Source organism: Uranotaenia lowii, chromosome 3 (assembly GCF_029784155.1).
Source record: "Uranotaenia lowii strain MFRU-FL chromosome 3, ASM2978415v1, whole genome shotgun sequence".
Classification (NCBI taxonomy): domain Eukaryota; kingdom Metazoa; phylum Arthropoda; class Insecta; order Diptera; family Culicidae; genus Uranotaenia; species Uranotaenia lowii.
The window spans coordinates 99,641,961-100,771,837 of record NC_073693.1 but is presented as its reverse complement, the minus strand read 5'-3'; the positions used below and the strand labels follow the sequence as shown (position 1 = coordinate 100,771,837).

General features: G+C 35.6%; 20 protein-coding genes and 2 long non-coding RNA genes across 48 annotated transcripts; 9 read left to right on the top strand and 13 right to left on the bottom strand.

The window, feature by feature from the left end:
• The first annotated feature begins 113,355 nt into the window (after positions 1-113,355).
• On the top strand, positions 113,356-119,972 carry LOC129756018 (zinc finger protein 761-like). Its single transcript, XM_055752769.1, has 3 exons — positions 113,356-114,160; positions 114,214-114,409; positions 114,467-119,972. The coding sequence occupies exons 2-3, from the start codon at positions 114,242-114,244 to the stop codon at positions 117,083-117,085; spliced, it is 2,787 nt and encodes a 928-aa protein (XP_055608744.1). The 5' UTR covers positions 113,356-114,160; positions 114,214-114,241; the 3' UTR covers positions 117,086-119,972.
• LOC129756019 (exocyst complex component 7) lies at positions 117,668-120,199 on the bottom strand. The gene is made up of 5 exons (XM_055752770.1): positions 120,052-120,199; positions 119,832-119,997; positions 119,172-119,760; positions 117,889-119,112; positions 117,668-117,823 (listed from the first exon to the last, which is right to left on the bottom strand). The coding sequence occupies exons 1-5, from the start codon at positions 120,097-120,099 to the stop codon at positions 117,721-117,723; spliced, it is 2,130 nt and encodes a 709-aa protein (XP_055608745.1). The 5' UTR covers positions 120,100-120,199; the 3' UTR covers positions 117,668-117,720.
• Positions 120,200-121,871: 1,672 nt separating this feature from the next.
• LOC129756020 (39S ribosomal protein L46, mitochondrial) lies at positions 121,872-123,007 on the top strand. Its single transcript, XM_055752771.1, has 3 exons — positions 121,872-122,151; positions 122,226-122,322; positions 122,441-123,007. The coding sequence occupies exons 1-3, from the start codon at positions 121,948-121,950 to the stop codon at positions 122,962-122,964; spliced, it is 825 nt and encodes a 274-aa protein (XP_055608746.1). The 5' UTR covers positions 121,872-121,947; the 3' UTR covers positions 122,965-123,007.
• LOC129756022 (ragulator complex protein LAMTOR4 homolog) lies at positions 123,008-124,112 on the bottom strand. Of its 2 annotated transcripts, none has more exons than XM_055752774.1 (3): positions 123,956-124,112; positions 123,302-123,858; positions 123,008-123,239 (listed from the first exon to the last, which is right to left on the bottom strand). In XM_055752774.1, exons 2-3 carry the CDS (start codon positions 123,448-123,450, stop codon positions 123,062-123,064), a joined length of 327 nt encoding a protein of 108 aa, XP_055608749.1. In that variant the 5' UTR covers positions 123,451-123,858; positions 123,956-124,112; the 3' UTR covers positions 123,008-123,061. The 2 variants fall into 2 exon arrangements, with proteins under 2 accessions (XP_055608749.1, XP_055608751.1); XM_055752776.1 differs by having other exon boundaries at positions 123,302-123,769.
• A 1,114-nt stretch (positions 124,113-125,226) lies between these two features.
• LOC129756023 (uncharacterized) lies at positions 125,227-126,103 on the bottom strand. The gene is made up of 3 exons (XR_008739372.1): positions 125,654-126,103; positions 125,417-125,573; positions 125,227-125,351 (listed from the first exon to the last, which is right to left on the bottom strand). It is a non-coding gene; the product is annotated as an uncharacterized LOC129756023 (long non-coding RNA).
• An 81-nt stretch (positions 126,104-126,184) lies between these two features.
• LOC129756024 (uncharacterized) lies at positions 126,185-127,190 on the top strand. Its single transcript, XR_008739373.1, has 3 exons — positions 126,185-126,592; positions 126,654-126,923; positions 126,993-127,190. It is a non-coding gene; the product is annotated as an uncharacterized LOC129756024 (long non-coding RNA).
• Positions 127,191-139,446: 12,256 nt separating this feature from the next.
• LOC129756021 (protein sarah) lies at positions 139,447-145,330 on the top strand. Of its 2 annotated transcripts, none has more exons than XM_055752772.1 (2): positions 139,447-139,588; positions 142,676-145,330. In XM_055752772.1, the coding sequence occupies exon 2, from the start codon at positions 142,683-142,685 to the stop codon at positions 143,448-143,450; it is 768 nt and encodes a 255-aa protein (XP_055608747.1). In that variant the 5' UTR covers positions 139,447-139,588; positions 142,676-142,682; the 3' UTR covers positions 143,451-145,330. The 2 variants fall into 2 exon arrangements, with proteins under 2 accessions (XP_055608747.1, XP_055608748.1); XM_055752773.1 differs by having other exon boundaries at positions 139,448-139,588; positions 142,679-145,330.
• On the top strand, positions 139,448-155,683 carry LOC129756017 (spectrin alpha chain). 4 transcript variants are annotated; one of them, XM_055752765.1, is made up of 9 exons: positions 139,448-139,588; positions 145,521-145,625; positions 145,737-149,774; positions 150,073-150,114; positions 151,286-153,209; positions 153,272-153,875; positions 153,982-154,011; positions 154,291-154,891; positions 154,957-155,683. In XM_055752765.1, exons 3-9 carry the CDS (start codon positions 145,788-145,790, stop codon positions 155,083-155,085), a joined length of 7,317 nt encoding a protein of 2,438 aa, XP_055608740.1. In that variant the 5' UTR covers positions 139,448-139,588; positions 145,521-145,625; positions 145,737-145,787; the 3' UTR covers positions 155,086-155,683. The 4 variants fall into 4 exon arrangements, with proteins under 4 accessions (XP_055608740.1, XP_055608742.1, XP_055608741.1 ...); XM_055752767.1 differs by lacking the exon at positions 150,073-150,114; XM_055752766.1 differs by lacking the exon at positions 153,982-154,011.
• Positions 155,684-157,841: 2,158 nt separating this feature from the next.
• LOC129755302 (vacuolar fusion protein CCZ1 homolog) lies at positions 157,842-159,547 on the top strand. Of its 2 annotated transcripts, none has more exons than XM_055751726.1 (3): positions 157,842-158,006; positions 158,076-158,173; positions 158,286-159,547. In XM_055751726.1, the coding sequence occupies exons 1-3, from the start codon at positions 157,923-157,925 to the stop codon at positions 159,454-159,456; spliced, it is 1,353 nt and encodes a 450-aa protein (XP_055607701.1). In that variant the 5' UTR covers positions 157,842-157,922; the 3' UTR covers positions 159,457-159,547. The 2 variants fall into 2 exon arrangements, with proteins under 2 accessions (XP_055607701.1, XP_055607703.1); XM_055751728.1 differs by having other exon boundaries at positions 157,924-158,006; positions 158,076-158,129.
• Positions 159,548-164,300: 4,753 nt separating this feature from the next.
• Positions 164,301-172,859, bottom strand: LOC129754686 (isovaleryl-CoA dehydrogenase, mitochondrial). Its single transcript, XM_055750887.1, has 3 exons — positions 172,490-172,859; positions 172,227-172,306; positions 164,301-165,537 (listed from the first exon to the last, which is right to left on the bottom strand). Exons 1-3 carry the CDS (start codon positions 172,634-172,636, stop codon positions 164,493-164,495), a joined length of 1,272 nt encoding a protein of 423 aa, XP_055606862.1. The 5' UTR covers positions 172,637-172,859; the 3' UTR covers positions 164,301-164,492.
• Positions 172,860-182,360: 9,501 nt separating this feature from the next.
• LOC129757086 (uncharacterized) lies at positions 182,361-183,866 on the bottom strand. The gene is made up of 3 exons (XM_055754205.1): positions 183,642-183,866; positions 182,678-183,216; positions 182,361-182,616 (listed from the first exon to the last, which is right to left on the bottom strand). Exons 1-3 carry the CDS (start codon positions 183,811-183,813, stop codon positions 182,488-182,490), a joined length of 840 nt encoding a protein of 279 aa, XP_055610180.1. The 5' UTR covers positions 183,814-183,866; the 3' UTR covers positions 182,361-182,487.
• Positions 183,867-192,516: 8,650 nt separating this feature from the next.
• Positions 192,517-372,714, bottom strand: LOC129758758 (PDZ and LIM domain protein 3). Of its 6 annotated transcripts, none has more exons than XM_055756366.1 (9): positions 372,452-372,714; positions 280,220-280,587; positions 267,621-267,810; positions 219,681-219,827; positions 212,958-213,014; positions 212,318-212,454; positions 201,643-201,687; positions 193,643-193,784; positions 192,517-193,564 (listed from the first exon to the last, which is right to left on the bottom strand). In XM_055756366.1, exons 1-9 carry the CDS (start codon positions 372,566-372,568, stop codon positions 193,424-193,426), a joined length of 1,344 nt encoding a protein of 447 aa, XP_055612341.1. In that variant the 5' UTR covers positions 372,569-372,714; the 3' UTR covers positions 192,517-193,423. The 6 variants fall into 6 exon arrangements, with proteins under 6 accessions (XP_055612341.1, XP_055612340.1, XP_055612343.1 ...); XM_055756365.1 differs by lacking the exon at positions 372,452-372,714 and adding an exon at positions 328,591-329,294; XM_055756368.1 differs by lacking the exons at positions 212,958-213,014; positions 372,452-372,714 and adding an exon at positions 328,591-329,297.
• A 22,040-nt stretch (positions 372,715-394,754) lies between these two features.
• On the bottom strand, positions 394,755-415,933 carry LOC129757533 (myb-like protein AA). Of its 2 annotated transcripts, XM_055754802.1 has the most exons (4): positions 415,450-415,932; positions 415,211-415,306; positions 406,530-406,664; positions 394,755-395,392 (listed from the first exon to the last, which is right to left on the bottom strand). In XM_055754802.1, the coding sequence occupies exons 1-4, from the start codon at positions 415,705-415,707 to the stop codon at positions 395,051-395,053; spliced, it is 831 nt and encodes a 276-aa protein (XP_055610777.1). In that variant the 5' UTR covers positions 415,708-415,932; the 3' UTR covers positions 394,755-395,050. The 2 variants fall into 2 exon arrangements, with proteins under 2 accessions (XP_055610777.1, XP_055610778.1); XM_055754803.1 differs by lacking the exon at positions 415,211-415,306 and having other exon boundaries at positions 415,450-415,933.
• A 14,294-nt stretch (positions 415,934-430,227) lies between these two features.
• Positions 430,228-431,487, bottom strand: LOC129750716 (uncharacterized). 3 transcript variants are annotated; one of them, XM_055745725.1, is made up of 3 exons: positions 431,332-431,487; positions 430,906-431,229; positions 430,228-430,393 (listed from the first exon to the last, which is right to left on the bottom strand). In XM_055745725.1, coding segments are annotated over exons 1-3 (471 nt in total). In that variant the 5' UTR covers positions 431,478-431,487; the 3' UTR covers positions 430,228-430,392. The 3 variants fall into 3 exon arrangements, with proteins under 3 accessions (XP_055601700.1, XP_055601701.1, XP_055601699.1); XM_055745726.1 differs by lacking the exon at positions 430,228-430,393 and having other exon boundaries at positions 430,801-431,233; XM_055745724.1 differs by lacking the exon at positions 430,228-430,393 and having other exon boundaries at positions 430,801-431,229.
• A 48,520-nt stretch (positions 431,488-480,007) lies between these two features.
• Positions 480,008-483,589, top strand: LOC129752466 (uncharacterized). Its single transcript, XM_055748243.1, has one exon. It carries the CDS (start codon positions 480,008-480,010, stop codon positions 483,587-483,589), a length of 3,582 nt encoding a protein of 1,193 aa, XP_055604218.1.
• A 1,694-nt stretch (positions 483,590-485,283) lies between these two features.
• On the bottom strand, positions 485,284-535,782 carry LOC129754949 (uncharacterized). 4 transcript variants are annotated; one of them, XR_008739129.1, is made up of 5 exons: positions 532,365-535,774; positions 531,450-532,211; positions 485,775-485,898; positions 485,498-485,621; positions 485,284-485,404 (listed from the first exon to the last, which is right to left on the bottom strand). XR_008739129.1 is itself a non-coding variant. In XM_055751215.1 (3 exons), exons 1-3 carry the CDS (start codon positions 496,121-496,123, stop codon positions 485,339-485,341), a joined length of 978 nt encoding a protein of 325 aa, XP_055607190.1. In that variant the 5' UTR covers positions 496,124-496,330; the 3' UTR covers positions 485,313-485,338. The 4 variants fall into 4 exon arrangements, 1 of the variants encoding a protein (XP_055607190.1); XR_008739128.1 differs by having other exon boundaries at positions 531,450-535,782; XR_008739127.1 differs by lacking the exons at positions 531,450-532,211; positions 532,365-535,774 and adding an exon at positions 495,336-496,330.
• Positions 535,783-553,239: 17,457 nt separating this feature from the next.
• On the bottom strand, positions 553,240-562,583 carry LOC129751607 (arrestin homolog). Its single transcript, XM_055747205.1, has 4 exons — positions 562,215-562,583; positions 555,229-555,780; positions 554,826-555,159; positions 553,240-554,758 (listed from the first exon to the last, which is right to left on the bottom strand). Exons 1-4 carry the CDS (start codon positions 562,377-562,379, stop codon positions 554,613-554,615), a joined length of 1,197 nt encoding a protein of 398 aa, XP_055603180.1. The 5' UTR covers positions 562,380-562,583; the 3' UTR covers positions 553,240-554,612.
• A 22,281-nt stretch (positions 562,584-584,864) lies between these two features.
• On the top strand, positions 584,865-606,061 carry LOC129754368 (peroxisomal targeting signal 2 receptor). Of its 4 annotated transcripts, none has more exons than XM_055750386.1 (5): positions 584,865-585,067; positions 603,861-604,069; positions 604,142-604,534; positions 604,599-604,801; positions 605,165-606,061. In XM_055750386.1, the coding sequence occupies exons 2-5, from the start codon at positions 603,866-603,868 to the stop codon at positions 605,331-605,333; spliced, it is 969 nt and encodes a 322-aa protein (XP_055606361.1). In that variant the 5' UTR covers positions 584,865-585,067; positions 603,861-603,865; the 3' UTR covers positions 605,334-606,061. The 4 variants fall into 4 exon arrangements, with proteins under 4 accessions (XP_055606361.1, XP_055606358.1, XP_055606362.1 ...); XM_055750383.1 differs by having other exon boundaries at positions 584,865-585,165; XM_055750387.1 differs by lacking the exon at positions 584,865-585,067 and adding an exon at positions 592,336-592,504.
• Positions 606,062-615,229: 9,168 nt separating this feature from the next.
• On the top strand, positions 615,230-945,219 carry LOC129758525 (HIV Tat-specific factor 1). The gene is made up of 5 exons (XM_055756039.1): positions 615,230-615,355; positions 689,884-691,033; positions 921,506-921,672; positions 933,872-934,195; positions 944,681-945,219. The coding sequence occupies exons 2-5, from the start codon at positions 689,957-689,959 to the stop codon at positions 944,991-944,993; spliced, it is 1,881 nt and encodes a 626-aa protein (XP_055612014.1). The 5' UTR covers positions 615,230-615,355; positions 689,884-689,956; the 3' UTR covers positions 944,994-945,219.
• LOC129758524 (X-linked retinitis pigmentosa GTPase regulator) lies at positions 615,479-657,387 on the bottom strand. 2 transcript variants are annotated; one of them, XM_055756038.1, is made up of 7 exons: positions 657,151-657,387; positions 644,050-644,385; positions 643,866-643,942; positions 642,859-643,191; positions 634,150-634,314; positions 616,651-618,198; positions 615,479-615,651 (listed from the first exon to the last, which is right to left on the bottom strand). In XM_055756038.1, exons 3-7 carry the CDS (start codon positions 643,876-643,878, stop codon positions 615,584-615,586), a joined length of 2,127 nt encoding a protein of 708 aa, XP_055612013.1. In that variant the 5' UTR covers positions 643,879-643,942; positions 644,050-644,385; positions 657,151-657,387; the 3' UTR covers positions 615,479-615,583. The 2 variants fall into 2 exon arrangements, with proteins under 2 accessions (XP_055612013.1, XP_055612012.1); XM_055756037.1 differs by having other exon boundaries at positions 643,866-644,385; positions 656,859-657,387.
• Positions 700,421-1,122,102, bottom strand: LOC129758526 (uncharacterized). Of its 6 annotated transcripts, none has more exons than XM_055756044.1 (10): positions 1,121,989-1,122,102; positions 1,121,502-1,121,596; positions 983,398-983,429; positions 811,440-811,464; positions 719,431-720,056; positions 712,812-713,132; positions 712,632-712,743; positions 712,437-712,493; positions 711,602-711,778; positions 700,421-703,059 (listed from the first exon to the last, which is right to left on the bottom strand). In XM_055756044.1, exons 5-10 carry the CDS (start codon positions 719,477-719,479, stop codon positions 702,372-702,374), a joined length of 1,404 nt encoding a protein of 467 aa, XP_055612019.1. In that variant the 5' UTR covers positions 719,480-720,056; positions 811,440-811,464; positions 983,398-983,429; positions 1,121,502-1,121,596; positions 1,121,989-1,122,102; the 3' UTR covers positions 700,421-702,371. The 6 variants fall into 6 exon arrangements, with proteins under 6 accessions (XP_055612019.1, XP_055612020.1, XP_055612017.1 ...); XM_055756045.1 differs by having other exon boundaries at positions 1,121,968-1,122,090; XM_055756042.1 differs by adding an exon at positions 762,628-762,660 and having other exon boundaries at positions 1,121,502-1,122,080.
• On the bottom strand, positions 1,042,333-1,056,415 carry LOC129752465 (uncharacterized). The gene is made up of 4 exons (XM_055748242.1): positions 1,055,106-1,056,415; positions 1,053,262-1,055,035; positions 1,051,336-1,053,168; positions 1,042,333-1,042,347 (listed from the first exon to the last, which is right to left on the bottom strand). Exons 1-4 carry the CDS (start codon positions 1,056,413-1,056,415, stop codon positions 1,042,333-1,042,335), a joined length of 4,932 nt encoding a protein of 1,643 aa, XP_055604217.1.
• Positions 1,122,103-1,129,877: the final 7,775 nt, after the last annotated feature.

The window sequence follows — 1,129,877 nt, the reverse complement described above, 5'->3', positions numbered from 1 at the left end:
AGAATATATATATATATATATATATATGTCTTTATTAGTCTTTTGATCATTACATTTGAGTTACACTATTAAAGTAAATTAAGTGTTCAGATCAATTATGATCAGTTCAACTCTTTGATTCAGTAAATTTTAAACATTGTTTATTTGATTTAAATTTGCTATATCAATAAAGTATTTGATATATAGGAGAATATTCCCGCAACCCGATGAAGATCTTCGGTGCTGTGCCAAAGTGGAAGCCGCAAAATCATTTTCAGAACCTTGTTCTGAATCCTTTCTTCCTCGTCGCGCAGCAGCTAGACCAAATCGGAACTGCATACATTATCGCTGGTCGGCACACCTGTTTGTAGATGAGCATCTTATTTCGCAAACACAACTTGGGTTTCCTGTTAATGAGAGAATAAAGAGATTTAGTGTGTTTATTACATTTAAATTGAATATCTTCAATGTGATTTTATGAAAGTAAGATTCCGATCAAGTGTGAGTCCCAAGTACTTCACGTGATAAGACCATTCTAATGAAACCCCATTAAAAGTTATGGAATGATTTTCATTAGGTTTTAAAAAATTTGCTCTTGGCTTATGGGGAAATAAAATAAATTGAGTTTTGGAAGCGTTTGGAGAAATTTTCCACATTTTCAAATAAGGCCGGAACAAATTTCCTTCCAAATCCTTCTTTTGTCACTCGGAGTTGGAACATCGCGAGGGGGGGGGGGGGAAGGGGATAATGAAAAATAATGCGAAAAACAAATAAATTGGAATAAATTACACGAAGCTTGTATGCAACCAAATTGCATACTATATCATTGCGCAAAACCTATAAATCAAGTATTTTTTTTATCGGAAAATTCAATGAAATCAAGAATACAAAGGTGAAATAACTCCCATTTTTCACAATTTGTTTTTTGATCTAGTAATCTTTCGTATTTATGATTTCTTTTCGAAATTTTACTTAGAATACTTCAAACTTTATTTATTACCCCTTCAAGTTTTTTGGAAATTTTGAAAGGGGGAGGTGACAAAATAAGAAATTGATATTTGTTTCCAGCCTAATTCAAAAGGAATTTAAATTTTAATGCAATCTACTGCGTACCGCCCATAAATTTCGACCTTTGGCTGAAAGCAAAGTATCATCAGCAAATAATCTTCTACCTTTTCCTTCTGGTACATCAGGAACATCAGAAGTAAAAATCTTATACATAAAAATGGAGGCGCTATCTTTGTGATAACATCACGTATGAACAGCCGGTCGGAATGAAGTGAAACTTGGTATCCGAGGGTTTTTGGGGCAAAGATGGTTTGTATAATAGTTTCAAGAATCTCACTATTTATAGGAAGGGGGGCTCCCATACAAAATTGAACTAACCCCCCATTTTTGAACTAAAGGTGAGAGGAGGGGAGAGAAGTCTTATATATAAAAATGGAGGCGTTTTCTTTGTAACAACATCACGTATGAATGGTCCGGTCGGAATGAAGTGAAATTTGGTATCCGAGGGTTTTTTGGGTCAGAGATGGTTTGTATAATAGTTTCAAGAATCTCACTTTTTATGAAAGGTGGTCCCAATACAAATTCAACTTTATTTGTTACGATTTCCATAAGAATCTATTCGCGAGCACGATGCAGTTAAGGACGTGTAGATAAAATTAAACATTTATTACGATTTATACTTTAGAAGGTAAAACGTAGTTTACCGGGTCAGCTAGTATTGTATAAAATTGGCCCAAATATACTTCTCTGAGGGACACCAGCTCTAATGGGTGTCCTTTCAGAGAATGAATTTTGATAGCTTACTTGTAAGGTTTGGTTAGTTAAATAATTTTGAATAATTTTGGTGAGATATACGGGAAAATCAAATCGAGCTAATTTAGCTACTAAACCTTTGGGCCAAACACTGTCAAAAGCTTTTTCTATATCAAGAAGAGCAACACCAGTTGAATAACCTTCAGATTTGCTAGCGTTAATCTTATTAGTTACACTCAAAAGTGTATGTGTAGTAGAATGTCCATGACGAAAACCAAATTGTTCGCCAGGGAAAATAGAATTCTGATTAATGTGAATTATCATTCTATTCAAATTAACTCTCTCAAATAGTTTACTTAAAGAAGGGAGCAAACTTATTGGTCGATAACTTGAAGGCTCTGAAGCACTTTTTCCAGGTTTCAAAATTGGAGTTACTTTGGCATTTTTCCATTTATTTGGAAAATAAGCCAAGTGAAAACATTTATTGAAGATTTTAACTAAAAAATTTAAAGTGCTTTCAGGCAACTTTTTAATAAGAATATAGAAAATCCCATCTTCCCCCAGGGCTTTCATATTTTTAAATTTTTTGAAAATCAATTTAAGTTCATCAATATTTGTCTCACAAGAACTTTCAAATACATTTTGCTTAGAAAGAATATCATCATATTCAAGGGAAATTTGAGCATCAATTGGACATACAACATTTAAATTAAAATCATGAGCAGACTCAAACTGTTGGCCTAATTTTTGAGCTTTTTCTGCATTAGTTAAAAAATGTTTATTCCCATCTTCAGGGTGGCCACCCATTCGGGAAATGCGGGAAAAAGACGGGATTTGAAATCCAACGGGAAAAAAGCGGGAAAAAGCCGGGAATTGTTTCGAAAAGTCGGGAATTTTTGGTTAAGTGAAAATCTGTTGAATGAAGTTGGTCGAAATAGGTCGAAACAAGTAGAAATGCATTGACAGTTGATCACCAGTCTCTTTCCAATTGACTTCGATGAATTCTTCCAGGTCGAAACGGATCTTCCTGCCGAGTTGGATCGGTTTCGACTAGTTTCAACTTACTTCATTGAACAGCGGGAATAATTGTAACGAAATCGTCTATGTAGTATGCTCGCAATTCTCACTCGAGGTATGTCGAGTCCTTAAAAGCAAAAAATAGAGAAGAATTTGAAAGAAACTACTGCAAAACAGAAGCGAGGGGCAGAAAATAAGACAAAGGAAGGCAAAAATTGAAGGTGTTATCTGACGCTCAGAAAGAGACAAGCTTGATGGACGAAAAAATTAAAATACTTAAAAATATCTGAGAAACGAATACAGCGAAAAAACGATTATCACACAATATTTTAATTAATATAAGGTCCGCTGGGGTATCTAAGTGTGGACGGGTTTTCGTATAGTTCAACTTGAAAAAAACATTAAAAAATCAGCAGTGGTTCAATTTTGATAAAATTACGTTCAATTTGATACAAAACATGTTGTTTACAAACGCTGAAGAGATGAGCTTGATAGACACAAGGCAAGAAAAGTTATCTCGTAAATTGTTGCTGGTGTCTTTTACACCGCTTTATGGGGTAAGTGGGGACGGTAGATTTCCCCTTTGATTTCTCAGGAAATTTTCAACAAATTTTTTTTTCTTGGTTTAATACGTTACTTTATTGCTCGAACCGACATAAATTTGAAAAAAAGTTTATGGTACTATTAGTAAGGTATCTTTCAACTTTTATTATTAGTAATTTATGTTGCCACACACGATTTTATCGAAAATATATACTCATTTTAACCCGCTGTTTCTTTTCCTAACTGGTGGTTTCAAATGTAAGGAAGGATTGATTCAATTTAGAGTTTTTCGTCAAGAGCCAGCTAGTTTACGAGAAATTTGCCATTCAAAAAGCTGCACATCAACACGACATCGTAGTTTAAAATAAAAAATTAACAAAAAGTCGCTGTAAACATCTGCTTTTTTCGGAATCGTATTTTTTTTTACAGTTTTTGGATAGATTACAAGTAAATTTAACATTCTGCATTTAAAGTTTGGAAAAATACTGCACAGTATTTTTTTAACATCCATCGTCCCCACTTACCCCACGTCCACACTTACCCCGGTGTACCTTACCCTTTTTCTATTATGAACAATCATATTTGTTCAACATTTTCGAGTCGAGGGACGTAGTTTTAAAAATTAAAAAAAACCCTGCGTATCAATCTAATGATTTGTAGTTTAATTGGTAAAAATAACCGAAAAAATTCATTGAAAGATCATTTACCATTGAAAGAAATAAATATTCAAAAAAAAAAAATCAGAATTTTGCTTTGTTTTCTGTTTTACAAAATCGGGAATTTCGTGAGACCATGCGGGAAAAAGACGGGAAAAATGCGGGAAATCAAAAATCGATTTTGAGTGGCCACCCTGCATCTTTCAAAGTAGGAATTGGCTTCCTGGGGTTAGTTAATTTCCAAAATGGCTTTGAGTCGGGTTTTATGTCCTCTACTGCTTTAGCAAAATTTTCATTACGAATGAAATTTAAACAACACGTTTGATCTCTTTTTGAAGGTAGCAATAAATAAATTTCGAATAAGGATCCCTAGTACGTTGATATCACTGATTTGATATTGGCGTCGACGAATGTTTTTCAGTCGTATCAAAAACTGAAGATCATCATCGATCAAAGGTTGATTAAATTTATGTTTAACTTTAGGTATTGAAGCGGCTTGAGCATTGACTATTGAAGTTGTCAAATTTTCTACAGCCAAATCAATATCTTCTATTGAATTCAGTGGAACGTTTACATCCAAATTACGTTCAATAACATTCCTATATCGCTTCCAGTCAGCTTTTTGAAAGTTAAAAATTGATTTTAAAGGGTTTTCGGTGGGACTTTGGGATAAAAAAAAAGTTACTGAAAGGTGGTCGGAATCGAGGTCCGCATGAGTAACTAATTGACTTTAATGCTCGCCTAAATCCGTTAGAACCAAATCAATTGTGGAAGGATTTCTAGTTGAAGAAAAGCAAGTATGCCCATTAGGATATTCAACAGTATAATAACCTGCACAGCATTCATTAAATAAAATATTCCCATTAGAATTTGATGAAATATTATTCCAAGATCGGTGTTTTGCATTAAAATCACCAATAATAAAAAATGTTGATTTATTTCTAGTGAGTTTTTGTAAATCTCCCTTCAAAAAATTTTTCTGTTCACCGCTACATTGAAAAGGCAAGTATGCGGCAACAATTATAATTTTCCCCTTAGACGTTTCTAATTCAATTCCAATTGTTTCTAAGGCTTTTGTATTGAACTAAGGAAGAAGTCTAAATTTGAGACGACTTTTGATGACAATAGCTACACCCCCACCTTGTCGATCAAGTCGATCATTTCGCAAAATTTTAAAGAAAATATTGCTTTTCAAGTTTTTGTCTGGCTTTAAAAAAGTTTCAGTGATGGCAGCAATATGTATGTTTTGGGTTTTCAAAAATAAAAAGAACTCATCTTGGTTAGCCAGCAAAGATCTAGCGTTCCAATTCATAATATTTAAACATCTATTTGGATCCATGAGGGAATCGTAAAGTCTTAATAATTTTGTTAGCATAATTAAAGGAAGTTTGAAAAGCTTCAAACATTGAATCATTTCTATTAAATTTTAATGCAAAAATTTTAATTTTTCCTCAGTAATCTCATCCAAATCAACAAAATTTTTAGGATCTGAGAATGGAGGAGAAGGACATGTATTCGAATTTCGGGGATTTCCCAAAGCCTTCACATGAACGTTGAGACTTGGATTTTTCCCATTTTTATTAGTTATGCCTGGAGAGGGCAACCCATTTTCAACCACCTCTGAGAACGCTAAACAACGAGTCTGTGGCGCAGAATCAGCACAGGTAACATTAAAATCACTTCGAGCATTACCAAGACGTAATTCTAAAGTAGGCCGAGGCTGACCGCGAACAGCCAGATTGTTTGCCGGTCTGACGTGTGAAGATAAAAAAGAGGAAGGAGGCGAAGAAACTTTTCTGGAAGCAATAATTTTTGCCCTAACGGGACAGTCTATAGCATTCGAGGAATGATTACCTGCGCAATTCGCACACTTGAAAAATTCAGTTTGTGGTTTATCACCACCAAAAAGGCATTTAGATTTTTCATGATCGAATGAGCAGCAAAGCATGCATCTGGCATTCATTCTACATTTTTTGTGCCATGACAAAAAGCTTGACAACGACGACATAGCGTAATATTTTAAAGAAAATTGGTAGAAGATTTTCGAAAAGGTTCAAATTTGACTCGACAATGAAACATAAGACGAGCCTTTTCAAGAATTTGCAAATTATTAACCTGATCCTTTTTAAAATAGATCAAATAAAGCTCAGGAGCAAAACCAACTCTACTGATATTATTCGTGTTGGTTCTTTTCCTCATTTGAAGTACTTTAATCGGAGAAAAACCTAACAAAGAATTTAATTCAGTTGTGATCTCATCCGGTGTCTGATCGCCGGTGAGACCACGAAGTACAACTTTAAAAGGACGATCACTTCTTGTGTCGTAAGTAAAAAATTGATGTTTTTTATTATTCAAATAATTTAAAATTTTTTGAAAATTATTGAAAGATTCCGCCAATATACGAGCAGTTCCCCTTCGACCGATCTGAAAAGAAATCTTCACATCCTTGACGGAAGCGACGATTTCTTTTCGAAAGGCATTGAAGTCAGGAATCGTGACCATAATTGGTGGAACCTTTTCGTTTTTAAGACTATAAGAAGAAGAAGCTTTCTTAGTACTCTTATCAGAATTGAATACGAATATTTTCTCATCACCGATTTTATGAAGGACATCGAATGAATTGGAAATTTCAACTTTTTTGGGCGTCGCGTTGGACCTGAATTAGGTTCGACAATCCGTTTTCTTCCGTCTCTTGAGCCGGCCCATGCTGGAAAGAAAAGAGAAAAATATGAATAAAAAAAATGAAAATAATTTAAGCACTGGAAAATGCTGATTGAAAAACAGGTAAGTATAAAATAAATAATGTAAAATGTTCCTGCAGGTACACAGCAACGATACGATGCTCCGGCGTACGTGTTGACGGCTCAACGGTACAGATGGAAGTGGCAATGGTGAGGATGTTTCAAGCAATCACCTTAGCGTAAAAGCTTAATTCATCCGCTCACTGTTTACAACTAAGTGATGAATAGCCACCATTAATTTGAATTTGATTGTTACTCGTGTCAAGACGGAGATCAAGACGGTGGGGGAAGGTACATCGCCGGCGTAGCCAACGACGAAGAGGAGCCACTCCCAACGATGAGTTAAGTTAAGGAAGCCATTCGCCAGCTGAATAATAACAAGTCGGCTGGGAAGGATGGCATCGCAGCTGAACTCATCAAAATGGTCCCGAACAGGTTGGCCGATTGCCTACACCGGTTGATAATCCGGATCTGGGACATAGAACAGCTACCGGAGGTAATATGCCCCATATACAAGAAGGGCGACAAATTGGACTGTGAGAACTACCGAGCGATCACTGTCCTCAACGTCGCCTACAAAGTGTTGTCCCGAATCCTACTCCGCCGCCTAACGCCACAAGCAAACAGATTCGTGGGAAGTCATCAGGCCGGCTTCATGAAGGGACGGTCAACGACTGACCAGATATTTACATTACGGCAAATCCTCCAAAAATGCCGGGAACACCAAGTCCCTACGCACCATCTACTTCATTGACTTCAAAGCCGCATACGACACGATCGACCGTAACAAGCTATGGAAAATCATGGACGAGAACGGCTTTTCCGGGAAGCTGATCAGACTGATCAAGGCGACGATGGATGGAACGCAGTGCTGTGTGCGGATTTCGGGTGAATTGTCGAGTTCATTCGAATCTCGCAGGGGGCTTCGACAAGGTGATGGTCTATCCTGCATGATGTTCAACGTGGCGCTAGAAGGTGTTATTTGACGAGCGGTGGGCGAAATGCGGAGCACGATTTTCAACAGATCCAGTCAACTTATCTGCTTTGCCGATGACATTGATATAGTCGACAGATCATCTGCGGCGGTGGGGGCGATCTACCGCAAACTGAAACGCGAAGCAGGAAGGATTGGGTTGATGATTAATACGTCCAAGACGAAGTACATGCTGGCCTGCGGATCCGAGACCGACCGAACCCGCTTGTCCAGTAATAACAAGGTCACGATCGACGGCGACGAGCTGGAGATAGTCGAAGACTTTGTCTATCTCGGCTCACTGGTGACCGCAGACAATGACACCAGCCGTGAGATCCGGAGGCAAATTATCAGCGGAAGTCGTGCCTACTATGGACTCCACAAGCAGCTGCGGTCGAGAAGACTTTTTTTTTTATTAGTTGTTAACCCAGGTGGTAAATCCAATTTACGGATTGCATTCCAAGGCACGGCGAGCCACCGCGTCCCCCCAGTTTGCTACTCTGGGTCCATGGGTGCAATTGGACGACTCATGATACAATGCTAAGGAACACTGTACCCCTTACGCCATAAAGTCCACCTAGGCCACTGACCTTTGTTCCCAACTCGAACTGTTTGACACACTTTGCTTCAATAGTGGGAGGTCATTTCGCGCTAGTGCGCTCCAAGGCAATACTCGTTTCCGAATCCTCGATCAGCATACCTCATTCTAACAAAACTCGATGCGCAATCCCTCCTCTGACGAGTTAGGACCCGACATCTCATCGTGTGAATGAGGTCCCCACACAGCGCAACTACTAGCTTTGTGAATCCAGTCCAAGATCCAGAAACACAAAGCGAGTTGTCGACGACTCTTTCTCTGTTCAAACACGCGGGTAGGGGGGGTAAGCCCCCTAAGCCACGTGTAGGACTCAGACTCCTCCGAACTCTCAAGTAGTGTTGACTTAAGTCACCACTCAGCGCAACTACTCGATCTTCAAGTCGGGCGCATGACCACCCGAAGCGCAGATCGAGCTATAGAACGCCCTCATCAGGTCACACTCGCGGTTCAGGCGCATCAATTCCCGAAACGCGTGTCGAACCCTGACACCTCCGGCAAAATGTGCCTCTCAGACACTGACGTGATAACACGTCCCAAGTGATCGGCCCACCATTGGCCACCACTTTGCGCATCTACTCGTTTTGCGAGTCGGGTCTATACCCACCGAAGCGCAAAACGAGTTGGCGATCGCTCTCCCTCCGGTCACGTCCGCATATCAGGGCCATGACCCCCCGAAAGCGTGTTGGACCACCACGCACACACCCAAGTACTGGTACCTAAGTACCCGGGTGCACCACTTCTTCCGCGCGGGTTTGGCAGACCCGTCGACAGCCTCTAGTGGGTTTGGTGTAGTTCTCTTGGCCGTACATCTGCAATACGCCGGACTTGCAGACACGTTTCCACTCTGCACCACGGGGAGGTGGAACTACGTCGAGAAGACTTAGCCCTCGCACGAAGTGTAACCTGTATATGACGCTTATTAGACCGGTTGTTCTCTACGGGCACGAGACATGGATATTGCTCGAGGAGGACCTGCGTACACTCGGAGTATTTGAGCGACGAGTGTTAAGAACCATCTTTGGCGGCGTACAGGAGAACGGAGTGTGGAGGCGAAGGATGAACCACGAGCTCGCGCGACTCTACGGCGAACCCAGTATCCAGAAGGTGGTGAAAGCTGGCCGGATACGCTGGGCGGGACATGTTGCGAGAATGCCGGATGACTGTCCTGCAAAACAGGTGTTCGCTACGAATCCGGTAGGAACAAGACGAGCGGGGCGCAACGAGCGAGGTGGTTAGACCAAGTGGAGCGTGATCTGGCGAACGTGGGATGCCCGAGAAATTGGAGAACGGTTGCTATTAACCGAGTGAATTTTAGGAATTATGTTCGTCAAGTTATGTTGTAAGACGGAATACTATGTAAATAAAATAATGTTACTCTTGTTTAATTGAATATCACGATTGTCCGTCAGGATACCTCCGCCCTTAACTCGGCATATTTCGGCTTGCGGCACGATGCGATGCTTGCGAAATGCCTTGGGTTCCAGATACAACTTTCTTGTTTCCTGAGAGGGATGCAGCTGCTCCAGCTCCTCGAGCTCTTGCAACTTCTTTAGGCGGTGCTTTTTCTTCTGGAAAATTCGGATTTGCTTTTTTTTCAAAGGTGATTGGAATTTGGGGGAAAGTTCAGGAACCTCGGTTTCACAGAAGAAACAAAAATTATGTTGATTTTTCAGGACAAAATATTCAATTTTCCCATACAAACTTAAAGTTCAAATTAACTCATGTAAACGTTGCTTAAAAATTCTGCAAAAAAATCATAAAAGTTAAAGTTTTAAGTTTTAAACCAAAACAAAGCTTCATAGACCCCAGAATTGCAGAAGTTCAAGAATGTCCTCAAATCGACTCAGTCTTCTGGAGTATATCGTGTTTGAGATATCCCAATTTTGTCACGAAGAAGACTCACTTTTATGTGAACATGTTAAACTTTTTCAATACTCGTAGACGGTCAAATTCGAATTGTTTTCAATAAAAAATTTATTTTGATTTGGTTTTTGATCATATTAACCATTTTTGCTGATTAAACATTTTGAACGAACATAATAAAAGTAATTTAATAGCGATCGGATGACTAACAACCCCACTGAGTCAGTCCTGTTCCTTCGAGGCGTGTTAGTATCTGCTACCATCCGTGAAGTACCTAATCTATTTCGGAAGAATCATCCAGTAGCCGGAATTTCTGGCCGATTCCGGGCACGGGTGTGTCTAAGACGAACACTTTCTCTGCGTTTCTTGTTTTCCCAGAATCGAGAACAACGATGCCAAATGTTTGTTCTGCGAAAAGAATAGCGCCGTTTTTTTTCGTTGCTGTTTTGCGTTGTCTTTCTAGCGGGTTCATTAAAATACTGCACTTGAGTTTTGCTTGAGTCATGTTGGTTTTTGATTCTAGATTTTAGAAATCTCAGTCGTTTTTTTTAAAGTATTTTCTGCAGACCTGACTGATCCAGCTCATTAGCAAACCTTGAGAATTTATACTTCCAAAAGACTGACTGAACTTTGGTGGTATCCGGTTCGGATCAATTGAAGTTTATTTTTGGGATTTCAAATGCATCAATTCATCCTTCCAGAAGAAGAATTCGCTAACGCCATCTGTCTTGGAGTCCGAATACTTTTCAGTGTCCATGGCCTTTGACTGATTCCGTGTTTTTTCACCCTCCAATATAAGTAGCTATAATAAGCCCACGGCTCTAGTCGTCAGTGTCGTCGTCAGCTGAATACTATTTCCAAACGCACGATTCTTCGAGGAGAGGGATCTTTTTTTGACATTTTCATTGCCACTTTTCCTGTCCAAGAGCTGCTGGAAAATGTTCAACGATGAGGTTGCCGAGATTCTTCAACACAGTCTCCAAAGATTTATCTTGGAGTTGGCCTTCACGCAAGACCATTCCTCCGGCAAACGATGTGTTTGGATTTTTTTCCTGAGCACAGATGAGTCTCCCAAAAAAATGATGCCATGATATTTTGGAAGCCCGGATGTATTTTTAGGTTTTATTTTCAAGTACATTTCAAGATTCAAGGTGATCTATTATTGGCTGTTGGAATATGATAATAAATCCTGTTTCGTTTTTGATTCAAGAAAAATCCATCCATCATTTCTATCAGAAATTTTCACCGATAAAAAAAATCCATTGATTGACGCGTACTTATTTTTGCTGAATGATCCCTTGAAGAAAGACATCTTGCACACACACCCATCAATCTTTCTTCCTTTGGAGGCAATCAATTTGAATGTCTCTTGTGATAAACTGATTACCATCACTTCCGCTTCTCACTTAAAATGTAAAACAAAGTCCGACGGAAGTCAATTGAAAATGTAGTTTATGATCATAAATATTACTTTTTATTACCCGTTGGAGAGTTTAATGATATGTATGTATGTTGATGAAAATACGAAATCCCAAAAAAAGGGGCGGAAAATTAGAAAATTTTGAAACTAAGTACTTACCCAGTCGCGGAGGTCCTTTATTTGTAACAAAGTATTAGTTCCGATGATCTTCCGAAAGCAAACCAGAGAGGCAAACGATCTGGTCCAAGGAAAAAGGGTTAACTGGTTGGACTGCCTGGCATGGATCCCGCATGTGTGTCGTCTTGCTGAATGAATACTCATTTATGCAGGGGCGATGTCACATTTCTCTGGATTACCGGGAAAAGTGAAGAGGTTCGGGAAAAATGCACCCATATGATTATGATTGATGACAACTGGCTTTTTGTTGTTTGGCCGAGGTTCGTCCGACAAATTACCCTTTCATGTCGAAGAGACGCGGGTGTGAAAGCTGGCATCCCATCAGCGCCGACGGCCATTTGCTCCCGCCAGACCCGACGAAATCGATGTAATGATTGAATGTTAAGTACTTTCACTCGGCACGGGCTGTTGATGATATGACGAGGACGAGGCTACAAAGTAGTACATCATCCTCGCAACAAAGTTTTCTTGTAAAATCTTTTGAAGCATTAAGACAGGTCTAGATAGAAAATTTAAAAAAAATGATGATTTACATAAAACCTGACAAAGTTTCATTTAACTTTCTCAAGCTCAGAAAAAAATATCGAATACAATTAAAGAACATGAATATCGGATCTTATTTACTCACTTATGATCTTAATGCTGATTTTACGACGCATTAAGCTGGAATAAATATGTTTACCCAGTTGAGTATCCTGAACCAGAATGTCTTAACCCTCATCCGTCCCAGAAATTTTCACCCGTTAGAGTTACTGGAGTGTCAATTTGACACTCCTGACTAAAACCGCTATATCTCTCTTGTTTCTTAACCGATATTTTTTTCGATATTATGAAAGTATTTTTCCTTTTTTCTTTATTACATTTTTGTAAAGTATTGAAGCGCTAATGTAATTACACCACTTGAATCGAAAAGAAATAGCTTTTCTGGTGAACATAATTTTATTGTGAAATTCTTGCGTTCATATACCTACTCGAAAATTGAATTCAGTTGCAAAATTGAATTTAGACGATAGAAAATCTGAGATATTTTAAATTTATAAAAAGTTCGAAAAACAGCTCTTATTATTATTTTTTTTCGTTTAATTAAAGACCCTTTGTTTAGCTCTTATTTAAAATTCGTCCAGAATTCTGTGCTTCGTATTTTGGAAATCGAAAGATGTGAAAATGTGCCAAATTACGTCAACTTTCCAATCCACTTTTAAAAATTTATCTACTGTGACTGAAACAATTTTGACGGTTTATTGCTTGAAAAGTACGTTGTTTACACCACTTTTTTACATTTTTTGTATGTCCTGATCTAAAAAATTTCAAAAATCTATCCTTGAAGCTTTCTTGGACACTAAGTAAAAAGTGTTTTTGAGCATTCCGTAGCTAATCTACGGCCTTTTTCTGCAGCATGTTTTCTCGGATTTTTATTTCATAGACTTTGAATAAGTTAAAAATAAAAAGTTGTAGCTGAATATTGTCTGAAAAACATATTTGAGTCACATTAAGAAGTTTTCAAAACTAATTTTTTGGTAAATGGTTTGATTAAGAGGCCGCCATTAGGGGCATTAATATGAAGAAATATAAGAAAATAGAAATAATCGCTTTTGTTTTTTTTCCATTAAAAACTCAATAGAATATTCGGCTTGATCACTTGTTAATCTGCATTGTTGAAAAACCAACAATCGATCTGTCAAACTCAAATTTGTTTTTGGTAGTTTGTTTTTCGTTGCGCGAGAAATGTTTTTGTTCGATTCTCGTGCAACGATGGTGACATCGAATTTCATTCTCTACAATATTCCAGCGATGAAGCATTTGAACCACAGGTAATGGTTTGTTTTGTTTTTTTTTTTTTAATAAAATGCAGTTGACATAACTAGTTTACTCGCTAACTTTCAGCTACTCAGTTCAGAGTGGCGGTTACTCAGTTGTCGCCAAAACCGCACCTACTCAGTTCTGACTAAACGGCCTTTACTCAGAACTGACTAACAGCCCTTTTCGCGACAACTGAGTCATGGTTTCTCAGAATGCGCGAAAAATTCTGAAGCGGTTTTTGGCCGCTTTTTTCATGCTAGAATAAAAAAAACCTGTATTATTATTCAGACAAATGATGGACTGCTTGATTGATGAATAATAAAAGTCAAAATATTGTTCATACACCTTTATTTAAAAAAAAATCCACAAACTTTTTGAATTTTTCTTTGGCCCGTCGGGTTTCGTCTCCCGGGCCGGGACCCATTATGCCGTACTAGATGGCAAATCTATTTGGACAATCGTCACTTCGTCGCAGAATTCTGTAATATAAATAAAACCGTATCAACATCTAGAAATTACCTTTAAAATCAATATATTCACCATGTAAAATTTCAAGTTTTTGCTGTACAAAACCAACCAAGTTCAACCGCCTCGCATAAACTGATCAACATTTACTCAGTTGTCGCCTTCAAACACTCGAGTTCTCTGAGTGCCGAGTTTTCTGACGTCTGAGTAATTTTTCCGCTGATATCTGAGTTCATTAAGAACAGCCGTCGGCTACTTCATACATGTGGCGACGTCTGAGTAAAAGGTAGCCGGGCTCTGAGTGTTTCAAATTTAGCGAGTATAGTATAGACTATAGACCAAGGTTTTTTTAAACACGAGGTTCTCCGATTTTCATAGTAAGTAGGCGAGAAGTGACCGGGGCTCTCAATGAGTTTGTTTACAAACATAAGATAATTTGCTCAACTTTTCTGTGGTTTGTTGGTAAACAAACTTCATGAGTTCCGTAGTTGCATAGCCTAAATAGCCAAAATGGCTGAATCGGGAATTTGGTATTCGGTAACACCTCCTATATATACACACACCTTGGTATAGACACTATAATTTCATATAATCTGGAAAAGAGAATGACGGGAGCCAATCGAACTGTCATTCGCGCGGAGCCAATCGAGCATTCTATGATAATGTTAAAGCTATTCATAGCTCTCTCCAGTTTCAATATAAAAAATAGTTTCTCAGATTCGTAAATTGCATGCTATTTTTTTCACTTTAACTTGAAATCGCTTTTGAAAAATATGTTATGATCTGAAATGAAAAATATAGTGAAATTCTACTAAATAGCTTTATTTAATGTTAGTAAAAGCAAAAAAAAAAGGTTTATGAATCACAGTACTTCCACCATGATTTTCCAATATTAAGAAAGTTTGCTCGATTGGCTCCCGCGAATGACAGTTCGATTGGCTCCCGTCATTCTCTTTGCCAGACTATATGAAATTATAATGTCTATAGTTTATAGCAATTGAGATGGCCCATTGGTTCAAAAAATTGCTCACCCCTGTTCTAGAATATTGCCGTATCTGGGGGAGGAAGACTGAATAAAAAAAGAAAAAAATCTTTCAAACGTCAAATTTCTCTCATCAATCTACCGACCAGTGCGAAGGTTCAACATTTTACTTTCTTATTTAGTGATTTTTAATAAAACTTGTTTGATGCTGAATAGCACTTGTTTTGTATAAAACAAATGATTTAATTAGGTTTTGTTTTGCTCTGTCAAATTCTTGTATGATTAGGCGTATTGAGTCGCTCAAATTGCGTTAAAGTTTTGAAGCTGATAAATAAAAACGGTTTGATTAATGGTTGTTCTAAAAATAGCTTAATCTAAATTTAGCACTTAAACAACTACAGCTACATGACTCGCTACTCGAAACTGATCATCTAAAGATAAAATTTGAACGATTCAAAATCTTTTCAACAATTGCTGGCTTTTTGCCGAACAGTAAAAAAACGATACAGAAAACGATACAGCAAATTTCAGTCTTCCTCCCCCAGTTCCGTATGTACTGAAGTCCTATCCTGGAAGTAGGAATGACGCATACTAGTTTACGTGTTAGCATTTCATAATGTTCGGACGACGATGCGTGGTAAAACTTTCAATTGTTTGGATTTAGAATGCTTCGTTATGAGTGAAATTTGTTGGAACAATAAGATTGTTATCGAAAATTGGAGCTTATCCATTCGAGGGGATAATTAATCGTGCGAAAATCGTATAACAAATGTTAACTAAATTATTTTTGAAATTATAATTAATTTCAAACCAGACACTTGATTGAACTCCTATGTTATCTTTCTCTGAAAATTCAATCATGTTTTTTTTTTCAAACAAAATCAGTGGCACAATACACAACATCATCCAAACGAGGCAACATTGCCTAAAAAAAGTATTTCGTTTCAAGAACTTTTTGTTACTGCTGCCAGTTTTATTATGCTGCTTTTTCTACACCCCAAAAAGATAAAACTTATTCTTTTGTAAACCTCTGAAAACAATCCAGCTCAGTTTTAAAAAGGTTCATCACTTCTTCAACTTTGAACTGTCCATTTCAATTTAAAGTCAATTTAAATAAACAAAAATCATTTTAATTCACCGGCCCCGTAAGCCCTTTAGTTTCAATGCCCCCCAATTACAGAATTGGGCTCACCGCCTCCCATGGAAGCTCTCAACGCCCCTCCAGGGGGTGGTAGGGATCACGTTGAAAACCATTTAGAGTGTGCTTTTTTGGCTGTTTTGATGCTGTTTTTAGGCCCATTTTAACGGTTAAAAAAATCTTCGGCCATTTCTAATTCTTACACACGGATTCGATACATGTTTGTTCAGGCCCCGTTCTCTGTTATCTGTGGTTATAAGATGAGTGGAATAAGTTGTGTTTAATTAAAAACGACGAAACGAAATTTCCAACCATTTTAGAGAGAAAATAAGGTTTTGGGCAACTTTTGTCATTGCGTATAGGAGTACGCTGGCATGAAGGCGCCTTTTCCTGCAACAGATTTTTGTTTCTACATCCTGCATCATATACTAAATTTTTGTTCAGCACGGGCCAACTACTATGAGGTGGCAGCAACAGATAGAGTTGCATCTACCACAGTTTTGATTTTACTGAAAAGGGCATCTCTTTTATCCGATAAAGCCGATTAATCAAGTAACAAACATAAAATAAGGTGATTAATCTCATCTTAAAAAATTTAAACTAGACACTCTAAGTAATTCAAGTGAATAATTTTCTCTTAATCTTTGCTTTCAATGTTAAAAAGCTTAAAATTAACTTAATTAACATTTTATTGTATTTTAGTAGCTGAAAAACTCTTAAAAAAGTTTAGATAATTCTTGATAGGTACTTAAGAAAACTATAGATCAAAACTGTTGAATATTTCCCTTCCCACCCAAGGTACGAAACCTCGTCGGAAACCTGATCCCCGCATTTATGTCATTTATTCCAATGAAAATAAGTTCTTTATAATGGTCGTTTGGAAAGTTACCGACAACGACCGACCGGGTGAACAACTTGAAGATTAACTCAAAATAGCAATTCTCAGCCTTAACTAGGTATACGCAAGTTAAGCGGACTGAAAGCCGGATGCGTCTCCACGGCTGCTCTGCTGGTCGTTGATCGGTTCTTCAGCTCTCGTTAAGCCATTCCTCCTGGATACTGAGCGGCAACGGATGACACACGATGTATCCATCATCTTGGCTTGGCCACTTCCACAACACGTCCCATCGGCATCGCATCAGGCATCACATCACATCGGCAAGCTGCTGGATTTGGCTGTTCAATGAAAATTCCTCCGGAGCAGTCAACGATTCTTCGGCATGTCGCTACTGGCAAGGTCAAAAACCTGCGCTTAGTTTTAGCACATGGTGCCGCAACTTCCAAACTAAACGATTTTCTTCCCTAGGCACGGCTTAGTCGCCCTGTAAACGTAGAGTTTAGAGAACTACCAGAACTCTCATATGACTTTATTTTTAGAGCACATGTATCGCACGCATTCTGCCAAAGACACCGGTCCGATGCTCCTCCTCAAAAGACTGGAAGTTGCTGAACGTTGCTGCTTAGTCCAAGTGATGATGATTCCCTTCAATTTTTCTTCATGGGGTAAGAGCGCAGGGGTAATTTGTGCACCGTATAGGTTCTTACTTAGAGATACCGGAGGAGATGTGCGGACGAATAGTTGTCACCCGAATGTCACCATCGTCTTGTTAAGGGAAATGAGCACATTTTATGAGTTCATTACCTGGCGGTGCGTGTTCTGTTCTAACTGAGCGCGGGAGCATTGGCTTCCCTAAAACCTGGTGGGATAGTATATTATGAATAATACCGTTAGGGGAGATTGGCGTTAGACTTTGTGAAATCGCAGGTGACTTTTTGTCATGGAAATATTTGTTTTTTTTTGCAAAAAGCATGTTTCTACAAAACTAAAAATGTTTCAAATAAACTTTCAATTTCAATAAAATTTCAATCGTCTATGACAACATAGCTTCAGAATAGAAAGTAATCAAAGAGTAATAAGATTCCAAGAAACTAGAATATGGAGTAACGGACTTATTTTGGACCTGAGAAGTTACTTTGAACCACCTTGATTATCTCTCCTATAAAGCTACTAATCATGATTTTTTAAAAAGAAATGTACAGTGAGCGAAATAAGAATAGCACCCCCATTTTTAAACCTTTGAAATCCTTTGAAATTCTGGAAAACTCCAAAAATGCAGTTATCTATTCAAATAACTCGTAGAAGCATTATTATTCACTTTTACACAGTAAATTTTTAGAAATAATCTTGTTTTTTTGAAAAACTCAAGTGGTGCTATTCTTATTTCGCACCCCTTTTTCACATTATTGGTCCTCAACGCCAATTGCTACGTCCAAAAAAAGTAAACTTATGCTTGATTTATCCGTTAAGCAATTCAGAACAATCTGTGGAAGAAAATTTTCGTAATTTTCAATCATTCATATTTTAACAAGCAAAACACATAGTGGTGCTATTCTCATTTCGCTCACTGTATGTGCTTTGCTTGTTAAAATATGTATGATTGAAAATCACCAAAATTTTCTTCCAAAATTTGTTATGAATTTTTTAACAGATACATCAAGCATAAGTTTACTTTTTTTGGACGTAGCAATTGGCGTTGAAGATCAAAATTATGAAAAAAGGTGCGAAATAAGAATAGTACCACTTGTGTTTTTCAACAAAAACAAGATTATTTCTAAAAATTTACTGTGTAAAAGTGAATAATAATGCTTCTACGAATTATTTGAATGGATAACTGCATTTTAAGGAGTTTTCTAGAATTCCAAATGTTTTCAAAGGTTTTAAAAGGAGGTTTTAAGAAATTCTCTTCTAGAACTAAGGATCAGAATATCAAATTTGAGCTGAAATTCTTTATCAAACTACTTAATTTCTTCATTAAAATGACGTGAAATGATGAAACAAACATTTTGATTTTATTTTGAATCACAGGTTGGAATTCAAAAAATTAGATTTTTTTTTCAGTAAACCTCACTTTTTCTAGTTTCAAGTCATATATGGAAGCACTACCTTGCAGTTAAAACCAAATTAAGTCTCAATATAGATTTTCCAGGTTTATTCAGGCCCATATTTATCATTTCGAGGTAGTTTTCCAACACACTTTTGTTGGAGTTCACGCTGCAGAAAGCTTTTTCGGATTTGTAAAAAAATCTGCCTGCTTTCCGACCGGTGAAAAAAAAATCATTTTTCTTCCACGCGATCTTTATTCGGGTATTTTCCAAAACCAAACTCAAGAAAACCACGAAACTAGCGTTCGAAAATAAAACAAAACTTCCTCAAATATTTTCCCAATTGTAAAAAAAGTTAGCTGGCTGATGCAATAACCTTTTCTTATAATAATTTGAGAAAAAAGTAATATTCGAAACGCTCGATACCGATTTGAAGTAATTCACTTAGACTTTACGTGAAATTAATGAGGCAATTATGTGGAAGTAAAGTAGTTTCTACCAGAGCGTATTCGATACACTGATACGCTGATACGCGATACACTACAAGACTCACGTAAAATCGATGCGATGCATCAAAATCATAGTCTACGTGAAAAATCCCATAGAAATATTTCTAAATTACATTGCGTGTGCGATCAGTAAAGTACAATAGTGTAATTTTTTTTCTCAAACAGAAAACCGCATTGTCCTTCATGCTTCGTGAAAACGAATCAGCTGACTACTGTTTTCAATATGTTCACGGATGAAAAACTCTACAGGTTGTTTTCAAAATTCGTATGGTTGGCTCTTCCATATCACTGATTTTTGGTTGAACCCATAATATTGCTAAATCTCCATCGATGACTACGAATATACTAGCGTTGCTGTAAAGTTGTTTTGGCTATCGAGGATTTCTCATCTGCTCATCGCTAATATAAACTAACATATATGAACTTCTGTTCTCTGTGACTGCATGTGAACAAATAGTTCGACGGTTTTACTTACCTGTTTTGCGTGTTTCATGTTGAAAAAATAGTGGAAGTCCAATTCTTCTTGTTGAACAATCTGCTTTCAACTAGGAAGTTATCGAGTTCAAGTGTTATCAGGAAGAAAAATCTTAAAAATCGAGTTCAAAGTTTCGATTAGTTTAAGGAAGTTTGTTTACTTAACTCACCTTTGTAAACTACCCCGTTCGATTTTTTCGACCGAGGTGACATCTGGTGGAAAAAATTGAAACATAAACACTTTCGGAGCTTAATTTGGTACCTTTGTTGCATACCCGCCAGGCGCAATGGATCACAGCTGCTCGAATTGCCACGAGGCGATAACCGGCATCGAGCACATTGCCTGCAAAGGTGTTTGCAGAAAACGATTTCACACCGCTTGCACTGGTCTACCGAAGAGTCTGGTCAGACAAATGGATGCGCTATCCAAAAATCTTTTTTGGTACTGTGATGACTGTGCGGCAATGTTTTCGAACCCCAGTTTCCAATTGATGGCCTTCAATGCTCCGTCTGAAACAAATGTGCTAGTGCAGCTCACGAACGCGATCACTGAATTGCGTTCGGAAATTCAGCAAATTGCGCCGAAACCAACACGTACCGCCGTTTGGAACAAATCAACGCCCACACCGACTCCTACGCCTATCAGGCGTCCTTTGAAGCGTATACGGGTTCCGGACGCGGTTTCAACTGAACCCTGCCAATTGGGATCAAAACATGCATCAGCCGATATCGTTTCAATTCCACTGAGCGAAGACGAAAATCCTGACTTGTTCTGGGTTTATTTGTCGCGCATTAAGCCTGACGTCACGGAAGACGCTGTTAAAGCCATGGTGCAGGCCAACATTGGTGCGGAAGATGCCAACGTAGTTAAATTGGTTTCCAGAGGTAGCGATATCAGTTCATTCCGGTTCATCTCATTTAAAGTTGGCCTATCTCTGGATTTGAAACTGAAAGCTTTGAATCCGGAATCCTGGCCGAAAGGATTATACTTCCGAGAATTCGTGGACTACAATTCAAATCAGTTTCGCGATTCTAAACAACGATCAGCCGCCATTTAATCTCAGTTTGACACCGGGACGCATCAACCATGCCAGCTCGGAAGTTCTCTTCTCTGGCCACCAACGACCGCTTGTTCCTGCTACAAGTCGTCCCGTTTTGCGGTCAGGTGGCTCAGGGGGAGGCTTCCAACTGCCATGCCTTGGCAAGTATTTTCCTGCGTTATGTTTTTCTCCCAGTCACACACCTTTGCCTTATAGCCCAGCATCACGTAAGCCGGATCAGTTTGATGCCCTAATCTTTGGTGGTTCAGGGAGAGGCTTCCAATTGCCATGCAATGGCAAGTATTCGTCAGATCTGAACAATTCACCCAGTCACACATCTCTGCCTTCTAGCCCCCCAGCGCGTGTGTCGGATAGCTTTTCGGCAACTCGATCGAATGACGCAGCTTGGTGCTACTATCAGAACGTTCGAGGCTTGCGCACCAAAACTGAAGAATTTTATTTGGCTACTAACGACTGCAGTTACGACGTCATCATTTTGACCGAGACCGGTTTGAATGATTCGTTCAACTCAACCCAACTCTTTGGCAACAATTATTCTGTTTATCGTTGTGATCGCAATCTGCTCAATAGCTCGAAAAAAAGTTTCGGTGGAGTTTTGATAGCCGTTAAGCATTGTCACATGAGCAGGTTTGTCACAACTGAATACGGAAACAGCCTTGAACAAGTTTGTGTTGCTGTCCGTATAAATGGGAAAAAAATGATGTTATGTGCCATATACGTGCCACCCGACAAAAGTAATTGCACTTACGTTTTCGAGTCCCATGTATCAACTGTGCGTGAATTTTGTGCACGCGCTGCTACTGATGAATCCGTACTAGTATTTGGCGACTATAATCAACCCCGTCTGGTGTGGGAAGAAACTGATACAGGTGCTAGGCTTTTGAATGTAACTCCTTTAAATGCTGCCTCTGCTTGCTTGATTGACGGAATGGACTCGCTGAATCTTATTCAATTGAATGCAATCAGGAATCACCTTGGTCGGGTTCTCGATCTGGTTTTTGGCTCGAGTGAAGAACTAGTCAAAATAAGAAATGCTCCAGACATTTTGGTACCGATAGATTCTCACCATCCTCCAATTGTCTTCGACTTACCCACTGTTGTGTTTACGAACGAAGCCACATCACACTCTATGGAGCGTAGGAGTAGAGCTCTGAACTTCAGAAAAATGGACTTTTCACAACTCGCACAATATTTGAGTAGCATTGACTGGGACGATCTCTTCGGCACCTCATCGGTTGATGCCATGACAGAATTGTTCTGTGATTTGATCTGCACCTGGTTGAATTCTCACGTTCCTTTGATTAAACCACCTGTGTCACCTGCTTGGAGCACGCCTACTTTACGGCAACTACGGCGCGAGAAAAATGCATGCTTACGCAGACTTCGTAAAGAAAGAACAGGGGACTTTCAACTACAGTTTAGAGCAGCTAGCACCGCCTACCGCAAACTAAATGCAGCACTTTATAAGCGCCACGTCTTGCGTTTACAATCTAGTTTACGCACCAACCCCCGAAGTTTTTGGACATTTGTGAACTCAAAACGGAAATCGAGCTCCCTACAAACCTCTGTAGTTTACAATGACGCTGTTGCTAACTCTCCAGGTGCATGTTGTAACTTGTTTGCAGAGCATTTCAAGTCAGTTTTTCTGAACACCGTTTCATCCGAAAGAGAGTGCAGTGAAGCCATCAATCATGTACCTGTCGATGCTTTTGAATTGAACACTTTTGAAATTAATCAAGATCTTATTAAGCGCGCTGCGAAAAAGCTAAAAAGCTCATTTACTCCTGGACCTGATGGGATTCCAGCTGTTATCTATCGTCGCTGCATCGAAGCTCTTTCCTTGCCTCTGGCTAGGATCTACAACAGATCATTCCAGCAACGAAAATTTCCAGACAAATGGAAAAATTCGTTCATGTTTCCGGTGTTCAAAAATGGCGATCGTCGAGATGTTAAGCAATATCGTGGTATTACCAGTTTGTCTGCAGGGTCTAAGCTCTTTGAAATAATAGTTGGCCAAGCCCTTTTACGCGCTTCATCGCAGTACATCGCCCCTGAACAGCATGGTTTCATGCCTGGTAGATCGGTGAGTACTAACCTCATAGAATACACGTCGTTTTGCCTCAATCAGTTAGAAAACAAAAAACAAGTCGATGCGACCATAAGATTTTGCTTGCTAAGCTTGCCAAGCTTGGCATTCATGACAACATGATTGCTTGGCTGAAATCTTTTCTCACCGAGCGCTGCATAAGGATCAAGTACGGCACAAGCATTTCATATCCTTTTACCAATCGATCTGGCGTCCCTCAAGGGAGTAATTTGGGGCCATTATTATTTGCGCTATTTTTTTTAACGATCTGATTACTAGCCTAGAAGACGGAACGAAAATTGGTTACGCTGATGACCTTAAAATATTTCTGCCAGTGGAATGCACTGCTGATTGCATTCGCCTCCAATCTCTGCTGAACCAGTTTGATGAATGGTGTAGACTGAACAAACTAACAGTCAGTGTCTCAAAATGCTCTGTGATAACTTTTCATCGGAATAAAACACCGATCCCTTATGACTATAGTATCGGCAGCCAGTTTTTGAAAAGGGTCTTTGAAGTGGATGATCTTGGCGTGATCCTCGATGCGCAGCTCACTTTCAACAGCCAACGCTCTTCAGTTATCAACAAAGCGAATCGTCAGCTCGGCTTCATCACCAAAGTGTCTCGTGAATTCAAAGATCCTTTGTGCTTGAAATCACTGTACTGCGCCCTCGTCAGATCTATAACTGAGCATGCCGCTGTGGTCTGGGCTCCGTATCAACTAAGTTGGATTTTGAGGATTGAACGTGTACAGAAGCGGTTTGTCAGATTCGCCTTGCGACACCTGCCTTGGCGTCATCCCGAAGATCTTCCAGCATATTCGGATCGGTGTCAGCTTTTGGGTCTCGAAACCCTCGCATGTCGCCGAAAGACTCAACAGGCTTCTTTCATTGTTAAGATTATGAATGGAGAAGTTCAATCGCCAAATCTTCTAAGGATGATAAACCTCAGTGCCCCGTCGCGAACTCTGCGATCTAATTCGTTGCTGTCACATCAAATCCACCGAACATCTTATGGCTACAATGAACCACTCAGTGCAATGATGCGTATGTTTCAGGATGCTGAGCACCTGCATCAGTTTGAAGAATCATCCAGTCGATTTATTCGTCGAATTCGTCAGTCCAAATTGTTTTACTAATTAGATTGTAACTAAACATATTCATTTAAACATTTATGTTCGATGAACTTAATTATAATAAACAAATAAACAAATAAACAAATAAACATATGGCGGATTTGGCTAAATATTTTATTCAGGTCAACTTAAACATTCTAAATGTTAGTTTTTGAATGTCACAAAAACAGAAGATTTTGGAAGTTTTTTTTTGGAGGACACACATCAGAAAGCGAAAATGTAAGTTCAATTTGTTGTGTAAGTTGATTTGTTCTACTAACAGTTGTTAACAGTTTCAGATTCATCCGCTGCGACATATATGTTGAAGCGCGCATACTTTGATCCCGGTAGGCCGAAGCAATGGGAAAAAACAAAATCCCCCAAAATGTTTCCAAACCAATTTTACCACGTAAGTAATTTGATATTTTTTCAATATTTATAATGTTCTTTCGGTTGAAAAAAAAACGATTTAGATTTTGACGATTTTTCAAATTTTGTTCCAGAGCCAGGGTGCCGTTTTCCGCGCAAGTCTAAAAAAATATCCTTCTGGAAACGGCGGAGGAGCAGCATCAATTGCATTAAAAAATATTACACTAATATGTGATATATGATTAAATTTAAAAAAGTAATGTCTTATCTATATATATAAAGATGAATGTTTGTCTGTCTGTCTGTTCCCTATAGACTCGGAAACTACTGAACCGATCATCGTGAAACTTGGCATCTGAGGGTTTTTGGGGCCGGAGATGGTTTCTATAATAGTTACAAACCGCTCCGACTTAAGGGAGAGGGGGCTTTCATACAAAATTTGTAGTTTTTCGAAACAAATTAAAGTCATGACATCCATTTTCTCGAGATTTTTTCTTCCTTTGGGCGGTCTGTTTTTCGTCTCCATGGTCGAGGCGTCGCGAGCCAACGTCGCAAAAGGATAGTGACCATGGCATAGCATACTGATCAGTGGGAATATTTTGGCGCGTATTTCTCAACCAAGCATATTTTCAATGCAAGGGATGGCGATATGAAACCTTGATGTGATTTTTTTCTACTTGATTCCTAGCTCATTTGTACAGCACATGGTTGTGAATGACGCTTAGATGTGACCCAGATTGACATTTTGCGGATCGAATAAAACATATACATTTTTTTTTTGCCAAAATCTGAAATTGAAAAGTCATGGCATCCATTTATAGAGATTTTCTTTTCTTCGAGGGGTTTGTTTTTCGTCTCTATGGTCAAGCAAACGTCGTCGTAAGTGGATGGTAACCAAAACATACTGTTCATTGATCGCTGGAAAAAATTTACAATTAGGCGCCTGTTTCTCAACGAAGTACCGTAATCCGGGGTAATATTGATCACTTTTTTCAATATATTTCGATTATTTTTTCTGTTAAGGGGAATGTGGCATGTTTCATATTTTTAAAACCAGTAGGGGAGGAGCGGGCTATATGTGCCTATTAAGCAGAACACTGATTTAATCAAATATCACATCGAATATGTTTCCAAAAACTATATACACGTGTGCAGGCATCTGTTTTCTATACTTTGGAGTAATTTTTAAGTTAAAATTTTCTTCTGTTTCCAAGAAAACGATTTTATTCTAACTGTTGTCCAAAATGCCGAACCTCAAACCGTGCGGGCTAAATGCGCCTATTTAAGTTTTGAACAAAAGTTCATTGAAACTGCTAAAAAGTAATAATTTCCGAACGATAAAGCTGAAGTCTTATGAAAATCTATGTACTTTATAATTTATGAAATAAAACAAAAGTTAGGGTTGCCATACTATGGAGGCAGGTCATCCATTAGAAAAACTTTATCAAATCTGTTTTTGGATCTTCAATTCTCTCTTAAGATGTTATTCAGAGCTTAGATTTGAAGGTTCAATGATAAAAATCATTTATTTATTCTATTTAACCTGTTATTTTAGGATGGGGGCATTTTACAAACATGATGGGGCCATACAAAAACACTCTATTATTCCACTTTATAATCATTATTAAACCTCCACAAAAGCTGAAATATGTTTAATTTCTTCAGTTCATTTGAGTAAGAAATAAAAACCATCCTAGTTAAAAATAAAAAGGAAAAACAGTGCATTTAACTGCTCAAATTAATTTTTATTTATATTTGAATCTACTATTTCCGACGTTCACGGGGATCAGCATTACGGTAAAAACAGCCATACGAATGCTTGACTAAAAATTCCTGTTGGATTCTCGAAGCTGATGCGATCGCTAAATCAGCCATTTATCCATTTGTGGCAACGTATAATCAGATTGTTGGCTTGATTGTTTCTTCAAGTCAGAATCAAACAATCATATTTATGGTCATGTAGACGCGTAATATAACTGATAAATCTATATATTTTTCTCCGTGTTTTCAGTTTTTTTTCCAAAATGAGAATCGCGCACGCTTCGCGCTTTGAAGCAGTTTTTTGTGTTTGCACCCCAAAGGTTTGGGTTGGTTGTCTCAGTCGCCTGATACCTATCCAATTGAAAACTAAAACCAATTGAGCACCACTGATTTTCAGTGTGTGCTTCACCGCTCAAAACGTGTAGCTATAACAATTATTTACTGCACAACCTGTGAATCATTCATCAATTTTGCATGTAAACCAATACTTTCTTCAGTTCCTCGTCTGTCTTCACTACCTTAGGTCGTTTAAGAAGGAGCTGCTTCATAATCGCCCAGTACTTCTCGATGGAGCTGAGCTCCGGAGTGTTGGGAGGGTTGAACATTTTTCGACACGGTATTGACCTTATTGTCCGCATATCACTTCAGCACGTCCTTGTAGTAGTGACATGAGGCCAAATCCGGCCAGAAGATTGCTGGGACGTAGTGGATCTTGGGACGTTGTGGGGAGAGGAAGTAGCCACTTCTGGAGGCACTCTTTCATGTACACCTGTCCGTTCATCGTGTCCTGGGTCACGAAAAGTGCACTCCGCTTCCCGCACGTGCAGTTGGCTTGCCAAACCAGAAATTTATTCGAAAATTTGGACATCTACTGAGTGCGGACATGCTCCGGAATTTATCCTCACTGAACTTATCCTTGGCCGTGAAAAATAGGTTGCCGGGGATCTGTTTGAAGTCGGCCTTCACATATGTTTCGTCATCCATGATGCAGCATTCAACTTTGGTCAGCATGTTGAGGTACAACTTCCTGGCATGGGTTTTGGCGGACTTGTTCTGCTTCTCGTCGCGATTAGGGGCCTTTTGTACCTTGAACCTTCGAAGCCCAACCTTAGTTTTGGCCATCTGCACAAAACTTTGGCTTAAAGGTGCAGCTTCTTAGCCACTTCCCGAAAGGAGGCGTTCGGGTTTCGGTTGAAGACCCCAACTACGCGGTTGTGATTTTTGGTGTTGTTCGGAATACTTTTTCTTTCACTTCTGGGCTTCCGATCGGTGGACAATCGTTTCTCGAACCGCTTAATCACTCGCGACACCGTGGAATTCGCGATTCCCAACGTTTTATCGATGGAACGATGCGAGAGATCCTTGTTCTCGTGATGAATGCGCAAAATTTTATCACGCATGAGCTGTTATTTCGACTCCATTTCCGCGAGTTTTGATCTCAGGACTTTAAAACTTGCAGGATGTAAACAATGCACTACGAACTGAATCCACCCAAATTTTCATTAAATTCTACCCAACGGTTAAAAAGTTAGAGCAATTTCATAGTGTGGCAATTTTATCGTGGACACCACTGACAGCCAAAACAAATAACAATAATATATCAGTTCGGTTTCCTCAGGTATCACAGTAATATCACAGAATCTGGCTGAACTACTCAACGGGCGCATGGTTTTTGTCCGGAGCACCTCATTGTCTGCTTCCGGCTGAATCTGTTCCTACTTGGCCATGTGATGGCTCACAAAAAGTGATTCCAGATCCCAAACAACGGCATGTCGGTAAAGAATCATGATCTTACTGCACAACAACTTGTCACTCACCCGCGAAGGGCCGTTTTTTTGTCCAAATTTGTTTTTTTTTCTCCTCGTGAGCGACTGACGTTTAACACACTTAATTCTGAAAACACTAAAATTTTGCTCCTATTAATCCAATCACTGTACGCTCAAAACTTAATAATCACAAATACCAAATTTTAACGCTACAAAACGTTTGAGCTGTAATTTAAAAAAACTTGTCCGCCGAATTCACAAAAATTTGAGGTTGTTTCAACAACTTTATTATGGTGAAATAGAAGAAATTATACCTCGTTTTAGCTGAATAAACCATAAAATTTTGATATGTAGTTTAAAGATAACAGCAGCACGTTTTTTAACCGTGAAAGTTTGACCTTAATAATATTTTAATATCCAATAAATTTGTTTTTTTTTTTATCTAGCCATAAGACCGTTCTGCAAATAGGCCTTGTTGTATGACGGTAAAAATTTGATGAGAAGCTTGAAGGCCCGATTCAACTGCTTAAAATTGAAATATAGAAAGCACTTATATACGAATTCAATGTTTTTTAAATGCTTAGAGTAAGATGGTCAATGAGTTGTTGCTCAGTCAGGGTGCGATTCTCTTTGCTCAAAAGTGGTCCAAAATGCTGAAATGAAATTGAAAATCAAATTTGGAATCAAAATTTTCCAGTAAAATTTTAAATTCTTTCGTTTTATCAAACTTTTTTTATTGGAACTGGAATTATTCGTGTAAATGATTCAGATAGATTTTATAGTTTCTTTTATATCAATGTTTTTTCAGTGGAAATATATTCAAATTCCTAATTTGTATTTTGGCATTACAATTGAACCCGGCATCTCCTAAACGAGACATCGGGACGCATAGTGATATCGAATTACAAAAATTCTGTGGGACTGCTGTAGTTGACTGGTTGCGAACTTCGGACTCTTTAGTTAGCAGTATGACATCAAGAAAAACGGCAAACGGAAAACGAGAACAATCTCACGTGTTCGTTATATTTATACGCATTCATCAACCATTTGTTACGGGGAACACACGTTGTTAACGCACTTTTATGAACGCTGTTTATTCTTGATCAGGCGCCAGAGGTTGGTAAAATCATTAAGAAGTGAGCAGGTCTATGAAATATAGTGTCAAAGAAGCTTGATTTAGATTTTTTACCTTTTCACTTGTTAAAAGTTCAACAAAATTCCACATGTTTATAAACAATTTGATTTATCTTTTATTCGAAAGCTTGTCATCTGAACTGATTAAGTCTATTTTTTGTTAGTCTATTAAGCATGTTTAACCTTCTTACAAAAATACTTCAACAAACTTCAACCATCATTCATTCTCTCAATAAATCACGATTCATCGCCATGTGGTTCCGCGATGTGCCCCTCAGAACAACCACAAAGTCTAGCGCGATCATTGTTGTCTTGTTGAGCAAACGGACAGCAGTTCTTTGTGATCATAATGTGGTGTCACTGTTGTTGTTTTTGTTGTTGCAGTTCTCGTTAGGAAGAACTCGTCGAACAAACGAGATGGCCAGACAGCAGACCATACCTACCCGAGTGGCACGAGTCAGTCGAGTCTCGGCATCTCTCGGAACGACAAATGAAATCAAAACAAAGCATTAATATCATTTTACATACAACCCGGAGCGGGGGCAGCACTCGAAGCATCGATCGCCGGTCTTCGGGACCCACCCACCGATTGCTCTCGTTGCGACAATAATTCACATGGGTGGGCAAAACAGTAACAATCACTTGCTATTGGTAGGAGAAGAATTTTATACGGCCTTTCTTATGATTTCCGTTCCTTGAGATGAAAGAAACAAGATGAAATGTTTATGGAAATCGGAAATGTTATTTGACATCACGTTTGTCGCGTTAACGTTTCATTCACAATACATAATTTTGAACGATTCTATTCTATTCTATATTAAACGACTCAAATATCAGATTTTAAGGACCCAAAAATCGAAAATGAGACACTCAAAACTGAGGTTTCTGATCTCAGACTTTCTCAATCAGTTTTGACAAATAAGGTTAACAAATTAGAAAGTCATTTGGATAAAGTAAGCCGTGATTCAATTTCGAAAAATGCCATGATATTCGGACTTCCTGTCAATGCCAATGAAGATCCTTCAAACTTGGCCTGTAAAGTTTGTCACACATTGGGATACGATTTGAAACCTGATCAAATAGAACAAGCTAAAAGATTGAACTTTGGAAAATCAAATTCGCTTCCACCATTGAAAATAACATTCAAAGACGAAGCAACTAAAGAAGCAATTTTCTTCAAAAAACGCCAGTTTGGCAAACTAACTTCTGCACAGATCGATCCCTTGTTTTTAGTAAATGGAAATTCAAGCTACGTTACCATACGTGATGAATTGACACCATTTACTATGGAGCTTCTAAACGAAATGCGTGAGTCCCAAGAGCTCCTCGACATAAAATATATATGGCCCGGTAGAGGCGGTTCAATTTTAGTTAAAAAAAATGAAAACTCAAAACCCGAAATTATAAAAAATAGAAACGATATTGCCCGTATTACGTCAAAATTTTTGATCTCAGCTGAAAATGCATCCAAGATGACCACTCCTTCGCCAAAACGTAAGAGGCAATAAATATTTTATGTGTGTGTTTTTTTTTTATTTTCTGTTTTCTTATTATAAAAATGGATAGTGTGATTAACAATTATAATGATAATATTGATGATTTTAATGCTTGTATTGTAAACAAAAACGATTTTAAGAAACTAAGAATTTTACAGTGGAACATATGTGGAATGAATAAATTATCAAAATTTGACAATATTCTACAAACTATTGATCAGTCTTGTGTTGAGATCGATGTAATAGTAATTAGTGAAACATGGTTAAAAGAGGAAAATTGTTCTCTCTATAATATTCCTGGATATTCTTCATTTTTCTCTTGTAGGAATCAATCGCATGGTGGTTTAGCAATGTACGTTAGGAACAACTTAAAATTTAGAATATTGAATAACGTTTTCATAGAGGGTTTTCACAACATAAGTTTAGAACTTTCTATCAATGGAGAGTTAATTGAAGTACATGGCATTTATAGGCCTCCATCGCTTCCTTTTAATACTTTCTGTGATCATCTGGAATCTCTTTTGTCTTCCGTTCCTAACAATCACTCTTGTTTCATAGTTGGTGACTTTAATATTCCTATGAACTTGATAAATAATAATGCTGTAACAAAGTATAAAACAATTCTTGAATCTTTTAACTTTTTGTGCACCAATAGTTTTCCAACAAGACCAAAAAGTAATAATATTCTGGACCATGTGGTTAGTAAAATTGATGATATTGAGCGGATTAAAAACGATACTATATATAACGATGTAAGTGACCACTGTCAAATTATTACTACTTTCGACTTGATCTTCGAAAAGAAAAAAATTGAACTTGTCAAAACTATCATAGATCATACGAAGCTAGATGAAACCTTCAAGAACTATTTGAGGAATTTAACAATAGTTGAAGATGTTGATGCGTGCCTAAAAGATATAACTGCCACTTATAATTCGATTCTTGACGCATCGTCAAAAAAAATTACAAAATACGTCAAATTGAAAAATAATTGTTGCTCGTGGATGACTTTCGATTTATGGTTTCTTATAAGGTTGAAGAATAACTATATCAAAAGACTTAAACGAAATCCTGAAAGTCAGCACTTGAAAGAACTTCTTGCACACATCTCAAAAAAAGTAGATTTCAAAAAGCGGAGTTGTAAACGTTCTTACTATGAAAAACTTCTCAGTAACACTCCCCATTCAAAGTTGTGGAAAAATATCAATTCAATTTTAGGTAGAGCAAAAAACAAATCCGAGATCACCCTTGAAGTAAATAATGCCCCAATCAATAATAAGCACCAAGTTTGCCAGACTTTTAATGACTTTTTTACAAACATTGGCAAATCACTGGCTGATCAAATTACTGTTGATCCAACGTATAACTCATTAGCAAACATTCACAGAGTTTCCAATTCTTTGTTTTTACGTCCGACAATATCAAACGAAGTATCTACTATCATTCAATCTTTGAAAAATAAAAAAAGTTGTGGACCAGATAACATTTCCACAGGCTTATTAAAAAAACATGTTGAATTTTTTGGACCAATTCTCTCACAATGTTTCAATCAAATTTTAGAAACGGGAATTTATCCTGATTGCCTGAAAACAGCAAAAGTAATACCTATTTTTAAATCTGGTGATCCTACAAATGTTAATAATTATCGTCCCGTTTCAACCTTGAGTGTTTTTAGTAAAGTGTTTGAAAAACTTTTAATCGAAAGAATCAACTCTTTTTTGAGTGCCAATAATGTTCTCTACAATCACCAGTATGGGTTCAAATCGGGTTCAAGTACTCTTACAGCTATTTGTGAACTTTTAGATTCAATAATTGATAACATTGACAAGAAAAATATAGTTGGTGGCCTTTTTTTAGATCTTAAAAAAGCTTTTGATACTTTAAACCATGAAATACTTCTAAAAAAACTCGAATGTTATGGCCTCAGAGGTATCACAAACAACTTGATTCGCAGTTATCTATCAGAAAGAAAACAATTTGTCCGTATTGATGAAGTATCAAGTTCCTTAGGGAGTATTGAAGTCGGCGTTCCGCAAGGTAGCAACATTGGACCAATCCTATTTCTTTTGTACATCAATGATATTAGTAACCTGCCATTGCATGGAGTACCAAGACTTTTTGCGGACGACACGGCACTTTTTTACCCAGGAAAATGTCCTAATGTAATTATTAAAAACATGGAAGATGATCTCAACATTCTGCATAAATATTTTAATTCCAATCTTCTCACTTTAAACTTTGCAAAAACAAAATACATGTTATTCCGGTCATCTAGAAAAACAATCCAATCCCACAACAGTCCAAAAATAGTTAATAATATTTTGGAAAAAGTATATAATTTCAAGTATTTGGGAATAACACTAGATGACACTCTGTCGTGGAAATCGCACATTAACAACTTACACAAAAAGATATCGTCGTTTAGTGGCGTTTTATGGAGAGTGAAACATTTTGTACCACGCCATGTAATGTTGCGTTTTTATTTTGCGTTTGTTCATTCACACTTGAATTATTTGATTGCGGCGTGGGGTAGAGCTTCCTTATCTCTCCTATCTCGTCTACAAATTTTACAAAATCGTTGTCTGAAAACTATATTTAACCTTCCCTTTCGTCATCCATCCAATCTGTTGTACTGTAACCGCTCTCACAAAATTTTACCATTGGCTGAACTTTGTAATTTCCAAACTTGCACTTATGTCTTTGATAATTTGCATTCCTCTCATATATCTCGAAATCTCAGGTTTACTTCAGGAATTCGTATTCATAACACAAGGCAGTCTCATCACCTTTTGAGAAGTAATTCGTCAACAAGCCTAGGCCAACATAGGATTTCTTTTGTCGGACCTACGAAGTACAATAATCTACCCGAAGAGTTAAAGATAATAAATAACAGGATTATTTTCAAGACCAAACTGATGCAACACTTTAAAAACTTATTAAACCAATAAACAACGAATCACCAAACTAGCTTTTTTTTAAATTTTTTAATTTGTATAGAATAATTGATTTTAACTTGTTTGTCTGTAGTTTAGTTTAATGTCACCTAATTTTAACTTTTAGTTTAATTTATTTTAATTTTTTTTTTTTAACTTGTTAATACTTTTCAATTTTTTCCATCGAAAAGTGGATCTCTTAAAAGGAAAACTTTTTTCCACTGAGATTCACTGTATTTTCTTACTTTTTATTACATTCTTCCGCGCCCTAAAGATAAAATATATTGTGTTCTCAGCATGCGTAAATTTTGTGTTTTTGCTCGCGTTTTTTTTAAATTAAATTTATCCTGTTGCTGCCAGACATGCTGAGAACTGAAGTGTCCATTACCAGGGGGCTCTTTCGAGCTTTTTGGTGTGGGGGAGTGTGGCGGGCAAAAAAAAAAAAAATATAAAAAAAAAATATAAATAATAGGGATCTAACACAGGCAAATAAAATAGGAAAACTAAAATAAGTATTTGAAATATGGGCTAAAACCTACAGGAATTAATGTTTTATTCTATCCGAATTATTCATTTCGAAGCCTTTTTTACCAAACCGTGCTTCTAAAGATAAATAAAGATAACTTCTCAATAAGGAGAACCGTAAAAATTGAGAGCTATTTCTGTAATAAGCGACATAATTAATACGTATTTAAATCAATAACCTGCAGGAAAATTTTCAAAATTAACTTCCGAAGTTGAAAGAATAGATGCAATGGAATTTTTAGCAGAATTATTCCGTAACAGACCCATGCACGTTCATTCTAAATTTCCCCAATTTTTTTTTTAAACGAACACACAGAAATACACCCAAAATTCAGTCTTTGCTCCAATCATGAGCTCACAATCTTTCAACGCCATTGGCATAGATGGTTATTCAATTTTAGACCACCGGCATTAACCTACCAGCGCAACCGCATTGCGTGAAGGAAACATAATAAAAACGTTTTCATATCCCTCCCTATCCCATCACAAGATAAAGGAGGATGAGAACATTGAATAAATGATTTGGTCTGCTCGGTCAATGCTGTGCGTGCGTATGTGAGGCGGCATTAGTAAAACTACAGAGAAAAAAAAACATTTTTTTTGTTTCAAACCACTGGCAAACAACCTCAAGCTGCCCGACTGCGCGTGTGTATGTGTTTCCAATTCCCTTTCCCATCATAACACAATACTATGGGCGATGGGCGCGCTGGCAATCCCAGTATACTGCCAGTGGCAGTGGCCAGTGGCAAACAACCTCAAACCAAGCTGCCCGACTGCGCGTGTGTATGTGTTTCCAATTCCCTTTCCCATCATAACACAATACTATGGGCCATGGGTGGCAAAACTCCTCAGATCGGCTTGTCCAGTGAAAGAGAGTGCAATTTTTTTTCGTCTGCTCCCCCAGTCGGTGTGGAGAGAGATAAATCGCACTGAAATGAAGAGTGAGATTGTCAACACATAAGAGTGAGCGAGAGCATTCATATCCGCTGATGAAGAGAATTCCCTTCTCCGGAAAAATCTGTTGCGCAAAGTGCTGAGGAGAATTCGAGAGCTAACTCAGTTTACTCTTGCTACGTTCACGAGAAAAGATGCTACTTTCCGAATCAAAGCTCCCAGCGGTGTCCTGATTTTCTAGAAGCCGTCCTGATCTTAATTGCAATTGATTTTGCAATAAAAACAGTTTAACCTCTTAAATCAATGGTAATCTTCGGTTCAGATGATATTTGAACGATGTTTTTTGGTATAAACTACAAGCCACGTAACTTCTTATCTCTTCTGTTGCATTAAGGCGTATACTGCACTGCTATTCCGCCTTAGTTTATGCAATCTAAGAAGAGCTGCATTTCAGTTCCACCAATCTACTGGTGTCCTGAAAAATCCTGTTTTTTGTTCTTCGCGGTGTCCTGATTTTTTGACGAAACCACCTGGCACCTTTTCTTCTAACGCTACATTTTGCAAGAAAAAAGAATCCAAAACAGCAAACAGCAGTGGGCCTGGTAGCGGCGGAGAAATTGTTGTTATTTTTTCTACGTTGTGTGGTGGGAGTCTAAATATTTTTTTTCTACATTTACTCTGAGGTGTATGACTGAAACAGAGGGCGCTCTTTGTTTAGAATTCTCTTTCTCCCACTCAGATGCAAATGCTCTCACACTTGCCGTCCGAATCACTTACAGCTCGTGTAAACTCGGGTAACGAGTGGAGCACGATCAGCGAAAGAGGATTACACTCGGAAGCCGAACTGAAAACAGAGTTGGTTTCTCCCGGCTCTTTGTTGTTTGAGAAGAGCCGACCAACCCTGAATGGGCGATGGGCGCGCTCGCAATCCCAGTATACTATTTCTCGTGTGTTAAACAGAGAAAGCAATAGCCTTCACTCCAATTTCACTCCGATTAGCTGTCATTCTTACGGAAATCTGTGTAAGAGTGAAGAGCAAGCTTTATTCTTTTTAGCAGGCCCAATCCCAATAGGAAACCTCCAGCCAAACGCCAGATACTGTGTTTTTTTTGTGATGAGCCGTGCAGAAAGATTATGACAAATTAATCTTCGTTCTTCATCTGGTTCAGATGGTATACTGGTTAAGCTGGCGGATGGGTTGAAGGTAGAAAATCGTTGTGGATGATATTGATAGTTTTTGGACAATATTTAAAAGCCCAGTAAAATCTTCTATACATATTGTTGAAACTTATGGTTTCCTCCGGAAAAGCAGCAAACAGCAAACTTTTGCTGCCACGGGTGTAGTGACCGGGTGTTTCTGGTCCGGGACCGTTTCTTTTGTTCTTCACCATCACAACATATTTGAAATCAGCGTCTGTCCTCTCGAAATTATTTCACACATTAAAAACATGATTTATTTCAACTCCTATTTGCTATTCCAGAGCAGGGGTGTCAGGTGTCCTGATTTTTCAGGATTTGCCCTGATTTTCGAGAGGTCGTCCTGATTTTTCAAAAATGCTTGAAATGTCCTGTTTTTTTTAAAATGGCTCTTAAAATGTCCTGATTTGTCCTGATTTAAAAAAAAATTGAAATATAACTAAATTTATTGTTAATGATGAGAACATCTAACATCTAATCGAATCTTAAAATATCTAAGAACATCTAATCTTTAATAAAATTGTTAACCCAGTTTAACCAATGATAATTTTCAGTTCAAATGATATTTAAATGGAGTTTTTCGATAGAAACTGCAGGCCAGTCAAGGTTATTCTCGCTTTAGTTGCATAATTCGCGGCGTTTTCAGCACATATATTTCGCCTTTAGTTATGTAGTTTAAGCAGAACTGCATGTTATTTTCACCAATTTAGTGGTGTCCTGAAAAATCCTCCCCCTTATTCTGCGCCGCGCGTGAGGTGACGATAGTCGAGTCACCCGATTCCAGAAGCAGCTTCAGGTGAGAAACGTCTTTTAGAATAAACTTTTTGAGTTCTTATCCAAATCTAGTAGTCACCGTGAGTGACAAATCATATGCTCTGTCACATCGGCTTCGAGAATAAGGTGACAAGGCTCACGTGACTCCGACTCGACTCGACTATCGTCACCTCACGCGCGGCGCAGAATAAGGGGGCCTGATTTTTTTCATCGTGGTGTCCTGATTTTTGACAAAACGACCTGCCAGAGTTCATTTGTACGCACTCACACATTTGCATTCACCGTTTGAGGGGGGCTTTTTTACAATTTTATTGCTTGAATAGAAAACTAATCGAGCAGATGGATCCTTATTTGGGATGGGAGGGTATTTGGGTACGATTAATGGTTATATGATTACCTGCGACATCTTCCTTCTCCCGTTGAGAAAATTGGAAAAGAGGAAAGGGTCTCCCATACAATGTTTGCTAAGCAAAACCTGAAAACTCATCTACCCTGTAGGTATTACAGTTTGAACGAAAGAAGTCCTAAACTCCTTTTCTTTCGTAGAGCAGCTGAAACTCTAGTACCAAGTATTGAAAAAAAATCAATAAAAGCTTGTCAGATAATTGTGGTATGGTTGCTCTGAATTGTACAGAAGCAACGTGATACTGATCTGTCAAGCTCCAAAAAAAATTAAATGAGTAAATTTTCCCACAAAATACATGTATTTTCATATTGTATGGATCGTCTCGCAATTTGTAAAGGCAATACAATGAATTCTTGACAAACTTGAAATTAATTCATTGTTTTTTCATTTCATGTTCAATTCAATTGTTACTTTCTACAGACTCCCTCGACTAATTTGACAGCACCTGTCAGCTCCGTTCGGCATTTGATCCTTACTTAGAGACAAACAACCCTGCACATTGCACATACAAACGGTTTTATATGACCGGAAAAATTAACACATTATAAGCACGCGACTTGGATCTTTTTATGGCCGTAAATAACGACTGGTTGGGAAGCCAGCTGTCGTTCAGGCTGTTGTTCCATCAGGCCCTACCCGGGTTTATGGCCACCACCCGTCTCGGTGTACATAGTGCAGATTTGTGTACACAAACAGTGATGTCCTCTACTTACTCCAATTAATTAACCATTTTATTGCACGTCATGATTGGTGTTAAAATCATTCCTTGCATTATTTGCTGCATTTCTTCAACACCTAGACTACAACTGTTAAATTGGACAGACATGTCAACTGTAAAAAATTATTTAAAATGTCACACACAATTGCTTTAATCAAACTATCGTAAGTAAAACAATTAAATCTAAACAAATTGCAACTGAAAACAAAAGAAATTAGTTGAACCTTCATTAAACTGATGCATTGCCGAAATGAACTTGAGAATTTCTAACCAAAATCTTCGGCCAATCCGTTGAGATTCTGAGGAGCCAGCTGCTCAAGCAGAGCAGAATAAACCATAGATAAATAATAAAGCGCCCGAAAGATGATGCGGTGATTTATGGATGACAGTTTATGTCATGCAACGATCGCAGATCGCCGTTCATGAAGCAGCCGCAGATTTGAATTATTGCTGTTTAGTATTTGGAGAAAACATGAAATCAAATCCCTTTCTTTTTGACTTGGTGTACTTATGTAGAGAGTTGAAGGAAAATCCGCTAATGATGCAAATTCGCGTGCCGAGCTCATCCCAATAAAACAAATTCTAGGAAGACGATTTCCCGGCAGATTTTGTCGATTTTTGCTTTTTTTGGATCTCCTTTGAGGGGGTTAAATGGGTGTGACCTTTAACGAGCACCCATTCGTACCGAGAACTCTCTCTCTCAAGCCCTACGATTTCAAAGCAAGACGAGTTTTGTCATATCAATGTCGCGGGATTTCAGAACGAACGACCTGACATGTGCCGTGCCATGGGTACCTGTAGCGGAATTTCTTAGATCAGACGTGTGGAGTTGGCCCTGACGGATGTGACGGCAAGATCATCAACCCGTGGTAGATTTGCCTCGGATGGCCTTGTTGATTTGCCACACACCGTGAAACTACTCAAAACTCCCTGCTCGCAAGGGGCGATTGTGAAGAATCAGTCTTCGTCGTTTGCAGGTTATCGCTCTAACAGGATGACGATTTAGTGTCGAGTGAGAGCAATGTGAAGGTTATTTATGGCAAGATCTGGGTGGCACATTTCAAATTGTTCAACTGTTATTTTTTGTTACGAATAGCATCAATTGGTGATGCTATACTTTATGAGCTGTGAAGTTGTGAAAGTATGATAAAGTATCTGTAGACGCTATGTCATCAAAATAATTAAATTATACTACATTAGTTAAATTTCCGCTTTAGCGAAAAAATATTATACCATTAAAATAGAACGATGAAATTTTTAGATAAAGGTTGTCCACGATGAAATTGCCATACACAAAAGTGATTCGCAAAATTCAAGTTTTCGTCCGATTGCCATCAAATCTTCAGGGATTGACAAATAACTATTAAACTTCATTTTACCATTTTACTCGTATTTTATTTACAGTCCATACGCAAATGCCCGCACCTTGGCCTTAACCCCGGTCATAAGATTCTGCACAACCTGTGAATCATCCGTTTTTTGCATGTTAACCCATACTTTCTTCAGTTCCTGTCCTGTCCGTTCATCGTGTCCTGGGTCATGAAAGGTGCACTCCGCTTCCCGCATGTACAGATGGCTTGCCAAACCAGGAATTGATTCGCAAATTTGGACATCTTCTGAGTGCGGACATGCTCCGGAACGCTGAACTTATCCTTGGCCGTGAAAAACAGGTTGCCGAGGATCTGTTTGAAGCCGGCCTTCACATATTTATGTTTCGTCGTCCATGATGCAGCATTCAACTTTCGTCACCATGTTGAGGTACAAATTCCGGGGACGGGTTTTTGGTTGACTTGTTCTGCTTCTCGTCGCGAATAGGGGCCTTTTATACCTTCTACGTTCGAAGTCCAGCCGTAGTTTTGGCCTTCTGGACAAAACTTTGGCTTAGGTGCAGCTTCTTAGCCAAATCCCGAACGGAGACGTTCGGGTTTCGGTTGAAAGCCCCAACCACGCGTTGGGATTTTTGGTGTTGTACGGAATACCTTTCCTTCACTTCTGGGTTTCCGATCAGTGGTCAATCGTTCCTGGAACCGCTTAATCACTTGCGATACGAGAGATCCTTGTTCTCGTGATGAATGCGCAAGATTTTATTGCGCACGAGAGGTTCTTTCGACTTCATTTCAGCGAGCTTTGATCACAGGACTTTTAAACTTGCAGGATGTATACAACGCACTATGAATTAAATCCACCCAAATTTACATTAAGTTCTACCCTACGGTTAAAAAGTTAGAGCAATTTCATAGTGTGACAATTTCATCTTGGACAGTATTGGACACCCTTTACACGCATATGTATACTTAGAGCAAGTTCACTGGTGTTGGGAAAAAGTGGTAGAAAATTTGACACTTGTAGCACGTATTGAAAACTTTACCATGCAAAAACATTTTCACTTCTCCATACTTTCGATTAACCCAATCTGAAAGCCGCGGGATTAGCCTATGCGTCCGTCTTGCGTTGCTCGATGCGTCCCATTGCTCCTGTTACTTGAGCATTGATGCTGCTTGTTGAGCTTTACGTACTCCTCTAACAGTTCTTGCTACGTAACATTATTTATCCTCCGCTAGAGAGATGTCGTTGGGAAACATTCCCGAGATGACAAAAGCTGCATCTTTTTTTATTAGTTGTTAACCCAGGTGGTAAATCCAATTTACGGATTGCATTCCAAGGCGCGGCGAGCCACCGCGTCCCCCCAGTTTGCTACTCTGGGTCCATGGGTGCAATTGGACGACTCATGATACAATGCTAAGGAACACTGTAGATCGAGCTATAGACCGCCCTCATCAAGTCGCACTCTCAATTCCCGAAACGCGTGTCGAACCCTGACACCTTCGGCTTAAACTGTGCCTCTCTGACACTGACGTGTAAAACTCGTCCCTAAGGATTGTATCCCATTTACCCGAAAACCATTGCCCAGAATGGATTTTTCCCAGAATGACAAATACCCGAAATCAAACCCCAGAATGAACCATTTCGCAGAAAAAAATTCCCCAGAATGTACCATTTACCAGAAATTTTTTTCCCAGTATGGACCATTTCCCAGAAGTTTTTTCCCCAGAATGGAACATTTCCCACCACAAATACCAGATTTTTTCCTCTAGTATTTTTATTTGTTTTTTTTTTTTCTAATGAATTCTTGTAAATTTCATATGATTCGAAATTCATTTTTTTTAAATGTTTTTTTAACTGACTACAACTTTGAAATTTTTCAACTAAATTTATTTTAGAGCCAATATTGTGCTTTGTTTATGGTTTGGGTACTTAAATTGATGCAATGCTTACCATGCTCCTTTAAAAACCCGTTTTGGTATCCGACTCCTCACGCAGCGCGTTCGAACTTGAAAGACGTTTTGTCCATTACGCTATCGCGTGGCGGACGGGGCTAAGGGATCACCCCTAGCTTTCACGCAGACCTAGGAAGCCCCGGCAGACCTAGACCAATGTAATGGGGCCGCCGCTTCCGACGGCGGGTCGGTGGCCACCTCGGATTTGGGAGCTTCGGCGGCTTTGTGCCGCCTCGGCCCCTTCATCCTCGTTGGTTGCGTGCGGTTTGCCGCAAAAAAATATTATTATGAGAATCCAATTTTAATGGAAAAAATCTATTTTAATTTTTTGAATTTCAGGTTGGATAAATTCATTTAATTTTCTGGGAAATGGCAATTCTGGCGAAAATTTTTCTGGGAAATGGTTCATTCTGGTAAATTTTTTTCTGGGGAATGGTTCATTCTGGGAAAAAAATTCTAGTAAATGGTGCATTCTGGGAAAAAAATTCTGGGGAAGTGGATTTCTGGAGACTTTTGGGAACATTGGTTTGTTCACCACTCGAGTATTTTCGAAGCAAATTAAAATCGATTTTTTACAGTAATAAGTGCCTTAAAATTCAATTTGTATTATGCAATTATCAAAATTTATGTACGCGAGTGTATGAAGTGTAAAGTTAAAGGAAAAGATAGTATGCATTTCGAGCATTTTGCTAGTTAAGTATTCGAAATTCGCTTTTTGCATGACGCGGACGCCATACTCAAAGTGCTCTTCCATCGAGACAAAATTCGCTTAAAATGAGTTCAGATGGCGCTTTATCAACGTAATGAGAAGGTTTGGATCCTAGCTAACATATAATCGCGTGTATAAGTGTTCCCAATCTGGAAAGAGAAAACGGATTGGATAATTCTCATCCATCATCAACTAAAGCTAAGTACCTTTCTTTGTTTCCCTTATTTAAAACATAATTTAATATTTTAGTTCCTTCTAAGTGTTATTTTTCTGAATATTTTTTCCATGCACACTTGATTCCAGATTAATTTCTCCAAATTTATATTTGTGTTCGTTCTGTAGTAGGATTTATCGAAAACTGTGAAAAAATTTAAAAAATTAACAAGAGCTATCAGCAATCAACTATAGGATTTTTAAATAAATACCAAAATTCAGATCGCATAAGAATTTCCTAGAGCATCAAGCAGTCGCTTTAAATCAAAAAGTTTGTTTATCGATAATTTTAAATTAATAAATATTGGAAGACACTGGCAGCTTTGGTTAGTGTTTCCTCTCTGGGATATTTGTTGAGTCCAATATTGAATAGTGAAGTTATGTGTATTATCAACTTCCATTTTAAATAATAAGAATGCGCTCTTTTCACCACCTTAGAATTTTCTTCTGATCTTCTATCCGTCTTTCATTTCAACTCTTTAACCCTCACCGATAAAGCCGCAAATTCATTTCATAAAACAAATTCACGGTGATTTCTCCTCTTAAAATAATAAAAATAATTCGGCTATAAAAATCAATTACAAAACATCGTTCCGATAATCGAAAATAGTTAGGCCAAGATTTCTGACCGTTGACCGTATGCGACAACTCAATCCAGTTGGAACATCCGCACAAAACGAAAATAAGAAATCTACCTAGCCATCGATGGAACGATATCGCACAATAGAAGACTTAACAGAGCAACCACATGCTAAATTTTTTGTCCGTTCGGCACATGTGCACACTCACATGGCGGTCGAACCATCCATAATTAACTGTATCGAAAAATGTAGTGCCTTCTCTATTGGGTACTACTTCTTCAATACAGTTAATTGGTGTGGGACAAAGAATTTAGTATGTGGTCAAGCTTCTATTTCAAATGCTCTTCGCTCTTTTCACCACCTTAGAATTTTCTTCTGATCTTCTATCCGTCTTTCATTTCAACTCTTTAACCCTCACCGATAAAGCCGCAAATTCATTTCATAAAACAAATTCACGGTGATTTCTCCTCTTAAAATAATAAAAATAATTCGGCTATAAAAATCAATTACAAAACATCGTTCCGATAATCGAAAATAGTTAGGCCAAGATTTCTGACCGTTGACCGTATGCGACAACTCAATCCAGTTGGAACATCCGCACAAAACGAAAATAAGAAATCTACCTAGCCATCGATGGAACGATATCGCACAATAGAAGACTTAACAGAGCAACCACATGCTAAATTTTTTGTCCGTTCGGCACATGTGCACACTCACATGGCGGTCGAACCATCCATAATTAACTGTATCGAAAAATGTAGTGCCTTCTCTATTGGGTACTACTTCTTCAATACAGTTAATTGGTGTGGGACAAAGAATTTAGTATGTGGTCAAGCTTCTATTTCAAATGCTCTTCGCTCTTTTCACCACCTTAGAATTTTCTTCTGATCTTCTATCCGTCTTTCATTTCAACTCTTTAACCCTCACCGATAAAGCCGCAAATTCATTTCATAAAATAATTTTATATACGTGGCATGTTATAAACTTAAAAGAAAAACGATCGTCGGTTGAAGGTAAGCTGAAATTTTTCGCACGACTATGTTGTTTTGGTTATTCGATGACGCAGCATTAACCAATTGCACTTGGGAAAAAGCCTAGAAAATAAGAATGCAGATAGCGCTATTGAGGTGTCCAGCAAAGCCTTACACTGCCACCTGGTGAGTAAAATATATCTACAGTTACCTCAAGTTGCATACAAGTTTTAATGCTAATACTTCAATAGGAAGTGTCATAAGGAGTCAAATTTTAGGAGAACAAATTCATACAAATCTTATTATCTTAACCACCTAAGTAATCCATGTTCTATCAAAGCAATATGTTTTAGCATAATTAGTTTATTCAACGATCATGTATCTATATTTATTTACTTTGAATCTTAAAAATATACAAACGCTTCTTATTGGAAGAGTTATTTAAAATGGTTAGGACATTAAGATAAGTGAATTGATTTAATGTTTTTTAAGAGTCCCATGTTCATTTATTTCATAATGTCAAGCTGTCCAAACAATATACATATGTATTTCACCAGAATGATTTAACGAACGATTTCATTTTATCAATGTTTGCATTCAAGTTCAGATAGAAATTTAAAACATGTGGAGCACTGGAATGATTGTATTGGAAGATGAGTGTTGAACTTCTGAAGCATTTTCGTCGTAAACTTATACATGTTTACCTAGTAAGGTTGAAGGCACAAATAGGACAAATTTTCTCTATTCATTAACTTTTTGTTATACTTTCAAGAAATGATGCTTTATTTTTTTTTTACATTTCTGTTAATAGAGTTAAATAAAAAAAACAAATTGAATCATATCGCATAGCAATCTATAATAATTTTGGTGTTTTTCCAAACCCACAGGATTGGAAAACTGTTAATTACTACATATGGGTAAACATATGCGATAAAAAGGGTTTATTATACCAAACTTAACCTGCATATAATTTATGGGTATGCAAAATTTCGGCTGATTGAAGAGAGTATTAAGGATTTATCAATCCTTCATTCCTATTTCAGATAGTTTCAATAGCAATTGTTCGAACTCAATTTGAAGTTCCATTCAAGGAATGTTACATACAAAAAAATCAATATTAAGAAATGAAACCAACCAATAATTTACTTTTTCACACTGTTCCCTTCCACTTCGCACCATAAGACTAAAAATTACAGAGACAATTTGAATATACAATTGAAATATATAAGATAAATTAAACTTCTAGTATCGAAACAAAAAAGTCACAGTTTTCGCACAACTCAATATTATATTAAAACATCCTTAAATTTTGATTTTCGATAAAGGTCTCAAAGCTAGAAAGAGTATTGTATAAATCTAGGCTTTTTTTTAGTTCAGGAATTTCAAAAAAGATTTCGAGAAAAGGATTAAAAAACTAAATCACACTGGTCAAAAGTGTTTCCTGATCATATCCTTCCACCAACACTCCAAAACCAAATTATTTGCTAGGATGCAGAGGTAACCTCGGTCCTAAAGCACAAATTTTTTTCTGTCATCCCTCTCTCTATTTTTCCTCACTATCTATTGACTACTAGGACGTGGCCGGCGCCGTTATTGATGTGTAAAGAGAGAGCATCAGTTTTGGGCATTGTGAATGTTTTGTCAATCCCAGGCACCATTCATTTGACCTCTGAACAAAATTGATGGCCTCGGTCAATCACGGAGTAGCAACCATTGGCGATGTGGACTTGTTTCTACTGAGCCACGCCTGTGTTCATGGTTCTCGAAATGCATTTGTTGTAGAAAAATAATGATAATATTATAATTAATTGATAGTGAAAAGAAACACTAAATTGATCAATGAAAATGATTTTGTAAAAATTGATAATATAGCATTTCGGGTTCAATGAACTAGGTGGATGTGAGTAGTCAATCAAGCTAAGCTAGCTAAGCTAAGCTAAGCATTCTGGGAAAAAAATTCTGGGGAAGTGGATTTCTGGTGATTGAAATTCTGGTGATTTTTCATTCTGGGCAATGGTTTTCGGGTAAATGGAGTACAACCGTCCCTAAGTGATCGGCCCACCATTGGCCACCACTTTGCGCATCTACTCGTTTTGCGAGTCGGGTCTATACCCACCGAAACGCAAAACGAGTTGGCGATCGCTCTACCTCCGGTCGAGTCCGCATTTCAGGACCATGACCCCCCGAACGCGTGTTGGACCCTCACACCCGAGTACTTGTACCTAAGTACCCGGGTGAACCACTTCTTCCGCGCGGGTTTGCAGACCCGTCGACGGCCTCTAGTGGGTTTAGTGATAGTTCTATTGGCCGTACATCTGCAATACGCCGAACTTGCGAACACCTTTCCGCCCTTAACCACGAGAAGGTGAAACTACCACCTCAGAGCCAAAAGCTGCATCTCTTGAGATGGTCCTGTATGCATGGCTATCAGGCGATGTGTACTCCGTAATTTGGATCTGTTGCGCTTCAGCTCAAGCGCTGTGCTCCAGGCCGCCCGTCCGTATCGTAGTTTCGATAGCGCCACGCTCGCCAGACGTTTCTTGATACTTTTGGGTCCATGACAGTTTGGCATAATAAGTCGATGACTTTCGATGCACTATCACAACAATATTTGACATGTGCACCGAAACTTAAACGGCGACCATCACTTCGAGGTATTTTGGCTGCTGTTTCCAAGATATGGTGTGTCTTCCAACAGTAATCTCCATGTGCGGCATAATTCCTTTGTTGGCCACGAGCAGTACTTCGATACGGGCTATCTGAAGCTTGACTCCTTCCAGATGCCAACCCTTTCTACAGACACCGTTGCAAGATCTTCTACCTTCTCGATTGTTTCGCCGGTGATCTTTAGCACGATATCGTCTGCAAATCCGACTATCTGCGCGCCTGCTGGTAGTTTCAGCGTTAACACCTCATTATACATGGCATTCCAAAGCACAGGTCCAAGTATCTGGGTATGAAATACTGTGGAAAAACCGCTGTTAGAATAGTAGATTGTAACCCGGTTTCGGTTTCATAGGTCAAAGAGCAATTTTCTTAAAAGCTTCCTGTTATCCTGCAGAGGGTATCAGGAACACGCATCCTGTAAATCGCCTTGGCAATAGCTTCTGTTGAAGGCATTTTTAACATCGATCGTCACAATGGCGCAACGACGAACACCTTTTGATATGCGCGATTCGCGTATTCTGTCATCCGAATGATGGCGTATACTGTGGATCTCCTTTGCAGAAAACCGAGTTGTCTGGTCGACAGTCAACTCTCACTCTCTGTGCAGATAGTTAGTCTTTTGAGGAATATTCTCTCTAGTAGTTTACCAAGGGTATCCAATAGACTGATAGTCTGTACGATGACGCATGCCCTGGGGGTTTTTCCGGATTCGGTAGTAACACCGGATTCACTGTTTTCCACAGGCTGGGGAAAGATCATTCGTCGAGTAACTTTTGTAACACCACTCTGAAAGTATCTGGAATGGCCACCTTCAACACTGAATTCGGGATTCCACCCGGACCTGAGGCCTTGTTCACCGCAAGTTTCTCAGCGATGACCACAGTGTGTAGCAGTCCTCCTTGCTCGTCCTGATAGCTCGCTTAATTGCTACTCTGGCTGCTCGATAAACGGCACCACTCGATTCTCTGTTTGTATCGTTTTTCGTCCGTTGAGCTCGCCGCTTGGCTTTAAGGCAGCTGGCACGCAGCTCGGCAATTTCTGAGGTCCACCAGTAAACTGGTTGGCGCCACCAATTCGGTATACTAATTCTGGGCATAGTCATGTCGCACACCGCTATTATAATTTCTCCGCTCTCGGAACGGCGGCGGTTTCCTAGCAACCACATAATTTTGATCTCGTACACTATGATGTATCGCTTGATGACCGCTGTGGGTGTAGTTTTCACACACTCCCCAGTTCATATAGGTTTTAAGTGATGGGCTCGCTGACATTAATCACTAACGTCCTATCTGTTATTCCTTGCTTGCAATAGGTACTGATAGCTCCAGTGTTAAGCAGATCAACCTCCAGTCCCGCGAATGCTTCTAGTAAAGCTGTCGTCTCTAGGATTATTGCACCTGCTACCCCGGTTAACCGCCCAATCGTTAATGTCTTCTCATATCACTCTCTGTCAATTCGTGAGCGAGTTCATCCAACATTGTGTTGAATCATTGTCGTTCATCTTGGTGGAGCGTAGCAGCTGCAGAAAAAGATGTCGTTAATTTTTGCAATCACGAATCCGTCCCGAGAATCTGTCACCTGTGACGTAGACAGCCGCTAAGCCAGACCTATCTGCTGCCCAGTTACCATTTTCAGACGGAATTCTATATGGTTCCGACAATAGCACTACATCGCATTTCTTTTCGTCTATCGTTTGTTCAAGCAGAAGCTGTGCCACCTTGCTATGGTTAAGATTTAGCTGGATTACATCCAATTTTACTGGCTTGCCTTTGCGTTTTTGTATGCCAGGCAGTCCAAGCCATCAGTTTAATCGGCATTGTCATCAGCCTGCTTACACAGCATGCATTTCGACTGATTTTTGCAATCTCTAGCGAAGTGCCCTTCTTCACCATATCTTCGGCAACATCGTGACCGGTCGGGTCAATTGCAGCTTCAGGATTAGTGACCAAAGTCCCACTAATGAAAGCAGCGTTGCATTTGTTTCGGTATCATGGGCGCGGTTCTGACGTGTTTCACTGACCACCAAATTCTTACACTCCCTACCGTCAGTAGCGTCTTGGCCGCTGTTGGTGAGAGATGAATCGTTGCAATCAGCATTCCACCGTACATGTTTCTTAGTTTTATAGCTACTGATTCGTTGCTCATGCCAGGTATGCTAGCTAGAGAGTACTTTCTCGAGCTCCTCTGCAGCGGTAAACTCATCAAAATCCTTGCATTCAATAGATGCGACCTGCGATAGCGCTTGGGCAGTCGCTTCATCGCTTAGGGTGCCTTCAACAAGCTCCTAGAAGTCGGTGCTCTTCATCGCCGGGTCTTTTTTTTAATCGAAGAGCAGTCCCCTTTTTTGGGTGCGTCTTGTTTTGGTGATGCTCTCGCCAAAAGCAGATAACTTTGGTTCTGCACGTAGCTTCTGGAACAGATCCGCATAAGTTGTGCCTTCTTTCGCTTCCACGATAAGGGCATCATCCCTGGACATCACCCGTTGAGATTTTGGTTTTGTTGGTGGTTCTGGCTTCATGTTTCATGTTTCATGCCTGAAGGCTCATATCTTAAGTCTTAGTTTTCATGTCTAAGGACTCAGGACTCAGGATTCAGTGTTCATTTCTCAAGTCTTCGGTGTCATGTTTAAGGTGCTCCGTGAGACGAGAGAAGTGCGACATGAGATGTGAAAAGTGAGAAGTGACAAGTGAAACTTCTCACGTCTTACTTCTTACGTCTCACTTTTTGGTAACAATTGTTAATTACATTTAAATGTATTTGTTAACGAAAAAAACAATATCCCAATAAAATAGGCTTGATGCAATATGTCCTCGAATGGGAAATCTGATCAACCTCCTAGTCTCTGAAGTCAATCCTATTCTTATTTGTTCAGAACAGAACAAGTCATTTACAATCCTCAGGCACGCAATCATCAGAAATAAGTAGATGCTCGGGAGACCCTCAGTTTGAAACTAGGATGGGGAATCTTGATGAGAAGTAATTCCACGATTTCGATTAAGTTTTTTCGCTGATTACGAAACCTGGACCTGCCACTTAGGTGAGGTGCAGCATTCCGATAGCGCTAGAAAGTGCTTTTTCCAATCGAACCTTCTCAGCTGGTGCACAAATCGATCGCGGTTCCCGGGAAATGCACGCACCGAAAACCAGACCCTACCGACACTTTGCAATTGTATGTATGAACCCGTATGTATTTAATGCAGCGCAGTTGCTGGTGCATCGACTTTTGGAATTGGCGCTAAAAATAGTGATCTTCGACGAATGGAAAATAGTGCTGCCGATGCGTGAAAGAAAATGTTGTTGAACCGTTTTCCCTGGGTTTTTCTTTTCCTTCTAGCTAGACGCATTGAGAGGTGAACTCGCTGGAGCACACTGACTGGGTGAATGAACTTGGGGTCATCGACGACGACGACGACGGGATTAGAAACCGATCGTCCGTCGTATGTTTCACATAATCAGCAGCTAAATAGTTTGTGTATCGAAGTTTTATCGATTTATTTAAATTTGGATTGAGCACATGGTGCAATAGTTGAAAAAGTGTATCTGAATTGAGATGTTCAATTTGAACTTAAGGTTCTAAAAGTTCCTGGAGAATTCTTAGGTTTTATTTATACAGAGTCGAAAAAAAATCATATTGTTTTTTGGAAAGCTCGAATAGCTTAATTCAAGCTTAAGTGTTCTATGTAGGTCAATCCAACATTTCAAAACTACTTAAAGATTTATAACGGTGGTTTCCATCTAAAAAAGCAACAATCAGTGTCTCACTCAGTCGATCGAGGTATTCTAAAGACACACTTTAGATGTTTCTTTAAAAAAAAGGAAATAATAACACAAAACGTAAGTTATTTTGAGTTAATTCAAAGCGAAAACTGTTTATCAGTCTACATTACACATAACGCAATGGAGCAATTGTTTAGCAGTGCCATGTGCTCTCTTCTGCTCGTATCCGCACGCGTGTCCTTGATTATGTCCGTCGTCGTAACTGGATGCTGGCTGGTTGGCTGCAGCTTTCCTGCAATGCCAAAGGAGGGAGCACAAGACATTCGATGCACTTGGACCAGAACGGATACGGAACATGACAAATCTGAGTCACATAAGCCGACAACAACTGCTTGCTGCACTGCACACGATAAACGGCAGCCGCGCGTGTAGCCTCAAACTCATTAAAATGCGTGTATGTGCTGCGCACTTTGTTTAATAATAAAATTTACTCCCTGGCTCAGCTCCACCAGCCAGCCTGCCAGCTAGCAGCGGACTCAAAAACATTTGGTGCTAATAATATGTGAAACAAAGAGGTAAAACGACAAACAGGAACCTGGAGCTGTTGTGACATTATTGGCATTTTGCAACGGGAAACCATATTCTGCACATTTGAGTTGTAAAGGATGAAAAAAACTAAAATGTGCACACTCAGGAAAGGGCAGATGCTAAGCAGGTTTCGCATCTCCTTTGGAAAAACATCTTTGCCTTCATGTTTGAAGCGACAACGATTGTAAGTTGTTGTGAGGCATCTATTTAGGTGAAATTTTTCTCGAATTACATCTTTCTAACATATCAAACCACGAGCCACTCCTGAAAAGTTATTTTGATCTGAAATTGTACCTCCTGACGACACTATAATGACAGTCATTGTAGTGTCTGGTTCTAGGTAGTTTACAAGTTGCTAGGCAGTCGAGCATGATAGTGACACCGATTTTAAATAGACCTTCAAATGAAGTTGGTCCATATATACCGGCTACGGTACTGGTCTAGATCTTAAATGACCGACTTAAGACATTCCACGTATGAACGTAACAAATGTCAAAGTGCACATGCTTTACTGCATTAGAGATTCGCCGTAAACTACTGTGCTACATTGCAACCTTGCTCGGGGCGGTAGTTTCATCTCCTCGTGGTAGGCGACACTAGATGGCGACACTATCTAATGAATTTAGTGAACTCAGTAGTGGAACCTGTTTAAAGATACGATAAAAGAGTTGCCGGCTACTCTTCGACTGCTTACATAAGGGAAGTGAAATATTGCTAAAACATCCACTGGGCTGTCCACCTTCATCAGTAATATCATCAAACTCTTCAAACTTGCGCCGGTCCAACTTAACCAGTCCACGATAAAATGACCACACACAAAAATGATTCGCAAAATTCGAGTTTTTATCCGATTGCCATCAAATTTTCAGGGATTGAAAAATAACTATTAAACTTCATTTTACCATTTTACTCGTATTTTATTTACAGTCCATAAGCAAATGCCCGCACCTTGGCCTTAACCCCGGCCATAAGATTCTGCACAACCTGTGAATCAACCGTTTTTTGCATGTAAACCGATCCTTTCTTCAGTTCCTCGACTGCCTACACTATCTTAGGTCGTTTAAGAAGGTGCTGCTTCATAATCGCCCAGTACTTCTCGATGGGGCGGAGCTCCGGAGTGTTTGGAGGGTTGAACATTTTCGGCACGAAATTTACCTTAAATATTGTACGCATACCACTTCAGCACGTCCTTGGAATAGTGACATGAGGACAAATCCGGCCAGAAGATTGTTGGGACATTGTGGGCCTTCAGGAGAGGAAGCAACCGCTTCTGGAGGCACTCTTCCATGTACGCCTGTCCGTTTATCGTGTCCTGGATCACGAAAGGTACACTCCGCTTCCCCCACGTGTAGATGGCTTGCCAAACTAGGAAATGGTGCGCGAATTTGGACATCTTCTGAGTGCGGACATGCTCCGCAACGCTGAACTTTATCCTTGGTTTCCGGGGATCTGTTTGAAGTCGGCTTTCACATATGTTTCGTCGTCCATAATTCAGCATTCAACTTTCGTGAACATGTTGAGGTACAACTTCCTGGCACGGGTTTTGGCGGACGTGTTCTGCTACTCGTTGTTTATAAAATATGCGAACGAGGATACTATAAAATTGTTGACAGAAATTATCAGGGATGCTTATACCACGAATGAACTTCCCGAAGAATGGAACAAATCAATTCAAGTACCGATTCCCAAAAAAGCTGGAGCAAGAGAAGCAGATGACTTTAGAAGGATATCGTTATGTAATGTTGTTTATAAAATATATGCTAGATGGTTTATTAGATAAAAATTAGATCTTTTGCGAATGAAGTAGGATTACACCAAGCAGCATTCACAAATAACCGTTCTACAGAGGATCATATTTTTGTAGCCAGACGTGTAATGGAGGAGTGTTGGAATGCAGGGCAGGATCTTTTTGTTTTGACATTAGATATAAGAAAAGCTTTCGATAATATCAATCTACACTGTCTAGATAACGTTCTCCTCAACTTAAATGTGCCATCTCGATTGATTGACAGAGTTTTAGCAGCCATTAGAAATGAAATGACACGAATTAGATGGGAGAATCAGCTATCTGAGGAAGTGAAAAGAGGAAAAGGTATCAAACAGGGGTGCCAACAGCTGTTCAACCTTATAATGCAGGATGTGCTGTAAAAAGTACAACAAAAGATCCCGCAACTAAAACTTATGGGATTAGAGGTTCTGGAGTTACTCTTGCTTCTTGCCTTTCCCGATGATTTGCTCTTGATTACGATGAATAAGACAGATCTTGAAATAGCAACGAAAGTTATTGAGGAAGAGCTAGCGAGAGTATGACTAGACATAAATAATAAAAAAAGCCGAGTTTTGATAAGATACCCAGATAATTCCAAACTTCCAGCAGAGATTATTTAAAATGGGAAAAAATTTAAGGTCAGTTCCAAACTGAAATATTTGGGTGTTTGTTTAACTGCCACATTAATTAGGAAGATGTCTAATAGAGATAGGTGCAGAAATGCTTTGCAGGTATCAAAATTAGTAATAGAGTTCTGTAAGAAATTTAAACCTAAGTGGGAGTTGGGTAAACTTATCTATAAGACTGTCATTGCCCCATCTCTTCTATATGGAACAAAAGTGTCAGTTCTTGTAACGAAAAGTAGGATTTCGCTGGCCAACTACGAAAAATTCATCCTTCAGCAGATTTTCTTGAACTGCGTGAAGCCGACGTGACTTAAATTCAACGCTATGAAGCTATTAGATGGGAAAACGATAAACCGAAGAGTAAGAGTAGGAAGAATTTGTTATTATGGTCATATTGAGAGAAGGGAACCAGGACATCCTTTGAAATTAGCTTATAATATGAAGGCAAATAAAAATAAAGAAGGAAGACCAAGTTTGACATGGACGAAAATGCCTGAGGCGGATTTTCAAAAGATGGAATTTGAATCTGAACAAGAGTGGCAGAATATTGTGAATGATAGAGAAAAGGTGAAAAAAAGCTGAGGAACTTTATAGGAGTGTCGAAAGTGAAATCTCGGATGGTAGGTCTTCGGATGACGAAAGTAAACATTGGAAAAACAAAAAAATCTAGTGGAGAATGAAGCTTGGATGATTTATACTTGCCCTTTTATGATTTGCAATCTTTACATTTAAATGTCCTCACCTTACACATTCAATAAGTTCTAACCCATATTTTTTTTACAGAACAAATACAGGTTTGTTATGAATATTTATTTCTATATCCATATTTTCATAATTTCATCATTCAATGACGGGGAGGGGAAGGGCCATCCGGACACCCGATCGAAACGATGTGGGAAGGTAGAGTGCACTGGGCAGTTACCTTCGCATCACATCTCCGAGAGAGGGCGGGCTCGTCTACACATCCTATGGAACATTCCACATCATAATGGCTAAACTTCCTGATTATTGGCAATAGATTGTTCTTTCGGCGGAGACAAACCATCCTTACCCTAACTGAACCGTAACAGTTACTCTACTAGTACCTTCACTCCCTTGGAACAGTCCGCTCAAAGGCAGTTTGGAGTTAGTAAACATGAGATTTGGATCAAGTTCTGATGCGAGATAGTTCGCTGCAAACGGGCTGTGCCATGCTACATAGCTTGGAAGATTACATCATACATACTTGTTCTGCTACTCGTTGCGATTAGGGGCCTTTTGTACCTTGAACGTTCGAAGTCCAGCCTTAGCTTTGGCCTTCTAGACAAAACTTCGGCTTAGGTGCAGCTTCTTAGCCACATCCCGAACGGAGGCTTTCGGGTTTTGGTTGAAGGCGCCAACTACGCGGATGTTATTTTTGGTGTTGTACGGAATATTTTTTCCTTCACTTCTGGGCTTTTGATCGGTGGTCAATCGTTCCTTGAACCGCTAAATCACTCGCGACACCTTGGAATTCGCGATTCCCAACGTTTTAGAGATGGAACGATGCGTGAGATCTTTGTTCTCGTGATGAATGCGCAAGATTTTATCACGCACGAGCTGTTCTTTCGAATACATTTCCGCGAGGTTTGATCACAGGACTTTAAAATTTGCATTATGCACTATGAAATAAATCCACCCAAATTTTCATTAAATTCTACCCAACGGTTGAAAAGTTAGAGCAATTTCATAGTATGGCAATTCCGGTATCAAAATCTCGGGCGCTGAATTAGTTACTTGATTCTGTGTAAGAGAATGAAGAGGTCGTCAAACCTTGAGTAGTGCTGAAGAGACGATCTAGAGTCGTTAGAGGAGAGTGTACGAATCGGTTCATGCGGTTCAGGCCACGAGTCGTCAAGATTAGAGGTGTGTGCGGGAACCTAGAGCATTTGTCGGTTTTCAAGTCATTAGAGGAAAGTTCAGGCTTCGAGTCGTAATGAGCAGTCTTGTTAAAAGTTGGACCCAGAGCAGCAACTTTGGAGAAGCGGTCTTGCCTTGCCTTTGAATGCATTAATCCGTAAACGAGGATTTATCACCTGGGTAACCAACTTGAAAAAAGGATAATGCTACCGTCGGGAATCATCAAAATGGTATTGCAAATTTCCGGCGTGTGCTGGGAAAAAGGAGAGTCCAAGATAAACGACACTTGATCGGTGAGTGGTCGGACCTTGAGTTTATGAGGAGAGGTTAAACTTTTGAGCCTACAGAATAGATCAGGCTTTGAATTATCAAAAGCAAAGGTATAAGTGTATGCTTTAGAAGAAGTTGTATGTGGGTGGGTATGAGTGTATGCTTCGTTTAATAATTTTGAATTGGAGAAAACTAGCACGAGATAAAAGGTCAACCTTCAAAGGAATGTTCAATCGCAGTTCTGTGTATGATAAGAGGTCATAGTCGTCTGAGTCGGTGTAGAATGAATTCTTCTTCGGATATCATTTGAGTAACTCATCAGGAATCTTACGAACTTGAGTCATCACGACAGAAGATCGGACCTTAATAAAGATCATTATCTAGTAGTCTTCAGAGTTATCTTGAGGCGTCCCATTGTACCTATGAACTCAAATTAACTCTCGTACTTCAACGTGATCGCTCGACGTGCCCTGGGATGTCATTATAAAAACATTTTACCTACAAGGTGATCAAATTGAACAATTGAACTCCGTAGCGGCGTGTTTCTGGACGTTTGGAAGGAATCCTATGTATTTCGCGTCCACAAGAAAGGGAATAAGTCTGACATATCAAACTACCGCTGAATCGCTGCCCTTTGCGCATCGTCTTCATCGTTCGAACACAAATGGTCTTCATATATATCCGACACTCAACACGCCAAGGAGGTCCACTAATACCAATTTAGTAGCTTATTCTACATGCATTTTTAATGCGCTTCAAGCACTCCACCAAGTCGATGCGATCTATACCGATTCGTCCGCTGCCTTTGATAAAATCAATCAAAGTATAGCAATTGCAAATTCTCTCGCCTCGACATCTGTGAGCCTGTACTCCGGTGGCTCGCGACCTACCTCTCAGGTCGAAGCTTGTCTTTTTTTTATTAGTTGATCACCCAGGTGGTAAATCTGTTTTACGGATTGCAATTCAAGCCGCGGCGAGCCACTGCGTCCCCCCAGTTTGCTACTCTGGGTCCATGGGTGCAATTGGTGAATCATGATACTATGTACCCCTACATCATAAAGTCCACCTGAGACCTCTGGTCATATTTCCCATCCGGACCTGCAACAAAGGCTATACCCGTGATGGGAAGACCATACTCGCGCAAAGCGCTCCACGGCAATACTCGTTTATACGTACTACACCAGCAATCGTCATCCACTCTGCTGTCACGATTCACGACTCACGGGTTGGCAGTCCGTTCGCCGCTACTCCTGACTCGAGTCCACGTTTGAGACTTCTTGACCCGCCTCTCCTCGTGTCCTGAGGGGCTTCTCTCAATCCGTCTCTTAACCCAATTCGAGACGAGAACAGCTCGCCACACCTCGGGCCTGGAGATGTCCACACATCCAACTAGTTCTCCGTCTCGACTCTTCGAGACTCTTCCTCAGGCCCATTCACTGGGCGCCACTTGTTACGGCACAAGGCCCTCTGCCCCTCGTGAGTCGATCGTATCCGCGAATCGAGGCCAGGAACCTCCCCAAAAGGCAGATCGATCAAAACCCGCTCGAACATTTGGTCGTCCCGCATATCGATGCTTTGGTCGCATGTGAATTGAGATAGGGGCTTTGTACGCGTGTGTTATCCATGTCAGGGGGGCGTGCGGTGTTTAACAGCTGCTAGCCTGTGACTGCAAAAAACATCTAAATAGCAACATCTAGCGACAAGAAGGGATTGGAAACTTGGGACATGGACCTTCCGATCTTTTAATTTCATGAGAGAAACCGCTTGCTCTTCAATGATTTGAAGGTCCGCGAATCTGGCATTGTAACTGGAAGAGCCCCACAGTACGTGCGTTCGGATATGGTCTTACTATCTACCAGAGCTGCGGCAAAACACACGAGCTTGGAACAGATTTTTAAGTGATGCGGAAGATGCTCGTGGCCGATCGACCCACGAAGACACCGGTTGAGGATCAAGGGTCTATTCTCCAACATTAGCATTATAAACGTGCACAGCACTCACCTGGGAAGTACCGGTGATGACAAAGACTAATTTTCTCCGCAGCTGGGACGTGAATACGACAGTTGCCCAAAACATGATATCAAGATCATTATCCTGGATTTTAATGCTCAGGTCGGCCAGGAGCAGGAATTCAAACCAACAATTGGAAGGTTCAACGCGCACCAGCTGACCAACGAAAACGACATCAGACTAAAAGATTTCGCCGCTTCCAAACGAATGGCCGTAAGTAGTAGTTTTTCCAGCACCGTCTTCCACATTAGTACACCTGGAGATCACCGTACCAAACGCAATCACAGATCGACCACGTTTTGATAGACAGCCGGCACTTCTCGGACATCATCGACGTCAGATCGTGTCGAGGCGCCAACATCGAGTCAGATCACTATCTGGTGATGGTGAAGATGTGCCCAAAACTCTCCGTAGTGAACAACACACGAAACCGGCGCCCGCCTCGGTTAAATATCGCACGACTGAAGCAACCTGAGGTCGCGGCAGACTACGCGCAATCGGTCGAAGCAGCGCTGCCGGCAGAGGGCGAGCTTGACGGAGCCTCTCTCGAGGACTTTTGGGATACCATCAAGACAGCCATCAACAGTGCTGCGGAGAACGTCATCAGTTATGTGGAGCGATCTCGACGGAACGACTGATTCGACGAGGAGTGTAGGAGGGTGATGAACGTAGAGAATGCCGCGCGGGCGGCAGTTGTGCAAAGAGGCAACCGTCGAAATGTGGAAAATCACCGACAGCGGAATAGGCCGCGAGTCCGAATTTTCCAGGAGAAAAAGCGCCGCCTGGAGGAGGAGGAGCTCGAGGAGCTGGAGCAGCTACATCGTTCCCAAGAAACACGAAATTTCTATCAGAAACTCAACGCATTCCGCAAAGGCTTCGTGCCGCCAGCCGAAATGTGCCAGGATAAGGACGGGGGCGCCAGCAAATCGTGGCCTAGAGGATAGCATACTTGTCTTCTAAGCCAACGTTCATGAGATCGAATCCCGATCGTGACATAACCTGGCACACATAGTATGATGAAGGTTGGCGGTTATAGCATTAGTGAAATGCTAGCCGTGTATACCTTGGAATTGTACGCCTCAATAATGCAGCACATGCATGTGGATGGATCTTTTCAAGGGAACTTAGATTGCACTTGGAGATCCTACCTTGATATGTGTGTGCTCGTAGTGCTACCGGTAAACAACTGCAACTTCAACCAATAGTGCAGGGGTGTCAAGTAGCATAGCAAAGTAAAAATAGTAACGCGGGGTAATACCACAATAGATCAACTTAATGGTCGCAGTGGACTCTCTCCCCAACAGGAAATAAAATAAGGACGGAGGCATCCTGACAGACAATCGTGAGGTGATCAGAAGGTGGAAGCAGCACTTCGACGAACACCTGAACGGCGCACATGCAGGAGACCAAGACGGTGGGGGAAGGTACATCGCCGGCGTAGCCAACGACGAAGCGGAGCCACTCCCAACGATGAGTGAAGTTAACCCTCCAAAGCCGTTCGGGTCAATATGACCCGAAGCGCACATTTCAAACATCTTTATCATCATTCCAATATACTGATGAACTGGTAGTTTTGACAGACCAAGTATGTTCTATGAAATTTATTTCATTTATTTACATATAGTATTCCGTCTTACGACATAACTTGACGAACATAATTCCTAAAATTCACTCGGTCCATGGCAACCGTTCTCCAATTCCTCGGGCACCCCACGTTCGCCAGATCACGCTCCACTTGGTCTAACCATCTCGCTCGTTGCGCCCCCGCTCGTCTTGTTCCTACCGGATTCGTAGCGAACACCTGTTTTGCAGGACAGTCGTCCGGCATTCTCGCAACATGTCCCGCCCAGCGTATCCGGCCAGCCTTCACCACCTTCTGGATACTGGGTTCGCCGTAGAGTCGCGCGAGCTCGTGGTTCATCCTTCGCCTCCACATTCCGTTCTCCTGTACGCCGCCAAAGATGGTTCTTAACACTCGTCGCTCGAATACTCCGAGTGTACGCAGGTCCTCCTCGAGCAATATCCATGTCTCGTGCCCGTAGAGAACAACCGGTCTAATAAGCGTCGTATACAGGTTACACTTCGTGCGAGGACTAAGTCTTCTCGACCGCAGTTGCTTGTGGAGTCCATAGTAGGCACGACTTCCGCTGATAATTCGCCTCCGGATCTCACGGCTGGTGTCATTGTCTGCGGTCACCAGTGAGCCGAGATAGACAAAGTCTTCGACTATCTCCAGCTCGTCGCCGTCGATCGTGACCTTGTTATTACTGGACAAGCGGGTTCGGTCGGTCTCGGATCCGCAGGCCAGCATGTACTTCGTCTTGGACGTATTAATCATCAACCCAATCCTTCCTGCTTCGCGTTTCAGTTTGCGATAGATCTCCTCCACCGCCGCAGATGATCTGCCGACTATATCAATGTCATCGGCAAAGCAGATAAGTTGACTGGATCTGTTGAAAATCGTGCCCCGCATTTCGCCCACCGCTCGTCGAATAACACCTTCTAGCGCCACGTTGAACATCATGCAGGATAGACCATCGCCTTGTCGAAGCCCCCTGCGAGATTCGAATGAACTCGACAATTCACCCGAAATCCGCACACAGCACTGCGTTCCATCCATCGTCGCCTTGATCAGTCTGCTCAGCTTCCCGGAAAAGCCGTTCTCGTCCATGATTTTCCATAGCTCTATGAAAATAATGATCAAATTGACGCCAAAAAACTAAAATTTGAGTTTTTGAAATCGGTCCATTGAGAAATGAAATACAGCTAAGCAAAGCCAAAACTGGATGTCGTTTTTTTAAAGTAAGACTTTTTTCTACCGGAAGATCTGTCATAGCGGTAAAAACTTTCATTGGACCCCAACATATCTATACATTGTCGGATAGATGGATTCTTGACAATTTCAAACATCAATGAAATAGTTAAATACAGAAAAGCTGTCAGAAGTTATGAGTATTTTAAAAATAAAATTGATTTTTCGGACTTTTAACTTTCTGAACCAGTTTCTGAAAACCTGGTAATGCATATCGACTTTATTTTGAAATGTTGAGTAACAAGAATAAATTACCTACACAATGAATATAATATCATCAAAATCGATTAACATTTACAGCCAGGAGAACGAAATCAAATTACAACTCATATTTCCCCGAAACGGATATTTAGCGAACGGCTTTGGAAGGTTAAAAAAGCCATTCACCAGCTGAATAGAAACAGGTCGGCTGGGAAGGATGGTATCGCACCTGAACTCATCAAAATGGGCCCGGACAAGTTGGCCGATTGCCTACACCGGTTGATAGTTCGGATCTGGGACATAGAACAGCTACCGGAGGAATGGAAGGAGGGGGTAATATGCCCCATCTACAAGAAGGGCGACAAATTGGACTGTGAGAACTACCGAGCGATCACTGTCCTCAATGCCGCCTACAAAGTGTTGTCCCGAATCCTACTCCGCCGCCTAACGCCACAAGCAAACAGATTCAAGGGAAGACATTAGGCCGGCTTCATGGAGGGACGGTCAACGACGGACCAGATATTCACATTACGGCAAATCCTCCAAAAATGCCGTGAACACCAAGTCCCTACGCACCATCTATTCATCGATTTTAAAGCCGCATACGACATGATCGATCATGACGACCTACGGAAAATCATGGACGAAAGTGGCATTTCCGGGAAGCTCACCAAACTGATCAAGGCGACGATGGATGGGATGCAGTACTGTGGGCGGATTTCGGGTTTTTTTTTTGTTTCGATTATAGTCGTTTTACCATCTTTATGGCATTCGCGACTTTATCAACGTTACAGTTGGCGGATCGTTATTGAAAAACTTATCCGGTACAACTGTGTTCGATGTTTACTCTTGGGCTCGAACTCGCGGACATCGGCTCAGGAGACAACAGACTTGCCAACTGAGCTATATCACAAGCCCGGCGGATTTCGGGTGAATTGTCGAGTTCTTTCGAATCACGCTGGGGGCTTCGAGCAGGCCTGCATGATGTTCAACGTGGCGCTAGAAGGTGTTATCCGACGAGCAGTGGGCTAAATGCGAGACACGATTTTCAACAGATCAAGTCAACTTATCTGCTTTGCAGACGACATCGGCATAGTCGACAGATCATCTGCGGCGGTGGAGGAGATCGAGCCCGCTTTTTCAGTCATAACAAGGTCACGATCGACGGCGACGAACTGGAGATAGTCGAAGACTTTGTCTATCTCGGTTCACTGGCCACCGCAAACAATGACACCAGCAGTGAACTCCGTCGGCGAATGTTTATCGGAAGTCGCACAAGCAACTACGGTCGAGAAGACTTAGTCCTCGCACGAAGTGTAACCTGTACATGAGCTCATTAGACCGGTTGTCCTCGAGACGTGGATATTGCTCGAGGACCTGCGGCGTATTCTTGCGACGAGTGTTAATAACCATCTTTGGCGGCGTGCAAGAGAACAGAGTGTGGAGGTGAAGGATGAACCACAAGCTCGCGCGACTTTACGGCGAACTCAGAAGGTGGCGAAGGCTGGCCGGATACGCTGGGCAGGACATGTTGCGAGAATGCCGAACGCTGCGGTTCGCTACGAATCCGGTAGGAACGCGACGAGCAGGGGCGCTACGAACGAAGTGATTAGACCAAGTGGAGCTTGATCTGGTGAATGTGATGTGATGTTCAAGAAATTGAAGAATAGAGTTTAAGCAATTTTGTGCCTTAAGTTATGTCGTAAGGCGGAACACTATGTTAAGAAATATAGTATCTTCCAACTGTGAGGCGGAATAAAAAAAAATGCACATACGTACAAAGATCGGGAAGCTCACAAATTATGCCATTCTTTCGTTTTTCAGTTTGAAACAAGGTAATATGTTATTACGATGAAAGGCCCATTTTTCCGGAAACTCTTAATTATACAATCATCAAATACATCGATTGACAATTCAGACATAATGTATACAAAGTAAAAATGAATCGTTGATCGCATGTGCATCGGAAAATTCACTGTTTAAGTTATGTAGCGGTATAATTACCGAGCCCTGTGAATTTACTATAAAATTATCAAATATTTAAATTGTATAGCATACTTGAACGTAAGTATCAAAAAACTTTTACGCAAACCGCTTGCACTTTCCTAGGCAAAAAAGGTTTCGGCCGAAGCTCAAAATTCAGTGTCATTTATCTATCTTATTCCCCAATATTTGCAGTTTATTTTACTCCCATAACTCATTTCGGTTCATATTTCACTCCGATTCAGGCCAACCGGGCACATCTGCTGCAAATAATCGTAAATCTCAATATTTTCATCCACGCGCGAATTTCCTTAATCCCGGGGGTTATGCACGGAACTTAATTTTTTCCTACGGAGCGTCGGCTACTCCTATAATGGACGAGCGAGCGACACCATCATCATCATCATTGGCATCGTCTTTCATTCAAACACCTTGTACGATTATATTATTGGATTTGACCAGACACAATGTAATTAAACATTTTTTATTATGTTCTTTTTTATTCATCTGGTTGCCATTTAGCTTTTGTTTTTCCACTGGTTTAAAATTTTCAGAAATAATAACCTGATGATCTACAAGTCAGTGTCAGAGTCTGGCGCATCGGGCATTTGTTGAAAAATAGGGAAAAATGCGATAAAGTCCGGCCTTGATATTCAGGATCGATCGTCAACTCCGGTCGCCGCCGCTAGACGAGTTGAGGAGTGTTGCAAAAAGAAATCCGGGATTTTTCTGCCTCGTTATTTTATTGCCGCCTTCGAATCTGGAACGGACACATGTTTCTTCGTTGATGTTAATCAGCTTCAGCCAGAATGCAATTTTCATCACTTTTCCCAAATGAGCTGTCCTCTGATGACGATGACGGCTGGCCGGCGCGGGTGGATGTCAGCGCTTAAGACTGTCACAACAACAACTTCCCGACCACCATACCGCGGCATTTTTGGCCATTTCTACCTTTGCACTCAGCGCCAATTTTATTTTTCGGGACACCACCAGAGATTATGTGCAACGGATCATCGGGATTGGTTTTTCTTTGTTCAGAGAGATTTTCTATAGGCCGGCAGTGGCGTGCGCTATGAACTGATTTATCTCGGCATCGACAACAAGAGTGGCCTAAATTCCTGGCCAATCTCCATCGTCGTCGTCTCGCCGCAAGTCACCACCAGATGGCGTTTGGTATTTTTGACGGCTCGAAATATATTGATCCCGGCTTAATACATCCGCCGTCGTTTTCTGGGGCGTCAAACGATATCCGATCCTTCGATCAGCAATAGGCACTTTTCCACTTGTCCAATTTCGTTTGTCTGAATTGCATTAAATCATGCGCTATTGGGCGACGAGGGGTCCCAGAGAAACTAGTCCATCTCATCGAAGCACAGTATGAGGCATTTTCGTGCAAGGTCTTGCACGACGGTGTCTTGTCCGAACCAATCCCGGTAACTGCTGGAGTGAGACAAGGATGTATTCTATCACCGCTACTTTTTCTAATCGTAATGGATGAGATTCTGATTGGATCGATTGACTGTGCACCGAACCGAGGATTGCCGTGGAATCCTTCAACAATGGAGCAGCTGAACGACCTTGACCTGGCTGACGATATTGTTTTGCTCGCCCAAACACAACCAGATATGCAGAGCAAACTCGACGACCTCACCGAAAGTTCCAAGGCAGCAGGTCTCAAAGTCAATGTCGGAAAGACCAAGTCGATGGAGATCAACACAGGAAATCCCTCCAGCTTCATGGTAGCTGGGCAACAAGTTGAGAAAGTGGAGTGCTTCCAGTATCTTGGTAGCCAGATTACGCCTGATGGTGGTACCAGAAAAGACATCGAAACACGGATCAGAAAGGCCCGATTTACGTTTGCGAGTCTCCGAAACATCTGGCGGTCACGCCAGATCTCTCTACGAACAAAAATCCGAATCTTCAACTCAAACGTCAAATCCGTATTGCTGTACGGGTGCGAAACTTGGTGCACATATGCGGTGACGACGCGAAAACTGCAAGTATTTGTAAACCGCTGCCTGCGGAATATCATCCGCGCTTGGTGGCCTGGCAACTGGATCTCGAATGAGGAACTACATCGCCGGTGTTATCAAAAGGCGCTAGAAATCGAGATTCGGGAACGTAAGTGGAGATGGATTGGGCACACGCTGCGAAGAGATGAAAACGAGATTTGCAGAGAGGCGCTAAATTGGAATCCAGAAGGTCATCGAAGAAGAGGCAGACCCAGAAATTCGTGGCGGCGAAGCCTAGCCGCTGAAATCCGAACTGTCGACGAGAATCTTGACTGGGACCAGGTGAAGACGCTGGCTCCGGATCGTCAACAGTGGAGGTCTTTTACCACGGCCCTATGCACCGGAGGATCGGCGCGGGATCATTAAGTAAGTAAGTAAGCTATTGGGATGAACATGTTTTTATTTTCATACGAGGCAGTTAGGAAATTTTTAGATCCAAAAGTAGAAAGTCAGCAGTAAACTTGAATATAATTGAAACTGATATGAGTTCATCCTTTTTCTGAAAGTTTCTTTACGATCTGTAGTACATTTCCGTGAAATAATCGTTGGAAAACCGAATATTATGAAGTAAAATATATTTTGCAACACAACCCAAGTGACAATTTTAGTTCAATAAGAAAGAACCTTTAAGAGATCTTCATAAATTTAAAACACTTCCATTGCTGCCGTTAGTGTAACAGTAAGGATAGGGAGGGAGGGATGGAGATTAAGGATGGATTTTGGAGATGGAAAGGAGATAGGATGAATTTGGAAAGGGTAACTAAAAGTCCCCACACGAGGTTGCAAATGGTTACGGAAAAACTTTTGATTGATGAGTTCAGATAGATGAGCTCCCATATTTAAACAATAAAAGTGCTTGGTTTTTCAATCCACTATATTTTCATGAGGTTCATTTATTTACATAGTATTCTGTCTCACGACATAACTTGAAGAACATTATAGGTAGTTCGTAGTAAAAAAGTAACTCAGTCGGATGATTTTCGGAAGCTATATCGTGCAAAGTGAAAAATAGAAAACATAGTGCATAATATGATAAATAACTAGACTTTTGGAAATGAGCAAATAGTTTTTATGAAATAGTGCCGAAACAAGAATAATAATGAAATATTGAGCGAGTCGTAAGGACAGTATGGTTATGTTCACAATTTCAAGCGAGTCGAGAGGTCAGCTTGTAATTGGAAGGCGATTTGAGAGGATAGCCTGAACTTATTGATAAAAAAAATCAAGCGAGTTGAGAGGACAGCTTGAAATACATTTGAAAATAACACCAATAAGCGAGTTGAGAGGACAGCTTGGTGATCAAACGGGTTGAGAGGACAGCTTGAAATAAATTAAAAAATACAGCAATAAGCGAGTTGAGAGGACATCTTGGTGATTAAGCGGGTTGAGAGAACAGCTTGAAATAAATTTAAAAATAACACCAATAAGCGAGTTGAGAGAACAGCTTGAAATTGAAAGGCGAGTTGAGAGGACAACCTAAACGTATTGATAAAATAAAGATCAAACGTGTTGAGCGGACAGCTTGAAATAAATTTAAAAAAATAACACCAATAAGCGAGTTGAGAGGACAGCTTGAAATAAATAAATTAAAAACACCAATAAGAGGGTTAAAAGCACAACTTGAAAGAAATAGAAAAATCATCTTAGCACGTTTCGTGAGGAAAATTTGAAGAAAAAGATCGTGAAATGAATGAAGGACACATCTATAAGAGGATGGAAACTCAAGGGAATTGAAATCATTCAGAAACAAGGTAAAAGAAACTATTGAAAAGAGCTGAGGAGACAGCTTGGAATTTCAATTAAATTGAATTGAAAGCACTGCTTGAAGACTTATAGCCGAATTGGAAAGGCAGCCTGAACGTGTTGAAATAATAACTTGAGATAAGAAAAATTTATAGAGCGTGTCGAGAGAACAATTTGAATAGATTGTTAAAATTTCCTATAAATTTAGAGAACAACTTGAAATCTTAAAGCGTATTGTGAGGACAGTTTCGAAATGTACACAAACTCACAATGAAGCAGATTGAAAAGTAAGCTTTAGATAGGAATAAAGAATTATGGAAGTCGAGAAACAACTTGAACAAATTATTTAAAATTGTCATGTTTGTTGGGAATACAAATAAACGATACAGATGATACGAATTCCAATCGAGTTCATGAAAACAACTAGAAAGTAAAACTTGGTGTTGAGAGATCAGCTTTGGTATCTCATAAAAATTATAACCAAGCGAGGTGAGGAGACAGCTTGAGAAGAATGTGAATTAATAATGATGCAAGTCGAGAGAATTACTTGGATACAATGTTCTGAATTCCTGTTGAATTGAAAGGACAACTTGAAAATTTAAAAATAGAAAAGAGAAGATTGCAGGAGCAGTGTGATGAATTTAAGTTATACAAATTGTTACAATAACTTGGAATCATAATAGAACGAATTGAAATTGGAAAGCATGTTAAAAATGTTATTTCAGATAATCAATACAATATGTCTTGAGCGCGAGTCAATAAAGGTACGTTATTGTTTATGCATTATAAATTTCATAAAATGGCTGAATTTCAAATAACATAAGCGAAATTAGCCAAAATAGCAATTTTTCCCTCTCGGAGTTCCTTGAACATGCGATTAAAAAAATGGATTTCCCAATTCATATCATTGTAACACAGAGTGTAAATGTGTACTCATTACATTATATTACAGTTTTATAGATTGTTATATGATTTTAATCGCCGTAATTTGTATGATTATAATTTTAATGGCATGTGCGGCGAATTGAAAACTAGAGAGAATTTATTTTATAGAAATTTGAAAGAAAGGTGGATAGACAGGCATTAGTGCGCCAATAGGAGAAAGCGTGTTTTACCGTAAAAACACGCTCTCAAACCACTGGACTCGCTATACATGGTAATTCTCTTTCTGAGTTTCTTATGTATAGTTAGCTAGTGTAGAGCAAAGGCGAGAGCAATTCATAGAAGCTTTTCATCAACATGCCCTCTAGCCTAAAATTTCAACACCTATCAAGCTTTCTGCTATTGGCGCACTAATGCCTGTCTATCCACCTTTCTTTCAAATGTCTATAAAATAAATTCTCTCTAGTTTTCAATCCGCCGCACATGCCATTAAAATTATAATCAGTTTTATAGATTACGTTAACCAAGCTATAAGTTCATAAAACGTCAACAAAAACAATAAAAAAATGTAAACAATCGTTGGGAGACAAGGTTTAAGACCAGTGGTTGTATTTGGTTGAGAATGAATTGATCAACCTTCTCTCGCTCAACGCTTTACTCGGAGGCAAAGGTTGCTTTGAGGCAGCGAAAACGGCAAAACCAATGATGCATACGCTCTCAACATGGCCCGCCTTCATGAAGCAATATATATTCGAGGCAGCGAATCCAAAAAACCAAACGAATGTCTCTCACTCATCTCCTGTTAAATTCTTGAGGGAACCGAATTCAAAAGGCAGAGCAAACCCGAGTCTCCTCGTTTGTGCCTGGTTCGAATACTCGAGGTTTTTCTGCTGTTGCTATTATTGCACAGCAACCGCACGCAGGCAGCTAGTGTTTTCGTTTCTTTTTCCTCCCCCCTCCTTGCTCCATGCGTTGCGGGCCTATGCAATGCAATAAATTCGGTTGTTGTCGTTGTTGCCTCAACCTTTGCGGCGAGGTTGAAGATGTTCTCCTCAACGACAGCTATCGGCTTGAGTCCATCAAATTCAATAACGTAAATGAGTATGTGTGCCTCGTCTTCTTCATGCATCATGTAGCAACCAGGCGGCGGCAACGCTATTCAAACCGTATGGAGCACATCTCTCAGATTTCCCCTCAGATTTCCCCTTTTTTGACAGATTTAAGCTTTTTTCTTCAGATTTGAGCTTTCGTCTCCTATGCTCTCAAGGCAAAAAAAAGCTTAAATCTGAGGAAAAAAGCTTAAAAACGAGATTCACGACCACTTCTTTAAAAGATGTTGGTCACACGATACATAGACAAAACGTGTAACGTTGCCGCCGTCTGGTAGCAACCGAACGTTGAGAGAGTTCGTTCGGGGCAGCAAATGAATAGCGTCTCTCAGAGCAGTTCCTTCTCATGGGGGGGAGGTTTGAATGAATGTACATATATGTATCGTCTCCTGTATTACTATGTGAGGCCTCAAAGCGTGTATTTTGAGCAGACGGCGGCAACGTTACACGTTTTGTCTATGTATCGTGTGACCAACATCTTTTAAAGAAGTGGTCGTGAATCTCGTTTTTAAGCTTTTTTCCTCAGATTTAAGCTTTTTTTTGCCTTGAGAGCATAGGAGACGAAAGCTCAAATCTGAAGAAAAAAGCTTAAATCTGTCAAAAAAGGGGAAATCTGAGGGGAAATCTGAGAGATGTGCTCCATACGGTTTGAATAGCGTTGCCGCCGCCTGATTTTGAGAGCCTCTGATGAGAAAATTGGTAAGCATTTCAATCACTGTTTAAGACCATTGTGACGCAATTAGCCTATAAAGTGTGGCTTTTCTAAAATTTTACTTGCTCATCTTTCTTGTGCTTGAAGGTACTTTATGGTCCTGTGGTTGTATATCGAACAACTTTTTTTTATAATTCTCTTACATTTTGATAGGACAGAAAGGGGATGTGTGTATGGATGAAACCGACACTTGGTAATCCAACACGAGCGTGTACGCGGGCCGGTCAGTCAGTGAGCGAGTGTGTGTGCGGAAAGCGAGCCAAGTGGGACATTGCGTAGTTTCCCCGGCTGGGGTCGTCAAGTGGACTGACGGCATCGCTACGGAAGACTTGGCCAGTCTGCACAAGTCGGTCTCGGGTTCGGCACAATACTATGTAGGCTACATTGAGGACAGTAATAGACGTAGTAGACGCTTGGTAGTTCTCACAGTCCAAATTGTCGCCCTTCTTGTAGATGGGACATATATTACCCCCTTCTTCCACTCCAGATCCGGACCATCAACCGGTGTAGACAATCGACCAACCTGTCCGGGCCTATTTTGATGAGTTCAGCTGCGATGCCATCCTTCCCAACGGTCGTGTTACTATTCAACTGGTAAATGGCTTCTTTAACTTCACTCATCGTTGAAAGTGGCTCCACCTCGCCGTTGACTACACCGGCGATGTACCCCGCCCTCTTGGTCTCCTGCATGTGCGCCGTTCAGGTGTTCATCGAAGTGCTGCTTCCACCTTTTGATCTCTTGTCGATTATCCGTCAGGATGCCTCCGCCCTTATCCCGGCACATTTCGGCCTGCGAAATGAAGCCTTTGCGGAATTCATTGAGTTTCTGATAGAACTTTCGTGTTTGTTGGGAACGATCCTCCTCCAGGTGGCGCTTTTTCTTCTGAAAAACTCGAACTTGCTGCCTCTTCCGCTGTCGGTGATTTTCCACACCCATAGAAGAGGTTGCAAAAATCCAATGCCTATTTAGCACATCTCTGTGCCGATAATGCGCTGAAATGTGCACTGTGCCGAAGATGATATGTTTGAAAAACCGTAACTGGCATAAGGACTCGGCTCCCAACTAAAATGATGCATGACCACTACATTCAAGCAAAACAAGAAAAACATTTTATGGGATTTCGTTCCTATTGGATAATTCATCCCAGAAACAAGAAAATAAAAATATAAACCACAGCGCCCAGAGGGAGAACCGAACTCAAATCACCAACCATATGGTCTTGCCAGACCGACATCTTAACCAGTGTACTATTTGAGTTTCATGCAGGAAGAGGGATATTTGTCATAGGCATTCTGCGCACGACAGTGGCTTCCCGGCGTTTGGCCTCCTTTCAAGGTATTCATTCACTCAGAGGAAATCTTTTTATAAATTTCATAAGATACATTGTATGAACCACTTTTTTGCGTCCAAACTAATTTTTCATAAGAGTCTTATGAAATTCTTTCAACTTTCATACGATGTTCTTATGAAAAATAGAAGAAACGGCATTGTGAAAAAATGATGAACACATTCATTCATAGCATCAGTTTTTTTTTCATCATCTAACAGTACGAAGCTAATAGTTATTATAGTTTTCCTTCAATGTTAAATGATATTGTTATCTCAAGAATGGTAAGTTCGATTTGATGTTTTTGGTGTGAACGTTGAATATATTATAGTAAACTAAAATACATTATTTGTTTACTTTTCAGCAAGCTGATCCGCAAAAAACGAAAGGTCGAAAATTAAGATGCGGCAAAAAAAAACTTTGATGAAGCCGTCTGTTGATGCGCTGCTGATGGTGACCATGAAGGATTTAATTTTAAACAAATTTGGCAAACAATAAAGTGAACGTTTTCAACATGAAATATCGAGAATTTTTCTTATTAGAAGTGATTTACTGTTTCCATAAAAATCTCTTATGAAAAGCAACAACCTCTCATTGAAGTAGGCGTTCATCTTCAGAATTCATTCGCGTCATAAGACAATCTTATGAATTTCATTAATTTTTCTTATGGCGCCACTTCATAAGAGAATCTTATGGCATACATAATAATATTTTTCTGAGTGTTTGTCTTGCGATGGAAACGGGAAAGGGAACGGGAGTGGAGGAAACGGGAAACCCATTGAATGAGAACTGTGCTTTGCTTACTGCCTGCTATTACATACACACGTTACATATACACAGCTGCTAAAGCCGGGCAGCTTGGCCGGTGCTTGTTTGCCGGTGAATTGAAGGAATATATTCTTGTTGCTTTTGCTACATACACACGCACAGCTCGGCCGTGGTTGTTTGCCGGTGGATTGAAGGGATTGAATTAGAAGGATGTTTTTGTTGTTGCTTTTGCTACATTCACACGCACAGTGCTCGGTTCGCTGGCTGCCTGGTGTTGGCCGGTATTTATTTCTATCCTTCTTCGGCTGATGTCATGCTGAAGCAACTAGCAACGCGACCTACAACGCAACGTACACACGACTAACCAGCTCTCATTTGATCTCCATGGAAATCGCGCAGACCTGTCATACTGGTCGCTTTGTATAGCGCGACCAATCTGATGCCAATGTGTTTTGTAGCGCGACTAGTAGGAAATCCATTCGACCTCCGCCGCTCAAAGTAAACGGTCGTGTTTTTTCCGCTTGCTCTTTACGCGAAACAGTGCAAAAACAAACTTTGTCCGCCGAAAGATTCCGGTTTTGAATACCGTTCAGGCAGTGTACACGGAAGTGATATTCTCACTAAGTGCCGCGGGTTATTCGGATCCTATAAACCAAACGAAAAATATAGTTTTCGGAGTGATTCTAGTGAGGTTTCATCACAGAACAAAGCCACAGGCGGTCGGCTTCAGCTACATACATAGAAGCCAGCCAGAACAAAAGGCCACACGTTTGCTCGCACCGAGCAACTGCAGATTGGTATAGGGTTACCAATCGGCTAAGTATTTTTTTTACTGTTTATTTTTTTTTTCTTTTTCGATTGTTACACACTTTTTAAAGTTTAATTTTCTTCTCGTTGTTGTTTTTTTTTTTATACATACATACTTCTTTTTCTCAATAATTTTCCCCTGCTAAATATTTTACTTATTAGAAAATCTGCCTAATTCATATAAGTAGGTTAATAGTCCAAGGTTTTTATCTCCGCCCTTTCCCGTTTTGTCGAAAGTAAGCGACAAATGGATGAAGACAGCGAGGAAGGCGAGCATTCTCCATATCGAGAAGAAAGTCGTACCGAGGAGAACCCTTTTGAAGAACATTCATCTTCAAATACCCCTAACCCACCAATGTACATTTCGGATACCGAAGACTCCCCATCCTCCCCTCCCCAACCAATACTTTCGCTACCCTTTAAGTTTGGCAACCCCTCCTCTCTGGCAACGAATGATACTGCATCTCCTACATCTCATTCAAACCAAGCTAATGCTCCACTTGAAGATATTTCAAAACAACCTGAAGCTCCTCCTCGTCGTCGGGTTTACCAACCTGAATCGACGGGACCTTGGGTGGTTTACATCCGGTCCAAACCGAATGGGAAATCACTCAATGTGATTTCAATTGCCCGAGACCTTGATCGATCTTACCCTTCCGTAATTAGCTACCAGCCGATGAGACCGCACAAGATGCGCATTGTTGTTGGTAGCTTGAAGGAAGCAAATGCCATTGCTTGTGACCCGAAGTTTACGATCGAGTACCGCGTTTACGTTCCCGCTCGTGACGTGGAAATCGACGGAGTGGTAACGGAAGAGGGTTTGACCGTCGATGATCTGGTGGAGTCCGGGGTTGGCCGATTCAAAGACCCTGCTCTTCCCACGATCAAGGTGTTGGACGCGCGTCAACTAAAGTCAGCATCTGACGAGGGGGAAAAACGAACGTTTTCCCTGTCGAACTCTTTTCGGGTTACCTTTTCCGGCACTGCACTTCCTGATTACGTTGCGATCGGGAAGGTTCGTCTACCTGTGAGACTTTATGTACCTTCGGTCATGTTCTGCCAGAAGTGCAAGCAGTTGGATCATACGGCCGCCTACTGTTGCAATCAGGCACGCTGCTCTAAGTGCGGGGAGAAGCATGAGGAAGCTTCGTGTACAACACCAGCAGCAAACAGGTGTTTGTATTGCACTGGGGAAGCATCTCATGCTCTCTCGGCGTGTCCGAAGTACATATCGCGCCGGGAAAAAATCAAGACTTCTCTAAAAACTCGTGTCAAAAAGTCCTATAGAGACATGCTGATAAAGTCTTTGCCAATCGTCTCAGAAAACCAGTTTGGCCTTCTTAGTGAGAATGAGTCCGAAGGGGAGGATCCATGTGAAGGAACATCAACTGGGCCATCCTTCAATAAAAAAGTTTCACAGGCTCCAAAAAGGAAACGCACAACTAACACACAACCCCTATTAGCTGCCAGCAAAATTAAAACTAAAAGAAATCCTCAAAGTGGAAATAGTAATTCTTCCCCTCCTATTCAGAATCCTCCGGGTTTTAATCCATCCCCGAAGGACTTCCCTCCACTTTCTGGGAAGTCAAAACCCCAGGCTTCCCTTCAGAATTCAGGCCCATCAGTAGCTAACAGGAATGCAACAATTTCCAGAGAAACTGCATCTGATCCATCGTCGAATAGTTTTCCCAGTTTTTCGGCTGATGGTAAGATGAAATTCTCGGAAATTGTTGCGTTCATCCTGGACTTTTTCAGTGTACCAGCAGGATGGAGGACTATGATTAATATGTTTGTACCCCTTTTGAGAGAAATTTTAAAAAAGAAAGCTCTCACAATGACCCTCATTTCAGAAACAATTTCTTTTGATGGCTAATTCATTCAATGAGGGAAGAGAAATTGTTTCTGTATTACAATGGAACTGCAGAAGTATTCTACCAAAATTAGACTCTTTTCAAGCTTTGGTACACAATTTGAATTGTGATGTGTTCGCCTTATGCGAAACTTGGCTCTCTCCAAACGTAGATTTCTCCTTCCACAGCCACAACATTATTCGCCTGGATCGTGATGGTCAAAGAGGGGGCGGCGTTCTTTTGGGGATCAAGAAATGCCATTCTTTCTATCGTATTTCACATCAACCATCACCGGGTATTGAAGTCGTTTCTTGCCAAGCTAGAATTAAAGGCCAAGACCTTTGCCTAGCCTCGGTATATATTCCGCCAAATTCAAGCGTGAGCGGGAACCAATTGGCGAATATTATTTCACTTCTTCCAGAACCCCGACTAGTTCTGGGAGACTTCAACTCCCATGGCGTGGGCTGGGGTAGCTCACGTGATGATGATCGTGCTAACATGATATATGAGCTGTGCGACGACTTCAACATGACTGTCTTAAACAATGGGGAAGTGACTCGAATTAATGGATCCCAATCACAGCATAGTATTTTAGACCTTTCATTAGCTTCTTCCTCTCTGAGTTTGGATTATACGTGGAAGGTAATCCAAGACCCTCAGGGAAGCGATCATCTGCCTATCAATATTTCTATCACCAGTGGTCGTAGTCCACCCGAAGAGATCAATATTCCTTATGACCTCACTAAGAATATAGATTGGAAAAAGTATGCATCGGGTGTCATTGAAGCCATCGACTCAACAGACGAACTGCCTCCGGAGGCAGAGTACAGTTTTATTTCCGGGACAATTGTGGACTGTGCAATCGGGGCACAGGTCAGACGGAATGAAAACTCGACGATACAGAAACGGCCTCCCACTCCGTGGTGGGATGGAGATTGCACGCGCGCGCGAGCTGAAAAGTGCAAAGCGTTTGTTGAGTTTCGCAGAACCGGATTGCCAGAGAAGTTCCAACGTTACTTGTCCTTGGAACGCAAGTTCAAGAACTTGATCAGGGGCAAGAAACGTGGGTACTGGCGGCGATTCGTGGATGGGTTATCTAGAGAAACGTCTCTGCACACGCTTTGGAAAACAGCACGAAACATGCGAAATCACACACCTTCGAACGAAAGTGAGGAAAGCTCTAGTCGATGGCTGACACAGTTCGCGAAAAAGGTCTGTCCGGACGCAGTACCAGTTCAGAAAATCTTTCGCGACACAGAGAATAGTTCCGAAACGGAGGATCCATTCTCGATGGTCGAACTTTCACTTGCGCTCTGGTCTTGTAACAATTCTGCTCCCGGACTGGACAGAATCAAATTCAACTTGTTGAAGAATCTGCCAGATACCGCTAAGAAACGCTTGTTGAATTTATTTAATAAATGTTTAGAGATGAACATTGTCCCGCATGACTGGAGACAAGTGAAAGTCATCGCCATCCAAAAACCGGGAAAACCAGTTTCTGATTACAACTCGTATAGGCCGATTGCAATGCTCTCGTGTCTCCGGAAATTGCTCGAAAAAATGATTCTCTTTCGGCTGGATAAATGGGTTGAATCAAACAATCTGTTGTCAAGTACACAATTTGGATTCCGTAGAGGCAAGGGTACGAACGACTGTCTAGCATTACTTTCATCAGACATTCAATTGGCGTTTGCCCAAAAAGAGCAGATGGGGGCAGTATTTCTGGACATCAAAGGGGCATTCGATTCGGTGTCCATAGAAGTGCTTTCTAGTAATCTTAACTCTTGCGGACTTTCACCAATATTGAATAATTTTCTATATAACCTGTTGTCTGAAAAAATCATGCATTTTAGTCATGGAGAAACCAAAGTTGAACGAATTAGTTACATGGGTCTACCCCAAGGCTCATGTTTAAGCCCCCTGCTATACAACTTTTATGTCCGAGAAATCGATGCTTGTATGGCACAAAATTGCACGCTAAGACAGCTTGCGGATGACTGTGTTGTTCATATCACAGGTAAAAAAGGCACTCAAATTAAACCTCCGTTGCAAGAAACTCTAAATAATTTATCACATTGGGCCAGGAACCTAGGCATCGAGTTTTCGCCTAGTAAAACCGAGTTAGTAGTTTTTTCAAGGAAGCATTCCCCTCCTCAAATAGAGCTCCTTATGATGGGTAGAACTCTAACTCAATCTCTTAGTTTTAAATATTTGGGTGTCTGGTTCGACTCTAAATGCCTCTGGGGAAAACATATTAGGTACTTGACACAAAAATGCCAAAAAAGAATCAATTTTCTTCGAACGATTACTGGAACCTGGTGGGGTGCTCATCCACAGGACCTCATCAGGTTATACCAAACAACGATACTGTCGGTCATAGAATACGGAAGCTTTTGCTTTGGGTCCGCCGCGCAAACCCACTTGATTAAACTAGAACGAATACAGTATCGTTGTTTGCGTATTGCCATGGGTTGTATGCAGTCGACACATACGATGTGTCTCGAAGTACTGGCGGGAGTAATGCCGTTGAAAAATCGGTTCTTCGATTTATCGCTACGTTTCCTAATTCGAAGTGTTACTATGAATCCTTTGGTGATAGAAAATTTGGAAAGGCTTATGAATATTAATTCGCAAGTAAAATATGTAAACAATTATCAAACTTTTAGTCAGTTAGAAATAAACCCTTCTTTGTTAAATTCGGACACGAGTCACTTTTACCCGATCAGCAGTTCCTTAATAAAATTCGATCTGTCCATGACCGCTGACATCCGTGGAATTCCAGATCACGTCCGACCCAACGTCATTCCTTCAATCTTTGCATCAAAAGTACGTGAAATTGACCCTACAAAAATGTTCTTTACTGATGGTTCTAGAATCGACGGCGCGACTGGTTTCGCAGTGTATAATGAGCGCTTTGAAGCTTCGTTCAAGCTTCGAGAGCCATGCTCCGTTTACGTTGCCGAACTAGCCGCAATTTATTGTACCTTGGAACACATTCGCACACTGCCCATAGACCACTATTTCATCTATTCGGATAGCCTCAGCTCCGTTGAGGCGATTCGATCGATGAAACTGATGAAGCGCTCTTCCCATTTTTTGCTGGAAATTTCTGGGATATTGGGCGCTTTGATCGAAAATTCGTGCAGGATTACCTTAGCTTGGATCCCGTCTCATTGTCTTATTCAAGGCAATGAGAATGCGGACTCATTGGCTAAGGTGGGCGCGTTACAAGGTGAAATCTTTGAGAGGATAATAACTTACAATGAATATTTTTCAATACCTCGCACTTTAGCGATTAACGCTTGGCAGTCTAGCTGGGATAGTGGCACAAAGGGACGTTGGCTCCATACGATTATCCCTAAGGTTCCGACGAAGGCATGGTTTAAGCATTTTAACATGAGTCGCGATTTCATTCGCGTGGTTTCTCGGCTCATGTCAAATCACTGCCGGCTTGACGCGCATTTGTTTCGTATACAACTAGTTACAAGCAATGTTTGTGTTTGTGGGGATGGCTACCACGACATTGATCATGTTGTGTGGACGTGTGAACGGTTTGATCGATCGAGGGCTTGGCTACTGGATACCCTTAGGGCCCGACGTAAACCACCCGGTGTTCCGATTCGAGACATCTTGGCAAAACTTGATCTTGAATATTTGTACCATATCTACAAATATCTTAAAATGTCTGACGTGGTCGTTTAGTCTTCCTTTCTTCGTGGCTTTTCCCCTGTATATGTACCCTATTAATGTTCATTTCATCTATTCAATAGAGTAATCTACCGTCCAATGGGTTCCACCAACTCCACCAGAAGTCTGGCCAGGAAGACGACAATCTGGAGTAGCTCATGCATCCACAGCTACAAGAAGCCACCACCGAGCCCAGATGGAGAAATGATTTCCATAATGAACCCTAAACGCTCCCCTTCCCAACCCCCAAATTAGAATACAACTAACAGTTGAGTCGCCGCGACTATTACGGCTCCCCCTTCTACTAACATAGATTAATAAAGTGATACACTCGGCAAAACGAAACTTTATAAGTAAAATGCCTTAATAAACAAACCTATGATTAAAAAAAAAAATAGTAGGAAATCCAATAGGAATATTGTTTTTTCTCGATTTGAAGCAGTGATTCCGGGTTTTAAGCACAATAGTACGAAGATCTGTCCGAACTTGTGATAATAAACTAAAAAATATCTTAATCGGCGAGAAAATTTTCATGAATTCTTAGTTCCGGCAAAAAAACAAGGAATTTTGTCTGTTCAAATTTCGGCATTCTTGCAATCCGGGTCGTGATTCGATGAGTTTTTGATGGCTCCCGAAAGAAAGGAGACGATTCAAAGCATTATCAGATGTAGAGAAGTGATGATTTGTAGGGAATTACAAAGCGACAGGTCGCGTCAGCATGACATACCAATGCAACGCAATCTTATTGGAACGTTGCGTTGCGTTGCGTTGCTAGTTGTTTCAGCATGACATCAGCCTTCGTCTTGTGATGCGATAGGGAGGGACGTGAAAGTGTTTTTATTTTGTTTCTTTCAGACATACGCAATTCGGTTAACTTGGGAGATTAATGCCGGTGGGAGCAAATCGAATCAGCACCGATCGCGTTATCTTCTTGTACCAATGATGCTATGTAATTGACTACACGCCATTGGCACAGAGGCTGAATTTTGGGTGCACGGTTCGACGGGTGCTTCTTTGCACTACTGCCGCCCGCGTGGCGTTCTCTTCGTCCATCACTCTCCTACACTCCTCGTAAAACCAGTCGTTCCGTCAAGTTTGTTCCACATGCCTGATGCCGTTATCCGCAACTCTGTTGATGTACATATGCCTCAGGTTGCGCTATATTTCACCGAGGCGGGCGTCGTTTTCGTATGTTATTCACTACGGAGAGTTTTGGGCGCATCTTCACCATCGCCAGATAGTGGTGTGACTCGATGTTGGCGCCTTGACAGGATCTGATGTCGATTATGTCCGAGAAGTGCTGGCTCTCTATCAAAACGTGGTCGATCTGATATTGCGTTTAGTACGGTGATCTCCAGGTGTACTTGTGTGAGAGGCGGCTCTGGTCAGCTGGTGCTCGCTGAACCCTTCAATGACCGGTTTGAATTTCTCCTCCTGACCGACCTAAACGTTAAAATCCCCGATGACGATCTTTATACAATGTTGACACTGTTATACTCTGCCCTGAACAACCCTCGGATACCAAATTTTACTTCATTCTGACAGTCTGTTTATACGTGATGGTGTCTCAAAGAAAACGTCTCTATTTTTAAACATAATAACTGAAATTTTTGACACAAATGGCAAGAATTTTTTCTTATTGTTGTTATTTTTCATTATAAGGCAAATGTTGGTTCAGAGCCCGATTTTCGTAGTAATCAAAGATGATTATCTTAGAATTCCGAATTTTCAAACAAACTTTTTCAAACAATTGTAAACCATTTATTTTGTAAGTGATCATATGCTTAACTCAGATATTTTCGCATTAGAATCCCAAAAGACTTTACAATCGGTATTCAGAGTTAGAACTTCTAACAGGACAAGAATAGCGGCACACATGTCGGTACTCAATCATGCTGCTGTGAAAGGCGGTATGTAATTTGCAACATTAAACGAATTTGTCATACCTTTCCCGTCCACGCTGTAGGTAGGTAAAGGAAAATTATTTGAGCTCCTTCCCCACATGCTCGCAATTGCAATGGCAATTTCCGCTGCAATTGTCGGCAATGATCACATCGACATTTTCCGAGAGCAAACAGCGAACGGCAGGAAGGAAGATCCTGCTGGCTATACAGCAATTTGTTACATGTGGCCCCAGCCATATGTAAGCTGGAAGACAAAATAAAGGCAAGACGCACATAAAGCTCATTATGGTTAACCCGTTACTCATCTGCTGGCCAAGTTCTTTGGTACTAGAGGATTCGCAAAAGAGTGGCAGATTTGTGTGCTAGAGTTGCGGATTTATGGTGGATCGGACGCATAAACACACCCGACTGCGGGGTTTGGATTGCTAGTGCAGATTCAATCAACTGAAACCTGCAAGCAAAGTCAAGAATACTCACTTTCTCTTTCGATTTGTCAAGATAACCGTGAACGGTGGGTTTCTACGAACTAGAAATCCTGATTTTCTAAATTCCGAATTCAGATTCGAAAGCTAAGTTGCTGATACTTAATGTTTATTTTAAATCTGAACTTTCTAATCTATAAGGTTTAATTTTTTTAACTAGTCTTATTTTTTAATCGTTGTTATATTAAATATTCATTCGGATTTCTGTTTTGAATGTTTTAATTTTAAGTGAGCTCACCGTGGTTAACATTTGAAGGATTTATCACGCATGCACGCACGCACTTGCAGTTAATCTGAGACGATCAGCAACTAATGCAACATACGCTTAAAGTACGGTACGCTACCTCGATAGGGTGAATGGCTTACAAGTTGGTATGAATAGCATTGAATGAAATGTAGTAGAGTACTAGAATTTGTGTATCATAGTTATTTATATTTTTCACGTTTGATTGCAGATGTAATTTTGTTTTTGTCATTTTAGAGCTTGGGATTTTCATATATTGTTTCATAGTTACTTCGAAAAGTTGTTATGTAAAACACATGTGTGTGTATAAGTAGGAGACTCGCATCAAAATAGCTGACGCAATCTGTTGCCATAGAAGGAAAATGAATTCAAAATTGAGGTCTTCCGTCAGGCACCACTGAGATATACTATTAATGGCAACTTACATGCATTTATGGTTGGGGCTGTCTGTGCCCTCTGTGATATTAGTTGCACGGACATTCTGTGGCATGGTCTCTTTAGCAAGCTTCCGTACAGCGAAACCTTGCGCACTCTTTCCACTCGACGATTCCTGGAGGTTCCGATGTAATCGCCAAGCCCCGCGACTACCCTTGAATCACTGATTATGTCAGTGAGAGCGTTCGCCCTACCTTCGAAGCTGCCAAAGAGGTTAGGGAACCGCTGGCGCTCCGTGGCTGATCCGTATTGAATTGTGTTGCTTGGTATCATCTTTCAAAACACCTGTTGGGAACAGGCTTCCGAAAAGTACTGGCGAACCACAGTATTCTTGCGAAAGTCGCACATGCACCTCGGTGAAAGCTTCCCGAATATTTCTTCCCCGACAGTTTTGAAAGGAGCGGTCGTGCGATGTACAGCGAGGCCTCGTTTTACCCCATGCGAGAGTTTGTTCGTGGGTATGAAAATTTTTTAAGCTTCGTGACAGTTTTGGGAATATCTTCGTGACAGTTTTCAATGCGTTGAATTTCGCATGACAGTACTACTTACTCCGTCCGACTGTAGCCGAGATTCGCTCGGGCCGAGTTAATTTCGAACGAACCTATGAATTTTCCTTTTGCTTGAAGCTACTGCGGGTGGTGATCACCCCAATCACCCTCCCCTTCCCTTTTCGACTAACCTGCGCCGGTACCACACATCGCGTTACGCGCCGATCGTTTGCTGCTGCTCGGTGCGAATATAGGGGAACATGCCCTATTATGCGCCACCTAAGCGAATCGCTGATTTTCTATGTATTCTACGTACAAATTGTGTTAAAAATGGATAGTAACTACGTGCGTGTCTATTCTTTGTATCCGTACCTACCCCAGTTTACAACACAACTTTCCACCTCTCAATAGCTACTGTGGCGAGTAGCTGGACCTCTCCGGTTGATGGGCCCGATGCCAGCAGAACCACGTCATCGGCGAATCCCACAAGTCTCACTCCCGTGGGGAGACGCAGTCTCAGCAGTTCGTCGTAGACAATGTTCCACAATACCAGACCAAGAATCGATCCTTGTGGAACCCCTGCCGAGACTCTCACTGTTTCCAGTCCCTCTCTGATCATATACTGTAGTTGGCGGTTACGGAAGCAACACTACACCATCCTACAGATATATGCCGGAATCCTCAGATGAATGAGCGACGATGCAATCGCTGCCCAACTGACGCTGTTGAAGGCGTTCTTCACGTCAAGGGTGACCACTGCGATTGATTGATTGATTGATCTCTGCATTCAACAATATGTATAGTACTTTCAACTCTAAGGGATAGTTGAGTTTAATATAGATATGGTAGATTCTATTATATTCTTATGATTGATTTCATGAGGCCAACTATAGATATGATAGATTTTTAGTTGTTTTGGTAGCCGCTTCCATCAGATAATACGAATATTTTGTTGATGATCATATCAGCACCTTAAAGGTGGCCATCGTTTCGGTTCTGCCTGAGTGATTTTTTTGTCACCGCCATGATCCTGACATTTGGAAATCACAATTAATTATGACCCCAGTGCTATCGAAGCTTTTGCTTACCTTTACATGCTGTTGTTGCTGGCTTTATCCCGTTTTTTTTCGTTCCACTGCTTGCGTGTCGGGAGCACAGCACAGCACAGATCTTAGAAGCAGGAGTTGCAAAAAGCTGTTGCACCCGGCGAGGATCGCCCTAATAGGTCGAAAAAAAAAAGATAAAAAATTCGCCCGCAGAAAGATTCGTAAAGATGAAAACCAATTTTAAGATGACCGGAACCAGGAAAAATAAGAAGATAGCACCTCCGGAAACCTTTGGAGTGAGATCGTTACTTATTAACTCCTTTAACCCCTTATTCGTCCTAGATTTTTCCCAGTTGCCAATCGATCAATTGTGTTGAGTTTTAGCAAAATATCATATGAAGCGTTTGGCAGGGAACTCCACGCTTCATTCCTCCCTTGTTCCTGTATTATTCGCGGTTTTCATCACATGGTTGGCCTGGCCGTAGTAGAATCTGCAATGCACGGTAATATGTAACAGATAATACGCTGAAAAGAAAAATGAGAGACGCATGTCTTTTTTCCAGGATGCTACATGTTTTGGCCATTTTGATGTAAGAAGAAGAAGAAGAAGAAGAAGAAGATCTTTGAACTCAATTTATGATATAACCCAACATTTTATCTTTGTTTACTTTTGTTGGGAACATATTATTTAAAACGAAATTCAGTCTACGATTTAATTCTTTGCATATAAGCTTGCTTAAATTAGAGTTTCCCAAACTCAATCAATCTATATTACAAATAATATCTTTATATCTATTGGTTAGGTGCAACTACTGGATCTGCTACCCTACCATATACACCACCCCGCCACAATCTCAGGCGAAAAATTATTCGAAACGGGCGGGCGGTACCACGGATGGTTGCAGTTGCACTTGGCCCTCGTTCGTTGCATCGGTCGGCCCGTGGCAGCAGCAGCAGGTTCTAAATTTAATTTTCTCCATTTATGTGCATTTTCCGGCGGGATGATGGTGGCTTCACGACTGTAGACACGCATCTGCCTCCCTAGCTGCTACATGGCTGGGGCTTGGTTTCGAGTGATGGATTCTGCATGGTGTGGACTGCACACGAAAAAAAAACGACGCCCAAGAAAAAAGGTGGTCGTAAATGAAAACCATCGGATGCTGCACGGTGAAAACTACAATTTCAAAGGAAAATCTGCCCTTTAATGTAAACATGCTACTCGATCTCCACCACTTCTGACTACCGCGTCTTGGTCGAATCGAATGGTGGGGTAAACAAGACAAATGAGTTGTGCGTCTCGAATGCGTGTTACAGAACGATTGAAGGTTCTCTTCCGATGCATTTGTTGAAGTGCTTTTTGCTTTGTGTGTTGTTCTCTTACCCCAAGATTTAGTGATCTCCGATGTCTCAACAGCAATGATCTGGGGAGAAAACCGGGTGGCTGTTGGCAACAAACAACTGCTGATGTAGTACCTTTTCTCCATCGACAATCAGCAGCACAGGTCTTAGGCTGCTGCTGGAAAAAGAGGGAACGATCGTCTGCCACGGTTTACCATATTTCAAATCGTAATTAAAACAAACTTCTTTAAATAGAGCAAAAAAAACACCGCCCGTTTGTCGGCAGGCAGCTCCAGCCACCCTTTTGCAGACAAATTGGATGTCTGTGTAGTATCAGGTTGAATTAGGTTCAGCAGTGCTTAATTGACGTGGAGCGTTTCGAAAATACTAAATTTCCATTCATCAATTTTAAATTGGTACACCTATTCTGGTATGGGTACGTACATACATACCTATATGAGTTTAAAAAAATCAAAAACCTATCTGAAAAGATATTGTCAACTTGAATGGGAATTTGTCTGATAAAACTTAAAATCATCGGATTGCAGGGGAATTTTTAGTTATTTTCTCAGTGCAGTTAAATTTTTATAAATAACTTCAGTAGTGCCCATTTGAACTAAAGATTCGTGAAAATATTGAAAATCGTGGATAAGACAGGGCTGAACTAGGAACCTTGGATTTCGACAGGATTTTAAAAATAAAACATAATGGTATCCAGCTCAGGAAACTTTAATTAAAAGTTTAACGTTGGAAGACTAAAAAATCAAAACACTTCCGATGGAAGGCTTCGCTCCTCAGTCCAATTTGAACGAAAAACAGGACAACAGCAACAACAGCATTGGAAAAATAATGATATTCCGCAAGAAAGATATTCCTAACTTAAAAAGTCTAATGCTACCAAAATATTTGGTTTCTGCATGAAATAATTTAATGAAAAATATGTATATCGAATATTGAATCATTTAACGCCGGAAACTAAAACTGGTAGTCAGAAATTAGATAACATAAAAAGTATTAGGTAACACATTAAGGAGTATCTTTTAGTTGACAAACGTTTTGTGTTTAGTTTTGTCGATTATAGTTTCATTATTAAATTTAGAACATTTGAAATATACTTGTTAGTGTAGCACACTAGCGGGGAGTGGAAAAACGAGATATCCTGTATTTGCTCCGCAATGAGTTAGGAAAGCTTTTAAAACTTTGGTTGTTACTAATGAACGAAAATAAGTGTTACCTCATGTAAATGTCTATCGAGACTGCCGAAAACTACTCGTAAATTAAGAAATTAGTTTTAACATAATTTTAAAATTCTGTGAAAAATTTCCTAACGTGAAAATGTTCCCGGTGATTTACCGAATTTCCCGGTTTCCCGTTGATGGAATAAAATTCCAAAGTTTTTCCCGGTTTTCCCGGTTTGCTAGCAACCCTGTAAATTTGTGTAAAATAAAATTTTGGTTGAAGGCCACAAACAGAAGCCGTTCATATAAAGTTTTGATTTTATTTTGATATTTCCTAAGGATAAACCCTATTCATGTAGAATATTTTCTTAACCCAGCAATTTAAAAATTTGTAAAAATTTGCATTTTTTTTTCTAAATTTTATACAAAAAACGCTCTTTGTAACAGATTTTACCGTTATTTTGTATGAGAGCCCCCCCCCCCCCCTTTTTTTTAGGTGCGATGCTACACTTTTGTGTTATAAACAGATAATCATGTCAAAATGAGCATATATATTTCAAACTTAAAGAATATAACTCAAAAACTATTTGAGTTACGAGATTCATTCTGCATTTCTTCTATATAGATGATTAGATCTTTTTTTATTCTCTGAATGGCCCGCCACACTCCCCCACACCAAAAAACTCAAATGAGCTTCCTGGTAATGGACACTTCAGTTCTCAGCATGTCTGGCAGCAAAAAGTTCAAAGTAATTAAAAAGAACGCGAGCAAATTACAAAAAAGTTAAGCATGCTGAGAACACAATATATTTAATTTTTAGAGCGGAAGAATGTAATAATATCAAAATGAATGTAAGCTAAAATAGTGAATCTCAGTGGAACAAGTGTTCCTTTTAAGAGATCCACTTCTCAATCAAAGTTGTTTAAAATATGAAACAAGTTAAAAAATTAAAAAAAAAATTGTACTAAACTAAGTTTAATTTCAGAGAATTATACTAAACTAAAAACACACAAGTTAAAACCAATTATTATATACAAATTAAAAAACAAAAATAAAGCTAGTTTGGTGATTCGTTGTTCAATGGTTTAATAGGTTCTTAAAGTATTGCATCAGTCTGGTCTTGAAAATATTTCTGTTATTTATTGTCTTCAATTCTTCTGGAAGATTATTGTACTTTGTTGGTCCGATAAAAGAAATTCTTTGTTGTCCTAGGCTTGTTGAAGAACTACTTCGTAGTAGATGATGAGATTGTCTAGTGTTGTGAATACGAATTCCCGCGGTAAATCTTAAGTTTTGAGATGTATATGAGGAATGCAAATTATCAAAAACATAAATACAAGTTTGGAAGTTACAAAGCTCAGTCAAAGGAAGCACATTATGAGAGCGGTTAGAGTACAACAAATTTGACGGGTAACGATAGGGAAGGTTGAAAATAGTTTTCAAACAACGATTCTGCAAAGTTTGTACACGATAGAGAAGAGATATAGAAGCCCTGCCCCACGCCGCTATTAAATAATTCAAGTGGGAATGAATGAACGCAAAATAAAATCGCAACATCACATGTCGCGGTACAAAATGTTTCACCCTCCATAAGACACCACTAAAAGATGATATCTTTTTGTGTAAATTATTAATATGCGATTTCCAAGAGAGCGTGTCATCCAAGGTTATTCCCAAGTACTTAAAACTGTTGACTTTTTCCAAAACATTGTTCCCAATTTTTGGGCTATTGCGAAGTGGGATTATTTTTCGGGAGGAACGGAATAACATGTATTTGGTTTTTGCTAAGTTTAGAGTAAGAAGATTTGAATTGAAATATTTGTGCAACGTATCTAGATCTTCTTCCATTTTTTTTTTTTTAAATATGTCTTTATTTGTATCAATTCATCATTACATTTATATTACATTATTACATTAAATTAGGTGTTCAGCTCAATAATGAACTGTTCATAGCCCTATAGTTAACTAGAAAATAGAAATTTATTTATAAGAATAAAATTTGCTTAGCGCAATCAAGAATTTAATGTAGGAGGACATCCTGTAGTGGCAAAAATATTTTAAACTTAAAATTAAACACTAACCTAAAATTAAACTAATTATAAAGAGAACGAATCTCTGCGATGGAAGACTGCATCGATTTGCCTCTGAAGTTGGAGATGATTTTGTTGGCCATCTCTTCGATCGATTCAATGTCCGCAATCCGGTGAAGATCTTCGGTGCTGTGCCAAGGTGGAAGCCGCAAAATCATTTTCAGAACCTTGTTCTGAATCCTCTGGATGGCTTTTTTCCTCGTCGCGCAGCAGCTAGACCAAATCGAAACTGCATACATTATCGCTGGTCGGAATACTTGCTTATAAATAAGCATCTTATTTCGCAGACACAACCTGGATTTCCTGTTGATGAGAGAATAAAGAGATTTAGTGTATTTATTACATTTTGATTGAATATCTTCAATGTGATTTTTAAAAGTAAGATTCCGATCAAGTGTGAGTCCCAAGTACTTCACGTGATCAGACCATTCTAATGAAACCCCATTAAAAGTTATTGAATGATTTTCATTAGGTTTTAAAAAATTTGCTCTTGGCTTATGGGGAAATAAAATAAGTTGAGTTTTGGAAGCGTTAGGAGAAATTTTCCACATTTTCAAGTAATTCAAAAAGGAATTTAAATTTTGTTGCAATCTACTGCGTACCACCCGTAAATTTCGACCTTTGGCTGAAAGCAAAGTATCATCAGCAAACAATCTCCTACCCTTTCCTTCTGGTACATCAGGAAGATCAGAAGTAAAAATATTGTATAAGATTGGCCCAAGTATACTACCCTGAGGGACACCAGCCCTTATGGGTGTCCTTTCAGAGCATGAATTTTGATAGCTTACTTGTAAGGTTCGGCTAGTCAAATAATTTTGAATAATTTTGGTGAGATATACAGGGAAATCAAATCGAGCTAATTTAGCTACTAAACCTTTATGCCAAACACTGTCAAAAGCTTTTTCAATATCAAGAAGAGCAACACCAGTTGAATAACCCTCAGATTTGCTAGCGTTAATCATATTAGTTACACTCAAAAGTTGATGTGTAGTAGAATGTCCATGACGAAAACCAAATTGTTCATCAGGGAAAATAGAATTCTGATTAATGTGAATCATCATTCTATTCAAAATAACTCTCTCAAATAGTTTACTTAAAGAAGGAAGCAAACTAATTGGTCGATAACTTGAAGGCTCTGAAGCACTTTTTCCAGGTTTTAAAATTGGAGTTACTTTGGCATTTTTCCATTTATTCGGAAAATAAGCCAAGTGAAAACATTTATTGAAGATTTTAACTAAAAAATTTAAAGTGCTTTCAGGCAACTTTTTAATAAGAATATAGAAAATCCCATCTTCCCCTGGGGCTTTCATATTTTTAAATTTTTTGCAAATCAATTTAAGTTCATCAATATTTGTCTCATAAGAACTTTCAAATACATTTTGTTTAGAAAGAATATCATCAAATTCAAGGGAAATTTGAGCATCAATTGGACTTACAACGTTTAAATTAAAATCATGAGCAGACTCAAATTGTTGGGCCAATTTTTGAGCTTTTTCTGCATTCGTTAAAAGAAGTTTATCCCCGTCTTTCAAAGTAGGAATTGGCTTCTGGGGCTTTTTCAGAATTTTAGTTAATTTCCAAAACGGCTTTGAGTAGGGTTTTATGTCCTCTACTGCTTTAGCAAAATTTTCATTACGGATGAAATTTAAACGACGTTTGATCTCTTTTTGAAGGTCGCAATAAATAAATTTCAAATAAGGATCCCTAGTACGTTGATATTGGCGTCGACGAATGTTTTTCAGTCGTATCAAAAACTGAAGATCATCATCGATCAAAGGTTGATTAAATTTATGTTTAACTTTAGGTATTGAAGCGGCTTTAGCATTGACTATTGAAGTTGTCAAATTTTCTACAGCCAAATCAATATCTTCTATTGAATTCAGTGGAACGTTTACATCTAAATTACGTTCAATAAAATTCCTATATCGCTCCCAGTCAGCTTTTTGAAAGTTAAAAGTTGATTTTAAAGGGTTTTCAATGGGACTTTGGGATAAAGAAAAAGTTACTGGAAGGTGGTCTGAATCGAGGTCCGCATGAGTAACTAATTGACTACAATGCTCGCCTAAATCCGTTAGAACCAAATCAATTGTGGAAGGATTTCTAATCGAAGAGAAACAAGTATGCCCATTAGGATATTCAACAGTGTAATAACCTGCAGAGCAGTCATTAAATAAAATATTCCCATTTGAATTTGATGAAATATTATTCCAAGATCGGTGTTTTGCATTAAAGTCACCAATAATAAAAAATTTAGATTTGTTTCTTGTGAGTTTTTGTAAATCTCCCTTCAAAAAATTTTTCTGTTCACCGCTGCATTGAAAAGGCAAATATGCGGCAATAATTAAAATTTTCCCCATAGAAGTTTCTAATTCAATTCCAATTGTTTCTAAGACTTTTGTATTGAAAGAAGGAAGAAGTCTAAATTTGAGACGACTATTGATGACAATAGCTACACCCCCACCTTGTCGATCAAGTCGATCATTTCGCAAAATTTTAAAGAAAGCATTGCTTTTCAAGTTATTGTCCGGCTTTAAAAAAGTTTCAGTGATGGCAGCAATATGTATGTTTTGAGTTTTCAAAAATAAAAAGAATTCATCTTGGTTAGCCAGCAAAGATCTAGCATTCCAATTCATAATATTTAAAAATCTATTTAGATCCATGAGGGAATCGTAAAGTCATAATAATTTTGTTAGCATAATTAAAAGAAGTTTGGAAAGCTTCAAACATTGAATTTGCTTTCAACATAAGTTGCATCATTTCCATTAAATTTTGATGCAAAAATTTTAATTTTTCCTCAGTAATCTCACCCAAATCAACAAAATTGTTAGGATCAGAAAATGAAGGAGAAGAACAAGTATTTGAATTTCGGGGATTTTCCCAAGCCTTCGCATGAACGTTGAGACTTGGTTTTTTCCCATTTTTATTATTTATGCCTGGAGAGGGCAGCTCATTTTCAACCACCTCTGAGAACGATAAACAACGAGTCTGAGGCGCAGATTCAGCCCAGGTAACATTAAAATCACTTCGGGTATTACCCAGCCGTGATTCCAATGTAGACCGAGGCTGAATGCGAACAGGCTGGTTGTTTGCCGGCCCGACGTGTGAAGACGAAAAAGAGGAAGGAGGAGAAGAAACTTTTCTGGAAACTTTGGGATTTTTCCTAGAAGCAATAATTTTTGCCCTAACGGGACAATCTAGAGAATTCGAGGAATGATTACCTGCGCAATTCGCACACTTAAAAAATTCTGTTCTGTTTTCTGTTGTTTTGTTTCTGTTCACCACCAAAAAGGCATTTAGATTTTTCATGATCGAATGAGCCGCAAAACATGCATCTGGCATTCATTCTACAATTTTTAGTGCCATGACAAAAAGCTTGACAACGACGACATTGCGTAATATTTTGTAAAAAATTGGTATGGGATTTACGAAAAGGTTCAAATTTTACTCGACAATGAAACATAAGACGAGCCTTTTCCAAAATTTTCAAATTATTAACCTGATCCTTTTTAAAATGGATCAAAAAAAGTTCAGGAGCAAAACCAACACTACTGGTATTATTCGTGTTGGTTCTTTTCCTCATTTGAATTACTTGTATCGGAGAAAAACCTAACAAAGAATTTAATTCATTTGTGATCTCATCCGGTGTCTGATCGCCGGTGAGACCACGAAGTACAACTTTAAAAGGACGATCACCTCTAGTGTCGTACGTAAAAAATTGGTGTTTTTTATTATTCAAATAATTTAAAATTTTTTGAAAATCATTAAAAGATTCCGCCAATATACGAGCAGTTCCCCTTAGACCAATCTGAAAAGAAATCTTCACATCCTTGACGGAAGTGACGATTTCTTTTCGAAAGGCATTGAAGTCAGGAATCGTGACCGTGATTGGTGGAATCTTTTCGTTTTTAAGAGTATAAGAAGAAGAAGAAGGTTTCTTAGTACTCTTATCAGAATTAAATATGAATATTTCCTCATCACCGATGTTATGAAGGACATCGAATGAATTGGAAATTTCAACTTTTTTGGCAGATGGCCCTGGATTAGGTTCAGCAATCCGTTTTCTTCCGGCCCTTGAGCCGGCCGAAGACTTCCCCATGCTGGAAAGAAAAGAGAAAATATGAATAAAAGAAAATGAAAATAATTTTAGCACTGAAAAGTGCTGATTGAAATACAGGTAAGGAAAAAATAAATAATGTAAAATGTTCCTGCAGGTACACAGCAACGATACGATGCTCCGGCGTACGTGTTGACGGCTCAACGGTACAGATGGAAGTAGATCTTCTTCCATGTTTTTGACTATAGCTTTGGGACATTTTCCTGGGTAAAAAAGGGCAGTGTCATCAGCAAAAAGTCTTGGTGATCCATGCAGCGGTAGGTTACTTATGTCATTTATGTACAAAAGGAAGAGGAGGGGCCCTATGTTACTGCCTTGTGGAACTCCAACTTCAAGTTTTCCTAGGGAATTTGTTTCATCATCTATACGGACAAATTGTTGTCTTCCTGAAAGGTAACTGCGAATCAAGTTGTTCGTGATACCTCTTATGCCATAACACTCAAGTTTTTTTAAAAGTACTTCATGATCCAAAGTATCGAATGCTTTTTTAAGATCCAGAAAAAGGCCACCAACAATTTTTTTTCTTATCAATGTTGTCGATAACAGAATCCAAAAGTTCACATATAGCAGTTAGCGTACTTGAACCGGATCTAAACCCATACTGATGGTTGTAAAGAATATTGTTGTTGTTCAAAAAAGGGTTGATTCTTCCGATCAATAGTTTCTCGAACACTTTACTTAGAACGCTCAAATAAGAAACGGGACGGTAATTGGTAACATTTGTTGGATCACCAGATTTAAAGATTGGAGTTACTTTTGCAGTTTTTAAACAATCAGGATAAGTTCCTGTTTCCAAAATGTTGTTGAAACATTCAGCGAGAATTGGTCCGAAGAGCTCACTATATTTTTTCAATAAACTCGTAGAAATGTTATCCGGCCCACAACTTTTTTTATTTTTTAACGACTGGATAGTAAGAGAAACTTCATTTGACGATGTCGGGTGTAAGAACAACGAATTAGGAGTTCGATTCATGTTTGTTAATAGATTGTAGGATGGATCGACAGTTATTTTCCCAGCTAATGATTTGACAATGTCTGTGAAAAAATCATTAAAGGACTGGCAAACTAGATGCTTGTTTTCTATTAGGGCATCATTAATTTTAAGAGCTATCGCGCTGTTATTTTTCGTTTTACCTAAAATTGAGTTAATGTTTTTCCATAACTTTGAGTGAGGAGTATTATTTAGAAGTTTCTCATAGTATGATCGTTTACAATTTCGCTTATTCAAATCAACTTTTTTTGAAATGTGAGCAAGAAGTTCTTTCAGGTGCTGACTTTCGGGGTTCCGTTTTACTCTTTTGATGTAATTATTCTTTAACCTCATGAGAAACCATAAGTCGAAACACATCCAGGGGCAACAGTTACCTTTTAACTTAGCATATTTCGTTACTTTCTTTGAACATGCCTCAAACATACACTGTAAATTTTTGCCTCGATTTCCAGCAAAAAAAATTGCTGGAAACGTTCAGCAATCCAAATTTTTGCTGGAAACCAGCAATCGATTTTCGAATTGCTGGGTTTTTCAGCATTCGGTTATGTGCTTGTCATTTTTGCTGAAAAATCAGCAATCGGTTTTCAAGTTGCTGGACTTTCCAGCAATTGATCTAGTTTGCTGGAAAATCAGCAATCGAGTTGTCAATTTGGAGTTTGTTTTTGTTTCGTACGCTGAAGTAAGGTGAGATTCTATTTTACGAATTTAGGTTAAATTAATATAATTCTTCTATTTTCCTCTATATTCTAGCAACCAGGCATCAAGTCAAGGGTAAGTTTTATTGTACAGGTAGAAATTCCATAGAAGATACTAATCAAAACTATTTTTACAGGTGGCGGATGATCAACACTACGGCACAAAGCGGCCACCCCAGAGCCGGTGTTAGAAAGTTGTAAAAAAAAGTTTTTTTTGAAAATAAATAAATCCCTTATTGAAAATGGGAGAAAATAATTGTTTTTATTGCTTATTATATGCACAGCCAATATTAAACTGTAATTTTGAATTGAAATATAAATTTCATACTAAATACTGCCGGTTGTGTTGAAAGAAATAGCTGGTTTTCAGCAATCTGGATTGCTGATTTTCCAGCAATTTGAATTGCTGGAAACCAGCATTAACGTTTGCTGTTTTTTCCAGCAATTGTAATTGCTGGAAATTTTGCTGGAAAGTCAGCGGGACAAAAACCAGCAAAATTTTGCTGGTTTCCAGCAAAAAAAAATTTGCTGTGTAGAATTGTAAGTGGCAGTTAAGTTTGTTAAGCAGGAGTTAGCGTCTTCAACAAGAGTTAAATTCCTCAAATAATTCCTAAAAATTTCGTTTAATTTCGTATGATTTGTGATAGTTTTAACAAGTTGAATATTTTTCCTTTCAGAGATAAGATCAAAGGTGGTAATAACTATACAGTGGTCACTAACATCATTGAATATTGTATCGTTTTTAACCCTCATAATATCGTCCATTTTACAAACAACATGGTCCAAAATATTATTACTTCTCGGTCTTGTTGGAAAACTAATAGTGCACAAGAAGTTGAAAGATTCAAGAAATGTTTTATATTTTGCTACAGCGTTATTATTTGTCAAGTTCATAGGAATGTTGAAATCACCAACGAAGAAACATGAATGTTTATCAGGAACAGTAGAAAAGAGAGATTCAAGATGATCATAAAATGTATTCAAAGGTAACGATGGAGGCCTGTAGATGCTATGTACGTCAATAAACTCACCATTGATAGAAAGTTCAATACTTATGTTGTGAAACCCGTCTAAAGAAACGTTATTCAAAATTTTAAAATTCAAATTGTTCCTAACGTACAATGCCAAACCACCGTGCGATTGTTTCCTACAAGAAAAAAAGCAATATATCCCGGAATGTTATAAAGAGAACAGTTTTCCTCCTTCAACCACGTTTCACAAATTATTATAACGTCGATCACAACACAAGACTGATCAACAGTTTGTAAAATATTGTCAAATTTTGATAAATTATTCATTCCACATATGTTCCATTGTAAAATTCTTAGTTTTTTCAAATCATTTTTGTTTAAAATACAAGCATTAAAATCATCAATGTTATCATTATAATTATTAAGTATACTATCCATTTTTAAAAATAAGTCTATAAGAACAAAAGAAGTAAGAACTAATATTCATTGTCTTTTACGTTTTGGTGAAGGAGTAGCATGTTCAACAGAGGTTAAAAATTTAGACACAAGACGGGCGATATCGTTTCTATTCTAGATCTACGTCACTGCGGCGTATAACATTAGATTTGCCGTTTCGTTTTCCCCAAAAATATCAAAAATGGTTTGATTTTTTCGAAAAAATTTAAGACCTTTAAAAAGCTTGTCAAAAAACGCATAAAATAAAATCGAAAAGTCAAAATCATCTAAAATTAATGTATGTCACTTCGTCATATCACGGCAGAGTAGACTGCGAGCTGAACAACCGCTATAAAGTCCTAAATGCTGGTCAATGTTATGCTAACTGTCCGCAAAAGAGCTGATTTTTGCGTATCAAATGGTGTTGGGCATTTAATCGACTTTGTATTTGTTTTAAAGTGTTCAGCACAATATTTGTAGATATATGCTAATTAGGCCGGAACAAATATCAATTTCTGCTTTTGTCTCCCCTCATCCTCCTTCGAAATTTCCAAAAAAAAAAACTCGAAGAGGAAAATAAATAAAGTTTAAAGTATTTTATGGTAATTTCGAAAAATTTATCAAATATCTGAAAGATTACAAGAACAAAAAAAAACAAATTGTGTAATACGAGAGTATTATCATCTTTTTTACTCTTGGTGTTATTGAATTTTACGATAAAAAAAAAGTTACTTGATTTATATAGGGTAACGGACTTATTTTGGACCAGAAGACTTATTTTGGCTCCCCTTATCTAGCATTCTTATAAAGCAAATAATCAAGAAAAGTTTTAACAAATATGTATAGTTGAAGCCAGGGCACTAAATAGATTGCAGTAAATTTGGTCATGACTAGCTAATCTATAAGAGCGCTAGACGCGGTGGTTCAAAATAAATCCCGTAGCCCAAAATAAGTCCGTTACCCTAGTATGCATTTTTATTGCATACAAGCTTTCGTGCAATTTATACCAATTTATTAGTTTTTGGCATTATATTCTATTATCCCCCCTCCCCTCGCAATGTTCAAAATCCGAGTGACAAAAAATTTGTTCCGGCCAATGATTTCCATAATTTTTTTTTATTTTTCTTATAAAGCATGGATCACTACAAATCTGGACACATTAAAACGAGTCTATCTCGGAGCTATGTAAACGAAATCAAAATGTTTTGTACTTAAAATGTAGTGTTTTTATTGCACTTTAAAGGAAAAATAATAAAAAAATATTCCGATGTTTTTTCGATGAATTTTCGAATTTTCCGTCGAGTACCACTCATAATAATTTGGACACCCTATTCGCTGATCTCAGCGGCCATTTTGTTCCACAATCTCTTTATCTCTGTTCCATCCCGAGTCGTCCCACCATTCTTCTTCATCTTTTGCTTGACAATTACCCGAAATTTTTCGATAGGGGGAATTGAGGGCAGTGGGGTGGAATAATGTTCTTTTCGACAAAATCCACCCGTTGGCCCGATATCACTGTAATTCCTCTTTGCTGTAGTGGCAGCTTGCCAAATCTGTCGAAAACTTTACTGGTCCTTTGTGAGATCTTATGTATAAAAAAAAAACGTTTTTCCTGCACTCCTCCTTGTACATTTCGGAATCCATGGTTTTGTTTTTCACAAAAACCGGGGTATTTCGTCTGCAGCTGCAAATACCTTGCCAGATCAAACACTTTCTTGCAAACTTATCGGCAAAAACGAATTCGAACTTGCCGGGGACATCTCCTCGACCAATAGCTTTGTAGAATTTTTGGCCAGAAAGCCGCCAAAAATCCATCTTCACGTACGTTTCGTCATCCATGAGAATGCATCCGTCGTACTTCGTTGGAATCCTGTTGTATAACTTCCGGGCACGTCCTTTGGCTGCTAAATTCTGCTTCAATGTCCGGCTTGGTTGCTTACTGGCCCGATAGGATCGTATTCCTTCGCGCAGACGAATTCTTCAACGGTGTACCGGTCGGCGTTGAATTTCTTGGCGATGTCGTAGTCCGACTACCCTGTGTTTGCCTTGATCGTTCTCAACACCTTCAAATGCAGTTTCCGATCCTTAATTCCACTATGACGCTTGGTATGAAACTGCCGATCGATAGTATGCATCTCACGGAAACGTTTAAGAACGCTGCAGCCAGTTGATTTGACCATTTTTAACGATTTCGCGATTTTTGAACACGAACACGTGGGGTTTTTTTACTTGAGTGTCCAAAATTAGTTTTCTTCTCGCGGCTTCCATCACGTGTAACTTTTTTGGAACAAGACGAATCGTAATGAAATTTTCAACACTGATAGAGGAAACATTTCCGAACAAAGTACTGTAAAAAAATTCCAGATCCGACAACTAGGAGCACTATGGTATAATAAACAGTGCGTCCAGATTTGTAGTGATCCATGCTTCATTTTCGTTCATGTCACATGACATCGGAAACCAAAAACATTTTCTGCTTTAAATATGAATCTTTAAATCAGCCAAAGTTTAGCTGACATAGTGGAATTTCATTATTCCGACAGGGATGGTCACGATCTCTGCCTAAAGTTGCCATGACCATTTTGTCTTTCGGCTCAATTTTCAGACACCAACAAAATTATAATTTTTTTTTTCATAAGTAGATAGTAAACATTTAGATGTAGACAGTTTCAAAACGGTATAAATTTTGAAAATTGATTCAGTAGTTTTGAAGATACATACAAAATAGTAATCCGGGTCTATATGACCCTAACCGGCTAATTGTCCTTTTTTTTATCCGTAAAGGAATGTTAAATTAACGCATTTTTTTAAATTAATTTTCAGAGAAAACAAATTTGTAAAGCGGCCCACAATACTCCCCACATCAAGAGGCTCCGTTGAGCCCCCTGGTAATGGACGCTTTCAGCATGCCTGACAGCCCCACAATGCGATAAGGTAGTTAAACTGGGAATGAATGAATGCAAAGTAAAATTTCATAAGAACATGACGCGGTACAAAATTCTTAACTCGCCAAATAATGCCACTCAAGGGCGATGTTTTTTTGTTTGATTATGTTGTTTATTTGAAGACTCCAGGAAAGTGTTTCGTCCAGTGTCAACCTCAAGTATTTAAAGTTGTCAACATTTTCAATTGTAGAATTTGCGAAAAAAAAGGTGATTACTACTGGTGATAACTCTTCTGGACGAGCGAAAGATCATGTACTTAATTTTAGATAACTTTAAAGTTGGAAGGTTACTATTGAAATATTTGTGAAGAATCTCTAAGTCTTTTTCCATTTGTTTGACTATAATCTTTAGGCAATTTTCAGGACAAAACAAAGCAGTGTCATCCGCAAACAGTCTGGGATGTCGTTTAAAGGTAGATTGTTTAAATCGTTACTGTATAATGAGAATAACAATGGCCCAATATTACTGCCTTGTGGTTCACCCACATCAAGGGATTCCAAGGAGCTTTCTGTTTGATCAATAAAGCTTAGTTCTTTTAGAAATGGGACAGTTACGAATGCCTGTATCTCAAAAACCATTCGTTGGAACCAAATACTTTCTATGAAGAAAAAGAAGGTAATGTTATGATCTTTCATGAAAAAATTTGAAAAAAAATATTTACCGTTTTTTGTTAAAGAAATTTCTACTTTATTCTTGGTATCTCCCATTGGCCGGCGCACACTTTTTTCGGTCATGGTATTAATCAGTTTCTGCAACTTATACTTCGTAAAATCTATATTTTAGGTGGCTTCACTCTCCTTCTTCAATTTCTGATACTTTATGGTCCAATACTTCTCTGGAAACTGGAAACTGAAAGCATTTTAGTGGATACAGTTGTTTCGAAATGAACAAATTTGATTATTTTTGACCACATTTTTGAACGTTTTTTTTTCGGTACCGGTTTTACAGCTTAAGAGCTTTGGAACTATCAAAAAATGGTTGTTTGAGGTTGGATTTCTATGAGTCATCACTAGCAACACTTTCAGCTTATCGGAGAAAATTGTGTTGGACATTTCAGCGATCTACCCTTAGTTTTTCGTTTATTGAAAATTAAAAATGCTGATATGAGACTTGACTTCCTTGATGATCCTTAACCGTTGTTGCCGATCATGTGCTTCACTCCAATGCTTGATTTGAACTTTGTGGACATTATTGACAGTGTTTGCATACTTATCCACCACAAAAACTCAGTAATTCTTTGAATAATCAACGGTTTTGTCAGCTATCAATGTGATAATGACGAATTTTAAAGGAAACTGTGCAAAATTATTTTTTTCTTTTTCTCTTGCATCGTACATATCTCAAAAACGCGTAAATTTTAAATTTTGAAAAAAATAGGCCGAATAGTACTTTTTACAGGCAACAAAATGCTGTCAAAATTTTGAATATCCGATAACTAGTTAACGAGCTATTTGCAAATGAAAGTGTCCCATTTCTAAAAGAACTAAGCTTTAGAAATGAATTGTTTCCGACCTGTAAGGTAGCTTTTAATGATGGTATTAGCAACATTTCTATAACATACCGATCAAGCTTTTTGAGGAGGATTTCGTGATCAAAAGAATCAAAGGCTTTTTGCAAGTCTAGAAACAATCCTCCAACGATTTTTTTCGTGTTTATATTTTCTATGACAGAATCAATCAGTTCACACATACAGTACCGTTCATGATTGTATAGAAATTTCGCACGCGCACTGTCACTTCGACTTTGAACTTCCATAACTTTTTGTTCTGATGATATTTTTGGATCAAATTTTCTGCGTAAGATAGATCAACTATCACACTATTATAACACTAATTTTGAGCTTTCTGAAGTTTGAGTGGCCTGAGATACGGTAATTCTACGAAAATCGGACTTTTTGGACTTTTATCATTCAAACTGTTATATCTCAGAAACTACGCTACACTTTTCATTGAAATTTCGCTGAGTGATTGTGAAATATAAAGCTAACAAAAAAAAATCCATAGGAAAATCAAATTTTATATTCAACAACCATTAAATCTGATTCAATGAAAAACTCAAAACTACATCGTGAGATTCTGATTTAAAAACCCAAATGGATTTTTTTCTTTTATTTATTGCTTTTGTCAGACATTTTTTGATTGAATTGTGAATGGAAAAGGTATTGTTCTCATGAATCGTCCGAAATTCAATAGAAATCGCATTTTGAAGTTCCTGCCTAATATCTAAATTTGAAATATCTAAATTGTTCACATTTAAGTTCATCTCTGGTCTCGAATCTTTCTTGGAAGTTCCTAAAAGAGTGTTTATATTTTTCTATCATTTGGCTTGTCAGAAGTTATTGAGAAGGTTTCCATAATAATCTTTCTTAGCTTTTCTCTTGCTGATTTCGGTTTTCTTAGAAATGTGTCTAAGGAGCTCTTTTAAATGTAATGTACTGTAGGCGTACAATATAGTGTCATTAGTTACCCTAGAGGAATCGAGATGTTTTGTAATTACATGGTCAAGGATATTTTGACTTCATGGTCTCGTGGAAAATGAATTTGTGCATATATAACCGAAAGACTCAAGGATTAATTTGTATCTTATAACTGTGTTGTTGGATTCTAGATTAACTGGAACATTTAAATCTCCAACTATCAAACAAGAGTGACTGTCATTTACAGAGGAAAGCAAATTTTCAAGTCTGTCACAGAAATTGTTAACAGCAATTTCCGATTCAACGAGTTCGCACATAATTGGTCATTTTTCCGATTCACAATACTCTCGGTGAATGAACAGTTTTTTTTCATTTCATTAAATTTTAATCCTTCATTTTTTTATAAATCCTCAGAATTAAACCTTACCTACCTGATAAGAGTTGAGTTAAGCTCGATTTATCCTTCAGGTGAACGTGAATATGCAAAAACCTCATTTGGTTATCAATTCAACAACACGTGATAATCAGATCTAGGTACTTATTTAGTAGAATAGGTGAACAATAGTTCGAAGAAGATATTCTAACAGTCTAACAAATGTCAGTGTATTCTGTCTGAAACCTCATCGTAAAGAACATGTCCAATAACGCAAAACACTATTTCCTGCTCCAACGCCGAAAGTTCAACAACCTGGCGTCGATGCGTGTTAAAATAAACATATGCAACAGGCCGCATGCTTGTTTCCTTTTCATCAGTAGCAGCAAGCAACAGGCACACCTAAAATCTCAACGCCACTTGCACTAAACCGGGGTGGGAGAAAAAAATAACACCGGAACAGAGTGGAGGAAACCACGCATATCTACACCAGTTACATATGCCTATTCGTCTTCTCGAAAATCCAAACAAACGTCCCAACAGGAGCCAGAAGTCATTAAATTTTGGCTCTCGAACTGTATACAGCTCAGCACTTAGCCAGCCCCGGTAGTTACTTGGAAGATACGATACGATCGAAAGCCTCTTGAGAAAGACGGAAGGGACCTACCTGATGCTTCGAGTTCATTTTTCAACATGTTTCTTCAGATTTCCCGCACGCACGGTGAGGAAAAACTGCCAGCACACACCATTTCCGCACCTTATCTGCTCTAGCAAGATACACATTGAAGGGCCACTCATTCGTCGTTCGTCAAGCGCGTGTTCGAATTTTCCCTTCCTCTTCTTCCACATTTTGGTACATACCAAGTAAATTCATGCATTTTCCGTTCGATGTTTTTCACCACTTGTCGTCCGCAGGGAGAACCCTTTTCTGGAGATCATCCTTTCACACGTGCTACTGTTTTACATATTTATGTATACTGCCCTATACAGCATGGCAGTGATCATCATCAAAATCCTACTTAACAACCTGGTTTTATGCACTTTTAATAGCTCCTAAACTTTCGTGGATTACGAACAGCCGAAGATTTTAAATTTGTCTTCGTTTTAGTGTTAACTTGTTAAAGAGAAAAAAAGAATAGAAATTAGTTCTGCATGCGATATTCAAGATTATAAAGAGACTACACTGTAAATTTTTGCCTCGATTTCCAGCAAAAAAAATTGCTGGAAACGTTCAGCAATCCAAATTTTTGCTGGAAACCAGCAATCGGTTTTCGAATTGCTGGATTTTTCAGCATTCGGTTATGTGCTTGTCATTTTTGCTGAAAAATCAGCAATCGGTTTTCAAATTGCTGGACTTTCCAGCAATTGATCTAGTTTGCTGGAAAATCAGCAATCGAGTTGTCAATTTGGAGTTTGTTTTTGTTTCGTACGCTGAAGTAAGGTGAGATTCTTTTTTACGAATTAAGGTTAAATTAATATAATTATTTTATTTTCCTCTATATTTTAGCAACCAGGCATCAAGTCAAGGGTAAGTTTTTATTGTACCGGTAGATATTCCATAGAAGATACCAATCAAAACTATTTTTACAGGTGGCGGCGGATGATCAACATTTTGGCACAAAGCGGCTACTCCAGAGCCAGTGTTAGAAACTTGTGAAAAAAAAAGTTTTTTTTGGAAAATAAATTAATCCCTTATTGAAAATGGGAGAAAATAATTGTTTTTATTTCTTATTATATGCACAGCCAATATTAAACTTTAATTTTGAATTGAAATATAAATTTCATACTAAATACTGCCGGTTGTGTTGAAAGAAATAGCTGGTTTCCAGCAATCTGGATTGCTGATTTTCCAGCAATTTGAATTGCTGGAAACCAGCATTAACGTTTGCTGTTTTTTTCAGCAATTGAAATTGCTGGAAATTTTGCTGGAAAGTCAGCGGGACAAAAACCAGCAAAATTTTGCTGGTTTCCAGCAAAAAAAAATTTGCTGTGTAGAGTTCAGATCAAATCAATTTAACAATCAAAAATCTTGGAGTTTACACTGAAGGTCCACGAAAACCGATGTGTACCGTAAATACTCTCAGAACCAGAAGGCCTTTAAGTGTGTCGCTCAATGACGCTCAATTTTTTTCTGTGGATTTTGGTATCATGGTTCTAAATAGCAAAAGTGCAAAAATCACGTATTTGCCTTTGATCGATACTACACCGACCAGGAAATCGGAGTTGTTTCTGTTTGTAATATGTGTCCTCTATGTTCACTTGACACTGTAATCGATTTGTTCGAAAACACCAATATCTGTTTATGTACCCTAGAATAACATCAACTCTCTCGCAACATTGAACATACGGCCGAGAGAGTTCTCACATAATAGTGTAGTAAGCCATTTTAGAATTAAGCAGAATAGAAAGTTAAGTTGAATCGAACGCACGGCATTTTAATTCGTTCCCAATAAACCGTTTAGTTCAAGTCCATATAAGCGACTTCTTTCTAGTGAATCCGAAATCGGCCTAACTAGTGGCAACATAGATGCAATCGAAATGCATAGTGATTAACTATCACCAAAGAACACCAAAGTGAAAAATAAATTTGAAATATAGCACAAATGTCACAATCCACAGATCTAAAGTGTGCACGGTAAATTTAGATTATTCAGAGACTGATTAATTTCGGTTCAGCGGTCGCACCATGTATGAAGATGAAAACAACTGAGTTAAAATCCATCAAAATTTTGAGTTGTTTTCATCTATTGACTTTCAAAGCCTGGAACTTAGCAAAGACGCATACGTTTTCGAACAAAATAGATGAAAACAACTCAGAGAGTTCCAAAAACCATTGTTGATTGTTTGGATTTTGGATGCAATGGTCGGAAACAGTTGACGAAATAATCAAGGTGAGTACAACACTTAATTACATTTTCTATTAGAAATTAAGTGGTGTCGAAAGGATGAATAACAAAATTAAACAATTTTATCTTTTCTTCCAGCAATCTCTAGGGAAGCCATCATTCACAACTGTAAGTATAATTTTCTCATAATTTTAAAGTGTAAATCTTTTTCACCTATGGTGTTTTCTTTTTTCTTGTCTTTTCAGATCAGCTCAAATTAGGCATAGTGTACTGGCGGGTAAGCGTGCCAAGTGGGACAGCACAAAGTTCCCCCGGCTGGATGCGGTCAGATGGCCCGGTGGCAATAACTTTTTTTGTGATGAAAAAATAAAACCAACCGGATAAAAAGCACGCATCCATCTTCTAAATACACCGTACAATCGTCTTTTTATTTTTGAAATCAGAAATTCCATTCAAAACCGCTTTGAATATTCATAAATTTTAGATTTTTTTCATTCAGTCGATCCATGAACAAGCCTAAAAAATCCTGAACAAAAACAACTCAGAATTTGCGAAAACCCCTACAATTCATTTCTGAGTTATACCGCTCTAATCAAAATTTGAGTTTTCCTAGTTTTGGCGCATTTTGAATTATTTTCCTTCAAATCTGAGTCGAGGAGAATTAGAGTGTGCAGTCCCATTTTGTGGCTGCGCATAAAATAATCCACACCCTCATTTCTGACACTGGAGATTTTTGAGCTTGAGCTTGAGCTTGAGCTTAGATAAACCGTACATTTCAGTAGTTGCTACTCCGTGATTGACAAGAATCATCAAAATTGTACATAGATCCAAATAAATGGGGCTTGGGATTAGCTTACCACTTTCTGTGTACACGTTTCGAAGATTCCTTATCTTATATGGTCAATAACGGCGCCGGCCACGTCCTTACGGTTCATCGGGGAAAGGGAAGGATAGTTAGTTCGACTTCCGTTGCTACTAGAGACCGAATACACCTCTAAATCTCCACGGTCGTCACAGGAAGGGCGGTTTGTTAGTGAGGAAGGTAAATAAGATCTGGATTCCCTTTGGGAAGGGATGTGATCAAAGCAAAGTTAAATATTTAATGATCGTTGCGTCGCACACTATCGAGTACATCGCGTTTTTATTTAGAACAAATACGTCCTAACGTGGCAATGTCATACACGTACAATGCATTTAGCACCGGTGCTACTCACCTAAGATTATCGCGCGCTTCAAACTAGAAGAGCAAAAACGTCCTAACGTGGCATTGTCACACACGTACAATGCACTTGGCACCGGTGCAACTCACCGAATTTTACCGCACGCTTATAATGAGAAAGCAAAACGACTTAACGTGGCATTGTCATACACTACAATGCGGTTGGCACCGGTGCAACACACCGAATTTTATCACGCGTTTTAAAAGAGAAGAGCAAGAACGACCTTACGAGCCAAAACGTTCTACCGCATTTTGCAAACGGAGAGAGAAAGAGATAAAGAAAAAAAAACGCAACGCGGTTTATAAACACCGACGACCGACGACGATCACGTCAATTTTCCCCACGCAAACACACATACACACACACACACACACACACACACACACACACACACACACACACACACACACACACACACACACACACACACACACACACACACACACACACACACACACACACACACACACACACACACTATCCCTACAATATGAAAATAATTTGTACTCTAAATTTTAAATTAAATTAAAATTAATAAAGTTGGTGGAGGCAAAAACAATTCTGAATATTATTTATTCAAGGAAAATGATTTTATTTCCGATGAGTTCAAATTGAGTTTATTTATTTCACACTTCACAATTTCAATCAGCATGTATTTTTCAAAACAAAAATCAATTCTGAAAAATTAAATTTATTTGAACAGGAAACAGGAAACATATTATCAAAAATGTAAGACAACGAACAACAACAAACTAGTGTATTTTATGTCAACAGCAATAGATTGAGAGCAAAACAATGAATTTTCTAAGCCAGGAGAAAAGAGAAAGAAAACTAGCAAACTAATATTTAGTGAATTGCCTATGAAGTTTTGAAACTTCAATTACGATTTCCTTAAAACAAAATCCGATACTGAATATTTTATAACCAGCTTTAACGAAAGTATCAAAATATTTAGCTTTTTTTAAACGAAATAACTACGTCATCTATATTTCAAATTAGATGCCAGGTTTAGAAACAAAATTTAAAGGCGAGTAGAGCGCCATCTTTGTTCGAATAAAAACTCAGGACTTTACTTAACACCCTGCATGGCTAGTCTTGTCTACCTATGTACCTAAAAAGGCAATCTTCAAATGATTGCAATTCGCGCCGAATTCGGCGTGAAATTCACTCACAACACACACACACACACACACACACACACACACACACACACACACACACACACACACACACACACACACACACACACACACACACACACACACACACACACACAAACTCTTTGAATAATAGCTACAAATATATTCAAGAAAAATACTTAGCTGGGATCCACGATGTCGACTGAAAACTTTCTATTTCTTGTTTTCACTCCATGATGTCGCTGTCATCAGGTTGACCTTTCTTTCGCACAAGGTTGCGTTCAATAAAAATGATGTGCAACTTTAGCCTTGTAACGCCCGTTACGCTCTGTTCGAGCTTTTCACGCGTATTTTGCTCACTTTTTGAACGAAAGCTTTTAATATTCATCGTCGCCATTTTCAGCATCACTTTTCAACCCAAAATTAAAAATTTCACTCGGCAAATAAACCATCAAATCACACAGTTTCCACTAAAATTTCACTTCCTACTAGAAGATTTTAAAATCAACCGACTAGCCTTCGTATCAGAAGTAATTGTTTGATCTTTTTTCGGCCTAATTTAGTAAGTTTTAAACACCGATTCGAAAGCACGACTTATACTTGGCAATGTTGCCAGACCTCTCATTTCTGACACTGGAGATTTTTGAGTGCACAAATTAGTTATTGTTAATGGGACTTTTGATTGCTGTGCTTAATAACTCTCAATTGAGTACATGTGTCCCACCGTGTGATAAAAACTGATTAACATGAGTTTTTTCTGCTAACAGTGTTCACTGTGTTTTAGTTGCATTTCTGCCGTCATATTTGATGGTGGCGCTTATTTTTTTTGTCTCCCGGTTTTCATAAGAGTTGGAAATCTTTATATAAACTATTTTTGCTATAGTTGGTGGTAGAACTTGGAATACTTTATTTTCTATCCTAACATCCTATTTATAGGAAAACCATCCCTATGGTTACTTATTTGATTGTTTATTTATTATGTGTATGTTGTTATCTGTTCCATCGATTGCTTCGATTGGACAAATCTCAACACTCCTCCTCAACATACACATTCGCAGTCTTTTCACTGCCTCCGGCTGCTCCTCTTGAAGATGGGGATGCTACTCTTCAATGCACGCACCGGAATACGCTCTCGCCCCTGTTGCAACGCGATGACCTTCCATGGCTCCAGTTTGACGACCTCCACAGGGATCTGGCACGACGACATCCCAATGGTTCTGGCCCGACGACCTTCCATGGCTTTGGTCTCAGCGCTCTTCCTGCGGCTCGAAGCTTTCTCCTTCGCCTCGACCTCCACTTGGCTTTCCGGTCCGACTACCTTCCATGGCACCGGCTTGGCGACCTTCCGTGGTACCCCGCTCGCAAGTCCACCAGTGACTCCTGGTTCAACGACCACCACCTGGATCCTGACTTGACCACGTTCCATGATACCGGCCCGCCAACCTTCCATGGCTTCCGGTTCGACGACCTACCAGTGGCTCTGGTTCGACGACCGCATTCGTGGTCCCAGCCCTACGACCTTCCATGGCACCGGTCCGACGACCTCCCAGTGGCTCCGGCCCGACGACCTTGTTTGGTTCCGGCTCGATGCTCTCCTATTGGCACGACGACCTTCCTCTGGCTCGCCAACCTTCCTATGGATTCCGGTCAGCTCGCAATGGATTAGGCCCAACGACCTTCCTTGGAACCTGTCCAACGACCACCGTTTTCCTGGCTTGTCGACCTCCATCTGGCTTCTCGGTCCGACGACCTTCTAGATGGCTCCTGGTCCTACAACCTTCTACGGTTCCCGGCTCGATGACTTCCCTTGGCTTCGGCTCGTTGTCCTTCCATCGGCTTCCTGGCTGGACGACTGTCCACTGTTGATTCCGCTTTTCCTCCTTTCCACTAGTGCTGGGCCCATAACCTGTTGTGCAGCACTTTGGGCAGTGGAAAGGAGAGACCTTGACTATAGTTGGTGGTAGAACTTGGAATACTTTATTTTCTATCCTAACATCCTATTTATAGGAAAACCATCCCTATGGTTACTTATTTGATTGTTTATTTATTATGTGTATGTTGTTATCTGTTCCATCGATTGCTTCGATTGGACAAATCTCAACACAGAGTTTCCTGCGGGGGAGAAAAGAATGGATCAATGAAGATTCACTGCTATAATTTTTATAAACCATTACCCATTACTCACCTAATTAGTGGGCAGTATGCCAACTTTTTCTCCAGGTCGACCATTTTTGTAACGAATTTTTCTTGCCTACAATGACAGCAACTTGATTAAAAAAAACTTAATATATGTAATTCACTAAGGTAAATAATAAGGTTTTGATTTCAAAATTAAGAAGCTGAAAACGAGACAAAAGAAATGCAAGTCACACAATAACTTCAACCTAAAAATCAATTCTAACCTAGTTTTCTATTTAAATTAAATAAGAAGCACAACCAAATCAATTCAACTTTTCTTTTTTTTTAAATCACTGCTTTTAACTTCTGTCGGGCCCCACGTTGGGTGCCAAATTTGTAACGAATTTTTCTTGCCTACAATGACAGCAACTTGATTAAGGGCGCCACTTCCGGTAGGAAGGTTGCTGTCACAAGTTCGAAAGCCGACAAAAAAAAGACTCTTGCTCTGGGCAGGTGTGAAGTTAATGGCTCGAAGAAGCACTACAAAATTGGCCCACGGTAAGCTAAGCAATTTAAACGGGGAAAACTAGTTCAAATCAAATAATTATCACCACGCAAAACACAAAAATACCAATCCTAAGTCCAATGGGAGTAAATCGACCTTAAGCGGTTTCCACTTGCATGCAATCTTTGCGTTTGAGGGATTTTGCCTACCCGCCAGGCGCTATGCGCAACGAATAAGAGTTCTGTTTTTGGTACTTTAACAAATTGCGTTGTATTCCTAGCAAATTCCTTCGCTAAACCTAAGGAGCTCCTTTCTAATCTTCTTAATAAGATATGTACAATGATGAGTTTTTTTTAGATACGTCTAACCTGTTATCCGGTTTGTGTCTGTTCTCGCTGCTTTGTCCGAGTAGCTGTCAGAGTGATGTCGACAGCCCACGTGCCTTCCACGTAAGCACCGCAACGTAGCGATAGCGGTGTTCCGAAGACCCCGGGGGTATTCAAACCACAACCGAGTGTCGTTTCTGGTCCTCCGTCGATGCCGAAAAGGTGTAGCGGTTTCCGATCCCAGACTTGGACCCACGTTGACGCGGGTTTCCTGTCAACGTTATACATTATTTTGTTACATATTTTTACATTACACAATGCGAGGGTGCGCGTTACCTTTTTCGATACGCTTTTATTATTACACCAGCGTATGGTCGCTGATATTTTATTTTATACCAGCGTAAAGTCACAAATACTCTTCTTGAGCGCGACTACCCTACTACTAAAGGACACGTTATTAATTAATTTTTTTCTATCGCACATATCATTTTTTTACATTACCGGTTATACTAAATAATCTGATCGCAAACCAAAAACTAGGATCTACATATACTGTAATATACAAATTTCTTAAAATGCGTGCTATGAAGCTGTAAGTTGATATCTTTCTATATGATATCTTTAGCTTAGCTCAATATTGGAATCTATCGCACTGAACGGCTTGGCTCATTCCAACAAAGTGGCCGAGCAAGTTGCTTCGATCTCATTACTTGGATTGGAAGTCCAGCTTTGAAACAAAAGGATCGATTCTTTTGTCTTTGCGTAGCCCCAGGAACCGATAACATATTCGATATAAGAACTAGCTTATCCGATAAACCAACTACCGAGAGCAAACCGTGAGCAAACGGTGGAAATTGGAACCGTTTTAAGTGTTTCTAATTGTGTCTCGGCTGGTTTTCAAATCTAGATGGCGCTAAATGCTTCAAACATATAAATATTAGAGAAGGGCGATACGTGTTGTCACATATATTAGAATAAGGTGGTTCGCTAATTTTATAATAATTTTGAACAAAAACATTTAGACTTTTATTTATTTACTTATTTATTTATTTTTTTAACCAACCTTATCAACAAATCAAGTTTGGTGGTTCGTTACATTTTGAAAACATGAGATTTTGTTTTCAAAGACTAAAATCATATAATTTATATGTCAATATCATATAAATTTCATATTTTGAACATAAATTTTATGTGTGACATATGAGAGGCTCGGCAGCACTGCCAAAGTTAAGTTGTTGGATTGTATTGCGGTGAATTTTCTTTTCAAAATAGGTCCGAAGTATGAGCCTAAAATTAGTGATTGTTGGTGCAAGTACGAGACCTTTATATATTCTTTGTTTCTAAAGTGTGGTTTCACCAAAAAGTATGTTTAAAATGTGTTTTTGAAGAAAATTAGTTTCTCAGAAGAAATGGTGTTACGCCCTCAGAACAAGAGTGCGTTTGTAGAAACGGGCTATTGCATTCAGCTCCACGTACCTGATCCGGATATTAAGATAAGTGGGATTATTTATTAGTTTTACTTGTAATATACTTCAATTTAAAAGCAAATAGAATAGAAAAATTAGAAAAATAGAATTAAAAGTCAGCTCTAACTAAAATTTTGACAGCTTTGCTCTTCGAAGACTGGAAATATTTCCGGAAATATTTCATGGAATCTTTATATTGTACAAACTTGCGTTCAAGTCGAGGGACTTGAAAATGCTTTCAAATCACTCAAGTGTCTCAGCTAAAATTATACACAGTAAAAATTTATCATTTCGTATTTCATCCATCACATAATAAGTTTACGTGGCAAATTGTGATTTTTATCCAAAAATATTGTTTTTTTTCTTTACTTACAAAGATTTACCATTAATTCAACAATTGATTATGAGCACTGTTCATATGCATTCCTTAATCATTTATGTTGTTGTATGAATTATAATCAAGTGAATTAAAAAAAATATCAGCAAAAGACTTTTAAGTTTAAAACATTTGTAGCATTTTTTTTTGTACTGTAGATTTAGAAATAAGAAAATTAGAGCTAGTTACATTTTTAATTAGGTGTTTGAAATGTCGTTTTATTTTTAAATTTATCACTAAATGATAAGCATTTGTATTGAAGATTAAAATTCAGGAGTTAGCAAAAAACTTCAAATACTTAGCTTTGTACAATTATAGTACAAGAATAGGAATTGGTTACTTAGTTAATTTTTCCTTTATTTCCTAGAAATTATATCATCGTAATTTTATTATCAACTTCAATCATCAATGAAATAACATGAATTTTAATTTTTTTTAAATAACCAATGAAAGGTAACGAAATCGATTTAATTTTAAGAAATATTAAAAATACAGGAAACAAAATCAATTTCGCGGTGCGACGTATGTGATGTTCGTTCTGATTGAATGCTTCAGATTAAAATGCTCATGATCAATGATTTTTTCTTCGCGTCCCGGAATGGGCTTACTGTGTGCAAAACAAGGTAAAATTGAGTGTATTCATTAATCATTAATCCATGTATCTGATATGTTTCTAGGAACAGGGTATTAAACGTCTGAACGGGTGCAATTTCGTCTAATTATCAAAAACTCATTTCAGCATTCTAGGACAAAAAATTTACAGAATGGATCAACATCATTTTACAGCATTTCAATTGTTAGAGCAAGTTCACTGGTGTTGGGAAAAAGTGATAGAAATTTCGACACTTGTGGCCCATTTTGAAAACTTTACCATGCAAAAACATTTTCAAGATCTTCAATGTAGTTCGGCCTTCAGTTTTTTTACAACACGTGTTCTATTTTCGCAAGCTGTGATGCAAAAATAGCTCGATTTCTATCACATACGGCTGAAATAGATACAGTGATCTAAAAAAATACAACGCCCTCTTGAAAACATTTTTGCATGGTAAAATTTTCAAAATGTCAAAATTTCTACCACTTTTTCCCAACACCAGTGAACTTGCTCTTAGAAAATGTATAGTTTTTCGATAACTATCATTATAATTTAAGCGAACTTTTGTATGCTATACCCATATATATTATGAAATAACTTTGAATTACAGCACAGCCGAATTATTTCTTTCACATTTCCAGGATTTCAGGACTCCATACTATTATATCAAATGGAATAATTTTTATAAAATGTCGTCAACACTTATATATTTTTATTCTAGCTTCCACGTTGTGAATATGTGAAAAAAACGAAAAATAAATTTTACATTTAATCAATTTTCAAATTTTATTTAGCAAATTTTTTATTTTGGATTATTCTAATTATTTGTTTAGAGAGCGACAAAGTTTATCATTTTATTGCGTTCAAGCTATCAACTAGAAACAATAATATTGAATGGATCGTTCCTATTTTGTTTTTGTGTTTTTTTTTTGCAATGTTTCTAATGTTAACACTTTATTTATAGAAATCTTTACTATGTTTTCACTTTTTGCTGACTTTACAAATCAACTTCATCGCAACAGAATGTTTAAAAGAATTATTTTGATCATCACCAAAAAAAATTATATTTTTAAGTAACTTTATCAGATATCACTGTTAATCATTTAATTTCATCCTTTTTTTTAAAACATCGACTTGACCTATATACCAGATGCATTCCTGTTATTTAAAAATATCCAAACTCTATAGGTTCATTGTCATGGTTTATAATAAAATATTACCATAATGAATCTTAGCTTTCATCTATCTCAAATATCAAACATAATTTGCAGATCATACCAGACAACTGTTACTGCTTTCTATGTCTTCAATTGTATATTTTGAATAATTTTATTACTGACTTTATCAAATATAAAATGAAAGACTTTATATAATCAAATAAATATTTTATTTATCTATTTTTAATCAATATATTCGAACATTTCACAACAAAACACAGACTTTATTACTACATTGCTAGCTGACCCGGTGTATCATATTATAGGAAACGTTTTTGTATTATCAGTTATATGAGTGATGTGTGCCAAAATCTTTTTATTTCTTTTTTCACCAATATTATTAATCTTCATTTATACCATAACAGTAATAATAATTGAAATCATAAACTAAATACATGTCCATCTTTTATTGGACGTATTAGGGTGCTAAGTTTGTATAATTTGGCAATTATATTTACGAAGTTCCTGGATAAGTCAACAATAAAAGATGGGAAGACTAATCATAATTACATGACCCATTTGGTCATGCGGCTATGATTGGGCGGGGCTTATTGGCAATGAAAGTAGCCTCGGGATGTGCAGCTGCCATTCTGAAATGGGTTACTGGAATTTCAATAGAGCTAACACCACCAGCACCCGCGATTGAACAATTTTAATCAAATGAATTAATATTGGCTCTTTTGCATAACATACCTGTCAGCTCAGGGGGTCGTTGGATGGATTATACATACATACATACATACAAATTTTATGTGTGACATATGATAATCATATGAATCATATAGAATATAAGCGTAGAACAATTTTGAAGACGTATGTGTGGGGAAATATACATCTTAAGTGTGGATTTTTTGCAGTGTAGAAAACTTCTTACCTCTTCTTTACTTCCATTCTGATTCTGAATTCTTTTGCGAAATTCTGATTCTGAATTCTGAATACTGATTTTGAAAATCGACCCGAAATCTAAATTCTTTTCTGTGTCTGCGTTCTAAACTGTTATATTATCTGAACTTAATTCTAGCCAGGAAGCTGCTAACTTTATTGCATAAATTTAGGCGTTACAGTACCTTAGTATTTCGCCTTTATTTATGCAATCTAATACTGTATTTGTTTTCTCCCCTCGTTCAGTGTTCCACCGTACCCGATAAAAACAAACACAAATCGTCGCCAGTGTATTGTTACCTCACTCACTCACACGCTCTCTCGCAACACTTACAATATTTTCGGGGCACTATCGCCAGATGGCAGTGCAACACCAGGTCAAAACCAGTGCAACACTGTCCGAATAAACTATCAGTTTGACAGCATCTAGTGGTGCACCAGTGCAACACTCGGCATAAACAAATATGGTATAAGCAGAGGTGCATAATTTCCATGCATGAATCTAGTGCCCTGAAAAATCATGATTTTTTTTTTCTTCGCGGTGCCTTGATTTTTGACAAAACCGCCCGGCACCTCTGGTTAGGAGAAAACAGGGTCAATTCGGGTTCTCTAGGCAGAGGCGAGTTTTGGTTTTGAGAAAATAACTCAATTTTGTTTATAATGGTTCATACAACATAATTATAACAAACTCTAGTATTCATTTTTATTGAAAGTTCAACATATTGAAGTAAAAACATCGCATAATCTAACTTTTAATGTTTAAAAAGTTCAGCATTGATTTTTTTAAAAGATTATTTTATTTGAAACGGCTCTAGTTCAGCATTAAAGTAAATTTAAATAAAAAACAGGTAATTTCAAAATAAAGCTATCCATACAACCCGATATTCTCCAACATGTTTTCGTTTGGCGTTTGTCTATGCGTACACTCTAAGCCGCTACAACCCAAAACAAAGTTGTAATGCCGCAAAATCGGATGAAACTGGCTCCCGAAGAAAATAAGTTTGGGTGGGTTTTCCCAAACTTGAGAATGAAGCCCTATTCTCACACCCCAAAATCGAGAATGCCCATTTGGAGGAAAAACGATATATTTTTACTGGAAGAATAAAGGGAAAAAGATAACGAAAATAAGAAAAAATATTGAACGAATTTTTATTGAATTCTGCAATTTATCGCCACAAAATTAAAAATTACAATTACGATTGAAATGATCAAATTTAGATATTATCATTTTCAGCTTCCCGGATCAGAAAGATGTTTCGTTTTCTGTAAAACTGCTGATCTTAGGTGGGATAGAACCGTCGGTTCCGGAAAAGTACCTAAGTGTTAAACTCGAACGATTCCTTTTATAATTTGCTCTATAGCTTCATGGCTTTTGGTTATTCTTTGGTCATTCATTAATGGAAAAACTGCTTTTGCCCGGGTGAACAACACCATCCTGCCGGTCCGAACAACCGGACACCCTTGAGAGTTATCAGCTGCTGCCTGTTGTTGGGCTTGCCCGGAAGACCCAATAACACCGCATCGGTTTCCGGTTTATTCATTTTTGGCAAAAGTAGCATCAGCATTACAGCTAGCTACAGCTGTGAAACTAAAAGACAATACTGAAATAAATTAACTTGATTAATTCCGGATTGATGACATGAATTAAAATTTTCTCACCGTTTTCAGTCGCAAACAACAACACCATATAAAATCACCAACAAACAAAAATTACGTTTTTGGGGCATCAAGTTCAAGCTATGAACTTTATTTTGGACACCCCAAAATCAAGAAAGCCGACTGAACTTCGTTTTGGTGTGGTGGCGTTCTCAATTTTGGGTTATTTATGTTCTGCGTGTAAAGCTTTGACGCGTGAAGAACGATAAAAAATAAATAAAAGTACATGCATAGCAGGAATTCAAAAAAAATTTAGTCACTTTTACCATTGTAATGTGCTATCGAAAAAGTAAGTATTTATTTCAGTACCTAAACACAAATTTAAACTTCAATTTTCAATAGGCTTGATCTATTAAATATTTACGACAACATGTTCGACATTCATGAACGCTGTGGAATATGTCTGAAAGTGCTTACAGACGATCCCGTCGATTCGACGACAACAATATCCGCTGAGCAGCTGATTCCAGGATCTGATGGACAAAACTATCAAGAAATACACAACGACCTGGTATCTCCGTGTGTTAAGGTATTGCAAGTAGGGTTGTCATTTAAAATTCGTTTTATTCAAATCAATTTATGTCTAAACTTCTAGGCCCAATTACCAATAAACTACTTCTGCTCCACTTGTTGTTCCAAACTAGAGGATGCATACTGGTTTCGAAATCAATGTGTTGAAATATTGAAGTTTGTGGAAGCTGTTAGAGCGACCAGTGAATCCGGTTGTCGGAATGTGTTGGAGAGTACGTTGCAAAACAAACGATTGTTGATGCATTTGCAACGGCTTGGAATTATAAGCTCCGTAGAACTTAATAATGATCAAGTTCTACTTGAAATTGGATTCGGTTCAGATGACCAGAAAATTGACATTCTCATCAATGAAGTCAAATCCGAACAATGTTCAGACACGGAAATCGACACCAAACTAGAAGACTTTTCTAATCGTGATGGGTCTCTGGGCGATCAAGAAGATCATGAAATGTTCAGTTATCACTCGGAGGACAACAGTCAAACTAAAAACGGTGCAAATGCAACAACCAAACAATGTAGAAAATTAAGAAGACAAAGGCCCATGCGGGGTCCTCCCGTTTGTCCATTCACTGACTGTCGAGAAGCGTTAGGAGATCTGACATACGGTGAACACTTAGAAGAGTTTCATCGCCATGTTTGCAAACGATGTGGCCTTATCTTGGCCTCAAAACTCAACATCACGAGACATGTTGAACTGCATAATGATCTATCAGTAAAGTGCACGTATTGCGATGCAATGTTCGTCAGTGTCCCTAGAATGCGAACTCATGCGAGGATGGCCCATCGTATGGCAGCAGATACCTACAAGTGCGAGGACTGTGATAAAAAATTGGGCAGTCGAACACTTTTAAACAAACATCGGCAAAGTGCTCACTTTCCAAAAGAATGTGACATTTGTAAGACAAAAGTCGAGAGTCATCCAAAATTACAAACGCATTTTAAATACTATCACAGTGAGATGCTGTTAGAATGTAGTCACTGTGACAAAAAATACATCAGACAGCAGGACCTCGATTATCATTTGTTACATCATATGGATAATCCCACAGATGATACAAAAAAGTACTTTTTGGTAACCCTTCGAAAAGTTAATCTTTCATCCTGTGATCAATGCGAAAAACAATTCATATCTGATAAACATCTCGAGTCTCACCTATCGGAGCACATTCGTGGAGTTCCACAACGGAAATACACAAAACGTTCGAAAGAAGACCTAGAAAAATTGGAACTCAAATTTCAGTGCGATCAATGCGACGCTCGTTACCGAATTCAAGCTTCTTTAGAGGCGCACATCAAAACTCATTCGAAATCTAGTATCTGCTATAAATGTGAAGGCGTTTTCGATAGTGAAACGGCTCTTAGTCTTCATATTGCTAATGAACATTCTGCTGAAGCTGAAACTTTGGATGAAAATAATCAGCAGGAAGCATTAGAAAGGAAGCCATCAGGACAACGGCCTTCTCGAGGGCCTACTGTTTGTCCTATAAGTGATTGTCTCCAGACGCTGGAGAACCAGACATACGCTGACCACCTGGAGGAGCGCCATCGATATACTTGCAAGCATTGCGGGATAGTAATGGCTATAAAGCTCAATATGACTAGGCACGTTGAAATTCACAACAATCCAACTGTTAAGTGTACATTTTGCGAATCAAAGTTCGTGAGTGTTACAAGAATGCGTACCCATGCCCGGAGTGTCCACCAAATGGCGTCCAACAGCTATGAATGTGATGAATGTGATAAGAAATTCGAAGGGAAAAGACTTTTGAACGATCATCGACAAGCTACACATTTTCCTAAACAGTGCAACATCTGCGAGAGTACGGTAGAAAGTCACCCGAAACTGATGGCCCATTTTAAAGCACGACACAGTCAGCTGCTTTTAGAATGCAATCATTGTGATAAAAAGTATATACGGCAGAGGGATCTCGATTACCACATGTTACAACACATGGAAACACCTACCGATGATGACAAGGATTTTTATCAGATAACTGTTGAAAAGGTCACCCTCTCGTCTTGCAATCAATGCGAAAGGCAATTCATTTCTGCAGAGCATCTTCAAGCGCATATTATTGACCACAAAACAGCCCCCATATCTCGCCGCTATAACCGACGTTCGAAAGAAGACCTGGCAAAACTAGAGTTGAAGTATGAGTGTAACATTTGTAAGGCTCGCTACCGCCTTCCGGGTTCGTTGGATGCGCATATCAGAACCCACATGGAAAGCTACATCTGTGACGAATGCGGAGCCATCTTTAAAACCAAAACCTATCTGAAGTTGCACGTGACCAACAAACATTCGCGGGATTTCCGCTTCAGTTGCGAGTTCTGCCAGAAGGCATTCTCCACTCGAACCAATCTGGATAGGCATCGGCGGGTGCATACTGGGGAACGTCCCTATCCCTGCGACTTATGCGAGGCCCGGTTCAAAACCCATGACGGCTACCGGAAGCATATGCGTAGACACACGGGCGAGAGACCATTCCAGTGTGAGCTATGTCCGAAGACTTTTCTGTGCCAAAGCAGCTTCAAGAATCACCGACTGGTACACTCCGGGGCGATGGCATTTGCCTGCTTCTACTGCGATCAACGGTTCAATGTGTCAAAAAACCGGAAGCGGCACATCGAGCGAATACATCCGGGGCTGCCAACCAAGCAGCAAGACGTGGCTAAAGTTTAGAGATTTTTGTTGGAAAATTCAAATAAAAAGCTTCGTGATATCAAACAATGTCTGGCAGCACTGTTTGAGCGTTACTATGGTGTTATAGAAAAGGCCTTCACTGTAAATTTCAGTTTATTTTTTCGTAAAATTTTCAAATTCACTACCGCAGACTTCCACGTTGCTTGCCTTTCGTTTGATGTTTGATTGCGGAGTAATTTGTGTTTCATTCCGATTTCCCCGTAGAAACCTATCCGAAGCCTTCGCCGTGGGTGCGTTTAATTAATCTAAACAGTGCGTTCGAGCATTCAAATTACATCGGCTACGCGAATCGATTGGTGCAAAGGTGAGTCCATTTATGTTTCACTTATGCTTGGAAAGAATGACCGCAATGTTTCGGGGAAAAATGCAATAAATTAATGTTTCGGGAACTAAACGGCAACGGCTGCACTATTTTGATTTCAGATCGCCCATGCACTATTGTCTTATATTCCAGGGTTTGAGACAAGATTTTCATTATGGGGTCACTAAATCCACTCGCTTGTTTTTACAGTTGGGACGCAAAGCTAACTTAAAACCACAAATTTAACATTGAAGCTTTTATTGTTTGATAAGAGGTTAACATATAATTAAAATATATATTGCTATACATTTTTTTAAATAGTATCATCGAAAAAGCTGTTCAACATTGCTGTAACATCAGTGGGGCGATATTTAACATACTTCTCTGGATTTTTACTGAATTGAACTTCGGAATATCTGAAAAACACAAGTATAAATCAGTATTTCATAAATTAAATCCAACGAAACATGGTGCAACTTACATTTCAAAGAACGAATTGTATTGAGGCACAATGTGCTCAGCGTTGTCCCGCTTTATACCCTCCCTGAGCAAAACATCCGGTACGGAAATAGCTCGCTGAGTTCGAACTGCATCGTCCAGTTCCTTGTTGAACGAAGAAAACCGCTCCTTGATCAAGGCTCGTTCTTTATCTTTGACCCGGCCACCTGGTCCCGTTCGAGGGGCATCTTCCAGGGGTGCAATGCTGGATATTAATTTAGACCAGGAGCTGAGATAAGCTTTTTTCAAATCTTGAATCATTTTCTGATAGCGCTTCTCACAATCGTGTTCGGTTAATGAGACTATGTCGATCAGGTTTGAACGTTGCAACGATTTAAGGATGTAGTGGGTGTTGTTGAGTTTGAAAAGCTGTTTTGTGGCCAAATCTCCGTATTGTTCAGACTTGGTTGCGATCGTGTAGTTGAGTTCGGCCAAGACCTTCCGCACGTATATTCCAAGCAATGCCTTGTTCTTCTGCTCTACCGATACAGTTTTGTGTGAAGCAATTCTGTCCAAGTCATTGGTATAGACTGAATCAGTTTGAAGTATGGAACCGATGGTATCGCAGTGCTCTTGAAGTTGTTCCAAAAACCAAATAGTATTTGAAGTAAGTTCGTAAACAGTGGCGTCTTTAGGAACGCTTGATCCTCCCCCATAGCTTATTGTACTGGAGCTCATGCTAACCATTCCACCACCTCCATCATTTTTGACCGAGTCTATGAACTGTTCCAGTGCTTTGGATCCGGTCTGCTGAAGTTTACTGAGCACACTACCCAGCTGTTGCCTTTGCGCCGTGTCACAAATCTTATCGATGTCCGGTTGTAATATCTGGACATGTTTCAATGCGGAAAATATTCCTAAAGCAGCTGACCATTCCTTTCGACCAATGCTTCTCAACACCCTTCCGGTAATAGCCTCAGCATCCCGCACAACCATCTCAATCGAAGGTTGCGATAGTCGCGAAAAAACTTCATTGTGCCGCGAAGACGGAATTATATCGTTTAAAAGCTGACGCTCCCAGACCAGCAGCTTCTGTAATCCCAGCAGTAGCACCAAATACTTTTCCAGCTCTTGGTCATTGTTCTCGTTGCCGTACTCTTCGGCAGCCAAAATATCTCCAAAGGAAGAATTTTTGCGCATTGCTAGCCCTGTAGATTGCCCCAGTTGCGAGGCTTTCATTAGCATTTTGTTGGCTTTGCGTTCGAAGCTGAAATAAAAAAAAAATACGTTATCGTCAGGAACATCCAAGAACAAAATCGAACTCACATTTGTTGTAACCGGGCCGAGGTCGACTTCTTCACGCCGGCATCCGAAGGTCTACCGTAGTAGCGCGACTTAAGCGGCTCGTTGCCCCAGCTTCCACTTTTCTGGTGGTCTTTAAGGTTCTGTAACGACCTCGTGATCACCTCCGAACGTTCATCCCCGTAAATTTGAACGTACTCCCGTCGCAGGTTGTTGTCCAGCCACTTGGAAATCACGTTCAACTCTTCCCGAGTCGTGGTGGGCAGTTGCTTAATCGACGGACAATCTTCGTTGGACGAATCTTCCTCGATATAAATCAGATCCAACAGATCCACCGGCCGCATGGGGGTGCTGTGCTTTTTAAGCAGCGATTTCAAATGATTATTGAGCGTTTCGCAACCATTATTGAACAGACTGGTCACATTTTCCAGCTCCACGCTCTGCGGGTTGTTGTTCAGGAAATAGTCTTTAGCTTTTTTAAGTTTGTTGAGCCCGTCTAGAAAGCCACTGACGTTACCTTCGGACGGGCCTTGGTGGATCAAGTTGCACACATCCTGAGAGGCATCATAATGGGACAGAACCTGCTCCATACAGTTCAGAGTTGAATCCAGGTCTGAAACAAAAATGTACCGTTATTTGGTGTTTGAACTTTGCATAAATTCAATATGCAAGATAGTTTCTTACTTTGCTGTTGCTTTTGTAGATTCTTGGTTACATTGTAAACGGGTAGAATGGTTTGCTCAAGCTTTCCTAAACGTTGCTCGAACGAATTCAGAATTTTGGACATCGACTGAGTCAGCTCCGAATATTTCTCCACTCGATCCTTCAGCAGGGCTTGATTTGTGATTTCCTGTAAAAATCGATTTAATTAGTTTTGATACATGGTTTTTATTCTTGACCATACCTTTTCTAATTTTGTTTCAATCTGCAGTGTATTCTCTAAATTACTCATTTCGCAGCAGTTTTTTATCGGATAATTGGAATGTTTATTTGGGAAAATTACAAAAAATGTACTATTATTGTTGATTTTCAGATGAATACACGCGAAACGCAATAAGTTTTTACGGAGCTTACAGTTGCCCTTATTGTTTTTAGGTAAATTTCTGAGTATTTTTTATCATTTCGAAAACAAATCTTCTTCCACAGAAAAAAGACTCTTTGAATCACGGAAAAAGTACGTTACCGAAGAAATAATCCTGAATCTGGTAACGTTTCATTGGTCTCTGCTTTCTTATTGGCAATCTTTGAGTCCAGAAGATCTAGCAGTTCCAAACGATAAGGAATTTTATATTCATTGAACTACCAATGAGTATTCATCGCTTTTTTTGAACGCATGGTTTCTAATTTCCTTAGGTTGAGTATCATTAGGTCTGTTCAACATAACTCAATCGAAATCAATTGAAATGGATTGACAGTTGATCAGCTGTTTTCCCAATTGACTTCGATCGATTTCTATCAGGCTGCTGAATGAACAGCCAGACACTAATACTAATGCGCTTAGTTTGTTTTCATTTTTTATTCGGCTGTGCGCTTCAAGCATTCGTCCACAAATTTTGCGGACAGCAAACGCTGAGGCTGAGATGCGACGTCGTGACCGCGCAACCGGAATTCATCTAGACGATCGGGAACTTTTCTATGAAAAGAATGACGATGAGGATTATGTTCACCTATAGCCAAGCGGCTGAGAAAGCTGCTGAAGGAATGGCGGAAAACTTGGAAGATACCTAGGGGCATAGCATCAAGGAATGAGTTTCTATGTTGGGTACACGTACCGAAATCGCTAAACGATTTTAAAGCAAGGGTCAGTATGTCTACCGCGATAAAGTCCGACCGATGTGCGAACAGAACAAATCGAGTTTTGTTGTTGCTTATCCGGATTTGGTAAACAACCAACATATGTTCAGGCCTATTTTTTGCCAGAAACACCTTTTTAAAAATTGGAAATTAATGATAAAATTTCCAGGGAAATGGTCTCGAGCATCTATCCCACATACAAACATAATATTAAATGTCATCATGATATTAAGGAATAAAATTCAGGGTATTAATTTAAAATTTATTTGGCATCTTACTATATTTGACAAACACTTTCACCACACTTTTTGATCAGTTGCTGCAGCAAGAAGAAGAAGAAGTTGCTGCAGCAAGCACACCGACTGATGAGAGCAACGCAGAAACACGAACACCGCACCGACGGATGCTACCACCACCGCACCACCCAAGACGGACCACATCAACATGGACTCCCTGCAGCAACTGATTTGACTGACACCAGACTGTTAGCACTGCACCACCACCCCGGCACAGAACCACTGGCACAACACCACTGACACAGCACCACCGACGTTGCACCGGTTGACTCCACTGTAACTTGCACTGCACGACAGAAATTAAAAACAAAACAAACCAGCTGTTTTTGACAGCAAACAACTGCATGTGTGTTAGTGTAATAGAAATCGATAGAAACGAATCCTGCCTCTGAGCTTGATTGTTTTCGATTGGTTTCGATCGATTTCGATTGGCTTCATTGAACGTCAATTGGATTCGTTTCGATCACAACATTGGCTGAGTGAACAACAATTTACCAATCGAAATCGATTGAAACCGATTTCAATTGCCTGTTGAACACGCTTATTAATTCACTGTGTCCGACTACTCGAATCCTTCTCGCATCTCTTTTCATATTGGATGAGAATAGGAAAAGGCGATAAAAATAAAAAAAATCCTGCTGCATGAAGTCAAATTGGCTTTGCGTAACATTCCTGTCAGTTCAGTCAATACTGATTTCAGCTCAAACGGCATGAATTTCCTAGTTCCGCGTATTATTCTGACCACCGGTCGAACTGTTTTTCTGAGGCAAGCATCTACAACCCCAGCAGCTGGTCAACGGAAGGCAACGTCCACAGGAACAAGCCGGGAAAAATGGGACCTATTCGCTGGGGTGCTCGTGGAAAGACTACCGATTATCACAAAATCCATGGAACCATTGGAGGCAAAATTCAAAGCAAGATTTTTTTCAATAACAATATTTTTTTTAATTTAGCAGAAGATAATCTACCTATATGATTATTTTTTTAGGGAATGCTGGATCAGATAGAGTTTGAGAACAGTCACAAATCAAACCATGAGCTGCGTAAAGAAATGGAGAAGAAACAGGTCGAACTTCTGAAAGCTGGTAAGTCGCAACTTTGAAAATTATGAAAGATATTCAAGCCACCTTCTTGTACGAAAAACCAAAAGCACGTGTTAAAGCTGGCCAGAAGTTTTTTCTCAGTATGTCCATTCAATTTTAGGTAAAATTGATTTGGATTCGGAGGCTCTCAAGCAGACGGCCCAGGATCTCGAAGACGCTTACAATGAGGAGTTGAGCAAGTTTCAGCCAGCTCCTCGACTGACGGCAGCCGACCAGAAGAATGATCTCACATCGCTAAATCGAAAACTGGAGGAGACACTTTTTCTGCTAACGGAACAAAAGTTGGGTGACAAAAGCCACTACCTGTTGCCTCAGGGAATTCATTCCCCAGGTGAATCGCTGCGACAAACGGCCGAACGGGTCCTGAAGGAAGTAGTAGGCGATTCGCTCACAGTCACCTTCTACGGCAATGCTCCGGTCGGTTTCTACAAGTACAAATATCCTGCTGCCGGTCGACAGGAAAGCATTGGAGCGAAGATATTTTTCTTCCGGTGCGTGCTTGGAGCGGGAAGTGCGAATGTGAAGGCAGATAAAAAACTAAAATTCCAATGGTTGAATGAAACGGAAATGCAGAAAACATTGAAGGAACCATACTTTCATAGTGTTTCTCAGTTTTTGCTTTAGAGCTTTGGTTGTCGTAATGGAATAATAAAGCTGTAAAAAAAGATTATAAACTAGTGAATTCCTTAGGACAAGTTTATTGCGAAACGATAAAGAACGATTAGGCGATGACATTCCGTATACCGTCGGTATCCATCATGGTACCAGATGAGTTGGGTCCGTTTCGCCGTTTGACGACGTAAACCCTCTTGTTCGAAAGGCAAATGGTGTAGCTATGCTCCTCGAAAACGATGGAAATCTTCTTAAACGAACGCTTCTGAAACACGGCTGGATCGGCGCTGGAAATAAGATCAAAGATTAAGAGAATAGATAGCATTCTTAGACTTATCATGGTTAGTACCTATCCGTAAGCGTCAGCAGTTCGCTAATGATCTTAGCGCTCCGTTCGTCGTTTTCCATCTCCCCACCGGAAGACAGAACGGCGCCATCCTCGGACATGACCAAGTATCCGATCTGATCGGCAACAGGTCTACTATCGAGGTCCAACATGGTAACGATGTGTTCAGGAGCCCTAGTTTCGATTACGTTGCTTTTGTTTTCACAGCACAGAACCTGCGCTAAGGCTGTTGGCTGCTGCTGATTGGGTACGCTGTTGTAGGTACTCTGTTGTCGACCAGTGGCACTCTCCAAACTGAACTGTCCGATCCGGTTGAATTGTCAAATGAAAAAGTGCGTAAATAATCGAACCGCAAGCAGAATCCAGCGTTTCAGTGAATGGCTCATCAAACGGAACCGTCAACACTCACGATGGTTGAGATTCAGGACCTTTGCCTTCCAGCTGGTGATTTCGAATGGAAGACGCAGTTAGCTGAGGGTGAATGAGATCAAGGAACATAAGTATAACTTTCGAAATATCAGGCTGAAGGCATAGAGTTCCTTATCAGGATATGCTTCTGTCTAGACAAATCGATTTTTATACCCATATAAATTAAAAACATTAATCATGATGACCTTATCATTTTAAAAACTAAACAGAAGCGTCACATATAGGTACCTCAGTTAGATCACGGAATTATGATAAGATGTTTTTTATAATAAATTGCACTATTTAAAGGAAAATTTTCAAAAACCTCTATACATGAAGATAATCTTATAAGATTATCAATATTGGAATCAAAACAAGAATGATAAACTTTTTTCACAGTTTGCACTCTTAAAGTTGTGTGTTGAGTATTCGAGTATATTCATTTTTTTAAGTAATGCGACTAGGTACTCGTTTATGAGTTTATATTAGCAAAGCACGAATGCAAAACTTGTTCCTGAATGAAATAACAGCTCAACCTCAACAAACGGTTTCAGAAAATAGTTACATTTTTCTAGTTGAATTGTACAGATTTGTTAAGCTCATTTCAGGTCAAGTTCACCTCGCTGGAAAGTACCTTTTTTGGATTTATCCTTTTTCTCGGTAAATTATATCCATCCTTTTCTGCTTAATTCAGCTAAACTTCCTTGCTATATACGAGGTGAGCTTTACCTTTTTTGGATTTACTTTTTTTTAGGTGAATTCTACTTTTTTTGTCTGCTCGATTCAGGTAAACTTGTGTTATTGTGAAGCAAGTTTGCCTCCCGACGAGGCCTTCTTTGATTTCACGAACATTTATCCTTTAATCTCGTTAAATTATACCATTTTATTATTTTTCGTGTACCATTTAAGACGTTAGTACACACAAAAAAAAAGCATACACAGTAAACGAAAATTACCGAGTTCGGTAATTTTTTCACCGAAATCCTAACATGTGGAGTTCGTTAAACTGTTCGGTAATTTTTTCGGTAAAAAATAAACGAACATCGGTAAATCGATTCTCCATTTACCGATGTTCGTTTATTTTTTACCGAAAAAATTACCGAACAGTTTAACGAACTCCACATGTTAGGATTTCGGTAAAAAAATTACCGAACTCGGTAATTTTCGTTTACTGTGTAGTAAAATTACTAAATCCGTGGTTTAAACGAACAACACGCAACCATATTTTTGAGTCAATAATGTTTTCTTCTTGATATTACCATGCGCATAGTAATTTTACTTTGTGTTGATTTTGGCTGCGCATAGTAATTTCAACTACGTTCATGGTAAAATTGTAAATGCAATCATGGGTTTGTTTTTCATTGTGCATAGTAAAATTGATACGTTTCATGATAAAACTATGATATGTTATGATATAAATGAGTACATGTTGCTTGATATGATAACAAAATTACTATGCACCATGGTATAACTAGAATGAAGTAGGATAGAATTAACACTCTTTTTGGTTTTTTCTAGGTCCAGAAATAATTTATTTTGATACGATTTACATTTTTATTTTTCCAAACAATTATCACAACACTTCACTTTATAATTGAAGCACGATACAATAGTTTGCTTCTACTTTGATAATTTATTGTATGCCCTAAAAAAGTAATAAACAAAAAAACAATTAATGAGCAGATCAAATTTGATAATTTTTCTACTTACGCTGGAATCGATTTGGATGTGTTGGCATAGTCATCTTGAGGCCAACGATTCAGAAAGGCGCAAGGAAAATCTTCTGGAAACTTCAATTCCCCCGTCAATTTTCAGTGGCTGGTCAGGAGGGAGGTTCTCACGACCGGGGGATTTCGGGATGCAACAGCTTCAAATTAAATCAAAAGAAAGATCGGAAAAACGGAGCGGAGTATGTTTATAAGTAAAAAAAAACACAATTTTACTCACCTGAGAGACTGCGTTTTCCGACCCGACAAAAGTGCTGATTCTATTTTTCACTCCCAGTGGGCTGGTCACCTGATTAGCCGAAACAGCCGCATTCACCTCAGCGAAGTACCCGCCCAACATTTTGGTCCGCGTTCCGAAATCGCGACCGACTGACCAGAAAAAAAACAAACACTCAAACGATGCACATTGGTAAAAATACTATGAATTTATATTGAGCATAGTATTTTCGACAACACGAATGACGATGTTTCAACATTACTATGGGCATAGTAATTTCAAGAACATGAATTGTGTAATATCACAATATCATGCGCATGGTAATTTTGACACGAGGTAATTACTATGAGCTGTCAAAGTTCGCATAGTAAAAATACTATGTCGTAGTATTATCGCCCAGATTTTTGGTAGAAAATACTAAATCATGGTCGAAAATACTAAATGATGGATATAGTAAAATTATCATGACTCTGTATTTGAAAAACCCATGTAATTTTTTTCCGTGTACACTGAACCAAATTGGGCTATAAAATGTATAGGCTCATTTCAATAATTGTTATGATTTCGTTGTCTGATAAATACTAATGATAAATTCTATACAAGATATCACGAAATCCAATACTTTCTACCAGTTCGTCGATATCCGACAGTATCCAGTAAAAGATACTAGAAATTCCAATGAATCTTATATACTAGTAGCATTTTTTTAAATGTATAGGAAAATCCAGTAGCTTTGTTCGTTTAGTTTTCGGTACTTGTTCAGACTTGGAGGAAGTAAGCCTATAGCTGCCGGTAAACATAAAATGCAGAAAAATAAAACGGTTATGTGTTTTTGAGCCCATTAGTTTATACATCTGGTTGGTGCGAAATCAAAAAATCTTTTGGCAGCGAAGAATCGAACAACAACGGATAAAAAAATACACTCCAGAATGTTTTGAGCATGTAAGTAAACATAAATTCTAAATCATATAAAAATATCTTTTTTATTGATTTCTTTTTTCAGCTTTCATCTGATTCAAACGGAAGCATTGTAAATTGAAATTTGACCTCTGCTCAGAGTAACTTGTGGGCGCAAGACTTTGATCAGGCGAATGCTCAAAAGGTTCATCGTACATCAACAGCAAGGAGAATAATTAAGCTACAAATTCAGTATGTACATAGTTTGATACCAGTGTTCCTTCATTCAACCACAGAGAAAATCAACTCCTGGCGAGATTTGGTTCTTTGAATGAACTTCCAGACTTGTACCGCGTTTACGGAAAGTCTTAGATCGGTAAGTTTAGAATATAAACATGCATACATCTTCAACGAGTGGTGATTTTATAATTAATTTTGATTTCAGATGATCACATAAAAACAGAGTACGAGTTGGCGGGGAAATCCTCATCAATAGAACGGCTGAAAATAAGAACCGAATCCGGAAAATGCTCCAATCTACATGGTACAATTGATTTCAACGGAAATTTTTCTTTGACGTTCAGAGGCCAGAGATGGATGTACTGTTTTAGACGGGATAAATCCAGTAACAATAAATGTTTAATAAATAATCTCAATGATGTTTTTTTTTGTTTACGCTCTAGTGAAAAAAAAACATAAAATTTAAGAACAAATTGAACTACGACATATTTTATTGAATCTATGTACTATTCATTTTACTTCTTTTAATAATAAATTATATTATCTTGGGGCACTTCAAAATTCATTAAAATTTCCTATAAAATTAATCAACCTTATTTCGATCGTCTATTAGTAAAAAGTATTGGATTTTCCTTTAGTGCAAAAACACTAAAATTCCCAATAAACCTTATAGCCCGATTTCGTTCAGTGTATAGAGGTCAAAATATGGACACGGAAAATAAAAAAAAGGTAAAATTTACCTTTTTGCGAGGTGAATTTTTTCCACCCCTCTTTCGAGGTAAATTTTACCTTTTTTTCATTCACCTAGCAAAAAGGTAAATTTTACCTTTTTTCAAGGTAGATTTTACCATTTTCTCATTCACCTAGCAAAATAGTAAATAATACCGTTTTCCCATTCACTGATTTAAAAGGTAAATGCTTGTTTGTTTGATTGGTTTCTTCAATAATAATTAATTTAAAAAATACACAATTCATGAAAAAATTGGTATTTATTTGAAATAAATAGGGAGTTACCTAATATTTATTTTTGAAATATATCACCGTGTTCTTTAAAAATTGTTGAGGCAAGTCCTTTGTTCGCCAAGCTTGTCAGGTCCGGCTTGTCCGGAATAATATCTGAAGGCTGACGGGAAAACAACACGAAGCTCTGTGGGCCGATCTGAAACAAAAGCAAAGTATTATGAAGAGAACCAGCACAACTAAATGAAATCTAAGAAAACACTTACCATTTTGTTCCGATTTTCACATATTGTGCACGAAGCAGAACTTGTTCCTCAACGGCAAAACAGCTTAACCTCAATAAACGGATTCGTCAAATAGTTACTTTTTTCGAGATGATTTGTACCGTTTTGTTGAGCTCAATCCAGGTCAACTTCACCTCGCTACGAGGTAAGTTTTACCTTATTTGGATTTACCTTTCTTTCTAGGTGAATTATACACTCAGAAAAATACTATTATGTATGCCATAAGATTCTCTTATGAAGTGGCGCCATAAGAGAAATCATTGAAATTCATAAGATTGTCTTATGACGCGAATGAATTCTGAAGATCTTCTTCTTCTTCTTCTTCTTCGTTTTAGTTTATTTTGGCCAGAGAATGGAACTCTATAACACCACTTTTCTATTCTGAAGATGAACGCCTACTTCAATGAGAGGTTGTTGCTTTTCATAAGAGATTCTTATGGAAACAGTAAATCACTTTCTAATAAGAAAAATTCTAGTTATTTCATGCTGAAAACATTCACTTTATTGTTTGTCAAATTTGTTTAAAATTAAATCCTTCATGGTCACCATCAGCAGCGCATCAACAGACGGCTCCATCAAAGTGTTTTTTCGCCGCATCTTAATCTTCGACCTTTCATTTTTGCCGATCAGCTTGCTGAAAAGTAAACAAATAATGTATTATAGTTTACTAATATATTAAACGTTCATACCAAAAACATCAAATCGAACTTACCATTCCGGAGATAACAATAACATTTAAAATTGAAGGAAAACTATAATAACTATGAACTGGCGATTGCTTCGTACTGTTAGATGATGAAAAAAAACTGATGCTATGAATGAATGTGTTCATCATTTTTTCACAATGCCGTTTCTTCTATTTTTCATAAGAACATCGTATGAAAATTGAAAGAATTTCATAAGACTCTTATGAAACATTATTTTATACTCTAAAAAGCGGTTCATAAGATGCATCTTATGAAAATTATAATAAGAATTTTCCTGAGTGTACTTTTTCATTCAGCTCAATTCAGGTGAACTTCACCTCGCTACGAGGTGAAATTTACCTTTTTTGGATTCACATTTTTTTCTCGGTGAATTGTACCTTTTTTCATTCTTCGTTTCAGGTATATTTTACCTCGCTGTGAGGTGAGTTTCACCTCGAATAGGTAGAAGTTACCTTTTTGGCTTTTGCGAGCATTCACCTTTGCTGTCTCGGTAAATTTTACCTTTTTATTATTTTCCGTGGATAGATGACCAAAAAAGGTCTTCACTTCGACCGAAATTTCCGTTTGACCATGAATCCTGATTTTTATTTCTCATGTCCCTGAACTTAAAAAAAAATGTTGGCAATCGTAATCGTAGGCATGGTAGGCGAACAATTGGCTGTCAAAAAGCGCTCCGTCTCCATCCCCCACCAATGAGAAACTTTTGGTACCCCTTGCCTACTTTTCCTCAATATGCATCCACCCGTAGCTGGAGGCACTCTGCATTTGCCGAACAAACTGTAAAAAGTTTTTCGGTTTGGCATTTATATCAGGGAAAATAATAAAAAGGTAAAATTTACCGAGATAGCAGGTGAACGCTCGTGAGAGCCAAAAACGTAACTTCTACCTCTTCGAGGTGAAACTTACCTCACAGCGAGGTAAAATTTACCTGAATCGAGGTTGGAAAAAAGGTACAATTCACCGAGAAAAAAAAATGAGGAGTTTCAAGTAGGCGTTGACTGAAAAGGACGTCAAAAATTTTCGCTCCATGAAAAAAATGTTTTTTGTTGAAGTGGTAAAAAGTAACCAAATCAAATCAAGTGATTATAAATGTGAAGAAAATGTTTTGGCAAATTACCACTAAAAACCATATTCTGGAAAATGTGGGTCGAGTCGAGAAAGAAAACTTCCTGCCCCAGATCGGATGCAGATCAATACAAAGGCAAAAACAAATGTTTACCGGTATTCAAGTAGGAAGTAGCTCAAGATTATTCAGGATCCGGGATGGTCTGAACGGAAAATTGATCGAAGCTAAGTATCAACTTATTTACCTGTTTCAACTCTGCCTAAAGCAGTGATTTCTATTGAAATTTTCATGTTTATTAGAGGAGTCTACCAGTTTCCACAAATTTATAATTTTGAGCTAGTGATCGATTCTTAATCCATTAGACAAATCAGGGGTTACGTGCGTCCGCGCGCGCGCGCGCGCTTGTGTGTGTGTGTGTGTGTGTGTGTGTGTGTGTGTGTGTGTGTGTGTGTGTGTGTGTGTGTGTGTGTGTGTGTGTGTCTCTGTTAAAAATCCCATTCCCATTTGCCCTACAATCGCCAGAACGTATTCATAAAAGTAGTCACTGTTTTAATTTTACCTAAAAATAAATTCGCACAATCTGTAGCAAGTTTCGTAACTTCAAAAATGTATTCAGGGCAAAATAATAAGGATTTAAAACATGAAATTAACAAAATTGAGACTTTCTCAATTCCACGTACAATAATGATTCATAATTATACTATGGATCTTTCCGTAAAAATTTGCCTTTTTTGAAACCCTTAATTAAAATTTAACATTACACCATGCTTTGGATCTACGTATACATTTACCAACAAGTATTGACTGTACAGATTGGTTGTAATATTATTAATCCTAGAACATGTTAAATCCAACGTATCATGAAGTTATGGAAATAAGTTAACATCAAACACGTTTTCGAGTAACATAAAATATTTTAAAGAATGAAATGAAAGAATTGTTACCAAAATTCAGATTATCATGTGAAATAACTTTGTTAAAAAATTAACTAAAATCTTTAGAAAATCTTAAGAAGAACAGTTCTTAAGAAGAACAGATAAACATCAATTTAATTTAGACTCTCAAAGAATGATGGTTAAATTTGGACCTTTTCACAGCAGCTGGACAAAAAAATTAATAATAACCTTGATGGTGCATAACATTGGAGCTTCATAATAGTTTTATTGAAAAATAGCGAGAGAAGTGAAAAGTAAAATTCAAGTTTGTTACAAGCAACGATTCATTCGTATAATTAAAACCCATCGATTTCACGAGGGTTCTTTTTATCATCAAACCATAACGAAAAAAAACTTTCAACGATTTTCAATAAGTACATTAATCATTAATCATATGATTCTAAATGTTGGCAATCATTGTGGAAGTAAAAATCACTGCCTGATTTAAGTCTTTTTCAAATTCGTTATGCCAATCTATAATAGTAGTGGAGTGTCGGTTTAAAGTAAAAATTGAAGACTATAAATTGAAACATCCTATTGGAAATGTAAACTTTTTTTTTAAGTCCTATGCGTTTTGGTTAGTCTTATAAGATAATAAAACACAATGAGTTGTATAATAAAAAGTAAAATTCCTTCTGTTATTATATTTCTGATTTATTAAACTATACAAAAAATCAACTATTCCGTTTGTGTAAATAAGATTGCAAATAATAAAAGAATCATTAAAAGTTTAATAACGGTTTGTTTAATTCTTTTGAAAATGTATAGGTACGTAAGTTAATTTCAATTGTTTTGCCGGATCTTTACACTAGTCAAAAGTGTCTCCTGATCATATCCCTTCACCCATCCTCCAAAAATAATTATTTGCTAGGATGCAGAGGTGACCTCGGTCCTAAAGCATAAAATTGTTCTTTTATCCCTTTCTCTCTTTTTCAAAATCTATCTTTTGACTACTAGGACGTGGCCGGCGCCGTTATTGATGTTTAAAGAGAGAGCATCAATTTTGTTAATTGTGAATGTGCTGTCAATCCCAGACACCATTCTTTTGACCTCTGGGCAAAATTGATGGCCTCGGTCAATCACGGAGTAGCAACCTTTGGCGATGTGGAATTCATTCTACTGAGCCACGCCTGCGATCATGGAATTCGAAATGTGTATGTTTTAAAAAGATTCCCATAATTGAAAAAACAAAAAAAAAACTTCAACCAAGTTTGTTTAGCTTATTAAAAATATTAGTCTTGAACATTTCTCAGGTTGCGTTTCGAGTTCAATGATTTAGGGTGGATGTGAGTAGTCAATCAAGCTAAGCTAAGCTAATTCACCGAGAAAAAAAAATGAATCCAAAAAAGGTAAATCTTACCTAGTAGCGAGGTGAAGTTCACCTGAATTGAGCTCAATAAAAAGTATAATTCACCTAGAAAAAAGGTAAATCTAATTAAAGTAAAATTTACCTCGTGGTGAGGTGACATTGACCTGGATTGAGCTAAACAAAACGGTACAATCATCTCAAACAAAAGTAACTATTTGCCGAATCCGTTTTTTAAGGTTAAGCTGTTTTGTCGTTCAGAAGGGAAGTTTTGTTTCGTGCCAATATGAGAACATCGGAACAGAATGGTAAGTGTTTTCTTAGATATCATTTAGTTTTGCTGGTTCTCGTAATAATACTTTGCTTTTGTTTCAGATCGGCCCAGCTTCGAGGTGTAGGTGTCATCTCCATGTCATATCATTCCGGAAAAGCCGGACATGACTGGATTAGTGACCATTATGGCGTGGAAGAACGCGAAGCCGAATTGCCACGAGCCTGGCGAAAAAAGGACTTATCTCAATAATATAATGAATAGTCCTTATTTTTTTCAAATAAATATTGATTTTTGAATGAATTTTGTTTTCATTTTTATTGAAGAAACCAACCAAACCAACTAGCATTTACCTTTTTTATCAGTGAAAGGGAAAATGGTGTTATTTACTATTTTGCTCGGTGAATTGAAAAAGGTAAAATTTACCTTTTTGCTAGGTGAATGAAAAAAAGGTAAAATTCACCTCGAAAGAGGGGTGGAAAAAAATCACCTCGCAAAAAGGTAAATTTTACCTTTTTTCTTAATTTTCCGTGTATTACCTACCAAGCGTTCGGTTTTTTTTTTTTTTTGTTAATTCTTTATTTGAAACGGCTCATACCTTAGGCTTTAAGGAGCCAAACTCTTTTTGTTTTTTTTTACAATAGTTTGCTTACTTCTAGTTCACTTTTTTTTTAAAGAAAAGAAAATAGATAGGGAAATATGAAAATAAAAAGAATTATAGACGAAGATCAATAGCTTTAAGGAAAAGATATATTTCGAACATGTAGTCCAAGTCTATCACTGCCAGCACATCTCTCACTGGAACATAGGGTGGTTTTCCTCGGGCCCGAAGGGAGTCTATGAAATTCGTTCTAGCGACAAGATGGACCTCGCACGACCAAACAATATGCTCGATGTCGTGGTAACCTTGGCCGCAACTACACAAATTGCTGCCAGCAATATCAAAACGATAGAGTACCGCGTCTAAGGAACAATGATTGGACATGAGACGGGAAAATATACGAATAAAATCCCGACTCAGGTCCAATCTATTAAACCATGGTTTAAGGCTTACCCTTGGGATAATCGAGTGCAGCCACCGACCATCCTCATCCTCGTCCCATTTGCGTTGCCAGTTGACAAGAGAGTTTCTTCGAACTGAAAAGTAAAATTCGTTGAAGGCGATTTCACGCTGATACGTGTCACCTTCCATCGCCCCCACCTTTGCCAGAGAGTCTGCCTTCTCATTACCCTCTATCGAACAATGGGAGGGAACCCAAACAAAGGTGATGGTAAAGCGACGTTTTGATAAAGCACTCAAACTATCCCGTATCTTCTCGAAGAAGTATGGCGAGTGCTTTCCCGGTTTTATTGAGTGAATTGCTTGAACAGAACTCAGACTATCCGTTACAATAAAGTAGTGCCCGACTGGCCTTGAAGCGATACTGTCCAAAGCCCAATGAATTGCTGCTAACTCTGCTATATACACAGAGCATGGTGACTCGAGGCTGTAAGAGGCGCTAGATATTTCGTTGAACACTCCAAATCCTGTTGATTCCTCTATAAGTGATCCATCAGTAAAGTACATTTTATCAGCATCGACGTGTCTATATTTAGCTTCGAAAATTCTTGGAATCAGAAGTGGACGATGCGGATCCGGGATTCCACGAATTTCCTGCTGCATAGACAAATCAAACTGAACAGAAGAATTATCGTAGTCTGGGCTACAAACACGAGCAGGAGAATACGAAGAAGGGTTTACCTGCATTGACATGAGGACATGGTATATAGACATAAATCTTGTATGAAAATTTTGCTCAAGTAACCTTTCAAAATTAACGATCACCAATGGGTTCATGACCTCACACCTGATGAGGAACCGAAGTGATAGTAGATTGAATCGATCTTTCAAAGGGAGTATTCCTGCCAAAACTTCAAGACTCATGTTGTGCGTTGAGGGCATACAGCCCAAAGCGATGCGAAGACAACGGTATTGGATACGCTCGAGTTTTATGAGGTGAGTTTTGGCAGCCGACTGGAAACAGAAGCTACCATATTCCATAACTGAGAGGATAGTTGTTCGATACAATTTTAAAAGATCTTCTGGATGGGCTCCCCACCAGGTGCCAGTGATTGATCGGAGAAAATTGATTCTCTGTTGGCATTTTCCTTTCAGATACTCAATGTGTGCTCTCCAGGTACATTTGGAATCAAACCAAACCCCAAGATACTTAAAACACCTCGATTGAGTGATCGTCCTGCCAAGAAGTTGGAGCTGTGGTTGAGCTGGTCTATGCTTTTTACAGAAAACCACCAACTCCGTTTTCTCTGGAGAGAACTCGATTCCAAGCCCCAAAGCCCAGGATGACAATCTGTTTAAAGTATCTTGTAAAGGTCTGTGCAGATGTGACTCAGTATTACCTGTTACAGATACTACGCCATCATCTGCAAGCTGTCTTAAAGTGCAGCCTTCAGAGAGACAACTGTCGATGTCACTTACGTAAAAGTTGTACAAAAGTGGGCTTAAACATGAACCCTGCGGGAGACCCATGTAGGAGGTTCTTCTAATTGCAATATCTCCGTGAGCAAAGTTCAGATGTTTCTCACAAAGCAAGCTGTATAAGATGTTGTTCAATAGAGGAGGCAGACCCCGGGAGTGCAACTTGTCTGACAAAACCTCTATTGAGACTGCATCAAAAGCTCCCTTTATGTCTAGAAACACCGAAGCCATTTGCTCACGTTTTGCGTACGCCATTTGTATCTCTGAAGACAGCAAAGCAAGACAATCGTTTGTCCCTTTGCCCCTTCGAAACCCAAATTGAGTATCTGAAAGGAGACCATTTGCTTCTACCCATTTATCCAAACGAAACAAAATCATTTTCTCCATCAACTTGCGTATACAAGACAACATCGCTATAGGACGGTACGAATTCGCATCGGATGCTGGTTTTCCGGGCTTTTGGATAGCGATGACTTTCACTTGTCTCCACTCTTGGGGAACAATGTTGTTCTCCAAGAATTGATTAAATAAATTTAACAAGCGAAATTTTGCTGCGTCCGGAAGGTTTTTCAACAAGTTAAATTTGATTTGATCAATTCCCGGAGCTGAATTGTTACAAGAGAGGAGCGCAAGTGAAAATTCGACCATCGAAAAGCTGGAATCCAGACCACACCTATCAGAAGGCACGTTCCGGATTATTTTTTGCACAGGTGTAGAATCTGGACAGACTTTCCGTGCGAAGTTGGATATCCATCTATGTGTATATTCTTCACTTTCATTTGTAGATGATCGATTACGCATGCTTCGTGCAACTTTCCATAAGGTACTCAAGGATGTTTCCCTTGATAAACCACCCACAAAATTTCTCCAATACGCCTTTTTCTTCCCTTTGATCAATTTTTTGAACTGATTTTCAAGGGAAACGTATGATTCAAAAAGGACGAGGGTTCCATGTTTTCGAAAATCTTTGAATGCTTTTGATTTGTCCTTATAAAGCTTGGAACACTGCTGATCCCACCATGGATTTGGGGGCCTTCGAAGAACAGTTGAATCTGGGATGGGTTTTGTTTGGGCGCAAAGTGCACTTTCATGGATCAAACGTGAAAGGAAGTGATACTCTTCCAAAGGAGGTAAAACATTCATAGAATCAATGGCATCTGTTATTTCGTCCGAGTACTTTTTCCAGTCGATGTGTCTTGTAAGGTCATATGCCATATTTGTTGAATTTGAAGTGCTGGCCCCATTGGTGATTGTAATTTTGATTGGCAAGTGATCACTACCATTGGGATCAGGGATTACCTTCCACTGGCAATCCAATGATAGTGAATTTGAGCAGAGTGAGAGGTCAATTGCACTTGGTCTTGCAGGAGGTTTAGGTACTCGTGTTTTTTCACCCGTGTTCAAAATTGTTAAATTGAATCTGTCACAAATGTCATAAATAAGAGTAGAACGACAATCGTCAGTTTGTTCTCCCCAGACAGTTCCATGTGAATTGAAGTCACCCAGGATCAACCTTGGCTCAGGAAGCACTGAGCACAGGTCCTCTAGGTGATTTCGATCCACTGCAACTCTATGAGGCCAGTACAAACTGACAACGCATAAGTCCTTACCTCTTATAGTTGTATGACATGCAACAGCTTCAATTCCTCCTGATAAAGGGAGGTGGATTCTATAAAAGGAGTGGCGCTTATTGATCCCCAAAAGCACCCCTCCATAAGAATCGTTGCGATCCAGACGGATGATGTTAAAGTCGTGGAAGGAGATGTTTGATTCAGAAGAAAGCCATGTTTCAGAAAGGGCAAAAATATCGCAACTAGTTTCATGAAGAAGAAATTTGAACGGATCCAGTTTAGGGATAATACTACGACAATTCCACTGTAACACAGTGATATCTCCGACCTCTCGGCGTAAATTAGCCATCGAGAGAGATAAACACTGAAATGAGGGGCCAAGTTTGCATCAATTGCTTCAAAAATGTCTTTAATACAGGAAGCATTGTTGTTACAATGCTTCTGATGGATTCAGAAACGTTGAAAAACGAAAACATTCCATTTAGAATGTCAGCCAACTTAAACAATCCCGGCTGGGAAGTGGATTCTGACAAAACTGCATTTTTCATGGGGGCCTTTGAGGTCCCTGCTGGAGTTGGATTATTCTGTGGTGAAAATATCGTGCGGAATCCAGGAGGATTTAGTTTTTGTTGTTCTGCAGCATTCGGCTTTTTAGGGACACTGATTGGAGGGCTCATTGTAGGGATTTTCTTGGGTATTTTGGGTGTCTTGGGAGTTGTTTTAGCACGTTTCCGGGAGTTCGCAACGAAAACAAAAGGGTTCTCCTCGTCAGTCGCCTCTTCGTTGTCAACTGGCAACACAGAAAAGATGTTACTCGAATGAGGTTGGGCCAGTGGAGAAGCGCTCTTTAAGATAGAGGCATAAGAACGTCTCGATCGTTCTTTTAAAGAGCGCTTCTGTTTATCCCAGCAACTCTTGAATGCTTCGCACGAAGAGATTTCATGGGGTGAGCCCCCGCAATAGACACATTTCTGCTCTATTGCTGAGCATGCTCCAGCCCCATGATTCTCCCCGCATTGGGGACAGCGTGGCTTATTGCAACAGTGCGACGCTGTGTGCCCCAATTTGATGCAATTTTGACAATGCATGGGTCGAGGCACGAAGAGTCGCACAGGAAGCCTTAAAACTCCGTCAATCAAGACGTAGTGAGGGAGGGCGGTACCCGCGAAGGTCACACGAAATGAAGCTGAAGGCGAGTACTTTGTAACTCCATTTACGACGTTGGCAGTATTGAGTTGACGGCAATCCACGATTTCGACAGAAGTCGAATCGAGGCTCTTGAACTTACCAACGCCGTTGGATTTAACGTATTTTGCGTCCAGACTCATTTCTGTGATCACGCCCTCAATCTCTACGTCTCGAGACGGGATGTAAACGTGATACTCTAAATTCAGAAAATTGCTGGCTACAATCTCGTTAGCAGCTTTCGAGTTACCCACAACAACGCGCAGCTTGTTTGCACGCAACTTTGTAACACTGGTTACAGAGGTCCACCTCGCCAGATCTTTGGTGATCTGTACCACATTGAGAGGCTTGCCGTTCTTTTTGGGCCGGATAAAAACCACCCAAGATCCAGAAGAAGATGAACCTTCCGCATATTTTCGGAGCCGGGTTGTTCTACTCTCAACTGATGATGAGGAATTACTGTCCGTCTGAGAAATGTGAGCATTTGAGGGACCAGCAGCATCTGGATCCTCCAGATGCTCCTCATTCTCGTAGGTCATATTCTCATCATTATCAGTTGAGGGGTTTAACCCCCCGCCTTCGTTCATATTTTTTCAACGGAGACACTAATGTCTCCGTTTTTAAAAATATGAGCGAAGCACTTAATTGTTAAAATATTAAAAAGGGAAAAAAAGATAGAGTAGAAACAGTGAAAAAATAAAAGAAATTACAAACTTGTTTGATTTTTTCGTTCTTCACGACTATTCGGCCAATTTCCAAGTCGTATATATGGTCCAGTGTCTAACGATGGCTCCAACCACGTGGTCTTCCTTCGTTGATTGAAGATGGCTGCCACGAATCTCAACGAGCGGGACAACCAGACTGATGAAGATTATCAGGCCGTTTGTCAAACAATGACGACGACCTTCACCCGCCTGGTAGGGGAAACACTTCCAGAGGGGCCACTTCACTTTCACGGGGAACAACTGCAGGCAGAAAAAAAACTGCTGGCCTCCAGCACTCGAAAGGCCAAGTTTCGGGAAAGCCCTTTACTTTGCTAGCGAGGGCACTTTTCTGCTTCGGTAGCTAGCAGGAATTTGATTGTCTTCTGTGTCACCATACGGCAAAAAACACCGGATTGAACGCGGTAACTGTCTCCTATCAACCGAACAAAGGATACTTTTTTCACACACGAGGCTGCACAAAAACACGACCGTGTTCACTGACTGATGGGAGACGAATGAAGCGTTCGGTTATATTAATATAAAAATAAAATTTGCTCAATGCATTCTATCGAAATATTTCAACCTGTAGTTCGATTAGGAAACCCACGAATTTCGGCTATTCAATAAGCTCGTTGGAAAATTCAATCCATTACCGAAACTGTCATTACAGAACCTGTTTGTTAAAATAAACATACATATATGTATATAGATTCTCAGTTGATTTGTAATAATGGTTCTCTGTGATAATGGTCAGAAACAATGTTGGCGCTTCACGTGTTGCTAACTTCATGATAAATTTTAATTTTTCGTTCGGCCAACACAAGATTCCCAATACAGCCCGAACTGAATATAGAACAGAATTTTTACAAGTCGTGACCTTTTTTGAGAAGATATAATATTCACTGTCTTTTTTATCCGATCATTTGAATCCTGTTACTGTTATCAGTTTTAGTTTAAAATTTTTCCGAAGCGATATCGTTCATCTAGATAATGCAATTTTATCAGAAATCTTACTTCTGTTCAATTTTAACTTATTTTCAGCGATCGTGTAATTAAACGGGATGTGAGTCGTTTTGGACGTTTCCTCAACGCGAAGAAGAAAGAAAACAAAACAGAAGAAAATACGCCCGAAAGCTTTCAAAACTGCACGACTGCTCGAGAAAACTGGCAGCCATTACAGTTCGTCGCTGGCCTTTAACGTGAAAAGTCCGTTTCGTGTGAGCTCCTCTTGTGACGTGGGCCCGTGTAAAAGTAGGCTGAAAAAGTGAAATTTTGTGCTGGAAAATTCGCCCGGAAACCCATAGAAAATCCGTGCTAAACCGTGCTCAAAGCGGTAAGTACACCCGTTTGCTGTTATTTTGCTAGAGTTTCGCTAGTTTTGTTGCGCAAAAATTCGAATTTCGGTCGCGGCGGTCCGAGATTGAAAATTTTCACCTAAAGCTGAGACACACCCAGAGCAGCCATTGAGAAAATTTGATGGTTGGGAAGTGTAAATTGATCCAGCGAAATTGGGGTCAATTCAGCTTTGGAATGTGACCGGAAGTAGCGAAACATTGCCGATGATACCGTCGCCTTCGAAAGGAACCGTTTTCCGGAGCTTTTTCTGCTGCTGTTACTGCAAACGCCGAGTGGGGTTTTAGGTTCGACCTTTGGGGTGGAAAATTTAACTCCCCCATTTTGTTGCCGCAGTGTGAAAAATCGATAATATCACCATCGGTGAATATGAAAGCAGACTTTCACTGCTCGGTGATGTACGGGTTCAAGATGCCAAGGCAAGTCGTCCTGTAAACTTGATATTTTCTGTAATTTTTTTGAAAATTTGTTCCATTAATGAGCTTTCGAGAAGCCACATACAAGAACCATTACGTCATCACTAAAGTAAGCGGTGACTATTTTTAAATCATTACTGCCTTTTGATGCTCCTTCGCGTGATTCAACACAGGGAACAGACGGACAGGAAAGCCAATGGAAGATAGAAAGAGATAGGCAAAGCACTACTGCATGATGTCTGAGCCAGAAAGCGAATCGTATTGATGCATGAGAAAATTCAGAAACATGAAAGCATTCCGTTTAGTTTCATGCACTTGTGAATATTGTGATTGATAGGAAGATGGAAGGAGTTTTTTCCTACTAGAAGCTCCAAATGGAATGTTTCATGGACACAAATTTCAAAGTAAAGACGAAACTTTCCAGATGCCCAGAAAGAACCATAATTGCCAGATATCCAGATACTGAGTTTATTTCGTAAAAAAATGTTATAGGTACTATTAGGTATTTTTCAAAATATTATATTTCGTTCATTGACCTCTAATATGCAATTTATGCCAAAAAAAAAAACAAAAAAACAATGTTTTAATTGTTTCTATAGAGATGAGATAAATTTGTCATTTTTTAAATATTGAATTAAGTTCAAAAATGTTTAAAAAAAAACATTGAGGAAAACGGGCTCGTATGCAGAAGAGGGTGAAACAACTTTTTTAAATAATATAATTTTGAAATATAAAAAAAAAACTGAACGAAACGAATTTTTCCCCCCAGACAATTTGCCTAGCGCAAAATAAGCAGTCCAGTCGAATTGAATAGAGCATTATGTCATCTACAGGCGGTAGCACAAGTGCGATAACCAACCAATTCATAGCATACGTTTTTTAAACTCTCATTCGACGCGTTAACACCAGCTCGCTTCCACATAAATTCATCCATCCATATTCTCGAATGAAGGCTAAGGCCGCAACAACACGATTTTCGGTAAATGACGTCAACTTTATGTGACCTTTAGTTGCGCTCCGGTTCAAAATAATTCTCAGTTAGAAGTTATTTTTTCGGTTAATTTAAATTTATATACGATAGTTGGATGCTGGCCAACACTGGAGCCCAATCATGATGTGACACTAGTTTATTCCGACTTCGTAGGTAGGAAATGCTCTGTTTTCCCTGCAATCGTTTACCGCAGGTTGTGGGATTCACTGGGTGTGCGATGACGATGATGATGACGACGATAGATGCAGAAGAAGAACTATTTCCCTTCCAGGTTTGCTGCTTGGCGAATTTTGCGGTCTGTGGCAGTGGTTCAACTCCCAGAGGGTATTCGAGCGAAACATCAACACCACACCGAGTGTTGTGTTGCATAATTGTTATGGGGACGCCTGTCGACGTTTTCTTCGTAAGCAGACGATTCCGAACAAATAGGCGGTCTCTAGCTTTTTTTTTCTAACGAATTGAATGTTGCTGTAAAAGTTGTCTCCAACTCCCTCCTGGAGTGTCAATCGGGGCAAACAGATTGCTCCTCGTTTTATCGTACTCAACTGTACAGATATCAGAAAACCACTACCTACTGATATATAATAAGTATCACTTTCTGCTAGTCACCATTCGAACACGCGTCGGTATCATCGGCTTCCGTGCGATTTCGATGTGATGTTTGAACGTTTGATTGTTTATTTAGTTTTTTTTTTTCATTCAACAATTGCTCGGATACACTTTCATATATAGATGTAGCAACGTGAGACCGTGCTGCAGAATTGCTGCACTGAAAATGACGAACCGTGATCGAAAATCGAATATGTTAGCAGATCATCATCATCATCATCGTCATAACTGTACCCGTGTGTTGTTGTACCCCCATTCCTTTCTATGTCCTTCCACTTGAAACCGTCCTAGATGATTGGCAGTCGACTGTTTTATCTTCACGATAATTGGATGTTATTCACGTGCTCCTGGTGGAGCACATTCAATCGAAAATTTAATTGTTTTAAAGGATTATGATAGGAACGCTTCAAATTATTGTTACATATTTGAAAATACTTTTTACATTAATAAGAATTTTCCAGTATTGGTTTGCACATCGCTGATATAAGTTTTACATTTGTGAAAATAACAATATAAAAAAAGGATTTTATTTATTGTGTACCAAAAAATATTAAAACAATAATGCAAGCGGCGTGTTCGTAAATTGATTTCTTTGGGTGATGCATCAGTCGATCGATTTTTTTGGCAGATGTAAAATCACTTTCCAATGCTTTTCCATACGTTTGTTCATAATATACGAACGCAATCATCGATTAAAAATCACTTCAATAGAAAAAAATAATTTACGAACACGCCGTGCATAATTCATTTTTTTTAACACTTTAAACATAAATCTCCTTCTTCTTTAAAGGAAAAAACAAAGTTTAGTTCACTTAAAAGCAAAAAATATTCCTCTCTCCGATAAATGTAGAGTTTCCTGAGCCTTCTCCTTCCTCTTGACAACACGCCCAGTTATCGTCGTAACACTTCATTGTAAACCCAAAGTGTTGCAACAGATCGTTCAGCCCCAGCTGTAAACCTGACCGAAACTTTCTCTCTTTTTCTCTTTCAATTGTTTTTGCCTCTACGCCGATATTAAAAAAATATTCTGCGAATTCGCTTACTATACTAGTAGCCAAATGGCCCACCAAGCAACGGCCGGATCAGATCTGGATCCGAGTACACCCGACGAGAACCTATTTATCAATCCGTCCGATGGGCTACCGAATGAGCACCCAGCTCTGCCATCGGCGTACGACTCCGATAATGAATCGAACCAGGTTGACGAAGATTTGCTAGAGGACCTACCCACGTCAATAATCGTTACCAACATTCACTCGGAGGTGTTCACCAGCGATGAGTTGAAGGCCAGAATGGAAGAACTTTTCAAGACGTTCTCCGAGAACGCAACCTTCCAATGGTTGAAAAGCTTTCGACGATTGCGTGTTAATTACGATACTGCCATCGCGGCGGCAAATGCCCGCATTCAGCTCCATCAGTATCCTTTCGGCCGGTCCGTCATCAATTGCTATTTGGCACAACCGGTTACCCCGGTGTCTAATCCGAATCTCAAGCCACCTGCTCCCGTCAAACAGTATCTAATATCGCCGCCAGCGTCTCCCCCAGCTGGTTGGGAACCTATTGAAGAAAATGAACCCTTGGTCAATCATGACTTGCTGGCAGCCCTGGCCACCCTAACTCCTGGAGAGATTCACGAAATTCACCCGCCCACCGAAGATCAACCCGGTATTTTGCTGCATACGGCACATATGGGTGCCGCAGACTCGGTGGATAAATCTTCCGGAGGCAGCAGCTTCGAAGAGGACGATACTGATGGAAGTGGAGGTGCCCTTCGGAAAGGCAAAATAGTTCAAACCCGCTGCCCAGAAAGGAAAGATTCTGCTTAAGCTTTACAAGAGCTGCGTTTTTTTTATTTCTTATACCGGTACTATACAAACAATATCAGCGCGTTTAGATAAATTGTGATTTTACGAAACGTTAAGTAAAGAAGTTTTGTTATAATGATAAATCAGTTCTAAGTATATTGCGCGATTTGGGGTCAATCGTGCCCGAGATTCATGATTTTAACTTACATACATATGGATCGAACTAGTTGTACATAGAAACGATTTGTAAATATATATTCAATAGAAATGAAATTTATGTTTCGTTATAGTTTTAGTGTTCGTTTCAACGATCTGAATTTGCCATTAACCTTTGTTGATTACTGATGGAAAATGGAAACATCTGATACTAAATCTATCACCCGTTCAATGTTGCAAAAGGTCCTATGAAATAAACAGTTGTGGAAAATTTGTCAAGTTCGGATTAAAGTTGGTTGCGAGAGAATCAGTTTGAAATTCTGACTCACCGAATGATTTATCTAGTACAGACAATTGGCTAGTACTGATGTCCATAATCAGTATTGTACAGATCACACATCTTTCCAACTTTTTTCCCAAGATTTTTTCATCCCACATATTTATAACTTTTTGGTTAAGTTGGCACATTAGCAACATGCTCCAATGCCTGGCATCAAAACGGTAATCGCTAATAAATCTGCTAAGTTTTTGTTACCAAATTTATAATCTAACTTAATTTATTCAATTAACCTTTAAATTTATGGATAAACAATCTCGACTGATCAAGTAGAGCGCTGATTTATGCTATTTTCCACTATCTGGTGAAGTTTGTTAATCCGTTAGTTCATCCAAAATTTAATAAAATAAAGTTCCTTTAAATATAACATTTTCTTCTGACCCCGCTCCAAAACAATTGAGATTTGAATGGATTCTCTCGATTAACTGAATTTCCAACCATAACTGCTTGTCCGTATAACCTTCGATAGAGAGCAGCGAAACAATGAAACTCACCCCAAAAACCAGCTAATTGAAATAACAAACTCTTGAAAGTTAAGATCGAAAAAATATATCTGTACCCACAAAGACACTTACTAGTTACTATATATTTCCATCTGTTAGGATCGATACTAGAAGCGTGAGGTAGAGAAGTACCAAGAAACAGCAGAAGTGAGATATACACATACTCGGTAGTTGTGATTGAGAGACGAATCTCGCCGGTTTTTTGAGCTAAGATTGACTTTGGATCGTAGAGATAAACAAATAGCGTTTCTATAGAAAGAAGAAATAACGGTAGAGTAGATCAATAATGAAATAGTAACAAAAATTGAAATGATTTTGACAAAATGCTTTAAAAAACGTAGGCTTATTCCAAAAACATTATGAAATTAAACCCATTCGTACCGTATGAGTCCATTGGATCCTATGCTTCATACTTCAATTATTACAATACAACTGCAAAATCATTACGTTTCTTTAAAGGGTTAACCAATTGTTGGAATATCTAAAATAATTCCACCAATAGTAAGGTGAAGTCCATATGGTTTATATATTACGGAATTACATATTCATCAATACCTATTTATAATATTGAGTTAATAGCAAAGCGGAATAAAGGTCGTGTAATGCATTGTGGGCAGCGAAAAGAAACAAAAAGTAAACAAAACAGATCCAAATTCCCTAACTACAAGACCATACGAGTATGTATTGATGTGAATTCCTTATGATTATCAGCAGAAACGATCGCGTTTGAGAGCAAATAGCACGTTACAAAGGAAGATGCATATTTTTAGAGATTCAAAAAAGTAACAAATATCAACGCGAGCAACATAAAATGGAAGAACTGATGAAACGGAAAAAAAATAAGTCATTAGATTATTGAATGGTTGAATAAAATGTACTTGTCAATAAAGTTTGATATAGATTTAGTTAGCGGTGTTTTCAGAGGTTTATACATATTATGATGACACACGCATTCATATGAAACACTTGTATTCTAAGGAACTCTTTGCGGTGGCATTAGCAGAAAAAGCTCGGCATTTGGTTTGCTTCTTTTACTTCAATGATTTTGTTTTTCAACTGAATTAAAATAAATTTATCACCATAACCAATTTGCAGGTTTAAATATCTGTTGGATAAATAAAGACGTGAAGAAACCACACGCACACGAACGACTAAGAAAAGACGAAGCTGTTACTGATAAAAATTACTGATAACGAAAAGGTGAGATATGAACACTGGATGCTCAAAGTATGAGATCATCATTTTTCTGCTAACGCGTTTTTCACTATTGTACTGAAGGTAGGACACTCAACAACTTCTTTTTTTTCGCAGGCTATAAATTGAAATCTATTCGAGTCCCTCAAGGGAGAAAGAAAAACTACGATGGAACAATTTACCCCCAAGGAGGTAAAGATACTGGAATCGGCCGAGGATATCCAGGAGCGTCGTGAACAGGTGCTGAATCGGTACAATGAGTTCAAGGTGGAAACGCGCCACAAGCGCGAGAAGCTGGAGGACTCCCGTCGTTTCCAGTACTTCAAGCGCGATTCCGATGAGCTGGAGAGCTGGATCCACGAGAAGTTGCAGGCCGCTTCCGAGGAGAGCTATCGCGATCCTACCAATCTGCAGGCCAAAATTCAGAAACATCAAGCTTTCGAGGCCGAAGTTTCGGCCCATAGCAATGCGATCGTGGTGTTGGACAACACTGGCCAGGAGATGATCAACCAACAGCACTTTGCCTCGGATACCATCCAGCGTCGTCTCGATGAGCTGCATCGTCTGTGGGAGCTGTTGCTTTCGAGATTAGCCGAAAAGGGCATGAAGTTGCAGCAAGCCCTTGTCTTGGTACAATTCTTGCGCCACTGCGAGGAAGTAATGTTCTGGATCAAGGACAAGGAAGCTTTCGTGACTGCTGATGAATTTGGTCAAGATTTGGAACATGTCGAGGTCCTACAACGTAAGTTCGATGAGTTCCAAAAGGATATGGCATCGCAAGAATATCGCGTTACTGAGGTGAATGAGCTGGCCGATAAGTTGCTTTCCAACGGTCATCCGGAACGGGAAACGATTACCCGTAAGAAGGAAGAGTTGAACGAAGCTTGGCAGCGACTGAAGCAGTTGGCCATTTTACGCGAAGAGAAATTGTTTGGAGCGCATGAGATTCAACGCTTCAATCGTGATGCTGACGAGACCGTCGCTTGGATTGCGGAGAAGGACGTTGTTTTGTCTTCGGATGATTATGGACGAGATTTAGCCAGCGTTCAGGCTCTGCAGCGTAAACACGAAGGTGTCGAGAGAGATTTGGCTGCATTGGAGGATAAGGTTGCAACGCTCGGAGCGGAAGCTGGACGTTTGTGCAGTATCCATGCCGATCATAGCGATCAGATTCGCGAGAAGCAGGCAGAAATTGCAGCATACTGGCAATCGCTGACTGCCAAAGCTAAAGAACGCAAGCAAAAGTTGGATGAATCTTACTTCTTGCACCGATTCTTGGCTGATTTCCGCGATCTTGTTTCATGGATCAATGGAATGAAGGCCATTATTTCGGCTGATGAATTGGCAAAGGATGTTGCTGGTGCCGAAGCTTTACTCGAACGTCATCAGGAACACAAGGGAGAAATTGATGCTCGCGGAGATAGCTTCAAAGTTACTACTGAAGCTGGTCGTCAATTATTGGAACGTGAACATTATGCTGCTGCGGAAGTTCAGGAGAAACTTGCTGCCCTGGAAAGTGACAAGAGTTCGCTGTTGTCCTTGTGGGAGGATCGTCGTATTCTGTACGAGCAGTGCATGGACCTTCAGCTGTTTTATCGTGATACCGAGCAAGCCGATACTTGGATGGCAAAACAAGAAGCTTTCTTAGCCAATGATGATCTGGGAGATTCGTTGGATTCCGTCGAAGCTTTGATCAAGAAGCACGAAGATTTCGAAAAGAGTCTTGCAGCTCAGGAAGAGAAGATCAAAGCTTTGGATGTGTTCGCTACTAAGCTAATTGATGGTCAACACTACGCCGCTGATGATGTTGCCCAACGTCGTTCGATGCTGCTGGCTCGTCGCTCTGCTTTGTTGGAGAAATCTTCCGTTCGTCGACAATTGCTGGAAGATTCTAATGCACTGCAACAATTCGAACGCGATTGCGACGAAACCAAAGGTTGGATCAGTGAGAAACTGAAATTTGCCACTGATGACAGTTATCTTGATCCAACAAATTTGAATGGCAAAGTTCAAAAGCACACCAACTTTGAACACGAACTGACGGCCAACAAAAGTCGTATCGAAGACATCACCACCAACGGTCAGAACCTGATCGAAAAGGGACATTACGCTGCGGATCAAATCAACTCTCGTATGCAGGAAATTGTTACGCTCTGGGAATCGCTTGTTCAAGCTTCGGATAAAAAGGGTTGCAAGTTGCAGGAAGCTTCTCAACAGCAACAATTCAATCGTACCGTCGAAGATATCGAACTGTGGTTGAGCGAAGTTGAAGGTCAGCTGATGTCTGAAGACTATGGCAAGGATTTGACGAGTGTGCAAAACTTGCAGAAGAAACATGCTCTGTTGGAAGCGGACGTAATGGCTCATCAGGACCGTATCGAGGGCATCAAGGTTGCCGCTAACAAGTTTGTCGAAAGTGGTCACTTCGATGCTGACAACATTCGCAACAAGGAATCCGCTTTGTCCAAGCGTTATGGCGCTTTGGCTACTCCAATGACAGAACGCAAGCAACGTCTTTTGGACTCGTTGCAAGTACAGCAGTTGTTCCGTGATTTGGAGGACGAAGCTGCATGGATCCGAGAGAAGGAACCTGTTGCTGCATCGACCAATCGCGGTCGCGACTTGATTGGTGTTCAAAATCTGATCAAAAAACATCAAGCCGTTTTAGCCGAAATCAACAATCACGAGAATCGTGTATCGGGTGTTATTGCCAATGGAGAACAAATGCTTACGGAGCAACCGTTTGCCACCGAAGAAATCAGGCTGCGTTTGGACAATGTCATTGAACAGTGGAGTTCACTAAAGGAAAAGGCTAACCAACGCAAACAGGATTTGGAAGACTCTTTGCAAGCTCACCAATACTTCGCTGATGCCAATGAAGCTGAATCCTGGATGCGCGAGAAGGAACCGATCGTGTCCAATCAAGACTACGGCAAGGATGAAGATTCATCGGAAGCCTTGTTGAAAAAACATGAAGCACTCGTGTCGGATTTGGAAGCTTTTGGCAACACAATTCAAGCACTGCAGGAACAAGCTAAAAACTGTCGCCAACAGGAAACTCCGGTCGTTGATATCACTGGAAAGGAATGCGTAATGGCTTTGTATGATTATACCGAGAAGTCCCCTCGTGAAGTGTCCATGAAGAAGGGCGACGTTCTAACGCTCTTAAATTCCAACAACAAAGATTGGTGGAAGGTTGAAGTGAATGATCGTCAAGGCTTTGTTCCAGCTGCCTACATTAAGAAGATTGATCCGGGTCTAAGTGCCAGTCAGCAAAATCTGGTCGATGGTCATTCGATTTCCAAACGTCAATCGCAAATCAACAGTCAGTATGATAATCTGTTGGCTTTGGCTCGGGAACGCCAAAATAAGCTGAATGAGACTGTCAAAGCGTACGTGCTGGTTCGAGAGGCTGCTGATTTGTCCACCTGGATTAAGGATAAAGAGAGCCACGCTCAAATCAAGGATGTCGGTGAGGATCTAGAAGAAGTCGAAGTCATGCAGAAGAAATTCGATGACTTCAATGATGATCTGAAGGCTAACGAAGTGCGTTTGGCTAAATTGAACGAAATTGCTGTTCAGTTAACATCCCTTGGACAAACGGAAGCAGCTTTGAAGATCAAAACTCAAATCCAAACTTTGAACGAGGAATGGGCCACTCTTCAAACTATCACCCAGGAACGGGCAAGCCAATTGGGTTCTGCCCATGAAGTTCAACGATTCCATCGCGATGTTGATGAAACGAAGGATTGGATCGCCGAAAAAGATAATGCTTTGACCAACGATGATTTGGGCAAGGATCTGCGAGGCGTTCAAACATTGCAACGTAAACACGAAGGCTTGGAACGGGATTTGGCTGCTTTGCGGGATAAAATCCGTCAGCTGGATGAAGCTGCTAATCGTTTGATGCAATCTCATGCCGACACAGCTGATCAAACTTATGCCAAGCAGAAGGAGATCAACGAAGAATGGCAACAGGTGGTAGCCAAGGCTCAACAGCGAAAGGAGAAACTACTTGACTCGTACGATTTGCAACGCTTCCTCAGCGACTACCGCGATCTGATGGCTTGGATCAGTTCCATGATGGGTTTGGTTACTTCCGAGGAATTGGCCAATGATGTCACCGGTGCTGAAGCTTTGATTGAAAGACATCAGGTGAGTTTTCATATTGAGTTCCTTGATTTTTCTTCTTATAGTTAATCTAGAAAAGTTACTTCTCAACTTTGAATTTTCAATGTCCCATTTGTGATGTCGTTTAGTATTTTTTGTCAGTGTTCCCATATCAGAATATTTTCCAATAATCATCCCGATATGAATCACTCAAGTATAAATAAGAAATAGTTTTTTATCTAAATATTTTAAATAATGTTTTCTGTACACTAGGAATTCATACCACAACCACCCAATTCGAATCACCAATTCTAAATTCTAAATCAATTTTAATTTCCCTCAGAACCATCGTGCTGAAATTGATTTTCGTTACGGTATCCCGCAGGTACATAATGATCGAGTAAAGTAAAATATAGAGCTTCAATCGGCTCTTAACCAAAAATAATCTCTTATCATTACATTGTTACTACTCTTAGTTGTTATTAACTCGAACAAAAAAAAAAGAATCAAAACCGTTTGTTTTCTAATCCGTGTAATAATTTTTGTTCTTCGTTTTGTGAGTCGATTAAGTTACACTTTTCTGATCTCTTTGTATTAGCAACCATCGATTGGCGCCTTACTGCAATATTTTTGTGTTGCTAAATTGATTAAGTTTGTTCCAAAAAAAATTATAGTTTTGTTCATCAGCGCTGTTACAATAGAATTGGCAATCTTTTGAGCGTTTCTGTTTATCTTTCCATTAAGCCTTTTTCGTCGTTTCTAATCGGTGAGGATGAAGCAACACTTTACTCGTTCTTTGTATTTTTAGTATTATAGATTAAACCAATACACATAAAATAACATTTTGTTTTAAATGTTAACACTCACATATGAACACGTCATTATTATCAATCAGTACATTTTCGTTTGGTGCTTCTTCGTTGCATTTAACACACATATTCTGCAGTTGTAACCGAGAGCAGGATTCATTTTCAATTTCATTGTGTTGGCCTCAGTGTCATCATTTTTTTTATCATTTTGGTATATTTTCGCTATGAAGCAATTGAAAATATATTCAACTTTTTATGTTTCGTTCCCCTGTCCATCTATCTGAACATGCTACCAAAAGTAGTTCATGATCTATTATTAAAAAGCATTCGTAAAAAAAGCTTTAATTTTTGATATTTTCCTTACGACTAAAAATTAATAATTTAGAGATTTAAATTCATTCCGCAAACATTCTGTTCGGATAACGATTTTTTTGAAAATATTTTTAAAGTAAATCGATCCGCTTTTCTAATATTGTTTAATTCGTCGCTTACATCGCTTCAATGTTTTATGTGTGTGGTGTTGCTGTCTTATTCCACGTTGTTTCATTCCATGACTTGTCATGCTGATCTTTCATTTAAAGCTCATGTTGCGCTCTAATCTTTGTCTGAATTTGTAATGGGAGGACTTAAAGCTTGAACAGCTGGCGGAAAACTGTCACCTAAAACAGTAGCTTTTCTAGCTTGGGGTCCTGAGCAACATAATTAAACTTTTTCTGGCATTCTTACCAACATTTATCTCGTTATTAGGAACACCGCACGGAAATCGATGCCCGTGCCGGAACTTTCGCTGCTTTCGAGCAGTTCGGAACCGAATTGCTGCAAGCCAATCATTATGCCGCTCCTGAGATTCAGGAGAAGATCGAGAACCTTGCCAAGGCCCGGGAAGAGTTGGAACGTGCTTGGACCGATCGACGCCTGCAGTTGGATCAGAATTTGGACCTTCAGCTATATCTGCGTGATTGTGAGCAAGCCGAGAACTGGATGAGCGCTCGTGAGTCTTTCTTGAATGCCGAGGAAGTTGACTCCAAGGGTGACAATGTCGAGGCGCTGATTAAGAAACATGAAGATTTCGACAAGGCTATCAACGGGCATGAGGAGAAAATCGCTGCATTGCAGGTGCTGGCTGATCAGCTGATTGCCCAAGAGCACTATGCCGGAAAACTAATCGATGACAAGCGTTCGGAGGTGTTGGATCGCTGGCGTCATCTGAAGGAGGACTTGATCGAGAAGCGATCGCGTTTGGGTGACGAACAGACCCTGCAACAGTTCTCACGTGATGCTGATGAAATTGAGAACTGGATTGCCGAAAAGCTTCAACTGGCTACGGAAGAAAGCTACAAAGATCCAGCAAACATTCAATCGAAGCACCAGAAACATCAAGCTTTCGAAGCTGAATTGGCAGCCAATGCTGATCGTATTCAAAGTGTGTTGGCTATGGGTAGCAATCTGATTGACAAGAATCAGTGTAGTGGATCAGAGGACGCCGTTCAGAAGCGTCTGACACAAATTGCTGATCAATGGGAATACCTGACTCAGAAGACAACTGAAAAATCTTTGAAGTTGAAGGAAGCAAACAAGCAGCGTACTTACATTGCTGCTGTTAAGGACTTGGACTTCTGGTTGGGTGAAGTAGAGAGTTTGTTAACTTCGGAAGATGCCGGCAAGGATTTGGCCTCGGTTCAAAACTTGATGAAAAAACATCAGCTGGTTGAGGCTGATATTAATGCCCATGAAGATCGCATCAAGGATATGAATGCTCAGGCTGACTCTTTGGTCGAAAGTGGACAATTCGATAGTGCCGGAATTCAGGAGAAGCGTCAATCGATCAACGAGCGTTATGAACGTATTTGTAACTTGGCTGCTCATCGTCAAGCTCGTTTGAATGAAGCTAATACTTTGCATCAATTCTTCCGTGACATTGCCGACGAAGAATCCTGGATCAAAGAAAAGAAATTGTTGGTCGGATCGGACGACTATGGTCGCGATCTGACCGGTGTGCAGAATCTGAAGAAGAAACACAAGCGTTTGGAAGCGGAACTTGCTTCTCACGAACCGGCCATTCAAGCTGTTCAAGAAGCTGGTGAGAAGTTGATGGATGTTTCTAACCTGGGAGTACCAGAGATTGAGCAACGCTTGAAAGCTTTGAACCAAGCTTGGGCGGAACTAAAGGGCTTAGCTGCCACTCGAGGTCAGAAATTGGACGAGTCGCTCATATATCAACAATTTTTGGCCAAGGTGGAAGAAGAGGAAGCCTGGATCACCGAAAAGCAACAGCTTCTGTCCGTTGAAGACTACGGAGACTCGATGGCCGCCGTCCAAGGTTTGCTGAAAAAACACGATGCTTTCGAGACCGACTTTGCTGCTCACCGTGAGCGATGTGCCGATATTCGTGACAACGGACAAACTCTTGTTACGAACAATAATCATCACGCCGAGAGCATTTCACAACGTTGTGCTCAGTTGGAGAAGAAATTGGAGAACCTGCAGTCTTTGGCCACTCGTCGTAAGAACGCTCTGCTGGACAACTTTGCCTATCTCCAGTTTATGTGGAAAGCTGATGTTGTGGAGAGCTGGATTGCTGATAAGGAGAATCACGTTAAGTCGGAAGAATTTGGACGTGACTTGTCTACAGTTCAAACTTTGTTGACCAAGCAGGAGACATTCGATGCTGGTGAGTTAACTGAATTTCATATTTATCAATATAAATGCTTAATTTAATTATTTTTTTAACAGGTCTCTCAGCGTTTGAGCAAGAAGGTATTCACAACATCACTGCACTGAAGGATCAGTTGATTAACGCCAATCATGCCCAGTCCGCTGCTATCCTGAAGCGCCACGAAGATGTGCTGACCCGTTGGCAGAAGTTGCGTGCTGATTCCGAGGCACGCAAATACCGTCTGCTGGCTATGCAGGAGCAGTTCCGTCAGATCGAGGACCTTTATCTTACGTTTGCTAAGAAGGCATCCGCTTTCAACTCATGGTTCGAAAATGCCGAGGAAGATTTAACTGATCCTGTGCGATGCAATTCGATCGAAGAAATCACCGCTCTTCGTGCGGCCCATGCCCAGTTCCAGAATTCTCTGTCATCGGCCCAGTATGACTTCCAGGCCCTGGCTGATTTGGATCGCAAGATCAAGAGCTTCAATGTGGGACCCAATCCGTACACCTGGTTCACTATGGAGGCACTCGAAGATACTTGGCGCAACTTGCAGAAGATCATTGAAGAACGTGATGCTGAACTGGCAAAGGAAGTTCATCGTCAGGAAGAGAACGACAAACTGCGCAAGGAATTTGCCAAACACGCCAATTTGTTCCATCAATGGTTGACCGAAACAAGGTTGGTTCAATGTTTTGTTTTCCACTAAATTTTATATCATCAGCAAATGATTTTACCTATTTTATATTTCTACACTTTCACGACACCTTCCACACATGATCGTTAGATACAACATTCTGGGCTGGGATAGATATGGGTAATACCGGGTTTGTGATTGGATTAACACGAGGTTCTTGAGCGCATTAAAAATGTACAGGCGAATTTTATGATGTATTTTATGCAAATGGAAGCTAATAATTTGAAACATCGCTCCAAAGCTTTTTAACTTTTCGTGATCGGGCTTCATAAACAAGTTGTTCAAGGGTTTTTACAGATACTAATTCAAGCTCAGCATTAACACGTTTTGCCAACCAATGCAGATGTTTAACATTAAAGCCAAAACAAAAATACTTATATTTACGAACTCTGTTTTCAGAACATCCCTTATGGAAGGTTCCGGTTCCTTGGAAGAGCAGTTTGAAGCTCTATGTCACAAAGCTAACGAAATCCGTGCTCGTCGTGGCGATCTAAAGAAGATCGAAGAGCTCGGTGCTACTCTGGAGGAACATCTCATTCTGGATAATCGTTACACAGAGCATTCTACCGTCGGTCTGGCCCAGCAGTGGGATCAGCTGGATCAACTTGCCATGCGTATGCAGCACAACTTGAAACAACAGATCCAGGCTCGCAACCAATCGGGCGTCTCCGAAGATTCCCTCAAGGAATTCTCGATGATGTTCAAGCACTTCGACAAGGACAAGAGCGGCAAGCTGAACCACCAGGAGTTCAAATCATGTCTCCGTGCTTTGGGTTACGATTTACCAATGGTCGAAGAAGGTCAACCCGATCCGGAGTTCGAGGAGATTCTGAACGTTGTCGATCCGAACCGGGACGGCCAAGTTTCTCTTCAGGAATATATTGCCTTCATGATTTCCAAGGAAACGGAGAACGTTCAAAGCTACGAGGAAATCGAAAATGCTTTCCGCGCCATCACTGCATCCGATCGCCCCTACGTCACCAAGGATGAACTTTACTCTGTAAGTTGATATTTTTATCGTTTTGTGCTTTATACTTTAATTTACAATTTTTTTTTTCATTTCAGAACCTCACCAAGGACATGGCGGATTATTGCGTCCAAAGGATGAAACCTTTCAACGACACGAAGACCGGTCATCCCATCACGGGGGCTCTGGACTACGTCGAGTTTACGCGAACCCTGTTCCAAAACTAAGCGACATTTTCCTGCATATTTATACCGATGTGTGTTTTACTATTCATCTAAATATTTAACCAGAAAAATAAACAAAGTGAACATATGTTCGTATAGGATTGCTTGAGCATCAAACATGAAACTGTTGGCTTCATTTAAAAACGATAGAAAACAAGTATTTTCACATTTACAGCCTTTGATGTCGAGCACAGAAACACGTGAAATTCATAATTTCAAAGCTGTTCCTGGACGACTTAGAATTTTATGCTTTTAATGTGATTTTCAAAAATTCTTTCAGTTTTGTTTTTGCGAGAAACTGACATAGAGTGTTTGAAAACGATTGGAAACGTTCAAACGAATCGATCGAGAAACCATTTAAATATAAAATTCAATTTTTGCTAATCAAAAATTTATATTTACAAAAGCACATATTTTGAGAGACTATCAATTATTCCAGCTTCCAGCTCGAAATCACAAGAATGCTTTAAGAAGCACCTTTACGGAACTGTTCGCAACTGAATGTTAGTACTAGAAGAGAAGATATATAACCATTACCTATTGAAATACGCATTTGCTATATTTATTCAGAAAAATAAATCCTTATTGCTTACCTTTGAAATATTTTTTCTCTTAAATTGAACTTCGAAACGTTGAATCTATTGTTGATGTTAAACTCGACAAATAATTGTATGGAGAGATTAGCGGATCAAGATTTTCTTTTGTATATCCATTAATTTTTGTCTGTTGGAGTATGGTAATTTGAGAAAATACTGAAATAAAGGCATTCAAAACCTCTGCTTCTTCAATTTAAATTTTTAAATTAAATAATTGAATTTATTTTCCATTTTAGAATAAAATGTGAATCTGAAATGGCTATTCTATTGCATAAGCGTATAGGCGTTTTGAAGATAAGATACTTGAGTGCCCTTAAGCTCAATTGATCTGAACAAGAATATCGCCTGCAGTTATGCAAGTTAAAAAGTTGGATGAGTTCATTGGAATTCCTATCGGATCATCAAATTTATTTTCGAGGTCTGAAATCCACTCGGCTCGGCTTAACCAATGCAATTCAATGGTGGTTCAAAGCTCAAATGGCAATATGTAATCATTTCTGAATTGGTGTTTTCACGAAGTTGCTCAAAAGAACGACATGAATTTTCAACAGAAGCCAAAGAGGAAAACAGATTGATTTTGATCATTTCTCTCTTGTTTTTGATTATAAAGTAATTTTGTAGAAATGCTAAGAATAACAAAAAGCACACGCATTGCGTTTAAAGTGTCTAACCACACAATGTTAAGTAGGAGTAAAAAATTATTAAATCAGATTAATATTAAATTTGATTAATTTCGGGGCTTAAGGATGTTAACTGTTATTTTTGGCTCCCCGACAGGGCACCACTTTTTCTGCTTAAATTGCATAAATAAAGGCGAAACACGGGTACTGTGAACGCCTTAATTTATGCAACTGAGGGTGGAAAGAAGAACCTTGTCTGGTCTGCAGTTTATCTGGAAACCACCATTCAAATAATTTTTGGAACCAATGATTATCATCGATTAATGGATTTTTTTTTCAGATTTGTTCGATATTCTTATCATTAAAATTTAAATTCAATTATAATTTGGATATTTTTGTTTTAAATCAGGACAATTTAAAGAGCGTTTTTAAAATATCAGGATAAAAGCGCGCAGGACCATAGTTATTTAACAAATTATTTAAAAAATCAGGAAAGTCACGAAAATTAGGACAAATTCTGAAAAATCAGGGCACCTGGCACTTCTGATTTCCTAAATGTTACTTCCGTTCAAGGAATATTTAAATAAGGTAGTGTCGAGAGCCTTATTGGATTTTTTTGTGACGTCACAAAAACGAATATATCGAAAATTTATATGCGATTGGCAGAAATTTCAAAGAAAAACATGTTTTAGAACGAAAATGAATTCCAATTTCACTTTTTTTTGGGTTGTAAGACCTCTATTTCACTATGTTATGAAATTTTCTGGTCCTTTGAAGATTGTATTATGTTTTTTTTCTCAATTTAATAATGAACGCAATGTCATCTTGAAGCTAAAAACGTTCAAAAACGAAGATAAAATCTACTTTAAAAAGATCTAGCTGGTAGTTATTGAGATGTTCAACTGATTGTCATGATTTTTATCCAATCAGTTTACCATATTCAATTCTTATGTAGAACAATTAACATCAATTGATTATTGTTAACTCGATTTCCTAAAATGCGAATAAATAATTGTGGTTTTATATCAAAGTTTGTTTTTTGATAACTTTTTTGTAATAAGGATCTTAAACTGCACTGACTTGATCGTTTTCATGGAAGACTTTGAACTAATTTTTAAGTTTTGCAAATTTGAGTAGGGAAAATCCACCATTTTTTCGAACTTCGATGGTCTATTTCATACAAAAATTACTCGAAAATCCAACTTTTTTCGTACCAATCTTGAAGAGCAAGAATCCTTCTAGAATAACAGGTATTAAAAGTGGAACATTTCCAGCAAATTCTTCAAATTATCAATGAAAAAGGCAAATTTCCTAGTAAATTAACAGATTTTTCGTGATTGTGACGTCGCAGTGTGTACTAATACTAAAGCAGAGCTGCCTCGACACTACCTTCTTTAAATATTCCTTGACTTCCGTTATCATTTCCAGTGAATTTTTGATAAAAACTTTCTCAGTGTGGCCCAGCTGTCAAATTGTGCTTTCGTAACGCCTCTGGTGTTTTCTTAAAACAGCTGATTTTTATTTACATTTTGATTGCAGGAAAGCGATAAAAGTGCGTAGTCCGTTCACTTATGTTTCCTGTTGAAAATCCCTTATTCAATCGTGAAATCACTTAAAAACTAAAATGTCGACACCTGTAATGAAAGCTGGGCTTTCGCTTCGCAGTTTCTTTATCTACAATTCACAATTTGGTCCAAAGGAAGGCGAGGTAATTTGAATTCTTTTTACTCAAAAATTTTCAAAACGAAATTTTTTTTATCACTTTTTTCTGTTGCAGGAGGAAAAGAAAATACTTTTCTACCATCCACAGGAAACGGATATCGACTCAAAGGTAAAAGATGTTGGCCTTTGTGAAGCTATTGTAAAGTTTAGCAAGTAAGTTTGGGTTCTAATTTTTTTTTTGTTATTGAACATTGATTTAGATGTTCTATGTGTTATTTATGAATGCTTTTCAGTTATTAATAGCTTCTTTGTCTTGAAACTCTAGCACTTTTACCGGTGATGATAGCGTCCATGCGATGCATACCCAGAAAACATGCCAGCTGTATCATCAACCAGAACCGGGCTATTGGATGATAATGATTTTGAGCGTTCCCTTCGAACGGAAAACGCGGGACAGCGGAGATTACAATGAATATCATGGCGATGAAATTCACGATACCATTTATCAGGCCGTGCTGAAACAGTCCTACCAAATGTTCCGACTTTTTCATGGAACATTCGAAAGTAATCTGAAGCCGGGGGACGATTTGGATGCAGTCGCCAACTTGATTGGCATTCTAGAGCAGTTTTACGGGAAATACATCAATAACTTGAAGCTTAGGGACTGTGATATATTGGATGCGCTGGGTAGTGTGCAATATCTCCCTTTAAACCAGCTGCTATTTCTGAGAGTTCAAAACTTCATCAACATGATTGAAGCAACATTCGAACCTATAAAGCATTGTATATTTCTTTATGACGATCACGTAATATGGAGCGGAGTCAGTCCCAAGAACCTTTACACCATTTATGAATATCTGAACAGTCCCATGATTCGACCAGAATCCAACGATCATGAACATTCCCGTAAGTTGTATATAGAAGAAAAGGGCCTCCATAAGGTATACAGTTTTATGGTGTGCAAGAAAGTTCACAACATTACGTTGTGCTTGCTTCTGGAAGAAGTGGAAAACGAACCAGCCTTGTACCACGAACTAAACGCAGTGGTCAACCCGCAGCTAACCAGTATTTCTTCAGATATAACTCAGCATCTGGCTCAGCAACCATCATCAGAAACAACAATGAACTCCAAAGACGATAGCTCATCCAATCCCAAATTTCTGTATTTTAATGAGCTAAACCACCATTTTCGGGGAACCGTTCGTCTCGGCGTTCAAAAACGCAAGAACAATTCCGGTTCCAGTGGTAACATTCCAACAGATGTAATGAATTTAATAGTGGATCTACTGGACGACGGTAGCCAGCAGCAGCTAGGCGATAAAAGCGAAGCACCGATGGAAACCATTCTCAAGACTCACGATGATTTCTGGATTGTTAAGAGAAGCAGCAATTCGAGGCACGTGTTCATTGTGCTGAACAAAAGTTCCACCCTGATAGACGTAAGCGAAGAGACGAAACGGATTTTGGATCAAAACATGAAATCTGTTTTCTTTTAAGGTAAGTTTATTTATTTGTTTTCGTTGACTTTGCTGTATGATGTTTTGTTTTATTCACATAATATACAAACCACTGTCAGAGGAATAATGAGTTGAGCAAGGTGCTGGCTTTATTGGAAAGAAAGGTTCCTTATGCATTTCCAAGCTGTTATTAACATTTTGGAGGAGCGTGGCGCTAGAAATTAAGATCTTTTTTCACACTATATCTATATTTAATCTTTCGTTTCCATGTTATGAAGGCCGCCTGGGCCTGCGCGCTTAACAGGAAACCAACCAATGTAAGTCCTCAATCCATCATTTGAGCTGAACTGTTCGATCGGTCACTAACTGACCTGCTCGGTCTTTTCGCGGCATCCTAGAATTAGTCCTTGCACCACTAAAGTGGCGAGAAATGTCATAAAGCGATCGGATATCTCCATTGGCGGCGGCTTCTTCTCCCTCTTCGGCTAGGTAGATTGTCCAGGCTCTCTCGTCTCGTCTACAAGCTCGTTCAACGGCTTTTTTACGCAGTGCTTTGGCTGACCCGGTACATGCCTGCTCAATTGCGATTTCGCTCAGTCCCAATTTCTCAAGCACGAGGCGGCTAGCCTCTAGCAAATTGAGGCTGCTTACCTTGCTGGCCAGTGTCAAAAAAAATCCAAGTTCCAATTCTAGTCCTTGTTTTCATGCTTAAAATCGTTGTCAAAGATACAGTTCGCTTATTCTTTATACTGGTTTCCGTAACATGTTAATGTCAGGAGCAGTAGGTTGTTAGCCAAAGATCCCCGTCCCGCGATGGGGCCGCCATCTTGGACTGAGCTGGCGGAAGCCGCATTTCATATATTCAGCTTCTCGATCCGAAACATACGCTGTTTGAGCCGCCCCTGGCCAAGAGAACAGACGCGTACGGACCACCTTGCATGCGACCGAAGCATCCACCGGGGTTTGATACCCGATCTCTGCAAAGATTACTCACATCCCAGCCGGCACCACGTGGAAGTTGAGATACGAGTGTAGATAAGGTGATATGACCACGATGGGTATTCGCGTTCGCACATTATGTACCTACCATTCGCCAGTCTATATCTATAGAATATTGGTGTTAATTTCTTTATTTAGGATACAAATCAACAGATCACATATTGATCCTTATTATACTTTAAAAATATCACATGGCTATCGTGCGCTCCGCCTCTGTTCGAGACCACTGCAAGAGACCAATGACCTCTCCTCTAACGACTCGAGATCTTGGCTCCGCTTGACTTGGCTCGAGGCCCTCTCCTTTTTGCGTGTCCGTGTGCCGATCGAGAGCAGCTTATCCTGGACACACGCCTGTCACAGCACGCGTCCGGGGCTTTACGAAACACTACTCGGATGGTTCCCGGCGAAGAATTCATCCTACACCGAATCAGATGACTCACCCGCCGACGGCGTGAAGTCACCCTACCCGAGAGTATTTCGCGGCGTAAATACTCTTCCCCCTACGAGTTCAACTGCGAAGAAGGTCTAGTCTTATCCCCGCAGCTTCCCTCGTATGGAGCGCGTTTACTCAGATACTCCGCGGCGGTGGAGGTATCCTACACAACGTTCGCGACGTACCTAACAGCTCGGCATACGCAGAAGGTAGAGTATCTTTGTATGCTTTACTGCCAGGATCGGGCGCACACTACTCGAATGCCCCCCGCCGAAAGGGCATTCTACTCCGACCGTGATCGGGTCTTCCTCCTCCCTTTTTGGCTGGCAACCCTAGGATTTTTGCCCGCCGTTGGCCGAATCGAGAGCAGCTTATCCTAGACTCGCGCCTGTCACAGCACACGTACTGGTCTTAGACGCTTGCGACTCAGATGAATCCCGACGGTGATGTCATCCTACCCGACTCGAGTGGCTCATCCGACGGCGACGTGAGACCACTCTACCCGAGAGTACTCCGCGACGTGAATACTCTTCCCCCTGCGAGTTCGACTGCGGAGAAGGTCTAGTCTTTTCCCCACAGCCTCCGTCGCAGAGGGCGCGTTCGACTCGGATACTCCGCGACGGTAACGTTGTAGGTATCCTACACACAGACGCACGACGTACCTAGCAGCTCGGCATACGCAGAAGGTAAAGTCTTATCTTTGTATGCTTTACTGCCAGGGTCGGACGCACACTACTCAGGTGCTCGCCGACGAAGGAGTCACTCTACACCGGTCGCGGACTGGTGCTGGTTCCAACTCCTCTGCAGGGCAGTCACGATCCGGGTGAACCCATCGCTGACCACGCGCCAAGTATTGGCATCCTCACACATCCTCCGAACGATGTTGTTGGCAGTCGTGTCTGGTCCGCAGGCGGCAAGCATGTTAGCACGTACCCCTTCGAACCTCGGACAGTTGAACACTACGTAATCTTTTCATCTGGTATACTTGTTTGAATAATTCTGTTGTTCCTGCGATATACCTTCTTGAATGTTTGCTGGGTTGTGGAACCCCTGCCGAGATTCTCACTGTTTCCAGTCCCTCGCTGGTCATATACTGTAGTTGGCGGTCACGAAAATAACACTCCACCATCCTACAGATATATGTCGGAATCCTCATGTTGATGAGCGACAACGCAATCGCTGCCCAACTGACACTGTTGAAAGCGTTCTTTGAATCAAGGGTGACCACTGCAGGTCACCGACGATAGTGGCCCGAGAAGTAGTTCTGCGGGCTTTCAGTTTGTCGATGTCGCAGCGGCTCGCGTAGCTGACCAGGCAAAACGGGTCTTTCAAATGTCAGATAGCGTATCGTATAAAGCGCCGCTGGATGGCATCAATGCGCTCGGGGCCATTTTGGTAATAGGGACACCGAACAGCTGAAGCGACTCAAAAAGCGACCGATCCAGAGTGCAGTAAAGGCTATTCAGTCAGTAGACGTCTTGGAATTCTTTCTTCGTGAGAAATACAAGACTCAAGCATCTTAAGACCATGTCGACGATATAATTAGAATCTTGATATCCAACCGTTGATCAAGAATTACACCTAGGTAGATCCTTCACGTGTTCTACACTACTCATCACCAAGGAAATACTTGGCTGATAACGTGAACGGTTTGCGTAAAATACGAAATCACTGCGCATTTACTGCGATTCAAGGGCAGGTAATTGACATCGCACCAAGTAGCGAAGATGTTAAACTGGCTTTGTAGGAAAGTGACGTCTCCGAGGTCGTTGATGGAATAGTACAGTTCCAGATCATATGCTAGTTTGGGGCAGCTGAGTAGCAACAACACATCGTTAAAATTTAATAAAAAATACGGTGAGACCTAAACGGCTTCCTTGCGGCACTCCGGATGAAATTGATCGGATTGAGATTCATCCAAAAGGTTGTCATTCCTATTGAGGTCCTCCCAAGACTGCATAATAACTAACCTCGTTTATAGGTGGACACTGAGGAAGGGTCCGTTTTGCTAGCGATGGATTATATCGTTAATGTTGATATTGATTCTCATTCAAACCATTCCTTTGTTGCTGATTCTTTATTTGTGAAGTCACAAACAGGGTTGCCAGGTGTTTTTTAGAAAATTCTGGAAGTTGGCAATAGAAAAGTCTGGATTTGTCTGGATAGTTAAAAATGACATTTTATTTAATTTTTTTTACATAACGGTTGACAACAAGCATGTGGTTACATTGTAATAACTTCCGATCATGCATTGCGACATTGTACTTAGATTTAATAAAAGCAGAAATATACACTAGTCCATTATCCTCAGAGTTAAGCTTAACATAGTTTTAAGTAGCCAATATTCCACGCATTGTCGAAACGTTTCCTTGATTTGGTCTTATTTGTATTATACTCAGAAAACAAGCGCTTGACTGATGCTGACGAGTGAGGTAAAGCTAGAAGCCTTGGAATAAACTTCCGATAAAGATGCGGGAAAGCCATTTCTGCGGTACATCTGATCTTGGTCAAGATCTTCTTCTGAACAGAACCACACTGGTTCTTTCTTCTGAAGAGTAATTCGAAAAGTCGATGTTCCGCAGCTCTCGGAATTTATGATCAATTTCTTGAACTATGGAATGACTGATAAGGTTTGGGAAACATTCGGTGAGCGGCAGAATCGGTTGGTGTTTCCTGTTAATAACATTTACAGGGTCCCAGATAGTCAAATTCTTCATGACAGAGTCATTGAAGTTGATCTATTGACCTAGCTATTAGATTTCAATAGTATTTTTTATTAAAACGTTGAGCTTATAGAAATTTCTGGACAATTCTGGATAATTTATGAAAAGTCTGGATCAGACAACATGAGGTCTGTATTTCTGGATGACACATAAAAATCTGGAAGATTCCAGAAAAATCTGGAAGGTTGGCAACGCTGGTCACAAATGACAAATTAAGTAGCTCACTATTCGTTCTGAGGCCGTTAAGATGCCATCTCGAGTTTCTCTGATCCTGAAGAGTTCCATACGTCATGCATGCAGAAACAGAGATAAAATCACAAAACAGAGTGTAAAGAGAGAGGAATGTTAGAACAAACCATACACAAATTTCTATCTGGATCAATTTTACAAAACTGATTTGCGCAGCTGTTTGCCAAGGTTTGGTGTCTTTCATACTTACTGTAAAAAGACATACACCGTCTTAGCCGATTTAGGCTTTACAGACTGAATAAATGACATGGACAACTTAAGATTAACATTTAACACCCAGTACCGAGATGGGAATCGAACCCATGTCATCAGTGGACCAGCGATTACCGTCTTAGCACGCTAACCACTCGACCACCGAGACGTACATGTAGTTGCTGTAGACTTTAACTGAAACAATTTAGGTAAATTGAATTTCCTTTCCCAGAGTAAAAGTTTTTGCAGACTCCAGAAAACACGTACAAAAATAATGACAATACAAATCGCTAGAAGAATGAATTTTATTTGTATTACAAAAATCTTTATTGTTTAAAACAGTTTTTTTTCTCATGAATGTACCTATATAATGACACAGGTATTTAAATGCACATTAGTTACAAACCACTCTCAGTGGATTTATGAGTCCTTTTTAGTGTTCATCACCAGTTATTCCTTCCCCTTGCAACATCACCGTTTCACTTGTATTCGTTGTTGAGGGCGCGTCCAATAATCATGCGACGGATTTCCGAAGTACCGGCACCGATTTCGTACAGCTTTGCATCGCGCATAATCCTTCCGGCCGGATAGTCGTTGATGTAGCCATTTCCTCCCAGTATCTGAATGGCATCCAGTGCCACCTGGGTAGCCTTCTCTGCACAGTACAGAATAACTCCGGCACAATCTTTCGGATTGGCTTTTCCCGCATCGCACGAACGAGCTACCGAATACAGATAGGCCCGGCAGGCGTTCATGGTCGTATACATGTCGGCCATTTTACCTTGAAGAAGCTGGAATTCTCCGATTCTTTGGTTGAACTGTTTCCGGCTGTGGGCATAGTCGAAGGCAACGTCACAGGCAGCTTGCATCAGACCAACAGGTGCAGCAGCAAGAACCAACCGTTCGTAATCCAATCCGGACATCAGTACATAAACACCCTTATTCAGTGCACCCAGCATGTTCTTAGCTGGCACTTTGACGTCTTCGAAGATGAGCTCGCATGTTCCACTGCCACGAATTCCCAGTTTGTCCAGTTTGGGACCTTGAGAGAATCCCGGGGCATCTCTTTCAACAATGAAAGCCGTGATGCCATGTTGAGGCTTTGCCGAGAGGTCCGTTTTGGCGTAGATGATGTAGACATCCGCATCCGGTCCGTTGGTAATCCAAAATTTATTTCCATTCAGAACGTAATAATCGCCTTTCTTTTCGGCACGAGTTTTCATCGAAACGACATCACTTCCGGATCCGGGTTCGGACATGGCCAACGCTCCGATGTGTTCTCCGTTGATCAATTTCGGCAGATAGACATGTTTCTGGTCTTCAGTTCCGTTTCGGTGAATCTGGTTGACGCACAGGTTCGAGTGGGCCCCATAGGACAGCGCAATCGCTCCGGAAGCACGCGAAATTTCTTCGTTGATAATGCAGTGATCTAGATAGGATCCGCCTAGGCCTCCATAGTCAGGTTTCACCGTTGGTCCGAGCAAACCCAAGTCGCCCATTTTGCGCCAAAAGTTTCGGAGGTCTCTGTAACGGAAATGTAACGTTTTAGATGTAGCTTATATGAGATGATAAGCTTTCAATTTAGAAGTTTTATAAAAATACTATTTATTCCGTTTACTGAAATTCGGGACTTGTTTTTAAACGAATATTGATTGTGTATCTCCCTGAATTTTTGAATATGTAACAGTCCTTAACCTTATTGTTAGATTGAGGTGTAGACTCAATTTTCAACGAAATCTTCACGAAAAACCCGGATTTTTCCCGGATCTATTCGCATTATTTGAAAAATCAAACACAAACTTCAAAATTATTATGATTTTTAATTTTTGTGTCATCATATCCGACATTTTTTGTGCAAGTTTTATTAAAAAAGATTCAACGGTTTTTTGAAGCCTAGAATAAGATTCAAAAATATGCCGATGTGTTTTGATGACAAACAATGTTGCAAGTATTTCTCTTCTTGATTTTTTAACATTTTATGCGATCAACTAAACTCAGCTATCAATAATACATTTGAAGATTTCAATGCAAAAGCTGAGCTCTGAGTCTTGCCCAAAGAACTTCTTTAATTACGTTAAAACAAAACTTAAATCAGACAATTTTCCATCAATAATGCAACTTGATGAACATGTTGGTGATAACTTATCACCATCAATGTTCATGAAGGTAGAACAGGACCCAAGCAACCAAAAGTCCCATAAAACAGGTACAAAAAAAGCTTACTCAGCCCCATCATTAATATGAAGTACGTTCTATGCAGTTCAAAAATTTAAGTTTAAGCCGCCGACCGTGGCCTGGAGGATAGCGTTCAAGTCTTCCAAGCCAGAGGTCATGAGATCGAATCCCGGTCACGGCATACATAGTACACTTTCTGTGGGTCGGTGGTTTTAGCATTTGTAAGATGCTAGCCATCTTATCCTTGAAAGATGTACGCCTTAGAGTTAAGTAAAATAGATCTCTTAAAAGAAACATGAAGTTTCAGTGAGATCCTATATGTGTGTGTTCGTTTTTTAAAAAAAAGTTCATATTGATACTTTCAAGTTCCAGAACAAATCATAATGACCTTCTATACAGCTTCCAGCGGCCTTTTAATTCAGCTTCCAAAAAATCGTAAAATGAGCCAAAAATTCTCTCTCTATCTCAATCGTACCCTTGGCATCGGTTCATATCACCATCTTTTGATTATTTATCATGTTCAGTAACATGTGTCGCCATTATGCCACGCTTTTATGTTTGTTCAATTTGCTGCTTAATTCTTTCTTTCCTACATATACACGGAAAATGAAAAAAAAAAAGGTAAAATTTACCTTTTTGCGAGGTGAATTTTTTCCACCCCTCTTTCGAGGTAAATTTTACCTTTTTTTCATTCACCTAGCAAAAAGGTAAATTTTACCTTTTTCAATTTACCTAGCAAAAAGGTAAATTTTACCTTTTTCGCATTCACCTTGCAAAATAGTAAATAATACCGTTTTCCCATTTACTGATTTAAAAGGTAAATGCTGGTTGGTTTGATTGTTTTCTTCAATAAGAATTTAAAAAATACAAAATTCTTTCAAAAATGATATTTATTGGAGATAAATAGGGACTGGTAATTCGGCTTCGCGTTCTTCTGAGCCGCTATGGCCGCTGAATCCACCTGCATTGCGTACATTCATGGCCTCCTCCGTTCGACTAATCCGGTCAGGTTCGGCTTTTCCGGCTGGAGGATGACGTGGAATACACCTCAAATCTCTATGGGCCGATCTGAAACAAAGCAAAACTTGTTCCTAGAATGACAAAACAGCTTAACCTCAATGAACGGGTTCGGCGAATAGTTACTTTTTTTTAGAAGAATTGTACCGTTTTGTTTAGCTCAATCCAGGTCAATTACACCTCGCTCCGAGGTAAGTTTTACCTTATTTGGATTTACCTTTTTTTCTAGGTGAATTATACTTTTTTATCGAGCTCAATTCAGGTGAACTTCACCTCGCTACGAGGTAAGATTTACCTTTTTTGGATTCACCTTTTTTCTCGGTGAATTTTACCTTTTTTCCAACCTCGATTCAGGTAAATTTTACCTCACTGTGAGGTGAGTTTCACCTCGAAGAGGTAGAAGTTACCTTTTTGGCTTTCATGAGCGTTCACCTTTGCTAACTCGGTAAATTTTACCTTTTTATTATTTTTCGTGTATCGCATCGGAATGGTCACTCAAGTATTAAATTACATAGGGAACATCCATAAATGACGTAGCTTTTTTACGAATTTTTATACCACCCCCCTCCCCCCTCGTAGCATTTCGTCACAAAGTCATAGACCCCCCCTAGATAATAACGTAGCTTTAATAAACCCCCCTCCCCATTTTTTAAAATCGATATTTAATTTAGAATAATGCAAAAAATAGCAAAACATAATAAAAAAGCATTTCAATCAGTCAAAAAAAATCAAGCTACCTTTCAACAAACAGGATAGCTAGTGAGTATTCAATCAGTTGCGTCGGTTCAAATTATCTCCATTCGGGACTCCAATGAAATCGTTGGGCAGCTTTCCTCCATCGTCTGTTCGGCTGGAATAATTGCATCTGTGATGTCAGCTGCCTCCACCCACTCTCTATCGTCCTCCCGAGTGATGACCAGCACTTCTTGTCCTCTTTTGCCTACAATTCGCTTTGAACGAATCTTTCTATCCGAGGCTGGGGCCTTGTGGATTTTGCTGTGCTCCTTTTGGAGAACATTTGAAGCAAAATATAAATTGCATTTCTTGCATGTACGCTCCTTGATACGCTTGAAAACACAGTCGGGCAGTAGAAGCCAAAAGCTACATGTTCAGACTAGATTGAATTAGGCATAATTTAGCTCAATTTTGATTTTTTTTTTTCGATATTTAATCAAAGCTACGTAGCTTTACTTGAACCCCTACCCCCCCTCTCGTCACACATCGTCACACAAAGTTAAACTCCCCCCCTCCCCCTCAAATGCTACGTCATTTATGGATGTTCCCATATTGAAAAAAAAAATTTTTTTTCTCGGCTTGGGGATCGAATCCCGACCTTCGTGGTGAGAATCGAACACGCTACCACAAGAACACGCCTTGATGTTGTAGTAAATCCCGTTTTGAGCACTTGTGTGCCCTTTATGTGACGTTGTAAGTCCCTTGCAACGTACACATAAATCACTTTTGCTACTTTAAAGTTCATTAATGAGTACATATTGTTCACTTTTAGAGACACATAAGCCACAACCGTGGTAAAATGTCTATAATAAATCTAAAAAAAATGTTCACTCATGGGAATTGGGCATAAGAAGTCACATACAAAGTACATATAATCACTTTTGCAACTTTTAAGTTCATTAATGAGTACATAAAGTTCACTCAAGGGAATTGGGCAGTTGATTCTCTTTGTCAGCCAATATGTAACTTTCAAAGCCTTCATTCAAGTAAATATGTGACTTTTGGTTGCTTGGAGATATCTTGAAGGGTTTAAAAAATTTAGACCACTCAAAGGAACCAGGGTCACATGGAATTACTCCAGTATTTATAAAGAACCTTGCCCAAGCCTTTTGAGGCAATTGTGAATGACAAGTTTTTTCCTTCAAATAAAAAATCGAATAACAACCAAACAACATAGATTTTTCAAAGGTCGATCAACTTCAACAAATCTTTTTGAATTCGTAGATAAAATGCAATGAACCATCCAAGTCTTTTTTTGCAAGTATTTTTATTTTAAAGTAGGTCTTATTAAGACAAATTTGATAAATTAAATAAAAAATATCTTAAATTGTGGTTTTTTTAAGGGTTAAACCGTGAATAGCTCTTCACACGATGATACAAACAACATATTTTGTTCAGCAAAGTTTAAGTGCATAAAAATCCGCATCTTTTGATGGCATTGGTATCAAAAATATTTTACGCTTGGTACACATTTTGCTCGGTCGCATCCAAAATTTTTGGACCAAAAAAAATGTTTTCCTTGGAAATAGCCTGCTTGTTTTACATTTTAATACAAAAGTGGATCATTTTTCATTTTTTAAGTGTAGTATTTAACTCAAACAAAATTAAAAAAATATAAAAAATATAAATTTTATGAAAACTTTTGGACCCAGAATTTATTTAAAATCAAATCTTTTGAAAGTGGACTTTTTTCAAAGATCACGCTTGCGGAACCTCTAAACATGATTTTTTTTAGTCGGCCACATACAAAAGTTTTTTCTGCACATCCTAATCTACCATTTAGAGGGTGAGCCCCCCAATTCCCAGAAGTTATGCAATTTTGGGACACCCTAGTGATCATGCTTGCGAATCATGGGGAGTTGGCGAGACAGTTCAGGTACTCGAACGTAAACAGCAGTACTCATCGTGTCAGTAGTCCCGAACGGCTCGGAAAGCATGCCACACTTACAAATGGCTTGCCAAAACATTGCCTTTTTAGAGAAATTTTTCGTTAAAAATTGATGTCTCCGTCTCAATACTTGGGCCATCTCGAACAGTGTAGTAACCTGGAAGCATTTTGTAATCAAAATTGTAATAGGCTTCGTCGTCGATGATAACGCACATCGATTTGCCACCAAGTAGTTGATCATATAATTTTGGGCTCTTCTTGGATTTACTGAAGCAGCTCATTTATGACTCGACTTCGGCTTTTTCCGCTTCTTATAAATATTTACTCAATCTCACCTCTTGGCACGATGGACTGTGCTAAGACGGGATCCACGTTTTTGGCCACATCCTGAACTAAGACAGTCTTCATACAGGCGTAAGCACGCACGACTTTCCGGTCCAAAGTTTTGTCCACCGGACTCGGATTGCACCCAGGTTTTTGTTTGACCACAAGGTTGCTTTCCTCTCCTTACTTCCAAACTGAATTTCAGACCGCTTCAATGCTTACTTCTTTCATTTTCGCCAACTGACTCAGTGAAATTTTGAGAATAGTACACCACTTGTCCACGATATTTTTGCGCTTTCCGAAGAAATGCTTCTAATTTCAACGAAAGTTATGAAAATTGGAGCTCACGATACACAGAGTTTTAAGTTGAACTGTAAACAACAACACCCAGTAGAAAACAGCTGTTTTATAAACGTAATCCGGAATGAGCAGAGTTGTATCAAAATCGTGCTTAGACATAATGGGACACCCGATAGTATCTTTAAAGTGAATTTTGTAAACCTCTCGTTGTATGTTTTTTGTATGTTAAAACAAATACTTTTTTTCCAATTTTCATTGATTTGAATGTTTAAAAAAAATAAATCATTAATCAGTACTTTTTGAAATATTCTCTGATAGTTCAATCAAACCACGTAAGTTTTCAAAAGAAAATTCATCGTTTTTAAGTAATTTTTATAATTTCAATAACAGCATGTGATCTAAACAACTAAAAAGTTTTTATTACTCTGAATATATGTATGTTCTTAAAAACTTAAATCTAGCTTGCTTCTTAAGAAAAGAGTTCTTGGGGTTTAGATTAAGGTATGTGTAAGTGCGCTTTGCGACTTAAACAGGTACCGTAAAAAGGGGTAAGATTGATCACTTTTTTCAATATTTCTCGATTATCTTTTCTGTTAAGGGGGATGTGACATGTTTTATATTTTTAAAACCAGTTCTGGACTCCTGTGAGCGTAAAACAAGGTTGAAGAAATTTATTAAACTACTTTAAATTTAATTTAAAGATATCGTCTTTGTTTAGATTTTGATACTTTGGGGTAACCTTGATCAGTGTCTATTTTGACGGTTTAACGAGTTTTCTTGATCGTAAAGGACACAAAACATCTTCATAATATTTACAAATGCTAGTTTGTCAATTGCTTAGGCTGTTCGGAACAAACTCTAATGATATAAAAATAATCATGAAACTCTACAAAATTGGACACAACACTTTCGGTGGCTCAAAGAGACTATATTTGTAACTTTTGGTCTAGTAAATTCTGAGATATACAATGCTGAATTTTTGTGTTTCTTGGTTTAGATTTCTTCGTGGTAAAAAAAAACAACATCGCAATTCTTAATGTGTTCAGGCCGAACAACAATTAAATCGAAAGATGGACAATGATTCTGCATAAATTAAGTGGCTAAATTTTTTATCATTACTTATAAAATTTTAACTACAGAAAGAAATAAAATTTTGCCTTCATTCAATTCTCTACGCTCTCGCAATATTCTTTAATTTTTTCCTTCAAACTTTACAATTTAATAGGGTTTCTAGCCTTTTGTCCTAGTCTTTTGAAAAGAAAAATAGATATTTCAACATTTTGAAATAACATTTTTACTTTCATTTGAAATTTTCAAAAACAAACCAAGCTTTTCCCAATTTGAAACTCAACATGAGGGTTATAAAAGTAGAAAAAAGTTTTGAGATATTTTAACTTTAGATTTAGTTATTGATGATCATGTGGAAAAATTCCATGTTGATCAAAGCTACCCCGGTGATCAATGTTACCCCGTTTTACGGTGTTAAGAATCTTTCATGAAATACCCTCATTTGTTGATAAAGCCTTATGGTATCGACATTGATTGATTGACAAATAAGAGTGTTGATCTTCAGTGTTTGGTTTAGTATGTTCATTCTTTAGTTTGTCAGAATTGTCATTCTATATTCTAAATTCCATATTCTGTGTAAGTGTAATGTTTCCAAATCCAGAATATACATAAATCTAAAGCGCAACTTATGCGTAGTTAACCTTCGGTCAACCACCTTCACATATACCGTACATTTGTTTTTGTCATTTTTTTTTATTCTACTCACTTGAACTCATTCTGCTTGTCAATTTCCTGAGCGAACGGTGCCAGTTCTTTCTGGGCAAAATTGAACACCGTCTGACGTAGCTGAAATATCATGAAGGAATGAGTTAGCAAAACAACAAGATAACAGAATCGACTAAAGTTGCAAAAGGCTATGGGGAAATAACCTATCTTCTGATAATTTCTATCCTTGCTAAATTGGACTCAAGGTTGGTCTAGACTTGTTTTTTTTTTCTCTAACGATCCTCAATGATCGTCAAAACCTACCTGTTGCTGTTCCTCAGTCAGTCCGAAGATGCTTTCGTCAATCGGATAGTGGGATAGGTTCCGAGAAGTGACCGAGATCGCTCGACTGGGACTGGTCAGACCCTTGCTCAGGAATTTAGCTGCACTGGTGAGGCCGCGAAGTGACATCTTCTAATACAGACACTTTTTTCCTAATGTTTTTAATGACTTCGATCACTTGGAAACTCCCCCAGGGCTGGCCGATGACTTTTGGACGGTCACAAATTGTAGTGTTTTAATAATATGCTGATTGATTAGATTGTGGGGAACGGGTAAGCACATTAAGTTGTTTTTTTCGCGTTTCGGTACGAACTATGGCAACAAAATACTTTTGATTCGATCAGGCAGGCGTACGACAACTCACTAACTTAAACGACTTGAACAGAGAAACTCGGACACGTTGTTTGTGTTCATCATGGTGATTTGTTTGTGCAAGTGTGCGAAATCGGTGGAATCCTTCTAATATTTGTGAATAAAAAAAATTGCCAAAATATGCAAAAATCTATATAAACATGTTCATGATTTATTTTTAAAATAAAATTTTTGAAGCAATTAGTAGCTGAAATAATCAATAAGCGTCAAACATGCAGGCTGATTGTTGAATGAATGAAGAGAGCAACCTTGAGCACGTGGTGATTCGGCTCAAATTCGCATAGATTAGGTAGATGGGTTTTGAGTACGTTGTGTTGAAATAGTGGTGGAAGCTTAGATCAAAACATACTTACGTGTGTGTTGTACTGGCTTCGTTGAATGGAACTTTGGAGGCTCGGCTAGTCGGCATTACGCAATAAAAATGAAAATATGTCAAATCAATAAATAAGACTTTATTCGAAATTCCGTTTTAAAGGAAACTTCAGAAAAAAGCAACATTTGTAATTGAGGCAGGATGAATTCTGAATTCAAAATTGGAAGTCCAGAATTCAAAACTAACAGTTCAGATTTAATTATTAAGAACTGTTCACGAAAGAAAGTGGACACCTGTTTTTAATGGTAAAAGTTAAGTTTTTGAAACAAATTAAAAACTCATCTTGAAATATCGTGAAAAGTGTACATTTCAACAGATGTATGATAATTCAGAATCTTACGATTTGTTTTTAGAGCATTGATAATATTTTTATTAATACATTTTGTAAAATTCCGCACAACTTTGTTTGTTGCCTTTTGCATGAATTTACAATGTTTCTCAATGCGTATGTTGATAACCTCAAACGGGGCATCATGCAACAGCAGAGTTAGATGCAACATTCGTATCCACAACACATATTCAATTAATGATAACAAAATGATGCTGATATAGTTTCTCACATCCTGAGATAGTTTTTTTTAAGTTTTTGATTCTCTTAGAAAATTTAAAAATCGAGCAATAGATGAACAAATTTTTACATTTTTCAGTTATCAGTCTGGACTAAAATGCATCAAAATGCACATCAAAGATTCGCCTTTAAAAGCTCGTTTCCATATGCATCACGTTTGTTTTGCATCTCGTGTTCGTTAATTTCAAATTTCATCCATCCATTAATTTTTATGATTTCAGCTAGTATAATTTTTTACTCCTAAATGTATGCAGCACATTTATGCTTTTTCTTTAACCCTCATCCGCATTAGAGTGTCATTTTGACACTATTTCAAGTTTGAATGCTTGTAACTTTTTTCAGAAGCTTCAAAAAACAAAATTTTCTTCGGGGACCCTAAATGAATTCAAAAGTTCTTTAATTTTGCATCTTTACTTTATTTATGGACGAACCCTGGAAGCCTGGACAAAAAAACTCCCTTTTCCGACTTAGAGTGTCATTTTGACACTCCAAAAGTAAAATCCATTTAAGTCGTTTGAATGATTATGAACTTCATATAAAACTTATATCAAAAGAAACCTTGTAATGTCAGTAAAATATGTTTAGAACATTATATATAGCTAAAGCTTCTAGTTTTCTCGTTATTCAGCATGAAAGAAACAAAATCCGAAAAAAACATGCCTCAGGAAAACTGCTGTAGTTCATATATTACACGTCCAAAAAAATATTTGCCTGATACATATGAAAGCTGAAGTTAATGTCTACTTCATGGAACAAAGAAATATTTTTTTAAATTTTTTTTAATGAAATGGTCACAAAAAGTTCAAAAAAGTGGTCTGAAAAACCTACTTTTCATTCGTTTGCTAGTAAATACTGTTTGAGCGATGGTAAAGTTTTTTAAAAAATATGACTACAAACTTGATTAAAATTCTAACATTTTGCTGTCTTTAGATTTTCGATGCAACAAAAATTGAATTTACTAGAATTTTTCAAAGTTGACTACTTTGCGCGATTTTTTCACTAATTGAAATTTCATCTTTTTTTGTGGTCCTCCGTCAGATTGTACCCGGATTTTCAGTGCTTTCTCGCCGTTTGAAGCAATCAAAACTATATCCATTGAAAAGGGAATTTTATCTACATTCTAGTGAGGTGCAACAAATCACGCTGTGAGATTTCACAAAAATATGAAAATTATAAACGTAAAATCATTCCTGAATTTCTAGAACTACAAGCAGCGCGTCCAGCAAAACGTGTTTGTTTGCTCTCCGAGTAGGTACGGTGGGTGGTGATTTGGTCAGAGAGCGAAGCCGACAGACGAAAAATGATGCGTGTCGTGACAAGCAAACGTGAACTCCTGTCAATAGAAAATTTCCAACCAAGAAACGTACGACACGCATCATTATTTCGTCTGTCGGTTTTGCTCTCTGCCCAAATCACCACCCACCGTACCTACTCGGAGAGCAATCAAACACGTTTTGCTGGATGCGCTGCTTGTGGTTCTAGAAATTCAGAAATGATTTTACGTTTATAATTTTCATATTTTTGTGAAATCTCACAGCGGAAATTGTTGCACCTCACTAGAATGTAGATAAAATTCCCTTTTCAATGGATATAGTTTTGATTGCTTCAAACGGCGAGAAAGCACTGAAAATCCGGGTACAACCTGACGGTGGACCACAAAAACAGATAAAATTTCAATTAGTGAAAAAATCGCGCAAAGTAGCCAACTTTGAAAAATTCCAGTAAATTCAATTTTTGTTGCATCGAAAATCTAAAGACAGCAAAATGATAGAATTTTAATCAAGTTTGTAGTCATATTTTTTAAAAAACTTTACCATCACTCAAAAAGTATTTACTAGCAATCGAATGAAAAGTAGGTTTTTCAGACCACTTTTTTGAACTTTTTGTGACCATTTCATTAAAAAAAATTTAAAAAAATATTTCTTTGTTCCATGAAGTAGACATTAACTTCAGCTTTTATATGTATCAGGCAAATATTTTTTTGGACGTGCAATATATGAACTACAGCAGTTTTCCTGAGGCATGTTTTTTCGGATTTTTTTCTTTCATGCTGAATAACGAGAAAACTAGAAGCTTTAGCTATATATAATGTTCTAAACATATTTTACTGACATTACAAGGTTTCTAGTGATATAAATTTTGTTGTAATCGGTTAGATATAAAAAGAGTTATGACGATTTTAGCTTGGAGTGTCAAATTGACACTCCTAGTGCTGATTAGGGTAATGAAATCTAATGCGAATGAGGGTTAAACACATTTTTGACAGAAAAAAAAAATGTAAAATTTAATTCGAACAATTCCAAAAATAACTCCAATTAATGGTTTATGCGATATGACATCACAAATATCAGATATAATAAAAAAAATTATAAATGTTTTAACGGTTTGATTTGATTTTTCATTGGAAAAAGTTTTTTGCAATTTACACCTTTTCTTAGTGGGGTGAAAATCGCATGTTTTTAAAAATAACTGGGGAAACCAATAATTTTTCTGACTATGTCAATTTGACGTCCCATCAACCTTAAAACTTTTGATGCACAAGCGGTAAGATTATCTGTGGACATGAAGTTTTCAAAAGTCATTGAAGTTGAAAAATGTTGCATGATGCCTTGCCAGCTCTTGTTTGGTGATATGGCGTGTGGAAATTTTAAAGTTGATCGATTTTGAATCAAATCGATCCTTGATAAATAATGAACCTAAATGAAAACGAAAACTGATTTTGAATCTATTCACATATCTCCATTCAATTAACCCTTGAATGCATGGCTTTTTTTTTGCGAAGGGAAAAAATTTTTGACCTATCAAATTGTCTTCATTCAATTCAAAAACATAATTTGAAATGATTTCTTGATAATACTTTTTATATCTTTATAGTATGTTGTTTTAAAACAACATGGTGCACTCCATGGAGATTGAGGGTTCCTTTCAAAGAAATGTATATAAAATAAAACAAATTGATTTTTTATTATTAAATTGAACATTTATTTGATGGTACTTATATTATGGGTTATGATAACGATAAAAACAGTTGTTGGTGGTTGTGTCGCAAAGATACTTGGCATTTCTCGCAAAATCTTTTTGTAAACCCTTTGCAATCGGAATATTTGCATCTTGCTTGCTTGTTTTTCCAAATTGCCCAATGAGAAGTTTGATCAAATTTTACGTTTTGAGGTGGACCAGATTGGAATGGATCACGACGTACTCGTTTGAGAGGTTGATCCTTCCGTGGGCGTCCTTTTTTGGAGAGTTTTCACCGATTTTACACAAAACTTCAGCCAACTCAAACCTGAATTCCCGTAGCATTAGTATTTTGGTATTTTTCGGATCACGACGAATAACTTTCTTGTAGACCAGCCAAGAATTGATGATTGCCATATCCAAAAAATGATAAAAAATTCAAGTGGTCCATTTGCGACTCTTAAATGAAATTTTGTATCAACGAATCAAACTGTCGAGTAGGTCTACACCGCCCATGTGCGCATTGTACTCCTGAACTGCTTTTCAAGGAATGGAAACTCGAATATGCTGTTTCTTATCAAATCGGCTTACAGTACCAACTGGCTCTGCTCCAACGTAAGAAGACAGCAAAGTGACCGGATTGTTGTCCTTCCATCCAACAACACTGATATCGATTCCTTCAATTTTACACGTTCTTTCTTCGAAATATCCTCTAGGAATCTCCTTTTTCATCAATTTTTGCTTATCCATAAGCTGACAATTTCTTAGACGATTATTGCGCACGGTACCTAATGAATAATACCTTCTTTCGCAAGGTATGATATCAGTGGGATAGACGTGTAGTAGTTAACGAAATACATTATGTGGTTCATATCTCTTGGAACATTCCGACACAATCGCACTACTACGTTTCCAGCTTCACCCAAATTTGGTTCTACCGAGGGCGACGATTTTGACCCAGATCCAGTAAAAATTTCGAATTTGTGGGCGAATCCATCCATTCCACAAAGAACGAACAATTTGAACCCCCATTTGTGGGGTTTATTTGGTAAATATTTGGTAAATATGAGCTCATTTTCGTGGCACACATTTGCTCATCTACTGAAAGCTTCTGCTCGAAAGGTAAATGACCGAAACGTTCGTTAAAATGGTGAATCAATTATTATATGTCTATCTCGTCCTCTTCAGTATCATCATCCGTAGAACAATAATTTGCGTCGTGACATGCCTGAAGTTGCTCATAGTCTGGATCAGAGTCCGAATCATCGAATCCATCTTCCGAATCGGATAAATTCTCTAAATATTTCTGCAGTTCTGTATCACGCATCCTTTAAATAGAGAACAAGAAAAGCATATGTGACACGTTTTAGTCATTTGTCAATGAAACTCAATGGAATGCATAATGTTGTTTTAAAACAACATCAGGATTTCTGCTTACAAAATCGACATAGGGAGTTTTCGGTCCAATCATCTACCAAAACGCGTTTTTGAAATTAAAACAAACAATTTAATATATTTTTTTTCCATTCTTACCTGCTGAATTGAACTAATACGTTGAACTTTACGAGCGGGAAAAAAATGTTTACTACGAAGCACAATTTTTCGGCACTTAAAGTGAAATTTCTCCGATGTAAACAACAAATAAGTGCTGTCAGTGCCTCAGCTAAGCGTGTTTTAATCTCAGAAATAACTTTTAGGAATAAAAGATATGAAAATTTTCAATACTTTTAGAGATATTTGAGTTTTTATTAGTGTTGTTTTAAAACAACACTATGCATTAAAGGGTTAAGAATCCAGATTTTACTTAGATAATCTAGTTTCAGAGATACAACGCTTTAAAAAAATATTGTCACAATTTTTAGAAATTTGAAAATATCATTACAACTATTTCTGACATCACCAAAGAAAGTCTTTGAGTATTTGATATGAAAAATTATAATTCTTTAAAAAAAGATTTGACCTATGCTTTAAGAAATATCTAAGATTTAATGTGGTTTAAAACTACTTAAAAATTTCGTCAAAATTCTCGTTTTTTGCAGAATTAGGAAAAATAAGCAGTAAAAAAACTTCTATCACTTTTTACTCAGAAGTCAAAATTACTCGCGGTTTTCGGGAATGTTGATCATTGTAATGTTGTACAGTTTTGCTATAATTGATTTATCCTTTTTTAAAACATATATATCTCAAAAACAAGAGCTGTTAGAAAAAAAAAAAACTAATTGCAGAATTGGAATCAGCGCCTTCAAATTAGTTTTAATGAGCTCTTATTTTTTGCATTGAGGAAAAATGTAAATTCTGATGCCTTGTGTTATAGGCCAATTCCTTTCAATATGTTGCAGTTTGAGACATTTTGGTGAATTTCGATATTTCTCGATAAAATGTGCTTTTACTTGGTTAAGCCGATAAACGGTATAAGTAGTAGAGTGATAAGAACACAAATCGGGAAAATGCCATAAGAGATTCCTCAGTTAACAAAACTGAGCTGAAAATAATATGTTATTTAATTTTTTTTCCAGTAAGTATCTTCATTTATTGTGATCAATGTAGAAAACGCAGGGCGCTTCAAGCCGTACATACAATTTTTGTGTACCAATCCCACTTATATTTCTATTTTCTTAATCAAATGCATTGTAGGTCATCAGGGATATCCTTTATTCAAAAAAGTTAAAAAATTACAAACTAGAATGCCAACTCGTGTCCAATTCGGTAAAAGTTTCAACGTTTTTCATTCCAAGGTCTTCAAATTTTTTCTGCTGTGATGACTTATGACTTATGACTTATGAGCAACTTTTTTGGTAACTTCTTAGAAAAAAGACGCCTTTACTATAATTTAGGAATCGAGCGGCAGCTTCCCATTTTTTCCGGTTTCTTGGTCTCTTTCCTCAGCTAGATATCGGTAGATCTTCAAGAAAATAAATTTCCCGAAACATCCTTATTATTCTAAACATTGAAAACTTCGCATCCTTCGAAATTTTAACCCGTTTAAGGAAAAATATCTTTGTCGCGCATAATTTTTGCAGAATTGATTCGCCAAACGATGGGCTTACTCCACCTTTGTCAACTTCATTCCAACTTTTTCGATATTTTTTGACGTGTGTTACTTAAAGCAGAGTTAAACACTTGTAATATTAATCAACTTGTGTCCACTTTCTTTCGTGAACAGTCCTTATAATTCAAAATATAAATAATACAATATGCGATCACTGATATAAGATTTTCAGAATAAAGAATTCAAATTCAACTCAAAATTAAGAATTCCACGATTAGAGCTTTATTCAGAATTCCTATATAAACATAAATTACAATTTAAAACTTCAAAATCCAGAAAAAGAAAGAAATAAACACACATTTGTTCATTTTCGGTATCTTAAAACAGTTTTAAAAACTACAAATCAATTCAGCTAAAAAAGTGAAAATCGGAATAAAGATGGTATAAAAAAACTATATCAGAATCCTGTCAATGAAAATTGATTCAGGAATTCGTAAATTCGGAATTCGAATTCTAAATTAAGAAATCTGATTTCAGAATTCTAAATTCGTAGACCTGAATTTTAAATGTGGCTTCTTTTGAGAATTCCGAATTCAGATTTCCAAAATTTTTATTAACATTCTTGAATTCTAAATTTCAAATTCTGAATTCGAAATGTGTTTAAATTACAGAACTCAGAATGCCGACTTGAAATTAAAAATGTGTATTTAAAACTGGAAACGAATAGAAAATGAAAAGTATTAAATTTTGTGTTAAAAAACGAATAGCACATGTTTATTCAGAAAATTTGTAGAATTTATACAATATCTACAGTTTGAAGTACAAAACATTTAATCATGGAATCACAACTATGGAGGTCATAGAGGTTTCAGAGCATGTAAAATGCACAATCAGACTGCAATGGTCAGTTTCCTGACATCAACATGTTGCTAAGTTATAACTCAAGGCATCGAATTTTAAATTTTTCCGAGGTTAAGAATTCAAGAGGTTTTTTTTGACTAATTGCAAATATGCAATCAGTTTTTTCTATATCTAATAGAGAGATAACTCTTGAAAATAGGTAAAAATTCATTAAATGAATTTTAACACATTTTCGGCAAAACTATAGTACATTATGAAGATTTTCAAAACAAAGGTGCACACCGCGAGTAATTTTGACTTCTGAGAAAAAAATTATAAAAGTATTCATTTTGTTAATTTTTTCCTAATTCTGCAAAATACGATAATTTTGACGAAATTTTAAAGAAGATTTAAATCAAATTGAATCTTTATTATTTTTTAAAGCATAAGTCTAATCGTTTTGCAGTCTTTAACAAAGTTGAATGAATTGAAACCTTCAATAACAAAGACTCCAAAACATTTTTCAATGTCAGATATAGTTATAATCTTAAATATTCTAATTTTAAAAATAAAATTGATTTTTTTTTGGTTTTAAGCGTTGCGTTTCTAAAACAAGTACATGCAGGCAAGATTTTAGTCCTTGATTGAATAAGGATAATTAAAGTATCCAAAACCTGTTTTCAATTTTCATGCAGATTGAAATGTGTAGAAATTTTTAAATTGATTAGTTTAAAGTAAAATCGATTTTCGATAAATAGTGACCTAATACTTCAGTTATCGAAAATCGATTTTACTCTAAACTAATCAACTAAAAATTTCTACAAGCCATATCACCAAAACTGGAGTTTATGGACAAAATCTGACAAGTAATTTGAATTTAGTGCGTCAAAATCTTCCAACTGATTTGGAACGTTGGCACCGAAATTTTCTTCCCTTCGTCCTCGTTTTATATATATATTAGAGTGGCAATGGATGTATGGGAGAAATTTCATGATCGACTTTTTTAAACCGACCATGTGTATTTTGTAAATTGCCCCAAAAAACTAACCTGTGCAAAATTTCAGCTCGATCAGACTTGATTTAGGAGTGCCTCAAAGAGTTGAAAGTTTTGCTTTTCAACCCTCACAAATCACCAACCGGAAAAATCGAAATTTCATTTTTGATGCAAACGACTTAAAAATTCTTTGAAATCTGGTGTTGTCTAAAAAAAATTGACAAAAATTGACTTCATAATTTTAAAAATTGCGTAAGAGGGACCAAAGTAAAACTTAAAATTCGAATTTTTAATTTTTATGCCAAATGACTTAGAAATTCATGTAACGTCGAAATATGGAGAATCGAAAAACCCACCAAGCCCCAGAAAGTTAAGTTTTTTTTTTGTCGGGATAACATTTGATCCCGACATTTTAGGCATTATTTTAAGTCATTTGGCATTATCATTGATTTCCATTTTTCCAATATCCTTACCTCCAGCGGAGTAAACAATTTATTGTCCGGAAAAATAGTATTTTTACCTGCGTGCGTCTTCAGCAACAACCGAGATCTACATATGAACCGTTATCAAACACAAAGGTGAAAGATTTGGACTCAACTTAGTACATTTTAATTTTACTATTTGTACTAAGAAGTTATTGAAATCGATTCCAAAGAAAAATAAAAACTGGTTTGAGTTTTATGACATAAATAAAGTGTATCACTTTCAGGTTGCTACCCTATACTTAATTTAATTTTAAATACAACATTTTATTCAGTTTTTTTGTCTTACTTAATATTTTTACAATGTGTTCAAATGAAATCATGCTTAGCATTGCTAGAAATTAGAAAAATAATGACTTATAATTATATTTTCACTCAACATTTTTTTGGCTTTGTGAATGAAATTATTGCGCTCCGGCCACGCCACTTCCGATGGCCAAAGCCTTTTTGCTTATTTTCTGATTTATGAATCTAGAATAGAGAGATCCTCCTGGATTTCGTCTTGTTGGACCTCTCGGTATGTGGTAGTTATTCTGAAATATTCAGAACATCAAAATATAATTAAACAAAAATCTAGTCGATCATCACACAAACCTTATTCTCGTGAGGGAACAACGTAGTTATACACAGGCAATAGTTTTCCAGCTGCACGGCGGTAATTTTGGTATCGTGGTCCATGTGGTAGTCTATCACGATGCCCGTCAATTGACTTTGCATCGACTTCTCCAAGCTGCCTAGCTCGCCACAGCTCAGAATCATCCGGCCCACGTTGCTGCTCCTGAGGATATCTTTCAAAACCTCCGGACTCATCGGCCACGGGTACGATTTGTAGGATGAATCCGAAGGATGGGTGCCTTTCAGAATGTCCTGAAGCGTTGCAACCACAGTTGGTTTGCACTCTGGGACGTTGAAGTTGGGATACTTGGGAGATCGCGTAGGATATGGTTCCGAGTCGCTTGATCTTTTTCTTCCGCAAACCATTCGGAGGCTTTTTATCGGGAGTCCAATTTCCTCTCTCCACAAGATAAGAGCTTCTCGAAAATTTATTTTCGGTCCCAAGATCTGTCCCTCGAATAGGGTGTCTACATCTTCCAAACGCATCTTTTTCAAACAATCGACATCGATTCGTTGAGCTACGCCAAGAAAGAATATCACATAAATATTTGAAAGATAATGAAAATGATCCAACAGTACTTTTGGAAAATCTGTATGACTGTACAAAACCACTTCCTACACCGATTGTTCTTATAGAAGAAGCGATATCGATAGGTCAATATGACATTGATCTACACAATTATTCATGGATGTATTGAAACACGTGTTTCGCTCTTTAATTCATTAATTAAAATCGATATTTTAATGGCATAGCGGCGAGATAAAATTCTAAAGTACAAAGTTTTAAGACATTGTGAAGAATATATCATAAATCACCGGTGATGAGCTGTTTACATGATATAAAAGCTGTTTGGGATATGGGATGAATAAACTCAAGAGGCTTAAAATCCCAAATAAAACAACAAAACAAAATATAAAAGCTGTTATTTTTCGGACTACAAACCTTCAAGGAGCGCTATCGTGTCATCATCGATGCTCAGCTTCTCCGTGCACAGGGTTCGCAAATTGGATTCATTCGGAAGATCCGCCGAGATCCCATTCAGTAGATCCGAATCGTCGACGCCGTAGAACGAGGGCTCGCTTTTAATCATCAAATCATTCAACTTTTCCACCATTATTGTTGACAAAATTCAGAACAGATTCGGCCGCATCTGCCGTTGAGGCTTGTAAACTGAACCGTGTGAAGAGGACGATGATCAAAACAAAAACAACGTTAATCTAGAAGAAGGTATGTTCAGTTCGTTTGTAGCTGTGTGAGTTTGTAAAGGGAAAGGGATGCTCGATTTAAAATATAGAGAGAATCCTCAAAATTGTCCGATTAACGAGCGAGTACTGTATTGGATATTTTGGATAATCATGCAGAATACCTAATACACGCTCGTTTTCATTTAACCAATTATGTTTATAGAATAACCATTTTATGGTGTTTGCTCTAAAACTATCAATATGGTTATTTTTTTTAATAATTTTTCTATGTTAAAATTCAACCATTTATCAAGCTCTCATGTATGAACCACAAAATGGTTGAAAAACTTGACGTTTTTTCTTCGCCATATTGAAAGCTACCGTGAAGCGAACCGAACGTGTTTTGTTTTTCATTTCGTCCGTACTAATAAAACAAGGCTGGAGAGATTCTAAAGGTAATTGTTTCATCATTATGAATATCCAATTAAAAGTTATGAGTTTATTTTTTACTATTTTTGACGTGAAAAAGTGGTTGAAAATAAGCAAATCAGTTCGATTAGAAAGTGGTTTTTATTTCCTTTCTAATAGTATAAAAGTCTTGTTGGAAGACATAAAGTAAATGTCCTAAAACTTTGGATAAAGTTCTGTTGATTGATATCACTGTGAGAAATATAAATATTCAAGCAGTGCAAATTGATAGCAAAGCGCGTGGCCGGCAGGCCTACACTCGCTGCCGAGATGTCGTTGAACTCGACGTGTAGTGTGTGCACAAAAGCGATTCGAGAAGAAACTGCAAGAGTTAAATGCTTTGGGACGTGTGGCTCGATCATGCATGTGAAGTGCTGTGATGGGTTGGATGATAATGGGCTGAAGTACATGGACAAAAACCGTGGAATGAAATTTGTGTGCAGAGATTGTCGTGATGATCGAATAGGCCACGATAAGCTTATGATTAAATTAAACGAGATTATGATGTTTGTGAATGAGAATTTTAATACATTAAGAAACGAAATTGATGCAAAGATGAAGGAAAACGTAGAAAATTTAAAATCAGTGTTAAAATCAGAGAGCGAGAATATTCTTGATGAAGTCAAAAGTGTTTTGGAAGAAAATATTAAAAATCTTCCAATACAATCGAAAAAAATAATAAGTCTTGATACTCCATCTGGCCCTAGTGCTAATTTACGATCTAGGAAGAGAGCTCGTCTGGAAAAAAGCGCTGATGAAAACCCAGAAGATGATCCCATTTTAATAGAAAGCAACCAGACTCCAACCTTTGCTGATCTTTTAAAAGGTAAAAATCGATTTTCCGAAAAAACGCCCCTGAAAAAAAGAGAGCCAATGGTTATAGTTAAGCCTAAAGAGGGAGAACAAACATCTAGAGAAACTAAGGAAGCTTTACGTGCCAAAGTAGATAGATCTGCTGCTAAAATACAAACCGTTAGAGAAGGATATAATGGTAGGGTGATTCTCGGTGTTAATAGTTCCGACAACTTAGAATCAGTAGTCTCAAACGTACAAGATTTATTAGGAGAAAACTATGATGTATCCATGTCTATGCCGATCAAACCACGACTCAAAATAACAGGATTATCGGAAAAATTATCGGCCGAAATCCTTCAACAATGCCTAACAGACCAAAACGAATATTTGAATATCAAAAATTTAAAGCTTGTTACTAGTTTTGCAAGTAAGTATATGAATTACACACAATATACAGCAATCATTGAGGTCGATTTGGCCTCACAAGAAACTATGCTTGAAATGGGCCGTGTAAACATAGGATGGGATAGCTGCAGAGTAGTCGAATCGTTTAGCATAATGCGTTGCTTCAAATGTTGTGCATATGGTCATAAGAGTGCAGACTGTAAAAACATTGAAATCTGTTCACGTTGCGCTTTAAATCACAGAACTTCCGATTGTAAATCAGACTTTAGGATCTGTATAAATTGCAAAAACATCAACAAAGAGCGGAACATGAACCTGGATATAAATCATTTTGCTTACAGTGAGGAATGTCCCGTTTATAAAAAAATGGTTGCGAATAAGCGTCGTTTCATAGATTATGCTCAATAGCAATCCCACAAACTAAGCAAAAATCATCCAGCTGTTATTTATTTAAACTGTGGAGGTATGACTACAAATTTTGAAGAAATTCGTTTAATGATGCACACGATCAAACCGAAATTATTATTGCTATTTGAGACACATGTAACACAAGCACTGGGAGAAAATCTTTTTCAAATAGCAAACTTCCGTTCCATAAGTTGTTATTCTGACTCGAGACACACAGGAGGCGTGATGATGTATATACACACAAGTATGAAATACAAGGTCTTACTAAATGAACAGAAAGATAAAAATTGGTTCCTTGGAATAGAAATTTACAATGGACTAACTGCCGGACGATACGGTATTCTGTACCATTCGCCAAACGAAAGCGATGCAAATTTTCTGAAGGTTTTAGAAGAAAACTGGCTTGATGATTTCGTAGATTTGTCTAAGTTCAACTTAATTGTTGGAGACTTCAATATCAATTGGTCTAATTCGGTTAATTCTGCAAACTTAAAGAATGTGATGTCCTCGTACAACTTAAATCAACATGTCAAAGACTACACTCGCATAACACGTACTAGCCAAACAATAATTGACTTGGTATTTTCGAACTGTGATATCAGTGTTTGTGCCGTCAATGATTTTAAAATATCTGACCATGAAACTCTATGTATACATGTTGCTAGCAATGTTAATAATGTTGAAGATACTTTTGTCCGGGTAAAGTGTTGGAAAAACTATTCTCGAGAAAATCTACTCACTTTATTGAGAAAACACAAGCAAGAAACAAATTTAGATCAGCTATCCAATGATCTACATGACAAAGCAAATAATCTTGTACAAATTGTCAAAAGATGTGTTAATAACCTAGTGGTTTATAAATTAATAAAAGCCAAACAATCAAATAAATGGTATGATTTCAGACTTGTTGAAATGAAAAGAAAAAGAGATAAAGCATATACAAAATTTCTACAATGTAACTCTGATTTTACATGGTTGGTATATAAAACGTACAGAAATGAATACTCCTGTTGCTTACGGAGAAAAAAACAAGAGTGGATTCAGCGTACAATTGAAGAAAACAGAGATAATAGTAAGGAGTTGTGGAAAACTCTCAGAAGGCTTTTAAGTCCAAATGCACCTAATCCAAGTCTAATTGAATTTGGCGGAGAAGTTGAACTAGACGAAACCAAAATCGCAAATAAATTCAATGATTATTTCATCCAAAGCATTGAAGAAATTAGCAACTCTATTAAAGCAGAGCCCGAACCAATGCAACTTAGAGGAGTTTACACCCAAAGCAAATTAACTCGTTTCTCGCCCATCACGCTTGAAAAACTTAAGAAAATTATATGGACAATGGGATCATCTTCTGGTGCGGATGAGGTTAGTTGCAGAGTTTTAAAAGATGCATTTGATGCTATCGGTGAAAATATTTTAACCATAATAAATGAGTCACTGCGGACTGGAATTGTTCCCCGCTCTTGGAAAGAATCTTTGGTTGTCCCAATAGAAAAAGTCAATGGTACATCGAAAGCAGAAGAATTTCGTCCAATTAATATGCTTCCTCTGTACGAGAAAGTATTGGAGTTAGCAGTTAAGGAACAATTAATAAATTATATTGACACGTATAAACTGCTTATCCCAGAACAGAGTGGCTATCGTAAGAATCACTCTTGTGAGACAGCTTTAAACTTGGTGTTGGCCAAATGGAAAGGAATGTTGGAGAAAAGGCAAAAGATAATCGCAGTATTTCTAGATTTGAAACGCGCATTTGAAACAATTTCACGCAGAAATCTTATAAAAACTCTATGGAAATACGGTATAGAGGGCACAACTCTGAATTGGTTCCAATCGTATTTAGAATGCCGTTATCAACGAACGAAGTATGCCACTGTGATATCCAATACCAAAGAAACCAAGGTCGGTGTACCACAAGGAAGTGTGCTTGGACCCTTGCTTTTTATTTTATACATTAATGACATGAAACGAATCCTGAACCACTGTGATATAAATTTGTTTGCTGACGATACTGTAATATTTATTGCTAATGACAATGCTGATGCTGCTGTTGTACAACTGAACTGTGATCTAGAAAACTTAAGTAAATGGCTGAATTTTAAAATGTTGAAACTGAATGTCTCGAAAACTAAATGTTTGATTGTCTCCAACAAGCCTGCAAACTGTGATATAGTTAATGTTAGTATCGATGGTGTGCGTCTTGAAATAGTTCACGAAATTAAGTATCTTGGTGTTATAATTGATGAAAAATTGAATTTCAAAAACCATATCGACTATGCTGTTAAGAAAATAGCACAAAAATTTGGAATTTTATGTCGGTTGCGTAATGATTTGACTCAATGGAGTCTTATTTACTTGTACAAGGCAATAATATCACCGCATTTTGATTTCTGCCCCTCAACAATATGCTTTGCAAATGATCAACAAATGGCTCGTCTACAGAGGCTTCAGAATAAAATAATGAGACTGATTCTAAGATGTGACCGAAGAACCCCTATTCAAATTATGCTGAGTACATTACAATGGCTCTCAGTTAAGCAGCGAGTGACGTATCATACCATGATCCTGATATTTAAAATTGTAAAAGGAATAGCGCCAGAATACCTCCAGGAAAGAATAATCAGAGGAACTGACCTGCATCGCTATGGAACTCGTTTTGCCAGTGAGATAAGAGCAGCTTCATTTTTATTAGCATCCACACAGAATTCGTTATATTATAAAGGAATAAAAATGTATAACACTTTACCTATGGACATCAAGCGAGAAGAAAACTTGACAAATTTTAAAAATAAATGTTTGGCGTTCGTGAAAAACAATATTAGGATATAGTACGTGTTAAAATAAGCTAGTAATTAAATTACATGATGATGATGAACTCAACTGAACAAACGTCTCTGGGCCGCACATGACAAATCTCAAAAGCAACGCGATCTGGGGCGCGGTAAAACCCTGAAAATGGACTCATGTGTGTGTGGGATGGGGCTACACCCCAAAATGTCCCTTTTCCCAGATGGTCCCTGTTCTTAAGTTGAAAAATTTGAAGCAGCAAAAGAAACAGCAAGAAAAAAAAAAGCAATAAATAAAAAAGGCAATGATGGACGTACATGGGAACAAATCCAGTAAGATTCAACGAATCAATTGATCAAAGACTAAATGAGACAATTTATAAAAAATATCTATTAAGATAATCCAGCCCAATTTCCCATGTACGGGGGATAGTGGAGGGCCATCATCATCATCAAAACCCAACCAATCATAAGAAAAATTAAATTGCAGTGCACCAATTGGACGACTCTCCGGCAGTCCGGATTCAGTTCCAGTGAAACAACAGCACCGAACGCGGGACTACTTACTTCCGAAACGAGCAAAGTGCTTCAAAAACTGACCATCCTGACCATTCTTCATAATATTAGGATGGAGCTGAGATTGGTTGGTATACAGCCCAAAAAGCTCCACCCACCGGAGTGGAATTGCGGTCAGCAAAGATTCTGTGCTACAGCTGCCTCCCAGTTGCATTTAGCACGAAGCGGCAGAAAAAGGAACCGGTAACTTTTTTTTGTGGAACGTTTTTGTTTTTCATTTATGTAATAATTTCATTTTTTCAGCCTGTCCAAATGCCGATTTTGGTTCTCCAGAAACATTCTCTGCACTAGAGACACTTTTCAAGGTTAACTTTGAAGCCGCAGCTGAGGAGGTCTTGAAGTTGGCTATACACATTGTTGTTCCGGCGACCGAGATGAGCTATTTCCCTTGCTGCAGCTATTTCCTGGACAATGCTCATCTGTTCCTGACGAGCGAAATCGGCTCTCTGATTTTTCTGAATCACTAGCAGAGCCAAAAGATCGGAACTTTCATCGGGAAAGTGAAAGTAAGTAGCTCGATGCTGTTTCGATAGGCCCACTCAACAAAAATCGTTGCATTTTCCCCCTATATTTATCATCAAGAAAGCAGAGCATCTAAAAAATAAATAAAAAGATGTAAAAACACAAAATTGTTAAAATTTTATTTTTTCTTCTCCCACATTTTGCATTTTGATTTAAAAACAACCATATTTCAACTTCTCCTCGAGAATCTCATTCGGTTGAAAAATAACCATATTCGAACTTCTCCCCTATAAGTCATTTTATGGCTTCTCATGGAGAACTCATAAAATGGCATTTCCCGGGAAAAGGTCAAAAATTGTTATTTTTGAATCGTAAATGGTTTAATAATTTCTAGCGTGTACAGTATTCGCTCGTAGGGGAAAGGTTTCCTAAATGGGCCTATCGGGTTAAATTACCCTACGGCTGTTTGATAAAATGGCTGACCAGACAGCTTATCTGACCAATGCATTTTGAGGGTGATACGCTTAGAACATAAGGCAAGAATTTATAAGGTGACAAATTTTTGAATGTCATAAATTCTCGGATTGAAGCCAATTTTTACCTACAGGAATCATACAAAACCTCCTGCAAATTACAGGAGAAAAGCATTTCGATCCTCCAGGTGAATTCGACAGCTTTTTTCCTGAGCAGTTTTTCTGTCCTGAAATCGTCCTGTAATTTCAGCTGTTGAAAATACAGGACAAAGTCGTGCCGACCACAGGCAAAAAGATTATGTGTAACAGTGACGGACAGAAAGAACTTTTTTTGATGATTCTCACCAAATGTTATATTTATGTAGATACATTTAAATTCATGTCTAATCTCTATTATCTTAAACTTATTGCAGAATCTGAAAAGGTTTTTAAAGCTTAAACTGTTGTTTTTGCTTGGGTGATTTTCATTAAACATAAACAGTTAAATTACCGTTTTCTTAGACAAAATCTGTCAAAATTTGGCAACGTTGTGCTTTCAAAATTCCTTTAAAAAAAAGATGGCTTAACTAGGAATCAAATTATTTTTATTGATTATAATATTTGTAACATGTAAATATGTCCCATTAATTTAATTTGAGTATAAAGAGCGTAGATGGTCTGGGGTTAATAATGGCTTGATAACCTCTGGCAGAGAACTGCTTTGGCGTAAATGAAAAGAGTTTGCGTTCACTATGGAGTTTGCGAAATCCGAAATAAGGCGAAAAACCCCGGAAACGAGGTGCGAAAGGGTTGAAAGGCTCTCTTGCTTGTGAGTCGTTGAAGAAGCCAGACGTGTCGGCCCAAGCGAAGTCGATCGGTTTTGAAAACGAGAAAAAAGCCCCTTCGGTTCATTATTGGCGTTCCGCCCTGTATTCCGCGATCCGTGGTGCTTCGGGTTTTGAGTTCCGACGTGGTCTCCAGTGTCGTTGGAGATAATTCGTCCAAAAGCGGTTGCGCACGTGTCTTGTGTCCAAAAAGGAGAGGAACAGACCGTAGTGTGATAAGTGGAACCCCCAAAGAAAAAATCTTCGATTCAAAATGCCTCAACCACAATCGAGGTGAACAAAAAACCCGTTCCCAAACACCTCCAGGCCAACAGTTGCCCCAAATTAGGCGTAGGAGCCCCTGAGACGGAGTTAAGCCGGTAAGTCTAATTAGACCCCTTAAAAGGTGTAAAACCCCTATATTACATATTCTAATGGCATTGCCGCAAGATGAAATTCTAAGGTAAAAATTTTCAAGACATAGTGAAGAATACAGCTGGATAGATGAATCAGCGCCAAGTTTTCGCATTGTTTCTCCTTGAATCGGGAACAGTTTACCGAATTCCGCTAAAAGACATAATCTGGTGCAAAACTCAGCTTTTTTTTAATTTCTTTTAACAAATTTTCGATTGAATCAAACTGATCTTAGATCTGAATCTGAATTCTTAACCTCATATTTTGAATGTATAGCTAGATCTGCAATCTGAATTTGATTTTTTTTCCGAAACCTTAAACAAGAATCTAAATCATAAATCTAAGATCTAAAATCTTTGGAATTCTAAATTTTAAATAAGCATTTCTGAAGATTAAATCTAAATATTATTTTTTTAATCTGAAAACTAAAATTTTGATTTTAAATATGAAATTTGAAATCTGAATTCAGAGGCTAAATCTATATTCCTTATTCGAATTCTGATTCTATGTTTTAATCTGAAATTTGTTATTGAATCTGAATTTGAAACTTAAATCTGGAGTCTGAGTTCTGAATCTGTATGTTAAGTTTCAGTCGAAAATTGAAATTTGAAAACTCAATTAGGCAATGGGATCTGAGTCAATCTCAATCTTATATATAGGTGATTATGTTACCTGTGTCTGATGCCTGGATTTCAATCTGAATAACAAACGTGAAAAGTAACTTGAAAATTTGAATATTAACTTTCGATTTTAAATCTGAACCTTTCGATTATACTAAAATTTAAATCTGAAATCAAATTATTAAAACCTCAAGTTAGTATGTCAGATCTCAAATCTTTATTCAATATTATGGTTAAGAATCTGGATTTGAATGAGGTTTCTGAGTTGATTAGATTGATGTTTGAAATTATTAATCGGATTTCGGAGATTTTGTTTTCAAAATTCGAAACAAAATTTGGTACTGATTTCAGTGATTTACTTGAAGATTTTTTTTAAGTTGGTTGTGTAGCTCAGGATTTCGGAAAATAATAAAAAATTTACACTTTGTTTTGTATATTTTTTGAATTTATTTGCAAATTCCATTGCTCTTTTCACAAAAGCCATCTCTTAGGTTCCTAAATGTTGGCCGTCGTTCCGACGCTTCTGAATTAATGTCTATACCTAAAGCGTTTTTCGATTCCGCTGCCAAAGTTCTGAAGACGGTGGTTTGAATAATTTTGGTTTTTGTTGATTATTTTGAAATAATTTCACAACCCAAAATTGAACCTTTTTGCAGATGAAAATTTTCTGGTCGCTACTACTAACAATAAGATTTTCGGAATATCGTCAAACCCCAAGCCAACATTTTCAGGAACTTGATCCTTACTGATGAGGTAGAATTTGACGACCCCTTGACTAGAACATGCACTCGAATTTCGGTGTCTCGCTTCACGAAAGACACTCGGATAATGGTTTTGACACGTAAGTTTAAAAATAAATATTAAAAAAAAAATAACAATAAAGCTATACCATTGATAAATATATTGTGTTTCTGATCTATTCTCCTCTTTTTTTTTTTCAAAAAGTATGACTAATAAATTATTTCGTTTAACAACGTTGCTGCGAGAGCAGTTTTATTTACATAACTGTAAAAGTTCATTGTAACATGTAACGTTTTGAGGGTGTTTTCTCCACTAAAAGAAGCTCGTTTGTGAATCGCTTTGGTAATTGTGAGATGATTAGACAATGACGTGAGCATAAATGGGTTACAATAATGGGAGGTTTTCGATTTGGACAGGCTAGATACCTATTGGGGTATCATTCATATTTCAAAACTTCAGCGCTTGGTTCTAAAATTCAAAACAGTAAGTTCTCGTTTGTTCATTTACATTCAACTTAAACGCTAATAAGTGTGGTTGTGTGGGTGTGTATGTGATTATTACAAACATAACGTGAATTCTGGGCTGGTTTCTAATATTCGGCATCTGCCAGTACGTGGTGCATCAAACGTTTGAAAGATCCACTCTGGTGGATGTTTTCGTTCGGAACGCCCATCGAGTTGACTGGATGAACGAATTCTGGCTGGGGAGCTGGGTGGTTGGCGTTTGGTTTCTGTGAAATAGATTAAAAATTTAAGTAGAAACCTTGAAAAAGACAGGGTGCATTCGATTCGAAACGTCAACTGCGTACCTTTCCTGGTATCAAACGGTTCGCGTGGAAGGTGCGTGGCTGGATGGGTGTGGCCACTTCCTGAAGTCCTTCGCCGGAGCCCTCCTGCAGAAAACGGTAGGTCTCGCTCTTGCTCGGATCGAAGACGACGGTTTTCTTGTAGCTGTGGTTTTTGTATTTTTATTGGTTGGAGGTGCGAAATTTTTTTTTTTTGAAGCGAGGATGAGGATGGCGATTTTTTTCCGTTCGGATTGAAATGCAGGGCAGTGTGGCAAATGAAAGCGCGCGCGGATTTCGCGATTTCATGGCGATGGAATTTTGTTTTTTTTTTGTCGGAAAGACAGTTTTGTTGGAGTAAATTTTTACGAGTTTGGAGTGTAGCGGCGACCATTCGAGAAATGGGAAATTCGTGTAGGTTATGCGGAAAGTGTGATGTACGGAAACGTGAGAACAGGAAAAATAAAATCAGAACAAATTCACATTAGCAGATATTTTTTTATTTATTTCGATTGAGGGATATTTTTGACAACATTTTGTTAGTATTAATACAATATTTTTTCCTATTAAAGCGTAACAGAATAAACATGCATAAAATAGGTAGATACATCCTTTTACCACAGATAAACTTTTACTATAGATTACAATTCAAACAGTCAGTTGCTTTATTATTTTTAACTTCAATGTTAAAACCTCCGGAGAGGTTCAAATATGACTTATATTCGTGAAGAAACAAAAAAGGATAGGCACTCAAATGAAACCAAATGCAAACGTTACAAAGGACAATTCTTTGCAAATCCTGGCCGGTGCAGGGAAGAACTTTTGAACTAAAAAACTGGTCAACTGAAATTCACCGTATTTTTTTTCTTATCATTCATTTAAAAAAACCTTAACACCTCTCATTTTGTACGTTCATGTTTGTAGAATGATGTTTCTTATTGGATTTTGACATTAGATTTCATAATGGCGTCCAAGCAAGAGGAGCTACAAATCAAAATTTTGTACATGCGTGTCGTAAAAATTCAAACTACACGCTCACAGAAATAGCAAATTCGTTGAATGTAGCCAAATCAACCGTCACCAAAGTAATAAAAATGTTTGGGGAACGTATGTCGACAACTAGGAAGCCTGAATCTGGGCGAAATCAAAAGCTGGGAGCCGCAGTGACGAACAGAATTGTGACAAGCGCTTTCAAACGCAACTCCAATCTCTCCGGTCAACAACCGTGCATGAAGCATGAAAACGATCCGGACTATCGACTTATAAGAAGGTGTATAAGTGACTCCAAATCGCAACGATAAGCAAAACCTTACGACAAAAAACAAGATCTCGGAAGCTGTATTCTATACGATATTGTTGACAAAATTTGATTAGTGGGACGATGAAACCTACGCCAAGGCAGACTTTATACAGTTTCCTGGACAAAAGTATTATACAGCAACTGGAAGGGGAAAGGTGGCAGACATTTTCAATCAAATTAAACAATCATAGTTAGCCAAGAAATATATCGTTTGGCAAACTATCAGTACCTGTGGCTTAGAAAGCGACATTTTAGTTGCAACCGGGACCGTCAACCACGAAATTTACGTGAAAAAGTGTATTCTAAAGTATTTGCTGCTTTTCCTGTAGAAACATGACTTGTCTGTGCTGTTTTAGCCGGATTTGGCATCCTGCCACTATGGAAAAAGGCCATAAAGTAGTGTGCCGGTACATTCAGGTTGCGCCAAAGGATAAGAACCCTCCCAACACACCAGAACTTCGCCAAATCGAAAAATATTGGACGGTAGTTAAGCAGAATCTTAACCCTTTCCTTCCCATGGTAGCACAGGTGATCCACAACTTCGCACAGCTCGCATTTGAACTGGGCGCTTTGGATCAACACAATTTTTTCACCGGATGTGTAGATATGAGTGAAGAAAAATTGCATGAAATTTGAAGAAAATCGGTTCGCTAGGTTTTGCTTGGAAGGTCAAAAGCTGCTAAAAAGTCGTTTTTTTTCGAATTTAAATCAAGTCGTCATTTGTTGTTCAATAACTTGTCAAGTTTTTATAATTTCCTTCAAATAAAATTACTGACGTGCAGAAGGTTGCTTATGCAAGCAGAATCAAATGATGGTTTACTTAGATTGCAACTAAAACATATAAATTTTTGTGTAAGTAAAGTGGATCACTGGTGATACACTGGGAACAAAACGTACTTTTCTTCTTGTGAAGCTTCTTATCGATACTCAAGAAAATCATTTCGTCAACAAAAAAATTCGCTTCAGGATAGTTATTTCATCTGCTCAAATGACCACATGTCTCGAAATGTTTGTAAAAGTTCGTGATTTTCTCGAAAAACTGCATGTTTTGTTTTCCTTGCGCAAAGTGTCATGGCGGCCATTGTTCAAGGCAAAAATGAAAATTTCAAATATTTCAATAAATAGACTATCGAGGGATGCGTATACAAAAGAAGTTTTTTATCAAATAGGATCGTTTTAGTTTGTGATCAATGAAGTGATGAAATTCCGTGTTTTTTTGCAATTATTTCCTGTTTTGCATTTGCACCCTATGTGTTGTTATCTTCTCAATGGAGCACATATGATCCACCTCAAAACTCAAATTTATCAAATGGATCATTAAAGTAGGCTTAAATTATGCATCTTTTGTTCTAGAACTTTAGCTGTAAATCAATATTTCTATTTTTAAAACGTGAAAAACCTCGTGGGAAGGAAAGGGTTAGGAAGACCCGAAAAATTGTTAGCTGCTCAAAGCAAACAGAAAGTGAATAAGGTGACACAAAATCTGATGGCAGGCGTCAACGAAAGGCTCGCTAAATTGGACTAGATTGACAGGAATCTTAACTAAGTATTTTTTCCATCTTTTCTAACTTAAAAAAATATACTTTGGTTTTTTTTTAAATAAACAAATAATCGATTTACACGCAATTTAGTTTGACTATTTTTTGATCCGAACACTCTTTAGTGGAGGATGTCTATTGCTACCACGACAATGGAAGGCCCACCGTACAGAAACAAGCCAGGGTGGTCTAGATGTCCATGTGGAAGCAGCTGTGGGAAGGCTCTGAGAGAAGCTGTACTTGAAGCAGTTCCCGACTAATCATGGATGTTTCATGAAGTATTTTTACACCGGTTTGGACACGTGGTCCTGCCACTCTACAAGAGTTGAGATCAAACGGACAAAGCACTCGAATAATGTGGTGTTATACTGTCCAAGGTTCGAGAAGGTGCAAAGACTGTAAGAAGCGCAGGGTCTCTGTATCAACAAGGTACTCGATGGTCAAACCTTAAGACGCCCGCACAATAGCCCGTCAAACGTCGCGTTGGGTCAGCGTCGCGTTGACATTTCATTTTGGGGATACCATTTTCCGTTTGAGCCACCACAATGGTGCGTCGCGTCAGTGACAGGATTGTACTAAAACGCAAAACTTGTTCTAAACAGCAGCGTTCTCCAGCGTCGACGTTTTTGTTTTGAAATAAATCAAAATTCCAGCGCGTCAGCAGGGTTTGAATATTCCTTTTTAATGCTTTTTTGTTAAAGTTCGACACAAATATACTCAAAAATATAATTATCGCCATTTTTCTGTGTTTTGTAATGTTTGGCACCCCGAGTTTGGTCTCAAAAATGCTGGAAAACCTTGTCAGTGAACGCTGTATTGTGCTGCAAATAAATTCCAGTGCGTCGCGTCAGCGCTTTAGTACTCAACGACAGCGTTGACAGCTGACGCGACGTTACTTCCGACGTGCTATTGTGCGGGCGCCTTTACTGTAACTACTCCGAGGACCTTTACGCTACAAGCAGGAACATTGACGTGATATTCCATCGTGAACTTCTTACTCGTAGCAAAGCGTTCGTTCCAAAGTGTCCGGTAGAGTTTCTGGAGCTCTTGTCCGAAAACCAGGGTGGTTTTCTGAGTTACTACGACGAGGACCTCATTCCCCCATTACGAACTTGAAGCGTATCCAAGTCCATGAGTTGGCAACGATTTATGTAGCTTGGCAGACGAAACGGGTCGTGCCAATTCAAGTGACGTAGGGCATACTGCAGGAAGCGCTGCTGGATAGCCTCGATTTGTTCAGCTCCGTTGTGATAGAAGGGGCACCAAACAGCTGATGCGTACTCGAGAATGGAAAGAACTATGCAGCAATAAAGATATTTAAGGCAGTACACGTCTTTGAAGTCTTTGGCCATGCGAAACAGGAATCCAAGGTTTCTAGAAGCTTTGTTAACAACATAGTTTAAGTCTTCATCCAGCCGTTGATTGAGGATAACTCCTAGATCGTTGATGTGGTCCACTCGGGTGATGGTTTTGTTTCCAAGGGTGTACTCCACATGTAGAGTGTGTCGCTTACTGGAAAATAATACTACCTGGCATTTGCTGCGGTTCAACGGCAGGCAGTTAATGTCGCACCAGTGAGCAAATCGGAAAATTGCTGCTGTAAAAAGTCGATGTCGTCTTGGTTGTTTATGGCGTGAAAAAGTTTCAGGTCATCTGCATAAGCAAGTTTTGTGCCGAACTGTGTGGGATTCACCAGTTCGAACGGATAACTTCCGTCCCGTTAGATAACTCCGGAACCAATCCAGTAGAGATCCACAGAATCCTAAACGTCCGAGCTTTGCGATAGGAATATCATGGTTCACCTTATCGAACGCAGTAGAGAGAACAGTGTAAATGGCTTCGGTTTAGGCCTTCCTGGCAAACTGACGCCATTCTTGGGAGTTGTTGCGGTTTTCAGCATACAAAAACATTCTGAATAACGGTTTTGATATGAAAATGTACTACAGAGATATCATCGCTACTCTTTCTCATCGTAATGGATGAGATCTTTACTGGATCAATTGACTGTTGACCACACCGAGGATTGCCGCGGAATCCCTCGACAATAGAGCAGCTGGTCGACTTTGACCTGGCGGACGATATTGTTTTGCTCGCCCAAAGACAACAAGACATGCAGAGCAAACTCGACGACCTCACCGAAAGCTCCAAGGCAGCAGGTCTCAAAATAAATGTCGGAGAGACCAAGCCGATGAAAGTCAACACAAATCAAAGTAAATCCTTCCAATGCCATGGTAGCTGGGCAACAAGTTAAGAAAGTGGAGTGCTTCCAGTAACTTGGTAGCCAAATTACATCTGATGGTGGTAACAGAAAAGACATCGAAACCCGGATCAGAAAGGTCCGATTTGCGTTTGCGAGTCTCCGGAACATCTGGCGCCAGATCTCTTTACGAACGAAAATTCGAATCTTCAACTCGAACGTCAAATCCGTATTGTTGTACGGGTGTGAAACTTGGTTTACATAAGCGGTGACGACGCGAAAACTGCAAGTATTTGTGTATCGCTGCCTGCGGAGTATCATCCGCGCTTAGTGGCCTGGCAATTGGATCTCAAATGAGGAACCACATCGCCGGTGTCATCAAAGGGCGCTAAAAATCGAGATTCGGGAACGCAAGTGGAGATGGATTGGGCACACGCTGCGAAGAACGAGATTTGCAGAGAGGCCCAGAAACTCGTGGCGTGAAGACACTGGCTCCGGATCGTCAACAGTGAAGGTCTTTCACCATAGCCCTATGCACCGGGGTTCGGCGCGGGAACATTAAGTCAGTAAGTAAGACGTAAAAGGAAGTCGAAAGAAGGTTGGTAATTCTGAAACTATGGAGGTTTTCCAAACCAGATCGAGTCACAACTATTTGAAAATCATCGAGAAAGAAAGTACGGAAAATCTTCGGGCCATTTAGGTCGTCTAGTCGGATCCATCGGAAAGTTATCTGACCTTACCCGTAAAAGGCTGTCAAGTTTGTTTGAAACCATTGAAACGTCATGTACTGGTTCCATGCTCGGTCCTCGGACCGGAAACCATGAAAGGTCATCGGTACTGAGTCTTCAAAGGTATTAAATTTGGATGAAGGTTCGTCGGACCAAGAGGATGAGAGCTAGTGCCAGTGTCTTCGGGCAGGAACCAGTTGAAAATCGTGACAAGCAAGCTATGAAAGGTCGTCGCATTTTGGTGTCGTAGAAGTTCTTTGAGCAGAAACCGTTGAAGGTCGGCAGGAAGAAGGCATGTCGAAGTTGTCGACGGCCGATGGTCGTCTTCATTCTGTCGACCGTTTTCAGGTTTCTCTTCCGACCTTTCTCGACACCGCTAGGATTGGGTTCGGTTGGTTCAAATTTAAAGGACGATTTAATCCCAATTTGAAAAACTAACCGGATGCAATTCTAGGATTTCAAATTTGTGTTTTGTGGAGGAATCGAAGCAATCGATGACGACGGATAACAGCGAAACACGAGTAAACATGAGAGTAAACGTAACTCTAGTAATCTATAATTTACCTAAAGTTATCTAGGAGTTTCCAGGAAGGAAATGTCTGATATTAAATCAATCCATCGTTTATAGTATAGTTTCTTTTTCTGGTTTCATTCGATGACCTTATCCTTTATTAAATTTCACCAATAAACATCTTCAAGTTTTATTTGAACACCATGTAAAAGGTTTGATAATATTAAACAGTTAAAAATAAAATGACACCACATAACCAACGAACGTTTAAAAAAATTGGAAATCCATTTAGAACAATAACCGCACACATATCGCACACACTTGTAAAATGGTTGGTTTGTAGATTCAGTCCTTGGTAATCTTGGATTGTTGATTTGGGGTAATATTTCATTGAAGTAAAATTCGACATATTTAGCTAGTTGTTATTCCTCTTAGTATATTAGCCAGTTTAGAATCCCTCGGCTGATATGTTGCGTTTTGGAAAATTCTTTCTTTCAAGGTTTTATGCGCCGTTAAGTAGCAGGTTTAGGTTAGGTTCGGCTTCGGCTTAATTTTCCACTACACAATAAGCGGTGTAATAAATGTCCGTGGGGTTCATTTCCGGTTCGAGACTGCAGTCGTTTAGTGCATTAGTGGGAAAAAGAGACAACACAGTTTTTGTTTCGTTAGAATAAGCTTTAGCACTCTGTTCTGTTTAGATCTATCTGTTGGAGCTCGCCTTTTTTCCTTTTTTTCTAATAAAATACTCCGACAAAATCTTTTCACAAACCGAGCTCCACAGATATTAGACGCAATTGTAACGTGTTTCGCAAATATGTTTCTGTATCGTGTTTAGATGGGAAAAAATGTCTAAGTATGTTATGAGCCGTTTCGAAAGATAGCTGTCTCTAAAAAAATATGCTATTCAGTAGTAATGGATTAGTAGTAGTGCTGAGACGATGATGGCTGGTAGTCGCCCGGAAGTGGCGGAATCGGTGGTGGGCTCTGAGTTCGCTGCCTGCCGCCGCCGCCGGCTTGCTGGGGCCACTGCTGCGTCGCTGATGAGGATGGATGATGGTGAAGCGCAGATGCGGATGCAGATGGCGATGGCGATGGAGCGTACGCCGATTGGAAGGGATATTTATGCTTGAGCTGAGCTTCCTGATCGAGACGTCGTTGTTGCTCCAGAATTTTTTGTTTTTGTTGCAGGAAAGAGAGATCAATGAAAATTCTAAAATTAACAGTGCAGCCGTGATCTGATTGCGGTGGAATGGTTGAGATATTTGTTTGGCGTTTGAAATAAGATTTTTTCCTTTTCACTTTTACCGTCAATTTTTGTACAGGGTGTGGGTTAAGTTTATAAATTTTTGCAATTGATTTTAATTTTTGGTTTATAGTTTAACAACATTGAAAGCTTGTTTCTTCACAGTTGTGCGAAATTGTTTGAGTGGGTGTACATTTGTGTCTTGTTTCGGTGTACTTTCGAGTGCTCTGATAGTGGCCATCTCAAATCTAAACTAAAAAAAAATACTGATATGTACATGGACATCAAGTAGCGTTTGTGCAGCTGCGGATGTTAGAGGATTTTCAATTATTGATTAGAAATTAGAGAGAGAAAAAATGAAGCTTTTTTTGTCGTTACAACAACAAGTGCCAGCGCCACATCAACATCAACTTAGGATTAACTCTCGATTAAATCGCTTAAAAAAGGGCGTCTACGATACTTGGTTCGGTTTTGTGAACTGAAAAAGTTGATTTGATATGACTTTACCCTTCGATTTTGGTGGGCCGATGGCGGCTTGTGAATCCGTTTGATCTGATTGTGTGTATACAAAAATTTATAAATTTTCGATCAGTTTGTGGGTTCAGATAAAGTTGAATGGATGGGATAACCTTTCAATATTGCCTTTTTGAGTGTGTCACTCCGATGAGTAATTCAAATTGGAATATCGTGTATATAATGTTAAACTTGACTTTGGGAATACATAGTTTTTCACAGTTGTCACAACGAACACAAAAGCAACGGAAGACCGTCTTGAAAATTAAGACATAACTAGGAGTAATATGTGGAGTAATCTCTGTTTCAAAATCTAGAAGTGGACTTGATTAGAAAAATAGAAATATTTATATTTAAAGAATCACTCATAGGAATTCGCAAATCAACTAAGAGAATGTTTTGAAGATGAATATAAGTTTAGGATGAACGGTCAAATGGAAAATGATATGCTGAATTCAGGATATTTACTCCAGCAAAGGATATTTTTAAAATAGTATAAGACTTTGGTTCTTTCAGCTGAAAAAGTTTCAATTCGAATTTCATATTTGATACCGGATTTGGAATCGAAATTCAATAGAGAAACTCACTATTGCCGATTGGTCAAATTTTAGCAGCTACAGCTGTTTTTTCATTCATGTTGTTTTTCTCAAAATTGATTATCAGAAAGAGGGTACATACTTTAATTTTGCATTATTTATACTCATATTTATGCTTTTAAAGTAAGCATTCTAAATAGCCCGTTTATTTTAATTTATTTCCAGCTAAGTTTTAAAAAACTCATAATTTCGAATGATTTTCAATGATTTTTCACTTTCTTTGATTTTTTTTATTTCAATGAAACCTGATTTAGACCCGGATATTGTCCGGTTAAAAATCGGAAGTGTTTATTAAAAAAGTATTTAATTTAATTTACGTAAACTGGATGCTTTCTAAAAATTGCATTTTGTAAAGTTGATCACATATAATGTAAGTTTTTAAGTTATCTTGTAATTTCACAAGACGTTTGTACTTGATAAAAATGAGAATTTTTTTTTTAAATTAACATATTTTTTCTGGCAAACCTCATACTTACTGTTTTTATCCAAATTTTGACAAAGCTAAGAAAAAGTCAATTCAACAACCGCAGAATCCATAATTTTTTTATTTTTATGTGTAGAAAATATTTCAAAATCAAAACCTAATGTTTGATAAGCTGGAACCTCCCATAGTATATACCTTATTCAATTATTAGGAGAATATTGTTAAAAAGTCCGTGTTTGGCTGGGATTGTTCACATTGAACAGAAACAGAAAACTCAAATTGTGCTCAGTTTTTTTTAACTAGGTTTCGGTACCCAAGCTTTATCTAAATTATTTTTCTCGGGAGTTTGAAAAACGATACTAAAGTTACTGACGTGTTCAATGAAAAATGAAAACTCGTGGTGTTTTTTTCAGAAATTTTATTCGAATAATCACAGGATTCTGCTTGATTTTTGTGTTGAAAAATTCGAAATCATATGTCCAGATTTAGTTTAAAAAAAAATGTCCCGATTTGATTAGCCCACTTAAATGAGAGTAAATTCTAAAATTTTTATTCTAGGGGGGGGGGGGGGGTGTTTAACTTATATTACAGTGAACTATTCGAGATATTGTTTTAGAGAGGCCCCCCCTTGGTGTTCTAATTATAATTTTCTAGTTTTTTCCTTGATTTCTATAACTCTAAGGAACAATTGCCCCCTCCCCATTAATCCGGCGTTGCTAAACAGCTATAAATATTCATAAAACAAGCAAGCACGGTTAAAAAATTTTAATCAAAAAATCCGGGCAATATCCGGGCAAATTTGGTCAGAACCCACAAATTACTCAACAGAGAACACTTGAATACATTTGAAAAATAATTTCATCGGAAAGTCCAGCAGATTTGGATTCCAGAAATCTGTTTATAATTTTTCTGATAAAAGTTTCCCTTTAAATTTCATTTTGGACGCAAAAATAAAGATTTTTTGAAAAGACGTCTTGGACGTGTCGGTCCAAGTTTGGACTTACACAAATCCGCACTAAGTCCAGGCTGTTTCTAACAAAATCCGGGAAACCGGGCCCAAAATATCCTGGCAAGTTCTTGCAATCTGGCAAGCTACGCCAACTAAAAAATTCTGCTAAAATCATGGATAAGTATTGAACAAAAACGAAGCTTCCTGAACCTAAAGTTATAAATAAAATGACCCAAAATCGACTCAGTCAAGTAAATATGCTTTTATTAACCACTTTCTAATAATTTTCTTACCTTTTTCATTCAAATATTTTGTTATTTAGTATTTCTATTTAATAACAGTTTTTGTCATTTTTGCAATGATATTAAAAAAACCCTGACTTAAGGTAACAATGTCTAGAAAATGCAGTCAAAAACTGAAAAGTTGACATTGTTATTCACTGATAACAAAATTATTTTAAGGTTATTCTTAAAGTGAACGGCACAAGTAAAAATTCACCATTCGTTTTAATCTTAAAATGCCGATATTTTCAGTTTCTCAAAGTGTTTTCAAATTTCCATGAGTTCATTGGAAAGCTGGTAATTTCAAGAGAATTTTACAGTTAATTTTTTTTCAATTTTTTTCTTCACTCAGTATCAATCAGTTTACTCAATTGCATACTTTTTGGGTATGACATGAAAAAAATCCACTCTTTGCTTTATTTGATAAAAAAAGATTAAAACAAATAACAATGAGTGAAAATGATCTGTATTTACCTCGTTTTGCATACTTTTTTGTAAGGTTTTGGTGATATTTCGGGGATAGGGGGTCCAACCAGGCCCCAAAACAGTAAAACAGTTTTTTTTACTGTAAACATCATTTTAATTTTCCTTCTTGTTCAAATACGTCTACAACTTCTTAATAGAATTAATTTTGGAGCTAGGTATGGCCACACGATTGGATTGGACTTTGAAGATCAAAAAAATGCTGCTGTTTTCTTCACTTCTTTTTTCGGGTCATTACTTTTATTTTTTCTAAACAATGTATTTGCTCTCCTGTCCCGTTTTTAGCATGGATTCATCCAGGTTCTCGTTCAAAATGTCGATTTTATCATCAGCAATTACAATACTGTTGATTCGCATAAAAAAATTTACTACGCCTCATCACCTCATCACCATCTTCAGCATGCATTTCCGTTCTACTGCCTTATACGTATCATATGCCTGAAGACGCTCTTCCACCTCCCTAAGAGCTACTTTTTCTTTTCAATCAGCTCGATCTTGTACATCTGATACTGTCATATTCAATGCGAATCAACAGTAATATGATTGCTCAAGATAAAATCGACATTTTGTGCGAGAACCTGGATGAATCCATGTTAAAAACAGTACAGGAAGACAAACACATTCTTTGGAATAAAATAAAAGTAATCACTCGAAAAAGGATGAAAAGAAAACAGCAGCATTCTTTTGATCTTCATAGTCCAAACCGATCGTGTGGCCATACCTTTTTTATTTATTTACATAGTATTCCGTCTCACGACATAACTTGACGAACATAATTCCTAAAATTCACTCGGTCCATGGCAACCGTTCTCCAATTTCTAGGGCATCCCACGTTCGCCAGATCACGCTCCACTTGGTCTAACCATCTCGCTCGTTGCGCCCCCGCTCGTCTTGTTCCTACCGGATTCGTAGCGAACACCTGTTTTGCAGGATAGTCGTCTGGCATTCTCGCAACATGTCCCGCCCAGCGTATCCGGCCAGCCTTCACCACCTTCTGGATACTAGGTTCGCCGTAGAGTCGCGCGAGCTCGTGGTTCATCCTTCGCCTCCACACTCCGTTCTCCTGTACGCCGCCAAAGATGGTTCTTAACACTCGTCGCTCAAATACTCCGAGTGTACGCAGGTCCTCCTCTAGCAATATCCATGTCTCGTGCCCGTAAAGAACAACCGGTCTAATGAGCGTCGTATACAGGTTACACTTCGTGCGAGGGCTAAGTCTTCTCGACCGCAGTTGCTTGTGGAGTCCATAGTAGGCACGACTTCCGCTGATAATTCGCCTCCGCGTCTCACGGCTGGTGTCATTGTCTGCGGTCACCAGTGAGCCGAGATAGACAAAGTCTTCGACTATCTCCAGCTCGTCGCCGTCGATCGTGACCATGTTATTACTGGACAAGCGGGTTCGGTCGGTCTCGGATCCGCAGGCCAGCATATACTTCGTCTTGGACGTATTAATCATCAACCCAATCCTTCCTGCTTCGCGTTTCAGTTTGCGGTAGATCTCCTCCACCGCCGCAGATGATCTGCCGACTATATCAATGTCATCGGCAAAGCAGATAAGTTGACTGGATCTGTTGAAAATCGTGCCCCGCATTTCGCCCACCGCTCGTCGAATAACACCTTCTAGCGCCACGTTAAACATCATGCAGGATAGACCATCACCTTGTCGAAGCCCCCTGCGCGATTCGATTGAACTCGACAATTGTATGTATGTTGGTAATCCACCATGGTTGCACGGATTCACCGCAGTTTCTGCCAAAGTATGGGTTCACATACATTCCTTAGATCAGGGGTGAGCAACACGCGGCCCGCGAGACCCTTTTGTGCGGCCCGCGAAGCTTTTTTCAAATTTATATGCCTTAACTTTTTTCTACAATGGATAGTTAGGAAAACTTTTGGCATTTTAGGCGTTTTTATGTTATGTTTTAGGCTTAAATGCTGAATAGTTTTTTTATCCAGCATACTTTTTCCTTATTACTTAACTCCTACCACTTTGAGAGCAAAATCCATTTTAGTGAGTCGAAAGAACAGCCATAAATCGGAACCTACACATGATCAAAGGAGTTTCGTAGCCCGTTTAGTGAAGTCATTATTTCCATTTCAAGCAAAAATAAAGATGAATGATAAAAAATGTGCTCAGCAGATAATTTTTTTAAAAATTATTCTATCCAATTCGACAAAAAGGTTTGTTCTGTTAGCATTCAAATACTGCCAAAAAAAGTTAAACCAAAAACTTGAGATATACTTTTTATTTCTGAATATTGACGAAAATTACGAAAGATAAATAATAAAGTATGGGTAAACGATTTTAGATTGTTTATCATCATGAATCAGCCGGCATCAAAGTTACCCACAAAAATTATTAGTTCTTGAATTACAATAGATATCTGAAATTCTCTGATGCTACTCAAAATATCTTTGACGATTATCTGTGATGCTTATTTCAGAAATTTTCAAGAAAATTTATCACAAACATCGAAAAATTGAGTTATTTCTCTTATTGTTCGCAATCCACATTACCAGTGTCAAAATATTGCTCTAGAAATCCTATCGCAATGATATCTAAATAAGATTAAAAATGATAAAAAATGTGAATAAAAATTCTAAAATCAAGTATGTAGTTTTGAAAATAGTTGCCTTAAAATATGTGAAATTGAATTTTTCAACCTTGCTCAACATCTGAATGCAATGATCCAATACATAACTCAATTTAAAAAACGGGTTTTTTAACGTTTGTAGAAAAAAAATTCTAGGCTTTGAGGACAAGTATTCATTGTGGAAAAAAAATAAAAGAAAGTCAAATAGCGATCAAAAGTACAACGCTAAGAAGACAATGATTTCTTTAAAAATATTTTTATCACACTCTTAGTTATCACTGTGGTAGGCTCCAGAAAATTTTTAAATGGAAGTGATGACGAATAGTGTCATCTGTTTAAACAAGAGTGATGTAAGAACGAATGTTCGCCAAGAAGTACTATTAAAAAATTGAGAGAATTTAAAAATGGCAAAGATTAAGCGAGGTACCTTTTCAATATCGGGTATTTAAAAAGCCGTGGTGAATTACTGTTTTTGAGCACGTGAAATCGTTTCATCTTTCCTTTTTCAGATTTGTTTTTTTTTTTGCAAAAATTTGTAGTTATTTATGCGTTTTTGAATGTTATGTTGTGAAGCTCTGATAGTTATCACAAAAAAATATGTGCGGCCCGCCGGCAAAACTTCAAATTAAAATTGGCCCGTTGGTTCAAAAGGTTGCTCACCCCTGCCTTAGATTATTAGGTTCGACAAATCTCCAATGCAGCGCGCCACCATACCCGGACCCCATGGCTTCGTATGAACTGTTATGTGGTGAATGTATTGCGTGTGTTGATGTAGGTATATTTTGGAAGAACGAATCAATCAGGAGGGCTAGTTTACTTACAGGTATTCCGGCATCCGTGTATATACCTGGCCAGCTGGCAACTGATTGAACATTCCAATTATATAGTCAGTTATATAATGAAACACATCTTACCTGTCGGCCCGCTTATGGGATTCGAACCCAAAAGTTTTTCTTGCCGATACCGGGAATCGAACCCAGTACGCCTGGCGTACCAATACCAGACTCGCGCCAGCCTATCCACTAGACCACATCGGCGCTCAATCAATAAATTAGTTATATTGTAAAAACAATAATCTCACCTTCTTACCAATCTTACCTAGAGAAACTTGAAGCTTATCTGAAGCTGTGACCGACCGTATTCAATATCCATAATTAAGAATCTGTCTTCAGGAGTTATGGTGATGAAGTGATCCCAGACAAACAAAATGTCAAATGGAAAATGGAATGGAAATAAAAACGGACCACTAATGGAAAAAACGGATAAAATAATCAAATTTACGCACTCAGCAATCCATGCTGCTTTGAATTATTGTAGCGGGACACGTTCCCATAACTAAATATACGATCACAAATCGTGCAGGTGCAGCCCGCGTGAGTTGAATAATCAAAGTAGGCAGCGTTTTCACTGATACGTTTCATCACGCACGATACCTTTGTCTTATCAATCAAACAGAATGATCTTATCACCACCACGAAATAAGTTTAGAATTTTATTTTAATAACTTATTTTTTCAAAACATTAACACTCCTTGTCAATTTTTTCTGCGATTGAGCTCGAATAAAGTAAAAAGTTCAACCAGATTGCATCTGTCGCACTCATTTGTCATTTTACTAAATTTAATTTTAGCTAGCGCTTATGAATATAGCCCATTACTGATAAAATTCGGACAAATGTTTTGAAAATTTCTGTCTTCCAAGACTGCGAATCATCACACGCGCGAGTCGCTTATCTTTCTTTCAAATATATAACTTATTTTGCATTATACTAGGGTGGTCGGATTTACCGGTTTTTTTCAAATCCGGTATTTCGGTATTTGTAATTTATAAAACCGATAAAACCGGTAAAACCGGTATTTTTCAAAGTATATCGAATTCATGAAAAGGTTCCGTCTTATTGCAGTTGTAATGGCATAAAATGCTCAGAATTTACAACGCAATAGATTTTGCATCATTTTCAATAGAAAAAGAAGATATTGTGCCTATAAATTATCCCTTTCTCATAAATCTATCATAACCCTCATGATAATCCTAATATTTATCATCTTCTTTTTCTTATTTAGCATTGAGGTTGCAGAAATTATAAAAGTTTTATATCATTTTCGACGATTTTTTTTTCCTAAACTCTGTAGAACAAAATTAAGATGAAAATATGGAAATAAAAATCTATTGAAAAACCAGTCAAAATTCAGCAATAAATATAGTTTTTTGACTCTATTGAAACATTTTATGTTTTAAAACAAAATAGAAAGTTTCTGTTTCAACATTTTTGGTTTGAAATTTTTAACTTGTGAAAGCCCAGCACCGTTAAGAAGAATTTTGATAAACTTGGCCTGTTAATAGATAAACTATTTTTGCATCTTTTAACCAAATTCCAGTTTTTAATCAAAAATACAGTGATTATTGTGAAGCAATCTTAAATTTCGTGTAGCTGTATCTTTTTTCCAGTCATTGTTCACTTGTACAGTCTTTAAATGTTGTGGAGCGTTAGTTCGATAGCTGACCAGAAATGTGTAAAGTTTCATAAAAAAATGTCATCTGAGAGAGAGATGGAAGCTTGTCAATGCTGTTTTAAACGCCACTCTAGCTTAAGGTTACCAGATTGCCCGGTTTTATCCGGATATTTAACAAAAATTTGGAAAAAGTCTGGTTCGGCTCGGTTACCTCGGATATCATTGGAAATGCCCGGATTTTGCCCTCATTTATTCTCATTTTAATTCTTAAATCAAACTAAAAAAAATGTGTTATAAATTTGTTTATTTATGCGTCCAAAACGAAATTTTCTGAGAAAATTTCATAAAAATAATCATGAAAGGTTTTTTGAAAGCCTTTAATACGATTTAAAATCTGATGATAAATTTTGATGCATAAATTTTTTTTTTCAATTTATTTCTTGATTTTTTATGAGTAATTTCTAGGTTTTTACCAAATTTTCCCGGATTTTGCCAGGATCTTGGTCTGCCATTTTGAAATCAAATGCTCGGATTTTGTCAAATTTTCAGATAAAAATAGCCCGTTTTGTCCGGCCCGGATACGTGCTGAAAAAATTTCTAGCAACCTTTCTGTAGCTTTTATTAAAAAGTTACTTACATCGGCAAGTTTTAGCAATAATCAAATGTCACATAAACCTTGTAGTTAGGTTTATTGAACTTAGAGTCAAGGTTGCCGAAATCACAGAAAAATCTGTAATTTCACAGAATTTTTAGAAAATTTTCATCACAGAATTTTGAAAAATTCACAGATTTCACAGAATTTTTGAATTTGGAATCGAATTCCAAAATTATGATTTTTGAGCCAATACTAAATTTAAATTTTTTTACTTAAATTAAAAAAGTATGATGAGATATGTAATTTTAATTGATTTTGCCAAACTTAAATGTAAAAATGATAAAATTTATCATGAATTTTCTATGAAAATAAAGGATAAAGCATCGCAGAAAACCATCACAGAATTTTTGGGTAAAATCACAGAAATTCAGAATATTTTATCTCAAAAACGCAGATTTTTTTTTCGGCAACTTTGCTTAGAGTATGAAACTGATTGATGATAAAAAATGAGTATTTGTATTCATACATATTTGGTAAAAAAAAAACATTCAGCTGTGTCAATTTTTTTGCAGTGCCTAAGAATGTTGAATAATTTACCGGAACTACCGGTTTTTTACCGCCCCAAAAGTCGGTATTTCCGGTATTGGAAAATGGACGGTTTTACCGGTTTTACCGGTTTCGGTAAAACCGGTTAGACCACCTTACATTATACAAGCTGCAAACCATTTTCAAAATTCTTTTTATCAAACAAATTCTGCTCAACCTCATTAACTTCGCACTTTTTTATTCAAACACACGCGAAAATACTCATCGAGCGCTCGATGCAAAATGCCATATCGGCGATTCGAATGAACTCGACAATTCACCCGAAATCCGCACACAGCACTGCGTTCCATGCATCGTCGCCTTGATCAGTTTAATCAGCTTCCCGGAAAAGCCGTTCTCGTCCATGATTTTCCATAGCTCGTTACGGTCGATCGTGTCGTATGCGGATTTGAAGTCGATGAATAGATGGTGCGTAGGGACTTGGTGTTCCCGGCATTTTTGGAGGATTTGCCGTAATGTGAATATATGGTCAGTCGTAGACCGTCCCTCCATGAAGCCGGCCTGATGACTTCCCACGAATCTGTTTGCTTGTGGCGTTAGGCGGCGGAGTAGGATTCGGGACAACACTTTGTAGGCGGCATTGAGGACAGTGATCGCTCGGTAGTTCTCACAGTCCAATTTGTCGCCCTTCTTGTAGACGGGGCATATTACCCCCTCCTTCCACTCCTCCGGTAGCTGTTCTATGTCCCAGATCCGGACTATCAACCGGTTTAGGCAATCGGCCAACTTGTCCGGGCCCATTTTGATGAGTTCAGCTAGCCATACCTAGCTCCGAAATTAATTCTATTGAGAGTTTGTGGAAGTTTTCGAACAAAAAGAAAAACCAACATGATGTTTAGAGTGAAAAAACAGCTGTTTTTCTGTTTTGAGGTCTGGTTTAAGGAATTTGACAGCAAGCTGTCATTCTTCCCCGGATTTTCCCTGGATGGAGTTATTCTTTCACTCCTTAAGAAAAACCTGTAAGATCTGTCAAAAGTTAGGTGACATTTTAGCTGCATCCAAGGAAGTGTAGTGCCAAGGCAGCCCTGCTTTAGTATTGGTACAGCCTGTGTCGTCACAATCACGAAAAATCTTGTAATTTACTAGCAAAAGTTTTCTCTTTTCGTTGATAATTTAAAGAATTAGCTGAAAATTTTTCACTTTTAAAAGTTATTCTAGATTGATTTTTGCCCTTCAAGATCGGTACGAAAAAAGTTGGATTTTCGAGTAATTTTTATATAAAATAGACCATCGAAGTTCGAAAAATGGTGGATTTTTCCTACTGAAATTTGCAAAACTTCAAAATTAGTTCAAAGTCTTCTATAAAAACGTTCAAGTCAGTACAGTTTAAGATCCTTATTCCATAAGGTAATCAAAACACGAACTTTTTTACAAATCCACAATTATTAATTGTATCGCATATTGAACATTTAATCGTGATTGTTTTATGATTTGACAATTGTTTAAACATATGTAGGTGTGATTCGAGTCATTCATTTGGTATGGATGATTTTGGTTTTTACAATTCAATTTATCTGTTTTAGTATATTTTGAATCAATTCATCCATTTATCTTAAAACTTTTTCTATATTCGCTAGTTACAATCAAAAGGCAATATTGAAGTGTATCCCCTGAGAAAAACGAACGTGTTTACAGTTTAACCGGAAGAGAGGTCGGTATCTAGCTAGGGAGGGGGAACGATCAACTTACGGCACGGCCTGGGTCTGGAACTGCTGCTGTGGCTGTTGCTGCGGCTGGTGGCTCAGCGGGGTGGCCTGTCGGATGGTGTTCTCAATGTTCGAATCCGAGTACAGTCCGATCGGGGAGTTGAATTGCTTGTGGACAATCTGGGTGAAAAAGGCAGAATTAGGTCAGTAAAGTGGAGAAATCGTTTTCCTGAACGCACAGGAATTCAAAACATTAAGCAGGTCCATTCGAACACCATGAATGGAATACAAATGAAAACAGAAAGATTTTATAACAATCAACTTATGCAGAAGGGGAGGAAATTTTGAATAACAGTTGCAGTGCGATGATTTTCTTTCGAAAATTTCCGTATTGGATACCGAGATATTTAATGTGGTCGATGAGCAATCATCACGTGTGTAAGCAATGGCATTGGTAGGTGGAAAGTCCAAAAATGTCGCGATGTTAAGGACTTTGGTTCGTATAGAAAAGCAATTGTGATAGCATAGTGTTTTCGGAAAAAGCAGAAAGCATTTAGTGATAGGCATAAACAAGAAAATTTTTGTGAAACATTTTTCATTGACAAAAACGACCAAAATTCAAAATAAGCATCCGATTTCAAACGGAGAACCACACAATATTTGTTTTCTGAAGGGACAAAAACCTTTGGGCCGGTCGGTGGCTCTTCTCCTATGACACGATGAAGGACAGTTTCGGCAACCTGTAGCAAGGGAGGAGTTATAAAGAGTTGCTGTAGTTTTTAGGGTAGTCAGAATCATAGTATTATTGGCACTTGTAAATTCAGTCCTTTAAGTCAGTCCTAGTCATGCTGTGGAATGTTATCATCATTTTTATTCTCTATCTCTCAAGTGTCTTTATTTATCGTATGTTAAGTTGAGTTGTCGTATAACTTACTGATTTTTTAGAAAAAGCTCAATGTTAACACCTTCAGGAAACAAAACTAAATTTGAAAATTTTAGGATTTAGGTTGACCATCAGCCTATCTTTTCAGGAAGAAAAACTCCTTTTATTTTTTAGAATTACATTCTGGTTGTCCAAAATTTTCCAGAATATATGATAAATTTCAACAGGATTCTAATAATTCATAATAGAGCATTTTGTGCATAATAAGGCAACATTATTCCCTACTCTAGGATTGCAAAAGGAGGAAAGTTTTCAGGTCCTGATCAGAAGAGAAAAACAATATTAAATCAAGGTGAGGTATTTCGACATTAAATTTTTTTAGATTAAAATGAAATATAATTTAGTACTTGTGGGATGTTAAAATATTTCAAATCATAACTAAAAGGTGATAAACTACTTTTAACATTATATCAAGATTATAACTCCTTCCGATAGAATATTGACAACTAATAAAAAAAAACAGTATTGCATACAAGGTTGCATGCAATGTTTGTTTTGGACTCAAGTACTAGTATGTAAGGTTGTATAGTCTCCTACCTTACACTCTCTCTTTCTTTTTATTTTTTTTTTGCATTTTAAACCAATTGGTTTATTTATACCCAATGTTGCCTTGCTCAACTCTTAAAAAGTTTGGATACAGCCAGCCAGCCAGGAGGTTCGAGAACCTCGACCTGCCGGTTGAGGGACGCGCACGCCACCTCAGAACCATACCTGATGCATTAGAATAAGAGCTTCAAAATGAATAAGATAATAATATAATAATAACTTATTGAGATTGGTTTGAGTAGTAATTTTGAGATGCTCTTCTGATCGGGGTATCAAACCTTAATGTAATATCAAAGTAGAAAACTATAGAAAAAGTTAAGTGCTTTAAAGATCCCGCTCTTTGGAACATTTATTTACATAACTTTGGAGGGGATTTGAAGATAACATCTGAATCTGGTCAAACCTTCAGTAAAGTTGGAAGAGTAATTTAAAATTCATTACAAATTTAGTTTCAAAGAATAAAAATTATCGGAATCGCTCCAAAGTGGCTTTTATTCCCAACTTACTTTAAAGTTATAAATGCTTACTCAACCGATCTTTTAGCTGCGGAACGTTGAAAAAAAAAATAAATGTTCTATCAGCTATTTTTGTTTTCCTTCAAAGTTCATTCACCCCGAGATTTGAATAGCAGCACTTGGAGAAAGAGCATCTGCATTTCCTTAGAGGCAAAATTTTTTTTCGTCGCTTCCAATTTTATAAAAGCCTGAAAAAAAGCACAAATGTTTAATCTTGGGCTGTCTTTCCAACTGAGCTATACCACAAGCCCTTGTGTTGAAAAATTGTTCCGAGATCTTTTCATTAAAGAAAATTGTCTGAAATGAGTCTACCAGGAAGGTAAGATTGTCTGACTGTACTGTACTGGATTTGAACCCGCGATCTCCGGCTTTCTAGGCTAACACATCACCGACTATGCTGCAAGAGTCGGAATTCGGATTTGGGGCAGAGCAACATTTTCCAAAAACATTATTTTTTTCATTTCCTTCAACTTCTCTGACAATCTCAATGTCTATAGCTTTGCGGATTTTGCCAAAGTCGAAGTCAAGTTTAAGTTTTTCCCAATGAGGTTTTTATGGACCTGTAATTCTATGCATTACAAAACATATTTCCTTTTATGGACCTTTTTTTAACGTAATGAAAAATTTGAAAAAATCAGAATTAGGTTTTAAAATTTTCAAAGCGTAAGGGTTTCTTTTAAATTGGAATGAAATGAGAATAGAGACAGTGTAGTGCGTAAAGCATACTCTGTCATGAGTAAAAACTTAAGTCATTTCGATTTGAACATATTTGTTTTATAAATTAACTTTGAAGGCTTCCTAGTATTCCAGACCCTCTGGACTATCTGATATAGGCGTATGTTCAAACAAAGGCCTGTGGATCCTCTCACCCAGGTGTCGATTCTCTGAAGGCTTCCTCATCTGAGGCGCGGACATCAATATCAGAGGCTTATGTATGGAAGGTATGTTCTCGATTCGTTCTTGGTTATCCACATACCTGAATGAATAAAACGGTATTTAAATCATGTTAACATCAACATGGGTGTTTTTTTTAACCTTGATTACAGATTTTCCCTTATTTTGTTAAAGATCATACCACTGACCACACTGACCCCAAGTAACAATTTTGGCTTTATTATGGTCAGCAAAATTTTTTTTGGACTATAGCATTAATCTTCATAAAAAGCTAAAGCGCATTCTATAACATCACCTGGACTCTAATAAAGCCAAAATTAGGCTATTTGAAGGCTAGAAACGTCATCATGACATATCATTGTTGGTCATCAATGTTGGTCACCAAAGCTTTTAAAAAGCTATTATTAAACATGTTAGAAATTTTTGTTTTTTTCGATTCTTTGAGTTCTCGGAGTTTTTTTTTTGTTTTTCCAGCAACCATAATGGTTGATGAATGATGATTGCATTATTCAGATATGATCTGGTTAAATAAATAGCCAAAAAATCAATGTTTTAATCATAGAATGAGCATCTTTTCTACTGCCGGTCAAGATTTTAGGTAAAATGTGTATGAAATAGTATCTTAAAATAAATGCGCCTCGTCAAATCTGGTGGTCAATCATGCTGGAATTTATGGAAAATGGGCCTGAAAAATATTTTCCAATGCTTGCATTGTGAATCCATCAACATGGCGTCATTTTGTGCCCTTCGATTTTGCAACCAACATGGCGTGAGTCAATTCATAGTTTTATTATGGTTTAATGATTACCCCAAAAAAAGCTACGATTTGACGTTTCTCTCGCAAGCCAACCAATTACACGCTTAAGATGAGTTCCTCATTTCTGAACTGTTAATCATTAATACAGCAAATGAGGACAGACTTTTTTAATGAAAAGGGATTGGTTGTGAATGACCCGTGGAATAAATCATGAGTTGAAGTCAAATTTCGTTGTCTGACGCCATCTTGAAATCCAAGATGGCGACTTCCGATAAACTTTAAAATGTTGTAAATGACTTGTAATCGCTTGAAACCCCAACAAAATGGGTATTGGGTGAAAGGGCTAAACGAGTAAAAGTCGAATTTCGCTATCAGAGGCCATCTTGAAATCCAGAAGGCGGCATCCGCTCAACTTTAAATGCTGTAAAATAACAAAAAGTCGCATTAAACCATCCCCGATCAGGAGAGCATATCAAAATAATAACTCAAACGTATCTCACCAAGATATTTGCATCTGATTCAGTTATAATTAAGTACTCTAAATTTTCGATTTAAAGTTTCTCCAATCTGAATTATATCTTGTTCTGATTGACAAACTTGAATGTTGTTGAGCTCATATTCAATGATCAAGATTTTTTTCGGATTGTCCTAAAATAAAATGATTATATCTTATTTTGATATACGTACAACTTTTTCTGAAACACGGACATCGAAGTCAACGGCTCAAACCTTACATTAACGAGTTTCGCTCAATCGATTCATAAAATTGAATCAAATTTTTGGGAAACCAAAAATGGGACATGGTTTTATCAAATAATGTGGTTTATTGACCTTCCACTAGAAAATTTTCTCGAAGCACTTAAATCTTGATAAGTTATAATTTTGATATAATTTGTTCTGTCCAATATCAAACTATGCTATCTGAACGAGATATAATCTTGATAGGAGCATATAAAAACTGATATAATTTAGCTATGATCGTATAGATTTTTTGATATAATTTGAGATATTTTAACATCCTACGAGTACTGAATTATGACTCATTTAGATAGAAAAAAATAAGTATCAAAATATTTCATTTTGATATAATTTTGTTTTTCCCTCCTGATCGGGTCACTATACGGGTATTGGGTAAAAGGGCTCTACTAGAAGAAGTCGATTTTTTTCTTTTCGACGCCATCCTAAAATCCAAGATGACGGTTTCCGCTGAACTTTGAAATGCTGTTAGTCACTGAAAATCGAATGAAAGGCCTATAATATTGGTATTGGGTGAAAGGGCTAGAAGAAGTTGAATTTCGCTATCAGGTGCATCTCGAAATCCAAGATGGCGGCTTTCACTGAACTTTTAAATGTTGTAAATCACTGAAAATCGCATGGAACTCCCACAATATGGGCATTGGGTGAAAGGTTGTTGTCAAAATCAAACGATTTTTTTCCCAACTTTGTTTTTACATAGTACTACATTTTTTATCAATTTTTGATGCATTTAGCACTTTTCGTGTTTTGTTGATAGTTTTTGTTTATTTTTGAGCCATATTTGCTATTTATGTCATTATATAATGTCTATCATGCTATTATGTCTAAATTGTATTGGTCCTATTCTATCGAAAACTATAAGGTAATGTTGTTTCTGTTACTTGTTCGATTTAGGCGCATGTGTCAAAATCGGATGTTGCCAAAATCGAATGTTGCCAAAAACGATCGGGGTCTGTATTGTGGTTGTTTAATGCGATTTTCAGTCACTTACAGCATTTCAGAGTAAAGCGAAAAGAGAAAATCGACTACTACTCGATTAGCCCTTTCACCCAATACCAAAATTGTTGGGGTTTCATATGATTTAAAGTCATTTACAACATTTTAAATTTGAGCGGAAACCGCCATCTTGAATTTGGATGGCGTCAAATAACGAAATTCGACTTTTACTGGTTCATCACTTTCAACTAGTACCCATATTGTAGGGGTGAGGTGATTTTCAGTCATTTACAGTATTTTCAAGTTGAGTGATAGCCGCCATCTTGGAATTTAAGATGGCGACGGACACCAAAATTCGACTTCTACTCGTTTATTACTTTCACCTAATAACAATATTAAGAATGTTTCATGATATTTTCAGTAATTTACAGCTTTGAAAATAACAGCAGGAGCCGCCATTTTGTATTAACGATTGCGTCAAGCAACAAATTTTGTTCCTCCTATTTGAACCCTTTCACTCAATACTCATGTTGTAGAGTTATTCATTCCACTTCCGGAAATTCAAAGTTTTCATAGATTTTTATAATTTTTTATTATTTCAACTCAAAATCAACACACAGAACTTATCAATAATGTGTAAAAATGGGAATTCCAATTCAAATATGTGCTTTCTATACTGAGCGTGTCCTGTTTTGACATCTTGATCGAGAACTGTCACTAAGTTTTATGGCGGTTTAATAATCAGGCACTGAGTTCTATTATAGAACATGCAAAAGAAAGCTTTGAGCAAACTTCTAAGTTTGTGTTTTATTATAGTTTAAACATAGCATTCCTAACTCTTTCTAAATAACTTAAACAGTATGGAAGATTTATGAGCGTTTTCAAAACTATCTGAAAACAGATGGTCGATTCAAGAATTTGAGCATTTTGTATGACCATAATTAAACCGTCATAAAACGAGCTGCACAAAAAAGCCATAATAAACCATAATAAAACTTCGAAATGCTAGTTAGCTTGATCTGTGTTACTTGGGACATGACACTTAGAACAAAAATTCAACCACTTTCTGTCTAATTTTTTGTTGTCAGATTTTGTAGGTTCGCAATACCGACGGCAGGTGGCAAACCTGAAAAATTTGACAAAAAATGCCCTGTATAAAAAATGGTCCTGTTTAGTCCGATTTTATCGTAGAAATTGCGTGTTTTATTTTTAAAGTTGGGTGGCGTTTCCTTACTGGGATAGCATTTCTTCAAATCGATCGATGCGCACTCTGGAATCGACATTGCGTACTGTTGGAAAAAATATCCAGAAAACGAAATCGAGTGTCCAGTCAGTATGGTCAGTGGTCATACTGTACATGTCAATAGATTGATTTTTGTGGTTTCGCTCCAACGAATTATACACCTGTTAAACAGCTAATAACTTTTTTGTCTAAAAAGTTACGAAGTTATGATATTCGACAAAGTTGTTCAGCGGAAAATTTTCTGTAAGAAATTTATAAATTGGCACAAAAACCATTAGCAGGCTCGGTTCCACAGAAGAAACAAAAATGATATTGATTTTTCAGTACAAAATATTCAATTTTCCCATACAAACCTAAAAGTTCAAATTTACTCATGTAAACGTTACTTAAAAATTCTGCAAAAAATCATGGATGAGTTTTGAACCAAAACGAAGCTTTTAAGACCCCAGGGTTTGAGAAATTCAAAAATGACCCCAAATCGACTCAGTCTAGTGCCCAGTGTAGAATAAAATTATACCTTCAGGTACCTTTTAAAAATTATTTAAATTTTTGGGTAAAAAAAACTATAAATATAAATAAGTTGCTTCAAAGTAGCATTATAAATTTGATATTTTGGCAAAGGCCAATGCCTTCGGGACATTGCATGAGTTTTTAATCTAAATTCGAAAGTTTCGAAACAAATTTGTTTCTTAGGTGGTTTGGGTCTCGTAAAGGTCCGGTCTTTGCTGCCTGTCGTTAGATATTTAGAGCATCCACTACTCTCCGCTGTCGCTGAATTCTACTGTAACTGATCGTTCGCCGGGTTGCCGTTTTTACCTTCTGTTTCATCAGTGTGTCAATAATGTCGTGTGGTGCAGCGCGCATCGCTGGATTTGGGTGGTGTCTGAGGTAGGACTCTGTCGGTAGAGCATCCTTTTTCGGCACTTTGGCACCGGGAAGGACTAGCGGTGTGGTTCGGTATGGCTGGAATGTGGTTTGTTGGTTCAGGTTGGTAGGATCACAACGCGCGTTGGATACACAGATTGAGAATGGAAAGAGAGAGAGAGAGAAAAAGACAAAAAACACAAAAAAAAACACAAGAAAAGTTGTAAATCACACGGTTTGTTCTCGATTGCCAAAATATAAATGGTCTGTGAAATAAATGTGGTCAGTTAATAACGAACGGTTGTTGTTTTTTATTATTTTACAAGATGGTGTTGTGATGATATCGTATTGGAAAAACCTACATGGAATTGGCCATTCGGCGCTGATTTGCAAATTTAATGCTACTCGTTGAAAAAGAAAACCCATCATGAGTGACCAAAATAACCTTAATATACACAACTTGATACTCTTGGCTAGAGCGGCCAATGGCCAGCAAACAGAGAAGAACATTACGGAGGAATTCGGGGAAAGTTGTGCGATTTTTCTTCTTCTTTCGAATACACCATTCATAGAATTCGAGAAAACATTGAATAACAACAACAAAAAAGCGGACGGATGCGGCTGCCTGTTGAAAATCGCGCACATTTGGTTTATGTAAATTATCGGTAAATGCGCGCGCCGGATTTTCGGAAGGTTTTTACCAAAATAGATTCGGGGCATGATGAAAATATTTATACCCATAGCTGCCGGTTGATTGTTGTTGTGTTCAAGCGTCTTGTTCGAAATGGAAAGCAGCTGACCAGCCAATCGAATCGGCATGGAAGTATAAGTGCGACATGATTTCTGAATTTAGGAACATCCATAAATTCTGGAGATCATTTGGAAGCAATAGAATCTGGCAAAATTTTTTGGAGGCGAATACATAGCTTAGTCCTTAGTTTTTTGGAGTTTTTGACGTTCCCTCTGGCCCAATTGGTTTTCTTGCGCTTCTGAAGAAGTGGGACGGATGTTTTATCTTACGTTTAAGTCCTTCACCGTACAATTTTATATGTGAAGCTATAGCCTCTAAATAGCTCATGATCTTTCGAATGAGATCAAAAGATGCCATGAGATGGCAAATATATGACCGAACGAAATATTCATGTTTTTGACGGGATGATCCCAAATATTTTGCCGGAATATTGCAAATTTCACATTTTAAACTGTCAACTGCATGAGTTATTATAAAAAAAATCGCAATGAACATACCTTCATTGAATTCTCATTAAGAAATTTATGCCAAAAACATAATTTCTTTTGCGATAGCCATTATTGTTGAAATGTTATATGAAATGAGATATATTTTTTAAGTTTAAACATTTTTTTTTACATTTCTAATTTCTTATTGTACTTTTGATGAATTAAAATAGTTCAAAAGTTTCTACAGTAACTGAATTAGGCCATAAAATAAAAAAAAAAGGCTTAGAGATCATATCTGGGCTCGAATCCAGTAGAGGATTAAAAATTGTTTAAAAAAAATTAATATTTGATTAGAAATAATTCATCTAAGAAGGTAACTTCACCTTTCTGTTGACTTCAACATGTCCACGTTAATTATCAGCTATTCAAAATAATCATGTTTTGCTGAATGAACGGTAAAAACATTTCGTCACACAAATCCACGTCATATCAGGGGTCGAATTATGAATCCTATTCGATTCGAGTTACCCGTTTCGAGTTGAACTCGAATCGAATTAGCATCAGTATTACGAATCTCGTTCGAGTTCTAAATTTTCACGTACTAGATTTCGAGTAAATCGGGTAGTAGATCATCTCGAAATGTTCCATTCGAATCGAGATCGGTAATGCCAAAGTTGGTCGAATCGAACGAAACTCGATTGTTTCGAGTTCCATAATCCCGCCCCAGGATTCAAGCGAACACTTTCTTAGCTTAGCTTATTTGACTACCCACATCCATTTGAAATCATGGAGTCCGAAATATTTCATACAATTTCTTAGTTATGAATGCAAAGATATTTTTGAATTTTTCCTCAATTTAATATAAATAAAAACAAACAGAAAATAATTAAATATAAATAAAAAGAAAACAGAAAAAAACAAAAAAGCGCTCAAATGTCAAATTGATCTAATTAAATCACTGACAGTGAGCAGGTTTCAAATTTTGTTTCATTATAATGATCACTCAACTTTTTTTAAGTCTTTGAGTGAGTTTTGCATTGGATAAGTCTACAAGTTTCACCAAACTGAGCATGCCTCATCTATGAAACAATAGCAATTTTGTTTGGTTCCGGCACGAATTTTTATCATAAACGATCAACAAAATTTTCAAAAAGTGCTCATTTTTCTCTCGAAAAGTAAAAAAATGCTGCAGCGAATTTCTATTTGCCTGACCTAGATAAAGATTACTACATTTCGAGTTCATGATTGCTGGTGTGGCTCAGTAGAACAAGTTTCACATCGCCAATGCACAGTGGTTCAAAACACGAATCTAGCTCTACGAAATTAATAGCGCCCAGGGATGAAGAGATAGACATTTGATGCCTTCAGCAACATAGTTCAGTTTTACATGGAGCATATTCTGGTAGAAAAACTTTTGCCGAGAGGTTCACCGATAGCGAGAAAATTAGCTAACTTTTCTGTTGTTCAAATCAGGGCTTTGATCTGTTCGACAAAGTTGTTCATCTGATCAAAATACAAATTTTTTCGAATGTGTAAAAGTCATATTACATCACTCTTAGGAGCTACAGCTCTTAGAAGGTTTTTTATTGAAAATAAAATATTTTCAACGTTTTTCTTTAAGTAAAATAGGAGATTTTTATAGAAAAAAGAGTATTTTCAATCTTTCAAAACTCTGCCACCGATTTCCCCTCTAATTTTAAATGGAAATGGTATTGCTTATCACCAAGAATAATCACAAAAATGCTGGTGTTGCGAAAATGTGCACTTTTTGACGGACGAGCCTTCCAAAATTGACAATAAAATACACTAATTGCTATCTTTAGAGCTTCAGCAACTTCTAAAATCATTATAATGTATGCGGCAATTGTAGATCTTGGCTTGTTACAACTATGTTTTGAAGACAGCGAACTATTTTATCCAATCTACAACGTGTCATAATCAAAAAACTGTTTTTTCTAGGTATTTTTTGACTGTAACTCCTGAGGGTGATGTAATGTGACTTTTACATATTCGACAAATCTATGTATTTTGATCAGATAAACAACTTTGTTGAATACATCAAGGCCCTAATTTGAATAACAAAAAAGTTCAAGTGGCATATCGAGTTGACGATTTACTTTTTCTTTATTTGAGATCTCTATATTAACAACATATCCTGGTTTGCAACAAGTTTAGCGAAGATGAATGAACATAGATAATAAATTTTTAAAAAAAACCCTTTAATGCGATCAATTTTAAAGGCATGATATTGACCAAACCAGCTTTTAAAATAGTGTTCTTCAGTTCAAAACGCTGATCATGATGATAAATAGCGTTACATGATGATAATTAGTTCTGGATTGGAAATTAATCTTATTGCCACTAGTTGACACATTTTTAAATCCAAGTTCTTATTTCAATTTTAAATACATCGAGTTCCAGAATCTTGAATCTCAATTGCCAATATCAATTGGTATTGTCAAAAGAAATAGTCAAAAAAAGTGTCAATCCTAGAGTTGAATAAGATCTCTTGGAAAACGGATGCATTCATCATCGGTTTACGTTCCGATGGATCCAGTTTCCGGAACAAGAATCAGCATTCCGGGAAAGTTTTTTTTACGCAGCGAACCTTATTTGGAACTTGAGCGACGGCTAATAACAGCTGAAGGAACCATGAGTGTTAAGAAATGACCACATTTCCAATTAAATTCTTATTCCACTTTTTCATTTTTCTGGAAGGATAAAAAAAATCGTGGCCGCTTTTCAATCGACGCCTACTCCAACCCGTCAATCTTGGCTGACCCGCAGTTATATCGAAAAACAAAATTTAAATATCATTTGATGTGAAAATTATCACAGGTTAAATGGGTTAAGCAATTTTAGTATAGATTTGTTTTATGTTCTCATCATTTACCTACAAAATCAGTTGTAATTTAGATTTTTTTTTGAAAATCCATCAATTCATTTTCAGGTACGAAGATGCACTAAAACGAAGTCACAACATTAGTATTGATTTCCTAAAATTTCGTTCATTCGACTGATACTCTGGTCAGTATTTTAGACCACCATGGACCACCCTCGGGACCAATTTTGGACCTACCCCTAACTAAAGATCGTTCGAGACCCAATGGCCGCGCTTTATCAATCGCCGCGCATTTTTAACTTTGGTCTTATTATCTCCGGAAATCATGAACTAATATTTTAAAATTCCACTTTTCTGTTTCCTACACTATTACCAAAGTGATTGCCAGAGAGAATACAAATTACCGTTGTTTTCAGATCTCAGGAAAAATTAAAAACAAACATGGGTTTTTTTTTTAATTAGGTTTTATTATTTTATTAGAGTTCTCGGTTGTTTGTACAGTTTAGCGGGACGCCCTGAACAAGAAATATACATATATGTGCATGGCCGGCCACTCGTACATCGACGCTTTTCCAAATTCGCGTTGCATGTCACTATGCGATAAAAATTCAAATGTTAAAATTTTCCCTAGAATTACGTTAATCACACTACATACGTTTGAGCGCTTTTGTTTTAGAATCGCACAAAAATGGATTTTATACAGCACAATGAATATCAATCACTTCTTAAATGCGCATTGGGTCTCGCACGGTAAGATAAGTTTCCAAATTTTGCTACGGTATCGACAGCGATTGATTTATGTGTAGGTATTATTCAGTTAACCTTTTAAATTTTGTTCAGTTGAGGTCTTTTATCACGGTCCTATGCCCCGGAGAATCGACGCGGGATTCTTAAGTAAATATTGTAAGTAGACAAAGTAGACGGTAATTCTTTCGTTAAACAACGTTATTCAACTCACCCTCAGCCTCTTTTTACACTTTTTGTTAAATATTCCGTACAGCATACATCATACATCATGCCATCTGTTATTGTCGTTTACGTGATAAGAAGAGGGTATCTTCCGATGGAAAATTCAAATATAATTGAAACAATATTCACCACACTTATTTTCTTCATATAATGAGAAGGCGACACCATCAGCATCCTCTAGCGGACAAAATGGAAGCATTAATTCGAGAAATTCGTCTAACTTGTGAATAGCGTGTATTCCGACTCGACTTGATCAGGGATGCCAGTTATAATAAATGAAATTGTTTGTTTCTATTCTTGCACCATAAAAATTTTAGTAAACCAACAAACTTCATTGTTTCAAAAAATATATAGATTTGGATGCGCATAAAGTGTTTTTTAAGAAAAAGATTTTGAATTCAATCGGTCAACTGCTTAACTGTTTATCAAAATTTTGCTTACTAATAATAGTTAAGGAAAAAAATATCACGAAATTAACGTAGAAATATCGTTATTTTCTCTTTACTAGATGACGGGTGTCGCTTTTCAATTTGGCAAAAAATGGGGTTTTAAACGATTCGTATTTAAAGATGGTATTGTTATTGTCTCATGCTAGATTTTTCTTGTTAATATTTGAATATTTTCAAACAAATTGGTTTATCATTATCAAACTATAAAGTTTGTTATATCATTTATCAAATCCAGATCTTAGGTCAAAGGACATTATACCGAGCTTTTATCCAGCAATAACATGACAATAATATCTCTTCAATGTTTATAATTAATGAATTGATTGAAAAAATCAATGCTAACAAATCGTTTCCGAAATGCCAGTGCTCAAAAAAAAAAAAAACCAAAAGCTAACAACTAATATCCTTGTTTTCTGATTATGGACTTGGAATCATGCCTGAGAGACTTGTGAGATATCTTCTGAAAAATATGAAAGAAGTAAAGGCTGGTAGTGCGAATTTTGAATTCATTTCTTAAATGAGCGGAATTTATTTTTTTATGTGTTCCTAAACTAAACAAAAAAAGTGATGAAAATATGTTCGGACGGCATCCCTGATCAGCATTTTGACAACTCCAGATTAACATTTTGAAAGGGCACAGAATGATTTTTTTTTATTAATTGAGACAAATGTATGCAACAGAATTGTTTATTCTTTTAAATTCAAACCAATTGTACTGAAATAAATAAAAAAAACTCTTTCGATTCGCAATGAATAATCGGAATGCGATATATTTCTTAATGTTTTCCCATCATTTATTTGTGCACGTGAACGCAAAACAAAAATCTAAACAAATAAAAAATCACAGCTGAAATAGTTTCACAGAAACGATTATCAAGGGGAAAACAAAATTTAAGCACATTTTTTTAATTAATACGAAAACTGTGTGCACATTAAGCATCATGTCATTTGTTATTACCAAGAAGGAAAAATTCTGTTCCCGCCATATAATGTGACGAAATTATATTGGTATTGGCATGTATAATGGTTTTGAAATGAAACGTTTTTATTATTCTTTACTATTGCAAAACAAATGATATTCCAAAACACAAAAACTGTTTAAATATAACTAGGAAAAATTAATAATAATCATTTTTGAATTTCAATTTTTTTTTATTACTTTATCTAAATTTAATTTTCGTCTCTTAGCTAAGCTTTTAAAATTTGTATTAAGCTTCCGCTTATTTTGATTTGCCGTTTTGTATGACATATTCTAGGTAACGGATCGTTGTTAAAACTCGGAATAAAGACAAAGATGAAATAAAATTTATGGAATTTAATTTAAAGAAACTAAAAGGCGCAAATGTTTGATTAAGAATATGTAGTTTGTTTGCTTTCTCGTTAAGTGTTGGCGGAAATTTGCAATGCAAAAGTCTAAAATCTGTGCAGGCAGATTTTATCGCGAATGTCGTAAATCAATGTATTTTTAGTTATTTATGAAGTCATAATAAATTAGTCATTTATTACGAATTCTTGACCTTGAAGTTTATGATTCTAATAACATTCCCTTTTCATTCTTTCTTTTTTTAAACATTGCGCTAAATCGATAGGAATATTACAATCACGATGTTTAAGAGTATCAGCAGCGGTCAGGTGTCAAAGCTATAATAACACTCAATTTTGACACTTGCTCCTCGGTATTGGAAAAGCAAGCCAGGAGCAATATTTGAATACCGACCAGCTCCTGATTTGACAGATGCTAACAAAAAGAAATAGCATCAAAAAACAACAACACCTATCGGAGCGTCACCAGTGGCTAAAATGGAAACCAGTTTAGCACTTACCGGTGCGCAAATGTACTGCTAAAGCTAAAAAAGGACCTAGAATGTGTCCGGGGTTAACACCTGGGATAGCAGTCACTTACCGCTGCCGATGCTTTAAGGGTTTAGACAACGTTTTAAGAATTGTAAGAATATGCGCTGTTAATAATTCATATTTATTCAAATAGCACTCATTTTACTCCCGCCTTTTCTATATGCTACGCCACACTTTTTGCGATTGTCAATTGAAGAATCAGGACACCTGGCATCTCTGATCAAAGCTCCGAAAAAATTCACAGTGTAATTCACAGTTCCATTTCTGTCGCCAGATAGCGCTATTCGTGTCTCCCGATTTCTCGTTAAGTGGTGTATATCGGTTCTAGTATATCTGGAAAATTCTTCAGTTTATAAAGCCCACTTGAATCTCGACGCAACTTGTAATGCAGTGTGAAATACTGGTCAGTTTTCTGTAGCCATTTGGCTTGACTACAGGATCAAATTTGAAAACGTGACACAACTCTCCTTGAGGCGACTCAATAATAATTAAAGAAAATCATTTACCATCAGCTCTGCGACATTAATTGATGTATCTTGACTTCAAAAATCTAAGTGGATTTGGTTTGGCTTTAGTACTGAAGCATACATAGATTCCAGCAACCTATATTTGTGTTAAAATAATGCGATGCTTTTAGCCCTCTAAAGTTCAACTGTTTTTCGCTGAAAAGTTCACAGCTTTTATGATTTCAAACAACTTTTGTTTAACAAAAATCTTAAACGTTGAATTAAATTTAAAAAAAAAATATTTTTTTCAAAAATTGCGTTACCACAGGGACTAAAAACAGCTCTTTCCGTACTTTTTCGGTTGTAGTTTTTACACATTCCAACAATATTCTCCTAAGTTTTGAACATTCTAGGATTATCTCATAGCTTTAATATTTTTTGTCAAAAATGTTCCACAAATGAACTGAAATATTTTAATTTATACAAAAATCAAACGCCGTATCCCTTTGATTCGTCTTTATTCATGAATGCTTATTGAAAAGTCGAGAAATAACTTGCCACATTAATTGGCTACTGCACATAATAAACTTACGCTTGTAAAACTATTTTCTATCATAAATTTGTGACTCCAGTTCTCTAGTTTTCAGAGATTCTCCGGATGGGGATCAATTATTACTCGAGGAAAAAAAATTCAAATCCTGGACAGAAAACCTCGAGTTCTGTAGAATTTTTACGATGCATGGGAAAATAATGCAATAAATATCCGTTGAAGGTCAATGCGAACAGAAAATTGGATGAATGAATCACTAATATTTTGAAGTTGGTATTCGTTAATCTCCGGTTTTGATTTCAATACAAATTTGTAAATAAATTGATTGTGGTAAATATGATTTTTTATGCGAAAACTATGAAATTTACCGTGCTTAAAATATGATTCCTCCCATACAAGTTTACACACAACTTTACACATGTTTGCTTTATTTTTATAAATCTTAGTGATTCAGCAAAATGTGTTTTGTCGTATTTGACATATCATAGTTTGAAAGAAAAAAGTTCGAAAAGCCGAATTTTGGCTTGGAATTACTGTAGCTCAACTCCCAAAGATATGAATTCAAAAACTTGGATTTGGCTGATATTTTTGCAACATTAGACAACAACGAAGCGTAAATTTCCGAAAAAAAACTGTTCTCGCTTAAAATTTTATCGCTCGTAAAAAAACTCGAATAGATGAGCTGATCAACGTGGCGTTACTTTGTTTTAGTATCCTTAGTCAGAATACAAGTGTTGGCAAAACGCATGTGTGATTTTGCTTTTTCCCAAATCTCTTACAGTGCACACTTTTATTATACCAAAATTATATGGGAGAGTGGGGAATCATGGTCCACTTTATTTCTATGCTCCATAACTTCTTTATTATTAAAGATACAATGAAAAAAAAATTATGGTAGGGTTTTTTGCATTTCAAACGTATCATAAGTCTTTTTTTTTAATTTTTCATAAGTTACTCTCCCCAAGTTCTGGCTTTTTTTCTATGCTATAATTTTTGGATTTGAAATAATGGTGGGGAATTGTGGGTCACTAAATCCAAATTGACCGAATAACATGCACCGTTTATGAGTTGACCCAAAACTGTAATTTCATAATTCATTTCGTTATTTTAAAGTAATTTCAGTTGAAGAAATTCAAAAGAGAGTTGTGAAAAAACTTTACAGAAAGGAAAAACGTATTTGAAGTTCTGAATGTGTATAAAAACATAAAAATATAGGCGGCCAAAGGCTCCTCACAAAATGTGGCCCACGATTCCCCACAAGCTACGATTCGCAAATTGGTTGTCTTTATAATAAAGGGAAAAAATTGGTTCCGTTTGTGTGACTTATTGATATGTCATCAAAAATTCCTTCTCCACGTGAAAGAACATGACTAGACTAAGATCTTAAGCGTATGAGCATATTTTTGTTATGAACTTTGGGTTCCTCATCGATGCAATTAGCGGGTGCTTGTTAAATAATGTAATTATGTTTTTAATTTTTTTTAAGCTTGATAAATAAAAGAAGCATATGATGCGTATTTAAGTCAACAACATTTAGAAAAATATGCTTACTGAAAGCGACGGCGATGATAGTCGGATTGAGATTTTTTTTCATCTCAGCACACATCTGATATATTGAAAGTGGCCCACGTTTCCCTATGGGCCTCGTTACCCCACTCTCCCCTACCAAATTTTACTGCATGTCATGAAAGTGAAATTTTGTATTATTTCGCCCAAATAAAGCTCGATTATGCCAAGTGAAGGTTCTACTGAAACCTTAATGATGACTCGTTTTACCACAATTTCTTAAATGAATTTTGAGAGCACAGCGATGCCATTTTTCGGTGTCGAATAAGATCAAAATATCAGCATTGTTGCGCTTGAAAATGGCTAACAAAACGAGGTAACAAAATACTTTCAGTGAGACCAAAATAAGTTTAATTGCAATTCCCTTTCTATGAAAGTTAAAATTGGATGAATGATGCTTAATTTAGCTAGATTTTTTTCAAAATTCATTGAAAAATAGACATCATAAAATATCTGGTCAATTTAAATAAATTTCGTACACAGCAAGCATTAAAGCTCATTTCTACATTGGGTAAAGCAAGATTATTTGGCTTTGATTACCCAAAAAAAAACATTTTTTTTATATGACTCAACAAAATGAGATTTTAGGTCTTTACAATTTCATAAAACGAGATAATCATTTACAGATAACAAGATCTTATGAAGTGGTCTGATTTGCCCTCTTCATCCCCTTTGAAGATTATGTCATTTTATAAAATAATTACTTTATATCTCACTTGAATGTTGTTCGATTTTAACAAGATGAACTTAAAATTAAATTTTAAGAATACATACAACAACGCTCAAAATTTGAAATCGATCGACTAATGTTTGCCAAAGATATCCACTTTTGTATAAGAATTTAACTTCTAAAAAACTTTTTGATCAAAATAGTAGTTTTTAATGGAAAAGGGCTCATTTATAAGGCTTGTAACGCATCAAACACTTCCTTTTTCCCATGAAACTTTCACAGATCATAGGAAAGTTTCCCAAAACCGGTTTACCTGATTTTTTTTTGCTGAAATTCGTTTTCACGACGTTATGAGTGTTTTTTTAGGGATACAAAGGGATACACATCACTCAGATGTCTCCGGTCTAATCTGACAGATTTGAACTCCAGAAAAAAATTTACATAAGACACATAAGACATGCGGCTTCGTTTTTTTTTGGATTTTTGGTCTGAATTTCCAACTGTGCAATGATTGACCTTTGTAGAATAAAGCTAATTATTCTTGTTTCATGTCTTATTGCGACTGTTTACTTAAGAGAAAGTTTGCTGCTATCCTGTGTTGTTGATCCGTACGAAGTTAGTTAACTCCTAAAACCAATTACCAAATTTTCAATTTCTCCCTGAAGAGTTCAAAAAAGTACGTTATACATTGATCTATTTCCTGTAGAGTTTTCTTTAACAATTTTAGAGAAATGTGTCAATAATAATAAATCAGTATTTGAACCAACATGGAAGCGAATTCTATTAAAATACTGAAAACAGTTTCCTTTTGCCGTTGTCTCAGGCGTCTCTACCTCAACTGAAATTTGTTCTAAAATCTTGTCAATATTAGGGTGAGATTAGAAGATGTAGGGGAGAATGAGGATGCTTTATTCCTCTGCTATATCTCGAAATCGGAATGTCTCACATAGATCAAATGTTCTAGAAAAATTTGTCAAATAAAACAAAACAACAAACCTGTTATTTTAAAAGAAATTAAAAAAAATATTTTTTGAGTTATTGCACTTTGTTTGGAAATTCTATCTAAATGTGAATTTAGGATGTTTTTTTTATAATTTTAAAATGTTTTTCACACGAAAAAATTATAATGAAAATATTTGTTTCAATATGTCAATCGTTAGAGTATAGTAGGGACTTTTTAATGCCATATTATCAAAGCAATAGTAAACTCTCGGTTTTTTTTAAGGATAAGTTCCCAAATGTTTTATGGGTTCACTTGATCATCCGAGTCCTAAAAGATATATTTTTCTGAGTGCAATGTTGCAATGTTTATCATTTCTAAGCACGAAATCATAAGTATTTATCCAATGACTTATTTTTTTCCAAAATTTCCTGATAAAAAGGACTCAAAAATGTGTTGTAATCTAAATTGCAAATTGCGCATCCAAGTATGCAATGCATATAGGGTAGTAGTCAAACATTTGGAATCATTTTTGTCTAACACTTATGAACTGTGAAATAAAAACTAATATGGTCAAAAAAGTCAATGGAACTTTTATCCTTAGATTTTGCATGATTTTTGCCAAAGCTTAGGGAACCTTGATTAAAGGATCAAGTCTCCTTTAACTTTCAAAATATGACAATTTTTTAAGTCTCACGAAAATGCTTATTGTTCGTCTTCGTTTTATCGTTCTAACTTTTGCAGCAAATCAACTTGAAATTACACGATTTCGGAAAATGCAAAAGACGGTGATCTGCTTAATTTTTTATAGTTAAAGCTCAGCTACCTACTCTGCTATCGAATTCATAATCTTATGATTAAATACAAACACTATCATTAGCGCTACCAAAATGGAACATTTTTCATCTATTTTAAACCAAAGATCAAGTTCAAACGCCAACTCCATTCGTATGGATTTATTTATACAAACACGACTGCGAATTCAGCTCCCCTATCGGCCAAAGTTGAGGTCATTTAGTGGTTGGTTCATTTTTAAATATCTACTAACCGCCCTCATGCAGGAGCACGTAAATTTAGCCTAGCCGAAAGAAACATCCACAACAAATGTTCGAAAATAGACACGTAAGACGTTCGCAATAGACCATTTGATGACGGATTTACTTCTCAATGTCGTTATCTGTAAGCGCGGGATCAACTTTACTTCAAAGAACAGCGTTTTATCATTGACGGTCTGCGTTATTCATAAAGAAAATGAATAGTTTTATAGCATGTCATAACAAACAAAGGTTGAATTGATAAAAGTCGTAAAAACTTTCAATCCGAAAAAAGCTTGAAGTATTCTTTTTTTAAATTAGTAGGTAATTTTATTTATCGTAAAAAGACACGAATTCCCCAAGAGTGGTAAAGTGTCTCTAATAAAATAAATAATAAAAATTAATCATCTTAAACCTTCGAGCTACCTCGGCTTAAGTTCAAATTGTCGGAAAAATTCTCGAAGCATGATTTTTCGTTGCAGACAGATTCTCCAATCAGACCGAAGCCGAATTTGTTAACTACTAAATTAATTTGGCAGGAATTGAATGCAGGTTAACGTAAACAAGAACGCGCGTTTACTCACGTAGAAAGTTCCGGAATGAGCGTCGGTGTTTTTTCAATTAATGGGTAGCACATTTAGTAACTGTTTACATAACGCAAGATAAACTGAGCTCCCCGCAGGGGTTATGCGTCAAGGGAAAAATTGAATTAAACTCGAAAAAGTAGCTTACATTTAATTTTACACTGAAATTGTTACTTCTTTATAGAACAGATGATTTATTCGCATTTTCCTAAGATATAAATTGAAATACTTAAAAAAGTTGAATAAAGACTTAAAATTGTTTGATTTTAAAGATTTTGAAAACTATCGACTATCTTTACCTGTTCTAGGAGAATATAAGATTTGTTTTTTCATATTTAAAATTTAAACAGATTTTCGTCACAGAATTTGGAAACTAAAATCTACAATCTGTGCTAAGTGACCCATAATGATTTGTCCAGGTAATTGTTTGATTGTTTGGGAAAGAATTCATCCAAGTTTAATATGAAACGTATAAAATTTAAGAAAAAGTTTCACGTAGAAAATGTTAAAAACCGAAACTATCTTTATCGTCAGATTTTTTTTAAAATTATTTTTGTTTTGTCTGTTTATTTTGCTTTATTTCTCAAAATTCAAGAAAACTCTTCTATTTGTAGAACAGATATCTATAATTCGTATAAAGATCAATCTATTACTTACTATTTTTACGTAATTTAAATCAGTGACAGTGTGTCCTTTATTAGTAAAAATATTCTAAAGAACTCTGAACTCTTGAAAATCGAGTCCAATCTAGAACTCAGAATGCTTAAATCACAAAAATTCTAACCTCAGTAGGTTCAAAAACAATCTATTTTAACTTCTGGAAATCCAATTCGGGAATACTACATTCAAGATTCAAAATTCCTAAATTTTTATTCCTGGACAAATGTTGAAGTTTTGTCAGTACAAAAATTAGGAATTTTGAATCTTTAATGTAGTATTCCCGAATTGGATTTCCAGAAGTTAAAATTGATTGTTTTTGTGTGCCATCAAAGGTAATTTACCCATCCTTAGTACTTTGGTTTGGATATTTGTAGTTTAGTGAGTACACAATAGATTATTCATACGAAATCGATTACCTGTGTATTTAATGACCACAAAAATTTCAACAGTTGTCCAGAATTCAAATTTGACCGAACCATCTTACCTGGAAATCGATTTGAGCTTCGTCGTAATTTTCATTTCGGTGCGCGAAATGGATGAAAGATGGAGATCGGTTTCTGTTCTGGTACATTGTGGCCATCACTGGAATTGATCACACAAACAAGAGCTAACTTTCTTCTATCAACCGAAGTTGAAACGGTTCACTTCTTCTTGGAGGTTTCCTTTCAGACCTTTTAAGTTTTATTGATTCACAAACAAGATCCTTTTCACTTAGCTTCGCTGATTGATTCAAGTTTATGAAATCTTTAATCAAACTTCACTTGCTGCTTCTTCTTGGAAGAAAGTGTTCACTGCTGGTTTTCAGCGCGTTATTTGGGGGAAAACCCGTTTCGGTGGAAATCTCGCGAGCAACTAAATAACTGGCACGCAGATGTTGACTGGCCGGAAAAATTTTTCCCAACCGGACATATTCTGCTGCTGACCAGCCAGCCAGTCCGGTTTTCTTAGTCTTCGTTCAGGTTTGTTAGTAGATTCGGTTCAAAATCGTACACTCATTAGGTAAACCAAAAGTAAGTATACGCCAAATGGTCAACAGCTAACTTCAAGTTGTGGTAGTGTACAGTGAGTTTTCCTTTTTTTACTGTTTTCAACAAAAAAAAGTTTGCGTATATGGACATAGTTCCACGGATGGTGGGAGGGAAAATTTCAGGATTAGGGGTGTGAGTGATGTTTTTGACCATTGAATGGGGGAAAAACGATTGTAACTCTAGAGCTTCGCCGCCGTCAATCACGAAAAGAAAAATGTTGACCAATGTTCTACTTTGATAACAAAGATTAGCGAGGATAAAAACCTTCTATTTTTACGAAAAGAAAAAATTACAAAGAAAAAAAATGGATTTTGTAGTATTTAGTATAGTGGAGTAAAAGTACGAACTTAGTGCAGTTAGCAGTTGTTTTTCCAAAACTCCAAGAACAGGATTTGATTCCTTAGACTTTAATCTCTCTTTTAAAAAATTACGAAGATAATTGATCGACTGCTATCGAAACGTACTCTTACCCTATTCTGGGGCAAAAGTTCGAAGGATGTGGAGTAAAAGTACGACCAATTAAAATCTCACTTTTCTGTATGAAGTCAAGAAGAAAATTGTTTTATATCAATCTTTTCCTACAGCAGCATCTTTTGTGTTCGCTTCTGATACAAATCCTATACATGGGCGATCAACTTCGCGAATCGGAATTCATCACTAATTCTCCAATTCAACAGGTTTATGAAACTCAGTTCTCATCGTATTTGAGCAATTTTTCGTGCGAGGAGGTCTTTGCAGAAACAAAAATATGCGCTGATGTTTCCAGTGCTTTAAAAAAAGTTAAAACTTTCCGTTCAGATTTAATTCAGTAGACCCTGTATATCATTCGTAATTTTGCCCCATTTGCAGTATTTTCTCCCCTTCAAGTTTTCTTGTGATTCAAAGTTTAATGTGCAAAGCAGAGACATATTAATGAAATTCTTTTTTCGGCATTTGATAGTGGTTGGAAACAACTAAACAGACACATTAACACTTTCATTGAAAACAAGCATTTTGTTTGCTTAAACATGTTTGCGTTATTTCAACTATCTTTTACTTCATTTATGCAAAAAAGCTACTTTACCTCATTTTTCAGGGTACTTTCAACTTCTACGAAAAAAAAAATATTGAATGGATGAAGGTTTTCTGAATCATTGTCACTTCACGCCGGGGTTTTGAATTTTGCTGTTCTCAATTTGTGATAATTTCAAAACGTACTTTCACCGGACTCGTACTTTACCCCACCTTACTCTAACATTTGTTTTGAGGAAATTGGGACATGAGACAATTGAGAGATATGGACAACTTATTCGGCATTATCCCAACCATTTTAAGAAATCAGAATCAGAAAACTTTGATTCTCGTTCAAAAGCTTCGCCTTGTTCTTGCAATAAGGGTCTCTCTAAGCAATGAAGGCCTAAAATCATTCTATTCAAATTCAACCACACTATGTTTTCTATTTTTTTGTAGATATATCGTTTTTTCACTCGAATTTTTAAAATAAAGTTTCAAAATTACTATATGACTACTTTATATTGAACACCTTCTTTGGGATTCAACGTATTTGTGGCCAATAAATAATAACGAAAGGTTTTTCGGATAAAGTTTTGATAGTTTAGCTTTAGATTGTTTCTCAGCTTCGAATCTATATAATTTATTCGCGAAAATATGTTTAAAAATCACCCTTCAAGGTTTTTTGATCAAAATTGTTTTTGTCCCAATTATTGAACACAGTGATCTCTAATATTGAACAGAGAATGTTCTAATTATTGAACACGTAAATATTAAATATCATTGTATATATTTAGGAATATTTCGCTTGATAGGGGGGGGCAATTTTGGGTGAGCTAGGAACCAAGAAACAATTTGTTTATAGTTTTAAACACCATCCAATGTTGGTTATATTATTGGTTTAAGCATTTCTTTACGAAACGAGTTTTTCAAGATTGAACGTTCAATAATTAAAACATTGGCGTTTTCTGTGATCCAAAGATTGAACACATTAATTTGTAAAATTTAGAGAAAACAAAGATAATAAAGGGAGACACACTTCCAGAAATCATCTAAAAAGACTTAGTTCAAAACACCTCTATTTATTATTATCTAAGAATTTTATTCGTCTTTAATCCAATTTTTCTTGCAATCACAATAAGCCTGTTTTCTTCATCCAGTCGAAGAACCAAGCCAAAATTTGATCACATTTTCTAGTTTCGGAGATTGTGGCTTAAAGATTTCTCAATTCTGGTTTGATACAAATTTGAACAAATTTGAAATTTTTAATTTATTTTTTACTGTACATTATTGTTATAATTGGTTAGTGTTTTACTAGTGTTCAATATCTGGTACCTGTTCAATAACTAGTGATTTTGCCCTAAATAAATCGCTAAAAATTTTGTCCTAAGAAATCTATTTGACTTTCATTGAAACTCACTATTCATTCGTCTCAATTTTTCATGCGAGTTGATAACTTTTCATTCAGAAAATCAATAGCTCCAACGTAAAACTTCTTGTTACGTTGTTCCTTGTTCCATTTCCCTGAATACAAACTATAACCAGTTGTCTGTAAATGAAAAATAAAATATTACTTAATAAATAAAATTTCAAATAATAGGCGATGGAAGCGGTGCCAAATTTGGTTGATGGTTTTCTAAAATGGTTCAACTAAAATTTCACCCAAGTTTTAACAGATCTTACGGGTTTTTCCTAAGGAGAGAAATAATAACTTTTCGCTTCTATCGCCTATTCCATCACAAACGTAAACATCTAAGTGACTTTCGAAAAGGTTACTGACACTTTAGCCTTTAGGTCTCAAATTTTGTTTGACTTACGATAACGTTAGACTACAAATTTGAATTCCAGTGAGTTTTCTAGATTGCTTCCTAAATTCAAATGGTTTGGCAATTTTTCTAGCAAATAATTCTTGTTGATTCCTTATTAAACTTGTTTACGTACAAGAAAAAACTATAAGATAACTGTACAAATTTGTTAATTTACTTTAAGTGGATCAGATTTTCATTCGAGATTACGTTGTCATTTTATTTCATGTTACATGGAGTTGCTCTCTGGAGCCACTACATTTTGATTTTTTGTCGGTTTGAGAAAAAAGTTTTTCGTTTTGTTGTTTTCAACGAATTTTTATCAAACTCCTCATTTATATTTGTTCATGATTCCTTCATTCTCACAGGAATGGCACTTGAAGAAAGTGACCTGAAAGGACCACTGAAATCAGATGTTATTGGTACTTACTGTATGCCGATTTCACTGATTGTTTACAAACGCATGGAAGATTCCCACTGATGGCAGGGTTGCCAACATTAAAAAAAAATCAAGGAACTGGTGAAATAAAAATCAGGCAAAGTGGTCATCGCTCCACATTTTCACTCTAATACGTGTTGTTGTGTTGTGAGCCTACTTGGTTGAATAATTAATACCACTGAATCAAAGCTTCCCTTTTTTCAAATAAAAATCAAAGGGAATCTTTCGATTGCTTTGATTCAGCCACATTTTCACTTTTCAACTTCAGCCATCGTTACCTAATCCAGCAGACATATTTTCAAAAATCAGGGAAATTCAATGGCTTGTTAGGTTGTCAAGGCTTATTGTCGAAAAATCAGACAAATCCTGAAAAACCAGGCACATTGGCATCTCTGACTGGTGGTCTTAGATTGTAAGTAAGTCGTTTCGTTGTCGGGTAGTAATCCGTAAAAATGATTTTGGGTTGAAAGCTTTGAAATTAAATGTCAAGACTTTGCCAGGTTTTTAAATAAACTATTCCGGATATTCTTTACCCAGATTCGCAAGGTAATCTTATACTCTTTTGACTCGAAACGCCCCACATGACAGTTCTGTTTTAAAACTATAGATGAGTTAAGTTCAAACTTACACCTTTAAACAATCTATATATATAAAAATGAATTTCTGTCTGTCTGTCTGTCTGTCTTTCTGTCTGTTCCCTATAGACTCAGAAACTACTGAATCGATTTACGTGAAACTTGGCAGGTGGGGGTATTGGAGGCCGGGGAAGGTTCTTATTATAGTTTGGGACCCCTCCCCCTAACAGGAAAAGGGGGAGGGGCCTTCCACACAAAAGACAATTTTTTGCATAACTCGAGAACCAATCAAGCAAATGTTATCAAATTTGGCATGGGGTGGTATTTGGGAATGGAGAATATTTCAATGAATATTAGGTACCCCTCCCTCCTCTCAGTGGGGTGATAGAAAGGGGGGAGGGGGGCTACCTTACAATTTTTCATGTAACTCGAAAACTATTCAAGATATTGGATCCAAATTTGGCATGGGAAGGTATTTTGATAAGAAAAATATTTCAATGATTATTTGAGAACCCCTCCCTCTTTCCAGTAGAAAGGGGTAGGGGGCCTCTTTCATATTTTTACACATAACTCAAAAACTAATAAAGCAAATGGAACCAAATTTGACATGGGAGGGTATTTGGATACGAAAAGTATTTCTATGATTATCTGGGACCCCTCCCTCTTTCCAGTAGGGAGATGTAAAGAGGGGAGGGGGCCTTTTTTATAATTTTTTACATAACTCAATAACTAATTAAGCAAATGGAACCAAATTTGGCATGGGCGGGTGTTTGGGAACGTGATATATTCTTATGATTGTTTGAGACCCCTTCCTTTTTCCAGCGGGGAGAAAAGAAAGAGAAAGGGAAGTTTCATACAGTTTTTACTGTATAACTCAAGAACTACAACAGCAAATGGAACCAAATTTGGCATGGAACGATATTTGGATACGAGAAATGCTTCCATGAATATTTGGTATCCACTCCTTCAAAGAGGTGGATGAAAAGGGGGAGGAGAGGTCTCCCTTACAATTTTCAGTATAACTGGAAAGTTGATCGATCAAAATGAACCATATTTGGCATATGAGGGTATTTGGATAAGAGAAATGTTTCTATTATAAATTGAGGCGCCATCTTTTTTAGCGGAAAAATATAAAGGGGGAAAGGGGGGCTTCCATACAATTTTTTTGCATAACTTGAGAATTAATCGAGCAAATGAAACCAAATTTAGCATCAAAAAGTATTTGAGTATGAAAAATATTTTTTTCTATGTGAAACAATTCCTTTCTTGCAGTAGGATGATAGAATTGGGAATATAGGAAGGGAAGAGGAGACTTACATTTATCTTTTTTTTTTTTTAAGGGGGGGGTAGGGTCTAACACTTTCAAAAAATCGATTTTTTTATTTTTTTATTTTCTTATTGTAAAACATTTCAAGAATGTTGTGTCAAATTTTCAAGTCAATTGAAGCAAAACTGCAGAAGTTATAGGCCTTTATCTCCTCCTATCTAATACTGCAAGAAAGCAAGAGCAGAAACTTCAAACGCGTTTTTCTCGAGAGCACATTTTAAAAGTCCGTGGACATCGTCATTTGAAAACTACTTATCCGATTCTTTTCAAATTTGGAACATATTTTCTACATATAAAATACCAGACCCCAACGTTTTTCTTTTTTGATTTTTTTACTTTGGGGAGATTTTAGAGGTGAAAAATGGCGGATTTTTAAGTGAAAAATCGTAGTTTTTACTTCAAACAGCCACAAAAATTTCATAAAAATATTTTTAAGTTAAATAAAAACGTTGGGGTCCAGAAAAACATCTATTAAAAATATTTTGCTCGGATTTTTTGACTTCAGATGATTCTGTGCTGAGATACAGTGTCCACCGCAAATCTTGTTTTCTAAAAGGCATCCTCGAAAATGCTCCGTCACCGGCTCATTTTTCAATATTTTTCTACGAAAAAATTACTAAATGTTCTTTTAACAATGCTTTGTATAATGCAAAAAATTTGAATACATTTGTTTGAACGATAGCTCTAGAAAAAAATCGTTAAAACGGTGTTTTTTTATGCCCGTTAGACCCTACCCCCCCCTTAAAATCCGAGAAATCGACAATACTTAACATGGAATATCGTTTTGGTAAGATTCTATGATTATCTGACACACTTACAGTGAGTAGGCAAAGGAGAAGGGAGGTGAGCCCAATACAATTTTGTTAGCATAAGTTCTTAATTTATGCTAACGAAGCCAACAAAAGGAAACAAATATGACATGAAAAAGTACTTGGTTACGAGATATGTTTCAACTATAGTTATAGACCCTTACGCTTCTCAGTGTAGAGAGGAGAAGAAAGGAGGAGGCTCCATATACATTTTGTTGTAAAGCTTAAAAACTATATTTGATATAAGAGGATTTTTTGGAACGAAAAAAAATGGGTATGATTATTAAAGATCACGACCTCCATTCAGCAGGAGGTGAAGGGAAGGACAGGGGAGGGGGCTCTCTTATCAGTTTTTTAGCATAAATCAAGAACATATCAAGCAAAAACAACCATATTTTATAAGTAAGATTGTTTGCGTACGATTAATTTGAGACCCTCCAGACATATTAACATTATCAGATCTTTAACACAAATTAGAGCAAGATTCAGAATATAAGTTTAAGTTTTCTTTGTGTTGCAATTCGAAGCTCCAGCTGCAGCTCTCATTTTATAGCGGTTGCTTATGAATTATGTTATAATTTGATTTAAAATAATGCCAACAAACCAATAAAAATTTGAATAATTTTTGAAAATATAATTTGATATTGAAAGGTGTAGCAAAGCACACCGGGTCAGCTAGTATTCTATAAATATATTTTACGAGCAAATAAAACAAAAAAGTGAATAAATCATTCGTGTAGGTTGAGGCAATTAAATCTTAAATAAACTTTGGAGGCATTTAAAATATGCCAAAATGAAGCCAAAAGGTTCGCTTTGCGGATTTTTTCTTCTTTCTGATAAGGATCAGATAAGGAATCTGATTATATAGAAAATTAAAATTTTGGCAATTCAGTCCAGATCTATACATACATTCCCAAAAATAAGGAATCAAAGAATCAATCACAGAGTCAGAATTTTGGAGAGCAATTTTTATTAAAGATCAGTTGATAAAATATTGAAAAAAAAAAAAAAAATCTTTTCAAGACGCAAAACCACATGCATACTTAAATAATTTGTAATTTTTATTCAACTTTTTAAGGGGGGGGGTAGGGTCTAACACTTTAAAAAAATCGATTTTTTTATTTTTTTATTTTCTTATTGTAAAACATTTCAAGAATGTTGTGTCAAATTTTCAAGTCAATTGGAGCAAAACTGTAGAAATTATAGGCCTTTATCTCCTCCTATCTAATACTGCAAGAAAGCAAGAGCAGAAACTTCAAACGCGTTTTTCTCGAAAGCACATTTTTAAAGTCCGTGGACATCGTCATTTGAAAACTACTTATCCGATTCTTTTCAAATTTGGAACATATTTTCTACATATTAAATACCAGACCCCAACGTTTTTATTTTTTGTTTTTTTTTACTTTGGGGAGATTTTACAGGTGAAAAATGGCGGATTTTTTCGTGAAAAATCGTAATTTTTACTTCAAACAGTCACAAAAATTTCATAAAAATTTTTTTAAGTTAAATAAAAACGTTGGGGTCCAGAAAAACATCTATTAAAAATATTTTGCTCTGATTTTTTGACCTCAGATGATTCTGTGCTGAGATACAGTGTCCACCGCAAATCCTGTTTTCTAAAAGGCATCCTCGAAAGTGCTCCGTCACCGGCTCATTTTTCAATATTTTTCTACGAAAAAATTACTAAATGTTCTTTTAACAATGCTTTATATAATGCATAAAATTTGAATACATTTGTTTGAACGATAGCTCTAGAAAAAATTCGTGAAAATGGTGTTTTTTTATACCCGTTAGACCCTACCCCCCCCCCTTAATAGAAACTTGTTTAAAAATTTCTGCTTCAAAGCTTAGATTTCGAACAAGTGGATAAGCTTTAAACGTATCTAAACTTCTTAGATTTTTTGATACTCTGTAGTTGGATTTTAAATTTTTTTTCAAATCACTTGATGTACATGATGTTTCTTCATCTTCATACACTTTCAAATATGTATCAATTTTTCATAACGTACTGACTACCACGCATAGCAAAAATTGACAATTGTAGGAGCTTCCTCAAATATCGACCTAGTTCAAAATAAACATTTACAGTATATGACCTATTAAAAATACGAAAATCTGTCATCACGATTCAAAAACACTTTTCTTGATGATTATACGCTTTGAAAACTTTTGTTTTGTAGATTCAGGGATACAGTAGTTTTTCGATTTTATCACGCTTTATTCACCGTGTTAATGGCAAATGATTTCTGAATGCTTTCTAAAAACAACGCGATAAAATCGAAACAATAACCGTGATCATATCGAGCGTGAACTTAGGGAGTATTGAAAAATAGAATAGTGATAAAATCGAAAAACTACTGTATAGTTGAACATGAGACCGCTGCAAAAAATGACTTTTTGCTCCCATATGTTTTTCGATGCCTTTTGGGTCACCAAACATCAGTGTGAAATTGGGGATGATTTAGGTGATTCCTAAACTAGCGAGTTTGTATGGAAATTTCTATTGGAGAAGAAATTTTTGCATCCAAGTTCATCCAGAAAATTCAAATACGCTTGAAATGAAGTTGGTCTTTAATTATTGGTTTTGCCTATTCTTGCTAATATGAAAAGAAGCTAAGTAATTCATGTAAAAAGTAATAACCATTTCAAAATAAACAATCTGAATCACTCGAAAAGTGTTGAAAATTGGCAGTCTTAGCTTTCTAGGGCTTTCATTTATTTCATGAAATATATTTGCAAAGGTTATCTAAATCATCAAACTCATTGGCTATGTAAAGCAGTTTTTTGTAATTTTTTATTTTCATCCTATAGTAAAATAGCTTTCAAATAAGCAGTCTGCTTTACACGTTTGAATTAAAAAAATATATTTTGTAAATTTTTTTTTGTATACCATAAATTATCTTTTTCTAGGGTACATGTTAGGTTTGTGGTTTGTTTACATGAAATGTATTACAATGACCAAGGAATATTAATAATCCAAAATTTTATTTTTCTGAACTTCCAGTACATCTCTGGTGATTTTTGAATTGAAAATTCAGTTTTTCCATATAAATTTCCATACAAAATTAAAACTCGTTGCGCTAATTCAGGACTCAACGAATCGCTTCCAAAACTCTAATTGCTATTTTTGGTAGTCAAAACAACAAAAAAAAAGTCATGGGAGGTGCAAACAATTTTAAATTTATTATCTATTAAGCATATCTATTAAGCATATTAAAAATCAGTAGCTCGATGTCTCAAATTTCGTTCTCAACTACTCTCTCCAGGCGAGATCTGAATCTGGAGCTTACCTTCGCAATATAAGACTATGAAATTTAAGCTCACAACTCAGTGGACTCGGTGGACCTTGATTGATTAATTTTAATCTCCTTTTTTTTCTAGAATATTCCCTCTTTTTGAAAACTGAGCGCTGCTTTCAAAAATATGTAATGATCCATTGAAAAAAACTGAAATGTTCGAGATACTGTAGAAAATTATTCAAATTCAAACCTCAAAGACCACTAAGAAAAATTAGCTGGAAAACGCCAAAATTCGGCATTCCATATCCCAGAATCCACTGGGCCGAATTTTTCAAATTTAGTACCTTCGAGATACCAAAAGTGTTGTGTTTAGTTTTGGAGAACAAAATTTCATCATTATATTTATAACATTTGAGTCATGCTGCTAAGTGTACATAGTAGCTTTTAGATCAAGAATCAGCTATTTTGAAATAAGCGAGAAATTTTAACTTTTGTAGAAAACTTAGTCTTTCATCAAATTTTGAAATTTTCGAATTCGTAATCAAAACAGAATAAGATTTGATTTCATGCTTAGCTTTCCTGTGTTTTTTAAGCCGAATGATTGGACGAAAAACGAGTTTTGGGCTAGCTTTTGTTTCTTCTAAATTGGGCCACTCTAGTGTGACAAAGGCAGTATTTTTAGAACATTTTAAAGAAAAATAAAATTTGCAACATTATAGGAGACTTTCCCCCTATACAACGAACTATTCATGAAAACATCGATGGGGGAGAAACGACTTTTTTTTAAGATTTTGGAACAAATTACATGAGCAAAATTTCAAAGTTTTGCAAAATGGTTAATTTTCGAAGAAATTTTGAAGATTAACAGTATAAATTATCTAGAGTTAGCCTATTTACAAGAACACAGTTAATAAGTTATGATTATTTCTATTGAAGAAGAATGTAGTTTTGAGTTGAGTGAAGAAAGTTACAATTTAATCATTCAACGATATATTTTTTTTGCTTCTCACGATTTGTTTATACTTTGGATGGGTGTGGTTTTGCGAAAAAAAAAAATACAAAATAAAAACAATCTTCTATGATAATCATTGAATTTGTGCATTGTTTGCTTGCGATAAACCCTTTTCATTATGGAAGAAATATGTTATTTCGATGTGTTCCATGAGAATTGTTTCTTTCAACATCGAATTTCCAGTTTAAAGAGTGCTTATTATATTTTTTATATAAATCACCGTAGGCTGTCACAACGTGTATGATAAACGTTTTTCCACGTCCTAATTTCAATATGATTTTCAAATTAGTAACCTTAAATTAATAATAAATCTTAGATAACGCTCACTACAGACCACCAAATAGAAAGTGAGAATTATCAAACGCTCGGTATTTTATTTTCTAAATTCTTTCAATTATTTGCTACCATGTAGAGCCTCGTCACATTCCCAGAGGCTGTATGAATCTGGTTAGAAAATAATTTTTAAGTTTTTTTTTTCAAGAGAGCCACAATATATTGAATAATGATTATATTATAACTTTCTTCACTCAACTCAAAACTAAATTCTGTCTTCGATAGAAACGATTTTAGAGGAAACACCTTTATTACCTTGATCTTTTTATTTGCTACAGTATTGCCAGATTTATTTGCAATTAGTTCTATGTAATTTTATTGTTGATTCTTAAATTTTTTTTCGAAGTATAAAATTTCCGCCAAAATATTTGATGAAAAATCCTTTCTATAAAAATAGTTGAAGTTGGTTTATATTTTTAAAGAGTCTTAACACATCACAACACCTCGATCATTTTTTCTCTCAATAGTGCGTTGCATAGAGTAGCTCCTTTTCTATAATGCGGCAAATTTTCAGAGACGATTTTTTCTTTTAAAGGTACAAAAAACACCGTGACGTACTCTACAAAAACCTATTACACCGCAATCATTTAGGCTTCTCTTCAATATCGAATTTATTAAATGGACTTTAGACATTTGATACTTCTTCTGATAATGTGTATATCAATAACTTATCCAGAGTAATTGATAGATGGAGATTTTTTAAATCTTGTTGAAAAGCTTGCTGAAAATATCAAAGACAAAAAATTTCGTCCCATTTCAAATCACGTCGTTTCGTGAAATCAAAAAAGGTCCTCAGAGCTATAATTTTCTTAAGTTTGTGATTATAATGCCAAAGAATTCACTCTATTGTGTTGTGAGCCTACTTGGTTGAATGATTCAACTGAATCAAAGCAACCGAAAGATTTCTTTTAATGCAACCACAGTACCGGGCTTGAATTAAAAGGAATCTTCCCGCTTTGATTCAGACAAATGATTCTTCATGTTTTTAATCTTAATTTAGTTGATGCTTCATATTTTCAGATGTATTTTTTCATCTTAGATTTTCTATTGAATACTACATCTCTGTGAAAAGCAAATAGAAAATCGGGTATTTTGAAGAGTATTTCTTCAGAAGGTCGCTTTTAAGTACTTCTATTCACTTTAAGTAGAAAAATAGAAACATCCCACAATTTAGTTTATCATTTCTTGATTTATATAATTTTTAAATTCATTTCCGATGTTTATCAAGAGTTGTAGACGCTAAGTATTATGTTCAATGAACGGTCAACCTCAGGCCAGGGTCAGTAACTGCTTTCAAGTGAAAGAACGCAATTTGAAACCGCGATGCTTTTAATTTTAGATGTCTGAAAGATAGTTTGAAAAAAAAAAATGAAAAATAAAACTACCCCAAGCATCTTCAATGGCAGTAAGACAATTAAACAGACACATCATGTCCTCGCGAATAATTTATGTGAAATCTTGTCGACGGATCAAGACCGTTCTGTCTGTGGTTTGGTGATCGTCTCGAATGGTAAAAATTACAAATTTCGAAAGCAAAATGAAATTAAAATAAAACAATTCAAAGAGAGAGAGAGAGTATAAATATTTCAAACGTTTTCGGAATGTTAAGTCAAGTGCAATTGGTCTCCAGCTTGGCTTCAACTGACCGGAATAAATTAATTCGCTCACACTCACAAGTGGAAGCGCGTGAGTGTTTTTGCACGGACAACGGTCCATCTAAAGTGAAATACAATGAAGTGAATTTTATTTAAAATTCTATTTCAATATTTTTATACCCAAAATGAAATTACAACAATTAATTTTTCGGAAATAATTTTCCTTCTTTCATAAAAAAAAAACTTCAGGGATCAAATACCGTTAACAACAAAGAATGAGTATCAAATAGCGATTTCACAAACAACGAAAGCAGATCAGTAATAAATCAACGCAAACTTGAAATCTAAATTGAAGAAATATTATTCTTTAGGATTGAACTGATGAATGACGTTCTTCTTAAGACGTAATATGGCATTTCCAAAAAAAAAAAACACATTTGATCCAAATGAGGACATCCAATTTGACATACAAGTTAATATTTATTTTGCTTGAGGGATATAATAAATGATGCCAGCTGTCGTCGCGCATTTGTAAATCGAAAAAGATACTTTTTCGAACGATCACCGAATGCGAAAAAAATTCTGTGATCGTGAGGAAATTTTGCAACTTTATTTACACTGTTTAATGTGTCTGGAACAACTTTTTTTTATTCTCAAAAATGTTTTCGGTGGAGCAATTTTAATTTGTGAAAATTCGTTTTACAGTTTAATTTATTTAGTCAGTTTTCATTTTCTAGAACCAAAATTACGCCACAGTTTGATCTTTTGACTTTTGCCTTGGCATGCCGCCCAAACCGGCTGAATGTTTGGAAATAATAACGATAATAAATAGTACAGTACAGTACACTGGGTACACCCACTCCGTCTTTGCAATGCCATTCTTACTCACCATCATCAGCAGCGGATGGAAAGTGTGGGTGGTTAATTTCAATTTCTTTTTCGAAAATGCATTCGGAAAATGAACTTTCTATTGTAAAGAAAGATCAAAATTCTAAAAATATATATGGAAAATAAATTAGTATCTTCATCAATTTATGTTTCTAATTATTTTGTGTTCAAATTAGCTGACTCGATATACTTTGTTTTACCTTTAATTAAATGAATCGTTATGAATGTTTAACTTAAGGTTGCCAGAGTTTTTTCAGCACGTACCGGGCCGAACAAATCCAGGCTATTTTATCTAAAAATCTTAACTCCTATTCTAGGTTTCACAATTTTGATGAATTTAGTATCAAAAAATTGGATTTTTTTTCCTGTAGGTCATATCTCAAAACCAAAAAAAAAAAAAACAAAATTGTTTAAAATTGTTCTATTCCATAGAACATATCATGCTTACGTTGGCTTCAAAAAAGGTAGCCATTTGCTCAGCAGCAGTAGCCAGCAATCGCTAAATTAATTACCGAGGCAATTAAAAATTTGACAAAAAGTTCGTCTAACAGCCGAGAATCGATCCCACGACATCTATCATGAGAGTTTAGGAGGCTAACCCCTCGACCACTAGTGAGCGTCAAGAAATGTGGCTCTCAAACTTAAACAGTTTGAAATATTGTGATAGTAAATCAACTTCTTGAATATCAGTACGCTTATCCTCCAAAAAACGCACTGGCCATCTTTTTTTATATTGAGTTTAGTCATTTTTACCTTTCCTTTTTTTTATCATAATCTTTTTTGTAGATTAATCATATATAATTCAGAAATAAGGTATCCATCATTGTGTCATATGTTCCCAAAGATAATTTACACTCTGTAAGAAAGCCTCCAATCCACTGTTAAGTGTATTAAATCGGGTTTTTATTGTTCGTTTTTGGCAAATATAGTGAAAAAATTCGGATAAAAATCCGGGTTTTTTTTTGAATGAAATCCGGGCATCGGGCTGGCCGAAATTTTGTCAAATTGTATATTAAATATCCGGGCAATCTGGCAACCTTAGTTTGATTTCATATACTCGTGCTTGACTTCACGAATCATTTTTTATGAAAATCTTCTTATCGTCGTGGTAACTTGAACAATATACAAAAAAAATGATCACATTCGTCACAATTCAGCATAAAAATAAAAAAAATGTTGAAACCCACGATTCACAATTCGCGCATTGACGATCGTTGGTGGAATAAACAATCACACAGTAAATTTTTAAAAATAATCTTGTTTTTGTTGAAAAAGTTCAAGTGGTGCTATTCTTATTTCGCACCCCTTTTTTCACATTTTTGGTCCCCAACGCCAATTGCTTCGTCCAAAAAAGTTTACTTATGCTTGATTTATCCGTTAAGTAATTTAGAACAAACTGTGGAAGAAAATTTTCGTAACATATGTTTGTAAAAGATAATAATATCTTTCAAAAAAATCATTAGAACAAAAATTGTGGCTTCTTGAGTACAATGAAACATTCACATAGTTTGCAAATTGTTAACGTTGTTTGAATAAAAAATATTCCTAATGACATACAATGCATTAGATAAGAAAAAAAAACATATGAAGTGTGAGTGGCTATTTACTGTTTGAAGCGTTCTGTATTTTCAACATTGGTCACAATGAATGAAAAGACTAACTGGAAAAAATATTTTCACATACATACATATTATTTCTATCTCATTTTCAATAATTGAGGAATCTCTTATTGCATTTGCCCGATTTGTGGTGTAATCATTCTACTACTTATACCGTTTTTCGTCTGAGCCAAAAAAAAAAAAAATTATCAAAAAATGCCAAAATTCACCAAAATGTCTCATACTGAAACATATTGATAAACACTGACCTATGATCGATTAAAGCCTTGAGAAACATGGAGCAGAAACACATCTTACCTGTCGGCCACTTATAGGTTTCGAACCCAAAAGTTTTCTTGCCGATAGCGGGAATCGAACTCACTACGCCTGGCATAACAAAACCAGACTCGCGCCAGCCTATCCGCTAGACCACATCTGCGCTAGCTTTAGACTTAGCCCTGTTTGTGTATACAAATTTTGAGAAAGGGTCTGTCCGGCTCGGTTGTCCGGATTTCGTTGATAAATGGCCGGATTTATTAACTTTATTCGCAAAATCAAACAAAAAACTCGCACAAAGATGATATAATTTTAATTATTTTTTAGACCTAAACCAATTTTTTTGAGCGAGTTTTATCATAATAATCATAATAGATTTTTTGGAAGTCTAAAATACGAATTGAAAGCTGCTGAGTATAAGTATAACTATAAGTATAAGTATAAGTATAAGTATAAGTATAAGTATAAGTATAAGTATAAGTATAAGTATAAGTATAAGTATAAGTATAAGTATAAGTATAAGTATAAGTATAAGTATAAGTATAAGTATAAGTATAAGTATAAGTATAAGTATAAGTATAAGTATAAGTATAAGTATAAGTATAAGTATAAGTATAAGTATAAGTATAAGTATAAGTATGAATGAATCAAAGGAAATTCTTCTCATTATGATTCGACCCAGTTTGTGAGAAACATAAACATTGAACTTGAATCTAGCCAAATAAAATCCCTAACCATACGCAGGGATATCAATTTTATTTCGCTCAATTTCAACATGGTTCGCCATTAGTCGACAGATGGATCGGAAGGCAAAAATTTATCTTCACAGCATCCACGACAACAAATAACAAACATATGTAGGATGTTCTATTTTCGCGCGATTTGGCCCTTTTATTTTTAGATCAACGACCGTGTGCGAGCGTCTTTTAGTTAGGTAGCCGGTGGGTCGAAATGGTGACTCAAATCCGTATGTAGTGCAGCGTGTCGTTCGACAACAAATTGGGACCGCCACCGTCGGCAGCAGATAGATGCCCTTGGAACTTGGGCACGGTCATGAATTTCGTTGAGCCGAGGGTGTCGGTCAGAAATAAGAGGTAGAAATGGGAGCAAACGGCCCAAGGGGCGAAGACGCCATTCTTTAAATCAAACCAAAAAGCATGATCCCTTAGGTTGGCCACAACGTTGACCGTGAAAAGCTAAGGTTGGCTAGTGGCCCAATTGCATTCTTCCGTGCGGTCTTTTCACACAATCCGAACACACACATACACAACAAGAAAGGATGCTGTCGGGTATAGCTATTGTTTCAACGTGTTGATCCGTAACGGTGCTCTTGCTAATTCAAACTCATTAGACACACACACCGCATCGGAATGCTTTCTGTTGTGCACGTGTTTGGCAGCGGTCGAGTCTCGACTCGCCCGTATCGATGGCGCGTTGGCTCAGCTGCTGTTGCCTTCGAGGGACCTGACGGAATCTGTTCAAGGTCATCCCTTGGACCACTACTGATCGTCTGTTGGCCATCATCGTGCTCCTATGTTTACTGTTTTCACTATCATTTGGGGCGAACTATTTTTCAATGGGATAATGGCTAAAGGAAATGGTGTTTATTTGCGTTTCCCTCCCCAATTATCGTGGGTATTTATTTGTTTCACTGCTCACATGTGATGCTGTTGAGTGAAGCTGGGACATATGTTGATGATTTAAATTTAACTGAACGTGCGAATGCTACACAGAGGAATATTACACATTATTTACTGTTTTTCACTCTACTGGTGACCTTGTTTGAAGGAAATCCATAATACCACAAATGTTATTATGAATTCTAGTAAAACGAGTTTAGGTAGTGAACCTGCATATAAGAGAAGCGCCATCTGATCCTTTTGAATCCCTCCCACATCGCCAAAAGCTTGAACAAAAAAAAAATCCTCAGCACTGTTTTGTTGCTCAATGCTCAAGCTCCAAAGTGAACACCCAGTTAATCCAACCAAACATTATTGAATTTCATGCCCGGCGAATCGCGATAAACGATATGAATGACTAGAATTTTGTTAACAAACACATAGTTCTCTAACTCGACAAAAGGATTGATTGGAATCGGTTTTGACAGTTATTTTGTATCGATTGGAATTTTGTTTTTCAGACGTCGCTTCTCTTACATGTAGGTTCACTAAGTTTAGGGACAAATGAATGTGTGACGTGAGAGCATTACGATGAAATCTACACTGGTGAGCCCTCACATAAAACAAAAACTTAATGGAAAGATGGTGACCCTTTTTCACCTTTTTACGCGGAACTCATAGAGGCATTTATGAATAGGCCTTCATTCTTATAAGAAACACTGCAATTTCGATTTAAAATTCGACCATTTTCTTTTTCAATATTTACCTGAACCTGAAACTTTCTGAGAAATGTATACGGAAAACTGGGCAATAGACAAACTTTTGGGCTTGAATTTTCAAAAGGATTTTTTAGCACTTAAGTGAACCCTTTAAAATGTGGGGTTTCATCATTGAACTTATTTTCTAAGTATTTATTTTCTGTGAAAACTTGGTTGCCATTCAATAAAATATCATCATCATCAGACTTCTTTATCAGACCTCTTGAAATATTCTCTTGATTCTCAATGCACAATAAGTTTAGAAGAAAAGTCACTTTTAAATAGTTATGTAAAAAAATAGCTTGTAGATTTTTAAACTACAGACCCCGTTCGATTTTGGCAACATTCGATTTTGGCAACATCCGAGCAAAAACCGTTCGATTTTGGCAACATCCAAAAAATAAGGTTTTTTGTAACTTTTTTAATTTCTATTTTCATTTCAAATTAATCAAAATTAACGTTAAACGTAATATTAGAATGAAATTTTTCAATTTAGCTTATTTATAATAGTTTTAAACTGTTAAAACACGATTTTTTCTATGTTTTACTACTTAAAACTAATATAATTGAGCCAAATTGAAAACTTTAATGTTAGTTTAAGGTTTAACATCAATTTTGAATAATTTGAAGTTAAAATTTGATATAAAAAAGTGACAAAAAAAAACCGTTCGATTTTGGCAACATTCGATTTTGGCAACATAAAATTTACGGGCGTGTTGCCAAAAACGAACGGGGCCTGTATAGTTGTTTATTTTCTAATTGGCATTTCAGTCTCTAGGAAGCAAATTACAGAATTTCACAATTTGCTCCACGTTTCGGCCTATGATCTTGTCCTTTTTCAAGGGATAACGTACATTATACTGTATATGTTCCTGAGTGTATACTGTGTGAAGAGAATTCCTGTCAAATTTTAACTTATTTGAATGATTTTTTTTATCACAGAGGTCGTAATTAAATAAATACTGTTAAATTTAATGTGGACACATCTCTCGTAGCTTACTTGTAAAAATGGTGTGTATTTACTATTTATTCAAGTAAGCTACAAGAAATGTGTCCATAGAAAATCCAACAGTTTTTATTTAATTACGACCTCTGTGATTAAAAAAATTCATTAAAATAGGTTAAAATCCGACAGGAATTCTCTTCACACAGTATACACTCAGGAACATATACAATATAATGAAAATTATTCCTTGAAGAAGGCCAAGATCAAAGGTCGAAACGTCGGGAAAATTGTAAAATTCTGTAATGTACTTCCTAAAAACTGAAATGCCAATTAGAAAATAAAAAACCAAACAATGTCAGTCGTTAAATACTACCATAAAAGAAACTATAGTTGAGAAATTAAAATTTCACGTAAGGGATAAAAGAGCATACTGGCCACACTAGTCAAGATGGGCACTTTCAGTTTAATCAGTGTGTTTTGAGTCTTTTTTTAAAGCACATCTTATTCATAAGTTTATCTCCTGGTTGATAACATTTAGTTTCCATGTGGTGAAAAACAAATTATTTTGAAGCAAAAAAGCTCTCGCAAGAATATGGACGCATGGTTATTTTTCGATTAGCAACTCATACCTTTTTCAATATAATACAATATAAATAATATAATACAAACAAAGAAAAACGTACATCCAGTAGGTTGACCTGCTATTGTTGCCTTCCCTCAAAATTTTCAAGTGTCTTCCACTCTAGCCATGTGGCAAATATGAAAGTCTCAAGTTTGTAATTAATTTATCTGTTTTAAACAACGCGTAAGCTTAAGGTGCTCCTTTTGCACTCATTTCCCCTATCTAGTTACAATGTCTCATATATGAAAAAAAAAAAATTCCAAAAACATCAACGTCTTGGTATACAATAAATTTTCGATTTCATATTAACATCAAGAAGTCTTGTATTATTAAACAATAAGAGTGTACAATTTGTAATAATTTACAAAAAAAAAAAAAAAAATAGAAAAAACATGCTGGTTCAACAATGTGGATATGACCCATTCCACGCGCCTGTGCACCATGAAGTCATTTTTTATTTTCCGTGTATTCGTTTGAATTCTTATACATGAATTTAAAGGTGAATTCTTAAGCTTTGTTTTGCATCACACAAAAATATAAATTTGACTTATAAAAAACGAGATACATACAATTTAAAAAGTTCATTTTTTAAAACAAAACGCACTTTTTGATGAATGCTCTTAGCTTTTCTCACTACACGGGCTATATTTAAAAAAAAGTAAACGTTCTGTATCCAAAAACATGGCAAATGACAACTTCTTTCAAGATGTGAAGGCGTTTGGAGCAAAGTTTTCATTATTTTGGATTTGGAGAGGGTGAAAAAGAGAAATTTTTAAAGATGGGACACAACGGAAATTAGAAGTGTTCTTTAGGTTAACATCACACTCTGGAACTCTATTGTAACGAAATTTCGGATTCTCTTTAAACATTTGAAGCCACGTTCGATGTTTTTTACAGAACCAAAATCGGTAGAGAAATCAAGAAGCTATAACGAAGTCAATGAAATGAAGTGACGCAACGTAAACTGTGTTGTGTAATAAATTGCTTGTTAATTTTACGTATTGCGACTTTGAGGCTCAAATTTTCAATACAAACATCATGTGACAAGTTCCATACTTTTGATGGGTTAACAGTTAGAACTTAAGGTAATTTTCAAACGATTATAACTTTTTTTGATTTTATCTTTAATTGTGGTGCAGATTCGGGAGCAATGTTTTTCATCCCTATATGATAACAAACATTCAACAAAACTAACATTCAAAACAAATCAATAACTGTTGGAATAACCAATGCTAACTTTTTGTTGCGTCACATCAGAAGCAAAACCATGTTGCACAAAATCATGTAATGTGACGCCACCCTATAGGTGTCCAAACTAAAAAGAGGGGGGGAATATATTTTTGAATGATTGAATTGTAACCTTCTTTACTCAACACAAAACTACATTCTGACTTCGATAGAAATGATTACATTTTTTGTGGTCATGATGTTAAAAACTTTCAAAAATTATGTTCCTATGTGCAACGTATAGCTACTAACTTAAGTTTTCTTGGACACTTTTTTTTAACTGATCTATATAGTCTTTTACCGAAACATGTTTTTTTTAGATTTTTTTTCTTAGACTTTAAATAAAGGAAAACTGAAGTCTTATAACTGAATATTGTCAGAGAATCATATTTGAGTTACGTTACGAGATCTCTCAAATTTCTTAAAAAGTTGTTCTAGCCACCCCGATTGTTTTTTTTCCTGAATAGTGCGTTGGATAGGGAAGAATCTCCTCTGTTTGTGGCTTTATCTTGTACACTACTGCAAATTCAAGGTTAACCTGAGCTGAATATGCATGGCGAGACAAACTATTTTCTGGTAAAATTAAACTCCTAAAAGTTATTACGAAGATAATTAAAAAAGTTATTCAAAGTCGAAGAAAAAAATGCAAACGCATACATCGGGAAAAGTACACATATCGTAACTATTGTTCCATATCGGGCCTATTGCTGTCAAAAATAAATGTTGTCATTCTAATCCGATTCGGTTTTAGTTCGAAATCAATCAGTTTTCATGACCGTGCTTGCGTCGAACGAAAATGTGTTTCATAAGAGCGTGAACTCGGACCAAAACAGTATTCGATTTCGGAACGATCTTCCTGATGAACGGATGAAAATCGAACCCATTTTCATTATTTTTTTCCGATCCGATCTGAAGTTGCGATTTTATGTGCAGGTTGGTCCGCACTTCTCAAATCCGACAGTGCGCTGTGTAAATCGCACCGTTATCTTCTACGATTTGTAGAGCACCACACTTCATTCCGAAATGCTCTACACTCGTTTCCGAGTACAGCCGAAGCCAAGTGCCGAGCAAAACTGGTGCCCCAATAGCAACACTACTGTGTGAGCAGGAGAAATCCCGAAATACACAACTGAAGTGCATTTTTTTCCTTCTCTTCCTACACAGTAGGCAAACAAACAGCACGAAACGATATTGCTTCTTCTTCCTTTTCTTGTTGGGCAAGAACCAAGCCTACTGAGTTGCTTTAGCGCTGCTCCCCTACACTAAATGTGAGGTTTTTTTCTCTTGCTCTCACCCTGGCGAAGCGTTCTCTGCTCTTTGATTGGGTGTACGCCCGGCGTCTTAACAGAGCAGAGCAAGTGTTTCAGAACGAAAAGTTCACTGAGTTGTATTTTTCAAGCCGTTCAGGGAGAAATGGACAACCATGTATGTGCACATATGCAAATATTCTTTTCAAATTTTCTAATAAACAAATGTTAAAAAGTGGTTTAAAACCCTTCTCTTCAGTGCAAGTTCACTCGTGTTGGGAAAAAGTGGTAGAAATTTTGACACTTTTAGCACATTTTGAAAACTTTACCATGTTAAAACATTTTCAAGATCTGCGGCCTTCAAGCTTTTTTGAAACACGTGTTATATTTTGGCATGCTGTAATGCAAATCTACCTTGGTTTCTATCACATACGGCTGAAATAGAAACAGTGTTGTGAAAAAATTCAACGCCCAAAGATCTGGAAAACATTTCTGCATGGTAAAATTTTCAAAATGTGCTACAAGTGTCAAAATTTCTACCACTTTTTCCCAACGCGAGTGAACTTGCTCTTAGAGCAAGTTCACTAGTGTTGGAAAAAAGTGGTAGAAATTGTGACATTTTAAAAATTTTACCATGCAAAAATGTTTTCAAGATCTTGGGGCGTTGTATTCTTTTACAGTACTGTTTCTATTTCAGCCGTATGTGATAGAAATATTGCTATTTTTGCATCACAGCATGCAAAACTACAACACGTGTTGTAAAAAAACTTTGAGGGCACAGATCTTGAAAATGTATTTGTGTGGCAAAATTTTCATAATGTGCAAAAAGTGACAAAATTTCTACCACTTTTTCTTAAGCAATGAATTGTTAAAGCTGTTCCAGAGAGTAGGCTTTGCTCGTTGGGTGGCAGGTGTGTTTTTCTAAGCAGCAAAATCTAACAAAGTTAATATTTTGTATATTTTTCATTCTAACAAGAAGAGAATAGATTTATGCGGCCACAAAACATCTAGATCGGATAAGGTTCCTGCATTGGAATGGAATTAAACCGATTTTACCGCAAAAACCTGTTTATTGAGTTCCGGGATTTCTTTCGGGAGAAGTCAACTTCAAAAGAAGGGTCAAGAACCGCTTAAAGTGGGCTCAAGGTGTTTCCCAGACCCTCATTACGCAGAAATGGTCGTTATAATGAGATCTGTTCATTTATTTTGGGTTCATTTCGCGAGTAGAATATTTTTGTAAGATTAATCATATCACTATTTAACTTAACCCCTGTAAATCCTAATCCGCTCTTTAGGGGGCTTGTAACCTTATTCGAGTGCATCCAAATAAAAAACACTCTTCAGTGGCCCTCAAAGAATTCTTGGAATTTTTAATTTTGCATCATTACTTTTTTTATGGATGCACCCTGTATGTCCAGGAAAAAAACTCCCTAATCAGACCTTGAGTGTCAATTTGACACTACTCGCCCAAAACCGCTATTTCTCTCTTTTTTCTCAACCGATTTTCATAAAATTTATAGTTTTGGCAACCTCAAATGTAATGTAACTCAAATATTTTTTTCAGACATAATTCACATACAATACTTCAGTTTTCCGTTATTCAAAGTCTAAGAAAAAAAACTGAAAAAAACATGCTTCGGAAAAAACTGTAGATAGATAGAGCTACGGAATGCTTAAAAAAATTTCACATAGACCCAAGAAAGCTTAAGTTTTTTTTTTGATTTTTTTTAATGATTATGACCAATAAAAATGTAAAAAAGTGGTGTAAAGAAAACTATAAATTTTGAATAACTTGGTTGGGAAACAAGAACGATATATTGATTTTAGTAATAATTTGAGATTGACACTCCAGGGACTGTAACGAGTTAAAATTTCTGGGACGGATTAGGGGTTAATCATGTGAAGCGATTGGCAAGAAACTCCACGCTTCATTCTTCTTTTTCTTTCTGTTTCTTTTGCGGTTTTCATCACATGGTTGGTCAGGCCGACAGGAAGGTATACTGACAGGAAGGTATACTGAAATTTATACTAATGAATGAAAGACGTTCTAAAGTTAAAATTAAAGATCTGCCCCGTTTAAGTTCTTAACCTGTTTAAGTACCGATTTAATCTTTTCGGAAAGAGTAGGTATCGCTGGAAATAAAGGAGAACAAATTAGGGATAAAATTTCAAGTGAAAATAAATGTTTTCTGTTTTTCAGCTATGTCAATAATTGTAAACCTGGAAATTTTCCAGTTCAATCAAGTTGATTTTTGATTTTCAGTTTAATCGTCATGTGTCACTCACTGTTCGTGTTTTGTGAAGCTCACGCCAGAAAAAAAATGCATTTTAAAATTCATTGGTGAGTACCTAGATGTTTTTTTTTAAAGTCATAAATCAGTTTAAAGATCAAATACGGACATGTAAGACGTATCCCATGTATTTTTATTTTTCAATTACGACACTTTACCATCCTTGTGGCATTCGAACGTATCCTGGGTGAAATGGCCAAAAGATTTGGAAATTTGTCAGTGCCCGTTGTAAAGCATCAAGTTATGGAAAGGTGAGTTTGATTTCATGATTAAAAAAATCAAAATTCATGACAGATATTTTAACAGACCTAATTTTTGTATCAAAGTCCTGAAAAGTCAAGTTCTTTGAGTTTCATTGTTTCAAATTTTTACTGTATGATTATAGCATTTTTTATAGTTTTTCCCAACATTGTTTGTTTTAATTTTAATAAAATTCAAAATGAGATTTTTATATTTGAATTGTTTTGGTTGAAATTTATTGATTTATTTATTTATTTATTTTAATTTGGTTGATTTTTTTGTTGAAATAGAATTCTCGAAACCAAAAATCTATCGGGATTCACGCGTCTCCATATGGGCAACGGAAAACGCCGCAATGTATGCAATGATTTTGCTCTGGAAAAGTACCGCTTGCCAAGAGTTTGTTTTTTTCCAACGAATTCGAGCAGTTCGAAGAAGGGGACGAAGAAAAACGGTTACCCCTTCTCAAAATGGATTTTCCAACCCTCTCTTTCGTTATAATAGAAAACTGAAGCTTAACGCGCGGTGGTTGCCGGCATACTTCACTGCACTGGTGGTTATTTTTCGGGGAAATTTAATTAGTTTCGTAGCCTGTGTAGCTGGTGTAGCTACCTACTCGAATCGACATTTTGCTGGCGTAGTTGCTGCTGCGGGTGGAATTTCCTTCGCCATAAAACCACCCCCGATCCTGAGAAAAAGCACCGTGCGTTTCCATTTCGCGAGCGAATACTTTCGCTAAGAATTTACCAACAAGAAACGTGCATATTTCACAATTTAACCAAGACGAGGCTCCGAAAACCGGTGCTGTGCGAAGTGCCGTGTCGCACTTGCTTCAGCCATTTTCATCTTTTCATCCCCGCGTTAACAGAAAGGAAGTCTGTTGTACAGTTATGATAAACGAAAAACGTGACTATCGCTGGTGGTGGGTGGGAATAAGAAACCGCCTTTTTCAAGATGGCGGTATGCAAAAAAGCCTTCGTAGTTCATTTCTTATGACAAGACGCTGTTTCGGAAAAAGGATGGAAGGAGCAAAAGCATGAGCGCCCGTTTGTATGGATTCGAAGTGAGAATCGATATGATGAGCTGTTTTGCTGTTGAAGAAAAACAACATTTTGTGAAATATGGTTTAGATATTTTTACGGAAAAATCTCAGCTTTAATATATTGGGAAATTAAATTCTCAAAAACCTGCAAAAAGTCATGTGTTTTTGGGGATAATCTGAAGAACCCCGCTGCAAACCCGTCAGATTACAAATAAAATCCCTTATTTGAGCCCAACAGTTCTTCTACCATATTTTTTAAATTTTTGATCTGAATTTAAACAAAGAGTTTTCAATCAAAAAAAAATTTGGAATTCGGTGCCTTTTCAAATTTTGTGAGGCGCCCATGTTCCCTAGAAGAAAGTCGCTCCCGCGAAACTCGAGAAACTCGAGCCAAATTTAATAAATCTCAACTTTCAAATATGGGGGGCGGCGGGCGCACCCGCAAGTGGAATTTGCACAACTTCACAAGATGTTTCAGGCTGAAGATGAACGTCTCTTCTTTCGAAGAACAACGTTGCTGGTTACGTTGGGAAAAAGCCATACCGTACGTAGGAGTTTGCTTAGTCTGGAAATTTTCCTTCGTGGCAACGTTGTTTTTACAGCGAGTGGAGCTTTAACGTGTTTCTAACTTTTGGAAGATTGGGTGGATGTTTTTTCATAACAATTTTCATCGAACGAAGGAAGAAGGATGAGGCACGCTGAAAGTCGTTTTCCAAGCAGAAATAATATATTCCAATATAATTAGTTTCTACCTTTTAGCGATTTTGGCAGCTATGGAATAAGGATCAGTGGATGGAATTTTCAAAGATTTTCAAAAATGGATTTAAGTTTCTTGTTATCAAGCTATCATCACACTGTAAAAGGTATTCATTTGAATCATCACTTGAGAATTGAATTCATCCCATCGTTTAAGAAAATGTGGACATATATCTGTCCTGACAATCATAGAAAACTGGATTTATAGCTCCAATATGCAGCCTTCCTCGGATAGATTTTTGATTTTTAATTCTGTAGTGTGAAATCATTAAAAAAAAGATCCCATAATCACTCAATAAAAAAATTCTTTCATTTGGTCTTATAGAGCTTTGATCAGGAAACTAGATTGGATGAAGCCATACAGTAAGTTTTTTTTTACGCGGTACGAAATCCGTCGTTAATGCATGGGACTTGGAATATTTGCGCTCAAAAACCATGTCGATTCTCGAGAGCCATGTAGAAGAACCATCAGAACGGTTCTTCTACATGGCAAAAAATCAGAACAAAAAACTCGTGTCAGAAAAAACTGAGTGAAATCAAACCGCGTAAAAATACACTAGTTTATTTTGTGTCAGGAATCATTAAAGTTTGTAGATCACAGTTTTTATACTTTAACAGTTGATATGTAGTGAAACTTCTATGTTCTACTAATAAATTTAGGATATCGGGACTTCTTTCAGACTTGCTTTTAAACCTCTATTAAAAAAAAAATACTCAAATTTGATTGTACTGATTTCAAGCTAAATAAAACACAAATATTTTAAATTCAGAGTCCTTTTTTCTTGATTTTCATGGGTTTTCGAAAAAAAAATATTTATCTATTATTTGAACCAGCTTGAAGTTACTAGTGATCAAAGTTGAAAAAAATATAATATGATGATTTTTCCGCCCGACTTTGAGGTTAATGATGGCTTTAACTTGAGGTTATCATAATCAATTGTGGTTAGATTAAGGTTTCCAAAATTTTTTCAGCACGTATCCGGGCCGGACAAATCCGGGCTATTTTCTCTAAAAACCTGACAAAATCCGGGCATTTGATTTCAAAGTTGAAACCCAAAAATCCTTACAATATCCGGGGACATCATGAAAAAAAACTAAAAAAAAGTTTTTATAAAAACTAAAAACAATTGCAATTGTATTTAAGGCCTCCAAAAAATCTTTCAACATTATTTTTATAAAACTTGCTCAAAAAAATTTGCTCAATTTGGGACGCATAAATAAAAAAAATTAACAACGAAATCTGTTTTTTTTGTCTGATTCGGAAGATAAAGTTAATAGATCCGGCAAAATCCGGGGTCTTTTCAATTAAATCCGGGAATCAGGGCCGGATCGAACTTTCCAAAATTTTGTATTAAATATCAGGACAAACACGGATTAAACAGGGTAACCTGGAAACCTTAGGCTAGATTTAGGTTGGCAGAATTTATTCAGCACGGACAAACCGGGCAATCTTGTATAAAAACCTGGCTAAATCCGGGCATTTGATTTTAAAAGTGACGACCATCAATTCGGGCAAATTTTATCGAAACCTAGACCTTACTGAACAAAAACCAAGAAACAAAAAATTTTTTTTATTAAAACTCATCGATAGATTTTCATGCTTCCAAAAAACATCTCATGATTATTTTCATAAAACTTGTCTTTGAATTTATACCGGATATACCATTAGATAAACATGCTCTTGGAACAAATTCTACCAATTTTAAGAAATGACAATGAATGTATGTAAGTATGAAAAGTTGGAAAGCCTAACTATCACGTCTTGTTGTGCATCCATTTCATCGGGAGAAGTGTTTGTTACGAATATTCGAAAACCAGATATTTTGTAGCATGTTTGCTTTCAAACGTCAAATAAAAGTTTTAGATCTAAATATTTTAGAATACATACGATTGCGAAAACATTATAATTGTAGTTCTTGCCGTAATACTCTAGGCTTCAGCAACGCAAAGTGCTTTCATACATTTTTTAAATTAAAGGTTGAAAAAGTTTTTGTACATTTTTTTTCGAATATATTTTTTTCAAGTTAACATTATTGGTACCGTCAAACGGGACATCATGCAACAGCGGGGTTAGATGCAACATTTATATAACACCACACTGAATCAATTTTCAATCAAACTATTTTTATGTACTATTTAAATGTACAAATTTTAACATTTTTGATGCCGTAAAAATAAGGTTGCCAGATTGCCCGGTTTTATCCGGGTTTGCCCGGATATTTGTTACTAAATTTGAGAACAGATCGGCCTGGCCCGGTTGCTCAGATTTCATAAAAAAATGCCCAGATTTGCCCGGATTTTGCCCGGATTTATTCACCTTATTTGGCAAATTAAAAAAAAAAAAAAACAACAACAAACACCTCCAAAACGAAATTTTTTGAGCAAGTTTTATAAAAATAAACATGAAAAGTTATTTGGAAGCCTAAAATACGGTTAAAAATCTATCGATGAGTTTTGTTGGAAAAAGTTTGTTTTTTATTTGTATATCTTGATTTTTGTTGAGGAATTTCTGAGTTTTGACAAAATTTGCCCGGATATTGCTCGAATTTGCCCGTCAATTTGAAATCGAATGCCCGGATTTTGCCAGGTTTTTATATAAACCGTAAACGTAACCTTACGTAAAAAACTTTACCCTATATGAAGGATTGGCTTGATAATATTACCTAAAAACTTTTTACTGGTTTCCTCATGTTGTACCAACACTGTTGGTGTAAAAAATATTTTTCGAACAATCACCCAATTTTTTAAATAATTATTTTTATAATTCAGTTAGGTGTCTGGGGTAAAATGCAACAAAATGCAAATCATAGAAGCACCTTGTAAATCTCGTTTCCATGTGCTGGAATATGAATGTTTTGCATCACGCGTTTGTAAACATTGAAATTTCATTCATCCAAACATATATTTTTATGATTTCAGCTTGTAGAACTTTTCGTAGTATTATTTAGCCCCTTAATGTATGCAGCCTCCTTATTTTCAGTAAAATGTGAAAATTAGTTTTTACATACCAAAGTATTACTGCAATTGGTGTTTTCATGAGCAATGGTCTTTAAACTATAAATTTTCATACGTGTTCATAAGTTTTTTTCATTGAAAACAAAGTTTCTTGCAAGTTAGATGTTAAAGATGTTTGTTATTCCTCGAGATTAAAAAGATTTCATAATCTGTAAAAATTACAGCAAAAAATTAAGAACAGTTTGCTTTTTATTTTTTTGCAAATCGTCTGCATATTTAAATAAAGTAGGTAATATAAATACCATGAGTCAATTCCTTTAAACTCTGGAATATTTAACAATTTTTCAATGCGCGTTTTTCATATTTTAATTGGTTTAAATATCTTTAAAACATACTTTACAACCATGGATAAAGGTGCTGAAGTCGGTATCGATTCTCTTGGTGACATAGTGGCACCAATTACTCTGCACTAAATGGATTCTCAAAATCCCCGGTAAGGAGTAAAACAGTTAAAAAGGTCGGAAGATCGAATCGAATATAAACCGATTTAATCGAATTTTCCTAGGTTTGAGAATTGATCCAAAAATCAATAATTTGAGTTCAAAAGACCAAGATCGACCAATCCTACTGCAAAGCGAACAACGATGCGTAGATTTGAGTTCAAAATGATGGAAGCATATCAGGACATACTTTTTTTTTACCTTTACTCAAATTTCAGAAGTTTTTCAATTAATTGACTATCGCGATGCATTCGTGATGCGAGAATGGATAGTAAAAGATCTTTGCTACTTTTGTTTATTTCTTAGATAAAGATTTTTAAAGGCCTTCGAAATATACCATTTAAAGCATGGGTGGCCAAAATTTTCATCAAAAATGCCTTATTTTGAAGCTAGCGGACAGCAGAAACTAAATTTTTTCATAAAAATTTCGTATCCTGGATCTGTCTGTGGGCTTTTTATATACATTGAAGAACAAAAAAATTGTTTATATTCAGGGGTTTCATAAACCTTCTGGCCCGCGTGTCAATTGGATTTTGGCTATCAAAGACCCCCGAGTTTAAGCAAATGTTTTTTTCCTTTCGACGTCCACAAAGAGTCCACAAGCGGATCCATGATGCAAAATTTCATATAGAAATTCAGTTTCTGCAGTCTGCTAGCTTCAAAATAAGGCATATTGGTGAAAATCTTGGCCACTCATGATCTAAAACAAATCATGGGATGAAAGAGCTGAATTTGACGTATAGATATCGAAATTTTTTCAAAAACTGTCCCGATTCACTTCATTTCAAGGTGTTCATTTATCTTTGCGAATATGAGGTCAGAATCAAGAATTGCTTTCATGCATCACACTAATATTCTTTTTTTTTATGGAAAACTGCTGTTTTTTCCTTGTTGTTCTTGGTTCTAAGATTTTTCGCGAAATATCGTTGCAATTCAATTACTTTACTTTTGTGAGTGTTATCCCATAATTTAACCCTCTACTGCATACGAGCCCAGCAAACATTTAAGAAGGTATATCGCAGGAACAACATAATTATTCAAACAAATATGCCAGTTGAAAAGATTGGATGAAACTTACCAAAAAAGGATTATATCTAGAAAAGTGGAGGCAATATATTTACAATGACAAGATTCCAACACAGCAAAAAAAGTATTGTGAAATTACATCAAATACCTGCACATAACTTGAGTCGCAAATATTACTTAATATTACATCGTCAGGATGTATTTGGCTGTTTGAAACCATCTGATATTTATTGTACCGCTGATGCAAAATGGACCAAATTTCCTAAAAATGAAAAATAAGGAAATTATATTCGAAGCCATAGTTTTGCTTACATTTTTGTTTAATTTTGGCAGTACTTACAATTCAAACAAACACAGCTGAGGTCCGCAATCCGTTTTTAACTTTTTGAAATGAATACAATTTGAACGTCAATAGAAGAACACCTTGACTACTTGATGCGATATCACATAGAAAGTTTTGATATTACACCATACGACGTATTCAAATTGTGTACATCGTTTAGATGTATTATTTCAACAGAAATCCCTAATACTACATCATTTCCAGAAATTACATCGTCCATCGTTACACTTTTTTTTGCTGTGAACGATTTTATTTTCCCACAAAAAGTAAAATAAACAATTTTATGTAATTTGAGTAAATTGAAAAAAAAAATCTCGATCGAGATATGAACTACAGTAATCGAAGTTCGCTGCCCGATATCTTACCACGATGCCAACTCATCAGTTGATATGATTTACGCTAAAACTCTATAGGTGAGATTTTCTTTCTACGAACTGGTCAAAGCAAGAAAAGAAGAGACCAGATAGAGTGCCAATGAAGGACCGCTCATTTGAATCAGTTCACTTTTAGATAGCTGTAAACGTTAATGTAAAATTAGCGTATTCTCCATTTTTTGGAGACATATTTACGAATTGACTAAACTGCTATCCGATTCGACATATTTAGGCACAGCTTGTCGTAAATGAATGATAGAAAATCACTCAATACAAACGTGTTTACGATGGTTATTGAAAATGTCTTAATAGTCGATTTTGATTATCGTATAACGATTTCATGTAAGCTGGGAGCCCATATATGTATGTATGTTCTCGAAGTTTTTTCACAATTTTCTTATAGGGAAGAATGCCACCTAGTGGTAAATTCCTGGCAAAACAAAATTTCACATTTTTTTAGTATAAATTAGTACCTACTGTAAATAAATTCAAAAAATTTAAATGCCTCAAAAATTCAATGAACAGTTATAAAATCCACAAAAATTTGAAATTTTTTATTCAATTTCTCACAAAAATATATTTAAAAACATGTTTGTAAATTTTGACATAAATTGCTTGGTTAGAGGTAAAAAAAAACGGTGACAATTTTTTTTAACGGATTTAAAGTTCATTCAGCAGAGGGATAATAAAAATAGGTAATGGTTCTCAAAATTACAAGTCAAATTTAAGTTTCCAATATACTTCTTCACATTTTTAAAAAGATTCTTTTTACATTTCGTAAAATTTAAAAAAAAACACTCCTTTTTGAACAATAACGATAAAGCCCCGTTCCGATCCTTAAAAGCTAGCGAGTTGCTTCCGCATCACCATGGATTGAATATGACTGCCTGGTTTCATCCGCAATTTTCATCATGGCAACCATTTCCTTTGACACACCGTGAGTTGTAACTAGGAGGAAGGGTGCGTGTCGATTTTGCCGGCACTCGGCGTTGTATTGCGAAGGTGTTTCCCCTTCTGAATGTTTTCAAGAGCTGTGCCAACATCCGCCGGGTGCGGCAAAAGGTTTCCTACAAAATGATGATTAAACCGGGCGCTGCTTGAACGTACCTATGTGTGTGCTTGTTTAGTTTTCGGCAAAGGACTTTTATGGATGACAAAGACTCAGGTACAATTTATTCGCGTGCATAAATTTTCCTTCCTTCCTTCCAGACTTAGATGGATGATCAGGAAGTTCTTCAGAAGGAAATTCTAGAAGATTTTGTACTTAAAGGACCCCCGAGATGATAAACAAATCCATTTTCAATTTTAACACTGAATTTCGGATCGGTTAGGAAAAAAATGAAAAAAAAAACTTCAACACAGTAGAGACAAGAGCACTAGTCAAGTTTTCACGCTCGTGCGCTCCTTAAGATTCAAAACTTGTTTTCAATGTTTTTTCCTTCCTTTCTCCAAGAGCAAAGAAGCTAAAGCTCGCATCCGAAAAGTAAGATTCAGGAGATGTTTCCGCTTGATCACAATGGGGAAGTCAAAAGTTGACAAAACATCATCAGCACGCGCGCGTATTTTATAACCCTTCTTCAAGAAAACCACCCTTTCTCGTTTCTCGGGTGAATTAAAATGGGAAGCCACCTTTCTGACTACGAAAATGTCGCTACGGATTAGAGATGTTGGAAAATTCATCTTAAAGTAGATACGTGCGCTAGCTGTCTGTTCTGTTTATCACCACACTATGAAAGCCAGTAGAAACAAACCCTCCTTATTTTCAACGGGTTTGTTAATATAAGGCAGGATCTAGAAGGAGACGCCTTCAAAGATTTATTACTTAGTTTGATTCTGTTTTGTAGATAGAAGAAGAAGTTTTAAATTCAGACTATCTCTTCTGATTGTGATTTCTTAATTTGAATCCGAAGAATATGGTTAAAATATCAATACTTGTACCTTAAGTTTGATTATATAGAACTCTATGAAATTGGTTAGTATTGTTTATTTCAGGTGTTTGAAAGGTCAATTTGGTCACTCATGGGTTCCATTTACAAAAAAAAATATTATCACTTAGTATTAAAACCTAAAGCTCGTAGATAAAATTCTCACAAAACGTGTAATGTTTTACTCAGAGATGACATAATTTGGAAGAAAGTAATCACACATTTACACACACTCTCACTCGATAATCTACAGCTAATCCACACTAACGATTGGGTGATTCGATTTTGGGTGGTCTTTTTTTATCACACCATCGACGATGGAAAATTTTCCTTCACCGGAATAATCATTTCTTTAACCACCTACCTGATTGGCCAGGGCGGCTTCGTTTCCGTCTTCATAGGAGGTCGGGATCATCGGAGGATAGGGGGTCTTCGGTAGCTGGTAGGCACCGCTGGCATCCAGCTTGGGGAACACGGTGTGTGGTAGGGTTTCTACCGGATGTTCCAGAGCCGTCGCGTATGCCTGTGGGCCGTGGGGCAGCGGCGAGGAGACCCTGGAAGTAGTAGCAAGACTTCAATAAAGGTTGACCGTAAATGTCAGTTATTGGTGTATGTTCGAATTGTCCTCACAGACAACGTTTGGAATATATGAGGTGAAAATCGTGGATGTTTCCAAAATTATTTTGAAGTCTATAATCGATTTATGGTTGTGACATTTTTTTTGTGTAAAAATCACTCTTGCTCTAATACAACTGTATAAATCAATTAATTCATCCAATTTTAACCATTCGATTGTTGGTCAAACTTTTGAGCGAGAAAGTTTGCCTTGATCATAAATTCTGAAACCGAAAACGAATACATCTCTTTTAAAAAATTTCAGTGCTATCAAAGGGTAAATATTCGGTAGAATTTGTGAATTATCATCACTGTATTAGAGCGTCCCCCGAGCCGATTATACAAAATCTTCCACGTTTAAGACTATAATTGATTGAAGGCCGAGCAGAGAGTCCCATGCAGAATTTATTTATTTATTTATTACAAATTAACGGAACACACATTGTTCCAAATGATGACTTAAAATCAATATGAAAGGATGTATTGAGAACCCTGTAATTAGACTAAGTACAGTCTAATTACAGGGTTCTCAATACATTTAAAACTTTACTTCGGAAAGCATCTCTAGAAACGTCGAAGTCGAAGTGCTCAGAAAAACGGTTGAATGTTTTCATAACAGCGATGATAGCGCTATTAGCTCCGTAATTGTTCAATCGAAGATACAATCGAAGATGTTGGTTTCTAAGTCCACAGGGTCGCACACTTAAAGCAATGGCTTCAAGGGGCGTGGGGCAATCGATTCGCGATGTCAAGAGATCGGCGAAGAAACAGGAAGAGTTTCTGCGGGCTTGAAGAGTGACCATTAGGCTGAGTCGATTTTGGGTCATTTTCGAATTTCTCAAACCCTGGGTAGTCAAAAATTTCGTATTAGTTCAAAACTCATCCATGATTTTTTGCAAAAATTCTAAGTTACGATTATATGAGTAAATTTGAACTTTTAGGTTGTATGGAAAAATTGAATATTTTGTACTGAAAAATCAACATCGCGTTTGGTTGTTCTGTGGAGCTGAGCCTGCTAATGTTTTTCGTGCTAAATAGTTTATGTGAAGGAAGTTTTCCGCTGAACAACTTTGTCGAAAACCAGAACTTTGTATCTTATTTGGAAAAAAAGTTATTAGGTATTTAACAGGGGTCTTTTGGCATTGGAAACCTATACATTCAACATCACTGCTGGTGCCTCTCGAGCTATTGCATGAAAAGAAGTCATGTAATACCTCGCTACGCACCAAGCAGTGATGTCAAATGAATTTATAGTATTTAATTTCCAAAAGACATGCCCCCAGTAAACATCTAATAACTTATCTGCCTAATGAGATTTAAAGTTATAGTCTTCGACAAAGTTGTTCAGCGGAAAATTTCCTTAATAGAAATAATAAATTGACCCGGAAAACATTAGCAGAGTCGGCTCCACAAAACAATCAAACGCGATGTTGATTTTTCAGTACAAAATATTCAATGTGCCCATACAAACATAAAAGTTCAAATTTACTTATTTAAACGTAACTTAAAATTTCTGCTAAAAATCATGGATGAGTTTTTGACCAAAACGAAGCCTTTAAGACCTCAGGGTTTGTAAAAATTCAAAAGAGACCCCAAATCGACTTACTTGGGAGTACTGAATCCAAACATGCATTTAATTTCATAATACAGTGAATCCCAGATTTAGTCACCCCTATGATGCATTTTATGGTGACCAATTGGGGACAGTGACAAAATAGATTAATTGTAAAAAGCACTCTTTTTTATTACTTCTGTTCAAATCAATGAGAAAACATCATTACTGCGTCATTTAAAACAGTGTAGGGGTTTTTTTTGTATGATTGTTGTCGATAACACTAGTTTACAAAATTTAAAAAAAAATCGTGAACTTGATTAACTGACCAACATTTTTAATGTAAAATCGAGCGCTGAATTCGAAAATGAAATTCAAAAAAATCCCAGTAGAACCGAAGACAAATATTTCACCCGAAGACTGCAACACGATTGGACTTGAAGTAAAAAAGTTATTGCAGTTCAAAGGCCGCAAATTTTGTCCAACACGCAATGAGTACTTTTTACGCATTGCGTATTATACGAGCATTTTCGACTAAAATACAATCTTTGAACCGCAATAACTTTTCTGTTTCAAATCCAATCGAGTTACAGTCTTCGGGTGAAATATTTGTCTCAACTTAGGTTTTAAGAAAATGAACCATAAAAAACAATCGGATAGTGATGAAAAAAGTTATTGTTGCAAAACCAGTATTTTTTGTTCCACCCGGGCAGAAAACCTTAAAATTTTTTTCAGGTTTGAGACTCAAGCAACCCCTCCCTATGGTCAGATCTTCCTGAAACTTGGCATGTGACTTTCTGGTGAGCTAATAAATAATTTTGACTTGGAGCGAGTGAGATTTATCATGTTTCATTCTTCCTTTACTATGATAAGTGTACTGCGGTTCGTTAAATTATGAAAAACTACAAAAAATACTATTATGGTAAAGTAGCCATAACTTCTTCAATTTTCAACCGATTTTGATAAACAACCACTTGAAATATTTGTTTTGAATTGAGGCGCAAAAGAAAATGAGATTTTTTAAATGCTACCATCGAGCCTAAAACTTTCGTTGAAACAAAATTTTCTCTAAAAAAATGGGTTTTTTATAATTTTTTCTTTCATAAAGTCACTAATATCAACAACACTGTTGGTCAAACGCAAAAACAATGTTCAGATGATCGATAGAAAACTTATTCACCTTCAACATGCAAAAGAGGGATTTCAAATTACTGTTATGCCGTCCGAGATATTTTAATCTAAGTACAAGAACTTTTTTAATTTTTCCGGAATTTCATATTTGGGCCATAACTCAAAAACGGTTCTACTGAGATGTTTTTGAATTTCATTTTTGGATTCAGCGCCCGATTTTACATTAGAAATGATCTTCAGTTTACTGAGTTCAAAAATGCTGTAAACTAGTGTAATTAATGCGTTAGGTCTATTTTACATCGAAATATCATAACATTTTGTTGCTTTTTTCCTTAACCCTTAGGAGTGTCAATTTGACAATCCAAGCTAAAATCGTCATAACTCTTTTCATATCTAACCGATTACAACGGAACTTCTATCACTAGAAACCTAGTCAAAAACTGTAAATGTAAATTCATTTTTTGATCATAAATTTACCTATATGAAGTTAGTAATATTTTGGTATTTCTCCAAGCACTCAATGACCCTAAGCGTCTAAGCTAAATTCCATGATTGAAGAATAACTCAAAAACTGTTCTACTAAGGTTTTTTGAATTTCTTTTTTGGATTCAACGGCCAATTTAACATTTCAAATTTGGGTCTGTTGATGAAGTTTACGATTTTTTCTCGAATTTCTTAAACTAGTGTTATCATTGTGAATAAGTATTTAGAATATGGGGGCTAAATTTATGTAAATGTCTATAGCCAAAGCACTTATTTCTCGCTATTAAAGCAGCTTAAGTTTTCAATATTTACTTTTATTTCTTGACCCTGAACACTCTAAATGAATATAAAAGTTTTGAAATCAAACAATTATTGCTTTTTATTTCAAAATCAAAGTATGTATTCTGATTTTGATTTTAAATGATTGTCCTTCGATATTGAAAATGTTTTAAAGATTAAAAAAAGGCTATTAATAGACTACTTTAATGAAAATTGGCAGCTATGATGAAAAATTTGTTAATTGTGTTAACGACTCAAATAAAATTTAAATAATTTATTTTAATAATTCTTTATATAGGTACTCATATTTAATTGTTGGCAATTCGGCGAGATATGAGATTGAAAAGAGATTCGTTAGACAAAAATAGAAGTATTAATAGGTAGAAAGATTACAGCAAGAGTGCTTTGGGTAGAAGAAATCGTATAGCTGGTAGAAATAGTGAAATGGGGCTTTTGTGTTGCGGACATCTTTGAACTACTTGTGTGATTCTAAAATTTTAATGCATTTTTTTATTGCAATTGTTTACCTAGTTAGTTTGTCTTTTTTTAAGAAAAAGAATGAACTTTGGAGATAATTTCTGTTAAAATCGGGACTTGCAATTAATGGAATTTATAATTTAATTTTATTCTAAGATTTTCATAGAAAAAAAAAACAAAGTGAATCCCTTTATTTTAAAGTTTTCAGTTTTTCAATTTAGATCATGTTTCACAGGCAATGATATAACATTAACGGAAAAAATGTTGTTGCATTTGTATGCTTAACATGTCTTTTTATTATTTGTGTCTTTATGAAAAAACAAAAAAAAAACTTAAATAGAATATTGTTAACCCTCTAAAAACTTTCTCTGCCTACAGATGGAGTTTACTAAAATCAACAAATACCAAAACCAATCACTATTTCACTAACTTTTTGCTCATGTTTCAAAATATATTAATCTAACAATCCATACTAATGGCCACTTTTTGACAAACAATTGTAAAAAGCTACATCTAAGAAAAGCTTAAAACATGAGAAAAATGAAAATGACTTTTTTTTCGAAAATTTATCATTTTGGTATCGTTGAAAATCCTTGATCCATGTGGTTTTCAATCTTAACTTTTAGGTGTAAAACTTACCACCATTCTTGTTTTTGTTATTAAAAAAAAGATCCTTCGTAAGGAAGTAAAAAGAATTATAGACCCCTTATAATGCGGGGTTAGGAAAAATGCCAACAAATCGACAAATATGTTCAATATTTGTAACTGAAAAAGTCATTAATTTATTAAGCTTATGTAATTATGTCATTTAGAAAAATGTAAAATATGTTTCCTCAACAATAAAGGGTGATACGGCCAAAATTTAGTCAAAAGAAAATGCGTGGAAATCGGTGAAATCGTTTATTTAAAAAAATCAAATTAAACTTCCTTTTCAAGTATAATTAGTATAACATTCAGGAAAAATACTCAGTTAGGCTTCCGCTTTTCCAAATCCGAAATGCCGGGCCTTACGCTTAACCCCTGCCATCAGATTTTGTACAGCCACCTTGTCCACCTTCTTCGCCGCAGAAAGCCAGTTTGCCTTGAACTGCTGCTCGTCCTGAGCAGTTTTTTTGGTCTTCTTTAGGTTCCGCTTGATAATAGCCCAGTATTTCTCAATTGGGCGGAGCTCTGGCGTGTTGGGAGGGTTCTTGTCCTTGTGAACCACCTTCACGTTGTTGGCGGCGTACCACTCCATGGCCTTTTTACCATAATGGCAAGATGCCAAATCCGGCCAAAACAGTACGGAACAACCGTGTTTCTTCAGGAAAGGCAGTAGACGTTTATTCAAACACTCTTTCACGTAAATTTCTTGGTTGACAGTCCCGAAAGCTATGAAAATGCTGCTTTTCAAGCCACAGGTACAGATGGCTTGCCAAACCAGATATTTCTTAACGAACTTTGACAGTTTCATGTGGTTGAAAATATCTGCTACCTTTCCTCTTCCTTTTGCCGTATAAAACTCCTGTCACGAAAGCTGCTTGTAGTTGGCTTTGACGTAGGTTTCGTCGTCCATTACCACGCAGTAAAACTTCGTCAGCATCGTCGTGTACAGCCTCCGGGATCGCACTTTGGCCGTCGTATTTTGTTTATCATCGCGATTTGGAGTCACTACCTTTTTGTAAGTCGATAGTCCGGCTCGTTTTTTGGCTCGATGCACGGTTGTAGACGATACACCCAGCTTATTTGCGGCATCTCGGAGAGAGACATCAGGGTTTCGCTTGAAACTACCGGCAACTCTCTTTGTCGTCTAAGCGGGTTCCGGTTTTCGATTTCCTCCCCATCCAGATTTCCTGGCTGTCAACAAACGTTCCCCAAACACTTTAATTACATTTGTAACGGATGATTTGGCAACTTTTAGCGATTTTGCTAGCATTGCGTGCGTGTAGCTCGGATTTTCGCGATGCGCGAGCAAAATTTAGATGCGTTGCTCTTCTTCCTTGGACGGCATTTTGACAACTGAAGAGTGAATTCCAAAATTAAAATAGGAGCAACATTCTACACACACACACACCTTCAAAAGGAGGGGTGTTCAGGTTTTTTAAATGCAAAATTGAAAGAAATACGTCAAGTTGATATTGACCAAATTTTGACCGTATCACCCTTTATTAATTATTTTTTCCCTGTATTTAGCAATATTGACGTTATTATGCAACGGATTGCTTTAAAAAAATTTATACGGGAGTATAGAGGGAAGTGAAATCGATTTCAGATACTAAAGATTGTATAAGAGGCCACCGAAATAGGTTTAACTTTTTGGCAATAATTGCGTTGTTATATAACGATCGAGTCGAAATTTATACACGAGGTTTTATTGGCACGCCAATTGATTCATGATTTCAAATTTAGTAGCAGACTACAGATAAAGTGATCGTCCAATATTTTTGCAATAATTACTTAACAATGAATTCGGAAGTGCATCTGGAAAATGCTTGGCAATTGACTTCAATATGAATTGTTCATGACATTTTCCAAGTTCAAAGCGAAACGGAGTTCCTTTGAGATCAGCTAGTTCCATATAAAAAAAATGATTGAATATAGTGTAAAATATGCATAACAAAAATGTAAAAATAATTACATAGCAAAATATATTCGCGATTTTATTTTCTATTCGTCCTTGAATGTAAGCAAATCTTGTGAAATTTTCAAAAAATATTCAATCTTTTCTTAGCATTTCTTTGAAAACTTCCAAACGGGTAAACTTATGACTATCATTTTTATGGTTTCATGAAGCTTGAAAATGGAACGCGATGAAATATTTGGATAAATAATTATGGGCTCTTCAAAAATCGACTTTCTGACATCTTTTCTGGGTTTTGGACCACTGTGTGCCGTTGGAAGCGGCGGCGGCCCTTTTACATTGGTCTAGTAATGCGGAGGCTTCAAAAATCATTTTTTGAAAAATTAAATTTCGAATTTAATGGAATTTAGAAAATAAGTTTGATTACACAATAGAAAAATAAAAAAGAAACATAAACTAGAGGACAATGTTCCGAAAATCAATCAAAATAAACACTCAGGATGCGTTTCCTGTTGGATACATTCTGATTGTATAATGGGATAGCGCCTCTCGCAACTGCTTCGCTCGACTGGTATGCAATCTCGATCAGCGCTCTACTCAGCAATGCCAACCGAGTCCCATCATTCAGAATCATCGGGTTTGCAAACATCGCATATCGGAGATGAGTGAGATACCAACTGATCCATTCTGAATGTCACTCACTCAATATCCGCCTGGCTGATTAGAAATTGAAAAGACGGTGGAAGTGACCATCTTTCCATCACAAACACAACTACAGTTTGATTTTATTCTTACTGTAGTAAAAAAAGCTGTAAAATCAAATAAATTTATTAATTGGCTATGTTTAAAATCAAACAACATTTGCTAATGATCGGTTACATGTATCACTCGCTCACTGCCTGAACCATTCACTCCTGATCCTAGCCCAACATGATTCGCCGTATGCATCACTCGATGGTGAGATTCCAATTTGATGATAGTGCTGCACTGTTTTGACAGCAAACATCGTGCGAGGTGATCTGTATTTTAGCGATGAATAGAACGATCGATGATCGGATAAGTCCAGTAGCAATCAATAACAAAACCCGATCGCTGTACGTTCAGTTGCGAAGTGCAATCAGGAACATTCATTGAAAATGAGTGATTTTCGGAACACTGCTAGTAGAGGAAAAAATTGTGAGTTTTGTGCCAGTAAATGGTACATTCCGGTAAACGGTGCTTTTCGGTTTATTCTTGTTTCGATTATAGTCGTTTTAACATCTTTATGTCATTTGCGACTTATATCAACGAAGCAGTTCCAACGGACAGTCATTGAAAAACTTATCCGGTACAACTGTGATCGATGTTAACACTTGGGCTCGAACTCACGGACATCGGCTTAGGAAGCAACTGATTTGCCAACTAAGCTATATCACAAGCTATTTTCTCCGATGAATTCTTCCCTCTCAGACGGATATTGATTGGTGCGATGTCCAATGACAGGGACCGCTTGAACAGCCGCTCAAACAGAGACCGCTTCACCCAAAGAAGAGGTTGCAAAATTTCAGTGATGCGTACATACAAATATTAAAGCGCAACAGGAAAAAAAATTATGAGATTTTCATCCTATCAGATAATTCATCAAAGAAACAAGAAAATAAAAACCAAATATGCCGTCCGATAGTGAGAATCGAACTCACAACAACAATCTTTACTTACCTTGCCAATCTGTTGACTTTACCAGTGTACTAAACCAGTTGAAGAACGAGTATTAATTGTCATAGCCTTTCTCCCACGGTCAATGACCAGAAAAGGTACAGAGCTGGCTTTCTGGCTTTTGGCTGGTAGTTTGCCTGTCTTGTCTAGTGATGGGTACGGAAATTGGAACGAGAAACTGTTTGTTTTCATCTCACCTACCTCCTTACATACACACGCAAAGCTGTTTACAGCCTGGAAGCAGGCCCCTGATACAGGATTTGTCTATGTATCGTGTGACCAACATCTATTTGCAAAGTGTTAGTGAATCTCATTTTTAGGCTTTTTTTTAGATTTAAGCTTTTTTGCCATAAGATCATAGGAGATGAAAGTTTAAATCTGAAGAAAAAAGCTTAAATCTGAGGAAAACAGCTTAAATCTGAGAGATGTGCTCCACACGGATTGTATATCGTTGCCCAAGTAACAATTTTAGCTTTGTTATGGTCAGCAAAATATCGTTTAGACTATCGCATTAATCTTCATAAAAAGCTAAAGCGCATTCTATAACATCACCTGGACTCTAATAAAGCCAAAATCAGGCTATTTGGCCCTACCCTAGAAACGTCATCAAGACATATAATTGTTGGTCATCAATGTTGGTCACCAAAGCTTTTAAAAAGCTATTATAAAACATGTTAGAAATTTTTGTTTTTTTCGGTTCTGTCAGTTCTCGGAGTTTTTTTTTCCAGCAACCATAATGGTTGATGAATGATGATTGCATTATTCAGATATGATCTGGTAAAATTAATAGCTAAAAAAACCAATGTTTTAACCATATATTGAGCTTCTTTTCTACTGCCAGTCAAGATTTTAGGTAAAATGTATATGAAATAGTATCTTAAAATAAATGCGCCTCGTCAAATCTGATGGTCAATCATGATGGAATTGATGGAAAAAGGCCTGAAAAATATTTTCCAATGCTTGCATTGTGAATCCATCAACATGGCGTCATTTTGTGCCCTTCGATTTTGCAACCAACATGGCGTGAATCAATTCATAGTTTTATTATGGTTTAATGATGACCCCAAAAAAAGCTACGATTTGACGTTTCTCTTGCAAGCCAACCAATTACACGCTAAGGTTGGGTTCCTCATTTCTGAGTTGTTAATCATTAGTACAGTAAATGAGGACAGACTTTTTGAATGAAAAGGGATTGGTTTTGAATGACCCGTGGAATAAATCATGAGTTGAAGTCAAATTTCGTTGTCTGACACCATCTTGAAATCCAAGATGGCGGCTTCCACTGAACTTTAAAATGGTGTAAATGACTTGAAATCGCATGAAACCCCAACAGAATGGGTATCGGGTGAAAGGGCTAAACGAGGAGAAGTTGATGTTCGCTATCAGACGCCATCTTGAAATCCAAGATGGCGGCATCCGCTCAACTTTTAATGCTTAATGCTGACAAAAAGTCGCATTAAACTACCACTATACGGGTATTGGGTGAAAGGGCTAAACTAGAAGTCGATTTTTTTCTTTCCGACGCCATCTTGAAATCCAAGATGGCAGCTTCCACTGAATTTAAAATTCTGTTAATCAATGAAAATCGCTTGAACACAACTTTTTTCACGTAATACTACATTAAAACTACTATTTTAAGACAATTTAGATCATTTTAAATCACTTTTATTATTTTTTCATTATGTTTCTAATGCATTTAGCACTTTTCTTGTTTTGTTTATAGTTTTTGTTTTTTTTGCCATTTATGTAATTCTATTATTCCTATCATGCTATTATGTTTAAATTCTATTGGTCTTATTCTTGCGAAAACTATAAGGTTATGTTGTTTCTGTTAACCGTCTGATTTAGGCACAAAACGAACGGGGTCTGTATTGTGGTGGTTTTTGTGGGATTTTCAGTCACTTACAGATTTTCAGAGAAACGCGAAAACAGATATTTGACTTCTATCATTTAGCCTGAGCACCCAATACAATATATTTGGGAGTTTCATGCTATTTTCATTCATTTACAGTATTTTTAAGTTCAGCTGAAGCCACCATCTTGGATTTCAAGATAGCGTCAGAATGCAAAAATAAACTTTTTATAGCTTATCCCAATTGACAAACACCCATATTTTGGAGGTTTCATGCGATATTCAATGATTTAGAGCATTTTAAAAGTTTATAGAAAGCTGCCATCTTGGATTTCAAGATGGCGTAAGATAGCAATATTCGACTTCTACTCGTTAAGCCCTTCCACCCACTACCACCTGGGTTTCATGTCATTTTAAGTCATTTACAACATTTTAAAGTTTAGCGGAAGCCGCCATCTTGGATTTCAAGATGGCGTCAGATAGCGAAATTCAACTTCTACCGGTTGATTTCTTTCAACTTATACCCCTATAATATAGGTTTAATGCGATTTTCAGTCATTTACAGTATTTTCAAGTTGAGTGATAGCCGCCATCTTGGATTTAAGATGGCGACGGGCAACGAAATTTGACTTCTACTCTTATTCTACTCTCTTATTACTTTCACCTAATAACCATATTGTGAAGGTTTCACGATATTTTCAGTAATTTACAGCTTTGAAAATAAAAGCGGAAGCCGCCATATTGAATTAATGATGGCGTCAAGCAACAATTTTTTTTCCTACTATTTGGGCCCTTTCACTCAATACTCATATTGTAAATATATTCATACCACTTTCGGTGATTTCAAGTTTTCAAAGATGTATTTTTTTCAATTTTAACTCAAAACCAGCACGCATAACTTACCAAAAATGTGTAAAAATGGGAGTTCCAATTCAAATATATGCTATCTAATCTGAGCGTGTCCTGTTTTGACATCTTGATCGAGAACTGTCACTAAGTTTTATGGCGGTTTAATAATCATGCACTGAGTGCTATTATAGAACATGCAAAAGAAAGCTTGGAGCAAACTTCTAGGTTTGTGTTTTATTATAGTTTAAAAAAAGCATTCACAACTCTTTCAAAATAACTAAAACAGCATGTTTAATAAAAGTTTTATTAGCGTTTTCAAAACCATCTGAAAACATGTGGTCGAAAAAAAATCATAAGCATTCTGCATGACCATAATAAAACCGCCATAAAACGAGCTGCACAAAAAAATGCCATAGTTAAACCATGATAAAACTTTCTAATGCTAGTTGGCATAATCTGTGTTACTTGGGTGCCGGGACCTGCCTGGAAGCTTGGAAGTTTTTTTTCCGTAATTTTTCTAATACCGCCTCACAAACACACGCCCAGCATTGACCGAGCGTTTCGACACATTCGAGTTAATGCCAGCAATCACAAATCGTATCATCGCCAATCGCGTTCACGTGTTATGCTAATTACGTTGAAATATCGAAAACTCATCATTGGAGTAAATGTTGAATTGTGGGTGTTGCTACACCAACAAATCAGACTCTAATCCAATAATTAACTACCTTGGAAATGAAATTAACGGTATTAGATTCTATGGCAGACCGGCATTAACAAGCTTTCTAATAACTGGCATTGTTCTCCCAGCAAATCCGCATTGCATATGTCTGAAAGAAACCGGCCGACAAAAGAAAATATTTTCTAGTTTCCCTTCCCATCCCATTTCCCTCCCATTCTCATCCCTTTCGCATCAAAGACAAAGGAGTGAAACAAGATTGGCAGACGGCCAATGCAGTGCATTTTTTGGTAATCGGCGGTTGCAGAAGGATAATGACAATAAATTTTCGTTTGTTAACCGTCTCAGATGGTACACTGCGTAAGATATCGGACTGACAAGCCGATATGAGGTTGCAGTGAGTTCGATTCTCACTATAATTTTCTTTTGATGAATCAATTTAGCTGAAGTGGAAATGTCTTCGGCTGGATTAGGCATGCCAAATGTCGACACTCAAACGCTTTGTTCTGTTGTATATTTAAGCCTTACCTAACCTCCCGACAACCCGGTGTACCAACTTATTTAAAAAAAAAAAAACAATTAAATCAGGTTTGAATCTTTACTTATTATCATAAAAAGATCAAACGATTTAGAAATTTATTTTTCTGGTTTGTCGAAACACTCGTATTAAAGGATTAATTTCTTAATTTTTTTTAAAATTTTTTCTTGGTTAGGAATCCTTTATTCACCCAATACGGAACTTTGAATGTACCTAAAGGTGTTTCAAAGGAACTTTTGGTTTCATTATTCACCTGGGCAGCAGCGAGGTCGGATCTGGCGGTGGGAAGTTCTGGTGCTGTTGCGGTTTCTGGGGCAGCACTGATGGAGCCGGCAAACTTTGGTCAACATACGGCTTGTAGGGCTGCGCGGCATGTGCCGGTGGAATTGGGCTCAGGGCCGGCGGGCTGCTAAAGGACGCAACCCCATTCGGTGCATCCCGGGCACTCTGATGCATCGCCACCTTATCGTCGCGCCTAATCGTCACCTTAATCTCGCCGCCGGCATTCCGGAACAGGTTCTGGGCATCGTTGTGCGTGAGATCCCGAGCATCGTACTGGTCAATTTTGGTAATGATATCTCCCCGCAGCAGTTCCTTCTGGGCCGGGCTGTTCACTTGAACCTGCAAGAAAAAGGAAGAAAAGGAAAAGGTACCGGTCATTCAAGGAAAGGATAAACCTTCATCAAATTTGTACTTTCCGAAGGGTTGTTCTTGATATTGAGAGGGAACTTTTTCTTGTTCAGTGGTCAGTTGGATTTTCCCAGACAACCTGTTTGAGAAGAACCCTCCTTGGAAAGTAATTGGTTTGGAAAAGAAATTCAAACCATAGATTTTTGGCCGTTCAAGTATGAATGAGTCCCAAATTTGGATATCAGATTGAAAAGTGTTTTTCAATCGTTTTACCTGATTTTGAAATTTCTTGAAATACCTGTTTGTTTTCTCACGAAAATTGAATCCAACTGCCATGTCACCAATTTCTTGACAATTTGTTAATTTTGATTTTTTTTCTGGAAGGGGGAAACTGACCTGCTATCGAAAAGTGCTAGACAGTTTTTGATTGTTCTCATTCCAAGTTGAATCGAATCTTTATTATATCATTCTCCCAATTTAACAGTTTTATTCGGGAAAAATATCCTTTAAATATTTGATGTTTCTTTCTATTTGAGCAGGATATGCTCGAATTCCCTTATCTTATTTCCTTTCTCCTGAGAAGCTTAGCTATTCATGAACAGAAAATGTCTTCTACTCTCAGACAAAAAAGAACTACGCTTCAAAGAGCTCGACTTGTGCCGAATCTTTATTAAAAATCTTATTTGAACAAGTATCTACCACTCACAGTTTTGTGACCCTTTGAACATTTTATCTTTTCAACAAAATTACCTAACAGATCGCAAAGACAAGTTTCACTTATTCCCCACTCGAGAGGGACACAAAGTTCAAGAAAGCGACCCCTCTCTTTTTTGTGCCAAGATAAGATATAGAACTTCGACTGTGCACAGTTCGGTTTCTTTTCACCATTTTTGCTGGCATCCCGAGGATGTTGGTTCGTTTGCTTTCATTTTCTAATTTATTTTCCAACGGAGAGAGCTTGTGTCTTTACAAAAAAGGGTTCTCCTAGAAAGGCAGCGAATCTTCCACCCACCTTCAACTCGCGGCGAAGCAGAAGAAATTGCATTGCAAGTCTGGGCCAGAGATAAAAGAAATTTGCACACTCGTTCGGTAAGACGCCTCCAAACTTTTTGTCGAAGATGGGGGAGAACTTTGGCAGCTAGGCAGGCACTCTCTATGGAGCCACTCCTGGCGAAAAAGTAGAAGTAAAAGTTTTCCAGAATATAAATTACCGAAAACGATGCCATCTTAGAGATTGTGTGCCGGTCTCCTCCAGTTCAGCAAAACTGAAATAGAAGGTGGGTTCTTTCCTCCTTTCAAGGATAGGATACAAGCAGCGAACTTGAGTTGGACCCTCTTTTCGGTGGAAAACATTTTTAATTAATGCGACAACCATAATTAGATTTTCATTTATATTAAATTTTGGAGATAATTTATTATTTCGGAAGTGTAGGTAACGGGATGCAAACTGGAAGCGGTCCAGACAGCCGAGGGATGGGTCTGATTTGTGAAGATTGTCGGGACTTGTTTAGATATTTGGTTGGCAGAGATTTTTTTTAATTACATACCTTGGAAAAGAAAAGGGCTAATGAAGTTTTTGCAATGCAATGGCATGTTATACTAGACTGAGTCGATTTGAGGTCATTTTTGAATTTCTCAAACCCTGGGGTCTAGAATGCTTCGTTTTGCTTCAAAGCTCACCCATTATTTTTTTGCAGAATTTTTAAGTAATGTTTACATGAGTAAATTTGAACATTTAGGTTTGTATGGGAAATTGAATATTTTTTACTGAAAAATCAACATCATTTTTGTTTCTTCTGTGGAACCGAGCCTGCTAATGGGTTTTGAGCCAATTCACAAATCGTTTGAAGAAAATTTTCCGGTCCTGAGGAAAAATGACCTCAAATCAACTCAGTCTAATGTTTTACATAATTATATGAAAAACAAATTCAATGTGAAGCTTTCACTAACAGCAAATTTTTCTTGTTCTAAGAACTCAGATGCACGTATTATTTAATTTTACATTCAACTTTTGCAATGCGTGTTTCTTTATAAACACCAGGACTCTTATAATGAGTGTTTTTTGTCCATTGTTTACTAGAAACTACGTAGCGTTGTGTTCAATGATTTGGTGTAGAATTAGCAGTCAAGAATCATTTTCACTCTTAGCCGGGCAGGGCAATTCCAGGAAATTTTTCTGAAAAACCGGGTAATTTATTTGAAATTTTCCTTTCCAAACACCGGTCAAATTCAGGCAAATCTGAGAAAATTTCAGGTAATAATCCAAAAAAATTAGGGGAAAATCATTTGAAATTTAAAACTTTTTTATGAAGCACTGCAAAAGCGTTTAATTCCTGTTGAAGGTATCCAAGAAAAATATTGTTTGTTCTGATAAAAAAAAACTATTAAAATCCTTTTTGGACGTAATACTCAAAACTAATTTTGAAATTTTTTGTTTGCTTTAAAGTAATATAGTAGAGAAAATCTAATAAGTTCAAATTCATAATGTTTTACTAAAATTTTGAGTAGTTGTTGAGAACAATAACAAAAAATACAAAGTGTCAAAAACCGTTCAATTTTGGCAACACCAAAGCTTATCGAAGTGGCTTAAAGCATAATTTCAACGGAAATTTTATTTGAAGAATTACAAAAAGCGTGAGTTCTATGTTAAAATTTTACAACTTACTCCGAATAAAGTATTTCAAAAACACATTTTTATTATTCTTCTGTGAAGATTCGGGTGTTTTATTTTAAACCTTTTTAAATCAACTTTCAATCGAGTAAAAAATATCATTTAAGAAAAATATCCAAAAATTTAAAGTCTGCATCAGCTCTAAATTTCTTATGATTTGAGCATAATCGAAAAAATGCTCCTTCCACAATCAGTATTCTATTTGTTGAAATAAATTGACTGATACCTACTTGAGATAATCAAACATATTAAAATTGGTCATAGTTTACTATGAATAAATCAGGATTTTAAGCTTTTTGCTTATTCTGGCGACTATAGAAGTAAACATTTGGCTACTTGTTGTCATCTTGCATTTGTTAGAATGTGTAGGATCTTGATAAGGAATTTGTAACGTTGGTTTATCAATGGTAGATAAAAATTATCACACGTCTTCCAAAACATCAAATTAGGTTTAAAGCCTGTTTCTGCGAATATGATTGCACTAACATATCCTTGATGAAAATATTGCAGGTGCAGAAAGGTTGCACAGTTTCGGTCGAATATTTTATATGAATAGAATATTTATTTCTGTAATTTAAGCCCACAAATTCCTTACAAAGTTCATTCTACTCTGATGTTACCTTCTTCAATTAACAAAATTTCAAACAATATTTTTGTTGAACTATTTTGCGTACGAATTTGCTGAAATGCCAAATTAACGTAAGTATACGCAAGTTAAGGTGGTCCAATTTTTTTTTCATATCCGTTTAGATTTTATCCGGGTTTGCCCGGATAATTGATACAAAATTTGAGAACAGTCACGCCCGGCCCGGTTGCCCGGATTTCATTGAAAAATGCACGGATTTTGCCCTGATTTTTTCACTTTAATTAGCAAATCAAACAAAAAAAATTAACTGTGTTGTAAACATTTTTATTTAACCACCAAATCAAGCAGATTTTGCAAAAATATTCATGATTTTTTTTTGAAATATGAAATACGATTTAAAATCTGTTTATGAATTTTGATGAAAATATAATTGATTTAATTTAATTATCTGGATTTTTGTTGAGTAATTTTTGGGTTTAAACAAAATTTGCCCGGATAAATATCGTTAATTAAGAAATTAAATGCCAGGATTTTGTCAGGTTTTTATAGAAAATTGCCCGGTTTGTCCGGCCCGGATACGTGCTGAAAAATATCTGGCAACCTTAACTATAGGGTTTGAGGTGGCAGAGAGGTCCAAAATGAAGGTTAATGGATCGCTGAGTTATGTTTACTGGTTAAACCTTCATGTTTTACTAAGATATACCAAAATTTATTTTATTGAATACTTGACGCACCATGGACAAGGCAACAGACTTTTAAGACTTCAACAATTTGTTTGATAAAGAAAACAAATAAAATTTCATTATTTTTAACGAAAAGTCATTTATTTATTTTATTTTTTCAATTTGAAGTACACCATATGGAAATTGATTTCTAAAGTTTTATTTTAAACTGTTAAAAAAATTGCACACTCTATTGATGTAAAGTAAAAATTAATAAATTTACATTTTTCAAAAATTAATAATTTTATGCCTACCTACCTACCTAAGGGTCCAGCGCCGATTGTCCGGCGCATAGGGCTGAGATAAAAGATCTCCACTGCTGGCGATCCGGAGCCAGCGTCTTCACTTGCTGCCAGCCAAGGTTCTCGTCAACTGTGCGGATTTCAGCGGCTAGACTTCGCCGCCACGAGCTTTTGGGCCTGCCTCTTCTTCGATGCCCATCTGGATTCCAGTCAAGCGCCTCTCTGCAAATCTCGTTTTCATCTCTTCGCAGCGTGTGCCCAATCCATCTCCACTTACGTTCCCGAATCTCGATTTCTAGCGCCTTTTGATGACACCGGCGATGAAGTTCAACGTTTGAGATCCAGCAAATAATTTTATGCCCTCATTAAAAAATGCCCTGATTTTTTATAAACTTTGATTACTTTAAAGACTCAGTTTTGAGTTCAAAAATTCAATAAAAAGTGTTTTATGCATTGGTTTTAGAATAACAGTAAAATGGGCATTCACCTAGTAATGAATATTAATTGTAAATGTTTTAGATATTTTGTCTTTTGTCTAAGTAAATTCTGATATTATATAAAAATAGTTTGAACAGGTTTGTCTTAAAAGATCGGCACAACCAGAATGCAAAGAAGAGTGCTGGACTAGGGTGAGTGAGCGGACCAAAGTAGGTCCTAAAATGCCGAAAATTGGAAATCATTCATTTCACTGGCATAGAATTAAGACACTCCTATAGAGAAATCTTATTCTTCCTCAATCCTATCGTACCGGTTATGGCATAAAAAGTAATTTACAGAAAATTTTCATCGTTTTTAAAAATGTACACTCTCTTCAGTGCTAGAACAGACAGCTCAGTAAGAAGGGCGCATTATGAGACATCAGAGCGGATAAGAAAAAATCACGTTTTTTAACTGTCAAACCCAAAGTTTAAAAGGAAACCTATTTCAATGTGTTGAGTATGATCTATACTACCTATTTTCCATTAAAAAAAATAAGTAAATCAATGGAAAATCAAGGAAATTTGTAAATAGAAAATTTGTAAATAAACAACAAGTGAACACAAATGTGTTCTGATTACTGTGCTGCTGACAGTGCTGACAAACAGTGATTTTTTATTGAGATATTCATAACATAAATTTTAGTTATTTTCAGATAGTTTAAAAGCTGTTATAGGTTTTGCTGATAATGTTTGATTTTAAATTCAGTTTTTTTTCTCAACTTTTTGTTTTTCCTTGAAAAATTAAGCTGATTGTAGGTATTTTTTATTTAGGTCCAATAAAAGGAACCAGCTTGGTACCAAAACAGGAACCGTAGGTTCAAAGTTGGAAATGTTAATCATTCATATCTTTGTAAATTGTTCAATAACGGCAACACCTTTGTTGAAAATTGTTATTGAAACTTGCGAATAAGATCATAAACTAAAATTGGGCTTTCTGAAAAATAAATAACTCCTGTCCATTAATGATAAACTTTTGGATTTATAAAAATCATCGCTTAAATGCTCCAAAGTAGGGCAACTAACTCACAAACAAACAAGGTACAGAATTTCCCAAACCGCGATGAACGGCAACCATCGACGGCTAAAACTCGGGCACGGAAGCTCTACGAAAAGATGCTGACACAATATGGCTGCTGTGTGATAGACGACGAAACGTATATAAAAGCCTATTTTAAGCAAAATCTGGAGTTGGAGTTTTTCACCGGCAAGAGCAAAATTAATGTGGACTATTTACAAGTTTAAGAAAAATAAAATGTCGAAGTTCGCCTCCAAATATCTCGTTATGCATGCCGTCTGCTCTTGCGGACTGAGGAGTGAGCTTTTCGTGACAAAGGGCACATTAAATGGCGAGATCTACAAATCTGAGTGCCTCGAGAAGCGCATTTTGCAGCTCCACTATTTTGACCAGATTTGGCATTATGCCACTATTTCAAAAGTGTCCTGGAGTGGTATAAGGCCAATTCTGTCCAATTTGTTTTAAAGGACATGAACCCGCTAAACTGTCCGGAACTGTGCCCAGTGGCAGTACTGGGCAATAATGAAGCGGGAACTTCGGAAGAGCGAAAAGATAGCCAAAGACGAGAAGGACATGTTTAGAAAATGGAGAAAAAAAACGGAGAAACTAGTACTGGATGACACTGTAAAGACTTTGAAGGATGGCATCAAGCGAAAATGCGTTCAATTTTACACTCAAAGCTCCATCGAATAACTTTTCTTTGGTTTTTTGAAGAAAATATATGTCTAAAATTACCCTTAAATTTTGGTTTGCTTCTAAACATTACAAGAATATTGGCATGACATTTTTGGTGTCGCAATAATTTCGTGTTTGCCCTTTAGACTCGGAAACTACCGAACCGATTGACATGAAACTTGCCAGGTGGGTGCTTTTGAGGCCTGGAAAGGTTCTTTTTATGGTTTGAGACCCCTTCCTCTCACTGGAAAGGGGGAGGAAATCTCTCAAAGAAAAGGCATATATTTGTTTTGCTCGAGAACTGAATGAACAAATTAAACCAAATTTGGCATGGTAGGGTATTTGGGTACGAGAAATGTTTCTATGAATATTTGGTACCCCTCTATCCTTCCTGTGAGGAGAAAGGAAGGGGGAGGGGACTATCTTGCAATTTTTCACATGAATCACGAACTAATCAAGCAAATGGAACCAAGTTTTGCATGATAGGGTATTGGAATACAAGAAATGTTTCTATGAAATTTTCAATGATATTTTGAGAATTTCAAGGGGGGAGGGTGCGCCTATACATTTTTTTACATTATTCGGGAACTTATCAAGCCTACGGAACCAAATTTCGAATGGCAGGGTATTTGAGTACGAGGAATGTGTTTTATGTGTTGAAAACGCAGGTTTCAGTGGTGGAATAGAGTTATCTTTATTCATGTTTCGTCTATGAGGTCATTAGATTACAACTATATTAATTAGCGATAGCTAATTGTCACTTCCACATCTTATATTCCCTAACCGGGAAAGTACTCATTTCTCAATGAGTACTTTGATGTTCTTACCCAGAATATCTGGCAACACTGTTGTGTTACCACGAACCCAATTTGTGTTGTCTCGCTTGACCGTGTGATGATGTAAACATTTATACCGTGTTTACCATCATCAGCTGTCATCTTCAATCATCACCGCTATTGTTTCAATTGCGAATTGACTCAAAGCATGCGGAACCAAAACAAACTGTTTTGGTTTCGCCGACGGAGCGGTATCGAAAACCGTAAGTATCAACACCTCCCCTCAATTCGCAGATTGAGAATGCTGAACAGCTTCGCGTGCCTCGCCCTTGGTAACGCCTTCGTGAATGCATCAGCTGGCTGATCCTCAGTGGAGATGTGTCGCAAAGATAGCTGACCGCTTCTTATGATGTCTCTGATGAAAGCATACTTAACATCCAGATGCTTCATCCGCTGATGAGTCCGCGCCTCTTCCAAATACTGGATGCAAGGGATGTTGTCCTCCATTAACGTGAAAGGAGTGCTAACCACACCCAATTCACCAAGGAAGTTTGTTAACCACAAACCTTCCTTGACCGCATGGCAAAGGGCTCCTATCTCAGCTTCGGTCGATGACAGACTGACCGTCTGCTGACGTTTCGTTGACCACGAAATAAGATTTCCGAAGATCATGTAAGCGTAGCCTGATACAGATCTTCGATCATCGGAGTCGTTGGCAAAATCTGCATCAGCATATCCGATGAGTGGTTCCGATTTCGCGTTTCTGCGAAATACCAACGCCGTATCGGTCGTACCTCGAAGGTATCGCAGAATACGCTTCAGGCCTTGCCAGTGCCTATCCGCCGGGCTGGCCTGGTACTTGCTCAGTGCGCTAACCGCAGCACAGATATCTGGTCTCGAAGATGTCGCCAGATATTGTAGGCAACCGATCAATTCTTTGAATGGTTGTTCGGTGATAACCTCACCATCGTTCGGCTTCGTCCAGCGAACGTTTGTGTCAAGCGGAGTGCTAACGGGTTTACAAACGGCCATACCGAATCGTTGCAGAACCTTCTCGACGTATCCTGATTGCGAAATCTCGATGATGCTGTTCGGGAAGTCTCGCTTGATGGTCATCCCCAAGAAAGTCTTGACTTCCAGGAGATCCTTCATCTGGAATAGCCTTCCAAGCTCGGTCTTGATCCAGATAACCTCTGAAACGTCTTTTCCGGCAATCAGGATGTCATCCACGTACAGGATGAGGGTGAGTCCTCGCTTACAAGATCGGTAAACGCAGCAGTCACTCTTCAACGGATAGAAACCAAGCTTTCTTATCTCGTCGTCGAATCTCTGGTTCCAAGCACGACCCGCTTGCTTCAAGCCGTACAGGCTTTTCTGTAATCGAACGACCTTCGATTTGCTGACGTCATCGTTTGGCAACTGCATGAAGATAACCTCTTCTAAATTTCCATTCAGGAATGCAGTTTTGACGTCCATTTGATGAACGACCATGTCGTATTCGTTCGCCAACGCCAAGACGGTCCGAACGCTCTCCATCTTGGCTACCGGCGCATAGGTTTCCCAGTAGTCCAATCCTGGTCTTTGGGAACATCCTTTCGCGACCAATCGAGCCTTGTAGCGACCATCGTCCTTCACGGTAAACACCCACTTGGACAGGATAGGTTTCCTGTGACCCGGGGGCAAGTTAACCGCTTCCCAAGTCTTGTTCTCCATCAGGGCTGTCATCTCCTCGTCGATGGCGACCTTCCAGAAATCCCAGTCCTCCCGGCGCTTCAACTTCGTGATGTTCTGAGGTAGTTCCTCATCAACAACAGCAGCTACGTTAGCCACGTAACGCTGTGTAGTCCCTCTTGTTCGTTGACTTCGTCTCAGGGCCGGTTCACGGGTGACGGAATCTTGGTCATCATCGTCATCGTCTGGGAATTCCGCGCTGCTCTCGTAGTCACTCTCGCCGTGATCGTCAACAACCACACTGTTAACCACAGTGTGATCGGGATCAGCAGGCACATCGGCTAACCGCTCAGATGTGTTTTCTGTTGTTGGCACATCGGCTGACTGCTCGAATGTGTTTTCAGGTGCACGCACTTCGATGGGCTGCTCGGATGTGTGCTGTTGTTCTGGCTCATACACATCGGCTAACCGCTCAAATGTGATGGCCTCTGGTGGGTCTTCGATAGGCTTCTCAATGCTCTTCTCTGGCGCAGCACCGCCACGCACTGGCTCCAGAACACTGGTTTCATCAAAAACCACGTTGCGGTGAATCTCGATGGATCGGCTCGAACCATTCCAAAGCCGATATCCATTATTCGCGTAACCCACGAATACCAGACGTTTGGATTTCGGATCAAGCTTCTGCCGCTTTTCTTTGGGAATCTGTGCGTACGCTGGACAACCGAAAATGCGCAGGTTACTCAGCTTTGGCTTCCGGCCGTACCACATCTCGAAAGGAGTCTTGTTGACCACAAGACCTCTTGTTGGTGATCTGTTTGTGAGGTACGCAGCGCACAAAACAGCTTCGCCCCACATCGTCTTCGACAATCCGCTACCATGGATCATCGCTCTGGCCTTCTCCATCAGTGTACGATTCGCTCGCTCGCTGACGCCGTTCTGCTGCGGAGTATACGGGACCGTGAATATCATCTGAACTCCTTTCTCAGAACAATGTCTTTGAAACTCGTTACTAACGTATTCACGCCCGTTGTCGCATCGCAGCTTGCACAACTTCTGACCGAAGTGTGCAGTTGCCATAGCCTCGTACTGCTTGAAACGCTCGAACACCTCGCTCTTGTGTTTGAGCAGATAGACAGTCATGAAGTGGGTGAAGTCGTCAATGAACGTGACGAAGTAACGGAATCCGTCAAACGTCGGCACCTCCATATACCCACACACGTCCGAGTGCACAAGCTCTAATGGTCTACCCGACCTAGGCAACTCGACGTTGTGGAAACTGTTGGCTGCTTGTCTACCTGCCATACAGCTTTCGCAGACAGCTTGTTTCTCCACCTTGGCTGGAATATGGCAGATACCCTCTACCATATTGTCACGGACCATTCGCTGCAACGCTCCAACACCAAGATGTCCGAGACGCATATGCCATTGTTTGACTGATGGCTGACTTCCAAGCAAGGCTTTCCGCCTGGTTTTAGAGCTCCAAAACAAATCCAAGCAGTATAAGTCATTCAGGAGTTTTCCTTGGGCGAAAACCTCCCCTGAATACTCAAACTGGACTTGCTTTCCGAGAAAAGTAACCCTTTTCCCGTTCTCGGTGCACTTTCTGACCGAAAGTAGGTTTTCGTCGAGTTCTGGAATCACAAGTACATTGTACAGTATAATTGGAACAATGGACTTTCCAATTACACTGCTCAGATGCATTGTTCCAGTTCGCTTGGCTCTCAAACACTCGCCAGTCTTAGCTGTGTTGATGACATATGGCTCTTCCAGAGTCTTGACATCAACCAACAGGCTCTGATCTCGCACCATGTGTTGAGTGGCACCAGAATCGATGACAAATCGAACTTTACGTCGATTCTGGTGGCTGATAACCTCAGCTTGCGAGCGGTGGGACCTTCTAGCAGGCTGTTTTCTGGTAACCCCAGAAGAACAACCTCTCTTGGCCATCAACGCCGTTTCCCGATGATTTCGAGAAACCTTAAGATTCAGCAGCATGGAGTGGTTAAAGTCGCTGGCAACTAACCATAGCCCAAACCATCTCCTCCAGGAGTCCAGAAATTGCTTCCAGCTGTGCTCGAGCATGCTAACAGCAGCGCACAGCCAGAGCACGAGAGTAACCCTCTCGGCTAGCAGCTCCAACCAACTCCTCCAGGGTGTTCCTCCAGGTTGACCTTCGAACCTTCGCGCTGCCCGGTTGCGGATCCAGAGACTCCTCCCGGCCGTCGGACGTGAGCTCACGCATGCTAACCGCAGCGTGGCTCGTGACGGCATCGAGAGTAACCCTCTCGATCCGCGAACCATCCCGGGCTCGACCGTTGGCGGCACCTCCTGGCTGGTCTGGGACATCTCGCTGCCTGGTAGTTCTCCGGCTAATCCCTCTGGGCTGGGTCGTCTCGGCGCAGGCTGGTCCTTCTGGCTGGTGGCCCTCTTCTTGGTGGTCCTCTGGCTGCTGGCTGCTCCACTTGCTAACCGCAAGTTTAATACTTGAGAGTACCCCTCTCGAACTAACTCGTAATTTCCGTATCCAGATGTATCTGGGCCCATAACCTGTTGAAAACGCAGGTTTCAGTGGTGGAATAGAGTTATCTTTATTCATGTTTCGTCTATGAGGTCATTAGATTACAACTATATTAATTAGCGATAGCTAATTGTCACTTCCACATCTTATATTCCCTAACCGGGAAAGTACTCATTTCTCAATGAGTACTTTGATGTTCTTACCCAGAATATCTGGCAACACTGTTGTGTTACCACGAACCCAATTTGTGTTGTCTCGCTTGACCGTGTGATGATGTAAACATTTATACCGTGTTTACCATCATCAGCTGTCATCTTCAATCATCACCGCTATTGTTTCAATTGCGAATTGACTCAAAGCATGCGGAACCAAAACAAACTGTTTTGGTTTCGCCGACGGAGCGGTATCGAAAACCGTAAGTATCAACACTATGAATATTTGTTACTACCGCTCCTTCCAGTGGGGTGATAAAAAGTAGAGAGTGAGGGACTCGAGAACTAATCAAGAAAATGGATTCAAAGGTGACAAGGGTGGGAGTGCGTTTGGATACGAGAAATGGTTATATGTTTTTTTGTAACTCCTTTATTCTTCAATTGTAGATGAAGTTAGGGAAGAGGGGAGCTCCCATACAAACCAAGAACTTATCTAGCAAATGGAACCAAATATTACATGGGAAATTATTTGGGTTCGAAAAATGGTTCTATGACTATTTCAAACACCATCCGTCTTCCAGAGAATACATAGGAAGTGGGGAGAGGGCCCCAATACAATTTTGTTGTTATACTAAACTGGAGAAGTAATTAAGCAAATAGAATCAAATTTGACATGAGAAGGTATTTGAGTACGAGATATGCTTTTATAAATGTTACAGACCCTTCTGCTTTGCAGTGTGGAGAGAAGGAGGGACGGAGGGGGTTCCATATAAATGTTGTTGTATTGCTTAAGAACTCATCAACCAATTGAACCTAATTTGATCCCTCTCTCTTTCCAACTGTTCTGAATGGGAAGGGGGAAGGGGGGCTTCCATAAAATTATTTGACATAAATCGAGTTCTTATCAAGCAATAGAGACCATATTACGTGAGAGAAGTTGTTATTTGAGACCCTCCCTTCAATCTCGAAAACTTATCAGACAAACGGAGGAAAATGCGACGTTATCAAAATGTTGAAATATATCTATACCTAGTAGTTCGCGAGCCCTTTCCGCATTGAAAGGGGGAAAAGATAATGAATCCGTATCAGTAATTTTGGGCATAATTTAAGAATCAATGAAGCTTTAAAAACAGAGCAAAAATTTTAGATCTTGGAAAACTAATTTAGAGATCAAGTTTTAGAAAATTAGATTAAATCATCTTTGAAGTGCAATTCAAAGCTCCAGTAGTAGTTTTCATTTTTAAGCTGTTGCTTTTGAACTATATTGAAATTTGATTTAAAATTATGCCTTCAAATAAAATGGAAATTTAAATAATTTCCAAAAAAATTGTTTATTTAAGGAAAGTGTAGCAAAGCACACTGGGTCAGCTAGTAAATTATAAAAATAATAATTAAGCAGACTACTTTTTGTAAGGCATTAATTTTTTTTGATTGACTAATCACTAATCACTAATCGTACTTCCATAGCCAGAACTTATGTCTGATCCCTAAGAATAATAAAAGAGTTTTATTATTCTTCTTGTCTTTGTTTATATTTTCCATTATTTTGACATTAAAATATTAAAGTAACCGAAAATATAAATTGGTTGGGCATACCATGGAGCAGAGAACGCAGAGTCATCTGGAACAGTACCATACGTTTCAAATGGGGAATATCGTTGGAAGCATGCTAAGAAAAATGCTCCTTGATGAAGAAACTACGATATGTGAAGTAACTTCACGAATCACTGGGACCATTCTTCAGAGGCTGGAAATGATTTATTTTGTACACACACGGAGAATATAGTATAGTTTTTCCAACTATATTCCGTAAGGCATTAAATTTTTTTGAATTATTAAAAATTTTTGTACTGAGTATATTTTTTATAAAAATTATAATGAAAAGACATGTGGTCCGGAAGAAAGCGTATGTAAAAAATTATATAAGAAAATCTTTATAAGACATTGTATAGCTTGTGTCTCGTGAGTCGTAATTTCCGAAAAAAAAATGATTTTATAGTTAAAACTTATAGTTCATCTTAAAAAAGAGTGCTCAACATGATCAAAAAATTTTTTTTTCACATTTTAAAATAAGAAAAGGAATTTAATTCGAAAAATGGCAAAGTTGCGTTGGGAAATAAAAAATTTCGGTGAATAAAATTCCAAACTTTTCCAAGTTTCTAATTTTTAATGCAGTTTTTTGATTGAAAAATTCACAACAATGTTGTTGAGTAATATCTTTAGGTACACATAAGAAAGTTATTTGAATAGAACGAGAGGTGTGCAGAAACTCTTCTTAATCTTTCAAATATATCTAACGCTTTTTTAAATCAATTTTACTTCCGAGTAAAATATCCATTTTATGAAGAGAAAAGTCTATCCATTGGTCATTGTAGCAAAACCAGAGGATAAAAGGTTTTTATCATCGATCATAAAGCTTCGAAATAACGACAAACGGTAATAATTCATAATCGGCCATGATAAATCCCGTCAAAGATAAATCCCAATCTAGCGCTAAATTAAAATTGATGCCACAAATCCAAATTACCCTCATCACACTGGCAAAAACTACTCTGCCATAATCTTCGGCATGGGGTTATGTAGCTGCGGGTCGGATGAATCTGCCAACGATGCCTAATAAATTCCGGCTTTTTATCGATGCCTATGGAGCTGGCTTAACGGTGTGCAGTAAAAATAAGATGACAGCCTCCCACCAATCGTAAGAAAATATGTATAACCCAGGAAGATCTTTTCTTAAAACACCCTTTTTATACCGAATGAACCCCAAACCAGGGGAGACAAAAAGCGACAAAATTCGAAACGACCCATCGGGGAATCCTTTTTCCAGGCTGGTGAATATCACCCTCGACAAATCTGGCAGCAACCGGTTGGTCGGGCCAAGGCCAATATTCCGAAACGGGTCGCTTTCACAAAAGATGACGCATAAAAATATGCTAATACCCGGTGCTTAGAAATAAGGAGACAACTTTTCAACAACCCCTTGTGTGCGATGTTTCAAACTGAATTCCCCGTTCCTATTGGTAGGATTTACTAGACGGGGAGGAAAATGATGACGGTTCTTTCGCTAGAATCCGCAACTGTCGTGTCGTTATTCCAGTTTGGGACGTTTCGAAGGGAAGGATTAGGATTTTTCTTCCTTGCGGGACTTGTCGTTTGGATTCTTCGGTGGGATGGGTTGAATAAAATAGGGTGTGGTTTCGCAAAGCCGCGCTGATTCTTTTGAAAGAACTTTTGAAACGATGCTTATTGAGCGCACACATACACAAGAAAAGAAAAACAACCAATCCTTCGTGTATTATTCGTTAGATTGAGTTTTATTAACACTCATCTATTTGACGTTTGAACAAATTCAAATTTCTGAATCAAATTCATAATTTTTTTTATTTATTGATTGTCGTGGTTTTATATACGTACGTCGATGGAAATCCGCTTAATTGTCTGAAAATTAACAGTGTACTTTTGAATTTTCAAGTTTTTAATTTCACCTTTGTTAAGAATTCTTAAAATGTGTTTTACATCTAGTTAATTGTGCTTGAAAAACAGTGGACTGTGAATGGTTTAGTGTGTTTTAAAAAAAAATTCCTATAACAATGTGTGGAATTACCGTCAACTGGGGCAACATGCAACAATTTTCAACTTCAATGGCTTCTAAAAAACTTATGTTCACAGTTAATCGTATCCTTTATGCATCAAAAGTTTTAAGGATGCTGGGGCATCAAATTGGCGTAGTTAAAAAAATTATTGGTTTCTTCAGTTATTTTTAATTTTCTTAAAACATGCGATTTTCACACTCCTTAGAAAATGGGGTAACTTGCAACAAACTTTGTTTTTAATGAATAATCTTATGAACACGTTTCGTACGTATTCATAGTTTTTAATACATTTGTGATGCCTTAAAGACTTTTACGCATGACAACACCAATTGCAGTAGTTTTTGGGTCTGTAAAAACAAATTTTCACATTTTTTCTGAAAACAAGGATGCTGCATACATTTAGGGGTTCAATAATACTACGAAAAATTCTACAAACTGAAATCATAAAAATAAATGTTTGGATGAATGAAATTTAAATGTTTACAAACGCGTGATGCAAAACATTCATATTCCAGCACATGGAAACGAGATTTACAAGGTATTTCTTTGATTTGCATTTTGTTGCATTTAACCCCAGACACCTGACTGAATTTTAAAAATATCTTATATATAAAAATGGAGGCGTTTTCTTTGTGATAACATCACGTATGAATGGTCGGTCGGAATGAAGTGAAATTTGGTATCCGAGGGTTTTTTGGGTCAGAGATGGTTTGTATAATACTTTCAAGAATCTCACTTTTTATGAAAGGGGGGTCCCCATACAAAATTATCTCTTCACATCTTATATATAAGAAATGAAGGCGTTTTCTTTGTGATAACATCACGTATGAATGGTCGGTCGGAATGAAGTGAAATTTGGTATCCGAGGGTTTTTTGGGTCAGAGATGGTTTGTATAATACTTTCAAGAATCTCACTTTTTATGAAAGGGGGGTCCCCATACAAAATTATCTCTTCACATCTTATATATAAGAAATGAAGGCGTTTTCTTTGTGATAACATCACGTATGAATGGTCGGTCGGAATGAAGTGAAATTTGGTATCCGAGGGTTTTTTGGGTCAGATATGGTTTGTATAATACTTTCAAGAATCTCACTTTTTATGAAAGGGTCCCCATACAAAGTTATCTCTTCTTCACATCTTCTTATATATAAAAATGGAGGCGTTTTCTTTGTGATAACATCACGTATGAATGGTCGGTCGGAATGAAGTGAAATTTGGTATCCGAGGGTTTTTTGGGTCAGAGATGGTTTGTATAATACTTTCAAGAATCTCACTTTTTATGAAAGCGGGGTCCCCATACAAAGTTATCTCTTCTTCACATCTTCTTATATATAAAAATGGAGGCGTTTTCTTTGTGATAACATCACGTATGAATGGTCGGTCGGAATGAAGTGAAATTTGGTATCCGAGGGTTTTTTGGGTCAGAGATGGTTTGTATAATACTTTCAAGAATCTCACTTTTTATGAAAGGGGGGTCCCCATACAAAATTATCTCTTCACATCTTATATATAAGAAATGAAGGCGTTTTCTTTGTGATAACATCACGTATGAATGGTCGGTCGGAATGAAGTGAAATTTGGTATCCGAGGGTTTTTTGGGTCAGAGATGGTTTGTATAATACTTTCAAGAATCTCACTTTTTATGAAAGGGGGGTCCCCATACAAAATTATCTCTTCACATCTTATATATAAGAAATGAAGGCGTTTTCTTTGTGATAACATCACGTATGAATGGTCGGTCGGAATGAAGTGAAATTTGGTATCCGAGGGTTTTTTGGGTCAGAGATGGTTTGTATAATACTTTCAAGAATCTCACTTTTTATGAAAGGGGGGTCCCAATACAAATTAAACTTTATTTGTTACGATTTCCATAAGAATCTATTGGCGAGCACAATGCAGTTAAGGACGTGTAGATGAAATTAAACATTTATTACGATTTATACTTTAAAAGGTAAAACGAAGTTTACCGGGTCAGCTAGTTAATTTAAAAAAATTGGGTGATTGTTCGAAAAATATTTTTACACCAACAATGTTGGTATAACATGAGGAAAACTGTAAAAAGTTTGTAGGTAATTTTATCAAGCCGATCCGTCATACTGGGTGAAGTTTTTTTCGGCATCAAAATCTTATATATAAAAATGGAGGCGTTTTCTTTGTGATAACATCACGTATGAATGGTCGGTCGGAATGAAGTGAAATTTGGTATCCGAGGGTTTTTTGGGTCAGAGATGGTTTGTATAATACTTTCAAGAATCTCACTTTTTATGAAAGGGGGGTCCCCATACAAAATTATCTCTTCACATCTTATATATAAGAAATGAAGGCGTTTTCTTTGTGATAACATCACGTATGAATAATCGGTCGGAATGAAGTGAAATTTGGTATCCGAGGGTTTTTTGGGTCAGATATGGTTTGTATAATACTTTCAAGAATCTCACTTTTTATGAAAGGGTCCCCATACAAAGTTATCTATTCTTCACATCTTCTTATATATAAAAATGGAGGCGTTTTCTTTGTGATAACATCACGTATGAATGGTCGGTCGGAATGAAGTGAAATTTGGTATCCGAGGGTTTTTTGGGTCAGAGATGGTTTGTATAATACTTTCAAGAATCTCACTTTTTATGAAAGGGGGGTCCCCATACAAAATTATCTCTTCACATCTTATATATAAGAAATGAAGGCGTTTTCTTTGTGATAACATCACGTATGAATGGTCGGTCGGAATGAAGTGAAATTTGGTATCCGAGGGTTTTTTGGGTCAGAGATGGTTTGTATAATACTTTCAAGAATCTCACTTTTTATGAAAGGGGGGTCCCCATACAAAATTATCTCTTCACATCTTATATATAAGAAATGAAGGCGTTTTCTTTGTGATAACATCACGTATGAATGGTCGGTCGGAATGAAGTGAAATTTGGTATCCGAGGGTTTTTTGGGTCAGATATGGTTTGTATAATACTTTCAAGAATCTCACTTTTTATGAAAGGGTCCCCATACAAAGTTATCTCTTCTTCACATCTTCTTATATATAAAAATGGAGGCGTTTTCTTTGTGATAACATCACGTATGAATGGTCGGTCGGAATGAAGTGAAATTTGGTATCCGAGGGTTTTTTGGGTCAGAGATGGTTTGTATAATACTTTCAAGAATCTCACTTTTTATGAAAGCGGGGTCCCCATACAAAGTTATCTCTTCTTCACATCTTCTTATATATAAAAATGGAGGCGTTTTCTTTGTGATAACATCACGTATGAATGGTCGGTCGGAATGAAGTGAAATTTGGTATCCGAGGGTTTTTTGGGTCAGAGATGGTTTGTATAATACTTTCAAGAATCTCACTTTTTATGAAAGGGGGGTCCCCATACAAAATTATCTCTTCACATCTTATATATAAGAAATGAAGGCGTTTTCTTTGTGATAACATCACGTATGAATGGTCGGTCGGAATGAAGTGAAATTTGGTATCCGAGGGTTTTTTGGGTCAGAGATGGTTTGTATAATACTTTCAAGAATCTCACTTTTTATGAAAGGGGGGTCCCAATACAAATTAAACTTTATTTGTTACGATTTCCATAAGAATCTATTGGCGAGCACAATGCAGTTAAGGACGTGTAGATGAAATTAAACATTTATTACGATTTATACTTTAAAAGGTAAAACGAAGTTTACCGGGTCAGCTAGTTAATTTAAAAAAATTGGGTGATTGTTCGAAAAATATTTTTACACCAACAATGTTGGTATAACATGAGGAAAACTGTAAAAAGTTTGTAGGTAATTTTATCAAGCCGATCCGTCATACTGGGTGAAGTTTTTTTCGGCATCAAAAAATGTTAAAATTTGTACATTTATTGCTCGATTTTTCAAATTTTACAGAAAAATAAAGAACTTACGACAACTAGCTTAAGATGCGAGAAATTATGTCATCATCATTTTGTCATCATTAAAAGATAACTTTATTACAATACATTAAATTAAAAATTGATTCAATGTAGTGTTGTATAAATGTTGCATCGAACCCCGCTGTTGCATGATGCCCCGTTTGACGGTACTTCTCAAAGAACACATTTTGAAAACAAGAGAAAATTGCAAAGCAGTAGAATAAAGAACCAGATTTTAAAGTCAGTGCTCAGAAGTTATTTTTATAGCATTCAATAAGTGTAAAAATTTGTGTTTGTTATGCTGTGGGGCGGTGAGGTCATATTAAAATTACTATTTTCACAAATTACGAAACACATTTGAATGTTCAATGTACAACAATAAAATGACGTTACAGAATTAAACACCAAGTGCATATAATTCCCCAGATGTGCAAAGAAAATTTTTGTAATCATAGTGTACCTCAATCACTAAGAGATTTTTTTTTTAATTGCTACCGATTTTGTCTACTTTCCATAGATATGTTAAAGGAGACTTGATCCTGCACTAAAGGAGACTTCCTCATTCAGAGTGCCCTGACCCTAGGCAAAAATTTAGCAAAATTCCAAGATAAAAGGTCCGTTGACTATTTTTCGCCATATTAGTTCTCATTTCACAGTTTGTAAATATCAATCAAAGAGAACTTTGTCTACTACCCTAGAATCATTGCATACTTTAAGGCGCAATTTTCTAATTTTTAAATAAATACAATATTTTGAGTCCTTTTTAACAGATATTACTGGATAAACATAAGTTGTTGAGCAAATATTAGTAATTTCGTGATAACCAATGATCACGATCCATTCAGAAGAAAAATACATCTTGTTGGACTCTAGGGATCAATTTAACTCACAACATACATCTTGAAAAACTTTTTCTTAGAAAAATATAGAGCTTACTATTGCTTTGAAAACATGCATTATAAAGTTCATGGTAAGCTCTAGCGACTGACATATTGAAATAAATATTTTGATATTTATTTTTTCTTGTGGGAAACGTTTCAAAGTGATAAAAAAAGATCTTCAAATTACATTTCGTTAAATTTTTCAAACAAAGTTCAATGACTCATTTTATTTTAATTTGTTGAGATAGCGAGCGAGTTTTGTTCTATTTGACACATTTTTCTAGAACATTTGATATATGTAGGACGGTTTCTGAGAAAACCTCTTTTTTAACCGTTGGGATGGTATTTTTTGTCATCACTTCCATGTCAAAGTTTCATGGAGCTCAGCCCTGGTGATTTTCCGGTGCCCAGTTCTAAAAGTTTTTTCACAATTTAATTAAATTTTGTTATGAACCCTCAATTGTTTGTTTCTATAAATCGTGATTTTTTTTAATTTGAAGTTCCGTATGAAAACATTGCATTGAGAATTTTGATTTTTGATTCTAGAATTTTTTTTTACAGATATCATAATTTTTATTAATTTAATTTAGAAACCTCTGGGATAGCCTTTCTAAAGCTGAATCATGAAAATCTTATCACTTTGTGAAGTAAAGTGATTCAATTTTATCAATGACCCAGATTGATCCCAGAGACCGCGAGGAATTTTGAATTTTGAAAAAAAAATATGGCAGTTTTCTTTTTGTTATTTTTTTTCAACCCTGAAAAAACGGGAATTTAGAAGAAATTTTAAATTTTGAACTAAATTGAATCTTTGATATTTGAAAAACCAAAAGTCAAATCATTTCGCAGTCTTCAACAAAGTCATTGAATTAATTAAAATCTTTAATATCCAATATTCAATAACTTTCTTTGATGATATCAGAATAAGTTAATTTTCTTTTTGAATTCGGCACTGTAGTCTATTTTCGAATTGATGATAACTTTATTTCATCCAACGTTTCGAGACTAGGTTGGTCTCGAAACGTTGAATGAAATAAAACAATCATCAATTCGAAAATAGACTGCATCGCCGATTTCAAAAAGATAATAAATATCTCATCAACCAATATCAGTCGAAATCTGAATAACAGAAAATTACAAAAATTGTCTAGAATAAAGTTTTTCAATCAAGTTGGTACCGTAAAACGGGGTTACTTTGATCACCGGGGTAAATTTGATCAACATTAAACTTTTCCACATGATCATCAATAACTCGGTCTTAGTTTGAATTTTTGAAAACTGTTTTCTACGTTTGAAAGGCTATAAATTGAGTATCAAATAGGCAAAATTTGGTTTGTATTTGATTTTTTTTCTATTAGTAACAAATCTAATTTCAAAATCTTAAAACATCTAATTTTCCAAGGCTCGCAAACAAACAGCTCTCCTGATGAAACTAAAAAGCATTTAGAAGCAAACGGTTTGTTTAATGTGAAAGAACAACTTTTTTCTTTGTATATGAACAGTTATAGTGCTATTTTTATAGTCATTTAATGAAAAGTTTTGGTATTTAAAAAATAAGGACATTTTCCAAGAGTAGGCCCGTATTGGACAAATGGATAGGAACCCTATCAAATCGTTAACTTTGAAGAAAAAATTAAATTGGAAATAGTGGGAGGGCCTAGGGGAATATGTGAAGGTAAAATTTCATATTTTGAAGCTCAAACTATTTACCAATTATAATTATTTTTGCCCCTGAATGTAGGTAGCATCATAGTTCTTTTTTTGATTATAAATATTTTTAAAATAAAAACGTTAAAAATCAAGGTTAAATTGACTAGCATTTGTAAATATTATGAAGGTGTTTTGTATCCTTTATGATCAAGAAAACTCGTTAAAACCGTCTGAATAGAGACTGATCAATGTCATCCCAAAGCATCAAATTCAAAACAGAAAGGAAATCGTTTTTAAATAAATTTCTGCTATCATGTTTTACGTTTATAGGAGTCCAGTACTGGTTTAAAAAATATGAAACATGCCACATTCCCCTAAACAGATAAAATTATCTAATTATCTATGTTGAAAAAAGTGATCAATATTACCCCGGATTATGGTATCAACTTTTTACAAGATTTTAATTTTGATTTCTTTTTAAAAAAGTTACACCATTTTTCTTTTTGTTTAGTTCTCCCAATTCTGTAAAATACATGAGTTTTGACGAATTAAAACAAAAAACTTGAACCACATTAAATTAAAGATATTTTTCAAGCCAAAATCAAATCGTTATAGAGGCTTCGACAAATTTGTTAAATAAAATAAATCCTTTTTTAAACATTTCTTATTAATGTCAAAAAAAACTTGTAACGATGTCGAATCAAATTTTGAAAAATTGTAGAATTTAACAAAAGTATAGTGAACAAATTCAGAATAAGTTTTTTTTTCACGAAGGTTTGTAAGTTCATCGGTAATCAATGGTTGATTTTGCTCAAATCCTATAAATTTTTAAACTTAGGATTCATTCATATATTAGGTAACGCAATTTTAGATCATTTTCAACCCCTCATCCGTTCTTCGTAACACATGCTCATAAGATTTTCTATCCAATATCCACAAAGCGTAAAATGCTGTTATACATCCCCCCGTCCCAAAATCTGACAAATGACACGAAACCAAAATTTTCCAAATCAATCATTAAAACATAGGCTAAAATGCTATTTTCTTGAGTTAACAATTAAATATTATTTAGAAGTTTCTAAATGGTAAGACGTATTTATTGGAAAAAAATCATAATAAAATAATAAAAATTAAATTTTTTGCAGATTTATATTTAATTTTAATTTTCAAATAAATTTACTGAAGTATGTACATATAGCTTTTTCAATTTAAATAAAAATTACTTTTTCAATGTTTTGAAATTTTGCCTACGTTTTTCAATCTAGCTTTATTTTCGTTGTTTCATTTATTGGTATTATTTTAAGTCTTCTTTTTTTTAAATGATCATGATCATGACTTTCAATTGATCTTCTAAAAGTTCAAAAATTGATTCGAAGCATCAACTTTGAAGCTTAATTTTAATGCGTAATTTCAACTAAATTAGTATTTGATTTGTGGTTTCAATATTAACAACAAAACTTGGAATTCCTTATCTTTATTTTTATCACTTTCCTAATAATTGTCAATATAAGCTTTGAATGATGAGTTGAACATCTAACGTTATTATTGTGATATTTAAAAATGAACTTTTTTGGCCTTTTATTTTGATAAATGGAAGAATTTGAAGGGATAAATTTTGTTTTCTCAGACTTTGATCCCTGCACTCTTGAATTAAAATAAAATGTTTTCTTCTTTTAACTCTTTAATGCATAGTGTTGTTTTAAAACAACAATAATCAAAATCCAATCCAATATCTCAGAAACGCTTGGATATTTTTAAGTGATGTACTGACAAAAAATATTCAAGAGATTAAAAAAAATAGTCCATGGTATTTTAATAACGATATTTCAATTCGTGTGTGAGATATCGAGCAGCATATGAGGAAAAATTGCAAAAATCAATATACACCGTCTTAGCCGATTTAGGCTTTACAGACTGATAAATGACGTGGACAACTTAAGATTAACATTTAACACCCAGTACCAAGATGGGAATCGAACCCATGCCGTCAGTGGACCAACGATTACCGTCTTACCACGCTAACCACTCGACCACCGAGACGTACAATAATATAGTTTTTGAAAAATTTCAGTTATTCTTTTAGATTTGCAAATTGTAACATATTTTTTAATCTCAATTGATCACATACACCTACTTGCACCCAATTAATAAGGTTGGGAAAAATTTGGCAAGTTCGTATTAGAATTATGAATTCAATTTTTTAGCATTGATGAGCCATTACTTTTATAATACTTAAAATAACGACTTCAAACCTGTTCAGTAGTGTTATTCGAATTAAATTGTTATTATTTCACTCACACAATCACAATCACTTCACAATCAATCACTGCTATGCTCATTAGACTGAGCCGATTTGAGGTCATTGTTGAATTTTTCAAACTCTGGGGTCTTAAAAGCCTCGTTTTGGTTCAAAACTAATCCATGATTTTTTGCAGAATTTTTAATTACCGTTAACATGAGTAAATTTTAACTTTTAGGTTTGAATGGGAAAATTGCAAATTTTTCACTGAAAAATCAAATTTATTTTTGTTTCTTCTGTGGAACCGAGCCTCTTTATTTGTGCCAATTTATTAAATCTCTATAGGAAATTTTCCGCTGAAAAACTTTGTCGAAGACCGTAACTTCGTATCTTATTATACAAAAAAGTTATTAGCTGTTTAACAGGGGTATGTCTTTTGGCATTGATAAAAAACAAATTCAATTGACACCACTGCTTGTGCCCCGCGAAGTATTACATGAAAAGTAGTCATGCAATACCTCGCTTGGCACGCATCAGTGGTGTCAAATGAATTTATTGTTTTTCAATGCCAAAAGACATACCCCTGTTAATCAGTTATTAACTTTTTTGTATAATAAGATACAAAGTTGCGGTGTTAGACAAAATTGTTCAGCGGAAATTTTCTTTGAAGAATTTTTAAATTGGCACAAAAACCATTAGCAGGCTTGATTCCACAGAAAAAACAAAAATGATGTTGATTTTTCAATATAAAATTTGCAATTTTGCCATACAAATCTAAAAGTTAAAATTTACTCATGTAAACGAGAGTTAAAAATTCTGCCAAAAAATATGGATGAGTTTTAAACCAAAACGAAGCTTTTAAGTTTCCAGGGTTTGAGAAAATCGAAAATGACCCCAAATCGGCTCAGTCTAATGCTCATGTAAAGAAGTCATGCAATTCAAACATCAACAATGTGTTTAGAATAGATTCTCTTAAGTTCAAATGGATATATTTTTCCTAACTAAAAAATTAACATTTCAAATCGGGATTAAATATTTTTTCAAATTCAAGATATTTCCGCGGTTTTTTTTATTTACCCTTCCACTGAAAATGTAATTCAAAATGATCAATAATTAACAATTATTATCATTTGATGAACAATTTTTATCGTGGTTCATTTCTGCCCAGATCTTAAAATTTATTTTTAAATTCGGAATTACTTTTTTTCAATCTTGTACTCTATTTTTAATATTCTATTTCTGTACACTGATTTTTATGTCCGAAGTAAAAATACTGGTTCATTAGAAATTTTGATTTGTACATATTCGTTTTCTGGTTGTTTGGGAATATTGATTCCAAATTATTAAACAAGAGAACTTAAAATTGATCTTCAAGCTAATTTCTAGTTCAGAATAAAGAACGTCGTTTTAAATAATTTATTAATGACTTACCGGAAATAGCATTGATAGAAACTTTGATTCTGATTTATTTTAAATCGTCTCTGTAAAATTTATCGTTTTTTCTTGCTTGTATAATGGTCATGAGGAGAAAAATGATTTCAGATATGTGTTTCCATAATTATTGTGCATTTTTGGTATTGTTATAAGTTCTAGCTGAATTTCGACCAGCCCATTTTGGGTCTATGATTTTATCAAAATTCAGTTTAAAATTAGAGAAATCGAGATTTTACCGTCTTTTAAGACTCATTCTTGATTTGAGTTCAGGATTCACAACGGAAAAAATGGCGACAAAGGATATTTTGTAAATCATTGCAAATCATAGTTTGCAAATAAATGCATAAATAGTATCAAAGTGCGACAACTTGGGTTGAAAAGAGTTCAAGTGTTATGAACCTGTGTACAAAGTGATGTGCATTTGCGTCAAGGATAATTTTAGCATCTTTCAGCATTTGGTCAAACACAATCAGGAGGAGTCTTTAATATTTCAAAAATACTCTTATTATCCAAGTGTTGATGTTTGGTCTTCAAGATAAGCTACTCTGCTCTGATGCTTCAAAAACACATCAACCACCATAACAACAATAACATCAACAACGAAACATCTCGCCGCGATCATTTTATTTTCCGCTGAGCGAACGTAAAAATGAAACTGATTTCCCCCACCCCAAATTTTTTGTTGCTGTTGTTTTTACTACACTTTGTTGTCAATGCTTCTGTTTTATTTTTGGTATTTTCCCATCCCGTCCGCCGCCCGCCCGGTTCAAAAAATCTGAACTCCGAGACGGGTGAAAATGGCGCGAAAAAAGTGCCAACGAACAGAAGTGCACTTGTGCAGATCCGCCGAGGAAGAATGTTTCTCAGAAAACGTTTACTTTGAGTCGAGGTATAATTTTTTAATGTTGTTTTTTTTTGTTCGCAAATTGATTGACTTAAAAATTAGTCATTGATGATCGTTGCTTAGAATCTAATAGCTCACTAAATGAGCTACTCCTGCTTCTGTTTACATCGTTCGGTGATGAGTGGATCAGACATATTTCGTCAACGATCGCTGTGGATCGATACTAAGGCCAACGAATTTCATCAACTAATCCAGCTGATGAAAAAATAAATTTTCTAACGAGACAACTTTCTTCGATCCGGAAAGAGTATATTAAACGTGATTTTGAGTTATCTAGCGGGTTTACTAATGCAGTGACATTATTTTCCTCCACTCGCCGGAATACGTCAAGAAGGGTGGATTTTCCCAGAGAAAGAGAGAAAAACTAAGATTGATGACCTTGTCAATTTAACTAGATCGGATCCCTCCCTTCGCGACTAATGACGCAATCTTGTGCGACATTGACTGTCTCCGATGTGTGTTTATGACTGTTAATAAACTAGAGAAAACAGCAACTGCAATTTGGCTACGGTTCAATTTGAAATTGACATCGTTCGTCATATAGCAAATATTTCGTTTTTTAGTATTAGAATCTTGTATTTTCGTGTGAGACACTCTTATGATTTATAATTGTCTCAACTTAGTGTCTAGCGGTTCGGGGCTCCAAAGTGCACATTAACAAAAGATATTGATGTTTATTGTTCCTATTTTTTTTTTAAATGAGTGACCAAAGTTATTGATTTTTCACGAAAACGTTGTTCGTTATTAAAAAAATTAATATCAAATAAGAGAGTTTCATCTAGTTTTATTTTCTAAGAGTTCGTCCAGCAACCAGCAAGAAACTCATTAATGAAATTTCTCCACGAACAAACGTTCTCCACGTTTTTACCATTTTTTGGTAATCGTCTGATAAAAATTAAGAATTTTCTTTAACCTTGCACGGGACTAAAAGCATCAATAATAGACCTTTGAATGTAAATTAGCTTTTACCCATAGAAACCTTTCAAGTATCGACAAAATTGATGTAGAGAAAATCAAAGAAGAGTTGCGCAGAAAGGTCGTTCGGGCCTTCATATTGAATTTCGATTTGAGGCAACCCACTTGCTGGAAAAACCAATATTTATAAAAATTCTGTTGTTAATTCAATCTTGTAGACAGTTACGGCTAAGTTTTAGTTGAAATTGCATTACAGTTTCGCTTTCAGTTTGAATTTTATATCGATGATTTGATTCACTTGATGTCATAAGCAACATGACTGAGCAAGGTGGCTTTCCTATTTCTATGGCGACCGTCAAAAATGGGTAAGCAGAGTTACTATGTAGTTCATCGATTATGAGTCACTAGCTGATCCGGTAAGCTTTGCTGCACCCTTCGAAATTGATGGAAATTTTAAAAATAATTTAAATTTCAATGTTTTAGTTCATTATTTTATATTAAAACTTCAACACTTTATATATCAACCTCTTGAAATAAAAATTATAAATTGAGCGAAACTCAAATGCAATACAGAAGAAATTTATTCTATTTTTTTCAATTTTTTTTTCTGTTCTTGAAATCTGACCTAAAATTTATTTTCCAATCATTGGTTTGTGTCAAAAACTGGGCCTCTGTATTAATCTATATATATAAAAAGCAATTTCTGTGGGTTTGTTTGTTTGTTTGTTTGTTTGTTTGTTTGTTTGTTTGTTTGTCCACTATAGGCTCAGCCATTTTAAGAGCTAGAGAGCTGAAATTTGGCATGGATACTCATAAGGACCAGGAATGATGAAAAATGTTTTCAGATTTTTGGATGACCCCTTCTAAAGGGGGTCGTCCATACAAGACAAATATTATTTTCGCGATATTGACGTTAGTTTTCGTCGAATTGTGGCAAAAATTTGCACATAGGGGGTTTGAGAGATGAGCGATTGATTCCAGGTATTGAATTTCGTGTCAGGGGTCGGCAAAAGGGGTCGTCCATATGAACTGTTCAGTGTTTTTACTATATTGACGTTATTACGCATTGGATTGATATGAAAATGTGCACATGAGTGTTTTGAGGAACGAGCAATCGATTACAGATATTAAGTTCAGGGTCAGGGGTCGGCCAAAGGGGTCATCCATATCAATTTTTAATGTTTTTACGATATTGGCGTTACTATGCATTGTATTTAGATGAAATTTTGCAGACGGGGATTTTAAGGAACGGACAATCGATTCCAGTTATCAAATTTTGTAGAAGGGGTCGGCATAAGGGGCCGTCCATATCAACTGATCAATGTTTTTGCGATATTGGCGTTATTATAGGTTTGATTTTGATGAAAATTTGCATAAGAGTATTTTGAGGAACGATCAATCTTCCAGGTTTCAAACTCAGGTTCAAAGATCGGCCAAAGGGATCGTCCATATAAACTGTTCAATGTTTATGCGGTATTGACGTTATTATGCATTGGATTGAGATGAAAATTTCCATATAGAAGTTTTGAGGGACGCTCAATTGTTTCAGATTTCAAATCTCCATATTATTTGTTCACTGTTTTTGCTATATTGGGGGTTAATCTGCGAGTCGAGTGACGTGACTCATGATATTCCACTTCTTTATCCTGACCTCAGGAAATGTTTCAGAGAAGAAACGTTAGTATGAATGAGCTCCAAAAATCAATCTCAGAACATTTGAGCTGAAACTTCTAGCTTAGAGTGGTTTCTGGAGTCGGCACAACGATTTTGCACATCACGTCACGTGACTCTCAAAATAAGCCCCATTGTCTTGGTTATACATCGGATTATAATGAAAATTTGCACATGGGAGTTTTTAAGCACAGGTAATTGATTTCACGTGTCAAATTTTGACAAGGAGTCAGTTAAAGGGTTCGTCTTAGTATTTTCGATTTTTTTTTTGCAATAATTACGTTGTTAAGCATCATATCGAGGCAAAAATTTAAACACAAGTGTTTTGCAGGACGCGGAATCGATTCCTGATAACAAATTTTCTATTTGACGACAGAAAAAGGGGTTTACTGTTTAATGTTTTTGCAATTATTATATTATTGCATGAGATCCAGACAAAAATTCTTTCACGGGTGTTTTACAAAACGGACAATTGATTTATGAATTAAAATCTTTAATCAGACGATAATCAGATCATAATTTCGTTGTTATGCATCCGAAAAAGACAAAAAATTGTACACGGGTGTTCTTTTCGACAGTCAATCAATTTCTTATTTTAAATTTCCGTTTGGTAGACAAGCAAATAGGTCGCTTTCAGGTCTGTTTAGTATTTTAAGCAATTTTTTGGTGAAAATGCGTCCAAAATGCGTCCAAATTACCAACCAAATACAAAATATTCAGCTTTAAAGTTAAAGCGAAACGAAGTTCGTACGGGATCAGCTAGTTTATTCATAAGTTTCTAATTTCTGCCATAATAAGTGTTTTGCTTGCATCAAATTCCTCTCTAATGTCAAATTTGGTTTCATTTGCTTGCAGTTTCCAAGTCATTGAAAGAATATGAAAGTCCTCCGGTTTTATAATCAAGAAAACATTGAGTTAATTGAAAACATTTGAGTCAATAAAAAAAAGCATGGGTGCACTCCTCTCCCTTTTCTATCTTCCCCTGTGAAGAAAGGAAGATTCTAAAACGCTTATTTGGATATACTTTCCCATGACAAATTTGACCCCAGATGCTTAAAATGTTATCGATTTTTTCAAAAAATTGTTTGAGAGCCCCCCTCTTCCTTATTCATCTCCCACTGGAATGAGGGAGTGTTGTCGATTATCTAAGTGTAGAAACATTTCTCCACCCAAAATATCCTTCCCTACCAGGGTCGGATTAAGCCATCGGGGGGCCCGGGGCAAATTTTCTCGAGGGGCCCCTATGATTCGATTTTTTTTTTAAAATGCTATCCCAGAATATACAAAACATTTTAAACGTGTAAAAGAACTGGATATGAGCTCAGTTTACTGTCTCCAATAGCCATGTTGTCTGCGTTGAAGATAGTTTCTGGTATTTTCGAATAAAAATTGTTAATTAATAACGTGCAAACATTGCGGGAGAGTTTAGAATTTTTTTTAAAATTGAAGCTCTGATTCGAGCTGCAAAATGCGAAATTTAATTCTCATTTTTTTAAATAACCTTATCACCAACTAAAATTTTCTGATTAAGAAAAATGACAGATTAGATAGTATAAATTATTTTCATTTCATCATGCTTGTCTGGTTTGTGATTCATTGAGAAATATTTATCTAATGATAATTGGGAAGAATCATGAAACATAACACAACATAACGAACAACAAATTTCGGATGGAAATCGGCAAAGACCCACGCGACGAAAAGGGACTAACGATTGGAAACTTGGAACATGGAACTGCCGATCTCTAAATTTTGTGGGCAGTACCCACGTGCTCTCCAACGAATTGAAGAGCCGCAAATTCGACATCGTAGCGCTGCAGGAGGTATGCTGGAAGGGCTCCACGGTACGAACGTATCCAGATGGTCGTGCCATCTACCAGAGCTGCGGCAACACACACGAGCTTGGAACAGCTTTTATAGTGATGGGAAAGATGCAAAAGCGCGTGATCGGGTGGTGGCCGATCAACTCACGAATGTGCCGGTTGAGAATCAAGGGCCGGTTCTTCAACATCAGCATCATCAACGTGCACAGCCCTCACCTCGGAAGTACCGGTGACGACAAAGACGAATTTTACGCGCAGCTGGAGCGTGAATACGACCGTTGCCCAAAACATGATATCAAGATCGTCATCGGGGATTTCAACGCTCAGGTCGGCCAGGAGGAGGAATTTAAACCGACAACTGGAAGGTTCAGCGCGCACCAGCTGACCAACGAAAACGGCCTCAGACTTATTGATTTCGCCGCCTCCAAACGAATGGCCGTACGTAGTACCTTTTTTCAGCACCGCCTCCCACACAAGTACACCTGGAGATCACCGTACCAAACGCAATCACAGATCGACCACGTTTTGATCGACAGCCGGCACTTTTCGGACATCATCGACGTCAGATCCTGTCGGGGCGCCAACATCGAGTCGGACCATTATCTGGTGATGGTGAAGATACGCCCAAAACTCTCCGTAGTGAACAACACGCGAAACCGGCGCCCGCCTCGGTTAAATATCGCGCGACTGAAGCAACCTGAGGTCGCGGCAGACTACGCGCAATCGGTCGAAGCAGCGCTGCCGGCAGAGGGCGAGCTTGACGAAGCCCCTCTCGAGGACTGTTGGGATAACATCAAAACAGCCATCAACAGTGCTGCGGAGAACGTCATCGGTTATGTGGAGCGATCTCGACGGAACGACTGGTTCGACGAGGAGTGTAGGAGGGTGATGGACGAAGAGAATGCCGCGCGGGCGGCAGTAGTGCAGAGAGGCACCCGTCGAAATGTGGAAAATCACCGACAGCGGAAGAGGCAGCGAGTCCGACTTTTCCAGGAGAAAAAGCGCCGCCTGGAGGAGGAGGAGCTCGAGGAGCTGGAGCAGCTGCATCGTTCCCAAGAAACACGAAAGTTCTATCAGAAACTCAACGCATCCCGCAAAGGCTTCGTGCCGCAAGCCGAAATGTGCCGGGATAAGGACGGGGGTATCCTGACGGACAATCGTGAGGTGATCAAAAGGTGGAAGCAGCACTTCGATGAACACCTGAACGGCGCACATGCAGGAGATCAAGACGGTGGGGGAAGGTACATCGCCGGCGTAGCCAACGACGAAGAGGAGCCACTCCCAACGATGAGTGAAGTTAAGGAAGCCATTCGCCAGCTGAATAGAAACAAGTCGGCTGGGAAGGATGGCATCGCAGCGGAACTCATCAAAATGGGCCCGGACAGGTTGGCCAATTGCCTACACCGGTTGATAGTCCGGATCTGGGACATAGAGCAGCTACCGGAGGAGTGGAAGGAGGGGGTAATATGCCCCATCTACAAGAAGGGCGACAAATTGGACTGTGAGAACTACCGAGCGATCACGGTCCTCAATGCCGCCTACAAAGTGTTGTCCCGAATCCTACTCCGCCGCCTAACGCCACAAGCAAACAGATTCGTGGGAAGTCATCAGGCCGGCTTCATGGAGGGACGGTCTACGACGGACCAGATATTCACATTGCGGCAAATCCTCCAAAAATGCCGTGAACACCAGGTCCCCACGCACCATCTATTCATCGACTTCAAAGCCGCATACGACACGATCGACCGTAACGAGCTATGGAAAATCATGGACGAGAACGGCTTTTCCGGGAAGCTGATCAGACTGATCAAGGCGACGATGGATGGAACGCAGTGCTGTGTGCGGATTTCGGGTGAATTGTCGAGTTCATTCGAATCACGCAGGGGGCTTCGACAAGGTGATGGTCTATCCTGCATGATGTTCAACGTGGCGCTAGAAGGTGTTATTCGACGAGCGGTGGGCGAAATGCGGGGCACGATTTTCAACAGATCCAGTCAACTTATCTGCTTTGCCGATGACATTGATATAGTCGGCAGATCATCTGCGGCGGTGGAGGAGATCTACCGCAAACTGAAACGCGAAGCAGGAAGGATTGGGTTAATGATTAATACGTCCAAGACGAAGTACATGCTGGCCTGCGGATCCGAGACCGACCGAACTCGCTTGTCCAGTAATAACAAGGTCACGATCGATGGCGACGAGCTGGAGATAGTCGAAGACTTTGTCTATCTCGGCTCACTGGTGACCGCAGACAATGACACCAGCCGTGAGATCCGGAGGCGAATTATCAGCGGAAGTCGTGCCTACTATGGACTCCACAAGCAACTGCGGTCGAGAAGACTTAGCCCTCGCACGAAGTGTAACCTGTATATGACGCTCATTAGACCGGTTGTTCTCTACGGGCACGAGACATGGATATTGCTCGAGGAGGACCTGCGTACACTCGGAGTATTCGAGCGACGAGTGTTAAGAACCATCTTTGGCGGCGTACAGGAGAACGGAGTGTGGAGGCGAAGGATGAACCACGAGCTCGCGCGACTCTACGGCGCACCCAGTATCCAGAAGGTGGTGAAAGCTGGCCGGATACGCTGGGCGGGACATGTTGCGAGAATGCCGGACGACTGTCCTGCAAAACAGGTGTTCGCTACGAATCCGGTTGGAACAAGACGAGCGGGGGCGCAACGAGCGAGGTGGTTAGACCAAGTGGAGCGTGATCTGGCGAACGTGGGGTGCCCGAGAAATTGGAGAACGGTTGCCATGGACCGAGTGAATTTTAGGAATTATGTTCGTCAAGTTATGTCGTAAGACGGAATACTATGTAAATAAAAAATAAAAAATAAAAATAACATGAAACATTGAATACAAAATTTAAAAAAATAACCAACATAATTAAATTTCAATTCCATATAGATATGAATTCAAGACTAAACATCAGATTAAATTCAGAACCACAATTCAGTGTCTTAAATCTAAATCATAACTTCAACAAAAGTTTTTTTTTTTTTTTTAATCATAGGTTTGTTTATTAAGGCATTTTACTTATAAAGTTTCATTTTGCCGAGTGGATCACTTTTTAATCTATGTTAGTAGAGGGGGAGCCGTAATAGTCGCGGCGACTCAACGTTAGCTTTGATTCTAGTTTGGGAAAGGGAAGGGGGACGTGTAGGGTTCACTATAAAATGATTTTCCATCTGCGCTCGGTAGTGGCATTCTGTAGCTGTGGTTGCAGTAGCTACCCCAGGTAATCGTCTTCCTGGCCAGCCTTTTGGTGGAGTTTGTCGAACCCATCGGATGGAAGATTACTCTATCAATTAGACAAAGAAAACATTAATAGGGTACAACTACAGGGGGGAAGTTACAAAGGTAGGAGGACTAGACAACCAAGTCAGACATTTTAAGAAATTTGTAAATAGGGTACAAATATTCAAGATCGAAGCTTGCCAAGATGTCTCGAATTGGGACACCAGGTAGTTTACATCGGGCCCTAAGGGTATCCAGTAGCCAAGCCCTCGATCGATCAAACCGTTCACACGTCCACACAACATGATCAATGTCGTGGTAGCCATCCCCACAAATACAAACATTGCTTGTAACTAGTTGTATACGAAACAAATGCGCGTCAAGCCGGTAGTGATTTGACATGAGCCGAGAAACCACGCGAATGAAATCGCGACTCATGTTAAAATGCTTAAACCATGCCTTCGTCGGAACCTTAGGGATAATCGTATGGAGCCAACGTCCCTTTGTGCCACTATCCCAGCTAGACTGCCAAGCGTTAATCGCTAAAGTGCGAGGTATTGAAAAATATTCATTGTAAGTTATTATCCTCTCAAAGATTTCACCTTGTAACGCGCCCACCTTAGCTAATGAGTCCGCCTTCTCATTGCCTTGAATAAGACAATGAGACGGGATCCAAGCTAAGGTAATCCTATACGAATTTTCGATCAAAGCGCCCAATACCCCTGAAATTTCTAGCAAAAAATGGGAAGAGCGCTTCATCAGTTTCATCGATCGAATCGCCTCAACGGAGCTGAGACTATCCGAGTAGATGAAATAGTGGTCTACGGGTAGTGTGCGAATGTGTTCCAAGGTGCAGTAAATGGCGGCTAGCTCAGCAGTGTAAACGGAGCATGGCTCTCGAAGCTTGAACGAAGCTTCAAAGCGCTCATTGTACAATGCGAAGCCAGTCGCACCGTCGATTCTAGAACCATCAGTAAAGAACATTTTTATAGGATCAATTTCACGTACTTTTGAAGCAAAGCTTGAAGGAATGATGTTGGGTCGGACGTGATCTGGTATTCCACGGATGTCAGCGATCATGGACAGATCGAATTTTATCAAGGAACTGCTAATCGGGTAAAAGTGACTCGTGTCCGAATTTAATAAAGAAGGATTAATTTCAAATTGACTAAAAGTATGATAATTGTGTACATATTTTACTTGCGGATTAATATTCACAAGCCTTTCCAAATTTTCTATCACCAAAGGATTCATAGTTACACTTCGAATTAGGAAACGTAGCGATAAATCGAAGAACCGATTTTTCAACGGCATCACTCCCGCCAGTACTTCGAGACTCATCGTATGTGTCGACTGCATACAACCCATGGCAATACGCAAACAACGATACTGTATTCGTTCTAGTTTGATCAAGTGAGTTTTCGCGGCGGACTCAAAGCAAAAGCTTCCGTATTCTATGACCGACAGTATCGTTGTTTGGTATAACCTGATGAGGTCCTGCGGGTGAGCACCCCACCAGGTCCCAGTAATCGTTCGAAGGAAATTGATTCTCTTTTGGCATTTTTGAGTCAAGTACCTAATGTGTTTTCCCCAGAGGCATTTAGAGTCGAACCAGACACCCAAATATTTAAAACTAAGTGATTGAGTTAGAGTTCTACCCATCATAAGGAGCTGTATTTGAGGAGGGGAATGCTTCCTTGAAAAAACTACTAACTCGGTTTTACTAGGTGAAAACTCGATACCTAGATTCCTGGCCCAATGTGATAAGTTATTTAGAGTTTCTTGCAAAGGAGGTTTTATTTGAGTGTCTGTTTTACCTGTGATATGAACAACACAGTCATCCGCAAGCTGTCTTAGCGTGCAATTTTGTGCGATACAAGCATCGATTTCTCGGACATAAAAGTTGTATAGCAGGGGGCTTAAACATGAGCCTTGGGGTAGACCCATGTAACTAATTCGTTCAACTTTGGTTTCTCCATGACTAAAATGCATGATTTTTTCAGACAACAGGTTATATAGAAAATTATTCAATATTGGTGAAAGTCCGCAAGAGTTAAGATTACTAGAAAGCACTTCTATGGACACCGAATCGAATGCCCCTTTGATGTCCAGAAATACTGCCCCCATCTGCTCTTTTTGGGCAAACGCCAATTGAATGTCTGATGAAAGTAATGCTAGGCAGTCGTTCGTACCCTTGCCTCTGCGGAATCCAAATTGTGTACTTGACAACAGATTGTTTGATTCAACCCATTTATCCAGCCGAAAGAGAATCATTTTTTCGAGCAATTTCCGGAGACACGAGAGCATAGCAATCGGCCTATACGAATTGTACTCAGAAGCTGGTTTTCCCGGTTTTTGAATGGCGATGACTCTCACTTGTCTCCAGTCATGCGGAACAATATTTAGCTCCAAACACTTATTGAATAAATTCAACAAGCGTTTTTTAGCGGTATCTGGCAGATTTTTCAACAAGTTGAATTTGATTCTATCCAGTCCGGGGGCTGAATTGTTGCATGACCAGAGCGCAAGTGAAAGTTCGACCATCGAGAATTGATTTTCCGTTACGCAACAATTCTCTGTACCCCGATAGTTTTTCTGAGCAGGTGCTGCGTCCGGGCAGACCTTTTTCGCGAACTGTATCAACCATCGACTCGAGCTTTCCTCACTTTCGTTCGAAGGAGTGTGATTTCGCATGTTTCGTGCCGTTCTCCAAAGCGTGTGCAAAGACGTTTCTCGAGATAACCCATCCACGAATCGCCGCCAGTACCCCCGTTTCTTGCCCTTGATCAAGTTCTTGAACTTGCGTTCCAAGGCCAAGTAACGTTGGAACTTCTCTGGCAATCCGGTCCTGCGAAACTCGGCAAACGCCTTGCACTTTTCTCCTCGCGCACGTGAGCAGTCTCCATCCCACCACGGAGTGGGAGGCCGTTTTTGTATCGTTGAGCTTTCATTCCGTCTGATCTGTGCCCCGATTGCACAGTCCACAATTGTCCCGGAAATAAAACTGTACTCTGCCTCCGGAGGCAGTTCGTCTGTTGAGTCGATGGCTTCAATGACATCCGATGCATACTTTTTCCAATCTATATTCCTTGTGAGGTCATAAGGGATATTGATTTCTTCGGGTGGACTACGACCACTGGTGATAGAAATATGGATAGGCAAATGATCGCTTCCCTGAGGGTCCTGGATTACCTTCCACGTACAATCCAAGCTCAGAGAGGAAGAAGCTAAAGAAAGGTCTAAAATACTATGCTGTGATTGGGATCCATTAATTCGAGTCACTTCCCCATTGTTTAAGACAGTCATGTTGAAGTCGTCACACAGCTCATAAATAATGTTAGCACGATCATCATCACGTGAGCTACCCCAGCCCACGCCATGGGAGTTAAAATCTCCCAGAACTAGCCGGGGTTCTGGGAGAAGTGAAATAATATTCGCCAATTGGTTCCGGCTAACGCTTGAAGATGGCGGAATATAAACCGAGGCTAGACAAATGTCTTGACCTTTTATTCTAGCTTGGCAACTAACGACTTCAATACCTGGAGATGGTTGTAGTGGAATACGATAGAAAGAGTGGCATTTCTTGATCCCCAAAAGAACGCCGCCCCCTCTTTGACCATCACGATCCAGGCGAATAATGTTGTGGCTGTGGAAGGAGAAATCTACGTTTGGAGAGAGCCAAGTTTCGCATAAGGCGAACACATCACAATTCAAATTGTGTACCAAAGCTTGAAAAGAGTCTAATTTTGGTAGAATACTTCTGCAGTTCCATTGTAATACAGAAACAATGTCTCTTCCCTCATTGAATGAATTAGCCATCAAAAGAAATTGTTTCTGAAATGAGGGTCATGGTGAGAGCTTTCTTTTTTAAAATTTCTCTCAAAAGGGGTACAAACATATTAATCATAGTCCTCCATCCTGCTGGTACACTGAAAAAGTCCAGGATGAACGAAACAATTTCCGAGAATTTCATCTTACCATCAGCCGAAAAGCTGGGAAAACTATTCGACGATGGATCAGATGCAGTTTCTCTGGAAATTGTTGCATTCCTGTTAGCTACTGATGGGCCTGAATTCTGAAGGGAGGCCTGGGGTTTTGACTTCCCAGAAAGTGGAGGGAAGTCCTTCGGGGATGGATTAAAACTCGGAGGATTCTGAATAGGAGGGGAAGAATTACTATTTCCACTTTGAGGATTTCTTTTAGTTTTAATTTTGCTGGCAGCTAATAGGGGTTGTGTGTTAGTTGTGCGTTTCCTTTTTGGAGCCTGTGAAACTTTTTTATTGAAGGATGGCCCAGTTGATGTTCCTTCACATGGATCCTCCCCTTCGGACTCATTCTCACTAAGAAAGCCAAACTGGTTTTCTGAGACGATTGGCAAAGACTTTATCAGCATGTCTCTATAGGACTTTTTGACACGAGTTTTTAGAGAAGTCTTGATTTTTTCCCGGCGCGATATGTACTTCGGACACGCCGAGAGAGCATGAGATGCTTCCCCAGTGCAATACAAACACCTGTTTGCTGCTGGTGTTGTACACGAAGCTTCCTCATGCTTCTCCCCGCACTTAGAGCAGCGTGCCTGATTGCAACAGTAGGCGGCCGTATGATCCAACTGCTTGCACTTCTGGCAGAACATGACCGAAGGTACATAAAGTCTCACAGGTAGACGAACCTTCCCGATCGCAACGTAATCAGGAAGTGCAGTGCCGGAAAAGGTAACCCGAAAAGAGTTCGACAGGGAAAACGTCCGTTTTTCCCCCTCGTCAGATGCTGACTTTAGTTGACGCGCGTCCAACACCTTGATCGTGGGAAGAGCAGGGTCTTTGAATCGACCAACCCCGGACTCCACCAGATCATCGACGGTCAAACCCTCTTCCGTTACCACTCCGTCGATTTCCACGTCACGAGCGGGAACGTAAACGCGGTACTCGATCGTAAACTTCGGGTCACAAGCAATGGCATTTGCTTCCTTCAAGCTACCAACAACAATGCGCATCTTGTGCGGTCTCATCGGCTGGTAGCTAATTACGGAAGGGTAAGATCGATCAAGGTCTCGGGCAATTGAAATCACATTGAGTGATTTCCCATTCGGTTTGGACCGGATATAAACTACCCAAGGTCCCGTCGATTCAGGTTGGTAAACCCGACGACGAGGGGCAGCTTGAGGCAACTCGTTAGCTTTTTCGAGAGGGGTTGATGATGATGGGGTGTTCACTTGAGGAGTTGACAATGACTGGGAGTTGCCAAATACAAAGGGAGTTTGGGAAGAAGGGGTTTGCGGTAAGGGGGGAGGGGTATCTTCCGTGTCCGAGAGGTACATAGGATAGGAAGTTCTTTTCTCAGAAAATCTTTCTTTGGAATCATCCTCCCGAAGGGGTGGATCTTTGCCCGCCTCGCCGTCGTCATCCATGAGTCGGCAATTTCCGAGCTAATGGGTTCGAGCGGAGAACAAAACCTTAAAACTTAAAAAATTATCAAAACTCAAAAAAATAATAATAATAAATAAGAATATAAACGAAATGTACAGCAGAATTGAGGGATAAATGAATTAAAGCAAACCAATAAAAAACAATTTAAAAAAAAAAAATTTTTTTTTTTTGAAGAAAAAAAAAATAAGGTGCGCCCTAATATACGAGCCACCCTATACCACCTGATGCCAACGCGGTCTGTTGATGGACCTTCTTTTGTTGTGCACTTGAAGACGGTGATAAAACCACTACGTTTCCCGGTAACGGCACTTCAATCCGGATATTTCGGGAACCTTCAACAACCCGCGGGTAAGTTTATTGCGAAGCAATGCAGCAGAACTCAAACCACACTAATTTTTCCAGCTTCACTAACGCGGAGAAATATGAGAAGGCGACCACTCACGACGAGTTATGCGGAACGAATGAACAAAAGTTTTGAGAAAGAATATATGAATTTAATTTAAAAAAAAGAGATTCAAGCCTTCAATTCCAAGATTACAAATGTGCATTTCAATTTTAAATCTTTGAAACACAAAAATAAGTTTTCATGAAATATTTATGTATATGATTCTTATCGGATAAAAAAAAATTGTGATTCTCAATGTGACAAAAGTTTCATTCAATGCTCTCAAAGCCATAGGGTTATATGTGCAAAAATGATCGATTAAAACAAATTCAGAATATAGATTTGATGTATAAAACACAGATTCAGTTATCATTGAAAAAATTCAGATAAGGAATCCAAATGAGGGATAAGGAATCAAAATTCAGAAAAACCATTAAACTGAACTTCAGTAACCGAAGAATCAACACAAGACTTGAAAATCTCAATGAAATGAATCTGGAAAAAGATAAAATACAAATATTCATGTTAAGAGAATCTCTCAATGATATTTGCAACTTAACTATGAGATCGTTTTTATGATAATTTGAGAATGATCATTTAGAAAACGATATGCTGACTTCAGGATATTAACTTCAGTAGATGATAAAATTTTGGTTAAATCCGTTGAAAATGTTTCATACGAATTTCAAGTCTAAGACAGAAATTGAGATAGAAATTCAATGAAGAAACTGTGTCCTGTCGTTCGGTCTAATTTAGACAACTACGGCTTACGGCTTATGTTCTTTCGTTCTTTTATACCTCATGTTTCTCTAATTCTTTCCATCACCTACGAAAAAAAAATAGGCAACTACAGTTTTTCTTTCAAAACTGTTATTAAAAAACAGAAAAAAAATATTTTATTTTCATAAATAAGGAAGGAAAAGGGTTTAGAAATTCTAAACCAAAAAAAACTTCAAAAATAATGATCGAAAAGTGGAAAGTTATAATAAACCGGGAATAACCCGGATACTGCCCGGATGAAATTTTGAAATGTTTATCATAAAGAATCTCTGTTCTCTCTTAGCGCTGTGAACCAGCTTTGGTAAAATAAGCTGCTATGTTAGGGCAGTAAGCATTATTTAGAAAGTAAACGTAAAAATAAAAATTATTATTGTGCAAGACGTTTGTATGAAGTAAAAATGAGGAGATTCTTTAATTTTCATGTTCCGTACAGTCAGGATATCCTGCCTGATATGTTTCTATAAAAAAGAGTATTTTGCCTCATTTTTTTTTTAATTTTAGTTTTGAATTCGGTGCACATTATTTTTGTCTAGATTTTGGGTTGAAAATTTTGAAATTCAATACCAAGGTTCTGAGATTTTTAGCCTGCAAAATGCGGGAGAACTTCATCACTGCTTACTCTATGGGGCCCCCTTAACTTATGCAAGAAAAAAACTATTCTATATATTATTTCACGGCGGCCCCCTTTAGTTGTTTTATTTCAAGTTTTCATACCGATTTTCTAGTTTGGATGTCTTTTCATAGATTCGTAGAAATTAGAGTATTATGATTAAGGTAATCTTTAAAACTTTTTTTCCCTCGGGGGGCCCCCTGAGCCGGGGGCCCGGGGCAATTGCCCCTTTTGCCCCCCCTTTAATCCGGCCTTGTTCCCTACTAAAGTTGGTTTTTTCCTGTGACTTATTCTCTAGATATAATGTATGGGGCTCCGGTCTCATCGTCCTATCTCACTCAATGGAAGAAGGGAAGGGTCCCAAATAATTAAAGAAACCTTACTCATACATACCAAATTCGGTGCATATCAACTGAAAATGAACTGAATTTAAAAAAAAAACTGTGGTGGCCACCTCCTTTCTTTCTATCTGTTCATTGGAATCAGGGAGAGATCTCAAACAACCATAGAATCCTTTTTCCGTATCCAAATATGCTCCCACGCCAAATTTAGTTCCATTTGCTCGATTATTTCTCCAGTTAAGCAAAATATTGTATGGGACCCCCACTCCCCTTTCTGTTTCCCCAATAAAACCGTGGAAAGGGCTCCTAATATGGTTTGGGAACATTTCGTTCACTCAAATACACTCGCATTCTAAATTTGATTCCCTTCACCGAATCAGAGCAGCGGGGGGTCTCAAACAATCATAGAACCTTTCCCTTGTTCAAATATCCCACTATACCAATTTGGATCCATTTGGTCGAATATTTATCGAATTCTGTAATAAAAATTGTAAAAAGCGCCCCTCCCCTTTTTTTATCCTCTCAAGATATCTTAAATATGCATTGAAACATTTCTTGTATCTAAATCTACGCTTGCCAAATTTGAATTCATTTGCTTGATTAATTCTCGAGTTATGTAAAAAAATATAGTTATAGTTATGTAAAAAAAATATTCGGCCGAATATTCGGTCGAATAGTCTGTTGAGTTTTCAATAGAAATACTTCTAACTCTACTGCTATTTCTAATAGAAATCTTCGATTTCTGCCATTTTGATGTCCCTCATGTTTTAAGTCGATTATTCCCAACCAGATTAATCGGATCTTTTTTAAGTAGAGGTCTCTTTGATTTTCAAAATGTCACCATTAGCTGATAGGACATCAGATGACTTGTCGCTTCAAGGACGTTTATTTCGAAAGAGATTGGATTCCAGTAAAATCTGGGACAAAACATGTCAAAACAGGTGTTTAGCTATTTGAAATTGCGTTTTTTTTTATATCGAATTAGATGAATGTCTATGTTTTAATAGATGTCATCAAAATAGTTGCCAAAAAGAAAGATGATCTTTAACCTCAACCATACAAAACTTTCTAAGATACGTATTCACACGGCCGGGTCTAAACGATTTTTGTTTAAAAACTAGTAAAAAAAAAAGGGAAAATCTGAACAAGAACCATGGCCGTAGGAACGGGGGGGGGTTTTGGGGGTTAAACCCCCCCCCATGACGGTCCAAAAATGCAAGCGAGGTATTCTACTCAACACTAAAAATTTCAAATCCATAATCAAATTATGATAATAGAGCAAATATATTCAAGAAAAACAATCTAGACTAAAAATCAATGCCAAAACCTCAAAAACCCATCCCAAGTTCAAAATTTTGCTACAGTTTTTCAAAATTTTCTCACTTGTTCATAGACTAAGGTTGTCAGAATTTTTTCAGCACGTATCCGGGCTGTTTTGTGTTAAAACCAGGCAAAATCCGGGTATTTGATTTCAAAATTTTCTACCAAAATCCAGGCAATATCGGGCAATTTTAATCAAAACTTAGAAATTGCTCATCAAAAATCATGAAAAAAAACTTGAGAAAACCTTCCCTGACTATTTTTTTTTCGAAACTTGCTCCAAAAATTTTGGACGCATGAATAAAAACTATTTTACAACTCAATTTGTTTTTTTAAAGTTTGATTTAAAATGAGAATGAGATTCAAACCCGGCTTTTCCAATGAAATCCGGGCAACCGGTTGACCGGATTTTCCCCAAATTTGATATTAAATATCCGGGCATATTTATATTAATTGTCGGACAATCTGGCAACCTTATCATAAAAATTCAGGTCTGAATATTAGATTTTAAATTAAACCCATTTTGGGGGTTCTGATTCTATATTCCCATAACCAAAATTGTATTTCTACATATTTTCGTATTTTTGATTCTATATCAAGTTTAGGATTCTTGATTCTCAGTTTGATAATCATAAGAAATTAGGAATGAAAAGCTGCTTTCCTGATTCGGTTTTGCATTTCATATCAAATTTGAATCATGTTTTTCGAAAATCATTTGCATTTTCAATATTTTGATAATTATTTTCCAAATATGAAAATAAGAAGAATTTTGTTTTTCATTTTAAATCGAACTTCTCAAACTTTATTCTAAAAGATTCCGAAATCGTATTTTTTGTACATTTCGGAAATGGTATAGAAATTCGGAAACAGTTCAATTTTTGAATTCAAGTTCAGTATTCAGATTTAAAACTCAGGAATGAGTGTACGAGTTTTTCAATCAACATAAAAATGTAAAGGAATTTAAGAGAACATGAACACAAAAATTTGCTTGTCAATTTCCAGATTTAATTTTTTTTAATTCGAAGAAGTTTGTACACACAATTCAGTTGAACATCACAGATATAAAGTAGAATTTGAGTCAATTGTCTATGTTTTGTTTTATGAAAAATGTCCCAAATTATATTTTAAAAAATTACCCAGATGATTTTTATTATTAATTATTATTTAATTGATTCTTTATGAAAAATATTTCCGGATAAAAAAACAAGTATCTGATCTTCACATAAAAAATCTACACAATTCTATATTTTCTAGGTGTAATGATTAACATTATGGATATTGAAGTTTTTTTAAAGATGAATTTCAAACTGAAATCATAAATTTAGTTCAAGTTTGCACCGAGTAGATTTGAATCGAAAATTTGTTATCGTTCACTTTTTTTTTTAATTTTTAATTTATTTTCTTCAAAGGTTAAATTCTTGGAATTTGCAAAAGAGTTTGGAAGATTGGGCTCGTATGATTTGAGCATAGAATAGTTTTTTAAAAAAAATGAAGGCTTGCTTAAAAAGAACTTATTTTATGCTTCGACCTACCAGACTCTTAAACAAATTCTTAAATTTCAACTTTCGATGAAAGCTAATTCCATATTTTGTTTCTAAAGGTTTCAAAAAAAAAATAGCTCATCCTTTAGGCTAAGGACCATTTTGCTAAAGTTACGCTTTAATTCAAAAACTATTAATGAAAACTTAAAAAGGAATAATCATAAAAATAGTAACAAATATAATTTGTTTTTTTTTTCGTATGTTGTTGGGCAAAACATCACAGGTAAAAATCAGTCTCCAAAACCCCCCCCATGAGTCGGTTCTTCCTACGGCCCTGACAAGAACTATGTATTTTTCTCAAACATACTAGAGGAAAAAGAAATAAAATTACTTGAAATTCACTCCAAAAAATCTTTTAGTAACAGAAAAGTAAAAAAATTTCGAAGAGATATTTATTTTTTTTAATTTGATTTAGCAAAAAATCTGAATAAACCCGGGTAAAACCGGAAAGTTTAAAAAAACATGTGACCATGCCAATCAGATTTAACTTTTCTCGAATCCTTTATTTGGTTTATGGGCAAGCCTGGATATATCAAGAAAATTTGAAATAAATGATAATCAATGTATGAAGCTATCTTCGGTGAAAAATACACGGATACATCTAAAATGTTTAACTGAAACCATAAGTTTTTGATGATTTTGATGATTTTGATGATTTTCAACATTACTTTTGGATATTTAATAAATTATCCAACATCAGTTGAATGCTTTCAGAAGTCTGTTTTTGTAAATAATTTAAAACATAAATATTCGGCCCATTCGGCCTATTCGGCCGAATACCTAGCTCTACTATTCGGTGAGCCGAATATTCGGTTTAACGGTTTTTTGGCGGTATTCGGCGCCGAATATTCGGCCGACCGAATACTCGGTACATCTCTAATAAATTCAATTGTATTATTTAATGTTTTAAAGTCAAAATATCAGTGGGTTATTTGAAAACAGGTGGTTCAATCGGAACAGAACTCAAATTTAAACTTTCAATTATGTAACTATTTAGAATCATATTTTTTAATAGAATATAAAATTGCAATGTTCTTAATTAAGCTACATGCTATGGAATCAATATGTTCTGATGAATACCAATGGTAAATACCACACTGATTTTGATTAAATAGCTAAAACACATATTTTTAAGAAAAATTATTTCTAAATAAAACACGAACACATACATATAGGCTCGCAATGAAATTTAATTTTTTTGAAGAGGTCTTACTCAACCCTTTCAAGGATATGATGCCTAGCATCCTTCAAATGCTAAAAAACCAATACATAGAAAGAGTACCATGCATTTCGTCTTAAGGATTCGATCTCATGACCGTTGGCTCAAAAAAATTTAATGTTATGCTCTAAGCGAAATAGATGGAACATCGCTGGGATAATAAAAAAAGAATGCAAAAAAACAAATAAATTGGAATAAATTGCTGCTTGAAAATATTGTAAGCATTAAATTGCATAATATATCATTGCACAAAACCTAAGAATCAAGTAATTTTTTTTTTTAATTCAATAAAATCAAGAAAACAAAAAGTTCCATCTTCCACAATCTGTTTTTTTTGCTCTTGTAATCGTTCGAATATTTGATAAATTTTCAAAATTTCCATAAAATACATCAAATTTTATTTATTCCCCTCCTTCGGGTGTTTTTGGAAATTTCGAAGGAAAGGGGGGTTGTCACAAAAGAAGAAATTGATATTTGTTCCGGCCTTATGTTGTCCAAAAAGTTCAAAATAAATAAAAAAAAACCTTAAATTTTTACCTTAATTAAAAATTCCTGCAAAAAAAACTCTTATTAAAAACAGCATTCCAGTATCTGGTGAAAATTGAAAAGTTTAAATTGGATTTGCACATTTCATTTTTATTTATGAACCACCTTATCACTCTATTTTAAAAAATATTTACAAAAATTTGAATTTATAGTAGCATACAAAATATTAAAAGGTTAAATTATTCTGTTCTGGAACGAATGGGTCACCATGAACCTCCCTAAGAGACGAAATGACCCAGTAGCAACATGGCGATGCTGCGGGCATTAAAGGCTGAGATGCGCGCCAAAATTATCGGTTTTTCCCTCGGCAACGAAGAGGGTTTTCCGAAGGGTCCAGCCAAAATCAGTCCGAGGCTCGGCCTCTTTTCCCATCCAACCATCATCGGAGCAAGAACGGTATTTTCGGAGGCCTTGGGGCCAGAATCAGAGGCCAGCATGGCCAATAGTCAGTTTGTGTCAGAAGTATTTTTTGAATGTCTAAATTGTTTAAGTCTGAGTTATCGAAGTAAAAATACAGTCCACTAATTGTAATGTTTTTGAGAATGAGTGTGTAAGGTTTTCTTATTTTATCAAAGAATTTCTGATGCTATCGATATGAACATGGTCCTCCGAACCGGATCATGTTCAGGATCGTCCCTGATGGCAAAGTCGGTAGCATCAGAATTTATTTGATAAAATAAGAAAACCTTACACACTCATTCTCAAAAACATTACAATTAGTGGACTGTATTTTTACTTCGATAACTAAGACTGTCCCCCCCATGCTGGCCTCTGATTCTGGCCCTAAATATCCTAATGTTCAGAAAAAAAATAAAAATTAGTTTCAACAGAACCAGAAATTACTACGATTGGTATTTTTACGCGTAATGGCCTTTATGGCACCCAAAAGTTATCAAATACTATACATTTACTAACTTTTTCATTAGATTTTTCATTAAAATCCAAGTTTTTTGCAAGTTACCGGTTTTTCCTAAATATAACGAAACTCGTATGTTTCAAAAATTAAAAAACAACGAAGAAGCCAATGATGTTTCTGACTGCATCAATTTGATGTCTCACTAACCTTAAAATCTTTGATGCATTTAGGGTATGATTATCTGAGGACGTGAGGTTTTTAGAAGCCATTGAAGTGTTGCATGTTGCCACAGTTGACGGTATTTGCAAATGCTGCCGTGATATGCCGGAGTGACGTATATGCCATTTTTAGTTTTCGCCAATAAGAGTGTTTTCCTCTCTTTCCTCATTTTCCACTTTTTCGGGACTTTTCAGAAAATATGGTCTGCATAAAGTTACTCCTTTTGTCTTATTCATGAGTAAGAATATCTTCAATGGCTCTGAAACCATTAAAATCATTAGATATCATTAATTAAAAAAAAAAGAAAACTACCTTAAATTCGTAATTGCAACTCGTGATATTGTGTAAACAATTTGCCAATAGTGGGGTTCGTTGGCATCTGTATTATACCTACAGGCTGATGCAATGGCTTGTTTTTCAATCTCGTCATACGATTACCGTAAACAGTACTCATCGCTAGTCGTTTCTGCAGCGAAAAATTGATTACCAAACACCGTCAAGGATGTTGATTTTCTTTTCACGGATCATGTATCTTTTGTGGGATTAAACTTTTGGCATCGTTACTCAAAGCAGTTTATGGTATTGTTGTTGCCGCAATATTTACTGCCTTAAAGAGTCAAATAATGACCAGGGCTAGAATGGTTCTTAAGATGGGTGTCAAAATGTTCTTAAATATAAAAATATTGAATACACTTTTGCTTTGATGTGTTTAAATTGCCTCATCCTTTTGTTTGTCCACATAATGAGTTGGAAATGTAAAACGTCGAGAAAATTATTGCTCTCATAAGTTTTTTTTTTTCAAACATCTGATGGTCAGTGTCCGAGTAGCTTCTCGTTATGATGGGTGACATTTATCAAAGTGCGCAACTCACGGGAAAGTCATCCACGAGTGCAATGCACGATGCACACCAATGTCATACAACCGAGGACACGACGCCATATTGGTCGCGATACAACAATGTTGTCGTGATTTAATTTTGTAAGAATTTCCCTCCCCAACCCTCAAACCTACCCGGGTGATGATGAGTGGAGCATTCAGATCGGTTCCTCCGACCAACCGGATGCCCCACGGAATCTGCGGGGATCTTCTCTGGAGGGTGACCAGGAACTCGTGGGGTTTGGGACTCATTGCGTATGGCACTCGGTTTTTTTGACTCTCTTCTGTAGTTGATCTAATTAGAGGTCAAACGATTCAAATTCACACACTTCAGCTGTCTCAGGCAGCAGTTGTCGAGTATTTCGAGTACTACACCACGTTCACAAAACCAACAGAGGAAGAAAAAATCACAATTTTCTTATTCGCGTTGCAAATTCCGAGGAAATATTTCCACCAAGCTAAAATATCACAGAGATTTTTCGGTCGCACTCTTATATCACAATCGTTGTCTTCGGAGACGATTTTTTTCACCTCACTTCACTTGACGTCTTCTTCGAGCAGAAGATTAGAAATCGATTTCCGTCAACGGAACACCGCACTTGCAACAGAAACCAGAAAACCTCCCTTCACGCGTCCGTCTTGTCCACCCGCGAAGAACAAAACCAATCAATCCTCAGGAAAACAATCGATACAGCAAACAAATTTGCCCCACAAAATTCCAAAGCAAAGTCGAAAAATTCACTCCCGACCGGTCGAAGAAAAAACCACCGTTTGCAAAGTATATTTTCTTTTATCTAAACCGTTTTTCTTCTGGGGGCCCCCAAAACTGCTGGGTGGCCACTCGGGCATGAGTGTGGTGTTATTCTTTTTCACCCTCAATACCTCTCACAATTTTCGCCGTTGGCTCCGATTTTCTAGAAAACACGAGACACAAATCCTACCCGAGAGTGTCTTCTTCATTCGGTAGGGAAAAATAAATATACATTTATTTTAATCGCGGCCGCGCCGCCGTCTTTCTTTTACAAACCAACCGGTAGCGCAGTGAGTGGAGCAGCAGAAAAAAAAACCCGACTCACTCATTCAACCCCCGAGGGGAAATTTGTGACACCCGAAAGTTAGACTGACCAAACAAACCATCCCAGTCGAACGAGGGATTTGCTCTCGGGAGTGCTGTGGAAAATGGGTTACTAAGGAGGGGTCGCCTCTCGTGAGTGCCGATCGAGTGTTTTCCTTCCCGGCGATCAGCTGACGCTGATCGACAGCTGATGACGATCGATGATGGCGGCGAATCGGTTGCAGTGTTTCTTGTTTCAAACTTTCGTATAGGGGTGTTTCAGGGCAGCACTAGGTTTGTTATTTGCAACTATGAGAAACAATCAATCAAAATGTTCATATAAATATTCGTATTTCGATAATATTTTTTAATTATTTTTTCCTGAGGTGCGAAATTTCTAATACTTCAACAGGCCGGGATTTGATCAGACTGAACCGAGCGACATTAAACAAACTTTTAACCTTAGCTTTCACATGTTTTCTGAAAGTGGGCCATTGACTACACCACATTATGCGCAAATTTGATGATTAAACGACGACTATCTGCATCTGTGCCTGTCCACTCATGATACAAACATGTTTCGTTCGAACACAAACGATAACTGGTGAAAACAGTCACTAAAACAATATTGCTGAGTAAATGGCCTGAAGGTTGTACAAGCAGCGCCATACACAAATTCGGATCGTATTCACGCAACATGATTGCGTGTTCATACAAGCAGTGCCATAAACGATACAAATTGTATTCGCAGCGACAGATTTTCATAGAATTTCATCGCAACAAAAACCCTCTCCACCGCTGCTGAGTAAATGGCCTGAGTTTTGTACAAGCAGTACCATACACCATTCCACAGAGGGTTGCTTGCACAAAAAAATTCGATGATGACCGATTTCACTCAAACCGTTTGCGCGCTCATTCAAGCAATGCCATACACCATGCAAATCGTACTCACAGCGCCATAATTTCATCGAATTTCATCGCATTTGTACAAATGTTGCCCGCTTTAAGCGGGCCATAGGCTACACAAATGGCTTGTGCAAATCCGATGATTCCACGAAGATTCTATGCTGGCCCGCACACGATACGAACATATTTCGTACGACGAACGAATTTTGTACAAGCAGCCCCACACAACATGCCACAAAGGGTTGCTTCCTCAAAAAAAATTGATCCCGACCGATTTCACTCAAACCGTTTGCGCGGTCATTCAAGCAGTGTCATACACGATGCAAATCGTATTCACAGCGACAGAATTTCATCAAATTTCATCGCATTTGTACAAATGTTGTATAGTCTATGGCCCGTTTAAAATCGCTCGAGATCGAAATTTGTTTGTGCAATCAGCAATCACCCTTTATGGCATATTAGTGTATGGTGCTGCTTGTAAACATTTCAGTCCACTCACTCAGCCCCAGCCGGGGTAAAGGTAGTTTTTTTTTGTTTTAGTTGCTGTTTTCTTTAGCAATCGTTTGGGTAAGCTAAAATATGTATGTATCGTGAGAGCACGGATGATGATCATAGCATCAAATAGGCGAACCATCGAATTTGCACACGCCTTTGTGTAATGTATGGCGGTCTTAACAATCTGAATTTAGAAATTATTTCTGCGGTATTTTTCCCGTAAACTAAGATTTCGATGCATCATATCGATTCTACGTGAATTTTGTAGTAACCCCAGTGTAGCAAGGACGCCCCGGTAGCAACCACTTTACTTCCACATAACTGCCTCAAGAATTTCACGTAAAGTCTTAGAAAATGATTTCAAATCTGTTTTTTGCACTTTTCTCCAGCGTGTGGTCGTAAATTCAAATTAGAAAATGGAATTGTGGTCCGTCAGCCTACTTTTTTCCATGTTGTGAAATTTTTTGAAGCCGTTGTGCCTGTTGTCATCATGATCGGGTATTCATTTGTTTTGGATTTGTCGTTTTGGTAAGGGATAAAAATTTTTAATTGTAATCAGCTAATTTTTGTTTTTCATTTTTCTAATAGCAATGGCTCTGGATACAATTGCTTTTCCGTTGGAACCGATGATGACTTTTCGTTCTTTGATGGGACTGTTCGAATAAGATGTTCAACGGAACACCATTCACGGAACAACAGACAAGGTAAAATATTTTTTATTCTAATAATACTTTTTTTCATTAATGTATACTTTTCAATTTTTACAGGATTTCAAAAAGAAAGCTGCGTTGTAGGATGTCCAAAAATTTGTGTTTTTTATACTTAAAAAGTGTAGTGCAAAGATAGTTCAATAAAGCTTATTCACAACAAAATTTGGTTTTTTTAATCATTATGAAAAATAACAAAACAGGAAGGAAAAAACACCCTTACTTTCATTCGAATATTAAAAACATTCCTCGTGGCTTTCATAAACAAACCGCGTTGAACTGACAAAAAATTCACGTAAAATGTAGGTGTGTTCCAGGGAGCACAAATTCTTATAGGGACGCGTTCACATATCGATTTCGTAGCATCTACGTGAAAATCAATTGGATAAAAATCATGTAATTTTTCACGTAGCTCATACGTGCGGGTTATTTTGGGTGTAGGGTATAATCTACTGGTCTTCTCGTCTCTATTGGTGTTTTTTTTTAAATGTCATATGATGCCCTTAGAGCCAAATGGGTATAAGTAACAAAATGGTCGATTTTGAGTTAATGATGACAAACGATTCTTCATATTTCAAACTATATTTTATGATTTTTTCGTATATTTAGATTTTATTTACGTACTTTTACATTCAAATAAAAAATACAAATTCTCGAAAAATGTATGGAAAATTGCCAAACACAACAATTTAAAAGCATGTTTTCTCGAAATAACCTTTCGTGCACTTAACCCCCTTTGCCTCCAAGGCCCTTATATAGATTAGAACGACGTTAATGATGTCCTTTAGAAATGCTGAAGAAATAAGAAGGAATCTTCCTTGCTGAGATTCTCGTAGGAATACGATTAGTATGTTTTCGACTATGGGGAAATGATATTAAAGTACAGTTACAGTCATGTTCTCGGTCTGTGCATGTCTAGTTGTAGAAAGTCGATATTATAAGTCCACGGGCAAGATCGTTAAGAAGATTTCCTAACAAGATATCCAAATATGTAGCGTGTAACCTAGGGTTTCAAGTGAAGTGGAGGGTTTTAAATGCCAAAAATTAACCCTTCAAATATGCACATATCTTTGCAAAACGGCAGGAAGTTAAATCAAGCAATTGTTGAAGTTGAAATAGGTGTGCTTATTGTCTGTACAATATATAACTAAGCATCACACGAGGTTATCAATATGCAATATTGTGTTTTATGTTCTTTAGACCAGGCCCACCAATGGTTGCTAAACCTCGAATCGAGTACATTCAGCAACATATTTATCAACCCATCGTCGCACCAACAGTCGCTAACTTGATTCGAGAAATAGCATTCGAGCAGTAGGTTGTTACAGGATGCGTTTAGACCAAGCCCACCGCGCGTTGCTAATTCGGTCGGTATTTTAGATGGTTTGATTGGTTGCTTTTTTATCTACTTACTGATTTTCGCACCCATTGTTGCCATTCAGGTTGGTATTTGTATTTGTTTATTTTCTGATAGCGACGACCGGCTGCGTTGCTACCGGGGTGCTACATAAACGCATCCTGTAACAACCTACTGCTCGAATGCTATTTCTCGAATCAAGTTAGCGACTGCTGGTGCGATGATGGGTTGATAGATATGTTGCTGAATGTGCTCGATTCGTGGTTTAGCAACCATTGGGTGGGCTTGGTCTTATGTAGCAACCCGGTAGCAACGCAGCCGGTAGTCGCTATCAGAAAATAAACAAACACAAATACCTACCTGGATCGCAACAATGGGTGCGAAAATAAGTAAGTAGATAAAAACGCAACCAATCAGAACATCTAAAATACCGGCCGAAATAGCAACTTGCGGTGGGCTTGGTCTTAAATCTTAGATTTTCGATGTATCGCAGAAATTATTCACTTAGTTTTCCGTCTCACGACATAACTTGATGAACATAATTCCTAAAATTCACTCGGCCCATGGAAACTGTTTACCAATTTCTCGTACATATCACATTTGTCAGATCATGCTTCACTCACCCAGCAAACATTTAAGAAGGTATATCGCAGAAACAACTGAATAATTCAAACAAACAGTGTCCGGCACAAAAGCGCTAAACCGCTAATCGCTATTTAATCCGCTACTTTTTCGTTAGCGGTTCAATTTTGCCGCTAAGTTTCGTTTGATCTAGCGAATTAAATAGTTTCGCTATTTTTTGGTTCCGCTAATTGAAGACCGCTAACTCCCATATATTTGTATCAATCTCTCGAATTACTTATATAAGTGTTAGAATAAACTTTTTGTCATTTTTCAAGTTAAGGTGACATTGGGCATCATTCTGATTGCTTGATCGGATTCATTGGAGGAATGAGTACTCGAGTTAGAGGAAAGATGTATTTAGTATCATTTTCCCCTCTTTTAGTACTTTTTTGGCAACATTTACAGTAGAAGATAACAATAAAAGGTATAAAACTATTTTGAAAACCCCCCATCAGTGTGGTAACCGAAGAAGGAATTTCTTATAAATGATTTTTAAACACTTGCGCACGAACTGTTCTTCCCAAAAGACGCCAAAAGAATGACCGTTTTTTTTCATTCGATTGCATCATCCTTTCTCCTCGCACACACACTTTCAAGACCATCTTAATAGGATTCATTCTACTCAATTTCTCACACCCACACTTAATTCGATCAATGAATGCGTTACCGAATCATAGACCCAATGATAAATAATATGCTGTGTTGCCAGAGAACGTTTATCTGTTAACAGATTTAAATGTTATTTGAATATTATAAGCTATTTTCTATCTAACTGCTTATTTGTACTCATATCCACCACATTCGCCTTTTCCTCTACTCTTAAAGATTCGGGGTACACATTTAGTTTTAAATGTTTTCCTAAACAATTATTAATTGATTTTTTTTTAATTTTTCTACTGAAAAAATATATTTTTTTTTTATCATAGCATTCAAAAATCCCTTTTTTTGTTAATCGCTAAACAAAAATAAGTTTTTAATTTCTTCCTTCAAAAACATTTTATTTTCTGTGACGCAAACTTTTCCATACGAAGATTGTAAACCATTTTTGTAACAGTATTTTGGTACCAATGTTTTAATAGCTATTTTGAAAGATTTTGTTATTCTGAATTTAAAACATTTGCCATATTCTTGTTTCAAGATACAACGCTTTAAAAAATGAATTCCTATATTTTTTAGAAATTTGAATAGATAACATCACAACATTTTCTAACATCACTGAAGAACCCTTTTTTTTATTATTTGATATTAACCATTTTTATTCATTTAAGAACTTTATTGAAGATTTTAAAACGATTTTACTTATGGTTCATAACATATCTTATGTTCAATTTGAGTTTAAATAAACGATAACAAAACTTCTATAACTTCTTCTCAAAGTCAAAATTACTCGCGATTTTGGGGAAAGTTGATCATTGAATTAAAGTATTTGGTTTATGAGTCTGTGTGCAAAATTGATTTATTGATTATTTACCTATTTTCAAAAGTTACCTCGAAATCAAGGTCTGGTACAAAAAACTATTTGCATATTTAGGATCAGCGCCTTCAAATAAGTCAAAATTCGCTCTGTAGGTATTTGGACCTCGGAAAACGTTAATTTCGTTGCCTTGTGTAATCAATGTTTTAAAACATAAAACATCTCAATGCTTTAGCACGAGCTGCAGTTTGTTTCAGTTAATGAGAATTATTCATTGTCCAACTGCGGGTCTAAGTTCAATAAATTTACAAAACAAAAAGCCGTATAAAGTCGTCGTAGTCCTTTTACAAATTTACAGATAAATGCTAGGGTACAGTTTTTCGTATTTCTGGTGAACAAGTGTTGTTGAAATAAATATCTAATAGTCTTTAAAATAATCTTCAGGTATTAAATAAAACAAATGTAATCATCAAACTGAAATTCATAATGATGTGCAAGGAAAAAATAATAAATTAAAGTTTCATATAGAATTAATTTTTTTTAAACCATAATGTCCCTTTCAAAACAATCTCATCAAATATTGGTGAAATAACGCTCCTATCAAGAAGCAATTTAGCGTGATGTAAATAAGAGCACATGTCTTACACTAGATTATAGAACGTTTGTAACATTAGAAAAAAACAGAAATATTTTATTTTGTTTGTGATACTTAACCAACGTTTTGGCTATCGTGAAATGAATGACATTCAATTCTCCCAAACAATCCTATTTGTATTTTCATATCTTTACTTTGCGATTCATTCCGTGTTTTTCTTCAGATTATTCTAAAGCTAGAAAATAAAATAAGTTTTTCTAATTTATGACATATACCTGAAAGTTTGTTTCTGTATGAACTTTATAAAGACTGATCATTTCCAATCTGAATTAGATTTTTTTCAGTTCGTTTACGGAAAATTATTTAAAATTGTCTTCAGCAAGTTGTTTAAATTATCGAACTTCCTTGAGTTCTTGTCTTCTGTTAATCATCTTCTAGTCCAATCTTTAAAAAATTTAAATTATTAAACTCATTCAAATTTCAATGCAGGCTTGTCCTCAGAAGCCATCTTTTAATTCACTCTTAAAAAACAAGGGACATTCATGGGGACTTGTCCTTAGCAAGCCATCTTTTAGTTCAACATTTTCCAACTTCCATGGGGACTTGTCCTTAGCAAGCCGTCTTTTAGTTCAACATTTTCCAACTTCCATGGGGACTTGTCCTTAGCAAGCCGTCTTTTAGTTCAACTCGTTCAAACTTCCATGGGGACTTGTCCATAGCAAGCCGTCTTTTAGTTCAACATTTTCCAACTTCCATGGGGACTTGTCCATAGCAAGCCGTCTTTTAGTTCAACTCATTCAAACTTCCATGGGGACTTGTCCATAGCAAGCCGTCTTTTAGTTCAACATTTTCCAACATCCATGGGGACTTGTCCATAGCAAGTCGTCTTTTAGTTCAACATATTCCAACTTCCATGGGGACTTGTCCTTAGCAAGCCGTCTTTTAGTTCAACTCATTCAAACTTCCATGGGGACTTGTCCATAGCAAGTCGTCTTTTAGTTCAACATATTCCAACTTCCATGGGGACTTGTCCTTAGCAAGCCGTCTTTTAGTTCAACTCATTCAAACTCCCATGGGGACTTGTCCTTAGCAAGCCGTCTTTTAGTTCAACATTTTCTAACTTCCATGGGGACTTGTCCATAGCAAGCCTTCATTTAGTTTAACATATTCAGACATTCGTGGGGACTTGTCCTCTGCAAGCCTTCTTTATTTTTCAAATCATCAAAAATTTCATGGGGACTTGTCTTTAGCAAACCGTATTTTAGTTTAACTTATTTAATTTTAATTTTTTTTAAGGAGCTTGTCCTCGTCAAATCTTCTTTAAGTTCTCATTCACTCTATCATGAGGACTTGCCCTCTGCAAGCCATTTTTTAATCAAAATACATAAAATATAAGAACAAACTACATAAAACCTTAAAACTTTTACGGGGACTTGATTTTTGAATATTATCTATTTGGTCAATGTTAAAAAACGTGGGTTAAGATGCGAACTAATTATAAATTTCAAGTCTCTTTAAAAATAAATAAAACAAACAACCAAAAAAAAAAACAAACATAAAACGTGGGAATTTGTTCCCAGCAAGCCGTATTCTAATAATTTGTTTTTGAGCCGATAATTTTCAAATAAAACCAGTTAATCTAACGATTTAATTTTAATTTATTCCAAGAATAAATTATGAGATTTTACTCCACCTTAGAGTTGGATTAGGATATGCATCAGCAAACTGTCTTTAGGTTCCATTCGTTATAAAATAAGAAAGGAATGGTCTTTTGCATACTATAGTATAGTAGAAAATCTTTCATGTTATAGGAACTCATTCAATATCTTGAGTTCAAACCAGTAAACATATCGTAAGAAATTATCTGATGTCATCGTATGTTATTGTTTAAAGATCTATTCTTAGCTTAAAATCATCTCTTGTCAGCCCTCTTATATTCTAACATTTTAAAAATCAGCGGAGGCTTGACATCCTGTTGCTGTTTGTATTATCAAAACTTTTGAAAGCCATTGCAAAACTTTCAGAAGCTAATCTTTTCGCAAATACTTTTGCTGTAAAAATTTTCTTGCGTTCGGGTTTGGTTCGTCATCAAATAAATTTCACAAAATAATAGATTCTTTGCAGAAATTATGGGGTATCTATTTCATTAGAACGTTATCTTTCTTTTTTTTTATTAGAGCCATTCGTTTAGCAAACCATCCTTTTGCTAGTCATATTCACACTAAATTAAGCTGATTGAAAGAAATGTTTCTGTTTATATTGACTTTGAATATCTCTAAGAAATTTTCAAGTGGAAATGATTGACACGAAGAACATTATAACCGGTATATACAAATAGCAGTTTTTTTATAAATCAATTCAAAACTTAACTATAAAAAACGTGGAAATAAAAATCAAAAATCCAATTTTTACTCCGTTGGGGGGAAAAACTTTTACTGTTAATGTCTATTGAAAAAATATTCAGAAATAACCATAATAATTACTTATACTTAGTGACGTAACTTATCAAGTTAAGCTGGATTGGACGTTCAGAATTTCTCTTTGATGTATTCAAATTATTAACTCATAATTTCATTTCATTTTCAATTTTTTAAGTTCTTTTTTTATTATTTTTCGTTTTTATACAGATAATTAAAGTTATTATTTGGAGTGCTAAAATTCATTTATGGAGATTATAAAATGTGCAGCTCACTAATGATATTTTAAGTTTAATTTCTGTAGATGATTTAAATGATTGCTCAACCTTGGTACGAATTATGTGAGAAATAAAATGATTGATTCGTTAATTCCGGCAAATTAAATTATCTAATAGAATATCAATGAATTTAATTTGTAGTCAACGGTCTGTTAACGCTTTAATATGGATTGACAATAACTTCAAAAAGCTATGATTTTTTTAATTTATCCAACTTTTTTTTTGATAAATTTTAAAAATAACTTAGAAATATATTTTTTAATCAAAAGGATTTATCAGCAGGATAAATTTGCCATATTTGAACACAGTACTTTCCGTTAAAGTATTCAATGGTGGGAAAATTTAACTTTCCAAGATTCATAGTTGAGAAGAACCCACTATCAAGTCAAGTAATATAGGCCTTTTTCTGCCTTTAAATTTTGATGTTTTTCGAATTTTCAAATTTTATGAATAATTTGTTAATTGTTTTCCGGAAATGCCGAAAAATCGTGGCGTTACCTGTGCTCATTTATATAAACATATATTGGAGAAAAAATAAGAGATTGATTTCTTAAAAACAAACTAAAAATACTTAGCTCAGAGTTTTGCAGCCGCCGTCCAACATATAGGTGATCTCCAAATCAGAACACTTGATAATCATCTGGCTAAAACCTATATTTTGCCATACACTTTCTTTTTTACTACATATTTCCAGTTTTCACATAAAATAAACCACACTTTTACTTATCACAGCCCGAACTTTTTTTTTTATTCTTTATTCCGGGAGCATGACATACGCCATTGTGGTAACCGAAGAAGGAATTTCTTATAAATGATTTTTAAACACTTTAAATGTTATTTGAATATTATAAGCTATTTTCTATCTAACTGCTTATTTGTACTCATATCCACCACAATCAGCTTTTGTTTTAAAGTGGTTGAGATATTTACTTTTCACAATACAGTTTTTTTTAAGATTTTACAAATCAAAAATATACAAAATGCACAAAAAAATTTTTGCAACGAAATTGCATAGTATCTACTTTGCACAAAACCGATAAATCGAGTTAATTTTTAACCAAAATTTAAATAAAGAGAGAGAGCTCCCATCTTCCAACTTCTGTTCTTTTGCTCTTGTAATTGTTCGAAAATGCTTTTTTTTTTGTAGAACACAGAGAGGTGATTTTACTCCCATCTTTGACAGTTTGGGTTTTGCTCATATAATTGTATGAAACTTGATCAATTTATCGAATTTTGAATGAAATACTTAAAACATTATTTAAGGCCCCTTTGGGGAGTTGTAAAGATCGAAAGGAGAAGTTGCCTGACAAAATATTAATTTGATATTTGTTTCGGCTTTAATGTTTGTCAAAAGTTAGCGATTGGCGATTAGCGCTTTAGCGTACTGAATTAGCAATCGCTAACTTTGAATGAGCTAGCCATTTAATTAGCGGCGCTAATTTTTCAGTTAGCGATGCCGAACACTGCAAACAAATATATCTACCAGATGAAATGATTGAATTAAACTTACCAAAACAGCATATATACATAAGTAGCTACAAAAGTGGAGGCGATATATCTACAATGATAAGATTACAACGATTTGATTTCCCCACAAAAAGAAAAATAAACGATTTTAAGTAATTTGAGTAAAACGTAAAAAAAAATCCTCGGCCGAGATTTGAACTTCAATCCTCCTAGTTTGCTGTTCGTTATCTTACCACGATGCTAACTTATCAGTTGATATGATCTACGCTATAGCTCTATAAAGGGTGATACGGACAAAAAATTTGGTCAAGGGAATCGGTAAAATCGCTTATTTAAAAAATCAAATTAAATTTCTTTTTCAAGTTTAATTAGTATAAAATGCAGGAAAAATATTCAGGTAGGCTTCAGCTTTTCCAAGTCTGAATTGCCGTGCCTTACGCTTAACCCCTGCCATCAGATTTTGTACAGCCACCTTGTCTACCTTATTTGCCGCAGAAAGCCAGTTTGCCTTGAACTGCTGCTCGTGCTTAGCAGTTTTTTGGTCTTCTACAGGTTCCGCTTGACAATAGCCCAGTATTTCTCAACTGGAGGGAGCTCTGGCGTGTTGGGAGGGTTCTTGTCCTTGGGAACCACCTGCACGTTGTTGGCGGCGTACCACTCCGAGGCCTTTTTACCGTAATGGCAAGATACCAAATCCGGCCAAAATAGTACGGAACAACCGTGTTTAGGCAGCAGACGTTTATTTAAACACTCTTTCACGTAAATTTCTTGGTTGACAGTCCCGGAAGCTATGAAAAAGCTGCTTTCAAGCCACAGATACAGATGGCTTGCCAAACCAGATATTTCTTCGCGAAATTTGACAGTTTCATGTGCTTGAAAATATCTGCTACCTTTCCCCTTCCTTTTGCCGTATAAAACTCCTGTCCCGGAAGCTGCTTGTAGTCGGCTTTGACGTAGGTTTCGTCGTCCATTACCACGCAGTCAAACTTCGTCAGCATCATCGTGTACAGCCTCCGGGATCGAAAAAGGAGCAACATTCTATACACACACACACACACACACACACATATACACACACACACACACACACAATGAGGGGTGTTCAGGTTTTTTAAATGCAAATTGAAAGAAATACGTAAAGTTGAAATTGACCAAATTTTGACCGTATCACCCTTTAGGCGAGATTCTCTTTTTTCGAACTGGTCAATGGAAGAAAAGGAAAGACCGATAGAGTGTTAAACTCTAAACGTACAACTTTGGAGGATATGATGGCTAGCATCTTACAAATGCTAAAACCACCAACCCACAGAAAGTGTACTATGTATGACCGTGACCGGGATTCCATCTCATACCCGCTGGCTTAGAAAACTTGAAAGCTATCCTTTACGCCACGGGCTGCGGATAGCGCCGCATTCAACTTTTTTGGGCAAGGATGTCGTAAATCAATGATTAAAAATCACTCAATACCAACGTGTTTACCATGGTTATTGAAAATGTCTCAATAATCGATTTAGATTATCATTTCTATTGAAATTTTATGATAGCTGGTCTAACTACCTCGCTCGTTGCGTCCCTGCTCCGTCTTGTTCCTACCGGATTCGTAGCGAACACATGTTTTGCAGGACAATCGTTCGGCATTCTCGCAACATGTCCTGCCCAGAGTATCCGACAAGCCTTAACCACCTTCTGGATACTAGGTTCGTTCGTCGCGTGAGCTAGTGTTTCATCATTTGCCTCATGTTCTCCTGCACGCCGCCAAAGATGGTTCTTAACACTCGTGGTTTATAACTCCGAGTTTGCGAAGGGCCTCCTCGAGCAATGTCCATGTCTCGTGCCGTTAGAGAATAACCGGTCTAATGAGCGTCATGTACAGGTTACATTTCGTGCGAGAGCTAAGTCTTCTCGATCGCTGTTCCTTGTGGAGTCCATAGTAGGCACGACTTCAGCTGATCATTCACCGCCGGATCTTACGGCTGATGTCATTGTCTGCTGTCACCAGTGAGCTAAGATAGACAAAGTTTTCGACTATCTACCAGCTCATCGCCGTCGATCGTGACCTCGTTATTACCGGACAAGCGGGCTCGGTCGATCCCGGATCGGCAGGCCAACAGATACTTCGTCTTAGACGTATTAATCATTGACCAAGTCCTTCCTGCTTCGCATTTCAGTTTGCGATATTTAGATCTCCTTCATCGCCGCAGATGATCTGCCGAAGTTGACTTGATCTGTTGATAATCTTCTAGCGCCACGTTAAACATCATGCAGGATAGACCATCGCCTTGTCGAAGCCTCCTGCGCGATTCGAATGAACTTGAAAATTCACCCTTGATTGGTCTGGTCAGCTTGCCGGAAAAGCCGTTCTCGTCCGTGGTTTTCCATAGCTCGTCACGATCAATCGTGTCATATGCGGCTTTGAAATCGATGAATAGATGGTGCGTAGCTACTTGGTGTTCTCGGCGCTTTTGGATGATTTTCCATAATGCGAATATCTGGACCGTCGTAGACCGTCCCAGCCAACTTGTTCGGGCCCATTTCGGTAAGTTCAGTTGTCCTCCACCTCCTTCTCTCGTTTGGACGGGTGCTTCTTTGCACTACTGCCGCCCGCGCGGCGTTCACTTCGTTCTTCACGCTACTACACTTCTCTTCGAACTAGTCGTTCCTTCGAGTTAGTTCCACATGACCGATTACGTTCTCCGCAGCACTGTTGATGGCTGCCTTGATAGTATCCCAACAGTCCTCGAGAGGGCTTCGTCAAGCTCGCCCTCTGCCGGTAGCGCTGCTTCGAGCGATTGCACGTAGTCTGCCGCGACCTTAGGTTGCTTCGGTCGTGCGATATTTAACCGAGGCGGGCGTCGGTTTCGTATGTTGTTCACTACGGAGAGTTTTGCGCGCATCTTCACCATCACCAGATAATGGTCTGACTCGATGTTAGCGCCTCGACAGGATCTGACGTCCATAGTGTCCGATAAGTACCGCCTGTCTACCACAACGTGGTCGATCAGTGATTGCGTTTGATACGGTAATCTCCAGATGTACTTCTGTGGGAGGCTGTGTTAGAAAAGGATACAACGTACGGCCATTTGTTTGGAGGCGGCGAAATCTATTAGTCTGAGGCCGTTTGCGTTGGTCAGCTGGTGCGCACTGAACCTTCCAATTGTCGGTTTGAATTCGTCCTCCTGGCTGGCCAACCTGAGCATTAAAATCCCCGAAGACGATCTTGATATCATGTTTTGGGCAGCGGTCTTATTCACGCTCCAGCTGCGCGTAGAATTCGTCTTTGTCGTCACGGGTACTTCCGAGATGAGGGCTGTGCACGTTAATGATGCTGATGTTGAAGAGCCGGCCTTTGATTCGTGCATCGATCTCATCTCATCTTCCCCATTACGATAAAAGCTGTTCTGAAATCGTGTGTGTTGCCGCAGCTCTGGTAGATGGCATGACCATCTAGATAAGATCGTACCATGGAGCCCTCCGAGCATACCTCCTGCAGCGCTACGAAGTCGAGTTCGCGGCTCTTCAGTTCGTTGGATAAGATGTGCTACGTGGATACTGCCCATGAAATTTAAATATCAGCAGTTCCATGTTCCAAGTTCCCAATCGCTGGTCCCTTTTCGTCACGTGAGTCTTTGCAGATTTCTATCCAAAATTTGCTGTTCATTGTTCGTTGCTTGTATTTTTTGCAGTCACGGGTTTGCAAGGCTGGTAGCTAACCCCAATATATCGCAGGAGAACCGTCGTGATGTTGCTATTTTGGGTCCCGAACAACACGAGGACATTGTTGTATACCGCAAGCCGCCCCAGACATATAGAACAAACTCCCTATGGAGCCCCCTAACTCAGTTAGCATGCTATTTAGGATATTCACCAACTACAATTCTGAATATAAGTTCGAATTCTGTCTGGAGTCTGACTAAATAATTGTTTATTATTCCCATCTGATCTCTCAAAGGAATTGTAATACATGGAATCAAATGAACGTATCATATATTGGATAAACAACTTCGATACATTGTATCAAACTGTACAACAATCATCAAGCGATAATTCAGTATGCATTCTTGTATAACAAACAAATCCATCGAGTGTAAAAACACAACTAGTTCAAATGAATGAATCATACCCTCTGACTGCAGAGAATCAAAAAAGACCACCACCATCGGCTGAAAAACGCCCAGTCTGAAACGGGAACAAAAACAATTCCCCAGGTCATCCGGATTCCAGCAGCCATGAAATTGTTTCCATACCCTCTGGAAAACGGCAAAGCACGTTTCCAATCTCGGAAAATGCAATAGTGACTCTGATGCTCCATTGAGTTTACAAATTTAACGATCGAACTGATCATTTCCTTAACTACAGAACAGCACTCTCTACTCATTCGCACCCGCGCCAAAATCCACCCACCCACATGAACGAGTTTTTTTTGTTTCGCTGACTGACGGACAGTCGGAAAATTTTGTTACTCTCCGTCATTAAGATTAAACAGTATTGATAGAAGTTTTTCGTCTGGAGATCATATGATACCTACATGTTATTTTCTTCTTTCTTGGAAGGGAAGGCAAAATGGCTCAATTCAAATTATTTTTCAAGAATTGTAGTGAGATCTCAAATACAACTTTTTCCCAGGGAAAACGTTGTGTTGAAATATAAATGTTTGGTCCCAAAAACCACCTGTTTTCGGTGGGAAAATTGAGTGAGATTTGGTAGACAAAATTCACACGTGTGTGGGAGTATGTTTTCGCTTTGTCGTGTCTGCCGGTCCAGTTGAGTTGTCGGCCCCTCGCTCGTCGAGAATTAGAAGCTATGTTTGTTTTGAATTCAAGTCGCTTGACTGCATCGCTGAGTGGCACCAGTTGCTGTCCGCCGCCGGGGGTTTAATGAGGGTTGAGATTTTATTTATGCTAGATTTCTTTTTACGAGTTTTCAGGGAGTGTATTTGAAACTATCTTAATTTGTAGTACAGTCTAGGTTTGTGTTATTTAAAAAAAAAATAGTTTTTAATGATTCTGTTATAAACTTTTTAAAATTGAATTGTTATTTTTCCAACATGGTTATTAGAATAAATAAATAAAACAACTGATGCCACTGAAACAAACATGTCAACCGAATCTCCCGCATCTTTCGCGTGTTTGCTGAATCACATCACTTGATGTTACCCCGCTATGTAATTCGAATAAAAAAAATGGCGTAAGCTTAAGGTTCTCACCCTCGTTTGTCGTCGGAATGCCGCAGTACGCAGAAGCCGAAAATATGTAGACCGGCAATCAGACGCGGGACTATATTGTCCCCACCATCAGCCATTTTTTACGCGGCTTTTTTTCATATCTTTTATTCCTCTTGATGCAGTAGCTACGCAGAGAAATTATTCAATGAATTATGGAGCTTGGATATGTAAAAGTGAATCTTAATTATGAATGGCATCAGTAAAAAACAAATTTTGTTATATTGGATCTTGATTTTGCAGTTACGCGTGTAGTCTAAAAAGTTTCTTTTTTGGTCAAAACGAACAACAGAATTTAAGAAGTTTTTAAAAATAAGATTAAGGTACTCGGTTTTATATTTGAAGTTATGTATAAAAACAGTGAAAATTTGTTCGGAGAATATTACTTCTACTTTATTTTTCTTAAATATTTTGTTCTAATGCAATGCGAATTATATTTCGATATATGGAGCTTACTGAAAAATTTCCTGGCTAAAACTTTTCCCGAGATTTCAAAGCGGTTAAAAGTAAGTTAGAAGTAAGTAAGTTAGTAATAAAGTTATTGATTTAAGAGTCTTTAAATGTTCTGATGATATGTTCTAAATGAAATTCTATTTATTTACTAAAAATAGGGTTATCATAAATTTAGAGTTTCCGTAAGCAACGGTTTTTCAAAAAACCGAACATAAATCAGGATGAATCGCCTTTTTTTTACATTTTTATCAAGAACAAATATGAACTTTTTATGAATTGTACAAAACACATTTTGAATCAAGTTTAGACATTTGAATTCGTACAACTCGTTGGGCTCAAACAAATCCAGATGTCTGTGTTCAAAGGAGTAAACCTATCGTAATTGTTGACTTAAGCTGCCTTCATCACGAAACTTAAAATAAGTCATACACTTTGTCAAGATACGAATCGTACAGATAACTGGAAAGTGCTTAACTATTTTTGCCAGAATTTTTGCAGCACGTATCCGGGTCGGACGTATCCGGGCAATTTTATCAAAAATCCTGGCATTATCCAGGCATTTGATTTCGAAACTGTCGACCAAAAATTTGAGAAAAATCCGTGCAAACTTTGTCAAAACCCAAGAATTGTTCAACAAAAACCTATAAAAAAAACCTGAAAAAAATGTTTTTCATCAAAACTTATCAGTAGATTTGAAATCGTATTTAAGGCTTCCAAAAAACCGTGTATGATTATTTTTTTAAAACTTGCTCAAAAAATTGTGTTTCGGATGCATTATAAATTTTTTAAACAAAACAATTTGTTTTTTTTTGTATGATTTGGCAAATAAAGTGAATTCCGGACAAAATCCGGGCTATTTTCATTGATACAGTCCTCTGGGGCAACATGCAACACTTTTCAAATTCAATGTCTTCTAAAATCATAATGCTTACAAATAATCATACCTCTTGGACATCAAAAGTTTTAAAGTTAATGGAACACTTAATTGACGTAGTCAGAAAAATTATTGGTTTTACCAGTTATTTTTAAATTTACAAAAACATTCGATTTTCACCCTACTACAGAAAAGGGTAAGTTGCAACAAACTCTGTAATTAATGAAAAATCAAATGAAAACGTTTGAAAATTTATAGTTTTTGATACATTTGTGATGTCATAATGCATAAAGCACCAATTGCAGTAATTTTGGTTTTGTTTGAATCAAATTTTACATTTTTCTGTCCAAAATGTTTTTAAGAAAATAGTGTTAATCTGCTGCATACATTTAGGGGTAAAAAATACTACCAAATATACTATTATCTTGAATCATGTAAACAAATCTTAGGATGAATGAAATTTTAATGTTAACAAACGCATAATGGAAAACAATCATATCCCAGCATATGGAAATGCGATTTATGAGATTTAGTTCTGATTTGCATTTTGTTGCATTTTGCCCCAGATAGCTAACTGAATTATAAAAATATTTATTTAAAAAAAATTGGAGATTGTCCGAAAAATATTTCTATACCAACAGTGTTGGTATAGGATTATGAAAGCAATATAAAGTTTGTAGGTGATATCATTAAGCCAATACGTTATACTAAGTAAAGTTTTTTACGGCATCGAAAAATGTAAAAATTTTAACAATGCAATGGATAAAACAAGAATTTTACATTTAACTCAAATACAATAATATTCTATGTTTCTAAGTTTTCGTGTTGCGTTAATTTTCATATACAAATCTTAAATTTGCACAAATTGAGTATTAAAATCTGAAGAATCGTTTGACATCATAATCTAGAGTTTGATAAACTTTGCACTTTATACCTGTTTGATCCTAAGGGTCTTAAATATTCATTTCATAATAAAAAATATCTATCGAAAGTCCTCCTTTCAGGCACTCTGGAAACTTTATTTGTTTTTGCTGAAGTGCTTAGAACAGGGATGAGCAACCTTTTAAACCAATGGGCCAATTTTAACTTTAAATCTTTTCGGCGGGCTGCACTTAACACTTGTTAATATGTTGCAAAACTTTATTGAGAGTTATCGTTTGAATGGAGAAATATAGTGGTTTAACGTAATTTTTTTTAACTGGATCTTATAAATTTTTGACAAAACAAATAAAAACAGGAAATTCAACCAATTTATGTTTTTTTAAATTTGAAATCTTTAAAGATTTACGCCGTTTCTCAATGGAAGCCTGGCAATATTAGCCTTAATTGGCTAGATCTTATTCAGTGGTTATTTTTTGAATAATTTAATTGGTTCAATTCATTTGAACTTCTTCGTCAACATTCGTCATTTCTGCGCCAATCATAAACATCATTTGCATTACTTTGTTGTCAAAAATGAAAAAAAAATTAAGGCCTTTCTTCTGTTTCCAAAAAAAATGTTTGAATCGTTTCCCAACAAAAATCCGTATTTTTTTTTTAGAAAACTGCTCGCTTTTCAGCTTTGGACATTTAATTCTTATTGAAATTCATTGATAAAAATTCTGTTTTCTGAACGTATTTTCGAAAAGTTTTTTATTTATTTCAAATTTGCTCTCAAAGCCTTGATTTAAAAGACGACGAATAAAATGTTTTTTTTTTTGGTTTGAAACTCTGTATAAGATCGTTGAGATTTTAGGACGATGTTGCTGTTGACATTGTGGATTCCTGAAAAGTTTTTTTTTTTACAGATTTTAACGCTGATTAATGAAAATCTCATGAAATTCGTACTGTGAATTGTTATTTACCAAGTAAAATTACTCGATTTGTCGATTTTTGGTATGACTTTTCGATTATTTTTAAAAAAAAATAGTATCACAGAAACCGTAACAGATTTTTTTATTCAAATAAATAATAATCAATATTGTTTTTGTCAAGATCTCAATAATTATTGTGGCAACTTTGGATGCTGAATCGTTTAGAAGAGAAACTTAAAATCGCTCACTAAAATCGCCTACCAAAATGAGGAAAGTCATAGCTGTTAATAGTCATGATTTTTTTTCCAGTATTTGAGTCTACGAAACTAGGGTTTTTTTTTCAAAATTCAAATTTTTCAAAAAATATCCTGCTGAGCATATTTATTATTCTATATTGTCTTAAATAAAGTCTAAAGAGCCCAATAACTCAGGCCAATGGAGTTAGAAGTGCCTCTGCTCATCCGTAGTCTTCTGATAGTATTTTTGCTATTTTGCGTGTAAAAAAACACATAAAACGCTTGAAAATTGCTAAAAAAAATAAAAGTCCGAATGAGTGGGGGAAAAATGCATAAATGACCAAATGAAGTGTATGTTAAAAAAACTGACATTATTGTTTTCAGTTGGTATGATCTAGTAATTTAAGGTAATAGACTATCTAAATATTGTAGGAAAAAGTGGAAAAATAAATTTAATTAAAAAAAAATTCGCGGGCCGCACAAACCACCGGGCGCGGTTTGCTCATCCCTGGCTTAAAATTGTTTTTTCGTCTTCACATATCACAAAACCCCACGAGATTTAATTTTGTATGAAATATAAATTTTTCAAGAATGCACCTCATCTCATTTGTACTCATCAGGAGATTCTACTTGATTGAATTTGAAATGAAACCTACTTGTTTCTTCCATTCTTCAAAAATTTTAAAATAGGTGTCATTTGACGAACTCATGGCAAATATTCATTCACTAACCTTCCAAAACTGTTAGGGTCAATATGACCCGAAATGCACATTCAGTTCATCCTAATCTTCATTCCAATATAATGAAGGACTGAGATTTTTGAGAGACCAAGTATGTTCTATGAAAATGATATTCAGATTAACGAAAAAAAAACTTGATTTTAAATTATCTGTTTATTGAGAAATGAGATACAGCAAAGCAAAGCTTAAATTGGATGTCATTTTCTTTAAGTAAGATTTTTTATACCGGAACAACCGGAGTAGCAGTTAAAATTTTCATCGGACCTCAACATATTTATACTTCGTCGGATAGATTTACTCTTTGCAATTCCAAAGATAAAAAAAACACTTAAATACAGCAATGCTGTCAGAAAATATGATTAATTTTAAAATAAAATTGTTTTATTTGTGATTTTGTTTTCATTCGAAACCAACTACAGAAAACTTGGTGAAATATATATGCTTAATTTTTCATTATTAAGAAACTTGAATTAATTACCTACACAATAATAGCATCAAAATCGGATAACATTTGCGGCTAAGGGAACGTCAAAATATTGCAGGTCAAATTTTCCCGAAACGGATATTTTGCGAACAGCTTTGGAGGATAAACTTTATGGGCCAAGATATTCCTTTTAAGTTGTAGGTATGCAAAACTGAATGTAATTTAAAAAATCATTCGGTATAAAATTTTTAATTTTTTTATTTTTTTTGACAAGCTTCATTTTATTATGTGAACCGTTCTTCGAAATTATCGACTTTTTTCGGTGAGTTTTAATAATAATAAAACAGTTTTTCCAACAGTCCAAATGCTTCATGCTACTCTGGCATTCGCTCCTGCTCTGTGGAAACTAATTATATTTTCGAACCTGGAGAAAACTAGTACATTAGCTTCAAAGGCATTTTCTTTATTCTAAATAACGTTTTTGAAAATTTCTTGAGTCGACAAGCTTCTCGATGGCAACATATTTTTTTAGCTGCATGGCAAAATTTGTACTGCTACTGTAGACTGCTAAAATAATAACCCACTGACTCTACTTTGCACTAAAATACTCTTGAGATTATCTCAGTCTTAAAACAGAACTTATGCGACTTTTATAGTAAAACAAACTATTCATACTAAAAATGAAATGAAACTGATAGCTTTCTCCAAGCATATCTTGAGATTGAACAACACAAAAAATTGCTTGTAATGCTGATCATTTTTTCATCATTGATCAATTTTTTTTTCTTTAAATTATAGTTATTAAAACAACTTTGAGTAATTCATAAAATTTTTATGAAAAAATATAGTTGGCATAAAAGAATTGAAAACCTTTAACTATCTTCGATGTTGAAAACCCGTGCTGGTTTCAAAAACTTCGATGTACTCGAATCTCAATTTTTTGCCAAAAAATTGTTTTCGAGGTAGAACCAGATCTTGAAGTTTGAAGTCATTTGGCAAAAACATTCAAATTCCGATTTTCCAGATTTCTTTTGGTCTTCCCTTTGATTTTCAAAGTCCTAGATGTCCCAGAAAGTCGATTTAAGACAAATTTTTTTCCCTTCTAACGTACATAGGTATCACGACTTTTTCTAGCACATTTCAAAATGTGCCACTTTTTTCGACTGTGTCGCGCTTTTTTCTCAAAATGTACCGCTTTTTTTTAGCCAAGGCAAGTCTAAGGAGTGTATTCGAAAAAACACAACACTTTGTTTTGTGATTAGCTTTTGAATGCATGTATAAAAATTGATGAAATTTTCAGCGAAACTGCTTAGTAATATAATGTTCACATGTGCTAATTTTTGTGATGTTCTGTTAAGTGATTTTTGAGATAGTGTCCTATGAAGAAGTTTTACGAATTTTGTTTTTGGGCCCCACGTGCGCCGTTTATAATGTTTACCTTGAACCACCCTTTTTCTGAATCAAAGCTTTTTTTGATAACGTTTTAAGCTTAATGAAGCTTGACCTTCAAAATAACTCAAAATTTTTGTTTCAATCGAAGTAATGACAAATTTAGCAGATTCCTTCGGCAAAACACAACATATTTGACTTTTTATCACTCCACCATAGCTTTCGCGTAATGACACGATTCCGGATCCAACCAAAACCAAATTTTGTCTCCTTAGAGCAAGTTCACTGGTGTTGGAAAAAAGTGGTAGAAATTTTGACACTTACAGCACATTTTGAAATTTTTGCCATGCAAAAACATTTTCAAGATCTGTGGCCTTCTAGTTTTTTTTACAACACGTGTTGTATTTTCGCATGAAACAGAAACAGTGTTGTAAAAAAATACAACGCCCCAAGATATTGAAAACATTTTTGCATGGTAAAATTTTCTAAATGTCAAAATTTCTACCACTTTTTCCCAACACCAGTGAACTTGCTCTTATTTCATTTAGACTGGACAACAAAACATTTTCGACTTGAAACCTGAAAGGTGCCCGCTAAGGAGTTCGTTTTGCTGTCCATTAAGAAATTTTTCATAACATCTCCCCAGTAGCAGTCAGAATATTTTGCGCTCGATTTGACCACCGTTGTATGTTTGTATGCCCACTGTTAAGGTAGCTTTTCTATCTTGCAGAAATGAAGTAAGTCACGTTTATTCGTAAGCTATTCTTGCAATTTTCAGATTGCGCTTGATATAACCTCGTACATTTCTCAACATCAGGGAATTAATCATCTTCACTTTTAATCAAATTTAAGCTCACTTTTAGATCCTCTACGACTCCTAAACGATTTAAAATATGAACTTTGGTCGAATAATTGATTTCCAGCTGTTTTTGGAGTCTCCCATTAGGACTTTCCTGGATTTTTCTAGATTCTGCACAAAAAAATTTTCAATAAACTTCTGTGTTGGACGCTATAACAAAAATCAATTGTTACCAATTTTAGCCGTTCATACTAGTAACGTGAAAAAATTTAAGTATCTGTATGAGTTATTCATCCACGTCCAGCATACTTAGTTGGATACCTTTTTTTTTACATTCCCCTTCATCATATGATGCTACCAACTACCATTTTCAACGCTCATCAACATCTTCATCAGCATCTAGCTTTGTAGTTTATCACTGTAAGTGCTTGAAAATCGAATTTCCGATCTTCTAAGGAGAAGTCTGAATGATGATTGAACCTATCGTATAGCATATTGCATGTTGGTATAGCGAAATTGTATTTTGACATTGAAATATCTCCTTAAATTATAAACAGTTCGATGAGATTGTATCCCATTTACCCGAAAACCATTGCCCAGAATGAATTTTTCCCAGAATGACAAATACCCGAAATCAAACCCCAGAATGAACCATTTCCCAGAAAAAAATTCCCCAGAATGCACCATTTACCAGAAATTTTTTTCCCAGAATGGACCATTTCCCAGAATTTTTTTCCCCAGAATGGAACATTTCCCAGAATGGCACAAATCCCAGATTTTTTCCTCTTGTACTTTTTTATATTTTTTTTTTCTATTGAATTCTTGTAAATTTCATATGATTCGAAATTCATTTTTTTCAAAATGATTTTTTTTAAATGAAACTACAACTTTGAAATTTTCCAACTAAATTTATTTTAGAACCACTATTGTGCATTGTTTATGGTTTATGGAACTTTAATTGATTCAATGCTTACCATGGTCCTTTAAAAAGCAGTTTTGGTATCCGACTCCTCACGCTGCGCGTTCGAACTTAAAAGACGTTTTGTCCTTCACGCTGTCGCGTGGCGGACGGGGCTAAGGGATCACCCCTAGCTTTCACGCAGACCTAGGAAGCCCCGGCAGACCTAGACCAATGTAATGGGGCCGCCGCTTCCGACGGCGGGTCGGCGGCCACCTCGGATTTGGGAGCTTCGGCGGCTTTGTGCCGCCTCAGCTCCTTCATCCTCGTTGGTTGCGGCTTTGCCGCAAAAGAATTAAGTTATGAAACCCCGTTTTTTTGTAACAATTCCTTCTTTTTTTTTATTAATTTCTAGTAGGGATAAATGTTTTCAATTTTCTGGGAAATGGTTCTTCTGGCGAAAAAATTTCTGGTAAATGGTTCATTCTGGTGAAAAAATTTCTGGGAAATGGTACATTCTGGCGAAAATTTTTCTGGGGAATGGTTCGTCTGGGAAAAAAATTCTGGGGAATGGTTCTTTCTGGCGATTGGAATTCTGGGGATTTTTCATTCTGGGCAATGGTTTTCGGGTAAATGGAGTACAACCGTTCGATGACATATAATAGTTCGATCTATTAAAGGAATCTCGCACTAGCTCCAGTTATCTATATTGTCTTGAAACTTATTTGTATTTGAATTGATGAACCCCATCGAACAGATGCTGTCGAGAATCTCTCTATTGGCATGTTTTCCACACTACCATGCAAGGTCTCTTGAATTTCATTCAAGTCATAAATCTTACCGACAATCCATTTTATATTCCTTCCATTTGGAGGTCACTCAAGTCGTCGTCTCCTTCGTTGGCATGATCGGGACAGATGCACAGATTCACTTGAGGGAAATATTTCTCGTACACGACAAGACCTTGGAGCAGCCAAATCGAAATTGTTTCCACTGGCTGACGTTGGAAAGTTCAGAGAAAAAACAAAACACAACAAAATATCAACAAAAACAGAACAATTTCAGATTCGTTGACGTTGATATTGCACTTGCACATGCTGATACCACGATGATAGCTCGTTGTTCTGCCTGACACACCGTCGGAATGTTGTTGCTTGAGCTTGTCAAAAACAAGGTAATTTTTTATTTCTACAAGAAAAGTCATCAGCCTGACAGCGAAAGTTTAAAAAAGGGTTCGCTGACCAATCACTTTGTCATGAGATCGTCGTTAGCCATCAATTATCCGTGAAAGAAAATGCCCTACCGATTGCTCATCTCATTTTCATCCTGCCGTCGGTGAGCGTGATGATTCAAATGATTTCAGTCGATAAACATCACCGTTAAATCCAAAGCCGTTCTGATGAAGACATCTTCCACTTGAAGTCTCTCTTCTGAATCAATGGGGAAAATGGGTGCCAAGAGGGTACCATTTTCAGCGAGACAGATGGCAATCGGACGATTTCTGCGAATTTGTAGGGCACACATATGAAAATGGGAAACGTGCACAGCACACATCCACCCAAGAACAGTATGGCCTTTTCCCCAAAACGACGGACGGCCACCGACACATGATTCAAATGTGCCAAGATGCCCTATATTTAGAGCAAATCAGCCGGTTTTATGTATTCCTACCTAACACACGTTTCGTTTGACCGCCGCACGTCTGCAGTTGATTTGGATTTAGGTACGAAGTAGACACTTTTGTTTGGATATTTTACTTCCAATCCTCACCAATCAACATGTTATTGTGATTGTAGATACTGCAAAGTAAAAAGTATTATCGACTATCTGAAAGAGCGAAAATCAAAACAATAAGACGCAATTTTTTTGTTAACATTCAGAGGAAAACCTTTGGTGCAGATATATGCTGGCCAGTTTAAAAGTGAACTTTTGCAGAAATGCGATAGAAAAACGATTTGGAATACTGTTTTACTTTATTAAAATCTATGGCGGAAAATGAAAGACGATTCGATAATGGATCCAAATTCCTGTCGAGTAAGTAGATCAGATACAGTTACAAGCAAAGTTACTTACAATAGGGGCTGATCATATTTGAATTTGAGTTGAAAATCACGACTTCGTATCAACAGCATTCCATCTCGAGTTACATAAAGCATGGATCATCCAAAATATGGACGCACTGTTGGAGATTTTGGACACTCACAAAATTATTTTCCTTTATAGTGCAATAAAAACCCTACATTTTGAGTACAAAACATTTTTATTTCGTTTACATAGTTCCGAGATAGACCCTTTTTAATGCGTCCAGATTTTGCATGTTCCATGCTTTACTGTCGAGTAGATCAGGTAACGTGTAACGAACAAAGTAACATAGAAGTGAAACTGATGAAACATTATTTGCAATCGGAAATTCTGAAGTTTTTGTTGGTTTCTTCTATGCTGGTCAAAAATCAGGCAGTATATGAATCACCGAATAGAAGAAATTAGTAAGATTTGATGATTGGGGCTGTTTTGGGAAAGGTTGCTCCCATACAAGCTTAATGTAAAATTAGAAACTACTCGAAAAATGTTCGATGGATTTTGATAAAATTTGGTTACACATACAATATTAGATGTCATGAGATAGTTTGCAAAAAAGTGGAGAGGAAATTATTGGAAATCCAACAAAAAACATGACAAAACTCGATCATTTTTCAAGTAATTTTCATCAATATTGGTATAAACACGATTTTTTCAATGCATAGATGATTTATTGTATTTTTGTTCAAGCTTTGGTACGTATGAAGGAAGCAGACTATATGCGTATATTGAGCCAAATACTGATTTGATCAAATATTCTATCAACATAAAATCTATATAGGGGAAAGTCGGGTAAGACGGATTCAGCGGTTAAAATGGACACTTTCAATATTCCAAAAATAACAATATTTGGCACAAATCTTATGATCAGAATATGTTTGCCTATGTGTATCAACACTTTAGAGACCCTTTGTTTATTTACATCAAGCAAGATTTCATAAAAGTAAACAAAACAAACATAAACCGCAGCCCGTGGCGTAGAGGATAGCCTTCAAATCTTCTAAGCCAGCGGGTATGAGATCGAATCCCGACCATGGCATACATAGTACACTTTCTGTGGGTTGGTGGTTTTAGCATTTGTCAGATGCTAGCCATCATTTCCTTGAAAGATGTATACGCTTAGAGTTAAGAAAAAGGAATCTCTTCGAGGAAACACCAAGGTTGCCGAAAAAAAATCTGTGTTTTTGACAAAAAAAATTCTCGAATTCTGTGATTTGAACCTAAAATTCTGTGACGGTTTTCTGTGACGCTAGTTCTACGAAATTCATTACAGAAATCATGTTAAACATCACCATATTGAAAAAATATTTCAGTTTTGATAAAAAAAATCATCACCTTGTTTTCATATTTTCTTGAATTATAGCCAAAAATAAAAAGTCAAAAGTGACATAAAAATTTCGGATTTTGGAAATCTGTACAAAATTTAGAAAATCTGTGAATTCTGTGAAAATTTTAAAAATTCTGTGTTCTGTGACACAGATTCTGTGACGAAATTTTGCTCAAAATTCTGTGATAATACAGATTTTTCTTTGATTTCGGCAACCTTGGGAAACACCAAGTTTCATTGACATCCTGTATGTGTTTGTGTTCGTTTAAAACAAACATAAACATTAAGGATCGACTCAGAAAATAGTTCATAACTCGCAACATTTTCGAGAACTTCAACCGTTTTCTAAGGTGGAGCGTTCATTAGGCTTCTCTTTAACCATCTGGAGTAATTTAGCAAATTTCGGTCAAAGGATTGAGGAACAAATGTTGAAAAAAAAAATTGTTAGGCGAATAGACGGACACCTGAAGGTCGGATAAAACGGACACATAAGTTTTTACAGGTATTTTGAAATTTTTCTTCGGTTTAATATGCCTTCAAAAGACCTTGGCAAGAGCAATTATCAGTCAAAAAGCACTCACCATCTCAAACAGGCCATAACATCTGTAAAAACAGGATCCCCGGTGAAGAAGGCGTCTGTAAAACACGGAATTCCGAAAAGCATGTTTTAGATTGCAAAGCATTCTTGATGGAAGAAATTTAGTAATTCCAATGTTTTATTGCGATAACAACCAACCGAAAACTGCCCATCTGCACGAAAACTGCGATAGGAAAAGCAATAACTGAATTACTATAGCGATTCTACCTTAGGGTGTCCGTCTTACCCGACTTTCCCCTACATAAAAATGTCAGTCTGTCTGTTCTCTATAGACTCGGAAACCAAACAGGAAAAAAATGTTGGCATAACTTAAGAACCGACTAAGCTAGGCTTGCCAGATACTTTCAGAAAAAAGCGGGACATTCAACGACAAAAAAGCAGGACAGAGCCGAAAAAAGCGGGACATTCAAGAAATTCTTTTTAAAAAGTTTAATTGTATTGCCAAACTTAACGTAAACCATCAGCCAAAGTTTAACGCGGATTGATTTTGCTTATTTTTTCTTACATGACTTCTATTTACACGGTTTTTTGACAAAAGCACGGTTATTTCCCACGGTTCCCGCAAATTAACACGTTATATGAGAGAAATATTTCAAGTCCTTCATGAAAACGGCGAATTTGATATCACGTAAAAACCTTTGTGGAATAACACATAAATTTCAAATTTGCTTTAAAAATTTGAAAACTCAAGAAAACTTCCATCATTATATGTATACTTTGGACATCTGAGTCGAAAAAGGTGTTGTATGATAAAAGGACATTTAACTTACAGTACCGTTCATAATTGTATAGAAATTGGAAGCTGGCGCTCTGTCATTTTGACTTTGAACATCCATAACATTTTTCTCTGATGATATTTTTTGGTCAAATTTTCTGCGTAAGATAGATCAACTATCACACTATCATATCACAAAATTTGAGCCTTCTAAAGATTGTGTGGCCAGAGATACAGTAATTCTACGAAAATCTAAACTTTTTGGACTTTTACCATTCAAACTGCAATATCGCAGAAACTACGCAATGCTTTTTTTGAAATTTTGCAGAATAATTGTTGAAGTATAAAGTTAATATGTCTGAAGTTTTTGGAAAATTCTATTGATGAGATCAAAAGTTATGCGATGTACAATATTTCAAGCATGAACCTTAAAATGCGATTTCTATAGAATTTTGGACGAATGTTTCCATAGGAAAATTATATTTCATGTTAAACAACCAGTAAATCTGTTTCAATCATAAACCTTAAACAATTTTGTGAGATTCTGATTTCAAAACACAAATAAATCATTAATTGATTTTTTCTTTTCTTCATTCCTTCTTTCAGACATTATTTGACTGATTTGTGGATGGAAAAGATATCGTTCTCATAAATCGTCCAAAATTCTTTAGAAATCGCATTTAAAGGTTCGATAGAACTTTTTTAAAAATTCAGACATGTTTACTTTATATTTCAACAATTACTCTGCAAAATTTCAATAAAAAGCGTTGCGTAGTTTCTGAGATATCGCAGTTTGAATGGCAAAAGTCCAAAAAGTCCGATTTTCGTAGAATTACTGTATCTCTGTAAATTTTTTATCGGAGGGTTTTTGGGTACAATAAATTTTGCTATGAATCTTTGGTACGCATCTTTCCATTTAGTGCACAGTGGTGCAGAATTTAAATTTGATTTATTGATTTAAAATATAAAAAAAACTTAGAACACATATTCAATACATTAAATGTTATCAGCTTTTCTTCATTGAGCAAAATAGGTACATTTTAATACAAAAAAATGTTATTTCAACCATACAATACTTTGAAAGTACCACCGATTTTCACGCTAATTCCAGATGGAAATGATTCCAGTTATCATCAAAAATAACCACACAAATGGTGGTTTTGCGATAATATTCGCTTTTCGATGAATACACTAAATGTTTTCTACAGATCTTCAGCAACTTCTTCTTCTGTATGAAGCAATCGTAGATCTTAGTTTGTTCTAACTTTGTTCCCAAGACGGAGAGCCGTTTTGTCCAATCTACAACGTTTTAGATTAAAAAAAAAAACACTTTTTTAAAGGTATTATTTTTACTTTTATTTTAACTCCCGTGGGTGATATAATAGGCCTTTGAAATATTCGACAAATTTATGTATTCTGATCAGATAACCATTGATGTCTTCGACCCTCATTTGAATAATACATAAGCTAGCATTTTTATCTCGCTATCGGTGGACCCCTTGGCAAAACAATTTATACCGAAATATACTCGTTATTAAGCTGAACAATGTCGCCCAAGACACAAAATGTCTATCTCTTCATCCCTGGGCGCGATTTATTTAGTACAGCTAGATTGATGTTCTGCACCACTCTGTGCAATGGGAAGATAGGAAAAAGGAGGTGGTCCGTCACAATGTTTTACATAATTAAAAAATTATACAACAAATTTTGCAAGAGAGGGCATTTGAATCCAATTAATCTCTCCATGATCATTTGAGACCCCTCCATTCTTCCATTGGAAAGATACGAATTCCTCACTTCAGTCCTCACAGTGGGTCTCCCATGTAATTTTATATTGCGTAATTCGAGAACATATGAAACCAAATTTGGCATGGTAAGGGTTTTTGAGTACGAAAAAAGATTTTATTGATATGTGGTACCACTCCCTCGTTACTGTGGAGAGATAAATAATGAAAGGAAAGGGTTTTCGTAAATATTTTTCCATCTTTCGAGAACTAATCAAGCAAAGGGAACCAAATTTGGCATGAAAGAGCGTGTGATACAAGAAGTTGTTATATGATTATTTGAGTCCCTCCATCCGTACGTTGGAGATAAAGGAAGAGACAAGGGGCTCTCATAATTTTTTTCGCACAACTTGTTCAATCATAGATGAGTTTTTGTTCAAAACTCATCCATGATTTTTTGCAGAATTTCCAAGTAACGTTTACATGAGCAAATTTGAATTTTTAGGTTTGTATGGAAAAATTGAATATTTTGTACTAAAAAATCAACATCATGTATGTTTCTCCTTTTGAACCGAGCCTGCTTATTTATTAATTCTTTAAAGGAAATCTTCCACTGAAAAACTTCGTTGAAAAAAACCATTTATCTTCTCATGTAAACGTATCTTAAAAATTCTGCAAAAATCACCGACGAATTTTGAACCAAAACGAAACTTTTTAGACCCAAGGGTTTGAGAAGTTCATAAATGAACCCAAATCGACCTAGTTCGTTTTGGCAGTTCGTGAGCCCTTCTCACTTGGACAAGGGAGAAGGTGGAAATTACATACCAGTAAAATATTCATTTTGGCATCATTAGTGAGTTTATGTTTTCAAATGCTAATTAATTGATAATTCATTGATGAAGATTTTAAAACAGAGTAAAGTTTGAGATCTTGAAAAACAAATCTATGTGAGTCCAAGTTTCAGTAAATAATATGCATTTTTTCTATCAAAGTGATTTTTTATCGATGCTGGCGTTCGTAAAAAATAAACATAGTCTGTAAACGCATTGGAAAGTGATTTGACATCACCCAAAAAAATCATTTTACGAACGCCGTAAGTCAGCTAGTATGTGTATAAAATAAGGTTGCCAGAATTTTTTCAACGCGTACCCGGTCCGGACAAATCCGGGCAATTCCATATAAAAACCTGGTATAATCCGGGCATTTGATTTCAAAATTAACGATCAAAAACCCAGGCAAATCAAGTCAAAACCCGGAAATTACTGAACAAAATTTGAACAAAAAAATTTTAATCTACAGATTTTAAATTATATTTAAGGCTTTCAAAAAACGTTTCATGATTATTTTTATAAAACTTGCTAAAAAAATTATGTTGGGGGCATAAATTAAAAATGTTTACAATTTAATTTGCTTTTTGTTTGATTTGCCAAATAAAATGAATAAAGCAGGGTTTTCTTTCAATGAAATTTGGGCAACCGGGCCGGGCCGGACTGTTCCGTTATTCTGTATTAAATATTTGGGCAAACCCGGATAATATCGGACAATCTGGCAACCTTAGTATAAAAACGATTTAAACATGAGCAGATACCTGTTTCTATAAAATGGAGTATATTGAAATCTCCTTCAGTTTTCGAGAAAACGATTTTATTATAAAAGTTGTCTTAATTGCTGAACCTCAAACCTGGCGGGCTTGATGCGCCTATTTATGTTTTAAGCAAAATTTTAGTTACTCTGGTAACATCTTCGTAAAAATATATTGAAAATGCTTGAAACTGATGATAAGTTGTTCAAAATCATAAAACTAAGCTTCTGTGAATTTCTGTGAAGCGAGAAAATTGATATTTGAATAATAATATAATATTAATATAATATTTGAAAAATCTAAAGATTTGGCAATCTAAAGCATCAAAAATAGCTGAAATGTATCAGTATTTGACGTAATGGCATGTATTTTAAGTTGAGAGTTCCAGTCGTGGCAGTCGATTAAATGTATTGGCGCCTCTTTAACAGTGATGAATACCACCCTTTAATAAGTTAGCCCATTTTTGAAGCCTAATTACTTTTTTATCCTAACTGTAATAAAAATGTATCCTCCGAATGAAATATTTGTCATAGCTTAGGCTTTAAGAAAATGTTGAAAATGTTATTGATGAAAAACTGGTTTTTCATGTTGGTCCCGAACTAAATGTATCAAAATCTCATACAAACTTCAGCCTCGTTGGGCGACCCCTTCCCATGATTCGATCTGGCCCAAAATCAATATGGGATCTTGTACTAGGCCTAGGATCAATTTTTGCCTGCAGCGCAGGTTTTAAATTTCCCATAAAAAGCTTAAATAAGCTTAAATTTGTTGAAGCCGAAAAACAATAACCCAAGTTTCGGTTTTTCGGCTTCTTTACGTTTCGTTTTTAAAAGTGAAAATCAAAATTTTAATTTTTTTTTTTTTTTGAGTTGGTAAATTCACAAATTCATTTAAGTCGGCTAGAACAAAAAGTCTCAAAAACTTTGGATCATCAAATTGATTCAATGCCTCACCAAACATTTGACACTATTATGATAACAGGATCTCCAACCATTCATAATCATTATCAGTTTTTGGTTTTGTAATCATTGATTTCGATATTTTGTGCGCTTATAGGAACTTCCACTTCAAAAATGTTATTTTTCAATTTACTCAGCTAATGAGTTTATAATTTTGTGAACTACAATTGTTGTGATTGAATTTTGTAAAAAACTTTTAAAAAAATTATTTGATCATTGCCGAACAATTCGATGCTTGGGTTGCGCTGTGATTAAGATGTTTATTTCTCAACCAACAAAATTTCCGTTTGGAATCATTCGCTAGCTAGACAATCAATTTCTTTCCCACTTTGAAAATTATCAAGTAGGTATCCCAGCAGGTACTTCAACTATTCCTCTTCGTTGGTGCTCGAAACGGAAAATCTTCATTTCGTTCAATTTCCTGTTTGCCGCCTTTAGAAGTGGAATTTAATTGAGAAAATTTCAGTTTCCCCAACGCATTAGGCTAAACGACGAACGTCTGGGAAGAGCCATCAACTGCACCCATGAAACCTGTATCGGTCAGGTAGCGGTTGGTTTTAAGAAACCGAAAGTATTTACCCAAGAAAATGAAAATTGTCAAAAATCAACTCTCAAAGAACCAAAACCGGCGAAAAAAGTTTTAAACAACTGGCACTGGGAACCGTCCCAGATATTGATTCTCAGATCCGGAAAAATTGTCCCAACATGGTATTCCGGAATAAGGAGCGAAAAAAAAAATTTAACCGGAATTCGGTAGATTAACCTGTAAGGTCAAATTCCACCGGATTCCTGTTTCGATGTCCATCAGCTGACTGAAAGTGACCGGTTCCGGAATATTACTACGGAAATAATGGTGTAGGTAGCAAATTGGGACAAAGAAAATTGCTTACAAAAACAAGTTCGATTTCGATGGGAACATCGTTTCTGTCTTTGAATAAAATCGAGTGAAACGAACTGGTTCTTTTTCTTCTCTCCAAGAATATTTTTTAAAGTAGGAGATTTTGGGGTGTCCTTTTCTATTATGGTAATCGAATTATCGGGAGGGTACTGCATTTGACAACCCTTACTCTTACGAAGGGTTCTTGTATCTTTTCTTACGGGTTTGAAGAAGGTTCTTCCGTCCAAGGGGCTCGTGACCGTTTTTTTCCTTTTTATTTTGTTCGTCTCGATGAGTCAATAGTAATAAAGCGCAAACCCTTGCCGTCAGTCACGTGTTGGCAATGAAAGGAGTGCGACAGGTATAGGAAATTTTCTCCCCTCGGGGTGTTATCGAGATATTTTACTTTGTTTTGAGGTTTGTTCGCTCGTCAACGTAGATTTTTTTTAAATTAAGGTAAAATATATCAATTTTAAAATAACCATTTTTTTCTATCGCTTACTTCTCTCTCTCAAATTGCATTTAGGAGTGTTCATGAACACTGTGAGTTTTTAAATGATCAAGTTCAAAATACACAGCAAAAATTATTTCCTGTAAAATTACGAAAATGTCCTGTAACAAAAAGGAGCAGAACATTTACCGTAATTTTACAGTTCGAAACACAAATTTCGTGACATTTAATATTCAGTGTAAAACTTTTTTACAGGACATTTGCTGTAATAATAAATGAATCTTCGTTAACTTTCAAGGAAAACAATTTAAAATTACAGGTTTTGTTTATCACAGGTTGATTTATTTTAATGGTTGCAGTTTCAGTGACACGTAATAGTCAAAAATTTTTTCATTGTAGTAATTTTTTTCTACAGAAAACGACTTAAAATATTAATTATCATCCGCATTATTCAATGCCACAAATTGAAATTTAAAAACTCAACAATAAAAATCGGAATCAAGATTGTTATAGAAAAATCCAAAATTTTTAGATAAATTTTTTTCGTAAAACTTCAGTACATAAAATTCGGAGGGTTTCCCCTCCCAAAAAAAAAATCGTTCACGTGAAGGGCGCGAAGGATAGAAAATATTCAACCCTTTCTCGCAATTCACCCCTTTGGGTAAATTCGAGCAGTATAACTTTTTTTGGACCACTGGAAAAGCGAACAGAAACGCTTATCCTTTCTATAGCGACAAACGGTTACATTTTATTGCATACATTGCGGCGCTACTTGTCGCTTGATACAGTTTGTTCGTATTCTCCAACTGGATTTTCCCTAGAACTACATAGAATTTCCTTTATCATGCTCAATTGTGGGAAACCACATCTAACTGGATTTTTTTTTCTAGTTGGTAAAAGCTGTCATTTTCCAATGGAATTCAAGATTATTAAATTTTAAACTGATAAAAAGGAACTGATAGATTAGTGCTTTGATCAAAGCACCAATGGCAATTTTTAAATTAAGTATCGGCTTGTAACTGAACACTTGAAAAATCACGTGACATTTTGACAGCTATAGTTGTTCCTTTGCCAAGGATAGTAGTGAATTAGGATGAGCTAAAAATATTCTTCGCAATCTGGTTTATTCTTGGAGATTCGAGTGCAGAACAGATGATTGATCCAATTTATCGATTGATTCGATGGTGTGAACTATAGACATATTTGGTTTCTGGGTAAAACATCTCTATAAGTGGGGATGAATAAATCAGCTGGTTTAAAATCCCATTAAAAAAAAATTATAAGTTTCTAATTGAATCAATTTAACAGCACTGCACCATACCGCAGTTTCAACATGAATTCGAAACATGATTTGTTTTTCCAATTTTATATGTCTTTATCTAAGTTTCCTGATACAGAAGTTGTCAAAATGCATAGAAACTTCTTACTTGTAGTGTTCTCACTTAGTTTAAATAAAAAAGTTGTTTACCTAAAAGTTTAAACTTGTAAATGAGATGCATATAAAATATAATAATATTCAAAACATAAAAAAGTGTAAGTAGTAGTAAGTAGGTCTATTTGATTTAAAAAACTGACCCTGGGGTTTTGTTTTCAATTTAATTCGGAACAAGTACCATGCATTTGGTATTCTTGTCCTTAGCGAAAACTGTTATTTTTTTAAAAATGAAGCGAGCACTAAATCATTATCTAAAATAAAGAAAAATCCATATCACACTTTTAAAGTTCCACGAAAAATGTATCTCATATCACAAAAAACTTTCCTTAGAAAAACAATATCACATGGTTTTGAATTAAAAAAGATAAATATTCATATTATTGAAATTTTCATGACAGAAAAATGACTGTTTACAGGCCTTAGTAATTTTCATATGAGGTTTAATTTAGGATTGTTTTTTTTTATTTATGGTAAAAGGGCTTAAGAGTTCTAGAAGTCCCTCCTTCACGAGGTTTAAAGAGCAAATTATAAAGACCAAAGGTATCTAAGAGCTTGTTGTATGAAATCTTGATAAACATTTTTCTACATTTTTCTGTTCTGTAAATACATGATTTTTGTTTAGCTAAACTGGTTCCTTGAATTCAAGTTCGAAAATGTGTTGGTTTTTTAATTTAAATTTTTCTTTAATTATTCTACAAAATTATATTCAGCAAAATTAAATACAACCCTTTCAGTAACTGAAAGGAACTAAATTTGAAGAATTTGATTCACAGTCTGAGATAAAAAATGCAGAATATTGCTGTTCTTCGGCGTCGATTTCTTCGTGGTCCTCAATGTGTTAACATGCTTTCAGTCTGAAATATGGAGTGATAAATATCTTGCACTTCTTTAACCCTCTAGAACCCATTTTCGCTGTGAAATTCACAGACGCTTAGTTTTATGATTATAAACAATTTTTGTTCTCCGAAAAACTTGACAGATGAAATTTTTTTTTATTTTTATTTCAAAAATTGCATAACCACAGGGGCTAAGGAATTTGACTTTCAGTACTTTTTTGGTTGTAGTTTTTACAAACTTCAAACATTTTTCCTAAATTTTGAAACATATTAACACTGACTTATAGCTGTATATTTATTTAGTTTTTGTTCAAATTGTTCCACAAATAACTAAGATATTTCAACTTATATGAAAAGTAAATTGTGTGCATATTTATGGATTTGTTTTCGTACTTTCCCAACCCCACCTTTAGACAAGGTTTATATTTCACCTCTTCTTCCTAACTAAGGATTTTTTTTTCTCTCAAAAAATCAATCCGGAATGATAGTAACGCTTTGACCTTACTGCCAATATGTTTTAAAGATCTAAAAACTCATCAACCGAGAATTTCGCAGGCTACCAAATTCATAATTTTTTATCAATTTCCAGTTTCCTCATGTTTTTAAGCTTCCCTTAGCTAAAATGCTTGTCAAATGTGGTTTTATGTCGTTTTTAGTTGACCTTGTCTAAAGGCGGTTTGGGCACTAGAGGGTTGATTTTGGTTTTTTTTTCTTAATAAAAGAAAGGCAAAGAAAGGAAACTCACTCGAATTGGAAGCTCAGGTGAAAAATAGCACAGATAACAATTATACAAAAGATATACAAAATCTATCATAGTTTTTTTTTCTATTCCTAGAATGCCGTTCAATGTTTATTTACGGATTATTTTATTGGATAGAACTATAAATCTTCAAGAAATGTTCAAAATGCTTATTTTCCTTGGTAAACGTTACAAATCATTTAAATTTTCGTTATTTTGCTCGGTGTTTATGTACTAAACAGAACTTTCATTAATTTTTTTTCCATAACGATTCGCTCAAACAGGAAACAATCGATTGATTCTTCTATTACTGTTGATAAAACAATTTGATAAACATATTGGTTTTCAATTAAGTTAATAAATGTTTTCTAAACACTTTTTCTTGAAAAAAGTTATTTGAGGTTATTTAACAACCAGTACCTGAATTTTTCTAACTGGAAAGGAATGTTTCCAATTCTTTTATTCATGGTTCAATCAATCCATCGTTTCAAAAAGTAACAAATTTGCAAAAAAAAAAACAATTGAAGCTGTTACAAATTTTACATTAAGCTAAATTGTCAATTTTTTATGGTAATAAAGTTTATAACTTCAATATAACGTTCAATTAACCTTCTCTGTATAAACGTGTAAGTAAGACCATCTTGAATCTGAAAATTATAAAATGTTTTGGAAAACTGGAAAATAATATTTTCGCTTTCTCAGTAAAGCAATTTACATAATGAATACAAATTGAGGACTTTTTTTTGGGTTTTTCTATGATATAATGGTCTTTTATTTTTTGTTGCAAATTTGCAACATCTTGCAACGGAAGCATTCTAGCTTAAGCTTTCCAGATTGCCCGTTTTTATGCGGGTTTACCAGGATATTTAATACAAAATTTGAGTAAAGTCCCGTCTGGCACTGGAAATCTTAACCTAGCTAGGTATAATGTATTTATTTATTTATTTATTTATTGGGTTTATATCAACGGATCACGTATTGATCCTAATGATTAGACTTAAAAGTAACATTAATATAAATTAACAAAAAAGTATAAACTACAGACTACACAGTTCTTAACATCGCTAGAATTCTTCTTTTAAACGTATTCCTGGAGGTATCAAAGTCGAAGAGCTCTGAAAAACGGTTGAATATCCTTGTAATACCGATCAGGGCACTATTGGCTCCATAGTTGTTCTGGCGAAGAGGAATGTGAAGCTGAAGGTTCCGATTTCTTAGTCCTGGAGGTCGTACGCACAAGTTGATAGTTTCCAGCAGCATGGGGCAGTCTATATTCGAAGCCAGAAGATCGGAGACAAATAACGCTCGAATGGTAGCTCGCCGGGCTTGGAGCGTGTCCAAAGATATGAGGTAGCAACGATTCTCGTATCGTGGAAGGCGGAACGGATCTTGCCAATTCAAGCGTCTCAAAGCGTAACGTATAAAGCGTCTTTGGATGGCCTCGATTCGATCAGCACCATTCTGATAATAGGGACTCCATACAGCAGATGCATACTCCAAAGTTGAGCGGACAAGGCTACAATAGAGACTTTTCAGGCAGTAAATGTCTTTGAAGTCTTTAGTCACGCGAAAGATAAATCCCAAACTTCTCGATGCTTTGTCGATTACATAATTAGTGTGCGACTTAAAGTCCAACTGTTGGTCAAGAATTACACCTAAATCATTTACTTGTTTTGCTCGAGCAATTATCTGGTTTCCAAGGAAATAATCAGCAGTTACAGGAAGCCGTTTACGGGAAAAGGTGATGACCGAGCATTTTTTGCGGTTTAATGGCAGGCAGTTGTCATCGCACCATTTGGCAAAATTGTCAAACTGTCGCTGTAAAAGTACAGTATCTCCAGAACATTTTATAGTGTAGAAAAGCTTCAGATCATCTGCATAGGCGAGTTTTGGACCGTCAAGTAGTAAAAGCACGTCATTGAAGTAAATCAGGAACACTACTGGGCCTAGATGGCTGCCTTGAGGCACGCCTGATGTGGCAGAGAATTGTTTGGAACATGAGTTACCAGATCTTACAGAGAATTTGCGTCCAATGAGGTAACTGCGAAACCAATCTAATAAGGACCCGCAAATTCCCAGCCTCTCCAGCTTCGCAATAGCTATTTCGTGGTTCACTTTGTCAAAAGCGGCCGACAAATCAGTATAAATTGCATCGACTTGAGAACCGGCAGCAAAACTGTTTTGCACGAATGATGTGAATGTCAATAAGTTCGTAGTCGTAGAGCGCTTGGGCATAAATCCATGTTGATCATTACAAATATATTGCTTGCAAAACGAGAAAATTGGGTCGAAGATAACGAGTTCGAACAATTTAGCTACAGCACACAAAGCCGATATTCCTCTGTAGTTATGAATATCCCTTCTTTCGCCTTTTTTGTAAACCGGGAACATAAAAGCATTCTTCCACAACGACGGAAATATAGCTTTGTCAAGCGATGCGTCAAATAAGCGTTTGATAGGAATTACTAGATGAGGCATGAAGCATTTCAAGAGTGTTCTCGAATGTTTAATCGTTTAAACAGTGAATATGTTTCCCGGTGGAAATATTGTCGTTTTTTATGTTATAATATCATGTTATCGTAACACTTTTAAAGTAATACAGATAAGCCTCTTAATGAAAAAAACTTGCAGTTAATTGGAGAAATATGGAAAAAAATACCAATTTTATTGGTTAGATTAAGGTTGCCAGATAGCCCGGTTTAATCCATGTTTGCCCGGATATTTCATGCAAAATTTCGGAATAAACCGACCCGGCCCGGGTCCCTGGATTTCATTGAAAAATGACCGGAATTTGCTGGATTTATTCACTTTATTAGCTTAAAATACGCTTTAAAGTCTGTCGATAAAAACTGATGAAAAAAATATTTTTCAATTCTAACTTGTAACAATTTGAAGATCCAGTTTTAAATTCCGCAAAAAGTTGAAAAATTATTTTTTTTTATTTTGCTAGCATTTTTTTAACCACAGTCATATTTAGTATTTTTATATTTTAGAGTATTTGAGGTATTTAACTATAATTAAAATTGTAATCTGTAATTTATCAAATGCAACTGCAGTACTGTGTTTCAATGATTTTCAAATTATTTTGTGACCCCCAGAAAATACTTTCTTGGTTCGATTTTATTTTTAATTTTTTGTAAATTGATTAACAAAATCCATTTTTGAATTTTTAAGTAATGTTTCATGTTTTCAACGTAATGCATTATTAGTTTCGTAGTTTTTAACATTAGTTCCAAAATGTGCTTTAATTACTTTTGATCGTTTTGACAGTATTTATGTTTTCCGAACGCTGTGAAGAGATAAAAACGAGATTTGCAGAGAGGCGCTTGACTGGAATCCAGATGGGCATCGAAGAAGAGGCAGGCCCAAAAGCTCGTGGCGGCGAAGTCTAGCCGCTGAAATCCGCACAGTTGACTAGAACCTTGGTTGGCAGCAAGTGAAGCCGCTGGCTTCAGATCGCCAGCAGTGGAGAACTTTTATCTCAGCCCTATGCGCGGGTCAATCGGCGCTGGACCCTTAGGTAGGTAGGTAGGAACGAATCCGTTAGAGAAACCGTGAATGAAGGTGAGAGGAAAATGGAAGTTCTATCTAAGTCCTACTTATAATGCCGTTTACTTTTCCAAACGTGTACCTTTTTTCAACAAACGTTACGGGTAAAACCATTAAAAATATATTATCTGTTTGTTTTCTTTAAAACCCTGTTATTTAATGGCCGTAGGTCGTAATAACAACCCGAAAACATTGAATTTTGAAAATCGCAGGTCTCCGGTTTTGAGCATAATCGGCCATTTTGTGGCAAATTAAAGATGAAAAATAAGAGCATATATTTCATTTTTTTTGGTGCGCTTAAGCCTCACACTTCCCTTCCAGCTAGAATGTTCTAAACGACAAGTTTAAAAATAAGTCAAAATGATTCTTCAAAAAGTGTTCGATAAAAGTGTAAAATTTTCATTCGGAGATAACTTTTGTATCCATGGAAGAAAATTAATAAAATTTTCAGTGATTCCAACAAGTGATTTAATCTTTAACAACTTTCACAAAAAATTAACATAATTGACACTTTATATAAAAAATAGTAGTTTACTAAAACAAAAATGCTATGTCGAATCAAAAACAAAGCGTCCATTTCTTTAATTTTATCCCAAGAATAATTTCAAAGCGTTGATTTCGTCAGAATTTGATCGGAAAGAAGTTCCACTTATCCAAATAACACCTTCAAACAAGCGTAAGAATAAGTTCCTCAATAGCTGATATATTATCCCCCTCAAAATTACATTTTGCCCAATAATGTGATTTTTTTCAAGAAAAAAATCTTTAAATGAAGAGTCAAGAGTTTTCGATTGGCCAATTGTGTTTTCTTTTATTGAAACTCAAGAGAACTTTCTAATTTTTAAAGTGTTATTTTAAGCCATAGAAAATCTAAAATTCTGCTTTTGTCGCTTCTGTCCCCTTAGATATTTCCGAATATCGTAAAAGGGGGTAACCGATCACCGGGATAAATTTGACCAACGATAAACTTTCCCACATTATCACCAATAACTCAGTCTATAGTTTGAATTTTTGAAAACTGTTTTCTTCGTTTGAAAGCCTATTAAAAGAGTATCAAATAGCCAAAATTTGGTATATATTTGGTCTTTTTTCTGCTGGTAAAAATCAAATTTCAAAATCTTAATAAATCTATGTTTGCCTAGGCTCGCAAACAAACAGCTCTCCTGATGATTCCAAAAAGCATTTAGAAGCAAACAGTTTTTTATGTGAAAGAACAACATTTTTTACTTTGTATATGAAATATATATTGCTATTTTATAGTCATTCAATGATAAATGTTTGAAATTTAGTAAATAAGGACATTTTCCAATAGTAGGACCGTATTGGATAAATTGATAGGAACCCTATCAAATCGTTAACTTTGAAGGAAAAATGAAAATTGATATAGTGAGGGGGCCTAGGGGAATGTGTGAAGGTAAAATTTCATTTGTATTTTGAAGCTCAAACTATTTAGCTATTAATATAATTTTTGCCCCTAAATGTAGGCAGTAATTTTTTCAATTATAAATATTTTTAAAATAAAACGTTAAAAATCAAGGTTAAATTGATGAACTAGCACATGTAAATATGATGAAGGTGTGTTGTATCCTTTATGATCAAGAAAACTCGTTACAATCGTCTTAATAGAGACTGATCAATGTCACCCCGAAGCATCAAATTCTGAACAGAGACGAAAACGATTTTGAAATCAAATTTAGAGTAGTCTAATAAATTTCTGCATCCATGTTTTACGTCCATAGGAGTCCAGTACTGGTTTTTTAAATATAAAACATGCCACATTCCCTTTAACAGAAAAAATAATCGAAATAGATTGAAAAAAGTGATCATTATTACCCCGGATTACGGTAACCAAAAAGAGGAAATAAATGAAGATAAAACATTTTTTTTGAAAAACTTGATAACTAATATATCTAATATATAATATATGTAGAAAAACTCGATTTCTCGATTCTATTCAATGCAGATTGTATGCTGTTTTGCTGAATATAAGGTTTTGTTCAATTTATTCTATTATTGTTATTTATGTTTTGCATTATTTTTTAATCATCCCTCCACTCGTGATGTTTCAATTCCAAGTGCCAACAAATTTGTTTCGGCCTTACGGTGATTTGAAAGCCGATTTATATTTTATTGGAGCAACGAATTTTATGTATTTTTTTTACAAAACACCTTCATTAACCTAAAAAAACAATAGTTTGTTGTCATTTCCCGTACGACATCGATCTATAACTTCTTTGCAATGGTTTCTTATCAGATCAAACTGATTCTAACGAACTGGAAATTATTAAAATAAATTTAAAGGAAGCGTAAATAAAGGTACGCTGAAAACGAACGTTTGTTTTGTGCGACAGGATGTTTAGTACACATTTTTGATAATTTTGTATTTTAAACTTTGAGATTGCTGTCAATAATTATCATAAATTCCGTAGGTAAACAATTAATGAAACAATAGTGATTTCACGAGAATGTACTCTATACAGAACTTGAAAGGATCAAAGGAGACTCTGAAACGCCTTCCATCAAACGTTTTTTGAAGTTATGAAGTCTATAATTCAATTTTTATTAAATTTGGTTGAATTGTATTTTTTTTTACTGAGAATGCGCTGGTTTCCATTTATCTATCAAGTTTCATTACTACTCTTCTTTGAAAATGCTTGACTATTTTGTTAAGAATAAAATCGTCATAAGAAGGTAAAAGTCACGTCACGCCATCTACGTTTAATTTTTTTTGTTAACTAAATGAACCACTATTAAATGGTAAGCTGGTAACCGCTGGTTCATTGATGGCATGAGTTCGATTCTTAACTCCGTCTTGGGTGTTAAATACGTAATAAATTTCATCTGCCATATTTTTAAGCGGTGTGAAATTTGTGATACACCGAACAGCTGAATAGAGGGTAAGAATTTTGTCTGCTATTATTTTTAACTTCAACACCTGTTCCGACAGTCGAGAAAAAAGAAGAAAACCCTCCCGATTTGTCACTCACCTGGTTGCTGAATGAGACGCGCTTCTTCATGAATGGAATCTCGAACGTTTTCGCCTTCGGGATTCTCCAAAAGGGTGGCCGCTCGAAGGCAGGTAGCTGCTGCTGCTCACACTCCATGATGTCGTTGCTTTACTGCTGATGGGATCTCTAGATAAATTTGACCAACTCAGTCGACCGTTGGCTTTCCTCCAAACAACACTGAAATACACACTTGGTTGGCACCTTCAGCTACGAAAAACACTCAACAGGTAGAGCCGTTAAACCTACAAAAAATGTCGGGAAAACCGTATTTGAACTTGAACTGTGGTGGAAAAATGTCGAAAGGTTGTCACCCACCGATGCGAAGAGGTATTGAACTCCCGACGAGTTTTGATGGGATTTTTCCCACTTTTTTCGATGTAACGTGTTACGAAACCTTAACTTTCCCGCGTGGGGTTCGCAATGACACTGCGCTACGCCACTCCCGATCGAAATCGTACCCCAAAAGTCAAGTTCAACTCAGATACCGCACGCTGTCGAGGGGATATCATTCACATCATAGAAACGGACCCAAGTTACAGTAGTGAATTCATGGGGGGACGCCTGGTTTGGTTGTTTTATGTTTTTCTATTTTTTTATCTATCGTTTTTCCACCATCACCAACAATATGAGATGCTTTTCTCATCCCCAAGCAAAATAATAATCTGTCGGAGGAAAAACCTCAACGAGTAAATAACTAGGGCGGTCAATGGTGGTGGTTTTAATATCTTCTGAAAGAGAAAATAGCTTTAAATAAATCAGAGACCGGTTAGCGTTCTATACAGTCAGTCAGGCAGAGTCGTCGCCAGGTTGTTGATTACTCCGAGTTCAACGCCGCCGTTTACAAAATAGCAAAATGAGAGGGATCTTTCGACGGCGCTGTCCTCCTACGCAGCAAGACTTGGCGTCGCGACGTACAATCGCGTACGCATAGTTCTGATGACGACTGACGACCGATGATGATGACGGGTATGGTTTTTTGGTGAAAATTTTCTTAATGGAAATAACGTAGGTATCCTACCTACTATTTTCGTTGGGAGCCATAGATATAGATATGGCGACGACGACGCTCTGTGAAACTTCCAAAGCAAATATTTGCACTTCAGATCTAGGGCGTCATCAGCAGCGCACGCCGACATGTGGTGATGCTGCTGGTTAACATTTCCGCTATTTATAAGAGACTAGCTGACCCGTTGTGCTTTGCTACACCTTCCGGAAATAAATGTAATTTGTAAAAATTTATTAAAATTGAGATTTTAGAGAGCATTGTTTTAAATCAAACCTCATCATACTTCAGAACCAACAACTTTGAAATGAAAGCTGCAGCTGCAGTTCTGAATAGCAATTCAAAGATGGTATTTATTATTTACTGAAACTTGATCTCTAAACTCGTTTTTCAAGATCTGAAATTTGAACTCTGTACCCAAAAAAACCTTTTTAAATATGGTCCCTTTTTTGAAAAGCTCTTTATCTTAAATTTGCATGGGAGCTCTCCCATCTTTTTCAATTTTGTCCCCCACTGCTTGAAGAAGGTAGGCAAATTTAACCGGCTCGATACCCAAACAGCACTTATCATGGTAATGAAAAATATATTAAATTAGTTATGTATTAAATACAGGTCAAATTTCTTTTTTTTAAATAAATTTACCACGGTAAACATATAAATATTTTAAAAAAATATCAGGTTCATCACTAAATAAGTTCTCAGCGTTTTTTTTTTATTTTCTCTTTGAAAGTCAAATATTTAAAAATGTAGGCAAAAACAATTTTCTAAGTTTACATTTGTCCCGTATATTGGAGCAAGTGTCAATGCAAAGCTTATTTACAGATGCGTCAGAGTAATGGCTTTAAAATGAATTTAATACGAATTCCTGTTTTTTGTTCAATCAAGTTTCACTGATATATCTGCAGTATTCCTGCAATATAAATTTATGTTTGTTTCTCCACTTTTAACGAATGCTGCTCAAAGGGAATGACCTTCATTTACAAAGACATTTAAGAATTTGCAATATCCGCTGCAGTTTCAATATTCGGAATACCCCTTCGGGTCTTTCCAACATATTGAATCATTTTGAAGATGAATTTCTTAAAAGTTCGACGATTGCCCTTGCCCCACCGTGTAAGTTGACAGAAGGGAATATTGTTTTTAACACTTTAAGGGTAAACTAAAAATTTCTCTTAAAAATTTTGCGTCCAGTTGAATATCAGTTCTAAAGTCTCTCTTTTCAAAAACGAAGCGGATCAAAAGTCTCTTTTATGCAGCCATGTAACACAAAAACACTTTTCATGTTAAGTACGTACTTGAATTGGTATGTAAGCAGAAAGTACGATGGTTTTTTCAAAATTATTTAAAATAAAAAGCTCCCATTTTCATTTCTAAATTTGTTTCAGTTGTGTATTTGGGCCGAAGTAACAATTTCTAGAAGAAAACATAATTTTTAATTTGTTTTAACAGAAAAAGTTGAACGTTTGAACATGTTCTAATGTTCCTTGAATGAAAAGTCGAATGCTACCTACATTAACACGAACTAAATATGGAAGTATTTTTGCAAATCTTTCAATTGGTTTTGATTCGATTGATAAAATACCAATCCGTGTCACATCTAGGCGTCATTTATTACCACGTGCTGTGTACAAATCAAATAAGCAAGAAAAAAACACATCTAGGTTGCATATCGCCCCACGTGTTTGAGAAACAGGCGCCTTATTGTTAAATTTTCCAGCAATCAATGAACAGTGTGCTTTGGTTACTATCCTCTTGCGACGACGTTTGTTCGCCCCTGGAGACGAAAAACAAACCCCTCAAAGAAAATATGCTTGGTTGAGAAATACGCGCCAAAATATTCCTACTGATCAGTATGCTATGCCTGGGTTACTATCCTTCTGCGACGTTGGCTCGCGACGCCTCGACCATAGAGACGAAAAACAAACCGCCCAAAGGAAAAAAAACATCTCAAGAAAATGGATGTCATGACTTTAATTTGTTTCGAAAAACTACAAATTTTGTATGGAAGCCTCTCCTTCCTTAAGTCGGATGGAGTTTTGACTATTACAGAAACCATCCCCGGCCTCAAAAACCCTCAGATGCCAGTTTTGACGATGATCGGTTCAGTAGTTTCCGAGTCTATAGGGAACAGACAGACAGACAAACATTCATTTTTATATATATAGACTAGCTGACCCGTTGTGCATTGCTACACCTTCCGGAAATTAATGTAATTTCTAAAAATTTATTCAAATTTAGATTTTAGAGAGCATTATTTTTATTTCAAACCTCACCATAGTTCAGAACAAACAACTTTGAAGTGAGAGCTACAGCTGAAGTTCTGAATTGCAATTCAAAGATGGTATATATTATTTACTGAAACTTGATCTCTAAACTCGTTTTTCAAGATCTGAAATTTGCACTCTGTACCCAAAAAAAACTTTTTAAATATGGTCCCTTCTTTGAAAAGCTCTTTTTCTTAAATTTACATGGGAGCTCTCCCATCTTTTCCCCACTGCTTGAAGAAGGTAGGCAAATTTAACCGGCTCGGTACCCAAACAGCACTTATCATGGTTATGAAAAATATATTAAATTAGTTATGTATTTTATACAGTGCAAATTTCTTTTTTTTTTTTTAAATAAATTTATTACGGTAAACATATAAATATTTAAAAAAAATATCAGTTGCATCACTAAATAATTACTCAGCGTTTTTTTTTATTTTCTCTTTGAAAGTCAAATATTCAAAAATGTAGGCAAAAACAAATTTCTAAGTTTACAGTTGTCCCGTATATTGGGGCAAGTGTCAATGCAAAGCTAATTTACAGATGCGTCAGAGTAATGGCTTTAAAATGGATTTAATACGAATTCCTGTTTTTTGTTCTATCAAGTTTTACTGATATATCTGCAATATTCCTGCAACATAAATTTATGTTTGTTACTCCACTTTTAACAAATGCTGTTCAAGGGAATGACCTTCATTTACAAAGACATTTAAGAATTTGCAATTTCCGCTGCAGTTTCAACAATCGGAATACCCATTCTGGCTTTCCAACATGCTGAATCATTTCGAAGATGAATTTCTTAAAAGTTCGACGTTTGCCCTTGCCCTACCGTGTAAGTTGACAGAAGGGAATATCGTTTTTAACACTTTGAGGGTAAACTAAAAATTTCTCTTAAAAATTTTGCGTCCAGTTGAATATCATCAGTTCTTAAGTCTCGCTTTTCAAAAACGAAGCGGATCAAAATTCTCTTTTATGCAGCCATGTAACACAAAAACAATTTTCATGTTAAGTACGTACTTGAATTGGTATGTAAGCAAAAAGTGCGATGGTTTTTTCAGAATTATTTAAAATAAAAAGCTCCCATTTTCATTTCTAAATTCGTTTCAGTTGTGTATTTTTGCCGAAGTAACAATTTCTAGAAGAAAACCTAATTTTTAATTTTTTTTTAACAGAAAAAGTTGAACGTTTGAACATGTTCTAATGTTCTTTGAATGAAAAGTCGAATGCTACCTACATTAACACGAACTAAATATGGAAGTATTTTTGCAAATCTTTCAATTGGTTTTGATTCGATTGATAAAATACCAATTCGTGTCACATCTAGGCGTCATTTATCACCACGTGCTGTGTACAAATCAAATAAGCAAGAAAAAAACACATCTAGGTTGCATATCGCCCCACGTGTTTGAGAAACAGGCGCCTTATTGTTAAATTTTCCAGCAATCAATGAACAGTGTGCTTTGGTTACTATCCTCTTGCGACGACGTTTGCTCGCCCATGGAGACGAAAAACAAACCCCTCAAAGAAAATATGCTTGGTTAAGAAATACGCGCCAAAATATTCCTACTGATCAGTATGCTATGCCTGGGTTAGCCTGGGCTCGCGACGCCTCGACCATAGAGACGAAAAACAAACCGCCCAAAGGAAAAAAAAATCTCAAGAAAATGGATGTCATGACTTTAATTTGTTTCGAAAAACTACAAATTTTGTATGGAAGCCTCTCCTTCCTTACGTCGGATGGAGTTTTGACTATTACAGAAACCATCCCCGGCCTCAAAAACCCTCAGATGCCAGTTTTGACGATGATCGGTTCAGTAGTTTCCGAGTCTATAGGGAACAGACAGACAGACAAACATTCATTTTTACACCCATAGAAGAGGTTGCAAAAATCCAATGCCTATTTAGCACATCTCTGTGCCGATAATGCGCTGAAATGTGCACTGTGCCGAAGATGATATGTTTGAAAAACCGTAACCGGCATAAGGACTCGGCTCCCAACTAAAATGATGCATGACCACTACATTCAAGCGAAACAAGAAAAATATTTTATGGGATTTCGTTCCTATTGGATAATTCATCCCAGTAACAAGAAAATAAAAATATAAACCACAGCGCCCGCAGGGAGAATCGATCTCAAATCACCAACCATATGATTTTGCCAGACCGACTTCTTAACCAGTGTACTATTTGAGCTTCATGCAGGAAGAGGGATATTTGTCATAGGCATTCTGCCACCGATCAATCACAAAAGAAACGCACGACAGTGGCTTCCCGGCGTTTGGCCTCCTTTCAAGGTATTCATTTGTCTTGCGATGGAAACGGGAAAGGGAACGGGAGTGAAGGCAACGAGAAACCCATTGAATGAGAACTGTGCTTTGCTTACTGCCTGCTATTACATACACACGCTACATATACACAGCTGCTAAAGCCGGGCAGCTTGGCCGGTGCTTGTTTGCCGGTGAATTGAAGGAATATATTCTTGTTGCTTTTGCTACATACACACGCACAGCTCGGCCTTGGTTGTTTGCCGGTAGATTGAAGGGATTGAATTAGAAGGATGTTTTTGTTGTTGCTTTTGCTACACACGCGTTTGCCGGCAGATTGAATTGAAGGAATATGTTTGTTGTTGCTTTTGCTACACACGCACAGTATGTCTGTTCAATCAACTCTAGTAGAAACGGGTCGAAACAAGTAGAAATGGATTGATAGTTGATCACCTGTCTCTTTCCAATTGACTTCGACCGACTTCTACCAAGTCGAAACTAATCCTGCTGCCGAGCTGGATTGGTTTCGACTAGTTTCAACTTGCTACATTGAACAACGACCTGACTAGTTTCGACCAAAACATTGGCTCGTTGAACATCTATCAGTTAACAGAAACCAGTTGAAACCGATTTTTACTAACGATTGAACGAAGCTAGTGCTCGGTTCGCTGGCTGCCTGGTGTTGCCCGGTATTTATTTCCATCCTTCTTCGTCTTGTGATGCGATAGGGAGGGACGTGAAAGCGTTTTTATTTTGTTTCTTTCAGACATACGCAATTCGGTTAACTGGGGAGATTAATGCCGGTGGGAGCAAATCGAATCAGCACCGATCGCGTTATCTTCTTGTACCAATGATGCTATGTAATTGACTACACGCCATTGGCACAGAGGCTGAATTTTGGGTATATATATATAGATTACAACAATTCGAATTTACCCAAAACAATTACAGTTAATTAACTTTCATAAATCAATTCAGAAGCTTACCTTTGATTCAAATTTTTTTTTTCTAGCACTCCAGACTGAATTTAGTTAAAACATTTTTTTTGGACAGTTACGTCGATACGCAAAAAATATTGTCGAGTTCAACTATGTTGAAGCTTCAAGTGAGATGTGCCAAATAAGAAGAGACTTGTTGACTATGAGGGAGAACTTGGAATACTTTTTCAAAGAAACTTTTTGTTCTATCTATACATAAACCATCTCTTTGGTTACTTTTCGTATTGATTACTTATGATAAACACACATCATGCGTATGTTATTAGGTATTTATCAACAAATTTTAAATATTTCCCAGCTTTTTCTGATGATATCTCTTAATCCTTAGATAGCGCTCGGAAAGTTGGATACGTGTGATATCTTGAACAAAAAGCTAAATTGGGCCAACCAGATAAAGAAACATTTGATGGGGGCTGGCTGCTAGCCAAACTGTACCATCTTGAACAGTAATTTCCGACAGCGCAAGTCAATATTTTTTCATTAGTGCCAATAAAGTGCGATATTGGTGCCGTGAGGTATAGAGCCGTTTCAAAAACTTCACCAACCCAAACTCAACTAACGAGTAGTCAAAAAAGTTTCTAAGATTCCCAACAGATGTCTGCTACCACTAGACGTGATACATGGCGTATTGAGGAAGATCAATATCTGAATAAGTAAAGTTCATTTGGTTTGCCATTGCTGAAGTAGCAAGTTTATGTTTCATGCTTCTTGGAACCTTTGTTGGCTCCAGAAATTTGTTTAACTAGTTTAATTTGTTTATTGTTCATCAACAGATCACATATTGAACCAAATGATTGGTTAAACATTAAAGAAAAACTTCAATTACACAAATTTACCCTAATCCAGGCCCGTGGGGTTTCAAAATTCCAATTTAGCTATAAAATAATAAGGCTCGAACAAATTTCAATTTCTTCTTTTGTCACCCCCCCCCCCCCCCTTCGAAGTTTCTGAAAACCCCGAAGGGAGAAATAAATAAAGTTTGAAGTATTTTATGTAAATTTCGGGAAAAAAATCAAATATCCGAAAGATTACAAGACCAAAAAACAAATTTTGGAAGATGGGAGGTATTCCACCTTTTCTATTCTTGATTTTATTGAATTTTTCGATAAAAAATGATTTGATCTATAGGTTTTGTGCAATTATATAGATAATATGCGATTTTGTTGCATACAAGATTTCGTGCAATTTATTCCAATTTATTTATTTTTCGCATTATTTTTTATACCCCCCCTCGCAATATTCCAGCTCTGAGTGACAAAAGAAGGATTTGAAATTTGTTCCGGCCTAACAATATCAAAAATGCACAATTTATAAGGAAATTGATTCCTAAAAACGTCTCTTGACCATATTACAAATTCGAAAAAATGATAAATTGTACTGATACGATTGAAAATAAATCAGAATCAATGTTTTGATGCTATTTCTGATAAGTCATCAATAAATTATTTAAAATGACGTTCCTTATTCTGAACTAGAAATTTGCTTGAAAATTAAATTTTAAGCAGTTTTGTATAATGATTTGAAATCAATACTTCTGAAACACCAGAAAACGAATACAAATAAAAATTGCGAATAAAACCAGAATTTATAGCTTCCGACATGAGAATCAGTGTAAAGAAAACGAATATTTGAAATAGAGTACCAGATTAAAAAAGAAAGTAATTCCGAATTCAAAAATAAATTTTAAGGTCTGGACAGAAATTAACCATGATAAAAAATTGTGCAGTAAAATGATAATAGTTGTTTATTACTAATCATCTTAAATGTCATTTCTTTTCTTCATTTTTACTCGAAGCGTTATTAGAAAAATTCCGATCCCGAACTTGGAAAAATTTTTAATCACGAGTTGAAGCGGGAATTTTTCTATAAGAAAGGAAATATCTATCTAAACATAAAAGAATTTATACAAAGCACATAGTTGATGTTTGAAATAAATTTGATTAAAAAATGATTTTATTTAATTTTATTTCAAGAGTGTCGGAGTCGGAGACAATCATTTTTCAAATTCAATTCTTCCGGTTTTTAAAATAAATGGCCAAATAAGTTATTTTTTTTAAGTTCACAATAATAACTTTACAAGTTTAATTCATCTTTTAATTGGCAAGGTACAGGTTGAGAAACTTGATTTCTCGAATGATCAATAAGAAACTGATAAAAGTAAAAATAAGGAATTCTAAGTTTTGTTGTAAATATTGAAACACAAATCAAATACAAATTTAGTTGATATTGCACATTAAGCTTCAAAGCAGGGGCGGTCCTAGAGCTGGCTCTTGGGGGGGGGGGGGGGGGGTGATATTCCAATTTTCAAAAATCAGTCTATTTGAAGGAACGTTTATATCTGGTGGAAAAACAATCAGTTGAGTGAGTGAAAGGAGGGGGAGGGGTTGCGGGGGGGATGGTCAGTTGCAAATGAGTCTACAATATAAGCTGCACACTGCTCCTCCTTCCCCCATGAATTGCACTGAACAACAGGTATTTAAAAAAAATATGAAACAAGAGATGAATAATGAAAACTTTATCAAAATTTCTCTATATATCTACTCATTTCAATATCCTTCTACACAACTTACACATCCTTTTATAAATTAACCAGCGAATCTATTATATCCACTGCGAAAAAATGTTGATAATTTTTTTAATTTGTAGGTATATCTGGTAGGGTAAATGTACCCTATATTGGCCCCTAAGGCATGGTTGACTAGATTTCCCATGATTGCAGTCTTCCTGTAATGTGTACCTTCAAAAGTCCTTCGACAAATATGATTGCTAACTAGCCTAAAATGCAGTAAAAATATGTCCTTGCTTGAAAGCGGTTGATAATTTGAGATAAACATGATCAAACTTTTGATTGAAATGCTTTTTATTGTAGCCCCCGCGCCGTATTTTGGCCCTTTATGAGTTCCTTAAATTGGCCGTCTCTAGGAAAAACTTGCCTCACTAATACAACAACAGCCCCCACGAATTCATTACAAATATCCCGGAAGGAAGCACATCAATGTTCTGTATTGTTTTCAAAAAGTCGGAAGTACGAAATGTCAATCAATTTTTTTAACTGATATTTCCATGTAGAATTATAATGTTACGTGAAAACGCTTTACTTGTTCATTTTAGTTTTTGTGTGTTTATAGTTTCTATTATAAGTTCCAAACTATTGCATTGGTTAACAAAAATATGTTCATTTATCCAGCAAACAAATCGTTTGCTAAATCTTTAACATGCAATTATGATAGATCTGTTTCCATTGAAGTCAACAGGTTAACATAAGATGGTAAATGTTCATTTTTTTTTTATTCCACTCCCATAAAAGGAGGACCGACATTTTAAATTCATTATTATCGAGGCAAGAAGCAAGCTACAGCTTAAACTTAAGTCAGCGAACGATTCTTTGAATCATACATATTCAAAATGTCGCCCTTAGGAATGTCTAGCAATCGTTTGCGTACACCGGGATAGCAAAACAAGACAAACTTTCGCTCACTACAGCCAGCCTGATAGTAACAGATTGCATCTCACTCATTCGTTTGGAAACTATAGGCAATGGAAGCGAACAGCAAATTCAAAAGCTAGTGAAATTCAAGCTGCATCCCACTCGCACTCATGCAAAATCATCGCCCAAACTCGGCAGCGCTTCTTTCGCATATTCGTTTCCTACAGAGAACAAACGTCATCACCTCCTGCTGATGCACAGTGATCTATAATAAAAAATAAACTTGGTCAAAATATTATTTTTGATTTCACATGAAATTGCAAACAATAAAAATTGAAGTTCGTTACAACGTAGTATTTCAACATTGCAGTGCAATTATTTTTTTAAATAAACATAATATTTAGAGTGTCATAATTTGAGCTTTAGAACAGCTGCGTTCGATCGTAAGTAGCGATTGGTTTCGACTAGTTTCTGTCAAGTGGTCGTTGTTCAACGGGCTCATGTTTTGGTCGAAACAGGTCTGGTCGTTGTTCAACGGAGCAAGTTGAAATCGATCGAAACTAGTCGAAACCTATCCAGCTCGAAAGCAGGATTCATTTCTACCACACTAACACACATGCAGCGTGTGTGTCAGACAGAGAGCAAGTTTTTGTTTCGTTTTCGCCATTTCATTTTCGTCAAGTGCTCTGGATGTTTGGATTCAGTCGGCAGTCGGTTCTGTGTGTTTCGAGTCGATGGGATTGTCGCTGTGCTAACTCTTCCTGCAATTATTCCTGTGCTGTGCGGTAGAAGACGTTTGCACTTGCCCCGGGGGGAATGAATGAAATAAAAACTTGTCATAAAGTTATCTTATTTATAAGAAATTTAATGGTTTTACCTCACGAATGCGTTTGAAACAAGTCCACGCAATTTTTGTTATTCATTTTTTGTTTGGGGACTGCTAAGACCAAGATGGTCTACTAATGTGAACACGTCCACAAAAAGCAAACCGCCAAAATGTCGCGGAACTCTGCAGATGCATGGGAAAATTAATTCAGATTGTCCCATCATCGCTTTTTCAGTCTCATTTAATATTACGAAATTTTTTATTTCAATAAATTTAAGGATTCCATGCATATAAGCTTGTTTTCTAGCCCGTTACGATACGCGTCTAAATTTTCGCGTGATCTATTTCGGTCTATCTAGAAATTCGTGTGCAAAAAGCACAAAACACGCATTAGTATTGGTGTAAGTATGTTCAACGGACGACCTGGTTGAAATCGGTCGAAGTCAATTGGAAAGAGACAGATTACCAACTGTCAAAATCCATTCCTACTTGTTTCGACCTATTTCTACCTGTTTCGACTAACTTCCATTGAACACACATAACAATTCCTTTCAAAGCGACACATATGCAGCAAATGTTCATCTTCAATACAAATGAAATTAAACAAAAATACGTTGAACCTCATTCCCAAATGTGGAATTTTTTGGGTGTGGATATAGTAACTTCAACATTGAGATCCAAGATATCATTTCGGATTCGGATCCGGTAAATTAATTTATTGAGAGGTAAATTTTATTGAGAAGAAAAGTTCTCGAAATTTACCTTAATAGAGCAGCTCAAACCGTAGCATTATAATTCCAACTAAAATGCCAAATACGCTTGAGTCGGCTTGAGAGATAAATAAATTGATTACAGTCCAAAATACATTCATCATATTTTTAATTTATTTCAATCATTTATTTTACTTTAGACCGGCTTTTCAATTTCCAGACCACTGTGCACCGTAGGCCGACGAACGGCCGCCGGCTGCCGATTGCCTGATGTCGTTTTCACACATGCATGCATACTTCTATCTGTGGAATCGTATGCCAAGATTAGGCGAAAAATATGTTTATATTTTCTTAAATTTTAGATAGAAAATGTACGTTGTTTGGAGTAAGTTATAATTTTATATTTTTTGCAATGTTTTGCTGCAACCAACGGTAATTATTAGTGATTTTTCCATAAGGAAGTGTGTTGTCAAAATCAATCTGAAGATGGGAGATGCACTAGCAAGGTAGGTTCATTTAAGATTTTTTCAGAAGATCATAATTTTATTTGCAGTTTGTCATGCGAAAAAAAATTATTACGCAGTAATTTGGATTCAATTGTGGACAAATGCTATGCAGAATGTTGCCATATGCGGTTTCCTTTAATGTTTAATTTTTTTTTTTCATTTTTAGGCGTATGTTTGACATGAAAATCACCAAAATGCATTTTGGCATGCCAAGGTTAGGAGCATGCCAAGTTAAGGCTCACTTACCCTATTTTAAAATTGTCACTTCAAGAGCCTTTTAGAAAATTTCTCGTTATAAATGTAATTTTTTCAATGAAAATAATACATACGTTGTTCAGAGATGAAAATGTAGAAGAAAATTTCCAAGCTATCTTGATTTTTTTTCCTGAGCTTCCAAATATTAGAGCTCTGATATTTTAAAATTTATCGAAAGTATTTTACTTTTCACCGATAAGGCCGATAAGCTAATAAATAAACATAACATACGGGCATTAAATTCTTCATTGAATTATTTTACTGAATCGTGATTTCGAAATTTAGTATTATTATTTTTTAGAAAGAAAAAAAAATAGTTTCTGAATATGAAGCTTTTGGAACCTAATTTTATTTGATTTGCTCTTTAATTTAAAATTAACCTTCTAAATTTTCAATTTAATTGTACAACAACAAATAAATTATAAAAAAAGTGATTATTTCTCTTTTATTGTTCATGTAGGTACCTTCGCAGAATTCCTTATTTTGTTTAATAATTTTGAATTATAAAAAAGAACTATAAAATAAACGGTTAATTCTGAATTTTAGTATCTACTTTTCTTTAGTGTAGAGTCTCAATCATTGCAGTTGAAATTGCTTTGAGACTCAGAATATCAAACCTTAAGCATAATTTTACCAAAAAACTTCAATATTATTGTGTAGATCAGCTGAAAGCAGTATCGGTGATAATTGCTGTAGATCTTGAAATCCAGGAGTGTTGGTTAAAAATCACTAAAAGATCTTCTGCCTTTTTTGTTTGATAGATTGCCTTGTGGAATTATAAGGGAATAGTTTTTATTCAAAAGGGAAAAATTAAACCCGAGGCAAACTGATTTTGGAAGATTTTTGCGACTCAAACTCGTTTTTTTGTCAGATTTTTTTCTCTCTTTTCTTATTTTCTGGCATTTAGTAATTTTAAAACTTAGCAGTTTAGAGGAAATCAATCAATGAGAAACCTACATGAACAACTAAAAATATGTAAAATCTTTTCAAGACCCTTTATTCCTTCAACGTTACAGATTAGAGGGAAGAATGCCAAAAATTGACAAATTCCCGGAAACAACAATACAGATTTCGTCTAGATAATCTTCGTATTTTACAAAATGAGGAAAGATACTTCATTCTATAATTTTTTCTCATGGTAAATTACTCACAGTCTTTATGAAAATTTATCATTAAGTTAAAACCTTTTTTTTAATCTTTTTGATATTTTGCTTTTGCTAAAATGCACAAATTTTTTCAATGAACCTTGGATTTTCAAAATTTATACTGGAAACAAGAGCTGATATAAAAAATACAAATTTGCATTTAGTGCTCCTAAATAAGTCGAAATCAGTTTTAAAATTCTTTGCACCTCGGAAATTGTGGATTTTATTTCCTTGTGTTTTAATTTTGAATGCAGATTGTGGGTTCTTGAGATGAATTCCTTCATATTGAAAAAACTTTTATAAATACTTTTTTGTTCCTTTTTGGGTCTAAAAACTCACAGGGAACGCAAAAATCATAACACAGTCATAATCTCTTTTTTCGATTTATTGTTGCTGAAATCTCAAGAGAAGTTTTTTTTTAATTTAAACTCTTACTATGAATATTTTATATTCGATTTCTGTTTGGCAGTACTTGCAGTTTTTTCATGGTCATCCATAAAATGAATGTTTGATGTGATACATTTTCAACAGAATTAAATAAAGTTAGATTTGAAATTTAAATTTATGTTTTTGAATTTCATAATATAGGTTATTAATTTTAAGTTTATAATTCATATTTGAATGGTGAAAAATTGAGGGTGATAAAAACTCGCGAAAGAGAATCTTTACTATGATTCAGAACCTGAATTCCTATTTTGCAATAAGTCATGAATTCCTTATATACGCAAGTGAAAAATAGCATTACTTCAGATTTTTAAATGAGGTTAGCATTAGACATCTGATATGACTTTGAAAAGTTTAAAAAATCTCAATAAACCAGCTGTAAACAAAGGAAAAAAATAGAATTTTAAATTCAAATTTATGTTTATATTTCAGATATGTATTTGCTTTATATTCTTAAAATAAAGTTATATTATACTAATTTTTCCTTGTTCTGAATTGATAATTTTCCTTCGATTTAAGAAATATTTTGAAACACAAAAATAATCCTAATGGGAAGCTTTTCGCTGCTCAAAACTTCTTAAAAAATGAATTTAATTCGGCATCAACACTTGTTGTTTATTACGATTGAATTTGTTTATTGAAATATTGGTGACTAAAAGACAAACAAAAAATATTAGAAAGTTAGAAAATTGAAGTCATACGTTTTTTAAACGCCTACTGGAAAACTGAACACTCCGATGGATAACTTGACTAAATTTTAAATTTCTTACAATAAAGGCAATTTAACACTTCAAGGTAAAAGGTTTTTTTACTTCTTAGAACGACCAAGATCTGTTAATCCATTAAACATGGTAGAAATTTCTAAAAATAAAGAAAATTGAAAATCACATGATTCCATACGTTTATAGTTTAAAGATTTTTTTTTATTTTTTCCTTCTAAATCTGAATAAAAAAAACGCATATTGAAGGCAAAAAATGTATGATAACAGCAGAACAAATATTTCAAGTATTTCAGTGTTATAACCATATTCACCCCCCTATATGACTTTTTCAAATTTGTCATTTTATTAAAATTCAAAACAAAATCATGAATTCAAAAGCTCTGAATTTGAACCAATTATAAAATTTTATGCCGATTTGCTCGTGTTAATTTGGGCATACTAGGGAAATTAGTGACAATTTAAAAAAAAAATGTCTCTACATTTCATAAATAGCAAATTCAAGATCAAAACTCAACAACACACTTTGGTTGAGTTACTTATCAACAAAAGTTATTTGGTATAATTCAGTCCAGGGAATCTCAAGTTACAGCTGCTTAAGTTTGATGGTCCGACTTTGTTTTACTATTGAGCCTTTTAAGTGATAAATTAACTGTTTTGCTGAAACACCCCCACGGAGTGGAAAATTTTGAAAATTTAAAAGCACATCTACTAAGAAAAGTTCCAACTTTTTATAGAAATTCGAGCTTTTGCGAGGATTTTATAACGGTTTTTTGCGGCTTGGGGGGGGGGGGGGGGGGGGGGGTGATCACCCCGATCACCCCCCCCCATAGGACCGCGCCTGCTTCAAAGTTGATGCGATAAATCAATTTTCGAACTTCTACAAGATTGATTGGAAATCATATTCATTCTTCAAAGAAAATTTAAAATAATAAAAATTTGTGACACGTTTAAAGTTTAAAATTTTAAACTCTGAATATTTGGTCGCCGTCAAATACAAAATAAAAATCAATGTTTTTTTTATTAAAAATTAAGATTTATAGGCTTCCAAGAAGATTATGATTCCAGAAACAAAAATTCAGAATTGAAAAAAAGACAAACTTACTAAACCTAATAAAAAAGAAATATTTGAAAATTGAAAAACCTATACCTTAAATTTAGGTAATGTTTTTTTTAAACTAAAACAAAATATGTACCTGCAAAAGATTGGTTTTTTAACAGTTAATAAGAAAAAAAAATTCCCGCAAAAAAGTCTTACTATTTGAAAAACTTATTTATTAATTTTCATTGATGACTCATTTGGAAAATTTTGGTTTCGAATCTTTCGTTAGATTTTGTCTATCACCTCTTGTTTCGGTGATATGGAGTTTATTTGTTCAGATATGAATCGATGATATTGTTTTTTTTCAGAGATACAATTATCTTAAAGAGTTAAAGTCTAAAGCTTTTTAAATTTGGAAAGATATCATTACAAGTATTTCTGATATTAATAAAAAAGTCAATAAAAAAAGTTTAATTGCATTTAACAATTTTTTTGAAACCTGTGTACCGAATTGATATTTGCTTCAAGAAATATCTAAAATTTAATGTGGTTCAAATTTTTTGTTTTAATTCGTCAAAACTCCCGTATTTTACAGTATTGGAAAAAGTAAATAAAGAGAAACATTTAGAACTAAGGTGAAAGAAATCAAAATTACTTGCGGTCTTGTGGAAGGTGGATAATAGGGTTGAAAGCTTTTTTTTATATTTTTTGGTTGAACTTTGCAGAAATTTCTCGAAAGACTTTTATCTATTTTCAAAAGTTGCATATTTGGAATCAAGGCCGCCAAAATATTGGTGTGGCTTTGTTCTGTTATACCCCTCTGAATGTAGAGCTGAGCATTTAGAAGACGTTTGTCACCTCTCACATGTGTAACCGTTCAGTTACAAAGCATCTTTGGTTTTTAACGGGTGTGTTCGGGCTCGGCCGATGAAGGGTTCGGATTTCGGGGTATTTCTTCCCGTCCCTCGTCGACGCCATCCACCAGCAGCAGGAAGGTACGGTGAGTCGCATATTCTTTCACGCAACAGCTGATCACCCGCTCGGGGTGGGGAATTTAGTTTGTACTATGCGCCAACACCACACACTATGCACACGATAGTTGTTGCCACCAAATTTAACTCGATTTCGGATTCAGATGATTAAAGTCGCTTTATTGGAATTAACTAGTTTATTAGGAACGAAGTGCACAGGCCATAACACAGGAACACACCTCGGGCTAAGATCCTGGGCCGAACCGATCGCGTCAACGAGAGTAGACGCCTGTAATTCTTCTGACTTCGCACCAATAACATTTCGAGTCAGCAGGCTAAGACTCGAAGAAAGACAACCTAGCCACGTGTCCCAGAATCCAACATAATCTGTGGACCAAGTGTCTTGCCTCCCACCTGGGAGGAAGAACTTACAACATCATTAAGGGGGGGGTAGGGTCTAACGGGTATAAAAAAACACCATTTTCCCAATTTTTTTTTAGAGCTATCGTTCAAACAAATGTATTAATTTTTTTTGCATTATACAAAGCATTGTTAAAAGAACATTTAGTAATTTTTTCGTAGAAAAATATTGAAAAATGAGCCGGTGACGGAGCACTTTCGAGGATGGCTTTTAGAAAACAGGATTTACGGTGGACACTGTATCTCAGCACAGAATCATCTGAAGTCAAAAAATCAGAGCAAAATATTTTTAATAGATGTTTTTCTGGACCCCAACGTTTTTATTTAGCATAAAAATATTTTTATGAAATTTTTGTGGCTGTTTAAAGTAAAAACTACGATTTTTCACTTAAAAATCCGCCATTTTTCACCTGTAAAATCTCCCCAAAGTAAAAAAATCAAAAAAGAAAAACTTTGGGGTCTGGTATTTTATATGTAGAAAATATGTTCCAAATTTGAAAAGAATCGGATAAGTAGTTTTCAAATGACGATGTCCACGGGCTTTAAAAATGTGCTTTCGAGAAAAACGCGTTTGAAGTTTCTGCTCTTGCTTTCTTGCAGTATTAGATAGGAGGAGATAAAGGCCTATAACTTCTACAGTTTTGCTTCAATTGACTTGAAAATTTGACACAACATTCTTGAAATGTTTTACAATAAGAATATAAAAAAATAAAAAAATCGATTTTTTTAAAGTGTTCAACTTCAGCAGCAGAAACAGCAGCAGAAATCGTACCGGTACGTCATCATCAACTTAATACCACACCCACACAACACTCACTAAAAATCTTTAATAGAATCAAAATTGAAGTTTGTAGTAACCACTCAACTGTGAAATCATGAATATTATCGTGTACTTCATTATCCTCATAAAAGGGATATTAATTGATAGTGCTACATATGAGTGTAAATAAAAACGAGTTATCTTTAGACTGTTGACCGGACAATATGTCTTTCCGTATGTGTCTCCGTAACCTCTTTATTTGTCCCGATAATAACATTTTACAGTTATAATAATTTTTTAAAAATTAAAGCCTTAATATAAATTTAAGAAATTCGTTTTTCCCTTGTCCAAAATTGATTGTTGTAATTATTGTGAAAGAATTGTGGTAGTATTTTGTGTAAAGTTTGTTCGCGTAGGTCCTCCAATTACCCAGTAGTAAGCCGACTCTGAGACCCTTCTCGAGGAGTCTCTTGCTACTGAGCTAGCTTGACGGGATTTTTATAAGTTACACATGACTACCAACATATTGATGTGTTAGATATGTATTTGATGAATGAATTTGGAAATAAAAATTGTTGGTTTCAAATTTTGAGCTTCACTTTAAAATCCCACTCTAAAGACGAGGTAGAGTTTGTTTATTGAATTGCAAATCATAATTAGTATCAATTCGTGAACGTCATACCGTGTCGTAAGATAAAATTTTTTTAGGCCTAGAGTGATGTAGGATTAAATTCCGACGGAGACGATCCAATTTTCTGAAATTTGTGCTGGCCCTTTTTTTTAAACACATTTTGAGATCAAGTAATTTTCCGTTACTCCGATAAATTCATTTCTTGATTTGAAAATTTACCTTCGAAAAAATCTTCATGAGGGAAGGGGGTGAAATCCCTCCCCCCCCCCGTCCACACGGCCTTGCCCAAAACTATACGTAAAGCACTAAGGATTCTTATTCGGAATAATTCCCTCGAAACGTCAAAATCGAAATGATCGGAGAAGCGGTTAAACGTCCTTATTGCACCAATTAGCTCCGTAGTTATTCTGTCGGAGAGGAGCAAAGAGCTTAATATCACGATTCCTCAAGCCTCGAGATCGTACGCTGAGTTGGAGTGCTTCTATCTATCTAACTGTGTGGGGCAGTCTGTTCACGACGAAAGCAGATCGACGACAATACAGGTCCGTGTTGCGGTCCGCCGGGCTTGCACCGTGTCGATGTCGATAAGGCGGCAGCGGTTTTCGTTGCTGGGAAGTCGGAACGAGTTTTGCCAGTTCAGGTTCCGGTGAGCGAAACGCAAAAGTGCCTCTGGATGGCCTCGATACGCTCCGAGCCATTTTGGTAGTAGGGGCACCAAACAGCCGAGGCATTTTCGAGGGTCGAAAATGGGACATTTGGCCAAAGGCCACACAGCCGAATATTTTTAGGCCGAATGGTCATTAGGTCGAAAGGATATGAGGCCGAATGAACGCTAGGCCGAATGGTCATTAGGTCGAATGCAGGCAAGACCGAATGAATGCTAGACTTATTAACGCTTAACTGCATGTTGGGTCAAATGGTCGTTAGGCCGAATTTCGAATAGGCCGATATTAGGTTGTATAGATATTAGGCCGAATGAATGCTTGGCCGAAAAGTCGGTCATCTGAATGGGCGCTAGGCCGAATGAAAAGTAGGTCGATAAGATATTTTAAAGCTTGCCTGCATATTAATCCAAATGTTCGTTAGGCCAAATGGCTGTTAGGCCGAATGCATTCTTAGCAAAAATCAGGGCGAAATGAAAAATGAAAAATGTTATCCCATTTTTGAAGCCAAATAATTTTTTTTATCTTAACTCATATAAAAATGCGTTCTTCGGATGAAATATTTGTCATAATTCAAACTTTAAAATAAATTGGTCCATAGGGGCCAAATTTATTGATGAAAATCTGGTTTTTCGTATTCCTCCTGAACAAAATGTCTCAAAATCCCATACAAACTTCAGGCTCGTAGAGCGACCCCTTCACGTGATTCGATCTGGCTCATATTTGGCATAAGACCTTGTATTAGACCTAGGACCAATTTTAGCCTGCAGTGCATAACATTCTACAGGTTTTTGATTTCCCATAAAATATTGGGGAACTCTAGTTTCCAAGCTGACGCAATGTATGCAGACTTGTCCGGAGCCTTTCACAAGGTTAATCATGAAATTGCAATTGCAAAACTCGAACGTCTGGGTAACTGGTTGAGTAGCTACCTGATCGAAAAAAAATTGACCATTAAAACTGAGGATTTCTATTCCAGACGGTTCCCTGCTTCATCCGGGGTTCCACAGGGAGGCTTATAGGGCCAATTGTATTTCTCATTTAATTTTAATTTATTTTTACTGAAACTGTGTGCAAAGCCAGACATAATGGGAAAGTAAAAAACAAAATTTTTTTATTTTGGTATTCGTAGATAATAGTTTGTGTATGATGAATCATTTCACTCTATGGCGACCGTCCCCAGCTAACATGAAATCGTAATAGAAATGATAATCCAAATCGAATATTTAGACATTTTCAATAACCATCGTAAAAAAGTTGGTATTGAGTGATTTTCTATCATTCATTTACGACAAGCTTTGCCCAAAAAAAGTTGAATCGGATAGCAGTTTAGTCAATTCGTAAATATGTCTCCAAAAAGTTGAGAATACGCTAATTCGACATTTACGATTTGAGTAAACTGATTTACGATAAATAGGCGATCCTTCCTTCTTTCTTCATTTGACCGGTTCGTGAACAGAAAATCTTACATATAGAGCTATAGCGCAAATCATTTCAACTGATGAGTTGGCATCGTGGTAAGATACCGGATAGACAACTCGGAGGCTGGGGTTCAAATCTCGGACGGGGAAATTTTTTATTTTCGTTTTATTCAAATTACTTCAAATCGTATATTTTGCCGTTTGTGGGGAAATCGAATCGTTAAAATCTTGTCATTGTAGATATATCGCCTCCACTTTTATAGCTATATGCTATTTTGGTAAGTTTAATACAATCTTTTCATCTGGTATATTTGCTGGGTTAAATGTTTGCTGGGTCGATAACACTAGTTTACAGCATTTTTGAACTTAGTAAACTGAAGATCATTTTAAATGTGAAATCGGGCGCTGAATCCGAAAATGATATTTAAAAAAATCTCAGTGGAACCGTTTTTAAGTTATGCTGCAAATATGAAATTTCGGAAAAACAAAAAAAATTACTTGTACTTAGATTAAAATATCTCGGACTGCATAAGAGTAATTTGAATCCCCTTTCTGCAAACTAAAGGTGAATAAATTTTCTATCGATCATTTGAACACTATTTTTACGTCTGGCCAACAGTATTGTTGATATTAGTGACTTTATGATAGAAAAAATGATAAAAACGCATGTTTTAGAGAAAATTTTGTTTCTGCGAACGTTTTAGACTCGATGGTAACATTTAAAAAACCTGATTTTCTATTGCCCTAAACTGTCAATTCAAAACAAAGATTTCAAGTTACTTTACAACAGCAGTATTTTTTGCATTTTTTATAATTTAACGAACCGCAGCACACTTAGCATATTATAGGAAGAAATAGTCATGGTAAATCTCACTCGCTCCAAGTCAAATTGAATAATTAGTTTACCAGAAGATCACATGCCAAATTTCAGAAAGATCTGACCATAGGGAGGCTTGAGTCTCAAACGTGAATAGGATTTTAAGGTATTTTCCCCGGGAGGAGCAAAAATACTGGATTTTCATCAATAACTTTTTTCTTTACCAGCCGATTGTTTTTTTTATAGTTAATTTTCTTAAAGCCTAAGTTGAAACAAATATTTCACTCGAAAACTGTAATACTATTGGATTTGAAACAGAAAAATTATAATTACCTAACCGAGTTTTATCGTATCACCAAAAAGTAGGTATTTTAATGTATTTCCACTAAATTTAGGAAATTATAAATTTATTGAAAGTGAAATAAATTTTTCCATATTAATCCACAGTTACAAAAGTTAGGTGGAAAAATTGAAATATCATTTCAAATTTGAATGCAAATGATAAGAAAGCCAGGTTAATTCCTACATAATCTTAAAAAAGAGTATCAGTGAATCAGCGATATGAGTGTGAACATATGACAACTGAGAACCCAATTAACTTAGATAGTCTACTTTACAAAAACTACCAAATTATTCGATGCTATAGTATTTGTTTAACTGCACTTGAAACAGTAAAATCTACGTTTTGGTCACTGACAGACTCCATAAGACCCAATTAAACAACATTGAAACACATTGTTTTAATTTTTTTCATGTTTTTATTTTTTCCTTTCAATTTTATATAGTGACTAACAATTGCAGATAAGATTTTAACGCTGTTTTCAACACTTTTACAGAAAAAAACTGTCTTTTGGTATTTGTTTTAAATCGAAACTAATATAGTGAAATTGTAACGTTTTTACAACGAAATGCTTCCTAGTGTTTTGTTTGGTTGTTCTATGTTCGTGTGTAAGTGTAGAAGTATACCTGTTCTGTTGTTCAGTTTTTGTTTTCTTCCTTTTTATTTGAACTCGCGTAAGCATAAAATAATTAAATTTAAATCATTATAATAATACATAAATTATAGGTTTTTTTTCGACGCGTTTTACGGCAATGAGTTTCTGAACAATGTGTTGGTAACATTATATGAGGACATTGATAAATGGAGCATTGGTGATCAAAGAGGGGGATGATGGAGGGTTTTCGGGGGAGTTTTTTTTTTATTATTTGGAATAGGAAGAAGGAGGTAGGGACTGGACTACCTTACTCCAAGAAGTCTTGTAAATGTTTCACCACCATCAGCCATTGCTGCTTCTACTGGAACTGAGTGTAGTCCTGTTGTTGTCGCTGCTTCTGCTGATGCTGTTGCTGAGGCTGGGGACGGTACTGGATCTGCTGCAGCTGTTGCCGATCCTGCTGATATTCGGGCAGAGGTTTCGGGATCTTGACCACGATATCGGTAGGCTGGCGGCTCACCTCGGCCTTGAAGCCTTCCTTGGGATCGGCAGTGTAGGTCACGGTCCGGATGAATCCATCGGAATCGACGACCGAATAGCTGCCCTTGATCACGTTTCCGTCACGCTGCTCCTTGCGGTTCTGGTAGTTGGTGTACTCGTCATCCTTGACGTCGAAACCGAACTGGTACGATGGGTTGGGCTGCAGCGGAAATGGAAAAAATAAGATCGATGTTAGATTTTTCAAGCAATTTTTTGAATTTTAGATAAGTCTAAGACAATGTTCATCCTTTTTACCAAAATTCATAGCATTTCCTATACACACGCTTTTATTGCTGTTATTTTTGTATCAGATTTGGCATTGAATTTACATTGTAAACTAAGGTGCGGTTCAGGTTCAGAAGAAAACTGATTGGGAAAAATCAAGCTTATTCTTGATACTGTAGACAGGGTTGGCATAATTCAACGGTCAACGGTAAAATGGTCCTTCAAACTCATTTGACTGTTCCTTAACGACCAGTCACTTCGTTTGCCAGTCATTCACTCCCCAGTCATTTGAAGCTAAAATAATAACCTAGTCAAGCAATCGCATTTCAACGACCGATGACGAAAAAGAAACGCATTTATTATTATTGTTACTCCTGCCAGCAAGCCGAAGACGACCGAAGACGAAAAAGAAACGCATTTATTATTATTGTTGCTCCTGCCAGCAAGCCCGTTTTCAGTTTTTTGTTGCTATTGTTGCTCTCTGCCAGCAAGTCGATCAATTAGTTGTACCTGCCGGCAGCAGCCGGTCGAGGATGTGTAGGAGCTTCGCCAGTCGCATGACGGAGAAATGTTGATGGTTGTCGTGCTTTATCCGTCATGCGAGTAGTGAGGCTCCGTCAATTAAGTAAGGTGCCGGTCGTTTGATGAAAAAAAAACTAGTCGGGTCAAGCGTGACGGGCGAAATTTACCAACCCTGACTGTAGATATCACCCACCATGTTGCTTTCAAGTTTGAAGAAAAAAAAGGGCAGCAAGTTAAGCTAGGCTTACCAGATAGTTTCAGAAAAAAGCGGGACATTTCATGAAAAAAAGCGGGATACAGCGGAAAAAAGCGGGACATTTAAAAAAAATTGAAAAAAACCCTAATTGTGTAGCCAAACTTATGCGTTTACCATCAGCCAAAGTTGTTCATAGAAAGTACACTAAGGTTTTCTTAACGCAGATAAATTTGCTCAGTTTTTCTTTTATGACTTCTATTTACAGTGATTTTTGCCATATGCACCGTTTTTTTCCACGGTTCCCGCAAATCAACACGTTATTTGATAAAAAATATTTCAAGTCGTACATGTGAACAGTGGATTTGATACCGCGTTGAAAACCATTGTGTAATTTTCTAAAAATTAGTTTGTTTGGTTATTTGTTCAAAAGTTTGAAAACATCAAGAAAACTTCCATCTTTATATACTTTGGATAATTGAGTCAAAAAGGTGGTATATAATATTTGGAAATTTAACTAAGACTCCGGCGAAAAAGTTTATCTCAATAATTCTATAATTTATAATTATCTGGAGGCAACTTTAACTATATTTTTTTCATACATTGGCTTACGTGCTGCAAGAACACTTAACTGAATCGGAATCTTACTGTTATGCTAAGAGCTCTCGATTTATTATGTATTGTCTTATATGAGCTATGAAAAATGCTGCATATTTTATGAAAAAGTTAATTTGAAAGATTTTCTGTTTATAATTTAATTCAATTTGAGACTAAAGTTTGATTTTTTCCGGTGTAAGTCAGTTAACTTTGTAAAAGTTTTCCAAGAAAAAAAGCGGGACATTTTGAGGAAAAAGCGGGACAGCGGGACATTCAACAAAAAAGCGGGACATGTCCCGCTTTTGCGGGACGGATGGCAACCTTAAGTTAAGCTGAACCGTTGTCATACATGCTTTTCAACGTTTTTTTCCCAATACAATTCCAACGCTAACGAACACATGCTTGATTTACAAGGCGCTAACACTGGTTTCAGTTTGTCAACATGACTTATGCCGGTGCATCTCGTAATGGATATAACCGATAAATCTTTGAGGGGCAGCGTAGTGGTTAGCTGGTTAATAATTATTATGCACCCTAGCCGCGTTTTTTTCAATCTTCCAAACAAACATGCCGGTAGTTATGTTCCTGACCACGACGTTGATGCAGACGAAACATTAATGACCATGTTATTGCCTTATATCGAGGGTATCGCGCTTTTTATGGTTCTCCAACTGGTTGAAGATGGCTTTTTTTGGTTTGGAACCAGGTGATTTAACCGTACATTTGAGAAGGTGCAGAAATATGCTCTCGAATTTAATCATTGGTGCAATATTGAGAGCTGCATGCTTCTGCCTTGGTTAGCCTTGTTGGTTTGATTGGATTGAACTACGTGTAAATGGAATGATTCAATCTTGACTAAATTTGGATCCAATTAGAAGCTCCGATTCTCACACATTTTGAGACAAAGTAGTGCAGTTTAGAGACGAATTTAGAAAGATTTTCAGAAAATGATATGTTGGAAAGACAAGGATGGAAAATGGAGCAAATTTGGTAATCCTGCAATCAATTATTTCGGAATAAAAACATATGACGATTAGTGGAACATGCATAGCACAATAGATTGCGTCAGCTTGGGATCATTATAGAATTTCCCTACTACGGAGAGCTAAAAAGCTTCGTTTGGGTCAAAACTCATTCAAGTTTTTGGCAATATTTTAAAGAACCTAAAATTTACATCAGTAAATTTCAACTATTCGGTTTGCATGGGAAAACGAATTTAATGTTTTGAAAAACGAACAATTTTTTTAAAAAATTTTATCATTGCGATATTCACATTTATGAGGTCATTCATCCCTCCTTATGTGCATAATTTTTCTTCTTATAGATTTTGTGCCTATTCATGAATTCTTTAAAGGAGATTTCCTGCTGAACAACTTTGTCCCAGAACGTAACTTAGTATCTCAAACCGGGTTATGAGCTGTTGGGTGCCCTGATCTCGACCGTAGGAAAAAACGTCTCATGAGGGAGGGGAGGATTTGTAGTACTCTGATTATTCATGTTAAATGTTTCTTTACATTCATAATAATGTTTTTCAAATAAGAACTTTTGAAATTGTTTGCTTAATCTGTATTATACAGCCTTGAGTAATAAAATTAGGAGCATGTAGACTCCAATAAACGAAAATAAGCAAGAAAAAAACACCTTACAGTTTGTGTTCAAATATTTTACCATCAGTGAAAGTATAAAGTCGAAAAAAAGAAAGGAAACTAAAATTATGAATTTCAAATATGATTTACCTATATGCTATTCTTGAATGCTCGATTGGAATTTTAAATTTCAGTTGGAAACATTGTTTTAAAAAATGGTTACGTTCTGGTCAAACGGAACTGAACGCCATATTAGCCCTTTTGCCAGGTGTGTAATTTATAATCAAAAAATCATTTTGATCCATCATACCCGTTTGAAATTCTTTCAGTTCTGGTTTTTTTTTATATTAATTTTCTCATGGCAATTTGTTTAATCTGGTCGAAGACTGAACCCAAAAAATTTTGAAAGAAATAATAAATATGGCAATTTGACCAAAATATTTCATCTGAAGATTTTTTGTTTTTGCCAACAAAGTATTTTAAAATAAAATCAATTTCAAACATTCTGAGGGAATGTTTTTCTACATCAAAACTCAAATTTTAACAATTTAACAATTCTTTTGATTGCAGCACTCAAACAAGAACTGGAGCTTATTTCTGAACCTAAGCTTCATATTTGCATACGATTTCTGAGTCCTGATCCTGAATTTCTTAACTTCAAATCTCTATCTGTATAATAATCCTTTATCAAAAATTATTTATTTTGATTCTGTTTTCTAACTTTTTATTTTTATTATCACTTTTTAAAATGTACCAATTCTCAATCCGGCTTTTGAAAAGAATTTCGAAGCATGACTGATTCTGATTTTTCACATCAAAATTAATCAGGTTCGAATTCTGTATAAAATTTTAAGGTGGATTTCGAATGTGGATTATGAACCTAGTTTCAGTATGAGAAGCAGAACCAATTTTGAACCAGGATTACAAAACAGCTTTTTTATCTTAAGCCTTGTTTTAATAATGAACCTAATTGAAAATCAAGAGTTCTGAACTGGATACAGAATCCGGATTCTGCACACAAAAAATGAAATTTGATTTTGATTGAAACAAAAGGATTCAAAGCATCTGAAATGTGTTAAATCTCACTGAATATTTGGAATTTGGGAAAAAAAAATCTATCTGTGAGAAAATTTTGAAAAACTTAAGCAGGTCTGGGATAAGATTACGAGAAGCCTCTGCCTTGAGTCAAGATTTCAACTCGTGAAACATCTGAAATTTGATTAAGATTTTGACATTTTGAGTTTCAAAACATGACTCATAAGGTTGATTTCCGGCCAAACATTAATTTCTTTGGGCTTGTGATATAGCTCAGTTGGCAAGTCTGTTGTCTTCTGAGCAGATGTCCGCGAGTTTGAGCCCAAGAGTAAACATCGAACACAGTTGTACCGGATAAGTTTTTTAAATAACGATCCGCCAACTGTAACGTTGATAAAGTCGCGAGTGCCATAATGATGGTAAAACGACTATAATCGAAACAAAAAAAAATAATTTCTTTTAATAGCACCAGACCTCGGTATTTAATGCAATTTCAAAACATTTTTCATCAACATTGAACTATCAGTTTTCCCTATTTTTTAGTACACCTTTAGGAGATATTTGAGAGTAAAAAAAAATTAAACTTTGAGCACTCCTTTATCAAGTCTGACTAAACTGAAATTTTTCCGAGCCAATCAACAAAATCCATTTGGTTGGTTTTTGAAATTTGATAATCAAATTTTTCTAATGCATTCATTGGTATCTATATATAGGTATTATAAAAGCTTTGAAAAAAAAAATCAATAATTCAAACTAAAGTCTAAGTCAGCCATCTAACGCTCAACCTCGACTTTGAACGAGGTCCACAAAAAATCGGCATAAAACTAAAGCTAATCATAATTTTTAACTTAGTTTTTGCACAAAACCTTTCAAAGTATTTTAATCTAACAAATCATACTAATGAAAACTGTTTGACAAGCAGTTATCAAAAGCTAGAAATCAACAGCTAAAAGTAGCTAAAATACATGAAAAAACTGGAAATAGACCTATTTTTCGAGAAATGATCAATTTGGTAGACTCAGAAATTCGAAAAATATGTAACTACAATATTCACTTTTCATACAAGTTGAAATGTTTCACTTGTTTGTGGAACAAAAATCATATGAAAATATATTTATGAGTTAGTGTTAACATATTTTAAAATAAAGGTTGAAAAAATTGGTTGAACTATGTAAAAACTTAAATCTAAAAAGTACTGCAAGTCAAGTTCTTAAGCCCCTACAGTTATGCAATTTTTGGAAAAAAAAATTCAAAAAAATTTCCTCATCTATAAAGTTTATCGTAGAACAAAAATTGTTTGTAATAAAAAAACTAAGCTTCTGTGTATTTTTCAGCGAAAATAAATGGGTTCTAGAGGGTTCATTTCAAGCAAAATTTAGAAGAAATTATTTTGTGTTACACGCTTTTAAGTGCACGGGTATTATATGCTGAAAAATGCTTTTTAGTTTAATAGTTTAATGACATGACTTGAATGTTTTCTCTCCAAGATTTTATTTTGTCCTCAAAAAGCAATACTTTTAAACCGCCAGCATTCATGTAATGAAAAAAAGTTGAATTTGATTAACTAATAATGACTGTTCTTCCTCTGAAGATTTCAAACCAGGGATGTTCTTTCATCTCGAACTTGTAATTAAAGTTGAAAAAAACCTGCAATTCTCTAAACTAATGAATCCATATGAACCACCCTAAAAAACATAATTTTCCCATCACTTTTAAAATTTGATACATGTTCGAGTAGAAAGGAGTTCCTAGTATTGCATGTTTTCCATTCAGTTTTCTATCTTCAAATAGTTTAGTGAAACACCAGATCGTATCATATTATGAAAAAATTGCTAGGATCCTTAGTAATTTTCTTCGATCCGCCTTTTCAAAATTGGAGCATCCAAATTGAACTTTTTTTAATGATTTCTGGACAGTACGGTAACTTTTAGACATGATTTGTGAAGTAAGAATATTGAACCATGCTTTTTTTTCAAAATTATACCTAACATGTTTTGACCGAATTTAAAAACATTATTTTCGATTTGCACCTTATTTAATGTATGGGTAAACTTCAAAAGAACATGTTGAAGGTCCTAATTTCATAAAACACCACAAAGAGGAGAGATTTTATTTATTAAATATTCTGTGTGACGACTGCTAAAAGGAGCTTTATTCAAGTAGATTCCTAAGTACTTAAAGCAATTAACTCTATCAATAGTATTTCCTTCTACAACTGGGTCGTTGATTGACAATATAGGGTGTTCCGTTATGTCTAAGCACGATATTGATTCAACTCTATTCATTCCGGATGACGTTTAAAAAGCTGATATCCCTAGTGTGTTGTTGTTTAAAGCTTAACTTAAAAATCTGTGTATCGTCAGCTCCAGTTTTCATAATTTTCGTGAAAATGAGAAGTATTTCACCCGAAAACCGAAAAAAATATCTTGCACAAATTTTGTTCCTCCAGAACATTTCGCTGAGTCAGATAACGAAAATTGAAGAGGTAGATTTTAAAGTATGGAAATGAAAGTAGCTTCGTGGACAACAACAAATTTGGGCAAAGAACGGTTCCGGTGGACAAAACTTTGGACCGTAAAATCAAGCGTGCTTAGGCCAGTAAGAAGACTGCCTCAGTTCGGGATATGGCCAAAAAGAGGGATCTCTTTTCAGTGCCGTCCATCGTGTCAAAGTAAAATTGGCTCTAACGACAAATAAGAAGCGGGAGAAGCCGAAGCGGCGCCAAAACAAGCTGCTCCCGTCAAACGAAGAGCTCCTAAATATTACAATTAAGTGTTGTGTGGAAAATCGGTGTGCGTTATCATCCACGACGAAACCTGTTGCAAGTCTGATTACAAAACGCTTCCTTGTGACCAGTATTACACTATTCGGGATGTTTAAAGTGTTGACGACACGGATAGATCAATTTCTACCGAAAAATTCGATAAAAAGGCAATGGTTTGGCACGCAATATTAGAGTGTGGCATGATTTCCGTGCCGTTCGCGACCACTGACACACTGAATACAGATGTTTACGTTATCTGCTGCCCATGATCCGCATGATCACCCAGTACTGTTTTGGCCGGATTTAACATCAGTTCACTACTGAAAGGACACGATGGATTGCTACCAATCCAACAAAGTCCAAATCGTATTGAAGCAGATTAATCCGCGTTGTCCTTGAGCGAAACCGATTGAAACTTTTTGGACCCTTATTAAACAGCATTTGAGAAAACATGTTTTTTTCAAATACTATCCAAAACTATTTATCCAATTCTATCCAAAACTTTGTAAATTACTGGGAAAAAGTGATAAGAAAGTCAGTCTAAGCTGAAGCTTATAAGCAGTCTTCGATCAAACACTCGATCACTGGCCTACGATTGTCTGGTATCTAATTTTGTTTTTAATAACAAAAGAACACAAACAAATAGAGGCCATAAAATTTAAATTAAATTTGGATTTGCCCTAAATTGTATTTAAACTGTTCATTTTGAATCTTGCTGAGACATAATGGGACACGCTATATTCTTTTTTTATATGAAAGAAAATACAATTTTTTTTTGTAGAGAAATGAATCCAACTGTGTTAGATGAAATTTCAGGGACTAGATAAGCGAAAATCGATGTTGAAAAACATGCGAAAAGGCGCAAGATGTGGGTTCAAGTCCTACCGGGAGACAAGGCGAATTTTTTTTCGCATGTTTTTCAACATCGATTTCCGCTTATCTAGTCCCTGAAATTTCATCTAACACAGTTGGATTCATTTCTCTACAAAAAAAGTTTCGCTGACTGAATGTTTGAGTCAAGACCCATCTCTGGGTCGCAGTTTAAAAATAGAAAATACAAATATTTAGTTTTTGTAAAGTTAAGTTTAAGAAGGTTTGTGTTGAAATATTTCGATAGTGTTTTGAAATCGTTTTGAATTTATTGAATGATAATATCAGTAGATGTAACTGGGTAAAAATAAGCTGTGTCATCAGCAATAAGCGGACTGTGCCATGAAGTGATAAGTTACATAGATCATTGATATACAAAAAAAATAGTAACGGCCCAACATTGCTACCTCGAGGAACATCAGTATAAATTTTTCTCAAATCGCTTTTTGTACAACAAACTGTTTTATCCCTGATAAATAGCTGCGAAAAATGTCATGAGTTGCGCATCTTATCCCATATTCGTTCAGTTCAGAGTGTCATAACCTTTCGTAAGATCCAAGAACAAAGCGCCGACAATATTTTTGATATCGATTTTAGAAATACTTAATAGAATCATCTAATTCAGTAATAGCATTTGACGTGCCAGACCACGATCTGAATCCATACCGCGATTAGTATAGTATTGTTTCAGTAGCCTGCATTTTTTCAATACTTTTGAATGGATTCTGATTATTTCATTTTGAAATGGTTATAACTTTTTTCATGAAATCTCGCGTGAGCTTTCATTACGTCGTATGAAACATCTCAAGAATTCACAGAAAACTGCTGCAAAAGTTGTCAAAACAACTTTAAAGTTTGTATTTGACATATAGAATATGTTGTCCAGGCTACAAATGTTCTAAATGGAAATAAGTTCAACTAGTTTATATCAGTTTTTGTATTTATTCGTTATAAAACTCTTTGTTAACATTTTGTTTTATACGACGTTATGAAAGCTTACGTGAGAAATGCTTAGATTTTTGTCGTGTTTAGCAAAAAATTAAGCTTAAGGAAAGACAACATGTTGTTGTATCAATTCTTCAATAATTGTAGGATCAACTAAATGCATCTGCCATATAATGCAATCGGAAATGCATCTGTCATATAAAAAACTATGCACTTTTTTAATTTTTAAATGATAAAAGTTTGAATCAATGGTATATTATAATTCTGCAAGATATAACCTTCTTGAACCCGACCGGTTTTCCTCATAGGTTTGAAACTACAGGGTGACAAAAAAGTCCGATCACACTTTTTTGGGGTCGCCTGTAGCCTACACGTTGCATCTCTCTAGTGCCTTCTATATGTCAAATGAAAGGGCTAACTCTGCTGCCCAAAGTGGCAGAGTTTCGTTCCTGTGCAGTTTTTTTTACATTGAGTTGTGAGCCATGGCAGAGTTAAGGACAGCTGTTATCGCTGCTCGGTTTGGCGCGCAGATGACGAGCTTATTTTTTCGGACGAGAAGATGTTCGTTTTGGAGCAAACAGTCAATCGCCAAAATGATCGATTTGGAGTGTGAGCCTCCCACACCGCAAAGTTTGTTCAGGCGTGGTGTGAGGAAAACTTGACCGATTTCATTTCGAAGAATGAATGGCCTCCGTCGTCTCCGGATCTGAATCCAATGGATTATTTCGTGTGGGGATACATGATGTCTATAACGACTATAAATAGCAAATTTGGAGCAATTCATGCGAGTTATCACGAAAATCTGGGACGAGATGCCGATGGAGCAGGTGCGCGCCGCTTGCGACGACTTTCCGAGACGTCTGAAGCTGGTTCGATCAGATAAAGGTGGTGTAATTCCGAAATATCGTCTGTTAAGTATCTTTATGAGTTACTGAATAACGCTATGAAAGCCAGATTAAGATTTTCTTCTTATTCTTTGAGATATTGAGGTTTTCCTGTGTGACCGGACTTTTTTGTCACCCTGTAGGAACATCCATATGTTAAAATCAGGAACAAGTAGAGCCAAATAAGGCACATCAACAAACCATTTAAAACAAGTTATTTATCCGTCAATTAAAGCTTGAAATGATAATTTCATAATTATACATGGGTAGTCAATGGATATTTTACAATTGATGCGCTTGAATAATTGCATCTTTGTAGGGTTAAGTTGGGTTATTTGGTAGTTCAACGGAGTATTTATGAACAAGCAATTTACAACCTGCAACTGCAACTGTAAAATAAAAAAAAATCCTAAAGCGAAGACGAGAACCTGTCATTCATTTTGGTTACCTTTAAGAATATAAATTGAAGAAAAACTTACTTTAGGTGTTAGCATTGAAAACTGAGTAATTTTGACTATAATTACTTCATTTGACCCCACATGTTTTTTTCTGCTTTAGGCTTGATTTCTTTAAACAAATTTTCCCTGATATACATACTTATCCGATTCAGCAACAGAAAAACAATTAACAGAAAAAAACCACCTCCGTTTTACTTCGGAAAGTTTGTAGTTGCACTTAATTTGGAACATCCAGTTAAATATGTAGATTTTGAAATTCAAAGTCTATTTCAATTGAACAAATATACACGTCGATAACAACGAACATTGTCATAAAAAGTTGATTGAAAGTTACTGTTTTATGGTCAAGATAAGTTAACTTGGATCGAAGCCATTTAATTGAGGATATAAAACAGCCTCGAACGGTATTCATGTCACATGCAACACAGCACTGAAACATGGTAATTGCAGAGCAGCTATGGAGTATGCGACATTTCATCGACCATAACTCGTTGTACAGAGAGACAGCTTCCAAAAGCCGTCACTTTTACCTGGTCTAGTTTTCTTTCACGATAGGCGCCCCTACAACATACAAGTATGTTAGTTGGAATGCGCTCAATGCGATGCACTTGAGTCTAAGAAATGGTAGGATGAAGAAACTAGCAACGTTGCACATTTACGGACATCATCGTAACGAAAGTGAGAGCGATTAAGTCTTACGTAATCGAGTTGCTTGCGGGAGCAAATGTTGACTATCTTTATGATGAACCACGGCTTTGAAGAAACATCCGAGGGTCAACGTACAAGTGCTCGTCGTATCGTACTTGTTTTTTATGCCGTTATACCATAGATGTAACCTAGTAGCTTAATATTCGGATTGAGGAAAAAACTCACTTTTCCTTAATTGTGGTCTTGTAATGACTCTAAATGTTGGTCGTTTCAATGCGCGCCTTCGGGTGAACATTGATTTATGAATTAGTGTAAGGAAGTTGATCAGGTTTGAATGAAGCTGTGTCCGATAATGTAACTGAAGCGGATCATTTCCTGATTTTTGATTATGTTGGTCAGGGTGCAACATTTGAAACAAGTTTCGTAGAAAACCTGAGTACAAAGTCGTAGTAAAATAAGATGGTTCATTGAAAAAACCACCCAAAACTCATCACAGAATATTTCTTAGAAACTTTACTATTTTTTTTGTTATAAATGAAGAAATGTGTTGAGATGATTCCAAAAACTCACGTCATAGTCTTCCTCATCTTCCAGTTGCCGCTGGCCACCCTGTCCCAGGGATTGGTACTGCTGTTGGGCCGGGCGGGCTTTGCTCAGCTTCAGCTGCTTTGGCTGGGCGTACTGCTGCTCCTGGACGTACTGAACCTGTTTGTGGGAAAAGGAGGATATTTAGATTTTAATTCAAAAGATTACCTCTAAACGGAAGAAATCAGGATGACTTTCAAGCAAATTTGAGAAATTAAAAAAAAATTGAACGAACAATTTAAATTGTAGTTTTTTTTTTTTAATTTTTGAAATAAGAATTGAGCTTGAAGAATACATGTTAATGAATGGTGCTTGAAAAGAAATGTTGGCGTGCAATAAGCTCTATAGAGACTGAAAAGCAGGAAAGATGTGTGACAATGATGACTCTTTTATGGAATTGCAACTTGATGTGCGTAGTATGAAAAATGAGTGAAAATCAATTAGCCTACAAAAGGAACATGGTGGAAAAGGAGTGATATGCAACCATATGACGTTTTTTTTAAGAACAGCTTGTGGCTGTAATTGCTTATATGAAATCATGAATAGGGTCTTTAAATTGTTTTGTTTTTCTTTGTCAATTGTTTTCACTACGAGTACCTATATGATTTTTTGCTAGGTAGGTCCCTAGTCTATAAGTTTGTTCTCATCAATCATAGTTTATAGACATTATTCAAGAAACAATCTCATAAGCCTATGATAACATAAGTCATTGTTTTCGTATGTGTATGTGTACATTTGATTTATCAAACAAAATATTTTTTGGGAAGTTTTGATTTGTAACTTTGTAATTTTTTTTTTTAATTAATCCAGTATCTATCTTACATTTAAGGCTCCATCTTGATACTTTTTTCAGAACGAGAAACTATATGAAACTATGATTTCTGAAACTTTTAAAATGATGATTTTTGGTAAAATGGACAGTTTTCTCGTTTTTATTGGTTTTTAAGCTTCTCTTAGCTAGAGCGAATGCCACGTGCACGTTAACTAGCTGTCACAATAACGGAATTTAAAAAAATATCTTTTGAATCTAATATATAAAGATGAGTTGGATTATATATGTTTGTTTGTATGCACCTTATACAAATCCACACCGCTTAACCGATCAGCCTGAAACTTGGTACAGAGATGTAGTTGGACCGGGGTAAGGTTTTAGTAATAGTTCCGAGCCCCTCCCACCTAAGAAAAGGGACCCTCCCATACAACTTTCTATTTTATTCCCACGAACCAAAAGTCATGGCACCCATTTTGTCAACCGACATTTTTCCCCTTGGCGGTTATTTTCATCATCACCATATGGGTCGGGCATTAGAAACGACCGTCCAGAGTTACGTGTACTGGAAAGCAAATCAAAGCTTGCTGGGCTGAAAGGGGAAATTTTGGCGGGTGTTTTTGTACATTCAACTGCTAAAAGCACGTAGTACTGGTACGAGATTTTTTGATGCAATAAAGAGCTCACATTTTGGATTTAAAAAAAAAAAACAACTAGCCTGTTAAGTATTTATTGACTAGAATTGTAGTGGTTTTCAAAGTGGTGGGGGCTTCGAGAGTCTCAGAATGAGGGTAGGCTTAATAGCGGCACGTTATCCAAACATACGGGAAAATTGTGCCTAACAAGATTATACAATGAACTGTATAGTGAACAGTGAATTAACTTCTTCAGCTGAATAACTATTTGAACTGTGTGCTGAAAAACTATTGAACAGATTTTAATAAATTCCAGCTTTTAAGAACAAACAATTTTCATATTTTTGAATCCCATATAGAGAAAGAAAGGAAAATAAGAGTCAAATTTAAAAGTTGAAGGCTTCGATTTCAACGCTTTAATAGCCGTCGGGGAATTTAGACGGTGGATTTGAAAATTTAAAAGATAATTGAGATTTTTGGTTTTATACATTTCAAAATTATTGGCCAATTTGTAATTTTTGAGTTTTTTTTTTCGTTATCAATGAGTTCAATTCTACCATCCAATTTTGAGATTACTTAATGAAGAACCGTTTGTTGCTGCGAATTCAAACAAATGATATTAAACTTTTTAACATTGATCACTCTTCACATTGTGCCCAAGAATCGAAAAATTGAAATGAAACTCAAATAAAACCTTTTTCATATCTAACATCAAAATGGTAAATTCGGTTAAGATGATTTATTTTCGATAACATCAAAAAAGGCAAACATACAATTGAAAACATGAAAAATGAGTATTTATCATGGTTCAACAAGATTCAGAAGTCTATTGAGAAATTTCTTAGTAGATATACTTGAATATAGTATTGTACAGGGAATTATTTTGGAAAGTTAGAAAATTTTTTTTAGATTGGGGATGGCAAAAATAAATAACAAATTTATAATTTGAAGATAAAAATATAAGACGAGATGAAACGAATAAAAACAGTGAAAACGTAAACACAGTAAATAATCTCAATAAAAACTTCAAAAAGACAAACAAATTTCTTATAAGGATGAATATCAAGCTTACAAAATTTCGAAAATTCAAACGACGCATTTTCACTTATATTTTATGTGAACCCGAGCAAGGCCGGGTAAAATCAGCTAGTCATATATAAAAAAAAGTTAAAATTACCTACTATTTATTGCGATATTATGACAATTTTAGTAATCCCCGCCTAAAGGTTCGGTTGGCTTTACAGGGTTAATTGAGCTTGAAATGGTGTTTTCAACCTTTTTGTTTGCAAAAAAAAACTATTTAACATATACTACAGGGTGTTCAATAAGTTAGAATACACTTGTTAACTTGAAGCACGTGTATCAAATATTTTATCTGACAAACTATTTATGATTTCATAGAGTTCATTTTCATTAAATATTCATTTTTCATATTTGCACCTCTTTACATCACAATTACTGGTACAGGGAAATCAAACGATTACTCTTTTGGCTTTATTCTCATGATCATTGATGTTGTGTACATTTATACGGAAAGGATATTTTTATTTTGTATCACACAGAGAATTGTATCTGCCGGTCTATAAAGGGGGAATTGCACTTGCTGATGTTGAAACAAAATCAAAAGCATTATTAATAAAGAATGTTTTATACACTAGAAATGGACAGTTAAATCCGAATGACTTTATTATGCGCTTTGTCAATAAAAACATCTTCTCCAGGAATATGCGAGAATGGTTAGCATTGGCAGATGAATCACGAGTTTTTCCAAATTTCAATACCAGTAAATTAATTTATGATATTTTACTAAGTCGATTAAACATTGATATTAAAATGGAAAAAGAATTGCCGAGCCTTAAATGGGAAATTATTTTTGAAAATTGCTATCAAAACTACCTTAGCTCAGGTCAGAAGTCTTCCTTTTATATCCTGCTGAGAGATTTGATTCCAACAAATGAAAAAATGTTTAGGCACAATGTAAGGGGGCTAAATTCTTCGAAATACGATCTTTGTAACTTAAAGGACAGTACTCTGCATCGAATTAAAGAATGTGAAAGATCTAAAATTATTTGGTCTTGGTTAAATCAAGAACTAAAAACGAAATTCAAATTAGATATAACTGATGCAGAAGATTTATTCCGATGTACAATTGATAAGAAAAATTATAAGTATAAGGCAGGGTTGTGGTTGACTCTAGAATGCATAACATACATAATAGAAATGAGAAAAGATGTAAATATAAATGGAATTAAAGAAAGAGTACGATCCTTAAGATGGAACAATAAGTTTATTTTCCAGAAACATTTTCTGAACTATGTAATTATGATTTGATTAAGTCGTTTTAGTTGATAAGAGTGCAATAAGATTTAAGAAAAAAGTGTTAGTTTTAAGTTTGTTATGTAAATATAAAAAAACCTTAATCAAAAAAAAATTACGATGGATTTGAGAACCTTCTAAAGCTCGTTATAATGATTTTAAGTTTAATTTTTCCACATTGAACATTATAAAATTGCTCAATAGTTTGAATAAAAATCTATTGATTCTGACATTAAAAATCGTGGTTTTAAATTGAATTCAAACTTATTTGTATTTCATTGGATCTCCAGTATTTTTGATGTCTATAAAAGTAAATTTCGTTGAAAACCCGGAAAAGTGTAGATGGCGTATATATCCAGCAGGTCTGTTTAATAAAATGTCAATCTGTAACGTTGAAATTTTCAAAGGAAATGGAGAAACGATAAAAACGTTCTCCTATAAGACAATAAATCATCAACTACACTTAGAAAATCGAAACTTTACAGATTGCTTAAAAATAGTGTGGATGGATGCCTGATCATGCCATGTCATCGAAATACTGAGATAAAACTAACAACAAAAAACATATTTTGGCACAATACAATATCGGCTCGTGTAAAGTGATCGTTCTCTCAAAGAAGTTGTTATTTGTTCTACTTTCGGCATTTTTTGGATAATTTTATGTCCTTTCTTGTGGTTCAAATACTACAACAATTGTCGAAAATTAACAAAAAATAGCAGAAATTGCCAAAAAATTTAAACATAGAAACAAAATTGATGGCAATCGACAAAATTTTTAATTCAAAACAAAAAGATTGGGCGTTTAGTAAATTCAAATGGTCTATAACGTACAATCGGGACATTTAAACGAATATTCTAGTACTTTTTTTTATTTAAACTTAACCTTTTTCAGCATACGGATAGGTTCTATGAATTTAAAAAACACCTAAGCAAAGAAATGAATAAAAAAGTAATTAACATTTTATGTTTGAACAGCCTTTTCTGTTCACCCGCCGAAAAAAAAGTGAATTGAGGCAATGGCAAATCAATTGACGCACGACCTTGTTTAACAAAAAAACACGTTGGATAAAACATTCATCGCTCAAAACGTTAAACTATACAGAGTTTTGGCTTAGCAGTGATATAGACCTGGAACAGTACAATCCAGACTAACGTTATTTTCGTTTACACTTCTTGAGAATTATCTACTGGGTGAATAAAAAATCATTTCCAGAACTCTTACAAAGCAAAAATCTGGCTATTTGGCTCTTGTCTGGATACATCATGATTATGTTGTAAGATATTGGTCGCCAAAGCTTCCGTTAAGCTTTGCATAAAACATGCTAGCAGCTTTTATTTTTTTTCATTTTTGCGAGTTCACTTTGAGCTTTCTTTATTTTTCCAGCAATTCGAGGTAAACAAATTTTTTAAAATAGCTCTTATTTTCGAAGAGAGATGCATCATAGTTGGTGTGTTATTTGGTTAAAATTTTTTTTTTAAATGAATTCATTTTGTGAAATTTCATGAATTAATATATCATACGAGTTTAGGAAAGATAACCTCAGATTTCATTATTTTTTAAATATCAGATTTTCCATCTGCAGTAAAAAAAACTTATTTTAAAGGATTTCAATTTTGAAAATGACGATCGAAAACGATATGGAGCTTCGAAACCATCATATTTTTTTCATTTGAATATACTGTGTTAAAAATTCCACATCATTTATTTTTATTTTATTTATTTATTTTATTTTTAAGGTTTTTTCTCATCAGAAATTGAATATCATATGATAATTCTTTCATAACACAACTAAATTTCATCCTCATTAGCTGAGTGAATTAAAAAACAAATCGCAAAAATCCAATGCATACGATGTGACTGACCCCTCTGAAATTTCAGGTCTGATCTGATTCTGAACATCGAAACTCCTGGAAAACACCACATAATCCGTATTTATCCTCACATTTATCATTATCTTCGAAAATCTTGAGACCGAACAGAACTTAATCTTCAGAGGGGACAGTCTCACGATATGGACGAAAAGGCAAAATTCAAATAATCATAATTGAAAATAACTAGGTACTCAGTATAGCTGAACACAGTACTGATCCCAATTACGGAGGATGTTATGGATGTTTTGGATGTTGTTCTTTCTGACAAATAATGCCAGACTTCATGTCACCAAGAAAAATTATTCTCATGAATCTTCTCCGGAGTGGCCAGGTCATAATCTAGTTATGAATCCTATTAAAAATCTTAGTTACATTTTTGCCAGATGTGTCCTAAGTGATTATAAAAAGTTTGGATCAGTGCATGAGCTGCAAACTTAACAAAGATAGGAAGAAACGAAAAGATTTACAATTTTTTAGTCGACTAGAACAAAATGTCTTAGATTAATCAGTTGACTCATTGCCAAACCAAACATTTGATACTATTTTGATAACAAGTACTCCAACCAGTCATTTTTATTACCAGTTTTGGGTTTTAAATCATTATTTCCGATTTTTTTCCAATAAATAATTAAGTGCGCTTATAGTAATTTCCACTTTAAAAATGTATATTTTTCAATTCACTCGACGATATCGGATATAATTGAGTTGTGTTATGGTAAAATGAGTTTAATTTCGAAAAATCTATCAAATAGTATCATTATTTTAGTGATAGTCAACTCCTGGTGAGTCCATTTGATATAGATCTTTAAGAACCCATTCATATGAGGAACGACATTTTGTAACAATTTACTCGAAATAAAACGATTTATGTACATGTCAAATGAACACAAATCAAGAAAATCCTGAAAATCAAGACCTAACAGAAGATCCGGAAGAACCGTAAAAGGGAACATAATCCAAAACAGATCTTGGAGCTGCTCGATGTCTTCAAGATCAATCCAAACTTGTTTATTATCAAGTTAATCACTTCACTCGAATGGAGCAATGTTTTTGCACGATTTGCTTCAACGGTTATGAACGATATATTTTTTTTAAACTTAAGAACAACCGTGGTGGATTAATTTTTTCAATTTTTGTTTTGGTGGTGTAGCTATTCAAAGGCCGGAGATAAATCAGTTTTGAATTGATCATCGGTTTTTTTTTTGCGAAAAACAAATTATATTATAAATTTATTAATTGTCTTTGTTAGATAGATTTGTACAATTTAAAAATGAACACACACATATAGGATCCATCCTTTTTTATTGCTGAGAAACACTTCAACGAATACCCTAGACTTTAATTTCCAAACAACCTAGAAACATTTTTTGTAAGTACACTAGCTTCATCGTTTTATTTCTTTCATTTGACACTTCTTGAGTTCATTTCGCCCAAAGGCTATTTGAATGTTATAATCTTTTTTGTTTAAGAAAAAAAAAACATTCTATGTATGATTTTATCAGGCATCACAGGAGGATATTTTGGAGTGTTTGATGTTGAAAACCCCCTTGTTTATTCAGCAAGTATTCTATTTTTTCAATATCACAGTTTTAAATTTAAATGCTTTCAAAACATCCTCATTTTATGAAAGGGAGAAACAGAAAACTTTACTGAAAATCTTCAAAATAATTGACTCTGATAAAACATCTGTAATTTTTCAGTAATCGTTTTCAGAGATGCTGAAAATGTTCAAAAAACACTTCAAATGAATTCTCATGTATTTTAAAAAATCAACAATTCCATCTCTTCAAAGTAATTTAAAACCACTTTTGGAAATTTTAAGCCCTACGGATAAAGTTTATTTTCTTATAATAGACTGCTTTGTATGGAAAGTATACATTTATAAATTTCTACCCCTCCCATGACTTGTTGTTTGGCCACTGAAAAAAACAATACAAATTTTGGAAGCTATTCATTGAGTCCTGAATTAGCGCAACGAGTTTTAATTTAGTATGGAACACAAAAATTTTCATTCAAAAACACCCAGAGATGTACTGGAAGTTGAAATAAAAATAGATGATTAATATTCCTTGATTCTTGCAGTACATTTCATGTAAACAAACCTTAAATCTAACATTTACTCTAGAAAGATATTCGATGATGTTCAAAAAATTGTTTTTCACATTGCTTTTTAAATATTAGCGTATTTGACTGCTTATTTGAAAGCAATTGTACTGTAGGATGAAAACAAAAAAATCACATAAAAAAACTTTGCATAGCCAAGAGATATAACCTTTGCAAAACTTTTTTATGAAAGTATTGAAAACCTTAGAAAGCAAAGACTGCCATTTTAACATTTTTCAATGGATTCAGATATTTTACTTTGAAATGGTTATAACTTTTTTCATGACATATTAAACTTTTTCCATGTAAGAAAAAAATGAAGCTTAACAATAAGCAAAACCAATAATCAAAGACGAACTTCATTTAAAGCTTATTTGAATTTTCTGGATGAATTTACATGCAAAAATTTCTTCTCCCATACAAAATTCCAATCATACATGAACCAACCAAATCATCTCAAAATTTACACTAACGCCTTATGACCAAAAGGACATCGAAAAATAATATGGGAGCTAAAAGTCAATTTGTACAGCGCTTTAATGTACATATGTTAACTTTAGAAGTTATTGATTGGAAATCGAATTTATGATATCAATAGTGTTGTGTATAGTTGTTCTTAACTGTTTTTAAAAGTCACATTCGTTTTAGTAATTCGTCGTCAATTTCCTTGTTGATTAACATTTTCGCTGTCGATGAAGCATGCGTTTCATTTCACTGAAGGGTCGTTTGATGTTTGAGTTCAACGTCCATTGAATGAAGATAGTAGGTATTCACAATCACAGATGGTTATCACTTTCTTAACTCTAGATGAGAAGCATGATATAGGAAATTGCGAGGTGTTCCACAGAGTTTTCCCATTGATTGAAATATTCTACTAAGCGGTGCGTAGTGTTGTTTTAGCATTGGTGCAGAATATTCATGCATTTCAGCAGATCCTAGCTGATTTTTAATCCTCCTACTACACAACTCACTTGCTGAGGTTGAGGCTGATATTGGGGCTGCTGATACTGGGGTTGCTGCTGATATTGACGAGCGGCCGCTTGAGGCTGCTGATATTGCCTCTGAATCTGTAGAAAATCGTTACACATGTAAATAACATCACGAAGATCACTTTTTTGAGTCCTTTGATCCTTAACAATACGTAAAGTCCTTTTTTGGTGATCACTTTTCACATGTTTTTTACACCACTATGAACCCCCCGAGGTCTCACCTGATCCTGTACGTTATCCCGGAGTCGGATCTGCTGGCCCTGCTGCACGTACTGTGGGATGTGCTGCTGCTCCTGGGCTCCCTGTTCGTAGATCGGCGTCGAGTCCGACCGGGCCTGAGGTCCTCCTCCCGTTTGGGCCCCAGCCTGTTGGGCAATCTGCTGATAGTACTGCCGCAGATAGGCAGGATCTATGGCTTGCTGAGGAAAGGCGCTCGCGAATCCTGCGCACAGGACCGAAATTAACACTATCGCACGCATTTTTGCTTTTGCTTTTTTTTCGGATCTACTAATTTCCCCTCTTCCTTTTTATTTTGCTCACACTATCACTGCCAATTCGAAAAGAGTCCTTTTTCGATTTCACAGAACACAGATTGCTCCACGCACAGAAATTATCCTGCCCCACGCAAAAGGATACCCGCAAACGGCCAAATTGAGGTTCTGTTCTACTCCACAGAGATGCACACAGTAAGCTAGAGCTGGAATAGGCTTACCGATTTATATAGACCCCCCCATATAGGAGTTGCAGTTTTGCTGGCTGATTTTCTTCTTCGTTTTCGGCTGGGGGTTAAGTTGAGAGCGTTCCAATGCAGCCCGCCAAACGTCGTCATCGTGAGCCGGCGTCGCGTTGTAGTCGTCGGCGTCGTTGTAGTCGTCGTGGATAGACGAAGTTAATCTTTCTGCGCGCTTTGCCTCCTCAGCCGAAGAAAAGGGTAGTTGCATAGCTGCGCCTGGGAATTGTAGGCGTCGGGCCGCCGCCGGCCGGGAGGACTTTTCGATTCTTTGGAGGCTCCTTGGTTGAATGAAGTTCCCTCGAAGTCGGACAATACGAATTTTTGGGTGCGGGTGTACCTTTGCAGATAAGCTTCTTTCGACATGAGTAGTTCGCCATTTCCATTTTCAAGGACGTGTGGAGCAGTTAGACCAGATAATGCCGGGTCCGGATCATGGGAATAGTGTTCGTTCGGTTGAGACGATGGTCGGAATTAGCTTCAAAAGGTGAATGAAATTTAGCTTTCAATGGACAAAGGAATTGGTCCTAGTGAGAAAACTTGGTTAGAAAAATGCTGTTTGAATTTTTTATTTGCTAACATTTTTAGCGAAGTTAAAAGATTCAATCATCAAAAAGAGAGGCATGTTTAATCATTTGAGGCCCTCAGAGACAAAGGGGTAACAGTGCAAAAATGATCATTTTTGTGTCAATGATGTCAAACATTTCTCTATATTTCCAACTATATTCAGTGATTTGTTCAGATTTTCATAATTTTATTTACATGTTTTAACATTTGGAAGAAAAATGAAATTTCGGCAAAAATACTTATATGGAAAATGGCAACGACAACTTAGGCTTTTAAGTTGTTTTAAGGTGTTTTCTCAAATTAGCTTTGTGCAGTTATATCCCTTCAGATCCTAGGGCCTCATTTGAATATTTGAAGGCTTAACGAGTTATTGAGGAGCTCTACCTTTTAAGACAACCTTCTAAAACCCAATAACCCCTTAAGACAAAGTTTACTAGAATCGACATAAAACCAAAGTTAATAATTATGTGATATTGATTTTCTTTTGAAATCGGCACTGCAGTCTATTTTCGAATTGATGATTATTTTAACTTTATTTAATAAATATTTTAACTTTATTTTCCCTCAGAATGTTTCAAAACATGTTACAGCTAAGAGAAGTTAAAAAATTTGTATTTTTTTATCTAAGAAATTAATTGCAGCCAAGTCCTAGAATTTAAACCGTTCTAGATTAATTTTTGAAAAAAACATCTTAAGTGAGATAAAATTAATAAAATATGAAGCCCGTCTGGAGGCCGGGTTGAAAAAAAAAGACAACATATAGACAATTGAGTATTTTTTTATTTTTTTCATTCCGTATAAATTGAATCATCTCAGGTTTTTGTGGAACAATTTATTTTTTTAATATAGCTATGAAGCTTCAACAATCTTTCCAAAACTTAGGAAAAAGTGATTGAAGTGTATAAAAACAACAAACGAAAAAAATACTTTACATATACTTTTAAAATCAAAAGAAAAGTTAATCGATGGAGCCTTGAGTGTAAAATTGAACGCATTTTCGCTTGATGCCCTCCATCAAAGTCTTCACAGTGTCATATTACCAATTATTTGCTCTAAAACGCAAAATGAACATAATAAACTCTAGTATTCGGCATCGCTTACTGAAAAAGTAGCATCGCTATCGCTACCTCATTCAAAGTTAGCGATCGCTAATTAAATACGCTGAAATAGTTACCGCATCAAGCCTAAAGCGCTAATCGCTAATCGCTAACAGTTGGTCTACAGTAACGTCAACTGAAAATATTAATATTTTATTAATATTTAATTAATAAATATTAAAAATATTACAAACCTAAAAGTTCTGCAAAAAATCATGGATGAGTTTTGGACCAAAACGAAGCTTCTAAGACCCCAGGGTTTGAGAAATTCAAAAATGACCCCAAATCGACTCAGTCTATTGGCCATATCATTGGACATTAATACCAATTCTAGTCAAACGTAAAGCGAAAGCTCTAATGAACTTTTAACAACTTATCAATGTCAATTCTACGGTGATTTTATCTTATTTTTATATGGACTGAAATGTCAAACCAGTAAAAAATTATAGGTATAATGGAAAGTACATATCTCATCCCATGGCCGTAGGAACGGGGGGGGGGGGGGGGTTTGGGGGTTAAACCCCCCCCATGAGGATCCAAAACAGCAAGTGAGAGATTCTACTTTACACTCAAAATTTTAATTTTGATAATAAAGTAAGATTAATCAGCTTTGTTACTAGACTTAAAACTAATGCCAATACTTCAAAACCCCAACCTAAGTTTAAAATTCTGATACACATTTTCAATTTTTTTTTCACTTTTTCATTGAAATTCAGGTCTGAATATTGAATTTCGAATTAAATCAATCCCATTTCGGGGGTTGTGATTCCATAATTCCCATAACCAAAAGTGTATTTATCGTAAAGTTTTTCGAATTTTGGATTCTGTATCCAATTCAGGATTGTTGATTTTCAGTTCGGATAATCATAAGAAATTAGAAATGAAAAGTTGCCTCCAAATCCTGATTCAAATTTGGATTTACATTTCATATCAAATTTAAATCATGTTTTCGAGATGATAAGCATTTTCAATATTTTGATAATAGTTTTCCGAATATGAAAAAAAAAGGAGAAATTTTGTGTTATATCCAAATTCGGAATTCTTGAACATAGTTTTTACTATGTTTACACAAAATGAAAGCTTCAAAATGGCAATCTAAAATTTAAAGTAAGATTTCGATCTTTGTAAATCCATATTTTAATTCTGATTCACAACGCAGTTTAAAAATAAATCATTTAAATAGTGAATTTAGATTAAACGGCTCTATAACTTGGCTCATAAAATGCTAATCGAATTTTTTGTACATTTCAGAAATCGTATGGAAATTCGGATACAAATTCAAAGCGCAATTTTTGAATTCAGGTTCAGAATTCAGATTCAGAATGCAGATTCAAAATTCAGAAAAAGGTTTAGCTTGTAAATGAATTTTCCAATCTACATAAATTGATAAGCAATGCAAGAGATCATGAACATAACATATTGCGGACCAAACGAAAAATAACTCGAATTGACAGAACTCAAGTGTTAAACATTGTTTGACAAAATTGAACACAACGTTTGCCGTTGCTTAAAAATGCTTAATTTGTTAAACTTACTTCAGGGGTTTCGAGTTACTGAATGCCTAATATCGGTGTTTCTTGTCAAATATTTCTTTGCGGTCCTTAATGTGTTAAGATTATGTACTTGTCAATTATTTAAATTTCCAGATTTCATTTTTTTGTACAAAATTAGTTTGTAAACACAATTCAGCTGAAAATCACAAATAAAAGGTAGAATTTGAGTTTACTGTTTTATCATCAAAATCCAAATTTAAAAAAAATCATCTACAGAATTTTCATTATGGAATTAATTCTTTATGAAAAGTATTTACTGTTAAAGAAAAATAATCATATAAAAAATCTGCAAAAAAAATTTATATTTCTCCAGTGTATTGTTCAACTATATTAACACATAAAGGACACCAAAATTTGTCATTTTATGTTTTTAGAAACCAATGAACAAAATACTGTGTTGTGTTACATTTTGTAGATTTAGATGAGATTCATAACATTTGAATTATGCTAGCATACTAGCGGCAAGCGAAAAAACGAGAAATCTCGTATTTGGTCCGCAATGTATTGCAATTTTTTTAAAGCCAAACTTCATACAAAAATCATTGATTTCGTTCAAGTTTGCATCAAGAAAATTTGATCCGAAAATCTGACAATTTTTATCGCTTTTTTTGGAAAATTTATTTTATTTTTTTATCAAAGGTTAAAATCTTTGAATTTGAAAAATAGTTTGGAAGATTGGGCTTGTTTGATTTGAATATAGAATAATTTTTTTTAGAAATGAAAAATTCTCCTTAAAAAAGCTTATTTTATGCCGAAATCAACTATATTTTATCTGCCAGACTCTTTAACAAATTCAATTTTTTTTTGTTTCGATTATAGTCGTTTTACCATCTTTGTGGCATTCGCGACTTTATCAACGTTACAGTTGGCGGAAAGCTATTGAAAAACTTATCCGGTACAACTGTGTTCGATGTTTACTCTTGGGCTCGAACTCACGGACATCTGCTCAGGAAGCAACTGACTTGCCAACTGAGCTATATCTCAAGCCCAATTCAATGATTTTACCATCGATGAAAGCGAATTCAGCTTCCAAATTTTCTAAAGTTACAATTTAATACGAAAACTTTAAAGTTCTTAAAAATGAATAACCATTCAGCTACAAACATATTTTTTTCAAATTTTGTTTGTTTTCGTGAATTGTTGGGCAAAAAATCATAGATAAAAATCAGTCACCAAACCCCCCCCCCCCCCATGAGTCGGTTCTTCCTACGGCCCTGTCTCATCCACTTTGAAACAAAAATATCAATTGAAGGATTTTAAACCTAGTTCAAAATTGTCCAACACCTTTAATTGTATTCTTCTTTTGTGAAGGTTGCGAAAGTAAGTGCTAAAAAGAGGAGAAAAAGTTTATCCGTGTGGCATGTTACGATGGTGTGAGATGATCCAAAACTCCCCCTTTCCCTGACTAAAATGCGCACTCCTCAACTGAGAAGTGACAATTTTCGCCTGAATCACAAATTGGAGTCAGAAAGATACCCAATGTCACCTTAACATGCTAATTGACAAAAAGTATACTTCTTTCAGTAATTATTTGTAAGATTGATACAATTATATGGGAGATAGCGGTCTACAAATAGCGGAACTTTTCGCTAGCTCAACACTCGAACACTGATATACACACATCATACAAAATTCCCTCTTATGACACTCTACCTTGAACTTAGAAATCTGAAGAAGAACTTTGAACTCTTACACCGTCATATTTTAAATTTGATTTCTGTTTTGGAATACCTGTATTTTTTAAGGCGAAAGATCTGAAAACCTCGGATCAAAAATTTTAATTACATATGATTTTTGAATTTCATAATGTTACATGTTACCCAGCAAACATTTATGAAGGTATAACGCAGGAACAACCGAATTATTCAAACAAATATATCAGATGAAAAAATTGTATTAAACTTACCAAAATAGCATATATGTAGCTACAAAAGTGGAGGCGATATATCTACAATGACAAGATTCCAACGATTCGATTTTTCCAAAAAAAAGCAAAATAAACGAAAAAAAATTTCCCCGACCGAGATTTGAACTCCAGTCCTCTGAGTTCGCTGTCCGATATCCTACCACGACGCCAACCCGTCAATTGATATGATCCACGCTATAGCTCTATAGAGGAGATTTTCCTTTTAAGAACCGATCAACGGAAGAGACTGGATAGAGTGTCAATTGAAAGACTGCCCATTTATCGTAAATCAGTTCACTCAAATCGTAAATGTCGAATTAGCATATCCTCAACTTTTTGGAGACATATTTACGAATCGACTAAACTACTATTCGATTCAACTTTTATTGGGCAAAGCTTGTCGTAAGTGAATGATAGAAAAGCACTCAATACCAACGTGTTTACGATGGTTATTGAAAATGTGTTACTAATCGATTTGAATTATTATTTCTATTGCGATTCCATGTAAGCTGGGTATTTATTTTGAGTTTTATGTCTTAATGATGGTAAATTGAGAGCTACAGAAATTTATTTCTGATTTAGCTATCTAACGAATTCGAAATTTGAGTTCTGATATTGAATTTAAAATTTAAATTTATAGTTTTTATTTCGATTTCATTTTCAAGCTTTTTTTTGTTATGGTATTTTTATTTTTATTTTGAAATCATAATTTTCATTCCTTTTTAAAAATAAAAAAATCCTTATAATAAACCTTTCGTTTCCCGATATTTGATTGAAAAAAAAAATGGATTTCAATCCAAAATCAACAATTGAGTTTTATTACGTTTAGAACTGTATGGTGGAGTATCTAAAATAGAAATTTAAGTTCATAGTTTTAATCGTGAAGTTGTCCCAGAACAACTGATAACATCATCAATTTTTACTCTAAACCATAATTTTGTAAGTTATTTTTGTAGAATGAATTTGTTTGATTTTTTTGTTTGTTTCGATTATCATTATAAATAAATGCATTTTCGTAGGTGATGGAAAGAATTTGAGAAACATGAGCTATTAAGGAACGAAAGAATATAAGCCGTAAATATCATGAATTTTTCGAAAAAGATACAACGGCTACCCGGCAGGACTTGAACCTGCAATCTCTGCAATCAGGTTCAAGTCCTGCCGGGTAGCCGTTGTATCTTTTTCGAAAAATTCATGATATTTACGGCTTATATTCTTTCGTTCCTTAATAGCTCATGTTTCTCAAATTCTTTCCATCACCACTGTGATTATTTTCAGGTACAAAGATGTACCAAGCGATTTCATAACATCAGTATTGATAAATAAATGTTTGATTATGATAACGGCTCAAAGTATACACCGGCTAATACGAACAACGTTCTTTTTCTTGTAACCTAGTTCTACAATAAACGTCTCTGCAAGAAAAATTGTTATTTTTATGCGGGAGGAAAATGAAATTTTTATTGGTTTTTGAAGCGGTGTACTCGTTCGATCTAAGTCAATTTTTTATTCCTTCATGTCGATTTTTTGAAAAAATTTATATTTTTGGATAAAAATCAATTTAAATATATCTTCTTTATTGAAATCGTCAAGAAAGATTTAGTATCTTTAATTTAAAAAATATGAAGTTTTGGGATGTAATCCGTAAAAATTCGAACCTACATCAATAAATATCAATAAATTTAAAGTTAATTTTTCTAAAGTTATCTCAAGAAACAAAAAACAAATTGAAACCCTTCATTGAACATTTTTTGCTATTTCTATGTTATACATATCTGCTTTTAATTTGTTATTTCATGAAACAAAATCGAACATCAAATTCCACCAAAAGAAAAGAATGATCAGAAAGTAAAACTGCCATTGAAAGAAATACGCTTCTGAAGTGTATTCCAGTATGTACTGATTACTAAGCGGTCGAGAAGACTTTGCCCTCGCACGAAGTGTAACCTGTATATGACGCTTATTAGACCGGTTGTTCTCTACGAGCACGAGACATGGATATTGCTCGAGGAGGACCTGCGTACACTCGGAGTATTCGAGCGACGAGTGTTAAGAACCATCTTTGGCGGCGTACAGGAGAACGGAGTGTGGAGGCGAAGGATGAACCACGAGCTCGCGCGACTCTACGGCGAACCCAGTATCCAGAAGGTGGTTAAGGCTGGCCGGATACGCTGGGCGGGACATGTTGCGAGAATGCCGGACGACTGTCCTGCAAAACAGGTGTTCGCTACGAATCCGGTAGGAACAAGACGAGCGGGGGCGCAACGAGCAAGGTGGTTAGACCAAGTGGAGCGTGATCTGGCGAACGTGGGGTGCCCGAGAAATTGGAGAACGGTTGCTATGAACCGAGTGAATTTTAGGAATTATGTTCGTCAAGTTATGTCGTGAGACGGAATACTATGTAAATAAAATAAATACTAAACGGTCTTTTTCACTTTTCGGAAGGCCCAAGCTATAATGATTCACTTATCATTTCACTTAATTGAATTTTTCCAATTTAGCTTTCCATAAAATAATAATTGAAATTGCTCAGAAAATCTCAAAAGTTGAAGCAAGAACTAAATTCATAAAAAATTTACTCGTGTAAATTTTGGTTGGAGGGATAGTAACAATTTTTACGAAAAAAATGCCTCTATAAGAGTAATTTGGTGAAATTCAGCCCAAGAAATTGCCATGTTCCAGCTGTTTGAAATTGGAGGACCGATTTTTATCAACCTTAGGACTTTCAGTGACAAATTATTTTTTTTTTTTGGTTGATAAACAAAAAACAAAATGAAAATTTTATAAAATTAAAAAGTTCTTCAACTAAGAAAAGCTCTATTTTTTTTATTAAAATTCTAGCAATCACTCTTGAACCCCCCTCCACTCCCAATAGGACCGCGCATGATCGCGAAACAAAAATTGAAAATCTCCCTTAATATTAACAAGTCGGAAAAAAAGACGTTCTGCTCCAAACAGCTATTAAATAAAGGTTGCCAGATTGTCCGGTTTTATCCGGGTTTGCCCGGATATTTAGTATGGGAGAGTGGGGAATCATGGGCCACTTTTTTTCGTTGTTCCATAACTTCTTTATTATAAAAGATAAAATGAAAATAAAAAATGGTATGGTTTTCTACATTTTCAAGGTATCAAAAGGTTTTTTTTTTTAATTTTTAATTAGTTAATTTCCTCAAGTTCTGTTTTAAACAGAAGCAATATTTTTTGGATTTTGAAAAATGGTGGGAAATCGTGGGCCACCAAATCCAAATAAACCAAATAACAAGCAAAGTTTATGAGTTGACCCAAAACTGTGATTCCCTAATTCATTTCATTATTTTAAAGCCATTTCATATCTTATATATAAAAATGGAGGCGTTTTCTTTGTAACAACATCACGTATGAATGGTCGGTCGGAATGAAGTGAAATTTGGTATCCGAGGGTTTTTTGGGTCAGAGATGGTTTTTATAATAGTTTCAAGGATCTCACTTCTTATGGAAGGTGGTCTCAATACAAATTCAACTTTATTTGTTTCGATTTCCATTTATTACGATTTATACTTAGAGTATGGTAGGGTAAAAGTACGACCTTAGTGCTATTCTATTTTTAGAAAATTTTGCAGTTGTTTTTCTAATAAACCAAGAACATCATTGGATTTCTTAGACTTTTATCACTCTTATAAAAAATTACGAAGACAATCGATCGACGCATTTGAAAGCAGAAGTGAAAACGCCAAACTGCTATCGAATCGTACTCTTACCCCACCTCTGGGGCAAAAGTTCGAATGATGTGGGGTAAAAGTACGACCATTCAGAATTCCACAATTTTGCACGAAGTCAAGAGGAAAATTATTTAATATAAATTTTTGCTTACTTCTGTGTTCGCTTCTGATACAAATCCTATACATAGGCAAACAACCTGTGCGGATTAAGAATTCTTCACTAATTGTCCATATTCAACAGCTTTACGAAATCCAGTTCTCATCGTATTTGAGCAATTTTTCGCGCAAGCAAGTCTTTGTAAAAACAAAAATATGCGCTGATGTTCCAAGTGAATTTTAGAAAGAAGTTAAAACTTTCTTTCAGATTTACTTCAGTAGATCCTGTATATCATTCGTACTTTTTCCCCATTTGCAGTTCGTACTTTTGCCCCTTCAAGGTTTCTTGTGATTAACAGTTTATTGAGCAAAACAGAGACATATTAATTCAATTCTTTCTTCGGCATTTGCTTGAGGTTGAAAACAACTAAACAGACACATTAAGACTTTCATTGAAAGCCAGAATTTTGATTGCTCAAACATGTTTGCCGTTATTTTGAATATTACATCATTTGGGCAAAAAAGCTGCTTTTCCTCATTTTTCGGAGTATTTTCAATTTCTCCAAAAAAATTTTTGTCTGGATGAAGGCAGTCCTTATCACTATCAATCCACGTCAGAGTTTTTAATTTGTCTGTTATCGGTTTGTGATAATCTCAAAACGTACTGTTACCTGACTCGTACTTTTACCCCACCCTACTCTAAGAAGGTAGAACGAAGTTTACCGGGTCAGCTAGTGATGGAATAAAAAAGAGAGCTGTGTATGACCATATAAAACCCAAAACCTGGCCCGCGAACTTTTTGGCAAAATTTCTTATATAGGATGGACAAAATATTTTTCATAACACTTCATTTGGCATAAGAAAACTTTACAGATAGGGAAAACGCATTTTAAGTTCTGAATGTGTATCTAATATATAAAGATGAGTTGGACTATATATGTTTGTTTGTTTGTATGCACCTTATACAAATCCACACCGCTTAACCGATCAGCCTGAAATTTGGTACAGTTATGTGTTTGGACCATGGTAAGGTTTTAGTAATAGTTTTGAGCCCCTCCCACCTAAGGAAAGAGACCCTCCCATACAACTTTCGTTTTTTCTCCCACGAACCAAAAGTCATGGCACCCATTTGGCAGCCGATTTTCGTTTCCGTTGGCGGGGTTATTTTCACCATCACCATGGGCTGGGCATTAGAATCGACCATCCAGAGTTCACGTGTACTGAACAGCAAATCAAAGCTTACTGAGCATTAAAAATTTGAAAGAGAAAATTTTGGCGGGCTTTTTATATTTCTTCTACAGCTGTTCGTAGCACAGGGCACACGCACGTGGTGCTAGGATGCAATAATAACACTTTTGGGATAAAAAAAATACTCCTACTTGCCTGTTTGGAATAAATTGATTAGAACAGTGGCTTTCAAAGTGGTCTTTACCACCCCTGGGGACGTTGAGAGTCTACAAGAATATAGTGTGTGGAGTAGGATGCAATGATTCATCTTCATCCATCTTCATAATGAATTGACTTCATCAGCTAAATATCTATGTATTTGGATTGAGTGCTGAAAACAAATCAACCGATTTTCATAAATTCCCGCTTTTAAAAACCACCACTTTCATGTTTTTGGAATTCCTCATAGAGAAAGAAAAATTAATTAAATTCTGAGTTATAAGTTGAAAGCTGCGATTTCAAAGCATTGATAGCGACGGGAAATTTGAATGGGGGATTTGAAGATTGAACTTACATAATCTGGGAAAACCAAATCCATCGCATGATACTTTTAAGTAGTTAAACCTATGGTTTTTAGTTTTGTACGATTGAATTTTTTTGGTCAATTTCTAACTTTTGAGTTATTGTTGATCATCAATGTGTTCAATTTTACTAGGCAATTATGAGAAAAACCGTTTACTACTGCGAATTCAACTGAATGATATCTAAGAATATTTTACATTGATCACTCTTCGACATAATTAATGGGATAATTGTGTCCGAGTATGAAAAAAAAATGAAATCGAACTCAAATAAAATTTTTTCCATAACCTTTTAAAATTGGCGATTCCGATTCCGAAATGATTTGTTTTCGATAGTTTCAAAAAACTATTAGTGGAACTTTTAACATTTAGAAAAACTAATCAGTGTTATATCAAAACAGTGTGAAATCAAAAAAGTACACATCCAATTGAAAAGATGCAAAGTGAGTCCTTAGCACAGCTGAACAAGGTTCAATTCTTTTAAGAAACTTCTAAGTAAATTAAGAATATTCCACTGTTCGGGGAGATCCATCTTGAAAAGTAGGATGAACTCCAAAAGAGATTTTCATTAGTTGGAGAATGGTGAAGATAGAAAAAAAATTTCATTTGAAGTTAAAAAAATGCCTAATTTTTTTACTTCAATCAATTCAATCGATTCAATCGATTTAAGCTTCCAAAAAATGTTGGGTAAAATATAGAATTTTTAGTAATAGGATGAATAAACATTCAAAGGAAATTATTTTTAAATTCCATTGATACAAAACTAATATTATGAAAATGATAAACACAGTAAATAATCCCAATCAAAACTTAAAACAAAACTAACAAAACTTACAAAGCTTACATGACAAAACATGCGCAAAATCTAATATATAAATATGAATACAAAGCTTCCAAAATTACTAAAAGTCAAACGATTCATTTTGATTTATATTTTATGTGAACCCGAGCAAGGCCGGGTAAAAACAGCTAGTAAAAACATAAAACTATTGGTGGTTCAAGATGTGTGGCCCACGATTCCCCACAAGGTATGATTTGCATATTGGTTGCGTTTGTGTGACTTATTGATGTTTCATCAAAAATTTCTTTTCCACGTGAAAGATCATGACAAAACTAAGATCATAAGTGTATGAGCAGGTTTTTGTTATGTACTTTAGGTCCCCCATGGATGAAATTAGCGGGTGATTTTTTAATTATGTAAGTAATTTTTTCTTACTTTTTTTTAGCTTGATAAATAAAAGAAGCATATGATGCGTATTTCAGTCAACAACATATAGAAATGTATGCTTACGCAAAGCGACGACGATGACAGTTGGTTTGAGATTTTTATCTCAACACACATCTGAGATATTAAAAGTGGCCCACGTTTCTCCATGGCCCACGATACCCCACTCTCTCCTACAAAATTTGTGAGCAGTTCGGCCCGGTCCGGTTGCCCGAATTTCATTCAAAAAAGCCCGGATTTTGCCCAGTTTTATTCACTTTATTTGACAAATCAAAAAAATTGTGTTGTAATTTTTTTCATTAATGCCTCCAAAACGAAATGTTTGTTTTGCAAATGTTTTGCAAACATAATCGTGAAAAAAAACCTATCATGATTATGTTTGCAAAAACCTTAAATACGATTTAAAATCTGTCCATAAGTTTTGATGATTTTTTTTAAATTTTTTAATTTTAATTTATTTTAAATAGTATAAACGGGAGTGTACAAAATCAAAAATAACTTTAAGGAAAATATAGCTTCCCGAGCAGACTTTTATGGCAAAATTATACCTAATTTTGCTATCATGCCTTGAAAGTAAATTGAGGTATCATTTTGCCCGAATAAAGGTGGTACAATGCCAAAATTTGGGTCTCACTTTTCATATGCGGATACCTCGATTATACCAAGTGTAGGTTTCACTGAAACCTCAATGATGCCTTGTTTAGCCAACGTTTCTAAACGAGTTTTGAGGGCAAAATGATGCCACTTTGAGGTATAATTTATTGCCAAAATTTGGCATCGTTGTGGTTTCAAAAATGTTATGAAAAGGATGCCTAAACGAGGTATTAACAAACTTCTGCTGAAAGCAAAATTTGTCATCACTGTGCTATTTTCCAGTCGGAAACGATACCAAAATTTTGACACCTTTTTTTTCGACAAAATGAAACTAAATTTGACATTCAGGGCATGATAGCAAAATTAAGCCTTATATGTTTCCTCAAAGTGTGCTCGGGGGGATATGATAAAAATTGCCTTTAATTTTGCTGCAAATTAAAAAGTGAATGAATTCATGTATATTTGTCATGAACCTTGCAAGCTATAGCTTTAGCAGTTACTTTTTTTTTTCAACTATTTCTACAGTTTTCCATATTCCAGACGTTAAATTTTACTTACAGAATGCTGAAGACCGATGCAATTTCCTCTGTCGATTGTCGAGCAATCCTAACAGTTGATGTCCTAAGAAAAAGGTTTCTAAACTGGGCTGCATCTTGACGAAGATCCTCTAGGGTACATAATCGCTGATTCTATATAAATTTCTGAAACTATTCTCATTAACTTCAATATTCACAATAGAAAAATAACAGCTACAAAAAGAAAACAATTAGATATATCGAAAATATAATAATATTTGCAACACACTTTTCACCCTGACTAATCCAAACATAATGTCAGTTAGTTTGATCAAAATCTTCGAATTTCGAGTGTTATAAATTGTTTGTATGCTTTGAGACAATGTGCTTAGGGAAAAATTTCATCCCATTCAAAAATGCCGATCAACGTTGAACGGGAATCAGAGCGAGTCACAGTCACAGTGACGATATCGATACCGAATTAAATTTTTATCACGAAGAAAAAAAAACCATCCAGATTTATTGAAAAGGCGAATGACATAAATGTTGTCAAATTAATAACTCTAAAAGAAAGTTACTTCCATTGAAATTATATAATAATTTGTTTTTTCAATCTACCATAATAAATAAATAATTGAAAAAAAAACGAAAACGAATCCGTGTAATTCTTGGAAGTAATTCGAAAATTTAAAATACGACAGGTTGAAAGTGTATGATATTTCTTTGAATCCATTAAACATGCGTACATAAACGGGTTAGCTCATCGTTACTAAACCAAGGTATTTCTAGGTGTCACTGTTACCTGCAGGTTACATGCAGTGACCTAACGAGCCCAGGGTGTGTATAGCTTCGGGTGTGTTCTTATGCCAATACACGGAATCGTCCATCTTGTGACAGGCAATCGTAATCGTAGGCATGGTAGGCAAACAATTCGCTGTCAAAAAGCGCTCCGTCCCCACCCCCCTCCGATGAGAAACTTTTGGTACCCCTTGCCTACTTTTCCTCAATATGCAACCACCCGTAGCTGTAGGCACGCTGAGCGAGCCTATAATTACCTTGGTTTAGTAACGACGATAGGTCACCCGTTTATATGTACGCGTCTTGAAGGCATTTGAAGAAATATCGTACACTTTCAAATCGTCGTATTCTCGATTTTTGAATAATTTCCAATTACTTACTGTGGTAGATTTAAAAATTTGGATTATTTATTTTCTTGAAACAAGCCTTAAGGTTTTTTATTAAATATTTTTCTACATAAATGCCAATCGCCCTTTTTATAAATCTCATTGATTTTTTTTTTGCGTGATCAAAATTAAATTATTGAAACCATTGGAACTGTTGGGCGAGCCATTTTTCTATTAAACGAAGTTCCAGAGTTTCAGCGATTATATCCAGGCAGTCACGGTCTCGGAAATGTAGTAAGAAGCTGAAGGTATCTGAAAAGGGGTAAGAAGAAGCTTGGATAATATAGGACCTACGATGATACTCTGTTTTGAGACCGCCTGTTGTTAACTTCCGCGGAAAAGTTCGATAGCGAAATCTTCATTGGCTTTCCAATCAGGAATTCGTAAATGGATAGTGTAATTTTATATTATTTTTCCTACCGAGAAGAAGAACTATCAGATAACTTGAAGGCTATCGAGCATTAGTCGAGAAGTTCATGTAAATTTTAAACTGGCAAAAAACTTTACTAAAAGTTTAACTGTTTAAATTGATAGAAATTTTAACCAGAAGGAAAAGTGAATCAAACAGTATTAGTATTATGTAAGACAACAAAATAAAAAATTTGTGCTTTTTCGGACTTAATAATATGGACCGTGCTTTTCTTTGACTGTTATGGCAGAGGAAGGACTTGAGATGGCAATAAATTATTATTGTAAATAACCTAATCTGTAAAAGGTCATGATACCAGTAGGCGAATAATAATAAAAACAGAGATGAACCTTACCAGTCTTGAACGTCTTCTCCAATATTTCCCTTACTTCCGGATGTATCGTTCATCTTCCTGCTTGCACTAATCAAGTCATCAAGGGACCACATTGGGCATTGGACGAACCAGATAACCCGAGCTGGCTGACTGCCTGCTATACAAGGCGGAGAGAATCTTCGGAGATGTCTTGCTTCAATACGACAAACTTGTACGAGCGGAAAGCCGTGTAGAATTGTTGCCGGGTGAATCCGATCTGATGGGATGATTCCCTTCTTCCAAGTGGTCGATTTGCTCTGCATCTTCGTCGTTCTGTTCCAGTTGGGACAAGTTTTCGATAATGATCTGTCTGGAAGATAAACATTTCTTAGATATTCACAATGAGCATCGAAGAAGAGGCCAGCCCGGAAGCTGGTGGCGACGAACTCAAACCGCTGAATTACTCACCGTTGAAGAGAACCTTGGCTGGCAGCAGGTGAAGACGTTGGTTCCGGTTCGCCAGCAATGGAAATCTTTTTTCGGATCTGCGTCGGGCAATCGGCATACGATCGATAAGAAGGTTTGAAAAAAACGAATACGACCGCGGAATACATTTCTGGAGCGCTCGTGAGGAAAACACAAGTGTATTTGTTTACTTTGTTACACGATTATAACTTTGAACTCAAAATTTTGATAATACGAAGTGCTGTTCGCAGTTCGATTTGAGTTTCGCGGTCGCAGTCTCGATTTAGTTTAAACTTTCTTTAATGTTATTGTGCGAAGAGCACAAAATTGGACTTTGTGTTGCGATGTATGTGCGATTTGTCTGATTAGTCTGATATGTGTTTTCATTTCTACACGCTATCACTGCTTCGTACAAATAACTGCAAATCGAATACATTGCTCGAAAATCAACTTCCAACGCAAAAGACAAAATTTATTACATATTCGAAACACATTTCGGCATCTTTGCGTTTTCATTATTCACAGTATTAACTTCAACTACATGTTTTTTTTTTCAATTACAGCTTTTATTTAATTCAACCTTCTCAATCACGCGTATAATTTTCGATTTATATTTCAGTGTGATTTCCAATAAATTGTTAATAAACCGTGAGATTTTTTTTTATTTATAACAGGTAAACATTTGTTAATTGCGCAATTTTTTGGTTTCACTTTTCATTTAACGGAAACTAACTTTCTTTTGAAAAAGTTATCAAAGGAATGAAAATAAATATTTTGGTGAAATAAATCAAAAAATATACTTTTAAATTAACATAAATCAATTTAATAACATAAATTTGAGGGCCTCGGAGTGCATAAGTAATTAGTGCATGAAAGCTGGATTCGAGAAAATATGCCTTAAAGTTTACGTGTTGCGCATTTTTCCATAAATTTTTAGAAAATTTCAAGTTTTTTATCTAACGAAAAAGTATGAATCTAAACACTTTACCAAACATTGTTTTAAAAAGAAATATTTACTTAAAATTGATCATTTTTGCACTCATACCCCTTTGGCGGCCTCATTAAAAATACGAATTGTTTATTTTAAGTTTATTTTCTTAAGTGAATTTTTGAGATGACCATTTTTGTCAACTCTGTAAGTTAATACGAACGTTTTGTCTGTGAGTTGGTCATATAAATTGATTTTTAGTCGCATTAAAGTCTGCTCGGGAGAAGCCTTTCTTATCGATTTGATGATACCTTAACGATGCCTAGTTTTGCTATGACAGAGAAATCAACAAATAGGAATTCAAGAACTTTGTTATGTTCGTTGTTTGTTTATAGTTTGATTGATTTTTACGTTTTCAAAATAATGATACCTTAATGATGCCTATATTGGCAATCACTGAAAAATCAACACTCAACGTTACGAAAAATTTGCTGTTTGTGTTCAGTTAGATTAAATTTTGAAAACCTAAATAAATCTGATTTTTCATCACAGAAAATGGAATACCAAATCATGGTATTATTTTGATCTCTTTTTTTTCTGTTCTATCATATAAATGAATCCTTAATGATGCCTTGCTTTGCTATCTTGGAAAAACAAAACCAAATATTGCCATCATTTTATTCTCAATGCCTTATTGAGGTATTCATTTGGCATTAAATTTCAATATATTGATGCCTCAATGCAACCTAATAGTGCCATCGGGAAAAATTCGATACTAAATTATGCTATCATTTTGGCATTGATGGCTTATTTTGGTTACTGTTTGCTATCGATTCAGGCATCAAAGTCTGCTCGGGTTGGAAAAAAACCTTGCACCCTCCATTAAACTCCGCTCAGGATTGACATTTCTTCATTGCAGTTGATCATTGTGGCAGAACCATGACAGAGTTTCGTCCTGAATTTGTACTTGAGGTTGGTAACCTGCTTAATAGTTGTATTGGATAGATTGAGGTCCTAATTAAGTTCGATTTTTTTCCTGGGTGAAAAATCATGTACTTCGTTTTAGCAAGATAGAGGGTGAGGAGATTAGTTGAAAAATATGTATAAAGGAGCATTACATCTTCTTTCAAGTTGATTATAACAGCATTAGGACAGTTTTAAGGATAACAGAAGGTTGTATCATCAGCAAATAGACGAGGTATACCATGCAGCGGTAATTTGCTGAGATCATTGATGTATACAGTAAATACAGTAAAAGTCCTATATTGCTGCCTTGTGGGACACCAATTTCCAAGCTTTCTAGAGAGCTCTTCGCCTCACCTAAGATAACAAAATGTTTCCTGTTAGCCAAGTAGCTGCGTATAAAATCATTGGCCAGACCTTTTATGCCATAACATTCCTTTTTTTTTTCAGTAATACCTATACCATGATTAAGAGTATCGAAGGTCTTCTTAAGGTCTAGAAATTTATAAGAGTTGACTGTATAAACTTCATAAAACACCGTTTATCAGGAAAATTATCAACAATCTAGAAAAGAGGAAGGAATGTTGGAAGTTAGAACGCAAAATTGAAACGATAATCTTCGTAAACCATACATGTAACTCCTCTTATGAAAAAAAAGTTAAGCTGTTGAGAAACGTAACGTTAATTCCAATGTTACGTCTTCGCACTGACGTGGAAAAACAAACAAATCAAATCCTGTCACATAAATTGAAAGAGCATTGTTGAAGACGTCCAACTCACTTCCGTCATCCAGTTTGATGCGCAAAGCACCTGTGCCGCTCATTTCTAATAGCAAAAGGCAGTTCTTTTTTTCTTTATACTTCAAATGCAACTTTGTAGAGCTAATGTTTACAAAGAAAGACTACACGTATTCACTATGAATGAAATCCACATAAATTTATTAAAGGGGACAAACCCCAAAGGCTCTTCTGCAGCTGTCAGCTAAAGTAAGTATGTAGTAGCGAACGACCTGAGCGTGTAACTTCCAGTCCAGGTACTTAATACGGTCCAAGATCAAAACCAATTGCGACCTGTGAGAACTTGCCGGAGACCCGTCCACGAACAGGCAGAGACCCACGCGATTATATTTTCTTCGGGTTACATAATTCCAAGTGCACTAGACACAACAAAACGTCGACCAACAGAGGGCTCACGACCCACAACTTCAGGAAAAGATAGAGGGAAAAAACTGAATCCAAAACCGAAAGGATGAAGAAGAAATATCGATTCTTTCCCGAGGGTCTCTTATGCATAAGAAGTTCAGTAGATCGAGAAGCTAAACGTCTACTACTACTACATGGATTGGGTCATGATGGGATGATGTTGTTTTTTTTTTCTGTTTGAAGTTTTTCATCTTACGATGCCTGATTCACGACATGGTGGTGGCTCAATTGGCCCTCTCCTCGTCTTGGGGTCCGTCTAGCAAGTGGGTTGACGAACTGCATCCGACCCCGAAAAGTGCACGTTAAGCTACTTGAATGACCGACTTCTTCACCGAAACGACCGAGCATAATCATAATCAACCCCGGCTGAGTCCAGTCAGCTAGAGTCACCGCGGTTCGGTAATTGTCATTTTCGTTCACATTACACACATCATTTAGAGGGGGCTCAGAGTTCACCAGAAGAGTTGGGGCTAAATCTCATGCTGCTGATGTTAATTGGATTCGTATGGATTTCAATAAACCGGCTGAAGCCATAAGGCAGAAACGCTTTCTCACAATTATGTTCCCATCGCTGGAAGCCGTTAAGTTCAATGTGTGGCTTGAGGAATCAAAATCCGTCGAAATCGGCAAACTACTGGCACGCCATTATCGTTGCAGATTAAATCCAGATTTCGGTTTACCTGCTCCTACTCTTAGTATGTAGACAAAAGGTATTTACGATTGACTGCTAAAAACATGCAAGTAAACTGTGCTAAACTACGAGAGATGATTCAAATATGTACAGATTAGTGTTCTGGGAAGTTTGTTTTTCTTTTTGAAGCTATTGAGTTAGGGGTGGGAAAATATTTTATTTTTAGATTTATATTTTGATAATCAGAACCACCGACTCAGTTGCTCGGAGCTGTTGTTAGAACACTAACGTAGGTCCTTTTTAAAACACCACAAGGAAGTCCATCAACTGCTAGATGATTTTGGTCAAGAAATGAGTATTTGGTACCGCGTGAACACCTTGGAAACTTTAAGATCACTTAATCAAATAATTCGAACTGCATTAGGTCACCAGGCCCATGTGAAAAACTCGCCCAGGAGGAGTTTTGGAATTAACATTTTCTTACTCATGATTATCACACAAACTAAAAAAATAAAAAATTCTTCTGAAAAAATAAATCGAAATTTTCAAAACAAATCATAATGGAAGTTTCGTATCAATGCTATTTGCGGTAAGTCATTAAATTTTTTTTTCACATGATGTTCCTTATTCTGAACTGGAATTTTTCATAAAATAAATTCTAAGCAGTCTAGTTTTAAAATTTGAAAAAATAATTCCGAAACACAGATTTATAAACAAATATGAATTCTTAAAATATATGATCATATAATATAAAATATATATCAGATCACGCCAAGAATTGTACATGATTAAAATTTGTTAGGAAAATAATAATACTAGTCATTTATTATTCATCTTGATTTACATTTCTTTTCTTCATTTTCAATTGAAAGGTTGAACAATTTTAAATGTGTTGATGATGATGTAGTTGATGATTTATAAAAAAAAGAAAATTTTCAATATAACTTCAAGAGTACCAGTGATCAAAGAAGGATATAAAAACTATTTCTTCAACAAAATTCTTAAAGTTATCAAAATAAAAGGCAAAAATATTTCATTTTTGAAGTTCAAATAACAACTTTATAAATTTACAAAACATAATGTTTAATAATCAGACAAAGTTTATGTCATGACGCCAATGATCAATAAGAAATAAGATCTATCTATGTATATACACTGGCAATCAAAAGTTTGAGATCACCCGCTAAAAATCATGCAAATTTTGATCGTTCATATCCCAAGTAACAATTTTAGCTTTATTATGGTCAGCAAAATGTCGTTTGGACCATAGCATTAATCTTCATAAAAAGCTAAAGCACATCACCTGGACTCTAATAAAGCCAAAATCAGGCTATTTGGCCCTATCCTAGAATCGTCATCAAGACCAATCATTGTTAGTCATCAATATTGGTCACCAAAGCTTTTAAAAAGCTATTATAAAACATGTTAGAAATTTTTGTTTTTTTCGGTTCTGTGAGTTCTCGGAGTTTTTTTTTTAATTTTTTTCAGCAACCGTAATGGTTGATGAATGATGATTGCATTATTCAGATATGATCTGGTAAAATTAATAGCTAAAAAACCAATGTTTTACCCATATAATGAGCGTCTTTTCTACTGCCAGTCAAGATTTTAGGTAAAATGTATATGAAATAGTATCTTAAAATAAATGCGCCTCGTCAAATCTGATGGTCAATCATGATGGGATTGATGGAAAAAAGGCCTGAAAAAATATTTTCCAATGCTTGCATTGTGAATCCATCAACATGGCGTCATTTTGTACCCTTCGATTTTGCAACCAACATGGCGTGAGTCAGTTTTATTATGGTTTAATAATGACCCCAAAAAAAGCTACGATTTGACGTTTCTCTCGCAAGCCAACCAATCACACGCTAAGGTTGAGTTCCTCATTTCTGAGTTGTTAATCATTAGTACAGTAAATGAGGACAGACTTTTTGAATGAAAAGGGATTGGTTTTCAATGACCCGTGGAATAAATCATGAGTTGAAGTCAAATTTCGTTGTCTGACGCCATCTTGAAATCCAAGATGGCGGCTTCCGCTGAACTTTAAAATGGTGTAAATGACTTGAAATCGCATGAAACCGCAACAAAATGGGTATCGGGTGAAAGGGCTAAACGAGTAGAAGTCGAATTTCGCTATCCGACGCCATCTTGAAATCCAAGATGGCGGCATCCGCTCAACTTTTAATGCTTAATGCTGACAAAAAGTCGCATTAAACCACCACTATACGAGTATTGAATGAAAAGGCTAAGCTAGAAGATGTCGATTTTTTTCTTTCCGACGCCATCTTGGAATCCAAGATGGCAGCTTCCACTGCATTTAAAATGCTGTTAATCAATGAAAATCGCTTGAACACAACTTTTTTTCACGTAATACTACCTAAAAACTACTATTTTAAAACAATTTAGATCATTTTAAATCACTTTTATTATTTTTTCGTTATGTTTCTAATGCATTTAGAACTTTTCTTGTATTGTTTCTAGTTTTTGATTTTTTGCCATTCATGTAATTCTTTTATTCCTATCATGATATTATGTCTAAATTGTATTGGTCTTATTCTAGCGAAAACTATAAGGTTATGTTGATTCTGTTAACCATCTGATTTTGACACATGTGCCAAATTCGATGTTGCCAAAATCGAATGTTGCCAAAAACGAACGGGGTCTGTATTGTGGTGGTTTTTGTGGGATTTTCAGTCACTTACAGATTTTCAGAGAAACGCGAAAAGAGATATTTGACTTCTATCATTTAGCCTTAGCACCCAATACAATATATTTGGGAGTTTCATGCTATTTTCATTCATTTACAGTATTTTTAAGTTCAGCTGAAGCCACCATCCTGGATTTCACAGGAATGCAAAAATAAACTTTTTATAACCTATCCCAATTGACAAACACCCATATTTTGGAGGTTTCATGCGATATTCAATGATTTAGGGCATTTTTAAAGTTTATAGAAAGCTGCCATCTTGGATTTCAAGATGGCGTAAGATAGCAATATTCGACTTCTACTCGTTAAGCCCTTTCACCCACTACCAATTTGGGTTTCATGTCATTTTAAGTCATTCACTACATTTTAAAGTTTAGCGGAAGCCGCCATCTTGGATTTCAAGATGGCGTAATTCAACTTCTACCGGTTGATTTCTTTTAACTTATACCCCTATAATATAGGTTTTATGCGATTTTCAGTCATTTACAGTATTTTTAAGTTGAGTGGTAGCCGCCATCTTGGATTTAAGATGGCGACGGGCAACGAAATTTGACTTCTACTCGTTTATTACTTTCACCTTATAACCATATTGTGAAGGTTTCACGATATTTTCAGTAATTGACAGCTTAGAAAATAAAAGCGGAAGCCGCCATCTTGAATGAATGATGGCGTCAAGCATTTTTTTCCTACTATTTGGGCCCTTTCACTCATATTGTAAAGATAGTCATACCACTTTCGGTGATTTCAAGTTTTCAAAGATGTATTTTTTTTAATTTAAACTCAAAACCAACACGCATAACTTACCAAAAATGTGTAAAAATGGGAGTTCCAATTCAAATATGTACTATCTAATCTGAGCGTGTCCTGTTTTGACATTTTGATCGAGAACTGTCACTAAGTTTTATGGCGGTTTAATAATCAGGCACTGAGTGCTATTATAGAACATGCAAAAGAAAGCTTGGAGCAAACTTCTAAGTTTGTGTTTTATTATAGTTTAAAAAAAGCATTCATAACTCTTTCAAAATAACTAAAACAGTATGTTTAATAAAAGTTTTATTAGCGTTTTCAAAACCATCTGAAAACATACGGTCGAAAAAATATATAAGCATTCTGCATGACCATAATAAAACCGTCATAAAACGAGCTGCACAGAAAAATGCCATAATTAAACCATAATAAAACTTCCTAATGCTAGTTGGCATAATCTGTGTTACTTGGGATCTCAGCCGTCTTAGGACATATTGAAAATCTTCTGATCTCATTCGAAAGATAATGAACAATAGCTATTTCGGAGGTCTTTTTCCCAGAAATAATGTTATAGTTTTGTACCTTAAACTTAACCAAAATTTAGAACATTTTCAAAAAATCGCACTCAATATTCAAAGCTGATCATCTCAGGATAGGGTGGACAAAATTTCAAAATTTGAGTTGCATTAGAATCCTTATTCTTTACTTCTCAAATTACAATAAAAAAACATCGTGCAAAGAATTAAGAATGTACTTTTAATTAATAAAATAGACACTTAAGTTTTCGTCCAAAAGTTTGGGATCACCCCTTAAGTAGTATGGTGTATCGGTCAAAAGTTTGGGAGCATTATTTAAAAAAAAATGCAAACATCGTATTGCAGATCTGAAGGATTCATTTGGAAGTTGTTTTTTTCATAAATTCATTCAAAAATTATATTTTAAAGTGATAACCATATAAAATTTACCTGAAATTGATTGTTCTTGAAAGTTCACACTTATGATTCTAAATTTATCTTTCAAATGAGATCAAAAGATTTGCAATATGTCGTAAGATGGCTGAGATATAAACGATCAAAATTAGCATGTTTTTTAGTGGGTGTTCCCAAACTTTTGGCCGGCAATATATATAAAAATGAATTTATTTCTGTCTGTTACCTATAGACTCGGAAACTACTGAACCGTTTTTATGAAACTTGGCAGGTGTGGGTATTGGAGGCCGGGGAAGGTTCCTATTATGGTTTGAGACCCCTCCCCTAACAGGAAGGGGGAGAGGGTCTCCCAAATAAAAGAAACATGTTTGAATAACTCGAGAACCGATCATGCAAATGGAACCAACTTTGTTAAAGGAGTGTATTTGGTTACCAGAAATATTCCTAAAATGGCTTGGTACCCCTCCTGATTTTTCAAATGGGTAAATAGGAAGCTAGGTAGAGGGGCTCCCACACAATTTTTCGCACAATTCGAGAACTAATCAAACAAACAGAACCAAATTTGGCATGCGAGGGTACATGGGTAGGAAGCATATTTTAAAGATGGTCTGAGACACTTCCCTCCTTCCAGTGTGGAGATAGAAAAGGAGGAGGGGCCTTCCATAATTTTTTTTCCAAAATTTTAAAACTAATTAAGCAAATAGAACCAAATTTGACATGGGTAGTTATTTGGGTACGAGAAATGTGCCTATGATTATTTGGAACTCCACCCTCTTCGATTGGGGGAGATATAAAGGAGGGGAGGGGGTCTTACTTACAATTTGATACATTATTCGATAACTAATCATGCAAATGAACAAAATTTTACATAGGATGGTAAAAGGCTACGAGTCAAGTTTTTACGATGTTTGAGACCCATCTGTCCTTCCACTGCGTGGATAAAAAGAGGGGAGGGGGTCTCCTTTACAGTTTTATGCATTACTCGAGAACTAATTGAACAGATAATCCAAATTAATCATGGAAGTATATTCGAGTACGAGAAACGTTTTTTTTATGTTTCGAGACCTCTCTGTTTCCAACGGAAAGAGGGGAAGAAGGGGGAAGGTTTCCATACGATTATTTTGTATCACTCTATCTGATATGATTTTATTCCCCTTACAGGATAAGAAAGAAAAGGGAGGTGCCATATGTTTGTTTTGATTAATTCATTCGGAAAAATTTAAACAAATTTAACAGGCGAGAGTAAAAGGGTATAAAAATGATTCTATTGTTATTAAAAACACCCTTTTCACCTTCCAGGGGGGGAGGAAGGAGAAAAGCAGTTCCCCGCAATTTTTGGTATAAACTGAGAACTTATCCAACAAATGGAACCAAATATCGCGGCAGTTCGTGGACCTTTCCCACATTGCACAGTGGTCAAAAATGCGAAAAACATGATCGTTGCTTATAACTTTTTTAGTTCACATTTTAGCTTATTGGTGTCTTCGGAAAAGTTTGTCAGTAAAATCAGCTCTATAATAAAAAACTATTATTTTTCTGATTGATCCCCCTACAAGTGAGATAAAATTTCTAACTTCTCTGTTATAGGATTTAGCTCTTTGATGTCTGCGACAAACTTGTTCAAAATCATATTTTCTAAAACTTTGTCTCAGATGTCAAGTTTCTAAAATAATTATTCTCAGAGATATCGGCCAAATAAGAAACTTAACCTCTAAAAATTAGTTTATTAATAATAACTTTTTTCGGTTAATTTTAAGTTTAATAATGTATCCCACAAGTTGTTTGTCTAACTAAAATACATCACTTTGTTGAACTTTTCAAGTTTGTAAAATGTGATATTGCAGAGCTATGTTAAAAAGATTACCGAATATAGGGCTTTTTCACGCCTTATTTTACAAACACCGGGCAACATCGGGCAGCCCACTTTAGATGCAAAATGGAGTCGAAGATTTCGTCTACAAGATGCAGGTACAACCGTCTGTATCCACTTGTATCCAAGCGAGATACATCAATATTACTTTTCCATGTTTGCATGGAAAACAAAGATTTCTATGAAACTATAGCGCATTCTACCACGTGTGTTTTCATCTAGCTTTTCTCTGCGCGAAGTCAGAAGCAAAGGTTTGGATTAAACTTAAAATTAACTGAAAAAAGTTATTATTAATAAACTGATTTTTAGAGGTTAAGTTTCTTATTTGACCGATATCTCTGAAAATAATTATTTTAGAAACTTCACATTTGAGACAAAGTTTTAGAAAATATGATTTTGAACAAGTTTGTCGAAGACATCAAAGAGCAAAAACCTTTAACAGAGAAGTTAGAAATTTTATCTCACTTGTAGGAGCATTAATCAGAAAAATAATAGTTTTTTATTATAGAGCTGATTTTACTGACAAACTTTTCCGTAGACAACAATAAGCCTCAATGTGACCTAAAAAAGTTATAAGCAACGATCACGTTTTTCGCATTTTTGACCACTGTGCATTGCAGGGGAAAAAGGCAAACAAAAAACGAGTACTTTATATCAAAATCTAAACTATTATTTAAAATCAATTTCAGATCAAGTTTTATAAAAATTCATTTCAGAGAATCTAAGCTTCATTGTATTCCAATAAAAATTTGATGTGAAAGCGTTCGTTGTCACATTTTTTTAGAAGGTGTAGCAAAGCACACCGGGTCAGCTAGTATCATACTAAATGCTAGAGATCAATCAGAAATGTATAGTTGAATCAAATATATTTATAGTTGAATGCCTAAAATCAATCATACAATTGTAGTTGAATCTATCATGTTTACAGTTGAATCTATTATATCCTGAGTTGATTGTGTAAGGTGAATCATCAGTTTGTAGTAGAGTCTATTAAATTTATATTTGGATGGGAAAAAATTCAACTACGCTTTGATGAGTGGTAGAACCAGCTGAAATAATTAGAACAACTTTCGTTTTTTCTCCATGTTTGAGCGCTGTTATTTTGATTTGAAAACAAAAAAATACAAGAGCATAAGAACATTATAATTTTAAATATCAAAATAAACTATATAGGTACCTTTTAAAGAATCCTTTTTGAAGATCCGCGTAAAAATTTTGCTAAACCTCACGAAAATTAAATAATAACCTGAATGACGTTATTTATCCGATCGAAATGGAATGGAATGGAAGCATGAACCAATCAAACGCTCAAACTACGCCAAATCTATATATATAAAAAGCAATTTCTGTATGTTTGTTTGTTTGTTTGTTTGTTTGTTTGTTTGTCCTCTATAGACTCAGCCGTCTTAAGAGCTAGAGGTCTGAAATTTGGTATGGATGCTCATTAGGACCAGGAATGATGAAAAATGTTTTTAGATTTTCGGATGACCCCTTCTGAAGGGGGTCGTCCATAGAAGACAAATATTGTTTTCGCGATATTGACGTTATTTTTCGTCGGATCGTGTTGAAAATTTGCACATGAGTGTTTTGAAAGATAAGCAATCGATTTCAGGTGTCAAATTTTGGGTAAGGGGTCAGCCAAAGGGGTCGTCCATATTAACTGATCGCTGTTTTTGCGATATTGGCGTTATTATACATCGTATTCAGATGAAAATTGGCACACGATACTTTTGAGTGACGTGCAATCAATTTGAGGTATCAAATTCATTGTAAGGGGCCGGCAAAAGGGGTCGTCCATATTAATTTTTCAGTATCTTAGTGATATTGACGTTTTTATACATCGGATTGGGATGAAAATTTGCACATAGGGGTTATTAGGGACAAAGAACTGATTTCACTTATAGAAACTAAAATCAGGGGTCGGCCAAAGGGGTCGTCCGTATAAACTATTCACTGTTGATGCGATATCGTCGTTATTATACATCGGATTCAGATGAAAATTTGTACACGAGAGTTTTGAGAGACGAGCAATAGATTTCAGGTATTAAATTCTGTGTAAGGGCTAGGCAAAGGGGGTCGTCCATTTTAACCTTTCAATATTTTTGCAATATCATCGTAAATTATACATCGGATTGGGATGAAAATTTGCACACGATAGTTTTCAGGGACGGGCAATCGATTTCAGATATCAAACTTTTTGCCAGAGGTCGACGAAAGGGGTCGTCCATATAAAATAATTTTTCACTGTTTTTAGCAATATTAACGTTATTATGCAATGGATTTCTTTGAAAATTTGCACTCGGGAGTTTTGAGGGAAGGGCAATCGATTTCAGATATCAATGATTGTATAAGAGGCTACCAAAAGGGGTTTAGCCTTTTTTCAATAATTGCGTTGTTATGCAACGATTGTGTCTAAATTTATACACGGGGTTTTTTGGCACGGTCAATTGATTCCTGATTTCAAATTTAGTAGCAGACGACAGACAAAGTGATCGTCTAATATTTTTGCAATTATTACTTAACAATGAATTCAGAAGTGCATCTGGAAAATGCTTGGCAATTAACTTTCATACAAACTGTTCATGACATATTCCAAGTTGAAAGCGAAACGGAGTTCGTATGGGATCAGCTAGTACCCTATAAGAAATTAATTGTACTTTCCCATCTACTTCTGCAGTCGGATCTTGAAGGACTGATTTTTGAATTGCCACGTAAGAGAGACTCGAGCAGTCGATTAGTAAGCCGAATGCGGTGGCTTAGAGTGTTTTGTGAGATGATCGTCTAGGATCACATTTAACAGTTACCATCCCCCTGGGTAAAACCTCAAGCTTTGTTAGTTCAGTTATTATGTACACAACGCCTACCTACTACTTACAGGGCTGGGTAGTCAGCGGTTAAATTGTTTTTGTTTTTGGTCTTTATTAGGTATCGAGTTTTTCAACTTTGGTTGATTCTTAGGGTTAATTTGGTTTTTATCGTGCCAGCGCTAAATTTTACTTCAGAAAATTGATGTACATGATTATCGTAAGTAGGTGTTCCGTTGTATGTTCACCAGAGACTTTTTTCAAGATTTTTGTTTAAATTTGCAATATCATTCTGTCTATACATTAGAGAAGAATAATCTTAACATAGCTGATTATTTTGAATAAATTGTGTGGTGCTTCTTATTATGCTAACCAATCACTTAATTGGGTTAGCATATTCCTCACCTGAATACCTCAGCCGAATACCGCTCAAAAGCCGTTAGACCGTTAGAATATTCGGCGCACCGAATAGTTGAGCTAAGTACTCGGCAGAATATTTATATAATAAATTTATACAATCACAGACTTGTCAAATTTTTTCAAATGGTTTAGGATAATTTATAAAATATCCAAAAGTAATGTTGAAAAAGCAACATAATCATCAAAAACTTGTAGTTCAGATGAACATCTTAGGTGGATCCGTCTATCTTTCCCTGTAGATTGTACAGGAGAATGCTGACAAGTATAGCTTTATACTTCGATTACCGTTAATTCCAGATTTTCTTAAAATATCCAGGCTAGCTCATAAATCCCATTAGAATTTTAAATAAGTCATATCTGACCGGGATGCCCAGCTGTATTCAAAAAATTTTCTAAATCAAATAAAAAACTATAATTTCTTTTGTAACATTTCAAGATTTTGTGTTCAAAAATGATTGTCATACAATTTCAAAATTAACATATATTTTTGATCAATCCTTAGAATACGATCATAGCACACTGCTGCTGTGATTCAATGAAAACTTTAAAATTCAAAAATTCAAAATTCAATTTCTTTCACTTACCTCTTGTTTGTTTTTAGGCCTAGATTTTGTTCAGATTTTAACTTTTTTAAATATAAAAAAAATCGTCCTGAATTGCACGACCATTTGGTCAAAGTATGGTATGGTATGGTATGCTGTCCTTTCAGTTATTGGCAACATTTTTTAAATCAGAGAGACCCCTACTTCAGAAAGATCTTGTAATACATTATCTGATTATATCATCTGTTTGAAAAAAATCGACTCAAGAACGTGAGGAGCATTAAGATGGAAAAAATACAATAAATTGTCATAATCGCTTTTGTATTTTTAATGAAAACCCAAAGAATATTAGGCAGAATCCGTTTGGCTGAATAGTTGAAGAGTCGAATGCTACTATTCGGAACATCTCTACTTAAAAGCGTCATCCATTTGATTGGCCAATTTTTTGCCATAATGTATTGGCACCCTACTAAATAGGCAATTGTAAAATCTTCGAAATTTCAAATTTTCTATCGCGAATATTTCCGTCGAAAAGGCCTTCCATTGTGAATGTGAAATACAAAATAAATAATATAAAGATTTTTTGACTTTTATATACTTTCCATTTGATGAAATGTAAGAATTACAGATTTGTTTTTAAATATGATTCGAAATATAATTTTGAAAAAAATCTGAGAATGCAAAAATATCTGCTTTTTTGTTAAAAATTTTTGCATTATCCTTTAAAATTTTTGATGAACCGTCTAGAACTCAACCCCGCTTTCAGGCTGGGTATACTAAAATAATCATGACCCGCATTGAATGCTTTGTTTTACAATGTTTTTTAGTTAAATGATTAAAAATATGATAATCTATCAATTTTTGTTACTGAATACTGATTGACAAGCTCAGAGAAGCTTTAAATCATGAAAAAACTGTGACAGGGCCTAGTTTTTGAAAAATGATCATCTTGGCAGCCCCAAAAACCCTTGGTTAATGAGTTTATTTTATCAATAAAATGATTGGCAGTTATGTGGGTCAAGGAACACCATTCTGGATTGATTTTTAGAGAAAAAAATATTCTATGCTGAAGGAAAGATTAAACATAAACCCCATCTGAAAACAGGGCTGTGAAAGTACGACCACAAATCGAAAAATATAAGTTTTAATATCTCAGTTATTTGTGGGCCAATTAAACAAAAAAATGTATTAAAATTGATATAGCAATGGGTCAGTGTTAATATGTTTCAAAGTTTTTGGAAAAATTGGTTGAAGCCTGTGGTTATGCAATATTTGGAAAAAAAATGTCAAAAATAATTTCTTATCTTTAAAGTTTTTCATAGAACAATAGTTGTTATACAGCGTTTGCAGATAAATATCCCATATCTGAGAACAGCTATTTGTAAGTAATGAAATCAAAATATTATTTAAATATTTAGGGCATCTGAGAAAGAACTTGAAACGTCACTCAGTGCATGTGCAACAACATTATAAGTTGTTTTAAAGATGAACTCAAAAAGACTCGTTCCTATTGTATCTATCCTAAAATCAAATCGCTTAAAGGTATACAGAGTTGAAAGATCTTTATCGTTACCTCTGCTATCCATCCAAAAATGGTGGAGCGATAATTGCCAACCGTGACCGACAACAGCCTTAATTGATCGTACCGTAATCCGGAGTTATATTGATCACTTTTTTCAATATTTTTCGATTATTTTTTCTGTTAAGGGGAATGTGGCATGTTTCATATTTTTAAAACCAGTACTGGACTCCTATGAACAGGGCCGGATTAAGCCATCGGGGGGCCCGGGGCAATTTTTTTTCGGGGGGCCCCTATGAGTCGGGTTTTTTTTTCAAATGCTATGCCAGAGGATATAAACCATTTCAAACGTGTAAAAGAACTGGAGATGAGTTCAGTATACTGTCTTCAAATAACCATGTTGTCTGCGAAGAAGATAGTTTCTGGTACATTCAAATAAAAATTGTAAAGTAATCACATGCAAACATTGCGGAAGAGTTTAGAAATTAAAAAAAAACAAAGCTCTGATTTGAACTGAGAAATGCAATTATAATTTTTAAATATCTTTATGATAAGGGCCTTTCCACCAATTAAAATTCTGTGATTTAGAAAAATGAACGGTTAGATATTTTAAAGGTTTTTATTTTATCATTGACGTCTGGTTTGACCTTCATCGAGAAATATTTACCTGATGTCAATTGGGAAGTATCATGAAGATTTGAAACATGGAATACAAAATTAAAAAAAAAAAATATTGAAGAATTCAAGACTAAAAATCAGGTTATATTCAGAACCATAATTCAGTGTCTCAAATCTAAATCATAATTTCAAATCAAGTTTTGAGAAAAAAAATATGAATTAAATAAAAAAAAAAAAAAAGAGATTCAAAGTTACAATTAGAGCCAAAGCAGAAATTGCAACAAATGTGAATTTCAATTTTAGATCTTTGAAACACAAAAAAATGTTTTCATGAAATGTTTATGATTATAATTCTCATCAGATAAAAAAAACTGTTATCATATTGTTATTCTAAATGTGACAAAAGTTTCATTCGATGACCTCAACGCCAACATTCTCGATTGAAATAAAAATTCGGAATAGAGATTAAATGTTTAAAACACAGAATCAGTTATCATTGAAAAAGTCAGATAAGGAATCCAAATAAGTTTAGTACAAAGATCCTGAGTTCTGAAAATACAGAAAAACCATGAAACTTAACTTTAGTAACTGAAGAAACAATACAAGACTTCAAATTCTCAATGAAATGATTCTGGATAAAGATAAGATTAAAATCATAAAAATTTTCATGTTGAGAAAATCAATCAATGATATAAGCAACTGAATCGTTTTTATGGTAATTTGAGAATGATCATTTGGAATATGATATGCTGAATTCAGTATATTTACTTCATTAGATGATAATTTTTTTTTAATCAGTTTAAATGTTTCAATACGAGTTTTTAGTCTAAACAGAAATTGAGATGGAAATTCAATAAAGAAATCTGTACAGTCAATTGATTCAATTGAGGCAACTACAGATTTTTTTTAAAGATTATATTTGCGAAAAAAGGAAGGGAAGAATTTAATAAACCAACGGAAATTTTAATAATAATCATTGAAGGGTGAAAAGTTGTAATAATACCAGGTATTAACCCGGTTTTGCCAGGATAAAAATTTTGAAATCATAAAGACTTTAAGTTTAATTGAGTAAACGTGAATATATTCATAAGTTTAATCTTTAGAAAATTCTTGGCAAAAATGTAAAAGTTTAACCCAAGAAATCATAAGCACTAACGACTTGTCAAAATGGTATTCAACAATAGCTTTGAAGCATGGGTGGCCAACATTTTCAACAGGCGGGCCAAATTTAGAAGATGAGAGGGGTTTGCGGGCCACAACATCATTTTTTTTTTTTTTTGATAATTCGGAGCAAATAAATGAATAACTATTTTTTTAAAAAGATATACCTAATAAAATAATTTCAGTTTTCATTTGTTTTCTTTCTAAAATATATAGGTTTGTATAATTGGCAGATTAATGAGATTCGGTTCAGGTTTCTACTGTTTCTAAAAATTTTAAAGTAATAAATTCTAATTTTTGACTTCTGTATCCTGTTGAGCTGTCTAACTTTTCCTTAAAAAACAATAACAAAGCAAATGATGTGATTATTTGTATCGACTGAGAGTGCTGTGAAAAAAATCAACTTAATTCTAACATGTGCGTACTGCTTCACGAATGCCCATTTCAGATGTTATTTAATCGGAAGCGCTGCACAAAAAATAAATGGTTAGTTATTATTTTGTAAACCAAGTTATTCAAAAACATTTTTTGGCTACAGAAACAATTAAATAATTCTTTTTTCAAAATGTGACACTATCCAAACAGATTTAAAAAACATCATGCGCAACTTGTCATGTAATGTATCTATTTTTCCGTGATATGCACAGTAAAAATTTCGATGATTTCAATGGAAGCTGACAAATGAAGTAAATTCTTTGCTCTAAAATGCTTAAAATACTACAATTTGACAAATTTATTGTTCTATTCGTGTTTTGATATTTGGTATAACTTTAAAAAAAACCAGTCAAAATTCAAACTAGTGCCACACCCATTTTAGATCAGATTGCCAGAATTGTTTCAGCACGTGCCGGAGAAATCTGGGCTGTTTTATTTTAAACCTGACAAAATCCGGGCATTGGTTTCAAATTAGACAACCAAAAATCCGTACAACATCAAAGCAATTTGATCAAAACCCATGAATTACTAATTGAAAATAAACACTCAATAGCAAATTTTGAATCGTTAGAAGAGTATAAATTTATAAAACTATACTTTTATAAAAATTCGGGTTTTTTTTTCAATAAAATCCGGTTGAAAATTTTGAAATTTAATACCAAGATTTCAATATTCTTCCCGCAAAATGCGAAAGAACTTCTTCACTGCTTACCCTAGGGGCCCCCCTTAGCTTACATATGTAAGAGAAAAACTATTCTAGATATTATTTCACGGGGGCCCCTTTATTTGTTATGTTTCCAGTTTTCATTCCGATTTTCTAGTTTTGATTTCTTTCCACAGATTTGTAGAACTTGAAGTTGTATTATTAAAGTAATCCTAAAACTTTTTTACCTCGGGGGGCCCCCTAAGCCGGGGGGCCCGGGGCAATTGCCCCTTTTGCCCCCCCTTTAATCCGGCCTTGCCTATGAACGTAATACATGGTTGCAGAAATTTATTAGACCACTTTAAATTTTATTAAAATATCGATTTCGTCTTTGTTTTAAATTTAATGCTTTGAGGTAACATTTGTCAGTCTCTATTTTCGACGGTTTCTACGAGTTTTCTTGAAAATAAAGGATACAAAACACCTTCATAATATTCATAAATGCTAGTTTATAAATTTCACCTTGCTTTTTAACGTTTTCCTTTAAAAACATTTATAATCGATAAAAGACCTACTATGGTGCATAAATTTAGGGGCAAAAATTAAATAAATTGCTAAATAGTTTGAGCTACAAAATTCAAATGAAATTTTACCTTCACACATTCCTGTAGGCCCTCAAACTATTTCCATTTTCATTTTTTCTTCAAAGTTAACCATTTGATAGGTTTCCTATCCATTTGACCAATACTGGCTTACTCTTGGAAAATGTCCTTTTTTTTAAATATAAAAAAAAATATCACTAAAAGACTATAAAAATAGCACTTCAAATACACATATACAAAGGAAAAAAGTTGTTCTTTCACTTCCAACAACTCGTTTAAAATAACATTTTTACTTAAAGAAAAAAAATCAAATACAAACCAAATTTTGCCTATTTGATACTCAATAAATAGGCTTCCAAACGTAAAAAGAAGTTTTCAAAAATTCAAAATAGAGGCTGAGTTATTGTTGATAATGTGCAAAAATCTATTGTTGGTCAAAATTACCCCGGTGATCAAAGTTACCCCGTTTGACGGTACACATGATATGACTTGAAGAGAAACAAAAACAAAACAAAAGAAGTAAAAAAGAACATCTTGTTTCGTTGGATTTAGGTATTTAGATTTGGGATTTAAGTTTTGATTCACTCGATAGGGTAGGTATATTTCAATTTAAAAATTTGAACTCCTGATGATCTCAATCAGATTGAAAGATAATGTGTACATATGCTTAATACTTTTGTTTTGAATAATCAAGGGTCTTTTTTGTGCTTCGTTATATAGATTTTTTTCGGTTTGTTACTAATTTTATTTGCTACCTCAGGTTGATATCTTAAACTTAAAGTTGTTCAAAAAATGGTTGTGGTTGTCATATTGAGATTGCAATACTCTAATAACCATGTACAACATTCATTGATATGTGTTAGATTATGAGATCGTGTTCCAAGGGCCTGATCCTAAATGTCAACATGGTTGCAGTATGCAAACATCAGTGAATGGTAAATAAGCACTAGACAAATGAGTCTGAAATTCACCAACCAAAACGTCTCGATATCGACAGCTGGGCATTCTTTCATAAAATCCTCTGGCGCGTTAGAAGTCGAGCTTGCGTGCTAGTGATGAATTTACCCTCCAGTTGCCTTTCAAAGATGGATTTTAATCACTTCGGCGCCGCGGCTAGTATTTTTATAGCCGGCCGGAGAACTAGTAGGTAAATAAAAACTTGTTCCTTCGGAGCCATCCGACCGGAGCACATTGCATTTTTTTCCTTTTTCGAAAGTAATCCTCATGTTGCCAGGCGAATAGTTTCAGGTGTAGGTACGTGAACGGCATATCTCACCTCTCAAAGTTCTCTTATGACGACGGCGTGGCAGCTTCTCTTGAATCTTCAAAGCTTATATTTCTAGAGAATTTGTAGGACCTTTGGAGTCAGCCGTCGCGATGCCCCCCTGCCCTCCCACACTTCTTCACAACCCCAGACGTGAGTTGTTGATATTTGTGGACACATGTTGTTGGCAAAAATTGACAAGACGAATCCCACGGTTTGTTTGTTGTTTGGGGTTGTTGGATGAATCGAACGACTAATTGATGGGACCTTATTGCGTTTGACCCGTAGGCCACACCTTATCTCACCTTCACAGGCTTGTGGGCTCGCATGCGCGCGCACCTTTTAGCCACTCACCTAGGCAAGAATTTGAAAGTTCTTTGCAAATTTGAGTAACTATTTGTTCAATGTCACTGAGATATGGTGACATGTGATAAATTTTGATGTGTTGGGTTTCATAGAGAACATGAATGTGCATCAATTTATTTATCCGAAGGCAGTTTTTTCAAATTTTGAACAAGACATTTTTTGTTACTTAAGCTGATTGAATTGCAAAACCATAGAGAAATAAAAATTTGAGAATTATTCTGTAGATTATTTACAAGTTTTATCAGAATCAAAGAAATCGAAAAATTCCCTTTAATTCAACCCGTGGTTGAATTCATGGGAATCTTTCGGTTGCTTCGATTTAGTAGAATTATTCAACCAAGTAGGCTCACAACGCATAATGAAGTTTGTTTTTTATAACTTTGTTCTTGTCAGTAAATAAAAATAAACAAGTGCTCAGCCTGAAGTATTTGAAATGAAAACAAAATTAGCTTCAATTCCAACGTGCTTTCTAATTTATTTATAATTGGCTTCGAGCAGAGTGAACTAAATTCATATTTGGCTTATTTTATTTGCCTTTATGTAACCCAATAAGGAGATTGAATCTAAGAATGAAGTGAAGAGTGAGCATTTACCTAGATTCCAGAATAGCATACTCTATCCATCGTATTTCTTTCCTTTTATCGAGGATAAGAACTGTTTGGCCTTTCAAAAACCCGGGGCAACAAACATTCAAAAGTTTAATAAGTTGTTTTTCAGTATTTGATTTTTGAATTTACCCAAGCTCCCGAAATTCTGGTTAAACAGGTCAAACACAGCTCCATCAATGAGCTAAAGCTATTTAGCTTAAAATTAAATTTATTGTTGAAACTTTGGAGTTCTATTACAAAATTTGAACAGCCTTCTGTTCAGCTCACAAGTACCTAATCGTTAAATTAGCAAAATAAAAAAAGTCACTACCAGCCCTATTTTGATACTCTACTGCCCTCTAAGTGATACTGCCGGTTTCTCGGCATCCATCTTTACTACTCCCATCAAAAACCCTAATGAAAATAAATAGTTCTAATACCAGAATTGAACCACGACCCTTCGAGATGGTAGCCTAATAAGCAGCGACAAGACCACGGCTTCTCACGAATTGTTTAAAAATCAAGTTGAACAATTCATCAATTTCCGAAAAACAAAAAATGGTTTATTGATAATATGACCGTTTGTGATGTTCACATTTCACATCCATAAAACGACGGATGCATTTGACATGTCACAAAAAAGGATATTTGATGAACATTTCGTAACTTCATGTTGATGAAAGTTATTCAAGGTTATATTTATAACTTTTATACTGGAGTGATGTGATTGAAATATCACAAAAAGGCTATCTAAGGAACTGAACTCATAATTTCAAATTCCCGGGAAATCCCGGAACGGACACTCTAGTTGGAAACCCGCCCGGTGACCGCTAAAGAGTTCTTTTTGCTGTTTATTACGAAATTTTACGAAATATCTCCCCACAAGCAGTTCAAATATTTTGCGCACAACTTGAACACCGTATTTTGTTTATTTTACCGGTGGGCTGCTTTTCTACCTTTGAGAAATGAAGTCAAGCCTATTTATATGTCAGCTAAACAAACCAGTTAAAAAAATTGACTTTTTGATCACTTCCTCCATTCCTATTTCCGGATTGAGCTTGAAAAACCCTCTCACATTCCTCTTCCTTTCTTCATGGATTCAATTATCTTCACTTTTGTTCAAATTTTAGCTCACTATTGATATTGCCCAAAAAATGTTGTCAATAAACTTCAGTATTGGACGCTATCTCAAAAATCACTTTACAGATTGTCACCAAATTTTTAACACGTACTAGACTGCCCCAAATTTGTATAGGAAATTTCAAGCTTGTAAAATGCTATGCGCTGCAGGCTTAAATTGATCCTAGGTTTAGTACCTAGGTTTCATGCCAAATTTGGGCCAGATCAGATCACGGCAAGGGGTCGCTTAACGAGCATAAATATTGTATGGGATTTTGAGACATTTTGTTCGGGAGGAACATGAACATCCAGTTTTTCATAAATAGCTTTGGTCTCCTTCAGCCGATTTCTTTTGAAAATGTTTTTTCTTAAAGCCTAAACTATGACAAACATTTCATCCGAAGACTGCATTTCAATTCGACTTATGATAAAAAAGTTATTAGACTTCAAAAATGGAGTAACGTTTTTCAGGGATATTCATCACTGTTAATGCTGCGTCAAAATGTTCGAAGCAGTGTCTCTCATCAAATATGATGAATGTCACCCTTAATATAGTTACCCCATTTTTGAAGTCTAATAACTGTTTCTATTGAGTTTTTGATAAAAAAAAAAAGAAGCAAAAGCGATTTTTAACCAGATAATATTGTTACAAAATCTTTTTCAAGTGGGGGTCTTTCCGATTTCCAAAATCTCACCAATTACTGCCAAGACATCAGATGACTTGTCGTTTCTAGGAGGTTTTTACCAAATAGATTGGATTCATTTGAGATCTGGGACAAAACATATCGAAAGAGATAACAAGGAATTTTAAATTGCTTATTTGATATCGAACTAGATGAAAGTCAAATTTTAGCAAGATTTCTTCAAACAATTGTTCTACCAAACTTACCCACACGGTCAGGCAATTTAGGGCGATCTAAAACATACAAAAAAAAGAAAGAAAATATCTTAAAATTATAAATTTATGTTCATTATGAAAGTTTTTAAATCTCCGATTTTGAACACAACATCTAAAAATTTTCAAAGAAAAATTTAAGTGTTTATTTAACTAAGCAAATGATTAACCCAAAAGTTTTTGTTGATTTTATTTATTTAACAATCTTTGCAGATGCTTCCACTTATTTACAGAAATTAAACTATCCTATTCTAGATTTGAAAACAGATTTCGAAATATTAAAATCAAATTCACTAGCAACTTCATTAAATCTAACACAACATACATCTAAAGGGTTGTTTTGACCGTATTGAGTTCGACGATGAGAGAGTCTCAGCAATTCCTGGGATCGGGTAGTCCTCAGAGGAGCATTAAACGGTAGAAGTGATAACAGTTCTGGACAATCCACGTTATTCTGCAAGATATCGAAAATGAAGAGTCGTTGTAAGGATACGCGCCTTGATGCCAGCGTCGGTAGATTAAGTAGCAAGCAACGTTGTTCGTAAGGCGGGAGTTCAAGGGCGTCGTTCCAAGGTAGCTGGCGTAGAGCGTATCTGACGAAGCATCGTTGCACTCTCTCTATTTTTTTCGATTGCACCGCCTGATATGGTGCCCAAATTTGCACTCCAAATTCGATAATGCTACGCACAAGAGCACAATACAGTGATTTCAGACTGTAGAAGTCACTAAAAAACTGCGTATTCCGTCGTATGAAGCCAAGAACTGCGAAACTTTTGGCTACTGTCGTGGAAATATGCTGGGAGAAGTTGAGCTTGTTGTCTAAAGTGATCCCAAGGTCTTTGACGACCGATGTGCGATTCAAGTTAGTCGTTGACATTTTGTACTCGAAAGTGATGGGACTTCGTTGTCGAGTGAACGTGATGGTAGTACATTTGGTAATATTCGGAATCATGCCGTTTTGATGGCACCAATCTAGCAGACTGTCAATGTCCCTTAGGAGAGCGCAGCAGTCGACTAACGAAGAAATAGTTCGGAAAATTTTGAGGTCGTCGGCGTACAGCAGTTTTTCTGACTCAAGAGTAGCAGTCAAATCGTTGATAAAGAGAAGGAATATCAGAGGTCCCAAGTGACATCCCTGAGGCACTCCCGAGGTAATTTTGAAAGGTGTCGAGTAAACAGAGCCCAGTCTTACGAAAGCAGTTCGGCCTACAAGATACGAGGTTATCCAATTGCAGAGCCAATCAGGAAACCCCAATCGCCGCAATTTTTCAACAGCCAAATCATGCGGTACCTTGTCGAAAGCCTTACTCAGGTCTACGTACACGGCGTCAACTTGTTTACGTTTATCAAGCCTGTCAACTAATTTCGATACGTACGTCATGAGGTTGGTGGTCGTCGATCTTCTTTTCATGAACCCATGTTGATCTTCAGAGATTGTATGTCGCACAGTTTGGTACAGCACATCATAAACGAGACACTCAAAAATTTTCGGAAAACAGCTGAGAATCGATATTCCGCGATTATTTTCTGCTTGGTGTATGTTCCCAGCTTTATGAATTGGAGTAATTGAAGCAGTCTTCCAGATCCGGGGAAATACAGCCTCCTCTAGCGATTTGTTGAAGATTATCGAGAGAGGGATGGACAATAGACTGAGTCGATTTGGGGTCATTTTTGAATTTCTCAAACCCTGGGGTCTTAAAAGCTTTATTTTGGTCCAAAACTCATCCATGATTTTTTGCAGAATTTTTAAGTAACGTTTACATGAGTAAATTTGAACTTTTAGGTTTGTATGGGAAAATTGAATATTTTGTACTGAAAAATCAACATCATTTTTGTTTCTTCTGTGGAGCCGAGCCTGCTAATGGTTTTTGTGCCAATTTATAAAATTCCTAAAGGAAATTTTCCGCTGAACAACTTTACCCAATATCATAACTTCGTATCTTTTTAGACAAAAAAGTTATTAGCTGTTCAACAGGTGTATGTCTTTTTGGATTGATAAACCGTGAATTTAATTGACACCACTGCTTGTGCCCCACGAAGTATGGCTTGAAAAGTGGTCTCGCAATACTTTGCTAGGCACCCAGCAGTGGTGTCAACTGAATTTATCGTTTATCAATGCCAAAAGACATACACCTGTTAAAGAGCTAATAACTTTTTTGTCTAGAAAGATACGAAGTTATGATTTTCGGCAAAGTTGTTCAGCGGAAAATTTCCTTGAAGAAATTTATAAATTGGCATAAAAACCGTTAGCAGGCTTGGTTCCACAGAAGAAACAAAAATTGATTTTTCAGTACAAAATATTCAATTTTCCCATACAAACCTAGAAGTTCAAATTTACTCATGTAAACGTTACTTAAAAAATCTGCAAAAAATCATGGATGAGTTTTGGACCAAGACGAAGCTTTTAAGACCCCAGGGTTTGAGAAATTTTAAAATGACCCCAAATCGACTCAGTCTAATGGACAAAGACTCAGCGCATTTTTTTACCACGAGCGGTGGGATGCAATCCGGGCCTGGACCTTTCGTTTCGTCCAATGAAGCCATCTTATGAAACACATCATTAGGAGAAAAGTTCAGCATACTTAGGTTGAAATCTCGATTCTGCAAACTACTCAAGTATGATTCTGACAAAGGTGCTGAGTTATTACTGAACACACTCTGAAAGAATAACGAGAATAGATTTGCAGCAGCATACGGTGTCTCGGCGGTGGTTTCGTTGTATTCGATGACTTGTGGTACACCCAGAGTTCCCTTTCGTTTTCTGATGTAAGACCAAAATGATGCAGGATCAGAACGTGCGTTGTCCTGAATACGATTCATGTATTCGCAAAAACTTCTCACATGCATAGAGTTGTAGGCGCTCTTTAAAACACGTAATTCGTTCAAGCGATTCATGCCATCGTCGTTGTGGATTCTTTTCCTTGCTTTTCGGAGTCGGTTGCGTAGATTACGTAGTTCAGGATTCGACCAAGGTTGGCGCACTGCAGTAAGTGCGCTTCGTTTTTTAATTGGGACAGCATCGCGAAAAACTTCGTTCAGTGTGTTGTAAAATATTTCCACCACGTGATCGGTTGAGCCACTTAGCATATCTTGCCAATTTATTGCAGCCAAAGATTCGCTGAGCGATTCAAAATCGCATCGCTTAAAATCAAAATAAAATTCTTCCGGTAATTGTGATTGCGAGTCATCTTCGCATAAAAGAAGCATCGCCAAAGGCGGATGATGCGAATCGACGTCAAGCAATGGCATCGATGGTTCAAAAATATTAATATTGCTTACGTCGTTAATAAAAACTAAATCGACCATTCTCATGTTGTTGTTTTCAATGTGGTTCATTTGTTGCAGCCCCGAGGATAAAACAGATTCTACGAGTATAAGCTCTTGCTCACTGGATGCATTTACGGGTAGATAAACGCACAAATCATCATCAAAAAGCCATCTCAGGTTAGGCAAATTGTAGTCCCCAGCCACAATTAGCTTATCACGTTCGCTTGCAAGTGTACTGATTTCATGAAGACAATCAGCATGTCGTTCGTAAGCCCACTGTGCTGAGTTTGGTGGTAAATAAATTGCACATACAAAGATTGAGGCGCTATCGTTGAGTACTATACGAACGACAATTTGTTCAATATTGTTGGTGCCATTTGTTTTTACTAACGTGCTAGTTAATTGGTGCTTAACTGCGATTAAAACTCCCCCTCCACGTTCATATTGACTTGTTAGAGCATTACGATCGCATCTATACAAAACGTAGCTATCCGACAGTTCAGAATTCGAGATTTTATCATTCAGCCAAGTTTCGGTAAAAACAATTATATCATACTCACAGCAAGCCAGGGAGAGAAACAGCCTATTGGTTTTTGATCTCAAACCACGAACGTTCTGGTAGTAGATGTTGACGGGACGATTCAAATTGGGCTGGGCGGGTGTTGTGGTAGGCGGGGTAACATATTCAAACGGGGCATCTGTTCGGCATTGTTCCAGCAGATCGTTACTTAGGCTGAAACTGAAACGAAAACGGAGCTTCCTTTTTACGATCGAAATCAAATTCTCTGAAAGAAATCCCCTTCTGCCAAGATGAGCTAACGAGAGCGGCATCCCTCAACTGCATATCAAGACCAACCTTGAACGAAACAAATGAAAGTTCGGCAAGATTTCTACCTTTGGGAACTAACTTTGTAACATCTGCGGTATCGGTCTGAAGATTCATCTTCACCAGCTCGGCTACTTGCTCCTTAGTTGAACTTGGCTCGAAACCAGAGAGATATAACCAGAATGTATTCTCAGCTGGAGGCATCCTAGTTTGAGTTGCGATAGTGACTGACAAATCAGCATCCACATTTTTGCAGCCAGTTAGTTGTAGCTTAGGCATTTTGGCAAATCGTTTTTCGGTCGGTGGTACTTTTCTTTTCTTTGACATTGGTGTAATTAATCTGCGTGGAGTGGCGTTAAGTGGAGTGTGTCCAGTTTTTTCCCCCTGCTTGAATGAGTGGCGAGCTAAGATATCATTGATCCTCGTAGTGTTTTGATCAATCGCCTTTTGCAAACCAAGCAGAGTTTTGTTTTGCTCCTCACACACAGTCTGAAGAACATCATTAGTAGATGCAATCCCTTGTCGGAAAGTGGCATTTGCCATCATTTTAGTGCAAGAAGGACACATCCAGAACAATTGATGGCTATTAGCAACCAGATCACGGGTGGCTGTGCTCAGGTTGGCACACTTCAGATGGAATGCAGAACGACAAAAACCTTTGCAGATGATATCTTCTTCTTTCACCAAATCAAGTTTGCACTCAAAACAAATACCTGCGGCAGCCATTCCAGATGTGTAAAATTTCAGTGGCGTAAAGAAATTGATATCGATTTTTCGAAGCTGTTATGATGCTTTCCATATTTACTCCAGTGAATCCACAAAACGATTGCCCAGGTGAGTCAGTTGTGTACAAAATCTCAATCAGGTGTCACATAAAACACGAAGAAAAACACAAATTAGTACGGGGAGAGATGCCTTCAGAACTATAGAATTTACCTTCGATGTACGATGTTAACCCAAAAGTTTTTGTTGATTGTGTAGCTTTTTCGACATTTTTGATGGATATTTTATAAACTTTCCAAAATCTTTTGAAAAAGTTGACAATAATGTTACTGTATATTTATAAAAACAAATAATCGGCCTATTCGGCCGAATACTAAGCCAACTATTTGGTGAGTCGAATAGTCAGCCGGCCGAATATTCGTTACTTTTTAAATATATATCCATACCTATCAAAGGTTGAGGAGCTGCACGCCACTGGAAATTCTTTGAAAAGCATTCGGATGCAAGATCTAGCGCAAAAAAGAACTGTAGAAACTGTTTAATTCTTCGTCGAATATTCATGAAATGTTCGGGAAATTAAAGTCTTCAGATCATAATAATGAGTCTACTCATGAAATTGAGAGCATTCTACAGTTTGTACGCTTCCTAATGTTTGGCTTCCAGTATAAGTATATAAGTATAAGTATAAGTATAAGTATAAGTATAAGTATAAGTATAAGTATAAGTATAAGTATAAGTATAAGTATAAGTATAAGTATAAGTATAAGTATAAGTATAAGTATAAGTATAAGTATAAGTATAAGTATAAGTATAAGTATAAGTATAAGTATAAGTATAAGTATAAGTATAAGTATAAGTATAAGTATAAGTATAAGTATAAGTATAAGTATAAGTATAAGTATAAGTATAAGTATAAGTATAAGTATAAGTATAAGTATAAGTATAAGTATAAGTATAAGTATAAGTATAAGTATAAGTATAAGTATAAGTATAAGTATAAGTATAAGTATAAGTATAAGTATAAGTATAAGTATAAGTATAAGTATAAGTATAAGTATAAGTATAAGTATAAGTATAAGTATAAGTATAAGTATAAGTATAAGTATAAGTATAAGTATAAGTATAAGTATAAGTATAAGTATAAGTATAAGTATAAGTATAAGTATAAGTATAAGTATAAGTATTAGTATAAATTGTTAATCAATATCTTTGTTTTGCTTTGATTTGAGCATTTTATAAAGAAATATCCAAACTTTATCTCGAACCCTTACGATAGAGTGCATTCACCATTTTCCAATACTCAACATATCGACAGCGACTGCAATTCAAGCGTCAGTTGGTTAGCAGAGATCCTGGGATCTAGACCTCTACGCGCGACCGAGACGTGAGACTGAGACCCGAATCCAGTTCTTCGAGGTTGAGAAAAGACTTTCCTGTCCCACATGGAACAGGCTGCCAGCTGTGTATGCCAATGATGCTTCTAGCCTGGTTTGCTATCGCGCCGCGCCGGTCCTAAAATGCAGGTCAACCAGCTTCGGGTAAGTAGGTATGTAGTTATGCTGTAGGCTGGTAATGCAATGGACCACTGATGCAGAACCGGCAGATCAGCTGACACAAACGAGATTGATCCATATGGGCCCGCCAGCAGACTGAAGCAAAGGAAGGGTCGATTCGATGCAATTAGGTTGCACTTTTAACCAGAGGACATGACGTCGTCGTCTGCCCTCTCAGAATGTCGCACCTTTAGCGGTGAAGTGCGTGTGCTTTTTTGGACCACAAACTCAGTCGCTGTGGGTCTAAGAAAAACGAAACCTGTTTCGGTGCGCTTACGCCGCTTACGACGACGTATAACTGGCTTTTGCTCCAGTTCTTGATCTATTTCGCAATCCGAAGACTGGCGGTGACAAGCCATAAATATGTGTGCTTGCTTGCTTATTGCACCCATGGTGTTGACTTTCGATTTTATGTTTTAATTGACTGTAATTATAGCAGCAATGCGGCGATGTTGAGCATACATAGTGGTTTTGGCGATGCATAATCTTTCTGATGGGGAGATAAATGGAATACAATTTGATAAATATGTAGGAATTATTCCTTCAAAGATCGTACACAATTTATGAAACAGAAATATTAGAATAGCATCTTCTTTAGTTTAATTGATCATTTTTTTTTATTTCCTCTAAATTTGAACACAGTCAACCGTTAAGAAACGAAACTTCAATACAATTTTGAATAAATTGATCAAAGTTTGTCTAGAAAAAAGAACACGCTCAAGTTCGTGTTCGAAGCATTTAGTTTTCGATTTGTTAGCCATTAACAATACGATCGACACCACAATAAATCGGTCAGCCCCGATGCTCGAATCGGTAAATTACCCCTATTAATTAAGCCAACAATCAAATGTGGCACAGGCTGAAGAAAAGGCGAGATCGAGCCCAACGATAGCCGGTATAATATCACCGAAATGACCCCATCGCGAGACCTCCAACGATCGTATTTTGATCGATCGATCGATCTTTTTATCGCCGATCGTCGTCGTACGAACATCGATATTGCGTGCCAAAGCTCAGAATGGGCTTCTTTTGGACAACAACCGCAGCAATTCGCTGCCGCACATTTGGAAGCCACGCCGTGGGAGAAAGATTATTCAATGTGTATGCACTGCCGCCTAGGTAGGTATGTTGTCGTTGTTTTCGGAGTGTGGCTTATTATTATTGTTATTATTGTGATGATGATTATGTCATTTCGCCATCATTTTCGTCGCTTTTCTTGAAGGTGGTCGATTTCTGTTCACCTACATTCCGACCACCGTGTTCGCGAATGAGCCAGCCGCAGCTGTGCGGCACCAAAAAACAAAAGAAAAATTGTGCCAACCCGGCGAAAAATTGTGCTCGTGTGCGACCATTCATACATATTGTGTGAGAAAATGCATTGGAAAACCCGGTACGTATGCATGGGTACATTTTTCGGTGCCTCGTGGCTATGGGAAAATTATCTGCCCAAGAGTGGAACTGCCAAATTGGTATTTGCGAACAAACATGTGTAACGGTTTGTTAAGCGGGGCCCGAAAAATGGGATCTATTTTCCTTTTTTACGTGTTCAAACTGCACAAACAATGCTTTGTATGATGATCAAAAAATAACATTCAAATTCCTGTGACCACCACGAAACAGTGAATATGTTCACTCAACGTCTAAATCTTAAAGACTTGATGCCATGCCACTAGACAGTCATTTTATTAATACCAAAATATTGGTTTTCTTAACGTTCGATATTTTCTACAGTCCCATTTGATGTTTTCCGATTTTCTTTTGGTGATAGTGTTTCTATATGTGCATACGGCCCTTTGACGAAACGGATGATTTAGCAACATATCTCACCAGTCCAGTTTGAGGATAATACACTTTCATCACAAGGCATGCATTTTATTTTGAATTAAAAAGTTAAAATAATTTAAAAAAAAAACATGGCACGATGTGTTTGGCTTTGGTAGAAGGACTAAAGAAAACAGTATAATGCTAACTATTGTATGGGCAGAAAATGTAGCTTTCAACAGTTTATTTTCATAAAAAAATATAAAATCTATAGTCCTTGATAGAGTTTCAATTTCCCGACCATTTTTACCTTCCCGGGAATCGGGAAATCTGAACATCCTCTTCCCGAAATTTCACGGAAAAAATTGGAGAAGGACTTTTTAACCATCTATTGTATACCAAATCATACATATATTATAGGTAATAGACTGCTGCAAAAATTGACTTTCAGCTCCCATATGTTTTTTCGATCCCTTTTGAGTCCCCAAGCATCAGTGTAAATTTCAGATGATTTGGTTGATTCCTGGATTAGCACAACGAGTTTCAATTTTGTAAATATGTATGTACGAATCGTTCGAACCGTACGAACCGTAGGAACCGTACGAATCGTACGAAACGTAGGAACCAACGGTTCCTACGGATCCTAAGGTTCCTACGGATCCTAAGGTTCGTACGGTTCCTACGGTTCCTACGGTCCCTACGATTCGAACGGTTCCTACGAATCCTACGGTTCGAACGGTTCTTACGGTTCCTTGTGGTTCGAATGGTAACTACGGTTCCTACGGTTGGTACGGTTTTTACGGTTCCTACGGTTCGTACGGTTTGAACGGTTCCTACGGTTCCTACGGATCGAACGTTTCCTACGGTTAGCACATTTCCTACGGTTCGTACGGTTCGAACAGTTCCTACGGTTTGTACGACTCGAACGGTTTGAACGGTTCCTACGGTTCGAACGGTTTCTACGGTTCGAATGGTTCCTACGATTCCTACGATTACTTATAGTTCGAGTGGTTCCTACGGTTCGAACGGTTCGTACGGTTCCAACAGTTCCTACGGTTGGAATGGTTCCAACTGTTCGTACGATTCCTACGGTTCGTACGGTTTCTAAGGTTCCTTAGAATTCGTACGGTTCGAACGGTTCGTACGGTTCCTACGGGTCGAATTGTTCCTACGGTTCCTACGGTTCCTTACGGTTCGAACGGTTCGAGGGATTCGTACGGTTCCTACGGTTCGAACGTTTCGTACGGTTCGTACGGTTCGAACGGTTCCTACAGTTCCTACGGTTCCTACGGTTCGAATGGTTCCTTAGGTTCGTACGGTTCCTTACGATTCGTACGGTTCAAACCGTTCCTACGGTTCGAACGGTACGTACGATTCCTTACGGTTCGTACGGTTCGAACGGTTCGTACGGTTCCTACGGTTCGAACGGTTCGTACGGTTCCTACGGTTACTTACGATTCGTACGGTTCCTTACGGTTCGTACGGTTCTTACGGTTCGAACAATTCCTACGGTTCCTACGGTTCCTACGGTTGGTACGGTTCCTTGCGGTTCCTACGGTTCCTACGGTTTCTACGGATCCTACGGTTCGTGCGGTCCGAACGGTTCTCACGGTTCGTATGGCTCGGACGGTTTCTACGGTTCCAAGGTTTCCTACGGTTCCTTACGATTCGTACGGTTCAAACGGTTCCTACAGTTCCTTACGGTTCGTACGGTTCGAACGGTTACTTACGGTTCGTACGGTTCGAATGGTTCGAACGGTTCCTACGTTTCGAACGGTTCCTACGGTACCTTACGGTTCGTGCGGTTCGAACGGTTCCTACGGTTCTCACGGTTCCTTACGGTTCGAACGGTTCTTACGGTTCGTACGGTTCCTACGGTTCGAACGGTTGCTACGGTTCCTTATGGTTCGTACGGTTCGAACGCTTCCTACGGTTCGTACGGTTCCTACGGTTCCTTACGGTTCGTACGGTTCGTGCGGTTCGAACGGTTCCTTACGGTTCCTACGGTTACTTACGGTTCTTACGGTTCCCACAGTTCCTACGGTTCCTTGCGGTTCCTACGGTTCCTACGGTTTCTACGGATCCTACGGTTCGCACGGTTCGAACGGTTCCTACGGTTCCAACGGTTCCTTACGGTTCGTATGGTTTGGTTCCTACGGTTCCTTATAGTTCGAACGGTTCCTACGGTTCCTCACGGTTCGTACGGTTCGAACGGTACCTACGGTTCGAATGGTTCCTTACGGTTCCTGGTCGATCGGTTCGTACGGTTCGTACGGTTCCTACGGTTCGTACGGTTCCTACGGTTCGTACGGTTCCTACAGTTCCTTACGGTTCGTGCGGTTCGAACGGTTCGTACGGTTCGAACGGTTCCTACGGTTCGAACGGTTACTTACGGTTCGATCGGTTTATTACGGTTAATACGGTTCCTACGGTTTGAACGGTTCCTACGGTTCCTACGATTCCTTACGATTCGTACGGTTCGAACGGTTCCTACATTTCCTTACGGTTTGAACGGTTCGTACGGTTCCTTACGGTTCGAACGGTTGGTACGGTTCCTTACGCTTCGTACGGTTCGAACGGTTCGTACGGTTCCTTACGTTTCGTACGGTTCGAACGGTTACTTACGGTTCAAACGGTTCCTACGGTTTCTAACGATTCGACGGTTCGTACGGTTCAAACGGTTCCTACTGTTCGAACGGTTCAAACGGTTCAAACGGTTCCTAGGGTTCAAACGGTTTCTACCGTTCCTTACGGTTCGTACGGTTCGAACGGTTCCTACGGTTCGAACGGTTGCTACTGTTCCTTACGGTTCGTACGGTTCCTACGGTTCCTACGGTTCGGACAGTTCCTACGGTTCCTACGGTTTCTTACGGTTCGTACGGTTCGAACGGTTCGTACGGTTCCTACGGTTTCTACGGTTCCTACGGTTCCTACGGTTCGAACGGTTCCTACGGTTCCTACGGTTCTTGCGGTTCTTACGGTTCGTACGGTTCCTTCGGTTCGAACGGTTCGTTTGGTTCCTTACGGTTCGTACGGTTCCTACGGTTACTTACGGTTCCCACGGTTCGAACGGTTCCTACGGTTCGAACGGTTCCTACGGTTCCTACAGTTTCGACGGTTCGAACGGTTCATACGGTTCGAACTATTCCTTATGGTTCGTACGGTTCAAACGGTTCGAACGGTTCCATACGGTTCATACGGTTCGAACGGTTCGTACGGTTCCTACGGTTCGAACGGTTCCTACGGTTCCTACGGTTCCTTACGGTTCGTACGGTTCGAACGGTTCGTACGGTTCCTACGGTTTCTACGGTTCTTACGGTTTGTACGGTTCGTACTGTTCGTACGGTTCGTACGGTTCTTTACGATATGTTTGGTTTCTACAGTTCGAACGGTTCCTACGGTTCCTACGGTTCGAACGCTTCGTACGGTTCGTACGGTTCATACGGTTCATACGGTTCGTACGGTTCCTGCGGTTCGAACGGTTCATACGGTTTCTACGGTGCCTCACTTTTCGTACGGTTCGTACGGTTCGTACGGTTCATACGGTTTGAACGGTTCCTACGGTTCCTACAGTTCCTTACGGTTTGTACGGTTCGAACGGTTCCTACGTTTCCTTACGGTTTGTACGGTTCGTGCGGTTCGTACGGTTGATACGGTTCCTTACGGTTCGTACGGTTCCTACGGTTTCTTCGGTTCCTACGGTTTGTACGGTTCGAACGGTTCGAACGGTTCGAACGGTTCCTTACGGTTCCTACGGTTCGATCGGTTCGTACGGTTCCTACGGTTCGAACGGTTCCTACGGTTCGAACGGTTCCTACAGTTCATACGGTTCCTACGGTTCCTTTCAGTTCGTACGGTTCGAACGGTTCCTACGATCAGGCTTGCAATTTCTCCAACAAGAATCATCGACATGCCCGGTTTTCGATTCTCGGTAGAGATTCTCTGAAAGGTACCGCAGAGATTTTTAGCCGAACCTCTGTAGAGAATCTGTTAATCAACACGCCAGGGCGAACACACACCACAGTGAAAAAATGTTTTCACCACGGAGATCGATGGCGACAGCAGCTGGCTTGGCTTGTTGCGTTTACCAATACATACAAAGCTGAATCACTCGCCCGAAACATGCATCGTTTGATGATTCTATTATTAGGCACACCATCGTGTTTGTTTTTGTCTTTGCTTTTTCGTGGCTTGAACCAGTCAGTTCTGTGTTTTCACCGGGGTGCTCTACGGTGACAAATTGTCGCACGCCGGAGCTATTGAAATTAGGTGTGTGTGGCTTTTGAAACCGGGGTGCGAATAATGTGTGGAGAGGAACAAAAAATCTCACCCGGGTGATTTGCAGCTATCGCACGGGGGTGTTTTATTCTGCGTTCTCCGTCTTTCTCGGTAGAGAAAAGCATCTTTGCCTACGATTCGAACGGTTAGTACGGTTTCAACGGATTCTACGGTTCCTTACGGATCGAACGGTTCCTACGGTTCGAACGGTTTCTAAGATTCCTTACGATTCGTACGGTTCGAACGGTTCGTACGGTTCCTTCGGTTCAAACGATTCCTACGGTTCGTACGGTTTCTACAGTTCGAATGGTTCCTACGGTTCGTACGGTTTCATCGGATTCTACGTTTCCTTACGGGTCGTACGGTTCGAACGGTTCCTTACGGTTCGTGCGGTTCGAACGGTTCATACGGTTCCTACGGTTCAAACGTTTCCTACGGTTCGTACGGTTCCTACGGTTCGTAGGGGTTCAACGGATTCTAAGGTTCCATACGGTTCGTACGGTTCAAACGGTTCCTACGTTTCCTTACGGTTCGTATTGTTCGTATGGTTCGAACGGTTCCTACCGTTCTTTACGGTTCGAACGGTTCCCACGGTTCCTACGGTTCCTTACGGTTCGTACGGTTCGTACGGTTCCTACGGTTCGAACGGTTCCTACGGTTCCTTACGATTCGTGCGGTTCGAACGGGTCGTACGGTTCCTACGGTTCGAACGGATCCTACGGTTCCTACGGTTCCTACGCTTCCTACAGTTTGTACGGTTTCAACGGAGACCTCGGTTCCTTACGGTTCGTACGGTTCGAACGGTTCCTACGGTTCGTATGGCTCGAACGGTTCGTACGGTGCCTACAGTTCGTATGGTTCGAACGGTTCGTACGGTTCCAACGGTTTCTACGGTTCCTTTCGATTCGTACGGTTCGAACGGTTCGAACGGTTTCTACGGTTTGAACGGTTCGTACGGTTCGTACGGTTCCTTACGGTTCGTACGGTTCGAACGGTTGGTACGGTTCAAACGGTTCCAACGGTTGGAACGATTCCTACGGTTCGAACAGTTCCTACGGTTCCTTACGGTTCGCGCGGTTCGAACGGTTCGAACGGTTCCTACGGTTCTTTACTGTTCGTACGGTTCGAACGGTTCCCACAGTTCCTTCGGTTCCTTACGGATCGAACGGTTCCTACGGTTCGAACGGTTACTTACGGTTCGAACGGTTCCTACGGTTCCCTACGGTTCCCTACGGTTCCCTACGGTTCGTACGGTTCGAACGGTTCCTACGGTTCGAACGGTTCCTACGGTTCCTTACGGTTCGTGCGGTTCGAACGGTTCGTACGGTTCGTATGCTTCCTGCGGTTCCTTACGGTTCGAACTATTCCTTTCGGTTCGTACGGATCCTTCGTTTCGAACGGTTCCTACGGTTCCATACGGTTCGTACGGTTGGATCGGTTGGAACGGTTTCTACGGTTCCTACAGTTCCTACGGTTGGAATGGTTCTAACGGTTCGTACGATTCCTTCGGTTCGTACGGTTTCTATGGTTCCTTAGGATTCGCACGGTTCGAGTGGTTCGCACGGTTCCTTACGGTTCGTACGATTCGAACGGTTCGTACGGTTCCTACGGTTCGAACGGTTCCTACGGTTCCTTACGGTTCATACGGTTCGAACGGTTCCTACGTTTCCTTACGGTTACTACGGCTCCTTACGGTTCGTACGATTCGTACGGTTTGTACGGTTCGAACGGTTCCATACGGTTCGAACGGTTTCTACGGTTCCCTACGGTTCCCTACGGTTCGTACGGTTCGAACGGTTCCTACGGTTCAAACTGTTCCTATGGTTCGAACTGTTCCTACGGTTCGAACGGTTCCTACGGTTCCTACGGTTCCTACGGTTCCTACGGTTCCTACGGTTCCTACGTTTCGATACGGTTCGAACGGTTCGTACGGTTCCTACGGTTTATTCGGTTCCTACGGTTCGTACGGTTTGAACGGTTCCTACGGTTCCCTACGGTTCGTACGGTTCGAACGGTTCGAAAGGTTCCTACGGTTCCTTACGGTTCGTATGGTTCGAACGGTTCCTACGGTTCCTACGGTTTCTTACGGTTCCTCGCGGTTCGTACGGTTCGAACGGTTTCTATGGTTCCTACGGTTTTAACGGTTTATACGGTTCGAACTATTCCTTACGGTTCGTACGGTTCGAACGGTTCCATACGGTTCGTACGGTTCGATCGGTTCCTACGGTTCGAACGGTTCCTACGGTTCTAACGGTTCCTACGGTTCCTACGGTTCGTACGGTTTCAACGGAGACTACGGTTTCTTACGGTTCGTACGGTTCGAACGGTTCCTACGGTTCGTATGGCTCGAACGGTTCGTACGGTTCCTACGGTTCGTATGGTTCGAACGGTTCGTACGGTTCCAACGGTTTCTACGGTTCCTTTCGATTCGTACGGATCGAACGGTTCGAACGGTTTCTACGGTTCGAACGGTTTCTACGGTTTGAACGGTTCGTACGGTTCCTACGGTTCCTTACGGTTCGTACGATTCGAACGATTCGTACGGTTCAAACGGTTCCAACGGTTCGAACGGTTCCTACGGTTCGAACAGTTCCTACGGTTCCTTTCGGTTCGCGCGGTTCGTACGGTTCGAACGGTTACTTACGGTTCGAACGATTCCTACGGTTCCCTACGGTTCGTACGGTTCGAACGGTTCCTACGGTTCCTTACGGTTCGTGCGGTTGGAACGGTTCGTACGGTTCGTACGCTTCCTGCGGTTCCTTACGGTTCGAACTATTCCTTTCGGTTCGTACGGATCCTACGTTTCGAACGGTTTCTACGGTTCCATACGGTTCGTACGGTTGGATCGGTTCGAACGGTTTCTACGGTTCCTACGGTTCTAACAGTTCCTACGGTTCCTACAGTTCCTACGGTTGAAATGGTTCTAACGGTTCGTACGATTCCTTCGGTTCGTACGGTTTCTATGGTTCCTTAGGATTCGTACGGTTCGAATGGTTCGAACGGTTCCTTACGGTTCGTACGATTCGAACGGTTCGTACGGTTCCTTACGGTTCGTACGGTTCGAACGGTCCCTACGTTTCCTTACGATTACTACGGCTCCTTACGGTTCGTACGGTTCGTACGGTTTTTACGGTTCGAACGGTTCCATACGGTTCGAACGGTTCCTACGATTCCCTACGGTTCGTACGGTTCGAACAGTTCCTACGGTTCGAACTGTTCCTACGGTTCGAACGGTTCCTACGGTTCTTACGGTTCGTTACGGTTCGAACGGTTCCTACGGTTCTTAAAGTTTCTTCGGTTCCTACGGTTCGTAGGGTTTGAACGGTTCGAACGGTTCCTACGGTTCCTTACGGTTCGTACGGTTCGAACGGTTCGAACGGTTCCTACGGTTCCTTACGGTTCGTAAGGTTCGAACGGTTCCTACGGTTTCTTACGGTTCCTCGTGGTTCGTACGGTTCGAACGGTTTCTATGGTTCCTACGGTTCGAACGGTTTTTACGGTTCGAACTATTCCTTACGGTTCGTACGGTTCGAACGGTTCCATACGGTTCGTACGGTTCGATCGGTTCCTACCGTTCGTACGGTTCCTACGGTTCCTTACGGTTTGTACGGTTCAAACGGTTCGTACGGTTCATACGGTTCCTTACGGTTCCTACGGTTCGAACGGTTCGTACGGTTCGTACGGTTTGAATGGTTCGTACGGTTCCTACGGTTCCTACGACTCCTTACTGTTCGTACGGTTCGAACTGTTCCTACGGTTCTTACGGTTCCTACGGTGCCTTACGGTTCGTACGGTTCCTACTGTTCCTACGACTCCTTACGGTTCGTACGGTTCGATCGGTTCCTACGGTTCATACGGTTCCTATGGTTCCTAACGGTTCGTACGGTTTTTTCGGTTCGTACTGTTCGAATGGTTTATGCGGTTCGTACGATTCCTTACGGTTTCTGCGGTTGGTACGATTCCTTACTGTTCGTACGTGTCCTTACGGTTCGTACGGTTCCTACGGTTTCTTCGATTCCTTACGGTTCCTACGGTTCGAACGGTTCCTACGGTTCGAACGGTTCATACGGTTTCTTACGGTTTTTGCGGTTGGAACGATTTCTTACGGTTTGTACATTTCCTTACGGTTTGTACGTTGCCTTACGGTTTCTACAGTTCGTACGGTTCGTACGGTTGGAACGATGTTTTCGGATCCTACGGTTCCTTACGGTTCCTTACGGTTCTTACGGTTTCTATGGTTGGCACGGTTTTTACAATTCGAACGGTTGCTATGGTTTCTACGGTTCGTTTGATTACTACGGTTCGTACGGTTCCTCACGGTTCCTATTATTCCTACGGTTCCTTACTTTTCCTACGGTTTCACGGTTCGAACAATTCGTACGGTTCCTGCGGTTCTGATTTATGTTTGTAGCCGCTATACTTCTGTTTTTTTTTTTAATTTCTGATTTTATGATAATAATTAATCTTCTGATAATCGGAAAGGTACTGTTGATAAACGCAATTTTGCACACTCGTTTTTCGTATAGACACTATTATTTCATATAGTCTGGCAAAGAGATTGACGGGAGCCAATCGAACTGTCATTCGAGCGGAGCCAATCGAGCATTCTATGATAATGTTCAAGCTCTTCATAACTCTTTCCAGTTGCAAAATAAAAAATAGTTTGTTAGATTCGTAAATTACAGGCTATTTTAGTCAGTTCAACTCCAAATAGCTTTTGAAAAATATAATGTAATCTATAGGTGTAAAACTAGTGGTAATTATGCTAAATAACTTAAGTTAATGATACCAAAGGGCCAAAAAAGGTTTGTGAATTACAATACTTCAACCATGATTTTCCAATATTTAGAAAGTTTGCTCGATTGGCTCCCGCGAATGACAGTTCGATTGGCTCCTGTCATTTTCTTTGCCAGACTATATGAAATTATAGTGTCTATAGTTTTTCGCTAAGATACGTTTAATTGATTTGCGCTTTTCGATCTATCTCTCTGTCTTTCTATCCTTCTTCCTATCTTTTCCTGACGTTTACATTTGTTTTCTGTTTTCATATTGTTGACAGCTGGATTCTAGCACGAGAGGAAACGAAGGACCCCGTTACACCACTGGTTGTAATTTTTGTTTGGCTCGAAGTCCTGTATTTTTATTGCAGCAACAAAATAAACTGTGTGTTCTTCTAGATGAATATTCGTTAAAATGTCAAATTTGTGTGATTGTTAAACCAAAATTTTTTTTAATAAAATCTTTATAACAAATGCCAAACCCCTGACACATATTTGATGATTATAAAGCAGATAAAAATTCAAACAAGAAAGTTATAATCGATAACTTATCCCATACAATTCTGGAGCTTTTCATTTCCATTGGATTTTTTTGTATTCTTCCTTTAAACATAATGTACTGAGTATTTTTTATTCTATACAGAATACACATTTTCTTTAAAATGTTGTGAGTTCTCCAAAAAAGTTTTTGTATCATAGTCAAGCTGAAGATATCCATATTCAGGGATCGATTATCGTCGATCTACACTGAATCTGTAGCGAAAACCGTGGCCTAGTATGTACATGAATTCGCTTCCTCTTATTAGCTGTACCAAAGCCGTTTTGCGGATCTTTTTCGCCTCCACCAATCTTTTCATCAGTTGACGGTCAGCTTAAGTGAGGTAAAAACCGACCGGCCTGAGAGAGCAGAGATTAATTCATGTTTGGCTTGCAGTGAAAGGAGTTACTAATCGGGGTAGTACCTACTAAGAGGGTCGCGTTATGTAAGTCCCGACTCACATTGAACAGATCGATGATTGGATTCCTATCGTACGTTTAAGTTGATGGTCGGGCGTTCAAATGAAAGGGAAACACATCTCGGCATGATCCATATTGTAATGTATGTCATGTCTGATTGATACTTTGTTTCACTCCTCCGGCAAAATGTGTCATTTTTAAGCTTCTTGCTAAAGCATAGCATAATATGGACAAGAGAGTTGCACATTTTTGAAGTTGTATTGCACTCCCAAAACTTCCGAATCTTTGAAATGGTGTTTATCTCAATTCTGAAATCTTGAATGTTTTGATTGAAATTGATTTGAATTTTACAATACAACATTTTGAAAAAATCCTAACACGCCATTTTTCTACAGCTGAAGTGTCAACAATAAATTCGGCAAATGCAGTAAATCGTATAGTTCAGATCGCAAGGCGATTGTGGCAATCATGTGCTAAACGTGATTGATACTATCGGCAAGGTCGATCAGCTTGTTGTGGATTATCTTTGTTAACGGATTGTTGCTGTCTGTGTTTTGCGGATTTTGGTTTGTTTCTTGCTGCTCTTTTCGGCGTGACAGTCCCGCATATTCAAGGTGGGTCAGGGTCGTATAACAGTTTTTCAGCCTTGCTTGACCGCCTAGCCAGCCATTGAAAGCTTTGCGTGACTTGGAGCTGCTGGACTACCCCATTAATGCATGACTTTTTTAAATGAGAATAGCATTTATTGATTAGATGAAATAATAACATTTTAACTCGAATAACACAACTTAACAGGTTTGAAGTTGTTATATTAAGAATTATAAAAGTTATAGTCCATCAAAGTTGAAAATTAGTTTTAGAAATACCTCCTTAATTTATTTCAATACGATCTTGCAAATTGCTTCCAAACTTGTTAACTGGGTGCAGGAAGATGGTTGTGATTGATTGAGATTTAAAATAATTGTAAGATTTTGCAAATCTAACGAAATAACAGCGATTTTCCAAAAACTTGTTTTTTTCAAAAAAATTGATAAATTAGATTTTTGCAATCTATACTTCGTTCGATACCTCGTACATACATAAACATATCGTAATAAAAAATAGCCCGGGCTTATTTCTATAAATATCTAGATTCTAGAATATTTTTTGTCAGTACATCACTTAAAATTATCCAAGCGTTTCCGAGATATATGGATTTTGTTTAGTGTTGTTTTAAACGAACACTATGCATTAACGACTATAACCCAGCCATGAAAAAAAAAATTCTTAAAATTATCATATAAAGTGAAGATTGCAGACTAGAGCTGCACCGATTGCGCTATAGGGTTCGAGGTGGCAAAAAGCCAAAAACTGATTTTTTTCGGATCGCTTTTTCATGTTCACTTGTTGATAACTTAATATTTGACAAAGATATCCCCAGTTTTTCAACTCATTATCTTGAAGACTGAACGCGCCACACCACAGACATCATATTTTGAAAACTTGAAAAATTTAGTTGATGAAGAAAAAATTTTTATCACATATTTTTTTATAAAAACATATTCTCTGTTCATTGAAAGTAAACCATTCGAAAGATTATTTTGAAAGCTTTCATTTGAGCCGTTAAAAATCTTAAACACAAAATTGATATATGATAAAAATGAGCAAATAACCATTTTTGTCAAAAGTCAAAAACTTGAAAGCTGAGTTTAAAAAAACCCACATTGTCCCATACTTTTTTCACTTTTACGATCTTGTTTAGGGTCCTAAAAATAAAATGAATGAGTTTTCATGCAGCTTAAAGCACCGTTTGCAGAAATAAAGTAAAATAAAATAAAATAAAATTGACAAAATTGACAAAATTGACACAAAAATGACAAAATTGACAAAATTGACAAAATTGACAAAATTGACAAAATTGACAAAATTGACAAAATTGCCAAAATTGACAAAATTGACAAAATTGACAAAATTGACAAAATTGACAAAATAGACAAAATTGACAATCCATATTAAAGTTCAAAAAATGTACATGAAGTCTAAACCAAAATGAAAATCACTCGTGTAGATCAGAATAATTGTGAATGTTGAAAAGCAGAAAAAAGTCGGTAGATAAGTAGGGGAGATAAGGCCATAATGGCCACCTTAAGGAAAACGCCCATTTAACCATATTAAATAGCTATGGATGTTACATTATTGTTTCGTGTTCAGACACTTAAAAAGCCTATTTCCTAACGGGCTGAAACTTGAAAAACTAGATGAAAACGTTAAAAAATGCATTTTAAAACTGTTGCCAAAAGCTGAAAACCAGCATAATGAGAACCCCGCCTGGGGCAGTATAAGCACTATTAATCAAGGCGTTTTCTGCCGGGGAATATAGCAGCAAATTCAACTCAATTGAGTCAGGTGAGACGTAGATTCATCAAACAAAGCAATAACAAAATAATCTAGATCTGTTTGCAGAATACAAACAATTAACACACGCTCATACATTATGTTACATTCTACTAGCCGTATAATGTAACAATAAAAAAAATCGATCATGAATTGTAAATGGAAAAAAATCAACTCGAACAGAAATCGAACTCTAGGCTTTTGATTACCTCTACGACACCTTACCAATAGGCTAAATCGTCGGATGGAAACTAGTCAAGTTGTGGCTCTATAAATCAATTTAAATTCGGTGCTAGATTCTACGGCAGAAAATGCTCATCTTGCCTCGATCAGTGGTGCTCTATATGCTTCGAGTCAACAAATTTAAGTAAAAACGTGTTTTAAATTAATAAAAGTGAAAAATCAAAAACTTTATGATGGTGAAAATTGGGAAACAATGTGTATGTTATGTTGCAGTGCGTACATTATAGATCAAGGTTATTTAAAGATCATAAGAGCTTATTTCGTGATGCTCAAAAATTTTAATATTTTCGTTACTTGAGAACCCAGCTGATTTTTTTTAAATACCTCTGTAATAATCATATGGAGATTCCTGTTTTCGTGAAAAATTAATGCTATAGGAAGTACGAAACAAATAAAAAACGAAACAAACATAAAAATTTATTTAAGGGGGGGGGGGGGGGGGTAGGGTCTAACACTTTCAAAAAATCGATTTTTTTATTTTTTTATTTTCTTATTGTAAAACATTTCAAGAATGTTGTGTCAAATTTTCAAGTCAATTGAAGCAAAACTGTAGGCCTTTATCTCCTTCTATCTAATACTGCAAGAAAGCAAGAGCAGAAACTTCAAACGCGTTTTTCTCGAAAGCACATTTTTAAAGTCCGTGGACATCGTCATTTGAAAACCACTTATCCGATTCTTTTCAAATTTGGAACATAGTTTCTACATATAAAATACCAGACCCCAACGTTTTTCTTTTTTGTTTTTTTTTACTTTGGGGAGATTTTACAGATAAAAATTGGCGGGTTTTTTCGTGAAAAATCGTAGTTTTTACTTCAAACAGCCACAAAAATTTCATAAAAATTTTTTTAAGTAAAATAAAAACGTTGGGGTCCAGAAAAACATCTATTAAAAATATTTTGCTCTGATTTTTTGATTTCAGATGATTCTGTGCTGAGATACAGTGTCCACCGCAAATCTGGTTTTCTAAAAGGCATCTTCGAAAGTGCTCCGTCACCGGCTCATTTTTCAATATTTTTCTACGAAAAAATTTCTAAATGTTCTTTTAACAATGCTTTGTATAATACAAAAGATTTGAATACATTTGTTTGAACGATAGCTCTAGAATAAAATCGTGAAAATGGTATTTTTTTAAACCCGTTAGACCCTACTCCCCCTTAAGAAAATACGTACTTTTGTAGAAAAGAGTAGTGCTTATTATGTCCTGGGTGCTCGTTATTCCCTTATCTCTTATCCATACAAATTTAAATCTGTATTCAGATTAATGCCAAATCAATTGAGGATCAGCTGAGATTTTTTTTAGTTATAAAAATAGCTTTTAATGTTAGGAAAAAATTAAAACAAAATATATAATTAATTTTTTTTAAAGAATCTTTTCAAATGACGTACTCTGACAATGGAAAGGCCTCATGGCGACAGGTAGCGAATGTTAATAATTTCTGAGACAATTTTTACTGTAGAACGCATTTTGCATAGATCTTGACTCGTAAAGATCGCCAAGGTCTGCTAATGGGCGAGGTTCTTCCAGTGAACGTTGATACGAGCTGGCTCTGAACTCTGAACGCTACTTGTTCGCTCGACTAGTGTAAACGCATTAACTTGAACCACCTTAATAAGCCCCGAAAAATGATACAGCATAAAAAGAGCAAACAAATATTCTCTGGGAAGTTCTCTGTAAGAGCAAAAGAGCTCTTATCTTCTAACGCTCTTGATTTACACAGCTGATCGGCAGCCGATCAGCTGACGAAAGAGTCAGTTAAAAGCAACAGTCAAAGTGATCGGACATAGTCTAATAAGCGAATAAAAGCTAAAGTCAAAACGCCTAAGTCAAGTTTTTGTGTACAGCTAATAAAGTGACCAATTTTGAAGACCAAATACAAACTGTTATTTAAAGTCAATCCGCGCTTCTTACTTCATTCCGAAAATTAAATTAAGTCGTTCAAAACTGCAACATTTGGTCCGAAACGAACCGGATAGAGAAGCGCGTCGATTAATTGGTCTTCAATTGTTTCTGTGTGGAGTGAAACGGGTGAAAAAATAAAAAGCATCCAACGGCTATTGTGTGTACCCAAGCCAAGCCGTCGAAAGAAAGCCAAGCGCCCCAGTCGTCATTTTGTGTGTATCACGTCGGGTTATTGTGTGTTAGGCAAAGAAATCAAAGTTGGTTGAATCTTCTACCCTTCTCCGCGGGATTTAGTGCACACCCGCTCTACCCCGTGATTGTGATTAGTAACTAATTGCCTAAAAGTGCATCGCTTTGAACGTTGATTTGAAGTGTTAGGTATAGCGCGCGGGAACAAGTTGGGTTGATAACGGATGGGTGTTGTTGTTTAGCAACTGTCTGCACAAACTCCCCCCCCCTCTACAATAGCCCCTCCCCGTTTTGGTGGCAAAGCCTACAACAAAATTGTGCGATTTTGACGGGGTTGTGACATTTTTTTGAAATTGCTTCCGTGTGTGGTGTGGGTAAAGATTGGGGCAAGTGTACTGAGAAGTCCCCCGGGAACAACCATCCTTTCCCTCTCCCCTCCCCCGGGGCTATAAAAAGTGTATAAAAAACGCAAAAGGTGTTGAGTTTGATCCATGTTGGATGTACTAAAGTGTTAAGTGTTGAACTTTGGTCGAAGAACCCTTTCCCCCGCCCGCGGGTCAGAGTAACACTTCACCCTCCCCCTCCCCCAGGGATAATTAATTTGGGGAACAGTGCAAAAAAGTGAATAGAAACTAGAAATTTCACCTAGTGGTTGGAGATAGCAGTTTGCTGAATGCTGTTTGCGGTACCAGTCGACGCACGGAACACTGGAATTTGCCGAAAATAGCAAAATTCGACTTGTTTATTTTGCTACCAATCGATCGCCCGTTGTTAGAAAGGATAAAGGCTAAGTACTGTGTGCTCAGGTAAGTCTGTGGTGCTGACCTGTACTGAGGATCAGGCTGTTGAAAGGAAACATTGGTTAATTGAACCGTGCATGCTTCGATACTGTTCTGTGAGAGTCGGTTACATAAAATTTGGATCTTCTGTTGGTGGCTCGTTTGTCAACTGCGAATCGTCGTTGTTTACCGTGCTGTTCAGTGGAAAAGTGATACCGTGCAGTGGCGTTTCATTATCTTGTGGTTGTGCGTGCCCGGATAGTGAATCATGCCTCGAGAGGACTTGCGGCTCCTGGTGAAGCAGGAACGGAACCTGAGGAGCTTAATGGACAGCATGCAAGAGTTTTTGAACGAATACCAAGCGGAACGAGATTACATATCTTTGAAGTATCGGATGCAGAAACTGGATGAGGTGTACGACAAGTTTATTCGAGTGCGAGAAAACATTGAGGTGATCACCGACGATGTGGAAATGGATGTTGGATTGGAAGGCGACGATGAGCAGTCAGCTCTCGAACGTGCGATGCGAATCAGCGAGCGCGAAGAGGTCAATATGCGCATCATCAAGGATTTTGAGAACCGTTTTTTCGAAATAAAGCATAGTTTGGGAGTGCTTGAAGCAGCCGAAAGTCGTTCCTGTACCAGTGTTCAAACTGTCAAACCATCAACAGCGGTTGATTCAATGCCAAGAATTAAGCTGCCCGAATTGAAGCTACCGACATTTAGCGGAAAGTTGCAGGACTGGATCACTTTTCGTGATACATTCACCAGCATGATCCACAACAATGCGCATCTATCCGATATTGACAAGTTTACCTATCTGCGAACGTCGTTGACAGATGATGCATTAATCGAAATAGGATCCATCGAATTGACATCGGCTAACTACACCATAGCCTGGCGAACACTCGAAAACACTTTCGAAAACAGAAAGCTGCTTGTGAAGTCATATCTCGACGTATTGTTTGCTGTCAGTCCTATGAGTGAAGAATCTTATGATCAGCTTAATAGAGTGGTAAAGGATTTTGAGACAACGTTAATGATGCTTCAAAAGGTCGGTGTTGAAACTGATGGGATGTCAACCATTCTTCAGCATATGGTGTGTCAACGTCTGGATGCTGCTACTCTACAACGCTGGGAATCTTACCACAACTCTAAGGAGGTTCCATCGTATAGGCAATTGATGGAATTTTTGAAGTCAAGATGTCTGGTACTTCATAACATCTCGCTAGTTCACTCTGTTCAAGGGGAAGTGAAGAGGCAGTCTCGTTTTCCAGCAGTAGGTCATCCCGGTATACAACAGAAGGTAACGTGTCCTTTCTGTGGTGAATCTATGCATTCCGTGTTCAAATGTATGAAGTTCGTGAAGATGAAAGTGTCCGATCGTGTAGAAGTGGTGAAGAAAAGATCATTGTGCCTGAATTGTCTTTCGTCAGGCCACATTGCGAGATATTGTTTGAAAGGGTCCTGTCAAAATTGTGGAAGACGTCATCACACCCTCCTGCATGCAGGCCCTCCGGTATCGCAGTTCAATTCAGAACAGTTACGAGTTCCCCAGCAATCTAATGTAAGCGCGAATCAACAGCCACCACAGAACGAAACAGGGATATCATATGAAGTTTTTCCTTATTCCACTCTCCAGAACCAGACAGATCTAACGCACATCCCCAACCCGAGCATGAATAACCTTCCATCCTCAAGTACCACAGATAATCCTTCTACTAGCCACAGTTCTGTATTGTCCGCAAATCCTACCACTCTTCCGAACACTGTCCTGCTATCTACAGCAGTTTTAACAATTGGGGATGAATACGGGAATATCATTCCAGCTCGAGTTTATTGGACTCAGGGTCACAGCTATGTTTCATGACTGAAAGGATCGCTCAGTCTTTGAAATTTCATCGATATCGAGAGTATCTTCCTGTCAAAGGCATTGGGCAATCGAAAACTTGTTCCACCCAGTCTGTTTTCGCTTCGATTGGTTCACGGTGTTCTGATTACCGCTCTACTTTGAAATTCCACGTTCTCCCGAAAGTCACGGCTGATCTTCCAGTGAAAAGGATCGACATCGGTAGTTGGCAGATACCTCCAGGAATAACCATGGCAGATCCCGAGTTCCAGAATCCTGGTGGTATTGATCTCATTCTTGGAGCAGAAGTCTTTTATGATCTGCTGTTGGACGGGCAGCACAAGTTAGATAGCATTGGGCCTATACTGCAGAATACTCAACTTGGTTGGGTTGTTTCCGGCAAGGTTTCCGAAAAATCCAGAGTTCAAGCCACTGTTTCAGCTTCTTGTACCGAAGAACGGGTTAATGAATTACTAACTCGTTTTTGGGAGTTAGAAGCTTGCCACAATTCTAGTACGCTTTCACTGGAAGAATCGGAGTGTGAGAAGATTTTTGAAGATACTACTACGAGAGACTCATCTGGAAGGTTCGTTGTTAAGCTCCCTAGGAAGGACTTCCTAATCCGTCTGCTGGGGGAATCTAGAAGTCAAGCCGAGCGTCGTTTTTGGTCTTTGGAGTGCCGTTTAAAATCAAACCCTGAGTTGAAAGAGGAGTACAGCTCATTCATTCACGAGTATCTGGAGCTTAATCATATGCGTGAAGTTATTGCTGAAGAGGAAGGAGATATATCAAAACCGCCGCCATATTACATGCCACATCATCACGTATTGCGTCCTGAAAGTTCTACTACTAAACTACGCGTAGTTTTTGACGCGTCCGCTACAACGACGTCTGGAATTTCGTTGAATCAAGCACTGATGGTCGGACCTGTACTCCAGGAAGATTTAGTGTCCATAGTTCTTCGCTTCAGATTGCACAGAATCGCTATAGTTGCAGACGTAGCGAAAATGTATAGGATGATTAATGTAGTCCCCGAAGATCGTCGTCTACAGAGAATTGTTTGGAGAGATTCACCAGATGAGCCTTTAAGGACATTTGAACTAACTACCGTTACGTACGGCACCGCGTCTGCCCCCTATCTAGCCACGAAATGCCTACAACGACTTGCGGAATGCGGGAAGAAGAAGTACCCTATTGCGGCCAAGACTCTGAGTGAAGATTTTTATATGGACGATTGTTTAACGGGTGCAGATACTAAGGAGGAAAGCATCAAAAAATGCTGTGAACTGAATGCTCTATTGTCGTCTGCGAAAATGCTTTTAAGAAAATACAACTCGAACAACGTAGAAGTTCTTTCGGTTCTACCTGGCGAGCTCCGAGACGATAGAATTTCCCTGGAGCTTGATGCATCGCAGACTAAAATTAAGACACTGGGCCTCATTTGGGATACACAATCGGATTGCTTCCATTTCTCTGTGCCTCAGTGGAATTCTTCTACAGAAATAAACAAGCGTATCATTCTCTCCGACTTTGCCGGTTTGTTTGATCCCCTAGGATTGGTCGGTCCTGTTATGGTTCAGGCCAAGATATTTCTCCAGGAGCTCTGGAAGCAGAACTGTTCCTGGACGGAAACGCTTTCCAATCCTTTCCAGCAATGGTGGCTGGAATATCGGAGCAACTTGGCTGGACTATCCAATTTACAAGTTCCACGATGGGTCGCCTTTGGTTCGGATGTTATCTCCGTTGAGCTTCATGGCTTCTGCGACGCTTCCACTAAGGCCTACGGGGCCTGTATCTACCTGCGTTGTACGCGTTCCAACGGAATAATTTCGGTAAATCTTCTGATCTCCAAGTCTCGAGTAGCACCTCTGGATGATGTCAAGCGTAAGAAGAAGAAAATGACAATACCAAGGTTAGAGTTATCGTCTGCCCTCTTACTCAGCCACTTATACGAAAAGGTGACAGGCAGTTTAAGAATTTCTGCGAAATGTTTCTTTTGGACGGATTCCACCATTGTGAAGTGCTGGCTCTCTTCGCCACCGTCACGGTGGCAAATGTTTGTTGCTAACAGAGTCAGCGAAATCCAGCATTTAACAAAAGATGGAGTTTGGAATCACGTCGTTGGTATGGAAAATCCTGCGGACGTCCTGTCTCGTGGTGCCACTTCTGAAGAACAACTAAATCATGAGCTTTGGTGGCGAGGTCCAGATTGGTTGAAACTCTCACATGACGCATGGCCGAAAACTGGAGGTACCGATGAAACGGAGTTTGAGCACACACTTCTTGAAGAGGCTGCAGTTGCTGGACCCGCTCAAGTGGATTCACCGAATGAGATATTTTTATTGAAGAGTTCGTTCACCACACTGGTTGATATAGTCGCATTCTGCCGAAGATTTTCTTTCAACTGTAAGAATAGAAACAGCCATCGCGTAGGATGTTTAACAGTCACCGAAAGAGAGGAAGCTTTACGAGTACTCATTAAACTAGCTCAGAAAGAATGTTTTCCTAAAGATATATCCGCTGTCGATTACACGGGTGAAGTTAAAAACACTTCAAAGCTGAAATCGCTTCGCCCACAACTGGTTAACGGAATTCTGGTCGTCGGAGGTCGTTTAGAGAACGCACCGATTGCTGTTGGAAGGAAGCATCCTATAATCCTTGATAATCATCACCCGTTTACGTTGCTGATCGTCAACCACTACCACCTCGTCATGTTGCATGCTGGACCCCAACTACTCACCGCTTGTGTTCGAGAAAAATTCTGGCCTCTATGTTTGAGAAACTTAGCCAGGAAGGTTGTTCACAGTTGTGTACGTTGTTTCAAAATCAAGCCACGAGTTATGGAACAAGTTATGGCAGATCTTCCAACAGAACGCGTATCGCCTGCACCTCCTTTCGCTCGAGTCGGCGTGGATTATTGTGGACCATTCAAGTATCGGTTTCCTATCCGCAACTCTGCGCCGCGCATCTGCTACGTTGTGATCTTTGTTTGTTTGGTTACGAAGGCTTGCCACATCGATATGGTTCAGGATCTTACAACCGACGGGTTCATCGCCGCTCTACACAGAATGATTGGACGTCGAGGACAACCAGAGCTTATTCTCTGCGACAATGCTACCAACTTTGTTGGTGCTAAAAGAGAACTCGATGATCTAAGGAAGATGTTCAACTCCCAACGAGCTGCTCTTTCCGAAGCCGCCGCCAAAAATTGCATAGAGATGAAGTTTATTCCACCACGAGCTCCTAATTTCGGCGGTCTTTGGGAAGCCGCTGTAAAATCTATGAAGTACCACTTGAAGCGTGTTGTTGGCTCTGAAATATACACCTACGACGAGTTCTACACCCTACTGACGCAGATTGAGGCATGTTTAAATAGTCGACCGCTAACACCGCAACGGGACGATCCAGCAGATCTTGAAGTTCTCTCTCCTGGGCATTTCTTCGTGCACCGTCAACTAACCGCCTTACCTGAACCGTCACTTGATCATCTCCGAGAAAATGTTTTATCTCGCTGGCAAAGAGTTCAACGCCATATGCAAACAATTTGGAAGAAGTGGTCAACTGCCTATCTGTCCGACTTGCAAAACCGTGTCAAATGGACAAGACAGCAGCCAAATTTGAAAGAAGGCATGATGGTGATCATCAAGGAGGAAAACTTGCCACCGTTGAAGTGGGCACTTGGACGAATCACTGCACTGCATCCAGGGCCTGATGGAAATGTCCGCGTTGCTGACATTCGCACGGAAGATGGCCTCAAATCTAGACCAATCTCCAAAATTTGCTTGTTACCAATCCGGGACAACGATCCCGAACCAGCTGCAAGGGAAGAGTAGTCGTTTTCTCCACCAAGGCGCAGTAGGCGCGCCTGCGGGGGTCAGTTGACCCCCGCAGTCCAGTTAAGTTATTTTTAATTAAATTATGATCAAAAAAGCTTAAGGAATGTTCATACCCCATAGTGTCGTCCATGCCCACGGCGCGGCGGTCGCTGACCGTCCGTCCGAAGAGTCCACCCACGAAGCGCTGAGGTTCACCAGATCGTTAAATCAACCACATCGCCCTTAGGACACGCTACCTCGCTGTATAAAAGTTGATTGAGCGTCTTGTATTCTTGTGGAGGTTGAGGGACCTCCACGCAAAGTTAAGTTTGTGTTTGTTGTTCAACGTTGCATTAGGGCATACACAATCCTTTTATCAGCAGGAAGTCGTGTCATTCCCCGGTTTTGGGTACTTCAGCCGTTCTTCGCCAGTTGTCCACATAGGAATGCACATCGCAGCTGTCGTTGAAGAAGTCCAATCAGCACCACCATTTACCATTATCAACCAAATCCATCGTACCTTTAAAGAAAGTTCATCGGAGTCATCACCGAGCATCGTAGTAGCATCGGCGCAATGAGCGCCCGCGGTGGCTCGAAGCCACCGCTTCAGGGAAGTCGTTTGTAAGTAATTTTTGATTGAATAAAAAAGCCCCTCTCATCTGATTCCAGAGTTAACGGGGCCAATAGGCCGGGTACCTTGGTCAACGGTGCGCTTCCCGATCGCAACCCACAACCATGATCGAGCGCACAGGCTACAACCCGCAACCACAGCCATACGAAGAAGAGAATACAGTCCACACTTGAAGACAAAGGAGAATTAGAATCCAGCAAAGCACTAGAAAGTTCATCGCAGATTGCATCGTATCGTTTTCATTGTATTGAAGTTGTCAGTGATATTTATTAAGGAGTTTCTGATTTGTTTGATATTGCTAGGCAAATCAAGGGGGGCGGTTATGTAAACGCATTAACGTGATCCACCTTAATAAGCCCCGAAAAATGATACAGCATAAAAAGAGCAAACAAATATTCTCTGGGAAGTTCTCTGTAAGAGCAAAAGAGCTCTTATCTTCTAACGCTCTTGATTTACACAGCTGATCGGCAGCCGATCAGCTGACGAAAGAGTCAGTTAAAAGCAACAGTCAAAGTGATCGGACATAGTCTAATAAGCGAATAAAAGCTAAAGTCAAAACGCCTAAGTCAAGTTTTTGTGTATAGCTAATAAAGTGACCAATTTTGAAGACCAAATACAAACTGTTATTTAAAGTCAATCCGCGCTTCTTACTTCATTCCGAAAATTAAATTAAGTCGTTCAAAACTGCAACAACTAGATTAGCTTGAAACATTCTCCTAATTCCGGACAGTCACCGGCCAATGTTAAAATACCGCGGGCAAACCAAGCTCTAACCTTTTCTCAGATGGGAAGGTGTAATCTTAAACCCTGCGCCTCTTGCCCAACGCCCAGCAATGGATCCACGCCATTCAAAGTCATCGAATGGATTGTTGACTGGCTGGCCAAAACAACTCTCGCAATCCGAAACATCCCTCGGGGGCAACCTGAGTCGATTCTAACGTCAGCCAGTCAGCCAGCCAGCCGTAACCTATATCGCTCTTGACATTTATCTCATCTATCTTCTGCAGTTTTGCATCAGATAAGAAGAACTTGGAAGTGCCGTATTGTGATATTGATTAAAAAAATACAAATAATCGAATCGTGTTATTCCTTTGAATCGTTTATTGATAACTCGGTCGAGGAATGCTGCGCAGACCTTAAGCAACGTGATTCAAATCCCAATAGTGCTCTCCGAAGCCTCCATTTTTGTCGGCCCACTTAACCTGAAAGAAAAAAAAACCCGAAATAGATTATAACACTCAGAGCCACGGACAGAATGAACTTCTGAATAGCTCAAAACGAATCAACGTTTGTACCCTTTTTTGAAAAACCCCTCCGGGTGCCAATCCGGAGCTGCGCTCATGCTGCTCGATATAGTGCTTTTTGTTGCCCCTCCGAGAGCCTGCATTGTAAGAACCGTCACCAAACAAGTTAAAATACCTACAATTGAAAGAGTTAGGCAGAGAGTTAGAAGTACAAAATTAAAGTTGATAACGGGCGCCGTGAAACGTGTCAATGCGTGATGTTAGTCTTTTTAGAGAAAGTCTTTCAGAAGAAATGAATCGCTTGTATTACTGATACACATGTATTTACTTTGCCCTGATGTCGATGGTTTTTGTGGTCCTGTCGTTCGTATCGCTCCTCCCAGCCGTCGTTGGTTTCGTACAAATGTCCAAACTCAAGTTCCAACGGTGACTTCTGTTCGCAGTAAGTGTCTCTAAAGTTAATTGAGAAGAAAAAAGAAAGAAAAGCATGGTTCGAACGTCAAGTGTCTGGTACGTACTAGGTAATACTGAAAGACTCGGAATTTTTTTTTTAAACAAATTGGATAACTCCCTCGCTATGGTTATAGGAATCGCATCCAGCTGGATGAAAATCCTTGAAAAAATTAGGATAAACCTGGTATGTCTTGGTACAAACTAGACATAAATTTTTATGTGATTCATAAGCGGGGAATTTTTTGCTGTTAATATGTATTTTGTCCTTTTTTCAACGTTTTTTTTTTTTGCAATGCAGCACTATGGGGAAATATTGACCTAAAATCAAAAAAAAAAATGAAGCCCCGTGTTTAAGGACCTGAAATATTTCTTATCTTATCGTGAAATTTTCTCAGTTGTTCGAATCTTTTTTTCTAGCAAGATTAGACCAGAGACATCTGAACGAAGTGTCTACCCTTGTTTTGTTAAAAGCGATCAACATTCAAGTGAGATGTATAGCAATTATTTCATTAAATGACATATCTTCATAGGAAATAGGGGAGGCAAACAATTCGCTTATTAAGATATACAAAAACCTTCCAGCTCGTTTTATGAAATAAGTAGCATTGACTTCGAATCTTATGTTTTTGGATTGATTTTTTCCGGTGATTTAATGAATTAACTGCCGTGTAAATAGTTTACGTTTCAGTTCACTTATTTAATTTTAATTTTAATAAAATCACCGAAAAAAATCAATCCAAAAACGAAATGATAACAACAACGGTGACTTGAACATTTGAAAAATCTCATGTTTGTAGGACACGAGGCTCACTATCACTTAGTATCAGGTCGCATACAATTTCCGATTTCTCCAGGAGGAAATAATTTAAAAATTGGTTATAATAGGTTTTTGCGGGGTTTTTATTGACCTTTTAGGGAAAAAATTTGATGGCTTGATTATCTATTCTAGCCAAAAAGCTAAGAAACACGTAAAATCAAAAACTTATTTTTGCTCGTGGATGTGTTTCAATTTATAGTTTCTTATTAGGTTGAAGAATAACTATAGCAAAAGACTGAAACGGAATTCCGAACTTCAACACTTGAAAGAATTTCTTGCACACATCTCGAAAACAGTTGATTTCTAAAAGCGTTGTTGTAACCGATCTTACTAAGGACTGTTTTCGAAAAAATACAACACTTTCGTTTTTTGAATAACTTTTGAACAGATTAATGAAAACTGATGAAATTTTCAGTGATACTACCAAGCAACTTATTTTTTACATGTGCAAAGATTTGTGACGATCTGTCAAGTAGTTTTTGAGAAAGCGTATTATGAATAAATTCATTGACCAATATTTTGTGCAGGATCGTGAAAAATCATTGAAAGTTCCATTAAGAGCGCCCTCCGAGCCTTTTAAAGGGAGAAGTGGTTAAGCAGGTCAATATTTCTGTTTGATTTGCCAAAAAAACAAAAACAAAAAGACCAAACATTGCAGTGATAAAATAGTTGTCCACCGATAAAATAAACAAAATTCGGTGGATAAATTGTGCGCAAAATTGTAGACCCGTTAGCAGGGTGAAATTTTGAAAAATTTCTTAAATAGTATATAACGGTACATGGTACGGTAAATAGTACATAACGATTGCCACAATTAACGGCCAAATACTTTTACCTAAAACTGCCTACAAACACGACCGTTACTTTCCATGGCACTTTTAAAGTATTCTCGAAGCTAATACTTTATTTTGGTTGAATTGTGATGGAGTGATAAATAGTTAATAATGTTGATTTCTTGCAAAAGGACAGTCTGCTAAACTTGTCATAACATCGATAAAAAGATAATTTTGAGTTATTTTGAAGGTCAAGATTCAACAAAAATAGCCTTAATTTAAAAAAAAAAAACGGTAGTATCACTGAGAATGTCATCAATTTGCATACATCCGCTCGAAAATTATCCACAAATGAAAGTGTTGCATTTTTTTCGAATACAGTCCTTATGAAAAATTTATCAGTAACACTCCCAATACAAAGTTGTGGAAAAAAATCCACTCAATTTTAGGCAGAATAAAAAACAAATCCGAGATAACTTTTGAAATAAACAATGTCAGCTAGCATCAGGTTTGCCTGATCAAATTACTGTTGATCCAGCGAGCGTCTTACTTATTATCAAACATTTACAGAGTTTTTAATTCATTGTTTTTACGTCCGACAATACCAAACGAAGTATCTACTATCGTTCAATAAGGCCGGAACTATTTTCAAATCCTTCTTTTGTCACTCGGAGTTGGAACTCGCGAGGGAAGGAGGGGGGGGGGGGGGGGTGGTTTAAAAAAAAGCTTGTGTGCAACAAAATTGCATACTACATCATTGCACAAAAACCTGTAAATCAAGAAATTTTCTAACAAAAAATTCAATACAATAAAGAATTCAAAAGGTGAAATAACTCCCATCTTCCACAATTTGTTTTTTGGTCTTGTGTCTTTGGGATATATAAATAATTCCGAAATTTACATAAAATAATTCAAACTTTTTTATTCCCCCCCTTTGAGGTTTTGGGAAGTTTCGAAGGGGAGGAGGGGGGGGGGATGACAAAAGAAGAAATTGATAAATGTTTCAGCCTAATTGGACAAAAAAAAGTTTAGAGCAGATAATATTTTCACAGGTTTATTAAAAAAACATATAGAACTTTTTGGACCAATTCTCTCTCAATGTTTCAATAAAATTTTAGAAACAGGGATTAATCCTGATTGCCTGAAGATGGCAAAATTATTACCTCTTTTCAAATCTGGTGATCCAAACTTTAATCTTACTTTGAAATTTGATAACCATCTGTTTTAATTTTAAAGTAATTCTAACTGTGAATGAACTTTATACTTACTTCATAATTTTGCACGCTTGAAGATTTGATCCTAAACCATCGAGGTAAGAACTGAGCGCGCTACGTCTGTACCATTAGACTGATTCGATTTGGGGTCATTTTTGAATTTCTTAAACCCTGGGATCTGAAAAGCTTCGTTTTGTTTTAAAACTCATTCATGATTTTTTGTAAAAATTTTAAGTAACGTTTTAATGAGTAAATTTGAACTTTTAGGATTGTATGGGAAAATTGAACGTTTTGTACTGTAAAATCACCATCATTTTTGTTACTCTTTTGTTCAAAGTTGTTCAGCGTAAAATTTTCTCTAGTGGATTTATAAATTGGCACAAAAACCATTAGCAGGCTCGGTTTCACAGAATGAACGAAAATGATGTTGATTTTTCAGAACAAAATATTCTATTTTTCCATTCAAACCTAAAAGTTCAAATTTACTCATGTAAAAGTTACTCAAAAATTCTACAAAAATTCATAGATGAGTTTTGAACCAAAACAAAGCTTTTTCGACCCCAGGGTTTGAAAAATTCAAAAATTACCCCGAATTGACTCAGTCTACTGTATCATCAACTTTTTTCAAAACAGACCCAGAGAAATCGAAACTAAAGGTGAGTGACCTTACTTTTTTTTTCAATTTTGGGTAAAAAAAAGAGCACTTCCAATGATGATGGATGATCATCAAGTTTTTGTTATCTAAAGATTTCGACAATGACAAATTTTTTCTATTGCAAATGGAATTCAAAATTCTCAGGCGAGTTAAAAAGTCGAGCAAAAAGTTAGGTTATTTATCTAAATATTTTCTTAAATCATTCTTTTAGTTTTACTTCAGCTATTCATTTTAATAAAAATAAATGATTTATTTGTGATTTAATTCGTTGTTCCTTTGTTTGCAGCCTAGATATTCTAATATTTATTCTGGAGAAAAATCTTAACATTTAATTACTGATGTTATAATTTCATATTGTACCTTGTCTTTCATTGCAATGTTTCTTCCTTCATCCATTCCTGTTCAAATCACCATCAACTATAAGGAAAAAGCAGCTTTTTTGGTTATCAATTAATCATGTTCATTGTTATGATAGTTTGTACTATTACCAATTAAGAAATCTTTTGAAAAAAATTCTAAGTGAATGTGAAAAAATCATGTGAAAACTTTCGACACAACTCGAACAACACACAAGTTCTATAGAAGTTTCGCATTCAGCCAAGTGTGAACTTTGAATGCAGACGATTAAGTAGCTATGCGACTTTGCGTTACTTAGGAATTATCGTTGTGTCAACTTAGAATGTTTTAAGCAAAGTGTTTGAAAAACTTTCAATCGAAAGTATCAACTCTTTTTTGAGTGCCAATGATGATTTTTCGAATCATCAATATGGGTTCAAATCGGGATCATGTACTCTAACAGCAATTTGTGAACTTTAAGATTCAATAATTGATATCAATGATATCGAAAATATTTTTGGTGGCCTTTTTTAGACCTTAATAGAGTTTTTGGTAAATACTTCTAAATAACTCGATTGTTTTGGCTTAAGAGGTATCACAAACAACTTGATTCACAGTTATGTATCAGAAAGAAAACGATTATTATTTTGTTGATATTAGCAACTTGCCATTGCATAAAGTATCACGAGTGCCCCAGAAAGTATCCTAATGTAACTATTGAAAACGTGGGAAATGATCACAACATTCTGCAAAACGTTTTATACCACGCCATGTAATGTTGCGTTTAAACTTTGCGTTGTTAAGAAATAAAAAATTGAAACGAAGAAAATAAATACTGTTCAATACTCAAAAAAATTTTCCAAAGGATTTTTCCTAATTGAGAAATTAAATAATAATAAATTAAATAAATAATAAATTAATACATATTTAATTCATCAGACTGAGTCGATTTGGGGTCATTTTTGAATTTCTCAAACTTTGGGGTCTAAAAAGCTTCGTTTTGGTTCAAAACTCATCCATGATTTTTTGCAGATTTTTTAAGTAACGTTTATATGAGTAAATTTGATCATTTAGGTTTGTAAGGGAAAATTTAAAATTTTGTACTGAAAAATCAACATCATTTTTGTTTCTACTGAACAACCGAGGCTGCTCAGGGTTTGAGGAATTCAAAAATGACCCCAAATCAACTCGGTCTATTAATTTATGCAATTTATGCAAATCCAGATGCTCATAACTTAGTCTAGAATAAGGATCTTACTCAAGTCTTAATGTTTTCATTATTTTTTTCTCTATAGAATTTGCAGATGATATCTTCATTTGGTTCTAACAATTTAATGAAATAGGAATGAAACACCAATATTATAAGACTTCAAGTTAGTTTGGCTGGTGGTATTTTATAAGAATAAAGTAAATTATCACTTTATTAAAATAAACTGTAATTCTGAGAGAATTATTTTATGATTTGAGCCAAATATTCAAAAAGAAAAAAATATTGTATTTTTCCATAGCTTGGTTCTATTTTTAAGTCTCCTGTTGCGTAGCTTTTGTGCTTCGAGAAGTGTCATCAGATATTTCTTTTAAAAAAATTAAATTTGTAACAAACGATTTACTATTATTGTCTAATTTTCAAAACATCTTTCCTATCATCGCGAAATTCAAATTTTAATCTAGCAAATACAATCCCTCTTAAAACGATTGAATGAATTAGCATTTAAATTTTAACCCTTTAATGCATGACTTTTTTTAAATGAGAATATCAGCTATTGGTTCATTGAAATAATAACATTTTAATTCGAATAACACAACACAACAGGTTTGAAGTCGTTATTTTGAGTATTATAAAAGTTATGGTCAATCAAAGTTGAAAAATAATTTTTGAAATTCTTAAATAATTATAATACGATTTTGCCAATTTCTTCCAAACCTTGATAATTGGGTGCAGGAAGGTGTTTCCGATTGATTGACATTAAAAAAATTGTTAGAATTTGCAAATCTGAAGAAATAGCAACGATTTTCCAAAAACAACTTTTTTCAAAAAAATAAATAAATTTGATTTTTGCAATTTTTCCGCATACATTGTTCGATATCTCACACATACATTAGAATATCACAATAAAAATACCATGGACTGATTTCTTTTAATCTCTAGAATATTTTTTGTGAATACATCACTAAAAAATTTCCACGCGTTTTCGAGATATTTGGATTTGGATTAGTGTTGTTTTAAAACAACACTATGCATTAAAGGGTTAAGGTAATTTATATCTAGATGTAGACAGGTGGGCCAAATTTGAATTTATCTGTTATGTTGTTTCTTTTTAAGCAAACAATACGTGTGATTTTTGTCAGATTTTTCATATTGCGAAAAGGTGAGTCAAGATTGTATTTACAGAAAAATGCTAAAACTATGATAAGAAAAGTCGCGTTTACAGAAAATGTGGTACCGTAAAACGGGGTAACATTGATCACATGAAATTTTTCCATGTAATCATCAATAACTAAGTTTGAAATTAAAATATCTCCATTTTTTTTTTCTACGTTTAAAAACCTATAAGTCGAGTTTCCAATTCTGAAAAACTTTGTTTGTTTTTGAAAATTTCAAATGTAAGTAGGAATGTAATTTAAAAATTTTGAATAATCTACTTTTTCGAAGGCTCCCAAACAAACAGCCTTCCTGATGAAATCAAAGCGTTTAGAAGCAAACAGGTTGATTAATGTGAGTATTCAACTTTTTTCCTTACTAAATGTATAGTTTTGGTTTAGTTTTTGTTGTAATTTGAGGTAAATTTTTGATATTTAGAAAATAAGGACATTTTTCAAGAGTAAGCCAATCTAGGACAAAAGACTAGAAACCCTATCAAATGGTAAAATTTGAGGGAAATTTTTAAAAGGGGAATACTGCGAGGGCCTAGGGCATTGAGTGAAGGCAAATTTTATTTTTTTTTGTAGTTTTTTTAAGTAATGTTAATAAAAATAGTCCCTAAATTAATGCAGCATCATTGTCCATCTTTCGATTTTTATCCATCCACTGCAGTTAGGATCTATATGACCCGAACTGAACTTTCTCGAAGTGATATCTCAGGAACGGTTAAAGCTAGATACATGAAATTTTCTGATTTTTCCTTAAATGAAAAGCTCTACAATTTATCATTTTTTATATGTTTGGATTGGGTTACCAGAGTCACCCAGCAAAAAAAAGGACAATTAATCAGGGGGTTAGGGTCATATTGACCCTGATTATTGTTTGGGTGATAGAATAAAAACTACTGACCGATTTTCATCAACTGTATCATTTTGAAAATATCCAAATTTCTGCTATCAAATGCTTTTGAAAAATTTGAGTTTTGATTTTTATGCTCTTTAGAAAACTACTTTATAGCCAAAAATTCACATATATTAAGAGCTCATATTGAAAAAAAAAATCCGTTATGTTCAATTACATTAAATTCCAACCGATATTGATGAATTAATAATGAAGAGACTGATAGGGTGACCAATTCTATTATTAAATTATTGAATTTCAACATATTTAGGACCAAATCTGAGATATATCGACTTTTACTCTACGCTTTTTGTTACCCTGAGCATAGCTACTCTGAAATTGTGAAATTTATTTTTAAATAATATTATTCGAAATCGAATACGACACATCAACCAACTCAAGAATTTCATGCCTGCACGTTTAATCAATTTACTGTTGAAATACGGCTCAAAGAATTTATGGAATCTTTCTTTGTATGTTTTTCGCGGTTCTCAATGTGATAAAAATATCACACAACAAATTTAGTCAGTTTCAATTGGTTTCAAGTTATTACAGATTAAATAATTTATTGGCCCAGTTTTATAAATATAAGCTAATCGTTCAGTAAAAAATATAGTGGTCAAGAAGATTATCAATGGTGTTTTGTATTTTTCCTTAAATTTCCATTCATGGCATATGACATAATAAATCAAAAGTTTTTAACACTTTAAATGAATTTTTAAATCAGTTTCAATTTGCCTAACATAAAGAAATTCCATTATTCGAACCGGGATGGTCACAATCTTTGTTCAAAAACGCAATCTGTTTTTGGCCATTTTGCCTTTTGACTTCATTTTCAGACGCCATAAAATAATGATGATTTTTTTTTCTTCGTAAATAGGTAGTGATCATGTTAACAATTGCAAAATGGTATAATTTATGGAAATTGGTTCAGTAGTTATGAAGATACATCCAAAATAGTAATCCAGGTCTATATGACCCTAACTGTCAAATTGTCCTTTTTTAACCGTAAAGGAAGGTTATTTGTTGTTCGACCTTAGCACATTAAGGACCGCGATGTAGATTTTTTTTTTGAGGATTATGTTCAATTTTGTAGAGTTTCATGATTAATTTTATATCATTTGAGTTTGTCCCGAACTGACTTAGCAATTGACAAACAAGCATTTGTAAATATTATGAAGGTGTTTTGTATCCTTAATGATCAAGAAATAGAGACTGATCAATAGCATCAATTACCCAATAGCATCAATTTCTAAACGGACAAAATCGATTTTTAAATCGACTGCAACCATGTTTTGCGCTCACAGCAATTCAGTACTGGTTTTAAAAATATGAAACATGACACATTCCCCTTTACAAAAGAAATTATCGAATAATATTGAAAAAAGGGATCAATCTTACCCCGGATTACGATACTCCAATTATCCACGATTCAACATAATTATGACTGGAGAAAATGTATTTTTTAGAATTGCAATTATAATTCGATACTTAAAATTAAAATCTAGGATATTATTGGGTCTTTAGGAACTGTAACACAACAGGAATTTTGAAATTGGAATCAGAAATCGAATTTATTTTAACATTTAAGAAGACAAAAAACAAGTAAGTTTATTACGTTATGAAATTTGAGTGAATTAATTTCTCGTGAAACTAAAAAGTTTTGTCCGCCATAAAAGTCAAAATAATTTAGGCTCACTAAAATTACAGAAAAAAAGATTACAATTTTGAAATATTAATTATGGACTTGTGGTATAGCTCAGTTGGCAAGTCAATTGCGTCCTGAGTCGATGTTTGCGAGTTTGAGCCCAACAGTAAACATCGAACACAGTTGTACGGTACGGTAGTTGTATAACTTGTGCCAGATAAGCTTATTGATAACTGTCTGCCAACTGCAATGTAAAGATGGTAAAACGATTATAATCGAAACATGAAATATTAATTGAGGCCCTTGGAGCCAAAGGGGTATAAGTGCATAAAAGCTTATTTCGAGAAAACAGGCTTTAAAGTTGTTGTGTTTGGTCATTTTCCATATATTTTTGGAAAATTTGTGTTTTGCTCTCTAACGTAATAGTATGTAAATAAAATTCGAAAAATCTGAAAAAATCACCAAATATAGTTTTAAATATGAAGAATCGTTTGGCATCATTAACTCAAAATGGACCATTTTGTCACTTATACCCCTTTGGCTCTGAGGGTCTCAATTGTAATTTCCTATTTCCTGTTCGTGATGTCATCGAGGGTGTTTTTAAGCTTTACGAATTAATTAATATCTTTGTTTTTTATAATTTTTCGATCAGTGAATGTCAAGTTGCATTATTATTCCAAATAATGGTTTTCATCAGTTCGATTTCGTAATCGTTTGAGTAACGTACTTACTGAAAATATTTAAGGTCTTCCTGTGGGTTCTTCTGCCTCCGAGTTTCGACAGACCTCCCAGGTGAATTACCATAGCCGAACACATGTGGATCAGACTCTTCATAAAGCTTTGGAATTTCAATTACATTTTCCATCTCCTCTTGATCAACTTTGGTTACATCATCTTCCTCCAGTGGCAATGGTTTCTCGTACCATGTTCGCTTAATTGGTTCTTTGTTTTGTTTGTTGATTTTTCTTCTGTGGTTTTTGGTAAGTTTTCCACTTTGCTTTTGGTTTTTGGTTATAGTATTATCTGCATAGTCTTCAACTTTTGGATTATCATCAACCTTTTGAAGGAATTGTTCCTCAAAAAGTTTTCGATGTTTGTCTAGTAACTCTTTCCTGTCCCATTCCGGGAGACTTAAGATGTCATCGAGGTAGTTCGAAGTGTCGATATGCAGCCTTCGACGGTTGTACTCTTCAACCGGATCTTGGCCTTTGACATAACTCGGATAGAGATGTGCTGGCACCGATGGATAGTAGCTGCCCGGATCGTAACTTCCGGTTTCGTTTGGATCTTGACTGGGGTCTTCCTCTGTCCAACCTCTGTTGCTGGTGCTCGGATAACTTTGCAGTACCAGCATCGGTTCAATCAACTCCACATCTCGAGGAAAGCCCCCCTGAGTCGATCGCACCAGGCAGCTACTGGTCACAATTATCGCCACCATAATGCTGGCAGCTCCAACAGTATGCCGACTGCTGAGCTTCTTCGATGAACTGCCAACGAAATAAGCCACTAATGAGCTCATAATTCGCGGGACGGTTCCTCGTTTCTGGGTAATTAGTACTCACTTAGTTCGACCACAACAAGAAAACACACATAAGGTAGCTCACAAATTCACATCTGCATAGGCACACACGTCAATTTTCCAATCAACTTCCACCAAATAATTAACTTTTGCTTTCGTTGCTACCGTACGCATTGTAGTGGCACAAATTTAGCTGTCTTGCTTGGTAATTTTGTAGGCACGGATTCCATTGAAACGCGATCAATTTGCTGGAGACATTTGGCTATCGAACATTTCGATCACTTTGATCATATTAGATCGACGGCATTCGAGCGATTGAAACGATTTGATCTGATCACTATCTAGCACTATCTAAGTTAATGGAACAAGAAGGAAATGGATTTATAGATTTTCGGGGGAAAGTAAAACTACTGGTGCACGACATTATCGGTGCGGCAAACGCACCGAATCGAATGGAAATTTAAGTGACTTTTCTTTGCGGTTCATACTTAGTTTTGATCGATCGTTTTGTTTTTTATGCTAATTCGACTCAGGTTGAGACATATTTCCGAGCATCAAAGTTAAGGCGCCTCGTTTGATCTACTGGCTTTTCTGGTGCTTGGTTTTGCTTGATTGAGTCGTCAATCAGTGGATCGCGAGAAGTTTCGAGTAGGCTTTCATGCTAAGAAATGTTTCGTTGAATCATGAAAAAGCAAGCAGTTGTATAGAAAATAATTTAAATCGCCATTTTATATTAGTTTTTTTTCCGAATATCTGTTAAGATAAATTTTTTTCTACATTATCACTCATTCGAATGAGACTATGATCATAAAATAATCTAATATGGCGTTCATTGTAGATTATTTTAATTAAATTCATTTGATTACATTTTGAATGCCATACGATATTTCATTTGAAGCCCTTAGGGCCAAAGGAAGGGGTATAAGTACAAACATGATCGATTTAATTAATCATGCCAAACAATTGCTCAAATTACAATCTATATTTTTTTATATTTTCAGATTTTTAAAATTTTACTAGCTGACCCGGTGTGTTTTGCTACACCTTTCAAAAATGAGTTAAATTTGTTAAAATAATTGAAATTCAATTTTATTTCCCAGGCAGCGTTTCAAACCAGATCTCAATATAATTAGGAAGCAGACGCTTTAAAAAGAGAGTGGTGTTTAGAATTTCAGTACAAAGATGATTTAATAATATTTTCATAAAGTTGATCTCTAAACTTGTTTTTCCTGATCTGAAACTTTTTATCTATTTTAATAAACTTTATAGAGTTTATAATGATGTCAAAATGTATGTTTTAATGATATGGATTTCCAGCCCATTTCCTATTCCGATGCAAGAAGTGCTTAAATACGAACTACTAAAATCATTTAAGTTTCTCAATGGCGTAACATTTAGATTTATTTCAGATTTCAAATTGTGACAAATATAATATGAATATAGACTTGCCCCCTTCTTTCCGACTCCATTCAAAAATAAGAGAGTCTCAAATTATTCGTACGCAAACAACCTCTTTTCCTTTTGCTTGATAAGTTCTCGATTTATGCCAACAAATTTGTATGGAAGCCCTGATTCGTTAATTAGTTTGCAAACTAAACAACAGAACACAATTTTTTTCGCCCTATATTTAGTTGAGTTTATTTCGTCAGATTGTTTGTTTGGACCCAACAATTCATAAATGAAGAAATAATTTATACATTTCTTGTAAATGTTGAACGTTTGCACTTGCGCTGGTGTACCTTCTTAATTGAAAATTCTTCCAAAAAATGCATACCCTCACTGTTATGAAAAAGTGATTTATTTAATTGATAACTGCTTGCAAAAAATTGAAAAGTTCTCTGCATTCGCGTTTTAAAAATATCAATCCCATATAATCTATTTTAAAGGACATGCTCTTGTTCATTTCATGTGTCTTCATTTTTATCGGATTTTGTTGTTGATCTGAAAATTTGATAAATCTTAGTATTTTTCTGTTATCGATATGAATCTTCGCGTATTTGATTATACAATTGTATGTATATATTCATTTAAGTAGTTCACCGGAAAACAATGTATTGGTTGTTTACACAAAATTCAAGTATGTACTTAACACAGGGCCGGATTAAGCCATCGGGGGGCCCGGGACAATTTTTGTCGGGGGCCCAAATGATCGGATTTTTGTTTCAAATGCTATCCCAGAGAACACAAAACATTTTAAAAGTGATAAAAAACTGGAGATGAGTTCAGTATAATGTCTTCGAATAGCCATGTTGTCTGTGTAGAAGTTTCTGGTTCGAGTGAAAATTGTTAATATATCACGTGCAAACACTGCGTAAGAGTTTGGAAATTTAGCCAGAATGATAGCTCGGATTTGAGCTACAAAATACAAAAAGTAATTCTTATTTTTTAATACCCTTATCACCAACTAAAATTCCTGATTTTGTAAAATGACCGGACTTTTTCAATGATTTTCATTTCATCTTTGATCGTCTGGTTTGTGCTTCATAGAGAAAACATTTACCTAATGACAATTGTGAAGTATCATAAAGATTTGAAACAAAGAATCCATAACCAGTAGCATCGAACTCCAAAAGATTTGTAAAACACAATTAAAAAAAACGAAATAATTAAATTCAAATTCCATGGCGATGCAGATATAACAGTTTAAAGATTCAAAACTTAAAATCAGGTTTTATTCAGAGCCACAATTCAGTGTCTCAAATCTTAATCATAATTTCTAATCAAGTTTTGAGAAACAAAGTATGAGTTTTATTTGAAAAAAATAATTCAAAGTTACAATCAGAGCTAAAGCGGATATTGCACCAAATATGAATTTCAATTTTATATCTTTGAACCACAAAAAAAAAAACATTTTCATTATATGTTAATGAACATGATTCTCATCATCAAAAAAAATTGTAATCAAAAAGTGACAAAGTTTCATTCGGTGCCCTCAAAGTCAAAAGGGTATAAATGCAATAAAGATCGATTGAAAAAAAAATCAGAATTTAGATCAAATGTATAAAATACAGAATCAGTTATCATTGCAAAATGTCAGATAAGGAATCCAAATAAATTTAGTACCTTAACTAAAGATCCTGAGTATTCAAAATTCAGTAAAATTATGAAACTGAACTTCAGTAATTGAAGAAACAACACAAGGCATGAAAATATCAATGAATTGAATCTGGAAAAAGATAAGATTAAAAATATTGAAGTATTCATGTTTTAATAAAGAAACTCTGTACTGTCAGTTGGTCCAATTTAAGTAACTTCATGTAGGGAGAGAAAAGGGTTTAAAATTTATAAACCAACGGAAATTCAAAAAATAATGATTGAAAGTGAAAAAAAATTATAATAATACCTGGTATTAACCTGGATACCGTCCGTCTAAAGTTCTGTTCTCTCTTGGCACTGTGAGCTAGTTTTGGTAAAATAAGCTACTATTTTAGTGCAGTAAGCATTACTTAGAAAGTTAACGTAGTAATAAACATTATTATTGTGCAAGACGTTTGTATTTAATGAAAATGTGGACGTGTTTTTCTTTATTTTAGCTTTCTGTAGAGCTGATTTTTTTTTAATTCGGTTTACATTATTTTTGTCCCGACTTTGAGTTGAAAATTTTGAAATTCAATAACTTTTAAGATAAGTTAACCACCGTTAATTAATTTTGTAAATTTTTATTTTTCGGCATATCGGTGAAATGTAGTACTGAAATTGATAAAGATGGATAGAGAAGTGAGGGGAAAATTTACAGATGTTGAAAAGAGCGGGCCCATCCGGGGTATACGTGTTCACCACATGTAGACTTCGGACCAACCAGATTTCATTGTATAGGTTAAGGTAGTGCCACCTCTATCCCGGTACTACTTCTCCTAAATAATGAAATGTTGCGGGGTAAAGTATGGTGTACGTTAATAAGTTTCCTCGCAAAAATGCTCTTTCGCTCTTTTCAACATCTGTAAATTTTCCCCTCACTTCTCTATCCTTCTTCATCAATTTCAGAACTACATTTCACCGATATGCCGAAAAATAAAAATTTACAAAAAAAATTTACGAAATTCAATAACAATATTTTGATAATCTCAGCCTGCAAAATGAGGGAGAACTCCTTCACTGCTTATTCTAGGGGCCCCCCTATAATAGAATAGAATAGAATAAAAACAGAAGAACCCTCTATAAATAAATAAAAATAAAACAGCATTCAGTGAAAGTGGAGTAAAGAACATTAACGTATACTGCAGAAAAACTGCAGATATATTAATGAAATTTGATAAAACTAACAGGAACACGTATTAAATTCATTTCAAAGCCTTTACACTTTGTAACACATCTATGGATATATTCAGAAAATTCATTGTGTTTTCACTTGCCTAAATAAACAGGACAAATGTTTATAAGTTAAGTTAAGGTAAAATCCGTTTGCACTTGCCCGGTGTATCTGAATTGATATTAAGATTGAAATATAAAATATTTAGGAGCAAAATAAACTTCGATAACTGTTACCCTTCTCGGCACAAAAATCATCATTTTAAGGTTTTGTGTGATGTTCGCATGAAGTTTTGTTTTTAATATTCACACCACCGTCAAGCATAAACTATTTTTTTGATCCATTCAATTTTTGAAAATCTGCTTTTCAATCATTGTTAATGAACAGATAAGGTCAGTAAGTTTAAATCTCAAAGAGTCTTAAAAAGGAAAAAATGTAGTTGTAATTCAGTTGAATAGCAAAATTAATACATATTTTTTTTCCTTAATAAACATTCTGTTCCTTGATTCATTGGGTAACAGCTTATCCATATGAATTGAATTTGCAATTTATACTTAATAAATAAAAATATAGTAATTTGCAGTATAAAAAGTCGTTAGATTCAATACTGTAGCAAGCGCTGTTTGGCATCACTTCAAGTTGTAATGTGTCATGTCTACAAGTTTAGTAGGTATTAAAATCTTCCTATTTTTTATTAAATGTCCGCAAAGAGCCATACCATTACCATTTCCATATTTATTATGCATCAGTATCTTTTTTTTCGTAAAATGTCCCGCTTTTTTCTGAAAGTATCTGGCAAGCCTAGTTTAAGGGTCATCATGGATGTCGAGTCTCATACCAGAATGTTAAATTTTGAATAAGCGAAAAACTAAGTGTAGATAGCTGAAATGTCATAATTTTTTTTTCGATAAGTGTTGCCTAATTATGAGTCATTCAAAACCTACCCTCAAGCAACCAATTTTTGCTAGTTCCAGAGCTCGTAAGCTTTATAGCCGGTAACGAGACAATGAGACTGATGATTTCTGATGGACGACAAAACTTCTGAAAAACCCTTTTTCAAACAAATTCCAGCGGTTGTCCAGCGGAATTTCTGCTCCTGGCAATGTCCCCAGAATATTGAAGTATGTATTTGATGTTTGTTTTGAAAAAAATATAATGAAAAAAATATTTGATTTGCTGCTTCTGTGGAAGAACAACAATTTTCTAAACGAAAACTTTGGTTTTCGCTGTTTTTAAAAGCCTAAAAGAGTAATCTTGTATGTACCCATCGCAACCTACGATCTATGTATACTAACCGATTATACTTTAAGTTCATTCTCATGATGGTTTTACTTCGTTATTGTCAGATTATGCCAGCAGAAATTCCATTGCTCCAGCTTCCAGCTTTATCCATTGAATTGCCCTCAGTTAAATTCCTATAAAAAGGAAAAAAAAGAATTGCCCTCAATTTCATTTCAAAGAGAAGTATTGGATCGAAAAGTAGCAGAAATTCAATAAGGAAGGTTCAGCCACCTAAATTTCAGATAAGACGAAGTATAAGTGGGAAAACTGATCAATATTATGACTGAGAAAAGTCAGCGATTGCTGATGGGAGATATCAAGAATAATGTAGGGGAAAACTGTACTAGAAGCACCAGTTAAGCATAATCGCTATTTACAGCGATACCAATCATCTAAGAACAATATTGAAAGTTTACGATGATTCGGAGGTATGATTTACGTATTATCATATAGAAAAGATATGATAAAAACACGACTTTGATTATATTTTTGTAAACAACTCAAACAGCCAGAAAAAAACCGCGGGGTAAAACGCAAAAACAAGTGGACAGAACGCACTATATGGAAAGGGTGGTGTGAAAAAAACGAGGATAATACAAAATGCAATAATTGAAACATCAAATGTTTAATTACATGTTCATCGTATTTCTGAAAACCAACCATGCTTTGGCAAAAAATTATTTATTATTGCAAAGTTTATCGAAAATTTCGCTTTTCAAAATACACTTTTCTACATCCTTATAGGTAAAACGCCTTTAGGTAGGCAACAGAATTCAATTTCTTGACATATATCGCAGCAAACATGGAGGCGGATATCTTTTTCGAGTCGAAATCGGTGTACCTTTTTAACTCGAATAAGGACGAAATTTGTTAGAATTATGCGTTATTTGGAAGTCAACAAATAAATAGAATAGCATTTTGTTTTGATACTCGGGTTTTCTCAAAAGTTAACAGCATTCAAATTTGAAAGTATGGTAAAACACGTGGTCTTGTGAGCATTCTGCCCCAATTTTGATATGATTGATTTTAGTAAAAATTTGTGAAAAGTTTGTAAAATACAAAAAAGTATTTATAGTCTTTCGAAAGTGCATACGAGTGGAAAACGAGAAGCTGTAGTTTCATCAGATTGCACAGGCTGGTTTACCATAAAACCTTATATTTTACCCACGAAAAGTAACAAATTTGATATTGATTCCATTAATCCTTCTGTTTCTAGGAACTAAAGTCGTTTTAATTAACTTTTCATATAATTAATGATGAAAAACCTTGTTTGCCACAATAAAAACGAAGAAAAACATCATAAAAAGCCATAGGTTAGTGTACTTTTGAGAAAGACTGGCATGGGCCATCTTACCCCGCTGGTGCGTCTTGTACAGTTTTCCCCTAGATATTTTTTCCAAACGAATGGTTTTTGAGATACACTCATTCGTAACTGTCCCATTTCTAAATGAACTAAGCTTTATATTGGAAAAACTTTTGACAGTGTTTGACACTTCGTGAATAGTGAAATCTGAAGTTGTATCTGTAAAAAAATCTCTGTTATGAAACGCCAGAACTATCCTTTAAGGTACACCAATATGGTAATTGAAAAGAAACATATTTTAAAGTTTAGTTTTGATTCCAGATCTCAATCAACTTACCTCAAAAAGTTAACTTCCCCCTTTTATTTTTGCTTCAGAAAATCACCGAAGCGGAAAGTTTCCTTTATACAGTAAAAAGCACCAAACCAACTATACCGAATTGATTTAACCTGCTTCAAGGAACTATTGGAATGGAAAAAGTGTCAATTGATTCATCGATCCCTTCTCAAATTTGAATCTCAATGACGAAAGCAAAAACAGTACCTAGTCAAAATCATTAGTTGCTGGACTGTGCTGTCAAACGGTGCTTTTTAATTGTTGTTCATAATGACATGCAGATATTGGATTTTTTGTTTTCTAATATTTATTTGTTTTCTGAGTTCATTAAGTGTTTCGGCGAAAGTTAACAAAGGTTTAGATTTCTTTCTGTGTTCTGCGTTTTATTAACTTTTCATTTTGATCAAATGATCGTCAAAGTTAAACCAACAATTATTTTTAAGTGTCATGTTCAACAGTGCATACTACACTGCTATGCTCCGAAAGTATTGTATAATGAGCTGATTTAACTTTTCATTTGATCCAATGATCCTCACCATAAGTGACATAATCCTCCGAATCGACTAATGACGAGATCTCAATCAACAATTTTAATTTTTCGCAGACTCATCCTCATTGGTGCAACAACCGTTGTTGCCTAATGGAAATCGATCGCCATCCCATTCATCGAGAGCTGCCTCAAAAATACAGGCCACGACGGCGACAATGACAGGCAAAGATCCCTCAATGATTGTTGGTCATCGTCATCATCACCATCTTGGTCGTCGTGGTCGTGTTCATAATAATGCACTACCTCAACCAGGGAAAACCAGCAGCGATGATCAGTACCGTGATCATGATTATGGTAGCAGAAGCAGCAGTAAAATTGGTAATAGAAGAAGTAGTTGGAAGTCCCCGTCAATAGATGGCTCTCATCAGGGGGGAATCAGCGGTCCAGTGCACACTTACGTCAAGACCGACCCGAATGCCAACTTCAAATGGGGCGTGAGGCACTTTGCCGGGACCCGGTATGGCTGATCAATCAGTTTCTACGACTTCTGCTAGGCTTCAAACAGCCCTAGTGGACTTAAATAGGCTTAAACATGCTTTCTTTTAAGTAAATAGGTTTTTTTTTATTAAACATCATAATCAACAGTAAACCATTTTCAAAATACTTTTTAAAAATCTCACAGTATCTATCTTTTTATTGTTGTGTAAATAAATAGCTACTGTTACTTATGCATTTTTTCTGATGTTTCGTGTCAGCTTCTTTCTTCTGCTAGTGATCGTTTCTTTTCCTTGCTTTTTTTACTTTTCCACTCCACCTTAGATGTCGCATTTGTAGCAGCAATTATTGCATTATGATCAGGTTTCCTCCACATTGCATTGCGGTATGAGCATACAACGTACGTAATTGTTGCGGCTTGGAAGACGGCGGCACTGATTGATATACTATACTTCCTGAAAGCTGTTTAGGCCTACCTAATTGAGAAATCAAAACAAATCATTGACTGTCATCGTCGAAACAGGCATGTCTCTTGTCAAAAGTGAATTGCAACCGGACTGGAGGAGACATGTCATATGTCGACCATTGCGTTGCTTTGCCTATTAAACCGACAAAACGGGAGAAGCTGAATTAGAGATCAGTTACAATTTTTGAGCATAGGGTAAGTTAAACATATTGCGGTTGCTTCGAAGATGTTGACCAGAATGAGGAGATTGCAATATTAATTAACTATAAATCTTGTGGTAAGTTTCGTTTTGCCTTCGTACTCTTGTGAAAAAAAAACACAACCAGGATAGAAGCTCAATAGAAGCTACCCGACTATTAAAAAAACAAAATTTATCATCAACTTCTGAGGAAATAAATGACCGACTGTTGAAGATTGATTCAAAACTTAGATTAAACACCATTTAAAGCACTTTTTAAATTTATTAAAAATGGATAAACATTTTTGGCGCCTAGCTTACTTTTAGGTACCGTTAAATAGGGTGAAGAGGGTTTATTTTCAATAGGTTAAATAGGGAATTAATACACGTAGCTCGCCAGATTTAATAGATTTTTTTTTGCGGTTCTCAATTTTAGGAGTTTCTCAATAAATTAACTACTGTTCCTATTCAATCCATTCGGGAGGTGCACAAAAATAGCTGCTTAAAAATTTATAGTAAAAATATTTTTTTCTTGGAATTTTCGTTAATATGCACGAAACAAAATCGTGGCCTTACTTTACGGTACGTTATTCGAGATTAAAAAAAAACATTTCAAATAATCATATGAAGAATAACCTGTATGAAAAAAACGAAACAGTGAAGTTGTAAAATTTTCCAAAACATTAGGCGTTATCATCATATAATGCTCAAAATCCGTGAAATTGTCTGTCACTCCAAAATTTGTATCGAAAATTACACAACGAGAATAAAAAAAAACCTATTTAAATTTTTAAAAACAACTTTGATAATTTGTCGTAAACAACACCCAACGTTTTCCGAACCATGCTGTGTGTAGGTAATTAAAGTAAAATGGATTTTTAGGGATGAGTCATCTCAAAGGATTAAATTCCCTAAAAAAGGTAAAATGCATATTAATCATGCAGAATTCAATGACATTTACCAAATTTAAAAAATTGGTAAGGTTGATTATTAAAAAATATTGGAATGCAGAAAACAAATACAGGAAAATAAGGGATTTGACTAAAAGATGGAAATGTGTTGAAATGCTTAAAAGAAAAGATTCAGTAGGGTAAATGATCTTAAGCGGAACTAAATGGCTCAATTCGACGCAATTCGGAACAGTTGATTAAGCGGTATGGACAGGGGTTATACCCGAAAGATTTTTTTTAAGCTTAGCGGATAGACCTTGATTTCTGCTTCCTAATATGATTTGTCGAATATTTTAGAATAAATCCTAATAACTCTAGAGCTGTTTAACTGAAGTAAGAATTCTGATCTTGAGTGCAACTAAAATATGATCATGAGCGGAATAATTTTGTACTGTCAACATCTTTGATAGCTCTCATTCCTAACTTTTGTGTAACTGTGAAAACTTCTATTAAATTTCATCTTTAACGATATACTACTTCAAAAATTAGTGTTTTTACATAAAACACGATGTGTTTATGGAAGATGTTCAAAAGAAAAAATACAGTAACTCTATTTTTTCAGAAATGGAAAATTTAGCCTTTTCTGAATCATTTTTATGCAAAATTAAAATATTTGGTCGGTGGGTTCCCATACGTTTTGTTTTTTTGTAGATTTGAAGTCCATATTTAGAAATTATTATCTGTAAAAATTATTCCAGTGCAATAGAATAGTAACTTTTTCCATGAAAAATTTATTCTTATAAATTTTACTCAAATTTTTATCATTCTGAAACAATAAATAATGTCAACACCTGGAAAGATAAGTGATTTGGACTTTCTGAAAAAACTTATGTTTATATGAACACTAGCTGGCCCGGTGTGCTTTGCTACACCCCTAAAAATTATTGAAATTTGTGTTAACTTGTTTTTTAAATTTTCTTTTATTTGCAAAAAAAATTTATTCAATTTAAGAATCAGTCAAATGTTTTTCCAAAATAAACTTGCAACCTTTTTTTTAATTTTGAATCTTTATTATTATTTTTTTTTGAAATCCGTGTTCGAATCTTTTTTATGACTCTGGGTTTCTTTGCTTCAAAAGTTTATAACTTATGCCAACATATTTTATATACAAATATTTAATATACAAATTGTGAGAGTGACCCCCTCCCCCATTCCTTTATCTTTAATGGAAGGAAAGGGGGGTCTTGTGACATCAGAACGTACCCTCTCATGACACTACCTTCATGAGTTGTTCGTTTACTTCTTTTTTTTTGTACGCTTTATTTTTAGAGGGATTAACCAAAAGTTTTCACCCTCATATTTAACATCATTAGTTGCCGAGTTATGCTATAAAATTTGTATCGGAGTCCCACTTCCTATCTATCTGCTACCTGGAAGGTGGCATAAAGGTCAAACATTCCGTGTATTTAAATACACTCCCATGTCAAATTCTGTTCCATTTGATCGATTGTATGATTGTTTCCATGTCATATTTGGTTTTATTTGTTAGATAAGTTCTTGGTTTATGCAAATCAATCGTACGTGGGCTCCCGTCTTCCCTAACTGTATCTCCAATTGAAGGAAAAAGAAGTCTCAAATAAGCAAATAACCATTTTACGTATCCAAATGCTTTCCCATTACAAATTTTTTTCCATTAGCTCTATTAGTTCTCGAGTTAGCCGCCCTCTCCTTCCTATCACCCCAATGGAAGAAGGCAGTAGTACCAAATATTCACAGAAATATACCTTGAGCTTAAATACTCTCGCAAGCCAAATTTCGTTCCATCTGCTGGGTAAGTTCCCGAGTGATGTAAGAAATTGTATGGGAGCACTCTCCTCCCTTAAGATTTTCCTATTTAAAGAACGGAGGGTTCTCAAAATGTCATAGAAACATTTTTCGTAATCAAATACCTTCCCACGCCAAATATGATTCCATTCGCTTGATTATTTGCCCAGTAATGCTGAAAATTGGAAAGAACCCCCCTCTCCACTTTCTATCTTCTCACTGGAAGGAGGGAAGGGTACCAAATATTCATAGAACTATTTATCGTACCCAAATACCTTTCCAAGCCAAATTTGGTGCCATTTGCTTGAAAAGTTTTCAAGTTATGCAGTGAAAAAGAGGGTAAAGCCCCCCCCCCCCTTTTTCCTGTATCTCCACTGAATGGAAGAAGGGGTCTGAAATAATCATAGAACTATTTCTCGTATTCCACTACCCTCCCATGCCAAATTTGGTTCCATTAGCTTGAATAGTTTTCCAGTTATGTTAAAAATTATAAGGTTGGGCCCCTCCCTCCTTCGTATCTTACCAGTGGAAAGAGGGAGGGGTACCAAATCATCATAGAAACATTCCTCGTACCGAAATACACTCCCATGCTAAATTTGGTTCTATTTGCATGATCAGTTCTCGTGTTATGAAGACTTATCACTTTTATTTATATGAGCCCCTCCCCCCTTCCACGAAGAGGGAGGGGTCCCAAACTATTATAGGAACCTTCCCTGGCCTCTAATACATCCATCTGCCAAGTTTCACGCAAATCGGTTCAGTAGTTTTCGAGTCTATAGGGAACAGACAGACAGACAGACAGACAGACAGACAGACAGACAGACGGACAGACAGAAATTCATTTTTATATATATATAGATTTAATAAAATTTTATTATTGGGAATATCCTTGTTATTATTGGTGTTATCCAAATGTAACATGAATTTATATTCATTTGTGTGTATCTTGGAGAACTTATTCTGGTGAGATTCGGAGTTTGGCATTCGTCGGGTGCGGTCGCGTTTTTTTCGTGCTCCAAAGCCGCTTGGTTGTAAAAGTTTTATTGAATTATTTTGTGATTGGTGGTGGTCTGATTGGGCATTGAGTGTGATTCGGCAGAACAAAGTAAAAAAAAAAAAGATTTCAAAGCTTTCCGAAAGTTTGCACCAGAAGAGAATGTTTATTAAATTCGTTTAATTTGATCGCGTTTCTTAGAAAAAAAATGAAAGAAAATGTTCTCAGGTGTTTTTTTCGCGCGGGTTGCTTTGATTATCGCTTGCGATGTTCTCGTTGCATTCATTCATGCCATTTAAAGTTTCTGCTATCCTCCGCGTGGTGTTCAATTATAAAGAAAGATGGGGTAGTGATTTTTTCATTATTTCATATTAATGTTTCATAATTCGAGTCGCGCATTGTACCCAGAACAGAACGGATCTCTTATTTATTGCATATGATGTTTGCTTCCCGAGATTTTTCCGGAGTAGGTACGGTCGAGTGTCTGTTCGTCGCGTATGTGCTCTGGAGTTTTTTCTTGCTGTAGCAAGCCAAAATATGGCGCATCAATTAAAGGAATTCGATTTGCGTCGAATATGGAAAACTATCTTATTGTATTATGCAAGAGGGTAAATTTTCCGGAAACGATTACATGGCAGAATGGGATTACTGGTGATAATTGAAGAGATTCGCGAACGTGTAATTGAAAAGCAGTTTAGAAATTGAAAGAAGAAGAAACGGTGGAAAGTGCTTTTATATGAAAGAGACTGAAGTTTAAATCTACGTTTTGATGACGCAGAAAGTGCTGGATGTGGTGAAGAATTGTGTTATTTCGCGAAATAGTTCCTAACAAAGCCCTTTGAATATTTCTGGTGTTCAGCAAGTAAAGCGTTTGGGTAGAAGAATCGAAAAAAAGTGAGCGAGAAGCAAACTCAGCATTCGAGTAGCTGTAGGTGGGCATGCGTAAGGCCGCCAAAATAATCGCAAGGCCTACTAGATGAGTGTAAAACTGCATGAATTCGTTGACTGTTTGGAACGTTTGGAACCCTTCTTAGAAAAGTGATCAACTTGCGAGCAGAGGAAAATCAGGAAACTACCAATGCCTCCTGCTTTTAGTAGATGGGGGAATAGGGGGAAGTTTGGAAAAGATTCGCAAGTCGTGCAATCGGAAAAGGGCAAGGCGCGAGTGAAAAAAAATGTTTTAAAATTGAATAAGTTCAGTTGGAAATATACTAACAGAAGAAAGGTGAAGCGCAAATGCGGAATTGAAAGGGAATATGTGAAAAGGGCAATCTGGGAAACAGTGGAAGAAAAACAAAATTAGGATAAACGGTTCGAAGCGCCGTAAAAACTGTTGGAAATATAATAATAAGGCAAAGATGTATGGGTTTGAAATCCAGTGACAGATTGGTTTGAGTTTTAATATTTGCTACGGTGATCTGGTAAGATGTATTTTTTCCATGAAATTATATGAATTGGAATATTTTAACCTGATTTTTATTCTCTTGTTTAAAGCGTGATAGCATTATTATTATTATGCTGTGCATTCAATATTAATCAAAATTTATAATTCCAGCAAATGTGAGTTGATCACAGCATCATCTACCTGAGTTTGGGAATTGGGTTTAGAATGCAGCTGCAGAAACGGATAGTAAGTCGGTAAACAGGGCAACAGCTATAGAACTACTGGTAAGGATGGAGGTTGAGTACGAACAGGTAAGAGTTTAACGAAGAGGTAAGATTGTATAATTCTTCAACTTTTTCATTTATTAAATAAATTATTTCTGAACGGCCAATCAGTTGCCAGCTGGGCAGGTATCTACACGTATGCGGAATACCTGTTGAAGATTCATAACACTGGAAATGTTATGAATTTTATACGGTTGCGAAACTGATTGTATCGTTCTACAAATAATACATACACATACACGTAACACTCATTACATAACAGTTCATACGAAGCCACGGTGTCGGGTATGTGGTTGTTTGCATTGTAGATAGGCCGAACAATTGATCTAAAGAATGTAAATAAACGCATACGTTGGCGAAACTGCGGTGAATCCGTGCACCCATGGTGGATTATCTACATACATACATACATACATCTTGGAGAACTTATTCTGGTTATAAAAATTTTATGATACAAGAATAAGAACATTCCAACACTATTTGATTGGTTTCCAACAAAATATTAAAAATCTTATCTTTACTCAAAATTATTCTTTGAAATATTTCCACAATATTTGCATAGACACGAATACCATAATGCTGGTAAAGTGTCAAAAATAAAACCTAAAAGAAAACAATATTTGCATGCTCTGATGCATATGGGTACGTACTTTAGAAAAAAAAAAATAAAAATATAAAATTTTTTATGACGTCACTCGTTTATGGCATTTTTAATCGAATTTAAAGATTAAGATTAAATTTAAACATCTAAGAAGACCAGTTTTAAATAATATTAAGTTAAAAGTTAAAGTACTTGCACTGAAATCCGCTTATCTTCTGCTACATAACATAAATTTTAAATATCTTTTTCACATATTGATGGTGAACAAATTTTGTATTATTCATTTGAACATCATTTTTGCTTAAGAGTTTAAGTACTGCTGATATTTTCGAATTCATGATTGACAAAAAAAATCGATGAAAAACGATTTTTTTTTCAAGAGAAATTTCAATTTTATCGACGGTATTGGACGCAGATATGCGTTTTTTTATATTTTGTTTTTATGGATTTCTATGGTTTATTTGAATAAATGATTTATATAGTATTTATCATAATTGAAATTAAATTGTAGAAGTTATGATTGTTTAACTGTAACACTTATGCTTCATTATGATTCTATTTAATAATAAAGAAGAACTTCAGTGTACAGTAGAATAAATAAAATAAGTAAGGGATGAACAAAATATGATGAATCTTACGTGCTGCAGGCTAGCTTGCTATCGATCATTTTTAATCCATTTTTGCAAAGAATACTGTTAATTTTTGTTCATTTCGACCGACAAAAATATTGAAATGCATTTTTTTTGGATAAATGGAAATAAAATGGAAGAATCACAGAGTGCAGCAGAGTTACCAAACTTGGGCTGGAAAATAATAAAAATAAAAAGGTTAAAGGAAACTCCAGGCTTATAATGATCATTGTATCAAAAGACAGTATCAAGCAAAATTTTAGCTAGATTGAACTGCTGTACCGATTTGCATTGAAGTACGAATGGAATTTTGAGACATTTAACTCAGGAGCAGTATAAAAACTGATTGATCTTCAAAAATTGTTTTTAACGTATCGTTAACTTTTCAATATTCATTATCGTATTATATTTTTTTCAAAGCTTAAATTAAGGCAAACGTGTCTACTCCAGGTCGCATCACGATAAGCGATATCATAACAAAGTTATAGCGGTTCCCAGTGTTTACTAATTTTCTCAATCATTGAGCTTTTTCACATAAATTCCCTCCAGTGTTGCCACAATCAGAAAATCTAAAGATAATAGATTCAAATGGATTCATAGATGGATTCATAATATTTTAGATAACTCTAATAATTTCAGATGATTTGCCCCTCTCAGACTGCTGACAGAGTTTTTCAGCCAATTTTTAAATTTTTTTAAGCATTTTTTATATTTAACAGATCTGTAACTAGTTAAAAAAAAATTAAAATTTTTCAAAGTTTTTAATGACATTGTTGAGTTCAATTTAAAGGTATTAAAATTTAAAATTAAGAGAATTAGCACCTCTGAAAAATATGTTGTATGGAGAGTCACCGACAAAATATTTTAATTTTCGGTGAAAACAAACCGGAAGAAGCTCTACTTTCTACCCATGCAAAAATTAGCGTTACTGTATTTTTTTTTCTTTAAGTCCTTCAACGAAACACACCGTGAAAAAACAGAAACTTAAATTTTATTGAAATTGCCAAAAATAAATCCACCTATGGATGTATGAATATTTGGAGGTCCAAAGAAAATTTATAAAATGTAGGGGAGATAAGGGCATAATGGCTATCTTAAGGAAAACGCTTATTTGACCTTAGAAAACAGCTACAATATGTAAATTACATCATTGTTTCGTGTTCGAACAATAAAATAGTCTATTTCCTAATTGGCTGACACTTGAAAAACAAGATAAAAACGTTTAAAAATGCATTTTAAAAAAATTTCCTTAAAGCTGAAAACCAGTCACTGTAGGGGCATAATGAGACTCCCCTGGGGCAGTAAAAGCACCATTAATCGGGGCACGATGGGCTTTTTTTTGCCGTGAAATCAAGCAGCGAATTCAATCCGATGAAGTCAGGTGAGTCGTAGATTCATCAAACAAAACAATAACAAAATAATCTAGGTCTGTTTGTAGAATACAAACAATTCACACACGCTCATACATTAAGTTTTGTTCGGTGGATGATGCTACTAGCCGTATAATGTAACAATCAAAAAAATCGATCATGAATGGTAAATGGTAAAAAATCCCCTCGAACAGAAATCGAAATCTAGTCTTTTGTTTACCTCTCCGACACCTTACCAATAGGCCACATCGTCAGATGTGAACTTTTAAAGCTGTAGTTCTATAATTCAGTTGACTATTTCGAGTTGAATTCGCTGCTAGAATATACGGCAGAAAACGCTCATCATGCCCCGATTAAAAGTGCTCTGTTCGCCCCGAGCCAACAAATTTTAGTAAAAACGTGTTTTGATAAAAGTGAAAAATTAAAAATTTTATGATGGGGAAAATTGAAAAACAATGTGTACATCATGTCGCAGTGGGTACATTCTAGATCAAGACGATTTAAAGATCATAAGAGTCTATTTCGTAGTGCTCAAAAATTATAATATTTTTGTCACTTGAGAGCCTAGCTGTTTTTTTTAAATTTCTCTGTAAAGATGAAAAGGAAATTCTTTTTATTGTGAAAAATTAATACTATAGTACGAAACAAATCCTTATGAAAATTTATTTAAGGAAATACGTACTTTTGTAGAAAAGAGGAGTGCTTATTATGCCCCGGGTGCTCGTTATGCCCTTATCTTCCCTAGGTATAAATATCAAGTATGTAGAAAGACGTCCCAGTTACCACAGGTGGGGGAAATTTAAAAATAAGTTTTTTTAATGGAATAACCTATGCAAGTGAATATCTGCTGGGTTTTTCAATACTATATCATGATTTGTTGTTTCCATACCATTCATGACATCATTACTGTAGAGTTATTCAACAATTTTCAGGAATATGGAATTTCAATGTCTAAACCTTTTTAAATCCATGGTTTAGATAACCAAAAATCGGATCACGATGTGTCAATTATTGGAAAACCTGTTTTCTTCATTAAACTGCGAGGAAGCCCAATTTCCAGCAACGAAAAAAAACCTAGACAGATAAATAACACAATCAAAACAAATGTTATCCTTTCTCGCTTTCCCCTAACTAGCAACCGGATCAGGAATAAAGTTTATCCCGAGTACACCTCGAGATGTCCGTCCGTTCCTCAGGACCCTCCTCAGGTAGGTTATCCAAGGCGCCTCAATGGAAAACATCCTTCCGCGATCGAGCAAATTCGTTGATGACCTTTTCAGTCACCCTTCGCTTCACACAGTCCAAATACACCGAGTAACCCTTTCGTCCTTCCTAAGGAATCCTGGAAGGAAAGATCCGGGGAAAAGGAGGAAGAGGAAATCGTCCTCGACTTGGCAGACCGATGTCCAAACCGGTCTTCTGGGTGCCGATTTTTCCCCGTAGGAAAAAAATACAGTGGGGTGGAAAACTGGACTGGCCAGTTTTGAGGACCTTAGGCGGGTTTTTTTCGTTTATCAGTTTAGGCAGATGGGCCGAGGAAGCAATCCTTTAGCCTGCAGCGGGACATTTTCGATGGCCGAGCAACTATCCTTTTGGGCAATCGTGGGAAAGTGTCAGTCGGGATATGAACGTGAAAATTTGCTTTATTGCCGGATGGTCTCCGCCAAGGCTCATTTGCATATCGAATTAAATCTGCTGCTCCGAACTGCTAGCTAATGACAATTGCCGCCAGACTCGGAACGGAATAATTTTGTGGTAAAATCTCGGAAGGGCTAGTTTTGCTCATGCGTTGCATCATTTGGTTCGGCAGTGTCAACCCCTCTGGGTAAATCTTAGCTCGAGTAACGGAATTCGGAACGGTAATTCGGAAGCTTATATGCGAAGGTATTCGGGCCAGGGCAGTGGCTCTTTAATAAACTTGAATTATTTTGGCAAATCAACGGAACATATCCTTGGACTGTGGCTGTTGCATTAATTCCTTAGGCGAAGCAAAGAGGCACGTTCGGATTTTGTGTCTTTCTCATTTCTTTGCTCTCTTGAGTTAACGGTGTGAACTTTTATTCGATAGTCAAGCAAAGTAAAGATCATATCGTAGACTCGTTATTTTATACAAAGATGAGCCTTGCATGCATGATGCATCTAAGATTTTTAATTGTAGTTTGACAATTTAAGGATATGAGTTGTTTAAGGATTAATTAATAAATTTAATTAGGTTGTAATCAGGCCTATGCGAAGGATCCGTCCAAGGGGAGGTTTTCGAAATTTAAATGTAGCTAGAAATAATAACAATACCAGAAATGCACAAGAAATAAGCAAATTTATTTTCAACACCATTTTCTTACTAAAAAAAACTCATGTAGGGGAAAACTGTACAAGACACACCAGAAGGATATTTCTAAAAAAAAAAAAACGCTTATCTATGTCTTCAGATGATGTTTTTCATCATTTTTATGGTAGCCAACAATCTTTTCTATCATTTCTTTGGTACAAAGTTGACAAAAACAACATTTGTTCCTGGTTCCTGGGTTAGTCGAATCTGTGTAAAACTTGTATTTTTTCATAGCTTACATTTAGGTAAAGTTTCATGGTAAACCAGCCTACGCATTCGGATAAAACTACAGCTTTGTCTATATCATTAAACCAACATACATGTAATTAATCATAATATTAGCATAAACTTTATTTGATAGGCCCAATTATGATAGTGTTACTGCTTTAAACTTATGTTTTTAGCCAATCTAGTGAGTTCAATGCTTATAGTATGTTTTTCATTAATTTAGATGAATTTTAAATAAACCAAAAATAAAAAGGTGAAACGAAAGTTCTTAATGATGAATTTTGCTAAACAGAGCATTCCATCTTTTCTTGTCGTGCTTTTTTTTAATTTTTTGGTTTCACATATTCGTTGTTTTTCATTTTTAACGCAAGTTTTTCTTTTTATTTAAATTCAATTTTGTTTTGTTGATGTCCATGTTTCTGCAACCTTTAGAAAAAAAAAAATCAGCCCAACCATGTATCAAGGAAGAACAATAATTTTACTTAGTGATGGTGACCTATTTTTTTCAATTTAGGCAGTGTAATTTTTAGAAAATCAAGCTGGATTTAGTATGTTCGAGAGTTTCCGGGATTCGTAAATTCTCGAAATTGTATGTTTCCCGGGATTTTACGACTGGGAAAAGGTAAGACTAAAAGGGAAGCCCAAAAATATAAAGTTTATGATTCTTTCAGCTTCCAGTTTTTCATAGTAAAACCATGAAAATCAGAAAATTTACATAGTTTGCCCGCTGAAATAAAAATTGTTGCTCTTGGTGGGGTTTTTTCTGTTGAATTTGATTTTCGTAGACGAAAATCAAAAGAATTTATTTTTATAATTTATTAAATTAATTTTACCATTTTCAGCCGAACACAACTCACACAAATCAATTTTTTTACCTACATAAGTATTTTAAAGTGAAATCCACCCTAGCTGGGGTATTTTCAAGGCCAATGAAACTCACTTTTTTAGCAGACATCCGGATCTGCCTCCAGCGCGCAGTATTTCAAATCACTAAAAAGCTGGAAAAAAATCAGGTTTCACGTCAGCGACAAAAAAATTTATTATTCATGATTCGAATCTTCAATATTCACGGAACGTTTTGATGTAATTAGATATTTTCCAAGACTTTTTATACGCCTTCCATGGAACAAACTTGAACCACAACTTAAAAACAAAAATAAAAAACAAGGATTTTTTCAACTTCAAAAAACATAAAAACAGGCATCTGTATCTTTAAAACTTTATAAATGTCTTCACTGAAGTGATATATTATAATCTATGTATTTAACAGTTTTGAGATGAAAAACATCATCAATATCATGAACTAATAATGTTTCACTAAGTTGAGAATCCAAAATTTGATGATGAAAATTTCGACTGACTCTGATTATTTATCGGAAGCAAAGAAGATCGCCGTGGTAAATTATATACCTTTGGATAGGTGAAAGGCACAACAAAAACAAAGATATACCTTAAATAAGCTGACAGTTTTTGCTATATCTATATATATAAAAAGCAATTTCTGTATGTTTGTTTGTTTGTTTGTTTGTTTGTTTGTTTGTTTGTTTGTTTGTTTGTTTGTTTGTTTGTTTGTTTGTTTGTTTGTTTGTCCTCTATAGACTCAGCCGTCTTAAGAGCTAGAGATCTGAAATTTGGCATGGATGTTCATTAGGACCAAGAAGGATGAAAAATGTTTTCAGATTTTCGGATGACCCCTTCTGAAGGGGGTCGTCCATACAAGACAAATATTGTTTTCGCGATATTGACGTTATATGTCGTCGGATTGTGACGAAAATTTGCACATGAGTGTTTTGAAAGACGAGCAATCGATTTCAGGTATCAATTTTTGTGTAAGGGTCCATCCAATGGGGTCGTCCATATTAATTGTTCGCTGTTCTCGCGATAGTGTCGTTATTATACATCGTATTCAGCTGAAAATTGGTATACGATAGTTTTCAGTGACGTGCAATCGATTCGAGGTAACAAATTTAGAGTAAGGGGCCGGCAGAAGGGGTCGTCCATATAAACTTTTGATTATCTTAGTGATATTGTCGTTTCTATGCATAGGATTGGGATGAAAATTTGCACATAGCAGTTATTGGGGACAAACAATTGATTTCACTTATCCAAATTAAAGTCAGAGGTCAGCCATAGGGGTCGTCCATATTAAATCTTAACTGTTATTGCGATATTGTCGATATTATACATCGGATTCAGATGAAAATTGGTACACGAGAGTTTTGAGGGACGGGCAATCGATTTCAGGTATTGAATTTGTTGTAAGGGGCCGGCAAAGGAGGTCGTCCATATAATCCTTTCAATTCTTTTGCTATATCGTCGTTATTATTCCTCGGATTGGGATGAAAATTTGCTCACGATAGTTTTCAGGGACGGGAAATCGATTTCAGATATCAAAAGATTTGCCAGAGGTTGTCCAAAATAATTATATTTTCATATTGCTTTTAGCAATATTGACGTTGTTATGCAATGGAATGCTTTGAAAATTTGCATACGTGAGTTTTGAGAGAAGGGCAATCGATTTCAAATATCAAAGATTGTATAAGAGGTCACCGAAAGGGGTTCAACTTTTTCGGCAATAATTGCGTTGTTATGCAACGGTCGAGTCGAAATTCATACACGGGTTTTTTTTGACACGATCAATTGATTCCTGATTTCAAATTAAGTAACAGACGACAGAAAAAGTTATCGTCCAATATTTTTGCAATTATTACTAAACAATGAATTCGGAAGTGCATCTGGAAAATGCTTGGCAATTGGCGTATTCATACAAACTGTTCATGACATATTCCAAGTTGAAAGCGAAACGGAGTTCGTATGGGATCAGCTAGTTTTGAATACGATTGCTTTGAATGGAGCGCTGTTTGGTTCAAAAATGGATATTTTGAAGTATTTATACAGAGCAAATCAAGCATTGATTGCTTGTAGGTAAATTCATCATAAAACATCAGTTTTAATATTTATGCAACTAACCTAGAGGAATTTTAATTTTGGATACAGTCCTCCCACAATCATAAGACGCTTAACATATGCTCTCACTACAAAATGTTCGTTTATTCTGGTGTAAATTGACCAAATATTATGCTTTGCATGAATTTCAGTCTTCCAATACTTCCTCTTTTAATTCAAATATGGTTTTATTTTCAATTTTGTTCAGAAATAACATAATTTACCGAAACAATCAACGTTTTTCAAAACCACAGTTATGGGTCAAAATTGAAGCCCGCAAAAATTATTAGTCAAATTGCCCACACAAGTCACTATGAAGCCCATGGTCACACTCGAATATCAACATAGAAATCAACAAGTTGCTAACAAACATCTGGGGGCACGGGGGAGGACTTTTTTTGGACTGGGTACAAATTTTGGACCACCTTTCAGCTTTTTCCCAATACGGCTTTCATAAATCATGTTAATCATGGCAATAATTAGCCAATACCGTTTAAGCTACTTCTTATGATTCTAATTATATCTAACATTCCATTCAAATAAGGTGATATGGGAGAGAAATTAGAAAATAAAGTTTTGATTTTTCACTGTTAGGCCGAATCAAGCCCATCTCAGGTAGACGTGGCATTATTAGAGTCAACTTTCAAGAGGTTTTCTGCATAGCTGTGATAAATTTAACAACTACAAACATGATTACAGCTATGATAAAACACTTGAAAACAAGTTTGCAAGCTCTAAGAAAAAAAACTTGTTTAAATAGCAATTAGACCCATGTCGAAAATAGGTCCTACTTCATTCCTTAGGGAGTTATTTTGGACCACTCAAAATAACCTGGGTATTAAACTTGCTGTCAACTGTTCATGAACGTTATAAGACGTTGTACGACGATATGAAAGGAATTATGCACACTATTTCAATCGCATATCATAAATAAAATTTGGAATTATTATTTTTATTCAACTCGCTAAAGCCCAAATCCACCTTTAGACAGGGATCATTTCAACCAAACCAATAATAGTTTTAAATTACATTTTGTGCAAATTTTGTGCACCACGTTAATCTAACAATTCACATTAATGACAACTGTTTGATAAGCAGTTGTGAAGAGCTACAGCTTAAATAAGCTAAAAAACATTAAATAACTGGGCATACACCAATTATTGACAATTTGATCTAAAACTTACAACTACAACCATTTAGGTTTGGTTTTGAGAAAAAAATCTCAAAAATCTACCTTGGTAAGGTAGAAGAGAAGAAATATAAACCCCGTCTAAAGAAGGGGTTGGAAAAAACCGACAACAAATTGGCAAATAACGAGAAAAATGAGCAAAATGTGAATTTTTTCAATCACATATAAAAAAATTGTTATTTTTTTCATCGATTTCAGTATTTTTTATTAATAACATAATGTATTTTCTTCAAAAAAATATCAGTGAATGTTTGAGTAAGGGCCGTGGTCTGATGTTCGACGCAACTTTGTCGCGATGCTCTCACAAGAACGTTGTACGGCATACTTACGTCCATTTTCCGGATACAATTCCGGATTCTTGTAGTCAGTTGCTTCATGTCCTTGGCCCTCCAATTGTTTTTTACACTAGGGCACTGAGTGAGCCAAAGAAATCCTCTATTGGGCGGCACTGGGGCAAGTTTGTGGGGTTACGATCTTTCGGCAGACAGCGGAAAATAGCTTTCGTCATCCAGAACGAATGACGTCCCGCGGTATGTTTTGGTCTTCCACCGACACTGTGATTTAACCGTCTCAATCTGCTCCTCCGTGTACTCCGGCGACCTCGTCTTCTTCCTGCAGACGATTCCTTCCATCTTGAGGGTACGATGGATCAATACGTGGGAGCAGCCATATTTCCGACCTGCGTCACGAAGGCTGGTTGCGTCCTTGTTGTCAAACAGCTTCTTTAACGATGTCTTCCTCTGCTTCGTCATTATCGTCACCGTACGACCACTTCCAACCTTCCGCTCTACGTTCAGGGAACCCAGGATACGGTATACCGTACTGACAGGTACATTTTCTTCCTTAAAATGTGCCACCGTGAACTTTTTTCCTTGCTGGAAATGCGTTTCGTAGAACCGTACAATGCGTTCGCGGAGCACGTGCTGTTTCGACGCCATCTTTGCTTTGACTAAATTCAAACTAGCAAAACCAAACACGCCTACTGTTTCTAGGGAGCCCAAAGAGCAATTTTCTTGGAGAAAGAAAATTTTACGCTCTTTATTTGAGTTTATGAAAGGTATTGAAAACATTCTCATTTTTTATTTAACACCCGTTATGTAAAGAGTCTTATTTTTGTATCAGTTGAAATATCTCAGTTAATAGTAGAACAGTTTTAACAAAAATATTTTCAACTATAGCTATAGGCTGTTTTAAATCTTGGGAAAAATTGTTGAAATTTTCAACACCTGTGGCTATGCAGTTAAAAAAAAAAAGCTGTTGAAAAATTTACTCCAACAATAATTTTTTTTTTCGTGGAACAAAAGTCGTTATATAGATTAAACTATTTTTTTTTAATTTTTCAGCGATACAAATCTGGCTTTGAGTAAGTTAAAAGGATGTCATAATTCTCTTGCATTTTTATCTTTTTTTTATCTTTTTTTCCAATTCCACTAAATAAGGTTTTTCAAGTCAAAATGCATCAATTGATATCGCGGAGTTGATGATGTCAGACTTTCTTAACTGATCATTGGGTTGCCTGGAGGAGATTTTCGTTCTGAAAATTGATTTTAAAGATAAGCCAACTGGTCAATATTTAACACTGCAGAACAAATTTCGTCGAGATTGCAATGTGCTATCAGAATTTTCAAAACATTTCAAACACACTATATAACGGAGGAGTTTTTCTGTTTTCACAGTTTTTTTTTATCGAGCAAACAAAACTTGACTACCGGAATATGGTTCGATAGGAAAAGTCTTGATCTTCGTAAAGAACGGATAAAGCAATCAAAAATTGTAACATGTACTTATTTATTTTAGAAAATAGCATAGCCACTTCTCAAAGCGGTCCAATCCGTTACCCTACACATTCAATGGGCATTTGGGTTGAGCTAGCAACCAAGAAATGTTTTGGATTGCTTGCAATAATGTGACCCATGATTATGTGGAATTTGGTGGATGCTGTGACAATTGTGGTTCACTTTTATTTTGTCAAATATGAATAAAATTCCGTGTTTTATTCGCTAAGTTTCATTTGGAAAATATAAACTAGTCCTTTGTGCTGATATGAGGCCATTTATTTTGTTGGAATCTTTGAAATACCCGCAGAAGGGGCTTAACGGTTTCAGATGTCAACCTTATAACATTGGAATTTTATGCTAATAATAGATAATAGTTTACGTATGATAACTATTCAAACGGCAATTTTACTGTTATTGAGCGCACACATTATATTTTTTATGCATTTTGCGATTAACTAAAAATTTTAATATGAAATAATTTCTTTCAGTTCAGAAGCTATCAGCAGTTCAAATGATCGATGACTAACGATTGTGTGTGACCCATGATTGCGGGGGGACTGTATATTTTTATTATTTTGAACCATAGTGGAGCGTGATTCCTCGTTTTGTCGCGATATTATTGTCTTTTCCTGAAAAAAAAAACTCCCATGAGATTCATGCAACTTCAAATTAGTCACTATTTGTACTTACCATCTTTAATACAGATCTTCGGATAAATTTTGGAGGAAATTTTTGCTAACACCAAAAACGTTAACAAAAACAAAAAATTTGCGATTTGCCATCAAATGATATACGCTCATTTCAGAATCAATCAAACTGCGTTAGACATACAGTGATTTAATATGTTTTAACTATTATTTTCGCGGTTACTGTCATAATCATGGTGTTTTTACCATCATCTACAAATTTTACTTTGAGTGAAAATTGAAATTCACTGTTAGCATAAAAATCATTGTTTAATTACTGTAAGATCGCGGTCTTCGCTATTCGGGTTACGAATGAAATTTAGGTTTTTTCCAAAATGTTTCTACTTGATTCGGCAACTGTAAATTCGTTTTTTTCTATATTCTAATTTCTTTACAGCATTCCAAACAAAACTCAACTCATTTGCCAAAACAAGTCAACAGCAGATCCCCGATGTACGATGCGCCCTGTATTGGAATGCAAATGAGCTGACACCGAGAGAATGCTGGTGCCCGTCAAGAATACCAACAACCTTCTAGAGAGCTCTTCTGCGGCACCCTTGCTGAAAAGAAACTAAAAAGAAAGCCCTCACTAGTTTTGACGATCGGAACCCTTTTTCTCTTTGGTTTGCATAACTGATTTAGCGCACCCAGCAACGAGGGCACATCTTCAGAAGGGACATCTTCGCCGGAATTAGATTTGGTCAATATGTAAATCTCCGAGGGTCTCGGAGGATGGGTCCTGAAGCGGAAGTAAGGGGTGCGCGGATTAAAGGACACTGATTCTGGACCGGTCAAACCGGTTTCAATTAGAGACATTTCGGTGGTGATTTGTCCAGAAATCTTTTTCACACAGTCCAGCCCGGAGTGTCCCGTATCGGAATCTTTGAGGGAAAGGGTTGTTCTGCATACGGGTCTTCTTGACGGTGGACTTGGTCCTATAGGGGCCTAATCTTGACGCGGTTATCTCGCTGCTGATTGAGGTAAGGAAAAGGATAACTGTTGCTTCGGAAGGAACCGTTTTTGGTGACCTTTGGCTGTTCGGTGCTTTCGGTGAGAATCTAAACCGGTTTGGACAGCGGTCGCAAGATTTCAGGATTCGCATCCAGGATGCAAACCGGGTGACTGTGGGAATGTTTTTCGGTCATCATTCGGGAGATAACTGACATGTCTAGATGCTTTGCCGGCATGAATTACGCAACACAACAGTTCTCTGTTTTATTCTGTTGTTACTACTTATGAGCTTGGCCGGCATCGTTTTTGAATCACCTTAACACGTTCGTCGCCACGCACATTTTGGTACTTTCACTAGCCGGGCCCTAAAAAAATTATCGGAGAGAGAAAGCAAAGAGGGAGAACTCCAATACTTGAAACGTGTGGCGAAGCTTAGCGGTTAACTCAAATAAGAAAGCGTCACACGCTTTTCGATGTGACGGAGCCCCCAAGAAATACATCAGTCACACAAATTCACTGGAAGCTGTGATCAGTTCCTCTCCAGTTTTTCTAAAAACTTAATTCTCTTCAAACCAAATACAAATTTTCCTTACAGGTTCATGGATTTTCTTTCTTTTCGATGGTATGAAAATATTTTTTTTTATGATAATCTGGGACTTGATTGTTTGTTCTTTATTCTACCGATAGTAAATGATTCATAGTTATACACTTATTTTTCGATGTTACGTTTGATTTTTTTTTACTTCGGTTAGTACCTTATAAATGTTAAGATTATTCAAAATCTTGTGTGTACATCTAGAATAATGATAAGATAAATTTTACAAAAAGCTTATTTTTCGTTTAAAATATTTTGCCATCTCTATTACTACTGACTACATTTCAAGATTTTTGATTATTCACATTGGTTTTTGTTTTTTTTAAATATTTGGTAATTGATGGATACGTTTTATTTTTTGTTTCTCCTCTTACAACTGATGCATTATGACTGGGTTTTTACACACACACACACATACACATATGGCTACAATAAAGATTAAAGTTACAATCCCATTTACAGTGGGCTTTTGGTGCCGATGTATGATATTTTTTTTCCTTTTTTCGTTTATGTGTTGCGTCATCGATTTGCGTAATTTTACAAGGAACATTTTGCCGATGCTATGTCAACCTTTTGCGTGAGTTGGCTCACGTCAGGTGAAGAATAATCGATGTAACTGAAGAAGCAATACAAACCATGGCTTAATTTTCGTAGTATTAAGTTTTGATGCACTTTTTTTTACAAATTTTAAGTTGTGTTTTTATTTTATATTTTCTGGTAACATTTCGATAACGTAGGCTCGCTGATCTTTCGTTAGCTTTCGCAATGGTCTAGCAAATTGAATGTACGAAAATCATAGCAAAAGTATAGGAACTTTCAGTGGCTTGCGGTTTATGTTTCCATTATGTATGTTTTATGTTTGGTAAGAAATATCGTTATGATTAATAGGATATTTTGACGTATAAATAAAAAGTATCAATAGCAAAATTTCAAATCAGTATCTATTGCGGGTTGTACTTATTATAGACATGGTTAACGATCTCTTTTAGTCAAACCCTTAATTGAGAAACAAAAGTTTTTAAAGTGTTTGTTCATGATTAAACTGAGATAAAAATTGCAGCAGAAATCTATCATTATTTTTTATTTAAGTATTTTTAACTGACTGTGCTCTTGAAACTAGAATCAAAATTGTAAATGACCAGGTATATTTTTACAAATCAATCAAAAAATTTTCTTTTATTGAAATTAAAAAGGTACATGCATGCGGCTCTTCCGATAGACAGCTGAGACTCACTGCGCAAATATTATGCATGCTTTTGAATAAAATATTTATAAAATCGTGCTAAACCGATTTTTGAGTTCTGTGACGTGGCATATGGATTTTCATAGGTCCAGAACATTTTAAAATTGCATTGCATTGCAATTTTACAATTTTTTACATTTAACTATTTTTTTAAGCATCAGCACAGATATCAAGATATGATCTACCATTAACCGAAAATGCTAAGAATGACTGTTGTTTAAAAACATCAAAAACTAAAATTTTATTGTTTATTTTTAAAACGTATGCATATTTTTGAATCAATCGAACGCAAAAATTGAGCTGTAGCTAACAGAAAATTCAAAGTTAATCATTTACAAAAAAAAGTTGTTCTTAGATAGCATCTGTTACAACGTAATTCCTCTATTAAAATTGATCAGCTGAAATTTCCAAAGTCGCATTAGAATTAATCAACAACTTCGAAAAATATTTACAACTTTGACGCGTAAAACATAAAAATATTGGAAAAACCACCTCAATTGAATCGTATTTATTTGATTTGAAAAACTGTTTTAAATACATCTGAAAATAGATCCCTCATTAGCATTCCAGATTGTCCGGTTCAAACCGGGCTTTCCGGATTTTAAAAGAAAAAATGGGAAATGTTCAATCTGGTCCGGTTGCCTAGATAGCCCGAGGGAGGGAAAAGCCTTGAGGGAAAAGCCCCATTTTCTTCCCGGATTAATTACAATTTTTACTAAATTTATAATTTTCAAATTGTTTTAGCGTAATAAGTCGTGAGACCAGATTTGAGATGTACTTTGGTAAAATTCTTTTCTATCATGCTTATTTTTTAGCTTTTCTCTTGCCTTTTTATGAAAAAACCCTAGATTATGGCTTGATTTGCCCGGATATTACCTAATTTTGAGTTGAGAAACACAATGTCCGGATTTACCAGACCAGGAGACGTCAAGAAAAAAAATAATTTGAAAGCTAACTCAATAAATAACGGGTTGAAAAGTGAATAGATACATGAAATTGAAATAAAAAATTCCAAAACTATGACTTTTAAATCATAATTAAAGCTTCACAGCTTTTCAAACTCGAATCAGCATTGAAAATTAATTTAAATTTAAATTCTGAAAATTTATTAGAAAATTTTATTACAGACTAAATGCTTGTAAAGAATAACTAAGCAAAGTATTCGAAGAAATTGTAACACTTTTATTTGAGAATAACTTTCGAATGCATGAATGAAAATTGATAAAATTTTCAGTGAAGCTTCTTAGTAATGTAATATGTACCTTTGCAAAATTTATTAACAATCTGTCAAGAGGTTGTCGAGATAGTGTTCAATACAGATATCTACTTATTGGATTTTTTGTCAAGCGAAATGCGAAAATATCATCAAACATCATCAAAAGTAATTAGCTCCTTAACAGAGGAATGTATTTTGGCATTGATAAACAGTAAATTCAATTGACATCACTGCTTGGTGTCTAACGAGGTATTGCATGACTACATTTGATGCAATGCTTTGCGGGACACAAGCAGTGATGTCAGTTAATTTTTTTGTTTATCAATGCCAAAATATTTACATACCCCTGTTAAAGAGCTAATTACTTTTTTGCCTGATAAGATACAAAGTTAAGATACCATTAACCATTGCGAGAAAGCATATTTTCCCAGACGATTGACAAGGAGATGAGAAAAACCGAGCAAAAATCAAGAGAATCGAAGAAGCCTGCTTTTAAGACCCCAGGGTTTGAGAAATTCAAAAATGACTCCAAATCGAATTTACACCCCGAAGCAGTTTGTTTTGTAATGAAATTGTATGAATTTTAAAAACGTAAACATTTGATTATTTGAACATACTTAAAATTTCAAGTCTGCTGCCTGCAGCCAATATTTATCAAAAGCACACAAATTTTGAATGAAGATTTAGTAACGGAAATGTTTTTTTTTGATGAGTTAATCACCGTTGATTTATAGTTTCGCAATTTTTAAGTATAATTTTCAATGAAGGCTACAAAATCACCATATTACAGATCAAACCTTAGATTTTTTTCCTAATTATCAAAGCTTTAGTAAGCATTGATGATGTATTGAAATTAATTCGTCATTCAATTGGACGCATAATACGCATAATAGAATCACATGGAAAATTATGTGAGATTTTTTATTTTTTCCAGATGCATAAACTTCTGAAGACACGTTCGCTTAGTGTCATAAAGCTTCAAAATTCTACCAATTATCTGGAACATAATTTTTTAAGTTTAAAATGTTCGGCTACATAAATTTCAAATGAATTTAACCTAAGGTTGCTAAAAACTTTTTCAGTACGTATCCAGGCCGGACAAACCGGGCACTTTTATATAAAAACCTGGCAAAATCCGGGCATTTGATTTCAAATTGACGAACAAAAATCCGGGCAATATCCGGGCAAATTTTGTCAAAACCCAGAAATATCTCAACAAAAAATCAAGAAAAAAATTGAAACAATTTTTTTTTTCGTCAAAACTTATCGACAGATTATAAATCTTATTTAAGGTTTCCAAAAAACCTTTCATTATTATTATTAGAAAAAAATAATTAAAAAAGTTCTTTTTAGAGGCATAAATGAAAACAAATTTAAAATACAATTTGTTTTTTGTTTGTTTGGTTTTCCAAATGAAGTGCCAAACCCGGGCAAAATCCGGTCATTTTTCAATGAAATCCGGGCAACCGGGCCGGTCCGAGTGGTTCAGAAATTTTGTATTAATACCTGGGCAAACTCGGATAAATTATTTTTTTTTCATCTGACTTTCGGAAAGGCTAAATCTGAAGAATATGAAAAAAGCTAGATAACTTTTAGATAATTTATTTACCTGTACTTTGTTATTTTATAAGCTTTGCTTTGATGAAAAAATTAGAAATATTTTGCTTATGTTATATGTATGATCAAATCTTTCACTTTAACATCTTGCAAAATATCCGTTTGAATTTAATAGGAATTTTAAATTTTCTTGACTCGGTATTTGCCATCGCATTAAAATTGATAGAAAATCAAAGCCGTTACAAGTTGACGATCCAGAAGAAAATCCAGATTTATAAGATGTAAAAGAAATATTCAAAAGTTAAAAGAAAAACTCTAATGGTTTTAAGTTATTTTTGTAACACTGATATTATTGATCAGTCAAATATTTTGTTTGTTTTTTTTCCATTATTTAAAAGTTATTGACATTGGCATCTTTTATGTGGCTCTTCCAACCTTTGAAATGTTGAAAATTTGAAGATTTTGGTTCATCCGACTTAAAAGGTTGCCGACCACTGCTCTATCCAGCAAAACCTGCCATTTTTGAATAATTTTCGATAAATCATGTTTTCTATTTTGAAATGGTTATATCTTTTTTCGTGAAAGCCTTATCTTCATCTCATGTTACCAAAAAATGAAGCTGAAAAGGCAAAATCAATAATTAAATAAAAACTTCATCGCAAGCTTGTTTGAATTTTCTTGATGACTTAATACGCAAAAATTTCTTATTCCATATTAATTTCCATACAAAATTGAAATGCGTTGCGCTAATTCAGGATTCAACCAAATCATCTCAAATTTTACACTAATGCTTCGTGATTCAAAAAGCATCGAAAAAATATATGGGAGCAAAAAGTCATTTTTTACAGCGGTAAATTGCATATATTTAGCTCCTAGCTCCTACTCTGTTTTGAACAATAGATAGCTTAATTCCAAAGCATGTATTTTCGATTTTTTTTTCTGAGCCTTTGAATAACGCTAAAAATGAAAAATTTTAGCTGAGTTCTATTTGAAATTCATAAGTTACGTTACGAGGTTTCCAATACTAAAAATTGTGTACCAATCGATCGAGATACAAGCAAGAAATATCTACTCTAGATCTAATAAGAATGTGTTTCTGTCTAGGCTTCGTGGAGCGTTCATAAAAAAGTAATGATGCAAAATTAAACACTTCAGGAATTCATGAAGGGTTCCAGATGATTTTTCTTTGATTAGATGCGCCTGAATAAAGTAATAAGCCGCCAAACTCCCAATAGTGTCATTTTTTAAAGAGAGAAGGTTAGGGTTTAAAGCGGATGAATCAAGATGAAATGACCAAATTTATGATGCCTGAAAAGTCAAACAAGAAATTTCGGAAAATCTTCCGAAACATCAGATTTCAAACTTTAGGGCCATAAAATCATAATTCTAGAAAAAAATTGTACAGTGTGCGAAACAAGAATAGTAACTATGTGGTTTGCGTGTTGAAATATAAATGATTGAAATAAATGATTGAATCAAGCATAAGCTGACATTTTTTTGGATGAAGCGATTGGCATTGAGGACACAACATATGAAATAAAGTGCGAAATAAGAGAAGTACCACTTAGAATTTTCTAAAAAAAAATCAAGATTATTTCTTAAAATTAATTGTGTAAAAGTGAATAATAATGTTTCTACGGATTTTTTGAAGAGATCACTGGATTTTAGTGGCGTTTTCTAGTATTTCAAAGGTTTTAAAGGGGTTATAAGAGATGTTCGTTGAGCACCAAGGAATATGACATTTGAGCAGTAACACTTTATCAAACTGCTTAATTTCTTTATTAACATGCCGTGAAATGATGAACCAAATATTCTGAGCAAATTTTCAAACAGAAAAACAGCAAATTAAGTCTCAATATTCATTTTTCAGAATAATTTTTAGGCCCATTAATCATTTCGAGGTACATACTTTTCCAACACAGTTTTGTTGGAGTTGACCGTGAAGAAAGCTTTGCTGGGTTTGAAAAAAAAAAACTCACCAGGTCAAGAATGTGCCACCATCGAAGTTTCGACTTATCTCTACTTCCGATTTAATTGCAAATCATACCAATAATGTTGCTAGCTATCCAGTCTTCTAAGCTCCATAGGAAAGTTCAATTTTATTTAGATTATCGGTACTTACTTAGGCTGGAACATATATCAATTTCATCTTATGTCACCTCCCCCCCCCCCTTCGAAATTTCCAAAATACCCAAAGGGGGGAATAAATGAAGTTTGAAATATTTTTTAGAAATTTCGAAAAAATGTTCAAATATCCGATAGATTACAAGAGCAAAAAATAAATTTTTGAATTTTGAATTTTATCACCTTTTATATTCTTTGTTTTATTGAATTTTACGATAAAAAATTTCTTGATTCATAGGTTTTGCGCAATTATACAGTGTGCAATTTTGTTGCACACAACCTTTCGTGCAATTTATTCCAATTTATTTGTTTTTTGCATTATTTTTTATTATCCCCCCCCCCCCCCCCCCACCACAACGATTTTCTAACTCCGAGTGACAAAGGAAGAATTTGAAATTTGTTTCGGTCTCAACCAAAATCATTAATCTCAATTTGGTAAAGTGTCATAAATAAACCTAAAAAAAAAAAAAAAAAAAATTAATCTCAATTAATTTCAGATCGTCGAAAATGAGTCTCGATTTCGTTTAACAGCAAGATAGTGCCATCTACGACTTGAAATTGGAAAAATAGTGTAAGACTAAGAAAAAGATTCATATTTTTGAACGAGCAGCCTGCTTTTTGGATTCAAATTCAGCCTTAATTAAGCTGTTTGATAATGTATTATAGCTCAAATGTCATATTCCTTAGTGTAAGAGGCACATCTCTTTAAATCACCTTTTAAACCTTTGGAATACTAGAAACGTCTTAAATGCAGTGATCTCTTCAAATAGTTCGTAGAAACATTATTATTATTTACTTTCACACAGTAAATTTTAAGAAATAATCTTAATTTTTGTAGAAAAACCTAAGTGGAACTTTTCTTGTTTCGCACCTTTTTATCACATTTTTGATCCTCAACGCCAGTTATTTCATCCAAAAAAACTTCGTTGAACAATTCAAAACAAACTGAATGAGAAAATTTTGAAAATTTTTAATCAATCATATTTTAACAAGCAAAACACATGGTGATGGTACTATTTATGTTTTGGCCACTGTAGTGCATTGGAAGTGGATTATCGCTTGACAATATTTGTTAATATAAGAACTTAATTCACTAAAACGAAACAGAACTGTATCCGGTAAACTTAAAATTTTTGAAGAGTAATAAAATAAACTTTTCTTCTCAAGTAAACCCAAAATCTAAGTTTTCTGAAACCGTTACTCATAAATAGCTTAACTTGCATCAATGCATTTAATATTTTTATTAAAAACAGATGCAGTGTTATTTGACATTTTATGATTTAAAAAAACACAAGAACACATCTGTTAAAAATATTATCTGTCCGATATGGTCATGTTGATCCGTATTAACGATCGCTTTTAGATGTTTTCAACTTGTTGCTTATTAGTGAAAAGTTTTAATTTTTTATCACTTTTTGTTTAGGTCTGACTCTGTAGAAATGGAAAAACATATTTTTATGGTTGAATTGTTCGATATTAGGACGATTTCATAAAAGTTTAAATTTATCACGATTGGTACTTCAGTATTATTGATATTTCCAAAATAAAATCGGACTAAAAACGACCCTGAACGAAAAGTTCCACGAGAAAGGCTAAAAAAATAATTAAAATAATAAAAAATTACAATGAAAAAAAGGGAAATTTAAACTGATGCATAAATTTTAACACAAATGAACTGTAAATCACATCTGATCACTGTAAGTTTTATGTACCTCTCATTGGTTTTAACTTTACAAATTTCTATTCTTCACTGTCGTAAAAAAAATTCTGCTGCATTTTTTAACTCATCTTTTCACTGTACTTTCAAATACTTATTTGGTTTTATACAAGGTATGTTGCAGAATAAGATCACCAGCAAGTTGGTTTATCTATTTACTCCATGCTTCAAAATCTTCCACAACGCTTCAACAAACTTCACGGAAATTCATCAAGAAATCGACCGGAACTGATTCCATTACACTTGACCGAGTTTTCACTGGTTGGCACTGCAAAACACAGTGCAGGAAGGAAAGTGTTGAACATCCTGACTGGACATTCAAATGAACTACACTGCTGCCACTGATAGGAAGTAAGCGTCCTCAAACCCTACTTTTGTCGAAATGGTCCAACTGTCCGTTAAAGCAGGGAGAAACTACACTGAAATGACCTTCAGCATCATCGGATGCAACGCTGAAAGATTTATCCTCTTCCCCCAGCACCCGAAATGTCTGAAGGACAAGCACCAACTAGACTAGATTGGACTGGACTCTGGCTCCAGCCGGAATGGACCGAGACAATAATCATCATCCTCGTGTTGTGTTGTAGTCCATCCACATCACCACGGGACCATTATCCTGGCTCCTCTATCAGCATTGGCTTCGTCGTCGATGTGTTTGTTAATTTCCTGCTGACCATTTCTAGCATTGTTGTTGTTGTTGTCGCTGTTGTCCATTTCCCAAAGGATGTCCTTCAACTTACCAGCAGCAGGTGATGACCTAATGGGAGCAGCACGTGGCCGAAGTTCCGGTTTCCGGTGTTTTGGGGGAAGAAATTGTTGCAAGTAATGTGCACCATTATTTCGCGGTTACAATATATTATTATTTTTTAATATCTTTTACTCTTTGTTCTTAAAGTAATAAGGCACTTACAGTCGGTCCTTGCTGAGGGACTTGAACACAGCCTCGATTCGATTTTCAACGGCTTTACATTTTCTAACGTATGTAACCATTGTATTTTTCTTCGTTACTTTAAATATATTTTTTTTATATTCACTCTTTTTTAGAATGAAAAAAAAAACCGTTACAAAACCGTTGTCCGTTGTTCCGTCATAACACAACCGTTTACGGTTGGAGTATTGCACCTAATAACTGCCATCATTGTGTCCAAGCCAAAAATTACTCCTAGCCTGGGCCTAATCTTCACGCTCGCATATTTACACTCTCAACAGAGATTCTTATAATTATTACTATTATAGGTTCGGTACCAGAAAGAATCGGCGCAAAAAAGCGGCCCCCGAAAAATCCTCAACTCTTAACTCAACAGAGAAAGAAAAACTTCTTCAAACCAATACCGTGACGCAAAACTTCTCGCTTCTCAGAAACATCCTTAGCAAATTCCCCCCGCCTAGCAGAGAAAAGTATATAACTAGAAACACCCGATAAGAAGCCGGTTCTTCCGAGGGGGTTCGTTTTTTCTACCCCTGCAGGTTGCAAATTCCTTCCTTACCCAACCAACAAAAAAAACTTCCACCATTTCTAAGACGCTCGGCGAAAAACCCACCCTTACTTGCGTTGCTGTATTTTTGCGCCGAAATAAAATTCTGCGATTGGATGCTGCGAAGCCTTGGAACACACAATCTTACCGAGGCACAACTGTACGCGAACGCACACATTCATACAAATTTAAGGATCGAAGTGGAAAGAAGCCGAAAAAAAACGAAACTTCGCGCGTTATGCTGCTGCTACTCAAGAAGTGCCAAAGAGCAACAAAAAATCGGGCTTCTTCCAAGGAGTGTGCGCGAAAAGTTTCCTTTCCTGCTGCTGTTTTCCCTCTACTCTTCCTTCTACCGACGCTTTCGAAGTATTTTATAAGGAGTAAGGGCAAATAAGATGTAAAATTTTCCCCTTGCTGCCATTACCCACCCCCTAGGTCGTAAGTTGCTTGCTAGCTGAGATTTTCTTTCCTTGGTGGCTCACACGCACGAAGGGGTGGCACGTTGTTGCTTCTGTTTCTTAAGATATCGTTGGGGTGGAAAACGTCTTGGAAGCGTTGCCAATTCTATTTTACTAATTTTTTATTGCCGTGCCGCTATCAAGCCTACCCCTTTTCTGATAGCTGTTTTGATATGTACTCACAGATTAAAAACAGCAGTAAGAATATACCAAGAAATTTAAGAACAGCTTTAACTCTCCTGTAACTATCAGGTTAGCGCAGCGGTCGGCAACCTTTTGAAACAGAAGAGCCAAAAATTGCAAATTAAGGAAATGTCCAAATTTTGGCGATTTACCATTATAACCTGATAAAATTGATCATTTTAAACTTTGGTGCACTTCTTTTCTAACACCTAATTCCAGACATAAAATAAACTTACAATGTGCTCTGTTGAAATACTAAAACGAAGTATTGAAATTTTTATATCATAAAAGTTCGTACTACAAGATGTAAATTAATATAAAGAAAAACTGTACAAGGGATTGTCACTATTATTTTTTCTTCAAATTCTACAAATAAGCCTTAATTTTTTTTTGGTTTTGAACATCCGTTAAAATCCATAGAGGTTCATTTGTTTGTTATGCGCATAAAACTATCATTTTAAATAGATAAATATTTTCCGGGCCTTAGAATAACTAAACCAACAATTTTTAATTCATAAATGCTCATTTTACGGGTTGAAAAAAATAAGTCAAAATTTGAAAAAACTTTACAATCGGTCGCGAGATATGGTCTATAAAATGTGGTTATAAAATTTCTTTCAAATTTTTTTTATTACAAGCATTCCGTTTCAGCTCTCTTGTTCTTATTTTGATTCCCGATAAAATTAAAAGAAAAAGGTTTCAAACATTATATTTTTCGATAACAAAAATTTAAGTTTAAATTCTCAATTCTGTTCAAAATCGTAACCCTTGCAAGTTGTTTCTTCTCCATACTAGTGAAATCTTCAAAATAATGTCTTAACCTCTGAGTCTCGAATATATTATAGATTCAGATTGATCCTTCTGTCAATGTTTCTATGAGTTCTAATCACAAATTCATATTTTAAATTGTTATACAATTAGTGATTTGGAATTCAATCTGTTTGATTTTTTTAAACAGATATTTTAATTTGTTGAATGAATTCTCAGTTTTCACTTGGAAATTTGAAATGTTAAACATTATAGTAGTTTGTTTGTGGTTCCTTGGCCGAACATGTTAACCAATTTTAATGATTCGTTGTGTCAATAATTTATTCTAATTTTTCAATATTTCATAACATAACAATTTCAAGTGTTTCAAACAGTAAAAAAATATTTTTAAAATACTTTTAATTCTTGACAGATTTGTTGTATTTCAGTGTATCTTGGATTTTTGGAATCGTCAAGAATAGATTCAACCGATGATGTAGGAATATGCTGGGGTCCAATGAAAGTTTTGATAGCTATCTCAGATCTTCCATAACAATTATAAATCTTACATAATAATATACATCTAACTTTGGCTTTGCTTCACTGTATTTCACTTTTCAACGAACCGATTTTTTTCAACTCATATATAATGCATGCAGAAAAAATCCAAAATATGAGCGCTAATAATCATAGCAGCTTTGCCTACTAGCGACACGTCGCATACGTCGCGACGTTGAAAATAATAACGACGCACCGCAAGTTTCCTAGGAGACCTGGAGCATGCGATTGATGGCCTAAGGAAAATTCACAGCAAATAACATAAACAATTTTCGAGTACTACATCGAAATCGGCCTACTGGACTAAAAAAAGAAAAACAAACCAGCGAACGACAGAAATCTCGCTAGTAAAAAAGCGTCGCTAGTCCTACTGTCGATATTCGGTTTGGTGCTATACACATAATATATATATATTTTTTTTAAACGAACACAAACACATACAGGATCTCAATGAAACTTGGCGTTTTTCTCGAAGAGATTCCCTTCACTTAACTCTAAGCGTACATCTTTCGAGGATATGATGGCTAGCATCTTATAAATGCTAAAACCACCAACCCACAGAAAGTGTACTATGTATGCCGTGACCGGGATTTGATCTCATGACTGTTGGCTTAGAAGACTGGAAGGCTATCCTCTATGCCACGGGCGGCAATTTAGCTTTTTGATGTTAGTTTGATCATCACTTAATAAACAAACCAAAAACAAAATTCTGATAAAGACTTAGAAATCAAAATCAACTTTTAGTACAGCCATGACATTTTAAAAATAATTGCAGAATTAGGAAATAGGTTTAGAATAAAAAAAAGATGTAAAAGTTGTTAGAAGATGTATTAAAGTTTATGGACGAAAATGCTTCTTTACCAAATAAAGTTTTTCCTTCGAATAAATACCTAAAAATATTAATATTATACATGAAATTAAAAAATCAGACCAGTACTCAGCTACCGGTTAGCAAAAATATTTTTAACAAACTTGAAAATTTTGTTCACTTGAACTCATGTTCAAATTGGAACGAAGAACTTGATTTTTTTTTCATGGTTTCAAATCCATGAACATGGAACATTGAGGGATGGAATTCAATATTTGAAAACTTTAAAAACAAAATGTTTTAAGAAAGAAATTTTGAAGCACAAAACAATTATTATCTGAATACTGATAATTTTTAAAATCATCATCTGATGTTCATGTTTGATCAGAACGGTGGTAAAGCAAATTTATTTTTAAAACATTCAATTCATGAGAAACAAACTCAATTTCATAATCTTAACAGTGAGGATTTAATTTGACGATTAATAAATGCTCGGCTTTTATCCGATTAAATCAGAAAATCAAATTCAACGGAAAACTTTCCATGCCAGCGAATAAAAATTTCTCCAGGCTTCCAAATGCTATGTATGACTTTTATGAAGAACGTAAACTGATTTCTAAATCTCAACTTGGTTTCAAACTGACAAGATGCTGTTGATTAGTTATAGTAGTGTTTGGTTTCTTTTTTATTCCTGGGAAATATTATCTGAACTGTAGGAACTTATGTTGCGTCCATTTACTCTAGAAAATTTCGAGGATTTTCAAAATTTTCACACATTGAGCTAAAGAGCCGCAGTTATACATCCAAAGAGCCGCATGCGGCTCACGAGCCGCAGGTTGCCGACCTATGGGTTAGCGTTATCCTGCCTCGTTTGATTGGCCCCGGATATTCCATTGGATAGCTTAGTTGACAAACTGTCCGATTGGTGAATTGATCGTCAATCAATTATAAAAGGGCAATGTCACTAGAAGCTGTGAAGGATGAATGTAGCCTGGATTTGACCAAGAGTTGGGATTGAATGAGGCTTTGGTGGTCTACTCCAGCATAGACAGAAGTAAGCCAAAGTCTCTAGAGTACAACAAAATTTGACCAAAATGCCTATATATAAAATGGTATATATAGGTTAATAATACGAGTTTGCAACGGGGGTATGAGCTAGTTACTCATCTAGTTAGTGGAGTATTTAGCAGGAAAAATCGTTAGAAGTTGTTGAAGAGTGCAATAATATGCCTTTACAAAGCTTCAATTGTTCTAGGAGCTTCTTCCAAGAAGCCAGTAACGACCCATGTATGGAAGGCAATCATGGAAGGCTCCTAGAATATACAGAGGTACATCTGTCGACGATGATAATGTACTCCCTTATAGTCAACTCGTTTATTGAAGAGATCTATACACAGCAATCGCCTTCTTAGCCGTGGTCTAGCCTGCTTAGTCATGCCGTATGAGACGACTCAACTCAGAAAACTAACCGACCACCCCTTCCGAAGCCACATCCACCCGCAAAAACCCAAACTTCAACGGTTCATGTCCAGGGGTGATTCCTTCATCGTGAAAGCGAAAGAAGGCACTACGTACTCGGTGAAAGCGTCACCAATACAAGACGCACCCAAAAAGGCGAAATGCTCTTCGAGCTAAAGGAACTCCCGGCGGTAAAAAAGACCGCTGACCTCGAAGAGCTTGTTGAAAGCACTCAAGGCGAGGAAGCGACCGTCCGAGCGCTATTGACTGCAAGAACTTGGATGAGATCACTACAGCGGAGGAGTTCGAGAAAGTAATGACCAGCATACCTGACATGAGCAACGAATCAGTAGCCATAAGGCTTAGAAAGGCTTACGGTGGAATGCAGAACGCAACGATCCGCCTGTCACAGCGGCTAATACGCTACTGACGGTAAAAAACTGCGGACAAAAGCTTTTGATCAGGAAGTCCGCATCGAAGCTGTAAACCTGCAAAAAGCAACACTAGAAAAAAATGCTGAACAGCTTACGAAAATGATTGCTGCGGTGTGCGACATGACTATGCCTACTCAAGTGATGGTGACGACCGGCTTACTGGTAGACATCAGCAATTGCCGAGCTGCGTGCAAGCTGCCTAAAAGCCAGGTGGCGAGCTCAATGAACGAGAAACGATGCCGACAAGCATAGAAAACTGCTACAGAGCACTTTACCAGAGCATAGATGTCAATACATGGGGCCAAGCCTATAGAGGTGCACTAGCGAGATTCGGTGGGCCGAGGTCGCCGACCGAAAAGTGTCCGGAAACAATGAAGGAGATCGTTGTGCATCTTTTCAGCCAGTAACGAACGAAGAACTTGTGGCCATTGCTATGAAATTTACGGTGAATAAGGCCCTAGGCCCGAATAGAATCCCGAATTCAGTGGTGGATACACACCGTTCCGGATACTTTCAAAGTGCTGTTACAAGAGTGTCTCGAAGAGTGAATTCCAAAATAAAAAAAGGAGTAACATTCTACACACACACACCTTCAAAATGAGGGTGAGTAACACCAGCTTCGCAGTTTTTTATAGGTTAGGGAAAAATACCTCGTTATTTTTCCCTAACCTATGAAAAACTGCGAAGCTGGTGTTACTTAAGGGTGATACGGTCAAAATTTGGTCAATATCAACTTGACGTATTTCTTTCAATTTTGCATTTAAAAGACCTGAACACCCCTCATTTTGAAGGTGTGTGTGTAGAATGTTACTCCTAGTTTGATTTAGGAATTCACTCTTCAGTTGTCAAAATGCCGTCCAAGGAAGAAGAGCAGCGTATCAAAATTTTGCTCGCGCATCGGGAAAATCCGAGCTACTCGCACGCAAAGCTGGCAAAATCGCTAAAAGTTGCCAAATCAACCGTTACAAATGTATTTAAAGTGTTTGGGGAACGTTTGTCGACAGCCAAAAAGTCTGAATCGGAGGGAAATCGAAAACCGGAAGTCGCTGAGACGACAAAGAGAGTTGTCGGTAGTTTCAAGCGAAACTCTAACCTCTCTCTCCGAGATACCGCAAATAAGCTGGGTGTATCGTCTACAACCGTGCATCGATCCAAAAAATGAGACAGAATATCGACTTCCAAGAAGGTAGTGACTCCAAATCGCGATGATAAACAAAATACGACGGCCAAAGCGCGATCCCGGAGGCTGTACACAACAATGCTGACGAAGTTTGACTGCGTGGTAATGGACGAAGCAGCTTCCGGGACAGGAGTTTTATACGGCAAAAGGAATGAGAAAGGTAGCAGATATTTTCAAGCACATGAAACTGTCAAAGTTCGCGAAGAAATATCTGGTTTGGCAAGCCATCTGTACCTGTGACTTAAAAAGCAGCATTTTCATAGCTTCCGGGACTGTCAACCAAGAAATTTACGTGAAAGAGTGTTTGAATAAACGTCTGCTGCCTTTCCTGAAGAAACACGGTTGTTCCGTACTGTTTTGGCCGGATTTGGCATCTTGCCATTACGATAAAAAGGCCATGGAGTTGTACGCCGCCAAAAACGTGCAGGTGGTTCCCAAGGACAAGAACCCTCCCAACACGCCAGAGCTCCGCCCAATTGAGAAATACTGGGCTATTGTCAAGCGGAACCTAAAGAAGACCAAAAAAAAACTGCTAAGGACGAGCAGCAGTTCAAGGCAAACTGGCTTTCTGCGGCGAAGAAGGTGGACAAGGTGGCTGTACAAAATCTGATGGCAGGGGTTAAGCGTAAGGCCCGGCAATTCGGATTTGGAAAAACGGAAGCCTAACTGAATATTTTTCCTGAATTTTATACTAATTAATCTTGAAAAAGAAATTTAATTTGATTCTCAAATAAACGATTTCACCGATTTACACGCGTTTTCCCTTGACCAAATTTTGACCCATTTGTCTGTTAGATACCCTCGGTAAACTACCAGAGAGAGAGAGAGGATAATATTGAACAGGCTAACTGTCTGAACAAAAGGGGAAAGTGGACAGTCGAATAGACAATTCGATTTTTGGAAAGGTAGATCAACAGTGGACGCCATCTGAATTGTGACTGAGCATGCGAAACGCGCATGTCAAAAGAAGAGGGCAGGTGTTCGTCATTACGCCATTGTCATGATTGACGTGAAGCTATTGCCTACACGCTTCACAGGATGCGTATTCCCTTTACCCTCGATAAGTTAATAGGAAGCTTTTTTGAAAATCGTGTCTTCACCTACGAAACCGAAACCGGGTTACGATCCAATGCCGTAACAACGGGTGCTCCACAGGGTTTCATACTGGGACTTATATAAAGAGATGTTTACGTTGAAACTACCAGCAGACCGTATCGTGCTCATGATCACCGGCGAATCAATCATGGTAGAAGGTAGAAGACCTTGCAACGGTGTTTGTAGAAAGGTTTGGCATCTGAAAGGAAAAAGAAAATACGCCAATGATCAGGACAGGTTACGCTGCATATGATTGAAATTGTGTAAATTTGAAAAGTAAATTTGAGTTGAAATGAGAAAAATTAGTGCTCAAAGAGAGAAATTGTGCGTATTGTTGCAAATTGTTCAAATTGTGCAGTTACTGTCACGTACGACAAGCTCCTACGAATGAGCCTCACATCGAGAGCTAAACTCGTAGAATTTGCGGATGATGTAGTCCTCTTGGCAAGAGGCTCCTCGACAGTGAAGTCACACCAAACTGATCTCAGATCCATAGCAGCTGGACCGTGTGATATCGTGTCCAAACGCGCAATCAAGTACCTAGGGGTGATGATCGACGACAGACTCAACATCAAAAGTCATGTCGATTACGTGTGTAAGAGAGCTGCAATGACCACAGCTGCACCCACACGGATGATGTCGAGCTCCTCGGCAATCCGAAGTAGCAAGAGGATACAGTAAAGCGTGGCTGAAAAAATAATCCAAATTTTTAATAAATTATAACAAATTTTACAAAAGCTTGCAAGAAACAAACTTGCATACAATCTAAGTTGCACCTAAAATTCTAGTTATTTTAGGCCGAAAATTTTAAAATATCTCAGAAACAAGAGGTAATACAATTCCCACCGTCTACAGTTTAACTTGTGAATTTTCGAAGAATTTATCAAATTTTTCAATAAAATTTATTAATTTCCCACTTCGGGATTTTGGAAAATATCGAGGGTGAGGGGTTGGTGACAAAAGAAAGTTTTGATGTTTTTTGTTGTCTATTTTTTTTTTTCAATGTCTGTTCGGATTTTGTCTTAAAAGCTGCATATACATTTTAGTCTCAGTAGAAGATATAATGCTGAATTGTTGACAATAATTATAAAATGAAGAGAACTTTCATGCCAAAATTTCACAATCGATATGTCAACTGACAATTGAACCGGAACAAATATCAAAATAATCTTTTGTTAGATTTTTGCTGGAACCTCAAGGGGGAATTAAAGAAAGTTTTAAATATATTTTAGAAATTTCTGTAAATACGTCGAGCATTTGAGAAATTTCAAAAGCTCAAAACAATTTGTGTAAAAAAGCATTCTATGTTAACGAGCTTTGATCACCGCTGATTCTTATTGGCTTTTTTAGTTGATACTTTTCGGTGAATTTGAAATCAAATAAAAACAATTCTTTTGACGTTTCGGCCTACTACCTTCAGCCATCCTCAGAAAACTATATTATAAACAAAAAACTTAAATTAATACAAAAAATTCTTCACAATATTCCATCACAATTTCACTGCACTTTTGCACTTACGATTTGTTTCGCCGCGTGCTTCCTGAACGGCTGTCTTACTTGATTTAAGTCCGGTTTTGAATCGCTTCTAGCAGCTGGCGTCTATCATTCCCGGTGTCGTCGTGATGTTGGTTGTTGTCGTCGTGTTCGGTGACGTCGTTTTTGAATCCGTCGTTTTAGTTGCGAATTGTGGCGTCTCTCTTAGTTTTTTAATAATAGAGCTATATATTTTAGAAATTTCAATCGAATCTTGCTTGATGTTTACTGTTCTTCCTTTTTTGAGTTTTATGTGTAGTGTTTCAGCTGTTTTTCGTTTTCCTTCTTGGTTTACTCTTTCTAAAATATATGCTTTGTCGAAGTTAAACTTATGGTTCTGTTCTATGGCATGTTGTGTCAATCCTGTGGCTCTGGTGTTTTGTTTGAGACTCGTTTTATGATTTTTAATCCTTTTTTCCAGAGTTTGAGATGTTTGTCCACAGTATTCTTTCCCGCATTCACAAGGAATTGAATATACCACATTTGTCTGTTTTAATTTTGGAATTTGGTCTTTCGTTTTTGTGAATAAACAGGTTTTAATTTTGTTGATTGGTCTCGAGGATGCAATTATGCCATGATTTTTTAGTACTCTACTAACTTTTTCGCTCAATCCAGGAATGTATGTTAGTGAGACGTATTTTCCTAGATTTTCCGTAGTGCTGTTGCTTAGCGAGTTGTAAATAGCATCTACCCTCTTTTTTAAAATATATTTGATGAATTCATCTGGGTAATTATTTAAATGAAGTATTTTTCTAACTTTATTGATGCTCATTTCACGTTTTTCAACGTCGCTAAGTTTCAGTGCCCGGTCAATCAATGCAATCGCTGTGTTCTTTTTGTGTATATATGGACTTTCTGAATAATAATCCAAATATCTTCCGTTTTCTTGTTTGGTGTACCAGTTTTTCTCAATCTTTCCCTGACACCTAGAATGTTTGAGATCCAAGAAACGCAATGAATTTTCAGTTTCTTTTTCCAGCGTAAATTTTATGCTTGGGCATTGACTGTTAAATTCGGCTAGCACGCAATCTATGTCGTTTTCATAACCTACTATCAAACAGTCATCGACGTAGCGTTTATACATCACGAGGTTGATACCTTTATCTCGTAGGCATTGGATGGCGGTTTCCTCAAGTTGTTCCATCAAGAGAGACGCTACTACCGGGGATAGAGGAGAGCCCATCGGCGTGCCAAAAGTTTGCTCGAAGATTTTACCAAGAAAACGGAAGATATTTGGATTATTATTCAGAAAGTCCATATATACACAAAAAGAACACAGCGATTGCATTGATTGACCGGGCACTGAAACTTAGCGACGTTGAAAAACGTGAAATGAGCATCAATAAAGTTAGAAAAATACTTCATTTAAATAATTACCCAGATGAATTCATCAAATATATTTTAAAAAAGAGGGTAGATGCTATTTACAACTCGCTAAGCAACAGCACTACGGAAAATCTAGGAAAATACGTCTCACTAACATACATTCCTGGATTGAGCGAAAAAGTTAGTAGAGTACTAAAAAATCATGGCATAATTGCATCCTCGAGACCAATCAACAAAATTAAAACCTGTTTATTCACAAAAACGAAAGACCAAATTCCAAAATTAAAACAGACAAATGTGGTATATTCAATTCCTTGTGAATGCGGGAAAGAATACTGTGGACAAACATCTCAAACTCTGGAAAAAAGGATTAAAAATCATAAAACGAGTCTCAAACAAAACACCAGAGCCACAGGATTGACACAACATGCCATAGAACAGAACCATAAGTTTAACTTCGACAAAGCATATATTTTAGAAAGAGTAAACCAAGAAGGAAAACGAAAAACAGCTGAAACACTACACATAAAACTCAAAAAAGGAAGAACAGTAAACATCAAGCAAGATTCGATTGAAATTTCTAAAATATATAGCTCTATTATTAAAAAACTAAGAGAGACGCCACAATTCGCAACTAAAACGACGGATTCAAAAACGACGTCACCGAACACGACGACAACAACCAACATCACGACGACACCGGGAATGATAGACGCCAGCTGCTAGAAGCGATTCAAAACCGGACTTAAATCAAGTAAGACAGCCGTTCAGGAAGCACGCGGCGAAACAAATCGTAAGTGCAAAAGTGCAGTGAAATTGTGATGGAATATTGTGAAGAATTTTTTGTATTAATTTAAGTTTTTTGTTTATAATATAGTTTTCTGAGGATGGCTGAAGGTAGTAGGCCGAAACGTCAAAAGAATTGTTTTTATTTGATTTCAAATTCACCGAAAAGTATCAACTAAAAAAGCCATTAAAAAAGCATTCTATCATCATTTATACCTTGGATTTTTTGAATTCTCGTTTCAAAATGACTCGATTTTACGATTACGTGAAATACAGATTGCATGCAATTGTGTTGCATACAAATTTTGTACAATTATTTTATTTTATTTATTTAAGTCTATGACTGCTGTCATACAGACCGAATATTAAAATTAACTTATGTTTAAATTAAAACTATGTTAAAACTAGGGAACGTTACGTATTGCACATTTAAACATTGATTTGGATACATTGAAGTCAAACAAGTGTGAAACATCGTTGAAGACTTGACAACATCGATTCAGCGGGTGGTTTTGTCCAAAAACTGTTCTGCTTCTAGGTAGCCAAAGGGTGGTTTGATTACGCAAACGGCGGGCTGGGGCGTGCAAACTCAAGCTTTGGAGCAATTGTGGACAGTCTACAGCGTTTGTCAGGATATCGTATACAAACATTCGCTGCAAATATGTTCTTCTTTGGCCTAGGGACGGTATAGACAAAAGAGCACACCTTTGTGGGTAGGGTGGTAGCCTTACAGGGTCTCGCCATGGCAGTTGACGCAACGCGTAACGAAGAAATTTTCTCTGAATTCGTTCGACTTTTTCGATATGGACAGAGTGGTAGAGTGCCCAAACTGGTGCCGCATACTCCAAGACACTTCGCTCCAAAGAGCAGAACACTGTCTTGAGAGCGTATGGGTCCTCAAAGCTCAAAGTATTTCGTCGCAGGAATCCAAACAAAGCGAAGGCTTTAGCTGTTGTTGTTGCGATATGCTGATTAAACGAGAGTTTCTGATCAAAGGTTACACCAAGATCCCTAATTGTGACAACTCTTTCGAGCGGAGTGCCACCAAAAACGTAGTCGAAGACCAAAGAGTTTCTGGTTCTAAAAAAGCTGATGCACTTGCACTTATCAGCGTTTACTTCCATTCCATGTTTTCCACACCATGCGAGAAGTCTGTTAATGTCTTCTTGGAGCGCAGCGCAGTCCACTCTTGAGTCAACGATCCGGTAGATTTTCAAATCATCTGCGAACAGTAGTTTTGGCGATTGAAGGACGGTTGCTAAGTCGTTTATGAAAATCACGAAAATAAGTGGTCCTAAGTGACTACCTTGCGGGACACCAGACGGCATAGTAAACATAGTGGAGTGAATTCCACGGATATTTACGAAGCCTTGACGATTAAGCAGGTAAGAGTGCAACCATTTGCTTACCCATTCAGGGAAACCATAGCGTTTTATTTTCCCATCACGACCATATGAGGTACTTTGTCGAAGGCCTTGGCAAAGTCGACGTATATTGAGTCCACTTGCAGTTTTTTATAGGTTGCAGTATGCAGGTCACTGGCATAGCACATTAAGTTGGTCAACGTTGATCTCTTCCGGATAAACCCATGCTGGACTTCGGCAAGTATCGGAGTAGCTGCTGAATAGAGCCTTTCGTACATCAAAACTTCAAGCACCTTTGAAAAACAGCAGAGGATTGAAATCGGCCGGTAGTTCTCCACACGATGCGCATTCCCAGACTTATGAATCGGTGATATAGAAGCGATTTTCCAATGGCTAGGAAAAACACCTTCTGAGATTGATCGGTTGAAAATTAAACAAAGCGGTGTTGCAAGAGATACAGCTAATCTCGAAACCAATGACGATGGAATGCCATCTGGACCTGGACCTTTCGATGGATCGAGCGAACTGAGTACGTTTAACACTCCCTGATCGGTAAATAGAGGTTGTGGGAGCCTGACATCATAGTTCGGTAGAGTTCCAAAATAGGTATCAGCGCAATCAGGATTAGACGAGCTATAAACACTGCTGAAGAATTCTGAAAATAAATCAGCCGATTCCCTGATGCTACTCGAGATGCGTCCATGAAACGATACAGAAAATGGAATCGTATTTTTGAGGCGGCGGCTGTTCATAAATTTCCAAAAACTCGATGGATCTTGCTTTACGTTGCGTTCGATGTTTAAAATGTATCGTTTAAAGGCAGTGTTTCGCAGGGTTGAGTACTCAACTTCTAAACCAGATAGGATAGCCTTGTTATAATCAGATTTATCCTTGAAGTAACGTTTCCGGGCTTTCCGAACTGAGTTGCGGCTTCTACGAAGTTCCGAGTTCCACCAAGGGAGCTTAAACGGCTTATGTCGGTTTGGTCGTCTGTTAGGGGTGCACTCACGAAGTGTACCCCAAAGGTGGTCATAGAATATGGAAAGAGCACTGTCGATATCCAGATTGCCAAATGTAGAGATCCAATTTGTTTCTGCTAACGATTCTATCGCACGATCGGTATCACAGTGCATGAAATCTAATTCACAGGATACGGGGTGAACTGTTTCCATACTACATGCTCCGTAAGGATTGTCAATTAATAAAATTGAAGGGTGATGATGTCGGTCGGTGTTTAAAATGGCGTGGTGTGGGTTTACAATTTCTGCAAGATCTGGTCTATTCAAGAATATTAAGTCGAATTAATTTTTTGCATTATTTTCATCATCCTCCTCCCCCTCGTGTTGTTTTATTCCCGAGTGACAGAAGATTTATATTCGTTCCAGTATTATTCCTTTTAAAATTTCCTTCCCTTGGAATCTGGCAACCATTTCCAACCGAAGAAGGTCCCTCCATTCGTTCAACCGGAGTTTCTTACATTCGGAAAAGCGCGAGAAAAAATCGAATCCTTCGCCCGAGAAAGAAAGAAAGCGAAACGCTGAGGGGCACACAAGAAAAATCGTTTCCTCACGCGAACGTAGCATTTTTCATGCGGTTTGTAAGAAGGCGGAGCCAAGCCATGGCAAAAGATTTTCGCGCACCAATACGCTGACAGCTTCAGCTGTGGAACACGGGGCAGATTTTCTTACCGTTTCTTCGTTCGTACGGTTGTTGGTAAGAAAGAATCCTTGCTGCTCGGTGTGACACTGCGCGCGAGTTGATGTTTTTTTTTTTTTGCTCTATCCTTTAACACAACATCATTACAGAGCGGCACGGCAACGGTTGTTTGCTTGCCTGTCTACTGCTTCTTATGTTTAAGGGAAAGAGGGGGAAGTTTGTGAATATGTAAAAGTGCAAAACAAGAGAAGAGGGAGAAGGGGAGAGGAGTTTCTACAAGACACCATCGAAGCAAGCTGTCTTGTCGACTGTTGAAGAAAGAAATCCCGATGTCGTCGTTCCAACACACACGTCGACACAGCTATTGCAAGATTTCTCCCCTAGCTCGTTTCGTGTTTTCGCCCTATGATCTTCGCTCTGCTTGCCTGTCGGTGGCTTTAGGATGTTTGCCAACAAGAAAGCGCGAGTAACGGAATGTCTCCGTCTTATCCCGTTTACTTTTTTCTGGTTTCCAGATCCTCGGGAAAGGAAGGAAGGGGATTTTTTCGCTCTTTCGGGTCCTGATTTTAATAAGGCGGTGTGCGTGCGGCGTACCGGTGCGTGTACGAAGAAGTCACGGGAAGATCCTTGGCTTCACGTTTCGGGTCGGGTGTGATTGCGAGGAAGCTGCCAGTTTCGGTAGTTGTACATAGCCAACCCGTTTGGCAGGACGTGTACAGGCACGTGTGAGGTGAAGAGACGCAGAGCCTTTTAATTTTTAAAAGGTTTCTCCATCATCATCACCCGAAACCAACTCGCTCGCGGTGTGTTGCGTGTGCGTACGCAAAAGTAGTGCGCGCCTGATTAAACCTGAAGACAACGACGACGTGGAAAACCGCATGGAAAAATTTAAAACCCCCAGTCGGTTTCAGTTGCCAAATTTGGAAAGCTGACTTCGGAGGATCAGTCGTGCTGCTGTGCTGAGATACTGCCATCCTAGACAGTGTGTTACTTTTGGCTCGGTTCCCAAATCAAAACAAGAGCTGAAATCGGAAATCGAATCGGAAACTATCAGAAACCCGAGAGAGTAGTGTCATCTGTGTGGCACCGGCATCCGGAAGTTTGAACCGGATGATTGTTGATGTTGGCAATTAAAAGCCAATCTAGTGCATCTCTATCTTGCTACGGCTGTCAAGTGTGGCAAGGAGTTTGACCACCGGTTTGTGGGTGGGTTTAGTGACAGTCAGTGTGTGTTGAACCACTAGTGACAAATTTGATCGTTTCCTTCAGTAACAAGTGTTTCAACGTTAGTTACGAAGTGAAATAGTGTGTTTCTAGTCTGCTGGAGAAAAACATTATCTACCAAATTGTGCCTTTGACTGTTAGGATATAAGGTGAGTTTTTTTTTTTAAATTATTATTATTTTTAGTACTTTTCAATACAATTTTTATATTTAATAAACGAACACACAAATATAGAACCTCAGTGAAACTTCATGTTAATAAACATTCCCAATTTTTTTTTAAGTACCATATCGACATCTTTTAACCTTCCTAAATAGATAAATCATTTTTATCACAATGCTCTCGAGTTGTCTGAAAAATTATATCTGCAGGTCAGAGCTGAAGAGCTGATAAATTTTCTTCGCTCTACTATGGACTCCTTCAAATTTTTTAATCTTTCCATTCTACCACAGAATGTCTAACAAAATGTTGACAAAATTTTATCAGATTAATTTTTTTTTTCTCAATATCATGAATTGGTCCGGTAAGATGACTCAAAAATAGGCACAATTTTCCCGTATGTTTGGATAACGTGCCGCTATTAAGCCTACCCCCATTCTGATACCTGAATCTTTCAAATACCGCTCAAAAGCAAAAATAAATCACACCAGCCACCATAACAAGTCTTAGAACACACTAGTTACTAGAACAACTTAAAATTAAGCAAAAATTGGATTTCATAAGTCAATTTTTTTGTTAGTTTTCAGTCTTACAAACCGCTAGCTAATGTGTAGGGATTGGAATCAGCAACGCAAATATTTTTTTTAAGAATATTCTACTTCAGAACGAGAAATTTTTCTGTGAAACACGTCGATTTTCCAAAATTACTAAAATATTAATCACGATCACCTTGGAATTGTCCAGTAGATTAAGTTGATTTTGGCCATTTTTTTTTAGGTTCTGAGCTCCAAACGATTTGGTGTTGGTTGAAAATTGTCAGACAGCCTTGTTTAAGACCTTAACTTCGTATTTATTTTTGTAGGCAAACGAGTCAAAAGCTAGTAAATGAGAGTATGACTTGTGGCATAGAAAAAATCAACTAAACTCACAACACATAAAAATCACATGATGCTTCAAAATTCACTTTTTGGTGCCAAGGATTTTAGGCTTGATATAGAATAAGTTTTAGCTTTTTGTAAGTTAACCTCAATTCAGACTTATTTAATACTGTCGTAAAGTTAACTTTCACATAGGAAGGCATTAAGAAATTGAAAATTTCAATCCATCCTACTCGAACCAAACAAGTAGAAACTGATTTCAATCTGTTTCTGAGAAGATATGTTTATTCCATTTTTTCTGTTTAATATACGAAGAATATATGTTAAAAAAAAATAGAAGAAATGTGACAAAATTTATGATGAAGGCGTATTTTAACTAGTTTGGTTTGAAATTTGATGATCTAGACAAAAATTGAACTCCGCAACAAGTTTGCAAAAGTTGCTCTGCGCACTTGCGTTTTTTTCCACCGGAAGATCATATCAAATCAAGCAGCAGCAGCCTTAGAAATCTGGACTTTCTAAGCCAATCCGTCTTTTTCTAACGGAAGGCTAAATCATAACAAACAATCAGCAGCAGCAGCGTTAAAAATCTGCACTTCCTAAGCCAATTCCGTCTTGATCCACCGAAAGACCAAATCATAACATACAATCAGCAGCAGCAGCCTTAAAAAAATCCGTCATTTTCCAACGGAAGGCCAAATCATAACAAACAATCAGCAGCAACCTTACAAATCTGCGCTTCATAAGCTAATCCGTATTTTTCCAACGGAAGGCCAAATCATAACAAACAACCAGAGCAGCAGCCATAAAAATCTGCGCTTCCTAAGCCAATTCCGTATTCATCCACCAGAAGGCCAAATCAAATTAATCAATCAGCTGCAACCTTAAAAAATCTGTGCTTCCTAAGCCAATCCGTCTTTTTTCACCGGAAGGCCAAATCGTAACAAATAATCAGCAGCAGCCATAAAAATCTGCGCTTTCTAAGCCAATCCGTCTTTTTTCCACTGGAAGGCCAAAACAAATCAAACAATCCACAACAGCAGTCTTAAAACTCGGCGCTTCCTAAGCCAATCCGTCTTTTTCCAACGGAAAGCCAAATCATAACTAACAATCAGCAGCAGCAGCCTCAAAAATCTGCGCTTCCTAAGCCAATCCTCCATCTTCCAACGGAAGACCAAATCATAACAAACAATCAGCAACAGCCTTAAAAATCTGCGTTTCCTAAGCCAATCCGACTTTTTTCAACGGAAGTCAAATCGATCAATCAGCAGCAGCCTCAAAAATCCGCGCTTCCTGAGTCAATCCGTCTTTTTCCATCGGAAAGCCAAAACAATAAAAACAATCCACTGCAGGAATCTTAGAAATCTGCGCTTCCTAATCCAATCAGTCTTTTTCTACCAGAATTCAAATCGATCAATCAGAAGCAGCCTTAAAAATCCGCGCCTCTTGAGTCAATTCAATTCAAGTCTTTTTCAACCGGAAGGCCAAAACAAAACAAACAATCCACAGCAGCAACCTTAGAAATCTGCGCTTCATAAGCCAATCCGTCTTCCTCCAACGTAAGGCCAAATAATTACAAGCAATTAGCAGCAACAGCCTTAAAAATATGCGCTTCCTAAGCCGAATCCGTCTTGATCCACCGGAAGGCAATCAAATCAAACAAATCAAACAATTTGCCTCTTCTGTTGTCGAAGATTTTGCTGACCCTCTACCTCTTTTTTTCTAATCCTTCAGCAGATGAGAGTGATTACGAAGGAATCCCCACAGATCCTCAAAATAAAAAAAAAAAAAAAAACAATAGAATTGAGTGACCTATTTAGAGATCTTGGCCTGAGATAGTAGGTGATAAATAGGAAGTTTCGGCGTAAAACAATCCAGGCTTGATTACTGTTATACCTCAGGACCCAAAATTGCCAGCTAGAGCGGAATCGGAACTGTAAATCCTGCAGTAAAATCCGTCATAGACCATAAATTTGATTTGCCGATTCTACGATCATTCAGGTTTGTAAGGAATCAAAAACAATATTTCAGCTAAGATCGCCACACCACTAAATTTATCCCACTATTGTGATCTTCCACCTGTTGGTGAACCAGCCGCCTGTTCCAATCTAAGAAACCTAAGGAACGCCTAAGGAGGTTAGAAGTTTCCAGATCCAGAATCGCACAGGTACCTGTAAAAAAAAAAACACTAGAAGAAACTCTGACCCACATACACAGAATTATTAGGTTATGTAACAAAATTAATAAAAGAGAAATTCAGCTCATTCATTTTTAAAAGAATCCGATTTGCCTAAATATCAGATCCAGGAACCGACCTTGAGACCTTCGTGTGCCCACCCTCCACCGAATCTCGAGAAGAAAGACCAGGGACTCAAGGAGACCTTCGAGGGCTTAGGCTTGATCTCTTCTGGATCAGGCAGTAACAGTTTCGACTGAGTTAGGGGGCTCATGCAAAGGTTGGATTGACTTATATTTGGTTTTGATTATGGAATTTGAAAGTCTTAAGTTTAAGATACGGCCGATTATATTTTTAAGAGCCCGTTTCATAGATCTTCGGGTTCCTTGGGTGGGTGACCTTCGATTACTGTATTTTACGTACTAAGCTGCTGTTCTTCTGGATCATAAGAAGTTTTATTTTGGAGATCAAGCTTTGCCGAGAACACTTAGAGCATGTCTCACAGCCAAACTTTTGAGTCCTTATAGACTCTTCCTAGTCTAATCAGCATGATGGGAAAATGTTATCAATACTTTCTACCCATATTTTTCAAAGTGCATGAAATTACAAAATTTTTACAATATAGAACTTCAAAATTCTTTCAAGGTTTATTGCCAAGCATCCCATCAAACATTTTTGTAGCTATATTCTAATGCTGTTTCGATATACGTTTCATATACATTATAGAACGATCGTCTGAAAGTTTAAAAATAACAACTTTTACCTAACAAGGTGGAGGCAATATACATACATAAATTTCATTTCTTTCTAAAGCGACAAAAACTACACCAATTGGCGCTATGCGACACCTTATTCGTAGCTATCGGAAGAATGCAAGAGAACGCAAGATTTTGCTGTCATAGCCAGCGACAATACTTTCCAGTTCTCTCATTGGTTAGTATTACTCAACTCCCATTTGATTTTTAGCCATCAGGATGCACTGCTGGTTACACAGAGAACATGACAATGATTTTTTCGCTTGAAGCCTGCATGGGAGAAAAATTATTTCAAAATTTACAAACATGGCAGACTTTCAATCATATCCGATTCAAACTGACTTCAGACGACATTTTATACGATCTTCGACTCGCAACACCATTGTGAACGATTTAAGTTATCATCTCTAATATGATTTCATGTTTCGTGGGATTCCTATAAATACTGAACATAATTGTAATCATACTACTTTATACAATGCCATTTTTGTAGTAATATAACTTACCAAACCAGTAAGTATCAGCATTTTGTGAATAATCGCTTTATAATTAGAAGACTAAATATGTAGCAATGGTTTCAAGCGGATTATCAAAATATATAGGTGAATTTGAAAGTGTCACAGATATTGGTGAAGTTCAATATAAATTTTATATTGAACCAAATTCTATAAAATGCGGAGAAAAAAAAACTCTTTATTCCTACAAAATGATCTCTCTCAAATGACATTAGGCATTTTCCAAAATATTCTGGTTTTTACAGCATTGCCATATGAGATGGTGGTCAAATCCTTTTGAGAGATTACATTAAAAGCATGTCTTTGAAATAAGGATAATAGACAACAACGTTTACTAACTGGTTTTGGAAGTTAAGCTTTTCCAATGTTGCTGGAACAAATGGTGCCAAAAATCTATACAAATTTAAACCTTCTAAGAATTAACAAAATGAAAGCAAAACTTTAGCCAAAAAGATTTTATTCGGAAACGTAGTTTTTTGGACCACCCTAATTTCTTACATAGACCTGCAGCTTTAGCTGTAAATTTCAAAGTAATGTAAACATATTACCACTTGACACTATCTTTATTCGACAAAATCCAACAAGGTGCATTGTTTGGGGGATACAAATTCACTAGAATTCCATTCGGCTTTAAGAATACCCCTGAAACTTTTCAAAGAGTTACGGACCTGTTATTCATAGAGAACTGGTAACTGTTGTTTCTGTTATGTGGAAAACATCATCTTCCTATTTGTTACTCATTTTCAAAATAGAGGTTAGTATTAATAAATTCCTCGATGACAATAAACTGCACTAATAAACGTAGGGAGCAACCACAGCTTCAAAGTAACTAAAACAAAATATCGTAAAGGGATAAAGCTTTCACACACTCACTCACAAAAAATCAATCAATCACGGACGAATCTCAAAAAGTCTCCTCAGCATCCAAATCGCAGAAGCCCAACTCATCTCTAAAGGAATTTTCCCCTTGAAACCCCCACACGGCTGTACAGAAAGCGAAAGAAAGAAATAAAACCAATTTGCTGAAGCTACAAAAACCAATTCATTATTTGCCAATCATATTAAAACGGTTGTTTCTTTTGCGAAAAAGTGCTTATCATTGCTATAGATAGGTATGCAGTTTGCTCGATACAGATAAATAAAACAATAATCATAAATTGTAATGTGATTGATTTCTTTATAATTGTTGTTTTTTTTTTGGTTCTGTTTACAAATTGCACAGTTTATGGGAGCTATCTTCAATATTATATTTAAAATTTTAACTGAATACTATAGAAAACATAAAAAACTACTAAACTAAAAATTTAACAAATAACAATCTACACGTTAAGGTACCTGATTTAAAGCTTTTAGAGGAAAACTCCTCAGATTTCGATTGGACTCTTCGGTCTAATCGGAATCGGAATCGAGTTTTCCCTTCTTTTTCGAAAGCGACTCCTTCCTCCACCCTTTTTTCGGGAACAAAGAATCGCTTTCAAAGGACAAACAGATGGAACCTGCCGCTGTTTCGATTGAAATTCTTAAAAGTGACCAAACTCAGTCCAGAAATTTTCCAATTTCTTAGTATGAGTTAGGTTCAAGGCTCCAACCGAAATTTTTGGGGGTTCCACGAAACAAAGAATTGAAATAACTACGGGGCTTCCATAACATTTTGGCTTAGTTTTTTTTTGTTAGGTTAAAAGAGTTTTTTCAAGTTTCCTTTTTCCTTAAACTTAATGTCACGGGGTCCGATCGGTTTCGATCGGCTGCGATTTCCTCAAATAAAAACGAGAGTTGGGTTGGGAAAATCCCAGCCGAAGGCAAGAATTTGATCGGCAGGACCGCTGATTTCGATTCGTTTCACTTCTGGTATCGTTAGTTGGCTTTGTTGTTCGATTGATCGACTGATCGACGACCTATTGCCGGGAGCTTCTTTGTGTGATGTTTGTGTTTTCTGTTTTGTCAGACATTTTCTGTTGATTTCTGTTGGTGGTGGTGAACTGCGCAGTTGTCCAGAAAGTTGCTCTCACTGTGCCGGCCGCAAATCAATCGATGAATCAAAACGTTTCGAGTTACTTATGACTTATTTTTTTGTTTGATTTTTTGTCTTTTTTGTTTTTTTACTTTTTTAAACTAAATATACGAAACTAAAATGACTTTCCAAGAAGAGAGAGGCAAATCAGCTCTTTGAAATATCACATAGTTTTTCGATTGAGGGTTTCCCCTCGTAACTAAATCCCGGGTCTTTTTTTTGTTTCTCCAAGGAAGTTATAAACAGTTCTGGTTTGTTGTAACAAAAATAAAATCTAACATTTTACAGTGTTAAAAGGAGGTCGGTCGAAATGGAGTAGTTGAGGTGAAAGACTAGGGTGGCTAACCTGGATCAGCGAGGGACAAGTAGGGACGGACAACTTATTCCGGCTCGTTCATTCGCAGCCGGGCGAAGTCTTCGAAGACGATGTTGTCATCGTCATCGGCGTAGTGAGAGTTCTCGTAGCGATGGCGCTCGATCGACTTCATCTTCTTCAGGGCGTTGACGCGCTCACGCTCAACGGTTCCTAGATGGGGGTGAGAGATTAAAGTTATCATTGGGTTGAGGTTAATCGACGCCAAGATCATACTAACCAGGAGCAGGCGTCAACAGCTTGAAGGGAACGTCAGTCTGTAGTTCTCCGCCGAGGGTTCCGCAGTTCAGCTTGACCCGAAGCGAGTAGGAGATGATGATACCCATGGCATCGGAGTGGCTCTTGCCTTCGCTGATCATGGTCGAGGAAGCCAGATTGACGTCCTCGTCCTTCAGGTGACCATCGAGGGCAATTCCGCGGCGGTCCTTGTTGCTGGAGGCCAGCGGAACCAGGAAGAAGGACTTGGTGAAGCTAGCTCCCGGTGTGATCGGGCAACCTTCCCGGGTTTCCAGCGAGGCGATGTGTTTGCTGAACTGGGCGTTGACCATGGTGACCTGCGGAACAAGAGAGAAGGGCGTATGGAGAATGTTTTTTAGGAAAGTCAACGTATCGACGACACTTACCTCGCAGTGCTGCACTACGAAGCACTTGATGCTCTTGACAGTCTTGCGGGAGTTGTTGGTCACAACGATGTTGGCGGCGATCTTCTCACCATGGTAGTAGATCTCCCGGTCCAGGGTCACTTCCAGGTTGATCTTGCCCTGGGAGAAGGTGAATCCCTTGCTGACCAGAGACGAAGGCAGCCGACGGCCACGGCTAGTCGGGGCGTGCTGTAGCTTCTTGACCAGCAGGGCCACGGTGCTACGCTTGTGAGGCTTCTCTTCCTCATCCTCCCCAACGTAGACCTTGATGGAGTACTCCACACCCAACGGTTTGCCCTGGTCGTCTTCGCCGGCTTGCAGCGTGACCGAGCTCGGTGACATGTTCGGGAAGTGGAACGTGAACGGGTACGCGTTGGCGCCCAGCTTCTTGACCAGGCGTTCCTGCATCGGGGTCATCTCCATCTTGGTGTTGACCATCGGGTAGACCTGCTCCTTGCCGAGGACCATCTCCTTCGAGAACTTCAGCCCCATGACCTCGTCCTCTTCGCGCCCATAGCGGTAGGTGGTGATGAGCTGCGGGGATAGGGAGGAACGGAAAACGAACGTTAGAGACGGCGAAATCCTATTAAGCGGTGACTAGGTTTAACTCAATTATCGTGGGTAATCTGTTTGAAACGTCATGAGTTATATAGCCTCGCAATTACGTTAGAAAAGGGTGGACCTTTGAATAATTTGATTAACGTTTTTCCCGCTGGAAAACGGATAGTTTCTTTTTCAAAGCTTTTGAACATTTTGCGTGAAAAAAAGTCGTAGTCTCTCAATACTTTTGACATTATTGATTAATTTTTCAAGGTTTAGGGTAAGTGAAGTCAAAATTTTTGTGCTATCACCAATACTTTTGCCATTCGTTGATGTTCGAGTTCTCTTCGCTGCTGGTAGTGTTTGTAACATAACGCTCGGTATATCACTAAAGCAGTTTAAATTTGGGTAAATAAACTTAAAAAACGACTTAAAGAGCAAAACCTCAATGCATGCAAACCGTCGTCTGCGATAGTATTTGCTGCTTCTCTCATTGGAAAATTCTTTCAATTACACCATCTGTTTTAGGCAATCTGGTTGCACTGCCAAGGTTGCCAATGTACCTGATTTTCCAGGATTTGCCTGATTTTTGGAAGCTCAACCTCCGTTTTCCCTGGTTTTTGGAAATAAGCCCGATTTTCTATTTTTTGTGTGAATATGTTGGAAAATGAGTAGTACAGAACTGCATTAAAGACATTAGTGGAGGTCAAAATGTGGATTGATGACCAAAAAAAGGTCCTCAATTCGACCGAAATTTTATTTTCGTTAAACCATGTATCATGATTTTTATTTCTCATGTCTCTGAATTTTGAAAAATAAATGTTGGGGACCCTGTGCACTGCTGGTCACAGAAAGAATAAAAGGGCTGTTATCTCTCTTCAAGCCCGTATGGGAGAAATCGTCTCCAGAATTTGCAAACATGGCGGACACTTTATCTTATCCGATTTAGACTGACTTCAAGTAGCCATTTTTACGATCGTTTACTCACTTGGGATGAATTGCGATTCGCATTACCATTATTAAAGACTTGAGCTATCATTTCTTATGCGATTTTATGTTTGCTGGGTTAAGTTCAATGTTGCATAATTGCATCTAGTAACTCTTAAATTCTAGTAAACCGAATTCGTCTCAAAATTTCAACAAAACATTTTAAACCTTTAAAAGTATAAATTTCTCGTTTAAATATTTTTTTAATTGTGTGATTTGCTTTGACAGTGTTGCTAGATTTTTTATTAATTAAAATAAACTGCTCTGTCTGGCACGTTAAACAGTACAAGGTTTTTTTTTCCTAAATAACGGGTTGATTCGCAAGAACCATGCAAATGAATTGTGCTAAAGGAAAAAAACCTGTTTAAAAAGCCGTGTTAGAAAAACTGAGCATAGTTTTGTCGTCTTCTGCATCATATAAAAAAAATCAGTTGCATCGCTTTGAAAGACAAACTGAGCACAGTTTTGTTGTCTTCTGCAAAATTTTAGCCAGAAAATTTTCAGATAAGCATCATATAAAAAACTTCAGTAGCATCGCTTTGCGAGACAATATTCAAGAAAAAACTTAAAACAGAGACCTTCTCCATACGAAATTTTGAATTTTTTCATACAAAACTTCATACCAACCCCCTTTAAATATATTTTAAAAATTCTGAAAATAACCAAACGAAAATTTAGACCAAATAGTAAACTTTCCAGACGCTTAGGAATTTTAAACAGTCCAAATTAGAAACTTGGGTAAATTTTCAAATTCCAAATTTTAACTTATGAGTTAAAAATCATGAATCTTTGAATAAATCTTGTTTACAGTTCACACTTTCCCAGAAATTTGCGTTTCTATTTAGCTGACAATTTGAATATTTTGAAATATCTACTATTGATGGGTATGATAATATACCCATCAATAGTTCATTCGAGCTGCATTATCCTTTTTCCCCATCGTATACTTCGGAAACGTCCTGTACTCCAATCTTTGAACAGATTTTGTCGATTTCATCTGGATCCTGTGATATGATTGTTAAAAGATCGAGAATCAGCTTTGACTAATATCACTCTTATTCTTATTTTTTCTACTTGAACTGCTTTAACAGCTTCGTAGATCTGCCAGTAGTTCTGGGCTTAGGGAATGCCAAACTTGGGAACAATCCGGTCCAGCCCGGTTGCCCAGATTTCATTGAAAAAAGTTCGGATTTTGCCCGGATTTATTCTCTTTATTTGACAAATGAAACAAAAAAAAACAAATTGTGTTGTAATTTTTTTTTTATTTCTGCCTCCTGAACGAAATTTTTATAAAACTTAATAATAAAAGGTTTTTTGGAAGCCTTAAATACGGTTTAAAATCTGTCGATAAGATTTCATGAAAACATTGTTTTTAATTTTTTTTTCTTAGTTTTTGTTGAGTAACTTCTGGGTTCGGACAAAATTCGACCACATATTTTCCGGATTTTTTGTTGTTAATTTTGAAATCAAATGGCCGGATTATGCCAGATTTTCATAAAAAATAGCCCGGATACGAACTGAAAAAACCTGGTAAACTTAGTTTAGGGCCAGTAACTCACTCTAGATGGCCAATAAAATCAGTAAATCTTAAACGATTTTAAATCTGTTGAATGTCCCTAATTTAAACTTGGTTTCGAATGCTCCCTGCATGTTCCAAATATCAGAGATACAATGCTTCTAAGAAATAAAACAACACAAATTTTAGAAAAATTGAACCTGTTTCCATGAAACGTCAGAGCTTCTCCTGACAACAATAGAAGACGATGCTGAAGTTTATATGTTGAAGATATTTAAGAAAAAGTGTTTTTTTTTTATTTACTTACAAAAAAGCCATATTTGTGGTCTTGAAATTGATTATTGATTCTCAAATTTGGATTTTTTAGTTATACCCTACAGTGTTTCCAAAAATATTTACAGTTTTTTTTTAAATGGATTTATCAATTTTTGTATTAAAAAAATTAGAGCTGCTAGAGAAAACAGGATGCTTATTTTGAGATTCAGCGCCAATAATTATATCATGAACATCTCTGAAATTCAAGACATCACGGGAAAAAAAGGATTTTTTTAGACTAGTTTTGGTATGAAAAAGAGATTTACAATTGATTTGAAACTATCATATTTTATCAAAAGCACAGTGTAGCGAATCCAATTGAAAAAATAAATGAAGTTAAACACTTACCAAGAAGTAACAATCAAGCCAAGAAAAAAATTATAACATTTCTTGCTGGCAACTAGTTTGCTCAAATTTAAGTTAAAAGTTTAGTATCAGTCCAAAAGTTATTGCAAAATCGTGAGCGTGTTGGCGCAACACGAGCTTAAACATGAAATGGAATATAAAGAAAAAGAAAAGGTCATTCCGGTGATAATATTTAGAAAGGAAAGACCATGCACGCTGTTATTTAATTAACCATTTTCGGTTAAAAAACAACCATTTTCGACCTTTTCCCGCATTATGTTTTTTTGACTTCTCCATGAGAACCAAAAAAATGACTTCTCGGGGAAAAGTTGAAATATGATTATATTTTAACCGTAATCAAGAGCACCACAGAAGAAAGAAAATGGAAATTTTTTTACCGCATTTTGGAGAGCAGTCGTGCGAGTTGTAAAATTTATAAAAAAGGTAAAAAAATTCAGAAAAATACGGAAATTAAAAAAAATTCTTTTATCTTAAGTATGTTATGCATATAAACTTGTATAAATTTTTATGTTTTTCCAAATTTTGAAAGATTTTTGATGAACATGAACATACATGAACAAATATTTTAAAAGAAAATCATAAATATGTCAGAAAATATTTTACCAATTCTTATTGCGAACGAAAGTGCCTGTTTGATTGCCCTTGGTGTCTTCTTAGCAGGAACGCTCGATTTCATTGTGGTCACTAAAGCGTGCAGTTTAAGCTTCTGGAAATTCTGTAATTCTGAGTCGATGAAATAAGAATTCTACAATTCTCCCAAGGCATCGAAACCTTGAAAGAGCCCGGAGTGGCAGGTGGTAATCCCATTTGAATGTTTCTGTCGACATTCGTTTTTTTTCTGATTTACTGTGGAGGTTACTTCCGTAACGAACGGAACTGGCGACGATCCGTTGGCAATTACTTTTAGAAGCTGTGCTGTGACGACACCCGGTGGCAGGAATACTCTTTCACATATACATTAAGTAGAAAACAAACCTCATGACTTTTCTGACCAATCAGCCGTGTTCCCCTGTAGTATGTATCTGATGGCATTTTTATGAGCCTAAACAGGATGGCGTTAATACCTCTTAGCAAACGATGAGCGGAAGAATGGTACAGAAGATTCGCCATAAGTGTACTGCAAAAATTTTTTACCTATCGAATTCAACAATAATATTATAGCAATCAATTACCTGCCAGCAGAGTGTGCTTCATTATTGGATTCTACAATTAGAACTTTTAATCCATCCGGTGAAATCCAAACATCGAATAAAAAACTGGCCAAAATTTTGCCATTGTCTAAACAATGTTTTTTGCGGTTTTTCGAATGAGGTTAAATTTTCATCCTTTTTTTGGTTAATATCCAAAAACTAGGAACATGGTTAATATTTTGCTATGAAATATTGTTGAAAAATAACCATATTGGCTGTTCTACAGGAAAAACCAGAAAATGGTTATTTTTCATTCAAAAATGGTTAAATAAAAATGAGCGTGTGGGGTTTGAAGCGGTTGTTCTTGGTAAAGTCGATGATGAATTTTAGGACAGTATCCCCAAAACTGACATCGATACTCACGACCAGAGATACCAATGTGGCTGATTTTTCAGGCAAATTGGTAATAAGGAACTGTATTAGATAGTTGCAGAATAGACTGCCCCAAATTTGTATGGGAAATTCAAAACCTGTGAAATGTTATGCGCTGCAGGCTAAAATTGATCCTAGGCCTAGTACAAGATCTCATGCCAAATTTGGGCCAGATCGGATCACGGGAAGGGGTCGCTCAACGAGCCTGAAGTTTGTATGGGATTTTGAGACATTTTGTTCGGGAGAAACATGAAAAACCAGTTTTTCATCCAAAGCTTTGGTTTCCGTCGGTCGATTTCATTCGAAAACGAGTTTTCGTAAAGCCTAAGTTATGAAAAATATTTCATTCGAAGACTGCATATCGATGAAAGGTAAGATAAAAAAGTTATAAGGCTTCAAAAAATGGGCCAACTTTTTTAAGGATGGTATTCATCACTGTTAATGAGGCGTCGCCTCATAAACAGTGATGAATACCACCGTTAAAAAAGTTAGCCCATTTTTGAAGCCTAATAACTTTTTTATCTTAACTCTTATCGAAATGCAGTATTGGGATGAAATATTTTCCATAGTTTAGGCTTCACGAAAAACCGTTTTTGAAAGAAGTCGGCCTACGGGAACTAAAGTTATTGATGAAAAACGGGTTTTTCATGTTTCTTCCGAACAAAATGTATCAAAATCCCATACAAACTTCAGGCTCATTGAGCGACCCCTTCCCGTGATCCGATCTGGCCCAAATTTGGCATGAGATCTTGTACTAGGCCTAGGATCAATTTTAGCCTGCAGCGCATAACTTTTTCAAAAGTCGGGTCATTTGGGGCACTCTAATGCTGAAGTGAAAATGTGGATCGACGACCCAAGAAAAAAAGGTCATCACTTTGAGCGAAATTTTCGTTGCTTTGACATAGCCTGCTTTTTATTTCATCAGTTGATTTTTTAAAAAATAATGTTGGCAACCCTGGTTACGACACACAAGAATCAAAGGAAAGCTTCTAATACATTTTTCTCAGATGGCAAATAATCCGTGGTCTTTTAGAAAGATGATTATTGATAAAACCGCCGATTGAATATCTTTGTAATTCTTCACAGTGGTTGTGTCAAAAATATTGACAATTTTCTCAATAGATATTTACTTATTTTTAACAGTCAATTCTTGGATCGGTAAAACTAAAACTGCTGAAGAAAAAAAACTGCATGTATGAACTCAGTGCCCAAAAATTAGTAAAACTAAGCTCTTAAATGTCTATCACCGAAAGAAAAAAAAGGATTTTTTGGTGATGTGTACGATTATGTATTAAAAATTTACGTAAAAATAATTGAACTTTTGATCACAATTCTCATTGCTTTTTAGAATTATTGCCTCTGTAATCTGAATTCTAAAAAATAACATCATATCTCAAAAATCGTTGTGTCGAAGTCTGAAGAAGACTGAATAAGCCTAATCTAGATTTCGTGATTCATTTTCAAAGTGAAAACTCCAAATCCAGAAATGTTAGCGCTAGATGAACGATTTGATATTCAGTATTCAGGTATACACTATATATTCGGCAAGTGAAATCCGGGCTGTTTAAAGTTTTTTTTTATAAATTTTCAAATCCACTTATCACATTTTTTTTTCCCAAAGTTTGTAATTTTTCACTTTTGTAAATTTGGGTCCCTCCCAAACTCCCAAACTCGAAACCCACCTGTCCGAAGACTTTGCGACCGCGCAAGTACTCCTGATCCAGCACCACGACGCCGTCGACGACTTCACAGTAGTCGACATGGTCGATGAAGTCGCGCTTTCCGAGATAGACCGTTAGCTTGCCATTCGGTGCGGACTTTTTGTAAACTTTCACAGCGACAACCATCACTTTTGCTCTTGATAAACTGCTCCCTTAAAAATTCTTGACTTTTTTCTTCTCTTGATCTTTTCTGTTGGTCTTTTTAAAGCTGCTTGTTTTATTCCTCTAAGTCAGCTCGTGAAAATCAAGATTTGTTTTAATATATTTTCTTTTAATTATTCAGAAATACGCTATGCTATTTGTTTGAAACAACAACCAGAAGTGCGAAGGTTTCGATGGTCTGGAGGGGGTTTTATACATTTTCTTCGGAAGCAGTTCAAAGGTTTCTTTCGAGGTAACCTTCCTAGGACACCAGTCCAGTCCAGCTAACTAAATTACCTAATGCAGCTTCGTCGTCCTATCCACGTTTGAGTTTTCCTCGTATTTTTTCCCTCTCCTGCATGTATGTTTATCGTTTTGTTTGTTTGTTTGTTTTCGCAAACGGGCATGGAAAATGTCGCTATTTTCAAAGGACTTAGCGTTGTAACATATTACAGGTTATTCAAGGTAGGGTGGTTCTTTTTGATGATAATTCAAATTTTAAAATCCTTAGCTTAATAATATTTTCGATTAGATGAATTTAAAAAAAATCCATTTTTGGAAATCTAAAATTTTGAATTCATAATCTTTAAAGAAAAAAGGTCCTTAAAAATAATTATGGATTTATGATTTCACAATTTCGGAAGCAAAACGTAGTTCATCTTAAATATAAAAAAACAACTTTTCTGAGCTCTTAAACTTAGAAAAGTTGTTTTTTTTATATTTAAGATGAACTAAGTTTTGCTTCCGAAATTGTGAAATCATAAATCCATAATTATTTTTTAGGACCTTTTTTCTTTTAAGATTATGGATTTAAAATTTCAGATTTCCAAAAATGGATTTTCTATGAACAAAAAAGACCCACCCTATGCCAACCTGTCGAATATTCGGTGACGTCACACAGAAGACTCATCGATCGGAGGATTCATAGCCACAATAAAACCACTTATTTCATGTAACTAAAAGGACAATTTGAATCATTGACGTCAAGAAGAGAAAATGATGTTTTTCTCAGTCGGAACAACGAGCTTATGATTGGTCACATGTTTTCACACTAGACAATCGGGCAGACTAAAAATAGTGTAACCTCAGGTGATTTTCCAATAAGTAAAAACAATCTGGAAACGTGATTGCCTTCTTTGAACTGGGATTGGAGTTATTTATGACCGTGAAGTAATTTAAGATTCGGAACAGTATGCATAAGTTTTCTGAGGAAAACTGTAGGAACTTGGACGATAAATTTTGGAAAATTAAAGTCCAAAAATATAGGAAAAGATATGTCATGACCTATCAATGGCGGGCGTTCCTTATTTTCAAATCTTCGCATTTTGTGTACAAATAATGAAGTTCAGAACAATTTTTCTTTTTAACCCCGATTGAGCTCAGATAATAAGGAGGATGTTTCTTAAAAAAACATGACCAATGTTGCACGTATTTGTTGTATGTGCAACAGTGTGGCAATGAATGGATGGGAATATTTTCATGATCGAATTTGGAAAACCGATCATATACAATAGGATGGCCCAAAATTGCTCTATGCTTGGGATCCTGAGGGCTTAAAAAAATTGTGACTTTTTTCACACAGTAAAACTCGAAAAACTTTGAAACAACAAGTTGTAGCCTTTCTTTTACAAATTTGCTCTTCGTAACATTGCGCTTCTTTTAGTTCGTTGTTGATTGAAAACCTTAATAAAAGGTGGAGTTTTTTGTGGATTGTACATATTTTTCTTACAAAAAGTCAAAATATTGCGTATGTGAAAAAAATCTTACGTGTAAAATGAACGCCCACACAGTCCCAACAAATTTTTAGTTCAAAACTCACATTATTAAGAAAATTAGTAAACAAATAAACACATGTTTGATACTTTTCAAGATATTAGCAGTTTCTAGGGAAAAATATCGAGAAATTTGCCATTTTTTCAAAAATTGATCCAGTGCGACCTTTAAACATCGTTGTTTTAACACACACATTAGGGTCTCTGTGAAACTTCGTGTTTCTTTGAAGAGATCTAAATTCTACTTAAAACTGAAGCGTAACTTTTTAAAGGTTTGGCTAGCATCTTTCTAATGCTCACACCGCCAGCCCACAGAAATAGTACTATATGCTTAAAGAATACTTAAGAATACATACTTAAAAGCTATCCTCTTGGCCACAGCCGGTGAGGTTTTCCTGAGTCGCCGTCATAAAAAAGTTTGTTTCTCACACCCCAACGTCGGGTTCTTGTGTTATCTCGAAAAAAATATTTTTGCAGCTGATATTTGTGGGTCAATAAACCGAAACTATGAGCGCATTGAGGTATCCCTGAATCGTATTCGATCGAGCTGAAGTTTTGCAGCACTTTCCGTAGATCTTACTTAAGCTCTGCATGTGACTTTCTGGTAAGCCAATGATCAATTTAAGTTTGATGCGCGTGACATTTTTTTTATGTTTTATACTTCCTTTACCAAAATAAGTAACTCTACTGTACACTAAGGCTCTTCAATTTTGTCTAGACTTTCTGGGACATAGTCAGTTTTCCCAAAAACAAAAAAAAACTTCAGTTAGTCCTTTTTTTGGCCATTTGTTTTTTTCTCGAGATAACACCAGATCTCGACACTCCATGCATTTTAAGTAATTTGACATGAAAATTATAATTCTGATTTTCCGTATTTCTTGTGGTTCCCTCTTAGGTTATTTTTGCGAGTCATAAAACCGAAAATAGATCTGGCTTAAGCTTGGTATGTGACCTAAGTAAGCCATCTACGATGACATATGAAGTATCTGGTAGCTCTTAATTTCTGGTAACCTTAATTGTTTTTCCTGCAAAAAAAATAATGCTCTCTTTAGGGCGTTTTTTCCTTTTTTCTTGCTACTCCTATTGTTTTGCCGTCTTTGGCAAAGTTGTAGCCGCAGAGAAAACAAAATATTCAAGAAAATCCAAAAAGTGACATTCATAGAACAAATTTATGCGTTTTTTTATATTAGAAGGTTTAAGAAATTCGAAAAAAGGTGCAAAACAGCACACTCTCATGTACAACTATTTTTTTTACTTTGAAAAAGTTTTTGAACAAAATCTGTTCTATTTAGATTTTTATGAATTTCATATTTGAATTCTGCGGCCAACCAATTTTACATTAGAAAAATGAGTCAGTCGAAAATGGCCATCTTTTTTTTTGTATTTGTAAACTAATTTTTGTAAACTAGTGTTCATTTAAACTGTTATTATTGTTTCTTGAAATATTGCATATTTGACGAAATTTGGTGCTCCTGTTTCAAAATATGTGTTCAGAAAATAAGTGTAAATGTGAGTTTTTAACGCTTTTGCTCTAAACCTTGATTGTTTATCAAATTTCAGGCTTAAGAATTTATAATTGATATTTCACCTTAGCTATGTCGTTTAGCAAACAAAAATCGACATGGTCTAAAAAATCCGTAGCTTGAAATTTGAAAATAATTATTCTTATTAGAATTTTGAATCTCTTTTTAAAATGAAAAACATCAGATCAACATTGCTTTAAGGATTCAAAATATATCAAAAATATATTTTAGAAAAATTACAAATAAGAATACAGCATCTAATCTTTTCTACAAATTTAAAGCTTTCCTGAATTTTGACCTACGTGATCATCGACAGACAGGACTTTAAAGTGATTTTTTGCAAAAGTTTCATTAAAAAGAAACTTTTAGATTTTACCAAAATAGGTTATATAGATTTTATCTTGAGATTAAAGTATCGTAAAATGTTGTTGATCGGGACAATTTTTGGACTATTTCCGTACTTATTCTGCCAAAAGATGCTCTTCCAGCAACCGATTTGTTTTTGATGGTGTATTTTGTTGGCCAGAAGCAAACTAAAAAATAAATTAAAATTGAATTGTTTTTTTTACTATTAATATTCAAACAATAATTTTCGTTCACCCCCCAAGTGGGGTGAAAAGGGACAGTTTCCTATTTATTGAGAAACTCATGTATGCACTTAGAAATTATTCAACAATAAAAATGCGTCCATTTCTGCTTCCATCATTTGAATTTTTTTTATTTTTCTAAGCCCCAGTAATCAACTTTTTTACCATCCACACATACATATGTATATTCGAAGAAATGTTGAAGGTAGTGTCTAACTCCATGGGGCGAAAGAATTCGAAAAACTTTAGATTTTTATTTCTAAACATTCTGCGAATGCTGAAAGCCCTATTCTTCTAGGATCATGTTTTATTTAATTTTTTTTGTTAAAATGAATCACTGTTTGAAACAATTTGTGTGTGTAATGTGGGAAACATAATTTTTTTTTGCCAACAGAAAAAATTCTTTACCAAATATCAAATTTATCACATCAATACATTAAGAGATGCCAAACAACACTTTTCATGGTATGAAATTTTGCGGATTTTATATGTTCCAAAAAACTTTTTTTTAAATTTTTGCAGGCAACCTTAAGAATAAATAAATTATATTTGCTTGACGCAATCAATCTAGGAACGTTTTGGTCCTAAAAGGAGGAAAAAATAATGTGTTGATTGCTAGATATTCAGGTCACGACAATTTTACCATTTGTGTCCCTATTTACCCTATTTTTTGGTACTATTTTTAAAAAAAATAGTGAAATAAAAGCCTCTTAGAAAAGTACCTGCATTAATAAACTTTCAAGCAGAATTTTCTTCAGAAGGAAGCGAAAAATTACCTTTGTAGATTATCCTTATACATTTTAGAATTTTCTAAATTGAATTGTCCTCAAGTAATAAAAAAAACAAAGTTTTTCAGAATCTCAATTTCATAACTATGGATTCAAATCACAAATTGAAATATTGCATAATCAGTATCCGAAAAAGGATTTCAGTTAGCCATTTTTCTACTTATTTATTTTCGACCGGGAATAATTTATAGGTTATGTTCGGCTTTCGGTCTTTCGGTCAAGATTTTACAACACATCCAGATTGACCACGAATACGGCACCGAAGCAAAAGGATTTCAGGATTTTTGATAAGAGCTAATATACCTTAATGAAGACCTGTGATGATAAGAATCATTTATTTTAAAATAAACTCGAGGAATTCATATTTGAACCTAGAATTCATAAACCTCAAACCAAATTATACAACTGAAGTTAAAAACTGAAAAAAAATTTTTTTTTAAGTACAATAACGAATGAATTGAATCAAAGGCTTTCATTTTTTTTCATTAATAAAATCCAAACTTTTACTAACAATATTGAATTTCAAGTTTTTCAGATGTTATTTCTAAAATTAAACTTTCTAAGAAAAGGTTAGAAAGATCGTTCCCATCAAATATAAATGTCATCGTGCATCGTGATAACGTGACACTTTTCTTTGTAAGTTTTCACGAGAATTCACGACTTTTGTCTAGAATTTAGAAATTGATCCGAAAATAAAATGCGTAATTCGAAGGACAAATTTGCGTATTTTAATCAAAATTTTTAGCTAAGGCAACAAAATTTACATTTTTCTGAGGTGCAAAGAATTTAGCAGCTGATTTAAACTGACTGAAACAGCTTTAAATGGCAATCTCTGGGCCGAATTTCACTACATAACTTTAAATAAGTTACTTAGAGTGTTGAGTTTGAATTTGTTGACAAATAAGAAAAAAAACGAACGAACGAAATGTTTTATGTACACGCAAAATAATTTTCACTTAAAAAATAAGTGACAGCTGTAGTGAATTCTCGCCATACGTAATTTCATTTGAATTTTAAGTAATGGGTCAAGTGAATTCATTTACTTGACCGGTAAAGTGAATTACACTATGACGTTCTAGTGAAATTAATCTGAATTTCTAAGTAAGTTCCTAGTTAATTATCTCTCGCCTTTTCAAATAAAAGAACAATTATAGAACACCACTTCGATTTCAAATACTTACATCACGCTTTCGCCATAAATTTATTGATTGGAAAATTCCATCGTAATCCCAAGGAAGATCGGTTACTGCGGATAGTGCGACTTCTAAATCTTCCCTGCTGCAAACCAGAAAATCTGTCCAGTCCAACCCACAAGCTGAAACATGATAACACCTTTAAATAACTTTTTCTTACATCACGTTTAAGATAAACTACCGCCAAAATCGCCTAGTAAAGAATTGGGAAATCCAAATCTAACATAGGCTTTAAACGCTGCTCTTTAGAATTTGCCATTTTGAACTCTGAAAATAAACACAATTACAACCCGTCATTCACTTGAAATTAAAGTGATGGGGAAGTGAATATTTTTTCTCACTTCAAATTCAAGTGACGACTGAAGTGAATGTGGATGAATTCACTTGAAATTTAAGTGACTGCCAAGTTAAATGTATTTGTCGCGCTTGAATGGAAGAAAATCACTGGATCCTTGTTTTTAAGTGAAAAATCATGTGTATTTTGAGAGTGAATTTGGGTTCAGTGTATATATTTTTTTTCACTGACGGCATACCATGCATTACATTTTTTATTCGGCTGGATAACAGAAAACAAGAAAAATAAGCAGTAAAAAAGACATTGTGTTTTTAATTGTTGATTGAAATTTGAATAGGTGGCATGCTAGTGCCAATCTGAAATCTGAGTTCCGTTGCAGGTTGATTTTGTTTTCTGAATCAGGCTTACAGTTTCTAAACTTTCAATTTTGATATAACATTTTGCACACTGAAATCGATCTTCGGTTCAGTAAATTAATTTAGTAACATATGATACATTTAAAATGGCTGCTCTGATATCTTATTAATGATAAGATCCGAATTTCCACGTTATTCTCCTACCGGTTAAAAAAAAATTTCAAAACAATAATGTTAGGTTTTGATATTAGTTTTGAATTATTTTTTTGAATCTCAAATCACAAAATTTGATTAAGAGTTCAGAGTTTGTTTTATGTAGAGCTCAGGAACTTTCATGGGAAGGGAGGTCAAATAATCATAGTAATAGCATATTTTTTGGCAATTGAGCAACTTTCGTATTGTTTTTTTAAGCTACGAAGAAGTATTCCTTAAAATTTAAATTTCCTGCAAAATTTGAGATCCTTTTCAACACAATCGTTGACCTAATTCTTGAAATGGAATCCCAAAGGAAAATCGGAATTCCCACATCCGACATTTGCCTCCCCCGGAGAAAGTTCTGCTGGCCTTCGATCGATTTGGGCGTGTCAAGTAAGCAAGAGTGTCCTTGACAGATGATTGAATTTCTTCAGGAAGAAGGAGTGGGGAAGCAAAGGACCCTTCCTTCTCTCCTTAAAGAAGGCAATCGAAGCGGTTGGGAACAACTTTGACAGTTATCGATCTTTTCTTCGAATTTGTTACCTCTTGCTTGCTTTCTTACTGGTCGATGGGTCGATATTGAAGCAAACATTCATCCACCCATACACAAACACTCGGAACCATTATTGGAAGTGTCGATAGACACACAGGATAAGTTGTAATTGATTGTCCATTCAGCACCAACCTATTAGGTTAGGTATTTCTATGCATGCATTGTGATCTGAACTTGGACGAGCGCGTTCAATGCGAAAATGGGAAACCATAGAAGAGCGAACCTTTGAATGTAGGAAGGTGTCCAGTTCAGCCAGGACGTAACACGATTTGTGCTCCGACTTTTGACTATAGCTATGTTCCGGGATATGCTCCGGATCAGGTGTTTTGAGTAAGGCAACACGTACCTATGTTAGCATAGGAGTAGATTTTCCCGCAAAGGGAGAAGCAAACTTTGCTGTCCGAAATGAAGACACGGCTCGGCATCGATGGCGTCGGACCAAATAACTGGAAGTAGCAAGCAGCAACAGTTTCGAGCGTCCTTCTAGAAAACGGGATCTGGACTTGGGAAGACAAGGCAATGCTAGGGATAAGCCGGGTTTGTTGTGGTCAGACTCAACTGTCTTTCCGATACGATGTCTGATATGTTTTCCGGTAGTTTACGTTGCCGGAAGTCAAGCTTTAAGTTTGGAGTGTGTTCTATTTTTAGATAATCCAGAATGAGGTATTGATTTGAAGTTAGGACATTTGCTTGAATGGGTTTACCGAGTTTTTTTTTTACATTTTTCCTAGTTTATGAAAAGGAAATTCATGATTTAGGAATAAAAAAGGATTAAGAGAACGACAGAGCTACATTTTTCGATTTGAAAAGTTCTTCTGTAATCAACAGTCAGTGAAAAATTAAATCAAACTGACCATGAATCCACATCAAACTCTCTAATCAATCTCAAGCCTCATGTTGGTGTCTTAATATAAGCAAGAAATATGATTCCGTTTGAGATAAAAGCCATTCTCTTTCATCGATTTGTATTCATAAAATTTGCTAACCAAAAATATTTTCATTTTCAAAAGCTGTCAAAACATGACCTATGTTTTTTTCTTCTGAGTAATCATTTCCTTCACTTTTGAATTTAAAGAATTCAGAAAATTTTAATCCCTTTTTCTTTCTTGTTTCCAGGTAAATTCACAATGTTTGACCTTTCATCTGTTGTCATAATAAACTCAGCGTTTTTGGTTAAGAGTAAGTATTAGAAGAGAATTGTACAAGAGAATTTATGAAGCTAAAGCTATGGTAAGTTTCTGTATGTTGCTGACTTGAAATTCTAAAGTGTCATTGACTCAATAGTGGATTGCGTAGCGCTTCAAGAGAACTTGAAATCCTCTAAATTCGTATTTTATTTTCTAGCTTACCTTGTGACTCGCTCGAAATTACTAACAATTTACTATAAGGCTGTCCTTCAACTCGCCTTTAAAATTCCTAGCTGGCCTTCCAACTAGCTTGAAATTTTTATTGCTTTGTCAAGCGAGCGAGTTGAGATGACATCTGAAAATTTGAAGGCAAATTGAGAGGACAGCCTTTCAATTTCCAGATGTCTTCTCAACTCGCTTGCAATTTTCATCGATTTCTGTCCTTTCAATTTGCTTTACAATTTCAAGTTGTTCTCTCAATTCGCTCGAAATTTGTATCGATATGTTCAGTCTGTCCTCAACTCGCTTGGATTTTTTTATCGATTTGTTCAGGCTGTCCTCTCAACTCGCCTTTCAATTTTCAGCTGTCCATACAACTCGCTTGAAATTTCTATCGATTTGTTCATGCTGTCCCTCTACTCGCCTTCCAATTTAAGGCTGTCCTCTAAACTCGCTTGAAATTTTAATTGACTTGCTCAGGCTATCCTCTCAATTCGCCTTTCAATTCTAAGCTGTCCTCCCAACTCGCTTGAAATTTTTATCGATTTGTTCAAGCTGTACTCTCAAATTCAAGCGTTCGTCTCAACTCGCTTGAAATTTCTATCGATATATTCAGGCTGTCCTCTCAACTCGCCTTTCAAATCCAAGCTGTCCTCTCACCTCACTACAATTTTCTATCGATTTGGTCAGGCTGTCTTCTCAACTCGATTCAAAATTTTATCGATAAGTACAGACTGTCCTCTCAACACGCCTTTCAAATTCCAAGCTGTGCTCTTAATTCGCTTGACATTTCTATCGATTTATTCAGGCTGTCCTCTCAACTCGCTTGAAATTCTTATCGATTTGTTCAGGCTGCCCTCTAAATTCGGCTTTCAATTTTAAGCTGTTCTCTTAACTCACTTGAAATGATTATTAATTTGATCAGACTGTCCTCTCAATTCGATTGAAATTTTCAGCTAACCTCTCAACTCGTTTGTAATTTTTATCGATTTGTTTAGGCTGTCCTCTCAACTTGCCTTAAAATTATCAGCTGTCCTCTCAACTAGTTTGAAATTTTTACCGATTTGCTGTCCTCACTATTTGCCTTTCAATTACAAGCTGTCCTCTCAACTCGCTTGAAATTTTTATCGATTTGTTCAAGCTGTCTTCTTATATCGGCTTTCAATTTTCAGCTGACCTCTCAACTCGCTTGAAGTTTCCATCGATTTAATCAGGCTGTCCTCTGAACTCGCCTTCCAATTTCAAGATGTCTTCTCAACTAGTTTGAAATTTTAATCGATTTGTTCAAGCTGTCTCCTCAATTCGCCTTTCAAATTCAAGGTGTCTGCTCAACTCGCTACAATTTTTTATCAATTTGGTCAGGCTGTCCTCTCAACTCGCTTCAAAGTTTTATCGATTAGTACAGACTGTCCTCTCAACACGCCTTTCAAATTCCAAGCTCTCCTCTTAATTCGCTTGAAATTTCTATCGATTTATTCAGGCTATCCTCTCCATTCGCTTGAAATTTTTATCGATTTGTCCAGGATGTCCTCTCAATTCGTCTTTCAATTTGAAGCTGTCCTTTTAACTCACTTAAAAATTTTATCGATTTGTATTGGCTGTCCTCTCAATTCGCCTTACAATTATCATCTGTCCTCTCAACTAGCTTTAAATTTTTATCGAATTGTTCAGGCTGTCCCCTCAATTCGCATTTCAAATTCAAGCTGTCCTCTTAACTCGCTACAATTTTCTATCGATTTGGTCAGGCTGTCCTCTCAACTCGTTTAAAAATGTTATCGATTAGTACAAACTGTCCTCTCAACACACCTTTCAAATTCCAAGCTGTCCTCTTTATTCGCTTGAAATTTCTATCGATTTGTTCAGGCTGTCCTCTCAACTCGCTTGAAATTTTTATCAATTTGTTCGAGCTGTCCTCTCAATTCGCCTTTCAGTTTTCAGCGAACCTCTCAACTCGCTTGAAATTTTGATCGATTTGTTCAACCTGTCCTCTCAATTAGCCTTTCAATTTTCAACTGACCTCTCAACTCGCTTGTTATTTTTAACGATTTGTTCAAACTGTCCTCTCAATTCGCCTCTCAGTTTTTAGCTGTCCTCTCAACTTGCTCGAAATTTTTTATCGATTTGTTCAGGCTGTCCTCTAAATTCGCCGTTCAGTTTTCAGCTGTCCTCTCAACTCGCTTGAAATTTTTATCGTTTGGTACAGAGTTTCCTCTCAACTCGCATTTCAAATTCTAAGCTGTCCTCTTAATTCACCGTTCAGTTTTCAGCTGTCCTCTCAACTTGCTCGGAATTTATATCGATTTGTTCATGCTGTCCTCTCAACTCGCCTTAAAATTATCATCTCTCCTCTCAACTAGCTTGAAATTTTCATCGATTTGCTGTCCTCACAATTTGCCTTTCAATTTTCAGCTGTCCTCTCAACTCGCTTGAAATTTTTATTGAGTTGTTCAGGCTGTCCTCTCAACACGCCTTTCAAATACAAAGCGTTCTGTTTATTCGCTTTAAATTTCTATCGATTTTTTCAGGCTGTCCTCTCAACTTGCCTTTCAAATTCAAGTTGTCCTCTCAACTTCTTTAAAATTTTAATCGATTTTTTCAGACTGTCCTCTCAACTCGCTAGATATTTTTATCGATTTGTTCAGGCTGTCCTCTCAACACACCTTTCAAATTCCAAGCTGTCCACTCAATTCGCTTGAAATTTTTATTGATATGTTCAGGCAGTCCTCTCAACTCACCTTTCAAATTCAAGAAGTCCTCTCAATTCGCTTGTATTTTTTATCGATTTGTTCAAGCAGTCCTCTTAACTTGCCTTCCAATTTCAAGCTGCCCAAACAACCCGCTTAAATTGCGAACAAAATCAGTAGTAATCTAATGACTGTTTATGTCAGTTTTTGTTTGCAATGGTTAGTTAATAAACTGTTTGGTTTTCAACCTCGTTCGATGAAAATTATTTTATCGTGAATCTTTTCTTTTTTCGGTCCGTTTTTTTTTATTTCCCTATTTTTAAGCTACGTCTTAATGATTGTTAACGCTTTAAATAGCGTTTTTGCTTAACTGGTGCTTTCTGTATCGTTTTGCCCTATCATAAAATGCTAGCGAAGCTTAAAATATTGAAAATTATGCAGTTTGCATGAGTCGAAAAGATATTCAAAAAATCACTCGAAGAATCTTATGAGGCTTTCGAAAGCAATAATGGATAAGAATCGTGAAAACTACCCTGAATTTGGATACTTTTACAAAATTTTAAAAAGTCTTACGAAAGACTTTTTTTGGAAATTCCACTCGCTTACAGTGACAGTAGTTAAACAAATTTGAAGTCTATTTTTTAGCAACGACATTAGATGATGAGATATATAAATTAGCATGTGAAATCATTTTTCAGTATACTTCAAAATATTTAATTGATATTTTTGTCAACCCAGGTAAATAGTTCTTATTAAAATTTGTATGTCCGAGAAAAACCGAGAGATTGCAGTGGAGAGAGAATTCTTTGAATTTTGAATTATAATGATCAAAATTCAAAAAAATGCTTCACAAATTGCAACAATTTGCAACAATCAGCACATGTTCACTCTCTCTGAGCACCGGTTTCTCTCATTTTAACTAAAACCGTCTAATTCTCTCTAACAAATTGCTTAAATTACCACAAATTCAATCATTGGCTGCAAAATTTGTGTGATCATTGGTGATGATTCTCCGTTCATTTTAGTCCACTGAGAAAAACAATTCGAAACCTGCAAGCATTTATGATGAAAAAGGTAATAAAATAATCATAATTTAAGCCTTTGGAGCCAAATGGTGATAATTTCATAAACACTAGTTTCGATAAAAATTGCTTTCAAGCAAGCCTATTTTCCATATATTTTCTGAAAAAAACTGTGTTTTAAGTTTGAACTTAAAAGTATGCAAGCAAAATTCAGAAATTCAGAAAAGTTTATCAAATATAGATTGAAATATGAAAGATCTTTTGAAACTATTCAGTCAAAATTGATTATTATGTCTCTTACATTAGAGTGAAAATGGATGTATGGTAAAAATTTCATGATCGAATTTTGAAAACCGGCCAAAAACACAGCTCAATCGGACTTGATTTAGGGGTGCCTCAAAGTGCTCAAAGTTTCGGTTTTTCACCCTCAAAAATCACCAAAGTGGGGACCAAAGGAATTTGGAAAAATCGAAATTTCAATTTTGATGCCAAATGACTTAATTATGCATGAAATATAGAAATCTGGTGTTATCTCAAATTGGCCAAAAATGTTATCATACTTTTGTGAGAAAGTGTAACTCAAGTTGAAGTAGAAGAAAATTTAATAGCAAATGCTAACTTTATTTTGCCCAGTAAGGTATTTATTACAAGCATAGGGACGAATATCCGTGTTAGTTGAATTCTTCTTAATGAAAATTGTAATCGAAATAAGCGTTGATTTTGAATTAAGAATCTGGACTCAAGTCACGAGATCAAAATGTTTAATTCTTAAAAGAAATTGATAGTTTTGTAATCTGGAATCTGACCCATACTAAATCTTTGCCTTCTGAATTTAGAGTTTGTGTTTTAAAGCGTATAATTTCATTCTGATTATTCCTTAAACTTTTTAAAAATCCAAAATTTAATTATTTTAAATGAATTATTCCTTGATTACGATTGACTTTGTTATTTGATGGTGGTTTTCCATTTAGCTTCTTGAAGTCATGTGTTAATTAGTCGTTCTCCACATACAGCAAAAACTTACTCATATCTCTCGTCCGAATCATGATGCCCATTTGCTGCACTTCTGCAATTTCACTCACGCTTATCTTCAATGATAACTCCCCAAAATCAATCCCCCCCACCACTAAGGATGAGTCAATCTTTTTAAACAACCTACAATAACACGCATCTCAACTTTCTTCCGGAGAACAAACACACCAAACTTAAGCAATCGAACAATCTTCCATGGGGGGAAAACACAAATTCACTTTTCTCGTCCACGACGGCTTGAATCTCCAAGCCACATCTGCCGAAGAAGACTGGTCAAAAGACTGGACAAATGACACCACATATCGTCTTGCATCCGATGCGATAGGTGAAAAATCAATAATGCAACTCATCCCCCCATTCCTTTTCCCGGATGAGGAAGGGCCATTTTTACCATTGCAAACATCATCATCCAACATTCCGCATTCTAACAAATACAGATGGAAAACCGAGAAAATTTTGCGTAGTGACCATTTTGCTAAACAAAATGGAAATAAAAAAAAAAGAACGAGAGACCCTCCCTCATTTCCACCCTCAATGTCATTCTCCCTTCCCAACTTGGACAGAAGATATGGTATTACAGCATCCCCCCCTTCCATTTTGTGTGGGATATGCAGGGTGTTGAGTTGCATTCCTGGAAATTGCATCTGCAGGGTGGTGAGTTTTGGGTTCCCATCCTACTAACAACTGGGTAGAATCGGTTGCGATCTCCCCCAGCATCCTGATTATGCGTACTGGGGACATTCTCCCTGGGTGTGCAGTTTTATTTCGATTCAAGGGGGAGTTGGATGCATGCATACGTATGATGTCATTCAGTTGCAACTCTGAGCTGGGGATGTCAATGATTTGCTTTAGGTCTTGGTGAATGTTTATTCCATATCATTTACATAAAATGTAGAATAAAAAATCTTAGTAATTCGGTATTCAAAGCTGGATGATCGGAACACAAAATTGAAAATTATTTAAAAGTGAAAAAGAAATGAATTCCAACATATCAATCATTGGAGACAATAATACCCTCAGATTGATTCCTTGAATTCAAATGCACTTATTTTTTCTCATAAATAACGTTTACCACGGTACAAAAACAAATAAATCCAAAATTTTGATCAAAACAATAGTATTGAAAGATTGATTTGCATGATACATGTTAATAAATGAAGTCATATAAATTTGATATTTAGTACCATACTAGCTTTTGAAACGATGAATTTGGGGGAAAAGTTTTAAAATTGATGATATGTAGGTCGAAATATTGTGTTTATGTATCTACAATAGACTGCCCCAAATTTGTATGGAAAATGCAAAACCTGTGAAATGTTATGCGCTGCAGGCTGAAATTGATCCTAGTCCTAGTACAAGATCTCATGCCAAATTTGGGCCAGATTACATCACGGGAAGGGGTCGCTCAACGAGCCTAAAATTTGTATAGGATTTTGAGACATTTTGTTCGGGAGAAACATGAAAAACCAGTTTTTCATCAATAACTTTGGTTTCCGTCGGCCGATTTCTTTCAAGAACGGCCTTTCTTAAAGCCTAAATTGTGAAAAATATTTCATCCGAAGACTGCATTTCAATTAGAGTTAAGATAAGAAAGTTATTAGGCTTCAAAAATGGGCCAACTTTTTTAAGGATGGTATTCATCACTGTTGATAAGTCGAGGCGATCGAACATATAGACGCCTCATTAACAGTGCTGAATACCACCGTTAAAAAAGTTAGCCCATTTATGAAGCCTAATAACTTTCTTATCTTAAATCTAATTGAAATGCAGTCTTGGGATGAAATATTTTTCATAATTTAGGCTTTAAGAAAAACCGTTCTTGAAAGAAATCGATCGACGGAAACCAAAGTTATTGATGAAAAACTGGTTTTTCATGTTTCTCCCGAACAAAATGTCTCAAAATCCTATACAAACTTCAGGCTCGTTGAGCGATCCCTTCCCGTGATCCGATCTCGCCCAAATTTGGCATGAGATCTTGTACTAGGCCAAGGATCAACCTTAGCCTGCAGCGCATAACTTTTTCAAAAGTCGGGTCATTAGGGGCACTCTAATCTACAAGTTCTTTTTTTTCTAGCAAAATGTCATATTTTGATCATAACTCAAACCCTGCTCTTCTTAGATTTTTTCAAATTTCTTTTTTGAATTAGGCATTCGATTCTACACTAGAAACATAGGACAGATAATTAATTTGAGTTTTTTTTTTTATTTTTAAACTAATGTAATACACACGACACCTACAAAATATCAACGAAATGTGGAAAAATAAAAAATTAAATTGGGAATATATCACTAAAGTAAACTCATATCGCTTTACAATCTTCTACATATCTACTTGTTCCTCATTGTTTGAACTATGAATTTTGCATATTTTAGAGCATAAAGAGTCAAATTATGTTGATTTTTCATACATTTTGCCGAGAATTTCCATACAAATTAAAAGTCGATTGCGCTAGCTCGTGCTTCAACCAAATAAGCTCAAACTTTCAGAAAGTCTTTTTTCCACCTAATGAAACCAATCTGGGGGTGCTGCGGCGAAAAAAAAGATTTTTTATTGATATGGACCAGTATGATGAATCTTTAAGTTGATTTTTAAAGTGTTGAAATTTTATACTGTTCAGGGTTGGTATTTTTTGACCAATCAATTAGTTCTACAGGACAGCTAGTTAACGAATTCTAACTCTTTCTACTCAAAAATAAAATTATTAAGCTAGATTTTTGTTCGAATGATTGCAACATTTATAGAATCTTTTTATTCGAACGACTCTAACCCACAGAGAACAGACGTACAAGATCGAAAAAAAATCTTTAAAAAGTTACTGTTACAGTTTTCGAAAAGGCGTAGCCGTATAGGAACTGAAAAATAATCAAACCAATGCAATGCCTTACTAAAGTTTTTATGGATGGCTGCAATTTATTGCTAGATAAATGTAATCAGAGTTACTTTTGGCTAGACTAAATTTAACTTTTTTTACTTTGCACTAGCTGACCCGATGTGCTTTGCTACACTTTCTTATAGAAAATGAAACTTGTAAAAATAATTTAAATTTTGGTTTTTTTTGTAGGCATAATTTCAAATCGATTTTAAATTCGAGTAAGTATTTTAAAATCAGAACAGAAGCTGGAGTTTCGAATTTCAATACGAAGTTAAGTTCATCTTATTCAGTAAAACTTCATTTTTTAATTTGTTTTCCAAGATCTGAAATAATCACTGTGTATTTATAAAAATAAGTATCATGATTTCCAAAGTATGCCAAAATGTATATTTAATTGGTATGGATTTTCCACCTTTTCCGTCTTCCTAAATGAGGAGAGCTCACAAACTACCATTAAAGGGTGATACGGTCAAAATTTGGTCAAGGGAAAACGCGTGTAAATCGGTGAAATCGTTTATTTAAAAAAATCATATGAAATTTCTTTTTCAAGTTTAATTAGTATAAAATTCAGGAAAAATATTCAGTTAGGCTTCCGCTTTCCCAAATCCGAATTGCCGGGCCTTACGCTTAACCCCTGCCATCAGATTTTGTATAGCCACCTTGTAAGGGAGCCCCCCCTCAAGGGAGCCCCCCCCCTCCCTTTCCTCTTCCTCTCTCCTTACTACTTTAACACTAAACATACCTAAACATGCTTGGTTGTTGCCTAAAACGAGCTACAAATGGAAATCTTGAAAGCGTTCAACAGTTTCCATGAAAGGCTTCAATTCACCATCGAGCTCGACGAGACTGATGATAGAATCAAGTTCCTAGACATAATTTTGCGCCAAGAGGAGGATTTTATCACGATGAATGGTTCCAGTAGGATGAAGAATTCTTAAGAACGCTATCTGGATATTAATTCATTGAGTCCTTTTTCACACGAAAAGAACACAGTTTTAGCACTAGTATACAGAGCAATAAGACTCACGCATACTGTTTTCAGGGAAGAGAAACAATAAGTACAGTTAACAAAATTCTAAAAAATTTAATAACTATCCACGGAAATGAGGTTCTAATATTATCAAAGAATGAACACATAAATTTCATAATAGTTTAAGTTCTATGAATAGGATTTTGAATAATTTTGCAACTATCCCCTACTGTGCAGGTTGAGAAGAAAAACTGACCATGTATCTAAGGCAATTCGAAAACACAAAAATTCTAGATAGAGTAGCAGGATACAACGCAAGAATAATTTCAGAAACTTTTTTCATAACACTAAGAGGGGGCAACAATGTTGTAAACAGACAACGAGATTCATGTTATTTTAAAGCAGCGTACGATACCCCGTCATTTCCAAAATAATTCAGACACTGACCCACAAAACATGCCTCGGTGAAAAGGCTGTAAATCAGTAATTAAGTACTCGAAAAAATAGTCTCTTAGTGGATGAGAAAGCTGAAGTAATAAGCTATAGGGGAGATGGGGGCATAATGGCCACCTTAAGGAAAACGGTTATTTAACCATAGAAAATAGCTGTAATATGGAGGTTACATTATTGTTTCGTGTTCAGACACTTGAAAAGCCTATTCCCTAACGGGCTGAAACGTAAAAAACTAGATGAAAACGTTAAAAAATGCATTTTAAAAAATTTTGCCAAAAGCTGAAAACCAGCCACTGTGGAGGCATAATGAGAACCCCCCCTGAGGCAGTATGAGCACCATTAATCAGAGCAAGATGTGCGTTTTTGCCGGGGAATCTAGCAGCGAATTCAATTCGATGAAGTCAGGTGAGTCGTACATTCATCAAACAAAGCAATAACAAAATAATCTAGGTCTGTTTGTAGAATACAAACAATTCACGCACGCTCATACATTATGTGCTTTGTTCGGAGGATGATGCTACTAGCCGTATAATGTAACAATAAAAAAAATCGATCATGAATTGTGAATGGAAAAAAATCACCTCGAACAGAAATCTAACTCTAGTCTTTTGATTACCTCTCCGACACCTTACCAATAGGCTAAATTGTCGGATGAAAACTAGTCAAGGTGTGGCGCTATAAATCAATTTTAATTCGCTGCTAGATTCTACGGCAGAAAATGCTCATTATGCCTCGATAATATGGTGCTCTATATGCCCCTAGTCAACAAATTTAAGTAAAAACGTGTTTTAAAATTGATAAAAGTGAAAAATCAAAAATTTTATGATGGTGAAAATTGAGAAACAATGTGTACATCATGTTGCAGTGCGTACATTATAGATCAAGGTTATTTTAAGATCATAAGAGCTTATTTCGTGGTGCTCAAAAATTATAATATTTTCGTAACTTGAGAACCAAGCTAGTTTTTTTAAATATCTCTGTAAAAATGATAAGGAGATTCATTTTTTTGTGAAAAATTAATACTATAGGAAGTACGAAACAAATCCTCATGAAAATTTATTTAAGAAAATACGCACTTTCGTAGAAAAGCGTAGTTCTCATTATGCCTCGGGTGCTCGTTATGCCCTCATCTCCCCTATGTTGCACAAATGGCAATATAGTTTAAAAAAAATGAGATCATTGTCATAAGAGCATAGCCATACATCTCTAGGACCCAGTGTTTTGAATAAAATGAGTACCAATTGAATATCTTTGCACACAGTTTTATTGCAAAACCTTGCTTTAACATACAGAACATCCAGTGCAAAGTCGAATTTAGTTGCTACAATAGTTTCAGGAAATGCATATTGATAAAAAGTTCGAAAACCAGCTGCCTTTGAATAGCTGTCAAAAATTCTGTGTTTCGTGTTTTATAAATCTAAAGATGCCAAAATGTCAAACATCACGTCAACTTTATAGTTCACTTTGTATTTTTTTAAGTTTTACATGAAACGCTTTGGTGGTTGATTCATTAAAAAATACGGGTTTTTCCTTTTCCATTTTTTGTGGCCATGATCATTAGAAGCTAAAAAAAATATCCATTTGTGCAGTATATAGTTTTTAACTTCAGTTTTCTCAGTCTCTTAATGAATTTTTTTTTCGAGCACCTAATAACTTATTTACAGCTTTTTTTCTTAGACTTTGAATAACTTGTTGTGAATAAATTATTGTAGCTTAATAATGTCTGAGAATCATATTTGAGTCACTTTACAAGATTTCCAAAACTATAAACTTTGTAAAAATCAGTTGAGAAACATGAGAGTGTTAGCGAAAAAAGTGTTAGAGGTCCTTTGATCCGTGGCGGTTGAAATAGGTATACCACATACGTTTATCGAAATCTACAAACTTTAAAAAAATATTAAAATGAAAAAATACGTGCATTTTGAAAAAAAAAATTCATGTAGAAAAATTTGCGTAAAAACAACTATAATAGGAGTTATAGTTATTTGAAGCTAAAAAAAGTCATTTGACCCTATCCGGTATGTTTAGTGTTGAGGAGTTAAACGTTTCTAATAAATCATACACATTTTTCGGACCCAGAAACCCTCTAATATCAAACTTGGTTCCATTGGCTGATAAGTTGTCAAGCGATACAATGAATATATATGGACCCCCTCCTTCCCAAATCTCTCCTCTCTGCAAGGTGGAAGGGTTTATAACAATCTTAGAAACATAATTTGAACTTTCCCATGCCAAATTTGATTCCATTCGTTTGATTTGTTCTCGAGTTATGGCATCGAAATTGCATAATGGCCCTTACCTTCTGCCTATCTCCCCATAGGAAGCAGGGAGTGGTTCCAAATATTAAGAGAAAACTTATTTGTGTACCCTGTCATGCCAAATTTGGTTCCAAAAGCTCGAATTATTCTCTAGATATGCAATAAAAATTAAATGGAAACCCTATTCCTTTCTTCCTATCTTCCCAAAAGAATAAGAGAGTGGTCTCAAATAGTCATAGAAATATTTCTCGTATTCAGGTACCCACCCATGCCAAATTTCGTTCCATTTGTTTGAATAGTTTTGAATAGATTGTATGGAAACCCCTCACCCCCCTCAACTATATATCTTATCACTGGATGAAGGGAGGGGTGCCAAATATTGATTAAAATATATTTCGTACCATTATATCATCACATGCCAAATTTGACTCCAGTAGCTTGAATTGTTTTCAAGTTATGTGAAAAGGGAATGATGAAGAAGTCTAAAATATTTTTCGTACCGAAATACTTTCCCATGCCATGTTTGGTACCATTTTCTTTATCGGTTTTCGAGATATGTCTTTTGTTAGAGAGACCTTTCTGTGGGGAGAGGGGTCTCAAACCATAATAGAAACCTACCCGGCCTGCAATATCCCCACCTGCCACGTTTCACCACAGATGAACAGATGCCTGGAAAGTGTGTAACCTCAACGACCGATTTTAATCAATTTTATGTTTTTTTTTGTTAAGCCACCAGAGGTCTCCAAGGACACCAGAGAGAACTGCAAAAAAAAAAACAAAACAACAAACAATTAGTTAGATATCAAAGGGTCGTATTACTATTCGAGACTACTTCTATCGGGAAAATGGATGTTGAAGTTTTGTAACACATTTGTAATTGCATATTTAATGAAATTTTTCAGCTAGAAGCTATTTTTCTAAGTACTTCACTAAATAGAAACAGTTTTGATACGTGAAAATGCCCGCTTACAGAAGCCTAGAATTGGTATTGCTGTGTGGGATTGTTAATTTAAACTCAATTGGATAAAATAACTGTTCCCTCTGGCTTGTCCAAAGTTATAAGAAAGCTTCTTTAGTGAAAAAGAATGAATTAAGGGATGAATCATCCTAAAGGAGGAAAATCCCGGAAAAAAAAGAAAAAAAAAGAAAAAAAAGAAAAAGAATGAAGGAAAAATGAACCAGATAAATTTAACAACAAAACAAAATTTTATAAATTAAGGCCGTCCATCCTACAACGGTGTGGGTTCATATAATCATATTCAAAAATGAGGTACTTCAAAAGTTAATTCGGCTTGCTTAAATGATAGCGTTTGGAATTTTATACAGTTTTCTGGAATTTCATTTTTCGAGCATGTACATCCCTTTGTTATTTCGGCTGTCTCTATAAAATTATGATTATGCTATTTTTCTCAGATAAAAGTTATTCTTATTACATATAACTATTCATCTAATTGAAGTATTTAAATTTATTTATTTATGAGTTCATACACCATTACGTCTTTTTGAAAAATTGTTACATATAAATGAGCTATCTAGAAACAGTTCCGTCTATTGCGCCGTTGAATAGTTACAAATCAAACCATAGACGGCACTGTATTTCGTCGATTTTCAACGGCTTCTTTGAAAGAATGCACTTAAAAATTTACACAAAATTTTTAAGATTTTTGTTCGAACTTGTACATCTCTTCATCTGTGGTTTCACGCAAATCGGTTCACTAGTTTCCGAGTTTATAGAGAGTAGACAGATAGACAGGCAGGTAGAAATCCTTTTTATGTACATATATAGATTACTGAGGTAATCAAATTTTCTAACAGCTTTATAATAAGTTTTTGCACATTTTGACGGTTATCGAAGTCAGAGCATCGATTATGTCCAGTAAAATAGGAACTTTCAAATGCGTTACGAAACTTAAACAGCGATTTTCTTGAAACATGCCAAGAGTCTCATGCTGTTCAAAACTGACTGAAACTTATTTATTTTTCTCAGTTTTTTTGGCTGTTCTTTTTGGTGTGTTATGAGACATCTGGTAGCCCAGCCAAAAAAAAAACAAAGTTTGGTTCAAAAAGTTCGTAGAAATTTTCACACAAGTTTCGTGGGCTAACTTATACGTCTGTTCTCTGTGTTAAACCACGACGTATAATCTTGTCAGGTTTTTGCATATTCTAAGGAAATAAAAATTTTATTCCTCGAAGAAATCGATAGCAAAACCGTGTTTATAAAATGTTTATGAACTAATTTTCTTTGAATAAATTTTAAAATTTTGTTAAAGTTATGTAAATTGAATATAGTCGCAATAGAAAATTTACGATCACCTCCAGCCGAGTTTACCACCCCAAAAATTGGGAGGTGGAGAGTACTCAGAACTCTCCCCATTTTCCGAATACCAAACAGGGAATACGGGGTTTTCTGGGGGTGAGTTTGTCATCAAGATTGGCAGCAGCCAGCTCCCTTTCGGCTATAATATGTATCGTCATGGGGTGTTTGGGGAGTCAATAAGAAATACACCACCTCAAATGTCCATCTTGGAAAGCCACATCTTGGCCACGTTTGCACAAATGCCTTCTCCGAAGGCTCTGCCAGTGACCTTCTGGAAGGCATCGGTGGTGGTTCAAAGTTTTAAAACCCCCTCTCGAAAGGGAGAGAGCTCAGTTCTGCGGAGTGAAGTTTTGCTGCACCCTTTGGATTAGTTTGTTGAAAAAAAAATTATCAGAAGAAACCTACTGTGAAGTGAAAATCAAGAGCACATTCTTCGACCAGGGATATCGGCCGTTTGTATGATCGGATTCAATTTTGAAAACCCTAAAATGATTCCCTTTAAAAGTGTGCGATTTTTGTCTGACTTCTTTTTATTCACCTTTGCTCGAACCATGGTAAGCATAAGTATCAGAAAACGGTGTAAATTCGGCGGCCGCCCGATGGTTTGGGTTTGGGTTTAACACTTTTGGCGGGCTCTCGGAGACGCTCGGCGGCCGCCATTTTGGATTCCAATTTTCTTGTTCCAGCAACTCCTTCGGGTGAAGACATTTTGCCATTAGTTTTTTTTGTCACTTTGTCATAAATTTTACTCCCTGTCATTATTCCCAAACATCATCACTCAGAAGTTTGGAAGCAAAGACCGCTGATTAACGTTTACTTTAGATGGTCTTGCTAAGGACAAATTTCACTTTCCATCCCTAAAAATAACTCCCGGTTTTTTGTCTAATTTAGCACATCTGAAAACTGAAAATATCCCATTTTGGCTACCGGCATGGCAGACGGGGACCGTCACAACTTGCAACTTTCTTCAAAGAACACGACCTTTCCCAACTGGATTTGTCTTGAACGCAAAAAGACGCGCGCGAGTTTTTCGCCGGTTAATTTTTCCTTTTCTGGCTGCTAATTTTCCACCTTTCACTCATCTTTGACTTTAATTAGAAATATCTGCCGAACGCAGTACACTTTTCCTCTAACCGAAAACAGTGTGGGAAACAGTCTGTCTGTGATGATGCTTTTCGGTGAGTGAGTTGGAGAAAACCGCGCGCGCGGAAAAACGCATCATCACAAATGGTGACAAAAAAGAACCTAAAACCTAGAGAGACGCTAAAAAGGGGCTATAATTTCTGGCTTTCGGGGTTTTTATTCCTATTTTTCCGGTGTACGCACCAGTTTTTGCGTTTCCTGCTAAGAGAAGGGGAATGGCAAAAATTTGCATACCTACCTACCAATTTGCAAAAACGAGATACATCTGGAAAAAAGGGAAATTCTCTCTGGGATGTTCTCTCCGGAATGAAATGATTATTCCTTTTGGTCCAATCTTCCGCTAAATGATGATGGATGATGCGCAGTGCACGTGTCATTTTCTCTTTTGCATTTAAAATGACGATTGGAGTGATACGAATTCAATGACGAATGTTGCTGGACAACGAATGTACTTGAAATTTGGTCAATAATTAGTATTTATCCCATAAACGATAATGTAACTTGACAAACTACTGTTTGCAGTTGAAATATGAAAAAAGAATTGATAAAAAATCAATACAATATTGATTATCTTCCTACTCACACGTTAAATTACGAAAAAAGGTCTTTAACGCAATATTTTATGTGTTTCACGAAATACGTTACCTTAATGGACTGAGTCTATTCGGGGTCTTTTTTGAATTTCTCAAACCCAGGGGTCTCAAAAACTTCGTTTGGTTCAAAACTTATCCATGATTTTTTGTAGAATTTTTAAGTAACGGTTACATGAGTAAATTTGAACTTTTATGTTTGTAAGGGGAAATTTAGTATTTTTTTTACTTAAAAATCAACACCATTAATGTTTCTTCTATGGATCCAAGCCTGATAATTTTGTTTTTGTCCGTAACTTCATATCTTATTAGGCAAAAAAGTTATAAGCCGTTGAATTGGGGTATGTCTTTTTGCATTGAAAAACAATTAATATATTTGGCATCACTGCTAGTGCCTAGCGAAGTATTGCTTGAAAAGAAGTCATGCAATATCTCGCTAAGCACCAGCAGTGTTGTCAAAATAATTGATTGTTTTTCAATGCCATGAGACATACCCCTATCCAACAGCTAATAACGTGTTTGCATAATAAGATACGAAGTTACGGTCTTGGATAAAGCTGTTCAGCGGAAAATTTCCTTTGAAAAATGTATAAATTGGCGCAAAACCCATTATCAAGCTAGGTTCCCCAGAAGAAACCAAAATAATGTTGATTTTTCACTACAAAATATTCAATTTTCCCATACAAACATAAAAGTTCAAATTTACTCATGTAATCGTTACTTAAAAATTCTGCAAAAATTATTCATGGATCAGATTTGAACCAGAACGAATCTTCAAAACCCCACGATTTAAGAAATTCAAAAATAAACCTAAATCGTCTCAGTCTACCGCCTCAGGTTATGAAATGTTTATATTAAGAAAATCCGAGTTAAATAAACAGACTTATCAGTGGACAAATGCAGTAATCAAAAATAATAAGTTTTGGATCAATGATGACAGCATGTTTGAACATTTTATCGAATTGCAGAATACTTACAACTCGGTTCAATAAATTTGTTAATTTTCTTACTTTCTCGAAGTATGATTTGAATATCATCAATATTAGCTGCTGAGGTGTTTTGGACACACATAAACGCGCACTTGCAACTATTTTGAATAAATATGCTAAAATTTTAAACTTTTATATTCGAACAGAGGTTTGAATCAAGATTTGCATCTAATCTATTAACCTCATATCAATCTTGGATCTTCAACTTCAGATTGGTTTATTATGATTATAGTCAACCAATCCCAGCCAACCTAAAATCGTAAAAGAAATCATCCTCAAACTCAGATAAGAGTTCAACTCAAATCGGATTCGTAAATGTGTACTCTTAACATTCAACACTATCGTACATTCATCGTACAAAATGTTGAAATCGAATGAATTGCGATTTATTGATATGATATGATAGAACAAGTCGTATTTGTTGCGACCGATGTTAAAAGAAATCTTATAACAATCGCATGAGATTTCTTAAGATGCATCTTATTCATACGACAACTACTTATGATACAAAATCGTAATTGGGTACAGAAATATCCGTAATGAATGACACATAAGCAGCTGCTTTGAAACTTCCACACTGTCAATTATCTTATCGGGCCAATACGGAATTGGAATGTTAGGAATCTCTAGAAAACTTTTTGTGACGTAGCTGCTTATTTTGAGATGTTATCATGCTGAGCATAAGCAAAATTATGCTGTATTTAAGCCAGCAGCTTCAGTGTAGTGGTTAGAGCTCAAGTCATCCACGTCAAGGTTCGCGAGATCGGATCCCGGTCATGGCATACAAAGTACATGTTCTGTGGTCTGGTGGTTTTAGCATTAAGAAAATCCTAGCCTTAATAACTTCAAAAAATGTATGTTCAGAATTAAGGAAAGTAGAACTCTTCAATGAAACACCAAGTTTCACTGAGGTACTATGAGTGTGTGTTCGTTTAAAAAAAAAAATTAGTCTAAACTTTCCCTTTTATACCAACCAGAAGCTCCTCCAGTAACTCAAAGTACATTCATCCTTCTTGTTATGAATCATTCTTAAGCTTTTCTTGGATCGCCCAGAGATTCTACTGCTTGTTTCTTTTGAAATGATGCCAGTTCCGGTAAATAAGACAGACTGAAAAAACGCAGATTAGAAAGGCTTTTGCTTGTTTGTTTTGAAATGATGCCAGTTCCGGTAAATAAGACGGACTGAAGAGGCTGCTGCTTTTTTTTGTTATGAAAAGATGCCAGTTCCGGTAAATAAGACGGACTGAAGACGCGCAGATTAGAAAGGCTGCTGGTTGTTTGTGTTGAAATAGTGGCAGTTCCGGTAAATAAGACGGAATGAAGAAGCGCAGATTAGAATGGTTGCTGTTTACTTGTTTTGAAATGATGCCAGCTCCGGTGAATAAGACGAACTGAAGAAGCGCAGATCAGAAAGACTGTTGTTTGTTTGTTTTGAAATGATCCCAGTTTCGGAAAATAAGACGGACTAAAGATGCGCATATAAGAAAGGCTGGAGCTTGTTTGTTTTGAAATGATGTTAGGTCCGGTAAATAAGACGGACTGAAGAAGCTCAGATGAAAAAGGTTACTGTTTGTTTGTTTTGAAATGATGCAAGTTTCGGTAAAAAAGACAAATTGGAGAAGCACAGATTAGAAAGACTTCCGCTTGTTTGTTTCTAAATCATGCCAGTTCCGGTAAATAAGACAGACTGAAGAAGGGCAGTTCAAAAGGCTGCTGCTTGTTTCTTGTGAAATCATGCCAGTTCCGGCAAATAAGACGGACTGAGGAAGTGCAGATTTGAAAATCTGTCGCTTGTTTGTTTTGAAATGATGCCAGTTCCAGTAAATAAGATGGACCGAAAAATTGCAGATTTGAAAGGCTACTGATTGTTTGTTTTGAAATGATGTCAGTTTCGGTAATGAGACAGACTGAAGAAGCGCAGATTAGAAAGGCTGTTGCTTTGTTTGTTTTGAAATGATTCCAGTTCCGGTAAATAAGAAGGACTGAAGAAGCGCAGCTTAGACAAGCTGCTGCTTGTTTGTTTTGAATGCATGCCAGTTTCGGTAAATAAGACGGACTGAAGAAGCGCAGATTAGAAAGGCTGCTGCTTTGATTGTTTTGAAATTATGCCAGTTCCAGTTTATAGACAAACTTAAGAAACGCAGATTAGAAAGGTTGTTGCTGATTTGTTTTGAAATCATGCCATTTCCGATAAATAAGACAGACTGAAGAAGCACAGATTAGAAAAAACTTTTACTTGTTTGTTTTGAAATGATGCCAGTCCCAGTAAATAAAACGGACTGAAGAAGCACAGCTTAGAAAAGCTGCTGCTTTTTTGTTTTGAATTCGTGCCAGTTTCGGTAAATAAGACGAACTGAAGAACCGCAAATTGGAAAGGCTGCTGCCTGTTTGGTTTGAACTGATGCCAGATTCGATAATAAGACAGACGAAAGAAGCGCAGAATAGAAAGGCTGTTGCCTGTTTGTTTTGAAATTATACCAGTTCCGGTAAATAAGTCGGACTAAAGAAGCGCAGATCAGAAAGGCTGCTGCTAGTTTGTTCTGAAATTATGCCAGTTCCGTTAAATAAGACGGGCTGAAGAAGCGCAGATTTGAAAGAAGTTTTTTTTTTTAATGATGCCAGTTCCGGTAAATAAGACGGACTAAGTAAGCTCAGATTTGAAAGGCTGCTGCTTGCGTTTTTTTGTTTTTTGGAAATGATGTCAGTACCGGTAAATAAGACAGATTGAAGAAGCGTAAATGTGAAAAGTTACTGCTTTGTTTGATTGAACTCAAACCTTCTCATTTTCTCTCACAAATTGCCACAAATTTACACAATTTTAATTCTGCGATCATTGACGTATTTTCTTCCTGTATCTCAGTTCCCCGCATATTATACGATCTTTTCACTTTCCAGTTGGAATTGCGATTTACAGCACCATTGTAAACGACTTGAGCTATCATTTCTGATACGATTTCATGTTTGCTGGGGATTAAGAGGATTTCTGAAATTCCGACATTTTAGGATTGATTTTGCATTTTCAACTATTTAACTTCAATGCGGTTGATATGAGGTTTTCACTCATCTTAGTCGTCATCATTATCAGAAGCATATATTTATTTGGACATATGTTGGTCGGCTCATTTTTTTCCCTCTCAGTCGAACTTTCATTGTAGAAAAACCTATAATAAAAAGTTATGTTTAACGACCTATCGATTCGATGAAAAGTAATTCAAGATAAAAACATCGATACCAGTGGATAACATTAAATAAAATCACTCAAAAAACAGCAACACCATTTTTTTTTAATCGATCAGCGGGTCGCGCTATTATTTGTTTAATTGCTTGTTTCAACCATACCACAACCTATTGCTGCATATTGTTGATTGAATCGAACACCCCCGGCATGAGTTAGTTACAAGTTATCGAACGCAGCACAATTAGATTTAACAACTTGACAGCAAACATAAAATTGAATGATCTATAAGACAGAAAAAAAACGGCTTCAAACAAGCTTCCGCCTTCAGAAAATGTGTGTCAAAAATGGCCCAACTGGCGAGCTGTTTCTAACACAAAACTGTTTAGCTGCTGAAGAAAAAATTATCTTAACTAGTTTATTTTCTCATCAATTTTATCCATCCATGAAGATGAATCAGCCAAGTGGAGTGCTTCCAAACAAGCTCCAAACGCTGGAAGAGATGATGATGAAAAAATAGCTGAATTTATTTGTTTTACCGGCCAGAAGCGATCGAGTGTTGTCTTCTTGTTGGATGCACATGTGCATTGCTGCATTTTTCTGGGTCAATAGAGTTATGATTAAAAATATTGTGTGATATCATTCTTCAAAAAAATCACAAAATTAATTTGAAAAACATTATTTGAACTCTAGGATTCCTTTTGTTAATTCTTTGTCAAAAATCTTCTACATTACTAGTCTATTTCCATCCTAGAGGAAGTAAACTTTCTCGGAAAAACTCATCTCTGGTCTTGACTTTTATGGTTTTCTGTTACTTTTTTCCCTTAACTTAAACACGTTCGGAGAAAATTATTCCGAATGCAATCGTGCACGTTGTTCCACATTTTCCAATTGCAGTAAAAGAATAGTAAAAAAAAAACAACAAAAAACCGGCAGCCAATATGTTTTTTCATCGTTCCGCCAGCCACATTTTCCGACCGAGTTTTTTCCCGGACATTTTTCCAATCCCACTGGTTGATCTGGCAGAGTCAAGCTGATGTTAGTGATAGTTTTAGAGGAAAAATCAAAGCGTAGAAAAAACAGCATCTCCAATACACAATATCTGGCTTTGGTTGAGGAAAAGTTTTAACGGCTTAGTAGATCCAAACATCGAACAGCAGGCACAAACGCTTAAGCACGCGTGTATGGAAGCCGGGTGAAAAAAAAACTATTAGTAAAAACCTGGATGGAACTGAAAGGGCGCGGGAAAAGTTGTGGGTGGATTGGATAGGTGAGGTTGAAGGTTTGGTGATGAAAAGTGCAGCAGCCAGGCAGAGGCAGTCAGGAAAAATAAATACTAGAAAAATGTTTAGTGTTTTATAGATGCATGGCTGGCGAAAGGCAAGAAACGTGCACTATTCCTAGTGGAGCTGTCACTAGGACTAGTCAAATCTTCAATCTGAATAGAACCTGGAAAGCTATTCCAGTCTTGAATAAAATATTAGAACTCTAATCCCAACACAACATTTTAAGATCAATTCCATACCAGTAATAAAATTTTCTGTTAAAAATTGGAAAAATTTTCACATTATTTCAAAAAGTGACACGTCCCCAAGGGTTCTAATCTTCCCCGTATGAAAAATAGAAGAATGGAGTAAAAAAAACTCTATTGCATATGGCAAAGTCGGTTGCGTTGCGTTGCTTCTGTTGCTGTTGATGATGCTAGTTTCTAGTTTTCGATCTTTTTTGGCGTGGCGCAGGAAAAGTCGGAAAATTTTTCCCCCCAGAGGCACCCGGGTTCAGTTTTTCCATACACGTGGCCGGGCGATGAAGTTTTCGTCAGTTTCGGGAAGTCCTCGGTGATTAGTAGGATAGTTCGTGGTTTTTGGCTAAAATCCGTGTTTCTGTTTTCCAGTTCTTATCTTGCTTGGTTCAGTTAATTTATACCTGCTTTTATCAATGGTTGGAAGTAGAATGTGATATTAACGATCGTCAATTTGTTATCAGAATTATTTTGGTAGGTATAAACGTCTTCGTTTTGTTTTATTTATTAAAAATTTTTGTCTGGATCATTCAGGACCTTATTTAAAAACATATTTTAATTTTTTTTTTTAAATTTACATTTACTAGAGAATTATTCTGGGGGAAAATCGGTAATTGCTGTTTTGTTTCTTAATCGGTATTTTTTTTTTCTCATACCCGAATCCTTCTGATTTTTAAAGAACATTTTTTCCTTGATTGATCGAGTTTCAATGGGATATCAGATTTTACGTAGGAATTAAAAAAATCTTTCTGTCTTTTTTCGATTTTTTTTTTTTACGTTTTTTGGTTTTAATTTTGAAATAACTCGTAATTTTCATTCCGCGAACAAACAACACTCATACCAATAGCTTCTCTGTGCTCTTAAGTAGTGAATTTATGCAAGAAACTACATACGTTCGACAAAATCAAACACGGAACTTAAACGTGTCAAAGATTGGGTTTAAAAATATACAGAACTTCGATTTCCTTAGTTCAAATATTGAATTTAGGCGAAACTTTCACTATAATTACAATGCTCCGGTTTAAACAAATGGACAAAATGCAAATAAATTTGATACATTTCAAGAAAAATTATAACACTTGAAGAAATCTTGACTTTGGCAAACCTCTGCTGACTTTTCGACAATTAAATGTTAAGTAAACAATTTGAATTAGTAAAATTATTCTTGTTAATATTTTCTTCCTTCATATAAAAAATAAAGTGTGCTTCATAATTTGGACTTTGTTGCGATTAGGAAAGTGAAATCATTGTAAAATACTTTTACCAATGACATCCCAAACTATCCAAATTCTTCTGTAAAACTTTTTCCAAGCTCAATTGGTTTATAATTAAAGTTCTGATTTCAACATATAAATATCAATTGATATATTTAAAACGTCGGGCGTTGCGTCGGGTCAGCGTCGCATTAAAATTCCATTTTGAAATACCATTTTTCGTTTGAGCCACCACAATGCAATGCGTCGCGTCAATGACAGCATTGTACTAAAATGCAAAACTTGTTCTAAACAGCAGTGTTCTCGAGCGTCGACGTTTTGGTTTTTAACTTTTTTAAACTCAGTTTCTTCTTAATGTTTTTAGTCAAAGTAGAACCAAGAATCAAACAAACGTTATTTTCTCTGAAGCCCTCAGAGCCAAAGGGGTATACGTGCAAAATTATCGATTTTGAGTTAATAACGGCAAATTATTCCTTACGTTTCTTCAGGCTATATTTGGTGATTTTATCAGATTTTAAGAATTTATTTAGATAGTTTTATATTCGAAGAAAAAAAAATTCGAAAAATGTATGGAAAATGGCCGAACAAAAAACTTAAAAGAGTGCTTTCTCGAAATAAGTTTTTATGCAGTTATACCCCTTTGGCTTCAAGGGCCTCAATTAATAACAATAATTCGCATTTTATTTTTCATAGTTAAAATTAAATTGAATGAAATATTTTATTAGTTTTTTGCACAAGGTCTTATCTCATAACTTCTGGAAAGTCTTGTCAACGGTCGCTAAGTTGTGCTGGGGATATTTTTTTTTATTATCTGACAATTTGCGCCGGGGGTTTTCAGATCTTTCCCAAAATCCAAAATTTTATTTGTTTTTACGACATGAAAACACACGTATTTTTCAGATTTATAACATTTTTATTTTTCTAGTTAGACTTGGTTAGATTTTCTTGTAAATAAAATAAAAGCATGCTGTCATTTTTCAACAGAAATCATAAAATAGTACAACAAAGCACATTTTAATTTTATCAGCTTTCCAAAAAAAAAACATTAAAAAATATTAATGTAATGATCTTAAACATGAAAAAGGTGCATTAACGAAAAAATACTGAAAAAAGAGCAAAACTGGTGATGACCTGGTGCAAAACTGAGGCATAAAGCTGGAGTCAGTTATACTAGGGTTGCCATCCGTCCCGCAAAAGCGGGACATGTCCCGCTTTTTTGTCGTATGTCCCGCCGTCCCGCTTTTTCTTCAAAATGTCCCGCTTTTTTTCATGGAAAATTTTTACAAAATTCACTGACTTACACTGGAAAAATTTTGTATCTTCTATTTCAATCCATTTGTTCAACACAAAAAAATTCGAATACGTCTTTTTGCTCGGAATAAGCATCAAATTTTCAGAAGACAGAAGACATAAGAAAATTATTCAGTATTTTGCTGAATAGCACTAAAGATACAATAAAATACAGATTCATTTAAGCGTTCTTGGAGTACGTTCAACCGATAATGCAATGTGAATAACTTTGGTTTGAACAAAATATTGTTTAAGTTGCTTCAAAATTATTATAGATCTCAACTTTACGACAGAATCTTAGCTTAATTGCCTTTTATACACCTTTTTTTTCGACTCAGTTTTCCAAAGTATAGGAGAAATTTCTTTTGAGCTTTCAATTTTTTTAAAGAAATTTGAAATATATTTGCTATTGAACAAAGGTTTTTAATACGATATTAAATCCGTTATTGACATGTAGGACTTGAAATATTTCTCTCGTGTTAATCTGTTAATTTGCGATAACAGTGGAAAATTAACGTGTTTATGGCAAAAAACCGTGTAAATAGAAGTAATATAAGAAAAACTGAGTAAAATCAATCCGCGTTTAAAAAAAACCTTAGTGTACTTTTTATGAATAACTTTGGCTGATGGTATACGTATAAGCTTGGCAATACAATTTAGCTTTTTTGAAGAGTTTCTTAAATGTCCCGCTTTTTTCGGCTTTGTCCCGCTTTTTTGCCGGGAAATGTCCCGCTTTTTTTTAAATGTATCTGGCAAGCCTAAGTTATACTGTTAACACTCTACAAAGTACGAAAAAACAGTGTTTTTTACCTGCTTTGATAAGTACTTTTATTTTCATGTTATTAGAAGCGCGCCTTCTTAAGTGAGTGCATTTATTCGACCATTGTTTGTTTTCGATGCAAAAAAAAGATCTATTATCATTATTTCTCTCATAACTCTTGAAGGAGTTATTGGCCCTCTTTGGTGTCTTCAGATGAAAGTTGCATCATGAACTGGGCTATACAGTGGTATTTTTTGTAGAAAATTCGGTGATGTAGACGGTACAACATTTAAAGCTCATTTACAATTTTTCATGTAAAAGGTCGATGTTTAATTTTGTTTTAAATGTTTTATTTGAAAATCTGGTAAAATTTCGATGCGTTTCGATGTGCTATTTTATGATTTCTATTGAAAAATGAAGGAGGTATACCTTTGAAATATGGTTTTATTTTATTTACAAAAAAAAACTAACCGAGTCTTACACGAAAAATAAAAATGTTAAAAATCTGAAAACACGTGTGTTTTCATGTCATAAAAAATTAAATTTTCGATTTTGGGGAAAATTTAAAGACCCTCGCAAACAGGGCAAAACGATGTAAAAAGGTGATCAAAATTGTTTGCGCCAAAACAGAGCGTTTTAGACCCATAGTGGCTTTGGGACATTTTACCTACATTTAAAGCACTTTAAAAAAGCTTTTGAAAAAAATGATTCAATCACCTAGCAGTGAGATAGAAAAATTATTTTTTGTAATTTTCATTTTAGAGCATACATGTATTTGGCGAGTTTTTAGATTGTAAAAAAAGTAGCAATTTTGTTCAAGACGTCAACTTCGTAGAAGCTAACTCAAAAACCTTAGAAGGGTTAAAAATAAAAAATATTTTTTATTCAAAATTTTCAGTTTTTTAACTATATCTTTTCAAGCCGAGCTTATTCAAGCAAAATATGTTTGAAAGAGTTTTGAGTCACCCAAAATCGAACAGTTTTGTCGAATACACTTAATAAAAATATTCAGACTGAAACGAGTTAGATTGGAAAAACTAAGAAAAAATAGCTGTTTTCAATTCATCTTTCTAGTTCGGATGAGTTTGGTTCATTTTTTGGTTGCATCAGAATCAAGCAGGTTTCACCGTTATAAAAACATTGAGTTTACAACGTTAAACTGTTTATTTTGTACACCAAAACACACTGTTTAAGAAACGACTGATTTAAAAACAATTTCTACTGTATTCAAATAGAAGATCATCTGTATAAATTAACCGAAATAAGACAATGTAAGTAAAAGTAATTTGTATCATTTTTGGAATGATGCGTGAATCATTTCATTTTCATGTTTAATTCAGTTTACTCTTTTCAGGAGCAAAAAGGGTAGAATTTTCTTTGGTGGATAAACGCAATAGTGGATAATAGCAAAAGGTATCCGGCAAAAGTTCGAAATTTGGAGAATTCCATCGTTTTTTTTGGAGACCTTTCCTTATAGGAACTACCAATAAAACATTGGTTGTTAAGTTTACGGGTAACTTTGGTCTAATCATCTGCTCCTCCTCTCCAAACGATTTTGTCGCGATTTGTGTTCCATGTTTACTTTTAGGCTCGAACTCACGGACATCGGCTCGGGAGGCAACCGACTTGCCAACTGAGCTATATCACAAGCCGCATAATGAATTGATTTGAGTTTTTTGTTTGAGTTCGCATATAAAATGAATACATCTGACAAAGCCGCAGCCCGTGGCGTTGAGGATAGGTTTCAAGTCTTCTAAGCCAGCGGGCATGAGATCGAATCCGGTCACGGCATACATCGTACACTTTCTGAGATTGGTTGTTTGTGTTCATTAAAAAAAAAACTCCAGGCTTTTTTCATCGAAATCCAGGCATCCGGGCCGAACCTGACCTTTTTAAGAATTTTGTATCAAATATCCGGGGATGTCCGGGTTAACCTGGCTTAGCTAGTTTTCTTAATCACAAATTTTGATCATTCCTGACCCTCCGATTCACGTACAATGAATAGAAAAAAAAAGTCGACGCACTAATTCTAACATCAGAAGATGCTTCTAAAGGAACTTGCACTTCATCCAACTGATATGTATTAAGGTTGAAATAATAAATTAAATTAGGAAATACTCTGAAAAATTTGAACTGGTTCAAATGCACTACAGATATGCATGTGGGCATGATTGAAACTCTGGATATGCGGTCGTTTCGAAGTAATTGCTTTAAACTGATCATGATTCCAATCGTTAAACTACTATCATAAACGGATTTCAATTTTAACTTTAAATGATTGTAAGTTTAAATTTTTCTTCCTCATGCTTTGATACTACCCCCCGATCGAGTCAAAAATGATAATCGTGTAGCTCCCACTTGTGGCTCTTATTGGTAGATGTGCGAACGCACCTCAATCGCTTAAATTCAATAAACCGGTTGAGCACAACACAAGGATGCAATACACGTGGTTCCAACTGATAATAGCACACCACATAATTCGAAGGTTCATGAAGCTACAGTCGAACCAAGGGGTAGCAAGTTCGTTGGAATATTTTCTCCTTCAAGTTTCTTCGAGTCTCATAGTCATGAAAGGAATTTTGGAAAGTTAAAATTTTGAACTTAAACTCACGACGTTTACCATCAAACTGTTATCACTTTATCAGGAAACGATTCAACCGGACAGCTCGGAAAACAACTTAATCTGACGAATCCAATTTAGGCACAACAACTTGCGTACCTACCTACTGTATCAGTTTGTTTATTTCTTCTTGTTGGGCGTCCGCTTAGTGTGTTAGGTGTCCGAAAACTTACGGGCAGAGACAAGTTTTAAGTGTTCCCATAATACGCAACTAAGTGTGTATATCAACTTAAAGCTGGCATTTCTCCAGCTGCTACTGCTGCTCAAATACTTTTTCAGTAGGAAGTGAGGACTTTTCGATTTAGTTTCTCCCAGCCTCGTCTCGTGGTGTGTTGTTTAATGATAATGATATAAAAGTTGTTGTTGTGGCTCCCAGCTATCTGCGCGTATATGGCAAAATCGCAAACAAAAAAAACGCGGAATCTAATCTTGAACCCCGTAGTAGCTTGTCTTGGCCATCGTTTCGTATCGTTTCGTTCGGAAGAGCGAGTGACCAGTTAATCTTGCGGTCTTTATGGCCGCAATGTTGTGCTGTTTCTTATGCCTAGTCCGAGGAGTAAATAGTTGATGGAGGCTATACCTGCGAGATGCTGAAGACGATGGTGATGCCGCTCTTGTTGATTGCAGTTGAGTATCGCCATCTAGCCCGTTGTTGTTGGTTTGCTCGTTGATAGCCGCCTCCCTTACTTGGTTTAGTTTGTGCCAGTGATTATTGACCTTGGGTATGTACCAACAACCGACTAAGTAGAGTAAAATCGTGCAGTTATATCATTTCCTTATAGTGTGCTTTAAGCTTCAATAGGAATCTGATAAAATTCGTTTTATTTAACATTTGGAAACTAAATGGTTTTCCCATCCTAAACTCTAGACTCCCATTGAATAATGGAATAAGATAGCCAAAAAAAAATACAGACATAAATCAAACAATACTTGTTTGTATCAACGGATCAGCAAACAAAAGTTGGGTCATTAAGTTTTGATAGGTCGATGGGTATGAGTGTTTCCATTTTTTTAATCATTGTGTGATGTTTCGGATTGATTGATTGTTGTGCTTCTGCTTATACTGAGGTTTTGAACTGCGCACAGTGCGACTACTTTTATCGCAATAGTTTCTGGGAAGTGCTACCAGTTTAAAAATAAAATAGAAAAAATATAACTTATTAATAATATGAATTATTTTCAATCTGATTTCTGGTTGAAACTCTGAAATTTTTTTTTTTTTGTTTCGATTATAGTCGTTTTACCATCATTATGGCATTCGCGACTTTATCAACGTTGCAGTTGGCGGATCGTTATTGAAAAACTATCCGGTACAACTGCGTTCGATATTTACTCTTGGGCTCGAACTCGCGGACATCGGCTCAGGAGGCAACAGACTTGCCAACTGAGCTATATCACAAGCCCCCTGAAACTCTGAAATAAAGTCTGAACTAGAAATCTGAATTTTAATTTTCAAACTGAATTCTGAATTTGAGTTCTGTATTTGAATTCTGAAACAAAATTCTGAATCGAAATTCTTAATCGGAATTCTAAATCGGGATTTAGAATCTGAAATCTACTTAGTTTTAATTGCTTTCTGGCTAGGATTTTCGTTAAAATAACTTTATTTTACTAGCCAAAGACTGAAAGACTAGCGTCCTTCATTTTTCGTAATATCTGTTGTATGTAAACATGCTGAAACAAGTTGAGCACCACTGCCTTTCAGTGTGTGCTACCCGGCTAACTATGACCCAAAACACAAACACTCATCTCCGTAGACTGCTTCCTGCTGGATCCAAACCGATGGAATCTCACGGCCTCGGGAATTCCGTTTTCAAGAAACGAGACTCGAAAAAACCTGAAGTTGCATAAAACGTGTCCCGAAAAAGAAAACACAGTTCTCTAAAAACGACCCTGTCGAACATTAATCTTGGCTTAAACATTGAGTAATCCTATACCAACAACAAATAACTTACCCTAATGGGGCCGTTGGATCTGTCAAATGTGTCGTTACGATACGACCGTCCTTCGAGTGGACAACCAGGAGGCGTCTTGCCTTCGACAGGGCTCTACAATATTTTTTTCATGACGGAACTTACTCACTTTGAGAGTTAAAGGTGTCGACGATGAAATTGCCACACTATGAAATTGCTCTAACTTTTTAACCGTTGGGTAGAATTTAATGAAAATTTGGGTGGATATAGTTCATAGTGCATTGATTACATCCTTTTGAAGTCCTGTGACCAAAACTCGCGGAAATGGAGTCGAAAGCACAGCTCGTGCGTGATGAAATCTTGCGCATTCATTACGACAACAAGGATCTCTCGCATCGTTCCATCGCTAAAACGTTGGGAATCGCAAATTCCGCGGTTTTGCGAGTGATTAAGCGGTTCGAGGAACGATTGACCACCGATCGGAAGCCCAAAAGTGAAGGAAAAAGTATTGCGTACAACATCAAAAATCACAACCGCGTAGTTGGAGCCTTCAACCGAAACCCGAATGCTGGCTAAGAAGCTGTACCTGAGTTTTTTCCAGAAGGCCAAAACTAACGCTGGGCTTCGAGCGTTCGAGGTACAAAAGGCCCCTAATCGCGACGAGATAAAGAACAAGTCCGTCAAAACCCGTGCCGGGAAGTTGTACCTCAACATGCTCACGAAAGTTGAATGCTGCATCATGGATGGCGAATCATATGTGAAGGCCGACTTCAAACAGCTCCCCGGCAACCTGTTTTTCACGGCCAAGGATAAGTTCAGCGTTCCTGAGCATGTCCGCACTAAGAAGATGTCCAAATTTGCGAATAAATTCCTGGTTTTTCAAGCCATCTGCACTTGCGGGAGGCGAAGTGCACCTTTCGTGACCCAGGACACGATGAAAGAACAGGTGTAAATACATGAAAGAGTGCCTCCAAAAGCGGCTAATTCCTCTTCTGAAGGCCCACAACGTCCCAACAATCTTCTGGTCGGGTTTGGCCTCATGCCACTACTCCAAGAACGTGCTGAAGTGGTATGCGGACAATAAGGTCAATTTCGTGCCGAAAATGTTCAACCCTCCCAAAACTCCGGAGCTCCACGCCATCGAGAAGTACTGGACGATTATGAAACAGCACCTCCAAACGACCTAAGGTAGTGAAGACAAAAAAACGGTTGATTCCCAGGTTGTGCAGAATGGCCGGGGTTAAGGCCAAGGTGCGGGCATTCGTGTATGGACTGTAAATAAAATACGAGTAAAATGGTTAAATGAAGTTTGATAGATATTTTTCAATCCCTGAAAATTTGACGGTAATCGGATGCAAACTCGAATTTTGCGAATCAATTTTGTGTGTGGCAATTTCACCGTGGACACCCTTTATCAAATTTTACACTCACCCTTTTGTGTTACTTGCTGTTGCGGATATTTTCTTTCTGCCCTCTATTTCTTGTGCTGCAATTGTTTCGGTCGCTGAGACAATCTGCGGATAAATCCAATTTGCTTAGAACTTCGGGAAAATATCAAGAGCCTTACCTACGATTCTACTGCGCTTTCTCTTCTACACCAGAGCCTCATCATTGTAATCGGCGCCGTTCCCTTGGCAATCTGTGTTGAGTGTTGCGAAAGTCAATTTGTTTTGCTGCTCCATCGTGTATTTCAGTTATTATTTGGCTCCTTGAGCTCATTCCTACAAGGCTACGGCTCTGCGATGCGAACGGATTACAGGCCACTTTTTGCTGGTGGAAGAACTGCGCAAATGCAATCGCGAACACAACCGCTTAAAACTTTTTCGACGATGCTGTTTTGTTTCCGTTTCTCTTTGTTTATTTTTTTGTCCCGCGTGTGCGTTTGACGTTTGCACTTTAAACTCTAAACACTCATTCTTGAGTTTACTATCTACTCTAATGATAGGAAACACTCAGAACTAAATAGCTACACGAACTTAATTATAATGCTGGAATGCATTGTAGAGATTATTATGGAGGCTATTCGTGGTCAATGCCACATGAATGGAAAAAATGGCTTCAATTGATTTTGGCAAAACACCCCCACATTTCCCCGAATCAGCGTGTACTCACCGCTTTGCAGAACGCGGGCTCGGACCTCCTCTCAGCTGCTCCTCGGCCTTTGGCCGCCCTACGATTGGGGCCGATTGGGTGCACCTTAGTGCCGAAGCTGTCATTCGGCCGCCCTACGACCGGGGCCGATTGGTGGTACCTCGGCGCCGCTGCTGCTGTTCGGCACCCTTACGATCGAGGCCGATTGGTGGCACTTTGGCGCTGCTGCTGCTGTTCGGCCGCCCTAAGACCGGGGCCGATTGGTGGCACCTTGGCGCCGCCGCTGCTGTTCGGCCTCCCTAGGTCCGGGGCCGATTGGTGGCACCTTGGCGCCGCTGCTGCTCCTCCGCTTCCACTTGGGGACCCTTTCTGCCGGAAGACCTCCACTTTTCTTCACGGCAGAGTCCTGGTGCCTCCGCTCTACGCCTGTGGCGCCTCCTGGGACTACCAGGGGGCTGCTGATCTTTCCTAGGTTGTTCGGCTCGCGTGCCAAAGCCCTACGCCTGTGGCGCCTCCTGGGATCTACCAGGGGGCTGCGGTTTTGTTTCCAACGATTTGTGCCTGAGACGAGATCGCCAATCTCCGAAAAGGGGCCCTGATGAAACGGATGCATTTTAAATATTTGCTCAAGCGTGGTTCCGGAAGCTACTTACGCAAGTGTGCGGCCTTCTCGAGAGCTATTAGCGAACCTCTACGAATCTGGCTCGTTTGGTCGTTCCGTTTTCCTACGGAATGGAAAAGAGCGTAAGTGCTGGGAGCGTTCGCTCTTAAAACAGGAAATCCTACCTGTTGATCTGATGACCGAGCTAATACCGAGCTGATGACCGCTTGATCGGCCTATCGGAACAAACGACCACGAACGGCGATTTGAGCGGCTTGCTCGTTCCGGCGGGGTTCGGAATGGGTCAAAGATTTCGTGATTTTCGCTACGGGTTTGTCGTACCTGTGTCCTGGGCAATGCTGGTCGACGTCCCGACTCCACTCCAGAACGCTGCCGGTAAAAACTCGCGTTTCTGTCCGCCACTTGCGACCAATTCCCGGGCACTTAAATTTTTCCGACCGCGTCACACCACAATTTGCAGCACAATGGCGATTCTTTTCCGCGTGACCGGTTTTGACAGCTTCCTACACGCTCCGTTCGGTTTCCTACGAATTGGGTGCCTATAACCCGAACCTGCACGCTTGGCGCATTTTATCCTATCTTGGTTTGATATTTATAACACTCTGATTTTACTCAGCATGGGGATGGGTTTTATGTGTTTTTATTGCCATTCGCTCGTATCGTATTAACTTTTTAAGACTTCTAAAGTAACTATAAACTTAAGTGCAACAAGATTACTACGGCCAGGCCAACCATGTGGTAACAAGGGAAGGAAGAGCGTGGAGTTCCCTGCCATACGCTTCATAAAGGTTTTTTTTTCTAAATATAATACAATGTAAAATCTAGAAGTGTAAAAAGGTTAGATCTCACCAAATATGTTGTCATCGAGGGGATACATTCTTCAGTGGATTCGGATCCATTCGCTGGGGTTGAGTAAATAAACTGAAGTTTGTACAAACAGCGCCATTGGCCTCGCCACATCAGAACGGATATCTGGTTCGATGTCCTTCTAGTGACTCCGGCTTCTGACTCGACGAGACGATCTTCTTTGGCTTCGGCTCATTGTACAAGCCATTGTTTTTGGCTAGTATATCTGCCGGGCTGTATAACATTCAACTGCGTGTGTTGTATTCATCCAACGAAATGGATTGCTACGATTGACGAAAACATAATTCTTTTATCATAAAACTGAACAATGTTTTATTCTTTGAATCAAGATTGAAATTTCGAATTTAAACTGATTTTATTGTGTATCGAAAGACAATTTAAATTTAAATCAACTTTGTTGTTTTTTTTTTAATTCTAAACATAACTTTATTCTTTTCTATTTCCCTTTTGCAGTTACGATGTCGACCTTTTTCACCACCAACCGGCACGGTTACAGCGTGCGCTTCTCCCCCTTCAACCCGGACCAGTTCGTGGTGGCATCGAGTCAGTTCTACGGGCTGGCTGGCGGCGGAACCCTGTACTTCCTGGAACTGTCCCCAGATGGTAGCGGAGCCATCGTCGAACGGAGAACCCACCACTGGACCGACGGGCTGTTCGATGTGGTGAGTTTTTTTTACCTTTTTTTTTCACAAGAAGTGTTGCCAATTTTTCAATTTTTCTTTTAATTTTCACAGACTTGGTCCGAATCGAACCAGGAGATTGTCGTGTCCGGTTCCGGTGACGGGAGTGTCCAGCTGTGGAACACTCAGCTGAGTGCCAACAACGGGCCACCGCAGATGGTGTACCGGGAGCACAAGAAGGAAATCTACAGCGTCGATTGGAGCAAGGTTCCTTTCGAGCAGTTGTTCATTTCGGCCAGTTGGGACAGTACGGTGAAAATTTGGGATCCAATCCGGAACCATTCGTTGACGACCTATATCGGGCACACCCAGCTGGTTTACAATGCGGTGTTCGCAGCGCACATCCCGAACACTTTTGCGTCGGTCTCTGGCGATGGAATGCTCAAGATTTGGGACATTCTTTGCTACGATCTACCGATTGCCAGCATTAAGGCGCATGATGGCGAGGTGAGTTTGTTTTTAAAGAAATTGGAATTCGACAAAACAATTAACTTTTTTTTCCATCTTTTAGGTACTCACCGTGGATTGGTGCAAACATGATTCAAATGTGCTCGCAACCGGAGCCTCGGATGGATTGATCCGTGTTTGGGACTTGCGCAACTTTGGCATTCCGCTGGCGGAACTCAAGGGCAACGAATTTGCCGTACGAAAGGTGCAATTCTCACCGCACAACCACTCGGTACTGGCCAGTGTTGGCTACGATTTCACCACAAGGTAAGTGGAGTTCTCACTTAATTTTAACAATAGATAAAATCGACACTCGACTTAGTCGAGCTACTCTACGATATCAAATAGATCTTGTAGCCAAGTTCGACACGAGAATGCGAGTAGCTCGACTTGGTCGTGTGCTCGAATGCTGATGGTTGAAATGTCGACTTCTCGAGGCGAATTTTCGTTCAACACAATTCGAGAGATTCAGTCAAATCGAGCAGCTGGGCTCAAATTACAGAATGGGACGCCAAACTTGAATACAATTTTAAAACAAAAATTCAAATACTAGTTATTTATTATGTATTTAATTTTTAAAAAAAAATCATGGTGTAAAAAAAAACCTTTTCTTCTTTCCTTTTCTTCCAGAATCTGGGACTTCAAGAAGAGCAACGAAGCGATCGAAACGATCAAACATCATTCGGAATTCACCTATGGGTTGGATTGGAACCGGAGACGTCCGAACCAGCTGGCCGATTGCGGTTGGGATTCGTTGGTTCACGTATTCAAACCGGATTGCCTTGCGGACAAATTTTAATTTGCTCAAAATAAGGCAAACAAAAATCAACAAATTGTGAATAAATCTATTCTCACAAGTCAGATGATGAGTTAAAAACAAACACAAAACAGAACAAAACCTACAAAAAAAAAAAACAAACAGCAGCAAAAAGTGGCAAACCAAATTGTGATTTAGGAAATAAGTAGTCTAAAACATTTAAAAAAAGAAATCATTCGGATATAAACGATTTTAGGCAAAACCAAATACTAACAGATGCTACAAATTTTGGAAGAATTTGTATGGACCCTTTAACAATAAATGGTTTTTATCGGATTATGTAAAGAAAATAATGGAATCGAAAACCTATCGATGTTTGGTGTAGATAAAAAAGAGATGCAATGAAACAAACACAACCCTACATATATAACTTGACCTAATTCAGTGTTTCCATCAGCGGATGGAAACGAAGGATTTCTCAACGAACCAAAACAAAAACCATACAGAAGCATTATGGGCAGATACCCATTTGTAATCGAGTCATATTATTTATGTTTTCTTCCTGTTATTAGCACAATAGTTTATATTAAACTGTAAAATTGTTTCCCCCTGTAAGTTATGATTAATTTTATTTCCTAAGAATTTCGAGGGATTTTAGTTTGTGGGTTGGGATATGAGATAGCATGGTTCAAAAATTTAAACTGTGTAAGAATTTCGGATCATGTACTTTATCAAAAATAAAAAAAAAATTGTTGGTTTATTTTCGTTGGTACTCTAGTAGCAGTCAAAATTGTCAAATAAAACTAATTATTTTGCATGTTTTGAGTAAAAACAAAATGGTTCATTTTTTGTATCCGAAATATTTTTTGACATCGTTATTATTGCGCCAGCACTAAATTTTACTCCGAAAGTCTAGACTTCCGACAATTGAAAATAATGTACTAGATTGGCGGAAATATGTGCGTTGCTATCAGTTAATTAACGACGTTTCTTAAAATTTGATTTGAATGTACATTATATTTCATTTATGAAAAACGCCTTCTTGTAAATAATATTCTTAAACATTGGACAAAACCGGATTGAAGATTGGCAGGAAAACTCTAACTAACAGTTGAATATATTTAAACGAAAAGTGGGGATTTTTGTTTAACCTTTATTTTTTATCTGAATTGGCATTTTTGCAAATTTTATAGAAACTAAGTAAAATTTTTAATGAGAAAGAATATGAAACTGATAGTTGGACAGGTAAAAGCTAGAGCGCTTTGGGTAGAAGAAACGAATAGATGTAGATAGAAGTGACGAAGATGTCACATTGCTACCCACAACCAGCTACCAGTTGTGCTGGCTTTTCTCGGCATTATTGCCCCACACAGGGTCGAACACATGAAATTGCGTTCGACCGGGCAAAAAATAACACAGACAGCGCTCACATGTACCCTGAACAATTACCATACATCGCTAGATGATAGGCAATCTAGACACCTTCGGACCTCACTTCTAATAGCAGGACGGCGAAAACTCATAACAGCGTCTCGTTTAGCATCTAATGGCATTATGTCAGGAACTGATTCTATTCATGCCCAAGAAAATCGAATTCCGTTACTCTTATTTTACATTTTTCCCAATTAAGAACAACTCCCCTTTCCTTAAATTTCTGAAGGACCTGTAACCATGGTAAGTGATGAAGATACACTTAAATGATGAAATTATTACAATGCCAATTTGAGTTATTTATTTTAGCAATTAAACACAAGAATTACTGATAGCATCATACCTTATTCAAACGAATATCATGAATACCAGAAAGCGCCTTCACAGTCCGCTAGTATTTGATCCATAATCCGTTGAAATCTTTCCGGTGCAGATACAAGACCGTTAAGAAGACGCTTGAATCGATGAAGCCCATAATGAGTAACGAGCATCATCACATTTCTACTTTCTTCATGCCAACCCTTCCTAAATTTCGATTATGTCTTGCCTTAGAAGTTCGTCTAGCTTTTCAATGAATCGGTACTCGTCTCAATGGCTGGACGATTGGAACTGCCTTGGGATCCATCTTAACACGAAGAGTTTACATTTTGATGTGCGTTTCCCAATTTCAACGATGACTTCGAATGTTTCCGGAATAGGAAGTGGTTCATTAGCGTAGGCCTTGAGGATTTTATCACTTCCTTTTTCTCACCTGTGTTTTGGCATGTTTTCATCTACCTCGATTGCATCAACAATTTTCCAAAAATCAGGTTTTCGCGATCTAAAAATGCTTTCTCGACTGAATTTGTCCTTGCTGGCGTTCTGCTTTTGGATTCCGTTTTCCAACTTCACAAACCGATACATGTCCACCATCATTATTGATTCCAGCTTTGAACTCCGTACTCTCCAGCGAAGTTCCGATGGCCTCAATATCTGACAAGGACTGATCCTTCTCAAAACTCTGATTCGTACCTAGTTGATTTGCAATTAGAAATATAAAAAAATCGACTGAGATATATAATACCTTGCTTCATAGTTCGTAGCTTATGTCTCTCCAGAACATCTTGGCAACGCGATTTGAAATATGCATCCTGATTGCATGACTGATTGCTACATCTTACCAAGGCTGCTCTACCATAACCAGCGGAAACCCAAGCAACCAAAAGTCACATATTTACTTGAATGAAGGCATTGAAAGTTACATATAGGTTGACAAAGATAATCAACTGCCCAATTCCCTTTAGTGAACTTTATGTACTCATTAATGAACTTGAAAGTTACAAAAGTGATTATTATGTACGTTGTATGTGACTTGTTTTGCCCAATTCCCATTAGTGAACTATATGTACTCATTAACGAACTTGAAAGCTGCAAAAGTGATCTATACGTACGTTATACGGGACTTAAGTCACATAAAGGGCACAAAAGTGCTCAATACGGGATTTGGTAAGTCGCATAAAGGGCACAAAAGTGCTCAAACGGGTATTGAAAAGTCACAAAAAGTGCATTGATGTGCTTTCAAAATCAAATCACCTCTTCGAGTTTTAGTTTCAGTTAGAACAACATCTAAGCGTGGTCTCGTGGTAGCGTGTTCGCTTCTCACCACGAAGGTCGGGGTTCGATCCCCAAGCCGGGCAAGTTTTTTTCAATAAGTAATTTTGTACTTGAGTGACCATTCTGATGCGATATATGTAGGAAATGTAGGAAAGAAGCAATTGAGCAATTTGTCGAGTTTGAAATCCGGCGCGTGGCATCATGGCGGCACCGGTACAGAACACAGTAAATAATTAAGACAAGTTGATATGAACCGAAGCCAACGGTTCAGTTGAGATAGAGAGAGATTTTTTTGGTCATTTTGCGATTTTTCGGAAGCTGAATTAAGAGGCCGCTAGAAGCTGAATCGAAGATCATTAAGACTTGTTTTGGAACTTGAAAGTATCAATAAGAACTTAAATTTTGAGCTGCATAGAACGTACTTCATATCAATGATGGGGCTGAGTAAGCGTGTTTGTACCTGTTTTATGGAACTTTTGGTTGCTTGGGAATCCTTTTTCTATAATCCCAGCACTGCTTGAAATAAACAGATTCCAATTTTATTGATGATCCACAACGTATTTCTTTTCACAATAACAACTACTGTCTGGATAGCTATAGATTTGGCCTACATGTTCAAAATCTATCTTTTTCTAAAAGCTATCGATCTTCGTCTATAATCCATTTTTATTTTCATTTTCCCCTTTCTATCTTCCTTTTTTCACCCACAAAGTGTTAAGAGCAAACAATATCTTGATTATGTTTCTGCTGGCAAGATCTGACAAAAACGAAGCTAAAAATGGTCGGGATGAATAAGCCATAATGACGCTTAAAATCCCTCGAGAAAAAAAAAAGTAGGTTACGAAATCAGAGGTCGGCATTAAAACGCTATTCGCTAGTTAGTCCGCTACATTTTTGTTTTAATATTTATTTTTTATCTTTTTTTCTAGAGAACTAACGGCTCAAAAAACTCCATCACTTTATAGAAAATAACATTTATCAGCATTTTTGCTTGAATAATTGCACCTAGTAGAGTTTGTTTATCCTTTTTTTTCAACTGAAATCCCGTGAGAAAATAAATTTGTCGACAAAAAAGTAGCGGATTAATTAGCGATTAGCGATTTAACACCAGACACTAGAAAAAAGCATGTATCAGAATTCTTCCTTGACTGATTACTTGTGGTGTCGTTTGTCTATCTGCTGGTACAAAAGATTGGTGAAAAAATAAATGAAAATGATAATTCTCTAACAAAAACGAAGCAGACAAATTAGCGATTAGCGCTTTAATGCCGAACTCTTGTATCTATATTTCAAATATAGATACAAGAGTACTCTTTTCAAGCTTTAAAGAACAGCGAAAACCAATTTTTTTGTTGTTTTTTCCACAGGAGCAGAGTCTAGGCCAGAGATCGGCAACCTTTTGAGTCAGAAGAGCCAAAAACTTCAAATTTTCAAAATTTCAGAGTTTGAAAGTGTTTGAACATTTAAGATTTATTGTTTTTGTTTTGAACTAAAAAAACAAAATATATGAATGATCATTGATCAATGATCATTTGTTTTACAAAAATTACTTAAAAACCATTAGAGTTTTCTTCTAACTCTTGGATATTTCATTTAAATCTGTTTCTGTTTACCATTACGAACATGGATTCATTTCTGGATCATCAAATTTAATAACATGAAAGATTTGAACGTATTAACATTAGCAGAATATTTATAATTTCTTCGGCAAAGATAAGCTTTTAAAATAACAGAGTAAAAGTAAATGAATTTTCTTAAAATTATCAAGTTTTTTTTAAACATTCACAAGTTTGAGCTAATCCTTTCAAAAACCCAGAAGTATGAGGTCAATTAACTAAAATTTATGTAGCTGACAAATTTAATCTTCAAAATTTATGCTCCTGACAACTGGTAGAATTATGAAAATTCATGACATCATGCGAACGTGTCTTAAGAATTATGTGCATCTGTTAAATTCAAAAATCTCATTTTATGTCACATCTTATTCTTTGGTATTGTGCCACCAATTGAATGGAGAATGAAATTTAATACATTGTAGATTATTCATCAATACTTTCTTAAGCTTGAATTACTGGCAAAAAACTTTGGTTTGACCAGTATAAATCTGTAATAATGTGATTATGTAGCCTTCTTCGAAAACTCGTGACAAATAAAAAATAGTAAATTTCTACTGGCAAGATCACTTCAAAGCAAAGATACTTTTAATGCTGTGTAACAAAAATAAATAAAAATAAATAAAAATAAATCAACGGTAATTGCCTAACTGTTAATTCAAAATGAGAAAATAAATATATGTCCGTCACTAAAATTTTGTTGTTTGTGTATTTTGATAAATCCTGCAGCCATAACACTTGAAATTTTAAATGTGTTCCAAGACTCAAAAATTCAAGACAAGACGGGTATTTAACCTGTGAACTGTGATGAATGAAATTTTCATTCATTCTCTTTAGTCCGGTTCCAGATTTTTCTGTAAGTATCCAGGGCGGGCAAATCCGGGAATTGGGTTTTAAAATTTAAAATTTCAAACCAGGTAATATCCGGGTAAATTCAGGTCAAAATCTAGATATTTTCCACAAAAAGGCAAGAGAAAAGCTGAAAAATGTACACACGAAAAGTAATTTTTACCGAGGCACATCAGCGGCGTTCAAATCACATCTCCTCACAATTAAAAAAACACATGCAAACTTATTTCGCTAAAACGAGTTGAAAATTGGGAATTCCGTAAAATTTGTGAATAATCCGCGAGAAAGTCGAGCCTTCTTCCTCCGAACAATCAGGCCAGACTGAAATGTCCACTATACACATGTTTTTAATACTTTAAGCTTTGACTATTATATTAAAGTGGGATTTTCTAAATATTTCAAGGAAGACACAAAACACGTCTAGTCTCGGTGATAGCCAGAATCAAAGAGACTGGTTCGTTTATTATGAGCATTTTACAAGATTCGCCAGCGAAGTTGAATTACTCTCTTACGACTAAGTTCCCAGATTGGGATTTGATCTACTGATCGAAAGTTGCAACTAATCGAACACTACACAGACCAGGCATTTCCCAATTTTTTTTTTGAAAATGCGAGCAAGCCGTATTGAAATCTGGCAATCTTGAATTCTTATGAGGTATCTACACACTTAATTTTTTCTCCTGTGGTCGGGACGATTTCGTCCTGTATTTTCAACAGCTGAAATTACAGGACGATCTCGGGACAGAAAAATAGCTCAGGAAAACAACTGTCAAATTAGCCTGTAGGTTCGAAACAGGGTTCTCCTATGATTAACGAGGATTTCTGATACTGTCCTGTGAGTTCGAAACGGTTGCCTCCCGAAATTTTAAGGGAATTCTGTAATAATCGTTTATGGTTTGGAATTTTTTTTTCGAAAAAGAATGCATGATTGATAAAAAATGCGTTTAATTTTCAAACAAATTTATTTTTTAATTAATTGATACGTACTTAAAACTTCACTTCACACGATTGGGAAAATAAGCTGCCTTCATTTTTCACACTTTTTTGACAAAATCCACGCAGGAAATGTTTGTGATCGTTGGGGTGATTTTGTTTTTCAATTTGGTTTCCATGATGCCCGGCTTCCCAAGCAACCAAAAGTCTCATAAAACAGGTACAAAAACGCTTGCTCAGCCCCATGATTGATATGAAGTACGTTCTATGCAGCTCAAAATTTAAGTTCTTATTGATACTTTCAAGTTTCAAAACAAGTCTTAATGATCTTCTATTCAGCTTCCAGCGGCCTCTTAATTCAGCTTTCAAAAAATCGCAAAATGAGCAATAAATTTCTCTCTATCTCAACTGAACCGTTGGCTTCGGTTCATATCACCTTCTCTTGATTATTTACTGTGTTCTGTACTGGTGCCGCCATGATGCCACGCGCCGGATTTCAAACTCGACAAATTGCTCAATTGCTTCTTTCCTACATTTCCTACATATATCGCATCAAAATGGTCACCCAAGTACAAAATTACTTATTGAAAAAAAAACTTGCCCGGCTTGGCGATCGAACCCCGACCTTCGTGGTGAGAATCGAACACGCTACCACGAGACCACGCCTAGATGTTGTTCTAACTGAAACTAAAACTCGAACAGGTGATTTGATTTTGAAAGCACATCAATGCACTTTTTGTGACTTATCAAATCCCGTTTGAGCACTTTTGTGCCCTTTATGTGACTTACCAAATCCCGTATTGAGCACTTTTGTGCCCTTTATGTGACATAAGTCCCGTATAACGTACGTATAGATCACTTTTGCAGCTTTCAAGTTCGTTAATGAGTACATATAGTTCACTAATGGGAATTGGGCAAAACAAGTCACATACAACGTACATATTAATCACTTTTGCAACTTTCAAGTTCATTAAAGAGTACATAAAGTTCACTAAAGGGAATTGGGCAGTTGGTTCTCTTTGTCAGCCAATATGTAACTTTCAATGCCTTCATTCAAGTAAATATGTGACTTTTGGTTGCTTGGGTTGTGTGTTGAATCTGGACTGATGCAGATCCTGCAGCTTTGCCGTTTATTGACCAAACAGCCTCGAATTCGCAACTTCCAGGTATTTGTATTGGGACCATGACCGTTTTCCAAATAGGCCACCGCGCGTCCAGTAATTCTTCCACAAGCAACACGTTCACCTCTGCTTAGCGCCACTTTCAGCGTCGCTTCGAGAACTGCACTACAAACAAAGTAAATGTGACAGAATGCGACAATTCTCATCCGCTAGAAAAGGAAAGAAAGAATCGGCATGACAAGGAACGCGTGACAGCTGAAAAGCCCCAATGGTACAGGTGATTGCTCTCCCAACGTTCAGGACAATTGTTTTAGAACCTGTGCACTCGTACACATTCAATCCCATATTTCAGGAGAAACGAAGCTTCACGAGATTCGGGTGAGTTTTCATTCGAATTTCGTGATATTTGAGCACTTTTTCTGTGGTTCGGAGGATCATGATCCCGAGCGGAATAAATGCAATCTTAGTGTGTACACACTTAATCTTTTCTCCTGTGATCGGAACGATTTCGTCCTGTGTTTTCAACAGCTGAAATTACAGGACGATTTCAGGACAGAAATACCGCTCAGGAAAACAACTGTCAAACTCGCATGTAGGATCGAAACGTTTTTCTCCTGTAATTTGCAGGAGATTTGAAATGTTCCTACGGGCTCGAAACGTGTTCCTCCTGTGGTTTGTAGTGAAATTAGCTTTCGTTTTCCCCTGGTTCTAATTTTTTTAATTTTCCCATAAAAACAAAAAAACACAATGATTGTTTAAACTATTTAAATTTATTTCTCACATTTTACTTTTTTTTTCATTTGTCTAATTTGATAAGGTGGTATTTTAACTATAATACAGACAAGACTGTCAATCTGAAAAACAAATAGAAAAGATTCTATTACTTTTAGTAAAACGCCGCCTGACAGCGAAACTTACCGATGCGCCGTGAGAACCTTATCCTTATCCGGTCCATGCCAGCAAACGCGTTGAAAAATCTTGCACCCGAATATGCCGACCCAACCATGCAGTCAACGAAAATTTTCACTATGAGTCTTCACTATTTCTGGTTAACAGCAACGAACAGATACCGCAAGGAAAAATGGCAAACTGAACTCTTTCGCGGGTTTTTATTTTGTGCACTGGTGAGAAAGAAACAGAAATCCGGTTGTTTTTTTTTTTCAAACAGGATAGAAAGAGATGGGAGATTTGACAAGAAATGTGTCTACAGCGATTCAGGAGAACACTGTCCTGAGTTCACGGGGTTGATTAGAGTTCCTGTGCTCTCGTAGCAAGTTTGTCTCGGATTTCAGAAGAGATGAGACGTCCCGCGATTCGGGTGAGTTCTCATTCGAACTTCGTTTAAATTGAGCAGTGTTCCTGTGATACGGAGAACGAAGGTCCCGAGCGGGATAAATGCAATTTTAGTGTGTACATCCAAAGAGCCGCAGGTTGCCGACCTATGGTGTAGGCCAATAGGCGTAACTGCATGAGTTGACCGTGTGTGACAAAATGGCTTAATTAGTTATTTCGTGTAGGACCAAAGGGCGAAACTTCAAACCAAAACAAAAACGGCTGATCAATTGGGCGAAACTTGCAGGCGTAACTGCAATCGAAAACATAAAAGAGCAAAACTCAAAAATATCTGAAATTTAGTGAAAAAAGTAGAAGTTTTTGATAACCAACAAACAATTAGCGAATATAATGCACATTTCTTGATTTTTTTTAACAAAAATTTCAAACGCGTTTTTCTCGTTTCGAGCTAACTGCTAATTTCTCCCTTATTAAATGTTACGATACGAAGTTTTGGGCCAGAAAATAGCGGCAATTGAAGGAGGAGCCACCCAAAATACTTTTCACGAAGTATAGTGGGAAAAACTGATCAAAAACTTGACTGAAAAAAGTGTGCGCTCGCCGATGGGAGCTATCAAGAACTAAGTAGAAATATTTCTTACAAAAACGATTTTTTTAAAATTTTTCCATGAATAATCATAAAATTGCCTTTATTTTCTTCATAAAAAAGGATATTGATCAAACGAATAGTTTTTTAGATACACGCATTCGTAACTGTCCCATTTCTAAATGAACAAAGCTTTCCGTAAATTGTCTATTGTTGCCACATTGTTGTCATATACATATCACATGAAGCATTTTTATTTAGGAGTACGTTATTGATGAACAGAAATGAATTAAATTTAAGTGAAATTCGATCAGAAAATCATCATTACTTTCAGCATCCCTGACATGAAAGCTTTCGTCCATCGCTGCGAAAAAGAAGGAGCTTAAAAACTTGCACACAAGCCAGAAGCAAAATAAGCTCACTCTTTTTCGAGCAGTGTACACTTCGTCTACGTTGCGTGCAACCTGCTTTGGCTGGTCATCTTCTCTCGCGCGAGTTTGTTTATGTTTACATTCGGTGTTGAAATCGCGGCGGTACCGGTCGAATGAGTCGGAAAACGTTTCGTTTTGTGAGTGATTTTTGGTGAAATTAAAATAGTGTTTTCGACAAAAGGTGAAGCCGGACAACTGGGGGCATAGGTTAAAGGTAAGTGTTGTTATAATAATCTGTCGACATTTGATAAAAGTTGCACAATTTCATATTACTTTTTCAAGGATGTGATATTCCTAAAAGAACAGTGGGCCAAAACGATTTTGAAAAAGGCACAATCCTAGTGAAAGTTTTAATGGTTTTCGTTTAATTCGACATGCACTTTAAAACGTTTATGAAATCATGTGCTGGTTTTAAGTTGTACGCAGGAGCAAATGGTCTGTTCTACATTATGCTGCACACTTTGGATGAGCGGTCTCTGATGGCGTGATCGTCCTTAGCATATTTGGAATCTGGAAAAGAAATGTTTTTTTTTTATGTTTTTGTAAAACACAAGATAGATTTTAATTTCTTTAATTTCAAATTTGTTACGCAGATTGTGACTGCACTTTTTCCAGGCTACACATATTTTGTTCATAATATGGAACTTATTATTTCCTTTTTTGTTGGGGACATTCATATCCTTTTAATTTACTTTAATGTTATCTGAATTCGACTTGCTTTCACAACCAGGATTTTTTGTAGAACAATAGCAAAAAGCCACATATCGTGAATAAAAAATTTACAGTTCAAACTTTAATATTCAAATATTTTAAAAGGGTCAGTTATCAAATAAGTAATTACTCTTTTTTCACATTTTTCTATGATCATGTAGAAAATCTCTCACGAATTATCGCTGTGTATTTACAAATATCCATGACAAGTTAGTGCTTGTTTAAAATGTTTCTTTAATGCGTTATCAGATTACTTATTTGAAAAACAGTAAAATACTAAAGTTTTTTTTAAATATAGAGACAGAGTAAGCTCACTCATTCGTTTCTATTTTGAATAAGTTAATTTATCCTTATGTTAATTAAGTTTATGTTTTTTCTGGTTGGTAGTATAAAATAAATTCAAATATTTTTTTCTTATTTCAACACTCTATCAAATTTGCTTAAAACTCTCCAAAGCTCACATTCAAATTATATAATCACAGTCAGAAATTGTAGGCATTAAAAAACCGAAATATTTTTTTTATATTTTTCTTTACTCAGACTTAATTGACTCAATTTTAAACTATTGAGAAATAAGTATAAATTACTCACACAATAAATCGAATATCATCAAAATATATCAACATTTGCATCTAGGGGAACGTCGACACAAACTACAAGACAAATATCCCCGAAACGGATATTTTGCAAACAGGTTTAGAAGGTTTAAAATTCATCATACTTTCAACATTATTTAATCGTAACAAATCTATTCTAGAGCTCGTTAAAAAAAATTTCAATAAACTGTTCTATAATTACCATCGTTCAGCACCTTTCCCGCATTCCGGCAGGTCACATCCAAACTCCTAGTTTTCAAATCCTTCAGAAATTTCTTCACCTTCCCACTGGATTTAACGCTTCCATTGCTGCCATTCTTCATCTTACTCTCCAAACTATGCTTCCGATCTTTGCCATTTTTTGTCTGATTGTTGTTGTTTGGATCGCCTGTGCCATTTTTACCATTGTTAACATTCGTTGCCTGTACCGGAGGGCTGTACGGTTCCGTCGAGGAATCCTCATCCTCAAAGGTCGATTGCGAGGAAATGCTTCCATTTTCCCCATCACTGTAATCGATCAGCTGGCTGATGTTCGGGGTTGGAGTTTTCGAGTGCATCAGCTGATCCATGGCTACGGTTTTGTGATAGGCGTATCGAGGATCTAGCCGTTGGTTTTTCTCGTTCATTTGATGTTCCTCAAGGATGGCATTTTGGTCGATGTCCTCCGATGAAATCACCATCGAAGTTATGTCGATTCCATTGTCTATGAAACGAACTTCATCGGCAGTTGTTTCTATTTCAATACACTCGTCTTTGGATAGTTCTCTGGCAATCTTTTCCTGACGAAGTCTTCGCTTTTCCTGTCGAATCATCTCTTGACTTAGCTCTACCCCAGGACTACTGGGCATTGGCGTTGGCTTTCGAGCTTTCTGTTCTTCATTGTTGATTGAAGCTTCAATGGCTTGAACAGCATCGCAATAATCTATCTCGATCGATGGCATCCGCTTCTTTCTCGGGAAAGCAAGAATCAACGAGTGTTCCAGTCCACTGGCCACATTGGCTACCAAGTATTCCTTAAACTTCGTCAACTCCCGGATGTGATCCGACGGTGTAAACGGACTATGGTTATCGTAGGTGGTCAACAGTCGACCCTCACTTGTGACGAACGAAGTGAAATTATTTGCCGGAGCGACCTGCGTTATGACTTCGTTCTTCCGAAGCAACTGATCCAGCAAATCCATCCTATCGAAACGTAGTTCCGATATCTTATGAACTCGATTACTCCTATACACCTGGTTATCCTCCAGCAACAAGTAGATCAAATCATTCTTGGTAATCTTGGCCCCAACAACTTTAGACGGTAGCTCCACTTCCAATTCCTTAACCACCGGAATAGTAATCTTCTGATACTTCCCAGCCAGATACACCCGATTACTCTCGGAAACCATCAAGGTGCAATAGTTCCCGCATACAACCAACTCAACCCGTTCCTCGACTCCAATCCGATCCGGCCTAGTGAGTATCTTCAACGAATCAACTCCACCCAACTGTTGATGACTGTTATAGCCCCAGCCAAAACAATTTCCGGCACTAGTTCGTGCGACAAAATGACAAAATCCGGCCGCCAAATCGATCACCTTCTCGTCCTCCTTCTCCAGACATACGTTGAACTCGGTCAGCTCAACCGGAAGGTGGGTGTACTCGCTGTTGTCCGAGGTGTTTTTGCGCAGCGATGGAGCCTCCAGCAAGGAGGCTACCTTTGCGTTGAACGGGAACACGATTTTGCCACTGTAGAACACTTTGCCACAGGCTGGAAAAAGAAGGAAATACGTTAATAGTGTTGTTGGATTTTTTTATAATAAAAACATTGATCTTTTTTAACCCTCCCTGGGATTCTAAAAAGTCAAGCGAAATGTTCTTCTTTAAACTCATAATTTTAAAATCTAAATCAAATTTTGATAAAAGACTAAAATTATTCAAGTGTAATAATCTCGACTCAGAACTAACGCCAAAAACTCGAAATTTTATTCCAGGTTCACAATTCTACTACAGTTTTTCAAAAAAAAAAAAAAAAATTACCCTTGTTGATAGAAATTGAGTCCCGAAGATCGAATTTGAAGAAGATAAGACTTAGCTTGCCAGGTTGCCCAGATGTTGCCCGATTTTGTTCCTCAAATAGCAAAATCGAACGAAAATTTGAAATGATTCATTAGAAATATAATTACGTATTTCGCGTCCAAATTTGTTGAGCAAATTTCATCAAAATTGACAAGAACGATTTTTAAGGAACATGAAATACCTATGATTTAAAATTGATTAATTTGTTTTGATATAAAAAAACACATTAAAACCCTGTGCTTTTCTTAATAATTTTCAATAAATAATTTTGATATTGCTGATATTAGGGAAAATAACCCGAAATTGCACGGCCCGGACATCAGAAACATGTTTGGTAAACATAGGTTAGAATAATTCTGAATTTTGTAGAACAAAATACGCTTGTAAACACCAAAATTGGATTTCTGTGATCAAATTTCGGATGCTTTATTAATTTTTTTTTGTTATTGAAATCCAGTTTGGATCATTATTGCAAAGAGAAACTTGATTCAAACCTTGGTTTTACATTTGAAACCTCAACTAGATACATTTTCCATAATCTAAACTTATCATTTTGGAATGTGAAAAACATTAAAATTACAACTATAACAACATTTCAACATTTTATTCTTTTACAGAATTGAAAGTTAAGAAAGTTTCAAAATGGTGATCTTGAATTGAAAAAAAGGCGAAAATTCAGAATTCAATTAAGAGGTTTCCGACTGAGAGTTTGATAAAAAATTTCGATTGTTGGTTCATAATTAAAAGAAACCATGATCTGTAGAAAAAATAAAATTCATAGTCAGATTCGGAATTCAGATTTTGAACTCAGGTTCGAAAGGCAGGATTCAGATCCGGAATTCAACTAAAAAAAACAGATCCAGATTCAGCTCCAAGTTAAGTTTTATAATCAAGACTAGCTGACCCGGCAAACTTCGTTAAGCCTTTGAATTTCGCAAAAATAATGAACATGTAAATAAGCAGAAAATAGGTAAATAATTGTTCACGCTCATGAAACTGGATTGTTACCTTCAAACGGAGTGAATCGACACAGTTTTTTGACTATTTTCGTAATACTTCTGTCATATTATGATAGTGCCTACCTCCAGGGGCAAAAATTTTCGAAGAAAATTCACTTCCAACAAAACTGGAAAGCGAATATCTTCTTGGATAAAGTTAAAAGTCTATTTTCTTCCGTTTTACATTTTTTTTTTCATTTACAGAGGATCCTTGACACCTCTGTTTAATTTCTATTAATCCCAAGATAAGTGCCAAAAAGTGTTTTGTTGAAATGTGTCGTCATTTTAAGCAGTTTTGATCAACTGTCTTTCCTTTTTCGCCAAACCAATTTTCTTTATCGTATAGGTACCAAATTTGTAGAAATGGCACAACACTTTTCATGGTATGAAATTTCGCGATTTTTTTTTATGCTGCAAATATATAAATATCAACAAATTTTCATATACCATTCTGTTTTTCGTTATCTATCATGCATTTGATATGTTCTCTGGATTAGATAATCTCCTCTTAATTTTTAAAATCATCTTTTTATATCGACTTTAACTTTATCATATTTATCGAGAAATGGATGACTAAGTACTGAACAAAGAAAATTAGAACATTCAATATATGTGTATGTACATGTAAGTTTTATTCACAGCAATTTCAAATCAAACGGTTATGAAATCTTTTTTTTAAATTGAGATCTTGAATTCAAAATCAGAAATGAAATTCAAAAAAGTCTTTGCAAATCTAATTCAGTTTTCATTATCTCTGTTTTGGATCTTGAATCATATTTTCGTCGAGACTAAAATTTTTATTTTCCAAGCTTCTTGTTTTTGAAGATGTTATTGAACCAATTATCTGTTCTTGATTTCTGATACTGAGTGTTGGATCAAATTATGAATTTTATTTTTACAAAGTCAACCCTATTTATATCCTTAATTTTGTTTAGTTTTTTAGGACCTTAGTATGAAAGGAAGAAGTGGATAGTATCTAACATTTCCTCGGTTTTCTGATGAAATTCTCATAGAATTTCAAAGTTAATATCATTCTATTCTCGAACTAACTCATTGCATTTTTGACGTTTACAAAAACCAAGTAAATCAATTTATGGTCGTCTTATTCTATTAATTAAAAGTTAGACGTTCCCTTTTTGTTATACCATAAATATGAACAGAAGATTCTGAAATGGAATATTTTATTGTTATCTGTTCAGTTGTTTTGAATATGTCAAAACTTCCACAGTCATACGTAGAATATTATTTTTCTTGAATAATATGACAGTCTTTCATTTAACCGGAAAATAAACCAAACAAAATAACGGAGTAAATAAAAGAGATCAGAATTTTTCCCGCGCGTGTCCTGGTCAGACAAATTTATTCTATCTAAAAACCTAACAATATCCGGGCATTTGATTTCAAAATTGTCAATCCAAAATCAGGGCAATATCAAGCAAATTTGGCCTAAATTCAACAAACTACTAAAAAAAATTAAAACGAAAAGCACATTGATAATTTTTTTTCCTCGAAACACATCAGAAATTTTGAATCGTATTTTAAGCATCCAGAAACCGTGCATGATTATTATGTTAAAAGTTGCTCAAAAAATTTCGTTTTAGTACGCAAAATTAAAAAAAAATGAACTTAATAAGAGATTTTTTTTTATTTGGCAAATGAAATGACTAAATCCGGAAAATTCGAGTTTTTTTTTATCGAAATCCGGACAACCGGACTTGACTGGGCCCTTTAAATTTTGTTTTATCAATTACCCGGTCAAGCCCGGGTAAAACCGGACAATCCGGCTAGCTTTGGGTAAATTAGCTTAAAAAATGTTAAAGTTGCCTTGATACTGAAGCAAAAATGACAATTTTCGAAAATAGGTATACTCCATGCCGGCTTGCGTTCTTTTTTTTTTTCACCCCATACAGAAGGTGAACAACTACATCCAAGTATCCATTTTACTGGTGCCACGTGAAAAGTACACTTGAAACGAAAATGGGCGCCAAACCTTCCAATAGAGAGATGGATGCACATCAGTAAGCCTTGATTGCTTTTGGCGCCTTCCTACTCTGGGTGATTCGAATGAAAAAAAAAAAATGGAAATTGGGTGCTATGACTTTTATTTGATACGAATAAAAACTAAAAATTAATTTTCAAATTCCACAAAAACATTTTCGAAATTATCTCTCCGTTGTGTTATTCTTCGCGTGAAGACGAACACAACAAAAAAAATCGCATGCAAATCGAATGATCCAGTGAAGAGTTTTGCGTGTTCGCACATTTCTGTATGGGCTGTCTCTCTCCCTGTTTTATATTTTATAATCAAGATAAACATTCAATGTTGAAATTTCATTAAGAATTCAAATTGAAGGAGATCGCAGTTTCAATTCTAGATTCAAAATTTAAATGTATTTAATCCGAGTCAGTTTGGAAACACAAACCAGCAGAAACCACAAATATAAAATAAAATTTGGATTTATTAAAAAAAAATATTCTCAGGATTCGAATTATAAAATAAATTATTTATGAATTTTTAATGTTCAAAGAACTTGTACTTTATCTTCAAGCGAAAATTAGCCTGTAAATATATTTTATTGGTTTTCATATTGCAAATTAAAGACATAAACGGTCTTAGCCGGTTCAGGCTTACAGACTGAATAAATTATTCAAAACTGCTCAGTAATTCAAACATAAAGTTTCTAACTTAAATTTTAATAACATTAACATTAGAAAGAGTAGAAAATGTTTCTAATTTGAACCGCAATCATAATCTCTTACATTTATTTCTTAATATTTTGTTATTGAAAGCAATTAGGTTATTATATGCTTGTTTAAGAAGATACAAAAAGTTTTTCTCTTGAATGAAACCTTGACAATTCATTAGGGGAAAGTCGGGTAAAACGGACATTTTCAATATTTCGAAAATTACTATGTTTGGCAAAAATCTAATGATGGGAATATGTTTGCCTAAGTGTATTAACACTTTCGAGTAAAGTCTCTTAACAGTAAACTAAATAAACAAAAACTTTGAGGATGCACCATTTGATGTAATTTTCTCTAACTAGAAAATAGTCCATAACACGCTACATTATCGGAAATTTCATCCGTTTTGAAAAGTGGAGTATTTATAAGGCTCCTCATTTACCACCTGGAGTAAACCCAGCCAATTTTGGTCAACGGGCTTGAGCAACAAAAGTTTTGAAAAAAATGTTCTTAGATTGGGTAAGAAGGACACATACGTTTCTCCAGGTATTTCTAATTTTTCATCGGTTTGATCCTCCAAATACCGTCAACTGGGGCAACATGCAACACTTTTCAACTTCAATGGCTTCAAAAATCTTAATGCTTACAGATAATCATACCTCTTGTTTATCAAAAGTTTTAAGGTTGATGGGACACCAAACTGACGTATTCAGAAAAATTATTGGGTTTACCAGTTATTTTGAAATTTTCAAAAACCTGCGATTTTCACCCTACTAAGAAAAAGGGGTAAGTTGCAACGCTGTAATTAATGGAAATCAAATGAAAACGTTTGAAAATTTATAATTTTTGAAACATTTGTGATGTCATCTATATATATAAAACAAGGAGAGAGACAGACCATACAGAAATGTGCGAACACGCAAAACTCTTTACTGGATCATCCGATTTGCATGTGATTTTTTTTGTTGTGTTCGTCTTCACGCGAAGAATAACACAACGGAGAGATAATTTCGAAAATGTTTTTGTGGAATTTGAAAATTAATTTTTAGTTTTTATTCGTATCAAATAAAAGTCATGGCACCCAATTTCCATTTTTTTTTTCATTCGAATCACCCAGAGTAGCATGGCGCCAAAAGCAATCAAGGCTTACTGATGTGCATCCATCTCTCTATAGGAAGTTTTGGCGCCCATTTTCGTTGCAAGTGTACTTTTCACGTGGCACCAGTAAATAGGATACTTGGATGTGATTTTCCCTATGGGGTTCCGCAACTACGAAGCATAGCAAAGCCTGTACGAAGAATATTGACAAAATTTGTATTTTTTTGCATCAGAATCTAGGCAATTCTAAAATTTTTTAGATGTTTGTTCGTTCACCGAAATTTTTTTTTGAAATGTCATATTCTTTTAGCAACTCAAGCAATATGGCTGTACAATTTCCAATAGACTCAAAACAACTTAATAAGATTGAATTGAAACATTTCATTATCAAATCATTTTCTATGAGTTTTGGTAGCACCAATAGAAAGTCATATAACTGGTAAAAGATCACCTTAATTTATTTTTTTGTTGATTTTCTCCAGTTAGTTTGAGAATTGAAGGTTATTAATTTTGTGATTCCAAGTAAATTGAATCATTATCATAAAAACGGATTGGAGGATCAGGAAACATTGGAAAATCCACAATACCTTTCTTGCTCAGTGGTTAATGGGAACTTTTGAAATGTTAAGCTATATAGGACTTTATCTTGATATTAGATCCAACTCTCAGTTTCAAAAGTCAGAAAAAAAGGATCGTTATCAATAATATCATCAAGTACTAAAAACTTGAAAGAATATAAAAATTAAATTTTAAGTAAAAAGCATGCTACTTAAAATTGTGAACATTTAAGTATAGAGAGAAATCTGAACCAATACACAAAAATACAAAAAAAAATCGTACCAGATATAAGATCTAAAAAAAACAATCTGTCAAGCATACCTAAGTAAATTAAAGAATATAAACACTTAATTTTGACAAAAAAAAAATCAAGATCAACGAAAATCGAGCTTTTAAATTGACGTTTTAATATAACTGAAAATCCAGATTCATAAAGCCAAATTCAGAATATTGATTCAAATTAACAATAAAATTCATAATTCAATTTAACTGTTCGGATAACAGTTTCTTATCTTACGATCATAAACTATAAATTTAAGTAATTTGTGAATATTTTGAATTTTTATTCCAAATACTCAAAATAGATTTGCTTTCATTCAGGGTTTGCCCGTTAAGAGAAAAATAATCAAAATACAAGAAAGTTAAATTTTTTTTTCTAAATTCCTTAATTCTTAGTGCAATTTGCCAATCCCTAACTGAAAATTGAAAAAAAGATAATGATGACAAAAATTTCGAAGACATTCTCAAACATTATATTAATTAGAAAAGTGTTGCTATAAAATGAAATGAATAGTAACTTTTTCTGAATTGTTAAATATTTGTCAAACTCAGCTCTGTAAATTCACAATAAGATTCAATTAGTGTATTTAGTGCAAAGTCCGAAAAAATGACATTTGAAATAATAAAAAAAAAAAAATAAAAAATAATTTTATATTCATTATGCTTTAAATGTTCCGGGTCCATTTTTTAATTTTTCTATTCTGACGACCATGTTTATAGAAAACTGTAATGTATTTAAATACAGAGGTTAACACAAATCGTATATACAACTCTATTGAGAACGACTCCAGCAAAAAAGATCCATTTTCTGTTGAAATCAATCTTCAACATTTTTAAAATACTTTATCAGATAGGAGTTTTCGAATAGAAATGATGACTAAACTGAATTGAAATTTGATAGATTAGGCGTTCTTAAGTTACCGGAACTGATCATTAGCAGAACTCTATTATACGCTACCTCAACAAGAAAATAAGTTTGCTAAACAAAAGTTAGCGAACTTATTAGAGCAAATCTTATGAGCGTTTTTGTGTCACTACCTGCCGGTATTGAATATTAATTTATGTATGATATTTTCCATTCCATCAGCGGTTTTTGAATGAAATTAAAATAATTAAATTCGAATAACGAACCATAAATCTGAATTTTTTTTCTGATACAAAGGTATCCACTATCTTTTATACACTTAAAAGGAAGGCTGACTAAGGAACAGTGCTAAAATATAAAAAAATACTCAAAAATTACAGGCTTAACAACGTTTGTCGGGTCAGCTAGTTACGCATAAAGCACCAATTGTAGTAATTTTTAATTTGGTTCGAATTAAATTTTAAATTTTTTCTGTCAAAAATGTTTTGATGAAAAAAGTGTTAATCTGCTGCATACATTTAGGGGTAAAAAATACTTTAAAATATTCTATTAGCTTAAATCATGAAAATAAATGTTAGAATGAATTAAATTTTTATGTTAACAGACTCATAATGCAAAACATTCATATCCCAGGACATGGAAACGCGATTTATGAGATTTAGTTCAGATTTGCATTTTGTTGCATTTTGCCCCAGACAGCCAATCGAATTATAAAAATATTTATTTAAAAAGATGTGATGATTGTCCAAAAAATATTTATACACCGACAGTGTTGGTATAGGATAATGAAAGCAATATAAAGTTTGTAGGTGATATCCTTATGCCAATCCGTCATACTAGGTAAAGTTTTTTATGGCATCGAAAAATGTAAAAATTTGTACATCTATTGCTTGATTTTTTAAATTATTTATGACAATCAAAAACATTAAAAAACACTTTCACGATGTTAAAAACTATGTCATCATCAATTTGTTATCATTCAATGATAACTTTATTACAGCATATTTAAATAAAAATAGAATTAGTGTTGTGGTATACGAATGTTGCATCTAACCCTGCTTTTGCATGATGCCCCGTTTGACGGTACCTTCAAAAGACCCTGGCAAGAGCAATCGTCGGCCGAAAAGCACTCTGCATCTCAAACAGGCCATAAAAACTGTTAAAAGTGGATCCTAGGTCAAGGAAGCGCTTATAAACTACGAAATTCGAAAAACCACCCTACTTCGCTCCAGGATTGGACCAGTTCGTTCCGTTTTGGTTTATAAACATATTCAAATGTATAATTCACAGAATTATGTACTTCATTAGAATTTTTCCGGCAATATCTACCTTTTCTACGCAGTATCTGTTTTACCCGACCATTTCGAAAAAGTCTAATTCGCAAGCATGTTTTAGATTGTTTTAAAAACAGTCTTGATGAAGGAAATTTACTGATGCTAATGGTTAATGCGTTAGTAAACAACATAAACTGCTCTTCTGCACGTAAACAGCGATGAAAAAAGAAATATCTGATTTTCTATTGCAGTTCTACCTTAGGATGTCCGTCTTACCCTACTTTCCCCTATTTATTATTTGAATCTTTATAAAAATATAATTTGTAGGACTTATTTTCAGAAGCTAGGATTTAAAATAAATACCAAACATTTATAGTAAAATAACTCGATGCTGAATCATCATACAGAACCTACACATTGTTCTATACTCTTCAAGTATGACTTGTTAACTGATATGAGAGAGATTTGTCATCAAACACCCCTCCCCCTCCCCCCCCCCCCCACGAACCGGTTCTTCCTTAGGCCCTGCTTCGAATACTTATAATAATTTTAATTTGCATTAAAATGTTCTCTAAAAAACGTGTTGTTTTTTAATTTTTCAAAAATTGATATCTTTCTCTCTATGTTCTTTTTCAAATTGATGAAAGTATTTCACAAATTTTCAAAAAAAAAAATACGAATATTTTTAGGTACTATTAAGAAGGTGCAATTTTATTTGGTAAACGTGCATTTTCTTCCATAAACTTTTATATAACTCCTTATAACTTTTATATCCTTTTCTTGATTCTAAACTTATTTCCTTTATCATGTTTCTGCAATCCAATTATTTTTAAAAATTGCATGACTGTTTCAAAGTTGATTTTGATTTCTTAATCTTTATCAGAATTTTTGTTTTGGTTTTTCGTAAATTCCAAATAAAAACTGAATATTCATAGCAAATAAGAATCTCAACCTTTCAAATCTGATCGGGTCCATATGACCTAAAGCGCACATTCCAATCATCATTTGAATACCTATATATAAAAACTGAGAAGCTTAGTATGTTCTATGAAATGATGATCAAAATAACGATAAAAAAACTCAAATTTGAGTTTAAAATAATCGGTTGGTTGAAAAAAGAAATACAGCGAAGCAAAGCCAAAGTATATTTTTGAATAAGATTTATTTTTTGTAGCGGAAGATCCGAGATAGCTATCAAAACATTCATTGTACCCCAGCATATTTCTACATCATCGGATGGATCTATTCTTGACGATTCCAAAAATCCGGAATACACTGAAATACAGCAAATCTGTCAAGAATTGTAAGTATTTGAAAAATATTTTTTTATGACTGTTCAAAATATTTGAAATTGTTTTGTTTTGAAATATTGAGAAACTAAAATAAATTACCCACACAACGAGTCTTATATCCTTAAAATCGCTTAATATTTGCGGCCAGGGATCCGACAACAAACCAAGGCCGTGCGAACGAGGGGGCGGGTGTTTAGGGGTGTAACCCCCTCTCCTCATGTTGATTTTTTCCAAGTAAAATTCTCTGTTCAAAAAATAATTTACAGAAGAAATGTGAAATTACTTGATACCAAAAGGTTTTCAAAAATAAGTGTTAATAAACATTTCAGAAAATTTGCTCGCCCCCGGCGGTACTAAGTCCTTTACCAATCTAAAACTTACACATTTCATTCTACGACACTATATGTCGTTCAAGAACTGAAAATTATTTTTAACTGTCGATCGACAATTTTATAAGCCTTCTGAATTGAAATTTAAATCTTGGCACACAAAATTCCTACCTCGTCTTGAAAGATAGTATTTATTAAGAAGATTATCTTAACAATTTCATCCATAACTTTATTACTTATCTCTTAGGAAAAAAATAGTGTTTTTCATTACATATTTAATTCTGATGTAAAATATTCAGAAAAACATTTTTTACCTCAATTTTATCCTGTTTTTATTGTTCTTTTAAATCCAACTTAACTCCACATTCAAAGGGTTTTGAAAAATTCCACTAAATTCATTTTTTTTTGAGGTGCAAAGAATTTAGGCCCTATTATTTTTATAAATTTTGAAGTGCTAAAACTTTTGAAAACAGGTAAAAAAAAAGAAGGAAATTCTGCACTTTTTGACAAAACTTTAAAGAATAAAAAAAAAGCTATAGATATGGGGATTTTTTTTTGATTATCTGATGGGTTTGCGCCGGGGGTCTTTAGATATTCCCCAAAATTGAAAATTTGGTTCATTTTTGCGACTTAAAAACACATGTATTTTTTCAGATTTCTAACATTTTTATTTTTCGAGTTAGCTTCGGTTAGATTTTTTTGTAATTAAAAAATAACCATTTTTCAAAGCTACATAACTCTGTTGTTTCTTAACGGAAATTTTAAAATAGCACATCAAAATGCATTGAAATTGTATCAACTTTCCAAATAAAATAGTTGAAAAAAATTAAATAATGACCTTCAACATGAAAAGTTGTAAATAAACTTTAAATGGCGTCTAAAAGTACCGTCTGCACCACCGAATATTTTGCAAAAAATACCATTGTATAGCTCAATTCATGATGCAACTTTCATCTGAAGACACCAAAGTGGGCCATTAACACCTTGAAGAGTTATGAAAGAAATATTGACAATAAATCTCTTTTTTTGCATCGAAAACAAACAATGGTCGAACAACTGCACTTACATATGGAGATAGCAAACACTTCTAACAACATGGAAACAAAAGAACTCATCAAAGCAGGTAAAAAACACTATTTTTTCGTCCTTTTCAGACTGCTCCTAATCGCATAACAGTCCCATATGAATTTTCGTCATTTTAGGTCAACATAGGGCTTCAAAATAAAACACTAAAAAAAGAGGTTTTGTTCTAGAAATTTCGAAAAAAAAAATCAATTCGCTATATTTCTATATGAAATATACCTGAATAACAGTCCCATATGTGAAATACCACGGATTTGGTTACTTTTCAATGCTTCTTTCGGCGAAATAGTCTTTGGTTTATTGCTTTGAATCATTTAAACATTTTTTCAACTCACTTGATGTCGAATGATGCACACTAGTTTTCGAAGGCTGGTCTGCCTTTCTTAGGAATGACTTCCTGAGCGAAAAACTATCGGATGCAATCAAAAATCGTAAAAAGATTCAACTTACAATGTGCAAATCACGATATTTTTCCAAAAGTATGTTTCTTTTTCTGACAATTGCATTTAGAAGTTCAAAAATGATCAAATTCAAGTCTTAGATAGTAGCTTGGCGAGAAAAATATATTCTGTGTGGGACTGTTATGCTAGTAGATTTGAAAAAGGTTTCAAATATTGTCGATTAACAGTCCCATAATGAATAAAAATGGTGCTCTCGACCTTACCAATAACCCAATTTCGAAAATTTCAGGTCTAACGATTAATTATGACAACCTAGAAACGATTTTCTTTTATGCTGAAAGTGGTGGTCACAATTTAAAAATATATTCCAAAACAGAAAAAGCTGATTGTCTCGCTTGCTTGTTTTTATATATGGGACTGTTATGAAAGTAGAGGCGGTAGATTGTTGCAGCTTAACTGACTTCATGTTATATCCAAAAATCTAATAACGTATTCGTTTAGTTATACCCAGTTTTGCACCAGGTCACAACGAGTAATGCACATTTTACTGTCATTTTTAGAAGTTTATGCGCTAAGTTTTGCATCCGAAATTCCCCAGATTTGATTAAAATGGACGGTGGAACACTGAAGATTCGTGTGTGAGCGATCGAGGTAGCAAAACACTGACAACGAATTATGTTTGTTCTAGTATGGTAAACCTTAAAACTGGACGAATGTAGAAAACGAATACGGTGTAAGTATCATATTTTCATCATTTTACAGCCTGAGCTGGCCATACTGAGCTCTTTGATTATTTCTACAACATTTGTGCCACTTTCTCATACTTTATTGATCAATGGGAAAGAATTTTGGTGTCCAGTGCTTAGCTCCCGATATAAAAACTATGTAAAGCACGTCTATATTAAATTTTTTATCACATTTTTGTGATTCCAAACACAGGGACTGAACCTTCTACTATTGGCATTGATTATGTTTCACAATGATCTTTGATCGAAAAGTTAATAAGTTATATAAATAGTATATGACCAGGTTGTAAAAGCAACATTCCCATTATTAGTTATATCACATTAAAAATACGATACTAAGAATTTCGGTTAAAATTTAAAGTCATTTTTTCTGCAAACACTCTACAAAGCACGAAAAAGTAGTGTTTTTACCTGCTTTGGTAAGTTCTTTTGTTTCCATGTTGTTAGAAGTGCGCGCTATCTCCATATGTGAGTGCAGTTGTTCGACCACTGTTTGTTTTCGATGCAAAAAAAGAGATTTATTGTCATTATTTCTTTCATAACTCTTCAAGGTGTTAATGGCCCACTTTGGTGTCTTCAGATGAAAGTTGCATCATGAATTGAGCTATACAATGGTATTTTTTGCAAAAAATTCGGTGGTGCAGACGGTACTTTTAGACGCCATTTAAAGTTTATTTACAACTTTTCATTATTTAATTTTTTTCAACTATTTTATTTGGAAAGCTGATAAAATTTCAATGCATTTTAATGTGCTATTTTATAATTTCCGTTGAGAAACAACAGAGTTATGTAGCTTTGAAAAATGGTTATTTTTTAATTACAAAAAAATCTAACCGAAGCTAACTCAAAAAATAAAAATGTTAGAAATCTGAAAAAATACATGTGTTTTTAAGTCGCAAAAATGAACCAAATGTTCAATTTTGGGGAAAATCTGAAGACCCCCGGCGCAAATTGTCAGATAATAAAAAAAAATCCCCATATATCAATTACCGCAGACCGCAGACCGCAATTAAATTATAATTCTGCGAAAAAAAACTAGAGATGTTCTCTTTTTGGTTAATTTTTCCAATTCTTTAAAATAATAGAATTTTAGAGAATCTTTCAGTAAGTATTAACTAAATTGAATTTGAGATATTTTTATAAGCATAAATCTAATCGTTTTGCAGACTTCAACAAATCTATTAAATGAAATAAAAGCTTTTTTAAAACTTTCTTCAGTAAAGTTAAAAATATTGATTTTTCCAAACCTAAAAATATGAAGAATTTAACTTTTAAGATCATTCATCGTCATCATCATCATCATCAAAATATTATTTCCTTATTGAAACAGTGTACCAAATTAATCAGAATCAGTTTTTAATTTTATGTAGATTTTTTAGTTTATTAATTTCATATGCTTTTCATTTATTTTTATTATTTTAAATAATCTTTTTAGAATTGCAACTTTAAGAGTTAATTTCAATAAGCAAATACTCATTTGATTAATACTTCGAGCTCTCAATATTTATAACACCTCTTGGAATTCTTACTTTTTTATCAGTTTCGTATTCGATCATTCAAGAAATCATCCATTTCTAAACCTTTAATTCTTCAAAGATGATGAATTGAATCAGTTGTATTTAAAATTTACAAGTTATTTTTATGAACTTCAATAAAACATGAACTTTTAAAGTCATTTATTTAGATAAATGTAAGAATATAAAATTGGAATTCATCTCTTTCTTTGATCACTGGCTTATATTTTCATTTTTATCAGATTAAATTTAATCATTATCTATGTGTTTTCAATAACTTCTCTTTAGTTTTAACAGATTTTTCCTTATCGAAAATTCACATTTCAAATCTTGATAAAATATTATTTCAATCATGGATTGTTTCTGACCTGATTTATTTTAGAATTGGGATTAAATTTGTTTTAAAACTGGTGTTGTATTTAATGCATATTTTATGGTTTTTAAGCTTTAAATTCTGGTTTTATTCTAAATTTGGATTTGCATTTGTTTTCTGGTATTTCGAAAATATTGACTTAAAACTTTTTGTTCAGAATAAGGAGCGTAATTTTGAATTACTTTTCAATAACTTACCGAAAAAACACTGATTTGAAACTTCGATTCTTAATTATTTTGAATAGTTAAACATAAATAAAATAAATTTTTGTATTTATTATGCATTATTGGTATTTTATTTCTTGCAAAATGTGAATTTCGAAACCCCGCCCCCCTCATGGACGGGTCCTTCGCACGGGCTTGCAGAAAATTACTAGGTATAATGATAACCATTACCAATTCGCAAACGAAAATCTTGAATCCATTCATCAAACTAAAATATTTGTTTTAAAAAATCAAATAAATTAACTTCCAAATCACATTGTATAAAAATTAAAATATGAATTTGTGATTAGAATTCATGAAAACTTTGAAAAAAAGGATCATTCTGAATTCATACATTTGAGACTCAGAGGTTTAGACATTATTTTTAAATAAGATTCGACTAGTATGCAAAAAAAACAACTTGAAAGTTACGATTTTGAACAGAATTGCAGTTTCAAACTCAAATTTTCAGTATCGAAAAGTAATATTTTTGATTTTTTATTTAAATTTTACTAGCAATCCAAATACGATCTAGAGAGCCGATTCGGAATTCATGATATAACTTGTACCTATTAAAAAATAAAAAAAAAATTATAACCGGATTATCAGATCACATTATTTATTCTAAAGACCGGAAAATATTTATCTATTCAAAATAGTAGTTTTATGCGTATAACAAACGAATGAACCTTAAGAGGTTTTGACGGATGTTCAAAACCAACAAATATTCTAGATTTATTTGTAGAATTTAAAATAAAAATAGTGACAAAATCTCGTTTTGGTTTATTTTATATTAATTTACCTCTTGTAGCATGCATATTTATTAAAACGATATGAAATTTTCAATGCTTTTTTATATTTCAACAGAACACATCGAAAGTCTTTTTTTATCTGGGAATAGGTGTTACAGAAGAATTGTACCAAAGTTTTAAATGATAGATTTTATCAGGTCACAATGGCAAATCGCTATAATTTCAACATTACTAAGCTACACTCGTTTTGAATATGTATTGATTTATGAGAAATAAAATCGCTTCTATTTGCCAATAAAACATCGAAAATCTTGGCGGCGCGATGTGAAAAGAATAATAAATCTGAGTTCACATCAAGGTGTAAAGTGTCTTAGCGATTAAATATAAGCAGAGATGGAAAGTATCATTCGCCTGTTTTTTTCGAGTTGAAATCGTTATGTGCAGATTGAGTTTATCTTCATTCCAATAATAACGTTAGTGCTTACAAAAAGTTCGGCCTTGTCGATTTTCGCCTCCGCCTCCGAGATTAGCTTTCTAGAAGAATGTCTATCATCAGCTTTAAGAGAAACGGATTCAAATTCGACCAATATTTGAAAAAAAAAAAATTTATGAAAAACCAATTTTTCGAGAACAAAATGTCCCAAAGTCTCATACAAATTTCTGGCTCGTTGTACGACCTCTTCCGTTGTCCAATGATAATTTCCATTTTTGACAGTCGGCTAGATTTGTGTCATTCTAGTCTTCATAAAAGTAGTTCTAGCTCCGGCTGGGAGTTTTACTGAAAATGCTAATGTATTGCGGCCGAGCAACAAAGCTGCAAAATTTTGAATATCAGAAACTAAGAAAAGTCCCTAAGTGACCCCAGAAATAACTATGAGTTGTCGCAAAAATATGGATTTTTGTTTCTTCAAAATGGAACTTTTCGTTGAAAGCTTGAAGTCACATGTTATTCGCTAATCAATAATAGCTGGCTTATTTTATTCGAAACGGATGAACTTTCTATTATATAATAGCGTTATATCACCTGAAATTTACGATGTAGATTTTTGACCACTTTTAGCTCAATTTCCATAACACTATAGACACCAGAAATGTAGTAGTGTCTATTTTCAGACAGCTTCCATTTGACAATATTCCCATGAAATATCTGTTCGCGAAAGCCCCACTTTTAATCATCTTTTTGAATTACTCACCTGTCAAAATCAGCCCATATCCGTTTCCACCGAATCGAGCATCCTTCACTTGGAGTTTGTACTTTTTCATCGTTCGAACACAGGACGGTTTGACGCAGACGTCGGTCGATCCGAGGCCCAGCTGACCGTAATGATTTTTGCCCCACACGAACAACCGTCCGGATTCTGCAAATACATACAACAGTAATTAAAAGTCAATACATTTTATTTGCCAGGGGGATGGACTGAAACGTTGTCGACAATTGGTGTTCTGATGGAGGAAAATTCCGCACGCCATTGACCAATTAGTTAATCCATTGACCCTGACCGCTAATAAGATTTGCATGTTTCACCCTTGGGAATTATCATAAATTTGGTAGAGTGAACCGTTCTGGGGGGGTGGAAATGGTAATCAGGCGAATTGTAAGGTTTCGTCACACCTTCCCAGTTGGAAATCAGAAGGTCTAATTTGGCATCAGCCGTCTTCATTTGTGTAGGTGGCATGCCGCAAATCAGGATCAGCTGCTAGATGAGTCGAGTTTGCCTAAGGATTGTTTTTTCGCTGACTGAACTGATCTATTATGGCAGAAAAACATGCAAACCAATAATATTTTTGTATTTTTTTTAGTTAGTCTATGGAGACCTCAGAACATCGGTAGAATGTGCGGGCATGTCTTTATGATTACCTACAAAAAAATTATACAGTTTTTTATCACAATCTAATGACTAAATTTTATCTATCAGATTTAAATATTGTGCCTTTTTTTGAAAATGTTTCTTAAGCCTCAATAAACAATTTCTAGAAGAAAAAAGTTTATTTTTGTTAGTGTTAGCAATCCGGTCTTGTTTCCTTTTAACCTTCACCTAACATGTGGTTCTTTTTTTTCAAATTTCAAAAATCAACCCTTTTTTAAGATTAGATAACTAAATTTAGATTTTTACCTTCTAAAATATCGATGCCATGCTTAATCCTCCAAAACTGTTCGCAAAATATCCGTTTCAGGGAAATTTTACCTGTAGATTGTTTTTATTCCAGTGGCCGCAAATGTTGGCCAATATTAGATTCATTGTGTAGATAATTTATTCTAGTTTCTCATTTCAAAACAAAGTAGATTTCTTATATCACGTTGTTTCTATTAGGTTCCAAATGACCAAAGTTCAAAAAATTCATTTTATTTTTCAATTGCTTATAATTTTTGACACCCTCACAATATTCAAGTGTTTCTTTGATGTTTGTAATTGTCAAGAATGCATCTATCTGACGATGTAGAGATTTGTAGGGGTTCGATGATAAAATCCGATAAAAATATCTTACTGAAAATTAAGATATCTTTGGATTTGCTCCGCTGTATCTCATATCTTACTAAACTGATTTTCTAACTCAAATTTTAGTTTCTTCTCGTAAATTTGATTATTATTTTCAAAGAACATCCTTGGTATCTAATAAATCTCAGTTCTTCAGAAGTTATATTGGAATGATGATTAACATGCTTTGAATCTGCGCTTCGGGTTATTTCGACCCGAACAGCGTTGGGAGGTTAAAATAATCAGTGCTTTTAATATAAGACAGTTCAACAACAGCCTTTATGGGGCCATTCAAATATTACGTAACGCGTTTAGGGGGGGGGGGGGGGGGGGGAGGGGGTGTAAGAGTTTGTTACGCTTTGTGGATTAAGGATAGAAAATCTGAGACAAATGTGTTACGTAGGGGGGTGTGGGGGTTGAGAATGACCGAAAATTGCGTTACGTAATATTTGAACGGCCCCTTATTTGTTCTGATATTTTTTATATCAGATACCAAATCCTTTGTAGTTTTTGTAATTCAGCGTTCAGAATTTTAAGGGGGGGGGTAGGGTCTAACGGGTATAAAAAAACACCATTTTCATGATTTTTTTCTAGAGCTGTCGTTCAAACAAATGTATTCAATTTTTTTGCATTATACAAAGCATTGTTAAAAGAACATTTAGTAATTTTTTCGTAGAAAAATATTGAAAAATGAGCCGTTGACGGAGCACTTTCGAGGATGCCTTTTAGAAAACAGGATTTGCGGTGGACACTGTATCTCAGCACAGAATCATCTGAAGTCAAAAAATCAAAGCAAAATATTTTTAATAGATGTTTTTCTGGACCCCAACGTTTTTATTTAACTTAAAAAAAATTTTGTGAAATTTTTGTGGCTGTTTGAAGTAAAAACTACGATTTTTCACGAAAAAATCCGCCATTTTTCACCTGTAAAATCTCCCCAAAGTAAAAAAAACAAAAAAGAAAAACGTTGGGGTCTGGTATTTTATATGTAGAAAATATGTTCCAAATTTGAAAAGAATCGGATAAGTAGTATTCAAATGACGATGTCCACGGACTTTAAAAATGTGCTTTCGAGAAAAACGCGTTCGAAGTTTCTGCTCTTGCTTTCTTGCAGTATTAGATAGGAGGAGATAAAGGCCTATAATTTCTACAGTTTTGCTTCAATTGACTTGAAAATTTGACACAACATTCTTGAAATGTTTTACAATAAGAAAATGAAAAAATAAAAAAATCGATTTTTTTAAAGTGTTAGACCCTACCCCCCCCCTTAAGTAAAAAGATTTTTTCCTTATCCAAAATTAAATTACCAAATTTTGTTGTACAAGAGTTTTTTTTAATGATATTGCAAGAAAAAGGTAGTAAAACTCCCTTTTTGTGGATCTTATTTTAAACCTTTTTCAAAATTTTGAACCTATTAAATAATTTGATGTGTCCTATTAAAACAGGCAATGTATGCCTACTAAGGTAGCATAGATGTATGGAAAAACTAAATAATTAATAATACATAGAGGAGATACGGTCATAACGAGCACCTGGGGCATAGTAAGCACTTCTCTTTTTTAAGGGAATACGTATTTTCTCATTTTCGTAGGAAAAAGATACAACGGCTCACCGGCAGGACTTGAACCTGCAATCTCCGTTTGAGTACAACGGCGCGTTAGCCAATTTCACCACGGTGAACATGATGAAACACGAGCAATCGAGCTCTGCCGATCAACTGCAGGACCTTCTATCGAAAACACCATGTATATCCCGCATGTGATCTTTTCCGCTATTAATCTCTCTTGTTTCTCTAACCCCACCCATCGACTCGGGATTTTAGCCGAGCGAGCACATGGTCGATTGCTTAGGGGTATTTTCTAAAATAAATTTTCACGAGAAATCGTTGCATCCTGAGCCGATGTCCGCGAGTTTGAGCCCAAGATTAAACAACGGAATCATCAACCTTCCCAAAAGCCCGGAAAACTACTGCAATAACACAAATCTGGACAGTTTCATCTCATATCATTAGTGAATGTCAGCATAGTTTTAGAAAAAAAGCGATTTGTCAAACCTGGTGGTTTATGTCCCCTTCGTTAGCAGTTCTTTGGCAAATAAGCCGCAAGTGGATGCAATCTACGTGGAATTCTCAAAGGCTCTCGATGGGCTACCCCACAAGCCCCTGATTGATAAATTGGACAAAATGGGATTCCCATCTTGGCTGATACAGTGGCTTGAGTCATATCTTCAAGGCAGAACTGCTTTCGTCAGAAAAGGTCACATCAAATCCCGAAATACAATTATTCCATCCGGAGTTCCTCAAGACAGCCATCTGGGTTCACTTTTGTTCAATCTCTTTATGAACGACCTTTGTGAACTTATCGATTCCAAATTAGTTTTCTATTAAACGTTTCAGTTTCAGAAGGCAGATTCAAAGTCCAGAAAAAGGTTCATTTTATTAACAAATTTACAATCATGTTGATGAGGAATTCAAGAGATCATGAGCTGAGATATCTCGTTTCTTCGCTTGCCAACATTGTGCTACACTTCGAAGTATACTCGAATGAACTGAATTTGAGTTTTAAACCTTTTTTTACAAAATTAAACACAACATTTGCCATAACAAAAATGCTAAATTTGTGAACTTCGGTTCAGAGGTTTCAGAGATATAGAATGCCGAATTTCGGTTTTTCTTATCGTAGAAATCTATCTTCGCGGTCCTTAATGTGTCAAGATTGCTTGTCAATTCAATTTCCAGATTTCAATTTTTTAAACAAAATAAGTTTATAAAGACATTTAAGTTCAAAATCACAAATAAAAGGTAAAATTTAAGTTCTTTGTTTTTTCAAAAATACTCAAATTTTATTTTAAAAAATCATTCACAGGATTTTCATTATGGAATTGATTCTTTATGAAAAATATTTGTTGCCCGAGGCTGAAAGTCTCTATAATAAAAAAAAAAATATTTGTAAAGAGACATTAAGAAACATTTTCACCTAAAAAATCTGCACAAAATTTTAAATTTTCCCAGTGTATTATTTAACATTATTAACACATTAAGGACACCAAAATTCGTCCTTTTATAATTCAGAAATAAGTTTTTCCAAGAAAAATTTCATACTAAAATCATTAATTTGGTTTTTGCTTGCATTAAGTAAATTTGACCCTAAAATCTGTTGATTTTTATCCCTTACTTTTTTTTTGTTGAAAATTTGATTTATTTTCATCAAAGGTTAAAACCTTTGAATTTGCAAAATAGTTTGGACGATTGGGCTTGTTTGATTTGAGTATAAAATAAGTTTTTTTTCTAAGAAAAGGAAAACTATCCTTAAAAAAAGTTTATTTATGCCCAAACCAACTAAGTTTGATCTACCAGACGCTTAAAGAAATTCAAAGATTTTAACCAACGATGGAAGCGAATTTAGATCACCTTTTAGGTTTGGGACCAATTTTTTAAAGTAACGATTTAATACGAAATTTTTTATTGTCAAAGTAATTAAAAGTGAATAATCATATAGTTACAAATATAATTTGTTTTTTTTTGTATTGGTAAATTGTTTGGCCAAAACTCATAGGTAAAAATCAGTCATCAAACTATCAAAATGTGATGTGAATTTTTAGTTAATGTTACATCGATCTAATAACTGGAATTATGCTACATTGGTCCAGAATGAACGATTTTCAAAACTCCATCAGGTTTTCAGAAAAATTATGTTAAGTTGAATCGGAATTCGAAAAGTGAAAAGAATTTCAACGAAAATATTTGAAAAAATACGAAGAATTTGTGTCAGCTCACCTGTAGACAGGGCCAGATTTAGCCGACAATTTTTCTAGGGGAGCCCCGATTTTTTTTTAAATATACCTCAGAATTATTCAGAGTTTAAGTCTCAAATTATTGTGCAGAATAAAAATTACAAAAATGCAAATTGTTTCAGTATTTAAAATCCACAATTTGAACTAAAAAATTCAGTTAAAACTCCGAAAGTGAATTAAAAATTTGTTATGATAAAGATTTAAAATCTAAAATGACACCTTAAATTGATATTAGTTTTCTAAAAAAAAAGCAGAATTTAAATAACGTTCGAAGAAATAATTCAAATTACATTATATAAATTTCAATTATAGATTCAATTATAGAATTTGAATTGAAAACAAAATTAAAAGAACAATGCAGATTTTTTAATTCCTCGAAATCAACATTAGAATATAGAACATGATTCCAATATTAGAAAGCAATTCAAATTCAGTTGAAGGGTAAAATAGAAATAATAACAAAACATAATTCAACAATAAAGAGTTTAAAATATAAATCGAGTGCCAGAGCTAGGTTCAATCATCCAAATCCAGATAAGAATTCGAAATCAGTCTATGATTTCAAAAACTTAAATCAGAACTGACTTTATAAAATGAAAAAATAATTTGAATAAAATGCTTTTTATTTGTCATTACTTTATTAGAAACGGCTTAAACTTAAGATAAAATAATGAGCATTATAATATTCAATCAAATCATTGATTGTGTATCTGAGAAAACAAGCAGAACCATACTTTAAAACTCGGATGTCGAATGTTGACAGATACTTATTTGAATTGAAAACTAAAGAATTAAAAGCAGTATTCGAATGAGGATTATTGATACAACTGTAAAATTTAGAATTTATTTCATAATAGTGAAGAAATATATTCATTTCAACATCAAAGGATTATTATTATCATCATAAGCGCCTCATAAAAATTATGATTTGTAAATGTTGGTCGAAAGTTTGAAGGTATGAAACGTTACTTTACCATTTTACCGTTTGCTTAACCCTTATGAGGCCTTCAGAACCAAAGAGTTATATGGGCAAAAATGGTCAATTTAGAGTTTATAATCCATAACGATTTTTCATGTTTCAAATTATTTTAGGTGAAATTTCAGATTTATAAAACTTTTCTTTCATACTTTTCCAATCGAACGAAAATTTCAACTTTCTGAAAAATGTATGAAAAACGAGAAAAAAACAGCTTCAATGAACGTATAACTCTTTGGCTCTAAGGGCCTCATATGTAGTGTATGAGTGACGGAATCACGTTTGAATATGTTGCTATCTTCTGCATTAAGAAGTTATAACAAAAAATATCAGAATTTGAAAATAAAAAATTCCTTCTGAGAATTTTCTTTAAAATTTCGATTAAGATTTTAAATTTACAGTTAGGATTTAGATATAAATTTTTGAGTTCGGATTGAAAATTCAGATTCAGAATTTAGCTAGAATATATGCCATATTCAGCACCCAGAACTAAGGCTCTAAAAACACATTAGTATTATAGACGAGAATCTAAATAAAATTTCATAATGCTTAAATGCTATGCTGTTTCACATAGAATCGCATCTTTTCATTTACTGCAGCGCCCCTAGTTGTCACAAGGCGAATCTATTGACAGTGTTTTGATCCGGATGGTTTGTTTACTTAGTGGTAAAAATTTCATCAAGATTGAAGTAGTCAGTCAAAAGTTATCGACGATGGAACGCGAAAGGCGAGAGAAAATTCTGCACACTCACGTAGAGAAACCGACGTGGTCAGGGGTAAAGATCGCGAAATTCCTGAAATATACCAAATCGACTGTAAATTCGGAGCTGTAACGTTACCGGGAGACCCTTACGGTGGATTGAGCAAAACAAACCAGGCGTAAAAGTGGAACATATGACCGGAAGCTGCGAGCAAAGGTAATTCGATCAGTTCACATTAATCCTGGAATCTTTTTGCGTGGTTTGGCGAAAAAGTTCAAGACGAACCACAGTACAGCTCGACGAATTTGTTTGCGAGAAGGCTTGCGGTCGTATCATGTAAGCCAACACCTCAACAGGACGCTGAAACAAAACCTGGTTGCCAAAACCAGGGCAAGGAAGTTGTACGAGAAAGTGTTGACCAAGTACAACGGATGCATTTTGATGGACGACGAAACTTACGTCAAAATGGATTTTGGACAAATACCCGGTTACAAATTTTACCTTGCGAAGCGTAAAGGGAATGTTGTGAGTAGATTCCAGTTTGTTTTCGCAGATAAATTTTCTCGTAAGTTGATGATTTGGCAAGGGATCTGTAGTTGTGGGAAGAAGACTAAGATTTTCATCACCGGGGACACAATGAATGGAAATGTTTACAAAGAAGAATGTCTCCAGAAGAGGGTTTTGCCATTCATTCGGTCCCACAAAGGTCCGGTGAAGTTCTGGCCGAACCTGGCAAGCTGCCACTACAGCCGGGATGTCGTTAAGTGGTATAAGGAGAACAAGAACGATTTTGTTGAAAAAAGTATCAATCCACCAAACTGTCCGGATTTTCGTCCTATCGTGAAATATTGGGCAATAGTTAAGGGCAAACTGAAGAAATGTGGCAGAACCATGAAAAAACCCGCTCAAATGGAAAAGTGGTGGAACAAGATGGCGAATGAGGTTACCAGCAGTACTGTGTCGAAAATGATGGGTGGTATCACAAAAAAAGTTCGAAAATTCATCCGAAAAGCTGACGAATGATTTTTATGTATTTTTTCTCCCTAAAGTGCAATAAAAACCCTACGAAATGACATTTTTACTTTTGTTGTACGTTAAAGTCGCGAATGCCATAAAGATGGTGAAACGACTATTATCGAAAAAAAAGAAAAGTGAAGTTTTTAGAATTTTCAGTAGTCAGCACAAACTATTGCGAGGTTTCCAAAACAACGAATTTTGTACAAATCGAATGAGAAGCAAGAGTGGTTCAGCGGTTTTAGTTAGGGGTGTCAAATTTGAAAATTAAAAAAAAATTACGGGTGCTTATCATTCCTCAGAACGGTGCTCATTTTGTCCCAAACTGATACATAATTGATTTTATGTGATGTGTGGATAACTTAAACTTGTTTTTTTTAAGTCCAAGTTCAAATCGACCCATTCGCTTGGAAAATTATATTTAAAAATTTTAAAACGAACTTTGGACGTTCTATTCGATAATAATCGTTGAATTTTCTGTAGTTTATTTGTAAACATATTGATTTCAAAATAATTCCTTAATCTTTTAAATCTTATCAAAAGTTTATCTAGAGGAATCTCTTAGTGTTTCAAATGCTATAAGCTAGCTGCCTCTCAACGAAATTTCGAGCAACCCATAGCCGGACTTGAAGGCGATCGCGTGCGAATCCGTCATTAGCCGGCTGAAAATTAAACTGTCACTTTTGTTGTTGTTCTCATATTTTCACTTCTGCTCCCATTAGGGACAGACGACGACGGTCATTATCCTTCCCACAACTGTCACCTAATAGCAGCTGAAATCAGGAGATCTGTCGAACGAATAAGTTATTAAATTTTAGATTTTTTTTTCTAGAATGGATGATAACTTTCCCGCCCAATCAAAACCGAATTTTATATCTTAGGTTTTTTTTAAGTCAAATTTAAATTTTCTTCTATACCGGAAATTCTTACAGGTTTACTCACCACAAATGACGCCACTCTGTTTGTTTCCGCACACAATTTTCGCTACCGGATCGTTCTTGATGAAGAAGTAGCTCTGCTGAACGGGAGTTTTGGGTGGCTGCTGGCTGGCTGGACTTAATCCCGCACGGTGCATTTGCATTCCGGCTATGGTGGCCGCCATCATGGCACTTCCGATTCCGAGGGTCATCCCATTTCCGGTTCCGTTGCTTGGTTCATTTTGCGACTGGTCTGTGGTCCGTGGACTGTTCTGATAGGCAGATTGCTGCCGGTGTAGGACCGTTCCAATATTTTCCGCAAGGTAGGAACGACCCAGAGTGAAAACGGCTCCAGTTTCTTGATGAAGGCAACATTTTTTCAACAACAGAATAAGAATTCAAAATTTTGTTTGAGATTCAGATTCCGAATTCAGATTCAGATTCAGAATTCAGAATCAGAATTGAGATTTAGAATTCAGATTCAGAATTCTGAATTCAGATTCAGAATTCAGATTCAGAATTCAGATTCAGAATTCAGATTCAGAATTCAGATTCAGAATTCAGATTCAGAATTCAGATTCAGAATTCAGATTCAGAATTCAGATTCAGAATTCAGATTCAGAATTCAGATTCAGAATTCAGATTCAGAATTCAGAATTCAGATTCAGAATTCAGATTCAGAATTCAGAATTCAGGTTCTGAATTCAGATTCAGCATTCAGAATTCAGAATTCAGATTCAGAATTCAGATTCAGAATCAGATTTAGAATTCAAATTCTGAATTCAGATTCAGAATGCAGATTCAGAATTCAGAATTCAGAATTAAGATTCAGAATTCAGAATTCAGAATTAAGATTCAGAATTCAGATTCAGAATTCAGATTTAGAACTCAGGTTCAAAATTCTCTGAATTCTGAAATTATTAAAGATTCATTATTTAAATTTAGAATCCAGACTCAAAATTCCCAATCAAAATTAAGTTTTAGCTCAGAATGATGAATCAAAACTTAAACTCAACGCTTGTTAATTGATACCTGGGATTTCCATTTTGCTTAGTTATATCCACTGATTTTCTTTTCTGTTCTTATTTAAAAGCAACTGGAATCCAATCCTAAATGCAATTTCCCAAAATCCAAGCGTTTCTGGTTATTACACCTATTTTTTTCCTTAATCCGTTTTCACTTCTCACACAAAGCAACACTTCCGCATGATTACCACCTCTTTCTGAAGCTGTCAGAAACTTTTTCCATATTCGGGCGAGAGCTTATTTAAAACTCTGCCAGTTTAAATTTACCCACTCAGCTGTTCTTTTTTTACTGCTGCACGTATAAAAGTTTCACTTTCAGGCCATAATCCAACCCTGCCCAACACATTCTCGGTTTTCATAAGGTGACTCCCCCCTGCGGCTGCGGCTCGATTTAAACCGAGCACCAGTTTCCCATTGTAGAAGTTCACAGTTTTCATTCACTTTTCCAGTATCCTTTGGCGCTTTTCTTTTCAATCCGGCAGGGTGTGTTAATCCGTTCGAGGTTGGTCCAAGACTGAGGTGAAAAACTGGACGGCACCCACTTAGTAGTTGGGATTGTATAAAAAAAACAGAAAAATAGTTTTCCCCATGTAGACGACATGGGTGACTACAAAAGTGGGTGGTTGGCTGGCTGGCGAGGTTTACTACACTGACCTCTTACCCTTTTATGATAGTAATTTTCCCTCCAGGATTGCTGGTGGGGGGTCAATCATGTGTTCGTTTTTTTTTTTGCTTCTTTCTTGTGGTTGAATTGAAGGAAAAGAGGGAATTTATACCTCTTTCCAGAACCCATCATAGCGACTTTATATCAAGGAGGTTAGTGTAGGGATACCATACGTACTCTTTTAAGAGTACATGTACTCTTTTTCGATCGAGAAATGAGCGTACTCTTCTTTTTGTGAAATTTTACCAAATGTACTCTTTTTTTGTTGAAAGACGTTTTATAAGAGAAACGAACTTATTTCTTCCAATTCTTAAGTTTGTGTACCTATATGTACAAGAAGTCCGAAAGAAATGCAACAATTAATGCATTTACAGTACTCCAGGTATCCCTACTTGAGATCTCCGCGCGATAATTAAAATGGAATGCATCACAAATCGATTGAAATCTAAATTTTTTGTAAAAAAAAAGATTGCTATGTCATTAGTAGTACTTTTCTTTAAGTTTAATAGCGCACCTTAAAAAGTGTAAAACCGCTTGCAAGATCATCAATATGCAATTTACGCCAAAACAGTTTGCAATGAACACAACAGCAATTTACTTAAAAGTCATGTAAATAAATCGAAAGTGACAAATCGAGAAAAATGGTACGCTTCTAAATTGAAAAACTCTTTCCAATATGCTACATTTTCTCATGTTTGCGATGTTCTAATCTCTATCTCTTCGAATAATCCAACATTATTGATTCTTTGACTTTCCACTAAAAATCTTTGAGAAAAGGAACAAAAAATAAAAATTAAAATTTTCTGTCAGAAAAAGTGTTTTAAGTTATATTTGCCAGGTTAGTTACATAACTAGTAACTAATTGTCACTTTTTGAATGGCTTAAAATATCATAATTTCTTCCGTTTCTCCTAAATATTCTGAAAAATGATTTCAACGTACTCTTTTCAGCCTTGAAGGACATGGTAACCCTAGGTTAGTGCAACTTGGTTGTTGTAACAGAGCAAGTGCTGGTCAGTTCGCGTTCTTCGCGATAATAAAAAGGGCATGAATTGCAGAGTGGGCTTGCTATGCAATTTTTTATCAAATTATTTTAATGGGTATTGTAATAAAAGAAAACTAGTGATTTTAGAGAAAATAAATACATACGGTATTGCGAAATTACAAAATCTGACAAAATAAATTAAACAGAAAATGGTTGAATTTTTGTTCTAAGTATCGTGTCAGTGTGATCAGTGTTATAAGGTCAAGTTTTTTGATCCAAGTTTTTTTTTCAAAAGTTGTATATACTAACATTTGAAAAAAATCTTGGATCAAAAAACTTTGACCAACTTGACCTTATAACACTGATCACACTGACATGACACTTAGAACAAAAATTAATCCATTTTCTGTCTAATTTATTATGTCAGATTTTGTAGATTCGCAATACCGACGGCAGGTGGCGAACCTGAAAAATGTGACAAAAAATGCCCTGTAGGAAAAATGTACCTGTTTAGCCTGATTTTATCGTAGAAATTTCCTGATTTTTTAAAAGTTGGGTAACATTTCCTTACTGGGATAGCATTTCTTCAAATCGATCGATGCGCAAAATTATCCAGAAAACAAAATCGAGTGTCCAGTCAGTATGGTCTGTGCTTATAATGTAAGGATTGTATTCGAAAAAAAACAACACTTTGTTTTGTGATTATCTTTTAAATGCATTAATGAAAATTGAGGAAATTTTCAGCGAAGTTACCTGGTAATGTAATGTTTACATATGCATATTTTCGTAATGTTCTGTCAAGTGGTTTTTGAGATAGCGTCCAATGAAGATATTTTTCGACTTTGATTTTTGGGCAACATGTGCGCCATCTATAACGAGTACTGTGAACCGCTTTTTTCATGTCAAGGCTATTTTTTATTACGTTTGTTGTTTTCTGAAGCATAACCTTCAAAATACCTCAAATTTTGAATGTGGTCGAAGTTATGACAAATTTAGCCGATTGTCCTCCTTCGGCACAAAACATCATATTTGACAGTTTATCACTCCACCACCGTTTTTGCAATCAATGGTGTACGATGTCAGATCCAAATTAAACACAGTATAAAGGTATGATGGTGTTTCGCCGATACGTCAACAATGAAATATTATTGATATCGAGAACGACACCAAAATCAACAAGAGGTCATGGTTCGACCACAAGGCTGCAATGCTATAGAATCCGTGTGGAGCATATCTCTCAGATTTAAGCTTTTTTGTCAGATTAAAGCTTTTTTTCTAAGATTTAATTTAAAAAAGCTTAAAACACTTAGCAGAGATATGTGGGTCACACAATACATAGACAAATTCTGTATCATTGCAGGGGTCTGGCCTCGACCGTTAAATAAATGGTCTCCTATTTATACCACCTTATCTTACTAGACAATACAGTCAAATTTTGTGCCAATACAATACATAAAATGCAAAAGCCGATGATTGGAAATCCAAAATGTCTTTGCACAACTCTAGTTTTCGTTAACCAGTTCTAACAAATATTTTTCTCTTCTCTTCCAATATGAGCTTCAATATCATCGGATTTACGTATAGAAAATTCGAAACGATCAAAAACTAGTAGTAAATCAACATCTCAAGTGAACAAATGCGACGCAAAATGGATCGGATGAATTACAATGAAGGCACTGTGCTGATGAGGAAAACGAGAGCCGACGGCCACTCTCTCTTCTCAGCATAAGTGGAGCAATTTCACAAATCAAAAATAGGAACCGACATCTATGTGCAGCACTTATTAGATCTACAAAAAGACGTTGTAAGCTTCGCTGCTAGACATAGTATTGGAAATGGAATACCTGGTCATTGATATGGATAGAAGAATAGAGCGTTTCCTCGAAAAATTAAAAAGCACAAACGAATGGGGTGGTCAAGAAACCATAGCAGCAGCCGCACAGCTGATGGAGAGAGGAATTGATGTTTACTTCGAAAACGGACCCATCGTCAGTGATGTCAACCTTCCAGATTTTGTCTGGATCTTCCAGACTTTTTGAACTTCTGCCAGACATTTTTTCAGGTTTCCAGACTTCCAGACTTTTAACTTATCTTCCAGACAATTCTAGACTTTTAGGTCAGGACGTGAAATGTTCTAAGAAACTACGAAAATAAAAAATGTTCATGGTATAATATGACAGGAAATGATAGGAAATTATGAATGTGTTTAAAACCTATTAATATTGGCAAACGGTTCGAAGATGCATGTTAAATTGAGATTCAGACCAAACACGTAACTGATAGTGACAGGAACAAAAAAAATCGTGGCTATCTGCAACATTGAGATCTGGCGACCAAAAAAAAGATCACCACTTTGCAAAGTAAGCTATCCAGACATTTCTGGACATTTCCAGACATTTTTGCAAAATCTTCCAGACTTTTTCTAAAAACAGTTGACAACTCTGCCCATCGTATACTTCAACAGAGAGGCAGTGTTCAGTCCGACAAGCGGACTGAGAAAAGAACGAGAGAAAAAGAACGCGATAGGAGCGCCAGCCAATCAGCGAGCAGCAGCCAACGAGACGAAGATATAATAACGCGCGCGCTCGTGCTTTGCATCATAATTTCGGGATGAATCATCCAAACGGATGAAAATCCTTGCAAAAAAAAACTTTGCATCATAAGTCTTTATTAAACCACCATCGCGGCAACATCGATCCAGTGGAGTGGCCAATCCAGGAGGAGGCGAACTAGCCAGGAATGGTCTAGTCCTTGACCATCGGAAGCAGAGGAAAAAGTTGTGATTGAGAAGTGTGTAAATAGTAAACCGAGAGAATAAATCCAGAATGTTCCAGCAGTAAATTGGGGTTGTTCCTTTGTGCTTCCTCCTCGCTTGCTTCAGATCCAATCGGCTCTTATAAGAGCCCCCCTTAGAAGAGTTTAGTTTGGGATGACTGCTAGCGTGTGATCGACCGGCCTTGGCCCCAGGTACAGCCCGAGGACTTGCCTCCATCGGTGAGACAACAACAGAGGTTGTCTAGGAGAGGCTCACTCCCACGAGGGAAATGACTCCCATCGGTGGTTAGTTTTCCAAGCGCCGCCCCTACAGTCGAATGGCTTTTTATAACCACAATAGGCAGTAAGGATCGCATATAGAAACAGCGAGATAAACACAAGAAATCACTACGATAGTATAGAGCAAAGAATTAATAACAATTCACAAATATCACACGAGGTCGATGCGTCTCATAGAATGAGACCTCCCTTGTTAGGTTTCAGTCAGTTCCAACCAACTTCACAAACCCCTCCCAGAGCAATAACGCAGATGCAAGGAGATGACTCAACCGAAAGAGATTCGTTCCGGTTCTTATCATGGAACTGTAGAGGATGCAGCGACACGAATGAATAGCTTGTTCAAAAAAGAAAAGTTAAAACTCATAAGACTCCAAGAAACCAGGATAGGACAATGTTCACTGAACTCCAAGTATTACATCTGGTACAACGTTAATAAGGACAGCACACAGGACCGAATTGGAGAAGGAACAGCAATATCAATTGATAAAGACATTCTCGAACAAGATTCATTACAACTTTCGTAAAATCTCAGACAACGCATGCTCATACATAGCAAACACTTTTTGAAAGAAAGTCACTTTTGTATCAACTCATCATATATCCGAACGAGTGAATTAGGTATCACAAAGAACACAAAGATTTTGGTATGATAATCAGGTCCCTACTGTTTCCATCACAAGGCGGTAGGCTAATAATAGTAGGCGACATGAATGCCATGTAGGAAAACTAGACAGAATGAGAGATGACTTATCTTGGATAGGAAACCAATTACTACACGATAGAAGCAATGCGAACGGACAAGGACTAAGGACTGATCCACGTGCTAAAAATTAAAGAATACCTAAAGGCGCTCCAAATCGGTGCTGAATATCTGGAGCAATGGGAAGTCACAATCCCGATAAAAACCTTGTATCATCCTGCACTAAGAAAGAATAATGGAAAAGAATAAGAACATCAATATTGGATGCAGCTGACAGAACTCCAAAAGACCCAGGATCGCCTATGACGCCTAGTAAGAAGTTAGCAAGTCGCAACTAAGAGACTGCACATTAGAAATCGATACAGGCTAAGAACAACCCGATTCTGCGAAAATGGGCAATAAAGGCGAATCTATCAAGCATGCCTTTCTAATAAAATAAATTAAATTAAAAGAAAAAGGGCAAATACAGCCAGAAAAGCGAAGAAATCAGCTTACGAGCCACATTTCAATAAAAATGTAAACCATTTTTTTTAATCAATAGAATCCGAAAACGGACTAGCCAAAATGACAAAAACATTTAGATTTTTTTAAAGTCATAAACGGATGAGGCAATCTAATATTCGGAAGTTTATAAACATACAAAAAAGTGGGTCGAGGACTAAAAGAGGTTGTGACAGACACCACAATAAGTCAAAATACCACTCCAAAATCAGATAATTGGAAAGAAGCAGGACCAATATCAACACTAGAGAAAATCGGAAATTGAAGAAAATTGTTCTGGAGACGCAAAATAATGGGGCACCTGGGATTAACAAAATTCACTCAGTAGTAACAACATTGATACAGAACGTGTACAAATCGAAAAAAGTTTTGGAAAAATGGATGGAAACTGTAAAAGTCCTGATCCCGAAAATCAGCAACCCAAAAAATGTTGACGATTACTGGAGGATTACGCTAGTGGTACGGGAAACGAACGGAGTCCTCACTCAAAAACAAAGGGGTAAAACAAGGATGTCCCCTAAGTCCGATGATTTCCATAATCATTGTCCACCATGCTTTGTTAAGCATAAACGAATTCCTGCCTGGTGTTCAACTTGCACAGGCGAGCCAGATAAAACTACCTTGTATTCTCGGATATGCCGACGACCTCGTATTTCTCTGCAAAGAAGAAGATGAAGAAGAAACACTTCTAGACGTGCTGGATCCGATCCTGGCATAAATTGGTTAGGATATAAACTACAAATAGACTAAAGTCCTTATTTGAGATCCCTTCAAAACAAACAACATCCAACTGGAAAGATCGCATCGTCTTGGTCTTCTGCATGTGCCCCGTTCAGGTGTTCATCGAAGTGCTACTTTCACCTCAGGATTGTCCGTCAGGATGCCTCCGTTCTTACCCCGGCATGTTTCGGTTTGCGACACGAAGCCTTTGCGGAATGCGTTGAGCTTCTAAAAGAGCTTTCGTGTTTCCTGGGAAAGATGCTGCTGCTCCAGCTGCTCCTCCAGGAGGCGTTTTTTTCTCCTGGTAAATTCGGAATCGCTGCCTCTTCCTCTGTCGGTAATTTTCCACGTGCCCTTTGCTCTGCTGCCGCCCGCACGTTCTTCTCTTCGTCCATTACCTTCCTAAACTTTTCGTCGAATGAGTCATTCCGTTGAGTTCGTTACACATGCCCGATGACGTTCTCCGCAGCACTGTTGATGGCTGTCTTGATGGTATCCCAACAGTCCTCGAAGGGGGCTTCGTCAAGCCTCTCGCGGCAGCGCTGCTTCAAACGAGTGTGCTTAGTCCGCTGCGACCTTAGGTTGCTTCAGTCGTGCGATGTTTAACCGAGGTGGACTTCGGTTTGGTATATTGATCACTATAGAGAGTTTTGGGCGCATCTTCACCACCACCAGATAGTGGTCAGGCTTAATGTTGGCGCTTCGACAGGATCTGACGTCGATGATGTCCGAGAAGGGCCGGCTGTCAATCAAAACGTGGTCGATCAGTGATTGCGTTTGGTACGATGATCTCCAGGTGTACTTGAGTGAGAGGCGGTGCTGAATAAGGTAAAACGTACGGTCATTCGTTTGGAGGGGGCGAAATCAATTATTCCGATGCCGTTTTCGTTGGTCAGTTGATGCGCTCTGAACCTTCCAATTGTCGGTTTGAATTCCTCCTCCTGGCCGACCTAAGCGTTAAGATCTTCGATGACGATCTTGATATCATGCTTTGGGCAGCGGTCGTATTCACGTTCCAGCTGCGCGTAGAATTAGTCTTTGTCGTCACCGGCACTTCCGAGGTGAAGGTTGTGCACGTTGATAGTTCTGATGTTGAAGAACCGGCTTTTCATCCTCAACCGGAACAATCATGTCGATCGGCACCATCCGATCACGCGCTTCTCCATCTTCTCCATCACTATAATAGCTGTTCCGAGCTCGTGTGTGTTACCGCAGCTCTTATAGATGGCCAGTCTTGTAAGCGGTCACCATCGTTTGAAATTTTTCGGAGACGGTCACAACACATCTCTCTTGATTATCATGGAATGCGCTATCGTTTGATCGGAGAGCAAAAAATGTCAAATGATATTTCGGATATTTGTAGTGGTTAGTCGTTTGACCATCATTCCATGCGTTGCAAATCAATCATTCCACATTGTTCGACCAACACATCCAAACACGCCCGGCCCTGTTCAGCAGCGGATATTTTTTACGCAGGAGAGAGTGAACAGAAAGGATTACCTTCGTTTATTGAGCCTATACTTTCTGCTGCGTGAAAGGGACAGGCGACGTCGGGAATTTTGGTCGTTTGACCATCAAATCATCGTTCTCGTGTACCATGACCAGACTTGTAAACCATCGACATTTTCTCTGACAGTCGCACAGTTTGCTTTTATCAGTTTTATTGTTCGTGCCATCAAACGAATGCGACCGAAAACTTGCCGAACAGTCGACTACCATCAAACGAAACGACATCCATTCTTCTTTGTGTGATTGTCGAACGAAATTTCGTATCTTGGTACACGGGAGGGATAATTTGATGGTCAAACGACCATCATTCCCGACAGTTTACGACATCGCCTATCTCTTTCACGCAGCAGAACTTACAGACTCAATAAGCAAATGCAATCTTTTCTATGCACTCCCTCCTGTTGAAAGAAAATTCGCCACTCTGCAGCGCCGGGTGATGTTTGGATGTGTTGGTCGAACAATGTGGAATGATTATCGCGATTATCTACGCAAGAGGGATGATAGTCAAACGACTAACCACACCAAAGATCAAAATTTCATTTGACATTTTTTTGCTCTCCGATCAAACGATTGCGCTCTCCACGATTGTCACGAAAGATGTGTGGTGGTTGTCTCCGGAAAAATTCAAACGATGGTGACCACTTACAAGCCTGACCATGACACCAAATTTCATTCGACAATCACGCATAGGGGAATGCGTGACATTTCGACTGATAGTAGTCGGCTGTTGCGTTAGTATTTGGTCGCATTCGTTTGATGGTGAGAACAGTGAAATTGACGGAAGCAGGCTGTGCGACTGTCAGAGAGAATTTCGATGGTTTACAAGTCTGTAGATGGCACAACCATCTGAGTACGTTCGTACCGTAGAGCCCTTCCAGCATACACGGAGAAAAAATTTTCATATACCATATATCTGATTGATTCTCGACCAACTATAATTTTCAAAATTTCAACAATACGTATAATAGACAATCTGTTGATTTCGTGCATTCAACAATATAAATAATACATTCCACTATAGTTGTATGATTGATTTTGTGCATTCAACTATAAATATAATAGATTTAACTATAATGTACGATTGATGTCATGCATTCAACAATAATTTTAGTAGATTCAACTTTAATGATATGATTAATTTGATTATATATATGATAGAACTATAATAACATGATTGATTTAATTATAAATATGATAAATTCAACTATAATAATAAAGCTTAGTTCTTTTAGAAATGGGACACTTTGATTTGCTGATAGCTTATTTACTTGTAATCGGACATTCAAAATTTTGTCAGCATTTTGCTGCCAGTAAAAAGTAATATTAGTCCAATTTTTCTCAAAATTTTTAATTTACGCGTTTCTGAAATGTTTACGATGCATAAGAAAAAAATTAAAAAACATTTTGCACAGTTTACTTCAAAATCCATCATTTTCAATAGATAGCTGACAAAACCGTTGATTATTCAAAGAATTACTGTGTGTAAGTGGTGGAAAAGTATGCAAACACTGTCAAAAATGTCCACAAAGTTCAAATCAAGCATTGGAGTAAAGCACATGATCGGCATCTACGGTTAAGAGTCATCGAGGAAGACAAGTCTCATATCAGCATTTTTAATTTTGAATAAGCGAAAAACTGATGGTAGATCGCAAAAATGTCCGAGATTTTTTTTCTCCGACAAGCTGAAAGTGTTGCCTAGTAATAAATCATTCAAACCTAACCTCAAACAACAATTTTTTGCTAGTTCCAGAGCTCGTAAGCTGTATAGCTGGTACCGAGGCTATGGGACAGATGATTTCTGATGAACGACAATACTTATGAAATACCATATTTCAAACAAATTCCAACGTTTGAATCCTATACCATGTCTGCTCATGGCAAGGTTCCGAGCATGTATTTGCTGGTTGTTTTGTAAAAATTATAATGAATTGCCAAAATTCTTTTCCTGTGGAAAAAAAAACAATTTTTAAAACGAAATCTTTGGATTTCTCTGTTTTTAAAAGCCTGAAAGGAGTAATGTTGTATGTATCCTTCGCAACCTACGATCTATACTATCTGGTTATACTTCAAATTCAATCTCATGATGATTTAACTTCGTTATTGTCACGTTTTGCCAGCTGAAATTCCATTAAAAAACACTAAAAAAGTGACTAATTTGATAATTTCGAAACAGCTGTATCCACTGAATTACCCTCAGTTTCTTCTAAAAAAGAGAAGTATTGGACCGAAAAGTATCAGAAATTGAAGGAGGAGAATGTAACCACCTAAAATACAGATTTCACGAGGTATGAGTTTGAAAAACTGATCAACATGACTGAAAAAAAATGTGCGCCGGCCGATTGGAGGTACCAACAATAAAGTAGATGTTTTTCTTACAAAAAATGATAAATAATTTTTTTAAAATTTTTTCCTGAATTATCATAAAATAACCTTCAATTCCTTCATAGAAAGTGTTTAGATCAAACAAATGGTTTTTTAAATACATGCATTCTTAACTGTCCCATTTCTAAAAGAACTAAGCTGTAGAAAACTGACCGAACTGACTCCGCTGTTATTCTTTTTGCGTCTTGATGCATGGTTGCTCAGTATATTTTGCGTCTTAACTAATCGGTCCCGGAAGACGTCCTCAGAAGGTCGTGCTCCTGTACCCGGCGAAGGTTGACCTTGGAGGAAAATTCACTCAATATCATGACATCAATCTATCATACGCTGACTACGCTTCACGTAAAGGAACGTCGAGACCCACGTCGATTTCGCGGGCAGCAAGAGTACCTTGCCCAATTCCATGAACTATCGGCCTAATACACGACCGCTGCCAGGAACTGGTAAGGGAAAATGTTTCCCCATCGCCGGAGAGCGCTTGAGCTTTGCCACCATTGTCAGGAAATACCGGCTAGCCCTAAAAACAGCACTACGATCGTTCCAAGGAACACGTACTGGTTTCACACTTACGATTTTTTTTAAATTTTTTACTGATGAACACGGATGAACACTATAGTATTCAAGTAGAATACAATCAGTCATTAAAATATAGTTTAATTCTCTATTTATATTTCAATACCTAGAATCAATCATACATTTGTAGTTGAATCTATCGTATTTACGGTTGAACCAATTATACCACTACAACTGAATCTATCATATTTATAGTTAAATGTTAGGGGTCAACCAGAAATATGTAGTTGAATCTATTATATTTATAGTTGAATAACTAAAATCAATCATACAATTGTAGTTGAATTTATCATATTTACAGTTGAATAGATTGTTCCATTACAATTGAATCTATCGTATTTATAGTTAAATGTGAGACGTCAACCAGAAATGTATAGTTGAATCTATTATATTTATAGTTGAATGCCTAAAATCAATCATACAAATGTAGTTGGATCTATCATATTAACAATTGTATAATATCAGTTGATTCTATTATACTCCTAGTTGATTGCGTAGAGTCAATCATCAGTTTGTAGTTTAGTTTTTTATATTTATAGTTGGATGCGAAAAAAACAACAACGCTTTGAGAATTGGTATAACCAGCTGAAATAATTAGAACAACTGTGGTTATTTTTCGTGTACCCACTGCAGCGCTACGATGTCGAATTTGTGGCTCTTCAACTCGTTGGAGAGCACGTGACTATTGCCTACAAAATTTAGAATTTAGAATTTTCTTCAAACTTTTTAGCTAAAATCACTAGCCATTAATCTGAATACCACTGTGTTCAGCAGACCACTGTGGTATCTACTGGCTCCCACGGAATATTAAACCTGAAGAAAAAAAAAGTGAAATAGAAGAAAAATCCTTTACCGACCTACCACGTGCCGGGGGGTGGTTCATGAATGGTTTAGACCTTGTAAGGGAAGTGAAAAAAAAAACAACTCAAAGAACACTACTGGCTGGTTGACCAAAAGGTTTACGAGCCGTTCCTTATCTATCATCAATATTTTGACTATGTAGCCGAGAAAATCTTTATTGGAACACTTGTTAATAAATCATCCTACTATAAGATGGTTCTGCTTTTTAGCTGGATTATGAATTGAAGATGTTTTTGATACATTTTGTGCATTAGTTTGTAAGGTTTGATCTTACAGTATCAACAGAGGATTCAACAAAACTAACTTTCTATTTATTATTTAGAAGTGTAAATTTTTGTACACAATTTTCAAAAAAAGATCCAATTTCTGTTATCTGTTTTCCGTGAATATACATTATGACTATTTCGTTAAAACCTGTTCTGAATGTTTACTTATTACTAACAATTTTTTCGTTTTTTATGTCTTTTCAGGTAAGCTGTGATCAATAAATACCACAACAGCTTCATAAACTACGCTTCATCAGGTCATCATACTCTGTGGCGTGGCTACTGACTAGACTGTTCTACTCGATTCTACTTCCTGGTAAAGGTATAGATTTCACGTGCACTCACTCACCAAACTGATCCCCTTTATTAAGAATTTATGAATGGGTTTCTGACCCAGTCAGTCGGTCGAAACTGGTCAGTGTAGGGTGGAGGTTTTTCCCATCTTGCACTATATTTTGGATGTTGAGGGGAAATCGAATAATAGAAAGGAACCAAAATTCGGGTAAGTAATAATTTCGATTTTTCCCAGCAGGTGATTAACTAGGTCGAGTGCCATCTGTGTTTCTTCCGTTTTTGTTTCTTGAACAAATTAATCGGACACATCCAACTTCCTAGCATCTAATTGGAGGAAAAATATAGTATCACGATATAGAATCAGTCACCTGAATCTTGACTTGGTTTCTTGCCTTTATTTCCGATACAGTAGGGTGCAGAAATCTTGATTTTCTCCTTTATAGAATTGACTTTTTTAAATACTTAAGTTTGAATCATCAGAAATCCCCATACCTCTCTTTGATCCACTTGCTAATTTTAAGGACAATTTAACAGTAGTAACGTTTCAGTGCCCAAAGTTCCACTTCCGGCTTCTGCTTCAACGACTTTCCTGTCAACCGGCTGGTAACTGCACTAACTATTTCCTACAGACCAAAATTCCTACACAGCCAGCGTTTGCAGCCAGGAATTCATTAGAATACCAAACGAAGAAATTCGACTCGCTCCACATCCTCTTCCCCAAATACTGAAGAAGTGACTTCAGCTTCAGAGTATGCACTTCCCCAAAATCTCTGTCCCAAATTACATCAGACTCTAGTCGAGACGAATTTCAAGAGTCGCCTCATTATGTTGATTTCGATCCCTCGTTCGGCTAAGTTATTCCAGTTGCAGGCGATTAGCGACACCGAATGGTCCACTTTTTTGAGAAGATATAGGTACACTTTTTGTTTTTGATTAACTTTCGGCTAATTGTGTGGTTTCCTTTTTCCCTAGGATCAAATTTAAGCGAGCACTCTTTGGAACGACCTGTGTTGAACTGCACTTTACGAATATCAGACTCCCCACAAGCCTTGAACTTGTGCCGGAATGTGCGGGGGAGTGAGCTTCTAGTGCTCCTCGAAGCAACGACAACGTTGCTAAAACAAACTTTAACATCAACAACAACCGGTGGTGGAATTTAATTCACCCTCCTCTGATTCATGTTAGATTAGACTGATTCATCGAAGTTCGATAATTTAGATAAATTAGAAAAGAACAATCTGAACTTCTTCCTAGAAGAAATCTAATTAAAAAAAACATTTATGTAACGGAGATGCTGAATAACCAAACTTTTTCAACAACATTCCATAAAAAAATCTAGTCTACCAACTTGATAAAGAAAGTTTCACCCGTACTCAAGAGCGATAATCTTCTCAAATTTGAACCATTCTCCCGGCGCCGATAAAAGTTTAATTATTGGGGTGTTACCAAGGGGAAATGTTCTGGCAACTTACTACACACACGCTGCATGTTTTCTTCTGCATTTCCGGGTTCCCGAAACGCAAAAGGTTAAGGTAGTTCAAGTGGAAATTTGCAGACCCCTCCTCCTCTCTTCATACAATGTCGCTGCGTATTCCCCCATTTTGGTGTGGTGTAAATTCCGATAGTTGCCCTAGAGATGTGCCTTTACGGGTGGAAAATTACTTGGAGTTTAATCGATTGCTCGGTGTGGATTGTTCAGATTCTTGGTGTGGCATTTAACATTGTTGGTTTTTCATGTAGGTACCTATTTTTTATTAAATTTATGGCTTCTGAATAGATTTTGCTCAATGCCAGAGATATAAGAGCAACCAGATTGAAGGTGAGGTACACAAGTATGTTGAATTTTTTCAAACAGCTGCTGCATTCAATAAGACTAATATAAGATTTCAAAACTTCTGAAGTTACTTGATGGGTTGATTATGGTATTCGGGAGACATTTAAAAAAACATTAATAATTTCATTAGAAGACAGTTTTGTTTATTTCAATACTCTTAAACAAAATATTCAGCCAAATATCCAATTTTAGCCATGCAACCCATCTTCTACGAGTTGATAAATAGTAAAATTGACGAAACAGAAAAAACTGTCCGAATTGACCATTTTGGCCAAATTGATAAAATTGAATGTACAAAATTGTAAAAATTGACAAATAAGACGAAAATGACAAAAATGACAAAAATTACGAAAATAACAGAAAAGATAAAAATGACAAAAATGACAAAAATGTCAAGAATGACAATACTTACAAATGACTAAACTGACTAAAATGACAATAATCACAGAAATGACTAAAATCACTGAAATGACTAAAATCCCTGCAATGACTAAAATTACTGACAAAAATAACTAAAATAACTAAAATGACTTAAATAACTAAAATGACTTAAATAACTAAAATGACTTAAATAACTAAAATGACAAAAATGACTAAAATGATTTAAATGACTAAAATGACAAACATTACAAAATTGCCAAAAATTACAAAAAATACAAAAAAGACAAAAATTACAAAATAATAAAAATGACACAAATGATAAAACTGATAGAAGTTGACAAAAATGAAAAAAAATACAAAAATGCAAAAATGACAAAAATTAAAAAAAGTAATAAAATTGACAAGAATCACAAAAATCACAAAAATCACAAAAATGACAAAAATGACAAAAATTACAAAAATGACAAACATGACAAAAATGACAAAAATGATAAAAATGACAAAAAAAATACAAAAATGACAAAAATGAAAAAAATTACAAAATTGACAAAAGTAACAAAAATGACAAAAATGACAAAAAACACAAAATTCACAAAAATCTCAAAAATGACAAATATCGCAAAAAATCACAAAAATCACAGAAATCACAAAAAAGACAAAAATGATAAAAAAAAACAAAAATGACAAAAATGGAAAAAAAATGACAAAAATGACCAAAATCACAAAAATGACAAAAATGACACAAATGACAAGAATGACACAAATGACAAAAATGACAAAAATGATTAAAATGACAAAAATTACAAAAATTACGAAATATATTAAAATTATAAAAATGACAAAAATGACAAAAATGACAAAAATGACAAAAATGACAAAAATGACATAAATGACAAAAATGACAAAAATGACAAAAATGACAAAAATGACAAAAATGACAAAAATGACAAAAATGACAAAAATGACAAAAATGACAAAAATGACAAAAATGACAAAAATGACAAAAATGACAAAAATGACAAAAATGACAAAAATGACAAAAATGACAAAAATGACAAAAATGACAAAAATGACAAAAATGACAAAAATGACAAAAATGACAAAAATGACAAAAATGACAAAAATGACAAAAATGACAAAAATGACAAAAATGACAAAAATGACAAAAATGACAAAATGACAAAAATGACAAAAATGACAAATAAAATTGACAAAAATGACAAATATGACAAAAATGACAGAAATGACAAAAAAATACAAAAATAACAAATAGGTATGACCAAAATGATAGAAATGACACAAATGATAAAACTGATAGAAGTTGACAAAAATGACAAAAATCAAAAAAAAGACAAAAATGACAAAAATGAAAAATGTTATTAAAAATGACAAAAATGACAAAAATGACAAAAATTACAAAAATGACAAAAATGACAAAAATGACAAAAATGACAAAAATGACAAAAATTAAAAAATTACAAAAATCACAAAAATAACAAAAATGACAAAAATGACAAAAACGACAAAAATGGCCAAAATGACAAAAATGACAAAAATGACAAAAATGACAAAAATGACAAAAATGACAAAAATGACAAAAATGACAAAAATGACAAAAATGACAAAAATGACAAAAATGACAAAAATAACAAAAACGACAAAAATGACAAAAATGACAAAAATGACAAAAATGACAAAAATGACAAAAATGACAAAAATGACAAAAATGACAAAAATGACAAAAATGACAAAAATGACAAAAATGACAAAAATAACAAAAATGACAAAAATGACAAAAATGATAAAAATGACAAAAATGACCAAAATGACAAAAATGACAAAAATGACAAAAATGACAAAAAATGACAAAAATGACAAAAATGACAAAAATGACAAAAATGACAAAAATGACAAAAATGACAAAAATGACAAAAATGACAAAAATGACAAAAATGACAAAAATGACAAAAATGACAAAAATGACAAAAATGACAAAAATGACAAAAATGACAAAAATGACAAAAATGACAAAAATGACAAAAATGACTGTACGGACGCAGGATTCCGTTCTTAGTGTCCCACGAATTGGGTCCCAAACGGCTGACGAAAACGGGTGAGCAGGAAGCAACAATGGGTCATCAACTTGACCAGCGATGGCGGAGCGAAACAAGACCAAGAACGAACGAACTTTCGGGTGGTAAAAAACACGTCCGTTGCGCGCGAATAGGTTTGAAAAGTGATCTTTATTGAAGCATAAATACATACATGTCACTTACGAGCTATTGTTTGAATTCACGATTCACTTTTTCGTCAAGATTTTTCTCACTCTTAGAACTATATGGTGTGAGTGTGCAGTGTTGTCAATTCAATGTTTTGTGTTGTGTGTTGTGTGAAATTGTGTTCGGTGAAATTCATGTTTTATGTGTACTATTTACAAGATATTTCTTCCCTTATAACTATTTCACTTAACATTCGTATTTTATAGCATTTTTTCGTATTTTGTTTGTAATTCATTGAAGTTTTCGTATTTTATCGTTATTATTTCTTCTGGACCGCTGTTCGTTGTGACTGCGCCGGAACAATGACAAAAATGACAAAAATGACAAAAATGACAAAACTGACAAAAATGACAAAAATGACAAAAATGACAAAAATGACAAAAATGACAAAAATGACAAAAATGACAAAAATGACAAAAATGACAAAAATAACAAAAATGACAAAAATGACAAGAATGACAAAAATGACAAAAGTGACAAAAATGACAAAAATAACAAAAATGACAAAAATGACAAAAATGACAAAAATCACAAAAATCACAAAAATCACAAAAATGACAAAAAATGACAAAAATGACAAAAATGATTAAAATGACAAAAAGACAAAAAGAAAAAAATGACAAAAATAACAAAAATGACAATAATTACAAAAATTACAAAAATGACAAAAATTTCAAAAATGACAAAAATTTCAAAAATGACAAAAATGACAAAAATGACAAAAATGACAAAAATGACAAAAAAATGACAAAAAAATGACAAAAATGACAAAAATGAGAAAATGGCAAAAGTGACAAAAAAGATAAAAATGACAAAAAAGACAAAAACGACAAAAAAGGACAAAAAAAAAATTGAAAAAAAATGATAAAAAGACAAAATGAGAAAAAAAAATAAAAAAAAACAAAAATGACAAAAATGACAAAAATCACCAAAAATGACAAAAATGACAAACATGACAAAAATGACAAAAATGACAAACATGATAAAAAAAGATAAAAATGACAAACCTAACAAAAATGACAAAAATGGCAAAAAAGACAAAAAAGACAAAAATGACAAACATGACAAAAATGACAAAAAATACAAAAATTACAAGAATTACAAAAATTACAAAAATTACAAAAATTACAAAAATTACAAAAATTACAAAAATTACAAAAATGACAAAAACTAAAAAATTAACAAAAATGACAAAAATGACAAAAATGACGAAAAAAACCAAAATGATAAAATGAATAAAATTGACAAAATTGACAATAATTACAAAAATGAAAAAAATGACACAATTTGACAAAAATGGCGAAAAGGAAAAAAATTACTAAACTTTTACAAACGACAAAATATAGTGTCAAAATTGACAAAACTTATCGACATAATCGATGAAACTAATTGAAAAAAAAAAGATGAAACTGACAATCGACCATTTTGGCCGAATTGACAAAATTTACATAATTGAACATAAATGACAAACTTGACTAATTTAACTATATTGACAAAATTTATTGAAAAACCTCATTTACGAAATTCCAAATAGACAACGTTTAGAAAATTGACCATATGCTGTACTCCAAAAGGAGTAAATTGAGTGAGTTTATAATGTCATAAAAACGGGATCATACAAGATATTCCCGAATTAAGTCATTCAAAAATCTCTTATTTGTTGCAAATCATGTTATTTATATGAAGATTATGATTATTTCAAAATACTTTTATGACCCATTCCAGCGTGACGTCACAACGTTTGCAAAACCATTTTTTGGTATTTTGTATGTCAATTTTATAGTTCACTAGCTGACCCGGTGTGCTTTGCTACACCTTTCAAAATCGAATAATATTTTCAGAATTTATTCATATTTTTATTGTTTTTTTGGCATTGTTTTAAATCAAAATTTAGCATAATTCATAATCAACCGCTATAAAATGAGAGCTGCATCTGGAGTTTCGGATTTCAACACAAAAACTACTAATATCCTGAATCTTGATCTATTGATCTTTGTGTTAAAGATCTGATATTTTTTATCTGTTTCTTTAAGCTTCGCCCTTAAAAAGGAGGGTTTGAAATTAATCGTACGCAAACAATCCAACTGATAAAATATGGTTGTTTTTGCTTGATATGTTCTGGATTTATGCTAAAAAAAACTGATAAGAGAGCTTCCCCCTGTCCTTTCCATCACCCCCTGCTGAATGGAGATCGTGATCTTTAATAATCATACCCATTTTTTTCGTTCTCAAAAATCTTCTTGTATCAAATATTGTTCCATTGGTTGATAAATTTTTAAGCTTTACAACCAAATTTATATGGAACTCCCTCCTTCCTTCTTCTCTCTACACTGTAAAGCGTACAATCGTAAAACATATCCCGTAACCAAGTACCTTTCCATGCCATATTTGTTTCCATTTGATGGTTTTGTCAGCATAAATTGAGAACTTTACTAACAATATTGTATTGGGCTCACCTCCCTCCTCCTATGTACCTACTCACCGAAAGGAGGATGGTGTGTCAGATTATAATAGAATCATACCAAAATTATTTTCCATGTTTAGTTTTGTCCATTTCTCGGATTTTGTAAAAAAAAAGTTAAATGTAAGATTTCCTCTTCCCTTCCTATATTCCCAATTCTATCATCCCACTGCAAGAAAGGAATTGTTTGACATAGCAAAAATTTCTCGTATTGAAATACCATTTGATTGCAAAATTTGTTTTTTTTTGCGTTGTAAATTATTGAGTTATGCATAAATTTGAAAGGAAGTACCATCCCCCTTCCGTTTTCCCCATTGAATGGAGGGGTGAAAACTTAATATTCATAAAAGTATTTTCTGTACTCAAATACTTTTTGATGCCAAATTTTATTTCTATAAATTCTTGAGTTATGCAAAAAAGATTGTATGGAAGCCCCCCTTTCCCCCTGTATATCTTTCCGCTGAAAAAAGGTGGGGCTTCAATTTATAATAGAAACATTTCTCGTATCCAAATACCCTCACATGCCAAATATGGTTCAATTTGCTTAATCAGCTCTCTAGTTATACTGAAAATTGTAAGGGAGACTTCTTCTCCCCCTTTTCATCCACCTTTTTGAAGGAGTGAGGGATATCAAATATTCATAGAAGCATTTCTCGTACCCAAATATCGTACCATGCCAAATTTGGTTCCATTTGTTGTTGTAGTTCTTGAGTTATGCAATAAAAATTGTATGAAACTTCCCTCCCTCTATCCTTTCTCCCCGCTGGAAGAAAAAGAGTCTCAAACAATCATTAGAACATGTCACGTTCCCAAATATCCGCCCAAACCTAATTTGGTTCCATTTGCTTGATTAGTTTTTGAGTTAATTAAAAAATTAAAATGAGGGCCCCTCCCCCATTTGTATCTCCCTACTGAAAAGAGTGAGGGGTCTCAAATTATCACAGAAATATTTTTCGTATCCAAATACCTTCCCATGCCAAATTTTGTTCCATTAGCTTTATTAGTTTTTGAGTTATGTAAAAAAAAATATGAAAGAGGCCCCTCCCCCTTTCAACTGCAAAGAGGGAGAGGTCTCCAATAATCGTTGAAATATTTTCCGTATGAAAATACCTTCCCATGCCGAATTTGATTCCAATATCTTGATTAGTTTTCGAATTATATGAAAAATTGTAAGGTAGCCCCCCTCCCCCATGTCTATCACCCCACTGAGAGGAGGGAGGGGTACCTAATATTTATTGAAATATTCCTCATTCCCAAATACCATCCCATGCCAAATTTGATAACATTTGCTTGATTGGTTCTCGAGTTATGCAAAAAAATGTTTTTAGTATGAGAGGCCCCTCCCCCCTTCCTGTTAGGGGGAGGGGTTTCAAACCATAATAGGAACCTTCCCCGGTCTCCAATACCCCCACCTGCCAAGTTTCACGTAAATCGGTTCAGTAGTTTCTGAGTCTATAGGGAACAGACAGAAAGACAGACAGACAGACAGAAATTCATTTATATATATATAGATATCGCACATTGAAAAAAGTTATACCTCCAAGTTCAGAATTTAATTCACTACCATTCAAAATCAAAAGTATTTTGTCGAACAAATCGTTATCAAAATATAAGCAAAGGAATCGTGACGTCACAACGCGCCACTTTTTCCACTTTTCTTTTTTTTACAAAACCGTATTATCTGTTCTTTTCAGTTCGATCAAATTTTATGAATATTTCAAAAAAGTATCGATTTATTGCAACCAACAAATCGCTGTTTTTGATTTATTAAATGTTGATTTAAATACATATATTTTAGAGCGATTCAGTTTCGTGACGTCACAACGCGCCATTTTTTTAAAGCAAGTTTTTGCAAAGCGTGGTGACGTCACGAAACTTTATGGTCATCAAAGTGTAATTTTCAAATTAATGCTTATTTTACTAAAAATGCTCAAAAACTCAACAAATAATATGATTTGGTCATAAAATCAATCCATTTATTCTCAAAAGATTAAAGGAATTGAATCTATAAGGCCCATATAAACAGATATGGTTGCAACACTGCGCACATAAATTTGATTCGAAATTTATTTGTGCGATCATGTGAATATTATTTTGCAAAAAAACTAATACTAGGAATTTTTTTTTCGAAAGCGTTGAAATGTGTTTCTGAATCTTTTTAATATTTAATTGCGAAAAAAGGAACAATAAATGATAATTTCAAAAGCCTTCGATGTTTTAAAAGTTAGTTAATGGATACTAGAGAGCCTAAAGCAGCCGACTTATGAAAATCTTATAAATTGCAAGCTTAGGTAGATCCCAGGCCTAGCACAAAGTCCAGTGCTAAATTGTGGGGATCGGACCACGGAAATAGATGGCGCAATAAGCTTAACGTTTGTAAGGAATTAAGAGAAATTTTTCTTTAAAAAAAAATGAACACCCAGTTTTGCACCAATTTCTGAAGTCCCTATCGGGTGATTTGTTTTAATTATAGTCATTCAAAAAGCATTCGTTATGACAAACAGTTTATCCCAAGGTCCCATTTCGATAAGGGTTATGGTAAAAAAAATCATATTGAGTTTCAAAAATAAGCTTTTGATGGGTTATAACTTTTAGGTTAACACTTTTTTTTAAAATAATTTTATGAGAAATTTATTTTCCTTCAAAGTCTTATGAATTTGTAAGAAAGAAAATGTTTAAATTTAACCATGCTCATAGATTTTTTAATCTTATTGCATTAACTCCATTGATATTTAGTTATGTTGTTTGAACATAATATTAGCTAGTAATAGAAGCGATTAGCGCGTTTTATTTTTCATTCTTATATAGAAGATCTTGACCTTTTTAAAAAAAAATTTAAACCTCAGATAACTACCTGCTAAATTTTTATTCAAATCAGAGATCACTACCTGCTGAATAATTCACAAATATTCTTTAAAAAAAATCGATGAGGATTTCATGTTTATGATTGTTTGTTTATTCTCGAATCTATTGTTCCACAAGCGCAAATTTATATATTTTTTTATTTGTGACGTTTTAAAATAACCACGTTTATGCGAAAAAAGAAAAGATTCTTAATTTAATTAAAAACTTGACAAATGAATTCATTTATTGAAGCGCATTCTTATGTTAAACTTGTTTTGCAGAAATACTATAATAGTGTTGAAGTAAGAAGACATGGACGTTTCCGAAAAAAAAGGAAATCAATTTACGTGACGTCACAACGCATTATTTACCCGGGTGCAACTCACAACCTTCTGAACCGTTTTTCATTATGAAAAATGCATTTAATTCCTCTTAAAAAGTTCCAATTTCCGACAGTATGTGATGTTGGAAAAAGGAATCATGAACTAAAAAATAGTAAATTTTCGTGACGTCACAACGCTTAAAAATAGATACCTTTATTACCGATTCTAGAGCGTGAAGTTTCTGGGATTTTTTTAAATCCAATATCATGCTTAAAAGATGGCTTTTTAACAATCATTTTGCAATAATTATTTTTTTAGAGCTAGTTTTTTTACGAAGTTATGTTTCAAATAAAGATTAATTGCTAAAATCAGTTTATTTTCGTACTTAAATTTTTAAATTTCAACGTCAACATACTCAATTCCGAAAAAAGGTAACAGAAATTCTTTTGATGGAAAACGAAGCTCAAGAAATAAACTTTCAAATGCTGGGCAAATTATTTTTGAATAATAAAAAATGAAAATTGGTTCTCCAGTTGAGAGGCGCTTGGAATGGGTCTTTTATATTTACAGCAATTGGAAGAGAAAAAGTTCCGATAATTGTAAATACGCTGTAAAATAACAGTCATTTCAAAAATCGTGTAGTGTTCAATCAAATTTTGGCTGCGTACTGTTGTTTATATCCAAATAAAGTTAGCGTTGCAGTTTTTGTCGTTTTTCGCGAGGAAATCTGCAAATGCGTGGTCTTAATCCCGAGCAAACAAAACGGATTGTGTTCAAATGGAGCACTGTGAGTGGTCTTTCAATCAATTAATAGTCCTATCTGCCGCTGATAGTGTTCGTGATGTTAAGTTTATGTTTCACTAACACTAACACAGTTTTGGAAAAAACAACCTAAAGACCGTGATAGTCGGCCGAATGCACGTTTTTTGAGCTGAGAGTTTTTGAGGTTAATTGTCCCGTCTCATCTGTAGCCCAGCAAGTTTGCGTGAGAAATGTCAAAAACAACTCTATACCACGTTGAGAAAGTATGGAGAACAGTGTACTTTCGCAGATTAACCGATACGCGGTAGGAAACCTGGCCCTACTTACTCTACAATGGACAAGAAAATCAAGGATTACTACAAACGACATCCTTCGGCATCAGTACGGGATGTGGCTAAGAAACTTTGGAAGAAAGTTGGACTTCAGACCCATCGGAAGCAGGAGCAGTCAAAAAGGAGTACCAAACAGGCTGAGTCCGTGAAAACGAACGCTCGGAAACTCAACGACAAACTTCTGACCAAGAAATCGGGTTGTGTTATCATGGATTGTGAAACCTACATTAAACTCGACTATAAAACTCTGCCTGGACCACAATTCCATACCTCACCGAAGGGAAAGGATGTTCCTGCATCAGTGAAAGAATGGCCAAATTTACGTGCAAAAATGATTACTTAAAAGGTTGCTACCCTTAATCAAACATCCATAACAATCCTATAATCTCGCTTCGTGCCACTACTCTAAAAATGCATTAAAGTAGAATGAAGTCAACAAGGTCACATGTTTACCGAAAGACATGATCCCATCAAACTGTCCAAAGATTCGTCGAATCGAAACTTTTTGGGTTTTGACGAAGGCAAATCTGAGAAAATACTTGAAATCCGGCGGCTCCCTCTTAACATGGTGCTTCTCCTCTTCAAAGCACGCATCGGACCTCATACGTCGCATTCATCGCACGACGCTCTAGCCCCTGCTGCAGCTCAACGACCTAACTTCTGGCTTTCGGCTCGACGATCTACCTGTGACTTCAGCCCGTCGATCTTCCATGATTTTTGGCTCGACGTACTCCAACTGGCCTCCTGGTACGACGCTTTCCAATTAGCTGCTGGTTCGATAACCTTCCATGATTCCTGATCCGCGACCTCTATCTGGCTCCGATCCGACTACCTTCCAACTGACTTCTGGTCTCGACTCCCTTGCAGCAGCTCGAAGATTTCCCCTCCGCCTCGACGCCTTTCCTGAGGCCTGCGCCTCCTAGTGGTTCTAGCCCGACGACCTCCACTTGTCTTTCCGGTCCGACGACATTCCATGACCCGGTGACTGCTTTTTTGTCTCAGCCCAGCGACCTTACTTGGCACCGTTCCGACGACCTTCCAGTGGCTTCGGTCCGACGACCTTTTTTGGTTCCGGCTCGACGTTCTTATTTGCTGCATCTAATCCGAAGTTTTGTCCAGAAGCCCAAAACTAAGGCTGGGCTTCGAACTTTTATGGTACAAAAGGCCCCTAATCGCGACGAGAAGCAAAACAAGTCCGCCAAACCCCGTGCCAGGAAGTTGAACCTGAACATGTTGACGAAAGTTGAATGCTGCATCATGGACGACGAAACATATGTATGTATGTGGAGGCCGACTTCAAACAGATCCTCGGCAACCTGTTTTCCACGGCCAAGGATAAGTCAGCGTTCCGGAACATGTCCGCACTCAGAAGATGTCCAAATTTGCGAATAAATTCCTGGTTTGGCAAGCCATCTGCACGCGCGGGATGCGGAGTGCACCTTTCGTGACCCAGGACACGATGAACGGACAGCTGACCGTGAAAGAGTGCCCCCGAGGAAGCGACTGCTTCCTCTCCTGAAGGCCCTCAACGTCCCAACAATCTTCTTGCCAGATTTGGCCTCATGCCACTTCTCCAGGGACGTGCTGAAATGTTATGCGGACAATAGGGCCATTTTCGTGCCGAAAATGTTCAACCCTCCCAACACTCCGGAGCTCCGCCCCATCGAGATGTACTGGGCGATTATGAAGCAGCACCTTCAAACGACCTAAGGTAGTGAAGACAGTCGAGGAACTGCAGAAAGTATCGGTTTACATGTAAAAAACGGTTGATTCACAAGTTGTGCAGAATCTTATGTTCGGGGTTAAGGCCAAGGTGCGAGCATTTGTGTATGGACTGTAAATAAAATACGAGTAAAATGGTAAAATTAAGATAAATAGTTATTTTTTAATCCCTGAAAATTTGATGGCAATCGAATGACAACTCGAATTTTGCTTATCGATTTTGTGTGTGGACACCTTTTAACGCACAACGATTATCAACACAACAGTTGATCATATAATTTACGAGCTCTTGGACTGACAGAAGCAGCTTGGTTTTGACCCTGCTTCGGTCTTTTCTGCTTTTTATATCTTTTTAGACTCTACATCTCGAATTGAGGCAGTCTTCCTACTGGCGTAAGCACGCATGACTTTTCGGTCCAATTTTTTTTCACCGGACCCGGTTTGTCCACGAAGCTGCTTTCTCCATACCTTCGGATCCCATTTCGAACCGCTACAATGCTTACTTCTTCTATTTTTGCGAACTGACTCAGCGAAATTTTGGAGTAATACACCATTTCAGCACGATATTTTTGCACTTTTCCGGGAAAATGATTCTCATTTTCAAGAAAATTATGAAAACGTTAACTCACGATACACAGAGTTTTAAGTTGAACTGCAAAAAAACACACAGAAGAAATCAGTTGTTTTAATGTCATCTAGAATGAGCAGTGTTGTATTAAAATCGTGCTTAGACATAATGGGACGCCCTATGAGCGCTATCACAAGAAAAAGTACTAAAAAATCAAGATGGTTTTTCATAATCCGCCACTCATTTGAAAAAGTGTATTAATAAATCATTATTTCATGCTGGAACTGATGGCGATTACTTTGTCTATTGATCTGTTATGAAACATAACCCACATTCTGAGCTCATACTGTTCTGTAGTAAAAACTCTGCTCCACAGCAGGTACAATATCATCATAAACACAGGAAAATAATGGATACCACCAGCCAAAGCAGCACGCCATGTTGTGTTCGCCGCCATGTCACAAAAGGACCCATCAAAAGCTTATCAAAATCATTTTATAATATCTCTTTGAAGAGGGGAAATGAATGAAACGGGTGGTGGAAAAGTAAGAGTGGGTGGATACCTACCAGTTTACGCTCAGCTGCTGAACGATTAATAGCTGTTCATGCACAGAACAATACAGGAGGCTACATGATCTGGGCTGTCAGGAAACCCATTCAGGAATGACAAGCATGATGGAGGCATTCCCGAGGCTGAAACGGCCGGAATCTTCCCCAGCCTAGTCTGGCGACGACGGCCTTTAATTCATTTTATATCGATTTTTCCATTCAGTTGATATTTTATTATTTAAAGCCGTCCCACCACTCTCATTTCCCGAAGGGTTTTTGAAAGGGGATTGGGGACGCCGAGTGAGATTTTTTATTCCTGAAAGCAAAACAACAACGGCAAAAAACGTTTTCCAGTCACAACAACCTGAAACCGCAACAAAATGGTAAGCTTTACATCCACCCACTGACAAGGGGGTGGTGGTGTTATCAGCGAAATGAAAATTAAGCCTTGGTGTGAGAAAATCGTTCCCTTGAGGAATGAGATGTACGATAACTGGATTAAACGAAAGTTGAAATTCTCTTCGTGCGCTAATCTAAGCACCACTATCCACTGTATGGTCAATTTTCACTCCAACGATGAATGAAACAAATGTTAAGCATGAAATTGCGTGAAACTTAACCTTTTCTCCGAAAAAAAAAACCCGTTCTATATCGGACACAAGGTTACACCAAGGCAAATAAGATTGGTATGTACGTTATAACATTTCCCACCGGCTACCTGTGACGTAGAACATTTCCCACCGGGTACGTGTGAAACAGAATGGAATAGCGCCACGAGCCAGACAGGTGAACGATGGTATGGTATCAGGTGACACACGCGCAACCGCGCAGGGGACAACCTGGACGACGTGGACGACTCGAACGGTGACCGACGCGATGATGGTTATTGCTGACTCGTTAATTATAGTTTAATAAAACAATCAGGGAATCAGCTTTGCTCTTCAGTCTTAGTTTAGGATCAAGTGAATAAAGTTAAAAAGTGAAAAGTGTAACAAAAGTAATAATAAAGTTTTTTTTTTTTTTTTTTATTATGCTCGGCACGACAAGAGCATAACTGGCGCAGTCTGGACTAAGTTGGAAAGTAGTGACTAGTGAAGTGAAGAAAAGTGGAAAAAAATCCTAAATCATCATCAACCAGCCACGAAGAGCAGCTCATCCGAATTCAGGGAGAATTACTAGAGGCCCGGGAAACCGTTGACAGGAGGACACTGTTCAATTTGCGACCCCTAGGGAGGAGAAGCAGCCAACTGGTAACCTACATCCATCACTTAACGAGGCTAAGACTCCGGGAGATGAAGGTCACGATTATCCCGTTAATGTAAGTAAATTTTTCTTTACAAATTACAAGAAGTGACTTAAAACGATCTTAAGATCGAGTGAAAAAAATATTGTGGTTTATCAATCTTCATTTCTCGCCATAGAATTTTTCTTTCATGAAAAGAATAGAAAGATTCGATCAAAATAGAGAAATGGCGGAAGAAATGTCGAGGGAAGAGCTAATCGCTCATTTAAAAAACCTGACAGATAACCAGAATAGTTTGATACAAACAATTAATGAAATGAAAACAAGGGCAGATGACCCATTCATTCATTTTCGGACACCGGATCCGATAAAAAACTTGCCGAATTTCAAAGGCAACAAAAAAGAAGCACAAGCTTGGGTGGAAGACGTGGAGAATACTCTCGAGTTATTTTCGGGGTATTTACATAGCCCACTTTACCCGCAACTTATAAGGGCTGTAAAAGCCAAAGTTATCGACGAAGCTAAGGAAATACTAATTGCTTCTGGAAACCCCAACACATGGGAGGAAATTAAGGAGGCAATCCTCAATTCATACGGAGATCGTAGAGATCTCACTTCACACATCCAATCCTTATTCTACATACAACAAGGAAAAAGGACTATCACTGAGTTTTATAACAAAATAAAGTCAATTGACACCTCAGTAAAGGCAACAGCATCCACAATGGATGAGTATAAAAATGCTACAAAAGCGATCAATTCGTTGATCAGTTTAATAACCGTCACAAGATTCGTGGATGGATTAAATGAAAATGTATCGATGCACGTAAGGAGTTGCAATCCAAAAACTTTGGAAGATGCATACAATACAACTCTGCAATTTTCAAATGCAGCGTACCGAACGAAATTAAACGAAAACAAATTATCTATTCATCAAAAACCACAACCGGGGAATAGCAAGCAATTTATTTACCAAAAACCACAACCGGGGAATAGCAAACAAATTCTCAAGCCGCCTTCAGGGAATTTTAGGCAAGGTTCAGGGAAATTTAAAAACATTAAAAACCCGACAATGGACGATGACGTATCGATGAGAACAGCAAAGTCAAGAATAGATATCAACATACATGAAAATAAAAGTAACTCAGAAATTATAAACGAAGATAATATAACTTCAGAACCGGACGACTCAGTAATCGAATCAGACGATGACGATTATTTCGCCGAGGGTGAAATAAATTTTCAGGTGGAAGAGACCGAAAACCAAAAAGACTGACGACAAATGACTTCATACCCTACATTACAATTCAAACCTCAAAAGGCGAGATAAAGCTCTTGATCGATACTGGATCAAATAAGAACTATATCTCACCAGATCATGTAAACATAGAAAATTGTAAAACCGAAAAAGGAATTAGAGTTGGAAATATTAATGGAAAACACAGCATAAATAAATCGGCATCTTTCGACCCGTTTCTAATAAACAAGAAAATAAAATTTTATGTGTTTAAATTTCACAAGTTTTTCGACGGCTTGATTGGCTACGAAACACTTAGAGATTTAAATGCTCGAATTGATATTCGTAGCAACACTCTAAAAATTGGAAGAAAAACAATTAAAATGTTGAAAAAATTTCCGGAAAACAGCACCATTAACATTAATGAACAAGAATTTCAGTTCATTGCAATTAAAACGAAGAATGATGGAGACTTTTTAATTGCTGACGAAAAAAATTATGGTTCTTTCATTATTTTACCAGGTCTGTACAATAGCGTCAATAAAACGGCTATAGTTGCTATCCAAAACAGCACAAAAAGACCACAAGAAATAAATTTAACCGAGGCTTTGGTGAACGAAGATCAATTCGAATTAAAAGAATTGCCAAAGCAAATTAACCCTAAAAATTATTCTTTTCGTGATGAACACATGAACGAAGAGGAAAAAAGGGCTTTGAAAAAAGTGGTAAATCAATACCGCGATGTGTTATACATCGAATCGGATAAACTGACGTTTACTCATAAAATTAAACACAGAATCCGTACGGTAGACAGTATCCCTGTACACACCAAATCATACAAGTATCCATACGTGTATGAAGAGGAAGTACAGAAGCAAATTAAAAAAATGTTGGAAGATGGGATCATAAAAGAATCCATCTCTCCCTATACTTCACCTGTATGGGTGGTCCCTAAAAAGGCCGACTCATCTGGTTCAAAAAAATTTCGTTTAGTTATCGACTATCGAAAACTTAACGAAAAAACGATAAATGATAAATACCCCATACCCGAGATATCAGATATTCTCGATAAACTGGGAAGGTCGAAATATTTTTCTACAATCGACCTAGTTTCTGGCTTTCACCAAATTCAATTGGATGAAGCAGACCAGGAAAAAACAGCTTTTTCTGTGAACGGTGGCAAATACGAATTTACACGTATGCCATTTGGGCTTAAAAACGCACCAGCAACGTTCCAGAGGGTTATGGATTGCATTTTGAGAGATTTAATCGGAAAATGTTGTTTCGTCTACATGGACGATATCATAATATATTCCAGCTCTCTGCAAAACCATTCCATAGACTTAGCACTTGTTATGAAAAAACTTAAGGATGCCAGGTTGAAAATCCAACTGGACAAATGTGAGTTCTTCAGAAAAGAAACTCAATTCTTAGGTCATACAGTGTCTGAGGATGGAGTCCGACCCAACAGTGACAAAATTGAAGTAATAAAAAATTGGCCGATCCCTAATAACGAAAAAGGAATTCGTCAATTTCTTGGAACATTAGGTTACTACAGAAGATTTATAAAGGATTTTGCTAAAGTTGTTAAACCATTAACCGCATTACTCAGGAAAGACGCTAATTTCACGATAACTCCAGAAATCGAAAAGTGTTTCAAAAAATGTAAGCAACTGCTGATAACAGACCCTGTGTTAATCTATCCAGATTTCACAAAAGAGTTCATTTTGACGACAGACGCGAGCGATTACGCTATAGGAGCAGTTCTCTCACAAGGACCTTTAGGAAAAGATAGACCAATCGCCTACGCATCGCGGACATTAAGCCAAACGGAAGAAAAATACTCGACTACTGAAAAAGAGTTTTTGGCAGTCGTATGGGCAGTCAAGCATTTTCGACCATATCTGTATGGAAGAAGATTCAAACTTATTACAGATCACCAACCATTAACCTTCTCGATGACTAATGCCAACCAAAGAATTATACGAGGAAAATTAGCACTTGAAGAATTTGATTACGAGCCTATTTACAAACCTGGAAAACAAAATACTGTAGCCGATGCACTTTCTAGATTAAAGATAGACGAAATCAATTCCAACTCTCAAATTCCTATAGAAGCTCAACTATCGGATACAGACAGTGACAGCGACCAAATGACTATCCACTCAGCGGATACCAGCGACGATTACTACATCTGGGCTACGGAAAAACCTATAAACGTTTTCAGAACCCAGCTTATTCTAAGAATAGGTGAAATCCCAATGATAGTTCACGAAGAAATCTTTCCAAAATACCACAGATTCACGATAGTTCAAACACAATTCAGCGAAATCGATATAGTGAATATTTTTAAGACAAAATTAAATCCTAGGGGCATGAACTGCTTACACTGTCCCATTTCAATAATGCAATTGATTCAGGAAACATATAAAAAACATTTTTCTAGTAATAAAACTTTTAAGATTTTTCATTCACAGGTTCTACTAAGGGACGTAAAGACGTCGCAAGAACAGGACGAAATCGTGCGGAAGGTTCACCAACACGCGCACAGGGGCGCAAAAGAAAATAAATTACAAATTCTTTCGGACTATTTTTTCCCAGAAATTGAAAAAAAGATCAAAATTTTTATCGACAGCTGTCTTGTTTGCAAAAAATGCAAATACGACAGAAAGCCACCCAAATTAATTCAAAAATTCAATGAAACACAAAAACCCTTTCAAAAAGTCCATATGGACATATTTTTCTTGAAACAAAGAAAAATGTTAACGGTAGTGGACGCATTTTCAAAATTCGCAAACGTGATCCCTCTTGAGACGAGAACTATCATTGACATCAAAAGAGCAATCACGGAGCACATTAGAATCTTTGGAAGACCAGAAATAATAGTTTGCGACCAGGAACCTAGTTTCACATCAATCGACCTCATAGGATTCTTACAAAATTTAAACATAGAAATTCACCACGCGAGTTCTAGTAACTCAAACGGAATAGTAGAGCGCTTCCACTCCACTTTAATCGAACTTTACAGAACTTTACATCAGAAATACAACGATTTAGAATTTTCCGATCAAATCAACATTTTAGTGGACACTTATAACAACACATTTCATTCTGCTACAGGTTTCAAACCTAGAGATATAGTTTTCAATAGCCAAAACCAAACAAACACTGATGACATCCTCCAAAACTTCAACAAAATGCAATCTGCAATCAAAGTTACTATGGAAAGACGTAGAAAACAAGTAGAAGAGAAAAACAAAACAAAAGACAAACCCCAAGAATTAGAAGTAGGAAAAAACGTTTTTGTCAAAGTTAACCAACGAATCACGAAAGACAAGGAACCATATAAAATCTCAAAAGTTAAAGAAAACAACGACTTAACTTTCAGGGACTCCTATAATGTCAAGATTCACAAAAATCGACTAAAAACATAACCTTTTTCTGACCGTTTTGTTTCAGACTGATAGCGCTGACGGCAGCAACCACATACCATGACATAACGACAAGAAATGGACTTTTGACTATAAAACTAGATACAGTAAAAACGAGAATAGGCTACGAAAGATTGATACACAGAATCAGTTTAGACGAGATTAGACAAAACATCGACTGTATAGAAAAGTTAGCTAACGCACTTAACATAACAGATCACTTAGAACAAACTTTACGATTCAAAATTAAAAAAGCAAACGAAAAATTAAATGGATTCTACCCAAAAAGATTTAGGAGAGGACTAATCAACGCACTAGGCAAAGCTGTTAAATTCATTGCTGGAAACCCAGATGAAGAAGACTTAACGCTCATCAATAAAAATTTAGAAATTTTAGAAAATAACAGCAACACAATAATTGATAATCAAGCAAAGCAAATTAAAATCAATAGTTTATTTCAAACAACTCTGAATAAAGTCACAAAAACCCTCAAATTAATCAAAGATCAAATCTTCTCTAACGACACACATTTTCGAAAAGATCTAGAAGTTATAAATCTTATATTCAACTTAGAGATATTAATCAAAACACTAGAAGAACTAGAGGAACAAATTGCCTTTTCTAAATCCAACTTTTTAAACAAAAATATTCTTAGTTCTCAGGAGAAAGAATATATCTATAAATTTTTGGTTAATCAACAAATAGACATCAAATTCGAAGAAGAAATTTATAAATTTGTAAAAGCAATAGCTTCTCTGCAAAACAACCATGTTATAATAATTGTTAAAATCCCAAAAGTAGAGCAGAAGGAATACACGCTGATACAACTGGAACCGGTCAACATTAACGGCAGCCAAATCAACACGGACATCCGATACCTAACCATACACCAACAAACGTTTTTCGAGCAAAAGGAAAAATGTTATATTTGCGACAACACATATCCTGTGGAAGATGAATGCATTTCAAGAATACTGACGAATCAACAAGCAAAATGCCCCATGTCCAAACAGCCGGATCAACCGATCATTAAAGAAATAAATGCAGGAACGATATTGGTCAACAGTCACAAAGCAATCAGCATACTGGACTCATGTGGAGATTCTCGGATCATCTCAACACCTATCATTATCGAGACAGGTAACTGCACAGTTACAGTGCAGAATTTTACATTCAAAAACACCTTTCAAACAAAACAAAAACACGAATATCTCACTCCAATATTCGGAAAAGAGATCGAAATAACCAAACAAAATTTCAATCTCGAAGAAGTACATCAAATGCACATTGACAATCTAAAAGAAATACAAAATCTCAAGCTACGCATGACCAACTCACAAAGCATCGGAGGAATAGCCATTGCCTCCATCATCTTGTTACTACTAATCATATCTTGCATCCGCAGATACAAAGCCAAATCGACTGAGCATCAACCTGCACACGAAGAAGGAAGGATTACCTTACAATCTTTCAGCTTGAAACCAAAGCTTCCAGGAGAAGTACCTATTGAGACAAAACCCAAGGACCAGGGAGCAACCCTAAACTCTACATCGAAAGCATTCTTCTCAGCATCAGGATTTACATCGCTTCCGAAGCATCAGAAGTCAAACGAGGACGCTTGACACTTGAGGGGGGAGGCGTTATAACATTTCCCACCGGCTACCTGTGACGTAGAACATTTCCCACCGGGTACGTGTGAAACAGAATGGAATAGCGCCACGAGCCAGACAGGTGAACGATGGTATGGTATCAGGTGACACACGCGCAACCGCGCAGGGGACAACCTGGACGACGTGGACGACTCGAACGGTGACCGACGCGATGATGGTTATTGCTGACTCGTTAATTATAGTTTAATAAAACAATCAGGGAATCAGCTTTGCTCTTCAGTCTTAGTTTAGGATCAAGTGAATAAAGTTAAAAAGTGAAAAGTGTAACAAAAGTAATAATAAAGTTTTTTTTTTTTTTTTTATTATGCTCGGCACGACAAGAGCATAACTTGTATACATGTAAGAGGGCTCCAAGAACGAATTTTAATTAAATACCCAAGCTCACGTTACGCTGTCTAGCACGGCGAAGAAAATATCGTTACTAACCCTGAAGGTTAAGGTGAATTTGGTTGTGGGTGTTAATGTCGGTGGCCGATTCGAGAAAATAACAAAAAATAGGATGGTTGATTAAATGTAGGTTATACCAACCTCTTTTGGTTAACACCACCATCACTTTCTCAGACGTGGGGGACTGCAGAAAGCGATTACAACTCTATTAACCTTGTCCCACATTTTACGCTTGTTGGCTCCTTGGAAAAACGTGTGCCAGCCAAATAGCTTTTTAATCGATTTGCGACAGTCTCGGTGTTCTTGAAATTTATTGGTTTATAAGAAAAAAGAATAGAATTGAGAATAAGAAATATTAGGGAAAATTTAGGAAACGGACTAAGAATTATATCATAGTAACAAAATGTTGAAAACTAAGTAACGATTGTCAACACGCGAATTGCCAATTTTGGGTTCCAAATAAAAAATGTAACATCAATTCAAAATGATGATTGAAATTCAAAGATCTAAATCAAGTTTAATTAGGTAGGGGAGATAAGGGCAAAATAACCACCTTAAGAAAGACGCTCATTTAACCATAGAAAACAGCTATAATATGTAAATTACATCATTGTTTCGTGTTCAGACGCTGAAAAAAGTCTATTGCCTTACTGGCTGAAACTTGAAAAAGAAAATAAAAACGTTTAAAAAAGTATTTTAAATTTTTTGCCGAAATCAGAAAATTAGTTGCTGTAGGGGCATAATGAGAACCCTCCCTGGGACAGTATAAGCACCATTAATCGGTGCACGATGAGCGTGTTCTGCCGTAGAATCAACTCGATGAAGTCAACTGAATTAAAGAGCTACAGCTTGACTTCTTTCATCTGACGATTTGAAAAAAATCAATCGATCATGAATGATAAATAAAAAAAATCACCTCGACCAGGAATCGAACTCGAGTCCTCTGGTTATCTCTCCGACACCTTACCAATAGTCAAGCTAGCAAGCTAGTAGCTCATAATTCAGTTGACCTCATCGAGTTGAATTCACTGCTAGATTCGCGTTTTAAAATTGATTATAGTGAAAAATCAAAAATAGAATGATGGTGAAAATTGAGGGACAATGTGTACATCATGTTGCAGTGCGTGCATTATAGATCAAGATGATTTAACGATAAGAGTTTATTTCACGATGCTCAAAAGTTATAACATTTTCGTCACTTGAGGACCTAGTTGGTTTATTTTAAATATTTCTATAAAGATCAGGACCGGATTAAGCCATCGGGAGGCCCGGGGCAATTTTTCTCGGGGCCCCTAGGATTTTTTTTTCAAATGCTCCTTTTCAAATGTGTTAAGGAACTGGAGATGAGTCAGTAGGGGAGGAGCGGGCTATATGCGCCTATTAAGCAGAAAACTGATTTTATCAAATATCACATCGAATATGTGTACAAAAACTATATACACGTGTGCAGGCATCTGTTTTCTACACATTGGAGTAATTTTTATGTTAAAATATTCTTCTGTTTCCAAGAAAACGATTTTATTATAAATGTTGTCTAAAATGCCGATCCTCAAACCGTGCGGGCTAAATGCGCCTATTTATGTTTTGAACAAAATTTCTGTTTTTTGGGCAATTTTTCCGTTTAATTTCATTGAAACTGCTAGAAAGTAATAATTTTCGTACGACAAAGCTGAAGTTTCATAAAAATCTATGTATATTATAATTTTATGGAATAAAACAAAAGTTGGGGTTGCCATACTATGGAAGCAGTTCATCCATGAGAAAAACTTTATCAAATCTGTGTTTAGATCTTCAATTCTCTCTTGAGATGTTATTTAGAGCTTAGATATGAAGCTTCAATGATGAAAATCATTTATTTATTCTATTAAAGCTGTTATTTTAGGATGTAGGCATTTAACAAACATGATGGGGGCATACAAAAACACTATATTATTCAACTATATAATCATTATTTAACTTCCACAAAAGCTGAAATATGTTTAATTTCTTAAGTTTATTTGAGTAAGAGTCAAAAACCATCCTATTTTTGGTTTCAAGCTTCTTTACGTATAATTTTTAAAAGTCGAAATATTACATCAAAATGTATCAAAACCTTGTATGATTTTTTAAATTTTTTTGAGTTTGTAAATTCATAAAATTCTTTCTTGCCTTTTGTTCTAAGCGTATCACCCTCAAAATGCATTGGTCAGATGAGCTGTCTAGTCAGCCATTTCATCAAACAGCCGTAGGGTCATTTAACCCGATAGGCCCATTTAGGAAACCTTTCCCCTATAATGTTTTCAAATAGCCATGTTGTCTGCGTAAAGATAGTTTCTGGTATCTTCAAATAAAAATTGTTGTCACCTGCAAATATTGCGGAATAGTTTAGAAATTTCTCAAAAATGAAAGCTCTGATTGGAGCTGCAGAATACAAAATTTGATTCCTATTTTTACTCTTATCATCAATTGAAATTGTCTGGTTAAGAAAGATGACCGGATTGATATTTCAAATGATTTCCATTTCATCATTGATTGTATACTTTGTGCTTCATTGAGAAATATTTACCTAATGACAATTGAGAAGTATCATGAAGATTTGAAAGCTCAGTTGGCAAGTCTGTTGTCTCCTGAGCCGATGTCCGCGAGTTCGAGCCCAAGAGCAAACATCGAACACAGTTGTACCGGATAGTTTTTCAATAACGATCCGCCAACTGCAACGTTGATAAAGTCGCGAATGCCAAAAAGATGGTAAAACGACTATTTATAATCGAAACAAAAAAAAATGAAGATTTGAAACAAAGAATCCACAATTCAGTATTTTTTAAGATTATATTTTCAAAAATAGGGAGAGAGAAGGGTATAGAATTTGTAAACCAACGGAAATTTCAATAATAATGATTGAAAAGTGAAAAGTTATAATAATACCAACAGACATGAATGCCATGTGAATGGTAAAGTGTCTTAAATAAAAGTAATAATAATAATAATAATACCCGGTATCAACTCTGATACTGCCCGCATAAAATTTTATAATGTTTATCATAAAGCTTCTCTGTTTCTCTTGGAACGGTGAGCCAGTTTTGGCGAAATTAGCGGCTATTTTAGTGCGGTAACTATTACTTAGAAACTTAATGTAATAATAAACATTATTATTGTGCAAGACGTTTGTATGTAATGAAAATGAGGAGATGGTTTTCTTTATTTTACCTGTTCTGTACAGAACATCCTGACTGACATGGTTCCATTCAATACTGATGTTATGAAATCGCTTGGTACATCTTTGTACCTGAAAATGATCACATTTTCATATGTGATGAAAGAAATTAGAGAAACATGAACTATCAAAGAACGAAAGAACATAAGCCGTAAATATCATGAAAATTTCGAAAAAGATACAACGGCTCACCGACAGGACTTGAACCTGCAATCTCCGCTTCGGTACAACGGCGCGTTAGCCAATTCCACCACGGTGAACGTGATGGAACCGGCGAACACGAGCAATCGAGCTCTGCCGATCAACTGCTGGACCTTCTATCGAAACACCATGTATATCCCGCATGTGATCTTTCCCTCTATTGATCTCTCTTGTTTCTCTAACCCCACTACCCCACCCATCGACTCGGGATTTTAGCCGAGCGAGCACATGGTCGATTGCTTCGGGTTTGCCGCAACTTACGGTCAGATGAAGAAGCAATCAGTGCCGCTCAAGGTTCCGAGCAGACCAGTTACACAGGGAGGTGTTGCTCTGTTGCTCTGTTGTATTGATTTCAACAGAGCAACACCTCCCTGTGTAACTGGTCTGCTCGGAACCTTGAGCGGCACTGATTGCTTCTTCATCTGACCGTAAGTTGCGGCAAACCCGAAGCAATCGACCATGTGCTCGCTCGGCTAAAATCCCGAGTCGATGGGTGGGGTTAGAGAAACAAGAGAGATCAATAGAGGGAAAGATCACATGCGGGATATACATGGTGTTTCGATAGAAGGTCCAGCAGTTGATCGGCAGAGCTCGATTGCTCGTGTTCGCCGGTTCCATCACGTTCACCGTGGTGGAATTGGCTAACGCGCCGTTGTACCGAAGCGGAGATTGCAGGTTCAAGTCCTGTCGGTGAGCCGTTGTATCTTTTTCGAAATTTTCATGATATTTACGGCTTATGTTCTTTCGTTCTTTGATAGTTCATGTTTTTCTAATTTCTTTCATCACATATGAAAATGGTTCGATTGAAAAAAAAAAGAAATTGAGGTGTTTCGACTCTTATTCTTCTTCATTTTTCGATTTTTTTCGAATTCGTTTTACATTATTTTTGTTCAGATTTTGGGTTGAAGATGTTGAAATTCATTATAAAGATTTTTAATATAGGGGGCCCCTTAATTTATGTAAGTGAAAAACTATTCTAGATATTATTTCGCGGGAAATATTTTATTATATTTCAAGTTTCATTGCGATTATCTAGTTTTGATTTCTTTTCATAGATTTGTAGAAGTTGAAGTAGTATGATTAAAGTAATGTTAAAATTTTTTGCCCTTATTGCCCCCACCCTTAATCCGGCCTTGATAAAGATGATAAAGAGATTTCTTTTTTGCTGAAAGATTAATACCATAGGAAGTGAGAAACTAATCCTCATCAAAATTTATTTGAGAAAACACGTACTTTTGTAGAAAAGAGTCGTGCTTATTATGCCCCGGGTGCTTTTTATGCCATTGAAAAGTGTTGAAAATGATCCAAGATCGTGATTTGCAAGGCCGGATTAAAGGGGGGGCAAAAGGGGCAATTGCCCCGGGCCCCCCGGCTCAAGGGGGCCCCCCGAGGGGAAAAAAAGTTGTAACATGACTTAAATCATACTACCTAAATTTCTACAAAGTAATGGAAAGTTATCAAAACTAGAAAATCGAAATGAAAACTTGAATTATAACAACTAAAGGAGACCCCTTGAATTAATACTAGAATAGTTTTCCTCTCACATAAATAAAGGGGGCCCTTAGGGTAAACAATGAAGAATTTCTCCCGCATTTTTCGGGCTGAGAACATCAAAATCTTGGTATTGAAATTCAAAATTTTCAAAATCTGGGAAAACGAAAGTAAACCGAATTTGAAAAAAAATATGAGGAAAAATATCTCAAATTTTCATTTTTTTACCGTCAGTTAGGATTTTTTGTCAGGATCTCCTCATTTTCATTCCACACAAACGTCTTGCACAATTATAATGTTTATTTTTACGGTAACTTTCCAAGTAATGGTTACTGCTCTTAAATAGCAGCTAATTTCGTCGAAACTGGCTCACAGTGCTAAGAGAGTACAGAGAAGCTTCATTAAAAACATCTCAGAATTTCACCCGGGCAATATCCAGGTTAATACCGGGTATTATTAAAACTTTTCACTTATCAATCATTTTTATTGAAATAACCGTTGGTTGATAAATTCTTTTTTCCTCCCTATTTTTGAAAACAAAATCTATAAAAAAAACTGTAGTTGCGTAAATTGCAACAATCGACTGTACTGAGTTTCTTTATTGAATTTCCATTTCAGTTTCTCTCTTAGGTTTAAAATTCGTATTTTAACATTTTCAACAGATTTAACCAACATTTTCCCATCTACTGAAGTTAATATCCTGAATCATTTTTGAATGATCATTCTCAAATTATCATTAAAACGATCTCATAGTTGAGTTGCTAATATCATTGAGTGATTCTCTTAACATGAATATTTCTTTGTTTTTCCCATCTTATTTTTTCCAGATTCAGTTCATTGAGATTTTCAAGTCTTGTGTTGTTTCTTCAGTAATTGCAGTTCAGTTTTATGGTTTTTCTGAATTTTGAGAATTTACAATCTTTGTTTAAGGAACTAAACTCATTTGGATTTCTTATCTGATTTTTTTCATTGGTAACTGATTCTGTATTTTAAACATTTAATCTCTATCCTTTTTTTGTTCACTTCTACCCTTCTGGCTTTGAGGGCATCGAATGAAACTTTTGTCACATTTAGAAAAACAATTTGATAACATTTTTTTTATCTGATGAGAATCATATTCATAAATATCTCATGAAAACGCTTTTTGTGTTTCAAAGATATAAAATTGAAATATACATTTGGTGCAATTTCTGCTGTGATTGTAACTTTAAATCTCCATTTTTTATATTAAATTAATATTTCGTTTCTCAAAACTTGATTTGAAATTATGATTTAGATATGAGACACTAAATTGTGGTTGTGAAAATAACATAATTTGAAGTTTTGAATTCTTCAACTCTTATATCTGTATCTCTCTAGAATTTGAATTTAATTATTTTGTTTATTTTTTTTTTAAATTTGTGTTCCATGTTTCAAATCTTCATAATACTTTCTATTTGTCATAAGGTGAAAATTCTTCGGCGGTCAATGATGAAATGAAAAACATTTGAAATATCTATTCGGTCATTATTCTTAATCAGAGAATTTTAGTTGGTGATAAGAGTATTAAAAAAATTGAGAATAAAATTTTGCATTTGAAAGCTTCAATCAGACCTTCATTTTTGAGAAATTTTCTAAACACTCCCGCAATGTTTGCACTTGATAAATGAACAATTTTTATTTGAAGATACCAGAAACAAATTTCTACAACGAAAACATGGCTATTTGAAGAGAATATATTGAACGCATCTCCAGTTCTTTTACACGTTTAAAATGTTTTGTATTCTCTGGGATAGCATTTGAAAAAAAAAACGAATCATAGGAGCCCCCCGAGAAAAATTGCCCCGGGCCCCCCGATGGCTTAGTCCGGCCCTGGTGATTTGAGAAAACTTCTTGCCGCACAAGACCATTTGTCCCGCACCATATCATTGTCTAGAAGCAAATCGTATCCGATCTGTATATCGGAAGCACCAGATTTCATAATTTTCGTGAAAATGAGAAGCATTTTCTTGGAAAAGCGCAAAAATATCGTGCACAAATGGTGTACTACCCCCAACATTTTGCTGACTCAGTTGACGAAAATGGAAGAAGTAAGCATTGAATTCGATTCGGAAGTTTGGAGCGGCAGCTTTGCAGCTTCGTGGAAAAAAAACATGGGTGCAAACCGGGTCCAGTGGACAAAACATTGGACCGAAAAGTCATGCGTGCTAATGCCAGTAAGAAGACTGCCTGAATTCGGAACATGGCTAAAAAAGTGGGATCTTGTTGTTGTAATTCGCTACCTTATATATTAAACCATTTCCATTGTTATAGGGTAGATACTCTAAATTTCGACAGGAGCTACTTTTCGACAAATTTTTAATGAAAGGCTTAACTATCTATTTGGTGGATAAAGCTATCTATGTTCATATTTCTAAATTTTTGCTCTCCCGCTTTAGTATACGTTGAATATAAAAATTCTTGAAAATAAGTTGTTGAATAGTACCTAATTATTAGTTGTTTATTAATTTAGTGTATGTTGTAACTTATCCCATCCAATACTTCGATAAGACAAATCTCAACACCCTTCCTCAACATACACATTCACAGTCTTCTGACTGCTTCCGGCGGCTCCTCCTGAAGATGGTAGTTCTCCTCTTCAACGCACGCACCGGACCTCATTCGCCGCATTCATTGCATGACACCTAACTTCTGGCTTCCGGCTCGACGAGCTACCAGTGGCTCCAGCCCGTCGATTTTCCATGGTTCCTGGCTCAACGACCTTCAACTGACCTCCAGGTACGACACCTTCCAATTGGCTGCTGGTTCGATGAGTTGCCATGATCCCTGATCCGGCGACCTCCACCTGGCACAACCTCCCAGCTGACTTCTCGTCTCGACTCCCTAGCTGCTGCTCGAAGCTTTCTCCTGCGCCTTGACGCCCTTCTTGAGGCCTGCGTCTTCTTGGCTTTCCGGTCCGACGACCTTCCATTGCACCGACTTGACGACCTTCCGTGATACTCCGCTCACAAGTCCATCAGTAGTTTCTGGTTCAGCGACCACCACCTGTTTCCTGACTTAACGACGTTCCATGATACCGGCCCGCAAACCTGACATGGCTTTCGATACGACGACCTACCAGTGGATCTGGCCCGACGACTGCTTGTTGTCTCAGCCCAGCGCCCTTCCTTGGCATCGTTCCGACGACCTTTCAGTGGCTCCGGTCCGACGACCTTTGTTGGTTCCGGCTCGACGCTTTTATTTTGGTACGACGCCTCACCAATGGCACGACGACCTTCCGCTGGCTCCCGATTTCAAAGGATCCGGCCAAAAATCCTTTGGTCATGTTCGCGGATCATGGGGAGCAGATGACGGTTTTTTTTTTAAATAGAATCTATTTCGTAGGAAAATACAACTGGCATGGAATACCCTCTGAGTGCCCAAAAAATATTTTTGTAGCTGTTTTTATACGTTCCATGTACATTATAAAATGATCGTATGAAAGTTGAATAAACAGCATTTACTTACCAAAGTGAACTGAACATACATAAATTTCATTTCTTTCTTAAACGACGAAAACTACATCAATTGGGCGTTATCCGGCAGCTTATTCCTACCTATCGGAAGAATGCAATAGAGTGCAAGATTTTGCTCTCATAGCCTTCATCGTTAGCAGAGATAATATTATCCAATTTCTCATTGGTCAATGTTTCTCGATTCCTATTGAAAGCCATTTGGATGCACTTTTGGTTGCAGAGAGAACATGACTAAGATTTTCTCACTTGAAGCCCGCGCTGGAGCAAAATCATTCCAAAATTTTCAAACATGGCGGACTTTCTATCATATCCGATTTAAACTGACTTTAGACGACATTTTATACGATCATTTCAGTATGCAGTTGGAATTGCGATTCGCAAAACCCCTGAAATTGGTCCAATTTTGTCCAATTGAACGTTGAACCCACCATCGTCTATCACGGTGAACACCCATTTCGACAGAATCGGTTTCCTTGGGTCAGCAGTTCAACCTATCTTCACGGCGATGTCCGTCTTCATGGACTCCTTATCGTCTTGGTGTTTCCGTTCACTGATGTTCTAAGGTGATTCCTCATCAATACCAGTGGCTACGTGATCCGCGTAATGCCGAACAGCTTGTGACTTTATTCGAGGGCTGACTAGGGGTTACCTGGTTTCGTACCCTCGTCGTGATTCGCAATCAAAAGCTTACTTACAGCATAATCGGAATCAGCACGCAGGCACATCTTCTAACCTTCTAGATGTACTTTATGTGGTATAAACACATTGGATGAACGCTAAAATGCACGCATAGTATTGCTCTGTAACAAACGTAAGTCCTTTTTTTAGTAGGTTCTTAGCGGGCTTTTTGATGGATGTCAAGAAAGTCTCTACGTGTTCTCTCTTTGGTCAATTACACTTACTTCATTGGAGATAACGTTGCGGTAAAAATCGATGGATCGGTTCGAACCATTACAAAGCCTGGTGATCGAGTTGTGAGCTCCACCAGTGTTCGTTTGGCTTTGGATTGTGATCTTGAACACCATCTGAACTCACTTCTCAAGACTGGCTCTTTGAAAGTTGCTAATGATGTATTTACGTCCCTGGTTGAACTGCAGCTTAATAAATTTATGAACGAACGTACTGTAGCCAAAGTCTCTTACTATTGGAACAGCTAGAACCCCGCGTTTTTTGTGCTTGAGCAGAGAAACGACCATGAATTGGGTATAATCGCCGATGAAGGTGACGAAATAATTGTAAACGTCGAACGTTGTCAATTCCATGTTTCTACACAAAAGCTGGCCACCGAAGCCGACCGAAAAAGCTTGACATTTAGGAATCTGTAGACTGTTTGCTTTCATGCTAAAAAGCTTCGCGTAAAAGTGGGTTGATTTGGAGATATTGAATTCCAACAACATTGTGTTGTCTTCAATCATAATGATGTCCTTGAGGTAAAAATGAGTTTTGATTCATCGAAGAAGAAACAATCCCCACCTCGAGCCGAAGATCACGAGGATCTTTACTGGCATTCACTGGAAGACGATCGTGATAAGTAAAGGGTGATACGGTCAAAGTTTGTTCAATATCAACTCGACATACTTCTTTCAATTTTGCATTTAAAAAACCTGAACACCCCTCATTTTGAAGGTGTGTGTGTGTAGAATGTTGCTCCTATTTTGATTTTGAAATTCACTCTTCAGTTGTCAAAATGCCGTCCAAGGAAGAAGAGCAACGTATCAAAATTTGCTCGCGCATCGCGAAAATCCAAGCTACTCGCACGCAAAGCTGGCAAAATCGCTAAAAGTTGCCAAACCAACCGTTACAAATGTATTTAAAGTGTTTGGGGAACGTTTGTCGACAGCCAGGAATCGCGATGATAAACAAAATACGACGGCCAAAGCGCGATCCTGGATGCTGTACACGACGATGCTGACGAAGTTTGACTGCGTGGTAATGGGCAATGAAACCTACGTTAAAGCCGACTACAAGCAGCTTCCGGGACAGGAGTTTTATACAGCAAAAAAGAAGGGGAAAGGTAGCAGATATTTTCAAGCACATGAAACTGTCAAAGTTCACGTTGAAATATCTGGTTTGGCAAACCATCTGTACCTATGGCTTGAAAAGCAGCATTTTCATAGCTTCCGGGACTGTCAACCAAGAAATTGACGTGAAAGAGTGTTTGAATAAACGTCTGCTGTCTTTCCTGAAGAAACAGTGTTGTTCCGTACTGTTTTGGCCGGATTTGGTATCTTGCCATTACGGTAAAAAGGCCATGGAGTGGTACGCCGCCAACAACGTGCAGGTGGTTCCCAAGGACAGGAACCCTCCCAACACGCCAGAGCTCCGCCCAATCGAGAAATACTGGGTTATTGTCAAGCGGAACCTAAAGAAGACCAAAAAAACTGCTAAGGACGAGCAGCAGTTCAAGGCAAACTGGCTTTCTGCGGCGAAGAAGGTGCACAAGGTGGCTGTACAAAATCTGATGGCAGGGGTTAAGCGTAAGGCCCGGCAATTCGGATTTGGAAAAGCAGAAGCCTAATATTTTTCCTGAATTTAATATTAATTAAACTTGAAAAAGAAATTTAATTTGATTTTTTAAATAAACGATTTCACCGATTTACACGCGTTTTCCCTTGACCAAATTTTAACCGTATCACCCTTTAAGATCGCGCATTTTCAGATTTCTGAGCGAAAAACGACAAAAAATGACAACACTTGCTTTGCTTGGATTGGCGTAGTCTAGCCTCAGGGATCGAGGATCCCGAGAATCTTGACTGGCATCCGCTGAAAGACACTAGCTCCAGATCGTGATAAGTAGAGATCTCGTAGTGTTTGATTCTTCAGAACCTCTTTGAATTGTAGAGCTGTTTTTATCATTTTGAACTCCGTTTCAATACGTAACATTGACTCTTGAATCATGATTATCATAATCTTTTTCTAAGTTTTTAACTTACTATTTTTAAAGATTAATACTGAATATAAACCAAACAACTTTTGCCACATCTTAACCCAGTTCGTTCACAATTTTATCTCTCCACCTCTTTGTGCTGAAAGCTAAAAGTTGCACACCGATGCTGAAATTCAAGTCAAACATATTTTTGTCATTCGGTTTTTTTTTCCTTTCATTTTCTTCCAGACAGTTCCATTCGCCGGGTCGAAGTGATAAACAAATCAGTTTTCGCCCGCTGTTGTTGGGGGAGGACAGCACCATGTCCGACAGCGAAACACCTACTACTCGCAATCCGGAATTGGAACCGGAACCCACTGGAGGTGGGTCCGACGAGCCTGTTCCTGGGCCAGCCGGTTCTGCCAGTCATCCTGATTCGCTGCAAACCGACTCGGAAAACGCCAACAATGCCAACCGGGAACTGGAGATGAGGGAAGTAGCTGAAGCTTCCTCCGGTTCGGCTGTGCCGGATGAGGAACAGGAATCGGAAAATGTTACCGATTCCCCAAAGGAACCGGAAGCTTTTTCTGTTCCGGACAAAGAGAAATCGGAGCAGGATAAGTATGCGGAGCATATCACTTACGACAGTGATGGGGTGGCTGTTTACACCGATCCGGAGAGTAAATATCAATACAAATGGTGTAAGATAAAAAGTGAGTGGGTCGCAGCCGATGGTTCGGCAAAAGTTGGGTCGGAAGCAGCTGATCCGTACGAAAATGAGCACTACCGGTGGTGCCACGAAGAGAAAAAGTGGATTCCGAAGGAGAGTGTCAAGGAAACGGAACACTACCGGTGGTGTGAGGATACCAATAAGTGGATCGCAAAGGAAAAACCTCAACAAGAAGAAGATAAAACCTATAGTGTGATCGATGGGGTTCATCACTACACGGATCGGGATGGGGCGGTGTTTTTCTGGGAGGAAGATAAGAAAGCTTGGTTCCCGAAGGTGGATGATCATTTTATGGCAGTGTATCAGCTGAATTACGGGTTTGTGGATAATACTTCGACGGCAAGTTCTTCGACTAAGGAAGAGGAACCAGTCAAGCCTGAACCGCCGGAAGAACCCGAGGACGAAGATCCGCAAGAGCAGTCCAAAACTGGTCCAAGAAAACGGAAGGCGCCGCCACCTCCTCCGAAGTGGTTTGAGCTGAAACCGGAACATAATACTAAGGTTTACGTGAGCAATCTCCCGTTGGACGTTACGGATGAGGAGTTTGGGGAGCTGATGTCCAAATGTGGGATGATTCTGAAGGATCCGAAGAATAACAAGCTCAAGTGTAAGTTGTACCGGGATGCCGATGGAAAGATCAAGGGAGACGGGTTGTGCCATTACATAAAGGTAAGTGTTTTTGTTTTACCCTTTTATTCATTAGTCATGGATAGAAAACATCATTATTCAGAAATTCATGCTATATCATCAAATATATTCGGCTTTTTTAATTAACATGAATTAATCATCCTACGGGACGGAAACGAAAAAGACAGTTTTGGGCAAGTTTAATGGATTTCGAAGAAAAAAAAAGCTTAAACCTAACGTCATATCAAAGTTTATTTGGTCCATACTTACCTTATCAAATCTGTTCATGACAGTACTATAGTCATGACAGTACTATGGTTTTGCAAAAACTGTTAAAATTGGGCTGAAAATTGCTTAAAAACAAGACAGTAGGTACATTAGACCGCTGCAAGGTTTGTATGAATATTTTAAGTTACATCTTTACACATCCCATTACTTTTTTGGTTGTTTTTACTGCCACAAATAGCAATAAAAAAATAATTTTCGATTCATTCATTCCAGAATTAGCGCAACAAATTTTAATTTTGTATAAGCATTCATAAATCGGCTGAATACATGCATACTGAAAGAATAGCAAATATATATTTTCGGGTTTTAAATATTCCTTGATTCTTGCAATTTACATGAAATATTCATGTAAACAAAACAAACCTTAAACCTCACTTTTACCCCAGAAAAGATATTCGATGTTATGCAAAAAAGATATTTCAAAACATTTTTTTTTATTTAAGCGTTTTTACTGCTCATTTAAAAGCTGTTCAACCGTAGGACGGAAATAAAAAAATGCAAAAAAAACTGCATTGCATTGCCAATTTGTGATTTGTTGACTTATTCAATCCTGACAAAAACATTTCTTGAAATTTTAGAAAGCTCTAGCCAGCAAAACCTGCAATTTTTAAATAATTTTCATGGAATTCAAACTTTTTTTTATTCAAATGATTATAACTTTTTCCATGAAAAACTTAGTAGCTTTATCTCATGTTACCAAAAAAATAAAGCTTAAGAATAGGCCAAACCAACAATTAATGACAAATTTCGTTTCAAGCTTATTTGAATTTTCTGGATGATTCAATACGCAAAATTTTCTTCTTCCATAGAAATTTTCAAGCAAAATTGAAACGCGTCGTGCTTATTCAGAAATCAACCAAATCATTTTTACACTGATGCTTGGTAACCCAAAAGACATCGAAAAAACATATGGAAGCAAAAAGTGCTTTTTTGCAGCCGTCTAAGGTACATAAATCACCATTCAAAATTGTATAGAAAAGATAAGCACACTCACTGTCATTTCGTATTTGAACTTCCAAAACTTTTTACTCTGACGATATCTTTTCATAAAATTTTCTGAATAAGATACATCTACTATCACACTATTTTTTATTTCCCATAATTTGAGCTTTCTGGAGTTTGTGTGGCTTAAAATACAGTAATTCGCACTCAGAAAATCGAACGTGTTGGACATTCCATCCATTCACTGAAATATCTCATAAATTGCGCAACCTAGGGTAACAGAATTATTTCGGACCAGGGGCTAATTTTTGACCACCTTGTTTATCTCCCTTATAAATCAATAATCATGAACGTTTTAAACGCATATGGTTGAAACCCGGGCTTTGAATATATTTCACTAATTTTTATTATTGCACGGATTTATTCACTTCATTTGCAATATCAGACAAAAAACTCAAACTAAGTTTTTAACTTTTTCTAGTCAGGTCTCAGTCAAGGACATGCGCGGATCTACGGGGGGGGGGGGGGGGGGTGATGGGGGTTATCACCCCCCCCCCCCCCAGGCGGAAAAAATTAATCATCATTAAAATGGTCACAAATTTTTTAACTCAATTAAATGAAATATAACTTTTTCATGTGTCGAAATATCTTAACATATAAATTACCATTTTTACGCGTGCATAAGAATTCAATATCTGTTTAAGAATATGCTTGAATTGATGCGTATGCGTATGCGCATGTATAACTTCGTGTTGGCTTCTGGCCTATTTCTTGATGAACCGAAAATCTGATCGATCAAACTTTGCATACATCTGGATCTGCAACCGTTAGTCTCTGCTCTCAGGAACAAGCATGCCACCGAAGATTATAAGAGGAACCATAAAAGCATCGAAATGTTTCCAAATTCTACTAGCAAATCTGACCTCCAGAATGATCAGACTTTCGCATCTGCTGCAGAATAAAATAGATATAGGTGCTGTTTTTAAAGGCTCATCCTAAACCTTACTCAACTATTGATGATATCACAAAGCCCAATATTTTAACTAGACACTGAGTACCTCCACCACAATTTTCGTTTCCATACTCCGAGCATTTGAAAAGTCGAAGTGCTGAAAAAGAAACGATACGCAAGTGCAATGCATTTGGAAACATTCAAAAGTTGGCTAGTTTTTTTTTTCAAACTGAGCAAGGTTATTTTTGTAAAGTCTGTCCGCTCTTTGTAGTCAACCTCGCTGATGCAGTTAATAAAACTATTCAATAGTTAAATCTTGTTACTAAGCCACTGACTTGTTTTTCAAAACTCACAGCAAAAAAACGCTGTAAGTAATCGATGAGATATAAAGAGACGATACTGCTCAGCGAACCTTTTTAGAATAAATAAATATTATGATTAGCAATCTATATTTTATTTGTCTAGATACTTGCTTATTTGTGTTTAAATTTTTATTTGTTATAGATTGTTTTTTGATTCACGTCTTAAATTGATATTTCAATGGAATTTGAGAAAATATATGTAAAATTGTTGAATAAATACATTGACGGGTTTCGATAAGTAATGGTTAAGAATTGGAACTCAAAAGAGAAAATATATGCATTAATTAATTGAAACTTGTGTAAATGGCTTTTTTACCCAAATATTGTAATAGTTTCAAAATAATAAGACGTAGTTATAACTATAAAACCAGAGACTCATTAAGTAAGTTAAAATCATACCAACAGATTTATTTTTGACTGAAAATAAATAAAGTACGATTTTCAAAATTAAATTTCTTATGGATTTCTAGTCTGATAAAAATAAACAAATGGTCATTCCATATCACCAACTAGATAAATAAACGCAAATTCAACTTCATAACAGTGAAAAAAACTAAGCCAGCCACAAACAGATGTACAGAATTCTTTGAACAATTTTTTTTTAAATTGTCTTTAACATTATTTACATGCTGCTTAATTCTCTTCATCTTAATCAGCATCATTTTTCCTGCCACAGTTTTTATTATTTCCAATCAGTCAAAAAATGTTAGCCATATTTTTCGAAAATTTACTAAATCACCCCCCTAAGAGCAATCTCTAGATCCGCGCCTGGTCAAGGATGAGGAAATTTTTTTTTATGTTTATGTGAAAACAAATCTAACTTTCTGTGATTTAACCCAAAAATTCTGTGTTTGTTTTCTGTGATGCTATTTCCATTAATTCACTTGAAAATTCGTGACAAATTATGTCTTTTTCCCATGTCACTTTCGAAAAATCAATTAAGATTACCAATCTTATAATATTTTTTCAATTCAAAATTAGAAGCACAAAATTTATATTTACATGAAAAAATTATATTTTGAGAACACGGACAAACTTTGAAAAAATTGTGAATTCTATGAATATTTCACAAATTATGTGTTTTTCGACACAGATTCTGTGATAGAAATTTGCTAAAAAATCTGTAAAATTTAAGGTTTTTCTTTGATTTGCAGACAAATGAATACTATAGGATCCACAAAACATTTCCTCATGAAAATTTATTTTGGAAAATTCGTACTTTCTTCGAAAAATGGAGTGCTTAATATGCCCGGGTGCTTTTTTTGCCCTAATCTCTCCTATCAGATCTTTTTTTTGTGCCAGATCCAACTATAATTATTTGTAAGTGTTTTCTATTGAAGGACTTTAATTTTTTTTCTAAGATACTTTGTTAATCACGGTGTCCAGCGGAGCGGAAAGAACCGGGAATTGAAAATAGCACCGGGAAAAAACCGGGAATTTCGAATCGAAACCGGAAAAATTCTTTAAAGTTTGTTTTTTCTGATACAAAACTTATTGAACCCTAAAGTTCATTCACTTCATGATGATAAAAAATTTTAAACAGAATTTTTTAACCCATAGTCGTCGTTTATTTCAGGATGGGAAATCATTCGGGAATTACCAAAATAATCGTAATTTTAATTTCATGAGTATAAGCGAAGACAAGTTGGAAATTTCTTTAAAATCAGGGTTTTTGAGCTCAGCGCATACATTGCAGGACTCTGAGTTGTTCCAGTTCCTGTTCAAAAATATCTTAAATGTACATAGGTGTTTTAAATTAACGAAATGTCGTAGAAAAATATCTCGAGCATAAACTATTTTTAAGCTCAAGAATATTGTTCAATGTGAAAAAAAAAACATCGAAATGAAATGAAATTTAAAATGATAAATAACTTATTTGGTGGATAGAAGAATTTTATATCTTACCGCACAGTGCACTTTCTTTTCTAATCTCTGGAAAAATAGCCCTGCAATTTGAATGAAGATATAAGTTATTTTTATTTTTTTTACAAATAATTTTATTAAGGCATTTAACTCAAAATATTTGTGTGTGCCATGTATTCACTTCACTTGTGTTGTGTTATTAAGAAAGGGAGCCATAATCGTTATAAAAAATAAGTGAAAACAATTAAAATTCATTCGTCGAAATCAGATAGTATTTTGATTTAATTCACATCTCGTAAACTACTTATGATGTTCATCATTTTTTTTTTCATAGAAAAATGTTGTGTTGAATCAAAACTTGAAAAAATGAGTAGCCACGTAAAAAACATATTTGAAATGGGGGAACAATTTAGAGGCGTTCGACCAAAAAACACCGAATAAAATCGTTTGAATAAATAAAGATGAAATGTTGATAGAACGGAAAAAGACTGAAATTAATTTAGTATTTATTCAGTCCTTTCTCATCTATAAATAAAACAAATTTCTTGAAATGTAATATTTTACAAGAGTCATATTATCAAATGTTGTTTTTAAATGATTTTAACAATGAGAATTTTTACATATCTTTACTTGTTTTTGGTTCTTTTGAATTAAGTTCAAGGCACTTTTATAAAAAAAAAATCGCAATATACAGTAGGTACGCGTTTATTTATAACCATACTCAAATATAGAAAATGTGGAAAAAAACTGAGTTGCCGCCATGTTGTTTGGTGAATTGTAAGTTTTTGTGAAAGAAGAAATTTTAAAATGAGTTTAGTGTACATTACTAGATACCACATTTTTTTATAAGATAGGAAAAATGTTGAAAATCGCAGATCATAAGTGATTGAATTACGGAATCACTTTTAAAAATTCCGACTTTTATTCATTAAACATTAGTTCCACAAATCAGAATTTTAAAAGCAAATCTCACTTAAGAGTAATTTTTCAAAATTTGGTTTGGTTTGAGATTTCGAAAACCAATATAATTTTTTAAGGTCGCAATACAAATTTATTCTTAAAATTTAGATAAATAGCAAAATTTAAAATCTTAACTTAACACTCAGCTTCCAACCAAAAAACCTTGTTTTTTTTTAAGGTCAGATATCGAAACTAAATTTTATAATGCTTAGTAAGAGTAAGATACAGAGGAATCTGTTCTCAGAATTGTATAGGAAAATTTAAAATATCAATCAGTAGCAATTTACATTAAACTTTATATGCGACTCCGCAGCTAAGCAACAGAAATTAAAATTAAAATTCGAGTTATGAATCCAAATTTGAATTATAGTTTTAATTTATAAATCTGTTACTAAATCCGAAATTCTTAAGATGTCAAAAATTCCAGAATTCAGAAGTCAGAGCTCAATAGTAAAATTGTGTAGAAGAGAAGTAAAAGTGCTACATGACATACTATTAAAACCGTGTTAACTATAAGGATTTCCCCTTATAAAAAGCAAAGTTTGAAAAGAAAAGAAGGTAACAATTTTTGACAAGATTTTGCCGGATAAAGTTAAGGTTATGATAACTAGAATTATTTGCTTATCTTTTTTTTTTATCTCATTCTACAAATACTGCAATTTTCTGTAAAAATCCCCACGAATCACTTTTCAACTTTAAAAATCAATTATTGAAAATTTATGTTAAATTTTTATAAAAATGGCTACTTTCTTGGTTAAAAAATCTGATAAACAAATTCATTTATGTATTTTTAAACTGGATAAATTATTAAATCTCAATCGGGAAAAACCGGGCTGGCCACCCTGCTAATTCACGACCGCGTGTAACCTTTATAAAAAAGACCTGGTTGTTCTTTGTAATGAAAAATAAATAAAAACGTCAGAATCATACTTTTTGTCCCATTTTTTTCGTGTTTGTTAAAAGTTACATTCCAGCAGGGTGGCCAAGAAAGCGAAAAAAAAACGGAAAAAACCAGGAATTGAAAATGGAACCGGAAAAACCGGGAAAAAACTTGGAACCTCGAATCAAAACCGAGAAAATTCTATATGTGCAAATATGAACAAATGAAGGTGGAATGAAATTGACTAATTTCGGCTTTTTTGAATTGGGAACAAACGTACACGTTTTCATCTTAACCATAGTTCAAGTTTTCATTTCGTTTCATATATTGAGAATAAAAATTCTAATGAAACGCAAATTGTTTGGTTTGTGTTATTTTCAAATTATGTGCTTTTACTGATAACCGCATTCTTCATTAGGAAAGAAATGTGGAAAAATACTAATCATGTGTTCATACACATGATTTTGGAATCATTTTCTTAAAAATTCATTGCAAAAATCCAGAATTTTTTAAATTTCACCTCAATCATGGTTTTGGAAATTTGGATTAAAATATCAAATTTAAAGTTTCCATGAATACATAAAGATATATTTGGGGCCAAACTGAACATTCTTGGATTTTTTTTAATCAATATTGCAAATCCAGGATTTAGCACTCCGGATCCTGAATTTTTAAGTTGTTTAATAAAAAACTCAATTTTACCTGACATGAATCTTGAGCTAATATAACAAGTTTAAGTTTGATTTTAATTTCAATTATAAATTCCAATTTGAAATTTATTTTTGATTTATGGATCAGTAATTCAATCTGAAATTAATTGTTCACGATCATGTTTAAAATATCAGAAGCCAGAGCTCAATAGATAAATTGGCTTGTGATATACCTTAGTTGACAAGTCAGTTGCTTTCTTAGCCGATGTCCGTGAGTTCGAGCGCAAGAGTAAACATCGAACACAGTTGTACCGGATAAATTTTTCAATGACTATCCGCGAACTGCAGCGTTGAAACGACTATAATCGAAAAAAAAATTGAAAAATTCAATAGGAGGGCAAAAATAATAAACAAATTTGTCATTGGAACTTCAACTTGAAAGTTTCATCACATGACGTATATTAAGGCAGTTTTGCATTAAATCCAAATCATGAATATAAATTTTATAAAAAGCGAAGTTTTTATCAAAGACTAAAAAAAGATGCCAATATTCGATGAGATTTTGCAGGATATTAGAATTATTTTCTACTAAAATTATTTTCTTGATGCTTTGCATTTCAATTTGGTAATATTTTCTTTTCTTCGAAATATTCCAATAAACATTCACATACACAAATGTCTAATTTTTTTTGTTAAAAAAAATCAGATAAACAGATTTCTCATGTTATTTAAAACCGGGCACTTCATAAGATATTTAAAGGGAAAACAGGGAATTTTAAATTAGAAACTTGCTGGCCATCCAGCTTTCTAGGCATGTTTTTATTTGCACAACATTTCCAGAAATATGAATTATGTTTTCAATTTTAATCCCCCTTGATTTTTCTTATTGGCCATTTATTTGTTCAAGTGTTCGTTTTTTTAATTTATGCATTCAAACTCACTCAGTAACTAAATCGTAGTGGATGGAGAGGCTGGGTCATTCGGCCGAAAGTCATGAGGCCGAAAGCCATTCGGCCGAAGGTCATTCAGCCGATGGACGTTCGGCCGAATGGGCTATCTGGCCGAACAGGCCACTAGGCCGAATGGGTTATTCGGCCGACGGTTATCCAGCCGAATGTTGTTAGGCCGTAACGACGCAAGGCCGAAAGGATGTTCGGCCGAATGGTCACTAGGCCGAAAGGTCATTTGGCCGAATGGTCATGAGGCCGAATGGTCGTAAGGCCAAATGGTCACTAAGCCGAATGCACGATAGGCCGAATGGTCATTAGGCCGAATGGTCATTAGGCCGAATAGTCGTAAGGCCGAAAGGTCGTAAAGCCGAATGTTCGTAAGGCCGAATGGATGCTGGGCCGAAAGATCGTTAGGCAGAACAGTCATGAGGATGATCGTCGGGCCAAATGGTCGTAAGGGCGAATAGATGCTAGGCCGAAAAATAGTTTGGCCAAATGGTCGTAAGACAGAATGGACGATAGGCCGAATGGTCGTAAGGCCGAATGGTCGTAAAGCCGAATGGATGCTAGAAGGCTGTAGGCCGAATAACCACTAGGCCGAATGGTTGTTAGGCCGAATTTATGCTAGGCCTATAAGACATATTATCGCTTTCTTGCATGTTGGGCCGATCAGTAGATAGGCCGAATAGTCATCTGGCCGAATGGCCACCTGGCCGAATGGATGCAAGGCCGGATTCGACCATTCAGCTTTCCGACCACGGCCTATCGTCCATTCGGATTTACGACCATTCAGTCTAATAACCATTAGGCTTTGTGACCATTCGGCCTTAAGAACATTCGGCCTTATGAACATTCGGCCTTATGAACATTCGGCCTATCGTCCATTCGGCCTAGCATGCAGACAAGTGTAAAAGATTTCTTATTGACCTAGCAACCATTCATGACGTTCATTCAAGCCTTATGATCATTCGGCCTTACGACATTTCGGCCTAATGACCATTCGGCCTATCGTCCATTCGGTCTGATGTCCATTCGGCTTAATGACAATTCGGCCTAACATCCATAATATTCGGCCAAAAAACCTTCGGCCTTATGTCCCATTCGGCCTATTGTCCTATTCGGCCGAACATCCGTCGGCCTTTTAACCCATTCGGCCTAGCGACCTTCGGCCTAACATCTTTCGGCCTATCGGCCTTCGGCCAAATGTCCGGCTGTTTGTGTGTTTTATATCATCAGAGGTCTTGAGATCGAATCTTTGTCATGACAAACGTACTTTGCTGTAAATTTAGTGATTTTTGTATTTGTTAAAGGTATTATATCCTCTAATGATCAACGCTGGGTGTTAAGTGAAGCCCTTTAAAGAAACATCAAGTTCCACTGAGATCCTCTGTATGTGATTGTTCATTTTATACAACAACAATAAAAGAAGAAGTTGAAAGCTATGTTTTAAGAAAGTTGAGAAATTTTCATCTCTTTTGTAAACATGGTTTCAATTTTTTTTCTATTGAGTTCTTGAGTTGCAAACTATAGATATCAAAAGAAAAGTTTCTTTTAAATAAAAAATAAGAATGAGCCAAACCCATTTCTTTCGTTCAACTTTATTCCAAATCTCAATGTCTCCCTACATGTTTGTTGATTGCTCACGGGTTTTCTGTTTTTTTTATTCACTTTCACTTTGAGCACTTTTGAATTTCGGTCCACTCTGTTTTTTTTTCTCTTGAGAAGATATGTCAACGATCGTCATACAGTGTGCTTGTGTGTTAAACAATATATCGTTGTTTAAATTTGTATTTTTTTTAGCTTTACAATTTTTTGTTTCTGTTTCTCTCTCAATGTTTGCTTTAAGTGCTTTCTCTTCCTTAGTATTCAGTGAATTTTTCGCTAGCTTATAAATTTTAACTGCTGTTTGCTTGGTTTTGTTTGGTGTACTTTTTATGTGAGTTCTTTTTTTTTTCTTTTATTTAAATATGCGAAGAAAAAGTTTTGTAACAAATTATATCACTATATATGTATTACTTTGCGCTACACTTCATATTGATTTTAGCGTGTTATTAAGGTTAAGGCTGATAAACCTTTGCGTTATTTTTTTTTCACTTTTACAATTTTGGAATTTGAGGAAACTTATGGTTAATATGGCAAAAATGTTAATATTTGCAGGTTTTTGCTTTAAGTTCTGTCGGTTAATTAGTCACTGTCTGTTTGTTTTAAGATGTTTTCTATCGAGGAAACTGCTTTTTGTTTTAAATTGAGAGTTTTTTTTCCTTTTTTGTTGTGGTAATTGCTCGCTTATGCTCACTAATCTACTACAAATGCTTTTCCACCACAACTTCAAATTATCGGTATAGCAGAATAAAGGCGTTAAAAACTAAACTTAACAAATAATGACTGATTGTTGGCATTATTAGTGTTGATTTTTACCTCCAAAACTGTCGAAAGGAATTTATCAATATTGAATTCAGCAAGGTTTGGCGTAGCAGAGTTCAATTTTTTTGTATTTTTCAATCACTAAAATATTTCGAGTGCAGTCAATCTTTTCACTGGTGCCAATAAGAGAAGTAAAACTTCATAAGTTTTATCCATGAAACTGCAAAAACAATTTAAAAGGCATCATCTTGAAGACTAAATTTACGTCCGATTTGATTTTTTTTCGATGTTGTTTTTCTTCATTTTTTTTCAACAAATATTCTCGAATTGTTGATTTTCCTTGCTTTGTAGGATTCTTGCAAATTTTACGCATTCTTTAAATTTCATCATCTTGAATAATATATTTTTTTTTAGCTTTGAGATGGTTAAGCGAGATTTAATGTACAAAACTTTTGAACTCACCCTTCACTCTATAACTTATTTTTGGTCCTCAAAACTGTTGGAATTTTGCTATTTTATTTTTAAATTAAAAGTTTTTTAATTTCTAGACGGGAAATCAACAAATATATTTTTTCAAAATATTCAACGAGAAAGCAATAATTAATAGTTTTAAAAATCCTAAAGCTATAATAACTCTCACGTGGCTCCCATTTTGACGTCTTAATTTCTAGCTGTATAATATATGTTCAGCGACTGGGTTTTGGTGAATTTTTAAATATATCATTCAACTGGAAGAATTATGTCCTTTTTTACCGAAATGAAGAGCTTTATGTGCATGTATATGGTTATTTAATTTGTGTGTGTTTTTTTTTTCACTGTGTAGAACTAGACTTAGGAACCACTCTTAAACGGCTATTAATATAATTATTCATATCTGCAATTTTAACTTTCCTTCTACGAATTGGTCAATCTAGTTTTGGAGTCTTGAAGGATATTTTCTGTTTGTGTTCGAAACGTGGAACACATTTCCAAGGATGGGGAATCGTGAGGTCTTGGACCCCTCCAGCAATCCCAGCAATTCCTTGCTTACATCATTATAAACTTTCTGAAGAAATCTTCACGTTTCGCGACTCTCTCGTTTGCTAAATACCTAAGGTACCGAACGGAAAATCTTACTTCATACCACTAGTTCTTCCTCGCAAAACACTAGCTAGCTAGCGATCTCCTTCCTACGGAATGGTTTCATTCTTGCCCCGCACCGCCTTGGTTCGTTTTCGCTTTGCTCGCTCTGCGTAGAACTGTTCTCGCTCTTCCGGAGTCAGCTTGTTCAAACGTTGGCGCAGCTTGTCTCGTTTGGCTTTCCGATCCTGCAGGTATACTTGTTGCTGATCTTCGACTCGATGTCGGATACCGGAGTTCTCGGTTGCTGGCATCGTTGGTGGCAGAGGTGTTGTTGTAGTTGTGCTGGTTGTTGTCATCGGTGTCGTCCTCAGCGTCGTCGTTTGAATTGGCGTTGTTGCCGGTGCCATCGGCCTAGATTGTTCTCCCAGATGGTGTCGATGCTGGTGATGATTTCTCTCTCGATCGATCTGCGATCGGTGGTGTTTCTTCGGTGTTCGTGTTCGGTGAATGTCCACGTTGAAACCTCGACTGTAGGGAGAGTTTCCATTCCGGTGCCCGTTTCCATTTCCGTTCAACTCGTTCGTCGAATCTTGCACATATTCTACGATTGGTCGTCGGTAGATGTCGTTGCTGATGTAGTCGTTTTTCGGCAGAACTTTGTCGATACGGCGGTTCGGAACCCGACGGCGGGATGGTCTGACACGGAGCGTTCGGTTGGTGTGTTTCATGTTTTTGATACGCTGATACAGGACGGTCGGATTGACGGTGGTGTTACTAACGGTGCTGTAGTAATCCCTGGGATGAAAATAATGCATTCGTTAGATTCTAATAAATAAAATTTAAACATCAAAGATTTATCAAGTCACAGCTTTCGTCCGACAAATTTTTGAATTACTTTCCCGTAAGAGTTTTTTTTTGTATTTTTCAAATAAAAATATTTAGAAATATTACTTTCTGCCAATTTCGACATTTTCAAAACATGGACCTACACAGAGTCGAATGAAGTTTGAGCAGTGCTGTTTTGGGTCAGCATCAACCGGCACATAAGAGCAGGACCTATGAAAGCTTGGCCAAACCCCCTATTTGTAAATTCGAAAATACATCATAAATTTATGCTTTTCAGAAACTGGTCACAACACCGATCACAAATCTGTCAAACATGTCTTTAAATACGTTGTTTCCTAAAATTTTCTAAGAAGTGAAGCTGGGGAATTATGGTGCATTTTATCGCAAAAAGAGCAATATATCTTAAAATTTAATTTTTTTTTGCTTTTTACGGTCTAAAATCTCAATCAAACAACTTTTTATTTGAAATACCCGACGTTTCGACCATTTTTTGTGGTCTTTCTCAAGGGAAGTATCGGTCTGCTTGTGTGCTTATTTATCTTTCCTTGAGAAAGACCACAAAAATGGTCGAAACGTCGGGTATTTCGAGTAAAAAGTTGTTTGTTTTAAATCTAATGGTCTTAAGTCAAAAATTAAAATTTGAAACCATCTTCCCAGTCGAAAACATAAAGCTTACAGAAATATATTTTCAATACTCCACTATAATTTTATTTCTCAAAGAAATAAAAAAAAGCATGGATGTGTTCAGGAATTGAAAAAAAATCTGTTTTTTTAGCTCAAACGTATAACGTTAAAACATTACGAATTTCGTCATATTCGAACATCTGGAACACATGCTACCCCATGAGATCCCACTCTCATTCATACTCAAACATTTAGTTGTAAGTCTCAGCTATCCAAACAAACAAAGTCTCTTTTTGCCAATTCAAAAGTTACTCATGTTTTAGGGAAACACGTTTTTTACAGTTTTCGTACTTTTGGGATTGCTTTTGATAATATTTTTGGCGGAAAAACTTGAACTAAATGAAATTTTAAATTCAGTTCATTTAATTTTTTTTTTTGAAAATATATTTTGATCTTAATAATTTTGATAACATTATTTTGATTGTCTTTGTTTTTAAATTCAAACTAGCGTTCAAACTGGGTCTCAACCTAGCGTTGAAAAACATACATTTTTCTCTGGACATATTTCAATCCATCTGCATTATTCTTTCAAGAGTTGTGCTGATATTCAGGTAACATTTGTATGGGAGCCCCCTGTTCTAGTGAAAGGAGGAATCTCAAAAAGTTATTTAACTTTTTAAAGGTCCTAAGAACTCTTACATAAAAATTTTCACGCCGGTCGACTGAGTAACTTCCAAGTTAATAAGGAAAATCGGCTTAAAAAAGTTATGTAGATCAAATTTCACTACATCGAGATGTAAAAAAGTTACACCAAATTAAAGATTTTGATCAGATGAACAAGTTTTCAAAAAAGTTTATACCAGTAGGATTTGATTTAAAAAAGCTATGTGGTTTTGACCATCACTTGGTTAGGTCTGCCCACTCTTTACGTCGCACAGTGGTCCAAAACCCAGAAAAGCTGACAGAAAGTAAATTTTTGAAGCGGTCAAGTTTATCTATCCATATATTTCACCGTGTTCCATAACTTTCAGGCTACACAAAACCATGATAATGATTTTCATAAGCTTACTAGTTTAAGAATTTCAAAGAATTGCTAGGAAAGTTTGTATTTTGTCTATACATTCAACAAAAATTGGCTCACATTAAATAACGAAGTAGTAATATAATGAAGAATGTATTTTAATTTGCAATAATTTTTATATTTTTGCTAGGCACACTTTACACCTCATTGAATCAAATTTAGTTTTTTTTAAATGAAGATGAAAGTTTGTATAAGGGATTTACTCACAAAAACAGATAAAATTTCCACATAACTCCACTCTCATTTCTTGTGGGATAGGTTTGTACATTTGCAAATAGGGCTACCTTTTCTGCTATTTTCATCAAACATGACTTCTTTGCAAATAATCTTTCGGATCACGAACGAGATTATTTTCTAATTGGATCTTACAAGTCAGTTTCCTGGAAAATTTCACTTAAAAACATATCCCTATAGTCAATTTTTTTTGGTTTGATTTAGAGTTGATTTTAGCTTCAATCAACCTTTCTAGGAAATGAAACATTTTTCAGCAAGCTATTGGAAAACTTTAGTATTAGGAACCTTTCACTGAGCTATTAAATTTTTTCAATATTTTTCGGTAAACTAAAAAAAATTTTTTTTTTTTGCTTAAATATGGAAATAATAAGTTATTTTTTACCAAGCTACGATTCACGCTGTTTACCAATAAGTATTGAACCATTAACTGTAAGAAAAGAATTAGCTGCAATCTCTTTTGTAAACGACATAATTATTCAGCGTGTTCCGTCTGCTTATCTACGAAATCAATAAAACTTTTATCCTCCGTATCGCCAGTTGAGAATGAGAAATCTGTTTATTTTAACCTTTGCTCGAACTGAGTATCGAAAAAAAGTCCAATGAATAGATGCAAAATTATAATAAAAATTATCAGATCATAGATTTACTATGTGTATACAGCAGCTAAAAAGTGCTTTTTACGGCAACAGGCTCTGAAGAACCTTACATTGTAGTATGTAAATTGTATTAAGATTTAAGACCATATGTGTAGCCTACGATGTTTGACGAAATAAATAAATCTCCTTCTGTGAAATTATGATTATTGAAGTATTTTAGTTAGTTTCAGAGCCAAAAACTTGAAAACATATTTTTGGCCAGGTTTTTTGGGACGGCAGCCGACTGTGGCCTAGAGGATAGCGTTTAAGTCTTCTAAGCAAGAGGTCATAAGATCGAGTCTCGTTCACGGTTTACAAAGTACTCTTTCAATCGTTTAGTGGTGTTTAGCTTTTATAAGTTTTTATTTATATGATTCGATTTTTGAATAGTAATTCGTTTAAATTAGATGTTGCTGAAAGTATTCAAGTATTAAAATTTTTCTCATCAAAACGTTGTGTCCAACGGGTCGTTTACTTTTAAATATTGATTTTCTTAATTTACCGAAAGCCCAAAATGAAAACAATCTTTTCAACGCCAAATGGCATCACGCCTTTTTGCCTTTTCATGATTTTCAGGTTCAAATTGAGTCCCAAAATTTTGAATACATTTTCTTTGCGAAGAGAATAATTTGTTCAAAGACTGTGCATTAGACCTCTGCAAGCGTTGTATAAAAATTTCAAATGTATACATTTTTTCACCTCCCATAACTTTTGTGGGTTGTTTTGGTTAACACAAATAGCAATAAAAAAATTGGAAGCGATTCGATCAGTCCTGAATGAGCGCACCGAGTTTTAATCTTGGATGGAAATTTATATGGAAAACAAAATTTTTCATTCAAAAATCGCCATAGATGTACTGCAAGTTTAAAAAAAAACATATCTTTTGATCTAAAATATTCGTTGATTATTGCAGTACATTTCATACTAATAAACCTTAAACCTAAATTTTACCCCAGAAAAGATATTCGATGAAATGCAAATAAGAATCTTAATAGGAGTTTAAGAATATACCAAACTAATAATTAAAAACAAACTGCAATTGAAGCTTATATGAATTTTCTGGATGATTAATTTCATCTTCTATGCGTACAAGTTTCCATACAAAATTGATATGCGAAACAACTAAATCATCTGAAATTTTATACTGACTTGCTTGGTGACCCAAAAGGCATCAAAAAAACATGTGGGAACAAAAAGTCATTTTTTTGCAGCGGTTATTAGAGTAGTTATTTTTTTTATCTGCTTACGAGGCAATCATGTTGGAAATCACCAAATGATTATCAGATGAACTCACCTTTCTAGAACAACTGACAAATTCAAAAGCTATTTCAAACGTGGACATTAGACTGCCCCAAATTTTTATGGGAAATTTTAAGCTTGTGAAATGTTAGGCGTGGCAGGCTTAAATTGATCCTAGGCCTAGTACAAGGTCTTACGCCAATTTTGGGCCAGATCAGATCACGGGAAGGAATCGCCCAACGAGCCTAAAGTTTGTATGGTATTTTGAGACATTTTGTTCGGGAGGAACATGAAAATCCAGTTTTCATAAAGAACTTTGGTCCTCTTCGGCCGATTTCTTTTGAAAACGGTTTTTCTTACACCCCAAAGTATGACAAATATTTCCAGCGAAGACTGCATTTCAATTCGACTTATGATTAAAACAAGTTATTAGACTTCAAAAATGGGGTAACTTTTTACAGGGTGATATTCACCAGTGTTAATGCTGCGTCAAAAGACAGGAGACCTTGTACTAGGCCTATGATCAATTTAAGCCTGCAGCGCATAACTTTGTCATTGGGGAACTCTAGTAGACAATCTGCCAAATTTGCCATAATTTTGATAAAATAGAAAATTTTGAGTTCTCTTGATGGTCATGCTCCAGGAAATGAAAAACGTCAACAAAAATAGCATTAACGTTGAAAAACGGTAGTTCAAAGTTTGCAATATAGATGACGCAGATGTTGTCCAAACATTTTAGTCAATAAACTTATTTATTGGATGCTATCTCAAAAACCACTTGACAGATTGCCACCAAATTTTGCACAAGTAAACATCACATTACTAGGTTCTCTGAAAATTTCATCAATTTCTATTCATCCGTTTAAAAGTTATACACAAGTGAAATTGTTGCATTTTTTTTCGAATAGAGTCTTTATTTTGTTAAACTTTTGTAATTTCACTGTCGTATTTTTCATCATTTTGTCATTTTTCTGTGACATGTATTTTTCAGAATTTTGTTATATTTTTATTATATTTTTCATAATTTTTGTCATTATTTAGTCAATTTTTTTTCTTCATTTTAATTTTAAATTTTTTTACTATAATTTTTTTTTTGTCATATTTGTAAATTTGTTTTCAAATATTTGTCTTTATATTAGTTCTGTCAGGTTTTTGTAATTTTTAATTTTTGTGGTTTTTTTTTCATTTTTTGTCATATTTTTTAAAATATTTGTCATATTTTGGCATAACTTGTATTACCTTATTGTATTCAAAGTATATTAATTTGCCACTTTTGTCGTTTGTCATATTTCTTTCAGATTTTTGCCATTTGATTGCCAAATTTTAGTAATAGTTTTTCATATTTTTGCTACAGTTTTGTCATTATTTTGTCTTTTTTTTTACAACATTTTTCATATTTTTTAAATTTCTTTCAGTTTCTTTTTGCAGATTTTTCGAAATTTTGGTTAAATTTTTTCAGTTATTTTTTGTCTAATTTTTGAGCCCTTTACTCTTTACCCATTACCCATATTATGGATATAACAATCAATTCAATTGACATCACTGCTGGGTTCTGTGTGACTACTTTTCATGCAATACTTCGCGAAGCAGAAGCAGTGATGTCAATTGAATATATTATTTTTCAATGCCAAAAGACATGCTCCTGTTAAACAGCTAGTAACTTATTTGCCTAATAAGATACGAAGTTACTGTCTTGGAAAAAGTTTTTAAGCGGAAAATTTTCTTGAAAGAATTTGTAAATTGGCAAAAAACATTAGCAGGCTTGGTTCCACAGAAGAAACAAAAATTATGTTGATTTTTTAATACAAAATATTAAATTTTTCCATAAAAACCAAAACAGTTCTTATTTACTCATGTAAACGTTACTATAAATTTCTGCAAACATCATGGATGAGTTTTGAATTAAAGCCGGGATTTGAGAAATTCAAAAATCACCTCAAATCGACTCAGTCTAATGTAGCACACAATATACTTATCAAATCGGCTTCTTGAGTTTACTTATTACAATGAACTCAACATTTTTTTTCAAAAAGAATACGTATTTTATATTTTTCCCCAAATCAAACCAACAACATGTTTATAAAAGCGAATTATTTTGATTATGTTTCGATTTTTCTAAACTTTTTTTTTTTGAATTCTCTTAATCTGGCACAGAAAATCAAAGTGTCAAATGCGCTTCTGCAATGTAAAAACGGACTGTATGGCTTAGACACGACTACTTTAAAATTCATCTTTCACTTCGATGTAATGATCGCCTTTCAATATCAAATGCTTAATAAATGCGACTTCATGAAAACAAAAATTATGTATGCATTTACGTGAATCAACTTTTGGCTTACCCAGTAAATATAAAGACAGTATCAAGTATCAAGATCAGTATCAAGTACTTATTTGTTTATGACATTTCAAACTTTTTCCAATTTTTCGACAAGGCTGGAACTCTGTTTTAGAACAGTCATTTTTTTTAAACATTTGTATACTATTCACCGCACTGTGAGTCGTTTCAAGATTAGCAAAACATCATTGGTCAAATTTTGCACAACGAGCTCCTAAGCGATAAAGCATTTTTTAAGATACTCTTTTCACACTGCAAAAAATTGGAGCTTCTATAAACCCTCTAGTGCCCTAGGTATATTAAAGGTTCCCAAAAAAACGCATCAAATAGTTATTTCTTTTTTTTTGCTAAGATCTGCCGTTCTAAGCAAGACTGTCCCATGTAACTTTTGGGTCATTTTCACCTTTTTTTGCTGGAAACACTCTTTTTTAGTGTTAACTTTCGAATAAAAACACAAACAAGTTTACTTTGTTCTGAACTTATACGAAATTTTCATCAAAGTGGTTGTCTCTATGTTGATGTTTCTACGCAAGAATGTCACACTAGAGAAAATTCTATTGAAATGCAAATTTTATCAAAAAAATTATCTTAAGATAAGTTTAAACTGTTGAATATAATGTTATCCACTGAAAAAACACTAAAATTGAAAGCGGAGGAGGAGCGAGAAGCCTTGAATGTTTTATTCTGTAAAAAATTTAAAAAAAAACATTTTTCGTTAGGCACTACTTACAGGATCCATTCTCAACTATACATTTTTATAATCAAAGAGGAACGTATTTCCCAAATTTTTTAGGAAAAAAAGAAACTATGGGAGCTTTTAAAATGCTAGAAAAATTGTAGCCGTGTGACAGTTTTTCGTAGAACTAGCATCGGCATGTGTTCTGATTGTACGCAAAAGTGTCACACGGGGAGTTTTTTGGCTCTAATTTGCTGTTTTTGTTGGAAATGTTATTTTCTTTTGTCAGAAAACATTGAAACATGATTAACTTGAACTGTTAACTACGAAAAAACTGACGGTGAATTTTTAATTTGAGAGAAAAATTGAAAATATAGCTGAAATTTCAATCGCGTTTTCTCGTTTGCACATGTGACAATCTTTACTGGAACGGCAGATATGTTGTTCTAAGATTTCGTAATGATGACAGCTGTTTGACATTCGGGTGGCATTCGCTATGGTTAAAAGAAGCTTAAAAACAAAAAAAAAAGAAGAAACGGCCCATTTTACCGAAAATCGTCAGTTTCGAAATCTCCGAAAACATAGTTTTATTTAGTTTTCATTTCTGAAAACAAAATTATAAATATGTAGCCTTAAATCTTACAAAGATCCTGGACTCATTTTTTGTAAAAGAAATAAAAATCAAAATTGGTTTGTAAATGACGAAAAGAATCTTGCCTTAAAAATATATTATTAGATAAATCAAATGTTTTAAATCAATATGTTTTTTTTTGTTGGACTAAAATTGCTTGTAATCACATACAATTTTGTGAATTTTCCAGCGATAAAAAAAAGGGTTTTAGAGGGTTAAGTTCTGGATAACGCATATCAAATTCGAGATAAACTTTCCATTGTTAAAGACCCATCGGAATAGGACGGTGGGACGATGTCTAGACAGAAGACTTACTTCCAGTCCATTTGTGAGTTATTTTTATTTCACTTTCGCTGGAATGTTTGTTTGGGAAGGTGAAAAACATTTATCCGGTCAGCAATGCTGCTGAAATGCATGAAAAAAACCAACGTTTTTGATACTAAGTGTTTCCCAGTTTTTGACATGAATATCTTACAAAATGGTATTTATATTTGCCAGCTTTTCTGGAGGAACTAGAAATTTCTGTGTGCGTGAAGTCATCAAAGTGCACTTTCTCCGGAAACACTGTTTACAAATATACCTTTTTAGATATGGTTTTAGAAGGGTTAAAGTTGATTGATCGGGACCCGGGAGCGATTTTAGTTACAATATTTCGAGATAATCAGATACGCCATTGCGCAGCTCATTTGAAGTGGAGCTTCGGTCGAACTAGCTTGCGATGCAGCCGATGAGCTACGAGGCTCAACTTCCGGCGACGATTCTGAAATTCGCTGACTGAAAGAGAGGGATTTAAGGTTTTTGAAAATGATCAAATTTGGGATTTTTCGCTTTCATTAAAGCTTTCACGCGTGGATTAAAAAAAGCTCCGTGCTTGGTGGTTGAATTTTGTTTGCTTAAAATTGAAGTTTGCCCAACACCCGGTGCGCTACCACACTGTGAAGTGTTCTCTTATTATATTTGATTTAAAAAAAAAATCTTAACGCTGTGAACATTTGTCTGTTATACTTAAAAAAAATAAAATTAAAAAAAAACTTACCTCTGTTTGCTATTTCGGGGCTGATCCGCGACCACCACTTCTACCTCGTTGGCTAGCTCATTGGGGAAGGTGGCATTCCAGCGGTTGTAAACCTTGGCCCGGCTGTGGCTGTTCACGAATGGCATCTTGTGTTGGCAGATGAAATTTAACTTTTCTGTGCATAGCTTTGCCGACCACCTGCCAAGAGAAGGGGAGAAAAAGTAGGGAAAATTTTCCCGGTGAAAAGGAGACTTGTTAGTCTATTTTTTCAAGAATTTTCTCGTTAAATTTACAGATGTATTTTTCTCAGTGGAAAGTTAGTAGGAAGTGCATGTTTGTTTCGTGAATGTTAGAATAATGCTCCTGTATATGCTCATGCCCATTTCCATTCGTGCAAAAAAAAATGTAACGAAACCCTCCCAATATTCTTGGTTCTATAATATAATAGGTACAACCATCACCACAATCTTTGACACCGTTCCATACTTTTCTTAAATAGTAATTCATGCCTTAAAGTTCTTTACCTTTTCAGTGTTGAGAACGTATTTCTCGTAACATATTTACAGTTCAAAGTTTTAGAGAGTCAGTATTCGAAGCTGTCGATAAATTAATTAAAATTGGGCAAGTTCGTGAAAAGAAATCGAAGGCTTTGGATGCCATTTTGAAGCTTATTTTTAGATTCCGTTGAAAGACATTCCAATTTCCAACGTCACTCAATCGCCAAATGAAAATAGATAGAATGTGGTGGATTCGAGTTCGAGAAAATTTTAGAGCAGAATAAAAAGCAAGCAAAAAGAACGAAACTGACAGGAGGAAATGTGAATTCCGCGAAATAAGTTAGACAGTCGATAATTACCTGAACTTGAGGTCGGGGTTAAGCACTGCACAGTGGTATTTCAGATCCTGGCTGCTCCTGCAAAAAATGCTCATAAGTTATCGTTTCTTTGCTGGGGAGGGGGTTAAGGTTAGGAAAAATTCTCGGAATAACTGCGTGGTTTTGAAACCATTTCCATTTTTTTTCTTGAGTTCTCACTAAGCTCTCTATAATTACCCGGGAACCATTTGACTGAAGGACTGGTAACCGATATCCTTGCCGTTGTAGCCCCACTGCCACTTGTTCGCTCGCCAGTTGTAATTGCCACCGATCCAGATGTAGTTTCGCTCTAATAATAAAGGTTTAATAGACAATTTTTTATGGTTTCCTTGAAAAAAATGGATCTATCAAACTCACCCTTAGACATGGTTAGAAACTTGCGCAAATTCTTGTCATCATACTTCATTGGCTCGGCCAGCTTGCTGTTTCGATCCTTACACTCAAAGTGGGCATCCAGCCAGTTCAGCTGATTCTGCGATATGAAGTAGCACTCGTTTCCGATGCGGAAGAAATGCGGAGGACACATTGCGTACATCCGTTTGAACCGGCGGGCCGAAATTTGCTCCCCATTACGCTGGGCCAAGCCCCGAGCATCTGCCTCATCTAGGGTGTACCTCGTTTGATACGATTCTGAGGCAGCAGCTAACATCAGACAACAGCTGCACAGGTACAACAGGGCTGCGGGAAAACATAAATTCAATTTTATCCGGGGTAAATATTGAAATATTGTCACATGTGTCTCAGTGTGGCGTTGGGTCCAATCTACAAGTTTTCATCGCCTGGACGTCATTAGATGGAACGCGTCAAAAGTCTTAAACCGGGAATCCAGATACTTTTTCTAATATTTTCTGATGTACTAAATGTATGCAAAAATCATGATAGAATGTTTAAAACGTATATGGGCGGTATGTGATTTTTTTTTGGATTGGCCCAAATAAAAAATACCTGTGCAAAATTTAATTTAAAACTTTAAAATCAAAGGTTTAAAATTGTTTATTCCTTTTGATAACTTTTTAATTATCTTCAATTTCTAATTTCTTTGTATTTTTTAATGCAATTTCTGATTTTTATAGAGACCACTTTTTCAATAAAGATAGCGAAACTGACAAGACGTTTTCAATTAAAAGAAACATTTAAATATTTAAATTTACTATCGACTGATCCAGTAATGTTGAAAAAAGTTTCTCGGCGATTTCAGTCTCATAAAAATCACTAAACGATGTTTATTTACTACATCCGACGTTTCGGCCTGTTTATTTTGTCTTTATCAAGGAAACTGGCGAGTTGGAAAAAGTTTCGAATTATTATTGTATCAGCTAATCTTGAAATAAACATTCGAATTTCAGAATATCAAACGAGTACTGTTCTCAAAAACGAATAAAAGTTTCATTTTCTTCCCACACATAAAAACAAATTTTCTTGTTTCTATGGAACATATTTTTAATAAAAATAAGCTTTGTTTGTATTTGCTTGGCAAATTTGAAGCGATTATCACAATCAAACAGTTTTTATATTTATTAAAAGTTTTCACCAAAAATTTCTATCCTTAAATATAAAAAATTGAAAAATCATGGTCATTAAGTAGTAAATGGTAACGCGAAATATGTTCTGATGCCAAATAACGATTAAAATTTTGAAAATAAATTTCTATTTTATATATTTCTCCATATATTTTTAATCGTAACATGAACAAATGTTGTTGTCGCAAATAAGTTTCGGGAAACGGAAAGTTCCCTATCAGTTTTTTTTTGTTTTTCAAAATATTTTCAAAATACAAGGAAAATCATGAATTCAGAATCAAAATGGAAATATTATTACTAAATTTTGTTTTCGGAATAAAAAGCTATTAATCATAAAAAAAATTAAATCATAAAAACGCCATATCAGATGTCTGAACTCATAAAAAAAATCTTAACCAATCTGAATCAATACTATGATTAGATTGCAAAATAAGAAATAAGGTTCTTCAAATTAATAACACTATTAAAATCTAAAAATCATAAGTTTAAATTTCGGAACCGATTTTATTGTATTCCGTTTCAAATCCCTCACATTAATTATTCGTAATATGGATGACCGTAAAAAAAGAGGAACTGCTAAAATAGAAATAAAAAAAAATACTACTAAAATAAGGTAAAGGAGTAAAGTTTTAAAACTCTTCTCCAGATTTCTTCCAGATTCATCAACAATAAATCAAAAAAGGGGGTTATATGTTATAAATATTGCGTTCATTATGAATTTGCAGAACCAACGATGTGCTTATAATGAATGAAATTTTAAGTAGAAATCCAGCTTCAGATTTTAAGTATAAAATCCACTATGACTTAGAAAAATTGGTTATTCCAATTGCAATTGACTCACACTTTCCCCAAAAAAAAAAAAATACAAATCATTAGAAATGGAACCTTTATAGAAAAAATTATCTAAAAATTATACAAAAAATTTAAAAAATAACGTGTTGATGCAAATTTGTTCCTTTTTTTTCGTTTCAGTGCAAATAAAATTTGAAATCTAGTATGATAACTTGGAATTCAAGCAAAAAACAATGAAAATAAAGTTCCAATAGCTTAAACCTTCAGAATCTGAATAGAACAATCTTATTTCAGAATATGACTTACATTTAAAAATTGATGACTCGAACCAAGAAATGATAATAACAATACGATATTTTCGAATCACGATATAACTACTTCAGAAAATTATTCAATATCAAAGTTTTACAATCAGTTTTAAATCTTTAACATTTATTCACAAACACTTTTCTCAAATGTTTGATTTTTCCAACGTATAGTTGCAAAATGAGAATCAAAAAAATTTATTTTTGAGCCAAATACTGATCAGAAGAAGCTTAGGAAACATATTGTAGATAACGTGAAGATTGAATTTCACATTTTCTGCTCCTAAAATGTGTGTATTATTTATATTTGAAAAAATAACAATTTTAATGAGAGATTCTTCTAAAAGATCAGAAAGTGATTATTTATAAACTACCAGATATCTATACAAACTACGAAAATTACACAAATCAAAAAAATCTACATTTAGACTGATTTAAGGGCGCTGATTCCAAATATGCAATTTGTATTTTTGCTTTCAGTTTTCGAGAGATCTTTTGAATAAAGGTAAAAATTCATTAATTACTTGACTTGGACCGCGATTTTGATTCCTAAGAAAAAAGTTATAGAAGTTTATTTTGTTCATTTTTCCTAAATTATGCAAAATGCGAGTATTTTGATGAAATTAAAAAAAAATTAAATGAAATTTAATTCAAAATATTTTTTTAAAACATAACTCAAATTATTTTGCAGTTTTGAGCAAAGTTGTTTAATGACTTTTAATCTTTCTTATCGCATACTCCAAAATTTTCTTTAGTGATGTCTGGAATGATTGTGATAGTATCTTAACGAATTAAATAAAAAGATTTTTTTTAGATCCTGTTTTTTGATCTGAATATTTGATTGAATGCACGATGATAAAAAGATAAAAAATTAATTTTTGTTTATTGGTATATTAGTTATCATTGGTTGATTTCACTCATAATCGACTTTTTTCGAAACTGCTCAACGTTATCTAACAAAAACTAGAGTGATAGACAAAACCTGACAAATGATTCGAAACATACGCAAAAAAAATTACTTTTCTCTTGTGTTATCTTTATATTAACATGTTCTCGCAGTGAATATTTTAGATACGCAGATTGTTTTATAAAAGCATTTATAAGTTGTATAAACTGATATAAAAATAACAAATTTGTTGAATGTTTCCACTATTCTTCTCTAATATCATCTTTTTCAAAATACGTGTGATTTTGTTTCATACACTCAGAAAAATACTATTACGCATGCCATAAGATTCTCTTATGAAGTGGCGCCATAAGAAAAATTAATGAAATTCATAAGATTGTCTTATGACGCGAATGAATTCTGAAGATGAACGCCTACTTCAGTGAGAGGTTGTTGCTTTTCATAAGAGATTCTTATGGAAACAGTAAATCACTTTCTAATAAGAAAAATTCTCGATATTTCATGCTGAAAACATTCACTTTATTGTTTGCCAAATTTGTTTAAAATTAAATCCTTCATGGTCACCATCAGCAGCGCATCAACAGACGGCTCCATCAAAGTTTTTTTTGCCGCATCTCAATCTTCGGCCTTTCTTTTTTTGACGATCAACTTGCTGAAAAGTAAACAAATAATGTATTTTAGTTTACTAATATATTCAACGTTCACACCAAAAACATCAAATCGAACTTACCATTCCGGAGATAACAATAACATTTAACTTTGAAGGAAAACTATAATAACTATGAACTGGTGATAGCTTCGTACTGTTAAGATGATGAAAAAAAAACTGATGCTCAGAATGGGGGTAGGCTTCACCAAATATTTACGTTTTGTTTTATTGACGGATTTTTCGAAATTTTGAAAATCATCCCCCCCCCCCCTCAAGAGCCAGGACCGCGCCTGTTACAAGCTATAAGTTGATAAGTAATTTATACCTTTGAAAGCCTGAAGTCTGAAATACTAGTGTCAATATAAAGATACTCAAATGAATTGGTTCCATTTTTTTCTGACACATAAGTAACAGAACTTCCCAAAAATTTTATATTTAACCATTTCACGAAGCAATTCAACATATTCCTTATAAGATTCGACCGAAGAATTATGTTTAAGTTTTTTCTATCAAAGTGTGTCACGGAAATGTGTCACTATATAAGATATAGAACTTAAATTCTACAGCAAGGAATGATTATTTAGAAAAAATAGCATTAACACAAACTAAACTGAATTCGATGACATCGTCACTTATGTTCAAACTGTGCATGTATTATGGCAATGGCCACGGCCGCACTCACACGGATGATAAATATATGGAAAATGGCCAAATTCAACAATTTAAAATCGTATTTTGCTCGAAATAAGCTTTCATGCACAAAAATCTCTTCGGCTCCAAGGGCCTCAAATGAAAGATTTTTTTTTCTCAGGATTTTCATCCCGAAGGATGATTCATCCCTTCCAAATGAATGATGAAATTACAGTTATAGGTCAACTCATAAACTTTACATGTTCTTTTTTTTTGGGTTTGGTGGCCCACGATTCCTCACAATTTTCCATCATATTAAAATAAAACATTTTTTTAAAACAGTCAGAACTCGGGGAAGGCTCCCATAAAAAAATAACAAAAAAATGACAAAACCTTCAAACCTTCGAGTTACATTGAGACTGAAGACTCGAGACATGAAAACAGATGCTCAACTTTCATTGAAGTAGTTCGTTTCCGGATAATGTTGAAATTTTATTCAAGGGTAAGTTTTTTTTAATCAAAATGACTTTACTGTGCAAGTTTGCTTCGCGTCCATTGGCTCAGTCGTCGTGTGTGTATGTGTACGTGTAGTAAGGACGATAGAGAGAGATTATCAACTCGGAAAGGCCTATCGGCCGAGAGAGTGTCACGCTCGCAATCATCGGCTACACGTCTCCCCCCTACACAAAAATGCAAAAAAAGATAAACATAATGTTTTGGATGCAAAGTTTCTCACTGAAAATATGCACACATATGTATATTTGATTTCCTTTCTCCAGTTTTTGTAAGCGTAGTTAACATTTTCTTTTGTGTTTATTTATATCAATAATTTTTTTTTGTACGATTGTCTACATTCAGGAATTACGCTACTCATTTATAACGGTTTCATTACCTAGCGATAGACAGCCCAGTGTTGGGCTATCGACCGTATCATGAATAACTCACTTCGACTAGATAAAAAGAAAAGCTTTCAATCAATCGAACCGTTCTCGATGAATCTGGATAATCTACAAGAACTTGGACGAATCCGAACTATAACTGAATACTTCAATGCAATTGGACCTCCTGTCTCAACAAGTACTCTGATATAGACCTTCCGTCTCACTATTTAAATATGATGGACCTCCCGTTCCAACGCTTGGTTCGTGAGGGACTCTCTCATATGGATCATATATTTACCCAGATACAACTGTGAATCGTGTTTAAAACTAGATACTGCATCATAATCAATCCTTAGTCGGAACTCTCATCCCGACTTGAAAACTCGAGCCTTTGATTGAACTTGCATCGTTATCGAACTTCAGTCGAAACTTCCATCACGACTGGAAACTCTAACTTTTGATTGGAACTCTCTTCGCAATCAAACTTGAGTCGAAACTCCCAACACGACTGGAAACATAAGCTCATTTCGACTGGAAATCTCGATCCTTTGATTGGAATTACCATCGCAACCAAACGTCAGTCGGAACTCTCATCTCGACTGGAAAACTCAAGCCATTGATTGGAACTCCCATCGTAATCAAACTTCATTCGGAACTCCCATCTCGACAGGTAACTCAAGCTTTTGATTGGAACCTTTATCGCAATCAAATTTTCGTCGAAACTCACATCTCGATTGGAAATCTCGATCCTTTGATTGGAACTCCCATCACAATCAATCTTCAATCGGAACTCTCATCTCGACTGGAAACTCAAGCTTTTGATTGGAAACTTCATCGCAATCAAACTTCAGTCGAAACTCTCATCTCGACTGGAAAATTCGAGCCTTTGTTGGAACTTTCATGACAATCGAACTTAAATCGGAACTCTTATCTCGACTGGAAAACTGGTTGGTTATCAAAACACGGTATCGAAGTAACAAGCAGGAACTTGTCATGTTAGTCATCTCAAGCTCAATGTTGGTCCTGTCTATTCAACGTAAATTCGTGAGGTGAACTTTAAGAACAATCTTCATGTGAGTTCTCCTAATCCAACGTGATTTTGTGAAGTGAACCTTCAGATTTTTTATGAAAGGGTTGCAAAGCACACCGGGTCAGCTAGTATTTTTTTTTTAAATCATCACCAGATAACAGTTAAAGTTTTTCCTCTTTCCTTCATAAGAACCGTAAAATAATGACCTTTCCTTCTAATGACTTTTTGAACCCTGTCGAAATTTCGTTTCCCCAAAACTTACCTACAGCCACCGACAGCCTCATACTGCTCGCTATCCTTTTGGATTGCATTTTTAATTGCAACGACCGAGGAGATTCTCTTTGAAACTATTTTTTGAGGAAGTGTATTTCCTTTGATTTCCGCTCCCCGTTAACGTCTTTCGCCGTTGAACAAATTTATCCGTTCTTTTGCTTTTAAGGTCCCTCCTTCGCTCGATCAGGACTTCATTCATTCGGTGAAACTAATTTCACTAATTACGTGCGCTCGCTTTCTTCCTGGTTGCATCGAGGCGAGTTTCCGCCAAAACGGCGGAACTGGTGGTCCAATTTCGTCGTTTCCTTTTATTCGAAAATAAAGGTGGAACCCGAGAAAAGCGACGAATAAGTTTTAATTAAAACGTTTCGAATTGGCCGGACGGGGTTGCCCGATTTTTCGTGGTCTTTCGGTTCCAATTTGGCGGAAACTCCAAGTTAGTGAAGTACCCAACGTTGACCGGAACCTGTTAATTGAGTCGCCCGGTCTCTTTTTTTTTGCTCTCTTCTAGACGACCACGTTGTGCTCCCTCTCTGTTGTGGGTCGGTTTTTATTTCTCCGCAAAAGAAGCACGATTTCTGTTGCGAGGTTGGTTGTTTTGTTTTGACAACGTTTCTGAAAGAAAGAAGAGAGAAAAAGGAAAACTTAATGTGGGGTGCTTTTTTCTTTTGGATCTCTTGAATGGTTTCGGTCTTGGATAAATTGTTCAGCACCGCTGGTGGTGGGTTTTTAAAACTCGTATGTTTGGTTGGGGTGATCGAATTTGTTATTTTTGCTGAATTTTTTATAAGTTCGTTAATTTGAAACTACCAAGTATTTTCTTAAAAAAAAGTATGTTTATGATGTTCCATATATCGGCTGAATAAAGGTTCCATAAGAAAATTGTTGTACTATTATCTTGAATGTATTTCATATACCCAACATAAATAGATGACAGGGGAATTATGAAGTGCGTTAAACGTAAAGTCTAAATAATTTTTCTAAACGATGTAGATTTTTGTGTTCAGAAATCCATTTGGAACTATAGAGTATCAATCAGGACTTGTAAGTATTTTGAGTTGCATGTGCATGACCCGCATTTTGAAAAAAAATTGCGAATTGATCCTAGGCCTAGTTCCTTATCTCGTGCCAAATTTAGGCCAGATCAGATCACGGGAAGAGGTCGCTTAACAAGCCTGAAAATAGTGTGAGATTTTTAGACATATTTCTTGGGGAGGAACATGAAAATCCAGTTTTCATCAATTATTTCAGTCCTCTCGACCGATTTTACTTAAATCCGAAATTATGACAAATAGTTTATCCGAAAACCGTATTTCGATTCAAGTTAAGATAGTTAAAAAGCTTCACGAATGGGCTAACTTTTTTAAGCGTGATATTTATTACTAAACGTACTGCGTGGAACATTTTGACACAGCATTAACAGTGATGAATATCACCCTTATAAAAGTTAGCCCATTTTTTAAGCATAACAACTGTTTTAAATTAACTTGAATCGAAATGCAGACTTGGGATGAAATATTTGTCATCATTTTGGATTTAAGAAAAACCGTATACAAAAGAAATCGGCTGAGGGGACCTAAGTTGAGAAAACTGGATTTTCATGTTCCTCCCCAACCAAATGTCTCAAAATCCGATACAAATTTAAGGCTCGTTAAGCGACTCCTTCCCGTGATTCGATCTGGCCCAAATTAGGGATAAGATCATTTACTAGGCCTAGGATCAATTTCAGCCTGCAGCGCATAACATTTCACAAGTTTAAAATTTCGTATACAAATTTGGGGCAGTTTAATGTGCGTTTCAGGCAATTGCATTGCAAAGTTTTGTTTAAGCAGCTTAGTTGCCTTTTTTACCAAAGTCGAATTTTGTTATTTTGTTTCGAAAATTTTGAAAAAGACTTTTCCATGACGGTCCTCCAATTTTTTTAGACGTTTCGAATTGTTATCAAATATTACCGATTACCGATGATAAGTTTGTTAATTACTTATCTTTGTCAATGGATGAACTTTTCTCACATAAACGCTCATCGATTGTATCTTTGTCTCAATGGAAGCAACATGAAAAACTTAAACACAAGAATCACACAGCTTATCTGTGCCCCACGATGGAGCGCTTAATGACTGGCTGGCACCTAGCCAAGGGCGGGTGGATGAACGAAAAAAAGGAAAAAAGCTTCGAAGGCGATCCTCTCCAATAAACTAATGAGAAAACCGCCCACACGTGCCAGATTTCGTAATTCCCATCATAATTGTTGTTATTGTTGCTCCCCCCTGGAGAGGGAAATTTTTCTTATCGTTTTTCTTTTTTTCTTGGCTCTGTTTCCTTCCTATTTTGCCAGACGCCGCTATTCGTGCTCTTGAGAGTACACCATTATTGCCAACTTAACTACATTTAATATCATCATCGTCGTTTCCATCGTCTCAGAGACAGACACCGTGCCATAAGAATATCGCTTACTGTCAGTGTCATACCCTGCTTTTTGCTGTTTTTGCTGTTGCTGATGCTGTCCTTATGCGCTCGTCATGATTGGGTACTCGCTTTTTGATTCCGGTAACTGAGCAACCTATTATGAGCATCTATCTTAATATATGGTTTAGATTAAAATAGATTTGAATGTGTTAAAAATGGGATTGATCCTCCATAAACCTTGTGTTAAAAATAAATTCGTCGTAAAATTTTATTTAGAGAAAACTTTCTGTGAGTTTTTTGTATAAAAATAAACCTTTCTCATAAATTTTACAATTTTCTACAAATTTGTTACCTAAATCTGCAGCTTTGAAATATTGGATTTGATAAAACGGTAAATTTGCACGTCTTTAAAACAAAATTGTCACTTTCCCATATCTACTATGTTCCAAATTTTTTTAATTTTTTGCCATGTTCTCAATTTTGACCCAATCCTAACGCTACCAAAATTTGCACAGTTGGTTTAAAACCCATATAGAATCCAAAATCGTTTGATACTTTTTTGGTCCAATTTTGATGAAAACTATTTAAGTTGTTCGAGTCTACTAAATAAAATAACCATCGGGAAGAATGATGAGGGCTTTGGCAATATTACCGGATACGATTGGACATTTTGAACTCCTGCTGTAGTAAAGGGAGTTTACTCAACCTTTAACAGCTGGGAGAGCTGGATCAAAAACTAAATTGCGTGAAAATTGAATATTTGTTTATTAAAAAAATCCAAAGCATCTTTCTTTTTGAGGTTCATTATATATAAAAGACGGAAAGAATCCACAATTGAGATTCCGGTCAACCAAGTTCAAATTGGCAAGTGGGGATTTATTTTATTATTTGACGGGTTTGCGCCGGGAGTCTATTCCAAAATTGAAAATTTGGTTCATTTTTACGACTTAAAACATATGTATTTTTCAGATTTCTAACTAGGCTGGTGCGAGTCTGGTTTTGGTATGCCAGGCGTACTGGGTTCGATTCCCGGTATCGGCAAGAGAACTTTTGGGTTCAAAGCCTATAAGTGGCCAGCTGGTAAGATGTGTCATTTTGCAGTCATTTTTTCGTTTGTGCGCTCAGTTTTGCATCGGTAGTGCCCAAGATTTGGGCTGAAAATGACGGTAGAACACTGAAGATTTTTCAGTGTTGTGGATTAGCGTGTGAGCGAGTAGGTACCTTAAATTATTTTAAATATTTTATTTGGAAAGGTGCTAAAATTTTTTCAGCGCTAAAATGCCAATGCGTTTTGATGTACTGTGTTATGATTTCCTTTGAAAAAATAACACAGTTATGGAGCTTCGAAATATGGTTCTGTTTTATTTATAAAAAAAAATCTAACCGAATCTATTTCGAAAAATAAAAATATTAGAGATCTGAGAAAATACATGTGGTTTTAAGTCGTAAAAATAAACCAAATTTTCAATTATGGGGAAGATCTGAAGACCTCTGGCAGAAATTGTAAGATAAAAAATAAACTCCCCGTTACCCAGATTTTTATAATTTTTAATTTTACCAAATCAGTAAATTTATTGTTGCCCTGTATATATAAGAAAAATTTGCGTCTGGCTCGCCAGCAAATCTCATCTCCAAATTTGGCCCGCCTGTTGAAATTGTTGGCCACCCATGAGATTGGCAGACAGACAGACGACAGCCAGACAGAAATTCATTTCTACGTAGATTTGAAAAAATTTGCTTTGATAAGTAATCTAAATTAAACAAAAGAGAATTTACTAACAAAAATATTTATTTTGTTAATAACTGGGAACCGGGAATTGAAAATGGAGAATTTCGATCAAAACCGGGAAAATTATAAACCTATGAAATCCTAAAGATTATTCATTTCATCATGACGAAATTTTTCCTCAGAAACTCAGAGACGTCTTTTTTTTCTTAAAACATTGGGATTTTTGACCCAGCGCATATAACTATTTCTTAGCTCACGCGTATTGTGCACTGGAACAAATCTTTTTAAAATAAATAAACTTTTAATAACTTTGAAGTATGAATATCGATTTTTAAACTGGTATTATTTATTATACACTAATCCAGAATTGATGATGATGATGCACATCTATCAGAAGATTTTTTTCAAAAACAAATCGATACTAGTAGAAATGTAACAATTACATTTAAAATTTTGATAAGCCCGACTAACATTTCGAATTATTTGGCGAACTTATGAAGATAAAATATCAATAGAACGTAAAAAAGATGATATGAATTCAGCAATTCATTCATGAAGTCTTAATTCACCTCTAGGTCATCATATTTTCTGAAAATCAAATTTTTTCAAGGTTTTTTCTTTAACAAACGTTGTTTTTTGATAAATTGAATAAGGACATTACTTTTAGCTGTTTTTAATCTAGTTATTGGTACCTTTATCAAAAATAACAAATAATCATAATAACACTCCATGTTTTCATTAGATTGATAAAATATTTAAAAAAATAGTTAAATTCTAATAAAATTGAAGTTTCTTTGTTTGTGTTATATATACCATGCACACTACAGTGCTCCAAATGCCCCAGATGACCCGTTATTGATAAATACCAGCCTTAAAAAAGTTGTCCCTTTTGAAGCCTAATAACATTTTTATCTTAACTCTAATCGTAATGCAGTATTCGGATGAAATATATGTCATAGTTTAGGCTCTAAGAAACACCTTAATAAAAAGAAATCGGTTCCGATTTTTACTCGTTGAGTTAATTTTTTGCAAGCTTGTCCCGAACAAAATGTTTCAAAAGCCCATGCAAACTTCAGGCTTGTTGAGCGACCCCTTCTCGTGATCCGATCTGGCCAAAATTTGGCATGAGATCTTGAACTAGGCCTAGGATCCATTTTAGCCTGCAGTGCATAACATTTCCCAGGTTTCGAATTTACCTTACAAACTTGGGGCAGTCTAATGGACACTGCAAATTGTAAAAAATTAGCATAATATTAATTCAAAAATAAAACATCAAATTTGTGCCAACGATAAAACCTCGAAGTACTTATCTTATTTGAAAATCTTACCTTGGTTTAAAAAATATTTTCTCATCTTTCAAGCTTATTTTCACAAAATTGAATCACAAAAATGAAATTATGCGGCCTCCAATTTGGATACAATTTTTTCTAAAACCAGTATCTACATTCTTTATTTTAAAAACATATTAAAAATGACAGATTATAAATTATTGAGTTCTGGAATCACGTTTGATACTGCACAAACATTAGGAGTTTATCTTTAAAACGGAATTTGAAATAGAATAAGATTTCAAATAAAACAATCGAATAAAAACATGCATTTTGAAGTTGGACTGAAAATTCAAGCTCAGAATTTAGATAAATTTACAAGAAATCCGATATTGTTTATTTTATTTAATTTTTTTAAATATTTTTTTTTCTAATTGTTTTTTCTAATTGTTTTTTTTTCTAATTTTTTTAAAGTTTTTTTAAGTTTCTTTTTTTATTTTTACTTTTTTTTGTTAGATTTAGAATCCGGTATCGAGAACTCAGGCTTCAAAAGCGCGTTCTGAAATAAAAATTTTAAAGGTTATCCGACAAAAATCTTCATTAAGTGTTTTAAATATGAGATCGGAATTAAAATTCCTGATTGCTGATGAGTAATAAAAATTCAGCGGAATCTGTTTTAAAAACTGCATAAGAAAAATTACAAATATATTTTTTTCTTTATTATAGAGACTTTCAGCCTCGGGCTGGTTCGTCTCAAATTACAAATAGAATATCAATCAGTGGCACAGCAATAACATCAAACTTGATTTTTTATTCCGATGATAAGTGTCAGAAATTGAAGTTAACATAAATTACCATAAAATTTGTTATTTCAACTTGAAATTTTGAAAGTATCATGGAAGCACATCATATCGAAACTATATTTTATCTCATGCAAATAAAAAAAAAGGTTTTTTTTTATATTAAGCGCAGTTGGTGTGAAAGTAAGGAAAAAAGATAACAATTTTCGGTAAAGGTTAGGACAACTAGCATTATTTCTTACCGTACTACCATCACCGTAATCTGAATAACCTTTGAATATCAAGAATGAAATACTAAACAATTTTAAGTCTTCTCACACTTTTACGTTTAACTTTCATAAAAATATTTTTTGCTATTGTCAAAAAACACGATAAGCCTATTTATTTGTGTATTTTGGAACACGGAAAATCATAAAATCTCAATCCGAAAAACTGGAGAAAAATCGGGAATTTGAAAATGGAAACTCGTTGGCCACCCTATAAATAATTACCCGTAGCCAGTTACGATATAAATAAATATAATCAATTTGCTGGTACTTATGGAAAAAATAATTTTCCATATTGAATTTCGAAGTCCAATACTTTGGATACTTTTACAGGATTATTACTCAATAAGAAGATCTCTATAAAGCAGAGTGGCCACAGAACTGGGAAAAAAACAGGAATTGAAAATCGCACCGGGAAAATCGAAAATTCAAAACCAAAACCGGGAAAAATACAAATGATAGCCAATACTCAGTTACGATTCCAAGATTTGGAACTCAACCCAAAATTCAAAATTTAGATTTAAATTTAAATTTCCAAGTCAGAGTTCAGCAGTTCAAAAAATTTGTGGGAAGACAATTATAAGTTTTGAAATTTAAAATAAAACTACTCTGATCTCTCTTCACTCTTCACACATTTGACTTTTGAACACGGTTGGCCTCGGAGGATAAGGGCTCCGGGGGAGCACTGTAAAATTTGTATGATACATGAAAAAGACATTAATAATTATTATATGAAATTTATCATGCTTTTCGAATTCAATAATTTGAGGTGGATATAAAAGTCAATCAAGCTTAGCTGCGCTAGAACTACTGTGATCGCTCTTCAATTGCCTCTAAATTGAAAAACTCTTATTTTATCCCGAAATTCAAAACTCATATCTATCTCGAAAATTTAAATGAGAAATTCAACATATATCTCAAAATTTAATCAAGTACCAAATGTCACCGCATTTCAAATCATAAAAAATTAATCTATAAAAAGAAGTTAATAAAAGTTTTTTAATTCAGAACCCTATATTGCAAACTTGTAAATGTAAACTTGATATAGGAAAAGTGGTTATAATTTATCCAGAAAACTGCGACTAACAATTTTTCAAGCTTGAATATGCAAATGATCCGTGGCAAAAAGTTTAAAATTTCAATGTTAACAAGTTCAAATTACGCGAAACAGCTATAGGAATTAAAAGAACACTGTAAAGAATTTTGTGTTTTGAGTCAAGTATGTAAAATAAAATTACTTGTATTTGACTGTTCTAGTTGTTTCACTTCTTTGGCAGTTTAATATTTTCAAAAATATTACAGAAGTCTATTTTCGCCATATCATCAGATAACACACGCAGATCGCAAAACTATAATGAAGAAAACTCAAACTTTTTCTTTCTTTTATTATAATTTTAGCAAAAATTCATTCAGTCCTGATTTTACGCCACAAGTTTTATTTTATAAAGAAATTTATTTCGGAAAACAAAATGTAAAAAAAAAAAAATTAACAAAGATTTATGTGAACAAACCACGAACCTCATTTGTTACTAAAAATTTCTTTCGATGTTTTAAAACAGAAATCAAAAAATATTGTTTTGAGTTTTAGCGTCTTTGGCTGCTCGTTTAAAAGCTGCATATTAATTTACCTTCAATATTTTCAGAAGATAATATGTAAACTGTTACACTTTATTCAACTACATTATTTAACTGAAGTTTTGCTTACAAACCTTAAAGGTAGTCTTATCTAGCTTAGGTTTACTTGATTTCTCTTTATGATAAAAAGTTTTTTTTTCAGGCAGGAAGTGAGGTTTTCTAATTTCCTTTTTTTGCCATTAAAACAATACAGTGGGTGAATCTGAATTGGAAAATATATATTTTTTTTAAACTAAATATCAAACTTTGAGTTTGCTGTTAAATAATTCTAAGAACTGCTTATTCTCGACTGCTGAACTTATTGCCCAGAATGTTACTTATTATTTTAGAAATCAGAATTGTAGTTTGATATCGTTATTCCCAAACTCTGCAATCAAAACCTTGAAATGGTTGAAAATAGCGTGTTTAATCAATGATTGTATGCAAGTTCTTCGGATTTATTTCAGTAAATGGTACTGAATCTCAATTACGAATATTTACAAATAAACTTATACCACTATGGTGGTTTTTCATCGATTCATCATCATCAGCAACGGAATTCAATTTTGTTATTGCTCCAAGATTATGTTCCTGAAATCGAGAGTGTTTTAATTTTCCTGTTTTGTTCTTTGCTATCGCTTTTCCAAGTTTCTTATTTTAACTCTTTTCTCACATCTATTACGTATCTTGATACTTATTTTCGGTTGTATTGGTTTTGTATTGCAAATCTGATTTTTTTCTTGGTATTACTTCTAAAATCTCTGAATTCTGCTGAGTTAAAATTTAATGCAACTATCTGCTTTCTTGATGGTACAATCATTTCTCGCGTGAGCTTTCATAAAGTCGTAAACAGGTAAACAAACAGTTTTATTACGAAAAAATACAAATACTGACATAAACTAGTCGGAACATCTTTCTATTTATAATATTTGTATCCTGGACAACATATTCTATATGTCAAATACAAATTTTAAAGTTGATTTGATAACTTTTGCAGTAGTTTTCTCTGAATTCTTAACATGTTTCATATGACGTAATGAAAGCTCATGCGAGGTTTGTAAACAAAGAATTTTAAGAGATTACCGATCGATGATTGCTTTGCACGAGCTTAATATTCCAGACAAAAATTTATATTTTTTCTTTACTCTGATTTTTCCAACGACCTGGAAAATTTATTACCTTTCAGGACAGAAGTGACGTGAATAACATAGGATTCGTAGAGAATATTCTGCTTAAGTCCATTGGTCCTTATGCATAATTTATAAAGTTTCTTAAATTCTAAGGATCTGAAAAATTTTATGAAATCGTATGAAAAATGTTATAAAAACGTACTTTTCAATCTTTCAATGTAAATTTTGTCCAAGTAGATATTTATGCAAAAAGTTGCAAACATTTATTTTTCAGTTGAGCTTGCCTAGTTGGATTTAGGAGTAAATTCAAAAAAATTCTTTTGTAGCTTATACAACGTTAACATTTTTGTGGTCGTTATTTCAACACATTAATTGAAAAATATTTCTAACATGTGGGATTTTATCATTTAGTCAATTCTTATCTAATTGTGAATAAACAACACAATCAATTAAATTAGATTAATCAGTTTGCTATATTTTGAGGAAATTAAAAAATTTAAACCTATAGAACCTTGACTTTATGATTGAGAAAACCGGAAATTTCGAAATGAAAAATTAGTGACCCCCCTGCTTAAAAAAAAAATTAAAAGGATGCATCTATAGTTATCGTTTTTTTTCTTCAAAGAACTGGTTCAAAATTGTTTTTCCCATCTCATCAGAATCATGAATTACGGATGGAGGTTTTCGCCCCTTTTGTGGAACATTTTCCCATCCATGCCAAAGTCAAGAATGAAATTGTGCCCCCAAAAGCTGGCGGCGGCAGCAGCTTTCCGAAACGATGGTGGTATTGGGGTAGGTCCTACGTAAGAGCCGCTTCCACTGAATCCGAAGAAGGAAATTTTCCTGGTGGCGCTTCCCCGTTTTGAGTAGGAATCGCGACCGACTGAATGAGCGAGTAGAAATTGTACGACATAGATGCACGTTCAAAGGACGGCGGCTGGCTGAGTTGAATGAATACATGGCATGAAGCCTACCCCATTCACCCGCTTTCGTTGAGTCGAGCGTCAGTTCATGAACCAACCAGTCAAGTCACAGGGGCTTGGATTTGTGGTTGTCCCGCAGCAGCCGGCTGAGAGATAATCTGTTGTCTCATTTTGCTTCTTCATCATTTGTCGCCACCCGCGCCTTTCAGCCGTGGGCTGTGTTATGATTTAGTAAAATGTGAACATCAGATAGAAGAATAAAAAAAACGGCTAGTCACCTATTGCTTTGAGCCGATTAACTAAAATAGTTTCTTTGGATGGAAAATTGTTCGATAGCTCAAGCGCTTGCCCTTTAGATTTGATGTGGCAGGTGATTTTAATCCAAATTTTTCAATAATTTAGCAGAATTACGTTTCTATTTAAAAAAAAATCGGAAAAACCCCAGTATTCAATATCAATCCAATCCGTTTCAGAAGTAATTGGATCCGATTGGAATAAATGCACTTCCTTTTTTCTGATTAAGTCATTTGCCGATTTCTCAGGGTCCGCTTTTTTTAAGTTGCTTTTGAAGTCGTTTCGAATTCTTTTTCGCTGTCGAATGCAAGTTCCTTTCCATTTTTGCTGATGCGCGTGCAGCTTAAATGGTTTGTTTGTTTTAGGTTTTTTCCTTGTGGTACTTCACAACGTCTCCATCGACTTGGCTGCAGTTATACCAGTACCAAGTGAGTGTTTTAATAATCTCACGCTTTCGATGAGAGAGAAACTGACGGCACTGTTGCACTGACTTACAGGAAAGGACGTCAGGACCAGGAAACGTAAATTGAACCGGACCAAGCAGAACGAATGGGATCAATTTTCCGGACAATTTCGGACGGCACCAGCCATTCATTCAGCGGTGGGGCTCAATTAAAACATAACGGCCACGGTGATTGATGGCGCTTTTAATATTTTTGACGCACTATTCCGTAAGTCCGTGAGCGTGTGAACCAGGGTCATCGATGGAGTTTGGTTAAAGGTTGTAATTTGAGGTTGAAAGTGATTTGGATTTACAAAAATTGATGAATGGGTTCTATGAAACTGACGACCACAAATCAAGTTGCAATCTTTTGAAATCAGCAGATGGGACGTTTCAAAACAAACATTAGAAAAAAACACGTTGAAAACCTTTATGGTCGATCTATACAGCTGCGTGGCAGATTTATTTTCATTATTTCACGAGTTTGATTTTTTCTAACAAAATCATGTATAATAATTCTTAAAGTTCGGGTACATCTACATACAAATAACAAAAACAGGGGTTTGTGTTTAGCTCAAATCACAAAGTAATCACAAACTTTTTCCGGAGTGAGAAAACGAGGCATTCGAGGCTTTTTCCTGATTTGAATTTTATGCCCAGAATGGTTCCTTTTATTTGATGTTTTGAACAAATTTAATTTTTGACGGTCGCCATTGCCAAAAGGGTCACTGCGAATAACCACTTCCGTTTTCTTATCATATCTTATTCCACTCGTCAGTAAATTTAGATCCTTTTCGTCTTCTGATGGCATACTAATAAATAGAAGTTCCTTATTTGTTTATAGTTTTGCTATGCTGTTTCAATATTTATTGTTTCAAAAACAGATTTTTGAGAAGGATGTATGGGTTTGTGATAAAGCTCAGTAGGCAAGTCAGTTGCCTCCTAAGTCGATGTCCGCTACTTTGAACCCAAGAGTAAACATCGAACACACTTGTACCCAATAAGTTTTTTAATAGCTGTCCGTCAACTGCAACGTTGATCTGAAGCCACGAATGAAGTAAATATGGTAAAACGACTGTAATCGAAACAAAAAAAGAGAAGAATGTTTCTCCAGATCCTCGCAAAAAAAGGTGAAAACAAACAGAAAAGTTCGTTGAGCATAAAATTTACAACGAAAATATTATGTAATTTTTTTAAATATTTTTTTTTTGTTTACCTTTCTTACAGACAATTTCAATCTTCTGAAATAATTTAATTACATTGTATGTATTCTAAAGATTTGAAAAAGTTTTGATTTTTTTTCTAATTTATGTGACAATACCAGGCAAACGACTCTACTCTCTTTAATTCCTTTATGTCCTCATATTGCATAACAAATGTAAGCTTTTACTATTCCTCTTAAAAATAACTTACATTGAAAATTTTCCAAATAATTTTTAACTTTAGATGCACATATCTAAAAAAGTCATGTATAAAATTGATGTTACATATTAGACACTTGAAATCGTAAAAGTAGAAGTGCAAAAAAACTACTTTCGAGAAAACACCTTTTTAAATGTTGTTGTTACGTTATTTTCCATATGTATATTTTTTGAAAAAATATCGTTTGAACGTGAAAGTACGATTTTTTTTAATCTAATAAATATCATGGAACATAGTTTGAAACATGAAGAATTGTTTTGCATTTTCAATTCAAAATTGAAGATTTTGGCCTTCTGAATTGCAATCATTCTTCAGTTTTTGTCTACTTCCTCTTGTTTTGTGGCGTGTGGAAGTTTTAAGATTGATCAGTTTTGAGTGAAATCGATCTTTGATACTGAGAAACTGAGAAACCTTTATGAAAATCAAGCACTGATTTTAAATCTTTTTATTTTTCTTCATTCAATCAAGGATTCAGATCTTGCCTAGCAATTTAAATTTCCGAATCACAAAGTTAAGAAAAAAATACTTTCTTTATAAATTTAAATAGATAAGTAAACAATTATTTTTGACAACATTTAAAAACAGAGAATTTTATATTGAAGAATTAAATCCATTGAACAACTTGAAGACTGCAAAACGATTTGACATATGTTTTAAGTAATATCAGAGAATCCATTTGCTCAATTTTATTTAAAATTTCGCCGGAATGCTTGTATTCTGAAGAATTGTGAACAAATCACAAAAATAAAGCTTCTAGAACTTTTTTCTCAGAAGCAAGGCTGATAAATATCAGTCAATATCGTTCCATCTGACCAACGTCTAGTAGTCAATGTTATCGAAAGTCGTCCACCAGTTGAATGACCAAGCTACAATGTCAGTCAGTTAACAATATCAATATTGAATGACATTTTTGCATTCCACTCGACTCACACATATGATCGACTTTCTATTTCATTTTCTGACTGAGTTGGGATGGATTTCACGTTATAAGTTGCGCAACAGTTGAAAAAATGTGTTATTGGCTGTTAGAAGAAAAAAGTCACAGCAAGCATGATGTCGTTCATTCAACTTTGTCATGCCATTGTAAGCTTATGTCGCTGACCAAAAATCAGTATCGCATGACATAGACATGCTCAGCAGTATCAAAGTCGGCTGACATTGGCTGTCTGACACTGATAATTTGCAGCTCTGCTCAGAAGTCATAATCACTCGCGATCTACGGTAAAGTTGATCATTAAGTTAAAATAAGGTTGCCAGAATTTTTTAAGGTCGTATCTGGGCTATTTTATCTAAAAACCTGGCAAAACCCAGCATCTGATTACAGAAATGGTCGACAAAAAAACCGGGCAACATCCAGGCAAATTTGGTCAAAATCCAGGAACTACTCAACAAACATCAGGAAAAAACTTAGAAAAACTTAGCAACCTCGAGTAAAAAGTTTTATTTTTAAAATATTCGCTATTTTATATAGTTGTGCAAAAAAATTGCACAAATTTATTTGAAGAATTTTTTCCTTTCTCAGCTTCAAAACTAGAGCAGATGGAAAAAAATGCATATTTGGAATCATCGCCTCCAAATTACTCAAAATTTGTCGCCTTATTTGATAAATTAGTAATAATTATTATGATTATAAACAATGATTATAATCATTGTCATGGACTTTCAACTTCCAGCAAAACTTTTACCCATACACTTCAGCACAAACTGCATGAAATTGCCTTTCCATATGAATAAAGTTTCATTGCGAAAAAAAAACAAAATAGCCATAGTCTAGCTGGAGTCGAGAGTTGAAAGTCGATAATCGAAAGGCAAGAGTCAAGAGTCAAGAGGCAAGAGTCAATAGTCAAAAGTGTTGAACCGAGAGTCGACAAGCGAGATTCAAGATTCGAGAGTCGAGATTCGTAAGTCGAGTTTGTTAAGAGTCTCGAGAGTCGAGAGTGAAGAGTCGTGAATGCAGAGTTGAGAGCCGAGAGCCGAGAGCCAAGAGTCGAAAGTCAGGATTCAAGAATCAAGTGTCAAAATTCGACAGTCTTGAGCGTCGAGAGTCTATAGTTTAAAGTCGAGAGTTGAGACCCGAAAGTCGAGAGCCGATAGTCGAAAGTCGAGGGTCAAGAGTCAATAGTCTAGAGTCAAGAGTCTTGAACGTCGTGAGTTGAGAATCGAGAGTCCTGAGTTGAAAGTCGAGATCGAGTGGCAAGAGTCAAAAGGCAAGAGTCAGAATTCCAAAGTCAAGAGTCGAGAGTCTATAGTTGAAAGTCGAGAGTTTAGACCCGAGAGTCAAGAGTCGAGAATCAAGGGTTAAAGTCGAGAGTCTTGAACGTCGAGAGTCTTAAGCTGAAAGCCGAGAGCCATAAGTATCGAGAGTGTATAGTTGAAAGTCGAGAGTTGAAACCCGAGACTCAAGAGTCGAGAGTCGAGGACTGATAGTCGAGAGTCAAGAGTCGAGAGTCTAGAGTGTATAGTTGAATGTCAATAGTTCAGTGTCGACAGTCGATAGTCAAAAGTCAAGAGCCGCGAGTCTAGAGTCGAGAGTCGAGAACCGTTGTCGAGAGTAAAGAGTCAAAAGCCGAAAGTCTATAGTTGAAAGTCGAGAGTTGAAACCTGAGAGAGTCGAAAGTCGAGAACCGATAGTCGAGAGTCAAGAGTCAAGAGTCAAGAATCGATAGTCGAGAGTCTATAGATAGTAGTCGAGAGTTCAGAGTCGAGTGACGAGAGTCAAGAGCTCAGAGTCAAGAGTCGAGATTCAAGAGTCGAGAGACGAAAATCGTTAGTCAAGAGTGAAGAGCCGAGAAACTATAGTTGAAAGTCGAGAGTTGAGAACCGAGTGTCAAGAATCGAGATTCGAGAACGGATTGTTGAGAGTCGTGAGGCAAGAGTCAAGAGTTAAGAATCGAGAGTCTTGAGCGTCAAGAGTCTAAAGTTGAAAGTCGAGAGTCATAAATGTCGAGAGTGTATAGTTGAAAGTCGAGAGTTGAGACCCGAGAGTCAAGAGTCAAGAGCTAAGAGTCGAGAGTCTAGAGCCTATAGTTGGAAATTAATAGTTCAGAGCCGAGAGTCGAGAGTTTGGAGTCGATAATCAAGAGTCGAGAGTCGAGAGTTTAGAGGCGAAAGTCGAGAGTTGAGAGTCAAGAATCGCAATCCAAGAATGGAGATTCTAGAGGCGAAAGTAGAAAGTCGAGAGTCATGTATCGAGAGTTTAGAGTCAAGGTCGAGAATTTCAAATTTAGTGAGCTATAATATTGTAAATTTATTTTTCGGCATATCGGTGAAAAGTAGTTCTGAAAATTGATAAAGATGGATAGAGAAGTGAGAAGAAAATTTTACAGATGTTGAAAAGAGCGAAAGAGCATTTTTGCGAGGAAACTTATTAACGTACACCATACTTTACCCTGCAACATTTCATTATTTAGGAGAAGTAGTACCGGGATAGAGGTGGCACTACCTTAACCTATACAATGAAATCTGGTTGTTCCGAAGTCTACATGTGGTGAACACGTATACTCCGGACGGAGCTATAATAGCACTTTCATGAACGAAATTAATTCCCAAAACCTTTTTGATTCTTGAAACCAACATTTAAATCGGAAAAATGATATAAATGATTACCTTTAAAAAAAAAACGGAAAATAAAAAGTTTCAAACCGATTTTTGTTTAAAAACTATTTAAAATAATTCAAAATTCAATTTCTTACTCCAAGATACAAAATTGCTTAATAATTCATTTTAGCCAGCACAAATTTCAATATTTCAAGAACACCATAAAATAAATACGAAATAGAAATGAAAATTGAAATCACTTTTCATAAATGATTTTGAAAATCATGATCAATTCGAAAAAGAAGATTTTAAAAATTTAAAATAATTAAAGCTTATTTGTATTTTGGCTCATCATAACTCTAATCACCTAAAATTTAAATTTTTTGATGATTTAATCAGAATATTTAAAAATAAAAATTTCATTTTGTCTTAAAGGCTAAATAAGGCCGGAACAAATTTCAAATCCTTCTTTTGTCGCTCGGAGTTGGAACATCGCGAGGGGGGGGACAATAAACAATAATGCGAAAAACAAATAAATTGGAATAATTTGCACGAAATCTTGTATGCAACCAAATTGCATACTATATTATTGCATAAAACCTATAAATGAAGTATTTTTTTTATCGAAAAATTAGTAGTGGACTTTCAACTTCCAGCAAAACTTTTGCCCATACACTTCAGCACAAACTTGCCTTTCCATATGAATGTAGTTTCATTGCGAAAAAAACAAAATAGCCATAGTCTAGCTAGAGTCGAGAGAATCAATAGTCTAGAGTCAAGAGTCTTGAACGTCGTGAGTTGAGAGTCGAGAGTCCTGAGTTGATAGTCGAGATCCAGTGGCAAGAGTCAGAATTCCAAAGTCAAAAGTCGAGAGTCTATAGTTGAAAGTCGAGAGTTTAGACCCGAGAGTCAAGAGTCGAGAGTCAAGGGTTAAAGTCGAGAGTCTTGAACGTCGAGAGTCTTAAGCTGAAAGCCGAGAGCCATAAGTATCGAGAGTGTATAGTTAAAAGTCGAGAGTTGAAACCCGATAGTCAAGAGTCGAGAGTCGAGGACTGATAGTCGAGAGTTTATAGTTGAATGTCAAGAGTTCAGAGTCGATAGTCGAGAGTCAAAAGTCAAGAGCCGCGAGTCTAGAGTCGAGAGTCAACAAACCGTTGTCGAGAGTAAAGAGTCAAAAGCCGAAAGTCTATAGTTGAAAGTCGAGAGTTGAAACATGAGAGCCGAGAGTCGAAAGTCGAGAACCGATAGTCGAGAGTCAAGAGTCAAGAGTCAATAATCGATAGTCGAGAGTCTATAGATAGTAGTCGAGAGTTCAGAGTCGAGTGACGAGAGTCAAGAGCTGAGAGTCAAGAGTCGAGATTCAAGAGTCAAGAGACGAAAATCGTTAGTCAAGAGTGAAGAGCCGAGAGTCTATAGTTGAAAGTTGAGAGTTGAGAACAGAGAGTCAAGAATCGAGAGTCGAGAACGGATTGTTGAGAGCCGTGAGGCAAGAGTCAAGAGTTAAAAATCGAGAGTCTTGAGCGTCAAGAGTCTAAAGTTGAAAGTCGAAATTCATAAATGTCGAGGTCGAGAGTGTATAGTTGAAAGTCGAGAGTTGAGGTTCGAGAGTCAAGAATCAAGAGCCAAGAGTCGAGAGTCTAGAGCCTATAGTTGGAAATTAATAGTTCAGAGCCGAGAGTCGAGAGTTTGGAGTCGATAATCAAGAGTCGAGAGTTTAGAGGCGAAAGTCGAGAGTTGAGAGTCAAGAATCGCAATCCAAGAGTGGAGATTCTAGACGCGAAAGTAGAAAGTCGAGAGTCATGTATCGAGAGTCCAGAGCCAAGGTCGAGAATTTCAAATTTAGTGAGCTATAATAGCACTTTCATGAACGAAATTAATTCCCAAAACCATTTTGGTTCTTGAAACCAACATTTAAATCCGAAAAATGATATAAATGATTACCTTTAAAAAAAAACGGAAAATTAAAAGTTTCAAACCGATTTTTGTTTGAAAACTATTTAATATAATTCAAAATTCAATTTCTTACTCCAAGATACAAAATTGCTTAATAATTCATTTTAGCCAGCACAAATTTCAATATTTCAAGAACACCATAAAATAAATACGAAATAGGAAAGAAAATTGAAATCACTTTTCATAAATGATTTTGAAAATCATGATCAATTCGAAAAAGAAGATTTAAAAATTTAAAATTATTAAAGCTTATTTGTATTTTGGCTCATCATAACTCTAATCACCTAAAATTTAAATTTTTTTGATGATTAAAGTATGATTAGAAGTAATTTTTCTGAATTCAAATATTATGCAATGTTAAAAACTTTTTTATCAAAGTTTGTTTATATTTTATAAAAACCTTTCAAATGTGGAACTGAGCATTTAAAAGAATAAATAAAATAAATTTTAAGTTTGAGATTGAATTTTTTTTAAATATCTTTATTAAAGATTTTCAGCTTTCAGCTGGTTCATTTCGAGATTGAAATTGATTTTTTAAGAATTTTTTTTATCGAATTAATCTACTTAGATTAATTCGATAAAAAACATTGTTTATGTTGGGGTTTCTGCTTTCTTTCTTTTCGGTTGACTGTTTCGAGTATAAAATATCTGTACAGCCATTTCACTAAGCATGTATTTTCTCATCTTTGAATGTATTAAAAATATGTTACTCTTCAAAAATATTGTCAGTTGAGATACAAGTTAAGTATAGTGATTTTCTTCCAGAAGTGTCAAATTAGCACTCTAGAGCTCAACAGCTAGTTTTTTTTTGTCTGGGCTTTTAGGGAGCGTCTATAACATAGAGATGATGCGAAATTGAAAATTTCTGAATTCTAAGAGATTTTTTTACGAGTGATTAATAAAGTTAACAGTTTCACGAAGTTCATAAGTACCTTGTTTATAAGTTATGAGCGGAAGATCAGTTTCTAATTTCTGGCCTTTTCTATCCTTCACTCAAAGTAGTTCAACCGGTAAAATTCCGCAAAATACCTAACAATTTCATAATTGAAGACGTCATAACTCAATGGTTTAACATGGCCAACGTTAGTTGTCCTTAGAGAGTGTGTAGCAAAGTTGGTACAATGGCAAATATCTTGTGTCTGGAGTTGTCTTAACACAACTGGTTCCATTATATACCCACTTTGTCAAGCCCCTCTTTGGGGAAGTCGGGGGGGGGGGGGGGGGGGGGGACAGAAGAATTCCAACCACTCAAACGAAGATCCAAGCATTTTGCCATTCGATTACTCGTTGCTGATTCATACCAATAATAATTTAATGGAAAGGACGAAGCGGGGAAACTGCTGCGAGATGCAGCATTCAAGTTTGAGCACGCACGCATTTTCAATCATCATCATCATATAATCATCATCGCGCGAGTAATGTAAACATTAACGGTTCCCTCGAAGCTTGCGACCAATGTTTGTAAACACAATTCAAGAGTGCACGAGACAAAAACAACAAGCTTAGCGCCAAAACCGGTACCGATGCAGCACACGTTCCTGGCAGGCAGATCCCTACCAGTAAGGAATGGCGCCTTCGGAATCGAACCACATAGGACACTGTACCTATAAGGAAACGGCACGAGATGCGAGGTGCGATTGATTGTACTTGTACGTCAAAGAGGGGACATAAACGCAACAAACTATTTAACGGTGATTCACCTTTTAGGGTCCGAAAGGGGTGGGTTGGATCAGGATAGACCCTCTCAAGTACCCAGACGAGCTTGCAATATCAATGAAAACGAACTCATTGGGACCTCTCCTCGATCCGAGTGACATCTCCCAGACGACCGAACAACGGCAATCATTGAGCAAAATTATGTTGACGATGGTGCGTGCCAATTTGAACCGGTTTTTATTTATTTGTTATTGTTTCTGAGGTCTGTAAACGTCTGCTATTCTTCCTCTAATTATGCTGGGCTCGTGTCCATAAGTGGTCCCACGAGAAGGTGACAGACGGCGACGTTTAGGTTGCCAGCAGCGTCGAAGTTCTAAATGAATCATCCGTGCTCTTCTTATATGAACTGATGAGTCCTAAAGAAGAAAAATTCACTGAGCATTATTTATTTAGAAAAAGAAAAAGTAATAGAAAATTTTCAATTCCTTTGCAGAAAACAATGTTTTCGTCGAGCCATACCCACATCTTGTGATACTAGTCTATAAAAAACACAATTCCCTGCCTCTTCTGGAGTACCTCAAGGCAGCCACCTAGGACCCATAATATTCCTGATCTATTTCAACGACATGCTGTTGCTTCTCGATGGACCAAAACTTGCGTATGCCGACGACTTGAAATTGTTTCAGCCCATCAACAGCCCCGAAGATGTCAACGTCTTGCAGAGCCAGTTTAACATCTTTGCCGCCTGGTGTGATGTCAATTGCATTTTCTTGAATTACAACGAATGCACGGTAATTTCGTTTTCATGCAAGCGGCTTCCGTTATCGGCTGGTTATTTTCTTGGACATGAGGCAGTTGCACGAGTTGAGGATGTGAAAGACCTTGGTGTGATCCTGGACAAATGGCTGGATTTCAAGATCCACACAAACTACATCATTGATAAAGCTTCCAGATACCTAGGTCTTCTATTCCGTATGACAAAAAAATCAAGAATATTTATTATCTCAAGAGTCTTTAATGCAGCTTGGTTCGATCGACCCTCGAAAATTCCTCGGCTGTTTGGTGCCCCTACTATCAAAATTGCTCGGAGCGTATCGAGGTCATCCAGAGGCGTTTTTTTCGATCTCCGGCACCTGAACTGGCGAAACCTGTTCAGACTTCCCAGCTACAAAAACCGCTGCCGCCTAATCGACATCGAAACCGACACCGACTCTGAACAAGCGGTGTAACGATGGGTAGTCCTATGATGATTATCTCAGGAATGAGTGATATCGTACCGGATGTCTTAAGAAATATCTTCTAAGTTTTGAAAATTTTTCGGAGTATGACCGAGAATTTCTCGAGTTTTATTGGCTTGCTGATACGGAAGTCAACCTTTTTCGATCCTTTATCTGATCGGATAAATTACCTGGACTCGCCTTGAAGTGAGTCTCAGCCAGGCAACTCGATCTTGGTGTGCTGTGCCTTTTTGGGTGGCGCATAAGCAGCACGCTTACTTCGAGTCGATTAAGGCTTAATACAAATTGGCGCCCAACGTGGCGTTCAGCGAATCATGTGCTAAAGTTACAGCTGCCGTGGTACGGCCTCTGTGGCCGTGGTGTAGCTAGCTCCGACTTTCTGCCGAGAGCTTGGCGGTGGGTGTCTCTGCTGACGTCGAACACTGTTGGAGCTCTTAATGAGGATGCGCTCCTGATCCGCTAGCAAGCTAGGTGAGGTTTTGGCGGTGGCTTTTCCAAACAAAGATGGTGATGGTAATGCCAATGCTTCGCTCTCGGTACACTCGTGGATTCGGACACCCGCTGGGCGATCGGTCGCAATAGAATTGGCGGTGCGATTTTGTAGGCCGACCTCGTGGCGTTGAAATCCGTCCCACCGAGTGATCGATCTTAAATCCGGTTCGTGGCTGAAGTATGCTGGGTGTAACTGCTGTGGATGAAACAGGTGCGCCTATATGGCAGGCGTCGAAATTAGCACTTGCACGGGCACGGTATCTTCGCACGTCTTTACCTGGCTCATTAAAACCCTTTTCCTACACGCACTGTTTTGCCTAGGGCGCGATGTGTAGCTCAAAGACAGGGCTTCACAAAATAAAAAGTTATAAAATTTACCATTTCTAAACTACATCACTATATTTAAGTACCTTTTCTTTAAGAAAGGTGAAAAACGAATCGCGAATCAAAGGCACTTCCACATGCGATCACTAATCGGATCCAAGTAATTGGAAGTTGACCCTAAGCTGAAATACGTTAATCCCGAACAGTCTTTAGAAACTCTTCGGGGTTTTGACGATCTCAGTTCGTCGCATGTTCTATTGACTGTGATTCGGGTCTTGCTTTTCCTTTCCAAATCATGTCGCCAAACTAGATGAAAAAATCTTGAAGAAAGTAAGCATGGTATTCATTATTCGATGCGAAATCGACAAAGGCATCGAATCGACCAAAGCTGTTTGCATACTAAAAGGCGACCCGAAACAATGTTCAGCTAAATGAAGCATTTTAACTTAACCAAAGGTGCGACCGCTACATCAGATGTGTTGAAGCGGCAACGATTGGTGCTCCTGCCAAAGCCGGGAGAGCCACCAGGTGACCCATCAGCATATCGCCCTACATGTCTTCTTGACACGGCTGGCAAGGTGCTGGAGAAGGTGATCCATAGATGGATGCAGCTCTACACCGAGGGCGAGAACGGTGGATGCCATTCGACTAGTCATCGGAAGAGCAGACGAAGCCAGACTGAAAATCTACTGACTCTATATTAAAAAATTGTGAAATAGCCTATGAGTAGTCCCAACCATTCCTTCAAAGAGCGATAATTTGCTCACTGGAATGGTTTTACATTTTGTGAAAAAAAAATTGTATTGAAATGAATTGCTAAACTGTTTTGATAAGGTTTTGTGCCTGTTGGAGAAGAGGCTTGGAATAAGCTTAACTCCACTGGGCTTTCCCTATCCGAGGAAAAAAAAATAAAAAAAAATAAAAAAAAGAGGAGAGGAGACCGGTTTTACGAAGTGGTCAACCTTGACGTGAAGAACGCTTTCAACAGCGTCAGTTGGGCAACGATTGCGTCGTCACTCATTCATATGAGGGTTCCGGCACAAATCTGTAGGATGGTGGAGTGTTAATTCCTTAACCGCCAACTACAGTATATAACCAGCGAGGTATTAGAAACAGTCGGTGTCTCGGCAGGGGTTCGACAAGGATCGATACTTGGCCCGGTATTGTGGAACATTGTCTACCACGAACTACTGAGAATGCGTCTCCCCACGGATGTAAGACTTGTGGGATTCGCGCAACGACGTAGTTCTCCTGGCATCGGGCCCATAAACCGGAGAGGTTCAGCTGCTCGTCACAGTATCGATCGAGCAAGTGGAAAGTTGGATACGTTCCAAGAGATCAGCACCAGTTCGGTCTGGCTCACCACAAGTTCGAGATGGTGCTGATCACCAACCTGATTTCAGCTCAATCAGGGAAAATTGCGTGCGCATTCGAATCCAAGCGTGCAATCAAGTACCTGGGAGTGATATTTTTATTTTTTATTTATTTATTTGAGTCTTTGACTATTGTCATACAGACTTAATATTAAAATCTAACTTATGAGTAAGATTACAATACTATCAAAAATTAGTTAAAAATTAGTTTACATCACGGATTGCACTTTTAAACGAAGATTTAGATAAATGAAAGTCAAATAAGTGTGAGACAACATTAAAAGCTTGACAACATCGGTGTTAGGGGTGATTTTGTCCAAATACTGTTCTGCTTCTTGGCAACCAAAAAATCAACTGATTGCGAAGTTGTCGAGCTGGAGCGTAGAGGTTTAAACTCTGGAGCAGTTGGGGACAGTCAACAGCGTTGGTCAAAATATCGTAGATGAAGATTCGTTGCAGATAGTTTCTTCTTTGACTCAAAGGCGTCATTGATAGTAGGCCACACCTCTCAGAGTAAGGAGGTAGCCGTACGGGATCTTGCCAGGGCAGACGGCGTAATGCGTACCGCAGAAATTTTTTCTGGATTCTTTCAATCCTGTCACTGTGGACGGAGTGGTAGGGTGCCCAAACTGGAACCGCATATTCTAAGACGCTGCGTACTAGCGAGCAGAATAAAGTTTTCAATGCGTAAGGGTCTTCAAAACTTGACGTATTCCGACGAAGAAAACCAGCAAAGCAAATCCTTTGGCTGTAGTCGTCGCGACATGCTGGGAAAAAGTGAGGTTTTCATCAAAGGTAACCCCAAGATCTTTTATGGAGGTTACCCTTTCGAGTGAGCTTCCACTTAAAGCGTAGTCGTAAACGATTGAGGATCTACTTCTAAAGAAGCTTATGCACTTAAACTTACCGCCAGTGATGATCGACGACTGGCTGAGCTTTACGGCCCACGTCGACTACGCCTGTAAAAGAGCGGCGACGGCGACGCAGCCCCCTAGCGAGCCATGTCGAACAACTCAGCAATCCGATGCAGCAGAAGCAGGGTCCTGGCGAGCGTGACCTCGTCCATTTTGCGATACGGAACCGCAGCCTTGAGCAGCCAGTGTAATCTGCAGAACCTCTACAGTATTCAGCGACTGATGAACCTGCGGGTTATCAGCGCTTACCGAACAGTGTTCTCTGTAGCAGCTGATGTTGTAGCGGGAGATGCCCATCTCGGTCTTGTTAGAGGAAGATTTGAACTCAATGAGTCCGAAGCTATCAAATGAGCCACGCTAAACAGTAGCGCGTATGCGTGAATTAGACCCCCTTCTGAAATATTACCTCAGGCAGTATTGCCTTAGGCACATGCCCGATGTGCGGAAACATGTCAGAAAGGCTTGATGTCCAACTAGCATCACCAGCGGTCTGTGGACCATCGCTTGATCCTCAACTTCGGATTTTGGATGGATCGGAAACATGGAGAGGTGGATGACGCAGTTCTTGACTGGTTACGGATGCTTCATGCAGTACCACAGTGGCCTGGCCATTCTCCCCAACCTGCGGTGACACAGTTTAGACACCAGAGCACGTAGTGATCAACTGTCCGAGGTTCGAAGGGGTACGCATTAACATGCTTGCCGCCTGTGGACCCGACAACATCGTGCGAAGGAAGTGAGAGCGATGTGTTCACCCGGATCATGACTGCCCTGCAGAGGAGTTGGAACCAGCACCAGTCCGCGACCGGGTGACTCCTTCGCCGCGGAATATCTGAATAAACAGAGTGCGTCCGAACCTACCAGTAAAGCATACACAGATACGACATTACCTTCTGCGTAAGCCCAGCTACTTGGTACGTCGTGTTCGTTTGTAAGATACCTCCACCGTCACCGTCGCGGAGTATCCGAGTAGAACGCGCCCACGGCGACGATTGCTGTTGTGGTAAGACACTAGTAGGGGGAAGAGTATTCACGCCGCGGATTCATCTGAGTCTTAAGCGATGAAGCCCCGTACGAGTGCAGTGACAGGCGTCTAGGATAAGCTGCTTTTGATCGGCATATGACAGGCAAAAAGCCTAGGGTTGCCAGCCCTAAAGTTGTCAGCCAAAGAAAAGAGGAAGACCGGACCAAGGTCGGAGTAGAATGCTTTTTTGGCGGGGTGCTTTCTAGTAGAGTATACGGATGGAAGCTGCGGGGATAAGACAAGACCTTCTTCGCGTTCAAACTCGTAGGGAGAAGAATATTCAAGCCGCGGAATACTTTCGGACAGAGAGACTCTACGTCGTAGGCAGGTGAGTCACTTGAGTCTATGTAGGATGACGTTTTCGTCGGGAATCATCCGAGTAATTTCTAGAAATCCCGGACGTGTGCTGTGAGGCGCGTTTCCAGGATAAGCTGCTCTTGATCGGCACACGGGAGTGCAAAGAGGAGAGGACCTCGATCCCAAGCGGAGCCTAAACTTCAAGTCGTTAGAGGAGAAGTCATTGGTCTCTAGCAGTTGTCTCAAACAGAGGTGGTAACCAAGCGAGCCTCGAGTCACGAGTAAAATCCGGACCTCAGGTGGTCAGAGAAGAGGTCCTTAGTCTGGAATCGTAACAAGTGGCAGGGTAGATATGCTGGAGTTTTGACTCGAAACCGAGTAAGCCGATGAGCGCAGATGTGCGGACTTAATCTCCCATCACGGGTAAAGCCATCGTTGCAGGTCCGGATGGGAATTTTGACCAGAAGTCCGAGGTGGAATTTATGAGCGTAGGGGTACAAAGTATCTAGAGTCGAAAAATTGTACCCATTGTCCCAGACTATCATACTAGGAAAACGCGGAGGCTCGCCGTGCCTTGGAATGCAATCCGTGAAAGGATTTGCCAAATGGGTGATCCACTAATGAAAAAAAGGCAAAAGGAAAGCAAACATCAGTTTCTCTACAGTAAGACAATACTGGCAAATCCCCGGCCAAACGCCAGCACTGTACGTGGTAGGAGAACTTTGACAATTAAAACTCGTTCTTCACCTGGCTCTGCTTAAACTGTCTAATGGGCAAGATTAAGATAAAAATTGTTATGAGCTCGAATCTCACTGTATGATGGAATTTTTCAGCGCATTTTCGGCGATCGGCATTGAAATTTTGCAACCTCTTCTTTGGGCGTACAAAATGTTAATTGTTCGCTCCTACACGGTCGCTGATAAAAGAAGAAATTGATATTTGTTCCAGCCTAAATGAATAAATAAAAGGGGAAATTTTTTTTGGAACAATATCCTTGTAAAATAAATTCTCTCAATCAGAATTCTTAATTTTGGAATATGAGATTGCTGGGGTTCTATAATCCTTTTCTAACATTTCTGTTGAACATTCTAAATACTAGAGATAGAAAATAGAAGGCCTTTGTTTAATATTTTCAGAAAAATTCAATGTTTCAAAATTTGTCTGTCCGTATTCGGAATAACATCTAAAAAGGTTGACCGTTCGACAGAAAGTAGCAGGTGGCAACTGGTTCCGAGACTAAATATAGCCAAACAAACTAACTGACCAACTACTTAGCCCCTGTCCAAACAGTTGAAGTTCATTTTTGGGGTGCACCCTCAATCGACCAAAAGAGGATCACCCACTACCACCGATTGAAAGTCACTCCAATCGACAACAAACGGAAACCAAAAGTTAATTTACTTTTCAACTTTGGAACGCAACCGGACGGCAGCCAAACCGGACAGGTTGTTCGGTTTGTTCAACAACAAATCAACTGACGCCCACGACGACGACGTCTGAAAGTAAGTGTCCCCTTTGGATAGGGGGTGGATTTTTTTGTCGGGTTCGCCATAATTGTAAGAAACCAAGGTTGACCAATGACCATGAGTACATTGAGTAAGAGTGGTATGAAGTTGACAGGTTCTTGATTTTTTTTCACATTTGATTTAAGAATATTGAACATTTTAAACTGTATTTCCAAAGAAAACCCAATCACATTTGAAGGAAACATTTCCTTCGAGTTCGTTCACTCACTTTCTGCTTCATAAATTTCCCAGGAAATCGATTATCGAGAACATAAATGTGCTCATAAGAGTGCCGTGGCAGGCAGCTGGCTGCCCACATTTTCATGTCCAAAAATAAATCACTTTGATAGAAAGCTGCCATACAATAAATAAACCGCCCAGAATTCGCACACCGAAAACCGATAACCAGAAAAGCTCCGGGCTACAGCAGGTTCCGAAAACCTCAGCTTCGGAACATGAATGACGAAACCGATCGAGATAGAGAGAGATAGAGGAAGAAAAGGTGGTCCAAATGTGCTTCATTACCCAGAAAGGTGGGTTCATTGAGGGAGAGAGACTTGAAATGATAAAGTGGGATGGGGAATCCGCCCAATTTAGGCAGGTTCTTCCCTTCTTTCCCGAAGCAAGTCCAAATTTAACGGACCAGTATCCGGATTCGGAGCGTGAGTTTGGGAGGCACACGCACAGAACTTTTCCGGCCGGTGATTGAGAGTGAATGCAGTTTCGGTTCTTGTACAAACGATTCCGGATGATGATGATGATGATGACCAAAGTGGAGGAACCTCTCGTGTGATACCAGTCGAAGAACTCATTTCAAAATCCAATTAGGCTTTGAAAACATTAGATTGCTACATCTGGAAACAGACTAGTGAAACCAAACGGAAAATAATAATTTCGAAAGAGAGAGCAACACTTTAAAAACAATGCCAAAAATATATTCTAACAAATTGAACCAATCCAATATGGAATTGCTCACCGGAGCATCGTAAATTCTGACCAGGCGGCACAGGTCAACGTTAGAAGTATTTTTTACTCGGTAGCCCCCACCTTTTCCGGACCACCTTGATCCGGATGAGTTTGTGTCATGCATGCCACATCCCGACTCGGTCCGCCAGACATTGTTCTTTCTGGGCAATGAGGGAGTGGTTTCAATTTTGAAGCAATTTCGTGGCATGTAATTTCGAAACACATCCGCAAGGTGTCGGTCGTTCATGATTGTTCAGATATTGTGGAGCTTTTGCTACAGTCAGTACATCGCTGCCTGGACGAGATGATATGTATTATTGTAATCTAATTAATGCGGTAATTATTACGAGACAACAGGGGAGGCTGTTGAACACATTTAAAGCTAAGGGTAACACTGAAAAAAAAACCTTCGGTGTTTTGCAAAAATGTATCACACGTGAATAAACCTTTCGAATTAGTTTGCAGAATCCAAAATGTGAGCAGGGATAAGTACCGCTTAAACACCTCGTTAATTCCAGAAAATCGCGTAGAAAAGATCCAGAACAGGGGAAATAATTAAGAATGCGGGGCAAATGCAAAGAAATTTTAAGGAAATGAATGCACGCGGCCAGGTCCTAGTGGGGGCTTCGGAAAATAGATTTGTGTGGTTTTCTTTAAATGTTATTTTTCGATGATTTACGACGAAAAATAAGGCTGCTGTTTTTTACGTTTCGGCTAACTGAATTTCAGCCATCCGCAGAAAAAAACTTGTTTTGCCGCGTGTTTCCTTTACGTTTTTTTGTCTGAGAATGGCTGAAATTCAGTACGCCGAAACGTAAAAAACAGCAGTCTTATTTTTCGTCGTGAATCACCGAAAAATGTCAACTGAAGAAAACCAAAAGAAAGTGAGGTGATCAAAACCAAAAAAAAAAAAAGATTTTTGACGCCATTTTGAAATCCAAGATGGAGCGGTTTCCGCCTAACTTCAAAATGCTTTATGTTTATGAAAATAGTATGGAACTCCCACAATATGGATATAGGAAGAAAGGACTCAAAAAGTAGTAGTTGATTTTCGATTTCTGACGCTATGGTACACCATCTTAAAATCCAATATGGCGACTTCTGCTCAACAGTAAAGTATTGTAAATGACTGAAAATCGCATAAAAAACGGATTTAACGGATTTATGACAAAACAATAAAAAGAATTATAAAAAAATGACAATATTATGACAAAAAAAAATTACAAATCTTTGACTAAAATATATGAAAAATATGACAAATGTTATGAATTACAAAGAATGACAAAATTATGAAAAAAAAATAAGGAAAATATCTCAAAAATTTAATACATCTGACAAGAAAATAACAAAGCTTTGATCAATATATAAAAAAATTAAATACAAATATGGCAGGTGGTAGAAAATTTACAAAACTGAAAAATAATCTTACAAAACTAAAAAAATACCACAAAAAATATAACAATGACAATACTTGAAAACAAAACTTTTCAATATCATGGAAAATAAGTCAATTGTGATAAAAAATGACAACAAAACCTAAAAAAATGACAAAGATAACAAAACCCAAGCAACCAACTGTCACTTATTTACTTGAATAAAGGTTTTGAAAGTATAATAAGCTGAAAAAGAGAATTAACTGCCGAATTCCTTTGAGTGAACTTTATGTACTCATTAATGAACTTTAAAGTTGCAAAAGTGATTAATATGTACGTTGTGTGTGACTTGTTTTCCTCAATCCTCATTTGCTCATTTAACGATTTTATGGAAGCTGAATTAAAAGGCCGCTGGAAGCTGAATAGGAGGTCATTAAGACTTGTTTTGGAACTTGAAAGTTACAATAAAAACTTAGATTTTGAGCTGAATAGAACGTACTTCATATCAATGATGAGGCTGAGTAAGCTTTTTTGTTCCTGTTTTATGGGACTTCTGGTTGCTTAGGAATTTGACAATAAAATTACAGAATTCTGACAATACTACAAAAGTATTACAATTGTGATAAAAATATAACCAAATGACTAAAATATGACCAAATTCAGACATAAATATGATAAAAATATGACAAAACTGTGACAAAAAACACATTATGACAAAAAATTGATAAAACTTTGTTACAGTTCTGTCAGATATATGTCATTGTATTATAAATTTTTGTAATAAATTTGTAATTTTTTTTATTTGTCGTACTTTTGTTAAAGTTCTGCAAGATTTTTTTTATTTGATTTTCAAAATTTTTTCATAGTTTTGTATCTTTGTTTTGTTTTGATTATAGTCGTTTTAACATCTTCATCACATTCACGACTTATAACAGTGATGCGTTTATCGGAAAATTACTGAAAAACTTATTCGGTACAACTGTGTTCGACAATTACTCTTGCGGATTCGAACTTATGGAAATTGTCTCAAGAAGCAACTAACTTGCCAACTGAGCTATATATATATATATGAACCATTCGAAGCGCCCCTCAACTGGAGAACCAATTTTTATTTCTCATCATTTAAAAAGAAATTCAAAACGTTAGAAAGTTTTATTTTCAAACTGCCTTTTTCATTAAAATATATTCATCTATCTTTTTTTAGAATTGCGTAGGTACGATTCCATTTAAATTTGAAAATTATAGAATAAAAAAAAATTGATTCTAACAATTATTATTGATTTGTAGCATAACTTTGTCAAAAATCTAGCTTTGTCGAGAACTTAAAAGAACTAAAATAATGATTTAGAAAATTTAAACTTATTCGGTTTTTTTTAAACTGTTTCATTGCAATATTTTCTGAAAAAAAAGGATTTTTTTTATCTAAAGAACAACAATACGTGTGTAACTTTTGAATAACGTAAACCCACCATTGTTACGGAGAAATGTATTTGTTGATATGCCAATAATATTATAACATAAAATGTTGAAAAAAATATGAAAATCTAAGCAACTCCGAGAAATTAAAATCTGCACTGAATTTTCTTGGCAACACAGAATGAATTAATTTACTGTGACTATAAAGGCATTAAAACCTTTTAAAATCGAACGACTATTTATCGTTCTGGCGATTTGTATGTGTGATTTTGTTTATCTGTTCATCTGACTCAAAAGATAAGAATCTTGAATAAACGTAGTTATTTTCTTGAACAACATATTGCATTTTGAATTTTATAAATATTATTTCTACTTTCGTTTTAATCAGATTATTAGTAAACCTCTGCAAATGCGGCTATTTAGATCGGTATCAAAAGGGATGAAACTACTTACTCCTCTGCTGAAAACAGGAAAATCTCTTTTATCATGAATTTATTATACTTCATGAGAAATCACACAACCTTACTCAACTATTGATGATAAATATCTCAAAGCTTAACATTTTAACTAGACACTGGGTACCTCCACCACAATTTCCGTTTCCATACTCCGAGCATTTGAATGGTCGAAAATGAAAACGATACGCAAGTGCAAAGCATTTGGAATCATTCAAAAGTTGGCTAGTTTTTTTTCCAAAACTGAGCAAGGTTATTTTTGTAAAGTCTGTCCGCTCTTTGTAGTCAAACTCACTGGTGGAGTTAATAAAACTGTTCAATTGTTAAATCTTGTTACTAAGACACTGACTTGTTTTTCAAAACTCACTGCAAAAAAAAACGCTGTAAGTATTTGATAAGATATAAAGAGACGAATCTTTTCAGGAAACCTCTTTAATAAAATTAAATTTAATGATTAGCAATCTATATTTTATTTGTCTAGACACGTGCTTATTTGTGTTTAAAATGTTTATTTGTTTTAGATTGTCACGTCTTTAAATTGATATTTCAATAGAGCTTTAATGGAAGTGAAACATATGTAAAATTATTGAATAAATACATTGACGAGCTTCGATAAGTAATGAAGCAGTATACGGCTTCAAATTGGAACTCAAAAGAGAAAATATTTCGATGAAATATAATTGAATCTTCTGTAAATGGCTTTTTTACACTAATATTGTAATAGATTCAAAATTAATAAGACGTAGTTTTAACCATAAAACCAGTGATGCGCATTTGAGTAAGTTGAAATCATACCAACAGATTTATTTTTGACTGAAAATAAATAAAGTACGATTTTCAAAATTAAATGGCTTATGGATTTCTAATCTGATAGAAATAAACAAATGGTCATTTCATATCCCCAACTAGATAAACAAATGTAAATTTAACTTCTTACCGTTAAAAAAACATTTGTCTGCGTTTTGCTTAATACTAAGCCAGCCACAAACAGAATACATAATTCTTTGAAAATACTTTTTTTTTAATTGCCTACATGCTGCTGAATTTTCTTCATTTTTATCATCAACATTTTTCCTATCACAGTTTTTATTTTTTCCAATCACTCAAAAAAGTTTGTTACTGAATCACCCCCCCTGAGAGCAATCTCTAGATCCGCGCCTGCCAATTTTATTTCGTTACTTTCTGGTCATTGTACATGCTTAATGTTGTTGTTATGTTTAGGGGCCGTTCACTAATTACGTAAGCACATGGGGGGGTGGGGGTGTTTCACACTTGCTTACGATCTCTTACTAGGGGGGTAGGGGGGGTTTCCAAATATCTTACGTAAGAAATGTTACATTGGTAATTCGTCACAGATTCGTTCGTCCTCAGGTTTTTTTTTCTCACTACCTATTTGTTGGTAATTTTTGATGTTATGTTATTTATCTTTTGATGTAATTTATTTAATAAAAAAATTGCAGGTTCTATAAAACTAATAGAGATCCAATTCAAACCAACATGCCACCAGAAACACTAAATCACATTATTAAAAAAGACCGTCGCTATTCGCTTTTCATCATAACAATCATTTTAATTGAGAAATTTATATTAACAAAAAGGAAAATGGCGCTTTCTTACACCACGATTTGAAAACATCTTATTTCGAAAATGACTTCATCAAGTAGAAATCTTTAAAATTCAATATGAGGGGCTTAAGATAATGAATTTCTAGACGGTTTTTCAGTAATACCAACCAAGCCACTACCAACTCTAAATTTTACAAACTATTAATCAAAAAATCGTAAAACTTTATCGCTTATCGCTGAAATGAATCTCAGCTCAGCTTTTAGGTTAATTAACAACGTAATTGTCGTTTAACATTTTTACACCAATTTTAGTAGCATAGAAAAATATTTTTTTAGATTTTTATGAATTTGAGGTCAAAAACATAACATTTTTATGGTACCTTGGTCAACCTGATCTTTCACTTTTTTTTAAAATCGGAATTTAGATTTTATATTGTTTATTCGATTGTGTAAACTTATTGAAGATTATTGTAACCCCGAACATGCCATGTCTTACAAACTTAATGTTTTCTACAATCATTTTAGACATTTTATCTGTTGTTTTGTATGAATTGTGCTTTTCAAATACAGTTATTAGCTTTTACTTAAAAAGTGCTTTGCTTTGAAGCATGGATGACATATTTTTATTATTTGCAAGCAAGTTTTTGAAAAAAAAACGTGTCAATTTCTCAAAGATTTTAAAACGTAAGATCTTACTAGGGGGGGAGGGGGGATTTTGAAAAATCTTACTTTGTCTTACCAGGGGGGGAGGGAGGGTTGAAAATTTTCAAAATCGTGCTTACGTAATTAGTGAACGGCCCCTTACCCTACCACGATATGCCGAGAAAATGTAAACATGAGAAATCAGCTGTTCGTTTGACAAGTAGGGAAATTCCTTATAGACTGCATGTTTTGATGATAAATTCGATTAACATTAAAGAATCGTGACGTCACAACGCTTTGCAAAACCCTGGTTTTAAGAAACAGCGCGTTGTGACGTCACGAAACTAATTTTTTTTCATAAAAAACCGCTAACGATATCAAAACCTAAAAACACCGTTTTGTTTCTCATAATCTGATGAATCCCTGATCTCGTTTTTGTTTCAATTGGTCAATCAGAAGAGTAGATTTTAGTATTTTGGTATAAAAAATAGAAAAGTCTAAAAAGAGGCGCGTTGTGACGTCACGGCTTGAATAAATCTTGGTTACAAACGCTTCAATTTTTTTTTCGTAAGTTTCAGTTGATAGCCAATAGTTTTTTTGATTTAGCAATTTTTTTTTTTAATTTGAACTTAAAATATTAATGATATGATGGAAATGGCAGAAAAATGTTTTGCAAACGTTGTGACATCACGCTGGAATGGGTCATATTTATATAACACAAGGCCATAGTTTGTCTTAATTTTGTCATGTTTTGTCATATTTTTCATATTTTTTGAAAATATTTTTCATTATATTTATGGGGTTTTCTTATATTTTTGTTAAATATTTCTCATTTTACTGAGGTTGTTGCATTGGTCATTTTATGAAACATTTTTGTTAGAATTTTGTTATGTTTTCAGCCGTCATAATTTTGTCATATTTTTTTCATTATTTTGTCATATTCTAGCACGTTCGTCATATTTTTGTCATTTTTATGTTGAATTTTAGCCATATCTTTACCAACTTTGACATAATTGTTTTATCTTTTATTAAATATTATTCAGGTTTTTGTGACTTTATTGTAATTATTTTGTTATTATTCTGTCATATTTGTATGCTTTTTTTGTCAAATATTTGTCCTTATTTTAGATCTTTCCGGTTTTTACCATTTATTCAAATTTTGTCATATTTTTTTTATTGTCATTTTTGTCAATTTTTTCATAATTTATTTGTCATATTTTTGGCATAATTTTTTACTACATTTGTCGGATTTTATGCAAAGTCCTGTTATTTGTCACTTTTTAGTTTGTCATAGTTTTTTTTTCAGATTTTTGTCATTTGATTGTCAAATTTAAATCACGGTTTTTTCATATTTGTGCTCCATTTTTTTTGTATTTTTTTCATTATTCTGCCTTACTTTTATAACATTTTTTCAAACATCAAGTTCACTCTTAAAGAAATGTTTTTATTCATTATAATAAAAGTATTCATCGCAACGAGGCGGTAGACTCTAAAATACCTCACATATCAAAATGTAACATGTGACAATTATGCTTCCAGCGGCAGTACACTTAATACCCATAATGTAAGGAGTTCATGTGATTTTCAGTTATTTACAGCACTTTGAAGTTAAGTTGAAGCCACCATGTTGGATTTCAAGATGGCGTCGGACAAAGAATTTCAACTTCTATCCGTTCAGCCTCTTCAACCTTTAGACATATTGTGGAAGTTTCATGCCACCGGTCTTTTATTGCCAGTTCAGGGTTGCTAGCGAACCGGGAAAACCGGTAAAACCGGGAAAAACTTTGGAATTTCATCGTGCCACCGGGATACCGGGAAAAACCGGGAATTTCGGCACCTCACCGGGAAAATGGTCATGTTTGAAATTTTTAACGGAATTTCAAAAATACTTTTAAAATTGTTTCTAAATTTAAGAGTAGTTTTTGTCAATCACGATATAGATGTATGTCATAAACGCTTATTTTCGTTTATTAGTAAACAATAAAGTTTGAATCGCGTTTTTATCTAATTATGAAGCAATATGACATAATAACTCAAATGCTACAAAATTTAATAATTAAACTATTATCGACAAAACTATCTACAGTAGAACCTGGACAAGTAAAAGTCAAAGGACTGAACTTTTTTTCTCGCTCAAAGAGGTTTCTAACATCAAGTGCTCTATAATAGAGGGTCAACAACATACAAATGGTTTAGAAATGCAACTAAACAATGTGTATTTGATAAAAATCCACTGATTTATAAGAAACCAGTTGAAGCAGCAGTTCGAAGTTTTCTTGAGTGAATTTCAATATGGAACTATGGATATTTTTTCATTGATAATAATTTTGGTACCAAAACTTCAATACAAAAGTGGTATTTTTTCTAATTTCCTTGGTCTAGTCAGGGAAACGACTCTAACTTATAGAGGTTTTACACTCTCACTTAAAGAGGTTTTGTGCTTTAAAACTTGGGACTTGGTGTTTTCTCTCACTTATAGAGGTTTCTCGCTTATACAGGTTCCACTGTACCAGTTTTAGTTTTAGTTCGGAATGATTCAGTGTTCGATGTACATATTTAATAAAATTATTTTATACAAATAGCAAATAATTTGGCAGTTTGAGACGTTTTAAAGCATAGTTACACCTATTTTTCGCCAGAAAAAGATATTGTTTTGTATATTTCGTTTGAATTGGCCTGAGGAACGAAGCATTATGTCGCAAGTATTTAGTTTTTAATTCTTCCTACGTAAAACTTTTGCTTAACGTTTCCTACGCTGAAATATATGTCTTATGTAAAAGTTGTATCGAAAATAAGCTCTTGTCGAATCTAAGGTCTCTACCCTGATACAAAATAAAATCTTAGATTCTTACAAACAAACAACAGGTTAAGTTAAAAAAAATGGTACGCAAAGCGTCACATTTAAACGCATGGGAATCCATGTATATCACCACATCGGAAAGGCCACTTATGAACGAGGTTGACGCTCCAATCATATCACCGCTTTTCAACCTGCTCAAACCAAATTCTCAACAACCCTTCGACGAATACTATTGGATAGTATGAACATGTATAAGTGTTTTTCCTTTATCTAGTCAGTCGGACATCGTCCTGTAGATGGGCAACATCGAGCCGAAAACCGGTCGACAAAAAAAAAGGAAATTTAATTCCTTTTTTCCGTTACTAAAAACATTAAGTGTCGTGTTCTGAATACGTCGTGTGTTATTTGTGCAAACAACAAATCTTACAAACAGTTAGAAGTTAGAGGCCCTTAGCATTGATTTTTTTTATTCTACATGATTTTACATTAAAAAAATCGTATAATAATTAGGAAAATCATCATTTATAACCGAGAAAAAACCTGGGAAAAACCGGGAAAAACTTTGGAATTTCAAAACGAAAAATCGCTAGCAACCCTACAGTTGCAATTTTTTCCCATTGAAAAAGACAGACACCACGTTTTTTGCGAAAATCCGAACTACAAAACCGCGCAAATAAGTTAATACACCAATTTTTTTTTTGAGAAATTATTATTTGCGATGAAAAATACCCGGGAGAATATTCTTAGTGTATGTCTGGATGAACCCAGTTTGTTCCAAATTTGAGTAAAGCCGACTGGAGAAAACATACAAAATATATTGGAAAATAGTTCACTGAAATGCCGAAATGCCATCTTGTGCCTCTCTAGGGCCCATGTTTAGGAAATAGTTAAAACTCAATGAATATAAAATAACATAATATTTGTATTCGGCAACACTGAAGATAAATGGAATAAAATAAACTTCTCTGGCAACGTTTGTTATTTTGGCAACATCAAACAAAACAAACAATACAAAGTCAGTCATTGATCTATTCTCGTGAGTGACAGACGCGTCTAACTGAATTGAACTCGCGACTGTGGCGTAGTTGGCTGAATAAAAACAGATAGCATAGATGGTCAAGGCTGCTGCTCAATAAAAAAAAAGGTTTCTAATTCAGCCTGTGGTAGAAAGACGGATTGGCACTGTGGCTGCAGATTTTTGAGGCTACTGCTACGAAGCTCGGGAAGCGCAGATTTTTAAGGTTGTTGCTGCTGTTTGTTAGTTTCTGAATCGGTCTCCGGTGGGAAGACGGATTGGCACAGGAAGCGCAGATTTTTAAGGCTACTGCTAAGATTGTTTGTTTCTGATTCGGCCTCCAGTGGGAAGCAGATTGGCACAGGGAGTTCAGACTTTAAGGTTGCTGCGACGAAAAACTATTTACGGCTTATGTTCTTTCGTTCTTTGATAGTTCATGTTTCTCTAATTTCTTTCATCACATATGAAAATGTGATCATTTTCAGGTACAAAGATGTACCAAGCGATTTCATAACATCAGTATTGATTTCAACAGAGCAACACCTCCCTGTGTAACTGGTCTGCTCGGAACCTTGAGCGGCACTGATTGCTTCTTCATCTGACCGTAAGTTGCGGCAAACCCGAAGCAATCGACCATGTGCTCGCTCGGCTAAAATCCCGAGTCGATGGGTGGGGTTAGAGAAACAAGAGAGATCAATAGAGGGAAAGATCACATGCGGGATATACATGGTGTTTCGATAGATGGTCCAGCAGTTGATCGGCAGAGCTCGATTGCTCGTGTTCGCCGGTTCCATCACGTTCACCGTGGTGGAATTGGCTAACGCGCCGTTGTACCGAAGCGGAGATTGCAGGTTCAAGTCCTGTCGGTGAGCCGTTGTATCTTTTTCGAAATTTTCATGATATTTACGGCTTATGTTCTTTCGTTCTTTGATAGTTCATGTTTCTCTAATTTCTTTCATCACATATGAAAATGTGATCATTTTCAGGTACAAAGATGTACCAAGCGATTTCATAACATCAGTATTGATTTCAACAGAGCAACACCTCCCTGTGTAACTGGTCTGCTCGGAACCTTGAGCGGCACTGATTGCTTCTTCATCTGACCGTAAGTTGCGGCAAACCCGAAGCAATCGACCATGTGCTCGCTCGGCTAAAATCCCGAGTCGATGGGTGGGGTTAGAGAAACAAGAGAGATCAATAGAGGGAAAGATCACATGCGGGATATACATGGTGTTTCGATAGATGGTCCAGCAGTTGATCGGCAGAGCTCGATTGCTCGTGTTCGCCGGTTCCATCACGTTCACCGTGGTGGAATTGGCTAACGCGCCGTTGTACCGAAGCGGAGATTGCAGGTTCAAGTCCTGTCGGTGAGCCGTTGTATCTTTTTCGAAATTTTCATGATATTTACGGCTTATGTTCTTTCGTTCTTTGATAGTTCATGTTTCTCTAATTTCTTTCATCACATATGAAAATGTGATCATTTTCAGGTACAAAGATGTACCAAGCGATTTCATAACATCAGTATTGATTTCAACAGAGCAACACCTCCCTGTGTAACTGGTCTGCTCGGAACCTTGAGCGGCACTGATTGCTTCTTCATCTGACCGTAAGTTGCGGCAAACCCGAAGCAATCGACCATGTGCTCGCTCGGCTAAAATCCCGAGTCGATGGGTGGGGTTAGAGAAACAAGAGAGATCAATAGAGGGAAAGATCACATGCGGGATATACATGGTGTTTCGATAGATGGTCCAGCAGTTGATCGGCAGAGCTCGATTGCTCGTGTTCGCCGGTTCCATCACGTTCACCGTGGTGGAATTGGCTAACGCGCCGTTGTACCGAAGCGGAGATTGCAGGTTCAAGTCCTGTCGGTGAGCCGTTGTATCTTTTTCGAAATTTTCATGATATTTACGGCTTATGTTCTTTCGTTCTTTGATAGTTCATGTTTCTCTAATTTCTTTCATCACATATGAAAATGTGATCATTTTCAGGTACAAAGATGTACCAAGCGATTTCATAACATCAGTATTGATTTCAACAGAGCAACACCTCCCTGTGTAACTGGTCTGCTCGGAACCTTGAGCGGCACTGATTGCTTCTTCATCTGACCGTAAGTTGCGGCAAACCCGAAGCAATCGACCATGTGCTCGCTCGGCTAAAATCCCGAGTCGATGGGTGGGGTTAGAGAAACAAGAGAGATCAATAGAGGGAAAGATCACATGCGGGATATACATGGTGTTTCGATAGATGGTCCAGCAGTTGATCGGCAGAGCTCGATTGCTCGTGTTCGCCGGTTCCATCACGTTCACCGTGGTGGAATTGGCTAACGCGCCGTTGTACCGAAGCGGAGATTGCAGGTTCAAGTCCTGTCGGTGAGCCGTTGTATCTTTTTCGAAATTTTCATGATATTTACGGCTTATGTTCTTTCGTTCTTTGATAGTTCATGTTTCTCTAATTTCTTTCATCACATATGAAAATGTGATCATTTTCAGGTACAAAGATGTACCAAGCGATTTCATAACATCAGTATTGATTTCAACAGAGCAACACCTCCCTGTGTAACTGGTCTGCTCGGAACCTTGAGCGGCACTGATTGCTTCTTCATCTGACCGTAAGTTGCGGCAAACCCGAAGCAATCGACCATGTGCTCGCTCGGCTAAAATCCCGAGTCGATGGGTGGGGTTAGAGAAACAAGAGAGATCAATAGAGGGAAAGATCACATGCGGGATATACATGGTGTTTCGATAGATGGTCCAGCAGTTGATCGGCAGAGCTCGATTGCTCGTGTCCGCCGGTTCCATCACGTTCACCGTGGTGGAATTGGCTAACGCGCCGTTGTACCGAAGCGGAGATTGCAGGTTCAAGTCCTGTCGGTGAGCCGTTGTATCTTTTTCGAAATTTTCATGATATTTACGGCTTATGTTCTTTCGTTCTTTGATAGTTCATGTTTCTCTAATTTCTTTCATCACATATGAAAATGTGATCATTTTCAGGTACAAAGATGTACCAAGCGATTTCATAACATCAGTATTGATTTCAACAGAGCAACACCTCCCTGTGTAACTGGTCTGCTCGGAACCTTGAGCGGCACTGATTGCTTCTTCATCTGACCGTAAGTTGCGGCAAACCCGAAGCAATCGACCATGTGCTCGCTCGGCTAAAATCCCGAGTCGATGGGTGGGGTTAGAGAAACAAGAGAGATCAATAGAGGGAAAGATCACATGCGGGATATACATGGTGTTTCGATAGATGGTCCAGCAGTTGATCGGCAGAGCTCGATTGCTCGTGTTCGCCGGTTCCATCACGTTCACCGTGGTGGAATTGGCTAACGCGCCGTTGTACCGAAGCGGAGATTGCAGGTTCAAGTCCTGTCGGTGAGCCGTTGTATCTTTTTCGAAATTTTCATGATATTTACGGCTTATGTTCTTTCGTTCTTTGATAGTTCATGTTTCTCTAATTTCTTTCATCACATATGAAAACGAAAAACTTGTTCTGATTCAGCCTCCGGTAGAAAAGACGGATTAGCATGGGAAGCGCAGATTTTTAAACTTGCTGATGCTGTGTTTTTTTTCTGTCTCAGCTTCAGGAGAAAAATACCGATATGAAAAGATTGGGAAGGCTGTTGCTAGGATGGTTTTTAGATTGTTCCGGCTCTAGTAAACAAAGACAGAACGTCAGGAAAATCACAGATTGGGAAGCCTGTTGTTAAGAACTTTTTCGGATCGTTCCGGCTCTAGTAAACAAAGATAGAGCACCAAAAAAAACATAAATTTGGAAGGATGTTGCAAAGATTTTTTTCGGATTGTTCCGGCTGTGGTAAGCAAAGACAGAGCGACAGGAAAAGCGTAAATCGGGAAGGCTGTTTCTAGGAATGCTTTCGAACTATCCTGGCTCTGGTAAACAAAAACAGAACGACAGGAAAAGCACTGATTGCATCATGCATCAAGTAGCAAAAAGTGGATTTTCTCAGCACGAGTCGTAAATTTCCAATTACGTCCGATTACGATAATTACGTATAGTGCTGAAAAATTGAGTTTGGCAACGAGTTGCTTACACAATTATAAGAAAATTCCAAAAATTCCCTTGAAAATGTATTAGTTAACCTACAAGAAGCGCATGTCAACAAATAACCCTATGTGGACCACCGTACCAACGACTGAAAATCTATGCTCAAGTAGATCGTGGAATGTAATTTTTAACACAAAATTGAGTGATAAAAAGAAGAACTTTTTGATTCCGTTTTTAATGTCGAAATGTTAACTTTTCAACACTGAATTGCATAAATGTGTTGATCTCAATTTCCTCAAAAATCTTTTAATGATTACTTTTATTTTCACCTGGATGTTAGCCTTTTTTTGAGTGAAATAAAAGTACTGGAAAAAGTCTAAAAGCAGATTTTTTTTCATATTGTCAAAATCAATTTTAAAATTAACATGATCCAGTGACATTAATAGCTGGTTGAAGTTTGTTATTCTTAAAGGTTTGTTTTTTTTTTCTACGACGAAGGCTCCAATAATTGATTCTGGTTTCGTAGATTTGTGAATACTTTCGTTGCGTTGGTTGCATCTTTTAACGAGAAAAGAATCCTCTGCCATCACCCAAGGAGGAAACGATAGGCAACAAACTTCGGACACGATTTCTTTCACAGATTCCTGTCACGTTGGACGACTTAATCAGGGTAGTCGGCCACCGTGCAATAGCTGCCCCGGTAAGTCGAACGTTTCCAGAAAATTGTAGGTTAGGTTGACATCATCGAAAGGTGAGTTCTTCCTTACCGAGACAAGACAAGGATGTTCCGGGAAAGAAAGTGACCGTACCTGGAACGATTGAATGATGTGCTCTCTTTCGGTTTGATGCCGAACATCAAATATCGATCGATGGCTCCCAGGAACATAAATCTTCCGGCCCCAAAACCGAAGAAGGAAAGTATGGGCTTGCGAGGCGAAAGACGAAATTCAATTACACCTCGTTGTGAAGTGCTGTTTGCTGGTTGCTTCTCTCGGATCGGACTGAGGGCTTCGCGAAAATCAAGAGAGGCGAACATAATTTATGTAAATAAATTATTACTGCACCGGCTATCATTCAGAGCCTTCTTGGATGGACGACACGCGAAACATAACCAACGACCGCCGCGCCGCCGTCCGGAGGAGATTTCCCTGCTTGAGTTTGAGAGACAGTAACAGCAACAGTCAGTCAGATTGTTGTCGATGGCCGGATTCCGGTGTCTTTAACGTTGCTTTCTTCTCTTTCTTCGGGTTTTTTTTAATATTATTTATTTATCTGCTACGTGATCCAACCGGCAAATCCCGAACCTGAACGAAGGTTCGATGGCGAGTTACCGGAAGCGCATGGAAGGAAGTTATTTATGATGCGATCCGGATTCGATGGATTGAAATATTGTTTATGAGAAACACGGCGTGGATGCACAGTAATGACCTTAGCAGTCTTGTTCCATGGGAAAATAATTCGCTAAGTACATTCATTAGAGAATGCATTATGATTCACTCAACTCTTCTAATCCGAACTAAAGAATAATTATAATTTTCACTAACAATGACAAAAATATCAAATCTTATAATGTGTTTTGTTTATTTTTTCAGGTATGCCGACTTTTATTTCTACAATAATGTAAGTAAAAACACAGGAAACCATTAAAGAAAGAGCAGGGATGTCCATCTTACCTAATGATATTAAGTATGGCTTTAATTCCGAACAGAAACGGCTTACTTCCTGGTATATATGAAATAGACTACTAGCTGACCCGGCAAACTTTGTTGAGCCTTTGATTTTGTTATTTAAGCACTGTTTCTTAGTCCATAAGTGGATTAAAGCAGGTGTCGTGGGATCAGAATTATAGTTCGTTATTGGAGTTTCGATATTTTTTTAGTTCATTCAATTCATCGCTCAGGGAATGGAAAATGGCAATATGTGACACAAAAAACGCAAATCCACTAAACGCTAATTAGGCCGCTAATATTTAGAGAGCGAATTTATTTTCTCGCTGAATTCTAAGTGAGCTCTTTTTTCTTCGTTTAAATTTTTGTAGTGCGAATTCCTCAACATTTTAGCACATATGATTAACATTTTTGAACATATTGTTAATTAAAAATTGTCAAATGCAATGCAATTATATTTATTGGATTGAGCCACTAAATACGGCTAATCGTAAAACCTTATTTGCGAAATTGGTCTTCCGGATTTCATTATTCAACAAATGGCGTAATCTCTCATGAAATTTCGGTATTCGGTACATTTATAGCAAACAAGAGAATTCCAAAGAAATCTACTACTCATCCTTAAATTAGTTTGTTTTTTTTCTTATGAGGAAATGTGCTTTTGTTTTTACTTACGTTACAGAGTATGTTTATTGGCTATGGGCTTACCTGAAAGTAGAGTGAAAAAAATAGATAAGATAAATATTACGTAATTAAAGCATATTTTTTTGTTTTGTTTCTACACGAAAACAAACAATCAAGTATGAACATTTTATAGACCGCTGTAAGATTTGTATAGAAATTTCAGATTTATAAATTTGGAGGTTCTGGATGCACTACTTGATAGTTGTCACGCTTTTTCAATCCTAAAAGAAATTTAAGATAGTTGAGCCAAGAATTTGCCTATTGAAGTAACTTCAAAGACGAAAATTTATTATTTGATTATTTCATTATTGGATTTGTGGTCTTTGGATGACTTGTGGGAGAAAGTGGATCCGTAGCTACAAAGATTTACTGACTTTTTGCTCCCATATGTTTTTCAATGCCTTTTGGGTTACCAAGCATCAGTGTAAAGTTTGGGATGATTTGGTTGATTCCTGAGTTAGTGCAACGTGTTTCATTTTTTTATGGAAATTTGTATGGAAGAAGAAATTTTTATACATTAAATTATCCAGAATATTATAAAAAAAAAGCTTGAAATGAAGTTGGAATTTGATTTTTGGTTTTGACTATTCTTAAGCTTCATTTTTTGCTTACATGACAAGCTGTTCAGTATTTCATGAAAAAAGTTATAACCATTTCAAAATAACCATAAAAAAGAGGAATCCACTGCAAAGTATTTAAAAATTTTTCTCATCCTACTGTTACACAGCTTTCAAATAAGCAGCCAAAATCTCTATAATTAAAAAAAAATATTTTGAATTAAAATAGTATAACATCGAATATCTTTTCTCGATTACAAGTTAGGTTTATGCTTTATTGACATGAATTGTACTGCAAGAATCAAGAAATAGTTTTCATCCAAAGTTATATTTTTTGGAACTTTCAGTACATCTCTGGCGATTTTTGAATGAAATTTTTTGTTGTCCCATAAAAATTTCCATACAAAATTAAAACTCGTTCCGCTAATTTGGGACTGGACAGCAAAAACAACCAAAAAAAAGTTACGGGAGGTGTAAAACTTTTTGAAATTTCCATACAAAGCTTGCAGCGGTCCAATGTACACATACGCTTGGAAGGAGTGGATTATCTGAGGACCCAATCCAAGCTAAGTATATTTTTTATTAAGTTTAAATGTCAGTTATGCTGCAAATCTGCCTTCTGATATTGTTTCTGTTTTGCAAATAGTTTCCAGTTTTTCCAACTTGCGTGAAACATTATTAAAAAAAATTAACTAAGGTTTGTTTCCAATTCACGGAAATTTAAAGCTTTTAAGTTATCCACGTCCAGAAAGCTTTAAGTATGTTTATGTTGAAATGAGCAATTCAACGCAGGTTTCAGTGGTGGAATAGAATATCGTTTATTTGCTATCTTAGTAAGGTATTTAAATGGCTACACTCTCCACTAGCGATTGTTAATTCCACCAGCGATCGTCAATACGCGTTTAGTAAGATTTTAAAAACTTGCTCAGGCGATTGCCAAATTCACAGTGAAAGCTTTTCACATTGTTAAGTTTTTTCTTCCAATGATTTTGCCTTTTTTCTGTACTGAAATTTAGATAAATAACGATGTCCAACAGTAATATTGCTGCTGATCGATAGTTCTGGATGACAGAAATCAAATCGCGTCCAAGATGGTAATCTAAAACTCATTTTTTTTTTTTAATATTTCATCCGATCGAAGTCTTTTTAATGCTGGTTTTAAATTACCAAATTGTCGACAAGTCAACTTAAAACATTATTCATAGTCTCATTTTCCTAGCAAACGAGATTTACGGTGTTATTGTAATAAGTGAAAAAACTAAGTTATATTATTAAGGCGTTCATAAAGAAAGCACTATTATCAGGAAAATGTATGTCTCAAATCAGATGAGCAAGTAGTCACATCGTTACATGGCCAAAAAAGGTTATTAAAGTAACAAAAAATGTGAATTATGATGATGTTTTTTTTAGATTTCTCACACTAGAGTAAATTGAAATTAGATTTTCAATCAAACGTATTCTAAATTTTTAAGAAGCAGGCCTGATACATGCATGAAACGAAATTTCTACTTACCCTGAGACAAATATTGAACAATGCTAAACAATGAAAAATTCATTTGCTTTTCTAATATTGACTTATTATCTTGAGCTTTTTTTGGTGACTGATTTTATTTTCTATGATTTTTATTTGCTCAAGGCTCAAACCATACAAACATATATAAAAATATATACATAAGGGAGATAAGGGCATAACGAGCACCCAAGGTATAATAAGCACTCCATTTTTCTACAAAAGTTCGTATTTTCTTAAACAATTTTTCATGAGGATTTGTTTCGTACTACCTATAGTATTAATTTTTCACCAAAAAAGAAACATCCTTTTCATCTTTACAGAAATATTAAATAATAACCAGCTAGGTTCTCAAGTGACAAAAATATTATAATTTTTGAGCACCACCAAATAAGCTTTTATGACCTTTAATTAATCTTGATCTGAAAAGTACGCACTGCAACATGATTTACACATTGTTTCTCAATTTTCACCATCATAAATTTTTTGATTTTTAACTTTAATCAATTTTAAAACGCGTTTTTCTTAAATTTGTTGACCTGGGGCAAACAGAGCACTTTTAATCAGGGCAAGATGAGCGTTTTCTGCCGAGGAATCTAGCGGCGAATTCGACTCGATGAAAGCAACTGAATAATAGAGCTACAGCTTGACTCGTTTTATCTGTCGATTTGGCCTATTGGTTAGGTGTCGGAGAGGTAATCATAAGACTCGAATTTGATTCCTGTTCGAGGGGTTTTTTTACATACCAACATTCATGATTGATTTTTCAATTGTTACATTATACGGCTAGTAGCATCATCCGTCAAACAAAACACCAGAAACATAATGTATGAGCATGTTTTAATTGTTTGAATTCTACAAACAGACCTAGATTATTTTGTTACTGCTTTGTTTGATGAATCTACGCCTCACCGTTTAGTGTAAAATGCATCGATCATAAATGATAAATGAAAAAAAAATCACCATGCCCAGGAATCGAACTCGAGTCTTCTGATTACCTCTCTGACACCTTACCAATAGGCAAAATCGACAGATGAAAGAAATCAAGCTGTAGCTCTATTATTCAGTTGACTTCATCGAGTCGAATTCGCTGCTAGATTCCTTGGCAGAAAACGCTCATCTTGCCCCAAAAAATGGTTTTCAGCATTCGGCAAAAAATTTTAAAATGCATTTTTGAACGTTTTATCTACTTTTTCAAGTTTCATCCAATAAGGCAATTGACTATTCGAGTGTCTGAACACGAAACAATGATGTTATTCACATATTAATGCTGTTCTCTATGGTTAAATAAGCGTTTTCCTTAAGGTGGCCATTATACTCTTATCTCCCCTATGATTGATGATAATTTATTTTTAAGAAAAGTTTTTAATATTTAATCGTAATTTTAAGAAATCTTCCAAATATCTTTAAAACGGTGTGCTAAATTTGTATAATGGAACCTTTAGCAAAGAAATAGGGAAATCACTTTTGTCCATTGTTAAAATCTTTGAATTTGGTGAATATAAAGATTGTTAGATTGTTAAGATTGATCATAAAATAAGTTTTTTTTAAAGAAAGCGTTCAATTTCTGTTAAAACAACTTAAGCTATGCTTAAATAAAAAATGCTTAATTTTCTAAACTCTTGAGCAAATTCAAAATGAATAAATCATATTTTCAAAAATAATAGTAAAAGGTTAAAGTTTTCCGTTTCAAATTTGGTTCCTACAAACTTGACCCTAATTCATGATTTCAGTAAGAAATTTTGCTTTTGTAAAAAAAAAAATTGCAATATTAGTAATGTTAAACAATACACCAGAAACAAAAAGAATTTTATGTAGACGTTTTAGATAAAGATGTACCTTTCTTCATCAACAATTTTTTTTCGTTGAAAATCAATTCCACAATAAAAATCCTGTGGACAAGATTTCCGAAAAAATAATTCTGTGTTTTTGTCAAAATGAATCCTCGAATTCTGTAAAAAAAAATCTCTCATTTTTATTAAATTTTTATAGCGTAATCTGTAATGCTATACAACACAAATGTAAAGAAATGGGGTCTTGAAATCAATTTTAAGAAGTTTTACTTCAATAAACACCTGTTCCAATCTGGTGCTGGTTATTCTTGTTATCAAATTGATAAAGTTTTACTCCATTTGTATTGAAAATAAATTCGATATTAGATTTGATCTACCTGACGTTTGATTTGAGTATATGACAGTAAAACATGGGTTTTTAAAAAATCTGTGAAATTTGCAATTATTTACAAAGTTCCGTCATCTGTAAAAAAAATTCTGTGAGGAAATTTTGCTCCAAATTCTGTCAAATAACAGATTTTTCTATAATTTCGGCAACCTTGCCTGTGGATGATAGTTTTTTAAATAAACATTTGTTTTTTTTTTTTTTCATAAAACAGAACTTTAAATTTTTTACTAAAATTCTCCTTTATATTTGCGATTTTCAGCTGATTTGTGTTTACAAAATAACCTTGAATCGAAATTAAGAGTTTTGTAATTGCGTAACAATCAAATTTACAAGCTTGTATCCTCTTGAATTCCTCAACAAAAATGTCAATTTGATATGTTTATCTTGACTGTAAAACTCTTTTACGAGTTGAATCATATTTAGGAATTTCAATCTTTTTTTTTTTCGAAGCTAGACTAGAAGAAAATGACAAGTACTGAAAATGAGCTGGTGGAAAGTTTGTAGAAGCTTTGTCATCACATAGTTAACTTTTGTTCAAGCACAGATCAACTTTTTCGGAGTGGTGGAATCGGTGGAATATATGTATTCTATCTGTTTTTAAATTTTAATATGATTTCTGAAATGTATAAAAAAAAATACGATTTCTAAATCTTAATTCCAGATCCGAATTTTAGGAGCCAAGTTTCAAAGTCCTCTTTTTTAAGTCTAAGATTTAAACTCTGTAGTTTTGGGTTCCAATATGAATTCATTATTAAAATCTATTTTAAATTTGAATTAAAATATGAAATTCGAATGATGAATCTGAATCTGAGTTTTCAATCTTGGATCGCCAATTTGAATTTTACACAAAAATTGAGTTAAAGAACTTTGAATTTGAATATGAAGCATAAATTTACTTTTCTTCATATTCGCAAAACTATAATCAAAATATTGAAAACGTAATGATTTTTTAAATCTATGAAACGCTAAACCAAATTTGAACATGGATTACGTAACAACTTTTCATCTCTAGTTTCTTATGAGTATTCGAACTCGACAACAAGAATCAAAAACTGGATAGTATCCATACTGATGGAGATGCTGCATGCGAAGCGGAAATAAACCGAGTTTTACGATCGTCGTTCCGTTCAGAGAAAATTTAAGAAAAAAGGATAAACACAGGGTGACCAGCAAACCGGGAAAACCGGGAATTGAAAATGGAACTGAAAAAATCGAGTAAAACCTGAAATTCCGAATCAAAACCGGAAAAAATATTTATGAATAGTTTTTCCCATGTATTATAAACCCATGAAATCCTAAAGTTCTTTCTTTTCATCATGACGAAACTTTTCCCCAGAAACGAGATTTTCCCGGTAAAAGAGGAAAATTTCTGAAAACATTGGGATTTTTGAATACATTATATTTATAGCGTTAATTAATCAAAGGGTTTAATGTTTTCTACAGTTGTGCACTTTTTTTCTACGAATTTCTGGTATAAAATGAACCTAAATATCTGAATGAAGAAATAAGTGAAAGGATTTGAAAACATTCTATTTGTAGCTACTTTATAGTTCTGATGTGAATTCGTACTTTGATATCAGACAGTCCACATCTCAAAAAATAGATTTTTGCTCAACATCTTCAAACTGATATTATTATACGATAGTCCAGAATTGATAATGTTCAAATCTGCATCAGGAGCTTTTTTTTCAAAACATACACGTTATGCTGAATCGATACTTTAAACAGAAATGTAACTAATACATTTAAAATTGTGGAGTAACTTTGAAAAGCCTGACTAAAATATCCAATAATTTGATGGAAACATTTAGATGATATTTTAATAGAAAGTAAAAAGGATGATATGCATTCTGCAATTCATTCAAGTCCTAATTCACCTCTAGGTCAACTAATTTTCTTAAAATCAAATTTCTTCGAAGATTTTTTAAACAAACGTTGTTTTTAAATAAATTGAAATAGAAAATTATTTTTAGCTATTTATGATTTATTGATACATTTATCAAATAAAAAAAATAATCATAACAATACTCCAAGTTTTCATTTGATTGATAAAATATTTTAAAAATATTAAAATTGAAATAAAATTCCAGTTTCTTTGTTTGTAACCTCGCGGTATTTATCCTTTTTGGTTTCGAAAATATTTTCTCACCTTCAGCTCAATTTCACAAAATTGAAACACAAAATTGAAGTTTTGCTTCCGCCATTTTGTATACATTCTTTGCATAAACAAGTTACCGCATTCTTTATTTGAAAAAATATGTTAAAAATTACAGATTTTAAATTATTGAGTTATGGAATCATATTTGATATTGCGGAATCACGAACATAAAGAATTTATCTCAAAAATCGGAATTTAAAAGAAAATTTCAAATTGCTGATAAGTAATAGGATTCTGCGGAATCTATCTTAAGAACATTAGAGAAAATAAAAATTTAATATCAATCAGCAGCACAACAATAACATAAAACTTGATTTCTCATTCCGAAGATAAGGGTCAGAAATAAGAATCAACATTCGAATTATGAATCCAAACTTTAAATAAAGTTGATTTATGAATCGGTTATGCAATCCGAAATCCTGTTCATGATTATAGTTCAATAGTAAAATTCGGTATTTCAACTTGAAATTTTGAAAGTACCAAATAATTCATTATATCTAAATAATAAGTGAAGTTGATGTGAAAGTCTGAGAAGAAAATAGCAATTTTCGGTTAAGGTTAGGACAATTCGCATTATTTCTTACCGTACTACCTTCATCTCAACCTGAGTAATCTTTGAATATCAAAAAAGAAACACCAAACAGTTTAATATCCTCTCACACTTTTACGTTCAACTTTCATAAAAATAACTTTTCCTAGTGTCAAAAACCCGATAAACTTATTTACTTGTATATTTTGGAACACATAAAATCTTAATCCGGAAAACCAGGAATATCAACATGGAGACTCGCTGGTCACCCTGCATGACAGATATTCGATCTCATAACCATTGACAGCAGACTTCAGTTCTATCCACTATTGTAAAGCCGTTGGCAGTTAAAATCTTGCTTGAGGAAAAATTTTAAGTTTACCCTCTTATAAACATTGTTGCAATGTTCAGAAATCTAATTTAACAATATTAATATAAATTTGACCAAAATGGTAATAAATGGAGGTAAATAGCTTATTTTACATACTTTGCGCCGACCAATTGGGAAACAAATTAAAGTGTAAATGAAATTTTAGTCAATTAAAAATTAAATTGAGGTTATATTGGAAAAAGTTTGATTTATTTTCCAAACTCTTCTTGAATTTACCTAAAAGACTCCGTTATGACTTATTCTTCGTTCAAAATAACTGCTCGTTAGTCAAGTTTAAAGCAAAAAAAGTAGCGACGGTTCAAAACTGGAAAGGCTTTGATGGAAAAGATAGTATCTCGTTACTTATTTCTGTCTATGTATTTCTTCTTTTATGACTAATTTTCGGGTGTCCTTTTTCAACCGTTTTCTAAAGGTCGCCATGGAAAGAGAACAGCTATCATAATACAAGGCGCCAATGGGAAGATGAGTTTTTTTTTCTAATTAGGCACGCATAAATTATTATTTACATGATTATTAATTGAACCTTTCTTTAAACAAATGTAGTTATACATTTAAAAAATTGTTGTAATTTGTAAATGATTAAAATTCTAGAACAATAGATGCCAGATTCCCATGGATTTTCAATCTAAACCTATTGCAATCGATCAGACTTCTCGGAACAGCATCCAAAGCTAAATGATGGAATGATTTCAATTTAGTCAAATCAAATCGGACACGCTTTTCCACTTCTGCCGTCCGTCAGGAAAACCATTTGGAAATCACGTGTCGGGTCGGATGAAGGCATCGTCGTTAACGAGAAATTTGATCGCTGCAAAATCGCTATCGATTTCACGGATCCTCCCTCGCAGCAGACCTACCGCATCCATTCATCTATTCCAGGTCAAAGTCAAAATGTCACCTCGCCGAGTTTGGTGCAATTTTTAATACCTGCATATTTGCTATGGTGAAAAAATGTCGTTTATTTTCATCTTTTTTTGGCTGGTGTCGCCGTTTCCCAGTTCCCAGAATCAACAACCACCAACATTCGACACCGGCAGCCGCGAACGGTTCAATTTACGATCCAAAAAACGCCGTACTCGGTTTCCTTCCTTTTTTCGGAGAATTGAAATAATAATCAACCGCAACAAGGTTTTGCGCTACCGTTAAAAATGGTACATCATAAATTGCTCACGGGGGCCCACTTTTGCCGGCATCTCATATTTTGTCTCTGCAGAGTCGCTCGTCTTTTAAAGTACCCCGAATCTTCTTCAACATTTTTTCTCTGCTTCCCATCAGCTTCCCTACTTAGTGGGTGTGTTTGTTGCTTTTTAAGTTGCGCGCTTAAATCTTTTGCCGAATCAAAGGAAGTCAAAGATTTAAATTTTGCCCCGTTTCTCGAAGATGCACCCATCGTAGTTCCCGAAATGAAAATAAAACGGGCAGAGGTCATAAAATTAAACGGCAAAATAATCATCCGAATCCGATGATGTGATTTCAATCCGATTAACTGATGTGCTGGATGCGGCAAGGCAGGGCGAAATTGCTTTGATGTGTTCATCGTACCCGAGAGGCTGTGACTGTTTATTTGTTTCGAGAACTTGGGAGATCAAGCGAATGTTGCGGCCAACAATGTTTTTAAGTGTCATATTTTGTGGAAAATTGAAATTATATCGAGTTTCAACTTGAGATGTAGCAAAACTTTGTTATTCTGGGTATTCATCAGAAACAATGAAGTGATGTCACTACAAAGAGTCGTGAAAGTCTACGGCAAATTCGTACAAAATTTATAAACGTTATAATTTTAAATTTAAAACTTCTGAATCACTACGTTAAGTTCTAAAATCAGATAAGATATATCAAAACGCTTTTCAGATATTTTGGTATAGTTCTCTATAAGAAAAAATATGCACACACATACAAATATCAGATCTTCTAAAAAAAAATCTAAAAGGAACAAAACTGGTATGTTTTATTCTTTTTTTTTCAGAAAATTGTGTCTAAAAGAGGGTTAGTTGCTCATCTATTTACGTAGCTTTCCGTCTCACGACATAACCTGCAGAACAATATTCCTGGTCTCGAAGCCGTCTGAACGAGCGGGAGAGGGAGGGGGGGGGGGGGCTTCTTGCTTATTTTCGTTCATTAGTAAACAAACAAAGTTTAAATAGTTTTACTAATTGCGGAGACATTATTAGATATCTCAATTTTTCGCTCTCCGCAAGTGTGGTAAACTTACAAGCATAACTCAAATGTTATATATTTAATAATAATACTTTATTCGACAAAACTAAACACAAAAAATTTGGTCACACAATAATACCTATTTTGAACAATTTTGTCCAGTGGTTTCTGACATAAAGTGTGTCGAATTTCGGTGTTTCTCGGCGTAGATTTCTTTGCGGATAAACTTTTATGTTATCGAGTTTCCTACTACCAGTTTTAGTTTTCGACGTCAAATGATCCGATATAACTTGTTCCATAAAATTATTTTATACAAAAAGCTAATATTTTGGCAGCGTTTCTAAGCAGAGTCACACTTTTCTGACGAAAGGATTTTTTCTACCAGAAAAATGTTTGCAATATTGTTGTGTTTTTTGTTTGAATTGGCCAGAGGAACGAAACCTTATATCGTACGTGTTTTGTTTTTCACTCTTCCTAAGTTAAACTTTTGCTTAAAGTTTCCCACACTGGAATATATGTCTTATGTAAAAACTGTGTCGAAAACAAGCTCCTGTCGAAATCTAAGGTCTTTACCCTGGTACAAAATAATATCTTACATTCAAATGATTTGAGTCCTGTCTTCTTCACATTTTTGTATATTTTCACCAATCCTTAGTTCAAATAACTAGGGCACGACTAAAGTTCTTCATTGTTTTGTATAAAAAAACATTTTTTTCCTTAAACATGTCTTTAAAGTTTTACAAAAACTATAACTACACTAACAAAATAAATAAATATTTCCATGCAATCTGATTATTTTAAGTTTTTTAGAAAAATCCCTATTCAAGTTGTTAGCTGATTTGATATTATTTTTGATGTATTTTATGCATATTTCTATACACCATGGCCGTAGGAACGGGGAGTGTTTTGAGGGTTAAACCCCCCTCCCCCCCCCCCCCCCCTGGAGGGTAAAAAAATGTCAAGCAAAATGTTCTTCTCTAAACTCGAAATTTAAAATTCATGAATTTCGATGAACGACTCAAGTTAATCAAGAGTAACAATCTCGACCCAGAACTAAGACCAAAACCTCGAAATCTTATCCCAGGTCCACAACACTTGTTGATAGAATCTTAAAGACTGACTCGAAAAAAGCTATCAAAAGTTATTCACATAATGAGTTGGTGCATAAATTGTGGTACAGTCTTTAGCCTCCAATATCGAATTTTCAATAAGATTAGACTCACTAAGGTTGCCTGATTGCCCGGATTTTGCCCGAAAGTTTTTACTTATTTACAAATGCAAAGAAAAATTTAAACTGCGTGATAAAATTTTTGTATTTTGCGTCCAAAACAGTTTTTTAACAAAGTTTATCCTAATAAACTGGCTGATGTGTTTCGATGAATATAAACTACTTTTCGAATTTTTTCTTCTGAATTTTAATTGAAGAATTTCTAAATTCTACTGGATATTGCCCAGATTTTGGGTTGTAAACTTTGAATCGTGTGTCCGGATTTTGCAAGGTTTTTAGATAAAATAGCCCAGATTTTCCCTGCCCGGATAAGTGCGGAAAAAGTTCTGGTGAGCTTAGGTTTGAATAATTTCTGATGCTCTGGTGCGTTTTTTTTTCATAAATCTTAATTTGTTGCCCGCGACCGGATTGTGGAATCTGATTCCAGTCTAAAGTTTTTGATTTTTAAATTGGTTCATCATTGGGACAAAACAATGATCCGAAACTTGGTTTTGCATTCAAAACTAAAATATAATTCATTTGACATGTTCGAAACTCATCGTTCCGGAATATTAAAAAAATATTAAAAATAACAAACCATTTTTAAATTTGGTTTTCAAACTTTTACTCTATGCCGAATAAAAACTTTCAAAGTTCCATAATGGTGATCCAGAAATGAAATATAAGAGTTTCATCATTCGGAATTTTCAGTCAGGATAGGAATTCAAAATTTGTATTCAGGTTCAAAATGCAGAATTCAGATTCGGAATCAAAATTCATAATTTCTTAAAACAAAACAGAAAACAGGTAAAAACCACTGCTATAAAATAAGATCTAAACTTATCTTCTAAATTGCGTTACTTGTGAAATCTAAGTTTCAATTTTTCACAGGATTTCAATTATAAATTAAATCATTAATGATAATTTTATGTTGATAAAATAACTTGTACTGCATCTTCGGGTTCAGGATATATATTTTATTTGCTTGTTGTTTAATATTATTTACATTGTAGATCCTTCAAAAAAAAATTCAAACTAAAATCTGAATGTATCGAGTTTACAAGAGTCAACAATAAATCTGTGTTGAACCCCAAACAAGTCTCTTTTTTATTTTTTAAAAATTCAAAAAAAAAACTTATCACTTATAGGACTTGTTTTCGAAAGTAATGATTTGAAATGAATTATAATTTATATATAAAATCTTAAACCCGAATGATGAGATACTTTCAGTATCACGTTTTTTTTCACTTTTCTTTATGTATGCATCTTTCAAGCAAAAATGTTCTAGGAAAAATTTTGTCATCAAAACCCCCCCTATGAGGCAGTTCTTCCTACGGCCCTGCTATACACGCTATACAATTTTTCTCAACAACTCCATACAAATTCTAGAAAAATTGAAATGTTCACAGTGGCTCAAATCTACTATATTATAATTTCAAGATGAAGTTACCTGGAATTGTGTTTACAAAATTGTTGAAATTGTGGATCAAAACAATGAATAAATACGCCTATTCCGTTGGATTCGTTCCAAAAATTTATGAAAACCTGTCATTTTGATAAGAAAGGACTACGTGTTAAAAGACGTCGAAAGATTTGTCATGATTTCTTACCGGTTAACAAGTTTTGGAAAACAATTGTTAAAAATTTGAGCACTTTACATTGAATTATTTTTCATTCACCTTGATTGTATATTTAAAAAAATAACCGGGAAAATCATCATTTTGAACCGGGAAAACTTTGAAATTTCAAAAAGAAAAATCGCTAGCAACCATGCTGCTTGGATATTGGCTGGATTTCCTGAGATTTAAGATGAAGATTCTTAGGCTTAGATTTTTGAATGCCTTATTTTTATTTTTATTATTTATTTGATTGATTATTGAAAAGACAAATTTCCCAACCTTTACTTTGTCGGAATAAACTTTCAATGATGAATGATGAATGAATGATGAAGCCTTTTATTTTGATAACTGGAAGGATTTTATTATGATTTTATCTCTTAGTTTGATCACTGGAACTTTGAAACAAAATTAAATATGTTCTTATTTAATAATATCAAGTTCAATCATCAATTATGTGCTTTAAATAAATTCTCTTAATTTCAATGATTTAAATCATAGTTTAATTCGAAATTTTAATTCGAACTCGGTATCTGATGTTTAAAAAATATTGATTTAAAATGTGTAAACTAGATTGCTTGAAATTGATTTTCCAGCAAATTTCTGATTCATGGTTTGGAAAATAATTTTTAATATTTATAATTGAAATGTCAGGAAAACCATAGATTTAAAATTTTGATTCAGGGTTAATTTTGAATCGAAACAGTAATTTTTTTTTGAGTTTTTGTGATAGCAATATGCAGGAAAATTGTTTTTGAAGTTATTTTTATTATTTTTATCTGAATTTCAATTTCAAAACCCGGCTTTTTCCAATGATGTTTGGGCAACTGAACCGGACCGGACTTTTTCAAATTTGGTATTTGTTGAGAACGTGGGTTTTAGTGGTGGAATAGAGTTAATTTTTATAATAGTACTCTCTACATTAGCAATAGCTATTGTTCACTTTCTAATTCTCATTTTTCTTAACCGGGAAAGTATTCATTTTTCAATGAGTATTCCGATAAATTTATTCATTCTTATCTCTCAACACTGCAGTGTTACTGTTAATCACAGTTTGAGTAGGTTTGCTTTACAGTGTGATGATGTAAACATTTACGTGTACATCATCACCAACTGTCATCAGCAATCACCAATGATCAATCGCTATTGTTCTCAAAACACGAATGGACCAAAACAAACGGTGTGTTTTTGCCGGGATACGTTTTCCTCTGGATGATCTGAACATCGTAAGTTAATCACCTCTCTCAATTCGTTAATTGAGAATGCTAAGCAGCTTCACATGCCTCGCCCTTGATAACCTTTGTGAATGCATCAGTTGGGCCCATAACTTATTGAAAACGCAGGTTTCAGTGGTTGAATAGAGTTAATCTTCATTCGTTTTGTTCGTCAAGTCCTTAAATAACTACTTATAACATAAGCAATAGCTATTTCCATTACTACATCTTCACTTATGAATGATCTCAATTATGTGTAGTATTCTGATTTGACAACTCAGAATATTTGGCAACACTGCTGCGTTACCACGAACCTAGTTTGAGTTATTTTTCTTCACAGTGAGATGATGTGAACATTTTTGGTCAAAGCATGTGGAGAACCAAAACAAACAATGTTTTGGTTCTGCTGCAATCGGCAGATCGGGATAATCCATTCCGAATTCCACAGGAGGATCCGAAACAAAACGGAGAGTTCCAAATATCCGGGCAAACCCGAATTAAACCGGGCAATCTGGCAACCTTATATTATACACTAAACTTCCAATGATACGAGGAATTTTGAAGTTCAAAGTGTTGGTGCGTACTTTATATTTTCCAGTGCTGTATCTCTACATATTATACGAATGTGTATATTTTTTAGATCTTCAACTATTGATCTTCTTATGGGCTTCAAAGAACACAAACTTTTACAAGCAGTTTCTCCTTTCAATTTTTTGTGGAAACACATAGAAGAAAATGCAAAAGAAAAAAAATGCTTAAATCTGTTTTATTAAACTAATTTACTACAATAATCATCTGTAAACCTTCGCCACTTTTCGAGAGTACCTACAAAACTCGATAACCTTTTGGGGCTATCCAAAGCCTCATATGAAATAAGTTACTCATTGGTTGAGAATAAACTTTTTGACTGCAACATCTCTCGAAGTCCATTAGTCATGTTGGGGCTAAAAAGGCGACAAACCGAGAAGTTGCTACCAGCCATAGAGGTGCCACTTAGAAAACTGGCCGGAGAACAAACCGGAGCCGACGTCATCATCATCATCTCTGGGACCAACCACGAACCCAGTAGTGGAACATAAACGTCGTCGTCTGTGCCCCGCGGCCAGCAGTTGTCCCGGTGTTGCTTCTGAACGGCCAAACCGGCCAACCGGCCATCAGTCAGGTGTGCTAATCGGACACGATAAATGGCCATCAACCGGGCACTTAAACTGATTAACCACGCGACACACATCTTTCGGGTCGGTCACGAAGATGTTAGCAGTTAGGCTTCTGACAAGAGAGGACAAGTCGAGACGAGACGCGATGAAACATGGTTAGGCATCATTTAGTACAAATTTGCAAACAGAGAGAGAAGGAAGAAGAAGGGCTCCGAAGACAAACCGCCCAACATCAAACGGCGGAAGGAGCTCGAGGAAGATGGGATGAAAGGAATCCTATTATATCAAGAAAAGGGCGAAACTGGTCAAGCAAACTGGTTGGACAATCCTTGGCTCACTAATTCCGGCAGCAGATTCCAGGGGATGAAAAAGAAGTCGTTGTGGTCAGGGATAGGAAAGTGTCGTACGACTTTTGCAAATAATATAAGAGCTTTTTTGGAATAATTTTGGAGCAGTGAATTGATTGATGCAAATGATTTTTTTCTTGCAGCTCATGTTTGCATATAAATTATGGAACAAGGTTAAAAATTTATTCAATAGATTTGTGCACTTCTTTGGAACATTTGAACGCTTCTTATTCAGAAAAAAGGCTCAAACATCCTGAAATGGTTAAAACTTTTCTCATGAAATGCTTAGCTACTTGTTATGTTAGCAAAAAATGAAGCTTAAGAAAAGTCAAAACCAAAAATCAGAGATCAACTTCATTATAAGCTTATTTGATTTTTCTGGATGATTTATTGTGCAAAAATTTCTTCTGCCATACACATTTCCATACAAAATTGAAACCCGTTGTGCTAACTCAGGAATCAACCAAATCATTTCAAATTTACACTGATGCTAAGTTTCCCAAAAGTCATCGAAAAAAAAACGTATGGGAGCAAAAAGTCATTTTATCAGCGGTCTAATGAACATACATAAAATACCTCCCAAATTTTATGAAATTTCATCTTTTTTCAGCGTTCCTGATTCAATAAGAGGCGTTGTAACTGTAAAGCTCCCCGTAGTGAAGACGCTTTTGAAGCAATTACTGCAAACTTGTCCCCTTTTCGTAGTTTTCATCTCTCTTGATGGCTAATTTAAGGTTGATCATGGGTGACTTTAGTTCACATGGGACTGTCTAGGGGGAGCAAATTGTAAATTTTGGGAGACTTTTTGAGCAGAATCTTCATCAAATATTTATGTTTGTATACCATGTTTTCATTTCCATGCAGGTAAATCCTTCTTCGTAACCTCCAACTCGTGTTTGCAACCCAGGTTACGACAATTCTTCTGTCCAGTTTGATTTGTTTTTTTTGCAACAAGAATTTCGTGGCTCGAAGTAAACCACCTTACGTTCCAGTGAGGGATGTGTTATCTGATCGATCTTCGTCTATAATTTTCTTTATTTTAATATTTCCCTTTCTATCTTTTTTTTTCATTTGAAAATAAGTGTTAGACTTAAGTCATTGTAAAATGAGGAAAAAAGTGTGAAACACGAAGAAACAGAGATATAGTGCCTTCTTGAACCTCAATTCCCTTATATTTTGTAAACAATCCAGATAAACACTGATTTGGAGCAGAATATTTTGAACAAAAACAGACCTTTCTTGTGTAATTTTTTCCGAGGAATCAAATGAAGGCTATTTGAGCCACCACACGCTTCGAAAAAAGGAGTTATGGCTGATTTTACCCTCGATTCCCCTATACTTTCTATTAATTATGTAAAAAGAAATTTCGTACTTAAAATGTTGAACCAAATGAGACCTATCTTTTGTGCTTTTTTTTTACGAGGAATAAAATGAAGGCTATTTGAGCCACCACACACTTCGAAAAGTGGAATTATGACTGTTTTACCCTCGGTTCTCCTGAATTTTTCAAATAGTTTAGAAAAACCATGTTTAGACTTGACAATTTTGAACAAAATTATACTCAACTTATGTGGTTTTCTTTCCAAGAAATCGAATAAAGGCTGTTTTAGGCACCGTACGCATTGTAGAATGGAGTTATGGCTGTTAAACCCTCAATTCCCCTACATTTTTCAATTCAGAAAAAACTTACTCAGTCAGAACTTAAAAACTTTGACCCAAATGAAACTTTTCTTGTGTGGTTTTTTCCAAGGAATTAAACGAAGGTTCGAAAACTTGAGATATGGCTACTTTACCCTTAAATTCTCAATTTTTTTAAATAATTCAGAAAAGTCTTTTTCTGATTGGAAATATTTCAGAAAAATGCATGTTCGAACTTCAAATTTAAAACCCACAATGAGACTTTTCTTGTGTGGTTTTTCCCAAGAAATCATTTGCAGGCTGTTTGAGCCACCGCCGCACGCATCGGAAAATGGAGTTATGGATTAACAGTTTGATAAACTCCATGCCTCCATTTTACGATGCGTAGGTGGCTCAAACAGCCTTCATTCGATTTCTCGAAAAAATCACACAAAATAGGTCTCATTGAGCTCAAAAATTTTAAGTCCGAATTTCTTTTTTCATAATTAATTGGAAAATATAGGAGAATCGAGGGTAAAATCAGCCAAAACTCCATTTTCCAAAGCGTGTGGTAGTTCGAACAGTCTTCAATCGGTTTATCGGAAAAATCACACAAGCTAAGTCTACTTTTGTTCAAAATTTTCTACTCAAATTTAGTGTTTTTCTGGATTGTTTACATAATTTAGGGAAAGCAGGGGTTAAAAAGGGACTATATATCCGTTCGTAAACTCGTATGGCATGTGAAACTATGTCCAATCGATTTTCCGGACATTTTCACTAAGGGGCCGTTCACTAATTACGTAAGCACGATTTTGAAAATTTTCAACCCTCCCTCCCCCCCTGGTAAGACAAAGTAAGATTTTTCAAAATCCCCCCTCCCCCCCTAGTAAGATCTTACGTTTTAAAATCTTTGAGAAATTGACACGTTTTTTTTTCAAAAACTTGCTTGCAAATAATAAAAATATGTCATCCATGCTTCAAAGCAAAGCACTTTTTAAGTAAAAGCTAATAACTGTATTTGAAAAGCACAATTCATACAAAACAACAGATAAAATGTCTAAAATGATTGTAGAAAACATTAAGTTTGTAAGACATGGCATGTTCGGGGTTACAATAATCTTCAATAAGTTTACACAATCGAATAAACAATATAAAATCTAAATTCCGATTTTAAAAAAAAGTGAAAGATCAGGTTGACCAAGGTACCATAAAAATGTTATGTTTTTGACCTCAAATTCATAAAAATCTAAAAAAATATTTTTCTATGCTACTAAAATTGGTGTAAAAATGTTAAACGACAATTACGTTGTTAATTAACCTAAAAGCTGAGCTGAGATTCATTTCAGCGATAAGCGATAAAGTTTTACGATTTTTTGATTAATAGTTTGTAAAATTTAGAGTTGGTAGTGGCTTGGTTGGTATTACTGAAAAACCGTCTAGAAATTCATTATCTTAAGCCCCTCATATTGAATTTTAAAGATTTCTACTTGATGAAGTCATTTTCGAAATAAGATGTTTTCAAATCGTGGTGTAAGAAAGCGCCATTTTCCTTTTTGTTAATATAAATTTCTCAATTAAAATGATTGTTATGATGAAAAGCGAATAGCGACGGTCTTTTTTAATAATGTGATTTAGTGTTTCTGGTGGCATGTTGGTTTGAATTGGATCTCTATTAGTTTTATAGAACCTGCAATTTTTTTATTAAATAAATTACATCAAAAGATAAATAACATAACATCAAAAATTACCAACAAATAGGTAGTGAGAAAAAAAACCTGAGGACGAACGAATCTGTGACGAATTACCAATGTAACATTTCTTACGTAAGATATTTGGAAACCCCCCCTACCCCCCTAGTAAGAGATCGTAAGCAAGTGTGAAACACCCCCACCCCCCCATGTGCTTACGTAATTAGTGAACGGCCCCTAAAGTAATGCATATTTTCCTAATTGTATAGAAATTGAAAGCACGCACACTGTCACTTCGACTTTGAACTTCCATAACTTTTTACTTTGATGATATTTTTTGATCACATTTTCTGCGTTAGATAGATCAACTATCACACTATTTTACCAAAAAATTTGAGCTTTCTGGAATTTGTGCGGCCTGAGATACAGTAATTCTGCGAAAATCGGACTTTTTGGAATTTTACCATTTAAACTGCAATATCTCAGAAACTACGCTACATTTTTTATTGAAATTTTTCAGAGTGATTGTTAAAATATAAAACTAGTATGTCTGAAGTTTATGCAAAGTTCTATCGGTGGGATCAAAAGTTACGCGAGGTACAATATTTCAGGCATGAACCTAGAAATGCGATTTCTATAGAATTTTGGACGAATGTTTCCATAGGAAAATCCTTTTTTATGTTTAACAACCAGCAAATCTATTTCAACCAAAAAATCAAACAATATCACGAGATTCTGATTTCAAAACACACATATTCCATTGTTTCTTCTCTCCATTGCTTTTGCCAGACATTTTTTGACTGATTTGTGGATGGAAACGATATTGTTCTCATGAATCGTCCAAAATTCTATAGAAATCACATTTTTAGGTTTATGTCTGAAATATTGTACCTCGCGTAACTTTCGATCCCATCGATAGAACTTTTCAAAATCTTCAGGCATGTTAGCTTTATATTTCAACAATCACTTTGCAAAATTTCAATATAAAATTTAGCATAGTTTCTGAGATATTGCAGTTTGAATGGTGATAGTCCAAAAAATCCGATTTTCGTAGAATTACTGTATCTCAGGCCGCACAAATTCCAGAAAGCTCAAATTTTGTGGTAAAATAGTGTGATAGTTGATCTATCTAACGCAGAAAATGTGATCAAAAAATATCATTTGAGTAAAAAGTTTTGGAAGTTCAAAGACGAAGTGACGGTGCGCGTGCTTTCAATTTCTATACAATTATGGACGGTACTGTAGCTATTGAATTTATTCGCGGTTTATACACTTTCTCCAGTTGTGCGCATGTAATTTTGCAACAAAATCGAGTGTGGCTGCCTGAAGCTTAAAGGTATGAGCCATATAAAAAATAGTTATAAAAAACCTTTTTTACTTAAACCGAAAACTTTAAAATTTCCACACGCCATATCACCAAAACTAGGTGATAGACAAAATCTGACAAGTGATTTGAATATATGACGCCAATCTTTCAAAATCAGTTTTTAGGGATAATCACATTCGCATTACGTATCTTTTTTTTGTTTCACCCATTATCAGCCGTATCTTCCTTTTTATCAACTGCTGGAAAATTGAGCTGCTCACTGTGTTTTTTGCTTCCGACGATGGGAAAAGAAATCGTTTCATTAAAGATTTATTGTTTCAAAAATTATTGATACAATTATTTTTATCAATTAAAATTGGTTTAAAAGGAAATGATATTCATTCCTAGCGTGTCTTTTGTTAGTTGTAACCGAAAAGTGGTTTTAACTCAATTGATCCAAGATGTAATTTTACTTCTTAACTTTAAATAATTTACTACGGAAATCAATAAGATCCAGTTGAAGCAGGAGCGCACAGAAAAAAAAGTAAAAGGTGCCTAAAAATGTATTTTAATGTGAAAAAGTTATCTGTTTCAACTTAATACTAACTTTTTTGCTGAATTGGTTTCCCTCAAAATCTTTCATTTTAACTTAGGCACCAACAATGCTATTCACTTGTGTTATTAAATTAATTTAATGTATCGTTCCCAAACGAACACACACTCATATTGGATCTTAAAGAAACTTGATATTTCCTCAGAGAGATTCCTAGGACTATGCTAAGCATGCCGTTAACCGAGCTTCGATCTAATGATCGTTTGCATAGAAGCCTTGAACGCTACCCCTTACGCCACGGGCTTGAATTGTGAATCAATCTCGATTGCCCTCTCATTATTTTTTTTTGTGGTGGTGCAGTATGAAACTCATTTTGTCACGTCTGTCAAAAAAGAAAACATATGTTAACATTTATGATACCATGAAAGGTTCATTGAATTACCCCGCTCCTATTTTGTCCTCTGTTAGGAAATCCTTCCAATGTTTCGTTAAACCAAATTGATTTCGAAGGACCTACATTGTAGGGGTAATTATACCATAAACTCATGTTAACTAGGTTGCAAATCAAGCTATTATTTCCACCAATATGATGGGGAGCGTTATTCTGTCATTTACATCCTACACGATCGACGAAAGATGTGTGTTTACTCAGCCCGAGTCTCAAGAATTACAACATGCAATTTTGCCACGTTGTTTGTTTTTAGCGCAGATGATGACCGTAAGCGTTCGGAACATAAAAGTACAAGCGATGAAAAAAATATGACTAGGTGACACTGCGGCAATTTTCCATCTGTGTTTAAGTAGTTCTTATTAAAATCCGTATTACTTTTTCATCGGAACCTCCTCTCCGGATAGACAATCGATGTTTCGACTAGCAGGGAGGGCAAAAATGAACAAGGGTAACCGGTTGATGAAAATTGCCACATTATCGCAAGTTGTAAATTTAAATGAGTAATTCAACAAACATGAGCACACCCAATAAGCAGCAAACTTATGCTGTAGGTTTGAGGAAACCTACACTGGCCTAACAGTTTGCCGCCTATCTTCGCCTCCGGAGGGAAATTAAAACAAGTTTCCAACTACTAACCGCGCTGCCGCTTTCATGTCGGACAAGGATAATTCGCATCGGGAAAACACTCTAAACTAAACCCACCAACACCACCCCCAGCCTTCCATCATCATCCTTGGCTGAGGGCTTCTGGTCGTTTGTTGTTATTTCAAACAAACCGGATAACATTAACCAATTGGTCGGAGCAAATGGTTTGGAGCATGTTTTATGGAAAATAAGCTAATCTAATTTGAATGAGTTGGGTGATCGTTTTAACCTCCTCACAAATGAGGGGAAGCTAGAAAGGGTGGAGGTGACAAATGGGGATTGGATAGGATCGAACCGGAACGAAGTAATTAAATAAATTTGCCGCCATTCGACACCACACGATTAGTTCTCCGGGTCACCGAGCTTTTGAGGGACGGTTGATAAGATGGAAGGGGTGTGGCACGTTGCTAGAGGTGACATCTGTTTTGAGGGCAACAGGTGTTTTGAGGTACCAATACCAAACAGTGTTAATTAGGAAAAATGTGTTGCCATTGATATTGGCTATTGAACACTTGTCTTGTTGTAGAATTTTCGATAAATTGTCTTTGGACCTCACCTACACTCATAGAAGAGGTTGCAAAAATACAATGCCTAAAGGGTGATACGGTCAAAATTTGGTCAATATCAACTTGACGTATTTCTTTCAATTTTGCATTTAAAAAACCTGAACACCCCTCATTTTGAAGGTGTGTGTGTGTGAAATGTTGCTCTTATTTTGATTTTGGAATTCACTCTTCAGTTGTCAAAATGCCGTCCAAGGAAGATGAGCAGCGTATCAAAATTTTGCTCGCACATCGCGAAAATCCGAGCTACTCGCACGAAAAGCTGGCAAAATCGCTAAAAGTTGCCAAATCAACCGTTACAAATGTAATTAAAGTGTTTGGGGAACGTTTGTCGATCTCTCTTTTCGAGATGCCGCAAATAAGCTGAGTGTACCGTCTACAACCGTGCATCGAGCCAAAAAACGAGCCGGACTATCGACTTACAAGAAGGTAGTTACTCCAAATCGCGATGATAAACAAAATACGACGGCCAAAGCGCGATCTCGGAGGCTGTACACGACGATGCTGACGAAGTTTGACTGCGTGGTAATGGACGACGAAACCTATGTCAAAGCCGACTACAAGCAACATCCGGGACAGGAGTTTAATACGGCAAAAGGAAGGGGAAAGGTAGCAGATATTTTCAAGCACATGAAACTGTCAAAGTTCGCGAAGAAATATCTGGTTTGGCAAGCCATCTCTACCTGTGGCTTGAAAAGCAGCATTTACATAGCTTCCGGGACTGTCAACCAAGAAATTTACGTGAAAGAATGTTTGAATAAACGTCTGCTGCCTTTCCTGAAGAAACACGATTGTTCCGTACTGTTTTGGCCGAATTTGGCATCTTGACATTACTGTAAAAAGGCCATGAAGTGGTACGCCGCCAACAACGTGCAGGTGATTCTCGAGGACAAGAACCCTCCCAACACGCCAGAGCTCCGCCCAATTGAGAAATACTGGGCTATTGTCAAGCGGAACCTAAAGAAGACCAAAAAACTGCTAAGGACGAGCAGCAGTTCAAGGCAAACTGGCTTTCTGCGGCGAAGAAGGTGGACAAGGTGGCTGTACAAAATCTGATGGCAGGAGTTAAGCGTAAGGCCAGGCAATTCGGATTTGGAAAAGCGGAAGCCTAACAGAATATTTTTCCTGAATTTTAAACTAATTAAACTTGAAAAAGAAATTTTATTTGATTTTTTAAATCAACAATTTCATCGATTTTCACGCGTTTTCCCTTGACCAAATTTTGACCGTATAACCCTTTATTTAGCAAGTCTCTGTGCCAAAAATGCGCTGAAAAGTGTACTGTGTCAAAAATGAAATGATTGGAAAACCACTATTGGCACAAAGACCCGAGCTCGCAAACAAAATGATGCAAGACCACTAAATTCAAGCGAAACAAGAGAAACATTTTATTGGATTTTCATCCTATTGTATAATTCATCCAAAAAAAAAAAAAAACAAATAGTGAGAATCGAACTCACTACAACATATCATCTCGGCTTGCCAGTTCGATATCTTACCCAGTGTACCATCTGAGTCGGGTAATGCCGGTCCGGCATAGAATCTTAAACCGATAATTCTACCTCCAAGGAAGTTCAGAGTCTGATTTGTGGGCGTACAAACCGAGCCAACTCACCAATCAGAACAACATTGTAGGAACGTGCAAATTTCGTGTTCAGAGATTAAAGTTCGCCCCACACTTGACACCAAGCTTCATTTGAATGAGCATAATTGCATTCTCAGAGTTAAATTTACCCTTATATTTCTGTTTTGAAAGCTGGCAAAAGAAATATTCCTTAACAATTGTGTGTTTTTTTTTAGATTTTATCTGTTTAAGTAGATTAATCAAAATAAAATCACTCAAATGATTCGCCGACATGATAGAAGGAGCGATTTTGCGAAAGTGCACGTTCCATCGGAGGGTTGAAAAAAAACCTAAGTAAGACACAAATCCAGATCCATTCAACAGATGTCTACTTCCATTCTGCTAGTAAGTAGGTAACGGCAAACGGTGTGCGGCACGATAGATTTGTCAACATGAACCGACTGACATGTATGGAGATAAACGGATCATGCAGAGTGCTCCAAACACCGGAGTAGTGCGATTTTTTTCTCGCTTCCCCCTTGTTTCAACTCAGTGGGATGCCGGTTGTGGACAGACCAAACCGAGGGGTTTTTGGAGAGATCTGCGAGGATATAAAGTAGCTTTGCTCCCCGTCATTCGATGACAGCCGCAGAAGCAAAGCCGCATGCATTGGCGGAGAAATGAATAATTGACTGCGTTAACCATGTCAAGGTGAACTTTTAGTGCTGTTCCATGGAGTTGGATATGGTTAAAAAATAATCAAAAATCAGTGACTTCAAACAAGTTTTGGTCTATTAGAAAAAAAGAAAGTAAATCAACAAAAACTCCTTATGATTCTAGGGTTGTTTCTACTAGATGTTGCAATTGATTTCTTCTTCAATTAATTTGGGCGTTTGACCAATGAGAGAACTTGGATGTTTTGGATTAATTTATAATTTAATTTATATTTATGCATCCCAATCTTGTCTTTTTAATACGATACGATAATCTGACCTAAGGTAAGATTTGGATCTCCGTTTAGTAGTGCACCTTAGTTTTGGGTAAAATAACAGAAAAATATGCTTAAATTTTCGTAGGTTCACCCTCGGTTTCAATTTTTTTGGAGTATTCCCAAGCAACCAAAAGTCAAATGTATACTTGAATGAAGTAACATGAAAGTTACATATTGGCTGAAAAAGAGAAACAAGTGCCGAATTCCCTTATGTGAATTATATGTACCTATTCATTTATGAACTTGAAAGTTGCAAAAATGATTTATATGTACGTTGTAGGTGACTTATTGTGCCAATTCCCATGAGTGAACCTTATGTTTTCATTACTGATCTTGAAAGATGAAAAATGGATTTTTATGTACGTTATAAGGGACTTATGCCACAAAAAGGGCACAAAAGTTCACAAATGTACTCTGAACGGGATTTAGTAAGTCACAAAAAGTACATTAAGCTGGCTCGCTTCCTGCTCGCTGGCTATCTATGATTTGATTGTTAAAGTGATCGTTCTGATGCGATAAATGTATGAAATGTAGAAAAGAACCAGTCATGCTTAACCCTCATCCGTCCCTAAAATTTTTACCCGTTAGAGGTTACCCTGGAGTTTCAATTTGACACTCCTGGCTTAAATCAATATCCCAAGTAACCAAAAGCTACGCATAGCTACTTAATCTTGTGCATTCCAAGTTCACCTTTGTCTGTATAAAAGGTACTCGAGAGAAATAACATCCATTTTTCGTAAGTGCTTAATTTAGACTTCTGAACGAATGTGAAAAGTCCATAGAAGTATCATGGATTTTTTTGTCCGTTTTAAGTAACTATCTACTATCGTACTTTCTAATGAACTTCTAATAAAAATTTTTGATTCCATGTAGAACTTCTAACAAACTTTTAAGTTCCACGCGGAACTTCTAACGAACTTTTTAGTTCCATGCAGAACTTCCTTGGAACTTTTGATTTCTTGGGATATCTCTCTTGTTTTCCAACAGATTTTTACAAAAAATATAGTTTTGGAAACCTCATGATGTAACGCAAATATGTTTTTTGGGCATCATTCACCTGCAAAACTTCAGTTTTCCGTTATTCAAAGTCTAAGAAAAAACCCAAAAAACATGCTTCTGAAAAATACTGTAGACCAACGGAATGCAAAAAAAATTCACTTAATGTCCAAGAACCTGAAGTTAGAAGCTATACGTTGCACATAGGGATATATTTTGTTGAATTTTTTTAAGATCATGACCACAAAAAATGCTAAAAAAGTGGTGTAAAAATCGTGCTTTTCAATAAATGAATCGTCAAAATTGTCTTATCAGATGAATTTTAAAAAGAGAATTGAAAAGTTGACATAATTTGTCACATTTTGCATTTTAAGATTGTCAAAATACGAAACACAGAATTTTTGACGAATTTTCAAAGATAGTTGTTTTTAGAGCCTTCTGTCAATTTGCAATTTCTCAGATTTTCTAAGACTTAAATTCAACTTTGCGCAGGATTTTGAGGATATCAACGCGAGATTTCCGTAATATATTTATATTCACCAGAAAGATAATTTCATACTGATTCTAGTGGTGTAACTACATTAGCTAGATATGGCGAATTGAGGTAATGACCTTGAATTTAGGTCTGATTAGGGAGTATTTTTTCTGAGCTGAAAGCCTGGTGCGTCCATAAGAAAGTAATGATGCAAAATTAAAGATTTCAATCATTCATTGAGGGTCCCTGAAGATTTTTTATTTGGATGCACCCGAATGAAGTTACAAGCCGCCAAACTCCAAAAGTGTCATATTGACACTCAAGAGCAGATTAGGGTTAATTGAACGAATCTTGACAAACCGCAATTTGTCGAGTTTGGAATCCGGCACCATGTACTGAACAAGGGAAATAATCAAGAGAAGAATGCCAAGCGTAAAATTTAGAAAGAGAGAGCATTTTTTGTCTCATTTTAAAAATTTTTGGAAACTGAATTTAAAAGCCGGGAGCTGGAAGCTGAATAGAAGGTCATTAAGAATTGGTTTGAAACTTGTAAGTATTAATGAGAACTTAAATTATGTGCTGCATAGAACGTACTTCGGATCAATGCACAGTGGTTTAAAACTCGAAAAACGTGATTATGGGCTTTTTGATGCCTTAGATGTCAAAATAGCTTAATGACATGTTCTACAATGTTTCATTATTTCAAATGCGCATATTTTGCCATTATTTTTTTTCTTATCGATCCACCTAAAAGTGAGATTAATTTTTCATTTTTTTTATTTGTCATCCAATCAAAATTACGTCTTCAGAAAACTTGTAGACAATATAATTTTAAAAAACTTTATAAAAGACTTCAAAGCTCTATCTTTTAAAACAACAGATTTATAGACATTTTTCTAAAAACTAACCTCAAAAAACCAAATTTTCGTTTAGCTTTTTTCAAAGCGACTTTCGAGTCTTACTTTATATGAGAGAGTTGTAACAGTTGTAAAAGTACACAACTTCATTGAAGGTGTCAAGTTTCTATCTTGACGTTAAATAGTACTTTTTGTGTTATCACGTTTTAAAATTGCATATTTTCAATGCTTCATATCTCTAAAAGTTGCAAACTTATGAAAACAAAATTATATGCGTTTGAAAGGCATATTCTTAAGCTTTAATGAACACATAATTTTATTTGTATGTATCAGGTTTTACTACTAAAATCATTTATCTGAAAGATGGTAATTTTGAAGTTTTTGGGAAGCCAGCCTGGCAATCTCTTGCTGTTTAGCAAAAGGAAGGATGAAATCTTCTTTTTTTTCCATTCCTACCGTTGACAAGTGAAGACGACAGTTCTTAGTTTGTTAAGATTGAAGCGTTGGCCCTGTCTAGAAGCGTTAGTTCCGCAGCACAAATGAATATGCGGTCTTCAGGAAGGAATGATGTTGCCTTCATTATGAAAATGTGGTTATTTTCAGGTACAAAGATGTACCAAACGATTTCATAACATCAGTATTGAAGATTTCATCCTTCCTTTTGCTAAACAGCAAGAGATTGCCAGGCTGGCTTAACAAAAACTTCAAAACTACCATCTTTCAGATAAATGATTTAAGAAGTAAAACCTTATACATACAGATAAAATTATGTGTTCATTAAAGTTTAAGAATATGCCTTTCAAATGCATATAATTTTGTTTCCATAAGTTTGCAACTTTTAGAGATATGAAGCATTGAAAATATGCAATTTTAAAACGTAATAACACAAAAAGTACTGTTTAACGTTAAGATAGAAACTTGACACCTTCAATGAAGTTGTGTACTTTTACAACTGTTACAACTCTCTCATATAAAGTAAGACTCGAAAGTCGCTTTGAAAAAAGCTAAACGAAAATTTGGTTTTTTGAGGTTAGTTTTTAGAAAAATGTCTATAAATCTGTTGTTTTAAAAGATAGAGCTTTGAAGTCTTTTATAAAGTTTTTTAAAATTATATTGTCTACAAGTTTTCTGAAGACGTAATTTTGATTGGATGACAAATAAAAAAAAATGAAAAATAAATCTCACTTTTAGGTGGATCGATAAGAAAAAAAATAATGGCAAAATATGAGCATTTGAAATAATGAAACATTGTAGAACATGTCATTAAGCTATTTTGACATCTAAGGCATCAAAAAGCCCATAATCACGTTTTTCGAGTTTTAAACCACTGTGCAATGATAGGGCTTTTTCGTACCTGTTTTATGGTACTTAAGTAAGGTTGCCAGAATTTTTTCAGCACATATCCGGGCCGGATAGATCGAGGCAATTTTATGTTAAAACCTGGCTATATCCTGCCAAATTTTGTCAAAACCCAAGAATCAAGAGAATGATGTTTTCATCAAAATTTATCAACAGTTTTTAAATCGTATTTAAGGCTTCCGAAAAACCTTTCATTATTATTTCTATAAAACTTGCTCAAAAAATTTGTTGGAGGCATAATTTAATAAAATCCACTTCAAATTTTTTTATGTTTGATTTGCCAAATAAAGTGGATAATTCCGGGCCAAATCCTGGCATTTTCCAATGAAATCCAGGCAACCGGGCCGGGCTGGACTGTTTCCAAATTTTGTATTTAATATCCGGGCAAACCCGAATAAAATCGGGCAATCTGGCAACCTTATACTTATAGTTGCTTGGGTTCCTCCTTCAATGTTTTACATCACAGCTTTACTTGCCCAGAGGTATCGTTTTGAGTGTTGTTTTGGCTTTGGTTGTTTCTGGTTTGTTATGTTTAAACATATTCAGCAACATGAGTGCTATCTTTTTCTCTTATGAATTCTTTTTATGATGTGTGACAAAAATGTTATTCACTACGAGCTACATAATTTGTTGAGTATAATCAACACGTCCTAATTTGCGAAAGTCTTTCGTCTAACGCGTCCGAATGGCATCGGAAGATCAAAACGATATCCATTCATTGATCCTTTGGTAACCAGCAGCAGTGATTCGATTCGTCGATATTTTGAAATGCGTAGGAAGGGAAACGAGAAGGAAATGGCTAAGGAGAAACATGAACGCCCCATGAAATGATGACAGCAGCATCGGCAACCAGTCATCAATAATAATATAATCGATTGATGAAGGCTTTCTTGGTGGTGGGATGTAAAGATTGCGTCGGCTTTACAGAACCTGGTGGGCAACGACGAATAATAATAACTAAAACACTGGCCGATTGATGAAAGCTAGAATTAAAGACGCGCGAAACCCGAAACGCCCTGATCTGGATATTGGCGGAACCTTTCATGTTTCTTTGTGCAGATTTTCTACGTCGGAAATATTGGGTATGTTTCGATAAACCCGAAGAAATTGATTGAAATACCACTAAAGTAATATTTAAAAAAAAACAGAAACTGTGTCACCGAGGGTCAAAACCAGAACAATCGGGCAAGAATTCGACATTCATCACAGAGAAAAAGCGCAAGCTGGCGTGATGTCATTTCGATTTCCGCCGAAGCGGCGATGTTTTGAAATACGTAAATCTTGACCACCCATTCACACATCCGGAGGTGGTCATATTTTTGATTTTTTTTTAGAAGATGGTAGGACGTTTGATGGCGGTTGTAATTTACGGTTTCGATTATTCACGACGGCAAGCGCACGCGAATCGATTTGGGATTTTGTTCCGATTGCGGATCCCCATTCTTATTTTCCGCCTTCGAGAACGTGGGAAGATTACTAAGGCTGATCTAAACAACAGTCAGGAGTCTTGCGAAGTTTTGCTTTTCCACGTGACTAGCTTAGTATGCGAAACTTGTAGGCTGAATATATCTTACGATTGCTTTCCAGTTATGACGTTTGTTCGGATTGGTATATTTTCTCTTGTTGTGATTTTTCTTGAGAGCATACTAGGTACGTATATGCCAAAAAAATCTGAATCTCAAAATTACATTTGAATAAATTTTTTGGAAATAAACTCAAACTCCAGATTCAAACATCGACATGTCCTTATCGAGGGCAATCGATGAAAGCATCAGCTATGATATTAGCTGCCCCAATAATGGATATTAGCCCAATCATTCACGGACAGGAGATGTCTTCATCTCAGCAGGAACATCGGGGGAAGAAAACCAGAGCCACGACGACGGCCGATCCGAGCTGGTTTCTGTCATTCCAAGCCAAGCCAAGGAATGACAACAATGAAATGGTTTATATCAATGTGCAATAATAATAATATAATCGATTGAGGTCAGTACGATTTGGCAACGGAAGCAACAGAGTTTCTCGAAAGCTGAATGACTTTACAATGGGAACTTTTGTTTCGTTGTGCGAATTACGAGGGCATGTTTATTGCTAGGAGACTAGATCCACTTAGTTTGTGACAGCTTGAAATGGGGACATTTTGTTGCCAAATAGCTACATGGAAAATGAGGTTAAGGCTTAACATTTCAGATAATTTTTTATTAGATTTTTGACGTTTTCAGAAGCATTTTTGCCCAGATTCCAAATTCTCAGATTTCAGTCCAGTATCCAAAATCTAGGATCTAGATTCCAGCGTTCAAGATCGAGATTCCGAACCAAAGGTCTGAAATCCAAAATCCAGGGTCAAGAGATAAGAGTTTTATAAAAGTTTTTACAGTCAAGAATTTCGAGTCAAAAGTCAAAAATTCGGAATCCATAGCACCGAGTCAAAAATCATGTACTCGGAGCTCAGCGCCTTGAGATCAAAGCCCAGAATCCAGATTCTAGAGTCTTGATCCCAGAATCTAAAAACCATTGTCTAGAACACTTACAGATCTCAGGGTTCTCAGTCCAGATTTTGACACCGGATTCCATAATCCAGAGTCAAGAGACAAAAATTAAGCGTTCAGAAATCAGAACCCTTAGTCAATAGCTTATAATCAAGAGTCCATAGTCTAGATTCCAGATTTTAGGGTTCAGATTCTTGGAATATTATGTTCAGTGTGAAATACAATGTACAGAGTTCTGAGTTCAAACTCTAGAGCCTTATATTTCGATTTCAAAGTTCAGAACTCCCAGTTCTAAGTTTAGATACCAGAGTTCATACTCAAGATTCCATAGTTCCAGAGTTCAAATTCCAGAGTTCAACATCCAGTTTCCAGAGTTAAGAATTTACAGTTCAAAATTTAGAGAATCCATAGTCCACAGTTTAGAGTCCGAATTCTTGAGTTCAGAATCTAATGATTTAACATTTCAGAAAGTTTTAGATTAGATTTTTTACGTTTTCAGAAGCAATTTTTTCTCAGATTTCCAAATTATGAAATCCATTACCCAGAATCCAGAATCTAGAGTCCAGTTCAGGGTCGAGGGCTGAAATAAAAAGTCCAGAGTTAAGAGATTTTTTTAGTCGAAGTTTCGAGTCAAAAATTGAAAATTCGAAATCCGTAGTACCGAATCAAAAAAAAAACAAGTACTTGGGGCCGGTATTTTGATATTAAAGTCCAGAATCGAGATTCTGAACTATTGGGCCCAGAATCCAAAAACATTCGCCTGAAATACTTACAGATCTCAGGGTTTTCACTCCAGAGTTAAAGCACCAGATTCCATAGTCCAGAGTCAAGAGACAAAAATCAAGAGTCCAGAATTTAGAGACCAGAGTCAATAGCTTAGAGTCAAGAGTCCATACTCTAGATTCCAGATTTTAGGGTCCAGAGACTCTGAATGTTATGTTTAGCGTGAAGTACAAAGTACAGAGTTCTGAGTTCCAACTCTAGAGCCTAATATTTGGATTTCGAAGTTCGGAACTCCCAGTTCTAAGTTTAGATACCAGAGTTACCATTCAAGATTTCAAAGCTCCAGAGTTCAAGTTCCGTAGCACCGAGTCAAAAATACCGAGCTCATCGTCTTGAGATCAAAGTTCAGAATCCAGATTCTAGAGTTTTGAGCCCAGAATCCAAAAACCATAGTCTAGAATACTTACAGATCTCAGGGTTCTTAGTCCAGAGTTTTGACACCAGATTTCATAGTTTAGAGTCAAGAGACAAAAATCAAAAGTCCAGAATCCAGAGACCAAAGCGAACAGCCAAGAGTTATGTTTAGTGTAAAGTAAAAAGAACAGAGTTCTGAGTTCAAACTCTAGAGCCTTATATTCAGATTTCGAAGTTCAGAACCAACAGTCCAAAGTTTAGGTACCAGAGTTTAAACTCATGATTTCAGGGCTTAGAGTTCAAATCCCAGAGTTCAACATCCAGATTCCTGAGTTAAGAATCTAGAGAGTTTAGAGAATTCAAGATCCACAGTTCAGAGTTTAAATTCTTGAGGTCAAAATCTAATGTTTAGTGTTCCGAGTTCAGAGACATACTCCAGTGTCCTGAGTTCAAAGATAAGAGTCTAAATCTTGGGTGGCCAAGATTTTTACCGAAATTGCCTTAAGCTAGCGGATAGCATAAAATTATGTTTTTTTATGAAAATTTCGAATCGTAGATCCGCAGTTGGGCTGATTTTGTACATGTAAGGAAAATTTTGTTTGCAAACATTAGGGTGTCTTAAGGGATCAAGAACCGTATGACCTTTTGGAACGAATTTTCTTAAAGATATAAATTTTCTGCTGTCCTCTAACTTCAAAATAAGGCTATTTTGGTAAAAAAAGTGGTCATACATGGTCCAGTGTTGCGTTAAAAATCAACAGTTCTGAAGTTCAGAGTCCAGATTCCAGAGTTCAGAGTTCACAGTTCAAAATCCAAACCCTTACTGCTCAGAGTTAAAATTACCAAGTTAAGAGTTCAGCGTTCAAAGTTCAAAGTCCAGATTAGTGACTTCAGAATCTAGAGTCTATAATTTAATCTCTGCATTTTTTTATCCAGAGCTTAGCTACCGAATACCCGAATTCAATGTCCGAACTTTGGAGTTCAAAATCTAGAGCTCAGAGTCGAATGTTCAGGGTTTAGAGTTCTAGATCAAAATTCAAGAGTTTAGAATCTAGTGTTCAGAGTGTCGAGTTCAGTGACATCCAGTGATCTGAGTTCAGAGATCGGAGTTTAAAATCAAGAGCCCAAAGTGCAGAGTTCATAGTCAAGATTCCAAAATCAAGAGTCCAGAGATCAAAATCCAGATTCCAGAGTTTTGAGTCCAGAGTTTATGATTCAGAGTTTTGGAGCTTTATGTTCAATTTTAAGTCCAATGTTCAGAGTTCTGAGTTCATACTCCGATAGTCCATAATTCTATGCACAGATTCCAGAGATCAAAATCTAGAGTTCAGAGCTTAGATTCCAGAGTTCATATCCAAGATTCAGCTTAGAGTTTAGCATTCACATTCCAGAGTTAAGAATCCATATTCCAGAGTCCACTGCTCAGAGTCTAGATCTCAGAGCTCAGAATCTAGTGTTCAGAGTTCCGAGTTCTACGTCCTGAATTCAGAGTCCAGATTTCACAGTTTAGTAGCTATAAAAGGCAGAGTTCAGAGTTTAGAGTCCAGATTCGAAGTTTCAGAATCCAGAGTCTATAATTTCCAGAGCTCAGTTTCCGGATTCCAGAGTTTAGAGTATAGATTCCAAAATATAGAACTGAAAGTCCAAAGTTCAGGGTTTACAGTCAAATGTTAAGAATTCACAATCTACAAATCAGAGAATCGTGTTTAGAGCTAAGATTAAATAGTACAGAGTTTAAAACTCAGAGCACGAATTCCATGGTTCAAAACCAAGAGTCTAGAGTTCCTTTACCAGAGTCGGGAGTTCAGATCTTAGAAATCAGAATCGAGAATCCACAATCCTTAGTCAATAGTCTAGAGTTTAGGGCCAAAATCCAGAGTTCAGAGTCTAGACTCTTGATTACTTAGTCGAGAGTCCAGGGTTCAGATTTTTGAATCCAAAATCATTATACTAGATCTAGAGTCTCGTATTTTTATGTTCAATGTAAAATCGAATATTCAGAGTTCTGCGTTCAGGCTCTCGCGGTCCAGAATTCTAAGCCCAGATTTCTGAGTTCAAAATATAAAGTTAAGAGTCCAGAGTTCAGATTCCAGAATCCACTGCTCAGAATCTAGATTCCAGAACTTAGAGTTCCCAGTTCTGAATCTAGAATTCGGAGCCCAGATTCCACAGTTTAAATTACAGGTCAAAATCCGGATTCCATATCTCAGACGCCAGATTCCTGAGATAAGAACCCAGAGTTCAAATTTCAGAGTCCAGATTTGAGTTTTCAGAATCAAGAGTCTACAATTTTGATCTCAGAATTCTGTGTCCAGAGCTCAGTTTCCGGATTCAAGAATTTAGAGTCTAGATTCCAAAATCTATAGATGAGATTCCAGGGTTCAGGGTTAAGTGTCAAAAATTAAGAGTTCACAATCTACAAATCAGAGAATGGTGTCCAGGGTCCAAAATGCAACGCCTAATATCTAGAGTTCAAAGTCCAGATTGAAAAGTTCGAAATCTAGAATTCATATTACAGATTTCAAAAGACAGATTCTTTAATTGAAAGTCGGTATCTCAGATCCAAGTTCCAGTTCAGATTTTGGAACTCATAACCTAAGGTTTTAAGCCCAGAGTTATGATTCCACAGTACAGAGTTCTAAGCTCAGAACCCAAATTCTATAGTTCAGAATCTAGAGTCTAGAGTTCATTAACCAGAGTCGGAAGTTCAGATCTTAGATTTCAGAGTCTAGAATTCATAGTCCAAAATCCAGAGTTTAGAGTTCAGAGGCCATATATCCAGAATTCAGAGTCTAGAGTCTGGAGTACTAAGTCGAGAGTCCAGGGATTTTAGAATCCAAAATATATAGTCCTAGATCTAGAGTCTAAGAGTGTAATGTTCAATGTTAAGTCCAATGTTCAGAGTTCTGAGTTCAGACTCTCGTAGTCCATAATTCTACGCCCAGATTCCAAAGTTCAAAACACAGAGTTCAGAGTCCAGATTCTAGAGTTCATATCCAAGATTCAAAAGCTTAGAATTCAAATTCGAGAGTTCAGAATCCAGATTCCAGAGTTCAGAGCTCAGAGTTCTGAGTCCAGAATTCAGATTCCAGATTCCACGATTTAGAAGCTACAGGTCAAAATTCGGATTCCACACTACAGACTTCTTGAAAAAAGAATCCAGAGTTCAAAGTTCAGAGTCCAGATTAGAGTCTAAAGTTTTTATTTCAGTTCCTTGTCCGAGTCAGTTTCCGGATTCCAGAGTCTTGATTACAAAATCTAGAGCTGAGTGTCTCGAGTTCAGGGTTAAGAGTCAAATTTAAGAGTTCACAATCCAAAAAATTAGAGAATCGTGTTCAGGGTCCAAAATGCAGTACCTCAAATCCAAAGTCCAGAGTCCAGGTTGCAAAGCTCAAAATCTAGAGTTCATATTACAGATTTTAAAGTCTGTATCCCAGAGTTCAATGTCCAATTCCAAAATGCAGCATTCAGAGTTTATTGCCCCTTGTTCAGCATTCAGAGTCCAAATTTAAGAGCCAAGATCTCGAATTTCAAGGTCCAGATTTCAGAACTCATAACCTAAGGTTTTAAGCCCAGAGTTAAGATCGTACAGTACAGATTTTAAGACTTAGTGGCCAAATTCAATAGTTTAGAATCTGGAGTCTAGAGTTCATTAACCAGAGTAGGGAGTCCAGATCTTAGAATTAAGAGTCTAGAATCCATAGTCCCAAATCCAGAGTCTAGAGACCAGAGGCCAGAATTCAGAGTTGCAGAGTCCAGAATTCAGAGTCAAGAGTCTTGATAACTTAGTTGAGAGTCCAGGGTCCAGATTTTAGAACCCAAAACTAAGAGTTCTAGAGCCCAGAGTCCAAATTTCGGGTTAAGAGTTTTGAGTTCCTGAGACAGGAGTCCTAAATTTGGGAACACTCTGGCCCGGCTCGAATGCCCGGATTTTGCCGGAAATTATTCACCTTATTTGGCAAATCAAACAAAGAAACAAATTGTGTTGTAAATTTTTTGTTTATACCTCCAAAACGAATTTTTTCAAGCAAGTTTTATAAAAATAACAATTAAACGTCTTTGGAAGCCTGAAATACAATTTAATATCTGTGGATACGTTTTGATAATTCTTTTTAAAATTTTTTTTCTTGTTTTTTGTTGAGTAATTTCCGGGTTTTAACCAAATGTCCCAGATATTGCCCAGATTTTGGTCGCGATTTTTGAGTTTTTATTCAAAGATCTGTTAGGTAGTCGGCAATGGATAAAAAAGATCGTTTATCTTGGAGGTAAACTTTCGCTGTAACTTTTTCCCCGTGGCCGTTTGACATTTTGCTGAAGAAGAGAAAAAAATCCTTAACTCCCATCCCCGCAGGACAAAATAAAAACAAAATATAAACAAATGTTCTCACATATGTGAAGTAGAAGCTATGGTGCTATGTTTCCAGGAATGTGAAAATTCCTGAAGCACTTTTCCTCCTGTTCGTGGGGGGCGAGTTGTTAAACATAGCGCCCTGTTGACATGGCTGCCTGGTACTAAACAAATATATGGGGTGAGCGGTAAAAAAAAGAAACTTTGTCAAAACTTTTCCTCCGACCCAAACCCGACCCTAGGCAGTCCTAAGCCGGTGTACTGGAAATGGTGAGATTTTTCGTCAGAAAGTTTGTTTATACGTGGGTGATGGTGACGCGTAATGGGTTTAGCGATTTCCGTGGGTCAAAGTTTGTTTTTTGGACAGTCATGTTTTCTCTACGAACAGTTGAAACTTAAATTTATGAAATTCGTTTGAAAAATTCAAAATCTTAAATTGTCTATTCTTGTTTTCAAACCAACATAAAAAATCTTGGTAGAAATGGTTAATATAAAGCTTACAATTCCGAAGAAGGTGACTGGAAAATATGGATGCGTTTGAAGGTGTTTGATGAAGGTTATTGAAACGAACAGGAAAGTTTTCCAGCTGCTGACTGGATTCTTGAAATACTCAAGACATTTCTCAGAACTGTCAAGCTGTTTCTTGGTATATTTTGAAAGAATTTACTGGTTTTTTGACAAATACAAAAAAAACTCTTTTCAATGAGTGTTTGAAGGACAAAAAAAAAGAAGATCGGTTTGTTTTTTTCGGAAAAAATTGTTTTTTTTTTTAATAGTTTTTAGTAGCAGATTCAATCGGTTGAGTTATCTCATAAACTTATCTCAAACGCTTCATTCGTACGCAAAATGAACAGCTGATTTGATACAAGTTGTCTGAGCTTAGCAGCACGTGTTTTTATTCCTAGCAAAATTATAACACCTGTTGGCACGATAAGGCCATTATTTGACCCGGGGTAATCCCAATCGATGCCAACTGATTTCATTCGTCAACCAAGATAAGATTTGTCCCCTTGGAAGAATGCAAAGACTAAAAAAAGCATGGCCCAATTAACTTTTTCCCTCATTAAGTAGACACTTTTCAGTCAGCTAACGTCGAAGGACTCCGAGAAAAAGCTACCCACCAAAATGAAGTCAACTCTAGCCTTCCTGTTGATCTGCTCCTTGGCCCTGTTGGTCTCTAGCCAGGGTTGCCAGAATCAGGGTCGCTGTCAGGATCAGGGTCCCGGATATCGGTTCCCGTACTACGAGTGTGAGTACTACTTCGAGTGCGTCGATAGTGTCCAGGCTTGTGTACGAGCTTGTCCTGCAGGAGAACACTTCCAGGCCGAATTTGCCCGATGTGCTCCCAAGGAACAGGCCTGTTGTGACTTCAATCTTCCGTGTCTTCAATAAATACTGATGATGCTGGTGTGAAGAGTGAGAGTTACTTGAGTGGTGTGTGTGTGTTACCGTTAGTATCCGAAAGATCCTTGTACTTGGATTGGACAAAATACGTAATTTTATCCGTATTGGAAGTTCATGTTTTTGAAAGGCTTAAATTAACATGAATTCAGAGAAACCCTGAAGTTTGCCGGAATGTGTATAACGTAGATATAAACATGAAATATTTAGTTAACTGTGCTTCTAATCTAAATAGAACACATGTATGCCTTAAATATGTATGCAATTTCAAATTTTTGCGTGAATTAAACCATAAATACAACTACCGAGGATAAGGGTATTAGAGACCGGGGAAGGTTCCTATTATGGTGTGAGATCCCTCCCCTCTCACTGGAAGGGGCTTCCCAACCATAAAACAGGTGTTTGCAGAACTTGAGAATCAATTAAGCAAATGGTACTTTATTTGGGAGGTTGAGACCCCTCTCTTTTTCCAATAGAGAGATAGGAAGGAGGGAGGAGGGCTTCCATATATTTTTTTAACATTAGGGGATTTTTTTTTATTATCTGACGGGTTTGCGCCGGGGGTCTTCAGATTTTCCCCAAAATTGAAAATTTGGTTCATTTTTGCGACTTAAAAACACATGTATTTTTTCAGATTTCTAACATTTTTATTTTTTGAGTTAGCTTCGGTTAGATTTTTTTGTCAATAAAAAATAACCATTTTTCAAAGCTACATAACTCTGTTGTTTCTCAACGGAAATTATAAAATAGCACATCAAAATGCATTGAAATTTTATCAGCTTTCCAAATAGAATAGTTGAAAAAAATTAAATAATGACCTTCAACATGAAAAGTTGTAAATAAACTTTAAATGGCGTCTAAAAGTACCGTCTGCACCACCGAATATTTTGGAAAAAATACCATTGTATAGCTCGATTCATGATGCAACTTTCATCTGAAGACACCAAAGTGGGCCATTAACACCTTGAAGAGTTATGAAAGAAATAATGACAATATATCTCTTTTTTTTGCATCGAAAACAAACAATGGTCGAACAACTGCACTCACATATGGAGATAGCAAGCACTTCTAACAACATGGAAACAAAAGAATTTATCAAAGCTGGTAAAAAACACTATTTTTTCGTCCTTTTCAGACTGCCCTTACTCGCATAACAGTCCCATATGAATTTCCGTCATTTTAGGTCAACATAAGGCTTCAACATAAAAGACTAAAAAAGAGGTTTTGTTCTAGATATTTCAAAAAAAGTATCAATTCGTGGCTGTCCTATATGAAATATACCTGAATAACAGTCCCATATGTGAAATACCACGGATTTGGTTACTTTTCAATGTTTCTTTCGGCGAAAAAGTCTTTGGTTTACTGCTTTGAATCATTTAAACATTTTTTTAACTCACTTGATGTCGAATGATGCACACTAGTTTTCGAAGGCAGGTTTGACTTTCTTAGGAATGACTTCCTGAGCGAAAAACTATCGAATGCAATCAAAAATCGTAAAAAGATTCAACTTACAATGTGGAATTCATGATATTTTTTTGCAAAAATATGTTTCTTTTTCTGATAATTGCATTTAGAAGTTCAAAAATGATCAAATTTAAGTCTTAGAAAGTAGCTTGGTGAGAAAAATATATTTTGTATGGGACTGTTATGCTAGTAGATTCGAAAAAGGTTTCAAATATGGTCGATTAACAGTCCCATAATGAATAAAAATTGTGCTCTCGACCTTACCAATAACCCAATTTCGAAAATTTCAGGCCTAACGATTTATTATGACAACCTAGAAACGATTTTCGTTTATGCTGAAAGTGGTGGTCACAATTTAAAAATATATTCCAAAACAGAAAAAGCTGATTGTCTCGCTTGCTTATTTTTGTATATGGGACTGTAATGAAAGTATAAAGTGTTGCAGCTAAACTGACTTCATGTTATATCCAAAAATCTAATAACGTATTCGTTTATACTAAGCTTGCCAGATTGCCCGGTTTTATCCGGGTTTGCCCGGATATTTGATGCAAAATTTCGAGAAAGTCCGGTCCGGCCCGGTTGCCCGGATATCGTGAAAAAAGTCCGGATATTGCCCGGATTTTTTAACAATTTTCACAAAGAAACCAAAAAAAATCAAAGTTTTTTAGTACGTTTCAGCAGAATCGATAATCGGTCTGGAAATTTTCAACGGTTGTTTCAAATAATTTCGCTGATTTACTTTTATAAACCTTTTAATATTTAAGTGTTCCAAAAAGTTGTTGGAAGTCTGCCATTACATTAATAAAAAATTAATTTCGATTTTTTTGCATTTTTTCTTTGCTTTTATGTATCATAACACCTAAATTTTGCCCGGTTTTGCCCGGTTTTGCCCGGTTTTGCCCGGTTTTTGGATTTGAAAAATTGAAATCCATGCCCGGATTTTGCCAGGTTTTTTTTGAAAAAATGCCCGGAATTGCTAGGCCCGGATGGTAGTGAAAAAAATTCTGGCAACCTTAGTTTATACCCAGTTTTGCACCAGATCACAACAAGTTATGCACATTTTACTGTCATTTTTAGAAGTTTATGCGCTTAGTTTTGCATCCATAATTCCCCAGATTTGATTTAAAATGGACGGTGGAACACTGAAGATTCGTGTGTGAGCGATCGAGGTAGCAAAACACTGACGACGAATTATGTTCGTTCTAGTATGGTAAACCTCAAAACTGGGCGAATGTAGAAAACGAATACGGTAGAAGTATCATATTTTCATCATTTTACAGCCTGGGCTGGCCATACTGAGCTCTTTGATTATTTCTACAACATTTGTGCCACTTTCTCATACTTTTTTGATCAATGGGAAAGGATTTTGGTGTCCAGTGCTTAGCTCCCGATATAAAAACTATGTAAAGCACGTCTATATTTCATTTTTTTAATCACATTTTTGTGATCCCAAACACAGGGACTGAACCTTCTACTATTGGCATTGATTATGCTTTACAATGATCTTTGATCGAAAAATTAATAAGTTATATAGTATATGATCAGGTTGTAAAAGCAACATTCCCATTATTAGTTATATCACTTAAACAATACGATACTCAGAATTTTGGATAAAATTTAAAGTCAGTTTTGCTGCAAACACTCTACAAAGCACAAAAAAGTTGTGTTTTTTACCTGCTTTGGTAAGTTCTTTTGTTTCCATGTTGTTAGAAGTGCTTGCTATCTCTATATGTGAGTGCAGTTGTTCCACCATTGTTTGTTTTCGATGCAAAAAAAGAGATTTATTGTCATTATTTCTTTCATAACTCTTCAAGGTGTTAATGGCCCACTTTGGTGTCTTCAGATGAAAGTTGCATCATGAATCGAGCTATACAATGGTATTTTTTCCAAAATATTCGGTGGTGCAGACGGTACTTTTAGACGCCATTTAAAGTTTATTTACAACTTTTCATGTTGAAGGTCATTTTTTAATTTTTTTCAACTATTCTATTTGGAAAGCTGATAAAATTTCAATGCATTTTGTTGTGCTATTTTATAATTTCCGTTGAGAAACAACAGAGTTATGTAGCTTTGAAAAATGGTTATTTTTTATTGACAAAAAAATCTAACCGAAGCTAACTCAAAAAATAAAAATGTTAGAAATCTGAAAAAATACATGTGTTTTTAAGTCGCAAAAATGAACCAAATTTTCAATTTTGGGGAAAATCTGAAGACCCCCGGCGCAAATTGTCAGATAATAAAAAAAAATCCCCATTACTCAGAAACTTATCAAGCAAATTGAACAATTTGGCACGGGAGGGTTCAAGAAATGTTTCAATAAAAATAGTTGGTACCCCTCCCTCCTTCCAGTGGCAAGATATGAAAGGCTTCCATACAGTTTTTTGGCATAACAGGAGAACTAATCGAGCAAATGGAACAAAATTTGGCATAGACGTGTATTTGGGTACGAAAAATGTCTTTAAGAATTTTTTTGAGAACCCGTTCTTTCCAATGGGGAAGTAGGAAAGGGAGAGGGGGCTTTCCATACAACTTTTTGTATAACTGAAATACAAATCGAGCAAGTAAAACCAAATTTGGCATGGGACGGTATTGGGATATGAAAAATGTTTTCCCGAATTTTTGGTATCCCTCCCTCCTTCCAGTGGCAAGATACAAAAGATGAAAGGTCTCCTTAAAAATTTGTTTGTGTTACTTTAAATAATCAAGCAAATTGAACCAAATTTGGCATGGAAAAGCATGTGATACGAGAAATGGTATTATGATTGTTTGAAACCCCTCCATTGTTACATCCCTTCTTTCTTCCTTATCTAAGACATGGAACCCAATTTCGCATGAAAAATGACGAGGGCCTTTCTTCCAGTGAGTACATAGGAAGGTAAGAGGGACCTTAATACAATTTTTGAGAATTAATCAAATTTGGCATGGAATGATATTCGAGTTCGATACACGTTTCTGTGATTGTTATGAATCCTTTTGCCTCGCAGGGAGGAGAGTGAGAGAAGGAGTGGGTTCCATATATTTTTTGTATTGCTTAAGAGATTATCAATCTATGGAACCAAATTTGATATGAGAGGGGTTTTGGGTACGGAAAAATGGGTATAGTGATTAGTAACGCCTACCCTCTTCAATCAGTAAGGAGTAGGAAGGTAAAAGGGAGGGGAGCTCCCATACAACTTTTTAACATAAATTGAGCACTTATAAGTTCAAAAGGAACCATGTTTTACAAGTGAGTTTGATTGCGAACGAAAGAGATTCGATTCGATTTGAGATTCTCCTCTTTTTCAGAGAGGGTTATTACGTTATTAAGATAATAACAATATTTTTATGGTAGTTAGTGATTTGGAGGAGGGAGAGGGTGGAGAATCCATACCAATAAATCATTCGTTTTGGCATATAATTAAAGATCTCTTAAAACTTACAAATACACAGTGCAAATTTCAGATCTTCAAAAACAAGTTTAAAAATCAAGTCTTACGAAAAAAGATTAATTCATCTTTGAACTGCAATTCAAAACTCCAGCTGCAGTGCTCTTTTTCAAATGGCATCTGATTTACGCAGAAATTGATCCTCCAAATTAAATCAAAATTAAAATATTTTTTACAAAATTTATTCGATTTTAGAAGGTGTGGTAAAGCAGAGCGGGACAGCTAGTAAGTTAACAATTTTCTTGCAATGGATACAGAATTGAAATCAAAACTGAATTTTCAAATTTAAAAGAAAATTTGTTCCGGCCTAATCTTAAATACAAAATAAAAAACCGTAATCGAGTATGCTGAAATAAACAGTTCATATTTTTATAATTGTTAACTTTGAATTTAATTTTAATTTATACAATTTTGTTTCATATAATTTATCATTTTGAATAAAGAGAAATATATAAATCCAGAAGTATCTTGAATTAAAAAAAAAAACAAATGACTCAAGCTCGTATGTGATTTTGAATTTGAAACACAAATTTTAATGATCACTTAACATTTTATTGAATTTTTGGAAAACAGAAATGGAAATGAAAAAAAAAATCTATTGCAAAAGTGTTTAGCGGTGAAAGTCTGTAATTAAATAATTTTTTTAAATAGGTATTATTAATTTGTCAAAACGCTGTGCAGCTAATGACATTATTTTTTTTAAATTTAGAATAATGCTTTTTTTTTATAATATAAACATTTTGGTTATCAACTCTTAAGCTTAGATTGACGAATAAAGGAAATTTTTATTCATTAATGGAAACGTTGAATCAGAATAAAATAAAAATCTAGAATTTCAAGTTTTGTTGCATCATTTGTTAAAATCAGATATATAATTCTAATTTAAACAACTTTCAAATTGAAATCAAGCTTTGCAATATCGAACCGTTTTTTGCACTTTTCATCAATGAATTTAAAAATTATAACCAATTTAAAAAATTGAATAAGTTCAAATAACTCATCGCATTTGCATTTTGAAGCGCAGGTTTTTTTTAATGTAAATCTGTGAAAATTTTATCAAAGCCAATAGATGCTTTAGATCCTGGGAAATTCTTTTCTTCAATAAATAAAATAAAATTTTTACAAATTTGATATTAAAAAGCAAAATAACTTTTGAACTACTTGCTCTAAATAAATAATTGACTTTAAAGTTATTTATTTAAATTTTCAAACATAAAAATGAATACTTAGCATGCAAATTGAAAAGACAAGTTACCTCTCAAAAACTCAATTGTTAATCAAATTAACAATCAAAAATATAATCTATCAAAACTATTTAAAACATGGATTTGAGTATTTCTCGCATGAGCTTTTATTGCGTCGTATAAAACATCTTAAGAATTTCTAGAAAACTGTTGCAAAAGTTATCAAAAAAACTTCAAAATTTGTATTTCACATAAATAATATGTTGTACAGACTTCAAATATTCTAAATGGAAAAAAAGTTTCATCTCGTTTATGTTAGTTTTTGTATATTTGTTTTGTAATAAAACTGTTAGTTTGCATTTTGTATCATACCACGTAATGAAAGCTCTTGCGATATTTAAAACATCATCAAGCTTTTAGTTGAATGCAACAATGTAGTTAAGTTTTCAGTTGAATATGTTTGAATTGTCGATGTACCTTCCATTGAATTATGTTTGAAGTTTGACTAAAGTGTTGCGAAAAGTAAGTAGATATATAATGTCAAATTCTGCTACCTTGTCGATTGGATTTCAATGAATTTCTGAAGCTGCTTGAAGTTAATTCAAAACGTGATTTTTTTTTATATTTGTAAGATCTTATTTGTTCTAAATCAAAATGTGAAGTAACAAAGAGAGTTCTACCTGATTTAAGTTCAATTTTTGCAAAATCATGGCATCTGGTGACTTTAAATTTCTGAAAACTCTGACTTTTTTTGCCTAATGAAAAAAAACACAATCAAGATAATTTTTTCAAAACATTCCAATGCAATAAAAAAAAACACTCGCTTAAATATTATTTCTGAAAATTCGTCGAAAATTCTGTCAGGTTTGCTAGTTTCTTAACTATTTTCTCACCACTCCTACCGCTTTGCCGTCTTTGGCAAGTTTGTAGCCGTGTATTGGAATTTTACTTGCATTGCGTGAGAACAAAATATTCAAGAAAAACAAAAAAACAAAATTTCAAATAAAAACACCAGTACCTTTATCCCATTTTAATAATCTACAAAAAATATGTCGTTCGTTTTAAACAATATAGACATTTTTGGGCTACAGGGAAAAATTAGCGACTTGGAGATGCTATGAAAAATTGCAATTGCATTTGGCATAACAATGTTTTTTCATAAAAACATTATTTCTACGCTTGATTAAACATTAACGATGAGTTCTGTGAAGCATTCAGTCGATAAAGTTGAAAAAAAAAAATACCAAAGCGGAAACATTTATTCGATAGATTTTAATCTCTTCTACAAAACTATGAAAGCTGGATTTTAAAAATATTTAATTTTTTTGTAAGTTTCTAGGCTTTGAAACTGAAAAATCAGGAGGCAAAAATCACCGTCTTGTCTTGAACCGAAACCTTAAGTTTTAGGTGTTCGTGTGGATTATCCAAAATTACTTTTGGTTATTTTTCAATCATCCAACAACATTTGAACAAGTCAAATTAAACTTTTATGGCATACGTTTTTGCAGCTTGCATAGCTGAGATATTAGCTATTCGGACGAATACGGTAAGCTGTAAAAACTGAAAGATTAACTAAGTAATGAATTTTTGATTTCCATTTCTTCAATTGTTTTTCACCTTGCAGTTCATTTAATCATCTCTTCCTGTCAAAATTCACTTGTAAAAAACTTTACCGATTCTTATGAAAACCATTCGAACAGGGCCAGATTAAGCCGTAGGGGGGCTCGGGGCAATTTCTCTAGGGGGGCTCTAATTTTTTTTTATTTTAATTGAAGATATATCTGTAGCAGTTTGTAAAAAAAAATCTTGTTTATTTATTCTAAAAACATGCCACATTTATGCTTAATAAAATGTAAAATTACTGCAGATCGTTTATTTAAACTCGAAAGTTAATCCTGATTAAATAATCATCCACACAATAAAGTTTCTGCTGAAACAGTCGAAATCAAAATTAAAATCAAACTTCTCCTTTAGAAATATACTTGTGAACCACAAAAATACATTTCAGAGTTCAATTCTCAAATTATTATGCAGAATAAAAGTGGCTATAGCACTTAAAATTCAAAATTTTAATTAGAAAATCTCCGTTAAAATTCAAAAAACGAATGGAAAATTTGTTCTGAAAAGTATTCAAAATCTAAAATAATATTAAAAACTGATATCAGTATTTTTAAACAAAATTCAGTACTGAAGAGTAGAATCTCAATTTCTTTTGAGGGAATGATTCAAATTACAAATGAACACTTTACTATTTGAATAGCCGACAAAATTAAAAAAAGAACAATGAAGATTTTTTTTCCGCGAAATCATCATAAGAGTATGGAACATGATTCCAAAATTAGAATTCAAATCAAATTCAAATAAAGGATAAAATATAAATAAAAATATAACAGAATTCAATAATAAAGTGTTGCAAACAAAAATCCAGTCCCAGAGCTAGGTTTAGTCATCCAAATAAGAATTGCACTTTCAAAAATTTAAATCAAAAATTACATTAGAAAATAAATGAATAATTTGGAAAAATATTGGTTTTTTTTAATTTCCTTAAAAGAAACGGCTTAATCTTTAGGAAAAATAATGAGCATTGTTATATTCAAACAAATCACAAGCAGAACCATATTTCAAAACAAGGATATCGAATTTTGGCAGATGTGGATTTGAAAATCGAAAAATAAAAGACCGTATCTATTCGTTAATTGTTATCAGATTTTAAACATATCTGGATCAAGCTCCAGATTTGAAAAATAAGAATTTGGATTTTTGATAAATAGCAGTCTCAAATATGTGAAAATTGGAATTTATCTCATAATAGTGAAAATTTTTTTTTTTCAAATCAAAGGATTTTTTATTAATGCCTCATTACAAATTATGATTTGTTAATATTTATTACTTTGTCAAAAGTTTGAAGGTATGAAACCTAACTTTGCCATTTTCCCGTTTGCTTAACCCATTTGAGGCCTTCAGAACCAGAGGGGTAAAAGTGCAAAAAGGTTCAATTTAAGTTTATAATGCACTAGCTGATCCCATACGAACTCCGTTTCGCATTTAATTTAGAATATGTCATGAACAGTTTGAATGAATGTCAATTGCCAGGCATTGTCAGATGCATTTCCAAATGCATTGTTAGGCAATAATTACAAAAATGTTGAACACGTAATATGGACGACCATTTTTTTCTGTCGTATGCTACTAAATTTGAAATCAGGAATCAATTGACCGTGCCAAAAAACCCCAGTATATGAATTTTTGTCTCGATACGATACAAAAGTATTGCAAAAACAAATTTATCAATTAATACGGAAGACCCCCTTGTTGTCGTTTGATTCAAATATTGAAATCAGAAATCAAATGACCGCCCCAACCCTCGTTTATAAAGTTCGACTCGATCGTTGCTTAAAAACGGAATGATTGCCAAAAAATTAAACTCCTTTCGATGTCCTCTTTTACAAACTTCGAAATCAATTGTTCTTCCTTCAAAACTCCCGTGTTAAAATTTTCAAATCAATCCATTGCATGATAACGCCAACATCACAAAAACAGTGAATAGTTAATATGGACAACCCTTTTGGCAGACCCCTGACCCAAAATTGGATAATTGGAATCAATTGTTCGTCCTTAATAATTCTTATGTGCAAATTGTCACCCCAATCCGATGTATAATAACCTCAATATCGCAAAAATATGGAAAAGGTAACATGGATGACCCCTTTTGTCGGCCCCTTACACTGAATTTGATGCCTGAAATCGATTGCATGTCATTCAAAACTCTCGTGTACCAATTTTCATCTGAATCCGATGTATAATTACGTCAATATCGCAAAAATAACGAACATTATATATGGACGACTCCTTTTGTTGGCGCTTCACACAAAATTCAAAACCTGAAATCGATTGCCCGTCTCTAAAAACTCTCGTGTATCAATTTTTATCTGAATTCGATGTACAATAACGTCAATATTGCAAAAACAGTGAAAAGTTCATATGGACGACCCCTTTTGCCGAGCCCTGACCCAAAATGCAATACCTGAAATCAATTGCTCATCTCGCAAAACCCCCACGTGCAGATTTTCATCACAATCTGACAAAAAATAATGTCTTGTATGGACGACCCCCTTCAGAAGGGGTCATCCTAAAATCTGAAAATATTTTTCATCATCACTGGTCCTAATGAGCATCCTTGCCAAATTTCAGCTCTCTAGCTCTTAAAACGGCTGAGTCTATAGAGGACAAACAAACAAACAAACAAACAAACAAACAAACCCACAGAAATTGCTTTTTATATATAAGTATAGATGAAAATGTATGTATGTTTGTTTAGCAAGTTATAAAGGCACCTGATGAAAATTTTATAAGAATTATATGTTATACCATCAATCGTTTGAGATTTTTTTTTCGTATATTGTGTATTACGTAGGCAGAGTTACAAATCCTGAATTAACTTATATTTTGGGGGGCCCGTCCTAGTTTAAGATTTCTTAAATTTTGATCTTTAAATATTGTTTGTTAGTTTTGATAACTTTTTAGAGCTTAACATTTATTTTTTTTCTCCTCGGGGAGCCCGGGGAAATTGCCCACTTTCCCCCCTCTTTAATCCGGCGTTTAATTTGAAAAATGTGTTTGATTTCAAAACGTTTGTTTGAGATTTTTTGTTACGTTTGTATGGGATCTTTTACAAAAACCATCTTCTGTTCCAAAACCCAACTTTTCCAAAACTTTTTTTTAACATATAAGAATATAATAATTTTTTTAACCGAACTCCCATCTTATTCAGTGGCCATTTCCGGCTCTAATGAAAATAAGGTAATCGAAGCCCTCATAGATACCACTCAGATACATATTTGTACTCGTTAGAGCCACCATTCAAAAGTGCACCCTCAGCTGCCTTATACATTTAGCCATAAACATATCTGCTGGCAATCAAGCAAACATGCAAAGGAAGCCTTTCGTTTGCCAAAGTCGACGATGAGGAGGCTACTTGGAACAGTATTCATTGGCTTGGACTGCCTTCCTGCCCGCCAGAAGGCCAATAAAACTATCATAAATTTAAATTAAATCATAATCTGGCTGCTGGACGCTGTCTGGTTCAGAGAAAGGGCGATGAAATTTTCAGAGATAGGAGTAAAATCTTACGATTTTGGTAGTTAAAGGAGGAAAGAGTTTGTTTTTGTTTTTTGGAATTATTTTGAAATTCAATAAAGTTTGTGGTTAAATAACGGTTCTTAACCCTAAATATTAACTGATATTTGATTTTCTTTTTTATACTTACAGGTGAGTCGTTGGCTATGCTGGATCTGTAAAAAAGAGAAAGAAAATTGTACGTGTTAAATCGGTAAGCACTTACGTACTGTCACATAAAGGTTATCTGATACATGTTTCATTTTTTTTTTTTCAAAAAGCTCCCTCGAGCGACTACTTCAAAACGATTAAATTAACCCAATTCCGTCAACCAATTTATACCGTCTATCGGAAGCCATATCGGCTTCGTAGGGGAGAGGAAGGCTATATGCGCATATTAAGGAAAGCACTCATTTTCTCCTATACTCCAAAAGATAGGAGTCTGAAAACTATATGCACATGAGCGGACATCTGTTTTATATACGTTAGTGAAATTTTTCTGTTAAAATCTCTTACAGTTTTTGTGAAAATAATTTTATAATAAAAGAAGTCAAAATAGCCGATTTCCGAAACTGGCGGGCTAAATGCGCATATTTATGTTTTTAGCTATATTTCATTACCACTTGCAATATTTTGATATTATTTAATTGGAAATGGTAGAAACGGATGTTAAGCATACGTCAAGGCCGAAATTTTGGTGAAATTTTTTACATCACTAGTTCTTTTGCATGAAACATAGTTAAGTATGCCATATGGCCATATTTCAGGGTAATATTTTGTTCATATTGTATTTTTATCGGATCAGTAGGAAGTTCTTTTTTTTTCGCTGTAAGATCGTGATATGAGCGTAGATTTCATGTTTAAATGATAGAAAGTAAAAAATTTATAAGACTAATCTATTTTTCTTGATATAGGCATTTAACCTGCCTTGATATGGGCATTCAGAACCTGTCTCTTATTCCAATATCTTATCATTTACAACTTTGCCAAAAGCTTCGATTTGTTGAATTCCCGATTTCCAGATGAATAAGAAAGAAAAACCACTAAAATTTTTGTTCACAGAATCTGTATGCACAATAATTAAAGTTCAATATATTATAACAAAACTGACAAAAATCTTGTTTGAATTTTTAAATTTTTTCGACTTTATATAATAATTTAATTTTTTTATGCCATGTGTTAAAAGCGTATTACCCTCAAACTGCATTAATTAGATATGATGAATCTCCAGCCATATTGTCAATCGGCTGTATGCGCATATTACCCAATATGCGCATATAGGGACACTTCCCCCTATAGTTAATTTCCAAAAGCGTAATCCCAATCCACAAGTCACGTTTTCTCAGAGAACGTCTCGGCCGAAGAAAGCCATGCATTGCTGCTCAAAATTTACCATAACGCCTCGAAGTCATGTTCGCCCGATATTTCTCGAGACACTTAATACAAATGTACCTAACCTTTAAAATCGAAAACGACACCAAACTTCCAAACAAACTTCTACTACTTGTTCCAAGCGCGAATTGCGGGAAGGGACAAATCTTTGAATCGGTGTCACGTACAACAGTTTTGGGGGAATTACTCCCTCTTTGCTTGATTTGCTTTGGAACACCTATTTGGATTAGTTTTCTCACGACGGACAAGAAATTTCGAAAAGTTGTTACACTTTTTGGAAATGGCACCCCGATCCGATGATTCAAATTTTCGAATTCCATCCCACAAAACATTTTCAATTGAAAAAGTCAAACCGATACTTGAACGTCGACTTCAACAAGCAACAACAGAAACATTTCGCTCGAGTGAGCGAGAGTGTGTAAACATAAATGTCAACTCCAAGTGCCGGGAACACAAATGTTTGTTTTGCTAATCATGGCCCCAGTCGTTGAAGTCGTAAAACGACTGACGACGGCCCTGAAAATCTTGCCTACCGGTGCAGAAATGTTTTTCGGAGAAAATGTGTGTCACCTTAGTTAGATGTGCAAATGTTGAACATTTGGGTGAATCAGAAGTTAACCTAACTAAAAATATCTTGGAATTTGCATCATGTTGCTGGACAACATGAACAATTTGTCAAACGATTTTGTAACTTACATTCAATCTGGAAGTTTTTTGGTTGTGACACAAAACGATCATGATGAGGATTGCAACGCTTCATCTTACTAAAACATATTCATCCTGTATAAGGAGGGAAGAAAAGAGAAGCCGTCTCCTATCGGAATTCCTGATTCAGCTAAGATTTTCTTCTTCCTATAGCACTGCTGTGGATTAGGAAGCATTCCAGTAGTAAGCGAACAAGTACTGAATATTATTCGTTCTTGACTTCCATCGTTTAGGGTGACAAGATTTGAAAATTAGGTATTTTGGACATAGGTGGCAACACTATAGGTGTGCAAATTGAAATTCATCAACGATCTTCACATTTCCAAACTGTTTCACTCTTGAAGACATGTAAGGTGGAAAAAAGTACGAGTCGGGTAAAAGCACGTTTCGCAATTATCACATAGGTGTGCCTAATTTTGCTATATTTTATCAAGGGTTTCTAGATTTGACAAGAGTAAGCCAAATCTTCAATTGCAAGACATAAAATTTTTTGGTAACTAAGTTCCAAATTCTTTTATGCATTCGGTTGAAGTTTGGAACAAACACTTTGAGCTTTCATTTTCGAAAACTAATGTGTTTTTTAAAGTGTGTCGATGTTTCTAATGTGGTACTCATTGTTCCTAATGCTTAACATATGTGTCCCTAACAAGGACTATAAAAATCGCTCACTCCTCGAAACGCACACGAAAATGCTTCGCCGCCGGCTCGCTATTCGTTTATGTTCAATACAATCACGAACAGCAACAAAAACGATTCTACGACGGCGGTTTCTATGCTTCTCGTATTAAAAAATATTCATGAGCGAGTCTGAGAAACGGGATCACGAGAGACTCGAATTTGCTTCATGAGAATTTTGATACCGAGCTTGCTGTCTGTTTAGGGAAGGAAGTACGCCAGTTCAGAAGAAAAAAGTAGGAAAAAAAAAGGAAAAAGAAATCTTTTGGCTCGTCCTTCTCAGAGACAAACCGTTCGTACCGTCCCGGCACCGATCGTTTAAAGATTGACTTGGCCTACATAAAAGCACACTGTTGCTGTTGATGTTATTGATGTTCTTTCAAGCTCGTAGCTTCAAAAAGTGACGCACATTCTTTGTAGGAAGCAATAATAACAGCACTAGCAAGAAGCAAAACGATTCTTTTGGCTCGGCATATTTGCCTGAAAAGAATAATAATAACACTAAAATGGATTGGATGTGCCGGCCGTATGCACACTGTTCTTCTTATTTTCCATTCCTTTTGGCCAACGCGTGTTTACAGCCAACACAGCTTGGCGTCATCTTTGTTGCTGTTAGTGTTTGTTCAAGCTCAAGGCAAAGGGACGAACATTTTTCCACGGGAAAGAATAATACCATTACTAACACGGCTCATGAGCGGGTTGGTAAAAAGTTTCATGAATCGGCTCGCTGATACGCAATCGTCGGGTTGATGCTAGATTTTGTGTGCGGAGAAGGAAGCAAGGCAAAAAGGAATCAGGAGACTTGGTCGTGTTTTCGTTTTGGTCGGGCTTGATTCGTGAGAACAGGAGATTCTCACTCACACCTCATTCGCGTTCCAGGGCATTTTTATGAGCAAAAATCGGAGCGATGCAGGCTCCGTCGCTCGTTTGAGTGAGTTAGGGACTCCCTAATAATGGACTTATAAAGGAAAAGTGTAGGGGAGAGTGGGGTATCGTGGGCCATGGGGAAACGTGGGCCACTTTTAATATCTCAGATGTGTGTTCAGATAAAAATCACAAACCAACTGTCATCGTCGTCGCTTTGCGTGAGCATATATTTCTGTATGTTGTTGACTGAAATACGCATCATATGCTTCTTTTATTGATAAAGCTAAAAAAAAGTTAGAAAAATTTTCTTACATAATTAAAAAACACCCACTGATTTCATCGATGGGGAACCTAAAGTGCATAACTAAAATATGCCCATACGCTTATGATCTTAGTTTTGTCATGATCTTTCACGTGGAAAAGGAATTTTTGATGAAACATCAATAAGTCAGACAAACGCAACCAATTTGCAAATCATAGCTTGTGGAGAATCGTGGGCCACACATCTTGAATCACCTATATTTTTTATGTTTTTAGACACATTCAGAACTTAAAATACGTTTTACCTATCTGTAAAGTTTTCTTATGCCAAATGAAGAGTTATGAAAAATATTTTGTCCATCTTATATAAGAAATTTTGCCAAAACGTTCGCGAGCCAGGTTTTGGAATCTATGCGATCATACACAGTTCTCTTTTTCATTTCATAATCTGAAATTGCTTTAAAATAACGAAATGAATTAGGAAATCACAGTTTTGGGTCAACTCATTAACTTTGCGTGTTATTTGGTCAATTTGGATTTGGTGACCCACGATTCCCCACCATTTTTCAAAATCCAAAAAATATTGCTTTTTTTCAACAGTCAGATTTTGGGGAAAATAACTTGTTAAAAATTAAAAAAAAAACCTTATGATACCTTGAAAATGTTGAAAATCATACCAGTTTTTATTTTCATGTTATCTTTTATAATACAGAAGTTATGGAACAACGAAAAAAAGTGGCCCATGATTCCCCACTCTCCCATATCAGCGTATCCGACATTACATTATTTATTCCTGATTCTGCTTCTTATAAGTTCAATGAAGAAATTTTTAAAACATACGTTTTTATCATAACTTTTATAAGTTTTTTTTGGAATATGATCAGAGAAAACATGCCTATTAAAATTCTTCACCAAATTCGTTTATGCAAGTTTTGAAGAAAGTAGTGCATGTTAAGCTTATAAAAAATCATACGTTTCATTTTTCAATTAGGAATGGTTTTTTTGAACATTTTTTTTTACATTTAATATTTGTTATATTTGAAAATTTAAAGTAATGATTATAAAAAAACTTTATAACGATTTTTATTCAGATTTTTTTTATTTTAATTTTCTATTTCGCGTGGAGATTTCTCAATTTGACGAATTGAGAAGCTTTGGACTATCATCGCCCATTACATGTGTTAAATTTCGATTTTCCTGGTTTGTAGCAGACTCCAAGAAGTTTGACTGTTGCTTTTCAAACATTATTGAAATATGTGTATAAAAACTTTAAATACACATGAGCAGCCCACTGTTTTCTATACCTTGGAATGATTTTTATGTTGAAACTTCCTGCAATTTTTGAGAGAACGATTTTATAGTAAAAGTTGTTTAAATTGTTGAACCTCAAATCGTGCAGGTTTAATGCGCATTGGATGTTGTTAGAAAAAAAAACTTTTTACGACAAAGCTGTTATTAATAAAAATTTGCGTTTTTTTTATTATTTATAGAATAAAGCAAAAGTTGGGGTTGCCATATTTTGAATTCAGTTCATCCATTTTCAAACTTTATAAAATCTGTTTTGAGAACTTTTGATCTCTTTTGGGATGTTGATTAGAGCCTAGTTTAAAAGTATAAATGCTAAAAATTTCTAAATTTATTAAAATTTAAAATTTTACAAACCTATAAAAAAATTCTCTTATTTCTCTAAACAAAATCTCAATTATTCTACATTCTACTTTCTATTCATTACTAATCATTTACCTTCATAAAAACCTTAAATTTGTTGTACTTTTGATGTTCAAATTAATTCGAAACCAAATTTATTTTAAGCTTCAGTACGAATAATTGTTAAAGGTCAAAATATTTTGTACATTTAAAAAACGTTAAAATACTACATCAATAGTTGTCTAAATAATTTTTTTTAGAAAATTTTTATTTTGTATATTTATGAATCTCTTACATAAATACCTGATGTTCAAAGCGTACCACCCTCAAAATGCATTGATAAGATTGGTTTTTGTAACGGCTGCAAGCGCATTGACCTCGAGAGGCACAACCAGGATTACTGCTCTCTCCTCTCCTCCTCTCCTCCACTTTCTCCTACTGTAGTTATTTGAACATCACGATATGTTATTTCAAAATCAAATCGTTGTTCTTGCAAATGGTTGAATAGTTCAAATAAGTTCTTTTGAACTTTTGAATAACGATATTGTTAGAGCTTTTGTGAATTGCTCATGCCCATTAAGTCATGAATATGGATAAGTATTTCTTATGGAATTGACATATGGCTTTTATTAAAAGCTTGCTTAAATTCAATTGTAGCCATAGTTTCTTTAAGCTGTGAAGCTTCATGTCTATTTCCAGAACTTCTTCAGGTTACTTATAGAAATATTCTTTCAAAAATTTATTTCCGACATATAGATAACGCTTTTAAATACACTTAAGTTAAAAGAATATCGTGTTTTAACTTTTAACCATTTATTTTACAGTCCCTTGAAAATAAAGTGAAGATAAAATAAGTTTAACAACTTAACGTCAATCATATTCATTTCAAAAATTCGCTGTAATTTCAATATACTTTGGAAAACTTTGACTATGTCCAGCATTAATAACACCCTGAAAAAAGTGCCATTTTTCAAATTTTATACACTAACCGACTTGTCAAATTTTTCAACTGATGTTGGATTATTTTTAAAATATCCAAAAATAATGTTAAAAAAGCTACAAAATCATCAAAAACTTAGAGTTTCAGTAAAATATCTAAGTTGTATCCGTGTATATTTCACTATAGATAGCTTTATACTTTGATTATCGTTTATTCTTGGTTTTTCATATAACCAGGCTTATCAATTAATCCAATAAAGAATTCGAGAAAAGTCAAATCTGTCCGAGATGACCGGAAGTTATTTGAAATTTTTCGGATTTCATCCGGGTTTATTCAGATTATTTGCCAAAGATTTTGCGTACAAATCATCAAGTTTTCACTTACACTTAGACTTTAACACTGCTGCTGATTCGATGAATACATTAAATTTTAAGTAAATTACTTTCTTTTTCCTATTGTATTTTTTTTCCTTTTTCCTCTTGTATGTATTGTAAATATTTTTTTTTTTTGATTAATTCTTTAGCCTAGGAAAAGTCGATTAAATCAGTTTATTTTCGATTTTTTCAAAATTTTTACTACTTACCAGAGATTTTGAGATTCCATTTAGTTCATCGGAAAAAGACGGTTACACAAATTTGGGAGTCCAGTCAGGGTTCAATAGTTAGTTCACACCAGAGGTGTCAGGTGGTTTCGTCAAAAATCAGGACACTGCGAGGCAAAAAAGTCAGGATTTAACTAGATTGACATGGAACTCTGCTTAAATTGCAGAAATAAAGGCAAAATACAGATCCTGGAGATTAATCGAAACAAAAAAAAAAAAAAAAGATCCTGGAGATGTTTTAACTTATGCAACTGAAGCGAGCAGAATCTTGGATGGTAGGTAGTTTATATCGAAAAACACCATAAAAATATCAACTGAATCGAAAATTATCACCGCTTAAATGGGTTAAGGTATTTTATTACAGATTTGATTGATGTTCTTATAATTTCTCAACAAATTTTAATTTCTTTCTGAAAATCAAAGCAATTTAAGCGTTTAAGAAAAATCAGGATTGTTTTTCAAACTAAGGACAAATCCTGAAAAATCAGGACATTCGGAACCCATACCCATAATGCTTGATAAATATGTCATAAATAAAGGTTGCCTGCCAGAACTTTTTCCGCCATACATCTGTGTAATCTTTAAAGTGTGTTGTAAAGAAAATTGCATAAAAAATTTCGTTTTTGGAACGCATAATTAAAATGATGTTTGGTTTTGTAAATTAAATCCTTCAAAATACAGGCGAAATTCTGGCAACCGGGCTGAACCGGACTTTTTTCAAAATTTTGTATCAAATTTAGGCATTTCCAGATGAAACCGGGTAATATTGCCAGCTTATCATAAACACTTAACTAAACTCATGAAAAATGAAACATTCTGGTTTGAAGTTTGAAGTCTTTATAATTCAACCACAAACAATCAAAAATATTCTGATGTTAAATTTAAATTAATGTACTTTTAATGATTGAAAATCTTATACATAATATTTTTAATATATTCAAATGTACAAATTTTCTGTTGTTTTTTCTATTTATTTTATCATAAAGTATTCCTCAGGTAGCCCCCTATTTTTAACAATATTTGAAATCGATTTCGCAGAGATCGAGGCTTCGACTTTTTAGATGGATCGAGTTTTCAACCATTCAGCTGAATCAATCTTGGGAATCGTTTTTTTCCAGAAGATCGGACAACCCTGATCCGAACAATAAATCAACTCTTGCATTATGAAATTCTTTATTGTGGATTTCAAGATTAAAGTGCATAGAGTTAAAATAAAAAAATCTAAGATCAGCGCTTAAATACAAATAAATTCATATTTGTATCTAGAGATAGAGATGAATTTACAAATCTCTCCAGATTGTTTTCGATTATTCTTTAGCTTAATTTTTTATTTGATAATTCGTATACTATTTTTTATCACAAAAGGGTAAAATTTTCCAAGAATTAGAATATTAATTAAGTTCTTCGATATTGGAAAGTCTCTCGAAATTCTTGATCCGATTTTTAATATAAATAATTCGAAGCTTATATTTCTGTAAAAATGGTAATCTGAATAGATAATTAAGGATTTATACCTGCATTTAAAATTTAGAATCTACATAGATGCTATGATTAAATAAGATTTCATATGTTATCTGGATATCATCTGGGGTTTATGCTTTTATTTCGTGTGTACTGTTCAAGTTTCATAAGGTATTCCTTCATAAGGTAAACCTTCATTTGAAATTCATAAACAAGAATATTAAAAAAAATTGAGTAAGTTTTCTTCAGAACAGAAAATGTATCTTAAGAAATACAAAAGCAAATGATTAATAGAGATTATCTTTCTTATGGTCTGTCTGTTGTAAAACTCTAAGTTTATAATTATTATTTCAAAATCAAATTTTTCAGAATCGGTTTCGTTTTTATAAGTAGTATAGTGAATAATTTTTTTAAATTTATAAATAAAGTGCATTTGAAAATTTTTGCTTCGTTTTCAGGATACTTCGAAAAGATCGATGAAAGCTGCATTTCTTATCATATTTTTAGATTCATTTTTCAAATTTGTTGTAGCTGATTATGAATGGCCGTCAGTCTCAGTTTTTGAAAGCATATTCTTTCCCTCTCAATTTTTCCCAGCTTTTGACATTGGGTTTTATTCGATCCTTTTTTATACTTGTTGGAAATGATTGATATCTAATTATGAAGTTGATATTTTTTATTTCTTAATTTTTCTTGTTTTTCTAGAGTTTTCTAAAAAATGTATTATTCATAAGTTTCGTTAACTTTTTGTTGGCTTTCAATTCTGTAAGCAGGGCTCGAAATATTAAAAATATATGACTTTTAAAAATCGTTCGTGGCTGGGTACTCATCTATTTTGATTGTTAAATGGTTTCCAGAGAGATTTAGATTTATTGATTTTGATCTAAAAACCAAAATCATTGAATAATGCTTTGTTTTCGAATAAAAAGCGAAATATTTGAAAAGACATGCCAAACTTTCACTAATTAGGTTATACTTACACTTTTCTCAAAATTCAAATATTCAAATTTGAAACGTTATAATTTGAAGTGTTATAATATTAGCTCAAAGCATTACATTAACTTTGCTTTTCATTTATAAAATAAAATATGATTTTGAAAATGTCAACAAAATTCAAGAAGATTTGTAAAAATCTGTAAATTAATAAAAAAAACACGGATTCTCTGAGGAAGATTTGTTTCAAAATCTGTAAAATCATATATTTTTTTGATAATTTCGACAAGCTTGCTAGATTGATATCAAAAATTCTTGTTCTGATCATGACTAGTTGTCTTTTAGTTCATTTAGCTAACATTTCTGGCAACCCTAGCAATATTTCGCACTTCTTAGCAAGTATATGAACACGACAATCTTGCAGAGCTGTAGTCGCCTTTTCGAGTAATTAAGATAAGAACCGGCCAGATTAGAGCCGTAATTGGTCTGAAGATTCCTGCCCTCATCGTCATCGTCAGCGCCATCATCATAATCTACTAGATGGAACCAGTATCTTTATCTTTGTGGCTAAGTTTCGGGATTTCGGTTGCCTGGATAAGTTTCATTTACACATCATTCGCGATATCACATAGATGAAAATTAACGTTTGAAAATTTTAATTATGATACTGGAAATATTCAGGATGTAATTTTAGTTTTTCAATTTTTCAATGAATATTCTTGTTCTGTTCAGTTTAAAAATATTAAAATTGCTTTAAATCTCCGTTGAGCTTGACCCAACCTTGAGGATGACTCCAGTCCACTCAACAAAAACTCATTAAAACACTTGGAAAGTTTTTCCACCCACCCATAACTCACCACTAATTGAAACTTTGCGTGATGATTCCATCCAGTCTAGTGAAAGTCTGATGCAATGCAAAAGCAAATAAAGGAAAATTTAAAAATCTAGAGAGAGGCAACAGGAACTAGCTGAACTGTTGTTTGAATAAATCCGTACACTAAATTTACCCAACCAAAGCATAAAATCACAACAAAACAAAAAAGGAGAGGAAATCGGAAAAAAAATTGAAGGCAAAACTCAACTCGTGGCCGTTTCGTTTTCCCACAATTATTCTGATCGCTCGAAACAACAAGTAGAGTGGTGAAAATAAAAAACTAGCACACTGCAGCAGAACCCGGAGTCTGGAATTGATTTATGTGCGTTCATTGATTGGTCCGACTACGAATGTTTTTCCTCCTCTAACGTTGCTGATGCTGCTGCAGAAGTTTTCGAATCACTATGGCACTTGCCTATGGCTTGGTTCTATTTTTTCCCAGTTTTTGTACCAGCATTTTACTAGATTGGACCAGGAAATTTCTCTCAGTAGACTCTGGATCGGATTCATTGCTTTCTAGTCACAACACGCACAACTCACAAGAAAGGTAAAAACCGGTTCAAAAATTATTCTAAAATGTCTAAATCATCTTATGAAATTCTCAATACAGAATATTTCCCTTTTTCCATTTTTATATTTTTTTGAAAAAATTTGTGGCAGCACTGGAACTTTTTTCTTCAACATTTATATACCTTAACATTTTCTAATTTAAGAACAATGCAACTAAGTTTGAAAGTTTAAAAACATTTATAATATTGCCTTTTTTCGTAAATGTATCTGTCATCTATACAAGAGTTTCACAATGTTGCCAGTTTTTAGTTTTTGATATTTTCCTAAGATGTGCAAAAAACTTGCAAAATCTTAAATAAATCTTTATGTTTGGACTCATAAATTTTCTAGAATAATTTCCAAAAATTATTTAAAAAATGTTTAATTCATCTTATGAAAATCTTAAATAGGAAATGTTTCCCTTTTGCTTTGATTTTTTTTAGACAATATTTCTGGCAGCACTGTAACTTTCTTTTTCATCATTTATATACCTTAACATTTTCTAATTTAAGAATAATGCAATAAAGTTGAAACAAAAACACATTTTTAAAATTCCTTATTCTTTTTTTCTAAATGTATCTGTCATCTAAACGAGTGTTTACAGTGTTGCCAGTTTTTTTAAAACATTTTCTATTGATATTTTCCTAAAATTTTTGAAAATCTTGAAAAATCTTCAATAATTCTTTAAGTTTAGACGAATAAATTTTTTAGAACAATTTCTAAAAATTATTTAAAAATGTCTTAGTTATCTTATGAAAATCTTAAATATTTTTTTTTCCTTTTTCTTATATTTTTTTAGAGAATATTTCTGGCAGCACTGTAACTTTCTTTTTCGTCATTTGTATATCTTAACATTTTCTAATTTATGAATAATACAATAAAGTTTAAACAAAAAACTTAATAATATTGCTTATTCTTTTTTTTATAAATGTATCTGTCATCTAAACAAGTGTTAACAGTGTTGCCAGTTTTTTTAAACATTTTTTTTTTATATTTTCGTAAAATTTTCAAAAAACTTGTACAATCTTCAACAAATTATTAATTTTGAACTCATAAATTTTATAAAATAATTTTCAAAAATTATTTAAAAATGTTGAAGTCATCTGATGAAAACTCTAAATATTTCTTTTTCTTTTTGCTTTTTTTTAGAAAATATTTCTGGCAGCATTGTAACTTTCTTCTTCATCATTTATATACCTTAGCATTTTCTTATTTAAGAATAATGCATTACTGTTTGGAAAACGTTTGTAATATGGCATTTTCTTGGTAAAAGTATCCGCCATCTATAATGCGTTTAACAGTGTTGCCAGTTTTATTAAAAATAATTTTTAATGATATATTCCTGAAACTTTAAAAAAACTTGCTAAATCTTCAAAAAATCTTTGAGTTTGGACTCATAAATTTTCTAAAATGGTTTCAAAAATTATTAAAAAATATCTAAGTCATATTTTAAAAATCTTTTATAAATATTTTTCCCTTTTAAATTTTCTTTAGAGAATATTGCAGGCAGCACTGTAACTTTCTTCTTTTTCATTTATATACCTTAACACTTTCTAATTTAAGAACTATGCATTAAAGTTTAAAGACACACATTTGTAATATTGCTTATTATTGTTTTTGTAAATATATCCGTCATCAATACAAGCGTTTTACAGAGTTGCCAATTTTTTTTGATATTTTCCTGAAATTTTCGAAAAAAAACTTGTAAAATGTTCAATAAATCAATAATAATAATAATAATCAATAATGTTTGAATTCATGCATTTTCTTAAATAATTTTCAAAAATTATTTAAAAATGTCTTAGTTTTCTTATAAAATTCTTTTATAAAAATATTTCCCTTTTACATTTTTTTTTATTTTTAGAAAATATTTCTAGCAGCACTGTCACTTTCTTCTTCGTCATTTATTTACCTTAACATTTTCTAAATTAAAATAATGCAATAATGTTTAAAATTTCAAAAATATAAATATATATTTATAATATTTCTTATTCTTTATTTGTAAATGTTTCTGTCATCTATGCAAGAGTTTTAAAGTGTTGCCAGTTTAAAAAAAATAAAATCTTTTGATATTTACAATATATACAATTTTAAAAAAAACTTGCAATATCTTCAATAAATCTTTAAGTTCAGACTCATAAATTTTCTAAAATAATTCCCAACAAATTATTTAAAAATGTCTAAGTTATCTTTTGAAAATCTTAAATTAGAAATATTTCCCTTTTTACATTTTATTTTGAATATTTTTGAAAATATTTCTGGCAGTAGTGGAAATTGTGGAAATTCACCGACAGCGGAAGAGGCAGCGAGTCCGACTTTTCCAGGAGAAAAAGCGCCGCCTGGAGGAGGAGGAGCTCGAGGAGCTGGAGCAGCTGCATCGTTCCCAAGAAACACGAAAGTTCTATCAGAAACTCAACGCATTCCGCAAAGGCTTCGTGCCGCAAGCCGAAATGTGCCGGGATAAGGACGGGGGTATCCTGACGGACAATCGTGAGGTGATCAAAAGGTGGAAGCAGCACTTCGATGAACACCTGAACGGCGCACATGCAGGAGATCAAGACGGTGGGGGAAGGTACATCGCCGGCGTAGCCAACGACGAAGAGGAGCCACTCCCAACGATGAGTGAAGTTAAGGAAGCCATTCGCCAGCTGAATAGAAACAAGTCGGCTGGGAAGGATGGCATCGCAGCTGAACTCATCAAAATGGGCCCGGACAGGTTGGCCGACTGCCTACACCGGTTGATAGTCCGGATCTGGGACATAGAACAGCTACCGGAGGAGTGGAAGGAGGGGGTAATATGCCCCATCTACAAGAAGGGCGACAAATTGAACTGTGAGAACTACCGAGCGATCACTGTCCTCAATGCCGCCTACAAAGTGTTGTCCCGAATCCTACTCCGCCGCCTCACGCCACAAGCAAACAGATTCGTGGGAAGTCATCAGGCCGGCTTCATGGAGGGACGGTCTACGACGGACCAGATATTCACATTACGGCAAATCCTCCAAAAATGCCGTGAACACCAAGTCCCTACGCATCATCTATTCATCGACTTCAAAGCCGCATACGACACGATCGACCGTAACGAGCTATGGAAAATCATGGACGAGAACGGCTTTTCCGGGAAGCTAATCAGACTGATCAAGGCGACGATGGATGGAACGCAGTGCTGTGTGCGGATTTCGGGTGAATTGTCGAGTTCATTCGAATCGCGCAGGGGGCTTCGACAAGGTGATGGTCTATCCTGCATGATGTTCAACGTGGCGCTAGAAGGTGTTATTCGACGAGCGGTGGGCGAAATGCGGGGCACGATTTTCAACAGATCCAGTCAACTTATCTGCTTTGCCGATGACATTGATATAGTCGGCAGATCATCTGCGGCGGTGGAAGAGATCTACCGCAAACTGAAACGCGAAGCAGGAAGGATTGGGTTGATGATTAATACGTCCAAGACGAAGTACATGCTGGCCTGCGGATCCGAGACCGACCGAACCCGCTTGTCCAGTAATAACAAGGTCATGATCGACGGCGACGAGCTGGAGATAGTCGGAGACTTTGTCTATCTCGGCTCACTGGTGACCGCAGACAATGACACCAGCCGTGAGATCCGGAGGCGAATTATCAGCGGAAGTCGTGCCTACTATGGACTCCACAAGCAACTGCGGTCGAGAAGACTTTGCCCTCGTACGAAGTGTAACCTGTATATGACGCTTATTAGACCGGTTGTTCTCTACGGGCACGAGACATGGATATTGCTCGAGGAGGACCTGCGTACACTCGGAGTATTCGAGCGACGAGTGTTAAGAACCATCTTTGGCGGCGTACAGGAGAACGGAGTGTGGAGGCGAAGGATGAACCACGAGCTCGCGCGACTCTACGGCGAACCCAGTATCCAGAAGGTGGTGAAAGCTGGCCGGATACGCTGGGCTGGACATGTTGCGAGAATGCCGGACGACTGTCCTGCAAAACAGGTGTTCGCTACGAATCCGGTAGGAACAAGACGAGCGGGGGCGCAACGAGCGAGGTGGTTAGACCAAGTGGAGCGTGATCTGGCGAACGTGGGGTGCCCTAGGAATTGGAGAACGGTTGCCATGGACCGAGTGAATTATAGGAATTATGTTCGTCAAGTTATGTCGTGAGACGGAATACTATGTAAATAAAAAAATAAATAATTCTGGCAGTAGTGGAGCTTTTTTCTTCGTTATTTATAAACCTTGACTAATTTAAGAATAATGTAATGAAGCATAAAAATACATTTATAATATTGCATATTCGTTTTTTTTTTGTAAATGTATCTGTCATGTTTAAAGCGTTTTACAGTGTTGCCATTTTTTTTAAAACAATTTTTATTTATATTTTTCTTGTTAAATCTTAAATAAATCTTTAATATTGGACTCACGTATTTTCTAAAAAAATTTTTAAGAAGAATTTAAAAATTCATCTATAAAGTCATCTAGAAAAAATCTTAAATAAAAAAATTTTCCCTTTTTATTTCTATTTTTTAAGAAAATATTTCTGGCACCACTGCTTCTTTCTTCTTTGTCATTTAAACACCTTAACATTCATTAATTTAAGAACAATGCTATGAAGTTTGTACAAAAACACTGATTATATTGCTTTTTTCTTTTTTTTGGTTTATGTTTCTGTCATCTAAACAAGTGTTGACAGTGTTGCCTGTTTTTTTTAAATTATTTTTTATTGAGATTTTCTCAAATTTTTTAAAAAACTATCAGAATCTTCAATAAATCTTTAATCTTGAAATTTTCTATAATAATTTCAAAATGTTTGAGTCATGTTATGAAAATCTTAAATAAAAATATAACCCTTTTACTTTATTTACTTTAACTTTATTTTTTAATATTTCTGGCAGCACTGTTAACTTTCTTCTTCATTTATATACCTTAACATTTTCTAATTTAAGAATATTGTATTAAAGCTCTAAAAAACCTTTATAATAAATATTGCAAAAATATTGCTTATCCTTTTTTCTGTAAATGTATCTGTCATTTAAACAAGCGTTTTACAGTGTTGCCAGTTTTTTAAATACAATTTTTATTGATATTTACCTGAAATTTTCAATAAACTTGCCATATTTTCAATAAAACTTTAATTTTGGACTTTATTTTTTACCTTGTTTTACTTTTTCTTTTAATTTTTTTGATGCACATGGAAGTTGATTTAACATTTTTTTTCTAGCCTTCCAACCACTGATGGATTTATGTTGACCCTCGTGGCCCATATTTTTCCGTTGAAAAATTCCACCGCTTTGCAACAGAAACAACAGAAAACGATTCAAAACCTGCAGCTAAGCCTCCAGAGGCTTAGAACGACCCCAAGAACGGTTTCGAACAAAAAAAAAAAAAAAATCCGTACGTGACCAAACTCAATTCCTCCCTTTCGATCTGTGTCCATTCAGTTTTTGCTTTCTATTTTAGATTTACAACCTCTTTCTTTTTTTCAATCATCGATCATGTTTGGAAATTTGTGCGTGAGATTGTTTCTTCCTGTTCTCGACGACGAGGTCTGTTGAAAAGAACTCCTCTCGGAATAATTGCTTCCATAATTGAACTTTTCCGTTTCGATTTTTTTTTTGGTTATACTCTTTCATTCTATTAGTGTTTGCCCTTTGTTTCAGGACAATTTCAACGACCGACAAAAAACGAAAAAAAAGTAATTGAATTTAATTGCTATGTTGGTTTTTCATTTCTGAAACGCGAGTTTTGTGGATTTTTTTTTTTCAACCTAACAAGTGTGTATCTCAATTCCAATTTGAAGAATGTGAATGTCTTCAAGTTCTTCATTGGAGGTCGATAGAAAATAATCCCTAAAGGTTTTATCTTAAATCGATGCAAAAAAGGCTTTCCCTCACAAAAAAAAAACGGTCCAATCGATGTCCAAGATGTCATTTTAATCCATCGCTAGTTCACAAATGTCTCCAAGGCAAATAGGAATAAAAAACGGTCTCCCAAAAAAAGGTCCCGGAAAACCAATACCACTTTTTTCCCTTCGAACCATATGTCACTTATCTGGACCAAATCGGTTTTTCTTTCTCCCGAGCGTTCTTTTTTCCGAGGAAAAAGGAGAACTAGTGTTAAAAGCACACATTCCCGAACTGTACTGGACACGATTCCCCCTTTTTTTGGTCGTTCGTCCTTTCGGGAAGCAATGGGTGACATAATCGAAGTCCAATCGATCAAATTGGGGTTTTACCATGCATCGGTGTCTGGTTGGATGAGAGAAGTTAAAAAAAATGAATGACTGAAGGAGGTGTTTTTGACTGTTTTTTTTGTGAATGGTCCTCGGCTCAGCATCAGTATGCGAATTGGAGTGAGTTGTGTTGTTAAAGTTCTACGAAAACGTTTAGAAATATTTTGTTTTCAGAAAAGAATGTTTGGTAGTTTATTTAATTTTTTCAAAGAAGAAAGGTTTACTACTTCTCATTACTTTTTTAATGCCATTACTAGATAATCGATTTTTTTGGTAGAATCCAGATTCTTTTTACTGATGTATGTGGAAACTGGGAAATCTATTTAACTCAGCTTTAGATTTAAAATTCTTACTTTTTATCAAGGTTCATTCTGATTTCGAACTCAAAATTTTAGAATCCGAATCCAGAATTTATACACCCAGAACTCAAGTTCATTGTTTAACTTAAGCATGATAATTTCCTATTTTGTCTTTCAAACTAATATTAAATGTAAGGACATTGACCTAATTATACTTTTTGGGTGTTTTAAAATTTACTGTTTGAATTTGAGAAGGACTTATGAAGGAATTAGTCTTAAGTATAAGTATTAAGGAAGTAAGTTCAAGGTACTTTCCGAAATGTTCAGGTGTATTTCGTACATCGATAGTTGCATAGCTTAAATCGGTTTTTATATATAAAATAGGTAAATTTTCACGGAAACCGAGTTCGGTGGACAAAACTTTGGACCTGAAAGTCATGCGGGCTTACGCCAGTAGGAAGACTGCCTCAGTTCAAGATGTGGCAAAAAAGTGGGATCCCCTCTTCGCACCGTCCATCGTGCCATAAGTAAGGTTGGGTCTTAAGACATATAAAAAGCAGAAGAAGCCGAAGCGGAGTCGAAAACAATCAGCTTCCGTTAAACCAAGAGCTCGTTAATTGATAAATGAAAATCGGTGTGCGTTATCATTGATTCACGCTTTGATTATAAAAAAAATCCTGTTCGTAATTCCAGTTTTTATGCTGATATGAAATATTTAAAAAAAAATCCTATTAAAAACTCAGTTTTATTCTGTGTTTCTTGTTCTATTAAATACTCAACTTCGATAAATTTCACAATGCCACAAATTCAACATTTTTCTGGGTGCAAAGAATATAAGAGCTTATTTTGATTAATTTAGGTGTCCTGAATCGAAATACGCATTTATATGGTCAAAATTGGGTCAAGGGAAAACGCGTGTAAATTAGTATAAAATTCAGGAAAAATATTCAGTGAGGCTTCCGCTTTCCAAATCCGAATTGCCGGGGCTTACGCTTAACCCCTGCCATCAGATTGTGTACCTTCTTCGTCCACCTTCTTCGCCGCAGAAAGCCAGTTTGCCTTGAGCTGCTGCTCGTCCTTGGCAGTTTTTTTGATCTTCTTTAGGTACCGCTTAACAATAGCCTAGTATTTCTCAATTGGGCGGAGCTCTGGCGTGTTCGAAGGGTTCTTGTCCTTGGGAACCACCTGCACGTTGCTGGCGGCGTACCACTCCATGGTCTTTTTACCGTAATGGCAAGTTGCCAAATCCGGCCAAAACAGTACGAAACAACCGTGTTTCTTCAGGAAGCTATGAAAATGCTGCTTTTCAAGCCACAGGTACAGATGGCTTGCCAAACCAGATATTTCCTCGCAAACTTTGACAGTTTCATGTGCTTGAAAATATCTGCTACCTTTCCCCTTCCTTTTTCCGTATAAAACTCCTGTCCCGGAAGCTGCTTGTAGTCGGCTTTGACGTAGGTTTCGTCGTCCATTACCACGCAGTCAAACTTCGTCAGCATCGTCGTGTACAGCCGCCGGGATCGCGCTTTGGCCGTCGTATTTTGTTTATCATCGCGATTTGGAGTCACTACCTTCTTGTAAGTCGATAGTCTGGCTCGTTTTTTGGCTCGATGCACGGTTGTAGACGATACACCCAGCTTATTTGCGGCATCTCGGAGAGAGAGGTTAGAGTTCCGCTTGAAATTATCGGCAACTCTTTTTGTCGTCTCAGTGGCTTCCGGTTTTCAATTTCCCCCCGATCCAGACTTCCTGGCTGTCGACATAAGTTCCCCAAACACTTTAATTACATTTGTAACGGTTGATTTGGCAACTTTTAGCGATTTTGCCAGCTTTGCGTGCGACTAGATCGGATTTTCGCGATGCGCGAGCAAAATTTTGATACGCTGCTCTTCTTCCTTGGACGGCATTTTGACAACTGAAGAGTGAATTCCAAAATCAAAATAGGAGCAACATTCTACACACACACACACCTTCAAAATGAGGAGTGTTCAGGTGTTGCAAAATTGAAAGAAATACGTCAAGTTGATATTGACCAAATTTTGACTGTATCACCTTTTAGGATTTTTTCCTATCAGTTTTTGTTTTTAAATATTTTTTGAAAAAATGGTAAAAATTCCAGCACTTTTTGACAAAACTGTAAAACATTACCCAAAACTTTTATTTTTAACTTTTTCTCCAATTTTTTCAGATCATAGCATCGTATCTCTCAAATTAGAATAGTTTCACTCACTCGCAAAAATTTAAAAAAATATATATATATACAAAACACAAAATATGAATTCTTTTTTAAACATAATATTAATTAGAAAAGTGATATTGCCAAATGGATCGAATAGGGGTAGTTTTCGGGTTAGCTTTGTAAGGTTTCTATCCATCCATCTTCGTCAGTCCTCGATTTCATTTAGAAAATACACAAGGAAAAACATTCTATTTTTGGCCATTTTTCTCGATAAAAAAAGCAGCCAATGCACGTGAGCAATGCAATTTTTCAAGCAGATGTTGTGTTCTGCCCAAAACTGATTTATCATCTTTTTCGTTTTCCATACTCAATAAAGGCATAAATACGGTACTTTAATCCGGGGGCAAAGGCAACTCTAAAAGAGTTCTTCGCTTTTTTTATTAGTCCAGCGAAAAATCAGATCAAAAATCTTCTGGAAACAATCTTTTAAAAAAAATATTAAAAACCTGGTCGAAATAAAGGTTTTGAATCAGAATGATGATGAAATTATGATTTATTCGTCTCATAGAATGGTTTAGTATTTTCAGTTAGCAGAATTGAAAAACCGCCTTATTTTCCAATCCGCTAGCTCACGAAAAATTCTGCGGGAAAAGGAATTCGCTAACCAAAAGTAAGCGCACTAATAAGTGATAAACGGATTTGCGATTTTGTGCCACTGAAATCAGTATTTGTTTTTCATGTAGATATTTATTGGTTCATCAGTTGACAATGATTGATTTCATTTAAAAAATTCAATGGAAATCGGAAAACTATGAAAATAATAATAATCAATTCAAAACTTTCTCATGTCATATCGCCAAAACTAGAGGTGATACTTAGAAAAAATCTGACAAAAGATTCGAGTCCAAGACGCCAAAATCTTTTAAATCAGTCATTGAAACATAAGCCCAAAAATAAAATATAATCTTCTCAACCTCCATATTTTGTATTAGTTTTCAAATAAGTCAACCGAATTTTACAGCGCTAGTTAATATAATAATTTTTTTTTATCAAATAAGTTTGTCTTTGTTTTTCATTTCTGAATTTTTGAAAGCAAGTAAATTGAGATTTTGAATATGAAAAACATTGTTTGTTCCTTTTATCCTTTCCAGGACCCAATATTTCATGTGAGGGTGCAAACATATTTAGAGCTTGAAATTTCCTAAGATGAAGCAGCAACTTAACAGCTTGATTTTAATTCGCAATGTTTACTGAATTTCTATTTGCTTTGTTCTTTCAATATTTTCGACAAAACTTGATTTTCCTTATTTTTATTCTTATCAGTTTTTATTTATCACTCACGAAATCAAATTTCCCAACCTATATTTTGCCATTAAATTCTCAAACATCAAACCTGTGTTTGGAATAAATTCTCCCAAGTTCAAAAGGGATAAATATTCTATTTCCTGATCGAGAATTCACATTTGATATCGTGATGAATTTTTTTTCCGAATTTAAAATATTACCGTGAAAATGTTCAATCAACCGTTCAATTAAAAATAAGAAAGGAATCGTAAATAAATATGATAATTAATATAAAATCATTAGAATTTTCGAAGCAATCTTTTATAAGGGTACATTTTTTATATGATTTGGCATTTTTTTTGGAGTTAGTATTTATGGTTTTTTAAATATGGTGTGTTATATTTTATGTATTCCATTTCTGTGCACTGACGCTTATACCCGAAGATTTAAATTCTGGTTTTGATTGGTATTCGAAATTTTCATTCATATTCGTTTCCTGGCGTTTCGGAAATATCGATTTGAAATTTGAAAACTAGATTGCCTATGATTTATTTTGAAACAAAGCTCTAATTCAGAGGAAGGAAAAAGCAATGATTCGAAACTTTGATTATGTTTAATTTGAAATGGAATCAGTTAAATTTCTGTTCTGTAGCTTCAGTCTTCGATTAAAAAAAATTTGATCACTGGCTCACGATTGACTGGAATCTAATTTTAATTGATTTACCGTAAAAGAAGACTATAGAGAACAAAAAAGTGTTGAGAAATAAATTTGTTTCATGACAATTCAATAAATATGTACTCTCTTTTTTTTCTTTTTTAAAAGAATTTAACGCATTAAGGTTATTTTTCCTCGAAATACTCTCTTCGTTTTTAGTTTTTCTTTAGAAAAGTCGTTTTTATTTCCTGATGAGGTAGTACACTGATTAAGATGTCGGATTGGCAAGATGATATAGAAAAGTCGTTTTTATTTCCCTACTCGAAAGCTAGAAAATAGTCGAACGAAACAAGTTTTTGGGGCCAGTGATGATTTATATAAATTTCATAAGCCCCTGCCACTCCATACCGGGGAGGCTTCCGAGAATAAATTTTAATGAAATGAGATTATCCTAAAAACAAAATTCAAGTGAACTGCTAGAAGCAAACTAATTATTTCATTATAAGATGATTTATTACATTTGTAGACAAGTTACGATTTTGATCACTTATTGTACTGAAAGACCCCTCTCTCTTAAAAAAAGGGAAGGCACGGTGTGTTTCGTAAAAAGACTTAAAGAAAAAAAAAATACGGTAATTTTTACATCAGCAGAAAGTAGGGCTTTTCCCGGTTCATTTCCACCAATAGTTAAAATATTTGGTCGATGACCCTCCATACAAATTTCTTTTTTTGAAATTTTCTGTTCGACATTTTCAAAATTTTTGTATGTTTTAAGTGTTTTTTTAATTTCAGAGGTGCCAATTCTCTTGGTTTTTCCTTTTCATATTTTTTAATTGAAAAAAAAACCTTTAAGAAATTTCAAAATTATTCCAAAATAGTTACAGAGCTATTAAAACAAAGAAAATTGCGTAGAAATATCTTCTAATTTTGAAATTCAAAAATCAGCTGGCAGATCCTGTATGCAGTCTGAGAGCATAAAATTATCTGAAATTATTAGAATTATTTGGAATAATTTGAATCCATATTTGAATCCACTATCTTTAGATTTACTGATTGTGGAAACACTGGAGAGTATTTTATTAAAAAAAGGTCAATGATTAAGAAAATCTGTTAATACTAGAAACCGCTATAGCTTTTTTTGTGATAACGCTTGTGATCTAGAGTAGAAACGATTGTCTTAATTTAAGCTTTGAAAAAATTAAGAAATACGAAAAACGAAAAAATTTAAAGATACGTTAAAAACTTTTTATTTTATAAATCAGTTTTTAAACTTCACCTGAGTAAAATGTCTAAAAATCCCATTCGAACTTCAGACTCAATGCAAGGCGCTACAACTTGCTTAAATTTTGCATGTTATTTTCTTTTGATACGATGATTATTATATTTCTGGAGTGTTTTATTAAACCTTTTTTTTTAATTTTTGGGCCCAATTTTAGAAACCCTTCTGTATACTGTGATTCTTCAATTTTATTAAAAAAGTTATCATTAATGTCAAGGTTAAATAATCTTGGTGAAAACTCTACCCACTATATTATTATAAAACCTCTTGAATTCTTTGTTTTAAATTGATTTTTTAGGATTTATTTTTTATGGGTCAATCTAGTCTAAAGCTGTGATAAATTTGAAATTATGTATACCAAAAATGAATTAATTTCTATCTTTTTTTTTATCATTATTTTTGGCAAAAGTGAATTGCAAATTATCTATAGCAAACTAGCCTGAAGCGCGTTAAGGGGGGAGTAGGGTCTAATACTTTCAAAAAAATATTTTTTTATTATTTTCTTATTGTAAAACATTCCAAGAATGTTGTGTCAAATTTTCAAGTCAATCGAAGCAAAGCTGTAGCAATTATAGGCCTTTATCTCCTCTCATCTAATACTGCAAGATAGAGAAGCAGAACTTCAAACGCGTTTTTCTCGAAAGCACATTTTTAAAGTCAGTGGACATCGGCATTTGAAAACTACTTCACCGATTCTTTTCAAATTTGGAACATATTTTCTACATATAAAATACCAAACCCCAACGATTTTCTTTTTTTGTTTTTTTTTTCTTTGGGGAAATTTTTCTGGCGGATTTTTTCGTGAAAAATCGTAGTTTTAACTTCAAACAGCCACACAAATTTCATAAATTTTTTTTAAGTTAAATAAAATCGTTGGGGTCTAGAAAAATATCTATTAATAATATTTTGCTTTGATTTTTTGACTTCAGATGGTTCTGTGCTGAGATACAGTGTCCACCGCAAATCCTGTTTTCTAAAAAGCATTCTCGAAAGTGCTCCATCACCTGCTCATTTTTTCAATATTTTTCTACGAAAAAATTACTAAATGTTCTTTTAACAATGCTTTGTATAATGCAAAAAATTTGAATACATTTGTTTGAACGATAGTTCTAAAAAAAATCGTGAAAATGGTGTTTTTTTTTACCCGTTAGACCCTACTCCCCCCTTAAATTCATAATGTTTTGTACTTCCCATACTTGTTTTAGTTATTATACTGATATACACTGCAGTTCTTTGTTATTTATTAGAACATTAATGAAGCATTAATGTTATAGTGAAACAATAATAATTTCTACAATTTTATACCAATTATGGTAAAAACCTCTAGAAATCGTTGGTTTAAATCAACCATAGAAATCCATAAAAACTTAATATTCTCCTGAAAAAATAAGTTTTCATCGTCGTTAATTCTAACCCAAAATTAGGCAGGACAGTCATAGGACAGTAAAATTAAAGTTCAAAGATTGATTGATAATTCATTCACCTTCAATATGAGAAATTTATGTTATGTAGCCGAAGATGAACGGATTTCAGTGCAAGTACTTCTACTTTAAACTAAATTTTATATTTTAAATTCTATATATGAATTAATTTACGTAGTATGAATTAAATGAATAATTATGAATTTAAAAAAATGAATTAAATAGTTGTCTGCTGAGATTTGTTTGTATTTAATCTGAGGAAAAGAAATTCAATAATGCCAAAAACAAGTGGTATTACCAAACATTTGATTTTTTTTCTAAAGTCCGTACCAAGGTTGCCGAAATCACAGAAAAATCTGTAATTTCACAGAATTTTGAGCAAATTTTCATCACAGAATCTGTGTCACAGAACACAAAATTTTGAAATTTTCACAGATTTCACAGAATTTCTAAATTTTTAATGGATTTCCGAAAATATAATTCTTTTGGACAATATCAAATCTTGATTTCTTACTTTGAATCAGAAAAGTATGATAAGATTGGTAGTGGTAATTGATTTTGCTCAACTAAAATGTGAAAAAGGCCATTTTCATGAATTTTCTATGATATTCAAAGAAATAGCGTCACAGAAATCCATCACAGAATTTTTGGGTAAAATCACAGAAAGTCTGAATTATTTTTCTCAAAAACACAGATTTTTTTTCGGCAACCTTGGTCCGTTCCCATATGCATCTGGGCATACAAACATTGTGGAATTATTTCAAAGAACCAGTTAAAAGAAAAGAAAAGATTTTTAATATCTTAGATCTTTAGTTTCTTAAAAAAAAACATTCAACCAGAATTAGTTTTCCAAGACACACATGAAAAAAAATTCAAATTACATTTGGATAACACCAATTTTAACATGGATATTTCAAAAAATAAATTTTAAGTTAATTTTTTCATATTAAATATTTTTTTCAATCGAAAGGGGGGTTACCAGGCGTTAGATTTTTTTTATGTTTCAAAATGACAAAAACTTGAATGAAAATGAATAAACAATAAATGAAAAACATTGCTAGTCCACTGCACTGGAATAATTTTTCAGATGAAAATTTATAAATATGGACTACAAATCTTCAAAAAAAAAAAAAAAACAATGCGTATGAAGACTCACCGACAATATTTTAATTTTGCCTGAAAATGATTTAGAAACTGCTGAATTTTTAATTCCTGAAAAAAAAATAGAGTTACTGTTTTTTTTTCTTTAATAAAAAAAATAGTGTTCGATCAAATTTCAAGTGGTTCTGTTCAAATTCGGTAAGCATACAATGTTTTTATCATGAGATTATTTACAGTATAAAAATTTGTTTTTCTTTTTGGGAGGCTCTTATAAACTCAATCAATCAACAAAAAATTCCTAACGGATTTGCATCAACATTTGTTCTCTGAATTTCGATAAGATGACATGATTTTTTTGTATTGGTAGACTAAAGGTTGCCCTTATTTCCCAACTTCGTTGAAACCTAGCTCCCACCCCTAAATCTTGATCTTATCAATGATAAAACAGTAGATGCTGCCAACATTTTAGCTCATTCGGATAACTTTAAGGCGACCCTCAAAAACCTTCAAATTTTAATGGAACTTTCAGCGAAAATTTAAAAAAATCGTTGGTTTCTAAGTTAATTCGTTTTTGGAATTTATATTTGTTGTGTTTTTTAGGTTTTTCTCATTTTTATCTGTTATTTTAGAAAAGTGATTTTCTTTTTCGGTTACAAAGGATCATTTGACGTTTTATTTCTTTTTAATAATCGTTTTCAAGATTAAAATCGCTGTATTTTATTCTGAAAAGCTGTAACTAAATTTTCATTCAAGCACCTGAGCCTCTCAAAACATACGGAAGTGCTCTGATCTTCCCATGTTGTCGGTTGCTCGGAAATTGAACAAAAACACATGTTACGGCTGAACGACATCAATATTTCTGCCTCCCCCAAAAGGCCTCCTTTCTTAGCGAGAACAGACACAGGAGGAACAAGCTTTTCTTAAGCGGATTTCACTCTCCAATGTCAAGAGCACCAAGAAGAAGCAGAAACAACATTCGGTTATTCCACTCATTGATTTATTTTATCATTTTCCTGTTCACCTGGTCCAATGATTGAAAATTCGATTACCTTCCGGGGGCTGCTGCTGCTGGGGGTAAATAGGCTCCCGATTTTCGGATCGGGTCGAGTCGAAGTTGGGGTGTCTTTCTTTGCTTCTATTTTGAAAGGATGCGAACGGATGGATGGGTGTGAGGCTTTCTAAAAATATGTTCTCAATCACACACGTGTACATCTACAAACATTCAAACACGCACACATGGTCTTCTTCAATAAACGATCTGACACGTGTGACAGAAACCACAGACGAACCCAAATATACATAGATACACAAAAAGATACATCCGACAAACATTCACCTGTCGAAGTCGCTCGGTGGGGGGACAAAACTTGAAAAGGCCAATCAGGAGTCTACTGTATTTTTCAAATGGGGACGATTTTGGGGAATACCTACATGTGAAAGAATAAAACTGATTTTTTCCGATGCTTTCCAAATTGATTTTTCGATTGAAACAAGTTTTTTTTACCTTGTTAGATCCTTAATTTTTGTCATTTTTTCTGGTCCCTCAATTTCAGCTGAATGTGATGAAATTGAGAAGAAGATTGGTTTGTATCGTACAGAAAAAGGGAGGCTTTTTATCTTTGAAGCCTGAATCTGGATCGGAGTGGAGGATATTGAATTTGTTGACAGAAATAAATGACAGATTTATTTTTGGTTAGCATATTTTAGGGCATCCATTACGGGTGACCATAGGAAATATTTTCCTGTTAGGATTTTTATTCTGTTTTAAAATCATAAAAAAAAAACTATCAATCCATTGCTACATATATTTTGTTAATCATTCACAACGGCGATACAATGTAACTAGAGGAAACATCTCAAGAGGTAATCACTGGTGACACCCGCCATAAATAAACACGTCACTCTCGAACGTGGTATCATTTTGCTCACAGAAATTGAATCACCGACATACATCTTCGAAACCACTGATATTATTTCATGAGAGATGTAAACAACATGTGTTATCGCAGTCACTTTTGTTTACGAATGATCCACAATAGTTTATACATTTCAACAGTTCTGTTTTTAGTGTGTTATTGGGTGTAAATCTTCTATTTCTGCAAACAAAATTTAATTTCTCAATTAAAAACAAAAATATTTTCCGTCTCATTTCGTGTATAAGGATCCATTTCAAGATAGAAAATAATGTCATCATGGGGACGTGGGAGCGAAACAAATTATATTTTCTACAAAGAAATCATTTATTTTTTAATTATTTTTCTTGGTAAGTTTTCAGACACCGTCCTTAAGTAAAAATGTCCCTAAAAATGGGTCTTTTGTAACAAACATAACTCGTTTTGTTGAAGTCGCCTTGAAAAACTAATGATTGATTTGATTTCAGATAGATTGAGAACTCATATTACAACATTAAAAACTCTTGCTTTAACAGACCAAAGCTAGCTTTTTGAAAAATTACTGGAAAGTTTTCACTTACTCTGAAACTTTGAATTCAAGAATATTATAAGAAATACCGCAAACACCGGAAATCTCTCATTGTGTGTTTTCCTCGAAAATTAATGTGATGAAAAATCATTCAAAACATTCAATTCAGTTTTTTAAATGTTTTGATGCTTTAACAAAATACATCATTTTTTAGTCCAGTTTTATAAATATTAGCTGATTTTTAAGTAAAAAAAACAATGGTTTTCAAGAAGAAAATCGCTGATTTTTTCATTTACAAACTCGTATTACTTCAAATGAATCCTTAAAAAAAGCTGAAATTAAGCTGACATAGAGAAATTTCATTATTGAACCAATATGGTGTTCAACCCTGTGGTGTTCAAAAAATCTTTAGGGTTAAAAACTCAACCATGAATATTTTTTACAGAATTTTCAATATAACGTTTACATGAGTAAATTTGGACTTTCAGGTTTGAACCGCAAAAATGAATGTTTTGTTTTAAAAAATCAACATAAGTTTTCATTCTTCTGTGCAATCGAGCCTGCTAATGGTTTTTGTGCCAATTTATAAACTCTCTAAAGGAAATTTTCCGATGAATAGTTTTTTCGATTACCGTATCTTATTAGGGCAAAAAAGTTATTGACTGTTGGATGGCGGTATGTCTTTTGGCATTTAAAAACATTCAATTCAACTGACATCACTGCTGGTTCCTAGCGAAGTATTGCAAGAAAAGTAGTCATGCAATACCTCACTATGCACCAGCAGTGATGTCAGATGATTTTTTTTCAATGTCAAAGACAACAGCTAATTTCTTTTTTTTTCTTATAAAATTATAATTATGACCTTCGACCAAGTTTTTAAACGAAAAATTTACTTTGAAAAATTTATAAATTGGCACAAAATCATTTGAAGGCTCGATTCCACAGAAGAAACAAAAAACGAGGTTAATTTTTCATAAAAAAAATATTCAATTTTCACATGCAAACCTAATAGCTAAAATTAACTCATGTATGTAGACGAACTCCAAGGGTTTGAGAAATTGTTTATTTATATAATTGAAAAATAAACATAACATTGAATCGACTTAGTTGTCGAAAATTATTATCGAAAGTTTGAGTAGCTTTTGGCAAAAAAGAGTTTCATACTGGCTATTGTTTATCTAGTATGTCGATAAATTAGATACAAATACAGCTAAAACTGAGAACATTTTTAGTTTTCGCCTTGAAATAGTGGGAAAAACTTAGAGAATTCAAATCGAGAAATTGCTAGTGACCTGGTTTTGTTTTATTTTTTTACGTTTATCTACACAAGGGAACAGCATTTCTAGTGCCTATATTCCAATAACTTATTATGGAAGATTTCGTTGTCCTGAATTCAAATCATTTGTCAGATTTTGTTTATTTCCTCTAGGTTTGGAGATATGACGTATGAAAATTTTAAAATTTATCAGTTTTGAGTGAAATCCATCAAAGATCGACTAATGAAATTAATGAAATTAAATGAAAACTTAAAACTTATTTTTAATCTAGTTAGGCTGGAACAAATATCAATTTCTTCTTTTGTCATGTTCTTTTGAAATTTGTTCCGGCCTTATTGTCCTTCATCAAATCAAGGATTCAGATCTTTCTTAGATATTGAATATTCAGAAAAAACAACGCTTTGAAAAAAATCAATTCTACAATTTTTAGAAATATGAATAGATAAAATTAAAATTATTCTGACATCGAGCAAAGAAGTATTCCATAAAGATTTTCAATCACTTATCGACTTCGTTGAAGACTGCAAAACTATTAGACTTATGCTTTGAAAAATATCAAAAATATATCAAAGATTCCATTTGCTGAAATTTTTTTTAAATATTTTTGCCAAAATTTCGTAACTTGCGAAATTGTAAAAAAGCTAACGAAAAGAAAATTTTAATAATTTTATTTCTCAGAATGCAAATCTACTCGCGGTTTTGGGGAAAGCTGATTATCGAATTCAAATCCGTATTTTAAAAATATTTTTGTCATTCTGTAGTTTTGACGAAAAACTGCACAAGTTTGTAAAGAGGCCGTTCAAATATTATGCAACACAATTTTCGATTATTTTCGACGCCACCTCCCCCCTACGTCGTACTCAATATTCAATGCTCGGGAAAGGTTGGACCAAGTTCAAAATTCTTTACTTCTTAAAACACAATAAAAAAATTTGTGCAAAAATTTAAGATTCTACTTTTAATTAATAAAATAGACACTTAAGTTATCGTTCAAAAGTTTGGGATCATTCTTTTAAAAACATGCAAATTTATCTCATTCATATCTTTCTCATCTAACATCGTATTGCAGATCTGAAGGGTGCATTTGAAAGCTTAGGAATTGTTGTTTTTTCATAAATTCATTCAAAAATTATATTTTAAAGTGATAATCATAAAAAGAATTACCTGAAATTAATTGTTTTTTGGAAGTTCACACTTATGATTCTGAATCTTTTTATAGTTATCATGGTGACATTTAAAAAATCTGATTTTTTATGCACCTTGAATGTTTATTTGAAACCAAGATTTCAAGAAAATTTCATAAAAAATGCGTTTTTTAATTATTTTTTCGATTATTAATTCACTTATATCAACAAATATTTTTGTGAACTTTAGATGACCGAAAGCAAATTTAATCACCTTCAATATGTAAAAAAAAGATTTCATATTTACGGTATGCAAATCCGAGATATTAGAATCTAAGTACAAGTACTTTTTATATTTTCCTAAAATTTCATATTTGGAGCATAACTCAAAAACTGCTCCACTGAAATTTTTTTGAATTTTGTTTTCGGATTCAGCGCCCGATTTTACATTAGAAATATAGGTCGGTTAACCGATTTTTTTTTAAATTTTGTGAAATAGTGTTATCGATTGTGGGTTTTAAACATTTAATCTACATAATGATTTTATCTTTTCAAATTTATTTTTTGTCACGTTTAAAAAAACTATTTAACAAATTTTTCAGTTTCCAATTTTTGAAGTGAAATATAAAATCCGCATAGATCCGTTTAGATATGAATATGAAAATGTAATAAAATTTATATTTTGCATTAAAAATTTAGTAATTCCTTCTGTGGCTCTGATTGTTACTTTGTTTTTCAATTTAGTATTCATATGAATAACGTTTGAAATTGGGTTCGAATTATACCCTTGAACTTTTATATTGTCACTGAACCCCCAAACCGGATTTTTTTTCTATCAAACATTTTCCCAGTTTCGGAACTAAAAAAAAAGGGTATCCGATTGCCGAGGTGTTTGAAGAATTTTTCATCGTCGCTGGTTCACCAGCGCAAAAACTTCAGATTTCTACTGCATTGACAATATCCGTATCTCTATAGAATTTGAATTTACTTCTTTTGTTTTTGGATTCTATGTCTTAAATTTTAATGTTACTTCCCAATTGTTACGAGGGAAATATTTATCCTGCTTGATCCATCAATGATGAAATATTTTTTTAACAATATTTTCTTCTTCTAACTAGACAATTTTAACTGCTGAAAGAGTTATGAAATAAATTGTCGAATCGAATTATGAAATTAACAGCTCTTATAAAAGTTTTCATTTGCGATCAGTTGGCATATGAAGAAATAATGATTCGTAGGGGGCCCCCGAGATGGCTTAATCCGGCCCTGATGTTTGATACACTTTCGATTGATGAAAAAAAATTGTCGTAAAATTGCAATTGTAGTTAAAGTTAGTTTTCACATGGACAAAATAAATTTCGCACCCTTAATAACTTTAACAGAAGGTTCACTCGAAACGTATCTTCAATCAATTTTGCTTCGAAACAAATTTTTCTTACGGTTTTTGACTCGAGGTTTACGAATACATAAGGAAACTTGCTTTTTCACCATCTTATCGGATTCAATCAAAAGATATAGAATTTTGCAGGGAATTGAATCCATTTTGGCTTATAAGTATGCCCCTTTTTTTTTTTTGATCGATTATAGTCGTTTTACCATCATTATGGCATTCGCGACTTTATCAACGTTACAGTTGGCGGATCGTTATTGAAAAACTTATCCGGTACAACTGTGTTCGATGTTTACTCTTGGGCTCGAACTCGCGGACATCGGCTCAGGAGACAACAGACTTGCCAACTGAGCTATATCACAAGCCCCGCGGAAAAATTCTTCAAGCAGATGAATAGCGATCTGTTAAGATTATTTTAAGTGCTTCCTTTATTTTGTCCATGAGAAACCTAACTTTTACTACAGCTATGCTTAAGTGTAAAAAAAAAATTGTTACAATTTTTTTTTACCAATCAAAAGAGTATCAAAAATATTAAAACTCATCGTAAAACTTCGAGTTGATATTCTTTATGTGACAAAAGTTATATGAATTTGAAAGTGTTGATAGCAAAAGCGTACTTTATTTTGTCCAGTGCTGTATATATTTAGATATTTCTTTTCATTTTAACAAAAAAATCTGTGTTATCATGCAGTTAGAATGAATTATTTTTCATTCAGAATTGATTTTTTTAATTTGTTTTAGAATTATTGAGAGCGTCTTGTAAGTGTCGCCATTCTGATATGAGTTTATTCCTAATTTGACCAAGGTTAACTCAGATTTCCAGTATAGGGTCAACATTAAAGTTCTTGTTCATGTTCCAAAATTCTTCCAGCTTTATCAGCACACTCCTACAAAAGCTTGCAGCTTCGAAACTGTAAGAAAGGTCAAACAGATAATAATTTTTGTTCATAATTTCCTGGAGGTCGCCATATGATGCAACTGCAGCGCGATTTCATTTCCATATTTGATGGATGACTCAATTTGTGATCACGTGCGGAGCCATCGCCTCGGATTGATCTATTCCCGCAATAATGTTCGGTGCCAATAACCTTCCGCTCATTTGTCTGAATCCGGCACGATGTCTCTAGCCATCGTGCCGTCACTTGGAAGAAAATATGATGAATGGTATTCAACAGCCATTCACAGCCGATGATCAAAACCAATAGATCCGCGCCCCTTTTTGTCAGCTCTTGGAAGTTGGTAGGTAAAACACCGTGGCGTCACTATTTATAAAATTTGAACCATCGACAATCTGCATAAGTATGGCACCGTGTCGTGCGTCGTCTTCTAATTTGCATTGCCATGTTCCACTGCATGATTTTTTTTTTTACATGACCTGCCCTTGTTTGTTGTGATCAATGAATGGAACTCTCTATCATCAATGAATTTTGATTCCCATTAACCAAATGGCAGGCTAGCAGACTCCGGCTATCGGTGATCTGGAAAAGGTGTCTTACGTCAGCAAGGGTGACAGACTGTTTTTATTTTATTTTTAACCACACCGTCGATTGAAGTCACTCGATAACAATTGATAACAATCCTCAAGGTGCATAAATGTGGCATCGTAAAGTGCCCACATCTGTATAATGATTCGATCGAGAAAACGACCTCAGAATGTGCTTTATTAAAGCGTAAGGAAATAAAAGCTGAATCTGCTTGGAAAATGTGTATGGAAGTAAAATTCCTGACCGGTGACACCACAGTTAGATGCAATCATTATTATTGAAATTTGTATCAAACGACGACGTTGACATCACTCTGACTGTCGGGTGCGGTTTGCAATTTATTTCACTGGAGTCGATCTGAAATGTCACATTTACAGTTGTTTATTGTCCAGTAAGGTCGTTTAGATTCTCGCTTCGTAACAAGGAATATTTGTTTTTGGTGTACTCACCCCATTTGAAACAAGATTTGTAGGATTATTTACCTGAAAGGAGACAAACAAATGGATTTAAGTTATTTTTTATTCGACAGATTAGGAAAAAAGTTAACAGACTTTTTTTCAAATTTTTTCAAGTTTTGTAACAATGTTGTCTTAAATACATTTTTCATGATTTATTACTATAGATCAGCGATTAAACGAAGGCCTCTAGTTTTTCCGAGCACGTACTTTCGTTTGTTCGCTTAAATACTTATCTCATAGGTGAGTATCAAATAAGCGCAACATATCGTAAGTACAAAATTCTCCATATTCCTCACACGTACTTGCAATATGTTGAGAGAGCTGCTTATTTAGAACCAAAGAACCGTTTCAGAAGCCGGAGCCGCTCCCCTTGTACTAAGCTTTGCTTTACTTTGGTGGGCGCCGCCATGTGTTTGCGTTTTTCAAATTTGCACACAAATTTTCCTAATAACCATAATTTTGATTAATCTGCGGTACGCGCGTGAAGTTTATGTTAGTGAATTGATTTGCCAATTACCGGATTAGATGTCTACCGTATCAACAGCGATTTTACTTATGCCACTTACGCTTATAGTTATTATCGGTGCCCGCCTAAGTTTTGTTGACTTTGTGGACTATACCTTAGAAGAGGAGGAAAAAACTGTTCGATAAAGGGCCAGTTTTGCCCGAACGATAATTTCCTGTATTTGATTTTTATAGTTCAAATAAAGATACGCCGTAACTGATAAAGACCTACGGTACATACGGTAGAAAATTGCGTAAGCGAAACTAAATCAGCGGGTGCAACATGTGAAACTTGTGCTTGTTTGCTGTTTTTTTTTCAGCAAACATTTTATGAGAATTATGATCAAGGTAATATCGGTTCATTTAAAAAGAGCGACATGGTTTGTTGTCTTGATATTAAAATCATATTCAATGCTAATACACACTGTAAACTAATAATGGCAAGCTTTTGATAATATAAGTAAAGGCGATACACAAATCTTAGAAGGTTTTCTATAAAAGTTTCATCATCTTCTTGTTTTGTGACCTTCAATTCATGGAACTGTTTCTCAAATCCCAATCAGTTATGTCGTTTCGCTCCGATCATTTGTACATGAGTCGTCAAGGAATCATCACAATGCTTAGTAAAATTTCAACCTTCCGATGACAGTTTAAATAAAATAGAAAAAAAAATTGAATCTTGATAGTTGTAGATGCTGCATCTTATTTTTTTCAAATTCGTGGTTAAAAATGGTTAATGCATTAATCATCATATTTATGACGGTTGCCATGAAAAAATAACAAAATGTGACTATAATTGCAACAGATTTAGTATTCGATTTGTATTTTAATATTTTATTGTTAATCGCAAGTTGGAATTTTCTGTGATCCTACAGGTATATTTAGTAGACTGAGTCGATTTGAGGTAATTTTTAAATTTTTTCTACCCTGGGGTTTTAAAAGCTTCGTTTTAATTCAAAACTCATCCATGATTTTTCGCAGAATTTTTAAGTAACCTTTACATGAATAAATTTGAACTTTTAGGTTTGTAAGAGAAAATTGAATATTTTTTACTGAAAATCCAAATAATTTTTGTTCCTTCTGTGGAACCGAGTCTGCTAATGGTTTATAAGCCAATTTTTAAATATTCTACAGGAAATTTTCCGCTGAACAACTTTTTGCAAGACCGTAACTTCGTATCTAATTGAGAAAAAAAATTATTGGCTATTTAACAGGGGTATGTATTTTGGCATTCAAAAACAATCAAAGTTTTCGAAATTCAAATTTAGCTAGAAATAATAACAAAACCCAAAATAAACAATAAAAAAAGATTTTTTAAAACCATTTTCCTACTCATGACCATTACGCAAACTCAAAAAATAATAAATTTTACACGGAGAAAAAAGTATAGTAGCGTCATTTATACTTACATTAAATCATATTTCTGATTAATTCTCGACCAATTATAAATATTAAACTTACAACTCTATGACATTGCGCATTCAGCAATACATATAATAGATTCAACTATATGTGTATGACTGATTTTATGCTTTCAACCATAAATGTAATAGTTCAACTTTAGTTTAATGGTTGATTTTCTGCATTTAGCAATAAGTATAGTAGAGTCAACTATACTGGTATAATTGATTCAACTATACTGGTTAAGTTGGTTCAACTATAAATATAATAGATTCTTTTATATTTTCATGATCGAGTTTTTGAGTTCAACTATGCATACATATATTGTAGATTCAACGAATGTTTATATTAGAAGTCATCATATTCATTGTTGCTTGTTTTCTGTAGCCGGGTGCTATGAATTATTCCTTTTCTTTTTTTTTCTTTTTTCATTTTTGCTTTTTTTTTTTGATAAAAAAAAGCTATGCACTTAACCAGAACCAATTTAAATTATTTTTTTGTTTGCCTCTTCGGCCGGAAGCTTCGGTGAAAGTATTGAACGTATCTTCATGGTACTTATAAAGGCTTTTCCGGATAGTCCACTTTTCGATCGGTCAGCTGGGATGGAGGGCCACGTCGATTTCGGGACTTGCGGGCCAGAGTGCAGTTGATCGAGCTGGTACATTACACACAAAAATACACACAACGGTTAAGTAACCTCCTATAAAATATTTATAGTTGATTGCATAAGGTCTATCAGCAGTTTATAGTTGAATTTGTTATATTTATAGTTAAATGCCTGAATTCAATCATACTATTGCAGTTGAATTCATCATATTGATTGTTGAATCAATCATACATAAGGTTTCCAGAATTTTTTCAGCACCTATACGGGCCGGATAAATCCTGGCAATTTTATTTAAAAACGTGCAAAATCCGGGCGTTTGTTTCGAAATCTATATAAGGTACACCGGGGTAAGTGTGGACGGGTTTTCGTATAGTTCAACTTTAAAAAATCATAAAAAAAATCAGCAGTGGAGCAATTTTGATAAATTGACGTTCAATGTGATACAGAACATGTATTTTACAAAAGCTGAAGAGATGAGCTCGATAGAAGCAAAGCGAAAAAAGTTATCACGCAAATCGTTATGGACGGCTGGTGTCTTCACTTACCCCGCTTTATGGGGTAAGTGTGGACGGTAGATTTTCCCTTTGATTTCTCAGGAAATTTTCAAAAAATTTGTGTTTTCTTGGTTGAATACGTTACTTTATTGTTCGAACCGTCCAAAATTTTGAAAAAAGTTCATGATACTAAATTATAGTGTGTAATTTATGTTACAACACACGAGATCCGATTTCATCAAAAACACAGAACAAATAAGTACTTTACTCAAATTTTCATGATCTGAATGCTTAATATAGCTAAATAATACAACTCATAAAGGATGAAGGACAGAAAATTGAAAAAATGTGTAAACATCAAGTATTTTTAAAGCCGTCCACACTTACCCCAGGTAGGGGTTGGAGACAAAATTTTAGTTTTTTGTAAATAAACTCTTTTTTCTTCATTTTTAACCACCGTTTCTTTTCCTAACTGGTTGTTTGGAATGTAAGGATTGTATCAATGTAGAGTTTTCATCGAGAGCCAGCTAGTTTAGGAGAAATTTGCAATTGGAAAAGATGCACATCAACTCGACATCGTAGTTGAAAATAGAAAATTCCGAAAAAGTCGCTGTAAACAACCGTTATTGTCTGAATCGTATCTTTTTCACAGTTATTGGATAGATTACAAGTAAATTGAACATTCTGCATCAAAAGTTTGAAATAATAGTGCACAGTATTGTTTTTATAGCCATCGTCCACACTTACCCCTGTGTACCTTATATAAAAATGAATTTCTGTCTGTCTGTCTGTCTGTCTGTCTTTCTGTCTGTTCCCTATAGACTCAAAAACTACTGAACCGATTTACGTGAAACTTGGCAGGTGAGGATATTGGAGTCCGGGGAAGGTTCCTATTATGGTTTGGGACCCCTCTTCCTAACAGGAAGGGGGGGAGGGGCCTCCCAAACAAAAGACAATTTTTTGCATAACTTTAGAACCAATCAAGCAAATGGTATCAAATTTTGTATGGGGTGGTATTTGGGAACGGGGAATATTTCAATGAACATTAGGTACCCCTCCCTCCTCTCAGTGGGGTGATAAGAAGGGGGGAGGAGGGCTACCTTACAATTTTTCATATAACTCGAAAACTTTTCAAGATATTGGAACCATGTTTGGCATGGGAAGGTATTTTGATACGAAAAATATTTCAATGATTATTTGAGACCCTTCCCTTTTTGCAGTTGGAAAGGGGAGGGGCCTCTGTCATATTTTTTTACATAACTCAAAAACTAATAAAGCAAATGGAACCAAATTTGGCATGGGAAGGTATTTGGATACGAAAAATATTTCTATGACTATTTTAGACTCCTCTCTCTTTACAGTAGGGAGATATAAAGGGGGGAGGGGCCCTCTTTTAAATTTTTACATAACTCAAATACAAATCAAGCAAATGGAACCAAATTTGGCATGGATGGATATTTGGGAACGTGATGTGTTCTAATGATTGTTTGAGACCCCTTCCTTCTTCTAGCGGGGAGAAAGGAAAGAGGGAGGGAAGTTCCATACAATTTTTATTGTATGACTCAAGAACTACAACAGCAAATGGAACCAAATTTGGCATGGAACGATATTTGGGTACGAGAGATGCTTCTTTGAATATTTGGTATCGCTCAATCCTTTAAAAAGGTGGATAAAAAGGGGGAGAAGAGATTTCCCTTGCAATTTTCGGTATTACTGGAGATCTGATCGAGCAAATTTGAACCATATTTGACATGTGAGGGTATTTGGATACGAGAAATGTTACTATTATTAATTGAAGCCCCACCCTTTTTTCAGCGGAAAGATATAAAGGGGAAAGGGGGGCTACCATATAAATAAAATGAAATAAAATTTGGTATCAAAAATTACTTTTATGAAAATTAAGTTCTCACTCCTCCATTCAATGGGGCGAATGGAAAGGTACTTGGTTACGAGATATCTTTTTACGATTGTTATACGCCCTTACGCTTTACAGTGTAGAGAGGGGAAGAAAAGAGGGCGCTCCATATAAATTTGTTGTATAGCTTAAAAACTTATTAACTAATGGAACTATATTTGAAACAAGAGGATTTTTGGGAACGAATTTGGGAATTTTTTTGAGACCCTCTTGACAGGTTAAAATTATCAGATATTTAACACAAATTTATAGAGCAAGATTCAGAATATTAGTTTAAGTTATCTTTGTGTTGCAATTCGTTTTATAGCGATTGCTTATGAATTATGTTATAATTTGATTTAAAATAATGCCAAAAAAACAATTAAAATTTGAATAATTTTTGAAAATATTATTTGATTTTGGAAGGTGTAGCAAAGCACACCGGGTCAGCTAGTTATCGATAAAAAATCCGGTCCATATCCGGGCAAATTTGTTCAAAGCTAAGGAATTTCTCCACAAAAATCAATTTAAAAAAACTTGAAATAATTTGTTTTCATCAAAATTCATCAGTTGATTAAAATCGTATTTTAAGCTTCCAAAACATCTTTCATGACTATTTTTATAAAATTTGCTCAGAAAATTTCGATTTGGACGCATAAATCGAAAAAAAAAATGTGAACACAATTGGTTCTTTTTTGTTTGATTTGTGAATAAATCCGGGCAAAATCCGAGCTGTTTTTAGTGAAATCCAGGCAACCGGCCCGGACTGGACTTTTACCACATTTTGTGTTAAATATCCGGGCAAATCCGGATAAAACCGGGCAATCTGGCAACCTTACATAACATTATAGTTAAATCTATCATATTTATAGTCGATTACATAAGGCCCATCAGCAGTATATAGATGAATCTATAATATCTATGGTTGAATGTGTCAAAATCAACTATACTTTGATGATTGGTATAAAAAGCTAAAATAATTGGAACCTCTGTCGTCTTTTTTTATCCGTGGTATAAAACAATCAATCATAAATATATATTTGAATTTACTATGTTTATAGCTAATTGCGTAGTTTCAATCATACAATTTAAGTTGAATGTATCATATTAAAAATTAAACAATCATTAGTATCATATTAAAAATGAAACAATCGATGTTGAAAAACAAGCGAAAAAAGTTCGCCTTGTCTCCCAGTGGACTTGAACCCACATCTTGCGCCTCTCCGGGGCGAATTTTTTTCGCATGTTTTTCAACATCGATTTTCTCTTTTCTAGTCTCTGAAATTTCATCTAAGTTGGATTCATTTCTCTACAAAAAAAGTTTCGCTGACTGAATGTTTGAGTCAAGACCCATCTCTGGGTCGCAATTTAAAAATAGAAATAAGGCGGTGCCAAACACCGAAATTGGCTGGATATCCAAATACGGCAAACGCATCATTTCTCATCATAACTGACAACCCGTGAGGATATGAGAAGGCAATGCAAATCTTGCCGTGCTTAATGTCCAAACTTGATTCCAACTACCGTAAGATGAAATGATGGGAATAGAAATAGACCAAGAAAAATGATTATGATCACATGGGAGAACTATTCCCTTCATTCCGATAGACATCGACACTCAACCAGTATAATATTCATACGCCAGGTTGGTCTCCTGTAGTAGAATGTTAATACATGGGCCCCGGAGAGGCGCAAGATGTGGGTTCAAGTCCTACCGGGAGACAAGACGAATTTTTTTTTGCATGCCTTTCAACATCGATTTTCTCTTATCTAGTCTCTGAAATTTCATCTAAGTTGGATTCATTTCTCTACGTAATAACTAAGTTTTTTTAATAAAATAAAAACTACATTTATAGACCTCCAAGAAGATTTTGTTTACAGAATACAAAAAATCAGAGGTGGAAAAAAAATCATAATTTTGTCTATGAAATTCCGTAAATTTAATTGTATAATCTTATAAAATATAAATTCCATTTGTTAGCCTTATTATCAATGCCTTATTATTTCTACTAACTTTCTATCAGCCTGTAATTTTTATTTCTTGAAATGTTCTTACTAAAAGAATATAACTTTCGCCGATGAGGTAGATATATTAAATTTACAAATATAACTAACGTTGGTAAAACTCTTCATATACTCAAATTATGTAAATGAAAAAGATAAATATTTGATTCCTATGTTTAAGCGATTGATTTTTTAGGTTTAAGCGTATTGTACTCAAATTTGTAATCATATTTTGTCGTTTTGGTGATAAATATATAGCAAGGTTGCCAAAAAAAATTCTGTGTTTTGCTGAAAAAAAAATTTGACTTTCTGAGATTTATCCCAAAAATTCTGTGACGATGTTCTGTGATGCTTTTTCCATTGATTTCATTCAAAAGTCATGTCGACTTGCGCATTTTTTACATTTTACTTAAGAAAATCAAAAACATTATCAATTTTATCATATTTCTCCAATTCCAAGATAATTATCCAAAATTTGAATTGACATAAAAAAAATTATTATGAAAAACCGTCCAAAACTTTAAAAATCTGTGAAATCTGTGAATATTCCGAAAATTCTGTGTTCTGTGACACAGATTCTGTTATGAAATTTGACTCAAAATTCTGTTAAATTATAGATTTTTCTGTGATTTCGGCAACCTTGATAAATAGAATAAAAATAAATCAGTTTTGAGTTTAATCAATCTTTGAAAAAGGAAAAACTAACAAATCTACATGAAAGAAAAAAAACTGATTCTGAAATTGTTTATTACGCTTTTTTCAATTTGGGAATAATATTTTGATGATGATGATGATGATGATGCATGATCGAAAAAAGTGAAATTCTACAGTTTTCTTTTATTTCGAAAAACAGGTATTACTTACATTTTTTACTGAAAAAGTTAAAAAAAAAATTTTATCTCATAAAACAAATGTGTTGTAGCCTGGTTAATGATTTGATTTTTGCTTTTTAAAATATCTTAAATTCGATTAAGTTGATACTTCTAAAATAAATCTTTTATGAAAAAAGTTTGTGCTCCGGTAAAATTTTTTCCAAAAGATTTGATTTGTGAGGAAATTTAAATTCTTTTATTCGTTTGGACACTTATTTAAACAATGTTGAGTATCAGTGTAAGTTGAAGTTGTGATACGTCAAATAGTGGGAAGAAATCTAAGAGAATATTTGCTAGCCGATGCGGATTTTGCAGCTTATAAATTGGTGAGCTCGTTCCTTGCTATAATTTGTTTATTACCATCTGCAATTCCGTCTTGAAATGAATCTGTGTGAAGTGCTAATTTTGTTGTTAAGTGTATCATATTGTGTATGAAAATCCATAAAAATTCAAAATTGGAAACTTAGTTAAAAAACTAGCGATCGATGATTTGGGAAAGTTTTTTTTTTTCATGATATTGTCAAAGTGCAGTTTATCAACGCTTAGCTTGTTGCGACAATAACAGTTTACTGCTTCTCAAATTTATTTAATATAGATTTTAAAAGCTTTGGTGAAATAATAAGAATGTTTTATTTTTTCGACTATGTTATTCAATTTCAAAAGACTACAGAATTACGATTGATTTTGTTTGTTTTTTTTTATATCATAAAGGAATTCTGGAGTTCCTTTCAAAACAGGGAAAATAACTTTTATGAAATGGAATTGCAGGTGGTAATAAGGTAAGATATGAAACAATATTATTAATTCATTATATAATGAAATAGCTTAACTCTATTGTGGGGTTTAGTGGGGGGAATGGACAGGACATTAAACGATCGGAAGACTGATATACAATGGATTGTGGGTTCAAGCCAGCCGGAGTATCTCGACAAATTTAGAATTATGGGTAGGGTACTTCGGTACCTTTTCAGGATTCTTTATTTGTTTCGAACAGTTGGAAGAGAGTAAGATGAGTCAAACCTGTTCCAAGCCAGTGGTAACGGACCCCTTGGTTGTGCTGCAATTATTGTTGATGGGTTAAGAATGAACAATTTTTGGATGTGCGATCGAGACTTCCCGTACCGCCTCGGGTCGAAAGACCTATCAGCCACTGCACTGGTGGGTTCTCATACATACATACATACTTCTAAAATAAATCTTTTATTTCACAGAATGGGAAAAAGTAAACAAATAGAAATCTTCTTTAACTATTTTTCACAGATGTCAAAAATACTTTGTGTCTTGAAGAAAGTTTTATCAAAAAAGTTTAAAATTTTCCTGAATAGTTTTCATCTATTTTCAAAAGTTTCAGGGCACCAAAATTAAGCAAAACTAGTTCTTAAATTCTTTGCACATCAGAAAATTAGTTCATAGTAGTTGGCCCGTGCCGAACAAAAATTTGGTATATGATGATAATGCTTCTAATAGATTATCAACATAAATTACGGTAACTAAGATGTGAAGAGAATACAAAGATGTCTCTGAATAGAAGTTTATCAGGTCCATAAACTTTAAAGGTATTTTCGAAGGTAGCAATGTAAGTATTGGGTAGATCTATTCAACGATTTGCAGTCGAAATTTTTATTTTAAATTTAAGTAGATAATATCATAAAATACAAAATAGTATTGACATATTTTATGTTTTTTTTTTTCAACCCAGAACAAAATTTTCTCTACAATTTTTTGTAAATTTCAGTTAAGCATAAAGAACTCAACAACTAAAAGATTTTCCAGAAACTGAAACTAATGAGATATAAGAACTGACACTGCTTTTGAATGTGCCATAAGTTTTCAAATGCCTCCAGCGGAAAAAAAATCAAGAAACATTTGAAATTATCATTTAAACTTTTAATCTATGCTGTTATCGTGTTCCTAAAGTAAGAAAAGACGAGTTGTATACAGATTTTAATAGGGAATAAGACTATCTGATGTTCACACTGTTAATATGGCAAACCTAACCTTTATTTTTGTCAAAACATCTGTAATAAACCGAAATTTCAGCGTTGATGAATGATAATAAACAACTGTCTACCATTTTCTTTAAAAATATTTTTGAATATTGCCATTGAAATTGTAATATTTTTTAAAGTTCTTATATGAGAATTCACCTACTTTTAATCATAATTCAAGTTTTTATATACTGTCAAGAATTTCCAACATTGAAAATTGCTTCAATATTTTGGAAACAGATGCCGGCTCATGTGCATTAGAGTTTATAAACATAGGTCGGAGAAAAAAGGTGATTTCAGGTGTCAAATTTTGTGTAAAGGGACAGCCAAAGGGATCGTCCATATTAACTGTTCGCTGTTTTTGCGATATTGATGTTATTATACATCGTACTCAGATGAAAAATGGTACACGATGATTTTGAGTGACGTGCAATAGATTTGAGGTATCAAATTTAGTGTAAGGGGCCGGCAAAAGGGGTCGTCCATATTAAATTTTCAGTATCTTAGTGATATTGTCGTTTTTATACATCAGATTGGGATGAAAATTTGCACATAGGAGTTATAAGGGACAAATAACTGATTTCATTTATCCAAACTAAAATCAGGGGTCGGCCTATTCACTGTTGATGCGATATTGTCGTTATTATGCATTCGATTCAGACGAAAATTAGTACACGAGAGTTTTGAAAGATGAGCAATGGTTTTCAGGTATTCAATTCAATTTAAGGGGCCGGCATAGGGGGTCGTCCATATAAACCTTTCAATATTTTTGCAATATCGTCGTTACATCATCGTCCCAATACATCGGATTGGGATGAAAATTTGCACACGGTAGTTTTCAGGGACGGACAATCGATCTCAGATGTCAAATATTTTGCCAGGGGTCGTCCATATAAATTAATTTTTCACTATTTTTAGCAATATTGACGTTATTATACAATGGATTGCTTTGAAAATTTGCACACGGGAGTTTTGAGGGAAGGGCACTCGATTTCAGATATAAAAGTTTATATAAGCACCCCCTAAAGGGGTTTAGCTTTTTGGTAATAATTGCGTTGTTAGGTTATTGATTCCTGATTTCATATTTAGTTACAGACGACAGACGAAGTGATCGTCCAATATTTTTGCAATTATTACTTAACAATGAATCTGGAAAATGCTTGGCAATTGACTTTCATACAAACTGTTCATGACATATTCCAATTTGAAGGCGAAATGGAGTTCGTATGGGATCAGCTAGTAACTAATATTAATTTATATTACTTTTTTTTGATGATAAGTTTTAATCGCCGATAAATTTATTAATTTAATCATGTTCATTGACACGTGCGGCGAGATGAAAATGCTAGGTAGAATTTTTGTAAAGGAATGAAGAATAGGCGGATAGGCAAGCATCAGATGAGCTTCGTAGGATAAAGTTTGGATAGGTGTTGAAACTGTAAGTCTAGGGCATTTTTTATTGGAAAGCATGAAAGTGTGGTGGTACGCCTTTGCCGTACAACAGACTACTCTGTATAGGAAGCGTGATCGACTTTTGATCAACACATTCCTAAACACAGCAGGCCAGTTGGATTGTGTATTGTGAATACGCAATCGGGCCCGATGGCGCCGGCACTTACAGTTTCAACACCTATCCAAACTTTATCCTACGAAGCTCATCTGATGCTTGCCTATCCGCCTATTCTTCATTCCTTTACAAAAATTCTACCTAGCATTTTCATCTCGCCGCACGTGTCAATGAACATGATTAAATTAATTACTTTTTTTTGAATAAGCTATTTTTTTTTCCTTGAAGCGGGATATTATTAGTGCTAGCTAAATACTTTGTAGCTTTTCCCATTCTTATCTGAATTTATGTGCTATCAAAGTGGCTCAAGGAATAGAAACTACAGTAAAATAACGCTAATCAATCAACTTTTATTTTCAAAAATAAAACTCATAGCAAACACTCCGAGGCACGATAAATTTCGAGACACTTTGATAGCTAGTTTGTATTTGCAACATACTCGAAACTCCCAGTAGTAGCTACCGGCGACTTCTGCCGGGACTGAGCCATTTGAAGTATCGGTTAAATAAACATTTGTATTCATTCATCTTTTAACCCCCAACCATTCATGCACCCATCAATTCGATGAGAGGACGGTGGCGGCACAAAGTTGTGTATCTGACAGGATAGTCACTTGATTCAGAAACTCGGCAAAACGAAACTAACAAACCGAACGACAAACGAATAATTCATAAAAATTTGCCGTCCCGTACCGGAAGATTTATTGAGGAGCACCGTGCGACGGAGATGCTGCGCGACGCGACGCCCTGGGCAGGTCATTTGTCGGGCCTAATTAATAAAACAATAATACGGATAATGATGGCGACTGCGGGCAATATTTCAACACTCCGATCATCATCATCGTCATCATTTGATGATGATGGTGATGGTGAAGAGAATTCTATATGATCATCATCATCAGCTTGAGTCGGTAATTGTAGGTTTCCCCCTGAATCGATGCATTGATTGGAAATGTGTGTATCGGGATGGGCGGTGAAGGTGGAATCTTAATGATAACTCCAGGTGATTCGAGGGGCGTCATCGATGAATTATGATGAATTGCCACGACGACGGCGACAAACACAAAGTGTGACCCAGTTGTATTACTAATTGCCTATTGATTATATGAGCCTCTCTTAATCACAAGTTCAAGCACACCCAAGACGAATTTCTGTGATATGACGTAGTCATTTCACTTGTGCAAAACTAACGAAACGAAAGAAAAAGCTCTAAAACACTGATGAAAAAAGGACGGATTAAATAAGAACCCCAGCAAACATGAAATCGTATCGGAAATGATAACTTAAGTCGTTAACAATGGTTTTGTAAGTCGCAATTCCAACTGAACAGTTCAAAGATCGTATAAACATTCGTCTGAAGTCGGTTTAAATCGTATTTGTTAGGAAGTATGCCATGTTTGTAAACTTTTAAATGATTTAGCTCGTTTTTTCCTCCCGAGCAGTGTTGTTAGATTACAAACCGCACAAATTCGTAGATTAGAAAACGAAAAATTTAATGATTTTGGCAAAATGAAACTTGATGACCTTTTTGTTTGGTCATCAGTTTGAATTTTCGTGTATCCACTGAATCCCTACATTTTTTCAATAATCCGTAGAAAATAAGTAGGAAATGTTGAAAATCCGTAAGTTTCGAGCATCGATCCGTAGATCCGTAGAAGTGCTGAAAGTCAGATCTACGGAAAAATCCGTAGATTTGGCCACACTGCTCCCAAGTGGGCTTCGAGTTGGAGAATCATCGTCCTGTTCTCTCTGCGACCAGCTGTGCAACATTTAGGCTGAAGATCAGATGCGGATTTAATAATATTGACCAATCAGAGAAGTGATAAATACTGTTGCTGGCGTTGTTGCCAATATTTTTTTAAAATCAGTGTTGGTCATCGATCCAACTTTTTCACTTCAGCAATGGTATCTAATGCAGTTCCTTTCCACTCATTTTTCAACACAATCGCAAAAATCAGGCGAATAAAGACTTATTTTCAAAAACTAGGGAAATACAATGGCTGACCGGGATGCCAGGCTGAGCCACGAAAAATCAGGCAAATCCTGTAAAATCAGGCATATTGACATCTCTGGTTGCTGGCAAAGATTTGAAAACTTTGAGAGCAAAATTCTGCGCTCTCTTGCATTCTTTCGGTCGATACGAATAAGGTGTTGGATATCGCCCAATTGATACAGTTTTGATCCCTTTAGAAAGAAGTGAAATTTATGTATGTATATGCTAAATTTCACTTTCATTTTACAACTCTAAGGCGACCCTCAAACCGCCGTGAAGTTTGAAAAAAAAAATTAAAAATTATCATTAAAAAAACATCATTAATTCTGACAACATTTCTTTAGTTGCTTTTAAAACATGATTTTTAAAACCCATATTCAAAGCCACAGAAAAAACTGTTTTGCGAATATGCGCCGCTGTACATTCAATACGCGCCTAGCAGCCGAGCACACCCTAAAGTAGCCGAAGACCGAAAACACACTAATACTTACATACACTTTGACTGAAAACAAAATCAATATGGACTAATCAATATTTAAAAAGAAATGAAAAGTATATTTTTTTATGCTGAATTAACGCTCATGAAATGGTTTTTAATGCTTTGTTGTTGTGAAAATTGACCGTTTTGAAAAATATATGCTTTTTTCAGCCTTTTACGATTGTCGCGTTAAAACGAGCGCATGGACCGTGTTAAAACATACCCATAAAAAATATTTTAGGTAGATTATTTTGTTTTTTTTTTAACATAAAATCATAGTTCAGATTCTCCTCTATCGATGTGTCAGAAAACATTGTCTTATTCATTTTTCTCTGCTTGGTGACACCTTTTTGTAACTGTTTTAAAATTAACATTAAAATGAAGAACAACCTAAATTGAGAAATTTTCACGACACAGAGGTGTTTAAAGGAAAAATTCATACTTGTCAGGGTCTATCACAGCATTTAAAACAAATTGATAACGTTTTGCAGGCTTAAAATGATACAGATTCTTCAAAACACGAGTGGCACGTATTAGCCACATGAGGCGTTATATAAACTTTCCCCCCACATCTTTCGAGGATATGATGGCTAGCATCTTACAAATGCTAAAACCATCAACCCACAGAATGTGTAGTGGGTATGCGGTAATCGGGAATCGATCTCATGACCGTTGGTTTAGAAGACTTGAACGCTATCCTGTAGGCCACTGTCGGCGGCTAAAAAGTCGCGAATGCCATAACTTGCGTTTTGTGATTATAATCGAAACAAAAAAATCATTTTATAACATTGGTAAACCTTTTAAAAATAAATCCATGTACAGCTCGAAACACTAGTAATAAAATAAAAACTGGCAGCCTTGGCAACGCTTAGCATTCGAAATCAGAAACTCTTGAGGGTATACGCAAAAATCAATAACGATTCACAAGTCACATTTTCATAGCACATCTGGTATTTGGCTCCTGACTTTCCTGAAACTGCTTGTGGGACAATATTACAATCACAAACACAGTTGGAATAAAAAGCCAAATTATGGTTAAAAAGCTAAAAATAAGTAATTATGGAAGAAGAATAAATGAAAAAATAACTATCGAAGAGCAGTGGTTAGAAAATAACGAAAACGGATACATAAATAACAAGTTATAATCGGATAAGATAGTTATTAACAAAAACCAGAAACAGGATTTAGATTCATCCAGGAAAAAAATACATAAAATGTTTATAAAAAAAAACCAAGAAAAACAAAGGAAAAACACAACACTGCTTGATTTTGAATATCAATCTCTTTAACTTTATGGTTGCTGATTATTAGTGATGCTTTCAACTATTAAAAACATGTAAATATATTTTTTTCGATATTTTTTCCGTATTTATTCAGCAATATCTTTTATTTATGAGTTAGTTATGAGAGTGCTGCATAATTTGAGCGATTAACAAAAAAAACTTTTAAACATAAAATACATGTCGTACAACTTCCAAGGCACTCCTTTTTCTTTTTCCTTTGAACATTATCGTTTGATATATTTTCTTTTTTCAGCACCCGTTTTTTTTGTTTCGATTATAGTCGTTTTACCATCTTTATGGCATTCGCGACTTTATCAACGTTGCAGTTGGCGGATCGTTATTGAAAAACTATCCGGTACAACTGTGTTCGATGTTTACTCTTGGGCTCGAACTCGCGGACATCGGCTCAGGAGACAACAGACTTGCCAACTGAGCTATATCACAAGCCCATTTCTTGAAGCATTGATTTGTATATTTAACAGCAGTTTCTCGGAAAAAATCGTGATGGCTTTTAGTTCGGTCTGGTCGAATTCCGACCATATGTTATCCGGTGTAAAAATTATAAATGAATTATTAAGGAGAAATAAATGAAAGTTTTGGTATCATTGTGGGTGCATGGATAAAATCAATTTGGCTTCTAATCTAAATTCACACAGTGAAATCAGAACAGTTTTTGAACTGAGTTTACGTCTTGAAAATCGATTTTTTTTCTTAAAAAACATAGGGTTTTACAAAGTTTATAAAATATATTTAAAAGAGGTTTTTGAAATAAATCAAATACATGATGTTTGAACATAAGATTTAGAAATTACCTTCATTGTGATTTGAATTTATTTGTTGGCCCCTGATTTGATTAAGTTTTTAAAAATTGTTATTATCTTAACACATTAAGGATCGCGATTAAATCTATGCCGAAAATTGCCGTAATTCGGCATGCTTTATCTCAGAAACCATAGAATCAAATTCTACAAACTTACCTTCTTTAAGTAGCCTAAAGTTATGTGTTTAATTTTATAGAATATACTTCCATTATTAAATTTATGACATTTGAGCTATGTTTCTAAATGTAGCAGTTTCGCGGCGAGCGAAAAAACAAGAAATCTCGTATTTCGTCCTCAATGTTTTAAATATACCATTATTTTTTGGTTTAGCTAAAAAATTATTATTTAAACACTTATTAAAGGTAGAAAACCTTCAAAAAGAGCTTTAAGGACAATTTTTGTTTTGTTTTGTTTTTGAAAATAGGGAATTTCGTGACATTTAGCGGGAAAAATGCGAGAAATCAAAAACTGAATTTTAGTGGCCCTGTTAAATATCTGACAGCACTGCAGGACAGTAGTTTTTAAATTCAAAAAGTTTTACCAATATTATTAAATGAAATGAAATTATCGAAAATACCAAACAATTGAAAAAAGTGGTTATATAGTTCTCGGGGTTTTGATTTTGCTGTTAATTTTCCATTTATATGAATAACTAAAATTAAACAAAATCAATTAATCAAGAAAAAGTAAAAGTTAAACTAAAATCTCTGTAACTTTCTTCACGTGCCTCAAAACGATTTCAAATTTTCTAAAAAGTTGTTCTTCACATTAAAATATTCACTTAACAAAATTATAATGGATCCGCATTGTTGCCAGAATTATTTACGATTTTTATTTCAAAATTAACACATTTTCCATAGAAAGTTCCATACAGACTGCTCACGACTTACTTCTCATATCTAACTTCTCACGTCTCTAGTACTCCTTCTCACTTCTCACTTCTCTCATGTCTCTTGTGTCATAGGTCATGTCATAGGTCTATAGTCTCAGGACGATGGGGGGGTTTTAATGGCTGATATTTACCTATGATTTTTGCCCAACAATGCACGAATAAAAAAAAATTAATACAAATTATGTTTGTAACAGTTTTCGTATTCAACCGTAATTTTAGAAAAGTGATCCTTAACCTAAAGGGTGGCCTAAATTTTTATAATGAAACCTTAAAAAACAAAATATGGAATATGATTTAATCCATGGTTGAAATACTTGAATTTGTTAAAGAGTCTGGTAGAACGAACTTATTTGATTCAAACTTCAATTTCTTAAAAAAAAACTTATTTTATACTCAAATCAAGTAAGCCCTATCTTCCAAACTTTTTTTTGCATATTCCAAGGTTCTAACCTTTGATGAAAATAAATAAAATTTTCAAAAAAAATAATAATAATAATAAGCGATATATATATTTTTTAATTTTATTTGCTTTGTCTTCATCGAGTTGAATTCGCTGCTAGATTTCCAGGCAGAAAACGCTCTTCGTGCCCCGATGATTGGTGCTTTTACTGCCCCAGGGGGGGGTTCTCATTCTGCCCCTACGGTGCCTGGATTTCAGCTTTTGGCAAACATTTTTAAACTGCATTTTCAAACGTTTTTATCTGGTTTTTCAAGTTTCAGCCATTTACGAAAGAGACTATTTTAGTGTTCGAACACGAAACAACGATGTAATTCACATATTATAGCTGTTTTCTATGGTTAAATTAGCCTTTTCTTTAAGATGGCCATTATGCCTTTATCTCCCCTAGTTCTGGTTTAATCTTAATTCATTATTTCAATTATTTACTTTTAATCTGTATTGTGAATCTGAATAATTAGAATGGAAATTTATATGGTGAATCTGAATCTGAGTTTTTAATTTTAGATCACCATTCAGAAGCTTTAAATGTTCAAATTTTGTGTAAGAATGAGGTTTAAGAACTTCGAATTTGAATATAAAACAAAATTCTTCTTATTTTTCATATTTGGAAAACTAGGATCAAAATATTAAAAATGCATATGATTTGCGAAAAACATGATTAAAATTTGACATGAAATCCAAAACCAAATTTGAATCAGGCATTCAGGCAGCTTTTCATTTCTTATTTCTAATGATTATTTGAACTGAAAATCAAGAATCCTAAACTGGATACAGAATCAGAAATACGAAAATAGATATACAATTTTGGTTATGGGAAAATGGAACCAGAACCAGGGTATAATTGAAAATTCAATATTAGGACCTGAATTTTTATGAACAAATGAAATTTTTTTTAAAAACTGTAGCATAATTTCGCACTTGGCATGGGTTTTCGAAGTTTTGGCATTAGTTTTTGTTCTAGATTCTAGATTGTTACTCTTGAATAACTTGAATTACAGCCGAAAAAAGCGCGACGTTTGAGAAAATCTTAAAACAGCTTAATTGTGTAGCCAAATTTATATTTTTACCATAAACCAAAGTTGTTCATAGAATATACACTAAGGTTTTTTTTAACGTAGATTGATTTTGCTCAGTTTTTCTTACATGACTTTAATAACACGGTTTTTTGCCATATGCACCGTTATTTTCCACGAATCTCGAGAATAACACGTTATTTGAGAGAAAATATTTTATTTCGTACATGTACACGGTGTATTTGATACCGCGTAAAAAAACCTCTGTATAATTTGTATAAAAATTTGTATCTTTGGTATTTTTTTGAATTTAAAAACTTAAAAAAAACTTCCATCTGTATATACTTTGGACAATTGAGTCGAAAACGGTGTAATATGAGGAAATTAACTAAGATTCCGGCGAAAAATTTAATCGACATATAATTATTTGGAAGCAACAACAATATTTCCTTCATACATTTGTTGAACGTGCTCCAAGAACACTTAACTCAATCAGAATCTTACTGAAATGCTTAGAGCTTTATAGTTATTTAGTATTGTCTTCTATAAACTATGCAAAATGCTGCTTTTGAGAAAAACACGTATTCTGTTCGTCACAAAATTCAAATTGAGGAGAATTAAGTTTGACTTTCTCCAGTGTTTGTCAGTCAACTTTGTAAAAGTTTTCCAAAAAAAAAAGCGGGACATTTTGAGGAAAAAGCGGGACAGCGGGACATTTAACAAAAAAGCGGGACATGACAACCTTAGTTTAACCCCCAAAATCTCCCCGTTCCTACAGCCATGGGTCTCAGGTCTCAGTTCTTATGCTCAGTTCTCAGGTTTCAGTTCACATATCTTAGATCTTAGGCCTTAGGTCTCAAGTATCAGGATTAAGGTCTCATCTCTAAGGATTACTGTCTCAGCTTTCAGGTCAATTTCAACAAAAAAAAATGCGTCAACTTCTAAGGAAACGGTTTATTATATGGAACAAACACCCTGAATTTCATCGTAAAGTAATCGTTTATTTTAAACTGTTGGAAAATCCAACTTTAGACACCTGCCTCGTGAGAAATTAAACGGGAAGGTGACCAATTCCACAAACGTACATACGAATCACAGTGTTCACACTTCTGTAGCATACAAATTGCATCATTGCGCGTCATTTCGGAGCGCGCTAAATTCCGCCCTCAGTTTTGGCCGGAAAGTCCCACATAGGCAGCACTACCTACTGCTACTTCTACTCCGTTGCATTCATTCATTCATGGGTAACTTATTTGCTGTGTGGTGCTTAAATATGATACTTTATGAATGGGGGTAGTGCTGCTGATTCAATCGATATGTGGCTCCAATGGTCGATTCCGCACGGATTTGCACCAAATGATGACGACGACGACGACGACGACTAATGAAATGAACTACGGGTGGTTGTTCAATGTATTTTAGCGCGTTCTGGCTCTGAATATCTGTGGACCGTCAAAAAGCGAGGGCGGCATCGCTCGGTGAGATTCCTTCGAAATGGCCACGGGGTCCCCGCAATGCCTGAGGGCTTTCAGTAACACCAACACCAAAATTAAGGTGACCCTTAAGTAGATGGTATCCGATAAATTGGTCGGTAACTCAATACGATTCAGCGTTAATTCGATCAACCTGTTTTTGGAATCAAATTTTTACCGTTACTATTTTTGCTAATCCAAAAAAAAGAAATCAACACAGAAAGACCTGAGCAAAGAGAAAAGCAAAGCTCCAGTAGCAAGCTTCAGCAGAAAAAACCGACAAATTAGAAGGAATCTATCCGGGCGCGATCGATCGAAATTGACATTTGAATGGCCGGGTTTCGTTGTCGGTTCTGTCGGAAAACTTCAGAGAAATAAAAAAAACCGCTCACCTGCAATCTCTGCGGCAACGGACTTAAGGCGTCAGATTAAGCTGATGTTTTCATACCTCCTACCGATTGAACGTTCTGATAAATTAATTTTTGCTTCATTTTTAGCTTTCCATTGAAAACATTCCCCGGCCCTAGCTGATCTGAATACGGATCGTTCGCCTGACGTCACACTTTCGGAAACATTATTGTCATACCCGGGTGACGGCATAAATCCGCATCGGAAAGCATTATCTGTAAACCAACCAGAAATAGCTGGGATATTTTTAGAATGCACGTCACATAAATCCGTTCAACATCATGCTCCCTCCTTTTGTGCTGCAATACACAGTAACACCTGTAGAATCTTGGAAGCGCACCAGGTGATGGAAAAAATCACCCTTCTTCATATGACTATGGAGGACGTTGAGCTGATTCGATCCCTTCTCGAAATTAAATATACCACCCTTAGGAATGTGAAAAATTATACATATTTTTCCTTTATCAAAGTTAAAAAAAATGAAATTCTTCGTTTCAAATTCAAAAACTACTATCAATTTTCTAATGAGCCAACCTAATGAGGATCTACAGTTGGTGTATTACATTGTACAGCATCGGACTGCTTACACATGTTACTCGTAATAACGCAACCGGATGCACACATTACTGAACCATAACCTCGGCCTTTCCGGTTCAGATTGCGGCCGGCCACCATGAAACGTGAACGAATGCGGTATGGAAATATTCTCCAAATACGCTGGGGATAATTTTCTAATTTCATGGGCCGTACTGGATGGAAACAAAAAAAAAACAAAACAAAAAAAAGGAAAGCAAACGATTCCGGTCCAATGTTGTGGCAACGGGAACAATTTTCGAGATAACCTAACCCCCACCTAAGAGTTATTTATATAGAGATTTTTGTCACTTTATGTACAACTGTATGTACAACTGTCATGAGCATCTTAAAATATTCTTAAAACATTAACTTTGTCAAACAAATCAAAGCTAACAAAAATTCAGTCTTTACTCCAATATTGAGATCTTAATATTTCAACGTTATTGGCATAAGATGAGAACGCCAGCGGCGATGATTCGATTTAGGACCGCCGGCATTAATATCCATTAATAGGGCAATCGCATTGCGTATGACTCAAGGAAACAAAATAAAAACGTTATCATGTATCTCCCTATCCCATCACAAGATAGAGATGGATGGATACAAACGCCAGGCATCCAGACTCACATGAATTGATCCCCCTCATAAGACAATACTGGCAAACCACACCGGCCAAACACCAGAAAGCCAGCACTGTTCGTTTTTTTTAGATTGGACGCGGTAAAAAGACTCTGGCAATTAACCCTCGTTTACCATCTGACTCAGGTAGTACAGTGGTGAAGCTGTCGGATTGGAAAGATGAAGGTAAAAGTTGTTGTGAGCTCGATTCTCAATACCAGACGACAATTTTTTTATTGGTTCTGGGATAAATTATCCAATAGCAAGAAAATCTCGTAATATGTTTTTCTTGTTTCACTTGAATGAAAATAGTGGTCATGCATCATTTTGCTTGGGAGCTCGAATCTTATGCCAGTAGTGCTTTTCCAATCATATCATTTTTGGTATAATGCATGTTTCAGCGCATTTTGGCATAGAGTTAGCGCCAAGTAGCCTTTAAGTTTTACAACCTCTTCTTTGGGTGTGTCTTGCGAGAGTTGCTATCTAATTTTGTTATTTTGCATTTTATATACGCGATATTGAACAGGAAAAGATGGGCTAGGAATTTTTCAATAGGTTTTAAGTGAATCGGATGTATAAATGACCCATTCCAAGCGCCCCTTAACTGGAGAACCGATTTAAATTTTTCATTATTCAAAAATAATTTGCCCAGCATTTGAAAGTTTATTTCTTGAGCTTCGTTTTCCATTAAAAGAATTTCAGTCACCTTCTTTCTTCTTTTTTACCAAAGTTTATTGATTTTTGTAAATTTATTTTCGGCATATCAGTTGCGGGGTAAAGTATGGTGTACGTTAATAAGTTTTCCTCGCAAAAAAAATGCTCTTTCGCTCTTTTCAACATCTGTAAATTTTCTCCTCACTTTTGTATACATATTTATCAATTTTCAATTCTGATATTCTTTCTTCAAGAATATTAATTTTCACCGATATACCGAAAATAAAAATACAAAGGTCACCTTTTTCGGAATTGAGTATGTTGACGTTGAAATTTCAAAATTCTAGTACGAAAATTAACTAATTTTAACAATTATTCTTTATTTGAAACATAAATTTGTCAAAAAACTTGCTATATTAAAAAAAATTATCTCAAAATGATTGTAAAAAGCCATCTTTTAAGTATGATATTAGTTTAAAATCAATATCAGCAACTTCACGCTCTAGAATCGGTAATAAATGTTTCTATTTTTAAGCGTTGTGGCGTCACGAAAATTCTACTATTTTTCAGTTCATGATTCCTTCAAACGTCAAATAGTCACATACTACCTGAAATTGAAGATCTCTTCAAACTTTTTGAGAGAAATCCGATACAATTTTCAGAATCAAAATCGGTTCAGATTGTTGTGAGTTGCACCCAAGTGAAGAATGCGTTGTGACGTCACGAAAATTGATTTACTTTTTTTCGGAAACGTTCATAGCTCCTCACGTCAACACTATTACAGTATTTCTTCAAACAAGTTTTACATAACAATGCGCTTTAATGAATGAATTCCATTATCAAGTTTTTAACGAAATTTTTCGTAAAGACGCGGTTATTTTAAAAAGTCTCTAATAAAAAAAATATAAAATTGCGCTTGTTGAACATTTCATTCGAGAATAAACAAACAATCATAAACAGGAAATCTTCATATATTTTATAAATGAATATTTGTGAATCATACAGCAGCTATTATGTGGGTTTGAATAAAAATCTTGTAGGTAGTTATTTGTGGTTTTAATGAAAATCTTGCAAAAAAATCAAGTTCTTCTATATTAGAATGAAAAAAAAAACGCTTACGCTAATAGCTTCTTTTGCTTGTGAGCATTATGTTCCAACAAAATAACAAAGAACCCATGGAATAAATGCAATGAGATTCAAACAATCTTTAAACATGGTGAATTTTATAGATAAACTTTTTCATTCAAACAAATTGATAAGACTTAAATGAAAATAAATTACTCAAAAAAACGTTTTAAAAAACTGTCCTGAAATTGAAACTTTCACCTCAGAGAATGTTACAAGAAAATCCAAATCGAACCCCGTATTCACATTATATCCCACGAAGAGACTTTTAACTTACTTAAAAAATTTAAATATGAAGGTTCTAGCACAGGGTACTATGCCAAATTAAGGCCAGATGTATGTTCTACGGAAAAGGGTCGCGCAACAAACCTGAAGTTTGTATAGAATTACGTGGATTTTGTTCTAGATGAACAAAAAAAAACAGTTTTCCACCAATAATTTTGGTCTTTATCAACCGATTTTTCCTTCAATTTGATTGTTTTAAAGCTATAATTTTGACAATATTTCATCAGGAGAACGCATTTCGATTAAAGTTATCATAAAACAATAATAAAATTCAAAAACGGGAATATAAGCGTCGATAAGCGATCATTAATGTTTTTTTTTGTAATTGATCCATCAGAAGCCAATTTTTGAAACTCAATATCCTTTTTAACAAAACTCTTATCGAAATGGAACTTTGGGATAAACTTTTTATCATTATGCAAAAAATCAACCGATAGAGACTTCAGAAATTGGTGTAAAACTGGGTTTTTATGTCGCTTCCGTAAAAATTTCTCTAAATTCCATACACATTTTGCCCAGGAATTTGTGCTAGGCCTAGGATCTATTTTAGTTTGCAACTTAGAAGATTTTCATAAGTCGGCTGATTTAGGCACTCTAGTATCTTTTAACTAACTTTTAAAAGATCGAAGGCTTTTGAATTTGTCATTTCGATATTTATCCTTTTCTTTGCAATCAAATTTCACATTCACGCTCACATTTCAAAGCTTTTACGAAAAAATATTTATTAGTATTAGTTTTTTTTAAAATAATGTTCATTTATATATAGGTAAATTTACCATAAAACATCAGCTTTAATATTCATGTAACTAACCTAGAGGAATTTTGGAGTTCATTCTTAATTTTAACTTAAATATTCATATATTGTTAAAAAAATATTCAGTTTTCCAGTTTGAGGCTAAAAACCTGTTATGGAAATTTTCGAAAAAAATACTAGCATTTGAAAATAATTGTTTATTATTTCCAATTTTCTGTATACAATCTTCAATAAAATAGCTTTTTAATAATTTTTGCCAACTTTTTTTGATTTTTAACCACTCAACATGAAAAATGTCGCATTTTTTCATATATCTCCATTAATATTGAAGATATCGATTTCAAATTTCAACCCATGATATCTGGCAAATAACTTTTTTTTTTACTATAAAAGTTACTTCTCAGGCATCTCCAGTTTCAATTCTAAAATTCTTGTTGAAAGTTCTGTATAGAATTGACAAACAAACAACACCACATAAAATTGTCATGTAGGAGCAATTTTTAATACGTTCCAACGTATTTGTGGTGCTCTACTCCACATGAATTATTCATCCAATTTTGATGATTGAGAGGTTATTCAAGGGTAACAATCTTGATACAGAATTGATGCCAAATCCTCGAAAACTTTTTTTTTTTAATTTTTGTTTTGTTGATAGAAATTCCTTTCTGAATATTAAATTTTGAATGATATTAAACTCATCCCCGAGGTTCCGGTTCCATACTATCAGAATCCAAATAAAAAAAATTAACATGCATATTCAGTATTTTTAGATAACAAATTTTTAATTATGAAAAAAAAATACAAACCATCCTGAATATCTTTACTAAACTTCAGATACGAAGTTCTGAAACTTAGTTGTTATGCCGAGTTCAAACATAACAAAGCATCAAAATGGAAGCCTCATCCGGAATTGAAAACTCATAATTGAAATTTTATTCGAAATTTGTTTTCCAATTCAGCTTTGCAAGTCAGGTTAAAAATAGATTATTCAAATAATAAATTAAAATTGAAACCCAAAACATCAGAATTATAATTATAATTCATTAAGCCCCTCATTCATTAAGAGCCCTCAAAACAAATTTAAATTCCGAAATCGTTTTTTGTACATTTCAGAAATCTTATTTATATTCGGAAACAGATCCAAAATTAAAATTTTGAATTCAGGTTCAGAATTCAGATCCAATTTAGGTTCAGATTCAGCACGTTAATGAGTTCCACAATCAAAATAATATCATTAAGATGACTATTTCGTTGACGAATTTGAATTGCAAGAAATATTAGACTTATTTAAATTGCTTATTTAAATTTTAAATTTTCAACCAAAGCCAGTTTGTTTACAAAAGTCAGCTGAACATCTCAAATGATCGGCTTAGAACCAGAGGGTTGTAAGTGCCCATATGATAGTTTCTAGAAAACGTGTTCCAAAGTTGTCAATTTTCTCGATATTTCATAAACAGACTCCGTTAGATTTCGGCAACATTCGTTTTTGGCAACATCCAAAAAAATTCAAATCAATCAAAGTTAATGTAAAACGTAATATTAGCACGCAATTCCTTCAATTTGGCCCAATTATATTAGTTCTGAACAGTAAAAACATGATTTTTTACATGTTTTACTGCTTAAAACCAATATTATAAACCCAAATTAAAAAACTTCCTGCTAATATTACGCCCTACATCAATCTTGACTAACTTGAAATAAAAATAAAAAAATAAAAAAGTAACATAAAAAACTGTTCGATTTTCGCAACATTCGAATTTGAGAACATAAAATTTACGGGCGTGTTGCCAAAAACGAACAGGGTCTGTACTTTTTTTTCGAGCGGTTTAAATTCAATCGAAAAAATGTTTGATTTTTTTAAAAATCGAGATGATTAGCATACTCAACTTTAAATCGACGATGTTGGCACTTCCATCCTTCTGAATCTAAGAGCCTCAAATATAGAATTTGAGTTTCTTTGGGAAGTTTTGTTTATATTTTTTTTTAAATCATCGAAAGGATTGGAATTATTTCTATTAATTTGTATTGAAAATACATTTATTCTCTCCGCAAAATTACTATAGGTAATCACATATTTTTTTAGAGTATTGTTTAACTTTATTGAAATTTTGTTTTTTTTTTAGAACCATATTTTGAACTAAAATCTTAAATTTTAATCAAGTTTGCAAGAATCAGATTTCATTTATTTTAAAAGATAGTTAAAATCACGAGATTTATCAAGATTTTGCTTATTTTATTTGAGCATAGTTTTTTTTTTTTGTAAATTGTTATTGTAGGTTTAAAAAAAACCCTATTCTATGTTCTAATGAAAAAAGCTAAATCTTCTACATTTTTGACGAATTCAAAAATTTATACCATCAATAAAAGTAAGTTTCCTATTTTGTTACTAAAGTAGATCTTTTACACATCTAGCTCACAATTTTGAAGATTTTAGAATGTTTTTCATAAGTTTCTATTTTTAAAGAAAAACTTTTGAGCTAAAGATCCAAAAAATGAATAATGAAATAACATTTTAAAAATAATTCTGTTTATATTTTTATTCATGCATGAGGACATATAGTCTAAGTCACTGGCCCTTCTATTTGGAGCCCTTTCGCTCCAACCCAGAGTAAAGAAGAAGATTCATGCATTTGTTGAGCAGAAATATCATAGAAAAAAAAGGTCAAAAAACACCACCCCCCTTCTCCCGCGGTTCTTCCTACGACCCGAATGAACACTACTTTTAACTTTTCTTATGAACATATCACACATTAAAAGTGTAATTGTTTACAACAGGGGCATCAAAAATAACATAACAAACGAAATTCAAAAATTTTTATTTTCAAAATTTTTATTTTCAAAATTTTTATTTTCAAAATTTTTATTTTCAAAACTTTTATTTTCTCTTACCTTTTCCAAAAATCAACATTTTTCAACAATGTTTTCCACATTCACATCTTTTCCACAGAGATCTTTTGTGAATGAATTCATACAAGAAACATGTCTTTGAAGCATTTGTGTGAAATCAAAATACGCACATTTTATTCTCAGAAAGCAAACTTGTACTTTTTCAACTGTCGTTGCTCGCATTGGTGCAAACCAAAAAAAAAATTATGACAGAATTTTAACTTTTAATACAAATTCACACATTTAGAGACCTTTTGAAAGAGAACATTTCTCATTTCTAGGCCAAAAGTCGAATTTACATCGTTTTGTTATTGCCTTAGTCCATTGCGATGCATAATTAAACAATTCAGCATATTTTCATAACCATTAAAACTGAAGCGAAAATTTGAGGATTAAAATACATCATTTGCATTTTATTATTCAAAAATTCTCTAATGAAGCTTCTGAGAATTGATCGTTTCGCCTATTAAAAAAAATATTTTTCTTCTCTCAGATGATCTACCGGCCCTACATTGTTGTCCTACATTTTTTTAAATTTTAAATTATAATAAACAAATGAAAAAAAAAAAGAATGTTTTTTCTTGTTTTTTTTTTTAGAATTTTTTCTAAGCGCAAGCGTAAGCTACAAACATTTGAAATTTCTTTAATGCATCTTAAAAAAAAACTTTCAAACTCAGATTTTAAGAATTTTATTATTTTTTTTTTCAGGTATTTTTATGCGATCATCACTGAAAGCCATTATTTCGAGATTATGAATGTGTTCATACAGAAATGCGATAAGTTAAAAAAAAATCCTTTCAAAATATTTTTGAATTGCCAAAACAAAAAAAGGTTAGAAGGTTCGGTTCCACAAAAAAGGAGAATGTTGATTTTCCAGAACAAAATGTTGTTTTCTTTTTCAATCAAATCATTAAATAAAAATTCACTTCATTAAACGTCGGTTAAAAATTCTACAAAAAGATACATACCCATAAGTTATGGACCAAATGAAGCTATTTATGTAGATCTCAGGCTTTCAAAATTGAAAAAAGGTTTAGTCGTTCATGCAGTGCAGAATTTGAAAATTCTAGTGTTTAAAATATTTTCATTGTGGTATGTACACAAATTTAACAACACCAATCAATTTAAAACTAATAGCTATTTGAAATATAATATAGGTTCGAAAAAATCCAACATCAACCCAGCTACTAACAATCTAACAGACACAAATAGTAGATACTCTGTAAGTCGATCAAGATAAAATGTAAAGCACAAAAATTATTCATCTGATTATAATAAAGAAATTATTCTCAAATTCCAATCCCAACTAATCCAGTTGCAGACGATTTCCTCGCCAACATAACCAAGACGAAACCAAAATAGGAGCAATGATTCATGGTGCTCAGTCATAACTTTGGCAGATATTCATCATCAAAATCGTTTCCCCATAAGTTAGTTGGTGGAATGGAACACAATAAAACAAACCTAAATCGCGCGTCATGGATTAGTAGAATAAATATTGGCTATAAATATGGGCAGGCGTGTAAAATCAACATTCGTCGGTTTCGAGGAACATGGCACTGGTACTAGTAGAATATTTTTCTTTTTTCCCTCACTCTCACTTTTCGTCGACGCCATCATCTTTGGCGTGAAAATGCGTTAAAATCGCAATTCGTCAACAAGTGATTGTTTACGTTGAACATACTGGTGAAAATTTCTAGAAATTACCAAAAAATTCTAGATTTTTTTTTTAATTATCTTTATAAAAATAACATCTAACATATTAAAGGAAAATCATTTCCAAAAAGTGATTTTTTGGGAAAATTTCTCGAATGACAGCAATATTTTCGACTTTTACTGTAAATATTTGAAGAAAATCATTGCTGTTTTCCAAACCTCAAACTCTTCCTGGGTTTCCCTCGCAACCTTCCGAAAATATTCCCAAGAAACACCGCGAAAAGCGCATAGCGAAAACCGGATCGTCTAATTTAAAAACAACAACAGCAAACGCACGTTTGGCACTTTCACTTTAGCGCGGCGCAACGGCAGAAGTAAATTAAATTTCAATAGTAGAACAGTCAGCATCGGCATTAAGTAAAAACACGAGCCACTGCTGCTGCTGCTGTTTGGTGGGAAAATATTATGTCAAGATTTATCTTTAATTTCCCGCATGTGCGAGCGATAAAATGACTGATTCGTCTCGGAGTTTTTTTTTCCTTTGCTTATTCCTTCTGGTTCGGTTAATTTAGTGTTTGACCTAGTGGTCTAGTTAATATCTGCGAGAGGAAGTTGTTTCGGACCAAAATTTGGAAGTTGAAATTCTGGATCAATGCTTTGGAAGCTGTATGTGAAACAATTGTTTTAGTCCTATTTGCATGAAACAGGTGTTTAAACTGACCTATACGACATTAAACTGTTTGGAATCTAGTTGATTTCATGACGGTCGCCATAGAAGGAAAAAATTTGAAATACTTTATCAATATATGTTTTATCTTATAACACAAAATAAACTCACAGCCGTCTGATGCTTTGAAGCTCCAGACTCCATATTAGACTCGAGACTCACAAGAGACTATAAATGTTTGATTCCGATACATTTGGTTGTTCATTGAAATAAAAAGCTCTTCTAAGTTAAAGAAAGCTCTTTCGTAAAACTTTTCAATTATGAAAAACCATATAATGAATTCTTAATGTTGTGCAATGCACAGCAGCGCAAAAATCGAACATATCGAATGGAATTTTCTGACGGTCGCCATAGAAGAAAAAAAATTCTGAACTCACAGACGTTTCATGTTTAAAATCCAGTTCCAAAAAGTTTAATGTATCTCTACTGTACATTTTTTGTTTATTGAAATTGGATGCGTTTTTTCCAAAAGAAAACTTCTTCAGTAGGGCCTTTTCCTTATCGCAAACCGAAAGCCGTATCATGCATTCTTAATGTGGTTTAATGTTGTTTTCAGATCAATGTCAGAGCATCCTAAAGGTCGAACTTATCGACGGGAAGCTCCGCCATCCTAATTACGTATTTTCATTACGATTCCGTGGCAGTTTTAATGAATTTTCCGAACCTTCACAAAATTTCCTTCCCGGGTCGAATGAAACCTTTAGACGCAACCGGAAAAGACCCCTCAAAACCAGAACAGGAAATCAAAAAGGCTAGACATGGCCAATTTATCATAAGTTCAATTTAAACTACTTAAGACCTTTTGAAATGGTTTTTGGCTTAAGAACCTTAAAAAAAACTACCGCCAAATGGTGTCATCTTTCGATGTTTTTGTGATTTAAATTCAGGACAAAAAAACACCCACCAATAACACCATGTGCAGCACGTGGAACAGCGCGGGTGGAAGCTTCCAAATGCTCAAATGCGGGAAAAAGAGCACCAACTAAACGGCAATGTCACTAGCATTTCTCATTCGGGTGATGATTTTTACGACTTTCGTCGTCGTCGTCGTCGGTGTCATTAAATTGAACTGGGAATAAATTCCAGGCACTGACTACCTCGCCTCGTCAGCAGCATCAACATGAGAAGTTGACTGATGTTGATGATTTTTCTTGATTTTTTTAATCTGTTTCAATAACACGAATGATTCCGTTCATTTAAACTGTAACAGTTTGAATGTTCATTTGCACATTTTTATTATTGTTTGCAGGATAAATACTTTACCTCCAATTTAAATGTGTATTTAATTTGTTTATTTCCACCAATTTTGGTTAGATTTGTGAATCCAAGTATTATACACTTTAAGCACAGTTTAAAATGTCATGATATTCATAAATTCATAAGAAAATAAGCCCATAACAGACATAGGACCTGAAAAGTTTACAAAAAAAAAATATTTAAATTTTTGTACTGGTATTTTCACATTTCGAAAATTTAAAATTCAATATGAAATATATAATCACAATTAGATCTCGAAGTTAAAAACTTGACATTTAAAAAATCACGGATATGAAAATGGAATCCTTCAGCTTAGCCTAAAACTCGATCACACTCGATTTATACCAAATTTTTTTTTTTTTGGCGTTTTGACTGCTAGGTCAAAAACCGTTTAACCGAAGGATGAAAACAAAAAAAAATCGCTATAAAACTGCCCAGAAAACATGTCAGAAATGATAACTAAAGTCGTTTATAATGATGTTGTGAATCGTAATTCTAACTGCATAATTTAAAGATCGTATAAAATGTCGTCTGAAGTCAGTTTAAATCGGATGTGATAGAAAGTCCGCCATGTTTGTAAATTTTGAAATGATTTTGCTCCCGCGCGAGCATCAAATGAGAAAATCATCGTAATGTTCTCGCTGTAACCAGCAGTGCATCCAGATGGCTAAAAAGCAGATGGGAATTGAGTAGTATTGAACAATGAGAAAACAGATTTTTTTTAAATATTACTATTGATCACTGAGAAAACAGAACAATATTGGAAAAATATTAAAATAATTTTATTAGAAAAAAACGATTTGACAGCTATGAGAGCAAATTCTTTTGAAAGGTACGAATAAGATGTCGGATAGCGCCCAACTGGCGGAGTTTTCGTCGTTTTAGAAAGACACGAAATTAATGTATGTATATTGCCTCCACTTTGATAGGTTAATGCTGCAGCATAAGAATATAGCTACAAAAATGTTTGCTGGGTGCTTTTCATAGCATTTGTCATGAATATGTTTTTTTATATAAACTTGGCAAAAATATTTCATGAAATTTTTGAAAGCTGTAACAAGCAAAACCTGCCATTTTTGAATATTTTTCGCTGGATTCAGATTTTTAGTTTTTCAATAGTTATAAACCTTTTTCATGAAATATTTAAGCCTCTTTTCATGGTAGCAAAAATGAGGCTTGAGTATATGAAAAACCAAGAATTAAATACAAACTTAATTTCAATTTCCTGGATGATTTAATATGCAAAGATTCATCTTCCGAACAAATTTCCATTCAAAGTTTAAACGTGTTGCGCTGATTCAGGAATTAGCCAAATAATCTCAAATTTTACACTGTTGCTTGGTGACCCAAAAGGCATCGAAAAAAACATGTGGGAGCAAATAGTTAAATTTTGCGGCGGTCTAATGTACAAACTGAGCACCTTTATGCTGAAAAATCGATCCTTTCGGTAAAATGTGAGAAAACCATCGAATTTCTTAAGAAAAAATTAACTACATATTGGCAAAAGACAGCTCTGCTGAGAATTCCGTTCAGAAAATCATTTCCGTTCAGAAGGTTAAAGGCCCAACGTCTTTTTTTACTTTTAGCAAAATACAAGATCTGCAGATTCTCAAAACATTGTAGAAATTGAAGAAAATTGCAAACCAAGGTTGCCAAAATTCGTTTAGGACGCACAAATAAAAAAAAATACAACACAATTTGACAAATAAGGTGAATAAATCCGAGCTTTTTCAATGAAATCCGGGCAACCTAGCCGGACCCGACTTTTTCCAAATTTTGTTTTAAGCATCCTGGCTAACTCGGATAAAAACATGCAAACTTAGTATATAGTTTTCGGCAGTTTTCATATTTCTTTCTATCTAAGCGAATAAAAAGGATTCGACGTGGTAAAGGCAACACTTTGTATGTTGTCTGCGATTTTAATAAATTCAAACTCAACACTCTAAGCAACTCAACAAAAGTAATTTAGTGAAATTCGGCCCAAGGAATTTTAAGTTACAACTTGTAGGAGTTTTTAGGACCGATTTTTTTAGATGTTGGATTTTCAGGTGTTATAAAGTAATTTGAATTTTTAAACTTCATCAATATTTGAAATCCTCGGTTTCCAATCAAAATGTGCTATTTGCTTCAAAATACCAAATTTTTGCTAGTTAGATTTTGAGATGTACACTTCTTGCAATTCAATTCTCAAAATTCTTAACAACTGGTTTTTCCTGTTTTCAAATTTAATATTTGCAAACCAAAAATCTGGTAACCTTGAATATTTTTGTACGACGTCATATTATGTTGAATGGAATTTGTAAAAAAGTAGGATTTCATTTAAAATATGGTAAATCTTTTTGTTATTATGGTTTGTCATTGTTCATTTAAATGTTTTTGCAAATGATTTAAATATTTTTTGGTAAAGGTACAGTTTTCGTTTCTCATGATTCTTTTTGTTGTTGCCCAAAATATTTAATTTTTTGATAGTACCTCTATCAGGTATTTCGCTTGTCAAAAATTTCCAATCCGGTTAAATAATACGAAAATTTATCATTTCTTCGTTACAATAACAAGTTAAAATAATTATACGAGTCATTTCGAGAAAAAAAATGATACAATGATTTCTTTTATTTCAAACCCCACGTTTACTGGTTCCGTGAAGAAATGATAGTTTCAAATTAGTTTATGTTACAAACACTCATTAAATTAAGGCAAATGTTTCAACAAGCTCATAAATATTCATGGCATTACTGAAGAATATTTTTAAATTTTATTGTTGAAATATTGATTGCTTTTCCGTAGACCGTTCAAAACGATATACATGTGTACATATCATGAATTCATGTCTTAAATATAACCGGTTTCCTAATTGTCACGAATTTATAGCTGATTTGGCTGATTTCCCAAGCAACCAAAAGTCACATATTTACTCAAATGAAGCCTTAGAAAGTTACGAATTGGCAGACAAAGAGAAACAACTGTCCAATTCCCTTGAGTGAGCCGTCGTACTCATTAATGAACTTGAAAGTTGCAAAAGTGATTTATGTGTACAGTAAGGGACTGAAGTCACAAAAAGGGCACAAAAGTACTCAAAACGAGATTCACGAAGTCATAAAAAGTGCATTGATGTGCTTTCTTCCTGGCTGGCTCATTTTACTGGCTCATCCTAATTTTTTAGCTGCATAGAACGAACTTCAGCTTAATTATGGGACCCAGTAAGCTTTTTGGCACCTGTTGTATAGGACTTTATGTTGCTTGGATTGGGAGCTCCATCTAAAATTCAAGTTATTTTTTTCTATCACGTCTAGTATCAAGGATTAACTTTTGGAAATCGGTGAAAATTCATTTATTAAATTTGTTAAGTTTGTGGAAAAATCTTAAGATATTACTAGATATTTGAGTCAAAGGTTTTCAATCAATGATCTTAGATTACTTAGAGATTGCGACTAGAGTTGACAATTTTATAGTGAGTGTGACGTAAATATTTCCTTACCAAAAATCAATCAATTCTCTATCTTTAATTTTGCTAAATACATTGAAGTAAATCGATTATTGAGAAACAAGTTATAACAAGTAATAACAATGTGAATTATACTTTGAAAAAAAATCTTTTGATTTTGAGTCATCTTCCGATTTTGATATAAATAATTGATTGATTTTAGGGTTTTGTTTGTTGTACGTATATTTGTAGCTCAGATATTTTGTTTTTAATTCTTGTGCAAATCTTAACGTTGAATTGTGATCTGATAACTTTTTGATATTTTACTTAACTGCATTTTTGATTTGCATTGAAGTTCTATTGAAGTTCCACATGGAACCACAAAGTTCGTAAGAAGTTCGTTACAAAGCACGATAGGCCAAATATGTACCCGGATTTTTGAAGGCAACTTAAACTTAAACTTTTTGGTTGTAAATCAAAATTAATGATGGAAAAAAAAACTTGCTGTTTGACAAGCTTCATGCCGTAGGAACGGGGAGGGGGAGGGGTTTGGGGGTTAACCTCCCTCCCATGAGAGTCCAGAAAAAACAAGCGAGGTATACTACTCTACACTCAAAATTTTAAATTCTTATTAAAATTTAAATGATTTAGTAAGGTTGTTTGGTTGATAGTAACAAAGTTGACTCAAAACTGATGTCAAAATCTCGAAAACCAGTCCTTTATTCAAAATTCTACAGTTAAACAAAAATCACTTTTTGATAGAAGTTCAGTTCTGATTCTGGATATTGAGTTTTCAAAATAATTTACCTTCATCAGAGGTTCTTATTCCAAACTATCAACATTAACCTTCTGTTTTAATATTCCGGTTTCTATATCCAAATTCGGATTCTTGATTTTCAATTCGAATCAGCATTAGAAATTAGAAATGAAAAATCGTATTAAAATGCTGGTTTAAATTTTGGTTTGCAATTCATACAACATTTAATTTATAATTTTCGAATAATTGAAATAATGTGTGAAACCAAAAACATCAAAATTTGAGCTGGGAGGCTGGGAAATTCCGGGATTTTTTCTTAACCTCGCAAAAACCATTACCTATCTGATTTCAATTTAACATTCCAAAACTTGAATAATATCCAGGCAAACCTGAGAAAATTCTAATATAAATTAAGAAAAATTTAAAAAAAATATTTGTCGAAGTTCATAAGCAGCGTTCAATTCATTCAAGGTAGGCATCCGAAATAATCCGAAAATTTCGACAAAAAAAACTTTTTCGGACGTATAAATCAAAACTGAATTTTAGATATTTATTTTATTTATTTTATTTACCAAATAATGTTAATGAATATCCGGGCATTCGGGACGGACCGAACTTGTCTTGAAAATTTCATTGCAAAACCCAAAACCGGGCAAGCCTTGATAAATCCGGACAATTTGGAATCATAATCATAATTGAGTCGATTTTGGAAACAAATTTCATTTCTTGGTTCATTTTTAAAATTCTGAACTATAGTTTAGATTTAGAAACAGCATTAAAATTTTAAAACAGTACCAAAATTTCAACTAGAATTTAGGTCTAAAATTCAGATTGAAAATTAATATTTAAAATTTAGATTCAGATTGGGTCGTAAATGAGCTATGCAAACAAGATATAATATCAAGATAGCAGATTTATAATTTTAATTGTTCATTCAATTTCAAAATTTTAATTTTTAAACCCAAGGCAGTTTTTACACACAACTCAGCTTAGCATCACAAAAGTAAAAGAGAATTTAATTTTATTTTGCAAGTGTTGTTTTATAAAAATACCAGTTTTTTATTTAAAAATCATCTTCAGAATTTTATTCATGGAATTAATTGCATATGCTGAATTAAATTAAATGCTGATTAATAAACACGAAATCTTCATGTAAAAAATCTGTAGGAAATGCCATATTTCCTCAATGTATTGCTGAACTTTACATAAATTGCAATTTTTTTCAAAAATAAAATTCGAAACTAAATTTTTTAACTTGAAGTTTGTAAAAATCGAGTGTGAACCGCAAAAGTTTCAGCTCTTTCTTTTGCTCAAATTAAAAGCCTTAATCAACCATATTTTTGAGCAAATCCAAAGCCTACAACCATCGATGCAAGTTGCTCCCTTTTTTAGTTATTTATTGCTTCAGTATACAAATATAGCTTACCATTTTAAAGATTCTAGGACGTATTTTTACAAGTAACTATAGGTATTATACGAAAAACTTTTAATGTAAAAGAATTTTAAAATGAATTATTAAATAAGTACCAAGAATATTTCTTTTTAAATTCATGCATTACTTAGGCAAAAATATCATGAAAAAATTAGTCATCAAAAACCCCCTATGAAGCGATTCTTCCTACGGCTGATGAAAAAAAAAGGAAAAAATCTCTGCAGCTGAAAAAAATGAATTAAAAACATGGATACAAAAACTTAAATCTATACATTTTTTAACAATCTTTCAGAAATTTCCGATTTTGTTACTCAATCTGAGCTTTACAAAATTTATGATATTATTTTTAACATTTCATTTGAATGTGAAGAATCAGAAGGTATTTATAATTTTTCATCTTGTTAAGTCTTGAAAAAGAATATTAACAAATGCTTAAATGCAGTATTCATCTCTTTCGCACGCCGAAAGCTAACAAATTAAATATTCGTATTCGCCCTTTAATTTTACAACACCACACACCTCATAATGGACACCTCCACTTTTGCGGCCAATGGTGGGATGGAATGGATTTTTTTCGCTTCTAAAAAAAGCAATTAGCCTCTCTCAAAGCCGTCATTGTATGAACTCATCGGAACGGAACTTGGTCACGTCTCGGTCGGATCTTTATCGATTGTTATCGCTTAGCTCACACAAAATTCGGAAAACTGAGCAAATTCTTCTATGGATATTTGATCGGAAGATTTTCCAAATTTGGCTAATTGTTAAATATTCTATCGTTTAAGTGGCCATTAAAATGATCCCGGTGTTTCTGCTCACAAGAATTCGATATTATATCCCAGCCAGAGTGTGTCATTAGGACACACGCGCTCACCAAACGGCTGTCATTCAAAAATTCCCACATGCCCGGACTTGCAGGGGTCAGTAACGTCAGCCCGGCAATTTGTTGCTGCCTGGTCACAATGTGTGGGTGGAATTTTATTTTGCAATTTCCCATAACCGTCGCCGTCGTTGGTCGTTGATGGTCCACCGTCTAAGTTCCGGGGACCAAGGGGGAAGATTGATAGACAAGAGAGCACGCACAGGTTATGTCACAACAACCTCAACCGTCAAAACAGTGCAAATCTGCTGGCTGTCATCAGCATCAGCTGACGGTTGAAGCTGTGTTTGCAACGGTCAATTTGTTGCCGCTTTGTGGCTTCGTGGTACCTGATACGTTTTTTCCCACCGCGGTGAACCTTAGCAGAAAGTCCATCAATGGAGTGTCAAAGTGCTGTCATAAATTAGGAAGACACAGAGTTGTCGTCGTGCGGGTGTCAGAAGTAGGTAACTCGAGACTAACCGCAAAATAGTGTCACAGAAGGAGCACTTTGGCAGTCGACTATATTGGAACTGGATCGCAAAGTTCAGCTCGGCGATTAACTTTTCTTCTAGCCTATCAAATGTGTCTCGGTGAGTAGTTTACCCTTTTCATCGGGTAGCAAACTTGGTCATCAGTTGGATCGCTGCGTAACGGATGAGGCCACTGAAGTTAAAGTGTTAGTAAATTAAAAAAATCATAACTTGTTTGAATGCAAATGGCGAAACTTAGCAAGTAGCTTAAGAAGAAACCTCCCGCGAACATTATTTTTGTACATATGAAACTGATAAGACTATTCTCATATAAGAGACCACTTCCTGCCTGATACAGTGGGCCTTATTTTGACGAGTCACGTGACAAGACTTGTCAAATTTCACCTTGTAAATATTTAGTTGGACTACCGTAAGCGCTGCAGCCAAGAAATACGAGCTCCCGGAATAAGAGATAAAATTTGGTGGGTCACGTCACTTGACTCGCAGAATATGGCTCAGTACCGTACCCAGTATAAGACGTTGCCAAAGTCAAATTTGACAATGAGAAAGGACTTTCATAGAACATAGTTCGAATAGTAAAGGGTGATACGGTCAAACTTTGGTCAATATCATCTTGAAGTATTTCTTTCAATTTTGCATTTAAAAAACCTGAACACCCCTCATTTTGAAGGTGTGTGTGTGTAGAATGTTGCTCCTATTTTGATTTTGGAATTCACTCTTCAGTTGTCAAAATGCCGTCCAAGGAAGAAGAGCAGCGTATCAAAATTTGCTCGCGCATCGCGAAAATCCGAGCTACTCGCACACAAAGCTGGCAAAATCGCTAAAGATGCCAAATCAACCGTTACAAATGTAATTATAGTGTTTGGGGAACGTTTGTCGACAGCCAGGAAGTCTGGATCGGGGGGAAATCAAAAACCGGAAGCCGCTCAGACGACAAAGAGAGCTGCCAGTAGTTTAAAGCGAAACCCAAAACTCTCTCTCCGAGATGCCGCAAATAAGCTGGGTGTCTACGTCTACAACCGTGCATCGAGCCAAAAAACGAGCCGGACTATCGACTTACAAGAAGGTAGTGACTCCAAATCGCGATGATAAACAAAATACGACGGCCAAAGCGTGATCCCGGAGGCTGTACACGACGATGCTGACGAAGTTTGACTGCGTGGTAATGGACGACAAAACCTACGTCAAAGCCGACTAAAAGCAGCTTCCGGGGCAGGAGTTTTATACGGCAAAAGGAAGGGGAAAGGTAGCAGATATTTTCAAGCACATGAAACTGTCAAAGTTCGCGAAGAAATATGTGGTTTGGCAAGCCATCTGTGTGTACCTGTGGCTTGAAAAGCAGCATTTTCATAGCTTCCGGGACTGTCAACCAAGAAATTTACGTGAAAGAGTGTTTGAATAAACGTCTGCTGTCTTTCCTGAAGAAACACGGTTGTTCCGTACTGTTTTGGTCGGATTTGGCATCTTGCCATTACGGTAAAAAGGCCATGGAGTGGTACGCCGCCAACAACGTGCAGGTGGTTCCCAAGGACAAGAACCCTCCCAACACGCCAGAGCTCCGCCCTTTTGAGAAATACAGGGCTATTGTCAAGCGGAACCTAAAGAAGACCAAAAAAGTGCTAAGGACGAGCAGCAGTTCCAGGCAAACTGGTTTTCTGCGACGAAGAAGGTGGACAAGGTGGCTGTACGAAATCTGATGGCAGGGGTTAAGCGTAAGGCCCGGCAATTCGGATTTGGAAAAGCGGAAGCCAACTGAATATTTTTCCTGAATTTTATACTAATTAAACTTGAAAAAGAAATTTAATTTGATTTTTTAGATAAACGATTTCACCGATTTACACGCGTTTTCCCTTAACCAAATTTTGACCGTATCACCCTTTAGAGAAAAATTTAAGTTTTGAATTTTAAATGTAAGGTATAGCACAGTTTAAGTGATGTTTTTTAACATTTCGAGCTTCCGTTACAGTGATTTTACAACAAATAATCTGGACAGTACGTAATAAACGACAACTTTGTTAGTAGGCTTAGAAAATTCTAGGAGGCTTAGTTAATTCTTTAACTGCTCCGAATGTGTCTACCATAAGGTTGTCAGATTGCTCGGTTTTATCCGGGTTTGCTCGGATATTTGATACAAAATTTTGGAATAGTCCGGTCCGGTCCGGTTACCTGGATTTCATTGAAAAAAGGCCCAGATTTTGCCCGGATCTATTCAATTTATTTGGAAAATTGTGTTGTAGTTTTTTTTCATTTTTTGAATTGAATTGAAATTTATTGAGCAAGTTTTATTAAAGTAATTATGGAAAGTTTGAATTTCTTGGTTTTTACAAAATTTGCAAGGATATTGCCCGGATTTTTTGTAGTCATTTGAAATCAAATGACCGGATATTGCCAGGTTTTTATTAAAATTACCCAGATTTGTCCGGCCCGGATACGTGCTGAAAAAAATCTGGCAACCTTCGGGTACAGACTCAGTGAGCGCGAAGCGAATTGCGAAGCAAAATGTTCATTCATCGGATGAATTTTGCAAGTTCGTTTTTGAAGTCAGGGAACTGCTGAAATAAAAATGAGGCTAAATCAGGCTACGTTAAAGTAACGGAAATTTCGCTAACAGTGATGACATTTTTTTTGGTCGTTGCTCCACATTTTCACTCTAATATGTGTTGTGAGCCTACTTGCTTGAATAATTCTACTGAATCAAAGCAATCGAGAGATTCCCTTTAATGCCCTTTTTTTAAAAAAGAATTAAAGGGAATCAGCCCTTTCGATTGCTTTGATTCAGCCACATTTTCACTTTGTAACTTCAGCAATGGTACCTAACCTGTTCCAATCAGGCAAATCCCTGAGAAAAATCTGCCACATTGGCATCTCTGCCGGCCACAGAGCGCGCGAATTGCGAAGCGGTTCAACACTGAAAAAAAAATCACTTGGTGTATTGTAAAAATTAATCACACGTGACAAAATCTTTGAAAAATTAGTAAACATTCAGAAACGACACGAAACGCGCAAAAAAACCATCCGCTTCAATTTCAAATAATCGCATTTCTTCCGTTTAAATTTTTGACGCCATTTTAAAATCAAAGATGATTCAGTCTAACTTCTAAATGCACTAAAAGAATGAAAATTGCATGAAACATCCACAATATGACTATAGGGTGTATAGCCTCAATTAGTAGAAGTCGAGTTTCGCTGTTTGACGCTATGGTACGCTATCTTGAATTCCAATATGACGGCTTCCACTCAGCTTTAAAACATTGTAAATGACTGATAATAGCATGAGAAAATGTCTAAGAAATCTGTGACAAAAATATAAAAAAATATGACAGAATATGGCAAAACTATAACAATATTATGAAAAAAAAAGAAAAATACGACAAATATAATTAAAGTATGAAAATATTTTTAAAAATTTATGAAAAAATATTATAAAAAGTAAAAAAAAATTAATAATAAAATGTAGCAAAAATTTTATAAATTTGACAATGCAATGGCAAAACCTTGACCTAAATGTATAAAAAAAATATATGACAGATGGCAGAAATGTGACAAAAAAATGATAACAAAATATGACGTAACTATGAAAAAAATATACAAAAATAACAATAATGACAAAAAAAAATACAATAATGACGAAACTCGAAAAAAAAACTTTGACAAAAATTTGATAAAATTAACGAAAATATGAAAAATGTGATAAAAATATGACAGCTAAACTAATAATAAATTTGACAATTCCATGATAAATATATCGCAAATGTGTTAAAAATATGATAAAAATATTACAAATAATGACAAAAATATAATTAGAATATGACGAAAATGTGACTAAAAAACTTATAATAAAAAATTTATAAAGTTTCATTATAGTTCTGTCAGATTTTTGGCATTTTATTGTGAAATTTTGTCATAATTTATTAATGTTTTTCATTTGATTGTCAAATTTTATTCACAGCTCCGTCGTATTTTTGTTTCGATTATAGTCGTTTTAACATCTTCATGTCATTCACGACTTATATCAACGATCCAGTTTGCGAAACATTATTGACGGCACTGTTTACTCTTGGATTCGATCTCACGGACATCGACTAAGGAGGCAACTGACTTGCCAACTAAGTAACATATATCACAAGCTTATAGTTTTGTCTTAATTTTGTCATTAGGCTGGAACAAATATCAATTTCTTCTTTTTTAACCCCCCCCCCCCCCCCTTTCGAAATTTCCAAAAAACCCGAAGGGGGGGAAAAAATAAAGTTTGAAGTATTTTGTGTAATTTTCGACAAAATATACGAATATCCGAAAGATTACAAGACCAAAATTCAAATTTTGGAAAATGGAAGTTTTTTCACATTATTTTGCGATGTTCAAACTCTGAGTGACAAAAGAAGGGTTTGAAATTTGTTCCGACCTTATTTCGTCATATTTTTATCAGATTTGTCATATTTTTGTAACATAGTTTTCCTAATTTTTCTTGGATTTTTTTCATTTTTTTTTTAAATTTTTGTTAATTTATTGTCATACTTGACATAATTTTTTAATTTATTGAGATATTTTTGTTAGAATTTTGTGATATTTTTATCCTATTTTATCATATTAGTTTCGACAAAACATTGTCATATTCTAGCACATTTGTCATATTTTTTGTTTTTCATTTTAATGTTTAATTTATGCCATATTTTCACCACCTTTTTCATAATTTTTTCATAGTTTTATCATATGTTTGTCAGATTTTTCTTATTTATTTTAAAATTTAAATTAAAATGACTGAATATCTAAGAAAACTATAACAAAAATATAATAAAATAATCAAAAAAACATGGCAAAAAATGTCAATATAATAAAAACACAAAATGAGAAAAATACGACAAATATGAAAAATATGATCAATTTATAACAAAAATATGAGAAAAATAAAACACAAATTTCAGAAATTTGACAAAGAAATGACAATAACAATGACCAAAATATATAAAAAAATAAATGTATAAAAATATGACAGAAGGCAAACATTTGACAATAAAATGGAACAAATATGACGAAACTTTGAGAGGAAATAAAAAAAATAAATAATGACAATTTTTTTAAATTTTAACAAAACTCGAAGAAAACTTTGACAAAAATTTGACACATTTGGCAATAAAATGACAGAAATCTGACAATACTATGACAAATGTGATAAAAATGTGATAAAAATGTAGCATAAGTTAAATTGAAAAAAAAATATGTCAAAAAATTCATAAAACTTTGTTATAGATCTGACAGTTTTTTTTTATTTTGTTGTCAAGTTTTGTGATAATTTATTCATTTTTTTCATTTGTCGTATTTTTGTCACAGTATTGTCAGTTTTTTTTCATTTGATTGAAAACTTTTTTCATAGTTCCGTCATTTATTATGTTTCGATTATAGTCGTTTTAAAATCTGCATTGCATTCGCGACTTATATTAACGATGCAGTTATCGGAAAATTACTGAAAAACTTATTTGGTACAACAGTGTTCGATGTTTACTCTTGTATTTAAACTCGCGGACATCAGCTCAGGAAGCAACTGACTTGCCAACCAAGTTACATATATCACAAGCTCATAGTTTTGTCCTAATTTTGTCATAATTTCGTCATATTTTTCGAGTTTTTGTCTTAATTTTGTAACACAGTTTTCCTAATTTTTCTTGGATTTTTTCTTTTTTTTAAATTTTTGTCAATTTATTGTCGTTCCCATCCCATTCTGTCATATTTGTTTCGACAAAACATTGTCATATTTTAGCACATTTGTCATATTTTTTGTTTTCCATTTTAATGTTTTATTTACGCCATATTTTTACCACCTTTGTCATAATTTTATCATAGTGTTATCAAATGTTTGTCAGATTTTTTATTTAATTTAAAATTTAAAAATAAATTGACTGAAAATTTAATAAAAATATGACAGAAATATGAAAAAATAATCAAAAGAACATGGCAAAAATGTCAATATTATGAAAAAAAAAACATGAGAAAAAAATACGACAAATATGATAAAAATATTACAAATTTATAACAAAAATATAAGAAAAATATTACATAAATTTCATAAATTTGAAAATGAAATGACAATGACCTAAATATATACTTTAAAAAAAAATAAAAATATGACATAAGGCAAAAATTTGACAATAAAATGGAAAAAAATATGACAAAGCTATGAGAGGAAATAAAAAAATAATGACAACTTTTTTTAATATTAACAAAACTCGAATAAAGCTTTGACAAAAATTTGACAACGTTATGGAAAAAATGAAAATCGTGATAAAAATATGACAACTAAACTAATAATAAATGACAAAATTAGGAAATAAAATGACAGAAATATGACAATACTATGACAAATGTGATAAAAATATGACGAAAATGTGGCAGAACTTTGACTGAAAAAAAATTATGACAAAAAATTGATAAAACTTGGTTATAGATCTGACAGATTTTTGTCATTTTGTTGTCAATTTTTGTGATAATTTATTCATTTATTTTTATTTGTCGTATTTTTGTCACAGTACTGTCAGATTTTTTTTTCATTTGATTGTCACATTTTTTCATAGTTCCGTCATTTTTAATGTTTAGATTATAGTTGTTTTAACATCTTCATGTCATTCATGACTTATAGCAACGATGCATTTTGCGGAAAATTACTGGAAAGCTTATCCGGTACAACTGTGTTCCATGTTTAACCTTGGATTCGAACTCACGGACATCGGCTCAGGAGGCAACATATTTTTATCACATTTGTCATACTTTTGTAACATTTTTTTGGGCTTTGTTTAATTTCTGTCAATTTATTGTCGTTTTTGACATTATTTTGTCATTTTTTTACGATTTTTCTGACAGAATTTTACGATATTTTTATCCCATTTTCATAATTTTGGCGGATTTTTGTCATATTTTTGTCTTATTTTTGACAAAAAATTGTCATATTTTAGCACATTTGTCATATTTTTTGTCATTTTATTGTTCAATTTTTTCCATTTGTTACGACATTTGTCATAATTTTTTCAAAGTTTTATCAAATGTTTGTCATATTTTTTTTAAAATTTTGTTATCATCATGACGTATTTGTAATTTTTTTTTTGTAAAATATTAGTCGTAATTTTAGTTTTTTGCCATTTTATTGTGAAATTTTCATAATTTTGACATAATTGTAAATATTTTTATACATGTTTATCACATTTGTCATAGTTTAATAATTTTTGTGAATAAACTGTCACATTTTTTTTAATAGTTTTGTCAAAATTTTGTAATATTTTTCATTCTTTTGGCAAATTTTTTTTATCACAATTGTTGTGTTTCATTTAAGTTTTTTTATTTGTAACTTTTAGTTTGTCGTACTTCTTTCAGATTTTTGTCAATTGATTGTCAAATTTTAGTCTTGGATTGCAGATCCTGATCATGACACTGACTGCAAGACAGTATTCTGATCCTTTTTCCGGAGAATAAATGGATGTTAGTTTTTTTTTCTTCTAGCAATTTAATTCCGGAATTAATGCCCCCAAAAAATATTTAGAATGGTTTTTACAAAAAAAAAAAATATATATATATATATATACGTGACCAGCCCATAATTTAGATCTACATTCCCAAGCAACCAAAAGTTACATATTTACTTGAATGAAGGCATTGCAAGATACATATTCGCGTACAAAGATAACCAACTGCCCAACTCCCTTTAGTGAACTTTATGTATTCATTAATGAACTTGAAAGTATCAAAAGAGATTTATGTGTAGGTTGTATGTGACTTTTTTTGCCCAATTCCCATGAGTGAACTATATGTTCTCATTAACGAACTTGAAAGTTGCAAAAGTGATGTATACGTACGTTAAACGAGACATAAGTCACATAAAGGGCACAAAAGTGCTCAAAACGGGATTTGGTAAGTCACATAAAGGGAACAAAAGTGCTCAAAATGGGATTTGGTAAGTCACAAAAAGTGCATTGATGTGCTTTCAAAATCAAATCACCACTTCGAGTTTTAACATCTAGGCGTGGTCTTGTGGTAGCATGTTCGAATTTCACCACGAAGGTCGGGGTTTGATCCCCAAGCCGGGCACATTTTTTTTTTTAATAAGTAATTTAGTAATTGCGTGACCATTCTGATGCGATAGATGTAGAAAATGTAGGTAAGAAGCAATTGAGCCATTTGTCGAGTTTGGAATCCGGCGCGTGGCATCATGACGGCACCAGTACAGAAAACAGTAAATAATCAAGAGAAGGTGATATTAACCGAAGCCAAGGGTTCAGTTGAGATAGAGAGATTTTTTTGCTCATTTTGCGATTTTTTGGAAGTTGAATCAAGAGACCACTGGAAGCTGAATAGAAGGTCATAAAGACTTGTTTTGGAACTTGAAAGTTTCAATAAGAACTTAAATTTTGAGCTGCAAAGAACGTACTTCATATCAATGATGGGGCTAAGTAAGCGTTTTTGTACCTGTTTTATGGGACTCTTGGTTGCTTGGGTTTTTTTTTTAAATCTTGAAGATATTCTTGCAGATGTGTCTAAAGTGATAAATAGAAGTTTGGATCTGTCCATAAGCTGCGAAAACGTGAGAAATACGAAGATTTTTAATGATTAACAATTTTTAAATCGGATGGAACAAAATGCCTCAGAAACCTTGGATATTCCAAATGATTTAATATGGAAAGAAAACTGATCTATCTGGGGAAAGGTGTCAACTTGAACCATAAAATGATCTTTTCTAACCTGAGTGATCATTCTGAAATGATCTTATTGAAATCGGGAGCCTCAAAAATTTGTTTTAGATAGTGTTTTCTGCTACAGTTGTTGTTGATTGTGACGGAACATGTTGCCTTACGAATTATTGCATGAAAAAAAGTCATGCAATGTATCGCTAGACACCCAGCAATGATGTCAATTGAATTTATTGATTGACCATGCCAAAAGAAATTCAACATCTAATAACGTCTTTGTCTAACAAGATAATAAGTTACGGTCCTTGACAAAGTTGTTCAGCGGAAAATTTCCTTTAGAAAATCAACTAATTGGTACAAAAACTATGAGCAGGCTCGGTTCCGAAGAAGAGACAAAAATACTATTGATGTTTCAGTACAAAATATTCAATTTGCCCACACAAACCTAAAAGTTCTAATTTACTCATGTAAACGTTACGTAAAATTCTGCGAAAAATCATGGATGAGTTTTAAACCAAGACAAAGCTTTTAAGACCCCAGGATTTGAGAAATTCAAAAATGACCTAAAATCGACTCAGTCTAAAGAGCATGTTATTGAAGTTGAAGATGCATTTGGCTCACTAAAACTTGCATAAAATTTAAAGGAACATAGGAATTTAGGAACCTGATGATAACAACTGAAACAATTAAGCAAAACATTTTGACACAACCAAGGTCAACTAATCCCTGTGACATGACATCGATAAATCGTAACTGTACTCGATCGAGTGGGTGCGTAGAAACACTTTGTACTAAACCGGAACATAACAGTGTAGGATATGCATTACCCTTCCATTCAATCGGTCCATCAATCAATCAAAGGGTCCATTCAGCTGGCCCATATGGATGCCCGGCCGCTCAATTAATTGTCAAATTGAATGGGGCAGCAGCTGCGTAGCTGTCACTCGATTTGTGTAAGCTTTCCAATTGACAGCCGACCGTGTACTCTCGATTTGCTGTGAATTGAAAATGTTGTTTACAAGCAACTTTATAGGATCACAAATCTGATTCACACACCGAAAAGGGTGCAATGCAATGCAATCAATTCTGATGCCTCTGCGTACGAGGAAATGCACAAATTGAGCTGGTGTTACAATTGATGCACAAACTTGTTTGCGAAATTTTTCCTAAGGGATGAGTCCGAAGGGGGGGACGCGTTTTTGGGCTGCTGCATTTGTACCCATCATTTATTCGTCGAGCTGCTCATATGCCAAACTACTGAAATAATTGGACTAATTGGAGTGAAATTCATCCGGGAATAGCAAAGTAAACAATTTGCCAGAGAGCTGCAGAATGATTTCGAGCAGCTAGTAGACTAAACAATTCAATGATTCGGGACAGTTGATGGAGACCGTCTGATGGGAACAAAAAAATCTAATCTAATGAATGGAGTTGATGGTTTGGAGCAAAACAGTCTTTATTTAGAATTTTTCTTCCAAAGTTCTTCATGAACACTATTTCGTTCATTTTGTGCAAATAGCGAATTGCAATCGAATAATTCCGGGCATCTCTAGAATGTTGATTCCAATAATTTATCGTTCTCACCTGACCCTTGATGAAGTGATAAATAATCTGACGATTCCGGTTGTTTGCTGTCGAAAGCTTTCTGCCGAGTAATTAAACAGTAATTCATCATAGCACCATTATCCACCGAACAATTCTCAACCTCCACCCGCAGCTTATCTTGCGACTTCAAATAATTGTCATCATCGTTTTCGTCGGATTGGAACCGGAAAATCCATTCCAGCTACTAATAAATCATCATTTCGAGTTTTGATCGTCGTCGGTTTGACGCCGTCTAGCTGGATCCCAAACTTGGGAATGATTTTTCTTTCGTGAACTTCGGAAGAAATTTTTATAATTATTCCTTTGTTTAAACTTGTATCAAAATTATTTAAGTTGTGTTTATTGACTTTGGTGAATTCTATTTTGAGATAACTTATTCTAATGGGAAGAAAAAAACTTCTTGTGCGAACTTATCGTCTCTGAAAAGCAGTTTTGATAAAAAGTTTTAAAATTGCATCCAATAAGTCCAAATACTATGATTTGTACCTTTATACCTTTAAGAGTCACAAAAAATAATCAAACAAACAAAAAAAAACCATTTTAAGAAAACACGTGCAGAATTTGCTAATGACATAACTATTCAAATGAACATTGAGCTGCACATTGTAAAAATTAAGGGATTTTCATTAAAATGAATGTAGAAGATTGTCCATAATTCCCCAGGGAGGGGCTCAGTTTGTCCCACAGACGGGCAGATCTTCAGTTTCAGTTACAATAATTTGATAAGCATTTCATTCACTTGTTTATCTTCCACCCACTTAAAACCTTGACATCATTAGGCATGTTACTGTAAGAGAGCTTAAATATTAAAATAAAATTGTTTTGTATGGTTTAATTAAATTCTTTTTAAAGGTGTCCAATAGACTGGCCCAAATTTGTATGTAAAATTTCAAACTTGTGAAATGCAGCAAGTTTAAATTGATCCTAGGCTTAGTACAAGATCTCATGCAAAATTTGGGCCAGATCGGATCACGGGAAAAGGTCGCTCAACGAGCCTGAAATTTATTTCAGGAAAGGAAAGGAAAATATTTCATCCCAAGAGGTTCGTAGAGCGACCCCTTCCTAAGATACGATCTGGTCCAAATTTGCCATGAGATCTTGTACTAAGTCCAGGATCAATTTGAACCTGCAACGCACACCTTTTTCAAAATTCGGGTCATTTGGGGCACTCTAGCGTCCAGTCCATCCAACCAACCATGCCCAAATTCACTTCTCTTACATTATTGCACCGTCAAAGAACTTTTCACCTATTATGGCACGAAGAGTAAAACTTATTAATAACAATCTGTTAAAAAAAATTAAATTTCAAATAATGTTCACCTCAACTCACAAACTTTATTTTGAATATCGCTTTGAAGGGTTGTCATGACAAAGAATAATTTTTTATTTATACTTTTTATTTAATAAATATCTTACTTATACTTTAAGTTTTCCGGGTATCGAAGGTTGCAAAAAAGAATCATTATGACGCACTTTTAAACTTTTTTGGAATGCTCTGCAGTGTTTCCAATAAACTAGAATTCTTTGAGGTGTTATTGGTCCAAGATTTTTACTTAAAATTTTCAAGTGTTCTAATTTTTTTCTAAGTTTACGCCGATTTAAAAAAAAATTTGGCCGCTTGAATTCATGTCATGAGTAAATTTTTTTCTATCACCTCTTGTTGTGGTGATATGGCATGAGGCATTTTTAAAATTGACCAGTTTTGAGTAAAATTGGTTTTTTGATAACTGATTAAGTATTAAACCTTCATGAACATAAAAAAATACATATTTTAAAGCTATTCATTGTCCTTCATTCATTCAAGGATTAAGATCTTGCCTACATGTTTTAGTTTTGAAAATACATTAAAAAAAATTAAATTTTACAATTTTTTTCAAATTTTTAAACATCATTCTATAAAGTTTTAAAGTTTTTGATATTTGAGATTTGAACTCATTCAACAACTTAAATTTATAATACGAATCGATTTTACCTGTTTTTGAAATAATATTGAAATCTCCTTTGAAATATCAAATTTTTGAATTTTGCAGGATTGAGGAAAAAGAATAAAAGAAAACTTCTGCCATTTATTCTCAGAATAAGAGTACCCATTTCCCGGCCATTTAAGCGTTCTCGGGAATTGGAAAATCAGACGATCTTTTTCCCGGGAATCCTCGGGATCCTGGGAAAAATTCAAAATGAAGATTTCAACACTCTACTGCATACGAAACCTCCTCTATATGGTGTTTTTAAATTTTTAGGTGTTAATATTGCAAAACATTTCATACTTTTTTAATGCCTTCAAAAATTCAATTAGCAATTACAAAACCCTAGACACCAAAATTGAGTACTTTAACCGAAAAACTTGACTGATTTTTGCTGCAAAAATTTGAAATATTTAAGGAAGATTTATCACTATCGATAGAAGTTGGTTAGCTTGACTTCAGGTTATTCATCAAATCTTGTAAATTTTCAGATAACAATCATTTTGTTTCAAAACAGGTGATTTTTTTCCAATGATTTTGCTACTGCCAATACGAAACGAAAGTTTTTAATGGTGAGTGTTTCAAAATAGAATATTCATATTCTCTTCGTAGCGCTTTTTTATTGGTTTTAAAGATTCTTTGTCGTTTTTCAATTTTACACTAAGTTTTCGAATGAAAACACACTTTCTTTAACAAATTCAATGTATTAATCAATTTAAAAAAAAATGTTTCCATATATCAAAGAAGAACTAGCATTTTCTTGGCTGAATCTGATTCATTTTTCAAACTTAGATCGTGTAAATTTTAAGTAATTTAGCACTCCTTATTGGCTTCGGGAATTCCCGGGAGTTTTTGCGTTTCCTGAGATTCGAGAATTCCCGTTTATTTTCATTCCCGGGAATCAATCTCGAAATCTCGAGTAGGACGCTCAATTAAGAATTTACAATTACTCGTAGTCTTCGGGAAAGATGATCGTTTAATCTATACTTTTATTTCCAAAATCTTTGAAATAATCAATAGTTTGACCAAAAAAGTGTACAAACTTATTTCGAAAACTGGAGCTGATAGAAGTCCAAATTAACATTAGTGAACTCAAGATTGACAACATTTATCAAATATTAAAATAAATTAATTTTATTCGATCAAATATAGTAGACAAAATCTGACAAATCATTCGAATTTAGGACGCTGAAATCTTCCAAAAACAATGATTGAATGAAACATAGGAATCAAAAATGCTGTTTCCTAGTGTAACGGATATGCAATAATGTTTCTATAAAACTTTTTTCTTCTTTTATATACTGTGATCGCAACGTTTCTTGAAAATGACGTTAAAAATGTCGGAACATTAGATGTTGTAAAATTTAAATTGTACCGGTTTTCGGAACATTAAAAACGTAAAAAATCTAGGAGATGGGAAATTTTTATATTTTTTATGACGCTTAACATACAGATATGTCTACTGGGGTAGTAATTGATTTATGGGAAATTTTCATAAACGAGTTTTGGAAGGTGACCAAATACATTTTGTAGATTGTCCCAAAAAACTGCCCTGTGCAAAATTTTATCCCAATCGAATTCGCATCGATCGGAATAAATCGCACGAAAGCTTGTATGTAACAAAGTTGCATACTATATCATTGCACAAAACCTATAAATCTAGTAGTTTTTCATGGAAAAATTCCAAGAATATTAAAGTTGATAAAACTCTCATCTTCCATAATTTGTTTTTCGCTCTTGTAACCTTTAAGATATTGGATAAATTTCTCAAAATTTCCATAAAATAGTAAAAATTCTATCGACTGGTTGGGTAATGAATAAATTGATTTTCGGCGATTTCAGTCACGTCAAAATTTTAAAACAATTTTTATTTCTTCATCCGACGTTTCGGCATTTATTATGCCTTTTTTCAAGGTGTCTATTAATATGACATAATTAATTCTGTGTTGCAAATGGTGTAACAATATATGATGTACTTACTGAAATTTCTCGTTTCAATTGTCCAAAAAGTTTCTTGAATCAACTACCAATCTACCATCAATTAACTATCTAATCAGGAAATGTAAGTCCAGTTGTCTGTGGTGTATAACATAAATATTCAAATTTCCATAAAACACTTCAAACTTTTTTTATCCCCCCCTTCCGGATTTTTGGAAATTTCGAAGAGGAGGGAAGATAAAGTAATAATTGATGGTAAAAGTAAGTGGAAATGCTACACTGAAAAAAATATCAGCTAAAAACTTAAAATCGATTTAAAAAAAGGCCATCTAAGAATTCATTGATTTTTTTGTGGTAGGGAATAATTAGTCTACAACTCTTTTGAAAAGCGCAAAGTGAGCACTCTTAAGGGAAAAAAGTGTTTTTAACAAAAACTAATTTTGTTTTTTTTTTTAAATGAAAAACGAATAACAAATGGTTTGGGTGTATACTGATAAAAATTAATTAGAAGCAGATCATTATAGTAATAGATTGACTCTGGGCATATTTAAAAATTAAAACTAACATAAAACATATTATGGTGATGCTACATTTAATCGACCATTTTCAATAGTAACAATAATAATAGTTTAAAAAATCTATGCTTGCATCTACTTTATTTTTTTTGCCTTATCAAATAAATTAAAAATTTTAAAGGTCATCTTCAAAATAAGAATACCTTTTAGCAGCAATTTGATGTATATTTATTTAAATGTTTATTGTGCTTCTAATTAAGTTTTATCTTTATACACCCAAAACATTTTTTTTTCGTTTTTCATAAATCAAAACATAAACAAGTTTGTGTTAGAAAAACTTTTTTCCCTTAAGAGTGCTCACTTTGCGATGTTCAGAAGAGTTGTTGATTCCCCACCAGCAAATAAAATCGAAGTTTGAGATGGAAATTTTTTATAAATCAACTTTAAGATATTAGTTTGCTTTTTTTAGTGTAGGATTTCCACTTAGTTTAACCATCAATTATTACAATCGAAGCTCTCATATCTTTGGAATCAGTGAAATTAATTCAACGAAGCAGTTTTTAAATTGAAGGTTGGAAATCTACACTCAAAAAATAAATTATGTGATTTGTCCCTTTGTCCCTGAAATATGCACAATAGATTGCTGCAAGCTTTGTATGGAAATTTCAAATTCCTTAATTTTTACTCCTCCCATAACTTTTTTTGGTTGTTTTTGCTGCTAGAAATAGCAATAAAATTTTTGGAAGCGATCCATCCAGTCCTGAATTAGCCCAACGAGTTATAATTTTGTTTGGAAATTTGTATGGGAAAACAAAATCTTTCATTAAAAAATCGCCAAAGATGTTCTGAAAAATCCAAAAATTATAACTTTGGATGAAAAATATTCCTTGATTCTTGCAGTACAATCCACATGAACAAAACACAAACCTATCTTTTACACCAGAAAAAAATATTCGATGCTGAACAAAATTTTTGTTTCAAAATTATTATTTTTAATTTATGTGTTTTGAACTGCTTATTTGAAAGCTGTGTAACCGTAGGTTGGAAATAAAAAATCTCAAAAAACTGCTTTGCATAGCCAGAGAATTTATTGATTTATATAAACTTTGCAAAAACATTTCATGAAATTATAAAAGCTCTAGCAAGCAAAGTCAACTATTTTTAAATACTTTTCAATGGATTCAGATTTTTACTTTGAAATGATTATAACTTTTTCCATGAAATGCTTAGCTGCTTGTCATGTTTGCAAAAAATGAAGCTTAAGAATAATTTGAACCAAAAATTAACGACCAACTTCATTCCAAGCTTATTTAAATTTTCTGGATGATTTAAAATGCAAAAATTTCTTCTTCCATACATATTCCCATACAAAATTGAAACGCGTTGCGCTAACTCAGGAATCAACCAAATCATCTCAAATTTTACACTGACGTTTGGCATCGAAAAAACATATGGGAGCACAAAGTAATTTTTTGCACCGATCTTATGCACAAGTTGCAATGTTTGGACGATTTTTAGGCCTTATTATTACCCGGCTTAGAAAAAAATCATCAAATTCTGACATGACATTTTTTGGGATGTTGAGTTTTTAAAATGCATTTTTCTCAGTGTAGGATTTCAAAAACAAAACAATATTTCTCTCTAAAAATTCAATCATTTATCTAAAACTCTCTCATAAAAAATATTTGTGTTGAAATTGCAATTATCGAGCTAAAAATGTTTATAAAATGTTTGCCTGATAAGTTTGGCCCTTTTCAAATGTTAGTCTAGATATATTTTTCGGTAAAATTACGTATTCCAAGTTGCTTTACTAGGTAAGATCTTTATGCCCACAGAGTTTCATTGAATTCTGAGAGGGTTATGCCAACTTCGTGTCGATGTGGCGTGAAATCCGTCAACTGTGCTCTGTAGTCATCTTGAAGAATGATTATTACTTGCTATTTTTTAAAATATTACACTCAATTAAAAACCAGTAAATGATAAAAATATGGTAGATTTCAAAGATCGCTTGAGAATCTACGCCATTCCCCTATAATTGACTACGTTGACATTTTTCAACAGCAGCAGCATCATGTCGTAGCAAATATCCCACTTTTCGCCACACCGGGCGACCTCCGGCAGTCATAATTCGATGATTTATTGGAAGGCGTCGTCAGTCGACATGCCGCCATCTCACTCACTGAAGCATGAAAGCTGTCTTCTGCCCGTTTGTCATGCCGAATTCCGTGCTACTAACTGCACCCAATCGGAGACAATCCTTTCAACGTAACGCAAAAAAAAAGACAACAAACGACAGCTATCCGAAAATTGAATGATGGAGTGTGGCCTCTTGACGTTTTGGGCTTCAAGCTGTGAGAACACTTATACTAATGACAGCTCAAACCGAATGAAATAAATTGTGCTGGTAGCATATTAGTTTTTTAATCCACTTAATTTTAAGTTCTGTTAACTAATCTTATTCCATCACCTTTCTTTTTCCCTCAAGATTTCTGGCTGAAATTATGCAGAAACATTCTAAGAGTCCCCGCCACAAGTAATAAAAATCAAGTTCAAGTTCAAGTGAAAACAAAAACCAAGAAAAAAAAACTCACAAACTATAAAACCAATTCACATATATCGTGGGTCAAACGGGGTCCGCTCTAAATTGCAAACTGTCAACCAAAATCCCGGTCTTTCTAGCCGATGCTCCACAAAACAAACGATGACAGCTGATCGGAATGATTGTTTGAAGTGAGAACACGCGCGCGCAACGGTTCAAATTTCGTATCTATCCGGCAAATGACGTTGATTGTGTTAATTGGCATATGTGTATCCACTGTTGAAATTGGAGTCCGTATGTTTGCGGAAATCTATCGGGTTTCAGTTTTGCAATCTTTGTAATTTTTTTTTTCTTGTTTTCGATTATATTCGTTTTACCATCAAGACAAATTTTTTTGTAAATTTTTGTTTTGCAACGAAATTTTTGTTGTACAACGAAATTTTTGAGCAAGTTTAATAAAAATTATCCTGAAAGATTTTTTGGAAGTCTTTAATACTATTTAAAATCTGTCAATGAGCTTTGATGAATAAATTTTTTTTTTAATTTTTTTTCTTGATTTTTGTTGACTTATTGCTGGGTTATGACAAAATTTGCCAGGATTTTTGGTCGTCAATTTTGAAATCAATTGCCCGGATTTGTCCGGCCCTGCAATTCTGACAACCTTAATGTATTAGCATTTCGCACTTAGTATCGTATTGGATTAGAAAGCTAACAAAACTGGACAATCAATTCAAAAGTCAATACCAAAGTCGATTTCGTCAACCGTCATTCCGAGTCCTTTCAATAACTGACTCGCAAGATGGGATTATAGTGAACTTTTTCGCTATAAATACTGGCGTCAATATATCTCCATTATCAATTGTTTTAAAACTTCAGGGAGAGCCCTTTTACCCACTTTATTGAAAGATGGGATTAAAAACGAACTAATCTTTCTTTTACTGCCCTAGTTCAAGTGCCTACAAATACACTCTTAAAATCTATTTTCTTAGTATTTATGCGGAGTCTTTCACTAGTAGGGTCAAAAGATTTAGATTCAAAGTTAACCTTTTTCCATTTGCAAGGTAAGTAACAAGTACTTCCAACTTCCACCATCGATATTCCTAAGTCTTACCCTTTTACGCACTTGATCACAAGATGGTTTGAAAACGAACTATTTTCTATAATTTCGGCATCGATTTTCAAAATCTTCAAGCCGATCTCCTTGTCTAGTTGGATCGCAAGACTTTCACTAGGTGTTGGTTACAAGTATTTGCGGTAATATTTGCTTATACTGTCAACATAGTTTTTTTTTTATCCTACGCAATGGTTCGGTATACTTTCAGTCAGGACATAGCCGTTAGTTTTGTTGGATGTTGGATGAATGGAAGTTCAAGTTTTTTGTATGATTCCTCAATGTGTGCCTTTTTTACCCAAATTTTAGAAATTTCATAAAATACATAAAAGTTTCATTAATAAATCATACATTGCTATTGCAAAACCACATCTCAAGTAACACCGATGACTGTGTAAGACTCTTTAAGGCTCTTATGATACCTAAACTTGGTCTATTATAAGGTTGCCAGAAATTTTCAGCACGTATCCAGGCCGGATAAACCAGGCAATTTTATATGAAATCTTGGCGAAACTCGGGCATTTGATTTCAAAAATGTCAATAAAAAATTCGTGCAGATTTTGTAAAAACCCTGAAACTACTTAACAAAAACCAAGAAAAAAAATTAAAAAAAAATTTTTATCAAAATTTATCGATAGATTTTAAATTGTAGGTCAAGCTTCCAAAAAACCTTTCATAATATTTTTTGCTAAACTTGCTCGATAAAATTCAACCCCTAGGGATGAAATAGTATAATATCACTAAAATCATTCTGCTGTAATTTATAAAAAATTAGGAACAGAAATTGATGCTTAAAAAAATTTAAATTAATACGTAAAACATGTATAACGGCTAAGGGCCCCCCGTGAAATAAATTCTAGGATATTTTTTCGTTAGAATTAGTTAAAAGGCCTAAAAATAAGAATTGGAGAAGTTTTCCCGCACATTGTGATCTAAGCAAATCAGGATAGTTTAATTATTAATGATTTTTTAATTAATTTTTTTTTTTTCAAACCTGGCAAAATTTGGTTGTTGATTTCAAGTTTTTCAACACAAAAAAGAAAGAAAGAAAGGAAAACCACCTTAACTTTTTTTAATCGAAACACGTGAAATCGTTTTTCAAACTTTCAGAAATTTATATAAAGAAAACTAGCTAAAAAAAGATTATCTTTGAATGCTATTATTGCATTTTGATACGAACCTGAATTATGATTTTTTTTAAAATTAATGCTAATGTTTGTATTCTGCAGATGAAGAATACATGTTCATCTTCTTCCGGTTATTTCGATGCGTCCCTGAAATTATCAATTTTTTTAAACTATTTGAGCTCAACTTCAATTTTTATTTTTTTTTTAAATAAAAGTGAAAAAACAAGCGAAATGCGATTTTTTTTTACAATATTCTAGCAATCGAGCCAGACTGTGCATTACATTACTTGTCTACTTTTTTTTAAAGCCCAAGTATGTTCGAAAAAAAAAAACTTGAATGCTTACCCAACAATTCATGATTTTGAGGTTCTTCTGTCTTAAAACTATCCGAAATTAAGCTTTTCCTTTCTTTTTGACCATTTCCAAATAATTTTACCATAAATCTCTAAGTTGAATACCGAATTTCTTTATGTGAATCTCTAAACATGAATATTTCTACGTTTTTTATCTTGTCTTTTTCCAGATTTAATAAAATTCAATTAATTGAGATTTCCAAGTCTTTAGTATTACTTCAGTTTCATGGTTTTTCTGACTTTTGAGAACTATAATTTTGATTCAAGGACTAGACTTATTTGGATTACTAATCTGATTTTTTTTTCTAAATAATTATTGATTCTGGGTTTAAAACATTAAATACCCACTCTGAATTAATGTTTGACATGTTACTTTCGTCACATTTAGAAGCACATTTTGGCATAAGTGTCTGTTTTCATTGTTTGATCTGATGAGAATCATATTTTGTTAATTTAGAATTGTAATCATGATACATTTTAACATTTTTATTAAATTGTATGAAAATGTTTTTCTTTTAGTTTAAGGATATAAAATAAATATAAACATAAGGATTATGGATTCTAATTTTTTTAATTCCTGCTTTTGTTCCGATTTTAAATTTGATTCTCAATTTCGTATCTGAATTTGATATGTAATTTGTTTTTCAAATAATTTCAAATGATGAACTTAATGATGATGAACTTTATCTGTATCTCCGAGGAATTTGAATTTAATCCTTTCGTTTTTTTTAACTTTGAATTCTAAGCCTGAAGTCTTATTTTTACTTCCCTATTGTCCTGAGGGAAATATTTATTCTGTTTAAGATGAAGCACATACAAGGCGTTCAATGGTGAAAGGAAAACATTTTAATATTTCTTTTTGAATTCCTCTAAACCAGAGAATTTTAGTATATAATAGAGTTTTAATAAAAATAACGAATTTAAAAATTTTGTATTTAGAAGCTTTAATCAGTGTTTTTTTTTTTTGATAAGTTGAAAAACTCTTCCGCAATGTTTGCGCATGATTTATTAAAAACTATTAAGATATCCCAAGAACACAAGACATACAAATATATATAATCTGTTTATAGCCCCCCCCCCCCTGACAAAATTTGCCCCAGGCCCCACGATAGCTTAATCCGTCCCTGCTTGGGATAGAATTCGAATTACAAATTTTAATTTTGGTATAGAATTCCAAATTGAAATTTGCAATTTGAATAAGAAACTCAGGCTTAGCATGATATTTCAGATTCAGACACTAAATACATATTCAATAAAAAGCACTTTGAAGTTAGATTCAGCTGCTCATGTAGAAGTCAGTTTCTAATTTAAGATGTTATATTCAGATACAAATTTCAGGTTTAAGATTAAGATTTATAATTTGGAAGACGAACTAAATATTCAAATTTAAAATGTAAAAGTAGAATTTAGACAAAAAATTTTGATCTAGATTAAGTTTCCATTATCCAGACTTTAGGTTAAAAGTACGAATTTTAAAATAATAATCCAAATGTTATTCCCGACATAAATATCCAGATACGGAATCAGATTGTTTTCTTGCATTTAAACCTTATCTAGATTAGAAGTAAGAAATAAAACTTTCATTCAATATTGTAATAATGTCCAATAGTTTCGATCCCAATCCCTGCTTCAGAACAAGAATTAAAGTTTAAAATGCCTAACCTAATGTTTTTAAACTTTGATTTACTGATTTAGAATCAAATAATTTTTTACAACTTAGCACTACATTTTTCAAAACTAACTTTGGCCTGCTTGAAAGTTCTTTTTGATACTGTTTTCAACACAGTGTCAAAGAGTGTTTCTTTTCGACACTGTTTTGATCCTAAAGAAAAATCTCTATCTGTTTCTTCATCTTCAAAATTGATTTTGTGAGGGTACTTTGTGGTATTGCATAAAATTGTGTAACATTGCTGATGTAGATATTCTAGCATTTATTTGGAAACCTTCATATGTTCTTTAATGGCTGCAACTTTTGCCTTTTTTCTACGACAACTCACAGAAATTTTTTTTCAGGTGAAGGTCGTACGTACATTAATTGACATACATACTCGAGTCTATTTTTCTACGTGAGATTCGTATCGTTCTAAAATATCCGGAATGAATATAAAGCGACAATTTTTGGGAATCAACAACTACCCCACTGAATAGAATCTTGACTTTCAGGAGGGAAACTTCAATTTTCTACAGTCTGGATCAGATACTAACCTGAGTTTATGATTATAATAACACGAAATTTATTCAATGTGAGCCTTCATGGCGACGCCAAATACAAGAAAGGTGCTCCCCTTTTATATTTACATAATTGTACTGGAAATGATCGAAAAGTTGGGGAAAAATGAGACGTGAAAAAGAAAAACGTTCGAAGTTGAGCATGAGTAGTGAAGCCTGAGACGTAAGACCCGAGACAGAATACGTGAAACATGAGCCATGAGATGAAAGATGAAAGAAGATGAGTTGATACGTGATGGGAAAGACGTGAGATTCAGATAGAATTGGAACAAAAACAACTGCCTATATTTCAGTTATTAATAATTGAATTCAAGATCTTTTTTTTATACAAATGTAGAATTTTTCTCATACTTTTAAGAAAAAATATGGATAAAATTATTCGTCACGGTTTCGAAGCATTTATCGAACTTTTCCTGTAACACGGCCCATTAGGCGACGATGAGTTTCAAAGACGTGAGGGGTGAGAATGTCATACATGGGCTGCGAGATGTGAGACAGGAGACGCTAAAATTAGATGATGTATGTCACAACTAATACGCGAAAAATGAGATGTGAGAAGTGAGAAACTAGGGGTAAGATGCGAGACTAAGAAGTGAAACCGTGAGATATGATATATCAGACGGAAGGTTGCCGAAAAATTTTTGTGTTTTTGGGAAAAAAAATCAGACTTACTGTAATTTTACCCAAAAATTCTTTGACGGTTTTTTGTGATGAAAAAAGCATTGATGTCTGTTTTACATTTCATTCGAGAAAAATTGATAAACAATAACAATCTTATCATGACTTTCCAATACAAAGTAAGAAATCCAAAATTAATGTTGACATAAACGATTCGAATTTTAGAAATACGCACAAAAATCTAAAAATCTGTGAAATATGTGAATATTTTTAAAATTTCTGTGTTCTGTGACACAGATTATATGATGAAAATTTGTTAAAAGTTCTGTGAAATCATTGATTTTTCTGTGATGACGGCAACCTTGATCAGAAGTTAATGTGAGAATTGAGTGATGAAACGTGATACTTCTTATCACATAAGACGTGAGACATGATCGATAAACGATAGCCGTGATCCGAGACACTAGAGAAATGAATCGCGAATGTGAGAAAGTTAGACGTAAAACGTGAGAGGGAAGATGTGAGTCGTGTGAAGTTGAGATTTGACAGGTGAGTAGTGTGACGTGAGACGTAGGACATCAAATATGAGACACAAGACTCGAGAGGTCAGATGTGACTATCGATTTGAGACTTGAAACCTGGGACGTAGTTGGATGAGATGATAGAAATGAGGTTGGCTACTTGAGACTTGAGACATGAATCGTGAGACCCCAGTTTTGATATACGTTCCATATACATTAGAGAATGATCGTATGAAAGTTGAAAAAACAGCATTTATCTACTAAAGTGGAGTCAATATAGATACATAATTTTTATTTCTTTCTAAAACGACGAAAACTACACAAATTGGGAGTTATTCGACCCCTTATTCGTACCTATTCCACTTCTCTCATTGAGCAATATTACTCAATTTCTACCTTATTTTTAGCCATCTGGATGCACTGCTGAGTGCTGATTGCAGAGAGAACATGACGATGATTTTCTCACTTGAAGCCCGTGCGGGAGCAAAATCATTTCAAAATTTACAAACATGGCGAATTTTCTATCATATCCGTCCGATGTAACCTGACTTCAGACGACATTTTGTACGATCTTTTAACAATGCAGTTTGAATTGCGATTTGCAATACCATTGTAAACGACATGAGTTATCATTTCTGGTACGATTTCATGTTTTCTGGGACGTTTGACGGTAAGACGGAAGAATGTGTGGTGAGGCGTGATATGGAAAGCGAAAAAAACTAAGTTGTGAAACGTTAAGATTTAGCGAAGTAAGCTGTTATCCATGAAAAAGCGAGGAGTTTAAGGAAACGGGAAATTTGAAACTTGAAACTTAACACGTTTGACGCCAAGTGTCACGTATATCGCAACATATCTAATTTTAAATAGTCAAAACACAAATTTTAATGTACCGTTTTGATTTTAAATAACCTAGGTTTGTAACGGATGCCGCTTGGCGATAAATACGTCCGAACAACCGGACATTTCAACCAAATATCTATATATTTTATTCAATAACCGGTGATTTTGACGGAAAAAATGTAAATTTTCTCTAGTCGGTTCACATTTACAGTTATCTTCAATTTTTAACACTTAACGTAAAACAACATAATTTATAACGATTCCGACTAGGAAGATGAAATGGCTGGAAACAAAATTCCCAAGAAGTCCTGCTGAGTCCAAGCGCCACCGGACCCACTAAATAGAGCTCGTAAGATACCTTGCCCTGAATACTGGACCAGGAATGAAACTGATTCAGTTGGCTTTCGAGGCAAACCCGGCAGGGGGTTCATTATGATTTAATCTACTTCACTAAAGCTATACTGTCTGTCCGAAGCACCAGCAAGCAACAGCTCCTCAGCGTGGGGTAACACTATATCGGCCGGCCCTTGGCTTCTTCTGCGATTCGGTTTCTATGAGTTTCTTCATAATATCAGTAGTTATGCACCTGAGCCGCACCACAATATTGTTTGATGTTTGCTCGCCTTGTTATGAGATGAGTCCTGTAACGTTATGAAGTTGCCACCTACTTACGCATTCGCTTGGTTTAGCCATACCTGAAAGTAAAGGAAAAATGTGTTTGACGGTTATTGTTTATTTGATCTGATTTGAACTCAACTTTTAAACAGTTTGTAATTGAAAAAATCGTGAGAAATTTAAAAAAAAAATGTTTCTTTGCAAAATTAACACATTTGTCTCAGTTCAAGCATCCGAATGCGTTCTGATTTATATGGGCTGCTCCGCAAAAACCACCCATCAAAAACCAAGGAGCCGCTTTGAAGTTTCGCTGCGGTTCAAAATTGACCAAACTTCCAAACACCCGACAGACTGACACGTCAGTCTGGACCCGGGCAATAAATTGATGAATTTATAGCATTTTAATGCAATCGAATTGACCAAAAGCCGGAGCCGCCTTTTATTTTGGGATAGTGTGATGCGGTTTTTGGCTGTTATCAAAAACTGAATCTCTGGGGAAACATATTTGTTCCACTATAAATTTCAAAATAGGATTCGAGAAATTTTTGGTAGATTGCAATCCGTTGGAAGCTAGAAACTGAAAGAATTTTTCGAGCACACACTATGCAAAATTGCACATTGTGTGGGGGTAGTTGTTCATTAATTTTCGCAACACGTAGTTTGACAGATGCTGGTGACCGCACGAATGTGGGCTGATGCAGTATCGAGTGCATAATTTACTGCACTTCGCTCTCTTGTGCATTTGAGTGGAGGTTAAATTAATTCCATTTGAAGCTTTAAATTACCTGAAAGCGTCACGATTAATTTTATAACAAATTAAAAAAAAAACAATATTGAACTGTGGACAAATGCATATTGCTATTTTGGCCATGTTATATGTCCAAAAAAGTCATACAGTTTAAATTAAATCGAAGTTTTTTACCATAAACTCTAAGCATATTTGAAAATCATATTTAATTGATGACGTTATTTGTTCTTTCCATGTCCAAATCTGATTTAACCATGACCCCTGAAAACATTCAAACATATGATAACAAAATTAAGCAATACTTTTTTTATTTTCTACAAACAAGGGGGGAAATTGCAACATTCTCATTACGAAAACCAATTCAATAAACATCTATTAAAACTATCCATAAAAACTGATCACTAATGTCGAAAACAACACATTGCCGATGTTAATATCGGCACAGCTAAACCAAACCAGGACTATCTATTAATGCTCAAAGGTACCATAAAGATTGAGATAAATGACCGCCATTAACGGGCCCGCATTATAGCCAAAGGATTAGCAGTAAATTTTTATAGGATTAACTTTTGGGGACCTGTGCCAGCCAAAAAAAAAGCGACAGACAGAGAGATGAACCATTCAAAACCAAGTGGTTAATTTTTTTTTTGAAGCGGTAATCTTCATCGGTTTTGGTTGGTTTGGCGGTTAGTTTTTTTGGTTTTATTTTTTTTTTTTGGGGGAGACCCTCTCGACAGGTGTAATCCGGTTTGGGATGAAGTTATTTTCCAATTTGTTACCACCGTTTCGGCTGTTTGTCAAACGTCGAGAGCTACCTGTGTCTAGGTTAGTTTTTATTTTGCTTTCTCGGGTGTCGAGTTAAGCAGAAAAAGACAGTCGAGATTAAGTTACAGCTTCTGGGTTTGTGTTTTGACAGATTAACGCCATGGGTGGTCGGCGTTTTTTTTCGGGAACAACTGAATTGACGAAACTGTTTCGAACTTTGATTTGGTGCGTGTCGTCACAAAGTATCAAGCGACGTTTGTTTTGATTTTCTCAGAAGTTTAGACAGTTAATATTTTTTAATATCAAATTTATTGAATTAAGGTCCATTATATGTTCAATTAATTTATTTAAGCAAAACTTTGGCTTTTTACATTTTTTTTTTGCAAATTTCAATCTCAGTTATAACTTTGTGAACTTTTTTGGTGCCTATGTTTTGATGTCTGATTTTAGAAGACTTAGGCGTGCTGTATTCGAATCGTTTGTCAGATTATGTTTATTATGTTTATTATGTTTATTAACTATGGCGTTTGAAAGTTTTAAAATTAATCATAATATATGCAATATCCTCCATTAAATCAAGGATTTAGATTTTGGATAAATATTCTATTTTCAGAGGTACGAAATCTTATACATGTCTATAATAAAAATGGAAGCGTTTTCTTTGTAACACCATCACTTATAAACGGACGGTCGGAATGAAGTGAAATTTGATATTCAAGGGTTTTTTCGGGTCAGAGATGATTTGAATAATAGTTTCGAGAATCTCACTTTTTATGGAAAGGGGGCTTCCATACAAAATCAACTTGAAATGGGACACAACTCCAACAATGCTATTACGATTTTCATGTAAATTGATTCACGACCACGAAACATTTAAAATGACGAGTACATGAAGTTAAAGATTTATTAGGTTAATGGTAAATGAAGATTATTGTGTCAGCTAGTTCCTAAGGAAATAGAAATTTCACATTTTTTTGAAAAATGCTAAAGAAAAAATTATAACTATTTCTAGCATCGCCGAAGAACATTTTCGTGTTCTTGATATTAAACCTTTTGATCTAAATTCTCAACAATTCTGCTGAAGACAGCAAAACATATGCTGAAAAGATTCCTTTGGTTTGATTATTTTAAGTTCGTGAAAGCTCCTGCATTTCAAAACGTAAAACAGGGAAAAATAAGCAAAAAGAAAACTATTTTTACATTTTTTTTTTTAAAGTCGGATGACTTGCAGTCTTAGAGAAATTTTATCATTGATTCAAATAATTTATTTCCATATCTCTTTTTTATTATACAGTTTGGCTTAAAATTTGCAACAAATTTCAGACACGGAGGTGAGGCAGACGTTAGACTGGAAGGAGGTGAATTTTTTTTCATCCCGTTTCAAGATTATAAATTGTTTAATCGATCATGTGCTCACTCAGCTAAAGTCCCGAGTCGATGGGTGGTCATAGAAAAACAAGAGAGATAAATAGGAGGCAAAAACATATACGAGCAGTGATGCCACATTAAAATCAGTAATTTCAAGTCCGAAAAAAATAGTATTCGGTACGGAAATTTCAAAAATCGTTATAAATACCGATTTTTTTTTCGAAGCTTCTAAAACCAAGTTTATTGAAGAAAAATTGAAAACATAGGTATTTTTTCAAAAATTTCATGAAAAAAATATCGATTATAACAATAAATTTATAAATTATAATAATAACAAATTTCATTTGTTTAGCTCATTCAATATGTTCAAAGTACAAACGTTCCTGCGTCGTTAAACTCCTCTTAAAATTTATAAAATTTCTTCCCAGCTATCACGAAATAGTATCAGAAATGATTACTTAAGTCGTTTTCAGTGAAGCGAATCGCAATTCCAACTGCATAGTGAAAAGATCGTATAAAATGTCGTCTGGAGTCAGTTCAAATCGGATATGATGGAAAGTCCGCCATGTTTGTAAATATTGAAATGATTTTGCTCTCGCGTGGGCTTCAAGTGAGAAAATCATCGCCATGTTCTCTCTGCAATCAGCAGTGCATCCTGATGTCTAAATACCAGATGAGAATTTAGTGATATTGATTGATAAAAAAACTAGAAAATATCTTCGCTGGCAACGATTTCAAGACTATGAGAGCAAACAGCATAGGAATATAGCTTTTCTCCATGCAAATTGTAAAGGATGCTGAAACATAAAAAAATACAGTTTTAATAACCAACTTTTCTTTAGATCTATATTAAGCTTTTCTCTGTGTCAAATGATTATTTAACTATTAAACTATCAAAAAGGTTTATTTAAAAATATATATATGCTGTTCCCTTAGCTGTTAAGTAATTAAATTAAGTTTGTTTGTGTTTGATTGAAAATCTGTTCATAGGAATTATTTGTGAATGAATGAAAAAGTCCACTGCGGCTATATGGTGTTTTCATTCTAAACACTTTTATCATTGTTGTGTTACTTAGTTCATTATACTGAATACTATTTATCACGAGCGTGCTTATGTAAAGGTTGCCAGATTACCCAGTTTTATCCGGGTTTGCCCAGATATTTAATACAAAATTTGGGTACAGTCCTGCCCGAATTTCATTGAAAAATGCTCGGATTTTGCCCAGATCTATTCATTTTATTTGACAAATCAAACAAAGAAAACGCAATGTGTTGTAAAATATTTTTCTTAAATATGCCTCCAAAATGAAGTTTTTTTTGAGTAAGTTTTATAAAAGTATTCATGAAAGGTTTTTTGGAAGAATAAAAAACAATTTAAAATCTGTCGATGAGTTTGATGAAAAAAACGGGTTTTTGTTGAGTGATTTCTGGGTATTTCCCGGAAATTGCCCGGATACGTGCTGAGAAAATTCTGGCAACATTAGCTTGTATTGGTTCCTAACTTTTAAATTTACAATTTCAAGACCCTTTAAACTTGCTGGCTAATGATACACTAGGATTAAGGTGGCAATGGATGTATGAATAGGATCGCATTTTGAAAACCGTCCAAATACATTTTGTAGTTCGGCCCAAAAAACTGACCTTAGCGAAATTTCAGCTAAATCGGATTTGATTCAGTTTCGGTTTTTTGGCCCTCAAAAATCATCAAAAGAGGCCAAAGGAAATCAGAAAAATCGAAATTGTTATTCTTATGCCAAATTACTCAAATTGATCAAAACGTCAAAATCTGGTGTTATCCCGAAAAAATTTTTTTGTCAATAATTGACTTTTTAGACCTAGTCGGTTTTACGAAAAACGGTCGGTTTTCCGAAAAACGGTCGGTTTTCTGAAAAACCTAAAAAGTTGACTTTTCATCAAACCCCTTTGGTGATTTTTGAGGGTAAAAAAACCGAAAATTTGGACGCATTGAGACACCCGTAAATTAAGCCTAATTGAGCTGAAATTTTGCACATGTCATTTTTATGAGCCAATCTACAAAATGTGTATTGTCGGTTTCCGAAATATGACATAACCCATTTGGCTACCACCCTAACCGAAATTTTAAAAAAAATAAATAAACGACAGTTTTCGTTATATTTTGGAAATATTTTTTTTTTTGTCTTAACAAATTATTCAAAAATCGGAATGAAATCGATATGTTTTGCCAAAAATCGGTGTTCGGTAAATTCTTGATCGCAAATTTCTTCAAAAATCTGTATAAATACCGGAAAATCGGTATGTGTGGCATCGCTACATGTACATGGGGTGTGTCATTGGAAGGTCCAGCAGTTGACCAATCGAGCTCGATTTGTACACAGGGTTGCCAACATTTTTGTTCCAAAATTCAGGGAAACTTGAATAAAAGAAATCAGGATAAATCAGGCTTAAATAAAAAGCCGAATCAATGACCTTTTTTTTGTATATTTAAAAAAAAGGTTTAGTTCCCGATCACAAAAATATCATGAATTATCAGGGTGGCCAATCATTCGGGAAAGTCGAGAAACGCGGGAAAAGTCGGGATTTAAAATCCGTCAGAATAAAACGGGAAAAAGTCGGGAATTTCTCCAAGAAATCAGGAACTCTTGGTTCAGCTGCTCAATTCATATATTTCAGTGCCTTCAATGCGCCAGGATAGCTGAAAAAATGTAAAACTAACACTCAAACCATGTTCTAAAAAATAAGCTCGAAATTTCGAGCAACTCAAAAATGATAAAATTGTAGTCTTCAGTTCAGGGCTAGTTGTTACAAAGAAAAGTACTGTAGAAATACAAAATTTTTTCCGGTTGAATTTCTTTGCGATCTTTTATTTGTCAACTCCCGTTTGACTTGCACCTTTTGGTACATTAGCCAAATCCTGAAAAAGCAGGTACATTGGCAACCCAGCTTGTACACTCGAGTCGGTCGATTCTATCGCGTTCACCTTGGTGTATTTGGCAAACGCGCCGTTGTACTGAAGCGAAGATTGCGGGTTCAAGTCCTGTCGGTGAGCCGTTGTACCTTTTTTGCTTTGCTTTTCCTCATTTTCTTTGATCCTCATGTTTCTCTAAAATTTTCCATCACCCTGTAAATTTGATGTAATTAAATCAGTAACAACACGTGAAAAGAGTCCATGTTCATTCACGACGTTTCGAGAAAAATGCGTAAGAAAATTTTGCAACCTTTTTTAAATCGCTTATTAAAATTCAAGTGGAATTTTTCAAGTCTATATGACCCAAACGGTGCGTAGGATAATGTTTCATATGTTTTCATCGATGCGTTTTCATTAAAAAATAGCTCGTAATTGCTTATAGAAATTAGCTGGAGTATGAATTTCGTCTAAATGGTTTATACACCCTTTGCTTCGTGCTGTATTTATCATTTGTGTAAGTGTGATAGAGATAAAATTTCCAATATTTTTTGACAAACGCTTATGGTTTTCTCTTTAGGAGTGAGTGATTAGCTCTTCGCATTTTACCCTTTTAATATTTAGCATCTAGACCGTCTGCTTTGTTATGGAGTAAAGGGTGTATTATCCAATTTTCGTGAGAATAATGTCATATTATGGCTATATATCTTCTAGATCCTTTGCTCAAATTGCATTTTAAATCTAATGGAAACAGATAAACTTAAAACGGTTTTTGTGATAAGTAGAGCTCACATTAGGCTATTTGAATCCACTGAAAACAGCTACTTTGTGTTTAATACCCTTTTCACATGTTTCGAATGTTGTGAAGAATAAGAACACGTTAGTCGCTAGATTGTATGGTAGGACAATAAAATTGATTCATCCTAACTTGCAACAATGTTGCCCAAAATATGTTTGCTATCTTCTTAATTTTCCGTTTGAGGCATCGAAAGCCAACCTTCTTCGTTACATAGATCATGTAGATAAACATTATAAAATCAATCACCATACAATTTTATGAACTCTTAAACGAGGAATTGTCATTCTGGAATCGAATTTATTATTCAACTGTATTGAACGATTCTCCCGGAGCTCCCGGAAAGCTGGTGAACATTAAACATACTCAAATAAACGGCGTAAGTATAGGAGCAAAAAAAAGTGCGCCTAAGTGCAAGTCAAATATTGACTCCCCATACTTCGCTCTACCGTTTCCCACTTAGACCCGCAGACCAATCTCAGTACCTGCACACTTCTTTTTTCAAGCGCCCTTTCATATATGCTTGCTCACATACACCCGCACCAGCTTGTTCTGCTTCTCATCTCACATGTGAATGTTAATTTGGGGCCAAAACGAGCACGTGACACAGTGCCCCATTGTCATTTGGGAGATTGAGAGGTACGAATGCTTGAGATTCCTATCTTAGGGTGGATCCATTTAGAAGTTTCCTCGAGGAGAAATCTCTTGTTAACAAGCTTAATTTCAAGTTGACTTATCATATTTTTAGTTTCGTTTTGAAATTTGGAACTTATATGATTTAATCCAGAACCACCCTTGGAATATTTCCAATACATAATTGAAATTTAAACTCCTCTTAGAAAGTGCCGTACATCACTTCAAAGATCTCTTCTCTCGACAAATTTACTCAACCAGATTACGAGCCAGTTTGTTGATTCAAGATTTGTTGTCAGCAGCACTCTCCTTCTGCGGGTAAGGGTAGAGGCATGAGAAAGCACCCCCCAAAAGTCAATCCATATTTTCCCCCGGCAAACAAGCAATTTGTACTCACTCCATCATCATCATCCTCCTCCTCTCCTTAAAACTCATTGGACCAGCACCATTATGTGGGCACTTTTAGCCTCTGTTTATTTGTGTATTTATCTTTGGTTATTGAAGAAAAAGAAGGTTAATCTTTCTCCCCCTGCTTTTGGTTGCGTTCAGATGCAACCGATATTGGGTAAATAGTGGCGAAATGTCAAGATTTGTCAACCAACACCGGTATCTTCAACGGTGACGGCTGGCAGATGTGTTTCATTTGGCAGTCAAAATGCCGGACTTTATAAAACTCGTAACACGTGCGAGCTTTAAAGGTATCGAAGCATAGATGCTTCGATGGTAGGAGCAGTCGGATAGGATGTGTCCACGGTTCTTTTTGAAGACTGCATCAAAACAAAAAACAAGAAAATCAAGGATGGGATTTTAGTCATAACCAAATAAGGAATGTACTCAAAAACAAATGCAACACTTTGATATGTGGAATGCTTTCGTGTGAGAATTTCTTCATCTGTAATGAAACTACCAATTACCCATTTTCCAAATCAAGGCTTTTTTAAATTATGGTTATTAATCAGCTACACGAACCAGTCAGAAAAAAATGTATTTTTTATCACTTCCCATTTTGATATTTTCGGATTGCTCTTGAAAAACCTTTCAAATTCCTCAACTTCATAGAATCGATCATATTCACTTTTTTTTTTAATTTTAGCTGACTATTAGATTCTTTAGGACTGCTTAAACGATTTGCCATATGAACATTGGTCAATTTGGGTTTCCCACTGGAAATTTTTCTTGATATTGCCTTAAAATTTTGTCTGTGAGCTTATGGACTGGACACCACTAGATGGCTTCACTAAAAATTTTATCAATTTCCATTCAATACATTCAAAACTTATTTACAAAACAAAGTGAAGCATTTTTTTCGAGTACACTCCTTATTTACAGTTGAAACCGATTTCAACCAACAATAAACCTTCAATAAAAACGATTGTTTATAGGATTTAGGATATACTTGTAGGAATTTTTTCAGCACGCATCCGGGCCGGAAAAAGTCGGACAATTTTGAATGAAAAAACCTGGAAAAAACCGGGCATTTGATTTCAAAATTGAACCAACAATCCGAGCAGTATCCGGGCAAATTTTGACAAAACTCAGAACTTACTCAACAAAAATCAAGAATAAAAATTGAAAACAATTTTGTTATTAAAACTTATCGACAGATTTTAAATCGTATGTTAGGCTTCCAAAAAAACTTTCATGACTATTTTTATAAAACTTCCTCAAAAAATTTTTGTTTTGGAGGTATAAATAAAAAAAAATTACAACACAGTTTTTTTTTGTTTGATTTGTCAAATAAAGTGAATAAATCCAGACAATATCCGGGCTTTTTTTAATGAAATCTGGGCAACCGGGCCGGGCCAGACTGTTCCCAAATTTTGTTTTAAATATCTGGGCAAAACTGAAAAAAACCGGGCAAATTGACGACTTCAATTTATATTCATATATAAATTTGTAATCAAAACAGTGTTTTAAAGAAGAATATTCGTAATTTTCAACCAGATGATTACAATGCATTACTGTTGATAAGAGATTGAAATCTACAGTTAAAAGAAGTGGAGTTTTTTTTTATTAATTTTAGGAGGCTGTTGGATTACATCTTGAATGATTTTCATGACCGGATCAAATATAAAATTCTTCTTTTGTCACCGTCTCCCCCTTTGATTTTTCCGAATATCCCAAAGGGGATATAAATAAAATTCAATATATTTTATTGAAAAATTTGATAGATTGTTCGAAAATTCAAACATTAGTCAAAGATTGACTTGGCCCAAAGATTTTTTGGGCCAAGGATGGTTTGTATAAAAGTTTCAAAACCCTCACCCCAATACAAATTTAACTTTAAATATGACATAACTTGAACGCTTCTTAGTTGACTTCCATAATAATAGGCTCTAAAGTGTAATTTGGCAAAACGGGGCGCTTCGATACAAATTCAATTAAAATATTACATTACTAGAACAATTTCCAGATGATTTTCATAGAAAAAGAGTTCAAAGCATGATTTTACAAAAGTTTGTTATTAATGCAAAATGACTCTTATCGCTTTTGAAACGGGAAGCTTTCATACATAATTCTTAGCAAAAAATGACAGAACTCATTCAACATTTATGTGATTTTATTGAAATTGGTCAAAATGACTATGATACAAGTTTTGACATGACAAAATATTATATTGTATTGTATTAAGTGTCTTTTCTCTTTTTTGAAACGGTGGACTTCCAAATCTACATAATCAACAACAAGTTCGATGCAACTCGAGCAAATTTTAAGCAATTTGCATAGAAATTGACTGAAATTAGTGTTTGGTTAAAATTTTTGATGTCAAATTCTGCTCTTTTAGTATCTGATTTGTTTTAAATAGTGTATTCTGTTGAACTGAACAAAATTGAATGAAAGAAAAAAAAATTGAAAAATTCTTACGTAGCTGTTTTTAAACATTAACTTTTATTCATCTCTCAAGTGGGGTGAACAGGGACAGATGCTTATTTATTGAGAAGCTCGTGTACCTGGGATCAATTTGAAAGCAAATTTTCTTCTGTTTTACATTACTGTCAATGATCCTAGGGGATTCAAGACACTGGTTTTTACATTACCCTAATAATCCGAGAAATATTTTGCTAAAATGTATTACGATTCGAGGCTTTTTGAATTTATTGTTTTTCTTTTCACTGGAATCATATTGAAAGAATCCTTTTTCGTATACCAAACTTGAAGACATGACACATCTCAATTCGTCTCAAGTGTTTCCTAACAACACTTGTCATGCTATAAATGCTACGATTTTTTTGTACTTCAAGTTAAGTCTTTTTTAATTTTTTTTTTTTCAAGCAACGCAAAGTAAATCAAATTTATATTCGCTATTTCACAAAAAATCTAGGAACGTTTTGGTTCTTAAAAAAGCAAAAACATTACTTGATATTTGGATTACAAGAATTTTTCCCATTTATGTCCCTATTCACCCAGACATACAGAATAGTTTAAAAAATTGTAAAACAAAAAGTATCTCATTATTCGGGTTTAAATTCTTTTATAACCATAGTTATTCATTCAAAACAATTATTTTCCAAAATAAGTCTTAAAAGTGTCCAGTTTTTTACGCTTTAAAAATAAATGAGGAATTTAGGCTTCATCTGATAAAAAAAATTATCTGAAGTTCAAATCTGATTTATTTTAAACTCTTGTGAACTCGATACATTCAGATTTAAGTTTAAATCTTTGTTATCTACAACATTAATAATGTCTAGCAACAAACCAATAAAATATATTTCCAGCTGAATTTTCCAAAACCTGAAGATAAAGTTCAAGTTATATTATCAGCAATAAATTATCATTAATAATTTATTTCATTATTAAGCTCCTGTGAAAAAAATTAAATTAAAATTAAGATTTTTCAAAGAACACAATCTTGAAAATGAACTCAGATCTTATTTTATAATAGTGGTTTTCACCTGTTTTTCGTTTTCCTTTAGGCAATTTTGAATTTTAATTCCGAATTTGGATTTTGAATCCGAATAAACATTCTGAATTTCTAATTTGGATCGATGTTTGAGTCCAAATTCCTAACCAATCTTCCCAATAATTATGAACCATAAAGGACCAGAAATCTGTTATTTGAATTTTGAATCTTTGATTTTCTTCATGAATTTTTACTTCAACGATTTATTTGTAAATGAACTAGTGATTCTGATTGGAAATTCCGAATGGTAAAACTCTGATATTTCAATTCTGGATCACTTTTTATGTATGAATTCTGGTTTGTTATTTTAAATATTTCCTCTTAAATATTGCGAAAAAGCTTTGAACATGGAAAATAAATCTTATTTTAGTTTTAAATGCAAAATCAAGATTCGAATCAGCGTTTTGTCCCAATGATGAACTGAACCGAAAATTAAGAGTAGGAAGGATACTAATTAAGATTTTTATAATTAAAAACATTTGGAACCAGAACATCGGAAAATGGTTTTTATTTCAGCTAAACACATCAGCCAGTTAATATGGAAAATTTTGCTCAAAAATTGTATTGGACGCAAAATACATAATTGAGATCACACAATTTAAATTTTTCTTTGATTTTGCAAATTGAGTGAAAACGTTCGGGGAAAATCCGAGCAATCTGATAACCCTTGTGAGTCTAATCTTATAAAAAATTCTATATTCGGGACAAAGGACTGTACCGAATATTCATGCACTAAATTCTTCTGTGAATAACTTTTTCGAATACAATCTTTAAAATTATTTGAAAAACTGTAGTGGAATTGTGGACCTGGGATAAAATTTCGAGATTTTTTCCTTAGTTCTGAGTCGAGAGTTTTACTCTTGATTCACTGTTTTAGTCGTTCATAAAGATTTGATTAAGAATTTAAAATTTTTAGTTTGGAGAAGAACATTTTTTCTTGACATTTTTGGGCCCACATCGGACCCCATTTTTTTATATCGAGGCAAAATAAAAAGGATACTGCATTGCAATTTTCATCTTACTTAAATTCAGAACAAAATGAATAACTTCGAAGTAAAATTTGGATTTCTCATTATGTCTAAGCACGATTTTGATACAACCACGCTCATTACACCGCTGCAAAAAATGACTTTTTGCTCCCATATGTTTTTTGACCTTTTAGATCACCAAGCATCAGCGTAAAATTTGAGATGATTCGGTTGATTCCTGAGTTAGCGCAACGCGTTTCAATTTTGTATGAAAATATGTATGGAAGAAGAAATTTTTGCACATTAAATCATCCAGAAAATTCAAATAAGCTTGAAATGAAATCGGTCTTTGATTTTTGGTTTTGACTATTCTTAAGCTTCATTTTTTGCTAACATGACAAGCAGCTAAGAATTTCATGAAAAAAGATATAACTATTTCAAAATTAAAAATATGAATCAATTGAAAAGTATTTAAAAATGGCAGGCTTTGCCTGCTAGAGCTTTCAATGATTTCATGAAATGTTTTTGCAAAGGTTATAGGTATAAATCAATAAATTCTCCGGCAATGCAAAACAATTTTTTTGAGATTTTTTATTTTCATCCTACGGTTACACAGCTTTCAAATAAGCAGACTTTTGTCTGCTTGCATTTTTAAGCAATAATTTGAATACATAATTTTGAAAAAAACATCGAATAACTTTTCTGGGGTTCCAAATAGGTTTATGCTTTGTTCACATGAATTGTACTGCAAAAATCAAGAAATATTTTTCATCCAAGGTTGAATTTTTTGGAACTTTCAGTACATCTCTGGCGATTTTTGAATGAACAATTTTGTTTTCCCATACAAATTTCCATATAAAATTAAAATTCGTTGCGCTAATTCAGGACTGAATGGATCGCTTTCAAATTTTTATTGCTTTTTCTGGCAGCAAAATCAATCAAAATAGTTATGGGAGGTGTAAAAACTTAAGAATTTGAATTTTTTTATACAAAGCTTGCAGCGGTCTACTGCTCATTCTGCCTTTTTTTTCAAATGTTAGAACATGGAATTTTCTGTAAATGCTTTAAGCTCCGAGATTTACACATTATCTTACAAGGTTTCACATACGTTTCATAGTGATGCTTTCACTAATGGAAATAGAGTCATTATATATCTTATTGTTTACCTATTTAAACGTTTATTGTATTTATCCGTTTTTTTAAAAGCTCTAATCAAACTTAAGAATCATTATGCAAAAAAAAAAAATCGAAAAAACTTGAATACGTGAAAACTCATATATTGATTGCGTGAGAAAATTCTTTTCAAATAAATAATATTTCAAATTGGTTTTTCGAATTCAAGTCTTGGAATTTAAGTTGCTGGACTTTTTTGGCTACGATGAGAATTGATTATCTCCAATGAGCTTTTACAGAAGTGAATTTTTGGTTAAAGAAGATTTTTTTCCGAACTTATCATAATTTTAGAATGCTATAATTAAATTCATAATACTTAGCGTCATTGTACAGAACAAAATCTTGAAAAATCTGTATAAAATATACAGATTTTTCTTAAAAATCTGTATAAAATATACAGATTTTTCTTAAAAATCTGTATAAAATATACAGATTTTTCTTAAAAATCATTTTAAACAGTTTGATGGTGATTCGGGTTTTCTTGTAATAACGTATTAACTGCAAAAATTATTTGATTAAATAATTATTCCTATTCAAAATTTTCGAACATGATGAATAGACGATAGTAAATACGTTCTAACTTAGCATTTTTGTTTCGATGTTTACTTTCATAAATTTTATATTACCAGCAATTTAATGCTTAAAAAAGGACGGATTTTCCAAAACTTCTTTTGAAAAATTGATCCCACATTTTTTTTTTTTTTTTTTTTTGATTAAATGAACTAACTTCCCTCAATCGCTAAATGGACGAGGAAGTTAAATTTTCTTCATTCATCAATAGACTTCAATGGAAATCATTCAAGCAGCTACCGATTCCGGTCCAATCCCGAAAGTCAATTAGAACTGACTGAAAGACATGCAAACAACAGGATGATTCGGTTCGGTCAATTGGGTTGGTGGTGAGCTTTCAACACTTGTCCTTTGTTGCCCATTGAAGGATACGCAAATATCTTCCGACACGTATCTCTACTGAATGCTACGTATATTATCGGTTAATCAAGTGGAAACCCGTTACGGTTCACTGGAAACTCGCTGCTCAATGACCCGTTACGTGTTTATTCTGTCTCCTAACTTGCAAATGTCTCGGAAGCCGCTTTCTTCAAAGTTAATAGACCCTTAAATTACTGCGGTTTTATTCCGCAAAATTGATCCAATAATGATTGACCAAAATATTTAACAATACCGAAAATTCTTCTTTTTGCTTTCAGATCGAATCGGTAGACCTGGCGCTCAACATTCTGGACAACTATGACGTGCGTGGGCAAAAAATCCGAGTGGAACGGGCCGAATTTCAGCTGAAGGGCGAATACAATCCAGCCCTTAAGCCGAAGATTCGCAAGAAGGAAAAAGAGAAGATGCGCAAGAAGCAGGAAGCGTGAGTATTGTGAATTTATCACAATAATTAACTATTATTTAATTTATGTTTTTGACCGTGATCGTAGTCATTTGGATATTTTTCGGTCTAGGGATTCAATTAAACTACTTAACTTTTGAAATGCCTGACGTTTCGACCATTTTTAGTGGTCTTTCTCAAGGGAATTATCTGTCCGTTGTTATTGTCAATTTCGTTTTTGTCCAACGTTTAAGAGACAAGTATTCGCTGCTCTTGGTTTTAATCGGTAAAAATTAATAATTTTTCATCCGATATTTTGTAGTACTTCTACTTCAACCTTCTTTTCTAATTATGGTTTTTAATATTTTAATTTGAAAAGTAGGTTGAAGTAGAAATGCGACCATAGAATATCGGATCAATGTCAATCAAATGGTGTTCTTCAGTAATACTTATGAATGTGTTTCTATCTAGTTTTTCCCTCTTTCTTACAATTTCTACTGAGTTCAGGGAGCACGACCAGAAAACGGGTTCTTTTCCTAGTTGACATTTCTTTCTGGCCTCTCACCAGGCAAACGGATTCTGGGTTAAGTGGGAAGATGCATGGTCTCTTATTTTTTGTCATTCCCAGCACCTCTTCCAGAAGCAAACGAACACTCGGGTCTCTATGGGACCTCTTTAAGTAGGTGCCAGATCCGGTCGCTTTGCAGGCTCTGTGTCAGTGGGTAGATTGGAATTACCTACTGAGATTGTCTGGAACAGTCTGGGAAAGCGATAACGAGCGCGTAATTGGCACACCGCTAAGGTATGCCGCCGGCAATTACATCACATCGCTCGAGGAATCGTTGTAGATTCTTCTCTAAGGGAGTTGGAATTAGAAAAATTTTACTCAATTAGTGTGGGAAAATTGCTTGAATGCGTCGTGTAAACAGTAAAACTGACTTTAATATTAAAAAACTCAACAATTAATATGAGACTTTTTCTACGTTTCGAAGAATTAACACTTATAGTGAGGTTGCCAAAATTATTCCAGCACGTATAAGGGCAATTTTATATAAAAACTTGGCCAAATCCGGGCATTTGATTCCGAAATTGTCGCTTAAAAATCGGGGCAATATCCGGGCAAATTTAGTCAAAATCCAAGAATTACTGAACAAAAATAAAGAGAAAATCTTGAAAAAAAAAAATTTCATGAACATTCATTAGCAGTTTTATAAATCGTACTTAAGGCTTCCAAAAAAACTTAATGATTATTTTTATAAAACTTGCTCTAAAAATTTGAGGTTTTCGTATCAATTGCAAATTTCGTAATCTGCAAAACAAAAAAAAAACCGGTTGGCTATAAATTTTGGCTTTATCGGCAAACAACTCCTCAAACTAGATTTTGTAGTAGTAGTGCTTGATATAATTTTAAACAAATCTCTCGAAAAAAAGATAGTGTTTGTTTGAGTGTAATTCTTATCAGAAATTTTTACCCGTTACAGTTTCTGGAGTGTCAAAGGTAGCTGTTTTTCGTCTTTTGTCAATTTGCAATTTGTTCAGAGTTTCTTGCACCAAAATACAACTTTGCATTGGATTTTGAGTATATTAACGCAAGGAATATTGTTCATCAAGTCATATCGTAAGATGGAACATCATATAAATAACATAAATTACGCAAACGTTCGCTTAAATTTTCTAAATTTAGTTTCAGTTTTATACTAGCTGACCCGGTGTGCTTTGCTACACCTTCCATGCATTAATGAAATTGGTGATGGTAAGAGACAATTCGAAAATACGTAACGCGTTTAGGGGGGGGGGATATAGTAGCTTGTTACGCTTTGGAGATTTTGAATATAAAATTCAATAAGAATGTTTTACGTAGGGGAGAGGGGGTATCGAAGAAGATCGAAAATTGAGTAACGTAATTTAAAAACGGTCCCTCATTTAACTTTTCATTTATTTGAACAACATTTTCAATTCAATTCCAAAATCATTAAAATGTTCCTTCAAATTAAAACTACAACTATTTTTCTATTTTTAAAACTTATTGAAAACAGTTCTTTTATCTATCATTGTTTAAATCCATTTTATGACTCTGGATTTCTTTGCTTTTAAGTTTATAACTTATGTATTTATTTAAATATATGAAATCCTTTATGTCACCTTCCAATGTAGAGAGGGTCTCAAGCTATCATAGAAACATTTTTCGCAACGAAATAACGTCACAGGCCACATTTGGCTCCATTTATCCTGTCATGCCAAATTTGATCTCATTGCCCCTCCCTCCTACTTTCGTCCTAACTGGAAGGAGAGATGGGTTTCAAATAATCATAGAAACATTCCGTGCATTCAATTACACTCCCATGCCGATTTTTTTTTCCATTTGCTCGATTTCATGGTTGTTTTCATATCATATTTGGCTCCATTTGTTATATAAGTTCTTGGTTTTGCAAAACAATAGTACGGGAGCACCCCTTGACTTTATCCCCAATTCAAGGAGAAAGGAATCTCAAATAAGCATATAACCATTTCTCGTATCCAACTGCCCTCCCATGCCTAATTTGTTTCTATCGGCTGTAAAGGACAGGAAGGAGTAGTAGTATCAAATATTCATAGGAACATTCCTTGACTCAAATACCCTCTCAAGCAAATGTTCCATTTGCTGAATAAAGTCTCGAGCGATGTGAAAAATTGTATGGGAGCAGCCCTCCCATCTTTAAATCTTTCCTCTGGAAGAACGGAGGATTTTCAAAACATTATAGACACATTTCTGGTATTCAAATACCTTCCCACGCTGAATTTGATTCCATTTGATTGAGTAGTTTTACAGTTATGCTGAACATTTTTGAGGACCTCCTCACTTTCTTTCTTCTTACTGGAAGGAGGGAGGGGTTCCATATATTCATGGAAACATTCCCTGACTTTAAATTTTCTCCCATGTTATAAGAGACTGCCTCTCCTTTCCAGTGAGAGGGAGGGGACTCGACCCATAATAGGAACCCCCCAGGCAATGCACCTACCTACCAAATTTCAAGTAAATCGGTTCAGTAGTTTCCGAGTCTATAGGGAACAGACAGACAGAAAACCATTTTTATACATATACATAGACACCTTCTTAGAGCAAGTACACTGGTGTTGGAAAAAAGTGGTAGAAATTTTGATACTTTAAGAGCATTTTGAAAACTTTGTCATACAAAAACATTTTCAAGATCCGTAGCCTTCGAGTTTTTTTACAACACTTGTTGCATTTTCGCATGCTGTGATGCAAAAATTGCAATATTTCTATTACATACGGCTGGATTAGAAACAGTGCTGTAAAAAAAATACAACGCCCAAAGATCTTTAGGACATTTTTGCATGGTAAAATTTTCAAAATGTGCTACAAGTGTCAAATTTTTTACCACTTTTTCCCAACACGAGTGAACTTGCTCTTAAAATGAATTGAAGTTTGAAAATATTATTTGAAAGTGAAACTTTATCTTTAAGTTTGTTTTTCAAGATCTTAAATTTTTACTGCATTTTTGTACGTTTTCCTTCTGTCAAAGTGGGGACTCCCCACAAACTTTCATAAACACAGTGTTTGTATCTAAATTACGTCACATGTCACATTTGGTTCAATTTGTTTGATTAATTTTCAAGTTATACCAAACAACTTGTCTCCTTTTCTACTCCACTCTGAAAATAGAGAGGGTATTATTCGTACCCAAATAAACACTCTTATAAAACATGGCCCTTTTGATTGCTAAGTGCTCGATTTTTGCCAAAAATGCTGTATAGGAGACCCCCCCCCCCCTCCCTTTTCCTTTCCCATCAACCACACAGCAAGAAAAAATCGTGTAAATTTAGATCGAAAACGATGCACGAAAACGGAACATCGATTTTGATATAAAATTCTACCACGGTGTATTTTTCTCAACAATGTAATTTTTGAGGCGTGTAAATTTAGATCGAAAACAATGCACGAAAACGGATGACATAATCCGTCGTGTAAAAATACACAATGATGTAAATTTCAAAACATATTACGGTTAATATTACAAATCTTTTTCAAATAATCAGATTTTGGGTGTTGTTTATGAATAAATACGCCACATGTGTCATTTTATTTAACACTAGCTGACCCGGTGTGCTTTGCTACACCTTTCAAAAACAAATGTTATTTTCAGAAACTTTTTAAATTTTTATTGTTTTGTTGGCATTATTTTAAATCAAATAACAACATAATTCATAAGCAACCGCTTTAAAATGAGAACTACAGCTGGAGTTTCGAATTGCAATACAAAGATGACTTAAACAAATTTTCTGAATCTCGATCTGTGAATTTGTGTTAAAAATATGATAATTTTAATCTGTGTCTTTAAGCTTCGCCCTGAAAAAGGAGGGTCTCAAATTAATCTGATGCAAACAATCTAACTTATGAAATCTGGTTGTTTTTGCTTGATATATTCTAAAAACTGATAAGAGAGCTCCCCTGTCCTCCCTTTCACCCCCTGCTGAATGGAGGACGGGATCTTTAATAATCATACCCATTTTTTTCGTTCCTCAAAATCCTCTTATATCATATACAGTTCCATTGGTTGATAAGTTTTTGAGCTTTACAACAAAATTTATATGGAGCCCCCTCCTTTCTTCCCCTCTCTATACTGTAAAGCGTAAGGGTCTATAACAATCGTAGAAACATATCTCGTAACCAAGTTACTTTCCATGCCATATTTGTTTCCATTGGTTGGCTTCGTTAGCATGAATTGAGAACTTATGCTAACAAAATTGCATTGGGTTCACCTCCCTCCTCCTATGTACCTACTCACAGAAAGGAGGATGGTGTGTCAGACAATCATAGAATCATCCCAAAATGAATTTTTATGTTAAGTGTTGTCCATTTCTCGGATTTTGTAAAAAAAAGTTAAATGTAATCTTTCCTCTTACCTTGCTATATTTTCAATTCTATCATCCTACTCCAAGAAAGGAATTGTTTCACATAGAAAAAATTCTCGTTTTGATATACCATCTCATACGAAATTTGGTATTATTTGCGTAGTAAATTCTTGAGTTATGCATAAACTTGAAAGGAAGTACAATCCCTTCTTCCGTTCTCCTCATTGAATGGAGGGGAGAGCTTAATATTCATGAAGTATTTTTCGTACTCATATACTTTTTGATGCCAAATTTATCTTTCCGCTGAAAAAAGTGGGGCTTAAATTTATAATAGAAACATTTTTCGTATCTAAATACCCTCACATGTCAAAAATGGTTCAATAGGCTCGATCAGCTCTCTAGTTATGCTAAAAATTGTGAAGTAGAACTCTCCTCCCCTTTCCATCCACCTCTTTGAAGGAATGAGGGATACCAAATATTCATAGAAGCATTTCTCGTACCCAAATATTGTTCCATGCCAAATTTGGTTCCATTTGCTGTTGTAGATCTTGAGTTATGATCTAAAAATTGTATGAAACTCCTCCCTCCCTTCTTCCCTCTCCCCGCTGGAAGATGGAAAGGGTCTCAAACAATCATTAGAACATGCCCATACCCACCCATGCCAAATTTGGCTCCATTTGCTTAATTAGTTTCTGAGTTATGTAAAAAATTATAAAAGAGGCCCCTCCCCCCTTGACATCTCTCTACAGAAAAGAGGGAGGGGTCTCAAAAAATCATAGAAATAGTTCTTGTATACAAATACCCTCCCATGCCAAATTTGATTCTATTTGCATTATTAGTTTTTGAGTTGTGTAAAAAAATATAAAAGAGGCCCCCTCCCCCTTTCTACTGGAAATAGGGAGGGGTCTCAAATAATCATTGAAATATTTTACGTATCCAAATACCTTCCCATGCCAAATTTGGTCCCAATATCTTGATTAGTTTTTTAGATATATGAAAAATTGTAAGGTAGCCCCCCTCCCCCCTTCATATCAGCCCACTGAGAGGAGGGAGGGGTACCTAATATTCATAGAAATATTCCTCTTTCTCAAATACCACCCCATGCCAAATTGGATACCATTGGCTTGATTAGTTTTCCAGTTATGCAAAAAATTGTCTTTTGTTTGGGAGACCCCTCCCCCCCTTCATGAGAGAGGGAGGGGTCTCAAACCATAATAGGAACCTTCCTCGGCCTCCAATACCCCTACCTGCCAAGTTTCACGCAAATCGGTTCAGTAGTTTCCGAGTCTATAGGGAACAGACAGACAGACAGACAGACAGACAGACAGACAGACAGAAATTCATTTTTATATATATAGATAGAAGATATGGAATATGTTGTCCGGATACAAATATTCTAAAAGGAAACAAGTTGCGACTATTATTTCAAATAGTTCTTAAATGAAGGCCATTTACTTTTACAAGATTCATAGGGCCGGGGGTCAATTATACAAAGCAAAAGTGGGGCGAGGACTAGTTTATATAAGTTTTTGAATTTTTTTTGTAAAAAAAACTGTTGGTTGACATTTGGTTTCATACGATGTACGCGAGATTTGAAGAATTCTGCAAAACTATTTGATTATTTGGCTTTGAAAAATGTCTCAAATGCAATTTAGTTAATACATCTTTGAAAGTTCGTTTAAAATCCATTATTTAACAAAATTAGAAAAAGTGATCAACTAGAAAAGTTCAATAAGTTTTTTCGCAGAAGTCCAAATAAATAACGGTCATGGGGAAAAATCTTCATATCTTTCTTCTAATATATAAAGATGAGTTGGACTATATATGTTTGTTTGTTTGTATGCACCTTATACAAATCCACACCGCTGAACCGATCAGCCTGAAATTTGGTACAGAGATGTAGTTGAACCAGGGTAAGGTTTTAGTAATAGTTATGGGCTCCTCCCACCTAAGAGAAGGGACCCTCCCATACAACTTTCGGTTTTATTCACACAAACCAAAAGTCATGGCACACATTTTGCTAACAGATTTTCGTTTCCTTTGGCGGGTTTTTTTTCATCATCTCCATGGGCCAGGTATTAGACGACCATTCAGAGTTCACGTGTACTGGACAGCAAATCAAAGCTTGCTGAGCCTTAAGGATTTGAAAGGGGAAACTTTGGCGGTTTTTTTTGTCCTTCTACTGTTCAAAGCACGTGGATATATTTGGATGAAATAATGAGTCTACATTTTGCATTGAAAAAAAAACAACAAGCCTATTAGAAATATATTAACTTGAATTGTAGTGGTTTTCAAAGTGCTCTCTACCGCCGCCAAGGGAATTTGAGAGACTACAAGAATGTACAGTGAACTGATCAGTGAACAGTGAATTGTCTTCTTCAGCTGAATAACTTTTAGGAATCAATGATGAAAAACGAATGAACATTTTTTAATAAATTCTAGCATCTAAGAATCAACATATTTTTGGAATCCCCCACAATGAAAGAAAAATAATAAGATTCTGATCTATAAGTTGAATGCTTCGATTTCAACGCGTTGATAGCCGTCGGGGAATTTTAGGGGGGAGTAGGGTCTAACACTTTCAAAAAATCGATTTTTATTTTTTTTATTTTCTTATTGTAAAACATTTTAAGAATGTTGTGTAAAATTTTCAAGTCAATCGAAGCAAAACTGTAGAAATTATAGGCTTTTATTTCCTCTTATCTAATACTGCAAGAATTCTAGAGCAGAAACTTCAAACGCGTTTTTCTCGAAAGCACATTTTTAAAGTCCGTGGACATCGTCATTTGAAAACTGCTTCACTGATTCTTTTCAAATTTGGAACATATTTTCTACATATAAAATACCAAACCCCAACGATTTTCTTTTTTTGTTTTTTTACTTTGAGGAGATTTTACAGATAAAAAATGGCGGATTTTTTCTTGAAAAATCGTAGTTTTTACTTCAAACAGCCACAAAAATTTCATTTTTTTAAGTTGAATAAAACCGTTGGGGTCCAGAAAAATATGTATTAAAAATATATTGCTCTGATTTTTTGACTTCAGATGATTCTGTGCTGAGATACAGTGTCCACCGCAAATCCTGTTTTCTAAAAGGCATCCTCGAAAGTGCTTCGTCACCGGCTCATTTTTTTATATTTTTCTACGAAAAAATTACCAAATGTTCTTTTAACAATGCTTTGTATAATGCAAATTTTTTTTAAAACATTTGTTTAAACGATAGCTCTAAAAAAAATTCGTGGAAACGGTGTTTTTTTTACCCGTTAGACCCTACTCCCCCCTTAAACGGGGAATTAGAAAATAGATGACATATAAAAATATCTTGATGAAAATAAATAAGATAATAAATATAACAAATCTGAGATTTTTAGAATTATACAATTCAATTAAATTGGTCACTTTTGAATCATTTTTGGTCATCAATGTGTTCAATTCTATCATCCAATTTTGAGAAAACTTATGGTAGAACCGTTTAGTACTGCGAATTCAAACACATGATATCTAAGAATTTTAACAGTGATCACCCTTCACCCATATTAATGGGTTGTTTGTGCCCAAGAATAGAAACATTGATATTTAATTTAAATAAAACCTTTCTCTTAACATTATAATGGTTTACCATTGTAAAGGGAGATCGTCCATTTTGAAAAGGGGGATGAACTCCAAAAGAAATTTTTATTAGATGAGGGAAAGGAAAGATATAAGATAAATTATCATTTGAAGATAAAAAAAATAAGGCCAAATCCATTCAAGCTTCCTTGAAAATGGTGGGTGAAAAAAAATGTTTTTCATGATAGGATGAATAATAATTCATGGGAAGTTATTTTGAATGTCTTTAAATTAAAACCTCACACCTATAAGTTTTTCTTAAATATGAAAACGATAAACACAGTGAATAATCTAAAAAAACTGTAAAAAGACTAACAAACTTTACATGGCTAAACATGCGCCAAATTTTTAATTATGATGAATATAAAGCTACCAAAATTTTGAAAAGTCAAATGACTCATTTTGATTTATATTTTATGCGAACCCGAGCAAGGCCGGGTAAAATCAGCTAGTTGTTGTATATTTTGAAGTTTTATTCTAGAATTTTTTAAAATAATGTATACTTATTTTCAAAAGACACCATAATTAATAAAATTTTGCTCTTGAATTCTATGTACCTAAATAAAATATGTATTTTGTGGCCTTATGTAAAATCCTTTGAATGTCGAGTTGAGAATTTAGAAGAACAATAAACACAATTTGAAGTTGATATTGAAATTGGTTGGATTCCTTAAGAATATTTCATATCAGCATTCAATTTGTTATGATATAAAAGTTTTTTATTATTATCAAAGTGATCAGTAATAACGTAATGGATGAACTTGTTTGGATTCCCTTCTCTGACAACAACCAATTTCAATGACAAGATAGGGTTTTGTATTAAATTGTAAATCGAAACTGACAATTAAAAACTAGTCTCAAATCGTAAATGTCATGTACTGTCGCACAATGAAATGTCTTAGGCCTAGAGTGATATAGGATTCCGCCGGATTGCGAGAAAATTGTACGACCTGTTTGTTAACACTTATTTATAAACACCATTTCGGATGAAGTAATTTCTCGTTACTACGGTAAATTCATTTCTTGAACTGAAAAAAATAGCTTGAACAAAATCTCCATGGTGGGGGGATTAAATCTCTAAACATCCTCCCCGTTCGCATGGCCTTGCGGTGAATAGAAATTTATTGCGGAATTCATGAAATAATAGACTAAAAATCCAGTGTAAAGTTGAATTTAAGTTCAAGGAAATCTGAGCAACAAAAAACAGCGACATATGAAAAATCATCCAGAAATTCTGTGTTTCGTGTTTTGACAATCTAAGAATGCAAAAATGTGCCAAGTTACGTAAACTTTTCAATCCTTTTTTTCAAAATTCATTTGGTGTGACTTAATCAATTTTGATTGACCGTACTTTTCGGTACTCCACTTTTTTAAATTTTTGTGGTCAACATCTAAAATTAAAAAAAAATATAAAAATCGGTTGGTAAACAAGAGAGATACAATTTAGTCAGGAGTGTCAAATTGACACTCCAAGGACCATAACGGGTAAAAATTTTAGGGATAGGGACGTATGAGGGTTAAGAAAAATATGCCAAATTTTGATAGATAGTTCTGTGATAGTTGGTCGACATAACAAACCAAAAAATTGATAGTCAAGTGCTTGTAGCGCTACACAGCGGTCAATCCTTTTTTTTTGTAAATAATCATGACTTCACTTAGAAAAACAATTATTTTTTACAACTGACACCCTCATGCATACCAATAATCCACTTGGCCTCATTGTTCTGAGAATGAATTACAAATAAAACAAAAATGGAGTGATAATATTTTTTTGTATGAGTTATAAGGCTGTTAATTTTACCAGATAATTTGACTGTCCATGGCAAAATTTTTTTCGCTTATTCTAAAAACCTGAAATAAAAAGCTTATAGATTTGTCTAGATTGAACATTTTTGAAAAGTCATATTTTTGCGAATTTTTTAACATGTATTGTGTATAAGATATCTAACCATTAAAAAATCATAAGTTTTGTTGACTGGCGCGATCTTTCTTGTAGTAAAATAAAGTTTTACTTACGCATTTGACATTCGAGATCCTTACCTGAAAATAAAAATAAATATTGTCAATAAAATGCTTGATGATGCTTAAGCTCCCCTGAGAGCTGTAACGTTAGACTGAGTCGATTTGGGGTCATTTTTGAATTTCGCAAACCCTGTCTAAAAAGCTTCGTTTTGATCCAAACTCATCCATATTTTTGTTGCTGATTTTTTACAGAACAGTAACGTTTACATGAGTAACTTTGAACTTTTATGAAAAAAATGAATATTTTGTACTGAAAAATCAACGTCATTTTTGTTTTAAACACAAACATCATGAGCCTGCTCATGGTAAATTCTCTAAAGTACATTTTCTACTGATCAACTTTGTCGAAGACCGTAACTTCGTATCATATTGAGCAAAAAAGTTATTAGCTGTTTAACAGGGCATGTCTTTTGGCATTGAAAAACAATAAATTCAATTGACATCACTGCTAGTGCTTCGCAAAATATTGCATGGAAAGTAGCGATGCAATATCTCGCCAGGCTATCAGCAGTGATGTCTATTGAATTTATTGTTTTTCAATGCCAAAGAACATGCCCCCATTCAACACCTAATAGCTTTTTTGTATAACAAGATACAAAGTTACGGTCTTCGACAAAATTGTTCAGAGGAAAATTTTCCCATAACAAGGCTAGGTTCCACAGAAGGAACAAAAATGATGTTGATTTTTCAGTACAAAATATTCAATTTTCCCCTACAAACCTAAATGTTCAAATTTACTCTTGTAGACATTACTTTAAAATTCTGCAAAAAATCATGGAAGAGTTTTAAACCACAACAAAGCTTTCTCGACCCAAGGGTTTGAGAAATTCAAAAATGATCCCAAATCTTCTCGGTCTAGTAACGTGTTATAAACTTAAAGTTATATTAATCAAATCATTAAGATCGAAAAGTCTAACTTGTAAAACTTGTGAAAAAAATTTATGGCAAACGACTGTGTATAATTTGTCTTAAAGATCACAACAGATGTCATATGGTGCTCAACAGCGATAATTCTCAATCATCCGAGAAAGATGGACTGTTCATAATCTGCCAACAATTTACCCAATCGCACCGTTTTAATTTCTCATTACCGGCTCTGGTCGATCCACGCAATTCCATTAAGCTTATCCATTAACGATCGTAAACCATCGCATCGTCGGGCGTCAGCCCGTAGTTTAATTAGCACAAATGTCTTAGGTAAACGACACTTCATGCTGCTGACACTTTTGGAGACTCTCCCATCATGATCACGAGACTTGACTTCTGTGAATGAGGCTGTTTGACGATAGATAGCTTGATGGTAATTTCGTACCGTCGATCAAAATAGAAGTGACTTCAATTACCCGGAGTCTACTGCAAAATGTGTGGGTTTGGCACTTAAATCACACAGTGTGACACCTTCTACGGAGAGGGTTTGAAAGTTCCGAAGTAGCAAATCTCATAGACCATCTCGAAAAGGAGGGAACTTTCAAGTACCCCATCCTCGACTGATTTAGTACCTCATCTTGAACCTCCATCTCGTTATGCTCGAAACAATAATCAACCGGTGAATGAAAACAAACGAAAACTAAAAACATAATATTATTGCCTGCAACTACCCACTTAACTGGATTTTTTTTTAGGAGACCGGCCCTCCTCAACGATTTTCGGAAGCTTGATTGTTCTTCGACTTCGACGGGTGTTTTTAATGAGACCCTTCAAAAATTTCTCCTCATTCATGCTGCTGATTGATGTTTTGTTTTGGTTTTGCCCCTCAGGTTGTTCGATTGGCGCCCGGAAAAGATGCGCGGTGAACGTTCCAAACACGAGCGCATCGTCATCGTGCGGAACCTTTTTGAGCCGGCCCTGTTCGATCGGGAGGTCCATCTGTTGCTGGAGTACCAGAACGATCTGCGGGAGGAGTGCAACAAGTGCGGCACCTGCCGGCGGGTGGTGATCTTCGATCGGCACCCGGACGGGATTGCCCAGGTGACGATGAGTGACCCGGAGGAGGCGGATCTGGTGGTGAAGCTGCTGAATGGGCGCTTCTTCGGGCAGCGGAAGCTGGCCGCGGACATTTGGGACGGAAAAACTAAGTACAGGTGAGTGAAGTTAGGTTATATTTTTAAGGAATTCATAAATGATCAGGTATTCATTTTAAATACAGATGTTTTAGTAGTTTGAGAACATTAAATTATAAACCTATTTTAAACAGTCATTGGGCTTACTTCCTGGAGTTACAACCGGGTATGTCTCTTTGAGAGGCTACGACAACCGTCGCTGCAGGTGTTAGATGCAGCGTAGCCAGATTCTAAGCCGCTCAAATTCGTAGATTTTATAAAACGAAACGAAAAACCTACCAATTTTGGTTGAATGAGACTTGATGACCTTATATTTTGGTCGTAAGTTTAAATTTTCGATTATTCGTAGAATCCCTAAAATTTTTTCGATAATCCGTTGAAAATTAGTAGGATATACTGAAAAACTTCGATCATCGATCCGTTCATCCTTAGAAGTGAACAAAATCCGTAGATTTACGGAGAAATCCGTAGATCTTGTCGCTCTGGTTAGATGCCCAAATCGGTCAAAGAAATCGGATTTGAAGGCAGCTTTGAAGGTTCTTCAGAACTGAGAAATTTTTTTGTTCCCGTCGTTTGATACAAATGAACTTGTAAAGTTCAGGCAAATAGAAATTTAGCTGCAGCATTTTTTACTTTTCGACAAAAAATGAGCACATTTTGAAAAGATTTGTAATCGTTTATGATGAAAATTCGTGCCGGAACCAAACAAAATCAACAAAGCTGTTGTTTCATAAATAAGGTATGCTCAGTTTGGTGAAACTTGTAAACTTATCCAATGCAAAACTTTCTCAAAGACTTAAAAAAAGTTTTAAGAATTGTCATTCTAATGAAACAAAATTTGATGCCTGCTCACTGGTCGGCGATTTAATCAGATCAATTTGACATTTGAGCGCCTTTTTTGTGTTTTTCTTCTGTTTTCCACCCCTGGGTAAAGTGAAAATTGGTGCTGTTCTTTTTAAAGGCTTATTCGGTGGACGACTCACGTGGATAACAGAGAAAAGTTGTCATAAGAAGATCAAAGAAGTCAAAACCTTCACAAGAATGGATGCCGCGGATCCATTAGTCCGGCAGATGAATGATCAGAGCGTTAAATAAACTTTTGGGTGACGTGAGCGTGAACATGATTTGAATTCGGTAAACTAGCTCCCTTCAGTTGAGACGCAGCCCGGTACACAGCAAAAATTATATCCTGTAAAATTACGCAAAAGTCCTGCACAGTATTAAATAATTACATGTTATAACCTGCAAATAAATGGAACAAGTTATTTCTACTAAATTTACATGACTTATGACGTAATGTAAATTCCCGAATCGAAAAAAATTGACATTGTGAATTTACATGACCATAACAATGAAACCGTTCCGGCTCATTATTCCTTTTTAGTTTTTGAATTATTGTTTTATCAACTTCTAACCATCAGCCTTGTAACAAATCATGCCAATGGTTAGATAGATATTCATAATGGTTTACACAACCGAAATCCACGAGCCCCAGATTTCAAACGGCATTTTTGGCGCATCAAATCGAACTTGCTTCTCCAGTCGGCCGTTCGGTGTTTGTTTGTGAAACGATTCTGTTACAGGGTGTATCTGAATTTTTTGTAGTTCCGTTAATTTAATACTGGATGGATGATTTTGAAAACATTTTGTTTTTCATTTCTTTTCCAAAACATAGCACGAAGTTTATCCAGTATGTTTTTTGAATAATGTTACTTGTTATTTGTTCGTTGTACACTAAAATATTCTTTGCAAAATGATGGAATGTGTGGAAGGGGTAATGAATCTTGATATTTATTTGTTTGGATATTAAACAATTCCTAACGATTCACTTGTTTGAAAATATAGGAACCTGATTTTATTTTAATTTAAAAGTTAATACTTAAATTCAATAATAAAAGAAAAACAAGCTTTCTTGTGCTGAAATTTTGGTAACAAAGAATTGAGAATATTGTTGACTTATTCTGCAATATTTTTATTTGAAGTATTTAAGTTTTAACCATAAGTATGACTTATTTTTGTGCCATTCATTTTTAATTGTAAGATTTCATATCAACCATATCGGTTAGAGTTATTCTTATATTAAAAAAATTTAATTCTATACTGTGAACTGTAGCTTTGAACAAAATATCACTTGAATTCAAAAAAGTTTATGAAATTTTATCGAGTAATATATTATTTTGATTTTTTTCCAAAAAGGCAATACAGCATAATTTACATATGTTGTGCCCAGTTTTAAAAGAATTTCCCTTTTTATTTTTATAAAAATCAGCAAATATTTAGACACACCCTGTGTGCGACTGCGTTTTTGATTCCAAACATCGTTTCAAGCAAAAGTCATGTAAAAATACAACAAATTGATCCGAATGAGAAACGCATGTTTTTTTTTCAGGGCTGCTCTATAATATACAACACATATGACTGAATTTTACATGAAATCAAACTTTACATGAAATATAAAGCTCAGATTTTTTTTCTGTGTGTAACAAAAAGGAGCAGGACATTCACCGTAACTTTACAGGTCGAAAAACAAATAACGTGACATTTAATTTTTAGTGTAGATACAACTTTTTTACAAGACATTTGCTGTAATAATAAAAACTCGTTAACTTTCAAGGGAAACAATTTAAAATTACAGGTTTTGTTAATTACGGGTTGATTTATTTTAAAGGTTGCAGTTTCAGTGACAGGTGATAGTCAAAAATTTTTTCTGTGTAATACGTGTGAGTCCTATGGAAATATGACGGTTAAAATCCTACGTCAGATGCACAAGCGTGTGACCTCAGCGAAGAATTGACAACCCATGTCAAAAATCAAGGTGAGGTCACGACGAAAGAGGAGCTGTAGTAGGCACTTATTTAGCTAAATAGTAGTGTATAATCTGATCTAACCAGATGACGATCTGGGTCATGATGAATCTGGTATGGTGGTCTCACATGTCAAATCGCACGTTCAGCCATATCGAAAAAAGTTTTGACAGCTGTCTGAAGTGTTTACGAAAAAGGGGGTCCAGGGATGCCAGGTGTTTGAGATACAAAATCAAAGCAAAATAGTATATGTACGTCTGTGCGTGCATGTCGTAGACCAAAGATCAAAAGATTTGAAATCAAATTGGGTTTTAGTCTATTTCCTTTGTTTCAATACACTCCGCACTTTTCGGATGCTCCGAAATAGCTGTAATTAACCTTGATAATAAGAACGATCTTTTAAGGGTGCACCAAACAACCATAATCCTAGACCGGACGTTGCTTGTCCGATCGATGGCATCAAGGTCGGACTCAGGGTGTTCACCATCGAAGTGGCAGTGAGGCTACATCATGCACTAAGACACTGCCACCGGTTCCCTCGTTCAAAAAGGCCAAAAACTCCATTTGGTTTTCCCAAATGATACCCATCAGATCCGGATTACTCGAATGGATCTTCTGGAGCAGCGATGCCAACAGACGGGGGTCCTCCTGAAGCAGCTGTTTCATCTCGATGAAGATCAGATGTTCCTGCAGGAAGGCCAGCTGCTTCTTGGACGATGGAATGTTATACCTCGGCATGTTACCATCCGATTCGATGACTTTCTGCTGCTTCCAGACAGCTCTGGGAAGAAAATAGTGTTGAATAAGCATAAATCTGTTATAAGTAATGGATAATTAATGTTAATCACTGCAACCGATAAAATTGGCACCGTCGTCTATTGGTTAAACGTTTTCCAGCTTTGCTTACCAGCCGGAACTCAGCCGGAAGAATGTTTTCGCTTCTATGGATAATATTTGCAAAAATTATGGCGAAATCTTTATCTGAGCAATATATAGATGATTGGCAAAACTCCGTGTTTTACAAAAATCAGAGCACCTGGCATCCCAGACAGCCAGCAGCCCAGAGAACAGCCAGCTGTCAAATTTCGGCTGCGTTTCGCCCCCACCGCCGCATCCAATCCTCGTTTACTTTTTGCCAAAGTGATACCACCATATCTAGATTCATCATGATCTGGGTGAGAATCAGGGGTGCCAGGTGGTTTCGTCAAAAATCAGGACATCGTGAATCTAAAAATCAGGATTTTTCAGGACACCATTTGATTCATGGAAAAAATAAGCAGCTCTTATTCTTATATTGCATAAAAAAGGCGCAATAAGGTGCTGTAAACGTTTTAATTTATGCAACAGAAATAAATAACTTCTTGGCTGGCATTCATTTCATATCGAAAAATAAGATTTAAATATCATCTGAACCGAAGATTACTATCTGTTAAATGGGTTTAACTATCATATTACAGATATATTCGATTTTTTCAAAGTTTAACTACAAATTCGATAATATTTAAGAAGTTTTTATGAAAATCAGGACAATTCAGGACATTTTTGAGACCAATTTTAAAAAATCAGGACAACTTGAGAGATTTTGAAAAACCATGACAATCAGGCCTCTCGAAAATCAGGACAAATTCTGATAATGAGATAAGAAATTAAAAAGTTATTTGTAATTTTTCCAAGTACCGCATGTCATAACACTCATTAAAATCATTTATAAAAAGAACCAAATTAAAGTTATTTTTTGACTCTTTGTTGCAGACTTCGAAATGTAAAAAAGGTTATATTATAATTTTCGAGTGATTTAAATAGAGTTCAAGAGTTAGATATGACAGAAATTAAAAATAAATCTACTATTTTTTTTCGCATGGTAGGTACTGTGTCTTTTTTTTGCTTCAAAACAACAATTTATCGCTTTAAATTAGTGAAGTGCAATAAGAGACTTCTCCCTATAAAACTCACTATTTCGTGAAAAAATCCAATGTGCTTAATATGGTACAACTTTTTTAAAAATTTGCAATAAGTTAGAAAACTTTGATGAAATTTATTTCTAATCGTTGCAAAAATCTGAGCCGTGACGAAAAATCATAGATAAGGAAGTTCGAAAATCACCTCAAATTTTAATTATTTTTTTATTCGAAAACTCTTAAAAAACAATTCAAATGCAGCTATTAAAATAAATTGAGCCCAATTTGAATTTTCTGTTGGGCCAGACCGTAATTAGGTTCACTTGTCCAACACACTTTGAAAATCCGGACACGCCCGAAAAAGTCCGAATAAATCAAGGGAATCTGGAATGTCTACCCAACAATAAATACTACATCACTATCTATTATTAATTGATTAAAGAATATATTTTAGAAGTTTCCAGGGAAACAAGCATTATGTTTTGATTATGAAATATTTTCTTCACATTTTAAAACAAAATTACGACTTTTACGGCGGTTAGAGTAACTTCTTACTAAATTTGACGAAAATTGAAAAAAAAAATTATTTACAGAATAGGTAAAATAAAAAAAATCATCTCCCATTTTATAAAGTACAAATGTCTAACTCAAATACAAATAGATATATAGTGTATGAGAAATATGCAATTTATGGATAAATTTATGTTTACTAAAATCTACTAAAAGGCATTATAATTAACAGTCCAAAATTTTATCCGGCCGATATCCGGGAAAATGTCGGATATGACTGAATTTTAAAACCCTTCGAAATTTTAAGATTTTTCGAGCTCTGCTGGGAATAAAATTAATAAACCCGGGAAATCTGGAATGCTGATTTTTTAAATTGTAAGTATGAATATTTATTTTATAATATCTCTATTTCAAATATCGACTCATGAAAAAGAATGAATATGAACAATACAAAATTAATTTTATTATTTCGATCATTATCCAAATTTTGTTTTTGTTTGTAAATTTTTATTCTTTTTTTCCGAAAATTAATTGAGAAAAATCAAATATGAAGAAGTTTACTGTTGTTGCTTAAATTTGAAAATCGACAATACTGTGTTCGTTTTTCGAATTTCTCGAACTTTTCCAACTGATTTAACCCAAGCATTTAATGCAGATTTTTTTTGTAATTATTCTGTACTATAGTCAATTTCCTGAATTCGACAAATCATTTTTTAATAGACCATTTCAAAATTATTTCATCAATGCAATACTCTCATATGTGAATTTCGAATTTCATTGAGTGATTCTCTGAACAAGAAAATATCTATTTTCTTTATCTTATATTTTTCCATATTTGTGATTTTGTGTTTTAAACATTCAAGTTCCATTCCTTATTCATGTTTTCAAAAGCAACGCCGCCGACCGTAGCCTAAAGGACAGCGTTTTTTTTTTTTCTTATGCAGGGTGGCCAGCGAACCGGGAAAAAAGCCGGGAATTCGGAATCAAAACTGAGAAAATTCTTTATGGATCGTTTTCTCCATGCACAAATCTGTTAAATTTTTAAGTTCTTCAATTCATCAAGACTTTTTTTTCTCAGAAGCGCGGAAATCTCTGGATTTAAATTTCATAGGGAAAATGCAGAAAAACTTCGAGATTTCTTTCAAAATCGAGATTTTTGAGCTCAGCGCTCTGAACTTTGAAATGTTGCAGTTTCAATTTTTTTTATATGTATGAATTAAAAAGTTGTTAAAAAATTTCTCTAGCATAAACTATTTATTGTTTGGTTCACAGATATTGTGCAGTGAATAATAAAAAATATAATTAAAATGAATAAACTTTATAAAAATGTATGAACTTCATTTTTTTCCAATCTTTCTTTGATAATGATCTCAGATAAACATCTGAATGAAAAAAAAGTGAAAAAATTAATAGTTTAGATAATTTATCGACTTTTATGATGTGTGTCGGACTTTTTTTTACTGAATTCACATCTAGAAAACCAAAGTTTATGCATAAAATCGTTTTAATGACTGGGATCATTATACACTGGTTCAGAATCAATGATATTCAAAACTTCATCAGATGCTCTTTTCCCAAGCAAAATATGTTATGATGAATCGAAACTTGAAAAAATGAGCAGAAATGTTACAAAAATATTTCAAAGAACGGGGAATAATTTTGGAGTGTTCGACCAAAAAGTCAAATAAATTTGGTATACAAATAAAAATATTAATAGAACTCAATGAGACTTATATGAATTCAGTTATCGATTAACTCAGTTCTAAGTCACCAGTAGGTCAACTTATTCTATGAAAAGCAAAGTTTAACAAAAGTCTCATTATCAAAGTTTTTGTGAAAAACAAATTGAATACTTACTTGCAAATTTCTCTTAAGAATTTACTTTTTTAAGGTTGTTTAGAATTGGTTTTAGCAAAGGTACCTTTTATCAAAAAACACAATATTAAGTACACATTATTATCATAACCATACTTCAAGATTTGATTTTATTTAAACAATACCTCAAGAAACTTATCTTAAATGGTTAAGAAAAAAAAATACAAGTAAAAAGAATCTTGCAGGGAAAATGTGGGAGAAAAAATAAAGTTTAGTGGCGACCATGTTATGTGGTTTATTGATAAATGCACATAAGGTGTGATGCACAGTTTTTGTGTGATTTCGTTATAATTTTGCGCATTCTTTATGTATTTTTTTTTAAAAGTACAGATCATAAGTGTATAACTTACAAAATGACTTTAAAAAATTTGGTATTCATGAACCTACATAAAGATTTTAATACAAAAAAAAAACAAATTTGAAAAATAAATTTGGATTTGGATTTTCAATTTTAAGTTCGCATTGAGATATAAATTTCAAGGGTCACTTGAAAATTCAGACTCATTATTAAGATTTAATGCAAATTCTAGAATCTAGCACTAATAACTTGGGCTCTTTGAGAATCATTCTAAAATAAAATATTTAAAATTTATCAAACCAGAAATCCGATTCAGTATTCAACCAGATAAAGTAAACGAGTGCTTTAAATTCAGTGGATTTAAAAATTTGCAGAGGAAAAATTTAATTTAGAATATCAATCAAAAGCAGCTGACATCAAACTTGAGCATAGCATTAGAAATAAAAAAAATCGAATTATGAATCCAAATTGAAAAAAAAAGAAATTTTTATTTATGGATGAGTAATTCAACCCAAAATTTATCGTTAATGCTTACATTTCAAATTTCAGAACTCATCAGGTAGAGGCCAATATTTAATTTCAGTATGAGAAGAGGAAAAATAAACTAACTTTTAATCGGAACTTCAACTTGAAATTTTTGAAGTATCACATGAACCCAAATCATAAAATTAAAGAAGTTGTCTTTAGAAAGTGCAAAATTGTTGTCTCTCTCACATTTTTACAATCATTTTTTTATAAAATTGTCTTCTGTTTTGGCAAAAAAAGTTTATTTGTGTATTCTTAAACCGGAAAAGTCAAAAAATCTCAATAGGGAAAATCGGGATGAAACCGGGAATTGGAAAATGGAAACTCGCTGGCCACCCTGTATAAGCCAGAGGTCATGAGATCGAGTCTCGGCTACGGTAAACATAATACTATTTCTGTGGGCTAGTTGTGTTAGCATTAGTAAGATGCAAGCCATCATATTCTTGAAAGATGTATGCTTTAGTCTTAAGAATAAATTTGATCTCTTCAAAGATGCACTAAGTTTAACTGAGATCCTTTATGTGTGTGTTCGTTTTCTCAAAAAAAAACTTTTTTTTATAGATTTTTGTTTTAATTTTTCTTTAAAATTCATAATTTAAAATTGTAATCATCATAATATTTTTAAATTTTCAACACAAACAAAACATTATTTTTTTGTATTTGAAAGAAATGAAATCGAAATAATCATTTGATAAATTTTGACTCTTATTGAACTTTGAGACTCAATTTTGTAATTCATTTGTAATTTGTTTCTCAAATCTTGATTTGAAATTATAATTTCAATTTGTGACACAGAATTTTGGTATTGAATAAAATCCGTTTTTAGGTTTTTTTTTTTTTATTTTGATCTCTTGAACTCTTATATCTGGATCTCTATAGAATTATAATTTAATTTCTATTATTTTGGATTCTTAGTCGGAAATCTTTACGTCACTTCCTCATTTTCATGAGGGAAACATCAAGCACATACCAAGCGATAAATTATTAAAGCTAAGGCCTCGCGAGAAAAATTGCCCTGAGGCCCCTTGATCCTTAATGGCTTCATCCGGCCCTAAATATTAAAAATCTTAAAGAGGAAATAATGAAAAAATTATTTACATTTCAATACAAACGGATAAAATAAGTTTTGTGTCAGAGATGAATGAACTTTCAAGTTTAAAGTCTCTCTAATCAAACAATCAATCAATCAAGTTTTATGTCCTTGTGGAAAAATTCTGGAAAGTAACCATACATTAATTTTAAAGTCTCTATCTTAAGTTTAGGATTCAATTCTTACATTTATAAAGTTTAGCTACTGTTCTTATACATGTTGAATACACCGCTTTGATTAGTAATTCCAAATTCATAAATTTTAGCTGCCAGAAATAGCAATAAAAATTTAGGAAGCGATCCATCCAGTCCTGAATTAGCGTAACGAGTTTTAAGTTGGTATGGAAATTTGTAGGTTTGGGAAAACAAAGTTTTTTATTTCAAAATTGCCAGAGATGTACTGAAAGTTCCAAAAAATATTACTAGGGAAGATCAATATTTTGTTTCATTCTTGTAGTGCAATTCATGTGAATAAAGCACAAACCTAACTTGAACCCAAGAAAAGGTATTCGATGTTATAGAAAATTATTGTTTTCTAAGTTATTTTTATTTCATTTTAGCGTTTTTGACTGCTCATTTGAAAGCTGTGTAACCGTTTGATGAGAATAGAAAATCTCAAAACACTGGATTTGCACAGCCAGGGAGTTTTTTTATATTACCTTTGCAAAAACATTTCATGAAATTATTAAAGCCTCTAGAAAGCAAAGCTATTTTTAAATACTTTTCAATGGGTTCAGATTTTTGTTTTATTTTGAAACGGTTAAACTTTTTTCATGAAATGCTTAGCTGCTTGTCATGTTACAAAAAATGAAGCTTAAGAATAGCAGAATCCAAAAATCAAAGACCAACTTCACTTCAAGCTTATTTTAAATTTATGAAATATTTAATGTGCACAAATTTCTTCTTCCATAGAAATTTCCATACAAAATTGAAACGCGTAGCGCTAACTCAGGAATCAACTAAATCATCTAAATTTTTACACTGATGCTTGATGACCCAAAAGGCATCGAATCGAACGACTCTTGTTATATAATTTTTCAAACCCTGAGGTCTAAAAAGTTTCGTTTTTGTTCATAAATCATCCATGATTTGAATTTTTAAGTAATGTTTACATGAGTAAACTTTAAGGTTTGTATGGAAAAGTTGAATATTTTGTACTGAAAATCAACTTAATTTCTTTTTCATCTGTGGAACCATGCCTTCTTAAGAGAATTTTTCTGCTGAACAACTTTGTCGAAGACCGTAACTTCGTATCTTATTGGACAAAAAGGATATTGGATGTTGAATGGAGTCATGTCTTTTAGCATTGAAAAACCATAAATTCAATTGACATCACTGCTGGGTTTCTAGTGAGGCATTGCATGACTACTTTTAATGCAATACTCCGATGGGCCTTTTCAATTTAAAGTTGAATATGGTATTTCCCTACTATCAAAGTTTACCAATTAAATTATTATTAAAATGATCATTTGTTAAATCGCACACTAAAATTTTCTTTTTATTTCAGAATCGAGGAAACCGAAGCCGACGTCAACAATCGACTGGGCAACTGGGCCCAGTACCTGGAAAGTGGAGACGAACCGGAAGACAACAAACGAAAATCACAATCGGAAACTGCTGTGAATCCCAAGCAAGCTACTGCTCCATCATCCGCAGAATTGACTTCCGATCGGAAGGCCGAGGACAAAGATGACAAGGAAACGGAGCCCCCGGAAGCGGAAACCGGAAGTGAGGAGCCGGGAGAAGCTCAAAAGACAACTGCTGAACCCCTGCTCGGAGAACCGGTTGAATCCGAACCGTCACCGGCAGATGAAGGGTAGATGTTTCTATCTAGCTCCTTCTCCGATATGATTTGTATCTGGTTCTGTTTGTTGTTTGCCGACGACAAAAGTGAGACATTTAGTGGGGTTCCATCATAATCGCCACGAGCTGGGAAATGATTGTGTTTGGCCTTCATTGAACAGAGAGCAGAGGTAGGTATCTCGCATTTTTCTTCTTCTAAAACAACCAACGATTGAAATAAAGATGACTAAGGTCAAAACAGAAGCGCCAAAGCTGAATAAGACAAGAGCGAAAAAGAAAGCCTCCACGTGCAGGTTCAGAGTATCTCATATATCTATTATCGCGCGGTACATAGTTGAGTCGTAAACATTATTAGAAGAAATAGGAATTTGCCACTTGCCGTGGCGCGAAATAGGTTTACGATCTTTTCAATTTGACGAATCTACCAAATGTGCCGTTAAACATGGGAAGGGGCACCTGTTTGCTTTCTGATGCTGATAGAACAAGCAAAAACAACCAGTCGAAACATAGACAACATACAGGAGCAGATTTTTATTGTTAATTAAACCCGGGGTTAATCGAACGATCTAGGATGAAAGTAGAGTAAATTCAATTCGGAGACCAAATAAATTATGCATATTTGTCTATTCTCAATCTCTCACGGTTATTCTGCTTTACTCGGCACGTGTAGTAACTTTGAGATCAAGTTATTGAAACCTCATTCCACTTTCATGTTGACAATATTTTTCCCCTCTAATCCAATTGACAACCATGAGAATCAATCTTAAAAAAAGCCCTTATCAAACCAGTACATACTTAGCTTAGCAGTGGTTCTTTAATCCTGACGTTAAACACTTTATTATCTTCTCCCTGGTTTATGTTTGCGTATCTGGCGTAGCATCCGTAGCATTTTTTTATCCTTCTCGTTTCGTTGAATGCTTTTTCTGCCAACATCCCTCATCATACTCGTCTTCAGTTTTTTTGAGGGATCCATTTTTTCCCTCATCCCTCATCCCATTCAGAGCATAAGTAAGTAACTACCCGTTATATATAATGATGGCGCTAAGCCTGGTGTCCACGTTTTGCCCCATTTATTTCGCTTATGAGCTCATCCGTCATGGCAAGAGCGGAACTAAGTCTGGCTCGTGGTGGGAGTCGAGTTTACATTAGACGTGAGAATCCTAATAAATTAACGGCTTGACGGCACAGTATAGGTGTCTCATAAACCATTCGATAATTAGGTGAATAGTGAAGGTTTTGTACATATATATTAACGTAAGGAAATGTTGTTACCAAGGTAATAAATTACATTAACAGTTGAAACATACCAAAAACAGCACGTAAGCAGTCATTATTTCGAACTAGGAAAACAATTTAAAGGTCATAGCCTTTTTTTTAGTCAAATCTTTTGGCAAACGACAGCCTATTCGCCGTTAAGAGATCATATCAATAACTTACAAAATTTATATACTCAGTCGGCAGCTATCTTTCATCAATTTGTAATTTAGTCCGCTTTGTTAAAAAGAGGTAATTAAAATCATAAGCGCAGGGTGTAAGTGAGACTTTTTGCTCAAAGTTCATTGCCATCTCTCTATTTGGGAATGTTCAAAAATATGTGATGGAAGGAACTTGATACCGTTTTACAGCTAGTGTTCTAACGAACAGTGAGGGACAATTTAGAAAACACGCATAATTTATCACACAATGATTTTTTAGTTTTCTTTTAACCATTTCATACATTTTGTCCAAAATATGATTCTGGCCGTTTGTATGTGAGAGACCTGTACAGTAGACTAAGTCGATTTGGGGTCATTTTTGAATTTCTCAAATCCTGGGGTCTAAAAAGCATCATTTTCATTCAAAACTCATCCATGATTTTTGCAAAATTTTTAAGTAACGTTTATATGAGTAAATTTGAACTTTTAGGTTTGTATGGAAAATTGAATATACTTTGTACTGAAAAATCAACATAATTTTTGTTTCTTTCATGGAACTAAGCATGCTAGTAGTTTTAGTGCCCATTTATAAATTCCTTACAGGAAATTTTCCACTGAACAACTTTGTCCCAGACCGTAACTTTGTATCTTATTAGACAAAAAAACTTAGAAGGTGTTCAACGGAGGAATGTCTTTGGACATTGAAAAACAATAAATTCAATTGACATCACTGTTGGGTACTGCATGACTAAATTACATGCAAAACTTCGCGAGACAATAGCAGTGATGTCAATTGAATTTAAACCATACCCATACCCATTATACCATACCCATGCAAAAAATCATGGATGAGTTTTGAGCAAAAACGAAGCATTTTAGAGCTCAGGGTTTGAGAAATTCAAAAATGACCTCAAATCGACTCAACTTAGTGGTTATTTAATTCACCGGAAATATGCGAGAAGAGGCAGATTGGCTTCAAAAATTTCGCTTGCAATAGATCCCAGCATCAGCCCTGCTCCTGTCAATTAAAGACACGCGGATCTGACTCAGTGGAAAATGTTGACAACTTATCTGGTAAGATTGAACCTTGTTACATTTTCATATTTTTTATTGCATTTCTAATTTTATATTTAATAAAAAAAAATCTGTATGAAGCGTTTCGCCGGAAAATACACGCTTTATTCTTTCCCGTGTTCCAGTACCTTTTGCGATATTTTACACATGGTTGGCCTGGCCGTAATATTTTCTGCAATGCATGTTTACATGGAACAGAGATTACTTCGAAAAGAAAAATGAAGGACGCAAGTCCGATGCTTACTTAATTTGTCTACAGGTTCCTGCATTTGAACTGCAACATAACTTTAAGAGTGATAAGACGACACCTTGTCACTATGTTTACATTATGTGTGAGCTGTCAGTAATGTTGAAATCAAGTGTTTGAGGATTAAATATAATTACGTATTTTGCGTCCCACGTTTTTTAGCAAATTTCATAAAAATTAACTTGAACGATTTTTAAGAAACTTAAAATATGATTAAAAATTGACTGATGTGCTTAGATTAAAATTTTTTTTTTAAGTTCCTTTCTTCATGATTTTTAGGTAGGTTTGAACAATTCTAGATTTGGTAGATCTAAATGTGCTTATCAAGGACCATTCAAATATTACGTAACGCTTTTAGGGGAGAGGGGGGGGGGGAGGGGTGGATTGGCCGTAGGTGTATAACAGATTGTTCCGCTTTGTGGATTTTTATTAGAAACTCTAAGACGAATGTGTTTCTAAGAAGGGGGGAAGGGCGGTCGAAAATGCTGCATAATTGCGTTACGTATTATTTGAACATTGAACTTTGATGTCGGTGATTAGATTTAGGATTCTTTATTAAGTTTTTTTTTCTTATTGAAATCCAGTTTAGATCATCATTGGGAAAAACCTGATTCGGATCTTGGTTTTGCAATTGAAACCTCAACTAGATGCATCCTCCATGTTCCATACTCATAATTTCGACATGTGAAAAAATAACAACTATAACAATATTTTAACTTTTAATTCAGTTGTAGAATTGCAACTTAAGAAAGTTTCATGGTAATCCATAATTGAAAAATCCGAAAGAGTTTCATCATTACCAATTTTATCTAGATTAACAAAATGAATTTCGAATAAATAACTGAAGAAAAAATTCATATTAAAAGGCGAAAATTCAGAATTCAAATAAGTGATTCTTGGTTATGGGTTTCGATACAAATTTTGCTTGTTGGTTCATAATTAAAAGAAATTATTATCTGAAACTTTGGTTAGAAATTTGGAGTCAGATTCGAAATTCAGATTTTGAAATCAGATTGAAAAGTCAGGATTCAGATCCGGAATTTAAATAGAAAATTACGACTCAGGCTCAGATCGAAGTTTAGTTTTATAATCAAGATAAACATATGAATGTGAGTATTTTATTTAGGATTCAAATTGCAGGAGATCGCAGTCTCATAGTTTTTCTTCTAGCTTCAAAATTTGTATTTTATATTTAATCAGAGTAAGTTTAGAAACACAAACCAGCAGAAATCATAAATATAAAAAAAAAATTTGGATTCATTTGGAAGATACGCTCTTTGAAAAATATATATTTTAATTTAAAAAAATTATTCACAGGATTCTGATTTTGAAATATATTGTTTAAGAATTTTTATTGATCGAAGAACTTGTTCTTTATCTTCAAGCAAAAATTAATCTGTAAATATATTAAAATTTTTATTGGTTTTCATATTGCTAATTAAAGACGTAAACCGTCTTAGATAATTGAGGCTTTGCAGACTGAATAAATTATTCGAAACCAGTTTGCGAGAGTAGAAAATGGATCTGATTTGAACCGCAAAAATAATTTTTTTCTTCTCTCTCTAAATATTTTGTGGTTGAAAAGAATAAGGTAATTATTTGCTAATTTAAGTAAATTCAAAAAGCTTTTCTCTTTAAAATCCATTATTTATTATTTTAATCTTTATTTAAAAAATGGCATTTCTAGTACTAAATGTCAATAATTGGGACTTATTATTATGTTCTTACATATTCGATGTAAAATATATCAGAACTTGAACAATTTTCGTACGATTTTGATCAAATTTGGCACATTTTAAAATTCTTGATATCATGAGATTTTTGTAAAGATTTCTAAGCATTTACCGTTTTTTGTAAAGGGGGCTCCTATACAAAATTTTCAAAAAACATGATTTCATTCGGACAGTTTTTGAACAAATTTTGTCAAAAAATGGTAAATTGGGTTCTAAGATGATTAGATAATTTTTTGATTTGGCAAAAAGGGGTTTTGATTGTATTATAGGATATGTTTTATTGAAAGACTTTTTCCATTTAAATAATGAGAACACTCTTCTTTATTTATAAAAAAATTAATGTTTTTCTGTCTGTCTGTCTGTTCTCAATACTAAATACGAAAACTACTGAAGCAATCAATTTGAAATATGGTATGTAAGTGTTTTTCGGGTCGGTTTCTAAAATGCTTTCAAGCCGCTCCGACTTAAAGGAGGGGGGGGGGGGGCTCCAATACAAAATCAATTAAAATATGACTCAATTTGAACACTTTTCGGAAACTACTGCACCAAATTAAGGGAGGGGGTGCTCCCATACAAAGTTAATGAAAATATGAAACAATTCAATCAATTTTCGGAAACTACTGAACCGATCAACATTAAATTTGATGTGTAGCCGTTTTTAAGGTCGGGAATGGTTTCTATAATACCGTCATACTCTCTAAATCCAAAAAGCGGGGATTCGCATCGAAAATTAACTAAAACATTATAAAATCCTCGATGGATTTTTTCTTTAAACATGATAACCGTAAGCGTTAAGATATAATTGATGATGATTTATTGAATAGACAAATATTTAAAAAAACAATTAAATGATATATTGTATCGATGAACGCTTCCTAATTCAATGAATGAAAATTCTTATATTCAATAAATGTTACTAAAATGTCACTAAGCAGACACGAATACCACAACGATGGTAAAGTGTCTTTATTAAAAAAAAAATAACCATGTTATTAACAAAATCAATGCCTGAGTGTTTTCATAAAGCTTAACACTTTTTTTGATTTCTTTAATTTAACTAGCCTAGAAAAATGTATTTACATAAGGAGTGTTCATTTTATAAAACGGACACTTTGTTTTGACGATATCCTATTCATTTATTGACCAAATGACAGAGTTTTCTGTAAAACATTGCAAAACTAATCCAGAACAAGAAGACATTGAGAAATTACCCAAAAGTTTTCAACAATAAAATTGATGCACTTTTCCTCGAACTCCCCTCATAAGCCTCTTTACAGTTTCCGGTTTGACTTTTCGGCTGGCTTTTGTCCACATTTTCTTGAACTCGTCGATGGACTGTGCTTCTCTACCATTATCCCGAAGGTTGCGCTTGATGATTGCCCAGCAATCGGATTGTCCTCTTTCTAAACAAAACATATATCTATTGGATTTCAGTAATTTGAGAGTAGCTGAAGCATAGTTTGCGGAAGCAAGGTCAGGTCAGAACAATGGTGGGCTTGTATGATGACACTAAAGAGGAACAAGGCGTTTTTCGATGCATTCCTACGATAATTTTCACCACCGGTACCTGTTGTGAAATATGGCGAACTTTTTTCTTCGCAAGACCAGATAGCTTGCCAAACAAGAATTTTTTTGCCAAACTTTTCGATTCCAATGGATCGCTTATCATGAGGTTCCTCTTTACCAACAATGGCGTATGATTTTTGACACCCTAGTTCACTATTCACTAACAGGTAGCGCTGATCAAATTGGTTCTTTTTGGTAAAACTTTGTATGGAAAAAAATCTACTTGCATTTTTCTTTTTTTTTCGGTGAGGGTGGCACACTTTTTGAAGAGTTCCAAAGATTTCCATTAATGTCCCGCATCATTTGCGCTCGGTGTTGATGCCGAATGAGGTGGTGAAAATGGTTTAAATCGCGAAAAACTTTTCGAATTTTTCCCGGTTTGTTTACTTTTTGGACGGTGGCAAAGTTGCCAGTTGCAGTATGTTTAATTTATTTTCGTAAAATTTTTGCCACAATTAATAATTCCTTAAACTATTATTTCTTTTATTCTAAACATTATTATAACTGAATAGAAACTAACAAACGCTGGGAGCTGGAAAACCGGATTTTATCTATATTTAGCATCTACATTGAAAAAATGACAAAATTTTACAACCGAACTGTGTTAAACTTATTGAATTTTCATATAGAGATACGTCGATTTCTAATTTACTAGAAATACTTTCGAAAACAAAGTTTTTCTAATATTGTAAACTAAAATATCTCAGAAAGATTAAATATTAATCAATTCAAATTAACCCAAAATTTCAGCTTATAGACGAAATAATTATTATTATTATTATTATTATTATTTCATCTGACATTCTGAGTCTACATGAATTCTTAACAAACTAAGGTAATTTAAAACTATACAATAAGAAACATCAACAATTTACATGAGTATAGCTGCGTAATAGATGAGATTTTCTTATGTTTGATTTGAAAGTCTCTGTGGACGTGTGAAAATCGTTTAACTGGTAGAACCAATTGAACACCTTAAACATAGCGCGTAGTGGCTCTTGTTGTCCGTAGTTGGTCCGCTGAAAGTTGATCCGAAGAAATTCCGAACTCCTAAAAGTACGAGGGCGTACATTGATATCGACCTGTCTAAGCAAGGCTGGACAGTCGATTTCTGCATTGATCAGCTTTTTCACAAAAACAGCACGTGCTATCACACGCCTTTCGTAGAGTGTTTCCATGTCTAAAAGGAGGCAGCGGTGTTTGTAGTCTGGAAGCTCGTTTGGGTTGTTCCATGGAAGAAATCGTAGGGCATACTTCAAAAATCTCGATTGAATTGCTTCGATTCTTTGAGACCAGTATGCTGTATGAGGGCACCACACAATTGAAGCTGTTTCAAGGTGGGAACGAACCAGCGAATAGTACAGCGAACGAAGGCAGTATGGGTCCTTGAACTCCTTCGATAGTCTTGTTATAAATCCCAAGTTCCTGTTGGCTTTCGATATAAGACCGTTCAAATGCTCACGAAATGTTATTTTTTCGTCGAGAATGACTCCAAGATCCTTAAACGAGGATACTCGTTCTAGCGCCACGTTAGAGATTCTGTATGTCCAATTAATTACATTAGTTTTGCGTGCGAATGAAATAACAGCACATTTTGACACACTAATTGTCAGCTTATTAATCGTGCACCAATGCTCAAATGTATCAATGATGGATTGTAGTATGGTGCAGTCGCTTTCGGATTTTATTTTGTGGAAAAGCTTCAGGTCATCTGCATAGCAAAGTCGGCATTCATTCGGTAGATTGAGCAGTATATCATTAAGAAAGAGCGAGAAAAGTAACGGGCCTAGATTGCTGCCTTGCGGCACGCCAGATGGATTGCAAAATTCAGTAGATTCATAAGATCCTAGTTTAACCGTCACTTGTCTGTTCTGGAGGTAGGACGCTAGCAAAGTGATGAAAGCTTGTGAAACACCGAGTTTATCAAGCTTTGCTAGTAGCAGTTGGTGGTTCACTCGATCAAATGCTGCCTTTAAATCTGTGTATATCGTATCAATTTGAAGTCCGTTCTCAATATTTTTTAGGCAAAATGATGTAAACTGGGTGAGGTTAGTACAAATTGATCTTCCGGGAAAAAACCGTGCTGGTCAAAAGAAATGTACGTTTTAATTTGACTCAGGATGCTTTGGGTAATGAATATCTCGAATAGCTTTGAGCCAGCGCACAAAGATGTAATCCCTCGGTAGTTCTGTATGTCCTGTTTATTCCCTTTTTTGAATACAGGAAACATCGTAGATTTTTTCCACAGAAGGGGAAACGTAGATGATGACAGTGAGCGATTGAAAAGAAGCGCTAATAATTGTGATTAATCATTGAAAAGATTTTATTATTTGAAATTTTTTCTTATCAATTTATTGTTTTAAATATAGTTTTTGTTTGGCTTTTAAATGACACTTCAACCCAGCTTACATGAAACCGTAGTAGAAATGGTTATCCAAACTTACTTTTAAGACTTATTTGATCACCATCGCAAACATGATAGTAGTGATATTTAGTTTTTGTTGGAAAATTATAGAAATTTTGTCTCTACTTTTGTAGCTATTTGTTAAGTATAGTTTTGTTGTTCCTACGCTAAACCTTGTGGGTAAATGATTGTGAAATCTTATAGAGTTTTTGGATATATTCAGGACAGTGACAAAATCCAAAATGTCACATGATTAACCTTTCCAGAACGTATCCAGGCCGCACAAACCTGGACATATTGACCAAAAATCTTTGCAAAATCCGCTCATTGGAACTCAAAATTTTCAAATTAAAAACCGGGCTAATCAGTCCAAATCCCAATATTTTTATAGAATTTCAGGAATTGCGAAATTTAAACATGAAAAATTATATTTTCTCGAGACACCTGAGTGGCATTGATCTTATTTATAATTTTATAAAATGGTTATAAGTTCAATTTAATTAAGCAAAAATTGTTATTTGACGCAAAAATCATAGATCGTTAGTTTTATAGGAGCTCGCCAAAATTGTGGATATATCCTGGGTAAAAATCGAGCTTTTTTCCTTCAAATACATACCACCCCCAAACCTCGCTTTCCTAATTTTTTTTCTTTGAAAATCCGCGTAAAACCAGCCTATCCGGTATCATTACACTAGATACCATTTCTTTAGAGGAATTATCCCAAAGTAATGTAAATCGAATTGTTGCCCAAGATTTTTAAGGAATAATGAAATTTTCATCAAATTGGCATCCCTGATAATGTTTTGAATTTCCGTCACCACGTGGTCGAAAATTGTTGTTTACATAAACACACGCTCCATTTTTCTCACTCATTTTGATTTATTAACTTGTTTTACATTTTACTCACATAATATGTTATTGTAGGAATTATTCATGTAATTTGTAATTTATTAACGCAGTTTGTCGGTTACAATTAACTATTAGTTCAGGTTAAGGAAATCAAAAAATAGTTGGCTAGATTTTGAATGGTTTGAATCCTGAAACTCAAATGAGTGTTTTATCAGTTCAAATAATACAATCATTCAATCAATCATTCAATAGTTGTTTTTGAATACTGTTTATAACTTACACAGCAAACATCATTTTTGTTTCTTACGACTCAAAACAAATTTTCAGGTGTCTGGTATTCTGAATTCTAATATTTTGGCGCTTGAAAATGCTTAAATTCATTAGTTTCTAGTCAATTAATCATTAGTAACCAGTCTTCAAAGAGCAACCCATGTGCGTTGTGTAAAGAAGTTCATATACACACTTGTACAGTACCATCGAAGTAAGTGTTGAACTTTCTTATGGGTAAACATAGTTGAACTCAAGTGTAGTGAGCAAGTTGAAGTCCATGTTCAAAAATGTTCCAACAACTCAAGTAGGAAGACGGGTGGAAATTTGGTGCTGTTTTTTTTATTGATAACGAAAAGTGTTTAAATCAATCAAAAGTTCACCCGGGAAGAGTTTAGATAAAGAATGGTGATTATATAAAATAAAATAAATACCTGAAATTTTATCATTAGCGATTGCTTCTATTTCTTCATCAGGGCCACGAAAATTTACAAGGGCACCTCTATAACCAAGGTAACATATCAAAAGCCTGCGTCCTAGGTTGCGGCGGCCTCAGTAATCTCCAGGCAAGAATCTGAAAGATGACGGACAAACGAAATGGCTGTCTTTTCACCGTCTCCGGTGATGAAACAACTATGCATTCGGACTGCTGGATTTGGAAATATTTGAAATTGACGAACGCGGTCAATGCAAACTCAAGCGGAGGAACAAATTGACATCGATATTCTGATTCGCTGCATTTAGAATGTTACCTCAAAGCGATTTTTATGTGTGTCATTTGAGTCTTAGGGATTTCAATGGCATGTAAATGGGAAAGGTTTCAAAAGCTTCGCGTTCGCGAATTTTCGCATTCACTATGTCATCGTCCTGCTGATAGCGCAGGCGAGTGCGCTATTTTAGGCGAGATCTGAGTAATCTATAGCTAGCGAGAAAAGTTATCTACTTTTTACACCGATTATTCCACACATAAATAGCGAATATATAGCTGTCAAACTGGAGTTAGATTTTTAATAACCATACAAATTCTAAATTATCAGAATTAGAGGATTAAGTAAAACGTGAGTGAAATCAAAATCATTGTGTTTGTTTTGTCTCCAACAGTCATCGATCCAAAGTTCGAACCATCCCCATCGTCGTCTCAAGTCATGAGAAAATCATGATAGGTATGCAGCGCACGTAACCATGACTCAAACTAACACTATTAGAATTTGATTAGATGCTATCATATTTTACCAAAGTTTCATTGTATTAAATAAATTTTACCTAAAAAACTAAGTGGAAGAATGTTGGCAAGTTGGAGAAATGGCTGCAACTGCACAACAAATCCAACCATGCAACGGACAATTTCTCAATTATTTGAATTTTTGAATGATTCAATTTATCTATTGACATCCGTGTTCTGATCCTCACACAGAACAATCTATGCCGAATATTCTGATCGAGAAGCTTGAAACTTAATGTTGGGGATGTCGAATACAATTCATTATTAACATTGCTTTTAATAAATGGTTACATTTGTAACTCAAAAATTAATCTGCAACGATCAGTTATTAAAAACTTATATTTCCATTCCATTCTAAATATTCGTAAACTGCATAATGTGTAAAGTTTTATAAATTTAAGTGTGTGTTTTAGATTAAGAAAAAAAGTCAGCGTGTATCGATTTGAGTATACTGAAGTGAGCGTGCACTGAGAGTGGCGACTCCAAGCGGTCGCTAGTTTAGGGCGCTTCCCGACAAGCCTCATTGCGTTGAAAAATTGCGGCCCAGAAAGAGCGGCTGTTTTATCGTCCATCAAAATGCAACGGCTACTTTGCTTCTTCAAAATCGTATCCCGTCTCCTACCACGCTGCTTCGCTCGTTCGTGCTGTTCCGCGCTCCGTTTAGGATGCCTCTGCTTCCTGTTGGTCTTAATGTGGATCCTTCGTTTTATGTTTTGGACGGTCCCAATGGAAATTTTCAGTTTTTTGGCAATACTTCAAACAGAGTTGTGTTCTTGTGACAACAAAAGCTTAACACATTTCTTCTCGATTTGTGGATTCACTGTGCCTCTTCTGGTTTCGGATCTTGGCAAATCTTCAAGAGTATAGTGCTCTTCAGACGTAGGGAAGAATGACATCAGAATGTTAAATTCCCAAAAAAAAGGTCTAAAAAAGCTCTTCAAACTTCCTGATGATTTGATACACCGCAGACTTCGATCGTTTCACAAGCTTTGCAATATTTCTACACGATAGCCCATCTGAGCAGTACTTTTGAATTACAAAAACACGGGTTTCTTTATCAATTCGTCCCATTTTACGAAATTCAGTCGCTTTCTCACAAAAAAAATGTCAGTGCTTTGTCAACAAATTTTTATACACGATGAAACCAGTTTCATCAAATTTGGGTTAACCGTCAACTTTTTATCGTAACATCTAGATGTCCGTTTTATAAAATGAACACTCCTTAATTAAACCAAAATCCGTAAAATTGCATCCGTTGGAGACCTAAAGTACACAACAAAAATATGTTCATACGCTTAAGATCTTAGTTTTGTCATGTTCTTTCACGTGGAAAAGGAATTTTTGATGAAACATCAATAAGTCACACAAACGCAACCAATTTGCAAATCATTGCTTGTGGGGAAACATGGGCCACATTTTGTGGGTATCTTGGGCCACCTTTATTTTGGTGTTTTTATACACATTCAAAACTTCAAATACCGGGGAGGGGGGTAGAGGTTTGCCAAATGTCCATGCTTGTCCACGGAGGGGGAGGAGGGGGTAAAAAATCTCATTTTTCTGTCCACGTGGTATCTGAACGGCCCCTTATGAAGTTATGAAACAAAGAAAAAAGGTGGCCCATGATACCCCACTCTCCCCTACCTGTTCAGTCCGATTTTAACGAGGAAATTGCCGTTGTTTTTAAGTTGAGTGGCCCTTTCTAACCTTGATAGTATTTCTTAAAATCTATCGATGCGTACTCTGGAATCGACATTACGTACTGTTGGAAAAATCATCCAACAAACGAAATCGAGTGTCCAGTCAGTATGATCATTGTGTAGACTATGAGAAACAGTAGAAATTAACGTATGATCCCTCAATATGTTGCTTATCAAGTGCCAATAAAAATAAGAAAAAAGGTTAGGTAAAGATACTGTACATTTATGATTGTAAAGGTCGGAACAACAAAATATCGAGTTTCAAAGTGCTCATAACATTTGAAGGCTCTAGTGAATGGTTCAGAATAATTTTATTTTGTGACGTGAATTTAGATTTTTTTGTTTCGATCAAGTAATCTGTAAGTTCCAATAAAGCACTTCTATTGCAGGGCGCTGTGTTTAGAAGAAGTGATTAGTGATAGAAGAAGAAGAAGACGAAGGCGACGAAGAAGAAGAAAACCAAGAAAAATAAGAACAAGAAGAAGAAGAAGAAGAAGAAGAAGAAGAAGCAGAAGAAGAAGAAGAATAAGAGTAAAGATGAAAGCTATACAGAAATAGACTTTGTCTTATATTTTGATTCATCTGGATCACTTTCCAAAGCAATAATCGAGCTTTTGATCTTGATGAAACCATTTAACCCTCATCCGCATTAGATTTCATTACCCTAATCAGCACTAGGAGTGTCAATTTGACACTACAAGCCATCAAACTTGCAATAGTGTCAAAATGACACTCTAATGCGGATGAGGGTTAAAGCAAGATTTTTTATTTTCCAACACAAATCTGTCCAACGATATACACCAGTTGGGATCAATCAACATTCATCAATATACCTTTTCAGCCTTCGCTTTTGTACGATATGGTTGCTCTGAAATTCGGTATTTGTCTCGATTATTTTTTCTAAATTTTCGACTGTTTCTTGGGGATCTTTAAAGCAATACTCATGGACACATATTTAAACCAAGTCACCGGACCTTAACTTAAACTGCATGCAGGTGCAACTCAAAGGGTAGAGAGACCCTTTTCGCTTTCGAAAGAGAGAGGGAGGTTCCTATACTAAATTAATTTAAAATAAGATACATCTTGGTAATTTGCATTTGATTTTCATCTGATTGGGTACACAAACAACTTTTAACACAACAAGATGTTACACGGTTTTTTCTTATTGAGTTTTTTCGGTGAGTGAAACAACTTTTTTCACTCACCGAAAAAACTCAATAAGAAAAAACCGTATAAAAAGTACCGGTGATAAACTTTAATTCACAACAAGATGTTGTCCTACAATCACGGCCCGCACTGTAGCCATAATTCTCGTTCCGAACCCGAAAAGAATTCACCTAATTGCCGTCGTCGTCGTTCCTGGGACAACATCTTCATCATCGCGCTAGATGGGGAATCTAGCTGGCAGCCAAATTCATCGTTCGGGACGGGATATCACACCCGATGCACACAGCAAAAAGAGACCTGTGTGATAGGTATCACTGCAATGAGCAAATCGCGACGGTACCCCGAGGAATGCGAACGGTTTACAATTCCGTAATTATCCTATGATTTCGTATATTGCATGCCAATCCGTCGTCAGTCAGTCCCATTGCATTGGCCCATTCCTATTTGCTAGTAGACAGATGAGAAAAATATCTGGGTGTGTGATTTTTTCCTTTTTTCTTGAACAGACTAGACTCTTCACGGTGCCTGTCTCGAAACGGGAAGATTTATACCCCATGATAACAACATTGAACCCGTTGCTAAACACCACAACTCAACTAGACTCGTACCATGGTGTAACGGGTAAAGATAAATTTGGAAACGTTTCGAGCCGACCAAAACAAAACGCTCAAAATGGGTTAACCCAACTCACAACACTGATCAAGTCTCGATGATGTCGTTGATGGTGTCGCCGCTGAATGTAAACGGTGCGTTAATTTGCGTGACTGGCTATGAATTTTTAATGTCACTTGTTAGAAGAGACTGCGTCTCTGGTTACGAATATTTGTCTGCCGTAGGTGAATAATCTCGGGATGACAAATTTCAAGTACAGACATCCCTAGTTGCTCGTTTTGGGTGCTTACTACTGTAAGAAACATCACCCCGAGTAATGGTCAAGGTTTTAACTTTTGCAGGCTAGGGATTTTTTTTTTCTTCTCTTAACTAGTGCCCCAAGCATATTCGAAGGCGATTTTTTATTGCAATTAAGGCAGCTGACATCGTCATTGAATGTGATTTTTTTAATGCGTTCCTACTTTGTATCCTTTTCTTATTCTCGGTTTTATGCTGCTGCTGCAAGCGGCAGATTGCTCATGGCTGCGGCTGGTAATATAGAATATCTACCTACCTAGTTGTTGTTTACTTACTGATGGGACCTGTTTTTCCTCTTTCGAACTTGAACTTGAATGTTTTTCTTTTTTCGCTGGCCATATGACTCCACACCGTCTGGCTGGGAATACTGGTTTTTGAATGAGAATTTATCGTTTGATAAGATTCCTAATAGGTTTTATAATTGGAATCGATTGTAAAGTACTCCTTAGATTTACAATCATTTGCCAGTTAAACTTACGTTGAGTTCATGCATTAGAAGCATTAAGGCACCGTTTTAGCATAAATACTTTTCTCTAAATTTAATAGAAACATAAGCCCAATTAGATAACACGGAATACAGAGGTTTAGGCTTGTTTCAGTTTTAAGGTTATTTCAAAATTGCTTTTTCAGACCTACGTAAACTTTTTTTTAACTAATCAGAGGATTCGAATTCGATTCGTATAATCAGGGATCGAACTCGAATCTTTTGATTATCTCTCGGATACCTTACCAATTGGCCAAATCGTCAGATGAATCTGTAGCTACACTGTATCAAAAAATTGTCCGTACAGCACGCACCTAGAAATCCAAACAATCAAAAAGTGCACTTTTTCAGTCAATAAAAATACTACAATTACATCATCACGCTGCAGAAACTTGTCTTTTTTGTAGATCAGTATTAAAAGGGTTTATGAATTAAACCTTAAAAATAATACAATTCATTTTGTATAGAAAGTCCCAAAAACGACGTCAAAAAATTGTCCGTACACTGAGGTCTTTGTCAAATATAAGTCAAGTAAATAGTTATGTGTCAGTCTGTCAAACGCAGAAATGTGAGTTGAATCCCAGTAAAGACAATTTCCAGTGGTCTGAGCGATAAATACGGTAAAATGAACTTTTTTTTATCATAAATCAGTAGATTTTCGTGTTCCCGGTTGTCAACGGGTATTTTTTGTGAGAAGCAGACATTTTCCTGTTAATTAAATCCACAAAAACTAAATGGACAATGTCTGCTCCTCACAAAAAATACCTGTTGACATCCGGAAACTGATTGTTGACCTGAAGAATGACGGTAAAAGCTTGTCCGAAATTGTAGATATAGTAAAACGGCCACGATCGTCGGTTCAGTATGTCCTTCAGAACTTTAAGAAGACTAACTCCCTGGAGACTACTCCAGGAAGAAGCCGCAAACTGAAGCTTACGGATTGTCACCATCGCATCATTGTCAGGGAAGTCTGTCAGAATTCTGAAATCAGTGCTCCGAAACTAGCTGACAGCCTGAAAAATTTTGAAAACATACAGGTTAATCCTCAAACGGTACGGAACATACTTCATGAGAAAAAATACCGAGGTCGTGTTGCTCGTAAGAAGCCGTTTATATCTGCGAAGAATAAGGAAAAGCGGCTAGAATACGCTCAAAAGTATGTCCTGGAACCAGAAGAGTTCTGGCAGAACGTCATATTCACTGACGAAAGCAAATTTAATATTTTTGGGGCTGACGGACATGTAAAAGTATGGCGTAATCCAAATACTGAATTGGATCCGAAAAATTTGCGACCGACAGTTAAGGACGGTGGTGGCCATGTAATGGTGTGGGGTGCATTCATTCACGGAGAAAAATAAATAGATTTATCAGTCATATTACGCGTCTACAGGATTATAAATATGATTGATTGGTTCTGAACCGAAAATACGATCAAACTAACCATCAGCTTATACGAGTAGTCTCCAGGGAGTTAGTCTTCTTAAAGTTCTGAAGGACATACTGAACCGACGCGACGATCGTGGCCGTTTTAATATACTTGCAATTTCGGACAAGCTTTTACCGTCATTCTTCAGGTCAACAATCAGTTTCCGGATGTCAACAGGTATTTTTTTGTGAGGAGCAGACATTTACCTGTTAATTTAATCCACAAATTGTTGAAATCTACTGATTTATGCTAAACAAAGTTCATTTTACCGTATTTATCGCTCAGACCACAGGAAATTGTCTTTGCTGAGATTCAACTCACATTTCTGCGTTTGACAGACTGACACATAACTGTTTACTTGACTAATATTTGACTAAGGCCTCAGTGTACGGACAATTTTTTGACGTCGTTTTTGGGACTTTCTATACAAAATGTATTGTATTATTAATAAGGTTTAATTCATAAACATTTGTAATACTGATTTACAAAAAGGACTAGTTTCTGGAGCGAATGATGAAATTGTAGTATTTTAATTGACTAAAAAAGTGCACTTTTTGATTGTTTGGATTTCAAGGTGCGTGCTGTACGGACAATTTTTTGATACAGTGTATATACTTCAATTGATTCATCGAGTTGAATTTGCTGCTACATTTTACGGCAGAAAACGCTTATCGTGCCCCGACTAATGGTGCTTATACTGCTCCAAGGGAGGTTTGTCATTATGACTAATTTACAGCTTTTGTCAAAAAAATTCAAGATGCATTTTTGAACGTTTTTATCTACTTTTTCAAATCAAATTTAATGTTTTTGAATTGAATTCGTTCTGGTACATCTTCGTACCTGAAAATGGTCACATTTTCAATTCAATTTATTTTTTATCAATGCCAAAAGACACACCCCTGTTAAACAGCTAATAACTTTTTTTTTCTAATAAGATACAAAGTTACGGTTTCCGACAAAGTTGTTCAGCGTAAAATTTCCTTTGAAGAATTTATAAGTTGGCACACAAACCATAAGCAGGCTCAATTCTCAGCGACAACAAAACTGTCAATAAGGTAGATATTTTTTATAAAATTCTTGGTAATATCTTGAGTAAATATGTCTCAATAAAAATAAGACGACGAACGAATAAAAACAGAAATCCACCATGGTTTTCAAAAGAGCTAAAGCATCTTAGAAGTAAAAAGCAGAAAGCGCATGAAAATTGGACACAGACACCATCGCTAGCTAATACATTATATCATCAAGAAGCATGCAACCAACTATCCATATGTATTGATAACTCCTTCGAAGTACATAATAAGAAAACAGAGAAAAACATTGAATCCAACCGAAGAAGCTCCTTCAAGTAGGTAAGTTCTAAATTGAAAAGTAATAACTGTAATAACTCCCATGAAATATGTAATATGTTTGCCAATTTCTTCCAAAGCGTTTACACTAGTTTTTCGGAAGCTGATCGCGATACTGCGTTTTTCGATTATCTCTCCGACTCAGCATCGTTGACTGTGGTAGATTCATTCTCCCTTGAGGAAATACACAAATCAATTTGCTCCCTGGATAGCTCCAAAGGATCCGGGCCTGATGGAATTCCTCCATCACTTTTAAAAAAAACTTGTAAACGAACTTAGTATGCCCGGTGTTTTCCCTCAAGTTTGGAAAGAATCTTTTCTTGTACCTATTTTCAAGTCGGGAAAAAAGTCTGACATTAAAAATTACCGGTGTATAGAAATCTTATCGTGCATACCGAAACTTTATGAAGCAATAGTGAATGAAAAAATATATAATCAAATGATAACACTGGAACGCAACATGCATTTGTAAAAGGAAGATCTACAACGACTAATTTACTTGAATTTGTTTCTTATAATATCCACTCCATGGATCAAGGAAATTCCGTTCAGGCTCTATACACGGACTTCAGTAAAGCTTTTGATAGAATCGACATCCCTTTGTTAATTTCTAAACTGCATAAAAACGGATTCGTTGCACAACTGCTGAAATGGATTGAGTCGAATTCGGCAAACCGTACACAAATTGTTAGATTCAATGGTTCACTTTCGAAAAGCATCTCCGTTACATCTGGTGTGCCTCAAGGCTCCTATCTCGGTCCCTTATTATTTATCTTATACGTCAATGACATTACTCATCTACTGAATCAGCAAAACGTGCTTATATATGCAGACGATATGAAGCTTTATATGAAAGTGAATAACGAAGAAGATTTCAGGGTGTTTCAAAATGAAATAAATTTATTTTACAAATTTTGCAGAAAAAGTCTTCTTGAATTAAACGTGAAAAATGTTCAAATATTGCATTTACATTGTAAATTTTACAAGGTTTCCTTCATAGATTATATTTAGATCAAATGAATGGTTTTTTATTTACACGCATCCGTCACTGTCCCATTTCTAAAAGAACTAAGCTTTACTAGAAAAAAGAATTTTTTCGAAGTTTTGACTTTGTAGAAAACCAAGTTTTTTAAAGTTTGTTTCATTTGTCTCCCTGAAACTAGTAGGAATTTCGTTGAAGACGACAAACCGATTTGATTTGTGCTTTGAAAATATCCAACATTGTTTTAAAACTTTTATGAAATCTCGTCATTCGAGAATTCATTTATGCAGAGTTGGGAAAAACAAAAATAAAATAGGTATGTACATATATTTTCTTTTTACGAAATCAAAATTACTGGTGGTCTTCGGAGAAGTTGGTCGTCGAATTAAAATCTTTTTTTTTTTCTACAATATATGCAATGTTCTATTTTTTATATAAAAAAACAATCATTTATTGAACGAATTTTCACTCATTTTTGTAGGGAACCTTTTTCCAAATATTGTTTGTAGGAAACCTTAAACAAACTAATTGCAGATTTGAAATCAGCGCCCCCAATGTACTCAAAACTAGATCGTAAATTCTGAATTTGGTTGCCTTGGGTAATAATTGCTATGAATTTAGAACTGATAGTAGTTCTCTGGTACTTAATAATTTATTTCTGAATCGTGATTCGAAAATATCGAGTTTTCGTTATCAATTTTAAAATACAACTCTGATTGTGAATTCTGGTTTCTGGCTTTCAAATTTAATTATTAAATAAGATTTTCAACATCAAATTCTGAGATGTCTAGCTTTTGGAACTTTATTTTTATTGTTTTGCTTTCGAATTTCATGCTATAATACTATGTATATGAATGAGATTGTAACAAATTTGCAACAAATGATTAGTAAAACAAATTAAAATCATTTTTTTTTGTGTTCCAACTGATAATTTCCAAATGTTGAAATGAAGAAATTTTTAAATAAAATAAAAAAAAATGTGAAATGAAGATTTAATTTAAAACGATTCTTAATGAAGATTCCTTATAAATTACAAATGAAATAATCAAACTTTTAGTTTTAAATTGTCAAATCTGAAACTGGATCAAAACTTAAAATTTTAATCATTATGTAGATGAGTTGGAAGCAGTTTCGGCGATATTATTGGTGAGAATCTTGGAATAAAGTCTTGTTGGTCAAAAAAACAAAAAAAAAATCTTCCGAATGTTCAACTTGAGCTATTGCTGGGCAAATATTCGACTGATAACGGGATCGTTTAATTCGCAATGGACATTTGTCTATGTTTCAAAATCTGATTTTGTTGATATGGCGTTAAGGAATTTTATAAAACAGTTTTGAGTGAAATCAATCATTTTTATCTGATGAACTAACCAACTTACATGAAAAATTCAAAAAATGATTTAAAATCTATTGATCATTCCGTCAAAAATAATACAGATTTTGCCGAAGTATTCTTGTGGTGATACAACGCTTTAAAAAAATGTGAAGATAAAACTATAAAACTATATCTATTTCTAACATCCCTGAAACAAATCTTTTGTAATTAAGTGTTTGATACTGGAAATTTCAATTAATTAAATAACTTCGTTGAAGAATGTTAAAGCGTTTTAACGTATACTTTAACAAATATCTAAGATTCAATTTTACACCTATTTTCAAAAGTAATATCGAAAACCATAACGAATAGAAACAAAGTTATCACAAATTAGTCAAAATCAGTTAACAAATTCTTTAAACTTAAGAAAAAATAATGTGATTGAGGTTGCTTTTTTTAATTTGGTAATATGAATTTTGAGTTCTGTAGATAATTCAGATCTACAAAGCGCTCAAAAGCGCGCAAAAGCGCTCATTTCTTCATATTAAAACAGCTTTTATAAATACTTTTTATCCCTCCTTGGCTTTGAAAACACAAATTTTAAAATTCATTATATGTATAAGCTTTTCATTATGAAATCTAAGTTTTATTAAAATATTTTGATTTTGATTCTGAATGCTGATGCTGATGCTGAATGCTGAATGAGATAATCTTCTCTGATTTTGAAAATTATCTTAAAATACAAAAAAAACAACACCATTTGCATTACCAATTCTCATTTCAAAACCTTAATTTTGTAATTTTTTTTTTTTAACATTGAAAAGTTTTGATGGAAACTATTAATTTTTTAAAAATTATCATAAGATATAAACAAATTTAATCTTTTAATTTTTCCAAATCACATGATTTCGTAGGGGAGAGTGGGGTATCATGGGCACCTTTTTTTATTTTTTTTTATAACTTCTATATTATAAAAGATAAAATGAAAAACAAAATGGAAAGGTTTGCTACATTTTTAAGGTATTGTTAGGATTTTTTTGTTATTTCTTAAATAAAATAATTTCCCAAGTTCGAACTATATTTAAACAAAGTTTTTTTTTCTTAATTTTGAAAAACTGTGGGGAAACGTGGGCCACCAAATCCAAATTGACTAGATAACGTGCAAAGTATATGAGTTGACCAAAACTTAAATTTCATAATTTATTTAGTTATTTTAAAGCAATTTCAAATGAGGAAATAAAAAAGGCAGTTGTGTATGATCGAATAGTTCCCAAAACCTGGCTCGCGAACGTTTCGACAAATTCCATATATAGGATTAATGTTCGTGTCTATCGCATTAGAAAAGATGGACAAAACATTTTTCATAACTCTTACTTTTGCATATGAAAACTTTACAGATAGTAATAACGTATTTTAAGTTCTGAATGTGTATAAAAACACCAAAATATAGGTGACCACGATTGATTTGCAAACTGGTTGCATTTGTGTGACTTATTGATGTTTCTTCAAAAATTCCTTTTCCACGTGAAAGAACATGACAAAACTAAGATCATAAGCGTATGAGAATATTTTTGTTATGTACTGTAGGTCTCACACGGATGCAATTTTGTGGGTGCTTGTTTAATTATAGAAGTACATTTTTCTAGGCTAGTTAAAAAAAGAAGCATATGACGCGTATATAAGTCGACAATATATAGAAAAATATGCTTACGCAAAACGACGACAATGACAGTTGGATTGGGATTTTTTTCTCAACACACAGCTAAAATATTTAGAGTGGCCCACGTTACCCCACTCTCCCCGACATTTATCGGTAGTTTATGGCAATTTTCTGTTTTTTTTCTTCTATCAAAGCAAATGAAAAAGATACTGCATAATGAAGATAATGTATTGTATGCTGTCAACAGAAAACATATTTTAAGTATTTCAGTCTAACCGTTTTCTTAATTTTATTTTTTCCAATTTGTAATTCCAATAAAATTTAATGAATATGGAGATTTTTGATGCTCGAAAGTTGAAGGAAATACATAATCGTTTGCTCATGTAAATTCAGGAATATGAGGACTAATGAGTGATAATTTTTCAAAAAAGTTGTATCTTTGTTCCATAACGTTCCTCAATTTTTTTTTAGGTGTATAGTAGATAAACGATCAGCAAATTCAAACTTGACACTCTAAGTAACTCAACAAAGGTTATTTGGTGAAACTAAGCCCAGGGAATGGTAAGTTACAGCTGATTGAATTTGAAGGATCGATTTTTTCAATTTTGGGCATTTTTTCTTTGATAAACATACACACCCACGAAGTGGAAAATTTTTAAAATTTAAAGATACATCAACTAGGAAAAATTCTAAGTTTTTAAAGAAATTAGAGCAGTTAAGTCAATTCAATACGAAGAGAATGAGTGATTATAAAATAGCTCCAAATGCATCGAGCTGGTTCCAATTGCATTCTCACGATATGTACACAGATGACATGTCACCACATTCGTTAGGAAGACATCTAAAGTGATGATCCGACAAGAGGGTGACGTGACGACCAAAGTCGTTATATCAATGAAAATCGACTCCAGACACGCGAAAGAGCGAGGAAACATGCGAATTCGCGCACTTATTGACATTTTCGGTACAGATGTTTCCTTTGAGTGGAGCTGCGGCCCCTGTAAGCTTTTGATCGAATTTCCTGTGTTGGCACAAGCAAATAAAATAAACACTCCCGAAACAGTTGCACAAGCAAATAAATAAACAAAAAGACCCCGCTGCTGGTTGCTTCCAATGTGGATGCAATTCCTAAATTCTAGCTACAACAGCTGTGTAAATGCGTTGGATGGCATAATCAATATTTTTGCTAAACTTTAGATGTAGGAATAAAACGCGAAATTTGATCAACGTCAACAAAGCTGATTAGGTTTCATGTTTCAAATATTGATTGATTGAATATTGATAAGAAAGTAGAACTAAGTTTAAGTTGCTTCATGGGCTAAAAAAAAGTTTATCAACAGTAAATTAAATGTATCGCATTTCAACGCGTTTGGTAAATAAAGCACTCTGAAAATTCTGCAACGCTTAAAAAAATAAGAAAATTGACACCAATTAACTGCACGCATCTTTTGGTGACAATTAAATTCAGCAGCTGAACTCGGGAACCCAAAAAAAAAAAAATAACCAGCTTGAGGAGCTGATTAAATGAGCCGGCCAAATAAATGAAGCCAATTCATTATTGGCGGAGGCTCAACTCCCGACCCGAATCCATGGGGGAGTTATTTGTTTTAATGAAATGACAATTTGCGAATAATCCACATTAAACCAATACATACAACTGACAGTAGCGGAAAACAGCAATTTGTATGGACGTCATTTGGTTGAGCACCCAGCAGTTGTTGCGCTACATATTGCATAATGATGTGTTTTTTCAAACTCGGTTCGAAAAATAACACCCATGCATGGAAATGAATAGGAATGGTTAGCCGATTTTCTTCTCTTCCTGAATCAATTTGCAAATTGCATATGGGGAAGCTCTGAATAGAATGCCAATTGATGTGTTCTATTTATCCTATGAATAGTTTAATGTAATCCACTTCAATCAAACTTTAAAGTAGTTTTTTGCTTGCTTTGCTTTGAAGTAAAAAGAGAGTTTTCAATCATGCGCGGTCCTAGTAAAATTATTCAATGGGGTGACTGATTTTCCAATAATCGCTCCAAAAACGTAGGCCTTCTACTGGAACCACGTCTAACTTTCTAATCCATCGTTTAAAATTGAAACAATTATTTTATGTTAACCCACAAAACCTATTTTTTCGCTGAAAAATTGACAGAAGTTTCATGATAACAAACAATTTGAATTCTACGAAAAAACTTTAGCATTAAAAAAAATGAAATTTATTTCAAAAGTTGCATAACCATATGAACTACATAAAGAGCTTAATTTCAGTACCTATTGCATATACTGATCATTAGACCGCTGCAAAAAATGACTTTTTGCTCCCATATGTTTTTTCGATGCCTTTTGGGTCACCAAGCATAAAATTTGAGATGATTTGGTTGATTCCTGAGTTAGCGCAACGCGTTTTAATTTTGTATGGAAAAGTATTTAAAAATTGCGGATTTTGCTTGCTAGAGCTGTTAATGATAGCATGAAATGTTTTTGCAAAGGTTATATAAATCAATAAATTCTCTGGCAATGCAAAGCAGTTTTTTGAGATTTTTTATTTCCATCTTACGGTTACACAGCTTGCAAATAAGCGGGAAAACGCTAAAATTGAAAAAAAATATTTCGAAAAATATTTTTTTCATAACATTGAATAACTTTTCTGGGGTATAAGTTAGGTTTTTGCTTTGTTCACATGAAATGTACTGCAAGAATCAAGGAAAAGTTTTCATCCAAAGTTTAATTTTTTGGTACTCTTAGTACTTCTCTGGCGATTTTTGAATGAAAATTTTGTTTTCCCATACAAATCTACATACAAAATTAAAACTCGTTGCGCTAATTCAAAACTGAAAGGCTCGCTTCCTAAATTTTTATTGCTATTGCTATGGGAGGTGTAAAAATTTAAGAATTTGAAATTTCCATACAAAGCTTTTTTTTTTTTTTTTTTTTTTACCTTGAAATTGCCCGCCACACTCCCCCACACCAAGAAACTCATTTGAGCCCCCTGGAAATGGACGCTTCTGTTCCCAGCATGTCGACAGCACAAAAACAAAAACAAACGCGAACAAAACTCTACTCATGCTGGGAACCAATTTTTTTTATGTAAACTAGATGCGAGAGAATGTACGAGAATAAATACTATATTAACGATTACATGTGAATCTCAGTGGAAAAATATCCTTTTAAGAGATTCACAGAACAAAACAAAAATTTACTAGATTATGATTAACTTAAAATAAGGCTATACTAACATTAAACTAAGGCTGTCTTAAAGTTAAATTAAAAAAAAAATTAGGTAAAAAAGAAAAAAAGAAAATTACGATTACTGATATGATGTTTGATAGTTATCGAACATTAATTCCTTTGAGATAGTGTTTCAATTTGGATTTAAAGGCAAGTCGATTGTTTATATTTTTTAACTCATTAGTCAGTGTGTTGTATTTCGTAGGCCCAATGAAGGAAATTCTACGTTGACCAAGATTGGTTGTTGATATGCTTCGTTGAAGATGACGCGATTGACGAGTATTGTGCAGTCGTTCTCCGATTGTGAAATTTATGTTCCTATTCGTTGTGGAATGTATATTATCAAATACAAAAAGAAGGGTTTGCAAATCACACATTTTAAAAAGGGGTAAAATATTATGGGATATATTAGAATAAAGCTGGTTAGTTGGAAACAATAACGGAAGGCTAAATATAATTTTCAAGCAACGATTTTGCAATGTTTGAAGGCGTGTTAGAAGTGATATCGAGGCGCGTCCCCATAGCGCAATCAAGTAATTGAATAGAGAATGTATAAAGGCGTAATAAAATTTTAATAAAATGTGACGCGGTACGTATTGCTTAATCCGCCAGAGAATTCCACAAAGGGAAGAGATTTTACTCTCCAAATGCATGATATGATTTTTCCAAGATAAGGTTTCATCTATTAGAAGCCCAAGATATTTAAAATTTGCTTGCAGCGGTCTACTGATCATATTTGTCGAGTTGTCGTTTTTTCCTAACACGTCAAACTAAGCATTCCAGAATTTTTACAGCACGTGTCCAGGTCGGGCAATTCTGGGAATTTTTTTTTGAAAAACCTGGCAGAAACCGGGCATTTGAATTCAAATTCTCCATTCAAAAATCTCGGAAATATCAGCAATGCGGGCAAAATTTATCCATTTTTTGAACAAAGTTAAGAGAATAATTGGTTAAAATCATTTGAAATTTCACTTGTTCTTCGAATTAATTTTGCTGAATATAAAAAAAAGGTTATCATTACTCAACTCGAATTTTTTGGTAAATTTTGCAAATGATGTGAATGTACGTCTCGGTGGTCGAGTGGTTAGCGTGGTAAGATGTTAATCGCTGGTCCACTGATGGCATGGGTTCGATTCCTATCTCGGTACTGGGTGTTAAATGTTAATCTTAAGTTGTCCACGTCATTTAATTCAGTCTGTAAAGCCTAAATCGGCTAAGACGGTGTATGTCTTTTCTAAATCCGGGAAAATACGGGTAGCCGGGCCGGATCGGACTCACCTTGAACGGATACAACTGGGTAAATAATCTGGAATGCTTACTTTAGACGGAGTTTATATTTCTCCTTTTATGTTTAACATATGATCTTTTTTTTAAAAACAAAAATCCAGAACGGTGGTCCAAATAGGTCCTTTTCCGATTTTCTCATGTTTTAAAGTTTCTCTAAGCTGTAGGTTTTGACAATTGCTTGTCAATCAATCAATCTACACAGATTGTTAGAATAACCTTTTTTTGAAATATTCTGCACAAAAAGTGAATTGAAATAATGGTTTGCTTTGATTTTATTCTGATTTTAATAAACCACGGCTAAAGGTGGGGTTGCTTTTAGGAGGGTTAGGGCAAGTTCACTGGTGTTGGGAAAAAGTGGTAGAAATTTTGACATTTTGAAAATTTTATCATGCAAAAATGTTTTCAAGATCTTTAGGCGTTGTATTTTTTTACAGCACTGTTTCTATTTCAGCCGTATGTGATAGAAATCGAGCTATTTTTGCAACACAGCATCACGTGTTGTAAAAAAAACTAGAAGGCCGCAGATCTTGAAAATGTTTTTGCATGGCCAAGTTTTCAAAATGTACAAAAAGTGACAAAATTTCTACCACTTTTTCCCAACACCAGTGAACTTGCTCTGAGTAATATTAAATTTTTCAACTTTCCAAAAAAAAACTCAATTTAAAACAAACATGTATATATAAGAGAATTTTTTCAATTTTTTTTCCGTAAATGTATATCATTTCCTGAAAAAAAAATGCATAAATAGATTAATATTTTTGAAATGATGGGATTAAATTTGTTTTTTGTTTCTGATAACCCTTAAACTAGAGATGTACCGAATATTCGGTCGGCCGAATATTCGGCGCCGAATACCGCCAAAAAACCGTTAAGCCGAATATTCGGCTCACCGAATAGTTGAGCTAAGTATTCGGCCGAATAGGCCGAATAGGCCGAATATCTACTACAGACTTGTAAATTTTTCAAAAATTTTGGATAATTTATAAAAAAAAATCCAAAGTAATTTTGTAAAAGCTACACAATCGCTTAAACCTTATGGTTTCAGTATCCGCATATCTTTCACTGAAGATCATACAGGAGAATGCTGAAAGTTATCGCTTTATACTTTGATAATTGTTTATTCCAGATTTTTCGGATATATTCAGGCTTGCACATAATTCGAATAAAAATCCAGATAGGTCAAATGTGGCCGGTTTGTTCAGATATTGTTCAAAAATTCTCGAGTTTTGTTCAGTTTTATTCATATTATTCGCTAATTCAAATAAAAAAACTAAAATTCCTGATAAAAAATTTGGAGATTTTGTGTTCAATAGCGTTTTAAAAAAAATTCAAAATATGCTTAATTTTGCCCTTATTTAATTTTTATTTTCAAAACCCGTCCTGATCGCCTGACAGTGTGGATACGTGTGGTTCAAAGTATGGTATACCTAATTTCAAAGATCATCTATCTTTTCAACAACTATTTTTACTCAAATCCGAGTTTCATCTTATTCAATATCAGAGAAGCAATTTCAAATAGCTCGGCACCTGTTTCGACATGTTTTATCCCAAATTTTACATGATTGCAATCTCTTGGGTAATAAACGCCCTAGAAGCGACAAGTCATCTGATGTCTTTTTAGTTATCGGTGACATTTTGAAAATCAGAAAGACTCCTACTTAAAAAAATATCTTGTAATACATAATCCGATAATAGCATCTGGTTGAAAATAATCGACTAAAACATGAGGGGCATTAATATGGAAGAAATAGAAAGCATTGAAATAATCGCTTGATTTTTTTTTCATTAAGAACTCAATAGTATATTCGAACGAATATTCGGCCGAATATTCGTTTGGCCGAATAGTTGAAAAGGTCAATATTCGGTATTCGGCCGTTCGCCGAATACCACTATTCGGTACATCTCTACCTTAAACAATTTCAATTCTGAATTTCTTTATACACTTCTAACCGCAAATTTTAAACTATGAATAAACCATAATAAAATCAAATCTTGTTCAATTTTTCACAATTTATCACATTATTTCTATAGAAATCGCATTTTTAGGTCAATGCCTGAAACATTGTACCTCGCGTAATTTTTAATATCATCGATAGAACTTTTCAAAAACTTCAGATATGCTAACTTTATATTTCAACAATCACTCTGCAAAATTTCAATGAAAAGTGTAGCGTAGTTTCTGAGATATTGAAGTTTGAATGGTAAGAGTCCAAAAAGTTCGATTTTTGTAGAATTACTGCATTTTAGGTCACACAAACTTCAGAAAGCTCAAATTTTGTGATATTATAGTTTAATAGTTGATCTTTTTTACGCAGAAAACATGATATTATCTGAGTAAAAAGTTATAGAAGTTCAAACTCGAAGATTCTTGAAAATTAATTTCAAATATTGGCAATAATGTGTCCATCAAGAAAAAAAACCATTTTTCTCTTTATTCATACATTTTTTGTTTCAAATTCCTTACTATTAAAAATTAAGAGCTATTTATTTCCATTTATTCATTCCAGGTTAAATAAAGTTAAAAATCTTGGATAAGAGCTTGAAAATCAAGAACAAATCAGTAAATGTAGAGTTCCGAAAGCACCTGGCATCAGATGCATAAATCATAATTTTAATTCAATATTAAATTTAAACTTATAAATAAAATCCTTCGATAAAAAATCAAAATGAAAAATGATCTTCAGGGTAACATACACGATATTTCCAGTTCACCATTCAGAAAAATATATCAGAATAATACTAAAATATCAAAGTTTTAAAATTAGTTTGGAATTCTTAGCGATTTAAAAAAATTGTCTCAAATATTTGCTTTTTCGAACGTAAAGTTGCATATGAGAATCGTTAAAACTTCGTTGTGGTCACTTTGCGCTAACCATAATATGAAGATGCTTAGGAAAAATGGACAATTTAAAGATATCTCGAAATGTTCTTCTTTTCAACAACAAGTGTCTTATATACTTTCATTTAATACATTTATAATTAACAAGATTGCCATGAAATACGGAGTACTTTGCCGATACATAACATTTTGGTGAAAAATAATCTACGTGAAATCAGTTATAACGCCTTACTTTGACTATTGCGCTACAATATTGCTACATGCATCAGATACGCAGACAAATAAGCTACAAAGAATTCAAAACAAGATAATACGATCAACCGATATATTCCTAGTGGCCACAACTTTTTAATTTAGAAATTCCCAGTTTTCCCGGTCATAAATTCAAGGTTTTCCAGGCTTTGATGGTCGAAATATAGAAAATTTATCAACTTATTTCATTGATTTGGTTGTTTCATCACATTCATATAATTGAACATTTATACGAACTCGATTCTGTTTTAGGCTTTTAATCACCATTTATAAAAATGATTTTTCAACAACATTGATTATTAAAACTTACTTTTTATGATAAAAACACCAATAGCCATCAAGATCTTGAAAGTGAGTTCTACATAAAGTATGAAATGTGAAACCAAAAATACCCCCTAACTAATGGATGGTATTTTATGAAAGATCATTAAACCATTTGTTCGATCTCGAACGCATCACCTTGGAATAAATAACGCCTAGAAGTAGATAACCTATGTTTCATCTTATTTTTAAACGCTATAATGTTGCCACTCCGTTAATATATTCCTGTATTGTTGTAAATCGCGGGAAAAGTTGTAATTATGAGTTCAAATCAAATAAAAATTCTTTTTCGTGTTTACCGTTCTTAAAACATTTTGTTTCAATCCCATATCCGGAAAGGTGTCAGACCTTAAAATTGAAAAAGTCAAATTAATTTTTAAATTATTGTTAAAATTATTTTTTTTAAAGAAACTATTCATCAAGCATTGTTTTTGCGTCATATTTGAATATTCCACGCAAATTCAAATATATGCAAATATTTATCAATATCAAATATTGGTCAAATATATGCAAAAATTTATAGAAATCTATATATATAAAAATGAATTTCTGTCTGTCTGTCTGTCTGTCTGTTCCCTATAGACTCGGAAACTACTGAACCGATTTGCGTGAAACTTGGCAGACGGGGGTATTGGAGGCCGGAGAAGGTTCCTATTGTGATTTGAGACCCCTCCCTCTCTAATCAAGGGGGCGAGGGGCCTCCCAAACAAAAGTCAATCTTTTACATAACTCGAGAACCGATCAAGCAAGTGGGATCAAATTTTGCATAGGGTGGTATTTGAAAACAGGGAATATTTCAATGAATATTAGGTACCCCTCCCTCCTCTCAGTGGGCTGATAGGAAGGGGGGGAGGGAGCTACCTTACAATTTTTCATATAACTCGAAAACTAATCAAGATATTGGTACCAAATTCGGCATGGGACGGTATTTGGATACGAAAAATATTTCAATGATTATTTCAGACCCCTCCCTCTTACCAGAAGAAAGGGGGAGGGGCCTCATTCATATTTTTTTACATAATTCAAAAACTAATAAACCAAATGGAACCAAATTTGGAATGGGAGGGTATTTGGATACGAAAAATATTTCATTGAATATTTGGCACCCCTCCCTCCTCTCAGTGGGGCGATAGGAAGGGGGGAGGGGGCTACTTTACCATTTTTCATATAACTCGAAATTTAATCAAGATATTGGAACCAAATTTGGCATGGGAAAGTATTTGGATACGAGAAATATTTCTATGATTATTTGAGACCCCTCCCTCTTTCAAGTAGGGAGTTTATAGGGGAGAAGGGGCCTCTGTTATAATTTTTAACATTACTCAAAAATTAATTAAGCAAATGAAACCAAATTTGGCATGGGCGGGTTTTTGGGAACGTGACATATTCTAATGATTGTTTAAGACCCCTTCCTTCTTCCAGCGGGGAGAAAGGAAAAAGGGAGGGGAGTTTCATACAATTTTTACTGCATAACTCAAGAACTACAACAGCAAATGGAACCAAATTTGGCATGGAACGATATATGGGTACGTGAAATGCTTCTATGAATATTTGGTATCTCTCACTCCTTCGAACAGGTGGATGAAAAGGGGGAGGAGAGGTCTCCCTTACAATTTTCAGTATAACTGGAGAGCTGATCGAGCAAATTAAACCATATTTAGCATGTGAGGGTATTTGGATACGAGAAATGTTTCTATTATAAATTGAAGCCCTACCTTTTTTCAGCGGAAAGATATAAAGGGGGGAAGGGGAGCTTCCATACATTTTTTTTGCATAACTCGAGAATTAATCGAGCAAATGAAACCAATTTTTGCATCAAAAAGTATTTGAATGCAAAAAATATTTTATCTATGAGAAACAATTCCTTTCTTGCAGTAGGATGATAGAATTGGGAATATAGGAAGGGAAGAGGAGCCATAAGCATAAGTTCTCAATTTATGCGAACGAAGCCAACAAATGGAAACAAATATGGCATGGAAAGGTACTTGGTTACGAGATATGCTTCAACGACTGTTATTACGCTTTACAGTGTAGAGAGGGGAAGAAAGGAGGAGGCTCCATGTACATTTTGCTTAAAAACTCATCAACTAATGGAACTATCTTTGAAACAAGAGGATTTTTGGGAAAAAAGGGTATGAGTTTTAAAGATCACGACCTCCATCAGTTTTTCAGCATAAATCCAGAACATATCAAGCAAAAACAACCATATTTTAAAAGTTTGGTTGTTTGCGTAAAATTATCAGATCTTTAACACAAATTTATAGAGCAAGATTCAGAATATTAGTTTAAGTTATCTTTGTGTTGCAATTCGAAACTCCAGCTGCAGCTCCCATTTTACAACGGTTGCTTATGAATTATGTTATAATTTGATTTAAAATAATGCCAAAACAATAAAAATTTGAATAATTTTTGAAAATATCATTTGATTTTGAAAGGTGTAGCAAAGCACACCGGGTCAGCTAGTCTATATATATAAAAATGGATTTCTGTCTGTCTGTCTGTTCTCTATAGACTCGGAAACTGCTGAGCCGATTTGCGTGAAACTTGGCAGGTGGGGGTATTGGAGGCAGGGGCAGGTTTCTATTATGGTTTGAGACCCCTCCCTCTTTCACGAAGGGAGGGAGGGGCCTCCCAAACAAAAGACAATTTTTAGCATAACTCGAGAACCGATCAAGCAAATGGTATCAAATTTGGCATGGGGTGGTATTTGGGAACGAGGAATATTTCTAGGAATATAAGATACCCCTTCCTCCTCTCAGTGGGGTGATAGGAAGGGGGGGATACTTACAATTTTTCATATAAATTTCATATAAACTAATCAAGATTTTGGAACTAAATCTGGCACGGGAAGGTATTTGGATATGAAAAATATTTCAATGATTATTTGAAACTCCTTCCTCTCTCCAGTAGAGAGGGCCTCTTTCATATTTTTTTTACATAACTCAAAAACTAATAAAACAAACTGAACCAAATTTGGGATGGGACGGTATTTGGATACGAAAAATATTTCTATGATTATTTGATACCCCTCCCCCTTTCCAGTAAGGAGATATCAAAGGGGAAGGGGGCTTCTTTTATAATTTTTTACATAACCCGAAAACTAATTAAGCAAATGGAACCAAATTTGGCATGGGCGGGTATTTGGGTACGTGACATGTTCGAGACCCCTTCCTTCTTCCAGCGGAGAGAAAAGAAAGAGGGAGTGGAGTTTCAAACTATTTTTACTGCATAACTCAAGAACTACAACAGCAAATGGAACCAAATTTGACAAGAAATGCTTCTATGGATATTTGGTATCCCTCATTTCTTCAAAGAGGTGAATGAAAAGGGGGAGGAGAGGTCTCCCTTACAATTTTCAGTATAACTGGAGAGTTGATCGAGCAAATTGAAACATATTTGGCCTCTGAGGGTATTTGGATACGATAAATGTTTCAATTATAAATTGAAGTCCCACCTTTTTTCAGCGGAAAGATATTAAGGGGGAAAGGAGAGGGGGAGTTTCCATAAATTCCATAAAACTCGAGAATTGAGATCGAGCTAATGCAACCAAATTTGTCATCAAAAAGTATTTTAGTTCGAAAAATACTTTTTTTTATGTGAAACAATTCCATTCTTGCATTAGGATGATAGAATTGGAAATATAGGAGGGGAAGAGGACCCTTACATTAAACTTTTTTTTTTACAAAATCCGAGAAATGGACAAAATTAAGCATGGAAAACCATTTTGGTATGATTCTATAATTATCTGACACACCACCCTCCTTTCAGTGAGTAGGTACATAGGAGGATGGAGGTGATCCCAATTCAATTTTGTTAGCATAAGTTCTCAATTTATGCTAACCAAGCCAATAAATGGAAAAAATATGGCATGGAAAGGTACTTGATTACGACATATGTTTCTTCGACTGTTATAAACCCTTACGCTTTACAGTGTAGAGAGGGGAAAAAAGGAGGGGGCTCCATACAAATTTGGTTGTAAAGCTTAAAAATTTATCAACCAATGCAACTATCTAATATATAAAGATGAGTTGGACTATATATGTTTGTATGCACCTTATACAAATCCACACCGCTTAACCGATCAGCCTGAAATTAGGCACAGTTATGTGTTTGGACCATGGTAAGGTTTTAGTAATAGTTTTGAGCCCCTCCCACCTGAGAAAAGGGACCCTCCCATACAACTTTCGTTTTTATTCACACGAACCAAAAGTCATGGCACCCATTTTGCCAACCGATTTTCGTTTCCCTTGGCGGCTTTGTTTTCACCATCACCAAGGGATGGGCATTAGAAACGCAAACGACCATCCAGAGTTCACGTGTACTGAATAGCTAATCAAAGCCTGCTGATGATAGAAAAATTGATTGCGAAATTTTTGGCGGGCTTTTTTTCTTTCTACTGTTAGTAGCACGGGTCACAAGCACGTGGTTCTTGGATGAAATAAAGAGCCTACATTATGGATGAAAAATACCACTCGCATGTTACGAATATATTGATGAAAACAGTGGTTTTCAAAGTGGTGCTTACTGCTCCTGTAGGGTATTGAGAGTCTACAAGAATACGCAGTATGTAATGTCAATGCAATGAGCCCTCTTAATAATGAATTGACTTCTTCTGCTGAATAGCTATTTGAACGGAATGCTGAAAACTAATGACCGTTTTTTATAAATTCCAGCTTTTAAAAACCAACCATTTTCATATTATTGGAAATCCTCATAGAGAAAGAAAAAGTTTTCGAATTCAGAGTTATAAGCTGAAGACTGCGAATTCATAGCTTTGATAGCCGTCAAGGAATGTAAATGGGGGGTAAAAAATTGTACATGCATTATCTGAAAAAAAAAACAATCCAACGCATGAAACTTTATGTAATAAAATCTGAGGTTTTAGATTTATACCATTCAATTTCATTGGTAAAAATTCATCAAAACAACCTAAATCTAATGATACCTAAGAGATGTTAAATTGACAACTCTTCAAGTCTTTTCAATAATGAATGGGATAATTGTGTCCAAAAACAGACAAATTGAAATAGATCTCAGATTTTTCATACCATTATAAAATGAAATCTTATGTTTTGAATTTGTGTGGGTAAATCTTCATACCTGAACATGATCACATTTTCAAAGGTAATGAGAAGTATTAGACAAATATGAAGTGCGGACTAGCGGAAATTGCGAGTTCAAGTTCTTTACGGTGAGCCTTTGAATGTTTTTCGAGAAAATTATTATATTTACGGCTTATGTTCTTACTTTCTTTGATATCTCATGTTTCTCTAATATTTCCCCTCACCTTTGAAAGTTATAAAATGAACCATTTTGGTTCCTAGATGATATGTGTTTGATAACTTCTAAAAACTTTTAGTGGATCTTTCAACATTCAGGAAAAAGTGTCATAAAACAGTGTGAAATTAAACTGCGAAAAAAGGACACATACAATTGGAGACATTCAAAGTGAGTCTTCAACAAAGTTCAGAAGTCTATTTAGAAATTTCTTAGTAAATCAAACGTGAATATACTATTGTACGGGGAGATCATCTATCTTGAAATGTAGTATAAACTCCAGTAGAGATTTTCATTAGATGGGAAAGGGGAAAGATAAAAAATAACAGTTTTAATATTTGAAGATAAAAAATAAAGCCAAATCTATTAAATCTACATAAAAAAGGGTGGGTAAACATGTTTTTCGTGATAGGATGAATAAGCATACATAGGAAATTGTCACCTCATAACTATGAGTTTTTCAATATTATGAAATTAATAATCTCAATCAAAGCTTTAAAAAGATTTACAAAATTTAGAAAGTTAACTTGACCAAACATGGGTCAAATTTTTTATTTGAATACAAAGCTTCTATAATTTCTCGAAGTCAACGACTCAATTTGATTTATATTTTAAATGAACCCGAGCAAGGCCGTGTAAAATCAGCTAGTATTTGATATAAGAGGATTTTTGGGAACGAAAAAAATGGGTATGTTAATAATCATACGATCACGACCTCCATGTGGTGAAGGGATGGACAGGGGAGGGGGCTCTCTTATCAGTTTTTAGCATAAATCCAGAACATATCAAGCAAAAACAACCATATTTTATGAGTTAGATTGTTTGCGTACGGTTAATTTGAGACCCTCCAGACAGATTAAAATTATCAGATCTTTAACACAAATTTATAGAGCAAGATTTAAAATATTAGTTTAATTTATCTTTGTGTTGCAATTCGAAACTCCAGCTGCAGCTTATGAATTATGTTGTCATGTGATTTAAAATAATGCCAACAAAAGAATAAAAATTTGAATATTTTTCGAAAATATCATTTGATTTTGAAAGGTGTAGCAAAGCACACCGGGTCAGCTAGTGTTAAAATAAAAATAATCATTTGTCATAATTAGTCATAAAAGTTTTAAAGAAACATTGCAGATCATTTCTAAATCCCCTACCTACTGCATACAACCCCATATCTGGCCTATATCGATTTCACGAGCCATAAGATACAGCAAAAGTTTTTGACGATATTTTAGTACACCAGCTCTGTACAACGTTCTGATCCATAGGTTTAATCATAGCTGTCACATTTGGAGGCATAAATAAAACAGTACCTAATCAAGTTATCATCGCTTTTGAGCTCATCATTCATAAGATGTGTAGAGCAATTATCCAGTAACGAAATAGCAAAGAGCAAACGCCCGATCTATTCAACGCGTGCAGTTAACTTTTGTACCATCTTCAATCTAAATAAGCAGAAGTAATGTTCCCTCAGTTGTTGATTTTGATTTTTAATTGATTTGAAGTTGTTTGGAACAATGTTTTTTTTTTTTATTTGAATATCCTAGTTTTTTTAATATGTTCATTGGGATTTTTGCAACTAGGGATCATTCATTCTTTTTGATAATACCGGTCGAAACAGAGTGTTTTAAGAAACATAGCAAAAAATTTAATGATATTTTGATGAAAAAAGAGATTTTTAATTATGAACTAATAGCATACAAAAAATAAACCCTACATTGTTTTAAATGAAGCAGTTATTATGTTTTCTGATTAATTTCATCAGAATTATTAAAAAAAATGCTTATAAAAATTACCCGATTATGTCACTGTCCCCAATTTGTCACCCTAAAATGCATCAAGGAGGTGACAAAATCGGGGATTCACTGTATTCCTATCCCAGAAAAGATATTCAATGTTATACAATTTTTTTTACATTTTTTTTATTTTTAAACTGCGACCCAGAAATGGGTCTTGGCTCAAACATTTAGTCAGCGAAACTTTTTTTTTGTAGAGAAATGAATCTAACTGTGTTAGATGAAATTTCAGGGACTAGATAAGAGAAAATCGATGTTGAAAAACATGCGAAAAAAATTCGCCTTGTCTCCCGGTAGGACTTGAACCCACATCTTGCGCCTCTCCGGGGCCCATGTATTAACATTCTACTACAGGAGACCAACCTGGCGTTTTTTTTTAGTTTTAACCTTTTTGGCAGATTTTTTCAAAGCAGTAAAACCGTAGGATGGAAATAAAAAATAACTAAAAAATAATGCTTTGCATTGCCAGGGAATTTATTGATTCATGCAAAAACATTTCCAAGGAATTAATAAAAGTTGTTTATACCTTTGAAGTTTCATCCAACGATTCCCTTGTAAGTATTGAGTTTGTGACTATTTTTAAGAGGCATGATCGTTTTTTTTAGCGAGAGTCCTTCTTCTTTGCAGTGGTCGCAGTATGAATGTTTTTTAGTCTAGCGCCCATCTTACCTTAAGCAGTGCTATTTTAACAAAATAATTGGGTACAATTTTTGTTCTGAGATATTAATCTAGGGTACAATTTTAAATTTTTCAAACTCTTTCTGGTTTGATTTTATGTGATTTGCATGAAGTAGTATCGCTGCTATCTTTCTTATCATGACATTGCATCACTTAATAAATTTTTAAATCAGCACAGCTATTACTGTCGCCGCAGGTACCATCATCGATTTAATCGATGGTTTTATTTGAAACCTCTCTTAACCCAAACCTCAGCACTGTCGTTCGCCGCTAAGTAGAAGCTATCAAGGCCAATGATGGCAGGTTATTATTTGCAGGGGATTTCTGCAAGCTCGCTAGGGTTGATACTCGATTTTTATCGCCCAACTTTCGATTAAATCTCAAAGAGCCACCCAACAGGCGAATCCGTAAGACGCAATCCGTGTTGTTGCTGTTGCTGCAAGTCGAAGATGGTGATAGTTTGCTGATCCCAAACTTATTGGAGGTTTCAGCCCAAAAAGGTCAGCATTTTTTAACCTCACTCTCCCTGGTTGATGGGGTATCAGGTGCGGTAGTTTTCTGGGAGACCCCCGGAGGGTTTGCTTAAGCTCCCAGAGACCTAAATCTCGTTTAAATTACCGGTAAATGAGAAGTGGCATTTTCGGTTCCTTTTGCATCGGGCAAGCATCTGGAATGTGTTTGTACACGTACATAAACAGAAAGAAAGGCCAAAAGTATCGGTAACTAAGAATTTCGATCGGTGTGTACCCTTTTCACTTGCTCCAAGAAAAAGGAAATGTATGCAAATTGGGGATATCTGCCCCGGATTGGATCCGAAGAAAGTTGTGCGTGTTCCTTGATGTTTTTTTTTCTGTTAAGCTTGTGCAAATTGGAATGTGAAATTATGTCGGTAAATTGCATTTGGTTATGCTTGTTTTCGCAGATTGTTTATATCGAGCTTTATTTTTTTTAATACTACAAATTTCAAGAACCTTACCTTAATGATTGTTGCTGATGATTATATCTCTCCTGAAACAACAAAAAGTACGATAATTTTAGTAAGATGGATAATACCAACTTTTATTCTATTTTTGTTAAATATCGAAATACCTCTTACATTCTTTTTTTTTAAGAATGTGGCGAAACAAACAAAGCGTATTTATCGAACTATGCAAACTCAATGCAAACTCAAAACTGATTCTTTGAATTTATTTAAAATTGGGTACTCCGTTATGAAATTTGAAGCTCACTATTAAAATAGGAGTTTCGTAAGGGGAGTTTTTTTTTTTAAATTTATTAAGAAGCTACATTGTAATGCAAAATTTATCTTTTGAATCCTTTTAAAAGTTTGTTGATTTTGCTTATTTTTTTATTGACAGATGTAAGATAATGAAACGAAAAGTTTGAATTGAATGTCAATCCGAAAAAGAGGCTGCCAATTTAGAAATTGTTTTTGCCTTTCTTACAAGAAGGGTTAGTTATCGGTCGATTTGAGAGATCAGTAAATATTGGTCTTGGACATACTTTTATAGTATAAGTTATATATAGCTCAATAAGTTCTATCGATGTCTGTGTATTTATGTATATTTGTGTGATTTTTTGTATCATCTGTTTTCGACGTTATTGCGATACTTAGCTGCAGAATTAAAATGATTTAAATCTTTAAAAAATGGTTTTTTTCTCTCTACAATTTATAAAAAAGTAAAAAATACAAAATAGTTCAAATAGTTTTTCTTATAGACACTACAACCTGGAAAAGCAGACGACGGGCAAAGACTGGGAAACAGAAAAAAATAGTTAAAAAAAACGCTCGAATATCAAATTTGTCAGATTTAATCACCAACCTTTTCTTTTTTTACTTTACAATGATCATTATCAAAACTTTTCTCTAAATCTTTAAAAAAGTTTTGCATTGAACGAGTGTACAAATTTTATCAAACTAAGCGAGCCTTATTTTTAAACAATAGTTTTGTTTAGTTCCAGCAGGAGTTTTTATCTCTAACGATTACAACTCTTTTCAAAAAGTGCTCAGTTTTTTGTCGAAAAGTAAAAAACAAAAAGGCTGAAACTTTTTTTATCTTCCTCGCCTTGATGATGGGAGCCGTTAATAATGTTAATGCCCAAGCATGACTCTCTCAATTGCAAAATGTACGAATTTTCTACGTGAGTTAATTGTTGGATTATTTGTTAAATTTTTAAATTATTAAAATTATGAAAAATTCCTATACCAAATGTTTGACAAAATTTAAATTAATGACTAATTTCAAAATACTTATAAAACTGACGATGGTAGCGAAATCGACACAATTGACATTTTTGACAAAAACGACGATTTGACGACATTAAAAAAATTGACAAAATAACAAAACAAGACAGAATGGCCAAATGAGCAATTAAAAAAAAACTAACAAAATTTAACATATTAACAAAAATTACAAAATTGACAAAATTAATACCATTGTAATAAATTTTTATGAATTTTTAAAAAAATTGAAAACTTGACAAAATTTACCGATTTGACAAATAATCAAAATTGACTAAACCCACAAATTTGACAAAAATGTCAAAAATGACAAATTAAAGAAAAATACAGATATGACAAAAATGGCCTTAATAACAAAATTAATTTATTTACAAAAATATAAAAAAAAAATTGAAAGACGAATTGACATTATTGGCAACATTAACAAAATGATAACATTTACAAAATTGAAAAAAATACTAAAATTTCTGATTTGGTAAATTTTAGAAAATATACAAAATTTCGAATTTTTCAAATTTTTTGATTTTGTATTTTTTGTTTGTTTTTCGTTCAGTTTGCTTCACGTCTGTTGTACTTATTATGTAAGTTTAATAGTTTTGTCGGTTTCGTCAATTTTTCTTAATTTTATCAATTTTATAAACGGGAAAATATTTCGGCTTTTTCAGTCAATTCACGGATCCAAAACACCTTCTCTTCTTATTCCGACGTTTCGTTCTTTATTTGAACTTTTTCACAGGAATAGAAAATTGTGTTTCTTCATCTGGAAGATCGATGAAGATGAAGAAACACAATTTTCTATTCCTGTGAAAAAGTTCAAATAAAGAACGAAACGTCGGAATAAGAAGAGAAGGTGTTTTGGATCCGTGAATTGACTGAAAATGCCGAAATATTTTCCCGTTTATACAGTTCTACCAGTCGAGAACAATTATCTACTTTTATCATTTTTGTCAATTATTTCAATTATATCTGTTTGATCAATTTTGCCATGTTTGCATTTTAAGTCATGATTTTTTTTCCATTTGTTAATTTCGTCCATTTTATTAATTTGTTATTTTGAATGATTGAACTGAAAAAATGATAATAGAAAAAAATGCAAAAATGATATGAATGACGAAAATTACAAAAAATATTAAATTTACTAGATTGATAAAAATTTGCAAAATAAACAAAATTGATAAAACTTTCAGAATTGACAAAACTGATTGTAAATGACAAAATTGACAAAAATTGCAAGAAAGATATAAATGACAAATTTGACAAAATTGAAAAAATTGACATAAATTGAGACTAAGCTAAAATAGACATAAATGAAAAAAAAAAAATATAAAAAAAATCACAAGAATTACAAAAATGGTAAAACTTCAAATATGACAAAATTTTGAAAAATGAGAAAATTTTGACAACGGCAAAATTAATAAATTGTCAAAAATAATTGACTAAGTTCGCTTAAAAGATTGTTTGGACAAAAAATCGTAGAAAATTGACAAAATTGGCTTGATTGACGAAATTGATTCGATTGAGATAGTTGCCTAAATTGATAAAACTAACAAAATTTCCAAAATTGTCAAAAAAGTCAAAATTCAATAAATTGACATAAATTTAGGCCCAATTGACAAATTATGATACGAATGATAAAATTGACAAGAACAAAAAAATACAAAAATAATACAAAAGGCAACATTGACAAAATTGTCAAAAATAACAAAACGATTTTTTTTATAAACTTACCAATTAGATCAGAATTATAAATTGGACAAAATTAATTATTTGACAAAATTGACGAAATTGACAAAAAAGAGAAAGCTGACAAAACTGACAAAATTAATCAAATTCACAGCAATGAAATAAATGACAAAAATGAAAAAAAGGTAAAATTGACAAAAATTGGCCAAATTCGGAAAATTTATATGCTAGACATAACAGATAAAACTGAAAAAATTGGAAAAATTGACAACATTGACGAAATTACCATAAATGGTTGAATTTCAAATATCGACAAAATTGCCTAAAATGACAATGTGGACAAAAGTGACATAAATGAAAAATATGATAAATCTTACAAAATTGACAATTCTAAATGTTAAATCGGTAATTTTGGCCACTTTCTTAATGTTGTCTGTTTGGGAAATTACATCAATTTAGCTTAATTTGTCAGTTTTGTCAATTTTTTCACTTAAGCTAAATTTGTCAATTCAGCATTTTCTTCAATTTTAATTTCAATTTCTGTCATTTCTGTCAATTTTAAACTTTTTTTTCAATTTGTCACTTTTTTCATCTTGGAAAATATTGCACTCTGGTCAGCATCGTAAATGTTGCTTATTTTCTCAAATTTATCAGTTTTGTCAGTTTTGTTTTTTTTTTAAATATTTTCAAACTTTTCAAAGTAGCTTTATTTATGATTTTTTTTAAATTTTATCAATTTTGTCATTCTAGTCTTTTTGTCGATTTTGTCAGTTTGGCCAATTTTGTCCATTTTGTCAGTTTTATCATTTCAATTTTTTCATTTTGGTTGTTTTGGTTATACTTGACATTTATGTCAATTTTATAGTTTCCTTTGTAATTTTGCCAATTTTGTAATTTTCTTTTCCTTTTTTTCGTTTTTGCCAATTTTGTCAATTGGTCATCACCTGCAGATTTGTCTTTTTTCCAATTTAGTCTTTTTTGGCAAATTTGTCAATTCAGTTTACATGATAAATTCTGTCATTTTATTATATTGTGTCAATCTAGTTAATTTTGTACATTTTTTTCCGTTATGGGGTCAATCTTGATTGCTTTTCTCTAAGATTGATATTGAATGAATTAGAAATTTCTGCCTATGCCTATAGAGTTGTAGACAAAGTTTATTGTCTCTTTCATTTATACTTATAAACTGTGAAATAAAAACTAATTTGGCCAAAAAAGTCAATCAATCTTTCATTTTTAAAGGTTCAGATCCTCTGAATAAATTATCAAGTCTCCTATCCTGGAAAAAATCACTAATTTTTCGCTTCCCAAAAATGCTAATAATTCGTCAACGGGATCAAGTTTCGTTCTAGTTTTTGGAGCATTTAAAATAGGCATAATTACAAGCTGTCATAAAATACAAAAGACGATACACTGCTAAGTTTTTACAAAAAAATCATGATACAACTAAGAATAAGGGATCATGTCTCCCCAGTCTTCTTTAAGTACCATAAGACGCTTGCTCTAGTCTACTTATAAACGAATAAATAGTGCATGAATACCAAAAAATTAAACCTTACCCATCACTTGAACATGAGTTACCATTTAGCTTCTATCTAGATAATCTATATTTTATGAAAGGGGGAAATAAATAAAGTAACTATCAAGAATTTCATGTAAAATTCGATTAATTTGTGAAATATTTAAACAATTTGAAGGGTAAAAGCAAACCGTGAAGGCTGGGATTTTTTTTATCTTTCCTGTTCGTGTTGTTTGAAAATTCGAGTTATTTTACATCTAAGACGTAAATTAGATGTAAAATAACTCGAATTTTTATGTTTTTTTTTTAATTAGATTGAATGCATTTTTTTTTGTTTCCAAGGTTTTGTTAAATGTATTCAAATTTATTGTTTTTTGCATAATTTTTTTACTGTCCCCCTCGTGATGTCATGTCTCAACTTCAAATGACAGAATAAAGGATTTCAAATTTGTTCCAGCCTTATGATACGAATACTGCAGAGGTGGTAAACTTTCTCAACAAACAGTCCTTACTATACGAGTCATATGACGTACCGTCAAACGGGGCAACATGCAAAAGCAGGGTTAGATGCAACATTTGTATACCACAACAATCATTCAATTTTTATTTCAATATACTGTAATAAAGTTATCATTGAATGATTAGAAATTGATGATGACATAGTTTTTAACATCGTGAAAGAGTTTGTAAAAGTTTTTGATTCTCATAAAAAATTTAAAACTCGAGCAATATAGATGTACAAATTTTTAAATTTTTCGATGCCGTAAAAAACTTTACCTCGTATGACGGATTGGCTTAATGATATCACCTACAAAATTCATATTGCTTTCATTATCCAATATCATCACTGTTGGTGTATACATATTTTTCGTACAATCACCAAATTTTTTTAAATAAATATTTTTATAACTCAGTTAGCTGACTGGGGCAAAATGCAACAAAATGCAAATCAGAACTAAATTTTATAAATCGCGTTTCCATATGCTGGGATATGATTGTTTTGCATTATGCGTTTGTTAACATTAAAATTTCAACCATCCTATGATTTATTTACATGATTTAAGATAATAGAATATTTTGTAGTATTTTTTACCCCTAAATGTATGCAGCAGATTAACACTTTTTTCTTAAAAAACATTTTTTTGACAGAAAAAATGTAAAACTTAATTCGAAAAAACCAAAAATTACTGCAATTGGCGTTTTATGCGTTATGACAATACAAATGTATCAAAAACTATAAAATTTTAAATGTTTTCATTTGATTTTCCATTAATTACAGAGTTTGTTGCAACTTACCCCTTTTTCTTAGTAGGATGAAAATCGCAAGTTTTTGTAAATTTAAAAATAACTGGTAAAACCAATAATTTTTCTGACTAAGTCAGTTTGGTGTCCCATCAACCTAAAAACTTTTGATGTACAAGAGGTATGATTATCTGTAAGCATTAAGATTTAAGAAGCCATTGAAGTTGAAAAGTGTTGCATGTTGGCCCAGTTGACGGTAACTCGCCAAATTTCACCTCGTAGACTTGAAGACTGTATATTGCCAGCCAAAAAATACGGCATATCTGAACTGAAATTTCTTTTTTGTTACGCTTATCAAAACATTTTCATGGGTTTCAACAGTTTTCCAGTAGTGTACAATATAATATTGAGTTAAAAATTCACAAATGTTTCGTTAATCAAATTCAATATTGTTTCATTTTTAAATGCCATTCAAAGCTAGATGTTGAACTTATTTTCGATTTTTTATCATTCAATATAATATAACTTCCAAAATTAAAAAGTTATATTTAGATCATCCAATATTCCTCAATGGCTTGACTAGAACTTGCCGCCTTGAAGCCAAAAACTTTAATGAACCAGTTCGGATTACAACCCACAAATGCAGAAGATAATGTTGTTATTTACAAAACCGTTTCTCATGGATCGTCTTTTTCCTTTTTTCTCCACGTTCCTCCGTCAATCCCAGAGCCAAAGTCAAACAGAAAACTGGCTCAAACAAAACGATTTATTTCTGCTCGATAGAGCTTTCACCAAACCGAGGACCCACCGACTGGAAGACAGGAAAGAAAGCTGCTGTCCCAGGCTACGGTAAATTGCCACAAGAAACTTTTACAACAAAAGCCAAGAAGATGCTTCAACTAAACTAGGACGGCTAAGACTTGGTCCTGGAGGTTTTTCTTTCTTCGAGGGCAACCGGTGAAAAACGATTTCCTTATCCGGTTTCCTATGAGAGGGGTGAAAAGGACAGGACAGGAAGAGAGGAAGAGACCACATCATCCCGACAACCCCTTCTTCTTGAGGTCTCGCATTTGCCTTCTTTTACGAACTACAGGTGAAGAGTTAGAGGTTATTCTTCAGCAGCCAAAATCATCCGGAAAAGGGGACGACGACGATGACGACGGAAAAAAAGCTTGAATAATCACCTTCCGGCAGTTTCTGGTTGCAGTTCGTGGGGGGATGAATGGAGAAGCGACTTTTCACCAAACCGAAAGGAAGAAAGGGGGGATGCGGACGGAGTTTTGTGGTCCTCCAGTTCTGGTAATGAATGGTGTTTGAGGTGAAGAATACCTGCCACTTATTTTCCTGCTGAATGAAAACCCGGGGTGATGGAGCTGAACCGGGCTGAGAAGATTGTGTGGATGTTTGGAACGATGGCGTCTGTTTTTCTTTGAGTTATGCGTTACAGCATGGCCAAAGTGCCTTCATGAATACTAATCTAAGTAGGAAGCTGGAATCTTCCGACGAGGAATGACAAATTTTTCGGGGTAAAGATTTTTAATGCTTTAATTTGCCACAACAACAGGTTGAGCTGCTCATCTCCCAAATGGTACATCATACAGACATGGACAGTAGACTGGCCCATAACAAAAAAAATCCTTATATTCCACGCGTTCACGATATATGTATCTATGAAATGCGAAAAAAAACCACACATTCAATTGCGGATAACTCATCACAGTCAACTCGTATCGCGTCACAATCTTCTACAAACTTGTTTGTCATTGTTTGAATTACAATTCCTGAAATTCTGAGCTTTCTAGCATACTGGAAAAATACTTAAGAACACAACGAGTGAAAGTATGTCGATTTTTCATACATTTTGCCAAAAATCTCCATACAAATTTCAAGTCCTTTGCACCAGCTCGTGCTTCTTCCAAATGATCTGAAACTTTCAGAAAGTCATTTTTTCACCTTAATGCACCAACCTAGGGGGTGCCGCGTTGAAAAAAATGTTGAAAAAATCATTCCATACAAATTTGGGCCAGTCTAATGGACAGTACAATGATTTATTGTAAAGGATTTTTTTTTTAATTTTTTTTTCATTTTTTTATAGAGCAGATGTATGAAATGGATTTATACAAATATCTGAATCAAATTTAAGATGTAACGTTCATAATTTGATTTTTCGTCATCTGCTTTCGGTTACAATTTGTGCAAGCTAATATGAACCTATGCGGATAAACCACATAGAATATGAACTACTTTATGATTTTGTTTCAGATTTAACATTGCAATATCAAATTTAAATTGACGATAAAAGATATGCATTTGAAATTTCTTTGATATTCCAGATCATGGCCGTAGGAACGGGGGGGGTTTTGGGGGTTAAACCCCCCCCCATGAGGGTCCAGAAAAGCAAGCGAAATATTCTACACTAGACTCAAAATTTTAAAACTAATGCAAAAATTTCAAAAACCCATCCTAAGTTGAAAATTCTGCTATAGTTTTTCAAAATTTTCTCACTTCTTCATAGAATAAAGTTGTCAGATTTTTTCAGCACGTATCCGGGTCGGACAAATTCAGGCTGTTTTAAATAAAAACCTGGCAAGATCCGGATATTTGATATCAAAATTGTCGACCAAAATCCAGTTAATACTGGGCAATTTTGGTCAAAACCAAGGAAAAAAAAATTCAACTCAATATGTATTTTTAAGTTTGATTTAAGAATGAACATTAGAACAAACCCGGGTAAAATCCAGACTTTTCCAATGAAATCCGGGCAACCGGGTAGGATCGGACTTTTCCCAAATTTTCTATTGAATATCCGGATCAATGCGGTTAAAACCAAGCAATCTTGCAACCTTATCATAAAAATTCCGTTCTGAAAATTAAATTTTAAATTAAACCCATTTTGAAGGTTCTGGTTCCATATTCTCATAACCAAAATTGAATTTCAACATATTTTCGTATTTCTGATTTTGTCCAGTTTAGGATTCTTGATTTTCAGTTCGAATAATCATAAAAAATTAGGAATGAAAAGCTGATTTGAAATCCTTGTTCAAATTCGGTTCTGCATTTCATATTAACATTGAATAATGTTTTTCGAAAATCACATGCATTTTCAATAGTTTTCAAAATGTAAAAAAAACAAGAATTTTGTTTAATATTCAAATTCGAAGTTCCCAAATTTTATTGCAACACAAAATTTTAGCATTTTAAACTTCTAAATGGCGATCCAAAAAATGAAAACTCAGATTCAGATTCATCATTTGAAATTCACATTTTATCAGATTCAAAAAACTGATTAAAGTCAAATAATTAAAATAATGAATTAAGCTTAAACCAGCAATACAAAATTTATGTAATAGATTCATGAATGAGGGCTCAAAGACTTGCCTCCTAAAATTCTAATCTGGAATTAAGATTCTCAAATCGTATTTTTGTACATTTCAGCAATCTTATAAAAAATCGGAACAAACTCAAAGTTCAATTTTTGAGCTCAGGTTTAGAATTCAGATTTAAATTCAGAAAAGGATTTTGCTTGTGGATGAGTTTTTCAGTCAACATAAAATTGTTGAAAAATTCAAAAGAACATAAACTTTAAAATTTGCTTGTCAACTCATTTTCCAGATTTCATTTTTTTAAATCAGAATTAATTTGTACATACAATTCAGCTGAAAATCACAAATATAAAGTAGAATTTGAGTAAATTTTCTAGGTTTTGATTCATGCCTAATATCCCAAATTATATTTAAAAAAAAACATCCGCAGGATTTTTATTATGTTATTGATTTTTCATGAAAAATGTTCCCTGTTAAAAAAACATGTATCTGATCTTCGCCTAAAAATCTGCACACAAGTCTTTATTTTCTCAGTGTTTGATTTAACATTATTAAAATTGCATTTTTTTTAAAGCCAAATTTCAAAAGAAAATCATAAGTTTAGTTCAAGTTTGTATCAAACAAATTTGATCCAAAATTTTTTTATCTCTAACTGTTTTTTTTGGTGGAAAATTTTATTTATTTTCATCAAAAGTTAGAATCTTGGAATTTGTGAAAGAGTTTAGAAGAAAAGGCTTGTTTGATTTGAGAAATTAATTTAAGAAATTCAAGGTAAGAGCTTATTTTATGCTCAAATCAAATAACTTTTATCTACCAGAGTTTTAAACAAGCTCAAAAATTTTGACCATCGATAGAAGCAAATTTTATATTTTGTTTCTAGAGGTTACTTTTTTAAAGGTTTTATTAATGACACTATACCATCCTTGTGGCATTTGTGCCTTCTCTAAAGTTACGATTTCATACGAAAACTATTAATGAGTACTTAAAAATGAATAATCATATAGTAACAAACATATTTTTTCCGTGTGTTGTTGGGCAAAAATTCATAGATAAAAATTAGTCACCAAAACCCCCCCCATGAGTCGGTTCTTCCTACGGCCCTGTTCCAGATTAATCTCAAAATTCATGTTAAAATTTTATTAAACATATTAAAATCCTTTTAACTTTTTACAAAAGTTGATATTTTATCGAATTTCTTCTTTTATAACCTGAGCATCAGTGAAATACTCTGAGAAATTTAAAATATAATTGAAAGGTCCAAGATAAGGAAAAAAAACTTGGTTTGAGATGAAAATCTAAATTTAGATCGAAATCCAGGAGCGAGATGAAGAGTTCCAGATGTAGTTCAGTATCCAGGATCACGATCATGTTTCATACCAGGAATGGAATCAAAGATCAGGTTTTAGATCAGGACCAGAAGATCCAAACTAGGCTTCAGATCAGGATTAGAGTGTTGATTTTCCGACCATTTAAGCGTTTCCGGGAATCGGGAAATCTGCAATTACGGGAATTCTCGGAATACCGAAATTGAGATTAAAAATATAGATTTTTACACTCTCATAAGAAACCTTATCTAAATGATATTTTTACATTTTTAAGTAAAAGGTTTAGGCACAACATTAAAATCTTTTTTAATGCCTCAAAAATTCAACAAACCCAAAAACGTTAGCCGACAAACTAGACTGATTCTTGCAGCAAAAATTTGAAATGTTTGGGAAAGATTTTTCACTATCGATAGCTAAATTTCAGGTCATTCACCAAATCTCGTAAATTTTCAGATTACTATCCTAATTTTTTTTTTCAAAATCTGTCTTTTTTCCGACGAATTTGCTTTTGTTAACAGTTTGCGTAATGAATGCTCTAAAAGATGAGTGTTGCAAAACAGAACACTCAGATTCTTTTCGTAGCGTTTCTTTACTGGAATTGATTGGTTTTATAGTTTCTTTATCTTTTATCACTTTTACACTAAGTTTTCAAACGAAAAAACATTTTTTCAACAAATTCAATGTTTTAACCAGTTTTTAGTCAAAAAATGTTTGAATCTAAGCCATGTTTAAAAAACAACTAATGTTTTCCTTTCCAGGTAGGACACTAAAATCAAGATCAAGATGAGAATTTCGAACAAAATCAAATGCTTTATTGGAATCAACAAAAGAAATCAATCAACATAAGAGTATCTGGGTCTGATTCAGAATGAAGATCACGGTAACTATCAGTATTCGGATCAAAATAAAGGTCAGGATTCCTATGAATTTTTGTATATCCTTAACCTGAACTTTAGTTATAAACTGATAGACTCACGTAATCACCCAATGAACATTAAACATTGAGTCCCAAGTTACAATTTAAGTTTTATCCCAACTTTCACAGCTCGCTTATGACTATTCTTTGAAGTTTATTTACAAGCCAGTTCTCATTCTATGCTCTAGCACAACTGCCTTAAAGTTAGCGTTTGAACTAGTTGGCCCTATTTCAACATTGTTATTCTATGAGCTTCATTATAATTCTCACACAGAATAGTTTTCTGCGACCTCATAAATGTAGCTGTAAGGGCGCTTTCAGAGCTCTCTTAAAACTACCCACAGATTGTTTAAAACTACGTCATGGAATCTGATAGGAATTTTGACTCGGCAGTGTTCTTTTTCGTGTTATTACTTACTTGTACTTCCTCATGTCTACAGTGATAGATGAAGATTGCATTGGAATAATATAAATATCTAAATAATAAATTTAAGAAAAATATGTGTTTCACATAGCTTATGCATGGTATCTTTAGCAACCTAAAATTGTTTTTGAAAAAGATACGAAATAGAGTCAAAAGTTAAGCACACCTCGGAGAAACTCAAGATTGACCACATTTTAAGCATTAATTAATAAAAACAATTTGTGTGGAAAAATCTTTTTTTTTTTAATCATGAGAATCATTTTTTTTTGTCATTGGTATCATAAAGCTGTACAAAAAAATAGCATCACAAACATTAGTAAACAAATTGTTTAAAATATCTAGTTTTTAGTATTAAAATTAAATAGTTTAATAGCTTAGTTTAATAAGCTTTAAATTTAAAATCTTAAATCAGCCGTTCTTGGCCTTTAATGCTGTTCTAAGTATAAGTCTAGACAAAAGTTGAAATTAAAACAATCCCAATCAAAAGCTTTCTTAGAGGTTTTGTACAAGCAATGAATCACAGCATCGTTTGACGTTTCTCTGAACGGTAAAAAAATACGCTCACGAAGGATTTGTTCGTTTTTGAGTAATAGATGTTTGTTGCAATCAATGAGAACATATCGTATATTAATGTGATTGATTTGTTGGCAGGCAAATGCTTTCAAAAACGGGCTATGCCTCAAACAGAGATTAAAATGTTAAGCGAGTATATGTTCTTCTCGGTTGTTAAATCATCTGTCACACAGTTTTATTATGCCTACAACCACTGCTACAATAAAACAGTTTTTCAACTTTACTTTAGCGCCTATCTTGAATGAGTATTGAATGCTTGAAGAGGTGTTCAAGCCTTAACAACGGAACTTTGTGCTTTATTTAAGTTGTAGCAAAACTATAATAACATGTTTAAAACACTCTTAAGTTTTATTTTTTTTAATTTTTTAGCTGAACTCTCAGAACTCTTTGAATTATTTCTAAATTTCAATAAAACCATTTTAAAATAGGATGCAATGGAAAAGCCTCAATAAAACAAAAACAAAACATTGAAAAGCCAATCTTAAGCTTAATCCTGGGTTACTTAGGTGCGATCATGATTCGGTTCCCGATAGGCAAAACATCAGGATCGGGATCACGATCAGAATCGGAATCAGAATCAGGATTCAGATTTTTTTTTCTGATCAGAATGAGGATACGAATCACGATAAGGTTCAGGATCAGATTCGAATTCTGTACGAGCATTGGGATGTTCAGGATCAGAATAAGGATCATTGCTATTTTCAGGTTTGGGGTCGGAATAATGATCGGAAGCTGGAATAAGTATGTTCTCACAATAAGGATCTGGTTCTAAATCAGCATCATGTTCTGCACGAAGACAGACTGATGTCAAGATAAGGATCAGGATTGGTATCAGGATCAGAGTCATGAATAGTTTAGTTCAATCTTGATCAGGATCTTTTTTTCCGGCTCACAGTCAAAATGATTTTTGTATCATGTTTCCTTGTTTAAAGAAGATATTTTTTAAAATTAGTTCTACTTATTTACCACGTTTTTCAAAACCTTGTCGATAAATCTCTCGATACTACGCACGACTGAGGTTGAAAACTTTGCAGTATTTTAACATTACTTTTGCGGTTGTGTCTATCAAAACTTCTTCAACTTTCTTCGCTAAACCAGAGAACCAACTACGAATTTAAAAACGACCCGGATGAGTATCTGATTTCAGATTCTGATCTTTATCTTAGACCAGAATTCAATACGAAATCTGATTTTGGTCATGTAGAAGAACCTGATCTTTTTATTTTGGGGCTCGACTTTTTTTTTCATGGGATAATTCCTGCCTACAATCTAATTTAAAGCAAAAACTATTTTTGTTTTATGTACCCATCGTTTCAATCGGTTTTGAATCTTCTTCAGGGACTAAAAAATTGTAGGGGGAAGTGTTCCTAAATGCGCATATTGGGTAATATGCGCATACAGCCGATTGACGATATGGCTGGAGATTCATCATATCTAACCAGCAGAGCAGACATTTTTCAAGCATCATAGTTGACATGGTTGCTGATTTTCCTCCATCGTCACGTTTCAAATCTCATTTGACTTCTAGTCAAGCTTCAAGGGACTGGAAAAGCTTGACTATCGTCATGGATTTCTGTTCACGTGACGGATGTTATTTTTCAAACGACGGTCGTCAAGCAAGTTGACGGCGTCGGTTCAAAGCATTTTATGTATGATTCGAAAAATTTTGTATATTTGGATTGCTTGTTGGGCGATTTGCCAGTGTCGAAAACAAATAAAATTCGGATTCAAAAAATACTCCCAATTGCGGAATGACAATATTGTAAAGGAATTTTAATATACATAGATAATTATGAAAGGCAATTTTGTTTGGCGCGTAGTCGATATTGTCCTTCTAGTCCCTAGCGAATTCTCTTCGGTCTTGATAGTTCATGTTACGTTTGATTATGTCCCGTTCCCAATACTATCCTGGACTGATCTCCAAACACGGAAACGATGTTCGTTATTTTTGGATTTTGTTTCAGCCTCGACCAATGACGAACTTGTCTTTTTCGGCGTCGTCTTAAGATGTTTTTTTTTTTATCAAAACATCGATATGAACAAAATATTACCATGAAATATGGCCATATGACATACCTAACTATTTTTCATGCAAAAGTACTTATGAGTAAAAAAATATCACCAAAATTTCAGCCTTGACGTATGCTTAACATCCGTTTCTACAATTTTCAATTGAATAGTATGAAAATATGGCAAGCCCTCAAGTTTCGGAAATCGGCTATTTTGACTTCTTTTATTATACAGTGGTGAGCAAAATAAACATAGCACCACTATGTTTTTTGCTTGTAAAAATATGAATGAGTGGAAATTACGAAAATTTTCTTCCACAGTTTGTTCTGAATTGCTTAACGGATAAATCAAGCATAAGTTTACTTTTTTTGAACGTAGCAATTGGCGTTGAGGACCAAACATGTGGAAAAGGGGTGCGAAATAAGAATAGCACCACTTGAGTTTTTCAACAAAAACAAGCTTATTTTTGAAAACGTACTGTGTAAAAGTGAATAATAATGCTTTTACGAATTATTTGAATAAATAACTGCATTTTAAGGAGTTTTCCAGAATTCCAAAGGTTTTTATAGGTTTTAATTAGGGGGTTTTAAGAGATGCTCCTCTAGCGTTAAGGAATTTGATATTTGAGCTGTAATTCTTTACCAAACTACTTACTTTCTTCATAAAAATTACGTGAAATGATGAAACGAACAATCGGGATTAATTTTGAATCAGAAAAAATAGGTTGGAAATCAAAAACTTTGATTTTGTTCAGTAAACCACACTTTATTCCAGTTTGAAGTCGTAGATGGCAGCACTATCTTGCAGTTAAAACCAAATTTAGTCTCAATATTGATTTTTCAGGTTTATTTAGGCCTATATTCATCATTTTGAGGTATTTTCTCATCACAGTTTTGTGGAAGTTCACGCTGCAGAAAGCTTTTCCGGATTTGCAAAAGAATCACCAGCACAAAAATGTACAACCGCCAAAACTCCTGCTCATCTCAACTTCCGATTCAATTGCAAATCATACCAATAATACTGCTAGCCGCCTGGTCCATCAAGCTCCATCACTAAGTATAACTTTATTCTGATAATCGGTCCAAAAAATTCACTTTTAGTAACCTTGATGCAATCTTTTTTTTTTTGGATTTAGTGATCTTAGAATTTCCAAAGCGTGCACACGGTACATGTATTTATTTCTTGATCAAAATCATCCAGCACTTCCTAATTATCCCCGGATATTCGAAAATGGGCATGAATTTGGTTAAATGGCAAGATAGTGCTGCCATCTATGACTTAAATCTAGAGAAATAGTGTTTGACTATTAAAAAACATTAGTATTTTTGAATTCCAACCTACTTTTTGGATTGAAACTCAGCCTCAAATCTATGTTTCATAATTTTGCATCATACTTATGAATGTTTATGAAGAAAATTAGTAGTTTGGTAAACAATTACAGCTCAAATATCAAATTCCTTAACGCTAGAGGAGTATCTCTTAAAAACCCCTAATTAAAACCTATGAAAACCTTTGGAATTCTGGAAAACTCCTTAAAATGCAGTTATTTATTCAAATAATTCATAGAAGCGTTATTATTCACTTTAACACAGTAAATTTTTAATATTAAGCTTGTTTTGTTGAAAAACTAAAGTGGTGCTATTCTTATTTCGCACCCCTTTTCCACATGTTTGGTCCTCAACGCCAATTGCTACGTCCAAAAAAAGTAAACTTATGCTTGATTTATCCGTTAAGCAATTCAGAACAAACTGTGGAAGAAAATTTTCGTAATTTTCAATTATTCATATTTTAAAAGGTAAAAAAAAACATAGTGGTGCTATTCTTATTTCGCTCACTGTATAAGGCTGGAATATCAATTTCTTCTTTTCTATCCCCCCCCCCTTCAAAATTTCCAAAAAACCCGAAGGGAGAAATAAATAAATTTTTAAATATTTCAAGGAAATTTTGAAAAAATTTGAAGTATCCGAAAGATTATAAGACCAAAAAAGAAATTTTGTAATATGGAAGTAATTTCATCATGTGTATTCTTGATTTTATTAAATTTTTCGTTAAAAAACAACTTTATTTATAGATTCTGTGCAATGATATAGTATGCAATTTTTTGCATACAAGCTTTTGTGCAATTTATTCCAATTTATTTGTTTTTCGCATTATTTTTTATTGTCCCCCACCCCCCTCCCCCTCGCGATGTTCCAACTCTGAGTCACAAAAGAAGGGTTTGAAATTTGTTCCGGCTGTATCACTTTTGTTTACGAGTTTTAAATGTGTAATCTTGTTTACATTTTTACTGTTTCCAAAACACAAACAAAACAAGAGTTTTTATGACACGTTGAAAGAAAGATACTTTACTTTGAGTTAAATATTCTTATTTCGCATTAAAATTGAAAAATGTTTCAGTGCCAATAATGGTTTCGTGAAAAATGGATCGAAACAATGAAAAACATAAAGTAAAAAATTCTTTCTACATTTTTTTCCATCCCAAGTGTGAAAGAATGGGACATTTAAGGTCCAAAGTAGGATGGTAGGACAAGGGTCGAAAAACGCCGGGTAAGCTTAGTTGAGACACAAAATGCAGATATTAAATAGTTAAAGCGGGATTCTTCTGGGATGTTAAGCCCACCTAGAACTGTAACAGGTATAAAAATCTAGGTCGGATGAAAACTGTAGAATAAACTTCAATATTGTTATTTATCTATAATTGTAATAAAGTTGGCTGCAAAACAAATCATTTCATCAGAAGTTGGAATAATTCGCTTGTCCAAACTCCGAACACAATCTGAACAACGAACATCATAAAAGAATACAAATCCCCATGTCCGGGTTCTGGTTATTTTTAATTCAGACTTTCATTACCGTATTTGCATTACCTTCTGTCTATTTAGTACTTGTTGCTGGTTGCTGTTGGTCTTCCAGGATTCAACCACACAATCAAAACATAGTCCATTTACTGAAATGTTGTTCCGCCCCCACAAGCCGAATGACGTCCTGAATAAATAAACGAGATGCACTTTCCTGTTGTTCCTGTCCTGTATCTATATGTGGCAGCAAGGGAAAGATAAAAATGGAAAATTTCATGCGAAATTTATCACTTTTATGCATTAGCATTTCACGGTTACATCCGGCCAGCTGCAGCGGATACCGGAAACCCTTCTATGCTGTGGCGCGTCTCTTGCTTTCCTGGTTTGGTTTCGTCGGAAGCTCATCAGAAAACAAACCGTGAGGATGCGACGTCATCATGAGAGCGTGTCGTCGCGCCGAATGCATCCGCGTAGTTCCTACCTAACAATAATGAATTGCTTTTAGCGTAATATTATTAAAATGCTTTTAGCCCTGTCACTCGAAGTGCGCGGGTGGATTCACGGGTCGGTCGAGCTTCCTGTTATCCGGGCTTATTCTAGCCATGGGAAAGAAGGAAGTGGGCAATGGGAGGAAAAACCGCAGGTTGCATTTTTATGCATGCCGTTTAATGAGCCCAACAGGGAACATTTTATGGTAGCGAACATCACTGGTGGGTGACCGAATGTTTATTTTTTTCAAAAAATAAGCTGATTTTTCAAGTCAAGAGAAACTGAAAATAAGCATTTTAAATTTATGATTAAGAAGATGTATCTTTTGAAGACCATTTTTTACAACATATTTGAAGATTCATATCATTACTCAAAAACTTAAAAAAAAAGTTGTCCTCTGTTATTAAAGCAAATAAAATTTGCAACAGATAACGTACAAAAAGGAACAAAAAATTATTTTGTCTTTTCGTATACACAATTTATTTTTTTAATTAAAAAAATGATTATGAAATAAAGAATGGAAAGGTTCATAGAACGTTACATTTTATTTTACCTGAGGCACTTAGGATCAGAGGGGCGTAATAACAAAATATTGATCTTAAAGAACCAGGCCTCAAAATCATGTTTCGTTTAAAAAAAATAGGGGAGAGGCGGGCTATATTCGCATATTAAAAAAAGCACTCATTTTCTCCCATATCCCAATAGATAGGAGTCTACAAACTATATACACATGAGCATCTGTTTTTTATACGTTAGAGCAATTTTTCTGTTAAAATCTCTTACAGTTTTTGTGAAAATAATGGCCGGAACAAATTTCAAATCCTTCTTTTGTCACTCACAGTTGGAACATCGCGAGGGGAGGGAGGGGGGGACAATGAAAAATTATGCGAAAAACAAATAAATTGGAATAAATTGCACAAAAAATTGCATACTATATCATTGCACAAAATGTTTAAATAAAGTTATTTTTTATTGAAAAATTCAATAAAATCAAGAATACACATGATGAAATTACATCCATATTACAAAATTTCGTTTTTGGTCTTATAATCTTTCGGATACTTCAATTTTTTATCAAAATTTCCATGAAATACTTAAAACTTCATTTATTTCCCCTTCGAGTTTTTTGGACATTTTGAAGGGGGGGAGACAAAAGAAGAAATTGATATTTGTTCCAGCCTAATTGAAAATAAATGTGATTTGAATCCCAAACTCAGTATTTACCTTCATTTCCCTAATATTTAATAAATTTTCTCCAAAGTTTCTCTTTCAAATGAAGTCATCAAGATTCCTCATTTATTTTTTTAAGTGGAAAACTTTTAGTACTAATTTTCAAAAGTAATGATTTTAAATGAATGGATTTTATTATGAAAAAACTTTAACCCGAATAATGAGTTACTCTTTGAATCCCATTTATTTACTATTCTTTATTTATGTATTTTCAAAGCAAAAATGTTATAGTAAAAATGTAGTTACTGAAACCCGCCCCATGAAGCAGCACACTAGCGGAAAGTGAAAAACGAGATTTCTTGTATTTGATCCGCAAGATTAAGGGTCTTAGAGAAAAAAAAACTTTTTGATGCGCCTTAAAAATGGAAAAAGCCATTAGCTATATCAACACTTCGTATTTGATATTTGATTAATATTCGAATTATCTATTCCCTCATTTTATTGTTTTTGCTGGAATTTAGAGATAAATAAAGCAACGCTCTACCCTAGAACGAAATTCGCATAACTCGAATCCTTACGCCAGACATATCGCATACCTAATAACTCCGCATCGCAGTCATTAGACAAGTGCAAGTTTGTAAGTGGAAACTCACCGCACCGCAGTCATTCAACAGGCAGGCAGCAGCATCGGTATAGGTTCTGATTTCGTTGAATCAGAATCAGAGGTATCACACTTCTTCTCCATTCGTAGGTGGAGGCACTTGAAAAACCGTTTTTCGCTTCAACAACCTAGAGCCACTTGAAGCTGTGGCTTACTTGCTTGCTTGCTTGCTTGCTTGCTAGCCAGTTCTAGGGAAAGGGGGGATGAAATGACGGGATTTCGAGAGTGCGACCGCTAAAGAACGCGTTTGTTGGCTGCTATCGATGAGTTTGAAGTATATCGATTTTCGCGCTTTAACACTCTGCAAATACCTATCTACCCATCTCGGGGGAAAGTTGAGTTGGTGCGAATGTGGTTATTTGCACTTGCTGGTTCGATGGATCCAGCCATTTTGCAGAATGTAAAGCTGGGGGGCTATTCTAGGGAATGGGTAGATCAATATCAGTGATTAAAGGTAGTTACTGCATAATTCGAAATAACGGAAATGCTCAATCAGTTCAGATAGTTGAGTGGAGGATCAGATCAGACCTTTGAAGTAGAGAGTAGTTATTCATAGTTATTGCATGATGGGATTTTTAGATTATCGAGTAAGGAAAGAAGCATTTTTTTTAAATGGATCGTTATTTTAGTTTTGAAGCGCTTGCAAATAATGAAGGTGAATATCAATACAACAAATCAGCTGAACATATCAAAATTTGGCTGTCCGTAATCACAATAAAACATTTCATATTTAAAAAAAAATTTTTGTAAAAAAAATAAAATTGTTTGAAAATGGTTCGGATATGTTATATTCTATGTTAAGTTGGATCGGTTTGAAAGTATTACAGAAACCATTTCCGATCTCGAAATCGGCCATTTACAAAATTTCACGTTGATCGGTTCGAAGTTCAAAGTATGTAGGGAAAATGATCGAAAAAATCCAAACGGCACCTTTGTACAAAATGTTTTGCTGTTCACACTCAAAGGACCAACGAGTGATTTGGTTGGACCGTCGAGAAAAAAAATAGTGAGAACGCCAGATCTTGAGTCTTATATCTCCGGAACTACTGAACCGATTTCTAGAAACTTTACACTATTGAATTAATTGAAGTCTCAAAATTTAATTTGTTGTACAAATCTTTTTGTTGGGTTTCAGCATTTTGTGCATAAGTGATAACATTTATTTTTAATGATATTTACAACCTCAATGTGATTTTCTTACATTGCTATATGGCGTAGAAAATCGGTTAAAAGTGCACAACAATTATTTATTCTTCTATTTCCATATTCAGACAAACAATATTTTTTAGGATGAGTTTATTATTTCTTTGAATTAAAATTTCGTTCTTCGAGCTATTGGACTCCTTAATTGAAAAAATTGACTTCAAGAAAAAATTCAGCCGAATTTTTTCTCGATTTGAAGAAAGCCTTCGACACTGTCAATCAGGTACAAAGGGACAGCCAACGACTTAATTCGAAGTTATCTGACCAACCGGAATCAATTTGTTTGCTGAGGAGTTGCAAGGAGCTCTTTAGAAGTTCAAGGGATCGGCGTCCCACAAGGCAGCAACATAGGGCCTCTCTTATTTTCATTATATATTAACGATCTCAGCAAGTTACCTCTGCATGACGTTCCCCTCCGATTTGCGGATGAAACAGCTCTTTTTTTTACCTCGGCACCTATCTAAATAGTGTAGTTAGGCATATGGAAGAAAGTTTATAAGTTTTCCATAAATACTATTCTATATACCTTTTCCACTTAACCTCACCAAAGCAAAGTAAAATGTCTTCTGTTTTTATCGAAAAAAAAATTAACCTCATAATAATCCCAAAATCATTGATATCTTGATCGAAAGTGTAAATAATTTCAAATATTTGCGTATCACTCTAGCTAGGTGAAACTCTTTCATGGAGCAATCATGATGAAAATGTACAAAAAAAAATCTTATATCATAGCGGAATCTTATGTTTTGTAGGGTCAAAGCATTCGTTCTACGCCACGTTTTGCTTAAATTCTATTTTGTTTTCATACGTTCTCGTTTTTATAAATTTATCGCCATCAAGAAGTTGAATATTTATTATAAGTTTTTTGTTTTCTTAGCTTTAACTTGAGTAAGTAAAATAAAATGTAGCTTTTTTTCTGGTATAAATAATAATTAAATGTAATAAGTTTACCCTAAAATATGGATCTCTTAATAGGAAATATTCTTTTCACTGAGATTCATGTTGTAATAATTTCTTAACATAACATCTTCCCGCAAAGTTATTATATCTTTTAAGTTCTCAACATGAGTAATTTGACTAATATCACGCCAACTCGACAAAGTATCTGGCATGACCCTCCCAGAATTGTATGAAACTTTGAGTGTGTATAATCCTTACTTAGTAAAGGCATTTGGTATACTGAGTTTTCGCAAAAAAAAGTTTTAGGCTAACATTTGAAAAGGGACAAACTTTTCAGGGCAATTTTTTATGAAAATTTTAAGCTCTGAAGTTACAATTCCAACAGCAATGTGGGTTACGCGAAAGTTTTAGGAAAATAATTTAATTTAAAAAAAAAAAATGACAAAAAATACTTTGAAATCATACACAGAGAAAAATGCACTTTAAAAACTAAAACTGAATTTCCCTAAACACACTATCTCAGAATTTGATAGATTTTTTTTCTAAGACGTGTAGCAATAATGCCCCAAATAATAAGTCGTTCATACATTGCAACTTGTGCATATTTAAGGGAAAAAAAAGTTATTGTTACTAAAACTTTTTCAAATCCATACTGAAATAAAATATTTATTTTAAATGTGGTGCAGTGGTGTAATTTATTGAAAGAAAATAAATATTTTAGATTTTCTGAAGCTTGATTCTAAAGTATATGGTATTCAATTCACTTAGTTCTTTTTTCGAAAATATGCCCAGAGTCAATAGATTTCTGTAATGAACACCCAATACATTTTTTTCGTTTTTCAAGTTTTTGTTAGACAAACTTTTTTCCCTCACTGCGATGTTTAAAAGAGTTGTAGATCAGACCACCACCAAAAAAATTATCGAATGTTAAGATGAACTTTTTTTTAATCGACATTAAGTATTTGGTTTGCATTGTTTTTAATGTAAGATTTCCTCTCTTTTATCATCAATTATTATAATCAAAGCTCTTATTTCTTCGAAATCAGTACAATCAATTCAATGAAGGAGTTTATGAATTAAAGGTTGGAAATCTACAAAGAAAAAAGAATTACATGATTTTCAAAAATATCATGGAATTTTTTTTTTGTTAAAATGCACAAGTTAACGACTTGTACGCCTTATTACTACCCCACTTAGAAAAAATTTCATCAAAATCTTAGATGGCATTCTTTTGGGAAATTGAGATTTAGATTTTGAAATGCATTTCTAGGATTGAAAAAAGAAGTTTTTTTTTTTATTTTAAAAATTCAATCATTTTTCTAAAACTTGGCAATGGCTTGGGGGCATGTTCCAGCCAAATTTAAATTTGTTTTTGCCGACAAATTTGCACGAAACTTATGTTTGGGCAGCGCAGTACAATAAGGTCGACACTAAACGAAAAAGAGTGTCTCCAAAAACGAATTTTGCCGTTGATTCAATCCCACGACCATCCCGCAATGCTTTGGCCAGATATGACAAGCTGTCATTACAGCAAAGTCGTTCAAGAATAGAATGCAAAGAAAGGGGTCCAGTTTGTTTTGAAAAACCTTAACCCACCCAACTGCCCCCAGTTCCACTATTTTTAGAAATACTGGACAATCATGAATAGCAGACTCAAGGTAAAGAGAAAGTTTGACAAAGACATCAATCAGATGAAGACCTGGTAGAATAAGATAGCTAAAACGATGTACGAAGAAGGTATGCGCCGCCTAATGAGCCGTGTTACACCCAAAATTCGAGAATTCCTTCGAAATCTTGACAAATAACTTTATTCGTATTTTTACTTAAAAGTATGAAGAAAATGCTACATTTGTTTGTAAAAAGATCTTGAATTCAATAATAATTAACTGAAATACAGGCAATTGTTTTTGTTCCTATTCTATTTGAAGCGAGCTTTATTTAAGTGCATTGCAGGGAAAACGGTCGCATTTGGAGGTTGTTTTTTTTTCTTGTATATTTAGCCTATCATCAGGTCAATCGTTATTAAATACCAACTGAGTTGCAGCTTCAACAGATCCTCAGCCTCCTAAAGTACAAGACATTAATTTTTTACAATTTTTACTTCTTTTTCATCTTTAGAACACCCAGGCAACACTTGTCAACTAATTTTTTTTTGGCTGGAAACCTGCCAGGTGCCCACTTAAGATTTTGTTTGTCTAAATATTTTGCCCACGATTTGACCACCGCATTGTGTTCATTTTTTCAAGTGGGCAGCTTTTTAACCTTGTAGAAGCTAGGTCAGATCTGTTTAAAGGTCAGCTAGACGAACCAGTAAGAGAATTTGATTTTTTTTCACTTCTCCTATTGAAATTTTGGAATTACGCTTGATAGAACCTCTCACATTCCTCAACTTCATGGAATCAATCATTCATTCAAATTTAAGCTCACTTTTAGAACCTGCTCTAAGAATCTCTTCACGATTTATCATATGAACTTAGGTCAAATAGTTGATTCCCAGCTGTTTTGAGTCTCCCACTGGGATTTTTCAGGATTTTTTTCGATTCTGCCGAAAAAAAATTGCCAATAATCTTCTGTTTTGGACGATATCTCAAAAATCACTAAACAGATTGTCACTTAACTTTTTACATATAAGGAGTGTTTTCGAAATAAAAATGCAACCCTTTGTTTTCTGAATAGCTTTTGAATACTTTGATGGAAATGGATTAAATTTTCAGTGGAGTTACCTAGTAATATAATATTTATGTGTACTAATTTTGGTGACAATCTGTCAAGTCGTTTTGATATAACGTCCAATTCTGAAGTTCATTAACAAAATTTTTCAGGCATAATAGAGAAAAATCGAGAAAAGTTCCAGTGGGAGACCCAAAAACAGCTGGAAATCAACTATTCGATCAAAATTCACATGGTAAATTGTTTAAGAAGTCCAAGGGATCCAATAAAGGGTGATATGGTCAAAATTTGGTCAATATCAACTTGACGTATTTCTTTCAATTTTGCATTTAAAACCCCTGAACACCTCTCATTTTGAAGGTGTGTGTGTGTGTGTAGAATGTTGCTCATATTTTGACTTTGGAGTTCACTCTTCAGTTGTCAAAATGCCGTCCAAGGAAGAAGAGCAGCGTATCAAAATTTTGCTCGCGCATCGCGAAAATCCGAGCTACTCGCACGCCAAGCTGGCAAAATCGCTAAAAATTGCCAAATCAACCTTTACAAATGTAATTAAAGTGTTTGGGGAACGTTTGTCGACAGCCAAGAAGTCTGGATCGGGGGGAAATCGAAAACCGGAAGCCGCTGAGACGACAAAGAGAGTTGCCGGTAGTTTCAAGCGAAACCCTAACCTCTCTCTCCGAGATGCCGCAAATAAGCTGGGTGTATCATCTACAACCGTGCATCGAGCCAAAAAACGATCCGGACTATCGACTTACAAGAAGGTAGTGACTCCAAATTGCGATGATAAACAAAATACGACGGCCAAAACGCGATCCCGGAGGCTGTACACGACGATGCTGACGAAGTTTGACTGCGTGGTAATGGACGACGAAACCTACGCCGAAGCCGACTAAAAGCAGCTTCCGGGACAGGAGTTTTATACGGCAAAAGGAAGGGGAAAGGTAGCAGATATTTTCAAGCACATGAAACTGTCAAAGTTCGCGAAGAAATATCAGGTTTGGCAAGCCATCTGTATCTGTGGTTTGAAAAGCAGCATTTTCATAGCTTCCGGGACTGTCAACCCAGAAATTTACGTGAAAGAGTGTTTGAATAATCGTCTGCTGCCTTTCCTGAAGAAACACGGTTGTTCCGTACTGTTTTGGCCGGATTTGGCATCTTGCCATTACGGTAAAAAGGCCATGGAGTGGTACGCCGTCAACAACGTGCAGGTGGTTCCCAAGGACAAGAACCCTCCCAACACGCCAGAGCTCTGCCCAATTGAGAAATACTGGGCTATTGTCAAGCGGAACCTAAAGAAGACCAAAAAAACTGCTGAGGACAAGCAGCAGTTCAAGGCAAACTGGCTTTCTGCGGCGAAGAAGGTGGACAAGGTGGAAGCCTTACTGAATATTTTTTCCTGAATTTTATATGGGAGACTGGGGAATGATGGGCCACTTTTTTCGTTGTTCCATAACTTCTTAATTATAGAAGATAAAATGAAAATAAAAAATGGTATGGTTTTCTACATTCAAGGTCTTAGGTTTTTTTTTTAATTATTTATAAGTTATTTTTCCCAAATTCTGACTGTAATTAAAAAGCAATAATTTTTGGATTTTGAAAAATGGTGGGGAATCGTGGGCCACCAAATCCAAATCGACAAAATAACATGCAAAGTTTATGAGTTGACCCAAAGCTTTGGTTTCATAATTCGTTTCGTTATTTTAAGGCAATTTCACATGATGAAATAAAAAAGAGAGCTGTGTATGATCGCATAGATTCCAAAACCTGGCTCTCGAACGTTTTGGCAAAATTCCTTAATTAGGATGGACAAAATATTTTTCATAACTCTTCCTTTGGCATAAGAAAACTTTACAGATGGGAAAAACGTATTTTAAGTTCTGAATGTGTATAAAAACATAGAAATATAGGTGATTCAAGATGTGTGGCCCACGATTCCCCACAAGCTATGATTTGCAAATTGGTTGCGTTTGTGTGACTTATTGATGTTTCATCAAAAATTCCTTTTCCACGTGAAAGATCATGACAAAACTAAGATCGTAAGCGTATGAGCTTATTTTTGTTTTGCACTTTAGGTTCCCCATCGATGAAATTAGCGGGTGTTTTTTTAATTATGTAAGTAAATATTTCTAACTTTTTTTAGCTTGATAAATAAAAGAAGCATATGATGCGTATTTCAGTAAACAACATATAGGAATATATGCTCACGCAATGCGACGACGATGACAGTTTGTTTGAGATTTTTATCTCAATACACATCTGAGATATTGAAAGTGGCCCACGTTTCCCCATGGAACACGATACTCCACTCTCCCCTACTAATTAAACTTGAAAAAGAAATTTAATTTGATTTTTAAACAAACGATTTCACCGGTTTACACGCGTTTTCCCTTGACCAAATTTTGACCGCATCACCCTTTATTATCATAATTTGATTCTGAATTTAAAACTTTAAGTGCAGAGTAGAATACCTCGCTTCCTTTTCTGGATCCTCATGAGTGGGGGAGGGTTAACCCCCAACCCCCAACCCCAGGCTTGTTGAGCGACTTCTTCTCGTGATCTGATCTGATCCAAATTAGTCATGAGACCTTGTACTAGGCCTAGAATCAATTTAAGCCTGCAGCGCATAACATTTCACAAGCTTGAAATTTCTCATACAAATTTGGGGCAGTCTTTTATACACCCAAAACATTTTTTTTTGTTTTTCATAAACAAACATAAAATATTTCTTGCTAGAAAAACTTTTTTCCCTCAAGAGTGCTCACCTTGCGATGTTCAAAAGAGTGGTAGACCACATCTGACATTATACCCCACCACCAAAAAAAGCATCGAATTCTGAGATGGCCATTTTTCTAAACCGACTTAAAGTTTTTAGTTTGCATTTTTTTAGTGTAGGATTTCCCCTTGCTTTTACCTTCAACTTTTACAAACGAAGCTCTTATTTCTTCAAAACTTCAAGCTCTTCTGAACCATTCTTTACGGCCTTCAAATTTTGAACCCACTTTTAAAAGTGATATTTTGTTCTTGCCTTGGTGCGATGGACAGTGCTGAGAGAGGATCCACGTTTTTGGCCACATCCTGAACTGAGGCAATTTTCTTACTGGCGTGAGTACGCATAACTTTCCGGTTCAAAGTTTTGTTCACAAGACTCGGGTTTCGCCCAGATTTTTTTTTGTCCACGAAGTTGCTTTCTTCTCCATAATTATTAAACAAATTGAAGTGTTGAAGTGTAAACAACAACACCCAGGAGAAATCGGCTGTTTAAACGTTATTCAGAATGGTGGTATAAAATTCATGCTTAGACAAAATGGGACACCCTATACCTTTTCAGGATTATTTATTTGTTTCGAACAGAAGGAAGAAAGTAACGTGAGTCAAACCTGTCTTAAGACAGTGGTAACGGTTTCCTGGGTAGTGCTGCAACTGTTGTTGATGAGTTAAGCATATTAGTCACAACAGTTCACTGGTGGGTTCAACTACATACATACATACATACATGTAAAAAATTCACGAACATACCTGTAATCAAAATAGAAAAAAAAACAAATTAATTGGCTTTGTAGACATGGTGATAATTTCGTACCGGATCAATCAAACCTCCCCGAGCCCAAATAGATAGCACCAAACATATGTTCAAACATATATTGACAGATACAGATTAATGAAGAAATTTCCCCTCAAGGCGTTGCATCAAGCCAATGAAATGGCATCAGCTGGCAAAGGTGCCAAGAAGCTGCAACCGCAATAAAGTAGGATGGCAATAACACATGCCCATAAATTCAAACCGAAGAAATTATCTTTTACGATCAGCAGCTGTCAATTAATTAATTAATTAACTTATTAATTAATTTATATTGAATGTGGACCGAGGTTGACAGACCTGATTTGACGCTTTTTATTGTTGCCGGTAGGATGAGACAAGTTTCTCGTTTGAGGCGTGTGCCATTTTTTGCGTTACGATGCGATGAAATCACATTCTGCTTTTTTTTATTGGGGATGTTGAAGAAATAGAAACATGACACATTTGTAGAAGAAGGGTGAAATTCTATGATTGACAATGCAGAAAACGACACATATTGGCACTTGTCCATCGGAAACTGCCAGCTTGAGATCCTTATACCGGGTTTCAATTTACCCCAGGATAAAATATTCACAACTTGTGTGTGATATGTGAACTGGATATTGAGATCTACGAGATCCAAAAAAGAATAAAGAATGTTTCTTCTGCCCCAAATGACAAAAGTCAATCAATCCAATTCTGTCTCCTGTCGGCAGAATTTAATTTTCTTTATCTTTTGAAGTACATCTATCGAAATCGGACTGCTGTCTTTGCGCTATTTCAATTTCTGGCCGTTTCCATTTCAATTCTGCCTAGTGCTTGTAGAAAAAAGTGAAAAAAGCATCAATGAGAGACATAGTCACAATTGGTCTATCTGTTTTTGCCTCAATTTCTAAATCAATCGAAATTTTCCCAAACAGGAGCTCGTACGTACTTGTCCCAGACCAGGGAAAAATGTTTTAGTTTTTCCGAACGATTTCACCTGGAGAAACGATCTCGGTCCATGTACGTGATTCCATTTGTTCAATTTTATGTCTGTTGGTTGTGTCCTGAATGGATTGTGTATCATTTTTTTTTTGTTGGTGCTCCATTCAAACAAACCTTTTATCATACGTGCTCTTCCTATCATCTGAGTTTATGCTTGTCTAGCGTTTGTATTGATGACTGGTCAAAATTCGGGAGAAATTTCGAACTTTTTCCAATGGGGCTCTTAGAACAAGGAATCTCAATTGAGATCACGAGAATTTAAAGAAAATGGTTGAATCCATGGTTTAATAATAAAAGTAGCTGGATTCACTTGATAAACGGGTTTCTGCAATTCGTCAACCATAGCGTTATGCATGTCTCATAACTGTCACAACGTTTCGTCACACCTTGAAATTGAAAAAAAATGGTCTGAAAAACCCAAGCTCATTGTCCCAGAAATCCAATTAACTAGCAATTTATCTTGTTACCATATCAATGGCCTCCCCATCGAATGAATACCTACAAAAAAGTGCTGCTGCTCCATTCCGAAAAACGGGTAAACTCGATCCACCGACCCAGGTTGGTACGAAGGCATTAAATATTCAACGACAACACCTTTGTTTCTGCAGCACACATGAGGGTTAAGCGAAGGATTTTGATTAACTTCTTGCTAGCCTCCATCGGAAAGTTACACAGGCTCATGTGTTTATTTTTGGGGTGGAAGGTGCGTATCCATGTAGTACTTACTACAGACTAACCGCAGCACCCACACAAACACACGTTTGCAGTAGCAGCAAAAAAAAACAATTTTAGCATGTTTCGTTCATCTCTAGGCTAGACCTTTCATAGAGTTGAAACGCAAAAACTTCGTCAACCTGAAATTTCGAAGGTCTCTAGGAAAGGCTAGTAGGGCTGGCTTGTCGAATTTACTCCAGTAAATTTTATCCTAAAAATCAACCTGAGCAGAGTTTCAGACACCAACTTTAGAGCTATCCTTCAATGATTTAACCCAAAAAATTTCTTCGCTGAAAAATTCACATAAGCTTAATTTTAAGCTCAAATACAACTTTTGTTCAACGAAAAACTTTATAGAACAGATTTTTTTTTACAATTTTTCTTATTTAATTTTTGGCATTTCGGCGAGTTGTGAAAATTCAAGGTAGAATATTTAGAAAGAACATGAAAGTATTATAGGTGGAAAGATCAAAGCTAGAGCGCTTTGGGTAGAAGAAATTGAATAGTTGGTGAAAATGGGAGTAGGGCTTTTGTTTTGTAAACAGCTTTTGAACTACTTGCGTGATTCTTTGCCGCGCGCCGTTTTACAATTTTTCGGAAAATCGCATAACTACAGGGGATGAGGAACTTGGCTTTCAGTACATTTTCGGTTGTTGTTTTACACAGTTCAACCAATTTTTATTATTTTTTTAATTTTTCGCCTGTAGACGGGTTTTATGCTTCATCTCTTCATCCTTACATAGGGCATATTTTATCTCTAAACAATCTATCCAGAATGGTGACAACTCTTTGACCAAATTGCCAACCATTTTTTCAGATCGAAAAACAAATAGCTACTTTGCATTACATTGGTTCGTTTGCAGTTTGATCATGTGTATAAGCTTCCCTTAGTTGTAACTTTTGTCAACTGCTTGTCAAACAGTTTTCAGTATCAAGGATTGATAATTAAACATATTGTTAAACATTTAGCGAACAAAATATAAACCAAATTTGGTATGGAAAAGTATTTGGGTATGAGGAATATTTCTATGATGATTTGGTACCCCTTTCTCTTTTCAGTGGAGAAATATTTGTATTTGAATACTAGAAATGCATCTATAACTATTTGAAACCATTCTTATTTACATTGGAGAGATACGAATGAGGGAGGGTAACTGTCATATTTTTTTTTTATTTTCGTTACTCGAACACTTATCAAGTAACTGGATTTAAATTTGACAAGGAGAGATATTTGGGTTCGTGAAATGTTTCTTAGTTTATTTAGCACCCCCTCGCCTTCTAATGGGAAGATACAAACTGCCAAGAGGGGCTCCCATACATTTTTTCTCAAGGCCTAATCAAAAAAATGATATTAGGGTACAAGAAATGTTTGTATGATTATTTGAGACCCCACTCTCTTTCCAATGGGAAAAGGAAAGGGGGAGGTGGGCTTCCATACAAATTTTTGTTTATCTAAATACAAATCGAACAAATGGAACCAAATTCGGCATGGGAGCGTAGCAGGGTACGATAAATGTTTCCCAGAATCTATAGTATTACTACCTTCTTTTAGTGGCTATAGGAAGAGAGATTAGGGCTCCTTTACAATTTTTTAACATAGCTCGAAAACCATCCTACCATGGAACTAAATATGGCATGGGAGGGTAGACTGAGTCGATTTAGGGTAATTTTTGAATTTCTCAAACCCTGGGGTCTTAAAAGCTTCTTCTTGGTCCAAAACTCATTCATGATTTTTTGTAGAATTTTTAAGTAACGTTTAGGGTCAAGTGGGGTAATTATGAACACGGGGTAATTCCGAACAAGTGCCATACGCGCTGCTTTGGGGGATGAATTAAAACAAAAAGTTCCAAAAGTGGTAGTTTAACATAAAATTGATAGCTATAAGCTGTTTCCGATCTATTTTCAAATCCATATGATATCATTTCAGAGGTTTTAAAAAACCATTACCTCGAGAAACGGAAATCGTTTTCGACAATGTTCAATGTTTTGAATATCTGATTTTAGGAAATCCAGCTGGAATGTTGTTATCACCTGTTTTACATCCAGTTTATGATGCTTTATCTTGATTTTGAAAAATTTTTGAAAATTTTTATTCGCACTAGTGCACAGATGAGTGTTCATATTTACCCCATAGTTTTCGTCCTATGGGGTAATTATGAACACACATTTCCTGACATTTCTTTTGATTTTTGATGGTCAAATGTTTTATTCATCAACTTAGGGGCCCATTCATTTATTACCCAAGCATTTCCAGACCCCCTTCCCCCTCCTCTCCTTGTAAGAAATTTCTCACAAAAATACCCCCTCCCCTTCTGTAAGATCTTAACACAGGACCGTGAAGAAATCTTAGCCAGGAAAAATCAACACTCGGCATTCTATATCCCAGGAACTTACTGGATCAAATTTCATAAATTTCATAATTAAATTAAGTCCGCAATGTGTTAAGTTTTGAATTTTTGAGAAATTGATTTTTTTCTTCCAAAACGGGATTCGGATTTAGAAAAAAGCTATGCCAGTTCTTTTCAGTCTTTGAAAAAATGTTTTGCACACAATTTTATCAAAACTTAATAAAACTTCAAGACTGAAAAAAGTTTATAAAACAGAAATTTTGAAAAAAAACTATATCAGCATCTAAACGAGTCTGAATTTTGTTTAAAAAAATAGTGGTAAGAACTTGCTTTTTGTTGATAGAAAAAAATGCAGTCAAATGTTTTCTCAGGTTTAGTGAGTGGTGCGTACGGATAGTAATACCGAAACCGAAAACCTGTATCCCAGGAATAGTTTTCTAACACCGAATAAAGGTTTTAAGTCCTTCCAAAACCAGTTTTTTGTATTGATAAATAACAAAGTTAAAAACTAGATTTGGAGAAATTTTTTATTATACTCAAAATAAAATTCACCATTTTTTAACAAAAGGTTTGCTGCTCGAGCTTTTATTCATTACCGCGTGAAATTTAACATTATTATGAACCTTAAATCTCTGTGGTCAACAGTAAAATATATGAAAAACCACGATAAATTTAATAGATGTCCACAAAACAAAGATCTAAAAGATAAACTTTCTTGTATGTTTGGACAACGTGCTGCTATTGAGAGCATTAGAATTACAGCAAAGAATAATTGTTTATGAGTTACATTCGAATAACAAAGATCCATAATCTATTTTCTTGCAGTCTTATTTTTATACTTAGTTACTTTATTCAATCTTTATTTGTTCGAATACATTTTTCTAAAATTTAGAACAAGAAGAAGATTTTCTCTTTCAGTTTGGTGATGAAAACTTCTGCAGTAATAATTTTGTTTTGAGAAAATAGAGCTACTAATGTGAAATTTCTTACAGGTGATAAAAAAAATTAATTTGTGTAAATATTTTTAAAAACAGTCGATCATATAGAGTTGACAAGCCTTGCAAAATATGACTGTTCATTGATCCAAGAAGATTTTAATGGATGTTTTTGTGAAACAACCATCTTTCAAAAAAAATTAGAATTTTCTGTATATGTATAGGCTTCAATTTCATGATATCTCGCACGTACGTGAAAAGCATAACCTACGACATTTAGGTGAAAACTTGATGTTTGCTGCGTGGGACATTTAAAACGGATGTAAAAACTATCGAGTTGTCTAACTCGCCTAAAATTTCACACGTATAGAGAGGTCCTATAAAATAAAAATGTTCTGCAACGACATAAAGATACGAAAGAAAAAGAAACCAACCAAAACGTAAAAAATGCAACAAAAAATTTAACTACCAAAACAAAAGATAGAAAAAATCAATACAAAAGAACACTAAATAGCTTTATTTGCGTTGTTTTACATCTAAATTTTGATTACATTTCTTTAACTTATAAGTTTTATACATGAATTGAATTGAGTTTTTATAAAACAATCCATTTTATTACTACTGCTAATTATTTACATTATTTGGTGTTGAATTGAGATTTTCTGACACCATATAAATCATATTGGACAAGTCTCGGGGTAAATATGAACAGCGTTCGGGGTAATTATGAACAGGCTTTGGGGTAATTATGAACATAATTTTTTAAGAAAAATATCCCCGTACACTGCTTACTATGGGTAAATGTAACGTATAAATACTGTTACTTTTCAAAAATTTTTCACCAAGTTCGTAATCCGTGTTCATAATTACCCCCTAGACAGTGGGGTAAATATGAACAGACGGGGTAATTATGAACAGACGTCTCAAGGACGTGGGTTGCGACCAAGAAAAAAAAGTTGCTCTACAGAATGATAAAGAGCACGGAAACATCCAATATTGGCAGGTTTTCAGAATTTATGATAAGAAATAAACATATGGTGGCTGTGAGTGTGCCAAATGAAGAAATTTTGTTCATAATTACCCCACCTAGCCCTACATGAGTAAATTTGTACTTTTAGGTTTGTATGGGAAAATTGAATATTTTGTACTAAAAAATCAACATCATTTTTGTTTCTTCTGTGGATCCGAGTCAGCTGATGGTTTTTGTGCCAATTTATAAAATTCTTTAAGGAAATTTCCCGCTGAACTACTTTGCCATAGAACATTACCTCGTATCTTATAAGGCAAAAAAGTTATTAGCTGTTTAATCGGGGTATGTCTTTTCGCATTGATAAACAATGAATTCAATTGACATTGCTGCAGGGTGCCTAGCGAGGTATTGCATGACTTCTTTTCATGCAGTACTTCGCGAGGCTCAAGCAGTGATGACCATTGAATTTATTGTTTATCAATTCGAAAAGACATACCCCGATTAAACAGCTAATAACTTTTTTGCCTTATAAGATACGAAGTGACGGTCCTAGACAAAGTTGTCCAGCGGGAAATTTTCTTAAGGAATTTTATAAATTGGCACAAAATCCATTAGCAGGCTCGGTTCCACAGAAGAAACAAAAATGATGTTGATTTTTTAGTACAAAATATTCAATTTTCCCATACAAACCTAAAAGTTCAAATTTACTCATGTAAACGTTACTAAAAAATTCTACAAAAAATCATGAATGAGTTTTTGACCAAGAAGAAGTTTTTAAGACCCCAGGGTTTAAGAAATTCAAAAATGACCCCAAATCGACTCAGTCTAATGGGAGGGGTTTTCAATACGAGAAATTTTCTTATGGTTATTCGGATCGCACCCTTTTTCCATTGGGATGATAGGGGGAAGGAAGCTGCCATACAATTTTTTTTTTGCATAACCCGAGAACTTATTTAACAAATGGAATGGAATTCGACATGGGGAACATTTAGGTACGAGAAATGGCTCTATGATTATTTGATACACCACTCTTTTTTCAGTGAATACATACATACTCAGATTTTCATTCGATTTCCAGCAAAAAAAAAAATGCTGGAAAAGTTCAGCAATTCTCTTTTTTGCATTATCGATATTAGTGTGGATGAGTTAGTGATTGTATGATAGAAAAATTTTTATCCCAGCAATTTGAAAAAATCAGATTTTTTTATTTACCTTAAATTTCAACTCAAAACGAAGAGTGGTTATTTATCAAAATCGGTTAAAAATTTAACAAGTTATGGTACCTTTACCATAACAGTAATTTTAGCATTTTTTGAATAATTTAACGAACCGCAGTGTAATTATCATAGTACTAGCTGACCCGGTGTGCTTTGCTACACCTTGTAAAATAGATGGAAATTTTGATAAAATTGAAAATTTAACTTTGTTTGTTCATTATTCTGTATTTGAATCTCAACATCATTATATTTCAATCCCTTAAAATGAAACTGCAAGCTGCAACATGAGTTTTGGATTACAATACAAAATAGAATTGTTTTAATTTTCTTATATTCTTCTCTGTTTTCAAACCCTGACAAAAATTTTGTTGTAAATTATAATATATCGTAAATAAAGACTCTCGCAGAATTTTTGAATTTATGAATGATTCAGTTATTCATAAGTTCCCAAATTCTGCCATAATTAATGTTTTACTTGTGTAAAATTCCTCTCCCATGCCACATTGTTCCATTTGCTTGATCAGTTTCCAAACCATTAAACAAAAATTATGAGAGTCCTCCTATTTAATAATCAAGTAAAACTTTCTCGTACATCAATCCCTTCCATGCTAAATTTTCTTAACCACTTCTCTAGTTATTAAAAATGGATGTGTGTACCCCTCTCTCGTCCTAATTTCCCACTGAAAAAAGGAGGAGTCTGAAATTCTTATTTTAATTAACTTTTCTATGACAAATTTCGCCCCATTTGCTTAGAATTATCGTATTATTCTTACCCCCTCCCCCCACTGGAGGTTTTTCGAATCACTTTTCTCCATCTCAACTACTCTCCCATACAAAGTTGGTTTCTTTCGTATGACTAATTCTATAAATATGCTAGAAAAATGTTCCGTTTTCTCTTCCTACCTTACTCAATGGAAGAAAGAAAGAGTCCCAAATAATTAAAAAAAACATAACTCGTATCTAAATACAATCCCATACCAAATTTGTTGCCTTTCGACTTCCCGCGACTTAATTCTCGATATCTTGATAAAAACTGTGATGGCCTCCTCCCCTCTTTCTATTTGTTAACTAATCTCATGCCAACATTTTCTCACATCCAAATAAATTTCCATGCCAATTTGTTTTCATTTGCTCGAATAGTTAACGATTTATTCAATAAAAAATATATGAAAGCCCCCCCCTACCTTTCTTTCTCCTCACTACAAGAAGAGGGGGGTCTCAATCTATTATTGAAACATTTCTCGCATCAAATATCTTCGCATCAAATATCTTCGCATGCCAAATCTGGAACCATTTGCTTGACTAATTCTCGAGTTATGTAGAAAATTGTAAGAGAGCCCTCTCCCCCCTTCATATTCTCTTACTGGGAGAAGGGATTGGTAGCAAATATTCATTAGAAGCCAACTTTGGTCCCATTTGCTTGAATGGTTCTCAAATTGGCTCCAAATTGTGATAAGAATCTACCCCGGCCTCAAAAACACCCACCTGTCAAGTTCTAAGCAAATCGATCATATTTTTTAAAATTTTGTAAAAAGCGTGATACGGTCAAAATTTGGTCAAGGGAAAACGCGTGTAAATCGGTGAAATCGTTTATTTAAAAAATAAAATTAAATTTCTCTTTCAAGTTTAATTAGTATAAAATTTAGGAAAAATATTCAGTTAGGCTTCCGCTTTTCCAAATCCGAATTGCCGGGCCTTACGCTTAACCCCTTCCATCAGATTTTGTACAGCCACCTTGTCCACCTTCTTCGCCGCAGAAAGCCAGTTTGCCTTGAACTGCTGCTCGTCCTCAGCAGTTTTTTGGTCTTCTTTAGGTTCCGCTTGACAGTAGCCCAGTATTTCTCAATTGGGCGGAGCTCTGGCGTGTTGGGAGGGTTCTTGTCCTTGGGAACCACCTGCACGTTGTTGACGGCGTACCACTCCATGGCCTTTTTACCGTAATGGCAAGATGCCAAATCCGGCCAAAACGGTACGGAACAGCCGTGTTTCTTCAGGAAAGGCAGCAGACGTTTATTCAAACACTCTTTCACGTAAATTTCTTGGTTGACAGTCCCGGAAGCTATGAAAATGCTGCTTTTCAAGCCACAGGCTTGCCAAACCAGATATTTCTTCGCGAACTTTGACAGTTTCATGTGCTTGAAAATATCTGCTACCTTTCTCCTTCCTTTTGCCGTATAAAACTCCTGTCCCGAAAGCTGCTTGAAGTCGGCTTTGACGTAGGTTTTCGTCGTCCATTACCACGCAGTCAAACTTCGTCATCAGTACAGCCTCCGGGATCGCGCTTCGGCCGTCGTATTTTGTTTATCATCGCGATTTGGAGTCACTACCTTCTTGTAAGCCGATAGTCCGGCTCGTTTTTTGGCTCGATGCACGGTTGTAGACGATACACCCAGCTTATTTGCGGCATCTCGGAGAGAGAGGTTAGGGTTTCGCTTGAAACTACCGGCAACTCTCTTTGTCGTCTCAGCGGCTTCCGGTTTTCGATTTCCCCCCGATCCAGACTTCCTGGCTGTCGACAAACGTTCCCCAAACACTTTAATTACATTTGTAACGGTTGATTTGGCAACTTTTAGCGATTTTGTCAGCTTTGCGTGCGAGTAGCTCCGATTTTTGCGATGCGCGAGCAAAATGTTGATGCTCTTCTTCCTTGGACGGCATTTTGACAACTGAAGAGTGAATTCAAAAATCAAAATAGGAGCAACATTTTACACACAGACACACACACCTTCAAAATGAGGGGTGTTCAGGTTTTTAAATGCAAAATTGAAAGAAATACGTCGAGTTGATATTGACCAAATTTTGATTGTATCACCCTTTATATTTTTTTCTGAAAAATGTTTTTAGTTGTGAGGTCACTGAGAAAAATTGTTAATATCACCAATGAAAAAAAATACAAATTTGTGAGCTTATTTTGTCATCGAATCTAGATGCAATTTAATATTCTTCATAATTAAAACTATCTTCAGATAAGAAAGAATTTGCCGTTTAATTTAGATTTTTCTTTATGGAAGGATTTATAACAGGAATTTGTAAAATTCTTACGACATATTCCAAGTAAGATTACTGAATTTGTCGATATTTCGTACAATTTTTCGATAAATTGTATTAAAAACAAACGATAAATGCTAACTACAAATAAAAAGTTAACTAAATGGAATGTTTGTGTGATGGAAGCAAATACAAATTTTTGATAAAGTCACTGACATTTTTTTTAAAGGGGCTCTCTTACAATTTTTACATGGCTCCAAAACTCTTCAAGCAAATGTAACCAAATTTGGCACGGGATAGTATTAGAGTAGGAGAAATCATTAAAGAAATATTTGGCACCTCTCCCTCCTTACAGCGGAGAGAAAGGATGAAGGGAAGTGGCTTCCTTACAATTTTTTTGTTGCATTTCTGGAGAATTCATCAAGAAAATGGAACCAAATTTGTCATGAGAGAGTATTTGGGTACGAGAAATATGTTTATGATTAACCCCGCATTCCTTCCAATAGGGAAAAAGGAAAGGAAGGGGGGGGGGGGCTTCCATACAAAGCTAGAAAAGCTGGAATATGGTAAAGGTAGAGCAAGTCAAATTTATCGTGAAACTTAGCAGGTGCGGATTTTTAAGGCCGGGGTGGGGGTTTTGGAGGTTCCTATTATGGTTTGAGAACCGTATCATATCGAGTTCCCCAAACATTTGCCTTTCGTTTGGGATGCCCGCTTCTCCCTTCATGTGAGGGAGATGGGTCTCAAACCATAAGAGGAACCTCCAAAACCCCACCTGCCAAGTTTCACTCCAAGTTTGACTTGCTCTAATCATATTCCAGCTTTTCTAGCTTAGACGACAGAAGAAAAATTCATATCATTTATATGAAAAGTTAGGGTATCCAAAATTGATTTTTATATAGTTTGAGTAACGACCATTACTTTATTTGAGAATTTGTATGCTGGTTGCTTATTAAAAATCTGTATTCTTACGACATTCTTCACAAAAGGCATACGAGCCCCAAATTGGTCCCCTTTTTTACAAGAAAGCGTATGTAGCTCAAGAAACACAAATTTCAAACGTTTGCATTCCTACTCGAGACGCCATTACAGAGAAGAAGAGGAGCAGGATTAAATAAACGCAAAAATGGCAAGCACAAAGCAACAACAACGACAGCAAATATGTAAGTCGACGAAAAGAAAAAAAATCTTTCGGAAACATGTCGTTGAGACGAAGTAGGACGTTGCTGTTCTTGTTGTCGTTTGGGAAAATCTTTCACATCTCCCTCTAAGATCAACTCGGTGACACGATACGATGCAGGAAACAGCATCAGCAGCAGCAGCAAGTAGCTAGAGTGTTCTTGACTTTGGCACTCGACTCGGAGAACTATGCTAACTATGCAATGCAGCATGCCTGCTGCTCGGGGAAAAGGTTTAGTGGATTAAAAATAGAGCCATGTCTGAAGGAAGTTTTGATAGAAAAGTTTTACTTTTTTTCCAAATATAGAACTAATAACTGCAGGATGTTTTGCAGATTTCCTGTCATTTATATGGTATCGACAGACTGAAATAATGTTAAACCAATCTCTGGGAAGTCGACCGAACTGGACGTATTTAGCTAATACGAGCCGATCCGTTCCGATGAAAATGTGATTGAGTGGAAAATTCTGGTCTCTCCCATTGATGGAACTTGTTCTTTTCTCTTCCAGTTGCCTGAAGCGAAGTAACAACGTCACAACGAAACTGCTCACCAAGCTTTCTCGGGAATAAAACTTTGTCGACACATACCGTAATTGTGGGGAAAAGCCAGATGCACAGTTACAGTTGAGCTTTTGTAGTGCTTCTTCCATCGAATGATTTCTGTGAATCAAGTTAGGTACACTTTCGGTGAAATGGAAGCTAATTGTTACGTTTGGAAGTTAGTTAACTGGGAAGTTTGGAAATGGCTCACCAAATGATTATTTCCTATGGGAATTTATAAACAATTGATACAGTTTTTTTTTCAAAAAATTTACTTAAGTAGGAACTTTGTTATTCTCATTCATTAAAAATTCACCCCAGGTATGAGTGTTGTCATTTTACTTAAATTGAACCCTGGAAAAACTTTCCGGCCAAATGTTGCACTATAGCGTAGAATCATTCTGCGAAATCATTACTCTGCTGATGATGAGTATCTCACCTAAAGCAGGTTCTGAAGTGAGAGCCCGAGCAGCTGTTGGAATTTAATTCCAAAAGTGCTTCTTCTTTCATTTTATTTCAGAAAGTGCCCGAGAAAGCACACCAGCCAGGTGCTGCAGCTACACGGTGTCGTTTGTTGACTTGAACAAAGTACCTTCCCTTGCCGTCGTCGTGGTACATTCTTGTGTATTACTGTCGGTCATTTTCGGTTTATTATCCTCCGGAGGCTTCCTGCTGTGGGTTCCTTCTTGCCCCACACCCAGGTGCTCTTTCACCCACATCAAGTAGATTACTTCTACTTTTCGCAATACCCGAAACTAACCACCGAAAAAGGAAGAGAGAAAAAAATCATTAGTAGGTATCGACTCAAAAAAACATCCTCGGTTTGGGAGAAAAGTCCGCAATTCCACGGACGTGATAAATGTGCAAGTACGTTTTGCATTTCCGTCTATGGAACCGGCTGGAGCTTTACTTATTTCCTGTAGCTCTAGTAGTTCTATGGAAAAATAAACCCACAAAAAGAAAGCTTCCCTCCAACAAACAGTCTCTATTGCTCTCGTTGCGGGAATTCAACCAAAAATGTTTACAGGAGAAGAACTTCCAACTGTCCCGACTTTTACAAGCCACCTACAACATGGGTGGGCCAGATTATTTGCCGACGACCGAAATTCTCTGGGCCCTCCACCCACCACAGACGTCCTTCTCCTATTTCGTGTCGAACTTGGTAGATGGTTTATGATTGCGAAATGGCGCTTTCATGATCTACCTACCACGGAAATGAGAAGGAAGCTCATGTTTTACTCGAGTGTATTTTTTTTTTTCGGGCGCTACTGGTCCGTGGAAATAGCCGAAAGCTGCGAATGAATGTCTGCTCTTCTGGTAGAATGCAGTATCATTTTAATTTTTGAGGCTCTCTCTCACTGGATTAGGGCATTTGGTATTTCTGTTTGACAAACATAGGATTCCAAGTGATGTCAGTGTAAGGTTTTTTTTTCTATTGTTGATCATTGACGAAATTTTGCATGCCTTGTCAGTTTGAAAAAAAAGATGGAATTAAAAGAACCCTTTGAAGACGATATTTCGCTTTCATATCACAATTTTAGCTTTATTAAGGTCAGCAAAACTTCGTTAGGACTATAGCATTAATCTTCATTAAAAGCAAAGGTGCTATCACCAGAACTCTAATAAAGCTAAATAAAAGCTCTCCTATCATAGGAACGTCGTCATGACCAAATTTTTAAACTTCTATAAAATCATTATGCTTTGAAATTTTGAGCACCAAAGCTTTCATAAAACCAATATAAAAGCTTTTACAAAGCATTTATAAAAAAATTATGATTGCATTATTGAGATAGGATCTGATAAAATAATAGCAAAAAAGGCAATATTTTTACCACATAATGAACATTTTTTCTACTGCCAGTCAAGGTTAAATATGTATGGAATAGTATCTTAAAATAAATGAGCCTCGTCTAATCTGATGCTCAATCATAATGGAATTGATGGAAAATAGGTCTGAAAAATGTTTTCAAATACTTGACATTGTGAATCCATCAATATGGCGTCATTTTGTAAACCTAAAAGTTCAAATTTACTCTTGTAAACGTTACTTATAAATTCTACAAATAATTATGGATGAGTTTTGGACCAAGACGAAGCTTTTTAGACCCCAAGGTTTGAGAAATTCAAATCTGACCCCAAATCGCAGTCTATTAGTCAATTCCATGCTTAATTGCTTTACTTTGGTCAGATAAATGGCTTATTAGTTTTATATTTATTTTATGGGAGGCATATAACAAGCTAAAATTTGACGTTTCTCTCACAAGCCAGCCAATTACACGCTTAAGATGAGTTCTTCATTTCTGAATTGTTAATGATTACAGTACAGTAAACAAGGACAGATTTTTTCAATGATAAAGGATTGGTTTTGAATGACCCGTGGATTAAACCATGAGTTGGAGTCGAATTTCGTTGTCTGACGCCCCCTTGAAATCCAAGATGGCGGCATCTGCTGAACTTTACAATGTTTTAAATGACTTAAAAGCGCATGAAACCCCAACAATATTGGTATTGGGCTGAAGGGCTAAACTAGAAGAAGTCGAACTTTTCTTTTCTGGCGCCATCTTGAAATCCAAGATGGCGGCTTCCGCTCTTCTTTAAATGCTGTAAATGGCTGAAAATCACATGAAACCCCTTCAATATAGGTATTTGATAAAAAGGCCTTAATAGAAGATGTCGAATAGCGTTGTCTGACGCCATCTTGAAATCCAAGATGGCGGTTTCCGCTTAAGTTTCAATCACAGTTTATCACTGTAAATTGCGTGAAATCTGCACAATATGGGTATTGGGTGAAAGGGCTAAACGAGAAGAAGTAAAATTTCGCTATCAGACGCCTCCCAGGATCTGTCTAAAATCTTATTAAAATTAAAAAACTATTCGGGAAAAGGTAAAAATGAAAATAATCGAGAAAATAATTGCAAAAAAACGAAACTCTTGGGAATGGGAATGAAAAAAAACGAGGAACAACCAATTAAAAAAGCAACGAGGTAAAACTAATTAAAAAAAGTTTTTTAAAAAGACTAGAAATAATAAGTAAGATTAAAAACGATTCATCACGATATACCGAAACAAAACAAGATAAGCCAATATCGGAGAATGAAAAAAAAAACGAAAAAATATGTCAAAACTAGACGTACCAAAATAAAAAAAAATGTAGAATGAAATTAAATTTAAATAAAATAATTCAAAACCAGATTTAACAAGGCAAAAAGTGTGATGAAGGTTAAACAAGACAAGAGAAAATCAAATTTAATTTACAAAGACTAGCCAGAAAACAGCAAGAAACATTACGGAAACCGATTTAAATAAAGCATAACCAGATAAAACAAAATTAAAGATAATGAGAAAAAAAGAGCAAAATAAAACGATACAAAACAATGAAAAACAACATGAAAGTAAATAAAACAGGATTTTTCAAAATAAAACAAAATGGATAAAACAACAAAAATTTTAACTTAAACGATAATGATCAAAACAAGAAATAAAAGACAAGACAAGACTAGATAGAAAAAATAAACCAAAAAAAAAAATAATAAGGCAATAGCAAACTTAACGAAGTTTAATTATTGTTTAAATACGGAAGAAGATTAAATTTTAGGTAAAACAAGATCAACATGACATATCTAGGCAAAACTAAGATTTTATTATAGAAAAGTTAAAAGGTAGAAGGTAAAAGGTAAAAGGTAAAAGGTAAAAGGTAAAAGGTAAAAGGTAAAAGGTAAAAGGTAAAAGGTAAAAGGTAAAAGGTAAAAGGTAAAAGGTAAAAGGTAAAAGGTAAAAGGTAAAAGGTAAAAGGTAAAAGGTAAAAGGTAAAAGGTAAAAGGTAAAAGGTAAAAGGTAAAAGGTAAAAGGTAAAAGGTAAAAGGTAAAAGGTAAAAGGTAAAAGGTAAAAGGTAAAAGGTAAAAGGTAAAAGGTAAAAGGTAAAAGGTAAAAGGAAAAAGGTAAAAGGTAAAAGGTAAAAGGTAAAAGGTAAAAGGTAAAAGGTAAAAGGTAAAAGGTAAAAGGTAAAAGGTAAAAGGTAAAAGGTAAAAGGTAAAAGGTAAAAGGTAAAAGGTAAAAGGTAAAAGGTAAAAGGTAAAAGGTAAAAGGTAAAAGGTAAAAGGTAAAAGGTAAAAGGTAAAAGGTAAAAGGTAAAAGGTAAAAGGTAAAAGGTAAAAGGTAAAAGGTAAAAGGTAAAAGGTAAAAGGTAAAAGGTAAAAGGTAAAAGGTAAAAGGTAAAAGGTAAAAGGTAAAAGGTAAAAGGTAAAAGGTAAAAGGTAAAAGGTAAAAGGTAAAAGGTAAAAGGTAAAAGGTAAAAGGTAAAAGGTAAAAGGTAAAAGGTAAAAGGTAAAAGGTAAAAGGTAAAAGGTAAAAGGTAAAAGGTAAAAGGTAAAAGGTAAAAGGAAAAAGGTAAAAGGTAAAAGGTAAAAGGTAAAAGGTAAAAGGTAAAAGGTAAAAGGTAAAAGGTAAAAGGTAAAAGGTAAAAGGTAAAAGGTAAAAGGTAAAAGGTAAAAGGTAAAAGGTAAAAGGTAAAAGGTAAAAGGTAAAAGGTAAAAGGTAAAAGGTAAAAGGTAAAAGGTAAAAGGTAAAAGGTAAAAGGTAAAAGGTAAAAGGTAAAAGGTAAAAGGTAAAAGGTAAAAGGTAAAAGGTAAAAGGTAAAAGGTAAAAGGTAAAAGGTAAAAGGTAAAAGGTAAAAGGTAAAAGGTAAAAGGTAAAAGGTAAAAGGTAAAAGGTAAAAGGTAAAAGGTAAAAGGTAAAAGGTAAAAGGTAAAAGGTAAAAGGTAAAAGGTAAAAGGTAAAAGGTAAAAGGTAAAAGGTAAAAGGTAAAAGGTAAAAGGTAAAAGGTAAAAGGTAAAAGGTAAAAGGTAAAAGGTAAAAGGTAAAAGGTAAAAGGTAAAAGGTAAAAGGTAAAAGGTAAAAGGTAAAAGGTAAAAGGTAAAAGGTAAAAGGTAAAAGGTAAAAGGTAAAAGGTAAAAGGTAAAAGGTAAAAGGTAAAAGGTAAAAGGTAAAAGGTAAAAGGTAAAAGGTAAAAGGTAAAAGGTAAAAGGTAAAAGGTAAAAGGTAAAAGGTAAAAGGTAAAAGGTAAAAGGTAAAAGGTAAAAGGTAAAAGGTAAAAGGTAAAAGGTAAAAGGTAAAAGGTAAAAGGTAAAAGGTAAAAGGTAAAAGGTAAAAGGTAAAAGGTAAAAGGTAAAAGGTAAAAGGTAAAAGGTAAAAGGTAAAAGGTAAAAGGTAAAAGGTAAAAGGTAAAAGGTAAAAGGTAAAAGGTAAAAGGTAAAAGGTAAAAGGTAAAAGGTAAAAGGTAAAAGGTAAAAGGTAAAAGGTAAAAGGTAAAAGGTAAAAGGTAAAAGGTAAAAGGTAAAAGGTAAAAGGTAAAAGGTAAAAGGTAAAAGGTAAAAGGTAAAAGGTAAAAGATAAAAGGTAAAAGGTAAAAGTACTTTCACTTAACACTCATATTGTTAAGATATTTCTACCTCTTCCGGTGATTTGAAGTATTTAAAAGATTAAGATATATTATTCTATTTAACTCAAAAAGAGAAATTTGTAAAAATGTGAATTTCAATTCAAATATGTGCAATCTAGCCTGAGCGTGTCCTGCTGTGACATCTTAATCGAAAACTGTCTTCTAATTTTATTACGGTTTTAAAATCAAGCCTTTATAAACATGCAAAAAAACTTGGAGCGAACTTTGTAGTTTATGTTTTATTGTAGTTTTAATAGAGCATTCAGGGATCTTTCTAAACAACTGAAACAGTATATTTAAAAAAAGCTTTATTAGCAATTTCAGATCTACCTGAAAACAAATGGACGAATCAAGAATTTAACCTTTTTCCATGACCATAATAAAACAAATATAAAACTAGCTGCATTTAAAATGCTATTATGAATCCTTAATAAAACTGTCAAATGCTAGTTGGCTGAATCTGTGATGATTGAGATACCTGCAAAGTCTGTACTGCCAGAGTTCATCGCATAGTTTTTCCACTGAAAAAGTGAAGATTTTCAAAAAACAAAAATACTTAAATTAAGTCAAATCTGGTATGACTGTTCCAAACAATTATTTGGGTAGTCAAAGTTTTCAGTTGGCTTACAGTATTGTTGAACATTTGAATACTTTTTTACGATTGTGAAAAAAGTTACAGAGATTTCAGGTTAGCTTTTCATTTTCATAAATAGTTAAGTTTTCAATTTTGTTATTTTTGCCAATTTTGTTGAAATGGGCAATTTTGTCATTTTTTTATTTTTATTTAAATTAAGTCACTTTTGTAGATTGCATGATTTTTGTAAAAATAAATAGCAGAAAATTTAAAACAAAACAACAAAAACTGTCAAAATAAGCAAAACCGACAAAAATTCGAATGATCTACAAAATAGACAAATATATAAGATAAAAAATTAAAAATTAACTGAATGATTAAATTGACCAAATCGACAGAAATGAGGAATATGAAAAAAAGGACCAAATTTACTAAATGCAAAAAAGTTTAAAATTATCAAATTGACAAAATTGACAAAAATAAAAAAGTTAACAAATGTGGTGATAAAACTGACAAAATTGACCACTTTGATAAAAATTAACAAATTTGACCAAATCAAAACCATAAACAAAATTGACAAAAATGATAAAACTGACAAAATAAGCCTAATTGAAAGAATTGAAAAAAGTAATGTTTTATCCTGCAATTTATGTAATTTTTGTCATTTTTGTGTATTTTGTGGTTTTTGTCATTTTTGTGATTTTTTCATTTTTGTCATTTTTGTCACTTTGTAATTTTTGTCAGTTTTGTCATTTTTGTCATTTTTATCATTTTTGTCATTTTTTGTCATTTTTGTCATTTTTGCTTTTTTTGCTTGTTTTTGTCATTTTTGTCATTTTTGACATTTTTTTTCATTTTTATCATTCTTGTCATTCTTGTCATTCTTGTCATTTTTGTCATTTTTGTCATTTTTGTCATTTTTGTCATTTTTTTAATTTTTGTCATTTTTGTCATATTTGTCATTTTTGTCATTTTTGACATTTTTGTAATTTTTGTCATTTTTGTCATTTTTGTGATTGTTGGTCATTTTTGTCATTTTCGTAATTTTTGTCATTTTTGTCATTTTGGTCATTTTTGTCAACTTTATAAGTTTTGCCAGTTTTTTAATTTTTTTTATCAATTTTGTAATTTTCGTCATATTTACCTATTTTGTCAATTTTGTCATTTTTGTTAAATTTCGCAATTGTGTCAATGTTTAAAATTTTGCCAAATTGGTAAATACATATTATCATTTTTGGCATTTTTGTCAATTGGTCCATTTTATCAGTTTTGTTATTTTTGACTGCTAGCACATTCTTTTTCAATATTTTCTGTTATGAATCTAGTCATTTCCATCAAATTAGTAATATTTGTCGATTCAGTCATTTTTTTAAATTCTTGGTTATTTTTGTTTTTAAATTAATTTATTAACTCAATCTGTTCTTTACGTGTATAAATTTTTGGTTATTTATTCGATTTGGTACATTTTCATAATTTTGTAAATTTGGTATTTTTCGTTTATTTCAATAAAAATTGAAACCCTAGTTTTTGTTCTGTTGACAATTTTCATCGTTTATTGCGAGGTAATTAAATGTATCTGTAGGAAGCTTTTCAAACGATATCCTCATTAAAATTCCATTCTAAAAGATGCTTTTTTTTGCAAATTTACAACCAAGGTTTTCCTCATTCCAAAACATAGGTCACCGATTTTAGCATCCGATTTGATCCAGCTAACGGGAACAATTTTCCACCGAATCTGTCGATGATGCTCGGACCAAGATGCTGTGGAAAATGTGCCCGATGAAAGCAAGCTGCCAGTTTCCATTTTCCGGCTCCCAACCTAAGAATCGGGAAGCTTCTTATGCCAAAAGGGTAAAACCAAAAGCAAGAGGAGAAAAAATCCGGTTAAAGTTTCAGTTTCATTTTCCCCGTTCGACTGAATGGAATGACGACGACGACAAACGGCGGTGTGCGGTTAATTTTATTTTCCCGTCAAAAAGTTCAAAATCACTTTTCTTTCTGCTCTTCCTGCTGCTGGCTTCAGACATTTTCAGAACCACCCACCCAGCTATTTTCCGCGCCCCATTCAAGAAAACGGAGGACCGTGCGACTTTAATTAACTAAAAATGTGCTAAACGGGGCGAGCGAAATTTGATTTTCGCAAGGTTCACCCGAAATTGAGTGTGACTTTTCGCTTTCACTTTGATGATGCGTTCCGCACGGCGCGCATTCGGAGTGATGAAAAAGTTTGCCATTGTCACTTTCGAGAACGAAAAAAAAAGGAATGAAATGTGTGAAATTTGTGAGGAAGAAAATGATGATGCGAAAAGTTTTGCAATCTGGAAACACACGAGCAAAAGAGGTGGAAGGAAACTCTATTGTTAGTTGAGTGAAAAATATGGAATGCGTGAATTTGCCAATCATTGTGTTTTTCAATTTATGAAAAAAAAAATTGCGTTCTGTGAGTTGAAATTATCAAATAACTCTTTCCTTAAGCAATAACTTACTGATCATCCTAAAGAGCAATGTTCCTTTGAAATCTGAACATGTTTGTTCAGTTCAAACTCATCCCCAGGACGTGAAATTGATCAAACTTAAATTCTTCAAATGCAGTTTTGTAGTTTACTGGATGTACAACAAAGTTGCTAAAGGGTTATACGGTCAAAATTTCTTTCAATTTTGCATTAAAAAAACCTGAACACCCCTCATTTTGAAGGTGTGTTTGTGTGTAGAATGTTGCTCCTATTTTGATTTTGGAATTCACTCTTCAGTTGTCAAAATGCCGTCCAAGGAAGAAGAGCAGCGTAACAAAATTTTGCTCGCGCATCGCGAAAATCCGAGCTACTCGCACGCAAAGCTGGCAAAATCGCTAAAAGTTGCCAAATCAACCGTTACAAATGTAATTAAAGTGTTTGGGGAACGTTTTTCGACAGCCAGGAAGTCTGGATCGGGGGGAAATCGAAAACCGGAAGCTGCTGAGACGACAAAGAGAGTTGCCGGTAGTTTCAAGCGAAACCCTAACCTCTCTCTCCGAGATGCCGCAAGTAAGCTGGTTGTATCGTCTACAACCGTGCATCGAGCCAAAAAACGGGCCGGACTATCGACTTACAAGAAGGTAGTGACTCCAAATCGCGATGATAAACAAAATACGACGGCCAAAGGGCGATACCGGAGGCTGTACACGACGATGCTGACGAAGTTTGACTGTGTGGTAACGGACGACGAAACCTACGTCAAAGCCGACTACAAGCAGCTTCCGGGACAGGAGTTTTATAAGGCAAAAGGAAGGGGAAAGGTAGCAGATATTTCCAAGCACATGAAACTGTCAAAGTTCGCGAAGAAATTTCTGGTTTGGCAAGCCATCTGTACCTGTGGCTTGAAAAGCAGCATTTTCATAGCTTCCGTGACTGTCAACCAAGAAATTTACGTGAAAGAGTGTTTGAATAAACGTCTGCTGCCTTTCCCGAAGAAACACGGTTGTTCCGTACTGTTTTGGCCGGATTTGGCATCTTGCCGTTACGGTAAAAAGGTCATGGAGTGGTACGCCGCCAACAAAGTGCAGGTGGTTCCCAAGGACAAGAACCCTCCCAACACGCCAGAGCTCCGCCCAATTGAAAAATACTGGGCTATCGTCAAGCGGAACCAAAAGAAGACCAAAAAATCTGCTAAGGACGAGCAGCAGTTCAAGGCAAACTGGCTTTCTGCGGCGAAGAAGGTGGACAAAGTGGCTGTACTAAATCTGATGGCAGGGGTTAAGCGTAAGGCACGGCAATTCGGATTGGGAAAAGCGGAAGCCTAACTGAATATTTTTCCTGAATTTTATACTAATTAAACTTGAAAAAGAAATTTAATTTGATTTTTTAAACAAACGATTTCACCGATTTACACGCGTTTTCCCTTGACCAAATTTTGGCCGTATCACCCTTTAAAATAGCTTCGATCATCAACTAAACAAATCAAATCGGTTTTGAGAAGCCGTGATCCATTTGATGGAACTTTTGTATATATAAGACTGAGTCTTAAGGTCATTTTAGAACTTCTAAAATCCAGTCGCAGACCGTAACTTAGTATCTTTTCAGATAACCGAGATACAACCAGTTGAATGGACAAACACAAAAACGATAAGGCTCCGGAGTTAAAAGGAAAATCATGTTCGTTCGAACAAAATGTTGGATGTTCACACACAAACCTTAAGTTTTAAATTTACACTTGTAATCATTACTTCGAAATTTAGCAAAAAATCTTGGCTGAATTTCGGACCAAACACAGTTTTTGACCTTAAGGTTTGAGAATATCGGAAAAAACCTCAAATCTACTCGGTTTACTGACGTATGTATATAATTCTACTTATTGAAACATATAATTTTCTGCGAGAATACATAAATCAGTAAAAATAAGGCTTATTCCCAAAATTCAGGGAAAAACAGAGTCTTATCAGGTTATCAGGATGAGTCGCCTAAAATCAGGCAAATCCTGAAAAATCAGGCACATTGGCAACCCTGCTTGAAGCCCGCGTGGGAGCAAAATCATATCAAAATTAACAAACATGGCCGACATTTCCGTCATATCCGATTTAAACTGACTTCTGCCGATATTTTATACATTCTTTTCACTATGCAGTTGGAATTGCGATTTGCAACATCTTTGGAAATGACTTAAGTTATTTTTTCTGATACGATTTCATATTTGCTTTGTTTACAGTGTTGCCAGTAAGTTTTAATGATTATTCTATTAGTATCTTCCATTTTCTTTTCAGATTTCTTTAGGATATCCTTGGAGTTGTTTAATTTTAATGAAATGTTGAACATATTTGGTGTTTATTTTTTAACACTTCTTTTCAAAAAATACTCACTATGTGAAGCCTGGAGTCGTTACCTGGAAAGAAAAATGAAAATAATCAGAATATAAGTTAGTTAGAAGATTGGATCATTTCTCAATGAAGCTGTTCAATTTTCGTTGTATTCATGGAGAAAATATGTACAAAACGCACCAGTTAAGCATGAATTCAATGTTCAGTTCTACTTATGATCAACAACTAATAATGAACAACGCTAGAGGAATCTGAATCATAAGTTTTGCGAAGGTGGTCATTTTGAATAAAACAAAAGGTCAGATTCAGATCAGATTAAGACTTAATCTGGATCAAATTCAGATGTGATTTAGTTTTGATTCAAATCAGATTCAAATCTTATTCAGATGAAATTCATATCAGGTCCAAATTAGAACGAGGAACCTTTAATAAACCTTTGTGAATCAATTTGAACCAAGAAATGAAAATTCTGTAATTCTCTTAGGACTGATGATTATTTTTAAAGGTGGAAGAACCAGCTGACAAAATGTTGCTGTAGCTTCAATTAACAACCATAAAAAACCGAAACCCTCCACATAACAAACTGTGAAGGGTCACAATTCCCAAATCAATAAAAATTTCATCTTTATTAACCAGAAAACATGTGCTTGACAGCGGACGTGACTAGTTCTCTTAACAAGGATCAAATAGCCAACAAGAAGACAGCTTATCATCAAAAGGAGAAAAAAACAAACATTTTTCAAGGTATGACACGCACTTCAATTGGTAATGGACCGGCTGCTGTTGGCTGTTACGTCTCGAGAGAACCTTTTCGATTTATTCCCAATGAAACTTCTGCTACTCACTTATATCTATAGGTGAATGGTGGCATTTCCTTTTTTCGCTTCGAGTCATTCAAACACCAACCGGGCTGAGGAAGGTGTCTCAAATTTTTATATCCCTACCGGAACGTGCCAAACCTAATGGATGAACCCATCCCATCCAACTTCGGTAAGATACTTCTCATTGGCCTTGGCTCAGCATCTAGGAAGAAGCAGCAAACTACTGACCTAACTGTCCATTTTGTTGTTCCCCGGGGAAAAACTAGGCAATGAACAAAGTTCAGAACTTCTTAAAGTAGGTATAGCTAAGCAAAAGTTCGGAAGCTGCAACTTTGGTCTCTATTGAGGAAAGGTGAGAATTATTTTGGGCTAGAGCTGTTTTAGTTGAATTTCCACAAATTTTGGTTTCAGAACTTAGAACTCAAGATTCCGGAAAACAAAGAGCAATTTTCAATTTAATTCAATAGTTCCTGGTTTTGAATTTGAAATTCTACATTTTTAATTTTGGTTCAATAATTACGAATTTAAAAAAAAAACCATCATTGAATGTAAGTAATACCGTATCTACAGTGCATCATTGAATGCATCCTTCTTATTTCTAAACCTGTTAAACTAAAGTGTCTAAATAGAAATTGTTTCTTAAAATATGTGCAGATGGATTTTGATTGATTACTTGAGACATAAAGGTGTTCAAACGAAGCACAAAACCATCAAGATTATCGTCTGCTGTAATCGGTAAACATACCACAAACACCTCTCATGGTAGTTACTTGTTCAATCATCCGAAGCGTAACATCAAATGAAACAATGAAATCGATACATTCTCTCTTTCAAGCGTCTGACTTTTCTTTCTTCAAATACCCTTACATGATTAGAAAATGCGCCTGTAAGTTATACTTCTTCTTCGACCTGGTTTAGTGGTCACAACTTAGTGGTTTACATACTATACATTAGAGTGTTTACTTCTCGGCCATTTTAATGTTCCCGGGAATTGGGCAATCAGACAATCCTTTTCCCGGGAATTCGTGGGATCCCGGGTAAAATTGAAAATAAAGATTTTAACACCCTACTGCAAACGAAACCATGTCTCTCTGGTATTTTTTAAATCTTAAGGTAGTAGTATTGTAAAACATTTCAAACTTTTTTAATGCCTCAAAAGTTCAATTAGCAATTATAAAACCCAAGACCCAAAAACCAAGTACTTTTACCGACCAACTTGATACTTGCTGCAATAATTTGGAATAATTCTGAAAGATTTATCACTATCGATAGAAGTTGGTTAGCTAGACTTCAGATTATCCATCAAAACTCGTAATGTTTTAGATAACTCATAATTTTGTTTAAAAATCTGTCATTTTTTAGCGCTTCCCGGGATTCGGGAAATCCAGGGTAGGATATATTGTTGATGTGAATGGAAAAATGTCGATTTGAAGACTTAGCCGCTACTTGTTGAAATATGGCAACATAATAAGAGTTTACGTAAGATTACATAACATAGAAATCAGTAGTTTTTCGCGTTATTTAACCGTTGTCAGTCGATGAAAATTTAAGAAGACCTTTTGTTGATGAATGATTCTTTTTGGAAATTTATTTGAATATACCAACAAAAAATTCAAGAAACAAAACTATTCTCAGCTATGCCAGGTACCATACAAAAAGTTTATAGGATCTTTATATATGAGCCCCTGGAGCAAAAGGTGTACAACTTACACCGTATCTTCTAATATATAAAGATGAGTTGGACTATATATGTTTGTATGCACCTTATACAAATCCACACCGCTTAACCGATCAGCCTGAAATTTGGCACAGTTATGTGTTTGGACCATGGTAAGGTTTTAGTAATAGTTTTGAGCCCCTCCCACCTGAGAAAAGGGACCCTCCCATACAACTTTCGTATTTATTCACACGAACCAAAAGTCATGGCACCCATTTTGCCAACCGATTTTCGTTTCCCTTGGCGGGTTTGTTTTCACCATCACCAAGGGATGGGCATTAGAAACGCAAACGACCATCCAGAGTTCACGTGTACTGGATAGCTAATCAAAGCCTGCTAGCGATTTAAAAATTCATAGCGAAGTTTTTGGCGTTTTTTTTCCTTCTACTGTTCAAAGCACGTGGTACTGGTACGAGGTATTTGGTTGCAATAATGAGCCTTAATTAAGGATTGAAAAATACAATTACCCTGTAAGGAATATATTGACTAGAATTTCAGTGGTTTTCAAAGTGCTCCCTACCACCGCCCGGGGGCTTTGAGAGTCTACAAGGATACACAGTGAACTGAAAAGTGAACAGTGAATAACTATTTGGACTGGAGGCTGAAAAACTAATGAACAGCATTTTCATAGACTCCAGCTTTTAAGAACCAACCATTTTCATATTTTTAGGATTCCTTATAAAGAAAGAAAAATTAATAAGATTCAGAGTTATACGTTGAAGGCTGCAATTTCAATGCTTTGACAGCCGCCGGGAAATTTAAACGGGGGAGTAGAAATTTTATTAGATAATTAAATCTGAGGTTTAAAGCTTTATACAATTCTGTTTCATTGATCAATTTATAACTTTTGATTTATTTTTGACCATCAATGTGTTCAATTCTACCATCCAATTTGGAAAAAAGTCGTTTGGTAATGCGAGTTCAAACAAATGATATCAAAGAATTTTTACATTGATCACTCTTCAAAATTATTAATAGAATGATTGTGTCCGAGGATAAAAAACTTAAATAGAACTAAAATAAGACCATTACCATAACATTTAAATGGTAATTTCGGTTCAGAGATGATTTTTTTTTCGATAACTTCAAGAAACTTTTAGTAAAAGTTTCTACATTTAAGAAAAACTAATCATAAAACAGTGTTCAATTAAAAAGCGAAAAAAGAACACATACAATTAACCCTTTCTTTCCCACGAGGTTATTCACGTTTTAAAAATAGAAATATTGATTTACAGCTAAAGTTCTGGAACAAAAGATGCATAATTTAAGCCTACTTCAATGATCCACTTGATAAATTTTGGTTTTGAGGTGGATCATATGTGCTCCATTGGGAAGATAACAACACATAAGGTGCAAATGAAAAACAGGAAATAATCGCAAAAAAACATGAAATTTCATCACTTCATTGATCACAAACTAAAACGATCCTATTTGATAAAAAACTTCTTTGGTATACGCATCCCTCGAATGTCTATTTATTGAAATATTTGAAATTTTCATTCTTGCCTTGAACAATTGGCCGCCATGACACTTTGCACAAGGAAAACAAAACATGCCGTTTTTCGAGAAAATTACGAACTTTTACAAATATTTCGGGACATGTGGTCATTTAAGCAGAGGAAATAACTATCTTGAAGCGAATTTTTTTGTTGACTAGATGATTTTCTTGTATATTGATAAGAAGCTTCACAAGAAGAAAAGTACGTTTTGTTCCCAGTGTATCACCAGTGATCCACTTTACTTACTCAAAAATTTATATGTTAAAGTTAAAATCTAAGTAAACCATTATTTGATTATGTTTGCATAAGCAACCTTCTGCACGTCAGTAATTTTATTTGAAGGAAATTATAAAAACTTGTCAAGTTATTGAACAACAAATGACGACTCGATTTAAATTAGAAAAAAAATCGACTTTTTCGCAGCTTTTGATCTGCCAAGCAAAACCTAGCGAACCGATTTTCTCCAAATTTCGTGCGACGTTTCTTCACTCATATCTACACATTCGGTGAAAAAATGGTGTTGATCCAAAGCGCCCAGTTCGAATGAGAGCTGAGCAAAGTTGTGGATCACCTGTGCTACCATGGGAAGGAAAGGGTTAACAACATGCAAAATGAGTCTTAAACATAGTTCAACAAGGTTCGGAAGCGTTTTCTGGAAATTTTTAAGTGAATAAAACTTAAATATACCATTGTACAAGTACATCATCCATCTTGAAAAGCGGGACAATCTCTAAAAGAGATTTTCATCGAATGGAGGATGGGAAAGATGGAAAATTATTTTATCGTTTGCATTTAAAAAATTAAAGGCCAAATCTATTCGAGCTTCTTAGAAAAAAGGTGGGTTAAAAAAAAGTTTTTCGTGATAGGGAAAGGGAAAGAAAATTATTTCGAAATTCTATTAATAATCCTCAAAACTATAAACTTCTTCAAAAAAAAAAAAAAATTAAATCGATAAACACAGTGAATAATCTCAATAAAAACTTTCAAAAGACTTACAAAACATACGTGGCCAAACATGAGCCAAATTTCTTAAAATGATGAATATAAAGCTTCCAACATTTTGAAAAATCAAACGACTCATTATGATTTATATTTTTTTGTGAACCCGAGCAGGGCCGGGTAAAATAAGCTAATAATTTATAAAATCAAGAACATAATGCAAATAAAGAAAATTGAGGAGTTCAAGAAAATTATGCAAATCAAAAAATTTAAGAGAATTAAGAAAATCAAGAAAATTCAAGAAAATTAAGAAAATCAATAGAATCATGAAAATTGAAAAAATCAAGAAAATCAAGGAAATCAATAAAATAAGAGAATCAAGAAAATCTTAATAATCAAGAAAATCAAGAAAATCACGGAAACCAAGAAAATAAAGATTTTCTTGAAAATTTAAAAAATAAAGGAAATCAAGGTAATCAAGAAAATCAAAAAAAGAAAAATTATTTCAAGAAAATCAAAAAAAAGAAAATCAAGAAAATTAAGGAAATCAAGAAAATTAAAAAAATCACGAAAATTAAAAATCTAAAAAAAAATCATTTATTTTATTTACATAGTATTCCGTCTCACGACATTACTTGACGAACATAATTCCTAAAATTCACTCGGTCTTTAAAATATCCAGAAAATCAATGAAATCAAGAATATCAAAATATCAAGAAATTTAAAAAAATCGATAAAATAAAAAAAAATCATGAAAATTATAAAAAAAAATATGAAGAGATTAATCACCGTAATTTATGTTTGTTATTTTAATTTATCGGCCTTATCTGTGAAAAATGATGTCCTTTTCAGTAGGGACATCTAAAGACTATGAAATATTTAAAGATGGATAGAAGGTAAGATAAAATGAAAGTTGGTGAAAATGAGCGGGGAGACTTTATTTAGAAGCATTATCATCACATATCAAATTTTTATTCCGCACCGGCTAACTACTATGAAGTGGTAGATACGGATAGACTTGCATCTACTGCCAAAAAAAAAGTAAAAAAAATTAAAATATAAAAAAATAATAGAAAATTAAAATTCAAGAAAATCAATAAATTTGAAAAAACTAAAAAAAAACAAAAGAAATACAGAAAAAATTTAAAAAAATAAAGGAAATCATGCAAATAAAGAAAATAAAGAAAAAACAGAAAACTACGAAAATTGTGAAAATTTACAGATGAAAATTCGAGCTCATTAAGAAAATAAAAAAAAAACAAGAAAATCAGAGAAGAAGAAAAAATTTAGAAAATTTAAAAAGTAGAGTAAATAAAAAAATACTGAGCATTAAATTAGGCCTAGTTAAAATATAAAAGAAATTCCAAAATAAAAAAAAATCAAGAGATAGAACTTTAAAAATGCAACCCTGACCTTCAATTGCTATAAATCGTTTCCGAAAATTTATCTTGATAAATTTGGCATTTTCAATAAAGTCAACTGCTACAAAATTTACATTATCAATATTTTTTTTTTACGTTAGGCCTAAGAGTAGAATTCCAAAGTTTTGGATGATTTTTTGCATAAAAAAATTACATTTTTAATTCATCGGGTAGCTATTTTTATCCCTGGTAGAATGGGTTGAAATGGAAGAGGACAGTTTTATTCTATACTTTTGTTCTGTTCTATTCTTTATTAGTCGACAATTGAATGGGGCATTTTCTGCATATAAACAACACTCGAGAAAAGAAAATTAAATAAGTGGTATAATTTTTAAACAGTAGTTTCATAATAGAAAAAAGGCATATGACGATATTCAGTTAGTGTTGGGGGGTTTTTGCCACCTTTTTTGAGCGAAAATACACCGCGATTCTGGGTGTGAAATATAGCTAAAACTATACATTTTTATTAGAAAAAGTTTAGTAGATTATAAGAAAATATGCTACTCACAATTGATGGTGTCCTAACCTCGAATTTACAAATTGTGTCCTCTTATATTTCGGTTTGGGAAATCACCTACAGAATGTGTGAGTGTTAACTACTGTTGAAGGGAAATTGAAGTTTTATTTAAATCCCAAGCACACTGTATGTAGTTTTCCGCCAAGATGATAATCCAAATTGGTATTCTTATATTTCTTCCCCTTATTTTCTATATCAAGAGAAATGTCACTTTCAAGTCCGAGCGTATTAGGTTTGTTCAGCGAGGTCTGCCAGTTATGCCGTAACATCCCCCCGCCCGTAAAACAGGTCAGAGGATGTATCCGCTGCCCTCGTGTTACCAGCACTCAAGTCCAGTCGTGCTAACTTTGCCATCGGCCTCGTCATCACTCCCTTTGATGTTCGTACTGCCGCTTGACGTCTACGCCCATCCTTCGCTTCGATGAATCCAATCACTCGTCCACGTATCCAGCCATTCCGTTCTGTATCGTTGACTATCACCACCAAGTCTCCCTTTTCTATAGGTGGCGTGTCCTGGAACCATTTGGTGCGTCGAGAAATAGTAGGCAGGTACTCCTTAATCCATCTTCTCCAAAATTGATCGACCATCACGTTCAAGTGGCCCCAGTTGTTGCGATGCGCCTGTTTTTCATCTGCTAATCTTTTCGGTACCTGAGTCACCCCGCTGGAGCTCAGCATAATAAAGTGATTCGGCGTGAGGGCTTCTTGGGATTCGCCATCAATGGGAATGAAAGTTAGCGGTCTAGAATTTACAATGCCCTGCGCCTCTCTAACGATCGTTGCGAAGGTTTCCTCATCTGGGTTCCTATTAGTTTGTATCGAAGCCATGGCTGCTTTGACCGAACGAACTAACCGCTCCCATGCGCCTCCCATGTGTGGTGCGGAAGGCGGGTTGAATATCCACTTCGTTGACGCATTCGTGAAACTCTCAGCGAGTTGGTCGGAATCTATTTTCGACCGAAGATCGTTGCTGGCACCCACGAAGTTGGTTCCGTTGTATGTATGTATGTATGTATGGTTCCCCCATCGGTAGCAAGGTCCTGCCTATGTCTGTGTGGCTTGGCCTTCGAATTATATTCTAGGGCTTCCACGGCCGATGGTTCGTCGAGGGAAGGCATCCAACCCTCAGAAACGTACAATGGTTGGCAACCCACTCCGCTTGCAATAGTTTCTTCAGGTTATCCCCAGATGCATTCCCTCTAAAAAATCCCTACCCCAAACGATAGAATATGGCCGTAAGGAAAATTACTCACAAAGTCTGATTAATATGATTATATGTATGAATTATAAAAATATGAATGGTGTTTTGGTTTAAAAGGATACGTATCTGAAAGGATAAAAGTTAATATGCATGTATGTATAACTAAACCAGCATGGGGACGTTTCGTACCTTTTTATCCCAACTTACGGTAATGATTGACAATTACTCTATTTTAAATATGTGCAGTAAAACTATGTATTATGAGATTAAATTTTAATTTCAATTTGATTTTCACGTTGCAAAGGCAAGAAATGTATACAAAAGATTCAGAGCTTTGAAAATATGAAAAGAAATAAATAATCATTTGAACATGATATCAGAAATAGACAGCAACTTATACTTATCCAAATCAATTAGATGTTCTGTGACTGGAAATAATCAAGAAAAACATCGGTTTAATTATCACCCATTGTCAAAACACATAAGTCAAATAGTCAATTCGAATACTTATTATTGTCAAATAATGAATGAAATAAAGAACTTAAAATAATAATTTAAATGAATTGAGATTGCACAAATCAATGCTAATTTGTCTAGTGAAATAAACTTGATAACATTGTTAGTCGATCGATTATCGTGTTAACTGGCACCGCTGAAACAAATTGTCGCGTTGCTAGTTCTGCTACTCGCCACCGTGGTATTTATAGCAGTAACAACGTTTTTCAAACCAGCAGCAGAGAGAAAGAGATGGAAAAATAAATAAATCGGAAAGATATCACCCAGGCGTCCTCCAAAATTGTCGTTCTCTGTAAGTGGTATCCTTCTCGAACTGGTTACCCCCCACAACCCGGAACAAACCAATTTCGGTGATGAACCTTCTCCACCACCACACCAGGCACTCCCAACTGTCGAGACCGACCGATATCAATCGCCATTTTCTTTCCACTTCTCATGCTATTTTCTTCGCGCGAGGTTGACGCGATCCGACGCTCATAAAATTAGTCTGTAAACTGATCTCCAATTCCAACTTCCAATCCAGACCAGTTGCTCGTTCTCTCCATACGTTCGCTTATTTCTCTCACTCGTGGAAATAGATTCGTTCCGTTCACTCTCTCGTAAATACTCTTTGCTCTTAGAGAGATACGCACGCGTTCAATTCCAGTAATTCCGTTTGTTTCGCATACTCTCTCTCAATGTTAGCCGAATGGAATAGGAATGTCTCAATTTTACATTTTCGCTTTTCTTTTTAATATAGTTATTTATCCACCTTTATTCCCTACATTCGCCTCTGCCTCTACACTCTGGGATGACAATAAAAATTAAAAAATGACATCCATTTTATCACAGTTGTTATCTTATTCCAACGTAATTCAGTTCAATTAATTTGATTCAATTCTATCGAAACAAAATAATATCGGGACTGATATTCCTGAGATCTTGTATAATTTTTCAACTGAAACATCATCAAGACATCTTATATCTAGTTCTTATTTACAAATCTTAAATTGTAAAGGTTATTATTAAAAATTAATTGACAAATTACAGATCTTAGCATTTTGTACATAGAATTTTGTACATTTAAACCTAAATTTTCTCACTTGAACAATCTCCACCGAATCATACATCCCATCCTATCTTCGCTCTTTTATTGGGAAATAGAGCTTATCACTGTCTTTCCCAACAAAGCTATAAAAACTCCCATGTTGTTAAATTTTTATCGTCATGTAGTACATAATATCATTTGAAATTTTGAAAAATCAATAATATGAGAAACTTATAAATTACATATACGAATATTTTGAAGATAACCATCATTACGACAAATGTATCCTTAAACTAAAGTTCATTAAGACTCTACTTTCCAAATCTCTATTTTATGTGATTCATTACGCAAAAAAAAAATTCGCATTCTCCGAAATTCTTCTATTTCCATTTTACATTTCCTATTTCTATTTCCATTATTTCTCTTCATCACGTTCCCTTATTACATCATTCATTTGCTACTCTTAATTTGTCTATCATTCGTTTGCCATCCTAATTTCTTCTTTACACTTAAGTTTCGATTCTGTCTCTTGTTCATTCCCTCGTTCTGTGCAATATTTTTCATCTTTCAATTGATTTATCCTATTTTGGAACATTTTCATCTCCATTTTTCAGTTGTATGAGTTTTTTTTTTGAGATCCTTTTTTTTTTGTTTCTTCCTTTACCGCTCTATCAACACTTCGTTTTTCTTCCGATTTTCATTGAAAATTCTTCATTCATAAATTTCAACACCCTGTAGATTTTTTTGATATTTTTTTCCACGTTATTTTGCATTCTTCAATTTTCCATTCCAACTCTGTTTTCTATTTCTCATCTTCTTCATAAATTTATTTGTCCTTCATAATACCGGTTAATTTTTTTATTCATCATATTTTTTCATTATCATTTTTTTAAATTTCTATTTTATGTTATTGAGTTTGAAACGATTTTTTTTTTGCTGTTTATTTTCTTCACTGCTTCATTTATTCTATTTATTATATTTTGTTTTTAAATAATTTATTTTCATCAGGCTCCCTACTCCCATCATCCATTTGCCACTCTAAATTTTCCTATCATTCGTTTGCCATTCCCATTATTTTTTACTCACGTTTCTATTCCTTATTTTGTTCACTCCCTCGTTCTTTTACATTCTCTAACTTTCAAATCCAATACTTATATTTTTTATTTAATTTTATTTTTCACCAAAACAAGCTATAACTTGTTTTTTTTAATTATTCATACTTTACAAAATAGAGTAACATCTCGATATCCAACCACATCCTTTGTTATAATACTGCAGATTAAGGATCAATTTTAACAAGGTTTATGCCGAAAACTGTATTTTATGCCAAACCATAATTTGTTAATGTTACCAAGGAATCCTTCGATTGACATTCCCGAGCCGCAGGAATCATTTTTAAGGATTATAAAAAAAAATGCCTTTGTATTGAACATCCGTTGATGTCAAACACATTTTGCATTATTAATACCACGGCGTGCATCGTTCTGTCTCACCTGCTCTGGTACCTTCGTATTGATCTTATTCCCCTTATTCCACTTGATCAGGAATTCCAACAAGTTGTGACTTTGTGAGTGTGACTAATGACGAAGCCCGAAAGGGAACAAAATTGTCCAACGAACCGAAGCTATAAAGATTCTTATTCGTAAATCAACTTTCAGGATGCTCAAGCAATTATAATAATAATTATGTCGGAGTTAAAAAAAAATTGTAGGAACAGTGATTTATGTGATCCACATAACTTTAGAATTTAATAAAGACACTTCAATTTTTTCATATTCCACTTAACGCATATAGACGATTTTATTTTCTGTTTGAAAATTTGCAGTCTTCTGTAAATTCTGTACACTTGGCAACGCTGTTGCTAACCGTGTAACGTTGCGTAACATTAGTAACGCATACTTGAAAGGAAAACAAATCAACATCAAATTTAATACCGTATTTTTTTTCACCTGGAGGCAAACTAGAGGCAACCTAGGTTCGCTCTAACTGCTGTCATCGTGCTCATTTATTGCTCGAGAGGCAACCTAGGTTCGCTCGGAAAACGGACGGAGTCGCCCTGAGAAGAAAGTCAGTTTTGCGAGAAGTTCATCAATACTCTCAACGTTGTTGTCAAAACATTAAACAGCTGTTTTTGGCTGAAAGCAAAACAGTTGAAATAATGAACGGGAAAATTATTATTGCCGCGATTTTGAACCTCTCAGCCAAGCAAAATCGTACTATCTGCTGTCCATGTGCAATCCGGATGTGAAGAACCGAATGGAGAAATCCAGAAGGGAGAACAAAATGACAGCTGCATGTAAACATTGCGCTCGTTCTCACGCACACCTACGTTTGGAATAACTCGAAACCCGAAACTCGTTTTTTTATTCTGACGGTTCCAGAACCAAATCCGGAATCAAAAAAAAAAACGCCATAAGGTTGCCCAGTTCCGCTGCTCCCACAAAAAATCCTTTTTCGGCAGAGCAACCGTTCTGTTCGGATCCAGACTGAACAAAAAAAGAAGATCTTAACTCGGAAGGTACATCCATCAAGGTCTCAACGACAAGTGGTAAGTATCCATTCGAACAGCGTACGACGAAGACCCCCAATCAGCCGAATTTTCTGTTAAATGTTGACGTGCCAAGACATTCACCTTCTGATCAACCAACCACTAAGCCGCAGGTATCATGCTATGTGGATAGAGTTTCCCAAGATCTATTGAACCTATCAAAATTCTACCAACTGAGTTTCGAAGTTTCGAGTTAATACATCAACAAAACTTCTCAGACTAGAAACGCTTCGACGTTCCAAAAAACGCACCCAGACCCCATGTCGAAAACATTCTCTTTCCCTGCACCCAGCTAAAACTAAACGTATAGGGGACATCCATCGAGTCTAGGCTCAATCACCATAAACTCCAGTTCCCAATGGGTTATTTATTAAGACACTCCTGCTGATATCCATCTAAAGCCTTGAATGTTTATCTAAATATTAGTACAACTTTTCGACTGAAATAAATTGCAATACCATTCATGAAAGTTATCCTTAAGGCTCAACCCTTTAGTCAAATTCAACCTTCCATAAACTTTATTCTACATATTGAGATGACGAATCTAAATTCAAAGTCTCAAACTATTCCCACTAGTATTTGACAATTAAGACCCTTGGCTGATAAAATTTACAGTGTTATGTCACGTCTCTCGCTGCCCAAGTTCCACAATCAAAACACAAACACCTGAAATTAGCCATAGGAAGATTCAACTTCCATATGCTACGCCCAGACTCCAATCCAATATCTCGACTCCATTCAAGAGTAAGTGTAGTACTTGATTCAAGCCTTTCCTTTTTTTGTACCTTATGAATTAAATAAGCCCACATATCTATCTAGATTGAAACATCAGACGTTGGAACACTACTTCTAAATGAGATCGAGTATAAGAATAGTATCAGTATCAGACACCGCACTTCGATCTCACATTCAATCATCAATTGAAAATTTTATCCATCATCGGTGATTGTTTTATCCGATTTTATTTCCCTATACAGTAGTTTTTCGATTTTATCACTATTCGATTTTCCAATACTCGCTAAGCTCACGCACCATTTTATCACGGTTATTGTTTCGATTTTATCACGTTGTTTTTGGAAATCATTCAGAAATCATTTACTGATTTTCTATTTAAATTTCAAATTTCACCAAATTCACGGTTTTACCATTATCACGGTGAAGTAAGCGTGATAAAATCGAAAAACTACTGTAAATCATTTCACACCCATTTACGACTTCAGACATTTGTAGGACTCTTGAAAACATTCCTTCTTTTCATTTTGTTATTCCAAAGTCATTATCGGATCTCGCATTTAAACTTAAAATGCATTTGCAATAATACTGCTTCTCCAAAGTTCACTCTTGCCCATCTACATCTGACTTACTGAACACCTGAACAGATCAGGCTAGTGATTTTTTTTCGGATACACGTACACAAATGAACTAAGACTACCATTTCAGGACAATCATATAGACTTTCCAATTGTTCCAAGTATATACGCATCTATTAATGTATGACATTCCCCTTCTAAAAATGTTCATAAGTGTTTTAGAGATACTTCGTTTAAACCACGTTTAAAACTACTCGAAGATTTTACATCAAGGTTCAGGCCTCAGATTATTTAAATTTTTAAATCGAGTTTATACGTCTCAGGCTGCCTGACTTCATCCATTCAAACAGTGCACGTCAAGTATGTAATAACTGATTTGACCCGTCGATAATGCCTAGAACTCACTTTATGTCATCGACTCCAATTCGCGTGTACTGCAAGAACATGGAATCAAACTTTTTTTGTTTTTGTTCCAAACCTCTCTCGGAATGCAAATGCACTTATACCATTTCTTACAGTGCACCTCTCGCAGCACAAGAACATTATCACTTTAACGAATATCACTCAGTTTTCTTTTCACTGTTACACAATACAGAAAATTTATTTCTTTTCTTTTAACATGTGGAATAAAGATTCTAATAATAGGTTTGTCAAAAAAACCAGCCAAATTCATGTTACATTACTTCTCAAATAAACTGATGATCGTCCTCTTCAATACCAAATGATTCAATTTTACTTCAAAGTTGGTTACATTCAAGCAATGCTTCTCAATCAAACCTGTATTCCTCCCATCCGGGAACTTTGCTTAATCTTTCATATTTCGTTACACGCAATCAAATTTTAATGTTGAAAGGCAGTCGTGGGAGGATGACTTTTCCATTACCCTTTTTTTATACTGAACTGAAAAGGAAATTCATGGACGATTTCTCTGTCATTACCCTTTTTTTTTATACCGAAACTGAAAAGGAAATCAATGGACGATTTCTTTGTCATTTTTTCCATTGCTTAAGGCACTTATATTCCAATATTTCGTACCGCTCCTCACATAACTCATACCCTAATGAACCCGATAGAGGTTACCACCATTTCAAAAATTGTACTCCAAATCCTCAGTTAAATTTGGAAACATCTCTCTCAGGTGTTTGCACTTGACATTGAACTGGCCAGCCCATAAATTTGATCTATATCAAAACTCAAAAGACTGTTCTACTGAGGATCAATTTCATTATCTCCAAGCTCTAAGGACCGCTGCCCTCCAAGGATCGTCAAGGTTCCAATAAGCTGCACAGCCCCACCAATGACCATTCATAATGTATTTAAACTGCCCAACTCAGGGGCTTGTCTCGCACGTGACACTCTGGACTGCCCCACTCAGGGGCCTGTCTCTTAAATTAAACCATCTGGACCGCCCCACTCAGGGGTTTGTACCATCAACAAAAATATCCGAACTGCCCCACTCAGGGGTTTGTCCCGTTCGTCAAACCATTTGGACTGCCCTACTAAGGGTTTGTCCTGCACATGACTCTCTGGACTGCCTCACTCAGGGGTTTGTCTCTTAAATTAAACTATCTGGACTGCCCCACTCAGGGATTTGTCCCATCAAAAACAATTATCCGTACTGCCCCACTCCGGGGTTTGTCCCGTTCATCAAACCATCTGGACTGCCTCACACAGGGGTTTGTCCCATTCAACAAACCATTTGGACTGCCCCACTCAGGGGTTTGTCCTACACATGACACTCTCTAGACTGCCCCACTCAGGGGTTTGTCTCACAAATTAAACTGTCCGGACTGCCCAATCAGGGGTCTGTCCCGTTCATCAAACCATCTGGACTGCCCCACACAGGGGTTTGTCATATTCATCCAACCATTTGGACTGCCCCACTCAGGGGTTTGTCCTGCACATGACTCTCTGGACTGCCCCACTCAGGTGTTTGTCTCTGAAATTAAACAATCTGGACTGCCCCACTCAGGGGTTTGTCCGATCAAAAACAATTATCCGGACTGCCCCACTCAGGGGTTTGCCTCACAAATTAAATTGTCCGGACTGCTCCACTCAGGGGTTTGTCCCGTTCCTCAAACCATCTGGACTGCCCCACACAGGGGTTTGTCCTATTCGTCAAACCATTTGCCCCACTGCCCCAACTGCCCCACTCAGGGGTTTGTCTCTTCGATTAAACTATCTGGACTGCCCCACTCAGGGGTTTGTCCCATCAAAAACAATTGTCCGGACTGCCCCACTCAGGGGTTTGTCTCGTTCATCAAACCATCTGGACTGCCCCACACAGGGGTTTGTCATATTCGTCAAACCATTTGGACTGCCCCACTCAGGGGTTTGTCCTGCACATGACACTCTGGACTGCCCCACTCAGGGGTTTGTCTCTTCAATTAAACTATCTGGACTGCCCCACTCAGGGGTTTGTCCCATCAAAAACAATTACCCGGACTGCCCCACTCAGGGGTTTGTCTCCCAAAATAAACTGTCCGGACTGCGTCACTCAGGGGTTTGTCCCGTTCCTCAAACCATCTGGACTGCCCCACACAGGAGTTTGTCCCATTCATCAAACCATTTGGACTGCCCCACTCAGGGGTTTGTCCTACACATGACACTCTCTAGACTGCCCCACGTAGGGGTTTGTAAAAAATGATCCGGACTGCCCCACTCAGGGGTTTGTCTCTTGCTAGAAGTTACATTTTAACTCAGACACTGTTTCCTTAAGCTTAATAAATTAACTATGCTTTCTTTATAACAATCGTCACATACCGAATAACACTTACTGTTGAGTCAGCCATCCTCACTCATACGATCTTTCTCTTCCTCAAAATAATCTTATTTAGTATTCTTTCAATTTTTAATTTCTAATAAGCGGCAAAAAAAATTCAACACACCGTTTAGCCATTGCAATTCGCCTCATCAGCAATTAAAAAAAAACGTTGCCGTCTTTTCGAAATATTTCACTTTTCGCTGCTTTACTCCACAAGACTTAATCATAACAAAAGTTTGCATACCTGTTTGAGTTTCCATATTCAAAAAAACACTAATCGTTGTAAGTTCAGTGTGCCAGCTTCAACGAAGTTTACAGATAAGTTTTTGGGAAAGATAGCACTGGCATGTTCATCGAACCGACCACGCCATTGTCGAGACCGACCGATATCAATCGCCATTTTCTTTCCACTTCTCATGCTATTTTCTTCGCGCGAGGTTGACGCGATCCGACGCTCATAAAATTAGTCTGTAAACTGATCTCCAATTCCAACTTCCAATCCAGACCAGTTGCTCGTTCTCTCCATACGTTCGCTTATTTCTCTCACTCGTGGAAATAGATTCGTTCCGTTCACTCTCTCGTAAATACTCTTTGCTCTTAGAGAGATACGCACGCGTTCAATTCCAGTAATTCCGTTTGTTTCGCATACTCTCTCTCAATGTTAGCCGAATGGAATAGGAATGTCTCAATTTTACATTTTCGCTTTTCTTTTTAATATAGTTATTTATCCACCTTTATTCCCTACACCAACCAAACACGAAATGATCATGTAAACTTCTTTCAATGGTGAAGGTATACCCTCTCACTTGCACTTATCATAACCACTTGGAGAGACTCCACGCAAAATTTCACTACGAAGACGGCCATTTTTCTTCCAAACAGAATTTCAACGCTTCACTCTATAATCTGTTTTCAACCCCGGTGGCACAGATTCTCACAAAAATACTTCTTTGCATTTAAATAAAAGTAAAATTAGCCCCATTTAGACTTTCTCACTACGTTTCAGCATCTGATCACACCCCAATCCAACAGACCCAGCACTATAAAAACTTCTCTGGCGCATCACGCAATTCAGATTAAACGCTTGGCTTGTATGAGCCAAATTTCTGGCTTTTTACTGATAGAACACTTTTCAATTACAACCTCAGACACTCCACTAGCCCAATTATGCACCAATTAACTAATATACAACCCGTCGCTGCGCTGAAAAGCCGCTCAAAATATTCTCGCTAACCGCGCATGAAAACCAACTGAACCGTACCGCACGAAGTCCCCGACGCGAATCCCCACGAAGTTGGTTCCGTTGTCGCTATAAATTTCAAGGGGCGATCCATGGCATACAATAAACCGACGGATGGCCATTTTGCATGACTCGGTGGTGAGAGAATGGACCACTTCCAAATGGATTGCCCGTATCGTAAGGCAAGTGAACAGCGCCACCCACCTCTTAACCAGGCTTCTTCCAATACGCACATTTATCGGACCGAAGTAATCCAAACCTATGAACGTAAACGGTTTAACAAATGCTTGCAACCTAGCGGCCGGCAGGGGAGCCATTCTGGGAACCACGGGTTTTGCGTTTCTGATCTGGCACACTCGGCAGGACTTGGTTACCTTTCGCACTACACTTCGAAGATTAGGGATATGGAACCGCTGCCGGATTTCGTTCACGACGGTTTCCCTGTTGGCATGAAGGTATCGCTTATGCATGGCTTCTACTAAAAGTAGGGTGACAGGATGATCCTTGGGTAAAATTATAGGATATCTGGTATCAAACGCCGCGTAGGAAGCTGCGACGATTCGACTTTCTAGCCGTATGACTCCGTGTTCGTCCAAGAAAGGGGAGAGTTTGAACAGTTTACTATCCTTGCTGATCTCACTTCGGCCTCGTGTTGCAGGCTTCACTTTCTTCATATCCTGCAGTATCGCCCATTCTCGTTGATACACATCGAGTTGAACACACCGGAAAATTGTAGTCTCAGCTTTTGCAAGCAGTTCACAAGTCAGAGGTCCAGAGGATGGAACTTGGCCAATAACATGGCAACGCAAAATATTGAAGTACTTCAGAACCGTCGCTACTGCTCGCCACAATCGTTGCCATGAAGAGAAGAACTTCCAATTAACAAGCGGAATACTGCTCCCAGATTGCATAACGTGCACCAGACATTCAGTCATCTCTTCTTCCGTTTCACCTTTCACTGCAGAGTTAACAGGCCACTCTTCTTCTGCCGAATATAGGAAAGACGGTCCTTGAAACCATCGGGCCTCCGGCGACAGGTTAGGTCCTCGGCCCCATTTGGTAGCGTCGTCGGCTACGTTTTCTTTCGATGGTAACCACCTCCAATCTTCAGCATTCGTCTTCGTCAAAATTTCTCCTACCCGACAAGCAACATATTGCCGAAATCTTCGATGTTCCGAGTTAATCCATGAAAGAACTGTTTGGGAATCAGTCCAATAAATCGTGCGTTTGATGCCAAATCTATGGTGTTCTTTAATCATCTGTGCCATTCTAACTCCGAGAATTGCGGCTTGAAGTTCTAGACGGGGTATGGAAATCGTCTTCAACGGAGCAACCTTCGTTTTCCCTGATACAAGAGCACATTGTGTTCGGCCGTTGATACGTGCACGAAGATAGGCAACACACGCATAAGCTTGTTCGCTTGCATCCCCAAAAATATGCAACTGCATGTCCTCAAATTCGCTCTCGACGCAGTTGGGAAAATAGCAACGATTGATTTTCACCTCCTTAAGTTTTTCGAACTGCCGTGTCCACTGCTGCCATCTTTCTCGTAATTCTTCTGGAATCCTCTCGTCCCAATTCGTTTTCGATCGCCATATGTCCTGCATCAACACTTTGCCATGAATTACGAAAAAAGCGAGCAGTCCCAAGGGGTCAAAAAGTGACATAACGGCTCTCAGAACTTCTCGCTTTGTTGGATGTGGAATCTCCAGCGTTTTATTCATGGAATACACAAATACATCCTCTGTCGGATGCCACAGCATTCCTAGTACCCGTTGTGCCTCGTTATGCAAGTTGAGATGTTTTATGTCCGCCGAATTTCGAACGCCTATTCGTTCCAGTAACTTTTGAGAATTAGAAAGCCAATTGTGAATCTTAAATCCCGCTTGTGCATGAACATATTCCACATCCGCCGCCAGTTTCACTCATTTTTCTACTGTTTCTGTGCTATCCATCCAATCGTCGACGTAATGATGCCCAATTATGGCCTCTGCTGCCTCAGGATACTCGTTTGCATACTCCTTCGCATTGCGGTTTTTAATAAATTGGGCCGAGCTAGGAGAACACGTTGACCCGAAGGTGGCGACATCCATGAAATAGACTTCGATGGGATCTTCTGGAGATTTACGCCACAACAAGCGCTGCGAATTTCGATCTTCTGCGCGTATCCGCACCTGGTGGAACATCTCCATTAAGTCTGCGCAGATGGCTATCGCTCGTTCTCTAAATCCTAACAGAACACCCGGTAGCGAACTCAATAAATCCGGCCCTGTTAATAGCATGTCGTTGAGTGACACACCATCCACTCTAGCTGCTGCGTCACAAAATATTCGAATCTTCGAAGGTTTTTTGGGGTTTAGAGCCACGCCTAATGGTAGATACCATGTCCGTCTTTCGTCCGCCGAAACTAGTTCCTCCTCGGTAGCCTTATGAATGTACCCTTTTTGCAAGTACTCCGCCATCTGTCTCCTTACGCTCTCTCCAATGATTGGATCTTTCTGCATTCGTCGCTCCAAACATCGTAGCCGCCGTTCGGCTATAGCTCGACTCGCAGGAAATTCAAAATCGTCGTACTTCCAAATAAGGCCCGTCTCAAATCTTTGACCGCAACGAGTCGTGGTCTCCTCCATGATTCTAATCGCTCGTTCATCTTCCTTTGACTTGGTATATTTGCTTCCAGATGTCTCTACACTTTCTGTCGAAAAGAACTCCTTCACTAAATTCTGTAATTTTTCGTCGCAGTTGCATTCACAGATGTGGAATGTTTCTGCTTCAGTCGTTATTTTTCCCGTAGCGCCGTAGATCGACCATCCTAAGCGACATTTTGATGCAATAGGATCGCCAGGAGCTCCTTCTCGGATCTTCAACGTTGCCCCAACATGGGAATTATCATTTCCGATTAGAATCCTTGGAGTAGCGTTGTTATAATCCTGTATTGGTAGTCCTTTAATATGGGGGTATTCTTGCACTAGCTTAGCGTAGCAAACCGTCTGTTTCGGGAGATTTAAGCTAGAAACCGTACGTACGTGGAGTGGAAATTTTTGCGATTTCGATGTGGCTGAAATGGTCAAGCTGGCCCGCTGGGATTCGGCTTCACTACGTGTGATGTTTCCCGTCCATCGAAGGCAAAGTGGAGCTAGTTCGCCTTTGATGTCTAACTGCTTCGCTATATCTTCTTCCATCAGCGTCATGGATGAACCGTCGTCGATGAAGGCAACAACTTCTATGGATTTGCCGTTCCCGTATAGAGTTACAGGAAGCATCCGAAAAAGCGCAGATTGGCCGGAACGATGATGATTAATTACCGCTTCTATATGTCCCTGCTGATTTCCGCCTGCTGCCGTAGTCAAGTGTAGTAGGGTGTGATGTTTCCCATAACAATTGTCTTTGTCGCACAATTTTGATGATTTACACGGTCGTCGCCCATGGTATCCTAGACAGGTTCGGCAAATCCCTAACTCCTTTATCTTGTTCCAGCGATTTTCGACGGACAGCTTTCGAAACTCACAACAGTCTTTTACGCGATGTGACGGGTCCTTACAGATGAAGCAGGTAGGATTCATTGATCGCTGAAAACTTCTGGTGCCTTCGACGGCGTTGGTACTTCTCTCAATGTCAGCTGGTTCGTATCCGGATGATGAGTTTTCCTCGGCATGTGCTCCACAGAAAGGTTTCAAACTTGGTTTGTCGGTTTTACTGCCAATCAACGAGCTTGTTTTGGCACCTGGTAATTTCGACTTCATTGTTACTTTCGTCGCGGCCGATGCTAACCGTGACATACGTAGAAAAAGTTTGCAGGTCATTGATCTTATTCTTCTCCATATGTAGCGCCCATTCCAATTTCATGTCATCTGGAAGCTTCTGCACCAACTCGAATAACAGTGACGGATTATTCAACTGTTCCGTTTGATTAGCAACTACCAAATGCATACACAGATTCTTCACGGCTATTCCAAAGTGAATCAAGGTCTCTAAACGGTCGTTTCTCGGCGCAGGAACTTGTCGAATCTTTTGTAGCAGTGAGTAAACCAATAGCTCCGGTCTTCCATACAGCATTTGTAGGGTATCGATAATGCTCGGGACGGCGGCAGGTATCATCAACTCGCACTGAACAGCCTCTTTGGCTGGACCTTTTAAACTCCTCTGCAGCCTCATGAGATTCTCGACGTCAGAAAATCCGCAGGCATCTGATGTTGTCTGGAACGCGCTGATGAATTGTGGCCACTCTTCTGGGGTGCCATCGAACACTGGCAACTCTTTCGGCATCACTTGACGGGCTAGCAGCTGTTGATGTGTCGGACTACTCCTGGAATTGCTTCTCGAACTGGGTTCGCCTTCGGTTGACCGGTTTCCAAAATACTCCACCTCCGCACCGCCGCTGCTTCTCACTGCACTGCGTGGGTTGATTTCTTGCACTCTCCCACTAGAGGTATGTTTTTCCGCTTCTATATTCTGCGCACTTTCATCAGGAGCCACTTTTGATACAAAATCGGGATAAGAACGCGATGAATTTTGAGGCAGATACTGTGTACTTTGTCGTAAACCGGATAATACTGGTTTTGGCAGAAATTCGTTCTCTACGCGTTCGATATTATCATGAATAATAGGGGAAATGTCTAACGAACAGTTTTGGTTCCGGAATGCGGAAATGACTGGCTTGTCTAACTTGTCGCTAACTCTCTGAGAGGGAATTTTAGGAATCGCTCCTGTATTTTGAGACTGCTTAAAATTTCCTAAACCCTGCTGGTAATCATGCTTGTCTGCTAGCATCTTAATGTTTCGTCGCCTACCTTGCGTAACGTCGTTCTCGGGAATACCTGACGTCAACGGTTCCGATGTTGGTCTCTGGGGTTGCTGCATAGTCGAACACCCGCCACCTTCACGTAATCCAATCTGCCATTGCTCGACCTTCTCGACCCCACATATCACTGACTTGCGACTTTGAGATGCGTTCTCAGCTTTTTCAATCTCCGCTTCAAGTTGTCGAAACTTCTCGCGATGAAACTCCTGGTCCAGTTGGAGCTGACGTTTCTCGAATTCCAACTCCTGTTCGGCAAGTTTGGCTCGACGAACTGTAGCCTTCAGAAACATTGTTAGTTAGTAAATTTATTATTCAAGTGAAATTACCATATTGTAGCGAGTTAGAAGATCCAAGATCTTATGTTACATGATTAAAAATAAATAAATGAAATGAAATGAAATGAAATGAAATGAAATGACGTTCCATATCGAGTTGCTTCTGCAGCAAAACTCGTTCGGCCTCAAGCTTCTTCAATGTCAAACGTGCCCGGGATCGGTGGTGCCTTCGACGGCGTTGTGGTTAGGACACCATCAATTTTTTAGGTTTGTTGGGGGGTTTTTGCCACCTTTTTTGAGCGAAAATACACCGCGATTCTGGGTGTGAAATATAGCTAAAACTATACATTTTTATTAGAAAAAGTTTAGTAGATTATAAGAAAATATGCTACTCACAATTGATGGTGTCCTAACCTCGAATTTACAAATTGTGTCCTCTTATATTTCGGTTTGGGAAATCACCTACAGAATGTGTGAGTGTTAACTACTGTTGAAGGGAAATTGAAGTTTTATTTAAATCCCAAGCACACTGTATGTAGTTTTCCGCCAAGATGATAATCCAAATTGGTATTCTTATATTTCTTCCCCTTATTTTCTATATCAAGAGAAATGTCACTTTCAAGTCCGAGCGTATTAGGTTTGTTCAGCGAGGTCTGCCAGTTATGCCGTAACAGTTAGAAAAAAAAATCGTTTCCACAAATATTGTAAATGTGGGCAAATAAAATTCAAACACAAATAATCACAATATCCTGTATTTACTTCTTCAAATTTAAAGTTCAATTTAATAGGAAACCTATGCAGGATGTCGATGGATGTTATGAGTTTATTCATGCAATGCAACTATCATCAATATGTGAATTAATATTTTGGCATTGAACTGAATGTGAGGACGTTTTTTTCATTGAAGCTCACTTGTATTTGAATGCTTCGAATGCTTATGAATCTTTTTTATTATACGCATTCGAGCAAACATAAAATCGTATTAAAAATGATAACTAAAGTCATTATAAACGTTACCGCAAATCGTAATTCCAACTAACGCAAGTAAAAGGTCGTAAAAACCGTTACTCGAGGTCGGATTAAATGGTTTAAATCGGACATGATAAAAAGTCCTCCTGATTTTCCTCATCCCGCGTGGGTCAATTGAGAGAACAGCTTTGATATTCTCTCTGCGACCATCAGTGCAACCAGATTGCTCTAAATCAGATGGTGTATTTGCAAGAATTGCCCAATGACAGAGGCAGGTAATATGATCGCTGGCAACGGTTCGCATGCGTTGAGAGAAAAAAAACTTGTGATCTCTTGCATTCTTTCAGTACGTATGAATATGGTGTCGAATATCTTCTAAATCGTATACTCAAATCGCTCTAGTCAGAAGTTGAAAAAATGTATGTATATTGCCTCCACTTCGGTAGGTAAATGCTATTTTTCGAGTTTCATACGATCATTTTATAATGTATATGAAACGTATAACAAAGTCGTCGAGTAATATACCTACAAAAATGTTTGCTGGGATATTTTTATTCATTTTGGCACGTGTACCAAAATCGAACGGTTTTTTGCAACGACATAGCCTTATAGTTTTCGTTTAAACATGACCAATATAATTCAGACAAACACCATAAATACGTTTTAACGTTCCTAAATGGTGATAAAATTCAAGAAAAAAAAGCATTTTAAAACAAAAATTTAAGTGCTTAAAAATGACAAAAATGATGAAGATTTCATATAATCATAAAAATATACAAACAAAACACTTAAAATGTCAAAAATAACTAAAAAGCAAATATTTTAAATAAAACAAGAAAATTGCGAAATTCCACAAAACGATGATATTAAAAAGTACAAATTGAAAAAAATGGTGAAAAATTAATTAAAAATATCGTGAAGGATGACAATAACTATTTTTTTTGTAGAAATAAGTGAAAATATTGTTCAGAAAAAAACCGTTCGATTTTGGCAACACAAAATGTATCTACATTATAAGAAAATCTACTTTTCTCCAGGTTCGTTTCTACTAAACAAACCTTTGACTTCAGAGCGCGAGGAAATATAATACAATATAGTCAATATGGAAATGAAACTAGTATTTTCAAGTTGCCTCAAGTTCCTTCAAATCTCGCTAATTGATTGAACTCCGATTCAAATAACTGACTAGGAAAAATCAACAATCCACCATCAGTAGGTAGTAGGTATCAAATGATCTCAGACTAAGCGACAAATAGGCAGTCAAACAATCGCTTCGGTTTCAAATATTTACCGGATGAAGGTGACCGGTTGATGTGAGCATTTCGTCAATGTAGATGCTGCTGATACAGAACCAACCATTGAGAAAAGGGTTATCAAATAAACGGTTTGTTGTTCCGCGCTTCTAGGAGCTCTGTGTGATAATAGCCAATGAACTTGCCGAACTAATCGATCAATAAATCATCAATGGATGAATCTGTAATAGGTACCTACTGAATCCACTATCGGCCGCCTTTTGTTTACGGAATCGCTAATGAATGAATCGATTCAAAGAACGACGATACGGAAGATCGGCACAAGGGCTACAATGTTTGATCAATTAATTCTAGAATTTGTCATGAGGTGGCGCTTTAGTTATTTTTTTGTTTTTTTTTGTTATCGAAATCACTTAACTTTCCCGAAAATCAAGGGCTATGTTGAATATTTTAAGAGATTTTTTTCTATGTAAATACACATGCTAGATAAATCGAAACCCGTGACACGCCACTGCCCCTCGACGAAGTTGTCCATTGAAGCCCGCGAACGTGTTGAATGGGGCAGCGAGCGACAAATGAGTGAGAATTGTTTACAAATAATTTGCATCGGTGTTTTATTTGAAAATAATTGAAAACATTTACTCGACTGTTTGAACAACCTTCCGAATCGATGTAAGTAGGAACATACCTTTTGAGTGTTCGGAAGTTTGCTCTTATCAGATACAAAGCCAATAGAGATGATCTAACGATGATGGCTTGCACTTTCAAGGCCTAGCTGTTTCATATTTAACTAGTTTAAGATCCTCAGAATAAGCTTGAAGCATTAAAGACAATTTATTATGACAATATATCATCAAAATATAGTGTTATATATTCACTAGAATTTTTTTTACAACCGTACAATCCAACTGTCGAATAAACCGGATAATCCTGAAATTGTTTTTGTCAATCGACTCCTCCCACTCGAAAGGAATCGTACCGATTCCAAATGACTGCCATGTACACTGCTGCCATAATCCTGTTAAAATCGAAGAGCAATGGCAATGATAACCTCAAATCCATTTCGAAACCGAACCAATTTGGTGTTTCGTTAGGATCAAGTCATGGGGAGAGTTGGGGGTAACTTTTCACCACAAGAGTACGTACTGCTTCATTCATGACCATTTCGGGATGAGCGTCTGGGAATGACAATGAATGAAATTTCCTGGTGCTCTTATTCACTTACTTAATTCCTGTGCTTTCAAACTGACAACCTTGTCGGGCATCAGGATTTTCGTGTCTCGATACTCTTCCAGCTGGATTGATTTATTCAACTGATTGTGAAGGATTGATTTAGAATATGTGTGAATTTCCGTTAGAAAATTTTTCAGAATTCATTGCAAGACAAAGGGGCATAATAAGAAGACGAAATAGAATTGTAGCTACGATGGAAGCTAAAATAATATTACTGAGCTCTTACTAATCAAAAATGTTGTTCCATTTGAATAAAAACGAAACAAACAATAGTATTTATTCAAATTCATAACAGTTTCCAAATTTGAATCTGAAAATCAGATTTAATGCCCAAACTAAGAATCCAGAAATTCTTGCTAAGAATTTACCACTGATGAAGGGTATTTAAAAATGTTTGGTCATTTTAAGGCTTAATAAAGCTGAAATAAATTTGAAACCCTTCTTTTGTCACTTGGAGTTGAAACCTCACCAGGGGGGATGATAAGAAAAAAACTAAATTTTCAATAAATTGGAACAAATTGGTCAAAATATTGCAAAAAACAAACTTGCATACAATCTACAACTCACAAAATCGACAAATCGAGTTAATTTCGATCGAAAATTTGAAAAAAAAATCGAATACAAAAAGTAACACAATTTCTAATTTCTTCAGTTTGATTTTAGCTATTTCAACAGTCGGATTTTTATAAAAATTCACTCCTACTTTGGACCTAGAGCCCACTTTAGTCCTAAAATGCCGAAAATTGTAAATAATTCATATTGCTAGCATAGAATAAAGATACTTCTAAGCACACAATGAACTCTTATTCTTCCTGAACCCTACCATACAGTTTTTTGCCATAAAAAGTCTTTCTGATAAAATTTTCAACGTATTTGAAAATGTTCCTTCTAACCAGTGGTAATTTGGACAGCTCACATAGTGGGGCGTGGTTTGAGAAATCAGAGTCAATAAGGAAAAATCACTTTTTTTACTGTCCAAGCCAAAGTTAAAAGGGAAATTACTTTCATTGTTAAGAATATGAACCATGCTACCTATTTTTTTCCTAAAATAAAAAATAATCAATGGAAAACCCGGAAAATTTGTTAAGGGTCCAAAAATAGGAGAATTATGACTTTAATGTTCCATTTTTAGACCTAACATTACCAAAACTTTGTTGCTATACTCACAAATCAACAAAAGGCGAGTTTTTTTTATTGGGGCAAAAGTGAAAACCAATATTGAACATTTCTAACATTTTTGTCAGCTTTACGCAAATTAACCGCAAGTAAGTAAAAGAAAATAAATTTTAGATAATGCTCTGCTGATATACCCAACGGAGAGTGAAAGTGTTTGAGGTATTCATAACAGAAAGTTAAGTATTTTTAATCGTTAAAAATCTGTTATACTTTTTTATGGTAATATTTGATTAAACATAACATTTTTGATGAAATTGTTTATTTATTTTTGAAAAATCATACTTTTCAAAGGAATTTTAAATCTAGGTCCAATATGAGGAACCAGTTTATTACCAAAATAGGAACACTAGGTTCAAAGATGGAAATTTCGATCATCAATATCTTTGCAAATCTATCAATAACGGCGAAACCTATGTTGTAAATTTTCATTGATATTTACAGATGAGATCATGAACTATAAATAAATTTCCTAAAAAATATAAACCTCACACCCATTTATGAGAAATGCATGATTTTTTTAAAAACCACCGCTTAAAGGGTCCAAAGTAGGGCAACTAACCCTTCCGGTCTAGCTTGTTTATTATAATTTCAGGTGAACTATGTGTCATAATTTAATCTTCAAAAGAAACAGTATTCAAAAGGAATCGGTTGGTGTAGAAGTAGAACTAAGTTATTGATAATGTTTTTCATGTTCTACCCGAGCAAAATGTGTCAAATTTTTCTACAATCTTTAGGCCCGTTCTGGGATTCCCTTTCCGTGGCCGGATCTGGTTCAAATTTTGCAAGGAACCTTGAGTAAGGCCTATAATCAACTCGAGCTAGCAGCGCTTATGATTTCAGTTGTTCTGTTAATTTCATTATTTGGGGCATTCTAATGTATAGGAATACTATTAAAAATATTCATTCTGAGTTTCACAGTTTTGATTCAATTTTGTTCCATGCCAGGTGAACAGCGGAAAAAATATCTTATCCAAAATTCGCGGAACTTGCTCCTGTGCAACTTGGGTTCGAAGTGCACGCCAGTTTTTGTACTCACTTGCACAAAACTTGTAAGGCGCAACTTCAAATCGCACGTATCAAAATTCACGGTACCTACTCAACAGCGGTGTCACATATAAAGATTATTCTGTATTTTAAAGATTTTTCAACGTCAATATATGTAGATAAGATACAGATACAGATTTTTATACAGATTTTCGAACATCAAAACAAATTTATACAGATTTTTTTTATAAATTCAAAATCAATTGTTCTCTTCCCGTTAAGTTTATAATCTATAGAGTAGTGTAGAATTTTTGATTGTCCCTTTAAGAAAGTTTTAAAATGAAAATAGATTGAGAATCATAAAGAAAATTCCAATTTCAAACTTGAATAAGTTTGCGTCTTCAGGTTTTAAATGCAAAACTATTAAAGAAACCCAGATTATAACTGAATAAAGTATAAATCTGATTTTCCGAATTAGAAAAAAGTACACTTCATTTTTAAAAAAATTAAAATTCTTATACGATACACAGTTCATTTTTTAAATTCGATTTAAATTCGATAATTCATTTAGGTAACAAAAACGATTTTTCTTTCTGGTTTATGCCCTGATTTGAAACTAGTTCTATAATAAAATTTTAATAAATCAGAACTTGAAATAAGAAGCTTAACATCTCAATAACCACTGGAGCTAATATTACATTTCATATTTTTCAACTTATTGTGCCGTACAATTTAGAACTTATAAATATTGGAAATTGGTTAAAGATTTGTACGCTTTTTGGCAAAATTATAGAACACGACAAAGATATTAAAAACAAAGGTTTTTATTCAATGGTCAATATTCCCAGAGACCGCGAGTAATTTTGACTTCTGAGAAATTAGATATAAAAGTTTCGCTTTTTATTCCAATTAATCAAAAAAAAAAACGGAAATTTGACGAAATTTGAATGAACAAAATTCATCCCACGATATTTCTTAAGCCATAAGTCAAAAGGTTTGTAGTCTTCAGCGAAGTTGTTGAATGACTTAAAATCATTAATAACAAATACTCAAAAACATGTTTGAATGATCAGAAAAAGAAATTATTTATTTGTTGTTTTTCTGGAACTAAAATATGAAACATATTGATTGAATGAAAATTGACTGTCGTTCATGTAGGTACATGTTTGTTCATGTAGGTTTATAATTTTAACTAATTTATCAAAATATTAAAATTTCTTTATAAATTCAAAATGATTTGAAATATGGAACACAAAATCTTCCAGAATCAATTGTTAAAACGTAGGACCCTAAATTATTATCCTTTGTGAATTCTGAATTCGAATTTTACATATTCCTTTTTTTTGATAGTATATTTATACCCAGGTTAGGGTTTGACTGTTTTATACTTAAACCCAAATTTTAGGATATTGAAAAAGATTGAATTTCTCAACAGTATCTAATTGTTTGATTAACATTGAACTGTTTTCATTCATTACTTCAAATCAAACTAAGTACTTTTAAACATATTTTTCAATTTTATAAATCCAGAAATAAGGTTGAGAAAATTTCCTAAAAACGAATTGAGTTCAGAAATCAGGTAAGCATTCAAAATTATTTTATTTATTGAAATTTTTAGGGATTGAAACGGCTTCGTCAGTCAATTTTGGGATTAAAAATGAGTTGAAAATTAAATAGTTTTTATTCCCCCGATTGACAGACGAAGCCGTTTCAATCCCCAAAAATTGAAAATTATCCGGTCGAAAAACAATATCAACATTACCTAATTGAAATTATAACTTTAAATCATTGAGAGTCAAATCTTTACCATTTTGCTTTTCGACTTAGACGATTACAAAAATAGCCAAAAAATTCTTTATTTTTAAATGAATCTACAAAATTCTAAAAAAAAAAAAAAAAACGCGAAGCAGGAAGGATTGGGTTGATGATTAATACGTCCAAGACGAAGTACATGCTGGCCTGCGGATCCGAGACCGACCGAACCCGCTTGTCCAGTAATAACAAGGTCACGATCGACGGCGACGAGCTGGAGATAGTCGAAGACTTTGTTTATCTCGGCTCACTGGTGACCGCAGACAATGACACCAGCCGTGAGATCCGGAGGCGAATTATCAGCGGAAGTCGTGCCTACTATGGACTCCACAAGCAACTGCGGTCGAGAAGACTTAGCCCTCGCACGAAGTGTAACCTGTATATGACGCTTATTAGACCGGTTGTTCTCTACGGGCACGAGACATGGATATTGCTCGAGGAGGACCTGCGTACACTCGGAGTATTCGAGCGACGAGTGTTAAGAACCATCTTTGGCGGCGTACAGGAGAACGGAATGTGGAGGCGAAGGATGAACCACGAGCTCGCGCGACTCTACGGCGAACCCAGTATCCAGAAGGTGGTGAAGGCTGGCCGGATACGCTGGGCGGGACACGTTGCGAGAATGCCGGATGACTGTCCTGCAAAACAGGTGTTCGCCACGAATCCGGTAGGAACAAGACGAGCAGGGGCGCAACGAGCGAGGTGGTTAGACCAAGTGGAGCGTGATCTGGCGAACGTGGGGTGCCCGAGAAATTGGAGAACGGTTGCCATGGACCGAGTGAATTTTAGGAATTATGTTCGTCAAGTTATGTCGTAAGACGGAATACTATGTAAATAAAATAAATAAATACAAAATTCTAATGCTAAAAAAATACAATCTTTTAAAATCTTAGGGTTGTTGAAAGTTTTGGCTTAAATTCAGTTGGTAATCCGGTTCGCTTAAAGCAAGTTGAAAAAAAAATTTGGAAATGTTATTATTATTTTTAGCTTCATTCATATTTGATATCGTGAAGCCATCACCGGCATCACTGGCAGGGACTTGAAGCGGAAATTGCGGATTCAAGTCCCTGCCGGTGAGCCGTTGTATCTTTTTCGAGAAATTTATGATATTCATGGCTTTTGTAGTTTCTTTCTTTAATATCTCATGTTTCTCTAATACTTCCCATCACCTTTGAAAATGTGAACTTTTTGAACTTGAAATTGCAATTGATAAATTTTCATAGATATATTATAAAAATCACATATAGGGAAAGTGAGCCTAAACTTGGCTTGCTTCTTATCTTGCCATGCCAAAATACGTTTTGGTGGTTTAAATGTCAAACATGAGCCTAAAAATATTTAAAAAAAATCAAACATCAAAGCAAATGGCGTATGTCAATATTTTTTTGTATATCATTGGTCTACAATTGAATCCTCAAAACTGCGTAGTAATTTTTTATTCACATGTTAAGCTGCAATTAAAATTATGATCTTCGGGAAAAAGCTGAAATGAACCTACCTTGCTGGTGCATCTGGCAACTTCGGATAGAATTAAAAAACACACTTCTTATGGAAAAATCACAAAAAATACCTTTGGTTGCAGGAAAACATGGCAAAAATATAAAATTAGAATCTACTCCAAGAAACGTACATTTCAAATCCATCAGAGCAAGTTCACTGGTGTTGGGAAAAAGTGGTAAAAATTTTGACATTTTGTAAATTTTACCATGCTAAAATGTTTTCAAGATCTTGGGGCGTTGTATTTTTTTACAATCCTTTTTCTATTGCAGCCGTATGTGATAGAAATAATACTATTTTTCGTACTTCCAACTTCTTGAAAATAATTCAGAACCTTGTTGTGCTTCCTTCCAGGATACTTTCAACGAAGTGCCGTATTAGTGAGGCAAGTTTTTTCTAGAGACGGCTAATTAAAGGAACTCATAAAGGGCCACAATTTGGAGCGGGGACTACAAGAAGGAGCATTTCAATCAATAGTTTCATCAGATTTATCTCAAATTATCCACAGCTTTGAAAAAAAAAACATATTTTTACTGCATTTCAGGTTAATAAGCAATCATATTTGTCGAAGAACTTTTGAAGGTACATATTACAGGAAGACAACAATCATGGGAAATCTAGTTAACCATGCCTTAGGGGCCAAGGTTGGGTAAATTTACCCTATAAGTTCTTCTCGATTTTTTTTGTAGTGGCCCACCACACTCCCCCACACCAAAAGGCTCAATTGAGCCCCCTGGTAATGGGCGCAACTGTTCTCAGCACGTCTGGCAGCAAAACAAAGAAACTTCAACGCGAACAAAATTTTAATCATGCTGATAACACAAAAGTTTATTATTTAGTGCGAGGAAATGTATGCTATTATTAAACAAGATTACGATAAGGATCTAAATGGAAGAAAATTTCTTTTAAAGAGATACATTTCTTTTTTTAATAAGGTTAAGTTATCAAATTTTATACTAGATTTACTTAAGATTACTTTTTAATAGTGAAAAGTACGACAAAAGAAAACTACGATGCTACAAAAACAAACAAAATTTGATTAAAAAATCTGGTAGTTGATCGACTTTTTTAACGATTCGATTTTTCTTTAATAACTGTACTACTTTGACTTTAAACATGGAACGGTTGTTTAAAAATGTATACAACGCCTTACCTACTGAAATAAAGACCTTATTTCAGTAGGTAAGGCGTTGTATATTGTAGGTCCTATAAAAGAAATTCTTTTTTGCCCTAAAGATGTCATGGATCGGCTTCGTTGCAAGTAATTATTTTGACGAGTATTGTGGGTTCTTAATCCCGTAGTAAAATTAAGGTTTTGGTTATTGCTAATCGAGTGTATATTATCATGAACATATATAACGGTTTGTAAATTACAGAGTTCGGTTATTGGGAGAATGCTATGCGTTACAACTTGCCAGGCAGTATAGCTGTTTGGTAAGAAAAAGCAGGGGTAGTCTGAAGATGTTTTTCAAACATCTATTCTGTAGGGTCTGAAGTGTTTGAAGATATGACAAGGAGGCTCTTCTCCGTATCAAAATAAGTTAGTTTAGATGAGACTGAATAAATGCATAGTAAAACTTTAAAAGAACATGTTGGGGTGCTAAGTTTCTTAATTTCCACAAAACACCGCAAAGAGGAGAAATTTTTTTTACTAGGTTCTCATATGTCACTTAGTTTCATCCACTGTTCCAATAAAACAGTTTTTCAGCTTGGTTTAAACGACAGTTTTAATAGGGTATTGAATGCTTCATTATAACAGGTACCAAAGTTCTAAAAATAGGTAAATAGGGGAAAACTGTACAACACGCACAGCGGAATAAGATGGCCCATGCCAATCTGTATCAGAAATACACTAACCTATGGCTCTAATTGTTTTTTTTTTTCATTTTTTTGTAGCAAACAAGGGTTTGCGCCATATTGTGAAACTACTGCTTATCGTGTTTCCACTCGTACGCGCTTTCAGAAGACTATATAATTTTGTTGTATTTTACAAACTTCTCACAATTTTTAACGTAAATCAATCATATCAAAATTGGGGCAGAATTCCCACAAGACCACGTGTTTTACGTTCAAATTTTGAATGCTGTTAACTTTTGAGAAAACCCGAATACCAAAATAAAATGCCATTCTTTTTATTTGCTGACACCCAAATTACGATAACAATGCATAATTCTTACAAATTTCGCCCTTGTTCGAGTAAAGAAGTGCACCAATATTCGACTCGAAAAAGATATCTGCCGCTATGTTTGCGATATCAGTCAAGAAATTAAATTTCGTTGCCTACTTGAAGGCGTTTAATCTATAAGGATGTAGAAAAGTGTATTTTGAATAGCGACATTATCGATAAGTTTAGCAATAATAAATGAGTTTTTGCCAAAGAATGGTTGATTTTCAAAAAGGAGTTTTGCATCAAGTTCCCGTCGTGCTCGGTTCATTTTTAATTTTGCTCCCGCAACGCTGCGTATAAATTTCGAGTTGAAGATTTAAAATGGGAAGAAAATAAATTATATCGGTGATGTCAGCTTAAATATGTGCCTATTTTTTAATTAAAAACTAAGGATCGTAAAGAAATAGTGGCAAAAATAAATAAGTTAATAGGTTCGTCGAAAAATGTAAAAAATGCTTTGGGTTTGAAGAAAGTGATCAAAGAGCTTCAAAGAAGTGAATTCCAGTGATGCAGTTCAAATTTCTTGTGCCGTGGAACCAAAAAGCGCTAGTGTTGAATGAAAATATGTGATTTGTTACTAATAAGAAGCGCAAATTTTACTTTTTGAGATTCAACACAGCAGGGGAAAAACGGCGTAAGAAGATTGCATTCAATGAACCAAGACCTCAGAGAGGCCATAAATAATTCAAGCAGTTTCGAGCTTGAAAATTCAAAAACGCACAGCCTGCTGTGGTTTTATGTGGTTGACAGCATAAAGAATTGGCGGAGGATGGATCGGTGCTGATGCTTAACGATCTACATTGATACATCAAAAAAAGATAAGTACAATTTTCATAAAATTCTTCAGTGCCGATATTTCAGTATTTTATTTTTTGATATTTTTTGTTTAAATTTTGTAGGTGATCGACATTTTAAACCAAAATCGATATTTCGATATTAAACTCATTTATTGAAAGATAATTTATAGTATCATTTAAAGATAATTGTCAAGAGTAGGCGTTATGAATTATTATCGACATATCGCTCGCACGTATGCGGTCGTATAACAAGTGACAAGATGTATTAATATCAAATGGTCTCGTTTTTTCATTTATATGGAGTGTATTTCAGGTTGGTATGACAAATGGTAGAAGCACAGCGTTGGCATAAGTTGAAACTTTATAATTTTTTTTTTGTGAGAGATACGGGTTTATCTTACTTTGAATAAAACTAGAAGCAATAAGAAATGTTTTAAGCAACAGAATTAAAGTTTTTCTAATCTTTGTTGCAAAGATATCTTTTCTACTGTCTCTCTAAAATTTCTACTGTCTCTTTGAATTTTTCGTCAACATCAACAAAATATGTCAAAAACAATGCCGTTTGATTGATGTTTTAAATAATTCACTCAATATTGTTAAGCTATGAAATATTATAAAAAAATTCAAATTATTACGTTCCGCAGAAATCTGAAAATACAATTTAAAAAATCTAGAAACTTATGAAGCGTATCTAGCACAACAACATAGAGGTAGGAGGATATGTAGGGATAAATTCCATTTGCAAACTTAAAAATAATGCTTGTCCGGAAAAACAAAACACTGTACTTTGATCTTATACAGAAGCGAGCCCCCGATTTTTTATTATTTATTTATTTATTTACATAGTATTCCGGCGATTTTTTAATTAAATATATTCAATGAGGTTTATGAGATTGGATTGAATTTTAACAGATTTCAACTTTTTACACACCTTCTGCCAACACTCTTATCTTTCCATTCACACAAGCAAAATGGAATCAAAATCTATTAAAATATTACCACATAAATCATTTTCAAAATATATTCTTGATGTTTCAAAACCGCTCTATTAGTACTAAAGGTTCATTACATTTTTTCCTGACTCAGATAATTTGTTATTAATCATGAGTTTACTTTATACATAATTTATTATAAAATTTTCAAACTCAGTGAAAAACCGACAATAAAATCAAATCTTAAAAATATTAGAGTAAACTTGAGAAGCCTAGTATTTGTTTATCGCACATACAGCAAAATATGATTTAAAAGAGGTTTTTTATTTGGAATTAAGGGTAAGATAAATATTTTATTCACAAACATAAACATGATGTCCACCTGGAGAATAAGACAAATTTAATGCTATCATCAAATTTCCAAAGTCGATACTTCATCAATCCAAATTGTAATAGTTTATTGATAGAATTTTTCGAACTGTACAACGTATTCATTATTTTGAATCAATCTGAATACATCAATCAAATCACATAACATAATTTAGATATTCAGTTATATGAGGCCGAGTTTAGCTAGGGACAATTAAAAAATTATTGAATTAATAATGTATAATGTTAGGTTTGCATATGTTAAGTGTGTCTGAAACCACTCCGAATAACTAATCCAAACATAATTAATACAAAAACAGGAGAATAACGACCCTTTGCATCCTTTAAACATACAGTACAGTTCACAACCTATTTAAATGTCATTCTATATTTCTTACGGCCTCTAGGCTTAATCAGGAGTTTCAATATGAAACTTAGGCGGGTTAGGATATTAGGAGCTCAGGTTTCAAGTGGTTTTATCGCCTACCAAGGTGATTTTCCATACCATATTACCTTTTCCCCAAACATTCAGCGTGGAGATTTGTGGAGGGATGGCGTACAGCCGGCCTCCGCTAAACATATCTCCACATATGCTGCACTTCCCTTCCTCCTATCGACTACATGGACTTGGCCGGCGTCGTTATTGGTTCATTTTAATGTAGGAGATCCTCAAAACTGTACAGTGAGATTGCGTTGCTTGTTCCCAGCACCTTTCATTTGGTTCATTGTGCAATGTTGATTATCTCGAACCAATCACGGAGTGCAACCATTATGCCATTGGCCTGCGGGGGCCGCAGGTGGACCGTAGTTGATAGCAAGCTCAAGCTCAAGAATGGTTGATTTTCAAAAATACGATTAACATGTCATTAAACATTTGACCAATTATCACATTTCGTATAATCACTGTTCATTTCTCGCCATCCTTTCCATATAGTGCGTTCTGTCCACTAGTTTTGGCGTTCTAACCCGCGGTTTGTTTTCTGGCTGTTTAAGTTTTTTACAAAAATATGATCAAAATCTTGTTTTTATCATATTTTTTCTTTATTAAAATACGTAAATCTGATCCCTGAATCATCGTAAACTTTCAATTTGGTTCTTAGAAAATTGATATCGCTGTAAATAACGATTATGCTTAACTGGTGCGTCTTGCACAGTTTTCCCCTAAAGGGTGATACGGTCATAATTTGGTCAAGGAAAAACGCATGTAAATCGGTGAAATCGTTTATTTAAAAAACCAAATTAAATTACTTTTTCAAGTTTAATTACTATACAATTCATGAAAAATATTCAGTAAGGCTTCCGCTTTTCCAAATCCGAATTGCCGGGCCTTACGCTTAACCCCTGCCATCAGATTTCGTACAGCCACCTTGTCCACCTTCTTCGCCGCAGAAAGCCAGTTTGCCTCGAACTGCTGCTCGTCCTTAGCAGTTTTTTGGTCTTCTTTAGATTCCGCTTGACAATAGCCCGGTATTTCTCAATTGGGCGGAGCTCTGGCGTGTTGGGAGGGTTCTTGTCCTTGGGAACCACCTGCACGTTGTTGGCGGCGTACCACTCCATGGCCTTTTACCGTAATGGCAAGATGCCGGCCAAAACAGTACGGAACAACCGTGTTTCTTCAGGAAAGGTAGCAGACGTTTATTCAAACACTCTTTCACGTAAATTTCTTGGTTGACAGTCCCGGAAGCTATGAAAATGCTGCTTTTCAAGCCACAGATACAGATGGCTTGCCAAACCAGATATTTCTTCGCGAACTTTGACAGTTTCATGTGCTTGAAAATATCTGAAGCTGCTTGTAGTCGGCTTTGACGTAGGTTTCGTCGTCCATTACCACGCAGTCAAACTTCGTCAGCATCGTCGTGTACAGCCTCCGGGATCGCGCTTTGGCCGTCGTATTTTGTTTATCATCGCGATTTTGAGTCACTACCTTCTTGTAAGTCGATAGTTCGGCTCGTTTTTTGGGCTGGATGCACGGTTGTAAACGATACACCCAGCTTATTTGCGGCATCTCGGAGAGAGAGGTTAGGGTTTCGCTTGAAACTACCGGCAGCTCTCTTTGTCGTCTCAGCGGCTTCCGGTTTTCGATTTCTCCCCAATCCAGACTTCCTGGCTGTCGACAAACGTTCCCCAAACACTTTAATTACATTTGTTACGGTTGATTTGGCAACATTTAGCGATTTTGCCAGCTTTTCGTGCGAGTAGCTCGGATTTTCGCGATGCGCGAGCAAAATTTTGATACGCTGCTCTTCTTCCTTGGACGGCATTTTGACAACTGAAGAGTGAATTCCAAAATCAAAATAGGAGCAACATTCTACACACACACACACCTTCAAAACGAGGGGTGTTCAGGTTTTTTAAATGCAAAATTGAAAGAAATACGTCAAGATGATATTGACCAAATTTTGACCGTATCACACCTTATGTGTTTTATTGAAGCTTTAGCAATATTTTTGCAACTTTTCTCCAACATTCTTAAGATAGTGTTTTATTCAAATTTTAGCCAAACTTTCAGGGCTCTTTCAAAACACACAATAAATGAAGCATTTCCTTTGTAACGATAAAACAGTTTGAAAAATTGGATGTCATGGAAAAGTCTGCATTAAATAATAATAAAACACGAAAATGTCAATTGACTTAATCTGTGTTACTTGGGTAGCCTAGCATCCATACGGCCAAGTGTCAAATCGGCCTACCTGTGATCCTCGAGCTTGAAACCTTCGGCTTAAAAACTCAGCTTTGCCGGTCTTTTTTTAACATCATCAGCTAGGCAATACCGTAGTTTTCCATTTAGGTTTTTCCGAATGCGAACTTCAGGAAGTTCGATATCAAAGTTTCCGACATCGAATATTGTTCAATTTAATCAAATTTAAAAATAAATCGTGAAAACGAAAACTTCTGACAATCAAGTACTTCACTTTTCTTTTTCGGAAGTAAATTCGGTAGTCTGTTGTTCTAAATAAAATTTGGTATCCTGGACACATAACTAACAAAAAATTATCTGGCCTTAAATAGCTTTAGAGCTGAATTAAAATGGAAATGTTGAAATACCACACAAATCTATCAAACTCTCACCCTTTGCCTGTTGTACATAATTCTGTTGAACGTAATCCCATTTGGCTTAGAACGATACAATCTCCAAGCTTACGGATTCCGACTCCTTGCAGTCAATTGCAATGTAGGATAAACGTTCACCAACTCAACTCTCGTTAAAGTCAATAAACGTCAAAAACGTGAGATGATACCTCGTTGCTGTTCCTTTTTTTTTTCTTCTCTCCGGGGCTTCCAAATGTCTAAGTGTCTTCATATGGGAAAAAGTTGAACTTTTTTTTCATCCTTTCCAAACCAACCTTCCACCCTACCCAACATAGACAGGCAACCACAAGGATATTGCTTTCTCATTTTTCGTTCTTTGTCTCCGATGGATGATTCATTCATTCAGGTGGGGGAGTACTTTTAGCATTATAGGTCATACATAACATGTGTGTGTTTCTCTGTCAGAACGTGTGTGTGCGAGACAATATCTTATTCGAATAAAATGACACTATTTTATGTTCCCTGCTTAAGACTTTACCTGTGACTTGAACCGGGTGGGAAATGGGAAAAGGATAAAGAAAATTTACACGCAGCAGGAAGGCGAGTTTCCCGTTGATATGGCATAAGGTTGAAAGGTGCTCCGATAAAAATAACGGTCTCGGATTGAAATAACTTTTAAGATTGTTTTTTTGTTTTGAGTGTTACCCTCAATAAAAATATAAATAGGGTGATTTGCCAATCGTTGCACAGCTAAGCACTTGATTTTGGTGTTCATGCTGTATTTTAGTGATTTCAACCATATTCACTCGATTTTTTTTGTCGATGCACTCATACAGGATTGGTCAATAAGACCCAAAAGTTCAAGTGTTTGAAAAAAGTGACATAAAAATTTAAAAAATCATTTAAAACAGCTTGTCTGTGCCCAATAGTTGCACAGGCAAATTTTGTGTCGTGCATAATGTTGTCCGATTTTTTCCAATGGTTGCACATTTTTAAAACAAGTCAGCATGAGGTCCAATAGGCGTATATTTGTTACGAAAGCTTATTATGAGAACTTCTAGTTCAAATGCAGTCTAATTTTTAGACGGCCCCTTATGAGGGGGACGGTGGAAGGGAGCCTTCCATATAAACCGTCCAATGCACTTTCCAATTCCAATTCGGCCTAAAAAAACACAAAGCCGCCGGTTTGAGTGTCTGGAATAGCATTTATCACACGTGAAGTTTCTCAGAAAATCAAATCCACCTCTTAATTTACCCGAAGCCATTTGAGTGGAGTGTTATTTAACCTAATTTGCCCAGTGTTGAGCCTTTTTCTTTATATGACCTACCAACATAAAATTTTATGTCTTCAAAATCCCATAGAAGGAACTGAAACGTATTTAATGCTTAATTTTTAAGTGGCTATTAACAGGTGAAAAGATTAGAGAACGTGATCTGTTTTGCCCCCTTTTACTCCTATGAAGAAGATCCGATTTTACAAAACAAATGTTTTAGGACACACTTGGAAGTCGATCGATTTTTACATAATGAATCTCAATTTAAAACTTGAAAATGGACACAACCACACCCAAAGTTTAAGATCGTTTGAATGATTTATGCTCATGCTATAGAATTTTGTATAAAAAATTTTTTTTCGAAAAGTTAATTGATTTAAATATTTTTTCATATAAGTGGGTTTGTTTGTAATTAATGTAACCTCTGTAGCATTTCATCAATCTTCAGGAAACAATCACATCACATAGAAATGCTTCCCGAGAGTTTTCCGGCTGAAAAACTGTTTTGGATCAAATTAAGTTTCACAAATCTATGACTGTTTATTTTTCTGGATGATAAGGGCCAAATAAAGCTTCACATAGATGTCTCCAGTGACGGCAACTCGACGGCAGATTCGAATTCCTGAGAAAATTGCACGTTAGATAAGTAATATTTCGGGTCTTCCAACCATCGACTTCTAGTTTTTGGGATTAAGGGTCGTAGTTTTCCTCCTGTACAATATTCTGACAATATTAATAACAATATCATGGGGATCGCTGTTGACATGGAATAAAATTCTTTTAGATTCGTCGTCACGAAATAAGGGAAACAGATTTTTTCAGAACAGCTTTAAGATTCTTTGAATAAAATGTTGATTAAATGGTCGGGATAAAAGATTTCAAAATAAATCTGATAAAAAAGTAGTCTCTCAAAGCCAATGCAGTTGAGTTGACTTTGACATTTTTCAGACAATGCAAATTGCCCGACTTTCATGCAAACATAAGTTTTTCAACGAGTTTAATAATTCCAAAACTTCATTTTTGACTTTGTATATCCATAAGTTTGAAAAAATAAACTTATGGATATATAAAGTGTCTTTGAATTATTGAATTAATTATTTAAAATCAACATTGAGTGTATGCAAGAAGAACTTTTCGCATATACAATAAATTCAAATAAGTTAGAAATGAATTTTGTTTAAATTATTGATTTTGCCCATTCCTAAGATGATTTGTTTGCCAGCATGAGAAGAAGCAAAGTATTTCATGAAAAAAGTTATAACAATTTCGAAATAAAAAATCGTAATCCATTGAAAAGTATAGTAAAATTGCAGGATTTACTTTCTGAAGCTTTTAATAATTTCAGGACATGTTTTTGCGAAAGATTTAAATCATCACACTTTTTGGCTATGCAAAGCATTATAATGCGATTCTTATTTTCATCTGGTTAACCAGCTTTCAAATTAGCTGTCAAAACACAAAAATTAAAAAAATATTTACCTTTTTTTTAATTTTTCGTATGACAACGAATATCATTTCTGGGGTAAAAGTTAGGTTTAGTTTTTGTTCACATGCAATATATTGCAAGAACCAAGAAATATTTTAAAAATACATAATTATGTTTTTTGAACTTTCAGTACATCTCTGATGGTTTTTGAATGAAAATTTGGATTTTTTCGTTCAATCCTCCATACTAATTCAAAACACGTTGTTATAATTCAGTACTTAATCAATCGCTTGCAAAAATTTTCATTGCTATTTTTCGCTGTAAAAACAACCAAACAAAGTTATTGGAGGTATACGAATTTATAAATTAGAAATTTCCAAACAAATTTTGCAGCGGAATTATGTACAACAATGGGGCAGGAGGAGACCACGCGGACCAATTGTTGCACGATCCAACATATTGTATGGTTAAGTATGGATCATATTTTTTTTTTCAAAATCATGGTGTTAAAATTGTCCAACAAACGTATCGTATAGAAAACTGATACGAAAAATGTTTTGTTCTGACGTAAAACCTTATTTGTCGTAGAAGGAATGTTAAGGTTTTTGTTAACAATAAGCACAAAAACCGCGCAAAAAAACTAGAAAAATTAAAACTGTCGTAAAATACACACTTACCAGCGGAAAATTTCACAAAAGCCTCATTTCATCAGAAAACATTCCGAATAACATGATTCAGTATTATTTTTGAGGAAAAGTTGAAAAACAGCTGAAATATTGACATTTAAGTCATGCTGTGCAACAATGGGTTAGGGGACAACGATTGGCAAATCACCCTAGTAAATTTACAAAATGCGGTACAGTTGTCACCAGACATGTTACGCTTATTAATTAAGCAATCACAAGCCTTGTATTATACCATTTGAATGCAACAAATTTTATTTCTGTCACGATGCGACACCTTCTTGTTCGCATTGAGAAAAATCTCACCGTATCAACTTCAACTATCACTACCGAAGCTTTGCTCTAATTTTATTCCAATAAGCGGAATAAACGATGTTTTTGTCATTTGCAATTCAAACAACCCCCCTAGGAAGGAAAAAAAAACTAGAAAAACTCTAGCTACCGGGTGTTTTTTTTTCTTGTCTATTCCCAAAACTTCCTCAAATATCTCACTCCAAAGGGGATGGATTCGTTAGCTTTGAGTCACAGCACCTCAGCAGCACCTTAATTGCGCCTCTAGTTACTATTCAAATTCTTTCCCACCAAAGAGCATTTAACGACTGCAGAATGCAAATAATCCTGACACGATTTCGCGCATTTGTGTGCTTTCTTTCTTCTCCCTAGCGCGCCCTCTACCCGTTGTGTGAGCGATTTGGTGTTTGGTGTACTTCCTTAGAAGGCTTTTGCGCTCTATTTAAGCTTGTCATACACGTCTGACATTTTTTTTAGGTTTGACAGAATAGCTCAATGTATGTTCTAACATGCTATATCGTTTTAGGAATGAGTTTTGGAGAGCTTTTATAGAACAACGAGGAAATTTAAAAAAAACTCTCCAGACAAAAAAGTTAATTCCAATCAAATGCCAGGATAGTATAAAATCCGACCTTAAAATGAGCACGAGTTTCGATATCGGAATGAACCGTGTATGGTTATTTTTATCTCACGAAAAACGAAAAAAATTGCGATCAAATTGGGAGCAACCCGACTGTTCGGGAATGCCAAAGGACCTTGCTCGTTAGCGCTGCTCGGTAGCGGAATTTGGAATATCCTTTTGAGAAGATTCTTTTTTTTACCTCCCAAGACTCCCAAAATCTGTGGCCTAATAGACATTTGCTTTCCAAAAGGGTTTTTTTTTCTTTCGATGGAGTGAAAGTTGATCGCCAATTATCCTTTTTCTCATAATCAATGAAACTTTTCCAAAGAAGCAAAGGATTGTGTTACTAATTACGTTTATATCAAACTATAAAATAAAAGTGTGCAATTTTTTTTTTATTATTATAATTCAATTGATTTATAATAAGTTATCGGAAATTATCATAACTATCAACATTCAATAAAAATTCTTGGAGACTCTTGTCATTTGAACTTATTCAATTGTATCGAATATAGAATTAACAATTCTCGCTTTTCATTCTAGCCTCATTGGTACAACTAACACGTTTATTCTGTTTTAATGGGCTCCAAACTACATTACGATTTAAAACCCATTGCAGTCGAACTGTTTTATTAACTTTAGTTCGTGGTGCCTTTTTTCGATAATACTTAAATTAACTATATTTTAGTTCATATCATAGAAACTGAACCCAGCAAACAAGAAATCGTAACAAAAATGATAACTTAAGTAGTTTCTAATGGTGTTGGGAATCGCAATTCCAACTGCATAATGAAAAGATCGTATTAAATGTCGCCTGAAGTCAGTTTAAATCGGATACGATAAAAAGTCCACCATGTTTGTACATTTTTAAATGATTTTGCTCCCACGCCGGCTTCAGGTGAGAAAATCATCGTCATGTTCTCTCTGCAATCTGCACGCTATGGGGTTTGAGGCGGCAAAAAGTCAAAAACTAAACTTTATCGGATCGCTTTTTAATTTTTACTAGTTAATAACTTAATATTTGACTAAGATATTCCCAGTTTTTCAACTCATTATCTTGAATACTGAACGCACCACAGATCTCATACTTTGAAAAATTGAAAAAAATTTATGATGAAGAAAAAAAATTATGGAAAACATTTTTTTCTTAAATTTAAAGTACACTTTATGAAAGCTTATATTAAAAGCTATAATTTGAACCATTCAAAATTACTTAATTGATCTATGATAAAAATGAGTAAATAATTATTTTTTTCAAAAGTCAAAAACTTTAAATCCTTGCCAAAAAAATTCCCGCATTTCCCCATACTCTTTTCACTATCAAGATCTAGTTAAAGTCCTAAAAATACAATGAAAGAGATTCCAGGCACCTTAAAACATCGTTTTTTGAGCTATAGTCAAATAAAGGCGAAAATATCATCCAAATGAGTAATTTTTACCCATTAATGAGTATGAATTCAAAAAATTGATGTTGGTTTGTCAAAAAAATGTTTCTCATAATTGATCAATCATTTCACACATTTTTTTCTCGAGTTTCATGGAATGTCTTGATGATATTTATCGTTTAATGATTAATTAGTCCAAACCCCGGTTTTCAAAAGAAATAAAAAGTAGGGTCAAAAATAACATCAAGCATCCTACTTTAAAAGTTGTATATACGAAATTTTTGTATGAATTTATTTTAATTTAGTTAATATAGTAGTTTTCATACAAAATTTTCTAAAATTATAAAATAGTCCAAAACACCTAATCATACTTTTTGCCGCCTCATTTTATGGAACTGCCCCGTAGTGCAGCAGTGCATCCAGATGGCTAAAAATCAAATAAGAATTGAGAAAGGTTGACCAATAAGAGATTTGGAAAATATTGTCGCTGGCAACGATTTGAAGGCAAATGAGGTGTCGGGTACCGCATAATTGGTGTAGTTTTTGTCGTTTAAGAAAGAAATGAAGTTTATGTATGTATATTAGACTAGTTCACTTTTCGGCTTTTTTCGCTGATCACAACGCCACTTACAGGGTTTGATCCTCATTCATTTTCAAGAACTCTGGCCGAATTTGAGCTCATTTGAGTAAATTTCCAGCGTGCGCTAGAAGTTTTATTGAAAAAAGTCAATTTTTCTGGAGAATTTTCTTAGATGTGTTCTAGCAAGCTGTTGTTAATATAAAATAATAATTTTATAGTGCTCGGTGATTGGTACGACAAGCATTTGTATGGACCTGTTTTAGATAATTGACTAATACAAACCGAAAAAAATTAAAAATTCATAAACTACCAACTTTTACAGAGAATTTACTTACAAGTTAAGAGCTTAAAATCAGTAGTAAATAGAAAAAAAATATTTTCGATATAAACTTTTCATAAAAAGATAGCCTTATTTATAACCTTTAATTTGATGTATAACACTTAAAAATCGCAACAGTACAAGCAAAGATATTCAAACATTCACATCACATTCTTTGAATCATAATGTTGTCTCCATTCAAGTTTTAGCATCATGCAACCTGCAAAACGTGGCATCAAGAGGACTTGCTTACAACTTGATCAAAGCGCGTGCTTTTTTTAACTCCTGGCCCCGCATGGGGTACTTGATTGAATAAAATATCCTTTCTTGTGCACAAGTTGGTGTGGAGCAAACTTGAATGAAAAATCTTTTATCAAATCAAATTTGTTGCATAGATGTTTGAATAACTTTACTAGCACTGATGCGATAATTAAGTGTTATACATCAAATTAAAGGTAATAAATAAGGCTATCTTTTTATGAAAAGTTAATATCGAAAATATTTTTTTTCTATTTACTACTGATTTTAAGCTCTTAACTTGTAAGTAAATTTTGTGTAAAAGTTGGTAGTTTATGAATTTTTAAATTTTTTCGGTTTGATTTAGTCAATTATCTAAAACAGGTCCATACAGATGCTTGTCGTACCAATCACCGAGCACTATAAAGTTATCATTTTATATTAACAACAGCTTGCTAGAACACATCTACGGAAATTTTCAAGAAAAATGGACTTTTTTCAATAAAACTTCTAGCGCACGCTGGAAACTTACTCAAATGAGCTCAAATTTGGCCAGAGTACTTGAAAATGAATGAAGATCAAACCCTGTAAGTGGCGTTGTGATCAGCGAAAAAAGCCGAAAAGTGAACTAGTCTAATGTATATTGCCTCTACTTTGGTAGGTAAATTCTGTTTTTTTAAATTTCATACGATCATTTTATAATGTACTAGCTGACCCGGCAAACTTCGTTAAGCCTTTGAATTTCGCAAAAATAATGAACATGTAAATAAGCAAAAAATAGGTAAATTATTATTTAAACGGAGTGAATCGACACAGTTATTTGACTATTTTCGTAACAATTCTGTCATATTATGGTAGTGCCTACCTCCAGGGGCAAAAATTTTCGAAGAAGATTGACTTCCAACAAAACTGGAATGCGAATATCTTCTGGGATAAAGGATCCTTGACACTGATATGTTCAATTTCTATTAACCCCAAGATAAGTGCCAAAAAGTGTTTTGTTGAAATGTGTCGTCATTTTAAGCAGATTTGATCAACTGTCTTTCTTTTTTCGCCAAAACCATGTTTGAAATTTTCTTTATCGTATAGGTACCAAATTTGTAGAAATGGCACAACACTTTTCATGGTATGAAATTTCGCGATTTTTTTTATGCTGCAAATATATAAATATCAACAAATTTTTATATACCATTCTGTTTTTCGTTATCTATCATACATTTGCAAATCTAATTCAGTTTTCATTATCTCTGTTTTGGATCTTGAATCATATTATCGTCGAGACTAAAATTTTTATTTTCCAAGCTTCTTGTATTTGAAGATGTTAATGAACCAATTATCTGTTCTTGATTTCTGATACTGAGTGTTGGATCAAATTATGAATTTTATTTTTACAAAGTCAACCCTATTTATATTCTTAATTTTGTTTAGTTTTTTAGCACCTTAGCATAAAAGGAAGAAGTGGATAGCATCTAACATTTCCTTGGTTTTCTGATGAAATTCACATAGAATTACAAAGTTAATATAATTCTATTCTCGAACTAACTCATTACATTCTTGACGTTTACAAAAACCAAGTAAATCAATTTTTTGTCGTCTTTTTCTATTGATTAAAAATTAGACGTTCTCTTGGTGTTATACCATAAATATGAACGAAAGATTTTGTAATGGAATATTTCATTGTTATCTGTTCAGTTGTTTTGGATATGTCAAAACTTCTACAGTCATACGTAGAATATTATTTTACTTGAATAATATGACAGTCTTTCATTTAACCGGAAAATAAACAAAACAAAATAACGGAGTAAATAAAAGAGATCAGAATTCTTCCCGCGCGTATCCTGGACGGGCAAATTTATTCTATCTAAAAACCTAACAATATCCGGGCATTTGATTTCAAAATTGTCTATCCAAAATCCGGGCAATACCAAGCAAATTTGGGCTAAATTCAGGAACTGCTCAAAAAAAATTAAAACGAAAAGCACTTTAATAATTTTTTTTATTCGAAACACATCAGAAATTTTGAATCGTATTTTAAGCATCCAGAAACCGTGCATGATTATTGTGTTAAAAGTTGCTCAAAAAACTTCGTTTTAGTACGCAAAATTTAAAAAAAAAACCTTAATAAGAGATTTTTTTTTATTTGGCAAATGAAATGACTAAATCCGGAAAATTAGTGTTTTTTTAATCAAAATCCGGACAACCGGGCTGGACAACTTGACCAGGCCCTTTAAATTTTGTTTTGTCAATTACCCGGTCAAGTCCGGGTAAAACCGGGCAATCCAGCTAGCTTTGGGTAAATTAGCTTAAAAAATGTTAAAGTTGCCTTGATGCTGAAGCAAAAATGACAATTTTCGAAAATAGGTAGGTATACTCCATGCCGGCTTATTGCGTTCTTTTTTTTTTCACCCCATACGGAAGCAGAACAATTACATCCAAGTATCCATTTTACTGGTGCCACGTGAAAAGTACACTTGCAACGAAAATGGGCGCCAAAACTTCCTATAGAGAGATGGATGCACATCAGTAAGCCTTGATTGCTTTTGGCGCCTTCCTACTCTGGGTGATTCGAATAAAAAAAAAATGGAAATTGGGTGCCATGACTTTTATTTGATACGAATAAAAACTAAAAATTAATTTTCAAATTCCACAAAAACATTTTCGAAATTATCTCTCCGTTGTGTTATTCTTCGCGTGAAGACGAACACAACAAAAAAAATCGCATGCAAATCGGATGATCCAGTGAAGAGTTATGCGTGTTCGCACATTTATGTATGGTCTGTCTCTCTCCCTGTTTTATATATATAGATATGGAACTTATATTAAAACAGCATAAGAATATAGCTACACAAATGTTTGCTGGGAAATTCTCAACTTCTTGAAATTATTTCTTAAAAATGCAACACTAGGTGTTGTGAATAACTTTTGCATGCATGGATGGTAATTCATGAAATTTTCAGCGAAGTTTCTTAGCTATGTAATTTTACATGTGCAAATTTTCGTGGTTTCTGAAAGAGCGTCCAATGAAGAAATATTTCGACTATAATTTTAGGCACCACGGGCACCATCTGTAATGTAATCTATGAACCACCCTTTTCCCAAATCAAGGCTATTTTTGATGACGTTTTCTGTTTTCTGAAGATTGTTTTCCAAAATTATTCAAAATTTTGAATTTGTTAGAAGATATGACAGCCGTTTGTCCTCCTTTGGCACAAAAACAACATATTTGACTTTTTATCACTCCAACACAGTTTTTGCGTAGTGGTACAATCCAGATCCAGCTGAAACAGAGTTTTGACACCATAGCACTTTATACAAGTAAAATGGTCGCATTTGGAGGCAGTCTTCTTTAAATTTTTACTTATTCATCATGTCAATGGCTATGAAACACCGGCTGAATATTAGCTCCAACAGATCATGCCTCCTCAAGCACTAGACATAAATTTTTACTTTTTTTGTCCTTGTTTATTTCCAAGCGAGACTTTTTTGTGAAAACCTGTCTAGTGCCCGCTAAAGAGTTCGTTTTCTGTCCATTACTGAGTTTTTCAAAAATTTTCCCTGCTAGCGGTCCAAATATTTTGCGCACGATTTGACCACCGGATCTTGTTCATTTTGCCGGTGGGCAGCTTATTTACCTTGAAGAGGTTAATTCAGGCCTCTTTATAAGTCAGCAAAACGAATCAGTCTGAAAAATTTATCTTTTTGATCACTATCCCTATTGCAATTTTCGGATCGCGATTGATAAATCCTCTGACATTCCATAACTTCATGGAATTAACTCAACTCCACTAATGAGGCTATAATCATTCAGTATCTGGGCTCTTTCTCAGACAATAACTACTTTCCTACGATTTGGATATGTAAAATTTAAATGACAGCGTAGTATTGGTCATAAAAGGACTATCTAGTCCATTTTTTTCAGATTTTTAAATTTACGTGTTTTTGAAATATTTGCGTACCAAGGATATGAGTGAAACCCTTGATCGCAACTATAGCTAAATGCCTATTGTTTTGGTGAATAACTGAATGCAGACCGCCTAACTATACAGCAAATCCTTCTCCGGGTGGCAAAAAGTGTTTTTAGACTAGAAGACCACCAGCAAACAACAAATAGTGGGCAATTCCATGGATCGCAATCTGTATAACCAGATTATGACGCAAAGGATATATGTGTTTCGAGTTTTCTGCTCGTAGCTACATTCCTACCATATTCGAATAGGTTTTTCAAACTGATTTGTTGTAGAATATCATGATTTTTAAAGAATTCTGCTCCTGTGGTATAAATAATGTCTAAAAAAAGTGTGCATAGATAAATGAAAGAGTTCAAAATTAAGCTTGAATATTTTTCCATGGAATATCATATTATTACCTTTATTTCCTTCTTAGAAAGTATTTCGATCAAACGAATACACGCGTTTGTATCTGCCCGGATTCTAAATGATCATAGCTTTATCCAAATTTAATTTTTTATAGGGAACTGAGATAAACGGAGGATAATCGTCAATGATCAAACAAATTTAGCAGCTAATGATTGAATTTGTTATAATTTGTTGCAATTTTTTAGAGAGAATTAGAAGGTTTCACTTAAAATGAGAGGAACTTGTGCCCAGAGAGAGTGAAAATGTGCTAATTGTTGCAAATTGTTACGATTTGTTTAGCAGTTGTAAAATTTTGATCATTACCATTCCAAATGCAAAGAATTCTCTCTCCACTGCAATCCCTTGGTTTTTTACATGACTACAATTTTTACGGTTTTTTGCCATATGCACTGTTATTACAACGTTAATTGGAAGAAAATATTAAGTCCTAGATGTAAACGGATTTTATACCGCGTAAAAAACCTTTGTGTAATTTGTATAAAAATTTGTTTATTTGGTAATTTGTTTTTAAAAATTTGTAAACTCAAGCAAACTTCCATCTTTATATCCTTTGGTTGGACAATTGAGACCAAAAATGTGGTGTATAAGGATTAAGCAATTTAATTGAGATTCCAGAAAAAAATCTACAATTCTGAGATGAAAAACGTGATGTATAGTATAGGGCAATTTAATTAAGAAGTGCTCCAAAAACGCTCAACTGAATCAGATATTAACTGTAATGCTAAAATCTTTAGAGTTATTTGGTATTGTCTTATATAAACAATGAAAATCCTGCATATTTTGAGAAAAAGACGTATTTGAAAGATTTTCTGTGTGGAACCCAAATAGAATTCAAATTGAGACTAATGTTATATCTTTCCAGTTTAAGTCAATGAACTTTGTAAAAGTTTTCTAAGAAAAAAAGCGGGACAGCGGGACATTCATCAAAAAAGCGGGACATGTCCCGCTTTTGCGGGACGGATGGCAACCCTATGTTAGGGTATCAAGTAATACATTTAATTGGTATTGAGCACTATTTTTGAAATCTTATCAACATTCTTTAAACCTTCTAAAGCTGTTCGGGTCAATATCAGTATGAATGTTCTTTGAAAATGATAATCAAACTAACGAAGTTAAAACTAAAATTTGAGTTTAGAAAATTGGTTTATCAAGAAATGAGATTTAGCAAGGCAAAGTCAAAATTGAATGTCGATAGACATAGACAAATTCTGTATCATTGCAGGGGGTTCGCTATACATGGGAATTCTGTTTTTCAGTTTCTCATGCATAGTTAGCTAGTGGATTTGTGTATGTATCGTGTTACCAACATATTTTAGCTAAGTGTTGGTGAATCACGTTTTAAGCTTTTTTCCCGAAGATTTAAGCTTTTTTAAGCATTGAGAGCATATGCGATGAAAGTTCAAATCTGAGAGAAAAAAATTTAAATCTGAGGAAAAAAGCTTAAATCTGAGAGATGTGCTCCACACGGGTTGTATATCCTTGCAGCCTTGTGTCAACAATATCCTTGCTGTCTGACTGATTCCCAGGCCCCTGGAATTATATAGGATTTGTCTATGTATCATGTGACTAACATCTATTTGCTAAGTGTTAGTGAATATCGTTTGAAAGCTTTTTTTTACCTCATATTTAAGCTGTTTTTTGCCTTGAGAGCATAGGAGATGAAAGCTCAAATCTGAGAAAAAAGGTTAAATCTGAGGAAAAAAGTTTAAATCTGAGAGATGTGCTCCACACGGATTCTAAATCATTGCAGGGTAGGGTAAATGATCTTGAGCGGAACTAATTGGCTCAATTCGACGCAACTCGGAAAAGTTGACCAAGCGGTATGGATATAACCTCTATCCATCTGATCCGAACGAATTTTTTTTTAGTTCAGCGGATAGATCTAGGTTTCTGCTTTCTAATGATGATTTGTAGAATATTTTAGAGTAAACCCTGATCACTCTAGAGCTGTTTTACTGAAGAAAGAATTCTGATCTTGAGCGGAACCATTTTGTACTGTCAACATCTTTAATAGCTATCATTCCAAATCTTTGTGTAACTATGAAAACTTCAATTAAATATCATCTTTTAAGATTTTAAAGTTCAAAAATTTATGTTTTTACATAAATAATAAAAACTTAGCCTTCAAAAGTTGTTCTCAAAATAACCGTTCAAATTTATTTCTTACTAAAAAAAAATTCACTTTGATTCACTGTATCTTATTTTGAAAAAATAGATTCTTTAGACTCAAATTTTAGTTTTTTAACTCAAAAATTAGGTTCGTTTGTGTATTTGAGTGATTATTTGAATGTGCGTGTTTAGGGTTATATTGGCCCGAACAACTTTTGAAGGTTACGACAAAGTCTGTAATACAAAAGAAGATGCCTTAAATTACAGATTTTGCAAATAAAACTGTACATTGCTCTAAATCAAAGTGTTTTGTGAAAAAAATCTGATTTTTTGTACTTTTTTCTCAAAACTCAGTGATAGATTTCGGTGATGCTAATTCCTTTAATTTAATTGAAAATTTTTGATAAATTGCTTCTTTTTTATATTTTAGTTGGTAAAACTCAGTTAACATTGAAATTCTTATCAAACTTTTCTAATTCATAGTAAGAAATCTTAATAATTTTGGAAATCTATTCAAAATTCTAAAATTCTGTGAAATCTGTGAATATTTCATATTTCTGTGTTCAGTGACACAGATTCTGTGATAAAAATTTGCTCAAAATTCTGTGAAATTTCAGATTTTTCTTTGATTTCAGCATTCTTGCTCGAAACAACTTATTCATAGAACAAAGTTTATAATAAATTCCAGTTTCTTAGGAATCACGATAAAATTAATTCACATTTAAAAAAATATGGAAAGCATTTAGCTCAATAGATAAAATACTTATATCCAAAACCGATTTCCATGAGCTCAAGTCTAAACATCAAACAGTAGGGAATCGGATAGGTTTTCAACCAGGCCACCAATTGAATCGTTAAGTATTATAAAATAGCTAACCAGATGCGCTTTGCAACACATTTTAGAAATGAAAGAATTTGTGTTAAAAATAATTTGAATTTTTGTTTATTGTTTGCTATTGGAATTTCAACATCAAGAACTACCTCTTTAATCGAAAGCTGCTTCTTGGGATCGAATAGTAATGGCAATGAAGATTGATTCTCATTCTGGAATTACGATTTTACTTCATTAGCTTCATTAGTTCTCGAACAATGCCAAGAATGTGTATGAAAGCCTTCCTCCACCTGACCATCGTCCTTCTGAAAGAAAGAATCGAAAACATTTCCTGTACTCCAATAAATTAAACATTTTGAGTGCCTGGTTTGGTACGCTGTGACACCAATTAAATTAATTTTTAGTTTTATTCGAGCTTAATTTTATATTTTTCCTGTCCCTAAAGCTGATATAATAAGAAAAATAAAAGGGTGTTGCTTACATTCAGTGGTAAAACCTGCGTGTGAGACATAAGGCGTAAGGCAGCGAACCTAGCGGTTTTTTTCGGAAGCTAGTAGTTCCGCTTAAGATCAAAGATGGTTCCGCTCAAGATCATATTTTACTTTTAAAAACTGAGCGATAAATTGATATTTTAATGGAAAACTTGTTACAAAAACTCGAATAATGCTTTTTTAAGAATTTTTCTACCATTTTAATCATTGAGAATCAGTTTATAGCGGCCAAGAGTTACATAAATTGATGATCAAAGTCAGCATAGATTGGTGAAAATTGCAGCAGAAAAGCGTATGTTTTTAAAGATTTTAATAACTTTATTTCATTCCATAAATTTTAGCAAAAATGGCAAAGATTGTATGAAAAGATCTTAAAAAAGTGTTTTATGAACATCTCGATAAGATTCATAAATAACCATTGCCTAGATCTTAGGAAAAGTAAATGGTTCCGCTCAAGATCAGATTTCGACTAGTTCCGCTCAAGATCATTTACCCTAGTGCTGTTTTCATACAGCTTAATCTTAAATATGTTTTATTTGGTTTCATTCATAAAAAATGCAATGCGGTTACCCCGGGAGGACAATGTACAATGTCAGTTATAAGAAAGCTTGTTAATGCAGGTCCGGCTTAAAATCTTATACCGATAATTCCACCTCCAAAGAAGTTCATTATTGGTCTGATTTGTTGGTGTAGGTATTGTATATTTACATAAGAATGTTTAGAGTTTTTCATAATACAGTGGTGGAAATTCCTATGAGCAAGCGCACACACATTTTTAATGTTGATTCTCATCACGAATTGAATGTCATCAAAAATATTGTATTATTTTATAGGTGTTTCAAAAAGCCAACATTTTTTGGGCTTTTAATCACTTATTTTAATGTTAAGACAATTTCTGTATCAAATTTAAACCTATTAGCTGGAGCTGATTGTTTTACAGATTGATTATAATTTTTGTCTTTGAAAATGTCTGGAAAATAAAGCTAAACGATCATTCAGTAAAGCCATTCAGTTTTTTTAAACCAAAAACAAAACAATCCAATTGTATGTATGTATGTATGTATGGTTCCCCCATCGGTAGCAAGGTCCAGCCTATGTCTGTGTGGCTTGGCCTTCGAATTGACTTCTAGGGCTTCCACGGCCGATGGTTCGTCGAGAGAAGGCATCCAACCCTCAAAAATCTACAATGGTTGGCAATCCACTCCGCTTGCAATAATTCCCTTGGGTTATCCCCAGATGCATTCCCTCTGGTAAATATAAAAGTACAAAATAATAAATATTTAACATTGAAATATAAATATACAATTGAATAAACATAAAATATAAAATCAATAGAAATAAAAAGAGAAATAAAACAAATATATTAAATAAATAGGAATTAGAGATGCAGTCAACGTGAGATTATTAATTTAAGAAATAACGAGGACTTTACCACATACCAGGGTTGGTAAATTTCGCCCGTCACGCTTGACCCGACTAGTTTTTTTTTCATCAAACGACCGGCACCTTACTCAATTGACGGAGCCTCACTACTCGCATGACGGATAAAGCACGACAACAATCAACATTTCTCCGTCATGCGACTGGCGAAGCTCCTACACATCCTCGATCGGCTGCTGCCGGCAGGTACAACTAATTGAACGACTTGCTGGCAGAGAGCAACAATAGCAATAAAAAACTGAAAACGGGCTTGCTGGCAGGAGCAACAATAATAATAAATCCGTTTCTTTTTCGTCTTCGGTCGTCTTCGGCTTGCTGGCAGGAGTAACAATAATAATAAATGCGTTTCTTTTTCGTCATCGGTCGTTGAAATGCGATTGCTTGACTAGGTCATTATTTTAGCTTCAAATGACTGGGGAATGAATGACTGGCAAACGAATTGACTGGTCGTTAAGGAACAGTCAAATGAGTTTGAAGGACGATTTTACCGTTGACCGTTGAATTTTGCCAACCCTGCCACATACGATGGTTTTTTCCATAAAAGTAATGAAAAGGTAGACCTTGAATTTTGAATTCATTAAAATGCCACACTTTTTAGGAAAAAGAGTGAGAGTAGAATTTGTGAGCACCTGTTCCCGTCACTGGAATTATTTAAATATACCTGCTTATTTTGATATATATTGAAGTTTACGTTGAAAATTTTGAGCTTATTTCCCTAAAGATTCATTGATAAATAAAAATATAGAATTTTAAAAATCTAACTTTAAATAAAAAACAAATGCTTCTTGAACAGTGAACCTGACAAAAAATTAATTAATATAATGAAAACCAATATGGAAAAAGAATATCAAAAGGAAATTGAGATGAAAATTTTTTCAGAATTGGTCTGTAATGAGTTGATTTATACCCATGTAGAGTTAACAGCTGCTTCGGCCAAAACACTATCCATATTTTAATTTTTTTTAAACTTTTGTTAAAAAATGAGAAATATATATGAACAAACTTATCTTTTAATGATAAGTTTTTTTCCATCCAATTCCCTAAATAATTCACCAAAACAAAAACCATCATCATTCAGCGTGGATGAGGATGACGAAGCCCTAGGGGGGAACCTCAAACGTGTGGCGAAAAAACACAGTCGATAAAAATCCACCGCCAATCTGCTTCGCTTCAGCTCTACTCGAGTGAAGTGGCAGCTCGTCAAGTCCGTCCTCATATCTCTCTAGTAGTAGTAGCTAGCTAGCTAGTAGGAGCAGCAACATGCCAAACCCACTTCTATCTGCCCGCAAGATCAATATTTACCATTCTGGCGTTATCAAATTTTTGTGCCACCACCCGCATCACGGCGTGAGATACCAACTGGGTGTTTTACTATGTAATGTAATGGAAGTACTATGAGTGACTGGCAAACCAGAACCATATATCTGTCTAGGCTAAGTGAAGCCACGCTACAACAATCCTGCGTGTGGATATCTGCTTCTATTTGTGGCAATATACCTGTGCGAGCACCCGTGGGATACTTCACCACGGTGTTTTGGTGGATTATCTAGGGTGGACCAGGAACATTTTTTTCAGATGGACGAGGGCGTACCTGTAACAAAAAATAAATTTACATAGTTAAAATTACTTATAATATTTTCAAATTATAAAAAAAAATTATCGCCACAGGAGGATTATTCCATCAAAGTTTCAATCGAATTTTGACCATTAAATTTAAAAAATAAATGAATGTATAAAATGCAAATATTTATACCACAAATTCAACAAGGGGATTTGTTAAATGATCTCAATGTCTTGTTGTAAAAATAATGTGCATATAAAATTCATTTTCGATCATGTAAATCTTTTAGAACCACCTTACATACAATTTCAGCGCGTTTTCAGAATTTTTATCTCCATTCTGTATTATAGGAACGCTTTTAAAAAAATGGAGAGCTTCCAACGACTTTTTTCTTTGATATCACTAACCGGTGTTTCTATCCAAGATACCAGATTTGTTTTTCACGAAACAGCAAAAAAAAAGGAAACACAAAACAAAATCATCATTCACTAAACGAGCTTTCCCAGGATAGGGTGAGTGACCCCACTTTGGACCTACAGTCTATTTACTTGGGTCCTAAACTGTAAAAAATTGGGAATAATTCTTTTCTTTGGCATCACGAAAGAAAATGGACACCTATTTTTATAGTTTATGAAAAAAAAATCAAAAAAGTTTGAAATATCGTTAAAAAAGTGTGGATTTCAACAAATGTATGAGAATTTAGATCCTTACGCTCATTATTTAGAGCATTCGGGATTATTTTTTAAAATAGATTTTCTAAAATTATGCACAACTTAGATTGTGACCTTAAATGCAATTTTCAACTATATTTACTCGAGTTTCTTCTTTAACACGTCCAAGTCAAAGTTTAAGTGAAAACCACTAACGCTTTGATTAAAATAAACTTTACTTCCTGTTTTTCCTGTAATAAAAAAAAAACATTTGAAAACTGTTAAAATATGCAAAGAGTCCATAAATAGGACAGTTTTGATTTTGATGTTCCATTTTTCGATTTTACATCACAAAAACTTCAATTATATACTGACCAACCAATTCAAGCGCAAATTTTTCTAAGGGCATAATTTGGAAACAATATCGAGCTTTTTAAAAATTTTAGGCAGCTTTATTCAAAGAAACATCATACAATAACACATACAAAAGTTCTCACTATTGTGCTGCTGACAGTGCTGACTAGAAGTTAAAATATTATGGATATTTCAAACAGAAATGTAGATGTTCTTTTCGATCGTTATTTTGTAATAATTTTTTTTAGAAAAATCAATATTATTTAAGATCTAGATCCAATCAAAGGTACCAGAACAGTAGGTTGATAGTTGGAAATTTGTATCATCCGTTTCTTTGTAAATCTTTCTATAACGGTGAAAGCTGTGTTTAAAATTTTCAATTTAACTATTAGAAAAGCATATAAACATCATAAACTATGAAAAGATTTTCTGAAAAACATCAAACTACCGTCCATTTATGAGTCAAACATGGACTTATAAAAACCATCGCTTAAAGGGTCCAACCCTAGTTTCTTCTGCGATTGAGGAGAATCGTTCTCATCAGTGTCCGGAAAAAAGTGCGTTAGTTACTAACTGGAAGTTGTTGAGTGATAGCACCACTCCCAAGAATTTCCGAAATGTGGTAGGTACGCAAATGATTCGTGTGTGTGGTGTTTTTCTTTTCACGAAATGGATCATATTTGCCAGGTGATTAGCGACGCGAGATTGGAATAGGGCATAGTATTTTTTCAGAGAAAAGGTCTAACAGAGACGCAAATCGTTTACTTATAAGGAACGAATGGTGTTCAACATATTTGTTGAACTAGTGAATATTAGTCATCAAATCAGTCGCGCTTTAGGGGATTGTTCAAAACGAGAGTTTTTCGCGAAATGAGATTTTAAAATAGCGCTTTAAAAAGTCTTTTAAAAGTAATCCTAGAATCGGAGATTTTCTGCCCACAAAAAAAAAAAAACAATCAGTATCAGCGGCCTTGAAAATCTGCGCCTTCTAAGTGAATTCGTCTTTTCTAGCGGAAGGCCAAATCAAAACAAACAATCAGCAGCAGCAGTCTCGAAAATCAGCGCTTCTTAAGTCATTTCGTCTTTTCCATTGGAATGCCGAACAAAAACAACCAAACAGCAGCATCAGTCCTAAAAATCTTCGCTTCCTAAGCCAATCTGTCTTTTTTCACCGGAAGGCCAAACAAAAACAAACAAACAGCAGCCTTGGAAATCTGCACATTATAATCCAATCTATCTTTTTCCATCCGAAGGCAAAATCTAAACAAACAAACAGCAGCAGTAACCTCAGAAATCTGCGCTTCTAAACCGATCCGTCTTATTCAAGCCAATGGCCAAATTAAAACAAACAAACAGCAGCAGCAGCCTGCGCTTCCTAAGACAATCTGTCTTATCCACCGGATGGCCAAACAAAAACAACCAAACAGCAGCAGCAGCCTTGAAAATCTGCGCTTCCTTATACAATCTATCTTTTTCCACCGGAAGGCAAAAAAATCACCAAACAACAGCAGCAGGCTTGAAAATCTGCGCTTCCTAAGCCAATCCGTATTTTTCCACCGAAAGGCCAAAAACAAACAACAGCAGCAACTTTGGAAATCTGCGCGTCTAAACCGATCCGTCTTATTCAACCGGAAGACCAAATCAAAACAAACAAACAGCAGCATCAGTCTAAAAAACCTTCGCTTTCTAAGCCAATCCGTTTTTTTCCACCGGATGGCCAAACAAAAACAACAAAACAGCAGCATCAGTCTGTTGTGTTGTGAGCCTACTTGGTTGAATGATTCAACTGAATCAAAGCAATCGAAAGATTCCTTTTAATTCAACCACGGTAAATGAAAAGTTCATATAGCAGTATTTCGATAGCAACTTACTACCTTCTTCAGTGAACGTTTTCGATTGATCAATCGAAGGTAGTAAGTTGCTATCGAAATACTGGTATATGAACTTTTCATTTACCGTGGTTGAATTAAAAGGAATCTTTCGATTGCTTTGATTCAGCAGCATCAGCGTTGGAAATCTGCGCATTATAATCCAACCTATCTTTTTCTACCGGAAGGCAAAAAATCAAATAACCAAACAACAGCAGCAGGCTTGAAAATCTAAGCTTCCTAATCCAATCCGTCTTTGCCCACACGAAGGCCAAATCTAAACAAACAAACAGCAGCAGCAACCTTGGAAATCTGCGCTTCTAAACCGATCCGTATTATTCAACTGGAAGGCCAAATCAATATAAACAAACAGCTGCAGTTTACTTGAAAATCCGCGCTTCCTAAGCCAATCCGTCTTTTCCACCGGATGGCCAAACAAAAACAACCAAACAGCAGCAGCAGCCTTGAGAATCTGCGCTTCCTTAGTCAATCTATCTTTTTCCATCGGAAGGCAAAAAAAAAACAAGCAAACAACAGCAGCAGGCTTTAAATTCTGCGCCAATCTGTCTTTTTCCACCCAAGGAAAAATCGAAACAAACAAACAGCAGCAACAACCTTGAAAATCTACGCTTCTAAACCGATCCGTATTATTCAACCGGAAGGCCAAATCAAAACGAACAAACAGCTGCAGCTGCCTTGAAAATCCGCGCTTCCTAAGCCAATCCGTCTTTTCCACCGGATGGCCAAACAAAAACAACCAAACAGCAGCATCAGCCTTGAGAATCTGCGCTTCCTAAGACAATTCGTCTTTTTTTCACCGATAGGTTGTTTAAGAAACAAACAAACAGCGCAACAGTCTTGGAAATCAGCGCTTCCTAATCCAATCCGTCTTTTCCATTTGAATGCCGAACGAAAACAACCAAACAGCAGCATCAGTCTTAAAAATCTTCGCTTTCTAAGAGAATCTGTCTTTTTCCACCGGAAGGCCAAACAAAAACAACCAAAAGCAGCAGCAGCCTTGAAAATCTGCGCATTATAATCCAATCTATCTTTTTCCACCGGAAGGCAAAAAAACAAACTACCAAACAACAGCAGCAGCCTTGAAAATCTGCGCTTCCTAAACCAATCCGTCTTTTTCCACCCATTGGTCAAATCAAAACAAACAAACATCAGCAGCAGCCTTGGAAATCTGCGCATCCTAAGCCAATCCGTCTTTTCCACCAGATGGCCAAATCAAATCAAACAAACAGCAGCAGCCTTGAGAATCTGCGCTTCCTAAGCTAGTCCGTCTTTTCCACCGGATGGCCAAACTAAAACAACCAAACAGCTGCAGCAGCCTTTAAAATCGGCGCATTATAATCCAATCTATCTTTTTCCACCGGAAGGCAAAAAACAAACAACCAAACAACATCAGCAGCCTTGAAAATCTGCGCTTCTAAACCAATCCGTCTGTTTCCACCGGAAGGCAAAAAAAAACAAACAACCAAACAAGAGCAGCAGCCTTGAGAACCCGCGCTTCCTAAGCCAATCCGTCTTTTCCACCGGATGGTCAAACTAAAACAACCAAACAGCAGCAGCAGCCTTGAGAATCTGCGCTTCCTAAGCCAATTAGTCTTTTTTCACCGATAGGCCGATTAATAAACAAACAAACAGCGCAACAGTCTTGAAAATTCGCGCTTCCTAAGCCAATCCGTCTTTTCCATTTGAATGCCGAACGAAAACAACCAAACAGCAGCATCAGTCTTAAAAATCTTCGCTTCCTAAGCGAATCTGTCTTTTTCCACCGGAAGGCCAAACAAAAACAACCAAAAGCAGCAGCAGCCTTGGAAATCTGCGCATTATAATCCAATCTATCATTTTCCACCGGAAGGCAAAAAACAGACAACCAATCAACAGCAGCAGCCTTGAAAATCTGCGCTTCCTAAACCAATCCGTCTTTTTCCACCCAAAGGTCAAATCGAAACAAACAAACAGCAGCCTTGGAAATCTGCGCTTCCTAAGCCAATCCGTCTTTTCCACCGGATGGCCAAATCAAATCAAACAAACAGCAGCAGCCTTGAAAATCTGAGATTCCTAAGCCAATCCGTCTTTTTTCACTGAAATGCCAAACAAAAACAACCAAACAGCTGCAGCAGCCTTGAGAATCTGCGCTTCCTAAGCCAATGCGTCTTTTTTCACCGAACCAATTAAGAAACAAACAAACAGTGCAACAGTCTTGAAAATCTGCGCTTCCTAAGCCAATCCGTCTTTCCCATTAGAATGCCGAACAAAAACAACCAAACAGCAGCATCAGTCTTAAAAATCTTCGCTTCCTAAGCCAATCTGTCTTTTTCCACCGGATGGTTAACCAAAAACAATCAAACAGCAGCAGCAGCCTTGAAAATCTGCGCATTATAATCCAATCTATCTTTTTCCACCGGAAGGCAAAAAAAAAAAAAACAAACAACCAAACAACATTAGCAGCCTTGAAAATCTGCGCTTCTAAACCAATCCGTCTTTTTCCACCGGAAGGCAAAAAACAAACAACCAAACAACAGCAGCAGCCTTGAGAATCTGCGCTTCCTAAGCCAATCCGTTTTTTCCACCGGATGGCCAAACAAAAACAACCAAACAGCAGCAGCAGCCTTGAGTCTGCGCTTCTTAAGCCAATTCGTCTCTTTTCACCAAAAAGCCGATTAATAAACAAACAAACAGATGCAGCAGCTTTGAAAATCTGCGCTTCACAAGCCAGTCCGCCTTTTTCCACCGGAAGGCCAAAACAAAACAAACAAACATCAGCAGCAACCTTGAACATCTTCGACTTCTAAGCCAACCCGTCTTCTCCCTTTGAAAGGCCCATAATATACCCTTTTGGCTACAAGGGCCTCATTTAGTTATTTTTAAAGGATTGTTCAAGGATTTCAGATGTCGGATTAATATGCCAAATCAAACCAAAAAAACAAATTGTGTTGTAGTTTTTTTTATTATTCATATGTCCAAAACGAAACTTTTTGAGAAAGTTTTATAAAAATAATCATGGCAGGTTTTCTGGGAGCCTTAATATCGATTTATAGTCAACTGGTAAGATAATTTTTTTTTTCATATCCTTTTTTTTATTTAGTTTAGTCAATCTTGGGTTTTGATCAAATATTCCCGGGTATTGCCCGGATTTGTGGTCGACAATTTTGAAATCAAATTCTCAGATTTTGCCTGGTTTTAAGATACAATAGCCCTGATTTGTTCAGGCCGGATATGTGTTGAAAACATTCTGGCAACTTTAGTTTAGATATATAAATTGATGGAGATACAGAGCACTTCAAATTGCATAAAATACTTCGTTAGATATTTTTTGTATCACTCCGATTCGCACATTATGCTAATTTTATGGACATTGCGTCCTATACACGAACGATTTGTGGGTTTTCAATGAAACTAAATACTTAACGATTTGATCCAAAAGAGTCAGAATAGGTGAACTTAGGGTTATGAAAAATCTACAAAACAATTATTTGAAACTCTCTTCATATTTGTTTGGTTCAAAACGTCTTCAAAATATTGTCTGGTCTCGTTCTCGTTATCCACATACTGATACGCTTCTTTGTTTTGAACTTTATACCTCTTGATTGTCAATATGACAATATTGAAAGTTTGGCGTGCATTCAAATAATTAAATTTCTTCTGTGACCCTCAATGAATTCATGATATTCTAATAGCACTTTTCTTTGATACGAATTTGATAAAAATCAAATTTTTTCCCTGGAAATTAAACAGATTTTGAAACATGAGATTAAAAGGCAAAACGAAAGTCAACCCTGACCTGCAGTTCATTAAATGCTAATCGACCAAGATTGATTAACATCAATTCAAAATCATTTGGAGCCTACCAAAAATTTTAGCGCCTTCAAAAGTCGGCCTTACTTAACTCATTAATGTCGCTAATTTTCGGAATCAATCAGTTGGATGATTTATTTGAAGCAAGTTTTAACATAGAGATAAGCCGCAAAGCAGGTCATGATCTTAATTTGAGTCAAGAAACCAAGTGTTAATTCTACAAAAACAAACAAACCATGGCGCTAAACACTGTCAATCAAATTGTTATCATAAAGCAAGTTCTTAATCTTCTTCAACACAATTGTTTCGGAAAGAAAAATTAGGTCTTTAAGAAAATGTTTTGGAATTTTTTAATGTATCTGTATACAACCACCAATTTTGTTAAGTTATTTATGAAAAATCTAGAAATCGTTCGTGACAGTAGCATTGAAAAACTCAAGTTTAACATCGTAGCATTGTGTCATTCCTGATGATTATGGGATTAATTCTGTTTTTTTTTTTTAATTTTTGTTGTTGTTTGTTAACGAATGTTAACTTATTCCGTAAGCAAACTATAATAGGAATGAGATTTGGATTAGATGAATCAACAAAATATTCCAGCAATGAAATCATCCCTCAAAATTTGCATTCCGCACTGACAGTGAGTCCGAGTCCGGGAGATGCCAACTGATAGCATTGCTAATTTTCTAAACCAACGCGCCCATTGCACTTATCTGTTCGTCGTAGGAATGAGCGAAAAAAAATAACAAAATCATTAAATACACACCCACACTCGTCCTTACATTACAGTACAGAAGGTAGCTAGTGATAAAACTCATTTCAGCTGAGATAAATCAACGTATAAATGGGGGAAAAAAAGCTAACAAGAAAACGTGTTCATTTTCACACTCATTAGCATCGGTGTCTCATAAATTGAATTCGCCTCACCGTTTTGGTTTTGCTCGCTTTTGTGAGGTAAGGTTACGGAAAACGTTCCTAATTTCAAACATTAGTAGGGTTGTTCACTTTTGTATTTTTTCAGTGTAAAGTTTATGGAAGAAATGCTTCAAGCTGACTTCTGGACGAAAAATTTTAACCCCGAAAGCCAGTAGCAAACTTATTTGCGTTGATTTGTTTGCTTAAGAAATTTGCAATTACCATCAACGGTTATGGATTTGGGTTTACGTTTTTTTTTTTGTTTTCTTTCTTACTCGAGCCATCTTTTCGACATTCCGTCAAACATGGAACTATTTAGAATGGTTCGTCTATTTGCCTAATCGTTTGTATGTTTATGTTGATTTTGAATGGTTTGTGCGAAATTCAGGGAACTGCTGCTGCTGCTGTTCAACTTTCAATTCTCGGTGGGAGGTAAAATATTCGTTCTTGTGGATCCTTCTCTCGAATATTTTCCATTCAACTTCAACAGGTTGGTCGGTATTTCGAATTCCAATTCATCATAATGGCCCTCGCATGCAGGGATCGTTTGGGGTGAGTAATTGCAGGCACCATTATTATCTGGCCTACCTTCGTGTTGTAAGCCGAAAGATGTCCCATTTGCATACGTTGAGTATGATGACGGATTCCATTAAAACCGAAAAAAATGATGCAAGCAAACGGTAGGTTGAGGGAGGATTTGAACCGAATGTGTGTGTTCTACTGGTAGGCTACGTTCGTGAATGATCTCATCTGCGGTTGTTTTTGTTTCCCTCCCAGGTATGTAAGTATTATTGCACATCGGATTCTTGCGAACGAATGTGAATGTAGTTTATGGATATTAAGGTATGACTGAAAACACCGCATCATAAAGAACATTGCGGTGACAAATTTGCATAAAACCGAAAACCAGAGCATTTTGGTTGCGTTTCGATGAAGAAATGAAGGAAATTTTCTTTCCATATATTCATAACTTACAACAAGTTGATTAAAATTTAAAGTTTTTGACAAATTTGTTCTGAGGAATTAAGTTGGAAAATGGAATTGTGGTTTTAGAAGTATTTATTTACATTTATAGGGGAGAATGACGAGACTTGATCCCTGGGGATATTTGATTCCTCAGCTATATCTCGAAACTGGAATGACTTACAAAGATCAAATGTTCTAGAAAAATCTGCCATAAGAAGCAAAAATAAATTTTACTAAATAATTTTTTGAGTTATTGAACTTCTTTTGAAAAATTTCATAAAATTCTAATTGAAGATCTTTTTTTATCACTTTAAAATGTTTCTGAGATGAAAAATAAAAATAAAAATATATAATCCAATACACAAATCGTTAAAGTGTAATATAAACTTCATAATTCCATGTTTTTAAAACAAACAGATAAAGTTTTTTTTAAATATTTATAATGGGTTCAATTGATCTCTGGAGTTCAAAAAGGTATTTTTTCTTATAAATAGATCGCGATCATCGCTGATTGCAAGTTTACGATTATTTATCCCATAACTAATATTTATATAATAATAGTCTGGCTAAAAGGGCTAGGCAAGATGATTTTCCCTAAAATTAAGAAATTATCGCCTTAATGCATGCAATGATATTAGGGTTGAGACATAGTTTTTGGAATTTTCTTCTTTTGACATTTATAAATTGTTAAATGAGAAAAAAAACATTACCAAATAGTCAAGTGAGAAACGAAAATCGTTTTGAGACGTGTCTTATCAATTGACTCCCTCGTCTATGTGAATGGAGATAAAATGTTGTTTTTAAATTTTTTAAGTTTAGTCATTGATGCTTGATGTGGTGTGATAAGATTTTCTGTTGAAAAAAAAATTTCCGCCCACGCTCAATGAAGTGTTCATGTTTACCCCATATTTTTCAAGAAACGGGGTAATTATGAACACATTTTTTCTGAGCATTGGTTGATGATTGAAATTTACTTTTTACCGTCGAAATCACGATTACCATTCAAATCTTGAAAATAAGCTTAAAACATTAATTTATACGTTTTTTTTAAATTGTGGGTCTGCGATAATATGAAATGATGCCTCCCACCTATGTAATACTGAAAATAGCTCACAACTTTTCAACAGAAAATTTTAAAAATTAACAAATCTCACTACAATGCACTTTTAAGAGGTGGTTTCAATCTAAAAATATAGCCAATATCAAAAGTCATCACGTAACAAAAATCGCAACAGTGTTCATAATTATCCTATAGACAAGGGGGTAATTATGAACAAACGTTTCACGCCCACAAGCTGCAACTCAAAAATTTGAAAAAAAAAAATCTTCTGGTATATCTCCGGATCATTTAAGCAAAACATATCAATGAAAAGTTTTTGCAAAAGATTTGATCACCGTATTTTGTTTATTTGACCGGTTGGCTGTTTTTTTTACCTTACAAACATGAAGTCAGACTTGTTTATTAGGCAGAATCAAACCAGGCATGAGTGGTAAAATTACCATTTTATCACTTTTCCAGTCGAATGTTTTGGATTGCACTTGATTAAACTATTGACAGTCCTTACCTTCATAGAATCAATCATCTGCACTTTTATTCAAATTTAAACTTACTGTTAGATCCTTTAGATTTCCTTTTACGATTCACGGGTAAGACATAAGTAACCAACTTTTACTATCTGAAAAAAGTTGGTCTCCCATGCTAGTTAACGTTGGATACGACAGAAGTCAATCAATTTTAAATTAATTTGCATCAACAATCCTTCACATGTTAGTTTTGACATCACGAGATGATTTATTTCTCTCATAGACCTCTCTCACTACAAGTGATTTGCATCAAATTTTAATAATAATAGTACAAGACCTCTAATATTTTTAACAGGTGGAGGTGTAAAGCTCTCATAAAAATAAATTTTAAAGAAAATCTTGCAGTTTTGAAGTGATTTTTTTTTAAAATTGGAACATCAGCATCTTCTTCCAATCTAAGAAAGAGATCGGGGGGCTCCCATACAAAATCAATTTTAAATACAACAGTAGGTAAATGATTTTCATGGCATTTTGACTCCTCCAAGTTTTGAAAGATTTTAAAAGAAGACCACTCCCTCCTTACAGCGGATATTACGAAAGTGGGAGGTAAACTTCCATACAATTTTATCCACAATTCGAGAACGAACCGAGCAAATGAAAACAAATGTGGCATGCAATTCTGATAGAGAAACAGTTTCTGTGATTGCTTGAGAACCTTTTTTCAATCGGGGAGATACGAGAGGGAAGTAGGCCACCATTTTTTTTTTGCGTATTCCGAGAACTTATCAAGCAAAAGAAACCAAATTCGGCATGGTGGGGTGTTTTGGTACGAGAAATGCTTCTACACTCAGAAAAATACTATTATGGATGCCAAAGATTCTCTAATGAACTGGCGCCACAAGATTATTTATTTATTTTCGTAGTATTCCGTCTCACGACATAACTTGACGAACATAATTCCTAAAATTCACTCGGTCCATGGCAACCGTTCTCCAATTCCTCGGGCACCCAACGTTCGCCAGATCACGCTCCACTTGGTCTAACCACCTCGCTCGTTGCGCCCCCGCTCGTCTTGTTCCTACCGGATTCGTAGCGAACACCTGTTTTGCAGGACAGTCGCCCGGCATTCTCGCAACATGTCCCGCCCAGCGTCAGCGTCAGCCCAGGCGCCACAAGAAAAATTATTGAAATTCATGAGATTGTGTTACGACACGAATGAATTCTTCAGAAAAATTGTTGCTTTCAATAAGAGGGTCTTATGGAAAAAGCAGTTGCTAGGTTTTATGAGAATAATTCAAAATAATTTATGTTAATAACATTTTATTTGTTTTCTGGCTAATTTGTTTTATCATGAGCACCATCAGCAGTACATAAATACCGGGTTCCAACAAAATTATTCTGCAGCATCGGGTCTTTGAATTTTTCCTTTTTGATGGAACATGCTTTAAAAAACATGTTTGGTTTTCATATAATTTCAATGTTCACAAAAAAAGTTACCATTAAGAAAAACAAAAATCACTACTGTTTGATGCTTTCGATGACTGATGGAATAAATGTATTCATTATTTTTCCACAATACTGTTTCTCCCATTTTTCATAAGAACTTATTTTGAAAATTGGAAGAATGTGTAAGACTCTTATAAAAAGCAATTTTACACTCATAGAAGCGGTTTATGAGACGCATCTTATGAAAATTGTAATAAGAAATTGCCTGAGTGTATGGTTATTTAGGACCCTTCCCTTCATTTAGTGTGGAGATATGTTGGAGCATGGATGTCCATTTCTCCCCGAGCGGCTTGAAAAATGCAACTCAGTGAACTTTTCGTTCTGAAACACTTGCCCTGCTCTGTTAAGACGCCGGGCGTACACCCAATCAAAGAGCAGAGAACGTTTCGCCAGGGTGAGAGCAAGAGAAAAAAAATCATCACATTAAGTGTAGGGGACAACGTTGCCAGATTGAAAACCGCTCGAGTCCGTAGATTTTAGGAAAATCGAAATATGTACTGATTTCGGCAAAATAAAACTTGATGACCTTTTTATTTTTTTTGGTCGTCAGGTAGAATTTTCAGTTTTCCGCAGAATCCCTTGAATTTTTTCGATAATCCATAGAAAATACGTAGGAAATGCACAAAATCCGTAGATTTCGAGCATCGATCCGTAGATCCGTAGAAGTGCTGAAAATCCGTAGAACTACGGAGAAATCCGTAGATCTGGCAAGGCTGAGGGGAGCAGCGCTAAAGCAACTCAGTAGGCTTGGTTCTTTTCCAACAAGAAAAGGAAGAAGAAGAAGTAATATCGTTTCGTGCTGTTTGTTCGCCTACTGTGGTAGGAAGAGAAGGAAAAAAATGCACTTCAGTTGTGTGTTTCGGGATTTCTCCTGCTCAGTAGTGTTGCTATTGGGGCACCGGTTTTGCTCGGCACTTGGCTTCGGCTGTACTCGGAAACGAGTGTAGAGCATTTCGAGATGAAGTGTGGTGCTCTACAAATCGTAGAAGATAACGGTGCGATTTACACAGCGCACTGTCGGATTTGAGAAGTGTGGACCAACCATGTGTAGGAGAGTGCATAGTTTGAGAACTTATCGAACAAATGTAATCAAATTGGGCATAGAAGAGTATTTCGGCACGAGAAATATTTTTGATTTTTGCTTAATCGCCGCGATGATTTTTTTGTTTTCTAATCGACGTTTTTCGGCGAGTTTTAGAAAATAAAAACGAAATATTTTTGTGACCACACAGCGAAAATTATTTCCTGTAGGAGCAGGACATTTACCGTAATTTTACAGGTCGAAAACATGATTACGTGACATTTAATTTTGAGTGTACAACTTTTTTACAGGACATTTGCTGTAATAATAAATGAATCTTTGTTAGCTTTCAAGGAAAACAATTTAAAATTACAGGTTTTGTTAATTACAGGTGATTTATTTTAAAGGTTGCAGTTTTCAATGACACGTAATAGTCGAATTTTTTTTTCTGTGCATAAGAGAATCCTTTTTTCATTATTGGTAAGATAGGAAAATGGGAGAAGCGCTTTTATACACGCTTTTCCTATATACCTCGAGAACTGATCAAGCGAAAGTAATGAAATTAGGCATGCGTAAGTATTAGAATGCCCCAAATTTGTATGGAAAATTTCAAACTTGTTCAAACTTGATCATAGGCTTAGTTCAACATCTCATGCCAGATTTGGGCCAGATCGGATCACGGAAAGGGGCCGCACAACGAGCCCGCAGTTTGTATGGGATTTTAAGAGATTTTGTATAGGGGATGAATAACACGAGAGTGTTAAAATCCCAGAAAAACAAAAACAAAAAAAAACAAGAGATTTTGTTCGAGAGGAATACGAAAATCCATTGTTTCAACAATAAATTTGGCCCCCTTGGGCCGATTATTTTAAATACAGTTTTTAAAGCCTAAACCATTACCAATATTTCATCCGAAGACTGCATGGCGTATTGAGTTAAGATGAAAAAACTATTAGGCTTCAAAAATGGGCTAACTTTTTTCAGGATGATATGCATCACTGTTGATACTGCGTCAAATTGTTCGTATTCGTCAATTATAAGTATTGTTGATATTATTGAATTTATAATAGAAAAACTGATAAAAATTCCCTTTTCAAGCAAATTCCCTTTTCAATTTTTTATTTTATCGCCAGTTTTAGAGTCAATAGAAATATTTGAAAAATCTTACTTCCTATGGACTTTTAATGTCCATTTGAAACAAAGATATTAAGTGGTTATTTATAAAAATTGGTTGAAAATTGAAGATGTTATGTTTTTTTTTTACTCAAGTAATGTTTGAATTTTTGAATAATTAAGTTAAGTTTTTCAATTCAATAATTGCATGGAGCGAGTGAGTTTTATCATTTTTAATTCCTCCTTTACTAAGATTAGTACACTGCAGTTCGTTGAATTATACAAAATTGATAAAATTACTCTTTTAAAAAAATAATTATATTAAATTTTCAACAGATTTTAATGAATAACCACATAAAATCCCTGTTTTGAATTGACATTCAAGCTATATAGAATCTGGTTTTTTGAATGTTACCATTGAGTCTAAGACTGTAGATAAAACAAAATTTTTTCTTAAAAATGCATTTTTATCGTTTTTTTCTATCATTAGTTCACTTATATCAAAAATACTGGTTATCAAATGCAAAAATGAAGATTAAATTATCGATAGCAAATTTATTCACTTTCAATATGCAAAAAAGAAATTTCAAATTCATGTTATGCAATCCGAGAGAGCATAACTCCAAATCTGTTTTACTAAGTCTTCTGGATTCAGCGCCTGATTTTACAATAATAGCGATGTTCAGCTTACTAAGTTCAAAAAGGTTGTAAACAAGTGTTATTTGTTACCATTTTTACAACCTTTTTTTTCCAGAATAGTGCATTGGGTAGGGGAGAGTCTTCTCTATAATGTGGCAAATTTAAGAATTTCTTGAAACCGTTCTTAAAAAGGCATCGAGATAAGTCTTGTTTGTAGAATTCATTTCACTGACAGACTATAAAGAGCCTAAATTCTTGAAAGCAATATGCCAATCACAATTTTAAATCACGAGCTGAATTGATAAATTTCGATCAAGAGAACTGTGTGTTTCTTGAAACCTGTTTAGAATTTTCTTTATTTTTAATCCAATTTTTCTTCCATTAAAAAAAGGCTGTTTTCTTCATCCACTCGAAAAACCAAGCCAAAATTTGACACGTATTCTAGTTTCGAAGATTGTTGCTTTAAGAGTCCGAAATGCTTGATAAAAATTTGATCAGAGGTTGAAAATGCTTTAACAGTAGCACAAAGATTTTTAATTCATTTTTCTTCTATATAATTCAAAAAAAAAATGCAACACTTTGTTCACTTTGTTTTGTGAATAGCTTTTGAATGCATGGATGAAAATCGATTTTAGCGAAACTACTTAATGATGTAATGTTCTTACGTGTAAATTTTTGTGATGTTCTGTCAAGTGATTTTTTAGATAACGTCCAATGAAGGGGTTTTTTGATTTCAATTTTTTGGGCAACACGTGTGCTATCCATAATGCATACTATGAACCACCCTTATTTCAAATCTTGCATATTTTTGATAACGTTTTCTGTTTCCTGAAGCTTGATTTTCAAAATAACTAAAAATATTGAATTTGGTCGAAGTTGGATTGGAATGTTTTGCAGAAAAAACGGCCGCATTGGGACTCAGTCTTCTTTGTACTTTTAGTCATTCATCGTGTTGATCGTTATAAAACACTGGGTGATTTGCTGTTTCCACAGATCGTTAGCCTCCTCATGTACTAGTCATTAACGTTTTCAATTTTTTCTCCATAGTTTTTTTCCTTAGAAATGCAGAGAAGACCTGTCAATGAAAAGTTTCTGGTTGGAATCCTACCAGGTGACCGCTAAAAAGTTCGTTTTCCTGTCCATTACGAAATTTTTCAAAATACTAGCAGTCCAAATATTTTGCGCACGATTTGACCACCGCATTTTGTTTATTTTACCGGCGGGCAGCTTTTCTACCTTGTAAAAAAGAAGTGAAATCTGTTTATTAGTCAGCTAGACAAACTAAATAGAAAATTTTGACTTTTTTTTTATCATTTCCTCTATTGATATTTTCGAATTGAGCTTGAAAAAATCTCTCACATTCCATAACTTCATGGAATCAATGATCTTCACTTTTATTCAAATTTTAGTTAACTGTTGGATTCTTTAGGACTTCTTGAGCGATTTACCATAATCGAATATCTGATTTCCAGCTGTTTGTGGGACTCCCACTGAGATTTTTTTGAATTTTTCTCGATACGGCCCAAAAAAATTTTCAATGAACATCATTGTTGAACGCTTTCTTAAAAACCGCTTGACAGATTGTCGCATAATTTTGTATACGTTGATATTACATTACTAGGTAGCTTCACTGAAAATTTCATCAATTTCCATCAATGCATTCAAAAGTTATTCACAAAACAAAGTGTTGCATTTTTTTCGAATACACTCCTTATTATTGTTTTAATTGGTTAGTGTTTTACTAGTGTTCAATATCTGGTACCTGTTCAATATATAGTGCTTCTACTCTAGTCCAAATGCACAAAATAATGCAAATACTCAAAAATTTGTACCTATGGTATCCCTACTATAATGCATACTTTTTTGACGGTCGCCATGTGAGGTGGATTTCGGAAAAGTCTCGTGTATTTTGCTTAGAAACTGATTACGCAGGTTTTTAAGCAAAAAGATGGGTGTTATTCAATCAACCGAGTTGTTGTTAGTAAGTCAATAGATTTTCTCTTAGAATTACCTCAAATCAGCTTAAAAACGATTGTAATCCATAATTTAGCAAATGAAAGATTGCATCCTTAGGGTAAAAACAGTGAAACTATATCCAAGTAGGTACATGGTCATGATAGACGTCGATTCTGTGTGAAACAAAGTATCTTAATTTCGTTTTCTCCGTAAGTATTAATCAATTGAATTTAATCGAAAATGTATAGCGAAAAACGGATCGTAAAACATATTAATATATCTTAGCGCCATTACCGCACTTCCCACCTTTTTTCCCGGGAAAAAAATCTATCAATGAATATATATTCCTCGTTCCATTAAATGAATCGATACCCGGAAGAATATTGCCACTCCAACACTTATTGAGCGTGGGCTGGGCGAAGGAGTCTTGGAAATGGTTTTTCATTTTGCACCAAAAAAATATCCGATTGCTTTCGCGCGTTTCGCTTCATCCATCCTGGGGTTTCATCATTCTATTTTCACATTTCCTCCCAAAAGTTTCCCAAGACGATTATCTTTCTTCTTCTGACGAGTCTCTACCAGTCCATTTACACATATTGGCAATGGTGTCAAGTGACCCCGACCTTGAGCTACGTTGTGTGATATTGAAAGTAAAAATGGGACTCTTGTGTTTCTTGAGCGATATCTTTAAGATGCTGGAAGTAATGTGGTTCAAAAGTTCCGAGTAATGTCTTCAAATAGATTTTAAATGAATAAATTTAATAAATCTAACGCTCGAAAAGTTCTTTAGCCTAAAATATACCCCTTGAAAAATGCTTTACTCCTTCATCTAGAAAAGTAGAGACAAATAATTCAACTGTTTCAAGTTCCGTGAAGGTCCTCACATGGTTCAGCAAACCTTAAATCGATCGATGAATGTGAACAAAGAGGCTAATGAATTATTTAAGATATCCCGAATGCATGTATACTTGAACTGAAATGATAGCATCGGCATGAAATGGTTCCGGTGGGGAAAATCGAACCGAAAATTTTCCACCTTCGTCTGAAAGGGGCCTTTTCTCATGATAACACATCACAAACGAAGCTTTGAAATTGTGTAGCCAACCATCAATCAATGGAAAATGGTATATCAATCTATCAATGGCAAAAACTTCATTTGTTCTCCCATAAGAAGTTTATCTTTCAAACATTAACATCCTGTAAGATTACCAGCATAAGCTCATTTTCCCGGAAGACGTTACATAACTTTAAAAGATTTATTATGAATGTCAAACCCAATCTGAACCTCCCAAATCTGCAAGCGAGACAACCATGTAAGCGCTGAAAAGTCAATGAAAATTGAATTAACTCTTCAAAGAGACTCCGGAAAAGTCGAGGGAAAACCGAAACATTTCCCCAAGAAAAGCCAAAATTAGACATGCCAAGCCAACTGCGCGATCCAGAAACATTCCGGAAAGTTCATCGACGGGAAACGTCTTCTGGTTCCATTTTGGTATCCGTGCTTTTTTTTTTGGTTTTGCCTACTCCTGTTCATTTTGTTGGTGTCAAAGTGGTTTTTAACGTTTTTTTTCCTGTTTCAACTTTGCCTCCTATCCTAAGCCTGGCGCAAAGTTGAAAGGATCTTTTTCGTTGCTACTTTTGTGTTTCGTGATGTCTTTCATGGACAAAAGTTACAGCTTGAAATTGGGGTAATTGGGATGGAACATTTAGACTTCTTTTTCTTTTCTTCTGAATGAAAGACACTTGTAAAATGATCATTAAGCACGTGAACTTCTTCACTGTTTGATTGAAAATCAATTCAAGGAACGCTTACCTTAGAACAGATCTCATTCATTTGTTTCGTGATTATTAACAATTTGCACTCGAAGTTATCTCAGTAATTATAATTAATCTGAAAATTGTAATGTAAAGATAATGCAAGGCATTTTTTTTCTCTGCGTAACACATAAAACATTATTTAAAAGCATTTTTTAGATTGGAGTTGTGACTCTACGAGTACATTCATTACAATGCAAAGCGTTATAAATACTATATTTTGACTAAATATTCTAGAAATTTATATAGTTTTATATCTAAACTTAACTTTAAGTTGCAATAATATCTGAAAATCAACACTCGATGGTTTCGAGTTTTTTTTATATATAGATAACTACTGTATACTTTAGCTCTTGAAGTTTGAGCTGATTCGAAAAAAACCGCTTGGATTATACTCAGTACTTAATTTACAGTTTCACAATAACGAAATTTTTCCCATTATTGAACTAACGAATATTATTTGAAGGAATTAAATACTGGATGATTTCGAAAAAAAGACATGAACTCATGACTATTCTATTGCCTCTGCTCTAACAAAATCAATATACCGCCGAACCTGGAAAAGCGAGAACTGATTCAGCGACAAATCCTTCAAGTGATAGAAACCGTCAGATTCCATGATTTTTAAGGCCCAACACCTCTATGAGTGAGGGTATAAAAACTCTACAAGCGAAATTTTTTGTTCCAGTTTCCTGCCCAAGAAACCAAATATTTATTCAAGTGAAGGCTTTGAAAGTTACATATTGGCTTACCAAGAGGAACAACTGCCAATTCCCTTAAGAGAACTATATGAACTCATTTATGAACTTGAAAAATGCAAAAGTGATTAATAAGTACGTTGTATGTGACTTATTTTGCAAAATTCCTTTGAGTGAACTTTATATACTCATTAATGAACTTGAAAGCTGCAAAAATGATTTATATGTACGTTATAAGGGACTTAAATCACACTTAAGGGCACAAAAGTACTCAAAACGGGATCTACTAAGTCACAAAAAGTGCATTGAGGTGCTTTATTCCAGGTTGGATGGCTGTCGCGGTTGAGCGGGTGCGCCTGCAGTTATGCTACAAAATCATATCACCACTTCGAGTTTTAGTTTGAATTGGAACAATATCTAGGCTTGGTCTTGTGGTAGCATGTCCGATTCTCACCACGAAGGACGGGATTCGATCTCCAAGCTAGGCAAGTTTTTTTCAATAAGTAATTTGATTCTTTAGTGACCATTATGATGCAAAATATGTATGAAATGTAGAAAATAAGTGAACGTGCATTTTACTAATGAACAAATCTTGCGGAAAACCGCAATATGTCGAGTTTAGAATCCGGCGCGTGGCATCATGGCGGCACCATGTACTAACATAGCAAAAAATCGAGAGAAGATTATATGAATTGATGTCAGGATGTAATTGAGATAGGGAGAGTAATTTTTGCTCATTTTATGATTTTTTGGAAGCTGAACAAAAAGGCCGCTGGAAGCTGAATAGACTTGTTTCAGAACTTGAAAGTGTCAATAAGAATTTAAATTTTGGGCGGCATAGAACCTACTTCAGATCATGGATGAGATTGAGTAAGCTTATTGGTACCTGTTTTGTGGGATTTTTGGTTGCTTGGGTGGACTCTTTCTTATCCAGGATCGGCTGTATATAAAAATGAATTTCTGCCTGTCTGTCTGTCTGTTCCCTTAAGACTCAGAAATCACTGAACCGATTTGCATGAAACTTAGCAAGTGGGTGATTCTAAGGCCGGGAAAAGTTCCTCTAATGGTTTGAGACCCTCCCTTTGATGGCCACCAAAACAAATGAAACATGTTTGAATAACTCGGGAACTAATGAAGCAAACGGAATTAAATTTGGCAAGGGTATTTGAGTAGATCAACATTTCTAAGATGGATTCAAAACCTCCTTCCTTCCAGTGAGGAGATTAAAATGGAGAGGGGGGAGTTTCTATGCGGATTTTTTAAAAACCTGAGAATAAGTCGAGCTAATCGAATTAAATTTGGCATGGGAGGATCTTTGTAAATGGGAGTTTTTTTGAAACCGCTACCTCATTTCATTGATAAAATTGGATGGGGAGAGGAGAACAGCTGTCCATTTTTTTTTTGCAAAACTCGATAACGAATCAAGCGAAAGCAATCAAATCTAGCATGCAGGAATATTTGGATGAACGAAATGTTCTCAAGGTGGTTTGAGGATACAAAAAAATAGCCTTCATTCAATTCCCTAGGTCCTCGCACTATTTTTCTTTAGTTTTTACCTTCAGATTTTACCATTTGATAGGGTTTCTAGCTTTCTATCCTAGACTGGCTTACCCTTAGAAAATGTCCTTATTTTTTAAATATCAGAAATTTACCTTGCAATACAACAAAAACTACACCAAATCCCTACATTTTCTAAGGAGAAAAGTTGAACTCTCTCATAAATCAACTTGTTGCTCCTTACTTACCGCTTCGATTTCATCAGAAAGGTTGTATATTTGCGAGCCTTCCAAGGCCGGATTAAAGGGGGGGCAAAAGGGGCAATTGCCCCGGGCATTTGGTTTTGATCTTTTTTAAACAAAAAACGAACAAATCTAATTCAAATCAAATTATTCAAAAAAAAAAATCAAGAACAAAGTGACCAAAACCAAACATCTTTAATTTTCATTTTTTTTATCAATACTTGTCAACAATATTCGAATTGTTTTTAAAATCCCAAAAAAAAAAATAGCTGAAAAAAATTGAGACCGATTTGAGTTTTGTTTGAGCCAGATCATAGTTTGCTTCACTCGTCCGGTGAAAACTTAAAAAAATCAAGATAATATTCCAGGAGCTACTAGCGAATCAATCATTATTTTTTGAATATGAAATATTTTTTTAACATTTAAAAAAAGTTATGATTTTAACGACTGCTAACGAGGACTACACTAAAAATAAAATCTAGCAGTCTATATATATATCACTTTATAAGCATGCAAAAGTATTAGTATGAAAAATGCTAAATTATTGTTAGCACTTTTATTTTAAAATTATCCTCTACTTAAGCAAATATCGGAAACCAGCATGTTATTTTCTTGTAGATCAGTTTCAAATTATTTTTATTATAAAAACATACTCATAGTTGAATTTAGACTTTCATTGAGTTATTCTCTAAATATGAATATGATTTAAATCTTATCTTCTTCCAGATTTATGATTCTGTGTTTTGAGCATTCTGCCATATATAGAAGAACTATTTCACAAATTTTTCTGTTATTTATTGAATATTTTATCTGATGAGAATCTTATTCTTTACACAAAATTGTTAATCATTCGTATTATTATTTTCAATTTCTAACAAATTGCATGAAAACTTTTTTTTTTTGAGGTATGAAATTGAAATAAAACGTTTGGATTTCAATCATAAATTTTGCAATTTCTGCTTTGGCCTTGATTGTAGCTTTGTTTCTGAATTTTGAATTAAAAATGCATTTGTTATTTTTTTCTCAAATCTTTGATTTGAGACGCAGAATTATGGTTCTGAATTGAAATCCTATTTTAGGTTTAAATTCTTCAAATCTCTTGAACTCTTATAGCTGTATCTCTATGGATTTGATTTTTCCCATTATTTTTTTTAGTTTTTATTTCTAATTCTAAGTTCTGAATGTCATTTCCCTATTATCATGATGCTTTCTAATCTGCTTTCGATCATCTGCAATTAATCATGAAAAGAAAAACATGTTACTGTTTGTCTTTGATGTTTTTTAAATAAGAGAAATTTGAGAAATGATAGTTATTAAATAAATTTGAATGAATTTTAGCTTCTACCAGAATTTTAAGAAAGTTTAACACGTATGCAATATTTGCACGTGATGTATTAACGATTATTGTTTGAAGACACCACATAATTGTTTACAATGCAATTTAGTTAGCTTGCCAGATTTCCGATTGACAAATTTGAATAACTCTGGCAGAAACTGGACTTTTTTCTCATATTTTCTGCTTATTGGGCCGGACCGCAACTTTCCTAAGCTTCGAAACTGAATATTTGATCATGCCCGTATAAAATCGGATAATCGGGAAATACACTGAACCCGTTTCTGGGATGGCATATGAAAAAAAAATTATCACAGGGCCCCCCGAGAAAAATTGCCCCGGGCCCCCCGATGGCTTAATCCGGCCCTGGAGCCTTCGAAAAATAGATATTTCAAGATTTTGAACTTACATTTTTACTTACATTTGAAATTTAAAAAAAAAACAAACCCACTTTTTCCCAATTTGAAACTCAACTTAAAGGTTTTTAAACATCGTCTACAAACTTTACAAAATCGTTGTCTGAAAACTATATTTAACCTTCCCTTTCGGCATCCATCCAATCTGTTGTACTCTAACCGTCTCACAATATTTTACCATTGCCTGAACTTTGTAATTTCCAAACTTGCACTTATGTCTTTGATAATTTGCATTCCTCTCATATATCTCGAAATCTCAGGTTTACTTCAGGAATTCGTATTCATAACACAAGGCAGTCTCATCACCTTCTGAGAAGTAATTCGTCAACAAGCCTAGGCCAACATAGGATTTCTTTTGTCGGACCTACGAAGTACAATAATCTACCCGAAGAGTTAAAGATAATTAATAACAGGAATATTTTCAAGACCAAACTGATGCAACACTTTAAGAACTTATTAAACCAATAAACAACGAATCACCAAACTAGCTTTTTTTTTAATTCGTATAGAATAATTGATTTTAACTTGTTTGTCTGTAGTTTAGTATAATTTCACCTAATTTTAACTTTTAGTTTAATTTATTTTAATTTTTTTTAACTTGTTAATACTTTCAATTTCTTCCATCGAGAAGTGGATCTCTTAAAAGGAAAACTTTTTTCCACTGAGATTCACTGTATTTGCTTACTTTTTATTACATTCTTTCGCGCCTGAAATCTAAAATATATTGTGTTCTCAGCATGCGTAAATTTTGTGTTTTTGCTCGCGTTTTTTAAATTAAATTTAACCTGTTTGCTGTCAGACATGCTGAGAACTGAAGTGTCCATTACCAGGGGGCTCTTTCGAGCTTTTTGGTGTAGGGGAGTGTAGCGGGCCTTAAAAAAAGTTGAGGAGGTTGTATTTTTGCAACGACCGCAAACGTAGAATTACGACAATTTGCTCCTGTCAATCGTACATTTTGTTTGTATTGATTTTATGGCGATTTTTTTTTAAATGATTTTTACCGATTTTTATTAAAGTGTCTTTTAATATAATAACATGGCTTATAAAAAAAATTTCAGTTCTTCATCAAAACATCTTTTCATACCAATTCTTCCTAAAATTTCGATAGATGGAAGTTAATTTCACCTCCGCCCAACAAAATTCATAGTTTTGCGAAAAAATAAAAAGATCATTTCCGTAATATCCAAACAATGAGTCCAGTTAATAGTTTATTTGAGCGAAACAACAAATGTGAAATATTTGGTTTTAGTTTAATTAGTACAGAGCGGGATGAAAAATACGAAAAAAAATAATTGCTATCATTTGGGCATTTATTCGTAAACCCTTTTTCTAACGCTACTGCGTATAGTTGAAAAAAGGTTAATATTACAATATGTCACAGCAATTGATAAAAAATTGTGACGATTAAAAAAAATCCTTAGTTTTGGCGTTTTTTTCAGGTGTAAAATCTGAGAAGGTTAAAAAATTGCAGGACTGAAGTCCTGGACCATGGACATTTTTTTTTGAGATATTTTAACTTTAGATTAAATTTTTGATGATTATGTGGAAAAAAAATTCATACTAATCAAAGTTACCCCAGTAATCATTGTTACCCCGTTTTACGGTACGAACATTTTTCTAAGAATTTTCGGGACACCTTCTTCCTTCCATTCAGTATGATAGGATGAGGAGACGGGTACCCCATTAGACCGCTGCAAGCTTTGTTTGGAAATTTTAAATTCAATTGAAAATTGAATTGTTACACCTCCCATAGCTTTTTTAAGTTGTTTTTCCTGCCAGAAAAAGCAATAAATTTTTTTGGAAGCGATCCATTCATATAATAAGCGCACCGAGAATAATTTTGTATGCAATTGTGTACGGGAAACAAAATCGCCAGAAATGAACTGAAAGTTCCAAAAATTATAACTTTGGATAAAAAATATTCCTTGATTCTTGCAGTATAATTCATGTGAACGAAGCACAAACCTAACTTGTAACCGAGAAAAGATATTCGATGTCATACTAATTTTGTTTAAAAAAAATATTCTAGCGTTTTTGACTGCTTATATGAAAGCTGTGTAACCATAGGATTAGAATAAAAAATGTTAAAAACTGCTTTGCATAGCCAGATATTGAATTGATTTAACCTTTGCAAAAACACTCCATGAAATTATTAAAAGGTCTTAAAAGCATACCCAATAAACCATTAAGCCCTGTTATAAGCCACATAAAGGACATTCAACAGCATTCCAGTGCCTATTAGCCGTAAATAATATTTTTTTATGCCGATAGGCACTGTTGTATTGAGACGTTTTATAAGCCTTGTATTGGTTTTAATGCAGTGCTTTAGGGTTTTCAAGCCCTGTAGGCAGAGGTGCCAGGTCGTTTTGTCATAAATCAGGACACTGCGAAGAAAAAAATCAGGATTTTTCAGGACACCACTAAATTGGTGAAAATAACAAACAGTTCTGCTTAGATTGCATAACTAAAGGCGAAATATAGGTGCTGAAGACGCCTCGAATTATGCAACTGAAGCGAGAATGACCTTGGCTGGTCGTAGTTAATATCGAAAAACATCATTAAAATATCATTTGAATCAAAGATTATCACTGGTTTAAGTGGTAAAACTATTTTATTTAAGATTTGTTTGATATTCTCATCATTTAACAATAAATTAAGTTGAAATTTGGATATATTTCGAGCAATCAGGACATTTTAAGAGACATTTTTCAAAAATCAGGACAAATCAAGCGATTTTGAAAAATCTGGACGGCCTCTCGAAAATCAGGACAAATCCTGAAAAATCAGGACACCTGACACCCCTGCCTGTAGGTCAATTTGACATATAGGAATGACATCTGAGACGTGGGGTAAAATAATAAAAATGTATAGATATGAATCGATAAGAAGAAGTGCACAAATAAAGTTTTCACGATCAGATATTAAGTTTTTATTTTGTTTTGCGTCACTAAAGTTAAAAAATTCTATCGCGGCCCTTTTGTTTATTTACAGCAAGCAAGGTCCCATAATAGTAAACAAACAACCGTTTCCAAAGGTAGAGTGTTTATTAGGCTTCTTTTTAACCGTTCCACAGAGGAGTATCTAGAACAAAAAGATGGCCAAAAGTGTTTTTTGATGTATATACACAGTCATACGTTCGAATATCTTGAAATAAGACTAATAAAATATTTTTAAAGTATAAAAAAGTAATTTTAAGCTAATTCAAACACCTAGCAGTGATTTTAAAGCTTTTTGATAATAAAAAAGTTGTGATCAGTATCGAATCCACTCGATACTTCAATCAAATATTATCTTCCGATTGAATAATACAAATATCATTAAATTATTCCAATGGAAATGCTGTTAATTTCTGACCATTTGATTGTACTGATTTTTATTCAGATTTGCATGAACAAATTTTTGTAGTTTTTCTATGTAATGGGTTTCAAAAAGATTCTGTAATTTAGCTGCCTTGCCAGGTGTCTGAGAAACTATTTTGATTATTTTAGAACCATGCGTTTATCCTCTGCCCTAATTTCAATTGTGCTGCTTAAACTAGAACATCCATAGGCACGATTTTATGGAGGTTCTGTGTTTTTTTCGCTTATTTTCCATCTATTTGGAGCCAAACGTGAAATTTTAATGAGCCTTTTCTCTAAAAATATAAGATTTGCTTCTATAAAGCATGATGATTCTAAACAGCTCAGCTCTGAAAAATGAACGCTCATTTCGCAAACGAAAATTTTCAAATTAATTTGAATAAATTCTCGATTTTAAACCCGTAACTAAAAAACCAAGAGTTTTCTTTGTTACCATTTATCAAAAAATAGTGTATAACTTTAAAAAATTCAAAACCAACACTGCGACTTTCATACATGTTCTACGAGATAAACATCAATGATAATGTTTAATTAAGTATATAAATTATTTGCAATAAGCACGAACAAACAATTTCGAACTATAATTTGAAAAACTATTTTTTCTTTTGAGCAACTGATTAAAATAAACATGGCGCATTGCAAGGATTTTACAAAAAAGAAGATAAATTTTTCAAATTCAACATATCACGAGTGCGGAAGTATGCGGAAGTTTTTTCTTCTATACATGGTTTATGAAGTCATGAATTATCACATGATGTAAAATTTGTTGCTGGGATTTGCTGGGAACATAAACAAAAACACTTATTTAACAAAAACATGCTTTAAAACTATAAACTAAATAAAGAGTTTTTGAAAGCTCCATATACAGTTCCCGAATTATTTTTTTTCAACCACTTATCCTGAAATATAAAATTCTAACATTCATTTAAATTCTCCTTTTCAAAATTTGTTGTTAAGTCACTTTTAAAACCAGTAATCACATGTTGAACTGTGACGTGATTTTTATACAGTTTGTTGTAAAATTCCAGTTTATAAAAATATTGAAGTCCCGACAGCCGCTGTTGCTTGTTAAAAAACTAAATATTGAAAAAATGACTGGTGTAAAATGTATTCAAGAAGCAAATAAACATAAAAATCATAGGTATAGTTCATTTTTAAATTTTGACTTTTGGCCAGGTTTTTATGTGAAATACTCCTGTGTGCGTTCGGAGGAAAATCAGTGAATTTCGGTCAAAGGCTTGATCAGCAATTGTTTTGAAAAAAAGTTGCTAAGGCGGGTAAGACGGACACCTCAGGGTCGGGTAAAACGGACACATAAGTTTCTCCATTGTTCATTGGTTGGTTCCTCCATATGCCTTCAGAAGACCTTGGCAAAAGCAATTGTCGGTCAAAAAGCACTCACTATCTCCAACAGGCTATAAAAACTGTAAAAACATGATCTCCGGTGAGGAAAACGCCTATAAAATACGAAATTCCAAAACCACACTCTTTCGCTTCCGGAATCGGACCAGTTGGTTCCATTTTGGTTGAAAAACGTTTCGAAATGCTCAACTCACAAAAATATCTACTTTTACAGCAATTTTTGCGGCAAAATGTACCTTTTTTGAGCAGTGTCCGTTTTACCCGACCATTTTTGAAAAGTTTAATTTGCAAGCATGTTTTGAATAGCTATAAAAACAGTCTTGATGAAGGAAATTTAATAATTCCAATGGTTAATGCGATAGCAAACAACCTTAACTGCCCATCTGTACGAAAACTGCGATGAAAAAAGCAATATCTGATTTTCTATTGCGATTCTACCTTAGGGTGTCCGCCATACCCGACTTTCCCCTATGTGCTTTTGCTTCGCTCAGATGAGCAGAACTATTCAGTGTTGTAAAATACAATGTAAATTTATTGTGTTTATTGTGATCAATGAAAATGTTTACTTTGAATTCAAAATTCTTATTCTCTACGATGTTTTTCTTCAAATGAAAATCACAAACTTTCATTTAAAAAGGTTAAATTTTCGCTGATTGGCATAAGAACGTAATTGGATCATTCAGCAAAGTCACCAATCAATACATATGTATATCCCTAGAAATTATAAGTTCGATTCCAGTTCCTATCCAACAGCGGTTGAAAAAGTACGAGTTGGAGAGAGATAGAAAGAAAACAAAGAGAAAAGAAGCTATGGGGGAAAAAGGCGACAAAAATATTCATTAATTTTTTTTCTTTTTTTGCTGGGAAATGTTTTGACAGCTTCGCATTGGCGTGTTTCAAAAGTGGGGTCAAGCCGTGAATCGGCCGGAATACACGCCAAAACTGGCTTTTGGACAGCATTATAGTCGAATATAGAGCTTTTTGAGCTTTATAAGCATGCTCTATATTCGACTATAAGGCTGAACTAGGGCCAATTTTAACGGCCTAATGGTTGCTAGGGTAGTCTGTCATTTTTGAATACTTTTCAATGGATTCAGATTTTTTTTATTTTGAAAAGGTTATAACTTTTTTCATGAAATGCTTAGACATGAATGACTTGTTAGCAAAAAAATGAAGCTTAAGGAATAGTTGAAACCAAAAATTAAAGACCAACTTCTGTTCAAGCTTATTTGAATTTTCTGGATGATTTAATGTGTAAAAATTTCCATACAAAATTGAAACGCGTTGCGCTAACTTAGGAATCAACCAAATCATCGCAAATTTTACACTGATGCTTGGTGGCCCAAAAAGCATCGAAAAAACATATGGCAGCAAACAGGCATCTTTTGCAGCGGTCTAGTGCCACATACATCTTTTGTAGCATATCTATAGAATAAATCCTACGAAAAAAAAAACAAAATTTACTATGGGAGGGTATTTGGAATCGACAAATGTTCAATGTTTTTCGGGTACCCTCATCAATGCCAGTGAATAGGGAAGAGCTGCACTCTCATACAATTTTTCGCAATACTAGATAACATTTTTAGCAAATGGGGCAAAATTTGACATGGGAGATGAATTTTACCAAGGAAATCATTTGTTTCAGCAGAATTTAGGAACCTATGAATAAAAAATTCAGAGCAGATTTACTTTAACTTTCACGGACACAGAATGCGACACAAATTGAAACATTTCACAGAGAATTTTTTTGAAGCTTTGATCAGAGAGGCCAGGTGTTCTGATATTTCTAAATTTGTCCGGAGTTTCTTGGACCATTTTGAAAAAATCTCTAATTGTTCCGGTTTTTGAAAAATTGTCTTTAAAATGTCCAAAATTTTACTAAATAAAAAAAGTCTCGAATTTGTTACTTAAGTTACGAGTACATTGAACAAAAAAAATGAACCCTTTTGACCGATGATAATCTTCGGTTCAGATGATATTTAAATGGTGATTTTCGTTATGAACTGCAATCCAGCCAAGAAGATATTCACTTTTGTTGCTTATATTAAGGCGTCTACATCACCTATTTATGCTTTGTTTGTGAAATCTAGTGATAATCTGAAAAATAAATTAAATCCTGGTTTTTGACAATACCGCCTGGCACCTCTGTTGAACAATCGAAAAAAAAGTATACGTACAATGATAACAAAAAATATTTGAGAAATCTGATTTAATTTCAAATTTTTAAATAAGCACGAAAATCTTTAATGGCACCGATTCATTCAGCAAAGTTCATTTACTATAAGACACAATCAGTAGTAATCGATGGATTTTATGTTTTAGTTAATTGGCGTAAGCCATCTTCCAGTTAATTTTTGATACAATAATAGGGGAAGGATTTAAGTTAATTTTTATTGGCTTGAGATATATTAGCTTTTTCAAATTTATAGTTCCTAGTTGAAAAAAGGGAAAAAAAATATTTTAATTATGTTCATCTCTATCCTATCGAACATTTGTTGCCTTACAAGTTATTCGAAAGACTTATATCTGAAATTACTCAAACCCACATTCAAGCCACATTTCAATAATAAATACATGGAAATCAACAAGAAGTTCGTTGTGCTTGATTTCATACATTTGAAGATACTGTCTGCACAGAAAAAAGTTTAATAATGTTCACCTTTCTGTTGCCACTTATTTATTTCGTTCTTATCCTTCTATCTCTAAATTGCTCAGACTCAGTTTTTGACAAAATGTTTCGAAACATCATAATAATGAATAAATCGGGAGTTTCAGTTTTTTCTTATAATTTGTAGACTTAAACAAATTTTATGCGATGAATGCATTTCTAGGGGATTGTTCTTTCATGGCGACCGTCAAAAATAGCCTAATCAATTTTTTACAATTTTTAAATAGAAAATGTTAAATAAACTGATCCATATTTTTATAAAAACCAAATTACCTAAATAGTTTACATATATTTTTATGATTTAAGCAAGTAATTTTTTTTGAATTTTTTACCCCTAAATGTATGCAGCACTTTAATGCTTTTTCTTATAACGACTTTATTGTCAGAAAAATATAAAATTTAGTTCTAACTAAACCAAACATTACTGCATTTAATGTTTTTATTCGTTTAGATCTTAAGGGCCTCACAAACTTATAAAAATTGTAGACAAAAGCGGCATTCGTAAATTCTGTTATAGCTTAAGCATTGAAAATCGATAATTGAGCTAGTTGGAAACATTTAAATCTAGTATTTTTGTTTTTATATGTGAAAATTGTTAGAGAAACATAAAGTAAAAAATGATTTTGTTGCATATTTCAAAATTTCTCCAATATTTGACAACGTTTTCAAATCTACAATTATAAAAACTCAATTTGACAAACAATGTTGTCATATTTGCGTTGTTCATGAAGAATCGATGTAAATTTATCTGTTGATGAAGGTCGTCTTTCACTTCTGTCACATCTCACACTGTTCCGAAAAACACACAAATGAATTAAAAAGTCTTATCCTGAAAGGATCAACACTTCTATATTAACTTGCTATTAGGCACAATTTTCAAATTAACATGCTGAAAAATAAAAATATTGAAATAATTCTTTCCACAAACAAATTTTTGAGTTGTTTGGCTCAAATCTTTACTAATCAATTTCCCGAATATTTTTAAATTAGATGAACTTTAAAACTAAAGAAAAAGTAAAACTTTTATATCATATCCGTTGCACTTATAATTACTATGGCATACAATTTGACAGTTTTAGAAGTTTAAAGTTAGAAAATTGGCAAAATATCTTCAAAGTTTGCGAAAATTTAATTTTTATTATTCAATACCAAAGGCCATTTTGAAAACTGAACACATTTCCAAAATCTTTAAAACCGAAATTTCGATTGTTTTCTCAACATTGCTTTGAATTTTCAATTTAAGATTTGTCAACATGCCAACTCAGAGCGTAAAATATAAATATTATTAGATTTAATGATTGACTTTTTACAATTCTCATCTTTTAAAATAATTGCAAAGGCAGATTTTTTATTTTTTTCTTCTTCATACACTGCAGCAACGCGAATTGTTGTACGACATAAATTTTTTTGAATTTTTGGTGTATATTTTCTTATCTTTTGGTTATATTTCTACTCACTGTTCAATAGTTATCCAAATATATTTCTCATACATCTGAAAATTTCATCCAGAGTTTTCATATAATATATTTTTCAATTCACCGCACCTTTTTCATAAGCCGCAAAAAAGTTTCCGTTTACTGATGACACTTGTTATCCTTCGTAGATGTTACACTGAAATTCACTTTCAATATTTTGGCATCTGAAATTCAATGAGAAATTAACACTGGATCCCAAAAAGCACTCAAGACTCTCCAAGCACGATTTTCACTAAATAATTATAAGCCTTTTCATAAACCACACAAAATTTAAATTCAAAATCCACTAGAAAATGTCACAAAACACATTTCCAAGTTATTCATCTGTATCGCCTGAGACATTCGGCGCTTTCAAATTCCCCAGAATGCAACGAATCCTCGAAAATGTTTCACACACTGATGTTTCGAAATTTTCCAACCGTTGGAAAATAAAACCGGAAAAAGCCCTCCCACAAACCACAAAACAACCGGAAAAAAGCCGGCCCTCAATCCCAAATAAGGAAAAATCGGCAAACTCCAAATCCAAGACCAACACCTCCCAATATAAAAACCACACCGAGTCTCGAAACGCGAATTTGTCTCCCGCGAGCCGCGCCAGAGAGCTGCTTGTACGAATGCCGGAACGCAACTAAAATCGCTCGGGATGCGACGACAAACTGCTATGGACGAAATCTCGGAAACCTTCCGCGTGTTCCGTCAGCCAGACAGGAGTTGAGTTGAGTCCAAAAAGAGAACGAATGGATGAATTTGCGCTCCCAACCAGCGAACAAAACATATCGGGGAGGCCCATCGAAGCTAAGCTTCGAGAGTTCATTTCTAAGCATTCAAGCTGCGGGAAAATGCGGGCTCTACAAACGAGCACGTGCTCTGCTGATGGAGCCGGTTACGCGCGTGTTGATGCTGCGACGCGCTACCTTTCGAGGCGTATGTTGTGATACATGGGTGCACTGTTGCGTCGAGATGCTGCTTAACGAAGCGACATGTTGCAGGGTTCATCGGCGTGTTGCTGCGCAACTGGGGGATGCTGTTGCACTGTTTTTAACGGAGGGATCCGAGTTGCCAGTCGACGGATCGCCAGATGAGGCAGATGATCACAGAAAAATCAATGGATCCCCCAGTTCCCGATCAAGGGAACAGTTGATATGGGAATCTCCAATTCTTATCACTCGCCCCCTCTTCTTACTCCTTCCATCCTCCCCCTAGTCATAAGAAAACGACTGACCCTTAGCCCACTGACACTTTAACAAAAAACTAAATGGTCTAATAAACATTATTCGAATAAATGAAAATCAGTATCTTGACTGATTCTTATATTTTAATACATCCAATGAAAAACAATTACGAAATATCTTTTTTGTTTTAACTTTTTTTTTGTAAATGTTGTGCTAAAAAAAACTTCAAAATCTAAAATCAAGCACAGATAAAATTTTACCTAAATGCACTTGTTTGAACCTAATGACTAGAATTGCTCAATTATAATAACAACTCGAAAAAGTCAAACGATGGCAGAAGACTTTCCCAAATTTATTTTATTTATTTACATAGTATTCCGTCTCACGACATAACTTGACGAACACAATTCCTAAAATTCACTCGGTCCATGGCAACCGTTCTCCAATTCCTCGAGCACCCCACGTTCGCCAGATCACGCTCCACTTGGTCTAACCACCTCGCTCGTTGCGCCCCCGCTCGTCTTGTTCCTACCGGATTCGTAGCGAACACCTGTTTTGCAGGACAGTCGTCCGGCATTCTCGCAACATGTCCCGCCCAGCGTATCCGGCCAGCCTTCACCACCTTCTAGATACTGGGTTCGCCGTAGAGGCGCGCAAGCTCGTGGTTCATCCTTCGCCTCCACACTCCGTTCTCCTGTACGCCGCCAAAGATGGTTCTTAACACTCGTCGCTCAAATACTCCGAGTGTGCGCAGGTCCTCCTCGAGCAATATCCATGTCTCGTGCCCGTAGAGAACAACCGGTCTAATAAGCGTCATATACAGGTTACACTTCGTGCGAGGGCTAAGTCTTCTCGACCGCAGTTGCTTGTGAGTCCATAGTAGGCACGACTTCCGCTGATAATTCGCCTCCGGATCTCACGGCTGGTGTCATTGTCTGCGGTCACCAGTGAGCCGAGATAGACAAAGTCTTCGACTATCTCCAGCTCGTCGCCGTCGATCGTGACCTTGTTATTACTGGACAAGCGGGTTCGGTCGGTCTCAGATCCGCAGGCCAGCATGTACTTCGTCTTGGACGTATTAATCATCAACCCAATCCTTCCTGCTTCGCGTTTCAGTTTGCGGTAGATGTCTTCCACCGCCGCAGATGATCTGCCGACTATATCAATGTCATCGGCAAAGCAGATAAGTTGACTAGATCTGTTGAAAATCGTGCCCCGCATTTCGCCCACCGCTCGTCGAATAACACCTTATAGCGCCACGTTGAACATCATGCAGGATAGACCGTCACCTTGTCGAAGCCCCCTGCGTGATTCGAATGAACTCGACAATTCACCCGAGATCCGCGCCTTGATCAGTCTGATCAGCTTCCCGGAAAAGCCGTTCTCGTCCATGATTTTCCATAGCTCGTTACGGTCGATCGTGTCGTATGCGGCTTTGAAGTCGATGAATAGATGGTGCGTGGGAACTTGGTGTTCCCAGCATTTTTGGAGGATTTGCCGTAATGTGAATATCTGGTCCGTCGTTGACCGTCTCTCCATGAAGCAGGCCTGATGACTTCCAACGAATCTGTTTGCTTGTGGTGTTAGGCAGCGGAGTAGGTTTCGGGACAGCACTTTGTAGGCGGCGTTGAGGACAGTGATCGCTCGGTAGTTCTCACAGTCCAGTTTGTCGCCCTTCTTGTAGATGGGGCATATTACCCCCTCCTTCCACTCCTCCGGTAGCTGTTCTATGTCCCAGATCCGGATTATCAACCGATGTAGGCAATCGGCCAACCTGTCCGGGCACATTTTGATGAGTTCAGCTGCGATGCCATTCTTCCCAGCCGACTTGTTTCTATTCAGCTGGCGAATGACTTCCTTAACTTCACTCATCATTGGGATTGGCTCCTCTTCGTCGTTGGCTACGCCGGCGATGTACCTTTCCCCACCGTCTTGATCTCCTGCATGTGCACCGTTCAGGTGTTCATCGAAGTGCTGCTTCCACCTTTTGATCACCTCACGATTGTCCGTCAGGATGCCTCCGTCCTTATCTTACTGGACTGGTGTTTCTAATAATGAGAGGAATGAGATGGTAAATAAAATCAAATTATTTGATAAATTTATTAAAAAAAAATCAAGTTATAACTTACAAGTTCTTGTTGTTCCTGGTTCCAAGCGAGGCTAGCCTTTTTTTAAATCTGCTCAGGGATGGGTTTGCATTATTCTGGTGTAATTCTTAGTTTGCTGCTGTAGTTTTTCCGAGTATTCCGAGCTGGGAGATTCGTGTTGCAGGAGAAGTAGAATATCCTATCGTCCTACCGAATCTACCATTTCCTCCACATCCGGGTAATGTTTTCCCATCATTCCTACCCACCCACCCCAATTAAAACACTGGAACGATTCCTTGATGTTTTCGGCACCAGGTCGAAGGTACTGCTTCCGATAATATAAGAATCCTCAAATTTCGGCATCCTATTATTTTATAGGAGAGGAAAAAAATACGTCAGATTCATCAATTCCGAATTCAAAATAATATTAAAAACTTACCTTTATGGACCAGAGGATGTTCGTCGTTCCATTTTCACTTCTATAAGTGGCGCTAAATAATCGAAAAATGTTGATTTTTTTTTTAACAGCAAAATTCACCAGGCTACAGAACCAATCACTTTCAAAATGGCGGTGATTATTTCCAAATTTTCATTCATTTTGTGGTTTTCATTCGAGAACTACCAAAATGGTTAAAATCCTTCATCGAAAAATTCTTAAAAAATAACCATATTGATAGTTTTCCAGCAAAACCCATAAAATGGTTATTCTATAACCATAAATGGTTAAATAAAATCGAGCGTGTGCGAAAAACAAATAAATTGGAACAAATTGCACGAAAGCTTGAATGCAACTCAATTGCATACTATATTATTGCATAAAACCTATAAATCAACAATTTTTTTTATCGAAAAATTAAATAAAATCAAGAATACAAAATGTGAATTAACTTCCATCTTCCAAAATTTGTCTTGTAATCTTTCGGATATTTGAATTTTTATTTGAAATTAACGTAAAATACTTCAATTTTTATTTACTCCCCCCTTCGGGATTTTGGAAATTTCGAAAGGGGGGGGGGGAGACAAAAGAAGAAATTGATATTTGTTCCAGCCTTATTAAGGAGTTCATATATGTACGATTACGGCTTTTTGAAAACTGGGCATTCGATAATTTTATTTATAACTTTTGAACGGCTCAACAGATTGTACTGTTTCAAGTCAATTTTCAACGTATTTTTTTTTCAACGCATTTGAAATTTTACATACTTTTTTGAAGATTTTTTGTTCGAGCTTGTACGTCTGTTCTCTGTGGTATGATGTTGTTCTTACGTTTTATAGAGTAATCGTGTCGAGTTGCATACTCCTGCTTCTAAATAACCTACACCTTCACATAATAGCTTAAGTTATTTCGCTTATGTCAAGATTTTTTGAATTTCGAAATTTCGGGATTGAAGAAAGCACTTCCCCCTGAAAATTTTAACACTTTTAGGAAGCGACGTTAAACGAAATGGTAAGAAACAGTAGAGCTCAAGAATAGAAATCCATGTGGTTCAACAGAATTTAAACATAATTCAATATATTTATGATCAAAGATGGATATAATTTTTTTTAGTTTTGAAAACGATATCGATAACGATAACTTTCCATACAATTAGCAACACTGGTTGTCGGTGAAATTCACCCGCTAACGGTGGGATTGATACCATTTCCCCTTTTTCCCGATACGAAAGTTCTCACTTGACATTGAAAATATTCACAGTTTTCTCAGCAACTTGTGCTCCATTTGCTCCATCATCTATCTAGTCTCTTGCTTGACCAATCTCACGCGTGTGGGGAGCATGGATGAAGCCAAACATTCACGCTCAATTTACCGAACAAAACGTTGGCGCTCGCCGTCGTCGTCGGCTGTTCCTAATGCAAAATTATGCGTTTTTATTCTGCATCCTGTTGTGGTATGTTCTCTCCCGTCTCGTCGCGTTTGCTTGATGGTTTCTCTCTTGAGGCGTACGCCTCAACTTTTGCTCACACCACCTACCGCAACATGTTTTATGTTCACGCGTATGGCTTTAACGAAACCACTGCTTGACTTGCCGGTATGTTTGGAAAGTTTATATTCATAGCTCAATCGATTGGAGCTCAGTTTCATAAATCGATAGAGGAAAATCGTGCGGATTTGTCGTTAGTTTTCTGCCATTCTCTCTCGATTTTGTTTTTTTTTTTTCAATTCTTCGGAACATCTCATCCACCGAGTGCTGAGAAATGGGGAGCATCACATGTTGATTTGAACTCAGAGGAAAAACATCTCCAAATAATGGATGGCTGTATGATATGCCGTAATATGGAGCACGTGTTGCTTGTTCAACCGTTTCCCGATTTGGGAGCGAAAGACGGCGCGCGGCCACCATTCACGATTATTATGAAAAACGACGGACTGACGGCAAATATATAGATACATACGAAGAATGGGGGATATCTCTTGGTGGAGCTCAAACGTACGGGGTGAATCGGAATGAACGAACGAACGGGTTGGGCCGGGTAATTTATGACCACTTGGTTTCGGGTTAAGGAATACAGCGCGTTCGAGTCATCGCCGTGGTTGTCGTTCGTTGAGAGATCTTGAACTTGTCAAATAATGAAACACATGTCTTTCGTCGAGACGTAATAAAGTGCAACCCCACCCCGGCATCATCATAACTAGCATTGGGTGGCGTTTAGTAGATGCGTTTTATCTACGGTTGTATCTTCATTTGTTATTATAGAAGCGCAGAGTAAGTGGGGTGGTTGGTAGTCTACCTGTTAATTCTACCACCTATTTTAGTTAATTGTAGCAACGTTTGGCGGGAAATTTATGACAACTTGGCCATATTTTTTATGGCTTTGCGTTACCCAGTTAGAAATTTTATTGTTAAAGTGGCTGAAGAACTAATTTGTTTAAGGATTAATCGCAGTGAAAATATTGACAGCTTGATAGCTTGTACGGCATTTTCGGGTAAATAATCCGTACCATTACTCTTTTATTCCTATGGCGACCGTAAAAAAATTGGATTTAATAAATTCTACCTAATTGGTCGTCGATTTTTAATACACAACTTCCCTTGTAGTAGACTGGAACAAAACATCTCAATAGCGTCAATTTGGGCATCATGCAACACTTTTCAATTTCAATGGCTTCTAAAAACATAATGTCTACAGATACATCAAAAGTTTTAAGGTTGATGGAAAATCAAATTGACATTGCCAGAGAAGTTATTGGTTTCATCAGTTATTTTTAAGTTTACAAAATCATGCAATTTCCACCATACAAAGAAAAAGGGTTGCAACAAACATAGTTAAAAAAAACAAATGAAGGCTTTTGAAAATTCATAGTTTTTTATGTATTTGTGATGTCATTACGCATAAAGCACAAATATCAGTAATTTTTTATTTCGTTCGAATTATATTTCACATTTTTGAAATTGACAAACGCATGATGCAAAACAATCATATTTCATATCAGTATATGGAAACGAAATTTAAAAATGAATCTTTGATTTCCATTTTTATGCATTTAAGTCTAGACTGGTAACTGAATTCTTTAAATATTTTATTGAAAAAAATTTGGTGATTGTCCGAAAAATATTTCTTCACCAACAGAGTTGATATAGGATAATAAAAGCAAAATAAAATTTGTAGGTTTGAAGCCAACCCGTCGTTCTGGGTAGAGTTTTTTACGGCATCGAAAAATGTAAAAATGTATATAATCTATTGTCCGATTTTTTAAATTTTCTATGAGAAACAAAAACTTCCAAAAATTATCTCACGATGTGAGTAACTCTGTTACCTTCATTTTGATATTATTAAATGATAACTTTATTATATTACATATATTGAAATAAAGATTGAATAAGGGTTGTGGTATACAAATGTTGCATCTAACCTAAGGTTGCCAGACTTCTCGGTTTTTTCGGGTTTGCCAGAATATTTAAGCTAAGTATTAATGGAAAATTTCGGTCCGGCACGGTTGCCCGGATTTCATTGAAAGAAGCCTCGATTTTGCCCGGATTTATTCACTTAATTCGCGAAATAATTCATCAACAAACAAATTGTGTTGTGAATAGTGTTTATTTAGGCGGTAAGATCGAAATTTTCTAAGCATGCTTTATAAAATTAATCATAAAGTTCTTTTTTTGAAACCTGAATATGATTTTAAATCTCTGATGAATGTTCTTAAAAAATATTATTTCATGCTTTTTGTTTGATTTTTGTTGAGTAATTCTTGGATTTTGACAAAATTTGCCCGGCTATTGCTCGGACTTTTGAACGACAATTTCGGAATCATTTGCCAGGATGTTACCAGGTTTTTGAATAAAATTGCTCAAATAACAAGAATTGCTCGGATACGTGCTGAAAAAATTCTGGCAACCTTAATCTAACCCTGCCGTTGCATGAAGCCCCGTTTGACAGTATCTACTCAGTTGAACTTTTGGCTAAATAATTGAGAGACATTCAAAATTTGGCAAATAATTTTCTTTAGAGCTGGTGAAATTACTTGATCTCAAAAGGTATTTAGAGATCACCTTTCACAAACCTGTCAGAAAATTGGCCCGCCTCCGAATTTACAGGGTCCGCAATGGAACTGCTATATTACTTCAAGAGTAATTATTTCGTTGCACACGAAACAGTATTGAACGACCCCTCGTCGCTTTGTTTACATTAAGTATTAGCTATCATTGGATGTAAGTGTTACTTTTGTAATCAAGTGTTATCCGGAAAAATTGAACCTCGAACAGAAACGTAGCGCTGTGGTTGCCTTGTTCCTAGCTGGCAAACGGCAGAAGGACTTAGTTCGCGAGCTGTCCGATACAAGTGTGTGCAGAAGTTTTGTATACCGTACAGTTAAAAGATACCTGGAAACCGAAAGTGCCAAAAAACGGTATGGTGGGGGACGCCGACCTACTGTGGCGACACCTGCCATGGCGAATATCGTCAAGTAGCGCCTTAAGAGAAATCTTCGTCGTAGTGCCACTGAATTGGCAGAGGATCTCAACATATCGGATCGAAGTGTCCGTCGGATCTTGAAAGATAAACTTCAGACGAAGCCCTACAACATCTAAAAGGTTCAAGACCTTACGGTGAACAGAAACAAGAACGGGTTAAAAGAGCGAAGGCGCTGCTGAAGAGGGCCGCGGATGGAAGGTTGAAGAATATTGTGTTTACCGACGAGAAACTCTTCACCGTACAGCAGTTCGTGAATAAGCAGAACGACAGAG

Excerpts from the sequence above, each read along its gene's own strand:
- LOC129756018 (XM_055752769.1), top strand. The coding sequence starts at position 114,242 with ATGTTCGACATTCATGAACGCTGTGGAATATGTCTGAAAGTGCTTACA. Across the intron at positions 114,410-114,466 it reads CGTGTGTTAAGGTATTGCAA|GCCCAATTACCAATAAACTA; the intron begins GTAGGGTTGTCA and ends CTAAACTTCTAG.
- LOC129756019 (XM_055752770.1), bottom strand. The coding sequence starts at position 120,099 with ATGAGTAATTTAGAGAATACACTGCAGATTGAAACAAAATTAGAAAAG. Across the intron at positions 119,761-119,831 it reads TCTACAAAAGCAACAGCAAA|ACCTGGATTCAACTCTGAAC; the intron begins GTAAGAAACTAT and ends TTTTTGTTTCAG. Across the intron at positions 117,824-117,888 it reads TACAATTCGTTCTTTGAAAT|ATATTCCGAAGTTCAATTCA; the intron begins GTAAGTTGCACC and ends TGTGTTTTTCAG.
- LOC129756020 (XM_055752771.1), top strand. The coding sequence starts at position 121,948 with ATGAATTTCCTAGTTCCGCGTATTATTCTGACCACCGGTCGAACTGTT. Across the intron at positions 122,152-122,225 it reads CATTGGAGGCAAAATTCAAA|GGAATGCTGGATCAGATAGA; the intron begins GCAAGATTTTTT and ends TTATTTTTTTAG. Across the intron at positions 122,323-122,440 it reads GGTCGAACTTCTGAAAGCTG|GTAAAATTGATTTGGATTCG; the intron begins GTAAGTCGCAAC and ends ATTCAATTTTAG.
- LOC129756022 (XM_055752774.1), bottom strand. The coding sequence starts at position 123,450 with ATGTTGGACCTCGATAGTAGACCTGTTGCCGATCAGATCGGATACTTG. Across the intron at positions 123,240-123,301 it reads CTGCTGACGCTTACGGATAG|CGCCGATCCAGCCGTGTTTC; the intron begins GTACTAACCATG and ends TCTTATTTCCAG.
- LOC129756021 (XM_055752772.1), top strand. The coding sequence starts at position 142,683 with ATGGCCCACCAAGCAACGGCCGGATCAGATCTGGATCCGAGTACACCC.
- LOC129756017 (XM_055752765.1), top strand. The coding sequence starts at position 145,788 with ATGGAACAATTTACCCCCAAGGAGGTAAAGATACTGGAATCGGCCGAG. Across the intron at positions 154,012-154,290 it reads CTGGGCTGGGATAGATATGG|AACATCCCTTATGGAAGGTT; the intron begins GTAATACCGGGT and ends CTCTGTTTTCAG. Across the intron at positions 154,892-154,956 it reads CCAAGGATGAACTTTACTCT|AACCTCACCAAGGACATGGC; the intron begins GTAAGTTGATAT and ends TTTTCATTTCAG.
- LOC129755302 (XM_055751726.1), top strand. The coding sequence starts at position 157,923 with ATGTCGACACCTGTAATGAAAGCTGGGCTTTCGCTTCGCAGTTTCTTT. Across the intron at positions 158,007-158,075 it reads TTGGTCCAAAGGAAGGCGAG|GAGGAAAAGAAAATACTTTT; the intron begins GTAATTTGAATT and ends TTTCTGTTGCAG. Across the intron at positions 158,174-158,285 it reads GCTATTGTAAAGTTTAGCAA|CACTTTTACCGGTGATGATA; the intron begins GTAAGTTTGGGT and ends TTGAAACTCTAG.
- LOC129754686 (XM_055750887.1), bottom strand. The coding sequence starts at position 172,636 with ATGTCACTTCGCGGCCTCACCAGTGCAGCTAAATTCCTGAGCAAGGGT. Across the intron at positions 172,307-172,489 it reads TGACTGAGGAACAGCAACAG|CTACGTCAGACGGTGTTCAA; the intron begins GTAGGTTTTGAC and ends ATGATATTTCAG. Across the intron at positions 165,538-172,226 it reads GACAAGCAGAATGAGTTCAA|AGACCTCCGAAACTTTTGGC; the intron begins GTGAGTAGAATA and ends TTTCCGTTACAG.
- LOC129757086 (XM_055754205.1), bottom strand. The coding sequence starts at position 183,813 with ATGGTGGAAAAGTTGAATGATTTGATGATTAAAAGCGAGCCCTCGTTC. Across the intron at positions 183,217-183,641 it reads CACGATAGCGCTCCTTGAAG|CTCAACGAATCGATGTCGAT; the intron begins GTTTGTAGTCCG and ends TTCTTGGCGTAG. Across the intron at positions 182,617-182,677 it reads TGTTCCCTCACGAGAATAAG|AATAACTACCACATACCGAG; the intron begins GTTTGTGTGATG and ends TGAATATTTCAG.
- LOC129758758 (XM_055756366.1), bottom strand. The coding sequence starts at position 372,568 with ATGGAGTGTGAGCAGCAGCAGCTACCTGCCTTCGAGCGGCCACCCTTT. Across the intron at positions 280,588-372,451 it reads GCGTCTCATTCAGCAACCAG|GTTCAAGTGAACAGCCCGGC; the intron begins GTGAGTGACAAA and ends TTTTTCTTGCAG. Across the intron at positions 193,565-193,642 it reads ACCGTTTGATACCAGGAAAG|AAACCAAACGCCAACCACCC; the intron begins GTACGCAGTTGA and ends TCTATTTCACAG.
- LOC129757533 (XM_055754802.1), bottom strand. The coding sequence starts at position 415,707 with ATGCGTGCGATAGTGTTAATTTCGGTCCTGTGCGCAGGATTCGCGAGC. Across the intron at positions 415,307-415,449 it reads GGGATAACGTACAGGATCAG|ATTCAGAGGCAATATCAGCA; the intron begins GTGAGACCTCGG and ends GATTTTCTACAG. Across the intron at positions 395,393-406,529 it reads AAGATGAGGAAGACTATGAC|CCCAACCCATCGTACCAGTT; the intron begins GTGAGTTTTTGG and ends TTTCCGCTGCAG.
- LOC129750716 (XM_055745724.1), bottom strand. The coding sequence starts at position 431,477 with ATGTATTCCGCGGTCGTATTCGTTTTTTTCAAACCTTCTTATCGATCG. Across the intron at positions 431,230-431,331 it reads AGCCAAGGTTCTCTTCAACG|ATCATTATCGAAAACTTGTC; the intron begins GTGAGTAATTCA and ends TCTTCCAGACAG.
- LOC129752466 (XM_055748243.1), top strand. The coding sequence starts at position 480,008 with ATGGCAGATCCCGAGTTCCAGAATCCTGGTGGTATTGATCTCATTCTT.
- LOC129754949 (XM_055751215.1), bottom strand. The coding sequence starts at position 496,123 with ATGAGCTCATTAGTGGCTTATTTCGTTGGCAGTTCATCGAAGAAGCTC. Across the intron at positions 485,899-495,335 it reads GAAGACCTTAAATATTTTCA|AGACACTTACTGCGAACAGA; the intron begins GTAAGTACGTTA and ends AATTAACTTTAG. Across the intron at positions 485,405-485,774 it reads ACCATCGACATCAGGGCAAA|GTTAAGTGGGCCGACAAAAA; the intron begins GTAAATACATGT and ends TTTTTCTTTCAG.
- LOC129751607 (XM_055747205.1), bottom strand. The coding sequence starts at position 562,379 with ATGGTTGTCGCTGTGAAAGTTTACAAAAAGTCCGCACCGAATGGCAAG. Across the intron at positions 555,160-555,228 it reads TCGTAGTGCAGCACTGCGAG|GTCACCATGGTCAACGCCCA; the intron begins GTAAGTGTCGTC and ends CTTGTTCCGCAG. Across the intron at positions 554,759-554,825 it reads GCTGTTGACGCCTGCTCCTG|GAACCGTTGAGCGTGAGCGC; the intron begins GTTAGTATGATC and ends ACCCCCATCTAG.
- LOC129754368 (XM_055750386.1), top strand. The coding sequence starts at position 603,866 with ATGTCGACCTTTTTCACCACCAACCGGCACGGTTACAGCGTGCGCTTC. Across the intron at positions 604,070-604,141 it reads CCGACGGGCTGTTCGATGTG|ACTTGGTCCGAATCGAACCA; the intron begins GTGAGTTTTTTT and ends TAATTTTCACAG. Across the intron at positions 604,802-605,164 it reads GGCTACGATTTCACCACAAG|AATCTGGGACTTCAAGAAGA; the intron begins GTAAGTGGAGTT and ends CTTTTCTTCCAG.
- LOC129758524 (XM_055756037.1), bottom strand. Across the intron at positions 634,315-642,858 it reads ACAGAGTGGCGTCATTTGTG|AATCCGGACGGTTGTTCGTG; the intron begins GTGAGTAAACCT and ends ATGTATTTGCAG. Across the intron at positions 615,652-616,650 it reads GGGAAAGGTGCTGAACGATG|ATTCCAAATATGCTAAGGAC; the intron begins GTAATTATAGAA and ends TTTCTTTTCCAG.
- LOC129758525 (XM_055756039.1), top strand. The coding sequence starts at position 689,957 with ATGTCCGACAGCGAAACACCTACTACTCGCAATCCGGAATTGGAACCG. Across the intron at positions 691,034-921,505 it reads GGTTGTGCCATTACATAAAG|ATCGAATCGGTAGACCTGGC; the intron begins GTAAGTGTTTTT and ends TTTTGCTTTCAG. Across the intron at positions 934,196-944,680 it reads GACGGAAAAACTAAGTACAG|AATCGAGGAAACCGAAGCCG; the intron begins GTGAGTGAAGTT and ends TTTTTATTTCAG.
- LOC129758526 (XM_055756044.1), bottom strand. The coding sequence starts at position 719,479 with ATGCAATCCAAAAGGATAGCGAGCAGTATGAGGCTGTCGGTGGCTGTA. Across the intron at positions 711,779-712,436 it reads AACCCCGACCTCAAGTTCAG|GTGGTCGGCAAAGCTATGCA; the intron begins GTAATTATCGAC and ends TTCTCTTGGCAG. Across the intron at positions 703,060-711,601 it reads CCCCGAAATAGCAAACAGAG|GGATTACTACAGCACCGTTA; the intron begins GTAAGTTTTTTT and ends TTTTCATCCCAG.
- LOC129752465 (XM_055748242.1), bottom strand. The coding sequence starts at position 1,056,415 with ATGTTTCTGAAGGCTACAGTTCGTCGAGCCAAACTTGCCGAACAGGAG. Across the intron at positions 1,055,036-1,055,105 it reads GACCTGCAAACTTTTTCTAC|CTCGTTGATTGGCAGTAAAA; the intron begins GTATGTCACGGT and ends TGCCAAAACAAG. Across the intron at positions 1,053,169-1,053,261 it reads GGATGGATAGCACAGAAACA|TTACTGGAACGAATAGGCGT; the intron begins GTAGAAAAATGA and ends AATTCTCAAAAG.